Source organism: Natator depressus, chromosome 11 (genome assembly GCF_965152275.1).
Source record: "Natator depressus isolate rNatDep1 chromosome 11, rNatDep2.hap1, whole genome shotgun sequence".
In the NCBI taxonomy this organism is placed as follows: domain Eukaryota; kingdom Metazoa; phylum Chordata; order Testudines; family Cheloniidae; genus Natator; species Natator depressus.
The window spans coordinates 19165476-20318908 of record NC_134244.1 but is presented as its reverse complement, the minus strand read 5'-3'; the positions used below and the strand labels follow the sequence as shown (position 1 = coordinate 20318908).

Sequence of the window (1153433 nt, the reverse complement as noted above, 5' to 3'; positions counted from 1 at the left end):
TCACAGAAGCCTGGCAATAAGTCTTCCTCCAGGTCTAAGAAAGTTGTCACACCATCCATGAGTTCCGTCCACAGAGCAGTGCCACACTTCAAGGCCTACAAAAGAGACAAGATGTCACATCACTCGCCGGATCTGCTGGTCCCAGTTCCGGACACACATACCCCTTCTGCATTGGCTCTGCCAGCGTCCCATGAATCATCAGTTCAGAGACTGATCCCCTGACTGGCCCTGGTTCTGTTGACTCCAGGGAGACTTGAAAGTGCCCCTTGAAAGGATGAGATTTCCATGTGTTCCAATACTTTCGCCTACAAAGAGCCCCATCCACTGTCTTGGAAATGCCACCTTTTGGCCATGTTTCTACAGTACGCCCTGTTCCATCAGCACTGCTATTTGTATTGGACTCCGGTTCCTGTGAGTCTGAGGATCTGGATGTTATGCATGGTCCGCTGCTTCCATTCCAAAGACATGACTATCAGAGGTTTATGACGGCACTGTGGCAATACCCTACTTTAGCTCAGCCCAGGAACCACTGGTATTTGACTCTTTGGGCACCACCACTGCAACAGCAGGATCAACCAAGTTGGCCATATTGGAGCTCGTGGCCCCAATATTCACCTTCAGAACTGTCCCGTTCAATGCAGGAGGGCTCCCCTGTATCACTGCCCCATCCTTCGTTGAGTAGATGTTCGGAACCAAAACTAGACAATGTGCTGATCAGCCTGGCCCCAACTATACCAATGGAGCCAGAGAGATTTCCTTTGTAGTCCCCAGACATGGCTGTGTTGACGATGCCCTTCTCTCCCCCAGACTATTGTCAGTTTCAGGAGCTGTTATGAAGGATAGCACCTGCTCTCCAGCTCCCACTGAATGAGGTACAGGACAGTCAGCACCAATAACTAGACATTTTACGTGCATCGGTACTGGCCAAGGTGGCCTACTGATCAATGATGACTTTCTCCAACTGGCTCGCACTGTGTGGCATACACTGGCCACATATGCCCCCACCCCAGTAGGGGCAGAAAGAGGTACTTTGACCCCCCACACACAAGGGGTCTGCGTTTCTGTTCTCTCATCCTCTGCCCAATTCCCTGGTGATTCAGGCTGCTGCAGAACAGGCTAAACAGTAGCATACACTCTTCACCCCCACTGACGAGGAGGGCAAGAGGCTAGACCTTATGGGTCACAAGGTTTTCTCTGACAGCCTCCAGTTCAGGATCTTGAACTACTTGGCACTGATGGCCAAATATGACTTCTTAAACTATGGACAGATGGCAGAATTTGTGGATAAGCTACCTCAACAGGATCATGCCCAATTTCAAGTTATTTTAGAGGAAGGCAAGTTGGTCGCTAGGTCCATACGTCAGGCTGCAGTTGATTCAGCAGACATATCTTTGGGCGTATTGGTGACTGGAATTGTCATGAGGAGCGAATCCTGGTCACATACCTCAGGTTTCCCTAGGGAGGTATGGAAGAGTTGAGGACCTCCTTTTGATAAATCACACCTCTTCAATCAGAAGACGGATGATTCCTTGCACTCACTGAAAGACTCGAGTGCCACTTTGCAATCCTTAGGTCTATATACGCCAACACCAAAGCGAAAATTTTAACGCCCGCCACATACGCAATGCTACAGAACTCCCCAGTTCTACCACCTACAAACCTTCAGAGAAACGCCCAAAGGTCCACAGATACTGTCTGCCTGCTCCAACAGTACAGTCCTCTGCCCAACACACTCAATGTTTACATAAGCGATATGTCCAAATGCAACTAGAAAGCCATCAATCACTTTGCACCCCAATGCACTTGCCAGCCATCCCTTTCAGGGGCTATCTCAAACTCTTTCTGCCAGCATGGAGAGCAATAGCAATGGACAAGTAGATCCTGGATGTCGTTCAACAAGGCTCTACCGTCAAGTTTGTGATGTTACCTCCTCCACATCCCCAGCCCTGATCCAATCCCAAGGATCAGTCTCAACACTATTCTTACTCTAGAGGTGGACTACCTCCTGCAGAGAGGAGCAGTGGAGCCAGTCCCTACAGCAGAGACTCTCAAACTAGGGGTCATGACCCCTCTGGTGGTTGCAAGGTGGTTAAATGGGGGTTGCAAGTTCTGGCTGACAGCCCCTAGCACTCATTAAATTACCTTCCCCCATTTTTAATTTATAAGGGGGAGGGTACACTCAGAGGCTTGCTGTGTGAAAGGGGTCGTCAGTGGAGAAAGTTTGAAAACCACTGCCCTACTGCCTTTTAGAGCACAGGGTTCTATTCCAATTATTTTCTGATGCCCAAGAAAAACGGGGGATGGAGACCAATCTTGGATCTCCAACACCTCAACTGTTCTATTCGCAAGCCAAAGTTCAGCATAATCATGCTTTCGGTCATTATTCCCTCACTAAAAAAAGGCATGTGGTTCACAGCTCTCAATATGCAAGATGCCTACTTCCATATCAACATTCACATGGCCCACAGGGGGTTCCTGAGATTCATGGTGGGTCCTCAGCACTTCCAATACAGGATACTCCTGTTTGGACTTACTACTGCCCCAGGGGTCTTCACAAATGTTTTGTTCATGGTAGCAGCTCACTTCTAATTACAAGGAGTCCTTGTCTTCCCTTACCTAGATGACTGGCTGCTGGTGGCACAGTCCAGAAAGGAAACTTGAAAGTTGATGTCCCAGCTCCTTCTACTCTTCTCCTCCCTAGGAGTGAGCGTCAACATAAAAAAAAAATCAACTTTGCACACTACACAGTTCCTGAAATTCTTAGGAGCACAGCCTCCACACGCACTTATCTTCCAGTCACTCAGTCCCCACCAGAACTTTCCTTTCCCTCTTCAGTCACATGGCAGCATGCATGTATGTCACAGTGTTTTCTTGCCTGCACTTCCACTGCCTACAGCTATGGCTGCAGGGAGTCTATTCCCCTATGTACCAGCCCATGGACACCATTCTTACCATTCCACCAGAAGTCACCTCTTCCTTTTAATGGTGGACAGACCCGCTCCAAGTTTGCTCTGGAATGCTCTTCTTTCCATCCTCTCTGAGCATGACAATCATAACAAATGCGTCACTTGATGGCTGGGGTGCTTACATGGGAGATCACATGACACAAGGCACTTGGACTGCTCAGGAAGCCATGCTGCACATCAACATCCAGGAACTTCAGGCAGTACGCAAGGCATGCCATACATTTTTACCAGCTATCCATTCTCATCATGTTCTTGCCATGGAGGGCACCACCATTATGGTTTACTACATAAACAAGCAAGGGAACACAAGGTCCCCAATGCTGTGTGCAGAATCGGTACACCTTTGGAAATGGTGCATTGCATATCATATCCTTTTGTTGACAGCCTACCTACCAGAAACCCAGAACACGATTGCAAAATTTCTGCAGAGAACATTGACAATCAACCATGAATTAGAGTTGCACGACACAGTACTCAGACGTTTTTGGTCCCTGGAGAACTCTGATCAGGGGTCTCTTTGCATCTCATGCCAACACCAAGTGCATTCAGTACTGCTCAAGGGACAGACTAGGGTGACACGCTTGTTGTCGACTGCTCGGACCGAATCAAGTATGCCTTTCCTCCCCTCCTGCTCTTGCATTGCATCCTTCAAAAACTCCAGTAGGAGAGGGTGACAATCATCCTGATCACTTCATTCTGGCCTCGCCAGTTATGGTTTCCTCCTCTTCTCCACATATCGAAGCATCCTCCTCTCCCACTCCCAACTTTTCCAGAACTACTCATGCAACCCAACGGCAGACGCTGGCACCCCAATCCATGGACACTTCACCTGACAAGCTTGGTTTTTGGACGGACTCCTCCACTAGCATGGGAGTGTTCATTGGGAGTACAAGATGTCCTCTCCAATAGCAGGAAGGACTCCACAAGGTGATTGTACCAAGCAAAATGGACATGTTTCTCTTCTTGGGCCCAACAGAACGGTTTTGCCCCTGAGGCTGTGGGCATTCCAATGCTTGTAGACTATTTCCTCCATCTGATGGCCTTGGAGCTCACTCTTAACTCCAACAGGGTGCACACAGTGGCTATTAGTGCTTTCCACCCTCCAGTGGAGGGGCATTTGGTTTTTACCCATCCTTTGACTGCCCGATTCTGGAAGGGTCTAGTATGTAAATACCAACCCATTCAGACTGTCGCTTCCCAGTGGGACCTCAACCTACTCCTCACATCATTAATGAACTCTCCCTTTGAACCTCTGGCCTCCTGCTCTTTCCCTTTTTTCCATGAAGTTTGCTTTCCTGGTTGCTATTGCCTCTGCAAGGAGGGTTGGCGAAATGGGGGCCATGATGGCAAACCCACCTTTCACCACGTTCAATAAGGACAAAGTTTCACTGTGTCGCATCCCAAATTTCTACCAAAAGTGGTTTTCCGCTTCCACCTCAACCAATCCATACATCTACCCACTTTCTTTCCTAAACCACATACCTCAGATGATGAAGAGCAACTTCGCTCCCTTGATGTACGTCGCCTTTTAACGACAAAAGACGAAGCCATTCCGGAAGTCTCCCAGCTATTTGTTGCCCTAGCAGAGAGACTTAAAGGGCAGGCCATCTCCACCCAAAGAATATCAAAATGGGTTTCAGGGAGCATTGCTCTCCGCTATCAATCAGCAGGATGGTCCCCACCAGGTGGGATGTGGACCCATTCCCTGTGAGCGGAACTACCTCTGCGCTCCACGATGTGCCCCTTGCAGGTGTATGTAAGATGGCCCTTTGGAGTTCGGTTGTTACCAGATGTGCCCGTTACTTTGGGGTATGTTCATTTATTAGGATTACTCTTCCTTGTCAGTGTGGGGGGGGAAGGTTCTGTAATTCTATTAATGTACTGCTTATGTCACTTGTGTGTTCATATGGAGCTCTACTCCTTCCTTCTGCAAGTCCCCTCCCAATGGAGCTATCCTGCAGGACCTAGGTTCCCCAGGACTGGGTTCCTCCAGCCCTAGAACCAGATGAACACGTGTACACACACACACACTAACAGAGCAAGTCTGAGCGGACCGGGTCAATCAGTACTCACAAGCTGATCCCCTTATATGCCCCTATACTCAATGGGCTGGGTCAAGCAGCACCTTCAAGCTGTCACCTTTAAGTGCCCCTGGTCTCAATAGGCTGGGTCAAGCAGCACTTTCAGCTGTCCCCCTTTTCCCCCACCCTTATATACCACAGGTTTAACATGTCCCTATCCCCACTTTCACGTTACAATTGTACTGGTAGTAACCCACTTGATGAGCAAACCCCACGGTATTATTGGGCGCTACAGGGCTGTTAAGCTTAGGTAAAAGAAGCGTTGCTGCAGAGTAACTGCAGGAAGCTAAAACCACAAAAAAGTAAAGTTCAGAGAGAGAGAGAGAGAGAGAGAGGCAACCAACTTAACCATAAAAGTTATTTATTGAATAATAGTGATAATTACTCAAGGAGGGCTAAACAAACATAACAGTTACATTTTTAAAGGTTAATACCTGAGGTAGAAAAGAAAACACAGAGAGAGAGAGAGATGGATCTCACCCACTCTATGAGGCTTGAGCTGGTCGGGGTTCCCAGGTGATGGTAGTAGCTCAGGGTCCTGAGTGCTGGAGACAGGCAGAGCCCCCAGCACGATCAGTCAGGAGATGGAATCCCAGTGAACTGATACAGAGTTTGGATCCATGCATCAGAACACTGACTGGAGGGTGAGTTGGGATTTTTGTGGAGAAAATTCAGTGGTTCAAGGGAGAACACTAGATTTGTTTATAGGTAAACTGATGACTCAAGGGTTTTCTTTAGGCTAGACAATGGGAGCCGATCACTCTTGGCTATGGGTGGTGTTTTCTTCCAGGGAGCTCACAATACAACTAGGCTGCTTCAGTATTTTGGATATCAATCAAGGATTCATTACTAGAATTGGTCTGATAATTGCTGAGCTGGGTGTGTGCAGGTGTAGGTTCATTAACATCTGGAGCAGAGATCCCCCATGATGCCGTGCTTCCCTGCTTTTCTGGTCCCAGAGTTCAGTGCAGTTCTCTGTTCTCCATTTTGTATGCAAATTGAGATGTCTCCCTGTCCCATCTTTCACGCAGGGGAGTTGTCTCTGTTTTCCATTGTGTATGCTAATGGAGATGTCTTAATCTTGTCACCCTTGTCAAAAGGGGTCTAGGTGTGTCTCCCGTCCGCCCTTCATCGTTCTCTGCAAGTTTTTTTCTCTGATGCATTTTGGTTTAAGGAGAGGCTGGTGGGGGGGTGTCTTTCATGAGTCAGACAGGCTGGATACTGCTCCCTGGTTCCCCAAGAACACAGAGGAGACTGGTATCACGGTACACACCTTTTCTTCTCATTATGCTCTAGTCCATGATTCTGCAACAGACACCTCATTCAGTGCAGCAGTTTGCCATTCTATGATCCTGTCATCTTCCTCGCATCCTCCTCCTAGCTAGATACAGCTTGTTAATCATTCTCAGTGGAATACAACAGGGACCATCACTTGAAGAAAAAGGGCAGGTCACTAACCTTTAACTGGAGGTTCTTCGAGATGTGTGGTCTCTATCTGTAGTCCAATCCCACCTTCCTTCCCCTCTGTTGCAAATCCAGTAGGTCTGCGATGGAGAAAGAACCAAAGATGCGGTCGGTCCAACCCGCTCTTTATCGCCTCGGGAGGAACCACAAGGCAGTACACAAGGATCCATGTGCATACCCATGGACATTATTACTTTGAAAAGCTCCAGCTCTGGGCGCATACACATAACCCTCAGTGGAATACAGATAGGGACCACACATCTTGAAGAACCTCCAGTTACAGGTAAGTCACCTCCCCATATTCAGTTCTTCCTCGGGTACACTCCCATTAATGTCTGGATCACCTTCTCACACAAAACATCCTCATAACTGCCCTCCAGGCTGTGAATTCCAAATGGCACAGAAGAGACTACACAGGGGCTGGGGCAGAAGAGCATTGCTACAGAAGCAGCTAAGCCTCTTTCAAACCTTGGCTGGGACATGTGAGGACCCACAGCGAACATCCCTTCCACACAAATAATATTGGCCAGACTATTCTGTTAAGACCTCAGTATCTGGCCCACATTTAGAAAATATCTCCCAGGTATTGGACTAGATTATGATGACTTCCTATAATATCTAGAGGATGCTTTGTATGACACAGCACATTTAGCACTGTGCAAATGGTACTTCTTTCTTTCAAACGTTTCAGTTATTTACTGCCAGGGACATGCTGGGTTAGCGTGCTCCGGCTTTATCCTTTTTCCCTTGAGAAGTGAAGTTTTCAGCTACTGAAAATAGATTCTGCAACACAAAGAAAATAAAGTACATGTGCTTGTGAAGATAAGATTCCAAGCAGCACAGAAATGGATAACTTCGAAAGGAGAACTCCAGAAAAAGTTGCCCAACCAACATTAACTGCACGAGAGCTTTTGCTGTTGATGATGGAGATTTACTATTGTTCTCATCGTTGTCAAGGATGTTATGTTAACGAAACAAATGCTGAAAGAATACTGGATTTATAAAAGGTTTGTTATATCTATAAAAAACATTCAGCTAAAGAAACATTTAGAAGCATTATAATTATCCCCCGCCCATTACTGTGGCCTAGAGCTATTTGCCTTATGTGAGAAATCTGACATCTACGGGAACATTCACGGAAAGCGAGCAGGATTTGACACGTGGATCATTTTCCAATTAGTTAATTTTTACTCCATCTTCCCCCATTTGCGATGCATCATCATTCATAAAACTTTTCGTTTACAGTTTAAACAATCTGTAAGTCATATGCCTAGAACTTAAGGGCTTTTCTATGTGGGAAAATAGACTGGAATAGCTATTACAGAAAGCTCCCTGAACAGACACATGCAGGGAGCTATTCCAGAATGGCCATAGTGGAATAGCTATTCCAGTTATTTCCTCATGTAGACAAGCCCTAAGGATTACTAGAAGTGAGCTACAATTCTTATTTACTAGCTATATTCTAACAGTGTGCTAAGATAACCTGCAGATATATTTTGGCATTTCAGATATTTGCAGAACAAGCATTTAACCTGTATAGTGTGGGGGCAAGAACTCTGAGCTTGGCAATAACCACCATTTGGATCAAGACAAAGCGTTTGTTGCATACTGAAAACTGAACTGTACATGCTGCACACCTGCATTGCCAGATGAGGTCAGCTATGGGCTGCACAATTCAATGAGATACATTTAGCCTGTGGAGCACCAGTTGACCATCTTGCTTTCAAATCGGTTACTTTTTTCTTTTTAAATGTAACGAGAGAAAATACTTTACTCTTATTTTTAAAAATACTTTAAAATGGAATGAAAAGAAACATGTCTTACTTAAACCCAGAAATGCAGACTGACTGCTGAGCCCCCTCCAATACCTACTTAACAGGGCAGCTCAATGACAGAGCTTCAAGCTTAACTCTGTATTTTCAGGCTACGAGTGTAAACAATAGGAATTAAATCAATTATGATTATGTACTGGGATCTGATAGCTTTGTAGGCTCAAATATACTGGTCACTCGCTACGCTAGCAGATGTTTTAAAACTAATTTTGAGGCACGTTAGGGACTAATAATAATGGTCACTCTGTGTGAATTTGAATTATATTTAGAAATTGAAGGCAATTTACACCTTCACTTAAAATATGTTAACAAATGACATTTGGTAACAAAATAAATATGCAGGAAGTTGCAAATGTTTGTAGCAAACAGCTTTTACATTAACCCTTTATTTTAAAACAATCCTAAAATGTACTTTTATTTTAACCAAAACACGTCTAACAAATCTTTTTTTTCTAGTTATATCATTACAACACTTTTTTTTTTGTGTAATCGCCTTTGTTCTTCATTTTAAATTCAGTGGTTCAGATTCTACCTTTAGATGCATGGAAAAAGATGAATAATTGAAAAAACATCAGGATCCCAATGTGTGCATATGAGGATAGAATTATATTTTTCTTTAGCTAACAAAAAATCCTTTTGCTCTAGACAATAGGGCTCATTCAGTGGATTGGTTGATCTGTTTTAGCTTTTCTTCTATAAGAACTTTGATCATTTGGATCCAGAGAATTCTGTTTTATATTGATAGATATAACCGGCCTGAGCCTGTAGAGTGCAAAGTGCTGAAAACGTGCTCAGCAGCTGGCAGGGTCACAAGCATAATGTTGAAGATAAGGAAGGATAGCTTTGTGTTCAAGGTATTAGACTAGGACTCAGGAGATCAAGGTTCTGTGGCAGATTTCCAGTGTGACCTTGGATAAATTGCGTAATGTGTGTGCCTCGATTCCCTATTGTAACTAAGATACTATTTTTCTTTCTCATAAGAGCGTTGTGAGAACAGTTAGGCTGGTAGTGTGCAGAGACCACTGCTTATCATGCTGACCAATATTGTCCCATTGTTTTCTTGTACTTCCACATCTGTCTATATCTTTCTGTTGTCTTTTATCTTATACTAGATTATAAACTCCTGGGGCAGGGACAATCCGGGTTTGTACAGCCTCTAGCACAATGGGGTCGTGGTTAGGGTGACCACATAGCAAGTGTGAAAAACCGGGACGGGGGTGGAGGGTAATAAGTGCCTATATAAGAAAAAGCCCCAAATATCGGGACTGTCCCAATAAAATCGGGACATCTGGTCACCCTAGTCATGGTCCATGCCTAGGGCTACTAGGTGCTATCGCAATACAAATAATAAATAAAGTATGAGATGCTTGGGTACTAAAGCGGTGAGTGCTATAGAAAAATCTATAAGGCCAGCAGAGCACCTTTCACTTGTGAGTTTATTGGGCTTTACTAGGTATGCACACTCTCCTTTAGTATGTGAATTCACCTACCAGAGTGATAAAAAGTGAACCCAAAAATGTAACCTCTATTCCAACTGTGAGAGCTGCCACAGCACCTGAGTGAAAGTGTTCAGCATGGGATCAGTGCATCATTGGCTCCCTGTGAATGGAATATTATGTTAATAATTATATATTATTATTAATTAAGGGGGGAGGGATAGCTCAGTGGTTTGAGCATTGGCCTGCTAAACCCAGGGTTGTGAGTTCAATCCTTGAGGGGGTCATTTAGGGATCTGGGCCAAAAATTGGGGATTGGTCCTGCTTTGAGCAGGGGGTTGGACTAGATGACCTCCTGAGGTCCCTTCCAACCCTGATATTCTGTGATTCTATGTACAATGCAAGAATGTTAGAATTCTGTTCATTAGTGAGCTGCTGTTTTAGCCTTTCATTTAGTAGGTTTACTGTAGACCGGAATAATCTGGCTAATTTCTTATTTATATAATAATAAATAAATAATAATAATAAATAATAATGTGGTTCCCCACCATTACTCTCCATATTCAGATGTACAGAAAGATCTGCAATGACAAGTAATATATATCCCAGACAGCTCAATGACAGGCATATCATCAAGTGGGTTTTTAGCTGTGGGATGCCTCATTCAAAAATCTAGACGATGTCATTCCCATTTCTATCTCTTCAGTGATAATCATCTCTTACATATATTTAGTATAAGTAGTTTCCATTCCATATTAAATAAAATGACATTTATATAATATATTGACAAGCTTGCTTTGAATTATAATTGGAGAACATTGCCTGCACTGTACTTGTCACTGATAAAAATCTAGGGATTAGTGTAATCCATTAATGGGTTTATGGAAACACAGTCATTCAAGGAATGCCACAGATGCATGTAATGTCCCCGAGTACTGGATTTAGGTCTCTGGAGTTAGCTAAAAGGGGTTAAATCCCATGTCACCAGACAGCTCCCTATTGATTGTGCACCTGAAGCTGTTCAAGTGCATGGAATACACTGAGTTCATGAAACACGTTTCTGATATACTAGTTTTAGATAGAAGAACGTGAATTGCAAGGGGCTGAAACATCCCACTTTTGGTCAAACCACACCTTATTTTGGAAAGCTTCCAACACAGGCCTACTAGACCTGACTTGAAGACCTATACCTAGAGAGAACGTATCGGCCGCAACGTGTTCTTTCGGAGGTTCGTAGCAGTGTAGCATAGAAACATCATAGTGCAGAGACTGCTGCTAGCTTCTCAGTCTCTCAGATTTTTGGCCCCTATATTTGCTACTCATCTGTACATTAAAAAAATCAGGATTAAACCCCAAATTTAGCACCTCTAGTTGCGAGTCCCAGCGTAACCTGGACTCAACATAAAAGCTTCAAAGGAAAAGCCAAGAAGAATAAACTATGCAAAGACATAAACCAGTCACTAACTTGGCACAAATCCAGCACCAGCTGTAGCCCAATTAAAAAACAATAAGTTCACAGGAAAACAGTTTACTCAGAACAGATCTACCTACTTACCATTTGGAGGAATTTGACACAAGGGCTTAGTGGAATATCCTTTTGGGGTGTGGATCTTATAAAAAGGTACATGACATAAGCTTCTTTTCAATCTATCAAAAAACAGCAACAGTCAAACAGATCATATGGAATAGTTTAAGAAAATTAAATATATTTTATATATAGAAGAAGAGGGCTTTAATTAAAAGATGTTTAAGAAGTTGACCAATGGTATTTTATTTCCTGCAATTTATTGAAAGTCTTTATCCATGACTCCAGGGTGCTTTTACAATAGTTAAAATATGCAATAAAATACAAAATACCTGTAAATAAATTGGCCATGAAGTACTGTCCAATCTAGATGGTCATATTCACCTGATGACTGAATAAATACGCACATGTGCAGCTAAACCGTCAGTGCGATGCTTAAAACCTGCAGTCAGGACTAACTGCTGAGATGCTCTGGGAGCAAAGCAGATCATTTGGGGGCATGTGGAAACTAGAAGTGCCTGTTGCACATGGACTGTGCATGAAACAGGGGCACCTTTTGAAGAGTGAACAGATTTCCTGAGGTGAAGAAAGGTTTGGGTCCCATGTTGATGAGAGCATACAGGGGCCTTAATGCTCATTCTGGTGTCCTGTTAAGGGGAACCCTGATGGACAACTACTTAGGTTATGCCTGATTAGTTAATTTTCTTTATTAAAAATCTTTCAGATGATTTGAAATCAACTTCACCCATTTCAATCCTATCTAGTCTTTGAGGCTCACCCTCTCTCCTCCCTGTCCCCTCCTATTGTTGACACCAGGGCTGTCCCTAAAGGGCTGCGGGGTCCAGGGTGGAAGTGACATCACTTCCGGGACCAACTGCTCTGGGGGTGGGTACGGGAGTATAGTGGAGGCTGTGCGTTTCCAAACAGCCAGCCGTGGCCCTGCCCCCACTCTGCCCCCTTAGGGCTCCAGGGGGCTGGGCTCACACCACCCGCCTTCCCAGGGCTGGGGAAGCTGCGGTGGTGCCGCCACGTTCTCTCCCTCCTGGCGTGCTCTCCCACAGGTGGAAGGGGCGGGGCTGGGGGTAGCCTCCCCCAGCCGGTGGTTCACCCACTGCCCATGTGTTGCTGGCCAATCACACCAACCCACGGGGCCACACAAAGCACGGGGCCCGGAACGGTCACCCCAATTCGCTGTCCCCTAGGGATGGCTCTGGTTGCCACACATCTTATTTCAAGTTATGTTGTAAACTCATCTGGGGTAGGTGTCTGTACAGAGTCCCACAAGATGAGGTCCTTGCTCAGAATTGGAACTTTGAGCCATACCACAATACAAATCATGCCTAAGGCTTCTCTTTCTGTTGTCGTTTCCGACGTCTTTTTTTTTTTTTGGTAGACATTCCATTATTTTCCCTACATTTGTTAGGTCAGCCAGCTGAGAAAGCTGGGATAGATGCCTGTTTATTAGCATCCTGATCTGAGGCGACTGCACTGCACCCTTCAGTTCATCAACAGACCCTTCAATTCACTGACAACGTTTCAATCAGCATTTGAGTTACCTTATCTTAACAGCTCCAGATAAGCTGGTGATCTTCCTGAAAGGTGATATGTTGTAATTAGTTCCAAATTGGAAATAAAGAGAAAAGTGAAATATGAGATGGGGAGGCCATTGGCAGTTAGCCCTAGATTTAAAAATAGGCACAGAAGAAGTTAGCAGGTTATATGCCAAGATTTCAGTATTAGTCAGTTTGGATATAACAAATTAGCACACTAATTACTTACCAAAAAGAAAAGGAGTACTAGTGACACCTTACAGACCACAAGTCCTCCTTTTCTTTTTGCGAATACAGACTAACACGGCTGCTACTCGGAAACCTGTAATTACTTACCAGCGATCTTTTCTTTTTGAGATTTCATTAATAAGGCAGAAGCTGCCACTTTCCAACGTAGGTAACTTGCAACCAGATGCCTTGAACAATAGTGATTATGTTATCCAGAACTTTGTCTAAGAATTTGTTTTCATGTATTGTGGGAGTAGCAGTAGGAACTGCTGTAGTTATGGTTGCATAATGTTCTCTTTCCTAATCCCCTTTCTTTTCAGTGACTCCAAGCTTTTGGGATGTTTTTCAAACTTGGTCTCTGTCACGATCTTAGGGTTCATTAAACAGCAAACCAGTGAATGAGAAAGAAATAAAACAAACAAACTGGAGAACGTCTCTGGTGAACTGCTGCACACAGCCAGGCAGTGTTTCCAAGCCCCGGCTTCAGGGCACACATCTCCAAACTCCCACACTCACAACACAGTCCCTTATGGGAGCATCAATCTTCCCTGCTAAAGAAAAAAGAATTAACTCTTATATAAAGGAACAGTTAACTTGTTATACCAATAAAATAAAAATCAGCAGGGTCTTATTAAAAGGGATACAGCAAAATGCCACATTCATTGTGAATACAGAAAGAATCACAGTAAGCAGTCTACTTATAGCTATAACATTCTATTCAATTTCACATTCCTTCACACATTCATTTATACACACACAGATTCTGCAAGGTTATCATCATAGTTACCAGCCTAAGAGTTGCTCATGCCAAGCCACTGGCCAGGTGGCCTGGACACAAGGAGGGAGCAGGGCCTTGTCAGATGCGCATCTGATGGTCCTGAAACTTGGTTTGAAGAATCAGACCCAAAATCTTCAGGGTTTGTTCTTATAGGGATTTATCCTCATACAAGTTTATAGGGTTTGCTTCATCATGCTGTTTTCATGTCTGAAGTGATCATCAATCACTGTTCTCATGTGTGAGCTGATAGTCAATCATGCAGATGGCACAGCAATGACGAAATGACGCTATGTTGTTATCTTGTTCTTCGGCCCTCCTGTCCTTGGGGCACGTATGCCCTCAGGGTTATTGGGCTATCTTATCCACTGCTTTCTTCAGCCAGACGATCTTATTTTAAGGCTGGCATCTCAACCTTTAATCTTTCATTCCTCATTCAATCATAATACAATCACACTCCACCATCTATCCTGTCACATCTGCATTTTAATCACCTACCCATCCTTTAACATAACCATTCTAAAATCAGTGGGACATGGCAGACTTCAATAAATCTATTCATCCCACTTGTTATATCTAAAAGGAAACAAACAAGATAAGCACACAAGAGTGGGGGGTTCACAAATCTTATTCTGGAGTTTAGGAAAACAAAGTTGTACCATCCATAAAGGACAGATGTTATCTTGTTACTTTTAGAACAATCTCTTTGTCTCTGGATGTGCTTCTACAATTAACACTGACCTTGTAAAACTGACAGGCAATTTCAATCAACACAGACTCAGCAGGGTGGCCGAGAAACATTTTTTTTTCCTTAATGGTCAGGCCAAATTCTGGGGTCTGCTGTGGAATCAATCTTTCTTACATTTCCCATAGCCGAAATATACCAGTTCTCAATCTAGTCCAGCAAACTATCTAACACCACACATTAAACTCTCAACCCATCTAGTACATTTCTATAAACCCGGTGTGTCAGAGGTTACCAGCACACCACTCTGGAGTGAGTCTTTACTATTCACTTTCTTCAAATACTCCTTCTCGAGACAGATTAAGAAGTATCTATGAGTCTTTTGGGATGTTTAATCTCCAGCTCTGATCTTCTTAGTATCAGCCTTTCATTAGAGTCAGTTGTTCTCTTGATCTTTGACATGTTTCTCCTTTGTGCATTAATGATAAAGGGTCAGATGGGAAATCCCTTCAATGAATTGAAATGTGTCACCCTGGTCTGTCTGGACTACAGAAGATCTTGGATGTAGCTGTTCTTTAATGGTACCCCTTTGCCCCCAAGTATTAGTGGTGTAATTCCTCAGGCACACTGTCACTTGGGTTAAGAGATAGGAGATCATCGGCCCTTTTGTTGAAATATTTCTGCTTCCACTTCTGATTTTCTTTCATCTTCCGCATGGTGTCATTGTTATGAGATTACAGCAGGTTATCAGTAATTGGTAAACTAGATCTGATCCTTCTTCCCATTAACAGCTGAGCTGGAGGAAAGGCATTCTTCAGGGTGTACGTTAGTTAATCAATAAAGGTTTATACAAATCACCCCCCCTCAAATGTCTTTTCATAAGGCTCCTTACTGTCCATATAGACCTCTCCACAAGTCCATTTGATTGGGCGTAATTTGGACTGGAATTCCATGTCGGGAGAAGATTCCCTTCATTCCAGCTCTCACCGACTTACCATTAGTACTGTGCAGTGTGCACCTTTCTGGATACAGAGAATACTAATCTGTGATTATTAAATGATCCTTTGATTGCCAGGTAAATAAATTAGTGCCGACCTTCTCATAAGGTCTTTGTGGAACTGGATGAGGTCTCAGTGGTTCTGCTTGTTGGCATAGCTTGTGTTTCAAGCAGGAAAAGCAGTTTCCCATGACATTAGTGATGTCGTGATTGATCTGCAGCCAATACAGCACCTCTCATGCTTGTTGTTTGCACTTCTCAATTCCTAAATGAACCTCATAGAAAAGCTAAGGAAAATCCTTTTGGAGGTTTATTGGAATTACAACCTTACTGCCCTGGAAAAATCACCCCATCTATCACAGTAAATTCATGTCTGCAGTTCCAATAGTCTCTTATACTTGGACAGAAACTACTTATTTCTTCAGACCACCCTTTAATGGTCACTTCTTTAAGTATTTCCAATGATTCACCTTTCTCTATTTCCTCTCTTACTTGTCGTAGTTTCCTGTTAGCTATGGGAATTGACTTTACAATCAGATCTACATAAGCTTGCATCTCTGTCTCTAAAGTCTTCTCTGGTTTCTTGGCAGCCACTGCTCTGGAAAATGCATCTGCAGTGAACATTAATTTACCAGGCATGTAGGTCACAACCAAATAATACTTTTGCAGCTTTATCATCATTCTTTGAATCCTTAAGGTACAGTCATTTAGCAATTTGCTAAATAACACAATCAGGGGCTTGTGGTCCATTTCAACTTCCACTGTCTGTCCATAGATATACTAATTGAATCTCTCACAGGCAAACAATATTCCTAAATGCTCCTTTTTGATTTGTGCATATCTGGTTTCTGCCTCAGTCAGTGATTTGGATGCATATGCCACTGGTTGCCAACAATCCTCATGTTTCTGTAAAATCACTGCATCTAACCCAGACTGTGTAGTATCTCCTGAGATTTTAATAGGCCTTCTTGGTGCATAGAACTTCAACACTGGTTCTTGCATCAGTTATTTTAAACCTTCCCATGGTTCCTCCTGTTCTGCACCGCAATACCATTCATTTTTATTCTCTAGGAGTTTTCTCAGAGCTGCTCTTTGGTAGATAGATTCGGTATGAATTTTCCAAGATAATTAATCATTCCCAGGAACCATTGGACATCTTTCTTTCGGGATGTGGCATCATTTCAGTGGCTGAAATCTTCCTCTTATTGGGTTTTACTCCTTCGCTGGAAATAATGTCCCCAACAAAAATCAGTTCTGTAACCCCTAAAACACATTTCTCCCCATTTAGTTTATTTGCAGTTCTAGTTGCATCCAGGACTTCCCAAAGTCTACAATGATGCTCCTTTTCACTGAGCCTGAGTTGATGTCATCCATTGAGGTGTCAACACCATTAATGAGTACTTGTGGCACCTTAGAGACTAATCAATTTATTTGAGCATGAGCTTTCGTGAGCTACAGCTCACTTCATCGGATGCATCCGATGAAGTGAGCTGTAGCTCACGAAAGCTCATGCTCAAATAAATTGGTTAGTCTCTAAAGTGCTACAAGTACTCCTTTTCTTTTTGCGAATACAGACTAACACGGCTGTTACTCTGAAACACCATTAATGTATTCATAGATCATTTGTATGGTTTGTGGTACACTTCTGGTGCTGAACCTATGCTGAAGGGTAAGCATGAGAATCTTCCAAATGTGGTATTAAATGAGCATAGTTTTGAGCTTTCCTCCACTAATTTTAGCTGCCAAAAACCCGAGAATGCATCCAATTTACTGAAATATTGAGCATTTGCAAATTGAGCCATAATGTCTTATCTGGTTGGTAGTTTGAAATGTTCTCTTTTTATGCCCTTGTTGAGGTCTCTGCGATCTAAGCATATGCATAGCTGGCCATTACTTTTCTCCACAATGACTAGGGAGCTCACCCATTCGGCTGGCTCCTCAGTTTTTTGTATCACTTGCATTGGTTTCATCCTTGCAAGCTCAGCCTTGAGTTCAGCATGGAGTGCGAATGGTACCTTTGTATATGGATGGATAGCTGGAGGAACCTGCTTGTTTATCTAGATTGTATGTTCACCCTGCAAGCAACCCAACCCTTGAAACAGGTCATGATACTCCTGAAAGAGTGCCTCAGAGCCAGGTTCAGTATGATCTTGTAGTGAGAGCACCCATTCTACCAGATCGAGTTTCTCACATGCAGCCACACCCAAAATTGGTGTCACCTCTTTTGGCACTACAATGAGCAGGAGCCGGTATGTGTTTTTATGGTTGATGCTAGGAATGCACCTCCCCTTCACTGGTATATTTGTTCCAGAATAACCAGTTACTTTTATTTTTTGTCATTCCCAGTTTTGGTCTTAATTTTTAGTCTCTCTCTCAAGCTTGTTCAGACAGAATATTAACCTGAGGTCTGGTATCCCATTTCAGTGGAATAATTGTTCCATTCACTATCATAGGCAGTATCCCGTCCCTCTTAACAGGCTTGCTAGATCCCAGTAATCTATGAAAAATTTCTCAACCAGATTGTCTTTAACTGAATGCACCTGACTTCTGCATTTGGGATTTGCAGCATTTTACAAAGTGATTATTTTCCCCACAGTTATGACAGAGTTTCCCCATAGGCAATACACTGTTTGGGGCAAAGCTGTGATCTACACCTTCCACATGACTGTAGCCAGTCTTCCCCCTAGCAGTGGTTTTCATAGTGAGTGGTTCCACTCTTTGATTTGACCTGTTCTGGTTATATCCTTTTGTACTAAGTACAAGGATAAATCCTCCTGGTGAATTCAGCTCTTTGGCTTATGCTTTCACACATTCTGCTGCCCTGCATATTTGGAGAGCTTTTTCTAAAGTTAAGTCTCCTTCACGGAGCAGTCTGTCTCTTAACACATTGTCTTTAAAGCCACAAGTGATTCCATCTCTGACCACAGACTGTCAGCTCACCAAAGTCACAGGTTTTAATGAGTTTCCTTAATTCTGTGACATATTGCTCCACAGTGTTATCCGGTTTCTTGCATGCATGTAAAAAATGTCTCTCTCTCCCAAAGGTTTCATTACTTTTTGGCATGCAATGTTCCTCAAATGTAGTTAGTATTTTACTTAACTTCATGCTTTCACCTTCTTCAAATTTAAAGTTGTTAATGCTTCCTCCCCACCAACATGCAAAAAGATTGATGATTTCACTTTATCATTTTTCTCCTCTGCCCCTCTGGCTGCTCAATATGATTCAGATCTGTGTCTAAATTTTTTCCAGTTCCCTGCAACTTTGCCTGACAATTGCAGACTGGATGGAGGTTGTAACATCCATTTTGGGCTTTTTTCCCCTTCTTAAGCTGGTCAAGCTACTACTGTGCTCAAATACATGCAAAAGCCTCTGTGCCTGGTGCTCCACATGCTTTTCTGGTGACTCCCTTTGTCTCTGCTTTCAGATCTAAACACAGGAATTAATTTAAAAATGACTGCAGTTTGCTTCTCATTCAATACTTCTGGTACCATGTAACAATCTTGGGGTTCATTAAATAACAAGCCAATGAATGAGAAAGGAATACAACTCTAATAAAAACAAACTGGAGAGCATTTCTGGTTAACTGCTACACACAACCATGCAGTGTTCCCAAACCCAGCCTCCATCTCCAAATTCCCACACTCACAACACAGTCCCTTATGAGGGAGCATCTCCAAATCTTTCATAAACATATCTTTACATGGCAAAGTGGGTTTATTTTTTATTTTCTTTTATTTCTGAGTTTGAGCAAAATCATTTCATCCATTGTTGAGTACTGAGAGAGTGTCTTTGCCTCCACGCTTTCTCTCTCTCACTCTCTTTTTAAAGGAACTTAATTTTGAACAGCTTTACATCTGAAACAGTTGGGAGTAGAAAGCTGAAATTTGATGTGCACCTCATCTAGGAGAAGGCCTACATTCCTAAGAAGCTGGCTTTGATTTGAATAACTTGTGACCATCTGGAAAATTGTCTGTATGGTCGATTTTCAGCCAATACAACTTGTGCTCCTAAATCCCATAGCACTTTTGGAAGTTTCCACCCCAAAGGTTTTTTTTTTTTTTTTTTTTAAAGGGGTATTTGAAAAATATTCAATTAAGGAAGGCCAGACTGTGTATGCATACTCTGCTAGTGTTGTGGTCTAGTGAGGAGTGTACTGAAGACACAAATTTGTTAGAGAAGGCAAATAGAAAAGGATGAAAAATATTGCAAGATGCTACACTTGTGTATTTAAGATTATAGGACAAGACTGCATATTATATTGTATTTGTCGTCAGATGTTTAGCTGTGTGTGTGTGTTCTCTCTGCATGCTGTACTGACTTGGGCCAGATAGCCCATACAGCAAGCTCCGATCAAACTGCCCAAGAAATCCACAGGCTCAGTTTTCGGCAAAGGAACTTGGTCAGGTTTATTGCCAACGAAGCACGATGCTAATGCCCTGGTTCAATGTTTACAGGTACACTAACACATGTATGCCCGTGACAATGGACCGGCTCAGTGAATGGTGGGACTTTCCATTCTCCCCTCTGCCAAACATTGCCTCCGAGATACATCTTTATACACAGACACAAACAAATTACGTATTACCCCGACGTATCAGGGTGCCACCCATTGCCTTGTACATGTTGGTTTGATCAAAACATCTCTATCCATCATGTTGTCATCCTGACCTTATCTTTAGGATGGGTCAATGTGTTCCTGTTATGTTTGGGGAATGTGCTGGTATCAAGGCGTTCTGGTACCACCTTTCTGGAAGGTGTTTGCATATATATTCTTATGCCTTTCACTGCTTAGAAATGTGTGTTTTTGCAATATCAGCCCTGTTCTTGCCAGACTCTGTGAGTAGGGCCTGCCTCTTGCTCACAATTTAACATTGCTTTGTATTAGCAAGTTTTGACCATTACTTTAGCCCAGGCCTCATACCAGGCCTCTAATACAAGGCCTGATGTTTCAGGCCCTCATTTTACTACTGTATTATTTAATAAATGTGATGGTGTAATTAGTCTTAACACTTAACTGTGGCATTCCTGACTTGAGTGCTTAACTCCTGCAATCATTCCCTTAATATAGGATTTTTTAAATTTTATTTTAATTAACACAGTATCAATTCAGTGTTAGACACATGCAAGTTTTATTATTTCATTTTAAACTACTTTCTTTTTGACACTCAGGCATTATGTATTCAGTAAACTATAGGACTAGAATCCTCTTCCCTTTGAAATTCTTTTAAAATGTAAATATCAGAGTTTGAGGATGCCAACATCATCTCATACACGATACACAATTTGGTAAAAGATTCTGTTGTAAATCACAAGATGCTCAGATTAGCCAAATTATCCTGTATTACCATTCTTCACTCCTGAAAAATCTAGATTGCTGCTCACTTCAAGGGCTTGCTATTGACTGTCCTATAGTGGTGATAGCTCTAGCCTCAAAGAAAGTTCTTTTCATCTGGTTTTAAGATTAAGAGGGGGGAAAAAAGTGGCCGCTAGAGTGAAGAAATTGGATATTGCAGGAATCCCGTTTCGACCGTAGCTTTTGAGACATACTCAGGCACAATATAGCTATGCAGAAAGTAAAAGTGCCATCAGATTAAAATGGAGCGCTAGGCAGTCTAGATTGATAAAGTCAGCAAAGCTGGTTGATGCTGTCAGGAAATTCAGGGAATCCTCACTCTGCTGGAGGAAGGGAATGGGGAGAAAAGATATTTGGTATCTAATGCTGTAAAGCACCTTTAAAAGCATACAGCCCATTATTAAAATACAAGTACTGAATCATCTTGCCAAAAGTAGATTAATTGGAGCTTCCAGTTTAGGAAAGAACTCAGAGCTTATTTCACATCCACTTTTATTCCCACTTGCATTAAGATCCTTATGCTACACCGTCTCATTTGAATTTTTTGAATTGGTTTTATATAGTATCATTTACTGATGTACTATCTTTAATTACATAACACATATATACTCTCCAACTGCATTGTTAATGAAAGTGTTTTTAATTAAATGGCTCTCTGCATAATATTCAGTCATTAATTCCACATGCTCAGAATGTTCAGCTTCTATTCTTATGGTCTGGGAAAAGTTTTTTACTTTAGGTGAGGGATAATTCTAAAGTGATAGTTTTAAAATTGAAGTTGAAAATCATTATGAGTATTGAAATTACCCTCTCAGCAGCTGGCACCGCAGTTCCTTTCTACCATGCATTATTAATTCTTCAGCTCAGATACTCCTGCTCTTCCATGTGTAATAGGGTGGCTTGTCCCTTACAGGCTAGGAGGCCTGGGGCCAGCCAACCCTGATTACGAAAGAGGCACCCCTGAGCAGGAATCCCCTGATTCCCCTTAGAACAACAGGAGGAAGTCAGGCTGCTGGCCTTCCAAAGAGAGAGATTATTCTCAGGGAGAACAGAGCAGAATATAGCTATTGCCGGGAGCGAGTAGGCTCCAGCAGAAAAACCTGGAAGTTGGGGAGTGAGAGACAGACAGGGAAGTCCTGGAAGTGACCTGATAAGGAGGTAAACGGATGGGCTTGAGGAAAGACGTGAGAACTTTATTTTGAATGTTTTGTTAATGTAATGATGCAAGTCTATTCCACAGCTAATACTGTACTCATGTTCGTTATTTTTTAAGAAAATGAATGCTTTGAAAATCCCTGTGCGATGACATCCCTGATTGTATCATCGGTAGGGAGTGAACCAAGGACCTCTGGATAGAATAGCATGAACAGGGCAGGGGAAACTGGTATGTGGAATAGTGTGACGGGATAGGACTCACCCCTGCGGCACCTCCTGCTGGCCGTCCTGGGGATTAGCTCTATTTGCCAGTGCGCCCTCTTCTGGTGGTGCCTCACCACCGTAACTTCTGCTCCTGGACCCATGTCGCTCCAAGGACTGCGACATCCTCTTCAGGACACAGCCCTCCAGCTGTGTCACATCTGGTTCTCCCCTGTTCTGGGGGAACGGCAGTCCACTGTCCAGCCACTTCCTCAGTGGCGAGTTCAGGAGAGGGGGACCCAGGCTTACCCACTACTCCGGGTCCTGGCCCAAGAACCCTGTAGATGGCAGCCATGTGCTGCACCCCCTCCAACCCTCAGTCTACTTCCCTGGGCCACTTCCCCATAGCCCCAGCACCTTCTCCGCCTTTGTCTCAGGGCCTCAGCATGCCAGTAGCCAGCGGGGAGCTCACTCTCACTCCCCTGATCCTGCCCAGCACTGCTCTGTCCGAGATGCTAGTTTACTTCCTCCTACAAGGCAGTCAGGCCTCCCTCCTCAAGCTCTAGGGAGCCACTGAAGCTGCTCTGTTCTGCAGCCCTTCATATATGGGCCAGCCTGGCCCTGATTGGCTGCCTCTTGTGTAGCCTCCCAAGGGCTCTATTGACCCCTTATGGGCCAGTGTGGGGCAGATGCCCCATCACAAATAGCAATGGCAGTTTGGTTCTGCTGTGTATTTTTGAAAGTCCCTTTATAATATTACCACAGTATGTCAATTTTTTGGCTGTGAAAAACAGGCTGAGCAAACACCGAGATAAGAAAACAATAACGTTTAATAAATTCAGCCATCTGAAAAAGATACTGTTCAGAGAGATCAGAGGCCTCAAATGCTTTTAATATGGATTTCATCAGAGAAGTGAAATAACTTGTATTTTTATACAACAAACCTAATTACAATATATGCCCATACTCCAAGCATTTAATGTCGACATAAAACATTGCACCATAATGAAGATAATTGAAAGTATGACTTTCATTACTATTTAATTAGCATTTGGTTCTAACTCATTATTTCGGTACAATTAATTTGACATCTTGCTGTGTGTCCTCCACAGATTTCATTCCAGAGGGCTGTTTTATTGGTGGGATATAAGTAAAGCCAGACATATGCACCTTCCCTGAGGCTTCTGGAGGATACACTATGAAATATGGATAATATGATTGACATTTTAATCTATTCCAGAATATTAAAAGCATTATATATTGAAGACTAACATAAGCGGGTATATTTGTTTAATACATTTTTGAAATAAAAAATATTTTTACTAAAAAAACATTCTCAGAGAAGAGATTGCACCATCACCCCTGACTAAAATCCCTGATTTTACACTGATGGTACTGGTGGGTTTATACTTGCGGTTATAACTCAGTGAAGTAAAACAAGCAAAGATTTGGTAGTCATCCCAAATAATTAAATTTAAATATTCCTTTTCAACTAGCAGTTTTAAGATGGCTGCCAATAAACCTGATGACTACTCCATGCCAGAAAGTAATGGAGAAAGGTATTTTTAAAAGCTATCATGGGACAATAAAACATCACTAATTCAAAGTAATGATTGGGAGACTGAGATATAGTGAGCAAGTGAATGGCAATGATAACCCATCTCAAAATGTGCTTTCCTCATTTTGTCAGTTGTAGTTTAGTTTTAATGATTTATTATAGTATTTTATTACTATTGTTGCTTTCTACATATATAGAAAGCCATTCCTTACTCGGAAGAGTTTGCATTCTGATGGTAAACAAGGCATTACAACAGCAAGGAATAGACGGAGATGTAGTTAGTGAGGAGAGTTATGTCGGTTTGATGAAAGAAACTTGGAAAATGCATCCTTCAGATTCTCACATGCTAAGTAGAGAGGGGCACACTTGGTAGCAGGTGGATGATTTCTCAGGAAAATCCAGAGTGCTGCACGTAATTAGGACCCTACCAAATTCACCTCCATGAAAAATGCATCACGGACTGTGAAATCTGGTCGTGTGTGCTTTTACCCTATACCATACAGATTTCACAGGGGAGACCAGCATTTCTCAAATTGGGGGTCCTGACCCAAAAGGGATTTGCGGGGGGATCACAAAGTTATTTGTGGGGGGGCAGTCATGGTAGTGCCACCCTTATGTCTGTGCTGAGCAGCTGGAGAGAGGTGGCTGTTGGCCAGGCGCCCAACTCTGAAGGCAGCACAATGCCAGCAGCAGCGCAGAAGGAAGGCTGGCAATACCATCCCAGGCCATCCTTCCTTCTGCACTGCTGCTGGCAGCGGCTCGGCCTTCAGAGCTGGGCTCCCGGCCAGCAGCTGCCGCTCTCTCTTCACCCAGCTCTGAAGGCCATGCCACCAGCAGCAATAGCATAGAAGTAAGGGTAGAAGTACCACAATCTTCCCTATAAATAACCTGTGACCCCCCCCCCGTTCCTTTTTGGGGTCATGAACCCTACAATTGCACCACCCGGAAAATTCAGATTTAAATATCTAAAACCTTGAAATTTATGATTTTTTAAATCCTACGACCGTGAAATTGACCAAAATGGATGTGAATTTGGTAGGGCCCTTCACATAACGTTCTGAAGTCAGTAGCTACAAATCTACTTTCTGAGATAATACTGAGGTAGTGCCCCAGCAATATAAAGGACACCACCAGTGGAAGTGTTGCCTTTTAGATAGGAGATAAAACTGAGGCCCTGAATGTTTGCTGTACTTGGAGATTCCACTGCACTTTTCTCAGCACTATGAATATATTATTCCCAGCAAAGAAAATACCTACTTGGGTAATTACATTTTATCTAAAATCCATCAGCTCCTCATCATACAGTTTAAAGCAGATATATTATTCTCCGGTCCATATCCTAAATTGTTGTGTAGCACAGACTTGTGCTGTTAAGCTGCTATAAGCCCATTGGGGCACAGACCATCTTTTCTGTCTGTGTTTATACAATGCCTAGGGTCCGGTCCATGGCGGGCACTCCTACATGCTACTGTGATACAAATAATAAATGTTCCACACAACTGGCACCTGCATTTCATTGGTGGGGACGTACACGGAAGGCACACCAAGTACTACAGCTTGCAGTGAGTTTTTAAAGTTATCTACCATTAAACTTAAGAGGATCTCAACAGGCCCTTTCCTTCCATCACACCTCTGTTGATGTAGTCTGGGTTAGTCCACGTAGTGCAGGCTCTCTTTTAAAGTTCTTGCAGCAGTGCTGCTTTTTTAAATGGTTAAATAAGACTTGAGCTTAAAAATACACCCTCTCAGGGTAATTTCATGCTCTATTTAAAATATAGAAGTGTTCCGTGAAGTGTTCTATTTACAGTCCCCACAAAAACACCACAAATAAATCGGATTATAGCGCTATTTGCAAGCATGAAGTCAGGTAGCGATGGCACAGTTGTCAGCACTGCAATTCCCAGTTGCAACATATGCAGAGTAATGGGACAGGACATCCATAATTCTGTTTACATTCCTCTTACTGGTAGGTCCTGTCAAGTTCTGAACGAGAGGGTCCAATACTGGGTAGTGAAATATTGCTGCCTTCTCTGCACTCTTACTAGCAAACACTGTTTTTGGAAGGGCATGGGGGTGGCAAGTGTTGTGCTAAATATAACATTCTGAATTCATAAAGGTGGCATTCAATGGCAGTCATTTCTCTTCACAAAACACCTCCATCTTGCCTTGCGTCTTCTAAAAATGAATGACCACCATTCTGCAGCTAAAATACCAAGTATTAAAACATTTCAACATTCTGTATTAAATACTTTTCACCTGTCTTCTGTAGATGTCAGAGCACTTGGCAAACACTAATAAGGGCCCACTGCCTTCAACATGACTCTGAAGTACAGTACTGCTGTGGTACAACAGTGGCCAAAGGTTCCCCCCCCGCACACACACCAGCCCATCAGCATTAGGATCCCTTTGTGCTAGGAGTCAGATGAGCACATGAAAAGACACTGTCCTTATCACCAAAAGATCAGCCTATAAAAGAGTAGGAGCAACATACTGAGGGTGCTGAGGGAAGAAGTGCAAATTAACTATATACAGTTTTATATACAAGTAAACATCGAACATATGTATTTTTCAATATACACATAGGCCACAGTTTTCAAGTGACCAGTGATTTTGGGTACTCAACCCAGGACACCCTGAAGTGACCTGATTATCCGAAATTGCTGGGCAATTGCCATCTGAAAGGTAGAACTCCTAAAAGCAGTCTCAAACTGAGTATCCAAAAAATGGGGGCACCTAACATCACTAGACATTTTTAAAATATTTGTCCATATACTTTGGTAAACATTAGTAGAGTCAATAATTCTTATGTGACTTAGGTGTTATGAATGGCACTCCAACAGATACAACCTGGAAGTTTAAGATCTGCTGGTTTTTCTTTACTTTGTACATATTCACTTTTCCATAAAAGAAATCCCCTCTGCCTGATTGATTCTTGGAAATTTCCTCACTTCCAAAGATACTTTGAATAGTGTATTATTGCAATATTTAAGGAATGAAAATCTCTTCTGATTCTTTAATGATGTTAAGTGAAGTCCAATAGCTATATGGATGGGATCTATAGCTTTCAAAAAGTGACAGAATGTATAAGGTTTAAATTAAATTCATTTATAGCAGTACATCTAAAGAAAAAACTAAATATATTGAGCTAGCTCTCCTTAAAATAGCATCTGTTGTTTTTCATTGATTGAAATAAGCATGTTGCTTAAACGGCTGTGGCCACTGTCATTTTTTACATTACAGATGCATGTGTATATTTTTTCAAATCCCATTCCAGGGATCCAAAGGGCTGGATTTACATTACAACAACAGGTATTACATTACCTGTCTCAAGTCCAAAGATAAATTGCTATTCCTATCCAGGACTCACCACTAAATGCATCCTTCTGATCCTCCTAAGGGTACTCCTACTCCCAAACCAAGCCCAGAGAAGATAAACACCTATACGCTTGTTCTCTCATATCACATTTATGTGCATGATTACTACTCAGTTGTCCAATTCAGTGATTTAAATTTGCCAAGGCACAATGGAAGCTGTTTGTACAATGTGCTAAAGAAAATGACAAACTTGTGACTATGTTGTTGGTGTCTACTCTCTACCCTTTGGCTTTTTTTGCCCTCAAAAGAAATATGTACTTAGCCACACGCAAATTAATATCAGAATTAAAACAGACAAGGACAGAGTAGGCCTGTTATTCAATGAGGGGTGAAAGACAATAACAGAAAATGTGGAAATGTCAGAGGTGCTTAATGACTTCTTTATTTCGGTTTTCACCAAGGTTTGTGGCGATTGGACATCTAAAATAGTGAATGCCAGTGAAAATAAGGTAGGATCAGAGTCTAAAATAGGGACAGAACAAGTCAAAAATTACTTAGGCAAGTTAGATATCTTCAAATCACCAGGGCCTGATGAAATGCATCCTAGAATACTCAAGGAGCTGACTGAAGAGATATCTGAGCCATTAGCGATTACCTTCAAAAAGTCATTGAAGACGGGAGACATTCCAGAAGACTGGAAAAGGGCAAATATCGTGCCTATTTATAAAAAGGGAAATAAGGACAACCCGGGGAATTACAGACCAGTCAGCTTAACTTCTGTACCCGGAAGGATAATGGAGCAAATAATTAAGAAATCAATTTGCAAACACTTAGAAGATAATGAGGTGATAAGTAACAGTCAGCATGGATTTGTCAAGAACAAATCACGTCAAACCAACCGGACAGCTTTTTTTGACAGGGTAACAAGCCTTGTAGATGGGGGGGGAAGTGGTAGATGTGGTATATCTTGACTTTAGTAAGGCTTTTGATATTGTCTCGCATGACCTTCTTATAGAACAAACTAGGGAAATACAACCTAGATGGAGCTACTATTAGGTGGGTGCATAACTGGTTGGAAAATCGTTCCCAGAGAGTAATCATCAGTAGTTCACAGTCATGCTGGAAGGGCATAGCGAGTGGGGTCCTGCAGGAATCCGTTCTGGGTCTGGTTTTGTTCAGTATCTTCCATCAATGATTTAGATAATGGCATAGAGAGAGTACACTTATAAAGTTTGCAGACAATACCAAGCTGGGAGGGGTTGCAAGTGCTTTGGAGGATAGGATTAAAATTCAAAATGATCTGGACAAACTGGAGAAATGGTCTGAAGTAAATAGGATGAAATTCAATAAGGACAAATGCAAAGTACTCCACTTAGGAGCAATCAGTTGCACACATACAAAATGGGAAATGACTGCCTAGGAAGGAGTACTGCGGAAAGGGATCTGGGGGTCATAGTGGATCACAAGCTAAATACGAGTGAACAGTGTAACGCTGTTGCAAAAAAAGCAAACATCATTCTGGGATGTATTAGCAGGAGTGTTGTAAGCAAGACCTGAGATGCAATTCTTCCGCTGTACTCCGTGCTGATTAGGCCTCAACTGGAGTACTGTGTCCAGTTCTGGGCACCACATTTCAGGAAAGATGTGGACAAATTGGAGAAAGTCCAGAGAAGAGCAACAAAAATGATTAAAGTTCTGGAAAACATGACCGATGAGAGAAGATTGAAAAAATTGGGTTTGTTTAGTCTGGAGAAGAGAAGACTGAGAGGGGACATAACCGTTTTCAAGTACATAAAAGGTTGTTACAAGGAGGAGGGAGAAAAATTGTTCTTAATCTCTGAGGATAAGACAAGAAACAATGGGCTTAAAATTGCAGCAAGGGCAGTTTAGGTTGGACATTAGGAAAAACTTCCTAACTGCCAGAGTGGTTAAGCACTGGAATAAATTGCCTAGGGAGGTTGTGGAACCTCCATCATTGGTGATTTTTAAGAGCAGGTTGGACAAACCCCTGTCAGGGATGGTCTAGATAATACTTAGTCCAGCTGTGAGTGCAGGGAACGGGACTAGATGACCTTTTGAGGTCCCTTCCAGTTCTAGGATTCTGTCTCTCAATTCTATTACACAGCCATAGGAACATCCATTTATTCAATTCTTGCTTTGCATATGGCATAATTCAGAGACATTAACTCAATATTGGAGCACAAGCCAACAGTAGGCTCAACTAGAACTTTAATGACTTTTTACACATATCTTTTCCTCCTGGTGCACACCAGAATGGTTTATCTTACAGCTTTTTTAAATTGTAAGCCAGTATTTTACCATTGGTGAAAGGTGCCACCATGACAGTTCTGGAGACTGAAGTCCATTCTTCTACTCAACAGGCACAGTGCAAAAGCTGCAGAAATACAATTTCCCCCTTATCTTATCAGTGTAAATTAAGCCCCCCTTACCCCCGAAGAGTGAAAAGTGATTCAGTCTCCGTGACCATTCATAGTTTTTGGCTTGTAAAATGCCAACAAGGATGCTAACCAGTGCCAACTGTGATGATACTTCTGTGGCAGGCATACTGTATATGACTAGATCATCAACGTATTTCACATAGACCAATGCCCTGACTTCAAATGGCATTGAATGTTAAGTTAATGAGCTGCCACAGATCTGAACAAATTATTTTTATTCTTTAATGAGTCAATTGAGAGAGAAAAATCGGTTCATCTCAGGAAAAGTTTGCTTTCCTCTTTGTTAAATTCCATTAAAAAAGAAGAATTATATTTTAAAGATAACTTCCGTGCACTAAGATTTACCTCTTTATACACTTTTATGAAGCAGCACCAGGAGGACGAGATTAGTGAGAACTCTGCAAACAAGTAAAGGGGGAAGGTCACCGTTTTGCCGATAGCACCAACTTAAAGATAAGACAGTCTATATCCTAAAAGGAATCAGAATGCAAAGATAATTATTTTTCCTCTAATTTACACAATACAGGCAACTGGCTTGGACTCACACTTGATCTTATCCCAAGCGGGCTATCTTAAACAGCTGATTGATACACCAGTTTTCACAGCACTACCTTTACAATTCTTAAGAAGCAGTACATGACATTTAAGCTAGCACCAATTCCTAAATGGAACAGTCATCAGGATGAATCAATATTACCTCTTCATTTCTTTCCTAAACACCCAAAATATAACCTAACAGCCAGTGGACAGTGGTCTAGAACAGTAATATCAAGCTTTGTATTTCATGGTTAACTTAGCTGAAGCTATGCTTTTAATTCTCACAGTAACTCTGCCATTCAGGACTACAAAGAATATATTTACCCCAACCATATTTTAAATGGCTTTTAACACCAAAAGTTTCCAAAGTATAGGCTTCAAAACGTGAGAGACAAGAATGGACTAGCAAAGGGAATTTTAGAAAGAACAAGGCATTCAATATCAGCACTTTGGCTTCTAGAAATGTAAGTCACTCAAATGGAGAGCTACAATAATGGAAGACGGGAAAATATTACCAGATTTTCTTTGAGTTCACTCAGGCTGTGATTTTCAAAGTACCGTAAGGAATTAGGCACTTAGTTTCAGTTGCCTTTTCATGGAATATGGAAGGTAACTCCTTTAGTCTACTTTGAAAATCCCAACAGCACATTCGACTTATTCACATTCACCCCCTCTTTGTGTCTCCCCAAACATCCATATGAACCAATATTCTCCGAGCATAAATGTTTTTAGAAAGCAAATTTTAGCCTTTAAAAAAAATTGCACAAAGCATTCATGGAAGTAGGTTGTACACTCACCCGTTCAGAGCACTGAAACTATAGCATGTGACTTAATTGACCAACCAAATGATCAACAGAACTGTAATGTGAACACTTGCAGAGATAAATTAGCTGAAAAATTAACAAAAATTGAAAATGAATGAATACGTTGAAATCTGCTGGTAGAAATTCTAGGAGCAGAGAAGCTAAATTTGGATATATGATTCTTTCACAAGTCTTTGTGATTTTTGCAAATTTCCTGAGCTCTCATAATGGTGGTCACAGACTCTCAACCTCCTGCCCATTCCCATGTCACCTTTTACCTTTTAGCAGTAAAGCCTCTTCCAGTCCACTCACCTCCTCCAGTGCAGCTAAGAGATCAGTCATCTCTACTTCAGTCTGGGGGCCAGATCCGTGGCTATGCAGAGGTGCACATACCAAGGGATGGGGGTTGGATGGAAAAAGAGATAAATATTTCACCTAGGTGCTTATGTGATCCTGAATACCATAATATCAAAGTGCCTCACGAGCTTTAGTGTATATCACCTCACAACACCCCATGAGGTAGGGGATTACTATTATCCCCATTTTACGGATGGGAACCGAGACACAGTGACTTGCGCAAAGTCAAACAGGAAGTCTGTGGTGGAGCAGGAAATTGAACCCAGGTGCCAGCAACCAGGACATGGGGGTCTGAAGATAATGTTGGAGATGGGGTCAGGAACCAGCAGTCAGAGTCGAGGGTCAAAGCCAGATTCAGGAATTAGGAAGGGGAGCATGCCCAGAAGCAGGAACAAGGCTGGAGTAGGATTGAGCACAAGTCAAGCACAGGAGTGATCATGGGGGCTGGCATAAGCATTGAGCAGCCAGGGACCTGCTGCTGGGCTTAAGAGCACCCCTGCTGACTTCCTTCAGCCAAACAGGTGTGTTGGCGAATCAGGTGGTTCTGCTGTAGCTCATGTGCATTCATTAGTCTGTCTGTAGACTGAGTTATTTAGTCCCAGGCTTACCTGCAGGCCTTCGTTCCTGATACCAGGTCTCCCAAGTCCCAGGGTAGTGTCCTATCCACTGGACCATTCTTCCTCTCACATGAAGCTCACTTTCGCACTACCCAGATGCTGGGCCAGCTATAGGCAGAACCTACTCCTCAGGCACAAGAACAGCCTGTTTCACCAGCCCCGAACAAACCTAGGTGATTGACAGGGAATACTGGAGCTGCAGTTCTGCTCCCTATGCAGGCAGCAGGAAAAGTGAAGCAAAGGAGCCTCTGGAGAAGCCCCTCTGCACTGCAGTGATCCTCCCAAAACTACTTATGACAGCTTTACAGCCAGACCCGAATGATGGTATGGCACCACCCACAAGAATCTGGGCCAATGTCATCAAGTTTAGATCTTCTACACTCTGACTTCCTGGCCCTATTTTTACTAGGATTACTGGTCTTTTTGCACCCTTTTCCTCCAGGGTTGTACCAGAGGTTCTTTATTGCTATATATAGATTCTGTAAGCAATAAGGATTCCCTTTACAACTTCCTGACATTCTGTAGTTTCCCAGCTTATTGTTAACTACTGAAAAAGTGATAAAAATAATAACGATCCATTTGCTGCACTGATATATGGCATCTTGTTAGTCCTGTTTTTCTCCTGTGTTCATGTCACAGCACCGTAAATATTAGCTAAGACCAACTGGTAAGTTTTTGGCTTTACCATCATTTAACTTCCTAGTGAGCTACGGTCTTTCTCTGGTGAGCTTTCAGCAAAAAGGAGCTAGCAAGTCCCAATGTCTGGGCACTGTGAAAGAGTACAAACATTTCTGGGAAAATACAGTTATCTACATTTTGTAACTGTTGTTCTTTGAGATGTGTTGCTCATGTCCATTCCAATTAGGTGTGTGCATGCTGCGTGAAAAGTAGCCAGAAGGTTTTTCCCCTAACAGTATCTGTCGGGTCAGCTCAGACGCCCCCTGGAGTCGCGCCTCCATGGTGCCATACATAGGACCCTGCCAACCCACTGCCACTTCAGTTCCTTCTTGCCGGCATTACTCCAACAGAGGGGTTGGGGTGGATGGGTCTTGGAATGGACATGAGCAAGACATCTCGAAGAACAGTTATGAAAGGTAGGTAACCGTTTTTTCTTCTTTGAGTGCTTGCTCATGTCAATTCCAATCCGGTGGCTCCCAAGCAGGAACTCTGAGGCGGGCTCAGAGCTCATGGGTTTGCTAATTGAAGCACCGCTCTGCCGAAGGTTGCATCGTCTCTTGCCTGCCGGGTAATGGTGTAGGGTGAGGTACAAGTGTGGACTGGGGACCACATCACAGCCCAGAAAATTTCCTGGGTCAGACCTTGGGCCAGGAATGCCACTGAAGATGCCTGCAACCGAATGGAGTACGCTGTCAGCGCAGGGACAGGTATTTTTGCCATATCGTAGCACGTCCGGACATGCCCTCAGCTCCCTGACATTGATGTGATGTGAGAGCTCTGCATGGGACCAGAGGCCCTGAGCTCCCCCAGATGTGCGCCTCATCCCATCACTGATGCATTTCTGACTAGGGAAAGAGAATGTTGAGGTCTGGAGAAGGGAATCCCCGCATGCATGGCTTGTGAGTTGAGCCACCATAGGAGAAACTCGAGAGCTGGCTGGGAACGAGTGACTACCTTGTCTAGACTGTCCCGGTTTGGTCGATACACTGAGGCTAGCCACACCTGAAGGGGCTGGAGCCTCAGTCTGGTATGCTGCACTACATAAGTACAGGCAGCCATTTGGCCGAGGAGCTTCAGGCAATTCCTCACTGTGGTGGTAGGGAATCATCTGAGATCTTTTATGGTATCATAAAAGGTCTAAAACCGTGACTCTGGTAAAAAATGCTCTCACCTGTTTTGAGTCCAACTATGAACTCTATCCGCTGAATGGGGGACAGGGTTGATTTCTACACATTTAGTAGAAGGCCAAGGTCATCAAAAGTTGCTCTTATCAGGCTTACATGCGCCTCCACTTGTGTTTTGGAGCGGCCCTTGATCAGCCAGTCGTTGAGGTATGGAAACACCCTCACTGGTGCTTCCGTAAGAAAGCGACCATGGCTGCCATGCACTTGGTGAACACCTGAGGTGCTGCTGACAGGCTGAAGGGGAGGACTGTGAAATGATAGTGATTGTGGTTTATCACGAACCTGAGGAATTTTCTGTGAGACAGGGTTATGGATATGTGAAAATATGTTTCCTTCAAGTCGAGGGAGGCATACCAGTCTCCCAGATCCAGGGAAGGGATAATGGAGGCCAAAGAGACCATGCGGAACTTCAGTTTCTTCATGAATAAGTTGAGGTTTTGCAAGTCTAGAATAGGTCTGAGACCACCTTTGGCTTTTGGGATTAGGAAATAATGGGACTAAAAACTCTTGCCCCTTAGCTCCCGAGGAACCTCTTCCACTTTCCCTACTCTTAGGAGCAGCTGCACCTCTTGCATTAGAAGATGCTTGTGAGAGGGGTCCCTGAAGAGGGATGGGGGGGGAGGGGAAGGGAAAGAGGGAGGAACTGGAGAGAATATCCCAGTTCTAGCATGCGAAGCACCCAGCGATCCGACGTGATCCAGACCCATGCATGGTAGAATTAGAACAGCTGGCACAAAAAGGATGGGATAAGTTGGATCTAGTATTAAATCTGGTACGTCTCCCTTGGGCGCACCTTCAAAAGGCTTGTTTTTGACCAGAGGACTGTTTCACCTGCCCAGAGCCCTGAGCAGATGAAGGAGGAGGCCTCTTCCTGTTGTTTCTAGTACGCCTCCTAGAATAGTCCTGCCTATTCTGCAGTTGGTAGAACTGAGGCAGGGACTGGGGCTTAAACATATGCCAGCTACACAGGGGAGGCATGAGGCCCAGGAACTTGAGAATGGCTCTTGAGTCTTTAAGGTTGTGAATCCATAAATCTGTTTTCTTAAGAAGAGGGTCAAGCCCTCAAACAGGAGCTCCTGGATGGTCTGTTGGACCTCATATGGGAATCCTGCTGCCTGCTGCCAGGAGCGCCTCCTCATGGCCACCACTGAAGCCATGGTCCGAGTGGCCAAATCAGCACCATACAGGGCTTCCTGTAGCACAACCTGTGCCACAAGCTTGCCCTCCACCACCACGGTGGAGAATTCTGCCCTCAAGTCTTCTGGCAGAAGCTCCGTGAATTTGACACAGCAGTTATAGCTTCAATTCCTGCAGGGCTAAGGATCACCTGGTGGTTTGAAATCCAAAGCTGGAGCCCCCCCGTTAGAATAGACTTTTCTCATGAAGAGGTTCAGCTTCTTCACATCTTGGGCTTTAGGTGATGGACCTTGGTGCCCTTGATGTTCTCGTTTGTTCGCCGCTGCCGCCATCTCTAAAGAGTTTGGTGGCGGGTGTCAATAAAAGTATTCAAACCATTTAGCAGGGACAAAATACTTCCTCTCTGTCCATTCGCCGGCAGGGTCTGCCACAGAGTTTTGTCACCCTTATCTGAATCCTGCTATTCCTCCTGCTCCCCCATCCCCAAGGCAACAACATTTTGGTACTGACGTGGTCTGGAAAAGACTGACAGACCTGCCTAAGTCGAGAGCTGAATCAGAGGGAATGTCACCTCCTCAGACTTTGGTGTGATGCCTCCATGTCTCATTGAATTGCATTGTCTTTTTTGCAAACTTTCATCTTGTGTTGTTCATTATCTCCTCTTGGCATTTTTCCTGCATTATTGGAATTGAAGTATCTCCCTTCCACTGAATCCATTTCAGTGAGCCATTCTGCCAAATATTAAGTAAGTTGAATCTCATTTTAATTTCGTCCATTACTCAGTCCCAGCTTTAATGTTGCCTTCCTGATCTTTTTGCTACAGGCTTTAACAGATTGTGGTTTTTTGTCTCAGTTTAGTTCAGCTGCAAGTAGACGTGTCCGTATCAGAAAAGGCTCTCTTGATGGCCGTATCCGTAGAGATGGCAAGATTGAGTAGACACACAAACCAGACTACTTCACTAGATCTAGTGGGAATTTTTTAACAACTATTTTTTAATAGGAAAATTCAGATTTGTCAAAAGGAAAATTTTTTTTTCTAGGAAGTTACCAGTTTCAACAAAACCTTTTGCTAAGAAAGGTTTCCCAGGTCCAAGATAGACTGGTCAAAACCATATGGAGAGAGTGCTATCCCACCTGGCTGTTCTAGGGGGCATATAAAACTGAAGCTCTGCCTCATTCAGACCCGGAACTTGAACTTGGATCTTCCACATGCAGGATAAAAGTCCTAACCACGAAAGTGTTGGCTGTTCTGGGATGGCGGGCGGGGGTGGGGGTGGGGTGGGAGGGAGGGAGGGAGAGTAGTGTCTTTCAGCATCTCCTGTTGGACCCATTGCACTTAAAATATTCACTGGAGCAGGGTCCCAAACCAAGGTCTCCCATATCCCAGGTGAGTGCCCTAACCACCGGGCTGTTGGGTATTCTGGGATCTGTCTGGCTCTGGTTTTTCACAAAAACTTCATATAGTCTTGGTTTTGTCCTGATGCAGGACAGGAAAATCCTTTCTGCCCAGCTGTACTACCCACTCCTAAAAGGTGGCCCTTCAGAGTCACAGTTGAGGCACAGTGTCAGAGCCAACATAAAGAAGCTTGCACTCATATTGACTTTTCTGTAACTTATGTGGACAGTTTTCTTCCGAATCTTGAACAAACTATTTTTAAACACTAAATTTGGCCTTCCTCTTGTGGGTGCACTAAATGGCCAAGTTGGTAGAGAGAGCCCTTCCCCTCTGCCCAAACAAAGTAAAGGGCAGCACCTAAGAGACAACAGATGCTTTACAGACCAAAAAACCCCCACCAAAACCACAAATGGGTCCATGCCTATGCGCAATCTATTTCCCAGGAAAAAATAGGTTAAACTCATTCTAATCAAACTACTAGATTCCTGTTCATTTGAAAATATACTGCAGCAGTGCATTTAAAGTATTTTGATCTCCCAAGAAAATACTTGGCTTGTCCTCACAACAAATCTGCATTTTTTCAGAAATACTGGAGCCTGAATATGCAAATGATAAGAATGTATTAATTATCATTAGTCATTCCTTCACAAAGACTAGAAGTAATTGGAGAAATAATTTGAGAAAATTGAAGTACGTGACAGAACGCATTAAGATTCATCAAGTTTCAATTCTCTTGTTCTGTCAGCTTGTCAAAAGTAGATGTCTGCTACTCCGGCATTATGGGTTTAAACATTTTGTTTCCCACCCCCTAAACGAGTGTACCATTTAGCTCTCCTTATAATTTGCTTTGAAATTAACTAGATCTGGCATGGTACATTTTCTATTTAATGGGCAATATAACAAACAAGATTAAGTTTCTTAAAGACAATGCTTTACAAGCCTCTCTGTTAATTAGGTGTGATCCTCACTCTTCGGGAGCTTTGAGGGACAAGGGGAGTGATACCTTTATTGGTGAGAGAGACAAGCTCTCGCTCACCAACAGAAGTTGGTCCAATAAAAGATTGCCTCATCCACTTTGCCTCTCTAATATCCTGGGACCGACACTGCTACAAACACTGCATATTAGTTAACTTAACGAGTTTTCTAGATGAAGTATCCTGTATTGTTACAATTGACTTGGAAGGTGACATCATATAAATATGCCACATATGCAAGTGGAATGAATTGGCCCATAAGGTCCATAACAAAGCATTTATGTTGCTCTATATCTACACCCTGCACCAATTCACCTTGAATAGAGAGGTCTGTGAATATGCAGCACCTTTCAAATACCACTTACTCAAACAGCTAAGGAGAATTTGGATAACATCACTTCAATATTTAAAATTACAATAAAAAATTAGTTTACAAGCCTGCTCCTGCATATAATTAAAACAGTTCTGATAGCTTCTCAATATAGGACTTCAAAATCAGCACCACCAATTAAAACGGCCACTTAGTCAGGTCAGCAAATATTACACACCACCACCTAAATAGAACCCAAGGACATAACCCTGAAGAAGCTCATTTGGCACTTTAAACTGTTCCACATATCATTAATGGTCTTTTAGAGCTGTGGTCTCAGCCTTTTGCCTGAATTGGCAGGGGCTGTAATCTGCAAAGGCAGCATACTTATTTCCTGGCATGGGATCTGACTCTCTTATTAAACAATAATAAAGGATTGGTGACTGATCTGATGGGAGTCTCATCCATTACTCCTCCTATAGTGTAAGGGTAAAGGTGATGTTATGAAAGCTTTTCTATAGTAGAGGACTTGCAGGAGGGGAGAGTAGAATTTTTAGATCTATTCTATACTATCCCTTCACAGCAATTCACAGACTTGTTTACGTTGAGCCTAGAATTTAATTTTGGACTTTCATTCCAATTCTCCTACTTCACATGCTTGTACCACCCAAAGCTCTTCCCCCCTTTCACCCCCACCATACACTTTTTGGCATTTGTATCTTCTCCCTATCCTCACGATAGCTTAGCCAAGCTCTACACACATTTACGTGCAGATCACCAGCTTCAGCCAAGAAACGCACAACACAACTCACGAGATGGCTACTCTAAATTACACTAGTTGTCAATGAACCTCCAGGAGCAGTTATGGCAGTCAGGGTCATGCTCCCTCTTTCTCCCAGCTGTGGGCCCTTATGCCAGTTGTAGGCAAAGGAATAAGAGGAGCCACAACTCCAGGCATATGCCACTGAAAGAGGCCCCCCTACACTTGGGTGATACTCTCATGGTTGGCTATCCTGGTTCTAAGGGCCAGTTTGAGCCAGCATAATCCATAGCAGGCCAAAGGTAGGAGAGAATTGAGCCTCAGTACTTTCCATCTTTCCTCACAGGTTATTTCCTTCAGGCTTTTATTTTGTGTGCGAAGACATACAGACAACATAGCAGCATGAGATTAGCAACAATTAATGTACATCTTACTTTCTACAACGCATTGCATGGTGTGTCTGGAAACATCACTCAGGTCTTAAATTTGGTAGTGGTAGGGTGGTGGTGGCACAATGATGCTACAGACTAGTTCTTGTTGCCTGCTGTGGGCAGGCACTTAAATTGCATGATTCAGTAGCAGGTAATTTGTTTTTGAATTTCAAGGTCCGATAAATATAACTGAACTGGGTTGGAAAATTACGTGCACCTAATACATACAAATTAACCTTAAACCTTTCAGAGTTACCATTTTAAAAGTCAAAATGATTTACTTGGGAAAAAGGTCAAAATATCCTGGCTCCCAAAAACTTTTAGTTGTCAAGACATCTTAAACATAACAGTCTTCGCAAATACTTCTAAAATGTGCTTTTAGCTGTTAATAGTAATCAGTTAGCTACATTGAGTGATACGGTATTGCAAAAACATTTAGCAATGAAGTTACAGAATATTCATATATGTAAATACACACAAGGAAAGAACTTCAAAGTTCCAGGCCACAGGGTGCTTCATTGGGACATATGGGTGCTATTCCCAGCGCTGACACCGACTTACTATGTGACTGACTTACTATGTGACCTTGGGAAAGTTTTTAGATATATCAGGATGAAAGATTTTGCAAGGGAACTTGCACAGTATCTGTCTATCCCATTACAGTCTAGACAGAAGTATCAACAATGTGTTTTTGTGAGCCTAAAAATTATTCAACAATTGAAATTTAAAAATAACTGAACAATGTCGTCGTCATGTCAGACAGCAAAATAACTGAGAATTTTAAACTCATCTTACACTATAGTTACTCTTTGAAGGACTAAAAATGGCCTAGGTCCATATTCTCCAGAGTTACATATTTGCTTAACTTTATGAACTGTGAGTAGTCACATTAACTTCCCTGGGGCTGCTCTCGGTGCATAAAGTTAAGCACGTGCATATGTTTTTGCAGGATCAAGGCCATAAAAACTGTGTGTGTCTTTCAAGGACTTCCACAAAATGTGGTTCTCTAACTGCTGGGACAGCAAATTAAAAGTCAAGCTGTTCTTTTTTGGGCTTGTTCTTCATCACTAGTAATAAGTAAATTCTGTTAGAGCAATCTAACAATTTTGTTGATTCACAATGCATAACAGAATCCAGCTCCCACACTTGTATGAGTGTTGACTCTGCAGAGTCAGTAGGAAGAAAGAGTAGTAACATACTTAAACTGCCACTGACTTAATTGACTGCCACCATTCTGATCAGTTGGTGCCATATTACAATTCATAGTTTATTGCAATAAAAATTAGCTACATAAAAATAGTTTGTTTCACTGTGTTCCAAAAGTCTAGCCAGAATCCAAAACAAATACCAGTGTCAGGCCCCTACACCTTATTTTGGAATAGAATCTTTCAAAGCAAGTTAAATTCTCTTTACTCCACAGGATTTAGAATGTATTTTGAAGGATACTAACCTAATCTGCAGTGGAATACTTTAGTACTGACTCAAAACCAAAAAGCCTTTCTACTCTTTGTATAAAGTCTTGCCAAACAGAAATTCTGCAGTCTTGTTTTTCCCTCCCAGGAGTTCCAAATTGCAAAGTCACTTATCTGTCATTTATAATATTTAAACAATGAAAAATTCAGTGGTACATTGTGAACTGGGTTGTCAACCCTCCAGGATTGTCCTGGAGTATCCAGGAATTAAAAATTAATCTTTAATTAAAGATTGTCATGTGAGGAAACCTCCAGAATATGTCCAACCAAAACTGGCAACCTTAATTGTGCATAACTGAAAACATGGCTTCACATAAAACTGTCAATTTAAAATACTGGATTGAGATAACTTGTTTGCCTGTAGTTGCAATGCCATCTCCTCTTTTCCAGAACACTCAGGAATATCGTCAGCAGAATCTGTCTTTTGTGGTAGCAGTAGAAAAGGAAGTCCCTTGCACAATAGATCTGAACTGCTTTATTCCATTTCTGTGCTTGTATTTCTTCCAGCTTTCTCTAGCAGAAGAATGAATCTTCAAAATAGATGATGCAACAATAAAATAAGCTACTCAGGGTAAACAGTGGAAAATTACAAAAGAGCCTACAGCAAGATAAGCAGTCTAAAAAAATCTGGTACAATTTGAGCAGTCTCCTCAATTCCTGCACGATCATAATTTTAAATGCAAAGTCATATCTTTAATACAATCTGTTAGAAATAAACTCATCCAGTAATATTTGTATTGGAATTTAATTGTCCAATAACCTTGTGACATGCACTGCAAACAACTCCATCATTTGTAATGGAAGTTCAGACTGACAGATAGAAAACCTCAAACTTAAATGTTTTCAATAAAGAGCATAACTGAGTGCACTGTATACTTGGTTTAAAATAAAGGCTACGATAAGTTACATTACAATCTAAAAACAAATCAACATTTTAGATAGTTAAATTAAGCTTCTAAAACCAGTGTAGGTTATCCTGGCTATTAAACAACTACAAGAGCAAGTTATAAAATCCAAGGGAGTAGCATCAAAATATACGTTGTATGAAGTGGCACTTCCCATATCTAGCCAATTGTCTAGACTGTTGCACGCTTGGCATTCTGTGTAGTAGGGAAAGTGTCTTATTTCCATGACTTATCCTACCAGCCCCATCAAGATTTGCTACTCAATTTTTTCTCTGAAATTATAAAGTTGAAATAAACATGTTGAAACAAGTAAACTGTTCCCCAAAAGTTGCTGAAGACAATAAATGTTGCTAATGAGACTTGAGCGGAGATAAGATCCTGTTATAATCTTTACTGTAGAATATTTATGATCTAAAGTATTCGGTGAGGAAAAGCTTTCTTAGTTAGCCCATCAGTTTCCCAATATGAAAACAGGAAGTGACTCACTAGACTTTAGAACAAGAAGAAAACAATTTTGTCTCAATGCTAAATTTAAATCTAGTAAGCTGCACAAAGCAAGGAATTATTGTGAGATGACAAAGTAAATGCCTCATCTCCACAGAAGGAAAGATGACTTATAAGGTGCTCCTTGATAAAAATACAGTACGTCTCAAGCAGGCAGAGTCAGACGACTTAACCAGAAGAAAGTTTTCTTTATCAACTAAAATGTACTGCCTAGTTAAAGAATTTTTTTGTAATGACCTGCATAGTATAAGCTAAATTTCATGGTACGTTTGTTTTCTGTGCCAGATCAATAAGGGATTCTTTGAAGTTAACTGGGTGGCGACATTGTTATTAACTGTTGGCATGGACCTCAGAAAGAAGGAAGTTAATTGAGCTAACTAGATTGACTCCAGAGTGAGGTAACTGCTTAAGACCCTAGTCATAAGCAAAGGGGGTAAAAAGGGCCTTCGGTGCTGACCGGTGTCAGGAAAACAGATGTATTTTAAGTTGCCTAGGCATTGCTACACAGGATCTTTCTTTTTGTTACACTGAAGATTACCTTCTGGTCCTTGTTAATTGATGTAGTAACTTAGCTCAATAGTGTCCATTTCTGAAAGTCTATCTTTTTTAAAGTTTTATGTTTTCCTCCAAATCCAATGTGATTTATTTTCTTTAAATCAGCAATCCAAATAGTTGTATGCATTTTTGCAAATATTAAAAAAAAACAGGATACAAAATATCTACAATACATTAAATAAACAAGCTATCAATACAGGTCAAACCCAAACATTTTCTTGAAACAAATGTTAATGTCGTCACCAGCACATCTGCCCCTCATATATCTATGTCCACTCATTAATTTTCTTAGGCTTTCAATGAGTCTCGTACTATTCTTTTAAGGTCTTGGTTCTGTGGTGGAAATGGAAGACACACAAGGGTATTTTATAGAGCCTCCACTACCCCCTCATTTTTAAACCAAAGGATTTTAGCTTGGATACCTCCCCCAATGATCACCACTTTGGAGGTATTGCATGGGGAGAAGTTGGTCTCTCAGGTAGGCAGGTATCAAAATATTTAGAGTTTTATAGGTCAAAACATTTAAACACCAGCCTGAAGACTAACCAAAAGCCAGTGAAGGTTGTAGAACAAGGTTGCGATATGCTCTCTACTGGAAAAGCCACCAACAACATTCTACACCATTTTAAATTTCTTAATTGTCTTATGTATATATGTCTATTAAAATACTCTTATCTCAAGAGAAGAAGCATAGGTAACTACAGTGAGTTCCAAATCCAAAAGAAAATACAACTTGCACAGAGAATTCTGTATAAGTAACAACTTTATTGTAACTTGATGTGCTGAAATGCAAAAAATATTTTCAGCAACAAGATACAAAAAGTATTTCACCATTAACATCAGCTGATAAAAATGCTGGATGGTTTGATGCAAGTGTTCACATATCTGAATTCTCTTAATCATTTCCACCTCAAAACAGGTCTAAATCATTTCATTTGTTTCATTTCTAAAATAGGACTCATTTATGTTAAGCCTTCTTTTTTGAAGTCTCAAAAACCAGGATTAGCTAGGTTACAGAGAATGATGAAGCCTACCAACGCAAACACTTAAAAAAATGAATTCCCTTTCCAAACTAAGTCCATTTACTGCAAACAAAAGCCAAGTTGCGAGACTAATTAAGATAGACTATAAACTACACACCTACCGTGAGATCAATGCCATTTGAGAGAAAAGTTAATAGTGAATTTTAGTGTAAATTAAAATTAAGAATATTTAATTTGGGCAAACTAGATTTTAACATTAGTTTTGATAGCATTAGTTGTATCTCAGTTTGCACTCTAGTATCTTCTATAACAGTAGTCTTATTCCATGAGGGTGGATTATTCTATGCGGGTAGGTGGTACGTAGGCCTTACGCTGTCCCTAAACACAGTGGTGAGTTTCACTCTAAATATTTAAATCACTATGAGAATCAAATACTTGAAGTGTAAGACCCAAATCACCCTAGATAACTTACACCTTCCTTTGTGTTTGCAATTTCCACATTTAAGAAATCACAAACAAAAACAAAAAACAAAAAAATCAGTCTGTAATCATACAACCAGTATTATATTTTTGCAGGAGACCATTATCTAATACACAAGTCTGTAAAACTTGTTAAAAGTTTTAGTATTTATTATCCAGACAGTAATCTGAATTTAAGAACCAAATAAGAACCAAGCAAAACATGGTGGAGTTCAAATCAGTATTCCATAATTTGTATCTACCTCAACTCTAGCTATTTTTGTACCAAACAGCATTCTCCTTAAGAGCTTGTAAAATACCTTTTTAAAAGATTTAATATCCTATTAATCTTGTATTCATTGCAAAGGTATACTAGAAAAGGCACGCTGTGTTCATACTTCAGAATGCAGTAAATGGACTATAAAACAAGGATTTTTTAAAAACTTCATTCAAAACACCTCCCCAGAAAAGGTCCAAATGGAAAAATGATGTAATCAGCTCTACCATCATTCCAACAGTGAACCGAGTGCTTATTTTTAGAAAGTCATTTAAAAAAAAAAAAAGCACCACACAAAATCGCAGATACACACACACACATGCAGGGTTCTCCCTAGAAAAGTCTGAAAGTGGTAGCTATTGTATATTTAAGAGACTAGTGTTAGAAAGCAAAAACAAGACACAGTTACACTTTGTGCTCCAAATCCTTTAAACAGACTAAATACATTTTCAGGATTTCTGTAAGCTGGCCCGAAAAAACTGTACTTTTATCCTAGAGAGAGTTTTACATCTGCTGAACTTAAAACTGGTCATTGTGTTTTTAAAGAACACACTCTTGAGATGTGGGGAATAAAAACAAGGGGCTGAATCTAAAGGAGAAAATTGTTCTGACCAGCTATTTATTTGGGTGAGAACACTGCATGTGGTTCAACCAAGAATGAGAAGGTGAATAATTAGTGCACACTGAAGAATACAGCAATTGTTTTACCTTTTTCTTAAGAGCTGACAAACTTAAAATTATACATACTAAATCAAATATAAGCAGATCAATTGTCGTGATTTTCCATTACTGTACATGGTGTGCACTGCCTTACTGGAAAAATGGATATTTCTACAAATGTAGATATACTTACAGCACAGTGTTTGACAATTTTTGGTACAAAGTGTGCCATTAAGCTTTTTAAAAAAACCTTCAGAACAAAATCCTTAAGCTTCGCATTAGATAGCTGTATGTTGTAATTTAGAACAAGCTGAACTGGACAATCATAATTACAGTATTAAATATTCAAGTCACTTTGTATATTAGAGCTGCAAGTTTCAACAGTGAGCTTGTTCATGATGAGTATGAATATATTAGTTCTAATTTGTAATACACACTGCAGCAAAAATGTCACTATTTTGGAGGGAACAAGGATCCTTATAAACCCTATTATGAAGAATGCTTACAAAATCTTAATTTAGATGAATATTTAAAGAAAAATTTGATAAATTGCTCCATAAATAGAGTCAGGTAAGATGCCCCCTGTACCGTTCAGATACTTGTCTAAGAAGATTTTATATTTAAGCCACATTAAGATTTAGTTCAAACACAGTGTGTGCAAGCATTTGGAGGTTTGTTTTTTAAAAACTGGACTGGGCACTTATTTCTGGTTGGTCTATGCTAAAGGTTTACTTAGTAATAAAATATAAAAGCATATATGCTTTACCCTCCTAAAACTTCATTAGCATTAATTCTGAGAAATCTTAAAGAACTTAGGAAGGAGATATCTTTTCAGAAGGTAAATCTTAAATTTCATTTTTCATGTAAGTCTATAGGCAAACTGAAGTCTTTATCCTAATATGTTTATAAATTACAGTGAGATCTCCTCTCATTTCCCACTGTTAAATGCAATCTTGCCAAACAAAAAATATAGCATATTACCACCCTTACAGTAAATTCAATGTTATAACTCAGGAAACATTTAGAATGTGCACTACTGCAGATTTCCCCCGCAACTGTAAACAAAGCTATCAAACACTGAAAATGTTGGTATTAAAGCTAAAGTTCATATAATAAAGAACTGGCCCATGATAAGCACTTTACAAATGTTTCATCCTTTTCACATTATGCAGAATTTCAATACCATCCACAATGCTAGTACAACAACGGAAATGCTAGAAAAAGCAAGTCTATGCTTGCAAATACCATCTGACATTTCAGGTACCTATTCTTCCTACTATACGTTACTTCCACTGGTATGAATGGAAATTGTGCACACATGTTGAGTGGAGAACAGAACCTCTTCCAAAGTTTTGTTTAGTCATTCACATGCCTTTCTCAAAAATGTGAAAATATTCAACATAGAACATGAGAGCTTACAATAGTCACGTTCAATTAAGTCTTCAAAGACATGCTTTTCTTGTTCGTAATAAGAAAACTAAATCCCATGTGGCTGTGGGCATCTTAAAATGTATTTAAAAAGTTACGCCACAATTACCGGTACCTCATTAATTCATCAAAAGCAAAATATATATGTACCACACAACATACAAAAGTTACGCATTAAAAGTGCATAATCAGAATCCATTTGGCCCATTTCTTAAATTTACATTTGGTCATTCTATGCATCCTTTACTTTTCTATGTAACCATACATGTGGGATATAAATAATTTTTCTTCAAATACAATACTATTCTTTCTTCACAGAAAAATCTTTAACCTCTCACCCTATTCTCCATTAAATGTAAACTAGTGATGGACCATGAAGAAACACAGGCAAAAGGTTTATTATGTGTTTCTTTTTTAACGTTCGTTGGACAGCTTTGACATACACACAATAGGCATTACAAACTATATTGAAAATACATTTTTGGGCCAAACCATTGCATATTTGCCCCCACAATGAAAAATAAATTATGTTCAAAGCAGTATATTGCCATTAATAGCCTGTTGGCATCCTCTGAAAGTAAACTGGTTCTCCCTATGTATTGTACTTGGATTGGGGGCACATTATGTGCCTCCAGTTCAAGTCCTTTTAAAGAGAGTCTAGTTGAAACCTTCCAGTTAGCACAGAACCAAACTATAATCTTCATTTTTTTTTTTTTTGAAAATAATGGAAGATCCCTTTCAAAAGTTAATCTTCAGTTATCAACTTTACTGCATTATGGAGCTAGTGCAATCCTGCATAGCCTAGTCAGAAAGACAAGGCACAATAAAAAAAAAATCAAGATACATTAGACTATATGGACTAGAGAGTCATTGAAGATAATTTAAGGCCTTTCAGTGAATTAGAGAGTAATCAGTCTAATTTAAAGCTGAGGATTAAACCATAAATTATCCAACTGAAAAGCAAACAATAGGCTTTTTCAGCTTCTGTTCTGTGGACAAGGATAACAAAAATTCTTGTTATGGTTTGTGAAAACACCTCTGGACATGGAGGAGTAGAGTCATTTCAGTTTCTCTAAAGTTCATGGAAGATTTCATGACTGCTTTAGTCGTTTGCGTGGAATGCCAAACTGTGGACACTGTGCAGATGCTAATGCTCGAAAGGCCTCTGCCACTAAGTGAGGATGAGAGTGGATCATGGACTTCCAGCCTGCTGTTTCCATTATGTCTGTTGCTTGGCTGAAAACAAAAGGTTTAAGAATAATCACAGTTAAAATTATTTATGTCCATATAATGCTGAATCCTCTAAAAGCTGAAGCCGGAAAATACTTAGAATGATTTGACATGTGGAATATTGTATTTGAGTATAGTTGTATGTTATTTGTAACCAACACTGTATCCGCTTATACTTTAGTGAAACTACAGATTAACTGGAAGAAATATATCTAGCATTGTTCCGTAGTTGAAATTTTCCCCAGAGTGAAATGATCTATGCCATGCCTTCAGCCAAGGCTATACACTAATTGTGTGGCAGTCTGTAAGAAGAGTATCAACATATTTTATATGCCAGTTATAAATCTTCACTACTGAGCTCACTGACAATGTGGCAGTACATGCTGTATCCTGGGAGACATATGGATATGAAAACCTTTTGTTGCAGGTGAGTAAAGGAAAGGTACCCTAAGAAACTGTTCAGAAGTTCCAGCTCCCCTGTGCACACTTTGGGAGAACGCAAGAATTGTCAGGCCAGGCCAACTCTCTCCTCAAGACGCACTTCAGTTACAACACTTACAGGAAAGCAGCCAACCATAGAGAGCTAGGTTGTACAACAGCAGAGGATAGCTGATTTTTAAATCTTTGTTTTTAAAAGTTAAAATGATTTGGAACAGTCAAACTATGTACCAGCTAACCTAGCTAACTGTGTGATCTTATCTATCTAGGTTCTTATACGGATGCCCAGCACTGGAAATATGTTTGTCACCTTATTTCTACCTCCCCTTCCTGCTTGTCTCGCTTATTTGCTGCCTCTTCTTTCATATTAGAATGAGAACTCTGTGTCTGCCTGTGTATTTGCAGAGTGCCTAATACAAGAGAGTCCTGATCCTGGCTGGAGCCTTTGTACATTGTCATAATACAAAATAGTAGCCCCACTCCCCACATCTATGTTCCAGCCAGCCGTAGTTGCTCTCTGTTCCATCTGCTCTGGAGTAGGGCCTCTTACTTTGCTGCAGCCTTCATGGGCACAAAGAGAAACTTGGCAGATTTATATATAAAGAGAGGAAAAGATGCATTTGCACAGTTTGCTGCTGCTCTCTCACTGCTCCCCGCAGCAGCAAACTGTACTGAAGTGAGTAAGTAAAAGCTAATGTTGGCTGCTGTTGTCATCTTCTGGCAGAGGACAGACTAGCCTCAGCTCTTCTCCTTTGTGGAAGGGAAAATAAAGTGGGGGAAGAACTGTGGGGAAGTATCTCCCAGAAAGCAAGGCTTCTGTTGCAGCAGCTTTACTTCACTTGCAATCAGCAATTATCTCAATCATGTGAGAATGAAGGTGGCATTGACATTTACAAAGGATGCCTTCCACTGCTAAACAGACCATAACAGGTTTGTCTTTACTCCCATGGAAGTCAAAGCAGAGTGTAGCTCTCTTGTACTAGTGGGTAATTTGGGATATACTCTTGTGTAGGAAAAAGTAACTTTAAACTTTGTGAATCATTTTACTTACTTGCTATTCCAGTTTTTCCCATCTTTACACCCAAGTTGTCTAAGAACACTGCACCTATGACAGGGGAAGTTATACAAAAACATTTAGAAGGAAAGGATATTTAAGTACAGATATTTAAGGCATTATTTCAAGTGTAATAAAGGAACATTACTTGCCTGTTAATAAAATCTATTGCTTGTGCTTTCAACTGTTCTGCGCTGTGCAAATCTGCGAGGATAAGAATGTCAGCAACGTTTTCTACTGAGAGGTTACTACAGAGTGCCTCCTCACACATGACCTTCAGCCGTTCCAGTGCATACTAATGAAAGAAAGAACTATACTAATCATTCTTCACACTTATTCTTTCTGCTGTAACCTGTAAAGTACAACAACTCTAAAACACAATTTGCCCCACTCCTGTGACGTGCTTAGCACCATTCCTGATGACTGACTAGTGTTCCTCACAGGAGAATTATTAAAACTGCTACCTTAAAATTAATTTATTCCCCCTCTCCCCCTGTACTAACGAAGAAAAGCTGAAGAGAAGCCATAAATAATATTATTTAAATATTAGGATTATAGGAACTGCAATATCAGATCAGACCGATGGCTCAATAATCCAGTAAAATATTTCACAGTGTCAGTCTCAGAAATTTCAGATTAAAGTGCAAGAAGCCTCAGAGGAAAATTATATAAAATTCCACTGGAGGGGAAGGTTCTTCCTAACCCTTGCCAGTGATTTGCTTATTCCCTAGCTAGAACATCCATAATTGCATTATTAGACATAACTCTTTTAAACTCCTCCTAACCTCTTATTGCCACAATATACCATTGAGGGTAAATTCCAAAGGTATACATGAGTCCCCAAAAAACCCTGGTCAGTTATAAATTTGTTGTATTTCATTATATATGTTCAATAATTCTTGTACAAAGAAAAAGGGTGAATAAGGAGTACCTAATTTCCCCACTGAAAGCTTTTTTTGTATACCTTTATAATATCACCCACTCTTTCACGGAGAAACTGATCGGTACTATGTAAATAAAGTATCACAATCTGTCCTTAATTTAAAGAATCCCAAACTTGAGTCACATAATACAGCATTTTTTCCATGCCTCAAATCATTTAGTTTTCCCATCTCTGCACCTCTCATATGTCTGCTATATTATTGAGATAGGGTGACCAGAACTGAACCCAGCAATCTAGGTAAAGGTATGCTATTGATATGTAAAGGAATCATTTTGTGTATTCTCTTTCGTATTGTATACATCTTAACAGTTTACTTTTTGACCACTGCTGAACATTGAGCGGGTTTTCATTAAGCTGTACATAACACCACCCAGATCTTTTTTCTGTGTGGTTACTTACTTTAGAATCCATCATTTGTAAAAGTAATTCCAAAGTTTCCATGACAAACTTAGAAACAATCGCTGCACAAAATAGCGAAGCTGCCACATGTATTTGTTACTTTTTATTTGCATTTTATTTATATTAATATTTATCTGCACAAAGGAAAACTCTACCACTTTATTTCTTAGCTAAATTTTTCTATTCTCAGACCACATTATTTTTATTTTAGATGTATTGTTGTACTGTTTTCTAGGGTGCTTCTATTTGGATTATATAAGTAAAAGCCAGTTATGATAAAGCCATCCCTAGCAGACAAGACAGAAGTTTAATAGCGCTGCTTTTGTAACATTGCAGAACTACTTTTTCAGACTATTATTTTTCATTCATGAGAAAGGCAGAGCAAGCAGCCCTTGGCAGTTTCTAGTTATTACATTCTCTGTATTTAGCAATCATGCCTTGGATAAAAGTCTTCATTCATACAGAAACACTACTTCTCCAGTTCTCTCCACTCTTGAGTGCCTTTAACATCTGTCTCAGACTCAATGAGATCTTGAAGATGAGGCACTGTCAGAGAGAGGTATGAGGAGAGAACTAAACTACTGCATCATCAAAGCCTGGATAGCACTAATCCAATAGTTCAGAAGGAATATAAGAACGAAGTTTTTGACAAATTTAGCCACGAAGGGGCAAGTCAGTGCTGTGTGTATGTTAAAGAAGGTGCTAGGGCTGATCATGGGAGCTACAAACCTTACTTCAGTACCAGAAAAATTACTTCAAAATATAATTTCAGGTTAGTATAATAAACAAACCAGTACAGATTCCATAAGAAAAAATCTGCTTCTCTAACCTAGTAGGAGTCTCTATGCAAAGTCAACTAAGCAGTTGGAGAAGGACCTGGTAACACAGCTACATTATTGGGCATGACATCAGATAAAATGTAGACAAGTCTAAGGTAATGCACCTTGAAAGGAACAAAGCGAACAGTTCACATATGGCTGGCTTTTAACTTACTTATACCCACTTAGAAGAAGATAACTAAGCTCTGGTCTACACTACGGGGTTAGGTCGAATTTAGCCATGTTAGGTCGATTTTAAAATGAATGCGTCTACACAACCAACCCCGTTCCGTCGACCTAAAGGGCTCTTAAAATCAACTTCTGTACTCCTCCCTGGCGAGAAGAGTAGAGCCAAAATCAACCTTGCTGGGTCGAATTTGGGGTACTACAGATGCAATTGGACAGTATTGGCCTCCGGAAGCTATCCCAGAGTGCTCCAATGTGATTGCTCTGGACAGCACTTTGAACTCCAATGCACTAGCCAGGTACAGAGTAAAAGCCCCGGGAAATTCTGAATTTAATTTCCTATTTGGTCAGCGTGGAGAGCTCAGCAGCACAGGTGACCATGCAGTCCCCCCAGAATCACAAACGAGCTTCAGCATGGACTGAAAGGGAGACACTGGATCTGACTGCTGTATGGGGAGAAGAATCTGTGCAGGCCAAACTCCGATCAAAAAGGAGAAATGCTAATATATATGCCAAAATCGCACAGGGCATGGTGGAGAGAGGCTACAACAGGGACACACAGCAGTGCCGCGTGAAAGTTAAGGAGCTCAGGCAAGCCTACCAAAAGACAAAGGAGGCAAATGGTCGCTCCGGGTCAGAGCCACACACATGCCGCTTCTATGATCAGCTGCATGGCATTCTAGGAGGGAGACCCTAGCACTACCCCACCACTGTCCGTGGACACCTGCAAGGGGGGAGTCTCACACAACAGGGAGGAGGATTTTGTGGATGAGGAAGAGGAGAATGCGCAGCAGGCAAGTGGTGAATCCGTTCTCCCCGGCAGCCAGGACCTTTTCATCACCTGGAGCCAATACCCTCCCAAGGCAGGATCCCCGACCCAGAAGCCGGAGAAGCAGCTCAGGTGAGTGCACATTTGTAACTTCAGTACAGGGTTTAAAAGCAATATGTTTGCTGTTTAATGTTTGATTTGCCCTGAAGAATTGGGATGCATTCGGGGCCAGTACAGCTACTGGAAAAGTCTGTTAACGTGTCTGGGGATGGAGCGGGAATCCTCCAGGGACTTCTCCATGAAGCAATCCTGGAGGTACTCTGAAAGCCTTTGCAGAAGCTTTCCTGGGAGGACTGCCTTATTTCGTCCTCCACGGTAGGACACTTTACCACTCCAAGCCAGTAGCAAGTAGTCTGGAATCATTGCAGCACAAAGCATGGCAGCGAATGGTCCTGGGTTTTGGTTGCATTCAAGCGACATTCGGTCTTTATCTTTCTGTGTTAGCCTCGGGAGAGTGATATCATTCATGGTCACCTGGTTGAAATAGGGGAATTTTTGTAAGGGAACAATAAAAGGACCCCGTTGTTGCTGGGTTGTTTGCGCTTGACTAAAAGGGATCATCCCAGAGAATAGCCATGTGGTGGGGTGGGGGGAGGTGTGTGCTGCACATCCACACAAAAACTGCAGCCCCTCCTTTTAAAATGTGAAACCCAACCGGCATTGCTTGCTATGGGAAAGGATGGTGCTGCAGTTTGAAACCATTCCCACATGTTATGAAGATGGAAGAAGTCAACCCCGGGTACCAAAAGGCTTACCATGGCTGCCTGGAAACCAAATTCTGTTGCCCAAACGTGTGTGATGTGTCACCAAACCAGCAGGCGCTCAAATATAAAAGGCAAAATGTGACCTTATACCTAAAGCACATGTGCTGTGAATTGCTTGATTCACTATGAAAGAGTCTCCCTTTTGTTCTCAGAAATGTATCTTAAATTTTACTCTCCCTTTTTATCTCCACTCCCCCTAGTGCAAATGTTTCTATGCTCCCCCTATCATCTCCATCCCTGAGGTTATCGCAGATCAGAAGGCGAAAAAAAAAACGCACTTGCGATGACATGTTTTCCGAGCTCCTGCAGTCCTCCCGCACTGATAGGGCACAGCTTAATGCATGGAGGCATTCAGTGGCAGAGGCCAGGAAAGCATTAAATGAGCACGATGAGCAGAGGCAGGAGGTGATGCTGAGGCTAATGGGGGATCAAACAGACATGATGAAATGTCTGTTGGAGCTGCAGGAAAGCCAACAAGAGCACAGACCCCCCGTTGCATCCATTGTACAAGTTCCATATCCTCCTCACCCAGACGCCCAAGAACGCCGGGGTGGGGGGGAAGCTCTAGGCACCCAGCCACTCCACTCCACTCCAGAGGATGGCCCAAACAACAAAAGGCTGTCATTCAAACAGTTTTGATTTGTAGTGTGGCTACAGTAAGCAATGGGGCCTTGTCCTTCCCTCTTCCTGCACCCCACCCCACCCGGGCTACCTTGTCAGTTATCTCACTTTTTAAAATTAAGAAAGAAAGAAGGCATGGTTTCAAAACAGTAGTTACTTTATTTCCTTTGCCAGCTGTGATTGAAGGGGGGGGGAGGGTGGTTGGCTTACAGGGAATTAAAATCAACAAAGGGGGTGGGTTTGCAGCAAGAAGAAACACATACACAACTGTCACACCGTAGCCTGGCCAGTCATGAAACTGGTTTTCAAAGCCTCTCTAATGTGCAGCATACCTAGCCATGCTCTTCTAATTGCCCGAGTGTCTGGCTGCTCAGAATCAGCTGCCAGGCGATTTGCCTCAACCTCCCACCCCGCCATAAACGTCTCCCCCTTACTCTCACAGATATTATGGAGCACACAGCAAGTAGCAATAACAACGGGAATGCTGGTTGCGCTGAGGTTTAACCTAGTCAGCAAACAGCACCAGCGAGCTTTTAAACGTCCAAAGGCACATTTTACCACCATTCTGCACTTGCTCAGCCTATAGTTTCACTGCTCCTTACTACTGTCCAGGCTGCCTGTGTACGGCTACATGAGACATGGGAGCAAGGGGCAGGCTGGGTCCCAAAGGGAAACTATTGGCATTTCAACATCCCCGACGGTAATTTTCTGGTCTGGGAAGTAAGCCCCTTCTTGCAACTGCTCGAACAGCCCTGAGTTCCTAAAGATGTGAGCGTCATGCACCTTTCCTGGCCATCCCACGTTGACGTTGGTGAAACGTCCCTTGTGATCCACCAGTGCTTGCAGCACCATTGAGAAGTACCCCTTGTGGTTTACGTACTGGTTGGCAAGGTGGTCCAGTGCCAAGATAGGGATGTGTGTTCCATCTGTCGCCCCACCACAGTTAGGGAACCCCATTGCAGCAAAACCATCCAGTATGACCTGCGCATTTCCCAGAGTCACTACCCTTGATAGCAGAAAGTCAGTGATTGCACTAGCTACTTGGATCACAGCAGTCCCCACAGTAGACTTGCCCGCTCCAAATTGATTCCTGACTGATCGGTAGCAGTCAGGCATTGCAAGCTTCCAAGAGCTATCGCCGCTCGCTTCTCAACAGTCAGGGCAGCTCTCATCTTGGTATTCCTACGCTTCAGAGCGGGTGAAAGCAACTCACAAAGTTCAAGGAAAGTGGCGTTACGGATGCGAAAGTTTCAGAGCCACTGTGAATCATCCCGTACCTGCAACGCTATGCAGTCCCCCCAGTCTATGCTTGTTTGCTGGGCCCAGAATCGGCATTCCACTGTAGCAACCAGCCCCACTGCCGCCATGATGTCCCAATTGCCACAGCCCATGCTTCAGCAACGTCTGTGTCCATGTCCTCATCACAACCGTCCTCGTGCTGGTATCTCTTAGCCCAGTTCTGCACATACTTCAGGATAATGTGAGCATTGTAAACACCTTGCGCAACAGCAGCGGTGAGCTGAGCGGGCTCCATGCTTGCCAAGGTATGGCGTCTGCACAGGTAACCCAGGAAAAAAAGGTGCGAAACAATTGTCTGCTGTTGCTTTCATGGAGGGAGGGAGGAAGGAAGGGAAGGGCGACTGACGACATGTACCCAAAACCACCCTCGACAATGCTTTTGCCCCATCAGGCATTGGGAGCTTAACCCAGAATTCCAATGGGCAGCGGAGACTGCGGGAACTGTGGGATAGCTACCCACAGTGCACTGCTCCATAAGTCAATGCTAGCCACGGTACTGAGGACACACTCCGCTGACTTAATGCGCTTAGTGGGGACATACACAATCGACTGTATAAAATCGATTTCTAAAAATCGACTTCTATAAAATCAACCTAATTTCGTAGTGTAGACATACCCTTAGACTTCATAGTGGACAGCTAGATGAAATTTCAGCTCAATGTGCAACAGCAGTGGAAAGAGCAAAAGATATTACATTTGTACAGTATTTTTAAAAGATTTTGGAATAGTATGTTAAAATATGAAATGGAATTAGATCACCTTGAATACTGTGTTGTTGTTGTTGAACTCCCCCTTTTCAAGAAGGGCAGAACAGAAGGAGGAACATTTCAGAGGAACAGTGAAAGTATTTAAAGGGTAGGCTTAAAGGGTAAATATTTAAAGGCAAGAATTAGGTACAAGAACAGATTTGAACTATTTAGGGTACTGAGGAGACAGAAAGATGACAAAGTTATAGAAGTAGTAATGGTTTAGAGAAGGCAGTCATTAAAGCCCTGTTATTTATCCTGTCTCATAATACAAAGATCAAGGACACACTTTTGTCATTACTGATCTTCTGAAGGATATTTAATGCTCCTCCAATTTCTTCGGAAAAATCTTGGTAGTACATACTCCCAGCAGCCATGGAAAGTTTAATATTTTTCTAATCTTCCCACCATTTAAAAAAAAAAAAAAAAAAAAATCTTTCTCCCTCCAAGCCACTCCATTTCTTATATCTGTTGGTGCATCTGTTTATTTTTCTTCGACATCAATTGTGTATTTAAACAACTCAAAATATATGTTTTTAGAACCGGGATTTCTAAAACAACAATTCTGAGGACTTTAAGAGCTAATTACTTACTTTGTCTGCAGCTGCCAACAAGTTGTCAGCCATTTTGTCAAGGTTTGGCGCTTTCCCTGTGTAAATGAATCTCATCATTTCTTTAAAAACCTCAGGGTCTACATCATTTATTTCTACACGATTCTATTGAATAAAAACAAAAAAAGGAAAACCATAACACCTATAAATTTTGGAGTAAAAATTTAAGATCACCTGGTTTGCTTATTACAAGTTTTTATTTCATATCCATCATATAGAATCTTACAAGGTTAAGTTGGCACTTCTAGATTCAACTATAGACCTAGAGTCAAGCTCCTCTTTTACCAGCAGCTTTACAACTTAGTCAGACGGACATCATAGCTCCTTTTAGGCATGGCTGGATTTGTATGGAATCTGCAGTGCAAAAGTTTATCTTAGAAAGTATATACAGAGAATCCTAAATATGGTCTCTGGAATTTTTAAAAATACATCCTGGCCTGGATTTAAATCCATCAACATTTCTTTGAACAGAAGAGACTAAGTACTGGAGAGAGCAAAAAGTTAGCCAGCAGCAAACAAGAGAGTTAGCTTTAATTTGCTCAGTTTAATAGGGCCAATTTGTTCTGAAAGTGATTCTCAAAGGAGGCCCGGCAAAGACTGTATTTGTACCTCACCTGAATCCTACAGTTTAGGGCTCTCCATTAAGAAATGCATGGCCCTGGTCTTTGCAAGTTAGAACCTGAATTTCATCAGCATCCCTAAATACAGCTGTTGCAGTAGGATAGCGTGTTGAGACACAGGCCGTAAAAAGACAAGGACCAGGATCTTGAAATGGATACAGAATTGGAAGGCCATTATGCATTTTGAAATAGCTGTAGTTTTTAGTACAGGGTCCTCCTCACCTATGGGATTCACTTACAAGAGGAAACATCATTGTACCCATCATTGGACTCCAACTGAGAACCTTCAGTGAAAATGAGAACTGTCCACTAAAAATCCTTTGGGATCTACCCAAGAGCAAAGTATGAATCCACATTAATGAAATTCCACCTACTGCTGCTGCTGCACCAGACAAGCTCTTAGCAGCACACTGTTAAAAACAGAGTTAATATATACACATATGTTTGAGCTCTGCATAGCCCTATAATCACAGACTCATGTTCACCAAGGCTCAATAGGACAAAATTCTTTTGCAAGCAACCCTAATATTGCCATAGAATTTAACTTGTATCTTCAAGAAATGGACTTGATGTTCCATTTCTCACTCCCCAAACACACCCAATGATTGTTAAGTTGAAAATCCTCATGAACATTAAAGTTAGTCAGTGATATTCAACTATGGATTTTTATTTTGATTTATTTATTTATTTGCTAGGTTCTGCAGGTGATCCAGATCTATGGGCTTTCACAGTTGCATTATCCAGGTGGCCTGCTTCAAAATCTTACTTCCTATGTATGCTAAGGAAGGAGGAAGCTTGCAACCAACTACACCAGCTCAGTTTCTGAGCTCCACAGGCTTGAGCTGCTGTGATTTTCACCAGACGGTCCAGCTGCCCAATCTACATTTATGGTTCCCTGTGCTCCTTGGCTGCAAGCTGGAGTCTATCTTGCTGCTGCCTAGCTACGTGGAACAGGATAGTGAGTATGCCCTGTAATAGAGCTGCAGGAAGTCCCAACAGAGAGACAGAAAAAAGCCTTTCAGGCGCCTGAGTGCAGCAAAATGGTGAATTCCATGTCATCTTGGAAAAATACCAAATTTTGGGCCATGAAATCATTGAGTCTATCGGTCACTAATTGTGATGAAGGGTACCCTGCAAACCCAGGAAAAATATACTGCATCATTTAATGCTTTGTTCATATTTTCAATGTTATCTTCACACCCATAAAGGCTAGAAAGAGAACCAAGATTCTAGCGCATAATACTGCTCCAAGGGCTGAAATCCATGGCAAGTTCTATAGCTGCAGAACTATGGAATACACAGATTCAGGCCTAGAACAATTCAGATGAATGTCATCTCCAGATCTAATAGGGATTACAAGGGCTCCAAGACGAGGAGCAATGGTCTCAAGCTGCAGTGGGGGAGGTTTAGGTTGGATATTAGGAAAAACTTTTTCACTAGGAGAGTGGTGAAACACTGGAATGCGTTACTAGGGAGGTGGTGGAATCTCCTTCCTTAGAAGTTTTTAAGGTCAGGCTTGACAAAGCCCTGGCTGGGATGATTTAGTTGGGGATTGGTCCTGCTTTGAGCAGGGGGTTGGACTACATGACCTCCTGAGATCCCTTCCAACCCTGATATTCTATGATTCTATGTTACAGCTAAGGTACAACTGGAATAGTTTAGCCATTGTCTATTGGATAACCGTGCCCAAGGAGGAGATATTAGAGATTTTGGGATAACTAGCATGTGATAGTTTCTTGAGACTGTATGTCCTTCCCAGAGTTTCAAAATTTGTTAGGTTGCCCCATCTCTCAAGGAGGTGATGACATTCACGTGGTGGCCCCAACCACTGAGAGCTAGCTTTCACTAACCAAGAGGAGAAAGAGTCAAGTTTGCATTGAAGTGGCACTGATTTACTTCAATGCTTTTAGAACCAGGGCTTGCAAAGCTAGCCCAAACCCAGTCAGAGCAAGCAGTACAGTTACCTATTCTGCAGTAGTTCCCCAATTCTATAGTACTGGAGAAATTGCTAGAATTTGAAAGGTTTCGGAGTAACAGCCGTGTTAGTCTGTATTCGCAAAAAGAAAAGGAGTACTTGTGGCACCTTAGAGACTAACCAATTTATTTGAGCATAAGCTTTCGTGAGCTACAGTATGCATCCAATGAAGTGAGCTGTAGCTCACGAAAGCTTATGCTCAAATAAACTGGTTAGTCTCTAAGGTGCCACAAGTACTCCTTTTCTTTTTTCTAGAATTTGAAGTATTCTTTTCCATTACATAGGTAGATGGCTCCTCACTGTAGGAGATATAAAGAGCATGAAGCAATCTGGACTTATTAAACTACTATCCCTGTAAACCAGTTGTATGCGTGAAGTGTTTGTGGAATCTGTGGTTGAAGAGAATGATCTCAGTCTCCCCTCAAAGCTTCCCTGCAAAGTTAATTTGAGTTACAACTCTAACCCTAACTCTAGACATGTACACATAAATCCCTTAACTCAAGTGGAGTGGTGCTTTTAACTCTAGTTGGCTGGCTCATAAGTGGTATAGGCTACAGCTGATGTGAGTGCAACATGCCAGCTGCTAATACAACTATTCTAGTGTGGACATGGCATAGCTCCACTTGAATGCCACTAGTTCTGCAGTATCTTACCACAGTTGTTCTTGTGTGCTCAGAAACGACAGACAAATGTTCACAATTCACTGAAGCCTCCTTGGCTCATCTTACTGCAGCACAAAGAACCAGGGGATACACCCCAAAAGTCTTAGTGCCACACAAAGATGAGTGAACCATCAGCATGGACAGAGCAGCTCAAGTGTAATTTCACAATGTGGCCACTCTCATTTGAGCTACGCTAGTTTGAGAGAAGATAGCTTGAGTTACTGACATAGGGTGGTGTCAACTCAATGATATCTTGAGATATTTACCTGGTTGATATAACTTTTTCCATATTAAGTACTCACTTTTATCTTTCTCAATCCATGAAGTACAACTGAGTTTTCTATAAATTTTACCTTTTCTTTGGAATCAGAACGAGAATGGCACCGTAAACTTTCAGTCCCGCTTACCTTTTTGCTTTCCTCCATTTCATGTTCAAACATTGCATTAAAAACTGGTGAACGAGCTGTAGCAAAAGAATTAAGCATTAAATACTATTAAATAGCCGAATTTTAACATTTTTATTTAATAAAAAAATGTTACAATACAAAAGTAAAAAAGTACCTGCAAGGACAGACTTATGAGCTTTGAATTCTTGTCCTCCTACACAAAAACTGCAATCTGTAAATCTTGTGGTTTCCCAGAGATTCCCTAAATCTTCTGCTAGTCGACATTCAGGTACCTTCAAAGTGTTTGTATTAGACTGTCCTGATATATTTACTGAGTCTTGGACCACGCTTACCTAACAGAAAATCACAGTAAGATAGAAACTCCTTCATAACTGATGCCAATGATCATTAAATTTTAGCACCTACACTAGAACTTGAGTAATTCTTAGACAAAGCAAGAATATGATTGGTGCTTCTGTCTCTCCCCCACAACCCTAAACCAGTCAAAATGCAATAGTGGAAAAGACTACATTTCAAAGAGGCTAGGTTTTATGGAACAATACTAGAGCCAAAGAAACAAACTTTTTAAGAAGTGTAAGAGAAATAAGCTTTTTCTTTTCAAGGATACAAACACTGTTCATTTAGTGCAGTTATCTGACCAAGACAAAAATCAAGAGCATGATGCCACAAACAGCATGATAAAAAGGCCAGAGATTATATGAAAGGAAGACACTATTCTTGGGAGAGAAATGGAATCTCTAATTAAAAATTATTGCTATTTCGGAGACAATCAACAAAATATAAGACCCTCCACACACCTGAGAAACAGAACACATATTAGTAAGTGTTGTTAGTTTAAAGGCTCTCCCTTTACTGAACCCAAACTGATTATGTGAGCACAGAAGAAGCAGAGTTTCATAAAAGTGATCCTGGGTAGTTCTTATCAGTAAGTTACCCCAATTAGTCAAAACAAACTTGTACAACTTTATTTAAAACGGTAGACTGATAAACCAAATGAACTAAGTACCAGTAAAATACAGCTCTTTCATTATTCAGTTTGCCTTTGCCCCACAGGAGCACAAATTAAATGTGGATACTTTCCTCTTAAAGAGTTTTAAAGTGGTTCTTCTAGAAAAAATGAGTCTGTAATGTAGCATAGAGGCACCATATAAACTCAAATGTTTGTGCATAAGATGTTAAATTTGGTTTTAAATTAAATTAAACCAAGAAGATTGTGAAAGATGTGCATCTGAAGTGGTTCTTGACTTTTTTTTCCCCTCCCTGTATTTTGCTGGCTTTTTTTGTCTTTGGGAAGGAATGGAAAGATGATAGTGGTGTTTTTGAGGGTATGTCTACACTGCAACTAAAAACCTGCGGCTGGCCCATGCCAGCTGACTCAGGCTTGCAGGGATCAGGCTATAGGGGCTGTTTAATTCCAGAGTAAAAACTTGGGGTCTGGCTGCTACCCAGGCTCTAGGACCCTTTGAGGTGGGAGAGTCTGAGAACGCAGGCTGCAGCCCAAGCCCCAACCTCTACACCACAATGAAACAGCCCTTTAGCCCATGCCTGAGCCACCTGGCATGGACCAGCGGCAAGTTTTTAATTTAAGTGTAGATATACCTTGAGAGTCTGCTCACAGACTGAACACCATCTTTTTGCTCTATGGTGATGGGGAAACAAATGAGGAACAGCTGAGCAGGGGGCCTGATCTGGTGAAAATGCCTGGAAATTCTACTCTCCTTTAGGGAGCTTAAAGTGAGCCAAAGCAGTCTTGAGAAACCATGGACTGGTGCCGGTCCCCGAAATCTCCTTGACACAGTTTAGGAAGGTAGCATGCTGGTCCCTGGTATCAAAGAGATTGAGAAACATTGAGCTAAAGGATCTTGATCCGTGATTCTCCAAATTAAGCTATAGAAATTTAGAAGTGGAATAGATAAGGTGAGAGCACTCAACTGACTGCTCTGTTTGGAGTTCCAGAGCCAGAGAACATGGTTCAAAGGCAGAAGGATGTGGCCAAGCCCCATGGACATGTCTGAGTTGAACAACCTAAACTTCATCTGAGCAGTCTAAATGTCAGATAAGGAAAGGAAGGATGGTCCAGTGGTTAAAACACTAATGTAGAACTTGGGTTCAATTCCCTGCCTCGCCACAGACTTCATGCATGACTTTGGGCAATTCCTGAGGCCTGGGTCTGTACTACAAAATGCTGCCAGTTTAGTTGTCAATCTACCGGGGGCGGGGGCACACTTCACACATCCTAAGTCATAGGGTTATTCTGGCCACCTCGCTGTAGATGCAACGATACTAGCAGAGGTGTAAAAAGAAAAGGAGTACTTGTGGCACCTTAGAGACTAACCAATTTATTTGAGCATAAGCTTTCGTGAGCTACAGCTCACTTCATCGGATGCTCACGAAAGCTCATGCTCAAATAAATTGGTTAGTCTCTAAGGTGCCACAAGTACTCCTTTTCTTTTTGTGAATACAGACTAACACGGCTGTTACTCTGAAACCTAGCAGAGGTGTGTTTCTGTTGGCATAGCTAATGTCATTCAGGAAGGTGATGTAGCTATGCTAGCAGAACTCTTTCTGTTAGTTTACATTGTATCTACACAAGGGGGTTCTGTCAATATAGGGACAGCAGCCACAGCTCTGTAGTGTATTCAAGACCTGAGCACGTCCTTCTGCTTCAGTTCCCCCTCTGTAAAATGGGGTACAATAGTACTTTCACATCTCACAGGGATGTTGAGATGATAAAAATTTTAAAGACTGTGATACTCTGATATTATGATAAGAAAGGCCATACAAGTACCTAAGTGATCTAGATCACGATCCAGAAAAGGTCTATGACATTAGCTTAAGTTAACAGGATATTATATAATTTTTTCATCTGCACAATTTTAATGTTAGGCTACACATTTTATTACAGTAAGGGATAATGAATTAGCTACTTAAATATTACATACTGACGCCAAAAGCTAAGTTTCACAATCTCTGCTACAGCCATAATGATTAGTGTCAGTTTTTGGATGCCTGTTACATTGGCATTTTTTTCTGTGGCTGTTTTAAAACAACCCTGAACTATGTTCTCACCCCCTCCCCCCGCTTATAAATCCTCATTATCACAAGTTTATAACTCAACCATTAAAAACTTCTCAGGGCAGAAATTTTCAACTACCACATATTTTCCTAGTGAAAACACAGCATACTGGGCTTTAGTAGTACTGAAAAGACCACCAATGGCAACATGCAACAAGGTGGAGGGCCCCAGCTAATCTGCATGCTAATATGTACAGAAATGATGCAATTTGGTAACAGTCCACATAATCCCAAGCAATCTCGCTCTACATTCCTTTCTCCAACGATCACACCATCCCCACTACGCCCCTCATTTCTTATGTTAGGTTTATCTTTGTCTTCTCCCACTCTTCCATCCTCCTGTCCCCTTTTCCTTAGTCCCTTTTTTATGAGCCTATAAGAATGAAGTTTAAGGCCAGAAAGTATCATCGTGATCATCTAGTCTGACCTCCTGCGCATTGAGACCACAGAACTCGCCCACCCACTCCTGTCGTAGACCCATAACCTCTGGCTGAATTACTGAAGTCCTCAAATCATGATTTAAAGACTTCATGTTACAAAGATTCAACCATTTACTACAACAGAACCTCAGAGTTTTGAGCACATGGGGAATGGAGGCTGTTCATAAACTCTGAAATGTTCATAACTCCACAAAAGCTTATGCTCAAATGAATTTGTTAGTCTCGAAGTTGCCACAAGCACTCCTGTTCTTTTTTCTGAACAGAATTGTTATGGTTGTTCTTTCAAAAGTTTCCAACTGAACACTGACTTAATACAGCTTTGAAACTATTATGCAGAAGAAAAATGCTGCTTTTAACCATCTTAATTTAAATGAAACAAGCACAGAAACAGTTTTATCATCTTGTCAAATCGTTTTTTATAAACTTTCCCTTTATTTTTTTAGTGGTTTACTTTTAAACACAGTACTATACTGCATTTGCGTGCGTGCACATGTGTTGCGGGGCCCAGAGAGGCGGTTTTGTTGCTGCCTGATTGCGTACTTCCAGTTCCAAATGAGGTGTGTGCTTGACCAGTCAGTTTGGTAACTCTGGTGTTTGTAATGCTGAGGTTCTACTGTAGTTTAAACCTGCAAGTGACCCATTCCCTATGCTGCAGAGCAGTGTTTCTCAAACTTTTTGTGCTGGCGACCCCCTTTGGGCTCAAAAAATTGTACCACCTCCATCCCATACTAACACTTGAAAAAATGTCAACCCCCTACCCTAAATATCATTAAGTAAATTACTAATAATACTCAGGACTGGCATGAGTGGGTGGCAAGCACGTCAACTGCCCAGGGCCCCATGCCAAAGCGGGCCCTGCAAAGCTAAGTTACATGCCTCAGCCCTGGGCTGCAGGGCTTGGGCTTGAGCCCCGGGTAGCAAGGCTCGGGCTTTGACTTGAGCCTCACCATCTGGGGCTGAAGCATGTAACTTAGTTTCACGCGGCCCTCTGTGGCGTAGGGCTCTGCTTGCCACCCCCGAATGCCAGTCTTGCACTTATGACCCCCTAAACCCATCCCATGACCCCCTCAGGTTGAGAAACATTGCTGTAGAGGAAGGCAAAAATAACCCTAGGATCTCTGCCAGTCTTGTAACATGGGAGACCGGAATTGCACAGAAGTATTCCAGACGAGGTGTTACCAGTGCCTTGTATAATGGTACTAACACTTTCCTATCTCTATTGGAAATACCTCACCTGATACATCCTAAGATTGCATTAGGCTGTTTCATGGCTGCATCGCATTGGTGGCTCAAAGTTATCCTGTGATCAACTAATACACCTAGGTATTTCTCCTCTCTGCTGCTTCCAACTGATAAATCCCCAGTTTATAGTAAAAATTCTTGTTGTTAGTCCCTAAGTGCATGACCTCGCACTTTGCACTATTCAATTTCATCCAATTTCTATCACTCCACTTTTCAAGGTCATCCAGATCTTCCTGTATGATATTCCGGTCCTCCTCCATTTTGGCAATACCTCCCAACTTTATTATTAGCAACCATAAATTTATATGAATTAAACTGTAAGAGTTTTTTTTTTTTTAAACGCCACTGAAGGTTAAGTTTCCTATTTAAATTTTACAAAACCGGCATAGGCAAAAACCAAAATATTGAAAATATCCTAAACAGATTATTTTCTATTTCTGATAGAATATCCTGCAATAATGAAAACTAAGGCAATAATCCTGTAAACGCTTCAAAAGGTATATAAAATTACTCAGAGGAATAATCCCATTGACTTCAGTGGGCCTACTCTTGCTTAAGGTTAAGAATACACAAATATTTGCAATTTTTTTTTTCTTGAACTCAATGATAAAATCGGTGTCATTTCCAAACAAAGTTGCTCCAACGTTAACAATGAAAAGTTATTTAGACTTTCAATATGTAAACGAAGTCACTATGACCTTTTTTATATGTACAGGCCAGGACTTTTTAAGATTCTCTCTCTCCTAAACGCATATTTAGGCAAATAAGATTTTCAAAAGCACCTACACGACTCACTGGCACAAGTCCCATTGTGATCAAACTAAAATCCTGATGGATTCCTTGACTTGCAGAAAATCAATGTGTCAGAGGATGGTGTTGGTTGCACATATAGCACAAGCTATTTGTTGTGTTTGAGGTTTTGTTGTGCTCACAGTAAGGATGTTAATGAGGCCCTGGACTTGCCTCTTTCACAACAGAGTCACAATTAAAATTCTAAACTTCTCAGGAGAAAAGAAAACTATACAAAATTTAAAATTATACTACTAATAAAGTAGTAAATACAATATATCTACATTAGTACTTTAAGATTATAAAATGGGGAAAAAAGTAAAGAACTGGCAACATGTAAATAAAAAGGTTAACCTTAAAAAATAAATTGAAATCGAAAATTGATTAAAAATCATGCTTTTTATCCATCCTGCTACTTGTCAGTGGTGACTCATCTTCTTAAGCAGCTGAGCATAACCCTGCTTGGCTGTTTGGCACTCCAGTCTTTGCTGTGGCTGAAAGCATAACCATATCACCATATCCTGCTGGCCACAGGAACACTAGCAGCATATTACAAAAGACAGTCTCGTGTGCAGCACTCTACATTAAATCTGAGGCAGACTGAATAATCCCCCTTCACCCTGCATGGAAGGAAAAAGAGTGCGAGGTTCTGCCTCCTTGACTTGGAGTTCTGGAACCCCATTAAGTGACTCCCCCTGAAAACCAGGGCTAGGTGTATCTACTAATTTTTTTTCCAAACTGTGCATACAGGTAGATTCACTTATTAGTAATCTCTTTGTTGCCAGCAAAAAAGTTGCCATTATTCAGCAGTTGTTCATAAGCAGCAGGCAGGTTTGTGGGGTTCTAGCCAGGGAAGGAAGTGCTGGGAACATGCCTTCTCTGGCTGCAGATTTGTAAAGGGAAATCATGCTTTACCAAAGCCATGTTGACACTTCCCCAACATATTGTGTTTAGCTAGGTGCCTGACAATTCTGTTCTTTACTATAGTTCCAACCAATTTGCCAGATATTGAAGTTATGCTTACTGGCCTGTAATTGCCAGGATCACCTCTAGGGCCTTTTTATTTTTTTAAAACAAAAAAATCAGCATTACATTAGCTATCATCCAGTAATTTGGTACAGAGGCCGATTTAAGTGATAGGTTACATACCACAGTTAGCAGTTCTGCAATTTCATACTTGAGCTCCTTCAGAACTCTTGGGGGAATACCTTGTGACTTAATAACTGTTAAATTTATCAGTTTGTTCCAAAACCCATTCTACTGACATCTCAATCTGGGACAGTTCCTCAGATTTGTCACCTCTCCCTGTGTGGTGGGAGGGGAGGTTATGGGAGGCAGCAACAGGGGATCATGCGGGCCCATTGAGCCATACAATATACTTGTCCCTGTGAGCTAGAGAGGGAGGCTGTAGGGAGGGCAACAGTGGGGAGAGAAACCATGTAGCTCGGCAGGCCCCAAAACACCCTTGCCTCCCTGAGGAAAGCCCTAGTACCTACACCGCAGCCTCCCTCCCCTATGCTGCTCTTCCCACAGCTTCCCCACCCAGCCACAGCACCAAGACTCAGCAGGGGATGCGGGCTACCCAGCCCCCTAGTTCCTGTATGGTCACCAGGTGGAGGCAGGTTTTCAGAGCTGCAGCCAGGGAAGGAAGCACTGGGATGTGCCAAGCACTGGCATGTCTTTCCTTGACTGCAGCCCTGCTAATCTACCTATGGCCAGGGGCTTCCTTCCCGCAAAAAAGTTCTCAATATGTGGCATGCCATTTCCAATATCCAAATCCCACTAACATCAAAGTGAAAGGGATGGCAAAACACTGCTATTTACCAGAAGTTGTCAATATTAGGATTGCTATAAAGCAGCTTCCACAGTATAACATTATAATTTAAAAAAGTAGTAATTACTGATTTTTGGCTAGGAACTGTCTCCAGGCCTGTGTATAAGTGATGTAAAAACAGGGATTCAGAATTAAAGCTGAAAAAATATTGTCATTTGTAGGTGGGTTCCTTTGTCATAGTGCCTCAAAACTGTGTAAAGTCTTTCACATAGCAGCCTAAAAGCTACAACAGAATAGCGGAATAAGTGCAGTTTAAGCAGGATTTCAACCTTTAATTATATAGCCTTTGCTTGGGTGTTAAGCCAGAAGTTATTTTAACAAATTTATTGTAAACTACTAAATATAATGCTTCTTTCTGCCTTTAGAGGCAGAATATCTCTAACCCTTAATATTAGCCAATGATATTTTGAAAATACAGAGAATTTTAATAGGAAAGAAATATTTATTTTGAGATTAAATATGTTTGAATTAATTATTAGGAATACTAATTTCTTAATAGAACAGATAAGTCTCCTATGTTCAAAATTATATATGTATTTTATCTTTAAACTTATGTAGTGCAAGTCATTTTCAAACATAAATGCTATCAGGTAAAGCTAGTTTGGTGTAAATTATTTGATGCTGGGCAGGTTTTAAAAAGAGCTCATGAGCATCCTTGCATAACCATCAAGTATTTTCTACATTTGCTTTTATCAATCAAATAATTGTATTCAGAATAAATTCATCATGCAACTAATTTAACTTGTCTGTCTAAGTGAAAATAAGATGCACTATATTTGCACCATCTTGTCTCAGGGGCCACATTTCAATTATTCTTCCTACACAGCATAATGACATATAATTAAGTTGTAATCTTGCCAAGAGAATTTTACACATTTCCTGTAAATACGCAGATCAAAGCAAACTTATTAGCAGTTAAAGCATCTATCATCCCCCTAAGCCACTAATCAGTCCATGGCAGCAGTGATAACCTGCCAATGTCTATTTAATACCAGATGCACTAAGATCACAACTGTTCTCTGGGTTCCATTTTTAAAAAGTCATAAGCTGTCTTACTGGATTTTAGTATGACCATTTAGGTTACTGGCATGATTTATTATGATTTACATTTTATTTCCTCATATATTTCTCCATGAGGCTAAAATTAACTCCATGATATACACTAAGTATACAGGTATTTATTCTGTTCTGCTTTAAGTAACCTGCATGTTTGTTCACACTGTAGTGTTATAAAGGTAATAAGTTATACAACTTGCCTTCAGGCTAAAATCCAAAATATAAGTCAGAGCAGTACACCTACAGTAGTTCGATTTTAAGAATTTAAATATATCAATTTTTAAATTCCCTCTCACGAGCAGAAGTTGCTGTACGAATCTTGCCACTGGCTGAGAAATTAAGACAGCTATTTATTAAAGAACTGATGTCCATTTTACTTGAGCAACTTGCTCACTTGCTAAAATGTACTAGTTATGAATGTAGTATTCTTTCCTATTGACATTTAGCTTATTTTGTAGTAACAGTCTAGGATAAAAATGTATTCCTGAGCTAGTGGAGAACAGTTTGATTGTTCTTCTAAATAGATTTTTACTGAAAAGAGCAACCTCACTATACTTGAGTTTCCATCTATGGGATTTATCAACCACCTTTTGTAAAAGAAGCTCTACAGCTCATTCCCTAGTCACTCGGAGAAGTCCAATAGGTTCACTGTCATAAGATCACACCCGTTTTGGTATTTAGCACACACACACATATATCAAAGAAGGAAATACTCAACACACCATATTCACATTATGGTTTTAAACTTGCTAATTTACTATATCTGCAAAAAAGTACATAATTTTATTAAACAGAAGCTTTTAAAAATCTAAGCAAAAAGATATCTTAATTAGTTAAAAACCCATACCTCACAAAATAATGTAAGCTTGTCATCTGGTAACAAACCATTAGCTTCATCAAGTAAAAAATCTCTTCGGATAAATTTTTTAAAACCCCAATCCTTGCCTTGCACAAATCGATACGCTCTTTGGCTTTCTGGTAAAAGACAAAAGAAACAAAACAAGTATGCTCAAGCAAAACATTTTGTTAAACAGAAAGATATGGGGTAACTGAGCTTAAAAAAAACAATACTGAGAAAGCTTAACAGTTAAATTGATTTAACTAAAGTCAGTTTAACATACTTCATATATTGTGTCATTTCTTAGAAAATCCTAACCAATATTTACTTTGTTTTTAAAAGACTTGTCCAGAATAATTTTCTCTATATTGTTCCCTAGAATTGTCTAGAATAATCTTATTTGTACTAAATCAAGGACTATTCATTTAGATATTTCTTCTCTAGCTACAAGCTAATTTGTGTAGTCACCCAAGCTGGTTGGGAAAAATTTTTTAACCAGACAACTCTGATTATTCAAAAGCAAAATTGTTTGTGAGAAAGGGTTGGTTCTGATTAATTTTTTGAAAAAAGTTTTGAAATTGTCAATTTGTTTTGACAATCCGCCCCCGCCCCCCAAAGTCCTGTTTTTCAGGTCAAAATGACCTTTAGATATTTTAAAATTATTTTATGATAAAATATAAAACAATAAAAGCAGTTGTTTTGATTTTGATGTCTCAACTGATGTCATTTGAATTTTTTAGATTTTGGTTAATGAGTTTTCAAGATTTCAACTCAGTCCCTTTTCGGTCAGGAAATTTTTTCAAAATCTATGAATAAAAAACTAGGTCAGAGGAAGAGACGTACTAGTTCTAAAATCCTGAAGGACACCGTGACCAGAACAATCATATCACAATTGTTCCTTCTGGACTTACAGTCTAGGAGTTCTATTCAGTAACTACAGAAAATACTCCCTTTCTTTAGTAAATCAGTTAGTTTTAAATGCAAAATGTATTTTAATAAACTTTTTCTTGTATATCCAGCACATTTTAAAATAGCTTTATTTAACTAAAAGATTTTAAAATGCTGTTCTTGTGCATTTCAATGAATTTTCATACAAAGAGAGCTTGAACCATTCACCATAATAAAAAAATGTAAATATCAAGAATCTAAATGAGTATGTCAAGCTATAAAATTGCCTAAAAAGTACCAAGTTTAGTGTAATGGCTACATTTAGTCTAAGTCAACCATGTTTTAATGGATATCAACCAATGAAACTCACCCTCTCTTTAGGGAAATACAAAGTAGTACAGATGAAAAATAAGATTAAAGTCATTTAAATCAAGGTTTCCTGCTTGCTGATTAAATAATTTAAATCAATAATGTTATATTGCTTTGATTAGAGTCAATCCACTCAACTTTAAGGCATCTAGGGGCATGTTTTTGATTCTTCTTGACCAACATCTCAAAACACATAACACTGTAAAACTTCAATCACAAAATAACTTCCAGAAAAAGGAAACAAAACAAAGGCTGTTCAAATTCAATATCTCTAGAATTAGCCTAGCAATAACCTCCAACTTCATGCGTTAAAATTAGAAAGCTATCTAGAAAAAAGCAGCAACCAAAATTAAACTGAAAACACAACAGTTTGTTAGGGGTTTACAATACCAGAGAAGTGAAGCAACATGAAAATAGTTACTACACTAGAATTTAAACAATTAAAGGATCAGTCTTTATCCATTCCACACACAACTCCCTTCACATCAAGGAGAATTGTGGACAGAGCTCTGCATCTTTAGTCAACATCCTAGAGCTTGGATAACCATCCTTTTGTGTTGTATTTAAGTCTAAATAAAAATAAAGCAGCTCCAGATTCAGGAGTCAATAGGAACCTAAATAAAATAATTGGAAAGGTAATGAAAATAAGATTCAAGATAACAGGTATTCAACCACAGGGCCCAAAAGTGACTCAAAACTTAAGAGTTGCCACTACAAAAACTGCAAGGTGTGACGTTTGCTTATTTGTGATTTCTGATTTTCAAACTAGAGTAAACAACCCAAAACACTGGTTTCAGCATTTCTTGCTCGTCAGTGTTTAAAATAAAAAATGAATGAAAAAGTAATAGCTCTCTCACAACATACGATGCCTCTTCACATCTTATATGAAATGGACATGTATATTAGACATCATGCACCACACCTTTAATTAATTGCATGAATGGATAGGGAGATTGTATTAAACTAAATAAAGGATGTTATCCTGTCAACACATACAGGAGTAAACGAGAAGGCTTAAAGGGATGGAATATGTTGTTTCCATCTATGGTAGACGGGAGAGGAAGAACTAGCTTTGGCTGACATAGAATTTGCATATTATAATGTTAGCCCAAGACACATCTGTACAGGATTCTATGTTGTATTATTTGGGATCTGTGTTCTGTTTATGGAAATAATTTAAGTAATGCACATAGGTGTAGTTATGTAAAGGGAGAAATTACAGGTGGTATAGCCTGAGGAGTCTGGGTAATCCTGAGATAGAAAGCAATAAGGACCCAAAAACTCAAGGAAGCCCAGTGGTTCCTACGGTGTGCTCTGAATTTCCCATCCAGAGATCTGCCAACTTGTGCAGGCATCATTTTGAGTGTCTGAACATTTAAACAGTTAACTAACTGCATTGCAGCACAGTCTCATCATATTTGGTGTTTTTCTTAAGCACTCCAGCCCCTTGAATCATGTAGTTACAGGAGAATCTGAAATGTCATCTTAAAAAAAAAAAAAAAGTTTCTAGACCTCATCCTGTGAGAGAAAAGTATGAAAACATGAAACCAAAGGCTCAAAAGCAAGAAGGCATATGTCAAGGTTCCTTCCCCACTCTGAACTCTAGGATACAGAAGTGGGGACCTGCATGAAAACCCCCCTAAGCTTATTTTACCAACTTAGGTTAAAACTTCCCCAAGGTACAAACTATTTTACCTTTTGCCCCTGGACTTTATTGCTGCCACCATCAAGCATCTAACAAATATATAACAGGGAAAGAGCCCGCTTGGAAACGTCTTTCCCCCCAAAATCCTCCCAAACCCGACACCCCCTTTCCTGGGGAAGGCTTGATAAAAATCCTCACCAATTTGCATAGGTGAACACAGACCCAAACCCTTGGATCTTAAGAACAATGAAAAAGCAATCAGGTTCTTAAAAGATAAGAAAAAAGTAAAAGAATCACCTCTGTAAAATCAGGAAGGTAAATACCTTACAGGGTAATAAGATTCAAAACATAGAGAATCCCTCTAGGCAAAACCTTAAGTTACAAAAATACACATTCCATTCAGCACAACTTATTTTATCAGCCATTTAAACAAAACAGAATCTAACGCATATCTAACTAGATTGCTTATTAGCCCTTTACAGGAGTTCTGACCTGCATTCCTGCTCTGGTCCCGGCAAAAGCAACACACAGACAGAGAGAACCTTTGTTTCTCCCCCCCTCCAGCTTTGAAAGTATCTTGTCTCCTCATTGGTCATTTTAATCAGGTGCCATCGAAGTTGTCTTAGCTTCTTAACCCTTTACAGGTGAAAGGATTTTTCCTCTGGCCAGGAGGGATTTAAAGGTGTTTACCCCTCCCTTTATTTTTATGACAGCATATATACAAAGAACCCCAACATATATATGGATATATATATGGATTGACTGTACTGCAAACTGGGAAGAAGTAGATCAAAGTTTAGAGTTTTTACACATGTGTAAAGAGATGTCAATAAAAAGTATTTCAACTTAACGTAATTAATATGGCAATCAATCAATCAGCAAGTATCAGAGTATGATCAACAATAAGTAAATAAATCCACTAAAAAAGAAGCAAAATTAGGGTAACATAAAACAGAACCCACTACAAGAGCCAGATAACAGAATAAAGATTGAATCTGAAATGACTGTGGTTAGCAATTATAATTTATGAGATTAGCTCAATGTTCATAAATGTGGAAAATATGAAATAAGATTTTTTTTAAAATTGAATGAAGACCATATGAGGACCTTAAACATTAGACACTTTAAAGTTTGCCTCAGAGTTAAATCCTCTATTTTAAAAGTAAAAGTAAATTCATTTCAGAGTTTAATTTCATGGGGATTTCCTTAAAATCCTGCATTACACCATTTGTAATTCCACTTACCCATTGCTTTTGTTTCTTCTCTTTTAGCATTCAGAAGGGAAAATTTGAATTTTGCTCTGACTTCACTTTTTGGACAACTGACTAAAAGCAAATATAATGACAGGTAGTCTTTGCTTTCATCATCTAAACCCTTTGGGTTTACTCTCAGGCACCTGAAACAAAATGTAAAGGACTAAATTTTAAATTGGACAGAATAAATTTAGAAACATTTTGATAATACATCATGATGATGTACACCAACAAGTAAATGTTTCCCTTGTATTCCCCTCTCCCTTTATGATTGCTGTAACCATGACTTATCTGAAAAACACTAGATACTTAGTATTATAAGCCTTTCAGAATCTTCTCTTGATTCAGTGTGTAATACGTTATTTAACTTTTCAACCCTTTAAGTTAAAAAGGCCACAAACAACTGATAAAAAGAAGAGATCTTACCACTTCATTTTGTCATTTGGCCCTGATGAAAATGTAGAACTCTTTAAAACTTCACCCATTTCTTCTCGGCAAAAACTGAAGTTATTAATGGTCCACATGTAGGAAAATTTCACTACTTTCACCTGAACAAAAGATGTAGAAAATTACTTCAAATTGATACTTCAGTTTTTAAATCACTTGTCATATAGGTAACTGCTACCAATGAGAATAGTTCAATTGTCAGCACTGTTCAAATTGTTATCAGAAAAACATTTGCCTAGACTGATCTTGTGAAAAGAAAAACGCAATCACTGAAGTTTGTATAAGTTACCTGTGTGTAACACCAGCTTTCGGCCACAGGTCCACTGGACATCTCTCCAGGTGGTGGAGGGGTGGGGACTCTCGACATTGCCACCTTTATTGCAGATTTACAGTATCACGGCAGCAGACCACTCTTCAGCAATTTTCCTACAAAAAATAAGATTATTATATTTAATAAAATGGAGTGACCAAAGAATAGTTTAATGGGGGTGGGGGGAGGAAATAAGCCTATTACTACATTTTGGTACGCCAGCTATTGTTTTAACTGTGTAGTTTTGAAATTCCATTCGATAAATTACTGAAAATATCAAAAGCAACACCTAGCAGAGAAGGCAATAGTTTGTGTTTAAATCTACATTAGCTAGGTCCCATACACTCATTGAGAAGCACATTTTACCCAGAGATCTGCAAGCTGGATCCCAATGTGATATTTAGTTTTAGAACAGTAGAGACAACCTATATATCATACTTCAAAAATAATTGTGCTATTTGAACATTACCATTGCCAATTACCACCTCGAACCCGCTAGTCATATTATTAGCCTTCCCTTGTGGACTGGGTCCTTTTTATTTGTAAAGTGCCTTGCATGTTATATGCAATAAATTAATAATGATAAAGTGAATTGAAAATGCCTGTGGGGCCACAAATTGTGGCTGAAAGGGGCGCTGGTCATCTGGGGACACAACAGAGTCAAATGGTACAGGGATCCTTAGAAGAAAAGATAAGAAAAAGTATGCTATTTTAAAGAGTAGTATTTTCTTCATACTTCTATTAAGTAGAATTAAGGACAAGGCATGAACTCAATTTTTTTTTTTTAAACAAAGTAGCCATATTACTAGCAATAAGCCATGAGTACATCTGTATGCAACTGCCACAATTATTATGTAGTTGGGAGCTCATTTAAGTGCCTCCAAGGCATAGCCTAAAATATTCTTGTTGTGGTTTACTCTTACACCTCAGTATTATGTTTTCTCCAACATACTAGAAGTTGAGACAAACTGGAATATTGTAAAGCATGTTCCTACAATAAAATATTTTAGAAAAATTCCCAGCACATGAAGCCTCTTTTAACCAAGTCCCTAAATATCACTGAAACTAGAACATGACCACCATACTATAGGTTTGATAACCACGGACAGTTTTGTTTCTATAAATACAAAAATTATTTAACTAAATACCACAAACATTTAATATATAAGAATTCACATTTTCTGATAAAAGGGACTTAAATAAGACTACCATATTTTCCCCAGTATTTTATGAGTCACACTAAATATGGATTTTTGCCTAAGTATATTTTATCACTTTTGTCCCAAAGTCAATTTTTAAAAATTGTTTCAGTATGCTTTATATATAAAGCAACATGGCTAACTCTTAATGACAGAAAAAGCATACATATTTGTATTAAAATGGTAATGACTGACTACAATCCAGATTAAGTTCTGAAATCTTATTTTACTCATGTTTGAGTCTAACAAGTAACTACACACACCTATATTGACAATTATTACACTGAATAAGAAAAAAACACAGTCTTCCAGATGGCACTGAAACAGGAAAAAAAAAAATGCACGAAACTTTCTAAAATGAAAAAACCACCACCAATAAATATTACATTTTCCTTTGCCTCCCTCCATGGCCATTGTTCGCCTGCATTCCTACTAAATTTTAGTTTTGCCAATCCTTTCAACCAAATTAAAAAACACAAATTTGATTAGTTGCACCGCTTGGTTAAACATACCAAAATAGCTTTTTTCCTTCTTCTCCTCCCCCCCACCTCCAAGGTCTGTCCCCTTCTCTTTCTTCTTCCTACAGTTGTCTTCCTATAACTAAGCTTGTATGTTCTCCCCCAAGCCTCAAAGATACTCTCCTCACTGGTTTCTCCAAGAAGGTACTAGCCTGGAATTCAGAATGAAGTCTGCAGAAACTGAACCCTTCTCTACTACATGGGAGCCACAAAAGCCAGAGGGCTCTGCATTTCCACAGCAAGACCCAGCCTGAGATATCATAGAGAACCCCAGCAGGTTTGGTACAGAGATGGACTAGGGGGAGGGAGCTGGGCCAAAAGGCCTCTTACCACACTCTGTGGTGGTGGCAGTTATCCATGCTGCATTGGCAGCCTGAGGGGAGACAGCAAGTGAGCAGTCAAGAGCATGGCTGCTGTTGCAGGCTCTATGGACTTATTATAAGCATGGTCCTCCCAGAGGCACACTGGCAGCACTCCTTCCATGGTGATGAGGAGAAGGAGCTGCTTGCCCTGGAGCCAGTTTTTCCCAATCCTGCCCAAGAGCAAAGAACTGGGTGACACGACTGAGACTGGGCTGTGAGGAGGAACTATGTCCTGTCCATAGAGCAGGCTGAGCTCCAGGAAAGAGAGAGAGATTTTCTTTTTGCCTCTGGCCTTTTCCAGCCTAGCTCATTCCCTGAAGGGGCATCAGCTGCTGGAAATACCTGAAAAGGGGAAGCAGTGGTGAGGAGACAGTCTTCCTTAAACACAAATGCTATCTTTGGGCACAACTAGGAATTAGATGGACAAATGTTGCCCCAAATTGTTAGGAATTTGAACAAAGTTTGGAATTTCCCCTCAGAAAAATTTCACAACAAGGTCTGGCTAGATCACCACAGGAGGTTGGTAAGACTGGAGGGAATTCAGGGAACAGGACATTCCACTCCCACCAGCGGCAGATAGATCTGTCTCTGTCCTCAAGCCAAAATCAGGCTGATGTACCCATTGTAACAGATCGGTGGACCTTTGAATGATTTCCTTCCTCTCAGCCTCAGCAATTTTCCTTAGCTGTGCTCTCTGACAAACTCTGGTCAAATAGTTACTCTGCTTCTAGTAGCCAGAAATTTTTCCTTCCCCACACACAGGACAAGTGGTGGTAGAATCTTCATCCCCTTCACATTCTCCTAAGACCCCTGGCCTTGGTTTAATTTTCTCAGCCAGCAGTGCCATCAACAGAAGCCACCCATACTACCCCACCCTCATCATCCTTTGCAGCAGAGACAATGCAGCTTTCCTATGTAATCCACTATAGGAAACTGGAGCCCCAGTATAATGGGGTGGAATATCTTCCACAAACACTCCTAGAATTTAAGATTCCAGGAAACATGTTGTTACCACCATGCCACCACGAGAGGAAAGTCAGAAAGTGCATCACATCCATATTCTTTGATCCAAAGTAACTAGCTTCCTGCCTGCATCAGTCTTGGCTCAACAGTTTTAACCTCAAAAGCAGCAAAAAATAAATGCTGCCGTGCTTTCCTGCAGCAACATAATCTTCACCTCCCTATCACAAAGCCAGACTTTCAGTTAACTTTTTCCAAATCAATGTGTTAATGAGATTTTTTTTTTTTAAGTTGTACATGCAGCATACAATCTCAATTTTACTGCAGTACATATTTACTTGAGTTTTCCTTGGCTGCTGGTTGTAGCTCAGCTATCAGAGGATCATCTATGTCTGTCACTCATTTTAGATACTTTTTAACTCCCAAAACAAGTCTAGTTAGCATTTATAGCAGTCTAGAACCTAAAGTATCAGATGTAAGTACCTTAAAAAGAGCCACAGCACACGTGAAATCTTTATGGGAAAGAGTTTTATTATACATAGTTCTAAATGTGATTACATGCTCGACCTTCTGAAGTTGTATTGCAATAGTATAACGTTTTAAAATGGATGTATGGATACCTATTTAAATAATGGGCCTCCAATAATTTATCCTTTAACTACACCTCTACCCTGATATAACACGATCCAATATAACGCGGGTTCGCATACAACTCGGTAAAGCTCCGACATGCTGCTCTGAGCAGCATGTTAAGGGTGCTGGGCCAGGGCCGAGGGGTTGGATAAGAGGCAGAGGGTCTCGGGGGCAGTCAGGGGCTCCCCCCACAGAGTCTGGGACGCAGAAGCTCTGGGGGGGCACTTTTGGGGGCCCTGCAGTCCCAGAGTGGCCTGGGGGATTAGTCTGGGGCCGGGAGCAGCCCACGTTATATTGGGGTAGAGGTGTATTCAGATCGTACGCCACTCCTAAGCACAGGATAAAGCTTACTGAATACCTATGATTTGAAGTTTACTTACGTTTTCTACTCAAAAGTTAAGCAGTGAAGAATGATTTAGGAAGCCTGTTGAGGACCACACCTGTTATCCTGTAAGATCTGTTCCAACACTCAGTGCAAAATAACGTACAGTCAATGAAAACTTACTCTATTCTAAACAAATTTTGAAGCATTTCGTATCAGGCCATTCCATCTTAAAGAAAAATGCTTCAGTTAAAGAAAATACACTTATACTCATAGCACCATTTTGCAATGTAGATTGCTAATGCTCAGTTCACTATCTTTGATAGCCTTTTCTCTGCCTAAGTTTCTTTAGTGGGCTGCAAACTTCCGTGTTCTCCCATTCCACCATCATACAATTAAAACTATACTGCTGGCAATTCTTACGTGTCTTCCGTAGTAAATGAATGAACAGACTCTGGAACAAATATCTGTGTATAGGTTACAAAAAGCTTCTGGTCTGAAACCACTTGGGTGTATCTCTCACCTATCAATTCAACTAATATTTTAATTGCTTTTAGCTACTAATATTGACCTTAAGTATAGTGCTTCCATACTTTAGCTGTAGGAATAGTACAGTGAGAATAAATTTCCTTTTTTTTAAATCTAAAAAAACCAATATAGAAAAGTTTAGATAAATATTTAGCCAAAGGAAACAATGCCATTTTCCCAGACACTTTGAATGACTGTGGATTTAAAACAAAGCTATTTAAATTACCAATTTTAATTATGATTTAAAGTAGCAAGCAGGAAAGCATGATTTTAATCGAGTTTTTGCATTTGTATTTTTGAGTTATTTTCCTAAAGACAGGTATATTCTCATTGGTTGGTAAGCATTAAAATATCTGATTTGCACATTTAACACTAAATTTGGTGCTTCTTCTTGCTAGCCAGGAGTATATACTCTATCAGTACACATTTCTTTAAGCAATTATATAGCTTAACTATTTACTAGATGGTAATTAATTTTTTTTACTTGTGATTAGTGTCAAGCTGTGTTTGGATGAAAATTCAAATACAATTAAAAATGCACAATTCTTTTTATTTACTAAAACTATCTTAAATGTGCTAGATACGGAAGAAGAAAAGTTTATCAAAACATGTTTTGCATTTAAAATTGAATTTATTAAACAAAGGAAATTTATAATTAATTAATTGAACTGATTGTTTCCAGTCATTATTCCCTCAAGATTTTGGAACAAGTGCACCTCATCCTCTTGCATCTAGTTTTTATTCAGATTGAAAGATGAAAACAAACTTTCCTGCTTTTTCAGCTACTAATTAGTTTCTTAATTTTGAATGAAATGAAGTAATAGAATAAATGGAAATGAAGAAAATCTTCTCTTCTGTACCTGCAGAAGAAGCTAATGCAATCAAAAGCTGGTTTAGCAGTTCAAACAACTCCATTTTCAGGTGCTTAAGCTCCGGACATCCACCAGTTCAGTGGTTTGACTTTCTTTGAAACTTGGCAGTAAACATATACTGCTTAATTTTTATTTAATTTAAATGACTAATAGATAATACATTAAGGCCCTAACATAGGTCAGCTTTTTCAAATTTAATTTTAAGTAGTTTTTTTAAATGAACCTGGTTTTAGTTTAAATCAAAAATATTCAATTTAAGTAACACAAAATTTTTATTTAAAAAATAACTGATTTTTATCCACACTGATTTGAATACATAGACAACCGTCAACTAATAACCAGAGCGATTCTTCTTTACATTAGCCTGGAAGCCTACCGAAATACAACAGGAGCAGTAACTTGGCAAGAGAAATTACCTAAAATAATACTGTAATATGCAATATTGTCTTTAGTCAACTGAGCCCCCAAGAGTCTTTAGATCTTAGTAACAATACTACCGATTGCAGTAAGAAAATATTAAGGAAAAGACTAATAATAAAACGAAAGTATTGGCAACAGATATTAAATGTGTATTTTACAACATGTTTGAGTTGTCATAATATTTTTCTGCATTTAGATGCACTGAACATGCTTCAACTATCATCCTAAAGAAGCTGACAAGCAAGTTAACCTTTTGTAGTTTAGATCTACCCAAATTTTGTCTGACAGAAATTTTAAAAATGCAGACTATTTCTCAAAGGTCAGCTAGTGTATATGAATCAATTCCAGTAATGCCTGCTTTCATTTCTATTACATATCTAAATTTAGAAAGCAGATATGAAGTGGACTCCAATGTGCATGTTTACATGGATGAACATTTGATTTGTTAATCTGAAGTCAATACAATCCCCTCCCAAACAATGAAGTGAGTTTGCAAAGTAATTCAAATTAACATGGTCTAGCTCCAGTGATACCATTCCAATCCCCATAATCAAAGCAGTTTCGCTGGATTTTAATTTATTAGTTTCCTGTGACGGGAATCAACACAATAAATTTTTAACATTTACTATTTGGGAGAAGGAAGTATTAAGTTTTCAAATACCTGATCATTTAAAATCTCATTGGCTCCCAATCCTGGGCTAAAGCACAGTGCAAAAACCCAACTCAGGATGAAGGATGTATCACAGTATCAAACCAGCACATAGCAAACCCAGAATGAGGGGCATGCAAAACTGTCTTAAATGTCCTCTTTCCCTTAACCACAGCGGCGTGCATGCAGGAGCAGTATACCAGCTGTCATTAGATATAGGCCTCTTACACTAGGGCAATATACCTATTGCTGGTTAAAATGGGTTTAGCATCACTTTATCAGGGCAATCTTCTTCCTCCCGAAACCCTACAGATACTTTAAAAAAAAAAAAAAAAAAATCCTCAGTCATGAGAAGTGTTATTTACTACGTTGTTCTGTCAAAATATTAGTCTCATAAACTGACCATTTTGTTCTTTAAAATAATTAATAAACTGTTATTGGAAAGAAAGTCTGAATTTGAGGACAAGACAAGACAGTCAAAAAGCTAATTAAAAGGAACAATCTGTTACCCTTATCCAGACTTCTGTCTGTCTGTAAATAACTACATTACATGATAAAAATAATATAATCATTACATCTAATTACAAAGATTAAGTACACTTTTGTTCCCAAGGTCAAACTGCATTCCCTGTATACCAAACTATGTGAGACTAAATTTCCTGCTGGAGGATGCACAGCATTTACTCAATATGTATTTGCAAAGTAAAGGCTATGCAATTTGCCAATCTGTCCATTTGTTCCTTAGAAGAGGATGTTGAAAGTTACAGATAATTCTGAAAAGTGCATACAAAATAGCATTTACCTAATATTTACTAATTCTTATCACATCCACTATTCTGGCACTGGTATCTAAGCACCTAATATATGCTAATTCAATTACTGTACTTAAACTACTAAACATTTTTTGTTAGATATGTTACTTTTCCATGCAGTTAGAAATATTCTGTGGCCAAGTATATCTTTAAATTAGATGTTTATACCTTAGAAATATTAGAAATACAAAGTCTTGCTTTCTTTATTTTTTTTGGAGGACTTGTTGGATAGCTTGTATGAGGAGCAAGAGCGTCAGCTTCTTAAAAGGAGATTCTCTCTTAAGCACTTAAAACAGATGTTGACAAGGACAATTTTCCAGTCTCTGTTTCTACATCACTCAAGTCCCACTCTCTCTCTTACCTACTTTTGCCTCCTTTCCATCACTGTAGTTTCTTTTTTAGCAGATTTAGAGCTACAGACTCCATACCACTCTGAACACCCAGATGTGTCCAATGACCCAGATCCTGATCAGAGCACCCACTGAAGCAGCAAGAAATTGACAAGATGGTTCACTTTCACTTCTGCTCTAAAATCAAAGCAGCAGAGCATGAGTTTTGTTAAATTTCTATGCACTTTAACAGTGAAACTGCTTTAGTCAAGACCCAGGTTATCCAGCAAAACCATACAACAGCCTGATCTTCAATTTGTTGGTCTTACATGCAATATAACTCTTCATCTAAGTCACCTATCCTAGCTGTCTGTTGTCCGAAAAATAGGATTTTTTCAAGTCTGACTACACCAAGGGTAGTACAAGTAGGGGAAAGCAAGCAAGTTCACATCGAGTTTTTGTACCTTTGGAAAACTGCCATTTCTGGACAATAAGCATATGAATAGTTAGTTAATCAAAAGGATTACCAGAAACTGAGTGGGGCATATTAATCTAAAGACTCTTCGCACTGGAATCAGAAATACACATAGGAGTTTTAAAACCACCCCACAACTACATTTACCCTCCCTTTCAAACCAACAGTTTACAGTCATTATTTTAGTGACACTGGATGTGTATTATACCCATTAATACAAGAAGCTTTAAGCATGTGAGTTTACTGTAATAATTATATTCCATTTCTAATCCAGTATATTTCTAGCCTTAATATGAAGTTAGATCAAAAACAGCAGAACTGTTAATCGAGATGCAGTTCATTACAACTGGTTGATCGTAAGTTTCCCATTTTATAAAATGTCATCTTCTCCATGTCTCTCTTTGCTACTAGTAAAACAAATGAACTTACATTTTGGGGGGTTTAAACTCACAATAACTCAGTTTTATGCTCCATAACATGCATTGGAGAATGAGGTCATCTATCCACTGAAGTCAATGACAATGAAAGGTGGGGAGGAGCCAGATAAAAATTCTCAGTTCTAAATAAAGTATACTGTAGCTATACTGAGGGATTGCTAGAGGACAGGGAAAAATTACCACTTTCCTCCAACCATGCATGCATTTCAAGTAAAGACAGGAAACCCAATATCCTAGTTATCTTAACCTATCTTATCAGTTCTTATTTTCCAATTATCATTTGTGCTGTCTCCTGAACTTTCTCTAATTTTTGTTATTTTTGAGGTGATCAAAACTAAATGCTGTACTTAGTGAATTTCCCTCAGTTGCTGCAAAAAGTATAGTAGTATCCTTTCTTGGTTCACATATATTCCTATTAGCAAAACTCAGAATTATCCTTGCATCAATTATTTCGTAACACGATGGATAAAAATTCGATTAAAAATCAGTTTTATTTAAATTCAATATAGAAAAATATACCAAAATTAAATTTGAAATTGACAGCCGATGTTAAGGTCTAAGCTTATTATAATCATGTAAATGAAATACAAAAAATATTAAGCAGTACATGTTCACTGCCAATTTTTAAAGAAAGTCACTGGCTATGCAATGGGAATCTGAGTTTGCTGAAGTGCTAAACCAGCTTCTGACTGCAGTAGTGTCTTCTGCAAGTGCACAGAGAATAATCTTCAGTTCAGTTTATTCAACTAGTTCAGTTCAATGGCTACTTCATTCACAATTAAGAACCCAATTGGAGTTGAAAAAGGAGTCTGTTTTCCTCTTCCAAACTATAAATAAAACTAGGTGTGAACATGTGAGAGGATGAGGTCTACCGCTTCTAAAATCCTCAAAGAATGATGATCAGAAACAACTAGTTCAATTTGCTAATTAAGTACTTTCTTTAATAAGTTACTGAGTTTTAAATGCAAACATGTTCTGATAAACTTTTCTTCTTATGTATCCAGCACTTTGAAGAGTACTATTTAATAAAACTAAAAAGCTGGTTTTGTGCATTTTTAATTATATTTTAATCTCCATCCAACCTCAGTGGCCAATAGTTTGTGCCAGCCCAGGAAAATTCTACTTACTTGGTTAATGTACTTTTCCTCCCCTCATTATCAACATGGCAAACAGTGGGCAAATAAATTTGTGTACAGAGGCTAGTACACTTTCACGACAATTTTGCAAGGCTGATTTAACCTATGGTTCAATCTATGCCCGTTCTATAATTAGCTTCTCTGCCGAGACAGCCAACAAGAGTACCTCTCAGTGCCAAATGTGACTTTCCCTTATATACTAGGAAACTGAGAGAAACCCCTCAGAGGTAACATCCTGGTTTCAGAAATCAGGTTTATACAAACACAAAGTAGCAGATCATGATGGAACAGCACTCGCTGCCAGCACCACCCGTCAAGTTTGGGATGTCAAGTGGAGAGCTAGACCCTGGATTGCTCACCCTGTCCCCAGAATGGACCTATTTGCATCCAGGATCCAGCAAAGGTACTGAGATCTTATATCCGAAGAAGAGATTAATAGGCTGTAGTTACTATCATGCACTGTCTCCCGTTGCCAAAAGCATGACTGCTTTCTCCTGTTCATAATGTTCTTGAGAATATAAAAACAATGTAATATCCGTCTGTTAAGAAGGTGATCCTGTCCTAATGGTATCCACCATCACCAGATAAAGAAACAGATCTTAAGATGTTTAAAGAAAACTTTGTTCGCTTGCCAGACAGAATGCCATCAATCACTTATCAACAAGTTATGGTAGTGAAATCCCTACTTCCTTACTGTTTTGTCTTTATGGTCTCCATTACTCTATTGTTTATCTGTATGGTTTCTCTTACATAATTAATTTTGCTAGCTGCAAATGAATGAATGTGGTGGGATATGATTGGTTAAAGAATTGTTTTACAATAGGTTAGGATTGGTTAGAGAATTGTTTAATAATATTGTAGTAAAATGATTAGTTAAGGTATAGCTAGGCAGGACTCAGGTTTCACTATATAAACTGGGGGGGGGGGAGGGGAGAGAGAGAGAGAGAAGACGACAAACTCACCTCTAAGACACAGCCTAAGATCAGAGCTGCTAAGAATCCTCTGCACAACCGTGAATCCAGCAACCAGAATCCAGACGAGACTGACCTTGCCTGGCTAACAGTAAAGTCTGCCTGAATGATCAGGATTGGTAAGCACAGCACTGTATGCTTAGCTTGTGTATTTTCCTTGGTAATTGTTAATAAATAGAGGACAAGGATATTACTGTGTAAGGCTCTTTCACTAATAAAAGGTCCTACAAAGGACGCCCTGAGCTCCTAGGAATTGAGTAAGAATGGGTACTTAAATTTACAGGGTTAAGCCTTGAGCCCATGGAAGGCTAAATGTGGGTGCCCCTAGAGTATGCGGGTAACAGAAAATTTTGTGCAGGTAACACCTTAAGAAAGTATCCCGCAAACTGGGCATATCCATAGGCCTGGTGTACAATGCCTAAGGCGTAGTCTACACCTAAAAATTAGATCACCTAACTCCATCGCTCAGGGCTGTGAAAAATTTCATGCCTTGTGTGCCATAGTTAGGTAGACCTAACCCCCACTGTAGATGCAGCTTGGTTGATGGAATAATTTTCCGTCAGCCTAACTACTGACTCTCAGCTACATCAAGAGAAAAACCCCTTCCCTCAACAGCACTGTAGCCGCGCTACTGTAGAGTAGACAACCCTTCCGTCACTAGCATGGATGGATTTGGTGAAGGTAAGGCAACTCCCCCTCCCCACCCCCACCCCCACCCCCACCCCAGAGGAGTGGGGAGATAAAAGTTCTTACAGTAAAGTCTCAACATTGGCCCCAAACCCAACGATGGAACCCAAGCGATGGACATTTCTAGCTCACTAGACAGCAAGCAGGTGCAGGATTGTCCTCTTACCGAGGCATAAGATTTCTTATAGCTGCCTACCTTTTCATTCATGTAGCGTTGCGAAGAACTCCCTCTGAGGACCTAGTTCTTGTACTAAACCCCTAGATTAAGCATCCTGTTGATCCTTCGGTCAGAAGTGCCTTTAGGACTTTTCTATCTTTAAAGGCTGTCCTGGGTACAATCCCGCCAGAAAGCAGTTTTTCAGAATTAAGGTCTTATCAGGGAATAGAATTACTACACTTCTCCTGAGGACTAAGTTGTGCAAAGAACATACTGTTTCTATTATGATCACAGTTTCATAGATGTGCTGTATTCCTGCATTTTTACAGCTATTTTTGATTCAGCAGTACCAATGTGATGCTTTTGTAGAAAGATCTTTTGGTATCTTTGTTTTCTTCACATTTGTTAGGGATGACCTGTGGCTCTGCTGCTCATGTGCATGGTTTGACAGTAAGCATGCTTGAGAGTGAGCATGTGCGCGTGTTGTGCTTGGAGTTTGAGGATTTCTGTGGCAAAGGAGGGGGATGTGCTGCAGTGAGGAGCTACATGTAATTGGGTTTACTATGTGTGCTGGCTATGTTGTATGGGTGGTTCTGAAGAATAGTAGCAGTTGGGCCAAGCAATCCACCATCTGTCCAGTCTCCCTCATACAATCAATGCAACTGTTGTAGGCAAATTAGCTGTACAGTAAGGATGGTGACTGATTAAGTTACCGCTAATATATTCAAAGAAATAGACTCTTGGTAAGACATGCCTTACTATTGCAAGGGTCAGAGTAACAGCCGTGTTAGTCTGTATTCGCAAAAAGAAAAGAAGTACTTGTGGCACCTTAGAGACTAACCAATTTATTTGAGCATGAGCTTTCGTGAGCTACAGCTCATTTCATCCAATGAAGTGACCTGTAGCTCACGAAAGCTCATGCTCAAATAAATTGGTTAGTCTCTAAGGTGCCACAAGTACTTCTTTTCTTATTACAGGGGTGTAATTCATAAAGTCAAAATGGCTAAGAACTTAAAATTGGACAGTAAATGACCACAAATCCCAGTGAAAATTGAACCTGGTGATATTCTGAATAAAAAGAGTTCTCAACCATGTTTGTAGCTGTTTCCATCACTTCACACTGACTCAGACATTCTAGACTTCAGAGTGACACACAGGCAGTCCTGGAACAATAATACACAGATTAGAATAGTTTTCTTATTCCAGATTTAGAAAGACGGTTGGACCCTATTCTAACAGGACTCATCTCCTTTTTTAGAATATTATAAAATATACATAGTTCAGATGTATAGCAGTTGTTCAAAGGGAAGAGACAATGAAACAGCATAAAGCATAATTTACAAATATATTTTACAAAACCAAAATTAATCCCATTCACTAGGGGTGGTATTTTGCAAATGACCACACTGACATGTTTCTGTGCAGAACCAAACACTATTAACCAAACAGACATTAGCTAGTCTATCACACTGCAAACAAAACGCTGTGGTTTACCAATATTGTGAAGCTTTGCCCCTGCCCCTTTCTTCTCTGGTGCAGTATGAGGAGAGAGGCATAGAGAGGTAGGGAATGTTCCACCGCCTCACTATATCAGATCATAAAGTTCAGACAGTTATCTCGTTAGTGATTACTCCTGCAGAAATCTGTACAAAATGTGATAAAATCATATTTATGTAGCCCCCATATCTGAAATGTTTACAAATTTATATACAAACATGAGTATAAGGGAGGGGGACTACATTACACCATCTGAAAGATCACTGAGTTAAAGTGCATCAGATGTTTAACAGCACAACACAACAAATTAGCATGTCTTATCTCTGACCCAAGTACCAGACAAACCGCTGAATGCCGATCTAGTCTCTAACACAGACTTGTTCTGTGGTATTGGGAACCTTACTTCTGTCTCATTTTCCCTATCTGGAAGAGGGATCATAACTCACAGGTTTTGATGTTGAAGCTTAAGTGCTTTGAAGATGAAATGTGATTTAACACTGTTTGGCCAAGAAACTGACCTTATTTGAGCTAAAACTGCCGTAGGTAAGCAGTGTTACTTGTTTTGACATTATCCCTGGTGCTGCTGGCAGTGAATACTATTCTACCATGCTCTGCTGCTTTGTATAAAAACATGACTTCTGGATCCAGGATATAACCTGAGGGATGTGTCTCAGCTTTCTAGTCTATAAATGCCTGTCAGGGTTCCTTCGCCTCTCTGAACTCTAGGGTACAGATGTGGGGACCCGCAAGAAAGACCCCCTAATCTTATTTCTACCAGCTTAGCTAAAACTTCCCCAAGGCACAAAGTCTTTGCCCTTGGATTAGGTAAATGCTGCCACCACCAAGTGATTTAACAATCAGGGAAAGGACCACTTGGAGTTCCTATTTCCCCAAAATATCCCCCAAAGCCCTTACACCCCCTTTCCTGGGGAGGCTTGAGAATAAACAAGATGAGCACAAACCAGCCTTGGATTTTTAAGACCCAAAAACCCCAGATTCTTAAAAATCAGAACTTTATTAGGAGAACAACAACAAAAAAAAGATGAGAACAACTCTGAAAGATCAGAATGGAAGGTAATCTTACAGGCAGTCAGATTCAAAACACAGAGAATTCCTCTAGGCAAAACCTTAAGTTACAAAAAGACACAAAAACAGGAATACACATTTCCCCCAGCACAGCAAATTTTACAAGCCAAAACAAAGAAAACCTAACGCATTTACTAGCTAGATTACTTACTAACTTTACAGGAGTTGGAGGGCTTGCATCTTTGATCTGTTCCCGGCAAAGGTATCACACAGACAGGCAAAAGCCTTTCCCCCCCTCCAGATCTGACAGTATTTTATCCCCACATTGGTCATTTTGGGTCAGATGCCAGCCAGGTTACCTGAGCTTCTTAACCCTTTACAGGTAAAAGGACTTTGCCTCTGGCCAGGAGGGACTTTATAGCACTGTATATAGAAAGGTGGTTACCCTTCCCTTTATATTTATGACCGTGTCAATCACCACACATTTGGCTGAGAGGTACTCTTGTTGGCTGTCTTGGCAGAGAAGTTAATTATGGATTGGACACAGATTCAACGATAGGTTAAATCAACTTCGCAAAATTGTCATGAAAATACACCAGCTCAAGTGCACAAATTTATTTGCCCACTGTTTGCCATGTCAGGTGGGGTGGAGTGGTGAATTATCCAAGTAAGTAGAATTTTCCATTTTTCCAATGTAGTACTGATCCGACACTTTGAGATTCACTGCTACTTGATCCCTACATGGGGAGCACCACATCACAGAGTCATCCTGTAGTCATGCTTGCCCGATATAAGGGGCTTTCTGGAAACATCTCCTTTCTTCCTTATGCCAAGTGATTTATTTGGTCAGCTCGTTGAATATCCTTCCTATAATTATCTGGATGGTATGTGTGTCAAGACCTATAATAGGGTCTATATTTCCTTTTGCGCTCCAAGGTATCCTTTGATATTTTTTTATTTGCTTAATTTAAAAGTGGTTTCCATGACAGTGCTATCTACAGACTTACAAGAGAGCCTACCTGACAGGATATTTAGAGGTAACTAGTACCCTGATTGCCTATGGATTCGCTTTCCATGGCCTTAGCCAGGTGGAGTTGGTGTTGTCACCCAGAATCAAGTATTACATGCTACTCATACTGTAAATCTCAGGCTTCTTGGGGTTGGAGCATCTCCCACAACAGCCACTGTTATGAAATTCTTGCTTTAAAAAAATGTCTGCTAGTCCAGAGGATCTTTTGATTTTGAATGGCACTAAGTGGTCACTAAGGAGTCGACCATGCGTACATGGCTCTAGCACCAGACATGCAGGCAGCATGTCTACTAAAGGCTGCTGATGTAGCTTCACTTTCTTTTTCTTTATTGTCATTATTTTAAATGAGACTTTTGGGAGTATCAATCAGGAAAAGTTTACTTGTGGGTGGACTAACTCCTTTTCCAAGGGCTCCACTGGAGGAACACAGAGTCTGCAAAGTACTCCTGAAAATGGTTTCAAAACAACCTGTCTAAAAAATAATATTCCTCCTCCATGGGCTCTGGCTCCAAGTCCAAAAGAGAGGTCCTTGCTCCCAGGAAGATGAATATGAAAAACATTCTTTGTGCTCCCTTGGCCCTTTCTTGTCCCTTCTTAGAGCCTGTACAGTGGAAGGATTTATATTATGTTACTTTTGTTTTACCGGGGGGTGGGGGTGATATTAAGCCTTAGAAACCTTCCTCTGTGGAGGAGTGGCCCCTGCGGTCAGAATCTGTAGTGTCCTTCCCTGATGCCTTTGATTTTCTTTCCCAATTTCTCAGATTTTTGGGGGGCAGCAGAGAGAGAAATTAACCTCTCAGGATTCCAACACTGAGTGTATCTTTTCTTTATAGGGTTTTCAGCCCTTCTTTGTAGTACAGAGGGCAAATGGCCTCTATGCCCTGAGAAAAGGGAATTGAAAGGGGGAACCACATCTGCCGCTGTGCTGTAGAAGTATGTGTAACACTTGAAAGGTTTCAGAGTAACAGCCGTGTTAGTCTGTATTCGCAAAAGGAAAAGGAGTACTTGTGGCACCTTAGAGACTAACCAATTTATTTGAGCATAAGCTTTCATGAGCTACAGCTCACTTCATCGGATGCATACTGTGGAAAGTGTAGAAGATCTTTTTATATACACACAAAGCATGAAAAAATACCTCCTCCCACCCCACTCTCCTGCTGGTAATAGCTTATCTTGAGATAACTCCGTAAGTAGCCTTGAATTTTACATATGTTCCCTAACCTCCTGCTCAAGGGAAGGGCAGGAACATGAAACAGCCCTTTTGTTTAATATCATCTCTCAGTGAGCAAGGTAGAGTTACATAAGAGCGGCATGAGAAATGGGGCCCCTTACTCCCTACTTGTTCTTCCATGTGTGGACTGCTCTCCCTCTCATCCCTCCAAAGCTGGCTGTTTGGAGAAGAGTGAGAAAGCAGTGGTGGTGTAGTCAATGGATGGTTTGAGGCTCTGGTTAGCACAGCAGGTGTAGCCTAGCTGATCCACACCAAGCTGTATCCAGTTAGGCCAGACATTTTTGTGCTCTGTTCTGCCAGCTTCTTTATATCTCTGGTCGCCTGAGAGATGTCCTTACCAAAGAAGCCCTCACAGATGAAAAATAAAAAGGATCCCTTTTTGGTTGTTTTGCCCTATTTTCTTATTGCTCTGAGCAGGAGGTCTTGTAAAGCCTCCCTGCAAATGTTGGAGGCAGAATGATCTGGCTGGGTCTTCACAGGAGTGACTATTGCCTTGATTGATAGGTCTGGTTCTGCCTCCATGGTTTTGCATGCTGGGGTAAGACCCATCACAATGAATCTGCAAGCTTTACCTGCAAAGAAGAATGTCTATAGCATGGACAAAGAAACACAGCGTGGACGACTCCTAGAATGTCTCACGGAACACCTCCCGGCCCACTGTGGATCATGTACTATCCCTGTGGCAACTACAGCAAATTGCTTTAATAAAAAAATATAGGGAAGTGTTTAATGTAATTTAGTAGTTGGAAACCAAGAGGAGAGCCAACATCATGTGACCAGCCTGCTCTCTGCAGACCACAGTTTAAAACTGCTGTATTACAGTATATTATTCTAAACGCTTATAGATAAATCCAAACTACAGTTATCAGGTATCTGATAAAAGTATATTTGATGATGCAGCTATTTGAAATAACTGTTCCCTCACAAAATTCAATTAACTGCAGTGAGTGACTCATTACTTTGGGGGGTTGTTTCTTGCTGCAATTTTTGCTATGTTGTTTGCTTCAATTTCTTATTAATCTTTAGACAGGTTATTTGAATATTAACCTGATCCTGAATAAATATGGATTGTATGATGTATGTTAATATTTTATTGTAACTTTGCTTTAATAAAAAGATTTTTAAAAAACCAATGCCCAAAATTGAATGTAGTACCCAAACTGAGGACAAGCCACTACTGAGCAAGAATACAAGTTACCCTGCTTAAGTCACATGATAATCCTATTAACATAGCCCGACATAACATTTGGCTCTTTGTAAAGCTATACCGCTAACTCATCAACTTTACTCACCCTCTTCTGTAGCGTTACGAATGTAGTTTTCCTCCCACCTCTTATATTCATGCAGTTCTTGCAGAGAGAACTCATCTCAATTAGTTACAGCCCCCAGGAGCAAGGGGTGTCTTTAGTAAGAATGCAGTGTAATTGTCCATGAAATTAGTAGCCATTTAGAGTGTCCAATGCTTTGACTGATTCTTCAAATGTCTTTATTGACTTTTTTTTTTCATTTCAGCGATTTCTCCAATGTATTATTCAAAGAGTTTTTAAATTCTAACCTCCACAGCATTTGCAGTCTCTCCCAGCTATGAATCATCCACAAGTTTGATTACTATAAATACTGCCCCTTTCCACTATTACTACTTTCTTATCAAAAATCAGATAGAAAAAAAGTTTTGTTAAATGTATGCATTCAGACAGATAGGAGAACCACCTCTGAGATATATATCCATCTTCCTGCAGAATAAGTTCTATAAACGGAATTCTGTCCATTCTACTTCAGTTATAACTATATGCCAAATATGTCACAGCCCTAGTTGGGCTTCTCTTGCTGGCAGCCCACCAGACTGAAAGGAATCCCAGCCTCGGCTTTCATGGGTGTTTAAGCCTTCGAAGTCTGCACAGAACCCAGGCTCAGGCACTGTCTTAGTTCTTGAGTCCTAGATGCACCGTCAGAGTGAAACCCTTCATCTAATACTCCCTCATGAGAACGGTTACCACACTGCCCACATGCCTAGCCCATGGAACCATTACGGGCTCCTCAGACTCCCCTCATAATTTAAATAGTCCCTTTCTTAGAATTCCATCCAAATGTGAGCATTCTGGTTTATCTCTTCAAAGGGCACATAGTAGGTATAGAACGAACACAGAGTTTGCACAGGACTCAAATATAGCATTGCCCTTTAATAATGAGAATCACAGAGAATATAAGGGAAAAACCCCAAATCTTACGTACATTTTCCCTCTCTAGCTCATCCTTCCCTTAGAAGTGCTCGCGGGACCATATGCTCATATAGATAAAAGCGTGTCTCCCCTTCACCCTCGACTCACTAGGCTCCTGCAACATGTTTCCTCATCTTAAGACAGTAAAAAAAAAATAGCCAAAGAGAAAACAAACAGAGCAGCCTCTTTATAACCTTCTAGTCAGTCTCCTCTGCAGGTGACTCCCTGGTCAGCCATAACAGGTGACCCCCAGGTGATTTAATTGCTAGGTGACCTCTCCCCAGAAAACAGTTCCTCTGTGAAGGGAAGGGGTCAGTCTTTTTTCTAGAGTGCTTCCTGTTTGAATAGGACACCATCAAGGTTTACCAATCCTCTACTGTTACACCTTTGCCAGTACTCCTGTTGGAATTTCAGTCCAACATGGAGGTAAAAAGACAACAGTAAAGACAATGGGCTGCATGCACCTTCAAAGTGGAGTTTGCAACTTGGTAAAGATATATGTAGAGTTCATAATCTAACAGAGTTCTTAAATTGTACAGACAGATTCAAACAAATCATTTGCAATTTTATTTTGTAGAGATATACACTTTTCTACAGTGAAAACAATAAATGATTGCTTCAGGTTACAATTAATGGTCAAACAAGCCAACTCCAGATTTTTTCGCAAGAATTTGTTTGTTTTTAAAAAAAAAACAAAACAAAACTTTGTGACCTTATAAAAATCTTTAAAGACATACAAAAATGGAATGTAAACTTAAATAATACTTATGAACAGGGTGGATAAAAACAGGTTTTTTTAAAAAAGAAAGAAAGATCAGATTTTTAAAAAAATTTAAATCAGTTTAAGTTTAAAAAAAATCAGCCTATATTTAAACTTATTGAAAATTAAAATAAAAATTGACTAATCCAAAAAAATGAATACATATTTGATGTCAAGTTTTAAAGGAAGAAGTCAAACCACTGAGCTGCTGGCAGGCAGTGGCTAAGTACCTGGAACCAGAGTTTGTTGAAGTGCTAAATCTGTTTTAGATACCATTAGCCTTTTCTGCAGGCACAGAGAATATTTTCTTCCATTTCAGTTTACTCAACTATTTCAGTTCAATGACTAGTCCATTCAAAGTTAAGAAACTAAATGATTAAGCTGCAACCACACTGGAACACAGCCTTTAAACTTTTCGGGACAGAAACAGTCTTTTTATTATATGTTTGCACAGTGCCTAGCACAACGGGGTCCTCGGCTTTATCTCAATACAAAAGGAACAACTGGTGTACTGTCAACATCAAATGAACAATCTGTCTGCCCTGACAGCTGTCCATGTACAGAGTGACAATTTCTCTGCCTTGCCTGGCTCTTCAGTCCCCCTCATTATCCCAGAAATGTTCCCTAGCCATGATTCCCCTCCTCCCGTGCCCCAACGCTGTAAATCATCAGCTAATGGTGGTTTACCAGCTGAAACCCTAACTCTGGAAAGAAGACATATGTGAGAGGGCATGACGAAGAGGTAAACAGTGCAGTCTCAGCCAGAGATCCTCTGCAGAAAAGGAGAGAGGGAAGGGGATATGGTGTCAGTAGTTCAGAGAGCGGATTCTCAGCCTGTAACCTATGGGTACATCTACACTGGAAAAAACAAATGTGGCAATGAGTCTTAGAGCCTGGGTCAACTGATGCAGGCTTGTGCTACAGAGCTAAAAATAGCAGTGTAGATGTTCCTGCTCAGGCTGGAGCCTGGGCTGTGAAATCCAGAGAGGAGGACGGGTCTCAGAGCTCGGGCTCAAGCATCAATAGGAACACCTGTACTTCTATTTTTAGCCCCATAGCGTTAGCCTGAATCAGTTGACCCAGGCTTGGAGTCTCGCTGTTGCAGGGAATTTTTTGTTGTTTTTTTGCAGTGTAGAGGTTTGCCAACTGAGGCAGCAATCTGATCTGTCAGAATTGACAGAGCCCCAGTTGTGTCAGCATGTTGCATAGTCAATTGAGCTGAGAGTTTACCTCTGTAAAAACATTCGGTTAAATTGTATACCAGATGACAACCCACACCTCACATTGGTGTAGGGCAACCCAAGGATGGACGCAAGGGCAAATGTTACACCAGTTGATGATGGAAACACTCAGTTGTTGATATTTCGGTATATATGATGCTATTAACTGAAGCACAATTAATTGAGTGCTCTAGTGTAGACAAAGAGCAGAAACACTCAAAACTCTTGGCTTGGTTTTAACAAAACATATTTAGCTCATTGACAATGTCTGTCAAAAAGGATGCTTTTTAAAAAGTTTAACATGTTCTAACCCTTCACGAGCTCACAATTTACATTCCCTAGAACTATCCACTCCCCACTTCAATCCCATAAGAAATCCAACACCAAAAACAGGGAAGAACACACTGATTACCCTCAATGTATCTGAGGCAACTCAGTTTGGCAATCCTTCTGTCCAGGTAACCGGAATTCAATTTGTGTAGAGTACACTTGAAATCAACACAGCCTTGCCTCACCCACTGGAAAAACAGCACAGGAAAGGTAGTAGTATTGATAAATTAAAATAAAGGTCAAATTATCAAACTGTGCATCTAGTTAACATGCTTTACACCAATTTACTTTGGTCACTTCTGCAACAAAGTATTTTTACAGAAATACAGAAAGGTAGTTGTTCATTTTGACAGGAACGTGTAAGTCACTTTTTGAAAGAAACAAGCCAGTACAGTGATGTAGATAAGTAACTCGATTCACTAATCTCGTAGATTCAATCTTTCTATATCCTGTAGTAGCAATGAGTTTCTGAATCAGCAAAGAGAAATGCATTACACTACCTACCAAGTTTCCTAAGAGACAAATGCCTACACAAATCCAAAGAACACTGGCAGTCAGTTAACAGATTACATAAAATAATTTACATACATTATATCTTGTACATTTTTAAGAGACTTTCACCAGGTCACTGAACGTAGGGTCTTTTGCTCTGTCAAATGTTCTCAAAAATAGGCAAACCAAGTTAAAAAAATTTTTAAAAAGTTTGCTCCCAAACTGAGCATAAACCTGCAAAACTGCAGTTAAAAAAAATTGCCAAAGTTACAAATAACTGAAAATGACCCCTAAAAATATCATCTTCCATTTTTGTGTGCAGTGTTATTGTAGCCGTGTCAGTCCCAGGATATTTGAGAGACAAGGTGGGTGAGGTAATATCTTTTATTGGACCAACTTCTGTTGGTGACAGAGACAAGCCTTCAAGCTTACAGAGAGAGCCTGAAGAGCTCTAAAAGCTTGTCTCTCTCACCAACAAAAGTGAGTCCAAAAAAAGATGTTACCTAACCCACCTTTGTCCCTAAAACTGAGACATTTCTGCATTATATATGCACAGCTTCACACTCTGCTTATATGTACATGCAAGCACAGTACTAAAAAAAATCTACTAAGCTACAGCGAGTAGTCATCTTCTCAGGATGAACAAAAATTTCTACCAAATTGAGGCTTTCATTTAAAAAATATTTCCAGCCTTTATGGTGCAAACATTACCTTCCAAACATGGATCAATGGAAATTAAAGCAGTGTGCCCCAATGTGTACACAAATAGCTGCGGCAGTGTGGTGTCACTGCCTCTGCTAAAGGGGACAGCCACTGCACAGGAAGTAAGGTGCCTTAAACGGACTGTTGTGAAAACAAAGTATTCTGGGAAACCCAGACAACCTAGCAATGGGATATGTGGGATAGGACAAGGGGAAAGGAGATGAGAGAGGTTCCTGTCACTCCAACATGCAGAGGAGTCTCCTGGGGTGGCAGTGAAAGGATCCAACAAAAAGAACTTGCCACAGAATCATTCCTTGGGTGGGATTAATTATTTTTATTGCAGCAGTGCTTAAGGAGGACTCAAAGAAGGCAGAAGACACTTTGAAAGGCCTCTTATAAAGATATAGGGAAAAGAAAAAAATAGGAAACAAGCGGGACAATGGTCATACAGTGAAGCTGCCAAAGAAAAGGACCTCAGTCAGTGTAAAAACTGGAGAAGCATTCAACTGCTGTCCATCCCAATTAAAATATTTACATGCATCATTCTAGACAGAACAAAGAAAGCTGTAGATTCAAGGCTATGGCAACAACAGGCAGGGCTGAACAGGAGAAATCATGCATAGCTCAAATAGTAATCCTACATATCTCAGAACCGTTGATCAAATATCAGTCGCACTCTATGAATTTCATAGATTTCCAAAAAGCCTTTGACACAGTGGCTAGACGTACCTTATGGAAGTAACTATGCCACTATGGAATTCCTCCAAAAATGACACTGATCATTCAGAGCTTCTATGAAAAATATGACACGTCAAGTAATACATAACAGCAAATCGACGAAGCCATTAGAGGTAACCACCAGAGTCAGACAAGGATGTCTTATGTCACCTAATTCAAGACCTTCATCTATTAGTAATGGATGGGGTACTGAGAAAACCACAGAACAACCGAGACAGATACAATGGACTTTCACAGAGAAGCCAGAAGACCTCGTCTTTGCAGATGACATCAATGTGATGTCCCATACCCACAGAGATAGGCAAGCTAAAACAAACGATCTCCAGGCTTATGCACAACTAATAGGGCTGAATCAACACCAAGAAAACAAAAATGATGAGAATCAACACAATAAAAATCACCAATGGCACTTACTGGAATTGACATAGATGAGGTCTGTTATATTAATTCTGATAGACTATGGGCCCAAAGAGTCAAAAGTGTGAGCATGACCCTGAAACTGTAGTTTTAAACAGGGTTCAGGGTTTGGTAATAGAGACATCAATCTACTTAGAACCATGGAAACCACGCTATTATTTTTTTAACCTTTTATTAAAGATACAGATAAAGCAAAACAGTTAAAACATTTGAAACGAAAAATATTAAATAAGGTTTTCATTTTCTCTTTAGCTGGAGCGAGTTTTTAAAAAGAAACCCCTCTGGTCTGTCAGTCTCTTAGATCAGTGGTCCCCAACCTTTCTTGTGGAAATAGCATATTGCTATTCCCAGAAGACTGTGGAGGGCCCCAGACATCCCGCTGCCGAGAAGCGGCAACGGCAATGAGCGTCACTGCTGAAATGCCGCCGAGAAACAGCAACACTTCTCGGCAGCATTTCGGCACCGGGGTGTCCTGCGGGTGCACAAAAATGCCATGGCACCCGCGGGCACCACGTTGGGGACCCCTGTCTTAGATGGTATTAAAGATGGTAATAACTGTCCTTTTCTTTTACCCAAAAGGAAGTTAGGGGAGATGGGCTGAAGTGGACATTTTTGCTGCTGTTGCTCAAGTCTGATCCTGTTTCCTAGAAGGCAAAACAAGACACACACACAACAGGGGAAAGAAAAGAACAGCAGAGATGGAAAATGCAGCTTCTGTCTCTAGTGTTGCCTCTCACTTGCAACTTTGCTGACTGAAAAAACACAAGCAGAGCACATAGTCTTATCAGCCACTCCCAAAGCAGGCAAACTTGCACCAGCATCTGGCTGTTCAGGGCATTGCTTTTAGCTGTCTCTTTGGTCACAGGATTACTGCAGTGTTGTAAAATATAGTCTCGGCCAATTGAGCCAGATTCTTATCAAACAGAAGGCAAAAGAAGAATAGGAAAAAAGTAGTAAGGTGGGAAAGAAAAAGAACACACAGTGGGCAGGGAGGTTTGTGACAAAGTCTCACATCCTGGGATTTAGCCAGAGACAGTGGAGATGTCATTGAGGTCCCTTGCTCTGGCCCAGATTGGTCAGGACATCTTTCAGAACTAGAACAAAGAAGGCCCGGGGTGGCAGTCACGATGGTGAAGCTTGCTTCTTCCCCTTCTCTTGTTTTTCAGCCAGCCAGAATTCACATCTGTCCCCAAAAATTCCCCTCTTAAGGATCTCAAAAGTGAGCGATGGGTGGAACATTCTTAATTATTTCAGCTACCAATTGGGCCTAATTGCCAGCATACCAATTTTGGTTCAGGGATTTCCAGTCCCCACTTTTCTTGTTTACCAGCCATTATTCTTAACACAGTCCTTGAATTATATCAGTAAACCTTTTCACTTGTACTAATTCAGTCTGTCTCCCCCCTTTTTCATCTTTTCCTTTCAACATTTATCATAGGTTATTAGAACACAAGAACAGCCATACTGGGTCAGACCGAAGGTCCATCTAGCCCAGTATCCTGTCTTCCGACAGTGGCCAATGCCAGGTACCGCAGAGGGAATGAACAGAACAGGTAATCATCAAGCAATCCATCCCCTGTTGCCCATTACCAGCTTCTGGCAAACAGAGGCTAGGGACACCATCCCTGTCCACTTTATGAACTTTCACTTTTCACAGCTGAGCTCACAATTAGGGTAAATTTGTAGGTTCAATTAGCACAACAGGTCTGACATCACGTCTTGGCAGCACTGTAAACAAAACATGTGGAACAGAAAGATATTAGAGCTAGAATAGGAAAAGCCAAACATGCCTTTGTAACCCTAAAGCCAATCTGGAGAAACAGAAATCTTGTCCTCCAAACTGAAGTTGAATATTTAATACCATTGTAAAAATCTGTTTTACTACAGGACACTGAAACTTGGAGGCTCATCAAGATGCTACAATCTAAATTCCCAATTTTTATAAGCGGCTGCCTTACACAATCCATAATATCAGACAGTTGAAGACAGAAAATTATGGAACAGAAATTGAGATAGCTAGGGCACACATGGAGGAAGGAACCAAATAATATAATAAGACAGGCACTGGACTAGAATTCCCAGGGCAAGAGGCAACAAGACAGACCAAGCACAACTTGGAAATGCACAACAGAAGTAGAACTGAACATCATTAAGATTACTCGGGGAGAAGCTAGAACTGCATCAAGAGATCACGAAAAGCAGTAGTGAAGGCCGTAAGTTCCGAGTGGAATAAAGAGGCATAAGTCAGTAAGTCAAGCACTTACTTAGAAGCTCCCATCATGCACTAGGATTCCACTGTGCTAGATGCTGTACAAACATATAACAAAGACAGTTCATGCCTCAAAGACCGTACAGTCCAAGATGCATCACATCTTTAAAATGGGGTGTTAGACACCTGCTAGTCTGGCAGCCCTCCAGGCTGATGCTCAGTTTTGGGTAGAATGGGGTCTGGTGTAGGAGAGAATCTTTAGCCCCACCAACCCCCACTAGTGCCACACCAGCAGAAGACTCTTAATATGAATGCAATCTGAATAAATTAATTTGAGGGGAGGGGGTAAATCCATCAATTTATTGTTGACATGACATCAGTAATTGATAGTGTGTGTGGAAGGGCAACATAATTGATTGATGTGTGTGGGGCTGGGCAGGAATAGCAGGATGCAGAGTTCAGCCAGTGGAAAGCCAGGGTCTAGAGCCCCACAGCAACACTGGAATCCTGCAGGTCCAGCCAGATCCACTCCCATAATCACAGGAGCAGGTAAAATGTACTTTGCTGTGGATGATATTGGGTGGGCAAAAAACAAAAACCTCACCAGAGGGCAGGAATTCGCAGAAAAACACTAAATCTCTCATCAGTTTGTCATAAATAGAATTTCAGCAATGTGAAGGAAGTTTTTTTTTTTTAAAAAAAATAAAGGTTTAAATACTTAAATTTAACCAAGGGATAGAAAGAGATGTGATATTATAACAGGAGTTAGTATTTTTACATGGTTTAAGCAAGATTTGTTTTATTCTTTTACTAGTAAAAAATGTGCCTGAATTCCTTTTATATATAAACTGACTTTATTTTTTTTGTAGCATGTGGGATTTGCGGGATCTAAGGTTTTTGCAGGTGGGAATGGGATAAACTTGCAAGAAACAATGCGGGAGTGGATATTGCGGGACAGAAGCAGGATTTAAAAAAATAGGCTGTGTTTACAATGGCACTTCCGTTGTTAAAACTTTTATCGCCCGGTGGTGTGAAAAAACACACCCCGAACGACAAAAGTTTTAACGATGGAAAGCGCTGGTGTGGACAGTTTCATCAGCAGGAGCTGTGCTCCCGGTGACAAAGCTACCGCCCCTCGTTGGAGGTGATTTTATTTTGTCACTGGGAGAGCTCCCATCGATAAAGAGCAGCTTCACTGTGCACCTTACAACGGTGCAGCTACAGTGGCACAGCTGCACTGTTGTAAAGTGTTCAGTGTAGTCATAGTCCCACACAGGCCTCTACCAGGGTCTTCTGCCCATGTGGTGAGGGAGGGACTCAAGCAGCAGCAAAGGGCGTGGCTCCGGGCTCCATATGTTTTGACTGGTGATTAGACTTAATCCTTGCCTTCATGGGTGTTGGGTAAAATTCCCAAGTAATTTATATACATATGAATAAATGCATTTGTCTCTTTTTCATTTATATTTAGCTGCATATATAAAATTTTAAATAAGTTAAGAAGATACCCAGAAAGCAAAGAAGGATGGCTTAAAAAAAAAGAGACATTGATTCTTAAAAATACTCCGCAAAATCAGGGTATTTTACAAAAGCAATACTTAGTCTGACATTGCTTGCAATCAGTTACCTTAGTTTAACATCTAATGGCCTCAGTTAGAATACCTTATTCCGGCAGAAAATCTTAACGTTATTGAAGTTTTGCCTAAGAATTTCCTTTTCCAGAAACACATGAATGCTTCTCAATAGCATGATCCAGTCAGAGAATGCTACTAGAGGAAAAGCCATCCCAAATCTACTTCTCACCAGTACAGTGGAAAAAACAGAATGGGAAAATGATGAGGAATCTTGGTACTTGTAACTGGTGTTATTATATAGAGCCTATCACCATAGCATCTGAGCACCTAGAACTCACTATGGTAAGAAACAGTTTCAGAATACAAAGTTCTGCAAGGGTGCAGGATGTAAAAAGAAAAGTGAAGTACAATACAAAAAGGCTGAGGTTTTAAAAAAGCTTGTAGCTCAAACAGGAGACAAAAAAGCAAAACAAAACAAAAACAAGCAAGAGTCAGTAGAAAGAGAAATCATCAACTTAAACATTACTCAAAACTGAATCAAACGCCTATTATTTCAATAAACAAAACATATTTGAAAAAAATTTTTAAAACATTTACTTTGTGCATTTGACAGTAACTGGTTTAACTATTTTCCCTGCATAAGTCAGTTTCTCTTATTTGCAGCTCAGAAAGTTCAGATACTCATAAAACCACAAAAATTGGCAAAGGGATTTACTAACTGAAATTACTTTTATTGAATTTTCTGAAAATAACTAGCCTTCAAGCTGATATCCCTCTAAGAATTGTAATCAGTATGTATTGACTTTTAAAAGACAGACAAGCTTTTCCTATTTTTAATAATCAGGAGATTTTTGCCATTGTTTCTTCTTTTTTTTTTTTGCTGGCACATACATTTATGGATAGCTACCGACAGGTTTAATTGACCATGGTCTTCATGGATAATCATGCATATGGCCCTACTTGAATTGCAGGATGATTATCAAAAAATTGCAGCTGAGTTGTAGACAAGCGATGGAAAATTGTGGAAAAGTAATAATGAACCTTATTATTTGCGGTAATAAAGTCCATTATTATTTTTCTGCACTTTTCCACTGTCGGCCACCCGGGGCTGAGAGTGGGGGCTCCCGCTGTTGGCAGCCCACGGCTGAGAGTGGGGTGCCCCGGGGCTCCCACCATCATAACTGCAGTGGAAGCCTAATATTGCAGAATCTACAATTTCTGCAATATCACAAGTTAAATAAGGCCTTGATTATGTAACTAAAAATTCAACAAGTTACATACTCTGAAATCAATTATTAGTTGTTGAAATTAAAATCTGGTAGAAGTCTGTTTAATGGCTGTTCAGCGAGGCACGAAGACCAGAGAAGAATATTTCTGGATATTTTAAAAATATGTCAACTTGAGATCTAGTCAGTTTCAAAGGACTGAGTCAGAAGTAGTTTCAGATACTATACTTGCCCCTGCAGTGTTTTGTGGTTTTACAAATATTATTTTAAAATGTTTCTCTTTCCCCTATGGCTGTCTGAAAGATCCACACAAAGGGAAAAACGACTATGCAGCAGAAACAGTCATACAAACACGCTGTTAAATGCAAAGAACAAATCAAGAATTAGAGAAAAAAAATGCATTTCCCTACTCTCAGGTATAGGACTCCTAGGAGTTAGCTGTAAGAACATTAAGTAAATTTCAGACATCTGTGTGATTTCTAAATTTCCTGTGCCCCCTTAACATGCTCACCCTGTTTTATTCCTTCAGAACAGTTAAGTAAAATGATTGCTTTCCAGAATTATGAAAATAGGAACAAATCAATCTCAGAAAAGCCTTTAGAAATAGATGGTTTTGTCTGAAAACTTTAACTAAAAAAGCCCCATGTTATCCCACATGATACCTCAACTTCAATTCCAGCACCAGAAAAATTCCTTTGTACTGTTCAAACCACATGAAACACTGACAGCATAATTTATTCTGCAGAACTGTTATAAAGAGTAGGAAAGAACCAGCTTAAATATCAGATCCCACATTGACTTTGCATGGCTGACAGCTAGAAACTCCATCTTTTGTTTCATGTAAACACATTTAATTTGAAAGCCACTGACCCTCAAACACCAGACAAATGATTTTTTTTTTTAAATTAACCCTTGGATACGTATGGATGAACACCACCATATAAGAGCTAGGCATTAATAGGAATAAAAATATAAATACTCTTACAGAGCAAAACTGCACTTTAAAAGTAAACCAAGCTATCATGTTTCAGAGTAGCAGCCGTGTTAGTCTGTATTTGCAAAAAGAAAAGGAGTACTTGTGACACCTTAGAGACTAACAAATTTATTTGAGCATAAGCTTTCGTGAGCTACAGCTCACTTCATCGGATGCATTCAGTGGAAAATACAGTGGGGAGATTTATATACACAGAGAAAATGAAACAATGGGTGTTACCATACACACTGTAAGGAGAGTGATCACTTAAGATGAGCTAATACGGGGGGGGGGGGGGGGCGGCGCCGGGGGGGGGGGGGGGGCGGCAGAGAAAACCTTATGTACTGATAATCAAGGTGGGCCATTTCCACAGTTGACAAGAATGTCTGAGGAATTTTCTCAGCCGCCCTCCTCCCCCAGCTCTACCTCGTAGGTTAATGATCAGGTTGATACAAGTTGTTTTGGGGGTAAGGAAGGACGCAGACCAGTGCTTTCTACAGTCACTATTCACTAAAAAATTTCCCAAAATTAACTCATCTGTTAGAATAGAACTCATTCACCGAATAGCTGCTGCAGCACTCAGGTGCACAAGTATCAAGAGCTCAGCAAAAGGAACCAAGGAACCTTCCTGCCCTGTTTCCAAGCTACTACCCCAATGGGCACAGAAGCTCCACATTTGAAACAAGGAGTCCAGAGTCATCATTGCCTATTCAGACCCCTAGATAAGAGGGGAAAAGGGTTGGGTATGTGATAGATTACAAGCAGAAAGAGGTGTCTGAGGGAAAGCCAGAAGACCCTCTCCCCCCTGCTTTCCTTGGGGGACGTGTAAGGGATGGAAAAAGTAGGGGAATGGGGGGACACTGACCCTTCTCTATGACTCTACCCTGCATCACCCCCCAGATAAGCTGAACTCCACACGCTTTCCTTGCACAATCCCCCCATCCTGGGGAGCAGCTGCTAGGGGAAGGGGAGTGGAGTCCCAGCCAGTGTGCAGGACTGGGGGCAAGGCCTCACTCCCCTGCTTGGGAGTCAGTGTTGGGATGAGGGAGGAGAGAGGGAAGGAGGGCACAGGCCCTGCACCCTACCCCTCTGGGGTCCAGTGTGCCAGGCCTCGCTATGAGAGAAGGGCCGAGATCGCGGCCCCTCCGCTGGGGCCTGGGGGCGGGACGGGGACAGTCAGAGCTCGCTGCCGCAGGAGCGCTGTCGCGGGGAGGAAGGCTGCGGTCTCCGGGAGGGGGCGGTGCGTAGACCTGCCCCCGGGAGTCCCGGGCACGCCCCGGCGGAGGGGCGCGGGGAGCCACTGGCCCGGGAAGCGGGGCCTCCCTACTGCCTGCGGAGCCCGTGTGCCCCAGGGCGGGGGGGGCGGGCGACAGAGCCCGGGCTGCTAGCAAAGGCCAAGGGCGGAGACGTCCCACTCGCCGGGTGCAGACTGAGGAGCCCTGGGGCTCGGGAACTTACCGGAGCGCGGCGCGGGCTAAGCGGCTCGGCGGCGGGTCTCATGCTGGCGGGCGGTCACTGGTGCCCTGTGGGAGGGGGGAGCGGCGAGGCAGGGCGGTCGCGGAGCCACATTTCCGCCCCCTCACAACCTTCCTTGCTACGAGCGCAGGGGACGAAGCCCAGACCCCCCGCCCCAACCCACCCCTGCCCGACACCTCCCGGCTCCCGTACAGCCCCAGCCGCCTCACTTCCGGGCAGGGAGGGGACCACGCTGCGTGCGGGATGATCTCACATCCGGGTTCTCGCGGGGACGGTCGCTACCACGTGCTGCGCAGGCGAGGGCTCTGCTCCCCGCGCGCGCTCCGCCCGCCAGTCTAACGGCGGCGCCAGCGCCCGCAACGCGGGGTCGGCCCCGGGCCCGCAGGTGTGACGAGCGGGGGCTTTGTCACGAGGCTGGGGGTCGCGTTGCTTCTCGGGTTGGGGCGGCCTCTGCCCGGTTTCCTTGGCAACGCTGCCTAGGAAACCAAGTCAGAGCCGGGCACGCCCTGCCAGCCAGACTGCAGGAGAGGGGCCGGCCCAACGTGCCTGGTGCCGCTTGGCGATTCTCCAGCCCCTGAGCTTTGTCCCACCCGCACACAGCCCGCATGTTACGGCCTTCACCCTCTATGGCTGAGGCCATGTCCAGACAGCCGGCACCCCGCTCCCGTAACATCCCCGGGGTCGGCAGCGTTGTGTCTCGGGGGCTCCTACCACTCAGCTTCCCGCCCGGGCCCACCAGCCTCAGCTCGCTGAGGGGCCCCTCCCCAGCCACAGGCGCTGGGGACTGCTTGTAATGCCCTTCAGTCCATGCAGGAGGTGACCTGTAACTTGAAGGCTCCTTAGCAAGACCCGGCGGCATCCAGACCTCTCGAAAGTGCCACCTTAGGGTCGTTTTTACACACTGTGGGTTAGCAAACACCAGAATTAAGGTTTCCCCTGTGACCTTAGCTCTGCCCCCTTGTGCGGACAGCCTTGAGTAATGAGATTATTCTGTTTTTTTCCTGCATGAGTAACTGGAGGATTTGAATGCAAGATCTTCCGCTCCACAGCGCAGGCCCCTGGGTGTTAGTCTTAGGTTGATACCTGACCCTGCTCCTAGAGGGGAATACTGTCATACTAGAGACGTGTTCTAATCCCAACTCTGCGTGTAGTAAACCAGGCATAGCCCAGGCTTTAATTTGATCAATTTTTCACACAGTAAAGGCTGCATGCCTAGTCTACAATAGACCTTTAGAGCACATTAGTTAACATCACACCTTTAAATCCTAGTCAAGTTAAGGTCTGTGATGAGTAATAGGAGTTGTGAGCTACACCAAAATATTAACAGCAGACAATAGAAGAGGTGAGACTACAATCTAGAGTCTCCTGGCTGTTAATACAGTGCACCTTCCCCCAAACTATAACTGGAAGTTCTCTCTCCCCACCCCATATGCATGATATTTTACCTGATATATGGGAAAATGTAACAAGATGGCCAAGAATGTCATGCAAGATTGAGGGTCTCTTATTGGTTTTAATGGGATCTTTAGCAACCATCCCATTTGCCTTCTCCAACTCCAGTTCATATTTCCCAGTTTCTCTCTCATCTCAATGCTACATCAAAGTGCATGACATCTCATCCGCTCATTATGTCCCTGGCACATCATCCCATTACATCATTGAAATGGCATGTGTAGAAGTCCTCTGTGTATGCAAAAATATAGTCATTACATTGAAATGAAATATTGTTAGGATGTCTCAGGATGATGCCGACCCATGTCAATATTATTTGCATTACAGTAGCACTTAGAGGCCCTAGTCAAGATCACTGCCCCTTTATGACATTGTGCAGAACACAAAATAGGAGACAATCCCTTCCTCAAAGAGTTTACGGTCTAATTACATGAAACAGACAAATAGTAGGAGGGGAAACACAGGAAAAGGTGAAGTAATTTGCCCAGGGTCATTCAGGAGGTCAGGGGCAGAGTCATGAACAGAAGCCAAGTCTCCTGCGTGCCAGTCTAGTGCCCTAAACCAGAGGTTCCAAGACTTATTTTGCTGCGCCCCAACTTTAAAGATTCGTGTCCCATGACCACCCCCTTCTTTCTCCCCTCCCAAGTCCAGCCCTGTTCCCAAACCCCCTGCTTTGACTCCTGCCACACCCTTGCTCTCACTCTCCCAGGATGCTGACCCCTCCTGCAGCCACAGCTAGCCCCTTTCTCCCCTTCCCCAGGCCACAGTCCCTACCAGGCTGCACCTGCTGACTTCACAGTCCAGCCACTTCCTCTGCATTGCTGCTGCCCAGGCCCTGCTCCTCTGCCCAGTATCTGGGGCAGGGTGTGTGGGGCAAGGCTCAGGCTCCAACCCCTCCACACCAGACCAGAAACGGGTAGTGTGGTCTCCAACCTCTCCTTGTTGTGCACCAGCTGCTACTGCTGCTCCTGCGCTTGGAGAGGTGCTGCCTCCTTGTCCTCAGAAAATAGCAAGGATACAGGACTGTTCTACTTCATCAGGTCCTCACATGCCCCTGCTAATCACCTTCTGTCCTCCCTCCTCAGAGGGGCTTCCCCCACAGTTTGTACACGTATTCCCAGGGCCTAGACCATACTGCAGGCCATCACAGTGCTTAAAATATTGTCTCATGGCATCAAGATTCAGTCATGCTCCATTGGGATATTTTCACATATGTAGTCAAATCTGTAGTCTAGGCTTCTGCCTTAGCTAGAAGATGTTTTACATCAACTGTTCTGTTTCAATTAGGTTTAAATTTGACTATCAAGTGGATAAGGAACAAATTTCTTGCTACCAATATATGATTTGCAGGATTAGGGTGTAAGCGGCTGTCATTCTTTACCCCATAGCTATCTGCATTTCAGAGGTGAAATTATATGTATTAATTATATACAGTAAGGTTCTTTGGGAGCCTGTTTGGTGAAAGGCAGTATCTAAAAAGGTAATATTACCAATATAAAGAGTTGTTGCTATAACAACATTTTTCACATTCTGTTGCTAGATTTTATGAACTATAATCTAAAAAAGTCTCAGCCAAGTTTGAAAGTAGTCATTTCATCTCCTGTTTCTCAAGCAAATTATTTTTTAGCATTTTCAGTAAGTACCCTGAGCAGTGGCAGTTACTAAATACCATAACGAACCTTTATCCCTTTTCCTGTGTTCTCCAAAAGAAGTACTTCATAGAAGCACTGTGATAGGTCATAAATGTCTTATTTTGTTGCACCCTATATACTTTCGAGAGAAAATGAATATAGTTAGCACAGATAGATCTATGCATGAGTTTGTCATTGTTGTGATTGAATGCAGAGCCTGATCTGTGCAAAAGAGGCCCAGAAAAATCCCAACCAAGTTTCCCTGTCTTATGAGCACTTTCAAAAGTCTAAGAAATTCCACTTGAACTACTTTCAGTTTTATATAATGATGCAGCTTTGCAGTGGGAGCAGAATTTTAGAGGCTAGGGTATCCTAATGATTTTTTTCCAGATCTGTGAAATTTAGTATGTTTCTTTATAAAGAAACTCGTGAATAAGGGAAATATTTATTCTCAATGCAGTCTTGAGAAAACAGAGTTGACAATTTGTATGCTATTAATATAAATTGCATATAAAGAAATGTTAATAAGGTTGCAAAGTCAAACACTCAAATTAGGCAATTTAACCTTTACTCACCTTGCTTGTGTGGCTGTATTATGATTGTATTTGCATACTGTTTTCACAGGACCTCTGCCTAGCTGTATAGGATACACAGTGACAGTGCTGAAGGCATGAGATAACTAGCTGTTCAATATTTCTTTTTAACCTCATCATTCTGGGAGTGGTCCTTTACCTTATTTACTGCACACCATCTACACAGAATTATTCATTTCCTCAGGAGCTTTTCTGGGGCACTTGTCGCCATAATATCTGAGTGCTTCACAAATACTTTATCCCCATATATCAGAGTGGAATTGTGAAGAAAAACTTCTTAACAGATAGATAACTCAGGCACACAGATGAAAGCCTAAACTTGTGAAAGTTTCCACTGAGTTTAGGCGCCCAATGTGAGACACCTATGCCATTTTTTAGGATACATAGCATTTTATATATTCAAGTCACTGTACAGACATTAAAAAATTAATCCTCCCAACACCTCTGAGTAGTAGGTGGTTAAGTTTTAGTACTACAGTTTTATAGATGGGAAAATGGAGAGAGAAGGTGAAGTGATTTGCAAAAGGCCATCTAATGAGTTAGTGACAGAAACAGATTTACAACTCCGGACCACCTGACTCCCAATTTCACATCCATTTTTCCAGACCACACTTCCTGACTGCAAGAAGAGCCACAGCTGCCTTCAGTTGCAGCTACCTGGGGCATGAACATGAACATCCTATCAAGGCATTTCCCAACTTTCCGTGCTTGACTGTACAACCTGAATATTTTTCTTTTAAACAGTTTGTGTGTAATTTTCTAGGGTTTCTTCCTAAAAGGAAAAGGGAAGGGAAAAAAAGTTCTGCTGTAATGTGTGAGTTATTAGTTTGCACATAAGTTGCATTCAAATGCTGGGACTTCACCACTGTAGAGAAATGTACCACTAGAGCTAATATAGCTACAACATTAGCTAGGCGCAGGAATAGGCAATTATCCTCTATGGCCCAGCCACTTTGTTTCAAGGTGACTGACACAGTGAAACAAAGGGTTACAGGGCAACTCCCCTCCCTTCCATTTTTGTGTTTGTTACTCACTGGTTATGTCTTAAATTATATAGCAAGTTCTTTGAAGCAGGGGTCGTTTCTTCTTACTGTACATGTATGGACAGTGCTTAGCACAATGGAGCCATAATTCTCATTGGGGACTTTGGCTGCTACAACAAATAACATGCATTCTTCAGCAATTCCACACCCTTCGCTCCCCCCAAAAAGTTACAGGCTGTCTTTTGCTCCCCTCAAAATTTCTCTAATGGAGATGTACTCTGCTGCCTCCCATCCCAGAATTGCACACAGTCTTTCCTGTCACCACCCCTTGAAGTCTCGCATACCTTCCTTTCCCCTACATCCTATCAAGCAGATATTCAGACACATGCAAGTACCTCAGAATCCACTACAGCTCGGTCATCCACACCACAATCCATACAGCTGTGCTCTGTCATCCTCCTGCCCACACTCTCTCTACTCTCCCGCCCCTTTAGCACTCCTACTGCTATTAGCCGTTGGGAGGCACGGGCAGAGAATCTGTTGCAGGACACTCCTGCAATATTTTGCATCCTCTTCCGCCTAAAGGCTCTAAGCTAGGGTGGGAAAACAGAAAATGGTTTGGTTGAGGGAACATTAGGATAAGCAGTCAGGCAACATCTTTTGAGGGACAGAATATATACTAATTCCCCAGAAAGAGGAGGTGGAGGTTGGGGAGTATTGCCATAAAACGAGATTTGTGGGGAGGTTGTCTTGTGACTCCCATCCCACCCCTCCCGTGTTTTGGGGCTATGGTTCCATGTGGTTATTTAGGAAAGTGCTAGGGAGGAAGCTTAACATGATAGGAAGTCTCCTCGTGGAGCCTCTCTAGGGATGGAGCATGCTCTGTGCAGTTCGAATGTTTAGTTTGTAGCAGCATAGTGCAGACTACAAATGGCAATATTTGGCATCTTAAAGTTATAACTCAGCCAAGTCAGAACAAATTCACAGAAATAGGCAAAGGCACTCCTTGATCACAGTGTTATCACTCTGCCAAATTTCAAATTGTTGCTGAAAACCATGGAGGTATTTCCAAAACAAACAAACAAACAAACCACAAAAACAAAGAGTGGGGAAATTTTTCATCATGAAAAGTGGCAGGCAGTCTAAATACAGGGGGTCAATACCACTCCCCCTAGATAAAGTTAAAAGAAAGACTGCAAATCAGAACTATCAGAAGAAGAACAACAACCTCTTGATTCTTTAGGAAAAGAATCTCCTGGTGGAAGTCACCTGGGACAGAATAAATTCCCGATTTTGGTGGGGAAGTCTAGAAAATTCTCTAGTGGACAGGAGACAAGGTCTATTGTTGGTCTTGTAAACTCACTTCAACTTTCTCCTGTAGTTAAAGAGTGAGAAAGCCACATTTCAGTTTTAAGTTTGTTGTGATATCTATATCCTTCCAGTCCTAAAGAAAATGGAAATCAAGAGCTGATATTTTTAAATGTGAAAAATAAAACAAACATACAAACAAAAACCAAACACCACCCCTATATAAGCAGGGAAAAAACTTTGTTTTAGAGAACACTTAAGCAGACTTCATACACCAGAAAGGATCAGTAAAGAGTGCAAGCTTTATTTAGTTTACAGTTAAAAGACTTGACACTGGAGCCCAAGTAAACAGAGCACATGCTCATCATATACTCTGCTAATTCAAACTTCATATTCATCACAATAGGAGTGACAAGAGAGACTGGCTATAGCTATGAACAGTTTAAAGTCTGAGTCACATTCAGCCAAGAAAGCAAATGCAAAACTACCACAACAAAGCCTAAGTCATTTGTTGTGGGCACACAAGCTTCACCATTTACATGTCTAGAATTATGTTTAGACCTTTGTCTTATGAACGGCTTAGTGACATCACAAATAGCATTGATGACATCTCAGTATTAGGTCATTAAACAAAGATCATATTGCCAGCTTTTATGTTGTACTCCAAAGTCATGTTTAGGGGAGACCAAAAATCCCCACATACATCTCAGCTTAGAGGAAAGGATATGTATTTCAGCAGTAGGTTATTTTGAACATTGGGACTTCTGTCATGTTACCCCTTGAAATGTTTTTTAGCCCTAAGCAATATCCGTAAGTGTGGTTGTAGCAAAGTTGATGTTCCAGCACACTTCCAGTGGCTGGATGTAACCTTGCATCATCTGTGCCTCAGTTTCCCTGCCGTTCTTCAGCCTATTCTAGCCATAGGCATGGTCTGACCCTCTGGTCAAATCACCTGCAAGAGTCTGACCACTTCTAGGGCCACAGAGTCCTTTAATAAGCCCAACAAAAGTAGAAGGCCATTAAATCTTCAGCCCTTGTTTGGGTCAGCTGGCCAGCCCTCTCCCTCACAAGAGGATCCTCATCTCTAATGCAGCGTTCTCACATCTCTCTCATCCTCAGCTCTCACTCTGCTGACCAGCCACTCTCCCTTTCAGGCAAGCCTCAGGTACACCCCAATATCATCACCTCTATCCTGTGGCTCCTGTGCCTCACTCCATCCAGCGTCCTGGGCTGGCCCATTTCTCCACCTTGCCAGGTAATCAGGAAGGCCGTCACCCTTCAGTGGCCCTGATCTTTCCTCAAGCTTCAGGGTCATCTGGGGAGTAGACCTCTGCTTTTCTGCCCTTCCAGCCAGCCCCTTCACAGGCCACAGACACTCACTATATCCTCTCCTCTATGTCTCCTTCTCTACTGACCTTCTCTCTCCTCTGTTAAATCCGTCCTCACCTGACCACCCCTTCTCCAGGTGCAATCAGTGAGGTGACTAGCACTTTCAAGCTCCCTTAACCCTTTCAATACTTGTGTGGGGTGGAAACACCCCCACACAGCACTTCTTTCAGGAGGAATCCTTTCTACCCTCTCATCAATAAGCCCCTCATTCACCTTATCTTGAACTTCTACACCATGTCTTGGCTAACTTTGGGCCCAGTCCTGAGAGACACAGTGTCCTTATGCTCCATTGATCACACAGGAGTGGGCTCAAATTGTAAATTCTTTGGATTAGAAAAAAATCACTCTGTAAAGTACAATATAAGTGTAAAACACTATACCCATGATTTTAAATAAACCATATAAATACTTAAAGCAAAGTATTTCCCTTTAACAGATGTCTAAATTTTGCCTGCCAAATATACCAGCAGATAACTGTGCATTAGTTAGTGCAAATGTGCATTTACACTTGCAATTATCCCTTTTGCATGTGGTACTTACACATGCAGTTACCTGTTTGTGTCCAATTCTGCATATTTTGCATAAAAATAGGCCCCTATTTTTTGAAGTTTTGCCCTTCAATGCTTCTACTGAATTCAGCACCTTCACCTCAATCTGATCTGTACTTCCTGTGTGAAATTTTTGCAGTAGCTGTGGCTTGGGTAGCAAGTATTCTAAGCTCAGGGGAAAAGAGCATTTAAATAGCATTCTAGTCAGCTTACAGATTCATAATATAAGTTTATTAATGAACAGAAACAATTCTGTATAGCCTGGGTACAATAAAAAGTGCTATAGGAATATCTATGATCTTTAGTTCAATGCTTGCTGAGCTCTATAGGGCAGATATAGTATTGCTACAGAAGTTTGTCCTTATGAACAAATTTTGGAAGTTTAGAGAATATGTGAATCCCTACTCATTTTCAACTTTAATAATGGTATACAATATTTCATACTGTATACAAAAAAATCTGTAATAATATTTTCCATCACTATCGAAAAGGACACCAATAAAGTAGCTGAATCCAAGTATGCAGCTATTAAATGATTGTATGGTGTTGACTAATGCAGTTATGTTTGGTATATAAAGTTGTGAGGAAGTGTTCTATATTAAGACAATGCCAAGTTCTGTTAAGAATTCCTGAGTGTTTTGATTTAGGTATCTGACAGAATAATATGTTGTCACAGACTAAAATTACTACTTTAAAAAGACATAGGGTACATTTCAAAAACACTGAAGTGATTTAGGATCCTAAGTTACCTAAGTACTTTTGAAAGTTTTATCTATAAGTAGTTTATTTTGAGCCGAAGTTTTAAGAATGAAATTCACCCCATGTGGAAGGCCAGCACAAGTCCTATGCACTAATTTAGTCCCACATAAGCCCATAAAACAAATTCACATCCATGGACAGGGTCTAATCCTCAAGAAATGCCTTCAGGATTTGAAATATCTATTTTTAAGTAAATACACTAATGTGTTGTTGAAATTCATTTTTAAATAGGGCTAACATTTCAAGGAGTCAAAAAAATTGAAATTTCATGTGGAAAATCTTAGAATGCTGCTATGAAGTCATAAACAATGGAAATATCTCCCTAGTGTTTGATGCCTATCATAGACTGTTACTGCCACTAGTCCAGATTTAATATCTTTCTTACAGCTCAATGTTGTTGTAAGTTCTGTATTTCTCATTAATAAGAGGTATCCCACTGCTTATGTTTTCTTGTAATTTTTGTCCTGATGGTGACAAGCATTTTAAATCTCATGACATATTGTGATTCATAACTCTGGTAGTTTCCTTTAACTCTGGGGTTTGATAGATCAGAATGTGAACATTCAGATTCCTAGAGCAACAGCATTAACTCAAGTAGCTTAGAGGAATAATGTAATATAAGTAGAATTCATCATTCAATACTGTATATGCCATCGAGATAGAAAGTTTAAAACTAGTGGTCAAGAGAAATGAATTAAAACAGACACTGGTCTCTTGAGTCAGACTCTGTTCACAGATATAAAGTGTAATGATTTGACAGCTCCTGTTTGCCCCATGAATCATTCTATAATACTGTAATTGGATGAATGGTATATCTGATATTTTAGATATTTTATGTTCAACTGCTACATCAAATTTACATAACGTAAATGCTAATTGGTGAGGGAAATTAAACAGTAAACTCTCATTCATGCTATCTTCAGATAAGGTAAAAACACACTTTTATCAAAGGTGAAATTAATGAATATTTTTCTGAAGTAATCTATTGACACTTTTGATTTTTTTGGACAAAAGAAAGCCATGACTCTAGTAGTTGCACTGGATGATATTGTATCTTCTCATATGCAAATTTCTCCCTGTATTTATTTTAGTGCTAGAATTACTAAGATTTCCATATTTAAGTCCATAAAAAGCCCCAGGTTCTTAAAATTCAAAGATAAATCATTTTTCTTGTTTTGACTGATTTCCGTCTTGATAGTCTTTCAACGTTTTTCACTAAATACTAGGAGTTTAGGGTCTGAACTTCTCTCTTGCCGTTTTGCACCTGAGTTACTCCACTGATTTCAAGAGAGTTAGACCGTGTAAATGAGAGAAAATCAGGCCTGCTGGTTCTACAGTGGTCACATCTTAAAAAAACGAAGTTATCTATAAAACAGTAATGGTTACACATTATTTTGTTCAAATAAATTACTTATAAATAATAGTTCAGTAGCATAACCTGGTTATGGGTGCCAGATAGATATCTTTGTCCATGAAAATGGTACTGAATTCTGATGAGTTAATTCGTGGTCTACGCTCAGCTGTTTTTAACTTCAGATCAACTCGAGAAACAATGCCAAGATATGATTTGAGCTATGCATTGAAGAAATATATTGTAGCCCTTTTGAACAAGAGGGTATTGCAAAATGAATTTTTGTATAATTTAAGCAAAGATTAATAGTTTGAACCAATCTACACTAGCCCTATCCAGTTACCATCAAAGGATGAGTTTCTGTGATTCTGCTCAGTCAGATTAACCTATGTATGTTAAAAATATTTCCGTTCAAAATGATTTTGTAGGCCACCCTAGCCTCTTCCCCCTAAATTATCAAAGTGCTATACTGTGCTTTTGTCGCTCTGCTGCTAGTGATGTTAATAGGAGTCATACAGCTAAATGGCCACATATTGCTTTGAGAACGTACAAGACAGCTTAGTGCTGGGGCTGAGCCTTCTCAACACTGTGACAGTCTTACAGAGAAGAATAAGTACTAGCCTTCGTCATGTTTACAGTTTAAAAGAATCATCCTAATAGGAAACTGGGTTCAGAAATATCAATAAGGGCTGAATTAAATCTAAATAACTCACAGATATTCAGATTTAAGTATGAAAATCTTTCGTAGCTCACTACATTAAGCCTGGATATTCCAGCATATGTGGTGCTGTGTGCAAGATCACACACTATTTGTGGGGGCCTCTAGAGTATGATTGTACCTATTATATTTGGTAAGACAAACTCTCTAACGAATAGGAGTACTTGTGGCACCTTAGAGACTAACAAATTTATTTGAGCATAAGCTTTCGTGAGCTACAGCTCACTTCATCGGATGCATTCAGTGGAAAATACAGTGGGGAGATTTTATATACACAGAGAACATGAAACAATGGGTGTTACCATATAGACTGTAACAAGAGTGATCAGGTAAGGTGAGCTATTACCAGCAGGAGAGCAGGGGGACGGACGGACGGGACGACCTTTTGTAGTGATAATCAAGGTGGGCCATTTCCAGCAGTTGACAAGAACCTGTGAGGAACAGTGGGGCGGGGAATAAACACGGGGAAATAGTTTTACTTTGTGTAATGACCCATCCACTCCCAGTCTTTATTCAAGCCTAAGTTAATTGTATCCAGTTTGCAAATTAATTCCAATTCAGCAGTCTTTCGTTGGAGTCTCTTTTACTCTGAAACCCATCTCTAACGAATGATTCACGTTTCTGTTGTTGTTTGATTACTTATATGGTTCAGATCTCACAGATCTCACTAGCCTCAGAGGATAATGTAAATTAAAGAGGAGTGTGGCTCTACCTGTAGTACAATGAGTGGACCTGGAGAAAAACGGTCAGAACAGAAGTTTCAGAAGAGACCTAGTTTGGTGTGACATCAGAGGCACGGGATTGTAGGTGGGGACGCAGCTGCTCTCGCTCTCTCTTTAACTGTAGAGCCTCAGCACATAATACCTGCCGTTCAACATTCTGAATAGAGATCTCTTCCCGGCAACTCAGCCTGCTGTATTACTTAGTACTAAGGAAACATCCCCTGCTTCCTTATCCCAGCTTGAGGGAGCCCTGCTCTCACAAAAAGAAAAGGAGGACTTGTGGCACCTTAAAAACTAACAAATTTATTTGAGCATAAGCTTTCGTGAGCTACAGCTCACTTCATCAGATGCTCACGAAAGCTTATGCTCAAATAAATTTGTTAGTCTCTAAGGTGTCACAGGTACTCCTTTTCTTTTTGCAAATATAGACTAACACGGCTGCTACTCTGAAACCTGCTTTCACAGTATTCCCCTCCTCCTTGGCTGGTGAGGTGAAGACCCAATAGGCAAGGGAACCTGAAGTGGGAGCAGCTAGAGGATCTGATGCCTTGCTGAGGAGTTTCTGGGGCTCCAAGCCTTTCCAGCTAGTAGGTAGAGCAGCAGCTGCTGGGAGAAATGAGGTCCCAATCAGGAGTCCTGCATCCCTTTCTTTCTTTAAAGGACAATCTGTCCCTCTGATGGTTCTGCCTTCCCTCCGGGATGGAAAAGGAAGAGAAATCCCTTGATGCTTCCCCTTCTTCTCTAGGACAAGAGTGGAAGACAGACCACACAGATACACACACACACCCCTTGGGGTCCCATTTGCAATGTGGAGACAGATAAATGATACAGAACAGAGTTCAGAGTAACAGCCGTGTTAGTCTGTATTCGTAAAAAGAAAAAAGAAAAGGAGTACTTGTGGCACCTTAGAGACTAACCAGTTTATTTGAGCATGAGCTTTCGTGAGCTACAGCTCACTTCATCAGATGCATAGCATATTGTGGAAACTGCAGAAGACATTATATATACACAGAGACCATGAAACAAAACTTCCTCCCACCCCACTCTCCTGCTGGTAACAGCTTATCTAAAGTGATCATCAAGTAGGACCACACAACAGAACCACTAACCCAGGAACCTATCCTTGCAACAAAGCCCGTTGCCAACTGTGCCCACATATCTATTCAGGGGACACCATCACAGGGCCTAACAACATCAGCCACACTATCAGAGGCTCGTTCACCTGCACATCCACCAATGTGATATATGCCATCATGTGCCAGCAATGCCCCTCTGCCATGTACATTGGTCAAACTGGACAGTCTCTACGTAAAAGAATAAATGGACACAAATCAGATGTTAAGAATTATAACATTCATAAACCAGTCGGAGAACACTTCAATCTCTCTGGTCACGCAATCACAGACATGAGGGTCGCTATCTTAAAGCAAAAAAACTTCAAATCCAGACTCCAGCGAGAAACTGCTGAATTGGAATTCATTTGCAAATTGGATACTATTAATTTGGGCTTGAATAGAGACTGGGAGTGGCTAAGTCATTATGCAAGGTAGCCTATCTCCCCTTGTTTTTTTCCTACAAACCCCCCCCAAGACGTTCTGGTTAAACTTGGATTATTGCTGTGCACATTGTAAGATGAGCTATTGCCAGCAGGAGAGTGAGTTTGTATGTGTGTGGGGGGGGGGGGGGGGAAGGGTGAGAAAACCTGGATTTGTGCTGGAAATGGTCCTACTTGATGATCACTTTAGATAAGCTGTTACCAGCAGGAGAGTGGGGTGGGAGGAAGTTTTGTTTCATGGTCTCTGTGTGTATATAATATCTTCTGCAGTTTCCACGATATGCTATGCATCCGATGAAGTGAGCTGTAGCTCACGAAAGCTCATGCTCAAATAAACTGGTTAGTCTCTAAGGTGCCACAAGTACTCCTTTTCTTTTTTCTTTTTACAGAACAGAGTGTGACGGAATGAGAATTTTATGTAATATTTTGTATGAATACTGCAGTGCCTCAGATTCCCCTATATGCTACATTGTTTCCTAGGTGCAAGGAAGAGGGCTTTTTATTCTTTGCAGAGGCCCAGAGAGGCAGGTGTGACTGACGCCTAGCTGTCTTGCGTTTGAGGCCCAGGTCCATGAAGACAATGGAAAAGCCAAACATGGGGACATTTGCTACCTAGCAACTAATGACCAGGATGGCCCTTCCCTTCCTGGGACAGTTCCAGAGCTGTTCCAGCTCACCAGACCTACAGATTCATGACACAAAATTTGTATAAAATCTCTTGAAATTTTTTAAATCTTCTAACATGCAGGAAATCCCACCAGATAATTCAAAACTTTCTGAGAAAGGACTCCTTGGGTTTTTTAAAGAGACATACAACCTTGAGGGGGCCATTTAGGGATATGGAGCAAAAATTGGGGATTGGTCCTGCTTTGAGCAGGGGGTTGGACTAGATGACCTCCTGAGGTCCCTTCTCACCCTGATATTCTATGATTCTGTGTTCTCTAACCGAGTCACTTGTAAGTGGTAGTATTTACGAAAACAGGAGTGGGAAATGTGCCCCTATGTAACTAGACACAGGACACAGATATACACTCATACGCTTTTGCTTGCTTGACAGTGAGCCTGCTTGGGAACACGAACTCTTTTTGAATACAATTCTTCTTTTCTCTCTCTCTAAGGGTATGTCTACACAAGGGTAAAAAAACCCCTGGCTGGCCGGGCGCAGCTGATTCGGGCTCCCGGGGCTCGGGCACTCGGGCGGAAAAATTGCTGTGTAGGCATTCGGGTTCAGGCTTCAGCTCAATCTCTGGGACCCTGAAGGGCGGCAGGTTCTAGAGCTCAGGCGTGGGCTGCACAGCAATGTTTAGCCCCACAGCCCAAGTCCCACAATCCCAAGTCAGCTGACCCAGGCCAGCCTTGGCCATGCCGAGGGCCTTTTATCCCTGTGCAGATGTCCCCTAGGTGCTCTGATAGCATGGCAATGGGCCCAGATTAAAAACCTAGATAAGATCGTCCCCATTCTCTTCCATTTGTTCTGCCTCTGTTTACCACAAGATGCAATGCCACATCGCTGAGACCTGTGAAACCAAAATTGGCACACTCCCCCTCCTCCTTTAACCACTAATTAGCCCATTTCCTATTGGCAGGAATGTGATTTACTAATTCACTTTTATAGGTGCAGCACTTACAACTGCACATAAACTCTTCATATGGCTGTTCAGCAAAGCTGCATATTTACATTGCTTAAAATCTACAATATGTTTGGGGCTTTTAATTAAAAAAAGAACCTTGTGTTTAGGTGAGGTGTTTATGCCTCGAAAAGGTGTACAGGGCGAATACTCTGCTATTTTTTTCTGCTTACTCGGTGACTAAAAATGGCCGTACATATTTTTGTGAACATTTATTTTAAAAAAATGCTCTCTGGCAGAGACCTTCAGCTTAGAGTGAGTTTTTATGATCAGTTATAAAAATCTGAAACTAGGCATTTATATTAAAAAGACTTTCAGGCCCTTCACTCTGTCAGTGATAGCAGGTGCCATCACATTTTGCTGTCTCCAGGAGGAATCCTTCTCTTTGTTGCTTCTATGATTACATTGCCTGACCCAGGAATTTCATTTCAGCTATGTGATCAGTTCGATATGTACCCCACACTCCACAAGTGCCAACTTACGATGAGGGGTTTTTTAAATGAATTTTATAACATAACTTTAAAAAATTAAAACATAGGTTAATTTGCAGGGACAATTGTGGGCCCCATATGGTTTACAGTAGTTTCTTACTGCTTGTGATAATCTTTTGTTATGTAATGAATAATGGACTCAGATAAAGTTGTTCGGTAAATATGTTTGATAAAGAATTATTTCTCTTTCTCTCAAAGAGACCCTGAGAAGTAGTTTTGGCTTAACGTTATTTTTTATAATATATTACTATAAGTAATAAATATATTAGAATTTAATTTCAAGAAAAACAGTTTTTGTTTGAATTTAAATCTTTCCCTGCAGTATTTGCAACCCAAATGATGAGAATGGGGCTAGCCAGGATGTCAAGCTGACTAGTGTATTTTTGTTGTATAAGCCTAATGAAGTATAAAAAGTAAATAACAGCCAGCAAAAATAGCAAAGAGGACATTATGGCCCTGATCCTGCAATTGGCTCCACACTAGTGAATGCTTGCTCTCACAGGGAGCCCCAGCTAAGGGCTCCATGCGGATCCAAAGGTCCATCCACACAGATCCAACTGCAGATCTGAGGCCCCAGGCCTGCACAGACTAATTTATTTATTATTATTCTCATAGTGCAAAGCACCATAAAGTGGCATCACAACAAACAGTAAACGCAACACATGGGAGTCATTAGCCAGTATTCACATGGGCTTGAGAAGTACACCATATCACATTCAGTCCAGTCAGCCACTTTGTTGAACCTTGCCCAATCCCCTGCAAAACTTGTTTCAGCAATCTTTCCCTGCTCATGTCACCCACATGTCCTGCAAACTCAGGGTTTGTACTTCTGATTGCCTCGATGATATGAAGTATCACTCCATGGTTTTGTTGTAAATTGAAGTGACTATCTTTTCAGTAGTCATGTGTGACATATAGCTAACCCCCACAATCACCTGTAGTATTTCATTGCAACAGCAGAAAGCCTCTTACTCTCCTGTTTCTTTAGTGTCCATGTCTTGCATGCGTATAGGAACATGCTGAAGACAAGAGACTGCAGCAATTTCATTTTACACGTCATAGCAATACCCTTGCTTCTCCAAATGTGGCTGAGCATCACCAGAGCAACAGTTGCAAGTCCAATTCTCTGTCAGATCTCTAAGCAAAGATTTAGGCTTTGATAATACAAGTACTTAAGCATATGCTTAACTTTATGGCAATGAGAATGAAACTACTAACATGCATAAAACATGGTAAGTCTTTGCCCCATCAAGAGCTAACATATTATGTTCTTTCAGCTTCAATACTCTATGCTGGTATTATTAACACAGATAAGGAAGTTAGTTAAAATAAAATCTACATTGATCCTGATAGTGTTCTTTTAGAGCAAGTGGAGTTTGGATAAATTTCCTTTAATCACTCCTGTTTTTCTCCCCCTAAAACTAAGATGCTTATGCTATTGTGTAAAGAACAGAATTGTCATTTGATCCTGAAAGCAGTCTTGAAAATAAAGTGTGTTATCTCAAAGTCATTGACAGCCATGAATGAAACTCTTGAAAGATGCATTCAAACTGCACAGTGAAAAAGTAGGCTTGTAATCCAAAACATCTGTTTGGTATAACAAGGTCTAAGATAGGTTTCAGAGTAACAGCCGTGTTAGTCTGTATTCACAAAAAGAAAAGGAGTACTTGCGGCACCTTAGAGACTAACCAATTTATTTGAGCATAAGCTTTCGTGAGCTACAGCTCACTTCATCGGATGCTTACAATAACAACAGGTTGAAAATAAAGAGATGGAAAGGAAGCAATAGTCACAGATACATAGTGTAGCTTGAGGCAATCCAAGGTTCTTTGAGTCATGTCTCGCTAATGATAATTTTAAGGACACTACTGAATATGATCAGTGTGTTTTGAGAGGCAAGGCATAGATCATCAGTGATACCTGGCAGAAAAGAAACTGAGATGAATTGGCACAAGAGAAAGCTTTAGTTCAGTTAATCAAAGTGTCTGTTTAAAATATTTTGATTTGTGGCTTTGGTATCTGGCTGTTGTAGACATCTGCTTTTATTTTTCAGCCAATAGTCTATGAAAGGATAAATAATTTGGTAGTGACTGGAGCGATAGTAAAGATCACTGGTTTTAACACTTTGATCAGCCTCTCTTTGTTGGCCAGTTAGGCTTTATCAACCATTAAGGACATTAATTTCTCTGGTTTCAGAGTAGCAGCCATGTTAGTCTGTATTCGCAAAAAGAAAAGGAGTACTTGTGTCACCTTAGAGACTAACAAATTTATTTGAGCATAAGCTTTCGTGAGCTACAGCTCACTTCGGATGAATGCATCCGATGAAGTGAGCTGTAGTTCACGAAAGCTTATGCTCAAATAAATTTGTTAGTTTCTAAGGTGACACAAGTGCTCCTTGTAATTTCTCTGACTTTTCTTCAATATGGTTTCTCTGCAACTGCTCTCAAGGAGCTGGGGGCAGGTGGTCAGAGTGTATCAATAGAAAAATCACATCAACCAGCCTATAGTTTAAAGGGACGGGTAGGTCCCAATTTGCCTGTCTGCCATTCTGGCAACATAATCTATGGTTGTAAATTTTGATGGATATGGTGAGTCCTATAAAAAACGTGTACCCATCCCCTAGTTCTCACTTCTGGCCTAAAGGAAGATGCATTTTTGATGAATATGCATAGACTTTAAGACCAGAAAGGGCCATGTGATCATCTAGTCTGACCTGCACAACATAGTCCATAGAATTTCACAGAGTAATAATACTTAACTTTTATATAGCACTTTTCATTACTAGATTTCAAAGCATTTCACAATCTGTAGTGAGTTTATCTCTACCCTTGTGAGGTAGGGAACTATTATCCCCATTTTACAGATGGGGAGCCGAGGCATAGACTAAGTGACTTGCTTAGGATCACACAGGAAGTCTGTGGCAGAGCAGACGAGAAGTAAACCTAAGTCTCCCAAGTGCTAGGCTAGTGCCCTAGCCACTAAACCAGTAATATCTGCATCAACATGACTAACTTCTGGTTGAGCTAGTGCACATCTTTTAGAAGGTGCGCCGCTCTTGGCATAGAGACTTCAAGTGATGAAAAAGCCTCTTGTGAATGACCAACCCGCAGAATTTCCTGCAAAGATGTGCCTTCCTGAAGACATATCTTCATCTTTGTGATAATCTCAGCACTGATACTCAGAGAACAGAGTAAATCCCTGGCTGTGTTTGGGAAGGTGAAACATTCACTGAAACTGAAGACCAAAGGCAGAGAGGCTTCATTCAGGCTATACTTCCCCATTGCACAAGTGCACACACATTATGCATCTTCACAAGCAATGTTCTCAGGGTTGTTCACATGATCAGTTGAAAAAGACAGGTCCTTTATACAGATTTCAATTTTTTCCTTAACTAGAAAAAATAAGCCCCCACCTCTGAGTTGGTGAACAGAAGGGTCAACACAATCCAATTTCACTTTTTATACCCTATTATATCCAGCTGCTTCTTTTCTGCCATTAGATTCTATAGCCTTGCCCAACTGAGGTCCTAATCTCTCCATTTGACAGCCCAGAAAACATCTTTGATTCCCTTCCTTCAGTCCAGTGAAGGAGTTTAATCCTTGACTTCCAAACCCTGAAAGAGGTTGTGGAAGTTCCAACACACTGTCCATTAAACAGCATCAATAGAGTGCCTTTAGGAGGATAAATTGTCACTTCTGAACCAGTCCAGGCTGACCAAACTTCTAACAAGCAGGCTTTCTCTAAAGCCAACTTAAAATAACTGTCATTTCCAATGCCAGTTTATATTAACCAATCCCATCATTAACCATGTGGTCTCCGACCTAGGCAAGAGGAAGAATTCCCAAATGTGTTTTAAACCCTAGTTAGCTATTCCAGTCATGTTTCTAGAGCATCATTTCTCCCTTTAGACATCCTTCTGTCATCTGAGGAGCAAGCCTTCATAGGAACTATAATTGTGCCCAAAGAGTAAGGGAGGTGTTAATGTGCTGCCAGAAGGACATCAGCTGGAAACGAGGGATATAGGCCTTATCTCAAAAGCATATGTACCACACCTCAGGCCCTTTCACCTCAAGTTAAAGGTTTGGCTATTTTCTCTTCAAATGCACACAATCACACAATAGCAAATTGAAAGCAATTAGTGTGTGATGTTCTCTCAGCAGGGGCAGATGTTTCTACCTGTGAAAAGACTATGGTTCAAGGGCATTGTGTTTTTGTTGATTTATTTAAAAAGAGAATTCTATAAAAATATCTACTTGAAATAACAAGTATTATTAATCATGGTACTTTGCATTTAAATAGCACCTTTCATCAGAGGATCTCAGAGTGTTTTACAATCATTGAGACATATGCTATTCTCTGTGTGGGAAAGTTTAGCAAAGTACGCTGGAATGCAGTCATCCCACAGTAGCAAATGCTGGAGAAAAAAGGGCCCACAATGAGAGCTAAGGTTTGTGCAAAAGGAAAAGGAGTACTAGTGGCACCTTAGAGACTAACCAATCTAAGGTGCCACAAGTACTCCTTTTCTTTTTGCAAATACAGACTAACACGGCTGCTACTCTGAAACCTGTCATTATGCAAGGTTTGTGCAGCTATTTTTGTACAGATGAGGGACTTTCTAGAAGATTTGACCTCATGCCATTAGAATACACACAGGCCCTGAAAGGTTGACTGGTGCAGCATGGGACTGATCTGGAAGGATCAATTTGAGCCAATGTAGCTCATACAGCAGCATTTGTAGTTACAGTGATACTGCAACTATGTAGGTTTCAGAGTAACAGCCGGGTTAGTCTGTATTCGCAAAAAGAAAAGGAGGACTTGTGGCACCTTAGAGACTAACCAATTTATTTGAGCATAAGCTTTCGTGACCTACAGCTTATGCTCAAATAAATTGGTTAGTCTCTAAGGTGCCACTAGTCCTCCTTTTCTTTTTGCAACTATGTAGTGTGACATGCTGGTTAACACCACGCTTAGCACTAGGCCTTGACTTCCTTGCTAAAAAAAAAAACGTGTATTTTTTTTTACTTTGGCAAAACTAATGCATGTGAGCTACCCCACGTGACAAAACAATGAAGAAATGACACTTTAGTCTTACCGTAAGGTTAATTTGGTGAGATCAGTTCTGTATCCCAGCCACAAGGTAAACACCAGACCCGTAGCACTGACCTCACCAAGTTTGCCTCATGGTAAGATTAAAATGCCTCATATTCACTGTGTTTTTTGATCTTGGGGTAGCTCATGTGTATTAATTATCCCAAGGTAAAAAATACATCTTTTTAGGGGCATGGCTACACTCGAAACTTCAAAGCACTCCTGCGGCAGCACTTTGAAGTGCGAGTATGGTCGCGCTCCAGTGCTCGGAGAGAGCTCTCCCAGCGCTCCACCTCCATGAGGGTTTTTTCACACCCCTGAGCGAGAAAGTTGCAGCGCTGTAAAGTGCCAGTGTAGCCATAGCCTAGCAGTGAAGACAAGGGCTTACTCAGAACAAGTGCAATCATAAGAGTTGTGCATGTTGTGTGCCACTGCAAACTTTTGCATCTGGATGCATGATGTATTAGAGGCAAGCTAGGAGAGGGAATAGTGCTGGCAGTGCCATAATGTTGCAATGTAGAGAAGGCTTAAGCTGGCAGTGAAGGAGAGCAGCAACTGTGCAGCATTTGCTCTTCTTTACCTTACACACTGTGGAAAAAGAAAAGGAGTACTTGTGACACCTTAGAGACTAACAAATTTATTTGAGCATAAGCTTTCGTGAGCTACAGCTCACTTCATCGGATGCATGCAATGGAAAATACAGTAGGGGGATTTTATATACACAGAGAACATGAAACAATGGGTGTTACCATTCACACTGTAACCAGAGTGATCAGGTAAGGTGAGCTATTACCAGCAGGAGAGCAGGGGGGACGACGGGACTGTAGTGATAATCAAGGTGGGCCATTTCCAGCAGTTGACAAGAAGGTGTGAGGAACAGTGGTGGTGGTGGGGGAAATAAACATGGGGAAATAGTTTTACTTTTTGTAATAACACATCCACTCCCAGTCTTTATTCAAGCCTAAGTTAATTGTATCCAGTTTGCAAATTAATTCCAATTCAGCAGTCTCTCGTTGGAGTCTGTTTTTGAAGTTTTTTTGTTGAAGAATTGCCACTTTTAGATCTGTAATCGAGTGACCAAAGAGATTGAAGTGTTCTCCGACTGGTTTTTGAATGTTATAATTCTTCACGTCTGATTTCTGTGGAAAGTCTTTCATGGGAGTGGGGCTTTCCAATGCTGAGTGGGCAGGGCAGGAGTTGGAGAGAGAGCCAGAGAGCAGCTGCTGCACATGGCATGCTCTTTTTGGGTGTCGGATAATTTCCACACAGAATTTAATCCAGGATTTAAATGTTGGTTCAGCCAGCAGCAACTCCCTCATGCGGTTACACTCCAAAGAGGAATTCTGCAGCAGTTACTGGAAGACACCACATAAGAAAAAAGTCCAGGCAGTTGCGTGGAAGCACTTGGCCTCTATTCTGACTCCTGAAAGTATCCTGAGATCCACAGATCACAGGACACCTGAAAATTTAGGGGGCAGAACCCCTTGCTACAGGGCTAGGGGGCAAATCCTATCTCCCAGATGGGAGAAATGGAGGAAACTCACAGTTTCCAAGACCCTCCATAGGAGAACTTACACAGGGATGGCTTGTGACCCATTGTTCAGTGATTACTGAAAGAAAATTCTCTTTAAATCGCTGCAAACGGCTTCCACATGTCACAGTTTCACAAACCAGTGTGATTCTGCTCACACAAAATGTCACAAATGACACAATTATAAAAGTAGTCCCAATGCCATTAAAACTGACAGGATATAAAATTTTCTCTGTTCTATAACTTGGATATAAACTGAAAGCTAAGAAGACAGCACACATTTCTGCACTTAAAAAATATCCACCAGAATCTTCTTTCAGGGACAGCTTGAAAAGACAAATTGTACTGGAGTCTCTCAATATGTCATAGTAGAGAACAGCTTCTAAGATGTTGAGAGAAGCTTCTGAATGAATCATATATCATTTTATCTTAGAATTTATAAATCCTGCTAGTTCAGGGTCCCCCCCCCCCACAATATCCGAAACACATCACCCAACCATGACCCAGTACATATTACCAAACTAACCATCCAAACAAACAAAGATGGAGTACCTCAAGTTGTGCATTTATGTATTTTCCTATCTCAAACATCTCCTACTTCTCTCTCTACAACTGAAACATCCAAGGCTTAAATTCTCAGAGATTATTTTTCGGAACTACCCCCTCCCCGCCCCCGCAATTTGGGACTCGGGGCTTCAGTCCTGTGGGAGGTGCCAGTGCTCAGGGCTTCTGCCCCACGTGGGGCTCGGGGCTCAGGACTTTCAGCCCTGCAGGAGGGGCCAGAGCTACAGTGGGTTTGAAAACATTTACCGGAGCTCTGCTCCGGATGGCTCCAGCTGACTTTAAGCCCTGGAAATACCCCAATGGAACGGCGTGTAGAAATGTCCATGCTCCAGACTGAAGTGCAGGTGACCCAACCAGAATTTCTCTTCAGACTCTAGGGGGCATATGCTGCGCGGTAGAGCGGCAGGTGCAGCATACGGTAAACTGGCTGCTGCAGAGGGAGGGGTAACGTGACTCCCCCCCACCATAGAAGAACATGATAGGAGATAAGAACACACTAGGAGTCTGAACAGAGAGGCAGGGCTATTCTGCTGACTCATGCAAGCCCAATGGATCTCATTTGCTCCAACATGGATGGCAGGTATAAGCGGCCAGGGGAGGCTAAGCCTCCTCAAACAGGATGCAGCGCATCTCCCTTTGGAGGCATGCCGCCGGCCTGCTGCCTTTGGAGTGCTGCCGCTGAAAAGGCGCCCGGGCCGTGGCCCTGCCCACGCTCCGCCCCAAGGCCCCCCTCCTGCATCTTGCTCTTTCCCCGTGGCCCTGCCCATGCTGCTCTTCTTCCCGCCCCGGGTCTGCCTCTTCCCATGGAGGTCCCGCCCTTGCTCCACCTCTTCCCCTGAGGCCCCTCCCCCCTGCCATTCATGGGCCAGTGCCAGTTAAGCTGGGTGGCTGAGCAATACCAACTGCAATGGCCAGGACAAGAGGATCCCCTGCCACCTCCATCTGGCCCAGAGCCCTTCAGAGCATTCTGCTAAGCAGCAGGCAGCAATTAGGGGTGCCTGAGGGCAGTGAATCCTCCCCCCACCCCCCAGTTTTTGTACTTGCTCAAAGTTCTGTGAGGGATGGGGGTGGTCTTCTCAGGGGAGTGGGCAAAGAGGTGCGAGTGTCGGGCAGGGGGCCCTTCGGGGGAGGGCGTGAAGAGGCATGAGCAGCGGATGGGGAGGCCTCAGGGGAGGGGCGAAGAGATGCAAGTGGAGCGTGGGGGTGCTTGAGGGAGGGTGAAGAGGTGTGAGCGGCAGGCGGGGGGCCTGGGAGGGAGGGGGCAAAGTAGGGTTACCAACTCCCTGCCCATTCCCCCTACCCTGCCCCTTCCCCAAGGCCCCGCCCCCGCTCACTACATTCCCCCTCCCTTGGTGGCTCGCTGTCCCACACCCTCACTGACTTTCACTGGGCTGGGGCAAGGGGTTAAGGTGCGGGAGGGGGTGAGAGCTCTAACTGGAGGTGTGGGCTCCAGGATGGGGCCAGAAATGAGGGGTTCAGGGTGTGGGAGAGGCTCCAGACTGGGGCAGGAAGTTGGGGTGTGGGAGGGGGTGTGGGCTCTGGGATGGGGCTGGGGATGAGGGGTTTGGGATGCAGGAGGGGGTTGTGGGTTGAGGTGCAGGGGGGTGAGGGCTCTGGGCTGGGGGTGCAGCCTCTGGGGTGGGGCCAGGGATGAGGAGTTTGTGGTGCAGGAGGGGGATCCGGGTTTTGGGGGGGGCTCAGGGCTGGGGAAGGGGATTGGGGTTGGGGCATGGGCTTACCTCAGGTGGCTCCCAGTCAGCGGTGCTACAGGGCTAAGGCAGGCTCCCTGCCTGTCCTGGCACCACGCTGCGCCCCGGAAGCAGCCAGCAGGTCCGGGTCCTAGGTGCAGGGGGTGAAAAGGCCAGTTCCCGTTCAATGGGAGTGCCGAGCAGGTGCTCGGGGCAGTGCGCAGAGCCCTGTGGCTCCCCTCCGCCTAGGAGCCGGACCTGCTGGCCGCTTCCTGCTGACCGCTTCCAGTGCGGTGCCAGAACAGGTAGGGACTAGCCTTCCTTAGCCCTGCAGCACCACCACCAACTGCACTTTTAATGACCTGGTCAGCAGTGCTGACTGGAGCCACGAGAGTCCCTTTTCAACCAGGTGTTCTGGTTGAAAACCAGACACCTCGTCACCCAAGAGCGAAGAGGCACGGGCAGGGAGGGCTCAGGGGAGAAGGCCAAGTGGGAGCAGGGCCTGGGGTGGAGCGTGGGCAGAGCGTGGGCGGAGCCTTTGGGGGAGGAGGCTGAGCAGGGGCGGGCCTTGGGGTGGAGCAGGGTGCTGGGCCACCGTCCGGGCACCGGTGGCTCTCCCACATTTCTAGGGAGCTTCCGGTGCTCATGCTCAGCCTTCCCAAATGCAGGAGTCATGCGCCGCCCATGAGCTCTAATCCATGGTACAAATAAGGGTTTTGTGGTCTCTTTTTGGGAGGAATCCCTCAAAACAGTTAGATTAGGTGTAATTAAACCTAAAGAAAACCCCACTAAAAGAATTAGTTTTGACCTCTAACCTAGCATGTGTATGTGCAGTGTCTGAAGGGAGGCAGGGATTTTGCCTGTTCACAGGGAAGCTAGTTTAGTTCAGCACCCATGTTCCCCAGTTACGTTGTTATTGGCTCTTGGTTTTCAGCATGAGTTCAGTTATATAAGTCAACTGGTCCATGAAAAAAGTGACTTGTTGTAAATTGGTCATAGGCCAAAGGGACACCTACAGCCAACGGGAGGCAAAGGATTTGTTTTCGGTGCCATGAGGTTGGCCATATAAAGATGCATTCCCCTCTTAAAAAAGGGCAGAGTAGGAAAGAGGAAGGCATGGACCCCAGTGAGACAGGAAGAAGAGGGTTGCTAGATAAATTGATTGGGACAGAAGGGGCCCAGATTGAAATGGGAACGACAGTGGAGGTGAAACAGGCTACTGTGGGGACCCAGACCCTGGAGAAAAAGTGTAAAGATGCAATGGAGGAAGAGAACAGGCTGTGGCTCATGGTCAGGGACCTACAACATCAAAGGGGTGACCTGAGAGCCCAGCTGCGAGAGGTAAGGAGTAGGTGATTTAGAGAATACCTGCCCACCCCTGGGTTGCAGTCTTGAGGGGAAAATGTGTGATGGGGTGGATTCCTCACCCTAGCCCTGCAAGAGCTGAATTAGGCCAAGTGGGCCTACTCAGCTAATTAGGCTGCAAGCAGGGGAGATTTAGGCTAGAGGCAGCTGATTAAGAACAGGCTCATCTGTGCTGGAACAGGCAGGACCTGTAAAAAGCAGAGTAGCTGGCTGTAGGGAGGGCTGCTGGGATGTAGGCTGCAGTCACTCCCTGAGTGAAGGAAGTTGGAAGCAGAGAGGAGGAAAGCTAGGAAAACAGCAGCAAGAGGTAGGATTGCACAGGGACTGTGGCTGCTTGTTATAGGGTCTCTGAGCTGGAATCATAGGCACCAACTCCATGGGTGCTCTGGGGCCTGAAAACCACAGGGAAAAATGGTGGGTGCTGAACACCAGCAGCCCCCCTATCAGCACCTTTCCCCCAGTACCTCAGGTGGCCTTGCTGATCAGTGCCTCCCCCTCCCTCCCAGTGCTTCTCACCTGCCGCAATCAGCTGTTTTGTGGTGTGTAGGAGGCTGGGGGGAAGAGTGAGGATGTGGCATGCTTTGGGGAGGGGGTGGAACTGGGTGGGAAGAAGGGGGAGGGGTGGAACTGGGAGGGGAGTGGAGGTGGAGCGGTGGCAGGAAGAGGCAGAGTGGGGTGGGTTCTTGGGGGAAGGGGTGGAGTGTGAGTGGGGCCTGGGGCAGAGCCAGGAGTCCAGCACCCCCCAGCACTTCTGAAAGTCGGGGCCTGTGGCTGGAACCCAGTGTAGAGGGAAGATCTTGGTTCCCCTATCGGGCACTGGGGAGTGGCAAAGGATGTTGGAGATGCCAACCAGCCAGTCTGGAAAGACTGAATTTCCCGGAAGGGGAGGACTTTAGCAACTTGGCAGGAGGGCCAAGCCATGGAGAGGAAGCTGCAGACCTGGGAGTCAGCAGGGCAACAGAGCGAGACAAGATAGGAGAAGAAAACACGGGAGGGAGAGCGCAAGCTGGCAGAACTAATCCCCAGGACAGCTGGCAGGAGGTGATGCTCGTGGTGAGTGGAACCTGTGACGGGGAAACAGAGGGAAGAGTGATAGTTTGCCATGTTAGCCATGTGCTTGGAAACTTTGAAGGGTGATATGAAATTACCCTAGAAACTAGGTTTCAGAGTAGCAGCCGTGTTAGTCTGTATCCGCAAAAAGAAAAGGAGTACTTGTGGCACCTTAGAGACTAACGAATTTATTTGAGCATAAGCTTTCGTGAGCTACAGCTCACTTCATCGGATGCATGCAGTGGAAAATACAGTGGGGAGATTTTATAGACACAGAGAACATGAAACAATGGGTGTTACCATACACACTGTAACAAGAGTGATCAGGTAAGGTGAACTATTACCAGCAGGAGAGAGGAAAAGAGAGACAAACCCCTTTTGTAGTGATAATCAAGGTGGGCCATTTCCAGCAGTATGACAAGAACGTGTGAGGAACAGTCGTGGGGAGGGGGGAAATAGTTTTACTTTGTGTAATGACACATCCACTCCCAGTCTCTTTTCAAGCCTAAGTTAATTGTATCCAGTTTGCAAATTAATTCCAATTCAGCAGTCTCTTGTTGGAGTCTGTTTCTGAAGTCTTTTTGTTGAAGAATAGCCACTTTTAGGTCAGAAATTGAGTGACCAGAGAGATTGAAGTGTTCTCTGTCTGGTTTTTGAATGTTATAATTCTTGACATCTGATTTGTGTCATTTATTCTTTTACGTAGAGACTGTCCAGTTTGACCAATGTACATGGCAGAGGGACATTGCTGGCACATGATGGCATATATCACATTGGTGGATGTGCAGGTGAACGAGCCTCTGATAGTGTGGCTGATGTGATTAGGCCCTATGATGGTGTCCCCTGAATAGATATGTGGACACAGTTGGCAACAGGCTTTGTTGCAAGGATAGGTTCCTGGGTTAGTGGCTCTGGTGTGAGGTGTGTGGTTGCTGGTGAGTATTTGCTTCAGGTTGGGGGGCTGTCTGTAAGCAAGGACTGGTCTGTCTCCCAAGATTTGTGAGAGCGATGAGTCGTCCTTCAGGATAGGTTGTAGATCCTTGATGCGTTGGAGAGGTTTTCGTTGGGGGCTGAAGGTGACGGCTAGTGGCGTTCTGTTATTTTCTTTGTTGGGCCTGTCCTGTAGTAGGTGACTTCTGGGTACTCGTTTTTTAAAAAAAAAAAGAAAAAAAAAAAAAACCACCAGAAGACTGTTTCTGCCAACAGCCAGAAGTTCTGTTTTGTTCCTGGATGTTCATATGCTCATGGGAAGTGTTTTCACAGACTGCATCTGAAGAGTGAATCTTGGTTTTTGAAGTTTGTGAAATATGGAGGGAGAGAAATCTTCCCTCGCTTAAACACAGCTACATCTGCAAACATTATTTTGAGAACATCCAGAAGATTTAGTTCCTCTACTCCACAAACCATTGGTTCTGTCATGTATGTCCTTTCCGTAACTTCTCTAAATGTGAGCAAGTTTTCCATTCAGAGGTCAGTTGCAGCAAAAATATAGGAGGCTTTGTGCTGGATTTTAAAAAAATGCAACTTCATGACAGTAAAAGTTGAACCATAAAAAAGGAAACAATTTCTATTTTTGTATTCCTGAATGTTTAGTTTTTGTTTTTTATTTATTTGGGCCTATGTCAGTAGCAATTTCTATCATCCAATTTCCTTTCAATGGCCTATTGGAAATATGTTTCTGACCAGCTTCTATTGGACAGGTGCCCACAGCACACAAACTTCACTTTGAGATCCTGATTATTAGTCTCAGCAGAGAGGCCAAGAAGTGAAAAGGAATGAAAACTGATCTGGCCTTACAGCCATAGTGCCATTGAATACAGTGGAGCACTAGCGATTTACACAAGCTGAGGATCTGGTCCCGAAAGAGCTCTGTGTCCTTCCAGGTAAGAGAACTGTGGGGAGATGCTTGTTCTGGCTCTGGGGATGTGTTCTGAATTCTAGCTTCTTTACATGCACTAAATCCACTGGTTTTTTTTTTTCTTAAACGTTATTTATTCACTTGCATGACAACATTGAAAAATACCAGCAATTTAAAGGTTAATGAAACCACTGATACCACCTTAATTAGAATAGCGTAAATGCATCTCTATAATTACTGGTAACGCTTATCTTTGTTTCTCACAAAACATTCAACCAATGAGGTAGGGCCTCAAGCATGAGAGGAAAAGTGGGCATCTGGATCTGTTTGAATGAGTGGCATCTGACAGTTATCACACTAATGCAGAATGAGTCATTTCAGAGCACTCAATCAATCTTCAGGCAACCCACCTGGGGAAAATTAGATGCCAGAATACCAATAACAAGCACACCAGGAAAAATGTATTTTGTGATGGTGGGATGGTGAGAGACAAACTTTCGAGCTAACAGAATTTGGTCCAATAAAGACATTACCTCACCCACCTTGTCTCTCTAAGATCCTGGGACCAACACTGCATAAAAAAGAATGAAATTCTAAACTGCATTCTGACCAACTAAATTACAGGGAGGACACTCATCTGAGATGTTTGTGATCTAAATTTTTAGATTTCAGAGTAGCAGCCGTGTTAGTCTGTATTCGCAAAAAAAAAAAAAAGAGGAGTACTAGTGGCATCTTAGAGACTAACCAATTTATTTGAGCACAAGCTTTCGTGAGCTACAGCTCACTTCATCAGATGCTTATGCTCAAATAAATTGGTTAGTCTCTAAGATGCCACTAGTACTCTTGGTTTTTTTTGTAAATTTTTAGAGTTAGCCAGTTGCCTACCACAACAGCTGTAAAAGGCCCCAAGCCAAAACTTTTTCTTACCAAATTGACTGAGCTCTCTATGTGAAATCTTTGAGCTGTAGAAGGCCCATAATGCAGTGGAACAGCAGTGTAATATTCTCTCTTGTCAAAACACACTAGGAAGATATAGCTGTTACAAGAACTCTTCTCTTTCCATCTGTTTGTTGGTGTGCTCATGACATGGAAGATGGTAAGGACACCAGGGTGTGAGTTTTAACCAGGCTGCAACTTTACTATTCAAATTATATCCAAGTTTCCCATAAGGGGACAGCCCCCTACAGTCACTCGCACTCCATTGATCCTTGGGGCACCAATCCTTTGACAATTCTTGGGGTGCCAGTCATCATAATAGGAAATTCTCTAGGTTACTCTACCCATCCACTAGCATCCCTCTCCCTTTTTGGGGCATTGAGGCAAGAGGGGACTTCAACCCCTGCCAGCACCACCGTAAACCACATCAGTAAGGTGTTCCTGCCTCCACCCCAGGTAGCGTCCCAGCCCATGGTGTGCATTAACCCCCAAGAAATTGGACACATTGCTGCCATAAGGAGATATCCTTGGGTGTTCACTATGTTACCTTTTTTGGATAGGAAGCCTAAATCAGTTAATTCCTGCACTGGGCACCTGCCACAAGGAGATGCCAGCACAAGCTTGGCTGCATAGGCTATCTAGGAGTTTGGCCAATCCAATACCCAGATCATCCAGGAACAAATCAGGACCCATACCAGTGAGATACTAGCCACCCTCTCAATAAAGCTTGGCTGCACTCTGGACTATGCAGTCATGCCAGATAACCAAGCCACCTCATGACTCCAGCCATGCTGATACCTTCTGGTTCAGTGGTGGGCAATGTGCGGCCCATCAGGGTAATCTGCTGGTGGGCCGTGAGACAGTGCTGGCCACTGCTTCCCGTAGCTCCCATTGGCCGGGAATGGAAACGGTGAACTGTGGCCACTGGGAGCTGCAGACGGCCGTACGTGCGGATGGTCAATGTAAACAAACTGTCTTGCGGCCTGCCAGCAGATTACCCTGATGGGCCACTTGTGGTCCACGGGCTGCCAGTTGCCCACCACACTCTGGTTGGACTTTCCCCCTGGCCCTATCCACCTTTTGTGGGTGGACTGCAGTCCACCCAATCCTGCAGACCAGCATCTCCGACCAAACTGTCCCCACACCATGAAACATATCTGCCAACAGTCCAATACTCCTCTGAATCATCTTGAATGCAGAGCATGTTCCCAGGTTGTTCTCGCCACGGTGAACAATGACAAAATCGCATCCCGCCCAAGACCAGGCTGCAAACGCCTAACTGAATTACATGCTCTCTTCTATGCCCCATGCAAAATGCTGTGCCCACAAATCCATATTCTCAGCCTAGAGTGTGCACTGTTACCTCCTATGATAGACATGGGGAAGGAAGCAGACATGGTTAAAAGCTGTGGTACTTACAGCCCATCCCCAGTGTTGGCCTACCATCAGGCAACTGAGTGTCGGATGTATAGGCCCTGGATTGCCAATGTTCTAGAGCCTAGAGCTCTCATGCATACAGACCCAATGGGGTAGTGACTCTTGCAGCTCCTATTTGGGAGTGGGAGCCATACTCTCTGGGTGGCAAGCTCCAAAATGACAGTCCCTTCCTAAACTCTCCCACAAGCTGGAATTTGGTTAGGAAGGAACAGTTGCCATGCTGGAACAGGGGACCCCCACTGGGTGGCCATTGACCCACATATACCCACAGTGCCAGAACAGGTCACAGGTCCCCTTCACCACAGTGGAGTGGAGCAATAGCCTTGCCAACCCCCAATTTGATGAGTTCTTGACCTGTGGACTGTGAGTCAGATGGTGTCTGCTTCCCACTTCATGCTCTTTAGTTGGCGAGCCCATCCAGAAGAGTGTCCCCTGGCTGAAGGGACCAGCTCACTGACCTGGAAGGCACTGGAGAAAGCCAACAGAAAAGCTGCCTTGAAGAGTCCAGCCTAATCCCCCACCCCCAAACAGCAGATCTTAGGAAATTAGTTAAGGTTCTTCCTCAGAACGTGCAAGGTAATTGGCATCCTGGCATCTCTCAGTATCCTGGCAGCCTGATCTGAATCCTGCAGACCATGAATCCTTGACAGCGATCTGAAAGACCCACAGACCTGCAGTAAAGTCCCAGATGACTGGAAAAAGGCTAATGTAGTACCCATCTTTAAAAAAGGGAAGGAGGAGGATCCTGGGAACTACAGCTCAGTCAGCCTCACCTCAGTCCCTGGAAAAATCATGGAGCAGGTCCTCAAGAAATCAATTCTGAAGCACTTAGAGGAGAGGAAAGTGATCAGGAACAGTCAGCATGGATTCACCAAGGGCAAGTCGTGCCTGACTAATTGCCTTCTATGACGAGATAACTGGCTCTGTGGATGAGGGGAAAGCAGTGGACGTGTTGTTCCTTGACTTTAGCAAAGCTTTTGACACAGTCTCCCAAAGTATTCTTGCCAGCAAATTAAAGAAGTATGGGCTGGATGAATGGACTATAAGGTGGATAGAAAGTTGGCTAGATTGTCGGGCTCAACGGGTAGTGATCAATGGCTCCATGTCTAGTTGGCAGCTGGTATCAAGTGGAGTGCCCCAAGGGTCGGTCCTGGGGCCGGTTTTGTTCAATATCTTCATAAATGATCTGGAGGATGGTGTGGACTGCACCCTCAGCAAGTTTGCAGATGACACTAAACTGGGAGGAGAGGTAGATACGCTGGAGGGTAGGGATAGGATACAGAGGGCCCTAGACAAATTGGAGGATTGGGCCAAAAGAAATCTGAGTTTCAACAAGGACAAGTGCAGAGTCCTGCACTTAGGACGGAAGAATCCCATGCACCGCTACAGACTAGGGACCAAGTGGCTCGGCAGCAGTTCTGCAGAAAATGACCTAGGGGTGACTGGACGAGAAGCTGGATATGAGTCAACAGTGTGCCCTTGTTGCCAAGAAGGCCAATGGCATTTTGGGATATATGTAGGGGCATTGCCAGCAGATCAAGGACGTGATCGTTCCCCTCTATTCGACATTGGTGAGGCCTCATCTGGAGTACTGTGTCCAGTTTTGGGCCCCACACTACAAGAAGGATGTGGAAAAATTGGAGAGAGTCCAGTGGAGGGCAACAAAAATGATTAGGGGACTGGAACACATGACTTATGAGGATAGGCTGAAGGAACTGGGGATGTTTAGTCTTCAGAAGAGAAAAATGAGGGGGGATTTGATAGCTGCTTTCAACTACCTGAAAGGGGGTTCCAAAGAAGATGGCTCTAGACTGTTCTCAGTGGTAGCTGATGACAGAACAAGGAGTAATGGTCTCAATTGCAGTGGGGGAGGTTTAGGTTGGATGTTAGGAAAAACTTTTTCACTAGGAGGGTGGTAAAGCACTGGAATGCATTACCTAGGGAGGTGGTGGAATCTCCTTCCTTAGAAGTTTTTAAGGTCAGGCTTGACAAAGCCCTGACTGGGATGATTTAGTCGGGGATTGGTCCTGCTTTGAGCAGGGGGTTGGACTAGATGACCTCCTGAGGTCCCTTCCAACCTTGATAGTCTATGAAAGGCACCCTGACTAACTGGTTAGCTATTGTCAGTGGTGCAAGCCCCTGCATAGGTAGTGAGATCACGAACCAACAAATTGGGGGTATAGGCTAGGCCATGGATAGACCCACAACCTCCTGGAATATCTGAAACTCCTCAAACACCATCATGTAAGCCAAAAAGGTGTGTGGTTTAAGTGGTCTCTTGGCCATGGATACTGCTTCTAGCAACCAAGATACCATAGGGCTGCTGATATCTTTTTCAGGCACCTCTTCGGACTCCCGTGCTCAGAAGCTGTCAACCTGCAAACGAGAAAAACCATAGGCGATGCTATTGTTCAGCCCAGGCACATGCTTGACAGTGAAAATAATATTAGAGAGACGAGGTAGGTGATGTAGTATCTTTTACTGGACCAGTGGAGAATGAAAGGCCTCACCAACCTCATTACCCTGGCAGCTTTAGCATATGGACAACCTCTAGATTGTGGCACCAAAACCTGACCATCTTGTCCCTGAACTCCCCACCCCAGAAGATGACTACCACCAGAATGAGGATGTTTCTCAAAATTGCAGCTTCCATCCACTCCCAGGCACTCTAGTGCCTCTGAAATGCAAAAGCTCTAACAGCTGTTGCATCTGAGTGGACCTGCAGGTCAACCTCTAACATGTAAACATCTCTCCAGATGGACATCCCTTTACAGTGAGTGAGGAAATGGTGCCAGGTCACCAGGTCTTCCTTCATCTCCAGAATGACCCATATCAAATGGTGTGGGACCTTTGCCCCAATTGTCACAGTAGCAAACCGCATGCAGAAGGCATGCCTGGGGCCTATGACTTTGTGTGGAAAATTCAAATGGCCCAACAGAGATTGGAGACCTCTCAGACAAACCGCTTTGGTCCTGCTGCTACGGCTAACCATATGGTTTTGTGCTGTGAGCTTGTCCCTAGAAAGGTGGGACTGCCATGGACTGTATCAAGTTCAATGCCTAAGTATGTCATGTGGTTGCAAGGCTTTCAGTTTTTTTCATTAGCTAAGAGCACACCCAATTCTCCCAACAGCTCTTGAAAAACCCAAAACAGTTTTCATACTCGTCTGATCTGGCCCTCCCCACAAACAAGAAATTATCCAGGTAGTGAATTGCCTGTGGGTACTCTGGGTGCCTCCTGACCACCTAGTCCATCATTGTACTGAATTTTTCAAAGGCTACCCATAAAATAGCACAGCCCTTTGTCAGTTTTATGTAGACAAATGCCCATCGGGGGAAAAAAGCCCAAGAGGTCAAAGTCTGTTGGATAGATCAGGAGGCAGAAGGCCAACTTTATGTCGGTCTTTGATAGCAAAGTACAGGACCACATGAGTTGATCATGTGCATCACTGTGTTGAATGACACATAGCACATGGTGCACTGCTTGGGGTTAATATCATTGTTTACCGATCCACATTTAGGGTATGAGAGATGATGAATGACGTGACATTCACCAGCTACTTTCTTAAGAAAAAGGGGAAATATGGAGATTTGTCAGAAAGGACCTGCATCCCTGCCTGGCCTCCTTTTTGGATCTTGTCCCTGGCTGGGCTCCTTATGCCTTTAACAGATCAGAGATTATTTGCCATGACGTACGCCCTCTCCCCTTCATAGGGAATCCTATAATCCTGAACAAAACCATCCTACAAGTATATCCCTTTCTCCTTTTTGGGACTATGCCTTAAAAGGGGGGCTAAAACATCCAAGTTAATTGGATATATTGCTTTTTTCAGCCATGTTGCCCCAAGCCCCACTCTGCATGGGCTTGGGCTGCTGCCCACATCCCCTGGGGAAGATGCACTTAACATGCCAGAAACCTGAAGATGTGTGCCTACCTCCACAATGCCCACATTCATGCCGAAACCTACCATATGCACATGTAATAAGCAAATATTTCAGCACAGGCCCATACACTGCCATAACTGCACCATCACCCACATGTAGGTGATGCAGGCTGCAATTCCTCTCTATGTTGGGTGCCTCTTCCTATCTTTTTCCTTTGGCCCTATTCCTCTCTTCCATTTATAGGTTCCCTGAACAGCAGGGAAAATATGTCCATATACTCCATCCACCATATCTTCTCACGTTTTGATTTGAGAAGATGCGCCACCAATGGCTCAGAAGCGGCTGCATATGAGCCCATATTCAGACCAACATTAGTAGACCCTCTGGGTTGCTGCAATAAAGGCTGTGGGACAGGGAGTGAGGATCCTGAGGCTTTAGGGCCAGGAACAAGGAAACCAGAGGCTGTGGGGCAAATGGCTGTGATGCTGGAAGCTGTAAGGCTGTCAAATGAGGAGTCGTCAGATGGAGGGCTGTCAGCTAGAGTGCCTGGGCATTGGGTGCTCCCACACTGTATACCTGCAGGCAGCTGGCTTATTCTATGACCCTCTGTTCATATGTACCCCCTGAGGCTGAAGCCATCCGGAACCCCGCCCATTCCTCACATCAGAACTGCCTGTCTGAGACCATGCAGCCACACTAGGGGAATATGCTGAACCCCAAATACCTGGACCACTGGATCTTTCCCATGCACTCCCACTGGACCCTGACTGATTGTGAACTCAACCTGCTGCAGGGGCCAGGGTGTCTTCTGTTGCGCTTGACCCTTGTTTTCCAGTGCTCCAAACCGATCTGAAGTGGACTGCATCATCTTCACAAGTTGCCCCATCTCTGGCTGCTTAGGACATGGCTCCCTTCCTGGCCTCTTGCTCTTTTCTCTCTCCTTCCTGACCTTTCCAGCTGGTCCAGAATAGGCAACAAATGGCCCCCTGCGTCAAGCAGCTGCAATGTGTCAGTTAGCCCATCCTGCTGCCCACCTGGTCTTGTAGCATCACAGGGTATCGCTGCCTTTCATGCTTACTTAACCCTTGCACACATTGTGCTGCCCATGTGCCCAGCACAATCGAGCCGGTTTAGGTTGTTGCCAGTCAGCTGCCTATGATCCATGGCGAACAGAGCTGCTCCGCATGCTCTGGTCCTCCTAACTGCTAGACAAACTGTCAAACAGAAAGTGGCCCTGAATGCAGGGTTCCTGTTATGGTTCCAAATCCTGCGAGAACTCTGGCTTGCCACCGAAATCTTATGGGAGCTGGAAATCTTAAAGGGACTTGGCCCGTGCTGTCCTTTAATGCCCTCTCCCAGCATGGGAGCCACCCAACTTACCCCTCACTAGGTTGGGTGCCCTTTTGACTCCAAACAGAAGTTTGCTTTACCAAAAGGATGTCACTGCCTCCCGCCCCCCAGCATGGAGCAGTTCAGGAGGCGTTAGTGTAAACCAAGCAATGAGATTCAGACTAGTACATTGTATTGCGTAGGGTGGTTGTTCAGAGAACTGAGATATGAAAGGGCCTAGTGGAGGAGCTCTAAAGTCTCCTGTGTGCAATAGAGCCAGGCTCTACTGTAGTCAGCTCTGCAGGACCTCACAGGGGGAATTTGTAAGTGGGTTGGGAGACTGGTAACAGCCAGATGCATAGGCTAAAATCCCTTTGTGGAGTGAGTGCCATAAGCTATATAGCTGTAGTTGATATTGTAGTCACTAATACTTGTGGTGTTGTGATTGAAAATAGTTACTTTTTGAACCAAATTCCTTGCATGCTACGACTCCATCTGCATGACAGAAATGTACATATATACAAAGCCCTTATGTAAATACACTGCATTGGCATAAAGTGGGATTTACACACCAGTTTTCCTTTAGCCAGCAACGTACAGAAGCATGTTTTTACACCAGTATATTTTTCTTAATATAGAGAGGACTTAAATTTACCCTAGTGCAAATTTCCTTAATGTAGACAGAGCATGAAATGAGAATAGTCTCTCCTCTACTGTGCTGTAGAAGTAGCTGTTTCAAGAAGCAATGTCTCAAGATGTTGAGAAATTGCTTCCCTAAACCTTTTCCCAACATAGGACCGTTATTGCTGCTATTAGATTTAGTTCCCTTCTTGATCTCATACAACATTACACACTCAGTATATATATTTTTCCTGATCCGGAGGCAAAGTACCTTTTGTTTATATGTATTTGATAGGTTGACATTCAAAATATGTGCTTAGCTACAAATATTAAAGTATTTTAAAATGTGTTTGCACCTTAGGTGAATAAAAACAAAAAGATTTTTGAAACTTCTATGAAACATTTTTATTAAAAAAAATCAAATACCAAACCCTCATTTAATTAAAATAATATTTTTATTCCTGTACTTTCTAGTATGAAAAAGCAATAAACAAATGTCAAGAGGAAGTGTTACACTGAAGCTCAGGTGTCTGATCAATCTCAAAACCTCTCTTACTACAAATGAAAAATAAGGGGAAAGCAGCCTAGGAGCTTGCGGAAACCAGCAGTGACGGATTAGCCACTGGGCCAGTGGGGCCCGTGCCCAGGAGCACTGGCTTTGTGGGGGGCCCCTGGAAAAATGGGTGCCGCCCCGACCTGCTCTGCCCCTCCCTACTCTTTCTACCTGACCTGCAGGCCCCTCCACCCTCCCACTGGTGCTTCTGCTGGGGAAAAGTGGTCAAGGCACGGGGGCTTCCCCTGCCCTCCCAGCACTCCTGCCAGGGAGCAGGCTCAGGGTGTGGGGGGCTTGCCCCGCTCTGCCCGCCTGCCCAGCGCTCCTGCCAGGGAGCAGGGGAAGCCCCTGTGCCCCGACCCCACTCCCTGACAGGAGTGCCGGGCAGGCAGAGGAAGCCCCCATGCCCTGACCACTTTTCCCCGGCAGGAGCGCCGGTGGGAGGGTAGAGGGGCCTGCAGGTCAGATGGAAGGAGTAGGGAGGGGCCCCAACTTGCTCTGGCCCAGGGCCCCACAAACCCCTAATCTGCCTCTGGAAAATGAGTACCACAGTTCATGGCCTTCACATAGATAGCCATGTACATGAGTTTTTCTGACTTCAGTGGGAGTTGCATTCATACACCTCAGGGCAAAATTTGGCCCTCAGTGGTTGTATGGACATAGATTCAATAATGTTGACAACTTACTTTAAACATATTAAACATATACTTAACATTTTATTTACATACATATCATACCTGTGTGTGTACACACACACACTATAGTTTATAAATCTTTAAAAAGGTTTTAGATCTTAAGAAGCAAATCATTTTTAGCATAAACAATTAGTTAATCATATAGTTCTGTATACAAGGACATTATTTCCTGAAAATAATCCCACATTCTATTTATATGTGAGGCTAACTCACTTACTCCTGTGCTTTCTACATTCCGTGACATTCAGATCTTGTGTGGATTTCCTTTACTGCAATATGAGTTTTATAGCTACTTGTTCTTAGCAAACATTGTTTCTCTATCCTACAGATGTGTGTAGATCTCATAATACACAGATCCTTAGGGCCTCTCTATACTTAAAATGCTACAGTGTTGCTGCTGTAATGCTTCAACGTAGACACTGCCTATGCCGACAGGATGGGTTCTCCCGTTGGTGTAGGTAATCCACTTCCCAAGAGGTGCTATCTAGCATTATCTACATGGGGACTTACTTTGGCTTAACAACATTGCTCAGCGGTGGTGATTTTAAACGCCTCTGACTAGAGTTAAACCAATCTAATTTTCTAGTGTAGACCAGACCTCAGACCACTATTCCAAGTCATGTGCAGTAGATTTGTATTGCCTTTCTTTTATTTCCAACACTTGCCATTTCTCATTCTTCCTGTAAAATACAGCATGAGCAGCAGCCATCTGGACAGCCACAGTCATACTGCAGGTATACTTCTAAGATTCGTACTATAGTCATGCCTACGGAGAGACATAGTCCTATAAACAGGTTTATGTTGAGATAATTTTCATTGGTGGTACAATGTGCAGTTACAGGGCCTGGTTCTGCAAGCATGCATATGAGTACCTTTACTCACATGTGCAGTCCCATTGGCTTCATTGTGACTACTCACAGGCATGTTTGCAGATTTGGGCATGTAAGTGCTATGGCTCATCCATCTGAAAGGCTACTTGTTTTAATTTTGGAAGCTACTGCTGCTGTTTTTCCAGTGCCAGCTACACTGTTTAATCACATAATATTATAGTGTTAAAGAGCCAATCCTCCTCTGCCAACCCATGGCATTGTTTCTTCCTTTTGGGCTTTTCTTTTGGGGGAGGCAGGGGAGGAGTAGAAGGGGTGAAGATGGAAAGGGACAAGATTTTGGTAAATTATGGCACATTATTTACATTTTCTGAGACTGTGCAACATTTGCCTTGAGTTCTTTTGTACAATTACACATTCAAATCCCAATCCTGCAAATACACCCTCATGTGACATGAGCTATCTTGACTGATGTGAGAAGTCATTATTATTCATTATTTCCATTAAGGTAGGGCCTACAATGTGCTAGGCATTGTCAGCCCATGTATAGTTAGACTCAGTCCTTTAACCCAAAGATGTTACAATCTGTTGGCCCAACCCTGCAAGCATTTGGTGCTTAATTCTAAAAGGTGCAAGTTAGGACAAGTGGGAGTTTAGGGCCCTAAGCAACGCCTAAGGAGTACTTAGCACTTCACAGGAGCAAGCCCTTAAACTCTTGAATGGGATTAGCCTCATGAGTAAAGTTAACTACATTCTTGAGTATTTGCAGATTTGGTCTCTAAGAATCATAGGACTGGAAGGGACCTCGAGAGGTCATCTAGTCTAGTCCCCTGCACTCATGGCAGGACTCAGTATTATAGGCAGGCAACATATGAATGGTGAGGGGAAGAGGAATAAGCCATACAAAGACTTTTTAAAAAATTGATATTTTTTTAATATGGAGTACTTGCTAGTTGCCCCTCTGTTGAGCCATTATTAGCTGGCTCATAGCTTGCAAGTGTCATGGTTAATGTGGACCTTGAGGAGAAATTTGAAGAGTGGTGGTTGTTAGGGATCAGTTCAGGGAGGGCATTTCAGGGAGGAGTGGAATGGAAGAAGTGGCAAATGGAAGTGGTTGAGGTTGATATCATTGGAGAAGTGCCAGATAATGGGATAAGAGACAAGAGCAGATAATAGTTAGAACTCCCATTACAAAGGGAGGAAGCGTGTTAGGCCAGGAAGAAGATAAATAGGTCTAAGACATTTTAGGAAATTTTAAATCTTTTCCTTGCCACTTTAGCAAATGAAAGTGAATTATGTTTGGCTGTGAATGGGTAGTTATGATTTTAAAATAGCTGGGTTCTTTCCTGACATTCACCTAGTTCAGTTTTTACTCTGAAATGCAAGCAGAATCTCATTATGTAATATGTACCCATGAAAAGACAATTCTTCCAGAGACTATATTATTATGGCAGCAAAAATTGCTCTCTTGTATTATTTCAATGATCAGGATAATTTATATGGATTCTTAGAACGCTCAACTAAGCTGGTCAATAGTGTTTTTAATGATACAGAACTTACACAATTATAACATGGCTGTGCTAAATCAAACACAATATTAATGGATGTAGGTGCAGCATATACAGTAGTACTATGCTCCTGAGTCATCTAAAATGTTTGGTTTTTATAGGTCCAGGTCTTAAGCATATGTTTAAATAGTGGTAGGTGGTTAGGATAAAAGAAGAACTGATCTGACCCTCATCAAAAACAGACCTAATCTGAATCAACCCAGTTCAAAACAAAACAAATGACAAACATTTTAGAATCTAATTGAATTTTATTATTTCCCATTCTTGTGTGCCTCTGCCCTTCCTGATTCTGACCTGGAGCCAGGTAATTCTTTCTCCCAGTTTTTGTAGAGCAAGTAAAACCAGGAAGCATATGAAATCTCAAAAGAAAATAGGCTTTGGCTAGATTTATACCCCTGTTTTTTATATGCAAGAAGTTCTGGCAGTTCAGCTATTGTCTGGATTAGAATATGAGAGTGTTTATCTTGACCAAGATAGGTCTTCAGAATCCAGTAAATCTTTCATGCCTTCAGTTAACTATAATGACTTTAAATGGATATGAATAACAACAAAAACTGGATCAAGTTAACATGGGGGCAGGGGGGTCATTATTTATAAGCTATCTCCATCCACTTCATTCTAGGAATTGTGCAGGAAGCACTGCTGCAGCAGCACGGGGACCACACAGAGCACCCCAATGCAGACACATAAAGGACCTGTGGGTTACCTACTTGCCTTTAATAGAGAAATGGTCTGGAACAGGCACCTCCAGAACTAGGCCTGAGGAGCCCTACCCTCTTTTGGATGCCCCCAGGGGTCAAACTATAAACTGCTACTGTTTTATCTTGAAGAGTAACTGCTTAAGCCACTGTGCCCTGGGTTATTTGCAACCTTTCTCTTTCTTGCCAGTCCTACTAAAAAATTGATATTTTTTAATATGGAGTACTTGCCAGTTGCCCCTCTGGGAATTAATATGGGGAAATAGTTTTACTTTGTGCAGTGACACATCCACTCCCAGTCTCTATTCAAGCCTTAGTTAATTGTATCCAGTTTGCAAATTAATTCCAATTCAGCAGTCTCTCGTTGGAGTCTGTTTTGGAAGGTTTTTTGTTGAAGAATTGCCACTTTTAGGTCTGTAATCGAGTGACCAAAGAGATTGAAGTGTTCTCCGACTGGTTTTTGAATGTTATAATTCTTGACGTCTGATTTGTGTCCATTTATTCTTTTACGTAGAGACTGTCCAGTTTGGCCAGTGTGCATGGCAGAGGGGCATTGCTGGCACATGATGGCATATATCACATTGGTAGATGTGCAGGTGAACGAGCTTCTGATAGTGTGGCCAATGTGATTAGGCCCTATGATGGTGTCCCCTGAATAGATATGTGGAGAGAGTTGGCAACGGGCTTTGTTGCAAGGATAGGTTCCTGGGTTAGTGTTTTTGTTGTGAGGTGTGTGGTTGCTGGTGAGTATTTGCTTCAGGTTGGGGGGCTGTCTGTAAGCGAGGACTGGCCTGTCTCCCAAGATCTGTGAGAGTGATGGGTTGTCCTTCAGGATAGGTTGTAGATCCTTGATGATGCGTTGGAGAGGTGATGGCTTGTGGTGTTCTGTTATTTTCTTTGTTGGGCCTGTCCTGTAGTAGGTGACTTCTGGGTACTCTTCTGGCTCTGTCAATCTGTTTCTTCACTTCAACTACAATACCCACCTGCTGTAAGAACGCTTAATAGAGATCTTGTAGGTGTTTGTCTCTGTCTGAGGGGTTGGAGCAAATGCAGTTGTATCGTAGAGCTTGGTTGTAGACAATGGATCGTGTGGTGTGGTCTGGATGAAAGCTGGAGGCATGTATGTAAGTATAGCGATCAGTAGGTTTCCGGTATAGGGTGGTGTTTATGTGACCATCGCTTATGAGCACCGTAGTGTCTAGGAGGTGGATCTCTTGTGTGGACTGTTCCAGGCTGAGGTTGATGGTGGGATGGAAATTGTTGAAATCATGGTGGAATTCCTTAAGGGCTTCTTTTCCATGGGACCAGATGATGAAGATGTCATCAATGTAGCGCAAGTAGAGTAGGGGCATTGAGGGACGAGAGCTGAGGAAGCATTGTTCTAAGTCAGCCATAAAAATGTTGGCATACTGTGGGGCCACGTGGGTACCCGTAGCAGTTGCCGCTGATTTGAAGGTATACATTGTTCCCAAATGTGAAATAGTTATGGGTGAGGACAAAGGCACAAAGTTCAGCCACCGGGTTTGCCGTGGCATTATTGGGGATACTGTTCCTGACGGCTTGTAGTCCATCTTTGTGTGGAATGTTGGTGTAGAGGGCTTCTACATCCATAGTGGCTAGGATGGTGTTTTCAGGAAGATCACAGATGGATTGTAGTTTCCTCAGGAAGTCAGTGGTGTCTCGAAGATAGCTGGGAGTGCTGGTAGCGTAGGGCCTGAGAAGGGAGTCTACATAGCCAGACAATCCTGCTGTCAGGGTGCCAATGCCTGAGATGATGGGGCGTCCAGGATTTCCAGGTTTATGGATCTTGGGTAGCAGATAGAATACCTCTGGTTGGGGTTCCAGGGGGGTGTCTGTGCGGATTTGTTCTTGTGCTTTTTCAGGGAGTTTCTTGAGCAGATGGTGTAGTTTCTTCTGGTAACTCTCAGTGGGATGAGAGGGTAACCCTCAGTGGGATTGGACATGGTGGAAAGACCCACCCCAATTGTGTCATTCCTACAAGAACCTACTCTAGAGTCCATACTCTAGCACATAGCTGGGAGTTGTGGTCATTCAGAGCTCTGCAGGATCAGGCCCATGTTAATTTGGTTAGATTGAAATCCCTTTGTAGCCATAGAGCCCATTTAGCACCTTTATTTCAGGCTGTTTGCAAGCAATACGTTGATGTTTTATACCTATTATGAAAGGTCTCATTTAAATTATTTGTGATGTGGAAAAACAAACAAGCCATACACATAACTGGGTTGACTGAAGTGAAAATCTTGGAAGTGAATTTGATATGTATTTAGTGCAAATATCGAAAAGTTGACAAGGAGAAATTAAACATTTCACAGACACAAACTCTCAACTAATATGGATATATTAATGGCATTTGAAACAATGAAACATTTTTGTAGAGTGAAATTGCATGAATTGAATCACCATACAACTTTAAGATCAGTAAACATTCATTTTTGTTCCTCCTGCACAGCTGCATAATTTACTTTCTTTTAACGTCTCAATTCTTAAAGGTCCATGCTGCAAGATGATTTTAATAGTTTTTAGCTAATAAATGGATATGTAATTTATATGCACAATCTTTTCAGCCTAATGCCTTGTCAGAACAGCAGTAAGGTTATAGGATTGCTGTTGCAGTTAAATATGAGTGATTTAAAAAAAAAAAAATTGGTAGTCTTCTCAGTATGTACTGCACAGAAACACTTAAACAGAGCTAGATAATCATTAGAGTCTAAACTAGCTTTCAGAGTCAGACTACTAATAACAAAGAAGGAAAAAGAGGTAGTGTACATAAATCTAAAGAATGCCTCTTTTAATAAGACTGTAATTAACATCTCAAGTGCTATGCAGAAGAAAGTTTCAAGATTGCCTATCCTCATACTTTTTTTTTTTTATAGAAGTTGTTGGTATACTTTGTAAAGACCCACTTTTCCATCCCAGAGAGGCCAGCTGGAACCTAGTCTATCTGGGTCCTTCTTGTACCTATCGCCACGGTAGGTGAGCACCCACTATGTGCCAGCCTACACTTCTGGCTTCCGTTGCTCCCTGACTGCAAGCTGGACTCCAGCTTCAGCTCTGTAGCCATCCTGCTCCGTGGCTCAATGGAACACTATAGTGAGCCTATATGCTGCACTCCAATGAACTCTACCTTGTTAGGAAATCTGGAGAACAAGGAGCAGCTGCAGGAAGGTCCCAGCAGATCAGGAAGAAGAAAAAAATGCTGGGCACCGATTACAGCAAAATGTCAAATGGGAAACAGGAATGCTGAATTGCGTGGTCCTGCAGCCACAGGATCTCCCAGTGCATGTGGTGCTGACTGGGATGAATGGGAGCAGTTTATACCATTCAGAGCCATTGTGTCAGCTCTTTGGAGGCTTAGGCAGTGGGCACCACTGCATCAATTTACACTAGATTACTGTTTTCTTCATAACCATAAGGCCTCAAGGCTTATTTATTTTAACAAGTGAAAGCTGAGATTCCAAGGGAGAATTCTGAAACAAGGTGTGATTTCCATGGCAAATTTTGCAGCTGTGCAATAGGTGGAACCTTGCTGTTAACAGCCAACCCGGAACAGGTGCTCAAGCTGGCTCAACATACATGTGTAAGGGGACTGTTGCCCCCTTACTAACAGTCAGTGGGGGTGTTTTGGTTGGCTAGCTCCCAGTACTACAAGGGGAAGGGTCTATGAGAAATCAGGACCCTGAGACTGATAGTCCCCAGGAACAATGGGGAGAGGCCAATGCTCCAGGTCAGCCTGAATGACAGGGCGGGCAGGCTAATCAGGGAATCAGGAGGCCAGGGAGGTCCCGTCCTCTGTGTGAGCTGGATTTGCCTGGGTCAGACAGAGTGGGGCCGAGCTAAGGGGAAAGCAGGGGCCCAAGCTAAGCTGGGGAGCAGAGCTGTGCCAGATCCAGAGAGAGCAGACTTGCGCTGGGAGCAGAGCTGCAGCCCCAAAGCCAGAGGCACAGCCCAGAGAGAGCAGACTTGCCCTGGGAGCAGAGCTGCAGCAATCAGAGCCAGAGGGGCCAGAAAAGCAGACCACGAAGCAGGTCAGTGCTGGGAGCAGAGTCACAGAAGCAGCCTGCAGAGCAGACCTGTCCTGGGAGCAGAGCTGTAGCAACCAGAGGCAGAGGGGCTGAAGAAGCAGCCCAGGGAGCTGGAGGCAGAGCAGCAGCAGTGCAGAGACAGAGTGATGGAGCTGGGACTGGAGCAGTCCGGAGCTGGGGAGAGCGAGGGGGACCCTGGGCAGTGGGCCCAGCACAGGGAGACGCCTCAAGAGGCTCTGCAGGCCGGGCTTGGATTGTAACCCCGGCAGGGCGGGGGCGACACTGGGCAGAAGGGTCCTACCACTTAGAGCCTGAGAGCGTGTGGCCACCACCAGAGCGAGCGTCCAACCCACAGCATCCCTACAGCACAGCCAGGGCCTGAGAAGAAGGCCTGGGACTTACAAGGAACAGACTGTGAACTGCCCTGACATTCCAGAGACACTGTTTGTGATGTTCCCTGCCACAGAGCGGGTTGATGTGTTTCCTTTAACCTTTCCATTTTTCCTTATTCTTTTTAAAATTAATTGTTAATTAAATAACTTGCATTTGCTTTAACTTGTATGTAATGGTCAGTGGGTCAGAGAAGTGCCCAGTGCAGAGAGAGTACCCCGGAGTGGGGACACCCTAGCCCCTGTCCTAGGTGACCACAGCAGGGTTGGGGGTCGAGCCCCCCAGGAATCCTGGGCCCAGCCTTGTTGGGGTTACGAGGACTCTGCCAGACAGGAGAGTGGAAGGGGAGTCCTCAAGGGCAGGAAGGCCACTGCGTAAAGGAAGTGGGAGCGAGGACTCAGATCCTTTCGCAAGCCCAGTTCACCGGGGTAGTGCAGAAGCCAGGAAAGTTCCCCACAATAGCAGGACTATTCCCCCGCTTACACATGGAAATTAATTACACTACTGCACAGGCCTGTTCATACTCTCTGTGTTCCCTAACACTGCTAACATCAGCATAAAATGAATAGGGGGAAGTTTGGTGACTGGCACCCCTTTTTTATTAGCAGTAGAGTTCCTCAGCTCAGAATATTCCAGGTAATGTATTGGTGGTAAGAAACAGAGCATGTAAATGACATACTGTGTGATGGCTAAATCTGTGTGCCCCTCTCTCCCTCAATTCAATATCCATTCAGTACCCCTTTAATCAATGAGTCTTGTACTGGACTTGCCTGGCTTTACAGAACGAATGTGCAGCTATTTATTTAGAAAGTTAGCAAACTGGTAGGCAGCCCCTCATCTGGGTTTATTGACTGATATATAACACACTATGTGCCGTTGATCAAGAGCATTTCCCACTGGTTTAAAGACAGCCCATCGTTTTTTATAATCCTCTTACTTCCAGCTGTTCACATGGGTATCTGGACCTTCATTCTCTACAGGACATAGGGAAAGGTTAGGAGTTATTACTATGAATAGAGGTTCTTCATAATCAGCAAGAAATTGAGACATTTATTGCAGTACAATAAATTGTCATTCATTTCCCTAGAAAATAGGGCTATAAAATGCAACTACAATATTCATCAGGAACTCACATCACAGCTCTATTGCCCCTACGTTCACTGCCATTGGTAACGTGAACAGAAACACTGCTGTGTGTCAATCCCAATTTGAAGGAGATTCCCTGTAAACACAATGGATAGTAGTAGAAACAGTAAGTGCCCCCACTGTATTCGGAATATAGCATATTACTTCACTGCAAAATGTAAAGAAAAAATGTAAAAAGAGTTGTATTTCAGTAGGTGCTGCTACTTATCCAGTCCCATACTGTTCACTCCACACACATGGTAGGTCTTCGTTTAGTCACATGAGAATGTGCTTATTCCTTCATTGTTTGGCAGAGTACTCTTGCAGTTTGTACAATTTCATTTCAGGAGTTGTCCTGATTCCTACATGACCAATGCACAGTGCATTCCATTAAATCCAAACCCCTTTGCCTTCCCCCTTTAGTGTACTTAGTGAAGGGCAGATAAGCAGTTAGGAAGTGAATAACTCTTTTGTATGGATGTGTGGAGTCCACAAGTAATTGCAGCAGCCTGAAATACCTTAAATTCACAATCTGATCTCTCATGACTTGATTGCATTTTACGCAGCAAGCCCAAAAGGTTGCATTAGGTACACAACACGAGCAACCCCTGTATCCCGTGGGCGCTCTTCTAATATCACTGCAGTAGAAAGGGGATGTCCTCATCAGACTGAACTGTTTACATCACACGAGGAGTCATATATCGCCACTATGATCAATTCTGTTAGCATGGCTTTACACTGCAAACAACTTAAGCATATAAATAAAGATTCTTATAACTTAAGTATTACTTTCATGATTACAAGTATTACTCTCACTTTAAATGTACAAACAATATTTATTTTGCTTTCATAACATACCACTAATTAAGAAAAGAGTTTATTTAAGGAAATCAGTTGTACACACAAGGATATGGCTCTGCAACACCCCTTAATTTTAGAGACAAGTGTGTGGTTAATTTCCTATGCGACAAATATACTGTAACCTCCAAAAGGAGGTTTTCACCTGAATTCAAACTACTGATCATGTGCAGTTTTTCTTTAGCTATCTTTCATTCCATTCTTGGTTTTTGACTTGATAACAGTCAGTTACATTTGTCAGGAGGAATTTAACCTTTCTGAAATTCACTGGAAATAGACTTGGGAAGAAGACATTCACTGTTTCTACTACTATCCATTGTGTTTACAGGAAATCTCTTTCAAACTTAATGAGTTTCCCGGGCTTACAAACTCTGTGCAAGATTAATTTAAGGCATTTGAGGTTTAAAAATGAAATCGGGAAAAATCAGGTCAGCAAGAAATATAAATAAAATGATTAGATCAGTTGCTAACACTATGGTAGAAGACAGAGGGCTCCATGCTAGCTATAGATTGGGGGGCAGATGCTTTAATATAGCAAGCAGGGAGACAATCCTATGAAAATTGGAGCAAGGTGGCAGTACACATACAGTTGCCCTCTAATAGAATGGTTGGCTATATAATGGAAATGTTTGGTCACTTTCTTTTTGATAGGACTGCTGCAAATATTGGTCCCCTGCCCAGGAGTGTTGCTTATAGCCCCTTTATTCCATTGTCCAACCAACCTGAAGCAAATACTCTCCAGCAACCACACACCAAAAACATTAACCCAGGAACCTATCCTTGCAACAAAGCCTGATGCCGACTCTGTCAACATATTTATTCAAGTGACACCATCATAGGACCTAATCAGATTAGCCACACCATCAGGGGCTCGTTCATCTGCACATCTACCAATGCGATATATGCCATCATGGGCCAGCAGTGCCCCTCTGCCATCTACATTGGTCAAACCAGGCAGTCTCTACGCAAAAGAATAAATGGGCACAAATCTGACATCAGGAATCATAACATTCAAAAACCGGTAGGAGAACACTTCAACCTCTCTGGCCACTCAGTAAAAGATTTAAGGGTGGCAATTTTGCAACAGAAAAGCTTCAAAAACAGACTCCAAGGAGAAACTGCTGAGCTTGAATTAATATGCAAACTAGATACCATTAACTTGGGTTTGAATAGAGACTGGGAGTGGCTGGGTCATTACACATATTGAATCTATTTCCACATGTTAAGTATCCTCACACCTTCTTGTCAACTGTCTAAATGGACCATCTTGATGATCACTACAAAAGTTTTTTTTTTCCTGCTGATAATAGCTCATCTTAATTAATTAGCCTCTTACAGTTTGTATGGCAACTTCCACCTTCTCTGTATGTATATAGATATCTTCTTACTATATGTTCCATCCAATGAAGTAGGCTGTAGCCCACGAAAGCTTATGCTCTAATAAATTTATTAGTTTCTAAGGTGCCACAGGTACACCTGTTCTTTTTGCGGATACAGACTAACACGGCTGCTACTCTGAAACATATCTAACCAGCTGTCCAGTTTCATGTGACTTTACAAGTCTTCCACCTTTGTACCAGCAAAGCTGTACATTTGTGGATGGTGTCTGGCCAGGTAACAATAATCACTTTGTGGGTAGCCTTTGTTTACCTGTGGCAAGAGATAATGCCCAGGTAACAATGTACTGCCCCTTTCTGAAAATATCAGAGACTTGTACAGGATGGTTTATAGGAAAAGGAGTTTTTTGACCTGATGCTTCTCTGCTTTCTCCAGGGAACACACCAACAAAGCCTTCTCCCGCTCCCCAAGATTTGAAAGTATCTTCTTTCCCCATTGGTCCTTTTGGTCAGGTGCCAACCAGGTTATTTGAACTTCTTAACCCCTTACAGGTAAGGAAGAATTCTAGGCTACCCTTAGCTGTACGGTTATGACAATAGTGCCAAGTGCAATGTGACCATGCACCCGGCTGGGAATCTGGACATTACCTAACTGTAACAGTAAAAGACAATAATAAAGCATTTCTATCTAGTGATGATCTACTAATGAACCCATCACCAGAGGATCCCCCCCCCCTTGGTTCTTAGATATTGCAGTTACCTATAAAAATATGTAGACAGAAATGTGGATGCCAGTATGCACAAGCCCCAGGTTGTGTAGGGGAGGAGCTTTAGGAAGTACCTAAAGAGGCAGAAGCAGCAAAATGAGGATTTTTCATATTCTGTGTCTCTCTCGCACTCTCACTTTATTCTCTGGAGCATCAGACTTGCATCAATATGATTTGACATTTTAGAAGTTGGCACCAATAAGAAAAGAGGTTTCTGTGTTACCTCAGGTCGAGCACTAGGCTTAATAATAGGATTTTCTAGCATTTTAAATTGTAATGCAATCATTAAACTAAGTACAATGAAATCCAACCACATAGCTCACAGCAGAAGTAGCACCAGTTCTTGTCTGTCACCTTTCTGTGTAAGCTCAAAAGCTTGTCTCTTTAACCAACAGAAGTTAGTCCTATAAAAGATATTAGTCCCCACAACCACCAGCTTTCAGTATATTTACCATCTTCTCTACTGGTCCAGTCCTACTTCCAAAGATTTAAAAAACTCCTATTACTTTATATGGGAACAGGAGTGGACGTAAGACCTACATCAAAGGTAAGTGTTTGTTTAGTGGTTAAAGATATTAAGCTCCAATAACGTGCTTAGCTCTGTAATAGAGACAGAAGAAGAGAGAGATTTTACACGATTTAGGACGGGGACTAACAATAGACAGACAAAAGTGCACCGGGAGCATAGGGAAAAGTTCTCCTCTAGAGAGATTTTCTTTTTAATAATGGGTGGGGGCCTGACAGTGTTTATATTAATATGGGGGCTTCTTGGGAGAAGGGAGTTTAGAGGCAGGATTTGACATTTCATTTGCAGATTTCCTCCCGCCAGTTGCAGAGGGATCGGATCATTTTGCAATTGATGGCTGTGGTCATATGACCCCCTTCCTTTTGCTTTGTGGCATTTGGGCTACATTGTTGATCTGTATTCTGGATTTTTCATAGTGACTAATAGGTACTCACTAATGTGGAGGAGATTACTTTCTGCCAAATGTGTAATTAGCACAGTACTTGAAGCACATCATTGTATCGGCAGAGGAAACGTCCTTGGTTACACTGATGTCAGATATCACTATATAAAAAAATAGTCTCCAAGGGAAATAAGCTTCTTTAGATTCTGAGTTTTAGTAAGTCCTTCAAAGTAAAATTGATATATTTGGGCTCATCCTTCCTCTTTCTTAATCGTGTGGGATTAACAGATGCACTGCCATTTATTCCAGTACTTGTCTTATTTTTTCTGTGTAAAATTAAAATATCTTTAAAAGAAGTAGTCAGATCTGTTATTAATCTGAAAACAGAAAATAATGCACGATTTTTTCAGATGCTATTATTTCAACTCAAAATACCGACCACAGTGCAAAAAGGTAAATTACCTTGGCCCCGGTTCAGGAGAGCAACCCCATCCAGGAAATCACTTGGCTAAATCACTTATCTTTAAGCATGTCATTCAGTCCGAAGTAGTTCAATGAGACTGTAGCCCAGGTTTAAATTAAGTATGTGCCCAAGTGATTTCTGGAGTAGAGATGGATTTAAATATGAGCGTAATGCTATACTGAGTCAGGGCCACATAGTAGAAGCAAGCATGTCTGAATAAAGGCCTGATCCAATTCCTATTAAAGTCAGTGTGAGCCATTACATGGACTTAAATGAGACTTAGATCTGGTTTTAAGAGAAGTCAGGAGAATATTGCTATTTTCAGAGCAGAGGAGTGGGTCATCAGCCACCTTCCCTCTTTTTAATTCTACCACTGTCATCAGAGAGAAGTAGCTAGTTGCCCTGCCCTGGTCTACTGAGGTCAGGAGGCTGCCTGCTACTTCAATTTACAGATTAAATTAATCCCAGTAGTTCTGAAGGCATAAAAAGGAGCCTCTGTTTGGAGTAACAATGACAATCCTTTTTTAACTCAATAGGACACATCCAACAACTTTTAAAAAGGTATTTGTTAATGTTCCTAAAGCGGTAACTATGGTTTTACATTTATTTCTTCTTAGATTGTAGTAACCCCCTTGCATAATTAGTGTTGCCATAGTTTGATTGTGATTAGTTTTGGGGAATATTAATCACACTTGATTTCTCCCCAGTCCATTAGCTGATAAAGTAGGCATTAACTGTTGATAATGATCAATTTCTCATGGATAGTTGCTCAGTGATACTGTATCTTTTTAGTTTTGTGGCTCCATATCTGCCTTAGAGAGTGAACTAATATTTGTATAACTATCAGGCCTGTTTAAATATGTCCTCATTTAGTAAACTGCCCTTCAGTTCTAATGTTGGTGGGCATCATGATTTTATTTAACAGCACATTATATGGTACTTGTTTTCATTTCCTATTAAAGCCTTTCTTTCAAAAGGGGGAAGTAGTTCTTAAATAGCTGCTTTATTTCTCATATACCTTATGTGTCTTCTGCTGAAAAAGCAAATTCAGGAATCGCAGGAAACAGTCAGTCCTGGAGGGCTGTGTTGTAATTATTTAGTTCTGGAAGCAGATGATCAGATGTAATTAAAGATAAATGCAATAGGATAAGGCATCCAAACTTTGAATGAGGACCCACTGGCAACATACCAGAAACCCAAGGGAGGACATAATTTGCATGAAATGGAGTAGATTGGAGCCACACACATCTCTAATATGGTGGTCTGGTCTGCTAAGACAACAGATCCCAGCAAGGTCAGGCATCCTCTAATCAATATCACTTTGGAGCTCTGCAGGCTTGTCAGCTACAAGAGTTGCACCCCATGTTAACTATAGCTGAGGGCTGCTATGGGCCATACTCTGTAGACTGCACCTGTCTCAGGGGCTGCACCTTGACCAACATTGCAGCCAAACTCCTCTCGTGCATTCTAATGAGTGGGGGACACTGGGCAAAAAATATTGAACTTTGCTAACAAAATAAGTTCCATGCAAAAAATAGGAACAAAATATTCAGGGTCTGGGCCAGAGTTCAGCTGTAGTACAATGCACCAGACACTCAAGCTCAGTCCTTCATTCTCAGGCTGGCAGGGGCTGCTATTTGAGAACACGTATCCAGCTGCTGTGGGAAGAAAATGTCTCCTCTTACTTTTATATCAGCTCCCTTTGGCTGACCCATTTGCAGTGCTCTTGCTGTTCAGAATGAGCCCCATCCAACCTCCCTTAGCTAGAGTGCTCATCCAACACAAGAGCTTAGCAGATGATGAGAGGAGGAGTCAAGGGCTGGGGGGAAGGAGCAGGGATATTCAGTTTTTGTATGAGGGGTTTGGAGAAACAGTAGTGGAAACAGGAAAGTCATGTAAAATTTTCTAGAAAACTTTTCCTTTATTTTAATGGAAGAAAATGCCTTATCTAAGAGTCAGCCATGTTTGATGAAGGGCTCAGCTCTTTCTTTTTTGAAAGCCAGAGTAAATTCCCAGCTAACAGTTTCAATTGTTGTTAATTTACAGGTTAGCACAAAGTCATAATAAGATTATATTTTCTTTCATACAAACCCACATTTTATAAAGACACTGTCAAGTCATTTTGTATAATGTTCATTATTTGTACTTTCTGTTTATAACACTTTCTTAGAAATATCTGCCCAAACTCATGGCAAATGCAATATCATCTTTGTTGGTGCACTGGCATCAGCATTGGGGAAGAGTGTTTGTTGGTAAATTTCTTCTGAATAGCCAGCAGAGGGAGCACAAAACTCTGATTTTCACAAAAAGTGTTTATTTTTTAAAATTTTCTAAATATTAGCTTCTCAGGTATTTTAAAATACATATAAACTAAGTCCCAATCCTGCAAATACTTAGGTACATGCTTAACAAAACATGTGAGTAGTTTTGTTGACTTAATGATTCTCATGAGAAAAGCTAAGCATGTGCATAACTGCAACATTTTAAGGTAAGTCATGTTCTAGACCTAAACTCTTGCTTTTGCATTTCTCTCATTTCTTTATGGCCCGATTCTGCAACACCTTACCTGTGAACAGTAATTATTTATGTGATTAGTCTCAATGAAATTAAGGGAACTCTTCTGAGTAATGATAATTTTGATTTTGGGCTTCAATGCCCTGGACTTGAAATGGAATCTTTGCAATGATAGGAATCCATTGATACAGATCCCATTGCAGGATTGGGGCCTTTTTAGGAGATGCCTTTTGGGATAGAATGTGCATGAAACATACTAGGCAAAATAGAGCCCCAATCTTCTAGACACAGACTTCCTATTGACTTGAGTGGAAAGTCTGTGTGTAGAGGGGTATTTTCCTTGTGCAGAGCACCAACTCAAGGTGCAAGTCCCATTTAAGCACTAAAATAAGGCTTAAGTTGTGCATTAGCCTTGCATTGACCTTCTGCAGAAGAGTGAATTTCAGCTGTAGCATCTTTGGAGGATCAGGCCCAAAAGCTGTATTGTGTTGAGTTCCATCGGAAATGTCAGGGTTCCTATAAAACAAAGATACAATCTAAATAAGATCCTTTTACTAGTAAATGGAATGGAACAAAATAAAGCACAACACTTATAATTTGTTAGGGGCTTAATCCTGCAATGTAGTGATACCCTGTGCATCCCCAGTTGTCAGTGGGAGTTGAGTGCTCAGCACCTTGCAGGATCAAGCCCTAAAAGACCATGTGTACTTTATTTAGCAGAACATGTTTACTTTTAAACACTGTATTGTCTAGATGAAATCGGAATATGAGATCTTAACGGATTTATCCATCAGAGCATAATGTAAAAGGGGAAGGTTCTGCATTTCTTTTTAGCAATGACCATACATATGATGTGTTCTCCAAATTAGAGGTGTTGGCAGACTTAATTACTCAGACAATTGTTTTTAGAATATTTTAAAATAAAAAAAAATATAAAATGGATTTCTAATATATTTTGTTTTATTGGAAAATACACTTTGACACATTACTGTAACCTTTCTGTGTTGTTGGCAGCAACAAGAGTTGGGTTCAGTTAGCTAGAAAGGACCCTCTTAAAACTAACAAACAGCACTGGCTCAAGCCCCACTCATAATTTCTGGGATCACTAAATACCTTTCCTGGGCACCCTAATAGGCAGTATTACCCCACTTGCAAGCACTGAGGCCGTGTATAAAAAAAAAAGGAACACAATAACAATATATTTACATGAATGATAACTAAAACATTCCCCTATGATAACTCTATTCCTCACCCGCAGGCAGATATTACTTTACCCCCATAACTTCTCTCTTCCTCATCTGCTCAACCCCATTTACACTTTGGTATCAGTAGGTAGTGTAGGGCCAGAATCGTGAGGTGCACAAAGGCAGGGCTGTCTCTAGCCCCTCAGGAAGGACTAGGTGCTCTTGTCCTGCAGGTCTGCCAGCTAATCCACCAATGGTGATTTCAGCTTTATTTAGTGTATGGAAAAGAAGAATCTCACCAGAGTTCGTTCAGCTTTACTGTTGTCCTCTGCGTTATCTCCCTACAGCATAAAATTTTCAGTGATAAGACACACCACTAGTTTATAGAGCCCTTATATAAAATCCTTGTCACAAAATAAGATCCCTTTTGCTCCTTGTTCACTTCCACTACCCAACCAATTCTGCGTCTGTGTACCCTTATGGTGACTCCCAAGATATTCTAGAGGAATTCTGGGTAGAAATCTTATGCAAATGTAGCCTTCTCTGTTAAGTAGCCATACTTCCCCTGTTAACTTCCTCTGTTAAGAGAGCTCCTTCCCCTGTGGAGCTGCTGACCATCTGGAGTTCTGGGTAAATTCCTTATGCAGATGAAGCAATTTTGTGGCTGTTCTTTGCCCTGTTCACCAACAGATGGGAGCAGAGAACTCTTTACCTTCTAGAGATTCAGACCACAGGGTTTACATTACTTTAAAATCAATACTTGTGAATAAGCCCTTTGGCTGTAACCTTGATTTGTTTTATGTACATATATGTTTTATATATCTATATCTATATATATTTTCTCCTACAAATAAGAGCTCTGTTGTGGATTGGGAACCTGTAAAAGCCTTTCTCTTTTAAGGGTTTCTATAGCACCCACCTCTGTAGTATCTAAGGCTTTGTCTACGCTACCTCGCTTTTAGCGACATGGCTGCGGCAACACAGCTGTACCGCTAGAAGGCGTGCAGTATAGCTGCTGTTTGTCAGCAGGAGAAAGCTCTCTTGCTGACAAAAAACTTCCATCCCCCCATGAATGGCAGTGGCTTTTCACACCGGTGCTTTTCGTTGGTAAAATGTCTGTCATTTTGGGGTGTGTGTGTGTGTGTTATTTTAATACCCCTGAACGACAAAAGTTTTGCCAAGGAAATTCCAGTATAGACAAAGCCTTAGTGCTCCTGTTCTTGTTTCTTTTCCCTTTTTGTTTTGACTTTTATCTATGTTTATGTGTCTTTGCTTGTCTATCTTTGAAATGGAGACAATTGTGCAGCTTTGCAAGCAAGGTGAGAATGTTTTGACTGTAACATCCATTCAAAGAAGGGATTAAGAAAACAAGTTGCTTTTTTTGGAGTAGCAGCCATGTTAGTCTGTATCCGCAAAAAGAAAAGGAGTACTTGTGGCACCTTAGAGACTAACAAATTTATTTGAGCATAAGCTTTCGTGAGCTACAGCTTATGCTCAAATACATTTGTTAGTCTCTAAGGTGCCACAAGTACTCCTTTTCAAGTTGCTTTTTGTAACATGTAATTTTCTCTGCATTCGCTAAAGGAAGTGGAAGCGTGAGCATCTCATCTGATGATTGAGAAGTTAAGATTAAATCCTGCATCCTTTAAAGTCAGTGGCAAAACAATAGCTGGCTACCATTGCCTTATGGGGTAGCTGGCTTCTGAAAATCCTGGTGGCTGAGTATGCAGTCGTCTTTTGTGCCATGAGTACAGGCTAAACTTTCAATACTTTAACACCATCTGCACATCCTTCCTTCCTTCCTTATTTAGGATTGCTCAAATTCCCTTCTGTATACCCAAACCCAAATTTGAAAATCCACTTGATACTGCAGAGATTGTATATTTCATATATGTAAGTCTTCAGATATAATACAGAAAGAGTGAGAGAAAGATTTTAAACAATTGTCATTATTAGTGTGGAAAAAATGAGGGTGCTTTCTTTAACTCATTAAGATACACTGCTATATGGAGTGAAGGAAATCAGTACGTGAAACTATGAAAAGCTAGAAGTACAACAAAGGAATGATCCCAGAGCCTCTAGCAGCAGCTGTGATATGACATGCAGAATGATGTACCAGTTGTCTGATCAATAGGTTTTACTTTTAGAATTATTATTTCTTGGCAGCCAACCTAATGTAATTACGTATGTTTTTCTGCAACAAGCTAACATTTTATGTGACTGAGGCAACAGATGCAGTACAATAAAGAGCTTATTTGCATAAATATCAAAGTATAGTTGTCAGAATTCCAAAAATCTATACTTTGTGTAGGGTTACACTTTAATTGTAGACATTATATTAACTCTAAGCATCTTCCCACACATTTATTAAAAATGACATGGCATTCAGTCATTTTGGACAGTCAGAGGAAATTTATCTTTCAGTATTTGGAAATGTAGCAATTTAGCCTAAAAATACCAATTACTCCTCGTATGAACTACAAAGTAAGAAAAGGTGAAGACATATCTATTTTAAGAAAGTCTCTCTGGTGTCATCGTGCCAGGGGGAAATTTTCAGCAAGAAATCCAAAACCAGGCAAATCTCACCTTATTTCATGTTTTACTAAATTCCTGAAATTCCGTCAGGCTTCGCTGTTGTTCCTCAACCTGGGGCTATGTCTGGAGTAAACCTGGGAAAAGATTCTTATGACTATGAGCTGTTAAGGTTTCAGGTGGAAACCATATGCAACTAGGGATTTTCCTTAGATCTCTGTGCGTACATTGCTCAGCATAATGGGTCCCCAGTCCTGACGGTGGCCTTTGGATGGTACAAAAATATAAATCTTTATTATTACTAATTACTGTTACTATTGTTTTTACTTATTCGTTGCCTTTCTTATGGATTTGGCTGACTCAAGTGGCTTCACCTGAAGGTAGCTTGAGTTTGGGGGTTTGTTCATGTCTTAACATCAAAAGCAACACCAAAGGGGTAGACTGTATGTAACCTTATGGTCTAAGGGAGGGACTGTTATTGTATCAAGAGGATTATCAGTTTCTAATTGTTCTCTTTCTTGCCCTCTTGTAGCTTGAGTATTGAAAAGGAAATATCAACTTTATTACTACTGCCAGCTAATAGAGTTTCCTTACCTCAAAGGTGGAGATTTGACTGCATGCATGTGCGAGCACACACTTTTAGGAAGGGAATTTGGACAGGGTGAAGGGGATCCTGCAGCAACATCTGCACAGAAAAGAATTGTAGCAATGAAAATAAATCATATAAATTGGGAATTTTTGTTTGTAAATTAGAGACAATAGGTATTTTCTTGAGGGACTTATTAATCTTTATTCTTCAGCATGTCAAATATACTTGTGAAACATCTATAGAAAAATATGAAAAAAAATATATCCCTTATGTTTGAATGTCTGTTCCATGAAAATAAATTAGAGAGATTTATGGTGTCGTATGATCACATGTTCGAGCATGGTTATTAAGGGCAACAATAATGATGACAGATCATCCCTGTTCACTTCAAAGAGTAATGTTGCCTCCCCTCGAACATTATGCCATCTAACCACATGACCAGACCCTAGGTGTCTAATAGCTTGAGCATTTTGAGTTTCTAAGAGTCAGGAAGCTCATTTAGGTCACCTAGTAGATAGTGGATTTTTATGTTAGAGCAATATTTCCAACTGAGAATGTCCATAGATGACCTGATTTTCCTTAGGGACAGCTTCATCACCTGGGAGGGAATGGACTTTACTATTATGTTAAATGCTTGGGTCATAATGGAATTGTTGAAAAAGCAAAAATGGGATAGGTCTTTTAAAGCTGCTGGATAACATAAGGTCTGACTCCTCTGGTGAGGATCCAAACACTGATGAAGAATAGGACCAGAAAATACCACCTGCTGAAACTTTTCTTAGTCCCCTCAGTGGAGTTTAAAAGATTGGGTTGTAACCTTTCTTTAACATCCTCCATCTTCTGTATCTGTGAATGGATAAACAGTAATCTAAGAGTTTGTAAGTTAATTGCTGGTTATTATTTTGAAGTTGAAAGACTAGAAAATACTATCTTTTCTCTGAATTTACTAACATCTGACCTATCAGTGGCATGTACTTCCCTTACTCAAACAGATAATCCTTACTAACATGAATAGTTCCACAGACTTCAGTGTGACTACCTGCATGAATAAGGCTTGTTCATGGGAATATGGGTGGCAGGTTCAGGCCCATATTTTTATGATTATCTTACTGCTTATATGATTTTATTGTTGTGAGGTTACATCAGCTTGTTTGTACTTTGATATTTGGAAATAACAGTTCCCCCTACACATCATTAGTGTTTAAAGTCTTAAGATATATAATCTTCTAAGTACATATGGAAGGCTCAATCTCCTTTTGTGTGCCCTTGAGCAGTAAAATGGGTGACAGTACTTACCTACCTCCATGGAGTGTTGAGAAGCTTCTCATTAGACTTCATAAAGTAGTTTGAGATCCGCCTATAAAAGGCACTATGGAAATGCAAAGCATCATTCATGATTATGAGCTCTGACTGGAAGGAGCTAACAGAACAAGATGGGCTAATTGTAGTACTATTTTGTTTGTTCGACTAGCTAGCTGGTCTGCTGAAGGATTAAGGCATGTCAAGATTTTCTACAAGGAAGATATAATGAAGAGACTAAGTGTGGTCCTTTCACTGCAAGAAAAGTTGAAGGGAAGCCTCCAGTTGTATGCTTGAGCCCAACCAGAGCAATTTGTTGGGATGACCATGTATTGAATGCCTGCTTGCGTTCTTTATTAAATATATCATTCTGGAGCTGTCACTTGTCACTCTGTTAATACACATAACTCATTTTATTGTGATCACTGCAAAGAACAGGTGACTATAATTATGAATGACAGTTTTGTTCCTGTTCCCACTGAAATCAATGAGATTTTTGCCACTGATTTCAGTGGGAACAAAGTCAAGATTGTAGAAAAAGCTAGAAGCAAGAATAAAATATCACAAAAATAAAAAGAATATAAAAAGAAGAAATGCTGAGTGTCCATGATTTCAGGAATGCTTGGACAAGGAAATACTGGCTGCTGAGAAGGATTGTGGGAGGCTAAATGAGCTAGTAAAAGAGCTGCAAGGAAGACAGTAAACTAGTCATTGGGGGAGATAAAGAAAATGAATATTTCAGTGAACTACTTAGCAACAGTGATTCCTGGACAGTGAAAACACTTCATAATATCTTCTAATTGTTCCAACTTCCAAGCCTAGACTGGAAGTTACAATTAGAGGTGAGTCAGACAGGTACCACAGTTGGGTATTTCCTTGTCCAAGCATTCCTGAGTTTTAAGAGCTAGGTCAACTATTTTGTTTAAAATACCTACAATGCCTCTGAACTTGCTTGTCTTGATTTTAGATGCTTTAGGACCTGATGGAATTCCATTAAAGTCAATGGAAATAACCCTACTGACTTCAATGGGCTTTGGACCACTTCATAATCCCTGGACATTCAACCAGAAACAATGGTTGTTTCAACAATGGTTGAAAACACTTCATAATCCCTGGACATTCAACCATAAAAAACCCCAGTGCTGTGACATACTGGATTCTAGTAGCTGGAAAATGTCTGGGCTTGTGAGTGTTGAAAAGCCCTTGGCTTGGATCTGGCGAGTTGCAGGGCAAATACAAAAAGAAGAAAAAGTTAAGCTTTGGTTTCAGGTTAAAGATGGTGCCATACGAGATGATATCTCTTTAATATTATTATTGAAGTGTATTCCCAATCTAAGTAACACTTCCTTTATAAAAGGAAAGCAAAGGCTCGGACTAGTGAGAACCTCAGAAAGGGATATGATTTGCAGGAAGCAGAATAAGTGGTCAGGCAGAGGATGACCTGAAATAGCACATGGAGCTGTATGCGTGTGAAATGTCTAAATTACTTATAGACATAAAATAATGAAAAAAATTATAATATCTATATATTGTGGAGAAACAAGAAAAGTGATAGCAACTATCTTTTGCTGCATAAAAACGGGAATAGGCATCTATATAGGAATTCAAAAGGCATTAATCTCTTTGTGTCTTCTGAGTACTCTTACAACTCTTAGGAGCTGCAGGAAAGTGTGTCTGTCTACAAGAGAGAATGCATGTGCTTTGCTGAGATGAATAAACAAATAGGCCTGGGACTATGGAAATGGTAGGTTGATATGTTTTTTGGAATTTAAACAACTGTATTACTCAGTATGGAAAGATTGTGTCTGGGAATTGATGGAACTCTGCGGACTCACTAGAAGGATTGGATATATACAAAAGAATGATGAGTTGTATGAGAATTGATGCTGAAATGCTAGACTGGTTTAAAGTGAGGTTGGAAATGTATCAGGTTTGTGTCTTGTCCCCAAAGTTGTTCAACACTCTCAAGGATAAGCTCCTTAACAATTTTATTGGAAGACAACACACTAAAGATTATCTACCTGAAAGTATAAGGGTAGGCTAAGAATTAGGAATGATAATTACCATGGTATCATATATAAAAAATAATAATAGAGTTTATTTCTGAAACACCAAAGGTGTTTGTTCTTTTCATTGTAGAAGATACAAAAACAGATATTTCTTGCCCAGGAAGATTTTAACCTGGGAAACTATAGAGGGGAAGTTTCAAGACAGTTATAGGGTTGTAAAAGAATGACAGCAAAGTTGAGTCAAATATGTGAGCATTGTAGGCAGTGATCCAAATTTTGCAAACCTGGATTCCTCCTAGAAGTGGCTTGATTTTTAGGAATGCTGAGAAATGCCAACTCTCATGGGCTATGCAGGTTCTCAGCACCTTTGCAAATCAGCCTATTTCTGCTTGGGTTCCTAACTATGAATTTAGGATCGTAATAATATAAATTCGGGTTTGAAAAATCTGGATTTATCTATAAAGATAATTTTTTTTTAAAAGTCACCTGTTCTGTCCATCAGTGAGTCTCTTTCTCGGTTACTATTATTTAACTTTCTAAAATAAATAAAATCAGTTTTCTGGGTAGCCTCAAATTTATCTATGTTTCCACATCCAAGGAAAAAACTGGGACATTTCCACCACATCCCCTCCTGGTTTCTATTTAGATACGTAGTAATTGCTAATTTCAGCATTCAACGTAACGGAAATTATTTTTCTACCTTTAGAATTTGCAATTTAATAGCTTATTTGGGGTTGCAACAGGATTGTCCAAAAGTTCTCAGATAAACAAATCCGTAACTGAGCACAGTGAATTTACATAACATACAAAAAGTACACCTGAATTTTAATTTAAATGTAACTGAAGCGGCAATAGCTCTGAAATCATTAATCGGAAGAAAATGAAAAATCATGAGTGACATTAATTAGGTAGGAAATTTGGTCATAATTGGTTTCACTGTTTGCCATTAACATATGCAACTTTGTAGAAAAAATTCCTTTCTGCAAGTAGGCTCTAGGTCCTTGGTTCTAAGTGTAAATTCTTGTGCACTGGGATAGTTTTAAAAGAGCAATATGAATGTTCCATTGATACAAGAGTTGCATGGAAAATCCTTGCACATGATTCAAAATATTTTATAGTGGGCATTACTTTTAAAAAGCTAAATTCCAAAGAACTGCATGTAGGATATATATGATACTGGAAGAGTTGGATATGCCTTGTACCATTAAGAAAATGTGGCAATCGACATGCCCATATTGGAATTTTTCATCTTTCCTAACCCCTGCAAACATTACTCTGCCCTGGAGTTTAAAAGGGATTTCCTTGAGAGAGAGGAAATTAAAGAACTAAAATAACCAAAAGTCCCCTCTTTAAAAAATGAACAAAAAGACAAGCTCTGTTTCAAACTGGATATACTTTTCAACGTGTATATTCCCCCCACCTCCCCCAAGGTTGGGCATCGTCCTAAAGGTTGCAGATATCCCTGATAGGCATATTAAAAGGTTTTGTTCATAGATGTTTTATTCATTCAGCAATTATTCACATAAGTGAGTGTTATTGTATTAATGGAAAAGCTTAGGGACCCGGATCAGGGCCCCATGGGGCCAGCACCATACAACACATAACACTGTCCCCAGGAGCTTATACAACCTAAGTATGAAATGAGACGACAGGTGGATGCAACCATCCATTGTCAAGTGCTAGTAAAATATGCAAACTATACATGTGTCCCCTAGGTTCTCTGGCACTTTTAGAGCATTCTCATACTGTTCCATTGGGAATCATGGACATTGCTGAAAATGAGTTAAATTAATAAAACTAAGTGGAAATAGTTTTATTCTTTTTGGGCCAACTCCAGCAGTAATGACTATAATATTTGTCCCCTTAAGCTTTTCCACTGCCCTCTTACTCCTCATTATTACCAGGAAGTCATGAGGAAGCTTTAGAATGGCTCTGCTGTATTTTGCTTTCTTTTAAAGCTCAACCTGGTAATGGCTGCTTAGCATTGTACTTGAATACTCTAGAGATGCCTTGCAGTAAAGTGAGCTTTTTGAAAGGCTTACATTGCACCATTGTTTCCCATGAGTCCTTTAAGGATTATTTTGTATATTGAAATCAATCCTACTCAGAGTCCTCCACTGTTCACTGACCTTTCCAATTAGCGTCCACTTTTACTGAAGCCTATGAGAATTGGTTGCAACTTACAATGTCATGTTGAATGCAGTGATGATGAAGGCTGTTCTGTTGAGAAGATCCCAAGATCTTTTTCCAAATACATATATATCCCGGTATACATTTTAGAAGGAAATAATACTTGATAGGAAACGTTTTCCTGTTAGAATTTCTTCCAATTTATATTTTTCAGTTTTCTTTATTATTTTATTTCTGAGATCATAAATGTACGTGGTGCCCCCAGGGTTACTTTGTTTGTATTATAGGGCGTCTCATGAGCCATCCTGGTTCCAAGATATTGGACTGCAAAGCAAAGTGGAGTGGGAGTTCTATTTTATTGTTTTTTCTTTTCAACTGTCATTGATTCTATTTTTATCTTTACGGCCAGATTTTTCTTTCCTTCCTTTCCTTTCTTCTGCTTCTGTTTGTTAGTATCTGTGCATTTAGTATCTTTATATAGCTTGCACTTTCCTCATAAATGTAGATGAGCTTTAATATGTTTTGTGGGAGACAATATGGTCTTTCATTTCCTAAAGATCTCCCAAATGCTCTTGTGCCGTGATCCTGAGAGTAGCCAAGTGACCTTGACCCCTCTGAAAGTAAATGATTGGAGAGTATTTAGGGCTTTACAGAATCATGTCCGTGATGCCAAAAATGGTATGAGTGATATAGCTCATGACTCCCATTGACTTCAGTGAGCATTGGATTGAGTCCTTAAGCCCTGCAATTTCATAGTTCATCTACAACTTCATATTTTGTTTTGCAGGGGTGGCGAGAGATTAGAGGTACCATATCATGTGACAGAGCGTGATATCAGAGTGAGTGTCATGCCTTCCCATCAGCCATGTCCTTGAGGTTGTCGGTTAATACAGGTGAGACAGTCAGCCCTCTCCTTCTTTTTCAATATGCTTCATGTAAACTGGCTTAAGCAGGAGTACTTGTGGCACCTTAGAGACTAACAAATTTGTTAGAGCATAAGCTTTCGTGAGCTACAGCCCACTTCATCGGATACATAGAATGGAACATATAGGAGGAAGATATATATATATATATATATATATATACACATACACATACGGAGAAGGTGGAAGTTGCCATACAAACTGTAAGAGGCTAATTAATTCTCTGTATGTATATATGTATCTTCTTACTATATGTTCCATTCTATGCATCCGATGAAGTGGGCTGTAGCCCACGAAAGCTTATGCTCTAATAAATTTGTTAGTCTCTAAGGTGCCACAAGTACTCCTGTTCTTTTTGCGGCTACAGACTAACACGGCTGCTACTCTGAAACCTGGCTTAAGCATGGTTCCAGCTAAATCAGCTTCTAAAATTGTTTGGTCAATTTCTACTGGCAGGATTAAGTACTAATTTATTGTTTTATATAATTAGCTTTGGGAAGAAAAACTAATCATCCCCCACCCCTCCTTGCCATACTGCCATAGGTTTTGGTAAAGATTCCAGCATGGCTTGGCCCTATTCACCCTGGCTGGTAAAAATCTTATTAGAGAGTTGCTTAGTTGGAGTCATATTTAACTTAAATCAAGTGTCAGCTTCATTCCTGTGGAAACTCCATCTAAATCAGCAGACTTACACCAGGATGAATTTGGCCCATTTTAAAAATTTCCTTTGAAGCAAAGTCCTTAGCACAAATTTCAGTCCTGGTGAAGTCAGTGGAGTAGCTCTTACTTATGATTGAACTAAATGTGGCCCTCCATGGGGCCAGGTCTAGAAGCAGTTTTTCACAGTCCCTCTCCCTTGGTCTAGCTGTGTTGTCATTATATACAGTATTGCCCCATCCCCTGAAATTACAATTACAATTTATTTTACAAAAAGAAAAGGAGTACTTGTGGCACCTTAGAGACTAACAAATTTATTTGAGCATAAGCTTTTGTGAGCTACAGCTCACTTCATCGGATGCATTCAATTTATTTTACAGTTAGTACAATACTCAGCACTTATTGTGCCCAGGATTTTTCATCACTGGAGGCTGAGAAACTGCGTCTCTCTTTACACTCTGAGTGAGAGCTGAAATCACGTGGAATACTCTTGTGTTCAGTGACTAGATTTGAATTTCTAGGATTGGAGGCTGGATGTTCAAAGCTGAAGGTCCTTGACTCTAAAATTTGCTTCCCTTTTCGATTCAACTGGCTTTCAGGGCTTAGGGGAAACTCTATCAGTAGGTAATTGTTGATTAAGCTTAACACTTGATTTGAGGGGTTAAGTTTGTTTACATTTAGTTAACACTTTTGTTTTTGTTTTGTAAATAATTTGTATTCATGCATTCAGACTTTAAAAAAATAGAACAATTTTTTTAGAAGTAAGAATGCTTTACAAGTATATTTTCAGTTTTACAAATCTGAACCTGAAACCCCAAGTGGATTTTTTCCCTTCTAAATTCAGGACATATTTGCAATACTGTAATAGCATTTTGTCTTTACTTGAGATTTAAACAGCAGCTATTGATGAGAAGATGTGTCAGAAATCAGAAAAGCAAGAATTGTTTTTGTCACCAATCAGCAATGTTTTAATTTAAGGTGATAATGTGTGGCTTATAAAATGCCTCAGCTACTATCCTTGATTGATGGAGGCTGTTTTAGAAGAACTGCAAAGAGAAATTGTTTTATGTATCAGAATGATATGGTAATTTCATTCAGTGATTCTGAAAAATTTTAAGGATAATATACTCCAGCAAACAGAATTAACTCTGAACTCAGTAATTTCTCTGGAAATAAGGCAAAACTACTTAAGATACGTCGTATTAAAAAAAATCACACTCGGATCCTGCAGCAATGCTAAAAACGCAGTCACTTCATATGTCGGTGTAGTAATTTTTCAGTCTCAGTGGTTTTAATCAGATACACAAACCCTACTTGCCGTAAATTATTGTGCAAAGGAGATTTAAATTATAAACATATGCTGAAATGGAGCTCATTATACACTTTCAATGTTTTTTTTTTAAAGGATAGGTGAATATACCAAATGTTGTTACTTTTCTTTTCCACAATTGGATAAAAGACATTTAGCTAGACATTTAATTATCTATTTACTCATATATGGACACTTGACAATGGCGACTCAGTTGTTGTGCTGTGTCGGTGGGCAGTGACATACTAAACCTTCCCTTCTCCCTGTTTGTATCCACTTGGTGTCTCTTGTCCTGAGTTAAGATCAAAAAGGGTTTGAATCAGGGACTATTTCTGCTATTACTAGAGCTAGCTGGGAACTAGAAATTCTGTTCCATGGGAAATTCCAACATTGTAAAAGATTTTTAAAGATCTTTTTTTCTGAATCAGAATGAAATTTTGCAGAAAACAAAAATTCTGAAAAATTTGATTTGGGACTGTGTTTCATTTTGATAGTGTCAACACATTTTGTTTGGACTTTTATGTTATATTAAAATATAAATATAGACTAACTATATAAACATAAATTATTAATTTTAATATGACGGTTAAATTTAAATGAAATGTTTTGACATTGTCAGAATGAAACATTTTGAGTTTTTCCTGTCAAAAGGTTTAATCACAATCTACAAGTTTCTGTGAAACATTTTGATTTTGACAAAACTGCATTTTTCGATGGATTTTTAAAAACCAGCTCTAGTTCTTACATGTGTACAGTAATTCACACAATGGGGCCTTTAGAAACTACTCTACTACACACAACAATTTCACTAGTGCAATAAATATTATTTTTCTCTCTATATAGCCCAGTAGAGAAATGCCTCCTTCAGAGTGAATGAAAATAAATCAGATTGTGTTTTGCAGTTATAGCCTATTGTTCGCCCGAGTATCTCTCAGGAGGGTTAAATAAAATCACCTGAGCCCTGTCTGCACTACAGCTTCCAGGATTGTTACTATTGGTGGAGCAGCACCAGTGGTGAGTTTTGGGTATGAAGACTGGCAGTGGAGAGGCAGCCCAAGAGAGGTCACTGAGATACCATCCTAGGAAACATTTACACAGAGATTAGATGAAACACTCATGTGCGCAAATCTGGCCCTTGCCTCTGGCCATGCAGAGTCCCTTGACAGCCGAGCCACTATAGACAGCATTCTGAGTGGCAGGGCAAGGGAAAGTCCGTGGCAAGTATCCTTTGTTGTGGGGGGCTTCCTGTCTTCTCACCCCTGCTGGGGCTGCAGAGTTTTGGACTGCGCCCATTGGGCTAGAATAGCTTCTCTCTGGCCTGGAGGGTGTAGTCCTCTTCCTCTTCCCCTCTACCGCTCTCCCCAACAACCTGGCCCAGCAACGTGGACTGAATGCAGGTCAGATGATTTGCCTCTAAGAGTTGGCATATCAGTTGGAGTAGACGGGGTAGTCTTGATATTAGATAATTCTGGCCCTAATCAAAATCACTTAGAAGGAGACTGCCTTTATCCACGCAGTATTGCAGACCCTGATTTTGCAGCTAAACCTGCACAGGACATTTGACCCAATAAAATCTCTCTCATATGCTGTAAATTCCATATCTAATTTTGTCACATTGCTATCAAATCCAAAATGACTTTGAAAACCATCTTTTTGCATGTGAAGGAGTATTACATAAAGTAGAAGTTTCACACCAAAACATTCCTTTTTATTCTGTCTCTTTTGACTCTCAAAGATGATTCAGAGGGTCCCTCAGATGTACTTAAATCAGACTTCCTATATGTGAACAGATTAGGGCCAGCTACTGGAAATAAAGATTCCATACTAGAGGCTGAGAAACTAGCCACATATCTGATTATGCTTGAGATCATTTCAATGGCTAATCAAAAAATGAATCCTCACTTGATTACATTTGTACAGATTACACTTCAGTTTTGTATCAGCTAATCATGAAACCAGAAAATATACTAAGGCATATGCCAGATTCTTTAATAACACCTGTTAAATGTACAGTATCTGTAAAGAATGGATAATAAGCGAAGGGTAGGGCTCCCCACTCTCAGATTTTCTAATCAACAGCTAAGATCTGGTACCAGCTACTTGAAAATATATGTGGAAAGACATAACAATAATCTGAAATAATGTTGTTTTCTGGTGACTCATTACCACTATTTTAGGAAGGGGCTCACAAAGTAATCTGCTGTTTCTTAGGTAAGATTTGAGTACGTACACTAAGGAAATATTTCAGATGCTGCCTATTGGTAGGGCCAGTTTATCCAATCAAATGCTCTTTCAACTTCCACTGGAATTGCTACTGACCAACTGTCTAAAAAAAACCCCAACTGTACGAATAACGCTGCTCCTATTCTTAGTGCCAGGGGAGGCCCGTGTCAGCAAATGGAACTGTTGCATTTCCACAACCTTGGGGTGAAGTAGCAGTAAAATGCTGGAAGCCCGCACAGCAAGTGCACACTCTCTGCACCTCTGTAAAGCTCTGCAGGGAATCATTTTGTATGCTATGGGGGAGGGGATGGAAGCCCATAGATTGAGGCAGGACCAGTGGAGCCACATCTATGTGGATTTACCAGCTCTTCTTTATTTGGAGGGAGAGAAGGAGCTGGCAAGATGTCAGAGATACAGGCTACAGCATCCCATAAGCTCCAGGACAGGTTACAGAGTAGCTCTGCTACTAGTCCATAATCAGGAGTGCAGAAGTAGATTCCTCCCTCCAGGATGCATGGGAACAGTTATTCAGGCTGAGCTCTGATACCCACGTTTAACCCAGATGCACATTAGGGAGGGGAGCATGCTTTTAATTCATATGGTTAAACAGGACTTATGAAATATTAAGTTGAAGCACATAGACAGATAGCCATTCTTTTCTTTGAATGGGGTGTGTATGTGTGTGTGGTGTGCGCCCAGCTGTGTACCTTTTCCTTTAGATGATAGATTGGATGTCCTACCTACACCAAATGTGCACATTGGGATGCCCGGTAGCGGTAGAAACCTGCAGGAGGTGTGGGTCCTAACACATCTGCGCAAATGATCCAGTTTCAAAGTTCATTGCCTGTCAAACCATAGTAATAATCAGCAGTTAAAGAATGTGCTGCCTATGGATAGGGCCAGATTGTGGCTGGATCCACATGTGTGCACCAAGGCATAAGAGGGGAAATAGTTCACTGGGGACCTCACTGGTGTTTGTGCATAGCTTGTCCTGTCCATATGCTCCTGCTATGCAAGGACTGAAGGGATCTAGAGGCAGGGAGATTCCCCGGAGAGGATGACCTCACGCGCCTGCCATACTGGCTAGCAGACAGAAGCAGACAGTTTTAAAGAGAAAACATTTAAAAACAATAAACGTTCCTATCTGCATGCTAAAAGCTTACCAGAGGTCACCCATCTGGGTTATGGAGCCCCTTTTTGCAAGGTGCTGTACAAACTTATAGACAATGACAGTCCCTTGTCCAAAATATTGACAGTGTAAATATGTGCTGATCATTTAATTAGAAAGGGAAAAAGGGAGGAAGGCTGAAGAGAAAAAAGGAGGAGGTAAAAGAAGAGCACAATGCTCTGCAACAAAGTCTGGGGCTGATCCTTCTCTTTTTGAAGTTAATGGGAGTTTTGCCGTTGACTTCTACAAGCATAGAGGGAGCAGGATCTTTGACGTCCTCTTCCAGCAGTGAATCTCACAAAGGCAAAATGAATCATAAGGGTCCTCTACAATAGCTCTGCTAAAATATTGTAATGAGATATAGACCAGGATTGAAATAAGTCACTGGACTTGATTCCTGTAAAGTAGTTCCTACATTTTAATACGAGAGACCAGATCCTCAGCTGGTGTAAACCAGTGTAGCTTCATTAACTTCCACAGAGCTGTGCTGATTTATAGTAGTTGAGGATCTGGATTATCTTTAGTTTTATTAAGCCACTGCTGGAGCTTTTGCCTGTAGAAGTATTTACAGGAATGGCATTAAAGCATCTGCCAACCAGCCCTGTCCAGATATTTGTTATTCTCAAACACACTGTATGCTGCTACTGTACTGTGTGGTCAATTAGTACTATGCTGATCTTTGACATGTTCCGTAAGAAAATAGAGTGAATCCAAGAGCAGCCTGTTTAGGGGTCTTTAAACCATAACTGACCTAGTCTGTGCAGTCTAACAGGTATTACAAGAATCTGAGGACCAGATCCTCAGCAGGTGTAAATCAACATTGTGCCATTGAACTCAATGGAGTTGTACTGATTTACTCCAATTGACGAGCAGTTTCTGGTTCTCCTACTGTTGCCATTTTAAATTGTTGGTTTTGATTTGAGTCCTTTAAAAACGGTAACAGTCATCAAATTTATTCCGTTTAAAATGTCATCTTTAACTCATACATATGTATAGTATACATAAGTCTCTCTCTATATCTTCTCTTTTAAACACCAGCCAGCTGTACGTCCCTTACTAGTTTTGAAATACATTCATTCTGAGCCTTCCTTTCAACCTTCAGTATAGGTTTATAAGCTGTAGCAAAGCTAATAGGTTTTAAGGGGGTAAACACAGTGGTAAACAACTCATTAAAAAGGAAGTGTCCTTCCATTTGTCATTTCATTGCTCTTATAAAATGTGCATCAAAATGAAAATGTAAAGATGCCATCTGAAGTGCTTAAAGTTATTTGAGGGAAAATAATTGAATTGCTAGAGTTACATAAACAAAAAGCAATCTGGCACTTTTTCCTAGCTCCAGGCTAAAAGGAAGGAAATAAAGACCCAATCCTGTACGGTGCTGAATACTTTCTATGGGCTGCTGAGTAATCCCAGATCTCATTCAGTGGGAGTGGAGTATGTTTAGTGCCTCATACTTGGTACTTAGCACCTCATAGGATCATCACTAAGAAGAATGGGAAGATTCAGAATAAAAGGTAGTGTTTCTCTTTGTGAAATGAGTTGGCCTTTATAGATGCACTGTATATTCTGCTGTGAAAACAGTACTATTCAACGGGAATTTGAAAATTCTAGGCATAGAAGAAATGACGCAGACAACCAGGTTATGTACAAATTTTGCCTTTTTTTCTTCCATAACATTTCAACCCACACAGTTATAACTCATGGCCTGGCCTTCATTATTTCCTACCTTTGGTAACCTCCTCCTGTTTGGTCTTCCTGACTCCCACAATGACCCTTCTATTCCCTTCAAAAAGAAGCTGGTGTGATTATCTGTTTTGCCCATTAATTTAACCAGGTCACCTTCCATTCCCCTCAGATCCCTTCACTAAGGGCATGGCTACACTTGCAGATGTAGAGCACTTTGAGTTAAACCAGCCTTCGTAGAGCACAGTAGGGAAAGCACTGCAGTCTGTCCACACTGACAGCTTCAAGCGCACTGGCGTGGCCACATTTGCGGCTCTTGCAGCGGCATTGGGAGCGGTGCATTATGGGCAGCTATCCCAACATGCAAGTGACTGCAATGTGCTTTTCAAATGGGGTTGGGGTGGGGTGGAGTGTGACGGAGTGCATTGTGTGTAGGTGGGGGGAAAGAGAGTGTGTTTTGGGGGGGCTGAGAGCATATCAGCATGCTGTCTTGTAAGTTCAGACAGCAGCAGACCCCTCCCTCCCCCCGCCTCTCTCACACACACAGCATTCCACACTAATGGTTGCTTTGTCTCGGAGCAGATAAGCAGCCGGCTGTCAGAAACGAAGCTTTCAAAGGGCATATCCGCGTTCCTGCAGCGATTCAAAAACAATGACAAGAGTGGCCACTTGACTTAAGGGGATTATGGGACGTTTCCGGAGGCTGATCAGAGCGCAGTAATGCAACACCTCGTTCACACCGATGCCCAGGGCTTGGCTACTCTTGCGAGTTAGAGCGCATTAAAGCAGCCCCGTGCACCCTAGCTCACTACCCATCCACACTGACAAGGCACGTAGAGTGCTCTGACTCCACGGCTAGAGGGCTCCCGTACTCCATCTTGGCGAGAAGATTAACACTTGGTGTGCCTTGGCTGAAACGCCTGGGTGTCAGTGTGAACGAGGTGTTGCATTACTGCGCTCTGATCAGCCTCCAGAAACGTCCCATTACCCCCTTAAGTCAAGTGGCCACTCTTGTCATTGCTTTGAACTCACTGTAGGAATGCAGATATGCCCTTTCAAAGCTCCATTTCTGACAGCCGCTGCTTATCTGCTCCAAGACAAAGCAACCATTACTGTGGAATGCTGTGTGTGAGAGAGGGAGGTGCGGGGGTTAGGGGGGGTCTGCTGGTGTCTGAACTTAGAAGACAGCATGCTGACATGCTCTCAGCCCCCAAAAAACCCACTCTCTCTCCCCCCACATACACACAACACACCCCCTGTCACACTCCACCCCACCCCCTCCCATTTGAAAAGCACATTGCAGCCACTTGCATGCTGGGATAGCTACCACAATGCACTGCTCTCTGTGGCCATTGCAAGAGCTGCTAATGGGGCCACGCCAGTGCGCTTGTAGCTGTCAGTGTGGACGGATTGCAGCACTTTCCCTACTGTGCTCTACGAAGGCTGGTTTAACTCAAAGCGCTCTACATCTGCAAGTGTAGCCATGCCCCCAGGCATTTCAGCCAAGGCGCACCAAGCATTAATCTTCTCGCCAAGGTGGAGTACCAGGAGCGCTCTAGCCATGGAGTCAGAGCGCTCTACGTGCCTTGCCAGTGTAGATGGGTAGTGAGCTAGGGCGCCCGGGGCTCCTTTAATGCACTCTAACTTGCAAGTGTAGCCAAGCCCGAAGTCTCACATTCATGCTTCTAGTTCTATCACACCTGTGCTCCACACAGCTTATCCACTCTTGTCTTTTACCACCCTCTGCCCATCGTGCTAGCGCTAATAGTTCACTTGTCCATTTCTCCCACCATTCTTTTCACACCCTCAGCCTCACATAGAAGACCTTCACCTAGATCACTTTCCTTGAACTGGTCTAGAAGGCCACTACCCTCTCCTCATTTAATCCTTTGTTCATGGCACCTATGATTCCCGTGGGGCTCCATACAGGCACAGGAGTCTTCCTATGACAGATTCATGGAAAAAATTTTAAGAAGGACTTTGCAGGAGAAGAATGAGGTGGCTTTGTAGATGTTTATGGGGAGCCAATTGGAGGCTCCCAGCTGGGAGCTCTCAGACCCCGCACCTCCCACTGCTCCTCTTCAGTCGGTGGAAGCGCTCCTGGTGAGGATGCTCACCACCGACAGGAGGGGAGTGTGGCCATCAGCCACTGCAGTAATTACTGAGGTGGCTGTAAGTTGACCTAACATAGGTTGACAGCGCTCCAGTGTAGACGTGCCCTTAGACATAGCCTGGGTGCGAGGACTTAGAGAGAGGTACAAATCAAAGATGACATACGGGTTACAGACCTGAATGAAAGGTGGGATGATGTGTTGTCCATGGTGATTGATGAAGGATGTGGCAGGGAAGATTTTGGGGGGAAGATTAGGACCTCTGTGTTTGCCATGTTTAGCTTGAGCTCACAGCTCGACATCCATGAGGAGATGTCAGAGAGGCAGGCAGAGATTATAGTTTGGATAGGAGACAGGTCTGGAAGTTGAATTTGTGTTTGCAGATGAGATTACCCAGAAATATTGTTTAGGGGGAAGAGAAGGGGAACAAGAACAGAGTCCTGTGGAGCCCACCATGGGCAACGTGTGAGTCGCCCATTGAGGGAGGCTAGCCTCTGGCCCCGCCCTACCCCCGCCCCAGAGGCACTGATGCCCCTCCCATGCTGGAGCCCTGAGCCCATGCCTCCTCCCTGCAGTCACCGCCCCACCACCCCAGTTCCATGTCACCCTGCCTGAGCACCCCCAGCCCCAGAGGGCTGGACCTCAGCACCTCCCACCCCATCAAGCACAAGAGTGCTGCGGCCCCAGCCTCAGATGCCACAGCCCCAGTGCTGGGAGGCCCGAGCATCAGGCAGGTGGCCCCAGCGCCCCCAGCCCTGGAGCACCAGTTGCCGTGACCCAAGCCCCCCAGCGCCCCCAGCTGCTCTAGCCCCAGCACGAGCCCCAGACCCAGCACACTTCTAGGAAGAGGAGCAGCCTGCCTGGGCTGGGGCCAAGGGGGAAGCAGAAGGCGGCCTCCGGGCAGAAAGTGAGTGGAGTGAGGGCTCTGGCTGGGGGTGCAGGAGGGTGCTCTGGGCTGGGATTGAGGGGTTCAGAGGCCAGGAGGAGGATCAGGGCTGGGTCAGGGATGCAGGATCCAGACCGCGCTTACCTCAAGCAGCTCCTGGAAGCAGCAGCATGTCCCCCCTTCCAGCTCCTATGCAGAGGCTCGGCCAGGTGGCTCTGCACCCTGCCATGTCTGCAGGCACCGCCCCTGCAGTTCCCATTATCTGTGGTTCCCAGCCAATGGGAGCTGCAGGGGCGGCACTTGGGGTGGGGGGCAGCATGTGGAGCCCCCTATCTGCCCCTATGCATAGGAGCCAGAGGAGGGACATGTCAGCTGCTTCCCGGAGCCTCACGGTGCAAAGGCTAGCAGGGAGCTTGCCAGCCCTGCTGCGTGGTGCCGCCAACTGGACAATCAATGGCCCGGTCAGCGGTGCTGACCAGAGCCGCCATGATCCCTTTTTGACCATGTGTTCTGGTCAAAAACCAGAGACCTGGTCACCCTCCCCCCCGCCACCCCAAAGTAGCAGCTGCACAAAGGTGTTTTTCAGGGTGGAATACATTAAAGATTCAAGAACTGATGATAGTGTTATTACCTGAAATGAGTAAAAATGACTACGGAAGTAATATTTATAGTACAAACACGTTGGCCCTTGGGTGGATAAGTGGTTCATAAAATTCAGTGCAGCATAATGTGAAATAATGTAGCCAATTACCAAATAATAAATATAAAGATTACAGTGTATATAGAAGCACAACACATTCATAGGCAGGAAGGGACTGTAGATAATAAAGTAAGCCATTAGCACTATTTTCTGGTTACACCAAGAATAATGAAAAAAGAGCAAACAAGTTTGAAATACATCTCTAAGTGTCAAACCTGCAGAAATTATTCTGGCATGCTACTGGCCTCATTAAAACATACTATGCTCAGTTTTAGCCACCTTTCTATAGAAAGACATTGAAAAGGTGCAGCAGAGGGCAATCTAAAGTGATTTAGTAACAAGGATATGATTTATGAAGAAAGATTGGTCATATTTGTCCTCTATAGCTAAGGAACAGGAGATTAAAGGGTGATTCTTATATAGGTATATAAAATCCTGAACAAATGAAAATGGATTGGTGCCAACATACAGTTTCCATGTCATGAACTAATTTAAAACAAGAGATCATGGATTAATATTAAGGAGGAAACAAGCCTATAAGTAATCCAGGCAGATTTTCTTTGTCCTGATGGTGAGAGAACATAAAATGAAAGGCAGAAACAGAAATAACTCTAAACCCAGCTGAGAAGAGAGTTAGAAATAATTCAGAAGGAGAGACTGATTGTAAATGTATACTGCAGTGAGAGAGATTATTGAAATTCTCCATCCTATTAAAAAAAAAACAACAAACAACAAGCAAGGTTTTGGTTCCTAAATTTTGTTTGCTGCACATTGATAAAGAAATTGCCGTACAATAGACAAATACAAACAGATACTTATCAGAGCACTTCAGATGGCAGAAAAACAAATTATCATAATCTGGAACCCAGAATTTTTACTCTCAGCTGCCAATGACTTGAAACAATTTTTGGTCATTGTCTGGATAGAAAGGGTAATAAAACTTGCAACAAAATGACAGGCTTTGATTCTGATCTTACAGCTATGGGTTCCCAATGAAACCAGTGGGATGTGGGCCCTTTAATCAAATAAGGGATCCACACAGTTCAGGCTCTGCCTGAAGGGCACTCAAATATATATATATATAGACACTGAAACTGGAGAATAATATAATCAACCATATATGCCCCATTTACTTCATTACCCAGATAGGAATTCCCCATTTTATCTCTGAGATCATACTGCACTGTTGGGCTCACCATTCATATCTATAGTAAACTGGGTAGACGAGATGTTATTTTATTCAAAACATTCACTTACATTTTTAATTGATTTGCTTACTGTGGGCCTGAATGTGCTCCTCTGAGCCACACATGGAGGGACCCACTGTGTATTCATGTATCCCTTTGGTGCAGAATAATGACTCAGCTGATTCTTCCTCTTTGCCTAGATTAGGCAATACATTATCTTTGGGATTCAGTCAGAGCAGGGAAGATAGTCGGGAACGGGGCGGAGAGGACAGGGCATCCTGGGGCTGTGGAATGAGGATGCAAATCATCCCCTCATAGAGCGTGGGGCAGAAATGCAGAGCAGCAAGACCTCATTCCACGCAGGGATGTTGTAGGATAAATCCATTAATGCATGTGAGGCCCTAAGGTACTACAGTGATAAGTGCCAAAGAAATGCCTATAAATAAAACAGATAACCACAGAGAGAACTGTCTGAACAATGCTCTGAGCAAAATGTGTGATTTTTTTAAAGGCCAAAGCATATTGGCAAATCTGATTAGGGTGGAAGACCCTCAAAATGTTCTGGATCTCCTAATTAATTTAATGGGTTGAGTAACAAGAAAGGCTCATATTCTGCTCTCACTTACACTGATGTAAAACTGGAGTAACTCCAATGAAATCATTTGAGTTATTTCTGGTTTACATTGGTGTGAGAGAAGAATCGGGCCAATCAGCCTAATTCTGTAACTTCTTACTCATTTGGTTTGTCCCATTAATTTCAGCAGGACAACTCACACAAATAAAGGTTTGCAGGATTGGGCCCAATAGGATACCTTTACGTTTATAGCATAGACATGCCCTAAATTGAGTTAAGTTTGAATTTACTCGTCATCTGGCTTGTGGAAAAAACACCTCTGAGGCTTCAAGCCTCTAAATAACAATAGCAATATAGTTATTTCTTAGTTACGAAATAAGTGTAATATTTTTTTTGCCATTAAATGTAAAAGTATGTTGTAAAGCTTCCTTGTTTTATGGCTGTCTTATCTGCGGAACAAGGCTGATTAATGAAACGTTAAATATACACTGAAACTACTTTTTCTTTTTGCACATAGTTAAAACAAAGCGACATTAAATTACTCACAGGTCCAATTTTAAATTTAAATAAAAACTCATTTAATTTTACTTTGCAATCAGGTGAATTAATGAGAGGGAATCAAAACAATATGCTGTAATTGCATTTATAAATTATTCTTTCTGTCCTTCATGAGCGTTCTTTCTGTTTAAGATATTGAAATTTGGTGTCTAAATATAAAGTGCAGTAACATCTGGTTCTAATTGCTGGTTTGAATAATATAGACAAACCTTTAAGCATTTCATTCTTTTGAAAAGGGGGCTTTTAGTGGGAGGTTCTGAGTCAAAGGTTGTAAAAATCTCATGCCACTAAAAATAGCTAATATCTCAAATACCTTCTAGAACTAAATGATCACTTTAATATAAGGGCCCCACTTGATAGACTATAGTTGCTCTGCTTTTATTATGTAGAAAGAAAATGTATTTGTGAACCAGTTAGATTTGCTATGATTTATGGGTTCATATTATTTGTTATTGAAAGTGTTAAGATACTTGCCTAGTAACTGAAAAAGAATTCATTCATCCTCAGACTCTCATGAATTTCAGCACAAAAGATTGTCCTTCCAAAACGGTGTACCGGAAGTGTGCCTTTGATTATTTGTTATTTATTATTCTCTTGTAAATGTTTGTCAGCCAATGAAGGTGCAGGACCAATAGCATGTGACTCAGGTGACAGGCCACACAACTGAAAAAGCAAATAGTAAAAGTGAACCATTCACAAATAAACTATAATCTGAAAATTATTCAGACAAACTTTTTGCTAAATTCTTAAGAACAATGAGTATGTTTGAAAATAACCAAGATTGGATGGTCATGTTACTGTCAATGTAGCCCATCAGCTAAAATCTGGTTACTGAACTTTCTTCCTATGCTGTTAAATCAAGTGTGTAGAAAGAAAAAATGGGCCAGACTCTTTACTGCCTTACACCTTGTGTGGCCAATTACACCTGTGAAAAGTGGGTGGAAAACATTACTATTCAGTTTTAGTAGCATTTTACCTCCAGTTGTGTACTCACTTTGCACAGGCATAAAGGATAACCAAGATGCAAGGATCTGATTCTTCATTGGCTAATATTCCCCTGAGACGGTAAACAGATAAGAAGCAGGGAAATGGTATTTAGTTGCCCCTGACCCCCATTTTCCAGCCTTTTTGTTTACATTGTAGCTACAGGGACTATGCTCATTACTGTGATATCTGAGCCACTCACAAAACTATAGAGTTTGCAGACAGAGATATTTCTCCTTTCTCCTAGTCTTCAGAAACAGAACCTAGTCTGCCTCTTTCACCTCTCAGTTGTACTGAGCTATGGCTAAACTACAGAGTTTACAGTGGCACAGCTGCACCAATGCAGTTGTACCGCTGTAGTGTGGCTTTGTGAAGATGCTCTAAGCAGACGGGAGAGAGTTCTCCCATCAACTTAGTTACTCCAGCCCCCGTGAGCGGCGGAAGCTATGTTAGTGAAAGAAGCTCTCCTGTTGACATAGAGCTGTCCTCACCGGCCCTTAGGTTGGTGCAACTTATGTCGCTTGGGGGAGGAGAGTGGCTTATTCACACCCCTGAATGACATAACTTATACTGACCTAAGCTGTAGGGTGTACATAGCCCTGGATTTTTACTACTGTAAACCCCACGGACATTGGAAAATTTACTTCTGGTATTTAAGCACATGCCTAACTTTAACCATGTGAGTTGTCTGTTGAAGCTGGTGCCTTGTGCTGGTGTCAGACGAGAACCAGGCCCATTGTGTGTTTGTGTGTATGTGTGTGTATTTAATTTACTTGGTTTTGTTTTTTATTTGTTTTAGTGGGAAGGCTTGGTTGAAGTGGGCTTGCATTTGCTCTGAAAGCATTCCCAACCTCTTCTAGGAGTGCATTAACTGGCATGTTGGCTTTTAATGTGTTCAGTGAATGCAATGGCAATCTCAATAAAAGGACTTGAGTGATAGGGAATGCAATCTCATAGGACCCACTCCCATAGAAATGATAAATTGTTTCAGCCAGCAACATCTATTAACATTCCTGAATGGATCCCTCCAAATCCTCCCACCCACTCCTCAATTCCCCCCCACACAGGTTTTTCAGGACATCATCCACTTTATCGACAGACATTTTGAAAAACAAATGTAAGCAAGCACAAGTTGTGTCATGATCTCTGTTTGATCTCATCCAAATCATCTTTCCATTGTTGTGCAGGGAGAGGAGTCTGGGGAAGTCATAGATAATGGCCAAACACAATCACAGTGCCCTGTGTTTCAAAGGGCTGTCATCACTGCAGAGACAATATTTCAGCACTATTAAGAAAAATATACACTGACCCAGATTTAATATGCATGCTAACTTTAAAACTTGGATTGCCTTAGGCTGCTTGAGGATTTTTCCTTTGTGTGGAGAATCATTCCAAGCATGTCTGTCAGTAGCACTGATACAATATAATTCTCTTTCTGTACTGCCAAAATGTGCCATCTGATAGCTACAGGCTGATCATTCGAGAGAGAAGCTTTCGGTATCCATCATGAACATTTTGACATGCGGTATTTGTTGTGATGGTGGCAATAATAACTCACTGCATCCTACACAGCAAAGGGAGGCCTTCCACCTTCCAACAGAAAGTAGCCACCGTAGGTACCAGCCATCCCATGCTAGTTAGTTGGTGTGCTACAAAGATAGCTAGGTGATCAGCCTAGATTGTGCAAGAGCACCAAGCAGTAAACAAGGGTGCAGACATCTTACTAGTCCTTTATCCATCTATATGCACAGCCAAAAAAGGTTTGCAGTGAGCTGAAAAAAAATCGTTCTGCTGTTCTGATCAACCTGACTTCTTGTACTGAGCTCCTTTGTTTTTAACTGAGCAAAGGCAGATCAATTGCTACTGAATATGAATAGCCAACAATAATCCTCTCACCTCCCCCCTCACTTTCCATTGAGAGAGTGTCTGTTAGGTTAGAAGTAAAAATGAGCCCTTTCTGCACACTTAGGATCTAAAGCCACATGTTTCCAATGTTCAGTGGAGGGGGGAATTCAGATCTGGGATGAAATCCTGGCCCCACTGAAGTCAATGGGAGTTTTGCTGTTGACTTCAATGGAGCAAGGATTTCACACCTGGGATTTTGGCTCAGCCCACGGTGGGTATGTCTACATTGCATTGTGAACATTGCAGCACAGATGGTAGCTTGGACTAGCCACCTGAGTACAGTCTTGCCTGATGCCATGGGTCTGAGCTTGGGTAGCTAGCCCAAGCTATTTTGAGCATGCTAGCTTGAGTGTAGCTAGTGCAAGTCTCTACGCGCAGGGAGACATGCTTCCAGCTGCAGTGTAGCCATAGCCTGTGAAGCCAAGGGCAAATCTTGAAGGCTGGAGTTTTCAAAGAAGCCTAAAAGTGCCTCAGTCATGGAAGTTCAGATCTAGTTTCTAAAGTTCACGGATGTTTGGAGCTGCATTTTTGTTTAGGCTTATCCCTGGTTAGACTCTCTTCCTTGTGGAAGTTCATTAGAAATAATAATAATTCTTTTTCGGCTGGAAGGGCAGGTATGTTTCTGTACAGACGCTGTTCATGTATGGAGGCCTCAGTAAGTTTGTTCAGGCTTATGATGTATCTGACAGTAATTGCTATGTAACTGCATCATGCTGAATTTCAAATGTACATCCCAAATCAGTACTCACTCAACTGAACATTTTAGTCTAAAGTCTAATTAATGTGTTGAGTCAATGTTCAAATTGGGATATCTAAAGCTAGGCACCAAGATCCATAATTAGGCATCTAAACAAAGTGGCCTGATTGTCAGTGGTGTTGAGCACCAGCAGCAAAAGATGGTTGAATCAGGTCATTTTTCATGTAGGTGTCTGGGTGTGGTGGGGCATGCCCCCATCCCAATCAGGAGAAGGCTACGGAGCTCCTTTCGGCTCAAGCAGTTCTAAACTGGCACAACTGCAGAGTCCGCTCCACTTGGAGGAAGCAAGCTTAAAAGGGAGAACTTCCCACAGGGAGGGGTGTGCACTGAGGGGAAGGCTGCTGTGTGGGCCATGTCTATACATACAGTGCTGCAGCGGCACAGCTGTACGGATACAACTGCACCTCTGCAGCGCGTCTGGTGAAGACTCTCTGTGCCGATGGGAGAGAGCACTCCCACCAGCATAAATAAACCACCTCCGCGAGCGGCAGAAGCTATGTTTGCAGGAAAAGTGCACTGTGTCACGGGGGCGTGGCGTGTCGAGCAGGGCCGCCCCCTTTTGCCCACTGTGGGGTCGATACGCCCCATCACATGGTGGTTGGGATTCCCTGTTCAGTCAAACAATCATGATCGGGGTATCTCAGGACCCCTGATGGGGCAGATCAACCAAGCAGTCCATAACCCCTGGGGTTCGACAGAGCAAGCGAACACCAGTGTAGGGCTCCTGAGTCTCCTGGCTGGGGCAGGCAATAGCAGTTGGTGGGTTCTGGCCCCAAGGGCAAGGCAGAACAAACAATCAGTCTGTAGCCCCTGGGGCAGGCCAGGGCAGAACAAACAATCAGTCTATGGTTGGAGCCCCTGATAGTCATGTCTAGTGGCAAGTGGGTGGGGGGTGAAGGGGAACCTGGGCCCACCCTACTCCACCAGTAAACTGCCTATTAAGGATTCAGGCATCGGCTCCTAACATCACCTGGGTCACTTCCTACCAAAAATCCCATCTTGGGCATCTACTTGGCTGGTAGTGGCTCGGCATCCCGGTCAGTCTCCATAGTCGGCTGCTCGTCCACACTGAAGTCTGGGTCAATGGTCCCTACAGCCTGCACAGTTGATGGTTCATTCTTAGGAGCCTACAGCATGTGTCTTTCCTTCTCCTCTGCCATCCCCGACTGAGCTGGGCTGCCTCCTTTTATCCCCTTTATTCGTAACCCTGACCAACATAACTTATGTTGACACAGGCTGTAGTGTAGATATAGCTGCTGACTCTTGATGGGAGAAAGCTTGGAAACTTCTGCTGACCACAAAGACTCACCAGACCAGGTCCAAGCTGATTGCCTCAGGGAAGTGTTGAAGGTAAACTCTGACCTGGGGTTTAACTGTACCTAACTGCTATAAACAAGCCAGACTGCTATAGATTCTCTTAATGGAAAATTCAGAGACTGAATGTCTGAAGTAAAGTTCCCAAAGGGAGAAAGGACTTTAGAAGGGAAAGGGACTCTGAAAACACCCAAGCGGGGGGCAAGTAAAGTCCCAGCCTATCACAGCACCTAAAAACATGGATTCTGGAGCAGCACAAAGCAACCTTAATTCAGGGCAGGATCAGGCCCATTGCATTCCGTTGCTGGTGAGTCAGCCAGCTAGCAGAGGGAGCAATAATAGGAAACACTCCCAGAATTGCTCTGACATTGTTGACAACACAGCGCAGTACTGAGTTGGCCCACAGGCACGTTGCTATTAAGATTTCTCAGCTAGACTTGAAGGAAGGTTGGGTTTATTTCCCACCACCCACCCCATCTCTAATGAGTAAACTGAAAAGATAAGAGATGGTTGAATGTAAACTTACACTAGAAAAAAATGTCAGGTTTCAGAGTAGCAGCCATGTTAGTCTGTATTCGCAAAAAGAACAGGAGGACTTGTGGCACCTTAGAGACGAACAAATTTATTTGAGCATAAGCTTTCGTGTAACCTTTTTTGTCCTATCTAGGAAAGAGTGTTGCAAATACTTACAGGAATAATAATGGCAGCTACAGTTCTACCAGGGAGAGTGAAAATTATATTAGCCTTCAGGCTTCAGAGCAAAACCTGACCTATCAGTTGGCTCAGGAAGAAATTCTTCTCTCACCCATGGTGTAATATTGAATGGTCAGCAGTTTGACATTTCAGCGTATGGAGTTGGCCATGGTCAGATGGGACAGAGGACTAGAATGACAATTGCTCTGTTCCAGTGTGGTAGTATAGGGGGAGGGATAGCTCAGTGGTTTGAGCATTGCCTACTAAACCCAGGGTTGTGAGTTCAATCATTGAGGGGGCCATTTATGGATTTGGGGCTTGGCCAGGGGGTTGGACTAGATAACCTCCTGAGGTCCTTTCCTATGCTGATATTCTATGAATCCATTTTTTTCCTATTTAGTCATTTAAATTCAGAGACATGACAACTCCTGTTTAGGTGATACAAAAAACGTGTTCATGCTTTTTCTGTCTTGCTGAATCTAGAAGGGGAGGTGCTGCAAGAATTCATTGTCTGGCTGTGTTAGAGGTAGAAAGATAAAAGGCTACCTTAATTAGAGAGTAAATTACAGATAGTAAGTAAAAACACTAAAATAATAACTTTCCAAATTTTAACTAATCAAATACTGGTCACTTTGTTTCATATTTTTGCATGAATAAAAATATTCTGACAATATTATTACAACTATTACTAATTATCTAGCCATCCTTCATGCTGAATGCATGAGCTTCTCTATTTATTTTATTTTTTAATGCCTCATGCACTGTGCTGACACTGTATGATTTCAATAATTGGATTTTTTCCCCCACTTTAGCACAGGGAATACAGATTATTGTATTGCTTTGTTGGATGCTAGATGGGCCTGTCTTTCATGATTGCTGAAAATCAGTGTACAGGATAGGAAATGACATTACATATTTCAAAAGAGTAACTGTAGTCACTGAGGCTAGGGTAATGATTTTTGGTTTTGAATGCTCTGATAAAGATGATGATAGCGCTATTGAAAAATACACAAATCATCAGGCATTCAAACAGCAGGTAAGGTACCAGGCAGTCTTGCCGAGAAGTGCAATGAGAATCCCAAAGCTTCAGACCTGTATGGCTTTAGAAGTCCAAAACTTTGGCCACAGTATAGCAAATCACTTCAGCATGTGTTTAAGCTGCTTTGAAACCAATGAAACTTAAGCATATGCTTAACTTTAAGTAAGTGCTTAACTTCTCTGTTGAATTGGTATCTTTGTGAGTAAATGAAGGCAGTCTCAAAATAAATATGCATAAACTTAATGCTTAATTGCTGATTTACTTTCCTTCTGCCTGTGAACAAGATGATATGAAGTATTGTGTTTACTTCTCAGATGGACCAATCTATTTGCCTTTGATTAGTCAGGATCCTATGAAGATTTAGGACCCATTCAGGAAATCGTTTAAGAATGTGCTTAAGTTTATGTCTGTTCAACAAAACACTAAAGCATGTGTTTAACTTTAAGTGCATTCTTTAGTGCCATTGACTTCAACAGAACTAAAGCATGTGCTTTACAGTTAAGAGCATTACTTAAGTAATTTCTTGAATTGGAGCCTTACAGCATTCTTTCTTACAAAGAGCAACATGAGACGTTAGTATTTACGGGTGGTGATAGCCCTAAGCTTCAAAATTTGGAATCTAGACTAGATTTGGATTTCCACAAAATTATGGGGTGGGGATCTGGATCTGGGGTTCATTTCAGCTGATTACAGACAGCAGGGTCAGCTGCAAAAATTGGATTTGGATGTGGATTCTGAAACTTTCCCAACAAATTTTAGGGCTCTTTGGATCCAGGGTTTTTGTCCAGATCCATCTTGAGTCAAAATAGTGAAGGTTTGTGTATTGTGTGATCTCTCTCACCAGAAGATTTTATTCGTAATATGATTCTTTGGAGTATTTTAAGATTTTAATAAAGCTTTTCACTTTATTTCATTTACTGACCTTGACCACCCTTGCCTCCCAAAAGAATTGTCTAGTGAACGCATTTTAAAGCCTTTTGAATGTGCATTTGGTCTGTGTGAAACCCATTTGAAACTTCGTGTTACCCTGGAAGCTGATTGAATTGTAGGTCAAGTCTGACATCAAGTGGTCAGATGTATTGTATTCCCACAGGAATTATGGTGATTTTCTTTTATAGTCTCAAAAAATGTCCCCCTTCTCAATGTTTTCTTCTTATATCACCAGTTCTCCCTCTGGTGTCTGAGCCTTATCCCAAGTGTGGTTTCCACCAAGGCAATGGAGTGTCACCCACAAAACTAATCACACCAGACTGAAATACTGCAGCTGCTGAATCTTCCTGCAGACTGATGTGCTGGTATAAATAAAGTCTTCATGCAGCCTTCCTTTTGCTAATAAATTCTAATGAGATCTACCCCTTTCAGTAATTTTCAAGAGACATATCCACCATATATCAACATTTTGAGGCATGTCAATAATCCTAACAATACTTATCACTTACATTAGTGATACTCAGACCTCAGTGGTTTAGGAGACAAATTAGCAATCAATATTACCCAAAAGAACCACAGTAGGGTGAACTCATTGTTTCATTTACTATACTACTATATATTCATATTTAAACAGTATGATGGGAAATAATTTAGTTTATATATATATATAATTCTCACAGCAAAATGACTGACCAAGTATTATTATTTTATCAACTACAATTGGTGAATAACATAGTAAAAGCATCCTGGTTGGTTAATAATTAAACCACACAGGGTTCTAATATCATGTGCTGCAAAGAGCCGCAGGAGACACATTCAAGAGCTGCTTGTGAGCCTCGGTCTGAGTGTCACTGACTTACGTAGCGCTTTACGTTATTGAAACGCGTTGCCAGCAATAATTCATTAATCGTCACAATACCATGGTGAGGAAGGTCCATAGTATTTATCTCCATTACAGATGATGAAATGGAGGCACAGAGGTTAAGTGATTTGCCCAAAACAAAAGACAAACCTGAGATTAGACAACCGAATTTCCATGCGGCCGTGCTCAAATTCACTCTGCTAGCCTATTGTTATGCTGCCTTTACATTTTAATTGATTGATTGCTTCCAGAGAGAACTCTTGGACTTACTCTTGTCTTTGTCACAAGCCCCACGTTTGGGGCTGCAAGGAGATGCACTGGCCCAGCAGCAGACCAGGAATGCAATTGTGAATCAGGGTGACAATCTTAGGGCTTGACTGCACTGAGAAGTTAGTGTGCAGCAAGCTGGGGTGTGAATTTACAGCATACTAGCTATGCCATATTTAATTGCTGATTTACTTTTTTGCTGCCTGTGCTCTTACTGCACTAAATGTGCCCTCAGGAGGTTTAGGTACACTTTACAACGTGTTAAGCTACAGTGCACAAAGGTACTTGTAGTGGTCAGTAAGAATGTCCACACAGGGAGGTAGTGCAGAGTAGCTAGTGTACTGTAAATTCATACCCTAGCTTGCTGCACATTAACTGCCCATGTAAACAAGTCCTGCAATCTAGTTTCCTTCTGCGCTGGGCCAGGGGAAGTATCCTGCATCAGCCGGGATGCACGTTACATCTCCTTACTCTCCTAGACGGTGTGCAAGGTGAACCACAATCTGGCTTGCTAGTAGTTAAAAAAAAATATTTGACTGAACATAGTAGTTTTACAAGGTAATTTTTATCAGCACACTTAAGATGCAGTTTCTTCACTGCAACATTAACTTGTCCACAAATCCTTTGCATAAAAACCAGCTGTGCGTGTCTCAGCGTTAGCCTCGTGTACAGTCAGCTGCACAGGTTTACACTTCCGCATTCTTACAGAAAAGACACAAAGGGGTTGATAAGATGAACCACAGTTTTGTTTCTGCTCGGAGTTCTCTCGATTGACCATTAACAGGCTTTCCTCAGATACACAGCACTGGCCAAATCTATTCCAGGCTTGGATCCATTCACTCAGTGGCTTTATTCCTTTACTATCTGAGAAATTTTAATATTTTGACTTTTCATCCTGATTGGGATGAAAACAAATATCAAATCACCTGAATTTCCTGCAGAACAGACATTTTGATTTTCACCTAGCTCTCTCGGTATGTATTTGATGGATAAAGAGAGAACTGCAGTTTCCACTGTTATCAGTCCAGCTCTGTCTAATAGGTTGCTTCCATTCTAGTCTTCTATGATTCTGCTGCCTAGGTAGAACAGTGGTAACCTCATTAGATACATAAATGGACACATTATGCCGAGAGAGAGAAAGAGAGAGAGAGAGAGAGAGAGAGCTCCAATTAAAAAACCATGACTTGTGAAATAATCTAATATTGATTATCATTTGGTATCATTACTCACCATTTTAAGATGATTTTATTTATGATTTATATTGCAATAGTACCAAAAGGCCCCAGTCTTGTTTGGGGGCCATTTGGTCAGGTGCTATGCAAACATACAGAAAGACACAATCCTTGCCTCAAAGAACTTGCATTCTAACACAGAAGCATAGAGTAAAGAGATACAAAGCAAGTAATCAGGGTGATGGCAGGCAGACATCACGGTAGCTCCATGTTTATTGTTTCAAACCATATTTACTTTTGGTTGTTAGGGTCGTGTGCTGGTGGTAGGTGGTGTTGTTGGCTTGTGCTATACAGGTGGTCTTGTGTGGTCCCTTCTGGCCTTAAACTCAAGTTGCTGTAGGAAGGATAACCAATTTCATTGCCACAAATTCAGTTATCAATTAAATAAATTCAGACAACAAAGTGTTCTTACTTTACATAAAAATGTTACTTCCTAAAGCCTTCTATTAACATTTTTTCTGTGGAGTCACTAAAACACTCTGTAAGCTGGATATAGAATCTTCCTACCCCGGAAAGCAAGCTTTTCTTCTGTAGAAAATGTTCCCAAGCTGCATCACGCTTTATGAGGACGTTTTTATAAAGCACTCATTATTACAAGACTGGTGGGTACATTGAGGGTCACCATAGAAAACAAGCTCACTGGATAAATGGCAGTGCTGTATGGCACGAAGTACATCTCATGAGCTTTGAGAGGGATGATGGCCCGAGTTCACCACCTCAGAGTTTATTGCCGCTCCTATTGAATGTGCAGTAATAGTAGTAGAATCTGGCCACTTTTATACTGAACAGGATAATAATATTGAACACAATATTCAGCATAAGCAGGTGATTTTTAGCAAAGCGAATTATCCTCTTGTGAATCAAACAGCCACCCAACACAAGCCACTCTATATGTCGCTGCAATACACTCACATTTCTTTATTTTAAAGTCACTCACAAGGCTTGTTCGGCTCTGATTAGCTTATTAGTTAATGCTGGATCAGAAAGGCAGTTTTGGGGCATTGTTTGTCAACTTAGTGGAAATTAGGACACTGAATGCCTTCAGTTGTCTTTGCTCATTACACGTCTCTACAGATGTTCAGTGTTTTAATATTTCATTGCTTGTAAACCGGTCTTGATTTTTTTCAATTAATTAGATGTATAACTTGTTAATAACCTAAATTTGTAAACAGCATAAGATGCAAAAGAGATAGGTTTGCTACTCAAACGAGTGTCACCTTGCATTGTAATATATTAGCAACCACAAGTGCTAAGATATATTTTCATGCCTCCAACTATAAGATGAATGTGTTAAAAGGAAAATTTCTATGGATTGTCTCAAGAAAGGAACCATGAACCTACTCTTGCAAACCACGTAATCATCACTCACAAGTGATCCAATTGAAGTCAATAGTTCCATTGGTTCCAATGGTTCCATGGTACTCATGTGAACAAAGGCATAACTAAATTATATTCATCTACTGCTTTATAAGTGCAAAAATATTGTGGTCAAAGAGTGGCAGAAGCATGGCTAAAACTGAGAGGCTCTCAGCTCTGTGCTTGAGACTCCAGCCCAAGCAAGCTTCTCCAGCTGAATAAGTGGGTTTTAATTTAGCTGGAAACTCACATTTGCAAACTCTTGCATGAAAGTTTTTTTTTACCTTTTTTCACATGGCTTGATGTGAAGATGTACTGAAATTCCAGACCAAAGTTTTCATCAGTGTTGCCCAGCTCTGCTTAGCCCACTCTTCTTATCTTAATGGCACAGATGATCCCCCAATAGTAGGAAAAGAAGTAATTATTTCCTTCAAATAAATAAAATGTGTTCTGAAAATCAAAGACCATGGTATATACTACCCCACACCATCATGTACTTTTTATGTACATACATAGACATAAGAATGTATATTGTGATGAAAAAAGTAAGGTAACACTTTAATGACACGTAAGAATATTAGTAGAAGGTAATGTAACTGTTTATTTGGACAACTTATACTTATGGAAACATAAGATGGACAGACTTTGCTAGCAGAAAGCAAAGGGACAGTTTCAGTAGTTTGGTATATTAAAAATGTCAATTACACTAGCTCTCAATAGTTTGAAGAATACAGTCTAAAATTCAAGGAAGATTTATAACATTTGTGATTAGAGTGTAAAATATAACAGAGCCTATAACATTTACATGCCTGCTGGCATTTACTTTTACCTTACACAGCTCATATCAGTTATATGAAAATTTTATGTGCTGTATAACAGCACTGAAATAGAAATTTATTTATAAAGTAAAGGGAATCCAGCATTTTCAAAATGTAGTATTTGGTCTGCTTAATCAGACAAATCTCTAGAGAAAACTAACAATCTGATTAAATGTGTTTTGACACTATAGAGGCTAATCCTTAAAAATATAATATGATTTAGTAAAATATGCCATGGTATTGATATTAAGCTAGACATGTGCCATTTGGTATGTGATCTCTTAAAACCTACACTCTGATTGCCAGATTATTATATTGTCTGGGACCATGTGGAGAAACAATGGCATCCAGTGGCTAGCGAACAGAGATGCTGTACTATGGGTAAACTCTAGAAATCCATGCTACGAAATGCTTTCCCCACTTTACCATCCTTACCCATCCTGTCAGAAGGGAGGCATTGTGTGACAACTTCCTTTATACAATGTGTACCTTGTGTAACAGCCACCATAAAATGTTGCAGCCTTCATAAAGTTTCATTGACTTAATTGGTAGCCGCTCATGTATACAGATGGCGAAATCAGGCCCTAAATTAATGTATTTAACTATGTCAATATTGTCCCTTGGAGCAGGACTCCACTTGTCACCTCTTCCCAACATCATGCTGAATATATAATAATTATCTGTGTTCCAATTTTTGTAGTCAACTGTGTTTCCATTTTAACAGTATTTCCATATTATCTACACTTTTTTAGTTTTTCCTTGAGTATATCATATAGAAACATAAGAATGGTCTGCCTCAGTATGGCCAATGGTCTATATAGCCTAGTATCCTGTCTTCTGGCCAGTGCCAGATGCTTCAGAGGAAACGAACAGAACTGGGCAATTATGGAATGATCCATCCCCTGCCATCAAGTCCCAGGTTCTAGCAGTCAGAGGTTTAGAACAACTGGAGCATGGGGTTACATCCCCAACCATCTTGGCTAATACCCATCGATAGACTTATGCTCCATGAACTTATCTAAATCTTTTTTGAATGCAGTTATACTTTTAGCCTTCACAACATCTCCTGGCAATGAGTTCCACAGGTTGTGTGAAGAAGTATTTTCTTATGTTTATATTAAATCTGCTGCCTAGTAATTTTGTTGGGTGACTCCTAGTTCTTGAGTTAGTTGAAAGCGTAAATAACACTTCCTTATTCACTCTCTCCACACCATCCATGAGTTTATAGACCTCTATCATATTCCCCCTCGGTTGTCATCTCTTTCTAAACTGAACAGTCCCAGTCTTTTTAATCTATCCTCATATGGAAGCTGCTCCATACCCTTAATCACTTTTGTTGCCCTTCTCTGTACCTTTTCCAGTTCTAATATCTATTTTGAGATGAGGTGATCAGAGCAGTACACAATATTCAAGGTGTGGGTGTATCATGGATTTGTATAGTAGCATTATGATATTTTCTGCTTTATCTGTCCCTTTCCTAATGGCCCCTAACATTCGGCTGGCATTTTTGGCTGCCACTGCACATTGAGCAGATGGATAGTTCTCTGAAAACATGTTAACTTCAAGGTCTCTTTCTTGAGGGTAACAGCTAATTTAGACCCGCATCGTTCTGTATGAATAGTTGTCGATATTATTTTTTCCAAGGCACATTACTTTTCACTTATCAACACTGAATTTCATCTTCCATTTTGTTGCCCAGTCACCCAGCTTTGTGAGATCTGTTTGTAACTCTTCACAGTCAGCTTTGGACTTAACTCCTTGAGTAGTTTTGTATCATCTGCAAATGTTGTCACCTCATAGTTCACCCCCATTTTCCAGATCATTTATAAATATATAGAACAGCACATGTCCCAGTACAGATCCTTGGAAGACCCCACTATTTACCTGTGAAAACTGACCATTTATTCCTACCCTTTGTTTCCTATCTTTTTAACCAGTTACTGATCCATGAGAGGACTTTCCCTCTTATCCCATGACTGCTTACTTTGCTTAAGAGCCTTAGTATGGGACCTTGTCAAAGGCTTTCTGCAACTCCAGGTACGCTATATCAGCTGGATCACTCTTGTCCACATGCTTGTTGACACCCTCAGAGAATTTTAATAGCTTGGTGAGGCATGTTTTCTCTTTACAAAAGCTGTGTTGACTCCTCCCCAACATAGTGTTCATCTTTGTGTCTGATACTTCTATTCTTTATCGCAGTTTCAGCCAATTTGCCTGGTGCTGCAGTTAGATTTACTGCCCTGTAATTGCCAAGATTGCCTTTAGAGCCCTTCAGAAAATCAGTGCTACATTAGCTATCCTCCAGTCATCTGGTACAGAGGCTGATTTAAGTGGTAGGTTACATACAACCATTAGTAGTTCTGCAATTTCCTATTTGAGTTTCTTCAGAACTCTTGGGTGAATACCATCTGGTCCCGGTGACTTATTACTGTTTAATTTATCAATGTGTTCCAAAACTTCCTCTATTGACACCTCAGTCTGGGACAGTTCCTCAGATTTGTCACCTAAAAAGAATCCCCTGCCATGAAGACCAATGCAAAGAATTGATTGACCTTCTCCGCAATGGCCTTGTGTTCCTTGAATGCTCCCTTAGCACCTTAATTGTCCAGTGGCCCAACTGATCATGTGGCAGACTTCCTGCTTCTGATGTACTTTAAAAAATTGCTGTTCGGTTTTTGTGTCTTACTAGTTGCTCTTCAAATTCTTTTTTGGCCTGCCTAATTATGCTTGCCAGAGTTTATGCTCCTTTCTATTTTTGTAATTAGGATTTGACTTTCAATGTTTAAAGAATGCCTTTTTGCCTCTATCACCCTCTTTTATTCTGCTGTTTAGCCATGGTGGTAGTTTTTGGTCTTCTTACTGTGTGTTTCCTTTTGTTTTTTATTTGGCGTATACATTTAGTTTGAGCCTCTGTTATGATGTTGTAGAATAGTTTTTATCCAGCTTGAAGGCATTTCACTCTTGTGACTGTACCTTTTAATTTCTATTTAACTAGATTGCTCATTTTTTGTGTGTAGTTACCCTTTTTGAAGTTAAATGCTGCCATGATGGGTTTCTTTGGTATTTCCCCCCCATACATGGATGTTAAATTTAATTCCATTATGGTCATTATTACTTACCTCTTGGACCATATCCTTTGATCCATTTAGGACTAAATCAAAAATTGCCTCTTCCCTTGTTGGGTCTAAGATTAGCCTCTCCAAGGAACAGTCATTTATGGTATCTAGAAATTATATCTCTGTATCCCATCCTGAGTTGAAATGTACCCAGTCAGTATGGGGATAGTTAAAATTCCCCACTATTATTGGGTTTTCTGTTTTTTAGCCTCTCTAATCTCCCTGAGCTTTTCACAATCACTGTCAACATCCTGGTCAGTACTGCTATCCTTTTACTATTGAAGCGTGGAATTTCTATCCATAGAGATTCTATGGTACAGTTTGATTCATTTAAAATTTTTATTATATTTGACTCTGCTTTCTTTCACCTCTAGTGCCACTCCACCACCAGCATGGTAATTCCTACATATTTTGTGCCCTGGTATTACCATATCCCATTGATTAGCATTGTTTCATAAATGTTCTGTTATGCTTCTTATATCAATATTCTCATTTAATAGCATGCATTCAAGTTCACCCATCTTAGTATTTTGATGACTTCCAGCATTTGTATATAAACACTTATAAAATTTGTCAATATTTAGTTGTTTGCCTTCATGCGATGTAATTGAATGGAACTCTTGTTCATTTGACTGTATCTCTCCAGTTCCTGACTGTAGTTTATCAACTTCTATTCTATCCTCTTTATTAGGATTTAGAGTAACCTCTTTAATAAATCCTCTGCTAAGGAATGTCTCTATCTGAACCATGTGCTCCTCCGCACCTGTCAAAAGCATAGTATTTTTCAATTATTAAATATTGAAATGTATGTCCACTGTATTTCCAATATTTACTAAGCTTGTTATCCTAGGGAAAAAAAATTAAGGGCCAAACCATCCCCTCCTCCTGGAGAAATACTGCAAAGATAGGGAGAGAAGGAAGAAAATCCTGTGGGGTTGAACCTGTAGAGTTTCCAGCAAATTATCTTCTCAAGGGTTTGGGTGGCCACAAAATTTGGAAGAGGGTGAGACTTCCCAATCCAGGGATCTGGGGAACTACTAGATCTGTAGAGGCATGAGCCAACCATGTTGGCATTTGGCCTTCTGTATTTCTCCACTGCCTTCTCACCAGTCAGTATGTCTCCAGTACGAGCTGAACAGCTATTGGCTCGATTCCTCTGTAGTTCTAAGCTTTACAAACACCCTACTGGATTTTCATGTGGAAATGGGGCAGGTATGCAGGGGATGGAGTTGCAGTAAGTATCCAGGTGCCACCCGTTCTTGCCCCTGGCTCTTCCTCCAAACCTTCTGGAGACCCCTTCTTGAATGATATTGTGAAAGCAACACTTTCACACATGCTGGGGAAGAGCCATCCATGAATGGTCCCCTGTGTATATGCCTGCACAGGAGACTCTTGAGCCCTTAACTTGGTGTGATTCAGAACATGAGCTGCCTACAGATTTCTGCTTGCAAACTGACCACTTTATTAATTGTTACAGCAATTTAGCTGGGATTGATTTGGAAGAAATACTTCCCTCTGTTTGCACTGCTGCAAGTGAATTGATTGCAATATGAATTTTGCATCCCGCGCCAAAAACAAGGGTGCGTAACGGAAGCCAAGGTTAGCTGTATTTCAGAACGATACGAGGGCAATTACAGCCCTATCTGAAAAAAGGCTGAGTCACTTTGATATGAGAGCATGTGCTGGTTTGTCAGAAATAAAGCCTGGTCTGGCTTCCGTTGAAGTCAGTGGCAGAACTTCCATTGACCCAAAGGAAGCAGAACTGGACCCTAGTCAGCATTGCCCAGAAGCATCGGGCTACTGTTTGCCATCATTTTGTTGTTTTTTTATTTATTATTTATATTGTGCCACTGCTTAGGAGCACCAGTCATGGACCAGGATCCCATTGTCCTAGGCCATGTGTCAAGGCTGATTCCCCACTCTGGCACCCCGAGTGCAGAAGGTGGGGGCCCGCAAGGATTCTAAAAATTAATACTGTCCACTTCAGGCTTGTATTAAACTTCCAAGGTTACAGCTTTTCTCTCACCTTGGATGGGTAGGTGCTGCCACCACCCAAGTGCAGAACCCCTTTGAGAGCCCAGGAAGATGTACTTGCGAATTCCTTCCTGTGGGATACCCTTAAGCCCTTTCACCTGCCCCCCCTCCCCCTCCAGGGAAGAGCTGACAAAGAAAAACAAAGGAAATCAGCTGTTGCCACCAGCTAATTAAACAACATGTGAACAAACCTCTTAGGACACAAAAATCCAATTCTGTTCTATTAAAAAACAAAAGGAAGAAAATATATCTGGGAACTGAGGCTATTGCTAGGTTTAAAAAAGCAACTACAAGGATTAAGCATCAAGAATAGTTTTCTTGAGGTCCAGCTTAAAGGTTACAAGCAAAACAAAAACACCTGGGGTTAGCACAGAGGAATCCACAAGCCATAAGGAAATAAAAAGAGATAAACCTAATCGAGTCTTCCTAGACATTTCCTGATCTACTTACATTTCTGGGGGTTCAAATGAGTAGTTTCTAGGTATGATACTGAGGATTTTTTATACCTGGCCCCAAGCTTCTTACAGCATAACTTTGCCCTGTCCGCCTCTCCCCGGAGAACACAACAGACAGACAAAAGGGGAGTCTTTTCTCAATTTCAAAAAGTTCTAGCCTTCCCATTGGCTCTTTTGGCCAGATGCCCACTCACTCCCTTTTACCTATGCGTAGCAGGGAGACTTTTTAACCCTTTACAGGTAGAGCAATTAGAGAACAGCAACTAAGAGTGATTCTACAGCAACTGGCTGTCTGGGTGTCCGTAAAAAGGAGCTCCCCCCCTTTCATTTATCACACCATGTATGCAGAACAAAAAGAGAATCCCTGCCCTGAAACAGTTTGCAATCTGTTATACATCATCAAACAAGACACACTGAACAAATCAACTGAAAGGACACAGGAATCCAGTGAACCTTGCACAGCTTAGGGGAAATTACACTTGAACAAACCCCAGCACTCCGCACAAAATATGCTCCTGGCAATTCCCAGAGATGATCTCCAGCAAACTCTGGGATAGTATTTGACTGTAGGCACATCCCTAACAGTGTTGGTGCATAAGCTGCCTCATCCCATGAGTCACAATGCCTTCCCTCCTCCCTCCCCTCCCCAGGCCTCGAGCAGCACTAAATTATTCCCCACGCTTCTCCTGTCCCCATGTCGGCTCAGTGAACCAAAGCTCCGCTCAGTCTATGCCCGCTCCCCACCCACTTGCTCTGTGGGGGGGGGGGTAAGCTGGTGTGTACTCCTGTGCAACTGGCAGCCCAAGGAGGGGTAAAAGCAAGGCTCTTATTCCCCACACGGTTGTGTCATTGAAATTTAGCCTCACCCTCTGAGTCTGTGTAAACTGAAAGGCTAGATAAAAAGATCTAAATCTACATAGATTTTATTGTAAATCTTGAAAAATTAAGAATTAACTAGAGCTAAAAAGAGTAGGCCCTGCCTGTCTGTAGATATGATAATATACCAGCAAGACGCAAGCACAACTACCAAAAAGCTAGAAAAGTCAGTCAAACTATTAAGAAAATTATGTCATGATGAAAAAAACAGAAGAAAGTAGAGAAGGGTTGGGTACAAGGAGATGATAAGCTCATGGGTATGAGTATAAGTAAACAGTTTATTTACATGAAACATGAATGGTTCCTAGATACAATAATACTTAACACTCATCATTATATGATTCAAGGATTTCCACAGGTTCAATAAAGAAGGGTAAGTGTCATTAACCCTGTTTCATAGGCGTGTGTGTGGGGCGGGGAGTGGGGGTGGAAATAAGGCAGAGAGTTGAAGTGACTTGCCCAGTTGTAGTACTGGGAATAGGATCCAGCACAGAGCCAGTTTACTCAGCCCTTAGAGGAGCTTCCCTGTGTGGTGGTCCCTGGAGTTGCATAGAGCCACAGAAGCAGCTCCTACACCTCCCACCCTCTGGACTAATGGATTTTACTGATGAGTTTCTGTACTCTATTGATCCATGGCTACTGTAATAGGCCTTTTGGCTGGTCTGAGTTGTGCTGGAGAACAGAGTGGCCCTAGGACTGGGCAGAGCGGTAAGGAACACAGCAAAGGTGGCTTAAAACCACTTTTGCAACTGCACCTCCTACCGTATCCCGCTGCACATACCTCTCGCTCTTCTGACACAGTTTGGGATCTGGCCATTGCATGGCAGTGCCAAAAAAGCCATTTGCTAGGCTCAACAGGCACTTTAGGAAGGAAGCAAGCAATGTAATTTCATGTGTTTTTTGTCAATAAAGCAAATTTCTGAAGCAAGATTAAGACATATCAATTTGTCTTTGATATTACTTAATTAAGTTGGTTACTATAAATGTCATACCATATTGGACAGCCTATTCATTATGGTAATTTTGAAATGTAGTCTAAGTTTAGTTGGAAATACAAGTAATTGTTGTTTGTGGGGTTTTTATATTTTTTTAAATTGCAAATGTGATATTGAAGCTGGAGAGCTATTTGATATAAGTGAACAGGAGGTGGGAAAGCAGAACTACTGCTGCTAAACCTGGACTGTAATATTTACTGCTGAATTAAAAATAGCTCCAGAGTGCAAATGGTTACATGAACTCCAACAGTTATTTGAAAATATTCTCTGTCACAGGGGAATCAAGGCCAGTATCTGGAATATATATATATATATTATATATATTCCATATAGCATATGGAAAACACAACTGTGTATGTAATATATAACCTGACTGTCAAGTGTCACTCATCTTGTGTGACTGTAACGTATTTGGCATCCTGTCGCACCTGCCTGTGGCTTAGCTGGAATGTCACATCTGGCTGAGCTGCAGTTCTCCTGCAGTCCCTAGAGCGCACTGAGGAGTTTGGCTTCAGGTAGCTAAGTGGCATGTCTGTCTCCCTTGCTAGATCCAAGCAGTGAAGCAGCCAGTGACAGCATCATCAGTGAAACTAGGAGAGGCTGCAGAGGTGGCAACAGCAGTGATTAGTGAGTCAGCTGGTGGTGATGGAAGCTGGTGAAGCAGCTCAATAGTGTCCCTAAGCTCCCCCAGCCAAACTCAGCCCCTACCCAGATTCCTGATCCTTCCCCTTCAGAGACTGACCTGAGACACCTGCCCCCCCATGCTTGGGAGAACCCAGATCTCGGCCCTCCAAAGGGATCACAGACCCACAGACCCCAGACTCCTTCCCAGACAGCAACCACCCACCCACTTACCTCAGTGCTCCTGAACATCCTAACCCCCATCCAACTCTAACCTCGCTGCTCTCACCCACTTATACAATCACCCCTCCTGAGAGCATCAAGCTACCCCTAGACAGCCCCAGACTCAACCTACCCCCTACCATCCACTGGCCCAGACATCCCAATATCCATCCATCTAATCCCAGATTACTGCCATTTCCCCCTCCAGTTCCAGTGCCCTTTGACTCCCAACCTACCCATCCCCTACCTGCGTGTGCCTCATGGCTGCCAAGCTGTGTGTAGTGCTATGTTTCACCCCTGCCACTGCCTGTTTTGGAGTATGCTGGCCATAATGTAAAGTTTATAATGTTATGCAAATTATCTAATTACATTCAAAATATAAAGATCTCATTCTACTTTCCATGGGAGTGTGATCCGCTGGGAGCCTTTCCAGTGACTTCAGTGGGCTTTGGATCAGGTCACAATGCTGGTGTACCTCTATTCACTTCCTCATTTACATCAGTCAGAGAGAGATCAGACCCCAAGGGACAAAAGCTACGCTAAGTCATATTCCATGGCATCTTGTTGAAGTCTTGCACTACTGAAGGTAAGGGACAGATGCTGATCTCAAGATCACTGGGGTAAATCCAGAGTAACACCTGTGTAAATGTGATCAGAATCTGTCCATAAGTGTTTAAGTGAGATGTTAGAGTTCCCTGTGCCCCAAAGCAAACTATCCCATAATTGGAGATGTTAAGTCAAAGGATTTAGGAGCTTGAGATGTCAGTTTAACCTTTGCTAATGGATGATATAATGTGATCGGCATATTTAGCCTTGGGAACTGCTGCAGCTGCTGCCACATCACCTCACCTGTTACCTCGGCGCATTATGCTGACTTGTGTGACAAGAGGTACCTCTGTTATTAAGAGGCTGATCATGACAAATATTGTCCACACACAAGGAATAGAAAAGACTCACTTTGACCCCCTCATAAAATTAACTCCCTCTCCTCCTCCCCTCCAAAAAGTCACTAAAACACTTATAAAACTGTCCCCTCACAAAACCAACAAGTATACATCAGACAGAGACAAATCTGCTTTCACTAATCTACAGGTAATCCCTGTTAGATTATATACTTTATCCTGGTGCAACTGCAATGAAATCAGCTAATGAGTGAACTTGTAACTGGAAGTGAATCACCCCAGAGGTTGCCGCAGCATAATGAGGTCAGACGTTGGACCATGGTCTTGTCAAACCAGAAGCAGAATGTGAGCCTCTCATAAAAGTCACAAGGCCAAGTTTAGTCTAACCAACTTCAGTGGTGTTAGTCTGGTGTACATTGGTGTTAAAAAACAATTTGGACCAATCTCTTCCATGACCCTTCTACCCATTTTCCCTTGAGTCACTTTGCACTGCAGGGCTGTTTATCTGGCTCTCTTGAGGAATCAAATGATTTGCATTCTGGTCATCCCCTGACAATTTTCATTCAGCATTTAACAAGAAATTATTGGATCATCCAGAGTTACAAATCTGTGCCTAAGAATTCAATAAATGTTCTTTGGGCTTGGCAAAGGAGCCCTGTTCCAGTAATGCTGCCTTAGTTCTTATCTACTTCCATGTTAGCTTTTTCTTCTTTTCTCCTATATTACCCTAGATTCCTTCCTGCAACATACATTTTGCACATCCTGCCAAAAAAAAAAAAAGCCCGACATATATTCATTTGAATTATTAAATTGTCTTTCTTTGGCTGCTTTTGTCCTCTTATGAGTTCTTTTTCCATTAATAGTCTAGTGAAGAAATTCACTAGTGGGGACACTCATGGAAAGCAAATTTCAGGACTTGTCTATACACACAACTTGTGCAGCTTTAATTGTACCAGTATAGATAAAACGGTATAAACCCCAGTGCAGTTATACCAGTATAATACTGGTACAGATTGGTCCCATATAGGGAGAGGAATAAGCTAAACTGGAATAATCATATTTATACTAGTCTAATTGCATCCACATTAAGGGGTTTACAGATGTAACTTTACCTGTAAAAGCATCATCCCCTAACTGAAATAGCTATAATGGTACAAAAACTGTGTGTAGATGAAGCAAACAGAGACCTTGTAAAGTGAGCGGATCGCTACCCCTTCCTGCTTCTTCACGTGGGCACCAATGATACTGCCAAGAATGACCTTGAGCGGATCACTGCAGACTACGTGGCTCTGGGAAGAAGGATAAAGGAGTTTGAGGCGCAAGTGGTGTTCTCGTCCATCCTCCCCGTGGAAGGAAGAGCCCTGGGTAGAGACCGTCGAATTGTGGAAGTCAACGAATGGCTATGCAGGTGGTGTCAGAGAGAAGGCTTTGGATTCTTTGACCATGGGATGGTGTTCCAAGAAGGAGTGCTAGGCAGAGACGGGCTCCACCTAACGAAGAGAGAGAAGAGCATCTTCGCAAGCAGGCTGGCTAACCTAGTGAGGAGAGCTTTAAACTAGGTTCACCGGGGGAAGGAGACCAAAGCCCTGAGGTAAGTGGGGAAGTGGGATACCGGGAGGAGGCACGAGCAGGAGAGCGTGAGAGGGGAGGGCTCCTGCCTCATACTGAGAAAGAGGGGCGATCAGCGGGTTATCTCAAGTGCCTATACACAAATGCATGAAGCCTGGGAAACCAGCAGGGAGAACTGGAAGTCCTGGCACAGTCAAAGAATTATGATGTGATTGGAATAACAGAGACTTGGTGGGATAACTCACATGACTGGAGTACTGTCATGGATGGATATAAGCTGTTCAGGAAGGACAGGCAGGGCAGAAAAGGTGGGGGAGTTGCACTGTATGTAAGGGAGCAGTATGACTGCTCAGAGCTCAAGTATGAAACTGCAGAAAAACCTGAGAGTCTCTGGATTAAGTTTAGAAGTGTGAGCAACAAGGGTGATGTCGTGGTGGGAGTCTACTATAGACCACCAGACCAGGGGGATGAGGTGGATGAGGCTTTCTTCCGGCAACTCGCAGAAGTTACTAGATCGCAGGCCTGGTTCTCATGGGAGACTTCAATCACCCTGATATCTGCTGGGGGAGCAATACAGCGGTGCACAGGCAATCCAGGAAGTTTTTGGAAAATGTAGGGGACAATTTCCTGGTGTAAGTGCTGGAGGAACCAACTAGGGGCAGAGCTCTTCTTGACCTGCTATTCACAAACCGGGAAGAATTAGTAGGGGAAGCAAAAGTGGATGGGAACCTGGGAGGCAGTGACCATGAAATGGTTGAGTTCAGGATCCTAACACAAGGAAGAAAGGAGAGCAGCAGAATACAGACCCTGGACTTCAGAAAAGCAGATTTTGACTCCCTCAGGAAACTGATGGGCAAGATCCCCTGGGAGAATAACATGAGGGGGAAAGGGGTCCAGGATAGCTGGCTGTATTTTAAAGAATCCTTATTGAGATTACAGGGACAAACCATCCTGATGTGTAGAAAGAATAGTAAATATGGCAGGCGACCAGCTTGGCTTAACAGTGAAATCCTTGCTGCTCTTAAATACAAAAAAGAAGCTTACAAGAAGTGGAAGATTGGACAAATGACCAGGGATGAGTATAAAAATATTGCTCGGGCTTGCAGGAGTGAAATCAGGAAGGCCAAATCACACCTGGAGTTGCAGCTAGCAAGAGATGTTAAGAGTAACAAGAAGGGTTTCTTCAGGTATGTTAGCGACAAGAAGAAAGTCAGGGAAAGTGTGGGCCCTTTACTGAATGAGGGAGGCAACCTAGTGACAGAGGATGTGGAAGAAGCTAATGTACTCAATGCTTTTTTTGCCTCTGTCTTCACGAACAAGGTCAGCTCCCAGACTACTGCACTGGGCAGCACAGCATGGGGAGAAGGCAACCAGCCCTCTGTGGAGAAAGAAGTGGTTCGGGACTATTTAGAAAAGCTGGACGAGCACAAGTCCATGGGGCCGGATGCGTCGCATCCGAGAGTGCTAAAGGAGTTGGCAGATGTGATTGCAGAGCCATTGGCCATTATCTTTAAAAACTCATGGCGATCGGGGGAGGTCCCAGATGACTGGAAAAAGGCTAATGTAGTACCCATCTTTAAAAAAGGGAAGAAGGAGGATCCTGGGAACTACAGGCCAGTCAGCCTCACCTTAGTCCCTGGAAAAATCATGGAGCAGGTCCTCAAGGAATCAATTCTGAAACACTTAGAGGAGAGGAAAGTGATCAGGAACAGTCAGCATGGATTCACCAAGGGAAAGTCATGCCTGACTAATCTCATTGCTTTCTGTGATGAGATAACTGGCTCTGTGGATGAAGGGAAAGTAGTAGATGTGTTGTTCCTTGACTTTAGCAAAGCTTTTGACACAGTCTCCCACAGTATTCTTGCCAGCAAGTTAAAGAAGTATGGGCTGGATGAATGGACTATAAGGTGGATAGAAAGTTGGCTAGATCATCAGGCTCAATGGGTAGTGATCGATGGCTCAATGTCTAGTTGGCAGCCGGTATCAAGTGGAGTGCCCCAGGGGTCGGTTCTGGGGCCGGTTTTGTTCAATATCTTCATAAATGATCTGCAGGATGGTGTGGATTGCACCCTCAGCAAGTTTGCAGATGACACTAAACTGGAAGGAGAGGTAGATACGCTGGAGGGTAGGGATAGGATACAGAGGGACCTAGACAAATTGGAGGATTGGGCCAAAAGAAATCTGATGAGGTTCAACAAGGACAAGTGCAGAGTCCTGCACTTAGGACGGAAGAATCCCATGCACCGCTACAGACTAGGGACCGAATAGCTTGGCAGCAGTTCTGCAGAAAAGGACCTAGGGGTTACAGTGGACAAGAAGTTGGATATGAGTCGACAGTGTGCCCTTGTTGCCAAGAAGGCCAATGGCATTTTGGGATGTATAAGTAGGGGCATTGCCAGCAGATCGAGGGACGTGATCGTTCCCCTCTATTCGACATTGGTGAGGCCTCATCTGGAGTACTGTGTCCAGTTTTGGGCCCCACACTAGAAGAAGGATGTGGAAAAATTGGAAAGAGTCCAGCGGAGGGCAACAAAAATGATTAGGGGACTGGAACACATGACTTATGAGGAGACGCTGAGGGAACTGGGATTGTTTAGTCTGTGGAAGAGAAGAATGAGGGGGGATTTGATAGCTGCTTTCAACTACCTGAAAGGGGGGTTCCAAAGAAGATGGCTCTAGACTGTTCTCAGTGGTAGCAAGTGACAGAAAAAGGAGTAATGGTCTCAAGTTGCAGTGGGGAGATTTAGGTTGGATATTAGGAAAAACTTTTTCACTACGAGGGTGGTGAAACACTGGAATGCGTTACCTAGGGAGGTGGTGGAATCTCCTTCCTTAGAAGTTTTTAAGGTCAGGCTTGACAAAGCCCTGGCTGGGATGATTTAGTCAGGGATCGGTCCTGCTTTGAGCAGGGGGTTGGACTAGATGACCTCCTGAGGTCCCTTCCAACCCTGATATTCTATGATTCTATGATTCTGTGAGCGAGTCTTCACATCAGAAATGTGATTTTCAGAATCCTGATTGCTAATGTTGGACAAGAGAAAGGGCAAGTCTACACTATAAAATTAAGTTGAGCTAAAGTTATGTCGATGTACAGCTGCTGCAGTAATTAAATCACTTTTGCATGGCCACACTACGCAACTTGTGTCAGCGGTACACATCCTCACGAGTAGCGCTTGCATCAATGCAGAAAGCAGTGCACCCTGGGTAGCTATCCTACTGTGCAACTTGCCACCATCTTTTGCAGGGTATTTTGGGAAGGGTTTGCAATGCCTCATGGGAGCAAATGAGTCATGCAGGGGTGGCTGGGAACATGGTTTCGATGTTTTATGATGTAATTTTCTTCATCTCATAATTTTATCTGCATTCCATAATGTTTCACACCTCTCGTCAAAAGCCCTGCAAACCTGCACGGCCGCCATCTCTGTGAGAAGCCTGGATCCTGCACAGCTCTGCACTTTTGTGATAAGCGTTACGAGCATGGGGCACCTGATCATGCAGTATTTGCGGAGCCACCAGAGGAGCCAGGTGGCGGAACAAGCCAATTCCTTGGAGGCTGTCTTGCTGTTGGACCTAGAAAGAAACAATTCAGGGTTGTTGTTGGCATTCACGGAGCAGCTACAGATGGTGGAGTGCCAGTTCTGGGCCCAAAAAACAAACACTGACTGGTGGGATCGCATTGTTATGCAGGCATAGGATGAAGAGCAGTGGCTGCAGAACTATGGGATGCATAAGGCCACATTCATGGAAGTGTGTGCTGAGCTCGCCCCAGCCTCCCAGTGCAGCAAGCGACACCAAAATGAGAGCTGCACTGACAGTGGAGAAGTGAGTGGCAATCACTAGGTGGAAGCTTGCAACACCAGATTGCTACTGATCAGCTGGGAATCAGTTTGGAATTGGGAAATCCACTGGGTTTCTGTGATGCAAGTGTGCGGGGCCATTAATCATGTCCTGCTATGAAGGACACTGTCTCTGGTCAATGTGCAGGACATAATGGATGCTTTTTCAGCAATGGGGTTCCTGAACTGCAGTGGGGCAATAGATGTCGTGCACATTCCTATTTTGCCACCAGATCACATTGCCACAGAGTACATCAACAGAAAGGGCTACTTTTCTATGGTATTGCAAGCACTGGTGGATCACCAGTAATGTTTTACCAACATCAGTGTGGGCTTGTCAGGGAATGTGCATGACGCATACATCTTTAAGAATATAGGCCTGTTCAGAAAGCTGCAGGTGGGGACTTCCTTTCCAGAACAGAGGATCATCATTGGGGATGTTGAAATGCCAATAGTGATCCCGAGAAACTCAGCCTACCCCTTACTAATGGCTCATGAAGCTGTACATGGGCCACCTCAATAGCAGCAAGAAGCACATCGAATACAGATTCAGCAGGTGCACGACAGCTGAATGTGCTTTTGGCCACTTAAAAGGCTGCTGGTGCTGTCTACTCACAAGAGTAGACCTCCGTGAAAAAAGTATCCCAATGGTTATAGCTGCGTGCTGTGCGCTCCATAATATCTGTGGAACAAAGGGGGAGAAGTTTCCACCAGGGTGGAGGGCGAAGGTGGAACGTCTGTCTGCTGATTTTGAGCATCCAGATACAAAGGCTATAAGAAAAGCTTAACAGGGAGCTATGCTTTGAAAGACCATTTTATTAGGGAAACACAGTAATGTGTGTGGCTGTGCTGCCTCTGCCTGGCTTTGGTTTTTGGGTTTTTTTGCACCCCGGTATGAATCTTGTAATGAGTGCTGTGTGTGTTGCTAGTATCTGTGAATGATGTCAGCCCCAGCCAGCATATGTTGTGAACTAATAAAGATGAATTGGTTCCATAAATAGACTTTTATTCCAGACACATGCAAACAGACATATTTATAACTGAATGAAACTTTGAAGGGAAAGAACCTTTGAAGGAGAAAGAACAGTCATTTCCATTTCACAAACACATACACCAACCGTGTCTTTCACAGGTCAGTGTATGCGTGGCTGTGATTGCGGGGTGGAGTGGTAGGAGCAGCCCTGGACGCCATGTGGAATGGGGGGTATAGGGAGGTCTGAGAATGCAGTTCTCTATGGGCTGCAGAGGGAGGCAAACATGGATCTGTTGAACCTAAAGATCAACAAGAGTCTCCAGCAAGTCTGTTTGCTGCTCCTATTGCATGTCTCTCTCCTTTTCCTGTGCCTTTCTTCTCTCTGTTCTATCCCTGTCCATTCTATCCACGAGGATGATCCTCCAACCCCTGTGCTCGGTATCTGAAATGCCAGAGGCTTGCAGAATCTCTTGGAACATGTCATCCTGTGTCCACTTGTTTCTCCTCCTTATCTGGCTGAGCTGTTCCACTGGTGTGGATGGAGAGACCCTCAAGGCCACATTTCCAGCTGCAAATGATACAATGCACAGAGGTACTATTGTGAGTGTATTGACAAGATAAATGGAAATGTGGTATACTGAACTCATTCCCTTGAGCCACACAAGTGGCAAGCATTACAGTCTCACTTTCTGCTTGGGATTCATAGAGCACGGCATCAGTCTCAGCCATGGTGAGTACAGCCTGTCGGAGAGAGGGAGTGAGTTGGGACAATAAGGAGGGGGTAGTTCACAGGCCTGAGTATTTGTGAATAGGGCCATTGAATTGAATACTGGCACCATTTTCCACAGGCAGTGGTGATTTTTAGCTGATATCTCCCTCTTAAGGGTAATGGAGGCTGAAAGGGAACAGCTTCTGCATGTGTCTGCCTGAAGACTGGGTCCGTATGCTGCTAGCTTGTGTGCTGCAATGGTACCTGCTGAAGTAATTGTTGAATGGCATGGGGAAGTGTCATACTATGGCGGAAGAAATAAGGCAGCCCTCCCCAGAAACCTTTGGCAGAGGATTGCAGACTACCTCCAGGAAAATTTCCTAGAGATCTCTCTGGAGAATTCAGGGGACATCTCGGTGCACATAAACTGTTCTGCAGGACCCCTCTGCATAACTGTACAAGGGAATGAGAAGCAGATAGCGACTCCACCTCTATTCATTATTTCACTACCTCTTCTAGCAGGATTAAAGAAGAGTAAATGAACTGATGTGTCCTTACAATATCAAACCAAACTGCATACTTGCCACGGGTTCCTTCCCCTGCATCAGGCTTGCCTGTGCTGGACTCTAGGGACTGGCTCAACTGCTCTGGAGTCAAAAACAGATCCTGGCTCCCTGTGCTACTGGAACACCTGGTCATCTGTCTCCCATTCTCTTCCTCCCCTTCCTGCTCGCTGTACACTCTGGGGGCCCGTGACTCCAGCTCCCGAAGTATCCACAGGGATCTTGCAGGTGGTGATGGGGTTTCTGCCGAAGATGGCATGTCCTCTTTGCACCAGAATGACTGTTAGCCTCCCTTGTCTTCTGATATGCCTGCCGCAGCTCCTTGGCTTTCACAAGGCAATGCTGCGGATCCCTCTTGTAGGCCTTCTCTCCCATGCCATGAGCGATCTGCTCATAGGTATCAACGTTCCTGTGCCTGGATCAGAGCTGTGCCTGCACAGACTCTTCTCCCCACAGGCCCAGGAGATTCACCACCCCCTGCATGCTCCGGCAGGAGTGTGTCTGCAGTGTGGACAGTGCTTAATTTGTAATGAAAGAGGTGCCAGGACTCAAGCAAGTTTTTTTACATTCATAACTGATGCAGCAAGCCCAGAGGTTCCAGTGCTATGAACTACCAAACCTAGAGGTGCTGTGGCGCAGCCTTGGCACAAATTCAGCACTGAGTGTGGAGCTGGCATAGTCAGCTGGGCAGTTGCTAGGTTAGCTCTCCACACCGAGCAAACAGGAAATGGAATTTCAGTTATTCATGGGGCTTTAAAAGGGGAGAGGTGTGTACTTCTGTACCTGGCTGCTGGGCAGCAGAGTTCAAAACAGTGACCAGAGTGGTCACAGTGGGGCATTATAGGACACCTTCTGGAGGCCACTAAAGTCAACGTAAATAATGCAGTGTCTACACTGATACTGCGTTGACCTAAGTGCTATGCCTCTCAAGGTGGTGGATTTAAGTCAGTGTAGCATGCGAGTTACACAGGTGGGAGCATCATTTTAGTGCAGACTCTTTCAGAGTTAGGTGGATGTAAGCTGCCTTGCATCGACCTAACTCTATAGTTTAGATCAGGCCAAAGATATAAAACAAAATCTATTTGAATTTTGAATACTGAATTCTTATCACTAACTATTAGAATACAATGTGTAGACCAAGAATCAGAACCCCAAATTGTTCAGGGAATAATTTCAAATAACAAATACAATGAACATTTTTTTTAATTGTAAGCTATTTGCTGTTAAACTGTGAATTGTAAATGGAAAATGGAAAAGAGTAGAAGCGAGGAGACCTAATTCCACAAGGGAAGTACAGACACGTTGTCTATAGAATTATTTGTGAGTGCCACTCGTGCTCCACTGGGAACCACTCTGGAAATGTAACAAATTAGTATTGTTGGCAGATGCACTATGCTTCTTAATGCAGAGTGAAAATCGTTTCTGTCCCATGGGAAATTTTGATATTTGTTTATATCTTGAATTGGGACAAATACTCAAGATCAAAATTCTTAGCAAATGAAGTTCAGAGAAACTTCAATTTGGAAATGTCCAAGTGAAATGTTCTGACATTTTTGATCAAAATGAAACATTTTGACAGTCTTGAATCAAAGCCTTTCATTTTGATGTACAGAACCAATTTGAAAGATTTCATTTTGAGTCAGTTCGACATTAAACTGCATCTGCCAAAGGTGCTATGGTAGTTGTTTCATAGACTTTAAGGCCAGAAGGGACCATCATGATCATCTGATCTGACTTCCTGCACATTGCAGGCCACAGAACCTTGCCTACCCATTTCTTTAATAGACCCATAACCTCTGGCGGAGTTACTGAAGTCCTCAAATCACGATTTAAAGACTTCAAGTTACAGAGACTCCACCATTTATTCTAGTTTAAATCAGCAAGTGACCCATGCCCCATGCTGCAGAAGAAGGTAACTTCCCCCCCACTCCCTGGGTCTCTGCCAATTTGACCCAGGGGAAAATTCCTTCTTGATGCCAAATATAGCAATCAGTTGTATCCTGAGCATGTTGGCAAGACCCACCAGCCAGACACCTGGGAAACTGTATTAACTCAGAGCCCTCCCCATCTAGTGTCCCATCACTGGCCATTGGGGATATTTGCTACTAGCAGATGCAGATCAGTTACATGCCATTGTAGGCATTTTCATGATAATTGTATGCCTCATGCCCTTATTCTTCCCTGTAGGATGGGTTCCCTGGATGGATTACATATCCCATGATGCACCACACTCAGGTGGCTCAGATGATGCATTAAGAACATAAGAACATACGAATGGCCATATTAGGTCAGACCAAAGGTCCATCCAGCCCAGAATCCTGTCTACCGACAGTGGCCAATGCCAGGTGCCCCAGGGGGAGTGAACCTAACAGGTAATGATCAAGTGATCTCTCTCCTGCCATCCATAACCACCCTCTGACAAACAGAGGCTAGGGACACCATTCCTTACCCATCCTGGCTAATAGCCATTAATGGACTTAACCTCCATGAATTTATCCAGTTCTCTTTTAAACCCTGTTATAGTCCTAGCCTTCACAACCTCCTCAGGCAAGGAGTTCCACAGGTTGATTGTGCACTGAGTGAAGAAGAACTTCCTTTTATTTGTTTTAAACCTGCTACCCCTTAATTTCATTTGGTGGCCCCTAGTTCTTATGTTATGGGAACAATTACTGTAAATAACTTTTCCTTATTCACTTTCTCCACACCGCTCATGATTTTATATACCTCTGTCATATCCCCCCTTAGTGTCCTCTTTTCCAAGCTGAAAAGTCCTAGCCTCTTTAATCTCTCCTCATATGGGACCCGTTCCAAACCCCTAATAATTTTAGTTGCCCTTTTCTGAACCTTTTCTAATGCCAGTATATCTTTTTTGAGATGAGGGGACCACATCTGTTTGCAGTATTCAAGATGTGGGCGTACCATGGATTTATATAAAGGTAATAAGATATTTTCCATCTTATTCTCTATCCCTTTTTTAATGATTCCTAACATCCCGTTTGCTTTTTTGACTGCCGCTGCACATTGCGTGGACATCTTCAGAGAACTATCCACGATGACTGCAAGATCTTTCTCCTGATTAGTTGTTGCTAAATTAGCCCCCATCATATTGTATATATTGTTGGGGTTATTTTTTCCAATGTGTATTACTTTACATTTATCCACATGAAATTTCATTTGCCATTTTGTTGCCCAATCACTTAGTTTTGTGAGATCTTTTTGAAGTTCTTTACAGTCCGCTTTGGTCTTAACTATCTTGAGCAGTTTAGTATCACCTGCATACTTTGCCACCTCATTGTTTACCCCTTTCTCCAGATCATTTATGAATAGGTTGAATAGGATTGGTCCTCAGACTGACCCTTGGGGAACACCACTAGATACCCCTCTCCATTCTGAAAATTTACCATTTATTCCTACCCGTTGTTCCCTGTCTTTTAACGAGTTCTCAATCCATGAAAGGATCTTCCCTCTTATCCCATGGCAACTTAATTTACGTAAGAGCCTTTGGTGAGGGACCTTGTCAAAGTATACTATATCCACTGGATCCCCCTTGTCCACATGTTTGCTGACCCCCTCAAAGATCTCTAATAGATTAGTAAGACATGATTTCCCTTTACAGAAACCATGTTGACTTTTGCGCAACAATTTATGTTCTTCTATGTGTCTGACAATTTTATTCTTTACTATTGTTTCAGCTAATTTGCCCGGTACTGACGTTAGACTTACCAGGATCACCTCTAGAGCCATTCTTAAATATTGGTGTTACATTAGCTATCTTCCAGTCATTGGGTACAGTAGCTGATTTAAAGGACAGGTTACAAGCCATAGTTAATAGTTCTGCAATTTCACATTTGAGTTCTTTCAGAACTCTTGGGTGAATGCCATCTGGTTCCGGTGACTTGTTACTGTTAAGTTTCTCAATTAATTCCAAAACCTCCTCAAGTGACACTTCAATCTGTGACAATTCCTCAGAGTTTTCACCTACAAAAGATGGCTCAGGTTTGGGAATCTCCCTAACATCCTCAGCCGTGAAGACTGAAGCAAAGAATTCATTTAGTTTCTCTGGGATGACTTTATCGTCTTTAAGTGCTCCTTTTGTATCTCGATCGTACAGGGGCCCCGCTGGTTGTTTAGCAGGCTTCCTGCATCTGATGTACTTAAAAAACATTTTGTTATTACCTTTTGAGTTTTTGGTTAGCTGTTCTTCAAACTCCTTTTTGGCGTTTCTTATTACATTTTTACACAGGCTCAAGGCATGTCTACATTTACCTCCGGAGCTATTGATCCAGCAGGGGTTGATTTATCGCATCTAGTGAAGACGCGATAAATAGACCTCCGAGAGCTCTCCCGTTGACTCCGGTACTCCACCGGAGTGAGAAGTGTACGCGGAGTCAGCGGGGGAGTGTCAGCAGTCAACCTACTGCAGTGAAGACACCACGGTAAGTAGCTCTAAGTACGTCGACTTCAGCTACGCTATTTTCGTAGCTGAGGTTGCATAACTTAGACCGACTTAGCTCCCCTTCCAACCCCCCGCCAGTGTAGACCAGGCCTCAGAGAGGAGACTGCATCTTCCATGATGCACTGCAATCTGGCCAACAAGCCCAGCCCAATGGAGGTAGGGAAAATTAATATTTTGTAGATATTGCATTTTTCCATTAAAAATCATTTTGCTGGAAAATTCCCAACTAGTGCTCATTCCCTTGGGACAGCCAATATCTCATGGATAGATTGATTAACTTCTAGCCAACAGATTAAGTCCTGTAACTCTAACCTGGGCCAAAGAAGCTCACTGTGACCTAGTGCTTTAAGGAAGTATGTTGGTGATGGGAGTACATTTTGTAGACTTTGATCATCCAAATTAACTTTGCACCTTAATGTTTTGTTTGCAGCCTTCAATTTTCTCTATTGTCTTCTTTTCTCTCCCTTCCCTCTACAATTATGAATTTGCTCCTGTCAGCAGGAATGAGGACTTTGCTATATGCCTTGAACTTTTCTTGGGCTTTTATGACCATCATTTTTCATTTCATTTTTCCTTTGCTCAGTTATTCTCCAAATGAAATCAATTCTTTATTTTCAGAGTTTTTCTTTTTATCGTGTAGTTTTAAGTTTCCCTTTAGAGGTGATGTCTGTCTCTACCAACTTGTAGAAATACAGTGAGTCAGTGAGTTTGTGAATGTGAGTGCTAAAGCTGTCACACTACGGCTTATGGATCAGTATTAATAATGACAGACATATGTTTTCATGTCTCCTTCAGGGAGGATTTCAGTGTAAAAGCTTTTATCTACCTCTTTACTGTTGCAGTTTCTCAAGTGTGATCTAATTACAATCTTGCAAACTCAGAGCATTCCTTGCAGTTTGCCACTGTGCTGTAGCATAAAAATGTTTTGGGAAGAAAACACCTTTGTAGCCAAGATAATTACATTCCCCCCACTTCGCATTGCCATAGTATCTGAGCATATCAGTCTTTATTGTATTTATTCTCACAACAACTCCAGGAAGTAGGGAAGTGCTATGATTCCCATTTTACAGATGAACAAACTGTGGCACAGAGAGACTAAGGCCTGGATCCATGAAGGGACTTACGTGTGGCAATGCTGAGTGTCACAGCACCTATAAAATCATATATGCCAGCAACAAATTATTACACACAATGTGCCCTCCCCATGTTCCTTCCCTCTCTGTCACCAAAGGGAAATGGAGGAAATTGTGCATTGGGGGGGTGTCTCTGACATGCAAGGCCTCCTGGGCTATTCCTGGTCTAAGGGCACAATCTAGCCCCCAGTCAAGACCAGAAATATACCATGTGTCCAGTCAAAACAATTCATATTTAGAAGATCTAATATTTGCTCATAAACAAGCTACAGACCAAGAGATTTTTATGTGAATGTGTTCAGATAATAAGCAGTTTGTGACCTGAGAAAAAGAGGTGGAATTAATTGGATAAATCATTTGTTATGAATGATTAAATCTTACATTATAAATCCTCAGCTCACATTTTTGGGAGCTGTCTCTATTCTAACAGACACAAGCAATTCTGGAGGCTACACTCTCATGTGCTACAAATGAATTATTTCAGCAGCAGACTTGTATGCTGCTGAGAAAATAGTTGTTAAGAAATAATATAAAGACCACTGTGGATCTCTAAAGGGGTTTGCTTCTCCCACTGGCTGTTATCTAAATTGAATGTTTTCTTGAAAGACAGGCTGAATAAACAGAATAATGCTGGCAGTCCCAGTACTGTAAGGTTAAAGATTCAGAGGCTTTTTCTGATCTCACTTATACCAGTTTTACAGTGACTTACTCCGGATTTACATGTAAGCCCTGTGGCCTGAAGCTTTCAAGGGCATGGAGCTTTATGTGTCTATCTGTTGGTGAACAGGGGTGCAGAATGGCCACAGAGCTGTTTCAGCTGCATAAGCTATTTACCCAGAATTCTTAGATGGACAGAGGCTCCATAGGTGAAGGAACTCTATGCCCCATCTGTTTGTGAATAGACGGGGAGAGGGGGAAAATACAACCTAAAGGGCCTAATTTGCCTCAGCTTTTTACTCAAAATTCTTCTGGAGACACTTTGGGAGTCACCATAACTGAAGATAAAATCAGAATTGATCAGGTAGTGGAACTGAAGTAAGGGAAGGGAAAATGGTTCCTACTTTATGCTCACAAGTGTGTTGCTGAGTGGTTACAAGTCTGTTAAGGGCCTGTGTGCTGCAGGGTCTTCTCTACTAGTGATTTTGTTCTACTGGGAGGACTTTTTGATGGGAGAGTACTGTAGCAGAGCTGAAAGAACTCTAATATGGCCCTAAATAAAGCTGAAATTACTGTAGCTGGGTTAGTTGGTAGAGCCTCAGAATAGGATCAGGTAGCACTTCCTAAGGGACTGGAGACAGGCCTGCTGGAGCACACCTCAGGACTCAGGTGCTCTATGCTGCCCCCTGTTACCAACCCGTGAGTAGGGTTTAGCAGATGGAGTAAAGGAGATATCTGTTATATGCTCACACTGGCAGCTACAAAAGAGAGGGAACAGACTACTGCCAATGTTATTTTGGAAGGTGTCTTATTTATCATTCATATAGAGAGATTGTTGTTGTATTTTCTCTAGATGATGCTGTTTCCTTTCCCCCCGATAAAGTTTTCCTGATCTCAGACACAGACTCAGTGTTTGGGGGTAGGGAAGTATTGCTTATGAGGGCAACTAAAGAAGGCATTTAGTGATCCCAGAAATTCTGGTTGGGGCTTGAGCTGGTGGTGATCGTTAGTTTGAAGCAGGACCCCTAGCTATTTGAACCGAACCCTTGTTGCTCTGACAACACCTGCCAGAAGGGTTATTTACACAGGGTGAGTTCAGAATCAGGCTCTTAAAGGAGATTATTGGTCAAATTCTGCTCTTACTTGCACTAGCAGAAACTCATTGAAACCACCCATTCCTAGTACTGAAATCCAGCATGGAGGTGCCAGTGCAACTGAGAGCAGAATTTGACCAGAAAGACTGTGGATGAGGTTCTCTACAGCTCCACTAAGAGTGTGTCTACACAGCAGTTGGGAGGTGTGACTTCGAACTCGGGTAATACACTAGTTCTGCTCAAGTGAGTGTGTTAAAAATAACAGCATGGCTGCAACAGCTCAAACTAGCTGCCTGAGAACGTGCCAAGAGGGTCGGGCAGGATTGTACTTGGGTGGCTACTTGTGCTGCTGTGTGTCTGTTTGCCCAGGCTGGGAATCACACCTCCCAGCTGCTAAGTAGCCATACTCTATGAGGCTCAGCACAAAATTTTCAGCCCAGGTGGAGGGAGACTAAGGATGCTTTAGGCTGGAACTGAGCTTTTATAGTCTCTTGAAGCCGCTTTGGCCCTCCAGCCTAAAGGGGCTAGAGCAGGAGTGAGAATCTCACACTCTGATTTAGAACAGAATCTAGATCTTGACGTTAGCAGACCAAATTCCTCCAGTGTGACATCCCGCACCACCCCCACCAACAGTGGCATCAGTGAGTTATGCCAGGAAAGAATTTGGCCTATTGGGTCCAAATACATGTGTTTAATAACTAGGATTTTCCACAAGTGGAAACCATTTTCAGTTCTGTGTTGGTGGGTTTGTTGGTCTTAAACGTATTTGTCAAGGCAGAGTACTTCAGCTCTCTGGAATATCTTGTATTTGAAAGAGACAGAGGATCAGTACCTGGGATTTAGCCTTATTCCCGGTAAAATACAAGCTTAGAATTTGTATTGAGATCTCTTATGGATGTGGAGTAGGCAGAGGTAAGACAATTTAAATTCCATAAACAAGACGGAAATCTAGTAATACAGCAAGAGCATGTATATTGCAGCCATAAAATGTCTCTGATAGAATTGCAGCTGCGTGTTGGGAACTGTAACAACATTTTCATTGCCTCTATAGTAATATCTATAATGCTAGGTTTATTTGATTTTTTTTTCACTTAATAATGACACTATGTTAAGCTAATTGGCTGTGAAAAGGAAAAACCTTTTGGAAAACTTCACCCCCCCCCCAAAAAAAGTTAATTTTCTCTCTGTAGCGAAGCCATTATAGTGAGGACACTGACAGGATTTAGGGGGCTGACAGCTGACAGCAACTGATACTGTACTTCCCTTTTAAAGGGATAATGTTTATTTAAATTGAGCCCTGATTTTTTTGAGGTGTGTGTGTGTTAGTGTGTGTGTGTGGGGGGGGGTGTGATAAGGGAAACAAGCTTTTTGCAATCTAATACCAGTAGAAATGTTTCCACAATTTTTTTTTCAATTCCATTGAAAACTGCTATTTTTAAACAAGTAAACAATGAGACTGAGGCATTGCAGCTCTGAGGGCCTGCAAATGAAACTGACTATAGATAAAAGTGAAACTGGAAGAGGTGATGTTCATGGATTTGTTACTATGAACTGGGTTACTTACAAATACTCTGGATTTTAACATTTCTCTCTACCTTTCAATATTCTAAGATGTCCCTAGTACCATACATAAAGAAGTGTCTATTTACAATCAATGATTTTTAAACTGACAGCACCCTTTCAGTAGAAATGGGCTCCAGCAATGTTTCAGTTTGAATCTGATCCAAAGTTTTAGGGTGTTTTGATGTAGTTCTCTAGCTCAGGTCCATAAGATCATATGAATGGCCATCCTGGGTCAGACCAATGGCCCATCCTAGTATACTGCCTTTCGATAGTGGCCGATGCCAGATGCTTCAGAGGGAATGAACAGAACAGAGTGATTATCAAGTTACCCATCCTCTGTTGTCCAGTCCCAGCTTCTGGCAATCAGAGGCTAGGGACACGCAAAACATGGAGTTGCATCCCTGACCATCTTATCTAATAGCCATTGAGGGACCTATCCTCCAGGAACTTATCTAATTCTGTTTTGAATCAGTTACATTTTTGGCCTTCACAACATCCCCTGGCAATGAGTTCCACAGGTTGATTGTGCATTGTGTGAAGAAGTACTTCCTTTTGTTTGTTTTTAAACCTGCTACCTAGTAATTTCATTGGGTGATCCCTTGTTCTCATGTTAGGTGAGGGGGTAAATAACACTTCTTTATTTATGTTCTCCTCACCATTCATGATTTTATAGACCTCTAGCATATCCCCCTTAGCTGTTGTCTCTTTTCTACAATGAACAGTCCCAGTTGCTTTAATTTCTCCTCGTATGGAAGCTGTTCCATAACCTTAATAATTTTTGTTGCTCTTCTCTGTACCTTTTCCATATCTGTTTTGAGATGGGGTGACCAGAAATGCACACAGTATTCAAGGTGCAGGTGTACTGTGGATTTATATAGTAGTATTATGATGTTTACTGCCTTATTTAACCCTTTCCTAATTGTTCCTAACATTCTGTTCGCTTTTTTGACTGCCACTGCATATTGAGCAGATGTTTTCAGAGAACGATCCACAATGACTCCAGGTTCTCTTTCTTTAGTGGTAACAACTAATTAAGACCCCATTAATTTGTACGTGTAGTTGGGGTTATGTTTCCTAATGTGCATTTCTTTGCATTTATCAAAACCGAATTTCATCTGACATTTTGTTGCCCAGTCACCCATTTTTGCTTAACCCATCTCTGGAGTAAGAAAGATATTGTTGAGTGCCGGGGTCAGGGTATCACAGGCGGAAGGTGCTGCCTGTGTGCAAACATGTACATTATGCTGCGATGGGCTCCTCCTAATGTTGGGACTCAATGGGCTGAAGCTGGGAGCCAGGCCTAGCCCCATGGGCAGGAACCGCCAACTGTCTGGGATGAGTGTGGGGCCGGCTTGCTCTGAATTCCTGGGCCCAGCCCCACAGGACCAGAGCCACCGCTGCCTGGGGTGAATGCAAGATGCGCTTGCTTTCCAGTTGCCTCCTTTCCCCACATCCTCAAGGGCCTCGCCTCTGCACTGAGCTGGGATGGAGACTGCACAGCAACACCCCCACCCCTCCATACACCAGAGAGCATGACCTGCCTCCACCCCCAAGAAAGTGTGGGCTTGTCCCACATGCGGGTGGAGAGTGGGATTGCCCACTCCATGCACCTGGAGAGTCCTTCCCCACAGACCATGAAGCCTGGTCACTCAGCGCTCCCCCTGTCTCCCATAGAATACTTTAACCCTCTGCCTATGGGCAGTGGATGTCAACTCCTCTTATCTCAGCACAGCTTTCAACAAAGATTTTCATAAGAAGTTAGTATGCAGATAAACTTACCAGTATTGGAGATGGGGCCTGAAAAATTGCCTGCAAGATCTGGATTAGGATTTCAAACACTCAAAAGTTCAGAGGCATTTGGATCCGTGGTTTTGGTTTGGACCATTAAACACTTGGCCAGCTGCAAAATTTGGTTCCTGGTTAGGATTCCAAAGCCCTCACAAAGGTTAGGGAATATAGGACCTGGTCCAGCAAAGCATTGAAATATAGGCATAACGTTTAGCATTTGTTTAAATGTTTTGGTTCAGCACCACCTCTAAGTGCAATCAGTGAAAGATGATATAGGTAGGTCACTGATGAATGAAAAATTCAAAGGGTGATAGTAAAGCAGAACAAATAAATTGGCAAAAGAGAATTAGTGAGTTTCCCTGGAGGTTGGACCAATCCTACTTGAGATATTTGTCGAAATGACCTGGAAACAGGAATAAATTGCCGAGTATCAAAATTTACTGACTCGGGGCCCGTTCAAGGATGGGCTATCAGGATGGTTGCCCTGGGTGCCAACTTCCAGGAGATGTGTACCACTGTGACTCTTTTCTTTGCTCTGCTGGTTGACTGGCCTTTTGTTATTTTGCTTGGCCATTCCGGGGGTGTCACTGAAAATGTATTCTGCCCTGGCTGATAAAATGCCTAGTATCATTGATGTACTGAGTGATAATTCAAAGACTAGAGCACTAGGCATGAAAGCAGCAAAGGAAAAGTGTTTGGAAAGTGTAAAGCGAGATCCTGCTAGTTGGGTCCATCTCTACGTGTCCAGAGAAGAGCAGCAGGCTCACTTGGGGTATTAAGGAATGGGGGTATTTTGGGGAGCGATGTGTTCAGAACTAGAAATAAGGAGGCTACGGCTGACAAATACAATATTGAGAGACTCATTGATATGATTTAAGTGCTGTACAGACAGGTGCAACATGATCCCAGTCCCAGATGTTATAGTCTTTTGGGATAAATTCGGTGTTCCCAAGGTAGTCATGTTGGGTTGTGCCTGCAGAGTGTAGCCAAAGCAGTGGTGACTGGGGACATAGGCATTATTCTGCCCACAGAGGGCAACTAGAAGTAGAATACTGTTAGAGACACTGGGGACTATTGTAACCTATGAAAAGATGTAGCATGTTTCAGTCGTTCGTGTCCAAAGGCAGTGGCTCCCAAACTTTAACAACCTGTGAACCCTTTTCACAAAAATGTCAAGTCTCATGAACCCCCTCCTAAAAATGAATATTTCCAGGGATTTTCTCCTTTACCTGAGTATAAATTATAAAGCTGTGATCTTGGAAATATAAAATTTATTTTTATGACATGTTTAGTACACACTATTTATTATTAATTATTATTTTTATTACATCATGAAAATGGCAACACTCTTCCAAGATCTCACTTTCATAGCTTGTATCACTTTCAATAAGCCTGTTATAAGACAAGGCTCCTACGTTTCATCAGGGAGTATCAGATGTGAAACAGCATGAAGGTATTTAAGAAGCCAGCTCAAAGAGCATTCAGGTCTTGAGCAGTGCAGGCAAACAATGCACGTTACAACAAAGCATAAACTTGTTCTTCATAATAATTTTAAAACAATACTAGCTGCCTATTTAATTTAAAAATAGCAAAAAATATCCACCTCCCTTTCCATTTCTTATAAGGAGTTTTCAAGTTTAAATCTCCTCAGTGTGATAGATATGCTTGCTCTGATGCTCTTAGAAGTCCAGGGGCTCTGGGCTGCTGGCCCCGTGGTGCCCGGGGTCCCTAGGGGCAGCTCTGTCCGCCATTAGGGAATTTTCCCCCTAGAACTCCCTGTAACATTTCGTGAACCCCCAGGGGTTCATGAACCCCAGTTTGGGAACCACTGTCCTAAGGACTAGCTGGTGTGTAGTTGTGGTATATTCACCCAACCAGGTCAGTCATGTTCTCTTTGCAGGGGGCTGCTGTAACTTAAGCCTGGGCTGCAAAAGGGCCACAAGAGACCACCTGGCAGTCCAGGGTAGTCACTCTAGTGTTCCAACCACACCACAGCACTCCTTCCCACTCCACCCCTGGGACTGCCAGGGGGAGAAGCTGCGTAGGGCTGTTATGCCAACCCTGTACCACCCTGTGAAACTCCCTGCACAATGGAAATTCAGAACCTGGACCACCTGGCTGTTTTGGGACCCCTTTAGTCTGCAGGAATCATGTAAAATGGTGAGAATTTGGGCCAGGGAGTGCAGGCTGCGTCATCCTGGGTGCCTGCTAAGTGGGATTGCTGGGAGGAAAACTTGCTCCTATGTCCTCTCTCCCACCTAACATACTCGCTACTGAAAGCTAGACCCTAATCCTAAATTAACATGAAGAATAGGCTACCTGCTGTGACATAGCAGCGGCCACCTGTGTGAAAGAACAGTATTCTTAAGTTTACTTCTATGGAAACAAGAAACCACAGGGCACTGCCTCAACTGCAAGTGGAAGAAAATGTGCATCTGAAATTCTTGATGATAATGGAAAATAAAGTCAGCATTATGTTTCCACCCTGAGGCCTTTTTCAGGAAGAAGCTATAAAGGACAAAAGTAGTTATGGGGAAAGATATTAAAGAAGTGTATAAAAATATAAGGAACATAAAATTTAGTCGCAATGCAATGTATTGTATTGATTTTACTTGCTTTGCTGCAATTACTGCACCACTTAAGCAGTAGTTTCACTGAAAGAATTAGCCTTCTCCTTATAATGCATTTCAAATGGTTGGTGTATGTCACACAGGGTTTTGTGGTACTTGTTAAGTTTGGTTCTGTTCTTGTATTTAGCTGACACTGAAAGAAGTTGGTCCAATAAAAGCTATTACATCACCCACCTTGTTTCTGTAATAGAGAAGGTAGTCAAGCAAATCCATTGTGAAAAGATGCATCTCTCTGGTTGGCAGGCCAACTGCCTACTGGTTAGTTTCATGCTTAATTCACTGCTTCACTGTGTACTTCTCTCTAGCCTGCAATTACATTTCATTGGAGAAAGTCATGGTATAGATCCAAGGACTGGAGCTCTTTCTTTAGCTGCAAAATGATGTTTTGTACAGTATATTGCTTTTCAGTATACAGAATTAAGGAAACTAGTAAATTACCATTTAATTTCTAGAGAGTGATCGTATGTCATCTAAGGAAATGTTTTATGAACTTCTGTAGCTGTGAATATATCTCACTTTAATTTTTTTCAGAGAAAGACTTTTATCTGTAGAGGCCTGGCATGCCCTTATGTACTGTGCTAGTACACACACCAGCTTTCCAAAATACTTGTATATTCTTTGCTGATCACTTTCTATTGCAATGATACTGAGGAAACTCTAGCTCATAGTTTTCCAGAAAAAAATATCATAGCAGTGCAGCAAAGCATCTAACAGTGTAAATCTCTAACGCCACACATTGAATTCCCATTGACTTCAGTGGGAGCAGGGTTGCATCCTAAGTGCACTGAAACTTACTGGAACCCACTACTTAAAAACTAAGGTGTGTGTGCGCGTGTATGCAAGCACCATTCCCATTCAGGTAGAGTGGTCAACTTTAAAAACTTGCCCATTGCTATGGATAACACTACAACTGTGAATCTCTTCCTGCATTGTTGAGATCTGTTGTCTATTCAGTTCCTGAGCCCCATATACAATTCTTTCTCCTTTATGTCTGATAGTGAACTAGTTCTTTCAGAGAGTGGCTACCCCATATGAAACACTCAGGTCTACTTTTGTTCACTTACACAGTTTACATTGCATAGCAACTCCTATAGGACATCCTATATAGGATATAGGGTTGCCAGATGTCCGGTTTTCGACCAGAATGCCCAGTCGAAAAGGGACCCTGATGGCTCCGGTCAGCACAGCACTGTTAAAAGTCCAGTTGGCAGTGCAGTGGGGCTAAGGCAGGCTCCCTACCTGTCCTGGCTCTGCACGGCTCCCAGAAGCAGCAGCATGTCTCCCCTCCAGCTCCTAGATGCCACTGCTTCCAGGAGCTGCCTGAGGTAAGCGCCGCCCCGAGCCTGCACCCTGACCCTCTCCCATGCCCCTACCCCCTACCCCAGCTCTAATCCCCCTCCTGCCCTTCGAACCCCTCGATCCCAGCCTGGAGCTCCATCCTGTACCCCAAATCCCTCATCCCTGGCCCCACCCCAAAATCCACACCCCCACCTGGAGCCCTCACTTCCCTGCACCCCAGCCCAGAGCTCCCTCCCACATGCTGAACCCCTCATTTCTGGCCCCACCCCATAACCCACACCCCCAGCCCAGAGCCCATACCCAGAGCCCGTCTGGGGAGGCTAGCTCCCGGCCCCTCCCCTGCTGTCCCCCCTCCCCCGCAGCCACGCCGCCACACCACCAGCACTCTGGCCTGCCGCTCCTGCTGGGCAGCATGGCGGCGTGGCTGGCTTCAGCATGGTAAGGGGGCGGGGAGCAGGAGGTCCCGGGGGGCAGGCAGGGGACATGGAGTGGTTGGATGGGGCAGAGGTTCTGGGGGGGGCGGTCAGGAAACGGGGAATGGGGGGGTTGGATAGACATGGGAGTCCCAGGGGGCCTGTCAGGGGGCAGGGGTGTGGATAGGGGTCGGGGCAGGGAGCAGGGGGGATTGGAATAGGGGGTGGGATCCCAGAGGCGGTTAGGGACAGGGGGTCCTGGGAGGGGGCGGTCAGGTGTCAAGGAGCAGGGATGGGTTGGATGGGTCGGGGGTTCTGGGAGGGGGCGGATAGGGGGCAGGGGCAAGGCTGTTTGGGGAGGCACACTTTCCCTACCCGACACTCCATACAGTGGCACAACCCCAATGTGGCCCTCGGGCCAAAATGTTTGCCCACCCCTGGTCTAGGGCCTTTGGGAGATTCTCTGATTTAGCACTTCCCCGGAGCAGCATCTTCTGTGAAAGTCCAGGCAGAAAGCTTAAAAGTTGCCCTCCCCTCTTGGAATCACTGACAGAAGTTAGCAGTGGAAAGACATTCCTATGGAGTTCTTTCCCACCCAAGTGACTCTGGAGGGGTGTGTGTGTGGGGGGGGGGTTATAATTGAGCCCCAAATGTGGAAGAAGGCAGTCACTGTTGCCATAAAGTGTGAACATTTTCCTTCCTATGATATATTTTGCAGTGTAATTAGGTTACTATCCATATGCTGCTGTACTCAGTTCAAGGGAGATCTGGTTTCTTGTTCATTGTGGAGCTTTTAGGAATATTTGTGTACGTGGTGTTGGAGAGGAGTCAGTGGTGTGTAAAGAGGAGCACCTGTAAGAGCCAAGAACTAGTTTGGGAGCACAGAGAATACTAGGCGTGCCTGCCCCATAGCATCTCCTGCTGGCTGAGCATGATATTGCAGGCTCTCCCTTCTTCAGTCTCCTCTTCCCTGGTTTTCTGTCTCTGCTGGGGAATTCATGTGGCTAAGCCCTCCAGTGAGGTCACTCTGAGTTCAGTCCCCTAGTAGGGTACCAAAAGTCCAAACAAATAAAATTCTTTGCCCCATCTGGGCTCCTCTTCATCTTGCTTTCTGGGCTCCCTTTGAGTCTCTGCTCTGGGATAGAGCCCTGACTCCCTGAGTCCCCTCATAGTCTCAGCCCTTCTGGGCTATGTTTATTTTTTCTGTGCTCTGGGGTGGAGCACTGATTTCCAAGCTACTTCCCGGGAGTCTTTCCAGATCAGGGCCTAGTAACAGGAGCCCAGCTTGCTCCCTGTGGTTCCTCCTCTGCAGTGAGTTCTGTGCCCTTTCATCAGGCCATGATGTTTAACAGGCTGTCACCTGACCCCGATTAGTCCTGTCCCCTCAGGCTGGGACGCAACTAATTAAGGTTTCAGAGTAGCAGCCGTGTTAGTCTGTATCCGCAAAAAGAACAGGACTACTTGTGGCACCTTAGAGACTAACAAATTTATTTGAGCATAAGCTTTCGTAGGCTACAGCCCACTTCATCGGATGCATAGAATGGAACATATCGTAAGAAGATATACATATATACACACACATACAGATAAGTTGGAAGTTACCTAAGAGGCTAATTAATTAAGATGAGCTATTATCAGCAGGAGAAAAAAAAACTTTTGTAGTGATCATCAAGATGGCCCATTTAGACAGTTGACAAGAAGGTGTGAGGATACTTAACATGTGGAAATAGATTCAATATGTGTAATGACCCAGCCACTCTCAGTCTCTGTTCTAACCCAAGTTAATGGTATCTAGTTTGCATATTAATTCAAGCTCAGCAGTTTCTCTTTGGAGTCTGTTTCTGAAGCTTTTCTGTTGCAGAATTCTTCTTACTATATGTTCCATTCAATGCATCTGATGAAGTGGGCTGCAGCCCACGAAAGCTTACGCTCTAATAAATTTGTTAGTCTCTAAGGTGACTAATTAAGGGACAGGCAGGGCTGATTGAACAAGGTTGGCTAGCCCCAGGCCTCCTAGCCTTTTAAAGGGGCAGGCCGCCTGTTATAAGGAGAGTTTATGGAAACTGTTGGATGTTTTTTCAGGAAAAAAATGTTAAGGCATTCCTAGGAAAACTAAAAATCAAATCAATTTAAAGGACACATGTTAAGTAGCAATATAAAAGGCCTTCTTTGAAATGTGAATTGTCTTCATTATTTTATTTAACATTTATAATATTAAAACATTTTTGTTTTAACTTCTCTAACTTGGCTATTAACTTAGATGCTTCAAGGCCTTTACAGACACACGAAAGAAATAAATATAATTCTCAACCTTAACTAGCAGAGCTGGCACTTCACTATAATGTGAATCAAATAAAAATTAAATATATTGCCTACTATTCCACCTGTGATTCCTTATAAACTATTTATTAAACACAATCATTTTTATTATTATTGATAAACTTCAATGAACACATTGTAAATAGTTATAATTCTACAAATGTTTCTTAAAGAAATGTAAATTAATTTACATAATTTAAAGCACCATACAGCAGGTGTAACATGCAGTAAAGTAATTCACATATCAGTTTAAGGGCTGCTGTGCCTATAAAGTCTCAGGTTAAGTAATCTGGATGCAGAAGCAGTTTATATCATCAAAGGACAGAGCTGGATAACAGGAATAAAATGACAAAATAAAAAGAAAATGGTTCAGCAAAAAGGGCTTTTGATAGATGCCACAACTTATTTGCTAGCACATGGTACAAAGTGTATTAATGTGACAGGCATAATCGCTTGGCTAAGAGTAGCAAATTGCCTGGTAAGTATAGTTAAATCTGATCTGCATTTATTATCACTGAAACATGGTGCAGCAGATAGGGCAGTCTCTGTTTCATTAGATGGGAGAAGTCTGCTTGCTCATTGCTTGGAGGTCAGTGTGACTCTTTAAGGGTCTCTGTTGTACTTTTCAGCTGGTGGGAGTTCCATCAATTTCCCAGAATTTGGTCCTCATCTGTGGGAATGATTCAGACCTTCAGGAGTTTGTTGGTAGCTCCTCCTGATCAGGAACCCTTTCAGGCCAGCGAGAGTGAGGTCCAGATTGGAGCTGGCTGGGAATTTTCAATCAATGAGTTTCTGACAGAAAATTCACTTTCCACAAAATTGAAGCTTTCCACTGGAAAATCATTTCCAGCTTGGTAGCTCCCCTGTTCTGCAGCAGTCCACATGGTAGGCTGCTGTGGAGCAGACTATAAGGCAGCCTTTCAGGAAGACTACCCTGGAACCAGGGCTACCAGGACCAGAAAGAGTCATAATGATTCTACAGCCCACTGTTTAGGGTACTCAGGTGGGATGTGGCAGATCCAAGTTCAAGTGCTTGATCCAATTACTGCTTAATTATTTCTATATGGTGGAGCTGCTTCAACCAGAGAAAAAGAGGGAGCTTTGCTGCAGAATACACCATAACTCAGTGCTTAGGACACCACGAGACACAAGTTAAAATCCCTTTTCCACATCAGGTGTGTGTGTGTGTGTGTGTGGCGGGGGGGGGGCGATATGGGGAATTGAACCTGAGCCTCCCACATTCTGGGTGAGTGATGTAACCACTCAGCTAAAATTTATAAGGGCACCACCCCCACCTGCTCCTCTTGCTGTTTTGGGGGTTAGATGTGCTCTGAGACTGCCTACTGGATTGGCCCTTGCAGGGGAATGCTTAGTTTGAGGACCCCGCTGGAACATGGGCATCCTAGATGGGCATTGTGCGCATGCTCACTGGCAGAAGTATAGGTGCTTAAGAGACTTTAATTGTGGAAATTTAAGTGCTCATAGTTTTAGTCACCTACAGAGTCAAGCAGCAGCAGAGAGGAGTTTTGAATCTCTCAAGTGCTTAAAAAGTGGACTTCAGAATCTAGCTGTCACTTTAGGTGCCTAAGTCCTTTTGTCGATCTAGCCCTTTAGTTTTTTCATTGAGAGAAAAAAAAAGTCCATAATCTTCTCTCCTTCTGTTACCCAAAGACATAGATCTTAGAGGTAATTGATATCACTGCAGAAATTGCCCTAATGCACTGTTGTTGACTTTATGGAAGTCTGTTTTAAGGAGGCTTGTGTTTAGATACTAGGAAGAATGAAGGCTTAATCTCCCAAGGCTTTAGTAGCTTCTAAGGCTTGACTTTCTCCTTCCAAAATGTGTACTGTTAGTATATAGGCTGGTTTGTCAACCTGAGATAGAATTTTGGGTTTGACTTTTTGATACTCTTATATCTTATACTAATAGGTGTGAACAAAGGACAAAGGCACTGTGTGTGTTGCTTCTGCCTGGCCAGATGGGTTTGTTAATATAATGGGAAGAGATAAGGGATAGAACTAAAATGTAACAGAGTATGGTGGGAGTGTAATATATGAGCATATACTGAAAGGCTGCCTTGCTCCTTTCTCAAGCCAAGGTCTGAAGCCCTTAGAGGAGAGGAAAGTGATCAGGAACAGTCAGCATGGATTCACCAAGGGCAAGTCATGCCTGACTAATCTAATTGCCTTCTATGAGATAACTGGCTCTGTGGATGAAGGGAAAGCAGTGGATGTGTTGTTCCTTGACTTTAGCAAAGCTTTTGACACGGTCTCCCACAGTATTCTTGCCAGCAAGTTAAAGAAGTATGGGATGGATGAATGGACTATAAGGTGGATAGAAAGCTGGCTAGATTGTCGGGCTCAACGGGTAGTGATCAATGGCTCCATGTCTAGTTGGCAGCCGGTATCAAGTGGAGTGCCCCAGGGGTCGGTCCTGGGGCCAGTTTTGTTCAATATCTTCATAAATGATCTGCAGGATGGTGTGGATTGCACCCTCAGCAAGTTTGCAGATGACACTAAACTGGGAGGAGTGGTAGATACACTGGAGGGTAGGGATAGGATACAGAGGGACCTAGACAAATTGGAGGATTGGGCCAAAAGAAATCTGATGAGGTTCAACAAGGACAAGTGCAGAGTCCTGCACTTAGGTCGGAAGAATCCAATGCACCGCTACAGACTAGGGACCGAATGGCTCAGCAGCAGTTCTGCAGAAAAGGACCTAGGGGTTACAGTGGACGAGAAGTTGGATATGAGTCAACAGTGTGCCCTTGTTGCCAAGAAGGCCAATGGCATTTTGGGATGTATAAGTAGGGACATTGCCAGCAGATCGAGGGACGTGATCGTTCCCCTCTATTCGACATTGGTGAGGCCTCATCTGGAGTACTGTGTCCAGTTTTGGGCCCCACAATACAAGAAGGATGTGGAAAAATTGGAAAGAGTCCAGCGGAGGGCAACAAAAATGATTAGGGGACTGGAACACATGACTTATGAGGATAGGCTGAAGGAACTGGGGATGTTTAGTCTTCAGAAGAGAAGAATGAGGGGGGATTTGATAGCTGCTTTCAACTACCTGAAAGGGGGTTCCAAAGAAGATGGCTCTAGACTGTTCTCAGTGGTAGCAGATGACAGAACAAGGAGTAATGGTCTCAAGTTGCAGTGGGGGAGATTTAGGTTGGATATTAGGAAAAACTTTTTCACTACGAGGGTGGTGAAACACTGGAATGCGTTACCTAGGGAGGTGGTGGAATCTCCTTCCCTAGAAGTTTTTAAGGTCAGGCTTGACAAAGCCCTGGCTGGGATGATTTAGTCAGGGATCGGTCCTGCTTTGAGCAGGGGGTTGGACTAGATGACCTCCTGAGGTCCCTTCCAACCCTGATATTCTATATTCTATGATTCAATCAAGCAATCAAGGAGAGGCATAAGAAACACTTAAAGCCAAAGAAAAGCCTGGCCTTGGCCAGAACACAACCCCACTCCTTATCCCTCCCATGGGATACAAAAGATGTGGGACAAAGACCCCAGATTCATGACCCTCCAAAACAGAACATGACTATAAGTTGTAAGGTGTGTGACTAGATGTGTGCAGTGCAGGTATATTTGGGCCTGCTAAGAAGGAGGAGGGGAATGGAGAATGGGGATACAGGCAAAGCTCTGTGGTGTCAGAGCTGGGAATGGCGACACAGGTTACATGCTCTGCGGCATCGAAGTTGGGAAGGGAACACTGGGAAACAGAATCTGCTGGCGTGTAGAGCTATGGATATGCTTGCTTGGAACTAAACCCCAATAAACATTGCATTGCCTGCACTTTGGACTTCTGGTCTTCTGGTCTTCTGCTTTCTGTCTGCATGACAAGAACCAGGGGAGGGGGTGAAGGGAAAGGCAACCTAGTGACAGAGGATGTGGAAAAAGCTAATGTACTCAATGGTTTTTTTGCCTCTGTCTTCACGAACAAGGTCAGCTCCCAGACTGCTGCACTGGGCATCACAGCATGGGGAGTAGATGGCCAGCCCTCAGTGGAGAAAGAGGTGGTTAGGGACTATTTAGAAAAGCTGGATGTGCACAAGTCCATGGGGCCGGACGAGTTGCATCCGAGAGTGCTAAAGGAATTGGCGGCTGTGATTGCAGAGCCATTGGCCATTATCTTTGAAAACTCGTGGCGAATGGGGGAAGTCCCAGATGACTGGAAAAAGGCTAATGTAGTACCAATCTTTAAAAAAGGGAAGAAGGAGGATCCTGGGAACTACAGGCCAGTCAGCCTCACCTCAGTCCCCGGAAAAGTCATGGAGCAGGTCCTCAAAGAATCAATCCTGAAGCACTTACATGAGAGGAAAGTGATCAGGAACAGTCAGCATGGATTCACCAAGGGAAGGTCATGCCTGACTAATCTAATCACCTTCTACGATGAGATTACTGGTTCTGTGGATGAAGGGAAAGCAGTGGATGTATTGTTTCTTGACTTTAGCAAAGCTTTTGACACGGTCTCCCACAGTATTCTTGTCAGCAAGTTAAAGAAGTATGGGCTGGATGAATGCACTATAAGGTGGGTAGAAAGTTGGTTAGATTGTCGGGCTCAACGGGTAGTGATCAATGGCTCCATGTCTAGTTGGCAGCCGGTGTCAAGTGGAGTGCCCCAGGGGTCGGTCCTGGGGCTGGTTTTGTTCAATATCTTCATAAATGATCTGGAGGATGGTGTGGATTGCACCCTCAGCAAATTTGCGGATGATACTAAACTAGGAGGAGTGGTAGATACACTGGAGGGCAGGGATAGGATACAGAGGGACCTAGACAAATTGGAGGATTGGGCCAAAAGAAATCTGATGAGGTTCAATAAGGATAAGTGCAGGGTCCTGCACTTAGGATGGAAGAACCCAATGCACCGCTACAGACTAGGGACCGAATGGCTAGGCAGCAGTTCTGTGGAAAAGGACCTAGGGGTGACAGTGGACGAGAAGCTGGATATGAGTCAACAGTGTGCCCTTGTTGCCAAGAAGGCCAATGGCATTTTGGGATGTATAAGTAGGAGCATAGCGAGCAGATCGAGGGACGTGATCGTTCCCCTCTATTCGACATTGGTGAGGCCTCATCTGGAGTACTGTGTCCAGTTTTGGGCCCCACACTACAAGAAGGATGTGGATAAATTGGAGAGAGTCCAGCGAAGGGCAACAAAAATGATTAGGGGTCTGGAACACATGACTTATGAGGAGAGGCTGAGGGAACTGGGATTGTTTAGTCTTCAGAAGAGAAGAATGAGGGGGGATTTGATAGCTACTTTCAACTACCTGAGAGGTGGTTCCAGAGAGGATGGTTCTAGACTATTCTCAATGGTAGAAGAGGACAGGACAAGGAGTAATGGTCTCAAGTTGCAGTGGGGGAGGTTTAGGTTGGATATTAGGAAAAACTTTTTCACTAGGAGGGTGGTGAAACACTGGAATGCGTTACCTAGGGAGGTGGTGGAATCTCCTTCCTTAGAAGTTTTTAAGGTCAGGCTTGACAAAGCCCTGGCTGGGATGATTTAATTGGGGATTGGTCCTGCTTTGAGCAGGGGGTTGGACTAGATGACCTCCTGAGGTCCCTTCCAACCCTGATATTCTATGATTCTATGAAAGCCCTCTAACATGTACAGTACATGTACTTAGTACATCTTTACTCAGCATTACTATTTTGACTGTGAAGTTAGGTCAGATGTCTGTTCCAGGAAAGAACTCTGTAAGACGATCACCAGCCCCCTCTTCCTCATGCAGGAATGTGTTGCTGCTTCACCAGTCCTTAAGACTGGGATTCTCTGGGGGCAGTTTCATGAAGGAGAGAGATTACTTAAGAATTGCCAAAATTGTATGAAAAAATTTCCTCACAATCCCAAAGCAGCTGCAAATACTGTCTACCTCACACTTATGAATCTATTAGTTTTTTACTGCCAGATTTCACTTGCACTGAAATGAACATGTTTTACTTTATATCCTTGAATTTTCAAGAATCTGTTATACCTTCATGTTGAGTAAGACCCTCAATAGAAGATCTTAGAAATGCTGCCTAATATTAGAAACAAACAAAAATTCAACATCATAAACCCAGCGCTTAATTTATAGTGAAAGAGGTGCTGGGTCTCAAGCAATTTTTTTACTTTCAGAACTGATGCAGCAAGCCCAGAGGTGCTGGGACTATGAACTGCCAAACCTAGACGTGCCAGGGCTCAACCCTGGCACAAATTAAGCACTGAACAAACCCCAAAGACAGCAGAAATAGTGGTGCAGCTTCATGCCTCACACTGTGGATAGGAAACCACTATTTGTGGTAAGTTACCTACTACCCCACTTTCTGAGTATCTACATAGGTTTATAGCATTGGTGTGACCAGCAGCTTGGAAAAAGCTTACAGAATTACCGATCCATTATAGAGTAAGGAACAGCAATGGTGCAAGCCATCTACTCTACAAATACAACCGTGACAGGCAAACATGTTCCAGTATGTTTGTCCCCAGGCACAGTTAAAACACCATTCCATCTTACAGTGTAGCTGGGACCTTACATGTGTCCCCAAACTGTGCTAAAAATGTGGACTGGCCAGTTTAATTCTATTGTAGTGCTACTTTCCAGACAGTATGAAATCTTTGTACTAACATGAATACCCTATTTGCCACATGCTGCTGGTCTCTCAACAGCCATTACAGAAGCATGATAATATTTTAAATAAATATTCTTAAAGTGAGCAGGAATAATACCAAGGGGCCCTATAACAGGCACAGCTATGGTTCTACTGGCGTGGTGACCAGCAGGGCTATCATGTGTTTATAAGCATCTTCTTGCCTTTGTCATTAGCCAGCAAACTAACACCCTCGTTGTGCCTTTGCTATGATGGCTCAGGCCTCTTTGCCTCATGGATCTAACATTCTGGATCAAAGAACCTGATTAATGCCACTCACACTTTGTACTGTCTCTCAGATGGCTAGTTTACATGCACAGGTGCACAGTGCACAGTATACACCTTGAGAATTGAACTGGGCCCTGTGTCTTCTGTATTGCAAAACCAATGTGATCAAACAAAGCTTTAAATGGTGTAAAGCACTCTATATGTCTTGGTAGATAAGGTGCTCAGATGCCATAATGGTGAGCACAAGATAACTACCTAGGTAGATAGATGATAAGTTGTTATCTAAATGGAGGTTGTTCCATTGTTAGTGTCAAGGTTCCTTCCCCACTCTGAACTCTAGGGTACAGATGTGGGGACCTGCATGAAAGAGCCCCTAAGCTTATTCTTACCAGCTTAGGTTAAAAACTTTCCCAAGGTACAAACTTTGCCTTGTCCTTGAACAGTATGCTGCCACCACCAAGCGTTTTAAACAAAGAACAGGGAAAGATACCACTTGGAGACATCTTCCCGCAAAATATCCCTCCAAGCCCTACACCCCCTTTCCTGGGGAAGGCTTGATAATAATATCCCCACCAATTGGTACAGGTGAACACAGACCCAAACCCTTGGATCTTAAGAACAATGAAAAATCAATCAGGTTCTTAAAAGAAGAATTTTATTCAAAGAAAAGGTAAAAGAATCACCTCTGTAAAATCAGGATGGTAAATACTTTACAGGGTAATCAGATTCAAAACATAGAGAATCCCTCTAGGCAAAGCCTTAAATTACAAAAAGACACAAAAACAGGAATACACATTCCCTCCAGCAGAGCTTATTTTACAAGCCATTAAACAAAAGAAAATCTAACGCATTTTCTAGCTAGATTACTTACTAACTTTACAGGAGTTGGAAGGCTGCATTCCTGATCTGTTCCCGGCAAAAGCATCACACAGACAGCCCAAACCCTTTGTCGTCCCCCCTACAGATTTGAAAGAATCTTGTCCCCTCATTGGCCATTTTGGGTCAGGTGCCAGTGAGGTTACCTTAGCTTCTTAACCCTTTACAGGTGAAAGGATTTTGCCTCTGGCCAGGAGGGATTTTATAGCACTGTATACAGAAAGGTGGTTACCCTTCCCTTTATATTTATGACAGTTAGTATACAGTTGTATTAGTACAGCAACAGTATGAAAGTTAGATTGTGTAGAGTAAACCTGGATTGAAGAGTTTTTTGGAGCAGTTTTTAAAAATGGAGACGTAAACGCTTTTGATCTTGCTGGTCCTTGTTTCTTACTCATTGATTTATTACTGTAGGAATTACATGTCGTGGGAATTATTAGCAGAATGTTTTGCCTTTAAAAAATTATATTTGTACTTAGAATCATAGAATCATAGAATATCAGGGTTGGAAGGGACCTCAGGAGGTCATCTAGTCCAACCCCCTGCTCAAAGCAGGACTAATCCCCAATCAAATCATCCCAGCCAGGGCTTTGTCAAGCCTGACCTTCAGGTGTCAGTGCCAAAATCTGCGTGTAGCTATTACTCCATATTGTGCTGGGGGAGGCGCTGACAGCATCTCTTTGGGGTCTATACATTTCTGTCTACAAATCAGAACTCACAAGCTGGCAGTGAACACCGCACAGTAATGATGTTGTCCTGTCCCTTTTCCCTTTTATCCCGTCTAATTTTTAATTTTTAAAATATATTTCATTATTGTTAAAAATGACAGATTCTTCCAAAACAAATATATGGAAAAAAAGGTCTAACAATATGGCTAGTCACGGTGTACTGCTCCAATTTAAAACACACACCATTGTTCATAAAAGGTCTGAGTCTGCCAGTCACTAAGTGCTTAGATGAGGTGTTCACCACCTTCAACTCCTATTAAAGACAGTGGCAGTTGTCAGGGGCTCAACCCTTCTTGAAATCAAGGATCAAGTCCAGAATTGTTTGAACTATATTTCTCAAGTAGATTGCCATTCTCTTCTCCATTGATTTGCTTTAAATGAACGAATGCTCATTAACAAGAAATCCAAGGCAGTGTGTCATATGGTTAACTGCATAAAAACAAAAATATTTTGAATCATGAATTCTGTGCGTAATACTGCACCTTACATAGGCTAGACATTAGATTTTTAAGTTTACAGGATGAGAGCTATTTTCATCTTTGTACTACTAGCCCTGAAAAATAATTTTATCTAACTGTTGAATCTAAAGTGGGTGTCTTTAGAAGGGATTATAAGTATAAGATTTTTTTTTCAAATAGACCTTGCATTTCCCAGCATCTTATTTGGCCAATATTTGATGATGGTGATACAAGTCCTATACAAGCTGGTTTGTTGTTTTTAATGAACTGAGTATGTTGTATAATTGATTTGCTAGGTTTGTGTTAAACTACAGCACTGGGAGTCATTACTTTGAGACGTTATCTACTTTGAACTGGCTTCTTTTACCATCTTAAGTAAATTCAATTTCTTCCTTTGTGATAAATGAAGTTTTGGGTTCTGGAGTTTTGTTCTGTTCTGGCTCCTTATCAAGCTGATAGCTTACCTGTTATAATTCATATATACATATACATATGTGTGTGTATATATATATATATATATATATATATATATATATATATATATATACATACACATATACATGTGTGTGGCCGTACACATGCGCACACAGAGGTCAATGTCCATTTAGAAAAACAGGTCATACTGTGGAATTAGTCATTTCTGTTGGTTGTTTTGGTGCCAAACTTTCAAATGTATACACAAAAGTATACATGAACGTTTGTGTATATTCAGCTTTAGTGTGCAAATATCCCAATGCATGTGCAAAAGTAGATTGTGCAGAAAAGTCAGGGTGCACATCATGGTTTCATTTGTCTATGTGGGGCAAATGGGGAGGAAAGCATATATCCTTTCTCTTGTATGCTTGAAAATTTGGCCTTTAGTTAGTTAGAAAGCTTTGGCTAGTGGATCATGACAAGAAAACCAACTAGCAAGGCCTCCACCATGCCCTGCTCCCAAGTCATTTTTGGTTGTGCTGTGGAGAAACCACCATGGAGCTCTGCAGTGCATCTGAAATAGGTGTGTGGGGTCACACTACATAGCCCCAGCCAAATCATGATGATGCAGCTGCATTTGCAGGACTGTCCATTGCAGAGCAAGGACTATCTCCCTTAGATCTTACACATAATTTAGGAAAATAGAAATGTTGCAGTGTGAGAGTGACGGTGCACGTTGATAGCACTGCATACTCAATGCTCTACGCACAGACATACCGCTCCCACCCCCAATTTGTTTCAGCCTTGTGGGAACACTAACTTAACTACTGCAGTTTGAAAACTGATGCCTTTTCAATCAATACAACTGAAGTCTACTAATGAACTGAAGGTTTAAGAATAGTAGGAGGATTCAGAGAGCGAACATCATACTTAGGATGCACCTTGCAATACAGTAAAAATAACCTTTCCCAAACCCAAGCAAAATCAATAAGCAACAATAAATATTCTTTGAATAACCCTTTTATATGGTTCATCTAAACCGTCCATGGTCCAGTCTGACATGTAGTATAGGGGGAAGACATAGTGGCTACTTGCTATCATGCATATCTTAGTATTTAGTGCTGATTGTAACAGTGAATGTGACATTGAACATAGAACAGTTGACTCCTTTGCTGAAATAATCTTTAAATTATCCTGGACCTTAAACAGAATATTTTTTTGCACAGAGTCCTGTGCCCTATTTATATCCTCTCACCTCACCTTAGCTACCATTGTTATATACTACAGGACATGAAATTTTACTTTGTTCCTTATTCTTCCTTAAGTTCAAATTTTCACATGACCTTGGTTCTCCAGGCCTTGATTTACACATATTAACAGCTTTATAAGTCAGGGTTTGTTTGCTTTATTGTCAATAAACAGAACAGTGTTACTGATATAATTACCAGTTGCTTTTTTCCTATTGTTTTTGGCATATGCTAATGTTTTGGATTCCAGATCACTGATACAAATAATTAACTTGCTTCCATTTTTTTTCTTTACTAGACAATAAATGAGCTCCTCATATTTTTTTCTTCTGTAAAGACTGAGTAGATATCAGATATCTCTTACTATTGTGCGATTAATAGCATCATCATTGCAACATAATTTACTTAGAAGGTCTTGCACATGACACTCTAGCAGTTGTGTTTCTACTAAACTGCAATCTAAGTGAACTGTATTTCAGGTTTTATATCCTCATTTGTCTACTGTAAAGTTATTACTGTAAGAATCATCCGTTTCTTCAGTCATACACTATGATCTGTAAAAGTTAAATCAGTTCTTTTTGCATGAAGAACAGTTTACATAAAAACAAGTAATTATATTTCTGAGAGAGGAGTAAATTAGTTCACCAAATAAATGTATTGCGGACTGAAGTTATGCCTATAAGAGACCTTTACTGCAATGAAAAAAAGTTCAGTTTCAAATGGAGATCTCTCCTCAAAAGGTCAAGGAGAGAAATTGTTCAATATTTACAGCAGGTATGATGCATCATTTGTGGGCATTAAAGGGACCATGGATTGTATGGATGAACGCAGCAGAAAATCATTTTATTAGTTATGAAAGAGTAAATAACTTTGCAAGTCAAAAGCAACTTTGTTTTCCCAAGTCACACATAATCGTGCCAGAAAAGTCCACTGGGGCTCTCCAATTTGATTGCCTGAATTTTGTAGAAATTTTTTTGCAGAAATACCTAATTATTTCCTTCTTTGTAGCTATCCCTGCTTTTCACAGAGGTGTAGAGTGCTAGAGTGGTGGCCTCTCCTGGCCTGAAAGAGCTTGGATAACTCAGTATCTGGCAGTCACATCTATAGTGTTTGATGTTTCAGTTTCACCTATTATTATTATTTATTAATACTACTGTCATGCCTAGGAGCCCTACTCATAGACCAGGACCCCATTGTGCTAGGCACTGTACAAACATAGAACAAAAAGGCAGTTCCTGCCCCAAGAGGCTTACAATCTAAGTTCAAGACAAAAGACAATGGATGGTTACAGACAGATAATATTCATCAGCATGGTAGGCCATGGTGTCTGCACACTAGTAACCTAACTGTTGTCAAGTATTTTGTCATATACAAGCTGGTTTGTTGTTTTCATGGCAAAGGAGAGCTTTGAGAAGGGATTTGAAGGTAAACATGGATTTGTATTGTGGATGTTGACGGACAGCGCTCCGAAGCATGAGGGGCAGCATGCAGGAAGAAAGAAGTACGGTGTGTGTTTGAAAATTTAACAAGTGGGCAAAATGGGGCTTAATGGAGGAAGAACCAAAACCAGACCTACTTGTAACTTTGCTCTCATCAGCACTCTCACAGTGCATGTGTGTTCAGGTGTCCCACTGTGTAGCTGACAGGAGATTTCCCAAGCTAGGGAAGGGAATCACACTCCACACCCAAGTCCTTCTTAAGGTCCTGTGACAAAGTGACTCACCAGCTGGGGGCTGCCCTTCACAGCTGGGTGTGGCATTGCAAGGTTTTTCTCTACTATAATTCTGCTGATGTCATCCAGATCTGCTGGTGGCTCCCCTTTTTTATGATTTGCCCCTCCAGCCAGGACACTCTTGAGTCTTGCCCCCTTTCAGGGTAATTCGGAGTCAAATCCAAAAGACAGGAAAAACTCAGAGTCTAGTAGCCTCACTGCCAAGCCTTCAGCCCCCATCTGGGGCTTGTTGTTCTTGACCCCTTTCAGTCTGGAAGCCTGCTCTTCTCCCCTTGATGTGGGAGAGAGGTAGGGGAACCCAGGACCACCCTTTCCTCTGGGTTCAGCGCTGTTTTAGGCAGCTAAAAATTGTTCACTCAATCCTCCCCATCGCTTCCCTGGGCTGCTCCTGTCTTACTCTGCTTGCCAGCATCTTCCATAGGTCTGCGAATGCTGCTATTCCCGCCGTGGATTTGTTGAGCCTCCTCACAGCTTATTCCAGTTGCTTATTGAGAAGCTTCTGTAAAACTGCCCTCAGCCTCTCCAGCCGTAGCTGGGATGAATTTCAAACAACTTCTGGTCCCCTGCAGTACTCCTTGTGGAGCTGGGGTTGTGGTTCAAGGCAGTTCCTCAATCTCGCTCTCCTCATGGCAGGTGTCCCCCAGAGTCCTCTGTGGAGCTGGGTTTGTAATTTCAGCCTGCTGTATGGCCTCAGTCAGCTTCTTCAACTGGCCCCTTCCCTCCCAGTTAGTCCCTACGTCAGAGGGTTCTGCAAGCCAGACCTCTCTTACTGGTGTTTGCCTCCTAGTAGCTAATGGAGAGAGCTCTGTTTATCTCCCAGGGCTGGGCCTTCTGATCCAGGCTTTGTCCTTTCAAGGCTCCTCCTCCAAGATTGGCATGTGCAGGGCTGCCTGAGCCAAGAGCTGCCTTCCTCCCTGGTGTGGGATACACCCTGTCACAGTCCCTTTCCTCAAAGCGGCAATTCATGTTTACAGCAAAGTCACAAACAAAACAAAATAAAATAAAACTCCACTGAAAACCCTATTCACAATCTCTAGAGGCTTTTCCATGCTACAAACAGCAGGGGGACACATCCTTTCCATATGGCACTCCCACCTCCTGGAGTGACCTTCCTCTTCCTAATATACCCCACCCAGGTGGGTGATAAGCAGTGATATTTTAACCCTTTCCAGGTTGCTGCTTTACCTTGTCACACACTGGTATGCAAAATGCAATACCACTTTAGGGAGTAAAATATTTGGATAAACAATTTAAAGTCATCATGTTATCTTGATGGACAGCACACCCAACAGACAGGACATTGGACTGGGACTCAGGAGAGCTGGATACTATGCCAGTGAGTTGCTGTGAGATCTTCATCTCTGTATTCCCTTCCATTCTGTCTGTCTTGTCTACTTAGACTGTAAACTCTTCAGTGTAAAGCCTTTTTGAACAGTGCCTAGCACAATGGGGCCCCGACCTTAGCTGGGGCCTCTATGCGCTACTGAAATAAAATAATAAATAATAAGAATAATAATGAAAGATTTCACTGTTACTAAATTAGATGATGGATTCTATTCCAGTCTCATTCTAATACCATCATCTCTACTTATTCTAAATATTTCTTTTGAATAGTAACAAGGGACTGATATGAAAAATATAACAACCCAGCCCTCTAGGCTTCTTTTTTAGCCTACGCCTTTATTCTGGTTTGGATACACAAATTCTTTACTCCTCCATCTCTATTTTATGAGCATGGTTCCCTCCTGACCTGGTATGGGTGCAAGGTGGTGACTTTTCCCATTGCCTGGTAAGGTCACCGGGGAGAAATACTCCTGCTTCATTTGCTATTGCTTCCGTTCATTTATTTTTGGGGGCCCCACTGGTTAGGACTTAGTCTTCGTGCTCTTTTATTTGTTTTTTTTATGCCAACCAATAGGGGGCCCAAAGTAGGCAGCATGAGTCCAATTATGTGTGATGGCTGCCTCTGAGCATATTTAACCCAAATTCCAGTGTAGAATCTTGAATAACCATTTTCATATAGGCAAGCTCTGTCAAAGCAAAGCTCTCACAAAATGTCATGAATCTGCTATAGAAATTGGAGTGGGCTTAAAATTAAGACCCTTACATAATGGAAGCAATAATGAAGGATATGACTCATACACTTCAATTGCTAAGTTATCTCAGTGGGAAAGGTGACTTGACATTTTCCAGATTTTTAAGGATTTTAAATTCACACTCAACAATAATGACAGTTTCTTAATCAGCTTATATTAAGAGTCAAATATATGAGGGCATTTCCAGTCTTCTTTATGCGGGCCATGAGCCTCTGACCAAAGATTTCTTATGCTTACCAAGATTCAGGTTGTAAATATGATCTCGACATACAATTTATTTTTAAACTGGATGTCGCCTTGCAAAAGTCTCATGATGCAGATGTAACCACTGTGAGAAATTGAACCAATGCATGCAATACTGTAAAATGAAGGGGAGGGGAAGCTAATGATTGTTAGAAAAGTTGAGAGAAGAACAGTATCCTTCAGTGAACACGTTACAAGTGAGCCCTTCTAAAGAGAACTTCTGTAGATCATTAAATTGATAAGAAGATCAACTCATTCCAAAATCAATGCCCGAGGAATATCTTCAGAGTCCAGTGGAAAAAGTTTCTTGCAAATCAGAAATTCTAAATAGAGCAAATCAATCTAAAGCATCAGAAGAGAGTGATGGACACATTAAGGAAATGTTTTAAGGATGCCACCAACATGACTTCCAGGGCAAGTGATAATATGAACAGCACCTGCAAGGAAAAAGAGGGCAACCTACAGAAACATTTACCCAGAATAGAGAAAGAAGTCAAATCCATCAACATGTCATTCAGAAGCTTGAACAGGCAGCACAAGACCAAAGTACATGGCAGAAACTAGTGGCCCCTCTGATGTCAAAGCATTAAACATAAGAACACCAGTAAATGAACAAATGTTATAGTAATCAGTTATTCAACAGAGGAATGACTATATGTTTATCTATTTCACTCAAAGTTTAAAAGGCCCTCTGTGACAGGAAGTCCCACCAGGCTCTGTTGAGTTGTGTACTCTTTGGGACAGAGTTTGTGTGTTACTCTGTATTTAGAAAGTACCGAGCTCATTTTTGGATGCTATTATAATATAAATAACAATGACAATAATAGTGTAGCTTTGCAGAAAATGATACTGTATTTGTAACCATTGCTGAAACAGTGGTACTGAGTGATGGCCATATTTAGACAGACTGCTAATGCAGGAGTACAGAAACTGGCAAGATATCAACCAGCCTGATTTAAGACTTGGAGAGAGTACAGAGCCATGAGATTGATAGTACAAAAGGAATCTTTTGGTTGAGGTCCATGGCCCACATCAGAGCTCTTAGGATTGATAACATGCAGAGCTATCAACCTCGTAGCAGCAAATGGGACTACTATTCTTTATTAAGAGTGGGTCATATTAAATACCCTGACATCGACTAGATTGAGAACTGCAAAATAACTAAGAGTACATATTTGTAGCAATAATACAGTGCTGATTCTTTATGTAGTTTGTTGAACCACTTTTAAAAAATCATCAGCTCTTCCAGTCTGAGCTTCAGAAAACAGCAGGTCATGTTTAGAATAAAAAAATAGATGGAACGTGGTGAACATCTACGCTGTGGTGAGCCTTTTTTAAAAATATTTTTTTTGTTGAAAATCAGAAATGAAATTCATTACACAGTCTGATATTATTTTCCATTGGTCACCCATTAAATAGCGTAACCTTTACAGCACAATCAGCTTAGGATGCATTTTCCATTTATAGGTGATGATTTCAGGTAGGTCCTGCCTTTTCATCCTTTGACCTCATTGCCACCAGTAGAATTTTGTGTCTGGACCCATGAACAGAGGCCCAGTAAACTAAATGAGGCTTGACCCAAGCATAGGGGTTTGTCTACACATTTGCTTACAGGTTCAGGGTCTTTGTTTTAATCATATAGTTTAGTTCCACTTTAACCATACTTCCTCCTTTTAAGCCTCTATACAGTCAGAGTATGAAGCAGAAGGCTCTGACTTGGTCTCTCTCACATCAGCTAAGGTGGGAATAATTTTTTTTGAAGGCACTGTTGCCCTGACAACCCGTACTCAGGGAAAATCCACTCAGACCAGCTTACCAGCAAGACAGTCCTCCAGAGGCCTAGTAAGGCCAGGCGGAAATACTGGCCAATCATGAGCCAGCAGGCCAATTAAGAAGGCTTGCCTGCTTCTTCTCAGGCCAGGTAGGGTCAGAGTGGGTCAGAGCAGAAGCCCCCTCAGTGATAGCTCAGGCCAACGCCTTGCCCTGAGCCATTGCAGATAGGTGTTTTACTTGGAGTTTTTGTTTTGTTTGTGTATTTAAAGCCACAGACAGCCAAAGCTGAGTTTGTTATTGAATTGGGTGTAGAGTGATGCCAAAATGACAGCCACAACTAATGGATTGGGGCAGGGAGCACCTGTAGTACCATACTTGGGCCAGCAGCAGTGCTATAGAGCAGCCCTACCTGCCACATAAACAATATATGCCACTGGCTTGAAGATGAAAACTGCTAGTAACACAAAAACAACAAAGTCAAAGGACATCAGTATGAGCAGGAAAAAATGTGACTTTTTATCCAAAAAGCTGAGGGAAGAACCCAGGGAATTTGGGGATTTCCCACACCCCCCAAAATCTTCACAGTTTACCAGGAAGTTCAGTTGTTCAGCAAAATATTTCGGGGTAATGTAGAACTTTTCCCAGACATGTTGGTCTTTATCAGGGAATTTATTCAGAGTACAATAAAAACATATTTTCTGACTAATTGCACTTGGTCATAGTGTGTGATTGGAAGACATGTTAAAATGGGGTTGGAGAGGGAGGAGCTGTGACTTCTCCCTTTGCTGGGAGTTCCTTTCAATTATTTGTTACTGATCTTCAGACTTGGCTTTCTTGCTCTACGATGCTAGAGTCTCTTTTTTTCTCCTCTTACATTCCTTGTCTTTCTTTGACCCCTGCCTTGAATCTTTGCCTTTAGGAGAGATCTACAGAACACTCTCACATTGAATCTCCCTGTGTCTTTCTCCTTTAATGGCCCCATTTCTACCTCCTAAACCCCATTTCTGCCTCTGACATATCTGAAAATCACATTGCCTGTTGGTCACAGGAAGATCCCAAGACTGGGATACAAATAAAGAACAATAAATAATTTGAGATAACATTTTTTTCCGTGAGAAAGCAGTGTTCCCATAATCAGTAGAAAGAATTCCAGAAGATGCCACACACATTGATTAGTTTTTAGGGTTTTATACATACATGCTGGGCTGTTGGTATTTAATTTTGTTAGGAAAATCATCCTTAAAGCAATTGATTCTAAATATGTGTAGTGTATGCATGCATAAAGAATTAAATGGGCTTTGAGCATACTTACTGTACATGACAAAAACAAAGCATAGTAGGCCTAATTTTGAGTGTATAAGTGTCTTTGGAGTGTCTTAAGTGTTTCTTTTAGTAATATGGATTCCAGGGGACAGTATCTGCTAGCCCAGTAGCTCAATAAAAAATCTCAAGTTATTGCTGTCTCAGTCACTAGTGACTATGCTTAGATTTTGAGAAGGAATTTCATGGTAGTCTACATGGGAATTTGATGTAAAAGGTGCAAACTAAAACTTAGATGAAAAGTAGTTATTGATCATACTCCAGCTGTAAATCTAGATTTACTAATGACTGCTGGAAAAAGGTTTTTACTGAAATACAAATAACACATTAGTGTCAGATTCTGCTGCTCTTATTCCTCCACTAGTCCCACTGAAATGTATGGAACTAATAGGAGAGGGTGATTCTCTTCAACATGAGCAGAATATGAGGCTTAATTAGTAGCTGACTCTCCAAGTCTCATGTCAACCCAGTGCATGAAAAAACCCAAAAAGAATACCAAATATATATAGAATAGTATATTGAGAGCTTCTGTAAAAGAGCAAGAATAGTTCACTTGGGAAGAGATCAAGATAATTTAAATTATGCTTATTTCTGACAAATGAAATTCAGCCCTGGTAACTGAAGAACAAAGAATGAAAACAAAAGCTGTCTGTAAACAGGAAAAAGTGCTGATACAGATAATTAAAGCAATCTGGGAATTTCTGCATTAAAAGAATCCCTACAGTCTTCATTCCAGTGTGCAGTGGCAGTGAAAAACAAATCAAATAGTAGCCTGGATTGTTTTACTAGCCAAATATAATATAAATTGAAGTGGGATACAGGCAGTTTTATTGCTCCATCGAGTATAGTTGAGCATTACTTAGAGCATTGTTGATAGTACTAGTCATGGCAAAGTGGAAAATATATAATTGCTTTTTAGAAGGTGGATCACAAAAACAACCAGCTGTAAGAGAGGAGGGGAGCTAAATACAGGTTGATCCTATCTGCAGTGAAACAAAGGAAACCACAATGACAATATTCAAGTTATCCGTATGTGAAAAAAGAGTTAAATGAATCCAAGCAAATTCCCCACACTGAGCAAGAGGATACACTTAAAAAAAATTGAGGAAAGTGGAAAGCTAAAGAGAATTCTAGACAAATAAATAAGAACATTAAATAACACTCGTTATCCCCATATGTAAGCATATGAAAACAGCAGCCATACTCAAGCCACTTGCAGTGCCTACATTTCTAAACAGCAGCAGAAAAAGCTAACTGGAAAATAGCAGAGAAAAAAATGACATGTTATGCTGTTATGAACTATCTAGATGCTAGCCAACAACATACAAATATTGCATTAACTTCACTACAACAGTTCATAAACAACTAACGTTAACTCTGAATACCAGTCATCTATAGTGGTACTAATGGAGTGGTGAAGGAATGGAATCATGACAAGGGCCCTCTTGAGTCTGTTAATGATCATGCTCATAAAATAATCAATTATTTCTGAAAAGTAGTGGTCATAGCAGTGCCTAGCAGTGAAAAAGGCATCAGAGCAATCTAAGAAATTATAGATAGTTGAGAAACTGAAACTATTATTAATTCCTTGACTGCTGCCAAACTTCCAGGCAGGATGCATTTGCTGTGCTGCGGAATATTATATCAGTTACATTTCTAAAGTATCATTGACGTCAGTGGGATGTTAATGAAAAGATGGCAGCACAACAAGTAACCTAGCGGGCCAACAGAGAAATAGTTAAGGACAGAGTAAATCTCCTTGCCATATATCAGCTGTTAGGGACAAACCAGCATAGCTTCTGCAAGGGTAAATTGTGTCTGTCAAGCTTGTTAGAGTTCTTACAATCAACAGAACAGTAAATAAAAGGAAACCAGTTGTTCCTCACAAAAGCAATTAAGGACACCATCAAACGTTGTTATCCAGAAGTGTTCTTGCTAGGAAGGTGCTAGGATAGCTGGTCTGTGTAAAGGGGGCTGAAGCTGAACTGAGGGGAGAAAGGAATCTACTTTATAGGCTATTCTGTAGTACATTTTTATAGTTCTAACCAAATGGTTATGAAGTCTCAGGCTCCAGGTTCCATTGAAAACAGGCAAAGGGCAGGAATTTCTCATTCCTTAGCAGTGGACCATTTAGGGTGTAATGCTCTGAGATGTTTACTTTACCTGGCTTATTCCTAATCTGCTTTTTTTGTCCCCTCCCTTGATTAATATGCCTGGCATCCACTGTTCCAGCTTTCCCTCTCCATTCTTTGTACCAATGGGGATTGATCCCTTTTGCTGAGAGATGGCTATTGAGTTTGCCTTTGTTTGAGTTCGTACTGGCTATGGACTAAATTATCTCATCAAAATGTGCATATGGAGGGGAGAAAACTCGTGCAAATACCACCTTACCTTCTTTTCCAGACAGGTGGATGCCATGAAGAGTGAGTTGAAATTTGTGGAGTTTTCAGATCACAGATTCTCTCTTGGAAAGGATGATTTTGTCTTGTATAAGCATCTTGGTAGCAAGAATAATTTTTAAACATATTCTACTGAATATAGTTTAAAAGGTAGTGTAGATAGGGTCTTAGAATCCATGATGGGAGAGGTGTAGTCCTGACCCGGATTAAAGACTGGATGGAATATAGGAAACTGAGGGGACTATATTGTGATTTGTCAGATTGGAGAGAAGTTAATGGTGGATGCCCTAGGGATCCATAATAAGACTGACTAATGTTCAATATACTTACTAATGAGCTGAAGATGCAAAATGAAAGGTCTAATTGTTAGCTGAAATTAAAACATTACAACACTGCTGAGAGATTGCAGTTAAAATAGCTACATGAAAATATAATATCATGATTCTACCTGAAACCTGATGCTAACATGATAATTACAAATTTCTTTCTCTCATGTGCAGGACCACATGCATATAGTAGAATACTTGGACTTCTGTGGCTAAATGACACTGCGCGATACTAGAAAAGCACCTCTATTATCACATTTTATTACCAGTTCTCATTGCAAAGGAGAATGGATCTCCCAGTCACTCTTATTTCTCATCTCTCATTTCCTTCCCTGTATCTAACTATCTTCATATTTATGTTTATTCTTCCTCTGAGATTTTACCCCACACAGATTGATAAGGTGTTAACTAGAGCTGGTTGAAATTCTTTTCATCTAAACTTGGTCGAAAAAAGCCATTTTCTGTAAAATAAATAAATAAATAAATAGAATCTTTTGTGGAAAGTGAACATTTGTCAAAATTTCAGGGTTTTGTCAAAATTAAAACGGAAAACATTTTTGGCTGCTGAAATTTTTTTGGTTTTTCAGCAAAAACTCAAGTATCCTCAATGAAAAATTCAGGAAAAAACCAACAACAAAATTTTTTGCTGGGAAAAAAAAAATCCTGATCAGTTTAGAGTTAATTGAATATAGTTAAGTGGCTCTCTGGGCTCAGACACCTGTGGTGATGAGAACCATATAAGCACATAGACACTTAGACTCCAGTACAATTATACTGCCACTTTTTTTATTTGGTTAATTTTTACTTTTTTCCTAGTTAAGAACAGACATCGTGGACCAATTTAAAACTTTCAGTATTCCTCCTTAGTTTGCCACTCATCCTCGTTTTCTCATAGCACATGAGGTTTACTTGTATATATAGTTAGAATTGCTCTTTTTTAGACATTTTTTCAGGAACAGACAATATTTAAAACAGAGGAGAGTGTCATACTAGACACAGTAAACTCTGTGTCTTGTTATGACATGGATACAGCTTAAAACCTTACTTTTTATATTTGTTAGCATGAGAGCATATGGAGTAATACTAACTTGTGTTTTTTGGGGTTTTTTTGTTTTTCCTAGTGCATACATGCATTTCTCACATTTTGAGGGAAAAAAAATAAAATAGTTGTATAGGCCAAACCACTCTGATTTAAACTAAAGTTACGGGTCTGATCTTCAGCTGCTATGCAGCCTGCCCCGCTCCATTGAAGTCAGTGGTTTGGATTTGAAATTATGAAAATGCATTTGAAAGGACAAGTTTTTAGACGACTGGAGTACAAAATCTTCTGGAGAGCCAACACCAACTCACATTCCTACAGCATTGCGCTTATACCATGAATTTATCCATCTTAGAAAACCCAGTGCAAACCTGCAGTTTTCCGTGTAACACCACTGAAGTCAATGGATTTTCTTTTGATTTATACAGGATTGAATGAAATCAGAAGACTCTGTTGAGTGTGTAGTAGTTTATATGGAAGGAATGTATTTCAAGGACTCATCAATTATTTTGCAAAATAATTTATTATTAATGTATTATATAACAGTTTACTGACTTTATAAATACTGTAGATGTGAAAAGAGAGAGAAAGAGAAGCAGTGGTTCTTATGGCTGGTTCAAAAAGGATCGAACTATACTAACACTAACACCTGCAAGTGGGCATCAGTAGGCCCATGGGAGTGGGGCCTGGCCATGCTCTCAGTTGTCTGACTGTCATAGTTATGGGGTGAGCTGCACCTTAGATCCCTTTTAGACTCTCCTGTGTGTATCCCTTGGGTGATAGGCCTGACTCCCTGCACCTCATCCTGGGTGGAGCCATGGTCCGACTGCCCTTAGATTAGATTTCTGGGTGGCAATCCCAATCCCTGCTGTTTCCCAACCATTTTAACACAACAGGCCCAACAGTGTCTGGCACCTGGCAGCCCTTTCGCTCCAGGCTTCTATGACCTGCGAGCAGATTAAAGCAGTAAAGAGTTTTCAAAACACAGCATTGTTTGGTCCTTCCCCAAAAGCTATATATCATGCAGAACAAAGGGTTAAACAACAAAAGTCCCATAAACATGGCTGGGAAAAGCAGATCATCCTGCTTGCAGCATGCTCTGGCTATCTTCAGATGACCAGGTGTCTGGTTTTCGACCAGCACACCAGGTCAAAAAGGGATCCTGGCAGCTCTGGTCAGCAGTCTGACCAGGCTGTTGACTGTCCAGTTGGTGGCACCGTGCAGCGGGGCTGGCAGGCTCCCTGCTAGTCTCTGCACCGTGTGGCTCCAGGGAAGCAGCTGGCATGTATCTCCTCTGGCTCCTATGCATAGGGGCATCCAGGGGGTTCTGCACGCTGCCCCTGCCCCAAATGCTGCCCCCACAGCTCCCATTGGCCAGGAACTGTGGCCAATGGGAGCTGCGGGGGTGGCGCCTGAGGACAGGGCAGCATGTAGAGCTGCCTGGCTGCACCTCTGTGTAGGAGGTGGAGGAGGGACATGCTGCTGCTTCTGGGAGCTGCTTGAGGTAAGCACTGCCTGGAGCCTGCAATCCTGAACCCCTCCAAGGCCCCAACTCTCTGCCCCAACCCTCATCCCCCTCCTGCCCTCTGAACCCCTTGATCCCAGCCCAGAGCACCCTCCTGTACCCAAAACCCCTCATCCCCAGCCCAACCCCAGAGCCCACACCCCCAGCCGGAGCCCTCCTGCACCCCAGCCCCCTGAGCCAGCCTGGTGAAAATGAGCAAGTGAGTGAGGGTAGGAAGAGTGAGCAACGGGGGGCCGGGGGGGGGAGGGGAAATGGAGTGAGGGGGCGAGGCCTCGGAGAAGGGGCAGGCACGGGAGGGGCCTCGGACGAGGGGCGGGGCAGGACAAGGGTGTTCGGTTTTGTGCGAGTAGAAAGTTGCCAATCTTAGTCTATCTGTGTATTTCCTTGCCAGCCTGTCCACTTCCACTGACCCTTCCATTCATACAACCCCCCTCTCTTTTCTAGGCTCTGTAGTGGCTTAGTGTAACTTTTGATCTCTCCCTCTTCCCAGCCGGGACAAAACAGCTATTTTATCAGGATTGGAACCAAGGAATCTTCCCTTCGTGGCTATAACCCTGGCTATATGTATGTGTGTGTATGTCAGGATGCTCCGTACCTCGGCCATTGTTTCACTTTCCCTGCTTGGTTCCTTTAACAACCCCTTTTGATCTAACTCCATAGTAAGTAACCCATCATAAACACACACACACACAGGAGCCTGAACCAGATTAATAAAAAATACAGCTATTTCCCAATTCCTCAAACTGACCTTGCCCCCACTGGGGTTAAGAGGGTAGCCAGAAACATTAGACCTACCTCACTTAGGGTGAAATTCACCTCTGTGGAGAGGGCCAGCTCAAGGCCTATGCATCACTTCAGGTTCACATAAAGTCTTCAGAATACTCAATATTATTTTGCTTACAGTTTCTGTCCAGGTGTGTTGGGAGAAGGAAATTCTCTGCCTTCCATCCCCCACACCTCCATTGCATACTCTCACCTGATAAGCAGCAATACCCCTTTCTGTGGCACACATACTACTATTACCAAGAGGACTAGCGGGAATGAAAATATAAGACAAAGCTATTAACAAATAACTGTTGTTCCATTAAGGTATGCAATGAATTGCACAGAATAGAATATTGTCGCTGATTTAATATAGATTTCTATTTGGCACATGTTGTAGTACCTGTAGAGTATTTTGGTAAATTACTGATGTCAGTTGTATTTCTCTTGGAGACTAGGGAAATAGGTTATTGGCACAATAAAACATCTAGAGACATTTAAAATGTCAGTCTAATAGCAAGAACCAGTAAGGCTTTTAATTACCGTCTGTGCAATTTTTTTAATTGCTTTGATGGCTGCAGTGCCTAGTGAGTTCCTGACAGAGCAGCTGCAACTGACTTAGTATAAACATTTTGTGAGGCTCTTAGAAAAAGTGCTAGGAGATGGAATAGAAAGAACTATTGGGTGTTACGTGGGATGGGTATGTGGTGCATGCAGTGTCCGGAAATCTCATGCTCATTTAGTTACTCTACAGCTGGATCTCCCCTGCCTTTGCTGAAAGGGCTGTCAGCCACTGCCTGTGGGGAGCCCCCTCTGTGCTGCGGAGCTCCACTTTCAGAGGAGGAAAAGCCCAGTCATCATGGTCCCAGCACCTGGGGCAAGAATTGCAGGGCTTCATGAGGCAGAGTGAAGGTCAGAGATGTCCTTGGCCTCTGGCAGATTCCCCAGGAGTTACGCAGGCTTGGTTTGCATTCTGGGGTCAAAGCTGACTCTCTGTCTGGGGTCAAATATGACGCTCAACCTATTCCACTGGTTGAAAACTTCATGAAAACCTTTCTCTTCACTTCTGTTTTAATATGTGATTTTAAAATAAGTTGTAACACTTCCTGGTTCACATCACGTGCACTGAATGAGGCAGAGATCTTGTGGAAGTAATATGTTATTATATAATTAAAGATCGCATAATAAAGTATACATATACATCCTCTAAATTCTTTCCTAATCCCCCCACATATACATGTGTTTTCTTGAAAAATGTATAATATGCTGCTAGCTTCTTCTAATAAAAGACCTTATACATAAAGATTTGGAAAAAATACTTTACATTTATATATTCTTCCATCTGATGACCTCAAAATATGAATGAGCTAATCCATACAACTCTTCTTTGAGTAACCCCACCATTATTATATTCTGGTGGGAAAACTGCACCAAAAAGAAGTTAACTGACGGTAGCCCAGAGTCATTCAGCTGGTCATTGACAGGACTGGGAATAGAACCCACAATGCCTGAGTTTCTGTCCTGTGCTTTTCCTCTCCCCCATCAAATTTGGCTTATTTTGTAGATCCCACTGTGATTTAAAAACAAAGCCAGTCTATGGACTGTATATTCATCTGTGAAACATATAGAAGTAAGGTTGTATAAGAAATACCAATATGTTTTACATATTGTAATGTTGGACAAAGCATGTATAAAGATATACAGTGAGATTATAACATGTAAACACAAGGACCCGAATCATGGATAATTTCTTAACTATAATGTTTTGTGAACACTAGTGTGTGGCATGGAATTACATATATAGATAGATAGACACAGAGTTCCATGACCTCTGAAAATCATGTATAAGCTAATTTACATTGACCTGTGTGCTTAATTAATGAGGGTCCAGCTGATCAACTGTACATATCAATACAATTGACATCACAAGACTATAAACATGCAAAAATCTCTTGGCAGATAGTCCTTGAAACAAAGCCTAATTCTGTTTTTTAATGAGCCATTGAATTATTCCATACAGTAAGATCTCTTGTCACAATTGCATCTTAGGCTCTGTATCTGCTGTTATGCCACTAGAGATAAACAATCAGTAAGAATTATCAGACAGGCAATCAGTTAAATAACTTGAAGTATAAAAACACTGTCAGCTATGAAATATTTAGATATTTTGATCAAATTATATAACTAATGGAGATCTTTAGCTTGCTTTTGCTTACACTCTCAACGTATTTTATAGATTTCTTTTAAAAATATATGGAGGAAGGATGGTTGAGTGGCTGGGGTGGGGGCTAATCTGGGAGTTTGGATTAAATTCTAGATTTGGATTAAATTCTAGATTAAATTCTCTATTCTGCCAGACTTCCTGTATGACCTTGAGAAAGTCATTTAGTCTCTCTCTGTGCCTCAGTTCCCCATCTGTAATTGTATTGAGTCTTATAAGAATATTAAAAGGTACATTTCCCAGGCTCTGGGCACTTTTCTTTCTTAAAAAGCACAAATCAATATGTAAAGAAAATCCATCTGTATACTCCACCATCCAGAGGCCATAAAACAGCTAATCCTTGAAAGCAATATCACAGTGTCACCCAAGGCAATGCCTCCCTCCCCAGGTGAGAGGCTGGTTCATCTTTTCAAAGGGAGACTTGGAAGAGCCAAGCTGCCATGTTGGCCAGTCTCTTCGAAGAGGCTCCATGTTCAGATATGTCAGAGGTAAATTGTTTGGGAGGCCAACAGTGCATTAAGCATTAAGATATGGTCATGTGACTATCCTTAACCAATCAGGCAGGGAGTATAGATGTGCATGTCTCAATTAGATCACGTGTGTGGTGATGGCCACGTGATATATATAAATAACATTGAATCAGGCCTTTGATCAGTGGGCTGCTGCATTCTGCAGTAGCTTTAGTTTTGTGGAGCCATGTGACATACTGTATCTATCATGCACCTTTTGTTCCCTCACTTGCATTCCACTCACTAAATCATCTCCCTTAAGGCTTATACTCATATTCCACAGTCCAAGGCAGCTTCACACATCTGCTATTAAAAGAAAATCACCACCCCCATTTCCCCGTCCCCCAATTTCCTTTCTCTCCCAACCAAGTATTTGAAATGTTCTCCTGGTCTGATACCCAGGATGGAAAATATTCAGCATGAGACAATGGGAGATTGAAGGCACAATAGCGCATAACCCTGCTAGAAATTGGGTATTGACATGATCGGAAAGGAGAGGTGCCCAGCCTTTCAGGAGGATACACAGAATATATTTCTATCCCTGGAAGGTCCTGTGATACTAGCTTTCAAAGTGCTGACGTTTTTATGAACAGAAAAACTATTTTAGGTCACTTTTAGAGGTTTTTATGGCTTCATCCTGAGCAGTTGAGGGGTAACTAAGACACTTGGCTTCATAGGCAGAGGGATACAAAAAATGGTCCTAATAAATGTATTTAAAGCTCTCCAAGACATTTCTAAATAATTTTATCTGTGAAATATGTAACATGGACACAATGAATGAAAGTCTGGTGTCCTTTAAAACTTTTATTAACACTCATTGGCGCTGATCAGCATAATAGCCTTATGGCTTCACCAGTCAATTTTTCCAAACTCATGCTGATTTAAACCTTTTATACCATCACACCATCATGTATTCCTGCTATAAATGCTATGGTATTAATCCATTTCTAGTCATGGCATCCTTTGGTAAGGCTAAGCCACAATCACAGCCAGAAGTGGGTATGGCTGCAGGCATTTTTCTATTCTCTTTAACTAAGAAATCTATCCTTTAGCAGCACTCTGAAGAAGTAGCAAGTGTTCATGTGACTTCCTTTCATATTGCAATTTCTGGAATCCATGGATCTTTTCAGAAATTCTATAAAGTTTTAAAAACACTTAATCAGGAAACAAAACATATAGCTAGTTAACTTTAATTGAGAAACAGCCTAAAAGTGTTTGAGTGAAAACTTAGCTGTTTCGGTGGAAATGCAAAGTTGTGAGCTAATTCGCTGATGTTCAAAGTAATTTGTGATTAAGGTTATCTGTAATATCTAACCTTTTAGTAAATGCCAGCTGCATAATGACTGTTGGCTTTCTCCTCAGATATTACACTGCAGAAGGTTCTGTCTGACCATAAGAATCTATTTAATGAGACTCTAATGGGAAATGACCAGTATCTGAATACTACAGATTAAAAGTGACAATGCTAATTGACTGCAGAGGTATCTACATGAAGAGGGACCAGAAAAATCATTTAAGTCTAAATGAAATTGGACTGATTTGATATTTGAAAAAGCATTACATTCCTCTTGTGTTTGGCAGGGCGAATTAATTGCTTCATGTGTCGCAGAGAATAGGCTTCTGTGTAACAATGGGATACGGTTGTTGGGGAATGAAGAACATTAACTCAGGTTGGGGGATTATGGTTGGAGTTACTTACTGCAAATACAGATTATAGTACTGAAATTACTAATATAGATGGAGTTCTGTGTTAGTGATACTTGATATGCGTATTTTTTTATGATTAGATATATGGGCATGTGTTGTACACACACACACACACACAATCAAACTTTAGAAAGGTTTTAATAACTTGATCTCAGTCATTTGTGATTTCAGCTAGTAGAAACTGCAAATCTTCTTGCTTTCCTCTTAAGATCTAAATTTATTCTATTCTTTCCTTTATACGGTTCTGATTTTTACAGTGTATTTTGTAAAAAAAAACCCCAAAATAACAAAAACAAAACCTGTCAGCATATCTAGAGAAAAAAAGTAACTGTAATTATGCTTTAGAAAAGCAACTTGATAATATATTCATAACTGGAGAATAAATTAAATCTGGCATAAATCTGGCAATCTCATCTCAAAGACAACTAGATATCTTTTGTTTTCAGATAAGTGCTGCTAAACTGTTTTCTACACATGAGCACAAATTCTGCTCTCAGTTATCCTGGCTGAAATCAGGATTACCTCCACTGAAATATGCAGTGTTACACCAATGTAAGACTGGCGTATTTGAGAGGAGAATCAGGCACATTGTATCTAATTCTAATGAAATATTATAGATGCACTGAAAAATGCAGTATTTTCCATATTTTAGTTTCATGAAAAAATCATGCTAATATTTCTTTAGATAAAAAATGGTGATAAACAACCTTCCAAACTACTCAGTGACCTTCTCTTCTGATAACTTCATGCACTTCAATGGAGTTATGCCAATAGAGAATTTGGCCAGTTATATGCAAATAATTCTAACATTGTGACAAAAGCCTGGCATTCAAAAAGAGACCCCAGAAACTTAAAATCTGGTCAGTTTTTTTTCAAACAGTTAAAAGTAGTTTCAGTTACTATAAGTGCTACCGAGTTGCCTTTTCAATTTTTGTTGTTTTATAATCACCTGTTTTTGAAAATGTCTTTTGATTCCCTGTGGCTGTTTGAAAGACACACATGAACAAAGAGAAAATTGACAAGCTAAGGCCTCAGTCCTGCAAACACTTACGCATGTTCTAAACTTTCAGCAAATGGGCAATTTCATTGAAATCATTGGAACTACTCACATGCTATAAGCTGGTCTTTACAAAATAAGGACCTAAAAGAGCTTGTCATTCTTTTGCAGGGAAAGGGAGGGCAAAAATGACAATTTGGCACTTTATTGCAAAAAATGTATGTGGCTTTTTTGACCAACTCTTCTAAAAAGCAAATATACACGAGAAACTATGCAATTAGCTATAGAGAATGTGCTACCCATTGTACAAAGGAAACAAAGAGGAAAATTAAAGAAATATTTCTCTAAACTTCTTTGATTATTGGAATCTTATGTGTTGCTTGTAATAATAGTAGACAAGAATTAAGAGAGAGGTTATTTTAGAAACCTAATTTTTAAGGCAAAAGTTTATTTTCAACTTACATATTAGGCTGAGTTAAAGATAAGTTATTAACTGAATTCTTTCCATAACATTTCTGTATATAGGGTACCCTTACTGCCATACTATAGATGATATATCATTTTTGTCATTTTAGCAATATAAGATAATAATAATCCACAATTATTTGCACAGCATGGATTTGGGAAATGTATTAAAGTAATCAGCTTGAAACTGCAGGACAAGTTGCAGTTAAATATGGCCGGATTCTTTCCTTGCTTAGTTTAGTTTTACACCAACATAGCTACTGTAACAATAGTAATATTTAATGTAATTCCATTGACTTCAGTGCATCTACTCCTGATTTATACCAGTATAAGTGAAAAGACTGTTGCCTTCATTCTATCATCTTTAGTTTCATAAAAGATATAGCATAGTTCTTGGTTTTGTATGTGTCTATGAATGTTAGCAATTACAAAAAATTCATGACTACAGCCATTTGAATATTAAAAGCAAAGGCATGTGAATACTATGGCTTTGGCTATATTTGACTATACTGGTCTTTGAGACTTTTATTATTCACAAAGTTTCAAAACTTCACTGCATAATTTAGTCAAATATATTAAGTATCAAATTACTCAAGCTTGTATTTTTGATTCAATATTTGAAGTGAAATAGGTGTATTTAACTCATTAGTGTCTTGGGTGATCAGTTCTGAAGCTTAAATACCAAGCCAACATTAGATGCTTCACAAGTAAACAATAAACTGCCATTTGTTTGTTTCTGATAGTTGATGAATATCTTTAAAGACAGAAGATATCTGCAAATAACTGGATTGATTTATAAGTATTTTGAGAAGGCCAAAAAAAAAGGCCATTTGAGCTGGCAAATATCATTTGACCAGCTCTGTACCTGATGGAAAGAATGAAGTCATTTAGCTTTCTCCAGAACAGGTACCGTGTTGGTGTCAGCATGCATACATTGTCCTTAAACTCTGGCCTGAATATGGATGAGAATGTAGTTCAATATCCTAGTCCATTTAATGCTTGGTCTTTCTACTGACACAAGCAGCAAGGGGGCCAGTTAGTGCCAGTTGTGCTGTGGACACGTGTACATTGGGGCCAGCACTGAGACAGTCATCTGGTGACAACATTTGGTCACAACTGACTTGGGGTGGATTTGATGTGTTAAATACAGTCCATTACTATCCCTCCCCCGTCCCCGGCCAAACTCTGAGCTATTCTGTCCATCAAAATATAGCATATTTATGGAAGTATGTTGTGACACTATTCATAAAATGTTTTGGTCATAAAATAAATAGAAGAAAAACAATGTATTTTGAGATACAGATCAGAGTGGAGCTAATTTAAAGACCCATCATTTGGATACAGTGCCATTGCTGATAATTTCTGTGAAACACCTTCTCTCCTAGACACAAAACTGTTCCCATGTTTTGTCAGAGAGCAAAGCTGAGTGCATTCCCCACAAAAGAAACATGCCATCAGTGACAGGCTCTTACCAGATCCAACCCTGGACATTGCTTCTGTTTCTGTTTTCCCATTACAGCCTTCTCTAAAATGGTACTTAGCCAGTTTTGAGTCAAATAATGTCCCTTCTTGGGGTCTGGTTTATTGAAACAACACTACAATTCAAATGTCAGCGTACATCAAATCAAGTTTTCCCCTCATTCCACAATTTCTTCAGCCCCTTGCTGGGCTCAACAGCTTTTTCCCCAAAACTCAGGTTCTGATGACTCGTATTTCCTCAAGCTTCTTCCTCTTAATGCTTCTGTTGCTGCCCTCACTGCCGGTAGCTCCAGCCAGTCCTTTCCATCTGGCTGGTATGGAAAACCCAGTCCTCTCTGGATTCCCAGCAGGTCACTCTCCCTCTCTATCTGAGCAGAATCCCACTTCTAGGAAACACTGCCCTAGGCTACCGTCACATGATACCTGGTCAGCTGACCCACCCACCCACTCCAGCCAATTCCATCACCTTCGGCCAAATAACGAAGTCCAACACCCTAAAAGGGCCAGACCACTCTGTGATACTCTCCTTTCATGCAAACCCCCATCCTCATGCAATATTCATCTCTGGATATGCCTACCCTAATACATTTACTCCGTAGCGGGATGGTCACCCCGCTCCGGCCCTGAAGGGGTTAAAAGCAGCCCTGGAGAGGGCTGCGGCTGGGAAAAGCTGAGTGAGTAGCTGATCACAGGTGTGGCCAGCCCAATCAGGGTCCAGCTGGCCCTTATAAGAGGGCTGGGGGTCAGGAGATGAAGGAGTCTCACTCTAGTCCAGGAGTGGGAAAGGCTAGCTGCCTGACAGTGAGGTACCTTTAGTGGAGCAGTGCTGGGGAAGGGCAAAGGGAGCTGGGGAGCTCCAGCCTGGTAAAACCCCAGGCTGCAGGCCTTGGTAAAGGCCGAAAGGGTACTGGGGCTGCAGAGGGGCAGCCTGAGGATAGGCAGAGGCAGCTGGTTCAACCTCCCTGCCAGTGATGAGTGGCCATTACGCTGCAGTCTGCCCAGTGAGCAGGAGCTAGATGATGACTGGCAATAGCCACTGAGGCAAGGTGAGTTTAGAGGGAGGGGAGACCCAGACTGTGGGGTACTGCGGTGGGCAGAACCCCAGGGTAAGGGGCACTGGGGTCCAGGAGGGACACAGGGGCCCTAAGGCAGGTGAGACACCAGCCTGCAGAGGGCACTCCAGGCTGGAAGAGCTAATTCCCAAGACTACCAGCAGGAGGCACTGCACCGGTGAGTCATCACTTCACTACAACTCCCACCTACATTCTGCCCCCTTGCAGTAGACTATTTCCCCATCTACTCTACATTCACTTTGTTTATATGGACTTGTTTCCCCACTGTAAGAGAGAAATGTGCATGACCTCCTGCGCCTTCCCCCACACCAGAGCATCAGTGGGAGGAGTCAGCCACTCTCAGCACAACTTACCCTTCAAGATAAGAAAGGGAACAACTTCCTCTGCCCCCAGCTGAAGGCAAAGAGACAAAATCTCTCAGGTTTCTGGAAAAACAAGATTGTTTGCCATGAGAGATCATAATAGCCAGAATTGGACAATACCTGTTAGAATGACTCAGCAAATCTGCCTGCAAGTGCAGGACATGATCCCTTAACCTGGGATATATTAGATGTTAAAGAGGAGATTTTAAAAAAATGCCTCAAGGATTTGGGAGCACAAGTCCTAAAAAACTAGGCTCTGAGGACCTTTTAGGCACTTTTGAAAATCTCCTAAACTGAATCAAAAGTTGATGCTTCACTTTTAATGTGGCCCCCCCATAGCTTCAACAAAATAATATTTAATATGAAGGTAAGAAAAATTCTTTAGGTGGACTACTTTTTTGAAAAGGTGGAAGAATATCAATATGGAATGAGTATACATAGTTATATATATATATATATATAGCTCTAGCAGACAGTATAAGAATAACTTTGCCTTTAGTATCAGAGAGCTGAAGCAATTAAAAAAATTCTGTTAAAATTCTTTTTACCTTACCTATCCCCTTTTATACAGGGAAAAAATGCATTTATCCATTAAAATTTTGTTTATTTTTCACTTTTGAAAATGCCACTATCATTCCAGAATCATTTTTAACTTCACTGCAGAATCCATCACTGTCATTAGCTATAAGAATGGCTTCAATTTTTTTCTTTCCACCAACTTTCCATTCTGACATGTAAAGAAGAGTCGTTTTGTAAAATTCTAAACTTTTACAAAGGTAAGAAATGGCAAAATAATAACAACATTTGTCTTGTCAGGAAATATTGACATGGTATTACTACAGCAAAATTGGTTTGTGTTGTGAAGTGTGTCTCACAGATAAATCAGATTTGAGACTTTTTTAAGCTAACTAAATTTTTCTTTAGTGCTTATATAAAAGAATCAGGACATATAAGTATGATACTAAATTCCATTTCCCCCCCAAAAGTTAGATAAGAACACATCAGTTTTTCAAGCAGCATTTTTTGCTACTTGATATTGTTTAGATATCACTGGAATGTGATGCATAATGTCATAAGCAGACAATGTGTATATCTGCCTAATGTACAGACATGGTAATTTTAAAATCATTTTGTCATGCCGAGATACATAGGTATATACATGCTCTTTCCTTGTCAGCTAGTAGACACCATCCAACATATTGAGAGGGGAATATGTGTGGAATTGAAAGGGATGTATGTTGATAAAACATAGATTGGGGCACAGATGATTAAGTGGATTGGGTGAGTAGGAATGTTTTTATTTGTATATATCATCTAAGATATACATTGATGCCAATGAACATTCACTTCCAAATCTCCGCAGTGAATTCTTCTGTCTTAACTTTAGAATTTTTGTAAAGACCTTATGGGAGATTTTGAAAGTGCTACTATTTGGAGTCATGCTTTACTAGTGGCTGTTAAAATAGCATCTGCCATGTATTTTCTTGCTTCAGGGTCTTTCCTATACCAGCACAGGAGACACTTGGTCACTTTGCCAAATGTACAGTTTGAACCAGTTTCTTCGTGTCTTGCTCTGAAGAACACCAATGTTTTTTTTTTCCCCCATGAACTTGAGAGAAACAGCAGCAACCAATTAGGCAATTCTTTAATACTACGAGATATCCATCTGCTCTTGGCACAACTGACTGTTGCCATATAAATAGCAATGCTATCAGCAAATGAAGCAGTGCTCTACATCTGGAGAGTGATTCCTTTTCTAACCATGCAAGTGGCACTTGAAGCTGTACAAAAGAATTAATCTAGTCACAAAAATATCAACTATTTCTAGATTTTTTTAAGCAAAGACTTGGGCAAACACAATTGGACAATGGAAATACTGTGTTTTGATGAATTTGGGCTAACTTTTCTCATTGTCCTTTTCAAAACAGGGGATAGGAAATATGTGATTGTCATGGGCTGTGTTTATGTAACACCAACAGACCCAGGTCATTGGCGGGCGGGATCGAACCAGGGACTTCTGGAGCATGACCCTCTACAGCATGAGCTAAAAGCCAACTGGCTACTAGCTAAGGCTATAGAGCAGACTCAAGCTCTTTCTCTCTAAGTGGTCTCAGTGCCGCTAGAATGGACAGAACACCACACCCAGAAGGTGTGTGGGTTACATTTAGTTTTTGCTTTAGCAGATACTTGCTGGAATCTCCTCTTGGCTTTTTCAGTTTGATAGTGATTACCCCTAGCTAAGAAAGAAAAAAATAATGATATTTTTGGTCAACCTTGCTCGCCAACTAGCTGATGACCATACATGGAATTTCTTTTTTATTGTTAGCAGCAAGGTTTTATATTGCACATTACTGGATAAATGTGACTTCTCCTCCCATAGAATTGTGGTATAGTAAAATGTGGACTGTCTTTGTAGTGGAAAAGCTTTCACACCAAGCACATACACAAGAGAAGGCTACATCTTCCTTTGTTCTTTGCAGTATTGTTGTAGCTGTGTGGGCTCCAGGATAGTAGAGAGACAAAGTGGGTATGGTAATGTCTTTTTTTTTTTTTTTTTTTTGGGGGGGGGGGGGACACCAACTGAAGTTGGTCCAATAAAAGATATTACCTCACCCACCTTGTTTCTTTAAAAAGAGGATAGGCCCTTAGAAATTTGGTCACCTTTTTTAGCCAGGTTCTTTGAATACTAACTTGATCCTGAATAGGTAATATACAATGTAGTATGTTAATGTTTTACTGAAACTTTGCCTTAATAAAGCTTCAAAGGGAACAGGTTGCGAGAAATGAGCAATGGGATGAACCTACAGCCCAGGCCGCTACTAAACACTCCAAAAATGCACTTATTTTTATATATATTTCTCACTTTTATAAATAAATAGCTTCTTTTTGTTTTTTAATTGAAAACTATCTGTGATGATGGCCTCAAATGAGTTTGCTCAGGGAATCTGACAATGCCCAGATAACAGGGAGAGCTCTCAGAGTCTGACAAGCCGGTTGCTGAACTGGCCTGGAGAGATTTTAAAAAGTGAGGTTGTTTATCTTCAAAGTTTGAAAATATTAATCGACAGGCCTTGTAACCTTCATTAGAGAGATGAAGAATCAAATGGCAGGACAGTAGGTAATAAGAGAGAAGACAAATTACAGTTTGCTATCTGTGTTCTGATACCCAGCTTCTGTGCAGTGGTTTAGAGGAATTAATAGAGATTTTAGTGAGATTTCACTTTATTAATATTAGGTGAAGATGTTGACAGCAGAGAAGCAGATACAGTAGTAGCCATTAAAAATAAACATTTGCCCTCTTTGTGATTGTGAAAGAGTGCAGTTATTTCCTGTTCTAAGTAATGAGAAATACTGTTGTTTCTCAGATACCAACATATAGTAGCTGAAAGCAAATGTTGCTTTTTCAAGGGCACTGTAGTTTAGCAGAAAGTAGATTCATGTCATTTTGATGATGGTCACTTTGGAAGACACTAACATACTTCTGCAGAACTAATTCCATGACCTGGACAAGTCATGGATATCAAAGATAGATCTTTCCAGGGGAAGAAGTTCAAGTTTGAGTTTTCCTCTATTTTGGGGTACAAAGAAGGGATGATCTGCAAGTGACACTCATTTTAGCTGCTTACTGAATACCAAATCAGTGAATCTTACTCTGTTTTAATACTAAGTTCCATTTTCTAACTAAATTACAACATAGTTTGTCATTGCTAAATCAAGCCAAGAATGTTCCATGGGCATTACACCTTTCACTCCAGGCTGCATTTATATGAATGGTCCTAATCCCCTATACTTTGGCCAGGATTTTGGTTTCATTTACACCAGTTTGATATCAGTGCAGTTTCTCTGGATATAATGTTCATTCCCACTGATGTAACTGAGATCAAAACCTCACCAAAGGGGTTTATGTAGGATGGGCAGGGGGGCCAGGGTCTGTGTTCCTTGCTTTGACTCCCTTGGTAATGAACTTAATACACATGCTGACAGTGACATATGGATGAAATCTATTACAAATATAAAAACGTGGTGAAGGCTCCCAGGAAGAGTTCTGATTCCATTCCAGTTTATGATCTGGAATATGACCTCTCTTGAGCCCATGGGCCAAACCCTGCTTTCAGTTACACTTGAATAAATTTTGACTGACCCCAAAGGGCCTGATTCTGGTCTCACAACAGTTTTATACAGTCGTCAAGCCATTGATTTCAGTCGAGTTCCTCCTTATTTAAATGGGTGTTCCTAAAGGTACATTCTGGTCTGAGAATCTAATGTCATAACGCAATTTGGAAATGGAACACATTTGAGGGTTTTCTTCAGTTTTTCAGGCTAACAGAGGTGTTTAGAGTTCTGAAGACAATGTGAATACTGAAGATAAATAAGGCAAACTTAGAGACAAGGTAGGTGAGAATATCTTTTATTGGACCAACTTCTGCTGGTGAAAGAAACAAGCTTTTGAGCTTACACAGAGGTCTTCTTCAGGTAATTTATAAATGGCATTTATTTCACTAGTGCAGCTCTGCATATCTGAGCACTCAGGATCAAACTCTTTGTTAACATGGGGAAGTATGTGAGGCGGGCCAGAAAGCCACCTTCTACCAATGACAATTCAAGGAGATTCCTAGCATTCACAAGGAAGAGTTCCTCACATTAGCCCCTAACCAATCTCGTTCTAAACTAGCATCCACAGTCTAGGGCATGAATGAAAAAATATAAACCTATCCTTGTTTATTTTTGTTAGAACATTGCAGCTGGACTGGCTATATGCCAGCTATTTATGTCAATCATCTGAAATCTATAGGCTGGGACCCAGAGGGCCTGAAGTTCATTTAAATAAGCTGGCAGCTTACTGGTTCTGCATAAGAACAAAATATGCACTTAGCAACTATATCAGGGTGCTGGCAGCTGGCCAGTTTGCATACAAAAGTTCATCCTGCTCAAAATACACCTCCAGGGTTGGATGGCTTCCACTTTTCCTAATTTTTTCTGTGAATTTGGTGCTCATCAAAACAAGGGACTAAACATGCACCAGCTACTGTGCAGGCATGACTTTAGCAGGCATGATTTAAGCTCCGCTCTAGGTCTATAAAAGCACCGCATTCCTGACCTGTGCAACCCTGCTGCTCTTCCATTTCTGTGTCTCTCATAGGGAGAGTGCCAGTCATGTTGAATGGAATAGTAGCATTATGTACTGGAGAAACAGTTTTTTGATGAGAGCTTCAAATTAATTTCCATTTAGGCCGAGGCTTTGCATTCAAGTCTCCAGAGATAAGACTTGGGTACTAGTCCACTATGCTTCCTGGCACCTAGTGTTTATAATAACCCTCATGGTTAGTAGAGATGAGTCTGAACTGCAGAGATTGCATCTGGACCTTAGAACCCCCTGTAGCCCTTCTGCCAGATGGAGTCAGCAGCAACAAAGTCTGGGTTCAATATCCTGGGGTACTCTTAACAATACAAAACAGAACTGGCTTGAGTCAACACACAGTAATCTGGGAAAACCTACCATCACCCCTGGGTGCCTCTAAGAGGCAATGATGCCCCTCTTGTGAGCACTGAGTTTGTGTATAACAAACGAGAACTTTTATTGAAGGGGGAATCTAGCATTAATCTGAGAAAACACCACAACCACATTCAAAAGCATGTGACCATCAGCAAACGAAACCCCACTATGCATTGGAGTGTCCTTTCCCTTGCGGTGATAAAGTCTGAACTATTGTCCTTAACACACCTTCCACTCTCCCTCCACAGCACCCCAGTCACAGTTGATTGCCCTTGGTTAGCGAAGTCCCAGCATTCAGAGGTGCATTCCTGGGGGATCACCTCCCACCTGGGAGGGGGCAGCATTCAGCAATGCCTCTGCTGCTGCCACCTCTGTAACCGGCTCACAGCTGCCGCTGTCTCTCTACCACCATCCCCCTGCTATCACTGTCTCTCTGCCGCTGGCCGCTGCCGAAACATCACACTCTGAGGTTCCCATGCTTAACGCAACTCTCAGTGACTTCAGGAGAAAGAGGGGAACCTCACTCCTGGTGCAGTGTGTGTTGCCTTTCACTGTTCCCACACAAGGTCTCAGGTTTAGACGTGCTCAGCAGTGAGGACAGCTCCAGGAATCACTAACTGGAACAAGGACTCTCGAGTCGAATCAGCTGTCATTAATTGCTGGAAGAGAGCAGGTCAAATGGTGTCTAGGACTCTTTAGGCAGCAGCCACACCACCAAGTAGGAACATCTGTCCCCACCCCCACTTATCTTCACTGAGCTTTGGGATCCCTACCCCCTGCTTAGCAAGCAAGGTTCAGTTTAGGGTGAAACCATCAGTCAAGGCATGCTAAGCACAGTTCAGCTGTCTTTTACTCGTACAATAGGGATAATAACATTTCATAACTCCTGCATTCAAATATTAGAGTGATGTGTAACCCAAAATAGCCAAAATTGATCATTGTGGCAATGCAGCTCCATCTGCTGCACACCTACACAGCGTAGACATGTCTATACAAACGTGGTCTGCTCCTGAAGTCTTTTTTTCCTGTTCATCCCTAGATGTCAGGGGAGAGCTCATTCAGACCCTGCTTACACCCCTAAAGATCAGAAGAATTTGGATCTAGTTTGGTTTATTATTAAAAGAGGGGCTGCTAAAAATTTTAGAGGGGCTGCTGCCAAATCTAGATGCACTGAGTTTGAACATGTTCAGCTTGAATCCAAAGCTTTAGTTCAGGAACATCTCTAACAATTAAAGGAACAAGTAATTCTCTCCTAACCTGATCTTTGTCACATGTAGGTCACTTCATTAATTTCTGTGGGAATCTGCCTTAGAGGACAAGTGGCCACTTTCTTATTGTTGGGATAACTGTGGTATGTTTTTGACATGTTTGCACTGTTTATTTTAGAAATATTTGTCCCAACTTACCATCTAGAGCTAGGACAAAATCAGAATCTTTTATCAGAAAATCCTAAAATCCCTGCCCTATTGTCTCATTAATAACTTGCACAGAGTGAGAGGGTCATGCCTCACTTGCATATTTTTACATACATTGTCATAACAATACACACACAATATTTCCTAGTACTCATGTCTCCCTTGAACTATTAGAAATTGCTTGTTTGAGTCATGAGCAGGAAAAACCTGAAGCTGATCCACTTTGTTATCATGTTCACTTACATCCAGAAGGTGGTTGAGAGCTGGATTTGGCCTCCATGCTGCATGGTGTGCATTCCTGCCATGTACAATAGCATTATGCTGTTCAGAGAGCCAAAAGGTCTCTCTCTGCAGAACTTGTTTTGTTTAGCTCCCTCTATAGCAGCATATACGAACATTTTACATAGGCTAAAAAAACTAGATTAACACAATGCCCTTTTTCTTTGAAGAGTGAATCTAATGGATAGATTTCTTCAAATACCTTTCTTCAAACCCACCCTTATAGAAAGAGTGACTCACATCTCTAACACTTATGTTTCTCAATAAGATTTCTAAATGCTGTTATACAATATGGGATATTACAATATACAGGGGTCATACTGGGGCATATGGTAGATTATTAACCAGGATCCTTGCCTCTTAATGAAATGATCTTTAAAGCATTAGAGCTATGTAGTATTACCCTGGTGCAAAAATGTAATGGTCTTACCAGTTGACCTTTTAAAGAACAAGTGTTAAGTGCTTTGTGAAATTTCAGTATTTGTTGGTGCTTATAATATTCCTCTCAACTTATTTTCAAGAGGCTGTGGAGTGAGGTGCAAGTGAGAACATCTGTCTGTTTTTAGTACAGTCTGCCTGTGCACAGCTGGTGGTGGGTCCTGTGTTTGCATAATTGTCTTTAAGAGTTTTCCCTCTTTCTTGCAATGTTTGAATTCTGTGAACATTTTTATGGAAATAATTCACTGAAAAATGTTCTTTTATATGCTGTGGATGATAGAATGGGTAGTAAGTGCCATACTACAATGCAAAATCATAAAGTTAGTATTCCCAGGTTTTAAGTATAAAGCAAAAGAGACTTAGATGATCCTGAGTACATTTCCAAGAGAGAAATTTGGCACTGATAATACATCCTAGCTATTCTGTTATGGAATGGATTTTGAGGGTATGTTAAGCAGCTGTTCAGTCTATCAGGGAGCAGCTTAACACCAAATTCATGGTGCTGGTAATGGTAGCTTCCAGATGAAGAAAAGTATTTGGTAAATGCTGATGCAACAGCAGAGAAGCAGAATTCAAACAGGAAGATCAAATTACCCCTTAAAAGGTCCCCTTATAATCTCAGCTCTCCTTCAAATGAACTAGTGGATGCAACACTGGTTCTAAGAGGGAGTCACGTACTCAAAGATTAATGGACATTTTCTAGCTTTTTCAGATGAATAGTTATGTACATGAAGATAACCCATCTATCAGCACACGTTTCTCAACACTGAAAGAGGGATGAAGCACAAAAGCTGTTTCTTGTTCGTCAGTAAATAAAACCCCTACAGCCTGTATTACTAATGGTTCTAAAACAAAAGCAGGACTGACTGCATGAAAAATTATCACTTGTTAATTAGTGGGAACCTTCATTATAAACAATGTCATCTAGCCTGACCTACAAGGAATAGCTTCCCCATTGCAATATTGAATTCCTCATGTTTTCTTACTTTTTAAGTAACTGCCATTGTAAATGCAAGATCTATAAAATAACCTATCGAGACAAATTCTTCTCCTTTCATGAGTGGAAGCTGGGAGATGTGACAAAAGGCTGAAAATTATCTAGAATTGTGCAGAGAACAGAAATGCCATTTTGCTGAGCATTTTGAGGTTTTGAAATTTTGTTTGGTTCCAGTTTGGAATGAAATATAATCTGAAACTTCCTCAGAAGAAAATTTAAAAAACAAAATTTTTCTTGAATCAACTGAAACATTTCATCTCAACAAAATTGGAATATTTTGTTTCAATTTTGGCTTTTATTTTATACTACAGCATAACATATAATACAAACAAACAAAATTGCAACCGGAAGTTGTTTTGAAACATAAAATCAAAACACGGTGTTCTGACAATGTCCTGAAACTCTTGATTTGAGTGGAACTACCTGATCTTAATAACCTTGGTCTGACTTCAGTAGAACTACTCCCAGGAGAAATGGTTACAGGATTGGTGCTTACATAGTAAAATATCTGGCAAGCAGTACAAAAGAATTCAATGTGAGTTGAGGACACTTTGCATCACTCAGCACCTTGAAGGATTGGGCCCAATCTTTTGCTTTTAGAAATGTAGGCTTTTGTTAGGTGCACAGATCCTCTCCCAGCTAATCATCTAGTTCAACCATAAGGTTTCTCAGGTGTTTTATATTTCTTTTTGGAGGGTAGCAGCATGGATTAGAGAATCACTTTTCATATTGATGAGTCACTATTTAGTTTCTCATTTAATAAAACTATAAGAGTTATTAGCTTTTCATTGGAATCAATTGAGCCCCTGCATATATGCATAAAGAATTTCTGTGGTTTTGCTTTGGATAAACTACCGTATGCACACAGAGAGACCTATCCTACCAAGATGGCAATGAAAGCAAAACTCCACAGACAGTAGAACTGGCAAATGCTGACCTAAAACAAGTTTTCTGTTGTTTTTTAAATATTCCAGTAGGTTTGTTTTCTGTTCTAGTCTCTCCACTGATTTTTTAGGGTTTCCGGGAAATAGAAGACAATAATAGTATCTTTTAAAAAAATGCAAATCCTTTTGTACACAAAGAATGAGGATCTGGATTGGCATATCCATAGAAGCAGCCGTGTTAGTCTGTATTCGCAAAAAGAAAAGGAGTACTCGAAAGCTTATGCTCAAATAAATTGGTGAGTCTCTAAGGTGCCACGAGTACTCCTTTTCTTTTTGCATATCCATAGAGTAATTTCACTTCCCTGGGAATTTAATTATATAGTATGTTTAAATTTGGGCAGTGTAAAATGTTCAAAAACATTATGAACTATTAAAAACTAGCCAAGTTGAAACCAGCTTCAGTAGACCAGAACCCTAGTGGCTCAGGTTCAAAGAATGACATCACTGTATTCCACCACCAGCCCTTCACATCCCATACTCTGTTAGCCTGTCCTCCAGAGAGGATAGATTCACAGATTCCAAGGCTAGACGGGATCAGTGTGATCATCTAGTCTGACCTCCTGTGTAACACAAGTCATAGAACTTTCCCAAAAGAATTCATAGAACATATATTTTAGACAAACATCTAATCTTGATTTTAAAAAATGCAGTGATGGAGAATCCACCATGACCCTTGTCACATTGTTTCAATGGTTAATTACACTCACTGTTTTCAATTTAAGCCTTATTTCCAGTCTGAACTTGCCTAGCTTCAACTTCCAGCCACTGGATTGTGTTATACTTTTCTCTGCTAGAGTGAAGAGCAATATTTGTTCCACATGTAGGTACTCATAAACTGTGATCAAGTGACCCCTTTAATCTTCTGTTTGTTAAACTAAACAGATTGAGCTCCTTGAGACTATCATAGGAAGCAGCACCTTCTCTTGCCACCTCCATCCCCAAGTTCCATCCCAATGACCTCTTTTGAGCTGGTGTAATGACACAATCATGCCCATGTCATAACAATTCATCAAGAGGCTGCAATGTAATCATCATGACAGAGTTTGAGTATAGATCCCTGTTTTCCAAACTTTGTGGTAGAATTTGCAGCTGTTTTGTTTTTATTTGATCCATCACTGGTTTAAATACACAGTTAATCTGATTCTCCTCTCCACTTAACAGTTTTACACTTCAGTGATGTTATTTCTCATTTACTCTAGTAACAATGAGAGAAGAATGAGCCCCATTATTTTGTAAAGCTTGTGAGTCAGTCTGTTTTGGTTTTAGGTGGGCCTGATTTCGACGTGATTGCTACTTGGAGCATAATAAATCAGGAATAAGTCCATTGAAGTTGATGAGAGTACAATAGTGTAAAACATTGTCATTTTCTATTGTGCATTTCATAAGTTCATAGAGTTTAAGGCCAGAAGATGCCACTAGATCATCTAGTCTGACCTCCTGTATATCACAATCCCTTAATTTTCATTTAGACACACCAATATCAAGCCCAAAGACTTTAGTTAGACTGAAGCATTTCAATCCTCAGAAGGCTAAACTGTGTCAGTGCAGAAGCAGAGATCAGAAGTTACAGAAGTGCCACCAATGCCCTAGGCCCCTACAATGGCAGGGAATTCGTTAAATCGGATATGTCCGGATGATTTCAGTAGGTGAACAACACCCCATGTTGCAGAAGGAGGTATTTTCCCCCATCATGCTGCTAGGTTCCTGCCAAAATGACCTGGATGAAAATTCCTTCCCCAGATTTGGCATCTGGATCAGTATGACCCTGAACATATAAGTGAGACTCATGAGTTAAGCATCTGAGAAGAGGATTCTTTGTACCACCTCAGAGCACTAGTCTACCATGTCTGGTGTCCTGTCTCCAGCCTTAGTCAAGTTCTGATTCTTCAGAGGAAGGTCAAAAAACCCCACTCAAAATAGAATACATCTGGCCAGTGACCAATTGTGAATTGGGCAGGGACTGGCTGAAGTCCTGAACTAGGGATGGTTGACACTAAAAAAGGCCAGGGTCAAATTAGAGAAGACAAAGATCCACAGTGTAATTTACATTTGAAATAAGTGAAAAGTACATATTTATTTATTAAATCTATCTATACTTATAAGGCCCCCTTTACCAAGTATCTAAGGATCTCATAAGGTAGGAAAGTGCTATTATCTCCATTTTACAGATGGGGAAACAGTGGCATTAAAGTGTTTAAACCCCTCACTTCTGATTGAAATTAATGGAAGTTAGAAGCCTAAACACCTTTGTGGCTGTGGGACAGAGATTGAGTGACTTGCCCAAGCTCACACAACAAGTCTTTAGCAGGGAATTGAACTGGGTGTTTTGAGTCCCAGGCTAGCACCCTAACTGTTGGACAATCCTTCCTTTATAGGTATAGGCATGTGAAATATATGCATTAATGTTTTCATTTTTCAGACTGCAGCATTCAAGAAATTCATATTTACTTCTGGTGTTATTTGTTTTCTACATTATGCCAGTACTAACATAAGTAAAGGTTGGTTACTCTAAAGTTAAGTTACATAAGATTTTAAAGATGTTCTTTCTTATTACCTAGTAAGAACAACCTTGATGTAGTTTGCCAAGCTTTGAATTATAAGGTATGTCATCAGTAATGTAAGTTGTTATAATTTACTTCTGACATTAAGATGTTGCTTTTGGGCACACCGTTGCAAATGTATCCTGTTCGCTTTCTTGCCTTCTAAATGCCCTTCATGTTTCAGTAAAACAATCCAATCAAAACTAAAGACCAAAAGCCCAGTAAAACAAATCAAGCATACAAATAATTCCTAGGCATTCCTGTTCTACTTTAGCTTGTTTGCCCAAGGCTTTTAAATTTCTTAAGCTGGGTAATAGTATAGCTCACTAAACTTTCAAAAGAAAATATCTATATTGTGTATTGTTTTCCATGTTACTTAGGCTAGAGTTCATAAAAGTAGAATTATTTATGCAGAAACTTTGCATAAATTTAAGCTGCAAAGTATAAATTTCCCGATGACAAACTATTGTAAGATTTCTTTTTATGATTTTCTTGTTTTATAATTTTTTAAAAAGGAAATATGGTAGTGTTGTTATTGTTTGTTGATTAATATGACAGATCCCAATGTTCCTAGTCAAGATCAGGACCCAGCTGAGCTGAATGTTATGCAAGCATGGAGAAACAGCCCTTCTCCTTGAGAGATGTTTCCATTCAATTTAAAAGAAGTTTTGGTTTAAAAAATTCCTGATTTCCATTCCTTTTAGTAAGTTTAAGTCCAGAAGGGACCATTAAGGGCTAAACTATACACACGTGCTAAACTATGCATGTGGCTTCCACTGAAACCATTCTGTGCATGTGTATATGAGGTAGAATTTGGCCTTTGTTGTCTTTGGTTGGTTTGTTTTTTTCCTTTTATGCACTCTTGCACAGATTTTTTTCCTGTGGCAGATGGCTAATTTTGATGTGTTTGGTCTAAACAAAAATTTGGCCACAATCCATCTCTGAGAGCAGAGACCGTGGGCCATATTCTCAGTTGCTGCCAGTTGGCATAGTCCCAGTAACAATTGCTAGCTGTTATGGTTGTGAAGAAAACCTTGAGAAAGTGAATCAATGGTAATTGATGCAGAGGTGTCTGCCTGAGTTTGCAGGGAGCCTGAAACAAATGAATTGCCCCAATAATTTCCAGGAAATGCTCATTCAGATGCCCAATAATGATACTCAAATGTTAACAAACTATTTCACTGCTGAGAAAAGTATGGAGGAAAGGCGAGGGAGGACCAGATAAGGAAGATTCGTACATTTTCATTTTGGTGCCACAAATGATTGGGCTTGGGAAAATAACACCATTCTGTCCCCTCGCCCGAGTCTAGCAGAAGCCAGCCCCAGCAACTCCAATAGGGCATCTGAGCCCCACCAAGGGGGATCCAAGCTCAAGGAGCCCAGGTAAGCCTCATGGTGTAGTCAAACCCCACTATGAGGAACTAATCTCAAGTAGCCCTGTAGAGGCCAGAAGGCATGTATAATCAGCACAGCCTATTATGAACAGCATCTCATTCTGGCATCCAAAGGGATTAATTTTCTGGGCAGAGTATGGTTTTTAGAAGGAACTTGGAATAGTAGCATTGTACTACTATCTTTTTATTCTTGCCAATCCAACTGTGAAAACTCTTAAATCAACTGATTGGGGGGGGAAAAAAAGAAGAATGTCATTTCAGAATATGAGTTTGCAAAAATAAATAAATACGTAAAAAAGAATGTAACACATTCAGACGTTGCTCTGACCATGAAAAGAGATGTCTCCAGCGGGTGAGATTTTGTTGTTTTTAAATCATACCTATTGACTTCCCTGGGCTTGGGAGCAGGCCCATAAAGCATAAGATTGGACTTTGTGGTAGCAAATGTACTGCATTCCTCAGCTATGAATAGTTAAGGGAGACTCAGTGGATGTGATATAAGATCAGATCCCCCAGAGATTCTTCCAAAGAGAACTTATAAGGCATGTATTAAAGAAAGGTTGAATTGCTTTGGACCAACAGCTGATTTCTTACAGAAGGGCTCCTTCCTTGGCATTTTGTTCAAGTTTTGCTAGAGAGAATAGATCACCCCCACTTAACTCAATAATGAAGAAATGATGGTGGTATCTGCAATTAATTCAAAGGTCACAATAAATTCTGTGCTTCATGAGAATCAATGTGTCCTACCTGAGAGAGAGCATGATTTTGCCTCATTAACAGATTTAAGATCAAGATGATATGAGATAAATCTGTCATAAAAACCCTGATATTAGTAATTAGCTAAATTTAGTAATTTCACAAGGTCTTTACTCTCATCGGAATGTATATTGAAATCTATCCTCTGCTTATCAATATGTTTGGCTATCCAAGACACTGGCAGCTGTCAACACTCGTAACAGATACTGTATGAACTACTTCCTTGTTAACATTGTTAGTGCCTCTGAAATACCAATAGTTATGAAAGAACTTGCAGCATTTCTGCCTTAGATTACATTGAAATGATACAGCATGTCAGACAGATGTGTAATCATATCATTAATAGAATATTTGGGGGGAGGTGTCAGGGACTCCATTTTGAGGGGGACGGAGGCATCCATCTGATAACCTGACATCCCAGGAGGGGTGCTGCCCTCCTTCAGCCTGCCTCTGGGAGGTTACAGAAAGGTTGCTGAGACTTAGCCATCCCTCTGATCACTATCCTATGGTGCTCATCAACATGGGCAGTAATGATACTGCCAGTTCTGATTGTAAGCAGATCAGCAGTGACTACATGGTTCTGGGAGCAAAGATGAAGGGGCTGGGGACACAGGCAGTGTTTTGTCCATTCTTCCACTTGAAGGTACAGTACAGGTACAGATAGGGACACACTCATCCTGGATATAAATGAATGGCTGTGCAAAAGGTGTCAATGGAAGGCCTTTCATTTCCTCGACCATAGGATGCTGTTCCATGAAGGACACTTAAGAGATGGGATCCACCTGACCGAGAAGGGAAAGAACTTATTCACACACCAACTCTCCAATCTAGTGAGGAGGGCTTCAAACAAGATTAAAGGAGGCAGTTGACAAAAGTCCACAGATAGGAAAGAAAAAGGTGAGCTTAACAGAGGTCTAGAAGTTGCAGGTGTGGGGAAGGATAAATTACAGTAGGGTCATAGGAGTGACAAGAGTGTAAATAGTGAGGGAACCTGTTCAATATCTTAGATGTCTATACACAAATAGAAGGAGTATGGGGAGTACATTGTGACAAAATGGCCAATGTTGGTATGGTAGGTCCCACGCTTTTCTTGGCCGGGGGCTAAGGCACCACTCCTTGCCCCTTATCTTGGGACACCGAGGGAAGGTGGTAGAGGAGGGAAGCAGGGGAAGGGTCTGGGTTTGCTCCTCACTCTGAGCCCCAACCCCCCTCAACTCCTTGGGTAGGGTTACCCTCGGTCCTTGACACTGGGACAGGGTCTACCTTCCTTCAGTTCTCTGGTCTTTCAAGTCTCAGCAACACACCTCCAAACTCCACACCTCTCTCCTTCCTCACACACACCCATGTCTGCCTGAAGCAGGGGGTTTTATTAGGTTCCTGACAGGGCCTTAATTGACTACAGGTGCTCCAATTAACCTGTAGCAACCCTCCCTAGTCTACAGGGAACCAGGCCTTAATTAGCCTAGGGCTTATATATCTCCACTCTCCCACTGCTCTCTGGCCCTGCTGTATCACAACATGAAGAACTGGAAGTATTAATACTTAAACTAAGTTATGACTTAACTGGCATCACAGAGGCTTGGTGGGATAAATCTCATTACTACAATAGATCACCAAATCAGGTGAGGAGGTAGATGAGGCATTACTAGAAAAAATAACAGAAATATCCAAAACACAAAACTTGATAGCAATGGGGAACTTTACCCAGACATCTGTTGGAAAAGCAATACGGTAAAACAGAATGTAATGGAAGGAAAGAGTGAAGGGAGCAGCATATGGACAATGGATTTGAAAAAAGCTGACTTTAACAAACTCAGAGAAGTAGAAGGAAAGGTTTCCTGGGAAGAAAAGGGGGGAAAAAAGGTGTTCAGGAGAGCTGGCAGTTTCTTAAAGAAACTAAAGGCACAACAGGTAACTATCCTGATGCAAAGGGAATACAAGAAAAATAGTAAGAGACCAATATGGCTCTCCCAGGAGCTCTTTAATGACCCCAAAATCAAAAGTGGAAACATGAACAAGTTCCTAAGGGATGAATACAAAAGAAATGGCACAAACATGTAGGGACAAAATCCGAAAGGCTAAGACACAAAAACACCTAACAAAGGATGTCAAAAGCAATAAGGAGAGGTTCTATACATACATTAGGAGGAAGAAAAAGATGAAGGAAAGCCTAGGTCCTCTACTTAGTATGGAAAGAGAACTAATAGCAAACAACATGAAGAAGGCTGAGGTGTTTAATGCCTAATTTGCTTCTCTTCACTAAAAATATTAATTGCGGCCAGTTGCTTAACACAATATTAGCAAGGGAAAGGAACATAAACTGGTATAGGGAAAGGACTAGTTAAAGAATATTTAGATAAGTTAAATGTATTCAAATTGCCAGGGCCTGATGAAATTCAACTTAGGGTACTTAAGGAGCTACATGAAGCAGTGTTGGAACTGCAATTATCTTCAGGAACTCATGGAGGACGGGAGATTGGCAAATATAGATTCCATTTTAAATAGAGAAACAAAGAGGACCTGGGAATTATTGAACAGTCAGCCTAACTTTCATTCTTTGAAGGATACTGTAGCATTTTATTAAACAATCAATTAGTAAGCACATAGAGGATAATAGGGTAATACATTATGGCAACATGGATTTGTCAAGAACAAATCATGCCAGACGAACTTAGTTTCCTTCTTTGACAGGGTTACTGGCTTTGTGGACGGGGGGAAGCAGTAGACCTGATATATCTTGATTTTAGTAAGACTTTTGAAACATCCCCATGTGACATTCTCATAAAAAAAACTAGGGAAATGTGGTCTAGGTGAATTACTCTAAGGTGGGTACAAAATTGGTTGAAAGACCGTATCTAATGAGTAGTTATCAATGGCTCGCTGTCAGATGGGGATAATGTATCTAATGGGGTCCCACGAGTGTCTGTACTAGGTCTGGTACTATTCAATATTTTAATGAATGAACGGGATAATGGAGTGGAGGGTGTGCTTATAGATTCTGTGGAGGACAGGATTAGAGTTCAAAATGATTGTGACAAATTGGAGAATTAGTCTGAAATCAACAAGATGAAATTCAGTAAAGACAAGTGCAAAGTACCGCACTTAGGAAGGACAAATCAAGTGCACAACTACAAAATGGGAAATAACTGGCTAGGCAGTACTACTGTAGAAAAGGATCTGGAGGTTCTGGTGGATCACAAATTGAATATGAATTAACCATGTGCTGCAGTTGCGAGAGAGGCTAATATCATTCCGGGGTTTATTAATAGGAGTGTTGTATATAAGACATCCAAGACATGTTCTGCTCAGCACTGGTGAGGCCTCGGCTGGAGAACTGTGCCCAGTTTTAGGCCCCACACCTTAGGAAAGATGTGGACAAATGAGAAATAGTCCAGAACAGAGCAACAATAATGATAAAAGTCTTAGAAAATCTGATCCACGAGGAAAGGTTTAAAAAAAGGGGGCATGTTTAGTTTTGGAAAAAGATGGCTGATGGGGAACCTGATAATCAGGTTTGGATTAAGCCACACTGGGCGCTAGTCAAGCAGACCCTTCTGAGTCTCTCTACTGGATGCATTTATATTAACACTATTCTGGACAGCACTAGAGATCTATTAACTCAAGCACCTCTGGTTCCTGCTGCACAGATGTTGCTTAGTTAACACTCTCTTATCCAGGTCAGTCAGAGATTGGCTTGTGCTGTACAGACACTGCCCTATTTACTCCTTCATGTCCATTCCAGCCCAAGGGATCCTCGTCACCCCTCTCATGCCTTATGGGCATTTACAGCAGCTCCTTGTATTTATAACATATCTTGAGGCTGTTGCTGAATGAGTCCTGCAAGCAGAACAGAGGGGACATGGACTTGTTGGAAATGAGGCAAGGTTGGGCAGGTCCCGGGGGGGAGCTCTGGTACAGGAGCTGGCCCCATAGCAGCAGCAAGGAGCAGGAGCCCTGGCTACCCTGCTGACCACTCAAGTTTGGACCAGCCACCCCTCTGTCATGATTTGATGTGAGTGGGATTGTGACCTGGTGCATGGGGTTGCAGTGCCATTCAAGTTTGGCCAGCTGCCCCTCTGCCATGACGGGGGATAGTTGTGGGGGTGGCCAGGCCAAATTTGAGTGAGTGGCATTGAACATAAACATAAGAACAGCCATACTGGGTCTAGTTTGCCTGTGCATTAATCCAGCCCTACAGATAAGTCTTCAAATGTGTAAAGGGCTGTTATAAAGAGGACGGTGATCAATTTTTCTCCATGTCCAATGGAGGTAGGACAAGAAGTAGTGGGTTTAATCTGAAGCAAGGGAGATTTAGGTTAAATATTAGGAAAAGCTTTCTAACTATAAGGGCAGTAATGGTCTGGAATAGGTTTTCAAGGGAGGTTGTAGAATTTTCATTACTGGAAGCTTGTAAGAACAGGTTGGGCAAACACCTGTCAGGGATGGTCTATTGGTCCTGCCTCAGCATGGGGAGATGGAGTAGAAGACTTTTCAAGGTTCTTTACAGCACTATTTTTCTGTGACATTCAGATTCTATGATTTTAAAAATAATTATTATTCCTTCTTTTTTTTTTTTTTAAATTATGGACCAGATGCTCCAATGGAACTATTTATATGGGATTTTTTGTCAATGAAATTGCATGCACAAATAAGAGCTACTTATGGGTGTAAGGATTTGCAGTCCTATATTTACATTTATACAAGTACACTGTAGGGCCCAATTCTCTGTGCTCTAATAAATTAGAAATATTTTGGGCTAGAATTACTATTACATTTCTTTTAGTTTACACTGCTCCAGCAATGCAAAGCAGCCATAAACCCATGATAACCATCCAGTTATCTGCTTTGCATTACTGGAGCAGTGCAAAGCAGCTAGAGCTCCCAGAGAATCTGCTTATTGATTAGCTGACCAGGACCTGAAGATGCTTTCAGACTGAGTTTTATGTGGCAAGAGGGGAGATTTTTTTCAGCCTAAAAAACTGAGGAAATTTCCTCCTTAATCCTCAAGCTGTGTGTTCCATGCACATGGGAAGAGTAGATTAATGCCATCAAGATCCACTGTATGGATTTACAAAAAGTTAAACCGAAAGTATTTTTTGGCAAACTATTTTTATAATTGTATACCAAAGTTGCTAATTTTAGTCGTGGTTTAGCCTATACTTTGTAGCCTCCCTGTTGTTAATATTTGAAGATTGCTCATAGTAAACCCATGAGCCAGGTAAACTAAAGGGGTAGATTAATTCAAAATAATACTACTTTGAGATTCAAGCTCAGCAGTTAGACATCTTATTCCTTTAGCACTAATCTAAGTTCTAATGGGTTCTTCCTTCAGCACAAATCTTATTTTAGCATCAGTGGGTGCCCCAGACCCAGAAAGGACAGTTGTGTGTGTTTATGGCACTAACCTATGGACTCCATAGGAACCTGGGAGACCCCATGTTCAAATCCCTGCTCCACTACAGGCTTCCTGTGTCATAATGGGCAAGCCTGTTAGCGTACATCTATGGTGCAGCAAATGGTGCAATTTCCATCTCAGATCGATGTACAGATGGTAGCTGTGATTGAGCTACTGATAGCATGGGCTAACCACCTAAGTACTTTCCTAGGGCCTCAGATAGGACTGCATTTGGGCAACTAGCCTGTGCTGAGGCTACCTTGCTATTTTTAGTGTGCTTGCTTGATCAAAGCCAGCGATCAAAGCTGAAAATTACATCTCGGTCTGCTGTATAGATGTACCCTCAGTCTCTCTGTGCCCCATCAGTGAAGTCTCTGTGTACCTCACAGGGATGTTATGAGGATAACTACATTAAAGACTGTGAAGCACTCAGATACTATGGTAATGGGGGGCCATATAAGTTCCTACAATAGAGGGCTTCTGGGATCAAACCCAGAAAGCTTTTTTCTCTGAGTATTATAGCAGAATGGGAACTGGAATTTTTCCAGTGAGCCAGGGCTCTCATCCCATCACAGTAAAAATGTGTTATTGCTTTTCAACAAGATGGCTGCCCACAACAGAAGTCTGATAATGAAAATCGTAATTCAAATCTTAAAAGAAAACTACATCTCACAGTTTATTCATGGTGATAAGTGCTTCGTGGTTATCAGGGCTCAGTTTGTTGGACTGAGCAAAATAAGTACAGTTTCCTTATCAATTAAATTATTTTCCACCACAGCCAATACAGCCAAGTTTGGTACTGTGACTAACCTATTTCTGAGAGGATCACCTCACTGTGATGCCCTTCTATTGGTGTCATCAAAATTAATAGGAAAAACTTGCCTTAAGCTTAATTGGTATATTTAAAGCCTACATTTTTAAATTACTTGAACGTTTTCTTAATTAAACTGGAACATTCAAAAACACACCACTTTTTATTTTATACTGTTTTCTTAATATTGCAGTATTTCAAAGATAATTGCAAACAGTTTTGAAGGGATTTTTTAGATCCAGTGCTAAGTACAACATGTTAATTATAGGCAAGTAATAACACAGTGAAAATTATTTGAATTAGATATCAAAGTCCAGAAACAATTTCACTAGAATGATCGAGAATAGCAATTGTTTCCCTGCTGTTTATACCATAATCTCATTATGGATTTGTATTGGGTTCACTGACTGTATCTTTAATATCTACATGGACAGATGTTGTTGGGGTTGTTAAGACAATTTGGGAAACTCCCATCTTCCATCACCATTGTCACAGAGGTCCAGAAACCTTAACCTGATGTTTCAAACTCATCTTGCCAATGAGACAGAGTCAAAGAAATGCATCTGTTTGTCTTCCTGGTGGTTTTAAGGAAAATGAAGGCAGTGATGATATTTTTCAATAAAGTCATTCTCTCTTTCAGCTTGTAATGTTTGTGGGGTTTAATTTAAAAGGTAACTTCTGACATGTTTCTAATCTTTAGACTGTGTATAGTGATGGTTAAAACAAAAAAATGAAAAATACCCAGAATATTCCTACACTTCTCTTGATACCACACTGAATTAAACCACATTCATCAAATAAGGTTATACATTTATCTTCATAGCACAATACCACAACTGGGGTGTGGGGGAGAGTTGTTGTGAAGTTCAAGGTTTTGCAAACGTTCGTGAGATATTTTCAAGCATTTTGTCAACGTTTTTGGAGTTTTGTCAGAAACAAAAGACTTGGAAAATACAAGAAACTACACCCACTCCTAGCTACCTCAGATTTCTGACTCCACTTCTTGATCAATGCCCTGCCCCCAAAAGGCATGTCCACCAGTGTTTTTCCCCAGGAATTGAAATTAGGCGGGGGGCGGAGGGGGGTTCAAATTTACAGGGGGGCGGTCAGGGCCGATGAGGGGTGAGACCATGAAGGTGGGCTGTATGGCACCATAGTAAAAACTGAAAAATGTTTCATGACCATTTTATTAGATTTTAAAATCATCACACAAATTAAAGTTGTCTACTCACGCCTTCTATGAAGCACCACATCTACATCCTCCTTGGTTTCTTGTTATAATTTTGCACAACACTGTTAATGAACTTCTTGAATGCAATGCATTCATCTTTGGTGGCTTCTCGTGTGTCCGGTACTTCCATTCCTTCAATTGATATGCTCATTAGTTCATTCACATGATCAGGCAGAAGGCGACTTCTTTCAAAACACAAAATTCTATTCAATGATGAAAAAGAACGCTTCAACTGTAGCTGTTGTGACTGGGGGGTAGCAAGAGATGGATTCCTACTTCTTTCAGCCCAGGAAACAGCATAAAGATCGGGTCGAGCCACTAGTGATGATAAAAAAAGAAGTTGAAGTCAAATCTTCATTCATTTGTCGTATGATATTCCACTCTGTGTTCAAATTCTCTATTCTGTCCTGAGCACATGGCAGCCCCATTGCTGGTAGTGCCTCACTCCACTCAGCTGTCGGTGTTTTATAAGACGGATCTGTAAAAGCTACATAGAGGTTGAGTAGAATCTAGAAGTTGCTGTTGTATAGTTTTAAGAATCAAGTCTGTGTACTTTTTCAGTTGTTTTAACAAACACTTCTTGTTCTGTTCACTTAAGGATTCAATATAAATGCCTTCATTAGTCAACTTCTGGACTGAAGTCTTTGCTTCTTCCAGTACTTTTTCAATGGATAGCTCTCTGATTGATCCAAATGTAGATTCTATTGCTGGACAAAGATCTACGACTGTTGTAGCAGATGCCTGGATGGCATTGTTTAATGACCCAAGTGGTTTCAACAGTAGACTTAAAAGAGAGAGAATGGCAATAGTCTTCTCTGAACGTAGTAGCAAAAGTAATCCACCAGCCTCACTACTTAGATCCATCCCATCTTGGTAGATACTTTCCAAAGCCAGTAATAATGGCTGGAGTAATTTTAAGACAACAGCCAAGGATCGCTCATGAGAAAGCCAGAGGGTTTTCCCGGGTTGGACTAATTTGAACTTCAGTCCTAGTATATCTTCTATAGTTTCCAAGATATTCAGTCTTTTTGGACTCTTGCTGAAAAAAGAATATAATGAAGACATTAAATTTGTAGCTTTTTAATGTCTTTTGAAGAGTCTGCAGCTCGTACTAGCACTAGTTGGAGTAGATGGCCTCTGCAGTGTGTATAGGAGAGATTAGGGTTACACTTTTCTCTGAGCAAAGCTTGTGCTCCACCATGTCTTCCAGAGAAGTTTGCAGCTCCATCAAATGCACAAACAGCCATCTGTTTGGGGTCCAATTGACAAGCATTTAACTCTTCTAAGATGTAGGTTGTCACAGATGCAGCCAATCTGTCTTCTATAACTTGAACATCTAGAAATGCATGTACTGGCCTACCACTGACATCAAGATAACGTACACAATGACTTAATACTTGATGACCATTTGCATTGGTGCATTCATTAGCCATGTATGCAGATTTTTTGAATGTGGTGAGAGTGTTCTTCGCTTTTTCAACTGTTGAGTCTTTCGCTGTTGCACCACATGTGTCTAGCCAGTCAGTTGAGTTTCTTGCAGAAAGATAGTGAGCAGTTGCTGGTCTTGTTTGGAACCAGTGTTCAACTTCAGGATGAACAAGTCACAATGCACTTAACATTGGCCTCCAGTTTCTAGTGTGTGGTATCTCTTGCCTAAATAGAAAGTATGATGCCACATAGTTTGTTCGCATGAACTGTGTTGTGTCTCCAGCATTCTTAACAGCCTCATTAACACTCACCGGTGTTGTCCTTGGTCAGTGGAGACTCAGAGTTCAGAGGTGCTTTCACATGAGTTCAGCTACCAGATGGGGGGCAAGAAGGCACCTTGCTCGTTCCTCCAGCTGCTCACTGTTCACTCTGGCCACTGTTGTTCATTGTGCCACTGTTCACTCCATTGCTCTGTTGCCAATGGCCCTGCGCCGTCACCTTCTGTTGCCACCTGCCACTGTGACCTCTGTGAATTGGTCTCTTGAGGTTCCACCCAGCTCTCAGTAATTTCAGCTGAGCTCTCAGTGGGGGAACCTCACTGCTAGGGCAGACTAGGCCGTCTCTTCTACAGAAACACTGTCCCACAGCAGGTCTAAGCACTTAGACCTGATTATCAGTGATTTCAACTGTAGTGGTCACTTAACACAACAAAAGACTGTCTGTGGAGCCTAATCAGCTCTGTCTTTAAACAGTGGAGAGGGGCAAGTCAAATCGTACTTGTGACTCAGGCAGACCATTGAGCAAAACACCTGTCCCCACCCTCTCTCTTGCTGCCCTCAATCAGCAAAGGCTAAGCACAGTTCTACTGCCCTTTACTCATACAATAAGAATAACAACATTTCTTTACCCCCCACATTCAAGTGATTTGTAACCCAACCCCAACCAAAATCTATCACTTGGGCAACACAGCTCTGTTTGCTGCATACCTAGATAAATTAGGTGTGAATATAAATACAATCTGGTCCTGAAGCCTTTCCCCCTAGCCCCCAGCTCATCACTGGCTTCTCAGGGACAGCTCATTTAGACTTTGCTTACAAATCATAATTTGAAATTATTAGGTTGGCCAGCATCACTGAAATGAATGCACTGACATGGTCTTAAAAACAACAGCTGTATAAGGAAGCTAGTCTATATTCCTACTTTTCAAATCTTATACTTTTTCAGATACACGTATTTTATCATACACTTTATATGCTTTTAAAGTGTGTATTAATGTTTCAATTTAATTCAAATTTCCAAACAATCACTAAATTGGCAACACTGCATGTAACTAGTTCACATAACTGGGGGGGGGGGGGGTAAACACCCCCATGGGGGCGGTTGTAGGGAAATCCCTGCCCACAATTCCTCCTCCCAGTATAGGAGTGTCCCTCTCATGAAAGAAAAGTGTCCCATTCAGTCTCTGCCAGAGGTGGAAAAAGTGAGGTTAGAGAACACAAATCTAATAATCTCCCGAATCAGATTGGACTCTCTCTCCACAGGAAAAAGAATCAGTAATGATAATGAGATGAGGGTCAGAGAGGGTCGGGGGGGGGGGATTTTTTTAATGAAACGAGGGAGTGCTGAGGGCTGAGCAGATGAGCAATACAAGTGCCCTTCAGTCAGAAGGGAGAGGTCAGTAGGCCTGATTCCAATCTCAGACTGGTTTTATGCCAGTGTAACCCCACTGACCTCGGTGGAGTCACTCTTGATTTACACTGGTGTAACTGAGGAGAGAATTGAAGATTGTGAAAGTAAATAGTTCCTTCAGTAAAAAGTATATAATTTCTAGTGGTCATGGTTGTATGCTGCTTTGCAATTGAACACGGTTCACGTCATTTCAAGGCCATTTGAACATTGCGGGTTTAAAGTTATGCAGGAGACTAGAACAGCAATAATTCAGCATTCTGACAAGGCTTGGGGTCCATCCAAGTTGCTGGCAGATAGGAGTGCATCAATGCTTCTTCGCACTTTTCCCTCCAATAAATGCAAGTAAAAGATCCCAATACCCTTCCTTCGTCAGAGATAGGAGGGAGAGGAAGAGAGGAATCCTCCTCTTGAGGAGCTGATGGGGAGTAAAGGAATTGTTTTGGAAGAGAATGAGCAAAGCCACTGGGGATTCTCCTTATTGCTTCCAACACCATCTTCAGGTTGGGTTGCCTAAAACGTGTCCCTGTTTTTCCCAACCACTTCAACGCTGGGAGCTTTTGTGCACCTTCACCTCATTCCTTCTGCCTGAGGGAGCGCCCCAACTCCTTAGGGAACGGGTGTGTGCCTTGCGAGTCAAAGACCCTTGGGGCTCGGGAGAGGAGGGCATGGCTTAGGGTTTACTGTCAGTGTAAGGAGAGGAATGGAGAGTTCACTGTGCCTGTGCTATTGGCATCCAGTACCCTGAAGTGTAGGAGGCCCTCTGCCCCTAAACTGGATTGAATACAGTGGGCCAGATCCTAAACTGGTGCAAATATGTGTAGCTCCATTTATAGATTCATAGATAATAAGGTCAGAAGGGACCATTATGATCATCTAGTCTTACCTCCTGCACAATGTAGGCCATAGAATCTCACCCACCCACTCCTGTGAAAAACCTCTCACCTATGTCTGAGCTACTGAAGTCCTCAAATCATGGTTTAAAGACTTCAAGGAGCAGAGAATCCTCCAGCAAGTGACCCATGCCCCACGCTGCAGAGGAAGGCGAAAAACCTCCAGGGCCTCTTCCAATCTGCCCTGGAGGAAAATTCCTTCCCGAACCCAAATATGGTGATCAGCTGAACCCTGAGCATATGGGCAGTGTGTCCCTCTTGTGTGTGAGGGTGGAATTAAGAGAGGAGTGGTGCTTCTGTACCAATCACCCTGCTGTGTTACAAAGTTGAGTGTGAACTTTGAGGCTCCACACTGAGTTGGCATTGGCGGTGCCAAAGCGGATAGCACTGGACCATCAAATCTTTCAACATTTGCCCATCAGTCCTTTATCATTTATTTAAATCAAGATTTTGCTTCAAGTTATGTCTTGTAGTATTATATTGTGGGTGCTAAATAACAAAAGAATTGTGAAATTAATAATTATTTACTTACAGGAATTACAACTTTTTCTTATAACAACCAAGGGCCCAATCTGCAAACCCTAACTCATGGTTGAGCAGTTCACATTAACGAGACTACTTGTGCAAAGTCTGCCCCTGAAATTATAAATATCATTTGTGGGTTTTAGGCAGAACATATTTTTTTGCTGCTAGGTGGAGTAAATGGAGTAGCTTGCCTACAGGTAACTGCTGGGTCTCAATAGTTAACTATACCTTTGACAGAGGATTTTAATATCAGCATCTTGAATTTGAAAATGCTCATATTTCTTACGTTGCTGTTAATAGCTCCTGAGGCTTAAGTTTTACCTTGTCATTTATGATTATATTCATATTTAAATGCAACAGTTTAATTCAAAAATGACTGAATGGATTTGATAAAACAGACTGTACAGTAGATGAAATGAAAAGTTTCAATATACTGTATGTAGGAATTTTAAATTACCTTTAAATAATACACAAGGTAGGACATAGAAAATTCAACTGAAACAGATTATGAAGATACTTATCAATGCATGACTTCTTACAGACTTTAGGAAATGAAGCCCGAGCTGCTATTCTGGAAAGCTTTCATGTCAGGACATTCAATTCAAGTGCCTTCTGCAAAGTTTCCAATGATGGTTACAACAATGTCTATCCCAGGCTCTTCTTTCTTCCATTCTGTTTCTGTAATTATTCTCTTTCTGTCACCCACGCACACACATTTCACAACAAGGCCAAATCCTCTCCATGTTTAAAGGTTATAGATTCATAGATTACAAGGCCAGAAGGGACCAGTGTGATCATCTAGACTGACCTCCTGTATAATACAAGCCACAGAACTTCCCCAAAATACTTCCTAGACCAGATGTTTTAGAAAAACTCCAACCTTGATTTAAAAATGGTCAATGATGGAGAATTCACCACAACCCTTGGTAAATTGTTCCAATTGTTAATTACTTTCACCACTAAAACTTTATGCCTTCTTTCAAGTCTGAATTTATCTAGCTTCAACTTCCATCCATTGGATTGTGTTATACTTTTCTCTGATAAATTGAAGAGACCATTATTAAATATTTGTTCCCAAGAAACTACTTATAGACTGTAATCAAGTCACCCCTTAACATCCTCTTTGTTAAGCTAAAAAGATTGAGCTCTTTGAGTTTCACTATAAGGCATGGTTTCTAATCCTTTAATCATTTTTACTGCTCTTCTCTGAATACGCTCTAATTTATCAATATCCTTCTTGAATTGTGGGCACCAGAACTGGACAGAGTATTTCAACAGCAATCATACCGGTGCCAAATATAGAGGTAAAATAACCTCTCTCCTCCTCCTTGAGATTCCCCTGTTTATGCATCACAGGCTCGCATGAGCTTTTTTAGCTATAGCATCACACTGGGAGCTCACGTTCAGCTGATTATTTGCTATAACCCCAAAATCTTTTTCAGAGTCACTGCTTCCCAGGATAGAGGCCCCCATCCTCTAAGTGTTGCCTCCATGCTTTATTCCTAGCTGTATACATTTACATTTAGCCATTTTACCAAGTGATCCAGGATCATTCTGAATCAGTACCCTGTCCTTTCATTACTTACTACTCCCCCAATTTTTGTGCGCTCTGCAAACTTTATCAGGGATAATTTTATATTTTTTTTCCAGATAATTAATACAAATATTAAATAGCATAGGACCAAAACCAGATCCCTGCTGGACCCTACTGGAAACACACCCGCTCAATGATGATTCCCTGTTTACAATTAAATGCTCAGAAATATCAGTTAGCCAGTGTTTAATCCATTTCATGTGTGCCATGTTATTTTGATATTTTCTTAGTGTTTTTTAATCAAAATGTTGTGTGCTACCAAGTCAAACACCTCAAAGAATTCTAAGTATATTTTATCAAGACTATTTGACTTTTATCAACCAAATACCTTGTAATCTATGTTTTTTAAGAGTCCATGTTACAGCTCTTGAACAAAAAAGATAAGTGGAGGCTCCCTATGGTCTGATAGCCTGAGCAGACTATACCACCTTTATGGTGAGTCCGATGCAGTGTTATCTAGTGCTGGTCAGAGAAACTTGAACGGAACTATATTTCATCAGTATACAGGATTCTGGCTAAATTGAAATGCTTCACAAAATCTGCCCAATATATCCAGAATTTCTTTTTATTTTGTTTTTATTTTTCATTTGAAAATGACTTCTCATTTCAATTTTTAAATTTTGTATTGATATATTAGAATATAATAAAAAAAAATTCAAAAGCTGTTTTGATTTTGTTGAAACAAAATATTTCAGATGACCCAAAGGGAAAGCATTTGGGAATTTTCCTTCACAGAGAATTTTGAAATTTTCAGTTTTCACTCCCGTTTGGAATGAAGCCAAACTTTGAAAACTCAAAATCCTTCACAAAACGGAACTTCTGTCCTCAGAACTGCTTTAGTGTTCTCTTTATCTTTTTTCTCTTGTAAATTGGCTTTGGGCACAGTTTCAAAAGGTGATTTTGCCATCCTCCACCATCCTTTAAGGTCACCAGCCTCCATTATGGACTTCCTTGTGCAAGAGACAGCAAAAATAGCATAACTCAAGGATACGGGGGGCAAAGGTGGCTTTATGCTACAAGTCCATCATTTGGATTCTGATTCAGCTTGGGGCTGATGCAACACCCAGCAGAAATTAGAGCAGTCTTTCCTGGGTTGCCTATGTGCCATGTTGCAGTCCAGAGTAGCCTAGAATCACTGTAGTGCTGTGGGGACTTTCCCTTCTACCTGTGATGTGACCCTTCTCATCCATAGTTCTGTCACCTCCTCCAGCATGCCCCCTGCTCCATGGACTGGGAGGGGGCAGCATAGAGTTGCATACAGCCACCCTACACTGGTCCTGGCTGGCGGAATTCTTCTTGTATGGTTGTGGCACCTTTACAGTTCACATATGTTGGAGTGGCATATAGGGGCCAGAATTGGAGCCAGACCCTCTGGTCTGAAACAATGGCCACACATTATTATGACCACAGTATGCTAATGGTTTATGTTACTGCTGTACTGATATAAGCATAAGTGGAAGAGATTCTGCTGCCTTCATTACTTTGATAGGGACCCTGATTTTTTACTTAGTCTTTGTTTCCTTTTCTTCATCTATCCTTTATACATAGTAACATAGTAACTTTGGAGCTCGGAGCTCTCAGGAATGCCCACTCCTTTTCTCCCCATTAATTATGCAGTTGAGTTTGTGGTCTTTGACGTTGTTGCTGCAAACACTCTGATAAAGCTTGAGGAGCTTTAGAGCTTGAAGGTTGAAGCAACCAGCTTTTCTCATTGTTTGTGTGTCACTGCCCTACTGAGTCTTATAGCTCAGCAGCTTATTTTGAATTTGTTTCACGTTAATATAGCATAATAGAAAACTTTTCACTGATCACCATTTTAAGATCCTCCACAATACCCCTGTATACAAACAACTGTAAACATACAGGTAGATTTTCACAACAGCTTTGGATTTTATTGAGCAAAACCATTCTTTATTATTGCTATGGTAAAATGCCATAAAAGCTTCAGATGATAGGAAAGAAAAGACTGACCACACAGGAAAATTTGTTACCCGGAATGGTGTAGTATTATTGACAATGTTTGTCATTCTACATGATAATTTGCCTTTTTGGATTTGCAATAATAAAGCTCTTTAACTCACTGGAAAATAGTTATGAATTTAAAAATTGCACGAATGACTCACAATAGAAAAGCCTAAATGAAAACTATTGCCATAAAGGGTAAAACCACTACGATTTTTTCTTTTGTTGGGGAAGCAGGGGGCGGAAATTAAGATTCTTCTCACATCCTCTGCTTTCTTCTCTAATCACAATGCAGGCACTATCAGTGAACGTAGAATCTTTGTATTATTTCCAAGTTTCTTCTATTGTCAGTCACTGTGACAAAGTGCAGGACAATCTGACACAATGATGAATCACTCCAGACATTGAGTTTTCACATGGCTGTCAAATGATCTCAGTAGGCTGTGTCACCTGAAAATGCCAAAAGACTAAAACCGTGTTTTGCTTTAGAACAAAGGCAGAGTTTGCTATAAACCCCATGGATTCAGATGAGAGTCTAGAGGGCCAATTCTGATCTCTCTTACCCTGTGTAAATCAGTGGAATTACACCAGTGTGAATGAAGTCAGAATCAGGCCCTTTGGATTTAATAAACGTTAAAAGTATACAATACAAGGATTTATTGTTTTAGTTTTTAAATTCCTTCATATCACAATTTTTATCGTAATTATTATTAAATACCCATTTCTTGATGTACCACTTACCAAATTGCAGGGTATTCTATTCTAACTGTTTTTGGTTTCATATATAAAATTGAGTTTCTTTGTTTTTTCCCAGCATGGCAAGTTCTCCAGCAAGCTTTTCATTTTCCCTATGGAACAGGTAAGATGTAACAGAACTGATGATAACTGATTGATGTATAGTCAAATGCAAATATGCTTGTTTAAATACATGCCTTAGTTTCATGTAGATTCCATTATTGATGCTACTGTAACTCCAGCTCATTTTCTCCATGAAAATGTTGTGTTCTCCCAGATTATTATTCACAAAGGCAGCTTTTTGAGTTATTTCTGCTCCTGCACAATATTCATGATAGCAATTTGATACCTTAGCAGTTTCAAGGTTATCAGGTGATTGAAAATCCTACTGCTTACTTCAAGGTGTAACATATAAAACTGTACTGCCATCCATTATCACAGTATAATAGTTTTTCTTAATGCCTTTCATGAACTGCTGATTTAGAAGTGTAAGCTAACTTCAGAAAGGGCTTATAAGTTTCAGACTTTTTAGGCACTGTGTAACTATGGAATGCAGCCCCTTGATTTTGTATTACTGTATATACTATTTAAGCAAGCAATATTTAATCTTTTTCACAGACATTGATACATCAGCTGCAGAAGGAAGACATTATGCTATATTTATAATGAGAAACAAAGAAGTGGTTATCTCATGTTAAGGGCTAATGCTGGTTTGATATGAATCTCATGAGTAAGAATTGGACACTGTAGATCTTAGAGATTAACATTATACCAAGAAGCAGCTACTAAGCCATAAGATACAGTAGAGTTTGCTAACTGATAAATGTAAGTGAGGACTTTGAAGAAAAAACCATCTTTTCTCAATCCGTTTTTGAGGCTCCCAACCACCCACTGAATTTCAGTTTCAGATGTAATTTGGGTAGTCTCTAATTGGCGAATAGTGTTGCTTGATTGAGTTTACATGGTGGCATCTGCTTAAGTAACAGATGTCTGTGCCACTAAGGTGCTATGTTCTCACTTTTTATATATGGGGAAATTGCTTCTAAAAGAGATTTTATTGTCTTTATGCAAATGAAAATACAATATTCCTATCCTTAAAGGATCCTCATTATAACAGAATCTTAAATAATCATAGATGCATGTGCAACCTCATAAAATCTTTTGATATTTTGGATATTAAGGAAGTTCTTTATGCACTGTCAATTGTGCATGAAATGAGTTCTTATTTTAACTACCGGTATAAAGATATTAGCTCTTCAATGAAGCCCCATTGGATTTCTAAACAAATAGTGCACAATAGTTGATTGTGCCAAAGGTTTTCAAGTAAGAATTTCACATTCAGTTTCTTACACAGTATTGAAGGGAATGCGAGAGCTCTATATTTATTCAGTGGAAATATAGTAAATATATATATATATATATTCTGTGTTTTCCTCCCTACAGTATTACGGTAGCAATGTACTTTGGTAACGAAGCGCGTTACCTCTTTAAGGATTTGTTTTTCTGACCTGTACTAACTGAGGTTCAGAGTACGAGGAGAGCAGCTTCCCTAGAAGATGTGTACTTCTCCACAGATGCTGACTTTAGTTCATCTGTAACTGATAGAAATTTGGCTGGGAAGAAAAATGGCGTCACAGTTAAAGCGTAAGACTGAGCAGTAGGAGAGAGGGCTTCTATTCCTGTATTTGTCACATGTACCCTGTGTAACTGTGGGTATGTCTACACTGGCTTAAAAAACCCATGGCACAGCTGCGGCTGGCCCAGGGCAGCTGACTCCGTCTTGTGGGGCTCGGTCTGTGGTGCTAAAAATAGCTGTGTGGACATTTGGGCTCGGGCTGGAGCTTGAGCTCTGGACTCAGGCCTTTTGTTTTGGACCAGAATGTAGATGGTCTGGCCTAGTAGTCAGAGCAGGAGTCATGTCTAGTGGGTGGAACAGGCGTCCAGGTTGGGGAACGAAGCCAAGGGTCAGCCCCAGGGTCAGCTGCTAGTTACCAGAGCCAGGGCTCAAACCAGAGTCAGAACCAGGCATCAAAGCTGATAGTCAGAGCTGCAGTCAGATACCAAATGCTGATGCCAAAGGTCAAGCCAGAGTCAGAAGCTGGAGGCTGGGGTTGGAGCCAGGACTGGTAACTGATGATTGGAGGCAAGGCATAAGGGTAGCAGGACAGGCGAGGATCAAGCATGGAGCGGGAACATGGTGGGAACAGGCGCAAAGGTGGGGTAAGGCAGGAGCTAGGAGCAGAGCAGGAATCAGGAACAGAGTTGGGTACAGGAAGCAGGCACAAGCAGGGCCCAATGCAGCCACAATAGGAAATAACCCTGTTGCTCAGACAAACTTCCTGTGCTGCCTCCTAGCTTACACAGTGTGGTTGGACCTCCAATCAGGGCTCTCATATGTGTGCCTTGGCTAAGGCTACAGTCCTACTAGCTTCTTGGCCCACCAGGTTTCACCAGATATTGGGTGGAGGATAGGATACAGCAGCAGTCTGGGGACTCCCAGGCCTATGGTTCAAAATCTGGAACATATCACCATTTATTCCCTCTGTGCTTAACAGTGAGTAAAGTTGTGAAGGACTTACAGCATGGTCCCCGACTGCTTTCAGGAGTCAGAATCCAGTACATGCAGCAGCTAGAGTATGGTCTTGTGGTTTTTTAAATATTTTGCATTTTGGAAAAATAAATCCAAGTATTGAGAGTGAAAGAGGGGTGAGTAGAAATATGATTCTTGATCCTCTTCTGTCAAGGACTGGTTCTTTAGGGAAAATGAAGCTTGCCACTGGTTTAAAGTTTCAATGGGAAATCTACTTTGGGTAGATATACAGGTATTAAACCCTTCAAACTATATTTATTTGCATATTTATTCAGTAAGTTAAGTAAGATGGTAGCTGAGATGCAATGAATTGTCGACCTGCTGGCAGCAATATTAATAATAGAGGCGTGTGCTTTATTCTACTGTTTGCATTCACATCTGCTTCACAAACATTACCAAGATAATCACATTCCTCCAGCAGCTGCTTTGCTTTAGCTCACAAAAATAATTCAAGGGTAATGCACCTTGTCTAAGTTAATTCCAAATACATGTCTCAAAGAAAACAAAAAGTGCATGGTGCATATTTTGACCCACTGCACTACATCAAAGATACAAAACGACTGGAATAAAATTGGGCAAAAATCATCATTTGCTCAATAATGTTTCTGAACAGCAGTAGCTTGAGTTTGCTATTTTCTTTATATATGAATAAATATCAAACTACAACCTAAATTGTAGCTTGTTCAGGTCCTCAAACATCTCATATGATAAGAGGCAAAGAATACTATGTGAAATTGATATAGCTTATGAAAGTGTTGCCCATTAAAAGAGGAATCATGGTCTGGTGGTATGATCGTAGGCCAAGAAGCTTACTTCTCAGGTATCTGTAGTTCTTCAAGGAGACTGTCTGTCTGTATGGAGCCCTACTTCTGAGATGACGCATTTCCCAGTGAGTAAATTTGGGCCGCTCTGTCGGTGTCTGTTGGTGTCTGAACATGCTCCCTAGTGCATCCAAACATCTTGACCAAGAATAGATACAGGCACACAGACTCAAATGCCCCTCAGTTCCTTTCCTGGAAAATAGAACCAAGCAGATATTTCTTAACTCCACATGTCCTACCCTCTTTTCACTCTTATCTGTACGCCAACCTAGGCAGAACTACTCATTTATTGTAAAAAAACATTTATTTTTGTTCATTGTTGATAAATTGTATAGTCAATTGCTTGACCACACTTTGGTTTGTTATGAAATATATTCAAGAGGTCCAATAACCAATATCAGTCAGGTTTCTTGCTCTAAGCCAATAATAATATAGTGCATCAAAAAGATTCTGTACAACACCAGTCTCTGGGAAGCCATCTCATGCAGTGATGTTACAATCACCTTATGCAGAAGCTATGTTCCCAAAGTTAACACAATTCAATTGGTATTATTTATATGATGGTTTTACAAGTTACACATCACTAAAATCCAACCAATCAGTTTGTCTCAGTTCCCTATCTTGTTGCTCTGTTCCTTCCTTATCTTTGTTTTGGATACTAGCATTTCAGGTATTGGTCCATGAAGGTACTTCCCTAAGCTTGTACTAAGACACAGAATGAATGTATTTTGACACATTTCCTATCTGTTAATGCCAAATGCTTACCCAGCAAATGTAAGGAATCATGGGACACTTAGCATAAGTGAACAGGATTATGGTATAGGCCAGTTTAGGCTATCTTACTGTTACAATATTTGTGCTTAATGTTTTTGGTGCTTAATGTATATATATATATATATTAATATACTAAACAGCATATATTAGTCAACATCATGAATAATCTGCAAAAAGGCCACAATTTTTCCAGGATTTGTTCACTCTAACAATATAAATGTAGAAGACCTTTAGGTAGCCATCTGTTTCACTATGAGACTCCATGTTTGTTAGATTTTTTCTTATGTTCCCTATATTTTTTTGTCCCCGTATTTTTTAGCTGGTGTGTTTGTCAATAATATTGGTGGTTGCTGTATGATGTGTTGCTCAGATAGAAATCTAAGGCTTCAAAATGCTAGAATGACTTCACTCCACTGAGGAAACAATGGATTTTATTGCAGAATTATTAGCAAAATTTTTCAACCACATGCAGTTTTCTTGGGAGAACATATGTTGGGATGACACTAACACATATCAAAACAGAAATATATTGGCATATAGAACAGAATGAAGTCTTCTTCCCAGCATGACAAAGATCACACTGGCTACCATTTGTCACTTGCTGGCAGGTGTCCCATATGATATCTGGTGGCTAAAATTTAGTTTAATGTAATTTTGGATTATAAAAAGTAAAGATTATCTTTAGGACTGCCCATGTTTGGAAACATACTTAGCCAAGCAAATATGACCAGTAAAATCTAGTCCAGTTACGAGTAAGGTTTAATTAAAATGTTTGTCAAGAACAATAAACAATGACTACTCAGCAATGTTGACCACCTCGTTAAATTCTATAGTTACCAGAAACAACCCTTCTACTCCCTGAACTTGAAATTTGGCAGGGGAGTGGCCTTTGTGTCAGATATGTGCTTTTTGCTGTTCCCATTAAAATCTGCTCAAATTTAACCCAGTTATAATCCTTTTAGTCCATGTTCAGATGTCAGAGTTTAACAGCTAAAATTTTTGAAGATTCTATCCTCACTGAGCATGCTCCAGTCTCTCCCAGCTCCTAATGTTGACCAGACTGTATACATGCACCATCACCACAGAGAGACTGAGCATGTTCCATTCATCACAGCTCCTGCAAGTGACTGGACTGTGCATGCAGCATCCCTATGAATGACTTAGTATGCTCCAGCCTATAATGACTATAATTCAGATAATGACTTTCTTTGTAATGGCTGCTCTGAGCCAGGGTAGGGCTGGGCAATGGAACTGAGAGCAGGGACCCTGTCTCTTCTGTGCTCTCGATGCCCCCTTCCCTCCCATCAACTAAACAAAGTGGAGGAGGAAGCCATCTGATTCAAATGCAGAGAGGGAGGGAAAGGAGCAGATTGGGAAACAGAGTCTGGTGAGATTGGGATGGAGGATGGGAGGAGAGAATCTGTGACTGAGAGTTGGAGGGGCTGATTGAACAATGAAACTGGGTGTTGAGGGGAAGGGCAGGCTTGAGGCTGGTTGGTTGGAAAGGGTTGGACTAGAAGCTGTGATGGAGGAGGGCAGGCTGAGACTAGAAGGTGTGGGCTGGGGGAGGGGGACTCACTGCCACTGGCACTAACCAAGTAACTGGTAGCCATAGGAGGTTGTCCTACTCTGGTAGCTCAAATGGCAGAGGTCTGTGTGGTGGAACTAAAGGATCCAACCCTGCTGATGAACCATGTGGGTGTTGATATGACGCCACAGGTGGCATTTCTGGGTTTTTTTCAGTTTGCTTTAAAAACAAACGAACTAGAATATTACACACAAAACACGATATTAAAAGAACATTACCACCCAGTTACAAAGTCAAGCTCTCCAAAGTTAGAAAATGGCAGAATTAAAGTTGCTTATGCAGCTGTTAAATTACCATGCCCATAGTTGTTCTAATTATAACCATATAATACAATAATATAATAAACCTAATCTTGTCTCTTAACTATAGTTTTATAAATGATTAAGTAACATACAAAGAGAAGAACAGATTTATATGGAATGACCATCAATGGGTGGAACACATAAGCCCCATAAACCTTACACATTTGGAGCACCAAACATGCACATCAGAAAATATATCATTACAACACACACTCTTTGTGAATTACTCATGGGGGTGTTTAATTTTCAAACCTGGCAGCCTATGTTAGAGGGTGCATTATAGATTTGGAAACCTGAAACAGGCATTTGGGCACATATTTCCATTCTGAGTGCCAAAATGCAGAACTGGATGCCCTCACTATAGTTTCACCTAAGCTTGAAAACTGGGCCAGCAGTCAAAAAACAGAGGAAATATGTATTTTTTCTCTAATGGTGAGATTATTGTTTATTATTACTTCTGTGGGAGTGGCCTGGTAGCTACATTTTGATAAAACAAACAAAAAGGACTACAATGAAAATTGCAGAAATTTGGTATGAAGATAGTCCTCACTGAGAACTAGCACCTTTACCTGGTATGCAGGAATATATAAAATGTAAGGATAATTGCACCAGGATTAAGAATATCTAAAGTATAAACACCTATTGGGTGTGATTGTTCTCTGAGATCCATTTTACACTGGCATAACACCATTGACTAAAATGGAATCAGTCCTACTTTACAGCAATATAACTGTAAAGAAGCCCATAATATTTTTCCTCCAGTATTGGTTGTTGATTTCACTTTTATTCCTCGGCCCGTCTTTCCTCTGTTTTCCATCTCTTCTACTATTCTTGTCATTGTCATTATTGCTATGTATTTTACTGAAGTGTTTTTATTGCCTTGTTGTTATTGTAATTCCTCTAAGAAAACCAATAAAATGCCAGCACTAATTAACTAAACCGAAAAAGTTACAAGTGATTGGACAACTTTATTTCTGAGCATACTCAGTGGTCTTCAGCTAAGATTTTAGCAGAGCCTTCCCCATATGTGATATTACTGAGCATCCTCCTGGCCTCGCTTCACCAGGGGGCTTTGAGACAGAATAAGGGGGCTAGAGTTTTGCAGTTTGTAGGAGGGAGGTTTTAAGTGTCTCAAAATGCTGCCTTGTCATTGGGAATAATAGGGAGCAAAATAATACAGTCATTTGGGGAACTGAAAATGAGAAGTACAGGAACACAAATTAAACAACTTCAAGCCTAAATCATAACAGCAGAAGAGTAATTCCCCACCTGCCTTTGTAGCCTTTCAAATAATCTCTGGACGAGTGTTGCTAGAAATAAAAACAGTAAAATCAATAAATACGGTCAAGAAAACACAAAACTACAAAACCAAATTAAGTTAGACAAATACACAGCACGCATATCCTCCCCCTGCCCAGTGCCAGGGTACATGGGCGGTGCATAGCAGAGCAGGGCAAAGGGGGGTGTGTGTTAGACAAGACAATGCAGCATCTATGCAGCAGCATGACCGCATTTGCAGCCCTTGAGCTGTATTTGTGTCAGTAGCTGCTTCACACCCCTGCAGTGATGATTTGGGGAGTTTGTCTGGACAGCCTATGAATGCTAGTTGATGCTATGAAGTTGTTATGAAACTGCTGTATTTTTGAATACCTCCGTGTGTACGTGGCTTGTACTCTTGCTGACAAGGGATGTGTCACAGCCTCCCAGGCCAGGTACAAGGGGGGTCATTAGAACTCAACTGTTGTAAATTCAGATGGCAGTACCTTAGAACAATGGGGTATCTCAAGCCTCGCAGCAGGGAGCTGGTGATGGGGAAAGAGTGGAAAATCCCTAAATGCAAAATAAAGACATTAAGTTATTGATGCTAGCCATTAAAAATCACAGAGGCTGGATGAGTTAGGGGAAAACTCAAAGCCATGCAAGAAGTTACGGGCAGAGGAGGGGAAAAGACTAGCACAGCTAGTTTCACAGCTACAGAGACACTGGTTTAGCTGAGGCATCAGTTAAGGTCAGAGAGAACAAGCTGACCTAGAGAGAGAGGCTCCGTGGTTCAAAAATCAAGCCAGGGACTGTAGTAGAAGGATCCTGGGGACTCTAACCCTAGCCTTAAGAGTGCTCTACAGTGGTGAGGAAACAGAAGCAGCAGAAAATGTGTGTAAGGTTTATTATTTTTTTGTCTCGATCTCTTCACTGGTTACCTAGTGAAGAGCAATGGTGTATTAGAATCCTGTGCAAATACGTGTTTGTGTGTGTGTGTGTGTGTGTGTTACACTTATCATGTGCTCCAGAAGAATTACCCTCTGGCTACTTGTCTGGAGTTCTGGGGCTAGATCTCAGCTGGATCATAGGGTTACAGCTCTTGGAAGGGGGTGCTAGACAGGGGAACTGCACCCAAAGAGGCTGCCTAGAGACCCCAAGTGAGGGGCAGCGCCTGGACTCTGTTCAGATTCAGTGTTTACAACAGTCTGGTGAGTGCCCAAAGTGGGGCATTCAACGAGATCTGTGACACTTGGGTTTTGGCAAGTGGCTCTGTGTGGTTGTGTAGCCAGTGGTCATGCTCTTGCACCCACCCCAATCTCTGTGTGCTTGGTGCTGCCCATGGAGCAGTGCATCCTACTGTGCAGGTGGGTTTAGCTCCATGTGTGAACTCTGCAGACGCACCACCATGCACAGCGGATTCCCAGCAGTGCTGCTGGACCTGTGCTTCTGCAGCGTGGGGAGCAGAATTAAGTCTTCGGGTTTAATTTGATATTCACAAAAACCCACGAGTCTTAAACATTTCTTGCTATGGCCCGGTAGACAGACCAGCCTAAAATCTCTGCACCATTCAAATCTCAGAAAGCTGCAGATCCTGGCCCTATGGCAGGCTGAGAGGTTGGCCAGTAGAAGAAACCTCATAAACACTGACTTCATGGGTTTATGTTGCAGAGCTGCCTTGAAGGCTCAGATTTCATATACATGAGTTCTCCAATTTTTATTTGCCATAAATAATCATCTTCACTCCTGGCAATCCCTTAACTAAGTCTATGCTACAAATGGGAATTACTTTCTAGGTGACTGTGGATGGGTGCAGTAGTCCCTCATTAATAGAATCTCCAATATAGTGTAAGCAGAGTCAGGATGAGCTCCACCCTGACATCTGGTGGTGAGTTGTGGCAAGTTGTGGAAAAGAACTTCAGGGGCTGATCTCATTTGCATAGGCACACCCACCCCACCTAGCATGAGCCCATAGCTGCCCAAATGGTCACTTTGGCTGCCGTGGGATCCCCAGTTTCTCTGTTATTGGGGCAGGAAGAATACATTGTTATTATCCTTATTATGTGAATCAAGGACAGTGGAACTGTACTTGGCCTTTTGTTATGATGGAGGGACTCACCATCAACTAAGTAGCACTTGCTAGCAAGGGACATGGGTTCCAAAACTCAGTGAATTGAAAGAGGGGTATGGCACTTTGCACTTGTAGTCTTCTTTCTCCATTGTGGAATATCAGAGCTAATTTTGATTCTATTAGGAGTCTATTTACAGGCTGTTGAGCTGAATTCACTTTGGGCTAATGGTGTACCAGCACTGAGGCTCCCCTGCTATAAGCTGAAATCACAAAAGAGCTAAACTTATTAAGAGTTGAAATCACTGAGTGTTGTGTTAAGTGGGAGTGGGGGGGGGGCCTGAAGATATTGTGGAGCAGTTCGTGGGGGCGGCTGGAGTGGCTCGTGGGGGTGGCTGGCAGAGCAGAGCAATTTGTGGGATGGTTAGTGGAGAGGAGCAGAGCCCCATGGAGAGGTGGGGCAATCGGCTTTGAACCACATAAGGTGCCCCTTAACCCCCCCATTTTCACCCAGGTTGGGAGGTAAAACTGCAGATAAACTTTCAAACTCTGGCACTGCACTGACCAGGGGCAGAGACTTTTGGGTTGTTGGACTTTTGGGACTTTGGGTGACTTTGGGTTGCTGGACTCAAGAGCCAAAGGGAAAAGACACGCCCCAATTTGCTAGGGGTGGGTTTTTGCTCATGGGTTGTGTTATGAATCCTGTTGGTGGTGTTTCCCCAGCATAATGCCACATTGTTTCTCTCTGTTATTAAAAGGCTTTTGCTACACTCAGACTTTGTGCTTGTGAGAGGGGAAGTATTGCCTCTTGGAGGTGCCCAGCAGGGGAGGTATATATTTGTCCCAGGTCACTGAGTGGGGACTCGTGCCGGGTTTGCATTGTGTTATTGGAATAGAACCCCTAGATACTGAACCCGGCCCTTGTTGCTGCCAACTCTGACAGGCAGAAGGGTTCCAATGGTTTGATTATTTGAGATGCTAAGGCTCCCTTCCCCAGTGGTTGGAGCACTGCAGTTGGCCGTCTTTAGGTTTTTCCTTTCTCTTTTCTGGCTGACAAGATCCAAGTACAACTCACAATCGCTACGCCTTTAGTCAGCAAAGCACTTACGCCAGGGCTTATCTTTCAGCACATGAACAGTCCAATTGAGTAAAGTCCTAAAAAGAAAAACAGATGAACCTAATAGGAAATAGAAAATACTGAGAAGCCACATCCTTTAACTCCAGATAGCACAATCATTTTAATATCTGTTTCTGCTCATATGCATGATTAATTGGCATCTTGTTAACCGCTCATTAGGGACACTGAAAATCATCACTGAACAAAATAAACACATTCCAATAGATGGGAGGGTTTCTAGCTGTGCATTGTACTGAAAACAAAACCAATTTATTTTAAAAATAAAAAAAAAATTTGAAGAGCCAACCTCTGTGTCAGGTGACAAAGAAGAAGTTGAAAAGTTTTAAAACACCTCTCTATTAAGCATATATAGGCCTGGTTTTGATCTCAGTTACACCAATATTACACTGGTAGAATTACATTGACTTTAGTGGAATTATCCCTGATTTACAGTGAGATCAGAATCAAATCCTTATGTATTTACTGTGTTTGATCAGCAGTCTGAATACTAAGCGATTGCATAAATAGAAAATTAGTTAAAATAAAGTATTCACTCATGTACACATTAGTTTCTGATATACAGTGTTAATATATTTGTTCATTTATAGGCATAGAACAGGTTATGTAGGTGCTTGTGTGCAAGTATAAATATGCCATATATACATGGTATATCTAATCCATAACAGCATACACGTGTGATATTGGTATAGATCAAGGCAGGAGGTCTGCAGTGATGGGTCACACAGAATTTTAAGACTATAGTATCTTTTAGAATTCCCCCTGCTACATTTTTCCAGGATCTTTAACCAGTTTTCATTTACTTCAGTGGGGCTACTCGTGCTTATAGTGAAGCACATGCACATAAACTGTGGATTGTTTTTAGGTTTTATTTTCTTTACCTTAGATTTGCCCTGGAACGCTTTGCTGGAACAAGGACAATGTTACTGGATAAATCCATTCCTTGACAGTGTAGATTTGGCAATGTAGATGGACTTTTAACTAACAAATGTCTGTGAATCAGTTTGAGAGGGTGCTGGAGGTATGCCAGGGATTATTTCTACTCATAGCTACATTTAATCTTTAGTACCCATTTAAGTATCACTGCCAAATTCTATTAACACAACAGGCCTGAATTAGTTTTTCCTTTATTGCAAAGGTAACTAACTAATTAGCCTCTCACAGTTTGTATGTTAACTTCCAACTTATCTGTATGTATGTATATATATATATATATCTTACTATACGTTCCATTCTGTGCATCCGATGAAGTGGGCTGTAGCCCACGAAAGCTTATGCTCTAATACATTTGTTAGTCTATAAGTGCCACAAGTTCTCCTGTTCTTTTTGTGGATACAGACTAGCACGGCTGCTACTCTGAAATATATCAAAGGGTTCAGCACAAACACCATGCAATGCTTTGAAAATGTAGTGGTTGTTTTAAGAAAAAGTGTGTGTACGTTTTAGACTTAGATTTTGGAATAGATATTGCTGCTATTTCCACTGAGAGCTGGATCTGTGTTCTGTTGCTCCATGGGCACTTTGGGAAGATGCAGAGAACACCCTGCAGAGCTCTGGGGCACAGCTGCAGTCCCCTGTTCCTCAGAAGACTGGGTGGGGCCATGGCTCTGCCCCCTGTGCATTGGACCATATAGGGGAAAAATATGCTGCACATCTTGTAGGGGGGTGTAAGAATGGGCATGAACTCCTTGTGCATCTGGGAGCCCTAGAAAGTTCTGCCTCCTCGAGAATTCCCCCAGCAGTTTTGACTGCACTGAGGTGACACCAAACCACCACCAGCAGAGAGATGTCTGAGAAGGAGGGGGAAGGAGATTCTGGTGCCTTTCCAAATGCAAAAGTGCTGTAGGAAAAGTAACAGCCTATCTCTCACACCCACAGTGGCAGTGACACTGGTGGGTCTCCTGCCCACCCCCCAGTTACGAACTGGCAGTTCTAGTGGGAATGCTGGGATAAAATGTCATTTGCCTTCCATGCATCATAGAGTAATTTGTTTCCTTGCTTGCTTGTGTTGTATTGCTGTAGTGGGAAGGACAACAACTGATAAAGTGAGAAAGAAAGAGAGAGCCCCATAAGTGATTTCTCCCTTTATTTATGTTGACATCCTCTAGCAAAGTATAAAAATAGATTTCAGTGTCTGACAGTTTTGTTGCTTCTTAATCTCAAGCTGGCACTTAAGAGTTCACTTCACTCGCATCTCTGATGTGCTTTGCCTTACTAGTGAGAGATCACGTAAAGGACAGAATCCACGGAGCAGGGAAATCTAAGGTAAAGAAAATAAAACCTAAAAACAATCCACAGTTTATTGCTCTTGGAGGAAACAGAGAGACCTAATCCTGCTCTCCTGACACTGAAGTTAAAGGGACAACTCATGTGAATGAAGAGAAATACAACCAGGAACTAGGGACAAAGATCTCTCCCCACCCCTAGCCCAGCAAAGGAGAGTACTTAATAGTATAGTTATAACTGAAAATAAAAGCTACTGGTTTCCGCTATAGTTTTCCCAGATAATATCCCATTTGCACGAGAAATGGGTAGTGAATCCCCTTACCTGGGACTACTTGTGAGACTAAGAATTTGCAGGAGCGCACTCTTAATATTGGGCTATTTGAAATAAATGGTAGCAGGACGAGCAAGGTATCAGTCCTGGAAAACAAACAAAAGCATTACTTGGGTTAATTTCCCAACCTCTCTCCAACCCATCTCAAGCATTGGCATTCCTCTGTCCATATTCACCTGCTCTCCCAGTTGTGGGGCTAGTGGTTTGAGCTGGTTGTGAATTTTTCTAGGAAATGGGATTTAACTGGTAAATGCCGATTTGTGAAATCGAAAATCTTTTGTGAAAACAAGTCAGGTTTGTTGAACTTTCCACAAACCATAGGCAGGTTTCTGCCTATTTCCTGCCAGCTTTCCTGGAGGGCTTTTGGGGACTCTGAGCTTCCGGGCTCCAGAGCTCACAGGCAGCTCTGTCCTGCACCCTGCCCAGGCCTGGGGACCCCAGGCTTCCAGGCTCCCTACTGCGGCTCTGGGCTTGCGCAGGGGCTCTCAGCATTTCCAGGCTTCCTGATGTGGAGCTGGGAACCTGGAAGCCCGGGAATGCCAACCTAAGACGGGATGGGCTTCTAGAGTCCTCAACAGCCACACTATGCAGACTGCTCTGGGACCAGGCACCCGATGGTTTCCAGACTTTTGGGGCCGCTGGCTCCCCAGGCTACAGGAGTCTGGCAGCTCAGAGAGTCAGGTGGTTTAGGACTTTGGAAGTCCTGGATTCCCCAGCGCCATGGCAGGGCTATCCTGGAGCCGCAGACCCCAGAATCTACAGCATCTGTTGAGTATCATTGATTCTCAGTTTCACTGCTGCTATTCAGTGGTGAGTAACCCTGAAACTGACAAGAATCATGTGAATTTCACACAGCTGCTGCAGGGAAAGGAGGGGAGCCTATTTTGTTTCAAAACCACAATGTTTTGTTGTTTCCTAAATGAAATTTTTCACACTGTCCAGTTTGCAGGAAATTTCAAAATTTCACACAAACTGGAAATTCAGAGTTTTGAGCTGCTCTTTTAGAGGGATCACTAACCTTTCTTGTGGACTCCTGTCTCAGAAAAAAGCACCCTAGTTCTCCCAGCTTTTGCATAATAGTGTCCTCACTCTCACAGAGTCATTGAAAAAATTAGACAAATAAACCCCTTCAAAACCTCTAAGCCTGCCTGTAAGTGTCAGGCAATGAAGAAAGAGAGAGAACACTCATCTTTTATAACTCACGGGAGGTGTTCAAATACTATGGTGATGAAGACCATGTAAATATCCATCATTTAATTGCACTGGTATGTCTGCCTTACTCTTATTTTTTATTGCATGCTGCTGTAGGGAGTACCTTAAACAGTTTCTTTAATACAACAGGTGCAATTCAATTATTGCCATGCTTGGTTAAACTTTTGATGTTCCCTAGGGATTGCACAGGAAATGACTTTGATGGATCACAGTTCCACTTGAAACAGAACTAGGAAAGATTAGTGTGTCTCAGGCACAGAGATTCCACACACCTAATTTTTTTTTGTTCTGATGAGATAATTTTTCTAATTAACCTTGATAACATTTCTCAGATATACAGGCCTATTCACACATAGATAGAAATGTATTCCTTGGGAAGGAATGTTTTGTATTCTCCTTTGAAACTTTTGGGTGCTGAAGGTTAACACCTTGCTGACTGTTGTGTACATTTTTTGGATCAAAAACTGAAATTCTTTAACCCAGCATCATAGATCTGTATGGCATGCAAGAGCATATGACATACATTTATAGTTATCCAGCTTGTTAGATACACATTCATTGAGAAAGGAAAGAGGTAAGTTGCATTTAAAAAAATAATTATAATAATTATTCTCCTTAAAGAAAGTCTTATACCTACTTCAGAACTGAAATGTTTGATGAAACCATCATTTATGAGGGAATATTTTATAGCATGCATGACTAGGGTAAAGATGCATTATTTTATGCTTTGCCTACTGGTCAGAAAATAATGTTAACAAAATGTGCATTTGTCAGTGCAAACCATTCTAAAGATTAAAGCCCAGATTTTAAAGGACATTTAGGTGTTGCTCAGCATTGCAACTGACTGATTTAGGAGTCTAAATCTCATTGTCAAAAGGGATTTTAAACATTTAGGAATCTAAATACCATTTAGACTGTCAACGTGATTTTGGCTCCTAAATGTCTAAATCCCTTTTGAAATGAGATGTAGGCTCCTAAATCAGTTAGGTCTCACATTGTGGAGTGCAGCAATGCCTAAATACCTTTTAAAACCTGTGACTAAAGCAAAATGTAAGATACTGCAAACTGTTAGTATTAAATGTTAGAGGTGCTTGGCATTGGGCAAAACACAAATAAAGTCCCTATCTCAGAAACTTTGTACTCTAGATGATAGACTCAGAAGGATTTTCACTAGAGCATAAAACACATTGACTTTCAATGGGACTTAGGCTCCTAAATCTCTTAGGTATTTTTGCAAATTCCACCCAGAGAAGCCAAAATGCATTAGGAAATCCAGAGGAAGGTTTGATGATTTCCGATTTTTTGTGGGGGACAGGATTACTTTAATGTTGGCCTGGAGGTGGCAATTGACTGAAATGAATTACTCTAGGCAGGTATCATGGGAGAAGTCAATTTTTAGCAGGATTCTGCAAAGTGCTGAGCATTCCTGTGAGGTGCTGAGTTCATTCAGCTCCCAGTGAGGTCAGTGGGAATAGAGCATTCAGTACCTTGCAGGATCAAACCATATGTAAAGAGACTATGGGGACTTAGTAGACTAGGATTGGGAAAGTATCATTTCAGGCCAAACTCTACCAGCCTTACTCATGTTGAGTAGTATCTTACTCACCAAGTGGTCCTGTTGATTTCAGTAGGGCTATTTGTACAGTTAGATACTTCTCAACATTCTGGCCCTCTGTTCTGGCTAGTGGAAAATTTTCTACTAAAACTCCCCCTCCCCCCCCCAATGGAAAACTGGGGTTTTGACTCAATGAAAATGTTTGTTTGTGGAACGTGCCTGCTTTCCTCAAAATTTTGATTTTTTTTTTTTAAACCCCAAACCAGAAATTTGACAGTTTTGGACCACATTTTTCAGTTGCCATATCTCTCCTCCAAAAATAAATAAAATAAAAAATCCATTTTTCAATGTTTAAATGAAGAAAAAATGTTAATTCTTTTCAAAATTTTCCATGGGGGGGAAATCCATTTTCTGACCAGCTCTGCACTTCCATGGATAGGGGACAGCATGGAAGAAGATGCACAAAGAGGAATGGCAGAGTGGACATACAACAGTTGCTAAGGCTGGCTCACAGTGAATGCAAATTGGTTCATGACAATTGGTTCATGATTGTGCCAGTTCACATTTCTGAACACCAGACTACAGCTCTTACCAGTTTACATGTGCCTAAAAGATTTCTAAAATTCTTAATAACTTTCTCTGTCTCCCAGAAATCTTCTGCAACAGAAGCAGAACAAATCCAGAAACTCTAATAACACAATGCACAGCCATTTTCTGCTGAATTCTGTTTTTTAGCTTAATGAAAAGAAATATAGAAGACAATTTTCTGGACAAACTTTACAAAAGTTAAGGGAGAGGTGTTGTGTGTTTGTCTTTTGAAAATTAAAAGAAATCAGTCCTGGGGAATTGGCATAACTGCTTTTGACCTCCTCTGGGAAAACCTATTCCAACTCCCACTGAAGTCAGTGAAAGACAGGCTCATATCTAACCAGCTGTCCAGTTTCATGTGACTTTACAAGTCTTCCACCTTTTGTACCAGCAAAGCTGTACATTTGTGGATGATGTCTGGCCAGGTAACAATAATCATTTTGTGGGTAGCCTTTGTTTACCTGTGGCAAGACATAATGCCCTGGTAACAATGTACTGCCCCTTTCTGAAAATGACCCATGGTATCACAAAATAAATTCATGTTTCAATGATACAGTAGAGATGAAAGAGGAGACTACCTCTTCCTTTAAGGATCCACTAGGGCACTGACCTAGCAATGCCTTTCACTGCAGTGTGACCAGAAGATTGCCATTTCAGTTTATTCACCTGAGCCACAAATAAATTCTTCAAGATGATTCAGGGAATCAAAGGAAAAATCTCAGGCTCAGAGGTGTGTACATTTCTCACAGTCACAGGAGGATGCTGTCTTGAGAATGTATTACATTCCTCCTTTTTTAAAATTCTGCAGCATATTGTCCTTCTGCCCTAGCAGCCTTTACCATACCTTTGAAAGAACATTGTTAGAGAGAGAACAGTTGGAAATAATGATAACTACTTACAGAGAACATTGCAACAAATACACAACACATATAAGGTCTGATCCAAAGTCAATAGAAAAACTATCTATTGCACCTCAACTTCTTTTCTGTATTTGTCCTCACGATACCCCTGTGAGGTAGGGAAATACAATTAATCCCCATTTTATAGTTGGGGAACTGAAGCTCAGAAAGACTGTGTGCTCCAAAGTCACACAGTGATGAAGCAGGGGGAATGGAAGCTGGGTTTCCCAAGTTCCAGGCTATCATTCTAAACACAGTCCATCCTTCCTCTGGAACTGATTGGACTTTGGATCAGGCCCATACTGACTGGCTTTAGCTATCTTTACTTGGCATACTTTTCAAGCTATATCTGGAACTTTACTTGGCATACATTTCAAGCTATATATGTGGCTGTGAAATGGTAACAATTATTCAAAATCTTGCGTGCTTCAATAAGGCAAATGTAGGCTTCAAGAAGGTTGGCTTCAAAGTATTATTAAGGAAAACATGTATCGTACTAAAATTGATATTTTTTGTGAGAGTTCATTATATAAAACCTCACCCATTTCTCGCTCAAATAAAATGCATGCTCACTGATTAATATGATTTCAAAGGACAAGCACCGACCAAGAAGCTTTACTGTCTATGAAGAACGTTATCTGATTAATAGTCAATGTCTACCTAAAGCAGAGAACTCCCAACACCTAACCTTCCAGAACATCACATACAAACTTCTCCTTGCCTCAAGGCCTTGCACGGTCTGCTTCCTATTTACCTCTCTTGTCTCATCTTTCTGCTTCCCTTGTTGCACCTTTGCTCCACCCAATCCACAGACCTAACTGCCTGCATTGTGTCTTTCTCCCACTCTAACCTACGTGCCCTCTCCCATGCATTCCGCTATGATTGGGACACCACGCTAGCCTTTCCTCCTTCACGACCATTTCGTTCTTCTAAAAGATACAGTAGCAAATCACTCTCAGCCTTATGCTCCCATGGCACAAATGAAGCAAAAAGAAGCAGGCTGTCCCCTGCTGAGTATACCCTGGCATGGAGGAGTCCCCAGAAGGAAAGAGAGCAAGCATAGCTGACTACTGTCACTACTCCCTCACCACAGACCCTGTTGTAGGGTTCATGTTGTGGGGGTGAAGAATTTGCCTCAAACTATACCTGTAATTTGTTTATAAAATTCTTTGTTAAAAATAATTGTGCACAGCAATTTAGAGATTGAGTTGTGACTATGTCTCCAGTGTTTCAGACTGTGTAGCTGTGATAATCACATCTGAAGTTCTCATTCTGTTAGTAGTATCAATACTTTGTGTAGGCACTAAGCACTTGTTGGGTTTCACTCCTAGACAAGGAAGAAAGCGGTGTATAGTTTCTTTGGCAAGTGAGCCTGTAGCAGATAAAGTGTCACCACAGTTCAGGAGAGTGATTGTTTCTGAAGCAAAAGAAAAGAACATTGGGACTGAAAAGAATGAATATTTTAAGCGGTGTAGAGGAAGAAAAATTAGATTTTTGTGTTAAAGGCTTGGCTCATTTTTATTGTAAAGAACTGAAAACAGGAATAATGAATAGAGCATACATCAGGCATCTATTTATCTGTCTAACTATTTGTCTGTGTATTGAATATCTAATGTATACATCAGTGTAATTTTCTGGGCATCATATACTGTACACAAGGCATAATAGATATTAGTTTAAAGTTAGTGTATTATATAAAATGCTTATGACATTTGCAGGCACTGTATAAAAATAGTATGAAAGCTTTAGCCATAGAGAGTGAAATAGTAAGGAAGATAAGGGAAATAGAGAGTTAAAGAAATTAAAAGAACATCTAAAAAGATGAACCTTCTGATAGGATTTAAACTTTCTATGGGATTCACAGAGCTTAATCAAGAAAAGGAGCTTATTCCATCAATGTGGTGCGCAATAACGGAAAAGGCAGAAGAACGTTGTAGAAAACAATTTCTTCAGTTATAAAATAAATGTCAAGAGAGATCAAGAGACTCCTCCCATGTCTGATGGCCATCTGGATGGGTTTTCCAATAGAAACCTTACCATGAACTCGAAACACATAGAAATTCACTCACCAGGTAGGAAAAAAATAATACTCTTTGAGACATTCCAGAGCGACAAAATCTGTGCTGTCAAGATATTTATTTAGTATATAAAGATTCCTTTGTCTGCTTGTTTCTGTGACTCATCTTGCAAGGCACTTCTTCTCTACTAGCCTCCAGAGGGCCAAAATCTGTTGAAAATGTGCTTATCTTGTTCACATATGAGATCCGTTTCTGTAACACACACCTATTCTCAAAGGCTGTTACCATAAGGCTCTAGGAAAGTGTGGGCTTGTTTTGTTCTGTACGACCAAACTCTGGTTACCTCCAACTACCATTAGCTGAAGCCCACTTAAATATCACCCTGAGCTGCACTAAGCTCTTCAGGTTATACTTAGTGCCAGATCCTCAGCTGATGTAAATTGGCATCTCTCCAGTGAAGTTCAGTGATTTGAATGGAGCCATGCAGATTTACACCTGTAGATGATCTGTCTCCTAGTCTCCAAATCACAGAGCACAATGAGGAGGTCCTGACTGGACTGGAAAGGGCTGACTGGCTTGTTAGTCTGCTGTCTGGGTTCATCTGCCCTGGGAGAGAGCTAAGAAAATTCTAGCTAGTTTTAGAGAAGCCATGCTCCAACTAGTCTGGAAAGCCAGATGGCATTTCCTTCTCTGAGGTTGCAAAACCAGACTGCAGACAGTTCAGACAACTGGCTAACTCACTGATCGACCACGACCCCAATTAGCTGAAAGTTTGAGGTGTGATCCAACCCCATAACTGGGAAAATAATATAAAGAGGCAGTAATGTTCATCTTAATTTTCTTTGCATGTGTTTGTTAGGATTTATGAATTCTGGTAACATGTTTTTGGATGGACTGAGGGGAGTTCTGTCTCTGTGTTGCAGCTAGCTGAGACTGTGAATCAATAATAGTAATAATAACAATGAATATATACATTATAAACTAAAATGCTAATTTAAAAGGCTGGCGGTAGAGCTGATGGATGTACTCAGTTTCAATCTATTTATCATTACTGGCTATTTCTGTGTTAACTGACATATCCAGTGTGTTGCAACCATCGGATCACTGGCTGCTGACACTGTACGCATGTCTAAAAACCAGGCAACCACTAAACTTTTATGGCTGCTTACACTTCACAAGTGTCACCGCTTGTTAGAACTCTTGACCTTTTTTCTCCAAAAGGACAAGCTTCTAGCCAAACCACTTAAACTTCCAAAGCCAAAATGAGGGTCCAATTTTTTTTTTATCATGTGGGAAGCTTAAAATGTGGTGTCAATAATATTTTCTGCAAGTGATATAATGTGGGTGAGGTAATATCTTTTGCTAGACCAACTTCTGTGGTGAGAGAGACACGTTTTTGAGGTTTCATAGAGCTCTTGTTCAGGCCTGCAAGGTTAGTTATATGATTCTAAATTTCTGATATATAATATTCACAACCATATAAATGTGAGATCATCAAATTTCTGTGAAACATAACATTTAATCTGAAGTTAGTGATATCCATCTGTTATCATTCCTAAGGATTTTTTGGATGTAATTGTCATTTGTGTCAAATATTTATCAATGTGAGCACGCTCAACATTTAGGCTTACTAAATTTGCACCCAATTTTGCATGCACAGTCATTGTGCCTACAAAAAGTGGAAAACATTGTTTGTGTTATGCACATCCAATAGTTCAGTCCTACTCTGAAAGGGCACATTCTGAATGCTCTTGTGCATTCTTGCCATCATAAATAAATGTGTAAGCAAAATTGTGGTGGCCAGTTTAGAGACTAAGTTGAGATATATGTTTTGTGTTGCTAAATGACAGTTGTAACTTGTCTCTCTTAAAAAATTACCTTAAAGTACAAAGGTCCCAGGGAGAAAATAAATGACAAAGTTTTAGAAAGGAAGAGTATACTTTAAAGTGCTTTTAATTCTAATAAAAGCTTCCTAAAATTTTTAAAGCAGATAGAGTGCACCTATGCTAGCAAATATTACCTCAATGCTGGCATTTCAGACCTTGGGGGCCAGATTATTAGAAAATCTCTTTTGCTGGATCTCAGACAAATCACCGTAATATGCCAAAATTGATTTGGCATGAATCATCAATGGGATCACCAGAATACTAAAAACATTTAAAGACCTGGGTGTCTAAATAAAAGGACCTAAAAACAACACAATTAAATTTCTCTGCTTTTCAGTGGTGCAAAGAATCTGCAGCTCCCATTGAAGAGGCTGATATTATTTAAAGGATTCAACCTGGAGCTCAAACCTTTGCGTAGAGGCCTCACACAGACTAACTGGTCACTGCCAGTGCTAGGCTCATCACTGCATCTTTCATGTGCAGTCCCTTCTTAAAGAACCATAATTCATGTCTGGACTATGACCCCTTCGCCACACCTCAGTCCTACAGCCATTTCAGGAAACTTTCAAGACAGGCATGATCTAGTGGGCCAAACACAGAATTTGGAGCTAAGCACTCCTAATCTCTTATTCCAGCTTTGCCATGGATTCCCTTTGTGGCCTGGGAGAAAACCACCTCTCCGCTTCTGTTTTTCTCATCTGTAAAATGGGAATGGCTATCTCTATTTAGCACATGCGCTGGAAGGATTAATTATATTCAGATAGTGTCTGTGAAGCACTTGGATGTTGTGCAAAAGGGCAATTCCCCCCAACTTTTCCATTAAGAAGTTAAATTCCACACCATTTTGTAAATATGTGAGTGTGAAAATCAGCATTTTGGACTGGTTTTTAAGGCAAAGAGATTTACCTGATGTTTCTATAATTAGAAACTTGGGGCCAGAGCCTCAGCTTCTCCAGCTTCAATGAATTGCATTGAGTTGAATGCAGCTACACCGGCTGTGGATGTGGGGTGTGACTTTTTAGGTAGGAATGTTTCAAAAATGTTGGGAAAAGTATAGCAGTGAAGGGAATCTACAGCCAAACCACAACCCAAGGGACCTAAAAATGTCTGAAATGATTAATGAAATTGGAAGCTGCTTAGAAAAAAAAAAAGTAACTATGCATTTTTGGAGCAGAGGAATTAATTGAGAGAGGGATTCTCTTTATACTTACTTCAGTAGGTCAAATACTTTATCCACTAAGATGTCTCTAAAACTGCAAACACAAAGAATCAACCCAAAAGACATCACTTAAATGGTGGCCTTACCAATGAATCAAGACACTGTTCTACCAAACTGTAGGTGGACAGTGAGTTAACAGAATCCAGAGCAGACTATGGATCAATAATACCACTAACCAGAGAGTAAGGCAAGTAACATTTATGACAAGCAATCAGCTGGGTGTAATATGTAGCCTTTATTAACACACAAATACAGCTCAGGATGAGAGAGTAGAAATTCTGACAGATTTTATTAGATGGCCAGTTTGGATTTCTGCCTCCTTTACCAGGCATGCAGTATTTGTACCTTTACTATATAGCTCTACCAAAAACCCAGATGAATGAAGTCAAACTCAAAACAATGTACTCCCCTTTTTGGTGGTACAAACTGAACTAAGAGACAGACTGTGTGAAAGTTAAAATAGGGACATGATGGTTTAGTAAAGGCCTGATCAGATTCCACTGAAGTCAATAGATGTCTTTCCATTGACTTGCATCAGGTCCTATATGAGAAACTTCAATTAAGGACTGATCAGTGGAATTCAGATTATATATAGGGGAAAAGACAACCGCTCCAGTTCAAGTTAATGGGAGAAATAGAATGAACTGGAATTGAGATCCAAGAAAGTTTTCTATTGAAAAACCTCAGATCCTGAGCAATGAAAATAAAGTGTCAGGTGTTTCTAGCCCACGACTGTTTGAAGATATTGACTATAGAGAAGTTTACATCTTAAAGCTGCTTCCCTTTTTAATAGACAGTCATCATTGACTGTTTTTTCTGAAGAGACTAGAAAATAGAGGAGTATTAAGACTTAACACTCTTGCTTCACCTGACTGCAAAAGAATAGTGGCAAATTATGCAGTTTCCCTGTCTACAGCATGCAGACTGATGGTAAATAAGTGTTTGGAAACAGAAGAAAAGGGGAAGCAGTGGCAGAATATGTCATATTTGGAAAGTAAGTTGTGAAAACAACATTTGTTTTGCCCATATTTTTCAGTACCTATAGTTCCAAAACCAATAAAAGGAGCGTTGTGTCACAATGCTGTATTATGTTGTACTTATTTTTTTTTTCCAGCCTGAACTGCTTTGTGTGTGAGATTAAAAAGCTGCAAGTCTCAGGCCATCTGGCCAACCAAATGGATTCAGTGTACAAGATTGTTGCCAGATGTATGCCAGTTGTAAGTTTAATTTTTGAACATATAAAATGCCTGGGGCTCTGTGTCTGTTATTCAGAGAAACCATGTTCCTGTTTTCCAGATGAATCTAGATATAATTTCAATCTAGTCATCTGGCCTTCTCTCCTTCACATGGTTTTAGGGCATATTCTTTGTCTCTCACCAGCAAAACCTGTTGGGAGAGGATTTTACATATATTTGATATGTCCCTGTGTATCTGATCACCTTTTTCTGACTTTACACAATGGCAGGAAACAGTACTTATTTTCATTAAGAAATTTCATTGAAATTGCTTAATTGAGAGAGAAATCTCATGGAATGCTCTATATTAATTTGCACTTATACTTAAGTGCATGAAAACATTTATAACCAACTTAAAGGGTAAATATGCCAACAGTATTGTCTCATTTGTAAGATGTTTATAGTGAAATCTAATTGATTTCATTTAGACTGAAAGTGGAAGTGTCAAGGTTCCTCCCCCACTCTGAACTCTAGGGTACAGATGTGGGGACCCGCATGAAAAACCTCCTAAGCTTATCTTTACCAGCTTAGGTCAAAACTTCCCCAAGGTACAAAATATTCCACCCTTTGTCCTTGGATTGGCCGCTACCACCACCAAACAAATACCGGTTACTGGGGAAGAGCTGTTTGGACACATCTTTCCCCCCAAAATACTTCCCAAAACCTTGCACCCCACTTTCTGGACAAGGTTTGGTAAAAAGCCTCACCAATTTGCCTAGGTGACTACAGACCCAGACCCTTGGATCTTAAGAACAATGAACAATCCTCCCAACACTTGCACCCCCCCTTTCCAGGGAAATGTTGGATAAAAAGCCTCACCAATTTGCATAGGTGACCACAGACCCAAACCCTTGGATCTGAGAACAATAAAAAAAACCATTCAGTTTTCTTACAAGAAGACTTTTAATAGAAATAGAAGTAAATAGAAATAAAGAAATCCCCCCTGTAAAATCAGGATGGTAGATACCTTACAGGGTAATTAGATTCAAAACATAGAGAACCCCTCTAGGCAAAACCTTAAGTTACAAAAAAGATACACAGACAGAAATAGTTATTCTATTCAGCACAATTCTTTTCTCAGCCATTTAAAGAAATCATAATCTAACACGTACCTAGCTAGATTACTTACTAAAAGTTCTAAGACTCCATTCCTGGTCTATCCCCGGCAAAGACAGAATATAGACAGACACACAGACCCTTTGTTTCTCTCCCTCCTCCCAGCTTTTGAAAGTATCTTGTCTCCTCATTGGTCATTTTGGTCAGGTGCCAGCGAGGTTACCTTTAGCTTCTTAACCCTTTACAGGTGAGAGGAGCTTTCCCCTGGCCAGGAGGGATTTCAAAGGGGTTTACCCTTCCCTTTATATTTATGACAGGAAGTAATGAAAGATGTGCTGAATTTAAATTTTGCAAATTATAAAGAAGATAAAGGGTGCTTTTTTATTTTTGCAACTACATTTACATAATGGGTCTATGATACATCTGGGATATATTTAGGCATTATAGAGCTCAACTGTGTGTCCCCTGAAAGAGTGAATGGCTGGGGGCATTGGAAATGGATAGTAGAGACCTTCACTTAAAAGTTATCAGTTGAAATTAAAACTAGATCAGGATGCCTGGTGAATTTCCTGTAGTGAAAAACAGGAAGCAAGAGCAATTCAAAGAGGGTATGATATGACCAGCACAGTGGGCAAAGAAAATAATCTCCTCATGAGATTTATCAAACTCTGAGTTCTGGCTCTAGGAAAAAATGGCTTAAAGTTGTTACAATCTGTAACATGAGCTTGTGTGCCAGGGGCTCTGCCATCTATATTTGCCCAGCACTGAGCATTCTGTTGGCACTCAGGAATCTGACTGGTGGCCTATGTGAAATGATGTGTTGAACTTATTCTAGTTCCTAATGGACAGGTGTCCACATCATCATCATCATCAGTGTCCTTGTTGGCAAGATATGGACACTGAATTACCTTTCTACACCTATTTGGGGGCCCTGTGAATCATAAATGAAACCATTTGGAAGGGATATAAACTCACGTGCTTCAGCGCATAAGCCAACCTCTAACTAATGGAGGTTAGAATGAAACTATTCCTAAGCGGAAGTTATTCCATAACTACTCACAACAGGGTGACCAGACATCAAATGTGAAAAATTGGGATGGGGGTTGGGGGTAATAGGTGCCGATATAGGTACTGATAAGACAAAGCCCCAAATATCAGGACTGTCCCTATAACCTACAACAAGACGTATTGCACTTCCTCTGAAGCATCCGGTACTGGCCACTGTCAGACACAGGATACTGGACCTGATGGACTGCTGTTCAGATCTGTTATGGCAATTCCTGTGTTCCCATTAGGCTTTATAAAACTTAACTATATGCAGGCTAAATATGGGCTCAAATGTTTGGTATGTCAGAATAACAATAATTGCTAGCATTTAAAGGACACTGTCAAGAGTAAAAGACTCTGATGACAGGGTAGCTGGTCCCAATCTAGTCAATTAAAGGGGGCTGGGCCACACTGCCCCTATAAAGAGTGGCCAGAGGGCAGGAAATGGGGAGGTACACGAGACTTCCAACTGGGGAAATTGCATGGCGTTTCAAGTTCTCCATTGCTAAAACCAAAGGATTGTTCTTTAGTAAAAGGAAAGTTACGAAGGAATCCAGACTGTATCTGTATGGAGAACAAATAGATATAGTTAAAGGGTTTAAGTTCTTAGGGGTAATATTCGATACAAAATTACTTTGAAAAGATCATACAAACTACGTTAAGGGTAAATGTACAGGAATGATTAACCTGCTTAGAACTCTTGCTAGGGCTAATTGGGGGACAGATAAGAAAACAGTGCTGATAGTACACAGAGCCTTAATCAGACCAGTTATTGACTATGGCTGCCAAGCTTTTAAGTCAGCATCAAAATCAGAACCTAAAAAATTAGATTTAATATGAGCCCAGCCACTACGAATTGTGTGCAGTGCATTTATTACAATGCCTATATGCACTACACATAGCTTCTAGTGAAACGCCAGTTACAGTACGAATGAGACTTCTGGACTTAACTTTCTGGGCCAGAGCTAATGGGAACTGCAACAACAAAAGGACCAACCAAGTATATGAGAACTGTTGGGAATGCGGTAGGCAAGCTATAGCAACCGGTGTGAGCGTGCCATGGGCTGTCTGAAGTAAAGGGTGGATGCAGGAGTTGAAAGACAACGAAAAGCTGAATGAAGTTAAAAGTCTTAGTCATGGGAAAATTCGTTATGGATGGAAAGTTGCATGCCCAAACATGGATTTAGGTTAATTTTAGAAATTTAAGGGTAAAAAAGAGAATTAAAAATTAAGTGTACCAGTATCTAGTGAAAAGTGGAATCGGTTTGGTGAAATATATACAGATGGGCTCAAAAAAACAGGAAGAGTAGGGACAACATATTGCATACCAAAATTGAGAATTAGTACATCTAAAATCATATCTGATTATGTAGCTCTCATGACAGCCGAACCAATAGCAATAATGCTAGCATTAAATTGGATCTGGGATGGACACAGCTTTGCGGAGCCTCTGGCCCCTTGCTCCAGGGACGCACCACAAGAGTTACTTCATTCCATCATGGCTATTTTATAGCTTCTCACTGCAGTCATGTGAAATTCACAGGTTCTTATTGTTTTGATATGAAGCCAGGTGATAGTGGTTTCAACTAGTTTTTACTTTGAGTTTTGGGGTTTCTCTGAACCTGAAAATCTAGTGACTTTCAGGGGGGTGCAAACTCAGGAAGTTCAAAACCAAACCAAAAGTTCATACAAACCTCTCTGAACTAAAACTCCTGAATTGTACACAGTTGTACTCCTTTGCTGTGCCAGGCCCAGGAGCAAAGAGGATTTTTTTAGGGTGGGGTTGTTGGGTTTTTTTGGACAGAGAGAGTGAGAGAGCACGCAGGTGGCTAGGCAAGTGAATATTAGAGTTTAGAGAATGTGCAACATTGTTCAGAGGAAAAGAGAAATTAAGAGAGGCAGACAAAAGCAAGCAGCAGTGCTGTCTAAGGCAGTATTGAACACAGAAATGAATGGCAGGTGGCAGACAGGATAAGACCAAAATGAGACCCACAGCTAATAAAAACAGACTATAATTATCTCACAAAGGCCAGGAGTAAGAACATTGCACTTGCATGTCTTTCCCCTGTCTCCTTATGGGGATTATAGAATTTGCAACTCAAACAAAATTAATACATAAGCCTCCTCCACATGTGGCTCATGAAGAAAACTATTTGCCTATCAGCCCTCTAATTACTTTGCTTTTAAGGGTGTGGCAGCCTACCTGGAACACTCACCATGGGACTTGTAGTAGCTAGGACATCTTGGATCATCCTTCTGATGGACCCAATCCTTGAGGCTGCAACTTTTTAATGATATATAGATTGATAGGGATATTTTCAAAGGTGCCCACCCACTACACTGTTTAGTTAACAAAAATCCCCACAACAATAAACTCTTGTCCCACCCAAAACCAGCAGCAAAGCTCCAACCTCAATATAGCCCAATAGGTGGGAATGTCCCCGCAAGAACACCCAATCTCCTCTTCCCCCAACAATTTGCCCCATCCTCTTGAAAAGCCCACCACAAAGACAGGCCTTGCAGCATGCCGTGCAGGCCAGCACTCCTGGACTGTTTTCCAACAAGGACAAAAGCCTGTTTCACAGCTGAGGGGGCTCCTCTTGGAGAACACTCTACCGCCAGGCTCCTCTCTATTATGTCAAGGGGGCTGTAGCTCAGGCAACTTCACCAGCCGGAAGTGGCACTAGTAGGAGTAGTGGTCTTTCAGGAAGCAGGTCCAAGCCATTTATAGGGTAGAATCAACACGTCCTAGAGCCCAGCAGCTTAAGATGCTCTTAAATCTCCCAGCACTTTGTCAATCCTCATTCATTCTGCATAGAATCTCTTCACATGATGAGAGCTCCTTGTCCATGCATAGAAAACCAGCATCCTCTTAACAGTTACTTCAGAATGTGAGATTGTTTCCTTTTTTCTCCACCCTGAGTCTTGTTAGTCTTTAATACAAGAGATCATTGGCCTAAAGAAAGAAATCTTTTAATTAAAAATCAGAGACAAATGAGAGATGCTGAAGCTGCTCCCCACACTCTTAAATCTACAAAGGGAACGACTTGACTGGATAAGAAGACTTTGCATGGATATTACACCTATGTTACAGTCAGCTACAAAAAATAATGCCAGAGAGAAGCTGTTTTTTTGCGGGGGGGAAGCATAGCTTTGTGTTTGTTAAAAAATCAAGGATGTTGGTTTTGTTTAAGCCTGCCAGCCTGCCCGTTATCTCAGCCAAGAAATATCTGACCCACGCCTGCTTCCTCCCTACCCCCACCCCCCCGAAACCAACGATACCTTTGTTGTGAACTTTAATGGAAGTGGGAGCAGGTCTAAGCTTCTGAATGTCAAGCCACCCCTGGCTGAGTCATCATCCATCCTGTTTGTCCCATAATAAATTTAAAGGATGGGTAAAACAGGATGCAGTAATACTATATAAAGTGAACACGCTCACACCATTGCTACGTATGTCTGAAAAGACAATATTTTCCAAATTCTACCCTTCTGATTCATTGGGCCAAATCCTCAGCTGGTGTAAATCAGCCACTATTAACACCATCTCAGGATCTGGCCTCCTGCAGATAATGAGGTTGCACAGATGTATCTGAGGGAGGAATTTGGCCCTTAATATTTACAGAAATAGAAAAAAAACCCTAGTGTTACAGATTCTGGTATTACAAAACTCCCTTTTATTGGAAATGCCTTTGTGTCCCCCTTTCTAGTAGCAGTTTACTGAATTTGTCCTCACACACAACCCCCAACCCAGAGACTTGCATACAATCAAGAGTTACATGTATTCACTGTGAGGAGAATTTGCCCTAGTGTGCACATAGAAGCATAATGGACTCAAGCCTAACTGGACATTTTAGCCCCAGGTCCTCTTACGGTATGTCTACACTGCATCTGGAAGTGAGCCTTCCAGCTCAGGTCCACGGACTCCTATTAGCAGGGCTCACACGAGTGCGCTAAAAATAGCTATGTAGATGTTGCTTTGATGCAAGGTGAGCTGGAGCTCAGTTTCTCAAGCTTGAGAGGTAGAGCGGGGGTGGGCTTTTAGTGTGCTAGTGCGTGTGGGCGTTGCATGCTCTGTAGACATGACCACAGAGTCTAAAGATTCCAGCAGTGGACCTTAGAATGTAGCGAATCTGTTCTTGCACTGTTCAGGAGAGAGAGCTTTGCAGTCCAGGGGATGTGCGTGGAATACTCACAGGGCCAGAACTGTGCATTGGGAAAAGCTTGGCTGGCAGTTTGTGACTAACTACACAGATTTTCAGAGGTGCTGACCCCACACAGCTCCAGTTAAAGTCAATGGGAACTGCAGGTACTAGGCATCTCTGAAAATCAGGCACTCACTGTGCATATTTAGAGGATAATTGAAAGGTTGGTACTTCAGAATTTGGAGACAGAAGGGCTGGCAGACAGTGTTCTCATTCAAACTAGCTTTAATCATTGTATGTTTTTCATTAGATAAATGCAGAGTAACAGTACTTCAGTGCAATAAAGAATAACACAAGCACAGCAAGAGCATGCAGATTACACACTGAAAAAGACTACATGTGGTTTTGGCTGCTGCTTTCCAAAGAGGAACCCATATGAGGGAAGATGGCATTGCAAAAATGATGGCCCTTGAAAAATCATTTGTCCTGAGATATTAGCAATTTTTTTTCTTATGAAAACTCATTCAGAAAAAAACTAGGGAAATTAAACATAGTAGATTCCATATAAAGGACGAACAGCAAATTGAGCAAAAGGAGGATTATGAGAACTAAATCTTTTGTTCAGAAAGTGATTAAAAAGCATTAAGTTGGATGAAGTCAATCTAGAGCTTAACTGTCTGAACCTGCTGTCTTGTTTTACTGCTCTTTGGTTTGTCATATATTTAGAATCGACTAGAAGGCAGCTTGTTAGGCGGGTTTGAACTGGGCAAGTTGTCCCACATTTAAAACAGTTACACTTGAGCAATGCCAGTCAGACATAGGCTTTACCTTGCTGCTGTTCAGACAACATTTATTGTTGTCCATTAGTGATCACAATGGGCTAGGCACTGTACGCAAAGGAAGGAAGGCATTGTCTTTGCCTTGAAGAGCCAAAACTCTAAAATAGGTACTATGAGGGTTCCACAATGCAATGATACTCTGCTTCTTGTGGCCAATGGAGAGTTTCCAGTATAAATCACTTCCCCTGTCTATCCAAGAACAAATACAGCCATAGTTCACAATTGAAATAATGAAAGTATCAAGCTACTTGCTGTTTGCCTTGTATTTAGAATGCATTTTTCTTGCTGTGTACTTAGATTAGATCTGGACAATCCAAGGACCACCACTGTGGGTCACCTCTGCCTCATGTCAGAAGGTCTGTTTAAAGGAGCATCCTTGGTTTACAGTAGTGAGTAACAATATGAAATGAGAGTTGACAGTTGGCTTTAAATCATACAAGGAAGAGATGGAAAAGACCTATCATCCAAATGTTTGTTCCCCACTTGTCCGCTGCTCTCGCGAACATCTCCATGTTTTTTCCCAATGCTGCCATATATATTTAATTTGACCTTCCTTACACTAGTTTATATAATAAGTCCTTCCCTCACACTACTGTAATCTAATTAGACAAACTAGAGGCAGAGGGTGGCTAAAAGGATGTAGCATTAAAACCAAGGTGTGCTTAGTGTGTTGTTTAGATCCACAGTCTCTTTGTTGTTTACTGTCTCTACTTGGTTGTTTTGAATTGGGTTGAAGAGTTCAGAAATGTTGGGTATCTCTAACCAGGGTGGATACTTTATTTTTCCAGGCATTTTATTGTCTTCCATGTAATCTGGATTATTATCCAAACCTAATATCCCCACAAAACTACTTTTGCAAGGGTGAAGCTATTTGAATCATAAACGTTAGACAGGAAAAAAGTCTAGTAGGTTATTTAGTCCATCCGCCGGCTAACGGAGGATTGTTCCCTACAGGATATGCTCTAATGGTCTGCTGTAACCAAATATAGGAGAGATACTTGCTCACCTGTAAGAAGGTTTTACACCAATTTATAGTCCTATGAAACTTGGTATTTGTACTTTGTACTTTCCTATTCCTGTTGCAACACCCGATAACTCTCCTATGTCCAAAATATCTTGGATAAGACTGATCAACAATTTATATGTCCCCAAAACAACAAATGTAAAAGTCAGTGTGTAACTGCATCATGATATTGATGTGCTATGAGCTCAGAATATCATGGTATCCATTGCAATCACATTTTTGCTGCCCTAGAATGTCCCAGCATCTGATCAGCAAGCACTCGCTAATGAATAGGCTTGTAGAGCAAATGTGCTTGTGCCGTTAAAACGGCGAAGGAGAATTTCATGATCAGATCTTCTCCTTCTTCACCAGAAGCGGCAGACAATAAAATGGAAAGGAGAGAGAGAGCTCATGGCGTTTGTCGGCAAAAGTCACCCCTGCTTCAAAGGGGTTTGTTATAAATATTATATTAGAAGTATTAGTTAGGCCAGATTGGATTGCAGCTGGTCCAGAATGATGCAACCCTAAGGCCTGTAATAAAGATAGAAGAAGTGAAATGGTTTGGCATGAGAGATTTCTGCATGACTCAAGAAGTGAAGAGGAAAGAGAAAATCTCCTCTCTTGGCATAAGTCTCGGGTTCAAAGCAGCTTTTTAAAAGCCATCTTACCCCCCTTTTAAAAATGTTGTTTTTTTATAAACAAAGAATAGAAGAAAAAGTACCTGGACAAACAAAATGACACAAGTGGTCAAAGGGATACTGCCAACTTGAAATTGAATTCATTTTTTAAAAATAATTAAGAATATTCAAGTTCTATACCTGTCCCTGCCAATGTTTGGGCTTTTACAATGTGTTCTTTAAAAATATTTCTCTCTCCTCTGAGATGAAGGATCAGGCAGGTCTTAGGGTGTTAGCCTCAGCTTCAGGAGATGCAGGTCCAGCTCCCTGTTCTGCCACAGACTTCCTGCCTAACCTTGGGCAAGTAACTGAGGGTATGTCTACACTGCCCTGCAGTCCAGACTATAGGGGTAGATAGCAGTGGGCCTGTTACTACCTTATGTGAACACTGCAGGTGAAAATTAAAAGGCTAAACAATTCCTAGTTTGTGTCAGCCTTTTAGTTTGCACCTGCAGCATCCACATGGGGGAGTTACCGTGAAGCATTTTGGTGCTCGCTGCTGTTCATGCCCCGACAGTGCAAACTGCAGGGCAGCGTAGACATGCGCAGAGACACTCAGGGAGGAAGAACGGGAATAGAAATATATTTTTCCTCTAATCTCTCTCATTATGGTAATCTTAGGTGTTACTTGTAACAACAGTAGGTAAAAAAATGTTCAGACAGAAGTGTGACTTTTAAGTTGATAGTGCCACTTTAAGAAAACGATCTTTAACACTCTTCCTCCCACTAAGAGAGAACAACACAAGCAAAAATAATTTAAAAGGTGGACATTTCTAAACCATTAAATAAATCCTCTGCCTTGGTGTGCACAGAGGATTATGGAAGACAGATGCCAGAAACAGGCATAGGGTATATTTCCCCAGGGGCGGGAGGAAATATTGAGGGAAATCAGAATCATTCCAGAACATGTGATTAAGAAATTAGGATTTTTCTAAATCTTAAAAATTTGAAAGGCTGGATGGCATGCACCCGAGAAAGCTGAAGAAAACAGAAGAAACAACAACAAAGCACCTTTCTAGTTAATATATCTGAAATATGACCTTGAATCATTTAATGAACAGCATTTTTATCATTGCGAGCCTCTGTTAGGGTCAAACAATACTCTTTGTCCTTGAAACAAAACAATGCATTTTTAAGTGCCCCATTTTTGCTCTCTGGAACCCCCCTTCCATTCTGCAGCGGAGGTAGGTCTCACATGCTTACTGATAAAAGCCACTTTTAGTTTTCTGTGAGTGGATGTGCAATGGCAGAGCCTCTTTGCACAGCCAGAAAATAAGCATTGTGAATTCTACATTAGAATAAATAAGTTGTGATACTGTTCTAACATTTTTTCATGCCCCAGATGGAAGCTCTCTGACCGTGGTAGGAGCCGAACTCTTGGGCCATTAAACGAACAGCACTGAAATTTTGCTGAGTGCTTTGCCCACGTTTGGCCATCTCTAGTGCTGAGATTGGCATATAAAATACACAGTTTGTTATAGGTTTCAGAGTAGCAGCCGTGTTAATCTGTATTCGCAAAAAGAAAAGGAGTACTTGTGGCACCTTAGAGACTAACCGATTTATTTGAGCATAAGCTTTCGTGAGCTACAGCTCACTTCATCGGATGCATTCAGAGGCTGAGCTCAGTTTCTAATTCTGTAATCTCAGTATAAAAGTAATAAAATAATTGCCCTGTCCTGGTCATTCCCTCTGAAGCATTTGGCAGTGGCCTCTGTGGGCAGACAGGATACTGGGTTAGATGGACCATTGGTTTGACCCACTATAGCCATTCTTCTGTTCTAAAGCAGAGGTGGGCAAACTGCAGCCCCTGGGCCACATCCAGCCCGTGGGACCCTCCTGCCCGGCCCTTGAGCGCCTGGCCGGGGAGGCTAGACCCTGGCCCCTCCCCTGCTGTCCTCCCTCCCATGCAGTCTCAGGTCGCCGTGCCACCAGCGCTCTGGGCGGTGGGGCTGCGAGCTCCTGCCAGGCAGCACAGCTGCAAGAGCCACCAGCCTGCCCTTGTGCTCTAGACTGTGCGGCGGCATGGCTGGCACCAGCTGGGCGGCACAGCTGCCAGTCCTGGTGCTCTGAATGGCATGGTAAGGGGGCAGGGAGTGGAGGGGTTGGATAAGGGGCAGGGGGTCCAGGTGGGGACAGTCAGGGGACAGGGAGCAGGGGGCGGTTGGATGGGATGGAGGTTCGGGCTGGGGGGAATCGCTCAGGAGACAGGGAACAGGTGGGGTTGGATAGGCGTGGGAGTCCCGGGGGGCCTGTCTGGGGGTGGGGGTTTGGATAGGAGTCAGGGCAGTCAGGGGACAGAGAGCAGGGGGTGTTGGATGGGGGGCATGCTGGAGGGGCTGGTTAGGCACGGGGGGGTCCCAGGAGTGGGCAGTCAGAGGACAAGGAGCAGGAAGGGTTGAATGGGTGGGGGGGCCTGAAGGGGGTAGTCAGGGTGGCGGGAAGTGGGAGGAGGTGGATAGGGGGTAGGGGCCAGGCTGTATGGGGAGGCACAGCCTTCCCTACCCGGCCCTCCATACAGTTTCAGAATCCCGATGTGGCCCTCAGGCCAAAAAGTTTGCCCACCCCTGCTCTAAACCCAATGCAACCATTCACTCAGCACTTAATTTGCTGAAAACTCTCTAAGGCATTCTGCTTTATAGTCATTGTTGAATTTCCTCTGGCAGCCTGTTTGCTGCTTTCAAACATTTGGTTGCTGTTCCCTGCATTGTAACTTATTGTGACTCCAGCAGTTAATTGATCCCCAAATGTACTTACTTACGCATCTGTATTTTGAAGAGCACTGAGCAGTTCTTACCCTGATCTTCCAAGATGACATAAACTTGCTGTTTCATACCCAGAGAGTCTTGTATGTTTGAAAGAATGCCTGCTTGAAACCTCCCTCATCTCCTGCCCAGTCCATTAAGTGATTTCCTGTCCTGGGTCTTGCTCCCGTGTCATCCACAAGGTGAAGGTGGAAGTAAAGTGACCAAGTGTTAAACACGGACTTCCGGTTTGGGGAAGATGTGATTTCAACTGCTAGACCAACCCATTTGGCTGCATTGCCTCTTGCTAGCCCATTGATATAGATGGTTTCTATGACACTATTTATGTTCCTCTTGCTTTCCAGAGTATTCAAATTCCTTTCCCTTCTTTGACTTTTCCTTTCACCCTAGACATCTGTAATTGCTGCTTTGGCTCTATTCCTAATTACTATATTATTAGCTCTGTTTTCATCTATTCTCAGCTGCTTAGCTTTTATGGACTTATTTTGGCTACTGTACATATTACAAATAGGGAAGCTGAATTAAATCCACAAATGCTAAAATGAGAACCACATTTAATAGCACATTATCTGACCAACAGAATTTTAACTCCCCTCACATCCTATGCCTCTTTGCATACCCTGTTGCAATCCAATTTAAGCCCTAGTACATTTCTGAATATACTGTAGCACAATTAACAGAGCGGCCATATGGCTTACAGCAGCTGGGCCATATGAATGTCCATTAGCAAAACGTAGACTGCACATTCTAAGACACAGAAGGTGTTTAATATGTTATGTGTCACTTTATAGGCTATTCCACTCTTAATTGTAAAGTATAAAATGGCCCACACAAAGCTACCATATTGAATATGTTCATTGCTTGGGACCTTGACAAACAGCAGAAATTTTTTTCTCTGTTAGGGTATTCATTCATTTTTAATCCAAGCCATTTCTTAACAGAACTCAGCCAGCATAGGACGTGATGTTCACCACAACCAGGGTGACTTGTCCTACGGTTCTCTTATTCCATTGCGTAGCCATTCCCTCCAACTACTCTATTCTCTAAGTTTTCTATGCAATGATTGCTGATAAAGGGGAGTCTTTATGTAGGGAGCCCTGTTTTGGTTTCAGTTTTCTGTCCCTTTTCCTGAAAGCACAGGAGAACAAAAGGGGACCTGGAGGAGAAAAAGTGACCGCTTTAAATTGCTAGCTTCCCCCCCAAAGACACCATTTCATCAGTGCTTTGGGGGCCTCTGGCCACTTGTAAAGCACTTTCTAGAGAACTGAGAACCATTCAATGTTGCAAATTTAGTTTTTATATCACAAGGTGAGTTGAAAGTTGTGATTGGGTTACAAGCCAATTTTGAAAGGGCAGCTGAGCTCTAAGTGATTGGTAGAGAGAAGGGTTTCAATTACTCAAGAAACCTAACAAAATTAGACAAAAAACCCTATAAATAATAACAATAAATATATTCAAAATAATATTAAAATGTGTTAACAATTACGTCCCTATTATTTTCTCATATCTACAAGATCAACCTCACCTGAGACATTCACTAAAGGCCAGATTCAAAGCTTATTAAAGGCAATAGAAAGACTCCCACTGACTTAAACAGGCTTTGCATCAGGTCAAGGTAGATATTAATGCACCACTAGGCATGGGATATTTCCACACTGTGCACTCCTTGTCAGGTTTCTTATTTCTCCTAAAGACACTGGTGAAGTGGCCTTATCCATAGTTTGTTCAGACTGAGGCATTATGCTGATTTCTGCAAGTTGGTGTAGGCAAAAAGAAAAGATGTTTTCATCTTTTAAAAAAATTATTTCTAACTGTATCTCAATACGAAGCGAAAGGCTGTTTTAAATTTCCCAGGTTCTCTCTGGGATTCTAGCTAAATGATGTCAAGGCAGGGATTGTAATGCACAATTTAATCTGCAAATTCGTACATCTTGAAAGGAGTGCTTAATTTAATATTGTTTCTAATGCTATTGTCTTCATGCTTATTTTGTTTCTTTAGTGTTTTTCTCTTTTGTAATTACGTGAATGGGCATCTCCAGGTGCAGTGCATATATTAGCCACTGCATGCATTTTACTAATGAGTTGGATGCTTCAGTCTTTCCTTCCTTGTTGCGTTAGTAATTTTAAAAAGGCCCCAAATCTTTCAAGGAAAATCAGTTTTCATGAATTTCTGCTTCATTTCCCTGTTCTACCTCACTTCAGCCCTCTGAAAACATAAGTGTTAGAACACTTGCCTGAAGCAGTGGGCCAGAACTGACTGATCTAGAGAAGACTAGGACTAAGAAGGGACTGGACTACATTTAAAACCCACCTCTTTTTTAATAGATGTATTTCAGCACCAGGTGCTATACAATGCTTTAAAAGTATATTTTAATTTCATGAACAGTTAAAATAATCAATGAGGGCCGGTTCCAAAGCTCAATGAAATGAATCCCCATTGACTTACATGGGCTTTGGTTAAGGTCCTGATCCAAAAAGGTTTAGGCACCTACCTGTCATTGAGTGTAACCAGTAGCTTAGTGGTTAATCCGATATCCAGGATGCAGGAAACCTGGCATCAAATCCTACCCTGTCCAGCGTGGAGCAGGGGTGTGAACTTGGGTCTCCTTGTCTCCAAGAAGGATAGCCAAGCAACTGGCAGAAGGGGTATTCTAGGACAATGCTCTCTCAAGCTCTCCTGGTCCCTTTGATATAAATGTAAGCAGAGTCAGGATGAGCTCTATCCTGACATCTGGTGGTGAGTCATGGTGGGTTGTGGAAAAGAACTTTAGGGGCTAATCTCATTTGCATAGGCACACATCCCCTGCCTAGATGGTCACTTTGGCTGCTGTAGGAGCCCCAGTTTCTTTGTTATTGGGGCAGGAATAAACTCTTATTATCCTGATTATGTGAATCAAGGACAGTGGAACTGTACTTGGCCTTTTGTTATGATGGAGGGACTCACCATCAACTAAGCAGCACTCGCTAGGCAAGGGTCATGGGTTCCAAAAACCCAGTGAATAGAGGGAGGCTGGGGATAGGTATTGATGCTTGGTGGTATGGGCCCCCTGGTGAGGGCCTTACATGCTAATTGCATTTCCTCCTCTTTCCACTGTGGAATGTCAGAGCTAATTTTGATTCTATTAGGAGTCTAGTTACAGGCTGCTGACCTGAATTCCCTTTGGGCTAATGGTGTACCAGCACTGAGGCTCCCCTACTACAAGCTGAAATCACAAAAGAGCTAAACTTACTAAGAGCTGAAATCACTGAATGTTGTGTTAAGTAGTGGGGGAGCCTGAAGATATATTGTGGAGTAGCTGGTGGAGCAGAGCAATTCATGGGATGGCTGGTGGAGCAGAGCAGTTTGTTGGATGCCTGGAGCAGCTCCTGGGGGTGCCTGGCAGAGCAGAGCCCCATGGAGAGGTGGGGCAATCAGCTGTGGACCACGTAAGCTGCCCCTTATCCACCCCCCCATTTCCACCCAGGTTGGAAGGTAAAACTCTGCAGATAAACCTTTGAACTCTGGGGCTTCCCTGACCAGGGACAGAGACTTTTGGGTCGTTGGACTTTTGGGCCTTTGGGTGATTTTGGGTTGCTGGACTCAAGGACCAAAGGGAAAGGACATGCCCCAGTTTGCCTGGGGTGGGTTTTTTGCTCATGGGTTGTGTTATGAATCCTGTTAGTGGTGTTTCCCCAACATAATGCCACATTGTTTCTCTCTGTTATTAAAAGGCTTTTTGCTACACTCAGACTCTGTGCTTGCGAGAGGGGAAGTATTGCCTCTTGGAGGCGCCCAGCAGGGGTGATACATATTTGTCCTAGGTCACTGGGTGGGGGCTCAAGCCGGTTTTGCATTGTGTTATTGGAATGGAACCCCTAGATACTGAACCCAGCCCTCGTTGCTGACAGCTCTGATGGGCAGAAGGGTTACATAAATAATGAACTATCCATGAGAGTAGTGGGGAGTGGGACCTGGATCTCCCAAGGGAGGGCCCTTACCACTGGTCTGTAGAGTTACTCGCCCTTTCTCTTGCCCAATGTCCATTTGATTATTTCTACACAACGGAACAGCATCAACAGGAGAGAATGAGAGAGCCCTGCCCTACAACACCCTCTAGTGCAGTGTCTGGGGCACCCGGATCGGAGACCCAGGTTCTAGTCCGTGCTCCTCATCAGGCAGAATGGCAATTTGAGCCTAGGCCTCTCACAGCTGGGGGGTGTGTGCTAACCACTGGACTGCTGCTCCTTAGCTTTTCTTGAAAAGGGGCTGACATGGTTTACATGCCTAACTCCTGGGGAGAGTTCAGGGCTGTAATCCTGAGTGGAGTTACGTGTTGTCCTCCAGCCCAAATTTATGCACCTAACTCCCTTAGAGGGGCAGGGTGTAGGCCACACCCATCTTGCACATTTCCTACTGGTTAGTTTAGGCAGCTCCTCACTCAGCAGGCTGGCTTTTGTGAATCCAAGTCTTCGGTTCCTAACTTTCCCCATGCATTGCATAGGGAACCTGGGAGAGTAACTCAGGGCTCTGGATTCCACTAAGCAGCAGAGCACCTAAAATGTAGGTGTTGCAATGCTGATTATTGTAGTTTAAATCCCACTTCTGAATCTCACTTTAAATGCTTATTCTTATCCTTGGGTAGGGATTTTCAATTATGTAGTGTTTTAAACTGAAAACATTCCTTGTCATCAGGGCCTCATGGCTGTCCAAGGGGCCATCTACCAACAGGGGATTGCTGGAGTTCAGGAGCACTCTAGGCATGCTCCCTTACTTCAGAGGAGTATCCTTGGCCACATGCCTTGGGGTCAGGAATGAGGATGAGGTATATTAAAGCTAAGGGGCTGTAGCAGGGCTCAGGAACTAGCCCAAAGCATTATATCCTACAGCAGCTGGGTATAATTTATTATGTGTACATAATATCACTCTAAAACATGCTAGTCTAATCTTTAAATTAATTGTTTATTAACATTATTAAAAATATGGCTCTCCAGGAGCCATTAAAATGGTGCTGCTCACCATAATCTTTCATGAAGCCCATGAGGAAATGCCTGTTTCACTAAATTACATAGCAAATGTCAAACTTCCTCTGGATTATTAGATGCACATCTTACATGTTCTCTTTATAAGGATTTTGTATCTGGAGGGCACCCTAAGCCTATGGCATATAGGTTTTATAGGTGCAAACTAGTTCATTTGCCTATTTAAAGGAACATTTAATTAAACTGGATTCATTGCCTGCATGGGGCAAGTTAAATGAAAACTAAATAGATGGCCTATGATTACATATTATTAAGAAGAGAGACAGCTCTAGAGACCAAACTCTTTTAACACAACATTAAGCTGAACTCATTTCATATGCACAGTTTAGCACTGGCCTGTAAGGAGAACATATTTTGAGAAAATCAGCAGAATGGTTATAGGCACTAAACAGATTTTAACAATGTAATGTTTCAGAGAAGAAACCATTTCTAAGCTAGACTTAAATATGCTAATTAAGGTAATCAAAGTTTCCCAGTGATTCCAACTAACCTCTTTAATTAGCCACCATTTTTTATTGTCAAAATAAATGTAAATGATGAGATTGGTTTTATTTATTATTTTACTAGCTAGAAAGCAACAAAGTAAGAGTCACAGAAAATACTGACGTAACAAACTGGAGGATTTGCGAAGCTTTAGTTATATGATGGCATCATAACTTTTGATTGCTTTTAAGAAAGTATAAGAATATAAAAGAAATGAATAACTTTATAATACATATTCCTTCTCTTGGGTGGAAAAAAACTCCTATTCCATTACTTTATTTTAACATTATTGATCCCATTTGGAATAATTAGGCTTTTTAAAAAGATTCCTCTCTGGGCTTCTTCATTAGTATTCCTGAGATGGTTGTGAGTGTGCCGCACTGCCCATCAAATCTCTAAGACTTGCCTCTGCCTACAAAACACTTGACAATGGCTAGGCAGCTGGCACACTGTGACTGCTGCTTGTTACACCAGTCATATGAGCTCAGTGTTTCCTTGTGCTCCACCTACTGTCTTTCACCATATACTTAGATTGTACACTCTTTTTCTGTGTTTGTACAGCACCTAACTCAGTGGAGCTATGATAATTCAAATAATAAGTTAGAGCTTGAGCCTGCTTCCTTTTAGGTCAGTGAGAGCCTTAGCTGTGCAAAGAATGCAGGAACAGCCCTCCTGTTTTAAGGCTCTTTAGTTTGTTTTCCATGCTACCGATAGCATCTGGCAGGGAGCCATTCCTTGGGAGTGCTCAGCTGCAGCTTTAGCACTTCACCTACTCTGCCATCTCTTCCGTGAAGGCCCTGAGCAGTAACAGTCTTTTATATAATGATATATAGATACAGTGTTGGTTTTGCTTTTTATAAACTGCGTGCCTAACGCACGTCTCTTTCTCCCAGTACATCCCATCTCCTAACTGCCAGTTTTTAGTGTGGCAGGAACTGCCTACTTTTATGTATGGTTAACCATCGAACACATATATGATATACAAATAATAAATAATGTGGTGGCATTACATTTATTCTATTAACTAAGCAAATGGAAGTGAAGAGCTTATTTTCAGAAGAAGCTGCTCCTTCTGAATGCAGATGGAATTGCTCATATATTAAGCTTAACTATTAATAAATTTTGAGCTTTGAAAGAGGTTTTTTAAACTGAGGCCCTGCCTCTTTTTACAGCAGGTTATGTTATTTGTTGACACATTCCACCTTCAGAGCACATTGATGCATCTACAGCTTTGCAGATAGTTGTTGCCACGACAGTAACATGCCGGGAGGTAATGAGCAAACATTGGAAGGGCTAGTATGTGCAGATGGAACGGAAACGGTTGTGCCTCTTGTGATATCGGCTTTTACACTAGCTGGACTATAAACCCCGACAAATGACCTCTCCTATCAATAAGCCATTTGAACAGTAAGCCGGGACATCTGTGTTCCCTTGTTTTGTTACAGAGCAATTTTACACTTTCCTGTAAATCAGAATGGAATGTGGTTTTGCTTAATGATATGTGGATACATCTCAGAGAGAAGATGGGTGAGGTAATAAGAACATAAGAACGGCTATACTGGGTCAGACCAAAGGTCCATCTAGCCCAGTATCCTGTCTTCCGACAGTGGCCAATGCCAGGTGCCCCAGAGGGAATGAACAGAACAGGTAATCATCGAGTGATCCGTCCCCTGTCACCCATTCCTAGCTTCTGGCAAACAGAGGCTAGGGACACCATCCCTGTCCATCCTGGTTAATAGCCATTGATGGACCTATCCTCCATGGCTTTTACTGGACCAACTTCTATCAGTGAGAGGCATTCCAGTTTCCACAGGTGGCCAGAAGCAGCAGGAGGTGCAACTGGAGATATAGGAGCAACTAATCATGCTCGAGGAGGAAAGGAATTGGTGGGTGAAGGTAAGGAGGGAATGTTTTGCCTATGGGTGAGTGGGGCATATAAGGCGCATGTGCCCCTGTCAGGAATGAGGGCCTGCAGCTAGGCCTCGGATCAGCTAGCTGACTGCAGCTGAAACCCCCAACTGGCCAGATTGCCTGATTGGTTGAACGGTGTTGCCAGGACTGCGCTTAAGCCCAGCAGTAGCACTTGGCCAGTGGCTACTCAGTGATTTTGCCTACAGCTGTGATCGCTCCTGTGACTGCTTTGTTCCCTGCTCTGCTCCAGTCCACTCCAGCCCTGCTCAGTTTCTGACTCATGGTACCTGACCCTTGGCTCTGACTCCTGGATCGGGCTCTGACAGCTAGACCTGACCACCCACAACCTGGTTTGTGACAGTTTGAGCAGCTCAATCAAAAAGAAGGGGAGAAGGCATGAGTTGAATCCCACTAGGGCCAGCATCTTCCTGTCAGAGATAGTGGCTACCCTACAGGACCTACAGATGCAGGTAGATGCCCCGAAGGCACAGAGTGCTACACTGCAGGCAAAAGCCATGTCATCTGCAACTTCTCCCCCTTGGGAACCTAAAATTCTCCTGGTGGACAAGTTTGGTGGTGACCACAGCCAGTTCCACATTTTTATGAACCAGTGCTGGCTCCTATTCCTGCTCCTCCTGTAGTCCTTCCCCATTGACCAGTCTCAGATAGGACTTATCATTAGCCTGCTGACTAGGGAGACGTTGGCTTAGGGCTCCCCACTTCTGGAAAAGTCTAGCCCTCTCCTGAACAATGTTCCCTCTAATTTTTGACAGGCCGTGTGCACAAAAGATTTCTTCTGTGCAAATTTTTGACAGGTCATGTGCGCAAAAAAAATTATTGTGTGCAAATTGTGGTGCTTCTGTGTACATTTTTGTGCACATGGTGTTTAGCCATGTGCGCGGGGTTTAGGATCTGTGTACACGCACACAGGTTAAGGGGAACAATACTCCTGAATCAGTTTGAGGGCTTTGCTCAAGTCTTGGCGATAATTTTTGATGAGCCATGTGCACATGGCCGAGGCTGCACTCATGACCCTGTGGTGGGGATGCTGGTCAGTTGCTAAGTATGCCGCTGAGATTTGGTGCTTGGTAACTGATACGACACGTAATGAGGCTGCGCAGTGCTACCACTACCAGCTTGGCCTCAAAGATGAGCTGGTGCTAATAGAGACAGGGGCTGGTCTGGATGCCTTGATCGAGCTCAGTATTAAGATTGAAGACTGCCTGACAGAACTCCACCTAAACAGAAGGTTGACATCCCAACCCCCACTGGTCTCATCAGGCTCGGTCCACCAACCCCCAGTGACTGGCATCTTTCCCCCCTCTTACTGGCACTTCACTCTGACACAGGTCCACAGGGAGTTGGGCAACAGCTGACTGCAGTCTGACACCCCTCCAACTCCTACTCCTTCTCTGGCCCCCTCGTGTGTTGGAAGTTAACCTAGAAGCTCTAGTGGACTCTGGTGCTTCAAGCAATTTCATGGATTTGTAGTTTGTCTGAGTGCATAATATCCCAACCCATCACAAAACCCCTCCAGACTTTGTGGAGGCCATTGACAGATCGCTCTTCTCTTTCAGCCCTGTCACACCCTCTACCCCCCGCCCCCCACCAAACAGCCCTCTTAGAAGTAATGATCCTTAAAGGTCACTCTCCGGTACTGAAGGCTTGTGGGAGGAGCTTAAAAGGTGTTCACAAGGGTTGGTCTGCAAACCACACTCTCCAGTTGTTCTTGGCATCTCATGGTGCATCATCTACTACCCATGTATCTGCTGGTGGACTGGCATGGTTCTTTTTAAGTTTCCATACTGTTGGCATCTTGTACTGCAGAACCCAGCTGCAGGCCAGAGGTCCTTTGCAGCTCTACAGCCCTCCAGAAGAACCTGAGACTGAAGGAATAAATCTGGAAGTAATCCTGGCAGCCTCCACTACTCTCCCAGCTGCCTTGGGAATTCCTGCCAAGTATCAGGCTTTCACAGAGATGTTCAGCAGCAGCAACAACAAAAGGCTGACACACTGCATTGCAGCCTCAACTAGCCTGTTGACCTCCAGCCTGGAGGGAAGGTCCCTCTTGGGTGAATCTATTCTCTCTCAAAGCCAGAGCTATAGCTCTGAAGCTATCTCAAGGAGAACTACAAAAGGGGTTCATCTGCCCCACCACATCCCCAGGCTGGGGCTCTGATCATCTTTGTGACTAAGAAAGATGGCTCCTGGCATCCTTGTGTGGACAAGTGGGCATTAAATAAGGTTATGATCTGGAACTTTACTCCTTGCCCCATATTAGTGAGCTCTTTGAAAAACTGCATCTACCATAGTCTTCACCAAACTGGATCTTTGCTCAGTTTGGTTCCTAATTCAGGCTACAGGATGGTATCCTCTATCACAGGGATTTATTTACGTTCCAGAGGGTCAACATAAACTCCAGGTCCTGCAACTATGCCACTTACTGGTCACTTTGGCAAATCCAAGACCCAGGGCCTGATATTGCAGAGTTTCTGGTGGCCTGGCCTATGCACATCCATCACGGAGTATGTCAGGTCCTGCAACCATCGTTTAGCGCTCACCCTCTAAATGCTCAGCCCTCTCCAGCCTTTGTCCATTAGCCCTAAACCCTAGTCTACAGTATCTATAGAATTTATTGTGGAGCTGCTTTGCTTGCATGGGCACCCAGTAATCCTAGTCGTGGTTCATCTCCTAACTAAAATGGAACATTTTGTTCCATGCCCTGCCATGCCTAGCATCCCAGAAATAGCACACCTCCTTGTGAAGAACATTTTCCACTATCATTGGTTATCAACTGGCATCACATCAGACTGCAAACCCATCCCCACGTCCGTTCATCTCCTGCTTTTGGCAGGAGTTTCTGTGACTTCTCAGGATAGAGTCCTTACCTCGTCTGCTTACCACCTACAGACCAATGGGCAAACAGAATGAGTCAACCAGATTCTAGAACACTACCTGTGATGTTTCTTGAATTACCACCAGGTCAACTGGTTTTCTCTGTTCCACTATGTGGAATTCATCTGTAACAATACAACCCATGCCTCAGCCCAACAAAGCCCATTCTTTGAGAACTATGATTTTCATCCTTGGTTCCATCCTGATGTACCCATGAACTCCCCAGTACCAGCAGCTGCAGACTAGGATGCCCACCTGTGTCAAATACACAGAGAGCTCAAGGAGCAATTAAGATATGCAAAGAAAACACCATGCTGACCAGGGCCCTCGGACCACCCCCAACCTAGGGGTAGGGGACAAGGTCTGAATTTCTCCCCAGAACTTCAAGCCGGCCCACCCATCAGCCAAACTTGATCACCAGTACCTGAGCCCATTCAAGATCTTGGAACAGGTCAATCCTGTAGCCTTCAAGCTGCAACTACCCACTTCCCTCAAGATCCATCTGGTATTTCCCATTTCCCTCCTTAAACCCCTCACCATAACCATTTGGAGGCAAGAAGACTACTTAGTCTGACAAATCATTGACTCCCAGAGGTTAGAGGAAAACCCCAGTACCCCGTGAACTGGGAAGGCTACAGTTTGGATGACTGATCTTGGGAACTGGTTGAAAGCATTCACTCTCTGGACCTGCTACAGGACCTTCACTGGGCTCATCCTGAGAAATCAGGCCCTAGAGTTCCTGGGAGGCATCCTTGAAGGGGTGGGTGAGATACTGTCAGGAAGAAGGGCCTGCAGCTGGGCCATGTGATCAGTTAGCTAGCTGCACCTGAAATCCCTGAGCTGCGTTGCCAGTACTGCTCTTAAACCAGCCTTGATACCTGCTAGTGGTTACTCAATGCTTACACTCACAGCTGTGATTGCTTCTGTCCCTGTTCTGCTCCCCTACTCGGTTCCTGACTCCTTATTTCTGACCAGTGTTGTGACTCCTGGTTCCTAGCTCTTGATTTCTAATCCTTACCTCTGATTCCTGACTCTTGACTCTGGATCCTACCTCTACCCCTGACTGCCACTGCTCTGATCACTAGTCCTGGCTGCCCATATCCCACCACGCTCTGGGTGGAATCCTGTCTGTTACGTTAGCTCAAGAAGGGGCAAAGATGGTGGGGGGGGAGTTCTTAGGGGTTGAATGTTTTGGTTGTGGAGGGAAGGGGCACATTATAGGCTATTGTCCCTTCAACAATGTAGACTGTGGGAAACCTGGATGCTGATGATTTGGGTGCTCCGTGTGGCAGTGCAACCCCTGAGGAAGGTTTGGACTGAGGTTTGGAGATGGCCTGAATGTTTCAGGTGTGGGAAAATGGGACACATCATGTAGCTGTGCACCTTGAAGAGAGAATGTGAGAGGAATGGTGACTGAGGCAGGGGAAGAGCCCTGCAAAGTGAGGGAAATAAATCAACAGGTAGAGGCACCAGAGCAGAAAAGGAAGCATGGGGGCTGGAAGCCGGAGTAAGGACAATGAAGAGGGAGCTCACAACCATCCTGAAGGCTTGTGGGAGGAGCGTAAAAGGTGTCTACTAGGGTTGGAGGAAGTAAGCACCTCACAGGAAAAGTAAGCACCTCACAGAAAGGGAAACAGTGATGCTTAATCTGGAACAAGAATTGACCTCACTCCAGATAGAGAAAAGAGCAGGGAATGGAGGGTAGTGGGAACCCAAATCAAGTCTGAATCCCAACAGGATACAGTGGAAACCCAACCGGAGGCTCAAACTCAACAGGGTACCATAGAGACCCATATTAGGCTTCCAATTAAACAGGGTAGGATGGGCACCTACACATGGTCTCACCAACAAGTAGAGGCCCAGATAAGGGGCCAGAGGTGGAAACAGGGCTCCAGTATGGGAAAGGAGAGAGCCTGTTTTATGGCTCCCATCCTTGAGGCTGGGGAGCTCACAGAATGATTAGAAGTGGTGGAATGCTAGCTACAGAATCTCAGACATGGGAAATAGCAACTGGTAATGGACCTTTAGTTCACCCAGGAGGAAAGAGGACGCGTATTCCTCATGGTCAGTGAATTTGAATTAGAAACTGCACATGGAGACTCACAAGCCTACCAGTTTAGGGATCTTGATGTCCAGGTGGAAAAATTAGACCGTATATTAACTGTCCTGTGGCTGATTATGTGACCCTCACTGTGTATAATTCAGAAGAACTGGGATTAGGAATTCGTTCCTATGAGACTGGGTCTTGGGGAACCTTCTGTGATGTGTCTGAGTTTGTGTAATGTGAAATATTTGATGGAATGTTTGTGTTCCGATAAATAAGTTTGGGGGAACATTTTGGTTGGCATGGGAAAATTTGGGGGACCACTTTCAGAGGGAGGCTGGAGTATTATAAGGAATATTTTGTGAAATATGCCTGTGGAAATGTATTTTGCCTTGGGAGCAGGTGAGAGTAGTCCCAGGAAGCACCTCACAGGTCAAAAGAGGAAAAAAAAAGAATTGTTTTTGTTTTTTCTGGAAAGGGGGGAGGCATGTCACAGGATAGCTGGTCCCTGTGAGAAGACCAAACCCGATGCCCCTGTGTCAGAGCAGGTGGACCCAATTAAGCTCATTAAAGGGGCAGGACTACACCTGGAATTATAGAAGTATTACAGAGGAGTGGGTCTAACTCCTGTGTTGAAGGCCTAGAGGAAGGCACCAGGTGTCCAGGAAGGCTGCCCTGCTCTGCTATTCCAGCAAAGTAACAGATCTGGTGGACAGGGGAGCTGGCGGAATAAGGACTGAGAAGGGTGAGCTCAGGAACTGTTGTGTTGATTTTGCTTTTGTTTGGACAATAAAGCTATTTAAAAGAGACCAGATGGGGCAGTGTGTGCTTGCAGGCTGAGGAGAAGCCCTGCCTTGTGACAGGTCATTTTGGTCAAAATTCAGTTAAGTTTTAAGATTGTGTGTGTGTCACAAAACATTATTATCCTTTTCAGGTAATGAAAGGGTAAAAGAGCTGCAGCAAATGTGCCTGGGGTGAAGGGGTCACCCAAGCCAAAACTGCAGTCTGACATGGTTGGGTAGATGTGGCTGGACTGGGAGAGTGAAAGAGAGACTACTGTCTTCTGGGTAGGGTGCAGGCCTGGTGGCAAGGACTTTGTTCAGGGGCGTATATGCCTTTTTTTTGACTTTGCAAAGAGGTGGTGAGTCTGTCACTATAAAGGATTAGAAAACATTCCTTAATCATTTTTGTGATTCTTCTCTGAATTCGCTCCGATTTATAATTGTGGACATCAGAACTGGACGCAGTATTCCAGCAATGGTCATACCAGGGCCAAATAGAGGTAAAATAACCTCTCTTCTCCTACTTGAGATTCTCCTGTTTATGCATCCAAGGATCGCATTCACCCTTTTTGGCCACAGCTTCACACTGTGAAAGAAAGTATGACTGTAGGCTGAATATCAAGAATATCAATATCAAGAAAAACTGTCTTCACACTCTAATATGTTGAGTGGAATAGCCTCTGTGACCCTAAGAGCATCCCAATTCCAGAGTGCAAGGGGCTCACTGGTATCTGGTAATGAGGTTCAGGGGGCCTCACCAGTTCAGTGAATCCCATTTAACTTATGTCATAACCTGTTTCTAATAAGGGTTGTGTAAGATATAATTGGAAAACCAATAACACACTGAGCATTAATATTCTTGCATGGTGTATGTACAGTTAAACACCCAAAGGGCTGTGCACATGTAAAGGAAATATGGACTTAAAATGTGTTTCAACCAGACAAGTCTAGGGAGTGGGTAAACAGATTTTTTTTCCAGACAAAGAAAAGGCAGACTCCTCCATCGTGATGCACTCACAGACAATTTGGCAACCACAGTCAAGCGGTCATTCACTGACATGTCAGGTTGCAGGGACAGATCAACTTGCATTGCAGAAAGTACCAGGGGGAAGAAACCAGCATGGAGTCTTCTCCATCAGACCCCATGGCACCTTCCCTCACAGCAGGGGCATTGGTATCTTACAACTAAGGGCTTGTCTACATTATCTGTCGGATCAGCAGGCAGCGATCGATCCGGCAGGGGTTGATTTATCGCATCTAGTATAAACGCGATACATCAACTGCTGAGCACTCTCCTGTCAACTCCGGTACTCCACCAGAATGAGAAGCGCAAGTGGAGTTGATGGGAGAGAGTCAGTTGTCGATTTACCACAGTGAAGACACCAAGTAAGTAGATCTAACTTCATCAACTTCAGCTATGCTATTCGTGTAGCTGCAGTTGCATATCTTAGATCGACCCTGCCCGGTAGTGTAGACAAGCCCTAAGATGCAGGGCCAGTGCAACCACTAGGCGAACTAGGCAGTCGCCTAGGGCACCAAGTGGTTGGGGGGCGGCGGTGGAGCGGAAGTGAGCTGGGACAGGGGGGCGCGGGGAGGGCCGCCTGCAGCAAGTAACGGGTGGGGGGGCGGTGCACAGGGGAACTGCTCCCCGCCCCAGCTCACCTCTGCTCCGCCTCCTCCCCTGAGCACTGCCCCACTCTGCTTCTCTCCCTTCCAGGCTTGCGCGCCAAACAGCTGATTGGCGCCGCAAGCCTGGGAGGCAGGAGAAGCGGCGGCGTGCTCGGGGAGGAGGCGGAGCAGAGATGAGCTGGGGCGGGGAGCTGCCGCAGGGGGGGCTCCCCAGGCCGAGGGGATGGCGGGGAGCTGCCACAGGGTGGGCTCCCCGGGCCAAGGGGAGGGGGCTGTGGTGGCAGGGAGCTGCCGCAGAGCGGGGCGGGGGCGGCACAAGGTGGAAGTTTCGCCTAGGGCGCGAAACCTCTTTGCATCTGCCCTACTAAGATGACAAAGGACCTGAGCACTTCAGACTTTGTGGGAGATCCTGACCCAGGGGATGGTCAGCCATCTTCCTGGAAGTAGGTGCGGTGAGAATATTCCCTTGAATGAAGACTACAGATTGGTTAAGCCTTAGTCACTAGGAAGCATTTTTCACTTTTATTTGCTCGTAGCCATTTCTGGCTTTCTCTTTTATACTTGAACTCACTTCAAACCCCTCTCTCTCTCTCTTTCATTAAATAAATTCTGTTTTATTTTTATTTTAAATCAATCCAGCGCTAGATTTGATTTTTGAAGTGATTTAACTCCAGCTAAAGCAACAAGCTGCTGTGCTTTTGCCTCTTTAAAGGAACAATGGACCTTGTTACTCTTCTGAATGTTCTAGGAGAGGGCTGGACACTTCAGTTTTGGGAAAATTCAGGACTGGGAGTATGTTGGAGTCATTTGGTACAAGTGGAGACCAGAATGTGGCTGTGTTGTAACAAGCAAGCTGCTAGAGTCGGAGCTGCTGAACTAGGGCTGGTTAACACAAAGACACTCAGTGCATGCTCGTTTGCTGGCTGGGAGCATCCAGACAAGGAGCTACAGCAGAGTATTTCCAGGCACTTAGTTTGACTGGACAAACAGTGACACAACATCTTACTGGTCTGATTTGCACCCCAGAATGTGACTAATAGTAGTCCACTGTGTGGGCATTTAAATTTGGACTAGAACAAACTCTAAATTGTGTTATAGGGAACTCTTTTCTGATCCCTCTATAAATTTAACCTTGATTGATTGATTTTTCCTCATCAGTGACTACTAACATGGGAAAGTTTTTTATTCATTTGTGGAACAAATTATTAAGGATTAGCTGTTCATACACTTTTTGCTACCAAAGTTTATGCTTCTTTCCTAAGTATAAACACACTAATGGTATTCCTGTCCCAAGCATGGCAAAATCAGAGTTTGTCCCTGTTCATGTTTCTTAGAATCATGCTCCAGTCTCCTTCACATACATGCGAAGAAAGAGATTTTCAGGTTCTACAACTAGGACAAGAAAAATGGTAGGGCAAGTAAGACACTTGGGGTTCAGTTTCCAAAAATGGGTGCTTACTTTCTGTATGCAATTCAAGAAACATCATATGTAACAATCAGTGGGGAAAACAATTGTCTACCTAAGATGCACACACACAAAATAAGCACTTGAAAAAATAAACTTTTGAATTCCTTAGCATCTTTGTCTGCAGTTACCTTGTCAAAATGCTGTAGCTCCTCATCCAGGGACATTCTTCCCTTAAATAATTTATTATTTGTTTTCCAGTAATGTCTAAAAGCACCAGCCAAGATTAGGGCCTCATTGTACTGGGAATTGTACAAACTCAGAGTAAGTGTCCCTGACCAAAGAGCTTGCAATGTAAATAACTGATTGGCTCTCATTGAAAGGGTGTTCACTTAGAATCTTCACAGATGTAGATGCCTGAGAAACCCAAGATGGAAGTTCTTCTAGATAGCCTACATAAACCACCACACATACAAGTTAAGTGCATATTCTTAATTTGAATCCTTCCCAGATAAAATACATATGCAAGTAGTGCAGCATATTTCCATTTATTCTGAATCAGTGATTTCTTTCTAAAATGGGAATATGATATGCAGAATATTTCTCATTTTATATAGCAGAGTTGATGTCCATGTCTAGAGTATGCTATCCAAACTACCTAAAAATAAAAGCTTATTACTGTCTTCATAGATCTGTTCAAAGTAATAATTTTTAGTACAGCACGACTGCTTAGCTTACTTTGGTACATTCTGATGCAGTTTGTTCTTAACGGGTCATGTCCACTATTCTAATATGACATGAAGCCTGATAGAAAAATCTATGATCGATTCTAGGAGCAGGACAAAGAGATATGAGAAGAAAGCAATGCAGAAGAACAGATATCCATCACTGTTTAGCAAGGAGACTAAAGAAGGTAGCTAGTCATATTATAGAATTTGAAGTTAATGTAGCACATCTTTTTGCTATGTGTGGGTAAACACTCTGTGCACTAGACTGTTTGTCTTACAGACAGACCGATTTGGTATGAAAAGTGGATTCTGACGTATGAGTTTTGTTGGAAGTGAACAAAATAAACTATTGTTTTGTTAACTTGAAAATAACTTAGCATGTAATAAAGAATACTCTCCAGCGGTTTGACTGTTGCTTACTAAAATGATCTTTAAGCTCTTAAAACATTTGCTAGTTTACAACTTAAAAATAGCAGAATATTAAATATAGACGAGGAAATACCAAAATATATTGATTAGAACAAAATAGCAAAGCAAATCTACTGGCTTTTTAATGTCAAATTAAACTGTTTTTTGTTCTTGGTTGGAAATTCGTATTTCAAAAGAAATTAATAATTGAAGGTCAAATTTTGTTATCCGTGATAGCCGTGGCTGTTTTGCTATCAGCCTCAGTGGAACTAAGTTCTAGCCTTTGAGCCTCATCCATTCCATCTAATCACATATGTCTGTCTACCTTTGTCTATAAAATGTTATCTGTATAGCCAGGAGATAAATTACATTGCGCATGCACTTTTGGCTAGACCACCAAAATCTAACCACAAATCCATTTCCATGCGGATTTATTCTAACTTTCTAAATCCTTTGAAACAGCTTCCACAAGCTGCTCTCTATTTTTTTCCTTTCTGAAAACACGGCTCAACCTATTAGAGAAACATTTTCATCCCCTCCCAAATTCTAGGATGGACAATACTAAATCCTTCATTAGTTGAAGATATGATTTTGCAGTAAAATGATATAAAAAGTGTAATAATGTATATGTGCAGTACTCAGCCACTATGAGCAAGATGGGCCCAAGGCCTCATCCTGGCTCCAGCTCCATAGCTGTGCATATGGGCAGAGGGGGAAAATGGGCAGAGTCAAAGTTTGTTTTGTCCCCTGTTGCATAAGGAGAAGTAGGCTGCTACTCCCATAGACGTCTCAGCAGAGGGGAGCTGGAGGTGGGATATCCTGCTCAGCAGAAGGCAGATGTTGGGGAGCCAGTTGTGGTTCCCTGATCCCATGGATTAGTCTATGCCTACCCCAGATGCAGCATTAGTCTGAGCATTCCAGAGGCTGCTCTGACATACACTCCTGGCAAATGGACCCTTTGGAACTGAATGCCAGTGGAGGATCAGTGTTATTTAACAGAACTTTGCCATGTCCTTTCCTCAAGGCAGTACAAATAGGCTGGCGCATAACTGTAAATCTGGCCTCAAGACTATTGAGTAGATATAGAGACCTGTGCTTATGTCCTAATTTCTAGATATTTTGTAAAACCCCAGCTCTGCCATGTCAGGCTGTGACCTCATTAGCTTTGCCAATCTATGCAAGGACAAGATCTGCTGAGTACATTGTGTTAGCTTTTCTGGCTACTGCTGCACACTGAGCACATGTTTTTAGAGAACAATCCATGATGACTCCAAGATCTTTCTTGAGGGTAACAGCTAATTTAGACCCCATCATTTTGTATGGAAAATTGGGATTATATTTTCCAATGTGCGTTACGTTGCACTTATCAGCAGTGAATTTCATCTAACGTTTTTGTTGCCTGATCACCTAATTTGATGAGGTGCCTTTGCAACTCTTCACTGTCTGCTTTGGACTAAACTATCTAGAGTAATTTTGTATCATCTGCAAACTTTGCCACCTAACCATTCACCCCCTATTCCAGATCATGTTATTGAATAGCACTGGTCCCAGTACAGATCCTTGGGCCCCCCTCCCCAATTTACGTTTCTCCGCTATGAAAACTGACCTCCCCTCTGTTTCCTGTCTTTTAACCAATTTCTGATCCATGAGCGGACCTTCCCTCTTATCCCATGACAACTTACTTTGCTTAAGAGGCTTTAGTGAAGGACCTTGTCAAAGGTTTTCTGAAAGTCCAAATATGCTATATTAACTGGCTCATGATTGTTGTCACCCCCAAATAGATGGGTGAGGCATGAGGAGAGATGTTAGCTCTGATGTCCTGGCGAAATTCCAGTTTGAGTAATTACATTCTGTTTCTCTAAATTTCCTCACTTTCAGCTGCTTACAGAATTCTTCACTTCCTGCCATAAATTGTTGTGTAATGGTGCTGTGAGCAATTAAACAGCTGCTAAATTTTACCTGAGAGATTGCTGCACCTCAGTGGTAGAGGAAGTGATTTTTTTTGCATCTAAAGATTTTAAAGCACTTTGGGACATTAAGATGCAAGATGCTCTATACAGGAAACATGATTATTTACTATTAGATCTGTTATGTAGCCCATCCAGACACATGTTGTACTTTAAGACTGAATACGTACTGTAGGTATGGGTGAAATCCTAGCCTTATTGAAGTCGGGGAGTTTGCCACTAATTTCAGTGGGGACAGTATTTCATCCTATAATATTCTAAGCATAACTGTCAATCTATCTAGTTAAACACATGGTTCTCCTGAAATATGTTAGATGCACTTAAATTGAAGTAATTTATTATGAAGCTAAATAAGGGCGGACTTGGACCCAATGTCATTTGTACTCTGGGCCATAAATAATATTTATACTTCGTAACTCCTTGGTAACTTTATTTTGAGCCTTATCACCTATATAGAGCTTTGCATGCTCAAAGCATTGTATAGACATAAAGGTGACTGCAGCTCAGCCAGGATTTCACCCTTTAATTATCAGTCTTTGCAACGCATGCAAGGAAACATTATTATCCCATTTTACAGATAGAAACAGAAGCACAGAGTTTGTTTAAGGCCTCATGGCATAGCTGGGTATGATTATTCATCTGGTCATGCTACAACCCTCTTCTTGCTTTTTTTTAATGCTAACAAAAGTTTTAGAAACAATATTGGCCTCTTGCTTGTCAACTTTCATGTTTTCCGGTAGAATCAATTAAGATGTATTTTTTCCTTTTGTATTTCTAATTTAGCTACTAGGTTTCTCCTTCTAAAACTTAAATGTGAGTGAACCAGGTCTCTCAACCACACACAAACACCCCCTATCTCTTGGTCTGAGACCTTGAAATCTATGTTTCAGCTTGTTGCAGATTTTTACGGTTCAGTCATAACTCCCTGAAAAACAGGGCTTTAAAACGGAAGTGCTGACAAAACTTTAAACTACAGCAGTACAAATGGCGCTGCAATAATTTATAATCTAGAGGCAGCTCTTGGGTTTATTATCACTATGACAAATGCACTGTCATTGTTAATAGGATATTTCCCAGCAAGGACTTCTTGTTATGCAAGCCAGGTTCAGTATGTCATGCAGCATGATAGCAATAAAGTCTACAAGAATTTGTAATGAACTTCAATTACTAATAGATTATGGTTAATGGGAAATATGTGCAGTAAAGATATGGGTTTTTATATGCGCCTTCTGGTACTCTACAAGGCTATGATTTATGATACAATTTATGTTAACATTCTCCAGTATGAAAAAAGCCTAAATTGGTGGAAAGCTGCTTCATCCATAACAAATATTTAAGATAATTTTGCACATCATGTAAATGAAGATATAAAATTAGATATTAATCCATTTCATTTTAGCATTTGTATTTTTATTAATATGAAGATGTTGCCCTACTGTGTAATGACATTAAAAATCCCATCATGAGCTGCAAGCATGAATTACGTGGACATTGTGAAAATGACGATAGCATCTGAGATGTAAACGTAATAGTTCAAATTGCTGCTGTAATTAACCAGCATGATTAAATTGTACATAAAAATATGCTAAAGTGACAGTCTTGAGGCTGCTCAGACAAATGGATTTGGCATGGAACCGAGCCAGTTTGTGAGAACTGGAGCCCTCTTAAGTAGGGGTAAGGTTTTGGAGGCCAAATACAGCAGGAAGGAAGGGTATTTTGGAACCAGCCTTTCTGCTCTCTGTGGCTATGCTCTTTCCCTATGTCTTGCATCACTCCAACAGTCCAGTCCTTACAAGTTCCTTTTGATCTACGTCCACCTAGTAACACTCTTCCTATAAACAAAACCTCTTGCTGGAGCCATTTCTGGGAATGATCACATCACACAGCTCAAGAGCCATGAGCCCACAGTTATTTGCAGGTGAGGCAGAAAGCTGGAAGTTTTGTCAATATTCTGACAAAAGTCCCACTAACTCTCCCACTTCCTGTGATTAAACCCCATTCACCCTGAGTGCATGTGCTCATAAAGTAGAGAAATGAGGGGAGATCTACCCATTTAGCTGAAATGCTTCATCATAGCCACAGCGAGAGGCAACGCCAATTGCTAAACAGACAAACATTTCCAGCCAAGTGCAGCTTGATATGTTTTTCATTTCTGAAAAATATACTTGGCCAAATAGAAGGCACAAACTTGCATTCCCATTTCAGTATATAGGTAATGCAACACTCTGGATCTCTTTCCCCCTTTGCAAAAAGAAAAGGAGTGCTTGTGGCACCTTAGAGACTAACCAATTTATTTGCGCATGAGCTTTCGTGAACTACAGCTCACTGAAGCCGTCACCTTCAGCCCCCAACTAAAACCCCTCCAACGCATTATTAAGGATCTACAACCTATCCTGAAGGATGACCCAACACTCTCACAAATCTTGGGAGACAGGCCAGTCCTTGCCTACAGACAGCCCCCCAACCTGAAGCGAATACTCACCAACAACCACATACCACACAACAGAACCACTAACCCAGGAACCTATCCTTGCAACAAAGCCTGTTGCCAATTGTGCCCACATATCTATTCAGGGGACACCATCACAGGGCCTAATAACATCAGCCACACTATCAGAGGCTCGTTCACCTGCACATCCACCAATGTGATATATGCCATCATGTGCCAGCAATGCCCCTCTGCCATGTACATTGGTCAAACTGGACAGTCTCTACGTAAAAGAATAAATGGACACAAATCAGATGTCAAGAATTATAACATTCATAAACCAGTCGGAGAACACTTCAATCTCTCTGGTCACACAATCGGAGACATGAAGGTCGCTATCTTACAACAAAAAAACTTCAAATCCAGAGTCCAGCGAGAAACTGCTGAATTGGAATTCATTTGCAAATTGGATACTATTAATTTAGGCTTAAATAGAGACTGGGAGTGGCTAAGTCATTATGCAAGGTAGCCTATTTCCCCTTGTTTTTCCTACCCCCCCCCCCCGACGTTCTGGTTAAACTTGGATTTATGCTGGAAGTGGCCCACCTTGATTGTCATGCACATTGTGGGGAGAGTGGTCACTTTGGATAGGCTATTACCAGCAGGAGAGTGAGTTTGTGTGTATGGTTTTTGGAGGGGGGTGAGGGGGTGAGAGAACCTGGATTTCTGCAGGAAATGGCCCACCTTGATTATCATACACATTGTGAAGAGAGTGGTCACTTTGGATGGGCTATTACCAGCAAGAGAGTGAGTTTGTCTGTGGGGGGGCGGAGGGTGAGAAAACCTGGATTTGTGCTGGAAATGGCCCAACTTGATGATCACTTTAGATAAGCTATTACCAGCAGGAGAGTGGGGTGGGAGGAGGTATTGTTTCATGGTGTCTGTGTATATAATGTCTTCTGCAATTTCCATCCAATGAAGTTAGCTGTAGCTCACGAAAGCTCATGCTCAAATAAATTGGTTAGTCTCTAAGGTGCCACAAGTACTCCTTTTCTTTTTGCGAATACAGACTAACACGGCTGTTACTCTGAAACCTTTCCCCCTTTGATTTATACAAGTTTTGCAAGGGTGTACCTACATTGACTTAAGTGGACTTTCGCATGATTTGTGTGCATTAGAAAAGGATCAGGCCCCTACTTTTCAACTTGTTTAAGCCGAAGTCGGAGAGTGAGCAGAAGACAGTGCAGGAGTCTTCCTCTGCAAAGCTATTCTGGGAAAAACATACGTGCCCTTTGGTACAATCTGTTCTATTCCTAAGGCAAACAATTATATATGGCACAGAAAGGGACTCAGCTAAGCTAACATTGCATAAATCTCAAGGGGAGAGGGGAAGTCTTCTTGTGTATTATAAAATAGTACTATCCTGCTGCCCAATTAATGGCCCCACTTACCCGTCATTAGGAGGGGGCAGAGCGGAGCAAGCAGGAGGTTGGGGCCTCCGGGGGAAAGGCGTGGCACATGAGCGGGGCCATGGTTTGGACACCTGTGGGTTCCCCCACTTTTAGGGTGCTTCTGCTGCTCCTGGCTGGAGGAATGGGACTCCATAGTGTCTTTTACCAGGATTTGTTCTCTTTCAACAAATCTGTCAGAGTTTCATAGAATCACAGGACTAAATGGGATCCTCAGATCATCTAGTCCAGTCCCCTGCACTCATGGCAGGACTAAGTATTATCTAGACCATCCCTGACAGGTGCTTGTCTAGCCTGCTCTTAAAAATCTCCAATGATGGAGATTCCGCAACCTCCCTTGGCAATTTATTCCAGTGCTTAACCACCCTGATAGTTAGGAAGTGTTTCCTAATGTTCAGCCTAAACTGCTGTTGCTGCAATTTAAGCCCATTGCTTCTTGTCCTATCCTCAGATGTTAGAAAAAGCAATTTTTCTCCCTCCTCCTTCTAACAACCTTTTACATACTTGAAAACTGTGAAAATGTCCCCTCTCAGTCTTCGCTTCTCCAGACTAAACAAGCCCAGTTTTTTCAACCTTCCCTCATAGGTCATGTTTTCTAGACCTTTAATCATTTTTGTGGCTCTTCTCTGGACTTTCTCCAGTTTGTCCACATCTTTCCTGAAATGTGGTGCCCAGAACTGGACACAGCACTCCAGCTGAGGCCTAATGAGCGTGTAGTAAAGTAGAAGAATTACTTGTCGAGTCTTGCTTATGTAAGCAGAGTCAGGATGAGCTCCACCCTGACATCTGGTGGTGAGGTGTGGCAAGTTGTGGAAAAGAACTTCAGGGGCTGATCTCATTTGCATAGGCACACCCACCCCGCCTAGAATGAAGCCATAGCTGCCCAAATGGTCACTTTGGCTGCTGTGGGATCCCCAGTTGTCTCTGTTATTGGGGCAGGAAGAATAAATTGTTCTTACCCTGATTATGGGAACTGTGCTTGGAACTGTACTTGGCCTTTTGTTATGCTGGAGGGACTCACCATCAACTAAGTAGCACTCGCTAGGCAAGGGTCATGGGTTCCAAAACTGTGTGAATTGAGAGAGGCTGGGGATAAGTATTAATACTTGGTGGTATGGGCCCCTTGGTGAAGGCCTTACATGCTAATTGCACTTCCTCCTTTTTCCACTGTAGAATATCAGAGCTAATTTTGATTCCATTAGGAGTCTAGTCACAGGCTCCTGAGCTCACTTTGGGCTAATGGTGCACTAGCACTGAGGCTCCCCTACTATAAGCTGAATTCACCTAAGAGCTGAAATCAGTGAGCATTGTGTTAAGTAGTGGGGGAGCCTGAAGATATATTGTGGAGCAGTTTGCAGGACAGCTGGAGTGCCTGGTGGACAGGCTGCTGGAGCAGTTCGTGGGACGGCGGGAGCTGCTTGTGGGATGCAGAGCAGTTTGTGGACTCGCTGGTGGAACAGTTCGTGGGACGGCGGGAGCTGCTTGTGGGATGCAGAGCTGGTGGAGCGGAGCGGAGCCCTATGGAGCTGTGGGGCAGTCAGCTTCAGATCATGTAAGGTGCCCCTTACCTCTTTCACCCCCACCCTGATCTCCACCCAGGTTGGGAGGTAAAGCTCTGCAGATAAACTTTCGGTAGTCATTTCCCATTTTGTATGTGTATAACTGACTGTTCCTCTCTAAGTGGAATACTTTGCATTTGTCCTTATTGAATGTCGTCATATATACTTCAGACCATTTCTCCAGTTTGTCCAGATCATTTTGAATTTTAATCCTATCCTCTAAAGCACTAGCAACCCCTACCAGTTTGGTATTATCCACAAACTTTATAAGTGTACTGTCTATGCTATTATGTAAATCAATTAAGATATTGAACAGAACCAGACCCAGAACTGGTCCCTGCCCCTGGTACGGCCTTGCAACTTGCCTGTGAACCACTGATAGCTACACTCTGGAAATGGTTTTCCAGCCAGTTATGTACCCACCTTATAGTAGCTCCATCTAGATTGTATTTTCATCATTTATTTATGAGAAGGCCATGCAAGACAGTATCAAAAGCCTTACTAAAGTCAAGTTATACCACATCTACCACCCCTCCCCCCCCCATCCACAAGGCTTGTTACCCTCAGTGGTGCCAACATTGCTTAAAATGGACATTCCAGATGCTGGAAACAGTACAGCTGGCTTCATATTGTCTGGACTTGTCCCAAATTAGCTCCTGATTTGCTCCGTATTGCCTCAAAAACATCACTAGATTTTTGGTACCCAGAAGTTCATTTCTTGGGATACGTCAACCTTGCATTTGATAGATAGGCTGAAGTTGAGCACCTTTCTGTTGCCTGCTCAGTCAATTTATAAGAGATGGGAAAACCTTAACTCTCCCACCATGCTGGAATACACTCAACAGGCTTGGAACCTTGTTCCTTTGCATAAATCTGTGCTGACAGATCAGTTTACACATAAAGTAACTTCCAAAATAACCCTAGCAAAAAACAAACAAACAAACAAACAGGAAAAGGCCATTTTCTGCAAAGAAGGGCAATGAAAATGTTTAGGAGAAAGGAACAGTTCCTCTATGAGTAGAGATTAAAAAGATGGACTGTTCATCTTAGAAAAGAAATGACTAAGGAGGGCTTTGAAAGAGGTTATAAAATCAAGAATGTTGTGGAGAAAGTGAATAGGGAATTGTTATTTACTCCTTCATATAACCCCCAAACTAGAGGTAACCTGAGGAAATTAATAGGCAGTAGGTTTAAAACAAACAAAAGGAAGTATTTCTTCACAAAACGCAGAGTCAACTTGTGGAACTCATTGCCATAAGCCATTGTGAAGGCCAAAAGTATAACTGGGTTCAGAAAAGATTTAGATAAGTTCATGGAAGATGGGTCCATCAATGGCTATTAGTCAAAATTATCAGGGATGCAACCCCATGCTCCAGGTGTCTCTAAACCTCCACGTGCCAGAAGCATCTTGTACTGGCCACTGTCAGACAGGATATTGGCTGATCCAGTATGATCATTCTTATGTTCCATCTAGTCATAAAGTTTTGTTTATACATTAATGTATTTCTGTAAGTTTCCAGGGTTCTATCCTGTGTGGTTGGGATTGAATTGGCACAGAATCCAGAGAGGGTGCTCTTGATGGGTTATATTCCCCACCCCTGCCTTTGATTTAATGGCAACATGACAACACCTGTTTCTCAAGAGTTCCACCTAATGTATCACTGAAGAGGACATACCACCAATAACAGCTGACAACTGGCTGAATTCTTTCTTCTGTTGTACATTAGTGATGCATACAGCATTGTGTCTGAAGGGGAGATTTTCCTTCCCTCCCCTTTTAGAATTTGTCATAGTATTACAGGATATATTTAGGTCTGCTAACCCTTGAAACTGCACATGCTGCTGTATAAAAGTGGTGGTGGTTTCTGTTCAGTGCAGCAGCTGTGAAATATAGTGGGTACATTCTAAAGTACACTGGGATTAATATTTGATTACTAGATGTAGATATGTAAAACAATTCACACCAACATGACTGTAAATTGCTATTAATGCCTGGTGCGCTTCCTACTAAATCACCCATCACCTCAAATATTTAATACATCGATATTGAATTGGCTGTATATACAAAATTAAAGATCCCATTTTGCAGCTAAAGCATTATCTACAGTAAACCATTTCAATATTGAATCAAGTTCACCTGCCTCACTGAATGAACTGAGTACTCAAGCTATTCAATTCATGCGTGCACCTACATTGTATTCCACTAAGCACTGCATCTTGTATATAGCATAGTAGCTACTAAAACCATGAAATCATTTATTAAAACAAATTAATCAACTACTGAAGTGAAGACAGTGATGTTTAGGAAAGGGATTTAGGATGAAGTCACTTCACCAGCATTGAGAAGCATGAAAAAGTCCTCCAAGGTATGTCTACACTACAGCTGGGAGTGTGCTCAAGCTAGCACACAAAAATTAGCAATGTAGCTGGGGGTAGGTTGGGCAGTAGCTTGGCCTAGACACCCAAATACAAACCTGCCCAGATCCCCCCAGATATATACTTAGCCCCTGGCCCTGGGCTGCCCCAGCTATGTGTCTATTTTTAGCCTGCTAGCTAGAGCAGAGCTAGTGCATGTTTTTTCTACCTGAGCTGGGAAGCATTTTCTTAGCTGCAGTGCAGATGTACCCCGAGTCAGAAATGGGTCAATGTCCTTAGATAACTTCAAAAGAAGATCCTTCTTGCCAAATAGCTTATATTGTAGATCAGTGGTTTTCAAACTGCGGGTCATGACCCAGTACTGGGTCGCGGAATGTAAGGCACTGGGTCGCGGCCGCTCAGCTCAGCACCGCCGACCGGGCCGTTAAAAGTCCCTGCCTGGCTAAGGCAGGGTAGTTCCCACCTGTTCTGACACCGTGCTGTGCTCCAGAAGCATCCAGCAGCAGGTCCAGCGCCTAGCCGAGGAAGCCACGTGGCTCCATGCTCTGCCCCCACCCCAGCACTGGCTCCGCACTCCGGAGCTGAGGGCGGTGCCTGCGGGCGAGAGCCACGTGGAGCTGCTTACGTACCTCTGCCTAGAAGCCAGACCTCCTGGCCGCTTCTGGGGCGCAGCGTGGTCCCCGGTGCCAGGGCAGGCAGGAAGCTTGCCTTAGCACCCTGCTGTGCCACTGACCGGGAGCCGCTGCAGGTAAGCCTGTGCCTCTATCCCCTACCCCAGCCCTGAGCCTCCCCCAAACCCAGAGCCCCCTCCTGCACCCCAAAGCCCTCATCCCTGTCCCCACCCCAGGGCCTGCACCCCCTCTTGCACCCCAACCCCCCGCCCCAGCCCTGAGCCCCTCCCACACCCCTAACCCCTCATCCTCAGCTCCATTGGGTCACGGGCATCAACAATTTTCTTCAACTGGGTCGCCAGAAAAAAAGTTTGAAAACCACTGTTATAGATGACACTGGGCTCAATCCAGCCCTGGTGTAACTCTGTTGAAAACAAGAACCCCACTGATGCCATTTCTGTTTCATCCTTTAAGTTTTATTTTTATATCTTGTACATTATGGAGGCCACCAGACACATGTAGCCCTTCTTACACAAGAGTTAAGACAAATGAGGGAAAATACATATTTCTCTAACTGAAAATACAAACCTGAGACAACATTTTGGTGTAAAAGATCAGCAGCAACTCATTCCTACCAAGGATTTGCATGCTACCTTATTCTCTAATCCAGTGCTGCGGAGATCTGGGCACCTGATGTGAAGAGCCAATACATTCTGTGTGCATGGAAGTTATGATCACCATTGCCCGGGGAGTATGTTCATTTTGAGAAATGGTCTATGAGAGCTATAGCTTTATCTCTCCAGAGTCAGTTGTGTATATGAATCTGATTCATGGGGAAGGGAAGCTGTAGGTGAAACAAAATAAATTTGGAAATACGTGAACAGGGGAGCAGTGCTATGGGATGGTGTTGATTAGTAGGGCAGCAGATGTATGCAACTAATTCCTATAGAGGATAACCAGAAGTATGTTGTTTTGAAGGAAGTGTCGCAACAACTTCAAAACCACATCAGCAGCAGAGGAACCAACCCAAGGATCGGTAGTTATGGGGGAAGAGTTTTGTAAGCTAGGTTGAGGAGTTGTACTGGGGATTTCCAAACATACTTCATTTAAAAAAATATTTGGCTGGATAGCATATTTAAATTATAATGATATCTGTTCAAGGTCAGTATTACTCCTTACCCATCCATCAGAAGTGCATTGTTTTGTATTTGTTGGGCTTTGATTAATGGTGCTAGTTACATGTACTCTGATTATAGAACTGTCATATAATAAAGTATAACTTGCTGAATAGAAAGTTACGTATTAATATATTTTTGAAGAATTAGTAATGTATTAACGTGCATTTGTAACACCTATTAATATTAATTTCCTAACTGTTTATAAACTTTCTCAGATATACCCTAGTAAACTTAATTTGTAGTGTATAAAAGACACTCAGAAATTTAAGTGGTTAACTGTTTGTATATGATCATTTTGTTTTTGGACTGAGAAATCCAGTAGATCTTAGTCATGGCTCAATCACTATTGCACTCAAGTTGTTGTTAAAAAAAACCTTTCCATCTTTCTCCTCGCTGCATTCAGGCTTTTTTAGTTCTTCCATTATTTCATTTTTTAGGTCAAGAGGAGCAGTTTTACTAAAATAGCAGGTTTCTGTCAAAAAATCCAGCAGCAGCTCCCCCTCTTTATTCCCTTTGATAAAACAGTTAGTTATGTCCATAGTGGATGGAAGCTCATAGACCTGATACTTCAGCCCTATTGTATTGAGTTGCTCTTTGATGTCAGCAGATGAAACATATAAGCAAAGATCATTTAGAGGTAAGCGAGGTCCATATTTCTTCCACAGCCTAGCCCAGCCACTGGTTCCTGCCAGATTAAAATCATATTAAAAATAAGAGTGTATTTAAACAAAGTTTCAGATGGATTATTTTAAGCATTATGGCCCCAATTCTGAGCTGAATCGTTCAGGAGGCACAGCCCAGGAGACACAGCCCATGACATAGGAGCACAGAGGCTATATGCAAAATAATTGCTATACTAAATGGGTAAGACCCCTGAGTGCACGTGGGCCTGCACAAAGTGGAATCAAGGCAGATGGGTGTGGCAGCAAAAGGGCAGGATCCTCAGAATCTGTGTAGGAGATCCACACACCCCTGCCTTTGCTTCCCTTGTACCAATACCCAATAGGGGGGTTTGGAGGAAGGGATAGGATGGATTCACCCACTAAACCCCACTCATAAGACAGCTTGTGCAGCATTAGTGGCCTCAGGGAGGATTCCGTTACAGACCCACCCCTTAACCTGGGAGCCCCATTATGCACAGTTCATTAAAGGCCTGATCCTGTTGCTATTGCTGTCAATGACCAAACAACCACTGACGCAGGACTGGGCCCTTACCCAGGACATATAGAAGCCTTGGCCCTGAAAGAATACAGGGATTATTCAGCGGTTTAAAGTTTAACGCTTGTTAATGATAAAACAAAGCACTTACTTATATCTAATATTTAATAGGGTTAGGCTGTGCAAGTTGCCTAGAGCCCAGAGTAAAGGATGGTACAGAGCCACACCACTTTAAGGCTAGGGCAAAATTCTACCTCAAAGCTGCTTAGGGTACAAGGTGAGTATGTCTGCTGCTACACCCCTTCAGTCCCATTACACAAGCTGATGAGGGACAGTCTTGGGTAGATTCCTCCCTCTCTGCACCTCTGCAGAGCAATCAGGGCTTGCTATTTTGGCTGGCTCTTATTCAGGCTGTACAAGGCAGTGGGCGGGGGGCTATGAGAATGCTCCTATAGCCTTCCCCAGTCCTCCACATGCATGTAAGGACCAGCCACAATCTGCCCCATAGTGATCACAGGTTTGTACATACGTACATATTCACAGCAGAGACATACTTTGAATTAATGAGGTACTGAGACAGCAGACATTCGAAAAAGAACAGTCAGGGAAGCTGACGACAATGCAGGATTTATTTCTTTATTCTCTCTAATCTCAGTTCCATGATTCAGCGTTTCCAGTGTAAATCATTTATAAGAAGGATGACACCACCCTGATTGGGTGGGCTGGAAGTAAATCCAGGCCTAATTGAGGACTTGCTGAGAGAGAGGACTCTAAATTCCCCTAACTAATAAACCATTCTCCAAAACTGGCTTTGTCTGTAAACAGTTACCTACAGTGTAATAAATACTTCAGTGGTTTAGAGGAGACTCTGATGCTATTTTTTTCTCACCTGGTTGAAAATGAATGCGGAGCACTAATTGCAGAAAAGTTGCTGGTGTCAGTGTTCAGTGACTTGGTGCCATTTCTGAGCTGAGCAATTACACAGTACTTGAATGGAGTATTATTATAATAGCTCTCTGTGGGCACAACATATGGCACTACTTTTGTTTTCAAGATGATGTGAACTTAATGGGTTTTTTTTTTTATTTGTGATTAAAAACACTACAACTTAACTCTTGTAGCTGTCCTGGCCTCTCGAAAGGTACAGAGTGACTGGGAGGGACTGAAACCTTCATAGAGGGACCACATATCCTTATCAATTCTTCTCTTTTTAGTCCCAGGGTTTTTTGTTTTGGAGGGAGCTATATTTTGAAACTGCTTTTGCCTATTTATTTTCTTGTAGTTTTCCCATCTCACCCTTCTCTTCCTGTTTCATTCTCTCTGTAGCTCTTCTCCTTCCCTTCTTTTTCCCCCCCTTCCCTTAGTTTTATTTATTTTTTATTCTTTGCTATTCTAAGCTGCCTCTGATTCAGTTTTCCTTTCCCTTGTTGGTTCCATTGCTTTCTGCTCTTCTCTATTCCATTATCTTCCTCCTTTCCTTGTCACCAGTCCACCTCTCTGCAGGTTAAAGGCCACTCTAGGTCATTACAAAAACTAATTTCCCCATACTGTTACTCACACCTTCTTGTCAACTGTTTGAAATGGGCCACCCTCATTACCACTACAAAAGTGATTTTTCCTGCCTTGGTATTCTACTGTTAATTGAATTGTCTTGTTAGCACTGACCCTGAACTTGGTAAGGCAACTCCCATCATTTCATGTACTGTGTATATATACCTGCTACTGTATTTTCCACTCCATGCATCTGATGAAGTGGGTTTTAGCCCACAAAAGCTTATGCCCAAATAAATTTGTTAGTCTCTAAGGTGCCACAAGGACTCCTCGTTGTTTTCACTCTAGGTCAGAAATCCTACCCTAGAGACTCTTGTTCTGACTCGAGTGGGAGGGCTGGCCTATCAAAAATTGTGACACATAACTCAGACTTGCAGACACAGCAATCACTACTGTCCACATATGTTTTCTAATAGCCCTACTTATAGATGTAGATTGACTCATGCAATCGTGAATTATGAGTTGCGTTTTCAGAGAGAAGTACAATAAGGAATAATACCATGCAAAAACTGTAACGCTGGATGAGGACTACAAATATTTAATGCATTAGTTCAAATTTGTAAAAATTCCTTTTGACTGTGTTCATGCCCTTTTTTATGTTTGCCTCCCATGAATATTCCAGTGAATACACTTACTGGTAGCTTGAAGGGAGTCAAGTGAATATCCCAGAACATTCATGGACAAGAAATTTCAAATTCAGATTTCCGGGTATGTGTGCCAGGAACCTGATTTCAAGAGTTACGCTCATGCAATCAGGGAACTGAAACATGTCACCTGTGTGTCTAATGTAAACTATTGTAATTTTAAATATGGAATACTTGCACTGAACAGCTTACTAACAAGCTACCAGCCAAAAATGATTCACAAACAATTCTGAATAGTACATCTATGAATTGCCTGCAAAAAGCACAATTTTCTCAAACACAAAAAGGGGTGAGCTTCATTATTTAAAATATACATTTTACATATACAATTTACAAATTTTCCCAAATCTAATAAAAACAAATTTTTTAAGCACTGAGGCCCCGTTCCTCAAAGGTATTTAGCTGCCTAAGGGCCTTGCCAAAACAATCATAGGTGAACGTTTACATATCTTAGCAACGATGACATGTTACTGTATCCTAGCGTCAGAAAATCCCATATAACTGTATGAGAAATTTCCCAGAGGGTTATGTTAGACTCCAGTCATGATAATGCTAATAAATCCATAGTCACCTGATGTCACAGTACTGTAGAATCCTAACGTATTCTGTTTTTCCATTTTGCTACTGAATTGATCATACAGTATCTCAATCAGATGTGAAACAGCCAATCTAATTCTGCAGATGAGATTTTCCACAAAATGATGATATTAAGGAAATGGGCAGTTAAAGGGGAAAATGGACCATATGTCCACCAACACCTGTTGTATGGCATAACAGAGCACCATTGCTGCTGTTTGCTTAATGCCACATGTGTCTAGGAGTTACAAGTCTTTGTGCCGTATCCTGAAACCTTTAATGCATGAATAGCTTCACTGATATCGATGGCACTGCTTAACTGAGTAAGGGTGTCAGGATCAAGCCTGTTTAGTTCATTGTCTGTCTATTATGAGTTTATCACTATCCTTGTTTACAAATGAAGTTGCCAAGATTCTGATTTGTGAATTTCACAAAGCTTTGTTTTTATTTTGTGGGCTTTGAGGCATACAGTCTACTGCATATAAAACATAGATCTCATACACACACACACACACACCCCCCATATAATACATGTCTGGTCGGCTGGCAGTTCACTAAGCTAGGAGCTTATAGTTCTATAGTACAGCAATTAAGTTGAGAACTGGCCTATGATGAACTCAGATGTGTGCACACATAAACACATGCAGTCTTCATAGGTGCACATTCAGATCTGCACTGAACTGTGTGTGCAGTTCAGTGCAGATCTGAATGTGCACCTATGAAGACTGCACTGAGTGTGGAAAGAACCCACTTAAGATCACCTACCTGATACAAGAATAATAAGGAGCTTAGCCTTAGCTTCCATCAGACTGTGAAAGTATTGAATAGTAGCAGAAAAATCTTTTACATAGTAGAGCATCTGGAAATGAAAAGAAATACTGTAAAATAAATACTCCAAGCCTGAGAGGTTCCTTGGAGATTGATGGCAAATGCAGGGGCGTGGGCAGCATCTGTCTGTGTGTAGCCAGAAAGCAGGCAGAAAATGAGCAGAGAGTGGGAGCAGCAGTGGAAGGGTATCCCTGAGAGGAAGCTGAGGTTACGGCTACACTAGAGAGCTCACAGAGTCACAGATGCACCAATGCAGCTACGCCTCTGTAAGCTTTCTAATGTAGCCACTCAAATGTAGCTGGGCAAGAGCTCTGTCAGCTTAATTATTCCAGCCCCCGCAAACAGCAGTAGCTATGTCAGGGGGAGAAGCTTTCAGCAACTCCTGCTCTTGTTGTACAGAGATGAAAAAATAAGGGATGTCCCTTGTATTAAGGGACTGTTGACAACCCTAAGGGTCAGCTCCTAAATACTGTATTTACTACAAGCCCTGAGTAAGAGGCATCAGGTAGTTGCTCAGAGCCACAATTTGGTCCCTGGTTCCCCTTTTGCTCCAGTAAGTAAGTAAGCTGCAGCAGCCCTTGACCTGGAGCAGATAACTTCCTTCTCTGCACCAGCTCACCCCTGCAGACTGACACGCTGTGGGCAAGGGCAATGTATAAGCTCCGCCCACTTCCCACCCATCTGCATGAGAGGAGGTAGCTGCAACATGGCTACCCTGCACAGAGGAGTGAAGGGGTGTCTATGCCCACTTACACCTTGCCTGGACATGTTGGGCAAGTGACGATCTTGCCCTAAGTTTTTTGTCCAAGTTTGCATTGGATACCTTTTAAAAAAAATGAAACTAAGAACTTTTGTGTAATTGCTGAAAATTTTGCTGGTGATACCGTTTCTAGCCAATAAAAATAGGATGTGTCCAGAATAATGTAGGTTATGAACCATCAGGGGTGAATGAAACTTACAGGACTTACTGGTACGCCAGAGTCCTGAGCAGGGGGCGTGGCCTCAACCGGAAGAGGCTTGGCCTCAACCAGAAGAAGCGGGACCTTTAAAGCGCCATGGCTTCGGCTGCGGTAGCAGCAGTGGGAGCCCCGGGGCCCTTTAAATCACCCCCGAAGCTACCAGTTGCAGAGGCGGCTGGGAGCTCCAGGGCTCATTTAAAGGGCCCAGGGCTCCGGCCACCGCTCCCGCAGCGAATCCCCGGGCCCTTTAAATCGCCGGTGAAGCCCCTGGGGCTCCTGGCTGCTGCCGCTACCCTGGGGCTCGGGCAGAGATTTAAAGGTCCTGGGGCTCTACTGCGGTAGCAGCGGCCGCAATCCCCTGGCCCTTTAAATCACTGCCAGAGCCCTGCGGCTGCTACTCCAGGGCTGCGGCAGCGGGGCTCAGGTGGCAATTTAAAGGGCCCAAGGCTCCGGCCACTGCAGGGAGCCCCAGGCCCTTTAAATTGCCAGCCTGGGGAAGCCGGTCTGGTCTGGCATGGCGTACCGGCTCTGAATGACAGCACTAACCAGGCTACGTGGCGATTTCAGCACAGAAGTGTTTAATTTAATGTTTGTTAACATTCTTCCCTTCCCCCTTCCCGAAATCCTTCTGGCAATGTCTGGTCCATGAATGTGCCTTTCTGTGACTTCACTAATCATTCTGATGCTTTGTCTTCACTGGACCCTTGTCTTTTTACCTTTTTTACCTCAGGGTAACTAATACAGTTGAGTTATTCCAAGGTAAAACCACAGTGGAGACACGCTACAGATAAGGTAGGCAAGGTCAAGCCCACATGGGGATATAGTGCTCACCTCACCTAGTTTAACTGATGGTAAAACTACAGTGCCTTGTCTCCACTGTGTTTTTACATTGGGTTAGCTCACCTGCATTAGTTACCCTGAGGGGAAAAAATACACAGATTTTTAGCAGTGAAGACATGGTCTGTGATAACTTCAGTGAACCTAAAAGTACAAAGAAAATTTCACAGAGAGGAAAAATTTAAAAAAACATCAGTTAACATTTATTTCTCAGCTGACTGCCACCTTTAGCCTGGTTAATGAGGATACTGAACCCTAAAGTTGCCTTGCTTACCTCAGTTTTCATTTTTGCAGCTCACTTATATTTAAGTAGGTTGAGTTTATTTCTTTATAATTCTTTACCTTTCTTCTCATTAAAGTGCACAACGAGGTCACCAACCTTAGGCGTATTCTGTAGAGACAGACGTCAACAACATTTACTATGCATTGCTTTTACCTGAATCATGTGAATAAAGTCCCATTTCTTAAACTCTTTTTTCTCGTTCATTCGACTTTCATATTCAGACGACGTCTCCTTATACCAGGTAAACTTTATGTTCTCAAGGTTCGATGTCTTAGCGACACGTTCTAAAATACAGAGAGGATGGTGTTTAGTCTATCTCATTTGAGCAAATGTGGAAACAATTTCCATTCAAAATTGTAATGTAGCCAAAAGTTACATGTTGGCATCATTTTTAATGTAATAACAGAATGTTAAAAACGAAGCCTATATGTTATAGTATGTGAACAAATAAAGGTAATAAATAGTAACGATAGGCCCAGTTCTGTGAGGGACTGACTGGTCAGGTCTTTGTGGGATGAAGTACAAATGGGATCTGATGCCTTTATCTTTGTCACTCTTAGCTGTAGAGACTTTTCAGTAGAAATGAGCAAAAATTTGAAAGTTAGGAACTTAATCTGGCTCCAGCTTCCTCAAAATCCTAGTGCCTGAACCCAAGCTTTGGTTTGGTCCATTACAGAAAGGAGCAATGTTTAGATACTTATCCCAACTTCTCCAAGTTTTGAGTGTGTTCAGAGCCAAGCCTTTCGTTCAGGGTCTTATACTGAAGAGTGAAAGAAAGGGAGGGTATTAGAGTGATGTTAATTATAGGAGAGTAATAACAGAAGTATTTTCAGCATTGTTTTAATGTGTGTAAAAAGACTGAATATTAGGAAGAGGGAAGTGTGTTTAAAGTGGGTTCATTCTGAGTCAAGGGCCTGATTCACCACTGTACTACCAGTTTTATGTAGTGTAACTACGTTGTTTCCAGTAGTTATATCAGCATAAAAACAGCAGCATCACAGTGGTAAATTCAGCCTAAAATGTGCAACACTTGTTCAGAAGAACATGCTTTGTTAAAATCAGCACTTTAACACAGCTAATCAAAGGGTTTCTCTTCTTAGGGTTTTGATGATGATATATCCCAGCAGAATAGATGAGAAATGCTCCATCAGTGCTTATGTTCTTTTCCTTTACTAGTGGAGATGGGTTACCATTTTTGGATGCTGCTGATGTTGCTCTGTTCTCTTCCATTAACCAGTCACTGGTCTCTGTGCCCACAGTTCAAATCTAATTTGCTATTTTAAACTCAGCCATCATTCAGCAGCAGTCCATATCGCTATTGCAAATAATCTGGTACAATCTGATTCAATTTAATTGCTAGACAGTTTGTGAGGAGACATTAGGAAGAAAATCGGATCACTGACCAACCCAGACAGCATAGTTTCTTTATGTCAAAATCCAAACAAGGCAAACTGGTTTGGATAAAATAGGAGTCTCCACCTAAAAATTCATCTGAACCCCAAACTTTCCCTTTAGCAGTTTTGCAAAGTTCTACTAATTCTCTCCCCAGTTTATTCCAGATTTGCATGGCAGTTCTGTCTGGAAATATAAGGCTCTTGGCAGTACAAGGGGCTTTAATGTGTAAATGAGAATCAGACCCACAATGTTTAATGGCTGTATATCAGAGAATGTTCTGCTGGCCAGGAAACTCAGAGGGTGTTGCAATCTAGGTGGAGGCTTTATTTGGAGTCACAGCGTAGACCCAAGCTCATCTAGGGTCATGGACTGATGTGCTTAGTTTAGAGGATTAGTTTGTTCCTCCCAGAGAGTGAGTAGCAGATGAGGCTGATAATTTGACTTCTGAATTACCAAACAGATTGTATTTCCAATTCTCCAGGAAGAGAAATTGGGGCTAAAAACCTAGGTTGATACTTTTTGTGAACATGGTTACAAATCAACAGAATTTTAGTTAGAAATTTAGTTTAGTATTTAATTTTTAGTTTAAGAACTCTTAAAATAAGGGAAACAACTTAATTTTTCTTACTTACCTTTTCCCGAAAAAATGCCCCAAATAGGATTATACAGCCAATTAACTGGCTAGAGATTAGAGGTGATCACAAAGTACACAAAGATTTCATGAGAGCCTTGTCTTGTGTGGTTTCAGAGTAGCAGCCGTGTTAGTCTGTATTCGCAAAAAGAAAAGGCGTACTTGTGGCACCTTAGAGACTAACCAATTTATTTGAGCATAAGCTTTCGTGAGCTACAGCTCACTTCATCAGATACATTCAGTGGAAATTCAGTATTTTCCACTGAATGCATCCGATGAAGTGAGCTGTAGCTCATGAAAGCTTATGCTCAAATAAATTGGTTACTCTCTAAGGTGCCACAAGTACTCCTTTTCTTTTTGTCTTGTGTGGTGTGCATATCCCATAAATTCAGACAGTTCTCAGAGAGAGAGAGAGTTTCCAGAAGGATCAGAATTATTGGATGCATACCCAAAGCAAACTGTCAAACTTTCTGATGTCCGACCATCAATAGTCTAAATCTGGGGCAATCTAAAAGTTAGTAGGGAAGCTTGCACTATAGCTCTGAGACAGACAATTTTTTTATTAATGGTTGCCTATGAACCCCCTTTTGTGCTCATCTCCTCACATGTCCTATGTACTATCTTTAAAATGAACAGAAAGGTGTGTGACGGAGGCAGCTAGTGAAAAAATGATGTACTTCCTGCAAGTGTCTTGAGGTTTCCCCAGGTTTTGAACTTACTGTACAAAATAATGGTGATTTCTCTAGGATTTCCTGCGGAATATCTCAGACTGTGCAAGTTTGTGTATGCAAGTGTTGTTGTAGCCATGTTGGTCCCAGGATAACAACATAAGAACGGCCACACTGGGTCAGACCAAAGGTCCATTTAGCCCAGTATCCTGTCTTCCGACAGCAGTCAATGTCAAGTGCCCCGGACGGAATGAACAAAACAGGTAACCACCAAGTGATCCATCCCCTGCTGCCCATTCCCAGCTTCTGGCAAACAGAGGCTAGGGACACCATCCCTATCCATCCTGGCTAATAGCCATTGATGGACCTATCTTCCATGAATTTATCTAGTTCTTTTTTGAACCCTGTTATAGTTTTGGCCTTCGCAACATCCTCTAGCAAAGAGTTCAACAGGTTGACTCTGCATTGTGTGAAGAAATACTTCCTTTTGTTTGTTTTAAACGTGCTGCCTAATAATTTCATTTGGTGACCCCTAGTTCTTGTGTTACAAGAAGGAGTAAATAACACTTCCTTATTTACTTTTGACACACCAGTCCTGATTTTATAGACCTCTATCATATCCCCCCTTAGTCGTCTCTTTTCCAGACTGAAAAGTCTCAATCTTATTAATCTCTCCTCATATGGAAGCTGTTCCATTCCCCTAATAATTTTTGTTGTCCTTTTTTGGACCTTTTTCAATTTCAATATATCTTTATTCCAATATATCTGTACGCAGTATTTAAGAGGTGGGAGTACTATGGATTTATCTAGAGGCAATATGTTATTTTCTGTTTTATTATCTATCCCTTTCTTAATGATTCCTAACATTGTGTTAGCTTTTTTGACTGCTGCTGCACAGAGAGTTTTCAGAGAACGATCCACAATGACCCAGAGCTCTTCTTTGGGTCACCTGCTTATCTGTCTGTCTGTATCACCAACAGAAGCTGGTCCAATAAATGATATTATCTCACATACCTTGTCTCTCCAAGTTCTTTCATGTTAAGAATCCTGCATTTTTAAAGATGTCCTCTAAACCTAAGGATATATCTACATTGCAATTAGACACCCGCGGCCGGCCCATGCCAGCTGACTCAAGCTTGCAGGGCTCAGGCTAAGGGGCTGTTTAATTGCAGTGTAGAAATTCAGGCTCAGGCTGTAGCCGAACCTCTGGGACCTTTCCACCTCACAGAGTCCTAAACTCTGGCCTCCAGCCCAAGCCCAAACATCTACACTGCAATTAAACAGTCCTGCAGCCCAAGTCTACAAGCCCAAGTTAGCTGGCACAGGCCAGCTGCAGCTTTTTAATTGCAGTGAGACATACACTTAGAAAGTTAGTATTTTTAGATGAGAGAAAATAGTGTATTTATAGTGCGAGGGCACCCAACACATTCCAGGCACTCTCCATAAAGAAGCTGCAGAGCCTGATTCTCCACTGCCTTATACTTTGTGTAGTCACTTGCACATTTTGATCTGGTACTGGTCTGTGCCCACGAGGTGCAAGGCTGGCCACAGTCCCTGCTTCCAAAAGAGTACAATCTATATGTAGAAATCAGTTCGCCCATCACCAGAATATGTATAGCCATGTACTGATCGAACCCAGTAGGTGTTTGACAGCACATAACTGGCTAAGATTGGCAATCAAAATGAATACATTTAGTTGAAACTTCAGTGAGAATTTGGCCAGGCGCAAAGGCTAAACACATACTTTATTAGGTATGCCATGGCATTTTTCACAAAACAATCAGTGAGGATCTCTGATTTATGGAGAGAGGCATGTTCCAGACCTCTGAACATAGGACTGAATGCAAAGATCTTTTGAATGCCAGTTTGTACATTATTGCTGTCTGTATCTTGGACAAGCTAATTAACCTCTGTGCCTCGGTTACCTAATTTGTGAGGACTATACTTAACTCAGTAGGGTATTATGAGGATTAGGTAGTTCATATTTGCAAACCACTTAAAAATAGTTCTTGGCATTTTTGTTAAACACAATTTCAAGCAGACCCCTCAATGCCATTCTGGGACACTGAGTCAGTGGGAAGAGGGAAGCACACCACACCACTGAAACACAAACACTACATCCTAAAACATCAGGGTTTTACTTATAGCTCTTTCATGCAGTTACTGAACCCTATCTAGTTTATAAAATCTGATCACCTAGCAATGTAAAGAGGCATGGCTGCAGATAGCAGTCTAACACTGCACATACTGATAAAAAGAGTGCCATGAAAAGCACTCTAAGAATGGGATACAGTAGAGGCATCTGTGTAGTTATAAGGTTTGTCCATGCAGAGCTCTTTGCAGGATCAAGAACTAGGACCTTGCTAAGAAGGCAGGAGTCTGCAGTACAGTTGAAAAATTACTAATTACTAATAATTACTAATCCTAAATGAAGATAGTAATTTCCTCTTTTTGAGGCGAAATTGGAACAAAAAGCCTTATAAAGATGACATGTTAGCCAGTGGTCAACTTTGTTAAATGCATTTGCTAGTTCAAATACCTTTGTAGCTGAGGATTTGTTCACTGCTTGGTTCTATCACCTCATTGTTAATGGTAACTCCTGGATGTTTAGCTTGTACTTTTGAGAGAATCTGAAGGTCGATTTCACCTAGGATACAAATATGAAACAGAATAAAAAGGTCAGAGCAGGGATAAATGTGAGGGTTCTTCTAGCTATCATCCTTCCCAAAATCCCTCTTTTTAAAAAAAAAATGTAGGTCTCAGATCAATTGCCATGGCGATTAAATCCACTATTTATGTACTGGACAGGTATCACACAGGCATTGGCAGTGTAGTCTTCCACATATTGCTCTTACTGAATTTCTTCAACCCCTTTCTGGAAGATCTGTCTCTAGGGACTGACGATTAATTCCATCACTCCCTCATGAGTCTGACGTCTCTGACACTATCAGATGTATCAGATGTGATGTTCTGTAGTGAGATGTGCACGTGTCCTCTCAAAAATGGACTGAACCTCCTATTTTGTTTCACACATGCCACTAAATAGCTGTCACCTGGTTTCAACCACTATTAGAGAGTGGTCAATACCAAAACCCAGGATACAATCATCCCTGATCTTTGGCAAGTATAGATCTGGATCCAAACTGCAGATCTGCCCCATTTCTTGTCACTACCAACCCAGGCTGGTGTGGAACCAATGAACCAGAGGTAAAAAGCTCTCTGTTCTATTAGAAAATCCCTAAGCCATCACAGTATTCCCCCATTTGTATTTTACAAGGCCATTTGGAGAGTGTTTTGTGTTTATTTTTGAGAGTGAATTAGGGGTCTTTGTCCCAAAGGCTAATTGGCTAATGAGACACATGAGGAAGGGGAAAAAAAGAAAATTAATTTGAAAGCTGAAGCAAATCTCCATTTTTTCCTTTGGTCCTTAAAGTCCTTTGCTCTTTCTGTGACTGACTAAGCTCAGTACTGTGTGTCTGTGTATAGAGCATAAAGCAAATATAACAGCACTGGCTGCTGCTTCTCTGTACACAAGGGATCATTCAGATCTGCTGCAGTGATTTTATTGATGAGTGTATTGATAGACCCAACATTTAAATTCCTAGTCCAATATGCAGCATCAGTAGAGCAAGTAAATAAGATGTTCATTTGTATGACGAAGGAAACCTAGGACACTGTGCTGTAATACTTTATAAAGGCACTGCTTGGACTGCATTGGCTGCATAGTTTTGGTGTCCAGTGTGGGTCACCTTATTTGTCTAAACATTCAGTTGCAGAGGGCAACTAAAATGAAAAATTGAATAGAGTGTCTTATTTACAAGGAGCAGCTGAACTTAGTCATGAAAGGCAACAAGATTGAAGCATTTAAACTATGTTAAAGTATAAAATTTTTGACACTCAATCAAAAGTAGAACTAGGGGCAGAGATTTAAGATAACAGAGAATGTATGCAAGAAGAATTTATGGAGGGATGGTGAATAATTGGAATGGACTTCCAGCTGAGTAGGTTGAGTGAAGCAGCATTAATGTACTTAGGCAAAAATGGATAACTGGGGTGAATTTGGTAAGTTGAAGAGATACAGATGTGTTTGAGAGGCTGGCTGACCTTCCTGGAGGCAAGCAGGCAACTTTTCACATGCTCATTCCCTCCTCCCCCTCTCCTCACCAGCTTGGTTTAATGGGACTTTTTTTGATACACATGGTACTTATGACTCCCATTATCTAAGCAACTTACAGTCTTCACTTTATCTATTCTCAACACCATGTGAGGTAGGGAAGTACTATTATGCCCATTTTACAGATGGGGATCTGAGGCACAGAGTTGCCCACAGTAACACAGGAAGTTGGCAATACAATAGGAAATTGAATTCAGGTTGCCTACATCACAGGCTAGTAACCTAACCACTGGATCATCCTTCTTCTCATCATACCACCGCAGACATGAAGAGGTCCATGCCTTGCTTCTGGTCTTACTAAATGTCATGTGACAGGGTGCTGGGCAAAGGGTTTCTGATTTAGCCCTCTGTCACACCAGCTCCTATTCAGGGTGATAGATTAGAGATGGCTGTAGATAACCTGGCCCTAATTGGGGGCGCAGAGACAGCTGCCGCCTAATTAGCCTGGGGCTGTATAAAAGCCTAAGGGTGGGGAGGAAGGGAAAAGGCAGGTAGTGGAAGCAGGAAGGTAGTTTTCTCCTCCCTCCTGCCTGCAGATGATGAAGGACCAACTGTGAAACGGTGGTGGGAACAAGCCTGTGAATAAATTGCACCAGTGGCTATTAACCCCAGGGTCTCAGAGTGACTTTGTAGACTTAGCAGAGGCAGGAACCAAGGGGGCCCTGCCATGCTCTGCTACATATCATTACAGTTTTTAACTACACACTATAGTTGAAGGGTTCAAGTCTTGCACTGTTTGTGTGTGAATAAGGCCCTATTAAAGGTACATAAAAACATAAGGAAGGGTTTAATCTTTTCAGAGCTAAGTATCTTTTTAAAAACAAATATTTACATGACATTTGTGTAAGCATGTTCTTTCAAGAAAGGGAAATTGAATTTCAGAAGTAACAAATAGCTGTGGTTTTGTGATCACCACAGAATTTCTTTTTATTGAAAATCAGAGCAAATTAATTTGTTCACAGTCTGCTGTGGGAAAATCTGGAAACATGGAATTGTTAACTAACTACACAGAGTTCATTTTCTGTATCAATCTTCTGTAAAGTGAATTATCCCCTTGGAAAGGCTGTGCCAGTCTCAGAAAAAAAATCTGAATTTCCCATCTCCATATGTTGATGGAAATTTCTACTCTTCCATGGCCACACCACCCTTACTTTATTTTGAAACAAAAAAACTTTGACTCATGACTTAATCTACAGCCTTAATTAACTTCAGTTAGTTCTTTTATATGCAAACAGGTGTCCTGAGGCATTTTATAGTCAAATATGCAGCAGCTTGCATTATCAACAATTTGGCAATTAGACTATTGGAAGTATTTAAACTCTCTAATACAATTACCTTTTAAAGGCTATCACTGTGTTCACCATCAAGTTTCTAATTAAAAATTTTAAATAAAGGGATAGTTTACAGCACAGTTGATGCCTTTTATGTTTTTTACAGGTACAGCAACATTAGGATGCTGTGCACTGAAGTGGAAACTTAATAAGGCACAAGCTGTAGTCAACAGCAGACTCTCTCAGTCGTCTGCTATAATGGGCCCAAACAGCTACATTGGATGGCCAGATCGTGCCTGGCCTTAGTGTGGGTGCATTAGGGATGAGAGAAGCAGGATGAATGCATGGAGCTATCCATCCACCTGTACCCTCTGCACCAAGGACCAGCAACAATCATGCTCCTTGCATGCTGAAGGGGCCACAAAGGGACGAGACCCCAGGAAGAATAATCTTTCCTGAGCTCTGACACGATGTTACAGCTTCAGACTGGCCTCAATATGGGCCTGAGGCTAAAGGCTACAGCCTACCTCTACATGAAACTGGTGTGAACCCATTAAACAGCTGAACCTTCCTTATTGACTCACAAACACTCAGGGGTGAGGAGAAACCTCAGCAAATCAGAAAACAGCTTATTCTTAAAGTATAACTCTAGTTCGGCAAATGAGCTGTCCTGAGTGCAGCGTATGACTTTAGTTCACTCTCAGAACCAATGAAAATCCCGCTTTTCAGTTACGGCAAAATGAGCAAGTGCCACTTTATTGAATCAGTGTCCGTCACGCTAAGCTGAGTCTCTCTGATTAGACAGTTAAAAACCCCACTGACTGACTCAAATGATCCTGTGAGAAACACCACCTTCCTGGGCAGAAAATTATCCCCCTTGTTTAGAAATAAATCTCTCCACTCTGTCTCATTGTCAAGGTTATAACAAATGACTCGGCATTTACACGTGGCTATTCTTACTTATAAGGAAAGATTGAAAAAAACTGAGATTAGTTTTCAGAGATGACATGACTCAAGCATTTAAATTACATTAAGGGTTACTTTAAACTTGTTGCTCCAATAGAGTTTAATGGGCAGACTAGAACTAAGGGACATTGGTATTAAGGGCGGGGACTTATGTAAGCAGTATTTGGGAAGGTATTATATCATGTAGGGAGGCCACTCCCTTATTTATCTACATATATACCTTCAGGTTTTCAACAGCACCCAGACACCACAGTGGTTGAAAAGATGGTGGCTACCAATACCTTGTCTACCCTAGCATCACTACCACTAGTGGACCAGAACTGGTGGCAACAATAGTGGGCAATGTTAGGGGGAAAAAACCCTTATGTGACAAGCTCAAAGTGTCTGTCCCCTGCGCAGTATCCCTTCAGCAAATGGGGATTCAGAGATACATGTCTGATGGTGTTATAACTATCTAAAGCATAGGGATTCTTGGGAACCAGTAATTTCTATAAGAGACCTTTGCAGTGAGCATGGTCAGTGGTTATTCATATGAACTTGTAATGTAATGTGACAGCACGAACAAAGCCAAAGCTAGAGATTTTAGGGTTCATACGCAGAGGCCTTCATGTACGAGGAAGGAAATAGGTTTGTGGGTTGTTGTTTTTTTAAACTTTATTCGTGACCTGCTCCGTCGTTGGCACCTAAAGATCCAGATCTGTATAGGTAGTGCACAGAAGCACGGTAAAACTGAACGAGTTTCAGGAGAGACTGATTTATGTGAAGGCTCAAGGGATTTTATGAGCTTGGCAAGATGAAAACTGAAGGGAGATGGGACAGCCATGTGAACTGGTTTTGGGGTGTGAACACTGTGGGCTAACTTGAGCCAGCTAGGCACAGTCCTGAGTAGAGAATAGTGCCACAGAGGGAGTGATTTCTTATGAGAGGTACACAAGGGGGCAGGAGGCGGTTCTTTGTACCCTGCTTGTACACACACACCTGGGACGGAAACACATACTAGGACCAAATACTGTGTCCCCCATTGTGTGCAGCGTCCTGGGTGGAATATGGAAGATTAAGAGAATTTACAGAATTAGTTTCTTTCCCTTTCCTTTGATTTTCTTTCCCCTTCTCTTCTTATCTAAAGATAATAATCAGTACCTGCCAGATCCATAGATATGTATGGCAGGCATGGAGCTAAATCCCAAATCCTTGCTTGCTTTGTATTCACTCCTTACTCAGGCAATCAACAGGAATTCTGCCTTATACAATACCAAGTAGTGCGCCTAGGCCCTCAGAATTTGGGGAGGTGGGGGGAATACTTCAACTGCAACATAATCCCCCTTCACTCCCCAGCCTCACAGAATCTCTGCAGGGCTCCAGCTGTGTGAAAATGAAGGTATTGGGTGTGTGAAGGCTACAAGTTGGGCTGCAGTGGATTTCCCAGTCCCTCAAACCAAAAAACTATTATTCAAGTGAGTAAGGGTGAGCAGGAACAGGTCTCTAAGTAGTCACATGGAGTAGATGAGTCTTTGAGTCGAGTAATCAGCCAGTTGCTATAGATTACTTTATGAAGGTAACTCTAATAAGCCTGTTAGTTTGCTCTGCTATTCCCATGGATTTATTCTGAGTACAGAATGACAGCTGTGTGATGTTTTTGGTTGGTGGACAGTGGCCAATATCACCAGGCTTGTTTCTACTAGTGAGCCAAGTTTGGATTTGAACCCATATTTTTAAAGGAATGATGCATCCACCCAGGCCCATTGTGGTGTCGAGTCTCATCTGTGATTTGCCATCCAATATTCCCCAAGGAAAAGAATAAATATATACAAAGCCTCAAGGTTTTACTGTACCTGAACCACCACCTACACTTAGAATGTTGATTGCAGACTTTCCATTTCCAATGCTGAAAACAAAAATAGATTTGCATATTTTAGGCTAGATATTTAATAGATTGTTTTCATTAGTGCAAAGATTTAACACCTTTAGGAAAACACACTCACACCCCACAGTAGGACTATGTACACAGATATGTGTAGCTTTATATTAACACAGAACCATAAATGTACATGGCAGGCATAGAGCCAGGCTAAGGATTCATGCTCAGTGTTTATTCAGTCATTACTCAGGCAATCCATGGGAGTTCTGTATGTCTTAGGGCTGAAAGCAAACTGGGGCCACCACACGTTTTCTCCCATCTCTGTGCTTGGAGGGGAGTGTGTCCTCAGACGTATACATAATTTATCCATATTAGAATCAGAATGAATTAGAATTAGAATATCTATCTATTTATGTATATGTTTGTATTGTACTTGATTGCACCTGATCATGGTTTTGGTTTATAAGCTATTCAAAGCATGGACTTTGTTTTAATGTTTGTTTAGTAGAACACACCATAGGTCTTATTTATACCTGTATAAATCCAGAGTAACTCTATTGAATAAAAACATTAATACCTAGATCTTGTACAGCATTCTTTATCTCTAGCTTTCAAAACCCTTTGCAAAGGAGGTCAGTATTATCCTTATTTTACAGATGGAGAAACTGAGGCACAGGAAAACAGCAGATTCAGAGATGCCAAGAGAAAAGAAGGCAGAGCAGAGAATGATTTGCCATGGTAAATGCAGCCGAGAGATCTAGACTAATAAAGCAGCACACCTTTACTTTAGCTAGGAGGAGGTCATTAATGACTGGGGCGAAATCCTTTCTCTGTTAAAATCAATGGCATTGTAAGAGGGGAGGTGTGACCTAAGAACCCTTTAGTGATACCTGGTGAGGGAATAATAGGAATATATTGATCCTGGCTGGTACATTCTGGTTCAATGAAGAATGTCAGTGAGGTCTTAAATGAAAGCTGAGTCACACTGGTCATTATCATCATTGCCAAATATATGTGTAGATACTATGTAAGGAGTTATGTGTGTATATATATACACACACTGAAAATATGTTCTTCGATTCTGAATCAAGGTGTCACCAGAAGAGGTGAAAAAACAGGCTGTCAGATAAGAGATGTTTATTCACCTCTCTCTCTGTCAGTATCTAAATTAAGCATGTTAAGAAACCCAATGGATGCCCACTTATATACAAAGCCAATGAAGAGATGTGAAGTAAATAGGGAAGCAGCACACAAGAAAAACAAGCCACAGGAGGGCAGACATTGAACTTGGCAGTATAAATAGGAGGCAAAGAAGACACTCCCTCGTTCTGGAAGTAAACAGGCAGTGTATTCATTCATGAAAACGGGATCTCAGCTAACCTTAGTTGTAAGCTGCAAAAGTCCCTGGGTGAGAGAATGTCTTTAACAGGCGTTTAACCTGTTAGTCTCTAGAAAGCATGATATGATTGTTTTACATGTAACCTTTTGTTTCTAATACTTTACTCATTGTCACTTGAATCTTTGATAATAAACTTATTCTTGTTTACACTTCAAATATACCTAACTGCTGTGGTGTTACAAGTGCTGGACCAGAGCTGAATCTTACAGCCTGGTGTGTACATGGTTCACAGGGACAGCAGACCAGGTATTTCTGTGTGTAGCCAGTGATGGGGCTGGATATTACAGGCATAGCCCAGAGGAGGGCACTTGTGTGGCTAGAAGGCTGGCAGTGTTGGGAAGCTGTTGCTGAGCTCAGCACAGGCCAGGCTCCCTACCACAGGAGCAGGGGGTAAGAAGGTGAGTCACAGCTCTGGGTACCCCGAGACCAATCACGACAGCACTCCCTTCTCTCTCAGGCTACAGGCCAGAGGACTTACACACAGCTAAAAAAGATTCTGAAGCACGAGGCCTGCAATTCCCTCTGTCTCTGGGAGAATGGATTTTGAGAATCAGAGCCCGGCCGGGGAAATGGAACTTCCATCCTGTGATAATTTTTGAGTTTTTGAAAATGAGATTTCCTAAATCAGGATGAAAACTAAGTTGTTCCTGGGACTGAAATTCCAAAAGAATTGTTTCAGAAAGAATAAAACGTTTGCACTCCCTGGACTTGCCAGCTGCCTGCTGTGTGGGTGGCTGGGCTGTCCAGCTCCTTGGCCTGCTTGAGCAGCTGGGAAGCCAGCCTGCTGGCAAGCGTAGGTAGCCCCCCTGTGACAGGCAGGCAGCCATGGAGCTGAGGAGCCAGAGATCCCAGGGAGCGGGACAGGCTGGCAGGAAAGTTGATGGAACCAACACGTTCTTATGGAACATTTCCACTGGAAAATGCTGATTCAACAGAACTGAAAACTATTCTGTTGGGAAAATTTTAACTGGCTGTATATTGCATGTATAATATAAAAGCACTTTTAGCTTTTTTAAGTACTTTGCAAAAGTATTTATATTTTACAGATGGGGAAAATGAAGCATTGAGAGAGGTTAAGTAACTTGCTCGAGATCCCATTACAAGGCATTGGCTGAGTTGGGAACAGAAACCAGGGGTGAAATCCTGCCCCCATTGATTTCTGTGGATCCAGGATTTCACTCCAGGTCTTCAAGGGAAGGTAGTCCGTAAGCTTATTTGATTAGTAAATGGATTGTGTGAAAGCCAGAAAGAATTTTTAATTTCAGTTAAAATGCTATCTGTTTTTTTTTAAAAAACATAAAAGCCTTAAATAAAATGATTAAAATCCTATGCAGTTTGTTAATATATTTTTCATACATTAGTGTTTATTAAATCTAATTTATATTTGCATACAAGGAAACAATTAAATCTAGCTATTTCCTGCTAGTCAGACCTCATCACAAAAAGAGGCCTTTCAGTGGAGTGTCTAAATAAAATCTCTAACTAAAGCACTATCAAAGATCACGGGTGGGGGGGGCAATCTATAACTCTCAGGCAGCCCTTGCAAGCCCAGGCTCCTGTAGTCGGAAGCATACATTCATCACTCGTGCAGAATTGTACCAGGGGTTTGTCCTTTTGATAAAACATCTGACTCTGTTACCTCGATATTATGCCCGGCAGCTTCTTCTCAATGAATTCCAGCATGCATTGGTGCTCTGTCGAATTCTCAAGGAACAGACGAAAAGATTCGACATATTGGCTGTGGTCTGAGAGCAAGCTCCTCATAGAAGATGCCATGTTTGGTTTCCTATGGAATACACAAAAGAATGGGGCAGGTTTTTTCCTCCCCGTTTTAACTCTTTCTTCAGCCCTAGTAATGAATCAAACACACACAGACCACAGTTACAAGTTCCCCAATGTCTCAGACTGCTTCAGAATGCCGTGCCAGGGCTATATCTGGTCTGAACACTGACAATGTGCATGTATAATTGGCATAGCTACATTATAGCTGGACTTTGTTCTGAGACCTTGGCCTGTTGCTTTAGATTAGAAACAGAGCTGTGAAAGGAGCTTCTCTTATAAAGTGCATGACACTATTCTACAATAACAGCCCTAGTTCAGGTTTGAGTCACAGTTACAAATCAATCATATATAATCTCCACTGACAAAATGTCACCACTTTATCACAGTAGTCGGGTAGGATTCAATTAAAATCTACACAGGTTATTTGCAGGGGAGGGAAGGTATCTAAATAGAGGCACTTGAATGTGGGGATTGGAAGGAAGCTAGGTATAAATTCCCAGAGAAGCTAGGAATTGCTATTTCTTGCTTTCAGCCATTTGGTATTTTTATAGAGGACTCTGAGTAGCGGTATTTTTGTAGATAGGTTGTTGAAAACTATAACAATCTAATAAACAATATTTGATTTATGTAGCACCTTTCATCTGAGAAGATTAAAATGCTTCACCAGCATTAGTTAGTTAAGTCTCACAAAAGTCATGTGAGCCACTAGTATTTTACAGATGGACAAATGGAGGCACATAGAAAGTGGAGTAAGTGGCATGGCAAAGTCACACAGAGAGTCAGTGAAGAAGCTAGGAATTGAATCCAGAATGCTGAACCTTAGTCCTGTGCTCTAACCAACAAACACTGCTTTCTCTCTCCTCTTCTGCTACTGTGTACGGTGGGGAATATTGTGGCAAAATACACTGTATGAATAGGTTGTGCCTGTGAGCAAATAGACCCAAATAGATGCTTGACTCATTTTTCCCAGCTGGCCAGTAGTTCTTTGCTCCATTATCCCTGTGTGGAGTAATTCGCCTAAATGTTGTTTAAACCCCTCTCCAATCCCCTGAGCTGAATTCCCCCCAAAGGGAATGGTTAAACAGAGTCAAAGCAGTTACCTACCTTAGCCAACGAATTCTGGAATGAGAGCAGCCAGCTGAATAGAGCTACAGTGCCGTATTTCCTGGACTTGGTTGCCGTGCAACCACTATAGCAGCCCACTGGCTCCAACTCCGGTCTGTTATCTCCACTGAGCAAAAAGAGGAAAAACATAAAATGCCCATCACTCTGACAGATCTTGGGAGACAGGCCAGTCCTTGCTTACAGACAGCCCCCCAGCCTGAAGCAAATACTTACCAGCAACCACACACCACACAACAGAACCACTAACTCGGAACCTATCCTTGCAACAAAGCCCGTTGCCAACTGTGTCCACATATCTATTCAGGGGACACCATCATAGGGCCTAATCACTCAGCCACACTATCAGAGGCTCGTTCACCTGCACATCTGCCAATGTGATATATGCTATCATGTGCCAGCAATGCCCCTCTGCCATGTACATTGGCCAAACCAGACAGTCTCTATTTAAAAGAATAAATGGACACAAATCAGACGTCAAGAATTATAACGTTCAAAAACCAGTCGGAGAACACTTCAATCTCTTTGGTCACTCGATTACAGACCTAAAAGTGGCAATTCTTCAAAAAAAAAACTTCAAAAACAGACTCCAACGAGAGACTGCTGAATTGGAATTAATTTGCAAACTGGATACAATTAACTTAGGCTTGAATAGAGACAGGGAGTGGATGTGTCATTACACAAAGTAAAACTATTTCCCCATGTTTATTCCCCCACCTCGCTGTTCCTCAGATGTTCTTGTCAACTGCTGGAAATGGCCCACCTTGATTATCACTACAAAAGGTATTTCCCCCCCACTCTCCTGCTGGTAATAGCTCACCTTACCTGATCACTCTCATTACAGTGTGAATGGTTACATTCATGTTCTCTGTGTATATAAATCTCCCCACTGTATTTTCCACTGAATGCATCCGATGAAGTGAGCTGTAGCTCACGAAAGCTTATGCTCAAATAAATTTGTTAGTCTCTAAGGTGCCACAAGTCCTCCTTTTCTTTTTGCGGATAAAATGCAGAGTTTTAGCTGGGTTTCTCTGTGTGTTGGGCCCCCTGTCTGCAGGGCGTTAGCTGAATTTGTATTCTTAGGCGAATCTTTGTTGGGTAAAGTAAAAGAGTTTCAGCTAGAGCATGTGCTATGAAACTGGGATGCCTCTTCCTTTCAGGGTGCTGCACCATTACATTTCCCAAAACTCTCTCAATGAGCAGTTCAGCAGCCATTTTGTTCTCAAAGTTGCCACAGCACATAACAAAGAAGAGCAACTATACTTTCCTCCAGGAGCTGTGTGGCCAGGAGCAACCCTGGAACTTCCTCAGGGAGACCCCACAGCACAGAGGGGAAAGCTGGTCTACAGCAGGGGTTCTCAAAAGGGGGGTCGAGACCGCTCAGGCGGTTGTGAGGTTATTATGTGGGGGGGGGCGTGAGCTGTCAGCCTCCACCCCAAACCCCGCTTTGCCTCTAGCATTTATAATAGTGTTAAATATATTAAAAAGTGGCTTTAATTTATAATGGGAGTGACTCAGAGACTTGCTATGTGAAAGGGGTCACCAGTACAAAAGTTTGAGAATCACCGGTCTATAGCAACTTGTGCCACTGTGCTCTGTGGGTATCCAGCAGAGCCCGTCTAAGAGAAGATAGCTCCACCCCCTCCTTCCAGCCTGTTGATATGGCACCCTGTGGAGAACTTTAGAGTAGTTTCCATAGGGTCCAAGAATGGGGGAGCATATCAACAAACCCCGCAACCATGCCCAGCTGGGATTCATGGGATAGGTGCTTACAGTGGCACTGTACTGTGCTTGCACTAGGGAATTGTCCCTGGCCCTTTGTGATGCCTTCACAGCCCCAGTACCCCACTAGAATAGGGGCAAACTCTCTCCTTATTGCTCTCTTTGGGGCTTTCTCTTAGAGTTTGCCATGTCGCCCTCTCAGGCCTCATTCTGTGCACATTTCTAGTTCATCAACAGGAGTAGGAGACAATTTTTACATGTATCCAGATTTTTCTTGGAATGCTAAATTGTTGTTCCATGGGTAAACCAGTAACTGCCACAGACAGTGGGGTTTCTTTTAAAAAAATATTAAGTTCATTGGGTAGACCCAAATCTGCCAGCTCCATCAGACTGTGGGCTGTCCCATGATTTCAATATACTTTTAGATATATTATTGCTGTTGAAAGAAAAGGAGGACTTGTGGCACCTTAGAGACTAACACATTTATTTGAGCATAAGCTTTCGTGAGTGCTCAAATAAATGTGTTAGTCTCTAAGGTGCCACAAGTCCTCCTTTTCTTTTTGCGGATACAGACTAACATGGCTGCTACTCTGAAACCTGTCATTATTGCTGTTGAGTGGCTGGGGTGAAATGGGCTTGGTGGTCTCACTTCAGTCCCCAATGGACAGTACCCTACACTATGAAGACCATCACCATAAACAGCACTCACTGACAATCCCTAGCAAGTCATGGAGAAAACAGACAAAGGTCCTGATTTTCCATGCCTTACAGCTTGGATAGCCATATACACCAGTGCCAAGCAGGTGTAAAAAGCCATCTGATTGGGTAGCACCAGTGGGATTCCTGGAGTGCTGTGGGAAAGGTACCCTTTTCAGAAACAGTGACTGGTAGCACACAAGGTACAGATCAACTGCATGACAGGCATTTAAGGTCTATTTGGCTTTAGCAGTTGGTGGGTCCCACCCAATAATCATTCAGGCACACAGCTCAAACGAAAGGATGATTCACTGGATCCCAAATACCTTAGGCTCATTAGCTTAAACAGTTTCAATTAACCATCATAATGTAGTCTCTGGGGTAGTTTTAACCTTCAGGGGAAGTCCAAAAGAAAAATTATTAATCCTCAGGCCTAATACCCTGGGTGACAGCTCTTAGTCCATTCCTCCACTAGAGGTAATTAGGTATCCTCAAGGTCACATACTCAGTGTTCACTTCTGTGTCTGGGCATCTCTGGGCACTGTTTATTCATGCTGAAACAGTGGCTCCCACACAGTTCCTGCTCCACTTCCACTTGACTGGTAGCTAATTTAAAAAACAAAAACTCAGACAACTGTCCCAGCTCTTCATGATCTGGCTACCAGAACCCAACCACTTTCAAGTCCTGTGCTCCTCAAGATAGCTTACCTCACTGATCCACTCTTGACAAACCATCCTCCCAACTGGTGTGGAAACTTCTCCTTCCTACTGCCCTATGACCACATTCATTCGCCTATATCAGATTCATCACTGCATTTTACACTTATTTTTGGAAACGATAGCCTTGCACCTTGTGTAGGAAAGGGAGGGTAACTACATTTCAGGTAACAATTCTGTCAGTGGCGTAAGAGCTGGGCCAACTCTACCAACACCTATAAATTTCAATATACCTAGGTGGATATGGTATTGTGGGCTAGAGTCTGACCTCAGTTACACCTGGATAATTCCGCAGCAACTATTGAAAGTAACTGAGTTATACTCAGGGTCAAAGCAATCAGAATTTGGCCCTGCCCATGAAAGTTACCTAGAGACAAGAAAAATGACTCAATCCAACTGAAATGGCCTTTAAATCTTTCAAGTACCCTAAAAGCACTCAGAGAAAAATGTTAAATAAGGATATTAAGGGCAATATTGTGGAGCTCTTACTCACCCTGATAAGCACTTACTCAGGCAAGCAGTCTCACAGAAAACAAAAGGTTTGATCATGTGATTAAGGGATCACCAGTAAATAGGGGCTTCAAAATCTGGACCTCACATAGTAAACTACATGGGCTCAGGTAGCTGTGAAGCACCTAGTCTCTGTTCATTGTTGCTGGGGATTGTTTTAATGAGCCCCTTTTTGTTAGATAAGAGCCGTAATCTTGCATATGCATTAGAAAGACAGACTAACAAATTGCAGCTAAATTGACTCCATTATTTGAATTACCAGCCCTCAGGCCAACAATTCAGTAAGTATTTGGTGCACTCGAGTGAAATTTGCAGTGAATAAACACAGAATAAAATGCAGTTATGCATTAGGAACTACAAAACTGTTCAGGCTGCCACATAACCAGACGTAAAGACACGCATATGGATCAGTTTCACTGACAATTGTTTTCTTTCTTAGATGCTCAGCATAGAAATCCTCCAACAAAATCAGAGAACTAGGGGAGATTTCAAAATAGACAAATTAAAATGTTGCCAGAATTGTACAGGTTAGTAAGAAAATAAAGTAATAGTTGAATGTCCAAAGAGGTTATGAAACATACTGTATACCACCCATAAAAAAGAATGGTACATTCCATGTTTACACATTCCTTTGCTCAGTCCAACAGTTTATTCTTTAGTGTAGATGGAATAACGCAGGCTCATACCATTTGGTATTAAAACATTTTACAACCTTCAATCTTCTAAAAATATTCTACAGTTATTAGTCTTTTGATAGTCAAGGTTTTTTATTTGTATAATAACCATACTAGTTGCTGTGATTTAATTTGCATGTTTATTTTGTACAACCACAGTGATAAGAACAGAATAAATTAATTTCATGTTAGATGCAGCTTAAGGAATTTTATCTTGTTCATTTTATTGATTGATTGATTGATTGATTGATTGCAATTTGGCCTGCAATCAGTTAGCTTAGAAGTGGGGAAAGAGGAGGAGGAAATTAATTCTACAAACAGACCACTAATGATAGTAATGCTCATTTGGACAAGTTGCCCTAACTGATAATCAAATATTATCCTGGACACGTTTGGTTTTGTAAATTGTAGGCTTGAGTCTGATCTTACAGTAGTGTAATTGATGTTACTCCTGATTTACACTGGTGTGAATTGGACCCTCACTGAACCATACAGCAAAACATTTTAACCTCTTCAAATTAAATCAGAAAACAAAGTGAGCACTCCTCAAGTAATTGTAAACTGGTTGTAGCAGGAAAGCATTTATTGCTACGGGATTATTTCTTATTGCTGAATGCTACCAAAATATGGAAGACATTAGCCTTCCCTTTGAGAACTTTAGTGAAAAATATTTTGAAGCCTGTGCTTCTCCTGAAAGCATTTGTACTTACATGTATAAAGTCTGTGCCTTAAGAGAGCCAGCTCATTTCAGTTTCTCTGAGTGTTGCTACAATGTGCAGGAAATGGACTCTGAATCAAATCAGCTTGTTTGTTACAGACGGATTATATCCCCACCCATAGAATCAGGTTTTGGCATAAAGCCATTACAGTATTTCTGATCAGGAATGAAGCAACACAGCCTTTAATGTGGTTTACAACAGAGAGACAAAGTCTGCTCAGTTTCACTGCTGTAAATCTGGAGTAATTCAGATTTTTATTAGTGTAACTGTAGAATTTGATTCTTATCATTTAAAGAGAAATATACTTAAGAGTGGTAGTTTTAATAAGAGACTGCACCTACTTTTCAAATGGAATAATGTATTTTATCACTATAAGAACCTTGTACATACTGAGCATGCCAGAATATTAAGCAGCTAAACTATATGAGAGGTACTGACATCTCCTAGGACTCCATCTTCAGAGCCTTAATCAGTCATACTCAAATTCCTGTTCACTTCCATACAAATTTGCCTGAATAAGTACTTGCAAAAATTGCATAAGGATGTGAATCACTGCCAGTTGTTTACACACTGTTGTCACAGACCCTAGCAAGTGCCCCTTCCTGGCCACCTGTCAGGACTGCTGTGAGGGGAATCCTAGCCTCTGTGCTCTGGGTCCCCTGGGTGTGTGATGCCTCTGGGGCCTGAACAGGGTCCCTAGGCCCTCTCAGGGTGCAGACCCTTCTCTGAGCATTGGAACTTGCTGTGCAGCCACCTACCCACCCTGGGGGCAACACTGACTCTTCAGGCTCCCCAGTACATAAAAACACTCCTCTCCCAGAACACTCCCCAAAAGATGTGAAGCATCCGATGAAGTGAGCTGTAGCTCATGAAAGCTTATGCTCAAATAAATTGGTTAGTCTCTAAGGTGCCACAAGTACTCCTTTTCTTTTTGGTTTACAGCTGAACTCTCTCAGGGACAACATGGTAGTTATGAATACTTAACATATACCAATAGGTGGGCTTTGCACAGATTCTAGCACCTTTGCTCATAACAGATAAAGCACAAACAGTACAGATCATATAGAAAACAATACAACATCCTAAACACAATGTCACCCTCTCTTGGGGAATCATCTCTCCTTTTTTCAGGCAGGCAGGGTCTACCATGCCATTGCCTACCCTGACCCTGCAGCAGCCCCCTTCATCTTAATCTGATGCAAAATGGCTCTCCATCCCCATCCTCCTCCTTTCCCCCGCAAATCCTTTTAAAGATTCATGCTGGGAGTCACCTACTTCTTTTGTTCTGCCTTTTGGTGCCTTTTCACTGCTCCCAAACCCAACAAGACAAGAGGAGGAGTTCTCTTCTCTCAGCTAAAGCCAGCTCATTGTCCCAAGATGTTTTACTTTGACTAGACAATCATTGAGTGCTGGGGAATCACTCCCCATCGTCTCTTTCTGGCCTGGCAGAGACATGACACAACACTGCTAATTCATGGGGGATCCACTGAGGCTTTCCATGACACAGTACTTTCATAAAATCATCCACAATTCAGAAATGGTACAGACAGAACCCTCAAATCATCACAACTGCAAAGGCTCAACATCTTTACTCAGGGCTCATTGTTTGCCTCCCTTTTTAGTTTTATTTTTGTACAGTTTTATTTGGAAGTGTACAAAGCCCCCCAAATCTGAACAGTCCAGAACTTCAGTAGAAGGTGGTGATGCTGAAATTGGGACTTAAGCCAGGACCTGACTTAGCACTGCTCCCCCTCTTCCCTCCCACCCCCCGTCTAACCTCAGATTTGAACAGCCACACTTTGGGGGCGGGGGTGGGTTGAGGTGAAGGGCAGGGGAAATAGGGGTTTTGAAATGAAGATCCAAACCCAATCCAGCATCATCTTCCCTTTAAATGAAAATAGTTGCCACTTATAATTTTCCAAAGTCCCCAGATGTAGGTGGGTGTGGTTTTAAACAGTTGAATGAACTCACCAGGGACACAGCACGGTCACCAGTTCACGACCACATAGCAATTCCAAATCTGTACACACACTGTCCAATCCATTCCCCGCAATCCCTCAACCTAGCTTATGCATGTTGCCTCCCAAGACAGACATGGCATTGCACACAGAAACCACTACCACAGCAGGTGAGGTTAGCTGTAGCCAGTGTGCTCATAAAAGGGCAGATGAAAGACAGAAGAAACCTGCCAGTAATAATATAAGAAATGTTGCCCCAGGGAAATTTAAAAGCAGTTTGCTGTGATATTTGTGGTGTATGCTCATGGTCCCATGCAACATTGTTTACCTTTTGCTTATATAAAACCTATTGTAGTAATGGTTACATTCTAGCATTTCTTTCCAGTATTATACCGTGTGCTGGTTTAAGGTTATAAACAGTGAGTAACATTTTCAAAGTGCCCAAGTCACAAGTTTAATTGACATTAGGCTTCTAAGTGATTTAGAGTAGACAATGCTGTAAAAAATGCACCCAGTGTCAACTATCACTCTTGTGTTCAAGTGTTCATAAGTACAAAACATTTGCCTTTTCAGGTTAAATGTTCCATGTTTTCTCTACTGCAAGGTTAATTATTTTAAGAAGATTGATTAAAAACCTTTCAGCCACATTTAAAGCCTGAAAAAACTCTTTCCATTACAAAATGTATATTCATCATCACCATCATCATCATAGTAAGCAGGCTTTTAAGACAATTAAAAATGGCTGAAGTTTGAAACTTGGCCTGGACATAGTCCTCAATGAGAATTAATACATTTGCTTGATTTGGGGGATGGTACATATAATTCTTAGACTTTTAAAAGCAATTGAATAATCACTTCTGTGCATGTTCAGGGGGCACCTGCTAGATTTAGCAAAACTTTGACGACCAATGAAGAACTTTGACATCACAGCATATCCTCCCTTTTGGGCAAGGGAAGTATGCTAGGCAATAATAGGGATTGCTGCTGAGACAACTAACATGAGGGAAAAGACTAAATGATCCTCCAACATTAACATCAAGGGAAAGGGAAAAAAATTACAGGCATGAAGAAAATTATAAATCCCACATTTTAAGATTTTAAAATTTAATTATTTGCTTCATTCTATCATACTTTCTAAATCCAAAAATGTCATTCCAGAGGTAAATTTCTATCGCCATCTGAATACTTACATTTATAATGCACAAGCAATTGCACACAAAAACCCACACAAAATACCCTCTGTTACAGAAACAAAGTTTGCATAGCTAAAATTAGTAATAGTGGAGAAATGACAGCTGTGATTGCTGGGAAGAAAACTGGTATATTTTTCCTATGTACTTACACATCATTCTTTGCAAAGTAGCTTTGTTTAATTTTTTAAAACTATTACGTATTTCACAATGAGCCTGCCAAACTACAATAATTTATAGATGTTATTGTAAATCCTCCGGTCAGAGAAGAAAATGAAAGCAACAGAGGATGGTCCCAATAATATTTTTTGAAATTTCAACTGTTGAGTCTTAATATTACTTTTTTGAATTCAACATGCATTATATTTGGCCCTTTTATCCATGCTCCCAACACTAAGTGAACCTTCTGTCTTAGCAAATAAAAAAAAATATTATGTGTAACATTTGGGTTGGCAGTTTTAACCCTGTAGTAGAAACATATGCAACACTGTAGCTTTGATTCATAAGTAGTGTGCGAGAAAATTTCTTTGGCTTCACTTGTCATTTCTCACACTCCCTTAATTTTGCAGTGAGTCCAGGGTTTAATCAAAACTCAACTTTAAATGCCAAATTCATTGATTTTAAATATTTATATAGTTTTAACTTGAAGCTGTAAATCTGCTCAGGTTCCCAAACTTTTCAGCAAGCACCTCAGAGGAAATCTCGGCCCTCCTGCAGTCAATAGAAGTTTTGCCACTGATTTGAATAGGGCAAGGATTTGACCCATGGAGTATTTCTAACCTTTAAAAAAACATTACACCAGGCAAGTTTCCTACGGTTTCAGGCTTCATAATCAAACTTTTCCCACAGCTCATTATGACTCTCACATATGATAGTTAAGGACAGCAATGCTTTCTAAGATACAGAGCCAAATTCTGCCTACAGTTACTGTTAGGGGGCTTATTCCTTCACCCACTTACTTCCCTGGTCCTTCTTGCATGAACAGAGAGCAACAATACCCAAAGTCCGAAGGTGCAAACAATTCAATGTTTATTGGGGTGAACTTCCAGCAAGCATGATTTCAGTTTCCTTCCTTAGTGTCCCCCTTCCCAGCTCTGACACCACAGAGCCTTACCTGTGTCCCTGTTCCCATTACCACCCTTAGCAAAACATGATTCCAATTCCCCCAATCCCGTTCCCTGTTCCCATTTCCCCCACCCCCTCCACTTCCTGATTGACTACAGACTATATAGTAAAACTTGAGATCTGCTTAGCTATACCTTAACCAATTATTTTACTGAAATTTAACTAACCAATCCTAACATATTGTAACATGATTATTTAACCAATTATATCCCACCACTTTAATTAGTTTACACCCAGCAAAATTAATTATACAGCAGACAGAAACAATCACAGAACCAGACAGAGATTATACAGACAAACAATAGGGAAATGGGGACTACAGTGATAGAACAACACAGAAATGAGGATTTCACATCCCAGCTATTGATAAGTGAGTTTTTGCCAGACAGGATGCTATCAAACTAAGTTTCCTTTTACATTTTCTAGGCACTTCCCTTTCTCTGGAGGTGACAGGAATACAATCCTGTCCTGATAATGCCTAACAGCCCAATAGCACCTTATTTCAATGTGACTAGTTTGGAATGTGAGGATGTGACTGGTCGCTTCCCAGCTTATGGCTGCCTCTGCTGCTTAGCCAAAGATCTTAGCCTAAGCACAGGGCCTCAGACTGTCACAATAAGAGAAGGCCCTTACACTGGCAGACTGTGATTTTGATTCTTTCTTTTATACCTCTATAAAAAGCTAAATGATAAGAATACACTTAGAGTATAGGCCTTTACAGACAGGCCTGAATATCTATATCCTAACAGTTACGCTGGTGTAACACCACCGGAAGCCAGCAGCCTTGCACCAGTGTAACTGCAAACACAAAGGATATGTCTACACAGCATTTTGGAGCAAGTTTTCTAGCCCAGGTCGACAGACTGGGGCTAGTGCTAGTGCTCTAAAAACAGCTGTACAGACAGCGCTTTGAAGTTGTAGCTTGAGCTGGAACTCTGGGTCTGAAGCCTGGGGAAGAGAGGTGGGCTTCAGAGCCCAAGCTCCAGCCAAACTTCAACTTCAATGCACTGTCTATACAGCTGTTTTAGAGCGCTACCACAAGCCCTGCTAGCCTGAGTGTGTTGACCTGGGGCTCTAAAATGCTGTGTAGACATACCCAAAGTGCCATGTATTTAAGTAAAAAAAACGTTTGGGACAGCATTACCCATACAACCTACTGTTTTGAGCCGCTCCAGAAACCCGGATTAGCTGGCATCACCAGAGCGACACAAGCCCGCCAAATTATATCAATGCATCTGGTCCTTCAACCCTCCGCCCTCCCCCCTGCCCCCACTAAAAAGTCACAACAGACTACAATTGCATTCCAAGTAACAGATGCCATTTAGTGTAAGAGCAGAAGCTTAGCAAGTGAAAATAAAAATACATATTCGGTGTTTTGTGTGTCTCATAAAAGCAAAAGATGTTTGTGTTAATTTCTTTCTTTAATTACCCATGAGCCAGATTCTGTAGTCCTTGTTTAAGCGAAATTCTCATTCATTTCAATGGGAATTTGAAGCTAGCTTCTGTGCTGTGCTACCTAACAGGGCTGCTGCAGAGGTCAAAATGGCCCCGAGGCTTCAGTGGGCGGCCTATAGCCTGTGCAGCAGCCCAGAACACCCATCACTTTCACCACTACAGGCATGCCTCTGACCGGTTCCTGTGCCAGGAGAGGTCTCTCCTCGCCCCCTGCAGCTCCTGGACAGCCTCCCTACACTGCTGTAGTAGCGTATGGGGCAGGTGTGAGGACCAGAATTGGTCCCCTTGTGTGCACCACCCCCTACAAGGCCAAAACCATAGGAAACTTAGGGCTGAAGTCCTCTCTATGAGAAAACTCTGTGATTTTACACAACTTACTGTCAATACTTAGCCCTTGCGTAGCTCTATAATTTTTCTAACTCTTAACAAATTTAACTAATTAGTCTTCACAACACCACTGCACGTCTGCTCCTACTCCCCTAGTCACACAAATATGTATTACAGCAGACTGCCAGGTCTGCTATAGTTAAGGGTTAGCCTGGCTTTTTGTGTACAGCTGGACTCTTCTAAGGGCTCTAAAAGCTGCAGTTACTCAGATTTGCATACGTATTGGACTGGAAGCAGCATCAGGCCCAAAGTCAGCTGCCAGTAACCTGGCCTCCTCCCTGACATGCATTCCGGAGGGAGGCTACAGCAGGAGTTCAGGGATTTTCAGGGCTGGCCACAGTACAGCAGCCAGCCCTCCTTTCCTTACTTCTCTCTCAGGATGGGCTGTTGCACAGCTGGTTTCTCAACTCTTCCTCATACAGTGAGATGCGGTGGCATTTCCTTTTTGGAATTGTGATGCAATGTCACCACACAGCATTACCATGCAAACCTCTAAAAAGATAGTAACTTCCCTTTTGTCAGACTGAAGCCCTTATTGCCCTGAACCACCAAAACACTTAAGCACATACTTAACTTTAATCTTGTCTGTAATCTGCTAAACTACAAGTTAAGCACATTCCTAAATCCTTTGCTGGAGCAGGCCCTGTGTTGACATTCTGTTTAATACATTTGAATAAAACTGTTTTGGACAGGTTGAGGTTTCTACCAAAATTTGCCTTGCTTTCACCATAACCCACTGTGTCACTTAACTCCCAGTGCTTAGACCTCACACTGAGGAAGGCTGCATTAAAACATTTGTAAACTAGACTATGGGCATTGCACATGTATGAACATTTGAACAACAGTATTTACAGAGTTTTATTATTCACTATAACTTGGATGATACGTAGTGTAATAGCTACAGTAGATACTGAAAATAATCAACAGCCACATTCTCCTTTTCTCTGCACTACGCAGTGAGGAGCAAGGTGGGCCAGAAATGCCCACAAACAAGTGGAAGGGGAAAGGACGCTCCCTCCCTGGAAATCCACTGTGTAAGAACGGGGTAGGAAGGGCTCCATGGCATTGGGTTGCTGGGTAGGGCACAAATGGAAAGCAGCCCACATCAGCAGCTTGCTCCTGTCTGTGCCACACTGACATTTGCTGCAAATCTAGCAGCAGTTCATACAAACTGAAGGTTTTTACCTGTAGAAATTCCCTTCCATACATGTAATTTCTTTCCTGGGGGTGGGGGGGATGCATAGCTACAGAAAATGAAGCCAATGGCCCCATGTTCTCAAAGGGTGTTGGGAATGGAGGGGGTTGCCCTTTATTGGGATGGGCCAAGTTTTATGTCATTCTGTACAGTTTTTCCAGCAGATGCCCAAGAACCTCTGATTACACCATTCACACCTCTGCTTCAGCTGCATGCACCTTCATTCTGCACAAAAAGATGTACATTACATTCTGCTATAAATCGACCGAGTCCCAGTTAAATCGGTGGATTAATATTGAGCTGCACGAGCTGAGGATCCAGCCCGGAAGAGGGTGAAGCACATATTATTTAACCTCATTGTTTCCACAATGTTAGTACTGCATTGAGCCTAAAGTAAGGGACAGTGCCTATTCAGTAACACATACTCTGAGACAGTGTTGTAGTGACTGGAGCATAGAGCTGCTGATTATACTCACAGCTCTAATGATGAATCTCTCTGTACACCTGGGTCTGTCAATAACCTCTATGCCTTCCTACTCCCATTTGTAAAATGGAGATAATAGCACAAACTTATTTACCAGCTTTTTAGGAGTGTTCTGAGGATTGATTAATTAGTTAACATTGTAAAGTGCTTCGGAGAGGAAAAGTGCTATCCAAGTACTGAGCATGGTTAACGAAAAGCCAGAGTACAGACAGGACATTTGGGATCAACTATTAGTTACATGTGAAAAGGAGAGCAATTATAAGCAGAAAGAGGTGAATATTGAATTTATCTTGGAATTGCTCAGAGTCTTGGACTAGCCCACTGGACGTATGCATCAAGCTGAAGTGACACTTTGTCTTAGTCCGAGAAACATCCCATCAGTGCAGGAACTGAAGTCTGTAATCACTTCAGAGAAAAAATTGAGCTATGGGAGTAGGAAGAAGACGTCTTGTGCAATGTTTTGAGCACATTAATGAGGCCAAGAACACAAAAAAGCCCTGATCAGACATTACAAAAGGATAAAGATCTTCCAAGAGATGGTGTTTGTGGGGAGGGCTTTAGAACAAAGGCCAAATGGAGATATTTCTAAACTGTTGCCAAACTCAAAAGCATTCATAGATGGGACCAGACATCCATGCCCACAGTTAGATCAGTTTATTTGACTCCCCTTTGAATCTGATTTAATCTTATTCATTCAGTCTGATAAAAGGAAAAACTAGACCTTGTGTAATGTTTGCAGAATTACTTCTGCTGTCTTCTAATAAAGCATACTGATGTAAGCCACACTTGATAACAAGATTTCTGTATTAGACTAGCAAAATCTCATTTTGCAGGACAACTGAACTGTCCATTGCAAAGAACAGACAAGTTATTGTTCATGTTTCTCCAAGGTTCTTGTTATTAGAAAGGAAATTCCCCAAGCTTTGTACATACGTGCCCACATACCCTCTCACAAGGCTAGAACTGTCCTCTCTAATTCCAGCAGCTCATTTATTAAATTGGTTCTCGCCATTATACTTTAGATAGCTTACTGAATAAGGCCAAGATAAACTTGGTATTTAGTGTAACCCTTCTGCCAGGGGGAGTCGGCAGCAACAAAGGTCAGGTTCAATATCTAGGCATTCCTCTTAACAATACAAAACAGAGCCATCTCAAGCCCCTACCCAGTAATCTCAAAAAACCTAACATCACCCCGGCCACCTCTAAGTGGCAATACTTCCCCACTCACAAGCACTGAGTCTATGTATAACAAAAGAGAACTCTTAATAAAAGGGAAAGGGAATCCAGCATTAATGTGGGAAAACATCACATTCAAAAGTATGTGACAATAAGCAAACCAGACCCCATATAATGTTGGTCAGTGACCATTGCCTCAGTTGCCCACCCTGTGGTGGGAAAGCCCAATGAATGAATGGCCTTTTAACACAGCACTCCCCTCTCCCTCCTCTGCACCTCACATACAGTTGGCTGTCCTTGGTTAGCAAAGACCCAGAGTTCAGAGGTGCATTCACAGGTTTCACCTCCCCTGCACCCGAGGTTGGGGGGGGCAATTGAGCAATGCCTCTGCTGCTGTTTCTGCAAATGGCTCGCAGCTGCCACCGCTGGCCCCTTTGGCCACCACCCCTCTGCTTGCTGCTCCCATGATGCCACATTCGGAGGTTCTACCACTTAACCCAGCCCTCGGTGATTTCAGCAAGTAGTGGGGAACCTCACAGCCAGTGTAGTCTCTGTATTCACTGTCCTCACACAAGGTCTGAGGCTTAGCTCTTAGACTAGCTCAGCAGTAATGTCAGCTCTAGGGATCACCAACTAGAAACAAAGACTGTCAGTTAAATCTAATCAGCTGTCACTAAACACTAAAAACAGGCAGGTCTAATGGTGTTTAGGATGCTTTGGGGAGAGTCCACATCACCAGGTAGGATGTCCCCCACCTACTCTCATCTTCACTTGGATTTGTCATCCCTATGCTCTGCTTAGCCAGTGAAGTTCAGTTGAGGGTGACCCTCCCCTCAGTCAGGGCATTCCAAGCACAATTCTGCAGCCCTTTACTCGTACAATAACGATAACAACATTTTATTACCCCTGCATTCAAATACTAGAGTGATGTGTAACCCAACAAGCCAGAATTGATCATTTTGGCAATGCAGCTCCAGCTGCTGTGCACCTGGACAGAGTAGGCATGTCTATGCAAACATGGTCTGCTCCTGAAGTCTTTTCCCCCAGCTCATTGCTAGATGTCAGGGAGAGCTCATTCAGACCCTGCTTACATTAGTACAGTTAGCCCTATAGCAGATCAGCAGTACTATGCTACGTAATTACAGTCCATGAGTGAAAGATTTATGGCCTAATTTTTAAAAATCTCAATCTCATTTTTTGTCACCCATAAATAATTTTTGCAGATGCAGTTCTTTGTAGGTGCAAATAGGAACAATCTGCCTGTCTGATTGCACTTGCAGATGAGGTAGGTAGACTTCCAGATGCCTCAGCTGCACCCACAAATAACCATGCCCATAAAATTTCACATGCAATTATTTGTGGATCTCTTCCCTTCCCCACCCTCAAAAAGAGAGACCATGTCAAAGTTACTTTAAAAATTAGGCCCTTTAAACTCTTCATTGCTCATCATTTTTACTGTTTTCTTTACAATATGTATCACTTTAATTTTGAACTGTGTTGTTTGATATATAAGAACATAAGAACGACCATACTGGGTCAGACCAAAGATCCATCTTGCCCAGTATCCTGTCTTCTGACAGCGGTCAATGCCAGGTGCCCCAGATGGAATGAACAGAACAGATAATCATCAAGTGATCCATCCCCTGTTGCCCATTCCCAGCTTCTGGCAAACAGAGGCTAGGGACATCATCGCTGTCCATCCTGGCTACTAGCCATTGATGGACCTATCTTCCATGAATTTATCTAGTTCTTTTTTGAACCCTGTTATAGTTTTGGCCTTCACAACATCCTCTGCATTTATCAACATTGAATTTCATCTGCCATTTCGTTGCCCAGTCACCCAGTTTCGTGAGATCCTTTTGTAGCTCTTCGCAGTCTGCTTTGGACTTAACTATCTTGAGTAGTTTTGTATCATCTGAAAATTTTGCCACCTCACTGTTTACCCCCTTTTCCAGATAAATTATGAATATGTTGTATAGTCCCAGTCCCAGTACAGACCCCTGTGCAACTCTTTAATGTTATGGATATATATCTTGCACTTAGGCAATGCCTTTCATTTGCAAGGATCCCAAAATGTTACAGAATATACTGTAACTTTCCCACACACACACCCCCGATGAAACATATGGCATATTTTGAGCACTTTTGTTTAAGTTGGTTTGTGCTTATTAATTTTTATGCTGGTCAGCACTGAGGGAGGGCCCCAACTTCTTGTCGATCAACACACTCTCCTGCACTCATCCCAGCTGCTTCTGGTGTTTAGTTGCTCTGTAAGCATGTTGCTGAGCAACATGCTGAGGCCTCCCTCTGTGTGGGGGCCTCGGGGAGCATCACTGCTGACCTCAGCACAGAAGAAAATAAATACTGATTTCAATTTATTTCAGCAGATTTCAGATCCACTAACATAGTGGAAATAAATGTACAGCAATAGTTTCATATTTTACTGTCTCACCCCCACACCTCCAATCACTACGTCACTCACCACTGTAATAGAGCCACCTCCAGGATAAACTATAGCAACTGTTTAACAGCTCAACCCCATGCAGCAATTTAGATAGCAAGTGAAAAAGCATCCTGTAACATGGGAAATTTAGGTTGATCAATTGTATTGCTTATCTTCAGAAAATTTCAATATGCCAGTGCTGACAGCCCTACTCTTACATAAAAGTGTCATGATATGTTGAATGACAACAAGTGGCCAGACTTAGAACTGACTAAATTTTTCATTGTGAACACTCTATTCAATAAATGTATCACTCTGTCCCTTTATGTGTGTTACCCATGAATGGATCACAATTTTCACAAATCTGTTCCTTATTAAAAATCATTGTACAACTGGTTTTATGAGCCCATTTGAGCTAAGGATTGTTTGTGAACTGTTCTGTAAACAGCATTCAACATTTGTGATTTGTGACTGGCAAAGCACATCAAATGCTCTATTCCCCATCTGATTGACGTAACTTCTATAAACTACTACCTACTTCCACCTAAAGCAGATGAAGACAAAAATTCTGTCTTGATTAAACTAATCTTGGCTACCAGCCTGATATTCACATTTCAGAAATGTTTGCAACTGGCAACTAAAGGAGTATAAATACACTGAATTGAGTGAAACCTTTATGGAAAAGTCCTGCAGAATTTGATCGCTATAGACCCAACTGGTTTAAATGCTACTTTTCTACAGAATTTATGGCAGTGGTGAATCAGGCAAGATGGCCCAGATCTCCACCTGCAGCACACAATACAACTTCAGAAGCAACTTTAAGCCTACAGACTGCTCTAACCTATGCTGGAAAACTAGCCCTGGGATTGGGGGAGTGCAAAGGGAACAGCTGAAGATCTAGCCCACAATGTCTAGCTCATGGAGCATAAGGACTAGAAATGGCTCCTTTCTACCAGCGAAGAGGTGTTGAGAGTTTCCCTCTTTTCTAATGATACAAGACTAGTTTCTAGCCCAGGTACCAACCCTTAAAACAGCAACAGAAATTCTGCATAGAAAAAGATAGTTTAGATAATTTTAGGAGATTTCTACAAAGTATCTGTATAATTCTCTTCTTTTGGTGCCTACATAGCTGAACTAATGGTATTAAGGCAACTGTTGCAGGCATATACATCTATACAAAAGAGCACTAATAATATTTGTGAACTGCTCTAATAGTTTAGCAGTGAAATGTACATCTTATCAAAATAAATGAAAGTGCCCAATAGTTTAAAATTTCTATCAGCACGTGTAACTCACACGTGGCTTCATCATCTGCAAATAATTTGTGCAGCCTTCCCAAATTGATGCAACTAATGAATTTATACTACCATATCACCATGTGCTCACTTTCTCTCAATCCAGTATATAGTATAGATTTATGCTAAAATATTTCACTTGATGTGTATTCTAAATGCCTTTGTTTAAATGTGTTAACAGTCCTATTGCTGTGCCCATATCACTATCACTAACAGCTCTAGGCTAGATTCTTCAAGCCATTATCGGACTCAGTAAAAGTATATTATTTTGCTCAAGCTCTGTATATAACATCTGTTCTATTCTTTTACAGATAGTAAATACCTTCTTCCCTTGACTCCTCAGGCTTCTATCTCTCTCACCTTGCATCGTGGGTAGTCAGTTGCACCGTAGCAACGTGAGTGTGAAGGTATACTGGATTAGAATGGCATCATTTTGCACCCACTTTGACATGGTGTACATGACTACTCCAGGTGGAAAGCAGGGCAGACCCATGAGCTTTGTACGTCAAAATCTTTTTCTTTCATAGGTTGTCACATCAGACATTGCCTGCAACAAATCTTTAAGGTTCAGAAAATCACTGACTTTCCAATGTCTATATAACATACATTCGCAATTAGTAAAGCCAGCATTATTAATTTTCCTTGCCTCGTATAATTACTGACTAATTAGATTACATGATTAGTAGAAGCCATATTTTAAAAAGGATATACAAGAATTTGAACACCTTCTTTCTAGGCCATATTCGCTAGCTATTCGAAGAATGTTGCAGTGACATCTGCTGTCAGTTTGATTCCAGTCATTTCTCCTCTACATTTTGCATTCACTCTAAATCTCTTTATTGGAAATGTAATATTTTGTGCCATTAGTACCTTCCCTAATATTTGAGAACTCCTTCTATAGGTATGTGTTGGCTTCTTTCTTATTATAGCAGTATCATTCATATGTGCACTTAAACTGATCATATCATAAGTGTCATTATAAAACCACATACTAGGGGCATGTCCATTACTCATAACAATTCATTCAGGGCTGAATCTTAACAAACAAGTTCTTTCAGCCTGGAACGGAGTTTGCTCTTGACAAAACTTGTTTAAATATTTTTAAGTTTACAGGAATAAACAGGATGAGAAGCTATTGGGCTTAGATATTATTGCCCTCTACAGTGATAGCATAATGTGTAAAGAGAACAAGTTACTATTGGGCCCAGTTTCCTCTCATTCTGGTTTTAGACTGTAGGTGTTACTGTGATTTAGACTGGTGTAAGAGGACAACTGCACCCATTTCGTTTAGAATACGCTGAGGAAGGTGCTGAATTCATGTGATCGAGCTCTGCGCTAGGACTCAGCAGATCTGGGGTCCACTCCTGGTTCTAGCACAGTGTTCCTCTGTGACCTTGGGCAAGTCTCGTAATCTACCCCTGCCTTAGTGTTCCCCATCTGTGAAATGGAGCTAATACTACTTTGCTGGCCCACAGCAGAGTTGTGAAGCAAATTCATTCATATCTGTGAGATTCTCTTATGCTAGGAGGATTAAAAACCCTATAAATCAATAAGGCTGCTGCTGAGTATGTGAACACAAGGAGCTCCTCAGGGTCAGCATTGGTCAGGAACCGGCTGAGCTTTAGTCCCTCCCCCAAATTGTATTCACCATATGACATCTGGATTTTTAAGTGTTTGAGTCTACCCTGCTCTCTTCAGAAGCTGCCTACAAAGCTGATTTTGCCTCATTTCCTCTGAAGAAAGCAATATAGCAAGAGAGGAAAAGGAGGGGGAAGAGGCACAGAAAATGAGGGAAGTCAGCAGTACTGGTTGTAGAAGGCCAAACTTCTTGGAGACCTCCACACATTTGCATGCAAATGCACACATATACATGCTGCTGGATGATCCCTGTCCGAGTGCCCTCAATAGGGCTGCCAAGCTCTCCTGTCCCCTCTCCCATGTGGGTGGGGAGGATAAGAAAATTCACAGTTTATAGAATACATAGATTATAAAGCTATTGTGATAATCTAGTCTGACCTCCTGTATAACACAGGCCAGAGGCTTTCCTGAATTAATTCCTGGTGGAACAAGACAATCTCTTTTAAAAAGCCATCCAGTCTTGATTTTAAAATATTCAGTGACGGAGAAACAATCTAAGCTCTTGGTAAATTATTCCAGTGGTTAATTACCCTCACTGTTAAAAAATTGCACCTTATTTCTAGCCTACTTTGTCTAGCTTCAACTTTCAGCCATTGGATATTGTTATACCTTTGTCAACTAGATCAAAGAACTTTCTATTATCACATTTCTGTTCCCCATGTAGGTACTTACAGACTGATCAAATCAGTCCATAGCCTTCTCTTTGATGAATTAAATAGATAGAGCTCCCTGAGTTTATTAGTCTCAAGCATGTTTTCCATCCTTTAATCACTCCATGGGAGCTGTACTGAAGATAGTGAATCGCAGGAGGCTGGGAGATCAGGTTCAGTTTATCTAAGCATCCAAGAGCCTTATTTTTCTCCCTCTGACACTACTGACTTCAGTGGAGTTAGAATAGTTTTAAACCCATGTTAGAGGAGAATCGGGCCAGGCATTTGGAAATGTATCTGAAAACTGGGCAAGGCAGACCACACGAATAGCCTCTCTCATGAGATTTCCATGAGGCCTGCCCCTCTGCTTCTGGGCATGGATGGAAATATGCGTGCAGTCTCTGATGATATTTCAGTACTTCTGCTTCCAGATTCAGCAAAGCATCAGGAAAAAAAAAAACAAAAAAACCCCCCAAACCTCCAGAATCTTAATAAAGGCCTTAATTCAAGATCAGTTCTTGCAATGAAGAAAAGTTGAGAGAACTGTTACCTTCTCTGAACTAATTAACCCAGCCTACATCAATCCCAAGTCATTTGTTAAAATTCATATAATTCTGTAACGTATCCTCCTTATTCTCCACTTCTACCAGTACGTCTCACAATGTTCATAGGGAAATAAGTGAAATACTAGTAAAATTTAGTACCACAGATATTCATTCCACTCCAAGTTACAGCTGTGACTTGCACGGGAACAGTACCTACAGCCTTTGTACGTCATCATCATGAGCAACGGGCAACGGAGGATAATTAAACTGACACACGGTTTCTGAGTAGCTGAATGCACATAGTATAGTTAGAAAGAAAAAAAAAAGATAATAGTTACTTCAACATGACTTACCACTACAGGCTCCAGAATGTGCCCTTCAGAGTGCTCGTGGGTCCACCTCATAGATGTGGTGCACATGCCCCAGATTCTGTGGCAGCCTGTTGTCCATCTGGTGTGTCTCACTGCAGTCCTGTTTAACCCTCTGCCTCTCAAGAATGAGTGGGAGTTAGAGTCTATAAGAAACAAACTGCAGACTTTAATAGATTAAGATTTAAAGGGACACAGCCAAATTGAATGTGTGTGATATATATAGTGTCAAACAAACAAATATATTTATTTTATCAAACAAACAAAAACAAGCTTTTATAAAATCCTGATATTACTAACATTTCCACAAATAATTAAAAAAAATCTGGGGGGACAGATATTAAACAAATATTGCCATGTAGTGTTTGAAACTCCATGCTTGCCTGTTCTGTTCTATCCCTCTGAAGCACCTGGCATTGGCCATTGTTGGAAGACAGGATTCTGGGCTAGATAGACCATTGGGCTGCCCTAGTTTGGCCATTCTTATGGAAACCCAAATGTTACACTCCTAAGGACCTGAAAGTGAAATTGCCTGTCAAAAGAGAAAAACTCATCCCCAGTAATTTTCATTTTCCACAATAAGAGAAATACAAAGTGTAAACTTAGGGCCAGTCATCGAACAAGCTTAAATTGCTTCCCTAGATAAGGCCAGGCTACAATTAATTCCCTAAAACACTCATTTCACAATTGATTTCACTGTGTACTTCCATAAATGTGTGCACAAATACGGAATTTCACAGTGAAATATCAGCACAAACCCAAACCTCCATAGCTACTACTTATTGGTAGTATGTACATAGATCATCCCACCATCCCATCAGTAGTATTATAACTTAGCTGTAAAGTACAATAGCAGCTTTTCAGTTATATATAACTCCGTTATTTTTAACTGGAAGTGAGTCTGGAAACTACAGTAGCTTTAACTAGAAAGTTCCCACTTTCAAAGTTCACCCATTTTCAAGTAATGCATGCACAAAAGTCTTTAAAGCTTTTCTGTGACTGAAAAATGTTTTTTTCCCTTCTTTTTAACCAGGACTCAAAAAGAGTGAATGGAGTTTGCTCGAACATTAAACTAAAGGCACATGTGGACTGAGGCCAGGCATGGAAGATTTCCTTTGAAAAGGAGAATTTTTCAGAAATCTATGAGCATGTAAAAACAGGGGCTGTAATGAATGTCTGAACATATTATAAACTATAGCATTGGCTGCCAGCAAATGATACAATAAGAAAGTGGCTCTGTACTACCTATAGAAATCAGTATTTTCCAATCAGTCACTCTTTGAATTCCTATTCCTGTCAAAGTGTGGGTAACTGACAGTCTTATGATCAGCACTGTAGCCCTTTCACTCGCCTTTCTTATCTATAGGAATGTTTCCTGCTCTCCCTTGCCAGCCAACCCCTCACCTCAATCCAGTCAGTACCATTGCAGGCAGTCTGCTTGTATCATTGCTTTTTTCAAGCCTCATATCCTCCCAAGATATTCTCACACCCAGCTCTTCCTGTTCAGTCTCTCATTCATGCAGGCTTTGAATTGCAGTTAGTTAAAACCCCAGCTATTTTCCTGATTAAATAAATGGTGATCTGGTAATTTCAAAGATACCATGGTTTTATTAGATAGCTACACTACTATTTTGATTCTTATTCATCTTTCGTTTACATAGAGACAAAGGCATCCCTGTTTCTTTATGTGTTTGTTTTTTTCTTAAGATGGAATCCTCTGTGCCATCTTTATACTTAAGTATTGCTCTCGTATGGGCCATAGCCTTAGGTTCTTTGTTAGCTTTAATTCAGTCGGTGCACAGGAAAACTCTTAGCAAAGTTATTGGGCGTTTGCCTGAGTAAGAAATAAGGAAAAACTAAGCCAAGGACCAAGTCAAGGAGTTTGCTCCAGTTCCAGAGATAGGCAGCAACTGCAGCTGGAAATCTGTGTCGAGTTCTCACAATTCAAGAAGGTTGTTGATAAATTGGAGAGGGTTCAGAGAAGAGCCACAAGAACGATTAAAGGATTAGTGATTGACTCAAAAGAGCTCAGTCCTATTTAGCATAAAAAAGAGAACGCTAAAGGGCGAATTGAATACGGTCTATAAGTATCTACACGGGGAACAAATATTTAATAATGGGCTCTTCAATCTAGCAGAGAAAGGTATAACACGATCCAATGGCTGGAAGTTGAAGATAAACAAATACAGACTGGAATTAAGGCATGACATTTGTTTTTAAAACAGAAGAGTAATTAACCATTGGAACAAATTTACCAAGGATTGTGGTGGATTCTCTACCACTAGCAATTTTTCAATCAAGATTGGTTGTTTTTCTAAAAGACATGCTCTAAGAATTATTTTGGGAAAGTTCTATGACCTTGTTTACAGGAGATCAGACTAGATGATCACAATGGTCCCTTCTGGCTTTAGAATTTATGAATCAGTGAATCCCACCTGTTTTCTCCAGCTGCCCCAAGAGTAGAGATTCCTTCATTTTCAAATAGCAGCTGAATCCTTCAAATCAACCAAATTATGACTGTGTTCAAATAAGACACTCTCCATATTGGGGGGAGGGATAGCTCAGTGGTTTGAGCATTGGCCTGCTAAACCCAGGGTTGTGAGTTCAATCCTTGAGGGGGCCATTTAGGGATCTGGGGCAAAAATTGGGGATTGGTCCTGCTTTGAGCAGGGGGTTGGACTAGATGACCTCCTGAGGTCCCTTCCAACCCTGATAGTCTATGATTCTATGTAATACAGAGAGAACAGGCCAAAAAAAGTCATTCTCTTCTAGCCACAACCATGAAAAGTCAAACTGAAATGGGCTCTAAGAACTATGCAGGCTAAACATTAATAGGTATTTGACCTCACACAATAGAGCCCAAGTTCTCAGTTCATAAACCTTTGAGCCTTCACATTGTATGTACCCCGCAGCTTGGCCTTTTCTTCTAAGAACCAATGTGGACTCTCTTACAAGTTCAGTCAGACTCCCTCTGCTCACCCTCATGGTCCTCCACAGGGAGCCGCAACAGCCACTTTATAACCCTTGATTAGTGTTCAGACCTCACGCACATCAGGAAATAGCCTTATAACCCCCCATCCCCTGGGCATCTCCATATTGCCTCATCTTTCATTAACTGCTTGTTCTCTTTCCTTTACCACCTAAATGGGACCTAGTAGGCACTGGGAATTGCAAAGGGGGGCTGGGTCATTTTTTTGATCTTGGATACTAATGGAACCTTTCTGAAGTAGGTAAAAGGGCCCTTTGTAATTGTGTGCACCGACATCCTTTCTAATGGAAAATCAATTAGAATTCTAGTTACTTCTTCTAAACTCTCAGAGGCAAAGCACTGTATGGGAGGGTGGTGGTGGTGGAGGGGGATATCGGGTTCCCAGCTGGGGTGTGGGTATGTGGCTGGCTGCCTATAACAGAGGAGAATGTACGATCCCTAGAACAGTATCAGCCATGTCACAGCTAGTTAAAAATAAAAATCAGTGCATTATTATTATTAATATATTTTAAAAGCCATCTAGTTAATTTGGTTTCAGAGTAACAGCCATGTTAGTCTGTATTCGCAAAAAGAAAAGGAGTACATGTGGCACCTTAGAGACTAACCAATTTATTTGAGCATAAGCTTTCGTGAGCTACAGCTCACTTCATCGGTAGCTCACGAAAGCTTATGCTCAAATAAATTGGTTAGTCTCTAAGGTGCCACAAGTACTCCTTTTCTAGTTAATTTGCTGAGGGGCAGTGTAACAAGAGACCTTCTTATCTTTTGAGACCAGCTTTTTTTTTTTCAAAAATGATTTTTGGGATACCCAAAGATTTCCATAGGATGGGTGCTCAGTGATTTCTGAAAATCAAGCCTATTTCAAAAGGCCTATATTTGGGCCCCCCAAAATTGAGACCTCCAGAATCACAAGTCACTTTTGAAAACTTGGGCCATTACATTTAGTTTAACAAGCTACTTCAAATGAGGCTTGAGGTGCCCGCAGCCAAAAGTTTAGAACTATTTTCTTGCAGACTAACAGAATGATGGAACTTGAGTGAGACAGCTTAGGTCAGAAGCAGGGGTTTGGGTTGGTATGGTTGATTTTTTTAACTTGTCTTTAGGACTTCATAGGGGTGAGGCTGGTAGTAAGAGAAATGTGGAACTAATAGCATTCACTGCCTAGAGCGAAGCTGGCACGTACTTCTCTCTTCCCAAGCTATGCAGTTCAGTTTGCATTCCTACTGCACTATTTCTAGGCTTCTCCTGAGCACAGACTATCAATCATGCCAGATTGTGTAGTAGTTTCATGATGTGGATAAGTATCCACCGGGGACAAAGATAAGGCTACCAAACTTATTAAGGATGTGATTCCAAATCTCCAGAGATCAAAAGTTACTATAGAAACCCTGTATCCATCTAGCTTGTTCTGATATAATACATCTATTTCATTAGACCATATTGTCACGTTAAATTACATTACATGACATGGGAAACACACACAAAAATACATGAGACACTGCAAACATTTGACAGTTTTCCAGAGTCTGACACTAGAAAAATTGTTGCAAGTCAGATTGTGCATCTTACATCCTGCAGTGTTGGGTGCCCTAGACAGACATGATTAGACCAATCTACAAATAAAAGCAATAGCAAACTTGCAAAGTGAATTTCAGCCCCTAAAATTTAATTCCTACCTCACCCTGTTGTGTCTAGATGTGGTATCACACTCTGATTTCAAGATAATTGCAACACCTCAGCTCCTCAGGCCAAGCTAAGCTTGTGATGTAACTTTTCCTCCGCTTTTCCTTACCATTATCACTTTACAGCACAGCTTTCAAGTTACTCAGTCTTCCTTGGACTTTTTGTATTGTCATTTCCAGTGCACTTCTACCCCGATATAACATGACCCGATATAACACAAATTCAGATATAACGCGGTAAAGCAGCGCTCTGGGGGGCGGGGCTGTGCGCTCCAGGGGATCAGCGCGTCAGCGTGTCTGGCTCCAACACGCTGCTCTGAGCGGCGTATTATGTGTGCTGGGCCTGGGTCGAGGGTCTTGGGGGGCGGACAGGGGACAGGGAGCGGGGGGGGGGGGCGTGTTGGATGGTTTGGAGGTTCTGGGGGCGGGGCAGTCAGGGGATGGGGAACGGGGGGCGTTGGATAGGGTGTGGGAGTCCCGGGGGGCTTGTCAGGGGGCGGGGGTGTGGATAGGGGTCGGTGCAGTCAGGGGACAAGGAGCAGGGGGGCTTAGATGGGGCGGAGGGTCTTGAGAGGGGTGGTTGGGGTGGGGGTTCTCTGGTGGGGGTAGTCAGGGGACAAGGAGCGGGGGGGGTTGATGGGTCGGGGGTTCTGAGGGGTCAGTCAGGGGGCGGGAAGTGATTATTAATAACGGAAATGCTCGAGGCCAAAGCAAATTTGCTATAATGTAGTTTCACCTATAACATGGTAAGATTTTTTGGCTCCCAAGGACCGCATTATATTGGGGTAGAGGTGTAATAACAATAGCCCTAAAAGAACTGTATGAAAGAAAAGTATTCAGCCCAGATGCCTGATTCCATCGAAACTGCTCCTGGCACTTCATGGGGGAGAGTGAAGACAAAGGTTGTGTAAAGCCACCTTTACATTTACCTCATCCCCAGTCCTAGGACTGGCCAGCTCCTGCTGGGCTACTCCCTGCCATAAACAGGAGAAGCCTCAAAGTTGCTTTAATTTTGCATTGGCTGCCAAACAGTCTCTGAGGGTCTTTTTGGCTGCCAGGATTCACCAGTGCATAAGGGACACTCCTGCCACATCCCATTTCTCCAAGCAATGCCTCCTGCACTGTGTCAGTGTCACAAAAGCCTCTGTGAGGGTTCTATGCTACTTGCAGATTCTCCCCAGGGAGAATCTTCAGATGGGGTTGGTCCACAAAGCAACCAGGAGGGGGGCCAGGACCTGGCCCATGAAAATAACGGTTGTATGTACATTGTAGTCATCCAGGATATGTACACGTTGGGTGTTATCCCAATATACCATAACAGCAATGGATTACTGCATAAAATGTATTCAGGGGCTTATAAAAACTCATATTATCCTTCTGAAAAGCCATAACCCCTTCAGGAGAGAGATGACAATCTGTGGTGCTAATTCATATTTGGGGACTTTTACATTATGGTCTTTGTGCATTCTTGACCAGATGGACTTTAACAGCTGCCAACCATACACACACTATTTCTGAGTGAGAGGAACAAAATAGCTCATTTGTTTCAAATTGTTTTCCAAATATACTCAACACAAGGGCACTTCTCTACCATATTGACTATTTGCCTGCCTAATTTTAGCATGATAAGCAATGCTATTTTTGAGAATTAGAAATGTGAGGAAAAATAAACAATTCCTTCACCAGCCCTGTAATTTAAAATCAGTGGGATCCACTCCCCCCCTCTGTCCATCCCCTAAAATGTGGTAAAAATAAAATACCCATCCCAGGCTGATGCTCTGTACATCAAGCTCACTCTGATGGGCACTTTCATAGGTGGGAGATAAACAGCAGAGAAAAAAGGGTTTTGGAATGAAATGCGGACAAAACTAGAAGGACAACACTGGCACGGTTGCAACATAAATATGTGTCCTAAATGCTGTCTGGCTGTGACACACACCTAATGATCAGGTCGGAACATCAAAAGCTGTGTAAAGAGGGGCATTACTATGTGGGAGTTCTTAGCCCCCTTTCCAGACTTGGAGATCAAATTAGGCATAGGGGGAGCAGCCAAAAGATTTTGATTTGAATGTGGCTGGGTTAAATATCCAAAAGCTGAGATGATTTTGGAAAGTTTATCTTGGTTCTTTGGATCTTATTTCTCTGTATTTTATAGCACTGAGGCTCAGATTCTTAGGGTTAGAGTCACAGGGTGGATTTAGGCACCTAAGTCCAACATTTAAGCACCACTGGCATTCACAAAACCACTGCTCAGCTGCCACCTAAACCAGTAGGTGTCCAAAGTCCCCAGGGTGCCAAAGTTTCCACCACTGAGCTTGTGCAAATCTGCCTTAGTCCTGACACTGCTGAGCTGCTCAGGACCGTACTCATGTCTAAGCCCCGATGGGATTCACAGACTGGGTGTTCCTCTTCCTACTTTACCTGCAGGCCTTGATCTGTTGGCTATATTCTGAGCACACCTACCCCACACCAGAGGAGGTGGTAAGCCCCCCTAATACCCAATAGCTCGCCTCCCAGGGAGTGTCTTAATCACTGGGCTATAGGATCATCCCCTCTTTCTCTCACTCTGTGGCCCATTGACTATTTAAGTATTTCATGCAAAGTGGAGGAGCTTCAATAGGAGAGACAGGCACCCCCCAATCCAGAATACCCTATAGCCCAGTGGTTAGGGACTCACCTGGGAGGTGGATGACCTGAGTTTTAGTCCTTGCCCCAAATCAGATAGGGAATTTGAACTTGGATCGCCCCCATTCCAGATGAGTGCTCTAAACACTGAGTTATTGGGAGGGTGGGGGCAGGAAAGTGACCCACCACTGCTTCACCTAACACCGGGAGCAAAAGGGCACATGACTGTCAGTCGCAAATGGAAGGAGGTGCTTCCCCTGGCCTGGAGTTAGACACCTATCTCCCTCTGAGGGCCTGTCTTATGTCATACCATTCTCCTTGGCATTGTCTACTGGCTAACTTAGGCAGCTCCCCATGCAGGGTGCTGGCTTTTGGGGATCCCATTTTTGGTGCTTACCTCTCCCCATGTGTTAGATAGAGAGTCTGGGCACCTAACTTAAGGCTGTGAAATCCATTAAACAGCAGGGCACTATTGTGAGAATTGGTCTATTACTTTTGCCTGCTTAGAAATTTACCATGGAAAATAGGTCAAGTTATTTTCAGTAAAGAATATTATAAAGAGTTGCAAAAGCACCAGACAGAGAAACTGGATTAGTCTACACCAAAAAGTCCCCGTTAATATAATCCAAGGACTGATGAAATTATGCTTGTTAAAAACAGTTGACGTGAAGACAAAAGTGAATGAACCAAAATGGTTGTGTAGAAAGTTAGGCCTAATTGATGGGCCAAACAATGAGGGGATGGGTTATTCTACCCCGTTGGGTCCTTAAAGAAAGATGGGCAGGAGGGGAGGAAACAGAAAGAACAGACAGAGTCTACTGGAACAAGTTTCACCCATTGCTGCCTCATCATCTTCTGGGACCCCAGACCTTCTTCATCCTAATCCTGAGGGATATCCTGACCAGCAGGGACCAAAGAGAGAGATCTACCCCTACCAACTTCAGATGAATCCCAAACACGCCTAGGGAAGAAATGGGATTGGACTTTAACAGCAGCAATGGCAACAGCTCTAGCCCCTCTCAACCAACTAACTTCTTCTCTTTTCCCCAAAAGGAGCGTTATACCATTTCGAATATCATCTAAGAAACTGTCAGGCAAGGGGGAGGTTCTCCTTCTAAAACTCTCCCCAGCTAAAGAGAAAAGGAACAAGGGACGTTGTTAAATCAAAACCCTTCTTTCATACTTTACATTTCAAACACTTTAACTGTTTCCCCTCTTTTTGTATCTTTGATAAAAGGTAAAGGGATTTTTTAATGGTGTATTTGCATGGTACTGAGCAGGCTGAGGCCTTGTTTAACCCTGTTTAATGTTGGACAGTGACTGGTTATGTTAACACCGCCAGCACATTTTCTCTATTTAAATTAATACAGCAGCACTTAACAGAGGCACAGCAATGCTGAGCATTGCAATGCCTAAGTCCCCCTTTTGAATCTAACGCGGGGTGCACAAGACCATCGAGAGCCAGATTCAGTTATTCTTATGCACACTGAGCAACCCTATTAATTTCAGAAGTGCTATGTGAGGAGTAAAGTACTATGAACTATAAGGGGATTAGAATCTGTCCCTTAATAAACAGCTTCTACTCACGTATGCAGTGTAGCTGTAGCCATGTCAGTCCCAGGATATAAGACCTGAAGAAGAGCTCTGTGTGGCTCAGAAGCTTGTCTCTCTCACCAACAGAGGTTGGTCCAATAAAAGATATTACCTCACTCTTCTTGTCGCTCTTACTTCTCACTGTATTCAGGCCTCAAATTCTAACAATATGAACCAACTTGCTACATATGAATTCCCTGCTTAATCCCCAAATCCATCTCACCCACCCACATGCTGCCCATCAGACCCTCCCCCAAATGCCAAATGTGAACGCTAAGGCACACCTGGAAGGGCAATAACTCCAGGTTCTGGTGGACTAAAGAGGAGGAGATGAACATGTTCCAAAGACGAGGGCCCTGCCAGCCACCACCTGTAGTCTGAAGTGGGGGACCTCCATCTCAAGTGCTTCTGCTTATTTGAATCGCTTGAATCAGTAAACAGAGCCGGGAATCTCTCTTAGCCCTGGTCTACACTAGGAGTTGAGGTCGAATTTAGCAGCGTTAAATCGATTTAACCCTGCACCCGTCCACACGATGAAGCCCTTTTTTAAGACTTAAAGGGCTCTTAAAATCAATTTCCGTACTCCACCCCTGACAAGGGATTAGCGCTTAAATCGGCCTTGCCAGGTAGAATTTGGGGTACTGTGGACACAATTAGATGGTATTGGCCTCTGGGAGCTATCCCAGAGTGCTCCATTGTGACCACTCTGGACAGCACCCTCACCTCAGATGCACTGGCCAGGTAGACAGGAAAAGGCCCGCGAACTTTTGAATTTCAATTTCCTGTTTGGCCACCGTGGCAAGCTGCAGGTGACCATGCAGAGCTCATCAGCAGAGGTGACCATGATGGAGTCCCAGAATCACAAAAGAGCTCCAGCATGGACCGAACGGGAGGTACGGGATCTGATCGCTGTATGGGGAGAGGAATCCGTGCTATCAGAACTACGTTCCAGTTTTTGAAATGCCAAAACATTTGTCAAAATCTCCCAGAGCATGAAGGACAGAGGCCATAACAGGGACCCGAAGCAGTGCCGTGTGAAACTTAAGGAGCTGAGGCAAGCCTACCAGAAAACCAGAGAGGCAAACGGCCGCTCTGGGTCAGAGCCCCAAACATGCCGCTTCTATGACAAGCTGCATGCCATTTTAGGGGGTTCAGCCACCACTACCCCAGCTGTGTTGTTTGACTCCTTCAATGGAGATGGAGGCAGCACAGAAGCAGGTTTTGGGGACGAGGAAGATGATGATGATGAGGTTGTAGATAGCTCACAGCAAGCAAGCGGAGAAACCGGTTTTCCCGACAGCCAGGAACTGTTTCTCACCCTGGACCTGGAGCCAGTACCCCTCGAACCCACCCAAGGCTGCCTCCCGGACCCACCAGGCGGAGAAGGGACCTCTGGTGAGTGTACCTTTTAAAATACTATACATGGTTTAAAAGCAAGCAAGTTTAATGATTAATTTGCCCTGGCATTTGCAGCTCTCCTGAATGTACTCCCAAAGCCTTTGCAAAAGGTTTCTGGGGAGGGCAGCCTTATTCCGTCCACCATGGTAGGACACTTTACCACACCAGGCCAGTAGCACATATTCGGGAATCATTGTAGAACAAAGCATTGCAGTGTATGTTTGCTGGCATTCAAACAACATCCGTTCTTTATCTCTCTGTGTTATCCTCAAGAGAGTGATATCATTCATGGTCACCTGGTTGAAATAGGGTGCTTTTCTTAAGGGGACGCTCAGAGGTGCCCGTTCCTGCTGGGCTGTTTGCCTGTGGCTGAACAGAAATGTTCCCTGCTGTTAGCCACGGGGCGGGGGGAGGCAAAATGCGACCTTGCAACGAAAGCACATGTGCTGTGTATGTAATGTTAACAGCAAGGTTTACCATGAAAGAGTGTAGCCATTGTTCGAGAAAATGTGTCTTTTTAAATACCACTGTCTCTTTTTTTTTTCTCCACCAGCTGCATGTGTTTCAAGGATCACAGGATCTTCTCCTTCCCAGAGGCTAGTGAAGATTAGAAGGCGAAAAAAACGCACTCGTGATGAAATGTTCTCTGAGCTCATGCTGTCCGCCCACACTGACAGAGCACAGACGAATGCGTGGAGGCAGACAATGTCAGAATGCAGGAAAACACAAAATGACCGGGAGGAGAGGTGGCGGGCTGAAGAGAGTAAGTGGCGGGCTGAAGTTGAAAGGTGGCGGCAGTGTGATGAGAGGAGGCAGGACTCAATGCTGAGGCTGCTGGAGGATCAAACCAATATGCTCCAGCGTATGGTTGAGCTGCAGGAAAGGCAGCTGGAGCACAGACCGCCGCTACAGCCACTGTGTAACCAACCACCCTCCTCCCCAAGTTCCATAGCCTCCTCATCCAGATGCCCAAGAACGCGGTGGGGGGGCCTCCGGCCACCCAGCCACTCCACCACAGAGGATTGCCCAAGCAACAGAAGGCTGGCATTCAATAAGTTTTAAAATTGTTAACTTTTAAAGTGCTGTGTGGCCTTGTCCTTCCCTCCTCCACCACCCCTCCTGGGCTACCTTGGTAGTTATCCCCCTATTTGTGTGATGAATGAATAAAGAATGCATGAATGTGAAGCAACAATGACTTTATTGCCTCAGCAAGTGGTGATCGAAGGGAGGTGGAGAGGGTGGTTAGCTTACAGGGAAGTAGAGTGAACCAAGAGGTGGGGGGTTTCATCAAGGAGAAACAAACAGAACTTTCACACCGTAGCCTGTCCAGTCATGAAACTGGTTTTCAAAGCTTCTCTGATGCGCACCACGCCCTCCTGTGCTCTTCTAACTGCCCTGGTGTCTGGCTGTGCGAAACCAGCAGCCAGGCGATTTGCCTCAACCTCTCACCCCGCCATAAACGTCTCCCCCTTACTCTCACAGATATTGTGGAGCGCACAGCAAGCAGTAATAACAGTGGGAATATTGGTCTCGCTGAGGTCTAACCGAGTCAGTAAACTGCACCAGCGTGCTTTTAAACGTCCAAATGCACATTCTACCACCATTCTGCACTTGCTCAGCCTGTAGTTGAACAGCTCCTGACTACTGTCCAGGCTGCCTGTGTACGGCTTCATGAGCCATGGCATTAAGGGATAGGCTGGGTCCCCAAGGATAACTATAGGCATTTCAACATCCCCAACGGTTATTTTCTGGTCTGGGAAGAAAGTCCCTTCCTGCAGCTTTTGAAACAGACCAGAGTTCCTGAAGATACGAGTGTCATGTCCCTTTCCCGGCCATCCCACGTTGATGCTGGTGAAACATCCCTTGTGATCCACCAGTGCTTGCAGCACTATTGAAAAGTACCCCTTGTGGTTTATGTACTCGCCGGCTTGGTGCTCCGGTGCCAAGATAGGGATATGGGTTCCGTCTATCGCCCCACCACAGTTAGGGAATCCCATTGCAGCAAAGCCATCCACTATGACCTGCACATTTCCCAGGGTCACTACCCTTGATATCAGCAGATCTTTGATTGCTTTGGCTACTTGCATCACAGCAGCCCCCACAGTAGATTTGCCCACTCCAAATTGATTCCCGACTGACCGGTAGCTGTCTGGCGTTGCAAGCTTCCACAGGGCTATTGCCACTTGCTTCTCACCTGTGAGGGCCGCTCTCATCTTGGTATTCATGCCCGTCAGGGCAGGGGAAAGCAAGTTTCGCAGCCACTGGGAATCGTCCCAGACCTGCAACACTATGCAGTCCCACCAGTCTGTGCTTATTTCCCGGGCCCAGAATCGGCTTTCCACCACATGAACCTGCCCCATTAACACCATGATTGCCCACATTGGCAGGGCCGATGCTTTGAGAGAAGTCTGTGTCCATGTCCTCATCACTCACGTCACCGCGCTGACGTCGCCTACTCGCCCGGTATTGCTTTGCCAGGTTCTGGTGCTGCATATACTGCTGGATAATGCGTGTGGTGTTTAATGTGCTCTTAATTGCCAAAGTGAGCTGAGTGGGCTCCATGCTTGCCAGGCGTCCGCACAGAAAAAAGGCGCGGAATGATTGTCTGTTGTTGCTCTGACGGAGGGAGGGGCGACTGACGACATGGCTTACAGGGTTGGCTCACAGGGAATTAAAATCAACAAAGGGGGTGGCTTTACATCAAGGAGTATTTCAGGCAGGACTTCATGGAGGGAGGGGGGAGCAAATGAGTACAAAACAAATCTGGTCTATTTCTTGTTTTCATGCACTCCATCTATCTTTTACATCTTTGGCTGGCAGCAGACGGTGCAGAAGGACTGCAAGCCATCCATATCTCTTGGCTGCTCGGAAGAAGATGGTACAATAGGACTGCTAGCCATCCTCATCTCCTGCTTGCCCGGCAAAAGATGGTATAATAGGACTGCTAGCCATCCATATTGCCTGCCTGCTCACCAAAAGATGGTAGAATAGGACTGCCTGCAGGACTAAAGAGAGTGACCTGGTCGAGTCACTCCTAATGTAGTCCCTGCACCCATGTCTGACCAGGCACTCCTGACCGACAAGTCCAGGAGCACCTCAGACATGACGATGATGGCTACCAGTCCTATTGTACTGTCTGCTGCCACAAGGCAATGGGTTGCTGCTGCTGTGTAGCAATGCAGTACCACATCTGCCAGCACCCAGGAGACATACGGTGACAGTGAGCTGAGCGGGCTCTATGCTTGCCGTGGTATGGCGTCTGCACAGGTAACTCAGGAAAAAAGGCGTGAATCGATTGTCTGCCGTTGCTTTCACAGAGGGAGGGAGGGAAGGAGGACCTGATGACACGTACCCAGAACCACCCGCGACAATGTTTTTTGCCCCATCAGGCATTGGGATCCCAACCCAGAATTCCTGGCAGTGGAGACTGCGGGAACTGTGGGATAGCTACCCACAGTGCAACACTCCGGAAGTTGACGCTAGCCTCGGTACTGTGGAAGCACTCCGCCGAGTTAATGCACTTAATGCACTTAGAGCATTTCGTGTGGGGACACACACAATCGACTATTTAGAAATGATTTCTAAAAAACCGACTTCTATAAATTCAACCTAATTTCGTAGTGTAGACATACCCTTAAGAGCAGACTTCCTTTGATGACTTTGAGCACTTCTGTCTCTGTCCTGGTCACACTTGACATCAAGGACACATTTATAAAGGATTCATAAATGATTAATTAATGATTATAGAGTCCAACACATTGTTTGTAGCCACCGGTGACACTAGCTACTATCTTATAAACCTCTATAACACATACTGCTCACAATCGCAACTTACCCAAAAAGTACCCTTAACGTAAAAGTGTGACAAGAAACACTATGAAAGCATCCTTCCTGGACCTATTTATGCACTGGGAGCAGCATAAGAAGTGGATAAAAACATTTAATCAAACAATACCAACCTCAAGAAGTCTGGTTCTGAAAACTTGCAAAGGGATTAGGAGGCAGTTTTTTTACCCAAACCATTTCATCCATCTCTAGTTCTGATTAATATGCCAAATCATTAACGCTGCTCCCAAGTAGATGCTGTAGCTCAAAGGTACGGACTGTGCTCATTTCACTGTAGTGAAACAGAAGAAGACATAATCTGTAATATTTATTCATTATTTTTAAATGGAAAAAATAAAAAACAATTGTACTTTTTAACTAATAGGCCAATACTGCCCTCTGGTGTCTAATAGTGAAATTGCTAGCTTGGCCCAGCATTAGTACCAATACTTTACCTTTCCAAAGTACTTTACAAAGTTCAACTAATGCATATGTATTTATTTTAGAATGTGATTAATACTGTATCCTTGTCAGAACAGATCGTCCTGAAAAGCATGCCAACTCCAGACCAAGTGAGTAAGAATATTATTTCCATGTAGGTGAACCTGTGAGAACTTGGCTTATTGTTTCTATTACAATAGCACATGTTTTGATAGAGTCAGGAGTTATAACTTTAGGAAATTATTTTAAAACAAGTGGGTTACAAGCTCTAAACAGTTTCTATAGGAGTAGGATTAGTTGTAAGTATATGCTATTAGCCACTAACTGTGCAACCTGTATGAATGGATTCAGTGTTTTTATCAACTGGCTGGATTCCACCAAACAATTAAAGCCACAAAGCCAGAGTGTGGTGTTGTTTGTTTCCAAATTTCCATGGTAGAGAGAGGACAGCAGAGGAAGAAGAGATATTTAAATGAATCCAGTAGAAATATGTTTCTCCTGATCCTGTGCTGTATGTGGCTCTCTATCCGGGCAACTAAGTCTTGCTTTAAATAATTAGAACTGTGTCAAACCAGAATTTTATAAAAATATGGATTGTTCTTGTTAAGAATTGTTTGTAGGTGTGCTGTGAACCTTTGCTAAATATCTACTGATCTTCTCTATCTGGTTTGGCTATCTGGTTACATTGACCAAATACTAAAGGCCTGGTCCCATGGAAGATGCAAAGCAGTCATCAAACTTAGGTGGATCCCACATCCACTTTCCTGCAGGCCCCCAGAACAGGATGCATGGCAGAAGTCGGGCGGGGATGTGGTCACAGCATACTGCATTCTGGGTCTAATTATTGGGGGTTGCTGACAGCTGGAGTGCACCAAATCATCAGAGTAACAGTAACGTGCCAGGTGTACTGCAACTTTCAGGCAAACACTGTAGGTGCTTCAGCAGTTAGGCCTTGTAGGCACTAGCTCTGGTGGGTTGTAATAAGCACTCAAACATATGGCTAAGTGAAAGGGTACTTTACCAGGGCTGTCAGAAAAGAGAGAGGTTACTAATACCTAGGTACACAGTCTTAACAGTTACAGTCCAAAGTGAGCAACTTCCTAGCCTTGAAGCAGAGTCCCATCCAGTTGGCAGCCTGGCTGGTGACATCAAGCACTTGTTTGAGACTATCGGGGTTATCTGTGATCAGGACTACATCATTTGCATAGGCAACAAGAGGGCTCCATCATATGGTAGAATTGCAAATCACTTTGTGCCAGGTCCACAAAGGTACTTAGGCACCTAAGTCCCAGTTTTAGGCTCCACTGTGATCCACAAAACTCGCACTTGGCTGCCATCAAACCCTGTAGGCTCGCTCAGTGCCTACGTTTTCAGGATAGACGTTCCCGAGGCACCTAAGTTTCTGTATGTACATGTAAAGCTTAAATAATATTTCACATACAACACTTTTCATCCAAAAATATCTTTGCAATCTATTACATCTCTCCGTACCTCTTGAGGTATATTACGTCCATCTTATGTTGAGTAACCTCAGACAGAGAGCAATAAAGCCATCTGCCTACTATCATAAGTGAAGTCAAAGATGGGAACAGAACACAAGATTCTTGACTTCCATTAGTGTCACACAGGATAATTTAACCCTAATAATTAGTTTCTGTGCTTTAGAGCGTGGAGCACAAATAAGCATTTAACACCGATCTATAGCAACACTTCCCTTGATAAACAAATGGCTTTAGTGTTGCCTACTCATGCTGCATCAATGTCTGTTATGCTCATGGGAATCATTCAGACATTAGGTCAATTACAAACCAAAGTTAAGCTTTTAAACAGTTTCGTAAATAGGTCTTCTCTGCCCTGCTGCTGGTCTGGAAGATAAAAGAGCCATCACCGTTCGTTAGTCTTTGCTTCATAAACACAATTCTAAAGGACTCACAAAGTAATCAGATTAATTGCTTGTGCATGTCTGGCAAGAGCAGTGCTGGGGCTACATCAGGAATCCTTTTTTGGCAGAAAACATTAACACAATCTGTTAGCCAACAAGGGTGCCTTATTAAGTAGTCATTAAGAAAAATCCTACTACATTACTCTGGTGCTTTCATCTATCATCCAGAAGGCATGGTCAGTTTGAACTAGATATTTCCTGGGTCAGATTGAGATGAGCAGCTGGTGCTGCTAAAAAGTGTTGTGTCTTCTCCCCTTACAAACCTGACTCCGATGTGCTTACAAAACAGCCTTACATTATCAGAATTAACCACTCAGTAGCACAAGTGGTATATTATAGATTTTCCATTACCGATGACTCTCCCATTAAGGATCTTAGTCTCCAATTCTTTAATCTCCTCAATCCACGCTCTACTGTCATATCAACAGGTGGTACCTCTTTCCTCTTCCACCTAAACATCAATAACCTCACCAATCTTGTCACTGATTCCAGGTTTTGGCTGGGCCTGAAGTATCCTGGGCTAGGTTCTCAGCTGTTGTTAATCTACGTAGCTCCATTGGCTTTCACTGGACCTATGTTAATTTACACAACCTAAGGATCTGGCTCCATGAGACTACCCTTTCCTATGATTTTTCAGCACGTCAGCAAGAATTGCAGCAGCTTGAAAATTGGGGAAATATGTTAATCAAACTTTTTGGAACTTCACACATGATTTGATTTGAATTTTAGCATTGACTTCAATGGAAGTTAGGACCCTAAGTTGCTTTATGGATTCCACCCCTAGATGCCTACAATGAATGTGGAGAGGCAGGCACCTTAGACTGTGACAAAGCTGGCATCCTAGGTGAGGAACTGCCAAACTAGCCTATGGGAGCCGCCAATGAGAGAGATGTGTCTCTTTCTCAGAGATAGGCACCTGAGTCCAGGTTGCAGGGAGGAGCCTCTGTCTGCAAGTGATCCATGAACTGGGGCTATGGAGTCATTACCAGTCTCTCTCTGGAACAATTAATATGTAATTATTGAATTATTTAATTTAAAATAGAACTTCAATAGGAGAGTTAGAGAGCCCCACATCAACGTATTCCATAGAAGAGAGCACACACTTGAGAGATGGGAGGCCTCTGTTCAGATCCCATCTCCTCTTTAGGCAGAGGTGGGATTTGAACCAGTAGTCTCTCACATGCCATATGAGTGCTCTAATCACGGGGCTAAAGATCACAAGGGAGGGCCTCCTGGTCTTCCTCCCCACCCAGTCCCCAGCTGTTTTGTGTAGCTGTAGGCAGACTGTGCATGCCTGCCAAATCTGGCCCCAAAGGTGCCAATTAGGGAGCCCTGAGTTTCATACAGGAGGTGGGCTCCAGGGTGGAGCTCTTATAGAATCATAGAATCATAGATGATTAGGGTTGGAAGAGACCTCAGGAGGTCATCTAGTCCAACCCCCGATCAAAGCAGGACCAACACCAGCTAAATTGTCCCAGCCACGGCTTTGTCAAGCAGGGCCTTAAAAACCTCTAAGGATGGAGATTTCACCACCTCCCTAGGTAACCCATTCCAGAGCTTCACCACCCTCCTAATGAAATAGTGTTTCCTAATATCCAACCTAGACCTCCCCCACTGCAACTTGAGACCATTGCTCCTTGTTCTGTCATCTGCCACCACTGAGGACAGTCAAGCTCCATCCTCTTTGGAACCCCCCCTTCAGATAGTTGAAGGCTGCTATCAAATCCCCCTTCACTCGTCTCTTCTGCAGATTAAACAAGCCCAGTTCAGCCTCTCCTCGTAAGTCATGTGCCCCAGCCCCCTAATCATTTTTGTTGCCCTCCGCTGGACTCTCTCCAATTTGTCCACATCCTTTCTGTAGTGGGGGCCCCCAAAACTGACTCAATACTCCAGATGTGGCCTCACCAGTGCCGAATAGAGGGGAATAATCACTTCCCTCAATCTGCTGGCAATGCTCCTACTAATGCAGCCCAATATGCCGTTCGCCTTCTTGGCAACAAGGGCACACTGCTGACTCATATCCATCTTCTCATCCACTGTAATCCCCAGGTCCTTTTCTGCAGAACTGCTGCTTAGCCAGTCGGTCCCCAACCTATAGTGGTGCATGGGATTCTTCCATCGCTGAGTGTCCAGTAGTTCGTCCCAGGTAATTGTGAAGGATGTAATGGTTAATAGTATGAAAAGCAGCACAGAGGTCAGGAAGGATGAAGAAAGAAAGAGAATGAGAGTCAGATGAGAGGAGAGGCCTTACCGATCCATGGGTGGTAGGTTCTGCCCCAGGCTGGGTTGTACAACAATGCCTGCTGTGCAATTCTAGATTTTAACTGAAAACCATTTTGTTTTGTCATTTCTTGTTCTGAGTTTGAGAAAAGGAAGGAATGACAAAGTGTCACATAAGTATCAGATGTGATTATACCTCAAATTCTTATTGTCTCAGCTGTATGCAGGCCAATTACAGAACAAAGAACAGAAATTGCATCCACAGAGTCCATAAAGTCGATAATTATTGTCATGATTTGTGTTAGTCACTGGGCACGATCTATGTGCTCAGCACTGTTAAGATATGCCAGTAAATGTAGTCTCTGAGCCAATGCATATAAGATGTGTAACTCTGGATAAGATGATTCATATATTTAAGTATGAAGTGTATAGTTACTGACCACACATGTTATCACATGTTCACTGTGATGTTAATATCTAGGAGCGGAGGCACTGATGGCAATAGAAGTTTTTCTTGATTAAGGACTAGAAGATTTGACCCTCCAACTTTCTTTCAAGAGGAAGAGCTGCCCAGAGCTCCTGTGCCTATTTTCCTTTCCTGCCTGCAGTGGCCCTGATATATATCAGAAGTCTCATTTTTCCCCCAGCTTTAAAATGTGGAATTTTCTTGGTGTTTGATTTAAAATAGTCTCCTGTGAAAACTGCAACTCAGTCGCTGTAGTGTTGTGTTTAAGACCCTTCTGGAAAGTAACTAGCCTTTAAACAGAAGTGAAAGCAGTTTTGCCAACTCTCATGATTTTGTTATGAATTTCTATTGTTTTCCTTAAAGCCCCAGCTCCTGGAGGCAAGTGACGTGATGATTTCAGCCTTCATTCTTAAAGAAAAATGACGTTTCTAGCCCTTGTGGCTGTGGAGAAAGCTTCAAAGTGTGACCCCAGTGCACCTTAAAGGCTCAAAAAGCAGAATGTAAAAAAAAATCAAAACCCCCCAATCTCATGATTTTTGGTGAGCCTGATTCATGATTTTTTAAACATTTGGAGTTGGCAATACTATTATTTGTAGTGGAGTAACAGCCCTAGAGCCCCAGGCAGGTGCAGTATAAACTCACGGGGCCTTGCCCTAGTAGGATGTTTCCAAACACTAAATGATTTATTCCAAGCTTGATGAACTGCAGAAAAGTGATAGAAAGTAGTCTAGATTTTTCTACTATTGTTTTAATTGTTGTATTCAAGAGTTAGTAACAAAGTAAACCTAACATTAAGTGAATTAATGCAAGATGCTAGTATTAGAGCTGAGTAGGTCTAATATTTATTTAATTTTCTTTCTTTATATAGGAATTAGAAATTATTATCTGACAGGAGCACTGTATCTAACTTATTATCTGCAAAAAAACAAAGAGTTTTCAGGTGCTCAAGTAGCCTCTGGAATCATGGTTAAAGTTGCCCCCTCCAAATCTGAAATGGCACCCCTGTCTGGCCCCATACGCAAGTTAAGTGGAGGAGTATCTATCTTTCCTTGGTTCACGGCTCATTCTAGGGCTTAGGCAGGAGGTAGGCCTCTGGACACCTAGAGTAAGGCAGCAGCATGCATTCCCAGAGGTGGGAAATTAGGCACCAAGGGAACTTTTACTGTGAACACTTAGACATCGAGTGAGTTTAGGCATCTACAGGGTGGGCAGCAGCTGAGCAGGAGTTCTGTGGATCACAGAGACAGAGCCATCCCTTGGGTATGGTGAATCGGGGCGACTGCCCCAGGCCCCGCGCTTCGATAAAATCGTGAGGAGGCGGGTGGGGTCAAGAGGCGAATGGGAAGGTGAGCAGCAGGCAGGTGGGGGGGGGGTAAGGAGGCAAGCAGCGGCCACCGGCAGCCCCCCTACCAGAACCTTCCCCTCCTCATAGCGCCTCCTGCTCATCGGTGGGCCCTGCAGATCAGCACCTCCCCTCTCCCTGCCTCTCAGCGCCTACCACCTGCTGTGGATCAGATGTTTCGCAGCATCAGGAGGCACTGGGGGGGAGGGGAAAGGAGCGAGGGTGCAGCATGCTCAAGGGGGCGGGGCGGAACTGGGTGGGAAAGAGGCCGGGAAGAGGCAGGGCAGAGTGGCGGTAGAAAGAAGCAGGGCGGGGGTGGGGCCTTGGGGAAAGGGGTGGAGTCAGGGGGGAGCCCCCCCTGGCAGATTAGAAACTTGGCTCCTATGTCCCAGGCCCTGCACCCCCCTAGGGACGGCTCTGCACAGAGACATCTAAAAGTGGGACTTAGACACCTAAGTACCTTTTGTTGAGCTGGGCCTAAATCCCCTAATGACATAGCTATTCTATGCTAGAAATAATTATGGCAAAGCCATATATGCTAGAAATAATTATGGCAAAGCCATAGAACAGTAATATTCCATTTAAAATATTTTTATTAAGCCTTTGAAATAATTACAGATAAGATCTCTGCTTAGGGAACTTCACAAAAAATAACTCCACAAATACAGTCTTGTTAGAAAGAAAAGGACATTTTAAAATCAAGTGTTTATGAAAAAGAACAAGATTTCAGAGTGCCTGATAGACAAAGAAAAATAAGAAAGACATATTATAAGGAAAACACAAAGCATAATAAAATGCTTATTAATATAATAAATTAAAAACAGTAAATGTTCTGTACTTAACTCCATTTTGTATTTCAGCAATATAAGGTAGAAAAGTGCTATTACAGAATTATTTCCTTAAAAGAGCTGTATGCTAATATCTACAATAGTGAAGCTAGAAACGGGTCATGAAGTGTTATTAGAATGTAAAGCATCTTCCAAGGCGCCATCATTCGGATGCACATAAGTCTGGTGCACTGTATTTTTTGCACCTGGATATTTCAATTCGATATTTAAAAGCTACTCTAAATGCTGTTATCTTAGAGTCAAGTTCAAATGAATAAATACTAAAGAAATCACTTGTACTAAAAAAAAGAAATTACATTTTCTTATTTTTTTCAAACACGGTATAAGAGATTCTTCCTTTTTGTTTCTATTAGATATTGTGTGTATCAGTGTATTTCTTGTAACAAAATTAAAACCTGATTTGTAATCTATTAATATCTTCTGTTTACTTCAAGGTTTTCTAATGTGATACCTGAAAATCCTGCACATAGCAGGTCTATGTAAACTCTGTCCACTTTAAACTGGCCTCTTCTGCCATTATCTGCCACATTTTCCTGGATGTACGTTGTATTACTATAGACCCCCCTCCTACTAATGCTTAAGCACATACATAGCTTTATACATGGATAGTCCCATAAAAGTCAGTGGCACTATTCATGGGAGTTAAGTTATACATTGGCTGAAGTACTTGTGATATTGGGTTCTAGGCTCTTTGTGGCTGGGATTATTTCACACTTAATGGCACTAATCCTGCAAAGGCCTGCTGGGGCCTAGCACAAAGATGACCTAATCCTGGCCAGAGCCTCTAGGAACAGTAATATACATAATAAATAAATAGACCTTTTTACATAGCTATTGTAGGCATTTTGGGTCATATTAGTAACAAAGGCCCCAACCCTGCTTTGGAACATGCTGTTGGAGACTCAGAGCTCATGCAGAGACCACAGGGTATGGGGTCAATGCTAATGGGTCCCATTGCATGGTAGAGACTTAAAATAGTTTCTGGTTATTGCTGGAATGCCCCTTGATTTGCAATACTTTATAGAAGTAGGTAATGAGCCACAGTGCAGTTTAAAAGTAACCTGGCAAAACGTTTCAAACATACACCAACCACTGCAAACATTAATGATGAAGGAATTGTACCTATTCCCATTGAAATCAGTAGAATTTTTGCCAGCCAGGGACTCCAGTGAGACAGGATCAACGCTTCTAATTTGTATCTAAACCATCTGTTGAGATTTATCATAAAGTTAATAGAAATGTTAGAAAGTGTACTCAGTACTGAATTGTTAAATTAGAAATGGACAGGGAGATCACATTCAATGCTTTCCAGCTGGGTTAGCACAGGTGGGTGGTTTGTACTCAGCAGATTATATTTTTTCATTAGAATTTTTCTCTCCTCACCATTGTTCTTTTGTCCTGGCTTCTCTGCATTGTTTTTTTCACCATTCCACTCTAATGGTGCTGCATTTGCACTATTTTTATTGGATCTTTTAGTATGGCCTTTCCTTGGTGCTTTTTTACACAATCTCACCAAAGCAGAATATAAACCCAGTAAGGGCTGAGTTAGCTGGATTTTCAAACCAATGATGTATTAATAGATTCAAATCAGTCAAAACGAGTTAGCCAATCAAAAGGCTATTTTTAGGTTTAATTAATGAATAAAAAGTGCTTTTGAGATCCTTGAGAAAAGGGTCTAAGTGCAAGTTATTATTATAGCACAAAAATCTCTTTCCTCATTGGAAATTTCTCAGATCCGTAAGGGCTTTCTCAAACTATTAGCAAACAGTCCTTCAACAAAGGTGATATCTTCAGTAGATGATATCTACATCAAATACAGAGGTTAGTGAGTACAACCTCATTTCTATGTATTTCAAACGTGGAACCATCTGAGCTACAGATTCAACAGGAGAAATAACCATAGCAGCCTAAGTACCTTTCAAGCAGTTTTCAAAGAAAGAAAATCCTCAAGACATCGCATGATAGCAAAGATGAGCAAACAGTGCAAATCCTTTTTTGTGACTCTTCCCATTTTTGAATGAATTCACTTTGTCCATGTTCACACCATTTTGCATCAGTATTTGACTTTTACTACCACAAATGATCACAGGAAGCAAATGTCAGAGTTGCATGCATTCATGCTGGACGGGCTTGCACACACTTCCAAAGAGGGAGCTCAACAGGAATGCTTAGCTGAGTAAAGCAATTATCTCACTTGTTCGTGTTTGTTTCATACGAACATTTAACATGTTAATGCTGCTCTCATGGTGGCCGGAATTTAGGTGTACCAAGATATCCAATGGCTGGAAGTTGAAACGAGACAAAATTCAGACTGGAAATAAGATGTAAATTAACCTCTGGAACAATTTACCCAGGGTCATGGTAGTTTTTAAATCAAGACTGGCTGTTTTTCTAAAAGATATACTCTAGTTCAAATGGAATTATTTCGAGGAAGTTCTAGGACCTGTGTCCTAGAGGAGATAAGACTAGATGATCACAGTAGTGCCATCTCCCCTGGGAGTCTATGAAATTTACTTCCCTCTGCTTTCATGAATGGGCAAAGCACCAAAATCTGACACTGCATTGCTTTCATTTCTACTGTAAGCAAAAACTGCCCTTTATAACAAAAGGGGTCTTTGTGCCTCACCAGGAGAAAGAAAATGAGGAACCAGAAGTTCAAAGGATAAATTCTTTCTGCTGACATGACTATCTGAACACACTCAAATGATCATCTTGACTCAGACTCACAGGGTGCAATTCACTCATGTGCAGTGGTCCAGCACAAAGCCTGTGCACACTTTGAATCCCACGTATGCCCCTTAACAAAGGGCTAATGTGGCTTATTGAACAGTGTGCCAGGCCTCTGCACAGAGTGAATTTCACCCATAAGCTAGTCATTACCTGGCTCATGTGTTTGAAGTCACATTTTTTGCAACATTTTCTTTTTTTACTGTAAATTCCTATTCAGTTGATGTCATCTCATGCCAACTGAGTTTAACACTAAGGACATTTGGGGTGTTTGCAATCAGTGCTGAAGAAAAAACAAAAGACAAATTTGCAACCTGTTTCCAAAAAATACTTTAAATACTTAAAGTGCCAGTGCCATATTGTGGTTTGTCGTGCAACACCTACTATACATTTGAATTTTAGAATTTGCTCTGCGTTTGGTTGCACAGGTGCTTGCTCTATATTTGTCTAAGCATATTCAAATCCTGTTCTCCTGGCATTCAAGCACTTAGGGTGGAATCCACAAAGGGACTTACATGATGCAATGTTAGGGTGACCAGATGAAACCAAGAAAATATCGGGACACATGGGGGAAGCAAAAAAAAAAGAAAAAGCCATGCATCGGTCGGGATGCGGGACAAATACCTAAAAATCGGGACAGTCCCAATTTTATTGGGACGTTTGGTCACTCTGTGCAATGCTGACTATCATGGGGCCTGACTTTCTGGCTCCTAGAAAATCACAGGAACAACACTGCGATCCACAAAGCCTGAGTTAGGCACCTGGTGTCCTTATACAAATACGGAGATATAGGGACCTAAGATTGCAATCCATAAAAACCAGCACACTGGGCCGCACCCCACCAAAGCTAACCAATGGGAGATGCCAATGTGCTAAGCCCTGGCCCTTTCTCAGAGATAGGCACCTAGCTCTGTTAATGATCCATGAATGGGAAACCCCTGTCCTGGCATGGGTGCCTATGTAGTTTCCTGAAGGAATGAGTTAGGCACCCGCCTCACTCCACACAAAATGGCTAGAAGAGGAGGAGGACCAGTTGGTGGTGCCTAATTTATAGCTTTCAGCCAAATAGGTTCATTCTCACCCAGGTTCATTCTCTTCCCCACCTCAGGGGAAAAAAGGAATTGAACAGGGATCTTCCAGCCCTCTGGAGAATGGCCTAACCACTGGGCTATGACGTATGCTAATATGGGGGCTCCCTCAGTCTCGCCTATTGAAACTGTTCCACTGTGTGATGATTGGATCTCATGATCCCCTGCCCCCCATGTGGATTCCCTAACTGCTGGACTACAGAGTAATTCTGTAGTCCAATCACACTTTCATTTTTACTTTGTAAAAGGTTGGCACTGAGTGAGTTTAGACACCTACAGTGTTCGATGGGAGTTTTGTGGATCACAGGGGAAGTTTAAGTGCTGAAGTAGCTTTGTGAATTCCACCCATAAGCTATTTGGAGATACTATACATACAGTGTTCTTAAATCTAAAAATTAAATTGATACCAGAACTATTCTAGGAAGAAAATCCAATCACCTTTAAGGAACGTGGACTTACAGTTGTTCTAGATCAGACTGAATATTTTTATGAGTTATTATAATGGATTATTATAATAAAAGTAACTACTGTCATTAAGATTGCATAACAATTAATTGTGGCTAAAAATCAATGATTATTTTGAAAAAAAATAAAAAATTGGATGTTCTGTACTTAAATTGGATTTTTTTAATTTAAATTGGAATTTTTATTGTTATGTAGATTATAATATGTTTCTCTTTTTAAAAACACACCTGTTTAAATGTAAGTCAACATATATTAAGGCCTAAATTTATTATAATCTCTTAAAACATTTAAATAAAAAATAAATATGCTGAATCCATGAACATCTAGCAAAACTTTTGAGATAAAGGCTGCTTTTCTAAAGAAAGAATCAGGGGAAAAATCTAACTTTTGAGATCAAGTTTATAAATATAGCACGCAAGGTCAGCCTAAGTAACTTAGGAGACTGTCTCATTGTCAAGAGTCTTAGACCAATAGGAACGTAGGCTCCAGTCCCTTTCATTTAGGCATATTTGAAAAATTTCCCAGGCTGACCTCAAATAATCAGTTTAGTTAATGGACTACAGTTAATCCCTGTATTTAATAAATCATTTAGTTGTAAATGTGAAACATGTTTTGTTATGAGAAGTTTATGTATCAAAAAATAATTTAAATGTTGTTTTGTTGAATAAAATTAAATGGTATATGCTGTTTTGTGTGTTTTGTTAAGTTCCAGTTAACAAGCTAATTATCTAGTAAATAAGATATATATTATTCACCATCTTCTAACAGAGTAAATATGTACAATTTATAAAAACCTGAAAATATAAGCTATATAATTGCTTAAATAAATGTATATAGTTATAGTGCACCCTCCGAGGTAACAAAAAGATGTACCAAATCTCTATTTAGTTATAAATCAACAGGCTTTAATGGTTACATCAACCAATGTGAATGCACCTTTCTTTAGAAAATAACTGAAGTACAAATAGAAAAGTTGATTTAAATTGAGGCTTTCCACTTGGTAATTTAAATCGTTATTTAAATTATTGATTTAAATTGCCTTGCTTTAAATCAATCCACCCTGCAATCTGTAATACCTTTCCGATCCCTTAATGAGGGGGCTACTCAGGGAGAACAGGGGTTTAAAAAGCCAGATCCCAAGTGAAAAGGACCAGCAAAGGGGAGTTTTGTGAGGGAGTTTAGAGAGGGAGAGCCAGATACACCTAACATTCTCTAAATTTAGGCCAATAAAAATCCCTCCCACCCCTCCGGGAATGATTTCTTTAGATAACGTATATGCCAAGGACATCTGCTCTTTGTGGGGGAGGGGAGGGCGGGAGGAGGAAGAGTTGTTGTGGGGTGGCAGACTTAGAGGAATGCATGCTATTGGGTCACCATAGGCTAAGGAGCTGAAGTCCTGGATTAAGATCCAGCAGTAATACCTCCTGAGTTATGCCAAAAGGTGAGTCCAGTTTGGTCCAAAACAAGCTATAAAGCTTGATCCCTTGTCCATTTAAATCAATGGGAATCTTTCCATTAACTTCAATGGGTTTTGGGTTAGACTAGGAGATGGATTATCTCTTTATGCTGGAGGGAAATACAGAGTCAAGAGGGAGGAGGTCTTGGAGGGAAACCCTAGGAACAAGCAAACTCAGGGAAGAAGTTTAGGCTGAGATTGACATTTTGCCATTGCATTTTAGCTAATAAAGCCAAACCCTAGGGAAAAGGAGCAGGTATATTATTTGGGTGAATATTTTTCAGACTTTAGGTTGTTCACAATTTGTTTGCTTTGACTATTCAGTATTTGTTATTCCTATTGTATGGCTGGTTACCTAAGTCACATGATACTGTTTTCTGCTCCTGCACTGGATGATTGTAACATTTTAAACAGGAGAATAATGAGTAAATAGTGAAGAAAGCACTTGTAGTACAAATAATCATTTGTGCTTAAATTTGTAAAATGTTTGGTCTTTGCAGACCAGCTTTTCCCAGATACCTACCAGCTGTGCCAATATTCATTAATAACAAATAATGTGCCCCATAGAATCACAACAAACCATGCTTGACATTTATTCATACAAAAATGTTTGTGAACCAAGAGTGTTTTTGGAACTATTCATTCAGCACTATAAAGTAGATTAGAATTCCCACCCCCCAACTAAATGTGTACCCTCTGGTTGATTGCATTAGACAACAAAACTGGCTTCAGTTATGAAAGCATTCAAAATGTTCATACAAGTAAAGGGCTCAATCTTGCTCACACTGAGCAAAACAAGTTAAAAAAGTTAAAGTTAAAAACAAGTTAAATTTTTTTTAAAACAGCCATGGCAGCCATACTCTTTATATTATCAGCTATTGATAGATTGCATACTATTAATCACACTGAATGTAACTATCTGTTAATAAAACAGTGGGGACCTAAAATGTGTCATGAATTTTTTTCTAGCATGTCTGTATAGTCACTAGATGTATTACAAAATATGACAGAACATATGTTTTCTCCCCAAACTTGCTAGCAGGTCTAACTGGAAGTGTTATCAGATTATCAGGCACTGACTAGTGGAAATGAAGCTACTGTTATGATGTTTCCTGTTGTTTCTCAGAAAAAGCTCCCCTGGGATTCAACATCTTAGATTTTGTACAAACACTCTACAGAAATGAAATATTTCCAGTACAAGTACGCTGCAGCTTGCACTCTGCAAATATATTTAGTGGAATAATTTTTGCTGCTACTTCTGCTCAAAGCAAAGGATAACAGGGGCTGAACAACATCTTTGCTGCAAATTGTGGCAGTTGCTGCCTTTGCCAAACTAGTGGCCTCAGGTAGTGTAGTGTGGGATGGATGACCCAGAATCTCCTTTGTTGAGTGTCAAAGCTCAAACCTGAATTCCCATGCTGAGTTATATAAATATTTTATTACTAGAAGGATAGCCTCTGAATCCAATTACAGTTACCGTCTGTTTTAGGTTTGCCTGATGCAAGAGCATGTAAGGCAATAAAAAGATTATAAGAAGAGCCTTTTTAGAGACTAGGCATTACTTAATATGAGTGGCAGGAAGGGAAAGAAAGGGAGATTTAGGCTTTACCTTGTAAAATGACTTTTCTAGTACCCTACTGTCTGGACGTTGGGTTAGGCCCAGCAGAAATTGAGATAAACCCTGAGTAGGAGAACTAGGGGAAGCATGACCACAACTCATGAGACACTGCATTCAAAGGACTATGTCTTGTGACTGACTCTGAAATGCCAAGTAAAGGGTGTGTGGTACTTTTTCTCTCTATTCAACATTAAGAATATGCAGAACCCACACAGACAGCGTGGGATTCCAAATAACCATGTATACTAAATACAAACATACAAGCCTTAGCAACATCCACTTCTACTCTTTTAGGTGCTGGTGGGCTTCTGCTATAGAAGACAGGGAGGCCCATTACAGTGCTCCCAAACTATTTAAAGGGATACTATCTAATTTCTATACACTTCAGCTCTCCCCAGGAACAGACATCACTCTAGGCAGGAAGCAGCCATGCCTCTTTGGGGAACTTGTTTCCCTGGTATCAAATTCTCCTTAATCATCTTGTCAAACAACACTGACTTTAGACTGGTTCCTTAGTGCTCTTGTTTAGTTGAATATCTGGGTCCTCATTTTGTAGCATGACTTAAGTTCAGCAGGGTCATTCTTCTTAACATGGGATCCTGAAGGATTTGATCCAGTGCCTTCCTAAAAAAGCTTCTTGCCTTTAAAAGGAGTGACGAAGAGCCTCTTCTTGGTGTCATGACGCTAACCAAAGAGTCCTTCTCCCTGTGAGGTTATTTATGAGCAGCAGGGAGGCTTTCAGGGTAGTATCATACAAGAAGTTGGAAAATACCTGTAGCTAAATCCAGGCCTGTCTCATTTACTTGTGATCCACCAGAGAGTCTGGATGCAGAGGATGTGGCCAATGGTTAACATTTTGGATAGTCGTGGTTGAACCCAACAAAACTGGCTTTGTACCCAGCTCGTGATTTCTCCAGAGCTTCCTATCACAAGAATCTTTCAGGAAAGCCACCATTCCACTGGGAAAGCTGACTTCTTCTGTGCATGGTGGGGACACCCAAGGTCTAATAACATCTCATAGGCAGGTGATTTTAAAATGTGCATTTTAGGACCAGGCATTCATCTGGCTTTCCCAAGATTCCCTGAAATTCTCCTCAACGTCCATGTAGAAAGGAAAGCAGATTGAGGACTTTTTCCTGGACTTGAACAGCCCCTTCAAGGTTTTCTTGGGAGTTCTCCTGGGGCAAAATCCAGTACTGTGTAAGGTCATCCCCAAACCAAACCATGACTTGAAAATCAGCACAGGGATGAAGGAGTGGTAGAAATTATTTCATTCTGAATTTCTTGCACAGCTACTTTCCAAGGGGAGCACAAATCTGAGGAATATTGCACTAAGCCTAGTACTCTTGGAGAACACCAAGTAGTACATATACATTGGGGCTCAGGACCTCAGGATTTCTCTTTACAGCTTTCTATGTTTGTCTGATGTATTTATTTATGGAGAAAGGCGTGGATATCCAAAGATTTCCTGCATCCCTCATACAAACCCTTCCGGATTTCTGAATGCTCATCATTTTTATTTTTTCTTGTTTCCTGATTACTGTTAGTTATAACTCTGTGTGTGTGTGTGTAGACAGATAGATAGAGTCTGTTCCTGTTTTTTAAAATTTAATACTTGTTGCAAAGGAAAAGTATTTAACCACCAAAAGAGGGAAATGCAGCCCCAGGAAAAAATATACTGTTATATAAGAGCCATATTTCATAATTTCTCACAGGACAGTAATATATTTTCATAAACACTTAACTAGTGTAGTGCCATAAAATTGAAGGAATTACATTATGACCCAAAGCAAAGGGTAAAATGTACAAACTATTCAGTATTATGCAACCTGAAAACAACCACTTTTTGCTTCTGTACCCTACAAGGTATTAATCCTACATGAAAGTAAGCAAGGCCTGTTACCAGGATCTCAGTAGCAGATGCATTCACTTAAGGGCACGGAGAGATTGTAGCTATTTGTACAGTTGACAGAATGGCCATGCGCCTCACGAGTTTAACTCAGTAGGTCCAAATACTTTCTTATTTAATAAGAGCAGTTCAAGAAAATTACTGACATGCAATAGAAAAATCAAACCCTAATTGATTCTGTCCTGATGCAAATCAGAAGTAACTCCATTTTACTGGTGTAAAATTAGTGTAAGAGCAGAACCATGCCCAATACCTCTAAATACCTCCTGCTCTTTACACCAATAAAACTAGCCTTAGTTTTTGACCTATTCCGTTTTAGAAATTGCTAGCTGTTTCAGGACATGTATTTGAGAAGCAATCAATCGTGTTTCTGAGCCAAAAGGGTTTAAAGGAAAATTATAGTTCTATATCATTGGCATCCATCCTGTATGAGAATTTTGCAGTGGATCATGATGTGATCTGGCAGCCTAAAGATCAATGTCAGATTGCGCCAAGAACAGGACTCTAGGGCAGACCAGAGCTTGGCTCCGGAACAGTTGATACGAAGATGCTCTGACCCAGCAAATCAAATCTAGACTAACTTCAGTCCAACAAGCTATATGTTTCAGTTACCTCATCTGTGCATCTGAAATGAATTAAAAGTGAGTTTTAAACTGCTGGGCTATGTGGCCCTCTAGTGACCATAATAACGTGCTTGTACCATAGCATTAATGCTCAGTTTGATTTGGAGAAGCAAAAATTAACAGCATTAGAAGTCTCCATGGAAGTACGGTATATTTTAGACAAGCATCTAATAAAAAATAAGGTAAACAATTAACTAATAATCCAATAAACAGAACAATGCATGGCCTGATTAAACAACACAGAGGCAAGCACACCCTTTTGTTAAATGATCTTCTTTCAAAACTAACATTTCAACAAACACAGAGTTATTAATAGCAGTGCCTCCCAGGATCTCTCTTCATGCTAGACTAAATAATCAGCTTGAAATTGTCTTCTCTCCTTTGAAAATTGCCTCTCTATTTAGAAAGGGATGGGCAATTTCTGATTTAGTCCCAACCTCTAATTTAACTTCCTCCCAGCTGCCAAACTTCATCCCTGCCAATGCCAGGAACGAATCTCCTCTGCTAAACTCTTCCACTGCTCTCACCCAAACACCAAGCCTCCTCTAGTGGCACTCCATCAAATAAGCTCCAGACACATCCCTCTCTCAACAACTGAACCTACCTGGTATCCCCCATTGTAGTCCCCATCCAGCTCAATCCTTTTAACAGGGTGTCAGTTTCCTTCCCCACTCTGAACGCTAGGGTACAGATGTGGGGACCTGCATGAAAACCTCCTAAGCTTACTTTTACCAGTTTAGGTTAAAACTTCCCCAAGGTACAAACTATTTTACCTTTTGCCCTTGGACTTTCGCTGCCACCACCAAACGTCTAACACCGGTTACAGGGAAAGAGTTCGTTTGGAAACGTCTTTCCCCCCCAAATCCTCCCAAATCTTACCCCCCTTTCCTGGGGAAGGTTTAATAAAAATCCTCACCAATTTGCATAGGTGACCACAGACCCAAACCCTTGGATCTTAAGAACAATGAAAAAGCATTCAGTTTCTTAAAAGAAGAATTTTTAATAGAAGAAAAGGTAAAAAGAATCACCTCTGTAAAATCAGGATGGTAAATACCTTACAGGGGAATTAGATTAAAAACATAGAGAACCCCTCTAGGCAAAACCTTAAGTAAGACACAAAAACAGGAATCTACATTCCATTCAGCACAGCTTATTTTCTCAGCCATTTAAAGAAAACAGAATCTAACGCATATCTAGCTAGATTACTTACTAAGTTCTAAGACTCCATTCCTGTTCTGTCCCTGGCAAAAGCATCACACAGACCAAGAGAGAGGCTTTGTTTCTCTCTCCCCCCAGCTTTTGAAAGTATCTTGTCTCCTCATTGGTCATTTTGGTCAGGTGCCAGCGAGGTTATCCTAGCTTCTTAACCCTTTACAGGTGAAAGGGTTTTTCCTCCGGCCAGGAGGGACCCCAAAAGGTGTCTACCCTTCCCTTCACACCCATGACACAGGGTCCAATCCCTCTCCCAGCTGTTGAACTGTCCCATATGCCACAGGTGCTGGAACCAGGGGGTGGGTGCAGGTGGGGGGGTGCTGCCTCTACATACAGTATTTGCAGCCTCTTCCATACAGACTCTGCAGCTCTCGCTACCCAACACTATAAGTTACATTTAAAGTAACCCATCTGATAACTCCCTCAGGCTCCTCCTGTTACATAAGACCTTGCCTGACCTCATCTGCCTGAGGCACCTGCCTTACTTGGAGCTGAGAGGCCACTGATGCCCTAGGGTTCCCCCTCCCTCTACTGCTGACAAGACAAAGGGGTGAATCTCTGCACATAAGAGCGTAAGAATGACCAGATGTCCCTGGGCGTGCTCATGTGTTCAAGCAGCTCACATCTGGCACACCCCTGGACAGGAGACGCAGACTGCTACATGGAAGAGACGTTTGGGGGCGTGCGTGCTGCTTGAACACACGAGCAGGGACAGCTGCCAGTGAGCCTGGTGCCCGCACCAGTGGGCGGGTCGGGGGAGGGGACTGTGAGTGGTACAGCCGTGCAGGAGGAGCAGGCAGTGCGGGGCACTGGGTCCTGGGAGCGGCAGCCCAACGTGCTGCTCCTTTCACTGCTGCAGTTCCTGGTAGAGCCCTGCAGCTCCACGGATATCCACACCCACGGATATAAATTTGTACCCATGCAGGGCTCTAATTATCAAGTGATCCATCCCCTATTGTCCACCTTCTGGCTGTCAGAGTTTTAGGGACACCCAGACAATGGAGTAACGTCCCTAATGGCTAAGAGCCATTGATGGACCTATCCTCCATGAACTTATCTCATTCTTTTCTAAACCAGTTATACTTTTGGCCTTCCCAACATCCCCTGGTAATAAGTTCCACAGGCTGACTTTGCATTTTGTGGAGAAAGACTTCGCTATGTTACTTTTAAACCTGCTGCCTATTTATTTCATGGAGTGACCCCTGGTTCTTGTGTTAGGCAAAGGGGTAAATAAAATTTCCCTATTCAGATTCTCCACAACTTTCATGATTTTATAGATCTCTACCATATCTCCTCTTAGTTGTCTCTTTTCTAAAATGAACAATCCCAGTCTTTTAATCTCTCCTCATATGGAAGCTGTTCCACATCCCTAATCATTTTTGTTGTCCTTCTCTGTACCATTTCCAATTCTAAAATATCTTTTCTGAGATAGGGTAACCAGAACTGCACAGGTTGTGGGTGTACCATTGGTTTATACAGTGGCATTACAATATTGCCTGTCTTATTATCTATCCCATTCTGAATGGTTCCTACCATTATATTAGCTTTTTGACTGCCATTGCACATTGAGAGATGTTTTCAGAGAACCATCCACAATGACTCCAAGATCTGTTTTGTGAGTGGTAACAGCTAATTTAGACCCCATCATTTTGGTTGGACAGTTGGAATTACATTTTTGAATGTGCATTACTTTGCACTTATCAACATTGAATTTCATCTGCCATTTTGTTGCCCGTCACCCAGTTTTGTGAGCTCCCTTTGTAACTCTTTGCAGTCTGCTTTGGACTTAACTATCTTGAGTAATTTTGTATTGTCTGCAAATTTTGCCACCTCTCTGTTCACCATCTTTTCCAGACCATTTATGAATATGTTGAACAGCACAGGTCCCAGTACAGATCTTTGGAGGACCATGCTATTTACCTCTCTCCATTCTGAAAACTGACCATTTATTCCTACGCTTTGTTTCCTATCTTTTAACCAGCTATTGATCCATGCAAAGACCTTCTCTCTTATTCCATGACTGCTTACTTTGCTTAAGAGCTTTGGCGTGGGACCTTGTCAAAGGGTTTCTGAAAATCTAAGTACACTATATCTATTGGATCACCCTTCTCCACATGCTTGTTGACATTCTCAAAGAATTTTAATAGATTGGTGAGGCATGATTTTCCTTTACAAAATCTGAGTTGACTCTTCCCCAACAAATTATGTTTACCTATGTGTCTGATAATTTTGTTCTTTACTAGAGTTTCAACCAATTTGCCTAGTAGGTTAGGTTTACCAACCTCTAATTGCCAGGACTTCTTCTCGAGCCTTTTTAAAAATCAGCATTACATTAGCTATCTTCTAGTCATCTGGTACAGAGGCTGATTTTAGTGGTAGGTTACGTACCACAAATTGTAGTTCTGGAATTTCATATTTGAGTTCCTTCAGAACTCTTGAGTGAATACCTGGTGACTCATTACTGTTTAATTTATTAACTTGTTCAAAAAATCTCTTATTGACACCTCATTCTGGGCCAGTTCCTCAGATTTGCCACCTAAAAAGAATGGCTCAAGTGTGGGAATCTTCCTCACATGCTCTGCGGTGAAGACTGATACAAATAATTAATTTAGCTTCTTTGCAATGGCCTTGTCTTCCTTGACTGCTCCTTTAGCACCCTGATTGTCCAATGGCCCCACTGATTGTTTGGCAGACTTCCTGCTTCTGGTGTACTTAAAAAAATTGCTGTTAGTTTTTGTGTCTTTTACTAGTTGCAGTTTGAATTTTTTTTTGACCTGCCTAATTATACTTTTACAATTGACTTGCCGGAGTTTATGCTCCTTTCTATTTTCCTCAGTGGGATTTGACTTTTAGTCTGAAATAACAAATTTTAGATCAGGGAAAAACAATCAGAAGGTAACAAAATGAATGTCTCCATGAAAGAGCACAGTGTATGTATCTTGGGTACAGTCTGTAGCAACTCTGAGAACAAATGACTTCTAAATTCTCAGAAATGTAAAGGTGCCAAACTCAGAATCCCAGTTTCATAACTATAAACTCCATATTTATGATATATATTCTCCATGCAAGGTTTTGATTAAAAATGCAACCATTTTTCATTGTTTAACATTTCAATTTTTCCAACTTCAAATGTGTCCAAATACAGAGTAAAGCAAGATCGTGAAATTCATTTCATTTGTTAAATAAACTAGGATTTGAACCCAGGTTTCTAAAAATGAAAGGCCATTGCACTTGTGCATGGTGACGCCCATTACCACCGCTTTCCAGTTCAACACAAATTGGAGTTGTTAACATAACACTTTAGTAGTTTTTTGAAAGTGCTGACAGTTCTTTCTACAGCGAGACCAGCTCTTTAAAAATAGATGCACAAATGTAGGGAATTTGTTTTGCTGCAAGGTGCAAACACCTTACCCGTGCCACATCCAAGTCCCAGAACATTTATAGTGGATTTTCTATTTCCAAGATGAAATGATCAGGGCATACAATGCATTACTCAATCATACTGGTAAGCACAATTGTATGTATTAATTCTATTAGCTTGCATATTATCTATGCTAATGTAGCTACAAAAGGTATATATTTAGTATATTTTTCTGCAGAATTACTTTAAACTTATCACACAAATTGGCCTAGAAATGTGACCATCTTCTTGAAGCCCTGCCTATAACACACTGTGACACATGAGCATGCCTGATATCCACTGCTAACCCATAAGTCAAAGTACAGTTCTACAGAGAAGCACAACTGGCATCAGAATATAGTATTTCTCTTCCGTTGCCAGATATTTTTCTTGCAGCTGGGACTTTCTACAGTACCATATTTCATTCATTGGCATTTATATATATACCTGTACAGCCATATACTCATGCCAAAGGGAGTGGAGTGCCGGGCTCTAGGGTAGTATAGTGCCTTTAAAGCTATCAAGAATTTGATTCCTTTGGCAAATTTATGTTTTGCATGGGAAATAGTACAGAACAGCCTCATCCCCCAACAGAGACCCTCCTTCTAAAAATCCTGGCCATTCCTTTCTGATCTCAGAAGTGGTTATCTTACATAGCGAAATTCCCTCTGCAGTTCAGCTACACAAATTATCTATCACATCCCCTCCTTAAAATTGTTTTCAGAACCCCCCGCCCCCAATAGCCAGGTGCTTAGGCAAGTGTGTTGTGGAATGGCTGAGCAGCCATGAATCAACAGAGAGCAGTGAAATGAATCTACTCAAGCTCAGTGCTGACTTGAGGGAGATAATTTAGAAATTATTCTGGAAAAGCAGAGGAAAGGACAGTTCTGTGGCATATAGGGTGGCAGTTGGTGGGGAACTGGCCAGAGAGTCAGGCTATCTGGGAGGAATGTGGTGGATGGAGGCAGTTTGCGAGGTATGATTTGGGACACACCCGGTGCTAGAGCCTTAGGTCCTTGTAGATGAAGCACCTACAGCCTGACCAGTGTTACATGCAGCCCACTATCTAGGACTGGTTGGGTACAAAGATTGTTGGGCCCAAGAACATCCCCTCCTCCTGACACCCCCGCACTCCCAAAAGGATATTGCTAGAAACTATGTAGTCATACCGTGCAGCGCGGGCTGTGTTCCTTAGCCTGCATAAAAGAGAGCCAAGGAGCAACGGTGTCTAAGAGTGCCTAGCATCCTGAACAAAGAAACCCCTGTGTTCACTCCAATTGGCCCTGTCTCTCCTCTGCCATGAAGCACAGTACACATGCCTGTTAATCAGGAAGCAATGAGCTGAAGGTGAAAAGGGGACATCCAGACCATTCATTTAGCAAACCGAGACTGGATGTGTTCCCAGCTGAGGTTAGATAAGGTTAGGGAAGGAGGAGTGCAGGGACCAGCCAGTTTCACTTTTATTCAAGAGCTAATAAGCAGAACAGCCACTTACATGCCACATGCTGAACAGAATAATATAACTGACTTCATGGGCCAGATCCTCAGTGGGTATATATTGAAATAGCTCTACTGTAGTCAGTGCGAACACTGTCAGTCACAGAGTGGTATGACACACTGTATGGGAGGCTCCTTGCAATGAGAATAACCTGAGATACACTATGTCTTTATACACTGCATCCTTTTTTATTATGACTCACTTTCCTGGGAACCTCATGACTGCCCCATTGCTATACTGTACCCTGCCATGCACAATTTATAAATCAAAGGAGCAAATTCTGATCTAACCTACATCCTTGCAAGGCTGGAGTAACTCCATTATTAGAGCTATTCCAGATTTACACCAATGTAAATCAAAATCACAGTGCTGTCCCAGGTATTATAACTGCAACATTTAATTAGAGTTATTAAGTAGAATTGCATGTTTCATTTTCCCCATGGATTAGGCGAATGGATGCTCAGTGTGGCTCTCCAGTTGCAGAGAATACCTGACCTGAACTTCATCAGCCTGCATGCACAAGTTTCTGATTGGCAGCTTGTCTTTTTACGTGGTCAGTTAAATCCTATCTTCTGTATTCCTTTAAAGTTCCACATTTGTCAGCAAATTTTGCCTTGCATTGTCACAGTTTAAAGCATTACAATGCCTGTAAATTTCACTTTATCTGTAGCGTTTGTGACAACCGGTACAGCAGCAATTTCTGCAAGCTGACTGGGTGGTACGGCACAAGCACATGAATCTGAAATGCTGCCTGGAAATGAAAAGCTTTAGGATAAGTGAGAGGTCAGATAATGAGACGCATAATTCAGTAGTATAACTGGGAGCAACTGTTAACTAGGTGATTCACTGGGACTGCCAACTTTCTACTCACACAAAACTGAACACTCTTGCCCAGCCCCCTGCCCCACCCCTCATCTGAGGACCCACCCAGCCCCACCCCTTCTCCTAGGCCCCGCCCCCACTCACTCCATCCCCTTGCCCTCTGTTGATCGCTCTCCCCACCCTTACTCATTTGCTCATTTTCACCGGGCTGGCTCAGGAGGTTGGGGGTGAGGGCTCCAGCTGGGGGTGCGGGCTTTGGGTGGAGCCAGGGATGAGGAGTTTGGGGTGTAGGGGGAGCTCCGGGCTCGGGGGTGGAGCCAAGGGATTCAGAGTATGGGAGGGGGCTCTGGGCTGAGGCAGGAGCTTGGGGTGTGGGTGGGGGTATGGGCTCTGGGTTGGGGGGTGCAGGTTCCAGTGTGGGGCCAGAAATTAGGGGTTCAGGGTGCTTTGGGGCAGGGGGTTGGGGTGCGGGGGGGATAAGGGCTCCGGCTGGGGTGCAGGGTCTGGTGTGGGGCCAGGGATGAGGGATTTGAGGTGCAGGAGGGGGCTCTGGACTGGGGCTGAGGGGTTCAGAGTGTGTGAGGGGCCTCTAGGAGGGGACAGGGGGTTGTAGTGGTGGGGGGTGTGAGGGCTCTGGCTTAGGGTGCAGAGTCTGGGGTGGGGCTAGGGCTGAGGGGTTTGGGGTATAAGAAGGTGCTCTGGTCTGGGATTGAGGGGTGCGGAGGGTGGGAGGGGGATCAGGGCTGGGGCAGGGGGTTGGGGGTGTGGGAGGGGGGTCAGGGGTGCAGGCTCCAGGTGATGCTTACCTCAAGTAGTGCCCAGAAGCAGCGGCATGCCCCATCTCTGGCTCCTGTGCGGAGGTATGGCCAGGCGGCTCTGTGTGCTTCCCGATCTGCAGGTGCAGCCCACGCAGCTCCCATTGCCCATGGTTCTGGGCCAATGGAAGCTGCAGAGCCAGTGCTTGGGGCCGGGGCAGCATATAGAGCCTGCTGGCTGCCCCTATGCCTAGGAGTCAAAGGGGGGACATGCTGCTGCTTCCGGGAGCTGCGCGGAACCATGGCAAGCCGGGAGCGTGCCTTAGCCCCACTGCACCGCCAACTGGACTTTCAATGGCCCAGTCAGCGGTGCTGACCGGAGTCACCAGGGTCCCTTTTCGCCTGGGCATCCCAGTTGAAAACCGGACACCTGGCAACACTATGATTCACACCAGAGAATGTATATTCAGGCCAGGTCTATACTGCACACTTATATCGGTATCACTACATCGCTCAGGGAGAAATCCACACCCCTGAGCAACGTAGTTATACCGACATAACCCCGCATGCAGAAAGTGTAGAAGAAAAGGAGCCTGAAACATCAGCCCTTGTATCAGAGGCCTAGTGTGAGGTCTGCTAACTTTGCTTCATATCAACAAAGCTTGACCGCTACTTTAGTTCAGGCCTCAGGCCTCACAAGAAAAAACAGAAAGCAGTATGTCAGCAGGACAGCTTCTCCCATCAACATTAACCACACTGACAGGAGAAGCTCTCCCATGAAACACAGAAGCATCTTCACTTGACAGCTAGAGCAGTGCAGCTGCGCTGATGCAGTGTTTTAAGTGTAGACCTGCCCTTAGACAAGGCTTTTGGTTAAAAGAGATTAGGACAAATGGGGTTGTACTATAGATAAGTAATGTGTTCCCCAGTCTATTCCTGTTCTAGGGGTCATATGCCTTTTTCTGTGGAAACAGCTGAAAGTTTTGCACACATCATTTATGGGCACAATGGACCAAATTTACCCCTGCGTCTCTCCACTGTAGCCAATGAATTTAGTTTGCTCTCTATTAGATTCTACCACTGCCAGTAGTTTTGTTTTTAAACACATTTGTTACTTTGTTCTACCCTGTACAATCACGCAAATCCTTGATTTTTTAACTCCATAGAAAAGTACCTGGGCAATGGCAAGTTCCAGCAACAATGCATTTTCACAAACCCAGTCGTTTCTTTCTGCCTCCTCCTGCCTCGTGTCTGCCTATTCACCGTGCTCACTGCTACTACATGTTTTCAAGATAAGCTAGTGCTGCTGTAGATGGAATTGTGTCAAATTAAAAAGACTAATAATTTGGCCTTTTCATCTTTGGAAGGATCTGGAATTTCAATGAGCCTATCTTCTAATGTATTCCAATAATCAATAGTTAGGATGGAGAAGAAGTCAAAAGGTTAGGCTGAGAAATCTCTACAGAGTTCTTCATACCTTTACAGAGATCATTATTCTACAAGCCCTTAACTATAATTACGATAACGGACTGGAGTTAAGGCTTGCATAAAATATTTATTCTGTTTTTGAGCCAAGCTTGTTAGTGCCAATGTATTATTAACCTTTCTTTTGTACCAGTGTCTTTTTTAATTTATGTTTTTGGTCAGTGAATTATTATTGGTCTTCTGGTCATACCTTTATCATTAGAAAAGGCAGCATCTATGTTCTATAGAGTGAAATATTTGGTACGAATATATTTTCACAAATTCTGGCCCAAGGAAGTCCTGGCTGGCCTTTGAGATTGCTGAATGTACTCAGCTGACCATTTTCCTGGTGGTTTAATACAGGACTCCCAGGGCTGCCATAATGCAGACTGCATTCTCCACTGATCCCACATTCAATTAAGCTATTGTACCCATCCTTGGTAGATTCGGATTTGGGAGTTTAAAGAAAATTAAAGGGAGTTTGGGAGTTTAAACAAAATTAAAGGAATTAAAGGAATTTTTATATTTAAATATTATTCTGTAGGAAAATGATTATTTTGAAAATCAAGACTGGAGAAAAAAATTCATAGGTTTTAAGGGACCATTATGATCCTATAGTGAGTCTGATCTCCTGCATAACACAGGCCAGAGATTTTTGCGGAGTAGTCCCTACATCAAGCCCACAACTTCTTAACTCCAGTTAAGCAAGAGCATATCTTTTAGAAAGCCATCCAGTCTTGTTTTAAAGTCTTCAAGTGATGGAGAACCTACATCCCTTAGTCAAGTTTTCTATGGTTAATTACTATCACTGTAAAAAATTGCACCATATTTCTAGTCAAAACTTGTCCAACATCAGCTTCAGCTTCCGGGTTTTGTTATTCCCTTGCCTGCTAAATTAAGAGACCTTTATTGTCAGAAACCATAGCAGCAGCAATAGAAAGTCCTCCAAAGTATCGCAGCGGTGGCCAAGACAACAAAAAGTGCTGTTTAGTTAGCAGGCAGGGATAGATTTTTGCACCCATGTATGATTTCTGTTAAAAAAACCCAAAAAACAAAAAAACCAGTGTCAGACTGTGTTGCCCTTACTTATGCTCAGTAAGAAATCCTATTGATTTTGATCGATTCCTCCAAATTAGCATTAAAATATGTGTGTAGAAGAACAGTACATGGATTTGGTTAATCACATATCCCTCTTTTTTAGGCACAGGATATGAAACTGAATGAGTAGGTACCATGATACAGCATATTGCCCGTATATTATCAAGAAACACAGCATGCAGCTTCTAGAAGCTATCTTGTTGAAAATAAAAGGCACATAATCATCTTAATTTGAAAGCAAAAGCAGAGCCCCCGACTCCACCAGCAGATGAACTGAAGAGCTTAATACTGCCTACAGGGTTCAATGATCCCTTCCATCGAGTGAAAAGTAAGGCTATGTCTACACTAGAGACCTTACAGCAGCACAGCTGTACCAATGCAGCTTTGCCACTGTAAGAGCTCTTGTGTAGCTGCTCTATGCCGACAGGAGCAAGCTCTCCCACTGACATAATTAAACCACCCCCAACAAGTAGTGGTAGCTCTGTTGGTGGGAGAAGCTCTCCTGCTGACATAGGGCTGTGCACACCACCACTTATGCTGGCAAAACTTATGTCACTTGGGGGGTGTTTTTTCACACCCCTCAGTGACATAAGTTTTGCCGACTTAAGTGGTAGTGTAGACATGGCCTAAGTCAGGCTGTGTGTGGTTGTGTGGGAATCTTTATGTCTTCTAGTCTGCGGTAACCCCATGGTTTAAAATCAAAGAGATGGAAATACCTGCGCCTACATGTTCTGCAGTGCCTACTGATTTTGATTATCTCTGTTTTAAAATTGTCACAAGTTGAACTACCAAAAAAGGAGGCACACAGACCTAAAGGCCACTTCTGAAAATCAGCCCTTAGTGTTTACAATGTATTTTGCAGTGTTGTTGTAGCTATGTTGAACCCAAGATATTAGCGACACAAGGTGGGTGAGGTCATATCTTTTATTGGACCAACTTCTGTTGGTGAAAGAGACACATTTTTGATCTTACACAGAGCTCCTCTTCAGGTCTGGGAAATGTACTCAGAGTGTCACAACTAAATACACGGTGGAAGAGATTGTTTAGCATAAGTAATTCACACATATTTCAAGGGACCATTCAAGTGAAGTGGTCAGTTAGCACCTCTGCAGTCATGGAGTGGGGGAGGAAAAAAAAGATGGGGTGGGAGGACAGTGGATTATTGATTGTTATAATAAACCATAAATCCAATGTCTCTATTCAGTCACTGATTTTTTGTGTCGAGCAAAGGTCTGAGTTTAAGCTCCCAGGCTCATCTTTAGAAGGTGTTGTGTAGGTTTCCTTTGTGCATGAGGACTGAGAAGTCAGATATGGAGTGATCGCTTTGTGAAAAGTGGTCGCCCATGGGCTATAGGGTGTTTTTGTCTTTTATCGTTTTTCTGTGTGAGTTCATTAGGCAGCTTAGTAATTGTCTTGTTTCACCCACATAGTCGCGAATGCCCCAATAACAACTATGTGGGTGAAGTGAGACAATAGTGTGCACTTACATAGTATAAAATATTTGCAAAGCACTTTTCAAACATTAATTAGCTAAACCTAATGACACCCATTAAGATGGCAAGATACCAAGATACCATGTAAGATAGGCAAGTATTACTGATATGTTACAGAGGGGGAAAGAGACTGACATCATACCCTGCCCAAAGTCACTGAGCAGAGGTCAATGGCAGAGCCAGGATTATTCTGACCTCAGGAGTCCTAAGCACATGATCCAGTCCACTGATCACATAGGCAAAGACTATAATGACATGATCTCACACTACAGAATAATCAAATACCACCAATGTAACTATTATTATTACTAGTTGTGTTAGAATTGTACCGAGAAACTGGGATCAGTGTCTAAACTTCTGGGAGCTTATACAAAAGAAAATCAAATGGAACCTTTGGAGTTCCAGCCCATCACTTACTGTGAGGTATTTTGTTACCACTTCATCCAAAGGAGAAGAAGGTTGGACATTTGCAGCAGACAGAGCCTTTGCAAGACAAGCTAACCTGCTTGGCAAACATTTACTGCCCAAGCTAGACAGCCCCGTATCAACCACATAAAATAAACAGGATTTTTTGTACTGATATTGGAAACAAGGTAAAGAGTTACACCTCTGTGTGAGGCAGATCCTCTTCCCTGTGCAGAGGGTTTGTACCAGAATGTTCTACGGTGGCTCAAGCGTCAGTACAACAGCTGCCTCAACAGCAGATGCTCACACACTGCACAGCGTTGGCTGGTGTATCTGCTAGCTCATCCTGCTCCTAAAATAACTTTTTTTGCTAAAACAGAAGGACCCCCTTGAAAATTGTTTCAACGTTTTCTTCCTGCTCACTGTGTTCTACATGCTCCAGTTCTAGCTGTAGGCTAGAATTATTTATACCACACTGTCAATATAAGCCATTCTTTACAAATACTTGGAAGATGTCGTTCCTGCTGTATCTAAGAGATATATTGTGTGTTGTACACCAGGTAAATTCAAACAAAAATACATGACAGATGGATAAACTGACTTTGAAAGCCTTAAACATTACAGCTAAGAAACTTAGGGGTAAAATACCAGGCAGTTTCCCCTCAGCCCAAAGTCTGTACTTAGGACTATGAAATGCAGGTTGGAACCTATGGCTAGTTTATTACAAAGGAGATTGCAAAAAATTAAGATGCATAAGAGATGGAGTGGACCAAAACAAGAAAGAGACCAGATTTGTTCTGTATTCATTTGAAAAAATACTTGTTATTATTTTATCACTAGATGGTGCTGCAGGATTACTTTCATGTTGGTCCTGTCACACTTAGAGACAAAGACTGAGACTTTTATTCAGTTTTGCTTAATTTATCATTAGTGTTGCAATAAGATGTTTTCTTCTTTTCAGCCTTTTATAGAATTCCCCGAGTCACTGACAGAAGTCTTTTTTTGAAGGGTCCCACTTCTCTACTGGACTTCTCATCCCACATGAAATACAGTTTAGCTGACTGTTAAAATGTAATTCATTGATGGGAGAATATATTCCAGGCACAGACCCTTTCCATCTAGAAGGGATAAGGACTCAGCTTTTATGTTTCTCATTAAGCTTCCTGTATAGGCTGGAAAAGTGCTCATATTGAACATACAGAAAAATGTATTCTGTAAACCAGTAATGTCTGATGATGTCCGTAGTTTGAAATAGTTACCTTGGGGAAAAGCTGGTAGATCTGCCTCATGCTCATCAATTAAATCTCTGGCAGTTGTTTCTCTGAGATCAGCATTGTCTATGAGAATAAAGGGGAGATACATTCGGAAATAGTGTCTTTTCCTCACTTTCCCCCTTAGATTCTAGTGCAAGATCTGCAAACATATACATACTTTCCTGCTCTGAGTTATGCTGAATATTATCCACTGGAATTATCTTGTAAACACAGTGTTGCCCATTCTTGCAATTTTATTGCACATCTTACAATATTTGGTGTTTTTCTTAAAGCGCCTGCTCCTGGAGTCATATGAACATGTGAGAATCTACACTTCTGTTTTGTTAAAAAAAAGTAATCTCCCAACTCTTATGCCATGGCAGCAAAGCACAGCATGGATTATTTGCCCATTTATTTCTTTGTTATGCCTTTTCAGGCCTCTACCTGTCCAGGTGTTACATGGTTTTTCCCATCAAAAGTATTTTCAGTACCTAAGGCTAAGGTTTCAACTGACAGATCCATTGTATTTACTTTGTGCTTACTGTTTAGTAGTCTCCTTGTGGTGACCTCAGACTGTCAGTTTTCCATGAAGCTATTTGATCTTTGTGGATTAGATATGATAGGCATTGCAGACTCCAGTAAAAAATGTTAACATTCTGAGCTGATAGGGCCCTGACTTCCAGTGCAATCTGGCTGTTTTGTACTGCTCTTGTGGTGCAAAACAACCAGAAAATCAGCTAAGCCAGACCCAGGAAAAGGGTGTGTGCCTGGAGAACCACCATAGTGCAGCTCTAAATTGTGCCAGATGTCAACCTGGCCCCAAGATTCAGCAGCACAAAGGTAGTGTCAAGCCACCTGTGCCACACACATGACCCTTCCCCATGCTGAGCACTGCTTGGCCAGTGAGTTGACCAAGGCGTTCAGTATTTTCATCACTGATTTGTTTCATATTTCCAGGAAAGGGAAGCTAAAGCCAAATGAGCTTTCAGTAAAACAAGCATCCAGGCAGGAATGGCCAGTATGTGTTGTTTGCTCATGCTGCCAGGGTGCTAGGGGTGTCAGGGCCTGAACCTCCCTTCCTTGTAGAGCAGCTGAGATCAGCATGTGGAATTTCCTCTCTGCATATGGATTGGGTGGCACAATCTGACCCCAAATCATGGGTCAACTAGTACAATACCCACATCAGGGCTGAGGACATTTTTTTCCATCTTCTTCTCTGGTGCAGTCTGGGGAGCCAGCCAGGAGCTTTCAGGAGTTTTTTTCTCAGGTGGGGAAATGTTTAATAAGTTCAGTAGTTACTGCTCTACAGTTAATTACAAACGGAGAGCAAGCATGATGTAGTGTATGGGGCAATGGACTGGGACTCAAGACACCTGGGCTCTATCTCCAGCTCTGCCACTTACCAGCTGTGCAATCTTGGCCAAGTCCTTCCTCTCCTGCTCTTTGTTTGTATTGTCTATTTAGCTTGTAAGTGCCTTGGGGCAGTGATTGTCCCCTGCTATGTATTTGTCCAGTGCCTCACACAAGGGTCCCTGTCTTAGTTAGGGTCGCCAGGAGCTACTGTAATACAAGTAACAACGATTCCATAATGCTGTATTCTGCCACAAAACACTCTGTTGTGTCCCAGTCTTATGGCAACATGTATTATTTGTATTTGTTCTTTATATTATGGTTGTACCTAGGAACCACAGTCATGGATCAGGGCCCCATTGTGCTAGGCCCTATACTGATGAGACAGTCCCTGACATAACTTGCAATATAGGTGTCAGGCAGGATGCAAAATTGGTGCTGGGGTAGGGAGGCCTAATACTGAAGTCTTGTGATATCCAAAATGTCTTACACTATGATGCGACTTTGCTAAGATAGAGCAGATAGGCAGTCCCACTCATTCTTCCACAAGTTAGCCAAGCTGTATTATCTATCAAAATCAGTTCAGTACCATTGATCAATAATTCATGCAAAAACACGACACACACGTAATGCAGCACTATAATCACCACATATAGGTAGGGCCCTACCAAATTCACGGTCCATTTTGGTCAATTTCACAGTCATAGGATTTTAAAAATAGCAAATTTCATGATTTCAGCTATTTGAATCTGAAATTTCACAGTGCTGTAATTGTAGGGGTCCTGACTCAGTTGTGGGGGAGTCACAAGGTTATTGTACGGGGGGTTGCAGTACGGTTACTCTTACTTCTGTGCTGCTGCTGGTGGCGGCGGTGCCTTAAGAGCTGGGCATCTGGAGAGCGGTGGCTGCTGGCTGGGAGCCCAGCTCTGAAGGCAGAGCCGCCGCCAGCAGCAGCTCAAAAGTAAGGATGGCCTGGTATGGCATTGCCACCCTTCCTTCTGTGCTGCTGCTGGCGGGGCACTGCCTTCAGAGCTGGGCACCCGGCCAACAGCCGCCACTCTCTAGCCATCCAGCTCTGACAGCAGCAGCATAGAAGTAAGGGTGGCAATCCTGTGACCCGCCCCAAATAACCTTGTGACCCCCCTGCAACTCCCTTTTGGTTCAGGACCCCCAATTTGAGAAATGTTGTTCTCCCCCTGTGAAATCTGTATAGGGTAAAAGCACACAAAAGACTGGATTTCACAGCGGGAGACCAGATTTCATGGCCCATGATGCGTTTTTCATGGCCATGAATTTGGTAGGGCCCTACATATAGAACAGTTTCTCTGCGCTTCCTTGTCTAGCAATGGGGACATATTCCTCCCTTCTTTCCCCCCAAACAATGACACATATATTGATTCACTGATTCACTTTGTTTCAGCTCCTTGGGTCATCATGCATTCTATAAATCCTCCAGCATCTTCATTTAACTAGGGGTTTGAAAGAATTTCCGCATACCATTTGTCATTAATTTTAAGGGCCCCAAAAGTGTCAAACGAGAACTGGTTCCACAGCCAAAAGGAGTTAATGTTAGGATTTTTGTTGTTGTTGCTGTTTTAGTGTGTGTCTGTGTATGCCTGCCCGTGTGTGTCTGTAGACTGATATTGATATAAGTAGTATTCAAAGAAATATAAATGAAAAGGCAGGTTTATTTTACCACAGGCATCTACCACACACAGCCTACTGTCCCCTCCAAGAGTGCTGGCGGCTTTACAGTTCCAGAAGCTACATGCTATTGTTAACCTTTAATGTTTTATTTATTTGGACTTATACAACAATACAAAGTTGAGCATCCAAAAATGCTAGGCTCTCTGCCTTTTCTTCTATCCATTTACAATTTATAAAAACCACTTAAGAGAGCCGCACCTCCGAACAAGTGCAGCTGTCATCAAATCAAATGGAAAACCAATACCTTATTACATATCAGAACTTGCCCCTCTGTGCCTTTATCTTCCCTGCAAGCCCCAAAAAGAACTCAGATGAGCCTTGCCCTGAGCCATGAGAGTCAGCAGATTTGGGCTATGTCAGGCTCGGGGAGGGGAGTCGAGAATGAATGGGCCCTCCTAGGTACTGCCCTGTCAGGAGTCTCTTCCATCTTATATCAAGAGGACTCCAGACTGACCATCTCCACTGACCACAGCTGGGCCAGAATGACTATGGGAAAGAAGCAGCGTCTCAGGTAGGCAAGTCCCAACCTATTTCAGGTTTTAGGGGTTAGAACCAAGATCTTAAATTTTACTCAGACACTAAGGCTAATTAACATTCTTCTGGGTAATAGGACTAGCATGTATTTCTTGTCTTAATTTCAGTGACTGTGTAATACAACGTTATTATTGACATATTTTCCTTTGTTGTAATATGAGTAATTATTGATTCTGATATTCCCATCTCTCTCTCCCTATCCCCCTCCTTTGCTTTCCACGTAACCATATGTGACGTTATATGATTAAAACATAACCAGGTAGATCATTGTTGCTAGCACTGTTATATAATTGCCCCTCCCCTCTTGGATGGATCTTACCCACGGTTCAGCCCTCTCCTGTAGATTGCTTTATCCCCAGAAGTTGCAGACTGGCTGTAGTGTTGGGGAGAATCCATTCCATTCTCTGTGCTAGTCCTTTAGAGTACCGAGTATAGCAGCCAGTTAGTTCACCTTGATCCATTTCAGGTTTTGGTTTTGACTAGAGTGCTGTTAGCTACAAATGGAGAGGTTGCATAGTATGTTCTGCAAGCTGCAGGATTGAACCAATGGGTCTGTGCAATCTTACTTTAAAACTACATACAGTAGCTGTGTGATTCCTTCCAGAAGCTCCTAACGAGTTAGGACACAACACTGGTGACAAGGACCAACAAGAACCAGAAAATGAAACATACAAAAAAAGTCGACAAAAAAAAGAAGGTATAAGCTCTTTCTAGCTGCTGACATTTTAGACTGTACAGTGCTGCCCATAGAAACAATAGCCCCTCTACCTGCAATTGCAGAAGCGCTCTCCTGCCATGCTGTAATCGGCACTTTGCAGTGATTGTGCCTAGCTCTGTCAGACCAGAATCCTGGTGGCAGCCATTCTGTGTGTGGCACATCCTCCGGATTGCATCAGAAAGCCTGATCATGTCTGTCTTAAGTTAAAAAAAACACCAACCGTGTACACAGAACACTGCTGATCAAGGTTTTGTGACAACAAATCTATCAAGGCTTACCTCATCTCCCACAGCTACACAGTACACTTTGCTGTAACACAGACGTAACTACAAAACAAACAAAAAAAATGTTCCCGGAGTTCCCTGCCCATGATTCTTATTCCACTCTGGGACCCAGATGGGAACACTGGCTTGAGAGATTAGAAAATCTATTTCTTGCAGTGAAGGAAGATGAGTACCACAAAACGTGCTATGCGCCTACACTTTGCAGGAAGTGAGGTGCACCATATGTTTAAAACATTGCCCGACACTGAGAAAGCTAAAACAGCACTCACAAGGCACTTTAACCAACATTGCCTATGAACAATATACATTCCAGCATGTATATTCTAACGATAGTTAGAAGGGGAAAGTATGGATTAATCTCATGTCTGCCTACTTCACCTTGTGAATACATGTGAGTTCACAAATGTGGATCACAGGTTAAGAGGGCAGATAATGCAAGTGAGCTAAGCTGAGAAGACAAATTCTCAGAGAACCCCAAATGACTCTCTTCAGAATACTGGACACTGAGTAAATGAGATATGCTCAGAACCAAATGCTCAACAAACAGAGCAAGGAAACCTGGCAACAAGTACAGAGACAGCAGACACACTCCACACTAAGAACTCAATCAGGAATCAAATGTGCTGTTCTCAAGAGAGTGACCAACCTGGGAAAACTTAAGCTTCAGCCACAAAGGTGACAAACGTAAAATGCTACAAGTGTGGAGGCTCACACGCACACCAAGGTGATTGCCCAGCAAAAAGGGTTTTCTGTTGTAGCTGTGGAAAAGGAAACCACTATGCAAACATCTGTAGATCTATTATTTCCCCACAGGTCAAGACAAAAAGACGACAAGATCAATTTAATGCGCTTCAAGTTGATACCTCAGGAGCTGATAGCTCTTATGTCTTCACAGTGTTCTCCAAAAGAACATAAAAATGCATTTGTATAAAGAAATGCACATCAGTGACATAGTCATGTCATATTTTGATTCCAGTAAGAGAACTGCACTTTTAGATACCAGCCCTTTTGGATTAGGAGCAGTCCTCAGAAAAGTTGACCAATGTGGTTAAACTTACACCATTCCCTATGCCATCAAGGCTTTTTCACCCACTGAACAACAATACTCTCAGACAGACAGAGACACTCTTGCTGTAGCATGGGGATGTTCCTGTTTTCATTGATACATTTATGGATGTCATTTCATGATTCTGACTGATCACAAACCTCTTGAACCAATGTTCAATAATCCCTTCTTTTGCCCACCAGCTCTCACTGAGTGATGGACGCTCAAACTATCAGGTTATGAAAATCACTTAGGACACAACACTTGGACAGCCTCTCCTTCACTCAGCTCCCTGCTTGACCATCAGAGTCCCCTTTTGAGCATGTTCTCCATTTGGAGCATGCTCAACAGCAGCTGAAAGGTGGGAGCCTCCTGGCTCAGTATGGCTCCTTCATTCCCTTAGTCTCTGTATAAGGTCTGTAAACCCCCATCACAGTATCCCAAATACAATGGTATCTTATATAAATAACACCATAGAGCCAATTCAGAATACAACCCCATACAATTTATTGCTGTTTAAAGATGTCAAATAGACATGAAGTCTAGAGAGTGAAGCACTCTGTTTAACTACAGAACATGTGCATAATGGGCACTGGCAATGAAAGCATCTCCGCAGTGCATGGCTAGCACATGGGCCCCCCACTTCGGGGAGCCTAGCCACACAGCCCCACCCCTTAGAATCATAGAATATCAGGGTTGGAAGGGACCTCAGAGACCTCAGGGACCCCCTGCTCACAGCAGGACCAATCACCAACTAAATCATCCCATCCAGGGCTTTGTCAAGCCTTCCGCCCAAGGCCCTGCCCCCCATTCACTGGAGCCCTGAGTGCCCACCCCACCCTGCGGCCAGAGAAGCCCCAGCAGCCCCCAGCGCCGGGCTGCCAGGCCACCCCCAATGCCAGGCTGCCAGCTGGCCTCAACGCCACTGCCAGTGCCGGCCCCCTGCACCAAGCCACCAGCTTGGCCTCAGCATTGGCCCCCGGTGCCGGGCTGCCCCCCAGTGCCAGGCTGCCCCCATCACTGGGCTGCCATCTGGCGTCAGCGTTGCCGCCAGGCTGCCCCCTGGGCCGGCCCCAGCAGTGGGCCACCAGCTGCACTGGCTCACTGGCCTCCAGCTGTGGTGGCACTAAGCTCCCAGTCCCGCTGACTTGGGCACTGGCTTGGGGGAGAGGATGCAGTATGGGTGGGGCCAAGGGCTTGTTTTAGGGAAGGCATAGCCTCCCCTGGCCTATTATACACACCGCCCATGCCACAGTGCCTCACCCATGTGACACAGCCGGGGCCCGGGGGGACCCCCTCTATCAGCATGAGAGGGTAGTACAGCCTCCAAGCCTGCTCAGTCCTTTGGCCAGGTCCTCAGCTGTTGATAAATCAGCATAGGTCCATTGGTCCTCTAATAGGGTGACCAGATGTCCTGATATTATCAGGACCATCACGATATTAGGGGGCCTTGTCTTGTATAGGCAACCTATTCCAACCCAACCTGATTTTTCACACTTGCTATCTGGTCGCCCTATTTTATAATGGGACGAGCTGTGATGTTTCTAATTAGTGCCAATTGTGAGGTGCACACCTGCCCTCTAGATTAGGGTTTACCAAGTCATTTCACAGAGGGTCCAGCCAGACAGCATTTGGCAAAACATTGCAGTCCCGACTGGACTGGGCTGGTTTTCAACTGGCAAAGTAAAGTGAAAGATTGTATAACCCATTTCCAAGCTGTCTTCCTCCTCCCCACCCCAAATCATTCATCTTGCGAAGCCATCCAGTTTGCAGAATTTACAATTGTTCTCCGAAATAACTTAATGCTGGATTTACACTTTCAGAATATTTTTAATCTTCTTTATATTTTCAGTAAATAATAAATGTGTGGATATGCTTCCCTAAATAAATGAAAATGTTTTCAATCTAGATTTGAATAATATTGTCTAGACCCTATCAGCTATATGGGGAAAATTAAAATTTAGATTTTGTTACTGACTCCTCAGTTATCTGGAGATATGAAGTTGTCAACAGACCTTTAATTATTTTTCAGTTTCTACCTAATTTTCCACACTCATTGCTTTACTGATGCTAAGATATGCCACCGTAAATAGAAAATGCCCCAAGCCTGTTATGATGCTATGGATTGGAAGTGACAATGTTAATAAAATGTACTAGTCTCTAGTGATGCTAACAGCTATCAATATACTTCTCATCTACAATTGACATGCCATTTAATCATTTACTTTTCGTTCCAATAAACACATCTAGTTAAATGGAATAAATAGGATATTAAGCTCTTGTTATTATGCATACACAGAGAGGTTTGAACGCATTTCTTTATTATACTAAAATGACCAGTCTTTCAAAGTGTGGTCCACAAATTTGAGACATTAAAACTATATTAAATTTATTTTGTTCATGTTGATGTACTTTGAGCCCAACCCTTCATTCCATGTGCAAACAAAGCTCCCAGTAGTACTCTGGGGATATATCCGTGTGGTGTGAATACATAGTTGGATAGAATGCAAGGTCCTTTGTGTGATAAAGATTGCCTACGGATATAGACCCAGATCCGCAAATGTATTTATGCACCTAACTCCCATCCATTACTACCCAATCTATGTAGCTTATCAAAAAAGGATGGCTTGATCACAGTTTATAATTGCCTATATGGGGAACAAATACTTGACAATGGGCTCGTCAATCTAACAGACAACAGTATAACAAGATGCAGTGGCTGGAAGTTGAAGCTAGACTAATTCAGACTGGAAATTAGGAATACATTTTTAACAGTGAGGATAATTAACCACTGGAACTATTTACCAAGGGTCATGGAGGATTTACCACCACTGGCAATTTTTAAAGCAAGATTGGATTATTTTGAACAAAGATAAGCTCTAGTCCAAAAAGATTTTTTGTGGGGGAAGTTCTATGGCCTGTGTTATACTAGAGGTCAGACTAGATGATCACAATAGTCCCTTCTGCCCTTTGAATCTGTGAATTCCAGGGCAGGAAACAAGTATGATGGGACTGAGGCTGGCAGTATTGGAGTACAGTTCACACTGCTGATTATCACCACGGGATTGGTCTGTAGGGACTATTCTAGCCTGCGTAATATGCTAGAGCAGCCCTGTAGCTGCAACCACAGGTCAGGGGAGGCATAGAAGTGGCCTGAAGTCACCTTCTCCCTGCCTCCCCCCAGCCCCCGAGATGAGTATGAGCTTGGCACAGTTGGAGATTGTACCCATTGTATCCCACGTACCAGTGTTTACTAGATGTCTGAAGCAGCCCTTTGCACATGGATTGTCAGGTATCACTTAATTAGGTCTCTTTTTCAGAAAGGGCTCCTCTATGTAGACAAAACAAGCCCACCATTCTCTCCTTAATCAGAATTCAGGGCAAGTGAAGATGTGTTTTAGGGGGCTATATACCCACCTTGAGATATAAAATCCCATGGAGGTTATGTGAGTCAAGGGCTCCAGATGGCACAAACTGCTTTTAGCTTTTCATGATTTGTTCTTTGCTGATGTTCCTCAAAGTAATTTTTTTTAAACTTGGAAAAATATTTAGCAGAAGTCCTGCTTAAACTACCTGAAATGCCATAAGTAATTAGAGAGCCTTGTCATTTCATTAGTACAGTTCCTCTAGCAATTCACACATCAAAGCACAACATCAAACAGTCGCAGCCAGGGTCAAGTGTCAGTTGCATGCGGATCAATGGCAGGATGTGGCATGTAATATGGTCACTCTGTGCTATGGAATACTTCCTCTCCATGGTCTTTAGCGTGTGTTGTTGCCTGTATGTGAATGATAAGCAGCCTTAGGTCAATGAAATGAGAGAGATTTCTTGATTACTAATGGTGTAATCACAGGGGGTGAAATCCTGGCTCTATTGAAAATCAGTGGGAGTTTTGCCATTGATTTGAATAGAGCCAGGATTTCAGTCAGGGAGTTTAGGAATGCAGCATTGTACATTTGTTACAATAAAAGGCAATGCCATTTGTTATAATGAACTGAGTGGTACCAGCAGAGATTGTGTCAGTCCACTGAATTTCACTCTCCCGTCCTACAACTAGGGAGCGCTAGCAGCATTGGCAGTGGCCCCGGCCCCACGCTGTGGCAATCCTCTGTTTACTGTGTCAAAGCTGCAGAATCCTGTCACTTCAGCTAAGGGCTGCTTGCCTGCCACAAGTGCTGAATTGCAGGGAAGCAGGTGCACACACACACACACACACACACTCGGTAGAGTTGTTTGTAAACATCACGTTGACTTTCTCACAGGGGAGGTGCTGGACTTGGCAGGAAGATTGAACCACTTCCCAGTGGGAGTCAGGCTCTGAAGGCCCACCCACTGCTGTCAAAATCCTGGCATTATTAAGGTAATTGGGGCCAAAAGATCATGCCCGCTGGTCTAAAGGGAAGGCAGCAGCAGAAGAGGGATCCTCTGGGAGCTGGAAGGGGGTAATATTGCTTAACACTGACAGAGCTCTTTTTCTCTCCTAAGTGTTTTTAAATGACTAAATAATCCTCCCAGTATCTCTGTACTGCAGGAAGTTGAGTATAATAATGGTATGGCCTGTTTTACAGATGGGAAAAAGGAGGAAGAGTGGTCAAGAGACTTATCCAAGCTACAGAGTGAGTGGTAGAGCCAGGATTAGAACTCAGGTAAGTGGAGAGGGCTAGGTCCCACCAGGGCTCAGGAGGGTAAGTCATAGTAGGAACTGGAGGGACCCAAAGTGGGGAGCATTGGGAGGAAAAGCAGCAGTGGGGATGTACAGAAATGTTGGAAGGCTCCTTTGCAGTGGCACCAATTTGGGGTGCGGGTGGACAAATCTCCCCCAGGTTTTTGCTCAAAGTTCCAGAGTCCACTGAGCCAGGGGCACCATGGACCAACCATTTTTAAGCAGAGGTGCCATGCTAAACTAGAATGGCTACTGCTGGCCCAGTCTGGAGCATTGCTCTGGCTATGAGGATGGAATGCCACTAAAATTTGACCAGCCACCCCTCTGTATGGATGGAGAGGCAGCCAGGCCAAATTTTAGTGAGTGGTGCTGCAACTTGATACAGGGGAGTCTGCTGAGAACTCAACTCCGGGAGGCACTGCTCATGCACTGTGTGGGTAATAGAGAGAGGAGACTCCCTGGCTGAGGGAGACCTGGTGTCCCTCTTGGTGGGGGAAAAGGGCAGGATGAGCAGGGACTAGAACAGGGTCCCCGTCAGGGGAGCAGGGACCAGAATTTGCCCTCCAGCCCAATAAATATTTGAACTGGCACCACTGGAGAGTTGCAGGTGCCGCATATGTCACAATAACATGCCCACCCCCCCCTCCCTGGGGTCCCCTGGATAAGCAAATTAGCATTGTATATTGCTAATGCGTTTACATGCTTTGGAGTGTATTTTGGGAAGGGTTAAAGGTTTAAGTGTGGAGTGAAAGGTTCCTTTGCAGGTTGAAAGAGTCCAAAGACGGAGGAAGGGAGAAGGGAACGGGTTAACTCAACGCTTTAGCTAGGTTCGAAGATAAGATATACAAAAAATACCTCCAAAGGCTCTCCCTGGCTCGAGCTGCTGATGGGGCCCGAGCCACAGTGTGGCGCAAGGCTGGAAGGGAGGCAGTGCATAGTCTGAATAAACACAGTAGGGCCACAGCAAAATACTTGGTGGGTGGCCCCGGACCTCCCCTGGACTCCAGAGGGACAAACCCTGCTCCTCATGTGGTAGCCTAAAGCAGAATAAAAGGCCCTGTGGCAAGCAATAGCAATCCCTAATCCCTGAACGCAATATTGTTGTTGTAACCTCCTAAACAAGGCAAACGACATCCACAACGAAAACCAGGAAGGGCTGTAATGAAACAACTAGTAACTTAAATAGTTTTTGTATGTGCCTCAATTTCCCCAATAGGTGCATTTATGTTGTTCTTTTTTTTCCTTTTGCTTTATTAACAAAACAAGCAGTAATAGCAAGAGCCCCGGGACACCCCAAACAGGAGTGGTGGGACCGCTCTTGCTGCTTCAGGCCGGCAAAATCCTTCATTGTAATACAATGTATGTATGGTGGCAAATTTTACCAGCCACCAAGTGGGTGGCAGCCACTCAACGCTGGATCCTCCTCAATGCCACCTTGGGAGCTTTAAACATTTACTTGCCTCTGAAGCACTTTTAAGTCTCAGCCTTCCTTCCCAAATGTATCGAGGGGGGGCCACCCTCCAACTTACCCTCTTTACGCAGGCATTGTTCCCCCCCAACCCAGGAAAAGGCGGACCTTGGTGAGCTCTTTGGGAAGGCTGCCTCTGGGACTGGGTGGTCCATCGCGACATGTGGGAGGTGGTTCCCCCCCCCAATGACATGGCTAAGCGGCATGTGCTGACTGCATCCCCTGACTATCAGCACATATGAATTTCAAAGGGCAACACCTGACAGCTATGGCCTATGCAGCCCCCTCAAATAATGTGTAAAAAAAAAAAGGCAATGACAGGCCACTTTTATAAGGTGGGTCAACACATCTGCTGGGAAGGGGAGGCATCGGAATATGGCCCCACCAAGGCACATTTGTTTATCAATACCTCTGCATGTGTTTGAAGGACCACCTACCCCAGAGTGCCCCTCGACTTGCTGTTACAATCTCAAGCACAAAATTTTTCAGTGCATTAGCCCGCTGTTATTCAAAGTATTGTTAATATCTCTAACTATATTGTGTTTAATTTTTCATGAATTACACCCAATGTTTTTCTCCCATTAATGCACACCCGGGAGCAACTAACTGTGTTCCAGACAGATGTCTCCTCCTTTACAGTGTTGCAGCACATCTTCAGTCTGGAAAAATCTGCCTTTGCCACAGCCATTCGGATGGGGCATCTATGCCAACAAAAAAATGTGTTATGCTATGTTACTAATAAAGCCAGAAGCCACTACTGGCTGGTGTATGCAATTGTTGCCACACTAATAATTTTGTTTGTGCTATATTGCTGTGTATGCAGGAGGCCAACGGTAACACTAGCCACAGTGTCAGAGGGAGGGTGGAAACCTAAATGGTGACCCCTTACAACAGGTTGTTGATTCGGAGCCAAGGGGGGGAATGTCACAATAACATGCCCCCTCCCCCCGCTCCCGGGATCCCCTGGGTAATAAAATCAGCATTGTATGTTGCTGTCAAGGTTCCTTCCCCACTCTGAACTCTAGGGTACAGATGTGGGGAACTGCATGAAAACCTCCTAAGCTTACTTTTACCAGCTTAGTTTAAAACTTCCCCAAGGTACAAACTATTTTACCCTTTGCCCTTGGACTTCCACTGCCACCACCAAACATTTATCTGGGTTTATTTTTATTAGGAAACCGTCGTTTGGAAACGTCTTTCCCCCCAAAATCCTCCCAACCCTTGCACCCAACTTCCTGGGGAAGGTTTGGTAAAAATCCTCACCAATTTGCATAGGTGACCACAGACCCAAACCCTTGGATCTTAAGAACAATGAAAAAGCATTTAGTTTTCTTACAAGAAGACTTTTAATAGAAGTAAAAAAGAATCACCTCTGTAAAATCAGGAGGGTAAATACCTTACAGGGTAATTAGATTCAAAACATAGAGAATCCCTCTAGGCAAAACCTTAAGTTACAAAAAAGACACACAGACAGGAATATTCATTCTATTCAGCACAGCTATTTTCTCAGCCATTTAACGAAATCATAATCTAACACATACCTAACTAGATTACTTACTAAGTTCTAAGACTCCGTTCCTGTTCTGTCCCCGGCAAAAGCATCACACAGACAGACACAGACCCTTTGTTTTTCTCCCTCCTCCCAGCTTTTGAAAGTATCTTGTCTCCTCATTGGTCATTTTGGTCAGGTGCCAGCGAGGTTACCGTTAGCTTCTTAACCCTTTACAGGTGAAAGGATTTTTCCTCTGGCCAGGAGGGATTTTAAAGGTGATTACCCTTCCCTTTATATTTATGACAGTTGCTAACACTTCAACATGCATTGGAATGTATTTTGGGAAGGGTTAAAGGTGTAAATGTGGAGTGAAAGGTTCCTTTGGAGATTGCAAGAGGCCAAAGAGGGAGGAAGGGAGAAGGGAACGGGTTAAGTAGATGCTCCAGCTAGGTCCGAAGATAAGAAGCTGACTCCAGCTGCCCAAGGCCAATGCACACAAACAAACTCTTTAATGCTAAAAAGCTGAAATCCTGTATTATGAAAGCCTGGCCATCCGTTAAAAAAAAAAAAAAAAGAACCGAGCTGAACAGAACTGCAGGAGTTGCAAAAACTAGTAAGATTGCATAGGTCAGTAAGTTAAAAAATAGCAGTCTCGCGTCCCTGAAGCCAGTGTGTTTTTGGGAAACTAAGGGAGCTGCGGCCGGCCATTTTGGACTGGTACAAAGAGCACAGAGCACAGGGGTCCTTGGACGAAACGCCCCCAGAAGAACCCAGGGATCAAAACTCTCCCGAGAGCTGAAGCAAGTCGGAAATCAAGTCGGAACCTGGACGGCCTGTGCACAGGACAGAACTCTGTTCCACCCTTCCCCCTCTTCTTCTTACGTTACACTCAGGCTTGGCCAGCCTCAGGTCGTGCATGTGTGAGTACGAAAGTGGGTTAGGGCTGGAGCACTAACGCTTTCTTTCTTCCTCTGAGTGACGTGGGAGCGTTCCCAGCACTCACTGCTGTTATTTGCTTAATAAAGCTTTAAAATTTAGTCACTTGGTGTGCTCCTTCATCTCCTCCCCTAACGATCCTGCGGCCTCAGCCTGATCACCTGAAGCCTCAGGCAGATTGGTAACATAAATCTGTCACACATGCCTCTCAGAATTTGGCCTTATGCTTGCAGCCACCATCTCTGAAAGAAGAGAAAAGAAGTAATAGAAAAATACAGAGAATAGAAATGATGAATGGCACACAGCAAACAGACATTGAGGAAGAACAAAGCCTGCTCTGCTGTTGCTCCAAGGATGCAGTCATAGCAAACACAAGTACACAGCATGGCCAGGGGATAAATTTTTCCTTTAGATGGTTTCAAAGTCTTTTGACAAGTCTGATCATTTGAGGTTTGGAAAGTCCACAGTGTTCCCCAGTGCCATTCCCTAAACTGCCATTTTGGGTGGGGTGGTCTTTCCACTTAGGGTAATGGAGAACGGAAACCAGCACCTTCTACAATGGGCATTTTGTTCTTGGGCCACATGATAGAACTTGAGCCACATTGTTCTAGAACCTGCATACATTCCTGCTTATTCCTTTGTTTAGATAAAGCTAAGAAAGGACCTTACATTCTGGCTAATTCACAGTAACTCCGTGCTGACTTCAGCCTGCCACTACTTATAAAGATGAAGGAGTTAAATAGCTCTGCCACTGCATTGTCATGACTTGGGGCTATCAATGTCCCATAGAACTACCAAGGGAAGTGCCGAATTCTCCGTCACTTGATGTCTTCAGATCAAAACTGGATACCGCTCTGGAAGATATGATTTAGCCCAGCACAAGTTATTGGACTCAGTATAGGGATAAATGAGTGAAAGATGATGGCCTGCGACATACAGGAGGTCAGACTAGATGAACTCTATGACTAAGTTCGTAGCAGAGGATAGTGATGTTGTGGGACCTTTAAGGGACATTGTCATGATGTGAATTACCTTGGAAGTTGGTGTTATAGCATATAGAGGTCAGCATTAAAGAGTCAGCAAGTGCTGAGTGATACGGCACAGTTACCACAAAATTTCCTATTCCAAGTACAGGAGAAAATTGTAATAGCTCAGATCTGACTGTATGGCACCCCTTAGAAAGTCCTGACATTTTACTGGTATCCATTGTCTTTGTGCATCTGTTCTTCTGCTGATAGAATGCTCTTTACATTGCATAATCACGCTCTCGCATTGTCAAAATTAAAGAATAAGTAATTTTGGTAATGATACTGCCCTTTAAACACCAACTAAATTTCTAACCTGCAATACCATTTACAAATATAGTCATATGTCTGAGACCTATATCTTTGCTATTATTAATAGGGATAACCTATGGCTAGAAAGTGAAGTTTGCTAATTAATTGTTTAAGTACTTAAAGCCAGTGTATATTTTATACATTTCCCCTTTCTGAACATTGACTTCCTACCACAGTTTTAGTTTCAAGTTTCTCTCACACCTAAAGGAAATGTGGTATTAGAAAGACTTTTACATGCCAACTGAGATAAGTCTGACAAGATGACTCAAGACCAGCTTGTGGAGAAACAGTCATGCCATGCATATATGAATGATTACTGACTGAGCCAGAACTAACTGCAGAAAATTGAACTTACTGCTAGACAAATTGAGTCCGATATGGCAGAGGCTAAAATAATTGCTTAGGAGACTATAGGCCCTATCCAGCAGCTAATTCATTACTTGTGTAATCTCTAACCCAGCACAGAAGCAGCTGACAAGATGGTGGCAACTAGGGTAGAATTCATACACTTAGAAAGCACTATTTCAGGATCCATTGGATCAGAAAAGACCTCCTGCCATTGTTCATATAGCCAAGGACACAAAATAGCCTTACAAATTATTACAACTGCCATTACTGTAGAAAAAACAAAGCATTTCACTAGAGCTCCCACTCCCAAAATCAGCCAAGTGAATTCTCTGTTCCTGAGTTCCTGTCCTCAGGGCAGATAATGGTATTTCACCTCACCCTGTTCATAAACTGCTTTGCCACATTGAGATTTGCAACCTGTAGGTGGCTTCCACAGGGCAATCACCTCTCTAGTTTTTGATGGTGAAGGGGGGGAAATCTTGTCTTTGTAGTGGAAACAAGCTAGCAGAGAGTTCCAAAGTCTCTTTCTTCGTGCTGAAGCTCTTCAGCCACTGTTGCTCATCTCAAGTCTCCAAAAAAATTGTATTCATTAGTCTGTGTTTGTGGTCCAGACTCCACCACATGCCCTCCATCCACCCATGCAGCACACAGCCATAGACTCAGCCGGAGGCGAGTACTTGACCATTGCCTGATAAGCTCTGTGAGCTGCTTGCTTTGGGCTCTGGCTCACTGCAGGTATGCTGAACATTCTTCATTCCCTTGGCTTCACCTCCCAATGGCTTTTCAAAAGATCTAGCAGAAACCTTTCTTACTGAGCAAGTAACATAAAAATATTTTGGGAATGGTACTATTTGACTTGCAGGGTTCCCCAAGGGAATGGTGGGAGTTTCCCAGCAGATTATGGTACTTCAACTGCTCCCTCTATTCCCCTGGGCTACATTATATATCCTGTAAGACATTTCAAATTAGCCCAGAAACAACTGCTTCCGAGACTTGTGCTGGGATTGTGAAATACATACAAGAGCAATGCAATGGTGTAGATCAGTGTGAGGGTGGAGGTGAGGCAAAACTGCAACAGTTCATAATCCCAGATAGCACAGCTAGTGTGGATGCACTACACTGCTGATGCCTACACCCATGCGAGCCTACTGGCTCAGTTGGCATTAGTGAAGTTCCCTGGTGCAGACAGAGCTTTCGAGCACACCCTTGGTCCACTGAACCAAGGCTTGCCCCTTGTTCAGCTGTGTCCATTTTCCATGCATCTACTTAAGAACATAAGAATGGCCCTACTGGGTCAGACCAAGGATACCATCCAGCCCAGTATCCTGTCTTACGACAGTGGCCGGTGCCAGGTGCCACAGAGGGAATGAACAGAACAGGTAATCCTCAACTGATCCATCCCATGTTGCTCATTCCCTGCTTCTGGCAAACAGAGGCTAGGGACACCATTTCTGCCCATCCTGGCTAATAGCCATTGATGGACCTATCCTCCATGAATTTATCTAGTTCTTTTTTGAACCTTGTTATGGTCTTGGCCTTCACAACATCCTCTGGCAAGGAGTTCCACAGGTTGACTGTGCATTTTGTGAAGAAATACTTCCTTTTATTTGTTTTAAACTTTACCTGCAATGCCCTCAGTGTGTGCAGGTTACCAATCTAAACAGCGTTGGGTGATTTGTTGGAAGAAGTCTTTGGGCTTTGCTGATTGAAAAGCAAACTGCAAAGCAGAAAAAGGTATTAAAGCATTCAGGCGACAGCTAGAAACATATTTACAGATATATAATGTGTGTGCCTTTTATTTACTCTTTGTGGCTCTCTGGAGAACTGGCTAAGAAGAATGGGACATTAGAATCATCATAGTCCAATTCCTGAGCTGCAGCTTTGCTCTCACTGCAGGAGACAATATCGATGCTTTGACAGAAAAGAGCTTTTAGCCCAACTGTTTATGGAGAAAAGTTTGAGTTGAAAAGATTTCTAACAACAACAACAAACAAGCAAACCACCATCAACTACAAACAAAACAAAAAGCAACAAAAATAAAAGCAGAATCTAAGCCTCAGCAACCCCAGCCCTCCCAGATGACACCCAGAGACACTTGTTATGTACCTGCAGATTCTATATGGTGAATACGAACACCCCTATTTTTGGAATGAACCTTCTTGCTGATGTGAACATGTAAATTTTTAAAGCATGTGCGGGCGGGGCGGAGGGGGGGTCCCACACCTGCACAGGCTGACCTCACTTTAACCCCAGTCTCCACTGTGACATATTGAACTGAGTCTCACATAGGGCTGTGTGCAATTGTATTTGTGCATACAACTCTAATGGGATGCCGTTTTTTCACAATACTTGAACCAGCTGTTTATCTTTGTATGTGCGAAGTTGGGTCCCAGGAGTCACCAAAACCTAAGTGTGCTAAAAAGGCGAAACACAGCTCACCACTATGGAATGTACAAAGTATAATTTGACAAAGACCAGTAGCAGCAAATGGTGCAAAGAGATATACCTTAATACCAGGAATTCAGAATTGCAGTGCAGATCTTCCATTGGCATTTTTAAACCCACATTTTGAAATATAAACAAAGACAATTCAGACTTCAGAGTGTGGAAGAGAGAGGCCCTTCTACATCCCACAAAGAAAAATATGGCATTGTATACACCTTGAACCTTTATATAACAACAGACCCACCCCCATAGGGTGACATCCTGGCCCACTGTAGGCAATAGCAACTCCTTTTGACTTCAGTGGGGATAAGATAGTTGTCTTGACGAATTGGAATATGCTGCTTTCTTACTGGGTCTGGGTATGCCCCTGCCACTTACTTTAGTAGTGGAACTTCTGCATAACTCATACATTTTATGAGTTGAGATATTACATCTGCATATGAATTGCTGCTTGTTCTGCTATATCCGTGTTGGTTTTGCTGCGACATGCTGTTTTAATACTAGAAAGTGTTATTTTGGATACCATTTATGTAGTACTTACATTCTTTACTAGTGCCAAAATCACAGAGTTATTGTGGAATTATTTTATTTATGCTAAATCAAATCTATATTTGGTAGAGGGACCGATACCATTAATGGGGAAGTGAGCTCTCTTGGGTGCCAGAGCATATTTAAGTGTTGCTGCTAGAGACTGTCTGACGCTGTAAAGCTTTGCGCCATATCCACACTCAGGACTGTTTATATGGAGTTCTGGCTCCAGAGCCAAAAAAATCAGTATAGGATACTGAGCTGAACTTGAATTTCCCCAAAATTTGGGAAGGAGGAAGCAGCTCTGATCCAGGCTTTGGCCCAGGTTCATCTTTACCTCCTATTACGAATGTGATTGTCTGGCATACCTTCCTCTGTGGTTTGGGGAATATTTATTTGATTTAGTTCAGTTTATAAAATCCACTAATCAAAATAATCTCTAGTAGATTTACGCTGTATGCTCCATGCTAATTATGTAGTGCAAGTAATTAGTCTTTTCATGATAAACTAACAAGTGACAATCATGCTGTCCATTGGGTCTAAACACATGTATATTCATGTATATTCCAGACACAATTATTCTTCTATTCACTGACAGTAAATATGCCAACACAAAAAAAGCACTCATCCATAAAGCTGGTCTGTTTTACCAAAAAAAGGTTACAGTGGTTTGCCTTATGTCATATTAACAAAACAATTTTACCTTCAGTGGATTTTTATGCTGTCAGATGCTTATACAAACAAATGGAGCTTGAGTTCATGGAATAACCCCTTCAACCTCAAAAAACTAAAATACACAAGAGGCAGCAACACAATCTGCTTAAAACTAAAAAAAAAAAAAAAAAAAAAAAGACCAGAGCTCCCTTCATTATAGATTTCAGCATAGAAAGGCCACTGCTGACATTTGCTGTTCATAAGATTACTCTTTTAAAAGAACAGTAGCATCTTTAATCATTCCACTACTAGTGTCCTTACAAACAAAGTTATGACAGGGAGTTCAAACTAAAAGATAAAAATGTGTCCATGAGGTGGGTGGATGCGTCAATAGAGATAGACATAGATTTTACAGATTCCAAGGCTTGAAGGGACTAGAGCATATATTTTAGAAAAAAGATCCAATCTTGATTTAAAATCTGTCAATGATGGAGAATCCACAGTGACCCTTAGCAAGTTTTTCCAAAGGTTTATTAATCTCACTGTTAAAAGTTTAGCCCTTTTTTCCAGTCTAAATTTGTCTACCTTCACCTTCCAGCCATGGGATCCTGTTATACCTTTCTCTGCTAGATTGAAGATCCCATTATTAAATACTAGCTCCCCATGTAGGTATTTACAGAATGTGATCAAGTCACTCCTTAATCTTCTCTTTGTTAAACTAAATGGATTGAGCTGGTTGAGTGAATCACTCAATAAGGCAGGTTGTCTAATCCTTTAATCATTCTCGTGGCACCAGAACTGGACACAGTGATAGCACCAGTGCCGTAGACAGGATAATCTGGCCTGCTTTGCATTCTGTGGCAGAAAAGAAAAGCTATACACAGATGGGGAAACATATGTGGGTAGAGTTAGGAGAATGTATAGCTGCTGGACAGAGTGGCAAGTCTTCTTGCACATGACAGGTAGGCAATCCACCTTGTATATGGCAAAGAAGCTTATCCTAAGACAAAAAGATGAGGTCTGAGTCATTTAGTTCTTAAACCAAGAACTTTTCCTTTATAACAATGTTGTGGAATTTTGTTTTATTCTAACTTGTTTAACTGCATGGTGCTATTTCAGATTCTTAACTGTGATCGAACACATCAGCATAAATTTGCTAACGCACATGTTTGCAAGGTTGGGCTGGTAGATGCCAATCCATGCAAGGATTTATGCTCACGCTCAACATTACACATAAGTAGTCCCATTGACGTCAATGGGACTACTCCTGTGTGTAAAGCATGGGTATAAGTTTTGGCAGGATCAGGGCCTTGTACTGTAATTTTAAAACACCTAAATGGATTTGTCTCTAACTTGATTTGCCACAGTATAATCCATCACAGTTTTGACAGTTAAGCTATAAAGTTCTGGGGGGAGGGAAGGTGGGAAGAAAAGAAAAACAAGGAGAACTTTTCAATGAAGATACAAATACAGCTTTAACTACTGTGTAACAATACAGGCAGAACCCCAGCTGTCCACAAACAATTGATTATACACAGCTCGATAGCTGGTACTGTGTGTCAGGAGTGCTAATACAAAATGCATTAGTGCTAAAACAGACAGCTGCCAACCTGCCCAATGAAACGGGATTAAATACCTACATCCAACTTTAAAAACGTGAATAAATAATGAGTGTGCCTGTTATTTCCCATTTGTGGTGATTCTGTACTATATTTATGGGTCAGGTTGCACACTTTCAGAAATTGCAGCATTATGGAGTTGGATGGATGGATTGATTTTTTTTCATGTTGGAGGAAAAAAATATCTCTTGAAAAAGCAAATATAGAACATAGTGAAGAAAGCAGCTTTGGAAGACCTTAACCTCTCACGCAGTTAGCAAATGTGAATTCCAGTGCTTTAATTCTCTATAATATTAAATGTGGCTTTCTGACAGTATAGGCTGTCTCTCTCTCAGTTGGAGTGCAGCTAAGTGAAGTAAAATTTGCCCAAAGGGAATGTGGAAGTCTGCAGTGAGAGCTCTAAGTGAGAAGAATGACTGACCATATTAAAGGTTAGGGAAGGTAACACTTCCAGGATTGTCCTTCTGAGTATGAGACTGAAAAAGGAATTGATTTGACCACCCCCTAAGATTCCTTTAAAAATAGGATGAGCTAAATATTTTGTCTTCTTTTTAGTGATTTTAAAAATCACATCAACTGACTGCTTTCTTTCCTATAAAGTGGGAACATACAGTACGTCACATATGAGAATACATCCAAAGCCCCACTTTCAAATAAGTTGTCAGGAATTCTGAAGCCTGCATAACTGTTAGTGAGAGGCCAAAACATCATTTTATTTGAGTATTTGTGTGAAGCTGAAGTTAGGTGGAAAAAGTTCTACAGACAAGATCCTCAGATTTTCAGTGGCCTGAAACTCAAAAGAGAGGCATATAAAAGGTGGAAACTAGATCAAATTATGAGGGATGAATATAAAATAAACCAACACCACAAGTGTGCAGGGACAAAATTAGAAAGCCCAAGGTACAAAATGAGGTTAAAATACCTAGGGATATAGAGGGTAACAAGAAAATATTTTACAAATATATTAGGACCAAAAAATGAAGGCAGGGTTTGACTGACAAAATGTGGCAACTTCAAAATGAATTTGTGAAATGTTTTGGTCACTCCAAATAGGAAATTTGCCCCCTCCCCCCCCAAAATTTTTGGTTGAAAAATTCCACCCAGTTGTATTTTTTGTTCATATAAAACTCTGGAGCTTGATCTGGTCATAAAGTTTTCTTCAGAAGTGTTGTTTTTTTCAACAAAATTCCATTTTCATTGACATTGAAGCAATTCAGAAAAAAAGTATCAATTTTGACAAAATTTCTTGTAGAAAAAACAAAATGAAGCATTTGTTATAATGTCAGAACATCCCATTTGGATATTTTTGGAAAGGAACATTTCATTGTTTTTGTTCTGGGGTGATTTTTCTAATCAAAATTGATTGTTTTTTATATTAAACTGTTTAGAAAGTCAAAAGCAGAACACAATGTTTCTATCAAGCCAAAATGATTTTTTTTAAAATTTCATTTAATGGGAACTTTAATTTTCTATTTGTTTTCATTCAGTTTCCGATGGAAAAAAGAAATCAAAACACACAGGATTTCCCAGGAAATGGAAAATTGAGGCTCCGCAAGGTCTCCTTAGAAAAGGCGCATTGCTGCTCTAAGTTCTGCAGTGAGTAACGGTGCCCTTGAGACCATTTTGTTCGCTGTGGATCTGGAGAGTACAAGGTCATCCCTGGCCATGCCCCCTCTTGTCCCCTATGCCAGGAGGCCAAGAGCAGGTAGCACAGAGCTAACGGCTTTCTGCCACTTGGGAGTTCCTCTATGCCAGGCAAATCCCTAGCTGTCCCACTATGGCAGCTTTCTGGATGCTGTGCAGTGCAAAACAGCCAAAGGGGGTGGGGGGAATAATCTGGCCCTATATTTCCACACATAGCCTGCTTAGAGCAAAGTTGATTTTTGACGAAGCAGTGGAAAAGAAGGCACTCCAGATGGCAAACAGGAAACAGCGGCCGAAGACATTTGATGAAGCAAAGCTGAAGAAATCGATTTCTGGGTCTGACTGGAGCCACATGGAAAAATGTGATGAGGACTAGAGTATCTTTGCCGACAAGGTGAGACGTTGCATAAAAGCAGCTGAAATTGAAAAGCCGAAGGAGGCAAAGGGGAGAATCTCGAATGAAATGAAAAGCTTGTTGGAGAAGTGGAGAAACATGAAAAGGAGCTCGGAGAACAACCACGAGTACTCCATTCTGTGCAAGCTTATATGGCGAAAACTGAAGGACGGCTTTGAGAACTTCCAGAAGGAAAAGCTCCTCAAAACAGCTGAATCACGCAAGAGCCTCAGGATATGCAAGCGGGAATTGACGCAGTATAGACTGAGCGTAACAGCATTGAAGAACAAGAACGGAGAGACAGTAATCGACAGAGCAGGGATGGAGGAGGTCTGCAGGAACTTCTATACAGAACTGTTCAAATCAAGAATTAATGTCCCTCTCCCAACGCTCCAAGAGTCAGAAGAATGCATCCCCGCAATAACTGTCAGTGAAGTCTGAAGCACACTACACCAGATGAAGAAGGGAAAAGCTCCAGGCAAAGATGGGATAACGTCAGAAATGATTTCTGCAGGTGGCGAAGAACTTTGGAAGGCCCTCGCTTTAAGATTCAGTCGATATCTTGAAGAAGGAAGAATACCATCAAGCTGGAAGGAGTTGAATACCATCTTCCTGCACAAAAAGGGTGATCGAGAAAATCTTAAGAACTACTGCCCTATATGCCTGCTCTCTCACATCTACAAGGTCTTTACAAAGGTGATAATGAACTGACTCGCGCAGAGTCTGGATGAACAACAGCTGAGAAAGCAGGCAGGATTCCGAAGAAATTTCAGCACGATCGACCATATATTTACCCTTAGCCAGCTCCTAGAAAGAGCGAGGGAATACAAACTGCCGCTGTGCATTGCTTTAGTCGACTATGAAAAAGCCTTCGATAGTATCGAGTTTAATGCAATATTAAAGGCGCTCATAGAGCAGGGCATTAACATGCAGTACATCAGTTTGTTGAAGAAAGCCAATACTGGATGTGCAACAGACACTACTCTCCTCAAAACTCCTCTCTGCATCCAATTGAGAAAGGCGTGAAGCAAGGAGATACGATTTCACCAAAACTATTCACCGCCTGCCTTGAAATGGTTATGAACAAGATCAATTAGAGGAGTGGTGTTGACATAAATGGAGAACGATTATCTCATCTCAGATTCACAGATGACATCGTGCTTATTGCCAAAAGCACCAACCAACTGCAGAACATGCTACGAAGACCCGACAAGAAAAGCAGTCAAGTCGGCCTGAAAATGAACCGCTGTAAAACGAAATATATGCGATCAGACATCTTATGAAAAGCCCGAATAATGGTAGCAGGAGAAGAAATCGAAGAATTGGAACAGTACGTATATTTGGGCCAAGAAGTCAATATGCGCCAAGACCTGAATGGAGAACTCTCGCGAAGGATTCAGGCAGGATGGTGTGCATTCAATTCCATCAAAGATGTCCTCAACGGAAAAATCGACAAGACCACACGCGCAAATACCTTTAATTCAACAGTGCTGCCAGCCATGTTGTACGGCAGTGAGATGTAGGCACTGACGAAGAGAGAAGAGCAGCGGCTGTCAGTAGCTGAAAGGGCAATGGAATTAGCTATGCTGGGAATCTCCCTTCTAGATCACATCTCAAATGAAATGATTAGAGAACACAGCGGTGTGAAAGATATTGTCGTGGAAAGCAGACATAAGATGCGATGGGCGGGCCACACAGCACGGCTCACGGACAATAGGTGGACCACAATCATTGCTGAGTGGTACCCGCAAGAACAGAAAAGACCACCCAGCCAGCCTCCAAGAAGATGGGAAGATGACATTGTTAAACGTTTCGGATGAATGTGGAGAAGAAAGTCTAGAGTGCAAGAAGAATGGCGGACGTGTTGCGATCGGCACAGTCTTAACGACAGCTGAAGACCAATCGATCCAGGTGTGTGATTTCCACACAAACACTTTGAGTCTTGATATCCCATTCAGCAACAGGCATCTCATCTGCACTCTGCCCATCAGGTTCCCTTTTCAACCATAACTACTTCCCTTCCACCATTCACAGCTAAGTGTCTCCACACTCATCTTGGACAATCAGCAGGCACTAACATTGACAAATTTTGTCCCTCCTCCATCCACATTGCCACTTTCCCTTCTGCCCTCCTACAGATCAGCTCTTACACACTCGGTGTGTAATGGTCAGGGGGCCTATGTCTGAGGTGTCCTCAGAATGCTGGTGTGAGTTAGAGTTTGTGGAGACTGGTGGTTTAGCCAGTGGAACCCAAGGAAATGTGAGAAAAACAAGCCCGAATTTCAACATTATAGGATGCTTACTAAAAAAAAAAGAGTGACACAGGAAATGCACGGCTGTCAACCGAAACATTGTTGGATGAAATTTGAACACTACATTCATTCATTCAAGTGTGAATCAGAAGAATTTTTGGTCCTGCTTTACGTGAAAATTTCAACAAAAGCTTAACTTGGAATTTGCTACTGATGCCTCCATACCTGCCTTTCTTTTCACTTTCCACTGACAGGGGAAGGTGCTAACGCTGGCTCTTCTACAAATAGATTTTTGTCCCCTCCTTTATCCTAACAAACTTATACTGGGCCAGATTCTGCCATGCTTACTCATACTCATCCTTTGCATTGAAGCTACCCAATGGAGTAAAGGATTACTCAAGTGAGTAACTAAATCTGGTCCCTTATTTTCATGCAAGCTTTCCTTCAAGGTGAGATGGGCAGGGACTCCTGAAGCTAGCAGGAAACACTATCCCATAAGATGCACTTCCCTACAGTTTTGCAGATCTATATTGTGATGTCAGTCATTTGATAAGAATGCAGTAAAATAGTCTTGCCTGCACTCACAGTTTAACACATCCCCGATGTTTCAGTTTTCTTCTCTATCTGTTGTACTAAATGGATTTATCAGAGCGTCTCATTTCATTCTCATTCAAGCACCTACTTAATATTCATCATGTTGTTGGGTGACATTTTTATGTCTGGAGCAACACAAGTCTCCCATAAAATGACTCAAGGGCAATAAGGCATAAATTGTCTTTAAAACTGTATACAGGATTTTGAAGTCACAAACAAGTCATAAAACAACATTTAGTTAGAAAGTGCTCTTTCCTCACTGGGTTTATCAAAGTAGAACCGATCTGTCAAGCTTGTTTTATTAAGCAAAGAGATGTGGAAAAAGCCAATGGCAATTCTGATATGTATTAATTTAGCATCAGAATTGGAACTGAGGAAGGGAGGAAAAAGTGGCCGGATGAACAGATTCCCTTAGATTTTTTTTCTTTTAAAAAGCTGATTGCAAGCTTTATGGAAAACAATCAAACTCAACAAAGGCACAGCAAAAGAAAAACTAAATTAAACAATGATAGGCACTAAGAAAATAGGACAAAAGTATAAGACAAATTGCTAAAAAGAAAGCACAGGACTTACTTGTTTCTATTGTGCACTGTGTGAAGGCTTCAGGTGTTAAAGTCAATGGAGCTATGCTGATTTACATCACCCAAAGAACTTTTCCTTCCCCTTTAAACTCACCATAAAGGTTAAAAGGTTTATTAAAGATGGGTTCTTCACTATGTTGCTAATAGAATTTCAGGTTATTACAACTGAAAGCATTTTCAGGGTGGCATTTTCCAAAGCTCTCAACATTGGCATAACTGCTGCTGTTGCAGCCAATGGCCAATTTAAGTCAACAGTAAAACCCCCACTGACTTCAATGGCAACAGATTTGAGCCAACATTGAGTGCTTTTGAAAACACCAAGCTACAACTCTCATTTACTTTTCAACATTTTATGCCTTTTGCATGTCACTCAGCCTTTCTCTGTCTAAATATTAAGTACTTAGATGGCCCCCATTATTGTAGTTTCAGAGCAGCTCACAATTCTTAATGTATTCATCCTCACAACAGGCCTGTGAGGTAGGGCAGGGTTATGACCACCATTTCATAGAGGGTGAAACGAGGCACTGAGAGACTAAGTCCCAAGGTCACACAGGATGTCTGAGGCAGAACAGTGAATTGATCCAGGTTTCCAGAATCTGAAGCTAATGGCCTAACCCCCAGATCAGCCCTCCCTCCCCCATCCCCCTCCTGTCCTTCCAGTGGGTATAAAGTACAGCTACCTGTTTTGTGCAGCTCCATGCATGACATTTTATGCAAATTAAGTAATAAGCTAATTTGCATATTGGCAGCTGCAAGCTGACTTTTAACTATTTTGTAGATTTTATGCTCATGAAGCCCTGGTGAATGAATCCCTCTTTTTATCTGCAAGGCCACAGAAGGGTAAGCAAGCTTCCCACATACACCCAATATGCCTTAGGTGTGCTCTGGGGAAAACTTTCTGCAGGGGTTGCAGGAAAATCAAGCTCCATGGCCTATGCAGTTTTTGGCCTCTCTGTTGAGTTCAGTGCTGCCAGCTCTCGTGGTTTTATCACAAGTTGCACAATATTTTATATTTTTCCATGTAGAAGGTATGGTAACAATTGGTCCTAAAAATTTACCCTAATTTTAGGGTGAGCTCAATTGTGGGAAAGCAGACAAAAGTTTATAAAATGTCACAATAAAATACAACAACAAATGCTGATTGGAAAAGATGCAAAAGGGAATCAGATGGACTGAAATAGTCCAAAGAAAAAGACCGACTGATATAACTCAAGATCTGTGGAAAAATCATGCCTAGTAAACAAGACAAGTGTAGGACTGAAAAAATCACTGAACCAAAATTAATGTGTCAGAAATTAGGCCTAATTACTACAAAATAATGCAAGGACAGCTTACTCTGTCCACCACTCCCCCTTTTGGGAGTCTTAAAAGAAAACACTTTTTTGGGAAATTTGATAGGGGAAGGGAATGCAACAAATGCTGACAGAAAGAAGGGGCCAGAGCAAGCTTCACTGTCATGGCTGCCACCTCTGCCATTTTCTGAGCTCCTGGGATCTACTGTAACACCACTGGGCATTTGTTGTCTTGCTCATCAGAGATGTCCTGACCAGACCAGGACAGAGAAAGGAACCCAGATAATACTGTCACCTCTACTGACTCCGGTTGAATCTCGTGTAACTTTAGTGCCCTCGTGGCCAAGATGGAGTCTGCTCTGCAGGCAGCTCGGGCCAAGAGATGGCGCGCGCAGGAATGCAGCAGGAAAAATTCTTTCCACCCCAGGGGCACCTGTTCCAAACCCCCCAGAGTGAACACACCCACCCACAGGAAAAGTACAATGGATATAACAAAGGGAGATCTTTATTTACAGAGGGATGAGAGGAGAAAAACAACAAGGGGAAATGTAGGAGGAGCAGTAGAACAGGGTTGCATCCAAACCAAGGCCCAACAGGCCCAGTGGTAGCACAGTCTGAAAGGGCAGACACTGAGCAATGTGCAGGGGGGATGGCACAGCTTTTTTATTTATTTTTTATTTTTTTTATTTTTAAAGATGCTGGTATTTTTTGGTAATTTTTGGGATGTGAGACTTAGTCACACACACACTTTTTGCATGTTCCTTATCTTTCCCACCTTATTTCTTCTCTTTCTTATTCCTCCTCCTTTTCCCCCTCCAGTCTAATAGCCTTGCCTAGCAGGCCAAGACTATATGTCATGTGATGCTGCTTTAAGCCTCTGATGAGACAGACAACTAAAGCAATGCCTTAAACAGCCAGATCTCAGACTGGCTAATAAGAACAAGAGACATGCCTCTGTTTTTCCAGTAGTGGGACTGAAATGAGAATCAAAGCCAGAAACAGAAGCTGCATTTTCTATCTGTGCTGTTCTTTTCTCTCCTCTTTTGCGAGTACTTGTCTTGTTTTGGAGGAAATGGGACCAGACTCTAACAGCAACAATAACAGCTCAAGCACATCTCAACTAATTGTTTTCTCTTTTCCCAAAAAAGGATAGTTATTACTATGTAAGAGATTATATGCAGTGTTGTGGTCCTGTTTGTCCCAGGATATTAGAGAGAAAAGGTAGGTGAGATAATATCTTTATTGGACCAACTTCTGTTGGTGAGGGAGGCAAACTTACAAGTTTACACAGAGCTTTGACCTGAAGAAGAGCTAAAAGCTTGTCTCTCTCAGCAGCAGAAGTTGGTCCAATAGAAGATATTACCTCACCCACGTTGTCGCTCATCTAAAAGATTGTCAAATGTGGGGAGGTTCCTTCTAAAAACTCTTTCCAGGAAAAGGAACAAAAAATGTTGTTAACATGAAAGTCTTACTTAATACTTTACATTTCAAGTTATTTAACTGGTTTCCCTGCTTTGTCTGTATCTTTAATAGAAGGTTAAAAAGGATTTTTAATGATGTGTTTTCCATTGTACTAAAGCAGGCAGAGGTCTCTGTTATACTAACCCCCGAACCTTGTTTAAAATTGTTTAATGTTGGACAGTTTCAGGGTCATGTTAACACCTTTGACTCTTTGGGCCCATGTATTCCATTGAAATTAATATGACAAAGGGTAACTCACTGCTGGTGTAATCCACACACCTCCTGGGTGTGGTGTTCTGTCCCATCTAGTGGCGCCGAGACACTTAGAGAGAGAGATTAAAGAGTCTGCTCTACAGCCGTAGCTAACAGCCAGTTGGCTTTTAGCTCATGCAGTAGAGGCTCATGCACTAAGCTCCAGAGGTCCCAGGTTTGATCCTGCCCATCACTGACTGGGGTCTGTCAGCGTTACTCTGGCACATCCCTTTGCTAGTAACCCCCCCACCCCGTCCAGAGCCCCTCTAATTCTGAGGTGGTCTACTTCTTCTTGTGACTCAGCCCGATAGTTGGGTCAAATACAGTCCCACCCCTTTTGGGATACAACAGGTTCAATACAACAGTGGTTCAGTGGCTTCAGACCAGATCTTCAGCCCAATTTCAGGCTTTTTTGGTTTTTCCACTCTTATTACTGGAGGTCTTTGTATCACCATACTTGGTGGCTGATGGGCAAGCCTGTGTTTCCCTTCTATTGTTGGTTCCAGATCAAGGTCCCTGTAGCAAGCAACTGAAGTTTGTCTATTCAGACCCGCTACTTCCTCCTTGGGCTACTTTTTACCTCAGCCTATCTCAAGCCCTTTCTCTCAGTCCCTTCCTGGGCTCACTCCTCTGCAGATCCCAGGAAAAGTAGATCACTTAGCTAAAGGGAGTAAAGAAAATGTAAAGGCCCTGTGCCAGCCCTACCTGCTCCAGGGAGGCTTTGCCATCTAGCAATCTCAAGATAGCCTCTGGCCCGAGCCCAGACTTTATCTAAGGAATTGTAGCTTTCCTTTGGCCCCAGCCAGGCCTCCCCTTCAAGGGACTAACGTGAATGCTCAACTCCTTCTCCCCAGGTCTTTTCCTCTTTTATCTCCTCCCTCCCAGCTTGACACCTCTCACAGGAGTAGCCAGGTGCACCTGACTTTGTAAACAGGCTCTTGTTAACTCCTTCCTGGCCAGTGTGGCATCTGTATACCCCATCACATTCCTAAAACCCCCATTCGTGCATAATGCAAACCCCCCATTTGTGCATTTATGTGAGAATCTCAGCATTCCTTTTATTAAAATAGTAAGTTTTTAGCCCTCATGGGTGTGGGGAACATGCACTTCAAAAGTACCACACCAGAAGGCAAATTAGGTTATTTTTAAAATCACATAATTTTAGAAGCCAGTCTCCTGATTTTAGGAGCCTGAGTCATGATTTTTGAATGCTTGGGGCTGGCAATTCTGTGAATCTTTTCTGAATCTTCCAATGGTGGTAAGTTTGTGATGTGGTGCTGGAACTGAGACCCTTCAAACTAATTGCACATAGAGGCCACCATTCATATTTACATGATATTCTCTTAGCACTTTAAAACTACTGTGCAGCACAGTAAAGACAGAGATTGGGGGTTATTTTCATACAGCCACAAAGTCATGCATTTCATAGGTATGGCTGAGGAATAAATAATGGAAATTCTAGTCCAGGGTCTGAGCTGAAGCTCGTTGAAGTAAATGAATAGACTCCTAATAATCTCACTGGACTTTAGTTCAGGTCCTTAGAGCACATCATGCTAATTATTGAAGACAAAATTTGATAAAGATTGTGAACAGTTGCATGACCAAATTTATGTAGAAAAGTCTGAATTATGGTGGCACAATGTAAATGTATCCTGTCCTCTCAAATGAGGGTAGCAGTTTGTTTTAGTGAGAAATCTGACTAAAAGTTATTCAGCATGAAACCAATAAATTAATAGATATTTTAATATGCAGCTTTATACTAATATACATTACGGTGAGAAATAATTGTTGCAAATCAGCATTATTCAGAAAGAGATAAATAGACAAAGCAAATTGGATGTGACACTTACTACAAATGTCTTCATTAGAGCCTTTTATCTCAATTGAAACTGTCCTAGCTTCATCAGCTGATTGCATTAACTATCTGAGTCTGACATTTTTTGTCATACAGTGCAGTAGCTGTACCATACAGGAAATAATTTACAAACATATAACACTATTTATTTTACTGTTGGAAAAAAAAGTGGATAATATCCCATAGTACTTCAAAACAATGGGAAACCATTAATTAATTCTTATAGCCATAGAATAGACAAGTCAGTCAAGAGAGAGTCTGAAAGTAGCTCGTGACCTTGAGTGCCTACCTCAGGGCAGACTGGCAAAAACAAGGCAGACACCCCAAACTGGTAGAATGTCCCATAATTAGATTTCAGCAACCCAGCAACAAATGTGAACTCCTTGATCACTATAACAGTCTTACCATGGAGTCACAGACAGTCCCCTTAGACTCTCCAGTCTACGGCAAGCTGGGCTTAGCGATAAATAGTCACTTTCACCAAAAATCACAACAAAGATTGCTTCCAATCCCAAGAGACCAGTCACTTACCCCCAGATCAACTGGTATCTTTGATCTCACACCAAGACAATGCCTGTAGCTAATTCTGTAATAAGCTAGCAAAAGGTTTATTAACTAGAAAAAAGAAATAAAAAAGTTATTTATAGGTTAAAGCAAGGAAACATATACACGTAAAAGTTGCAATCGAAATCCTAAAAGTGACAGAGTTGTAGTGATCTGTCAATTCAAAATGTCTTTCAGGGCAGATACAGGGGTAACCCCTGGGGATCTCTGCCTTAATTTAATGTCTCTGGCTCCGTGCAAGTTCAAACAGAAAAGAGATGAAAAATCTTTTTGTCAAGTGTCAACTATTCTTATTTTGCTCTTCCAGCTCTGAAACCAATGGGATGAGGCTTTTTGCATATAATTCTCCATGGGTGGATGGGGCAATTAAAGTTTTTGTCTTGTGATGACTCACTTAATTTTTGAGAGAGAGAGAGAAAGAGAGAGAGAGAGAGTGCGCACCTGGGTTTACAAGTTTAGAGCAAACATTTTCAAAGCTATAAAGCAAAATGTACATATTTCCTTAAAGCAGAGAAAACAGACATGACAAGTGTGATTAATGCATGCACAAATTCCAAGCATTTCATAGAGTTTGAACACTAAATACATTCTTATAAAACTAATACCTATTTTGAGCAAAACTATCATGAGCTGGTTTGGTTTCCAGCTATGAGTTTGTCACTTCTTAGCTAACGCCTATGGCCTTGGGCAGAGCTGGCACTAGGTTTATCAGCATCACAGAGATGAAAGGGTTGTTTTTCACGACTCTCTGTAACATGTGTCCACCATGTAGAGTCTGGTGTAAGCTAGTGCTCTGCTTTTTTTCTGAGTGCACAGTGTTGTGCATTGAGTGAAAGTGGTGAAATCAGAATCGTAATTGGTATAGTGACAAAAAAATAAATCCCTCCCCCGGGAAGACTAGCAGATTTTGCTGTTAGATGAAAGCAGTTATTGGTTCAATCAAATGAATAGTTCGGGTGAGATAAAATTAAGACTAAATGATACTTGCTACTGTATTACTCTGTCTAGACCTTTTTTGCACACTTTATCACTGTTTCTACTAATGGGCACACTGGAAAGAGCTACTTTAGACATGCTGCTAATGTTTTAACTGTTGTGTTTTCTAGGCTTACTCAGAACAGGTGTAGATGAGATACAGCAGTTTAAACCACAATCACCCCCAATTCTGTGTCTATGCTAGAGCTCTCACCATTCTTAGCTGGGCAGAAAATTTTAAGGAAAAACCAACTAGTGTAAACAAGGCTCCTGACACTTGTATTTTGTGTTACCCATTTCATGGTGAGGCCTTTGTGTAGAGAGAAGATCAATGTTGGTTGTCAAGAAACTGTTCAAACATTCATTAAATGGAAAAAATACTTACTGAAGTCTATTCTGAATTATTTGCATGATATTTCTCAAAATTTGAAAGGTGGTGAGAGGAAAGGTCCAGAAACTGAAGTCACCAGGCCACCTTCTGCCCTTATTTAGAGACACGAAACCCCACTGAAGTAAATTTGGGTATATCTGGCAAGCTAACGGTTTGGCTTACAGAACATGTGAGACACCAGTAGTCAAAACTCCATCACAACCTTTCTGCTGGAGAAGGAGCAGTAGCATAATTTCTCGTACTTTTGATCTTCAAGGTGCCCAAGTACCCATCACCACTTGTTTTCTACAGTGCAATCACAGAGTGGGAATGCATAAGGTAAATCCAAATTACTTAAATAATTAGGTCACATGACTTCAATCTCACGGGGGTGTTACAAGGCTTAATTAGTTACTGTTTGAAAAGAGCTTTCAAGATGAAAAGCTCTAAGTAAGTTAAACCCAAACACCTCCTGGGTGTGGTGCTCTGTCCCATATAGTGGCATGGAGACCACTTAGCGAGAGCTCAGTGAGTCTGCTCTACAGCCTTAGCTAAGGGCCATATGGCTTTTAGCTCATGCAGCAGAGGCTCATGCATTTAGCTCCAGAGGTCCCAGGTTTGATCCCGCCCGCTGATGACCGGGGTCTGTCAGTATTACATAAGCAATAAATAGCAAGCCACAAAGGGCCTGATGCAAATTCCATTAAAGTCAAGCTACATATGAATTCTTCCCACACCCTCAAATATTGCTTAGGACATGAACAAGGCTCCCCCCCCCACCCTGTCTATTTGGGGGCACTTTTTGCATGACCTCTATGTTGTTAAGTCCCATAAGTTTTTCTTCTCTGAATAGTGTTAGATGAAGAGATTCTTTCAGTCAGCCCCTTTTGATTGATCCTCCAACTGGACAATGGCATGAGTGGCATGCAGACAATCTGGCTTCATTCTTAACATATATCCAAGATATTTCCATCTTCTTTGCTGGTTAACTTTAAAGATAAAGGGTTATTGCACTCTTCGATGAATCTTAGCATTTGTTACAAATTCATTCCACTTAATATCTAGTATTTTTCTAAGACATTTGCTTTTGAAGGCATTTAGATGTCTGTCTATACCTTACATGATATTTCCACCTTAACAGATAGATGTGAAAGCTGGAAATCCACCAGAGCTGAAGGTCATAAAGCTGGAAATAAACCAGAGCTGAAGGTCACAGTTTGTTCTTTGAGTTATAGATATTCAATAACCAAATCTTGTTTATGCTTGTGAATGCAGCTACCACAATGCAAATTCATGAACTTATTTCCTTCTGGACATCCCCATTGGCTTGCACATTACTGCCAACGTACATGAATTGACTCACCTCTTGTATTCCATTTCTTTCCAATGGAAGGTTTGAACCGAGAGTTCCTGGAGTTGTCACCTCGCTCAGCTGTTGCAATAGCTTAGGTCACCTTTCTTGGGTAATTTGACTATGATGCCATTGTTTCTAACGACTTTTCTTGGTCCCGTACTTTGTTGAAGAGTTTGGTGATTTTATCAATGGGTCTCCTCATCAGAAGCTTTCACCATTTCCCCAGTGACTTGGTCTTCACCCACAGCTTTCCCAAGGTTAAACTTTGGTTTTGTCTTTCATTTGTTTGTGTTGTGAGCTGTTATGATGTCTCGTTTTGGGTGTTTCATTTTTTTGTCAAAGTCAATAGTTTCTTGTGTGTTGGTCTGTTTAGTACTCCTTGAAGGTACTTCCCTCATTATTTTCTTTGTTGTTAAAGGCTTTCCTCATTTATCCTTGACTGGCCCTCCTTGCCCGTTAGTACCTTGTTGAGCTGATCAAATGTTTTATTATCCCCTGTTATAGCAGCTGCTTCAGTTTGTTTGGTGATATAATCCATATACTTGCTCTTGTTTCTTCTTTTATTGACTTTGGAACAGGCCCCAAATGAACACAATGGTGCCTGCTTTGGTATGCTGCCTGCCAATAGGCACTATCAGCATTGCAGCTAATTCAACATCCCATTTAGTATGAATTTCAGAGCTAACACAACGCTGGCTCCTATTGAAAAAAACTAAGCAATATCGTTATAATTGTGTTAAAACCTGCAACTTCAAGGCCATTGACGTGAAGACTAGAGTAATAGCCATGCTATAGCACCAAGGCTAGATTGTATTCATCCCTAGCCCTTGCAGGAAAGCCAGCTAAAACTTAATTACTTAGGCTTTCTGCAACGATTGAATTGCACCAACAGTAGCTTTTCAATTCCTACCTTCCTCCACCTGAACAATTAGTGCTTTGTGTTCCAATTAATTTGCTTGCCATTGAAAGAGTTGTTTTGCAGAATTTTTCAAAATGTGAACCTTCAGAAAGCAAAGAACAACATTAACATTTTTTATCAGAAGGAAATTGAATCTTGATTTCTATTTTTATTCCATCAAAACATTGCCTTAAAGCCAAGCGAAGTCCCATAAATTGCTTTAACTTACATCTGTCCACAGTCCACTTTGCATTCTATTATAACAAACCATGGTAATGATTGCAATTATTGGAGGAAGAGCAGGGGGGAAATATGCTTTTATAATTTTTTCCTAGGACATTTATTATGTCATAAGCAAGGGTTGCTTACATTTTAAAATAAGTATAAACTAGATTAGATTGGAAGATAAAAATTGGACACATTAAAATCTATACAGCAGACATACAGTAACTGTGATTAGCATTATGATTATTCATTCATTTTTTCCCTCAAGTGTAAATAAAACTTGTATCCAGCATACAAAATACAAGAAACAGCAGATTGGCCCCCAAACCAATACTATAGCACATATATTTTAAGACTTTTGTTCATACCTACTGAGTATGAAAAAACGAAATTACACAATTTAATTCTTCCTTTAATTAAAAACCAGCCAAATCCTTCTAAGTCTTGCTTATGGGTGTAGTCCAAGCAACAAATCCATGCATATGATACTGTAAGGCCTCGTTTACAAGTGTTACCATTTTAACTATTGTTAAAGCCCCCCAGCATGGATACTGGTATAGCTGCTTCTGTATAGGAAGATGAATAAGCTATATTGATATAAGGCATGTTTATATTGGCATAACTGCATCCACACTAGGAGCAATTCCAGTATAACTATATCAGTAAAATATCATCACCCTAACCAAAATAATTGTACAAAAACTGAATATAGATCAGGCCTTCATTTCTGGCTCACATCTGGGGCAGGGGATGAATAGCAGTCACTTAGCCTAGGTCTTAGTACAAGAGTGGGTGAGGGACGGTGGCTGCTTTGAGCCAAGCAAGAGAAGAACTGCACTTTAGTTCTGGATGAGCTTGGAGCCAAAGGGAAAAGAACAGTGAATACTGTGAGGCTTACTTTAGGTTTTATGATTGACTACAGCCAGGTCTACACTAGACTACTGCTCACATAGTTCTATTGGTCATGGGTATAAGAGGTGTGATCTCTGACCAACACAGCTGTGCTGGCAGAAGCCCCTGGTATAGCTTGTTTTCTGTGTGGAGAGTGGTTTTACCATACTTAGCTGCGGCCACATGAGGAGCATTTTGCTGGCATAGGATACTAGTATTCTTATACCAGTAAAGTGCTCCTATTATAGGCACAGCCTGAGCTTGGAACTGTAACCTACTAAAAGTGTTACAAATTCAAATCAAATTGCATTATCTTTATTGGCACGGCTAGTTGTACAAGCGATGCCAACACATAAATGAAAGTAACTAAGTATCTGTCAGGAGGTAGCTCAGTGCATCAAATAACATCAAGCACATTGTTGGCACTTGAATAAGTGATGTCTACCCAGAATACAGCTTCATAAAACTGGATATAAACCAAGTATCTGCCCAGGATAGGAGCATGCAGCTGTGAATGGGGTTTTATCCCTTGTGCCTCTACAGTATATTACTGTTAATTGCTGATTCTATGGTAGCTGAATAGCATGATGCCACTTCTGCTGTCTTTTGCTCTCAATAATGACTATGTGTAACTCTGACAGGAAGGAAAGTCTTTCATTAACTCTGCAACTTTGAGGAAGTATCTTGCCTGTGCTCTTTGGACTTTGTCTCTCAATGTCTCTCAATTTCAATTCAAGATTAAACAACAAGCAATAACTGATTTAGAATCAGGTCAGCTGTGGTAAACCCAACTCTGTTTTAAACTGGGCAATTCCACTGAAATCACTGGTGTTGCCCCTCCTTATACGAGGGCCATGTTTGCCCTACTGCTTTATAGCTGCCCTGATTTTCAAAGGTATTGAGCACGTTGAGCTGCCATTGAATTTTATGGGCATGAGGTTCGTTCAACACCTCTGAAATATAGGCCATGCATGTTTAATTTCAAAGTATAATGTAATAGATTTCATTTATATATTTACACCAAGGTTTATATTTAAAATCTTCCACTGGAATCACCTTCTGAGTTCTGTTTTCTCAGCACTGAAAATGCCCTAAGACAACGTCCAAGTTACACATTGTAAATTAATGAAAACCAGACAATTATAAAGATTGGGTGAAATCCTGTTCAGATTGAAATAAATGGGAGCTTTCCATTCATTTCAATGGGATAAGGATTTAACCCATACCACTTAAATGTAAATAGCCATAATTAGGATTCAGAATTAACACCCCACTGAGATGAATGGTGGCAGTTCACCTGTGTCTCAGAACTATGTTTTCCATATTGCATTGGGTTACATGTGAAAGGTCATTTTCACAGCCATAAGGCTAAACATTTAATTTTTTCAAATGAAATTTGAATCTGTTATAGGGGCCAGATTAATAAATCAAGCGGTCAGGAATAAGACCAATACACTAAAGGATCTGAACTACATTATTTTCTTTCTGAATTGTTGCTTCACAATTGAGAAGTAGAGTTAAAATTATATTTAAAATATCTCTCTCCTTTCCTTCCATTCATGTATGTAAACGAAGTTATATACTAAGCACAGTTAAATGAGTGCACAAGTACCACACTTGTGCAAACACCCTATTTATGAGCACAATTCATGAGGTGCATGTGCATATGACTAACAGTTGCACAGCTAAGGTTCTTGACAATCTGGCTTTTGTATTCTACTGCATTTTGTGTGACTCACTTTTCCTATCCTGTGTTCTTTGAAAGGAACATGGCAGTACCATAGCTGAGAAAATGTGGATCTAAACACTTTTAGAGTGAGGTCTAAACCATGTATAACAGATAAAAAATAGAGGGAGCTGCATCAACTGAGAGATAGACTAGAGATACGGTCTAGTCATGAATATGGGAATTGCCAGACTGGATTAGATCCAAGGTTCATCTAGTCCAGCATCTTGTCTCTGACAGTGGCCAGCAACAAGGTGTTTCAGAGAAAGGAGCAGTAGACAGATGTGTGGTAATTTGCCACTCCATTCCCCACACTAGGTCTCATCCAGTATCTTAGAAGTTGGTGTAAATCCTAAAGCATGAGGTTTAACATCCCTTCCAAAATCATCACACATTTTGAAAACTCTGGATACCAGTATCTTTTTGAATCTTAAGTTCTTGGCCATGATGATTTCATGTGGCAGTGAATTCCACAATCTAATTCCACAGTCTAGTTCAACCACAAATTGTTGGACTAGATGTAATATTCACTTAAAATTGTTGTGCAGGAGGTCAGACTAGATCATCATAATGGTCCTTTCTGGTCTTAAAATCTAGGAATCTATGTAATATTAGCAGTAACTGCTGTTTAATGTGGAAATGATTTGTTTCATTATTGCTTGTCTCTGAAAGCAATGACCTTAACCACAGTGGTGCAGCACAGAAGCCCAAGGAGTTAATTGGTTATAAATCTCCTGAATATCTACTCTTAACACTGTAAATAAGGAACGTCCAATCTAAAGAGCAGTTCTCTGTACAGATCTGTTTGTTATACTGCAGAATAATAATCTTCCAATCCACAGGTTGTCTATAAATTGATATAACACCAACTCACACAGTATTTGTGAACTGAAGACAAACCACTAATGACAAGCAACTGATCTCTTATTTAGACCTTTCCTTTTTTGAGTAACATCTCATAGTAGAACAGTGCAATAAATACATTGATCATTTACAACAGATGCTACCAACTGTGGTTGAAAAACAAGGACCTATAACTGAAAAATATATATATTCATTGGAGAGCAATGACCATGGGGAGAATGAAGCATCACAGATGGGCTTGTAATTCAAAATGCACTACAACACTCACGCTGAGAGCAGCAACCAATATCTACAGTTGTTTTCTTTTTTACACTGACTTCCCCACTCCACTGTTTTTCTCATCAGCTTGTTTAATTGGGTTTGTTCCCTCATGCTCCTCTGTGAACTATTCTGCCTGCATCTTTTCCCACAAAAAATTGTCACATTTTGGCATTCTACTTCCTCTCTTGTAACATATTGCTCTGTATATCCCATTCAAAGTTCTACTTTATTGGTAATATTGTCACAAAAATCTTGGGCTCCAACCATCACCAAGTAAGGGGCCTGTTTTCAACACTGCTAGTAGCTGTAGACTAGACAGTAGAGCCAGTTGAAAATTTTCTGTCAAAGTTGTTTTTCAGCAGAAACTGACTTTTCACGTTAATAAATTATTTTGCAGAAATTGTCTGCTCTCTGCTGAGAGTTGGATTTTTTTCATCAAAAACACAAAGTATTTCTATCCGGAAGTGTCACTGAAGTATCTCACGGGGAGCTCTGGTTTGCAACTCTTATTCCCCCATTCTCCTCTGTGGGTCAGACTGCCCAGCCAAATGACATGTCCCACGATGCACCATGGCATATTTCTCTCTTGGTGCACTGTGACATTTCTGTGAGAAAGGAGCCTGGGTTGCATCATGGGAAATGTAGTCTGGTGAGAGTGGCTCAGGGGGCATGAGAGAGCTGAATGACAGCTACCATGAGGCTTCACAGCATTATCTCCGAATCAAAATTTTCAGTTTCCAATCAAAAACTTTAGTTTTTGGCTGAAAATTTTTGATTTCCAATTTTTCCCTGAAAAGATAAATTTTTTTTTACAAAAATTAGAATAATTTCTTGTTATTTTTTCACCATTTTCCACAGGAGAAAAACTCAATTTTCTGACCTGCATTAGTAGACAGGATGGGACAATGTCCAGACCCACTCAGGTGAAAACTCTGGACTATCCAGGGTTTTCATCCGGTATAGAGTATGATTTGAGGCACACTGAAGGGTCAGAATGAAAGTCTTTAACACACATTTAATTCAATATACTGGGAGCAAAATTCTTACTCTCTTTAACATTTTATTTGCTTATAAATACACATCAATACCACAAGATGGCACTTTCTTACTTGCAACACATACCATTACAAACACTTATCTTCTTCAAATGTTTCCAAGATGTTTACAATGGTAACATTTCAGTATTTTTCAAACATTTAAAAAAGCAAGACCTTTTACAAACAGTAGTTGTGTCAGATGTATATTAAATGAGGTCAGATAATTAAATTCAAAAAAGAATTTATAAATATTTCAGATAAGAAAATTTAAATTACAAAAACAGAGTTTGTAGTCATTAAACTGAATTATAATTTAAAATGGCCAAAATGTATCTACATGGTTTGATCTAATTTAAAATACATTTTTAAACAATCAAATTCTCTACCCATTCATCAAAACATCTATTTATTCATCTCTTTAAAAAACATATTCAGTAAGAAACCACCTATATCACTTCTTGTGCTGTAAATTTAAACAATCCTTATTCTGTCCTATTGATGGAAATGGAGCAAAATCATATTCCAGGCTAGAAAACAGCATAAGAAAGCACTAACTTTAAAAACCCAGAGAATTCTAGTTATTTCAACACATTCTTTTTTTTTTTTTTTTTTGCATTTCTCAAAATACACAATTCAGCTTCAAAGTCTTTTGAACTAAACGTAAACACTAGAAAACTCATTGTTGAAATAAGTGCAGAATAAAGAACTCTGCACTAATATAGTGCATAATGATGAAGTGTCAAACTTGTCATTTATATTGAATGTCACATTTTCCATAGGATTGTCATGCTTTTTTTTTTTAAAGTAAATGTTATTAAAAAAATCATAATTTTTTTATTCCTATTGTCAAACAGGAAGAGATGCATTTTCACAAGAAACAATTTGGAAATTTTTTCACAAGATCTAAAGGTCTTTGACTTCATTTTTTAAATAAACCAGAGGCAAAATTCCACATTTGCAATATTTAATTTCTGCCTGGTATATTACAAGTCAAGAGATTCCTCAAAAAACTGAGAAATCTGAAAGGTATAAAAGAGTAAGCAGTTAAGGCAGTTGAAGTATACATTTGGATTTCTTTTATGTTACATGTCTATATCTCCATCATATGCGAAGGTCATAGGCTTCTGTTGTGGAGGAGCATTTTGATGCTGTTTTGTTTTTTTGCTGCAAGAAAAATGAAAACATGCCTCAGAAATCAAAAATGTGAATTGAGATACCGTTTGAAACCCTACAAATTTATAAAACTTTATGCTCTAGCTATTTCCATTCGCAAATTACATAACACCTAACATACAATGGATACATTTGAGAAAACAAGTTATAGTACTGTTTCTGCACTTACTGAAATAAGATTCCTACTGAGTTCAATAGAATTATCACCTGGGTAAAGAGTGCAGGGTAAGGTGCTATTTGAAATGTACATAATCTTTATTCTTAATCTGTACACAAGGCAAAAACAATAAAGAGCAACTATACCTCACAGAAAAACGGAAACAGGTCAATTTAGAAACAACTCTGCCTGTATCTCAGAAATCCTCATTTCTTTTCCCCCTTTTTATTGCAAAAAGGTAGAAATATTTTGCACACAGAACTTTATAGACTCCTCCTTATTTCTCAAGGGATATCATAAAATTATACTTGTGATGTCATACTCCTAAACATCTCTATATTCTCAACCTGTGAGGTCACAAATAAAAGCTAGTTCTGACTTTGATTTTAAAAAAAGTAGCTAGAACAAAAATTCCTAAAAAAACACACAGATCCTGTTTTAATTCATACACTCCTGGAGTAAAAAAAGCAGAACAAGAGAAATATATATGGGCTAGATTTTGGATACAGCAGAATGGTCAAGCTGTCAGGGAGACAGTTATGGCTGCCTGATTCTCTACCCCATTGTGATGCAGCTTAGAGCAGCTTTTTGCAGAATTCGCATTACTCTAACACCTGGGCCAAAGTAATGGGCCAAATTTATATCCGCTTTAATCAAGTTACATCTTGTGACACTGATGCATTTGACTGTCATGCATTTCAAATGACTTAAATAAAAACAAACAAAGCATTTAGAGTACTTACCAAACAAGATATGATGTAAAAATCAGGAAAAGTATGATGAGAAAACCACCAGCTGATGCTCCATACACCCAAATCTTAAGTCTACCATCTATTTTAAATTACATTGGAGTGGGGAAGGGGACAGGAGACAGAAGACATAATACAAATCACATTTATTAAGCTTTATTTTACTAATACTTCTAATTCCCACCAGTCTAAATATAAAGAGAATGCATAATGTCTTAACACATAAGAATAATATTAAGATTACTGACAGAAAACTGGTGCTAGGAGCTAACTAGAGCTGGTTGGTAATTTTGCGGAGAACTGTTTTTTGATTTAAAAAAAGTGTTTTCCACAAAATCTAAATTTTCTACAAGAAAAATTTAATGTTGCTGATTTTTTTATTTTCTTTATGGAAAAATAAAAATGAAATATTTTATTTCAGGTCATCCCACACAGAAACAGTCTCCCCTCTTCCTGGCCTGCTGTGGTGTATCACAGGAGTCAGATGACCACAGTGCATCCTGGGAAAAGTAGTCAAGATGGGGAGTCCAGTCCATAGAAGATAATGGGGAAAAAAGGCAACCTAATTACAACTCTCATGATGCACCATGGCAGTTCTGGTGGACACAGTTCAATATTGAGCTGGCCCTAAGAGAAATGTTTTAATTTGAGAATGCTGAAACATTTCCTTTTGATTAACAAAACTGACTATTCTGAATGAAAATCTTTTGTTCTGAAAAACATTTCAGGATTTTGCTGTTTGGTATAAATTCCAGATGATGTCAACAAATGTCAACATCTTGGATTTTCCCATGATACAGACATTATGATTTCATTAAGCTCTGGAGTCAATGTATTCCTTGCAAGATATCCAGATACCATGCCAGAGCTGATGCATGATACCCTCTCATCCTCCCTCCTGTTTTTTTTTTTAATTTTTAAAAAAACAGTCTATGAGACAGGCATACTTTCCTTGTGAGAGATTCTGTGCTGATTCATATGAACAGAATTGCTAACTCATGCTCCAGGGAAATGTACACAAGCCAGTGGGAATAACAGACCAGAGACCGTACAAAACTCAATCTCATGTAAGAGTTGAACCATCACACAGGTGCAGCCAATTATTGCCTTTAAATCTGAATGATGAGATTTTTTTCAAAGATTACTCTTTTTTTGATTAGTTTCTTGAGGGAAGTGCAATTTACCTGGTACTACACTTTCCAATGTTACCAACACCTGGGATTTCAGTGGTGGTACAATTGTAGTTGGGGGCTCCTGATACAGTGGGTCTTCAGTACCCCCTTGGTATCACAGATGTTCCAAAAGGAGCATGGGGGAGTTACAAGAGGCAGACAGATGCAGCCTCCAAAAAACATAAAACACCAAGAAAAGAGGCTCTGATCTTATGGGAAAGCTGTCCCTCTGTGCTACACTTGAGGTATCTCTTCCCTGTATCATGATTCCTTCCCAACCCAACAGTTGCATTCTATCTCCCTCTATGGGAAGGGCTCATCATGGAGTGTCTGCTGACTTTGCTGCTGATATTTCTAATGGATTAGGAGAGAAGCATGCTGCACCTCTCAACCTGAGCAGTGCTAGCTAGAAACCAGAGAGCTAGAAAACACGCAGATGGTCACCCAAAAAGATCCCCCGACCTGATTTGTTTCTTTCATAGAATCATGGAATATCAGGGTTGGAAGGGACCTCAGGACGTCATCTAGTCCAACCCCCTGCTCAAAGCTAGACCAATCCCCACCTAAATCATCCCAGCCAGGGCTTTCTCAAGCCGGGCCTTAAAAACCTCTAAGGAAGGAGATTCCATCACCTCCCTAGGTAACCCATTCCAGTGCTTCTTTCTGCTCTCCTTTGCTGGTATAAATACAGGGGAGGATCCAGCCTTACATTTTAAACAATATTATTTAAATTACATCTTGACTTGAGGAATGTCTCTGTACCTGCACTCTTGTTTTACAGAGTGTAGTTTAATAGTAATTAGATAAATAATTATTATTTGGTCCAAAACTAGTTCTGGATGGTCATGCAATACATCTTAGAGGACAAAAATGTTGCACTCACCAAGTGTTATGAAATGTAATTTTATATATATTTACAAATGTAACAAGCAAGTGAACTCAAAAATCAACTATCAAACTTTAGAGAAAGGCACGCATACCACTCTTGTTGTATTGCCTCTCTTTCTGGACCATGTTCTGTTCTAAAAACCATTGACTGTACTATTAGCTCAGATATAGTAAATACAGAGATCAATTATTGTTTGCAAACCAAATAAGTTAATGTAACATTAAAGTTGATCTGAAGTCACACAGATCAGGACACTCAGGCAGCCTTAACTCTGTCCCATACAATCTAATAGGATCTTTCATTACGTTTCCCAGTGTTGTGTGACCATCACAGACTAATTTGCAAACACAAGAAATATAATGCAATACAAATAAGCAGTCATTTTGTGTATTATAGAATTAATCTCCTTGTGGGAAACTTAACTTGTATGCCTGAGACTTCAGTCTATCAAAATGTCCATCTTGATGTTTCCTCACGATTGTTTTTTGCATATAATTACTCTTGTAAATATTGTTTCAAAATGGGGGAAAAGTAAAATAAAAATTTAACAACATTTGGGGCGGGGAAGAAAAGATCAATCAAAGCCAGAAGAGCAACCCAGTGTGTTTGTTTCTGTAGGATCCGTATTTTCTGAAGTTCTCCCATTGAAGAATTTTGCCAACCAAACCTAGTTGTTATAGTTATGCTGTTCCCCAGAACTGTTGGTTAGGTTACTCAATAAAGAATGTTTCAGCTGGGTAGCCGTGTTAGTCTGTATCAACAAAAACAACAAAGAGTCATTGTGGAACCTTAGAGACTAACAAATTTATTTGGGCATAAGCTTTCGTGGGCTATAACCCACTTCATCAGATGCCTGGAGTGGAAAATACAGTAGGCAGTTATAAATACGAAAAGATGAGAGTTGCCTTTAACGAGTGGGGGGGGGGGGTGTCAGTGCTAACAAGGCCAATTCAGTTAGGGTGGATGTGGCCCATATTTCCAACAGTTGACAAGAAGGTGTGGATATCTACAGAGGGAAAATTACTTTTTGTAGTGCTAACAAGGCCAATTCAATCATGCTAGATGTGGCCCATTCTCAACAGTTGACAAGAAGGTGTGAGTAGCAACAGAGGGAAAATTATTTTTTGTAGTGACCCAGCCACAGCCAGTCTTTATTGAGGCCTAATTTGATGGTGTCAAGTTTGCAAATTAATTCCAGTTCTGCAGTTTCTTGCTGAAGTCTGTTTTTGAAGTTTTTTGTTGAAGAACTGCCACTTTTAAGTCTGTTATTGAGTGTCCAGGGAGACTGAAGTGCTCTCCTACTGGTTTTTGAATGTTACAATTTTTGATGTCTGATTTGTGTCTATTTATTCATTTGTGCAGACTGTCTGTGACGAAGCGGGACTGTTCTTAATGTTTCCTCTGAATAGTGTGGGGGTGCCTCAGTTTCCCCTATGCAGTTCTTAAGTATCTAGGTGGTGGGATAAGGGTGTATGATGGTTGCAGAGCCCTAGAGTGGAAAAATTGGAAAGAGTCCAGCGGAGGGCAACAAAAATGATTACGGGACTGGAACACATGACTTATGAGGAGAGGCTGAGGGAAATGGGATTGTTTAGTCTGCAGAAGAGAAGAATGAGGGGGGATTTGATAGCTGCTTTCAACTACCAGAAAGGGGGTTCCAAAGAGGATGGATCTAGACTGTTCTCAGTGGCAGCAGATGACAGAACAAGGAGTAATGGTCTCAAGTTGCAGTGGGGGAGGTTTAGGTTGGATATTAGGAAAAACTTTTTCACTAGGAGGGTGGTGAAACACTGGAATGCGTTACCTAGGGAGATGGTGGAATCTCCTTCCTTAGAAGTTTTTAAGGTCAGGCTTGACAAAGCCCTGGCTGGGATGATTTAGTTGGGGATTGGTCCTGCTTTAATCGGGGGTTGGACTAGATGACCTTCTGAGGTCCCTTCCAACCCTGATATTCTATGATTCTATGATAGAGGGCAGGTGTGTGCAGGGGTCTGGACACAGAGAACGGCCAACACCATGTTTCCTGGCAACTGATGGCCTGGGCCCTTCCCCCCTGCAAGGTGAGAGCTAAAGGGTTGGAGAACAAAGGAATCAGGTGACCTCCTGGCCCGGAAAGGGAGGAAGCCCAGAGGAGGAGGGGCTGGAGGGGGAGTCAGTTTGGGGCTGGCTGGGGACATGGAGTGAAGTGCAGATGGGGTTGTCTGGCTCACTGCCCCCTAAAATGGACCCGGCTGAGGGGTCCTGTTCTCTGCACATACAAGCTCTGTGTTAGGCCATGTCCCTGTCGTCTAATAAACCTTCTGTTTTACTAACTGGCTGAGAGTCACGTCTGTCTGCGAAGTTGGGGTGCAGAACCCTCTGGCTTCCCCAGGACCCCGCCTGGGCGGACTCGCTGTGGGAAGCGTACGGAGGGGCAGAGGATGCTGAATGCTCCGAGGTCAGACCCAGGAAGGTGGAAGCTGTGTGAGCTGTGTGTCCTGAAGACAGTCTGCTCACAGAAAGGAGACTTCCCCAGAGTTCTGACTGGCTATGTAGGGAGCAGTTCCAGAGCATCGCCCAGGGACTCCATGACACTGTCTGGTTTGTCCAATGTACATGGCAGAGGGGCATTGTTGGCACATGATGGCATATATGACTGGGAGTGGTTGGGTCACAACAAAAAATAATTTTCCCTCTGTTGATACTCACACCTTCTTGTCAACTGTTGAGAATGGGCCACATCTAGCATGATTGAATTGGCCTCATTAGCTCCACAAAACAGTAATTTACCTTCTGTTGATATTCACCCCTTCTTGTCAACTGTTGGAAATGGGCCGCATCCACCCTAATTGAATTGGTCTGACACCCCACTCAGTAAGGCAACTCCCATCTTTTCATGTGCTGTGTATTTATACCTGCCTACTGTATTTTCTACTCCATGCATCTGATGAAGTGGGTTATAGCCCATGAAAGCTTATCCCCAAATAAATTTGTTACTCTCTAAGGTGCCACAAGGACTCCTCTTTGTTTTTTTCAATAAAGAATAACATCCAAATTGGTAATCAGATACTAAACCCATGGGTCAAATCCACCTTCTATTGAAGTAAATAGGAAGTCTGCCATTGATTTAAAAATGAGTAAGTACTAACTCAAGATATTACACCAGTGCATAAATGCTAACTTCTGGCCAGATTGTGATACCCTAATTCACAGCTATTGTAGCACCTTAACTCCACAATGGGACTACTCAAGGAGCAAATTGCTACTCACTCTAAAGGTATCACAACCTAATACATAATCTCTTTCTTCTGGTTAAACCCTTTTAAACTAAATCCAGTTTGTCTCTGTATTCATTAGCCTATTTTTTTTCACATCCTTTCAAAACATAACAACACATGATTAATCAAACCTGTCTCGAGTCATGAAACCTGTAAGAAATCTTCTGCTTTAAGACCTTTTGAAATGCTAATGATGCAAGGTGTCTTTCCCTGGTACCAAGCACAACATTTGTAGAACATCACTGTTTAGTAGCTAGATGTGATTCCAAGTAACTCCAAGAATTCCATATGGGGGTGCTTTTGCCAAACATTATTGCTTCATTCAGCCTCTATTATCTCTCAGCATAATAAATTATGATTATGCTGGATATGACAGCGAAGGAATAAAAGAAGAGATACAAACTAGCATACTGGTCTCACAATTTAAACTCTCCTACACTATCTTTGATTTTAAGATTTACAAAGTATAACTTCTATAGAGAAACGTGCATTCTTTCTATTGAATTTTTTTTTTACCTGGATTAAAAGGCTGAATAGACCATCCTTTGAAAATGTCATGCATTTTTGAGTTGACAGGTTTATTCTTTCCAGCACTGGTTTTAACATCAGCTTTCTTATCTTCCAAACCTGGTACCTTCATGCAGTAATCCAGGAAACCATTTGATCTCATTATTTCTGTATATCCTCTCTCACAACTGCAGACGCCGCTCTAAGCAACAAATATTTATTTATTATTAAACCACAAAGTACATTCTACTAAGCATGTCAAGGAAATTTGTGATATTTTTCTGATCCCTCCACCCAAGTATTTTGTGACTTGCTTATATTTATATTCTCAGAAATGTCTTACGCATACAAACAGTGAAAGGCCCACGTATACAGTATATTTTCCCAATCATAGTAATAAAGTCTTTTATTAATTTCAACAGCAGCCAAACTAGAATATCAGAGCTAGATAAAAGGAAAACCTAGAGAGACAGGGCTTACAAAATACAACAGATGACACCAAAGATACCACTTGAAATCCTGGCCCCAGCGAAGTCAATTGAAGGTTTGCTGTTGACTTCACTGAGCCCAGGATTTCACCCTCGAGCCCGCTTACAGAACTGTGTAACCAACCTGAGCTACACATTCTGAGACAAAAAGAGAGGTTGTTAATATGTGGTTAAGGCTGAGAAACTATCATTAACTTAAAGGAAAAAAACAACAACATGGAACACTTTCAAAGAAAAATGTTAAAAGTTAGACACCTAGGGCTTGAGTCAAAGCCCACTGCAATTGGCTTCAGATCAGGACCCCACAGAAAAGGCCTGATTTCAGAGGTGCTCAGCCCCTGCTACTCCTGTTGACATTGGTAGGTGTTGCAGATGCCCAGCATCTTTGTAAATCATGCCACTTTAGGTGTCTAAGACATCCAAGTTTGAAAATACTGCTCTTTGTTTATTAGCGACAAGGCGGGTGAGGTAATATCTTTTATTGGACCAACTTCTGTTGGTGAGAGAGAAATGATATTATCTCACCCACACTGTATCTCTAATATTCTGGGACCAACAGAGCTCTTTGCTTATGTCAGGCTAGGTCACGACCATTAGGCGTATCCCAGAGTAAGGGATGGCATGGAGATGAACCTCCCCAGGGCAAACATCCAACCTCAGGGTGCCGTGCAGAGCCCCCAGTGGGCAGGGGGATGTGCCTACTACACGACCTCTATAGGGTTAGTTGTTTGCTTCCCTGTGCAGCAGCCTGATTCTGTAAGGTTGGGGATGTGTCACTGCCTCCTCCTGTCTCTCTCTGTCCCCCCCGCCCCCAGGGAGTAGAAAGGGAGCAGTCTCTGAGCTCCCATCTTTAAAGAAGTCCCAGACCTCCCAGATCTATAGTCAACAGCTCATATAGGAGATCCAGAAGAGCTCTTAATTAAAAAGCAAACCAAAAATGTAACACTATCAACCCAGCTTGGATTTGCGCAAGTCACCTTTTCCTCTTAGGATCTAAATTCTAAACACAAATTCCCAGAATCGTCTCTAGGTGGTGTCTTGTATATACCGTTGTTAGAGGGGTTAGAAAGCTTCTAAGATGTTGAAGATAAGATAATTCCTAAAATGTCTTCTGCAGCAGCGGCTTACCTGGGTGCAGTAGGTGAATGGTTTTTTGCACTCTGGATTGCAGTGTCTGGTTTCATCAGGCTGGGTCTGAACAGAACAACCCCCTGTAAAAGAAATTCTCATCACCACGTACTTTCAAGAATACAAAGATTAATGCTTATCTTGCTGTTGTTGAAAAGCATTTTTCTGCTTATTTTTAAATTTATTTGTATGCTTTTCTATGGAGCTTCATCATCATAGTAACTCTGTATGACTCATTAGTTAAGTTAGCTTCACAAGGCAGGGAATTTTTGTCCATTTTAGTGATGGGGAAAAGAGGTAGAGAGAGAGTAAATGACTTTCCCGAGGCCACACAGGAAATCTGGAGGATTTCAGGCATCTCACACCCGTGTCTAATCCTCATGCCCACTACTCCTTGTACTGCTGTAAGCTTTCATGTGAATATGGAAAATGTGAACATAAGAACGGCCGTACTGGGTCAGACCAAAGGTCCATCTAGCCCAGTGTCCTGACTTCTGACAGTGGCCAATGCCAGGTGCCCGAGAGGGAATGAACAGAACAGGTAATCATCCAGTGATCCATCCCCTGTTGCTCATCCCCAGCTCCTCACAAACAGAGGCTAGGGACACCATTCCTGCCCATCCTGGCTAATAGCCATTGCTGGACCTATCCTCCATGAGTTTATCTAGTTCTTTTTTGAACCCTGTTATAGAATCAGCTCCTTTAACTACTTTGCAATCCTGGCAGCTAATGTTTGTTATATAACATTTAAAAAAATCATTATATATAGGAGTGGGGTGGGAAGATTTCTATTTTCATATCTACCTATTTCCTCATTTATATAACCAGAAAGAGATCCTAGGGACTTGCAAACCATGTGGACCCACTGGTGGCCTTGGCACTGGACCTGGAAGTGCTGACCATATAGTATGCTTTCCTATTGATAGAGGTGGAGAGGTGAGAGGATGAAGCTTCCTGGTGCACAGAAGGGAAGAAGAACTGCAGAATCTGCAAGCACCCATGTGATTTCTCCTTTCTCTAAAATTATATAACACTCACACTGATAATGTATATACAAACTGGCCCACTCAGGTCTTTTTAGTGAGTTCATACTTGTGTTTGAATCACCAACAAAACCTGTGCATAAATTGGGCAATCATCTCATTTACATTCTATTTGTTATAATGATCTGATATGAAGTTGGTGAATTCATATCTGTGTTTCCTAGCTAAATTCAAACACAAATATGTCATTATTAAAGGACCTAATCAGACAATCCAAACTGGACTTTGGGAAATCTATGTCCAAAATCAGCTAACAATGTTTTTTATTTCTTTCAAGTTTCACATAAATTTTAAAATCTCTTTACATTTCCCTCCCATGCTAACCCTAATAATTCTCAGCTAAGCTTTCACACTGTGTCCCGTGCTTTGTAGACATACCTGTGACATTTACCCCATCTGAACGCTGGCACCACACTGTACGTTCATTATCTCTCCAAAGGCTGGTTTTCCATGCATAGTTATAACATTTCCCTCCTACAATTTAAACAAGACAAAGCAATTAATCGTCACATAACTACAAAAACATAAACCCATGAGTGGAATAAAGCCAAGGGCTGTGGCTTCAATACCTGAACAAGGCCGTGTCTCCACGACTTGCTCAGGACAGCTGTCTCGGTTTTCAAAAGACTGAATGATAAATGTTCTTGATCGAGACTGGCGACCAGTGGTCTCAAAGCTCCTGCCATCAATACACGTTAGCTCACATGAGCTCCACTCTGACCATCCTGTCAAATGGCAATCACCTACACGTCAAAAGAATAAAACACTGTTATCCGAAGGAGACAGCCTCAAAGGATAGTTTAAATGTACAGCTAGTCTTTTGGAAATAATGCCAATTATAACCCACTAGCATGGCTTCTTCTGTTATTTTTGTATCATACTGGATCTGTATCTGCAAAATAAAGGAAAAGCTCTTTCAAAAGATTTAAAACCATCAGGTTGAACACACAGCTAATCTGTAGAATCACAAATTCTTATTACTGTCACCTTCATTTTCTCTCCCTCATGCCCTCCAATTGCTTGGCAGAAAGTCTTGTCTTGGATTACATTAGAAGCTGTTTGTGGGTTGTATCTTCCTGTGTACTTATATAAGAACAATGAGGCCCTAAGCCTGACAGAAGGATGTTACCACAATGCAGATAATTAATAGCAGTATGATTTATGATACAAGTTGTGATTGTTGAAACTAGAGAGGGATCCCTGCTCCTGAGTGCTTACCACACAATCTCAGAAGAATTTACCTGGGCAAGGCACAGAACATGGTAATTGTAGTGCATTGTCTTTTGATGGCAGCTCTCCACACAATGCATTTTCTACTTGCTTGGATGGAACAGACTTAGACGCATCATGAACCATACAAGTGAGGTTGCGGATTTGGAATCCTTCACCGCATTGTCCACCCTGTGGGAGATACCAGAATCACATGTTGCTAACTTAAACAATAATAAAATAATAAATAATAAGTGAATTTATATAGCACTTTCACTGAAAGGATCTCAAAGTGCTATACAGACTCTGGTCCCGATCCACAAAGGTATTAGATGCCTAACCCCACACTTAAGCACCTAAATCTGGTGTTTAGGCACATAAATTCCAGTTTTAGGCTCTACTGTGATCTGTAAAACTTCTGCCAAACCATATAGGTGCCTAAAGTCACTTAGTACCCAAGTTTTCAAGGTGAAAGGTCCCTCAGCACATAAGTTTCTGCCTCTGGGCATGCAAACTGCTGCCTCACTGTAGACCATCTCTCGGATCAGGTCCCATTCCAAACCTGGAACGTGGTGGTGCTACCACTGCCCACCTTATGCTTTTCAGCCCAGTGGTAAGAGCACTCAGGATATTTTGATATTTTCAATTCCTCTCTCAGGCAAAGGGTGGGGAAGGATTTAAACAGGCATCTCCTACCTCCCCGAAGAGTGCTCTAACCACTGAGCTATGGGATATTCTGATATGGGGATCCTCAGTCTCTCCTGTTGAAGTTGTTCCCCAGTGGGTGAATAATGACATAGTGTTGGGAGTTGGGGGACTGGACCCTGGCACCTAACTCATTCTCACAAGAAATGCCTTTGGCAGCTTTGCTGCCTGACTACAGGAGAAGGGTTCCCATTCGTGGATTGCTAGCAGAGGTAGGTGACTTCCTGCAGGCTGGACTTAGGTACCTCTCTCTGACAGTAAGGCACAGTTTAGGTCACACCTCCTTGTCGACAACTCCCATTGGCTAGCTTAGACAGCACCTCGCCTGGCATGCTGGCTTTTGTGGATCACATTTCTTAGGTGACTCTCTCTCCTGATTCATTGTATAGGTTTCTAGGTGCCTAACACAGGTTTTGCAGATTGCAGTGTTGTTCCTGTGATTTTCTAGATGCCCAGAAATCAGGCACTGTGAAGTGATGCTGAGCATTACAATGCCTAAGACCCGCTGTGGATCCAGGCCTATGTAACTAGATTGTGCCCACTTCCTCTGCAGGTGTGCAACATTGGGGGGAGGGTAAACCTCCTTCTTGCACTTTTATGAAACAGCTGTGATTGGGAAGGAGGAAAGTACCAGGTTTCTCCCCACATGCACTGATCAGCAGATCTTGCAGGACTATTAGGGGAGGTATGCTGCATGCCTGAAGGAACGGACCAGTACACTTGCCTCCCCTGCACACCAGAAGGATGCAGGAGGATTTCTGTAGAGCTGAAGAACTGAGGAAGAAAACTCAAGAGCTTCTCGGGGTCAGGGTGGGTGGATGGTGGTAGGTACAGCTCCACACTGCCCTATCAGGGACTGGGCCTCAGTGACATGATCGAGCATGATGTATACAGAAATTACTTTAGCCAGCACTAAAATGTAATCACCTCTATAATTCTACAGGGTAGAATTGATCATAACTGTTAAATAGCTGCATAACTCTCTAAACAGTTTGGACAAGGAAGTGAAGAAGAGTATAATACCCCAGTGACTCTGCAGGAGGAATTCAAGTTCACAGAGCACAATGACTAGAACAGGAATTTGGTCTGGATAACCAGTAAATGTGAAATGCATAGAGCTTTGGAAAATATTTTCATGATATTCACACCTTCCCCAATCAGCACTGGAAACTGAAATCCTCAGTTTCTCCACAGAATGGATACGTAATGGGTGGAAGGAATGAAGGCTTACATACATTCCCCTGACAATATACCGCAACTCTGATCTTAGTGGTTAAAAGATGGTCAGTCTTTATAACAATAAAATAAAACGAACAAGGTCAGCTCCCAGACTACTGCACTGGGCAGCAGACTATGGGGAAGAGATGACTAGCCCTCTGTGGAGAAAGAAATGGTTCAGGACTATTTAGAAAAGCTGGATGAGCACAAGTCCATGGGGCCGGATGTGCTGCATCCGAGCGTGCTAAAGGAGTTGGCTGATGTGACTGCAGAGCCATTGGCCATTATCTTTGAAAACTCGCGGCAATCGGGGGAGGTCCCAGATGACTGGAAAAAGGCTAATGTAGTGCCCATCTTTAAAAAAGGGAAGAAGGACAATCTGGGGAACTACAAGCCAGTCAGCCTCATCTCAGTCCCTGGAAAAATCATGGAGCAGGTCCTCAAGGAATCAATTCTGAAGCACTTAGAGGAGAGGAAAGTGATCGGGAACAGTCAGCATGGATTCACCAAGGGCAAGTCATGCCTGACTAACCTAATTGCCTTCTATGATGAGATAACTGGCTCTGTGGATGAGGGGAAAGCAGTGAACGTGTTATTGCTTGACTTTAGCAAAGCTTTTGATACAGTTTCCCACGGTATTCGTGCCAGCAAGTTAAAGTAGTATCGACTGGAGGAATGGACTATAAGGTGGATAGAAAGCTGGCTAGATCATCAGGCTCAATGGGTAGTGATCATGGCTCCATGTCTAGTTGGCAGCTGGTATCAAGTGCAGTGCTCCAAGCATCAGTCCTGGGGCCGGTTTTGTTCAATATCTTCATTAACGATCTGGAGGATGGCGTGGATTGCATCCTCAGCAAGTTTGCAGATGACACTAAGCTGGGAGGAGTGGTAGATATGCTGGAGGGTAGGGATAGGATACAGAGGGCCCTAGACAAATTAGAGGATTGGGCCAAAAGAAATCTGATGAGGTTCAACAAGGACAAGTGCAGAGTCCTACACTTAGGACAGAAGAATCCCATGCACTGCTGCAGACTAGGGACTGAGCGGCTAGGCAGCAGTTCTGCAGAAAAGGACCTAGGGGTTACAGTGGATGAGAAGCTGGATACGAATCAACTGTGTGCCCTTGTTGCCAAGAAGGCTAACAGCATTTTGGGCTGTATAAGTAGGAGCACTGCCAGCGATCGAGGGACGTGATCATTCCCCTCTATTTGGCATTGGTGAGGCCTCATCTGCAGTACTATGTCCAGTTTTGGGCCCCACACTACAAGAAGGATGTGGAAAAATTGGAAAGAGTACAGCGGAAGGCAACAAAAATGATTAGGGTGCTGGAGCACATGACTTATGAGGAGAGGCTGAGGGAACTGGGATTATTTAGTCTGCAGAAGAGAAGAATGAGGGGGGATTTGATAGCTGCTTTCAACAACCTGAAAGGAGGTTCCAAAGAGGATGGATCCAGACTGTTCTCAGTGGTACCAGATGACAGAACAAGGAGTAATGGTCTTAAATTGCAGTGGGGGAGGTTTAGGTTGGATGTTAGGAAAAACTTTTTCACTAGGAGGGTGGTGAAGCACTGGAATGGGTTACCTAGGGAGGTGGTGGAATCTCCTTCCTTAGAGGTTTTTAAGGTCAGGGTTGGGATGCCCTGGTTGGGATGTTTTAGTTGGGGATTGGTCCTTGATTGATCAGGGGGTTGGACTAGATGACCTCCTGAGGTCCCTTCCAACCCTGATATTCTATGATTCTATGATTCCATGAAAATCCTTGAACTCTTCAATGAGACTGCAGAGAATGGTGTCAACAGCGTATGTGTTTATTCTCTTTATTATGTGGACAATTAACGATTAAAAAGTGGACAGAGATCAACAATTTGTATCACACACTCTACTGACCTGTCATAAAAACTTAGCAACTTTTGGTTATCAGAAGTAGATCAGATCTGAACCCGTGCTGAAAGGCTCCATACCCTACTACCAGTCACCTGAGTCATACAGCCTTTCAGCGCTGCTCTGGAATACTTATTGAAAAGGACTAACTTTATTGGAAAATCAATACCTTTTTATTAAACAGATGATAAAATGATAATCACACCTTGAAGGATGCTGTAGGAAGGAGGGAAGATATGGCTGTTGTAGGTGATGGGGTTTGTTGTCCTCTCTTTAAAGATGTGGACCTGTGGTGATGTTATGTTTATTACATGTGTGGAACTTGAGCTTTATGGAAATGAGCATTTTCTAAAACCCCTTAAGTAAAAACTCTGCTTTTATTGGGCTACTCTGGATCACCTGGCAGTAGATTCTTTGAAAATAATGGACCTCATTCACAGACCTAAAGGGTTACCGATCAAGTATATTTATTCAGCACTGGGCTTGGTAGCAGGAATCTCAAGACTGGCTTTCCCATATTCATGCAGTACCTTTCTCATTTTCTCTGCACCTCCTCATTGACAGGTAGTGAAATACAAGTGGGGGTATAACGCAGGGCTTTGGAGCTGTGCTCCGGCTCCGCTCCAGCTCCAGGCAAAAACCTGCTGCTCCGTGCTCCAGCTCCGGGCTCCGCTCCAAAGCCCTGGTATAACAAGTTGGATTTAAAGCAGTTGGTAATCAAGTGTCTAAGGGAAGTATTAGTGGAGATCTACTGTATGCAGCTAGACATTAAGTTTTCAACATTGTGTTTCAATCTAGCCTGTATGTAACTTATTATTCTAAATTACTATTTCACTGCAGAAGCCTCTGTTGCAGACTTGGATTAATGGTGCGTGAATAGCTCATCCAGGTCCCAAACTGGGTTGGAGTTCTTAGAAATTACAGGTGGAGACAGAATATGATGTGGAAGGAACTCTCTGGGAAGACAGGGTCTAATCAAACTACAGTATTTTTCAAACTTAGAAGAAAAGCAGAAGGAAATGACTAATCTGTATTGGAGAGGACTAAAATGATATGAAAAGACACTTATTCTAGCTGACAATAATACCTACCTCTAATACAGTGCTGTCCACTATAAAGTCAACCTTTTGTCAACACAGTTACTACACTGTGATACATCAGGGATATCTTTGGAATAGGAAATAGCTACTGTATCTCAGATATTATGCTGTGGTAAATGTTTACCCTTTAATGGTGACCTCTGTTTATTATTTAAGGCTGGCTTTACAAACAACCAAACCTAATGACATCCTTGCATGGCAGGGATCATCAGACTTTTTGAAAATGGAAAGTCATGATGCTATTTAAAGGGGACAGGGGAAGCCTGCTTTTTTACTATATATGTGGTACATAAATAACACAGAAGAAAAATACTGGTCCCTATTTGCTTCCTAAAATTATATAGGACCCATTCCTGAAGTTCCAACCATCCAGTAGCATTCAGTGGGAATTTGCTAGAGTAAGGATATCAGTAATCAGCCCAAATTGAACAACAGGTGATAAACAGAGGAAGATCTCTGAGGAGGTTATTGGACATACATAGCTCCCAAGAGTAAGGTCTGCTTGGTAAATGTTCTCTCTCCTGAGGGAAAAGAGTTGTTAATTAAGGGCCCGATTGGGCAACACTTTCCCTCATCAGTGAGCATTTATTCAGGTATGCATTCTCCTTTGTGAGAAAGGGCTGCATGATCAGACTTTGAGGGCCAGATTTTTGACGGTATTAGGCACCAAATGATGCAGATAGGTGCTTAGTGGGATTTTCAAAAGTGTCTAGGCACCCAACTCCCAATTAATGAAAGTTAGGCACTTTTCCAAATCCCATTGGGAGCCTATCTGTACCTTTAGGAGCCTAAATACCTTTGGAAATTTGGCGTTAAATACATATAATTGAAATGATATTGAGGCTGGATGAATGTTTTGTTAATGTCTAACTACATGTCTCATGTTCCTTTAGAATTCAAAAAAATAAAAATTAGTAATACTTCATGTTGTTTATGTTTTTTATCCAGGTTATGATAGGCTGTCATAGAGGGAAACATTCAGACTCAGGTTTAATTTACTACCATTTATGTACCTTATTGCTTTTGGACTGGTAATGTTCACTGCTTCTAAAAGGTTTTCCATCTCTTTGAAGACTGCAGGTTTGTTCCTTGCACAACTGGAAATGGCCCGTGATGCATGCAGGTCTATGGGCAGTGGTAATCAGGGCTTGAGTTGCACTGGAACACTCTGCATTGCCTTTGGGAGCTGGAAGGGGGTTCCAGTACTATCACTACCGGAAGTGCGTTCCAACATATCTTTTTTAGGACACAAGGACCAACAGTAATACCTGGCTTAAATAATCTGAAAATCTGCAATGCAGGGCATCTGGTGGGCCAGGCTCTACTTCTAAGCATGCGAACAGCTCTAATCATTCACACCAAATCAACTAATTTAGGATTAAAATGGTTTCTATTCTAAGACTGCAAAATATTTTCCAGGTATCCTATAATACAGAAAAGATAAATATTGTAGACTACTCATAATTAAGAATATTGTTTATTTAACCATGTCAGGCTACTTTCACAACAGATTTTTCTGGTGTCATGTTAGTCAAAGTCGATTCAACAGAACACCTGTGAAAAACAAGATTTTCTGATACTTTGGAAGGCAAATTTAGGATTCATTCCCTGAAAAAAATTGGAAGTAAATCGCCTTACATTTATATAACATGCCTCATTCTCAAGAGCTTTGCTAAAATACATTGTAAAGGAACCACTCCTCCTTCCCCCCACCCACACTGAAGTGCAGCCACCTCTGACAGCCATTTAATAGAGCACAGAAAGACAGCACAATAGTTTAGGAAGGAGAGAAGAATACTGTATCCTACTGAAAGTGCAGGGTGAAATCTGGGGTAGACAGGATGTAATTACTTTATCTCAGCTGAAATGTGGCCAGGCTCCAGATTTAACGTGTTTCTATTCTGCAAAAGGTGCTGTCAACTTAATAATCTTAGCAATCAAGTGTTGATTCAGTACCTAACTCACAGAGAAGTGTCCACTCCCTTATCACCAGCACTATTTCCTATAATTGAAGGCCTCCCATCTAGTGCTCATCAGAACTAACCCTGTTTACCTGGACAAGATTAGATCCCAGGGTGTTAGGGCTACATAAAGATTACATTTACATGCATGGGGCACATTCTCAGTTGTACCTGGTTTGTATTTAGCTGAACTGAAAAGAGCAGGAGGAAAGGGTGTCCCTAAGTCATCTTTCTGCTTCCCTGATTGTGGGCTGGCCAAGGGTCAAAACAGTTCCTGTTACAATTTATAGTGGGCTAAGGCTGCTGTAGATCATGCCAGCTGCAGCAGTTATCACAGGCACACTTGCTGCATCCTCTCTGCCCTCTGTGGGAGAAGTGTGGGAGTAGAAGATGGCACAAAGCCTGCTACATCATGATAAGGGTAGATCAGAAGAGAGGTCATTTCACACACACATCTAACGGCCCTAGCTCTCTTTGCCCCAGTGTGGAAAAGCAGCCCTGGTGAGATCTGCACTGAGGTCATGTGCCCTGGGTGAAGGGAGTGGATTTCCTCTCAGCATTTCACCCATACTTCTTCCTCATAGAAGACAGTTAGTATGGGTTAATGGAGGTGAAGCAAATTTCACCCTGTAGGAGTAACTTCTAAATTCACCAACAATTTAAATTAACTTGAGTTCGTGACTAACTAATATGCTTTAACATATGAACCATGATCGACCAGATTACTAAGGAAAGGGGGGAAAAGTGTAAGATAAATCAGTGCAAGCACAAAGCCACATGAAGATGTAAGAAAATGCAGATTCCCATTGCTAACGAAGCAAAGGGGGTATGTGTGCTATGCATTGCAATTTAAGAGTCTTTTACATTTTCAGGCCATTTTGATAACGTCACTAAGAAGAATATAGTAATCAACAAGCCAAAGAATAACTTTAAATTGAAGTGTTTAAGACATTTTAGATGTCTAGGGACATCAGTTATTCTCGGGGTCAGTGTTATTACTACTTCCAAAATAAAACACTTCCAAAATCTGCTACATACATTTTCTTGCTAGCATTGCTGTAAGTAATTAAATAATGGTTTGCCAGAGCTGCATTCCAGGAAGAGTTGGTGGAACTCACTTCAGTACTGATATATGTGTACACTACTACGACCTGCACTGTTACAATTAGTTTCTAAAGGTGTGACTTCATTACAACCTGTAAGTACCTACATGGGGAACACATATTTGATAATGGGCTCTTCAATCTAGCAGAGAAAGGTATAACATGGTCCAATGATTGGAAGATGAAGCTAGATAAATTCAGACTGGAAATAAGGTGAAAGTCTGTAACAGTGAGAGAAATTAGCCATTGGAAAAATTTACCAAGGGTCATGATAGATTCTCCATCATTGGCAATTTTTAAAACAAGATTGGATGTTTTTCTAAAACATATATTCAAGGAGCTATTTTGGGGAAGTTCTATGGTCTGTGTTATACAGCAGGTCATACTAGATGAGCACAATGGTTCTACTCATGATGAACTCACTTTGTTTTAAAGTGGATGTTAGCAAGGTCTTAATGGCAGCAAAAATACTTTAGATCTCTGAAAAGCTGTATAAATTAATTCTGTAACTTAATTGTGCCATTTGTTGTTGATGAAATGCATTTCTACGAGCATCACCTGAGAAGCCCCTCATAAGAATAACAACAAGACATACCTCTACTTTGCATGGTGACCACGTCCCAAGAATCCAAGTGTAGCATGGCTTTACAGGACAGTTTCTGTACTGGGTGAGCTGTGTAGGGCATAGCCTTCCTTCTCCTTGTGCCTGCATAATTATGGACCGAGTACGTATCATCTGGCCTAAACAAATAGAAAAGATACCAGTACACAGGATTTGTACTAGAAACTGAGAATTTACTGTAAATGGAAAAGTTCCCAATATTATAGCAGTGTTCCAGTGAGTGGCGAATAATGAAGCAGACTACAATGCCTGGTAGTGGAGATACTTTGAGTAACATAATAAAAAGGGGAGAGCTTAGCAAACTCTGGTAGTTCCTTTCATGTAATTCCTGCAGGGTACTTGTGTTTGACTGCTATTCCATTCATTCTGCCGGACTACCTGATCACTATCGCAGAAGAGAGCCATTTTACAGCAGCATGGGAGTGTTAGGAAGGATAGGGAATGAACTCCCAACATGATAATATTGTATCTATGGGTGAGAACACTGCACAAAATGCAATATCACCATATGCCAATGCAACAGTGGCTGAACGTGAGGCAGTGGGGCCTAGCAGAAAGAGAACTGAACTGGGACTCAGAAGATCTGGGTTCTATCCCTGGCTCTGCCATTGACCTCGCACAAGTCTCTGTGCCTCACTTTCCCCAACTGTAAAACAGGAATAATGATGCTGACTTCCTCTGTAAAGCACTATGTATCTATTGACGAATCTATTGACAAATCTATTGGGGGGTGGGATAGCTCAGTGCTTTGAGCATTGGCCTGCTAAACCCAAGGTTGTGAGTTCAATCCTTGAGGGGGCCATTTAGGGATCTGGGGCAAAAATTGGGGGTTGGTCCTGCTTTGAGCAGGGGATTGGACTAGATGACCTCCTGAGGTCCCTTCCAACCCAGATATTCTATGATTCTATGATGAAACATGTTACATGAGAGCTAGGTATTATTATTATTACAGGAGATCAACCTGTGATTTCTTTGTGGCTGTCAGTCAGACGACAGAGCAGCTTGTCAGTTAGTATTTCTTCTCTTTCTCTCCCCCCTCTCTGTCCCAGTGTTCTTTCCCTCCTTCTCTTTCAGTCTCTTTCCTTCTCTCTCCCTGATATTTTCTTCCCAAACCTCTTTATCCTCTCAATTGATTTCTCTTCTCTCCAGAGTCATTCTCTCTCTCTTCTTACCCAGTACCTCTCTCTCTCTCTCTCCTGTAAGTCTATTCCTCTTTTCTCCTTCACCCCTTTCTCCTTCTCTAAGCCACAGTCGTTTCCTCTTTTCCACATCCTTCCTTCCTTAGAATCATTCTCTCTTCTGTGCCTGTGAAGGCCAATCAAACTGAAGCATCAGCTCAGCTTAAGGTTGTGATCCTGCATCAGGACCTGCTAGTTTCCTGAAGTCAAAGGGACTCTGTACATGTGCAGGGATTCACCTTAACAGAGCCTCATGCAGGACTGAGATCTCTGGTGTACAGTAGAACCTCAGAGTTACGAACACGAGAGTTATGAACTGGCCAGTCAACCACACACACCTCATTTGGAACCAGAGGTACACAATCAGGTAGAGACCAAAAAAAAAAAAAAAAAGGCAAATAGAGTACAGTACTGTGTTAAATGTACACTACTAAAAAATACAGGGAAATCGGCATTTTTCTTCTGCATAGTAAAGTTTCAAAGCCGTATTAAGACAAGGTTCAGTTGTAAACTTTTGAAAGAACAGCTATAACATTTTGTTCAGAGTTACAGAGTTACAAACAGCCTCCATTCCCAAGGTGTTCATAACTCTGAAGTTCTACTGTATTTTAATACAAAGTTTAATTCTTGATAACGTAAGTTCTGATATAGCAATGGGTTATTCCCTTCTGTGTTTGTTTTTTAATGCTGTTCGATACAGATATATATATATTAATGGACAGAAGCCCATCATCTACTCCTTGTGACTTTACAACTGCTTATAGAAGTGTAGTGGAAAGTATTTTGATTTTTCTTTAATTAAAGCCATCTGAGAGTTCCATCTCTTTCTATGAGAGCTTAGTGACACTGCTGACAAACTAACATACACTGCTGCTATGATGTTCCTCTTTATTGAGTTAATCAATAAAAATAAGGTAGAACATATAATGAATGTTTATATAGGTTTATCATTATTATTAGCTCATTTTGCACTAATAAGTTTTTTTGTATAACTATCTTGGCAAAATATTTGGAGAAAACACTTATCAAGTTGACCCTGAATATGTTTAGTAAATATTCAGTGCTATGGTTAAGTCAATCATATTAGTTTAAAACATAATTTTCATATGTTTTCCAAATATATTCCTTGTGCATGTGAACCATTTAATGAAATACATGACTAAATCCTGATGAATTATTAAATATTACAAGCTACACAACTCAGAAGGCAGCATCATTTTTAACATTAAACATTCCAATATCGTTTCATTGCATTTTTAACAAAGGAAATTTGATTTTTATGACCAAATTACATGCAACTTGCTGGAAAATTGCAAGCACTCTAACAGCCATTACTGTCCATAACCACTTTTACAATGTTGATCAAGATCCTATTTATTTTCAGTGAAAACTCCCTAACCCACTGAATGGAAAAGAAAAATTAGGTTACCATTTCAGAAATAATAGAACTGAATACCATTCATTAAAATAACAGCAATCCCATTTCTTACTCCTTTCCTTTCTATACAAAAGTCAGACTCACAGAAAACGGTTCCCTCACAAACTGTTCCAAGCAGAACCCTGGTTACAATTAAAGAGGAGGAAAAAGCCACATGTCGTGCAACCAAGTGACATTTAAAATCATATTATGGACAGAATTTCTGCCTTAGTTTTGAAGGAACTGAATCTGAGAAACAGTAAAAAAGCGTCTCCTTAAGTGATAGATTATGAACACCTGAAATGGACATAAGCAAGGCATGTCCAATGCTAACACTGCAAGTGAAGGAAACACTTAGGGTAAGGTGCGCCCATTAGGATCGCAGTACTGTAGATGTGCTCTGAAACAATGATGGGCCAACACAAATGCGTGAAGCAAATGCTCCTGAAATCTGTGGAAGCTTGGAAATGGAGCTGACTCCTTATTGTAGTTATTATGTATACAGAGCGGCTAATTTTTAACTGTTTGTCTTACAGCCATGTTTAAAAATACAAAAAGAAGTCAACCATTGCTAAGAACTGAAGTAATAAATGTCGAGTGAGTGTGATACCTAAAAGATTATGTTTTATTTTGCTGGCGAAAAGCAAACATCTTTAAGAGCTGCCAATTGGCAACCTTGCAAAATGACTGTCTATATGATCACAGTGCCGTTCTCCTGGTCTGAGCCCTTGTATGCCATTTTTAAACCCATTTTAAGACTATTTTTGGCTGAGTTGTTATCCCCTGGAATTAGGGGTTTGTAACAGAATTCCTCAAAAAGCTTTCGCCAACATCAGTGTATTCAGCTATCACAGAATCATATTTTGTGCAGTGACCCAACCCCATAAGTCCTTGTGGTTAAAAAGCAACTCAGAATTTCAGTGGGTTGAAGCAAGGGTCTGCAGGTGGTTTGGGGTCCTGGCAGGATTATTCCCAACAGTACATTTCCTTTGTCCTCTCTAGTTTTGAAAGTATCAGGAAAGAGGGTTGCCACTAATTCTCTTGGAACTGAACATAAATTCAAGTGTCTAAAGACAAAGTGATCCTTTAGCTAACAAAATTTTAATGATTAAAAACCTTTAAACCCCTGAAAAGTACTTGTAACGGTACGGACATTAATGAAGTAATTCATAGATTGATAGATATTAAGGCCAGAAGGGACCATTATGATCATCTAGTCTGACCTCCTGCACAACGCAGGCCACAAAATCTCACCCACCCACTCCTGCAATAAACCTCTCACCTATGTCTGAGCTATTGAAGTCCTCAAATCATGGTTTAAAGACTTCAAGGTGCAGAGAATCCTCCAGCAAGTGACCCGTGCCCCACGCTGCAGAGGAAGGCGAAAAACCCCCAAGGCCTCTGCCAATCTGCCCTAGAGGAAAATTCCTGCGCGACCCCAAATATGGTGATCAGCTGAACCCTGAGCATATGGGCAAGATTCACCAGCCAGGCACCCAGGAAAGAATTCTCTGTAGTAACTCAGATCCCACCCCATTTAACATCCCATCATAGGCCATTGGGCCTATTTACCACAAATAGTTAAAGATCAATTAATTGCCAATATCATGTTATCCCATCATACCATCTCCTCCATAAACTTATCGAGTTTAATCTTGAAGCCAGATAGGTCTTTTGCCCCCACTGCTTCCCTTGGAAGGCTATTCCAGAACTTCACTTCTCTGATGGTTAGAAACCTTCATCTAATTTCAAGCCTAAACTTCCCGATGGCCAGTTTATATCCATTTGTTCTTGTGTCCACATTGGTACTGAGCTTAAATAATTCCTCTCCCTCTCCGGTATTTATCCCTCTGATATATTTAGAGAGAGCAATCATATCTCCCCTCAACCTTCTTTTGGTTAGGCTAAACAAGCCAAACTCCTTGAGTCTCCTTTCATAAGACAGGTTTTCCATTCCTCGGATCATCCTAGTAGCCCTTCTCTGTACGTGTTCCAGTTTGAATTCATCCTTCTTAAACATGGGAGACCAGAACTGCACACAGTATTCAAGATGAGGTCTCACCAGTGCCTCGTATAACGGTACTAACACCTCCTTATCTCTACTGGAAATACCTCGCCTGATGCATCCCAAGACCGCATTAGCTTTTTTCATGGCCATATCACATTGGCGGCTCATAGTCATCCTGTGATCAACCAGTACTCCAAGGTCCTCCTCCTCCTCCTCCATTACTTCTAATTGATGCATCCCCAGCTTATAACTAAAATTCTTGATATTAATCCCTAAATGCATGACCTTACACTTCTCACTATTACATTTCATCCTAGTACTATTATTCCAGTTTACAAGGTCATCCAGATCCTTCTGTATGACACCCCAGTTCGTCTCTAAATTGGCAATACCTCCCAGCTTTGTATCATCCGCAAACTTTATTAGCACACTCCCACTTTTTGTGCCGAGGTCAGTAATAAAAAGATTAAATAAGATTGGTCCCCAAACCGATCCCTGAAGAACTCCACTGGTAACCTCCCTCCAGCCTGACAGTTCACCGTTTCAGTATGACCCACTGTAGTCTCCCCTTCAACCAATTCCTTATCCACCTTTTAATTTTCGTATTGATCCCCATCTTTTCCAATTTAACTAATAATTCCCCATGTGGCACCGTATCAAACGCCTTACTGGAATCTAGGTAAATTAGATCCACTGTGTCCTTTGTCTAAAAAATCTGTTACTTTCTCAAAGAAGAAATTCAGGTTGGTTTGGCATGATCTACCTTTTGTAAAACCATGTTGTATTTTGTCCCATTTACCATTGACCTCAATGTCCTTAACTACTTTCTCCTTCAACATTTTTTCCAAGACCTTGCATACTACAGATGTCAAACTAACAGGCCTGTAGTTACCCAGATCACTTTTTTCCCCATTCTTAAAAATAGGAACTATGTTAGCAAATCTCCAGTCATACGGTACAACCCCTGAATTTACAGATTAATTAAAAATTCTTGCTAATGGGCTTGCAATTTCATGTGCCAGTTCCTTTAATATTCTTGGATGAAGATTATCTGGGCCCCCCGATTTAGTGCCATTAAGATGTTCGAGTTTGGCTTCTACCTTGGATGTGGTAATATCTACCTCCATATCCTCATTCCCATTTGTCATCCTACCATTATCCCTAAGCTCCTCATTAGCCTCATTAAAAACTGAGGCAAAGTATTTGTTTAGATATTGGGCCATGCCTAGATTATCCTTAACCTCCATTCCATCCTCAGTGTTTAGCAGTCCCACTTCTTCTTTCTTTATTTTCTTCTTATTTATATGGCTATAGAAGCTTTTACTATTGGTTTTAATTCCCTTTGCAAGGTCCAACTCTACTTGACTTTTAGCCTTTCTCATTTTATCCCTACATGTTCTGACCTCAATAAGGTAGCTTTCCTTGCTGATCCCTCCCATCTTCCACTCCCTGTATACTTTCTGCTTTTTCTTAATCACCCCTCTGAGATGCTTGCTCATCCAGCTTGGTCCACAACTCCTGCCTATGAATTTTTTCCCCATTCTTGGGATGCAGGCTTCCGATAGCTTCTGCAGCTTTGACCTAAAGTAATCCCAGGCCTCCTCTGCCTTTAGATCCATAAATTCTTCAGTCCAATCCACTTCCCTAACCATAGGGGGGAGGGATAACTCAGTGGTTTGAGGATTGGCCTGCTAAACCCAGGGTTGTGAGTTCAATCCTTGAGGGGGGCCATTTAGGGATCTGAGGCAAAAATTGGGGATTGGTCTTGCTTTGAGCAGGGGGTTGGACTAGATCACCTCCTGAGGTCCCTTCTGACCCTGATATTCTATTCTATGATAATTTCCTTAATTTTTGAAAGTCAGCCCTTTTGAAATCAAAAACTCTAGTCGCAGATTTATTTTTGTTTATCCTTATGTTCAGTTTGAACTGAATTAGTTCATGATCACTTGAACCAAGGTTGTCCCCTACAATCATTTCTTCTATGAGGTCCTCATTACTCACCAAAACCAAATCTAAAATGGCATCCCCTCTAGTCAGTTCAGCAACTACTTGATGAAGGAATCCATCAGCTATCGCATCTAGGAAAATCTGAGCCCTATTATTATTACTAGCACTTGTCCTCCAGTCTATATCTGGGAAGTTAAAGTCTCCCATGATAACGCAGTTTCCATTAGTATTTACTTCATTAAAAACAGTAAAGAGGGCTCTATCCATATCTAAATTAGATCCCGGCGGTCTATAGCACACCCCAAGCACTATCACAGGGGAGGCTCTAGTAGTTTTCTTCCCCAGTGTGATTTTTGCCCAGATGGACTCTGTCTTATCCATTCCGTCGCTTCTTATTTCTTTACATTCTACCTCATCATTGATATAAAATGTGACTCCACCACCTTTACCTTTATTTCTGTCTTTCCTAAACAGCACATACCCTTCAATAGCTGTAGTCCAGTCATGACTACTATTCCACCATGTTTCTGTTATCCCTATAATATCTGGTTTCACTTCCTGCACCAGTAGCTCTAGTTCCTCCATTTTGTTACCTAGGCTCCTTGCACTGTGTACAATTTGGTGTAATTTGCTTTTATCTGTGCTGAGATTGGCATTTTTTTTTGGAAAATTAAAATTGACTGGCAATTGAAAACTTTCATTTTTAAGAACAAAAATGTCAGATAGCCTAGTCGTTGCGTGACATGAAATATTTTATGCAAGACATTTAGCTCACCAATAAACTACAAAATCACAGGATCCACCTGAACTTGATCCATCTTTGCGATCTCCTTTCTCATGATGCTGTAAATAAATCATTGCAAAATAAAAGGAGTAGCTCAGTGCTGAAAGGGCATTTTCCCCTGGGAGTATGCACTGAAGTGGATTCCTTAAAGCTCTGATTCTCTCTCTGTCTACATACACTAGTCAGGTGGTCAGCAGCAACTCAAGTGGAAGAAACTTTCAAAAAGTTATTTACTTTGTAGATATCTCATTGATAGAGACTGTTATCTTCATAGGTTTGAAATGAACTTTCTCCCTGTACAATCTCTGGACTCTAAGTGGCAGTGTAAAATCTCTATTGGTTCTTGTATCTCTGTGAACAAACTGAATTTCTCTTTCATCTGCTACATCCTATTAAATGATCTGAAAATGCAGAGATAAAGGCTGCTGAACAATGAAAGTGTGAAGTGCCTCTTCACTTCCCTCAAACCTGTCAAAAGTTCTGTAAGAGAAGATTGCTGGGCTTATTGTTGCTTATTACTGCAAATTTTCTTTTGGAACTATGACTATATTTTTTCACCACAGGAGAACACTTTTACAATCAAAGAGCCTCCTCCCTTTCCTCGCCTTCCAACCCCACAGAGCAAAATATGACATCGGTGGAAACCAAGATGCCTAAAATATCTGCCAAAGTTAATTCCAGACCACCTTGCCAGAAATGTTGATATCTGTTTACTGAGGCCTTGAGCTATTGCCGACTTTTGTATTCCTTATCAAGCAAGTAGAGCAGAGCAGAGCAGTGAGAGGACGGCTTCACGCTTCACGTCAGTTAATCTGGCTGAAATAGGATTAGGGAGACCAGGCTAAGCAAGAGAGAAGGGAAGAAGAATAAACCCATACAGCCTTGATCCACTTAAAAAGCATTTGCACTACCAATGACCCAGCATGACCTGCAGTTTAAATAGCATTGTTTAAACAAACAGCTAAGTCCCCATGACCTCATGTCAGAAAAGGTTGGTTTTAGTGTCTTCTTTTTCAGCACTTCTATCAGGCCAGGTCTTGGTTAGTTTTCTGACCTGGTAAGAAAACAATCCTTTTGCAACCTTATGAAACTTTTGAGGCAAAACCACAACGGGTTCATCAGATATTCATTTCCTTACCAAAGAGAATACGTATTTGCTGGAGTTTTCCCTCAATAAGTGTCTTTCCAATACCTTTGGTAGGCCTTTGGGTCAGGACCTCAGAGCACTATCCATTAGCTATAGTATTATAAATCTTTGTACTGCAGTTCTGCAGTAAGTATGAGGACTTTCAGCATACAAAACAAAGTCAGCCTACAGCGCTAAACAGCATCCATAACAGAAACTGCTGAAAGCTATAGCTGTAACAGGCAAATATAATTTATTTCTATGCCTTACTAGGCTTGGCCAAGGCAGGAAAGAGAGATACACTCCATTGATCATCAGTTATAAAAATCAATATGCTCCCCTTTTGCTGCTATACACCACAGCCACACTCGAAGCAACACACATGCCACATACATTAAAAATATGATTTGGTGTGGCTGTGTATTGTTTCATAACATCAAACCTGAACAGAATCCAATAGGGCACTCCTACAGTCCATTAAAATATATCACAGCAGAATAATTTACTGTAAGAGATGGGCAGAATAAAAGTGGTAGCGATGTTATTGAGTTAAGTGACATTAAACCATAAATGCATCAACAGTAAACGTTGATCTCATCAACAGTATTTCTGTTTTTCCCTTTTACAGTAACTTATGTTTCCTGAGCAGGCACTTCACTAACTCTGAGCTAAGTCAGAGAAACAGATTCTTGTTTTGACTCTCAGATACTAAATAGGAGTGAGAGAGCAGTTTTAGCAGCAGTATATGTGGTTTATCTGCCATTGATTATTTTTGAGGAGTGTGCAACTTATTATTTGGCAAATGAGACTCAGGACAATGGCAACAATAGTTTCCTTTGTTTATTGTTATCCTTTGCTGTTTTAAGTCTAATTTATGGCTCAGTCCTGTTCCCACTAAAGTCAATGCAAAACTTCCATTATTTTCAAAGGAACAAGATCATCTTACACTGTAAGATGCTCGGAACAGGGACCTGTCATTTTATTTGTCCAAAAAATGAAATGAACAATTATGAAGCTATATAATGATCATTATTATAATACAGGACAAAGTAACTAAAATTGAGAAGCCTCAAATTACGCTGCTGGAGGCATATACAGGCAGAATTAGATAAGCACAGCATCTGTATCACAGTTGACCTTCAGCAATATACCAATTTACATAAGATAGGATGGTCTTAGTTTTTAATCAAGATCTCAGACTGAATTTCATTTCGATAAACCTTTGCCCAGCACATTTCTGTAACCACAGCCCTTTGAAGAGGTTCTTCAGTTCTCAGAGGGCAAAACAGGCTAATGTCTACCTGCCCCGATTTTCTGTAACTGGAGTGGGGCCAAGGACAGGAAAGGGGATGGCTGCAGTGGAGACTGTACTCCACAGGGGCCTCCTCTAGTGGAATCTTGTGCAGGACTGGGGTTTAAAAGTTTAGTTACTATATAATAATTCTACCCTGGATCTTTGCAAGCCTCCTCCTGGTATCCACGGGAGAGCTGCTGTGGATCAAGCAGACTATTCAGCCCAAGTTTTAAACCCAGCCCGGACAACATATTTATCAGTGTAACTTGGCCTACTCTTCAGAATTAGTTTGAGACTCCTGCTGTAAGCGGAACACTTTAACCAATGCATGCAGCATTCCTACTTTTAGGATCAGATTTAGCAGTTGCACAGAGCCCTGTTATAAAATTGAAGGATAAGCCCCTTATATGATCCTAAATCCCTTATGGCTGCAAATGTAAGGACAGCTATCATGGGTTCTCACTGGGGACTGCATCCAGGATCTCCAGTTCTAAAACCATGATCCTCTACAGCTTGAGCTAAAGAAGTAAAACAATGGTTACTTACCGTGCAGTAACTGTTGTTCTTCGAGAGGTGTTGTGCACATGTACATTCTACTATAGGTGTGTGCATGCCCAGAGCCATAATGAGTAGAGAAAAGTATATGCAACTGACCAAGTTGCCATCTTGCACATATCAGCAATTGGGACTTTCCTGAAGAATCCTGATGTAATGAACTGAGCTCTGGTGGAATAAGCAGTTACTCTTGATGGAGGAGAGACATTAGCAAGGTCATACCAGAGCTTTGATACAGTCAGGGACCCAATATGAGATTTGCTGAGATGACACTGATTGACCCTTAATTCTTGCTGTATAGATTACAAAGAGCCATTTTGTAGTCCCAAAGGATCTACTACAGTAGAAGAAAAGCCACAGCTGAACGAACATCCAAGGTATGAAGAGCCTCCACAGCCTTAGATGAATCAGGTTTTAGGAAAGACAAGTGAAGATTAATTGTTTAATTTAGGTGGAAAGCTGACACTACCTTGGGCATAAACATAGGATGTGGCCTCAGGGCAACATTGTCCTTATAAAAAAAAAAACAGTAAAAGGAGGGTCAGCAAAAGCAGCTTCAAGCTCTGAAATCCTCCACCAGAAGTGCTTTCCACCAAAAGTACTGTCTGCCTTGCCAATAAAGATAATGCAGTTGTGGCCATAGGCTCAAATTAAGTTCCTATTAGTTTGAAGAGAACTAGATTCAAATCCCATACAGGTACCAGATCAGACACAGAAGGGTAAACATTGACCAGGCCCTTTAAAAACTTAAGAAACAGGAGGATGAGAAAATATGGCAAAACTATCTACTGGCAGATGTAATGCAGAAACAGAAGTGAACTAATACTGCCTGGACCATGCCTGTGCAATGAGGATTAGTGATGTTTTGTTTTGTTTCAGCTTCCTGAGGACCCTCGGAATGAGAGGAACTGGAAAGAATGTATATAAAAGCTGACTGAACCAGGGAAGTAGAAAAGCACCTGTGATGTAACCCAGGCTGCAATCCGCCCTCGAGCAAATCTCATATTTGCTGTTGAGGTTTGTTGCAAACATATCTATTGTTGGGTACCCCAATGGTGGAAAACCTGGAGGAGAACATCCGGCCTAATTGACTACTCATGTTGGTCTATGAAAACCCTGCTGAGGGAATCTTCTAGAGTGCTCCTCACTTCTGGAAGATGGAAGGCCTTCAGGGACACTTTGTGACAAACACACAGATGCTACAGGAGACTAGCCTTCTGGCACAATTTAGATGACCTTGCCCCTCCCTGCTTGTTCATTTGTTTAGGTGACCTTGCCCCTCCCGTATTGTCCATGAGAACTTGAATCATCTGATTCTTGATGGTGGGCATAAATATTTTGCAGGGATGACATATGGCCCTAAACTCCAGTATGGTTATATGGGGGAAAATTTCCTGAGGTGGCCAAATATCTTGAGCCTGAAATTGACTGAGATGGACCCCCAGCCTTTTGTAGATGCATCTCTAGCCAGAGTCATTGACGGTTCTGGGGACACAAACAGAATTCCCTTGTGTACATTTACCAATCAGAGACTGAAGCACCCATGCAGGTACACAAATCCACATGTCCAGAGGATGCCTACAATTTTGATATACCAAATGAAGCCAAGCCTGCAGACAGCAGAAGTGAAGTCTGGCATGTAGTGTTACATACATGCACAAGGCCATGTGTCTGAGAAGCTGAATGCAGGCTCATATGATAATTGTTGGATAGCTTTCTGAAAGGAAGGTTATAGATTGGAACTGTTCCTGTGGAAGATAAGCCGTGGCTGTTCCAGTGTAGAAATCTGCTCCTATAAAAATTATGCCCTGAGTTTATTGTAACTGTGATTTGTCCAATTTTATTTTCAGGCCAAGAAGGAAGAACATCAGCCTGATTACTAGGACACTGTTCCGGACATGATTGCTTAATACTGCTTGAACTGGCCAATTGTCCACATATATTTGAATCCCAAAAAACTGCTGTCATGTACTTGGTGAAAACTCTTGGGGCTCAAAACAAGCCGAAAGGAAGCACTATGTACTGGCAGTGGTTGGTGTCTACCACAAATTGATGGTACTTCCTGGGGGAAGGAGGTATTGCCATGTGGAAGTGACTTGAACTTGATTTTCTTGATGAATTTGTTCAGCTTTCTTACATCTAAGATGGGGCAGAAGCCACCAGATTTCTTTGGGACCAGGAAGTACCGGTAATAAAATCCTTTCCTTCTGTGTTGATAAGGAACTTCCTCTATTGCTCCCAAGTCTAGAAGAGACCATAGCTCTTGAAATAACAAGAGCTTCTTGTGAGAAGAGTCCAGAAAAGCGATGGGGAAGGTGGGTTGGGAAAAGGGAGCGAGACGAACTGGATTACATATCCCTCCTTTACTGTACTAAGTATCCATTTGCCTAGCCTGATGTTCTGCAAAGCACATTAAAAAAGGGACAGGCGTAATCAAAAGGCAGGAGATACATCGGTGTGCCATCCTCAATCGTACAGTCAAAATGACTTTGAGATAGCACTTGTCTTGTGGGAAGGGCCCGCCTCAGTGGAAGATGGCTGGTGACATTGAGAACTTCTTGATCTTCTCTTAGGCCTGGTCTACACTGGGGAGGGTGGGGAATCGATCTAAGATACACAACTTCAGCTACGAGAATAGCGTACCTGAAGTTAGACGTATCCTAGATCGACTTAGAATCACTTACTTCGCATCCTTGCAGCGCGGGATCAACAGCTGCCACTCCACCGTCGACTGCTTCCTCCTCTCGCCGTGGTGGAGTTCCGGAGTCGACGGCAGAGCGATCGGGGATCAATTTATCGCATCTACACTAGACGCGATAAATCGATCCCCGATAGATCGATTACTACTCGCCGATCCGGCGGGTAGTGTAGACGTGGCCTTAGGTTCTCTGATGGAACAATGGTCGCAAGTAGAGGTGTGATTTAAATAGTTTTCTTTTAGTAGCAGGAATGTAGCTCTCAAGAAGCGAAGTGTTGCACAAGAGTCCTTCACATGTCATCTGTCCTGGCGGAGAGCACTTAGAGCCTTCAAAGGGTAAATCATCAATTGTATTCTGCAGCTCTTTTGGAATGCTGGAAGCCTGGAGACAGGATGAACATCTCATGGACACTGCAGTGGTGACAGAATGTGAGTCAGTGTCAGTGGCATGTATTGCTGCCTGAAGAGATATATAAGGGTAAGATGATCCTCAGAAACTAAAGCTAGAAACTGTTCCCTATATTCTTCAGCAACTTATCAGCAAACTTTGAGATGGCTGAATAATTAAGAAAATTATATTTAGGGAAAACTGATGATTCTCATTTGAAGTATGGCAGTGGAATAAGCTTTACAACCCAGGGGTGGCCTTAGATTGAGACTGTCAGGACTGCTCATTAGTGATTGCGACCGTTAGAGAATCAGGAAGTGGGTGGATAAAGAAATAACCAAAGTCTTGTGGAGGGATTTGGTAACATCTATCCACCTTCTTCACCATAAGAGGTATAGAGGCTGGAGTCTACTGTAAAATCATCACTGGATCTAGAAGTGCTTTATTGATAGGAAGGGCAACACTTCCTGAAACAGTAGTCTGTAAAATGTCCAGGAAAGTGTGCGAGTTCTCTTGCAAAATTTCTGCTTGGACTCCTAGAGAAGTAGCCATCCTTCTCATAAGGTCTTGAAAAAAGACTTAAAGTCCTCTGGGGGAGGAGATGTCGACTACGGACTAACTCCTTCATCTGGTGGAGATGAAGATATTTGAGAAGCAACATTAAGTGACCCCTCTAATAATTCTCCCTCCTTCATGGGATCCAGTACAGGACATTGAAGAAAGTTAGCAGGATTTCTGAGCAGATGAGTCCTGCACTACACAAGCAGGAGATTTCCTTTTAGAAAGTGTGTGAGATGAAGGACTAGAGTCTCTCACAGGCATCCCATAGAGGAAATGGCATAGACAGAGCCATCCACAGCGGAGGACACCATGTTGGAGCTTTCCTGTAAGGAACTCAATGCACTTTAAGACAGGCGTCTGAAGACCTGTAAGAAGATCTGAAACACCTGGATGGAGAAATAGTTTCCTCCCTTTCAGAGTCTGAAGAGAAAACGGAAATGTCCTCAGAATAGGGAGATGCGATTGTCGTCAGGGTTCTAGGTAGTCCAGGTATTGGAGAGAGGCAATGTTCAAAACCACACATCTGTTGTGGTGGTTGGAAGTTGATGGTACTGGTGGTACCAGTAAAACCTCAGACTGTGGCAATGGCGCCAGGTGTATCGTCAGTGCCAGCAGTGCAGACACAATCTCTGAGTGCACTGTCAGTGTCAGACGCGTCAATGGTGCATGTGTGAGAGAATGCATCAACAGTGCTGAGCGTATGGTTGGTGCTGACAGTGCTAGTATGATCACTGAGTATGCTGACGACTCAGGCTGTGACAGTATAGTCTCAGTGTCAGTGGTGCTGGGTACACAGATGGAGGAAGCAGTAGAATCAGCTGTATCAAGGGGAGAATTAGGTAAGAAAAAACAAAGTAGTTCTCCTATGGATAAGAAGGCCTGTGGAGTCGGAGGCACTGGAGGTGAGTGTAGTGAGCTGATGGTGCTGGCAGTGCTGATGCAGACTGAACTGGCTGACGAGAGGCAGAAGGACCCAGCACTGGTAAAGGCACCAGTCTCAACGGCCCCAAGAGAGCCAGAGTCCATGGTGCCTCCTCAGATGGAGTGGGTGAGTGCTTAGGTTTTTGGGGCTTCGAACCAGTACCAGAGGACATAGAGGATTTACTCGGAGACCAAGTCTTAGAGTTTCTGCCAGGGTCAGGATGTCTAGAACACTTTGAGTCTGAGGGATAAGATGACTTTTTTCACCCAGCTTGTGCTTCAAGTGAGAAGCAGCTGGAGGGGCACTTCAGGATGAATCATAGTTCTCTGTATCTCAGTCAGGGCCTGGTTCAGATGCAGGTCACATTGCCTCCATCATGAGGTGAATCTTCAGGCAACTGTCCCTCTGCTTTTTAGTCCTGGTGGGGAAGGAGGTACAAATGGAACATTTGTCCCTCACATATCCCTCACTTAAACAACTGATGTGCTGTCTGTGACAATGAAAACAGTCCTGCACGTAGCACATTGTTTAAACCCCAGGGATTTTTTCATAATAAATCTCTCAGGGAAACTGCTAAACTACAGCTGCCTAAGTAAACTATTAAACATCAACTAAGTATATTCAGAAATGCTGTCTAACCTGGCTCACCAAAGCAAAGCTACAGGGAGCTCAAATCATCATTCTGGGTAGTGAGAAGGAGCTGGTGGACACGTCCCATTTATGCCCTCACACAAGAGCATGAGAGCAGGGATGTGTGCACTGGCTAGTGGCATTCCTGGCAAAAATCTCCGATAAGCGCACAGGGCGAACACACACCTGCAGAGGAATGTACATATGCACAGCCACTTGAAGGAGAACTTCTCTGTCTGGTAGCTATAGTAAACTTGTATCCTCTTGAATTAAAATGGGACTCATAACATATACTGAGTTATATTGAATTCAGTTATACAAACTTGACAGTATGGCTCAACAAACCTTAACGAGACTTGGAAGGTACAATATCTTACGCATGTAAGATATACTTGGTATATATACATACTGGGTCAGACCAATGGTCCAGTTTCCAATCTTTTGACAGTGGACAGAGCCAGATGCTTCAGAGGGAATGAACAGAAGAGGGCAATTTATCAAGTGATCATCCCCTGTCATCCAGTTCCAGCTTCTGGCAGACAGACATTTAGGGACACCCAGATCATAGGGTTGCATTCCTGGCCATCTTGGCTAATAGCCCTAGATGGACCAATCTACCATGAATATATCTAATTCTTTTTTTAATCCAGTTATACTTTTGGCCTTCACAACATCCCCTGGCAACAAATTCCACAGGATGACTATGCATTATGTGAAGTACTAACTTATGTTTGTTTTAAACATGCAGCCTGCCTATTAATTTCATTGGGTGATCTCTGGTTCTTGCATTAGATGAAGAGGTAAACAACACTTCCCTATTTGCTTTCTCCTCAACATTCATGATTTTATAGCCCTCCTTAGTCACTTCTTTTCCAAGCTGAAAAGTCCTAGCCTTTTAATCTCTTCTCATATGGTAGCTGTTCCATACCTCTAATAATTTTTGTTGCCTTTCTTCAGTTGATCTAATAACATGAGAATTAAGTCTCAAAAAAGTTTTTTTTTTTTTTAAAATACAGCTTGGGATTAATATTCTTAGCATGTTGGTTGTTAAATAATATATATGAATTGTTCATTTATGTTACAGGAGTACTATTTTACTGAACTGATGAAAACTCAATAGACAAAGAACATGATTAATCCAAATATTAATCTTTGATCATTTCTATTACATGCTTTGATCTCTGCAATCCAGCTAAAAAAAAAACCCCTCCACAGAAGCTATCAATCTGTTTTGTCTTTGCCCTCAAATAAATTGGACTATGGACAATTAGAAATTAATGCATACCAGAAGCTTTGAAAATTATGTTGCAGATCTATTTTAAATAAAACCTACAGTACTTCTCTTCAACTGACCTCTCCAAGGATTTGAAAAACTATGCAAGACTAGATAAGGCCCTAATCCTGTAACTTGTTTTGTGTGGGTGGACACCTATACCTGAAGTAACTGGGGCTCTACACAAATACAGGGACCTGTGCTCACATACTAAGCTACAGAACTGGGGTCTAAGGAAGTATCATAGAATCCTAGAATATTAGAGTTGGAAGAGACCTCAGGAGGTCATCTAGTCCAATCCCCTGCTCAAAGCAGGACCAACACCAACTAAATCATCCCAGCCAAGGCTTTGTTAAGCTGGGCCTTAAAAGCCTCTAAGGATGGAGATTCCACCACCTCCCTAGGTAATCCATTCCAGTGCTTCACCACCCTTCTAGTGAAATAGCGTTTCCTAATATCCAACCTAGACCTCCCCCACTGCAACGTGAGACCATTGCTTCTTGTTCTTCCATCTGCCACCACTGAGAACAGCTGAGCTCCATCTTCTTTGGAACCCCCCTTCAGATAATTGAAGGCTGCTATCAAATCCCCCCTCACTCTTCTCTTCTGCAGACTAAATAACCCCAGTTCCCACGGTCTCTTCTCGTAAGTCATGTGCCCCAGCCCCCTAATCATTTTCATTGCCCTCCGCTGGACTCTCTCCAATTTATCCACATCCCTTTTGTCGTGGGGGGACCAAAACTGGATGCAATACTCACCAGTGTCAAACAGTGAAGTACTATTTACATTTTTTTTTAATTCTTAAGATGATAAATAATTATTTTAATCATAGTAAGGTTAGCTGTGCTGAAATTTTGAATCCTGAAATATACAATAAAGCACAAGAGAGGAACTACATTAAAAAGATATCCTGAAAACTCTCATCAGCTTTCCTTTTCCACAACATAAATCCTGCCAATAACTCTATGTAAAAATTTATTTTCAACTATGACTGAATTTTCAGATTTTGGAATGAATTAGTTAGATGATTCTTTGTATACAAGTCTGTTTTCTAAATTGCATTTTTCATGGGTGGGTAATTCAAAAACAGTCGGATGGATTTTTACCAAATGTAACAAAACAAAGAAAAGTCCTTACATCTATTAAAAAACCTGAAAAAATGTCAGCAAACCTCATTTTCTAATGATTTACTAGCTGTTTAAGTGATTATCATGCTTTTAAAATTGGCATAGAAATTTATCTTGCTCTTTATTATTATTTATATTACTGTCTTTACATGTCCTATGGATTGCATTAACATCTGCAGGATTGGGGATGTATTTGTGTTCTTTACCAAACATAAACATTCCAAGGATTGCAGATAAAATGTGACAATAGTCTTAGAAACAAACTTACCTCCAATGCCGCAAGTGTTTGAACATTCTGACCAGGCTGACCATTTGGAAAGCTGACAGTTCACAGCACATTCCACAAGGCAATGAATGCTCAATTTTTCAGGTTTTTCCAAGTTTAACTGTATATATATAAAAAAAACAACCTAAAATGTCACTTTGCTATTGCTGGTCATAAAATTAGAAAACTGAAAATTCATAGTGACTAAAGTGATACTCCCAAGGTCACCATTTACAGGGAGATTTTTTAGCAGTAATAATAGCTTACATTTTTATGACATTTTACATCTCAAAGGCTCCCCAGACCCTTGCAAACTTTGGGCCCCATTCTGCAAATCATTATTCACATGACTTCAAAAGGACATAATCCTTTACTCATTGACTGCTTGTAAATAGGGTCTGTAGGACTGAGTTCTATACACATACAGACATTACTCCATCACTGAAATCCTCCTTTAGGGTAGAAAGAAGAAGCTAGACGACTAATCAGTGCACATTATTATTCTGGTACTCTTGTTATATTTTGGTTCCTGAAAACTTCTGACCCTAGCTAAATCCAATATGATCATAGCAACTTATCTATGCCAGGTAAATAGTAACTTCAAAGCTCCAGGTGACAGCTTGGTGTAGAGGTTAGAGTACCGTAATTTCCAAAAGAACTGAGTTGTATGTTAGACTTTAAGACTTTCTTTAGTGTATTTATAAACTTCACCTGCTCACAGTAGTTCATATTCACTGATTTTCCATCACTGCGCATACAGCTCAAAAGACGTCTCCGAATCCCTTGTCCACAGGTCGCATTTTCACTTAGCTGACATGTACTCCAATCTAAAGATATAGTGTAATTGCATTTAGTACAGCAAAGCATCATTGTACTTCATTTTTATCTTGAATTACAAAGTGAGTTAGTTATCTTCATTTAACTGTGGGATTTTAGAAGGTGAAGAACAAAGCAGATAAAAGGAAGTTATTCTTAAAGAAAATAAGCAAGTCTGAATTGGGAAATTCACTATCATATCTCTAATGTCCCTTAAAAAAAAGCAACACATCAGAGTATGTCAAAAACTGTTTAATACTGATTCAGTGTATCGTTTGAAAACAGTTGGCACATGCAGAAGGCCACCTCTTGCTTTTTTTTAGCTGTCTTCAACTGTGTGTTAAGCTCCTACAGTCAATCTTGATTGTCACTGCGTCCTTCCAAAATTTTGTGAAAAAGGAAGTCACACAAAAGTGAGCTTTTAAAAAATACAGATGAAAGAAAAAAATAATGTTACACCCTTGAAAATCATGAACAATCCGAAGTGTGGTTCTGCTCTGTAAAGTGACCCTCCGAAAAAGGATATTATGAGGTTTCATGTCTGTCGCTCAATGGCTTCCAGTTCAAATGCATTTCAATGATATGAAGAAATGTCACCTTTTCTAACTGGTAACCCTACAAACTTAGTCTAGAATCTGAAAGTTAAGATGGGTACTGTCCACATGTATCGGCACTAGCTGAACTGGCTAAAGAGAGGAAAACATTTGTCTGCAATTTTGTTTCCAAAACAGCTATAATCAGTTGTAATTAAGATTCTGAACAACAAATTTGACTCTCAAGTACACCTGTATAACCTATATTGTCTTCAAAGTATACTCTTGGTGTCATCTGGGTCTGACTGACTTCAATAATACTGACAATGCACAAAAAAGAATAGACTCCATTTCATTCTTGCTTATTTATGATGTTTTTGCAGTTATAATACAAGTAATAAAATCTTATCTTATCCAAATATGCACAGATTTATACATGTGCTTAGCTCTAATGAATTCAGTGGAACTACTAACGCATTTAAAGTTAAGCACCTGCAGGATTGGGATGTTAATCACTGCAGTAAAGAGACATAACTAAATACAAACAAAGAGCAGGTCTGCTAAGTAATAAGGTGTTTTTATACATAATTATTTTTAAAAGTAGAACTGCACTTTAATATTATACTTTAAATTGTCATGTCACATTCTTAACTTTGTAGCAAAGAGTATATTGAGAAATATGACACCTTGCGTTTTTCTTGTGAATTACTGTTCTGCTTACCTGTTAGATTGTACTGATATTGAAAGCAATTTTGATTGAGAACACAAGGTTGCATTTGTGAATCTTTAGGACAAGTCTTGGTATTTAAAGGAGATCTTATCACATGTCGAGTCTGTGTTTGCATAATATTGGGGTCACATACCTAGATAAAACATTGAATAGTACAAAAGATCTTAGTAAATATTATAGATATGTATCAGCTGTAGCTGTTACATATATTTGCTATTCTGGCATCAGACCCCATTACTTTTACCTTTGTGTTGTTTAAGACATTTTAAAAGTCTTCAATGATGGACCTGTTTTGAAGGTAGAATCAACAGTTAACAAATTCTTAACCCAGTTCTCCTAAGCCTTGGCATCTACTGTGCTCCTCTGTGAGATTATTGAAATATATATAACTTTTCTAAATATCAATCCCATCTCTACGTATCAGTCCAATCAGGGTAATGGGTTAAGGCAGATGGCCAAGAAATAACTTTAGAAGTTTTCTGCTTCACCCCCATGAGATCCCCAAGCAGAATTCTGTAGCAATAAACACAAAGAAAAATGAGTTACTACAATAATTTTTGTTTCCCTAGTTGTTATAGCTGAGCTAAAATGTGCCTTGCATCTGAGAGAGATGGAAGAGATGTCTGTCTGAGACACAGGACATCACTGAGTGACACTTACATCATATGATTAATGCTTAAGCACTCCTTTCTCGTGACTCTCAAAAAATCATTAACCATCTGCCAGTCACGTTATTTGTAACTTAAAGACCCCCACTTAAACAGATAGCATCATCTGATAGGAATCTTTAATACCAGGACTGTATGAAACATTATCAAGGAATATAGGATGGCTGTTACCAAGTTGCAAGTTAGAAAGATTGTGAAGATTTAAAGCATATATTTTCTGCTACAAAGGAAGAGAAGAAATTACAGCAGAGCATTCATTTATTTTATATTACTTTCAGCACATACTGTGTTTGACATTGTAGACAATATAGGGCCACATTTTCAAAAGCATGTGCTATATTATGTAGGTATCTGTGTGCACATGCAAATTTAAATGCAAATTTGTGCATCTGTGCATACAAAACAGTCCTGGCATCTGCAAATTTCAGTTTCCCTGTACACGTCGGGTGCACCCAGAATTGTGTGTACAGTTTAGCATCCATGTTTTTGAAAAACTGACAGCCAGAGAGATGCTTTCTTTTGCCTGTGCGTCTGTTAACTTTTCTTTGTTGGCCAACTGAATGTCAATCAGGTGGGGGAAAAGTCTGGTCCCTCTTAGGACAACAGTGTAAATACATTGAGCATATTTAGTGCCTCCCCAAATATCAGCCAAATTGTAACAAACTCCCCCAACCCAGTACAGTTGCTTGGGCTCTTGTGTGATGCTACCCAGAAGGAACAATCTTAGTGGTCTAGTTTCAATGACTAAAGAGCCTGTGAGGTTTGCGGAGGCTAATTAGGGTTGCACAGCGTTAGAGTTGTAAGTGTCCTTGCCTATAATACATTCTTATGAGTGGTTATTCATAGTTACTCTAGTAGTTATTCTAAAGACAATGGGATTATTTAAACAAGTAAGAATTATGCACAGGAAGAATGAGTGCAGGATTGGGCCATAAAACAGACCCTATGAACAGAAGCTTTGCCATTGTCAATTAGAGCAGGACTGGACACACAGAAACAGGAGAACCAATAAAGCATGCTACTAAATGTTGGGGTACCACTGAAAGCACTAAACATCAAGTCCCCAAAACACAAACACCTCAAAATTTTTAAGAGAAAACACACACTGACAAGATTTGGCAAGATACAAATGTAAGGCTTTGGACTCTGAGTAATAAAAATTCGCCGACAAACCTATGTTTGCAAAAGATAGAGAAATGTTGAAGGATTACAGCATGCTTTGTCCCAATAATCATAGAGCGCTCTGCAACCCTCCACCCTACCCGTAACAGACTAAGGGGTAACATATACTGACTTATAACACAAATATAAAATGAAGGATTGATAAATGGTAAAGTTAAGAGCTTGGTTAGTTATATGTTAATGATTTATAATTATGGACAGGGAATGAGTATAGATAAGGTAACACTACGACCAAGCTTTTGCTGGCATAAGTGTGGTTTTGCCACTTCTTCTTTGACATAGAATCACTGGCTGGTCTGCTTAAAATTAGGTTACTGCTGAGAGAACAACAGTAGTAGGTTGTGCCGGAAGTTTTGAGGTGAAAACACACAGACCTATAACAACAAGAAACCTTTTACTGGGAAAACTCATGACAAAACCTACATAAACAACAACAAAACTGCAGAAATTATGTAAACCAAAGTTTTGCATACCTAATGTACGGGTTCCATAAAACCCAAAGCGGTCATGTGCTAAAAACTGATTGGATAAAGATTAAGTAGTCTGAAATGTGGAAATGTATAAAAATCCAAGTGAACAAGGCCCAAACTGGAGAACACTGGACCAGAAACTGAAAGGTGGAACTGAAAGACCATGACATAGATCAGAAGAGGCAACGATCAACATGGAAGTTGAAAGGACTTCCCGCTGCCCCATAATGTGGTAACTTGGGCCCTACCAATTCCATCTTGTCTGTTATTATTGTCAGACAGAAACATGTGTCCAGACATTATAAATGACAATAATTCTGTTTGAAACTGATTAAGCCTAAATTGGGTGGATTTATGACTCAGTTTCCCCACTTTAACCACCAACATAAATACCTGCTGAAAGCCTGTATTAAATGTATATAGTGGAAGCAGTTGAAAAATTGTTCATGAGTATACTTAATTCACGATAATATGTCGTTAGTTCTAAAGACTGCTCAAAAGAAGAACAATAAAGATACCAAGGAAACTCTGGACAGCAAGTTGTAAGAAATCTTAGATTTTCACAAATGCTTGGAAATTTCAAATACCATTCTTCAATAAGTCATGCTGATATCAGTTTAAAAACCACAGCCTTATTGCTTTGCAGCTGCCTGTGAATACTGAACTGAATGTGGGAGAAAATATGAGTAATGCCCTTATTATGAATATTAAAAAGCAATGTTATTGCATTGCAGCACAAATTCTCACCTCAGTTAGACTGCTGTAAATCTAAAACATCTTCCCTGACATCAGTGGAGCTCCTCCCAATTTATACCAGTCTAAGTGTGAGCAGAGTCTGTCCCTATCTTGGAAAACAGCCAATGATAGCTCAGCTGAATGCGCTTGCCCAGTGTTAAAGGAATACTGTTATGTTCTTATAGTTATTATCACCTTGTCAAATAATTTTACATGGTAGTCTTATTGAAATGTACATTGTTATTCAGGAAACAGTCATCTACTCATCTAAAATAAGCAATTATTCTTAATTATCTGAAAACTAATCCTGTGATAAGTGTCTACCAGTAGTTTATTACCTTTCTTGCAATGAATGTGGTTGTTTGTCCTCACAGGAAAGAATAACTTAAATGATTTGCCAATAAAAATCAAAGAAGGTATTTCAGCAGACACTCCTAGTTAGTGTTCTTCTGCATAACTTTACTTTACAAAAATCAATAATTGTGCTCAAAGAAGCAGATATGTGCTGACTCTGAAATACCTGCTTCTGTTTCCTTCAACAGGATAATATGCAGGCAGAAAATATGTACTCTTCGCAGGGATATAGCATCATCCAGTTGTGCATGATTATAGGAAATTAACATAACTCAGCACAGCACATTGTATATTGTGGCAAAATACCTTGTTCGCCTCAGTAGGCTAAGTCCTTTTTAGCCTTGGAGACTCACGTTTGGGGTAAGGCGAATCCATATAGGTGGCACAGGGTCCTGCTACTCCTCTCCTCAGTCAGTCCCTTGTGCTTGTTTTCCTTCCCTTCTGGGGAGCGAGTGCAGCCTCCCTACTGGGAAGGTCTGGTGTCTTGCTTCAAACAGCCTACTTCCCTGCTCCTCTCCCTCCCTCACTCTCTCCCTCCTACCACCCAGGGGAGGGTTTAAAAAGGTCCCAAGTAGTTGGAGTCAGCTGAACCTAATTGGTTCCCTAGCAACCCCTTTTCCAGGTGAACCTTATTGCCCCCTGGTTTTCTCTCCTCAGTAGATAGGGAGGGGCCTTTTAATCCCCTGGGACTAATTACTACCCCTCTTTTGTAGCTGTTTGTCCTGGGTTTACCACATATCCCCCCCCCCCCCGCCCCCGCTCAACACTATGGGGTTGGGCTACTTGGGTCGGAAAACAGTGCACTCTCGACAGGCCATCTGCATTGCCATGTTGGATTCCAGACCTGTGTTGTCCTCTGAAGTGGAAGGGTTGAAGCGACAGCAGCCATCTCGTCACTCTGGCATTTTTGTCTTTATTTTGGTGCATCCACTGCAGAGGGGCATGGTCCGTGTCAAGGGTAAACCTCCGTCCCAGCAGATAGTAGCGGAGGCTTTCTACGGCCCATTTTACCGCCAGGCATTCTTTTTCGACAACGACGTATTTCCGTTCCTTAGGCAGGAGCTTCCTACTGAGGAAGAGGATGGGGTGTTCATCGTCCCCAATCATTTGTGGAAGTACCGCCCCCAACCCTACATCAGAGGCGTCGGTTTGTAGGATAAACTCCTTCCCCCAGTCTGGGGCCACGAGTATGGGGTCAGTGCAGAAGGCCGTCCATAGAACTGAAAAAGCATCTTCAGCCGCGGTCGTCCATCTTACTATGTCTGGGCCCCGAGCTTTCATTAGGTCCGTTAATGGGCATGCCCTGGTGGCAAAGTGGGGAATGAACCATCTATAGTACCCCACTAGTCCCAGGAATGCCCTGACCTGTTTTTTTCAAAGTGGTCGGAGCCACTTCTGTATAGCTTCTAACTTGTTGAGTTGGAGCCTCACCACGCTCCTCCCCACTATATACCTGAGGTCTTTGGCTTCAGCTAGCCCGAGCGAACACTTGGAGGGGTTTGCCATCAGCCCGCCTTCCTCAGGGTATCCAGCACTGCCTCCACCTTCTCCAAGTGTGTCTCCCAGTCGGGGCTATATATGATAACGTCGTCGAGATAGGCTGCCGCGTACTTGCCATGTGGTCGCAACAGTTTGTCCATGAGCCTTTGGAAAGTAGTGGGCACCCCATGCAACCCAAAGGGGAGGACGGTGTACTGATATAGTCCCTCTGGAGTTGCAAAGACCATCTTCTTTGTCGGCCTTGGCCAGGAGGATCTGGCAATAGCCCTTGGTCAGGTCACGGGTAGACATAAACCATGCTTTTCCCAATCTGTCAATTCGCTCATCTATCTGGGGTATAGGGTACGCATCAAACTGGGACACCTCATTCAGCTTTCGGAAGTCGTTGCAGAACCTCACGCTGCCATCCGGCTTAGGCACTAAAACCACTGGGCTTGACCATTGGCTATGAGATTTTTCAATGACTCCTAAGGCCAGCATTTTCCTGACCTCTGTCCTGATCTCCTCTCTTTTGGCCTCCGGGATCCGGTATGGCTTGACATTCACCTTCACTCCAGGCTCTGTGAGGATGTGATGGTGAACCTCAGTAGTCCTGGCTGGCTTTTCTGAGAACACATCCTGGTTGCGTTTAATCAGGCTGATCACTTCAGATCGTTGCTCCGGAGTCAACTCCGGGGATATTCCCACTTGGTCGGGCTGGCTGCTTTTAGGGGATGGTGCCCCTAGCGCAACCACATGCGCTTCTCTAAGCTGCCATGGCTTCAGCAGGTTTATATGGTAGATCTGCTCCAGCTTCCAGCGACCCGGCTGTTGGACCTTATAGTCGACTTCTCCTATGGCTTCTATTAATCTCATATGGCCCCTGCCACCTGGCCAGGAGCTTGCTCTCTGCCGTGGGTATAAGCACCATTACCTGGTCTCCCACCTGGAACTTCCGGGTCGTTGCTTGGCGATTGTAGTATGTCTGTTGGGCCCCTTGAGCCTTCTCCAGGTGTTCGCGCACAAGGGGGGGCGACTTGGGCTATCCTGTCTTTCATTTGCAATACATGTTCAATGATGTTTCTCCCGGTGTTCGGCTCTTCTTCCCAGCACTCTTTGGCCATGTCCAATATGCCCCTGAGGTGGCGACCATATAATAGCTCGAATGGGGAGAATCCAGTGGAAGCTTGGGGAACCTCCCATACAGCAAACAGCAAGTAAGGCAGCAGGGTGTCCCAGTCTTTCCTGTCACGACTAACCACTTTCCGTAGCATGTTCTTCAATGTTCTATTGAAGCGTTCTACAAGACCATCAGTCTGGGGATGATAGACTGATGTCCTGAGGGTCCGTCCGTATATGGAGCATTGTACATAGGTCCTTCATTAACTTAGACACAAAGGGGGTCCCTTGGTCCATCAGGATCTCTTTAGGTATCCCTACTCTGGAAAAAATCCAGACTAATTCTTTGGCTATGGTCTTGGACATGGTGTTCCGTAGGGGTATGGCCTTGGGATATCAGGTGGCATAATCTAGTACTACCAGAATGTACTGATGACCCCGGGCTGACTTCTCCAGTGGCCCTACTAGATCCATAGCTTTTCGCTCAAATGGGATTTCAATAATTGGTAGAGGTACCAAAGGGGCCCTTAGGTGTGGTTGGGGCCCATGTAACTGACATTCTGGACAGGAGGTACAATATCGCCGGACAGCTGCATAAATGCCGGGCCAAAAAAACCTTTGAAGAATCCGATCAAGGGTCTTATCTACTCCTAGATGGCCCCCAAACAGATGGCTGTGGGCCAGATCCATCACGCCCCTCTGATGCTTCTGTGGGACCAAGAGTTGTTCTATGACTTGCTCTTGGACCTGGACTACTCTGCATAGCAGATCACCCTTAATCACATAATATGGCCCTGGGCCCTTGACTCGCCCCTCCAGGGAGACCCCATTTACCCTGACTACTTCTTTACGAATATTTCTGTATATTGGATCATTGGCCTGATTCTGACCAAAATTCCCGAGTGAGGTCCCCATTTGTCCAAACTCCAGGAGATCTACCTCTGTCTCCCCCTCGGGGAAAACCCCCGGGGAACATGGTCCGGCTATTGGGTCATTGATCTCCTGCCCCGCCCCGCTGTCCATTGAGCCACCTCTTTCCCCTACAAGCATAGATTTCTGGTACTGGGTCAAGATCCTTGTTCCTCTCCTTTTATCCGCCCTCCATTCCCTCCGAGTCTTCCAGGGCTTTCCCAGTGGGGAGAACAAATCCTGGCCAAATTCCTGGAAGGGGGGGGGTCCTGTGTCCCGGGTTCATTATTTTCTTCCACCTTCTCCCCAGGGAGTAGGCTAAATCAAATGCCAGGAAGTCTCATCCAATAAGGACTGGGTAGGGGAGTTTCAGAACTACTCCCACCGTCACCTTAGTGGGGTTTCCGAGAACTTCTATTTTTACGGGAATGGTTGGGTAGTAACTGACATCCCCAGGCACACAGGATATTTCTGAGCATTTGGCCCGGGATAGTTGGTCCTGCCCGACCAGCTTTCCCGAGACCAGCGTGATTGCACTTTCCTAGTCTACTAACGTGGTAGTCTCTATACCATTCATCTTAACGGGTCTAGTGTATCTATGAGGGACCATTGCAACCCCTACTAGACTTATTAGATCACATGGTCCCCCTATTATCTCCCAGTTCGCATTGCATGGGCTCTTCTAGATTTGGGCATTGGGCAGCGATATGCCCCAATTCGCCACATTGGTATCCTGCTCGGGGCATCCCCCAATTTTTTGGGCTACTGGGCTTTATCCCCTGAGCCTTTCTCCCCCAGTCCTCAAGTCTCTCCGGGACATCTGGCTGCTCTTCGGCCTCCTTCCTCCCCTCCATAGTCCCGCCTCGTGCTAGGGCAAACCGGGGCCTCGGCGCAGAGACCTGTCTCTGATTCTGGTGCCTTCCTTCCCCGGTGGTCCGCAAAAGTTCTTGGGCTGCTAGGTGTCTCTCTATGAGGGCAACTAGTTCATCATAGGAGGAGGGATCGCTTTGGTGGACCCACCCCCGTATGTCCGGTGGCAACCCCCTCATGTACCTGTCCAACATGAGGATTTCCACTATCTTCTCCGGCCCATGGGTCTCAGGGCGGAGCCACTTCCAGGTGAGGTGGATTAAATCAAATAGCTGGGACCTCGGCGGTTTGCTGTCCCAGTATTTCCACTCATGGAAGCGCTGGGCCCGTATGGCTGACGTCACACCTGACCTTGCCAGGATTTCCACCTTCAGCTGGGTGTAATCCATAGCTGTCTCTGCGGTCATGTCGAAATAGGCCTTCTGGGGCTCCCCACACAGAAATAGCGCCAGGATACCTGCCCACTGGTCTTGGGGCCAGGCCTCCCGCAGTGCTGTCTTCTCCAAGGCGAGGAGATATGCCTCTATATCGTCATCTGTAGTCATCTTCTGTAAACAGTTGCTTGCCCGCAGCAGCCGGATCCCCTGGGGCCCGTGCATCAGAGTGGTCAGGGCTTTTAACTGGTTCACTGCTTCATTCAGGGTGGCTCGATCTTGAGTCGCCTAGTTCATCATTAATTGGTTCGTCTCCTGTTGGACGCGTACTGACTCTTGCTGGGCAGCCATCTGCACCCTGGTAGCCTCTTGTTGGGCCGCACTGGCCTGTACCAATGCCTTCACTACATCCTCCATTTTTGTGTGTGTGTGTGTGTGATTTACCCTGCTCTGAGATGGCTTGCCACAGAGCCTTACTCACTCACCACATCCCACTTCTCACACCAAGTGTGGCAAAATACCTTGTTCGCCTCAGTAGGCTCAGTCCTTTCTAGCCTTGGAGACTCACGTTTGGGGTACGGTGAATCCTTATAGGTGGAACAGGGTCCTGCTACTCCTCTCCTCAGTCAGTCCCTTGTCCTTGTTTTCCTTCCCTTCTGGGGAGCGAGTGCAGCCTCCCTACTGGGAAGGTCTGGTGTCTTGCTGCAAACAGCTTACTGGCAGCTTCCCTGCTCCTCTCCCTCCCTCACTCTCTCCCTCCTACCACCCAGGGGAGGGTTTAAAAAAGTCCCAAGTAGTTCGAGTCAGCTGAACCTAATTGGTTCCCTAGCTACCCCTTTTCCAGCGGAACCTTATTGCCCCGTCGTTCTCTCTCCTCAGTGGACAGGGAGGGGCCTTTTAATCCCCTGGGACTAATTACTACCCCCCTTTTGTAGCTGTTTGTCCTGGGTTTACCACAATATGCTGTCAAATTGGAACACAGATTTACTGGAAAGCAGGGCTATTTTCCCTCTCAGGTATCTTCCTAGCCACAGCAGGTAGCAGAACAGCCATGATTCAAACAGGTCAGAGTACATCTTGCATTTACTGATATCCAAATAAATAAGTAGTCTGCTGCAGCTCTGATAGCTGTCGTTTTGATCAGTTGTGCTGATGAGCCATGATGTTTGGAAACAACAGTATGCTTCAACTGTCTCTGAAAAATAAAAGATCTCAAAGGGAAAGCGTTCAACCGATCAAGCTGTGTCCATGGGAAACATGCAAAATGCAAGCTATGCCAACTGTAACTAATATTTGGTAGCATTATTTGTTAAATTTCCCTTTACCTAAGTTGAAAAGTCAGTGTAGTGCTAGAATTGATTTTACTCTTTCATGTTATCTGTTTAAAAAATTGAAGCAAATATTTTTGGACTGAGTAAGACACAGGAAGGAATGACTTGCAATTAAAAAAATTAAGGCTTGTATTTTCAAAGCTCCCTTTGGCACCTGAGCATCAAATCCAATGGAACTTCAGTGAGATTTGGATATGTAACTCTTTTAGGAACCTTTGAAAATCCAGCCTAGAAGAATAAAATATTTACAGTTTGGTTAATTGACTAAGACGGTTATAACAGTGTGCGTGTAGTTGAGGGGTATAAACTTAGTGAACACCAAGAAGGAAGAGGGATTGGTGAGGGTGATACACAGCAGGTGTGAAGTAAACAAATATTTAGGTTGCGTACCAGGAAAAACTCCTAGTGGTGATATTATTAGTATCATAATCGCTAGCTGTTTAGATCACTAGGTCCTGCATTGGGATCTGCTAGTGCAGACATCTGCACCTGTTAGTAGAGTCACAGTGATGTCAGTCGGACTTTGCACTGCACATTAGCATGTTTGGAAGGGAGACTTAATCAGCTCTGCAAACGTATGAGTGTTTGTATGTATACCAAACTGTTACGAAATGTGTCCTCACCCCAAAGAGCCTGCAATCTAAACTAGACCTCATACACAACTAGGCAAGATACAGTTTGGAGACATAAGGGTGGGGAGAGATTATATGAGGAAAACAAACTAGAAATAATTCCTGGAAGGAATGGATTTTGAAGAGGGATTTGTGGCAGGCTAGAGATACACATGAACAGAGATGGATGCAAGAGCAGGGGCCACAAAGCTGGGAGTGAAGAAGATGAAGGGAAAGAGTGACTATTGGGAGTATAGGGAGTGAGAGGAGAAGAGGGAGGTAGCTGTGAGCAAGGACAAGTTTTTGTATGGTCTTAAAGATGAAGAAGAGGCACTTGTGTTTGATCTCATAAAAGAAACAAAGGAAAGAATTCAGTGTTGACTAGAGGTGACATGGTTGGAAGGGCTGAACAGGAAGGTGAGTTCAGCAGCATTTCAGGTTGACTGGAGATAAGAGAGGAGGGTCAGGCAGGGGATTGTTCCTGTGATTAAGGTGAGTGAAGCCCAAGGCATGGGAAGAGATTTGGATAGTGCAGAAAGAGGGGAAAGGATAGTACTATAAAGGAAGAAATTATAAGATATCATGAGAGCTTTGCTCTGAAATGCTGTTCTGTGAGAAATGTTAGAGTCCTCATAATTTGAGACATCTGCCACTAGGCTGGAGAAAGCAGTAGGAAATATACCCAGGGAAAAACTCTGTTTTAGAACGGGGTGGGTTAACAGTTCTCGTTCATTGCTAATGCATATGAATTTATATTTTTCATACAAAAGAATTACTGAGATTCAACTGCATCTTACAGAGTTTCTTCACTTCTGACAAATCTTAGTCCATTAAATAGATGTCATAAATGAATGTCTTTTCAAAGAGTTTGTTTTCTCTCCTAGTGTTCTAGTAATAACTATTATTTTCTTTGATCAAAGATTAATCTTCTTTTTACTAGTTAGGTAAGTGATTATCTCTTGGTAAGGTAGTCCCAGTTGGTTCGTGCCCTGCATGAGCTCATGTTTCTTGTAGAGGAAAAGAATTGTAACTTGAATCTACACTATAATTTGCATTATATTTGTACTGCTAAACATTGGTTTCTTTCTACACAGTGGAAGCTGAAAGGTGGGGAAGGAAAAAAAGTGATGCAACCAAAAGACTGCAGATTCAGGGTCTGAAAACAAGATATGTTGTTATTAAAGGACTTATGGGAGTTGAGTGCCTAACTACTCTATGTGCCTTTAAAAATCTCCTTTTGAATATCACTATTTGTTTGCACCATGTAGTTACATATCCCATGAATAATATTTGTACCCCAATTCATTGGAGGGGGGGAAGGGAAGGGAATTATTTGTCGGTGAAACATTTAGCCTACAAAAATGAAGGCAGAGCTGGGACTTAATTGAAAACCATTTACAAACAAGTTCCAAGACAAAGCCCTTTCAATCCAGGCACCCAATCCTACTTTCACTGAAACAAATGGTAATTCTGGTCTTAACTTCAATGGTAATAGGCTCAGGCCCTAAATTAATATCTTAGAGTCTGAAGTCAGTAACACTTTCACTTGCACAAGTGTGTCAGACTCAGCTGCAAGGAGTTTCCTTAACCACATAACTTTACTGACGTGAGCACCTTCCAGTTCCTATCTCTATATGACATGTATGGCGTTGAACTGGACTCAGAGATTAGTTTATACAAACTACCAAAATACAAAAACATGCCAGAAGCAAACCATTTCAAAACCAGACTGGATCAGCATGTGCCACAAGAGTGCAGTCACTTCAGAAGGGTGAAAGACATCATCTTAATTCCAACAGAGCAAATCTTCGTAAATATAACTACTGTATTTCTTGTAATCTGCTGTAACCACTTGGCCCCACTATAAACTAACACAAAAGGAAGTACAGGATATAATCAAGCACAGATAATCCACCTTTGTTTTGACAAAGGGAAGACATTTATGTAACACAAGAAAAGTTTGTTATGGAAGAGGATGGTAAAAGATGAGGAATAAAATTGTAAGGCTATAAAATGCTAGGTTGCCAGGTATGAGTTTTACAGTGTTTCTAACATATATCTAACAGTCCCTAGTATATCACAATTTAAGCCTTGTTTATGATCCATAAATGAGTTATCTATCTATGTACCTAGGTTCTCATAACCATGCAGTACAAAAGTTGGAACACATTAGCCAATGCATTTAATTTATTGAAATGCTTGTGGATTGCACTATACATGGCTAGTTACATTATGTTTAACAAACTACTCAAAGAGATGCGCAATTCTTAAACTTGAGTACGTGCAGTCGTAGCAAGTGGTTTTGACCAATTTTAACTGTGTTATGAACCATTCATCATAATCTTCATGAGGATGTAAATGTTCTATACAATAACATGACCAGTCCATTATAAAGTAAATGTATTAGCCTATACTGTTCATGTGGGGCTTTCTGCACTCTGTAATTATTTAAAAGGAGCTGATACATTCATTCATCCTGTACTTATTAAAATAGTTATTCTTTCCCCACTGATTTCCAGGTAATCTTTAAAATAAAGCAAGAAACCTGGACTATACTGCACAGTTATATAAAATCAGACCTAGGAAATGTATTTAGCCATAATAATTAGCACTTATATGGTGCTTTACACCTTCAAAGCACTGTACAACATCTCTTTCAGGTAATTTTCCTGATTTAACAGGTGGGAAAACAGAGTGAGAGCAAAACTTCTGACCTCATTTATATCTATGCAATTTCATTGATTTCAAGAGGGTGGCATGTGTGTAACTGTAGTCAGTATTTGGCCCAGACAGGCTAAGTGATTTGCCCAAGGCATACGTGGTTAGTGGCAGAGCTGAGGTTAGAAATCCAGTGTTTCTTGCTACCACTCCATTACTTAAACTGCAGAACTTTGCACTCATTTATCCACAGGTACAGTGCCAACAGAAATAGAGTAAATTTTCCCCATAATGTCCCCTGACAAGAATACTTCCCACCCTGGACTTGGATGGCCCATCTCTAGTCTTGGAAATATAATTCCATGTCTATTTAATTCTTTACTCCAGTCTCCATGTCTTGAAGCCTCTGAAAAGACTACTGATAAAGGTATCAGTTGTGATGAAAATTTTAGTAATGTATACAGTTGTCTATCAAGAACAGAAATGAGACCACTATTTCATTTCCAACTGCCTCTGTATGGAAAGAATTTCCAATCACCACCAATTCAGACCTGTCATCTAAAATTAAAGCCCCTGCCAAGTCTACAAGCCAACCACATTTCTTGCTCCCACTTTTAAAATCAGTCAGTATTTAAACACTATACAGATTTAAGAGAATAAAAACTTAATTGTTACATATATAGGGCCACACATTGGTATTGATCCATGTGGAGAACAACCACTGAAGCAGGAACAGCTGCTCTCACTGAATATATATGTAACCTTGTATAATTAACTAATTCCAGTCTCTTTACTGTAAATGCCAACAGCTGAGGCAAACAAGGAGGTCGCTCAGATCTGATATGGGGGCTATGGCTACGATACGGGGAGCATGATAGCAGAAAGCTAATAAAATAAAATTGAGATAATTATTCCAGGGACTTTCAGCACAACTTGCATATTAACTCAGCTTAAGAATGCTTTAATGAATTCAATTGAAGTCAATTAATTACATTTCCAAGTCAGATGAATCCACAGTCAAGACACTGTAGGTACCGCATGTTATTTGATCACTGAATATTTAACAGAGATGGCAGAATTTCAGTTTCTGGACTGTTTAGCTGGTTCTTTGAGCAACCAAGTGATGTCTGAACACGTTATTATAACTGGAACTAATATGAAATCTCTAATTTCCTAATGAATTTTCAAAACAGGCAAGCTTCAAACTGTTTTTATTTTGAAATGAATTCAAGCCTTCATGTTGAAACTACATGGATGTTCCTTAGTTACAAAAAAGAAAACTTTATGGGCCAGAAGACGGTCTTCTACCAGTGGAAGCCATGTTGGATTTACTCCTTACTGATAGAGAATGTCAGAATAATAGGGAAGCTTAGAATAAGTAACCTTGAGCTCACTGAGTTCAGCAAAGAAAGGAATGGAATCACAGAAAGCAACATTCAGGTATTAGATTTCAGAAAGGCACATTTGGGGTAATTGAGAAAGGTAGTGTACAATGGGAAGAAGTATTAAAATCTGCCACTGAGCAGTAATGGTGGGAAATCCTAAAAGGCACTATAACCAAAGTACAGCAAGCTGCAGTTCAACTGGAAATAAAGAATCCAAGATGGAGCTGTAGAAAAATCTGAAATGAAACAAAACCATACTGGAAACAGAAAAGGGAGTGAGCAAACAAACACAAATTCTTAGAGTCAGAGGAAGTGTCCAAAAAAGAGAAGAGCAGGAAAAAAATAATAATCAAAGTTTACGATAACCAAAAAGGTATAACTAAGGCCTTTTACAAATATATCAGGTGAAAGAAGTGGTGAGGAGTCCATTGTTTGAGCACTGACCTCTTTCAAGTCCGACTGATTTCAAGAGGAGTCAAGGGCACACAGCGTCTTGAAGGTTAGGAATCCACATGAGGAAGAGGACATATAAAACTATACCGAACAAGACACTAAAAAGTACACCACGGGAAACAATCCTTCATTGACGAGGAATAGATTGGATGGTCTAAGAGGTCCGTGTCCAACTGCTATGATTCAGCAAATCTCCTACTGGAATGAGTTTATTATCAGTCATTATCCAAATCACTTGAATTAAGAAAACGCAGTACACCAAGGTGTCTGGGAAGGAATTCTAGCATGACAAGAATCATAATCAAGTATTTTTCAATCTAAGACTCACAGGAGTGGGTCATTTCAGAGATAGCTATCACATGGTGGCCATTTAGTCCTGTCAACTGCTAAGAAGTTTCATGAACACTGACTATTCTCAAGAGAGCTGCAAATACCATGGGAATGGAGAAGCAAATCTTGTGAGTCTACAATTTTCCACAGTGCATTCTGGCAACCTGTCTCACAAAAATCTATCGCTAAATGTGTGTGAAATATTTCAATCCATATATATATGGATATATATACTATATATACGTGTGTATATATATAGAGAGAGAGATCTTAATGGGAGGAAGATCAGGCCACATATGTATAATTTTGACAATCATGCTTTGCCTTGAGACTATACTAATAGATCCATGATTAATAAATTTGCTGTCACCTATCTAAATGTGTCATAATCTAACTTAAAATCATTTAAAATAATTTCACAGTTCTACCACTGAAGTTTTTAAAAAGAGCAATAAAATATAGGGGATGGATGGCTCAAAAACAGAACTTTAACCATCTGGATGATGCATTAATATCTACCGGGTAGTTGGTATCAACTAAATGTTGTTATTGTCCAATGTGTTTTTGGAGACCTAAATGGAATGAGAAAATGGTTCAGTTCATTTCTTTGTGGGCAGCTGTCCACACTACAAAAACAGCCATCATAAACAACAGTAACTGGCAGCAGTGTTGGCAGTGTCAGCAGGGAGCCATGGAATCGACATACTTTGAAATGATAATATGTTATCACTCTTAGAAGAAGATTGTTTGAAATATGTTGGCTGAAGTGTCACGAGGAAGCACGCACCACCATTGTCCATGCTGTGCTTATTCTGTGGGTAAATAAAGGTCACAATAACAAATGCCTGCACTCTGTGCATACAAAATACTTGTGTTTTTTAAACATTCGTATTTAACAAATGTAAACAAACGTATTTAAACATTCGCAAGCTATTCACGTGTAAATGTCTGCACCTGCAAAACTTGGGCACATGTATGTATACGTGCATATGCAAGAAGCATGGTAGAGGCCTTGCTGAAAACATATCCCTTAGTACCTCAATCTAATGTTTTTCAATGGCCACTCTGTGTACACATACTTCAACCACCTCCAATTTCTTCATGTCTGCTGTCAGCAACACCATTGTCAATATGAGCAACTATTCTAGAAATTCGTAAAAGCAACAGTGATTTGCTTTTCACTCTTTGATAGAGCCTTGTTTACTCTGTAGTGTCCAAACTTATTTTATTCCAAAAGTGGTGCTGCTATAGAAAATGGTCAGATCCTAAGTTTGTCTGTCAACTTGTGCTGTTAATAATAATTTGAATCCATATAGCAACTTTCATCAAAGGATATCAGTGCATTGTACAATCACCATTTATTTAAACCTCCGAGCATCTTGTGAAGAAGGTATTATTAATTATTATACCCATTTTAGAAATGATTAAATTTCTATTATTAAGTGTTTCTTAAAAACACTTTTATTTTTTTATTTAAATTTTATTTAAATTTCTATTAAGTGTTATACTGCATCAAAGCCCTGCTGCACTAGGGGTAAGTACAGGAATGAAAATACAATTTTTATTTGACATGTCCCCATGTGGAAGGAGAGAAGCTTGCCTGACGGTGCAAGGAAACTTTCTGTGCCTGCAATAATGGAAACACATGCCCAATAGCTGTTCACACTTTTGATAATGAACCCTATAATACAGGGACAATGTTTATCTGTCATTTAAGTACAGTGCTCTCATATAGGTAAATTACATAAGACAGGTGTGTTACAAAACCTGTCTTGATTTTTCTAAGTTAAAATAATAAAGTAAAGCTGGGCAATTAGTGTGTGAATCATAACACTGGCGAGTGAGAAACACTCTGCTATGTCATACCCACCAGGACCAGAAATCTGCACAAGATTCAGAGTTTCCCTCCATCCTTCTCTGTGAGGGAGTGTTTGGGGAATAACGTCATGGATGTAGGGACACTTACAAAGAGCACGGGCATTTGGATAAGTGGCCTGTGCCTTTGCACAACTCACAGTCCTCTCCTTTCCTCATGGCACTATAGCTCAATCATGCAACAATGGGCTTCTCACTAATTGCTGTCCCAAACACTGCCTCAAGAGTGTTTCAAGGTGTGAAGAAGGAAGCAGTGCCAGATAACAATGCAATTCTGTGCAGGTTTGAGGGGGGGAAAGCAGTCATTGTCTCAGCCCCAACCTTGCTTTGCCCAGAGCCAGGTGGCTCCAGTGCTATGGTTGACCTGTAGATAGCTATGAGAGTTGTATAGCTCCACTATAAAACACTTACCTGTGCCCGTATAGATGGCCTTTCCTGGGAGTCAGCAGGCGATATGCCATGGAACTGCTGCTCTCTATCTCTTTGTACCTGCTTTGGCACCAGTCCAAATGGAGCCCCAATCTGGCCATCTGTCATAAATAATTACTATGTGTTTTTCGAATTAGTTTTTCCAAGGCAAAGTCTTTGGAGAAATAGCTGACATCTAAAATCATCAAGATTTAACCAGTCTGGACATAGAATCCATTGAGCTTGACTTCCCTTGGAAAGTCAGTTATCCTTGGTACTGAAACGTGTACTACAAAAAGGGAGCCTAAAGTGACTCAAGAAGAGGAAACTGAGAAGCAGGCATGAAAACATTCCCCTAAGAGACACTGTAAAACCCATTTACCTGTGGACACCGGCTCCATTGTCCCCAGTCAGACATTACACACTCATTAGGACAGTAAAGATTACACTTTTGGGTTTCATTAGGGATTTCAGACTGATTACACAGCATAATGGGCACAGTCTTGCCTTCACCATCTTCAGCAGTATTTACACATCTACAGGGAGAAAATTAATAATCTATTACATCTGGTAGTAACAGCTTAATGTATAGAACAACAGAGGTGCTTATTGACAACATATCTGTATGTTTCCAAATGAGCTATATATACCCCATGGGTCTGCACAATAAAGCTGATCAAACTATTTGTTACAAATAATATTAATTATGAATTTAGAGAATTGTTTTCAAACCTATGCTAACTCAATGCTGACTTCCTATATGCATTTATTTGTAAATATTCAATAATAATTGAATAATTTTAAACTATGAGATGCAAGCTTTAAATTTTGACTTCTTGCTTTGTGTGGTTACCATGTGAATATGAATAATTGGTCACCTATGTCACATGATATTGTTTCTGCTCCCTGACTGGAAGACAGTGTTTTAAAGAGGAGACTATGAAATAATAAACACACTTCCAGAACAAATTTTTGGAGGAATAATTACTAGTAATATTCATAAAAAGTTGGAGATAGAGGAATACTTTCCTGAATAATTAGTGGTTGTGTGAATACTTGCAAATAATTAATATTACTCCATAAATCACAGTGAACCGAACGTGGTGGTTTTATTTGACAAAAATATTAGTGAATCCAAATTTTTCCTTATTGTTGTTTTGTTGTTTAGCCTGCTCTGCTATATAGCTGGAATGTCAAAGGAAGAGTTCCAATTTAGGCATTGTATGAGTTCAAAGAAGTCATGATCATACCATTCTATAGGTGCTTGGCTGGCTGGTTCTTGCTCACATGCTCAGGGTCTAGCTAATCACCATATGGTGGGTCAGAAAGGAATGTTCTCCAGAACAGATTGGCAGTGATCTTGGGGAATTTTTGGCTTCCTCTACAGCATGTGGGTTCGGGTCACTTGCCAGGATTATCTGAGTATATTTCACCTAATCATTTCCCAGCCATTCCAAGGGCCTCAGGCACTTGTGAACCTTGGTCCCTCCTATTCTGTCTGTGGCTCATAATAGCCTAGTCTCCTGCAGGCTGTAATACTTTGGTCTCATTTCAGTTGTTGGGTTAGCGTGCAGGTGCTGTGTGGCCTTGGTAACCTATGATGGATGTGCAGGTGGTCATATGAGATGATCTAATAGGTCCTTCTGATCTTTAACTCTAGGACTATGAATAAAACTGCATCTGAGAGTGGTTTTGTCTGTAAACCTTTACATGTCAATGCACACCTTTTTCCACTTCAGAGATGCTGGACATTCACTTTCATAAGCCCAGTTATTTTTTCCTTATGGGAAAAAAAGTTTTAGTTTCTTTATCTTTAAAATAATTATGCCTTTCTTTTCACGCACCTGATTTCTCTAGTTTGTATTCCATCTCCACAGTGGAGGGAATTTTGTTCGCTGTTGATTTTGCATGGAGACCATGGTTCTACTACCCAGGAATACTGATTACACTCAGTGTAACATGGGACTGCCTCATACACCTGCCAGGGAAAAGAATCAAAATTATTCATTTGAACCACTGAGCATCTCCACAGAAATGCCTTAGGAAAACAACAATAAAAAGGACACCACTTGAAAAACACCCTGGCTTATGTTTGTCATGCTAAAAATGGTGTAATAGGTTTAAATTCATTGATTTATTATTGACTTGCTGAAAGATGTGCAAGTATGTAATGAATTATATGGATGTAGCATCTCTAGAAAAAAGAATAAATAAAAAGCTATTTTCTAAAGCCTGAACAAGAATTCCATTACAATTTCATTTGCTCAGACTCGTCACACAACATCTATCAGGTGTCCCTTCCCACAATTATACAGCATATTGTATCCGTAGATGTCCTTTAAGACACTAACTGAAATATAAGAAGCATTTACTTTTTGCATTTAGTGTGTCGTTATAAGTCATTCGCTGTACAGAAATGAAATTTTATGCATTCTGAGCATTTTTTAAACAAAAAATTGTAAATAAGTTTTTCCCTAACAGTCACTTAACTTCCGTATGTCTCCCAGGCAAACACTATTGTGAATTCATGTGAATTCTGTTTTCCTCATGTAAAGAATACATCTGAAAGCCTGAAAAATGTTTAAAACAGCTATTCAAGCTATTAGTAACACTGTACTGAAACACATTATATAAAAGTGTGTTTTTATGTTTAAATTAATAAATGTATTAACATTGTTTTCAAGGAATACTTTACAGGGCAGCTTCCTGTGCATTTATTTTGGTTGTATTTCACTGAACTTGGCCAATAAATCCAGCTTGCCTGCATAACTGAAGCTGAACTTTTAAGACACAGTGCTCTCCATTGCTCATTATGTAACACAATACACCATGCTGAAAAAAAAAGACTGCATATAAGATATTGCTCTCCAGCACACCAAAATCTTCTTTGTCTTGCTGCTGGGGAACAGCTCTATGCTGACAATTACAATGACTGTAATTCATACCTTTTCTTACAAAATGAGAAACTTTTACCACACTGTTGTAGTTCATAATTTCATTAAAAAATGGCAGATGACGTCCATGCATGTTCTTGCATTAACAATAAGGAAGCCCTATTTGCAATATCTTTTTGAGGTGGGGGAAGGGTTAGAGATAAAGTACTGTATAATGGAAAACAATATTGGTGCAGTGTCTGCATGTTGGTGGCAAATCAAATGAAAAGGAGAATATTTATTTTCTATTCCTAATGTGCTTTTTAACAATGTCAGAAACTAATTTTAACTGTAGGCCTGCCTTCAGCTCTGGGTATACAGAGTTCAGGTTTAGCTGAAAGGGACATGAGATAAACTGAAAAGTGAAAATATGTGAGGACAAAATGAAAGAAGACAGAGGAATGGAACCGAGGATTGGTGAGAGGAAAGTAAGGCTTTAACTAATAAAAGAATCATATTTCATGCCATGAAAGCTGAAATGGGAAACAGGAGGGTCAGAAGCCAATTGCTGTTAGAACAAGGAGGTGATAACTGCAACAAAGAAGTCAGCTTAGAAGGATGTGATAAGAGGAGAGAGATAAGAAGTGTAGCTTTTTAAAAATAATGGAAATGAATAAAAATGGAAGGAAATGCAACAAATCTCAGATTATTGAGCCTGTGGATCAAGTATGACAAGATATAACAAAGGCCCTACTTCAGGGACAATAAAAGTTTGTTCATGGGTGGGATGTGTTCTTTCTCCATATTTTTAAGCCTGAGTCATATTTTAAGCTCTGTGTGCACATAACAATGGGCCAGGTTCACTCGTGCTAATACACAGGACTGAAAATTACACTTCCATGTAATAACCTACGTGCCAGTACAGAGCTACCATAAATAAGGGCAAATGGCATTACACTGGCACCCTTATCTTGGTGTTTCTTGAGATGGAGGAGGATAATTTTATGTTTCCAACTTCATCTCTCACCAGAGGGATGGGGGTCTTGCACAAAGTTCAATATCAGCTCACATTGCACAGCAACTAGTGAATCTGAGCTAATCATGTCTTTACACTGAGGCACTGTCATATATAATCCCATATGATTAGGGAGCTTATATAAATACTAAGATATTCCTTCTTACACATGTAAGGAGTGGTCTAGCAGCAACAATACTGATATATTTTGCTGTACACTAACTCTAATTAATATTAATCTGAGTTACACAAGTGCAATGAAAAGAGAATATAGCCCTTTAATTACCATTTATTGGAGGGACTGCTAGTTTCATTAACACACGGGAACGACAAATGTCTTTGCTGAAAAGTCTAGGGAGGCAGTGTGTTCCAGTGGTTACAGCAGGTGGCTTGGTGCCAAATTCCTTTCCTTCTATTCCTGATTCTGCACTGACTCACTATTTGACCTTGAACTAGTTACTCCACATTTGTGAATTAGTTTATCCAGCTGTGAAATAGACATATTAATTCTTTTCTGCTAAGTATAGTGATGCCTTTAATTAATATTTGCAAAGCATTAAGCATACAGGAGACTACATGTATAAATGGGAAGAATATTTGTTTTCTTGCTGTGGAGAAATCGACTATTGCCAAGTGAGGTTCTATGACAAAATGTCCTCTATCATATAAGAGCCATTGAAGATCAACAGTTACATCAAGGTGTTATTTCCCAAGATATGGGCTTGAAATAGGTGCTCTCTGTGTGAACAGAATGATCCTTGTCACAACGGGGAGGCAAATAATATAGACAGAAAAAGCAAAAACAAAACAAGACTTAGCCAGCAACATACCAAATGACCTGCAAACTGGTGCTAAACCTCTGTGGAGCCATTTCATTACAGAATGACAAGTCACAAAATATTAACGGAGTGACACTTCAGAATGGTGGTGTGATGCCTGACTCATCACCTCTTGGTGTTATCAAATGCTGACTGTGAGGACACATTAATGTTTCTTTAAATCTCTAGAAAGAGTGGTGGGTCTAGGAAGATTCTAGAGTCAGAGGGCTCAGTTCTGTTCTGTACCTCCAGATAAAAACAGCCAGGGGTGGGGCAGGTGAGAGGAGGAACCATAAAGTCTTGATGTTACCTTTGTGCTGCAGTTCAACCCCTGGTTTATGTTAACAACAATCTCCCCAGGTCAGTATATGGGCAGTGCAGCAGCTCAGAATCCCTGCTCTGTGCAATACAAGGGCTTTCGGAGGAAAAGGAACATGTGGCCACTTAAGCTGCTTCCGGGAGCTGCTTGAGGTAAGAGCCAACCGGAGCCTGCACCCCTGACCCCCTGCCCCAGCCCTAATCCCTCTCCCACCCTCCAAACCCCTCGATCCCAGCCCAAAGCACCCTCCTGCACCCCCAACCTCTCATCCCCAGCCCCACCCCAGAGTTGGCACCCCCAGAAAGAGCCCTCACACCCCCCCACACACAAACCAAACCCCTTAGCCCCAGCCTGGTGCCCCCTCCTGTACCCCGAATATCTCATCCCTGGCCCCACACCAGAGCCTGTACCCCAACTCCCTGCCCCCGCCCAGAGCCTGCTCCCTCACCCTGAACCTCTAATTTCTGGCCTCACCCTGGAACCCATACCCCCAGCCGGAGCCCTCACCCCCTCCTGCATCCCAACCCACTGCCTCAGCCTGGAACCCCCTCCCACTCCCTGAACTCCTCATTTATGGCCCCACCCTGAAGCCCGCACCCCCAGCCAGAGCCCTCCACCCCTTCCCACACCCCAACCCCCTGAGCCAGCCTGGTGAAAATGAGTGAGTGAGTGAGAGTGGGGAGAGTGAGTGACCGAGGGAGGGGGATGGAGTGAGCGGATTGGTGGGGCCTCGGAGGAGGGGCGGGGCACGGCAAGTGTGTTCAGTTTTGTGTGAGTAGAAAATTGGCAACCCTAGTGAACAAACCAAAACAAGACCCATTCCCCCTGCAGCCCCGAGTTAGCATCCAAACGACGTCCTACAACTCCCTCAAGAGCACTTTTTGCTACCGCCTAGGGTAATCAACCTTCTTACTATTATCCATGATGGCTTCTTTGTCTAACTGACTGTCCCTCAGATTTAGGATGCAGCTGTGGCCTTGGTTCTCTCTCTGACATTTCTGATTCCAGGTGTTCCTCCACCTGCTGCCCAGCCTCCATCAGTGTGGATAACTCGTGCTGGCACACCCAAATCGGCACCTCTGGTGTTCAGGCCGTGGGCTGAAGGCCATGATTTGCCCAGTCCACTAAGCACAAGGCAAAAGTGCACAGCCATATCCGCAGGGGAAAGGGTTCACCGCTAAACTTGCTCCATTTCCCCTGTATCTAGGGTGGAGTTAAAGAGCTGCACCTGTCACAGTGAGTTAGGAGAACCCTCAGTGGATTTATGCAGGCTCCTAGTGTCTGCTAACAGGTGAGGTCAACAGAACAGTCTGTACCCCATTTCAATACATACTTTATACTCAGTTATATGCTCTAGGTCCTGTTCTATAAACAGATGCAAGATTGACCTCAGTGGGATTCTGCAAGGGTCTGCACTCAGACATTTCTTCACAGGATGGGGGCTACTATTTGTAACTTTGATTCTGGCCTCACAAATGATGAAGTGTAACTTGGTCACAAGCTGTGCTCCTTGTCACAGTGGAACAGGATCATTTTCTAATTTCTCTCTCCTTGCTAGCAATGATATATTTTAATCAATGCTGATTTTTCTCTTTGTATCAGCAGGAGGGTCTCCAGGTCATATCTTCTGCTTATAGTTATATTGTTTAAGAAGATCAAGGGAATGAACCTCCTTATTTTGGGTTGCCCAGAGAGTGTGACTCAGCTGTATTACTCTGTATGACTTACTGCCAATTAAACTTCACAGAGTTTAATTGTATGTTCTCTGGTGCACTATAAAGCAGATAATAAAGTCTGCTCTCTGACAACCACCATCCACACTCCCTCTGTGAAGTACAACCAAAACCATTAAAATAGTTTACTTAAATTGTTTTTCTAAATTCCCAGAGTTTGCTGGATTTATGCAATCAAAGCACAGTGATAATATATTCACAAAAACCCACAGGTGTAGAAATATACAACACTGCGCTAGCAACACAACCCACTACTCAAGGAAAGGAACAAAAAAAGACTTGACTGAATAGTTTCATGTCCCCTTTCCTTTAGTGTCCTCTTTAAATACTGGGAGTTAACTGGAGTAGGGTTTGTGATTCCGCCCCCCCCCCTTTTGCCTCCTTCTGTTGGTGGAGAGGAACTACAAACCAGTGATAGCTGGACTAAGGATTTCCGGGTGGTGTAGAGCTCCCAGAATGGCCCAGTGCTGCTCCTCCTTGCAGAACGTGCTCAACACATTTGCCCTCTTCTAAAAATGAATCCAAACCAAACCTTTTGATGTTTCTAAAATATTTGCTTAAATATTTCCCTCAATTAATTATTAATTATTATTATTAATGTGTTTGGGCCAGAAATGCAAAATACCACAAGAAATTCTGTTTTCCTGGGGTGAAACCATGTCCCATTGAAATCAATGGGAGTTTTGCCACTGCTTTAAATGGGGTCAGGATTTCACTTATGGTCTTCACGTCAGAATTAGAAGCAGGAAGCACCATAAATCTTGTGAAAAATCATATACATTTGAGATCCTCATCACATTTTGAAGATTGAAGAGAATAGTACAACTTGATTACAGATAAAGAAGAAGAATATATGGTGCTTTTATGATCAAACCTAAACTTTCTGAGGTTCACCTATAACTAAACTAAAGACACTTTTGGGTCTTAACTGTAAAATAGATAATTGGTACCTGAGAGGTCCTCCTTCAGTGAATAAAAGGACATAAAGACAAAAGCTGCCTTGATTTGTACAGAATGAGACTATTATACTAGGGTCTACCTTTGCCTAACAAATGTGAGCCCAACTCCCATGGACCTCAGTTTTTCAAGTCTTAACTATTAAGTATTTTATTAGAATGCACAGAAACATTATTAATCAGTTCGTTTCTTCTTGAATAAATGGTGCCGGAGAAATGTCCTAATACATGAACATCTGAAAATAATTATGTGATGAGTTGGTAGGATTCTCTTGTTTACTTCCTCAGAAGTTGGTGCAGTGCAATGTTAACTTACTTATCAGATCACCTATAGAAATGGGTGTGCTTGCACAGGTGATCTGAATGATTAAAAGAAATAATGGCAATACTTGAGAGACAAAGGGCCTCGAGTTGCACGGGCTCAGTACTTCTGGAAATCATAGTGACTTCATATTTCAGTGAACATCAAGATTTATTGTCTGTCAAGGTAAATATCGACTCTGGCTTTGCCTTAGTCAATATTTTAGCTTTCCAGTCAGTAAATCTTGATGTTTACCTCAACGGAAGTCAATATTTGCTTATTATATTAGAACAACCAAACTGATCTCTGTAGCAGATGACTGGAACCATGAGGACATCCTTTTTGCTATTTATTTTTATCAAAATGGAAAAAATTCATCCCTGGTGTAAACTCATTTCATGTCAATGATCTTGCACCAGGGATACACTATACCAGATATGTTTAAATAGCCTGAACCCAAGAAATAAAAATGTATTTTTAAACTATGGAGACCACCAAGAATAAAACTAAAAAGCTGTATGTGCTACATAATCTAGCCCTGTAGGGGATCGAGCTGATTTGCTCTGATTTCCAAAGGCACTTGGTGGCAAGAAGTTTGAACTTAGATATTAAGCACCCCTATTGAGACTTTCCAGCAGGGTTTTCACTCTTTTTTATCCACTTTACTCTTTTTCCCCCAGTGCCCAGAGTTCAAGAGGAGGCAGCTGTTAGACTGAATTGTGTTGTAATTGTCTCTTCTTTTGTTACAGTAAAAGTCCAAGTAGAGCCCAAATGACTTTTTAAAATCTGAACTATGGTCAATGTGGCTTTCACAGACAACTTGACATGATTGAAACTACAGCAAATTTGGAACTACAGCTGCTGTGATGTTTTGTAACCTCAACAGGAACAGTCTGCCTGTCACAAAAGTGGGGGATTATAAAGTACAATGTGAGCTCAGCCACACAGTGATTACCTGCAGTTCTGATTTAGGTGCTGACCTTGAACAATCCCAGTTCATCCAAATTTCATGAGAACTTCCTTTTTGTTACATGCTGTTTTTACCAGTATGAGAAATAATTTTTGTCTCGGTTAGCACATATTTTGTCTTTTGGCTTCATTCAACTTCAGACAAGTTTTTTTTTTTTCAAAAATCAATTTCTAAGGCTTAATTCATTAAGATCACAAATTAGCAAAGCACCCTTAGGTGCTACAGCAATACAAATACATAAATAATATTCAAGTAATTACTGGGCTTAACTGTTTTCCTGAACCGGGATGAATTTAATCATGTGTTCACATGATTATCTGAATTAGGGCCGAATTGGGGTATGCATTTGAAGGGAGAATATACCTTAACAACAAATGTTATATCACGTAATCCTGAATGACATCACTAAAAGTGTCAAACTTAAAATACCGTGTAAGGATAGTTTGCATACTGACCAGGATTTCTGCAAATATATTAGCCATTCATATGTTTTCAAATTGTTTGAACAAATCATTTTTAGGCTGTGGGTATTTGCAAGCTACTAGTTTCAACCATTTGCTGTTTGTTATTCAATATCTGGGTTGTATAGTGATTTGCCTCAATCATACGGTATTGTTTCTGCTCCCTGATTGGAGTCAGGATAAGAACGAACTAAAAGTAATGAATAATTCATGATACAGGATTTTGGAGAAATAATTTTGTTAAAATTTGTGAAACTATTGAGATTCATGAACTTTTTCATATAAATGCTGGTGATTTGTCCCAATAATCCTACATAGCAAGTAATATGATCGCACGTATCAAAGCAAAACGAATAAAGCACATTCATTCATTAATATATACCTGCAGTAGGACCTGACTAGCCCTTATGGTAAGGATCAAAGAGGATCACTCATAAGCTTAATAAAGGTTACTAGAACCTCAGCTGCTGCCCAACTAAGTTTAGAGAAAACCCACAAAACCACTGTAGGGATCCTATAGGTGTCCAAAACATTATGGTGGATGAAAAGGAAATCAATGTTACCCTAACATCTATGTGCCATAATACAAACAACCAAGACCAAAGGCCAGTCTGATGTTTTCTTAGTATATATAACTACAGCGTGAGGGACCAGGTTAATTCCCAGTTCATTTCTCTAGTTCCCCTTGCTGTCTGGGAGCTTAGCAGTACATTGCTCAGCCCTCCCAAAGGAGGGACATTTCAGGTTGGCCTGAAGCAACCTTTGTTGTCAAGTGGGTAGTACTGCTGATAGGCTTCAAAGAGATTCCTAGAGCAAGGAAGATTTTTGTGATGTCAGGGGGGAGAAACATTTATGAATCCACTCAGAATTCCCTCCATGCCAGACTATCCAATTATAATTCTCAGAGCAGCCTGGTTTGATTCCCAGTTTACAGATGAAGAAACTGAGGCTGGGAGGTTAAGTGATTTACCCAAGCTACAGAGAGTGCCAGTATGAGAACTGGCATTCGAATGCTGGACCGCCATATTCCCTGGCTCATGCTCTAACCACCGGCCCACCCTCATTTTACAAGCAAAACAATGGCAAGTCTGAGAAGCCATCAATAAAGGAAGTCCTGGTAATGCTACAATACAAAACTGTGGCTTTAAAGTGAGGGATTAGAAGTAAGGAGTAGAAATGAAGAAAGAGACAGTAGAATACTGTTAAAAAGACAACTGAACTCCCAGTATTCCCTCAGCATATTCTTTAGGTGTTTTTTCCCCCCTCATTCAGTCTTCTTTCCTAACTTTAAAAGCCCTGGTCTGTTAGTAAGTCTCTCATTTTCTTCTAATAGATCATTAAATATGCAAAGACAGGTACCGCCGTAATTCAAATTGATAAGTGCAATGAATGGAAAATGTCTTGTTTAAAGAGTTAATTGAAGTGAGATCTACTAAACCACAGTTATTATGGTTGGTACTTACGGAAGTAACATCTCACTGACCAAGGTTTATTCATTCATATTTAGCAGTGCTAAATGTTTTTATTTTCTGTAAAGCTGGTACACACACTAAAAATGTCAAGCTGTATTATGCTAATGTGTAAGCATTCTTTACTGGAAATTAAAATAAGAAATTGGTGTAATTAAACGTGAAAATATGGGACAAAATATTCTCTAAGTGATTGTTCATTTCAATAAATTCCATCTCTCTAATTAGCAGCAGCAGGAGTTCTGAGACCCTAAAGCTCTGTCAGCACTTGTATGAACAGGCTCCCAGCCAGTAATCCCCACTGCCTCCCCCAGTAGATGTAACTAGAATTATAGCAGCTGGCACCTTTCCTGCAGTGCTGGAACCAGAGTGCACGACCTTCTCAACACACTCACTCTCTGCCTTCCAATGATCTGATATGTTAAAAAGTAGAACTCCCTCGGGGCAGTGCAAAACACTTTAACTGCACTTATTGGCTGACCCCAAAGGGCTAATATGAATTGCTTATTCTAGAGTATCGATAGGTCTGAAAACACTAACGATTTTTGTATTTATTATATGACCAATAATACTTCAAACAAGGAGACAGACAGACAGGAATAGCATTAGTGATTTACTGTAATTATGAGCCTTATCATACAAGATGCTGAGCACAGATTGGAGTGCTCAACACCTGGTAGGATCCGCTCCTAGATTTCTGAGGGTTGGTTAAACTACTGCTGGTTGCAATCCCAATGTAGTGCAATTTAATCTTATATTATTCTGAAGAAATTGAGATGGCAACATGTTACACACACACACACACACACACACACACACACACACACACACACACACACACACACACACACACACACACACACACACACACACACACTCTTAATTCACGATCAGAAAACTATTTCATCAGAAGTGGTGGTTCTGGACCTCAGAAATGCATTATGCAATGGGGTACCCAATTCTCACCAGCATGTTCAGTGCTCAAATAAAATTTTACTCTGCTACCATATACGAGGGCCAGAACTAAGGTGTAGACTCATTAGTGAGAATCTGTTGAATGTTTGAACATCTTCTGCTGATTCTAGAGTCTCTAGATAAGGTAGCTTTTGCTTTTCCCCTGTCATAAAGCAAGGCAAGCATAGCAAATTTACGTAGATATGAATAAATTAACACTGTGGGTTTTGAAACAACAAATTTTGCTGAAGCAGAGGAATACGTTCAGCAATAACAAATGAATGTGGTGCCTTTCTGGATCATTCTTAGTTATGCAATAATAATGTTTGATTCGGCCTTAAAGAGAGGAGGTGGAAAAGCTGACTGATGGAGAATAAAGTCCCTTCTTTACTAAATGAGAACAATAAAGATCAAGACAGATTGCAACACCAACCTGAGCCTTTGTAGATGTCCATGTTAGCAGGGCATGACAAGCAGAAAGGAGAGAAAATTGTATATTAATTAGTTCAGCTACTGTATTGAAATAAAGCAGAAATCCTGCTTATAAATAAAATTGCTGTAACGTAAGGTTGTATCAGATTCCTGGATTTCCCCATCTTCTGGGGGAAAAAACCCTCCAAGTAGAAATCAAACGTATATTTGCGGGTGAATGAAAAGCATAACTGTGCTGAAGAATGAAACAGATTTCATTCAAGTATCTTCAGGGTAGCATAATGGACTCTCAAGATTAAGGTTTTAGAGGTCAAAAACCCTATGAAATTTAACTGGAAACGTGATAAGAAACCCCACAATTGCAGAATACCAATCACAATACAAATTAAAGACTTGTAGACATGTAAATCTTAATTAGGTGATGATGTGTTTTTTGAAGTAAATAGATTAAGATAGAATATATATCAGGCAGAACACAGCCAGCTGTGCTTTATCAGATGGAGCTGGATCTCTATGAATACTAATCAATGACTACAAAATGGATGCCATTATGGAAAAATAACTGAACAATAAAAATTCAGCACCATGGATATAGTGTACACCAACACTCAAAAGGAATGCAATCGTGTGGGGAGAGTTTACACCTACACTTGCAAGGAACACATTGGCAGTGCAGTTGCAGAATTACTTAAGTGTCCATGAAAGTTGTTCTGCAGCCTGGAGGAAATCTCACTGTAACAGTATGCCAAAGTGAACAGCACATAATCAACTCCTGTTAATACAATCTGGACAGCACAAAGTCCCCACTGCAATTATTGTAATGAACCTTCAAGAGGAAGGCACATGTCGAAGTGTCCCAGAAGCCCAAAGCTGGTGCAGCTCCTTGGAAATCTCTCAACAACGCTGCAGCAGCCCTGAAAGCACCCATGCGAGGACAGTGTTGCTCCACATAGCAAATTCACTCCTTTAAACCAAAAAAAGTGCTTTTTCTGTAGGTGAAAAACCTGCCCCTGCTGGGATAGGAGCCAGAGAGCTTTGGATCAAACAGCCAAGTCCTCTGTCCCATGAAATAAAATAAAAACAGTGAGCAGCAATAGCACCAGAGGAGCATCTTCTTTGTGCATCTCTACACACTAGGAAATAAATGTACCACTGGACAGAAATTTATATCCCAGGAGCACACTTTCAGCTACTCTTCTTTTTTAGAAATATTTTGAATTAAGTTTCCACAGCAATCTAGAAGTCTTGGCACTAGGGAATGCAGTACTTGGCTGTGATATATTATTCCCAACATAATCGCAGCAGAACTAAGGAAAACTGACAACTGCGTTTACAGCATTAACAAAGTCTTGGTTTTAGGATGCTCTTGCAGTCTATTTATAGCATAGTAATTCACTTCATTTTGACTCAATATTCGGCTGAGGTCAGAATTTCACCTTCCTCATTCTGTTAGTGGAGAGCATTAAATGGTTTAGAAATTTAGGTTTTCTGTCTCCATCTCTGATTTAGTAAAGACACAACATGATCGCATAAATAACATTCTAGGATATGGAACACAATCATATAAAACTTCTCCAAAAGAAGTCTACAGACTTATCATAAGTAGTTTATCAGCATTTTCTCTTCATGTCTTAAACCAGCTAAGGAATATGCTTGCTTCTTTCCTATCCTGATTTTAGTCCTTGGACACAAGAGAGGCAAAGCTGGGGTTAGTTGGACTGATAACATTCCAGCCAAGAAGCGCGAGAGACTGGTTAGTCATAGGATTGTTTTGTTTCTCAAATACATACTCAGGGGACTGTCAAAGAGGATACCTGACTGGCTATAAGCAGAAGCTGCACATGGAGCAGGTCCTCAAGGAATCAATTTTGAAGCACTTAGAGCAGAGGAAAGTGATCAGAAACAGTCAGCATGGATTCACCAAGGGCAAGTCATGCCTGACTAATCTAATTGCCTTCTATGACGAGATAACTGGCTCTGTGGATAAGGGGAAAGCAGTGGATGTGTTGTTCCTTGACTTTAGCAAAGCTTTTGACACGGTCTCCCACAGTATTCTTGCCAGTAAGTTAAAGAAGTATGGGCTGGATGAATGGACGACAAGGTGGATAGAAAGCTGGATGGATTGTTGGGCTCAATGGGTAGTGATCAATGTCTCCATGTCTAGTTGGCAGCCGGTATCAAGTGCAGTGCTCCGAGGGTCGGTCCTCGGGACGGTTTTGTTCAATATCTTCATTAATGATCTGGAGGATGATGTGGATTGCACCCTCAGCTAGTTTGCAGATGACACTAAACTGGGAGGAGAGGTAGATACACTGGACAGTAGGGATAGGATACAGAGGGCCCTAGACAAATTAGAGGATTGGGCCAAAAGAAATCTGATGAGGTTCAACAAGGACAAGTGCAGAGTCCTGCACTTAGGACGGAAGACTCCCATGCAGCGCTACAGACTAGGGACCGAATGGCTAGGTAGCAGTTCTGCAGAAAAGGACCTAGGGGTTACAGTGGACGAGAAGCTGGATATGAGTCAACAATGTGCCTTTGTTGCCAAGAAGGCCAATGGCATTTTGGGATGTATAAGTAGGGGCATTGCCAGCAGAGCGAGGGAGGTGATCGTTCCCCTCTATTTGACATTGGTGAGGCCTCATCTGGAGTACTGTGTCCAGTTTTGGGCCCCACACTACAAGAAGGATGTGGAAAAATTGGAAAACGTCCAGCAGAGGGAAACAAAAATGATTAGGGGACTGGAACACATGATTTATGAGGAGAGGCTGAGGGAACTGGGATTGTTTAGTCTGCGGAAGAGAAAGATGAGGGGGGATTTGATAGCTGCTTTCAATTACCTGAAAGGGGGTTCCAAAGAGGATGGATCTAGACTGTTCTCAGTGGTACCAGATGACAGAACGAGGAGTAATGGTCTCAAGTTGCAGTGGGGGAGGTTTAGGTTGGATATTAGGAAAAACTTTTCACTAGGAGGGTGGTGAAACACTGGAATGCGTTTCCAAGGGAGGTGGTGGAATCTCCTTCCTTAGAAGTTTTTAAGGTCAGGCTTGACAAAGCCCTGGCTGGGATGATTTAGTTGGGGATTGGTCCTGCTTTGAGCAGTGGTTGGACTAGATGACCTCCTGAGGTCCCTTCCAGCCCTGATATTCTATGATTCTATGATTCCGGAAAAGGACAACAAAACTGATTCAAGGTCTAGAAAACATTCCTCACAGTGAGACACTAAAGACGCTTAACCTTTCTAGTTTCTAGTCCTAGAGAAGGTTAACAGATGACTTGATGATGATCTGTACATACCTACATGGGGAGAAGATGTCTGACAGTAGAGGGGAGGGCTCTTTAATCTAGCAGACAAAGACATAAGATCCTATGACTGGAAGCTGAAGCTAGACAAATTCAGATTAAAAATAAGGGAAACATTTTTAACAGAGAGGGCAAGTAACCAGTGGCAGAAGTTCCTATGGATTCTCCATCACCTAAAGTATTTAAATCAAGATGGGGTGTCTTACTAAAAGATATGCTGTATCTGAGCCAAAAGTTATGGGCTTGATGCAGGGATTACGGAGTAAAATTTTATGGCCAGTGCTAACCAGGAGGTAAAAAGAGATGATTATAATGATCCCTTCTGGCCTTAGAGGGATAAATACCACAGAGGGAGAAGAATTATTTAAGCTCAGTACCAATGTGGACACAAGAACAAATGGATATAAACTGGCCATCGGGAAGTTGAGACTTGAAATTAGATGAAGTTCATCTGAACTTCATCAGAGCAGTGAAGTTCTGGAACAGCCTTCCAAGGGAAGCAGTGGGGGCAAAAGACATATCTGGCTTCAAGACTAAGCTTGATAAGTTTATGGAAGGGATGATATGATGGGATAGCCTAATTTTGGCAATTAATTGATCTTCAACTATTAGTGGTAGATATGCCCAATGGCCTGTGATGGGATGTTAGATGGAGTGGGATCTGAGTTACTACAGAGAATTCTTTCCTGGGTGTCTGGCTGGTAAGTCTTGCCCACATGCTCAGGGTTTAGCTGATTGCCATATTTGGGGTCGGGAAGGAATTTTCCTCCAGGGCAGATTGGCAGAGGCCCTGGGGGTTTTTCACCTTCCTCTGCAGCATGGGGCACGGGTCACTCGTTGGAGGATTCTCTGCACCTTGAAGTCTTTAAACCACGATTTGAGGACTTCAATAGCGCAGACATAAGTTAGAGGTTTGTTACAGGAGTGGGTGGGTGAGATTCTGTGGCCTGCGTTGTGCAGGAGGTCAGACTAGACGATCATAATGGTCCCTTCTGACCTTAAAGTCTATGATTCTATTATTAGAATTTTTGAATCCATGAATCAATGTTTCTAATGCAGAATTATAAAATTATCTACTGAACATTATTATTGAAAATGCAAATGTCTTGACAGGCAGTGCAATTGAGGGGGTTAATTTACATACATGAATTGTATGGGACCATCAATTAAGTATCTGGGCAACCTATACATGTGGATTAGAAACACATCAGGGTTCCACAAAAAGGACAACATTCTCTTCTACTACGTTATCTGAAAAGGTACTAAATTAACTATAGCCACTAAGCGATGACTGAGAAAGGATTTGGAACCGAGCAGTGATAACCATATCTTATAGATTCTCCATGCGGTTATTTAGCCTGTCCATGCAGAATTGAAGAGGGCAGGAGAAAAAAAATCATTAAAAAATGAACAAACCCTCTCTTTGCTGCAGCTCCCTTCCACTGGGTGGGGATTGCATCTTCTCTCTGCCTCTTCCTGACAATCTCTGCCCACTGCAGGGGTGGATATAATGGACAGCGTAATCAGCAAATGCCATTTGGGCTCCCCTGCCCTTGGGTAAATAATGGACTGTAGTGCTTTAATCTGCTTCACATCTGTCAGCACCAGCAACTCCTGCTTCTCTTCCCTTCTGTGGGTATTAACTCCACCCCCTGGATCAAGAACATGCCCCCTTCCATTCTGCCTCTCTCCTCAACGTGCCTCTGATATGTCTACACTGCAAATAAAAGCCTGCACCTGGCTTGAACCAGCTGACTTTGGTCCCAGGGGCTCGAGCTGAGGGGCTGTTTCATTGCAGTGTAAACTTCCAGGCTCGGGAAGCAGTCTGAAATCTGGGACCCTCCCACCTCTTTGGGTCCTAGAAACTGGGCTCCAGCCCAAGCGTGAAAGTCTACACTGCAATGAAACAGCCCCTGAGCCCAAGCCTTATGAGCCTGAGTCAGGTGGCAAGGGCCAGCCATGGGTGTCTAACTGCAGTATAGATATACCCTGAGCTACAAAACAGCTTCCACCTGGCCCTGCTTCTGCACATGTGCAAAGAAAAAGAAAAGAGGCATTGTTACTACCACTGTAAGCACGTAAGTCTGTGTGTGTGTGTCCACAGGGAGGAAGGACACCGGGGGAGAGAATAGGAGAGATGAGAGAGCACAGGAGAGATGAGGTCCCACAGGTCCAGGTTAGGGAAAATATGAATGCATCCCCAAAGATGGGGAGAAGCTGAGAGAATGGGTATGCATAGGGGCAATGACAAAGTTTTGAGGGTGTCTGGAGTGGCAAAAAAAGAGAGGGATGGATGGGGAAGAGAAGAGGAGAAAAACTAAAAACAATGGGAAGGAGAATGAGTGTGATTGAGGGAGAGAAAAGATGGAAAAATATTCACTATACTGAAATCAGCTTGAAGGAAAAACAGAACAAGAGTGAGAAAAAGTTAAACCAAAAAATACCATCAGTGGCAAAGAAAAGGAAAATGATAAGAGAAGCAAAAACACTCACAAAGAAGACACGGTGAGCTGTAAAACAACAATTCAATAGAAAGTGTAATGCCTAAATGTTAAACAGTGCAAAGCAAAACATGGGCTAGGACTGGATAGGTTCCTAGGGCACCAATACTGAAGTTAGCCTAGAGCAGCAAAATGCCCGGGGCTGGATCTGGCACCAGCCACTGCTCGGTTCTAATCCCAGCTCTATCAGTGACTCTCTGTGGCTCTGGGTAAATCATATAACATCTCTGCCTCCTCCTTTCCTTGACTATAAAATAGGGATAACAATTATCTACCTCGTCTGGGTGTGGGGAAGATTAATTCTATTTTTAGAGAGCAATGAAAACGTCTGAGTAATTATTATTATTTTCATATTCATCACCAGTCAGATGGCTATTCAGATTATGCTTTCTTTTGCTCTTTTAAATTGTTAAGACAGCTAAAAAATTCCTAATTACACTACACCTGTTTCACAAAGTTATTTTTGGACATTCAGGCTTTGATAAACTGTGCAGGAGTTGGAGTCAAGCTTCATCAGCTTTACCTCAAAGCATCTTATCCTGCAGCTGAACAGCATTGTGCTAATTCCAGAAGCATACACATTTCTACAGTCACTTTTAGACCGACAAAGTGTAATTCACCACAAATACACCTTCTGTTTCAATATACACTGACCTAGGAAATGATCCACTGCGTTTCATTTCCCTTTCATTTAGACTTGATAAGTAACCAAACACTAAACATTGGCAAGAAATGTAACTGGTCACTTCATTCTTTAAAAAAAAATGTTATTTAAATGGTGGCAGGGAATTCTTTCCAATATTTTCATACATGCATCAGACACATTTTGTAAATATCATTTTTCTAATGGTACACAATTGATGTGGAGAGGATGTAGATGGGGCAGGTTTACACAACAAAATGTAAACTGCATATGGAGAAATATCCCTGTTAGATCACAGACAGATTGATCACATTTAGTAACAGCTATCATAGATTTTTTTTACTCATTTTCAGTTAGGGTAATAGAATAATCAGGCTGTTGCCTTCCATTATACCCACAAACATTGTCAGAGAGGAAAAATGCCAAAGGGCTGCTCTCCTGCATAAACTGGAGGAGAAAAAAAAAAACAACCAACAACCACCACAGGAGAAAAATTGATATTTGTAGTTGTTTATGTTCAAATATGGAAGTATTATTCCTAATACAAATACAAAACATTACAACTCAGAGGAAAATATTAGTTTGCTGTAATGTGATTTCCTTAAATACAATAAAGTAAATTAATCAAGGATAAGGCCTGATTCTTATTTCACTGACAGACATTTGACACTGATGAAACTTCATTGGCTGCAATGAAATTTCTCCTGATTTACCCCCATGCAAGAAAGATCAGAATCTGATCCTGCACTACATACTCAGGCAAAATCACAATGGGAGCCCATAGTAATCCAGATGCATGGTATCTGTGTGATACAAAGATTTCTATACTAAGACCTTATGACTTTGGGAATTTGCTCTGATTCCAGCAGTTCTTCTTACCTCCTTAAGAAACCCACACACATCATAGAGACTTTTCTAAATATAAATATGAGGCCTGATTCTGACGTCTCTTTTCCAGCATGAATCTGGAATGGGTCCATGGAAGTCACCCAGGTGTAAAACTGGGTCCACAAGCTCAGAGTCAGGCCCACTAGGTTTATAATAGGTAAACAAGCATAATTATTGCAAACCATTAGATTTATGCAGCCCTCTTCTTATATAATTCCTCTGTGCAGCTGGGTGGATGTTTTGGATACAGCATGTATTATTAAACAAAAAGAACATCAAAAGTGTGTTGCCATGTCCTGCCATCTGGAAAGGCCTCAGTGAATGTATCAGAGTATAGATTTCCTACACAAAAGGAGAGGGGATTTTCCTCCTCTGAACCGCACAGGGACTATACCTGCAGAGCAAAAACAAAGCAATCAAACAAAACCTCTTATCGCACAGTGCGCAGGAACTGCATGATTTTATGCAATACGCATAAAGGAAAACAGAGGTATCACTAAGGTTGGCACCTGACTACTGTAAAAATTGGAACACACACTCGGAAATGTTTGCTATGATCGCCTCAATGGTGTATTGATGCTGACATCCTTAAAGTGGCTCTCTCTGATGCCTCCACTGCTTCTGCCGTCCTCTAGTCAGCTGTTAGTACAACAGTCATGGGGAAAGAGATCATGGGAAAAGAGACTCACCGGATTTTCACATACGGAATTATTTCAGCACTTAGGACAGAGAACTACTGGAAATATTGTCTTATTTTACACTACATTTTGAGTAAAGATTTAGGCACTTAGGAATCTAAGTCTTATTGAAAGTCAGAGGGATTTAGGGCCCTAATTATTATAATTTATACTGTGATAGCCGCAAGGAGCCCCAGTCATAAACCAGGACCCCACTGGCCTAGGCACTGAGCAAAAAGACGTTTTCTGCTGCCAGGTGCTTACAGTCTAACTATAAGACAAAAGACAGACAAGCATACCGGGGAACATATGAGACAATATTGGTCAGCATGAGAGAAGGTCATCTCAGCTTTTGAAAATATTGCCATTTTTTCTTGAAATTTCCTTCCGTTAGTAACAGTGAGGCAGCTACATCAGTGAGAGCACTAGTGTAGACAAGGCATCATTGGCTGCCAGCATTTTGACCACTATGTTGTCAGTACTTGCTCTGAGTAGCTGCAGACGGCACAGACATGATGGTTAAAGGCCACGAGTCCTTTGTCCACATTAGCAGGTCCTTTGGAGAGCTCACTGCTATAGCATCCTGGGAAATTTTAAGAGAACTAGGCTAGAGTGGACAACTAAGGGGGAGACAAAAGATTCAGTACATGGACCAGACATCAACAGAGCTCAGAAAGCCCAATTTGAATGACAACCTGCTGTACGATCATGATTTTTAGAAGAAAGCTATAAAAGTTGTTGACCCTGAATAGGGAAGTGGTAAGAAAGAAGAAGAGGCTAGAGTAGACATTGACAGAAGGCCACTATATTCTATGGCAATGGACTATTTAATGGGAACCTAAACAAATATTTGGAAATAAATTGTATTCCAGACCCTAGGAGACAATCAGACATATACAGTACGGAATTAAACAAATGTACAGTTGGACCTCACATGCATGGCAACAATATAGTGATTGAAAAAGGACAGACATTTGCCTGATATTGAAGGAAATAATGGGTCTGATACTGCACACTTCTACTCCCACTATGTGCTTTCTCCCGCATGTAGTCCGATTCCATTCAACGGAACTATACACAGCAATGACTTCAGAATCAGGACCCAAGATGGCACCTAATGAAGCTGAGAAATCATTCAAGGAATAGCTCAGACTTGTTCAAATACTAGCCCTTTTAGTCTGCAAAGGGCATTTTTGTGTGGGCCAACTGGCTAGGAAGGATTTTTTTTTCTTATACTCTGCCTGTATTTCCCATTTTAATTCCATCCCATTAGTCCTATTATGCCCCTGGGATCCACACTGTATAATTGCTTTCTCCCTTTGGTATTAACACACTTCAGGTATTCATGAAATGCATTGAATCCCCTTAGCTGTTGCTCAGCCATACAAACCCAATCATGTCTGCTCACTAATTCTACCTCCCCTCCACACATGCACAATCCCAGTAGAAGACTCAGAGGAGTGTTAGTGGTGATCTGGCCAGTTAGAAATTCATTGCTATTTGAGCAGAGCCTGCTACATAGATTGGATGCATACCCTTCCCAAGACCATGGAGCCCCTAAAGTAGAGTCAGAGGCTTCTGCCATCTCCCAGGGAAGGTAGGAGCATACCATTCCTCTTCCCAATAGTTATGGGTTCTTCAGGCCTCATCTGCCATCTGTGTGGAAGGGAAAGGAAGCACGGGGCTCTGTGTCCGTGCTTTCATTACTCCATTCTGTTTTACATCAGCAGCATATTTAACTTGTTTACAACTAGCCCTGCTGCCTAGAACACTTCTGTTGATTAGAAACAGCAAAGAAACATGGAATTGAGTGTTTCAGGATTAAACTCAATACTCTCCATTAATTGGACATACATTGGAGATGCTCTACATTCTTTTTAACTCATTCTTCATCCATTCTTATCATCCTTCTCGACTCCTTATAATTGAAGCAGAAGTATGCAATGTGAATATTTAGTTCCCCCAAATTGAAATCGTACATTACAATATTGTATAACCATCTGGTATTCTTCTCACAAATAAACCTGAAGAGATTAAACTGGCAGGCTTCTCTAGACTCATGCAGGTCATCGCCCAGGCATTACCACTATCCTGTGTACACACTCTTATCTTCCCCTCACACTTACCAATTTTTAATATTGCTGATGACATGATAGGGTCTAATAAATAGCTGGTGCCCTCCCAATGCCCTCCTGCATATCGATGTATCAGTGCATTTTCTTTTTTCTCCTTTCCACCAGTCCTGCATTGACATTCTGGCATCATAACATGAAAATGGTTAGGGAAATTTTAGTTGTCAATGTTTGCAGATTAATTTTCTGGTAATCCTACCTGTCTTTCAGTGCTGGTGGAGTGAAGGAACTCTGGGTGGGAAGGCCCCAAAGGTTCTGAGGAGGTCAGGAGAGACATGGGAACCATTTTGTACTTTCATTGCACTGATGGCCACTCCCACCTAATGACAACAGTGCTGGAGCAAACTTCTTTGTACAGTTACAGTTTCTGTTGTAAGCAGTTATGGTTTATGTATGTTAATAAGTTGTTAGGTTAAAATTCTCAAAAGCACGTAAGTGACTCAGAAGCCTACATCCCATTTTCAAAAGAGACGTTGGCACTTAGAAGCCTACATGTCAATGACATTCAAAGGGATTTAAGGTCCTAATAGCTTGTGTAGACGAATAGTCATGGCATGTAAATCTACAGCACATTAGCATGCCATGCACTAATTGTGCATGTGGATGCTGCTACCACATACTAAAAATTCACTAGTGTCCAGTGACCTAGTTTCAGTTCGAAGTGGAATAGATCAGAGCACATTAGGGAAACTTTACTGCACAGTAGCAGGGTCCACACAGACAGTGCATGGCAGGCTAGTGTGCTGTAGATTTACACCCCAGCTTGCCGCACATCAGCTGTTCATCTTGATAAGCTGTAAGTCATTTAAGTGCCTTAAACATTTTTACCCTGGTCTTACTGCATTTTTCTGTATCAAGGAGGTCAGTTTGCTGTTGGATATTCTATATGTGTTGAACCTTTGTTCCAGGTTCGCAACTTTGTAGGTGCAAGGAAGTTCAAATTAGAGTTCTTGCAGGGGAAATGTATCAACGAATTGGTATTTAGTTCAGTGGCAGGTGGTTTCTCAATTCTGATATTATTATTATGGATGTCTCAGGACAGTGAAATCCAATGGTACAGACTGCTGGGGTCAACCTGGGGCAACTACAACCCTTTTCACATGGGTATAATGCTTGTCAGCTATGGATCCAAGGGCCAGGAAAGTTGGATGACCAAGTCAGTCCAAGATACATGGGGATCTAGGGGCTTCCTGAATTATTTATTTGATCCAAGAGGTTGGTTTACAATTATTAGGTTGGCGGTTTCTACCCCTTGCTACAACAACTATTTTTCTTGTTAGGATTGTGTTCTCGTTAACCTCATTCTTACAGTCAGACTGTGAGTGCTTTCCATTCTATGTGTTCTGTGCAAATGGCCACATGGTGGACCTTGGAGGGTAAGCTCTTTGTCAATGGATGATAGATATTGTTATTATTCCCAACTTTAGAAACCAATAAAATCAAGGAAGAAATCAACATGCACAATTTAGAATCATAGCCATTAGAGATGAACAATTCCCATGAGATTATTTTGTCCAACCTTCTACACCAATGTTCAATACAGTACAGTTTCAGGTGCTTTGTAGAATCTAGTTTTTAAAGACGCACAATTGGGCTTTCACCACTTTCCTTAGGATACTATTCCAGTGTATAATGGATCTTACTAGGAGATGTTTTTTCTCTTATATTCAAACTAAAATGTCTCTGAAATCTTAGCTGCAGAACTCTTGGTTTAATTCCTACTGTAAATGCTATCACCAGTACCAAACCAAGCAAAACAATCACAAATTGAAAGAACCATTCCACTCTACACCATGCCTTTCATTCCCTCATAGCTTTCTTTAAAATTTCCTTTGAGAATGAAATTTCTCAGGTTTAATTTCAGCCCAAAAGTGAATTATTTTGGAAAGTTTCTATTACAGTTTAATATAAATTAAATTGTTTTTGACTTATATTGGGGATGGGGAGAAGCACCCTTCAAATTAAGATACTTGGCTCAAATAATTCAAAATGACTTTGGAAGCGTCAAGCGTTCCATGGAGTTAGCCTTCATGGTTAAGGACCTTTGCTATGTTTGAAGCACTTTGGTTCAAAAATCAAAATCTTATGAGCAACTGGAAATGTTAAAAGTGACTGGAAATGACACGGTGGTCGTGAACAGTACCTCATTATTGTGCTGCAGGCTATGCCACTTCAGAGAGAGAAGGAAAGAAAGATCTTTTAAATCTGGCTGAAGGGACAAAAGCCCTTTCCCCTGAACGGTCACTGTATGAGTGTGGGGTTAGAGCAGAGGTGGGCAAACTACGGCCCGCAGGACCCTCCTGCCCAGCCCCTGAGCTCCTGGCCTGAGAGGCTCGCCCCCGACCCCTCCCCTGCTGTTCACCCTCCCCTGCAGCCTCAGCTCACTGCACTGCTGGTGCAATTGCTCTGGGCGGTGGGGCTGCGAGCTCCTGGGGCAGTGCAGCTGCAGAGCCCGGCCTGACCCTGTGCTCTGTGCTGCACGGTGGTGTGGCTGGCTCCAGCCGGGCAGTGTGGCTGCAACGCCGCCAGGCAGCATGGTAAGGGGGCAGGGAGTGGGGTGGTTGGATAGAGGGCAGGGGAGTTCAGAGTGGTGATCGGGGGTGGCAGTGTGGATATGGGTCAGGACGGTCAGAGGGCGGGGAACAGGGGGGTTGAATGGGGGTAGGAGTCCCAGGGGGCAGTCAGGAAGGAGAGGGGGGATTGGATGGGGTGGCAGGGGGCAGTCAGAGGCAGGGGTTCCGGGGGCAGTCAGGGGACAGGGAGAAGGGGTGTTTGGATGGGGCGGCAGGAGTCCCAGGGGGGCAGTCAGGAATGAAAGGAGGAGTTGGATGGGGCAGCAGGGGGCAGTCAGGGGACAGGGAGAAGGGGTTGTTGGATGGGGCAGGGGTCCTGGGGGGCAGTCAGGAATGAGGGGGGGGGGTTGGATGGGGCAGCAGGGGGCAGTCAGAGGCGGGGGTTGCGGAGCGGGGGTTCCGGGATGGTCAGGGGACAGGGAGCGGAGGGGAGGTGGATGGGGCAGGGGTCTCGGAGGGGGGCAGTGGAGGGTGAGAAGCAGGGGCAGGGGGATAGGGGCTGGGGGCCGGGCCATGCCTGGATGTTTGGGGAGGCACAGCCTCCCCTAACCGGCCCTCCATACAATTTCCAAAACTCGATGCGGCCCTCAGGCCAAAAAGTTTGCCCGCCCCTGGGTTAGAGAGTAATCAATAATGAGCAATCTGAGACTGTGTTTGTTTTGTAATTGTAAACAAACCATCTTAAGCGGAGTGGACTTCTTATATATTACTGAAGAAGACAGCTTTTCCCTTTGCACCCACTGTAAGGCCTGCCAAATTGACCAAACGTAAATAATGCTGTCAAAAATTGCTTAGAGAGCATCTTTACCTAGCATCTATCGAGCAAGCCAGCTTGAGTTTCAGCCTGAACAGATTTTCAAAAATGTGAAAGCAGTTTATGTCTTTGACAGGTTCTTACTGTAAAAGTTAAGAATATATGTCATGATTGGAGAGAGATGCATGAACAGCTGATTATTACAGACTCCACACAATTATGTTTGGGCGGGAAGGGGAGGAGGGATCCATCAGTGACTCACATTGTCTAACATTTTGCAGAGAACAGTGGTAAGTCAAAAAGAAAAGGAGTACTTGTGGCACCTTAGAGACTAACCAATTTATTTGAGTATAAGCTTTCGTGAGCTACAGCTCACTTCATCGGATGCATAAAGTGGAAAATACAGTGAGGAGATTTATATACACACAGACCATGCAAAAATGGATGTTTACCATACACATTGTAAGGAGAGTGATCACTTAAGATGAGCTATTACCAGCAGGAGAGTGGGGTGGGGGGAGAGAAAACCTTTCGAAGTGATAATCAAGGTGGGCCATTTCCAGCACATTTCCAGGAGTTAACAAGAATGTCTGAGGAACGGAAGGGGTGGGGGAGGGGTGGGGGATAAACAAGGGGAAATAGTTTTACTTTGTATAGTGACTCAACCACTCCCAGTCTCTATTCAAGCCTAAGATAATTGTATCCAATTAATTAATTCCAATTCAGCAGTCTCTCGTTGGAGTCTGTTTTCGAAGTTTTTTTGTTGAAGAATAGTCATTTTTAGATCAGAAATCGAGTGACCAGAGAGATTGAAGTGTTCTCCGACTGGTTTATGAATGTTATAATTCTTGACATCTGATTTGTGTCCATTTATTCTTTTACGTAGAGACTGTCCAGTTTGACCAATGTACATGGCAGAGGGGCCATATATACCCCAGTTGTGCTTCTCTGATGATGGACTGCTGAATCTGAATTTATTTTCTGATATCTAGTGTTTTTATTTTTTTTCGGTACATATTTTTACTGCATTTATTGACCTATTACTTTAATGATTTGCAGTCTATAGGCTCTGATTTATTTACAGTAGACTTTTTTTTATTTAAGTTCCTGAAGCTTATTCATTAAAGACTTTAAAATTTCAAAGAGCTGATTTTAAGTCTGCTGAACACAGGAGGTTTAAAACACTGTTTAATTCCCTGAAAATGTCAGGGGTTCTGTTTCTTCTTTTCAAACTGAAAGGGGCAGTTACATCTCCAATATTGCCATAACAGCAATACTGTATATTTAATGGAAGCTAATTTTATGGGACACTAAGTATCTGAACATTAAAAATCCAAGGCCATTCATAATTCATTTGGCATATTAAAGTATCACATGTATTTTTCAGGAGTCTCATTACAATTCAAGCAATATTAGTTAATTGACATGAAAATAAACTGTTGCCAGATTATCTTTGGTTCATTTCTTTGAACAGTTCATTCCATGGAAAGAAGCATATAGTAGCTACAATATGACTTGATACAGCATTGTTCTTAAAACTATTATTCCAACAGTGGTGACTGCTCACCTACAACAACTGGTCACATGACAGTACTATAACTTCAAGCTTCAAAGGATTCAATTTTTATTAATAAATGTCGGTAGTTGTCTATTTCACTGTACACACAAACCAATGAAAAAATATTTCTACCAATAATAATCTAAAGGTACGTCTACACTGGAATAAAAGATCTGTGGCACAGCACAGATCAGCTGACTCAGGCTTGCAGGCTCAAGTCGCAGGGCTAAAAATTGCTGTGTAGACATTCAGGCGCGGGCTGGAGCCTAAGCTCTGTGACCCTCCACCATCGCATGTCTAAACAGCAATTTTTGAGCCCCAGAGAGGAGCCACGTGAACCCAAGTCAGCTGACCTTGGCCAACTGTGGGTTTTTCATCCCTGTGTAGATATATCCTAAATTTACAGCTAGGCAAAGTAAGAAAAATGTTACTTGAGAATTTCGGAGAGTTTGATTTTAACTTCTGAGAGTTTGTATATTTTAACATATGATGTTGAAAAATTGTGTTTTAACAGTTATAATGCTTTGACTTTTTGAATCTCTGCATCTATTGTCATTAAATTGTCATTATTGTCTGACACTCTCCCATAATTTCCAGGAACTGTGAAAATTTAAATTCATAATGTTTAAAAATGCTTAAAAATAAACATCATTAGAAAAAGAAATACAAATCAAATTCAGCTAAGCCTATTTATAGGAGAGCTTTTCTGATTATGAAAATGTTCCTTCCTGCATGATAATGAAGAGCCTCTGTACCAGATCATAGCACAATGCCGCTGTCCACCTCTCCATTATTTGCATATTAATTAAGCCATGCAAATCAGCCAGCCCATACCTGATTGTGGCTTACAGCATGCAGAGCTATATGGGAGAGCGTGGGCATTGGTCATATCTTACAACTGTAGGTTTGTTTGGTCTAGAACTAACTCTGGCTCTTCAAACGATACTTAGGAGCATTATTAAATGGGACAAATGTTAAAATAATACAAAAATCCAGAATGGCAATATTTTCTTAGTACTTATGAAATTTAGTAACAAAAAAACATTTAAATACACCAGGATAAAAAGAGGAAGTGTGTGTGTGTGTGTGTGTGTATGTGTAGCATTCCAGTACAATCACATTATTAATTTATTTGTATTATCATAGTGCCAAAAGCCATAGTCAAGGACCAGGACCACTTTGTATCAGACATTCTATAAACACAGGACAAAAAAATAATCCCTATGCCAAAGAGCATACATTCCACGCTGTATCACATTGTACTGCACCAATGAAAGAATATAAAAGTGCAAGCTGTAGCCATTTCCTTAGCATCTTTTTCAGTGGGTCCCCCTCCTTTCTTATCCCATTCTCCATGAAGTTTCCACAGGACTCTGTCATGGCTTCTGTTTTTTTCTTTCTTTGCCCCTTGTGTATTGCTCAATTGCAGCATCTCACATGGCTTCAAATAACAGATTTAGGCTGATGACTAATAAATCTCTCTCTCATTCCTGAATCATCCCCTTCAATGCAAAACCCTATTTCCGTCACTTTCTCTCTGACATCTCCTCTGCCTCCTTCACTCTGCCAATGATGCCTACCTTGAACACTCATTTCTCCACTTTTCCCATAAATGTACCAACATTTTTTTCAGACACATTGAACACCTCCCTGGAAATAATACGTAAGACCACTGCCTCGTCCAGCTTTCAATGCTTTCTCAAGATTAATTTCTGCTGTAATGCCCACAGTCAACCAAAATCAGTCAACCATGATGTCTGGGTTGTGTGACATTTGGTATTATTTTATTTGTTTAAAAAAGCAACTGCTAAATGATTTGTAACCATCATGTCATGCATGTTGCCAGCTTACATAACCATGTGGTCTTATTACTGTTGCTATTGTCTTCCCTCCCCAACTAGTTCCTAATGTTTGTTACCCTCCTTTGTTGTACTTTATTTCAGGATAGGTAGATAATCTTTTTTTAGGTAGGAAATGTGCCTTCATATGTGTTTGTGGAGCATCTAGTATAATGGAGATTTTTAGGCATTACTGTAATACTCTTACATAACTCATACATAACAGCTACTCTTTTAATCTATTTATCCTACTCTACCTTCCAATACTCAAAAAATCACAATAAGACATAAAATAGCTGCATCTGCAATTGTTTAAAGACTATTTAGTCCATTATCATATTCTGTGTTATGCTGCGGTTGACTGACAAGTAAAAATGTAACTGGATAATCTACTGAATAATTGGAAACAGTTTCTTTGCAGAAAAATTGTCATGAAGAATATAAGTAACCACAAATTAAAAAGAAAAATAGAACACAGCTGTTCAAGGGATTTGGACATTCAGAGCCTTTCTACTGGGCCAGAACAATTGTCTCTTTTAGTAACAATAAAAAACTATAATCACCATCCAGTATTTATATTACACTGTACATTTTCAAAGTAGCATACAAACATTGGTCCCAAATCTCCAGTCCTTACTCAATCCAAATACTCATTAGCTTCACTGAAAGTGTTGCCTCCAATGCATTGTGTAAGCATCTTGAAAGCCTCTGATGGAAAGTTCTGTTGGAGTGCAAAGTATTACTAGGGCACTAATTATTTCACTGAGTTTATCCATCTATCTATCTATCTCTTTTAGCTCCCTCCTTTGTAAATTCTACTCTGCCTATGAATTAGGTTTTCGCAGCTCAGTGCTATACAATAACCTATGGCACCCTTTTTTTATGCATTCATTTACAATTAAGGGAGGAGGAGAGCTATAACAGCTCTAAGTATCTTTAAAGGAAGGAATAAAAACCATATTTCTTACGCAGCACAACTAAGACCTAAAAACAGCCCTATGTCACCATCTCTCCAGTTTTAAACTTGGCAGCCAATTTCAAATGCTTTAACTACAGTATTGAGCAGTAAAGCCCTTCCTGAGGTGAAATAAACTGGGGGGTGAGAGTCTGTGGGTCAGTCCAATTCTTAGAAAACCCCACCACATCCGCTAGCTGGCCTTTCTGTTGGGAATCTCAGCAAGGAGGCCAAGGACTGAATAAGAGTATGATGGGGACTTAACTATCACCTCAGGCCCAAAGGTGGTGGCACCAGAACATTGGTGAGGCAATGCAGCTCTGATGCTGCTCATATTGTATTTGTTCTTGGACAGAGACCTTCACAGTTTCCCAAATCTTTTATTCCGGTTTCCTTTCATGGACAGGGAAAGGTCAAAGGGACAGCACTTCACTCCCCCTAAAGCATCTTAGCAGATGTCTGACAACTATCCTTCAAAGCTATTTTTCAGTTCAGTTATCTAAGTGGTTTTTTCCCCTCCAAGTTTAGATGACGCCCTATTCCAAGCACTATTCACACGTCAAGCTCCAAAGGTCAGTTACTTTTGAGCTGTCTGACAAATGTGTGGCAATAATATTTCACAGTGATTTCAGACTTGCCAAACTCATGAATGAATAACTAGATTTTTGTAAAGATTTTTTAATTACCTTTGAACTGACATCTAACAGCCCCAAGGGAGAAAGTTATTAGTGAATAAAGAGAGGGCTCTCTAAATGAAACAGTTTTGCAATCTGATCTGTAGCACCTGCTGGTTCTATTAAATACAAACTTTACTAAATAACATCATCAAGGGCATTGTCTTGTAAAGTTCAGTTTTCAATATTTTGTATAATGAAACTGTTTTCTTTTCACCTTGTCCATGACCTTATGACAAGAACTACACGTCCTTATGTATTTTTTCAACTGAATTAACCTTCAATTGCTTTATCTAATTACAAAGTGTGAAAAATCACTCTCCAAATATCAGCTGTTAATAGCTTTGCATTTGTAGACCACAATAAATGCAATTGGATTCTGAAGCTTGTGTTAAATTTAAGGTTCAAGAGTAACAAGGTTGTACACAATGACTGTCTCCTTGTCGGAATGCATGTGAAACATTTGGTATATAACCTGCTGACTTTTATTAATCTGAGAATTTGGTACCTTGGTTTTAAAAAATACACAATAAAAATAAAGATGGAGAAAAATACATGACGGTGTGGTGAAGTGTAAAAATTTTACTGGCAAAATGTTTGGATGGTGCCACTAAAATTTTGCAGGTCATCTCAAATAGCTGCTAGTAAACTCTTTAAACCCCAGTATACTATCTTGTGTTGTAAATAAAACTATTTTAAAAAACACACATGCACATTTTAGATGGTCTTCAAAACTTGGCTTGAAATTATATTTTCTCTTACTTCGCTTGTAAGCCATACACCTTAGTCATCATACACCCACCCTGACAGGCTTCATAGGAAATACCATGTTAATCTCTGCCTCTCTCTCCCTCAACCTCTCCTGTTGGAGATGTTCATGTTTGTATAAACAATTACATATTCATTGGGCAACAGAGAGTCTGAGATTGACTCTACAGCCTCTATAGAGCACTCACAGGGCATTGGGAGACTCAGGTTTAAGACCCTGCTCTAACAAATATTTAATTATTTAAACTAGCTCCTGCAGGAGAGATTGAGGGAGATACCCCCATCCCAGAGCACCCAATAGCTTTGAGTCAGGGCACTCATCTGGGATGCGGGAGACTGATGTTCTTCATGGGCCTTCCATATCCCAGGTAAGTGCCCTAAGCACCAGGCTACTGGCTATTCTGGGGTGGGGTTTTCTCTCTTCTTTTGACCAGAAATTCTATCCTGGACCAGAGGAAACCTTCTTGATGAAAGTTGTGTTAAAAGGCCCCTTTCACAAGAAGGTTTGGTTTCAATGAATCAGCACCTTCTGATGAAAAACTGATGAACTGAAAATTCTCCAACCTGCTCTCAAGATTAGTACAAACAAACAAAAAATCCTTAGACATTCTAGCAGTTCTTAGCTTTATAAAGCCTTATGATTGATTGATTTTCCTCTCACATTGGAATAACTTCATTGAAGTTGTGGTAGTTCACCAGTGTGAGAGGAGACTCAGAATCAAGGTTTTGAAAATACCATAAATACCTTTCAGAAGTAAACCTGAGTTACTTTAATAGAGCACTAAAGTACAACAGAGTGCACCTGTCCTGTGGGTGCTGAGATCTTCATTTTCTTGGAAACCCACAATTAAAGAGTGAATCACAGACAATTTTCTTGATGAAATCTTGAACTAAATGCAAATTAAATGTGCAACTACTGTAGGTGCAATTTTTTACAAAGGAAATAATGAACTATTTTTTGCCTTTAGCAACTGTAGCATGGTTTGTGCTACTCCAGTTATCTAAGTGAAAAGATCAGTAGATTTAAAACAATCTAAATATGATTAAGATCACTTGTTTTTCACAGTTTATCATAAAATGGGAACAAAATGAGAAAAAGTTGCAGGAATTGTCTTTTGATCAAAAATGCCTCCTTCTTTACAGTGAGCACTGTTTACAAAGCTGAGTGCAGATTACAGAGAACTGATACTGCAGTAGTTTTGATACCAAGAGGGAAAGGAACTGGTAGCTTGGTGGAGATGAAATATTAACATATTAGGCCATTCTGGCTCCCATACAAGTTAGTTAAGGGGAGTTTTAATCAGTGACTTTAATTGGAGCAGGATGAGGCCCATTAGTTAATCCAACAGTTTCCCTTCATCTTTATTGTACATATTTAAAATTATTAAAAAGAAAAAAAGCAATAGGCAGGTAGTGTGTGTTATCAAAGAGCTGTTCACTTTCCATACTTTCATTATCCCCACAGGTTTGAAATGTAACAATAAAAACTAATATGTGTTAACCTGGTAATTCTGTAAAATGGAGTTCTTTCAGAAGTGAAATCTAGGTACCTACATACTGTGTCCAAATACTGCAGTCATGCATGAACTAAAAATATCTAAACAATCATTTCTTCCATGAAACTTAATGGAGGGAGACCACAATAATAACCGTGATAATTTGCACAATGCAGTGCAACACAATACAAGAATTTGTGACTTTCATCCTAGTTCACTTTAAATGGAATGTTATTATCTTAGAATTTTATTGTGGGCTGATTTTGTTCCTCTGTAATTTCTTCTCGCGAGGAATATTCCTTTCCTTTTAAATTTCTAAGATGCAAAAGGAATTTGTCAAGCATGTAAGTAAACACTAAGCAACCAGTTGTGTTATCAGTGCATGTGTGACACCTACAAATGATAAGTCTGCTCAGTAATTCTAAAAACTGATTTTCTGATATGAGGTCTCAGTTACAAAACACAGCATATATAATCATGCATGCCAGCTATCACTACACAATTTTAGGGCTGTGCATTCAAATAATTTGTATTTAATATTTCTCTCTTGGCATAGAAAACCTTTATAAGATACAATCTGTATTTCATAATTTAAAATCTACAATTAAATATTTGCAAAATATTATTGGGCAAGTTTAAGAGCAGCATGTGGAGATTTGGCTGTCTCTCTCATTAAAACAAATGGGTGTTTATAAACTAAAATCCCAGGAATCATGTTAAAAAAGGTAACTCAAATGTTTTTCACATTTAAGATGTAATAGAACATTCAAAGGTCATATTACGTTACAATGATCAAAACATATTTTATGCTAAAAATCTTTCAATTTTTAGACATAAACTACTGATAAACCTGTCGTGTTATCTGAAAACCAGAACAAGACTCATGGCTCTATGAGAATAGTTTGTATATGAAAATAATTAACTAGTGTAACACTAACGACCTGTTCTTGCATGTAGTGTAAATTGGATAAAGAAAATCTCATGCTGCTCACAGTATAGACAAAAAAAATGTACAATATTAGTGTTAACCTACAAGATTTCTACCAAGAAGTGCCAGATCCTGCTCTCTTCAAAGTCAGTTTGAATTTTCCCAATAGCTTTAATGAAAGCACAGACAGGCCAGATATTGTAGTGATAATTTCAGTAGACACTACTGTTTAGAAAGCTGTCTTTATAGAACAGGTCTCTGTGTGCACCTTTGACTATCATATCAGATATACTGATATGCGCCATTGCTGCAGATCGGCCATAAAAATCAATTTAATCAGCTGGTTAAACTGGGTTTATGACTTCCAGAACAGTGAAAAGCAACTGGAACATACTCATGAATCTAGCCCTATAACTGTACGTTAGTAACATTATTATAGTTATCCACAAACAATTGTTTGTCTAAAGGGCTAATCATGGTTTCAGGCATAGATAGCTTGTTGTTAGAGGTAAAAAGGAAATAGGTTATATAGAGCCCTGGATCCATACATGAACTTCCCATGAATGAAGTTTAATTGCAGATCAAAGCTAGCATATAGCCCTTTGTCATCAACTGTTGTAAGAAGAAATATATATAAAACATAAAAGGCCTGATACCAATATCACTTATCCTGTTGTAAATCAGAAGTAATTCCTTTAATATCACTAAAAACACACCAGTGTCAAACAGGAGTAAAAACACATTCAGACCCCATTTTTAAATGTTGCCTAATGATGATAAAAAAATTAAAGTATTCTATTGACAGGCACTGATTAGAGTTTTTGTTTTCATTTTATAGCCTAGGATAAATTTCAGAAAAATAGTTACAAAACTCATATTAACAACAAACTCCCAAAGTAGCAGGATGAAAATGTGCCCATTTATGCGGTTTGGTTTACAATAGCAACAAACAATTACGTTGACTTGTTCAGGGATATAGGAGTCTACATAACACAAAAATAAAGAGCTTTGTACATGTTCCTGATTATGTTTACTAAGAACATAACCTATTAGAAAGGTTTATTTACATATCTTGTGGAGAAGTTACAGTATATAAGAAATCAGAGTATTTCTGCCTAAAATTAGCATTTTAACTTTCCACAAAAACAAATTTCCTTAAAGACCTTTACAATTTGCCAAACTATTTGTACTTGCTACCACCACTAGTGAATTTGGTAACGGCAAAAAGTGTGGGAGGAGGTGCAGACAACCAGGTATAGTCAAAACTGTTTCTACATTTAGAATCTGGTTCTGCTACAAGAGAAATTGATGTGACTATATCACAGCCATATTGTGCACTCAGTCACCATTAACTGGAGTGAGAACAACAAATCGTTAGAAATAATTTGAGCTTTGTATAAGCATACAAAATAGCTGCAGCTGCAGTTTTGCTGATAAGAAAGGAAACTAAAATTGGAAGAATCATAAAAATGGGCAGAAGTTTGGATGGCTGAGCTTGGATCTGGGTGTTCCTGATTATGAGTTTTTGCCGATATTATGACTAGGACTTGCCTGATGATGTTAGGAAAATTGTTAGAGTGCAAGGAGTTACTATGAGTTATTAGCTTTGTTTTCAGTGACCTATAAAAAATTAGTCAGAATGTATAACTTGGAGAAGTTTGAAGAGGTTTTTCTATTAGCTAGGAGGCCAAGATCCAACTCTCCAGTGGCTAGAAGAAAGGCTGGCCACCAGAAACCTGCCACTGACCACGCAACTGCACCTCAAATTTTGGGTAACTGTATCAGGGTTGTTGTAGACTATTGCTATTGTAGATGTGTGCTTTAGACCTAATAAAAAGGATTTTAGAGGAAAAGCTCTCGTTTGTACCAATCATTTATCTGACGGAGGAGCTGTATCCCCCATCACTTTATTTCTTGAAACCTCCTAGAGATAGGAGAATATAAGTTATTGTAGTTTCGGGTTGAGAAAACCCTGTGTAACAGTTCTGTGGTTAAGAACTTCTCACCTGGATATAGTGTATACCAAGGATTTATATATTTTTGAAAGTGAAAATGTTACAGATTTCACACAGACACGGAGGGAATGCAAATTATGTAAAAATGAATGTTGATGAAAATATTTGATGGGGGGAGCGTCCCAGAGCCCAGGCTCTAGCCCAAGCCTGAACCTCTACACTGCAATTAAACATATAGCTGGAGCCCCATGAGTCCCACAAGCTGACATGGGCCTGTTGCGGGTATTTACTTGCAGTGCAGACATACCTGAATTGAATATGATAAATATATCCTTTATGCAAATATTTAGCTTGATTGAGTTTCATCATCTTTATAAACTTGACAGCTCAGGACTGATGAGCAATATGTGTACTTGATTCTATGGGGCACAGTCTTTCAGGCTTCACTCTCAAGAAACGAATGTTATTTCAGTTAATGTTACGGGAACATAAGGGCTATTTATTTTATTTTGCTCACCTGCAACACTATCCATAAAAATCTATGTTTTCTGCCCACCAGATGATTACTCAACTGATACCAAGTTTATACAGGCAGAATGTTTACATTCTCTTTCCACTAGGCAAACTCAAATTATAATTGATTTCTCTGATGGATTTTCTAATGCATATCTATTGCTTCTCTAGCTACTAAAGTACCTATTTACTGATGTTTGTTTTATCTATGAAAAAATTCCCACAAATATAAATCCTATCCAATATCAGCTCTTAGCTACAGGAAAATGAGACACAGAAGACCCTCCCCAGAGATTCATGTTTTAGGAACATTATACAGAAAACAAGAGCCTGATCCTCACAAACACTGCTGGGTGTACTATTTACTTCTGACTTCAGTATAACTACTTAAGGCAGCAAGCATTATGGCTTGTAAGTGTTTGCAGGATCTGGCCCTTAATAAAAATAAGATAGCTACATAGCCCTTATGTAGGACATTACGTGTTTACACACTTTCCAAATATTAACTCATTGATTTTATAATGCTAAAGCAAAGAACTTCAAGTGCTATATTTAACAGTTATTCTGGCATAATTAAATATATAAATTATATTAATGAGAATTAAAATGTATTGCAATTATAGCAATGAATGTGGATCCAGATCTGAATCAGGACTTTCTCAGTATTCTTGAGCTTTGGGTTTGGCTCTTTTTAAAAGGGCCAGATAAGAATTTAGCATACAAATTTGAATCCAAATCTGGATTTCCTCAATTGCATTTGGTTTGGTGTCCATCTCTAATTCACGGATAATGAACTGCAAGTTTCCAAATTTTGGAGCATTTCAGGTTTTTTGAACTACCCTCTAATGTTCTTTTACAGTAACTTCTTTTAAAGTGGGAAGTAACTAAGCAGCCTGAAAGTTACAGCATTTTTGTCTGGAAATTCTATGTGCTTTGGTGCAAGTTTGTCAAAGGGTGGTTATCCGAGAAAGCCGTTGTTGTGTGTACTCTCCTGCCTCTCTGCAGTTATAGTTATATAACTTCCAGATCACACACCAGCAGTATCACATTGTCGTTCTGACAGTCACAGAATTTATTAAGGATATTGCTTACTCTAATATTTTATCATGGATTGATATTAAGGGTCTGGTCCTCCCCTACTGAAGCCAATAGGAGTGTTCCCTCTGACTTGAATAGCAGTAGGATTCATTCCCAGATAATACTTTTGACACAGGGTAGCTTGCTGCAATGAGAAAGATGATAAGACAATTGGATAATAATTGGACGAGTGGTAGCAAAGATAATGCTTCTTAGACAGTGAAGGAATCATTTGAATAGATATTCCCAGACAGCCACAGATGACTTCTTATGAGACTACTGAATGTAGGTTAAGGAACAGATTGGACCTATTCTGAGACATTTTGAAACCTTTTATAGATTAAGGGCCAGATTTTCAGAACTGCTCAACACCCAACAGATTCCACTGGACACAATGGGAGCTGCTAGCACTTACAGAAATCTAGCCATTTTATCTCGGTGCCTATATCTTTTGAAAGGCCTGTGTCCTACTAGATCAGAGGTGGGCAAACTACGGCCCGCGGGCTGGATCCAGTGGCCAGCACCATGTCCCTGCGGCCTGGGGCGGGTGGGAGAGGGAGCAGAGGGCTCCGTGCATTGCCCTTGCCTCCAGGCACCGCCCCCTGCAGCTCCCGTTGGCCAGGAACAGGGAACCACGGCCAATGGGAGCTTCGGGGGAGTTACCTGGAGGCGTGGCAAGGGCACCGCGCCAAGCCCTGTGCCCCCTCATCCCCAGGGGCCGTGCAGGGATGTGGTCTGACCGCTTCCCGGAGCAGCACGGTGTGGGGCCAGGGCAGGCAGGGAGCCTGCCCTAGCCCCGGGGCGCGCCGCTGCCACCCTGGAGCCACTTTAGGTAAGTGGCGCCGGGCCGGAGCCCGAACCCCTTCTGCACCCCGCCCCCAACTCCCTGCCCTTCGCACCCCTCCTGTACCCCTAGTCCCTGCCCTTAGCCCCCTGCTGCACCCTGCACCCCCATGCACCCCAACCCCCTGCCCTGAGCCCCCTGCCACACCCCACACCCATCCTGCACCCCAACCCCCTGCCCTGAGCTCCCTCCTGCAGTCCGCACCCCTGCCTGAGCCCCCTCCTGAACCCCAAACCCCTTCCCTGAGCCCCCTCATACACCCCACACCCCTTCTCTGCCCCAATCCCTTGCCCTGAGCCCGTTCCTGCACACCGCACCCCCTCCCACACCCCAACCCTCTGCCCCGGCCCTGCATGCAATTTCCCACCCAGATGTGGCCTTTCACCCAAAAAATATGCTCACCCCTGTGCTAGATGGTGAGAGCCTTTTTTGAGGTGCTGAGCACCCTAAATTGCCATTCAAATCAAAGAGACTGAAGGGTACTCAGCTCCTGGTGGGTTTGGGTCCCCATACTCATAAAGTGATGTTATTCCTTAGAAATCTTTCAACACCATTGTTCACCATATTCTGAAGGTTAGGTTAGCATTCAGAGTAGGAAATTGGAGCGCCTTTCTGATATATACAATAACAGGAACAACTATGTATTCATTAACTACTTCCCCAGCCAAATGCACAGATCAAAAACAGGGCAAATTTTTAAAAATAGCATATTGACCAGGTTTTTGTGCTTCTGAAAGTCCTACTTAGAAGAGACTCTGCTGCTAAATCTATATACCGTTGAATGTTACTCTTTTTTATTTAATAAAACTCAATTTTAGCCTCTTCAAAAACCTCATGAAAATATCAGTTTGCGCAATAATTAATTGGCAAGTTCTTGAAACACAATTTTGTTTGATCAAAAAATGAAAATTCTCTTCTCAATTAAGCCATAACTAATGAAAGTTTAGAATACTCTACATCTAAATTTAATAAAGTCACTCAGAACTACTTAGAAAATGCATTTTTGTTGGCAGCATTAATGAGATCCATGTAGGTGCTACAATAAATGGCTTAGTCTTTGTCAATAGTTAGAACTGCATACTGTAAATCCTATTTACTTGACTCTATTTCTTGAGCTGATATTCAAATCTCTGCAGGTTATGGGTATTTTTTTCAGAAAGTATCTGAAAGACATTTATAATTGTTAAATAAAACAATGCCCGGGATATTTTTCTTACAATATGACAAAAAATACAAGTATTTTCATACTTAATGGAAACACTTGTGTGCATTTTGGTAGAAAAACTCAAATGATGGGTTGTAGGATCCTTAATGCTGATTTTTAAACCTATGCTCAAATCACAAAGTTAAATAAACTCCAGAAACAAAACTTTGTTCCAGAAACCAGTTAAGGTTGCTCAATGACTTAACTATTACATCATTTACAAAATCCAAGAACAAGTAAATAAGGAAATCAGAAATCTTACACTGCCCACATCCTAAACTAGTATCACTCCTCTGATTTCAATGGAATTACACTGGTGTAAAATTGGAGTACTACAATGATGAAAGAAAGTGAAAAGAAATGCATACTTCATCACAAAACAACAGCTATAGCCAGCCAAAAGAGGGCACCTTGTTCACACATACATGTTCATACATGTTCACATGTAATGTTCATTGTTGTTCTTATTGAAGTCAATGCCAAAAAAAACAAAAACAAAAAAACAAACACGACTTCCAATTCTAGTGACATCAACGGAATCAGAATTGGGACCATAAATCCATTTTAAATGAAGGAGGGCAGGATTGGGCCCCAAATATAGCCACAGCAAAAAAACAACAAAGTTTGCTAATCACAACCTATTTTCTTCAAATGAAGCTGGCATGTGAGTTTTCACCTATATGGAAATTCTGAGGAGATAATAAAGAGCAATTTTTGAACTAGAAGGAGACAAATGTTATACAAACATCAATTTTCATATCAGAGTAATAGTCAATGACATGCAACTCACAAACAGTTTGATAAATTTTCTTTGAACTGCTGAAATTTTCTATTTTGCTATCAGAGTAAAAAAGGCAATTTTCATGCCATGCCAGTTCTCCAATCTTAAATTATATGTAGACAAACAGTTTTATAGTGTAAGGTAGTGGAAACTTTAAGTATGGAGAGGCTACTTCCAGTACATACAAGTTAATATAAAGCAATCACCTAATCACCAAACAAAGTACCACAGAGTCAACTCACTTGTTCCCACTCTACATGTAAAGTTTATATTTATCACACTATAGTATGTGGCCTAAATTCTGTCCTATTGGGGCTTCCACTGAAGTCAGTCTCTGTGAAGTTCACACAAACATTCAAGGTCAGAATCTAGAACGTATGTGAAAATACATTATTTGTAATGCATCATTATCACTAAACATCAGTTTATTGTACTACTTTAGAATTATCATGATTGCTTTTAAAACTAATCCATAACTCTAACAAATATATATTTGTTATATAAATATAAAACTAATCCATAACTCTAACAAATATGTCCATAAAATATTTAATTCATCCTTTAATTAGTAATTTAATAAGTACTAATACACAAATTAAGTTCCATTGATTCTGAATCCGTACATTAGCTTTACACATCTAGTAGATATTTTAATTTAGGGAGATTCTACCCTGATAGCAAATTTGTTTTGCAATCCACTATAATAACTGTCTTGCAGAGTGCACTAAGGTATCAGACTCAGTATGCTTATTATACTAAGTATGCGAAAGGAGTCAATAGTTTTGAGAGAGAGGGACAAATTTATGACGAGTTGCTTGTGATGGCAGGGGGCAGGAGTCAACAGTGCTGGGGCTCACTTCTGATTTGTGTCTTAAGGGCTTTAGCTGGCCTCTGGCAGGGGTCAGGAGGGATTTTGCTTCATACCCTCCACCCTCCATATATCTTCTTCCACTGAAGCATCAGGGATGGCCATGGAAGCAGACAGAACATTGGACGGGGTGTGCCAGGGCTCTGAGGTCACACTGAGCGACCTTTCTCTCTCAGGTGCTTGACTGGCTGGTTCTTGCTCACATGCTCAGGGTGTGGGTTCAGGAAGAAATTTTCCCCCAAGACAGATTGGCAGTGACCTTGAGGGGGCGGGGGGAGATATGCCTTCATCTGCAGCATGTGGGTACATGTCTCTTGCCGGGATTATCTGGGTATATTTCACTTAATCATTTCCCTTCTATTGCAGGGGCCTCAGGCATTCATGCACCTCAATCTCTCCTGTTCTCGGTCTGTAGCACGTAATAGTCTAGTCTCCTGTGGGCTGTAATCCTTTGGTCTAATATTGGTTGTTGGTTTTAGTATGTAGGTGTATCGTGGCTGATAAACAGGAGGGAAGAACAGATAATCTGGTGGTCCTTTCTAGGCTTAAACTCTATGACTTTCTGGGCCATCATAAAATAATGCTCGACATGGCCCTAACATCTGAAGAATGTTCACAATTCATTAGACTCAGCTAGTCCTACTTGTGGGAGAAAGTTCACAGATTTCTGGAGTTAAGGATTTGAAATGCAGAAAATAAATCTTGTTCTTGTCATGTTCCATACAGCAATTTCCAACCTCTGTGACACTGGCTTGTGTAACATCTCCTGGAGAATAGAAAGGATTCAAGAAAGTGCTGCCTAAATATAATAATGCTCATATGGCTAAGACACAAACACTGGAAATAGCTGACTCAAGTAACATGAATCATAGAATGATTAAAAGCCCTCATAACTTCCTTTTAATTGAGCAATAAATCACAACAGACTGTGCGAAAGTGCTGATTTATGTACACAGTACATAAAATGAGACAAGGCAGAATACACATCTTATTATACAAGAAGATCTCTTTTCATTCACATTTCATTAATGCATAAAAATCCACTTCTCTTTAGTTTCTCGACCTGTGGTTACACCCTGCAACATATTTATCTATAAGACAAACCAATATCTAGCTATCTAATAGTAAATTAGTGTGGATTAACCTAATTTGTCCTCTTCGAACATGTGAATCTTTAATTGTAACCTTTTATATGAACAATAAAAGACTATCTAGGGACTGAACTCTGTTTGGCAAAATAGTAACTGCCTCTACTAAGAAGTAAAAGCCAAAAGAGGTTAATCTCACAATACATTTAAACAATAAGACACAACAGGTGGTTTATGTTGGATGATGATGATTATCCAGCAGAAAAGCTCAGGTTAGGTTACAAGCCTAAAGAACCACTGAGTAAAATTTTACCCTTCACTTCATCCAAACTGTATGGGAATAAATGAGTGCAACTGATGCAGAGATCCCATGACTGCTTTTCTAGTGCGAATGCTGAAATATCAGCTATGAGAGGGCTCTGAAGAAGTTTTGCATTCCACTGCAGTTTAGGGATGGATTTCACTTCCCTGTCTTCTCCAATTCACACCCTCACAGAAGCCAAGTACCTGGAATCTTTGCCACTGGAGTGGATTTCATCTATATAGAAGGATCTATGCATTTAATCAACATCTTTGACACAGGAAAGACATTTGTCTATCCCTCAAAAAGCTGTAATTGGGCTTGCAGCTCCAAAATCATAATGCTGTTCTCTGTCTAGCAGCCTGTTAAGGCTGATGATCCTGATACTGTCATTGAAAAAGACGTCAGAGTTGAATATTCAGAGGCTATCTTAACTGTGCATGCTTAGTTGATGGCAAGTGAGGAACCATCTATACAGTCACATGATGATATATCAAGAGATGGAAAGCGTTCAATTTCACTTTATTTTATGCTGCAGCTTGGGAAAGGAAATCAAAAGAACAACACAGAAGGAGAATAATACTGTGTAATAAATGGATAAGACAAATAAAACTAAACAAGCATGAGTAGATTCATTTTTGGGTAATGAGCACAATAAATCTGTGTAAGATAAAAATATTAAAGGTATTAATTAGTACTAATGTACAGAGAATACAACAGCAACATTATCTACTTGAAATGACAAAACTGTAATCGTTTTAATGTTGACAATGGAAGTAATTCAGATGCTGTACATGGGTGTATACCTGACTTTTTAGTAAAAGTTCTGAGTGTTGGGTATTTGAATTAGTATAATTTATTTCTTCATGTTCATTCTCGTTATTTTGGACTAGTACACCTTAATTTCATATATATACACAGATTGTTAACAAGCTGACTATCAGAAAGTCCTGAGCTACATTGTTAGGGCAGATAGAACACAGACAGAACTTCTCTGCTCTGGAGAAGAGAGAGGAGAGAGAGATGTAGCCGTTGGGAGGGGCCAGAATGATAGCCACTGGTGAAGACGGGGAAGGTGACGGTGATGAGGAAGATAATGGCTAACATTTCAGGTTGTTCTGCAGGGGATGTTGTGAGTATGGATGTTCAGATGTACTTTCTGTGTTATCTCTGTCTACCTCACTGAGTTAGAGTGTGTGTGACTTTGCTAAATGTATTAATAAATTCTTTATTTGTAAATAAATGAGTTCCTATAGTGTGAGTGTTGCACTTCTGACATTGGGGTTCCCAGCTATCTAATAATTTTAATAATACTGGGCCTGACCTTGGGACAAGAAGCTGTCAACCCTCAAAGTGATAACTGGGAATTTTTATTCATAATCTGTAGATCAGGCTACAAGCCCCTTAATTTGAAGGATCCTCCAATTAAGGCAATTTAGGAGAAACGGTGAACAGAAAATATCTGAGTGTGTGTTTACATTGATTAATATAGAAAATATTAGAAAATATTAGAACAGTTTAGCTCTAAAAATGGTTTAATCCATGTACATGGATATGTGTATGTGTCTATGTATACGGAGTATTTCTGCCAGTTTTGCTAATGACAGGTTTCAGAGTAACAGCCGTGTTAGTCTGTATTCGCAAAAAGAAAAGGAGGACTTGTGGCACCTTAGAGACTAACTAATAACTAATAACTAATAAATTGGTTAGTCTCTAAGGTGCCACAAGTCCTCCTTTAGTTTTGCTAATGTCAGTAAAGATGGGAAGAAGTACCACATGGCAGAACTTAAATTGGAGATTTCAAAGCAGTAGAGGGAATTTAGCCACACGTCTTCCATTAAAATGAATTAAAAAGATGTGATTAAGTCTCTTGCACTGTTCTACCAAATCTCAGCCCAAGAACTAACATACATATCTACAATATAATCATTGCAAAAACTAGGTTTATTTAGCATGGAAAGGAGCACTGTGCACGGGACAGAAGATAAATGTGATAGCTCAGATACCTTTGTGTGTACCATGTGACTTTTGTTGCATTTTTAATAGTCACCACTGTACAATTAACTAGAAGCAATCGATGCCACAGGTGACAGTCAAAAACCTAGACTTTTTAGAAAAAAGGTTGGATAGTTTCCTGACTTCTTGGATAGCAGTAGTTGTGTAAGCTTAGTGCAATAACTCAAATTCTTCAGGGTAATTCCTGATCGCCTGCAGGGGCCTACTTCTTCACACTTGTCTCTTTCTTGCTTACACACACACTCATATGCCCACATACAACATTACACTGTGTTCATCATGGGGCAGATCCTTGGCTGGTGTAAACTGTCATCACTCCATTGAAGTGAATGGAACTACCAACAATTGACTTCAGCTCACCAGTTGAGGATTTGTCACATGTTTGTGTGTTACGTCTTTCTCTGAAGCCTCTGGATATCAGACTAGATTGAATAATAATTGAACCTGACAAGGTAAATCATACTGCATGTTCATATTCTATATATATTATATATAGAAGTCATTCCTTAAGAGATACCATATGTCATATTTGAGTCCAGAAGTCTTGCAAGGAACATTTAAGAGACTGAACAAAGAACCTCAACGTGGTATTACAGACTACTACAAAAATCACCTTTTAATTATACTGAGACTTCTTACACAGTAAAATCTCAAGTCACAGTGGGAGGACTTGATTCAGGATTCAGGTACCCTGTAATGTGGAAAAGTTTCCTGAGAACATTATTTTGTTCAGACTGTTTTATCCTTCCTGACATTATAAATGGCATTAGGTTTAAAAAGGTATAGTTTAAGGTCAGTTGTCATTTCTGTTAAATGCCTAGCTTGTCAGAAGTTTACTAATTTGCCATTTTAATTTAAATTTCATAGGAGTCAGTTACCTTGCTGTAGAGATGGTTTATTTTTCCTTTAAAATATTGATCAGATTGATTACATTGTTTTGTAGCTATAGACTGGATAAGGTTTGAGGAGGGTTGATTAATATTTGATGCTTTCTTGATCGACAGTGTAATTTTAAAAATCTTCCCTAGCTACAATGGTCTTTCTGATATAGGTGTGAGGAGGTCATCCAGTGGCCTGTACATAAAATAAGTATCCTGCTGTATTATAAAGAAAAGGGACTATTCCTGTGAGTAAGGATATAATCTAATGTAGAAGAAGCTTCATTACAGGGTAACATAACCATGTTTTTTCTGTATTGTACAAATGTAGAAAATCTTATATAGGCAGTGTAATTAAAAGCCATGCTTTGTAATACAGAGGAATATTCGCTTTAAACATAAATATGTCATAGGAATTTATTTCTCACTGTAGACTGGCGCCTTTAACCAAAATTACTCCCTCTTCCTCACAGCTTGCATTCTTCCCCCATAAAAAAAGACACTGCATTTTGAATACTGCAGTACTTTTAACTGAGCAGCATTCAGCTCTACAATGATACTGCGCTGGCTCAATTGAATTGGTGCAGGGTCCACAGAACCAATAGACTAGAATGTCAATAGGAACTTTAAATACCCTTGTATCTACACTGTATTTTGCCAAAGGAACAAATAGAATGGGTCAAACTCTTACTTATAAACCAATGGTGAAATGTGTCCAAGGGCAGAGATGACGCAAATGGCCCTGAATGCAGGAGTACTCCAGTAGTTCTCCTGAATGAAAGGATTGTGTGATATTCTTACCACAGAGAGAGCACTCATATCATAGATCCTGGCTTCCTCAACTGGCTCAGTCAGGGCAGTGATGCATGTGACCTCAGCATGCCCTGAGATCCCTCATACTAACTTCTTGCTGGTTTCTGAATTTAGCATCTGAGGAGCAGCCGGTATAACTACTGCTCCATTGTTTCTGAACAGCATCCATTTCATCCATGCTGGTTTATCTGACAATGTGAATGGGAGCACATTACATAGGCCCAGTCATGGTATAAAGATGTGTTCTTTCTGACTTAACTTGCTCTCCTTGTTTCATATCCTCATGAGCAAAAGTCTGGTGAGAATAAGTCTTGAAGTCAGTGAAATTTTCTTCACCAATATAGGAAAGCATGAATCATACCCATTCCAAAGATAACTTAGTGGTTCAAGAAAACACTGAAGACCTGATAAATGTCAAAACAAAGCTTTTTACCTAAATAAAATAATGTAACAATGTTTAAAAAATTGACAATGGAAAGGAAAGATGGTATTGTCGAAAAAACTAAGTTCTGAGAATCAGGAGACCTTGGGAACATCACATGCCTTAGTTTCCTCAGCTATAAAGTGGGGATAATATTTATCTGCCTCTCAGTACGGTTATGAAGCTTATTTCATTTATATGTGGAAAAAAATTGGAGTCCTTGGATGGAAGGTGTTACAGAACTGCAAAGAATTATAATTAATTTCTGTTATGTGCTGGTTGACTTAGAATATGGTCCAAAGGAATTGACACATCCCTCTTTTGTAGCCATTACAACACAAGCATGGTTACAGTGTCAATAAGAGAATCTTTAGACTTTTTTTGTTCTTTTACATATAACTATATGAGAAAGTAAAAACAAAGACAAAAAAATCCTACAATCTTACATTAAATTTACCAAAGCAAAGGACTTCATATATTTTCTCTCTCTTTGGCTCACCCTATTTCTAGATAATGCTATCACATCTGTTATCATATGTACAGAAAAGGTTACCCATGGTCCTCAGAATTCTGTAACACCAACCTAGAATACAACGGGGTGAGTTAAGGACAAACTGGCATCTTTAACTGTGCATGTACTTGCTTTTGTCCAAATCATAATTGGACTCGTGATTTTAACTGTGACATAATATTTACCTTTCAGAATGAGTTTGACTGTTTGTTCTCCAGAATGCAGAGACAAGGGGTATTGAATATTACACTGAAAAGACTTTGCAAAAAAGCATTAGAAAACTTTTTAAAGGAATGAACAGGAAAAAAAAGATTAAATCTGCTGCCAAGGAATAACTAAGGCATCAATCCTATTATGCTCCTTTGCTCCTAATACAAAGACAAGCAAGAGTAAGTTCAGCCTCAGTCTCAGCCATTGTCACACTGATTTATGACACACAGTCTTGCAACATGACATACTGTCCACTAGAGATTTGGCACAAACCAAACTTCTTTCCTTAAAAATACTGCCCAAACTAATTTAACTTCAGTTCCTGAGGTAAAATGATAATACCTTGTCTATGGGGCAAAGTGACCTTCTATGGCTGCCTTTTCATTTAGTGGCATTTCAGAATAAAACAATCTCGGTACATTTCCTACTCTGCTACTGTATTTTCTAGTGCATGGTCATAAAAAATATAGGACTTTTCCCCTCAAAAAAGCCAACACAGAATTTCAATCAGAAGATGCCATTACTGGCACATTTCCAATCCAACACAGAGAGAATTAAATACACAACTTCCTTTTACAACAACAAAAACTCTTGGAATGCACATTTAATTAAAGACTTTATAGGGATTTTAATAAATGGAGGAATGCAGTCTGGTCAACAGGGCAAGAGGTTGCCAGTTAGTACCTTTAGGTTCTATTCCTGGCTCGTCTCCTTGTTCCCTGTGTAACACTGGGCCAGTCTGTGCCTCTATCTAGTCCTTTGCAAGGTGATGATAGTAATTACTGTGAGGTAGATGAGTGTTAGGAGACATAACTAAGGTTTGTAAAGCCCCTTCAGATGCTCAGATAAAAGGCACTACAGAGCGTAAAAGTTAACAGGTATAATTATAGGGAAGTGTGAAAAAACTGCATAGCGTATAAAGTGAAACAAGTGTACTTTCCAAGAAATTGCTGAGCTGGGCAATTTTTGCATGGAAAATTAGTTCTCATGAATGAAAATGGGCCTATGCAATAGAAAACTGTTAGACTCCCTGCTTTGAGAAAATGTGAAAGCAAACCTACACCAAGAACTTTGTACCATCCCATCAGATTCACCAGTTTCCAAGCAGACTGCAAAATTATGAAAATCGAGTCATAAGTAAAAAGGCAACATCCTTGGTGGGAACAAGCTGAAGTATCTTTATATCCTTGGATCCTTCCATTTAAAAATAGCTATTGAAGTTGAATGCAGAATTTGTGGCTGCTGGGAGTTAAAGCGCCTTACACGGACCACTGTCCAGACTTATCCAATCAAGGATAAGTCTGTAATCTTCATGGAAACTGGCGAATCTGATGGGGTGGTACAAGGTTCTTGATGTAGGTTTGCTTTCACATTTTCACAAGGCAGGGGGTCTAACTAGCAGCCTATAAAGGTCAGGCTTTGCTTTCTTTCTCCACTCAGAGAGTGGATGGTTATCCTGATGGAAAATATATTGTATTCACTTCAAAAACTCATTTTAGTTTTAGCAAAAAAAAGTCTGTATGGAATACAGGATTTTTCAGGTTTTTTTGCCACTGAGAATTTTTTCCACAGAGCTATACAAAAAAAACACACAAATCATTTTTTCTATATTATTAAAAATGACTAAAATTGGAAAAAAATAGTATCTGTACTATAGTTCTATCTTTTTACTTTGGAAATAAGAGAAAAACATCTCTTTTTCTGTAGGAGAAATTGAGGTTAAGAGCAGGATTTAGGTACCTGAAACTGAACTGGACATGAAGAAAATCAAAGAAAGTACAATGGCAGAGCCAGCATGGAAAAAACACAAGGTTTCTTTCCCCAGTTAAGCAAAGCCAGAACTTGCAGTTTTTATTTCTCCCATCTCAACAAGGTTCTCAGTACAGCGTTCTATCAATATCAATGATGGTTCTTTTACTTACTGGGCAGCAGTGTACTGCATTCCATATATACTACATATAGTAGATAAAAGAAGCATATAAATAACTGCGTAAGGTTATTGTTATTGATACAATAGTCTATGATAGAGCACAGAAATGGTTCCATAGAATTCCTGTCCAATAAAAATGTAAGATCCACCTAATTGTGCTATCAGACAGGAGTCGGGGAAGGGTGCAACCAGCAGAATTCTGGTTTACATTTTTGTTAGAGCAGAACTGATTGCAGAAGCCAAGCCGGTCAGGCTGTACTGCATTGAGTGCTTTACTACAGATATTCTTGACATAGTTAAAGACCCTAATCATGCACTTACTGGAAAAAAAGAGTAAGCCTTAAACTGACCTCAGTTGCATGGAACACAGTCAAAATTAAGAGCATAAACATGAAATATATCTACTAGTCACAATCAACCAGTGAACAGATAGATACATGCAAGACGTTTTAACCCAGGTCCTGCAAATAAGGATTTGTATACAGGATGATGGCAGAAAAAGAGGAAAATGTTGCAGTGCTATCTGTCTGCTGCTCAAATCTTTCATTGTGCATGAATGCCATTGTTCCCTGAGAATGGCTGATTATACATAAGTATGCACCTTGTTCCATATGTTGACCTGAGATAAGACATGACATCTTGCTCCATTATAGTTACAGTTCTTACAACACCAGTTATATATATATTCTGCAGTGAGAGCAGGATTGCAGACAGTAGTACGCGGTAATGTCTATTATTTAAGGTTGCTCATTCCTTTGTCTCTTAGAGGTTGCTTTCAGAAACTGATAACTTTGGAATATTTTTATCTTTTGGGATGAAATTTGGCATATTTGTTGTTAGCCCAAAACCATTTTTTTCTAAAGTTTGAGTTAGAACAGTTCTATCATTTTCTAGAATGACAAGAGGATATAAAAATTCAAGCAGCCTTAACTTTGGCATATTCAAACTTCTGAGAGCTCTACTTCTAAACTGTAACATTTTCTTCATGTATTTTTTTTGGTATAGAATATATTTCAGAAGAAGCATATCTGTTGTAAAGTGTAAGGTACTTGTTCTTCTCATATTCTAATGTATCCACTGTCCTCTCTGGAGTGAACCCTTAAAAATGTCAGTGGTCCCTTCCAACCCTGATATTCTATGATTCAAAAAAAATAAAGCAGTAAATCTAAATTTCAACTACCAAAATATTTTCGTACTACATTTGGATCTAGTAAGACTACCGATTCCTGTAAAGAATATGTAGTTAAATATACACAAGCAATATTAAAGAATGCAGGAAATAGTTATTTGTTCTCAGCAGGGAAAATTAACTTGCCAACAATATATTTCTGAGCAATCAACAAAGAGATGATCCTTAGAATTCATGAGTCTTTAAAATAAGATGTATTTTTGTAGTAATCCCCAAAATGTATAAAAATATTCAAGTTATATACCCCCTCTAGTTTGTATTTAACCTTCCATCATGTAGAATTACATATTGAACAGCTTAGCAGCTGCATGCTGTGTAGCATATTTAAATAAGGGCCAAAAATGTTAAAATGTAAATGCTATGCAACTTCTAACATGCACAGCATGGCAGAGAATATCTGGCAACTAACCCCATAATCCAATCATCTGTTTAGAAACAATTGGTATTGAACTTTTACATGCTGTGTCCATTTAGTGTTGAAGGTATTGCAAAAACAATTTTTAGCACTTTGGGTCCTAACACCAAAGTGATACAGTATATTGCATGCGTTTGGTGTTAAAACACTGGCTGTACATTTCTTTAAAATGCCACAATTAATCTACTGATTTCACAGGGAAATATGTAGAGCAATTTAAGTGATAAGATGCATATATCAAATGATTAGATTAGAATACCTCACACACACAGCCCACAAGGATTTTGTTTTTTAATCTAACATGTATTAGAAAGGAACACAAAATCATAGCAGAAATCCACGAGGATCTGATTCATTCCACCGAATCTGTAATTCTCAGTTGGTTCCATGAATGAGAGGCAGAGACTTATCACAGCAGAATTAATTCTATTAATTCTGAATTAGTTTATTATATGTATTAGAGAATTAGTTTACTGTGAGAAAGGGCTCCACACTTTGAAAAAATAAACAACTATGAAGCAGACAGATGGTTAGAAGTTACGGCAAAGACTAACGGCCAATACAATGAGCTGCTGAATGCTTCCTGTAAGGTGCAGTGTCTCCTTGGGTCCTACAAGATTTAGTGGCACCCAATAACTTGAAGGGGCACAAAACATGTCATAGGATCACATGCTAAAATCCCTCCCTCTCCCCTAAAACTTTTTGGAACACCAAGGTTCTCCTGCAAACTCCACTGGGAAACCTGAGCCTAGGCCTGGTCAAAATATTCTGAAATAAAATTAGAGGAATATCAAGCAGGAGGAGAAAGGTGATATCACCTCTGTATAAAGTATTAGTGACACCATTACTGGATTGTTACATCAGTTCTGGTGTGTACACTTTTAAAATGATGTTGAAAAATTGGAAGACACTCAAGAAAGAGATACAAGAACCTTGTATTTAGTATGGTACGAAAAACATTCCTTATAATAAGAGAGTTAAGAAGCTTAATATATTTAGGTTATTGAAGAAAAAGTTAAGAGGCAAAATGATCAAAGTCTATCAGTAACCATTATCAGATACTAGATGGCTCTTTAAACTAGCAGACAAAGGCATAACAGGATCTCAGGGCTAGAAGTAGAAGCTAGAAAAACTGATCTCTAAAAATAATTGTAAATGAGGAATCATCATCCAATGGGGGTGTTCCTACTGGGGTCAAACAGGAAATTGTTCTGGCCCAATACTATTCAATATATTTATCGGTGATCTGAAAAACAACATAAAACCATTGCTGGTAAAGTTTGCATATGACAAAAAATTGGTAGAGTGTTAAATAATTATGTCAGGTCAGTCCTACAGAGGGACCTGGATTGGTTGGTAAACAGGCCTCACTTGAACAACATACATTTTAACACAGCTAAATGTAATCTAGGAACAGAAAATGTAGATCAGATTTATGGGAACTGTATAGAGCTGACTGGAAAATGTTTCGACTTTTTTTTTTTGGTCAAAATTTTCTGATTAATCAAAATGGAAATTTTCCATGGAGAAATGTCAATTTCAATGAAATTATGATGAAAACCAAGCAGGTTTCCTGCCAACTTGCCTACCCAGCTCCTTAGCAATCCACATGGTTCTAAGGTTCTCAGCAGCCTGGGCTCCCATTCCATTCCCCAGAGAATTTTGGTATTTTGGAATATCTGAATTAAACCAAATGTTGTAAAGCAAAAAACCTCAGCAAAATGAATTACAATTCTCTGCCCAGCTCTAGGACTTGATTTTGAAAAGCAATGACTCAGAAGAGGACTTGGTGGATAATCAACTGAACATGAGCACCCAGTGTGACGCTGTGGCTAAGACAGTTGTGATCCTTGGATGTATAAACAGGAGAATACTAAATAGAAGTGCATGGCATCAGAGAGATCATTACTGCAATATTTATTATAGTTCTTGTGTCCACACTTCAAAAATGATGTTGGCAAACTGGAGAGTTTGGAAAAGGGTTACAAGAATGATTTAATGATTAAAAATGTTTAACCTATATACCTAATGTAAAAGAAGGGTTAAGAGTTGTCTTGATCACAGTGAAAGTTTCTACATGGGCAGAAAATGTCTGTGTGTAGAGGCCTCTTTAATTTAGCAGACATAGGCATAACAAGAGCCAATGACTGGAAACTGAAGTCTGACAAATCTAGATTAGACCACTGGAGTAACTTTCTTAGGGATGAGATGGCTTCTTCAGCTTTTACAGTCATTAAATCAAGATTAGAGGTTAAATCCTGGCTCCACTGAAGTCAATGGCCAAACTCCCAATAACTTCAATGGGACCAGGATTTCATCCTCAATGTGTTTCTAAAAGATATGCTCTAACTCACCGCAAGTTATTTGACTTGATGCAGGAATTACTGGGTGAAGTTCTAGAGCTGGTATTATAAATAAGGGCAAACGAAATGATCACAATGGTCCCTTCTGGCCTTAAAATTTGTGAATGTGTGAAATCCAAATGGTCTTCCCTAACCATCAGTTGGGAAATACAAATCCTATTTTGGGACTAGTCATGATCATCACAGATAGCAATCTAACCTCATGCCACCTTACAGGTGTGCCTATTATCCAAGTGAAAGCTAGAGAATTCAATGTGGTTCTACTGACATCAGGACCTTCCATTCATAGGTCTATTCCAATGCACAGAGAAGTCAGTGGGAGTCTTTCCAGTGAATCCAATGGGCTTTAGATCATGTCTCAGATGCCTAGATAAGGAGGCAAAAAACTCAACCCCATTTAGCTCACTAACAGTCATGTTTCTTGGCAAGGATGATACACCAGTGAATCCCAAAAAGTCAGTAATTCTCAACTTTTGACTGTCTCTTTCCTTTAATTCCTTCTAAAAGGGGTTTGAAATTAGATAATCGAATAGGCAAGGGACCGGGAAAACTTTATAAAAATATATTTATTTTTAATAGACATCATCTACTGTGTCTGCGGGTGAGAAGAGTTCATATCCTTTCATTATGAAAGGAGCTTATTGTCGCTGTATGAGTTACTGTAGGATACCATTTTGCTTCTTCGGAGATCTGCCTGCTCTGTAAGTGAAAGCACTGAGGTATGGATATAATGAATCTTACCTGCATTCTCATATTATATTTCCTGGGACCCTACTGCTACAGTTAGACTGCCACCTTTGTATTTGGGTGTATAAAAAGCAATACAAAGATTTAAAAGGTTGTCTATATCTAGAAGGAGAAAAGGATAAATTTTGAATAACATTAAGCCACTTCTGAATCCAGGCTTTCAAAACTGTCATACAGAATACAGTTACTGCAGCCACAGTTGCAATTTAAATGAGTGGTTCCTCTAGCTGTGGGACCTGCAAGGTATTAGATAAAGAAAGACCTAAACAAATAACATTATTGCAAAGTTCCATATAATATATGTGTTTTTGTCCCTTTGCCAATTAATTTTGACAGACTGAACCTACTGAGATATGAGAGTAGGAAAAACTTTGAATAATGCTTGATCAATTTGATTTAGGGTAGAAGTGCGTAAAATCAATCAAAATAGTTATGAAAACACTATTAGTCTTGTTTCCACATATAACATTATTTAGGTAGCTGTTTCTAAAATGTTGAAGTTTTTTTAGGGTAATAATTCAGTTGTGGTATTTTTTTCCTGTAAAGCCATTCTTGGACATTAAACATATGCAGATTAACAGTAAAGGGCATTTCCATACATTACAGCTTTAATCAATACTGTATTTATTTTAATAACACTCATGAAACAGTCATATTTTCAGAGTGAGGTGAAGGTTTCTGTACACCTTCCATTCACTTCAATGGGAGCTACTGAATGCAACTTTGGCCCAAAGTGAGGTTACAAAGATGACTTTCAGAGTGAAAAATGAAGACAATGAAATCCTGTGAACCTGATTTACAATTAAAATGAATTTAAACTCTAATATTTAAAAGATAAATCTTGGTCTTACAACAAATGAGTAAATAGCAATTTGCTGGTGCAACATATGTAGTTAGATTGTATTTAGATTGTAAGCTCTTTGGGACAGGGACTGTCTTTTTGTTCTGTGTTTGTATAGTGGTCAGCACAATGGGGTCCTGGTCTGCAACGGGGCACCTAGGTTCTGCCACTATACAAATAATAAACAACAACAGTGGCAGTTGGGGCAGAATCTCAGTAACATGCAAATTGGGATACCCCAGACAAATGGCCTAGGGATGCTATTACAGGGCCTGGATATAGACAGGAGTAATGGATGTGCTTTGTCACTCTTCCCCACATACAGGTTTGTGGTCCATTGTATATGCACTCTGTATAGATCCACCATGGCTCTGCTAGACACACATCTAACCCCTAGTGCAGACATGTGCCAGGATGTGCTGCTCCCTGCTGTTTAGAGGGGTACAGAGTCCAAATCATAGGATCTGAATTTGTGTTGGATATGATGGGCTCAAGAGTGTGAAATTCCAGGGAATAATGTCAGGTATTGTATTTGACAGTACACAATTATAGTAAACTAAAGGACAGCAAAGGCACCTCTTACAAGAGATTTGTATTAATCTTGCCTTCTTAATTAGGTGATTGTCTCCAGGGGTGAAATAGAGTAAAGGTGAACATTTACAAATACCTGACATGAAAATTAAGGGAGAATTTATATTGATACTGAATGATTTTGTTGTGGTTCTCTTTGGAAACAAATAAAAAATAAGAGATGTATTAGTTATATATTATGATGTCAGCTTTAATAGACAATATCCTTTCACTGTATTAAATTACCACATTATCTGAAGAAATGCTTTCCTCCTAATTTTCCATCCGAAATAGTTTAGTGTTATATTTACATGCATTAGTGCACATTCCTGAAAATTATCTTGTAATTGTATCATAGTAACTTTATAGTACCTTTAAAAATAAATAATAATAGTTTGCACAATTCTAACCAGTAAGATTTAATTAGCAAAAAAATGTTATCTTTTGAAATATTTAAAAACAATTAAAGAAGACCAAGTTTTTAAATTATCAAGTCAGACATGATCAAAACCATTAAATTAAGATCAAAACTTAAGGCATGGAAGATTTTTTTTATCATACTTTGGAGTTTTTCTGAGAAGCATATCAAAATGAAATTTGAGGAGCTACCTCAGTAACTACTTTATGGAAACCACAAACTCTATCCACGAGCTATTTAGTTGAGAACAGTACTTATTTAATGGCTCCTTATAGTACACTGATCAAAGCAAAGATATTTCATAATATTTTATTGGCTACTTGATACACCTCACCTGATTCTTCAGATCCAGTGTTGGGCATGGACGACCTCCATTGTAAGGCTTTTCTTTAAGCCACTTGGATCGAATTTTCATTCCAGTTCCACAAGAAGAACTGCAAGTGGCCCAACTAGACCAGTCACTTAGTTTGCAATCAAATGGACAAGGAATTACACAAGATTCTTCAATGTATCCTAAAACAAAAATTCAGAAAGGACATCTTAGTCAAAGTGATATGATATAAACTGTATCTTTCTTTTCTTCACAAACTTTTCAGAGTATGTAAGGAACAGTTTGAGAACCATCTAACTAGAAATACTCTATAGGACTAACTAGAAATGTTCTATAGGACAGAAGAAAATGAGAAGATATTATAAAAGTGTTACAAATATTGAGGGGAGAATTAAAGATAAATCCAGTTAACAATAACAGTTGTTACACTGGTATCAAGAGAAGAATCAGTGTATCCTGAAGATACTTTTCTTGACACTTAATTATGGCAGCATTGGCTAGAGCTAACAGTGGCTAGGATTTATTTTTAAAAAATGAACAATCTCGTGGAAGACTTGATAAACTTGAATAATACTGAAGAGAACGTAAGGAGAGTTACCCTGAAAATAAATAACTACTGGAAGTAACCGCTAGGTGGCAGTTGCGTACCTTATAAGAAGCTGCACAAAAATAAGTTAACCCTAGGGGACTGCGTGCGCACCCTAGATCTAAACATACATAGTGTTCTCTGTCTTTGGTCACTGGGATGGAACTAGCTGCCCACATATGTTCTTGCTCATTTTACTGCAAATTGTATTCTTCCTCTACTTTTATTCACCTGTTTTCATGTCTGTGGATGTTATTTTGGTTTAAACATGAGATTTTGTATGGGGTAGGGGATCACAAGAGAATGGAACTGGCCACAACAATACACCACTGGCTGCAGGATCAGCCACTGTATCAGAAGGCCCACGCATGCTAACAGCAGAGAACGTAGTGATGGAAATGGTGACGCAAACAGCTGAGTGACACCTCTGCTCTATCTCTGAGCCTTTGTTTTCCATACTTTCCCTTTAGTGTTTTCATCCTGCCTATCCCCTCTGCACATTCTTTGCACTATACAATACTGGATTTTCTTACTTTACTGATTGTGCTAGTGCTAATTTAATGTGCTCCTATTGGCAGGCATCCCTGGCCAATAACAGAGACCAAGACAGCCAAATGGTCATGGAAACAGCTCATTTGTCCATTCAGGGACAAGTCTCTGTGCTCCAGGGGGGAAAAGGACTGCCAATTGTTGCAGAGGGATGCAAGAGAGTAAGTTCCTTGCACCCTCCCTGTCTTGCCTATATCTGGAACAGCCAGGCACAATCTGGTCTTAAGGAAATATTCATCTCCCAAAATAACTTTATTATAATGTACTAGAAAAATAATCCACTTGTCTGTCGAATCTGAATCCTATGGAGCTAGCATGACACCAGCTGAAATACTATCTACACTGTGAGCCAAAATGTACAAGCCAGAACCAATATCTGCCATTCTGTAAGTCTGGAGAAGATGGAAATAAACACACAGGTCATCCTTAGGAGGTGCCTTTTAGCCACTATCAGTGGCAAGGAAACACCAGTGACACAGAGCTGCACAAACTCTGTACTGATGTGGGAGAAACAGCTCATATGAGACACAACAGTGTAAACGTCAACGGTCTCTGTTTTAAATGGATTTTATATTGAAGTTGCAAAGCAAACTTTCTGCTTTGAGATGGAAAACACAAGTTGTGAACTCTCACACAGTAAAGGCCAGGAACAACTTTACCTAGTTAACCAGTCCCTTAATTCTTGTTTCTGAAAAAACTAGGCTGACAGCTGTTATGAGATCGATTTGAATGTATTTTGAGAACTAGAGAAAGGACGTGTGTGAGAACAGTGGGTGAATGATTTATTAGGCAATTAATTATTTTTATGGATTGTTGAAGTCTACAACAGCTGCTGAGGCCATTTGATATAATTTGGCTATTAATTCCAGAGGTGTAGGCAGGACAACTTCCCCAAGACTTGCCGTTTTTTTTTTCTTCTTCACCCTTTTGATGTTTTTGAGGCCCATATAATCTGTGATTACAGCAATAGACAGTTGAAGGAAAGTGCTGGTTAAAGGGGAATTTTCAAAGCTAACCACAGGCTAGAGCTTCATGACTTTGAGGAGACTGGACCAGGTTGTCAGGGTCAGAGATGTGTTTTCTGCCTAATATGTTCAGGGACCTCTTGTGAGAGAACTTGAGCTGGGGCAAGTTGGAATCACAGCTATGAAGACCAAAGTGAATGCAGAAGGTTGTATGCTCTTTTGTGTATTCCCTTTTGGAGTTTGACAGCTCCTGGAACACAGAACTGAACCTTTAGGGGTCCTCCCCCAATACTACAGCAACCATGGCTCCAGAACCTCCAGATATAATTTCCCAGCCTGCTTAGGGTCCGGGTCGGGGACAGAATAGACTGGAAACTCCTAGAAAAGCCAATGAGGAGCTTTGGATGGAGTGATTTATAAAGACCCTTTGCTGGGCCAATGAGGAACCAGGACTGTGGAGTCCCTCAGTGGGAGGGAACAGGCTTCCTCAGAGACAAAGGGAATAGTTTTGTTTCATTTTTGGATTGAGTTTCTATCTGGGAGAGGAGCTGCACAGCCTTGGCTCCCACTGCCTACACAAAGTGGGACTTCAAACTATTTTGAGATCTAGCATGTGATTGGGGAGTGCCAGCCCTGTGGAGTCTAGTGATAAATGGTGGCAGAGAACCAACCCAGTTCCGGCTACCTAGAGCCAGTTGAGACCTCCACATAGTCCCTGAGGGCATCACCGGTGACGGTCTGGTTCTTCCTGAGAGGTCTTTCACTATTCTGTCTAGTTGCTTGAAGTCTCCAATTTGTGCTGTTGCTTCTGCCACAGCAGCCTTCTCTTTGAACCCACGGATTTCTATCTTGCCTGCATCTCTTCTGTATTTCTTTGTCCTTTTCTCTATATCTTACATCTGCCTCTGAAAGTGTTCCTGTGTCTTGCATTGTTCCTTTTTTGCCTTGAGATCTCTCCTTTCACTAATCATTGCCCAGGGTCCAGATGTAATCCAGGCATCTTTCTTCTGCCCTCTTTGTCGGCCAACTACTTCCTCCACTAAAGCGACTAGAATCTTCTTCCAGACTTTCATCAGCCTGGACCTGTAAAACACTGGAAAGACTGCTAAATGGCAGTCGGGAATCTATCTGCTTTTCTTTGTCCTGGAACTGCTCTATTGCTATAATAATACTCTTTTTGTCTGACTTTGGGATCTTTTTAAATCTGAGTTGTAACGTTGTAACTAAAAGATGACTCTGACATCTCTCAAAGGAGATGCCAATCTCTTTGTGCTCACATAATCTATCTGGTTGACAGTCACTTCTGGTGATCTCCCTGGGAGCTTGTGAATCCTCTTGTACTGGAAGAGATGTAGCAACCTAGATAGGTTCCCTTTGGTTCTCACACTAACCATGCACTCCTCAGCAGCCCTCCCTTCTTCACTCCTTATGAGGTACCTGACTTAAGTTTCTACCTGCACTTACATACTGAGTTTTTATTAATCTCAGATTCTGCCTTCCTCAGAAGGGAACTTTTCAGAATTAGAATTCTTGTTTCTGCTTTTTGGTTGGCATAAAGCAATTATATTATTAATATCACAATTAATATCATACGCTAGCACTCTAACCCCTGAATCACCCTCTCTTTCCTGGTCAGAAAATGGAAAACAGTTTCATAGATTTTTCTTCTTTTTTTAATAAAAATGTTTTTCAGTGGAAATATGCCACTCAGAATAGTAGTGTAAAGCCAATGCATACAGCAAATATTGTATTCAAAGGATCTCACCGTAGACTTGATTATGTCTGAGTTTTTAACAAGAAGGATGTCCCCATTCAACATCAGGGTGACAGTCACAGCAGTTGAAGGCTAGAGGTAGACTTTCTCCAAAAGCCCTGTATGACAGGATAGCTGACCCTGTGGATAGACTAAGCCCAGCTCCCCTGAATCGGAGCAGGTGAGCCCAATCCAACTAATTAAAGAGGGCTGGGCTACACCTGGGCAGCTGGAGGGAGGAAAGACTAAGACAGGCTGAGCCCTGGGGAGGGAAATCCACACTGGCACAGAGTTAGCTCCTATGGTGGGTCCCTGGCGCCATGAGCCAGAGGCTCAGGGAAGTAGCCCCATGCTGCTGCGCCAGGAAGAGAGTACAGCTGATTGCCAGAGATCTCTGGGAGGCGTGGCCTGAAGCCTGGGGCTACAGACAGAGTTCAGACTATTTTCTGAATATTTGTTAACCTGTTAAGAGAGTAAACCTCCTTGTTTAGAACTGGGTGTGGCAGTACATGCTTTGGAGCCAGGGAGAAGCTTGACCTATGATACCATCAAACACTGCTTCTGAATACTCTAGATATGCCACCGCTGAGCTATGCAAGGTACCCCACGCCAAAGATTGAACCTGCTGATTCTGCAGTGTTCCAATGATGTAAGCAGAGTCAGGATGAGCTCCACCCTGACATCTGGTGGTGAGGTGTGGCAAGTTGTGGAAAAGAACTTCAGGGGCCGATCTCATTTGCATAGGCACACCCACTGCGCCTAGAATGAGGCCATAGCTGCCCAAATGGTCACTTTGGCTGCTGTGGGAACCCCAGTGTCTCTGTTATTGGGGCAGGAAGAATAAATTGTTATTACCCTGATTATGGGAACTGTGCTTGGAACTGTACTTGGCCTTTTGCTATGATGGAGGGACTCACCGTCAACTAAGTAGCACTCGCTAGGCAAGGGTCATGGGTTCCAAAGCTCTGTGAATTGAGAGAGATTGGGGACAACTATTAATACTTGGTGGTATGGGCCCCCTGGTGAGGGCCTTACATGCTAATTGCACTTCCTCCTCTCTCCACTGTGGAATATCAGAGCTAATTTTGATTCCATTAGGAGTCTAGTTGCAGGCTGCTGAGCTCACTTTGGGCTAATGGTGTACCAGCACTGAGGCTCCCCTACTACAAGCTGAATTCACCAAAGAGCTGAACTGACTAAGAGCTGAAATCACTGAGCCTTGTGTTAAGTAGTGGGGGAGTCTGAAGATATATTGTGGAGCAGTTTGCAGGACGGCTGGAGTGCCTTGTGGACAGGCTGGTGGAGCAGTTCATAGGACGGCAGGAGCTGCTTGTGGGACATTGAGTGGAGGAGTTCGTGGACCGGCTGGTGGAGCAGTTTGTGGGACAACGGGAGCTACTTGTGGGATGCGGAGCAGAGCAGTTCGTGGATTGGCTGGTGGAGCAGTTCGTGGGATGGCGGGAGCTGCTTGTGGGACGCGGAGCGGAACAGTTCGTGGACCAGCTGGTGGAGCAGTTCGTGGGACGGCGGAAGCTGCTTGTGGGACGCGGAGTGGAGCAGTTCGTGGACTGGCTGCTGGAGCAGTTCGTGGGACGGCGGGAGCTGCTTGTGGGACGCGGAGCTGGTGGAGCGGAGCGGAGCCCTATGGAGCTGCGGGGCAGTCAGCTTCAGATCATGTAAGATGCCCCTCACCTCTCTTCTCCCCCCTGATCTCCACCCAGGTTGGGAGGTAAAGCTCTGCAGATAAACTTTCGAACTCTGGGGCTGCCCTGACCAGGGACAGAGACTTTTGGGTCATTGGACTTTTGGGACTTTGGGTGATTTCGGGTTGCTGGACTCAAGAACCAAAGGGAAAGGACATGACCCAATTTGCTTGGGGTGGGTTTTTGCTCATGGGTTGTGTTATGAATCCTGTTGGTAGTGTTTCCCCAACATAATGCCACATTGTTTCTCTCTGTTATTAAAAGGCTTTTTGCCACACTCAGACTCTGTGCTTGCAAGAGGGGAAGTATTGCCTCTTGGAGGTGCCCAGCAGGGGTGGTATATATTTGTCCCAGGTCACTGGGTGGGGGCTTGAGCCGGTTTTGCATTGCGTTATTGGAATGGATCCCCTAGATATTGAACCCGGCCCTTGTTGCTGCCAACTCTGACGGGCAGAAGGGTTACACAGTAATAGAAGTACCACTTCCTTTAATTGAAGTTTCCCTCTTTTTTATTTTTTAACTGGAGGCAGACAATAAGGGTGACAGCTGCAGAAATTTTTCTGCAATAGCTCCTACTGTAACTCTTACATAAACCTGCATGACTGTTCCACTTAAAACATACACTATTTTAGATTGTTACAGTCTGATCTATAGCTTTATATTTGCTTGTGTTGAGCAGCCTTTTCATTTATTATTCCAAAGCCATCTGAATTAGTCATCGTTTTTCATCATTTGCTACTTGCTACTCTTTCACTTTCGGTGTTAGTGGCAGATTTTGAGATCTTTGGATTTTGCATGCCCCTTATTCTTATATTATATAAACAACATAGGGGTTAAAATGGACCCCTGGGATATCTCACTACTATTATTGTACCAACTAAAGAGGCTGCCATTCAAAGCAATTTACAATGAATTATGAAAAGAAAAAGAAACTTTGCCAGTGATAGATTTTTGTAAATCACATTTTAGGCAGAACTGGAGCTCTTTTAAAATGATGTGAAATATCAATTTTATTGGCTGTGTGACAGCCCAGGTAATTAATTTTCAATAGAAACAAAAAGTGCTTTGTTTCAAAGTAGGATTAACCAGAAAGGTTATCAACTGATCTGTGGATGCAAAATGGACTAAGGCTTTAAACAGTATTTACAAGTATGAGGTCTAGAGAAAGACCAATATTTATAACCAATATTTATATGGCATTAGAGAGGAGTAGGGAATATGAATATAACAAATAAAACTGAAGAAATCAATGGTATTTCTTTCCCATACAGCTAAATTGGGATCCTTCACCAGACCTCTGAACTGCGGAGGCTTCCTAGTGTTGAAAGTCCAATTTATTCTATTTTGCTTTCAGTGATAAACTGATAATCCCTCCCCACAGATACTATGTATAAATCCTGATGGCGGTACCAGTAGAATAATGCCAAAGCAGAACCAGTTCTCAAGACTGAGCAATATTTCACCATCAAAGGAAGCAGAATGACAATTTTCTTTTCCTGCTCTTGTCCTTGCAGACAGTTACTATTTGCTTTGTTAACCACTTACAGGTTCATATGCTGAGGTCCCTATGTTCAGAGATTGCAGTGGATACACATTTCTTTACAAAAATCTATATGTGATAAACAGCTATCCTCAGAGGGGCTTAAAAGTATAAAGACTTGTTTATGGGTGTCCCTTCATTGGAATTCAGTGAATTAAATGTTTCTAGCCAGATGGCTTCCCAAATGTCTCCAACCCCAAATGAATAAGCCAGCTTTTGCTGGCCCGGTTGACCACTAGACCAGCTTCTTTAGGATGGGAGAATTGTGGAAGCTAGTTAGTCTCTCCTGTGTGTTACCTAGCAGCTCTGTGTTCTTGGGGAACCAGGCCACAGTACTCAGCCTGTCTGACTCACAAAAGACCTCCCCACACCAGCCTCTATTTGAGCCAAATCTGCATCAGAAGAAAGACTTACAAAAAGCAATGAAAAGGCAGTGGGAGATGCACCTAAACTGCTGGGATAAGGATGACGGGATTAAGAAAACTCCCTTAGCCTCATTTGCATCAAACATGGGACAAGGAGGCAGCTCTATTAGCATATAGAATGGAGAACAGAGATTCCAAGGCAAGAAACCCACGGAACCCTGGGACCAGAAAAGCAGGGAAGCACTGCATGATAGGGGATCTCTGCCCCAGATGTTAATGAACTCATGCCTGCACACACCCAGCTCAGTAGTTATCAGACCAATTCTACTAATAAATCCTTTATTGGTATCCAGAACAGTGAAGTTCCCTAATTACTTTGTAAGCTCCCTCCAAGGAACACTGCCCAAAGCCAGGAATGATCAGCTCCCATGGTCTAGCCTGAACAAAACAACTTTGGTATACTTCCTTGTTTACACATAAACAAATCTAGTGTTCTCCCTTGAACTATTGTTGTTTCTCTACAAAAACCCCTACCTATGCTCAAGTAAGTGTTCTGATGCCTGGATCTAAAATCTGCATCAGTTCCATTGGGACTTCATCTTCTCCTGACTGATCATGGTGGGGGATCTGCCTGTCTCCAGCACTCCGGACCCTCAGCTACCACCACCACCTGGGATCCCCTATCAATTCAAGCTTCACAGAGTGGTGAGAACCCAGTTCTCTCTCTCTCTAGGTATAGCCTTCTGACCCTGACTTGTGTGATCCGTTACAGTTTTCTAAACCTGACTTTCATAATCAAATTAAGTTAGATTTAATATTATAACTGTTTTGTTTGTTTGGCTCCTCTATGGTTACTACCTGGCAATAAATAACTTTCATGATTAAGCTGGTAGCTTCTCTCTCTCTCCCCCCACCCACCCCCATAGGTGTTTTTTTGGTTTCCTCATTTGCTCTGCAGCAATGCTCCTCGTACCTAAGCTAAAAGATCCCTGCAGTGCCCAAAAATCCTGTGGGGTTTGCTCATCAAGTGGGTTACTACCAGAACAATTTAACATGAAAGTGGGAATAGAGATGTGCTGAACCTGGGACATATGAGGGTGGCAGCTTGGAAGTGCTACATGACATTTTGATTAAAAAACTAGAAACACATACAATTAACATGATACATCTTAAATGGATTAAAAGCTGGCTAACTGATAAGTCTCAAAATGTAATTGTAAACAGGGAATCATGATTGAATGGGTATCTCTAGTGGGGTCCCATAAGGATTGGTTCTTGGCCCTACACTATTTAACATTTTTATTGATGACTGGGGAAAAAAACCATAAAATAATCACTTAAAAAGCTCACAAATGATGAAGCAGATGGGTCACTAACACAGAGTGAACTGGATCACTTGGTAAACTGGGTGCAAGTAAACAATATGCCTTTTAATACGGCTTAATGAAAATATATCCATCTAGGAACAAAGAACGTAGGACATATTTACAGGATGGGAGACCCTATCTTGGGAAGCAGTGACTCTGAAAAAGATTTAGGGATCCTGGTGGATAATCAGCTGACCAGGAGCTCCCTGCGTGACACTGTGGCTACAAGGACGAATGCAATCCTTGGATGTATAAACAGAGTAGGAGTGGAGAGGTTATTTTATTTCTGTATTTTGCACTAACGTGACCTCTGCTGGAATACTGTGTCCCATTCTGGTGTCACAATTCAAGAAGGATGTTGATAAATTGGAGTGTCTTTAGAGAAGAGCCACAAGAATGATTTAATAGTGACAGACACTAGAGGATCAATCTATTTAGTTTAACAAAGAGAAGGGGTGATTTGGTTACAGAGTATAGGTACAATTCTGTATATCACTTTAAGGGTCACTGATAACACCACCATTAATTTCCTTTGAACTATGTGGAACAAAATATCTCAGCTTAAATAAACAAGCAGCTCAGGGGACATCCAGATGGAGGAACAGTTTCTAATTATATAGCAGGGCTTTGGAGTGGAGCCCGGAGCTGGACGCGGAGCAGCGGAGCTGCAGGTTTTTGCCTGGAGCTGGAGCAGAGCTGGAGCACAGCTCCAAAGCCCTGTTATATAGACTAAATTTAGAAAAAACCAAGATCTATTTGTTTTACTCATGTAATTAATATTTACATTAGTTGGCAACTGAATGTGAACATATATGAATTAATACTAATGACGTAAATCTATATGGTTCCACAAATCTAACAGCAATAATTTTATTAACAAGTCCTGATGAAACATGCAACACGCATCAGTTTTTTTGCTGCAGGATGGCTACCTTTAAATCTACACAATAGCAGATTTAAAGGTAGCCATCCTGCAGCAAAAAAAACTTCAGGACCAGACTTCAAAGAGAAACTGCTGAGCTTCAGTTCATTTGCAAATTTGGCACCATCAGCTCAGGATTAAACAAAGACTGTGACTGGCTAGCCAACTACAAAAGCAGTTTCTCCTCCCTTGGTGTTCACACCTCAACTGCTAGAAGAGGGCCTCATCCCCCCTGATTGAACTAACCTCGTTATCCCTAGCCTGATTCTTGCTTGCATATTTATACCTGCCTCTGGAAATTTCCACTACATGCATCCAACGAAGTGGGTATGCACCCACGAAAGCTCATGCTCCAATATGTCTGTTAGTCTATAAGGTGCCACAAGACTCTTTGCCGCTTTTAAAGCTAAGAAATTAGCTCCAGGAGCTGACACTAAGTGTAGGCTGTTATCCTCGATGAGAACTAGTCACTATGGGAAAATGAGATCCAAACTTGTTACTATTGTACCAGTGTATTTTATAATGCTAAACCAATAGAGCAAACGGAATTGGACTTAGTGTCTTTAAATTGATAACAGTGTACCGGTAAGTTAACTCAAAGGACTCTGTTATGGATATGATATTACAATCAAATAAGTGTTTATATCCTTTGCAGCATGTAATGATTTATGGTGTCATATGCATCATTACTTTACTTTGCTAGTTTGGAGATTTAAGAGATAATATAATATCCAAACTTTGTAAAAATAAATAAATAAAAAAATATTTCACTCAGCTCAAATATTGAATCACCTTGACTAATTTACTCTAGCTTTCTTTTCTGAACAGAAAAGGTGTATTCCTTCATTATCTGTAGCACACTGATTATAGATTCTAAATAGACCAGAGAATACTTAATTAAAAAAAAAAAGACAGTAAGTTTAACTCATCATTATAATTATTGAAATTTATCCAAAAGTTGCTTTTATTCTTCAATTTTAGAGCCTTTATAAGCCCTGAAGCAGCAGTTTTCTTGGGGCTGATTTTGCATTATGTTTTTTCTTCTTTAAAAAAAATTCAAGCTGACATCCACTATTTGGCTGAAATGTTAATATTAGTAGATTCTACAATGAATTTTCTTCTTTGATACTGACCTCTACATTTATTAAGTCAAAAATATATTTTAAAGTAACACAAACAAACATACATTTCAACCTGAGGTCTGGGAATTCTGAACTCTTGCTGTGTTGGCCAGATAACACAGTACAAACAGAACAGTCTGGTACTGTATATCACACAATGATCTGAAACCCTGACACTCTCCAAGAACAAAATGATACTCTCAGAGAGAAGTGTCAAGTTTTATAATTTCTGTATCTTTTGCAGACATGGTTAATGATGCATAGCCATACTTAAGGCCAAATTTGTATCGGTGTGTACACAACACCTATACTTGTATGAAATTCAGATTAATCAGGATCCCCACTGAAAACCTGTTCCTTAAGAATATTTTAGCCTCATGGAACTTCAGGTCCTGCTCCTTGGGCAGCTTCCCGACAGTTTGCTGATGATGCAGGATAGTCCTTAGCCTTTCTAGCAGCCACCCCCTTCTGCCTGGACTGTAGCCTCTTATCCCACTGCTGCTGGTCAATCTATTAGCCTCAGCTGGGTAGGTAGCTACTCTGTCCCTTGACCATTTAATGGCTATGGCAGAGTGGGGTTTATACAGCTCATCACAACTGCATATGGCTAACAACAGAAATGAAGATTACTGATAAAGGCGGGATCCTCAAAGTCGGTGAATGTTCAAGCACAGGAAAACAAATTTTCAGGTAAGCAAAACAGCATCCATTTTCACAGGCATGAATGTCTGCCAATGCAGAGGGTCATTCTTAGGAATGTAGCAAAAAGTATACAATATCAACAAAGAAGGAAGACCATGATATTAAGATTTACATTTAGAGAAAAGAGACACCAGCCTGCAGCACTGTGCCTGAATGTAGCACCAACAAAGGATGTTGCTCGTGCTGCTACTTCACTTATTTTTCATTAGATGCTTTATAAGATATAGATCTAGTAGAATGGGCATTCATGTGTATTAATATCTCAGATGGTGCCTTACCTTGTTTTAAATAAGTTTCTTTGATAACCAGTTTGACCCATTTAGAAATAAAGGGTTTTGATGTGCTAGCATCCTTGATTCTGTTGCCAAAGAAAACATACAGAACAGCAGAGCATCTGAATGTTTATGTTCTGATCAAATGGCATTTGATTATCCTTGTCACAGCGAGGCAATAGAGTATTAGTGTCAAATTCTTTTATGGACGGGTAGATTTTAAACAAAAAGGAAGGAAAATATTTATATTAAAAAAATGAACTTTGGACACAATTTTGAAGGTGTGTAATACGTTGTATTAAAATGGAGGAAAAGTTCTTTAACAGATATGGCTCCAATTTCACAAAATTCAATGGCAGACGTAATTGTAATTAAGAATGCCACTTTGTACTCAAAGTAACAACGAGAAATATCTGAGAGAGGTTGAAAAGGAGGGTCCAGTTGGGATTTCAGAGCTAAATTTAGAGCCCATTTAGCTCTTAGATAGACTGATAGTCAAAGGTTACAACAGCTTTGAAGGATCACATCATGTGAGGATGTTGGACTAAAACAGATTGTTCTTGTACCTAAATATGGAGTTTCAGTACAAATTGAACCAGGCAAACCAATTAGCAGAAAATGGCACCAAAGTTACAAAAGGTGAATCCTTAGTTACATCTTTTCCCCTAGGAATGTCTTTTGATTGAAAGGTTTCTTTTCCCCTGACAATTACATGTAATTCTGTATATTTTGGTGTAAACTGCTAGTGATAGTGTATATATACATAATGCTTTTAATTTTTTATATCTATATATATAGATAGATAGATAGATATCTCACACACTCACACCCCTACTAATATACATGATAAAATCAAAAATAGTAGCAGGAACACTGCAATATGTAATTAAACAGAAATACAGCATATATCCAACTCAAGAGAAGAGAAAGTTCAACTTTAACATGGTGGAAAGTTGGTCTGAAATAGCATGACTAAGTTCGACCTTTAAGGCACACTGCAAAGACCATCCATTTTCCTGTACTTTCAGGGAAGGAGAGATGTGTTGAGGGCTAGTACATCTGGCTGGACTTTTGGGGCAAGGTACTTCTTGGGGCTCATTGTTGGGTTTGGTTGGTTATTTTCTGGTTTACGGGGGGGAGCAGAGACAAAGTTTCATTTTTGTTTGTATGATTCCATTTGTAATATGTCTGAAAATCACTTAAAACCTTGAGTACACATTTCTTTCTTGTCCCACCATTATACACTGAAAGAAAAATAAATTATTTTTTCCTAATTGTGTACCAGTTTGGATAGCTGGTGTGCTCTGGGAAGTATAAGGAATAATGCTGCTTCCCTGCTCCCTCATGAGAGAGCACAGGGTACTCCAAATTGGGCACAGAGGTGACAGACACCAGTCATCTGAAGAGGAGCAAGCTACTGGGCTCGGTGCATGTCTCCTCAAGAGCTCCAGAGGACACACTGCCTTTGCAAGGCCAAATGCCTCCCTGTGGTCCCCCTTGGGATGGTACAGCTCTGCACTGTCCCTTACTATGACAAGACCTTTTTGATTATCCATCATGAATCAGATTCCTTCATTTGTTAAGGCCTCTGACACCGAGTGATCTGGCCGGAGACAGCTGGTAGAGAACTGTCCTTGCACAGCTGAAAGCCCACTTGCTCAAAGCTAAAGGAAACAGCTCTCTCACCTCCTGCACCAGCTGCCCTCCCAACGCCCAATGTCAAAGGAGGGAGAAGGTGGATCTGAGGCACTCTGGAGATAGGATGTGGGAGGGGGGCATGGTGGAATGGAATTCTACTAGATCCTCAACTAGTGTCATGTCCGTGTTTGACCTTATGTCAGTGCAGGCCCCCTGCTGCTCCAATTTCTGCTGAGGCCAGAGGCTGAGGATCAAGAAGTTAAAAACACTTCTGTGTGGCCATCACTCTCCACTACATTCAAGAGAGAACTGCAGCCATTATATTTCCATATGAATATAACTGAAAGAAAACCATGGCTCAAAATGGATTCAATCAGTTCAGGGAAGCCACACACAGTAAACTCCTTTTAATTAGTAGTCACACAAGCCCTGGGTTCCTCAAAAGAACAAGTCACTACACAGAAAAACCCACCTCCCTAAGCACCAACTACTCCCTTTTTGTAGAAAAGGGTTTTGAAGGAGTGTGAAAAAGCAATGCTCCTCTTCCCCTGCAGCACAGAGTCATAATAAATTGTTACACGGGACATCAGGTGTCCCATGTGAAAATCATGGGGAGTTGGTACAGCACCATGGTGTTGGAAAGCAAAAACATGGAAAAGCAGTGTTACGAATCTGTGCAGCTAACTGGAACAGTAATAAACAGCTGCACATGGAATTCAAATTAGGATTGAATCTCTTTGTTAGCTTTTTGACTCTTACCACTGCAAATTCAAGCTGCTTGTCTTCATCCTGCAGGCCCTCCACAATGTGGTCCCAGGTACCTCTATCATTTCCTCAGACACATTCAATGGCTCCCTGTTTTACTCAATAACCACACCATTTGCCCTTCCCTCCACTCTCAGCTTCACACCTTCATTCATGATACTCTGTCTGTCTTTTTTTTCAAAATTCCTCTTTAAAATTAAATTACTTCCTCTTCCTTGTGCCCCTTAACAAGAGTCACTCTATACTCTCCTTTATTTAAATTGTGCTGTCTCCTGCCTTTCCCCACCCCATCCCATCCTGCAAACCATTCTATGTGAGCAGGCACCTGTGCCCACACATTAGTGATTTCAGTAGCGCTCAATGCAGGTGCAAGAGCTGCCCACGCAGAGCTCATTGTAAGATCAGGATCTTAGACTGTGAACCCCTTCCGAGGAGTGATTATTTCTCACTCTATATTTGAGAAGCGCAGTTTAAATAACAATATTATAAAAATACATAGTTGTACCACATCAAACTAAGGGTGGGAGAAGGAACCTCAACTCTGTAGTTCCCAGCGCAATACATGCTCTTATAATGTTTTTAAACAAGTGGAAAAGAAATCTATCCCTGCATCGTGACTGTGTGCCCTACTTTACCTGCAACGTTTCCATTTAATTTCACTTACAAATTCCATTAGAGAAGGATTTTATGAAGGGAAATACCAACAGACCCTTGTAAAAAATGGTAACACAGGACACTGGACTAAGAGCTGTAAAAAGTGCACTGATATGTTAAGAAACCAGAATCACATTCAGCATTTATGGGATCTATAACAGAGTTGCTCCACTCCAGCAAGTGAAAAGTTACCTATGTACTGAAGGGTGCAGAATGAATAACCTAGTAAGTAAGCATTGAATATCTGGATTGTTTACATTCATTATGCACTATTTTATCTCCTTACCAGAACTACTACAGTAGGATGGTTCCACAAGTTTGCCAGTCTTATCATAACAGGCAATAGCTCGGAGTCGCACACCTTCTCCACATTGTTTGATCTCTCCCTGGAATCTCGTTCCTAATTGCAGCTCGGTTTTTCCTTCTGCAATAATGCAGTCGGACCAATTTCCATGGGGCTGGGTGATAAACGTTTCACAGGGACATGCTTCTGTTTCAACTTGAGGATACACCACTGTATTCTGGCATTTGTCTCGTTTTCTGCTTCTCCCTGTTCCAACCAAAGAAATCTGCTTGTTAGCTTAACATCTGCTGCTTTTGATAACAGTGTGTCATATTATTTATACAGGAGTTTAATACATTAAAACCAAGACGATCTGAAATGTTAATATAGAGGAATATTTCAAAAGTGTTTATTACTTGTTGCCAGTGCTTAAAAGTGCTAAGACAAGGTAGTTATCTCCAGGGGCAACCAGGGACCTTAGAGGAACTTAGACAAATTTTCTTCTGTTGGCTAGAGCATTGAACACTATGAAAAGGCTTGCCGTAGTAATTGTATGGCCAGAAAATTATTTGTAATTGTATGCAATATCATTTCCCCCTAATTATCAGATGAAAACAAATTGATTATTTTGTCTCTATTCTTCCTGCAATCAATGGTTGCCAGGGAAACCTACAAAGGAGTCTAAGTAAGCTGCAACTCTTTCTTTGAGGCTACTTTACAAATTAGTTAAACGTGCACCCTGCACGTAGACTACTTTGAAGAAAACAGAAAAGATAATCCCTGGTAAATTACTGAGTCTGGAACACATTTAAGTGGTATCTTTTTTTCCCCTCTCTCTATGCTTCTGATATATTTTAAAGGAATATTACTTAAGGGTCTTTTCCCCTCAGTATCTATCTTAAGGAATACAACACATCTATTTATCTTTAAAGTACAGCCCCACATTGGAGGACAGTGTGGCGTTTCCCTAGCTCGTCCTCCCAGAGATGTTGTGCTTGAAGGACATGCCTCACTCCACACTGGCTATGAGCAGATCCCATATGGGGGGAGCAGACCTTGTTCTTTTTCAAAGGGTGTAGTAGAACCTCTGCTCCCTGGAACTTTGTGATTACCTGCTGGAATTCTAGAGCGTGAGGGGGTGAAATAGCTGCTTCTCTTGCAAGGGATTAATTCTGCTGGCCTGTCTGGAATGGGTAGTCTTTGTGCTGCCCGAACATGTGATTGGGATTGTGTTTGGCTGCTATGTAGAAGTGTATGGAGCTGGAAAGAAGGACTCTTGGGTCCTCTCCCATAGTTGTCACAGACACTAGTGAGCACTCCCTACTCGCTGCCAGTTAGACTGCTGTGCAGGGAATCCAAACCTCTGCTGCCCTGTATCTCTGGGTGTTTCAAGTTCCTGTAGCCTGAATGGAGTCAAGCAACTAGCCCAATCTCAGGGTTCCTAGGTATCCTGTTAGGGAACAAACCTTCTAACTGGCACCCCTCTCTGAGTGTTGGAACTCACTATCCAGCCCTCCACTAGCCCCTCTGCTTCAGATTCTCCAGTACTTAAACACACCCTCTCCCAGAAATCCACCCCAAAAGTGTGAAACCTCTGGTTACAATTTAACTCTGTCGGGGCACGCCATAGTTGTGAAGCAGTCAACAACTTGGCACAGACTAACATCGTTATGCTCTTTTATACATAATCATGTAAAGCATAGAGAGTATAGATCATACAGAAAAGAAGCATCTGAAACTGTAATGTGTCTCACTATCCAGCCCTCCACTAGCCCCTCTGCTTCAGATTCTCCAGTACTTAAACACACCCTCTCCCAGAAATCCACCCCAAAAGTGTGAAACCTCTGGTTACAATTTAACTCTGTCGGGGCACGCCATAGTTGTGAAGCAGTCAACAACTTGGCACAGACTAACATCGTTATGCTCTTTTATACATAATCATGTAAAGCATAGAGAGTATAGATCATACAGAAAAGAAGCATCTGAAACTGTAATGTGTCTCACTAGCTCACCCTTCTCTTGGAAGTCCTCGGGGAACCATCTGGGTGCAGGCAGGCAGGGTGTCCCCTGCTACATGCAGGTTGTTACTTGGTGAGTGGTCTTTCCCTCGTGGACAGGAGAAAGTGGCTCCTGAGTAGGCCAGCTTCTGCTATTTAAAAACTTCAGCCCTTTGTGTCAAGTGACCCCTTTACCAGTTTCCTCACATGAGCACAGACTCCTGCCAGGTGACTTAATTGCCAGGGTGACCTCCCCCTTGCTCATTCTGTTCTGAGCAGGACCAGCAGTGCTTGAATTACAGGGGGTCTTGGGAGGGGAAGAGAGCTGGCTCCTTACTACTTTCAGTGGCTGGGCCCCTTCATCCCAGTAGGAAGTGAGAGGCACTGCCTGGCACCCTGGCCAACTGCTCAGCAGAGACTGGCTCAAGCCTGCCACGTCCCATCCCACCACTCCTCCTCCAGCAACAAGTTGGGGAGAGAGATAGAAAAGGGGTAATATACCGAGGGAAGTGGAGGTCATGGACCAGGGGAGCTGGAAGGAAAGGGGTGTTGGAGATCTGGGGATCGGGGTGAGGTTGGGAGACCTAAAAGGGGGAAATAGGGTAGGCAACAGGAGCTGTCACTATAAATAACCTGGGAGATGAGTGGGGAAAAGGGTCGGGGGGCAGAGATCAGGGCAGGGCTAATGGAGGCAGAAGGGTTTTAAATGCAGTGGGAGGCAGAAGGGGAGAGGGGGGTTGTTGGGTGGCAGCAGAAGGCCAGCAGGCAAGGAGGCTGGGTAGGGACAAGAGGCAGGTTAGAGGTGAGGCAGGGGCAAAAGGCAGATGGAGGGTAATGGTGGGTAGGACAGATGCTGTGGTGGGTGCAGAAGGGGGAGTTATGAATGGGGGAGGAGGTGGGGCAGAAGGGGTATGGGAGGCAGGGCAGAATGAAGGGAAAACTGGGGTAGGTGTCACAAGTAAGGGAGGAGGAACAGTTAGGGGTAAGAGAGAAAGCAGGGCAGATGGTGGGGAGTGGGGGGATAAGGACAAGGGGGAGAAGACAGTCTTGCTACAGCTGGGCTTGGCAGCCCAGAAGATGCCAGCAGAGTATCCAGCCAAGACACACCCTGGCACCTTGCTGCACACTGTTTTAAAACCGCTTGCATTCGGTAAAGACTCTCCTACTCCTCCCCACCCCCCAATTTGAAGTCTGGGGACTAGTCTTTTGCCTAGAGTGAATAGATTTCCAATGATAAGCGTCAGTTCCCTCTATTATTATTCTTTTGCCACCAGGCCTTGGAATTTTCAACCCAACTTGGAGGCAAACAGAGGAGAAGGCAAAAGGCCACACATTCAGAATGGAGTTTGCAGCCTGACAGACACATAGTATTTACAATCTCATGTACCATTAATAAACTATACAGACATATTCACAATTCATCACAATAGTATGCCCCCAAGATGCCAATTCACAACCTCTGGAGCACTCATTGGTAAAATGGAGTTTGGTAAGTAATTATGTAACTATAAAGTCAGTAGACATGTTTTCTCTCCCAATATTGCACACAGTAAGAAAATACAGAATATACACAGACAATCTACATACCAAAATGTCTAATTTTCTAATACTATACCCATTAAGGCAATGGGAATTCTGCCACCAGTTTCAGTGGGAACAAGACCAGGATTATAGCTATACTCTCTATTCATCTGTATTACTCCTCAAACGTATACATATATTTCCAAAGAGAAATGTAGAAGTAGCAAGGCCTTAATTTTATTAGTTTCCAAAACCTAATTCTTTCAAAATGATGTGTTCTGGCGTTCTAAGGATAATTTTACTCGCAAATGGGAAACTTTGCAAATTAACAAATAGGAACAAAAACCAAAAAGAACAGGGGAAATCATTTCCACATTTTTGCAGACAGGAGTTCAATGACATACAAATTATAATGTCTTACACTTAGATCAGACTCAGATAACAAACCAGTTATCGATTAAATACACTGTTCCATTAGATAGCAAAGTCACCACTTGGGATGTTTGTGAAAATGAGCTACCTTGAAATATTCAAAGGGAAAAAAAAATCAAATTATTTAATGCCAACAATCATCCTATAACAAATATATAAGGACAAATTCAGATCAGGGGTAAGAGGATACAACTCAACTGACTTCAGTGAAGTCCTGTACTGTATACGAATTTGATAATATGTTTTTAAATAGTTGGAAAGTCTTCTAGTGGTGCTCACTGCGTTCTGTGCTTTGCCTGCCACTTTATAGCTCAAGAAGCTAATACCTGTCAACCAAAGGCTGCCAGAGTGGACAAGCTGATCTACTAGCAAACCAAGAGGTAGAGCACTCTACCAGTTAGTAGAGCAGGTTTTCTTTGTGAACGCCCACTCACCTGGAATTGGATGACACCCTGAACAAGGAATAGCTACAGGTACTTAGATGGTATAGTGATGGGCTCTATGTTTTTGTGCCGAGATGGCACATAGAAATCGGAGATGCTGCTTTGGTAATCTAGGCATGTGTGGACAGTAAGGCCTTTTGTATAGGCCATCACTGAATATAAAGGTGCTTATATTTCAAGTGTAGCAGTGTTAAAGGACAGGAAAATTGGTGTTTGTATTTCATTTAAATACACTAAGCTGGGCCTAATTCTCCACTCACTTATTGTGACAATTTGAAGAATCTGTCCAACATATGAATCATGTGTGAGACTATGAACTCTCTGTATATATCTTTACCATGCTACAAACTCCATTTTGAATGTGCAGCTTCTCTGTGGTCTCTTTATCTACATGCTGAACTGAAATTCCAGCTGGGGTAGTGGCAAAGGCCTAACAAAAAGAGTGTGGTTAAATGTTGATGATTGGCCATCCAAATAACAAATATATGGCTAATTCCCAGGGCAAGCCAGTTTTTCAAGTATAAGCTCTGGTAGGAGGTCACGTTGGCAACAAAGTCACCTGGCAGGGGTCTGTGATCACCTGAGGAAGCTAAGCAGGACATCACCTGACAAAGGTGGATGAAGTTATAAGAGAGCAGGAGCTGATCCACTGAGGGGGGCATTTTTCTTCACCTCAAGGTGGGAAAAAAACAATCTTTCTTGTAGTAGCCTAATGAAGCAGAGGACCTGCCTGTCATCCTGAGCACAGAGGTCCCTCAAGGACTCCCAAGGGAAAGATGAGGTAGTGAGTAACATTGTGTTTAGAATGTTTATTATTTTCTAAATGAACTGTATTTCCTTGTGCCTTTTCTGTTAAGTGAAAGAGCAATAATGCGTTAGCTTTGTGCAACGTGGTTGTGTGTTACATGTTTCACAATTATCACATGCCTGCTGGGAACTCATAAGGCTCACACCTTCGCTGGGATTCTGGGAGAGGGAATCACGACTGGACCTGAGGGCCTAGGCAAGTGGGCTGAGGAGCTCCAATTCCATAAAGGGATAACAGACAAAGTTAGTGCCCAAGAAATGTGCCAGAGAAGCCAAGGGAGGCACAGCCTGCTGAGACACAAGGAAGCTTAAAACACTGGGGAATCCCTCACAACAATCTGGTGGACAGCTGCAGGGGGGTGCTGACCAGATCTGTGACACTTCCCTAAGGCAGCTTAAATGAATTTGCCTTGCTCCAGTACCCATAGCAAAGCCAATTCATTGCAATAAAGATTTCTCTCACACATGTCACTGGGAGCAAAGCAACTGATTTAAGCAACCGTAGGCGAACGTCAGTTTTACGCCCATTTAGGCCCACCGTCTTAGATGGGCCTACTCCTGATTTACACTGGAGTAAAAATGAGAGGAGATTTAGGCCCATGGTATAATATAGCATAACAAACAGAAATCAACATAAAGAAAATACATAGCTAAACATACCACAAAAGGGCTATTCACCTAATTCCTTATGATAACAGCTTAGCTATATGTTAGGCAGAGTAATCAGAGATGGATGGATAATTTTTATTTCTCTATAAGTGCAGAGATCACTAGGGAAGGCATTATACTATAAATCTTTTGCCAGAAACAACTGAAAATTCTTAATAATGACATTTATGTAAAAGGGTACCTTTATTCTTTAATGAGCTGAGCTCATGAATAAAACACTTTGATTCCATTACATTTGTATACGGAATTATGTTACTGAAAACCTGAATCACTCCAAACGATAACAAAATAATCTTGTAGTTGATTACAAGTTATTCCAGAAGAAAAGAAAAGCGATAGCCACCATACTTATGCTACTATTCAATTCCTAAACATTATTATGCTGTATATGTTTACTAAAGCCGTCATGTTTAATTTTTCACCCTGCTGTAAAAGTCTTTGATGTATCACCTCTACCAATGGAATAACAAAAAGTAACTAAACTATGGTCCTTTTAAATGCAAAATAGAAAATATGAAATGCTTTAATGCAAAGCAGTATACCTACTGTAAGTCCTACCCTCCCCACCCCCAATTCAGTTCAATTTGGTTTAACAAAGTGCAGCGAAGAAAAGACTGTTATTAAAACAAATGTCCCTGAATTATTAATGTTCTGAAATTTTAGAGCTTCTCAGTTTGTTCTGTGTTCAAATAACACATAATATTTTTCCAGTAGTTACTGCAGAATGGCTTGAACCAGTATAATGCTCTTGGCTAATTCCATAAGCCCAGCATTACTTATATTATTAAAGTTATATGACTCCCAAACTTTAGATTTCCAACCAGATTTAAGCCCAACAGTTACAGGTAAGTAACCTTGATTTCTTCTTCAAATGCTGGTCCCTATGTTAGAAAATTGCTGACATCAGTGAATGAAATCTATTTTCTTCAGCAGAAGCATGGAGTTTCAGGAAGAGAACAGATACATGGATAGGCTGGTTGACATGGAATTCAGATATAACTTTAGGAGGAATTTGGGATGAAAGCAGTGGGAAATCCGTTCCTTGTGAAAAATGGTATATGGTGGATTGGCCATGAATGCCCCCATCTCACTGACCCTTCTGGCCAAAGTAATAGAAACTAAATATGCAACTTTTATGGGAAGGGGGGGGACACAGAACATGTTGCCAGAGGTTCAAATGGTGGTCTGCTGATTACTAGTGAAAAGGTCCTGACTAGGCATTTCATGAATTTAACTGTTGTTGGGTGAATGAAAATGGAGGAAGGGAGGTATTGCTGCATGACGGACACACAGTGAACTAGTGGAAAGACCAGAGTTCTTCAATGACAGGAGATAATCTAAAATGACTGGGATATCTGCAGAGTCTGAGGAAGACTGATTATGCCATGCCCAGAAACCTCTCCATTTAGCTAGGTAGCAGGTCCTAGTTGAATCTTTCCTATTTTGATTAAGAATGGCTTGGACGGCTAACAAATATGAGCATTCTAGATCTGATGCTTATCCAAACACCAGGCCATGAAGTGAAAAGGGTCTGGACTGAGGTGTCTGATTTGGCCATCTTCCTGAATTAGAAGGTCTGGGAAGGCACAGATCCTGATAGGACAAGTTGACATTCTCAGAAGTTCTAGGAACCACAACTGTCTGGGCCAGGTGAGTGCTATAAGAATAATTCTGGTCCACTTGTGGTGGATCTTTCTCAAGACCTTGGGTAGCAGGGGACTGGGCAGAAAGGCATATATGAGTTTATCTGTGCATGACAGCAGGGGAGTGTCACCCTGGGAGTTGTGGCCAATAGCTGCTCTGGCTTGGATAAAGATGTGGTTTCCAATGCACCAATTCCAAAACCTGTCTGCTTCCTGGCAGCGGGGAAAGAAACTTGCTCCAACCTGCTTGTTTATATAAAATATTGTGGTGATGTTGTCTGCCATTACTTGGATATGGAGTGAATGTAAGAACAGGAGGAAGGCCCTGCAGGCCAGGTGGACAGCTCTCAGTTCCAGCAGGTTAACGTGCAGCCTGACCTCCTATGGGATCCAAGTGCCCTGTACTATGTGTTTGTTCAGGTGAAAGCCTCAAACCAGAAGGGTTGCACTTGTTATAATGTGTCCTAATAGAGAAAGGAACACCCTGACCATAGTCTTTGGTCTGTGAGTAATCTGTGTTATCAGATTGCTCATTATCTGAAATATTTCTTTGGGGAGGAAATCTCTTACTGAAAGTAAGCCCAGTGTCACTCCAATAAAGTTTGCCATCTGCATGTGGGTCAAAACAGACTGTTCTTGTTCACACAGACACCCAGTGCTGCTAGATGATGGAGTCGCCGAGCTGTCCTGCTAGGAGTCAATCATCCAAATATGGGAGAAATGTGTAACTGTGCTGTCTCGTTTAGGCTTCCCCCACAGAGAGAACCTTCATGAGTACGCTGGGCATTGTTGCTAGTCCAAAGGGAAGGACTCTGAACGGGTAGTGTTCCTGACCTACTAGGAACTAAACAAACTTTCTGTGGGACAGATGAATATCTCCATGAAAATAGGCACCCTTCACGGCAAGAGCCGCAAACCAAATCCCCTCCTGTAGAAAGGGATTAGGGATGCTAGTGTAACCATCCTGAATTTTGACTTTTAAATAAAGATGTTCAGTTGTCAAAGATCCATAATGGGTCTCCACCCTCTGTCTTTTTTGGGGACTAAGTAGTATGGGGTATAGAACCCTCTCCTTTCATAGATTCATAGATATTTAGGTCAGAAGGGACCATTATGATCATCTAGTTTGACCTCCTGCACAACGCAGGCCACAGAATCTCACCCACCACTCCTACCAAAAAAAACCTCACACCTATGTCTGTGCTATTGAAGTCCTCAAATCGTAGTTTAAAGACTTCAAGGAGCAGAGAATCCTCCAGCAAGTGACCCGTGCCCCATGCTACAGAGGAAGGCGAAAAATCTCCAGGGCCTCTTCCAATCTGCCCTGGAGGAAAATTCCTTCCTGACCCCAAATATGGCGATCAGCTAAACCCTGAGCATATGGGCAAGATTCATCAGCCAAATACTACAGAAAGTTCTTACCTGGGTAACTCGGATCTCACCCCATCTAATAGCCCACCTCCTTTGATACTGAGGTGTCACTTATTCTATTGCCCCTCATTGGAGAAGAGAATTTGTCTCCTGACAAAGAATGTCTGCCTTAGAATGTTCCATAAAGAGGAACCAGGAAGAAGCTTTGTGGGGAGGAAAGGAGAGAAATTAGATGGAGTAACCATGCTGGATAGAACCCACTTTTCCTTCATGATAGAGTCCCAATTGTGGGCCAAAAGTGAGAGATGGTCCCCAAATATGGGGGGAGCAGGGTGATAGAAGTGGTTGGCTTAAATAATGTTGGGCAGTTCTCAACTGAGGCATCAAAAGTAGCCCTGAATGGGTGGGTGGGAAAAGGTAGAGGTTGTGATAGAAGAGGATTCTGAACATTGAGGTCTCTGAACCCTCTGCCGCTTGCACAGAGGTATGACTGGCTGCTGGTGGTAGAATGTTTGTGGGGCAGTGGTCTTGGCCACTGGTGTTTTCTCTTCAGGGCCAGGGTGTAAATTCTCAGGAAGTGGAGGTTCAATCCGAAGTCTTTCAAAGAGTGTGGACTCGCATCAGTTTTCTTGTTAAACAAATTTGAATAATTGAATAGTAAGTTCTTTATGGTGTTCTGCACTTCCTTGTGGAACCCTCACCACTATACCAGTGGCTAACCCTCTAAATACCATGTCCACTGCAACCACTGTAGCTGTAGGGATGTTTTTGCCACTAGTCTGCCTTCTTCAATGAAGGATTGAAATTGGGCTCTGTCCTCAAGTTTGTGATACAGAACTGCAGGCTCATAGAGGAGAACACCTTTCTTCCCAAAAGGTCCAACCTCTTGGAGCCCCTGAAAGCTGGGATGATCTTAGGATGTTGTGACTTGCTCCCTCCATGACTGCCTGCTTCACTAGCAAGTTGGGCACTGGATGGGTGAAAAGGAAATCAGCTCCTTTGGTTGGGACAAAATAGCATCTCTCAGCTCTTTTAGGTGTGGGAGAGCAGTAGGCTGAGATATGCCAGATCACTCTGGCTGGCTCCATGATGCCCTGTTTTACCAGGAGTGCCCCCTTGCTTGGACCTGTAGGTTACAAAATGTCATTGGACCTGTAGGTTACAGAATGTCAAGGAGACAGTGATAGGAATTCTGGACCTTCTCCAGTGGGATCTGAAGGTCATTTGCTATCCTCAAGAGGCTGCTGCAGTTGTCTGGTGGAGATGGTGAGAACAGACTGATTGTTTCTTCTGGAGATGAGGATGAGATCCCTGTCAGTACCTGTGGATCTGGATCAATTTCCTCCTCATAATGATGGATCCAGTGGATGCAGAGTGGGAGAAGTGTGGTAGAACTCATTGATGGATCCAAGACATCTGCCATATGGTTCCACAGGTCCCAGTAGGGCAACTATGAGGGGTCAACCAGATGAGGGGGACCCCATGGCATCAAGTACTAGAGGTCCCTGGGAAATTCATATCTGGGAGGAGGGCATCCGGCTCTCCTTGAGTGCCTATCAGGACTCATCTCCCTTCGAGGAGATGAAGGACCGGCCTCAGCACCTGACTCGTCCAGGTTGAAGAACTGCTCTCTTTCCACTGGTGAGGATGACGGTACCAGAGGGTGAACACTCCTGCCTGAGCACTGGAGTGGAGATGGTTCCAGTGTTACTGAAGTAGTTTTGTCATCCAATGCAGAAATGTCCCTCAGGAGAACTGGGCCTAAGAGGACAGGGGACTGTGGGTAAGAGAGAAGATATCCTGGGGTATCTGAGGGTTTTTCGCCTTCCTCTGTAGCATGGGGCATGGGTCACTTGTTGGAGGATTCTCTGCACCTTGAAGTCTTTAAACCGTGATTTGAGGACTTCAATAGCTCAGACATAGGTGAGAGGTTTATTGCAGGAGTGGGTGGGTGAGATACTGTGGCCTGCATTGTCCAGGAGGTCAGACTAGATGATCATAATGGTCCCTTCTGACCTTAATATCTATGAATCTATGAATATCCTCTGGCAAGACGTAAGTATCCATACATCCTGGTGTTTGGGGTGTTCCAGCGATTAGGCTCAACAGTTCTGATGCATCCCAAAATGTTGTGGGTGACCAGTCCTTCAAAGGATGGATCAGTACCATCCAAGAGTCAGGTCCACTGCTCTTAGATGGAGCTGGTGGATGCCGATCTTTATGTTTAGGATTGAAGCCACCAACAAAATTGACTGATTCTTTTTCTTTTGCACTTTAATCTCCTCCCCTCCCTTAAGCAGTCCTGAGCCCTTAGGATCTGCATACAAAGGCTGACCCGACCTTGGCAGGGTTGGGGAGGGATCTCTTCTCTTAGGAACACACTTGGACAGGAATCTGTCCTTGTAACCAGGACAGTGCTCCTTACTCTCATGTGAAGCCCTGGATCATGAGTGCTTGGGCTTACCCAGCTCTAGGCTCCGTTCCCAAGTTCATGCTCGGAGGGGTGCTGCTTGTTAGTTGGCATCAATGTACAGAGGGGGTTTCCCTGACCAGATCTGCGTGATAACTCATAGCCTTCTCCATAACCTGTTTCTTCACCTGAAGCTCATGACTTCTGCATGTTCACAGGGGATACAAGAGGCAAATGCTGCACTTTGCAGAGATATGCATCTCACCCAAACAGTAGAGGTAGCATTGGTGGTCGTCACTCACAGAGAAGGAGCAAGAGAAGCAATTCTTGAACCCCAGGACCCCGGGCATAGTCCTAGACTTCAGGGAGGGACTCCCCCAGCAAGCAGAAAAACAAGCTATACTATAAAAACTCTATGCTAATATAAAAACAATTGTCAATATCTAGTTACAGGCTATAAAAAAGAAGCTGGAGAAATCTGTGGATGCTGAGGACTCTGACTCAGGCCATGCAGTGGTAAGAAGAAACTGAAGAGGCGTCAGCTTGCACTGCCTCTTATGCCCTTGGCCTGGAGCATGAGGAGATCAATTGCACATGTGCAGGCCAATGGACACTGCCTGTTAAGAATCTCTGGACTCAGGGGTATGGTGCGCATGCATTCCCATGTATAGAATACACATAGGAATGAGCACTAGAAGAAGAACCCAGTCTGCCAAAGACAAAGAAATGTGTATTTACCTGACTGACCTGCTTGGCTAGGTAGAGGACAATTAAAGTACATTTACATACAAGGTAAACAAAGCCATAAAGCTAAACAAATGGGGGAGATGACCATTTAACAATCATGCCGGAGGACAGAATCTGCACCCCAGGAAGCCTTCCTGGCTCTTGAGGCTGAGAAGTGGTCTTTGAGTATCATAAGAGGCGCAAGAAGACCTTTTAGTTATCCATCACTGTGGTGACATAGGGTATAGTGCTCTTTGAGCCTGTGAAAGTTGGATCCCCTATTACGGAGGGCTAGGGATGCTGCTAACTTGATGTAAGAAAGAAAATTGTTTAGGCAAAGATTGAAACTAAGTTTTAGTCACTAGAAAACATGTTTTGTTTTGTTTTTTGTTATTTGTAATGACATCTGTCTCATTCTTGCTTAGTATCACTTAAATCTCTTTTCTTTGTTAGTAAACTTATTCTTGTTTTATTACAAAACCACCTCAGTGCTGTGTATTAAAATTAAGTGTAAGTCATCAGCTAACCTCAAAGGCTGATGTGTGCGCCACCTCTTTGGAAGCAGCAAGATTTATAATTTCTGAGAATGTCCAGTGAAAAGGACTGGACACTGCAGGGAGATGTCTCTGGGGAACTCAGGAACTGGGGTTCCTCTCCTTGTTATTTGCAGGGCAAGGTTCAGACTGACAGAGTCTTGAAGAGTTTGTGGGCAAGGTAGATGGGCTGGTGTGTCAGGGAACTGACACACATCTTAGCAGCAGCAAAGCTTTCACTCTTGCTAAGGCAAAATGGTAACACAGTTGGGCTCTGAGTTCTGGTGTCCTGAACATGTCACAGTAAGTATCACTTTTGATCCATCTGCAGCCCATGTTGAACTAGTTTGGGTCAACTCCTGCACTGCTTTCACACCTACATGAGCCCTTTATATACACAAATGGACAAATATTTGGTCAAAGATAAACAATATTCTATCTGAAATCTGACAAAAGTTCAAAGTCAACCCAGCAACATCGAAAAAGATAGTTCAAATGTCTTGTCCATAAATCATAACATATAAAAGACTGATTGTACCTGTGAGTGATCTTCTTCTACTTTTTGTTGATTCACAATCTGAAGAGCATGCTGTAAATTTAGACCAAGGGGTGAATGTGCAATCATCTTTGCAGGGAATTAGACACTCCTGTACCAGGGAAGGCATAGGTTCTGTCCACCTCATGCATTCAGTGACATCTGCAGCATGGTTATTGTCTGAGAGGCACACAACAGCTACAAAGAAAAAAACCTCTTTGTTAATCCTGTATATATTTGGTTTCTGCATTCTAACAAACCAGCTACCTATATATGCAAGATTTGCTGTTCTATACCAATAGTATAAAGAAAATCTATATTTAGTTATTATTCATACTGCATTCAAAAGTGTGCTAGGTGCTTCACAGACATGGTAAAAACATATCCTTTCTTTTAAAAGCTTATGATGTAAATCAGATTCTGAAAGTTCAATATTCTCAATTGTTTTACACTTTGTGGGCAACATTCCAGCCAATTATATAGCATAGGACCATCCAAAAACTATTTACTGCTACAGCTGGACAACCCATAACAGAAATGTGACATAAGTCATGATGTCCATCTTGCTTCAGAAATTAGAATATAACCCTTTGGTTGTACATGACAGCATTTGAAAAGGCAAATGCTTGTTTGTACTCATAAAGAATGACTACTTATCTTACAGTCAATTTCACAGTTTCATAGAGTTTAAGGTCAGAAGGGACCATTAGATCATCTAGTGTAACCTCCTATACACAACAGGCTGTTAAATTTCTCCTTAATACCCCTGTATCAAGCCCAAAGACTTTACTTGCACTTAAGCATTTCAGTCCTCAGGAGACTCAACCATATTCTACAGGCACAGAACAGGAGAGACCAAGGTGTCACCAATGTCCAGAGCCCTTACAATGGCAGGGAATTGACAGGGTGCCCAAATGACCCTATCTAGTGAACCACACTCCATGCTCCAGGGGAAAGTGAAAACCCCCAAAGGTCCTCACCGATCTGGGAGTGGGTGGAATCATTCTCAACCCCAAATCAGTGTGACCCTGAGCAAGAGAGCAAGACGCACCAGACTGGCACCTTAAGAGGATTTTCTGTACTACCTCAGAGCCCTGATCTACCCTGCCCAGTCTCCAATTGTGGTGAATCTCTGATGCTTCAGAGGAAGGCAGGGGAGAAAAAACAGAATACATCTAGCCAATTATGCATTAGGGGAAAAATGTTCCTTCCTGACTGACATTTTGGGGTTCACCCAGACCAGTCAGGGGTTCTGTCACTGCCTTCCCTGTAAGCTTGGGGGCCCTTGTGCTGTGCAGCCATGGTTCAGATCCCTGATGCTAGTAGGCAGCACACAATCATAAACTCGCACCCTGCTTTCCACCAGCCCATTTACTCTTTGAAGGGTAACACCAACAGCCCTTCCAGTCCCGAGTCTCCCCAAATACTTTCTCCCTGAGTTCTTAATTACCAACCTCTTGGACACCATTTTGGTTAGTCACCACCACTCCCCCACCCAAGATGTGAAACCAGCCCCCTAATCATCAGCTCACTTTGGCATACACACTCCACACAGTTTGAACACCACAGACCTGCTTGGAATGAAAATAAACAAAAAATGGATTTCATAGGAAAACCACAGATTCTAATATGAAATCGTAAAGGGGAAGCAAACATACACAAGTTTTGCAGGAAAGAAACAAAGGTGCAACCTCAGCCTTTATCCTTTAATATTAGAAAAGGAATTTCTAATTAGAAAAGGAATAATAAGAGTTACCTACTGCCTTAAAAGAGTTTCCCAGCATACCCCCTAGCTATAGGAGGGATCCAGCATTCATGGACAGCCTCCTGCCTCATGATTGTCCCCCAGTTCTGAATGCTCTTCAGTTCAAACCCTTTCCATTTTAAAAGGATGTGCAGTTTTGTTTTCCTTGTCACTGTAGTTATTCAAAGTAGGGAAAACTCCTTCCTCTCTTTGTTTCCAAAGACTGGGGTTTTCTTTTCAGTTTCAAGCTTTTCCCCCTTTGCTTTGATAGTTCCTCATTGTTCCTTCCTGGGCTGGACAATGGCAAGGTGCTTGAAACAAGTCTTGTCTGGTTGAGGAGGTAGCTCCTCCCTACCTGGTTGCTTCACTGCCCTGTTGTGAAGCGAAGCTGAAGTCGCATGACAATTACAGTTTTCTTTATATACATAGATATACCTTCATAACCATAAACACTGTGTGTATGTGAGTGAAAGAGAGATAATGACTATTAAATTCAGTGTATTACAAGCTTTCACAATAGCTCTTACAGTCGAAAACCCAGTGTGCAAACAATTGGTTTAAATGCTTATTCTGGGGGTCTAAACCTGTTCTCCCCTTAGGGAGACTGTCCCCTGCAGGCTGAAGTCCTGAAGCATGAGATTTATTACAATCAGGCTTAATTCAGAGCTCCAAGTGTTATGAGCATGTTGAGGGTGATGCAGGTGATCCTGTTCTCCCCACGTCCATGAAGAAAGGGGATAAAGAGGGAGAATCAGATTCCAAGGCCCGAAGGAACCAGTATGACCATCCAGCCTGACCTGCCATATACACAGGCCGGTGAATTTCTCCCAGAAGCTGGATTAAAGCGGATCTTTTAACAAGAGATTTAACCTTGTTTTAAAGATGCCAAGCAATGGTGAATCCACCACCTGCCCTGGGAAGCTGTTCCAATCTTTAATTACCCTCACAGCTAAGAAATTGCATCTTATGTCAGGGTTAACTCTAACTTCAACAGTTTGCAGCTCTTAAACCTGCTAAAAGACAAAGGGCTGTTGCCCTCAAATTGTCTGCTAATCCAGGAGACAGTCTGCTGTCCAACGGTATTATTTTTCAGCCCATTCTTTGGGGATCTTGTGTAGAGAGTCAGAGAGTTGAAGATTTCATTATAATGCCACTTCTTCCCCTTCTGTTCCCCAGTGCACTGCTAATGCTGATTTACTGTTGTAGATTCAAATTTACACTAAATTGCTATTTAAGAAATTTTACATTTTATTTTACTTCAATCTTAAAGCAGTTCTGAGCTTTCCTGGACATTTGACTACAGTGTGATGCTTAGAGCAATGGCAAAAATGTGTCTTTGCACATTGCTGCTTCTGTATGAGTTCCCATTCTCCTGCTATGCCTCAACTGTGCTTGTCATAGGTGAGGGTAAGAATGCAGCTAGGTCATCTTGGGGCAGGTTGTCTCTCTAGAATCCATACCCAGAGGGCCTCATCCATCTGCCCCTGCTTCTGTGGATGTGGGGAATTCCACCTCCGTGGTACTAATCCACAATCCTCATGATGAAGTCTCCACCAGTTCAGGTGGAATGGAGAGCCTTAGGGATGTGGGAAATGGCTCACTTAAAACGTCACACACACATATGCCTCTTTACCCTGAAAAGCAATGAAGAATCAACAGCAAACTTAATTCAGACTGGGGCTGTATTTTGTACTTAGTTTTGCATGCAATTCTTCCATGCCTTAGATCCACCCTCCTTGGGTTGTGCTGCTAGTGAGAAGAGGTATTTTGGAGGCACATTGTGACTGCATGGACAGATCTGAGAGATCTGCAAGTCATGGGGGCTGAATCCTGTTCTGCAAGGAATGGCCAACCCCATTCTTCAGCCCCCACGGAACAATCAGGTGGCAGTTCTGTAAGGGGGGAATCTCACAGAAATCCCAGTCCCTCATGTGGGTTTCCCATGTTCGGGAATGATCTGGGCCCCTTGTTCTTAAAGTCTGACAATACTATAATGATAATGCTTAATGCAGAGCCTGGAAATGCCTCTTAGATTAGTCCTGACTGCCTGAATCTGAAGACACAATTCTATTTAAAGGCCTTTAGCTATGTGAGTACCAGTCAGCTCCAAATAGTTCTCTGCTATCTGGGGATATTGCTAGATTCACTTGGCATATAAAAGTTTCAGTCATTAGTGAATCATGTGTAGGTCACATCATCTAAGCCAGGACAAAGAGGCAGACGTCTTCATGTAATGATGTTGTTTGGGAATGGTGGCTAAGGGTAGCTAAAGGCTAAGTCTGAACTCTGCCAAATAAAAGATGAAAAGCTCTGTAGCAGCCAAACTCCATAACCTCATGGAGGCCCTGCTGCCAGAACTGTGGATATCAGAGACTGATGATCTGAGCCCTTGGCTATCAACTTAAGAGTCACGGAGGATATTTCACACAAAAAGAAAGGTAAAATGAATTGTTCCTTGTGGAAATATTGTGCTTAATAGTTCAAATCAGGCACACTGTTTTGAGTCTCCAATCATAAACAATGGGCCAAATTCATTCACAATGTAACTTCACTGACAGCAATCTAGTTGGACTGAGGTGAATGTGGCTCAATATGCCTTGCCACTTCATTCTAAGGGTAGCAGTGTTAAGAGCTTATTTTTTATAGACTGTGACCTTTTGCTGGAAATGATTTTTTTTTAAATAAGAAAACTTATAGCCATTTTAAAAAATGTTTTTCTCAACTCTCTGTCTAGAAGATGAATGTTAATATTATTCTGATTCTGAAATGCTAATAATTTCTGGACAGCTGACATGAATGGCTGATATATCAACATATGGAAATATCCAGTGACAGGAAGGACAGTTTTGTGGTTATGATGCAGCAGTCAGACTCGGAAGAACTGGATACAAATCCTGTGTGACCTTGGGAGAGTCACAATCTCTAAATGCCACCATGAGGACGATGACACAACCCTACTTCACGGTTGTTTTGGGAAGATACATTTATTAATGTCTGTGTGCTGCCTACACACTAAGTTACAGGGGCAGTGTAAGAGGCCAGGACAGAGATTCAGTCTATTGATGACAAATAATCACAACAAACCATAACAGCTTGCACTTGTATAGTGTCTTTCATTATAGGATCTAAAAGCTTCAATAATAATTAATTCTCATAATACCCTCAAGATTACTAAACACACACTACATATAAGTTAACCAAGGCTGGGACAGGTTGTGACTTGATTAAAGCAATCAATCAGGGGCAGAATCAGGAGCAAAACCCAGAAGACCCTTGCCTAGATACTAGATAATCTCTCTTTAAGGACCAGCTCTGCTCTCAGTTACACCACAATTTGGCCCCAGGAGCCTAGTTAAGACAAGTGCTCTGACATCGTGTAAAGCCACAAACGATGCCATAAAGCTGTAATGGATAACATTATTTAATTTAGGTTTTATGATGTCTTAATTTTAAAGATTTGCTCTATTATTTTATGGAGATTCCGAATTAATCCACACTTTAGTGGCTATGCATAATTATTTTTTTCTATCACCTTATATAGCTGAGTGCACCAGAGAAAAGTAAAGGTAATTAGCTGTTTTCTTATATCAACTGGTCATTGAAGATACATAGGAAAGCTATGCCAGAATGAAGTTACAGTAGTTTTTTTTAAAAGATACAAATATTTTCTGGGAGTAGGAGGTGACTTGGCAATAAATTGAAGAAAATAATTTATTAAAATGTAATTAGATTTCTCAGGAAAATTCAGTATTTTAAAGAGCATATAAAAAATCGAGAGTGGCTGAAGTCTCTTTAGACTCAAGTGACAATAAATCAGCATATTAATAACTACCTCCAAATTGCTGATCCTTGCCTTTCACTTTCAATCTTTTTGACCCTTACCATCTCTCAATACTAGCAGTCAGAAATGATACTGAGAGATTCCCATTCTCAGCTGTGAAAGCAAAGGGGCAGACGTTGCTTTCCTCTATGATAAGGCATGGTAACTGTCCTCTGCTGGGAAGGTTAAACAAGTAATAGACTTTGATGCCTAAGGTTTGTACAGCCTCATTATCTTCAACAAGGACACCAAAAATTACTTATATAAAGTTGCCATACTGTCCCATCTTAAGTATAATTGAGGCAAAGTAAATATATAAAACTTCTCTGTAGGTGTGTTATGACTGCTAGCGTCTCCAAGAGATGAAAAATATGCTATGCTACAGGAACTATGCTCCAGCATTTACAATTGCATAATCGAAAGACATGCAGCAATATTTATTATTGTATGACAAAAAGTCACAATGATATTAAAACTGAGGTGGTTTTCAAATAGAGACAGATTTTAAAATAGACATTCTATGTCCCCAAAGCTCTTGTAGTTTAACTCCCTGATCCTACAAACATGTACACATACACTTAATTTTAAGTACTTGATTAGTCCACTGAGCTACATGTGACCATTCACATGCTTAACTTTAAGCATGTATCTAAGTGTGCGTGGGATCAGGGCCTATATTAGACATAGAACATGGAGCTCAGAGAAGTTGATGATAAAGGTAAAGTGTGGGCAAAGGAAAATAAGGTAGTAAAATAAATAATAATGCAAATCATATTATACAGCATGCCTATCTAATAAGTGATAATATTTTAAAGAGAAACAAATGGCACAGGAGAGGAGGAATACATAGCACAAGAGAAAGCTGCATGAAAAATGTGGGCTTTTAACAGAGACTTGGAGAAGGAGACAGGGAGACTTGGAGCACAAGAAGAGTGATGTCATTCCATGCATAGGGAGCAGAACAGAAAAAACCTGGAGACAAGAAGTGAAAGGGAACAAACAAGGGGGCCCATCCATAGGAGATAGCTTAGAAATTGGCCATGGAGGAGTGAGAGGCAAAAGAAAAGGAATAGAGTGTCAAGGCTGATGTTATTTGCAGAGTGGAGAAAACAACAGGAAACAAAGTCAGCATGGCTGCATCCTGAATCCCATTATAAGGTAACTTATGGAACTATGCAACTCATTTTTGCACATTGCAAACATATTTCCTAGTTAAGTTATTGATGTCCTCTAAGGTAAAAAAAAAACTTCCAAATGCAGATCAAACATGGTGAATAAAGCTAGATCAAGACATTTTAAACTGATACTCGAGGCAATGGGGAGCAAGTAAAAGATTAAAAGAAGAATGGGATGATATAGTCTAACAATTTAGGATGTGGACTCTGCTCCCTTTCTGTGCTTTAGGCACCTTTCTGTTTACACATCATGGAAAGAGAACTGTTCAGGAGGGATTCTATGGTGGAAAGACAAAGACTGTCTGGGAATCCGTAAGGGGCGGAAGGAAGTTGCAGAAGGGTAGGGAAGTGTCCATCCACGTATAATTTTTGGATGGTATTATTTAGACCACCCAATAAATTATATGTGGATGAACACTTCCCTACCCTTCTGTAACTTCCTTCCCCCTTTACAGACTCACAGACAGTTTTTATTTATCCAGTTTAAATAATGTTTAAATACCACCCTTAAAGGCCAAATCTTCAGCTAACTTAAAACCATTCCTGAAATTTGTACATATCAATGCTGAACATGCAGATACTAAGCTGGCATGCACAGACTCAGTAGCCTTACAGTTCTCTACCTGTGGGACAAGGTGAGTGAAGTAATGGGAGCATGCAAAAGGCACTCTCAGTATTTTGGGAATGCAAAATGAAAGGTCACTTCTGAAAAATTGGCCCCAGTAAACTCCATTTGTATCTAGAAATCAGATTTTGTCCAAGTGCTTTGATTTAAGCGGAGTCTACTGGAATTCACACAATTGTAGTAGATAACTCATTTTCATTCACTGCTTCATATTTTCAAAAGCCACTGTCAGTGCATGTCATACCACAAATACATGACTTTTTCTTTAATTTTATTTGAATTGTCATCAAAAACATGAGTTGATTTATTTGATCTTCCAAAGCATTGTTTTCAGCACTTCAGTCAAAGGCAACAATATGATTTGTGCTACATACTGACTTATATATATGCAACTTTCGAGCAGAACAGCATGAGCCGCTAAAATAAATTAAACAATAAACCAGTAATTGCTTGTTAGGGCACTTTAATTGACTCATAAGTACCATATGTGGAGCAGGAAGGCTGCAGGAACCCAATTATAGGTTAGCTTATGGAAATAAGCAAGTCATTTTGGCATGTTGCAAACATACTCCCTAGTTAAGTTATTGGTGTCCTTTAAAGGAAAAGGATTTTCAAATCAAACATATCTTAGATGCCTTTGATAAACACAATTGATCAAATTTATCCCTAGTGCAACTCCAGTAAGGTTGATTAATACAAATATTTGTCTTCAATGGTGCTAAATTAGGATGTATTTGGCCCATGTATGCTTTCCATTAGGTCAGAGATACATTTTTGCCATAATCCTCAGTTCTGTCATTAACCTTCTAAATAAAATGTTCACATGAAGCAACTTCTGCTATGTCAACACTCCACTTTTTATGAGTGGGACCAAAGGGCAATTGTGGTCCATTTGTAGCCTCATGGATTGAGGAAATATAAACGAAATATAAATTTCACCCAACAGTAATTTATGATTCTGTACTACATAGCATTTATAAATGAATATGAACATGTGAACAAAGACTGCTAATATTAAGACACTGCCAAACAAAGTGTAACAAATTATCACTTTGATTCCCATAGCCCCAGCTACATCACTGGCTAGTAGGCCCTGTTTGAACTGCTGTGCAGGAGTCAAGTAAATCCCTCATACGAATTATAGATCAACCTGATTTCTTTCAGACTCACTAAGATCTCATAATGCAGTCCTATATATTTGAATATCATCTCTCACCAAAGTATAAATTATACTAACACTCCCATCTCACGTATTTTTAAAATAAATACCACAGAAAAGACAGCCTGCTTTATATTTGAACTTCTACTTAAAACTAAAGTTAGATGCTGTTTAGATGCTTCCAATCTACATTTTGAAGTAAAGCTCAAAGCAGTCCAGATGATTTTAAATTATTGTTGACTGAAGTGCTAGCGCTAAAAGAGAAATGAAGCATTTCCTTTTGAACTCTGGCTAGTCATTCTCATCACTGACACTGAACAGGACTGAATTGGAAACAGGGATGAGTTCAACATTCTGGAGCAAGTTCTATGCTGTCATAATTTAATGTACCTCTATCGACTTCAATATAAAACACAGTGACTGATACAGAAAAGGTAAACCAGGCACTCCCATATTTCTTCTCTCTTAACATTAGAACAAGATGATGGTCAATTAAACTAACAGGAAATGAAGTTAAAATTGATAAAATAAAGTATTTTTTATAAAAGGTATTCACTGCTATAAGATATCGGTGGCCAAGAACACAGTAAGACTCCAAAAGGATCATACATTTATATGAATAATAAGAGTATCTACATTACAGTTACATTAGACAGAATATTAGCCCTTTGCTTCAGGGCATATACCAACCACTAACTGTGGTTAATAATAAAGTTAGAAATTTCCCTTATGCCCAGATTATTCCATGAAAGAGCACCTTGCCCCTTCCATCTGGTAATGGGCCGGTGTCAAGAGACAGGATACCAAACTACAGCAACTAATGGTTTGATTTAGTATGTGCCTGTGTTTTATTTACACATACAACTAAAACGTGTGCCATAATGTAAATTTGTGGCATCTGGAAACTATATTCGTTAAATAACAATTATCTCTAGTTAAATGTGAGTTTCAGAAATTTCTTCTATAAACTTTTATATGGTGGAATCAAGAGTTTTATGTATTTAACATACAGAGATGCTGAACAAATCTTTAGAGGAACATCACTGTTTTATATGGCTACTACAAAAGCATATATTTTTCATACGTTAGGCTCAATCCGGGGCTCAAAAGCAGACTGCACACTGAAGCTCCATTGTGTCAGAGTTACACAAGTAGAGGCTTGCAGGATTAGGTCCACTGGCCCCAATTCAGGAAAGCAGCAAATGGAAATAAAAAAGCAATATATAACCAATAGAAGAGAAGAGGAAATGGCAATCAATATAGATTAGAAGTTATGAAGTGTAGAAAATTGATTCGGAAACCTAAAGACAACAGAGAAAAGTCCATGGCTGGCAGGGCTAAGAACAACAAGGAGATTGTAAAATGTTTTAGGAACAAAAGAAATCATGGCAATAAAATAGACCCTTACTAGATGGAGATTGTAAAACTATTAATGATGCAGGGGAAAAAGCAGAAGTGTTCAGTAAATTTCTGTTCTGTATTATTCTGTAATTATTTCTGTTCTGTATTTGGAAAGAAGGATGATGTACTTACATCACATGAGGATGAACAAGTACTTTCCAGTCCACTAGAAGCTAAGGAGAATGTTAAACATAATCTACTAGGGATAAACTTTTTAAAGTCTCCAAACCTGAATAACTCATACCCAAGAGTACCAACAGAATTGACTGAAGAGATCTCTGGCCCACTGGTATTAATTTTTAATAAATCTTGGAATAGTGAGGAAATTCCAGAAGGCTGTAAGAGTGTTAATATATTCAAAAAGGCCAAGTGGGATGACATGGATATAAACCAGTTAGCCTGACATCAATCCCAGGCAAAATAATGGAAAACCTGATATGAGATTCAATTGATAAAGAATTAAAGGATAGGAATAGAAATAATGCCAGCCAACGTGGTTTTATTGAAAAATAGGTCTTGTCAAATAAACTGGATTTCATTCTTTGATGAAATTACAAGCTAGGTTGATAGAGGTAATTGCATAGATGTTATATTCCTAAACTCTTGTGAGGCCTTTGACTTAGTACCAAATAACATTCTGATTACAAAATTAGCCATATACAATATCAAGAAAGCATATATTAAATAGATTAAGAAATGGCTAACTGACAGATCTCAAAACATAGTTGTCAATAGGAAATCATCATTCAGTGGGGCTGTTTATAATGGAGTTCCACAGGGACTGATACTAGGCCTTGTTCAACATTTTCATCAATCACTGCTCATCAAATGTGCAGGTAACACAAAGATTGGTGGAGTAGTAAATTTCAGTGAGGTCAGGGAAGTCATAAAGAGAGATCTGGACAGCTTGGTAACTTGGCCCTGTTCAAACAAAATGTGTTTTAATTCAACCAAGTGCAGAGCTTTTTACCTAGGAACAAGGAATACAGGCCATACCTGCAGAATGGGGGATGGTATCCTGGAAAGCAGTGACTGTGAAAAGGAATTAGAGGTCATAGTTGACAAGCAACTCAGAGAGATGCTGTGGCAATAAGGGCTAATGCGATCCTTGAATGCATAAGCTAGAGAGCAGTCAGTAGCAGTATGGCGGTGATTTTACCTCTGTATACAGCATCCATGAGACCAATACTGGCATAATGCATATAGTTCTGTTGTCCGCAGTTTTAAAAGGGTGTTGAAAAATAGTAGAGCGTACAGAAAAGACCCACAGATATGATTCAAGGGCTGGAGAAAATGTCTTACAGTGAGACACTTAAAGAGCTCAGCCTGTTAAATTTATCAAAAGGCAGATTGAAAGGTGACTTGATTACAGTGGACAAATACTTTCATGGGGAGAAAATACTGGGTACTAAAGGGCTCTTTAATATAGAGGAGAAAGGCTTAACAAGAACCAATGGCTGGCAGCTGAAGCCAGATAAATTCAAATGAGAAATAAGACTTTAAAAAAAAATAGTGAAGGTGATTGACTATTGGAACAAACTACTAAGGGAAGTGGTAGATTCTCCACCTCTTGACGTCTTCAGCTCAAGGCAGGATGCCTTTCTAGAAGATGTGCTTTAGTTAAAACACAAGTGATGCTTTAGTCAAACACAAATTATTGGGCTCAACACAGGGATAACTGGGGGAATTTTAATGACCTGTGATATAGAAATCAGATTAGATGATCTAATATCCCTTCTCACCTTACTCTCTATGAATCTGTGAAAAATTAGAGCCAGCGCATAATGAGAATTGAACTATTTTTAACATGACTGCTTACTTTATTATTGTTCAGAAAAATCTATATTCCATGTTAGATAATTATTCCCATTATCTCTCAATGTAGCAGTAACTAGGTAACAAATGAGCTGTGAAAAAGAGAATTTATAGATAATTTTGGCTTTTTTTAATTGAAAGATATTGTAAAGATCCACAATATTGACCATTTCTAAGAATAGATTCATAAATCATCATGATGATCTCATTTATTTTCCATACAGAACTGCTTCCTTTTCTAGGTGTATTTTCTCCAGATTACCCAGATGGTAACATTTATTCTACTCCATTAGTTTAATGTGGGGGTACACAGTATTCTCAGGGTGCCATGCAACCTGCAGTCATGGAAGGCTTATTTGTAGACCACCAGTATAGGAAGGCAAGGTGTCTAAGGTCCCAATCTGGTAAAGATTTACATATGTGTTTAATTTTACTACTACTATTAGTCTCCCTGAACTCGATAGAATCACTCATGATAGAAAAGTTAAGCACATGTGTAAGTGTCTGCAGAATCATGACCTAGAGTAGGAAATTACAATACAAAGATAGAAGACAAGGAACAAATAGTGTTGGGATGGAGATTAGTGATGGAAGGCAACTTAGAAATACTGAAGCAGGTTTTAAACTGACTCTGACATCACCAGTGTTTCCTACCCATTTTTAGATGTCACTGGCATCAATTGACTGTGAAGAAATAAAGGGTGATTTCTTGATGCACAGGTAGAACAGCTGTCCCAGGTGCAGAGGACAACATAAGAAATGCACACTTATCACACATTTAGACTCTCCATACTTTTAAGATTCTGAGGGCTACAGCCACAAAAGGATTTAGATACCTAACTGCCACTTTAGGCATCTAAGTCCAACATTCAGGTCCTCAAAATCCTGCTCAGCTGCCATCTAACCCTGTAGGCACCTAAAGGTCCCATAGCACCTAAATTTCTGCCATGGGGCATGCACACAGCTGCCTACATCCCAACACCCAGATGTCCAGTTAACACCTTAGCCCTAGCGGGATCCCCTCAAACTATCTTGCCTTCAGGGCCCAATCCAGTAGTTCTGCTCACCAGATTTGGGCCTCACACAAAATGCCACAGAAGGTGGTGGCAGTTCTACTCCTTTCCCCCCTATGGCTTTTAGCCCAGTGGTTAAAGCACTCACGTAGGAGCTAGGAGACCTGGGTTCAAATGCTTCCTCCGCCTGATGTGGACCAAGAACTTGAACCCAGCTCTCTCTCCTTTCAGATGAGTGCCCTGAGCTATTCTGGGATGGGTTGCTCTCAATCTCACCCATTAGGGAGAACAATACATTGTGTATAAATAATGTAATAGTCATTCAAATGGAGATATGAATTTGGGTAAGTGCCTGAGCCACTGGGGTTTGGAGCCATTTTCTCTCTCTCAATTACTGTATTTTATACAAAGTGGAACAGCTTCAACAAGAGATTGAGACACCCACCACAGAATACTCTTCTGGGTTACACAATCTATGGATGCTGTCTCATTCCCTCACCCCACTTTTATTCTAGCTTTATGGTAGGTTTTCAATTTTGTATTTATTTTCACTGTATATTAAAAGGAAAAATAAATGAAAATATGTAAGATGCTTAATGTTAGAAATTATAGTGCAGTCTTCTCAGAAAATGAATCTTTCTTTTTTCCTTTTTCTGTGATCTACCTTTGACAAAGAGCATTAGAATTCAAATGACTAGCAGAACCAACCAGCATGTTAAATACCTATTTAGGACAGATTATTTATTGCAATACTTGAACATAAACAAAGACAGGCTGTCTCTCTCTCTCCCTCCCTCTCTCTCTCACACATACACTGATTGCATATGAGATTAAGAGGATTCAATATATCAAGTAACATGAGAGGCAGAAAATAAAACACACTCACTGAGTCAAATTAGAAAATCAATTTGCACAATACTTTTGAAGGGACTGATTCTGGTCTGACTGAGGACAGTGGGAGTTTTGCCACTGATTTAGGTGAGTAAAGAACCTGGCCTAAAAATATTACAGGCCTAATCCAGCTTCCATTAAAGTCAGTGGGAAGAGTCCCATTAATTTCCATGTTAACTGAACTGGAGATTGATGAATGGCACCTTTCTCATAAATAGACCTAATTAAACAACTTGGTAAGGGATGTTTGGCAGCGGGTGAGAAGTACATAGCACATCAAAGGAAGGGTTGGGGGTTGCAGCCCTACCATTGGATTTACACTAACCTGGAGCCTCTGTGCGCTGTTCTGGTCTCCTGTCAGGACAAACTGTTTATTCCCTAATTAGCCTTTACAACAGCTTGGTATAGCCAGGGTGCAGGGAAGTTTTGACCACAGCCCCCCACACTGCCGCAGGAGGGAGGGAGAGACAGCATATGAATTGTTATACTAGCTCTACAAGCTCCTGAGCATTCTCTTGTACTAAGGAGGTCCTTGTGATTTTTACTATGCTGGTTCTCATACAGTTAAAGACCAGGGCACTTATATCAATCACTTCGACAGCTACTTGAAATATTCACAACAAATCCCCAAACCACATGAAAATTTTATTATATACCCTGAACATAGAGTCCTACAAAAGATTTGCTAAGGTCAAAACTCTTGAGTGAACCACAGGCTAATTTCTGGCTTTGCCTCAAAATTATCTACTATAATAAAGTTACCAGGTCTGATACAAAGGCTGGGCCAAATCTGAATGGTGCTGCAACCCCATACACCATGTCACAATGCCACTCATTCAGATTTGGCCTCGCCACCCCTGTCATGACGGAGGGGCAGCTGGGCTAAATTTGAGTGGCATGAGGGACGGAACACTGAAGTGTTGCCGAAGGCAGCAGATGGTCTTGAGCAGCCTCTGAGGAGGAGGAAAATAGGGGGAAGGAATTATGAGAGTGATCAAAGGAAATATTAATCTCATAGGGAGGGAGGTATAAAAGTGAAAGGAGAGAGGAGGCGAATAGTCCACAATAGTCAGAGAGCATGAGCCTAGGGACCTGTGGGGTTACAATGTTGGAAGGGTGGGATGAGGATGAACCAAAAAAATCAACTGACAACACAAGAAATGAGGAAAAAATATGTATCCTGAAGCCAAGTTTAAAAATTAAGTGAATATGATGATGTCAAGAGGTTCCACAGGATTGATCCTTGGAGGTCCTTCGGATGCAGTAAGGGCAATACATAGTGAAAGCCCTTGACTTGATCCCTGTGTCCTCGGTTGTTTTGTGCAAGAAGCTCTGAGAATAAATACTGAGGGTACTTTCCCCCTGGGTCTGGAGAAAGCAGTGAAAGGCCCTGATTTCCTCCTGCACGCTTGGCTGTAGTTGAATGTTCTCTTCAGGTAGAAATCTGAAATAATTCTCGCTGAAGCCAACAGAATTACATCAGCATATAAATCAGAGAACCAAGCCCCAAATGTTTACACTACGAGACCAGTGCTTCCTAACTGTCTTCACTTCAGTGATGAGACAGAGTGGCAGACTCCAAAATGAGCACATCTGGATTGACTGAGTACTCAAGTGGGTATAATAGATGCCTTTGAACTTGATGGGCAGTAAATAGCGTACTTGAGCCTTTGTGAAGATCACCGAATACCAGCAAGTTTCCTTTCACTGTTATTAATCATAGCCTGCGCTCCCAAAAATAGACTGGGTGCTTCATAAAAACAAGTAAAGATACAGTCCCTAACCTGAAGAGTTTACAATTTAAATCTGACAGGACACAATAAACAAGGGAGCAGGACAGTCAAAAAAGGGCACAGGGAAACAGAAAGGAAGGACAATGGTGACAATACTATGATCACATAGTTATTCTCACACCTTGATGCTTCTGTTGGAGATGGACTGGATGGAGGAGTGAACACCTTTTTTACGGTGCAGAACCAAACCATATGGAGCACCCTGCCTGGCAGCATTCACTGGGACAGGGGCCAAGTGGACGGGGAGAGGCAGTCAGATAGTCCCTTGCTGCATGTATCTTCTCATTATCAAAAGAGCATGCATCCAGCTTGCACAGCAGTGTGATGCTTTGGGGTTCAACCCCGACCAGTAAGGGGTTGTGTCACTGCCTGCCCTGTAGCCCTGAATGTCTCTGTGCTGTGTAGCCATGGTTCAGAGCCCTGACACCAGCAACATGCTCACAGCACAATAGCCTCACACTGGCTTCCACCAGCCTGGGTTACTCATTGCAGGATGACCCCAACATACTCCCAGTCCCAAATTTCCCCCAAACTGTCTGTCCTGTAGTGCCTAGCCCTCTCACTGAACACTTACAGAAATTAAGTTAGCTGCTCCCTTAAAGATAAAGTAGCCAGCAAAGCACTGAATTGGTTTATTGTAAAAGTAAAACAAGTTTATTAAACAAAAAGTCACAGGTTTAAATTATACCAAGTATAAGGAATATAGAAAGGGTTACAAGCAAACAAAAGTAAAAATACTCTTCTAAGACTAAAACCTGATTTAACAAACTAGAGCCTCTATTTGAGAAAAGTGTTTCTCACCGAGACTTTTTTCCTGCACGGCTAACCAGACTCTCTGTCTAGGACCCTTCACAGAGCTCAAAGTGTTCGATTATTTTGTCTCCTCAGGTGAAGAAGGCCAAAATGGCTTTTTTTTCTCCTTATATCTTCTCAAAGTTCATTGACCTTCCTTCAAGAGGCAGGAAGGCTTCCTGGAGATGAAATCTCCATCCCCCATTATGATTTTCCCCACTTGCTCCCCTGATGCCTTTGTTTACCTTGCATGTAAATGTGTGTTTCTTTGTCTTTGGTCACACTTTGCTTCATTTACACTCGAGACACATTCAAGCAGGCAGAACCACATTCCTTTCTCTGGAACAGCGACTTAGGCATTGCTTGCCAAACACATGTTAAGAACATATTTCCACTTCATAGCTATAAAGTCATTTGTGGGTTTACCACACATACATCACACACAAATATTAATTATCTGTGAATTATTAGTTTTCCAGTGATGTATTACATGCCATCTTTTGGGTATCTATCATGACAACAGTTTGCCAACTGACACTGGGAACTCTTAGGGTCACAGGTACTTCTAATCATTAGACTGAAGTCTCAGTGGAGTTGGTACGTGGTTGCTTGTTGCCTGTGAAGGTGGATTCAGTCCATTTTCTCCTAATCTTCACATTTACTTGTCATTTGGTCCAGATGCCTGGTACTGAGGGATGGGATAGAGAACTGGTCTGAAACTGATTAAACTCATTCTGCAGTACTAAGGAGAATTCTGCTCCAAGTTCCATTGTTTCTACCAGTTGACTGGAGAAACTCCAGTTACTCTGGAGTTTCACTTCTGTAACTGAGAGCAGAATTTGTCCCATTAGGGTTTTTTTTGTTGTTGTTGCTGTTGTTGTAAACCAGTCAAGTTTCTCCCAAATTCTGACAACTCTTTATAGCACTGGGGCTTGTCATCTTTACCTTTGCATAATAAATAATGTTTAAATGCTTTGCCATCTGAAACTTCCAGTCTAAAACTTATAAACAACTAAATCTGTTCTGACTGCTGGTAATAAAAATGCACATTCAAATAATTTATAACATTTAAATTAAATACCTTTCTCAGTCATTCCAGAATATTGTCCACTTTATGTGAGCCGAAATAGAGATATTATTACTTGAGCTGGAAGGTCACATTGTACTTTGAAACGTATTTAAAAAAAAAGAGAGAGAGATTGTGAAAAGGTTCTCAGGCAGAACTTGAGAAATCAAAAGTGTTATGCCTTTCAGCAGACTTGCCCAATGGGAAACTTAACTACACAGCTTTGAATTCCATTAAGAACAAAGTCTACTGTGATGTGCAGGAGATCCAAAAATAAAATAAAAAAATGTTTTACACATCTTCTTGAACATTCTTAGGTATTGTGGGGGGAAAATGTTTTACAGAAACTTTTCCTCAGGGTACAATAGCTTTGTTAAGCACGAAAAATCACCAACAAGAATGGACTAACAATAATGATGCTGAAGGATGAATTTTAAAATATTTTATTTTGAACTCTGATCCCCACTAAAAATAGGAACGAGTATTTTTCCTGGATCATGTAAAGTATTCACCCTTAATCCAACAGAGGAGTTGAAATAGGTTTCTCTTCTAGACAGAGATGAGCACACTATTATTTTTATTGTTCTATTATGTTTATTGCTAAGGTCATCACTAACAGCACATTCATTTTTACTGTTATTAGAAGGCTGTACTATCTCAATGGACTATTTCAGGGGTTGGCAACCTATGGCACGCGTGCCAAACATGGCACATGAGCCAATTTTTAATGGCACACTGCTGTCTGCCGGACCCGTTAAAATGTATTATTGGCATGCGAAACCTTAAATTAAAGTGAATAAATGAAGACTCGGCACACCACTTCTGAAAGGTTGCCGACCCCTGGACTATTTTCTTTTCCTTTTAGTTTAGTTAAGATGGGGATGAGGGAGTGGAGAAAAGACTGAAAAAATGTAAAGGGTAGTATATCTCCTGTAACGTGTTACTGTTCTTCCCACTTCCTGTGCTTTGTCTTACCAATAAGAAAGAACATCTCAATTAGTAACTATAATGAGGAGTCCTTGTGGCACCTTAGAGACTAACAAATTTATTTGGGCCAAGCTTTTGTGGGTTAGAACCCACTTCATCAGATGCATGGAGTGAAAATACAGGAGCAGGGATAAATACATGAAAGGATGGGGGTTGCTTTACCAGGTGTGAGGTCAGTCTAACAAGATAAATCAATTAACAGCAAGATACCAAGGGAGGAAAAATATCTTTTGAAGTGGTAAGAGAGTGGCCCATTACAGACAGTTGACAAGAAGGTGTGAGTAACAGTAGGGAGAAATTAGTATTGGGGAAATTAAGTTTAGGTTTTGTAATGACCCAATCACTCCCAGTCTCTATTCAGTAATTAGTATTACTGTATTAATGTGTAATCAGTATTACACAATTAGTAACTGTAATTCAAGTGATCTTTATACCGTATTATTATAGTGAACGGAGATTATGGGGGTGATTGGCAAAACTTCTGTTGATTGCAGTGGGAAGAAGAACAGGCCCTGACAGACCTTCCTTTAATGTACATTTATAAGGAGCCTAATCCTGCAGCCCTTGAATATACCAAACCCCAACTGATTTCAAAGGGAATTATGAATGCATAAGAGCAACAATATTAGGCCATAAAAGTTTTCCATTAATGATTGCTTTCCTAATGGTTTTAACCAGATTATTATAATTATTTTCATCTATAGCAGGGGTCGGCAACCTTTCAGAAGTGGTTTGCTGAGTCTTCATTTATTCACTTTAATTTAAGGTTTCACGTGCCAATAATACATTTTAACATTTTTTAGAAGGTCTCTCTCTATAAGTCTATATATTATATAACTAAACTATTGTCGTATGTAAACAAGGTTTTCAAAATGTTTAAGAAGCTTCATTTAAAATTAAATTAAAATGCTGATCTTATGCCACTGGCCTGCTCAGCCCATTGCTGGCCTGGAGTTTCGTTCACCTAGGCTGACAGTGGGCTGAGAGGGGCCTGCGGCCGGGATCCCGGCTGGCAACGGGCAGGCAGCCAGAACCCCAGACTGGCAGTGGGCTGAGCGGGGCTGGTGGCCGGGACCCCAGACCAGCAGTGGGTTGAGCGGCTCAGCCCGCTGCCAGTCTGGGATCCCGGCCCTGTCCACATAGAGTAGGTACCTACCTTCTCCCTGGTTCTAGCCATTCTCTTCCTCTCTCTGCACTGAGATGAGGGTGGGAGTGTGCTGAGAACAGGGCTGGAGGTGAAGGAGCAGGCTGGGGGTTGGGGTGCAGGGTCTGGCCAGGAGCTAGAATGAGGGAGGGGGCTCAGGGTTGGGGCAGGAGGTTTGGGTGTGGAGCGCTTACCTAGGCAGCTCCCATTTGGTGTGATGGGTGCAGGTGGAAATGTGGGGAGGGGGTGTGCAGGAGCTCCTGTTTGGTGTTCAGGGTGGGAGTGGGGATGTGGGGGGTGCAAGAGTCAGGGCATAGGGTGTTGCGGGGCTGGGTATGTGTGGGGGGTGCAGGAGTCAGGGCAGGGGGCTGGGGATGTGTGAGGAGGGTGCAGGAGTCAGGGCAGGTGGCTGGGGATGTGTGGGGGATGCCGGAGTCAGGGCTGGGGTTGTGTGGGAGGTGCAGGGGTGAGGGCAGAGGGCTGGGTGTGTGTGAGGAGGGGTGAGGGCAGAGGGCTGGGGGTGTGGGCTGGGGTCGTTGGGGTGCTCCCAGCCCCCTGCCCAGAGCGGCTCACGGCAAGAGGCTGGAGGGGATATGCCCTGATTCCACCCCCTTCCCCAAGGTCCCCGGAGCAGAGCACGTGCTGCAGCTCCGCTTTTATCTCTCCCACTCTGTAGCAAGGGCCGTCAGCTGATCAGGCGCAGGGAGGGAGAGGAGAAGGGGCAGGAACCCAGCAGGCTGGGGGAAGAGGCGGAGGGAGGGGGAAGCTTGCCCGCCCTGCAAGGAGAGAGCGGTGGGTGGGGTGCGGAAAACAGTGGGCCGGGCAGGATTTTTAGTGGCACCCTGCTGTCTGCCCAGGTCTGGCAGACAGCAGCGTGCCATTAAAAACTGGCTCACGTGCCGTGTTTGGCACACGTGCCATAGGTTGCTGACCCCTGATCTATAGAAACTTCACAGTGATAAATGGATGCACAACTTGCTGGTTTATGTAAAAATTTAAATGTAGCAAAAAATAAATTAGACAACAAAAAAAGTTCCCTCAGTATTTGCCTTACTATACACATTGCTAGAAGATCATTAATACTTTTAGGTCTTCTCTGTGTGTTCCACTCTATCTATACCTAGGGTATGACTGACTGTGATACCACTATAAGTTTTCTTATATTACAGTCCTTCCAGTGCAAATCTTTAATCTCAACAATAATGAATTGTCAGTCCGATTGTCATCTTATTCCCTCTTTTCACCTGTGTACTTCTGTTCACCTTTGCTAAAACTCTCAGCAGTTTTTGCCTTGAAATTGCTATGTGCATGTTTCCTACTTGACGCTAAACGTTTTCACCAGTTGTCTCTTACAGCACTACTGGGGCATTTCAGACTTGTAATGAGGAGAGCATGAAGTAGGAGGAACGTGTGTGGGTGTCTCTGGAGAGTAAAGTGGAATAAAATAAATCTTATAAAAATGTTCTCATTTTTTGGTTCATGTTGTGTGACCTGTTTTTGAAACAAAAAAAGTGTCTGTATTCTGAAATGCATCTAATGTCTGAAAAATATGACGCGTCAAAAATATAGAAAAAGGCACCAGAACAGATCAACAGCAAGAGAAGCTCCAACAGGCGATGGCAGCTCAGTCACAGGCTCCCAGTAATGTTGCGAGTGACATAGCAGTCAACCCCAATGTCCATTTCTATACCCTCCCACATACCTTCACTGGCACTGGCCCAATTCTGCAAGGTGCTGAGCGCTTGAAAGGTGCTGAGCATCCTCAACTTCTGCTCACTTTAAAGGGGATTTGTGACAGGGCCTAAAACCCACACACAAAACAGGAAGGGGCTAAGAACCCTCCCTGCCTGCAGACAGCAAAACCAACCCCAACCCAGCTCAGATGTGAGAAATGTCAGTGATGGAGCTGCCCCCCAGCTGCTTCAGAGAAAGTAAAAGAGGGAGAAATAGATAAAGGACTGACGCAGGCTTCTCAAACTCCTCAAACAGAAGTCATCTTAACTGACTTACACCCAATGCAACCACAAGGAAGTCAGTCCAGAGCAGGATCTGGCCCTATTAGTACTGCTAGCAATTCTTTTAATGTCCACACACACACACACACACACTCACACAAAGATGCATGAAGCTGGAGGGAAGGGAACAAAGATTAACACCAATTATGCTGATACTGCCATTACACTTAAAACCAAGCAAACATAAAAAGGGAGCTTCCAAAACTTCCTACAGTGATAATTATCTCTTTAATTTTAAGATAAGTTATTTAGGAAATAAAATTTAATGAGAAAACAATTCAATACTTTGAACACCCATTAAGATTCTCCTCTTATATCACTTTTCTAAGAAAGTACTGATGTTTGAAAAAATTTAAGTGTATATTTTAGACACACAGTAAATTATTTAGTCTTACTATTTCTAGTAGTCTATTTAGTCTTACTATCTCACAGAAAGAAAGAAAGAAAGAAAGAAAGAAAGAAAGAAAACAAAAGCATAAACATTCGTAGCATCCCATTAATTCACAACTCAAGAATTGTTGTGTTTGTAAACTTTCTGAACACGAAGTCTATCAAATTAAGATCTGTAAAGGTATTCAGAATTGATGGACCCACTACATTTTATTCCTTTGTTTGCTTTTCTAGATCCTCTTCCCTTCACGGCCTGAAACCGTTGTTTCAGTTTCTCTTTAAACCTTTTTCCCATTCTATTCTCAGACTCACAGTCTAGGGTTTATGTCTTATCAGTTAATTTCCTTCAAAATGAAAACATACCATAAATATTATTAAGAAGAAACCTTGCTCACGTGTACGGTTGTCAATGTTGAGCGATGCAGCTCTTGATCAGAGTGTGACCCTAAAAGCCCCTTATGCTGACTGGCAAAGTGCACAAACAATACAACACTGTTAGAATATCTAGCCAAACAGTGACGTAAAGAATCTCATAAAAACTGGCAACACACTGGCCATAAATACAATTGTGTGGCATATGTACGGATTGTGTATGTAGAGTTAGATGAGGCTGGAGATATTTTCTTAAAAATATGTTTTGGAGACATTTGATCCACAAGCTTTCCTTAGACCAAAGAATGTTATTTTGCCTATTTGCCTGTGTCTCCAATGCAAATTGAGCAAGGTGAGGCCAAAGACAACGGACGTACATGTACATTTAATGTAAATGAAGTGATCAAGCCAACCAGAGAAGCAAATTGGCCAGAGGAGGAGGGAGACATAATGGCACCTGCACAAGCAGCAGTGAAGAAATGCTTTATCTGGGGATACACTTCAAAGGTTCACAGGACTATAAAAAGAAGGGGAGCGAACCCATCAGTTATCTATCACTTAGGGAACAGCACCCCCTGAGCCTGTGAATGGTGGATCCTCTTGGCAGACGCTGCTAATAGCTTGCTGTAAGTGAGAAATTATTTTAGGTAAAGATATAGCTTGCTAGAATTAAGTTTTAGGCACTAGAAAGCCTATGTCATTGTTTTGTTTGCAATCCTTTGATATCTCTTATTTTTGCCTGGTATAACTTAAATCTATGTTCTTCATTAAGAAACTTGTTCTTGTTTTTTGTTTTTTTTTAACAAAACCATCTTAGTGCTTTTATATCTAAGTAAGTGAGAGTCCTCAGTTAAACCAATTTACTTGTGTGTCCTGTGCTCTTTGGAGGCACAGCAATTAAGTTTGCTGAGGATCCAGGGATTTGGCACTGCAGAGAGACGTCTCTGGGGAACCCAGGGTTCCCTGATTATTACATGCAAGGCAAGATTAAGATTGGCAGAGTCTTGAGGAGTTTGGTGGCAAGGCAGACGGACTGCACAGTCAGGGAGCTGGCATATGGCTCAGCAACAGCAAAGCTTGCATGTGCTGAGGCAGAGAGGCAAAGGCTTATGGTTCTGGGTTTCCAGAGGAGAGCGTCAGACCTAGTCCGAGGCCTGGTCTCCATTGAGGGAGAGGGCTCGATCTAAGTTACGCAACTTCAGCTACGTGAATAACGTAGCTGAAGTCGACGTACTTAGATCTACTTACCGCGGTGTCTTCACTGTGGTAAATCGACGGCTGATGCTCCCCCGTCAACTCCGCCTGCGCCTCTCACTCCAGTGACGTGATAAATCAACCCCCGCTGGATCGATCGCTGCCCGTCAATCCAGCGGGTAATGTAGACAAGCCCTAAGAGGTATGGATTTTAGCTTGTTTAAAATAAAGCTTCATGTTGGGGTTATAATTTTAGGGGGTGGGTAGAGTGAGGATTCAGCAACAGCACACTTGTTTAAACAACATGTTGTGTGAAATCCTGGCTCCATTTGGCATTGACTTCAATGGAGCCAGGATTTCATCCATTATTTTTACTGCATTAACGTTACCCAGAATAAGGCAGTGCTTATGTCAGCATAGTTATAACCACCAGGAGTTCACTCCTCTCCAATGCGACAAGCCAGGAACTGGTGAGGAGAGGGTCACATCCTTAGCTGATAGCCCATAACTGGGCAACTACATATCAAAGGTCAAAGAAAACCAGCTTTTTCACCTAATCTCTGGCTGGCCAATGACGAAGTGGAATGAAGAAAAAAAGAGAAAAAAAAACCTGTAAAGTTTGAACTTTTGATTCAAGGAGTGGATTAATTCTGTATCTGGCACCTACAGACCACAATGCAGGACGCAGAAGAAATGCAGGTGGAGATGAACTGCACAAGAGTTCATAATTTGTATCATCTGAATAGAAATTACATCTAAGGCTTAAGATGGCAATGAAATGTCCGATAGAGAGGAGAAAATGGCAAAGCACGGAAGTCCTTCATAATGGAAGGAGCAAAGGAAAAATATACAAATCCTCCTCCAGAAATTGTAATGGGGAGATTAGATTGGTGGGGTTCAAATAGGGTAAGAGTATCATGGATGCATTGGCCAAGAATCTGTTCTCAGACACACCAGTGTGCATCCAGAGTAACTACTGCTCTCTGGCCCATCAATTTCCAGCTCATATTGCGTGATCAGTACTGTTTAAATCTGCACTGAGATCAGCAGGAGGAAAGAAAGAGGGATGTAGGATCAGAGACAAGGTGGGATTACTAACCACCCAGAGAAGGGCGTTGTTGGTACTGTGCAAGCAGTGAAGGTTTTGCTGGGATCGGTGCTCAGAGAGCTAAAAGAAGAGCATTTCTTCAAAAGCTTGCTGAGGAACGGAGTTTGAAACTGATGGCAGTTAGGGAGAGAAGGTCAAGTGAGGTTTTTATTCTATACCTTTTTTTTCCAGGCAGAAGCAATTTTGAGTATAAGGCTGGGAAAAATCTGTTTGTGTTATCTAAATACCACACCACTTGCTCCTTTTTATAGGGCTCAATAAAGGATAATGTGTCCTACAGGTGAAATGTTTTACAAAGGCTTTCTCCAGGCAAAATTTATGAACCATGCTAATTAGATCATTAGTGGGGAGAAGTTAAAACCATAAAGATAATAAAGGCAGAAAATATGGACCCAGATCATAGCCCTCTACAGACAAATCTACTGGAGACCCAAATATAATCAGAAAAATCCATGTCCCTGGGGCTAGAGTTCTTAGAGCATCCTGAGGTCAGTGAGAAGGAGATTTGGCCAGTGGAAGAGTGAGTACAGAGTCTACCAAGACCTGTGCACAGATCCTGTGAATGTTAAAGTATCCTTGGAAACTCATGGCTGTTGCATGTGAACTCAGTCCCCTTCCTGCCAACATTTCTCAAGCCTCCCTATCCTTTCATGGCTGCCTGGCTCCCTGAAGAGACTTGAGATGTCTACATGACAATCAGAGGTGTGACTGCTGCTTTGATCTAGCTACTTCAAACAACAATAGCAGTGAAGCCACAGTATAAGCCTGCCTGGGGCCCTTTGTATTACTCCGGTGGCTAGCCCTTGCTGACAGGGCTTCACTGCTATTGTTATTCAAGCTAGCTAGAACAAAACTGGCTCCAAATGTCTACATGTGCTGAAGTCACAACTCTGACTGCAGTGTAAATACACCCTTGGGCTCACCGCTCAGGCCTGGTCCAAACCCTGTCCTTTCAGAGGGACTTGATCACAGGCAGTGGGCATTCATGGAAGTTTATCAAGTAATATGTTACTTGGACACGTCTGCCTCATAAGGCTCCCAAAGCATTGTACCAAGGTGTGTGCGCCCTGTTTTACAGATGGGTAAATGGAGACAGAGAGAAGTAAAATGACTTGGACTACGCTCAACAGTGAGTCAATGACAGCATGTATATCAGAACTCTGGTGTCCTGACTCATAGCCTGCTGTTCTCATCACTAGACAATGGTCTTTCCTTGACAGTGGCAGCATAAGCTTAGGAAGATTCCCACAGGAGGAGGATGCCATGGACATTACCTTCCCCCAGCTGTTACATCCTTGCCCAACCTCACCAATGTCTATAGAAGCATGACTTCATGGAGCTGACACAGAAGAGCAAATGATTGGATGATCACTGGGGACGGGGCAGGGAAGAGTGATGCTGTGTCTGGCAAATCTTGGTCCAAAAGACCAAGTACTTTGCCATTTGTCTTCTTTATCCCCTGTGGGATATATGGGAGGAGATGTTTCAGCCCATGGGGATGAAAATGTAAATTTGTCATTAGGAAGCAGAAGCATGTGTTTGTTACATTTTTGTACTTGAAGTTGAAAAGCTTTTCAAGGATCAAGAACAAAGAGTGTGTTACCATGCTGAACATTTGCTCCTTCTGCATCTAAGAGAATTGTTCATTGACATGCTAAAAAGCAAACATTCATCTTCAGGGCTGGAATTCCTACACAAATACTGTAAGTAAACCATTTACGCAAAAACTTCCATAAGGTTGGATTTCCTCCAAATGCTTTCCGGGCAGTTTGTGGTTCATTCAGTAACATGGATGTGTAAATAATCATATCACCTTTGTTAGAAATAATCAGCAAAGCAAGCATCCAGTAACTCCCATCAGTACCCAAACAGATATTCATCACTTAAGTAAAAAGTCTTTCTTAAAAGCACCCACCAAAAATTAATATGGTGGGTAATGGCAACATTAGAATAGTGGCAAATTGTAACTGGAATTATAGAATTTATAGAAAACATTAACAGGTCAGATAGATTTTGCCTACTGGCAACGCTTTACAAAGCAATTAAAAAGCTCATGAATTGAAGATTTATTTTCATAACCTATTAGAAAGGTATCTAGACATATCAAACTAAATTATTTCATAAACTGAAATGGATTTTTAGAAAACGTATTTTGGGCACATTCACTTCAATTCCTATAAACAGCAGAACAGGTCTGTTTTTCAGCCTCTTTTGCTCTGATGAAACAAAATGTAATCAGTTTCACAAATTAAGATATTTCATTTAATGAATATTTTGTTCTAAGAGAAAATTGTAAATTGGTGGGGAAAGAGGAGCATTGCTGATTGAAAGCCCCGCAAAGAACGGCCCACATAGGAAATGCATGTCAGTTTGATTTGAAGAGGTCTGTGATGGGTGTACATAAATATTAGTCCACTCCAGCAACAAAAAGAATATCTGCTAAAGCTTTGTGTCATTCCTTTGACAATCACAATTTCTCTTATTACTACAGGATTAAAAGTATAAAACAGGCTTATCCCAATCAGTGGAAAACATTCTGAAGAAAGTGTCATGAAGGAAACAGAGTTTTAAAAGGCCAGTAAAACTTATTATACCTTAGTTCAAATACCACACAAGCAAACATACTGTAGATTTAGATACCATCTCAGTACATTTGATTTACCTGTATTTTCAACAGGAAGACAAGTAATTCCAATATAAAACTTTATTCCAAAGCTGTGACCTTGACTTTTACCAGAAGTTCAACTGCAGGAATATTGTTTTGGAGAGGAGCTGAAGAAAGCAGAGAGTTCTCAAAGATTAGATAATGAACTGTCAAATATAGCTTGTGAAATACTGCTGCTGTTTCAAATAGACACTCTGATCTAATGTGTGACAGACAATTCAAAAACTATGACGAGGTCCATATGTGGCATCCGGAGACTATAAAGCTTGAATTACTCATTTATTTATCTCATAAAGCATTAGGCTTGTGTAGCAAAGACATCCCTAGCGCAATCCATGCAGGAATCATCTGTAGAAGGTAAAAATGATAAAAGGCCAGGAGTGTGAATTAAATACCATTTGTTGAAGGTACATGATTAACAGTGTATTTAAAACTGAAACTTAAAGGTCAGGAAAAGAAAGTGACAAAAGCTGGGCTTCCCGTATGGATAATGTTACCAAATACTCATGGGTGAACAATTATTTCAGAACTGCTAAATCATTCTTAAGTTGTTGACAATATCCTGGGTGGCTACATCTGATGTCTATTTTAATCATTTAAAAATAACACACTGTGCTAAATATTCACATCAATGTAAACATCTATAGGGTTTTTTTTCTTTCAAACATAGTGCAAAGAAAATTGCACATTGCTTGGTACTTCACTTGCATGGAAATATGTTAAAACTTCAACTTAAATCTATTTCTTGCTTGGCCAGATGAGAGCATTGCCCATAAACAGATGGCCCTGAAACTGTAACAAACTGCTATGTTCACAATTTCTGGACGTTTCTGAGAGATTCAGAGCACAGCTGGGATTACACAGAAGAAAAGAAAAAATCAGGGCCTGATTCTGCTCTTACTTGCAACCTGTGTCATCATTTACACAGTGTGTATAAAATGCTATCATTCTGACCTGGTATCATTTTATATCAACTTTGCACAGGTATACGTGATGACTCAAGATGCAAGGCAGTGGAGAACCAAGACCTCAGTTTTCAATCCTTAAAACACAGACCTGCTGCTATGAATATGGCCCTACCAAATTCACCGCCACGAAAAACGCATCATGGACCGTGAAATCTGGTCTCCCACCGTGAAATCCTGTGACGTTATTGACTTGAACTGGGACCGTACAGAACATTGTTGCAACCAAGGTCCTGTAGTGGCAGCAAATCTTGTATAAAGGGGGTCAAATAAGGTGTCTAAGATGAGGTTATGATTTGCTGGTTAGGATTATGCTATCTGTTTGCATGTATCATTTTTGTATTTAAAGATATAAGTATTGGCTCTATACTGTCTGTATTCCAAACTTATGCTATGCTTCTGGGTGACACCCCAGCCAAGTTGGTGTCAGCTCTGCCTAGCCTGCTTGATGGCCCATTAAGGACCATCAGCTATACAAGTGACCCACTGAGAGAAGGCAGACATGCCTCGTGACTCACCAAGGTATGCGGGGGCGGGGGGAATAGCTCAGTAGTTTGAGCATTGGCCTGCTAAACCCAGGGTTGTGAGTTCAATCCTTGAGGGGGCCATTTAGGGATCTGGGGCAAAAATTGGGGATTGGTCCTGCTTTGAGCAGGGGGTTGGACTAGATGACCTCCTGAGGTCCCTTCCAACCCTGATATTCTATGATTCTATGACCTGCCTATGGACAGAACTCTGAGTTTTTCCAGGCCATGTGATGGACAGCTTGTCCTTGGGACAAAGAAAGAAAGACCACATGGCAAGAGAGTATAAAAAGCTGCTGCAGCTCCTCCATCTTGTCTTCAATCCTGCTTCTTATCTCTGGAGGAACTTTGCTACACTGAAGCTTTGAACCAAGGACTGAATGATCAAGACTCCAGAGACTTGATTTGAACCTGCAGTTTTTATTCCATCACTGCTGCAAGCCTGACCAAGAACTTTGCCATTACTGTATGTAATTGATTCCATTTACCAATTCTAGCTCTCATCTATATCTTTTTCCTTTTATGAATAAACCTTTAGATTTTAGATTCTAAAGGATTGGCAACAGCGTGATTTGTGGGTAAGATCTGATTTATATATTGACCTGGGTCTGGAGCTTGGTCCTTTGGGATCGAGGGAACCTTTTTTTCTTTTACTGGGGTATTGGTTTTCATAATCATTCATCCCCATAACAAGTGGAACTGGTGGTGATACTGGGAAACTGGAGTGTCTAAGGGAATTGCTTGTGTGACTTGTGGTTAGCCAGTGGGGTAAAACCAAAGTCCTCTCTGTTTGGCTGGTTTGGTTTGCCTTGGTGTGCATAGAAACCCCAGCCTTGGGCTGTAACTGCCCTGCTTTAAGGAATTTGTCTTGAATTGGCACTCTCAGTTGGGTCACGCCAGAACCAGCCTCGTTAGAACCCTGTACTATACAGATTTCACGAGGGAGACCAGCATTTCTCACGCTGGAGGTCCTGACCCAAAAGGGAGTTGCAGGGCATTCACAAGGTTATTTTAGAGGGATCATAGTATTACCACCCTTATTTGCGCGCTGCCTTCAGAGCTGGGCAGCCAGAGAACAGCGGCTGTTGGCCGCGCGCACAGCTCTGAAGGCAGCATCCTGCCACCAGCAGCGCAGAAGTCTGTATCGTCTAATAAATCAGCATTCATGACTGAATCAACCAAGAGCCATTGTAGTGCGGTAAACAAAAACTATAGACATACATATGATGGATTGGGCAGAGGCTGATACTGTAAATTGTCCAAGGTAACAAAAACCCAGCTCAACTTGTTATATAAAATTGTTTATAAAATGAGAACAGTTGGAGACAGGAACACTGGATGCATTTAAGTTAAAAGAACCATAATAAGGGGTCTTCAAGACTCCTAGAAAGTCACAGGTTGGCATAACAACAAGCTGAAAGTTTTTAGAGAAGTTTCTATAGCTGAAATCACTGAAATCTGTCTGATTTCAATCAGATGAGGTGGTTGCTCCTTTTCTGACTTTTTTGGGGGGGATCGGAGAAAAGAGATCACTAAAAAAAGCAAAACAAGAGGAACAGAGGGCAGGGTAGACTGGAAGGAACAAGCTTCACCATCTTGTTTGCAGCTGCTCTCACCATTTTTGGGGACTCCAGGATCTATCATGATGCCACAGGGTCTTCACCATCCTGATCCTGAAAGATTTCCAGGACAGACCAAGACAAGAGAAATGGAACTAGACGCCATCATCACTCCACTAGCTTTGGCTAAATCCTGAACAGCTAAAACATAAATCTGAGGTTCCTGCCATCATCCTCTACCTGAGATGTACGTTTCCCTCCCTGCTTTATTTCTCCTTTTCTATCCTTCTGTTTTTCCATTCTGCCTAAAAAGAGTCTTGTTTACTTGGCCAAAACAACAACACTTTTTGCAACACTGCTTTGAGACTGTAACCAGGTAGGCAAGCTAAAGGCAATGCTTTAAACAACCTAATGCTGTTAAAAGCTTCCCAAGTCTTGGAGTAGCTGAAAAAAATGCATGTCTGTAGTTTTGCAGCACTCTAGCGTCAGGCTATCAGCATCAGAGACAGAACTTTCTATTTTTTGCTATCCTGATGTCTTCCTATGTGTGAGTTTGCCTTGTTTTGTCTGCAAGGAAACAGGATCAAACTTCTTCCACAACAGCAGCTGCTCATAACCACGTAAACTAACTTCTTCTCTTGCCCACCCCAACCAAAAGGCGAGATAATACTATATTTCACCACTTTTAAAACGGATTGTTAAACAAGGGTTTCCCCCATAACATACTTCATATAACAAAAGGGAAATGGAATAATGGAAATCATTAAAATGAAAGCCTTATTAAACTTTTCATTTCAAATGTTTTAACTTCAAATGTGTGCTTAATAAAAAGTTTTAAAGATTTTTAATTATGCTTATTACAATATGAGTCTCCAGCAATAATTTGACAGAAACACCAGACCACACTTAACTGTTTTATGCTGTAACAACAAGAAGAGGTTACTCACTCAGTCCAGGGTTTTGAGCTGGGGGTGGGGAGGGGAGGAGCAGTGAGGGAAGGGGGGGTTGAACACCAGCTTCACTATAACTAGCAACAAGACACCCAGAGATCCATCTAGACAGTTGCTGGGTGGAGACAGCAGACCCTTTGGATCTGTCTATGATAGAAATGAATAGTCTAGGTGACTTCTGAAATTGTTTGATTCTATCTAGTTAGCAGACCAACACCCGTCTGACATCTAAGGTATGAAAGGAGTTCTCCTGGAGACTTACATGGTTTTGGGGGACACACCAAGAGATGAATGGGCTTGTTAAGATGAAAGTCTGATAATACCTTAGGTAAGAAGTTAGGGTGTAGTCATAAAGAAACTTTGTCTTTGAAGAATACCATAAAAGAGAGGGGGATGTATGCCATTAAGGCCCCAATTTCTCTGTCTCTATGGGCCGATGTGATAGCCACTAAAAAGGCCATCTTCATGGAGTCATGGATGAGCAGACCCTCTGTCAAAGAGATCCAAGCACTTTTGGTCCTTGTCATACAGGGTAGTCTTAGAGTAGTGTTGCTTACCATGTTTGTTCACTGCATCCATCCTACAGAACTAGGTGGAGGTGGAGGGAAGAAATAATAATTATTTGGAGTCTTTGGAGGAGAAATAATATTTGTTATCCGCCTATTTGCAAGATGGTGGAACTGTGGCAGATGTTTGCCAAAGAGTCCTTGCTGAGTCCAGAAGCACTTCATTAATTGACAACTCAACTCTGAATGGTATTGCTGATTGTAAAATGTCAAGCAATTTGTATTGCAAATTCTTGACCTTTTCAAGTGGTATTTGAAGAGCACCTGCCACCCATTTTATGAGATCCTGAAATTGCCAGAAATTGTGGGACATGATGGTGAAGGCATGACTGCCTCATCTGGAGATGATGATAAGACAGGAGTCTGAGGGGTGGCCTCTTTATCTGCCCTAACTTTCTGTTCCTGAAACATCTCCTCATGCTGGGGTCTCAGTTAAGGAGGGGATTGACTGTCTCTATCCTCCCAATGTGTTGTAGTCAGTGGTCTGGCAAATTGTTGTCTGTACACAGCCCAGAATCCCAGTATGGCCACTGTGGGAGCGGCACTCAGGGTTGGTCCCAACATCCATGGTGCCGATGAGACTGAGAAGAGGTCTCCCTTCTCCTCCCGGGGGGAGGGCAGGGCACTAGCAGAAAATGGTGATGAACCAGGCAGCACCAGGAATGATGGTAGCCCAGAGATTGGGGTTGCAGTACGAAGAAGAGTTCAGCACCCACAAGCAATGGAGATTCCAGTCCATCTGTATCGAAATTCCTGTGGTGCCATATGTACGACTGGTACCCATGTAGCAGTGTGCTTGGTTCTTGAAGCAGATGGTACCATAGATTTAGAGTGTACCAAAGTAGGTGGTGATGGTATCTGATGCTTTGGTTTGCATGGTAACAAGAGCTACTGGGGAGGTACCAGTAATGGCGCGGTGCTTGATGGTAGTAATCTGGAGGAGTTCTTATCCATACCCTCCTTGTTGCACGTAAATGGTTCCCGAGGCTTGGTTGGAACTGTGTTTGTCTTTAGAGCTCCAGGACATTGCAGCCCTGCCAGTACCGGAGGAGTCTTTTGCTTTTAAGGTACTGAGCTCAGAGGTTGAGGCTTCTGAGACTGTCATTCTAGTGGCAGACTGAGGTCTTTTGGAAGCAGGCTAGTTATGATGGAGGGTCAGAGTTTCTCTTCTTGGGAGCCATTGTTGAGGTCTCTAAAGTCTTCTCTTTCCTAGAAACCTGAGATGAGGTCGAAGTGGCACTAGATCAGGTGCCTGAGGGGCGGGAAGGGTGCCCTGACTAGACTCTGATGTGGGGAACGCTCCATCAGCAGCAGCCTCAACTTGATCTCCTAGTTCCTTCTTGCTCTGGGATTTGAGGGCCCGGCAAAAGTTATATTTCTGGGAAACTTAAGATGCTGCCAGGCAGCAGAAACACTTAGAATGCCCATCACTTACCAGGATACCCTCTGGAAAGAGAGGCAGTTTGAAACCTGGAAAGCCAGACATGCCCTGCTGGGAGAGGAACAAGGTAAATCCTCTCGCTACTTTACTATCTACTAACTACAAACTAAATAATACTAAATTAATAACAAACTAAAAACTATAAACAAGAACTATAGCTGAGGCACACTCCAGGCAGACATACTAAGGCTCCGTCTCAGGCCGAGGCGGTTGAGAAGGAACTGAGGGCGGTTCACCTGCGCAGCCTTGTATAGCCTCATTGCACTACAAGAGGATGCAGAGACTGTATGCATGAGCCAAATGGACATTGCTAATGAAAATTCTCTGATCCAGGGCTTGAGAGGCACATGCACACCTGAAATGGAGTACCCATAGGGACATTGCTCAAAGAAGAATTAAAGGTTTTGTTGACTTCTTATTCCTTACTTAGCCTAACACTTCTGTATCAACACAACAAATAGTTTACAGGGTCTAAGTTCTGTACAAACATTAACATATAAACAATTGTGAAAAACTATAATTGTTATAGTAATTTTTCCATGTAACTTACATGAAGTTTTTACGTCTGCAAAGAATAAATCATTTAGAAATAGAACCTGAACTGTTTGTTGCCTGAAGAGGTTGCCTAATGTACCTTAGCCTAGTATTGCCACAGACATTTTTCTACATGGCACTGACATTCCTGTCTCAATACATGACTGACTGCTGATTTATACATTCAGTTCTTTCATATACTCTGCTAGACCTCTCTCCAGAAATCCAGCAAGATGGAAGAAAAAAAGGATGTTACTACTTGGTCTCATCTCTTTCTTACTTGCTATGTAGAACAAACCCACCTGTTCGCATTGCATGAGGTTTCCCTTGATGTTCACAGGGTAAACTACCTGAACATTTATTTTCTTTAATTAGTGCAGCATAACTGTGAAGTCTATAACACTTCACCATAATAATGCTACAAGACACACTCTGGCAGAAAGTTAGCATCAGAAATAAAGTTTTCAAAGTTGCCTTTAAAAACTTTTATCCACCCAAACATCATTTTGTTGCAGATCAGATTTTTTTTTTCCAAAATCCATTCAAAACCTATTGGAGATGCCTAAATTATGCAAGTTAGAGGTAAAGGGTTATTTCTATTTTATCTTATATTTCATCAAAGTTAGTTTACTGAACTTTCAGAATAAAATGCACTTGCCGAGTCAGGCAAAAAAGGGAATAACTATGCAGCCATCATGGCACAAAGGAAATGCAGCGATGCCAAACAGCCACAAAAGAAAACCTTAAAAAAAATAAGTTGGAGATGTTTACACAACTATCACACCTTTTTCTTGAATGAATTGATCCTCCAGATCAATTAGTAGCAACAAATTTTAGGGAAATTTAGCAAAGAAATCATTTTAACATAACGAGCTACTCCAATCAATAATGCACGAACAACTGTTGTCATAAGTAAACGGAATGCCAAAGGCAAAAGCCCAAATGAAGATTTCATCCTGCACTACTTAACCATTGGAATTTTGCCATTTACTTCGATAGAATTCGTCCATTTAGGGTTGCATCCCACAACCTGTCCAACTCCCCTCCACACTTGCAAAAGGCCCCAAATGCACCAAAGCTGCCTCAGTTCTACTGCATGGGAAACCTGGAAACAGAAGGGGTATAGAGTTAGAAATACCTCAGATTGCAGCCAGAAGATTCCTCTCTCTCTCAGTTAGGCTGGTGAATTCCATCCCCTTCCCAAACACCCAGACTTGTTTACTTGGGCTTAGAACTGGAATGTGCATTTTCCCCTGAGAATCAGATCCCACAAGATGCTCCACACTTTGAACTCCAAATGTTGAACTCCGGAGTTAATATTTTTAAATCAATACATCACACTGTATCAAAATCACATACATTCAGCAGTTTCCTTTCATTAGTCAATCCGGTGGTAGACAAAGAACGGGTGCAGTTATCCGAACAGCATGCAGTATACTTAACATCCGGAAAACTCAGAAATGGAAAAAAGCTTCTTGTTCTATAATTCTCACTAGGCCTGATTCACCAGTGTTCTACATCAGTCTATGCCAATGTAACTCCATTGACTTCAGGGGAGTTAAACTGGTGTTACAGAGTGGAGAATCAGGCCTTCTATTCCCAGTTCAAACCAAGAGTTGACTCTTAGTCACAAAAAGAATTTCCATATGTGAGAAATTTTAAAAGTCCCTCTGTTGTGTATCTAATCTAACACCAGGGTTTCAATCAACATTACTGACTTTTATCATTGTATTTGAAAGCCATTTTATTCTATGAGACCTTAAATATTATCTTTATAAATATTTCATACAATGTTGGCTTTTTATCTGCAAATTGCTAATTATATATCTGTTCATTTATACCAGCTGCAATAGTTTAAATTAACATTAACGTATTTGTTGATTCTGGTTTGTCTACTGGGAAAATCCTGACACTTTGGATTTTTAATAAGAAGCACTGCAACAAAACAAAACAAAAATATGTGTGTACGTAACTGGCAAAGAGGTTTTTCCACATAGTGTTGATGTGTGCAGTGTAATTCAAACTAGGAGTTTCATGCCACCTCAAAGTTATAGTGAGATTTCACAGAGAGTATTTTATTGTGATTAACTTGCCCTTTTTTTTTTTTAAGCAACACTTGGCAGCATATATTTTGGTTCCAATAAAACATATGCTGGTTCCTGGAATTTACAATTTCTAATCCCAAGCCCCATGGAAACAAAATTTACAACCAGGCCCTGTTTATGAGATAGCAAAAAGTTAAGCAGCAAGGACACGCTTTTGAGGTAAAGTAGTAAAAAAAACCCCCTGAAATACATAAATCAATGCATCACTTTCTTGAGCTATTCTATACTTACTGGGCTAAATTCTGCTCAGTCACAACACAACCTCACTACCTAGAGTGCCCAAACTTAGACACATTGAGGGCTCTACATAACATGTATCATTGTTAGCGCTTCCATCGCCCTAGGAGAAGTTTATTGCTTGAGTTCACCAGCAATGAAGACTTGCAGTTGATCAGCCTTTATTGTCCTCTTCACAGGGAGGGGAGGGTGCAGGACCAATTTTAGAACTCCTTCAGCTGCATTTGATCCTCCCTCGCACCGCACTCCGGGCACCCTTGCGTTTAAGGGTGCAACATGGTTAAATTAATTCTGGATATTCATGCTTGAGTTCAACAGCCATTATTTGGTGATAATGACATTTTGCTACCAAAGTCAGTAATGAATTAAAGAATTTGGGACCCTGTGGAAATTGGGGGCCTCACCTTCAGTCAAATTTGCCATAGATACCCACCATGATGGAGGTGCAGCTGATCTGAACTCGGGTGGTGCTGCAACCCCACTCTGGCTCTGCTCCAGCTGCCAGTCCTGTGCAGAATGAAGAAGGTCCACTCTGCAAAGCATTCCCATCCCATACATACCCACACAGACCCCTGAATGCCCCTTCCACCCCACGTATACCCCAACAACCCTCCAGCAGCCCCCACTTATCCTGACAGCCCCCACAGGCATCCCAGCAGCCCTGACACTACATCTCTCTCACCCCAGTCTCCAACATGCCCCACTCACCACCAACATCCTGGCCCCCAATCCCATGCTTCCCTCATATCTCCCCACCCCCAGTTCCCACAACTCACCTCACTTCTCCCCAATATCCCCCATTAACCATGAATCCCTCATCCCGCAGTCCCCCAACACTCCCCACTGACCCTCCCAGTTCCTTCCCACGGCCTGGGACCTTCCTACCCACTCACTGGTGCCTCCCCTGGCCACTCACATGACATGGATCAAATTTGAGTGGTACTGCCAAATTGCAACGCCACTCACTCCAATTTGACCCAAGCACTCCTCCATCAAGATAGCAGGGAGGGGAGCAGCTGAACCAAATTTGAGTGGGTGGAATTATTGAGCGGCTGGCAGCATCACTCCGGTTTGCCCTGTTGCAACACCACCCACCCAAATCCAGTGGTCAGAGGACCCCCTGATATGAGGGCCCTGTGCAAGTGCACCAAGTGCAAATTGGTTACTCTGGGCCTGACCAAAGTTACAGGGAGAGACTGTGTGTAAGGTAATGCAATGATTTTTACTCCTGATTGAAAAGAAACTGGGGTAAAAAAGAAAGTATTGCTTATCATACTGCTGATTTGGCAGGTGCTGAATCACTTGCAATAAAGAAATGGAAGGAAGCAGGCCTCAAAATGCATAATGGAGGATCCAAAACACGGATATTCTAAATACTAAACTATCTACTGTTTTCACGCACTGGGGTCAAACTGAACGGGGAGGAAGGGGAATAGGGTCATTTGGCTTCAGTAATGACACTATTCTAAAACTCTACTTGATAGGCTGTTCTGAAATGTCCAACACCTTTTCTACCACCACAGGTCCGAAAGCATGAATTCCACAAAATACGCTCAAATTTTACTAAACTAAAGCCCAAGAAATCAAGTACATTTAATTGCTGGAATGTATTCAGGTTATTATCAGTTTTATATTAAGTCTTTAATGCTTGCAGCTCCTCAAGACCAACCATAAACCGATAATGTGTTTCATTACTATTATTATAGTTGCTGTCAGAAATATTGACTGCCAGGGTCAAATTGAATTTCACACATCTTTCTGAATTTTCTCTATAGCTACTTTAATGTATATGTTCATCTGTGAAGTTCATGTAACTAGAAAAGGTAGACATCTTTCGAAGTCTGATGATAATACATTTTAAGCAAGGTGTGCTTACAGAAATACTTTGTTAGGTTTCTCATCAAATAACTTAAACTTGGTAAATTTATTCTTTCATTCTGAATTTGCAAAGTATTTAGATTTGAATAAGTTAATGAACAAGGCAAAAGCAAACATGATACATAAACTAAAATCAAAAGTGAATTAAAAAGCAGGCACTTTCATATAAAGGCTACAATTAATCATTATGATGAGCAAATATGAAACAATATCTCTATTTGTACCACAGAGCTAACATAGCTTTTCTGTTCACCGACCACAGAAGTTAATTATGAACAGATGTTCTTAGATTATATCAAAATTTATATTCTATGAAACTGAGTACTGAACAAAGCCATATATTTTAATGAACAACTACATTTCCTATTTGTTTGGGTTTTTGTTGATGAGTAAGCTCAGCAGCAACCTAGACTGTTCAAACCCATTCATTTCCAATTCTGCCGCCTTCATCTTTCTTGCAGACAGTGATTTTTATGCTGCTCTATTAAGTAATTGTTTCAAAGGTGTATTGACAAAGCACCCGCTGATCAGGACAACCCCCCACGTATATGGCATGCCTGATTTCCAACAGCCAGGGAAACAAATGCCTCAAGGCTGCTCTTGCATATTTGAGTTCTCTCTATGGTAGATAGATAGCAATAGCAGCCTGTCAGAGGACAGAGAATTAAAAGTTCCCTTGGGTGACCAGTCTGTCTCCCTGAAAATGCAGGTTTGTTCCCAACAGATTTTTTTCGAAGCATTTCCTACATCCTTTTTTAATTAAAAAAAATGTAGAAAACGAAGGAGTGGCTTAGACCCTGCCCAGAGTAAGACATATCTATTCAGCACCATGGACTTACCAATATTCCCTTTGATTTTCCTCACACATTTCTAAATGAGTACCTAACATTATAGTGGAATAGTACCTTCACTTACAGTGGAAAAGAGAAAATAAATCGAATTTGAAGATTTATCCAAACTATGGGCAGCAGCTAAAAAAATCTTATTACACAACCATGGTTTGAAAATCTGGCCTCTCAGTTCTTCCTTGAGGATACATCAGTCTGATTCACCCTAGATTAAACAAGTGCTGAAGTAGATGGCCTTTAAAAAGCCAATTATATTTTAATAGGCTGGAAGGATACCTTCATGTTGCATATCTTTAGTTAAGAAGTTTGCTTTGCCGACAAAGGCTAGGATAGAGAGAAAAGAAAACTGAGTATCCAAGAGACACAGCTAGAACAAGGATTCAGCACTTTAACAGCTAGAGTACTATCAGAGAACATAAATATTGGATAGTAGGATTGAGACCCTTGGGAACTAGGTATGGGCAAGAACATACAGATGGTGGGATTTCCCAAAGAAGTGCGGGGTGGGGGTGTGACTGGATCCCCCCGGATGCAGCCTGGGACTGTGCCTCCGGGGCTCTCTCTCACAGTGCCTTGCTAGTGACCAGCAGCAAGCCCCTCCAGGCGCTGTGATCACTCAGCACAACCGCATGTGGAGCCCCCACACCCAGCTGGATTGCATGAATGCTCCCAGAGCCACTCATGAATCACACAGAGAAAGACACCAGAGTCAAGTCCCCTCAGCTCCTAGCATTGTACCCCAGAAATATACCATCTTGCACTGCTCAAGATGGGCAGTGCAAATCTATAGATTGGTTCACCACTTCAACTATGGAAAGTGGACATACACCAGCCATTGTCAAACCTGAGCAGATTTGCCCCATACTTCATACAAACTCACTGGTAAAGATAAACAATTAAACAAATTTATTGACTATAAAAGGTAGATTTTAAGTGATATTAAGTGATAGGCAAAAAGTCAGAGTGGTTACCAAAAGAAAAAAATATATAAGCATGTAGTCTAAACTCTCAACCCTATTAGACTGGGCAACATCTAGATTAAGCAGTTCTTCTCACCCCACTGGATATTGCATTCCTTAATATACAGGTTTGGTCCTTAAACCTGGGTCAATCTGCTCTGTTGGAGTCTTGTCTTCTTCTCAGCGTCTTAGTTGCTTGCAGCGAAGGTTGGGGCAGGAGAAGGGCCCAGTATGTGTCCACTCTGTCTTATACCCTAAGTCCATGTGCTTGGGGAGCACAAGTCCAGGCATGTCTGGGGAGCATTGCTGAGTCTCTCCAAGCAAGACTGAGCAATTCCCCTGGGGTGGCCTCATGCAGGTGAGTCATTGCATTGTAGCTCCCTTGCTGGACAATGTCTGTTGATGAGTTGTTTGACACCCCACCCGGGCGTTGATTACTTTCCTTGCTGTTGCCTCTCGGGGGCTAATATCTAGCTGATTCCCCAATTTACAGCATGTTTTAGGAACCACCATACAACACAATTCTCTTAACTTCATATGCATTAATGATACACATATATGGATAGAGAAATGACTTTCAGCAGATCATAACCTTTCCTCTGATACCTTAGAAGGTATGCTTTATATGTAAGATCACAATTATATGAAAATGAGGAATACGGGGATCACAGTATGCTCCCCCCAGGTATAGAATGTCACAGGGGGTAAGAAGCTATGTTTTCTAAAAAACTAAGTATCCAAGACTCAAAACAGACAGAGAACATCCTATCTATGTTGGGAAGACCCTGTCTTATTACCAGAAATATTTTCTCCAAAAACTCCTCAACACACCCTGAAACTAACATTTGGAAAAGCAATCATTTGACAAGTAGTGCCTAATATATGAGACAAAGCCAGTAGCAGTCAGAACGATCAAGGATCTTTGTTGTAAAATAGACAAATAAGGTTCTTCTTATCACCACCTTTTGCAATTGAAGAATATTGGCTGGATTTTCCTCTCACATCATTTTCACCCTGGTGCAACTCCATTTTCTTCTACGGAATTTACCCTGATTTACAAGATTTATCTTTTGGGGGAACTGAATCAACTCAAACACTTAGTGAACATGGGAGGGATGCCACTCCCACAAAAAGAGAGCTCAAAATATTACTGTATAATAATTAGATCGTATTAGAAAATAGCCCACATGGATCAAACACCTCTATGTATTTCTGACCATAGAAGATCATTTCCATGCCACTGCTAAGTAAAGTATTTTGATTATACAACTGTCAAGTCCTATGGGTCTTGAACCTCAGTCCAATCCTCCATCCAGCAGCTTACAGACAGCAAGTGGGACCTGGGTCCCCAAAGCCCAACTGGGGCACAAGCCCTGCCATGACATTCTGATCAGGAGAACCCCAAGCTTCGTAATTGGGCTGCACATCCTATTTAAGCCAGAGAAGGAAGCAGGAAGTTGTCTGTACAACTGGGCTTCACCCTGACACAGACCACACGTTTGGTGTTACCTATTCTAGCCTTCTGATCCTGACTTTCCGGTGGCCTGACTCTTGGTAACTGGAACCAGAGGGCAGGAACCTGGTGGCATTGCCCAAACCTGACCTTTTGGTTCAGGAACTCTGATTCCATTGCCTGATCCTGACCTCCTGGTATCCTAATTTGGCCTGACTCTGGATCCCTGCCCTCTCTTGATTCTGATCTCCTGTTATTCCACCCCATCCTGAATCCTGCTAATAGGCTCCTGGCCCCTAGACACTCTGCCCATGCCTGACACTAACGCCTAGGCCAGGCCACTCATGCCCCAGCCCTGACAACAACCTACCTCCCAGATACCACAATGGTACCATTTCTTCATCTCTCCCACAAATACAACACGCTAAAAAAGGTATTTTCAATTAATTGTGTTGCCAGGCCAGACATGACAAACCTCTGTCATTGTAGGAATGGCACTTCCAAAAGTGGGATAACTAAAAAGAGCACCTTTGGATGCATACAGCAATTGCTGGTATTGCTACATACTTTGGTGGCACCACTGATATCTTGCAAGATAAGGTCCCCATAACCATTCCACCTATCTCTCATCACTGTACAGTAGATCTAAAATGCCAATTCTAGAATAAACTCTCAGCATTTCTGAATGGCAGGTTGATTGTGGGTTGTTCATTTATTCTGAAATTGAAAACACTATTGTAAAACCTCAGCTTTAAACACGCTGCTGATGGAAACACGAAATAGGCTATTTCAAGAACATAAACATACGATTTCATATTTTATGAATATGCTATCAAGAAACATTTAGCAACTTTGCGAGGGGTCACATTAAATAAATATTGTGGCTGAAGAATACCAGTTAGCAACACTAGAGTGATGCTGCCTATTATCTAGAGTGCTAGCAGTATTGTAGAGTAGCAGTATGTGCTTATCTGAAGAAAGCAAATTCAATAATTCCCTACCAAAAAACTGAACTGGCACTTAATGAACAGATGAAGAGCTTCAAAAATATGTCTATGCATTAAATTCAGTCTAATAATATCAGGTTATGTTCCCACTAAAACACTATTTTAAAAAATAGAAAACCCGTATAAATAAGTACATTACTTGCAAAGAAAGCATCCATGTAATTTCCACTTTGGTAATCTCTAAAAGGAAATTGGAAACTCTGCACAAAGAATACAGTTAAACCCAGAAGATAAAGGCAGCAATGGCCAAGTACCATCAATGTACAGATCTTTTCTCCTCTCCATCATCACACCCATCTCAAGAAATTGATCCTAACAGATGTTCCCTGATCAACGCTACAAAAGTAGGGAAAATACAAAAACAAATCTTTGCCAGGGCTCCCCGGAGGAAAATCCCTCCCCAGACCCTAGTTGTCAGCGTGCTGTGAACAAAATTATAGTGTTAAGAATCAAATCCCACATTTCCATAAAAGCTTCTGTGTTTATTTACCCCACAGTTTAAAAAAAAAGTGTAGGGGTGAAATTCCAAACACCCCACTGACTTCAACAGAGTCAGGATTTCACCATAGGAATATTCATGGTTTTTTTGCTGTTGCCTAGTTACCCTAATTTTGGTACTTCCACACTGCAACAATAAACCACCTATTGCATTTTGTTCTGAAGGTGCATAAATGCAAGTTCTTCAACCTTTTCAGATAGCGAAAACCCTTCATATCTATGATTCACATTTCTGGAATTTCCCAGAATTCGTACATCCTGTTTAAGTGAGATCATTATAAAAACAGAAAGAAAAATCATTCTGGCAACTTGTTGGAGCAAAAATCTCTACGGTTTCAAATGAGGAAAATGACAATTGTAGCAATCCTTTTACATAAACTTCCTCATCTGTGGCCAGGCTTAAGGTCTGCTGTTCTTAGTGGCCATTTTGAGGTAAAGTTTTGATTAAAGCCATTTTTCTACGAAATACATGATAATGTAAATCGAAACCTAAACAAACATAAATGTGTGACAAATCTTATGATCAGTTAGAATTATTCTGGCATCAATTACCTCTGCTTTAGATATTAGACACATAACAAGGTTCCATTAAAATTCTAAAAAGCAAAATAAATGAATGACTACAGTACTGTACAATACACTGAAGAGGCTGGAACTGTTTAGAATACAGAGGAGATGAATAAGAGGGGACAAGACAATGACATATGAAACACTGAAGAGTAGAGAACGAGCAAATTGAGCTCTCAATTTCTCATAGCAAAGGAACATTCAATTAAATTATGAGGCAGCAAAAATTTAAAACTGACAAAAAATACTTGGTTTAACAATGCATAATTAACCTATGGAACTCACTGCTACCAAATATAATTGAGGCCAAGCACTTGGTAAAAAAACAAAAAGAAAGGGATCAGACATTCATACAGATAATATCTCATGTAACTGTCAGATGTTCTAATTAAGGGCTATATACTCTTACACTTCAGGTCATAAGCCAACCAAAACCAGAAGGGGACTAGAAAGAAACATCCCCTATGTGTTGGTTATTGCATAACTGTTTCTAATGGGGTGTCTTCCACCTTCCTCTGAAGGATTTTGTATTGGCTTATTGTTGGAGACAGGATACTGGCCTAGTAGAATCATTGTTCTGACCTAGTATGGCAATTCCTCCGATCTTATACCAGTACTATCCACAGAAGTCATAGCGAGACCTGAAATGTTCATAGACTAGAAAACAGCCCAAGTAATATTCCATAAAAGTGTGTAAAACTCACATAACCAAAATTCTGCAATAAAATGGGCCCAATTCTCTATGTGACAAAGTGGAATATGTCTGTATCAAATTATGACCTGCATTTTGTATTATGAATTGAACATGTCTCAACTTGCCTGAGGGCAGCCTGTCCTACTGCATTCCAAACAGCTGCCTTGCCCAGCAAAGGTGCGTAACACCTCCTTCCAGGATTACCTGAGAAGCCATCAAGACTGACATCTGGAGTCATCGGCTTCGACTGCATTTCAACTGCTGGCTCACCCCCATGGAACAATGGGTTTTCTCCACAGCAGCCCACAGGGGCCAGCACAACTGGTGAGACTGGAGCGTCTCAGTTTGAGTACATGGCACTGAAACAGGGGTCCTATTGAACAGTAGGGTTCTACTGTGTGCCGAGCATCACCACACCTATGAAGGACTTGCAGAAGGCAAGAGGGACTCAGCCCCACCTGAAAGACTGGTGACCCTCAGACTTCACAGAAGGGGTAAGCTCAGAATAGGGTAGGGTGTGTCTCGGGACTTTTGTTGTTTTCAAAGATCTGTAACTCTCCAGTGTTTTTAAGAGTAAAGTTTCTGTGGGTATGAAATTCCTTTTCTAAGCCTGTGTTCCTTTGCCCCAAGGGGTTAAACTACAAGTCCAGAATGCCCCCGCCTAGGTGAAGCTCTGGGGGAGCACTGAACATTGAGCATGGAACACGGGAGTGTATCGTAGAGACCCAGAGGTAAAAATCAATGGGCAGACTCTACCTAGACCCCGCTGGTTTGACAGGACATGGGCCCCAGCAATTGGGTCCACTCCCAACTGATTGGCGTCCAAACAGTGGGGCACTGGGCCCAGTTAAAACACTCTGCACACAGAGCGCCAACATCAGCTGCCAGAGGAGTTCCCGGTGGACAGTGCTTGCAGGATTGGTCCCAGGCTCTGTTTTATATAAGGTTTTAACTCTCTGTGAGCCAAAAGCATGTAGCTGTGATCTTTAAATCTTTGGAAGACAGTGTGTCTCTGAACAACTGTAGAGGAAGTCAGAACTGGCAGCACCTGCCTTCAGTTTGGGGGAAAGACATTGCTCTTCATTATGTTTCTCATTCTCCCCAGTAAGTCCCAGAACAGTTTAGTCCTCCTCGGGCTTCTTTCATTGTTCTGTTACCGTCTGTTTAATGATGATCCATCATTTTTAAAAGGACCAAAAATATGGCATCCGTTATAGACAGTTGCTTAGCACACCTACACTACAGGTCAGATTAAAGAAATCCAGGGAGGACTAAAGAGAGATGAACTTAATCAGGGGGATGAAAGACAAAATGAAAATCTATCTCCCTTTAAATTTAAAGAGGAGTTTCCTTCAGCTAAGATGAGCTTTACTCTTTCTGCATCCTTGTTAAAGACAAGCTGTGCACTGTCAGACCATATTAGGCTTTTATGATTGAAATGCTCTAGTGGTTTTTATAAATTGTGCACTCTGGATAGCAAGGCTCTGTTGACTGAGGTGATTGAGCCATTTCCTATTGATCTAGCGCCTTCCCCTCCTCCCCTCTTCCTAATGAAGGCAGAAAGACATAGCCTGGAAATTTTTGATGTTCCACTCCTCTGCTCTTCATTATTTTGATCTTTTATCAATCCCCGTATTGGTTCATGTCTTGTAATATATGTTTTCTGTGTTTAAGCCTTCTGGCTTCCAAAGACTTTTATACTTGATCAAGACTTTTCACATAGAAAATAAAAGCTGTACATAGTGCTAAGTTGGGTACGCGTGTTTTATTTTCCAGATACAAATAGTACATTGTAAAACATCATGTTAGAAAACCTGCTTGTTTGTTTGTCTGAGTGGAATAAATTGCCAGTTACTGCAGGAAATCAAATATGTATAATTTTATCTGACATGGCCTTATCATCTTTATTTTACAGAAAACCCCTTCAGATTGCTGAATTGCCTTTGGATAAAATGTAGCACTGTACAGATTACTGTCAGGATAAATTCTTATAAAGAGTCTTCTCGGTGATTTTAGTGGAGGCAGAAAGGGACAATGACTGGAATGAGCTGGGTTCTCTCTTGCTATTGGCTGGTACCTATAAAAGAGGGAGACACCAATTCTTTGACAGCCTCTGAAATACCGACACCACTATAACTATTTGAGGTGGAAGCTGGACTAAACACAGAAAGGGAAGGGAATTGTGACAGCACTACTAAATATCTTGCTTCTGATACCTGCTAAAGTTTCCTTTCTAAGAAAGAGCTCTTTTGTGAACAACGTGTCATGAGAAATCATAATTAATCTTTCTTCACTTTGATCAACCATCAACTAAAATCAAAGTGAAGAAAAAACTATTCTGCAGGAACACATCACTAGGAGATCAATAGCGTGCACAGTAATGACGACGATTAATTTCCAGCCACAACTCCAACAACCTAACCTCAAACTGTAAATTTTATACATACACACATGCGTGTGCACCCCCTCTCCCACCAGTGCTATCTAGTACAGAGAGTAAGGGAGACAGAAGTAAGATAGGCTTGGAGGAAAACTGCATAGGGCAAAACACAAGTGAGTTATGCTGGTGTGATTTGCAACTAGAGCTGATAAAACCCCTTTGTACCACACCATGCCACCATGTATGCTGTTTGTAACACATGCGTTACAGAAATATTATGTCAAATGTTTGGGCGAGTTTTAAGAAATTGTATTCGGATTGGTTTTTTGTATCCCTTCCCCTGTAAAGCTAAGTGTTTTAGCTGTCAAAAATCTTAGAGGCAGCCATAAATCCCTCAGAACCATTTCATCCATTGCACCTTATATTGACTCACTTGCTTTCTATCCCCTAATCTATTTTCCCAGGACTGATTCTAACATTCCAAAACCCCAAGAAGTTTTTAATAGATATAATTACAAAACCATCTCTCTGCCTCAAAAATCTCTTTTTCTCTTCCCCCAAATGTGGAATTCCACAACTGAAGCTCAGTATGAGCAAAAGTGACAGCCTTTCTAGCAAGACCTCCTCCCTCTCCTCTTCACTTCCAATACCCTCTCCTCTTTCTTCCTTGTTTTTTTCTCCTTGTGAGATTTTATCTCAAGGTTGCCAAAAACTAAGGAGATATTGGCAGAATTGAATCCAAATTAAAATCCATGCCTAGACTCCGTCTGTGTGTTGGTATTTTGAAAGGACTTGATTATAGATGGAGGATTATTTTATATTCTAAAGATTTTAAACTTATTTCCCATGAACAGATAATATAGAAATTTACAGAAAGAGCAGATCAGGCCTAGGGTCAAATTTTCAGCGGCATCTAAGTGACTTAGGGGCCTAAGTGTTATCAAAAGCCAATAAGACTTAGACTTCTAAATGCCTATGTCACTTTTGAAATGAGACTTAGGTACGTTGAAAATTCAATCCCAACTATGTATAAAGAAATTTCACACTCTATGGGTAAACAACAATGGATGGAAAACTTCTATGGGAAACATTTAAGGTTTCAATTTGGTCCAAGGTGCTCATCATGATTTAGAGGGAAAAGTAGTACTAAGTAGCTAGATAAAAAAGTGGGAGTATCATTGGATGGGTGTGCAGGTTAATGATATTCAATTAACACTTAATTGATCTGCAGGAAATGAGAACTGAAAAGGAAGTAATGAAGAAGATGGCTTCCTTTTCTTTCTGTCACTCAATAGCTATTTAGATAACTCCACTACAGTAGCTGAGTGCCTGACAAACTATCAAATTTATCCTCACTGCATGAAAAGAAGTAGTTAGAGAAATGAGAGAAGCTAGTGTGTTATAGAAGCATCACTACTGGCACCTTGCTGGTAAGGATATGTCAGTATTTCTCGTCTTTCTCAACTGTAGAAATTCATTTCAATTTCAACTTTGTTGTAACAGAGCAATGTTACTTCCGTTTGGTTAAAATTACAGCCTTCCAATAATAGATGGAATTTATTTCAAGCTTTTTTTTTTTTTTTTAGTACTTTTTAGTGCTTTTATAGCGCTTCTGTAATTCAAACAGATGGTTGTTTTTTTCTGATGTGTATTAATGTCCTATGATGTTATACAACATTAGTCCACTACTCTGTCTTCCTATAAATGCTTCCTCAAGACCAACTCTGCTCTGACACCTACAAATCAATGCTCATTTTATTGTGCATCAGTCAGGGGTAGCTGATTTTTGTTACTTACTAAATTGGAACCATCAGGAAACTTGTATAAACAACATGAGCTTATTACTGGTATCCTTGTCCTCCCTTCCCATGTGTTTGTCTGTTACAGTCGTTTGTTTCATTTGCATTGTCTTACAGAGAGTTTGGCTGCAGTGCTAGGTTTGTAATTATTAATCATTTTGGATCAACATAGATATATACATAAATAAAATGTAATTTAACAAAATAATTATTTGTTTGGTTAACGTTTTGTTTCATTTTTTAAAAGGGGCCAATTTACCACATTTTCATTTACATGTGAGCAACTGGGTATGTTTGGGTGCAAAAAAAAAAGGATTTCTTTGTTGTAACTAAATTGCAGGAAAAGAAAGGTGAAAGAAGAGACACTAGAAGGAAGGAGAGGTTGATAAACTGGGCAGGCTGGGATAATAGGGTTACTTGTGGCCTAATCGGGAAGAGGAGTTAAAAGGCACAGAACCCCAAGACATTCGTACAAATAAAAGATGGAAGGGAGGTAAGGTCCAAGAGAGAATGATAGGAAAGGAGTAGTTAAGCATGGTATTATTAACAACAAGCCAGCAAAAATACAGATTATACAAGTCTCTTGAATTTACAACACATTAGAGCAGTTACCCTTGTAAAAATTCATTCAAATTTAACAAGTCACAAACTTTAATGAATAATTTGATGATGACATAAAATATAACCTTACCTTTCCTGTGTGGGAGAATTCAGACTAAACAAGATTCTCAGGCAGCAAATTTCAGGGCTGTCCCCCAAAGTGTTGATCCAGATCCTGGGTGGACTTTCACCCCTCCTCCCAAATATACACACATCAGATTCTACACCTGACCTCACCCTGCAAACTTATTTTTTTCTCCAGTTTGTTTTTCAAGTCCTCATCACTGATGCTGTCACACACCAGATCAGTGTTTATGCACTAGCTATCCTCCTCCTAAGGCAATGTGTACAGCGGAGGGAGTGGGACTCAAGCCCCACATGCCTGCCAATTGCCAGATACCTGAGTCCAATATTTTCCTGGTGGTGGGATTCAGGAAGTGGAATGATCCCCAAGAAGTGTTGCTATACGTTCTCCATCTTTCAAGACAGAAGAGATTCCCACATCCCTCCACCTAAACACAAAATACGCCCCCCACACGCACACACACACACCTTCATAGCAATGAGGGTCTCAACAGTGCTTTTCTCTTCCATTTTCTTGTGGTTTGGAGGAGTTTTGGAGGCACCTCCCTGTATTTCTCCTCTCAGTGATAGGAGACAGTTCAGTGGCTCCAAAATATCACTGAACCATTGTGCAGAGTCAGCTGGTCTGTGTACTGCATCTGTCTCTCTCAAACACACACACGCACAGCCAATTGCTGACCAGTTCAGATAACAGTGAAGCATACACATTTCTGATATTGTTCCACTCATGCCATATCACTGAAGACCAAAAAAAAATTGGTGTTCTCAAACTGAGTGGCTCCCTGGTGTCCCTAGCATCCTATGTTAGCCCTGTTCTACACTACGAGTTTAGGTCAAATTTAGCAGTGTTAGATCGATTAAACCCTGCACCCATCTACACAAAGAAGCCATTTTTGTTGACTTAAAGGGCTCTTAAAATCGATTTCTGTACTCCTCCCTGACGAGGGCATTAGCACTGAAATCGACATCGCTGGGTCGAATTTGGGGTAGTGTGGACACAATTCGATGGTATTGGCCTCCGGGAGCTATCCCAGAGTGTTCCGTTGTGACTGCTCTGGACAGCACTTTCAACTCAGATGCACTACCCAGGTTCACAGGAAAAGTCCCGGGAACTTCTGAATTTCATTTCCTGTTTGGCCAGCGTGGCGAGCTCATCAGCACAGGTGACCATGCAGTCCCAGAATCACAAAAGAGCTCCAGCATGGACCGAACCAGAGATACTGGATCTGATCACTGTATGGGGAGACGAAGCCGTGCTATCAGAACTCCATTCCAAAAGATGAAATGCCAAAATATTTGCAAAAATCTCCAAGCGCATGATGGACATAGGCTACAACAGGGACCCGCAGCAGTGCCGCGTGAAAATTAAGGAGCTCAGGCAAGCCTACCAAAAAACCAAAGGGGTAAATGGCCGCTCCGGGTCAGAGCCCCAGACATGCTGCTTCTATGATGAGCTGCATGCAATGCTGGGGAGGGGGGCCCTACCATTACCCTACCCGTGTCCGTGGTCACCTGCAAGGGGGGAGTCTCATGCAACAGGGATGAGGATTTTGGGGAAAAGGAAGATGAGGAGGAGGAAGAGAATAGTGCACAGCAGGCAAGGGGAGAAACCATTCTCCCCGACAGCCAGGAACTGTTTATCACCCTGGAGCCAATACCTTCCCAACACTCCCAAGGCAGGCTCCTGGACCATGAAGCTGGAGAAGGCACCTGTGGTGAGTGTACCTCTGTAAATATAATACATGGTTTAAAAGCAAGTGTATTTAATGATTAATTTGCCCTGAAGACTTGGGATGCATTCGCAGCCAGGCCCAGAATAGGCGTACCACAGAATGAGCCTGCCCCATTGCCACCAGGATGTCCAAATTGCTGGGGCCCATGCTTTGAGAGAAGTCTGTGTCCATGTCCTCATCACTCTCGTCACCGCGCTGCCATCGCCTCCTCGCCTACTTTTGCAGGTTTTGGTTCTGCACATACTTCAGGATAATGCGTGAGGTGTTTACAATGCTCATAACTGCTGCAGTGATCTGAGCGGGCTCCATGCTTGCCATGGTATGGCGTCTGCAGGAGAGCAGAGTTGCAGCGGAAGCGGTTGCTGACAATGGTTGCCACGAGAATAGATATTTATAGAGAACGACAAGAGGACCTGCAAGGTGGATTCATGAGAGCAGGAGAGCAGAGTTGCAGTGGGAGCGGTGGAGGACAACGGTTAGCACCGCGCACATTTCCCGAGGAAGAACACACATACCCGGGAGCCCATGACAGACAACATGGAGAAATTCGCTATTGAGACAATAGCAGCAGAGCAGAGTTGCAGCGGAAGCGGTGGATGATGACGGTTAGCAGTCCTACTGCACCATCTGCTGCCAGCAGCACCCAGGGCACAACAGCGGCAGTGTCGGTGAGCTGAGCTGAGCGGGCTGCATGCTTGCCGTGGTGTGGTGTCTGCGCAGAAAAAAGGCGCAAAACGATTCTCTGCCGTTGCTTTCATGGAGGGAGGGGCGACTGACGACATGTACCCAAAACCATCCGCGACATTGTTTTTGCCCCATCAGGCATTGGGAGCTTAACCCAGAATTCCAATGGGCGGCGGAGATTGCGGGAACTGTGGGATAGCTACCGCTCTGTAAGTCGATGCTAGCCACGGCAGTGAGGACGTACTCCACCGACTTAATGCGCTGAGTGTGGACATACGCAATGGACTGTATAAAATCGATTTCTAAAAATCGACTTCTATAAAATCGACCTAATTTCATAGTGTACACATACCCTTAGGGTTTGATCACTGAGAGGTGCTGGGAAACCTTAACACTCACTAAAGATTATGGGCACCATCTTAATGGCAAAACTCCAGCTGGAAACATGATCAGATCCAGTGACAGTTATGACACCCACTGCACAGCTCAATATAAGGTCCTTATTGTACCAATGCTCTTATTTAAAAACTAAGGAGTTTTTAGAGGGCGCTAATCATTACAGGGAAGCCACTGACAACAGGAAAGAATTATACACAGGACTGTATTATCAAATACCTATAATATCACTGTCAAATTTAATTAGGAGTCAGTATTTTTGCGAAATTTTCTGCCCTAAACTTATTCAGTATAAACTTAAAACTATCACGTTGTCATTAACCAGCCAACTGTAAAGAACTCCAATATTTGCATCTTGAAATCAATGGTTCTGTGAGAAAACAGTCTGCAGTATTTCACAGCTTAAGTTTACAATTAATAAGTCTTTTCATTCAGGTAATCTGCAATTACATTTACCACATACCTCACCACTAATAAGCAGTGTCTGGTAATTATTTTACAAGTAAAACAAAAATGACAATGTTGATGCATTGTGATGACACATCTCATTATAACTGGGTTACCACAAAATAATTCTAATAGAAACAATGGTAAGTTATATTGCCTTTACTATGCTACAACTTGATAATGCATTCGATAACTTTAAATTGTATATGGAATGTGAGCACATTTCTGAATGCTACGTTCATAGACAATACAATAATTCTTTCTTCTGTCTTATTTAGTTTTAGAATACTGATTTACTTCACCGCTTTATTACAAACTGTATCTCTAGAGACACTTCCGTATATGTTTTAAACTATGAGATTTTCCTGAAACAGTCACTACATTTAAACACACAGCCAATAGAAACTGAAATGCCAGATTGTTGGTCCGTCCCCCCGCATCCAATGATCAGTTTTTAATCTGTGCATCAGTCTAAAACAGCTGTATGTACAACATACTTGCAGGTATCACAAAAGTTACCAGCCGGAGCGTGAAACCTGCACTGAAAGAGACAGAATATTCTTATATTCTCTTCAGTGAGTCTGATGTTGCTTGGATTCTGATTTCTATATTATCCATTTAAACACCACCTTTTTATTGAAATGGCCTATATCTAACTCTTAACGTGCTGGGTACCTAAAGGTGCTGCCAAAGTTAAAACAGTGGTTTGAAGAAAGTGAGGGGACAGATTCTAAACTCATCTTATGCATTATCATACTCAAATAGGCTGCTATGGTGGGTGGGTAAGCAAACCATTAGAATTTCAGAGAGAGGGAAGACAGCCAAGCAGCCAATTGTCAACACATTGTCAACCACACAGACGATCAAGAGTTTCTCTCTTGCTCCTCAGATGAAAAAGACTAGAAATGATGCAAGACAGACTGCTCAGTTCTTGAAGGGGAGGCACTACTTTGATTCTCTCTCAAACAACATTTTCTGCCTAGTGGCTACAACAGAAGCTATATATATATGCAGACCTCCTTGGCTCAGGGAGGTGTGATGCGAAGTACAGACCACTCTGAAACCCAACAGATGCCCTTCATGTGCCCCCCCCCCTTTTTATCCTTAATTAAGAGAAGCAGCAGCAATTTGGCCAATGAGATAGGAGAGCTTCACATGCAGGGAAGCAAGTAATTCAGCTGAGATGAGTTGAGAGTTTATAAATGGGTCCCACTACAGCATGCTCCACTAATGACTGCAACACTTCATTAATATTCAGGTCCAGTGGAGTCAGGGGGTATAAAAGGGGGCAGTTTCTAGGGGAGGGGGAATGCTTGGGGAACTGTTTCCCTTGTCTGTAGGAGCTTGGAGCAGTTCTTTGTTTGTTTGTTTATTAAGGTTTCAGCAGCTAATCAAGGGTGGCTTCCGAATCCTGCACACTGGGTCCTTTTATTTTGCTAATATCTAAATCAATAAATGAGGCCTTTCTAAGGAGATGTTTTTGCTTTCCTTCAGAAGAGCCTCTGGTAATTGGTGGTGGAGGATCAGAATATGTGGTCTTCTCTCCAGAGGCTTTGCCAGAATATGGCAAACAAAACTGAGATTGGAAGTAAACAAGGGAGAAAAATAGGATGCTTCTAGAATACGACAGTGTGTGAAATGCAGTAATAGGTATTATTTCCATGCAGGGAAAATGGTTTGTTTTTATTAAATTTGTTACCACTGTATTTTCATGACTAGTTCTTTTAAGTGGAGCCTCATTACAGTCGGTCATACATGAATATTTACTTCATCCAATGGCTTTTGAAAAAAAGACTTCAAAGCAGCTTTCATAATATCGGTTATGCATCCACTAATTAAATACCACCAAATCCTTATAATGAGCAACACTCTGCCCGCCCCAAACTAAATTTCTAAGGCAACTTGATTATGTCAGAGTTGAGGTAAGAGGTCATTTCTTGAGAATCCTCCATCACAGACATCAGAGAGCAGTAAAGTCATTGAAGGGCATCAAAAGCAGAAGCAATTTTCTCAGTCTTGACACTTTCTAGTAAATTAGTCACTTGTCGAGCAAAGTGACAGTTATACAGCAAAACAAAATCTTGTAGAGCTCTTCATTTATTCTTGGAAATGTTGTCTATGTCACTGTCAAGTAACAGTAAAGTCCCTAATCCATTTCCTTCTGAAATGCCCTATCTCAGGGGGCTTCTTGCAAATCATTTCTTAATGAAGTTTAAATGACAAGTACATTTTTTTTTAGCTTTAGGTATAGCGAACTGTTTTTCCCTACCTCCCTGACATTTTCTATTGTAACTAAATCACTCTATAGAAGGCAATGTATGGGATATGAATAAAAGATTTGTTATTTAACAAAGCAATACCACATTATAGGTAACTTAACCACACCTTATTATAAATTGTTATAACTACTAAATAAACAATCATTAAAAGTGAAAATATATATAGGGTATAGAAGATTGCCAAATGTCTGGCTTTACTGTAAATTAATCAGAGCCAGATTCTAATGTTCTTACTCATGGTGAGTAGCATCTGTCTCCAGAAGTGATTTCACTGAGACCGTTCATGGAGTAAGGTGTTATACAACATATGTAAGAGTACCAGAATCTGGTCCAGAGATGGGAATGGAAGTTTGAGCGCTATAAAATACTGGGGCGGGGAAAGAGGAGTTAAATATAAATATGTCTTTTTAAAGTGATTTTTGCTTATTTTATTACACATAATTGGTATGCATTTATTGCTCCTGTAATTTGCCAGGTCTGACAGCCCTGAAGACTGAAATCCTCTTATTAAGGCAGGATATAGACAGCAGGGCCTGGGCAGCAAATTGGAAAGTTTCTGCAAACTGATGCTCTAATATGTGTTGAGACCGCTTCTCTCTACTGGCAAAAGGATAATTAGCGTTACTTAGACAGGAAAAGACAGATTAAAGAAATTCAGATAAGCATTCTTTGGAGCATAAGTACATCTTGGTTAAATATGCTGCAATGTCATGCAAACTACTTCAACTTTAAAAATTTGGCCTCTCCTCTATAGCTGCTGTAAGGAACCTAATCAGTGGGAAGTGTGGTGCTGCTATTTGGTATGTGGACTCAGGCCTGGGGAATCTGAATGTAGCAGGTCAAGATATACCTGTGCTCCACAACCCCTTGATGCTATGCCAGAGTTCGACAGCCTCCATGAATGTTGTTTGCTGAAGTGAGGCTGGGGTCAGACGTCTAAATACTGATGGACACTTGTCCAAGTTCAACTTCAGGAGCTCCAAAACGGGTGACTCCCTTGCTGCTGAGGGAAGAGGTACAAATGAGGGGGCGTCCCCTTTCCGCAGCTGCGGCTGCCGCCTGTACGTGTCCCTGACGCTGTGGAAGTGAACAGGAAGCAGCAGAGTAAGGCAGCAGGACAGCAGCAGCAGCTTTTTCTAAAGGTTTTCCCACCAGAGAGAGACTTCCCACTGGGTTTCCCTTTCCCTTCCGGTAGCTAAGCTACAGGAGCACTGACAAGCTGGCGCCTTCCCTCTTAGCAGCAGTGGGAGCAGAAACCAGGGGAGAGGCCCAGTGTGACAGAGCACTACACCCCAGGCGTGCAGGAAACATGCAAAGATTCTCCTTACATTGATCCCACCCCAAAATTCACTTTTCTGCAAACCTCACTCATTCCCAATGGCTCTGCCAACCAATAATGCATAACAGTTTGGCTCTAGCATATCACAGGATTAAGAAGCTGTTATGAAAACTAGAGATAAAAGAGCAAAGCTATGGAACATTAGAGAAAATTAGATCTGATTGGATTCTGATATTTTATCAGCAACACTTTGCTTAACCCCACCATGTTATCAGGTTCCTTCCCTGGGTTTAGGATTTTACTCCCTGAGGTACAAAGCAAAAAGCCCTCTATTTTAAAGTGTGAGAGCTTTTCCCAGAGCAAAAGCATGTACTGTACTTTTTTAATATGCTTTGAAATTTGGTAGTGAAGTTCACAGAAAGTTTGTGCACTGTTAGAATGCAAAAATTATCTTCAGTTCACACAGAGAATGGGAAATAAATATGGGGACGACACTTCAATTTATTGAGCCCTCTTTGGAAACCTCCCACCAAAGGTCACGTGGTCAAAACCTCTTAGTCAACTATATTTTCAGTTTTCAATACCAAGTTAAAAAAACACCACTTTTTCTTCCATTTGCAGCCCACACACTAGCAGGGCTTCACTTTCCTTTCCTTTGTTCCCAGATTATGCAACAAATGTAGTTTATCTTTAAAAAAAAAATTCTAATCCTATAAAGGAGTAAATTGTTATGTCACGTTACTTGTAGCTTAAGATACCCAAAGAATAAGGTTTTCCCAATAAAAATAATATTTAGTTAAATTTTTTATTGATTTCTCAGCTGACTGAGAACAGTCAAATCTCTTAGCCACTATGGAGGAATCATTCCAGATTTTGCACTCGCACTCTCAATATAATTGGATCTTTATACTGTCCAAGTGCTTAACCATCGACGGTCAGAGTCTGACACTCTCTCCCACATTGACCAGTACTTTACATCTCAAATAGTCCCATTGAAAATCCACCCCCATGTAAATTATTGATAATCAAAATAAGGTAAATGTATAAAAAGATGAGATTTTTATCAATAAATGTCAGTAAAAGCTGATTTCACCATTCACTCACAACTGACAAAAAAAATTCCTTCAATAATCATCCAAATTTACAGATAGGCAAAGTAAGAAAAATGCTGCTAGAGAACGTAGAGTTTCATGTAAGGACATTTACTCTGTACATTTTGACATGCGATGTTGACAATGTGTTTTAACAGCTGAAGCTTTCTAACTTTTTGAATCTCAACATGTACTGTCATTAAATAATTACTGTCTTGTAATTTCCTGCAGCTATGAAAATTAAGTAGATACATTTTAAAATGCTTAAAACCCATAATTTTGCACAACTGTAAAAACTGTAAGATAAAACTAGAAATAAATGCTTAAAAATAAACATTGATACTTGCATCAGAAATTATTTTTAAAAAATAGATGGAAAATATCAAATGTTTTCTTCCAAGCCTAGATATAAGACAGCATTTCCTCTTCTGGGTTTTGTCACCCCCAGAAGAATGCTTTGAAGTGTACCTCTTTCCACAGCACATCTATTTTACTTTTAACTAGCAAAAGAAGGTTACCTTAAAGATGTCATTTCCACCCCTCTGAAAGTTGAGCGTACCACCCTTTTTGCACCCCAGACTCAGCAGGCCCCTCCTTCAAGCATTTTATTTTAAAACCTAATAGCTCCAATCGCTTTTTTTCCAAATTGGCATGTGTAAAAGAGTACAGATTTTAACAAGTTCTACTCTCCACTGCACACATTTGATCAAATTAGTAATACCAACCATTTCTAGTGTCAGTACAATACAAAATACCCAACAAATTCTTTTTATTTCTGCCCTAAACCACAAAGGTTAAACTTATTAGACATCTACATGGTCATGGAAAGCCTCACATGTAGCAAATTGCAACACACGCCCAAGTGTTGAACTAGGAAGCAGAGAGGACATGAAGGGAGTTTCTACAGCTTCCTGGCTACCCTGGAGTACAATCCACACCTGATTTGGAACGAGAGTGCCAGGGTGAGGAAGAAAGAGTGCTGAAGATGAAGCAAATTGTACCACTCACCCAAAACAATACACAGAGAAGGAACAATGGGCTGAAATTGTCAACTCCCCTTTGGACAATGCAGTACTGGCTGTTAAGCAGCTCTTTGGGCATATACACCAGGTAGGCTCCGAGGATTCCATTCATCTGCCCCAGGCCTTCTGAGCACAGAGCAAAGCTTTTTCATGTTGATATTTTTCTAGCCCAGGATTTCATTCTACGCTCTTTTAAACTCATCATCCCCACAGTGTTAAATCAGTATTCGATGTACAGCCTGTTTCTGCAAAGGTTCCCAAGCCTGGGAAATGCTTTCTTGAAAAGCTGTAGTTAATATAATGCGTGCATACATTTTCTGAATGGTGTTACATCTATTTCCTTTGTTGAATCCAGAGACTTGTACTATTTCAAAATTTGTCTGTGTTATGTGGCCAAGGGAAGTTACTATTGTATCATGTCGCAATCTCCTTCAGAATCTTTAAGCAAAACATGGGGATTCGACAGCTGGCAATTTACACTGTCTGCTCATCAACATCAGTAAAGCAAAGGATTCTCTATGAAAATAATGTGAATTTTCTGTATTAAATATACTTTTCAAACTATGGAAAGCACATAAAATATACTACAGTCTATCAATAAGAGAGAATTAATGAAAATCTTAGATTCAACTTTCTGGGGGAGGGGAAAAAAAAGGCTTACCTCTCGACTGCAAACCACGGCCACATGCTTCATTGATTCCCAATATGCCCTGTCTCACAGAATCTGGCACTAACACACAGTGACTCCATTTATGGGTCTTCCATCTATGATAATAAACAAAGAGTTATGGAATGTTATGGTTGCTTGGAAGTGAAGACAGCATTGAAGCAAATTAATATTCCCTGACCCAAAAAAAAAATTATGCTGGAGTGAAGGTTGATGGTACATATCAGTAATTTATGGGTAAAAAAAATTTACATGAATGTTGTAATTTTCCCTCAAACAAGCTTTACAAACTTAAGGTCAGATTTAAGATTAAACTCATATGAAATCTACATGAGCCTCCAATCTTCCTTCTTTGTTCTTTTCTTATTTACAGTCTTAGTGCCTTTTTCAAAGTCTACTGAAATCAATGGGAATCTTATAATTGACATTAGTAACTTCTGGATCAGAGTCCTCTCCTGGAAACCCTTATTCATGCGTTTAATACTTTGCAGAATCTGTCTTCTAGAATCTGTCTACTGCAGTGTGCAGCTTTGTTGCTACATGCATTTTTACTCTTTTTAAGTACATTGTAATGTTGTGATCTGAGACGCAGAAGTTTGCACAAAAAGATATAATAATACTTACAATAATTACTAATACTTGTATAACACATGGTGTGATGTTGCACCCCATAATGCTTTATAGAAATATGCTTATGAGTGTAAATATGACATAAATGGATTATGTTTTATGCTAGATATGCCATGTAACATATCTTTGCACAGGTTATGTTCTACCTAATGTATTCATCCTGTTTGTATGCATGTATCATTTTTATATCTGAAGTTATGAGCATTGGCTCTATGCTTGTATTTCAAGTGTTTGCTGTAGGAAGCACATAAGGCAGATTTGGTCAACACAGTGTGAAGGAGTTATGCGAAAAATTGGGAGTACTTAGCTAACAATGGACCGTGGGAGATGCCAATCCACATGAAAAGCTTTCCTAGGAATGTTCAAACTAACATGTAAACAATGGTGTCGGGCTGCAAAAAGCTGAATCATTCATAGACATGTGACTTGCCCAGGTGACTGCAAAACTCCATCTTGTGGAGGGGATTTTACAAAGGAGAAGAGAGGGGTTTCCACCCACAAGAGAAAGACTATATAAGCCCCTGGAAACCCCTCCATTTTGTCTTCAGCCTATCCACCCCAAAGAGTTGCCGGAAAGAAACCGAAACCGGAACAAAGGATAATAACCATTCAATTATCATTAAGTCAAAAACAGACTCCAACGAGAGACTCCTGAATTGGAATTAATTTGCAAACTGGATACAATTAACTTAGGCTTGAATAAAGACTGGGAGTGGGTCATTACACAAAGTAAAACTATTTCCCCATGTTTATTCCCCCTCTTCCCCTCCCCCCCCCCCACTGTTCCTCAGACGTTCTTGTCAGCTGCTGGAAATGGCCCACCTTGATTATCACTACAAAAGGTTCCCCCCCACCCCCGCTGGTAATAGCTCACCTTACCTGATCACTTTCATTACAGTGTGTATGGTAACACACTGTATATAAATCTCTGTGTATATAAATCTCCCCACTGTATTTTCCACTGAATGCATCCGATGAAGTGAGCTGTAGCTCACGAAAGCTTATGCTCAAATAAATTTGTTAGTCTCTAAGGTGCCACAAGTACTCCATTTCTTTTTAAAGTAGTCTAGTGGTTGTAATCCTACATTAGATTAAACTGATATTTAAAATACATTCAGGGTGTGTTTGTTTTCTCATGGCATCTTCACACATTTTTAAAACCAAAGGTTGCCTTTTTAGGATGGTGTTTACACTGAGGCTCATTTTGGTGAAATCACACATTAGTTCTACTAAAATGCATTTTTTGTTTATACAGAGCTAATATTTATTTGGTATTTTTGTGATGAAAATTATTAAATAAATTGCACATGATTAAAATATAAAATGTATTTCTGGAGAACTAGAAACCCAATGTCAGAGATTCTTAGCTGACTATTTACAGAACCTGTAAACTGGACAGACAGGAATATCTTCACATTCTCTTTCTTCATACAAGGTGTCTGGGCAGTCCTGTCCCCCATTGGCAGCATTCTGAATGATAATCCTGTAGCGGAACTGTTTAATTGCTGTAGCATTGTCTGTAAGAAAAAAATGCAGCAAACATTTGTTTATCAGGCATAGTTGGCATCATCAATTAGTGCATTAGCTATCTGGGTTAAAATCCCGCCTGAGGTTACAACTAGGAATACACTGAATGCTTGATCCTACAAAGCAGGGAGGGGTGCCGCTCTATATCAAAGATACCTTTATTTGAGTATCAACACATCAGAAGAACAGAACCCGGAATGCTTACGGATCAATTTTCTAAGTGATAAATCACAAGCTAGGGCAATGGGGGTGGATCTATTACAGATCATCAAATCAAACAAGAGAATAGGATGAGTAGCTCCTTAAACATCTATCTATAATGTGGAGAAACAAAACTTGTGTTATCATGGGGGGAGGGAGGTTTCAGGACACATACCAGAGGGCTCAGGCTGCCACTAGTAAAAGATACTCAGAGTTTCTAAAAAATTTAGACAATAACTTTCTAACATAAAAATTACTGCAACCAACTAGTGGTGATTCTACATCGGCCCTCATTCTAACACAAGGTCATACTACCTAGTAATAAAGAATGTGTATCAGATTTACAAAATTGGAGGCAGCATCCTGGAATGCAGTGACCCTGAAAAGGACTTAAGAAAATGGTAGTTTCTCCTGAAACAAGAGCTCCAGTGCAGTGCTGTAGCTAAGACGACAAATGGGATCCTTAGATGCCATATCCTTAGGAGGCTATGAAGTAGGGAGTAGGGTGTTGAAATGCTTTCTGGAAAACCAAGTCCCGTTCTAGAGTCCACACTCAAAAAGGATGTTGAAAAACTGGAAAGGGGTCAGAAAAGAGCTACAAGAATGATTCAAGATCTGGAAAACATGCCTTATAATGAGAGAATGTAGGAAGCTCTATGTTGTTAGTTCATACAAGGAAAGTTTAACAGGTAACTTGATTATGGTCTAAAAGTCGCTATATGTGAACGAGAGTTCTGATAGCAGAAAATTCTTTAATCCAGCAGAAAAAGGGACAACAAGTCCAATGGTTGGATGCTGAGTAGAAACAAGGCACAATTTTTTATTTTTATTTTTAAACAGCAAGGGTAATTAACCACTTGAACAACTTGCTTGGGATGTGGTGGATTTTTCATCACTTGAAGTCTTTAGATCAAGAGCCTGGAAGTCTTTCAAAAAGGATATACTACAGTTTAAACAAAAGGTAGGCACTTGATGAACAAATTTATGGATGCAGTTCACAGCCTGTGTTAAGCAGAACATCAGACTATTTGATCACAATGGACCCTTCTGGACTTATAATCTATGAGTCTATGAATAAGCACTTAAATATGTATTTAAGTTAAAGATCACAAGTAGTCCACATTGAAGTCAATGGGATTACCCACACACTTAAAGAAGTGCTTCACTGGATCAGGGCAAGAGTGATCAGCATCCTGTAGGCTCAAATCCTTGCTGAGCTCTAATTTGTACACTTCAGAAAAAAATCACCATGCAGATTAGCCCAATTACAAAAGGAGTGTCTTTTTCTGTGAAACACAGCCAAAATTGAAACTCAGCAGTTTTCCAGGCCAGGACTGAGGTACATTACATTGGGAGGAATGTCCATATAGAACCTGGCCCTTAGCAGGCATGCATACACTCCGCTCTTATTTAATATCCCTCTGATCCTTACTGGATCAGATCCATAAGACTTGGTTCAAACCAGTGCTACTGAACCATCACCTCAAAGAACACAACATTATAAATGTGTCTGCTTCATTAAAGATAACGACATACTTAATGCTCTGATAATAAATATCATGTTTGACTACAGAAGCCTGTTTGTTTTAATGAGTTACACACTATTTAAACAAAGAGTTTTGCAATTTGGAAAATGTATAGTACAATTTTTTGTGGAAAAGCATAACATGTATCATATCAGTGAACCCTTTCCCCAGTATAACGAATGCTGCCCACAACAGAGCACACAGTCAGTTGAAGGGTATTATGCAGGCTCCAAGGCACCAAGCCTGAAGTCTTTACTCAAACTCCCATTGAAGTAGATAAGACATTTTTTTCTGAAACGATTGAGGAAGGATGTGGGCCTGCTATCAGTAAAATTAAAAACTAGGAAAAATAGAAGAATGCATAAAATCAAATGGGGTTTAACTTCAGAAATTACTTCGTTATTCAAATCTGCATATCATCATACAGCAGCATCGCCATTATCACAGTGTATATAGCTTACATACAAAAATCTACAGCAAAAGAACACTATTATGGGTGCAAGATGTTAGGAAATGCCACAATTAAGGTTACCCGTGAAACTTTAATTCAACCCTCCTGTGCGTATACATTATGATACAGTCTTCCATTATTTGATCACAAACTACTTTTCCCACAGGAACCCTGCCTCATTCAATGCACAGGTGGACCAGCTCTGGGGCTAAATCAGGATTATGTAGTACAGTTTTGTTTGTGTGTGATTTCCTATATTTTTTTTAAAAAAGCAAACTGAAAAACCAGATATTTCATCATGTGGCGTTATACCAACACCCACATGAATCATCAACAGAGTTGGAACCTTTAGATCCTCCAACCAGACTTCTGCACTGGAGGTAATGGTATAACTGATAGAAGTAGTACGTTGTCATCCTCTGTGTGGACTAGTACTAGAAGGGGATGAGGCATACACCTTACTAGTGGGTTTCAAAGATATTTGCTGTCAAAAAAAGAATGGTGAGACTCAGGAATCTTGGGTTCTGTTCCATCTCTGGAGAGGAATGTTCTCTAGTGGGCACAGACTCTTTTGCCCATTCCCCCTAAACTGTCAACATCTCTTCCAATCTATCCCAGTCCTGTAACTTCCCCATCCCTGGCTCCTTGTCCCAGTCCTATTCTCCTTGCCTACCTAGTCCTAGTCTTCCCCTTTGGGTTTGGTGTCCAAGTCCCAATCTCCCCCTCCACTCCCAATCTCTCCCCTTCCCCACATGCAATCCCAGTCTCCTTGCCCACCCAGTCCCAGTTCCCCTTTCCTACCTCCTGTCTCTCCCTCTCCCCCACTGATTCCCAGTCTTAATCTCTCTTTCTGAGACCCTCAATTAATCCTCCTCCCCCACCCAACTCCTTGCCCCAGTCTACCCCTTCCGTGGCTCCTTGCCCAGTTTCTTTGCCTAGCCAGTTCCAGTTCTTCCCTCACACCCTGCTTATAGAAGAATGTCTCTCCTCCCTCTGCCCCCACTTCCCCACACTCTTTTCTAGTCTCAGTCTCCCCACACAGCTCCTCATCTAATTGCACTGATCCTTTCCCAAGCCAAATAGCTGCCTATTCTGTTCTCCATCCCCATTTCCCTCACCAGCTCCCAGTCCCAGTCTCTTTGCCCAACTACTTCCAGCCTCCCCTCCCTCTACCAGCTCCACCTATGACAGCATAACTGCAGAACAAAAAAACAGGCATAGCAGCCGAGAAAAAAAATAATCTGCCAGGGACCAAGCTTTGTTCCATTTGGTCTTAAATCTGATGTAAATCACTTTTAAAATAAATGTGATTTTATGAACACTTGTCTAGGTGATCAAACTACAGTGAAATTGCGTCTTTACTCTAGACAGCCACAGACTGGAACAGCAGGGGCACTGCAGACTTGAATACATTGACACAGCTATAAAGGGGAGTTTGTGTATGCCCTGCACATACAACAGCAGGCTCAAATGTGTGATACCAGTCTTAACTTTCACAAGCAATACAATTCACCAAATCAAAAGCTCATGAAATAATCTTACCATGTTTTCTTATTAACATGAATATTAACAGCAGTGAAAAACATCTGACCTACACTAGCCGTCTGAATATAGTTTAGGATGTGTATCATTGTCTTTCATTATTAACAATGGACAAATACCCCTTCTCATTCCAACTTTACATCATATCAATTCACACAGATATTGTCAGTGTATCCAACACACTCAGGAATGATCTCCTCTCAAGAGGGAGACAAAAAATGTAAGGGCACTACAAGGTTCAAGAAACAGTAGATAGATCCTCCACTACCCGCTGCAATATTTTTTGTAGGGATGTGACCTTCCCATTCTAACAGACTTCCTTTTAGACTTCTAATCCCCGTCAGGGTTCCCTCCCAACTCTGAACTCTAGGGTACAGATGTGGGGACCCGCATGAAAGACCCCCTAAGCTTATTCTTACCAGCTTAGGTTAAAAACTTCCCGAAGGCACAAATCTCTATTTGTCCTTGGACTGAGGTATGCTGCCACCACCAAGTGATTTAGACAAAGAATCAGGGAAAGGATGACTTGGAGTTCCTATTCCCACAAAATATCCCCCCAAGCCTACACCCCCTTTCCTGGAGAGGCTTGAAAAATAAACAAGGTGAGCACAAACCAGACCCTTGGGATTGTAAGACACTAAAAACTCAATCAGATTCTTAAAAAACAGAACTTTATTATAAAGAAAGAAAAAGTAAAAGAAGCACCTCTGTAAAATCAGGATGGAAGGTAATTTTACAGGACAATCAGATTCAAAACACAGAGGATTTCCCTCTAGGCCAAACTTTAAAGTTACAAAAAGAAAACCAGGAATACACCTTCCTCTCAGCACAGAGAAAATCACAAGCCAAAACAAAAATAAGCTAACGCATTGCCTTGCAAGTACTTTCTGATTCTAATGGAGTTGGATTGCTTGCTTCCTTGATCTGTGTCCGGCAAGCACTCAGAACAGACAGACCAAAACCTTCTCCCCTCTCCCCCTCCCGCCCAGATCTGAAAGTATCTTGTCCCCTTATTGGTCCTTTTGGTCAGGTGCCAGCCAGGTTACCTGAGCTTCTTAACCCTTTACAGGTAAAAGGATTTTGTGCCTCTGGCAAGGAGGGATTTTATAGTACTGTATACAGGAAGGTTGTTACCCTTCCCTTTATATTTATGACACCCCCTTTTAGACTTCTATTGACAGATCATTGAAGCACATAATCTCTGATAAAAGTAGCCATCTCCCGTGTGCAAACACCATCCATTGTGTAGGTTATTGAGTAACTCTAGAGGTGAACATTCTGCAGTCTTCATTTTATTCCTTTTTGGTTATAATTTTCACTTTCATCCTCAGAGACCAATTACACTAATTATAGGAGACAAGGGTGAACAGAAGTCAACCTGGAGTATTTGAAATGGCAGAGAATCAATAAATTTACTTGCAACAAACTTTGTATTCTTGACTCATCACAGGTATGTGATTCAATTGCAATTCGTTTTTGAATTATGTATTCCATGAGTCTGTGGTTGCCCTAAATGCTGCCTGCATTTCTGAGTTGTGTGATAATCCTTTGCCAAGAGGCTACCTGATTTGTGATAACATTAAATGGAGGGAAAATACCCGTTTTAATGTTAGAAAAGTTGGATGCAGTTTTATAAGATAAACCACAAGCAGCTTAATTGGTAAAACTGAATTTTGCAAGTACAGATTCATCTAACCTCTGGTGTTATGCTGGTACACATTTCATTTTAAATCTGTAATGCAATATCTTCTCTTGCTTGAGCTGTAGCTTAGTCCTTTGCTATCTGCATATTATTTTCATTAAATAAAACTCTTCTACAAAAAACAAAAGCAGAAAAAACAAAAATAAAAAACCTAACAACCCATGTACATATAATGGCTTGTAAACTTCAGATCATGTTTGTTTTAACTGCACACTGCAAATGAAAAATTTTTTACAATGCAGCCATATCAATAACAAATCTGCAAGCAACAAACTCCCACAACTGAGAAGTTTTAATTTAGAATTATATTAAAATGATAACACCGCCAAGTAAATTACATAATTTATTTATTCTCATTTTAATTGTAAAGGATTATTAAATAAACAAAGTAATTTATAAGGTAATTTATTCTACTTCATTTTATACAGTTCATTTAAAATCTAAAAATAAACTGTTAATTAAAACAGGATTCACTTTTTAAAAGGCAACTCATTTACCAATAAAATCTAACCAGGACTGGGCTATGTAGTCCACTGACAATCTGCAAAGGGCAAGGAGGCTGGCAGCAAAAATGAAAGTATTTTGATAACAACAAGCACTTTAATCCAAACTACTTCTAAAGTACTGCATTGGTCATAAAAACTGACAACAGATCCCTGAAAACACAGGAGACTAAAGACCTGACGTATCAAAGTTCATCAGCTAAATGCAAGTGATAAAAAAGCTGGGAAGCTATTTATGCAACCCTGGTGTGCCTCTAAAAGTTTGGGCTGGACTCAAATAAATGTTGGCTAACGTACTGATTTCATAGATATCAGCACAATAGCAAGTAGGACTTTTGAAATTATAAGCATAAGAATGTTACAGGTTTCAAATAAAGACCACTTACGTTTCAAATCTCTTTACTAGGGGGCCACTAACACTCTACAGGTCTCCATTAACCATCACTGCCCCCTCCCCGTCCCTCTTCTGCAAGCCTCCATTCACCCCACTGCCCCCTTCCAGCCAACAAGCCCCATAGTTTGCCACTGCTGGTGGCAGCCAGAACTGCAGTCCAACGCCAGCAGCTCAGGTTGAGAACAGCAGCAGTCACTGGCTGATCAGTTCTAGCTCAGCCAGAAACCGTGAGCAACCCGGATCTCCAAGTGAGATCACAAGCATCCCTGCTTCACCTGTCACCCTGATTTCCTCTCACCATTCTGCCTTGTGGGTGCAAGGGTTCCTGAGTTGCACTCCTACATGTGATAGAGTCTCCAGGGTTTAATCTTGCAGCTTTCAGTGAGGCCATTCTGTCCCCCCACATTCCATTTAGGACTGTCACCTGACCAGACATAGTCGCTATATTCCAGATCCAAAAGCATACTCTAATCAGGAGCTGTGGCCCTGCACAGCACAGCTTCATGTACCCAAATCAGCCAGTGGAGTCCACTACATATCACAGAGTCCAATGGGTATAATTAGTGAGAGTTTTACTTGGATAAAGAATGTGGGATTGGACTAATAACAGATAGACATGGAAGTAATGATTTGAAAATCAATACAGGGGTAGATTTTCTGAAGCACCTCCACTTGGACTTGAACTCCTAAACCCTTTAGGCACTGTTGAAAATCTCCCTCTTAAACAGACATAATGCTATTTACTGGAAGATTTAAGGGATGAGCTGAAACTTTCAGGTAAGCCTGGTGGCAGGAGAAGAGGGGGAGCCTCACAACAAGTCTGAAAGTCTACACTTCAGATCTCACTTCTAATGCTGTGAGGCGATGCTGGCCAGCCAGGTTTGAAAACCTGGGGAATGTAACACAGCTTTGTTTTAACTAGGGCTTTGATTAAATAGGGCTAACCTGAAGTGAGAATAAAATATAAACTACACTAAATGATTTTGTAATAATGAAGTCATTTAAAAACGTTAACAAGTTGCTTATACTTTTATTAGTATAGAGAGGCCTCTGATGCGCTGGCCATTCTGTAGTTTAATAATCACTGGGGATTAAGGGTACAATTATTTATCTGACCATGCATAAAAGTTGGAGACAAAACTTACCCATTTGCTTTCTCATGGACTCATTTATTCAAGGTAAGACATACTGTAAACACAAAGACCTGTGAAACTTTATTTGTCTTGAAAACCATTGCCTGGGTGGGCTGAGGTGAACAGGTTTGCTTAAAATCTTATGTATTCTCATTTGCAGGATCTTACCATGTTGGCATGTCGTAGGGCAGTGTGTCCACTCACTGAAAGGGGTAACAACACAATCTTTTTTACACGGGAGCAGACATGGACGCACGGTTTCAGGTCGGAGGGAATCTGGACACCTATCAATACAATTGTAAATACAACATATGAGAGGCCCTAAAATTAATTATATATATATATACACACACACACATACACACACTCACTCTCAGGAATATGATCAGCTAAGCAATAAAAGAAGGATGCACATGGCTGTGGTTGAACTCCATAATGCATAGCCAACAAGTACAGCAATTCAGTTCTTTACATCTTGAAAATCCTCCAGGTTCACCATCTAGCTTGTTTCTAAGCTCATTTCTGTTCATACTAGGCCTGATATTACATCCCAGCCACCGCTGGCTCCCAGAACAGCCCTTGAGGTCTGTGTGCAGCTAGCACAACTTACAATTGGCCTTCGGGCTACTCTAAATTGTACGTAGGATTTGGCCCAGCATTCACCAACCTTCGCTTTGGGAAAGTTCAAAGATGGCTTAAAGCTTCATTTGCAATCCCCCTCCTGACCTGCACGTAGCACTCTTCAGGCATAACCCAGGATCTAGGCCTATATCTTTATGGGAATCTGTGTCTAATTTTCTCAGTACACTACAGTAAATAGATCTTTGTGATTTTGCAGTCAATTTCAGACTCCTAATTTAAAAATGAAATACATATTCTAATGAAAAAAAATCGGATGCAAGAAGCTCTATGTTTGAATCATGGGCAGCAGGGGAAAGGGGCAGTTCTCTGTGATCAGGAACATCAGCTGTTCTAAGTGGGAGAATAAAAACAGAATTAGCCTTTCACAATCTTTATTAATTTCCAAGTAGAAAGACTGCTTGAGAAATACCCATCACCTATCTGAACACATCCAACCAATAACTAAATATCTATCTATATGTATATTACTGGACCACTAAAGGGTATCAGAAACAAAAATAAATCTGAAAACCATAATTCAGCTAACTGAACTATTAATACATTTTTGTAATGCTTAAAAGTATCAAACAAGGTTTTCAAAAAAGAGATACCATGAAATGCATTAATTCAATGACCATGAATATTCAAGAGGGAAGAAAGAATTCTCAGTGTGCAATGATTTTTTTCCCTTTCATTACATCTAGATACAGTATATAAGCCACTGCAATCAATTTTTATTCAGTGTTCTTTTTTATACCCCCTTTTCAGTGGCTTTCAGTTTCATAAGGTGGTGTGTTAAGTTTCAGCTTCCATTTCTTCAATAATTGTGGGGGTGGGGGGTCGGAAGGGAGAGAAGCATGAAGTAAAAAATTCAGTGTGCTAAAACAAAGATTATTTCTTTGGATAAATTAATCCTGTTCCTGAAGTCACGTGGCTAGTTTACTACTGCTACAGCAGTTTTAAGTTAAAACCTAACTTGTTAGTCAATTTTAATAAATAATTATATACTGTAAAATAAATTAAAAACTAACAATTATTCTGTTATATCCCTATCATTATGGTCTCAAAACTTACCATTTTACTGCCAGGAACCCCAACCCCGTAAAGAGTTTCCACACAGGTAAAGAGGTCCAAACATGTGGCGCTCATTGCAGGATCAGGGCTCAAAGTCAATACGTTTAATAAAGTACTATTCCTTTCCTCTCTGAAAACACCAGGCTATTATGATCTCTTATCATCTGTCTTTTACACTTTTCTAACATTTTTGGAGTTCCACTAGTTACTTCTTTCCTTCTGAAATACTAGAAGTCCTTTCTTTAATTAAGAAATTGCTTTTGAGAAACGTCAGAGAGGTTTGGTTTTGCTTCTTTAATTTGATTATTTGGGGAGAAGGGGGAGTGAAGGGGGTTGCCATTGTAAAACACAATAAAGAGGAACAAAATCATCCCAATGGGATCCTCCCTAGTGGCTCAGTGGCTTCCACATTTTCTGATACAATTCATTCCATTACAATTCACAATGTAATTATACAATTACATTTGAACAAAACATTTCCACTGAAGCCTTAAAATGCAGGAGTGCTGAATTCTGAAGATCCCAGTGCATGCTATAATTTTCCATTTCTCTCATACTACAACCCAAGTATTTTCTCTGTAAAAACTCTCTCTTTCCTCATCTGTTAGTCCTAGATCCATCCTCCGATTCTACCCAAGTGTTTACTTTCTCATTTCAGCTCCATTTCTGCTTGGCTAGTATGCAGAGGATGGGGACAAATAATTATTTTACACATTATATGGCACTACAAATGATATAACTTAATGGTGATAAATTTACAGTATATTAGTGGGCACCAGACATTCTCTTCTTTGCTCAATTAATTTCATTAATCTCAAGAATTTAAGTAACTTTATTGAAGTGACCACAGTCTGCCCATATTTAGTATGATTGTTTTGACATATGCAATAAGATTTAAAATGAGGCTGCAAGTAATAAGCAATGGCTTGATTTTTTTTTATATTGGGAAAATTATCTGTGCATCTCATTTCCTGGGTTAGTAAAACAAAGTAGAAGGTCAGAATATACACAGTGCTAAATAAATGGTTTTAGTGTACTTATTGAAATAGCAATACAAATCAACTCTTCCAAGTGCAAACATGTGAACTGTTACCTCTTTTATTAAAAGAACTTTGCTAAAAATAGGTTGGTAACTGTTATGTTCAGTTCCAGGTTGTATTTTCATCACAACTTCCTAGCAGCAAAAACATTTGCAAAAGTCAGAACAAGAATCATAGATTAGCCATTGCAAAATTTTTCAGCCACTGAAAAAAACCTGTTTTGTGACCCACTGACTACCACATTTACAAAAAAAACTGGTTTATCCATACATTTTTTGTTATATAAAAGGATCCTTTCTCGGCAGCTGGAAAATTAAGCTAGCAATAAAAATACTTTCATAGCTTCAATTTTCCCAAAACACACTTAAATATTTGCATTTTAATGTACTGTAACTACAAATAATGACTCCAGCAATGCAGTCAAAGCTGCATCTGCAAGAACCTCTTTCTCCCAATACCTTTTATTTGTAACCTGGCCAAAATTATTCTTCACACAAAAGACCTTCCTTGTTTGCATGCCCACTCCACAAGTAGCTTCTCCATTCCAGCTAATGGTAGCATTGAGGGCAGTTACCAAAGTGTCTTCAGAACAAGGACCCCATGGAGATGTTTCCCAATAGAGTTGTGTGCAAATATGATCATTACATAAGCGATACTCCTGTAGGGCCCGGTGAGGAGGACAGGGTTTCCCACCTGAAAGTAGTGAAAAGAATAATATATTTATATTTGTAAACCAATTAATCAAGAGAACATTGTGGATACTACATGTGGAAATATAAAGTTTGTTTTATGAGAAAGAAAGAAAGAAAGAAAGAAAGAAAGAAAGAAAGAAAGAAAGAAAGAAAGAAAGAAAGAAAGAAAGAAAGAAAGAAAGAAAGAAAGAAAGAAAGAAAATGGTTGGTTGGTTGTTTTTTGACATTTATGGCAATAGTAACAGCCTTCCAAAATACTGCATCCCATTAAATGAGCCTTGCACAAAACTGAATTCTGAGGAACAAACAATGGAAACTGAAATGTGTGAAGCAGATTTCCAATTTCCCATGCTGCTACTACTATTCATAGACTAATTGATTCCATTTAAATGCCAGCATCACCCTGGTTTTCAAAAAACTATATTTGAGTATTACCTTTGTAATACGTTCACTCTGTGACAGATACAGCAATTCCTGCCATATCCTTGGGAGACTGACAGAATACACCCGTGTTCGCACCACCACACTATTATAAGAACATTTGTACCAAGGTATGCCTGGTGAGGTATAATTTTAAAAAACTCATAACTCTCTGATCAATAATATCGTGGAAAAAATGCATATAACAACATGATCTGTAAAGCTATGAACATAAACTGAAATCATGACTGAAGTGTGTTTCCCAGATAAGTCTGGGGAGTGGCTAAACCAATTCCTCAGAGACAAAGGGCAAGCATATGCCTCAGCCAGGTGTCAACAAGGCTGATGGACCATTACCTGCCAAGTGGCCATTCTTTGAAAAGAAAGGGGGCAGGGACAAAAGTCTACATTTTAGCAAAGAAACAGCATGGAGTTTCCTTTCTTCATTAAAGTGTCTGTCATATTCCCTCACTGGAAATGCTTCTCAAAGGGGGCACAGGACTATAAAATGAAGGGGGTAGAGCCCCCAAGACACCCCTCTCCCTACCCACCTCACTCTGCACCTGAGAAGACAAAAGGAAACAGCCACTGGACTCTAGGGAATGGGTCCTATCCTGAGAGTTTGGTCAGCAATCTGCTGGAGCATGTGGTGAGAAAGTTTGCTTTGCAATTAAGAATTTTGTAAATATATACTACTAAATGTTTTATCTTTATTTTTCTTGTAACCATTTTTGACTTTATGCCTCATTACTTATACTCATTTAAAATCTCTCTTTGTAGTTAATAAAGTTGTTGTACTGTTTTAGCTAATCCAGGGTGTTTAAGGTGGAGTGTCAGGGTACTCTATTTAAAATAATAAAATGGCATATTATTCCCTTAAATAAATAACAGACTTAATATATTTGTACTGCCCAAGAGAGAGCTGGGCAGTACGGGATATACATTTTTGGGGGAAAATCCAGGACTGGGGTTGTGTTGGGGGCCCCCTGTGGTACAACTAAGGCTGGTGAGAGCCAGGGTATAGCTGGAAGGCTGCATTTACACACAGACACTGAGGGCATGGATTGCATGATGGAAGGCTGTTTGTGAGCATCCCAGGTGGGAGCTGCCACAGCAAGGCATTGCAAGGCACCCAAGGTTGCAGGGCAGGTGTGACATAGCCCCCCATTAGTCGGGACTGTGCCCTGGTATGTCACACAGACCTTATTGAATTATGTTTAAGTATCTTTGATGTCTATTGTATTAAATGAATGGTTTATGTATTATTATGGACCAGGATTATATGTACCCTCTCAAGGTGAGAGATGGGACAGATGTGGGATCGGAGTTGGGGAAGGGGGCTTCAAAGGACTATATTGCACAATGTGCTAGACAAGAATGGACTTTCAGAACAAACAAATGTCAAGTTGTTTTCCTGGGGAATATCCAGGGGGAGATGAACGCAAATTTACTACCCCCAGTTATGCAAAATCTCAGCCTTTTGAAGCTCCACCCGGAGGAGTAGGCCATTGACTGCCGATCGCCTGTTACATGAGGCCAAGATCAAAGGTCCAAAATGTACAAAGGAAACACTGAAATATTCTTGATTGTTCCAGATCGGAATCTGACAGTTATGAACTTGTAACCACGGGGAAAACCCAGTAGCGGGTTTTGAAGAACTGACACCTACCAGAGCCCGAGGTGATCGCAAGATGCTCCATGAGATTAGAGAGGCTATACAAACAGAAAACTCAAACAGGATGCAGAGATAAAATTTCTAGACACTATTAATCACTGCTTCTTGGAGCAGATAGTCCTGAAACCCCCAAGGGGACAGACAATTCTTGATTAAGTCCTAAGTGGAACACAGGATCTTGTCCAAGATGTGAATATAGCTGAATCATTTAGTAATAGAGACCATAATATAATTAAATTTAACATCTTGGAGGGTGGGGGGCAGAAATACCAAAGAAACCTACTACAGTAGCATTTAACTTCAAAAAGGGGAATGACACAAAAATAAGGAAACCAGCTAAAATGAAATTAAAAGGAACAGTCACAAGACTGAAATGCCTGCAAGCTGCATGGAAACTTTTAAAAAAAACACCATAATAGAGGCTCAAATTAAATATACACCAAAAATTTTAAAAAAATAGTAAGAGGACCAAAAAATGCCACCAGGCCTAACTGACATAGTGAAAGTGGCATTTAGAGGTAAAAAGTCATCCTTTAAAAATTAGAAATCAAATCCTACTGAGGAGCATAAACTCTGGCAAGTCAAGTGTAAAAGTAGAATTAAGCAGGCCAAAAAAGAATTTGAAGAACAATAGTAAAAGACACAAACTCTGAAAGTAAAAACATTTTTTAAGTAGCCTGCCAAACAATCAGTACAGCCACTGGCCTATCAAGGTGCTAAAGGAGCATTCCAGGAAGACAAGGCCGTTGCGGAGAAGCCAAATGAATTCTTTGCATCGGTCTTCATTGCAGAAGATGTGAGGGAGATTCACACACCTGAACCATTCTTTTTATGTGACAAATCTGAGGAACTGTCCTGATTGAAGTGTCAGTAGAGATGGTTTTGGAACATATTGATAAATTAAACAGCAATAAGTCTCCAGGACCAGATGGTATTCACCCAAGAGTTCTTGAAGGAACTCAAATATGAAATTACAGAAGTTCTAAACATGGTGTGTAACCTATTTCTTATATCAGCTTCTTTACCAGAGGACTGGAGGATAGCTAATGTGACGCCAATTTTTTAAAAAGGCTCCAGAGGCAATCCTGGCAATTACAGGCTGGTAAGCATAGCTTCAATACCAGGCAAATTGGTTGAAACTATAGTGAAGAACTATGTATCTGATAATTCTGATGAACATGATTTGTTGGAGAAGAGTCAACACAGTTTTTGTAAAGGGAAATCACGCCTCAGCATTTTGCTAATTCTTTGAGGGGAACAACAAACATGTGGACAAGGGTGATCTAGTGGATATAATATACTTGGACTTTCAGAAAGCTTTTGACAAGATCCTTCACCAAAGGCTCTTAAGCAAAGTAAGCTGTCAGTGGGATAAGAGGGAAGGTGCTCTCATGGAGCAAAAAGAAAAGGAGTACTTGTGGCACCTTAGAGACTAACCAATTTATTTGAGCATAAGCTTTCGTGAGCTACAGCTCACTTCATCGGATGCATACTGTGGAAAGTGTAGAAGATCTTATTATATACACACAAAACATGAAAAAATACCGCCTCCCACCCCACTCTCCTGCTGGTAATAGCTTATCTAAAGTGATCACTCTCCTTACAATGTGTATGATAATCAAGTTGGGCCATTTCCAGCACAAATCCAGGTTTTCTCACCCCCCCCCCCCACACACACAAACTCACTCTCCTGCTGGTAATAGCTTATCTAAAGTGACCACTCTCCTTACAATGTGTATGATAATCAAGGTGGCTTTGTGTGTATATAATAAGATATTCTACACTTTCCACAGTATGCATCCGATGAAGTGAGCTGTAGCTCACGAAAGCTTATGCTCAAATAAATTGGTTAGTCTCTAAGGTGCCACAAGTACTCCTTTTCTTTTTGCGAATACAGACTAACACGGCTGTTACTCTGAAACCTCTCATGGAGCAGTAACTGGTTAAAAGATAGGAAACAAAGGGTAGGAATAAATGGAGAGAGGTAAATAGCTGGATCCCCCAAGGGTCTGTACTAGGACCAGGGCTGTTCAACATATTCATAAATTATCTAGACAAAGGCGTAAACAGTGAGGTGACAAAGTTTGCAGACAATACAAAATTTCTCAGGATAGTTAAGTCCAAAGCAGATTGCAAAGCATTACAAAGGGATCTCACAAACCCAGGTGACTGGGCAACAAAATGGCAGATGAAATTCAGTGGAACAGCCTCGCAGCCTGAGCCCCTTGAGCCTGAGTCAGCTGGCATGGGCCAGCCGTGGGTTTTTCTTTGCTGTGTAGATACACCCGCTGAGTACATTTCTCAGACATGAAGGAAAGCTCTGTATAAGCTTGAAAGTTTGTCTCTCTTGCCAACAGATGTTGGTCCAATCAAAGATATTACCTCTCCCACCTTGTCTCACTAAAGTCACATTATTGTCCTTTTCTCCCTTTTTATCCTGATAGAAAGCAGTATTTATCTTTTCCTGGTGTTGTACAGCAGGCTGTTTTATTCATTGTTCAGAATGTTCAGAAAGACTTGAGGCTTTTGATTGGTATTCATGTTTTATTTCTTTTTGAGAAATTCAAAGTTTTCAGTTCAAAGCATTTCACTTCTGTTTTAGGTTTTCAAATCACATAGTCTTGAGATTATAGAGCGTGCATATTTGCACATGTATTTTCTTTCAAATTAACAATTCTGATTTTTATTTTGCTTTTGAAATTCTGCATCTATCTTGTTTGCATTTCAGAACATATTGCTACCTTCATGGAAAATATGCAGCTTACTTTAATTTTTTATTTTAATTATTTGCCACCTTTTCGTCTTTTTTAATAGCAGTTACCATTCTGTCAAAACTTATATAGCGGTTTTCATCCCAACGTTCTTTACAAACGTTAATGGGGCCATTTATGTGAATAAAGATAACTCACATGAGGAAGCGTTTGCAAGCTTAAGCTGACACACAAACACAACCTGTGGTTTTAATGACGATTTCTAAATGGTGTTTAACTGAATTTGTTCTTTACTTGTGGGGAAAGTATGGTTAAGCTCCAGGTTAGCTGCACACATTGCTGACAATAAAGGTTATTTTTTAAAACATAGACAAGGCCTTAGAGATCTGACATCCAAATGCTGACCTAGCACTTCTTAGTCTGTCATGTCTGATGGGATTGTCACCATCAGATAGGATACAGACCATTTTAAAAATGATATTGGTATTTTCTGAATTTCTGTTGCATAGAGAACAGCAATGGCCCAATCCTGAACACAGGTCTGCACATGCTAAAACCAAGAAGTTGAATGAACCATGTGCTTGAGAAGAAGCCTTTGTACAAAACTGTGCCAGTAGAAGAACCACCATAATGGAGTTCACCAGGTATGTTACTGTAAGCCAGACACACATGCCTAATGCATGTGTCTATGAAGATCCAGAGAAAGGGACACAGCTATAAAGCTATTTACATATTCTTGTCTAAAATTAAAGAACCAGGAGCACATTTTATGCGTCCAATATACATTACATGTTTTTGCTTTAAAAGTATCTGATTTTACACATATTTCTGTTCTCTTCTAGAACGAATATGCTTTTATACAGTAACATAGGTATTGAGAGTTTGTGCCATACATTTATTTTATTTGTGTGTGCGTGCATGTAATTTCTCTTTTAGGGGTGGCAGATCCTCACCTGGTGCAAACTGTGATAACTCTTTTGAAATCAGTAGAGTTATGACAATTTCTACTAGCTGAGAACCTGCCCCTTAAAATCTAATAATCCACAGAATAAAATTTATTAAATATCTTTCATTGAAACATAGTTATATTGGCAATGGGTATGATCTAGCAACACACAGATTAATTAATCTTTGCACAGACCTTTGTAAGTGCAAAGATTCATCTACGTGTGAAGTATTCTTAATTATTACTATAATATTGGTGTTTGGGTCTTATCAAAATGCAGTACTACTCACCCTCTCCTGGCAGTGCCAAGATAGATTTAGTTCTGCTTTGTTTCCCCTCTGCATTTTTACTGGAACATGAGTGAGAACAAGATGACCATTCTGACCAGTCATTAACGACACAGTCCATTGCACACGGTACTTCACAAACTATTGTTTCAGGATGGGGAAGCTCTGAGCAAAGGGTATGTGATACCTCTTCACCTGAAACAAACAAGACAAAATTAAGCATAAAAAAGTGGGGTAAGTTTGGGACCATTTTCAACAAATGTGTTCTATATTGCATATACAATCAGGCCTGATCTACACTTAGAAATTAGGTTGGTATAACTCCTTTGCTCAGCGATATGAAAAATCCAAACCCCTGAGCAACGCAGTTAAACCAATGTAACCCCCGGTGTTGACAGGGCTAGCTTGACAGGAGAATTCTCCCATTGACCTAGCTATCACGTCTGGTGATGTACCTCCATCAATGGGAGAACCCCTGCCATCAGCATAGGTAACGTCTTCACTGAAATGCTACAGCAGCACTGCTGCAGAGTTTTAAGTGTAGACAAGTCTTAAAATGTGTATACGTGTATAGAACAGTATGCAAAATACTGTTGAGCAGGATTTCAGGATTGAAAAGAAAGCACTAAAAGCATTTGACATATATACACTTTGAAAAAACAAAACAAAAATTTGTTTTAAGTCTGATATTTGATCTACAAGCTTAGGCCAGCTTCACGGGAACTGAGAACACTGCTAATAACTAAGCCTTTTAGATCTGTAAAAATCTAGGAGACGGCAATCATGAGGGAATGAAATGAATAACCTTCAGATGGAACAATACAAATCAGTTATTACCAAGGCCCCATATTTACCAGAATTCTGCAGCTATAGGATTTGTATCCAGCAGTGCAAATTGTACATGCCCCTTTCTTGCTCGCACAAACCAGCGAGCTAAAGTTTTAGTACCTCTGCTGGAGCCTAGGCAGAATGAGTGGAGTGCCAAATTCCTGGAGTACTTCTCACTTAGACCTTAAGAGACATAGGCTATGTCTACATTAGAAACCTTACAGCAGCACAGCTGTATCAATGCAGCTGCACCACTGTAAGGTCTCCTGTGTAGCTGCCCTATGCTGATGGGAGAGAGCTATCCCACTGGCATAATTAAACCACCCCCAATGAGTGGCAGGAGAGTGTCTCCCACTGACATCGCTCTGTCCACACCCGCTCCTCTGTCGGTGTAACTTATGTCGGTCAGGAGGTGTTTTTTTCCACAAACCTGAATGACGGAAGTTTTACCGACAAAAGTGCTAGTGTAGACATAGCCTAAGCAAACAGAGCTGCTAGAGCTCACATAGGAGAGGAGAGAGACTTCACCAGGGACTCCAAGGGAACATGAACAAATGAGGGACCCCTGATAGCAATGCCAAGATTGTAATCCCTGTGGCAGGAGGCATGCAGAGCAATGTAAAGAAAAAACTGGAGGAATGAGAGTGAGAGGACATGGGTGAGAGAGCAGAAGGTTGAGGCCAGAGATGGTAGGCAGAGGAAGTTTATGGAGAGGTTTGAAAACCAAGAAGAGGAGGGCTCAGAGCACTGTACTGTTAAGGCTAAGGGTGAAATCATGACCTCATTAAATTCAACAATAGTTTTGCCATATTCTTCAGTGGGGCTAGGATTTCACCTAAAACGTAAAACACACAGGCCATGACAGTATGTGATTAGAAACCCCAAACAAAGCACACAATGAAAACATAGTGGAGAAGGAAACACGGCATTATGTTCAGTTAATTTATTTCTTTAACAAAGATTTTCATAACCTCACTATCAAGCAACAGCATTTCTGATGTAAAAAATTACAATTAAGAACAAAATGAAATAATAGCAAGTCTCTAAAACAGAAGTGAATTTAGGGTAATAATGAGAGATTTCCCTTGGAATAAGAGTCGAGGGGCAGATTGCCTGGTCCATTTAAGCTCAGTGCAAATCAAGAGGGTGGATTAAAGGTAGTTCTAGGCCACCTTTATGCCCCTTTCCCCAAATCCTGGGGCTTTCCAGGGTCATTAATGCCCAGTTGCCCTTGGCCTGACAGCTGGGGATAGCAGGAGCATGATGACACTCTAGCCACACCTCCTTTCTTTCCAGAATGCCTCCTACATCAGAGAAAGTGTGGGGGTGGAGTACAGCTGTTACAATCTTATTTAATCTTTTTATTACTGACCTCGGCACAAAAAGTGGGAGTGTGCTAATAAAGTTTGCGGATGATACAAAGCTGGGAGGTATTGCCAATTTAGAGAAGGACAGGGATATCCTACAGGAGGATCTGGATGACCTTGTAAACTGGAGTAATAGTAATAGGATGAAATTTAATAGTGAGAAGTGTAAGGTCATGCATTTAGGGATTAATAACAAGAATTTTAGTTATAAGCTGGGGACACATCAATTAGAAGTAACGGAGGAGGAGAAGGACCTTGGAGTATTGGTTGATCACAGGATGACTGAGTCGCCAACGTGATATGGCCGTGAAAAGAACTAATGCGGTCTTGGGATGCATCAGGAGAGGTATTTCCAGTAGGGATAGGAAGGTTTTAGTACCGTTATAGAAGGAACTGGTGAGACCTCACCTGGAATACTGTGTGCAGTTCTGGTCTCCCATGTTTAAGAAGGATGAATTCAAACTGGAACAGGTACAGAGAAGGGTTACTAGGATGATCCGAGGAATGGAAAACCTGTCTTATGAAAGGAGACGCAAGGAGCTTGGCTTGTTTAGCCTAACTAAAAGAAGGTTGAGGGGAGATATGATTGCTCTCTCTAAATATATCAGAGGGATAAATACCGGAGAGGGAGAGGAATTATTTAAGCTCAATACCAATGTGGACACAAGAACAAATGGATATAAACTGGCCACCAGGAAATTTCAACTAGAAATTAGACAAAGGTTTCTAACCATCAGAGGAGTGAAGTTTTGGAACAGCCTTCCAAGGGAAGCAGTGGGGCAAAAGATCTATCTGGCTTTAAGATTAAACTCAATAAGTTTATGGAGGAGATGGTATGCTGGGATAACATGGTTTTGGTAATTAAATATTCATGGTAAATAGGTCCAATGGCCTGTGATGGGATATTAGATGGGGTGGAATCTGAGTTACCCAGGAAAGAATTTTCTGTAGTATCTGGCTGATGAATCTTGCCCATATGCTCAGGGTTTAGCTGATCACCATATTTGGGGTCGGGAAGGAATTTTCCTCCAGGGCAGATTGGAAGAGGCCCTGGAGGTTTTTCGCCTTCCTCTGTAGCATGGGGCACGGGTAACTTGCTGGAGGATTCTCTGCTCCTTGAAGTCTTTAAACCACAATTTGAGGACTTCAATAGCACAGACATAGGTGAGAGGTTTTTTGCAGGAGTGGTGCATGAATTTCTGTGGCCTGCGTGGTCAGACTAGATGATCACAATGGTCCCTTCTGACCTAAATATCGATGAATCTATGAACAGTTCTATCACAATGAGGGATGACACAAAGAGGATCCCAAGGTAGCCAGTTAAGCTGGATTTCCAGCTACTTTATACTCCTTGTCTGCTGCAAAGCAGCTGGATCATAAAAGTCTACATTAAGACTACCACAAATCCCCTTTTCAATATGTATCTATTTACCAATTGTTGTTAGATCTATTGTTTTTTTTTCCTAAAGCAAGGTAAAATAAATGAATAGCTTAATTTAAAAAATAATGGAGCAGAATTTCCTAATAATTTTATTTATAACTTTGTTACACCAACCATATAAGCATCTCCAACATTCCATATAACACTGAAATATACCTTTCTGCAGACATGATTTTGTTCTTGATAGAATTTTATCTCACAAACTATAACTGTAAATGGATTCAAAATAAATGTGGTTAGCTTTGTTGAATCATTCCCCTGTAAAAAATTTCCTGACCCTCCTGTTTAATGACATGAATGGATACGGCTGTGTATACAAAATATGTAGGCAGGCAGGAAGATTTGGTAACTTTGTTGAATCACTCTCATATCTGAATTCTTTAAAGCTCAACTCCAGCTCTTTATGAGTAACAATCTCACTCTGACTGTTACATCTTTCACACTTAGGATAATTGCAAACCTTTCCTTTTATGTTTCTTTACCTCATATGAATCTAGGAAAAACACAAAGGAGTATCTATGCCTAATTAGAAGTAGAGAAAAATTAAAATTTAGACTGCCAGCTGCAAAAGAAAGCTAGCTTTTCCCCACTTCACACAGTATGGGAGTTGTGTCTCTCACAAGGCAGCTGAGGATGCAATTATAACTAAGAGGGTAGAAATCTCTATTGCTTTTGCAAGACAGCACATGCACCAGTGAGTAAATAAGACAGGTAGGGCTAGTAGTGAGACTGCTTAAAGCTGTCAATAGCACCACAGTAGCACATGCATTCATATCCCTCAGTAAGGACAGACTCGTAGCCCTTAAGGTACAAATAAAATTTTCCAAGGATATTATGAGAAGTAATAGAGAATCTAGCAGACATATTATAAGAGATGTATAAAATATTTTATTTTTGTCCTCTCCCTCAGACTTGACATCCCTGATCACGCTACTATTCTAGCCTGCTGAATAATAAAATCAAATCCAAAAACCTCTCTGAAAGAAAGCCTCTGGTCCTGTTGAATATAGGAGTATTTGTACATCACTTTTGGCAAGTTCTTTTCTCTCCACCTATAGACTATGTTTAATCATTCCCTCCAAAGTGTCCATTTTATCACCCTTGGTCTGGATGCTAACATCATGCCGATACCCAAGGTGGAAAAAACCAAAACCTTAAATGACACTTCAATTATATACTTCTCTCCCTAAGTCATTTTGATACCCACGTCCTTACTAACATTTTGACAGCTTGCCTCCGCAGGAGTGAGTAACACACATGTGTACATCCAGGTGAGGCTGGATTTTAAGATGTCATTGGTGCTATAATTCTAGAGGATTACATAATTTAGGTGAGGTGAGCAGTAAACATCTATCCTCTCTTATTTATATTCATAGGAAGAAAGCATTCAAATAGTGACAGGTTTGTGAGCTGAATGGACTAGCTGGGTTTCTCCTCTCACAGGGCAGGGAGTTATCTACATTACATAGTGGACTTGAGGCTTGTGTGTGGTGCTCCTAGGGCTGCCGATGCTGGATGGAGATGCTGGGCCTCAGATCAAAAAGTGTTGGTTTTTGTTTCTGTGCTTGAACCCTCCTTGCCTTTGAAAGCATCTGTGCTGTTCTCCCTTGTACGGTCTGTCTAAAATGTTTCCAGACCAACTAAAACTATTTGAACAAGACTTAATCCTCTTGATTCAGAACGTGGTGGTAAGTGGGTCCTGTTTTTTTCTCAATTTTCCAAGGGGTACATTGTGGCACAAGAATTGAGGTATCTTGCATAAGGTCATAGACAGCCTGATCCTAAGCCCCAGTGGCAGATTAGCCACTGGGCCACCATGCCCAGGCGCCCTGGTCAATTAGGGGGCTCCGGAAAAATGGGCGCCCCCACTCCCTGACCCGATCCGCCCATCTGGCACTCCTGCCGGGGAAGGGGAGCTTCTCCCACCCCAACCTTGCTCCCCAGTAGGAGTGCCAGGGGAGGGGAGGCTGCAGGCAGAGAGGTGGGGAGGGGTCCCCACTTGCGCTGGCCCAGGGCCCCACAAAATGGTAATACACCTCTGCTAAGCCCACTGAAATCCATGGAAGTCTTTCTATTGACTTCAGCTCAGGCCTGTTGAGAGTATGTGCAACTTCACTCAGATCATGGCACTGCTCTTATCAGGGATGAGTTATGGCAGGATTCTGCTCCCAGCTTGGAGGAGGGCGCTTGTACTCATTAATTCTGAATTCATGAGGGAGACAGCTATGATGTGCCACGCATACTGGATGAGAGAGAGAGCCAGGAACACAACCACCTCTCCAATTCTTCACCCTGACTACTACTTCTGACTCCAGCCAAATACAGTGACAGCAGCAGCACCTTGAGTGCAAGTTCATGGCTCCCCCGTTTCAGCAGAAAGAGGCAGATTTCAATGGTTTGATAGATGACTTTGCCACTAAATAACATTTCATTAACTGATTAGCTTTATAGTCATTTTCACTGTGTCCACTTTTTAGACTGTTCGCAAAATAGATTCTGAGAAAGATAGCATATAAAGAAAAAATATATAATGGCCATTTTTTATTTTCCATGAAAATCTACAATAGGCTACATCTGAAAAGACGACTCCAAGTGTCATGATTTCCCTTGGATGCAGTAATTGCCCAGAGTTTGCAGACTGGACCCATGTTTACCGTATGCCAACTGCTGTGATGTTTGTGTAAAGTTAAATTATGGCTCATTAGTAAATAGAGCCACAAAAATATATATTGTTTTAAAAAGCTGATGTTTATGCATCAGAATCAGATAGAGGGAAAGGGACATGGACACTTTTGTGGGGGGAACCCTTTGGTTAATTGGGGCCCTTTAGTTTGCCTGGATTGGATCCAGGTTCCATTTAATCTAATCTACTACTCTTATCACTCCCTTCATTTGCTCTCTTGAGATCCCAAATACCTGATCAATTTAACAAAAGGTCTCTTGCTTTTATTTGGCATGGCAGACAGCCCAGAATTAGTCCCAAGAAATGATGTTTAAACTCTTTGAAGCGGATTTTCTCTGCAATTTACAGATATATAGTATGTAGTTGGTAGCATTTGGTCTGGGCAATGATTTTTTCTTTTTCCCAGTTCTGAGGGTTTACAATGGATTTAAATGTTACACCAGCCTCAAGAAGACCTGCTGCAAAAGGGTGAAATGCATATTTATTCCGTTTGTGGTACAGATGTAGTTGGCAATCAGAAAACAACTGGTAATAAACTGTATGTTCAAAAGAGAATGACTGGCATATCAACTGGGGGAAAAAAATCACATATTCTAATAATTTGAAACAAGCTATTTATTGACAAAGCATTGTGAATGTAAGGGCTTACACCTTTAAGCTACAGTTTTTAATGGCCTCATTAGATCCACAACCCAAACAATAACTTTAAGATGCTACTTTTCTGAATTCTTTCATGTTGGGAAATATCTGAGATCCTGAAAAAGAGGATTATAATGTTTTGCATGCTATTACAAAAGAACAGCACCTAAATACTAGGTGATTAGAGCTATATAAACATGATATAATCTATCAGAATACTATATCCTATCTTTCTAAAGACAACTATAACAGGCAATCAGTCCCAGTTTCCTAAATTCAGGGTCCAATAATATGAAACAAAACTTAAGGATCGCCTAACGTCAAAACCACAGATGGAAAATGTGCATTACAAAAGCATCTGGCCACTGTTTTCAGAGCTCAGTGTCATTACAGAATTGAATAAACACTCCTGAAATCTAGGGAAATCCAATTCTGGATGTAAATTTTTCAGCTTGAGCCCATTTCTATTAATTGTAGGTGAAACTATTCCGAGTATAGAGGTGTAGCACAGGAACAATGCATAGGCTTGGAAAGATTTGATTGCTATTGTTAAATGTGAGTGATTTTACTGTATACATACAAACAGGTGAAAAAATATTTTCAACGATAATAATAAAAATATACAGATAGGCAAAATAAGAAAATGCTGCTTGACACATAACATTTGATTTAAGGGTATTTGCTTCGGAAATGTTGATATGTGATTTGACAATTTCTGTTTTAATGGTTATAAAATTTTAACTTTTTGAATCTCAATGTCTACCTGTCATTAAATAATTATTACATGACCCTTCCCCCATTGTCTGACCCTCCTAGAATTTCCTTCAACTGTGAAATTTTTAAATCAATAAAAATTGAAAAAGGCTTATAATTTTGCACAACTGTGAAAATTTAAATCAAACAATTTAAAAAAATGCTTAAAAATAACATTGATATTATTAGTTGAAATTATTTTAAAAAAAACAAATTCTGCCATGCCTAGCTATACACGATTTATGTATAACTCAAAATTAGAGCTAAGTGGAAATCTGAATCTACATCGTACAAGAAATTGATATTTTAATTTTTTTCCCATCTGAAATATCAACATTTTACACAGAGTGAAAAGTTCCCATAAATTTCAGTTCTGAAATGTCTAAATATTTTGTTTTGACATTTTTGGTTAAAACTAAATATTTTGACATTCCCAAATCAAAACATTTGTTTCAGTTTGTTGAACTGAATTGAAAAGTTTCATTTTGAGTCAGTTCAACATTAAATGGTATCTGCCTATGGTGCTGCAGTACCTCCTGGGAGTTGTAGTTCTGGAACATCCCCGTTCTGTTCATTCCCTCTGAAACATCTGGCACTGGCCACTGTCAGAAGGCAGGATACTAGGCTAGATGGACCATTTTTATGTCCTCGTTTTTCCTATGGGCTAGATCTCTGGCCAGACCACATCTCTCATGATGCACATGTGTCCAAATGTAGTCTGGTCTAGGAGCTAGACCCACAGGGGAGAGCAAGGGCACGAAGCACCCAATGCACAGCTCCCATAAGGCACTATTGCAACAACAAGGAGATGCAGCTTAGTGTTGAATCAACCTGAAATGAAATATTTCATTTTTATTTCCTTGATGGAAAAATTAATTTTTATGGCAAAATTAAAATATTTCAGTGGAAATTCAGATTCTGCAGAAACTGCATTTTCCATCAAAAAGTCATTTTAATAAAATATTACTGACCATCTCTTCTTAAAATAAGGTTCCAGTTGCACATAAATGGTGTAAGCGCTATAACTGTCAAATATGCCTTGGAAATATATTGATAACAACTACAGTTCTCTTTCTGCCCTTTCTGCCTATCTGTTGCAACTAAGAACACCATCAATTACCCCAATGCATATTCTAAAATTTGAGCTTCCTCTCAGAGTCAAAGACAATGAGAATCAAATGCACATACCATCACTACAGATGTGACATCTCGCCTGGGGAACATCAATTAAACTAAAGTTGAAGTACATAATTTTGATTGATAAGAAGTCTTCCAACTATTGTTAGTCCATTAAACCACAGACTCCCATAATTTACATGCAGATAAAATTTCTCTCTCTCAGTCTAGCAAAGGAGAACCCCTACTGGGCGACAGACAAGAATAACTGCCCCTTTTCCTGTGCTAAGTGCTCTTTTGTCTCCTATACATCAGAAAAGAGCCAGAAATGACTATGAAAAAATTAAGTTTAAACCAGCTAGGAACAGCTTGCTGGTGACTCAGAAAGCTAAAAGTTCCAAAAATCAAACTACCTGATACCCCAAGATGCCCAAAACAGATTTTTCATCCCAAATTAGAAACTGTATATTTGTCTGCCTTATGAACCAGAAATACAATTCTCTATATATGAATAATCTGCTTTGTTCCTCCAATGTAATGTTGCATATCCCAGGAGAAGCCCTGAAAGATGTGAAGAGAAGGTACTAGATATCTAATCTCTCTAGTAAAATGAGAGAATGTGCAGAGTAGGAACTATCACAGATGTTTGGTTTCTCTCTAAAGAATTGTTACACTCTAGACACTATATAAATTGTATGGCACCAAAAGTAAAAAGAATATTGAAAGATAGACACCTAACAGGTTATAAGTTTGGAATATTAAAAGAAATTGCTTAAAAGAGGGGCAATTCCAATTCATATCTGGGCTAATACTGAAAAACAATTTTGGAAATGAATCAAACATAAAAACCTTCCGATAAGAAACGGATTGAAGAAATTTGTTGTATACCTACACCATCTACTGGATATCAACAGAAGTAGCAGAGAAATGTGGGGCTTCTCTACACTTACTGGGGGATCAATGTGCGGCGATCGATTCATTGGTGGTCGATTTAGTGGGTCAAGTGAAGACCCACGAAATCATAGAATCATAGAACTGGAAGGGACCTTGAGAGGTCATCTAGTCCAGTCCCCTGCACTCATGGCAGGAGTGAGTATTATCTAGACCATCCCTGACAGGTGTTTGTCCAACCTACTCTTAAAAATCCCCAGTGATGGAGATTCCACAACCTCCCTCGGCAATTTATTCCAGTGCTTAACTACTCTGACAGTTAGGAAGTTTTTCCTAATGTCCAACCTAAACCGCCTTTGCTGCAATTTAAGCCAGTTGCTTCTTGTCCTGTCCTCAGAGGTTAAGAACAACATTTTTCCTCCCTGTAACAACCTTTTAATGTACTTGAAAACTGTTATGTTCCCTCTCGGTCTTCTCTTTTCCAGACTAAACAAACCCATTTTTTTTTCAAACTTCCCTCATAGGTCATGTTTTCTAGACCTTTAAACATTTTTGTTGCTCTTCTCTGGACTTTCTCCAATTCGTCTATATCTTTCCTGAAATGTGGCACCCAGAACTGGACACAATACTCCAGTTGAGGCCTAATCGGCATGGAGACAGTATCAAAAGCCTTACTAAAGTCAAGATATAGATCATCTACCACTTCCCCCTGTGACAGGGTCGGGCCAGATGGCTATAGGAGAGTAATAGAAGGCAGATATATTAGCCTCAGGCTAAGTAGGTCCCTTTTCCCTGGGTAAGGTAACAGGGAAGGTTCCAGAACAATAAGGAACCTTCTGGAAACAATTAAGACAGGCTGATTAGAACACCTGCAGCCAATCAAGAAGCTGCTAGAATCAATTAAGGCAGGCTAATCAGGTTTTAAAAAGGAGCTCACTTCAGTTTGTGGTGTGTGTGTGAGGAGCTGGGAGCAAGAGGCACTAGGAGCTGACAGTGAGAACGCAGACTGTTGGAGGACTGAGGTGTACAAGCATTATCAGACACCAGGAGGAAGGTCCTATGGTGAGGATAAAGAAGATGTTGGGAGGAGGCCATGGGGAAGTAGCCCAGGGAGTTGTAGCTGTCACACAGCTGTTCCAGGAGGCACTCTAGACAGCTGAATTCCACAGGGCCCTGGGCTGGAACCTGGAGTATAGGGCGGGCCCAGGTTCCCCCCAAATCCTCCCAACTCCTGGTCAAACACAGGAGGAGTCGACCTGGACTGTGGGTTCAGAAAAACGGCCAAGCTGAGGGCTGCCGTGAAGCTCCAAGGCGAGCAAATCCGCCAATAAGCACAAGACCCACCAAGGTAGCGCAGGAACTTTGTCACACCTCCTATCCACAAGGCTTGTTACTCTGTCAAAGAAAGCTATCAGGTTGGTTTGACACAATTTGTTCTTGACAAATCCATGCTGACTGTTATTTATCACCTCATTATCTTCTAGGTGTTTGCAAATTGATTGCTTAATTATTTGCTTCATTCTCTTTCAGGGTACAGAAATTAAGCCGACTGGTCTGTAATTCCCCGGGTTGTCCTTATTTCTCTTTTTATAGATGGGCACTCTATTTGCCCCTTTCCAGTCTTCTGGAATGTCTCCTGTCTTCCATGACTTTTCAAAGATAATTGCTAATGGCTCCAATATCTCCTCAGTCAGCTCCTTGAGTATTCTAGGATGTACTTCATCGGGCCCTTGTGATTTGAAGATATCTAACTTGTCTAAGTAATTTTAAATTGACTGTAGATCGCTCTCCCGTCAGCTCCTGTACTCCATCTGAACAAGAAGTGCAAGTTGAGTCGACGGGAGCGGGTCTCCCATCAACATAGTACGGTGTGAACTCTGCGGTAAGTAGATTTAAGTACGGGCAAATTCAGCTACGTTGTTCACATAGCTGAAGTTGCGTAACTTAGATCGATCTCCCCCCGTAGTGTAGACAAGGCCTAAGAAAACTGAAAGCTGAGAGTAATTTGGAAAGTGTCATTGTGTGGATCTTAGAGTTGACTGAACATACAAATAAGCTTCAGAATCTAGAAGTGCTAGTGGACACACAGATATATTGATGAACAGCTCTCCCCCTTCTCCCAGGTTAACAGGACTAAGCAGCAGCAGTGAGATATCATGTCAAAGATTATATTTCTCTTTCTATTCTTCAATACAAACAAATGAAAGTTATCTTATTGAGTCTACAGTCTTTTTAATGAGTCCTCAAGTAACTACAGTTTGGATTTTAACTAACGCTATAAGCATGTTCTCCTTTGTAAGTCCAAAAAAATTGGCCTAAGAGATCTAAACAATACTTCTAAGCAATTGCTTTTGATATTTAAAATTTGTCCCTTTCATACCGAACCATTCAAATAACAGGGACCAAGCTCCTAGAAGTATCTTTAAGATAAATACATCCTTACTCCTTGGAGAAGTACTGGAAGTGTGCTAAATGTATTAGAAGCACTAAAGAATTGATAACTGGTGGTGATAATGAAATGTAATAAGGATTCTTGGTGATTTGTATTGTTTCTTGGTATAGTTGCTGGGCTCCAAGACTGGTCTATGTTAATTGCTTACATGAATTCACATGTATTTTGTGTTCAGTATGTTCCTAGAATGTTCACTAGATCTACACTTGACTGAAGAATTGTTGTACGATTAGGTGGTTCTGGGTGAATTAATAAATGTTTTGAATGGTTAAGAGTACCAAGCAGCCTGGTTTGAGACATACTGTCCAGGATAAAAGTTACGCTAAGAAACTAGCATTTAAAATAGTAAGCCAACACTCCCTGGGCTCTGTAAAAGGGTTTTTCCTAAGTAAGTTCCATTCCAATGTGAGCTATAACACTTATCAAATTGGCAAATCTAATTTGTTAGATTTCAGCTTCAACATTTAACTGGCACCCTGGAAAAGTCATAAAATTGAACCCCAATCCTGCTTATAGTGGTGCCCGGCTGTGTGCTGGCCCTCTCCATTGGAGGCAATTTCACCCTTTACAGTTTTTCAGCTGTACCTGGAAAAAAGGAAAATGACTCCTGCAAAAAATGTTGCATATTTTAATGACAATTACCAGTTCTCCATCAATAGTTATCCTTGTATCACTTCAAATTTTCCACTGAAAATAATGAAACAGTCTTCTAAAATACTCTGCATATCATAAAATTTTATGTCCCATTTAAATCTCAGAAAAGAGTGCCAATAAACTTTGATTAAATGCTTTCCTATTACAGAGGAAAATGTCAGCAGACAGTAGTAAATTCTGAGAAATTCATAGTGACTTTATGCCAGTTCACTAACAGCAATTGCCTATCTCCTTCAGGGAAAAGCAGTTTGCTGGCAAAATCTTGGCCTAGCCACTTATCAGTTAATGGAAATATTACATTTAAAAGCAATAACAATAAACGTGTAGCAATAAAAGATTGGATGTAGGCAATTTTGGATATATTCAGCTCATAATAACAATGCATGAATTTTTTCATGTGGCAACACCAAATTTAGACAAACACATCAGCTGATTTCTGAGCTAAGTTTTATTGCATACACTACCTCTCAAACTGGAAGGCCAATATCACACTTCACAGAAATTCTTACCTATTGGTTGATTTTTTTCTAATGCCAGCCAACAGATAAGAACCTTTGTGAAAAGTGTTGTCAGTTTGTCACAGAAGGCAGCACTGTGTGGAATAAGTCTAATTGCAATGGTCCATCACTATTATCAGGGACAGTAATAGAACGAAAGAACGAATAAATTAAGGGAAAATCTACCTGTAAAAATGAAGTGGAAAATAAAAAATATTGCACAAGAGAGAAAGGAGGAAATCTACACTAATATGTTTAAAAAGATTCACAGAAAAAAAGCAATTAGGCAGGTGACAATCACAGATTTAAGAACAAAAGAAAAAAATCTTAGTTAAAAATGTGGCTATGGAAGAAAAAAGTGTGAAGAAAAATTCCATGTAAAAGAGAAGAGAGAGGGAGAACGTGATGGGCTAAAAGAATAGGATGTTGAAATAGATCCTCATGTGAAAGAAAAAAATTATATTGGAAATGTAGACTGTGTACTGTAGGAAGAAGAAAACGAATAATGGAAAAAAAGAAAAGTAAAGGATCAGGAGAACAAGCAAATGAGAACTAAAAACTACTAAGGAGAGTGTGAAAAAGCAGGGGGCTAAGGATATGTCTACACTGTCCTGCACACCACAGGGGTGTGAATAGCAGTACACACCGGAAGTGCAATTCTGTAACTCCCCCATGTGGACAAAGATTCCTAGTGTATTCCTTTTCAACAGGATTACATTAGTGATAACTAGGAACCTTTTAGTTTGCACTTGGAGGAGTTAAAGTGCAGCTTTGGTATACACTGCTGTTCACACCCCCATAGTTTGAATTGCAGGTAAAGTAGAGAAGCCCTAAGAGAGAGAGAAAAAACAAGAAAAAAATGTATCTAGAAACAGATAATCACTGTAAAATATGAAAAGCAGTCTCCCTAATACCTACCCCACTCTCCCCGGCTATGCCCCCTCAGCTGTGCACAAGTGGGCTCCAAAATAATCTCCGCATTAGTGTCTATGCACAAATGGCTTTGCAGTGTAGGGAATATTGGTGCAGCTGTTTTTCTTCTCTGTGCATCCCCCGCATGCAACTTAGGCCATTCACCCTAACTGTGCTCTGAGTAATCAAAGAAAAGGTTATGGCCTGTAGTGTTTAATTTAGTGCATCAGCCCAAGGTGGCAGCAAATGAATCACTAAAATAAGTTTACAATGTACTTTCTGAAGTAAAAACCAGCTGTGACCATGGGACCTCGGGGCCCACACCGAGAATGCTTATTCAGGGCAAACTGCAAGGAACAGGGCAGACAATCCCCAAAACTGGTGGTTTATTATATAATTAGATTCACCAAGCCAATAACAAAAACCTCAGTAATACCATGTAGGTTACCAAGAAGCTAAAATACAGTCCCTTTAAAGCAATCCAACCTTTGGCTCCCACCCAAACAGGGGTTACTAAAACAGTCAGGGGTTACTAAAAACCTTATTCATCATATAGAAAGTTCTACCAATCCCAAGAAATCAAACATATTGCCCACCAGGTCAATGAATATTTCAGATCTCACCCAAATACATATTTACAGTCAATCCTTATTAACTAAATCTAAGATTTATCAAGAAAAGAAAGAGTTGCTATGGTTAAAAGATCAATATACATACAGATATGAGTAAAGTTCTCAGGTCAGTTTCATAGCAGAGTTGGCGAGGCTGCTAATTTGTAAAAGTCCTTTTGGAATCAATTTAAAAAGTTATAGTCGAATAGGCAGTCTGTGTGCAGAGTTTGTTCAAATTCTTCCATGAGAATTCCAGGGTGGATCCAGAGTAAGCTTGGAGACCTAAGTATTGTGGGCTTCGACTTTCCCTGTGAAAGTTTAAGCAGATCTCAAATAAAAAGCAACCGGTCCGGGGCTTCCTTTATAGCTGAAGCATTTTGGGTGTTAACAGGTAATCCTACCCCCTGGACTTTGATGAAAGCGAGCGGACAGTTTGATCTCTATTCAGTGAGTCCTTTCTCAGACAATACATTAAGTCATCCAAATTACTAAAACAGTTCACAGATAGTTTACTATGTAAAATTAGAAGAGTCAAAGAAAAACGAGGACAATAATATTATACCACAAGTCCCATCTAAATGATAATATCCCCTTTTGATCTCTGAATCAATAGAATACTGTAATGAATCATTGAAGACAGGAACAAAAGTTTAGCATCTACCAGCTAATTAGATCACATTGTTAAACATCTAACAAGATAAACACAGACAAATACAATTAGTATCTACTCTTGATTCTCTAACAATACAGACCTACATATTCAAGGTTCTAGTCTATTTAACATGGCTTTCATAACTATCTACAAGGATGGCCCTGTTTATCACTTCAATACTCTTCTAATATGTCGCGAAGGGTTGCTTCCAGATCACCCAACCTGCTGATTGCTTAACCCTCACTGGCTCAGCGTCACACCAATGTTTTCTCTGTGGACAAACGTATTAAAAAACTGGACCCTTCATTCGTATCCACAAGGGGGACATAAAGTCTACAGAGGAAAAAGCATAATATGTTGGTGTGAGATTTGTTTTCCATAGTCCTTGGTATGTTTAAAATACCATGCTTTCATGGCTCGTTCTTTGGGGTTTAGTGGAATGATTATTATTAATATTTATTTCTAAATTATTTACTTTTTTGAAGTGTCCAAAAGCATGCTAAGCACTTCACACTACAGAAAAGTGTCACTCACACAGGCCCAAAAGAGCCTACAATCTATGTTCAAACAAGACACAAGAAAATGGCAATGTAATAACGGGGGAGAAGGACAGGGTTTATATCAATAAGATCACATAGCTATTCAGCAAAGGCATGTGCACAGTATGGTGGAACAAGATATATTTTTCTGTCTTCATTATATATCTCAGTATATATGAGAAAATGTCCTGTTGACTAATGTCTTGTGGGCAGCACAATAAAAATGGACCTTTGGGAGGGATTTAAATGTGGAGCAAACTAGTTTGGGAAGGACCTTCCATAAACAGCGGGCGATGGACATGAAACAATATTACAAAATGACCACTAGTCTCCAGGTTAAAAAAAGTGACTGAAACAGATGAAATTGCATTAGTTACATTATCTGAAACATGCTTATTTATTAGTAGCTGGCCCCTATATATTTATTGTTTGACTCAAACGAAGCCAGGTGCTTAAATAATTTGCTATTCAAGTACACGCTGCTCTTTGGAGTGAAAACAAAGGGACTAATTCTGGCTTGCAGTATGCATACACAACTCCTCAGGTGCATCTGAAAACAAGCTTGAGCTCATTATATTCTTGGAGAAAAGTATGTAAGCTTAGGTAGCTGCTCCTAATAATTAGTTAACATTGCATATCAATTTGAAAATGTAAAGCACCCTGTAAGTACTAATATTATCGGTATTAGGTTCTATTTCTTTTCCCTCTGTCTTTAGAGCTTTTCTTTTTCTACAACTGCCTCCTGCTTGATATAAATTGTGAAATTTATTCAGATGGGTTGATCAAATCTGATTATGATTATGTTTTGTTGTTGAAAGTGCCACAGTAGTCTAACTGAAACAGGTGTACCTCTATTTTCTTCTCTGTATTGCTTTGTTTAAAATGTTAATCAACATAAAATAATGTAGGAACCTTTTATATGGACAAGCTGGATTCATAAAAGTATTGTGTGCTGTGAAGAAGTATATTCCTGAATATTTAACAGAAAATAATGGTTGTGAGTGGGTTGCTTTACCCAACTAAAGGCATGGTGCATTCACATTTTAATTTTCCCAGGCAGAGACTGAAGGAGTCCCAGTTCTGGCTGTGCCTTTTGAGCATTATTGCAAATAATAAATAATGACAATAGTGCTTTTTATTATCAGGGGACTACATCTTTAAATGTCTAAGTACTCTCCCTGTGTGCAGAGTTCAGATACCATCTTGGTCCTCACAGGTACAAAGTGTTAGAAAGGATCCACTTTGTGGTACATGCTCTCTCACAGGTACTTTACTTTTGTTCTTTCTTCTTTAGTTGCTCTCAATAAAAAGAATGCAAATCAGTCTAACTGAAAGCCTCTATGTGTAGAAAAGTGCAACAATGCCATTCATACTCACTGTCTGGCCCTGATTATCAGAAGGAATAGTGTAATAACCAAAGATCCTGTGCAATTGTAATGCTGACAGACCCCCATCGCTGGCGGGTGGGATCGAACCTGGGACCTCTGGAGCTTAGTGCATGAGCCTCTACCACATGAACTAAAAGCCAGCTGGCTCTTAGCTAAGGCTGTAGAGCAGATTCATTTAACTCTCTCTAAGTGGTCTTGGTGCCAATCGATGCAACAGACCACCACACCCAGAAGGTGTGTGAGTTACATACTTCCCCTAGCTGAGGAAGCGTGTCCAGAGCTTCAGAGACTTCCCAGTTGAAATCCCAGACGAGCTCCCACTTGTAACACCGACAGACCTCGGTCGTCAGCAGGATAGAATCTAGGACCTTTGGAGCTTAGTGCATGAGCATCTATCGCATGAGCTAAAAGCCAACTGGCTGTTAGCTAAAGCTGTAGAGCAGACTAATTTAATTCTCTCTAAGTGGTCTTGGTGCCACTAGATGGGACAGAACACCACACTTAGGTGTGTGGGTTACACAATGATACAGACTCGATTGATAGCTTTTCACAGGGCCTAAGTACTATTCAACCCCCCAAATATGTACCAAAAATGAGGCTTAGTATTTTTCCATTTCTTTGATGACACATAACCAACTGGACGCCTTCTGTCTCTATCCAGGAAACTTAAAATTTGCATACACCATGCCTTTACTCAGATAAATCAGCCCACTCAAAACAACTAGATAATACTTAGTCCTTCCTTGAGTACAGGGGCTGGACTAGAAGACTTCTTCCAGTACTACAATTCTATGATTCTATCATTTTTACTCATAAATGAATGCCCCAAAGAGGAAGGTGTAATTAGCATCAGAAACTGACCCATTTGTAAAGAACAGATTTGCACAAACAGCTTTAATGCATGTTAGCAAAACTCTTATTTTCACATATAGTGAATGCTAATGATGATGAATAATTATGAATATCTGGACTCTTTGAAATACATCCCACTCAAAGCTTGCAACTGAGTTTCTACAAAAAAAGAGGATCAACATAAAAGAAAATAAAGAGAGCAAATTAAAATTAGATTTATGCCTCCTGCTCCAAACTGAGAGCCGATTTAGAAGCAACTGACACAAAATGCATTATATTTTGTCATCACCTTGGGGCCTAATCTTGCAACAAGATTCTGAGAGTTTCCTACTGGGCATGCAGCACCTGCTAGGAAATGTTCTGCACTTGAAGGATTGAATTCTGAGGTAGTTTATGTATTTGTTTTCTTCTTCCACCATGTCTCTCTTCTACTGCACAAAACACAGATAAAATTGAAGATGAGGTAAGATGAGGTAAAGAATGAAGTAATACTGAGGCACCATAATTCAATGCCATTGCATTCATTTAGCTTCAAAACAGACTCAAAGAAAAAAAGAAATGCAAGCAGTAAGCGAGAATGGCCACCAGTTAGGAGTCCAAAAGAATGTCTGAAATCTATTCCCAGAAAAAGAGATACAAATGAAACTGATCTTGGGTTAACGAGTAAAATCTATGTATCAAAAATGCCAAGTATCAAAATATCAATCAAGATGACAAGGCAATTTTAAGTTGGTCTAAGTTACAGTTAGCTAACATACATTGACCTAGCCTCAACACATTTTCCTAATGAAGACAAATCCCCAATTTTAGCATGAAAGTGTTTAATTTATACTATATTTGACATAGATTAAATATTAAACAGAAGGGGGGAAATCAAACAAGCTATACAGCACAATATAAATGTTATATTTTCAGTGTGCTTCCATTTTGCCTTTGAGGCTGGAAATTTAATTTACATCATTAATAACTGTCTACATGTATACCCTGTAGTGCATGATTCCTTTGGAGACATTTAAAGAATATTAAATATCTAAGATGCTCCATCTTCTATAACTGGTCCACTGGTTATACTATAATAGTCTAATCCTACCCACAACTCAGCTATGATGGTATCAATAAAAGAATGTGTACTGAAAGGAATCATTTAGGATAGTCTACAATGGAGACTGTTCATTTAGAAAAGTTTCAAGTTATTTTATGAATCTAAAGGGTTAAAAAGATTTAAAATTTATTTTGTTCTTCAAAAAAATCTGGCATTCTATCGCCCCCTTTATTTAGAGACTGAGGTGTTTCACAGCCAGAGAAATAGAATATCTGGCAGCTGCTCCTGTACTCCATTCTCAGGCAAAAAGCTCATTGGCTTCAACAGGAAATTATATGGAGTAAGCAGTGCAGGAGCAGAACCTAGTATGGATGGTGTAATTATTAGATAAAGAATATCAGATCTACACACCTACCAAAGAAAAATGATAAGGATCATATTGTGCTCTCTGTCCATGCATACCACCCTCATTACACCTCATTGGTATCATGGATATCAATGGCAGGTGCAAACATCTCTCAATGTACATTATCATCATCAGCCTTTAGATAAGCAAGAAGACTGTGATGTGACGATGTACAGTCTTCCTCTTAGTTCCTTGTTGCTCCAAGGAGGGGAGTATGCTGCACTGGCTGTATACTTGTCACAATGTAGTTATGTTGACACATCAGGAAGCATACATTGCTGGATGCTTTGGAGGGGGTTTAATCAAGGCTCTGCCCAATCCCCAGCCACCTGCATGAGCAGGAACATCACAAGTCTGTGAAATCTGTTTATCTTTGCACACAGGAAGTGGCAGCATGGAGCCCCAGCTCCAGGGACTAAGGGGATCCCTGATGTCCCCTTACTCCAGCATGCAGGAAGAGCCGGGATTTGGCCCTTTATAACCAATCAGCCAGTGGTCCATTCACATAAAACATCTAGAGTGCATATATGTTTGACAACCACTGACAAATTTCCTGTCAACCAACAGGGCTAAAATATGCAAACTACACTGTGAAGAGAGGGGTGGCTCACCTCTTACCAATGCCACCCTACACCATGAAGTTCAGCAACAGAAGGAGAAGCGAGAATAATGACATGGGGTGGAGGAGCAAACCAGAGAGTGGGCGTTCCCTATGATGTCATAATTGCACAAACCTGTAATTAACTATCTTAGGCACAAGCTAAAGTTAGAGTTACATGTCTACATGTAAGTTGCCGAGCCTGAATGGCACACACCGGTAGATAACCTTCTTCTCCAAGCCTCCATGCCATACGGGCCTTTTACTATATTTGTGTAGGTCCCAAGTAACATTTAAAATGTCTGAATTGCACATGGTCTAGAAACTAACTAGTCAGTCTCTGTACAGGTTTTTTTCTGCTGTTGGTCAACTACCACTCTAACTTTGCTACTAGGTTAAAGGAAAACATGGAATCGGCAAATGGAACCAGAAGGAAAAAAAACCCTCTTCAAACTCCATAACATGTCAAGCTTGTCAGGCAGTATTTGGACACAATTTTCAAAAATAAGAAGTAAAACAGTCAAACTGGAGAATGTCTGATAAAATTTGGTTTCCTACCACTAAAAATTTCACACCAGAAAAAAGCAATAATCTCTCCGTAACTTAGAAAAAAATTCCATTCTGATTATTCAGTTATTAAAATGGGGAAGTGTCATTTTATGACAACTGCTTTTGGCAGGAGTTATTTCATACATACACACTCAGGAAATAAGTAAGGAACAATATTAAAACCTTCAGCGTTAATCTATATTTTCAAAGCTAAGCATATTCTGACAAACTTTCTAATAGACAGTGTTCAAAATTCATACTATATATATGATCATGATTACATTACTCTAATTTATTTTTTCTCCCTTCGTGCACAGCAATAAAATTTTACCTTCGAACTTTCATTTATTACAACTTTGACTTGATTGAGTGCATGCAGGCACAAAAATGTAATAAACCTTTACTAATTCAATAAATTAGTGAAATCCTGACACTGCAAACAGAATCTCTCTATCTACATACCTATTTGAAAATGGAATTGAAAAATCATTTCGTTTAAAGTTCTAGTTAAGCAACAGGATTTGTGTGGGGTTTTTTTAATATTAATGTTATAGAATTACATGTTATATGTTCGGTGAAAACTAGATAATATTTGTAGAGTTTAAATATAATTATATTGTTAGTTTAGGAGCTGTCATAACTGAGAACTCGACAGACACTAAATAATTAAGGGCTCAATCCACCAGGCTGCTGAGCACTGTTAAAGAAGTGCACAAAACCAAAGTGCCAGAACTGGATGCTCAGTGTTTGCTTGGCACCTGTGCAGAGACACTATTGTAAAACTGGACCCATTCCTGTTGCCATTAGAGTCAGTGGTAAAAGTCCCATTGAACAGGCCCATGCAGGGACATGTTCATGATGCTGAGCACTATGAGAATAGCTCTAAGCAAAACACAACTGAGCGCTGGTGAACAGGATGGAACATGGGGGTAATGGATGAGGGGGAGAAAGAGTATTTAGCCAGCTCATGGTTGTTGAAGTGCAGTGCCAGGAATACAGTTGAGGTATGTAGAGGCCAATTTTAGGATTTTCAGTTACTCTTAGTGTCAGCTGGGAGTAGTGTCTTGTTGAACATTTTTAAGAGCTGGTCTAGATGAAACAAACAGCAAGGGCAGCCATGAAGGTCAGAAACTGACCCTCTGTAGGATCAAGCCCTAAAATGGGTAAGAACCACTATTTAATACTGATGAGACTTGACCATTCAAAATATCATAAGTAATCATGAACATGTATCGTAATCTGTGGGAATCATTAACTCCGTGGGTAGAATACGAAGAAGAAAACAAAGGAAAAAAGTAATAACTTATGCAGCCAAAAACATGATATACTGTAAATGTTGCACCGAACTGTAGGCATAACGTTGGCACAACCTCGGTTTTCTTCTGAAAGGTCACTTAGTACATTCGTTTCAGTTTCATTGGTTAGATAACTGCCACTTTGATGGTTCTCAGAATAATTTAAATAAAACAGATAATTGCATGACTTTCTGCATACAATGTTCTCTCTCAATAATTGTCTGAGCAAAGGTAAGAGAGAAAGAAGAGGGAAACCATTAGATCAGACTATGCTGAGGCTGTAATAGCAGGTCCAACAACCCCTGTGCCTGAGATGAGTGGCTTATACTGCAGTCTGCCCCAGGGCACGGAGGCTAGCTGGTGACTGGAAGGAGCCTACGACTGAGGTGAGGTGGGGGTGGGGGGTTCCCCTGGGAGGGGGAGACCCAGAACTGTGGGGGTACTGCCAGGGGGCAGCACCCAGTAAAAGGGGCACTGGGATCCTGGGAGTGACACGGGGGCCAGCAGTGGTGGCGAGACACCGTCCTGAAGAGGGTGCTCTGGGGGCTGGAACGCTAATTCCCTGAGACGACCAGCAGGAGGTGCCACCAGTGAGTCTGCGCCCGGCTACAGTCCGACACATGCTTGTCACCACATATGGTATGCCTCGTCTATTGCATTATATGCCCCAATAACAATTACGTGGGGAAAACAAGATAATCATTACACTGTTGAATGAACTCAGAGGAAAATGATAAAAGACAAGAACACCATATCACCTCTGGGTGAACATTTTTCATAAAGCAGTCCTTCTATATATGACCTCTCAGTCCCCATCCGCAAAGAAAATCTGCACAATATCAAAAGATGAGCCTGGGAGATTAAATTCATAACTCTGCGAGACCCTGAAAATCATGGACTGAATAGAGATGCTGGATTTAGGGTTTACTATAACAAATCTATAACCCCCACTTATTCTGCTGCCAGCACCCCCCTCTTTTTTATTTTCCCCCTAGGATTGGAGAGGTGTTAAGGGATCACTTCACCTTGAATGGTCCTTTGAAATATATGTTAACTATGTATGCTAAACAATCTGTTCCACCAGTTATTTGGCTGTGACACTTTGAGGCCTGGTCTACGCTAGGAAATTAGGTCAGTTTAACTATGACAGTCAGTAGTAGGATAGTTAAGCCAACCTAAGTCCCCATGTAGACAGCACTATGTCAATGGAAGAATTCTTCCATTGATGTAGCTACTACCTCTTGGGGAGGTGGAGTACCTATGCCAGTGGGAGAATCCCTCCCATTGGTGTAGGTAGTGTGTACACTGAAGCGCTACAGTGGCACAGCTGCAGAAGTGCAGTTGTGCCTGTTTAGCATTTTAAGTGTAGACAAGCCTGAGTACATTTCACAAGCCTGAGTCCCATGTAAGGCAGCTCTAGGGAATCTTCTCAGTGAAGGAGTTGTCACAGGTAGGCAATGAGCTGGCATATCTCTATACTGATCAAAGCTAGGCTGATGAACAGTATGGGTCACAGCATGCCCAAATAGGGCAGGGCAAAGGTCACCTTTACACGCACTTTTGGAGTGGTGTAGCCAAGCCCCCGCCATGCCTTACACTAGGGTGACTGTCCTGCAGCCAGTCACATCAGTTGTAGTTCCAGAAGCTTCTACTGGCATTGCACAAAACAGCCAAGGTCTAGGCCTCTGTATTGTTATCATTGTTAAGTGGCTACAAGAGTATTTTCAGCCAAATATGGAAGGTTGAAGAGAGTTCTCTGCTGATTTTGAGTGAAATATGTACTTGCTAAACTGAAACGGTAATGGAAAAGCCTTCTGTGAAGCCAGGGTAACCAACCCTCAAATACTCCATTCAAATGCACGTCAGAAGGAAGACACTTGTAAGGCATCTCACCAGCAACATACCTTATCTGAAGCTGACAAGAGATGTTAAATTAGTCAGAAGACTATAATGAGCACCCCTACATCCATTTGAATACATAAGAATTTCATTTCATACAAACAGATTATAGCCAGTTCTATGGCATGCCGTATAATCCTTGAGATATGGGGAGAACTCGAGTAAGACTATGACAAAGCAGGGAACCACAGAATAGCTTTTTTGGAGGAAAGAGGCTCTGGAGCAAACAATCCATTACCAGATTGTAGTCACTATGTGGTCAGAGCAACAGGCAAGAAAGATGGTCTTAACAGCTGTGTTTTGTGGACTAGGGTGTGTGTTTAGGAAGCAACATGATGTTAGGGAGGTCTACCGTACATTCAGTCATGGGGTTACAATCAGATGATGTACAGTATATGCAGGTTCCAGCAATACCTGACACACTTCCCTGTATTATTGCTTACTTACTATATACATACAGATGCAAACAAAATGAGCTTTCATAAAGCATATGATCCCTGTCTGACTGCACAAGATAAATTATTCATACCAACAGACTGCTGGGAAAAGGGGCTTTTACTTACCTCTTGCGGTCTTGCCCATATCTCAATGTTCCAGACCATGACAAATGGCTGGATAACAACTTTCACTCCCCCGTCATCATCCATCTTCCTACTAGGCTTATTCCCTTAAATCCCGGTGATGAACCTCTGAAGTCACTTATCTGAGCAGTCAAAAAATGTATTGCCTCTAACAGGAAATGAAATTCTCCTCCAAGTGAAATGAAATGGACACAAAGGGCAAAATTCAACCATGGAGTAGGTGAGTGCTCTTTCCACTGTGTTTTGTGGGAGCTGCTTACACTTATTCCAAGTCTGAATTTGAACCAAAAAGCACAATGTGTTAATACTGGCCTAAAATAACCATGAATTTCTAAGGATGGTGTTTGGATTTTAGAGGTCCCCCTAAGACAACTAAATTCACGCCTCCTCCCCCATACTAATCCTGCTTTATCTCTACTGCACCAATAGGGTTGGCTTCTTTGTATGTATTTTGTATGCCTCAGTGGGCACTGTGAAGTACTCACTAATCATGCTAGACTGGCTCTGGCCTCCAGCTGTCATTGGCAGGTTCATAGGCAAAGCTTGTCAGGAAAACAGCCCATCAGGGCCACAGGAGCTTTGGGGAGGCAGCATGGGCACTGGACGGGGACTCAAGAAACCTGGGTTCTATTCCTGGCTCTGCTACCCACCTGCTGTGTTACCCTGGACAAGTTGTTTCCTCTTCATCTATCTTATCTATTTTGATTGTAACGTCTTCAGGGCAGGGACTGTCTCATACTTATATGTACAGATACTAGCACAATGGGGAATGACCTAACCTTGGTTGGGACCTTGAGGCACTACTGTAACAAATATAGAATAATGATGTAGGGTCACATCAGTGTCTCCACACACTTCCTGACTGTCCATGGGTTTGTTTACCAATCACTGAACTTTCTGGGACAGAGAGCTGAAAGTTCTCTTCCTGAAACCAAACTGTAAACAGGATAAGGCTGTTTCTGATTAGTCCCAGTCTATCTGGTCCCATTCTGACCTTTGATGTATGCGAATACTTCCAAAGTGACAATGTAAATGTTGGATCCTTATTTGCCATGCATTCATACTACTCTATGGTACAAATGCTTTTCAATAACCTGCAAGTCTAATGCAGGTGACTGTGATTCTGTTACACCTAGTCAAAGGTCTCTTCCTGCAGACAGTTTCTCCTCTGTGTATGCTTAGTCTCACACAGAACCATGACTAAACTGAGTGTTTAATCAATAGTGAGATATGTTGAGTGTCTTCCTTATTACAATGAACTCACAGACATCATAAATGTCTCGTATTTTTTGTTTCAATATCACTGAAATGAACACTGAATGTTCAAGTGGTCAATTAGCTCAAAACTAACACCCTAAACATGCCTTCCCCAGAGTTTTTAATTTTCCCACTTGGTTGTTTTTCCTAATCTCTCCCTACTTTCTCCAACCTTCACTGTTAGTTTTGGACCAGACTATGTGGACTAGATGATACATCTGAGATAAGGAAACAGAAGGAGACTCCGCCGATTAGAAGGCATGAGATACACTGTCCTAGGGTTGGGGGTTCCACGACCACCGCTCCCAAGAGAAGGAGGCGGGTGGTGGTGGTTGAGGACTCTCTCCTCAGGGGGGACTGAGTCATCTATCTGCCTCCCTGACCGGGAAAACCGAGAAATCTGCTGCTTGCCAGGAGCTAGGATTCACGATGTGACGGAGAGACTGCCGAGACTCATCAAGCCCTCGGATCGCTACCCCTTCCTGCTTCTCCACATAGGCACCAATGATACTGCCAAGACTGACCTTGAGTGGATCACTGCAGACTACGTGGCTCTGGGAAGAAGGATAAAGGAGTTTGAGGCGCAAGTGGTCTTCACGTCCATCCTCCCCGTGGAAGGAAAAGGCCTGGGTAGAGACCGTCGAATCGTGGAAGTCAACGAATGACTACGCAGGTGGTGTCGGAGAGAAGGCTTTGGATTCTTTGACCATGGGATGGTGTTCCAAGAAGGAGGAGTGCTAGCCAGAGGCGGGCTCCACCTAACGAAGAGAGGGAAGAGCATCTTCACAAGCAGGCTGGCTAACCAAGTGAGGAGGGCTTTAAAGTAGATTCACTGGGGGAAGGAGACCAAAGCCCTGAGGTAAGTGGGGAAGTGGGATACCAGGAGGAAGCACGAGCAGGAGCGCGTGAGAGGGCAGGGCTCCTGCCTCATACTGAGAAAGAGGGACGATCAGCGAGTTATCTCAAGTGCCTATACACAAATGCAAGAAGCCTGGGAAACAAGCAGGGAGAACTGGAAGTCCTGGCACAGTCAAGGAATTATGATGTGATTGGAATAACAGAGACTAGGTGAGATAACTGGCATGATTGGAGTACTGTCATGGATGGATATAAACTGTTCAGGAAGGACAGGCAGGGCAGAAAAGGTGGGGGAGTTGCACTGTATGTAAGGGAGCAGGATGACTGCTCAGAGCTCAAGTATGAAACTGCAGAAAAATCTGAGTGTCTCTGGATTAAGTTTAGAAGTGTGAGCAACAAGGGTGATGTCGTGGTGGGAGTCTGCTATAGACCACCGGATCAGGGGGATGAGGTGGACGAGGCTTTCTTCCTGCAACTCACGGAAGTTACTAGATCGCAGGCCTGGTTCTCATGGGAGACTTCAATCACCCTGATATCTGCTGGGAGAACAATACAGCGGTGCACAGACAATCCAGGAAGTTTTTGGAAAGGTAGGGGACAATTTCCTGGTGCAAGTGCTAGAGGAACCAACTAGGGGCAGAGCTCTTCTTGACCTGCTGCTCACAAACCGGGAAGAATTAGTAGGGGAAGCTAAAGTGGATGGGAACCTGGGAAGCAGTGACCATGGGATGATCGAGTTCAGGATCCTGACACAAGGAAGAAAGGAGAGCAGCAGAATACAGACCCTGGACTTCAGAAAAGCAGACTTTGACTCCTTCAGGGAACTAATGGGCAGGATCCCCTGGAGAATAACATGAGGGGGAAAGGAGTCCAGGAGAGCTGGCTGTATTTTAAAGAATCCTTATTGAGGTTACAGGGACAAACCATCCCGATGTGTAGAAAGAATAGTAAATATGGCAGGTGACCAGCCTGGCTTAACAGTGAAATCCTTGCTGATCTTAAACACAAAAAAGAAGCTTATAAGAAGTGGAAGATTGGACAAATGACCAGGGAAGAGTATAAAAATATTGCTCGGGCATGCAGGAGTGAAATCAGGAAGGCCAAATCACACCTGGAGGTGCAGCTAGCAAGAGATGTTAAGAGTAACAAGACGGGTTTCTTCAGGTATGTTAGCAACAAGAAGAAAGCCAAGGAAAGTGTGGGCCCCTTACTGAATGAGGGAGGCAACCTAGTGACAGAGGATGTGGAAGAAGCTAATGTACTCAATGCTTTTTTTGCCTCTGTCTTTACGAACAAGGTCAGTTCCCAGACTGCTGCACTGGGCAGCCCAGCATGGGGAGGAGGTGACCAGCCCTCTGTGGAGAAAGAAGTGGTTCGGGACTATTTAGAAAAGCTGGATGAGCACAAGTCCATGGGGCCGGATGCGCTGCATCCAAGAGTGCTAAAGGAGTTGGCGGATGTGATTGCAGAGCCATTGGCCATTATCTTTGAAAACTCATGGCGATCGGGGGAAGTCCCGGACGACTGGAAAAAGGCTAATGTAGTGCCCATCTTTAAAAAAGGGAAGAAGGAAGATCCTGGGAACTACACTCCAGTCAGCCTCACCTCAGTCCCTGGAAAAATCATGGAGCAGGTCCTCAAGGAATCAATTCTGAAGCACTTAGAGGAGAGGAAAGTGATCAGGAACAGTCAGCCTGGATTCACCAAGGGCAAGTCATGCCTGACTAATCTAATTGCCTTCTATGATGAGATAACTGGCTCTGTGGATGAGGGGAAAGCGGTGGACGTGTTGTTCCTTGACGTTAGCAAAGCTTTTGACACGGTCTCCCACAGTATTCTTGCCAGCAAGTCAAAGAAGTATGGGCTGGATGAATGGACTATAAGGTGGACAGAAAGTTGGCTAGATTGTCGGGCTCAACAGGTAGTGATCAATGGCTCCATGTCTAGTTGGCAGCCGGTATCAAGTGGAGTGCCCCAAGGGTCAGTCCTCGGGCCGGTTTTGTTCAGTATCTTCATTAATGATCTGGAGGATGGTGTGGATTGCACCCTCAGCTAGTTTGCAGATGACACTAAACTGGAAGGAGAGGTAGATACGCTGGAGGGTAGGGATAGGATACAGAGGGCCCTAGACAAATTAGAGGATTGGGCCAAAAGAAATCTGATGAGGTTCAACAAGGACAAGTGCAGAGTCCTGCACTTAGGATGGAAGAATCCCATGTACCGCTACAGACTAGGGACCGAATGGCTCAGCAGCAGTTCTGCAGAAAAGGACCTAGGGGTTACAGTGGACGAGAAGCTGCATATGAGTCTATGTTGCCAAGAAGGCCAATGGCATTTTGGGAAGTATATGTAGGGGCATTGCCAGCAGATCAAGGGACGTGATCGTTCACCTCTACTTGACATTGGTAAGGCCTCATCTGGAGTACTGTGTCCAGATTTGGGCCCCACACTACAAGAAGGATGTGGAAAAATTGGAAAGTCCAGCAGAGGGCAACAAAATGATTAGGGGACTGGAACACATGACTTATGAGGAGAGGCTGAGGGAACTGGGATTGTTTAGTCTGCAGAAGAGAAGGATGAGGGGGGATTTGATAGCTGCTTTCAATTACCTGAAATGGGGTTCCAAAGAGGATGGATCTAGACTGTTCTCAGTGGTAGCTGATGACAGAACAAGGAGTAATGGTCTCAAGCTGCAGTGGGGGAGGTTTAGGTTGGATATTAGGAAAAACTTTTTCACTAGGAGGATGGTGAAACACTGGAATGCATTACCTAGGGAGGTGGTGGAATCTCCTTCCTTAGATATTTTTAAGGTCAGACTTGACAAAGCCCTGGCTGGGATAATTTAGTTGGGGATTGGTCCTGCTCTGAGCAGGAGGTTGGACCAGATGACCTCCTGAGGTCCCTTCCAACCCTGATATTCTATGATTCTATGTGTTTAGGCACACTATAAAAGCACAAACTTCAGCAGTGACGAGCCCCTGCATGCAGGGCATGGAGGAGAGGATGACTCCTTAGACCCTCCTATCTAGGTTTTTGCACCATGCCTTCTGTCTTGTCATAGAATCAATGAGTGCCTTCCTGTCCCTCTTTCGCACCTGCACAAGTCACAACTGCAGTCTGGCCCTTTATGTCCTGAGGAGCTGGAGTCTATGTACATTGTAGTCACCACTGTGAGAGTGGCTGGGATGCAAATGAGGGGCACTTTGAATTTCTCTAGATTTCATGGTCAGCTATATCACAGAGTTACCTGGCTTGGCTGGTAGCCATTCTGAACCTGCTGAGAGACAGGAGTCTAGAGAGGTACAAAACATGGACATTTTCCGCTGGCTTTGTCTTAACCTTCAGATATGTGCTGTCAAAGAAATGCCAAGGAGCCGTAGAACCTGGAGTGGGTAACTCTTCGCCTTTACATGTCTAAATAATTAAACAGACCAGATGTGCAGTAGAGCTCTGTAGACTGCAGCTAACGATAATTCAAAGGTCTTTTCTTTATATACTTTATGGCGAGAAATGGGAGAAGAGGTGTGACTGCCACCCACCAGTGAGGTAGAGTTAAAACTAAAGTTGTCTGGAAAGAAGGGCAGTACTTGTGGATCCACAGGCATGACATCTCAAGGAACAACCTGGCTTCTTTTGCCAGACCCACTGATGTATATTGAGAGCACACATTAATTGCAACCATTAAGACATTACTAAAAAAAAAGAAAAGTATCAGTTGGGCATCAAGTACAGTTTGCATTAAAACCTTCACCATAGGTCAACTGAGACAAATGTACGTCACTAGAATGACATCATGAATATTGATCATAGTGCAGGCTCTAATTCATCAGTAATAAAGTGAGGAATATTCCTCGGGGGGAGAGGGAAAAACAGCTGATCCAATTCTAATCAAATTGCTGCACTGAAATATAACCCCAATGGAATATCATCTTTAAAAAGTTATGCTTCTCTGTAGTCATGCCTATTTCAGCCCATAAAAATGAATAGGTGAGTCTAGACAGAAAGTCAAAACCTTAATCTGCCAATAAACGTCTTAACCTTCAGAACACATGACTGGCAATGCTGTAGGTGAGGACATAATTGAAGAGGAATATTTAATGTTTTTCAATCAACGTGACAGAAAATGAAGATATGAATCTCAAATGAAACTCTGTGCATGAATGACTATTTTTCAAATATATTAGTCCAGCAGTTTCCCCAAATGTACGTGAAAGCTGGAGAACTAGTTCAAAAGACATAGGAAAGGCTTGTGTTTAAATAGCTAAATTTTATCTACTGAAATAAAACATTTTACTTAGTTCCCCCTTACTTTAAACAGAACATAACCTCATTAAATGACATTGCGTGAAAAGAACATAAAAAGCAGTAAGAGAAAAAATAAACACTTTCAGAAGAAATTAATGTTTATTGCTTTCAGACTTTAATACTAAGCTCTTCTCTACTTAAACGCTGTTTAAATGTATTACTTGGCATAGCCTTTACATTAAACCCAATAAGTCTGGTAACTTCTGATAAAATTCCTTATCTCTTTCTTTCTGAACTTGCACAGAGATCCAAGGTTAATTTGCAGATATCTTATGAAATAAGTACCTTAGTCTAGAGTATTTAGAATACTTAAATTTGGAAAGGGATAATCAAAAAAATATATAGGAAGCTGTCACTGTTACCGGACTAGCTGCACCTCTGTCCCCTCTCTGGTCTCTGAGTGCACTCCATCATGCCTTTACCAATCTCGGGGTGGAATTTCTCAATTCCCCACTTTTGGATTAGTCCAGAGGTTTTCAAACTGTGGGGCATGCCCACCTAGAACATTTGTGGGGGACAAGCGGCAACGCCAGGGTGCTCAGGCCAGCCAGACATGACAGGGCTCGGGGAGAGAGTGACGCCTCCACCCCCGACTCACCTCAGCAGGCCACCCAGCCTATGGGTCACTGCTAACATCCACCGTGACTATGCCGATTTCTGCTCTCAGGCAGCCTCTGAGACAGAGATAGTCATACGTGCCTTACCCGACCCGGAAAACCTGAGTGGGAGGGGCAGGCATTGTGTCTATTTTTGTCTGGGGTGGGGAAGCCCAAATCAACCAAAAATTTTAACTCAAGCGGCGGCTCAACTCAAAGTTTGAAAACTGCTGGATTAGGCCTGTGTATCAACTGTGCTTAACCAGCATGTTCTGGCACCTTCCCTTTGGGAGTCTGGTTAGTGGTATACAGGGAGCAGGCAGCCTCCTTAAAACCAAAGTGGTGTTTAACAGTAGGAACAAAGCATTTTCAAACAAACAGTCCATATACACGTCTGCTTTACCTAAAGGCTTACCAAACCTTGATGTTAACATAGGAATTCCTACCTTCTTCAGACATTTCCCCCGCCCGCCTCCCGAGGGGTGTCGTGTCTTAGACTGGTTCCCCTGGACAACCACCGCCCTCTCCTGAAACACTGTTCCTGTTTAAACCTACCAGAGTTCTTTTATTCTTCTGCATTCCTGGGCCTTTTCCAGTCCTGACATTGTCTCTCAACTTCCAATTGTTTGCTGAGAAGTGGCTTATCTTGAACCAGTCTTTCCTTTACTGCTTGTTTTTGCCCCCAGCAGCCCCTTATTAAACTAAACCAATATATTCATAGACTAAACATCCCAATAACCAGGTCAAGATACCGAATTCATAAATTATTACAGAGCAGCTCCAAATCCACCCCAGAAACAATTATATAGTAGATAGTTGACTTTAATCTCAACACTTGGCTCAAGAAGTTCATCCAAAGGATTTATTCATTTCCAGGCTTTGTATACTATTTGTTTCTCCCTTATTTGCACTGCAGTCTCACATGATTGGATCTGTAAGCTTTGTAAACTATTGGAAAATGTGAGTTCACTTGTTTCTCCCTTTAACATAATTGTTCATTGAACCCAAGGGATACTACAAAATTGTTGCTGCTCCAGCATTACTTACCCAGAAAAAAACCTACCTGGGCTAGATATTCAGGATCCTGCCCAAAATTAATTACTCTCTCAGGAAAAGAAGATTAATAGATGAAGAGCCTCTCAGAACTCTTAAAAAAAAGTAGAAGGCTATTGTGAAGAGAAGTGAAAGTAAGAGATTATGGGGATTTTACACTATTTCTATGGAAAATGAGTTATTTTTAATCAGATTTATTTCAATGCATTCATTTATTTAGCAGCTTGGGAAAATAGGGTCACATTACTCTTGATTTACAAAATAATGCTTGGTCAACCATATGCAGTACCACAAACACATTTCTTAATACCACAATAAATAATGTATCAGGAAACCTTGCACAGTCTGAATTAATGCAGACTACTATGAAATATATGAATAACCACTGTAGAACTATTTTCCTGGGAGTTAAATTGCATATAACATTAAAGTGAAAACCATATTTACTGATAGCTAAGAAATTACCATCTTTACCTATGCAGGGCTAGAGATCTCTCTGCTAATGCTGCAGCTCAGTGAGTTTTCAAGATAGTCACCAAATCAGTCAGCCTGCCCTATTTAGATTCATAAACAAAAAGGAAGCTCCCTGCCCCCGACCCCCTTTCAGGATCTAGTTGCCTTTGATGTAATACTAAATATACCATAAAAACACAGTGTTAACTGCATAGCAAAACTTTAAGGATGAAATCCTTGCTCCATTGAAAATAACAGAAGTTGTGCCATTGAGTTAGATGGAACCAGGATTTCAGCCTAAGAGATCATTTTGGTTTGTACCAGGTACTGTAGGTAGAAAATAATAATCCCATCGTTCATCTACTTCAACCCTCCCAACTAGTGATTTAAAGAGTGTTGCAAGAAATGTTTCCCCACATTGCATGAATTCTTTACTGGTCTCCTTTGCATAAAGCTTTTTACTACAAAATGGAAATTCTACAGTGCATATAAATTTCCCATTAACAAACAGAAGCAGTCAGTCTGGGCTAGACTGAACCTTTAGGCTCAGCCCTGATCAACGGAAAGTACATAGCTGCACTGTCCCAGAAGGAGATCTGGAAAAGGAATTGTACTCAGAGATCACACTCGCCTCCTAGTCTTGAGGACAGTGTAAGTTACTTCACCCTCTTAGGGGAACAGCTTACTTTCTGGCCAGTTCTGCCGGCTGGCATATAGAGACACAGAGCCAGGGCTCAGCCCACTCCCTGAGCCTTCCTCACCCACCTCCTTGTTGGGAACAATTATTATTGTCATTCCTGGATGCATGTATAGGTGCTTTTCTCTTCCTTGTTCACTCAGATCCTGCTCCATTTGAACTCAGTAGCAGAATTCCACTGACTTCAGAGGAGCAGGATCAAGCCCTGTCACTGATGATGTGTAATTTTTTTCCCCCATTCTGGTGATGTGAGAGGAGATGGGCCTCGTTTTATGTTTAGTTGTTGTTAGCCACGTGTGGAAAACTTCTTTGACTCATCTTTCACATTTCTCATTTGTTCTGGCTGTGGGCTTGGCAGCCACTGGGTCGATATGACAGACATTTGAGGGTGCATGTGACAATTGCACTTTCACACAACCGGGTGGGAAAATACACATCACAGTTTACAGAAAAGAATCAAACAAATCAATATTTACAGTCCAATTCCCACACTTCAGTAAAAGTTTGATAAAAGAGTATCAGAACTAAGGAGTGTTGGAAAGATTCATTAAAGCTATACAATATGGGAGGACTTTTGTTCAAACGATGTTTCAACAAGTGGAAAAAGTGTCTCAGCAATACAGGGATGAGTCAATTTCTAAACAGACTTCTCCCCATATGTATGTTCTGCTACCAAAGTTTTGTATAGCCATTTGCCAACTGCCTAAAGCTATACATTGAACTGGCTGCTCGTCTGAAAAGAAGCTATGAAAAATCTTAACTTTTTTGCTTGTGTAACTCCTTTAAACATAGGCAATACCTAGTTTTAAACAATTACAGATGTCTCATACCGGCAGAGTGAAAGAAAAATATAGAACAATAACATTTTAAATTGTCTATAATCTTCTCAAAGGGCTAATGTTTCTCAGTTCACTCTATGTTTAGCACTTTGTCTAAACCTTCAGTTTCTTAAAATACAGGATTCAATCTACAGATAAAATCTTTATTTAAAATTAGAGTTTGGCTTAAAAAATGTGGCAGATGAAAGCGGTTTCTGTCTCTTTTTGTTGTTCTTACCCACACTTCTTTTTGTCTTGACTTAAATTAGGGCTCAGTCCTGTAAGTGAATCCACTGTCATGGATGCCTGTGTCTGTAATAGAGCCCTGGATCTATAAGAAGGTCTGAAACTGCTCCCATAGAAGTCAGTTTCCAAACTCCCATTGATTTGGCTGGGATGATTTAGTTGGGGATCAGTCCTGCTTTGAGCAGGGGGTTGGACTAGATGACCTCCTGAGGTCCCTTCCAACCCTGATATTCTATTCTAAGAAACAGTCCAGGAAGTTCTTTCCCATACCCATCCTAGGTGCTTACCAATCTTCCTCTTGTCTCATATACAAGCTGTTTTCTGTCTATTATCATGGCATGACTAGTCTCTTCTTGCGGCTTATATATAGAGAGAGACCTAATAAAGAGTCAGTGCATGCGAATATTGAAGCAGATTTAGTGGGGTGTTGTAATGGGGTATACTGACCCTTTAAACCTAGAGGAGGCCAGAAGACACGGTTCAGGGAACGTTGGGACAAAGACTCGGGAAATGGCCAAAGTCAGAAGAGAAGAAGAGGTTCTGGGGAATTAGTAGTTGGATGGGAAAAACCAAGGACACTGTCCGTTTAAGGGCCTGAGACCAGGAGCCAAATGCAGTATGGTGAGGTTGGGCTCCTCTCCCTGCCAGCCAACTGAAGACCTCTCCAAAGGAGGGCAGTAGATATGCTGCCTTCTCCCTCAGAACAGGGAGAGGCTGAAAGAAGGAGGAAGGCTGAGCCAGAAGGCTGAGCTGTAACTAGAAAGGGCTGGGAGTGGCAGTTTCACAAGCAGCAGACTGGGACAGAAGCAGTGCTCCATGTGCAGTAAAGGAGCCAGAGCTGAGTCTGGTGGACTTTTATTTTGGGACTCTGACTATTGTTTTCAACTGTTACAGTTATTAAACCAGCCCTGGGCGGGAGTACCATTCGCCATAAAAAAGACTGTGTGGAGTTCTTAAGGGGCTGGGAAGAGAAGAAGCAGAGGCCAGGCAAAACCATCTCAGACCACAAGAGGAGTGCTCAGGAAGTGGCTGCCCTGTTACAGGAGTTCTGCCTGAAAACTGATGGCACAATACGGCCCCATCTTAATCCCTTCATGGTAGAGCTGGTCAGAAGTTTTGAAATTTTGATAAAGATAGTGCCCATGTTTATGGGTTTTTTGACCCGATCTGCTTTACTAGCTCATTAAAAGAACTCGGGGGAAATGTAATGTTTTCCTTCAGTTTTCACTCAATATCACTTAGCTACCATTGTGTAAAGGATAATGTAGAAATAACTTAGATCCCAATACTCCCCTGATCATGCATTTCAGGGGGGAATCCAACAACAGAAAACACGACTGTGGGGCCTCATAAAGGGGAAAGTAAGGGTTAACTTATATAAACACACTTCTGTTTCTGCTGCAGAAGAGGCAATGGTCAGGCCAACTGGAGGTTGTCTGCTATAGTGCATGGTACTAGAATGATCCCCTTCAAGAACTTCAGAAGAAGTTTGTGAGACACCAGAAATTCATTCAGGGATTTCTGGGAACTAGGGAGTCAAGTTCCCACAGTCCCACTTTCTCCATCCCATAATGCTTATTCCATCCCATAATTTTCACATTATATTAAAAGTTACCATGGTCCTGAACACCGCTTTTCAGTCTCTACCTTCTCTCTGTCAGAAGCATGGATCCTGCTCAATTCAGTGCAGTTGGCATTAGCAACAGTCAATACAGGATACACAATTCACCTGTATCTGCGGACCTTCAGTGCTACTACTACAACTAATGATGAAGATGTGATGCCAGAGGATGATGAATGGATGATGAAAACAGTGAATAAAAATGTCAGGTTGTTGCTGGAATTCATGGAGCAACTCCACATGGTGGACTTCTGGGTCCGAGAAACAAGCACTGAGTAATGGGATCACATAATAATGCAGATTTAGGATGATAAGCAGTGGCTGCAGAACTTTTGGCTGTGAAAGGCCATGTTCCTGGATCTGTGTGATGAGCTCTCCCCAGCCCTCCAGCACAGGGAGAGTGGGGGAAAAAATCACAGAGGGTAGCACTGACAGTGGAAAAGCAAGTGTAGCTCACATTCCAAAAGCCTGCAATGCCAGATTGCTGTTGCGTCAGTGGGAAATTAATTCAAAACTGGAAAATCCACAGTGGAGTCCGTGGCCATTAAGTGGATCTTACTGCACAGGACTGGGACTTTGGTAATGTACAGAAAACAGTAGATGGATCTGAAGCACTAGGTTCCTAAGCTGTGGTGGCGTGGTAGATAGGACACACATCCTGATTCTTGCACCAGCCCTCCTTGCCAGTGACTACATATGCAGGAAGGGTTACTTTTCCATGGTTATGCAAGCACCAGTGGATCACTGAGAACACTTCACTGATATCTGTGTGAGCTGGTCAGGGAAGGTGAGTAACACTTGCCTCTTTAAGAACCCAGGATTTTTCCAGAGGCTGAAATCAAGAACATTCTTCCCTAACTGGTGCATTCAGATGGATGATGTTGAAAAGCCATTAGTGATTCTAGGGGACTCAGCCTACCCCTTGCTCATGAAACCATATACAGACCAGCTCAACAGCACCAAAGAAAGATTTAGCTACTGGCTAAACAGGTGCAGGATGACCATTCAATGTGCATTTGGTAAACTGAAAGCTTGCTGGTGATGTTTAATGACTAGACTGGAACATTTGCCTTGCTGAGGTCCAATCATTATTGCTGCATATTGTGTATTACATTATATTTGTGAATCAAAAGGGGGGGGTGGGAAGACTACTGGCAAGGTGGAAGGGTAAGGTGGAGCAGTATCTGCTGATTTTGTCCAGACAGACACAAGGGCTAGGTGGAATTACATGGTTGAAGAAGGCCTTAAAAGATTGTTTTAATAGCCACAGTAGTACGATGTAATTCTTTTGGGAACTTGTGTGCCTATGTGTGTATAGACCCTAAATATGGATTAGGTATTGACTACCATTATGAATTCTCCAATGTGGCATGTTTGCTTGGTGCAAACTAATAGTTATATGCAGAGTTTCAAAAAAAATAAAACCTTATTGTGTGCAAATAAAACAGGAAACAAGTTAAAGTGCAAATAAATTAAAAACAATTATAGCAACACTTTGTATAAATATGGGTCACCCTTTAACAAACAAGTTCAACATACATGTTTATATATTAAAAACATATTGCAATGTTTCATTCATGCTAAAAGCAAATAGTGCAGTGTGCTTTCTGACTGGTCCTGTAGTTATCACAGGTCAGTGTAAGTGTTATTGTGGTTCTCCTTGTTTTCCCCAGTGTGCAGTAAGGGGGTAAGGATTCATGCCTTACTGTTACATGCTATGCTGGGGATTTAAGAGCAGTGAGCACAGAGTTTTCCATGGACTGAAAAGGCAGCTGTGTACAGGGTCTTTATGCATTGAATTCAATAATGTTCTGCAACATCTGAATTTGTTGCCTGAGCACAGCCATCCTGGTGCACTTCCTAATGCACCTGTCTCTCCCTGTGCCTCTGCTCCAGCATCTGACCTCTCCATTTCTGGTCCTTCACCCTGCTTTTGGCCATCCAGCCCCTCCAATCACTTCCTCACGTTCAGCAGCTGTAGCAGACTGGAGGGTCTCAGAGAACATATCCTCCTCTGACCTCCACTTTCTTTGTCTGATCTGGGTCAGGCATTCAGCAGGCATGGAGGGGGCACCTCTCAGGGTCATCACAGCAGAGACTGCTGATAAAAACAGACAGATTCATTGTTAGATTGGCAGCTGGAAGAGAAAGATAAGTTTCAAAGCTCCCTTACATTATTCTCATAAAGACCTTCAATAAAAATTGCTAGTTGCCACTTCAGCTTTGGAGAAGCTTGTTATGGCATCATTCTGCAGCTCAAGCCATGGTGAGTATGGACTAGATGGGGGATGGGAGTGGAACTGTTCCATAGAAGGGTTTATATGCTGGGTATCCCTAGGCAGGGTATAGGGAAAGTGCTGTGAAATTGCCATTATTTTCATAGGCAGTGATTTTGGCTGATATCTTACTCCCGAGGGTGACAAAGGTCCAGACAACCTAGCTACCACTGACATCCTGAAGCCACCATCACCCACTTGCTGCGAGCCCATTCACTGCAATGTGTAAGTGGAACTTCTCACAGGAGTATCTCCTATTGTGGGGAAAGAAACAAGGCCTCCATCCCTGGAAGCATTCAGGAGAGGACTGCAGAGTATCTCCATGAGAGTTTCATCGAGATTGTTCAAGAGGGTAAAACGGACATCCCAGTTCAGATAAAGTACTCTGGTGCGAATTGTTGTGCCCCTGGGATAGAACAACAAGCCCCAAAAAGGAAAAAGTGATCGCCACCTCTACCTCTTTCTTCCACCTCTATCCGAGCACAGGACAGTAATCCGTTCCCGACTGTGTAAAGCAGACTGGTACACATCTTTTTGAATTCCTTTCTTAATCCATATTAGTTGACTGAAGTGGCAACTATATATGCATTCTAAAGCATTAACTTTAATTGTATTCCCAGTGCTGGTTTTAAAAAGGTGATGCCTTAGTTCTCTAAATGCAAGTCTGGGCACCATCTTTAAAGGGGGAAGAAGGGCAGGGAGAGGTGGGGGAAGGGAAGGTTTTGGCCACAAAAAAGGGAAACAAACCTGTTCATAAGGAATAATGCATCTATTTTCCTACCTGAGCTCCCTTCATCACCAGGCTCATCTGTGCTCTCCTGGAGGGACTGGCTCAATGCATGGTTTGTTTCTCCTGCCATGACCCCTTCCTCCTCCTCGCCCAGCTCTCAAGATGTCCACAGTCAGGGTGCTGGTGGGGTCCTTTCCAAGCATGACATGTAGTTCGCTATAGAAGCAGCAAGCCCACAAGGCAGCCCCAGATTCGTTGCTTCCCCCATTTGCCTTTTGATATTCACGCTGACGTTCCTTGGCTTTCACCTGGCTTTGATTCTTAGCCTTGTCATGTCCCAGGCTTAGCATTCCCTGCCCAATCTGCATGCAGATGTCTATATTCCTTAGCTGGGTTTGCACAGCCTCTTCACCTCCCAGGCTGAGGCGATTCAGGCAGGAGTATGTCTAGGTGTAGCTCTCAGCCTGCGCTGAGCTGGAATGGTTGGGTGCTTGCAAAGATGGACTAGTAGGTGTGTTCACCCAGATGGGCAACCAGAAAAACGCATTTCAAAAACATCCTGAGGTTTTTAAAGGGAAGGAGCAGGCTTCCGATATTTGTGACCCCCAGCCAGTGGAGTTCAAAATTGTGACCAGAGCTGCCACAGTCACAAGGACAGAGCATTGCAGAACAACTGCTGGAGGACTGTTAGGGTTGTCTCAGGTATGCAATGTCTATTTCGATGGAAGTCGGTCAACTTTGGCTCTGTGTCATTTGGGGGAGGGGTGTTATTGCATCGATTTAACGGTTCCCACTGGGGGGGGGGGCAAATTTAGGTGTGAAGGCATGCAAAACTAAATTGAAAGAAGTCAGTTTAGGTCAACCTAACTTTGAAGTGTAGGCCAAGCCCAGTAAAACAAAGTTATTGCTGGTCCAAACAGAATTAATTCCCTGGCATGCTTTGTGACATCCCCAGCCCATGCCCAAGAGGGCACAGTGTACAACTGAAAGCTGGCAACAGAGCCATGGTCCTGCTTATGTTACTTGGTTGAGGATTGGCAGTTACAGAACAGGATGCAAAGAATCTCTCTGCGTGGATGGACCTGTGGGCTTGGACCCCAAACTCTTCCCTACCCTTTCCATGTCCCATATGACTTCCTTACCTTCTCCATATCCATGCTATTTTGCAGACTGGGGTAAGAGGAATGCACTGACTCTGCATTCTCTTCCTACAGAGCTTTCATATTAAACCCCGATCCTGCAAACATGTATGCTTAACTTGAAGCCAATGGGACTATTCCAGTGCTGAAAGCTAAGCACGTGCAGAAATGTTTTTGCAGGATCAGGGCCTTAGTTTGCTCCCTTCAATATCTTCTGGTGTAGGACATGGATTGCACAGACCCTAAGCAATTCTATCAGATGCAGAACGGAATTAACTCCCCCTGAAACTGCTTTTACTTCTGTGAGCCATATTTCCGCCTTAATATTTATATAAACTCCCATGCCATCAATAAGACTTCATGGATCAAGGGCAGGATACCACTGGTCATTTATTTGTATGCTCTTCTGTTTCACGTCTGTACCCTTTTTAGGCTATTTAAAAGGCCAGTTCCACTGTGTGAAAACCTGTCAGAAGTTTACAAAGTTTTCATTACTGGTGCCATTGTGGCATCCATATTAAACTAGTAATTTGACAATTTTCTGGCCATTGGAAACAGTAAAAATGTCACACACACTACAGGCTGACTTTTGGTATTGTATTTTTTAACACTGTAAATCACATACTTTAAAAGATAAATAATCGATCATTTTTCTCCCAGGCATCTCTGTACTGCTGTCTATCACCAACCCCCTCATGTGAGCAAATTAAAAAACCTTCCTAAATGAATGATTCACCACACCACAACCTGCTGTGTGCTCCACTGTCTCTTGGTCACAGGGTCCTCCAAAAAAAGTGTTACATGTGATATGCTAGAATACCTACATGCAATGAGGTGAGTTAAGAATGGAGTTGATACTTAGCACTTATATAAAACTACCTATCTACATATCTCAAAGGGCTTTACAAAAGTGGATGAGCATTATCATCTCCATTCTACAGAAGGGAAAGTGAAAGAGGGAGGTGGTGTGATTTCTTCCAGGTCACAACAGTATACAAAGGCAATAAAAGCCCCATATCAAGCCAGAGGAGGATTTTCCGAATGCAGGGTATATGAACGACAGCAATATGGCTGTCCTCAGAGGACCCCCTTTCAAGCCCTGCTGTGGGGGGGGGTGGGCTTGGGACATGAGAAGTGTGTCGGGGTGGAGCTGAAGCATGCAGCATCTGGAGATTCTGAACAATGCTGCTGCCGATAGGACAGTCAGCTGTAACTTAGGCCCCAGAGTAGCCTAGGATTGCGAGGGTGCAAAAATGGCTTAATGCCAGCATACCCCCCATCCATTTGAGATGCAGGTTCTGTGCTGCAGCTCCAAGGGTACATCTACACATTGTTTTAGAAACCACGGCAGAGAGTCTCAGAGCCCGGGTTGACAGACTCAGGCTCGCAGGATTCGGACTACGGCACTAAAAACAGCAATTAAGACATTGCGGCTTGGGCTGAAGCTCAGGATCAAACCCATTCTGGGCTTCAGAGTCTGAGCTCCAGGCCGAGCTCAAACATTTACACAGCTATTTTTAGCACTGTAGCCCAAGCCCCGTGAACCTGAATCTGTTGACCCAGGCTCAGACTTACTGCAGCAGGTTTTACAATGCAGTGTAGATACAGCCTATGAGGCTCAGCACAAAATCTCACCCCCCAGTGTTTTACACTATCTCCTGGATTACAAACTGGAAGAATACAATGCAGTCTTCATTGAATAGTTCTTTGCTTTTGAAGACCAGAAGGTGAAATTCTTAACTATTTCTGAAACTTGTTTAGTGATGTCTAAACTGTATAAATTGTTCTGTGATGAGGTTCACTCAAGTTTCAATCTTCAGATTTTCTTCTCTTGGTAACCTTAATTCGATCTAGAGCTGCAGCTCCAGAAGAAGTCTGCTCCTAGAGCTTTTTTCCACATTAATCTGTTCAATTTCCTATCCCTTCTGAAAACATTTTTTCCAAAATCATTTCAGGACTTGTCATCTGTTCACAATTTAATCATTTTTGAGTAGAGCTCAAAAAAGTGTAAAGCATCCAGTTTTGCTCATTTACATATCCCTCCTGTTTAATCAGTGTGTGTTGAGGAATAAAATCTCTGAAAAGAAAATAAACTCTGTGTTCATAAAATAAAAATGTGAAGTTATATTTAGTTTTAAAAGAGTTGAAAGTGTATTTTATGCTGCATGCTTTGTTTCACAGAGTAAAAAGGGCATTGCTATTGGCATTTATAAGTATTGTTCTTTAAGCTATGCATTACAGCAATACATATAGGATTGTATCTAGAATCCACTTAAAGAAGAGAAAAAAAATCTATCCTAAGTTTTTTCAAATGAAAAACTTAAGTGCACTGCTATAAGATACAGTAAGTGGAGAATTTTCTTAGTCTGGCAATTGAAAGAATAAAAAAGGTGGCTGACCTGAACAAAATTCTTCTCACCAGCTGTAGGCACCTCTTGAATGAACAGCTGAAAATTATATATTTTGAACTAGACAGATAGATACATTTAAAAAAAAGAAAAGGAGTACTTGTGGCACCTTAGAGCCACAATACTCCTTTCCTTTTTGCAAATACAGACTAACACGGCTGTTACTCTGAAACCTGTCAAGATACATTTTAATGATTCTACTCAGTAGACTCTAACCTACAGCTCCAATTTAACAGCCTGGCAGGTCACTCAGACTCACCATGCTCTTTAGATAACCTTTATCACAAACATAGATCAACGTGTGTCAAACTCATTTCATAACATTTAAAATAAAAAAGGGCAGTACTACAACTGGTTGTAATGTGCTGATGTTTGTCTTAAACAAAATTGCTGCGATTCCCATATGCTCAAAGGTGCAACCCCAACTGTTTCAATTCTCCAAGTTCTAAGAAGCTTGGTTTTCAGATGGACTGAACACCTGCTGCTGCTACTGTTGGAGTTGCTGGTGCTCAGCACCTGTGAGAACCAGACCTCTCTGTGGTTTGGAACATTACAATAGAATAGACTGCCTTTCTCCATATGCTCCATTTTTACAGTTGAGATCATCTGAGGATCTAGAAACTGCCTTTGAAGTGGTTGGGAGCCATTAACTACAGTAGAATATTAAGAAGGTCCAAATTATAACCTCGCTGCTCTCTGAAGAGCTAAGGGAATAGGAACTTTAGCTCTCATGCGACTGTGCGCTTAGGCAGAATACTTCAAGGGGCACTTGGTGAGGAGCACCTCACCAGCAGCCCTCATACCTGCTGGTATAGAGCACAGGGAGCATGGGCCTTGGCCTCATCCCTAATCAGCCTGCCTGTCCCTTTTTGAATCAAAGATCACCAACCACAACATCTGCCAGCCAAATAGCCGAGTACTAAAAAATAATGCGGGGTCTATATCCTGCCTGCCTTCTTTGTGGTTGACATAAAGGTGGAGGAAAGAGCCCCACCGTCCCACAGTGAAAGCATATACCACAACCGGAAGAAGCACAGCCATGCTTTAGTCTGAATTTTGCTGTGACATGCCTGACTTCAAGGTGCATATCTACCACCTGATATTTATGTTTGCAAGCATAATCACTGCATAAATTATTTAGACTTTCTGAACAGCTGTCTTCCTAAGCAAGTGAACCATGTGTGCCAGTCCTCTTATATGAGTAAAGTTTATTAAAATGCTCATAAGATAGAAGTGTTTGTGTTAAAATGTTATACCACTGCCCTTACTTTACAGCAACTTGCCCACCTCGAAAAGTTCTAAAACGGGTCTGAATTCTTTACATAAGCATCAGTTTCAGAATAGCGCTGTGAGGGCTTTGAATTTATCTGTTTACTTGAATTAATGATGGTTCTGTTCCCCATCTAAGGCAGTACACAATCTATAATCTGGCTCCTGGATGCTTGCAAAGACAACTACAAAATATATGCAATAGTAGTAATTTTACTGAGTTTGGGCTTGATGAGACCAATAATACCCATTAACTCAGAGCTATGCTAAATCGAATAGGATAGTCTGGTCAAAGGCAAGTCAGTCTGCCATGAATGCAAAAGCAGCTCACCTGTCATGTACTCCAACTCCTGATTCTAGGAACACTCAGAGCCCTTGTTGCCACAATGCAATAGATTACTCAGGTTATAATCTAGTATCCCAGGCGGCCATACATGGAAAAAGAGATTTCCCTCCCTCTAGGAGCCAGGATATGAGAAGCATATTGGAGTGTGGGGCAGGCAGAAATAATTTTGTTTCCATACATTAGTTTGTGTTCCCTATTTAGAGCTTTGATATATACATTATTAGCTGTGATTTTAAAACGAATTAGCAAGTACAGTAACTGTTAAACAGAGCTGTAATCTAATATTTACAGACCTAGTTCCAGTTCATGGTTAATGAAAATTATTCGAAGTCATTCAGAAACATTTTCAGGGTGTGTTAACTGGGCTAAAAGCATCAAGAATTTATGGTTGACTAAGTGGTTATATGCGGTTTGCTGTGTTTATTTTTGGGGAGCCTGGGGTCTCTCCAAATTATTTGGAGAGTCCAACTTTACACACCTTTGGTAGGTAAAGAAACTTGATCCATCAGAACCAAGGAGTCCCTCTATTTACTGACAGACTCCAAAGTCTCGCTTTCAGGATCTTTGTTTCCAGTGGTTTATAAAATAGTGAGTGTTTCCCCTCTCCCCAAGAAGAATTCCAAATAATCTCCTATAGTTTAAATTCATAGAATCATAGAAGAAGAATCATAGAGGATTAGGGTTGGAAGAGACCTCAGGAGATCATCTAGTCCAACCCCCTGCTCAAAGCAGGACCAACCCCAATTAAATCATCCCAGCCAGAGCTTTGTCAAGCCAGGCCTTAAAAACCTCTAAGGATGGAGATTTCACCACCCTCCTAGTGAAATAGTTTTTCTTAATATCCAACCTAGACCTCCTCCACTGCAACTTGAGACCATTGCTCCTTGTTCTGTCATCTGCCACCACTGAGAACAGCCTAGCTCCATCTTCTTTGGAACTCCCCTCACTATCAAATCCCCCTCACTCTTCTCTTCTGCAGACTAAATAAGCCCAGTTCCCTCAGCCTCTCCTCATAAGTCATGTGCCCCAGCCCCCTAATAACTCTCTCCAATTTGTCCACATCCTTTCTGTAGTGGGGGGCCCCAAACTGGACACAAGAGTCCAGATGTGGCCTCACCAGTGCTGAATAGAGGAGAATAATCACTTCCCTCGATCTGCTGGCAATGGTCCTACTCATGCACCCCAATATGCCATTAGCCTTCTTGGCAACAAGGGCACACTGTTGACTCATATCCAGCTTCTCATCCACTGTAATCCCCAGGTCTGCAGAAATGCCGCTTAGCCAGTCGGTCCCCAGCCTGTAGCAATGCATGGGATTCTTCCATCCTAACTGCAGGACTCTGCACTTGTCCTTGTTGAAGCTCATCAGATTTCTTGTGGCCCAATCCTCCACTTTGTCTAGGTCACTCTGGATCCCATCCCTACCCTCCAACATATCTACCTCTCCCCACAGCTTAGTGCCATCCGTGAACTTGCTGAGGGTGCAATCCATCCCATCAACCAGACAATTAATAAAGAAGATGTTGAACAAAACCGGCCTGAGGACCGATCCTTGGGGCACTCTGCTTGATACCGGTTGCCAACAAGACATCGAGCCGTTGATCACTACCCGTTAAGCCCAACAATCTAGCCAGCTTTCTAACCACCTTATAGTCCGTTCATCCAATCCATATTTTTTTAACTTGCTGGCAAGAATACTGGGGGAAACTGTATCAAAAGCTTTGCTGAAGTCAAGATATATCACATCCACCGCTTTCCCCATATCCACAGAGCCAGTTATCGCATCATAGAAGGCATCAGGTCGGTCAGGCATGACTTGCCCTTGGTGAATCAACGTTGACTGTTCCCTATCACCTTCCTCTCCTCCAACTGCTTCAAAATGTATTTCTTGAGGACCTGCTCCATGATTTTTCCAGGGACTGAGTGAAGCTAAGCAGTCTGTGGTTCCTGGGATTATTCTTCTTCCCTTTTTAAAAGATGGGCACTATATTTGCCTTTTTCCAATTATCTGGGACCTCCCCATCACAAGGGCTCGGCTGTTCTACACTCGAATAACTCATGTAATGCATCATGAGGTTCTCAGGGTATGTCTACCCTTTGAGCTGGGGGTGTAATTCCCAGCTTGAGGAAACATACTCACACTAGCCCTAACTGAGCTAGCACGGTAAAAATAAGTATGGCTGTGGCAGCACAAGTGGTGGGAAGGTCTAGCTGCTTCAGTACATACCCATCAAAGACGCTAGCTATGTACTTACCCCCTGTGCCACTCACACTGTCACTCTATTTTTATCACGCTGGCTCTGTTAACACTAGCGCAGGTATGTCTCCTCAAGCTGGGAATCACACCCCAGCTCAAAGAATAGACATACCCACAGTTTTTCAGCCATCCTTATTCAGGCAAAACTCTCACTGTGTTAATGCTCATACAGTGCAAACAAGATCAATAAAGCTTAGAGGGCCCTTTTTGAGTCTCAGTGCTTTATGGAGTTCCTTTTAACCAAAGACAATAGCTCCTAGTCCTTAACCATATAACTTTTATCTCTTAATTTTTTTCCCATTTATCACTTATCATTAGTGGTGCAGCACTTTATCTGTCCTCTTTTGTAAATTCAGTCCTCCCCCGTTGCTTAATATATATGTAGATCTGGAAATCTGATTTGCCCCATTCCCTGTTTCAAGGTTATGTCCATGATTGGTTCATTTCCATGTTGCATCAGAAAATGAGCACATTATATTAATTTTGCAACTAAATAATTTATTTCATGGTTCATTTTCTAAGAGGACAAATGATCAAAATGTGAGATTATGCTGCTCTTATTTATAGGATCAGCTGGAATCTAAGCGTACCACTCTTCCCTAAGATTTAAGAATGTACTTAGCCATAAGCCAGGAATGCAACAAATTTACAACACATACTCAATACGTTGAACAGAATAAATCAACTCCTCTGAGAAATGAAACAGAAACTGCAACTTCGTACACTGCCAATAATCCATTAGGGATGGGAGAATTCAGAATGAATTCTTCAAAACATTAATAAGGGCTTGGGCTACGAAAAGGTTCATTTTAAATCAGAACGCCTAGTAAAATTGTTAACTACATGCATCAAACAAGGAATAAATAAAATAAAATACTTTTATCAATAAAATACTTTGAACTTACAGCATCTTTTACCTGAGGATCTCAAAATAATTTTGAAAGCTTTGTAAGTATTTTTCCATTCACAAACACTTTTTTCTGTCTAAATGAATTATTTTAGATTAACCAGAGACAAGAAAGTAGCATAAAATCTCCTTGAGGGTGCACATTTTTTGTGGCAGCCTAGACTGAACTGAACACACATGGCTGGCTGTCTCAATAGTTCTTAGAGTTTGAAAGTTGTGGCATACAGGAAAAAAGATATATAGTTATGTAGCTAAGAACACCACAATTAGTATCCCTCCCCAAAGAGTCCACAGCCTTCCAGCGGCATAGATTAGAGCAGGGTGAAATTTTTTCAGTTAATAATAAATAAATCAGGCACCAAAACTATTTGCGAATTCAGTTCAAATGCAACAAATAATATCAGCTGAAAAAACCCTCCCTCCTTCCCCTCAAAACATCAGCACTCAGCCAAAAATTATTTATTTACTCATTTCTGGTATAGTGTATTCCTTTTAAGCCCAGGCAGATCACAATATTTGATCTTAAAATGACATCACTCTGATTACCGTGCTTCCCTTCAGTCCCCACTTGAATTCCAACAGGATTTCAGCGACTGCTTTCTCAAGAACTGGTAGAGCTAATAGCAATTCAGAATCTCGGCTCTCAAATGGTACAGCCTTAACCCCGACTGTGCCAGTGTATGAGATTATTGGCTGCTAAAATCACCTCACAGTTAAATTGAGCATGTACATATCTGATAAAGAGAACAAAAACAATAATGCATTAGGGTATAACTACTATTGGTCCATACCTAGGGCAACAGATCCTGAATCTGAGCTTACATTTACATATTTCAAATTTATTTTTTCATGTTAAAAAAGAACGTATGTTTTTATCCCTCATGATTGTGAGTAAAAGATCCAAAACGTGACCTGAGTGTAACTAATATAGTGGAGTTTGCCTAAGTCTGTAGATAGCTTTAAAAAAAAAAAATAAAAAAAGCTCTGAGAGGGGCAAACTTCCCGATGCATATCAACAAAGTGCTGACTCCAAGACACACTGCACTGGGATGGGGCCCACCAACACATCTGAACAGAGGACTCTGTATGGCAGGAGAATAAGAGTGCAGTAGGCCTGGACGACCTTTGGAAGATACCAGGGTGAGCCTCCCTGCTGCCAAACACTTGCCTCTCTGAATGACAGAAGGGATCCTTGCTGCTGCTCCTCATGTTAGAAGGATGCCTCCACGCCACTGCCTGCCACTCCAAGTAAGGGGCAAGGTCACTGTTCAGGGCTACAGTAGTGGAGCCATAGGAGCCTGTCACATGGTGTGCCTGGAGCCCTGCATTGCCTTAATCCCGCTGTGACAACGATGAAGTAGGGGAATGGGACAGAAATATCAACATAGTAATCAGAATGTTGTGATTTGAAGGTCAAACTGCCCCGGGGGGGGGGAGCTGGAGTGATGTAAATGCTTTCCAGTTCCAAGCACTGACTGTGTAAAACCCAAAGCATTGTTTCTAAAAGTAAACATGGTTAAATAAAAGGAAATCATCATATTTAACCTATGTGTGACTGGAGCCATTAGAAGTATTAAATAGATTCCTTCTAAAAAGCAAACCTACCAATAGGATTAATACGTTTAAAAATGGTCATTATGAAAACCAGCATCAAATTCTTAACAAGTAAACAAACTCTAAAGAATATTCCTGTTTTGTATGCTTCTTGCATTCACCAGCCCTTGTAAAAACTCCTGAGCCTGTCTTTAAAATGCCAGTGTTAGAAGCACAAAATTGTTTAAATCAGCCCAAAGTAACACAGTTAAAATGATGATAATGATTCATTTTTCACACAGCAAGAATTGATTTTCATAAATGTTCTTTCCTGTTGCTTGTGCAGACCCATATCTATCACTGCTAAGGTTCCTTGTGTTGACATGAGGTATAATTACAGCTAGATCTACGTCTGCTAACTCCCTTTGCTTAAGTTATTATTGTTGCTTGCAGCCAATTGGTTTTTCATTCTATTATCAGCCTCAATGAGAATACTTTACTAAAGTGTTCTGCCACCAAGACAGCTCCCACAATAAGGACAATAGTATGTTCTATTTCTAGGACTATAATCTTTACAAAGTCCCACACAGTTTAAAGAACTCCAATATCAGTAAGGTCCGAAACCTGCGGCGTGAAGAGGTGTTGAGAGTGCTCAGCACTGCATATGATCCGATCGTACATTTCTCATGTCCTCCATTCTCTTGTTTTACCCCTAACTAGAAATAAAACTTATTTGATTATAGTTAGTATTAGGATGACCAGATAGCAAATGTGAAAAATCGGGACAGGATGCCCTGGGGTAATAGGTGCCTATATAAGCAAAAGCATCAAATATCGGAACTGTCCCTATAAAATTGGGACATCTGGTCACCCTAGTTAGTATCTAGAAGCATGGTATGAAAATATTAAACCAGTGAAATCACAGAAAGATAGTGTTTGCTTTCTAGAGTACTATTGCAAGACTTACCAATTTTTGCTAATTTATTTCAAAATATTTCTTCTTCTGTTTGATCACATAGACATTTATTTTGGTTTATTAATTTGGTTTCTTGCTAGGTATTGGACCAGCAAAAAGCAAATTAACAAATGGCTCTATGGGTATTACAATAAAGCAGATTGCTGACTAGCGGAACACCATTGATCGACTTTAAAATAAAAAAACCCAAACATTTTATAATCAATTTACAGACATTGCCAATAGCTAAGATTCAGTCCATAGGACTGTAGAAACTATTTTAATTTACCCCTCCTTATAATCATTTTTAAGATGCCAGCATTTCTTAAATACTTGAAAAAACTGATAGATTATTTGCATGAGTCACACTAGTTATATTATGAAAGCTTTTTATTTCATTTCATTTATTTTAAGTATGTAACAGAGAAACCAGAATGCACTACAAACCACAGCCCTTGTTTGTTCACAGCCAACATGTAACACAACATACATTTGTTAAAATCACACTCCAACGCTTCTCTTTAGCATTTATATTGCTTCAATCTATTTACAATTGCTTTAAAAAAAGCCATCTTTAATATGGATGGGGGAATATACTAATAATTAAGACAGTTCCCACATCTCTCCATCTGAACTTTAGACAATAACAGTGTTTCAACATTAATTTTTCTTGGTACCTAAATGAAAAATTGGGAAATTTCGTACACAGCCACGCAAATTTAACCTCCTAAATGGATTGACCTTTTTACATACAGATCTTGCTCTCAATGCTATTACAATCTTGAGTTTCCTTCTAGGTACAGTATGGAATATTCATTCTTGACATACAACCTTCAAGTGCACATGCCACTACCAAGTAGTACCTGGAGAGCCACCTAGAGCGATATGAATTTTTCAAAAAATACTGCTCCAATATTTATTTGTATTTTTAAAGAAGAGTTGTTCATGTCTTTGTATCCACTAACCAAGAATATTTTAGGAAAGCAAGTTTACTGGCAGGAACTGTTCACAGAAACAAGTGAAATTTAGGCAAATGGACAATATTTGTGCAAAGAAAAAATGAATGAATATTTCAAGAGTTACTCTCACCCAATCAGGGAACAGCAATACACGCTCTCACCTACGTGTCCAATCAAAAGAGCTCAACTATCAAATACTGGCAACAAACTCCCCAGGAAAATGTTAAAGACGGAGAATTATTCACAGAAATTATTTGTTGAGCAATTTCAAACAACAAATTAGAGAAAACCATGCTCAGCTCACAGATCATTTGTGAACAGAGAAAAGGTTGAGTTGTCATAGAAACTACTTGTTTTGAATTATACACCCAGATCTGCTAAGGATATAATTTAATAATCTAATCCATGATACTACCACATGCATCTTTTCTCAGATGTCTTTAAGCTTTCCTTGTCTTTCCCCTGCCTACCATTTTGCACACTGATCTTTCAAGTAATGTGTCTTGCTAATGAAGTAACTGCTAAGTAATTAAATAAAAACCCACTTATGGTAATATTTTATTTGGATGAGACATCTTGTATAAATCCCTCTCCATTATACAAATTATTTCCTTTTATCCGTTTTATTATATTATTTGTATTTGTATTGTAGTACTGCTTCAGGGCATCAGTCAAGGATCCCTCCCGCCCTTGTTGTGCCAGGCACTGTTCTCACACACAGCAAAAAGATGGTCTGTCCCAAATAGTTTACAATCTAAGAATAAGATGAGAGTCAACAAATGCATGCAAGAAACTGACAGGCAGAGCACAAGGTAATTAGATGATTATGAATAGAGATTATGAACTCTGTAATCCTCCTGCACTCCCCACAACTCTAACCATAACTGAGCCATGAAAAAAGCTCCAGAGCAAATTATAAAGATATGGGCTCTGGCTTCTAGTTACAGAACCTCCTCGGACATCCTGAGCTATGGATCACTAAACCAGCATTACATGGCCATCCTCTGTCTGGAACAGCAGATTTAAGAAACAAAAAACATCCTAGATGTCTAGTCTAATAACATAGGAAGTACAATGAAATGGAATGTGATTGAAGTTGGTATGTATCCCTTAAGAAAAGATACTGCTTTGGCAAAGAAGTCTTATAAGAAACACTGGAATCTTTAGATACATCATTGAAATAACCCTCTGTTCTCATTCTGTCTAAATCTTGTGTACTCAAATAAATGGCCACTTAAGACAACTACGAGGATTCAAAGCTAAGCTTGACCTTCCTATGCCAGAGTCCTTTAGAAGTGTCACAGAAAAAGGGAGATTTTTTTTTACCATTCCTAAAGAAAGAGCATTGCAAATTAATGTACATAGATCACAACCGCAGCTGAAATCAAAATGAACTATTACTCTAATATTTTTAATCTATATTATAAAACCAAGAGAGGCAAATGACACGGGGGTTAGGTACATGGACACATTTGGAACTCCAGAAAATATTAATGGTTACTTTTGTGGTTTCTTCAAGATTAGTTACCAACAGGGCAAGGATTGATAGAACAGTGTCCCTGAAATGTTAAAAAAGATAAACTGACATACAGTAATAATTAAAAAGACGGCCATGGAGAAAAGGCTGGCACTAATATCAAGAGGAAGAAATCGGGTATGCAAGCATACACAGAACCACCAGAGTATTCTAAATTCAATGTACCTGTCACAACCTGAACTTTATTGTTAATGAGGTATTACATTCATCAAGGAAATAGGGGTTGGTTTTGTAACATTCCACGGCCCAAATAATTTATTCTTTGTCTCTTCAGTAAGTCAGCAATCTTGAAGGTGTATGCAGTGCTGAATACTGACATGAATATTGGATAGCACACTGGCATCAGAGGACTAGACAAGTGACTGGATTTCAGGATGCAGCAGTAGACACCAAAAAGGCAGCTGAGACTAATGAACCTATCAGCATGTAAAGCAGCTATGCTAAAGCTTTACATCAGGACAATAGTTAATGCAGTGCTTTGAACATGCATCAACTGTGTAAGTTCTAAGTATTAGTACAGCTTTTATTCTATTGCAGCCATAGCTGGTGTGCCTTGTGATTTGTCACAACTTCCTCTTAAGAGGTCAATCATAGCTCAGTTTAGTCACTAGTCCCATTGGAGACACTGAGCAATTTTGATGCTCAGTCCCAAAGTTCTTATTTAGGCAAATATCCCATTGATTTCTATGGCAATTTTGCCTAAGATAGCACTGTGTAAGGAGTGGAAACTGTAGCCAAAGCAATTAATGGTATTAAGTAGAGTCATAGAAGGATGAACAAGACAAACAGCCCTTTTTTCAACTTTGATTTCTATGACTCTGTGGTAAGTAAATCCTGCTGCAATAGAGATTGAGAAAAGTTTTAAAAGAGCATCCATGAATGTTTCCAACATGTCAAATGAGCTATGGTATGTCTTGTGAAATCTCCCAAATTAGGATTGGACAAGCAAAACAAACATTCGGTTATAGTGACAATAAAGAAACTGTCCAAAATCCCCAGCTGAAATTCAAAGGGACTTTTGTGCTACTCTTGCAATGCTAGAAGAAAGATTTCAATCACTCTCTCATTTCCAGTAGTCATTCAGAATATATATATTTTTTCCATTCTCAAGGAGACTAACTGAAAAGCACTCTTTAAATCTGAAAGGAAAACTGATAGAACCAAAAAAAAAAAAACCCCTCCCACATTGCTCATCATGAGCTGAATGGCTGAAAGTGAAAAAGCTACATAGAAAGTTCCAATTTCTTGTTGGACAGACCGGCAGAGAGAGACCCCAAAATTGGGATGTCTCAGCACATATAATTACTACAGAGCAACATGCTGCCATGATCAGAGATCACCCCAGGTTTGTGAGTTTGTGACCTTGCATGTTTTCTCTGAGTTTGAAGTTGACACAAGTTTAAGACCCCAATCCTGCCAAAAGATGCACACAGATGAACCCTTGCACCAGTGGGTAGCCTCAGTGGGGTTCACACCAGCTCAAGGATCCACCTGCACATACGTCACTGCAGAATTCAGCCTAAATTATTACCACATCACCCCAGAGACCACTTAGAAGACACTCAGATACCCCCTAACTCCACTGGAGCTATTTACAGCAGCTGAGAATTTGGCCCGCTAAGTCTAAGAACACAAGAAAGCCACAAACATTAATACATATTTCAAAGGGATCTTTGCTCTTCAGCAGATTAGCAGCTGTTATTTAATTGTTGATCAGGTTCTAATGCACCATATCTCTCAACATATTCTTAAACACTTGCCAATTAACTCAACTTGTTATAGACTTGGAACTGTTTCCTGTTCAAACACCATGCAATGGAAGAATCATCTCCATCTCAGATATAGCATTAAACTGGCAAGTTCCAAACTTTGCCAGTTTTGACCTGATAGTACAACTCACTGTGATTAAGGGCTGCAAAATCATGCCTTACGTAATAGAATCAAGAGATCTGACAACATTGACCTTATCGAGAATGATGAAACTGTTGGCTGCATTTCAAATTGTATATGAGAAATAAGCTCTCATTGCTTGTTTGTAAACTTCCTATAAAATATATGCTTTATGCATTATTAACAAGTTGTAAACTGAACACAGGGTCAGTCTCAAACTGCTGGCAAGTAAATACAAAAGCTCAAATCTTTCATTTCAGCACAAATCAGCACAAATCTTTTCATTTACATATCAGATTCTTGTAGCATAATTAATCTTGGCATCACAACTAGGCTTTCCTCAGTATGCGCTCTTAAACAGCTGTTATGATGAGAAAAGTATTCCAAATTTGTTGTGAAAGAATTTAGTGCTACGTTCGTGGAAATACAAAGAGCCTGATTCTGACACACTTACTCATGCTGAGTAATCGTATTCAAACAGTCCTATTGACCTCTATGAGAGTATTGGCATATTGGCATAAGTATTATAACATGAATGCAGGAAGTAAATGGGCGGAATCAGGCCATTAATATTACACTACTAATATATTAGTTTAGGGAGGGGTGCAATATAAGTCATAGGAGCAATAAATGACTTCTGGCAGTGAGTCATTTTGTTTTAATCAGGGATGGGCTCAATCCACAATCCCAGATAATAGCTCTATATTTTGGGGAAACGCAGATCCCATTCTAAAATCTGGTGTTTCACATTAAATTAAATATACTGCTATAATAAGTTTTTGCAATTGCCCTTTAACAAAAATAGATTTTAAAGGAACACACAAAACAATGTGCAAATTTAAAGGTGACCAACTTAAAAGTAGCTGCACCTACCTTTATTATTCTTGCATATGGCTGTCAGTATGCGATTTCCATGCCCACATTTTCCATGATCAGGTACACATACTCCTTCAGAAATGACCCACTGGTAACAGATTGGGTCTTCACAAGGAATAAATTCTACTAAGTGTGGACAACCCTGAGATGTACCAATGGGTTCCATAATAACATGCCTTTGTCTCATTCTAAATCCTAAAAAGACAGAACAGAGACATTTTTTATCATCAGTATTAAGATATTTTGCCTGCAAAAGTTGATATATAGGGCATGTGGAATTCTATGGCATTTCAAACTATATTTTTAATTAAAAAACTGCATAGCAATGCTCATAAGTAAGGCTGCGAGTCTGTCACGGAGGTCACAGATTCCAGCCACACCGCCTCCCACCCCGCCAGCAGTGGCGGTCCTGGGCCAGCACGGTCACCCCCAACCAGCAGTGGTGGCGGCGGCAGCTCCAGGCTACCCCCTGCGCCTGCCTCCTTCCTCCCCCCCCCCGAGCACCAGTGAGTACCCCAGACCCCACTCCCCTCCAGACCAGCAGCTGTGCTCCCAGCGCCCCCCACAACACAGGGTATATAGTACAAGTCATGGACAGGTCACGGGGCCGTGGATTTTTGTTTATTGCCCATGACCTGTCCATGACTTTTACTAAGAATACCCATGGCTAAATCTTAGCCTTATTCATAAGGCCTTCTAGATATTTGCAACCCCACTGGCCTTGCACAGGCAATCCTGTTGTCTTCAAAAAAAGACAGATTGTATCTCTATATATTTACAGTGTTGTCACTGCAAACGTAATGTTGGTTGCAGAATTCCAGGAGTCTTGATTTCCACAATCCTGCAATTCCACTGCCATTTAATCCAATACATCCCTTTTCATTGAACTTGGATGTAAAACATATACATCAACATAAAGTAAGAACTACTGTATTGTCATCATGATATATATATATATCATGATGACAATACAATTTTAAAAAGATAAAGACAACCAAACAAGTAATTCAAAATCTAAAGTACAGTTAACCTCTTTCTGGGACTCAGATTTAAAAGTTTTGTTATGAGATACAGAAGACCAGTTTACTGAGAAATAATTACTCTGCTTTATGAAGATATATAATTCATATTGGACCCCTCAAAATAACATCCTCTAAAAGTGGGAGATTCAAATTTAAAATTGGGAACAAAAAGGTTACAAAAATAATTGAGTACATAATTTAATGCCATTTGAATGAAAACAATGCTATATTCAATAGTGGAGCTAGTACGCAAGTAAGTGTCTTTCAGCATGGGTTTGTTTTGGATATGATAGAGTATAGACTAGCTATATCCATGGTTTGAGTTAGTGGATTTACCATGGTGCTCAGCCATTCTGCATCAAGCAACGTTCTCATTGACTCAGCAGAGCCCCCAGCACTGCCTGGAATCTCCGCACTGATACATGCTGAAACGCTGAGCCTGACATTCTCCTCCCACCTTCCAGCTCCACACCCAGCATGCCCCCTACATCAAGACTTTTGAGAAGGTTCTCAGAAGACTTTTAGAGCCCCTTTATGTCTCTCCAGACCTTTTACCGAACATAGAGGGGCTGGACTAGGGATGAGGATCTCACCCGTATTTTTCAAGAACAATAGCCTACAACATCAAAGGCCACCTTCTACCCTAGGATCCACCTGTGGGTTCTAACTTATATCAAATGAATTCAATAGGAAACCACATTTGGATCCAATTGATTTTAAATTCCTATCCTAACATGCTGGCGTTTAGTTTAATTCAAATCTAATTACAGGCTGTAGCATATGAGAGAAACAGTTAAATGCACCTTTTCTTCCCTGGCGATCCTGGCAGTTTTCATGAACACAGGGTCCCCAGGCAGACCAGGAGGAAACCAAGCAGTCAGAAGAACATGGAACATTGCACAGCTGGGAGGCAGAGGGAGAAGGGCCAACACACAACTTCTTGTCAACAGGCCTAGTGACTAAAGAGAAAAAAAGTTATGGGCTGTAGTTTCATTCATACAAACTTCACAGAGCTTCTGAATTTACTATTGGCATTTGTTCCCTGGAGCAAACCAAATCTGCTAGGCCCTAAATAAGCAGCAAAAAAGAATCTACCTGACCCAAAGAGTTTTATGTTCTAAGGCAAAATATTTAAGCATTGCTTAAGTCCATCCCTGTTCAGAAAAGCAGTTAAATGCAGGCTTATGTTAAGCACATGCTTAAGGGCTTTCCAGTCTAGGACTGGACTGCTGAATCAGAGTACCAGCTGTATTTTCTCTCTGAAAAGTAACTATGTAAAAATGAAAAGGAGTACTTGTGGCACCTTAGAGACTAACCAATTTATTTGAGCATGAGCTTTCGTGAGCTATAGCTCACTTCATCGGATGCATACTGTGGAAATTGCAGAAGACATTATTATATACACAGACACCATGAAACAATACCTCCTCCCACCCCACTCTCCTGCTGGTAATAGCTTATCTAAAGTGATCATCAAGATGGACCATTTCCAGCACAAATCCAGGTTTTCTCACCCTCCGCCCCCCACAGACAAACTCACTCTCTTGCTGGTAATAGCCCATCCAAAGTGACCACTCTCTTCACAATGTGTATGATAATCAAGGTGGGCCATTTCCTGCAGAAATCCAGGTTCTCTCACCCCCTCACCCCCCTCCAAAAGCCACACACACAAACTCACTCTCCTGCTGGTAATAACCTATCCAAAGTGACCACTCTCCTTACAACGTGCATGAAAATCAAGGTGGGCCATTTCCAGCACAAATACAGGTTTTCTCATCCCCCCACCCCCATACACACACAAACTCAGAGAGAGCTGGAAATGGCCCATCTTGATGATCACTTTAGATAAGCTATTACCAGCAGGAGAGTGGGGTGGGAGGAGGTATTGTTTCATGGTGTCTGTGTATATAATAATGTCTTCTGCAATTTCCACAGTATGCATCCGATGAAGTGAGCTATAGCTCACGAAAGCTCATGCTCAAATAAATTGGTTAGTCTCTAAGGTGCCACAAGTACTCCTTTTCTTTTTGCGAATACAGACTAACACGGCTGTTACTCTGAAATATGTAAAAATGAAACACCTTACTCAGCAGATCCATGACCTGTGAATATTCAGGTCAGGTCTGCTTGCTATAGAGGAAAAAAATGTGTTTACCACATTTTACTGCTATTAACAGAATTGGCAGAAACCAATGGTGATAAGGTGATTAATTAAATTCTCCTCTGGCTCAAACACCACACTGGTTTAACTAAATTCCAACTGTTGATCCAAATCTTGCCCCCATTCACACCATCAATTATGTAGATCTCCATGGCTGTGCATGATGGATAGATTCCAGCAGACTCTCCATCTTGGAAGACAATATGGCCCAGATCTATTTACATACAATATATTCAATGAAGGGACCATGGGACTGACTGGAAAAGTGTTTTCAAAAAGCTATATGCTATATGTATTAGCAAACATTTCTTTGTTTCTTCCTGATCTTCTACCATTTTATGCATGCAGGCATCTACGATCTTGAATTGCTTTTACAGAAGGCTTTGGTGCTTCTCTCAGCAAACATTAATGCACCAAGGTTCTCTCATGCCAGTGCTTCAAGTTCAGATGCAGGAACACTGAGCAGCAGCTTAGGTTCTAACTCATGGACTCAGAATTCATACCTCTTGCTCCTCAAGCACTCTACGATATAACTGTACTATTAAATGGCAATAGATTAAATTTAATTCAAAACTAATGAAAGATACTATTAATGTAAAAAGACTGCTTTCTGAATGATTTTTGAAAAACAATATTGCCTTTGACATATTCATTTAGAGACTACACCAAGCTGGCAGGAATCCAATTCACCTTACTGCTAAAGTAAATAGACCTTTTCTACAGATTGCAAAAGTCAAATGACAGAAAGGGTAAGATAAATATTAGAATTTTAACCATAAGGCTATTTTTTTTAATCAAGAGGCTTCCCACATTACTTAATATCCCTTCAGCACTAAGTTTAGCAAAATAATTTATCATTTTTTAACTCACTGGGAGAAATGAAAGCAAATCAGTTTTAGGGCACAGAGTCAACTTTAAGAATTAAGTCACATCCCATTCTAGTACAACTGTTTCATTTCAGCCATGTTGTGCATCTCCTGAAATTATTTTGAAATAAAAGTGGTAGTAATCATCCATACATTTAGAGCATGAATATATAATTTCTAAAAAATAACTTGATGAATTAGAAATATGCACATGGATATGGTCAAATGTCAAAAAGTCCTCCAAATTTCTGCCAGTAGTTACTGCATATTGCAGAGACGAAAACTTTTAATGAAATATTTCAGAAATAAGAACAAAAAGAAAGAGGCTGCATTAATAAACACACGTTACAGTATTAATGAACTAAGTCATTTCGACTAGACATGGTGGCTGTAATAGCACTGCTTCTGTTGCCACATGAAGGCGAGGTGAACTCTACTAGAGAACTGACCATCTGTAAAAGAGTTCCATCATTTGTCTAGCCATCTGATTGACAGACAACCCCACACTCAACGGTGGCTCCCACTAGTCCAAGGATGGAGTCCATTCGTTGACCTGGTCTGAGTGCCAGCAGAGCTTTGTTTGCTTTTATTCGTCTGACTGCATACGTAGTATTTCTTTAAAACTGTAGCAGGATAACCAGTTGGAAGGAGATGGGTAAAGGTTCTGCAGTAAAGCAGAGAAGAGGAGGCTGAGTACCTTTATGGATAATGGCAGGTTTCAGAGTAACAGCCGTGTTAGTCTGTATTCGCAAAAAGAACAGGAGTACTTGTGGCACCTTAGAGACTAACAAATTTATTAAGGCATAAGCTTTCGTGGGCTACAGCCCACTTCATCGGATGCATAGAATGGAACATATAGTAAGAAGATAGATAGATTAGATAAGATAGATAGTACATGAAAAGGTGGAAGTAGCCATACCAATGTTAAGAGGCTAATTAATTATCTTTATATATATATAAATATCTTCTTACTATATGTTCCATTCTATGCATCTGATGAAGTGGGCTGTATTCCACGAAAGCTTATGCTCAAATAAATTTGTTAGTCTCTAAGGTGCCACAAGTACTCCCGTTCTTTTTATGGATAATGCTGTTTTTCTTATTCGAATAAAGTTCTTTGTTCAGTGTTACAATAAAGTGTCTCTTTCTGTGATTCTTTTCATTGCCAGATAACAGAACTCAATCAAACATGCAAGGCAGAAATAGTTCATCCCAGATCAAGGATATGCTATTGCAAAGGGTCAGTGGGAGAGAATTCAGTGTACTGCTGTGATAAATGGACAGAACTGCTAGACCTCTGTCTATGTATTGGAAGGGTCAGGGTTTCTTGCACCTTCTAACTTGTTTGATAATTGCACTTATCCTGTAAATAAAGCATTTACGTTGTTTGGGAAAAAATGTCACATTTTCAGCTTGATAACACTTGTGTTTCCTCTCAGAATTTCTGGGTCAATGCCCCTGAATCAAAGAGCAGCCCATTTACTATAGATTATGTTTGTTCATATTTTTAAAAATCCTATGTTCTTCTGGATCTGTGGAATAAGCCTGAAAACTCAATTGAATGCAAATCTTGTAACTCTTTGAAACACTGCACAGTTCTATAGCAGTGACTTATATAAATTAATTCTGGGCTAATAAATATAGTCACACAGGGCAATACTGAGATAAAGAACAATGTTAACCAATCAGAGAGCGAATGCACATCCTGACTTCAGCAAGTCTTCCCAAAACTAATTTTCACTCCTCCCAGAAGGTAAATAATATTTTTTCCTGGACTTTTAACTTCATCTCTCTTAAGATTGTTAGTTTAAAATGAACACCTAAACATTTCAGAAATTCATGGCCAAAACGGAGAAGTTTCTAGATATCTCTGGCAAGCCTATTTCAAACACATGTAACAATGTGATGTCGAGATTTATTGTCCCTTAAGGAGTATCTCAATTTTGCCTTCACCTTAGTTAGTATTCACCTCTCAGGGCAATACATCTTGATATTCACCACAGCAGAAGTCAATATATATTTAATGTTTGGCAGAACCATACAGAGTTAATTATTACCAGAGGCCAAGACAGGGATAGTATCCAGGTTTACAGGTTGCTATTGGTGACACCAGGAAATATAGGCCAGTGACTCTTATTTCAGTACTAGAGGAAATTAGTTGAGAAAATCATTGAAGACTGACTTATAATATAAAACACCTACATGAGTATACAATAGAAACAAATGATCACAACTTCTGTAAAGACAAGTCACATGTCTCCTGCCTGAAAGACACTGTTATGATAGTGATGACAAAACAGTGGGCAAAGGATAACTGGATCACCTTTTTTTAGCTTAGAAATGGCTCTGATACTAGCTTCTCACATGAAACTGTTAAGGAAACTTGCTGCATCCTGTGTCTGATAGAAAGGGAGTTTTTATGCATTTAAAAAAATTGGAAGCCACAAGGTGAGAAGTAAAGTCCCATTATCAACTGAAAACTATTTCATAGTATAAATAAAAGGCTAATCTCAGAATGGAAAGACGTTAATAATAGGTTGCCAGAAGCAACGGTGATTCAGTATATTTAGGAACTATCAGAAAGTCCTGCTACATGAATTAAGTGACATTATAAACTTTTCGGAGGAGAAAAGATGTCTTCCTGTGTTTGTTCGCCTCTTAGTACAACATGGTCCCAATCCTGCTTGGTGCAACTCAGAGCTACCACAATAGAAATATATCTGGCAAACATTTACAATAGGGCATAGTGCTTATTATTGTAAGCACTATGACTGACCAGCAAAAGGTAGGAAGGAGGTAGCTGAGAATCTATTGGAAGAGTTTTAAGGGAGTAGGGTTACTGGGGACCAATGAAGGTGATCATGGGAAGAGAGGGCGTGCAGGTAGTTTGTTGATGATTGGTTACAAAAAAGCAAGGGTCATAGGATACTAGAAGGCTTTGAGAAAAGGCCACAATGTACTTGGAAGTCACATTGCCAGAGAAGACATGAAGAAGAAAGGGAAGGTAATCCAAAAGTTTTGGATATGCTTCAGGAAAGGCTCTGAACCAAACCTTGGAACAGTGTGAGATTAACCCTCCACTAACGGTTTAAAATTAGGATATTTTTATTCTAAGTAAAACTTCAGTTTTTGTGACTGTCCTTTTCTTTGTGGATGTTCTAGTTTGGCCAACAAAGAGAAATTAAGTCATTTTGTTTGTATAGTAAGCAAAAATATAATGCCCTTATCACTGGGCTGCGAATGACTTTTACATATTCCAGTGGCATAAATGGCCCTAAAATATAAATATGTACACTTGATTTTTGTTAGACTTCAAAGATAAGAAACTGAACTAAAATCTACAGTGTCATGTAAATTGATTGGGCGCAGCAGGCTAACTACTTACCATATAATAAACAACCCTATAAATAAATGCACCAGTAATAATGGAGTAAATATTGCATGTCATATCAAATACCTTTATGAGAAACAAGTCACATTTTTAAAAAAAGTTAGGTATTTTATGTTCAAAATGTTTTCTATATAATCTGCTCATTTCACTTCAGCTAGCTCCCAGACATCTGGGAACTAAAAATGTTATACCTCTGTGATAAATAGGTTGCTTTCCCCCATGAATTTAAACCCTTAAGCTCCTGAATTACAAATTTAAAACATGCCAGCTTTACACCCCAACGATTTGCGTAAAATCGTTTTAAGTCTTGCTTCCAAAGGGTTTCCACTGAAGAAGCCAGCTGTTACATATTTATTATTCTATTATGTGACTTTAATCTTATAAATTCTGCTCACAGAATGTTAGAGCAATAGCTCAACATCCCAACAATGCAGATTTGACACAGGCGTGCTTGAATATATTTCACACTGTGGAGGTACATTCTTCGTCATCTTCTCAAGCCAGGTCATTTTGATAAGAAGGGGCCTGTTTCTTACCTGAGAAAAAGGTTACTCTGAATTGGATCCACTAATCCAGATGCTGGATTATCCAGCTTCAGCACCACCACTCAGTTAGTAAACAAAGATCCTTTCATGACGCTGCTGACCATCAGTTATCTTTCTCCCCGGGGTACCAGTCAAATTTTCCTATAGCCAATACATTCTAGCCTATTCTTTCCAAATACTTTCACAAACAAGACAGGAAGGTCAGAACTCAAATATCTGAGTCTCCAAAATCTAATTTCTTTGTCAAAAATTGATTTTTTTCTTCCTGCCGCTTTACCAGTATAGGCATGAATTTGAAGAGCAGTGCACATTGAATATAGGACAGGGTTACTGCTAATTCAAATACAGTACAAGTCCTTTATATGTTCTAGCTGGCTAACGAGTCCAAAGTGGCTGCTAATACCCTTCCTCATTTGCACAAATATGTATTTATCCTGCTGCATGACACCCCCTTGGGCAACATTTACAGTTTTTAAAGAGAGCAAGAGCTGCCTAAACAGGGATATGATCTCCCAAAAGGTTTTGATGCTGCTCTGGAAAAATGTAAAGGCCCATATAACGTATAGGATATATTCTGTTTTGAACAAAGAAAAGCTTGAATAAGTTCAGAAACTGGAGCTAAAGGTCAAATTCAGTTCTAAACTATGTTGGTGAAAGTCCAGAGAAACTCCACTGAACTCAGTGTAATTAGTCTGAATTTACACTGTTGTAACTTAGAACAGAATTTGCCACCAAAATTCTTATACTATGTACCATAAGCAAAATAAATGACTTATGATATTTAAGAATTTAGTTTCTTTCATATGTGTATGGAGGACAGATGTTTAAGAAAATATACTATAGATGCCAAAGTCTTTGGAAACAAGACCTAGCAGTGTGTTGGCAAGATAGTTCAGTAGTGTTCTTTGTCTAAATAGGGGCAGAGGCAGGTGGGGAGAGAGAGAAAGAGTATGGTCAGAAATAGAGCTACTCAAACAATTTTTCACAAAACTTTTCTCAATTGAAACTGAAACGTTTTCCAGAAACATATTGGTTTTGAATAAATTTGTGTCAGGAAAGTTTCTCCAGACCAAGATGGTATTTCTGACAGAGAACAAACAAGAGAGAAGCTCCTGGACGAGACAATAGGTCAGTGATTAGGGCACCCACCTGAGATGTGGGAGACCCAAGCAGGCACTTGAAACTGGTTCTTCCATATCCCCAGTGTCTGCCCTAAGCACCAGGCTATATAGGCTATTGCTGGATCTTGTGTTCTCAATTTTTCCATTAAAATTTCTAAATGTCTTGATTTTGTTCTGCTTTAGAATGAAAACAAGTTTCAAAACCTGACTTTTTTTGCAAAATGGAATTGTTTTTTTTCCAGCCAACCCTTGAAATGAAGTTGCATTCTGGTGATAAGTTGAATCAAGATGTTGTAGTTAAATAAATGGATTAGTCTTATACATTTTCACTTAAAAAAAAACGTCCTATGATAGAGGCACGCAAAAAAAAACACAATACATTTGACAGTTTTTAATTAAGTCTTCTCTCAAAAACTCTACGGTTGGTTACAGTGCCTGAGATAATCTTCCTCTCAGATGGCTGAATCTTTTCAGATCAAACATTGGATTCTTTGCACTGTGGAAACAAAGCCACAAACGTAGCCACAATCATCTCACAGAGCAGTTCACCACATCTGGAAGTTATGCAGAAAACATTGCTTCTAGTAACAATGCTGAGCACTTTTGGGGAAAGGCCTTAGCATATCACAATTATAAACTCTTTGGGGGCAGGAACCACCTTTTTGTTCTGTGTTTATATAGCATCTGGCAGAATGGGGTCCAGGTCCGAGAGTGGGCTCCTAGGTGCTACCAGAATACAAATCATAAAATTCAAGCACAATCACAGTTTTGAGGCTTATTGCATGTGGACGTGCCCATTACGGTGGTTTTGTCAATGCAAGAAACTGTTGTGAGGGTAAGAAAGACAGCCAAAATGTTATGCTACTGTAGTCACTAAAACAGTTTCCTCACTTGATGTGACACATGCATTGCAAGATAATGAAGAACAAAGGAATCTTTGTGTGTTGGGAGAGCAAGGCTCCAGTCTCTTGGAACAAGAGAAGAAACAGTTGTATATGGACTAAACGAAGTCCTGTTTTTCTATAGTCAGAGGTATTTTTGCAGGCAGATAGGACATGCAATCTGCCATTAAAAAAGATTTGCTTTGGCTTTGTAAGTAAATAAGTCTAAACTGCAATGTTGTGTTGTTACTATCTTACCATCTCTGCTCAAAGCCATGTTCTACAGGAGCAGTACATACTGCAGATAAGACGAGGATAAATTATTCATAATGCATCTTCATCCGCTCATTACTCTTCCAAAAGCAAAATAACTCACTCTCACCCCAACACCTATCTGTCTGCTCAGAAGTTGCGACATTAATATTTTGGCTTTCCCCAACAAATCATAAGAAAGGTTGTGGATTGGTTTTGAGCAGAGGATTAAGCCACACGAGGAATGGGCTGACATATTGTAGAACCTCGGAGTTACAAACACCAGAGTTACAAATCGAGCAGTCAATCACACGACTCATTTGGAACCGGAAGTACACAATCAGGCAGCAGCAGAGACCTGAAAATGCAAATACAGGACGGTCCTGTGTTAAACAAACTACTAAAAAAATAATGGGAAGTTTACAAAAAGATCTGACACGGTAAGGAAACGGTTTCTGTGTTTATTTCATTTAAATTAAAATGGTTAAAAGCAGCATTTTTCTTCCGCATAGTAAAGTTTCAAAGCTGTATTAAGACAAGGTTCAGTTGTAAATTTTTGAAAGAACGACCATAATGCTTCATTCAGAGTTAGGGACATTTCAGAGTTACAAACAACCTCCATTCCCAAGGTGTTTGTAACTCTCAGGTTCGACTGTATTGATAAATAACTGAACTAACACCAAAAAATGGGCAAGTGGATTCAACAAATGGGGGTGGAAGGGTGAGGCAGGACTGCATCCCTCCCTCCCCCCTCCCCCCCCCCCCGACCTGTGAGACAGGAGGAAGACTACGTTTTTCTGAACTCATTCCAAGGGAGACTGGAGAGTGGGAGACAGTGTGTCTCCGTCACCACACATGATGGGCAGTGGTTTCACACCCAGAACCCTTCAGATCATGGGGGGACCCATAGGAGGCAAGGAATCTCCACACAGATACCCTGTGCTGGCTCTGGGGCCCTCTGACTCCCTCCTCCAGCTTCCAGGCAGCATGACTCCAATGGAATCTATTAGCAGGCCACTGAGACATTTTTATCCTTACCCACAAACATACTTCTCCAGCTCAGTGGCAGCAAAAAAGTACACAGCTTCATGCTACTGATGAGATTCACAATATTTCTTTACCTTTCCAATTTACAGATCCCTGTAATAGGCATTTTAGGATAACCTCTAACAACGTACCTTCCTTCAATTTGTGTGTCCCAGATTCTATCACACTTTGGACACAGTACACTTCCCGGACTTGTATCCCACCTCCACAAAGGGCTGTGTGCTTATGTCGGCGAGGGTCCTGTCCATCAAGGAGGAGAGTAACTTGGCATGCTTTCCATTCCGAAGTCCTCCATGAAAACCTTTGGAAGAAAAATAGTGTGTGTAAAACAAGGTTTTATAGAAGACCATGGGGCAGTGGGTGGTTCTTTATATTAGAAATTTGTTATTCTTTAGAATGCAAACACTTTAATCTTTGTCTTCCTACTTCAAGACTTACCTTCCAGTGCCAGGCAATATATTAATACAGTACTTCTGTAGAATTTTTCACACCTATGTATCAACAGAGATTAAGTGATTTGCTCCATACAGGAAGTAAGTGTGAAAGCTGGCTGTTAATCCTGCCTTCAGATCACAAGGCCATAACTCTCTGTCAATAACTGTGAGAGATACTGAACACTCGCAAAGTCAACAGAGTGCAGGAGGTCAGACTAGATGATCATAATGGTCCCTTCTGACCTTAATATCTATGAATCTATGAGTACCAAGTGTTCAAAGACATGTTGGGATTTGGCTGTGAGTGATAGCTTCATAAAGTTTTAGGGTTTATTGGGTACTTACCAATTGCTTCTAGAAGAGGACTGCAATACTTGAGTTAATTTCTCTTTCTTGAAGTTGTGACACACACCAGATTTAGATAAAAAGTATTTTCTCAGTACAATTAATTCGTGTATAATAAAGAACATAAATACTTTGGAATTTTCTGTTCAGGAAAGGTTTAAATTCTTACACACAAATATGTAAGTGCCCCATAGACAAGCACCCAAATTTGAATTGGATACATCTGAGGATTTGTGTATTAGAATACACGGTGCAACTGGAGGTTAAAAATGGCTGATATGCCAAAAAAGAATTAATTAAAACTATGGAAAGAAAGAGAAACAAAAATCAGGTTTTTCCCATCTCATCTACAAGTGTAAGGGATCCTTCAGAGGCACTGACAATCTGATCCAACGAACAGGACACCAGACTGAGAAACAATTGATCATCTGCAAAATGGAGAAAATACTTCCTCTCCTATGTGAAAAACTTTAACATCTACAGATAAAAAAGCCCTATATAAATACCAAGTATTGTAATGTTTCTGTTGATGCGTGTATTGTGTTATCTACCATTCTCCTTAGAGTCTTCTGCAATGTTTTCTATTGCTTTCCTTTCTCCATATTCCCTCAGTCTCCAGATGGTCTTAATTTCTTAAAATATATGCAAAATAAGTTTCATCCCTTCCTTTGCCCCCAAAACAAAACACTCTCTCCTGTTATCTCAATTTCACTGGTTGTTAAATTTGCATGGTATGTTTGTCTTGTCACATAAATCATAAGAGCATGTATCTTTGGATGTCTTTTGTGGAGAAAGATTTCCAGCTTGAAATTCTGTGTGTTGTCTTTAGAAAATATTTGTAGGTAGGGTACAGATATTACAAGGAAACAAACTGCAAATTATTTGCAAAAAATAATAAAATAAAATAATAATAATAAATTTTTAAAAAGTATCTGAGCACACTTCAACATTCTCTAAAAATTATATCTTGTGAATATCAGAGTCATTTCTAGACTCAAAGCACGTATGAATTTTGTAATGTCTTCATGGAAGATGTTTGTGAATATTGCCAATTATTTCTAATTTACAGATTTGCTGTCTTGCTCTCAAATAATATGCAGTATATCTTGTGCATATTTGGATACATTCACAGGATTTATTACCAGCAAAGAGGAATACAGTCTATACATGACATGCATGAAATAATTGTACTCCCACAATACACAAATTATAATGGAGAATTCTTCTGTACAGAAGTTCCTTTTGTAGGTTATCACAGCTTTTCTAATATTCAGTATTAATGCAGGTCTCCAATTTTCATATGAAGACACTTAACTGAACAAGGTAATCTACCACATTTCTCCTCACAGCAGATTAAAATACATCTTTTAGAGTATACAGGACCCAGTTTTCAAAACTGGATGCCTAAAGATAGGTATATATAAGTCCTTATTTCATCATCTAAATACTTGTTTTAGGCACTTACGCACTGATTTAAATCAGGGTAATTTTAGGTTTTACCAAGTGTGAAGATTGGACACCTCCCCAACCCCCAGGGATGGCCTTCAGAGGTGAGAGTACATGCACCTCCCAGTCAGTATGACCTCTGGATATTTGGACCTTCTGAAAATCAGGCCATTAGCATTCAAAATTATACAACATAGCTAAATGTATCTCAGTTCAAACATAATTAAATCTCATCTGTCTACAAGGCTGAAAAATCCCCTTAGAATTGCAGTATACAGAATAAGTGGATATTCTGCTGCTGAGCAATTCTTAACTAACAGCAACCATGTGCTGTAGTCATTGCCTGTTTATCAACAGAAAAACCTTAAAGTAGAGGGTAAAAACATATCAATTCAATGGTCTTGTTTTTATCAGTCAGATAGGCCCTATGATGCAATCAGAGTTTATGAAAAGCAAAATCCTACTCGTGTATTAGTTGATTTAAATATACACACTGGCTGTCACTTAAAAAAAAAACTATACAGAGAGATATTGGATACACTACAGTTATCTACTGTATCACCTACTGTACAGCAGAATTTCCCTGCACTTAATGTAGGGAGGGTCTGAATGAGCTCTCCCCTAACAACTAGCGATGAATGGGGGGGGGGAGAGATTTCAGGAGAAGGCCATTTTTGCATAGACACACATATTCTGCCCAGGTGAGCAGCAGATAAAGCTGCTGTGCCAAAATGATCACGTAACACAAAAACCAGGGGTCACCCAATGAAATTAATAGGTTTGTTTAGAACAAACAAAAGGAAATACTACTTCACACACACCATCATTTGCACAGTCAACCTGTGGAACTCATTGCCAGAGGGTGTTATGAAGGCCAAAATTATAATTGGGTTCAAAAAAGAATTAGATAAGTTCCTAGAGGATAGGTCCATCAATAGCTATTAGACAAGATGAGTGGGGATGCTACATCAAACTCTGTGTGTCCCTAGCCTCTGATTGCCAGAAAGTGGGAGTGGATAACAGAGGTGGATCACTCAATGATTTCCTGTTCTGTTCATTTCCTCTGAAGCACCTATTATTGGCCACTGTCGGAAGACAGGATACTGGACTAGATGGACTGTTGGTCTGACCCAGTGTGGCCGTTCTTATGTGGATCTCAACACACTTCAGTAGAAATAAAATATAAATACTTTAAATATGACATTGAATATTTTTGCAGCTCTAGTAACACTTGAATTAAGTCACAAAGATGATAAAGTCATTGCGGAGAAACTAAATGAATTCTTTGCTTCAGTCTTCACGGCTGAGGATGTTAGGGAGATTCCCAAACCTGAGCCATCTTTTGTAGGTGACAAATCTGAGGAATTGTCACAGACTGAAGTGTCACTAGAGGAGGTTTTGGAATTAACTGAGAAACTTAAAAGTAACAAGTCACCGGAACCAGATGGCATTCACCCAAGAGTTCTGAAAGAACTCAAATGTGAAATTGTGGAACTATTAACTATGGTTTGTAACCTGTCCTTTAAATCAGCTTCTGTACCCACATGACTGGAAGATAGGTAATGTAATGCCAATATTTAAAAAGGGCTCTAGAAGTGATCTTGGCAATTACAGACCGGTAAGTCTAATGTCAGTACCGGGCAAATTAGTTGAAACAATAGTAAAGAATAAAATTGCCAGACACATAGAAGAACATAAAATTGTTGGGAAAAAGTCAACCTGGTTTCTGTAAAGGGAAATCATGTCTTATTAGAGTTCTTTGATACAGTCTCCCAGTCTGACAACAAACTATTGATAACTACTCTGAGTATGTTTTTTTCACCTAGTTGTGCACCCTCCTTATAGTAATTTTACCTAGACCATATTTCCTTAGTTTGCTTATGGGAATATCATGTGATACCATGTAAAAGCCTTATTAAAGTCCAGATATATCATGTCTACTGCTTTCCCCCATCCACCCGGCTGGGTATCCTGTCAAAAAAGGAAATTAGGTTGATTTGGCATGATTTGTTTTGTTTTTGACAAATCCATGTTGGCTATTACTTGTCACCTTATTTTCCTCTAGGTTCTTACAAACTGATTGTTTAACAGTTTGTTCCACTATCTTTTCAGGTATTAAAGTTAGGCTGACTTGTCCATAATTCCCTGGGTCCTATTTGTTTCCCTTTTTAGAGATAGGTACTATGTTTGCCCTTCTCTAGTCCTCTGGGACCTCATGAGTTCTCAAAGATAATTGCTAAAGGTTTAGCGATTGCTTCAGCTACTTCCTTAAATACTCTAGGGTAAATTTTGTCAGGCCCTGAGAACCTCTTCATCTCTTTAACCGATCGGATTGATTCTCTTTGTATGTATAAACAGTTTTACAACGCTGTATTCCCTTTAATTGATTTATTCCTGATTTAAATCAGGTAAATGAAAGAAGATTCAGCTTGTGTGTTTAAATTTGCCAAGCATTTGAAAAAATCCCAAGGTATGAATAATAGCAAAACAGAAAAGTACACACCAAGCTTTATAACACTTAACGCTGCTTTAATATTTTCCTTTTCACATTTAAACTATTGATTTTAGGAAGGTATTTTAAATTTTAACTGTAAAGTGAAAAGCTCTTCATACTTTAGTGTCCAGGGCATGTGTGGAAACCGGGGACCTATAACTTATAATGGTCTTACCAAAAAGTCTCCTTTAGAAAAACTAGTTTTCTGGAGCTGATGGTAGTGAGTTCTTTCCTCCAAGCTTTGCCCTAATTAGAGAGATGGGGATTTACATAATAATGGCAGGGATGGGAAACTAGGCTACAGACACACCTCTCTTTAATTCCTCATCAATCAGCAGTTGGTGTATTTCAATCAGGTATCAACTGAAACAACTGTACACAGAGCATAAAATCAGCAGGACAATCTCTCATTCTTTTGACTTTGAAATTGACGTGCATTTAGGTGGAAGAGTAAACATCAGTATATGAGTGCTTGTTTGTTGGATCCAATCAAGTAACTGAATTTTTTTTTCAATCCCCCCCTCTCCTGCTGGGGGCACAGAGCTGACCAGCAATTGGCTGACTTTGAAGGAACTCAATTGTGATCCTATTAATGACACTTGCACAGGTTTAGCCTTTCCAAGAGGATGTGCAGCTTGCTAGAGTTCCCACTAACCACCGCATCCACCAGAGGCTTTTTGGCTGCAATATGGAGTCAGCAATCGTGGGGACAAAGTGTCTCCTTGTGGGAGGGGCTTGGAAGTCATTAAGGTCAAAGCCACGCTGTTCCCTCCCACCAGTCCCTATTTACCCATGAGGATGTTCTTTTCTACAGAGAGAGAAAAAACAGTCATCCAAGATGAGCTTGCACTGCTCTCTCCCTGTTGTGGACCCTTTCAGGTTTTCCAGAGTCAATTAACAGACAGCCATGGACACCTGCCCCCACCTCCATGAAGAAGTCAGAGAGGCTCTGTGTTGCACAGGAGCTCTCTTTCCTCACCCGCAAAGCCACGGATTCTGCCCCTAGTTCTGGCCTCTGTGCAGCAGCTAAGCCACAGTCCCTGAGTGGGGGAGCTTTCCACGGAGTCTAGCTGGGCCGTGGAGCACGGCAGCGTGAGGATTATCTTCAGGAGTCTATATAATGAGATTCCAGTATTGTCGTTGTCTAGGTCACTCTGAAGCCAAAGATGTCCGAGTCAGTGCAAAGCAATGGAAGTGGCTAAAGGCATGGTTGAATGCGCTTTCTGTTCAATCATCACTGGGATTCAGAGTCTGGTACCATCCAATTTTTAAGTTCTCAGCCATTTTGACTTTACATATTATACCCAGGCAACAATGAGACATGTATCTATGCCATTCCAAGAATCCTAGACCATTGTGATATCAGAGGTAATTCAACCAATCACCAGTCTCGCGCTCCAGCTAAGTTTCATTCAAGAGTTTCAGACAGTGGATTACTTGGTCCAGTTGCCACACCCGTGTGCGCAGCTGACACCCCCACAAATCAACACAAACTGCCCAGCACAACCCCTTAGACACAAATCAACACAACCACCAACACAACAGACAAAATAACTCCTAACACATACTGCCCTTCAACATATCATGCCCCCTCGTTCACCACCCACACAAATCCATACAGCTCTCCCAGCATACCACACCCCACACGTAAATCAACATAATCAGCACATACACAATAACCTCGAACATTACTCTGAAGCCCAGAATGTCTGAGTCTGTGTGAAGCACTGGAAACAACTACAAGCATAGCTGAGAGCTTTTTTGTGTTTAGAGGATTACTGAGATTCATGGTGTGTTACCTTTCAATTTTTAAGATCTCAGCCATTTATGAATTACACCCGTGCAGCAGCATGGGCTTCCAGCTACTAATACAGGAATAAGTTCACATTTATACTTAAAAAAAATCTTTGAATCACTAACCTTCTTGCGAAAATAAGGAGAGAGGGTGCAGAGAGACAGGACTAAATTTGACCCCCATTATCAAAGAGCTCTGCTTGTTCCCAACAAATAGGCAAACAGGGCTTTGCATTCCACTTGAAAAGGTGCTGATAAAAGCATGTAATATACCTGGGGCATGGATGCAGAAGTTCTTTTCCTCCTATGTTGCAGGCCTCCTTCTCTTCTAGCTCAGGGCACTCCTTCCCAGTGCCTACTGCGATGTACTTTATGCTCCTGTGTCTGCTTCGGAATCCTGCTGAGAGATCCCCCGAGTGACAAGTCTTTGAGCAGGTGCTCCATACAGACCAAATTGATGTCTCACAATCTTTAGGCAGGACACATGACTGAAAGGTTGGTGGGATGGTTTCTTGCATACAAAGGCTGTGATGAGAAAATGGTAAAAAAGAGTAGAAGAGTTCTTGTTTGTTGCTGGATTTAAATTTTTCTATAGTCCCCTCCCACCTCACTGCTCTCCCTCCCCCCCAAAAATTACATACTATAAACCAGGTTCTGATCTCACTTCCACCAGTGCAAATCCAGAGTAATTTCAGTTAAGTTAATGGAGTTATACCAGGGCAAAAGTGGCGTAAATGAAAGGTGACTCAGGTGCAATAGCATAATTAATCTGCATGTTTTAGGAAAGATTGTATTTAGATTTTTTTATGCTAAAATATCTTGCCCAGTATATGTCCAGCTCACCTCCTGAGTTAGAATAGATTCAAAAAGCAGTACAGTGATGATATACTCTGCAAACTTCTTTTTATGAGCTGGATCAAGCCAGTACTTCACAGTCTATCCAGGACAAAAAACAAAACAAAACAAAAAAACCACACAGAATATTGCAGAATTGCTGTCACTATAAACAGCTCACGTCACCACATTCTTTCTGTTGGATATCCAAGAGTCCAAGTGAGTCAGGAGTTGTAATAGTTCCTGCTGAACAACACTTCTCTGAGAGACTGGAGGGAGCTCATCATCTTTAGGATGAAGCAATAAAATTAGGTTTTTAACCCTGTGATTCTGGGATCACACCAAGAAGTAGCGTGACATGCTAACCAAAAACATATTCATTCTATTAGACATTCTAGCTTTGCCTTCTCTTGGCTAGATTAAAACCACTAAATTAAATATTTCTATATCCACAGAGTGATTCCAAAGCCAAATGAAAGTAAAAAGCTCCTGGAATTTTGCAGCTGGATTCTGTGGATCTGATTCTCCACTATTTTCTCCTTTTGTCATTTATACCTGTGCAAAATCATTGTGAAGTGCTTGCTCACTTTACAGAAGTGAGCATCACTATGCCAGATGAACGTGGAGAAGCAGGTCTTAAGAGTTTACAGCTGCAGACAGCTTTATGTTAGAATGACTCAAGAGTACCTCAACAAAAAAAACAAAAAAGCAAATAATCCCTGAAGTACAGCATTAAAACAGATTTCCAAAAATACATAAGCCTGATTACTTCAGGCAAGTAACTTCTTACAGCAAAAACAACGAGGAGTCCTCATGGCACCTTAGAGACTAACAAAATTTGTTTTTGCTGATACAGACTAACATGGCTACCACTATGAAACTTCTTACAGTAGGCAGACTCAGGTCAAGTGCCCATTTTGTCTCCGATTAAATATCCCAATGCTAGCTACAGGAGCACACGTATGCAGGTAGCTACCTGATCAATTTCCTTTTTTCTTCTGCTCAATGGCATATAGTAGAACTACAAAAGAGAACCTGCAGAAAACAACCATTCCTGCTCCACCCCTTTACAGTCTCACCTCCTCCACAGCCATCTGCAGTTCAGCCACAGAGCCATCAATGGCCCTCCAGAATAGAAGAAAACCCCTTTCCCACCCTCCAGTCCCATAGCAACTGGTGCAATGGGAAGGTGGAAGGGGTAAAATGAAAAAGAATGTAGTGACTTAGGGGCAGAGGTTTCACCAAGGAGACACCAAGGAAGTGGAGATGGGGGTGGAGAAGATAAAGCCAGCAGGGAAAGAAAATTGTCTGGGATGGGGAGTCCCAGGGAAAGAGAGAGTAAGCAGGTATTTGCCCAGACTTGTAAATGTCCATGACTAATTTGCAAGGTTGGTATGAAACTATTACAAATGTAGCGCAGCTAAGTGCAGACTTCTCCTTTGTAATTTTATTCTTTTTCAGCCCCCAATGGCTCACAGTCAGGGTTTTACCAAATGCAAAGAGCAAAGTGTGTAACTCTTAAAAGGTGGGAAATGTCAAGGGATCAGTTATTGAATCTCTTTTAGATTCCTTACTAACACAGTGAAACTAACCATGGCCTACTGTACAGAAAATACATCGGGGCACATGCTTTCATTCAGGGCTCTTTACTAGAAACTGGATATTTATAAAACTAATATAGAAGTGATCCTTTAACATGATTCTTCCATCGCGATCTAAAATGTCCTAGGTGCCTGACAGTACACAAGAGACCCCTGTCCTGGAAACTTAGAGTCCAGTATCAGACATGTGACAACTAATGGGAAATAAAGCAGAAGGAAGGGTTTGTGAGAGGGAGGACAAGAGTTACATCAATGGCTATTTAGATTGCAAGCTGTTTAGGGCAAGGACCTTCTCTTTGTTTGTACAATGGGGTAGGTGCTATCATAATACAAGTAAATACTAAGATCATACAGTTACTCAGAAATGTATGGTGGACAATTTTAAAAAATATGTAACATCTCTTTTGTGTCTCCCAGTAGAAGTAGGTCTCAAGGAAGAATCCAATAAGAAGAAAGTAGTGGTTTGGTGGACCAGCTCAGGCCACAAAACAGGAAGTAGAATGGGAGAGAAAAAGAAGAGATAGTTGTGGGAGAAGGGGACAAAGCAGGAGGACAGGGGGAGCATATAGGCTGTGACCTTTGGTGGAGTGGCTCAGTCCTGGGGGTGCGGGGGATTAGGCTCTGGCTCCTTGTTAATATACTTTCTGCCAACATACCCCAGTAAAAAGTAATGTGACCTGTGGAACATTTTGGGGGCCAGTTGCACAGGCATTCCACGTGGAATGCCAGTGTGGAGAACGAGGAGAGCAGGATTTTTTTTTTTGCTCACTCCAAACTGCCTTCTACTTTCTTGCAAAACCCTTTTTCCCTTCAATATAAACCCATATTCTCCCCCATGGACCCCAAAGCATGATTCAATTGAATACATACATGAAAAATACTTTCTAGCCAAAGGTAAACCTGCGCTATGGACTATGGATAGTCAAATCCCTCCCTTACTGCAAAGCTGGCACAAACGAGCACTCTGTGTTTATTTCACACACACACCCAAGAATTTTTACCCTGCCATACACATTTTTCTTCCTCTCTGAAGATTTCTTTACACTTCTAGTCACTCACTTCTCTTCATTTCCCACCCCTGCCCCCTGTTTTTTTTCCCCCAGCTCTGCCCACTCTCTACACTTATTAAAGTAAGAATCTGAGATGGACTTTTGAACCCACCGTATTTAACTATGATGGTCAAGTGATTGAAGCATGGGACTGGGAACCACAGACTTGTGAACTCTAATTCCAGGTCTGATCCTCATTCCCTCTGTCATGGAGGGCAAGTCACTAACCACCTGTGTCACAGTCTCCCTATCTGTAAAATAGGGATACCACCCTCTTCAGTGAGGTGGGGGGAGGGGGGTTAAACATGCTCAGAAAGCCATTTGAAGAGGCAGAGCACTTTAGCCAGAGCCCAGCTTTATGTAGCCATGAACTCTACATTCCTGAAAATACTCTGAAAGCTGTATTAGTAACATTACAACACTTTAAATAAGCGTAGCACTTACATGGGCAGAGGTTTGTGCATTCCTGTCTGCAACTTTTGCCCTCACCAGCAAACATAATGCCTCTTTTTTACCTTTATTACCTGCTGCCAGTCATAGGGCACACATAGCTATGCAGTTCTTGCACTACTACTTAGATTTGACTCGTAACCAGGAGACAGTTTGAAGGACTTTGATAGGAAACAAACACAGGGGGGAAAGATGGATATGTAGGCTGTGCATTAGAACTACCAATTATTTTGCAGAATATAGGATAATTTAAAAACATTCAAGAGCAGCTGGCTCCTGTTACCTATAGTTGCCATCCTGAGACAAACGAAGTTTGGAAGTGTCCTCGCCACAATGGGGACAAATCCTGGTCCCACTGAAGTCAATAAGAGCATTGTCATTGTGAGTGCTCTGCACATTTGAAAATAGGGCCACTTAGAGGCTGACCTAGCTGTCATTGAAGTCAATAGCAAAATTCCCATTGATTTTATTGAATTGGATTTGGTCTTTATATATTGCCCAAATATGGCTTTAGGGGCCTAACTTTAAGCACCAACATTTGAAATTGTTTAATGTCAACCCTTCTGTGTCTTAGTTTCCTCACCTATAAAATTAGGAAACTACTTCCTTACCTCTGGGGTGTTGTGAGGGTGAATTAATTAGTGCGTAGAAACATTGAGTGCAACATATTGTTATCCTAAGCAAAGATTGTAAATGAGCTAAACATGCAGACTTAGGCACTCAGATACCAGGATGATTGCAGTATAAAAACCTGACTGGAAAGCGTTGACAACACTATGGGATAGTTCTCTGTTGTCCAATGGGGCCTAGGATGAGAACTCCATAACAATATTTAATTTTAGATGTAGTAGGTGTTGGGATCTAAGTTATGGGAGGTGAAATACTTACTCACTAACCCCCTCCATCATGACCTTTAACCATTAGCACAGGTACAAAATGTCAATACATTTTAACCATGGATTGGCAAGTCATATCCAAACAGCTTCGGAGCTTATCCCCACCCTAACCATTTTTAATCTTTTTCTTTGTAGTATTAGGCTAGGCAGACTGCCTTATTTCCCTGTTACTAGTTTATCTATACATTGCTCAGGACATTAGTAAGACAGTGTGCAACATATTGTTTAAAAACCTTCCTAATTTCTAATAGATAAGGAGCTAGTGAAAGTAAATTACTGGCCAATCTGATTACACTGGGAAATTTCAGTGGATCTCAACATTGCTAATAGGGCACCTGATACCAACATTTTAAAGAGAGTGTCAGCTGAAACTAGCCTTACATACAGCTGTGTACCCGCATTCTATTTTGGGGGGTTTATAGCTGCAACTGAGATTAGAATCTGCGGCAAAAACTGGTTCGAACAAGTTAACGTAAAGCAAGTAAACAGCCCTGAATGGTGTCAAAGAACTGGATTTTCTTTTCATTTTAATATTGCGAGTGAGCAAAGGTAGTGAAAAATAGATACATACACATACTCTGGGCAATGTTACCTCATAACATCTGCTCCCCAGCCGATTCCTATGTGCAACAACCCACTAAAATGTGAGTCTCACGGGTTTGTATCTGTTAGCTCAGAGACCTGAAGTCAAAATGATTGTGGCAGTGTCACCCAAAACCAAATGTTAAAACATGCTCTTTCCTCTTGGACAAAAGCTCAGACGCAGTCTTATGTATTCCAGATGTATCTGGGGCAAACTCACACAAGTAAAGACTAGACATGCAAGGCATTGCTGTTAAGTTTGCTGAGCCTGTGAGCCAAAGATGCGATTTCACTGCCCAAATGAAAAGGATGTTTGGGAGACCTAGGTTCAAATTCCAATCCTAGCTCACTCAGGGTTCCAAAATGGGAATGAGAAAATGGCTTGGGAAAAGACTGAGCACATAAAGCTTTGTCTAGGCTGAGACCACCTCCAGAAATGTTCACTATTATGATAGCACAAGCATTGACCTGTTAGAATTAAAAATGTACTCACAATTCTATTTAAGCTATCTAGGCAGGCATTTATCTCACAGTCATAATCACTATGGTAGCTGGGACCAAGTTTTTCAAAAATGAGTTCCTAAAGTTGGGTTCTGAAATCCAGGTTAGCCTGCTAAAATTGTTTGGCCTGATTTTCAAAAGTGCTGAGTACATTCAGTAGGAACTGAGCATGTCCAGCACTTCTGAAAATTAGACCAGATCAACTTAGGAACCTAAAATGGATTTAGGAGCCTAAGTTTAGGCACCAATTTTTGAAAATCTTGATTTAGGATTGTCTAAATCTGTCTGATCTACCTACCCCAACAGAATGAGTAGATCTTGGCCCAATCTCCTATAGGTTTGCTCAGATGTGACAATGCAGAAACCACCAACATAAGAAGTGCCAGCATATACATTCTGGTGACTTACACAGAGGTTTCTATTTAAACACATAGCAAACTTTGCAGACTCTTTGGAAAAACAAAATGGAAATGCTCTTGAAATCCCTGAAATAAAAGAATGCATGATGTTTGATTTCAGAGTGATCCTTTTCAGGCCATAATTATTAAAATGTTTCCACAAAAGATTAAGGTCTGGCCACCCTTCCAACACCTTCAACTCCCCACAAAGTAATTCTAGCTTAGAGCTTTTCTTTTTTTGCAAGGCTGGTGCATTTTGCTCATGCACTTGTGGCTGGAGCTGTCAAATGAATCCCTGTAGGGTGCAGGTTTTTTTAACTGAATACAGGGGATTCTTCTCACACATAATGCTTCATGCTGGACAGAGGAGGTTCTTTCAGCTGGCTTCTGTTATGTTAGTTAACAACAATTAACGCAAAAATAAAAGCAGGTTTGAGGCAAGTAAGTTTCATACCATTGCTAGCCATCTCAAAAGGGCAGGCAGCTTCTATTAGTATGAACCATAAGCTTATTGGCTAAGAAGCCAAAATGAATTCCCCTCAGTAATCCTGCAGCTGCAAAGAGATGACTGCTGTCTTCCGCCTCATAACACATGAAAGCAGTTTGTGGCCTTATCAACGAAATACACTTTTTTGGCCAGACAAGGAGAGTTCTTTTCTATTCACAGATACATTTGTTTCAGTCTTTGTAACTGTCTAAAGCAGAGAGTTTAATTTCCATCTGAGGCATCTTTGCAAATATAGGACTGGACTGTGTAATCCTCACTCACAAATATTTCCAATAAGTATTGCTAGCAAACGAAAGTAATGGTTGCACAAACTACCGCACAAATTAAACAACTTCAACAATAGGGAAGGCATCATGACTAACACGATACAGTCATATGTGCTGTAACATTCTAAAATTTGAGATCAGACTCACAGGTATTTACCTTCCTGAACTACTCTCTGGCAGTCAATTGACCACTTTGATTACCTGGCATTTTTCTTTTATGATTAAGCAGCCATAAAGTTAATGAGCATGGTGAAATTCTTAGGACATTTATCATAATAATTATTCAATGCTACGAGAGATTTCAGTACAGACATATTGTGTGGTACTTCCCATTTGCTTCAGTTTTTCTCATCTATAAAGACGTATCTCATCAGTACCTATTCAACACCTCAAAGAAGAAACCTGGGCCAGGAATAAGAAAAGGCTCATTTTCTCTTTCCAGTTCCACAGCAGATTTTTGGCTGCCTAAGCTCAGCTCTGCTCAGGGTTATGCAAATGTGTTTGCTCTTCTTTGTCAGTGGCCAAAACTATCATTATTGTAAAGAGATGCTTCATAGGACCTGCAAGATCTGGTCCATTCTTCAACAGCAAGCTAGCAAATATGTCATGCAATGAAATGAGTTTGAAATTACTGAGTGATTTTTTATGTTGTCTGGGACATGCTGCAGTGGTGACATTTTAGTTCCAGTATTCCAAGTGCAGTATGCTTTGGATTTTAGGTTTCTAGTACCAAATCGCACAAATTCCACTAGCAACTGAGTAAAAAAAAAAAAGCTGCCCTTATAATGAAACGTGTGATAATCTGAGCACAATAAAATAACGCGATCTTTAACCCCCAACCAAATCACTAAAGGCAGCTTATTTTATTTATGCAATAATAGTAAATTATGAGCTAGATTAATAAGAATCTGTCATAAGAAAGTCTGCCAGAAGGAGGTTGCAGTAGTTATACCTGCCCTATAAAAAGGGACTAGCCCAAAAAAGGGGAAGGCACTGGGCAAGAAGGTGGCATGGCATCCCTCCAGCAGCTAATATCTCCAATGGCCAGTGACGGGACAATAGATGGGGAGGGCTCTGAGTTACTACAGAGAATTCTTTCCCAGGTTTCTGGCTAGTGGGTCTTGCCCACATGCTCAGGATCTAAGTGCTCACCATATTTGAGGTCAGGAAGGAATTTTCCCGTAGATCAGCTTGGCAGAGACCCTGGGGGGTTTTCACCTTCCTCTGCAGCATGGAGCATGGGTCACTTGCAGATTTAAACTAGTGTGAATGGTGGATTTTCTGTAACTTGAAATCTTTAAGCCATGATTTGAGGACTTCAGTAATTCAGCTAGAGGTTAGGGGTCTATTTCAGGGGTGGACGGGTGAGGTTCTGTGACCTGCAGTGCACAGGACGTCACACTAGATAATGATGGTCATTTCTGACCTTAAAGTCTATGAGTCTCTGACAGTGGGGCTCTATGGCACCTCAGCTATAAATTGAATCTGCACCTTTCCCCCCACATAGTGGAAGCCTGAGTAGGGAATGCAGTGGTGGAAACACACTCTTCCTTTTCTTGGGGTGAATCTGCCAATGGATGCTTAGTGGCATGGAATGGTGTAACTTAACACAGAATTTTGTATGCATCATCTGTGGCGAAGCATGCACAGTAAGTGCCAGGAAATCAGTTAACTGGGTATAAGGGGATGTCTACACTGCACACTAAGCCCAGGCTCTGACTCCGGTTTCAGCCCAAGACCTGCTTCCATCCACATGCAAATCAGTCTAATATGGGTCAGCAAGCACTCAGGATTCATGTCCTAGGACCCTCCTTGGGAGGGGTGGAAGTGAGAATCTGAGTTCTGTTGCGACTCAGGTCCAAGCCCTTTAATTTCGCAGTGTGAATCCAGCTCAAACTGCAGACTTGAGTCAGAAGTTCTGGGTAGTGCAGTATGGACATGTTAGCATGGCTCTGAGACCAGTGTCCTGTAAGCCCAAGTTTACAATGCAGTGTGGATGCTCAAGATCAGGCCTGATAACACCAAGTCCACAAGCTCAGAGCCCACAGACCTGAGTTTACAATGAAGTGTAGACGTACCCTGAGAGCCCGTGAGCCAAATTCTGATATCACCGGGATACTAATCAGAAATAGCTCCATTAAAGTCTATGAGGGTGAAAGTGGTGTAAACAAGATTAAATTCAGGCTACATATTTAGAGTCATGCAAAAAAGTAGAGCTGTCAGAAACTGCTGAAATAGTTTGCACTGACTCTTCTTCTGACCAATAAAAACATCTGTACTTTGCTGCAGATATAGTAAAAGCAGGTACAAAAAAGGCTACAGGGTATATTTCATCTCAGTATGTGAGCAAAGCATCGAACACAAAATAACCCCAGATCTCTCCAATCTGAATGTGAGCAGGTGCCAGGAGCTACAGATTAGTGAAAAATACACCGACTTCTGAAAAATTCAGGAGCAAGATTTCTGAAGAAGTTCTAATGTTATTGAAAAAAATGTTTGAATCCTAAATTAAATGGCAGTGTTAAGGTGTTTTAAATAAAAATCTGAGGAGAAATTGGAAGAATAAAAGGTTTTCACTGCTTGCTGTGACATTGAAATTATAGGAATCCATACCATATGGTCTAAAAAAATGATTAGGTAGCAAAAAGAGGAGGGCAGTCAACTGCTATCACAGAAAGAAATGTAAGACTTCATTCTCTCCAAGATACTCTCATACCTACCATTGGCATCAATAAGAGTTGCATATGCATATGGAGGCCCATAATTATGCTTAGATGAAAATATAACTATTGTATTACTGAACTTTCATTAGCTAAAGCAACATTGCTGGAAATATCAATAGCTCAATTGTTACTGTGCCAAAATTCTTCACTGAGTTGCACCCATGTAAACAGTGAGAATACCAGGACTTTAGGCTGGGGTAGATTTTGGCACATTCAGTCTAACAAAAGTAATATATTCTACAAGAATAATTTGTACTGTAGCAAAATGTTTTTTTAATAGGAATTGTTAATATTAGAAAGAAAGCAATATACTCTTCCATTTCCTTTAATGGCCAAACAAAAATCAGTTGAGACCTATGTAACGGCAACAGACCCCAGCCGTCAGCAGGCAGGATTGAACCGGGGACATCAGTGCATGAACCTCTACAGCATGAGCTAAAAGCCAACTGGCTGTTAGCTAAGACTGTAGACCAGACTCATTTAGCTCTCTCTCTCTTTAGGTGTTTCAGGGCCACAAGATGGGACAGAACACCACACCCAGGAGTTATGTGGGTTACACTAGCACAAAAAGGAGCATTAAAAACAAAATTCATGTAAACATTCACAAATGGTAAAAGTATGCAAAATAGCCCACTTACACTGGCTTTGCAAGGAGGGTAAACAAAACAAAAAACAAAAAGTGCATTAAAATGTGGTTTTAAAACTCAAAAACTACGTGCATTTGCATCCTGTTACCAGGCAGAACCTGTTTGTTTGCCAGCTTTCTACAAAACAAACCTATTTTGGATAAAATTAAAAGATGAATGTGAAGATACCCTTACCTCAGCATAGCATTTTTCCCATCACTCCTTGTACACCTAACCTGCCTTGTCTGATAACCTATCTCTACATCCCATGGCTTGGAATAGTGGTGGGATTTATAACTTTGAAGTTTGAATGTGCTTCGTTCTGCAGAATCTGAACTGAAATCCAGCATAGTTCTTCCAATAAGACTAACTTCTTTAAGGTGAGGCAACCTGCATTTACTCCAAGGTCCAACTTGAAGACTGTAAGTGTATTCCTCTTCCCCAAGAGAGCATGAGATAGGGACATCACAGATTCTTGATTCAGTAAGGTTTGGACAATTGGAACCACCATAGAGCGGAGGAGAGATAACAAAACGAGTTCTGTGTTGTAAACTCTTCACACAGTCTTTGCTGCACTCAGACCATTTGGAGAATTCTGATACAACACAATCCCGTGGACAAGGTATTAGACAAGCTTGTTCTACAGGTGGCTGTGGTATAAAATATTCACATATTTCATTTGCAACTGTAGTTCTATTCAGTTTCTGAATACAATGTACGCTTCTGTGTTGTAGCCCGTGCTGTGCAGTCACACAGTCTGTAGTCCTTGGTTTGACTTCACCATGAGCAAAAGGAACAAGCACACATATCTGCCATTCTGAAACTTCCCACTCAAAGAGTTCAAGGTGCCAGTCACATACTTGAAAGCAGCTCCTTTGGTTTTCAGGTTTGTCCCTCAGTTCACAGTTTGAATGGTGGGTTGTCCAACCTTCTACATGGACACACCACACTGCACGACTCTGAATACCACCTGAGCCGCAGTCACCGATACATCGCCCCCAATGACCTATGAAAGAAAGAAAACATTGAGCAAATCGTTAGAATGCTCTTCTACAAGAAAAGTGAGATTTCAGAAAGACTAATTAGAATCCATTGCTGCCATTAATCCATACTAAAAACCTCCTCCTGAAGTCAGTGAGGGTTCTGCTGTGAATAGTAGCAAGATCAAGCTATAGAACAGTATATCACAGTTTCTGTATACTAGTAAATAATTTTCATCTTGACCCTGCAGTATACTGAATGCATCCTAGAAGCCAGACTTGACTCTCTGCCCATTCACATCGCTGGGAGCTAACCCCTTTCAGAGTTTTGAGGAAAGAAAGTCAGGTTAGACAAAAGAATAAATATTCTTAATCGGGGAAATTAGTCAATGGAATGAACTACATGGTAAGGCAGCTGAATCAGAGATGCCAAAAACCAGGATAGATTTAAAAAAACTAGAAAAATAAGATCCTGCTCTTTGCCGGAGGCTGAAGTGGAGGTTCTGACTTTTCTAACCTCATCTACTACTGTATGTACCGTATAGGCCAGGTTTTGTGAGGTGCTTCATTTAGGAGCAGAGGATGTTCAACACCTAACAGAAAATGATCAGCACCTCACAAGCATTGAACTTTAAATTACTCTGGAGAGAATAAATTTAATATGTACTGCCACTGGAAACTGCATGGTACCATAGCTGACACATCAAGCACAGAGACCAAAAGGAAACTTATTATGAAATTTTGTAACTGCATATGCAAACACATCAGAATTGTTAAGCGTAGTTATACGAATCTTATCTAAAGAGTTGCTAGTACATTTGTTTTAAGCCAAAATTTTGCTGTTTCAGCTTTGTTTCATCAAAAAAAAATATTTCTATGGAATAACTGATATCAAGTTTATGCTGTATGAAATTGCTGGCAACCTGGGGGAAAGAGAAACCTGGACTGAATTTGCTGTGTTAAAAAAGGAATACAGCCAACCTGACATGAGAGCTTAGTTATTAATATCATTCCTTACCTCAGAAAGTTTCCGAAGTCCAGTCAAAACACTATTTCACTGGGTAATATATTATGAATATAATGTGCACTTGAAAATATACTGCAACCGTCCTAGAGTTTTAACAGACCTGGCTGATGAGCTTGCTGGACTGTTAATAGTGATTTTCAGTAAGTCTTGGTGCACTTTTTAAAAAGGGTAAATGGGATGAACCAGATAATTATAGGCCTTTCAACCTATCATCAATCCAGGGCAACATGTTGAAGAGACAGATAAAGGACTCGCTTAATAGAGGATGAAAGGAGAATAATGTACTTAGTACAAATTAGCTTGAGATTATGGAAAAATAGATCCTTCAAACGAATGAAGAGTTTTTGATGAGATTACAAGTTTGGTTAATAAAGGTAATAGTGTTGATTTAATATACTTAGAGTTCTGTAAGGCATTTTGACTTGGTATTGCATGATATTTTGATTTTAAAAACCTAGGAAGATTTAAAATTAACATGGTTCATGTCACACTGTCAGGAGTGGCTCACTACCATGTGTACCTACCTCAGGGCAGGCTACCAAAAGCACTCCAAACTGGTGATATGTTCAAAAATTAGATTTAACCAACCCAGCAACCAATGTGAATTCCTGGATCACTATAAAAGTTTTACCATGGAACGACAGACAGTCCCCTTAGACTTTCCAGTCTATCTTGCCATCGAGGCAAACTGGACTTAGTGATAAATGGTCACTTACACCAAAAATCACAACATAGGGTGCTCCAATCCCAAGGAACTAGTCACTTACTTCAGATCAATTGGTGCCCTAGATCCTACACCAAAGACAAGGCCTGAAGCCAATCCTGTAATAAACTATTCAAAGGTTTATTAACTTCCTTATTTCTTTTTCCTAGTTATTTACGGGTTAAACCAAGCAAACACACACAAATGAGCTGCAATCTAAATCTTAAAAGTGACAGAGTGTCTTTCAGGGAAGACCCAAGAGGTAGCCCCTGGGGATCTCTGGCTTCAGTTTGGTGTCTCTGGCCCTGTGAGAGTTCAAATAGCAAAAGAGATGAAATATTATCCTGTGTCTTTGTTTTATTTCCTTCATTTGGCCTCCATGCCCATAGGACGAGCTTCCTTGCACATAGGGTTGGTCAATGGACCTACTGAACCTTGGAAATGCTTTGTATTGTGATATTCCTTGATAGACCATCTGATTTTGATAGTTCTTCTGGACAGGGTGGGGGACGCTTCCCATCTGGATTCACAAGTTTAGAGCAAACATTTTCAAAGTTATAAAGCAAACCTTGCATATTTCCGTATAGCATGGAATACAGACATTACAAATAAAATTAATGCATGCAGCAACTTACAAACATTCTACAGGTTTCAGAGTAACAGCCGTGTTAGTCTGTATTCGCAAAAAGAAAAGGAGTACTTGTGGCACCTTAGAGACTAACCAATTTATTTGAGCATAAGCTTTCGTGAGCTACAGCTCAGTGAGCTCAGCTGTAGCTCATGAAAGCTTATGCTCAAATAAATTGGTTAGTCTCTAAGGTGCCACAAGTACTCCTTTTCTTTTTGCAAACATTCTACAGAGTCTAAACACCAAATACATTCTTATAAGATTAATACACTATCATAATTAAATGGTCTGGTCTCCAGCCATGAGTTTGTCAGTTCTTAGCCAATGCCTGCAGCCTTGGCAAGAGCTGACATCTGGGCTCACAGCACCACAGCCCACATGAAAAACTGGCTAACTGATAGCTCTCAAAATGTAATTGTAAAGGGGGAAACAGTCACCAAGCAGGTGTGTTTTCAGCAGGGGTTCATTCTTGGCCCTATACTATTCTTCCAGGTCATTGATAATGCTAAAAACATAAAAACATCACAGATAAAGTTTGCAGATGACATAAAAAATGGGTGAGTGGTAAGTAATGAAGAGAACAGGTCACTGATTCCAAGGAATCTGGATAGCTTGGTAAACTGTAAGCAAGCAAAAACAGGAATTTTAATACAGCTAAATGTAAATGCATACATCTAGGAACAAAGAATGTATAAGACCATAATTACAGAATGAGACATTCTATCCTGGGAAGCAGTGACTCTGAAAAGTTTGGGGATACTGGTGGATAATCTCGCAAACATGAGCTCCCATATTAACACTGTGTCCAAAAGAACTGACATGATCCTAGGATGCATAAACAGGGGAATCTTGAGGAGGAGAAGAGAGGTTATGTTTCCTCTGTTTGGCTGTGGTTCGCCTGCTGCTGCAATCCTGTGTCAGTTTTGGTGCGCACAATTTAAAAGAAGGATATTGATAAACTGAAAAGGGTTTATAGAAGAGCTACTAGAATGATTAAAAGGTTAGAAAACACACAGTCTCGTGATAGAATCAAGGAGCTCACTCTATTTAGCTCAACAAAGAAAAGGTTAAGGGGTGACTTGACTAAAAATTATTAAATATTTGTTATCCCTATAGATACTTACATTGGGGTTTTCAATCTAATAACAATCTAATTTTTTCAAACCCTTCAGAAAAAGGGTATAACGAGCCAATGGTTGGAAACTGAAACTAGACAAATTCAGACTACAAATAAGACATAATTTTTTTTAATAGTGACAGTAATTAACCTTTGGAAAAATTTACTGAGGGTTGTGGTGGATTCTCCATCACTGACAACTTTTAAATCAACATTGGATATTCTTCTAAAAGATATGCGCTAAGAATTCTTTTGGGGAAGTTCTATGTCCTTTGTTATACAGGAGGTCAGACTAGATAACAGAGTGGTCCCTCCTGGCCTTAGAATCTATTAATCTATTCCTATAGGATTTTTAGAGCCAGAAGACAACTTGCAATAATAGGTGTATTTATAATAATATGTGGAACTCCACAATACTATGTTAATTTCTGTTTTATCAATTTTAAAATCTGTCATATGGTTACAAGTCTAAAAAACAAGACTTAATTGCAATTATATTATAATGTAGTTCAATCAAAAATGCTAATACACACTCAGCATAGCATTGCAAACTAGGCTATTTTTCAACATTTTTTTTTTAACAGAGAGGATTAAGAAACTGCAAAAAAGGAGTCATCATAAAACAGACTCAGGTGCAGGCAGTATTCCCTGAGTGAAGACCTGTCTTGTGACAATCTTTGTATTTCTGTTGATTTCTTGATTACGCTTAGGTCTGGAGGTATAGTCCAGGCTCAGCTGTACGATCCTGACTAGTAGCCTACCACTGAAATCTGTACTGAGAGCAAAACTCCTGATAAATTAATAGCCATTTTGTCTGAGCAAGGAGTAGAGGCGCATATCTGAGCTGAACAGAGCATTAGGAGAGAACACAAGAACACAATACATTCAACATTCTGTCCCTAAACATTATTGCTACCCCTTCTCCTCCCCAGAGCTACAGCAAGTTGCTCTGGTGCTAATCCTGCCAAGACTATTGTTTCCTCTAACACGCAAGCACTGGGGCGGGGGGGAGGGAGGGTTAAAGAGAGGTGGAACTGCATGTTAATTTGCATATTTGCTATGTTAAACTTCCTAGTGCTAGCATCCAAACTACTTGTAGGTGTGAAAGTTAGAATGTTTCATAAATATAATATTTAGTTGTTTGTGCCCTGGCTTTTAAGTAAAATCATTATAATTCTAGCTTTAGTAAGCCTCACCAGGTATTTGTATTGCATTATGAAATATAGAATACTAAGTATTATAAGACATGTAAGAATGTAATTTCTGACATCTTAGACCAAAGTAAAGGTTTTAGGTTTGGGATTTTCTGGGTTCCCTGTACCCTCAGACCTCAATCCTTCTCCTTCCACCATACATAACCAGTAAAGATAATTCACCTCAAAGCACCAGACAGTACTTGTCCTCTGTAGTACAAACAGCAGCCCATCCCCACACCCAGCTTTTAAAAGCCAATTAGACGTTTAACAAGGAATTAAATCCCCGTATGCTGAAGGTGCCTCAAGCATACGGATCTAAGGCGAATGATCCCAAGCATGTTGCTACATTCATATATGGCTGTAGAAAAGATAGGAGCAGGCAAGCTTGTGGACAAGTGCAACCATGTTTTCAAGTTAACCACAAACCGCTAACAATTTTTTAAATTTTACTTGTGGCAAAACTGTGTTTCAAACCATCCTAGTTTAAACATGTTAGCATATTTTTAACATGCTATATTTTCATAGTGTAGACAATTGACAATTTCAGCAAAGAAACAAAACAAGAATCAGACACAGGGATTCAGCTAGACCAGTGGTTCTCAAACTGTGGGTTGGGACCCCAGAGTGGGTCACAACCCTATTTTAATGGGGTCGCCAGGACTGGCTTAGACTTGCTGGGGCTCAGGGCTGAAGCCCAAGCCTCACCACCAGGGGCCAAAGCTGAAGCTTGAGGGATTCGGCCCTGGGTGTCAGGGGTCAGGTTACAGACTCCCTGGCTGGGACAGAAGCCCTTGGGCTTCAGCTTTGACCCCTTCCCCGTCCAGGGCAGTATGGCTCAGTCTTTGGCTCCCCGACCCTGGGCAGTGGGAATCACGCAGACTCAGGCTTCAGCCCCCGCTCCTGGAGTCATGTAGTATTTTTTGTTGCCAGAAGGAGGTCGCGGTGCAATGAAGTTTGAGAACCCCTGCACTAGACCCCCAGTCCCCACCAGTTCAAGTTTGGTTATACTGATGGGGCAATATGGGAAAGCATTCTGCCATTGCCCCCACTACTCCTGCTTTATGGATAGCTAGAGGATCTCTGCAGAGCCACAATTTGACATAATTCATAAGCTAAAAATGTAAATACAGTAAATATTGTAAATTACACTAAAATGTAAATATTTTTGTTCAAGAGAACAAAGCATCGCAACCCCTTACTTTTAGGTGCTTTGCCAACCCCCACGTTAGAGGCCTAGGCTCCATGCATAATGCATGGGGACAGTTAGGTGCCTAAGAACGGGATCTGCAAAAGGCATCACACTGAGTGGGGAGCCAGCTAATCTAGCCAGTAGGAAATGCTGAAGAGATGGCTACTGACTAAGCCCTGCTTCTCAAGGGGAGTTAGGCACCTAACTCTGGGCCGGGAGGGGGGGGTGCCTATCTTTGCTTGGGATTCTCAGCCATAAACCTGAAATTCAGCTTCCTTAAATTAGGTTGCAAAGCTGTTTCTTGCAAAAACACACACAACGGAAGTGCACCATCCTTATAACTTTTGGCCCCATCACTAGGGCATTCATCTGGGATGTGGAAGACCCAGGTTCCAGTGAATATATGAATATATAACTACTGATACTTCTGTTGGAGTTCTTCCATTGGGTAACAGAGACCATTGTCCCAGAATATGCCATAGCCCAGGGATTAGAACCACCTCTGTGCGGGAGGGGAAGAGATCCAAGTTCAAATACCTTTGCCACATCAGGATAAGGGAGGAATGGAATCCAGGTCTCCTGCATGCTCTAACCCTAACTCCTGGGAAGTTACCTTTGCCTCCTCCTCCCATTTTGTGTGGGGTTAGGTGTGTGTAGAGGACTTTAACGCCCCAGACATCTGTTGTAAAAGCAATATGGCAAAACACAAAATGTGCAATAAGTTCTTGGAACGTACTGGGGGCAACTTTTTATTTCAGAAAGTGGAGGAAATACCCAGCTATTTTAGACTTGATTCTGATCAACAGGATAGAATTGGTTGCAAATCTGAAGATGGAAGGCAATTTGGTCGAAAGTGAGTGGATAGATTTTGTGATTCTAAAGAAAGGAAGGAAAAGAGTAGCAGAATAAGGGCAATGAACTTCAAAAGAGCAGACTTCAACAAGTTCAGAGAACTGGTAGGAAAGGTCCAATGGAAAGAAAATCTAAGGGATAAAAGAGAACTGGCAGTTTCTCAGTGAGAAAATATTAAAGAAACGACAGCAAACTATCCCAATACAAAGGAAAGATAGGAAGACTAGCAAGAGGCCAATATGGCTCCATCAGGAGCCATTTAATCACCTAAAAAAAACAAAAAGCAATCCTACAAAAAGTGGAAACATGGACATATCACTAAGGATGAGTACAAAAGAATAGTGCAAGCAACTAGGGACAAAATCAGAACTGCAAAGGTACAAAATGAGTTACTTCTAGCAAAGTACATAAAAGGCAATAAGAAAAGGTTCTTTAAATGCATTAGGTTAGGAACAAGAGAAAGACATAGGAAAGCATAGGTCCTCTACTTACTAGGGAAGGAGAGCTAATAATAGATAACATCAAGGCGACTGAGACGTTTAATGCCTATTTTGCTTTAGTCTTCACAAAAAAAGGTGAATTGTGACCAGATACTTAGCACAATTTAACAAGAACCGCACAGAGGAAAGAATGCAACCAGAATAGGAAAAGAACAGGTTACAGAATATTTAGATAAAAGTTTAGATGAGTTCAAGTTGACAATTTAAGAACGGTTAGTGATTATCTCTGAAAATTTATGGAGCATGGGTGAGGGCCCAGGGAACTCAAGAAGGACAAACATTGTACCTATCTTTAAAAAGGGAACAAAGAGGACATGGAGAATTATAGACAAGCCAGCCTAATTTAGATACCTGGAAAGATACTGGAACAAATGATTAAACAATCAATTTGTAGCCACCTAGAGGATAATAATAGGGTGATAACTAAGGCTGCATGTCTGTCACGGAGGTCATGGAAGTCACGGATTCCGTGACTCTCAGTGACCTCTGACTTTTGCAGGGGCCAGTGCGGCTAGCTCCGGGGCTGCCTCAGCAGATCAGGCAACCCGTCGGCCAGCAGCACTAGCCGCTGCTGGAGCAGTTTGGGTGTAGGAAGGGGCTCAGGGCTGGGGCAGGGGGTTGGAGTGCGGGGTGGCGCTTACCTCAGGGATGGGGGGGAAGGGCTCCATGCACTGCCCGCACTCGCAGGCGGAGCTCCCACTGGCTGCAGTTCCTAGCCAATGTGAGCTGCAGAGCTGGAGCTCATGGTGGGGGCAGTGCACGGAGCCCCCCAGCCTTCCCTCCCCCAGAAGCCACAGGGACACGCGGAGTTGGGTAGGGACCCTGCCAGCCCTCCCCCGACAGCACCAGCAGGGGTCCCAGGCCGCCACCCGGTCCCTCTCCCCCAGCACCTTTCCCAGGCCGCATGACAATGCCGCACACCACCACCACCCCCCAGCAACCCCCACCACCACCCCCCAGCGGGGATCCCAGGCCACCTCCCCAGCACCCGTGGCATCTTTGCACCGCCCCCCTGTAGCCCTTAGAAAACTAAGTCTTCTTTTCAAGAGTGACAAACACTTCAGAGACTAATTCCCATTGATTCCAATGGCACTTAGGCACCTAAGTCTCTTTTGGAAAAGGGACTAACGCACTTCTGAAAACTGTACTCCTTGTGCCTGTATTTTCCACAATTAGATTCAGTTGTTGAACTGAATATTCTGGATAGGAAAAAGCTGCATTAAAGTATATGATAAAGTTAAAATATGGCATATATCTCCAAGAGAATTATATAAGCATCTGCTAATAGATGAAAAATAGATTTTAAAGAGGATTTTTAAATCAAATCACGTATAATGATCCACTGGCACTTTAAATATACATTCTTGACATTTCTTGTAAAATATTCCACACTGAATCCCAAAAATTATCTAAATATAAAACAACTGAATAGTTAGATGCTGCCATCATTTAACAGTAATAGGCAGTCATATCATTTAAGTATTATTGCACTGAATAGATTTATGAAATGTTGATCATTGAGGTGTTATTACTATAAAAAAAGAAGAAGAATGCAGCTTTTCCAGGAGTTGATTATATTATCATATATTCATCCTGAGCAGTTTTAATAGATTCTATAAGATGTGTTTTGTTCGGTGCAATAAAGCTGCATTATTACTGATAAATTAACATCTGCTTAAGAAATATATTAGCTCAAGTATAATATTCAAGCTTCAACTTAGTTCATGAAAATAGCTTTTTAATTAAATTATTCATTTCACTGGATTAGTTTAAATGATACTCTGCAGCATATCACACCATTGCTGTAAGACTTTTCTTAGGGATGAAAGATTTTCAGAGTTTAATTAGTGGGATGTACACAATAATGTTTACCGTTTTTAGAGCTATACATCAAAGTAAAAAAACAAAGGAACGTAGGGTATAAAGGAGGGATGGCCAAAGTGCACTTGCCAAAATGCATTATTAGAATGAGTTTAACACAATGCTGCAGTAGAATTGTTCTTCTCTGTAGGGTTTTGCTCACTAGCTAATCCATAAAATAGCTGCAACTTTAACAACAATCACCCTGACTGGGTAGAACGAGAAGAAGCCTGAGCACAAAGTTGAGATAGTACAATTTTATGTCAAATGCGAATTTAGGATAAAGAATTACTAAGAAAACACAGTCAAGCAAGACACAGCAGTAATGAGACCGTCACTGACCACAGCCTCGAACTGCAATGATTCTGTGGTACACAAACCAGTAAATTTGCTGTATGCCAGAGATGTAGGGGGAAAATCTAAGTAAGTGTAAGAAAATCAGATGCAGGACTCATTAATATGGATTCGCTGCACCTCTTGATAATCTCTTTTGGACACGAGAGTAAACTAATCCACAATGCTTCATTGCTCAGCCAAATTTCCTGCTGTATAGCTTAACAGAGTGGAAGGATGCAGATATTTTCACTCAGTAGTGTGCTCTGTAGTTAGTAGTTAATTATTTTTAGGAGCTATTTACACTTCTCCATAAATAAATCTAAGATCAACTAGAAGTATCTGCAGAATATGAACAATAAAATACTTTATTAGAAACCCCATAAAATGATGATTCCAAAAAGGAAGCATTCTGGAACGATATGTTAGTTGTCCTGGCCTTACACAGAATGCCACTCATAATTAAAGCTAAACAACAAATAAAGTGAACTTTATATGTGAGAGAAATCAGCCTATGAAAAGTGGTAAATCTCCATCCATCGCTACATAATGAAAAAACAATTTACTGCCCAAAATTTAAGCAAAGAAATTAATTCTTTTCTTACAGAGCAATTTATACTCACAGTGGTCCTTTATACCGTAGTTGAACGTCCATGGATTATATTGGCAAGAGGGGCTCAACTCAGATAACTAATTTACTTATTAACTTCTAGTCTGACTGATTTTCATTGCAGGTAAATAATTCAATAGTTGTCAGCAAAAGAAGTATAAGTCTCAACAAACAATATATAGATGCCATGCTGGGATGGTCCATGTATACAAGGCCTTTTCCAGCCAGAAATCACCCTTAATATATAAATTGTAGAGTAAACAATATTACATACCCAGCCAGAAAACTAATGGGAGGTAAAGCAATAAAGAAAGAAGCTGAGAACAAGAGAAAAAGAGATAAGAAAAATTCCCACAAGAGACACTTGAGAGTCAACAAATGATTCCTTTATAGAAGGGAAATTCACAGGAAATGAAACTCAGCAACAAGAAATGGTAAAGGCGCTAGGGAAATATGGGATAGGTGTGTGTGTTACATTAAACATATTCAGAATGGCCTCAAGGTCTAGAACGCAGGCCTGCAGCACTACCAGGCAGCAGACATCTCCAGACTGCCACCCAGCAACAACTGTAACCAGCTTGAGCTCCACTTCCCATGACCCACTGTGGAAACAGACCATGGGAAGTTCCATCACAGGGTTTGACAGACAGCAGCCTTATGCCTCTTGATTGGCTCCCTGCCTTATATAAACCCAACAGGCACTCCCAGAAGCATTCAGGAAAGAGTGCGGATCTCCTGTAGTTGCCATGACCATTCCTGCTCTTTGCTCCTAAATTCCTGACTTTGATCTCAACTTGATTTTACTTCACCACCTGACTCAAACTCAGCCTGGAATCTGACTACAAACTCCTCTGTTACTCCCAGTCCCAGGTTGGCTCCTGCTCTGGTCCTTGGCCCGGACTGCCCTTATTGGGATCCTGACAGGATGGGTGGAATTTAGCCTGCTGAAGTATGAACTGGACCAACGTGGAGTCGTAGAGCAGGTCTACACTACAGGGCTAAGTTGAACGTTGCTGGAGTTACGTAACTTAGGTCGACTTTTTGCGGTGTCTACACCACACTGGGTTGACAAGAGAAAGTCTCCCATCGACTTACTGTATGCTTCTTGTTCCAGTGGAGTACTGGAGTCAATAGAAGAGTGATCGGCTTTCGATTTAGTGGGTCTTCAGTAGATCCGCTAAATCAACCCCCGTGGATCGATCGCCGCGCATCGATCCCCCAGTAAGTGGAGACAAGCCCTAAGAGTCTGCTAACATAAGCCAATGCTCTCAGCCTCACAGTGGTCCATCAAAATGCCTACTTGCCATCTGAGAAAATTTCTGTCCAAAAATTTAGACCAGTTCTAACAAATAAAGCACAATAAGTATTTATAAGGCCATACTGTGATTTACAATACGGCTCTTTTACACCACTCCAGCAATGTAAAAGAGCCTTACATCTTTTACACCTGTTTTATACTCCTGGGGGAATTCTCCACGAGCAATGGAACAATTCACTAAGCAGGCAGGCTGCTACACTCTGCTCTGTTTGAGGGGACAGAGCCTGCCCCACGCCTGCCTCCTCAGAAACACCCCAAAGCCCTGCCACTCCATGCCAGGTATGCCACAATAGAGAAGCAAGAGACACAGAGTCTCGCTCACTCGACCCGCTCTGGTCCCCCTGGTTGTCATGACATGTACCCACCTAAGTTCCCTGTAAGCTGCACAGCCACGCAGCAGCCTTCTTAGTGCCATGCAGGCACTCAGGGAACCTGTCCGGGAACCTGCCCAACCTAGCCCAGACTGGACCCAGCTGCGGTCCAGGACAGCCTGAGCCGCAGCCAGCGCAGCACGGCACGGCTTGAACCCAGCCCCAGCCCTGGAGCTGCCACAGGGGGGACAGGTACCTCTCCCCCGCAGCCCAGGTGCTGCTGTGGGGGAGAGAGAGCTAGGGGGAGTCCTCTCTCCCCACCATAGACCCGGAGCACCCTCCTGCACCCCAAACCCCTCATCCCCTATTCCAGCCAAGCCCCACCCCCAGCCGGAGCCCTCACCACCTGCACCCAACCCTCTACCCCAGCCCTGAGCCCCTCATCCCCGCCCCACCCCAGAGCCCACACCCCCAGCTGGAGCCCTCAAACCCCTGCACCCCAACCCTCTGCCCCAGTCCTGAGCCCCCTCCCACACTCCAAACCCCTCAGTCCCCCCCACTACATTAATTTTCATATGTGCACTAATATGAAGGTGATATGTCACACATCACCTCCATATTGGTGCACATAACAAAATTAATTCCGCACATGGGTGGGAAAAATTAGAGGGAACACTGCTCCCTATGCAGGCACTCCCAGCCCCTCCCCACCTCGGTGATGATTTGTCTCCCCGCTGACTTCTCAAACCAATGTGCCTGTACTGCTGGGGAGGGGCACATGACTGCTCTTGTGGCTTCCCTTTGACTTCTGACGGGGAAGCATTTTTCTGTGAGGAAGCAAAGAAATCTGCAGGGACATGAATTCTGAGCACACTCAGTGGCACAGACTTCCCCCAGGAGTACTATATGTATACCATACTTGTGTGGTGTTCTGTCCCATCTAGTGGCACTGAGACTACTTAGAGAGAGATTAATGAGTCTGCTCTACAGCTTTAGCTAACGGCCATATGACTTTTAGCTCATGCATTTAGCTTCAGAGGTCCCAGGTTCGATCCCGCCCACCAACGATCGGGATCTGTCGGTGTTCCATGTGCAGTTCCTATTCAGTAAATTAGGGTATGTCTTCATTGCGCAATTAACCTGGTTTTAGCCCCAAACCACTACCACCACATAGAAAAACCTCTGACCTAGGTTTGGAGCTGCTTTAAAGCCTGGCTAGCTAACATATTGGAGTGTATAGGTGAGAACCTGGGCTCTGCCTTAACTCAGGCTAGAACGTGTCACTGTTTCAAGGTAACTAGCTTTGAACACCACCCCTTCCTCAGTCCTCTCAAGGAATGCCCACTTAGGTCCCAGACCTCTAGCCTTTACCTGTGTCTGAGCCGAGACCCATCTCCCACTGTCTTCTAACTGGGGGTTTTCTGGCTGCAGTCACCTTGTACTTCACTGTGACAATCCCAAGCAGGTCTGGCAAATGTCCAGCCCTTGCTCCTTAATTTCTGTCCAAGACAATGACAGAATTTTTATCAGTGACCACACAGCTCTTACAAAGCAAAGTACTTTTATTTAGGGACAAAAGCATACAAAGAAAAGATCTAAGTCACGTGTGGCCCATCTGTCCTAAGATTACCCGGGGATGTTCCAGTCTTTCCAACTCTTCAGCAGGGTAGAGTCCTCCCTTGGACAAAAGGTCATTTCCATTTGCTGGATCAAAAGGAAGACCCCTGAGCCTATTTCTCAAAAGCCTTCATCTCCCAGCCTCCTGACAACAGGTAAAACCACTTACTGTCCCCTCCCACAGGGGGCCCAAGCCTCAAAGAGCAGGGTATCTGCATAACCAGCTTTAGGATTTTGTATTAATCACTCCCAAGTGATTTTAATTCCTGAAGACCTTGACAACCCCCCACCCAACCAGCCAGCATACCATCTGCGACTCCCAGAGATATACATAACTTTTATAAAATTGAATACAATCAACTCAAGATACACCTGTGTTCATCATTCCTGTCTCAGAACCCACCCATTTTGTACAGAGAACACAAGCAAAATCATTCCAGTGCTAACAGTCCTCCAATGCCCATCCCATATTTCCCCCCAAAGGATAGACAAGTTCTTCCACAACTGATCAGAAAAGAATCCTAGAGTGTCTCAGCACAAAGACCATGGGGATATGGTTCCAGACACACACAGACAAGTGCAAAAAAAATGAGTGAGGGGCTTTGCTGTGAAGATATTCACACTTGGGCTAACCAAGATGTCCAGACAAGCCTGCCAATCATGCAGGTTAACTCTGCCGTGAAGACTATAGAAGTTGGAGTGAGTGCAGACTTGCTGGATCTGCCAAGGGTGAGAGTTCCAAAAATCTACAACAGTATGAAAAAAGTCCTTCTTAGTTCTCCTCTATAGTCATAGAAGAGGAGGAACTCAACCAATGTAGAACATAAGAACAGCCATACTGAGTCAGACCTAAAGGTCCATCTAGCCCAGTATCCTGCCTTCCGACAGTGGCCAATGCCAGGTGCCCAGAGGGAATGAACAGAACAGGTAATCATCAAGTGATCCATCCCTTCACCCATTCCCAGCTTCTGGCAAAAGAGGCTAGGGACACCATCCCTATCCATCCTGGCAAACAGCCATTGATGGACCTATCCTCCATGAACTTATCTAGTTCTTTTTTGAACCCTGTTATATCTCATTATCATTCACTAAAATGAGAAAATTAAAAAGACACTCTCGAAAATTTTAATACAACATAAACAAACAGATTCCACAGAATGTCTCAAACTGTCTAACACACTACAGTAATAATGATGTAAGAGCAGTTACTAAATTAAATTAATCCAATAAAAAAATCTATAGATCATTTTATTTACCAGCTTTTATCTGACAGAAAAAGTCCATATTGCTTATCTAATTCAGTTACCACCAAGTAATATAACCCAATAATTGTAGCTTGTAATCTGAATTGCTTTTCATGCCTACAGACTAAAAATTATGCAATAATTATGCTCGCAAGGACACAATGACATTTGCTCTTCCACTCTGACATGCAGGGCTCATGAACATCAGAAAAAACAAGCTATTTAGATAATGAGTCTATATTAGAAATAAACTGTTTCAGTACTAAATATCAACCCTAAAATGTGCACTTTAATAAGGGTTGCTTAATAAGCGTGTTATTGCTTAATAAGGACGGCTATTATAATTATGATTTGTTTAATATGACATTTAGCTGACTTGCCATCAGTTCACCATCTGAGAGATCATCAACAATAAATCTCTCTCAAAGTTTGTCCCTCTGGCTATGTACTCATTTATGAACTCAGGGACAAAATTAGAAATTAATTAAATATTTGTGTTTGAAATTTCAAACAGATATTGTCCCAGTCACATTTAATATATAAAATAATGAAAGAACTCTGAAGAAAATGAACAGGCAATAACTCCAGCAGTCTTATTTTTCTTATGTTTGTTTTTATTTGTGTCTTTTGGCATAGATCATAAAAGAAGGGTTATATTTAGAAACCAAAAATATACCGAGGAGCAATTGTACATGGCTGAAACTAGGTTTCTTTAAAAATAATGTATTAATAATCACAGTAGACAAAAATCACCAAATAACAGCAGCAAATCATGATTTTATTACTACCAGACTGAAGAATTACTTCAGGCAGCTTCTATCATAACTCGTCAAGATCATCACAGTGTACTTGGACTGAGTATTTGCAGTTGGCATAAATCCAGCATCTTTCCATGTGATCACATTTGAGTCTGACACAATAGAAGGCTACAAGTTATTTTTATGTCTTCATGGATAGGTGCTGCTGACTCAAACAAAATGTCAGTTTTTTGTTTAGAATTTTTTTAAATTATGAATTATTGGTCACTAGTTGCAAAGAAAAATCAGTTAAAACTGGCTTCCTGGAAAACTCTACTAGAAATTTAGCCATAAAATCCTCTTTATCTAGTGGAAACAATATGAGAAAGAGAGCGTAAATGAAACACACATAAATTTCAATGAGAACTGAATATATGTTTTAAAATTTGCATTTTTGGAACTGAGCCGAAATCAAGAAGTACTAGTCAAACCTCTGTGAGCTTTGGTAGTTTAGATAAAAAGGAACCAGGGCCAAGTCATTGCGGATTTTATAGGATGTCTGTAACAATGTTTTGTAAAATTGAAACCCACTTGCTTGTCAGACACCCTGGACTTTGGTGCTTTTTATTTTTAATATGCATGCATTGTTATAAGCCCCCCACACCTGCTTTGTGAAACTCTAGCAGTACAAAGCTGGCAAATTCTGTAGATCCAGGTACACCAGCACAGGGGTTGTGTTAGGGGTATGTCTCAGGGGAGAGAGTGGGTGGAAAGTTGTTAGTGATGGATAACAGTGTCGGGAAGAGAGGAAAGAAGAAAAAATGAGAAATTCAGTTTTAGACAAACTAAATTTGAGGAGGTGGCAGTACATCCAAGACATGACATTGGAAAGACAAATCTCAGTTGAAATATTGTTTCTTCGTCTTGGTTGTACTTAATTGTCTCAATTAGTTTGCTATTTATTATTAAACAACAATTCAGCAAAAGATCTTCTACTACAATTTCTATGAAAGATGCTATAAAAATAAAATTGTATTGTATTTGTAGTGTGTCATACGGAGCATATAAAATTCCTCTGATTTTTCTGATTAATTTTAAATATGTGCAGCACTATTTAAAAATTTCATGACAGTATTAAGTAATTCAGAGCCTTAGTTATTCATCTTACTCTAGATTTGAATAAGGATGAAGTTTAGCGATTTACAGCAGTGCAGTGGTTCCCCTCCCCCAATTTTACAATTAAAGTCTTCACATTATTACCCACATGGGGACACACCATAGACACACTCCACCAAATAAGATGTTCTGCAGTAATGGATAAAGAACAGCACTGCTTATGAAGATCCAACGATTTATTAACCTCTTGGCACTGGGAGGCAGAATTTCTCAACACTAAGCACTAATGTAAACTGCATTAGCTTAGCTGTTGGATCGTGTGCCCACATCAAGGAGACAGCCTAGGAAAACATACTCCCTCTCTCCACTCCCTAGTTTTGAAAGCAGGAAAACAACTCCAACCAAAGCTGTTTCTACAACACCGATACAGCGGTTTTTGAGAGAAAGTTTCTCCTAATTTACTGTCTTGATAACTTTGACAATTAGAAAGACAGGTCACAATTTATAGTAAGGTTCAATTCCTAAATGTTTTTAACTGGTTAATAAATGATTAATAGACATCATCAGCATGCTACAGAAATAAGTAGTGAGTGCTATAGACAGTTATCTACATCAGTAGAAGGTGTTATAGGTGATTATAAGCAAGCTCTTACTTTCTCTAACAATCTATAAGAATTCATTAACCATTTATTAAAACACTTATTAATCCCTTATCAGCTAGTTATAAATGCAACCTTTATACAAAGCCTGACCAAAAAAATATTTTTTTTAATCATTTTGCTTTGACTGAGGATTTTGCACTCTGATCAGAATCATCAGGTCCTCAGTGAAAAAGGCAAGGAGAACCCAATACAAAGCCCCTTGGAGTACTGTATTTCTAGGTTTCCCTTGCTTGTAGTCAAATCCATGACTGTGACTGAGGCCTCCTTCCACTCTGACAACACAAGGTCCCTCCACACATGATCTCAGGTGCATAATCCTATAGTTTGATAGTTGCTACATCAGCAAAAGCCTTTTTTTCCCCTCCCTGTTCCTTTCACAGACCTAGCTCCATCTGGCTTTTATGTCCATAAGAGAATTGTTCCAGTTTATTCTTCCGCCATGCATAAGGTCCAGATTTGATGTCTGGACCTGCCTGCTCACTAATCAGGCCTGCAAAAGGTAAAACTGCTGCAGAGGCGTTATACTTAGCCAGAAAGAGAGCGACCCACACATCTCTCAGCAGTGAACTATACCAGATGATTTATGGAGCAGCATTAATGGATTCCAAAGGGAGCCATAACAAGGCCATCTCTGCTAGAGGTTGATTTTCCTGACACAGGGCCACAGTAGGAAAGTTAAAGAGGAAACCCTGGCAGGTGGTTCAACATCTATTGGGAATTCAAGCTCCATATCATAAGGAGAATTCTTACACTGATTCAGAAACAATGAAATATACTCGGCTTAAATCACAAAGAATTGCCATGTGTTTTAGGCCCCTGAATGAAACCTCAGGAATGAGGCTGATTTGTTTATAAAATGTAAATGCTTAGAATTAAAGATAAATCTCTGCACCTCATCATGTAGTCCCTTTTCTCAAACAAAATTCCCATTAATTTCAACGGGTATTTCACATGAGAAAGAAGTGCAGGCCTAGACCGTATATCTGACTTTTGATAAGCAAATGCATTTCCTCAGCCTATTTTAAAGACCAGTCATCTGGATTTTCTTATCCTTTTGTGAAGCTAGAGTTATAATATTTGCCCATCTCTGTGTTTTCAGTTGTCCAGGTTTTTTCAAAGCAATTTTGACAGGCAAGAAAGTAAGCGTGTCCGACATTGAAAGCAAGTGTGAACACTGTACTACTCTGACAGATGGACTATGCACCTCAGATAGAAAAACCTTTGGCACCTGGAGTAATAGTAGTTACTGATTGAGACGCTGAAGTTCAGTTGTCCCAGAGTTGCAATTCCCTCCCACACAAACATCCCAACACATTGTGCTGCTTCTTGCCACTGACGTTCATCTGTCCAGCCATCGTAGTCACTTTTAGGGAAAACCATTAATGACTTTCAGTAATCAACAGTTGAAAGTATTTCATAGCTTGTGGTGCAGAGTGTCAAATCTGGGATGCTTCAGAGCAAGTGTCACTCCAAAAAACATCAAGAAGGTTCACCACAAGAATCTGTCAGTTTCAGTAAGAATTGAAAACAACGGTTTAGACTCTCAGATGCGTTGTGGCCACTTTGCACCAAGCCACAGACACAAACCCACTAACCTCATGTGGTCTGACCAGTGGAGTATTTTTATCCTATGCCACACATCCCTAATGTAGGGTGATGGCAGGAACAAGGGAATATGGCCAGGCATACCTGCTCCCTGGTGAATTCTGTTAGCTGCAACAGCCCTACGAGTGCTCTGCTTTTGACCAGGAACTGTATCAGCAACTGAACAGTCTCAGGACTGACGGGATTGGGTGCTGCCACCATAAAGCCATCTTTTCCCTCCCACATCCTCTACACCTTAGCTATACCAACCACAGTCCAGGATCCAGCCCGTTGGCTTCATATTAAGTCAGTTTTAAGTACCTCATTCTTCCAGTGAAGAAATTTTCATTAAGTTTCAATAAGATTTAAAACAGCACTCTGAATTTTATTAAATCTTTGTCATTGACACAGCTTGGCAAAATTGAAACAGTTTTAAAAAACTCAAACATTTTATAATAAAATGCAGCTCTATGGATTCTTAAGTAGCAAACAGTCCATTCTGGAATCAAACATACAGGACTGAGTCTCACATTCAGCAAAGCACCTAACCAGATGATTAAGTTAAGTGCTTAGCAGAGTAAGAATTAAGTGCTACCTAAAATTAACTGCTTAAGCGCTTTGCTGAATCAGGGCTCTAATTCCTACAGTTATATGAGAGTTTGGAATAGGCATCTTTTCATCACACATGATCAGTAACATAGCAGTTCTGTCAATGCTTCCATGCTATAGGTTTCTATCCTGTTTATACAAAATAAAGTTATGAAAAGCATAAAAAATCCTAACAGAAGATTTGTTAAACAGTAAAACAAGTAAAATCCTGTTTATTAAATCCATATTTCTCTTCTTGTGATAAAAGATGCAATTATTATTTTCCCATGGCAAGACAGAAGAAAATCAGAGTTTTATTAAAGACACCAAAGTGAGAAGTAGTCATATTTAAATACCTTGTGTATACATTAACAAACAATATCATGAACATGCTGTGACAATCAGGGTCTACCCCTGGGGAGAACAGAAGGTTTTAAACCCCAAAAACGAGCAGTTGAATCAACTGATTGCACACTATATTATTGTGCTATAAAAGTATATCAAGTAAGATATTTTATGAAAGCTTGTAATGTTCTGAACTTGACGATCATTATGAAATACGTTCACAGACTGTGGTTATTAATCTATGTATTTATGTATATAAAAACTCTGCTCATAACCTGCACTACAACTTCAACTACAGCTAAACAGTAGGGAGGGGCACCTCCCAAGCCAGTTGTTTACCAGAAGCCAATTTCAAGTACTCCTCCATTGTCCAGCCCAAGAAAAGACAATGATGGAGAGTTAATGAGAAGACAGTGAGACATCCTGGCTAGAATTTCCTCACTCTGAATAACCATGAGTCACCATGCCAGGAGAGAAAGAAGAAGAAAAAAAAAAAAAGAGAGAGAGAGAGAGAGAGAGAGAGAGAGGAAAAAGCCTTTTAAAAACAGGCTTGGAACTGAGGGTTGTCATCCAGAAACTGAGGCAGAGGTGGATTAAGATTTATTGTGGCCCTGGGCACAAAGAACATTTGGGCCTCTCACACTCCGGGGGCTCAGGAGCACCAGAACCGGGGAGGCAGGGGGGCATGCCCTCCCCCGACTTTTTAACATGGGCGTAGTAGCCTCGGGTAGGTGCGGAGCGGTGGCGGCCTGGGCGTAATTTGTAGGGGGCAGGAGTTGTTGTCCTTCCAGACTGCAAACCTTGGGCCAAAGGCAACAGGAGGAGCAGTGCCACACGTGGTTGCTGCCTCGGGCACAAAGCCCAGCGGAGGCACCCTGTCACTGGGAGCAGGAGGGGCCCAGCAGGGCATCCTGGCAGCAGCAGGACCTGGTGGAAGCAGGCTGGCAGCAGGAGCTGGGCACAGGTACTGAGTGAGCCCAGGTGGAGTGTGACCTCTCTGAGGCTCCCTGCTGTCTCCCAGCGGAGGCAAGGCCTCCTCTCCTCACAGAGCATGTCTGCATGTGCCAGGCAGGGGGGCATGAGGCCAGACCGGAGCCTCTGCCCCTGGGTGCCCCAGCAGTGGCATGCCCCATGGGGCAGGAACACGGGCCGAGGGCTGCTCTTGGGCACTCCAGCCCTGACCCAGGGCAGGTGGAGGATCCGGGGCTCCCTGGCCAACTCTTACCACTGCCCAGCTCCAGCTTCTGGCCTGGCCTCAGGAGAAGGAGGATGAGCAGGGGGCAGGGCCACAGTTCTGGCACCGGTGCCTCCCCCCACTCCCACTTCTACCTAGGTCCCAGTGCCTGGGGGCACCGAAATTGGCCTGGGCCCCTGGGCACAGGCCCCATGCATTAATCTGCCACTGAACTGAGGGACAGCATCTAGGCAGGAAGCTGAATCTCTCCTAGAGATGGAATATGCTGGGAAACTGTTCAAAAGCAATAGGTAACTTGTACCAGAAAAGGGATTTTAGCTAATATGGAAGTGTAAAGCCTGAGGTTGCATCTTTACATTTATTTTCTGTGTCACTCATATGTTTGCTTTTTCTTACTATTTCACCTTTGAATCTGTTTTTTCCCCCCATTAAATAAGCTTTTAGTTTATTTTTACTCCAAGCAGTCTCTGGTGTGCGAACTGTGTGGAGCGTGTATACTAAGGTGAACTGGTAACTGGGGTTTCATGCTTTCAGGGTGTGATGAACCACAGAGGAATGGTCCGAGTACTTGGTACTTAAGAACAAGGAAAGTATGGATTTGACGAGACTCGGGATTGGAGGAGCTGTTGGTGTTATCCTGTAAGGAGTAAGTAGACTGGTGAAAGCAAGGGTGATACCTTGGCTTTTGGGCAGGGCTACTGGTGTCAGGGAATTGACCCCTTGCTGCACAGCCTAACCGCCCACAAGGTTATGGGGCAGTAGGTGACAGAACCCTGTACTGGTGGATCCCCCAAAACATCACAGGTGCACATCAAAACACTTACACGTCTATTCTTCCCTCAGTGCATGCGTACAATTTTCGTTAACATTAATGGGAGTTATATGAGAATGCTGAGTGGAAAAGGATGTCAACATGGCTACTAATTAGCATTCAAGGCATTCACAAAGTGCACCAGAGCTAGCAGGCCTATTTATTGTGCAAGTGTAAGAAATTAAAGTGAAGAGTAGAAATTTTGAATATGTATACAATACATTAAAAATGTGCATGCAACGCATTTTAGATGAGAAGCTTCTTTCGATCTATTACTATATTGAGCAGATTTTCATTTTTTAATTCACAGTCTATGTCTGTAAAGTAAGATTACATTTTCATGGCTCCAAATTCTGGAAAAGGAAATGCTGCTAAATGGATCTAGAAGAGAGTGCATTGATCTACAGAACTTGGAAACAGATATGTAGAAGTAAACATTATAAATTGCTATGCCATGATTTCAGAATGATGTCTTATAAATGTTCTTCAGTAGTAAATCAACCTGCTTGTTTAAAAGATTCTTAGAGAAAAGGCTGCCATCAAAAAGAATAGATGAATTTTGAGTAGAGTCCAATCAATCTGAATCTAAGAGGGAGAGATAAGCAACTTTCTAAACAATGTAATGCAGAAGGTTGGACTTTATGATCCAGGTGCTTCCTTCCAAACCCTATTGTGTCTGATCCTTTTATCATTTACTAAAAGGGAACATTTATTTTTAATTTTTACTGCAGAATTCCCATTTCCCTGATCTATGATAAAAGGGCTTAACTAGATTGATCACTTTAGGAAAGAGCAAAAAAGGTGAGGCAACTGCTCATTCCCCCAAATTGAGTGGTGGTGCTATAAACTCACTTTTCTTTGAAGATGAGATGCTAGAAGAATCTAATAGTTAGAATTGTGTAGTTATCTTTTCAGACTTCAAACTTGATCTTGGAGAGTGTGACCACAAAAACTCCCTTGTATTCATAAATTTTAAGGCCAGAAGAGACCACCATTCTTCTGATTTAGTATTTGTTTTACCATAGCACCTCAAAGCCACAGTCATAGACCAGCATCCCATTATGCTAGGTGCTGTACAAACAGACAAAAAGGATGATCCTTATCCCAAGAAGCTTACAATCTACGTATAAGACTGATGGACACAGACAGACAAGGGAGTACCAGGACACAAAGACAATACTGGCCAGCATGATAGGCCAGTGGTATCAGCTCACCAGCACTGTCATGTTTTGTTTTGTTTTTTGTAGGCATCACAGCAAAGGAAAGTTTTAAGGACGATTTTGGGAAGGAAGATTAGTTTTGTGGATTTTTATGAGGAGCTCCTCCTAAGCATGAGTGGCAGCATGGGAGAAAATACAAAGGTGCTTGTTTGAACAAGTAACATGTGGATACTGGAGGCTGACATCACAGGCTAATCAGAGGCTGGAGTTGATATCTCAACTGCAAATGAGAGATGATAGGTTGCATGGGGATAGGCCATAAAGGGCTTGAAAGTGAAGACAAAAATCTCTTATGTTTGGTAAGATCCATGAAGGGGAACTAGTGGAAGGAAGCAAAGAGGTGGTAACGTGGTCAAAGTGACAGGCTAGGAAAATGAGGACCGAGTCCTGTGGAATCCCAGAAAAAGGTGGAGGAAGGATAAGGAGAGTCCTCAAAGGATGTGCTGAAGGAGCAATTAGAGAGGCAGAAGGAGCACCAGGAAAGGACAGAATCACAGAATCCAAAGGAGGAGCATGGTCAACAGTGTGAATGGTAGCTGATCAGTTAAAAAGAATGAGGATGGAACAGTGGTTCTGAGCTTTGGCTAGCAGAAGGTTGTTAGAGACTTTGGTGAGAGCTGTTCAGTGCAGCATAAGGGGTAGAAGCTGGATTGAAAAGGGTCTGGGATGTAATTGGAGGATGGAATTTAAGACAGATTATAAACAGCACATTCAATGTGCTTAGAAATGAAAGGGAGTAGGGGCAGTTTTTGGAGAGAGAAATGGGGTCAAGGATGAGGGTTTTTTCTAAGATGGGAGAGCTACAGCATGCTTGTATTGTGAAGTGAAAGAGCCAGAGCAGAGTGAGAGGTTAAAAAGAAGTGTAAGGGAGAGATGAGAGTGGGTGCAAGGTAAGATCAATGACATGGACACAGACAGACAAGGGAGTACCAGGACACAAAGACAATACTGGCCAGCATGATAGGCCAGTGGTATCAGCTCACCAGCACTGTCATGTTTTGTTTTGTTTTTTGTAGGCATCACAGCAAAGGAAAGTTTTAAGGACGATTTTGGGAAGGAAGATTAGTTGTGGATTTTTATGAGGAGCTCCTCCTAAGCATGAGTGGCAGCATGGGGTTAGAGGAGGCGAGCAAACAAGAAACTTCTGCATCTGACACAGGGGAAAAGGAGGAGAGAGCTGTGGGAAGGGAAGGGTGAGCCAAGGAGAAAGGGAAGATCAGGTAATAGTTAGTCAGTTCTCTCTTGGAAGAAATCAGTGAGATCCTGTGCAGAGAGAGAAGTGAAGGCAGGAGGAGGGAAGGTTTAAGGAGTGAGTCAATGGTGGTGAAAATGCAGCTGGGATTGCAGAGGTGAGATTCAATTAAGCTGGAGAAGTATAGTTGTGTAGCCAGGAAGATGGCAGAACTGCAGAAAGAAAGAATGAATTTGTAGCGGAGGAAGTCAGCCTGGCCACATGATTTCCACGAGATAAACTCTGCAGCGTGACAGCAGAACAGGAGGAAGCAGACTTTACAGGTGAGCCAGAGTGTTATGGTTGACATGGTAGACCTTGCAGTAGGAAAGGGGGAAATAGTCAAAGACGGAGAAGAGTGAATAAGGAAAAAATCAGTGGAAGAAAGGGAGGAGGGCTGAGAAGTTTTCAGCACTGATGCATGGGAGTCACAGAACGGCCAAAATGATAGGGCATAAAGAGGGGGCTAATAAAGCAATGCTGAAAAAGACCAGATGATAGTCAGAAGTGGAGGGAGGCTCAGCAAGAGAGAGCAGTGCTTGGTGAACAGCCATGTTGGTGAATGGGTGAACTGAACCAGGGCTGCAGAGTGAACGAAGAGGAGAGATCACAGAAATGTGAAGCTAAGGGTTGGGATGGGTCATCAACATGGAAGCTGAAGTCCTCACGGATAAGTGTGGGAGATTGTGAGGAGTGGAAGAGAGAGAGAGAGAGAGGAGCCCAAATCGGAGAGGAAGCTGATGAGGAGGAGTTGGGTGGATAGTAAATTACAGCAGCATGAAGGGCAGAGGACAGAATAGTCAGATGCAGAGCTGTTCAAAAGATGAGAGAGTGGGAAGGGGGAGAAGGGGTTGGAAGAGGCAGGAACAAGAGAGGAGGAGCCCAACACCCCAACAATCATTCTAGAGATGCCAAGAGAATGGGAACAGGGAGGCAGGAAGAAGGGGGATGGTTGTGAGGTTAGGAATGGTGGCATAAAGGGGGCAGAGGTGGTGGTGAGGATGAGTGTGGGGGCTGAATGTGGGGAGAAGGAGAAAGGGCCAGGGCAAAGGAGGGTCTGAATGTGGGATCTGGATTTGTGTTGGTGGGAGGAGGGGGAAAGATTGGGATGGAGAAGGGACGTAGACCTTCTTTGTGAACACAGTTCCCAAATTAGAACAAAGAAAAGAGAAAAAAATCAGAAAGACTCAATAATACTGGGCTGTAGAGAATTACTACATAAAGAGCATTTTCTTCCTCTGGGTGTTTTCTTTTCAGTTTGTTCCTGCGAGCAAAGCCCGGAGAAAAGCTAAGGAAAAATGGGGAACACAGTCATAAATTCGTTGTCAGTAAATCAGCAAGAGCACAAGTACCGTGACTGTTGCAGGGAGCAGAATATCAACTGACAGTTCTGAGCAATGAAAAAGCACAAACTTCTCTTTTTTATTTGCTGCACCATAGAAATTTGAATGAAGAAAAAAGAAAAACAGATTTTCCTTTAGTTCCATCTTACAGATCAACAGTTTAAAATTGATGTTTTTTCCTTCAACGATTTCACGTAATTTCTTGATCTCAAGCCACATTTTAAAAATAAATGGAAAGACCATTTTAAACGATGTTTAGTTTACCTTTCACAGGCTTTTTACTGGTAACTGTATACCTTATAGAGATGCCTTTTTAGTTATCCTAATATTGTAGTAGTCATACATTTCTGAATATGCAGTAGTCAGCGCCAGATTAACTCTCCTGTGGGCCCAGGGCTATTAGATTTTGTGGGGCCCCTGTATACAAGTCTTTTTCCTGGGAGGGAGTTTGTTGCAGGAGAGGGCTGCGGGGTCTGGGAAGGAGTTTGGGTGCAGGAGGGGATTCTGACCTGGGGCAGGGAATTGGGGTACTGGAAGGGGTGTGAGGTGCAGGCTCCAGCCGGGAGGCGCTTACCATAGGTGGCTCCCAGCCGGTGGTGCAGCAGGGCTCAAGCTGCCTGCCTGCTTGCCATAGCCCCACACTGCTCCCGGAAGCGGCTGGCTGCTAGCACCTCTCTGCGGCCCCTCGGGGGAGGGGAGCAGCGGGTCTCTGTGCGCTGCCCGCGCTCACAAGCGCCGCCCCCATAGCTGCAGGGACAGTGCTGGGAGCAGTGCGCCTCCTCCACTCCGCTCCTCGCCAGGGGCCACAGAGACACGATAGCAGCCAGTCACTTCCAGGAGTGGCGTGGGGCCACAGCATGCAGGCAGCCTGCCTGAGCGCCCCTTTTAGGGGCCCGGAGATCGCTGCCTGTGATCTATTTTTGCGGGGGCCCCGGGCTGCAACCCTTAAAGCCCCCGCCTTAATCCAGCTCTGGCAGTAGTTACTACTGAAGGATTGAATACAAAGGCTAAACTTTACATGTACATCCACAAACCACTTTTTAGCAACAGTTTAAAAGCTTGATCTTTATAGGTCCTAAGAAACCTACTGAGTGATATGCTTTCATTATACCCAAGATTCCATTGTTTAGGACAGATCCATTTTCCCCACGGCCATCACAGATGCAGCAGGATGTACAGAATGAAGAACAATACTATAATAGTGTTTGTTGAACATACACATCGGCAAATTTTTCCCATGTGGGAGTTTAAACTGCACGTTGAAAAATACATGTGCGATCAGAAATCAGATAGTTGTGTAAACAAAGGATACCGCATCCATATTTTTTTAAAGTAAAAGCACAATTCCATGCACAAATGCAGAATCTGCATGCATATATGTTGCGTGCATATTGTACAGCTGAACTTAGGCATTTGTATTTGAAATTTCAGTCCACATTGCACCTGAGGATTTTTAGAGTCAAATTTTCATATGCATGAGTAATCATTTAATGAGACTCACCCCACACACAGGCCTTGGAAAATGTAGCTCTTAACAGGTTAAATTAACAGGTTAATAGTGTGTAATGCATGCATGTTCCCAAAAGCAGACTTTCACATTCAACTTGTTGCTAGTTCCTAGAAGTAGCTTCTTGTAACGTATCTGTACTAATGTAATTATAGGTCCAGTACCACTGTTGCCTCCAAATTGCAAAGATATTCACACACAGTATCACCAATTTGCACAAAAGATTGAAAAACTATAACAGTTTTTCACATTACAAATAGATATTTGCATGAAAATTTCATTTTTAAAGAGCTTTCCTATATAACCCCACGTGGTTTAAATGAAGCATGCATTGATTTCTAAATTACACCTTTTATAAAGGGGTCAAGTATAAATCTTTAGACTGTTTTGAATTAAACATTAGCACTGGTAATCTTTCTGCAGCATCTTTGTTCTGCTATGCCACCAACACAGAAAATCAGATGTTTTCAAATATCATTTCAGAGAGATGTTCATTTATCATCTTCATTTTAACTAGGAAAAGATGGATAACTGGGTCTGAAAAATAGAAATCTCATTATCTTTACCAGTATTGTCAAGAAAATGTAGTGGTTATTAATTTAAATATGCTTCAAAGAACTATTACAACTTTTCAAATATGATTTTAAAAAGATAAAAAGGCGTACCTGTCACAAGCTGGTTTCAACTCAAATAGGGTCATTTTTAGGTTCATCATGACTGGACATGAAGTCCCTCAACTTGCTAAATACTGACAGTCGAACAGTGTTACTACAAGTGTAATCAGAGCAGTGTATGAATCCAACTGATAAAGTGGGGTCGCTGAAAGTATATAGCTATCGCAAGGTAATCTTTAAGCACTTAATGATCAACTAGAAATGGACTGCATATATAATAAGATTAACCTAGATACATGTTCTTTTGGTTAGCATTTTTAATGTACACCTATTCTACTAAAACAAAAACTCATTTACCAATTGTTAACACCATAGTGTTGTCTAGATTTCATTTATAATGTTGCTAAACATTAATCCATTAAATTGTCACATTCCAGAGAGGTATCTGACTCAATTATTTACTGTTACTCCTTTTGTAGTGGCAGGGAACTGTGTGCAACTGTAAATTCAATGTTCTAATCCATCACATACTGTGACTGAAATTTAGATTGGGGAGAAAATGCATTAAAACTAAATACAAGTGCATCATCTAAAAATTCCACTGTTGTCATTCTGACATATTGTGTTTGTGTTTCTTTTCTATTCATAGTGTAAGAATAACTGCAGTATCTCCAAGGCCATGATATGGTAGCTGAAGGTGTATGTGAACTTTTGATGATGACCACCAGTGGACAGCAAGTTCCTTCCCACCCATTTATTTACTTCAAGCCTTCCTATACCAGTCCAAGAAAGTAGAAAGAGGAGCAATCAATGCTGTGTTGATAATAATACTTAGCACTTAGATAACACTTTTCATCCACAGACCTCTCAGCACTTTGGTGTCACTGCCCCTTCATTAGTGGCCAGCTGATTGACACACGTCTGTTGGTTCATCAAGCAGCAAAAGAAAATTCAACAGCACCATAATTAACAGTAAACTGTATTTAGCAAGAACATTTTAATTATCCAGACAGATGGACTATGCGAGCAGTTGAGAAGACTGCAGAAATCAAACTACCTGACTCTTCTTTAAAGCTCCATTTGCAAGTCCAAACTGCAGCAATGACCAACAAACTGATGAACGTAGGGTATTAATAGAACTTAGGGCGTGTCTACCCTGCACTTAAACACATTCAGCTCGCCCATGCCAGCTGACTGGGGCTCCTGGAGCTCAGGCTAAGGGTCTAGTTAATTGCAGTGTAGACATTCCAGCTCAGTCTACAGCCCAAACTCTGGGACTCTCCCACTGCACAGGGTCCGAGAGCCCAGGCTCCAGCCCAAGCTGTAATGTCTGCACAGCAATTAACTAGCCCCTTAGCCTGAGCCCCATGAGCTCGAGTCAGCTGGCACGACCTGCTGTACATTTTTAACTGCAGGTAGACATACCATTAGAGATTAGCATACCCATCTACCTGGCAAAAATTTTAAGATGAAACTTTTTGTCACCAAAAAAATGCACATCTGGGTCAACCAAAACATTTAAGTGAATTTGCATCAAATTCACCAATTTGTTTTGCCAGCCAAAAAACACTGAATGTTTTATTTTGATGTTTTCAAAAGGAAAAACATTTTGATGCAAAACAACTGCTTGTTTATAAGTTTACTTCCATTTTATTTTTAGGAGTGGTTAAAAATCCCTCAAAATTAAACTAAACAATTTGTTTCAAAATCAAACATGTTTCATTTGACCCAAAACATTTTTTCAACCTTAGTTTCACTGAAAAATTCATTTCAGGTTGACCCAAAACTAGTTATTTTTAGTTTAACCACTCAACCAAAAAAAAAATCAGTTATTTACACAGCCACATCAAACTACAAAAACAGAGTGCAGAGTGGTCCTGAGGGTTGCCCTATTTTGTCCAATATGAAAGATCTGTTCTCTCTAGCCAAAAGGTTGAAATAACTTTACCAACTGAGCTTTCATTCCAGCAGGGAATCTTACGCAGTTCATTGATCCACTGAAAAATAGCATTCTGGAGACTCTCATTCCTTCCTTTTGAACTCCAAAATAAACAAAAGGCACAAGACTAGTAAAGTTAATTTAATTTGAAATAGATCCTAATAACCCTCTTAATCATTAATTACATATTTTGAACCCATGGATAGAAGAGGTTGGATGACTACCAAGTAACAAATCATGTTAGAGCTGAGTTGAGCCATAGGCTATGAAGATAATACTATTTGACTCAAGTTATTTTTAAGTGAATTGATGGACACTTATCTGGGACTTCCGAAGAATTTTAATGTGTATCATTAACGTTCTCTTACACTTGAGTAGCTTACTCATTAAACCCAAGCTGATTTGAGCTCTAGCTCATTTGGATTTAGTTACTATAGTTAATGCAAAAAAGTCAACATTTAGGCGTGATCAAGAAATATTTACATAGGCAAAACTCCCATTCTTTGGCTTTAAATGGGAATTTTGTCTGGATAAAGATTGCAGGATGGGGTCTCAACAATGCTAAGAAATGTAACTCGGAAATGTCAGGAGGAAGAGTGTCTCAGCTATGCATGCATAACTTCAAAATTTGCCCTTAGAATACAATGTAAAGGATTAATTTTCTGTAAAAGAATTATGAGTTTTGGTGTTCAAATCAACCAGCTAAAGAGACATAAGGCATGTTGAATCACATATTAACTTCTTATTTAAAACAACTTAGGGCCCGCTTTTCAGAGTGGCTGAGTACTCATGCTTCCAACTGAAGTCCATGGGAGCTGGAGGTCCTCAGCACCTCTGAAACTCAGCCCTTAATGATTTCAGATTTTCCACATGATTTTAATTTGTACTGGATCTTTATATCCATAGTGAGGACAACAACAAAAAAGAGTTCCTGAAAATTGCAGAAAATTCATGTGTCTGATAATGTGCATTGCTTCCCAGAGCAAGTAGCAATCTAAAATATTAACATATTCACTTGTCTTCTTTAAAAGGTTATTTACTGATCATTAATATTACTTATTGCTAACAGGGCTATGACAGTAATGTTTTGTCACACAATGGAAGCATAACTCCTGTATGTTAAGTCTTCAGATAATATATGGATCAAAAGTTTCAGATTTCTCTAACATTTCTTCCTGTGCGACTTCTCAAAATGAATTGCTGCTGCTTTGTATAATTCCTCTTCTCAACCACTACAGGATATTGTCGTCTTATTCTTCTAAATATTCTGATTTAAATCCATAATATCATTTTGGCAGCTAAATAAGCAATATACATGTTTTCCTGTTTTAATTTTTACATATGCAAGTACACAATATTAATAATTACTTAGGCAATGTTTTCATACATCTAAATGTGTCTTCGTATAATGATTGCCACCCAAAGAATTTCCCACTGATGACACATATGTGATTACATTGCATTTCTATTCATTTTCCACATATACGTTTCTAGCAAGTTTATAAAGACTGCATGCGGTCAAACTTCCCAATAAAACCAAATCCCAGAAAGGGGGAAATACAACAATATCATAACAGAACATCAGTCCCCAGCCTTAGCTTTCCCACTCAGCCTGGCTGTCCTCAGGATTTCTTTCAGGATCTCACTCTTCTACCCCTAGATCTCTCTGATCAGAGTAACATCCACGTCCCATATCACCAATGGAATTAGGTCAGACCTGGACAATGAGTCAGTAGAGTTTACTTAGCAGCTACATGCAAATTTCTAACTCCTGCTAACAGAGTGAGTCAAAAGAAGTATTTTCCACTGAATGCATCCGATGAAGTGAGCTGTAGCTCACAAAAGCTTATGCTCAAATAAATTTGTTAGTCTCTAAGGTGCCACAAGTACTCCTTTTCTTTTTACATTCCTAAGTGGCATTGTAGATCCTGCCAGGCTGTTACAACCAGTGTTGTAATGAAACTGCAGATCCCAATGGCTGACTTGCTGAATATTGGTTAGCATGTGCACTTCCATAGGCATGCGACTGGGGGGCGGGGGGGTGGAGGTTAATAATTCAGTCCAATGCCTACATTTTGGACTACAAAGACACTTTGGGATTTCTGAAATTTTATTTCTCTCAAATATTGTCTGTTATTTACTCTTGATTAGAAGTATACATTGCAAAATGGTATATAGACAATGTGATTTTTCCAAAACAATCAGATCTCGCCTCCTGTGTGAGAAAAAATTTGAATTAGAAACTGAATTTCATTGAGCCATGTTTTCAATTGCTTTTTTGCAAATACTCGTAAACATGAAGCTTTGTTCATGGAAATGAGTTTCAGGCTAATGGTTATATCCATGTCATGTCTAAATGAAATTCATTTTGGATGGAGTAGCATAGCAAACAAATGTTTATCAGATTAGCAGAGATGGAAGATAGGTAGCCATGCAGAGAGGTAGAAAATGAAGGGGAGGCAGAGTGGGGTGGAAAAATAGGAGAGTTAGGGCTGGAAGGATCCACTCATCGCCTGTGTGGACCCAGTGTGCAGGGGATAAGCCCCCTGCAGCCTCTGTGAAAGGCAGGCAAACCAAGGTGCAGGTGGGGACAAGATGGGTACTTTGACACAATAGAGAGGAGTTGAAGACCTTGACAGGTGGAGAAGTATCTCCTCAATGCACCTTCACCAATGTACCTGGAACCCACTGCCTAAGAGAGCAGAATCCATCCTAGAAGAAGAAACAACAAAAGGTAGAGCAGCCACTAGGACTCCACCTTCAAGATGCTATATCTGCACAAGACCAACTGGTTCTCCTTCCTTGAAGAACTTCCTCTGGTATCTGCTCCTCCATCCACAGCCAAGCTGTAGAGGAGAGAGCTGGGCCCTGGAGAAAGGGAAGACGGAATTTGCTATGAGAGTCATTTTCACTTCTGTGAGAGAGGTGAAAGCTATCTTCTCCCAGACAGTGCCCCCCTCCTCACTCAATATACCTCCATGGGTTCAGTGTTGCCAAAACTCCAGCCACTAACACAATTAAAAGACAGATAAATTCAGGACCACACCTCTCACAAAATGGACTGTGCAAAATTCCTGTGCAGAGTCCCTAGCATAGAGCCAATTTAATAAACCAGCCAAGGATCCAGCTGCACCGTTACATGTACACACCACACACAAATACTTTATGCAACAAAAAATTAATTCTACATATGCCCTTACCCACAATGTTATGTAAAGATATAATAGTTTAATTTTTATAGCAGCGATTCTGGCCAGGCCAGACTCAAGCAGTTACAAAGGAAAAAAGCTTCCTAAAAACAGGAAGTCTGCATGGGTAAAGGGACAGGGCACTAGACTGGGATTTAGGAGAGCTGGGTTCTAGTGCCAGCCTCTTCTTCTAAACTGCTGCATGACCTCATGCAAATCACTTCCCCGCGTCTCTGACTGTTTTTCTCCTCTAACCCCATAACTATTAGGTCTGATTAGGCTGTAAGATCTTCAAGGCAGAGACTGTATCTTACTGTGCATCCGTACAGTTCCTAGCACAACAGGGCCCCAATCTGTGTGGAACTAGGATTGCCAACCCTCCAGGATTGTCCTGGACTCTCCAGGAATAAAAGATTAACCCTTAATTAAATATTATGTCATGTGATGAAACCTCCAGGAATATATCCAACCAGAATTGGCAATCCTAGGGGAACCTTCACACCAACTGCTTGGCCATCTGCCTGAGTAAAACAAAGGCTGGTGACATTACCGCACTCTCCCCATACCAATTATAGTTATACTCTTCGAGCCAGGAAAGAAAGATAATCCCATGTGGGTAATCACAATGCATTTAATAATGAATATGCGTACAGTGAGAATAGCTGAAAATCTGCCTGTAAAGTTTTGCACAAAACTCCGCTTTAATACTCTCCCAACTACGATTTTATATTAGAAGCTATAATCTAGCTTTCCCTTAGGAAACAAACAAAAAGACGTCTAGCCCAGATTTCAAAGCTCAGAATCAATGTTCATCATAAAAAAATAACTACTGCAATATGCTGATGTTGAGGACAAATCATTTCAAAGGATTTCATTTCAGACACAAGCATTGTTTGAAGTACGTTACCTTACACTACAAAGATGATTATAGTGTTTTCAAATGTTTTCAGTTTTTTTCAAAATACCAAAATTGATTAGTCTGTTTTAGAAACGGTTTGTTAAATTACATTTACATCAAAGCCCCCTTTGATTTTTACAAGTACATGAAACCATGCAGATCAATGAGCCTCTACATTTTATATTCAGAACTTAAATATGGGCAATCAGTTTATTTGTTTTTCCTGAAAAGTGTTTTTGAAAAACTTTAGTTAGGCTGGGAAGTAAAATTGCATGGCCACCTTAAAAACTCCTGAATCTTGTAATTGTAATGAAAATGCTGATAGCAGCTACTGTAAAATATGCATTCAATGCTATTATGTTTAAATGGTTCAGTGCAGAAACACCAACATATATAGTCTGACTCTCTAGGATTACAATGTCTAACAGCTAAACTGATACAACAAGACATCAGGTATCTTTTACCTTGTTTGACTGATAAGTGGTTTCACTGATCACGACACCTGTCTCTTGCCCTGGGGAAGAGCAACAGATGCCACTTCCTGTCGAGTTTTGTGTATTTCCTTTCTTTAGGGAATTCAAGATCCAGGCAACTGACTCGCTTTTGCTGGCAGCTGACCTTTTTAATGTCTCCAGTACACTTTGTTCATAAAACACTTGCTGGTTCTAGAAGGAAAATATCTGAACAAGGAGGTCCAAATGTTTTATATATTAAATCCAAATTCTCAAATCAAGGGATTAGCCATGTTAAAAAATCCCAATCTACACCTATTACTCACATATTCTAATGCCAACAGCTGAAGTTCCAAAGCCAGAACAAAGATGCAGGGCCAAATTCTGTTCTCGGTTATACCGGTGTAGCTTCACTGAAGTAAATGGCAGGAAGCCCTGACAGCCCATGGGATTCCCGGGATCCTTGCAGTGGAATCAGAGACTGAGCCACAGTTAGCGCTATAGGGGAAGCAACCAAGCTAACTGACTGTTTGGGGAAGGACTGGCAGCCCAGAGCCAGCATAGCAAAGCAATGCCTTAGAGAAGGAACAGGGAACAGTATTCCCTCTTTGCATTATGAATTTTTTGCTTTGGTTTGGCTGAAGAGAGTGTTGCTTGGACCTACCCTGAGGCCCACCTTGTAAGATATTGAAAAATAAAATCCAAGTGAGGAATAAAAACACTCTGGAGTGGGACTAATTTACTCCAGCCGCCCCCCTTTGCCAGAGGAGGAAGTGCTGAGCGCAGCAAGGCGAAGGAGTTGCCTTGCCACAGACCCCATCTTCCTATTTGTTTTGGAAATTGCTATGTACAGTTATAGCCCTATGAAAATAATCAGCATCATTTTCACAGTGGGTATTTTCATATATGAGAGGAAACAAACTCAGAACATAAGTATTTGCAGTAGATAAGATACAGATTATAAATAGTCACAAGTGAAAGTTACTGCCAAAACTCACATTTAAATATATAATAGTTGCTGTGATCAGATTTAACTCTGTCAAACTAAAATGACTAACATCTACAGTGATGAGAGTTCACTAATTAATTATCAGAAACGCATTTGCTTCAAAATAATTGTGTGCTTGTATGTGGATATCTTATTTGATTATAATTATCACAGACTTCAGAAGTTAATTAGGGGTAATTATTTCTTAATGTGATTAAAATACTGGAGAACAATATAAACTATTTTTATGGGTAGTAGTGATTGGAACAACAACAATTCCAAAATAGAAGATAACAATCACAGATATTTTACAGTAGATTTTCTCAAGTAATCTGGCTACAATATAATTAGTGAAATGTTAAGTCTCAGTTACATGGCATGCTGTTTTTTGGACTACTTTTAGTCCCTCTCAAGTGTACCCCTTTGTGGGACTGATTTTGCTGCCTTCTCCTTACTGGATCACTGGGCTGCATTTCCAAACTGCTTTAACACAACAACTCAGCTGGGTTTAGCCCCGGTAAGCCTTTTTACTCCGTGAGTCGGTGACTGTTAAAGTGAATGAAAAATAGTTTCTTCAGAGCAAAGCATTATTTCTAGAGCTGAGGGAATAACTGCTTTGTGAGTTCAGGGTCTGAACCAAAAAAAGTCCCCAAAAATTTAGTTTGGACTAAAACTTACTTTTCTTTGCTTGCCAAAATAAAGAGAAAAAAATCATTTGCAGTCAAATGAAATGTTTTTAATGAAACAAATGAAGTATTTCCGGTTCTTAGTTTCTCTTTGGTTTGTTCGGGAATGTTTTGCACTTCTTTTTAATTAGCTACATTTCAAATCAGTGTGTTGTTTTGAGAAGTTGAGCCATTTTGTTTCAAAGTGATCAAAACAATTTTTTCCCCCAAAGAAACTATTTGCCAAATTCAACCAGAATTTGCAAATAATTTTAGTACTCTGGAAAAAATGTTTTTGCCTAATTTTCTATTTGCTGAAAAAATTCACTCTGTTCTAATTATTTATTCCTTCATCCAAAGGCACACACCATGCAGACCAAAGGGTAATACCAATAAAAGCTCTGTATGCATGGGTCTTACCTACACCTTAACCTTTCCTTGCAAACTTTTTGAGAGTTCCCCTCACCTCCATCTCTAGGCTGCGTGAAGCAGACTGCTCTCCTGCAGCTTCTGCCTCACTCTGTGTCTGTCAGCATGTTGACAGCCAACCCACTCACCACCCCTACTTCCTGCCTGGATAGCATCTTTAAGGTTATAAAAATGTTAACCTCTGATCCTAGGTTCGACCTAGGAAGAGTAAACTTTGCCAGCCTAGTAGGCACCAGGCTGGAGGATATTTGCTACTTAATAGCTTCCCCATTGTTTTCCCAAGGATCCTTGGTATTCCTTATGATAACACCTTATTGTTGCCATTGTTTTATTTCCTGTTCCTTACAGCCTCCTTCGATTTATCTCTATGTATCCAAGCAGGATAATAATCACAAGATAACCTAAGTGGCATATCCTATTTATAAAAACTGCTCCTCATAACTCTCTCACTCTCCACAGTAAGTATTTATACAGGACCACAGGATTCCTTTTGCAGTGCTATCGTTGATTTGAGAGACAGGTTATGAGGAACATCCATGCCCAAGAGGAATTCCTCGAGAGTATTCATATGGAGTCATCCAAGGCTGAGTAAGCTATCCAGCTACAGAGGATTGCTATCATGCCACTGGGGGAGGAGGCGGCTATGGCTCTGTCACAGGGAGGACACTGGCAGCTGGTTACTTCTGGCAGCAGGGAGTGCTCCACCCCATTCCCCACCCACCCACCATGGTGATGGAAAACCAATATGCTGCCCAATAAGAGATGAGGAATCACCCCCAAAGGTGGAGGAGAAGAAGCCATGTACCCCCAAGGCTTGGAGGATCTCAGCCACCACACCCAGGAGAAAACGTAGAGTAGTGATGGTTGGTGACTCTCTTCTGAGGGGGATTGAGGCACGCATCTGTCACCCTGACATGGCATCCCAGGAGGTATGCTGCATCCCAGGGGCCCATATCCGAGACAGTACGGACAGATTGTCGAGGATCATCCGGCCCTCTGACTACTATCCCATTCTACTCATCCATGTGAGCACTAATGATACTGCAAGGTATGACCCTCAGCAGATCAGAAGTGACTACAGGGATATGGGAGTAAGGGTGAAGGAGTTGGGAGTGCAGATGGTGTTCTCTTCAAGCCTTCTGGTCAAGGGTAGGGGCCCAGGCAGAGACAGATGCATCCTGGAGGTGAATACCTGGCTGCGAAGATGGTGTCGCCAGGAGGGCTTCAGCTTCCTTGACCACAGGATGCTGTTACAGGAGGAAGGACTGCTAAGCAGAGATGGGTTCCACCTATCGAGCTGGCATCACAGAGACCTGGTAGGATAATATGCATTACTGGAATATTAGTATAGACGGGTACAGCTTGCTCAGGAAGGACAGATAGGGAAAAAAGGGAGGAGTTGTTGCCTTATATATTAAAAATGTATACACTTGGACTGAGATTAAGATGGAAATAGGAGACCGATTTATTGAAAGTCTCTGGGTAAGGATAAAAGGGGTAAAAACAAGGGTGATGTCATGGTAGGAGTCTACTACAGACCACCTAACCAGGAAGAAGAGGTGGATGAGGCTTTTTTAAAATAACTAACAAAATCATCCAAAGCACAAGACTAGGTGGTGATGGAGGACTCCAATTACTCAGACATCTGTTGGGAAAATAACGCAGCAGGGCACAGATTAACCAATAAATTCTTGGAACGTATTGGAGACAATTTTTTATTTCAGAAGGTGGAGACAGCTACTAGGGGAGAGGATGTTCTAGATTTGATTTTGACAAATAGGGAGGAACTGGCTGAGAATTTGAAAGCAGAAGGCAGCCTGGGTGAAAGTGATCATGAAATGATAAGAGTTCATGATTCTAAGGAATGGTAGGAGGGAGAACAGCACAAAAAACACAGTGGATTTCAAGAAGGCAAAGTCAGGGAGTTGGTAGGTAAGATCCCATGGGAAGTAAGTCTAAGGGGAAAAAACACTTGAAGACAGTTGGCAGTTTTTCAAAAAGACATTAAAGGCACAAGAGCAAACTATCCCATTGCGTAGAAAAGATAGGAAGTATGGCAAGAGACCATGCTGGCTTAACCAGGAGATCTTCAATGATCTAAAAATCAAAAAAAGAGTCCTACAAAAAGTGGAAACTAGGGCAAATTACAAAGGATGAATATCAACAAATAGCACAAGTATGTAGAAACAAAATTAGAAAGGCCAAGGCACAAAACAAGATCAAACTAGCTAGAGACATAAAGGGTAACAAGAAAACATTCTACAAATACATTAGAAGCAAGAGGAAGACCAAGGACAGGGTAGGGCCGTTACTCAGCATGGGGGGGAAATAACAGAAAATGTGGAAATGGCAGAGATGCTAAATGACTTTTTTGTTTCGGTTTTCACCAAGAAGGTTAGTGGTGATTGGACGTCTAACATAACGAATACCAGTGAAAATGAGGTTGGAGCAGAAGAGGGAATAGGGAAAGAACAAATTAAAAATTACTTAAACAAATTAGATGTCTTCAAGTCACCAGGGCCTGATGAAATACATCCTAGAATATTCAAGGAGCTGACTGAGGAGATATCAGAGCCATTAGCAATTATCTTTGAAAAGTCATGGAAGATGGGAGAGATTCCAGAAGAGTGGAAAAGGGCAAATATAGTGCCAATCTATAAAAAGGGAAATAAGGACAACCCGGGGAATTACAGACCAGTCAGCTTAATTTCTGTACTTGGAAACATAACTGAGCAAATAGTTAAGCAATCAATTTGCAAACATCTAGAAGACAATAAGGTGATAAGTAACAGTCAGCATGGATTTATCAAGAAGAAATCATGTCAAACCAACCTGGTAGCTTTCTTTGACAGGGTAACAAGCCTCGTGGATATGGGGGAAGTGGAAGATATGGTATATCTTGACTTTAGTAAAGTTTTTGATACCGTCTCGCATGACCGTCTCATAAACAAACTAGTGAAATGCAACCTAGATGGAGCTACTATAAGGTGGGTGCAAAACTGGTTGAAAAACTGTTCCCAGAGAGTAATCAGTGGTTCACAGTCATGCTGGAAGGACGTAACGAGTGGAGTCCCGCAGGGATCAGTTCTGGGTCCAGTTCTGTTCAATATCTTCATCAATGATTTATATAATGGCATACAGAGTACACTTATAAAGTCTGCGGATGATACCAAGCTGGGAGGGGTTGCTAATGCTTTGGAGGATAGGATTAAAATTCAAAATGATCTGGACAAACTGGAGAAATGGTCTGAAGTAAATAGGATGAAATTCAATAAAGAGAAATGCAAAGTAGTCCATTTAGGAAGGAACAATCAGTTGCACACATACAAAATGGGAAATGACTGCCTAGGAAGGAGTACTGCAGAAAGGGATCTGGGAGTCATAGTGGACCACAAGCTAAATGAGTCAACAGCATAACACTGTTGCAAAAAAAGCGAACATCATTCTGGGATGTATTAGCAGGAGTGTTGTAAGCAAGACAAGAGAAGTAATTCTTCCACTCTACTCCGCACTGATTAGGCCTCAACTGGAGTATTGTGTCCAGTTCTGGGCATCACATTTCAAGAAAGATGTGGGCAAATTGGAGAGAGTCCAGAGAAGAGCGACAAAAATGATTAAAGGTCTAGAAAAAATTATCTGTAAGGGAAGATGAAACAAACCCAATTTTTTCAGTCTGAAAAAGAAGACTGAGGGGGGACATGATAACAGTTTTCAAGTACATAAAAGGTTGTTACAAGGAGGAAAGAAAAAATGGTTTTTCTTAACCTCTGAGGATAGGACAAGAAGCAATGGGCTGAAATTGCAGCAAGGGAGGTTTAGGTTGGATATTAGGAAAAACTTCGTAACTGTCAGGGTGGTTAAGCACTGGAATAAATTGCCTAGGGAGTTTGTGGAACCTCCATCATTGGAAATTTTTAAGAGCAGGTTAGACAAACACTTGTCAAGAATGGTCTAGATAATAGTCCTGCCATGAGGCAGGGGACTGGACTAGATGACCTCTCAAGGTCCCTTCCCGTCCTATGATTTGGTAACCCATCACACGACAAAGCTTCAAAACAACTTCCCCAAAGTTGCATTTTCAGCAATATCCACATTACTGCCTACACAGAATAATTTTTCTTTAGAAAAATTTAGAACATGTCTGCAGACTGGAGCCCTGATTCTACTCTTCATTTTAAAAAAAAAGTTGTTTTACAATTCCATTAAATTCAAAGAAGTTGCTCCTGATTTTGTGTGGGTGTAACTGAGAGCAGAGTCAGACACAGTATCTTACATGCCAGACAAAACTCTAGATGGAAATTAAACAAAAACAGGGCCCAATGCCCAGTGAAACCACCCATCCCTTCAAATAAAACAGAAGAAAACAGTTCATAAAGAAAAAACTAGTGAGGTGTGGAGGAAAGAGACCAAAATTATCACAGATGAACTGATCTAAATTAAAAGGTCTTTCTATCTAGACAGACATTTATACCAAGTTCATCAGGAAGATACCCAAGTGTATAAAAACAAGAGGCCAAGTGCAATTGTATTTCAACTAAAGATGCCCCTGCACCAACCCCTGAAGGCAGCGAGAGAGACTCTGGCAGACATCGTCTGGGAAGGAGTGCTCCAGTAGGGGTTCCAGAGTCAAGATAACTCTGCCCGTGAACTTCCGGACAGAAAGCAACTTCCTTTGCCAAGGAGGGGCATAGGGGAGAGGAATCAATACAGGCAGCACTGCAGAAAGAGTTAAGAAATTAGGATGCGATCATTTTAAATTCTGAGAGTTTAAGCAGAGGACCTTTCTAGCACAGTAACCAGAAAAGGTTTTATTGCTAGTAAAATGTTCCGCTCTGTATGCTTCAAACCACAGATGGTACCATTTGATTTTGTGTTGATATGCCACTATGGAGTCTTGCCTCCTGAGACTTGTAAGATTCTTCCTTTTATCATCCTATGCCCTAGAGACATCTCAGCTGCTAATGTGGGCAATAAATAGATTTCCTGTGCCAATTCATGAAATGGGAAGAAGATTAATTTCTTTTATTCACCATTGTATTTGGCTGACTCAGTGGCACTCAGCACAGGTCCTGGAACAAAGGTGATTTCATGTAATCTTTTCAGTGCCCTGATCCTGGGAATAGTAGTAGTAACTAAATCAGCCAATCATGCAACTTAGCGCATCTTCAAGACTATTTTAAATTGCACCTGGCTGTCTGCATCACCAAAAGGCCATTCTGGCAGCCTGAGATAGCTGGAGTGCAGTGGAGCTCTAGGCATTTTCCCCAGCTACCTCCCTGTGCTGGTTTCAAGCAGTGAAGGAGGCATAGAGCCAGCTATGACACAAGGCCACCCAGGGCTCCATCCTAACATTACGGGAATCCTCAAGAAGCCATTTAAGATGGCTTCATAGTCCCTTTACACCACCGAAAGATTAGCCCCTCGGTCTTAAAACCTCATTAGTTCCTTTCCTGCTACACTCCTGCCTTAACCTTCTCAGCACACACACTCATTCTGCAAAGTTTGTGAAAGAATCAGAGGATCAGAAGGGACTGCATGGTCACCTAGATGCGGGATTTGTTGTGTTTAAACCATACAAGGCAGATCGGTATCCAGCCTCCTTTTGAAAAACTCCCGTGAAGGAGCTTTCACAACCTCCCAAGGCAGTCTGTTCCATTGTCCTACTGGTCTTACAGGTAGGAAGATTTTCCTGAGATTTAATTTAAATCTGCTGTGCTGTACTTTGAACCCATTGCATCTTGTCCTGCCCTCTGTGGCAAGAGAGAACGACTTCTCCATCTTTTTTATGGCAGCTTTTCAAGTATTTGAAGTCCACTATCATGTACCCCTTCAATCTCGTCTTTTCTAAAGTAAACGTACCCAGTTCCTTCAGCCTTTGCTCATATGGCTTGCATTACATCCTTTTGATTATCTTTGTCACTCACCTCTGTATCCTTTCCAGTTTCTCCACATCCTTTCTATACACTGGTGACCAAAATTGGACACAGTACTCCAACTGAGACCTAGCCAGCATCTAAGCTAGTGCAAGTTGTATTAGTTTCCCACTGACAGGCCCTGAATCTGTTCTCACTTATCCTGGTGTAAGTCAGGCATTATTCCATTAAAAGTCAATGGATTAACAGGAATGTAAAAGTGATGCAACATTATCAGAATTAAACCCAAAGTGTAACTTACGTGGTCAATTATGTCACTGCAGAATTTGGCCTGCTTATTGAGAACAGGGAGTTCCTGCTCTCTCTCTTTTCAAACTGAATATATTAAAGCAAAACATGAAAGTTACCTTACATGAAACATTTAGGATCACAGATAAATAGATAACTCAGCATCCCTTTTTAAATTGTTCTGTGTAATAACAAGAAGTTAATCTGAGTAAAAAGGATGGTATGAGGCAGAAAAGGGTCAGGGGGCACAGATCCAGCAAGCATGTATGATAACTGCCTCTAAGCACTTATTCAAACGGTTAAGAATTGACCACAGTGTGTAAAATGCAGAGGACTCTGCATGTGGAAGAGAGTGCTTCTAAGCAAAGGCTGTCCTGGACCACACTCTGAGGCATCTCTTAAGGTAGTCCCGGTAGCAATAACCTCACAAGCGTGTATATACAAAAGTACCTGACACAATTTTCAATGGAATATTAATTTCACCATTTCTCCACAATGGACAGAAACAAAACATAACATTTTTGTACAGAAGCCCAGCAGCAACACATTAGCAACTATTTATATATTTAGGAACAGATTACAGACCAGATTCAGATTTGATACAGACCAGGTGCGGATTTGGCTCTGTATGCCTTATATTGGCAAACACAATGGCACAGATCAGATTTTTTTTTTAAAACGAACACTGATACCACCACCAAGAGTAAAGTCACCATAGGGGCTAATCCAATGACTGAAGTCAGTGGCAGTCTTGTGAACATTTGGGGTATACTTCTTGAAGATAAAAAAAGAACAGGGAAGATCATTGGCATAGAAGTGTATAGCTGGCATGAAATTAAGTTTACAATTGTAGGCATTTTTGTATCTGCCTCTGTATTCAATTTCACACATGTAAGTTCAAAGAAGATGGCTTCCTTAAGCCTACATGTTGGCAAAGAATTTGATCCATATGAAATGGAAATCACCACTTCACATCCAGTGGCTAGACTAGTGTCTAAATGAACTTGTACTTTCAAATACATAACAAATATTGGGTCTAAATTTATTAAAGTAATGAACAGAGGAAAAAGGAATTTATGTCCAACGGGCAGCTTATAGTTATACAATATGTCTTCCAGTCACACCCCATGGACCTGCTTCTATGGGATCCTGAAGCCAGGGCAGATAAATGGGGAGGGAAAATGCTACACGGGACTCTGAAGGTGGTAATATATAATTGCTGCTTTGCTAATCAAAAAGCGATGTACTCGAAGGCCAGGCTTACACTAGAAACTTTTGCTAGGACAGCAGCTTCCATTGGAGGTGAAATTTGTGTGACGTTTTCCATGCCAGCAAAAGCTCTAGTGCAGATGCAATGCTTTTGCCAACGTAGCTTATTTGCTTGCCGAACCAGTACAAGCAAAACATTTCACACAAAAATAACGTAATTTGAGGAGGATCACTTATGTACAGAGACATTTTTCTGCGCCCAATCACCTCCTCCAGCAGATAAACACAAACTCCGTGGGAAAGTTCTCACAAGTTGCTGTTGCAAGGGCAAATGGGCTTACATGGGCACAACGTGAGAGCCTTGGTTCAGCAGATGCAAAGGAGTAAAAAGAAATAGAAAGAGTCTGTATACTCCTTGCTATCACTATTTTATTCATCCTTCTCCTATGAACTACTACAGCGGCAGGGTGTGGTGGTGCTAGATTGGATTTCACTTCTGCAGCCCCAGTCCCAGCTAGAACCTTAGTATTGTGGCTGTATGTGGGAGGAATGCATTTCACCCACAGTCCTTTCCTTGTACTGATCTCAACTGCTCTTTGCCCCACAAAACAAAAAATTGAGCTCGAAATTCATTTTTAGACATGTTTAAAACCTCTCTCCTCTTACATAATAGAAATCACCAATAGAAATCAATGGGGTGGCATCAGATAACTAAGTGGGATTTGGTCCAATGTATGAAAGTTCATACGGACTCATTCCATGTAATGTGGTCTTTAAAGCTGTACTAAACTTTTTTGTATGCAGTACCATGTACACGCCAGAGCTAAACTACAGTACATAACTTCCTTGCCCTTCTCCAAGAGGCCTGCCGCAGTATGCATGATTTTTAAATATATTGGGGACCACAACTCCCAAGGACTAGGGCCCTACCAAATTCATGGTCCACTTTGGTCAATTTCACAGTCAGGATTTTTTAAATCGTAAATTTTATGATTTCAGCTATTTTAATCTGAAAATTCACAGCGTTGTAATTGTAAGGCTCCTGACCCAAAAAGGAGTACGGGGGGCTCAAGGTTATTGTATGGGGGGTCGCGGTTCTGCTACCCTTACTTCTGCACTGCTGCTAGTGGCGGTGCTGCCTACAGAGCTGGACAGCGGTGGCTGCTGGCTGGGAGCCCGGCTCTGAAGGCAGAGCTGGTGCCAGCAGCAGCGCAGAAGTAAGCATGGCAATACCATATCATGCCACCCTTACTTCTGTACTGCTTCCAGCAGAGCTGGACCCACAGTCAGCAGCCGCCACTCTCTGGCTGCCCAGCTACGAAGACAGCAGCACAGAAGTAAGAGTGGCATGGGATGGTATTGCCACCCTTACTTCTACACTGCTGCTGGCGGGCACTGCCTCCAGAGCTGGGCACCCGGCCAACAGCCGCCACTTTCTGGTCACCCATTTCTGAAGGTAGCAGTGCAAAAGTGAGGGTGGCAACACCACAACCCCCCTAAAATAATCTTGTGGCCCCCCCCGCAACTCTCTTTTGGGTCAGGACATCCAATTTGAGAAACATTGGTCTCCCCCATGAAATCTGTATAGTACAGGGTAAAAAGCACACAAAAGACCAGATTTCATGGTGCGGAGACCAGATTTCACGGTCCATGGTGCATTTTTCATGGCCGTGAATTTGGTAGGGCCCTACCAATGACTAACTGAAGTGCCGAAAGCTCAGCACTACTGAAATTATGGCCCTAGCAATCAAGATATTTTGCCATCTTTTATGGCCATTCTCTTTGGAAAAAAACAAAAAAGCTCAATCCCTTACCTTCTGACTTCGATGTTTATCATTTCCTTACCTCACATAAAGAGTGAGCCTCCCTCTGCTGTTCTCTGACAGATCAACTACACTATATAACCACAATAATAGAGTTTGAAGTGAAGCCCCAATCCTGCAGAGCTTTATTGACTTTGGTGGGGTTTAGCACCAGCACAGGGCTATCCCATATGGATCCAATTGCAGACTCAGGGCACCATGTTCCTGTTCTCTTATCAGTGTAATGGGACAAAAAGAATTCCCATCGGAGTAACAGGATTTGGTCTATATTCTACAACATACATCATGCCTCTAGTTTAAATTAAATAGCAATATCTTAGAAATACCCCTCTTGCAGTTATGACCGAAATAATTACATCAGTCACCTGAATTTACAATTGCATTGAATCAAGAGAATGGATGATATTTAGTAGGTTTTCCATTGCTGCTAGATGCCTTCCCAACATTTCACAAAAGTAAGAGTGGATGGCTAATGCAACCTTTAAAATTAAAATTGCAAAACAGTAACAAAATTAACATTACAAGGCAGTAAATGCATGTATTCAGAAGGGGATAACATGCCTTTATGTTCATATTCTCCTGACATCGCTTGATTCCAATCTCTCACACAATGAGTTGTGCCACAGTACAAAACAGGAACTTTTTTTTAAAAATTGGCCTGTTCTCATGCTAGAAACAATTTTCAATCTGCTGTGAGTTTTTCCAGATAGCATATTTTATATGCTATACTTTTGTCATCTAAGGAGGTCTTGAAATGTGAAGAAGCATTATTATGCGACAAACCCTGTTCAGCAAAACTTTTTATCTTGTTTGCTATTAAATGTCATTTTACTGCTATATCATTCAACGAAATGATTTTCAATGTCTGCAAAATTGTATATCGGTATAGTGGGCAAGGGAGACAGTGAAGAAAGTTTTAATTTGTTTACATCTTTGGCCTTGAAAGTTTATGTGACTGTTAAGCAATTTTTGAAACTTTCATTATTGTAGTGATTAGAAGCCAGAGTAAAAATGAATAAAAGAATATGTTTAACATCCACATGAGATCCTGAATGTTTTGAAAACCAAATTTATATAGTGTGGGAAGGGAGCCCATAAACCATGAGTGCCAAAGGACTGTTGGCCATCTTAATTTAGACATGGCAATGAGGAGGTGGCCAGAAAAAGGTAAGAGAGAAACAACTAAATGGGAACAAAATGAAAGGGGAGAGGGGAGTAAAATAGGAGAGGAAAGGGGAAAGGAAAAGGGAAAGGGGGGGAAGGTTTTATTTATTATATCAACCCCATGCTCTTGTTTTCCCTAAACCACTAATTGCCACAAGCTGGGACTGGACAACAGAGGATGGATCATTCAGTAATTGCCTTGTTCTGTTAATGTCCTCTGAAGGATCTGGCATTCGCTACTGTCAGAAGACAGGATACGGGCTAGATAGACCATTGGTCTGACCCAGTATGGCCATTCTTATATCATTAAATTACTGGCTTGAAAAGATTACTTCTTCTCTGATCCTGCACTAGTGCCACTATGTATATTACTGCCCAGTCACATTCATCTGGATTCCCCCTACACTTCTGCTAAATTAACCGAGGAAAATTGATAATTTTGAGTTACTCAGCCTCGGCATTTACCTTGCCCAAATCTCAAATTCGGATACTATAGTTATAAATCTTTCAGCCTAATATCATTGTCTCACTCCTGCTCCTTTTGAAGTCATTGAAGTCAGTAGCAAAAGTTCCAAACAGGAACATGATTAGGCCCCCATATTTTGACATGGTTACTTTCCCAAAAGCCATGTTATCAGCAACAAGTAAAAGGAGCTATTCGCCAAACACCATTTAACAATACACACTCAGTGAAACATTACAATTCAGAGAAATATTTTAAACATGGGCACTCACGTGTATTTTTTAAATAAACTTAATTACGCAAAACATTGAATTCATGAATGTGCTAGCAAAACAGCAGTTTGAAACAGATGGGTCATAATTTATAATAGTTTGCTACAGATGGGAGGATAGTACAAACTATTTGCCACATTGGGTTTTGATCAAAACATTGCATAAAAGAAAAATTACATTTCTCCTGGCGTGTACTGCTCAGCATATAAAAAGGGAAAAAAAGGTATAGAGTTATGCCACACTTTTTGCAGTGTATGTTGGAAAATTCCTGAATTTTAAGTCTCCAGGAGGAGGTCTCCTATATCCATATAAACCTAAACTCCCATCAAATGTTCCTCTTTCCTTGAAGCCTTTTTGCCAACGAAGGCTATCAATACTTTCCCCTAATTTTAGCAGGGATGGGATAACCAATATTTTAACCAAGGGGTTCTAACACAAAACATCCCTTTTGTATGTAACAAACCCCATGCATTAGAGTTTGTGCTTTTAAAACCTTCTGTAGATTTTTCTAGCCTCTCATGTCATGGACCAGACCCTAAAGCAATTTACTCCAGTGAAGTCAACGCAGTTACACTGATGTAAAAACTGGTCTGCTTTTACTAACTAACAAACAGTTTACTATACTAAACAGGATCATTTCATGTACCTTCTACCTGGCTTGTTTACACTATTGAGCTGTTTCACCTTATGGTAAGATTGTAAACTTCATGGGTCAGAGACTATTTACATGCTATTTACATTACTCTTAGCACAATAGGGTCCTGATTAGGGCCTTCAGGTTCTACTCCATTACAAACAATATCCATTTTAGATTCATTTAAAATGACTGTTTAAAGCCCAGTCCCGCAATCCTTTGTGCACATTGCTACCTTTATGCACATGAGCACTCCCATTGGTTTCAATAAAGCTAATGATGTTGGTAAGGTGAGGCATATGTGTAAGCCCAGGCCTACACTTAAGAAGTTTGCTAGTAATGCTAGAATAGCTAATAGAGTTTGTACTAGCAAAAAAGTCCTTTTTCCAGTATATCTTATACTAGCTCCCCTGGCATAACAACTATGTCTACACTAGGGCTTTTGCCAGCACAACTACATCCGTTGTGGGTGTGCTTTAGGTCTTTATTGCGTGGTAACCAGGACAGAATTTATTTTGGTCAGTAACCACAAAGGAGGTAAAAACCAAAGAGTCTCTGCCAAAAAGTTTAATATAGAAGACGACAAAACAGACAGATGAAGAGAGGGAGGAAAGTGGTACCCGAATAGTGGTCAATGCAGAGATTATTAAACATGGGGGTAACAAAATGTTGGTTAACACAATGTAGGGATTTTTGCCACTTTTTCAAAACACATTATATACACACACAATATATAGAAGATATCCACAACTACCCCACAGCCCTGCCATTTTCAGTCAGCTAGTTTCTTCAGGGTACTATGGTAGAAATGGGCCTTCAAAGGCCAGTAGAATGTGGATAGTGTAGTGGCCTTGCAGACCAGCTCAGGAAAAGTGTTCACATGCCTTAGAGACAGTGTAGAAGAAAGCACAGAGATAGTAATGGGAGAAGTGATCAGTCTGTCAACGCTGACATGGCTGATGAAGCAAAGGGGAGGACCACACAGAAAGACACGGGCAGATGAGCAGGGTGGGGCAAGAATTATGCAGGATCTTGAAAGCAAGGACAAACTACTTGAAAGTGATTCAGCAGAGGAGGGGAAGTCAGTGAAAGAACTCAGAGTTGAGTGCTAGAAACATAAAAGAAAGATAGTAATCTGACAGCATTATGGAATCACAAAACCAGGGGATTCAGCCCCCAGAGGATATCTTCAGGTGGCATCAGGACACTATATTGTCCCCTAGATCACCCCTTTCAGTTCAGGGTGCATGTCTGAAGTGGCAGTAGTTAAGCTTGTGCATCTTCAGCTGCTGAAACAAATGACTATTACAATAGGAAACGAGACATAAGTTAGAGCAGTCCTAAAGCTGCTCTGAACTTATGCCCAGTGCTGCTGTAGGCCCTGGACAACTCGACAATTATAGGAGAGTACTGTGACTTCATCTTTTGCTACTGCCATGCCCCACACTCCAAGATTCTAATGCTGAGGATCTAGGGTGACCAGACAGCAAGTATGAAAAATCAGGACAAAGGGTGGGGGGTAATAAGTGCCTATATAACACTAAGCCCCAACTATTGGGACTGTCCCTATAAAATCGGGACATCTGGTCACCCTATGAGGATCTATCCTTAAGTTGCTTTTCCCACACCCCACCCCCCAAAGATGATATATCGTTGGCATAGGAGAAAAATCAGCTTGTTAAATTGTGTTGAGAAAATAAGTATTTTGCACTTCTCCAAATTCATTTGGAAATAATTTGTTTATGCAGTGATAAAGCAGTAAAGATATTCATGTTTAAGTGTAAAACAATGAGAGACATAAATTTATCTTCACTGGAAATGAGAGTGTGTTCCACTTTTCTGCACAACCCATTAGCTAACTATACCTAAACCAAGTCTTTATAATGTTATGTTTCTCATTTCATGAATTTTTATAGCTAATGTGTTTTCAGCCAAGAATAATGCGGTGATTAGAAAAAGAGTTCAATAAGAATGTGACAATGTAATAAGTATAGGAGTTAATGAATTTCTCTGTGACTAAAAAACAATTATTGATCACCAAATTTTTTAAAGCTTTAGATCAATTGTTATGTCATTTACTACAAAAGTTTCTAAAATGAATTAATGACAAGTTACAGATAAAAGACTTTGAAAGTAACAAGTTATTGATTTTTGCAAACTTTCTATGCAATTTAAGGGTTTGATAGCACCTAATTTAATTAGACTAATGCTTTTCTTTTTAAATGCATCAAGATGACTTGAAGATTCCCTTTCAAAATAGTGTCTGGATTCCTCATAGTTCTCCCCAAAAAAATAATGAGGAGAACCTATATTTTGACTTACCTGACTTATATAACCTTGTTTATCTACCAAATTATTATTTGGGCTGTTCTAAATGTAATTGAGGCAAAAGTGCCTCTTTTTTTAAATCAATGCACCAAAAACACATTCAGCATTTTAAGTATAAATGTAGACACCCTTCAAATACTAAAACAGTTGGTTTTATTATTTTATTCTTTCATGTTGCAGCAGTTACTTCAACTGTTACTACGTTTTGTGCAAAACAAAACATGTCATTTCAAAAGTTAAAAAATTCTAACCAATGGCTTTGCGGATTGTCAATGCACATGGTTTGGCACTATTACTCTATTTACAGAAGAAGCTACCGAGCTGGACTTCATACTTGCATAGGGATTTGAAAAAAAAAAAAAGAATACTTCCTGACTGAGGGCAGTGAGTATTTTGCAGCTAAATTAAATAAAATATACAAACCATCTGTTTTACACACTTAAATGATTAATTTTTGGTAGACGTTATAAAAATGGGTTATTTTTTGGCATAACATTTATTTATAAGACACTATAACTGGCAATCCAGCATTCTTCATAGCAGGGTTATAACTACATTTTCCAGTTATCCATCTGGGCTTTTTCAATTCAGTGGTTTAATTAAAACTCAATGGTATTATCAATCTGTTGCATTTTTCATTTTGATGGTTATTACATTTACAGTACAGCAGGAGTACAAATTAAAGGAGGATGATGAATCTGATCTTAAAATTTTATTTCTGGTTCTTTAGTAACGTACATTGTTGTAATATTTTCTATCTCATTCATGTTTATAAAACAGTTTTCATGAGCTATTTCTTTATGATTACAAAAATAAAAAGACAGAAAAAATATATTTTTGGAATAGCTTTTCACATCTCACAAGGCTTCTTTCATCATTTATTCCATCAATCTGGTCAATGGATGTGTGCCAAGTTATATACAAGATTTAGGATACAGCTGTTGATGGTATTTGCTTTTTCTTTCTAAAGTCTAAGGTTTTCAACAATAAAGTACACAGCTAAGAGACAAACACATAGGAAGAAAATATTAATAGACTCCTAGGAGATGATTATTGTAAATTTCAATTAATGTTTAAAGTTACACAGTGGTAAGATGTACGACAATTAGAAGTGAAGCATGATTGTAGATGTTTCATTAAGCAATACAGTCTAATCTATGCAGAGACGCTGCCATGTTGGTGATCTAAGTTTGGGTCACAATCTTAACTCCTGACTCACTGGTCTATAAAACAGGAAATAGGGTTTATTGTGCAATAGCATGCTCAGTCCTGATCCAGAAGAGTGGAGAAGAAAGAAACAGAAGGCAAATGGACTCCGTGCATACTTACCTCTGTAATATGGCAGAAGTAAAAAACAAGCAAACAAACCAACCAACTTTTTGTAACTTTGGGTAACAAGGGACAAGCAATTATACTCAATCTGTTACCAATGCTCCTGATACTAGGCTTCCTTCCAAAATAGGACATTTTTAACATATTGGAGCATGTGCCCATTTTGATTTTTGATATTTAATTTTATTTCATTGAAAAGGTGTTACACTTTATTTGCAACATTAATAAAATGTACAACCTACAGGTGAATACAAAGTATTAATTACTGAGTAATAGCAGAGGCAAGAAAGTACAAAACTATTAAATTCAAATATAATACCATAAATGTAAACTAGATTATTTAAATCATTACAAAATGTTCAGCTAAAAGGAGGGAAAACATATTTTCATATTTGTGCTTTATGTCTTTAGAAAATAAGCACCCTGGAGTTTATTATAATTATGAAGATACCACAGTATTAGTTCTTAATAGCACAGCATATTAAAAAATAGCGGTCTCCCAAAGAAGGGATCAAACAAAGACAATAATGGTGATGTTACAAAATGAGGACACTAGGACTTGGGCTGCATGAAATATAACAACTCTTTTGGAACATACAACTAGTTTGGCTGGGGTGGGAGTTGGTTTTGGTTTGGGGTGAAGACAAAGATAAAATGAAAGCGAAAGAGGAAATAGTGGGATAGGACACACATTTTGCTTATAACTTGAGAAAGTTAAGTAAAATAGAGTGAGCTTTGTGTAGTCAACAGGAAAGCAAAAAGCTAGCATTTCATATGCACTCTCAGTAAGAAGTGAAACAAGAGCCTCTGTCACACATTCAAACATTCTCCATTTTCTTACTACAAAGAAAATACATAACATATTCATGACTTGATGGTTTCTCAGAATCTATGGATGGGATTCTCATTCTGATAATGAAGTAGCTATATCATGTCACCATACCACACTGACATTTTATTGTCCTGCCGTAGGGGGTCCAATATATAGAGCTCAAAAATGAATTGCAAAGCATAACATTGTTTACAGTATTCCCAAAAAATTGTTTTGGGTGTTTTCTGTTTGTTCATTTCTTTTGGTTACCATCTTTACTTTACCAGCAGAAAATGACCAAAGGGTAAAGTACTTTTTAAAACTCCATGAAATTCTAACCGCATCAAGAAAAGACAGAATCTTACAAGTTAGAAATGGGAAAGACCTATTAGGTCATCTAGCCATTCCCAGACAGCACAGAGTTGTTCCTTATAGCCTGTTGTATTTCTAGTGCTTTGTCCATTATCAGTCTAGTTTGTCTGAAAGGTCTCAAGCACCCCGAGGTTCTCAGTTTCCTTTAGGAAATTTATTCCAGAGTCTAATATATCTGGCTATTATACATCCTTTAACACAGCCTCTAGTAGTTTCATTGGTTCAGGTGGCAGGGCATTTTGGGCAGCACCATTTAAGGAAGGCCGATTTGGTTTAATTAGCCTTCCTTAAATGGTGCTGCCTCAAATGAGCTGTTTCTCCTGCTTGGTTTGCCACCTCAGCTAAACACAAGGGCAAAAAAACTCCCTCTGGCATCACAAAGGTATTCTAAAAGCTTCAGGCTTTCAGGAACAAACACACTTCAAATATTCCCTATAGAAACAACAAAACAAGGTTATCTCCAGAAGATATTAACACAAGTCCAGAGACGCTTTAGTTACTTTTATTTATTAAATGGTAAACAGATCTGTTGACAGTCAAAGTTATTTGCTTTCAAAGGCAGTAAGAGAAAGAGGGTCAGATACTCAATGTTACTGAATAAATCAGAGTTGAGCCAGGGTGTACTGTAGGTTTCATATGAATTGAACAGGTCAAGCACAGTTTGAGGGAAGGAATATTTTCATAGCACTTGTGCTGTCCTAAAGAGGAAGGCATATCCTTCCTACCTACCATTCCCTCCTTCCCTCGCTGGCATTTTCCAGATATTTGGCAGATGAAGATTCGCAATGAAAGATCCGATTCTCCCATCCGTTTTTAAGGGTTTGCAGAAACTCAGTTAGTCTTAACGGAAGTCAAATCTCCTATTTACATCCTCAGTTTACACAAAGGGAGCAGAACCCATAATCTAATTTAAATACGTAAGAACGGCCATACTGGGTCAGACCAAAGGTCCATCCAGCCCAGTATCCTGTCTACCGACAGTGGCCAATGCCAGGTGCCACAGAGGGAGTGAACCTAACATGTAATGATCAAGTGATCTCTCTCTTGCCATCTATCTCCACCCTCTGACAAACAGAGGCTAGGGACACCATTCCTTACCCATCCTGGCTAATAGCCATTAATGGACTTAACCTCCATGAAACAAGTCTCACAGAATTTCAGTAAGCTGTTTTTAGTCTTATATGCTTCAAGTCATTTTCTGGCCTGACATCCAATAAAACTATTGAAGTATTTTATCAGATTTAAAGTAGGTTTTCAAGCCATCAACATGCATTATAGAGTGGTATCTCTTAAAAGTATGACCTGCATTGTTCTCTTTTTTCAGTAGGACAGATGCAAAGCCCATTAAAGTCAGTGGAGACTTCCATTGACTCCAGGGGTGTTCAATCAGTTCGTGTTCCCTAGAAATGCAGGTAGTTACCCCTACTTAAGGAGTGGAAAACTATTCACCTACTTGATGAAGTGAGAGCCCACCAACTAACCAACTACAGCTTGTTGACCTGCAGGACAAAGAATGAGAGCAGGAAAAGGTGCCCGAGAATAAAATACTGAGTGGGGAGGCACAAGGCCAAAGAAGTTAAGTCAGCAATACTCTGAGGAGCAACCTTATTTGTAATAATTTAATATTTTTAACTTGTTGCCTGTCCAGTCCTTTTACTGTCAGTAAAGAGTTCCTTTGGCTAAATAATAATTAGAACAGTCCTGGATAAGATAATTTTTCTTCCTAGATAATAGCTGAGCAATGCACAAAACTGTATTCCAATAGCTAAATTTGCACTAGACTTGGCATGCCAGTAGTGTGAACACCGTACAGTCATGCTATATAATCACTACTATATAAACAATGTTTCTTAAGATTATTCCATGCAAAGACTATGATAAGCTTAAGGCAGCAAGAGGGTATATCAATAGTATTGCATTTAGCCAGCATTGCTGTAAGACATTGCGGGGGAAATTATATAGTACTTTTTACAAAGATTGTCCACAGAAGCAAAACCCTTCATTAGAAAGTATCATCTTATCCCTCAAGCAAAACAAGAACAAGTCACACGTTTGAGCCTTGGTTTTGTTTCCCCATTTCATTCACATTAGAGAGAGTTTAAAATAATAAGATGGAAATATAAAAGTGTAACTGGATCTTGCACAGGCTACACAGGGAGGAGAGGGCTTGGATGGCCTCTTGGAGGGAGATTTTCAAAGGCATGATGGATGTTGGCAGAAGACCCGTTGACTCTTAATAGAAATTGGATGCCTAACTGGCCTTTGTACATCCTCCACCATCTCCAGCATTATTGAATTGCTAAGATTCAATAATTCTTAACATTTACAAAAATAACCAAAATAAAATGCCACTTTCAAAGTATTAGAAATCTGGTCATGAAGATTTGTAAACAATTCTTAAAAATCTAATATTATTCTGCAAATCTAAGGAAATTGAATCCACAAAAGCTTCATTCCAATTTTGCTGAATTTTTTAAATTGTTATTTAAAGTCTGATCTTCAACATTTTATCAAAAAGAACAGGAGTACTTGTGGCACCTTAGAGACTAACAAATTTATGAGAGCATAAGATTTCGTGGCCTACAGCCCACTTCATCGGATGCATAGAATGGAACATATAGTAAGAAGATATATATACATATAGAGAAGGTGGAAGTTACCATACAAACTGTAAGAGGCTAAGTAATTAAGATGAGCTATTATCAGCAGGAGAAAAAAAACTTTTGTAGTGATCATCAAGATGGTCCATTTAGACAGTTGACAAGAAGCTGTGAGGATACTTGACATAGGGAAATAGATTCAATATTTTACTGAGGGGCCAGAGAGGTGGAAGTGTTCTCCTACCGGTTTTTGAATGTTATGATTCCTGATGTCAGATTTGTGTCCATTTATTCTTTTGCGTAGAGACTGTCCAGTTTGGCCAATGTCAACTCTTCAACCTCTCTGGCCACTCAGTAAAAGATTTAAGGGTGGCAATTTTGCAACAGAAAAGCTTCAAAAACAGACTCCAATGAGAAACTGCTGAGTTTGAATTAATATGCAAACTAGATACCATTAACTTGGGTCTGAATAGAGACTGGGAGTGGCTGGGTCATTACACATATTGAATCTATTTCCCTATGTCAAGTATCCTCACAGCTTCTTGTCAACTGTCTAAATGGGCCATCTTGATGATCACTACAACAGTTTTTTTCTCCTGCTGATAATAGCTCATCTTAATTACTTAGCCTCTTACAGTTTGTATGGCAACTTCCACCTTCTCTATATGTGTGTGTATATATTATATATTTCTTACTATATGTTCCATTCTATGCATTCAATGAAGTGGGCTGTAGCCCACGAAAGCTTATGCTCTAATAAATTTGTTAGTCTCTAAGGTGCCACAAGTACTCCTGTTCTTTTTGCGGATACAGACTAACACAGCTGCTACTCTGAAACATTTTATCAGAGTTCTTATTTACTAAAGCTAACTACCTTGTTGGGATATTGATTAGTTATTAGGTACGTCATGATTTAGTACTGAATTAAGGTTTTTTGGATGTTTAAACAGGAGAACTTCAGGTACTAGCATCCATACCAAAGAGAATGAAAGCAGGAGCACATCAATATTTGGACAGGCCCTCAGGCAAGAGTTAGAAGTGGCCTATTTTTCTGTAACCAACTGCTTTTGGTTTGAGTGACTTATTTCACACTAAAAGAAACAATCAATGATACAAGAAAAAACAAAAATAAAGTCTTGTATAAAAGAATATGGTCTCTCTCTCTCTCATCCTAATAGGCTGCTTCAGCTCTGCCTCATAAAATAGCAGACAGCCACACTCCACAAAAATATAAAAAGGTGTAGTACAAACAAAATTACAGTTACGTAGCTAACTACACAAACTTCACTCACATCCACCTAAACAACTGTGCACCAAAGTTATGTAGCTCTCATCAGACACTGATATAATTTAAAAAAAAAAGGTAAAAAATTTCAAAAGCACCTAAGTGACTTTAGAAGCCTAAGTCCCATTGACTTTAATTGGATTACCCAGTTTCCCAGGTAATTCAACTACCTTAACCATGAAGCCATCCCTTCTCTTGCTGCAATCATCTGCCTTATTTTCTATATGCCTTCCAACTTCTGCAATAAACAAGACCTGAGCCCTATGACCTTCACTGCACAACCCTGATTAATTCACTAAGCATCATCCTTTGTGGGCACTGATGGAAGCAGGGTATTGAGGGGAAAATAGTATGTGATCATTAAAGACTGGATCATAATGCCTGTATACAAGGGGGCCAAATTAAGGTTGCATTGGCAATCTTAATTCTGGCATTTCCTAAATTTTGGTGCTGAACTTTGCAACTCTAGCATTCTTTTAAACAGAGTATTTTGGATGTAGTTTCCTTAGCTTTTGAAAAAGCAAACAAATCAAATTCCATCATTCGGGAACCATGACAACCCTCACCAGAGTGATCAACAGACTTGGAACCTTTAGACCTACAGCACAGACCCCTGCCTGCCACTTAAGCTAACAGGAATAACTGACAGCTACAGTGGGTCATCATCTTCTTTGTGGACCATCCACTAGAGATAGAGATGACACTTTTTTGCCAGTAGGTCTTAGATATTTTCTGACAGCATAAGAATGTCAAGACTCAGGAACCTGTGTTCAATTCCAAGTTCTGGAGACGGTTATAAACCCTTCTACCCTTGTTCCTCCTAAACATGACTCCTTCTACCTCTGTCCTCTCCAGCGTGTCCCTTTCTCAGCTTGTCTCCCCTTTCTCCAGCTCCTCTTGCTCTCTCCCCACAGCATCCCAATCAAGCTACCTTCTCTCCTCCCCCCCATCTGCTGTCTGGGCCAACTATGGAGGTACTGCAAGCACAAGAAACTATTTCCTTGCTCTCAGTTCTGGAGACTGGAACCATAGCAGCCCCTGGCAGCCATGAGGATCAATTGCAAGGAAAGTTCTACTCAGCCCTAGAGCATGCCAAATCGTTCTGTGAGGATGATGAATGCACAGTCCAGCTGATGCACTGGAGTTTGGTTGGGATGGAGCATGCTCAGTGCAGACTAAATCTGTAGAGAATTTAGCTTCCAAACAGGCCTCTACTGAGTGTGTGTGAAAACTGCAATTGTCAGATATCTCACCCACCTTGTGTCTCTGAAAAAGTGCCACATTGACTGAAAGCTGTCCAATTTATAAACACATAAAAACAAATTTGGACAATAATAAATTCTAGTGAAAAGTTGATGAATTTTTCAGTTAAAAACCCACATTCGAATGAACACTAGAGATATGGCAAACCTAGTAAGCCATGGAAATGTTAAACATGGGTGCCTACCAGTCTGTTATTCAATTAAACATTTTTACCAGGTGTTGAAAGGACCTCAGAACAGAGCAATAGCTCACATGCAAACTACAGGGTTCAATACCTGACAGCATAAATTAAATGCAGAGTAGAAGATATACCTTTTAAAAATCACTTGTTTTCCCCCCTCTTTGTACATTAAGCCTTTATTGTTATTTTATCTTGTTGGCACAAATTCATTTATCGTTTAACTCCACTGACTGCAAAAGAAACTGTGTTAAGTTGAGAATTAATTCACATTAATTGCTCCCTGTAACAGCATTGGCACCTGACTCTTGTGAGCACCCACTCTCTTCTGGCTGATACACACTTGCAATCACTCAGTTTTGAATGGGGTGACACCCACCTCTCACAGATGTCCCCTATCTGGTCGGGTGTGAGCCTGCTTTTCCTTCAGTTCTTACAACCTAGTGGCACCTGCCTCTTGAGAGCACTCCTCTTCCCTCCGCCCCCCAGCCAATGGTTGTTCAGCAGGTCTTCAGTGACTCAGCCCTCCAACCAAGTCACATACACAGTCCCCCTTCCAGGGTCAAGAGTCTCTAGCTCACAGCCTGGTATGGGGCCGTAGCGCCAAGGCTTCCTCCCCGGAGGCACTGTCTTCTTTAACAGCCCAACAGGGATCCCTCTCTGTACCCTTGGTTGGTTTCCTTTCGGTAGCCCTCACCTGGGTTCAGTCTTCAGACCAGAAGGGCACATCACAGTACCCTCGCCTGGTCTGGCTAGGTTCTGGGCTCAGCCTGCCTGCACTGAGCTGTCCATGGTCCTGATACTCTTCCCACCAGCCAGCAACCCAGTCTTCATCAACCTTCCCTAGGCTGAGTCCTGCCTGCAGTGAGCTGTCCACGGTCCTGCTGCCAGGACCAGGACCTTTGAAGGTCCTGTTGATCCTTCCAACCAGCCAGGCACCCAGTCCTCCCCCTCTTCAGGCAGCAACTGACAGCTCTGCCTCTGCTGCTTCCTTTTATATGGCCCTTCTGGTCGTTCCAGCAGCCCCTCTGATTGGTTGCTCCATTGCAGCCACTCTAGACTGTCTCAAGGACTTTTCCTCTGCTTTTTCCTAGGACAGGGTAATGCAGGGCCATGAGGTCTCCAGCAGGGGGCCTCCAGACCTACTCTGCCCCATCACACACTCAATAATGGCATTTGCCAAAGTTGTGAATTTAAAAAAGAAAAACAGATGGACATTGCATCAGGTCATACAGAAACCAATACAATATAAATTACAAAATAGTCGTCTTTTATTGACAATGCTCCAACTTACTACAACCTAACAAAATACAGTCACTCATGTTGCATCGGATCCAAATGACATGACAATCACCTGACGTTCTCTACTCCGTTCATATTTTTATACCATGAAATCACTGTGGTATCTGAGCACCTCTCAGAGTGTACTAAGCAACATGACCGGAAACATTCATTTGTGATTCTTTCCCTTCCTCTCACTTGGAGAAATATAAAGTAAGATTTTTGTTTTAAGTTTATGTATGTTGTACTATTGAAGGTGACTTCAAACACATGCACTTAAATTTGGAATGGGAAAGTATGAGGTGGTTCTTAGATCCTACAGAAGATAATCCACAATACAGGACTGGCACCTGAGAAATGTCTGCTTCCTGCGTAAAAGTGGCTCACCCTCCCGGCAGACAGCTCCATTGCTACTGAGGAGCAGAGATCCCCATCCCACACACAAGAGACAAAAATTCAAGAATCATCCAGGTCAGAGACTCACAGAGTTTAATAGTATAATCATGTTTATTACGGTAATGCCTAGGGCCCAACCAAGAATGGGGCCCTATTGTCCTAGATACAGTACAAACACAGAGTAGCAGGCAGTCTTGAAGACCTTACAATCTAAATAGACACCACAGACAAGAGGGAAGAGCAGAACACACAAGCAGAGTGAACAATATGATGGCAGCAAATGGCATGTTAGGTCATCCCCCCACCCCCACCACTTTTTTTTAAGGAAGTTTCCTCAGGAGGGGATTATGTAAATGGAAAGAAAAGGATAGGGAAGGGACGGGAGAGGGGACACTGAAAAGAAGAGGACTAAGGGGTCAGGGCAGGTCTGGAGGGAAGCTAAGGAGAAGAGACTGAAGCAGAAGAATATTGGAGCAAGCAGCCAATCAGGACAGGGTAGAGAAAGTCCAATTAAAACTATAGGAAGTTCTCAATGCCCAGAGGTCTCTGCTTTGGCTGCTTCTGCAGCTGTTCCTCCTGCAGCTAGAGTCTCTGGGTGGTTCCTCTCTGCAGTTTTTGTCCAAAGCCACAGAGTGGTAGGGAGGGGAGGCATCAATTGGCATAAGTGCTGGAACTATGGGTGCTGTAGTAATAACAACCCAAATACACAGTTTCTGCCTTCAGCACACCCAATATAAAAGTTGTTCCAGCAACATCAATTCGTCCCTTCCCCAGCACAGTTCTGGGTTGAGATACTGGGGGGGGAAGGCTGGCCCCAGGGGAGCCCCATTTTACCCCTCCCATTGCACCACTCCTTGCTTTGGCTGCTGCTCCTACCAGCTGGAATTTGTATTTAATTTGGTGTGCACTGGGGAAGGCATAGGAGTCTGTTGCAAATGTCAAAGAATGGGAGATCACTAGTAAAAGAAACAGAGGACATGGAAGCCACATCTAGAGAGAGAGAGAGACTGACTCTTACTGGAAAAGAGATTCAGGTGGGAGCATGCATACTCAAGGCAGTGGAGCCCAATCTGAATGGAGAGAAGTTTGCTAGTAAAGACATTCAGTGAAAGGCAAATGTATTTATTCACTGTGGTCTTTCTGCCTTTGTTAAATTTATGAGATTATATTTTCTGCTTTCCAGCTCAAAAAAGCACAGTAGAGGCACAGAAGGTAGAAACCCGACAAAGTTGGAATGCACAAAGATGTGACTGTGTCCTCAATTTCTCTCTCCTTTGTGGCTCATTAGCAAAGAGCCACTCTGAATGGAGGTTAAGTTGAACAAGGGAAACTTTAGCCCCATGCACGGCTCTGTCCATGTGGCGGCATTGCTTCCAGCACATCTCCTCACATCCCTGTTTTCCTGGTATTCCATCAACACTTCCCGCCTCCCCACCACCACCACGTGACTACAGGCCCTCTGCCTCCAGTTCCACTGATCATCTCTCTTCCCTATTTTACAAATATTTCACTATAAAAACATTCAAAACAAGTAAGTGATGCCCAGACCCCTGCCCATTGTCCCTTTGGTCAGAGGTCTGCGAATACGTAGCCGAATTGGAGTCGTGTCTTTACCAGAGATTCAGCTGGTTAGAGTCTCTCCCTCTGTAATCTGGTCTTAACAGGTGTCCGCACCAGAAGTAATCTATCTCCATCTCCCTGTCACCTGTATGAGTCTCACAAACTCTCTCTGTGGAGTCTCCTTCCTCCCTGTGGGGTTGGCCTCTGGATGGTTCTCTCTCTCTCTGCATTCTGTAAGGATCTCTGTATGCTGTCTTGTAAGTGCCTCCTTTTCCTTTAGATCACTTGTTCCTCTTCTGTAGTCACCTTGTATGGCCTTGGTGCCACTGCATCCCTTAAGGGTCCTTTAGTTCACACTTTCTGGTGTCTCTCTAATAGCTGGACTGTCACAGGAATGCCCATCACCAGGGCTGGTACGTCTTTGGTTGGTCTGTCATACTCTAGCATCTGCTTTCTCTGATTATTGGACATCTCCTCTCAGCCGTGTCTCCATTCTTCTTGTGGCAACAGGTCTCCCCTCATTGGTAGCAGGGTTTTGATCCTTTGTCCCATCAATGCCTGCACTAGACTGTTTTGGCACCCTTGTTATGGGGTATTCCTGTGTGCCAGAAATGCTAACAAGAGGTCTGAACCACAAGAAACAGCCTAGTGTAGCAGTCTTAGTGTTTTCACAGTTGATTCCATCTTACAATTACACTGTCAGTCTGCTGGGGAGGAGATGTGGTTGTCAAACTCCCATTTGCATGCAAATTCCTTGAACGCTTCTGAGGCAAGTTGGGGTCCATTGTCAGTGAATAATATCCAGAATGTCGTATCTTGCAAAGTGTGCCTTCAGTTTGCCAGTCACTGACTTGCTCCTTGTGTCAGCAGGGCATTGGCCTCCCAAAAGATTTAAACAACAGTCCAGGGCAATCAATTATTGCTTTCACTTCAGGTAACTAAGGCTGCTCCCACCTTTTCCCATAGTGCAGTGGGCAACACATGAGGTAACAGTCTCTTCCTGCTGGCAGTTATGTGATGAACAGGTGTCACACCCTACCTTTATATCAAGGAGTGGAGTTATGAATTCATGCCCAGCCAGTAAACACACCCTTGAGCCCATTTAAGGCAGCTGTCAATGCCCAGATGCAAAACATGCATTTTTTCCATGACATCCTTACATAATGAGGTGGGGAGAAGAGCTCTCTGACCTTGGAATAGGATTCCATCCTGCAAACACAGCTTATCTTCACTTTGAAAATATGGTTATGCTTCTACCCATACTTGGCTTTCACCTTGTGGCCACCCTGTTAGTATAGCTCTCTTGACTGATTGTAGTCGGATGTCTTTTTCTATAGCCTCCTTGATTTCTATCAGCTTTGCTGCTGAAACTGGGAGACTGAAACCAATGTAGCATGGTAATATGTCCTGATCCTCTTTCTCCAACTCACTGATGCTAGGTATATATGGTCTGCTCAGGATGTCCGCTAACACCAGTAGTCATCCTGAATAATATCTGCTCTCCATCTGGTAGCACTGGAGTTACAGCAGCAGGTGCTACAATCTCTTCAGAACACTAAGGAGGGGCTTTGCCATGATTGTCTCAGCGGGTTTGTGGTCTGATTGCTCTATTCCCAGAATGGACAAAAGATAATACCACAATCAGAAGTTCTTTTTCTATTTGGATGTATCCCTATTCAGTCTGACAGGGTTCTGCTAGCATAAGCAACTGGCTGCTCCAGCAAAAGAAAGCTACATCCAGTCCCTTCTCTGTTGCATCACACTGGAGTATTAGTGGCTCTCCTAGCTGGTGGTACTTCATGACAGGGGCATCAGTTAACATTTGTTCAGCATGTCAAATGCTTGCTGTTGGGAACCTGCCTAGACCCACTCAACAACCTGCCTTGTAAGCTGATATATGGGTTCCACTACTGCAGCCAGGTGTGGCCAGAACTTGACGGTTTATCTCTCTGATCCCTAAATCCACCCACTGTACACTAGGCTTCCCTTGGGAGCAGAGATCAGTAGGGTAGCCAAATCTCTGTTCTGTAGCAGAAATGCATCAGTTCCATTGGATTAGGCCCCTACATGGCTGCAGAGGAAAGGGCAAGACTAAGCCCTAAAAGATTGAACTACTTTATGCGATCATATATGGTGGCTACGCTTATTCCACTTTTGAGCAATTACACAAAAATAAATAAAGCTCTTGGTGAACACTGGAAATGCCAAACAGTAATTGAGTAAAATTGTCTAGATTCACAGAAAAGCACTGTGCTCTTGACTTTGCCCTCTGTTTTCATTCAGTCAAAAGCTCTGAGTTATATACTAGTCTGAAACACAGCATTAATACAATCACTAATGCCTCTAACTTCAGTGGTGCTGTCAGCTGACATTATATTAGTTGTTAAGGTCTTTATTGTATTCTTCCAGAAAAAGAAGAGTAGAAATACAATATGTTGGTTTTGATCTCTTCTTTTGCACCAGAAGAAGGTAAGAACAGACCATAATAACTATATTTGACACAGTGATAGAAGAGAAATTCAGTAGGTATTTAATTCCTCCCCACCCCCACCATATTGTCATATTTCCACCTCAAGTGAAATCACTCAAGCCTAAAAAGACTTATATGAGGGTTATACTTTGAAGGGTTGCAAGAGTGCAAATAAGGGCAGAATTAAGCTTTAAAATTTATTTTGTTTTAGGGGACTAAACTGCAATGCTGCCAACTCATGTTTTTTTTGCAAGTGCTGTGACATTTTGGGTTTTTCCCTTAATGCTTCAGCTCTAGGAGTCATGTTATTTTGTGTGCATCTCAGCTTTCATTTAAAAAAATATTTTCTAGCCCTCATGATTGTGAAGAAAAGCCTGTAAACAGGACTGAACTGCACTCCAAAGGCTCAGATGCCTGACTCAGAACTTTTGATTGCCTAGGTTGGGCAATGATGAAACTAGCAATAAAAATAAATAAATCCATATGAAATAAAATGTTAAACTTCAGGGCCTGATTCTTATTTCTCTTACTCTACTATAGACCTGGAGTAACTCCTCTGCCTTCACGATTTACATCAGTGTTCCAGGAAAAATTAGGCCACCCTAGCCATCAGAACTGACTGTACAATGCCTAGCACACTGATAATACTACATGAATTAACAATAAGCTTTTCATGCAAAATACTAACTTAAGCTAAACAAATGGGACAAAATATGCACAGTACTTTCTAGAAACAAAAGTTGCTTAGGTCTTGCCCTCAAATTACTATACAGCTATATACAAAGAACCTGTCAGATCTCCTAATGTAGCATTTCTCTCTACAATAGGTATAGTCTAGTTCTAGTTGGTACCAAATTCATCCTTGGTGGAACTCAGCTGAAGCCAGTGCAGTTCCACCAGGGATGCATTTGGCATATGATGTTGCAATTAGGCCTTTCCACTACAGTGAGGCAACAGCTCAAGGCATATTTGAATTTTCTTGACTCTAATGCTGTCAGCCAGCAAGACAGACTATTTCCTTTGAAAATAAAGAGTCCTTAGGGGTGGCAGAACAGATGGAGCCCTAACCTTTACTTGTGGCTCCGGTAACAGATACTGCACCTTAAATAATTTATATGATGTGATCATCTGGTAGCTTCAGCTGCAAGAACAAACCATGCTGAAACAAGATCCATCCCAATCTGTTCAATAACCACTGTTCAAAGACTGGGTAAGGTGGACAGTCTATTAGGCAGGCCAAAGCCTTCAGGAACCTGGAACCTTAAGCACTGAACAAATGTTTATTACTGTTTAAAACATCTTATACCACAAAGCTTAGCTTTATGATACACCACACAGACTTCAACTTTATGCCAATTTTGCTATAAAACAAAGCAGTAAACGCCTTCATATTACAGGCCAGATTCGCTGCAGGTGTAAATAAGTTAGACAATTGCTCATGGTACACTACAAATATTTGAGCAGCACAGGAATAGTCTGTATTTAAAATAAGATGCAGAAAAACCCTTAAAAGCCAGTAACAGTGTATCAGCATGATCAGAAATGGTTAACTGGAGGATGATTTCAGAAGCAGTGAGATGCAGCACATTCTAATCCCCTCCAGAGAAGTGTTAGACTCCTAGTCACTTGCTTGGTTAAGATAAAAAAAATCCAAATAAAATATAGTGTTGAACAAGATGCGTGCTTACATTCACCATTCAGTCACACCATTATTCTTTGCATCCCAACCTCTAGTCTTCATTTGTACGCTACCTGTTTAGACTGTAATATCTTCAGACTCAAACTTCATATTTGTCTATAAAGCACAGGTCATGTCATTGCTGCTATGCAAATAATATGCATCCCAAAGGCATCACTACATGACTGAAACAGAAGGGCACTTTACAGAATGAAGACAGTAATAATTCCAACCCCAAAACACAATGACACCAACAGAAAGGATCTAGGATTTAAATCTGTGATTATGTCCTGTCCTTGTAGGATACACAAACAGCAATAGCATTTCAAGCAGACTGTGGGAAATAAATTTGCTCTTGGCTGAGAATCTGCCAAGCTTCAGCTCTGAGTACATTTTACTTGGTCATTACACTTTTAATAAAAGGAGTTTATAATGAAAACATTGACAGACTTATAACTGCAAAATACTGCTAGAATAGTGCTAATAATGTCTAATAATTTTTTTTTAAATACAGAAATTGACAGAGAAAGATGTATAGTATGTAGGTCCACAGTTTTCAAAGATTTTTCTTCTCTGTGCACACTAGATATGAGCTCCACTATCCACACAGGATGGTTTCCATTGTCAAAGATTTGTGTGTGTGCGCCTCGTCAAACTGAAAATTAGGTTTGTATTGTGTGCAGCCAAGGTCTGGATGGACATACAGATTTTGATTGGGTGCACAATAGGAATTTTGGGAAGTGGATTCCTGTGGACTCCACTGCCCACCAGATCTGCAACTCAGAGCGTCACTACAGCAAGGTAAAAGATTGGCATCTGGGCAGCTCACCGCCAAGAGACAAGTGAAAAGATACCAGAGTATTATTTCAGACCCTTTTTCCCAGTTCTTGAACATCTGGATGGTCAAATGTGATGGAACATACATGTTATAAATGGGCTCTCTGGATCTTTTCCTGAACACTTACAATTTCACCAGGGATTACATTCTCCTTTTCCAGACTAGATAATAGGTCAACATATTCAAAACACTGGGAAGCTCATCCAAATATAGTAGATGTGCTTTCTGGTCATTATTACAAGATTTTCTAAAGGTGTTGGGAGGAGATTGAGTGAATCAGGACCAGGGAAGGCTTTACACCAACTGGAGAAACAAAGCTCTGAATGGCTAGCTGCTGCCAGACACCAGGTAGCGTTCAACATTCTATCCCCTTCTCACATTCTGGGGTGCAATCCAGACCAGTGAGGAGTTGCATCGTCACCTGCTCTGCAACCTTGGGTGCCTCACAATGCTTTGCTGTTGTAGATCCCAACCTGGGCAGCTCACAAACAGCATGCAGGTTACACGCTGTGTCCATGTCTATGCCCTGGTCCAGCAACTCTGACCCCAGCAGCCTGTCAGCAAACACCAGCCAAGCTCTTGCTTCCAGCAGCCTTGGTTACTACTTGCAGGGTGACCCCAACACACCCAGTCCTGAATTTTCCCCAAAAACATGTGTTCTGCCCTCTCCTGGACAGTTCAGATATTATATTTCCATTGCTCCGTAAGGGGTCAATATCCAACAGCCTGCTACTTTAAACGGAGTTACTAAACAGCTCAGTTTAAACACAACACTGGAGTAGTTTTGATTTTAAAAAAATTAATTTATTTAACTACAGAGAGAGATTAAGTGAGTACAATGCATTAAAGTCAAAAATAGTTACAAGATAAAACACTAGTAGCTTGAGACTTGGTTCAAGGTAAAATCCTTAAGACATGTTCCCAGCAGCAGGACTGACCAAATTCTCAAGTCAGGATGCCTCAAATTCGAAATGCTGTTTCTTTTGTTTTTTTATGTGAAAGGGGGGAGGAGAAAGATCCTAAGGTGCTTTTGACCCTCACTTTTATTGTCCAGTCACCCTTTGAAATGCATTTCTTTAGGGTCACCCCTAGATAAAGTCCCTTCCTGCTGTGAGGACAGAGAGATGAAGTCTTGTGGTGAGAGGTTCCATGTTGATGTTAGCTAAAACGAAAAATCAATCTGTTCCTGTCCTCCTTTTTTGCAAAAGCATGACCATTTGACAGGTGAGTGCCAATCAACTTTGATGACTCCTGCTAAAAGTGTCGTCTTGTCCTTTGCCTTTGAGGAACAGATTTCCCCTTCGCAGACTTGTCTGGTAAACATATTTCAGCCATAATTTCAGCTTATGTTCATCACATTACATACATTTCTACATATTTCACATTACACATATTTCACCATGATATTATTGACCATTGAGTTATTAGTTTTCAGACGTTACCTCACAAGGCATATTTTGCACAAAGATTATTACAATAGTGTGTAGGGTGTGAATTCAGGAGTGCATTCGGTCAGACCTCTGCATATAAGTCCTGGCCCACGTATGCCTGGATAAATTTGCACTGCAGCTTTTCAAATGCTATGGACAGATACAACAGTGGCTATGGTGAAACTGGGCTGCCAGGAACCTTGTGACTAAACTAGAGGAGTGACCTATTGAGCCTCTCACAAATTCTGATTTGGGGAAAGAGCCCGTGTTCTCTCTACCAGATGGGAGAAATTTACCAATAAGTTCCAATAAAAATTTTTCCATGCTACCTGCCCTCACAACACACCAGTACCTTCAGGGAGCAATATTTAGTATGGGATAGACCCCTGGTGCTTGAAGAATAGTTGCTACATAGCAATGAACAGCCATTTGCATATAATTTAAAAAACTATGTCTGGAGAAAAATGGGTTTCTTCTCATACAACTTTGAAATTAGCTTTCTGGGAACATCCATACAAGTAAAACTGGATTGCACAAATGTTTGTAGAAAGCAAACATAAAAGGCGTGTATATGTGACAGGAGCTAATAATTTTAAGATCTGAACAAATGCTCACGGAAACATTGTGTCCCTATTCACCCCACCATACCAACTTCATTGACACCTCTTCAGTTCCTAGTCTTAACCTCCATCTAGAACCCCTGTCCCAGTTCAAACACTGCAGACTAGTACACACAGCCCAGCGAAGCAGCTTTCTGAGGAGTACTCTAGGCAGACAGTTCACATGGCACTTCTTCAAAAGGTAATTCTGCTTCTAGCAGAAGCCGGGTATATGGAGGAAGGGGAAGGCATGAGACAGAAGAATAGGAGCATAAATCCCAAAGAGTTGGTAGGGAAAGTGGGTGGGGAGACAGGAAAGATTGTTTGCTGGGAAGATAGAGTAAAAGGCTGCCAGGTTGTGTGTAGGATTATGTTCATGCTTCAAAACAGCCATATCAGTACTATGACTCATTTCTAAGACTACAGCAGAATAAAATGGTCAATGACTGTTCCCTTTCCTTCCATATGAAAAGCAAAGAGCATGTCTAAAAACTTTCCTTCCTTCCTTAATGAAACTATTATTGATTTTTCATCCTTGTGAATCATTGCCTTGGAGCAATTTCTTTTAGCTGCAGGTTCTCATCTGATTTGTACGCATGCTTAAGGAACAGTTTATCAATAGAGTCTCCAGAGATACACTGAAAGGATTTTTTAGAAAGCTAAGAAATAGTACATCCATCATCTACCATTTTGGTTAAACAAAGAGACAAAACAGAGAATTATTCATTAAGTGAATTAAGCATCATCATTTCCATGTAATATCCTGTGTCACATCAGGATTGCTGTCAGGGTAAAGACAAAGTAATCCACATGCAGAGGAAGTCAGATCAAAAGGAAGAAAACTAGCATCAGCAAATTGAAACCCCTCATTTCACCACACAAAGTATGTTTACGTTACCATGAAGCCTGTTTACATATGTGGGCATTGAAACACATCAACCACCTCCATATTAGTGGAGGGAGCTATCAGAAATGACATCATTTGCCTGCATGGTTAAATACCTGCATTGCTTTTGCTGAGTGATTTAACAATTCCCAAGAAAAAAGTATTGATAAGTAATTCTTAATAAACAAAGTTGTTATTTCACCTGGTAGAAGTAATTCAAATTTACTGAGTAATTTCTTATGAAAGTTAAGTAATTCTAAGTACTGATACCAGTACAGTACAAGCAATTTTATTTGCTTATAGTCAATTTTTTTCTGTTTTCTGAAGAACTCTTGTTCATGCCTTACAGTATGGATGCAACTACTAACAAACAAAGAGGAATGAATTAAACATGCAAAAGTTTAAAACATATTTTTCCTATGATTATTTACTTTGAGGATATAATTCATACCTCTAGTCTATGCTTGTGTCGGTGGTTTTTAAAACTACCATATGTGATGAATGAGAACCTAGTTTTCTAACTAGCTGTAAACCAAAAAATAAAATGTGCAATCATTTTCATGCATGGTTTCCATTATCCATCAAAATTTCATTTTGGACTAATCTTTCCTGCGAGCTCTAAGCTAGACATATTGCACTAGTGAAAGTAAGTAAGTAAAGAAAGAAAGTTCTGAATCATGATTCAGAACTCATCCTGTTTACCCACTTGGATACTGAACTTGCTTAGTTTCCATCTTGTTTTTCTAGCCTTATCTTGCCTGTAGCAGACGGAGAACTCACTGCCGCGGCGCTTCCTGCTAGTCAGTCTGGGAATTAGCTCTTTCCAGTCTCAGATCGCCCCCTACAGGCTGGTGTCTCACCTGCTGCAGGCCCCATGTCCCTCCCGGACCCTGGTGCCCTCTTATCTTGGGGTTCCGCCCACAGCAGCACCACCACACTCTGGGTTTCCCCTCCCAGGGAACCCCCTCCCCCTATGCCCACCTTGCCTCAGTGGCTACTGCCAGTCATCATCTAGCCCCCCTTTCTCTGGGGCAGCCTGCAATCTATAATGGCCATTCATAATTGGCAAGGCGATTGGACCAGCTGCCTCTGTCTATCCCCGGGCTGCATCTCTGCAGCCCCAGTACCTCCTTAGGCCTTAACAAGGCCTCAGCCTGGGGAGTTGTCAGGCTGGAGCTCCCCAGTTCCTCGTGCCCTTCCCCAGCACTGCTCTGCTTCAGGTACCCTGCTCCCAGGCAGCTAGGTCCTTCCCACTCCAAGGCTTAGCCCATCTTATACTGGCCCAACCGAGCCCTGATTGGCTGCCTCAAGCCCACTCATGATTGGCTCCCCGAGGCAGCCCTTACCCAAGGCCGTTTTTAACCCCCCCCAAACTAGAGCAGGGTGACCGCACCGCCACATTGCCATCTTTACTTTATGTAGTAAATCCCACAACTTTAATAAAAAAATGTATCCTATGTTTCTCTTGGACTAACACAGCCCTTGGACTAACACAGCCCATGAAGCACACTACAAAGAAAAAAGGAACACAACATAAGGAATTCTCAATCAAGGTGATTTGACTGTGGAACAAACTTCCAGAAGAAGTTAGACTAAATAAACCAGCACAATGACAGACTATGGTCTGAAGTATTCCAAAGAAAAGAACCTTAAACTGAACAGGAACAAATCCCTGATCAAGCTGAATGAGATTAGTTATGTAGGACACATTCAGTGACAAAGAAAAGTGGAGAAAATTATACATATGGACAGGAGACCTTAGAGATTCATTGGCAAATTCATCCCTAGTTAGTCACAATTAAGTCCTTCACTCAGACTGCCTCTTCAGGAAAAAACAGGGATTATTGGCAAGATAAAGAGCTTCAGTATTTGCATTTAAAAAGCTGTTACAAAAAAAACAGTGCTCAAATATTTTGAGATTAACAAAGTCCAAAATCTTATGTGATGCAAACTCACAGTACCTGGGGATTGGGAGCCCACAAGATAATCACATTTTGTAGCATAAACTTCCAGAGCAGTTACTAAAACATAACTGAACTGCGCCCAGATTCAAAGAGAATTGATCATAGCTAGTTTTGGTTGCAGGCGATTTCATTTGTGTATATGGTCAGAAATCTGTTGAAGCAGAAACAGACCATAAGCCATTGGAAAGCATGTTACAGAAAACCACTGTGCATTGCACACTTAGACTTCAGAAAATAATCAAGTTTTGAGAGTACTCAATAAATGTGACATACATGCCTGGTAATTTCTTAGAGTTAATATTTTCAAGAGGGTCTATTAAAAAAAAACCTAAAGCAAAAACACGCAGGAAAAGGAACCTGAAGTAAATGGGATCAGAGTATTACACATTTCCAAAGCAAAATCTGGTATACTCAGAATGTGAAAACACAAAATGACCCCACGTTACAAGAGCTATAGAGAGAGAATTACTCTAGGTGAATGACCAACAGATAAAGCACAGGTGACAACAAGTATAGAAACTTAAGACAAAAGAGATGAAATTGCTGATTAGGATAAGAGATCCCTAGAAAGGGTATCGATCCCATCATAATGGCACAGCATGTTAAACATACTACACAGTGCCCCTTCATGTATTGAGATGTGTAAAAAAAAAAAAGCCTGAAGTGTCCTCTTCTCATTAGTCATGAAAAATGCCATCAAAGACAAGTTATCCATATGTTACCATACAGTAAGATACCCAACTAGTTGTTATACAGTAAGTGCTCAGTCATGAGGGATAAATCCCATCCCTTTCTGCTATTATATGATTTGGAGGAAGCTCTGTGATTGGATCCTCAAATATTTCCTCCCCCACAAAGCCCCCTTTAATTGTCTTACCATGAGAGGAGATAATTTAGTCTCCACTTAGGTCCCATCCACTTCCCACTGAACCAATGGGAAAGTCTTTCCCTACATACAGAGAGCAACAATTTTAATATTGTTTAATAATAATTCTAAAGAAAGTAAAATATCGAGGACTAAAATTGTGGACTTTTATGAAGGTCTGTCCAAGTTAAGACAAAGAGATCCACATTTACATATTCTTGCCTCCTCTTATCGCCTTACTTATTTCTGTTACTGTAGCACCCACAGTTGGTTTGTCACTGTCCACAGAAAGATGGACAGTCCCTACCCTGAACAGTCATGATCTAAGAAATAGGATTTTGATACTAGTGGGGCTCAAAGTTGGAGATGTGTGCGCATTTTAAATGCCTTGGGGAAAGAGTTAATTCAGTTCACTTGGGACCTGTAACTTTAAGGGTGATGCATTGTACATTTTATATTGGATATATTAGTGGATTCAACATAGAATTAAGAAAAGGAGTACTTGTGGCATCTCTAAGGTGCCACAAGTACTCCTTTTCTTTTTGCGAATACAGACTAACACGGCTGTTACTCTGAAACCTAACATAGAATTACTTCTTAGTGTTTTTTCACTATTTTATGACATTATTGGGGTTGACTTATTTCATTTTAAGCCAAATATTTGGCTATAACTCTCTGGCTGACTGGGGCTAGTGATCAATGCTGCTAATATTGGAATAGCATTTGAATTTTATACTCAATTTAATCAATCTGTTGATTTAATTTTCTTGTGTAATATATTCAATAAATTGTGAAGTTACCACCTCAGACTCCTTTGCTTTTGAAACACAAATTTATTTATGTGCATATACATGAAATATATACACACTCTCTCTGAATCTCTTTTACAAGATACCAATGTATTTATCTAAAGATAGCAGATGAAGTGGAACAATTAAAGTCAGCCTCCTGATGTATAGGTCTATAAGTCAATATGGTGGTATCCAGTATCAGCAACTTCATATCCTCTGCATCTGTTCACTAGTTTGTTCTGCACACTATCAATATACTGCAAATCTGATTTGGTGCCTTGTGTGCTGTAATTAAATAATTTTGAGGGCTTTGAAAGCTGGCTCATCTATTTCAAAACCCATCAAGGACAAACAAATCAGAGAGTAACGAAGGTGAAATAGTGATGACAAATTTTACTTTTCTTTGAGCATTACACTGTCACATCAATTGATGAAATTAAAATATAGAAACCAGCAAAAAATAATCCAAGTTCCAACCTTGCTTGTAACTAGGGATTCTACATTTCAGGTGCTGGTGTACTAATATTTCAAAGACGCTTTTTATTCTTTTAAGAATGCAATGTCTTCAAGAAGTGCACACATTTCTTTAAAGCAAAAGTTGGTTGTGTTTTTTTCTCCAAACATTGTTTAAAAGTTAGCTATCAGTGTGAGGAGTGCTTAAATCCATGAAATTCCTCCCATACCCAGTTTATTCCAATGATTTAGCATTGTAATCCTCCACTGGCATTCATCCACACAGTTTGCCTTTTTGGACGGTATTTTAGAAAAAGGTCAGCAGTCAAATTGCCATCAATAAATACCAAATGTGAAAGTACTCAGTATTGGAGCTGCCCAACTTGAAGTCCCATCGCTAAACCAAATAGCATGTTGGGCTTGTTCTAAAAATCTACCTGAGGTGAGCCTTAACAAGAGTATGTTAGAGAAACGTGTATGAAAAAAAATTAAAGAAAGAGTAAGGCTCAGTTCTGCCATCTACTGCACACACACATTGACTTAACTGGAAGATACAAATTCAAGTGAAAACAAAAATCCGCTCTGAGCAGTGTATTTCATAAGATCATTAGGACACAAAAACATTACTGTAATCATTTCCTCCAAATTCCCTGACTCACATTTGCCTCCCTTCAATCTATCCAAAAGGTCACAACTCAATAAGTTTACCTTTCTGTGACTATACCTATATCACTACCTATTTGTGGCTTGGAAAAAGGCTAATGTGCTGCCCATCTTTAAAAAAGGGAAGAAGGAGGATCCTGGGAACTACACTCTAGTCAGCCTCACCTCAGTCCCTGGAAAAATCATGGAGCAGGTCCTCAAGGAATCAATTCTGAAGCACTTAGAGGAGAGGAAAGTGATCAGGAACAGTCAGCATGGATTCACCAAGGGCAAGTCATGCCTGACTAATCTAATTGCCTTCTATGATGAGATAGCTGGCTCTGTGGATGAGGGGAAACCAGTGGATGTGTTATTCCTTGACTTTAGCAAAACTTTTGATATGCTCTCCCACAGTATTCTTGCCAGCAAGTTAAAGAAGTATTGACTGGAGGAATGAACTATAAGGTGGATAGAAAGCTGGCTAGATCATCGGGCTCAACGGATAGTGATCAATGGCTCCACATCTAGTTGGCAGCTGGTATCAAGTAGAGTGCCCCAAGGGTCGGTCCTGGGGCTGGTTTTGTTCAATATCTTCATTAATGATCTGGAGGATGGTGTGGACTGCACCCTCAGCAAGTTTGCAGATGACACTAAACTGGGAGAAGTGGTAGATACGCTGGAGGGTAGGGATAGAATACAAAGGGCCCTAGACAAATTGGAGGATTGGGCCAAAAGAAATCTGATGAGGTTCAACAAGGACAAGTGCAGAGTCCTGCACTTAGGACAGAAGAATCCCATGTACCGCTAGAGACTAGGCAGCAGTTCTGCAGACGAATGGCTAGGCAGCAGTTCTGCGGAAAAGGACCTAGGGGCTACAGTGGACGAGAAGCTGGATATGAGTCAACAGTGTGCCCTTGTTGCCAAGAAGGCTAACGGCATTTTGGGCTGTATAAGTAGGGGCATTGCCAGCAGATCGATGGATGTGATCCTTCCCCTCTATTCGACATTGGTTAGGCCTGATCTGGAGTACTGTGTCCAGTTTTGGGCCCCACACTACAAGAAGGATGTGGAAAAATTGGAAAGAGTCCAGCGCAGGGCAACAAAAATGATTAGGGGGCTGGAACACATGACTTATGAGGAGAGGCTGAGGGAACTGGGATTATTTAGTCTGCAGAAGAGAAGAATGAGGGGGGACTTGATAGCTGCTTTCAACAACCTGAAAGGGGGTTCCAAAGAGGATGGATATAGACTATTCTCAGTAGTACCAGATGACAGAACAAGGAGTAATGGTCTCAAGTTGCAGTGGGGGAGGTTTAGGTTGGATGTTAGGAAAAACTTTTTCACTAGGAGGGTGGTGAAGCACTGGAATGGGTTACCTAGGGAGGTGGTAGAATCTCCTTCCTTAGACGTTTTTAAGGTTAGGCTTGACAAAGCCCTGGCTAGGATGATTTAGTTGGGAATTTGACCTGCTTTGAGCAGGGGGTTGGACTAGATGACCTCCTGAGGTCCCTTCCAACCCTGATATTCTATAATTCTATGAATAAGAACGTACATTACACACTGAATCCTAGGGGATCTCCCAGTCAATCGCGATCTCCGGCGGCACTGTAATGTGGCTGATGCTAAGGCAGGCTCCCTGCCTACCCCGGCCCCACATTGCTCCCAGAAGTGGCCACTGCAGCCCTGTGGCCCCAGGGGCAGAGGTCTCCTTCCATGCGCAGTTCCTGCCTGCAAGAACTGCCTTCTTTGTCTGGGAGAGCGGTGGGGGTGGTGCTTGCAGAGGGGTAGCACGCGGAGCCACGTGCTCCTTGCCCCCACCCCCGACCCCAGGGGCCGCAGGGGCACGTTGGCCCCTTCCAGGAGCAGTGTGGGGCCAGGGTAGACAGGGAGCCTGCCTTAGCCTCGCTGCGCCCGCCGCCGACTAGGAGCCACTGGAGGTAAGTGCTGCCCGGTGGGAGGCCGCACTCAAACTCTCATCCGTGAGCTCCCTCCCAGAGCATCCCATACCCTTCCTGCACCCTGAACCCCCTCCTGCATCCCAAGCCCCACCCTGAACCCCCTCCCAGAGCCAGCACCCTGTACCCCCTCCTGCACCCCAACACTCTGCCCCAGGCCAGAGCCCCCTCCCACACCCAAACTCCCTCCTAGAGCTTGCACCCCTCCCCCCCTCCTGAACCCCAACCTCCTGCCCCAGGCTCAGCCCAGAACCCACTCTCACACTGCAAACCCCTCAGCCTGAGCCCAGAGCCCACACCCCCTCCTGAACTCCAACCCCCTGCCCCAGCCCAGTGAAAGTGAGTGAGGGTGGGGTAGAGCGAGCGACAGGGTGGCGGGGGGGTGGAGTGAGTGGGGCAGGGTAGATCCTGGGCTGCCCTCCAATTCAAAAAGTGATGTTGAGGGTAAGAAGGTTGGAGACCACTCCTTTAATATATCAAGCTTTTGTTCATAAGTAATACATTTAGTGGAATCATTGCAAATTTAATTGGAGTATAATTCTTCAGCTGTTAGCCACTAATTTATATTGTTTTATCATATCTTTGTTACTATAGTATGTAAGCCAAACTCTGAATGTATTTACTATTAAAAAAATGCAACACTGGTACCAGTCGCCTTTTTAAAGTCTCCAGTAGAGTGAAAATGGTGGTGTCTTACATAGCATCATCCTAAATAGCTTCTGAAAAGTAGTCACTGTAGAAAAAAAATAGTCGAAAAAATTGTGCAATGAATGGGTAGAACCAAATGTTTAATGTATTGACTAAATAAATTACATTGGTTTGTCAGTACTTTTCTCAGGAACAGTTGGGTACCAAGTCATGTAAGCCTCAGTGCTGCAAGGATGTCAGATCCTCGTTCGTGGTGTTCCGACTGGATTCTCTTTGAACACATGCCCTTTCAAGTGAAATTAATCAATCTCTTTATCACTCGCACAGCATCTGGAGCCATAATCATTACCCAACTGCTGAGAAAGAAATGAAACCACTAATCGCACAGGGAGTAGGGCTTAGTGTTCTGAACAGGAAAGTTTGTATTAAGTTCTAATTTGAAAAGTGATTTTTCATGGCTAGCCTTCCAGGACACACCGCACAAAAGGAGGCTATGTTTCAGCAACTGTCTACTACTTATACCCCCCAGCACATAGAACCAATATATTTAGAACTGCGGTCATTAGCTTTTTATCGTGCTTTTCTAAATTTAATACCATAATTCTAAATCACTGGAATACTAAAGTATGACAGTTTCTTCATGCATTTCATGATGAAACTTCACAGTCTCTGAATGAAGGAATAGCCAAAAAAAAAAACCACTACATCAGGAAAAATTGGCAGACAGTGGATTAAATATCATGTCATGGACATCAAGGACCATACACTGCCTCTAGTCTCGATAAAAGTACATCACTCCCATTGATCTCAATGGGAACTCTCTATGCAAACGAAGGACAACCTATTGGCCCCAAAACATTAAGAAGAAACTTTGGATACCAACCAGCTACTGGAATAAATTTAAAATGCACAGTACAGCCACCACCACGAAAATGTTAGACTGCCACACAGTATGCTTTACACATTCCCATTTTCTCATTCTCATTTTCAGTCTAATCCTGCTCAAAGTGAAGCCAATAGCAACACTGCCAATAACTTCCATTTCAAAAGGAATGAGATTGGGCCGCAAATGTATTAGAAATCTAGAGAAATTCTAAAATCAGTGGAAAGGTCTATTTAACAACTGCTGGCCCCTAGAAACCATCATGATCCATGTTATGTGCGTACAGATAACATTCTTGCATATTCTCTAATGTTTTGCAATTAGAGGGAGAGTGTCCTCATACTAATTTTGTGTTCCAAATAGATACCAGTTGTCTGGATGCGCCATTACCCCCAATATATTGAAATAGTTCATTTAAATTGTTGAGTAAAACCCTTGCTGAAGCTAACTTGAGATATAAATTATTACAAAAATACTATGTAGTACTGAAGTGCAGCAGAGTAATTAAGCCAAGCACTCCACTGAAATGTGACTATCCATTTTTAATGTTGTGCTCTTACCTAGCAACAGAAATCTTTTCAACAGCTACATTCAATTAAAAAAATATTAACCCCAAGGAAAAAGTATAAAAACATCCCCATCTGTTTTTCTTACCGCTCACTGTGCTTCTTTTGTGAGTGAAATATGCACAACAATGGAATCCAACAAAGCTGAATGAAAAATACTACAATTCCAATAATAAAGTACCTTTAAAAAAAAACGAATTTAAAAGAAACCACATTTGCAGATTTTCCTGTGTGACCCACAGTTCTGTTCCCATAGTAACTATAAAGAAAAGAAAAGGATAAGATGGCTAACTCATACTTTTCCCTATACTAACAACAAAAAAGCAGCCCTATTTTCATAACCTATTATTGTAAGGGAGGGAAGTGGGACATTAAAAGATTAGTGTAAGAATCTCCTATGTAATCTAGTTTAAAACACCACCTACTGTGCACTTAAAGTTGCTAGAAAAACATATTGAAAAGTATATAGACTTTGGGTAAAAACTACTGAAATAGTTTCACAAACACAGGAATACCAATATTAACAGATATATGCAATAAAGTTTTCTTTCTGCAACTAGTCTAACCAGTATGGTCCTTACGCTAGCAGCTGTAGCAGTGGATACAGAATTCGATTTCCTGGATACAGAATTCGATTTCCTGGATTCTCCTGTATTACTAGTATTTTGTACATTATCTTCCAATATATAAGGAGAAAATCTTTTAGAATATTTCTACTCCCACCCCCCCACACACACACACACGCTTCCTTAATGGATTTTTTTTCTGTGCCTAGTACCCCAATACTTGCATGATTGTTTGGCAACCTCTTTTTGAGGAGAGTACAGCATCTAACAAGTTTCGTTTTTGTTTTGTTTTTTGTTGTTGTTTTTTGTCAGCAATGCCGCCTCCACGACCACAGAGGGCTCCTTGGCAGGACACCCAGTACAGTTCTGCTGCAAGAGGGGGAGGTGTGAAAGGGGTATATGCTTCCTGAGTGGCATGGAACCCAGCTGGGCTGTTGTGACCAGAAGGGCAGCACTTAGAGGAGAAACGGAGACAGGGCTAATAGAGAGCAGGGGTAGGTCAGAGGATCTGCCACTTTGCAGTTCCTCTGGTCCTCCTCCCTACATCAGGAGAGAGACAGCACATGCACTCATTACATATACAACTGACACCATTACAACATTAGTGGAATGCCTTGCTAACAACAACAAAAATCTCTGTACAAGATGTATCTTTTTCACAGCACTCAAAACCACACCAGATACTTCAGATGTACCATAACATGATCTGGTCCCTGCCACAAGAACTTCCAATCTAAAGTTATACAAGAAGCAACAAGAAATAGTAACAGATATATAATATGAGGAGAGGTACGAGGCAGGGAGCCCAAGGGTCACAAAGGTAATGGATTATTATCCTTGATTATTCCAAGAATAATTTTTTAAAAAAATTGTTAATAAGCTAGTATATTTGTGGAGTTACGAAAGTGTTAGAAGAACTGAATTGATAAGGATGAGGGTGATAGGAAGGTTGGTGGAAGTAGTAAAAGTTAGCAGCCCAGGGAGGTGAAGTGGAGTAGTGAAACAGAGAGAGGGTGCAAGAAAGGGCCAGGAGCCACAGGGATGCAGACCAGTTAGCAGCATGAGAGAAGGCACAATCCTGTAATTATGAAAATATCCATTATATTACCTTGAAATCTCCTTGAAGATAGTTGACTATGATAGGCAGGAAGTGGGGAGGAGGAGGAGGAGGAAGATAAAATTCGGAAGCAAGGGGAAAGAGATGGGATGTGAACAATGTGAGAAAGAGATAGGGAAAGTAATAGGTATGCCATCTGGAGATAGGGAAGTGGGGAAGAGACAAGAAGTAACTGAAAAGGATAAAAAGGTGATACAAAGATGAAAGTGAAGAAAGAAGAGAAGGAAAAGTGGAAGAAAAAAGGAGCAAGAAATCCTGCACAATCTGAGGTCAGAAATGATTTTGTTTACCTCTCTCCCCCACCCCTCTGAAATTCCACACCACTACCATTGGGCACCTTATTTATTTCCCTATTGGAGCCTTAAATCCATCCCAGAGTCTGCTAAGTGACTTATCTGGTGACTATGTACATTCTCCCTCTGCCAATACAATCTAGCTTTCAACCCAGCGCAAGCTACAGAAAAAATGAAGGCATTGATTCTTTTATTTTTTTAAATAATAATCCCCAAATCCTTTTTCTGATCAGTGTGCTGGATGATCGTTCCATGCAGCATATGTTCCCCACGTTAGCTCCTTATTCCCAGACTAAATTTTTTTTTCGATTTGTTATTTAGCACTCAACAGCATCAGTCATCTGCTGGCCCTAACATATCAACAGACTATCTAGTGAAGTTGTATTTAAACTATATTGAAAAGTTGACAGAATATTTTATTTCCATCTTAATCAGTTTTCCAACTGGCTTTTTAGCTGGCTGCAAAAATGGGGGGCGGGAGGAGGAAAATCAAATTTTCATTTGTTTAATCAACATTTTGTTGCTATTGAAATTTTGCAAACAACTCTCCTGAGGCCTCGTTCCTGAAAAGATTTACACAATAACTTTACCTGGCACACATGTGTAGTCCCATTGACTTGGAAAGATTCTTACAAAAACCGTAAGTGAGGCATGGTTTCTTGTGTTCTCATTAGATGTGTTTGCTGGTTATTTAATACAAATGTATAAACACAGCTCAAAGACAGCTCAACTACTTTCGGTCAAACCTTCCATAGGTTTCTGGCTGACAGAATAGCATAGAAACTTTCAGTCCAAAAGAAATATGGTGAAGATTATGAGTGACCGAAAAATGGGATTCAAGGCTTAATTTCACCCTTAAATAGTGATACAACTGACACCATTACAACATACTATTCAACATAACCTACTGAATTCAAACTGCAAATAAGAAACATTGCTCTGTTTTATTCCAGTGTGTGTAGCATTGAAGTGGTACCTACATTAAAAAAAGGGTTGGGGGTTAGAAAAGTAGGAGACCAGCAAGAATTCAGCAACTGCTTCAAGAATCCAGTGGTCAAAAGCAGAAGTTGGTAAAAAGCACACTGACTTAGCTGAGTCTCAAGTGTCGTGAAACTCCCACATAGGCACTATATAAAGGTAATTTAAAGTATTTATTTCCCTCATGTAGTTAGCCCTAATAATCTTAGATGGATTTTCATTCTCATCTTGTGGAAGACTATTACTTGTCTCTCAATAATCCCTAAGAAGATAGGTGGTTCTCTGATTTTCATAAGGAATGAACCCCTTATCAGTAGGTTCGTGATCCAGTCTTTCGAAGATAAAGATTCAGACCCGTTTTAACATTTGGTGTATTTAGATGAAAAAGTGTCTTTTAACAAATAGGTCAAAAGGACTTTCAAACTAGCACCTGATCTTCCTGAAATTAAGACACTGGGTAATTGAGGCAGAATCATCTGAAAATGAAACAAAAAAGGTTCTTTTTGGTCTTGCCCATAACTGCATCACCGATATTCACTAATAGTTCAAAGGCTCCTCTTTCATTAGAAGAGCATTACCTATAAAGTGGATATCATAACTTTTCCATTATAGTTTATTCCTGAAGGACTAATGATCAAAATAAGGTTAGCAGGGTTTTTTGTGTGTGTGTTCCTCTCAGATGTTGGTAACAACTAAAATAAAGGAAGATTTTTAGTTACCTTTGACAATCAAATTTATGTCTCACGAACCCTGGCTTCCTGTAACCTACAAATACTTGCAAATGAACGGTATATTCTTCAGGATTAAATCTGTCTTCTGAGATTACCTACAACTCAAATTATTCTTCCAGCATGATGGCTCACTCTTAAAGTTCCTCCATTCAGAAAAGCAAGTATTTCTCTCTTGATCTGATGAGGAATTATTTCCTGATGAGGAATAACTAACTGTCTAATAACTAACTGTCTAAGGTCTACATTTGTTAGAATTGCATTACCTGGCACATCCCTCAAGTTTTTGTCAGACCACTCTCTCTCCCAGAATGTTAATATAGTTTGTTTTCTTCTTTTGTCCATATTTCTATTTTTATTTTCTCATTGAAGTGGGTTTCCCATCCAAAGAGTTTTGGCTCAGTGGTGATAGTCTTTGACTTAAATTGTTGAAGAATTCTCCAACTATATTAGTCTCTTTCAGCTGCCCTCTTCATGTTAGTGCACTAATTTCAGCTGCCAGATATTTTTGTCCTGATCTTCTAGCAATAAGACTCCCTGGGTGATATCCTGGTCCATTGAACTCAATGGCAAACCTCCCATTGGCGTCACCCCTTGATTCTAGAGAAATAATAGGAACTGAGCAAATTGTCACTAGGCCAATGGGATGGTCTTCACAAAAGGGGATTAGGACTAGTAGATGTAATCGGTTTTGTACAACAGATTTTGAATTCTGGATTAAATCTGACACAAAACCCTTCCTTCATTTTTGGCAGCTCTCTTTCCTTTTAGGCTAGAGACAAAAACCATTCCCAAGTGCACTGAACATTTAACCAGAAAGAGAGAACTCATTCCTAAAATCACTATTGGTTCTATGTTGTAAAAAGATACGACTTCTTCGAATTGTCAGCTGAAAAGGGTGCCTCTGCTATCCCTTCCCCCAATTTCCACAAACTGGCAGACCCAGATTACATGTTACAAATATGAGGATTACATGGGGAGTCAAAGGCACCACTAGTGACATTTCCTGATGGCCATAAGAATGTACCCTTAAGTTCCAGAAACACATGGCAATCCCCAGGAAATACAGAGGAGTATTGTGAACTAGCATTGATCCCTGAATTTTGTCAGCCGTTTTAAACCCATAATTGGCTATTCCCATTACTTGTAAATCACTAAAAATATATCCCTATTTTTAACATTTTTAGACCAAGATCTTCATACCACAGTCTCAAATACCAAGTAAAAACTGCACTGTAGATTCATAAGGGTATGAATATTTAAACTTAATAAAATGTTTCATTTGTCACTGTTAAAACAACAGCTATATTTGTATTAAAGAAATTATATATACAGTTTAGGACTGTTCAAGAGATGAAGAAAGTTAACATGATGAAATATGGAAATCACTAATTGGATATCACAAGGAACACTATTAATTTACAAGCATTTAAAGGCAATTAGATTTTTGCCAGATTCTATCACTAACAGTGCTTTGTTAACAATTGATAAGCTTTAGAGAATTATTCAACCATTAAAATTTGCAGAGTAATTTAATTGGTATAATTAGTGCTTTTATGCATAGGCTTGTGGTCACATTACAAGTATGGTGACAAGCAGCATCCTGAAACCAACAGATATCCTCAGTGCAATGCTATATTAATGTATCGTCTCTAGAAACCCAGAGCTCAAAAAAATTCATTCTGAATAAGAAAGTCCAGCAACCTGTATTAAATTTAAGTGTGGAAGTCTTGACTAGTTAAGAGAAGAGTATTGTATAATCCTCATGAAAGTCTACTTTCAGGTTCCTACATTTTTAGAATATGGGGCCCAATTTAGTTGCAATTGTATAAATTTGAATGGAGATGCACTCACTTACACCAGGGCTCAGTTTGGCCCACAAAGTCCAGTTTTACAATGTCTGGACTTTCATAAGACACTCAACCTAGCACCTAGGCAAGGAAACCGCTATTTTATCCACTTTAGTGTTTATTTCATTCAGGTTTTTGACATCCTGTAAGGAGCTCATGTGTGTCCCCATGACTTCAGAGGGTATAAAAATTCTCTTTAGAAAAACAATTTTACACTAAAGGTTCTATTTTGAAAGAAAATGGTCAGAATGATCAAAATCAAAATTACAAACCATGACAGTTAAATCCAAGTTATGAAAATCTCTTTTAGTGTAAGAATTAATTTAGACCACAGTTGATATGCATGTACACACAAATGGATGCATATTATTATTCAAGTGTATACATAACATTGTCTGAGGGTTGCATTATTGTCTACTCGCACAAAACCAAACACCCATGCCCCGCCTCTTCTCCAAGGCCCCACCCCTTGCTCACTCCATCCCCCCTCCCTCTGTTGCTCACTCTTCCCACCCTCACTCACTCGCTCATTTTCACCAGGATGGCTCAGGAGATTGGGGTGTGGGAGGTGATGAGGGCCCCGGCTGGGGATGCAGGCTCCAGGGTGGGGCCATAAATGAGTTCAGGGTGCGGGAGGGGGCTCCGGCTGAGGCAGTGAGTTGGGATGTGGGAGGGAGTGAAGGCTCCGGCTGGGACTGCGGGCTCTGGGTGGGGCCAGGGATGAGGGGTTTAGGGTGCAGAAAGGGGCTCTGGGCTGGGGGTGGAGCCGAGGGGTTCAGAGTATGGAAGGGGGCTCCGGGCTGAGGCAGGGGGTTGGGGTGTGGGAGAGGGTATGGGCTCTGGGCTGGGGGTGTGAGCTCTGGTGTGGGGCCAGGGATGAGGGATTTGGAGGTGCAGGAGGGGGCTTCAGGCTGGGGCCAAGGGGATTGAAGTGTGGGAGGGGGCTTCAGATGAGGGTGTGGGCTCTAGGGTGGGGCTATAAATGAGGAGTTCAGGGTGCAGGAAGGGGCTCTGGGCTGAGGCAGTGGGTTGGAATGCAGGAGGGCTCTGGCTGGGAGTGCAGACTCTGGGGTTGGGCTGGAGATGAGGGCTTTGGGGTGTAAGAGAGTGCTCCGGGCTGGGACTGAGGGGTTTGGAGGGTGGGAGGGGGATCAGGGTTGGGGCTGGTGGGAGGGGGTCAGGAGTGCAGGCTCCAGGTGGCACTTACCTCAGGCAGCTCTCGGAAGCAGTGGTATGTTTCCCCTCTGGCTCCTACATGGAGACATGGCGAGGCGGCACCACCCCTGCAGCTCCCATTGGCCGCAGTTCCTGGCCAATGAGAGCTGCGGAGCTGGCGCTTGGGGTGGAGGCAGTGTGCGGACCCCCCTGGCTGCCCCTAGGGATAAGAGCCAGAGAGGAGACATGCCACTGCTTCTGGGAGCCACGCAAAGCATGCCTTTGCCCCACTGCGCCACCGACCAGACTTTTAACAGAGCCACCCGAGTCCCTTTTCGACCAGGCATTACATTCGAAAACCAGACACTTGGCAACCCAAGTTGCATATGGGTGTCCATGCTCCACAACCACACTCCACAAAGTCAAGTAAGCTAAAGCTACATTGTAGTTGAAATTTAGGATTTACAACAGTAAAGAAATTCAAAGTTATGAGTCCACAGATACCTAAACTAGGCCATACTACAGAAAGGGGTCATGATAACAGTCTGGGACCAATGATTTAACTCCAGTGAAATTATTCAAGTCCCCAAGTCTTACAATCTCCTTATTTTTCTGCATTTACAATTTCAGCAACGTTGCATGAAAGCAAGTTCTCTTCCTTCCCTACTCTTGCCAAATATTTCCTTGGAGTCCTTAAATTAGAATATAAGGGGAAAAAAGAAATGTGATTCATGGTACATATACATAAATGCATGTAAAGCTAAATATACCAATTAGAGATGCACACAAAGGACAGCTATGTGCGCTCTCGTGAGGGCAGAATTTAGGTGTGTTTATTCTAATTCCCTTTTTCCTATTTCTTTTTCAACCTTATTGCATTTAATTTTAATGTCCAATGCTTTAAAACCATATCTTTTGAAAGGTTTTCAGCATTAAAAAAAAAGTGTCTGAAAATGTAATCAGTGAAAACACTAGGGTATTTTTCCATACTCTGTTTTGTTTTTTAATTTAAACATCAGCTGGACTACTACTATAAGACAGTTCAGCCTATGGCGCAGGATTTATTTTCCCCACACAATTTTAAAAGCCTGAAAATACAGGCTTATAACTTAAATGCCTCTTTCTTAGCCATAAACACCACAGAGCATCACAATATATATCTTACAGTATTGTTACTGCAACACTGCAGCTAAGGATTGACTGTATCAAACCAGCCCGAGGATCTTACATATATGACTGCTAAAAAAATTTTTTTTTTTACTTCTCTCGGGAAAGGATACATTTATCAATCACTGGGGCACACGCACCCTGACAAGAACAGTTCTATTGTTTTTATTGGAGTTTCATGACAGAAGGGCATGTTCATGAAAACCACTGAACCATCCTTTTGCTAGTTCTAGAACATATTTTCTAAGGCCCTCAAGGGTTTAATAATTCTGTGTCAACTGGAATCAAGTGAAGTTGACATTTTAAGAACATTTTATGTACACCTCTAAAGACTTACAGTACAATGCATTTCAGAACTGGACAGAAATAAAATAAAAACTTGAAGGACTTCTTTTGTTCTTATATAAACTACCTTCCAAAGTATATTGGGGTTGTCTGTTCAGTCAGCAGCCTTAGTTCTCAGGGCCTGCCACTTGTCTCTCTCTTTTGGTTCAGTATGTTCAGGACCACCAAAAATGGGGTTCAGCTGGGTCAGCTTCTTAATGGTAACCTCCTAGTCCTGCATATGCTGGGGCTAGGTGTAGTGGAATGTGGGGTGGGTAGGGAGACCTGGGGGCCTTTACTCCACTAGGTCCCAGCCTATCCCACATCCTGCTCACCTTCCCCAGGCCACTTCATACCATACCCAATGCCTCAGACCTATAGACTTGAAGGCCAGAAAGGACCACTGATCACCTACTCTGTCCTACTGCACATCGCAAGCTACAGAACCTCACCCAGTCACTCCTCCATAACCACTGGCTGAGTTACTAAAATATCCAAATCATGATTTAAAGACTTCTAGTTACAGAGAACCCATCATTTACTCTAGTTCAAACTAGCAAGTGTCCCATGGCTCCACACTGCAAAAGTTGAGAAAGGGTGTCTGCCAGTCTGACCTGGGGAAAGATTCCTTCCCGACCAAATATGTCAGTCAGTTAGATCCTGCGTATGTCAGCAAGACCTGCCAGCCAGTCACCTGGGAGAGAATTCACAGTAGTAACTCAGAGCCTTCCCCATCTAGTGTCCTATCTCTGGCCACTGGAGATATTTGCTAATAGCAGTCAGAGATGGGCCACATGCCATTGTAGGCAGTCTCATCATACCATCCCCTCCATAAACTTATCAAGCTCAGTATTGAAACCAGTTAGGTTTTTTGCCCCCACTGCTCTCCTTGGAAGGCTGTTCCAGAACATCACTCTTCTGGTGGTTAGAAACATTCATCTACTTTCAAGCCTAAACTTGAAGCCAGTTTGTATCCATTTGTTCTTATGCCAACATTAGCCCTTAATATTAATAACTCCTCTCTCTCCTTTTGTGTTTATCCATCTAATGTATTTATACAGAGCAATCATGTTTTCCCTCAGCCTTCGTTTGGACAGTGAAAAGAAGCCAAGCTCCTTGAGTCTCCTCTCGTGAGACAGGTTCTCCATTTCTCTGATCATCCTTCTCTGTACCTGTTTCAGTTTGAATTAATCTTTCTTAAATATGGGAGACAAGGCTGTACACAATATCCCAGATGAGATTTCACCTGTGTAATCAGTGCCTTGTGTAATGGTAGTAATACCCTATCTCTACTGGAAATACTTCACCTGATGTATCATATGATTGCATTAGCCTTTTTCATGGCTGCATCACATTGATGGCTCAGTCTTCCTGTGATTGACCATTACACTAGGTCTTTCTCCTCCATCTCTTCCAACTGATATATCCCCAGCTTATAGCAAAAATTCTTGTTGTTTGTCCCTAAGTGTATGACCTTGCACTTTGCATTATTAAATTTAATCAAATTTCTATTACTCCAGTTTTCAAGGTGATCCAAACCTTCTTGTATGATATTATGGTCCTCCTCTGTACTGTCAACACCTCCCAGCTTTGTGTCACCTGCAAATGTTATTAGCACTGTGACACATGGCCAGAAAGGGTTAAACATCCTTCAGAATAAATAACCCTCAAAAGACATATGGAGAGATAATGTTTGTTTTTGTGTATTTACGTATATATGAGTAGAGTCAGCAATGTAATCAGCAGTCCCTGTCTATGCTGTATTCTGATAGTTCAGAGATCAAAAGAACATCCTAGCATTTAAATGAATTGCAAACACAGGATATCTCGGTATTCATCTCTCTTTGAAATGTATTGTGAATGGTGGAGGAACAAGCAAATTGCCTTCTGTTAATTCATATAGCTAAGTACCAGTGATGGACTACCTTCAAAGTCATCCTAAATTACCTTTTGTTCCCCGAGGAACTCCAACTTGTCAAAGAGGACATTAAATTGTATAAAAGATCCTTGGGTCCTGATTCTGTCATCCCAGATCTGCATAAGGTGTCATGCAGGGGAAGCCTAAGACACAAGGCCTAAGATCCCAGTTCTAACTGGATTGCCCTGAAATATGAACACTGGACTATAACCTATGAACTATTTCTGAAAGAACTCTTTGCAACTACAAAGCTCAACATCTCTGCTGTAAATCTGAACCTCAATGAATTGAACTCATGTCTGTATATATATTGATCTTTTAACCATACTCTCTCTCTCTCTCTTTTTTATTTTATTAATAAATTTTAGTTTAGTTAATAAGATTTAGTTGTAGCATGTACTTGTGTAAAATCTGGAATATTCAATAACCTGGGAGGTAATGTGTCCGATCCTTTAGGATTGGTAGAATCTTTTCTTTTATATGATGAAGTAAGATTTTCAGAAATCATCATATTTGACTTAGATTTACCAAGCCAGCATAAAACAGCTTCTTTATTAACTTACTGGTTACTCAGAAGTCTCTTAAAGTGATCCAGCCTCAGGTCTCCATCCAGGTACCCAAGTATTGGAATATCCACCAGCTTTTTGGGGATTGTCTGCCCCATTCTTTGCAATTCACCCTAACTGAGTGACCACAATTGGCCCCCACTGGGATCTCGGTCACAAGCACACTCTCACTTTTTGTGCTAAGGTCAGTAATAAATATGTTAAATAAGATTGGTCCCAAGACCGATCCCTGAGGAACTCCACTAGTAACCTCCCTCAAGCCTGTCAGTTCATCTTACAGTATGGCCCATTGTAGTATCCCCTTTATGCAATTCCTTTCAATTCTGGTATTAATCCCCATGTGGAACTGTATCAGATGCTTTACTGAAATCCAGATAGGCTAGCTTTGATGCATTTCCTTTGTCTAGAAAATTGGTAATCACTGGTCTGGCACGATTTACCTTTTGTAAAACCATGTTGTATCTTATCCCAGTTACGTTTACCTCTGTGTCCTGAAGTACTTTCTCTTTCAAAATTTGTTCCAAGACCTTGCATACAATTGAGGTCAAACTAATGGGCCTGTAGTTTCCCAGATCAGCTGTCCCCCACACCCCTTTTTAAAAATAGGTACTATATTAGTATTTTTCCAGTCACAAGGTAGGACCCCCAAAATTATGGATTAATAAAAAGAACCATTCCTATTGGGCTTGCAATTTCACAGGCCATCTTCTTTAATATTCTTGGATTGAGATTACAGGGGCCCCCCAGTTGGGTCCCCTTAAATTGTTTATATTTGACTTCCATTTCAGATGTGGTAATTTCTACTTCCATAGCCTCATTCCCATTAGCAACACTGCACTAACCCTAACCTCCTTGTTACCTTTATTAAAAACTGAGGCAAAGTATTTCTTTAGGTGTTGGGCCATGCCTAGCTTATCTTTAATCTCCACCCTATCCTCAGTGCTTAATGGTCCTCTTCTTTCCTTTTTTTGTTTTTATTTATATGGCTAAAACAAAGTAAAAGTTCTTCAATTTCCTTTGCAAGGTCCAACTCTGCGTGGTTTTTGGCGGTTCTCACTTTTTCCCCTACACTTTCTCGCCTCCAAGAGGTAGCTTTCCTTGCTGATCCATCCCTTCTTTCATTCCTTGTAGGCTTTCTGCTTTCTCCAATAACCTGTCTGAGGTTCTTGTTCATCCAATTTGGTCTGCATGAATGAATTTTTCTGTCTTGCTTGGGGATACAGCCTTTAGATTGTTTCTTGCAATTTTGCCAAAGTAATTCCAAGCCTCCCTACATTCAGACCCTTGAGTTATTCAGACCAGTCTACTTCCCTAACTATTCGCCTTAATTTTTTAAAGTTTTCCCTTTTGAAATCAAGTACGCTACTTGCAGACCTGATGGTGTTTATCCTTCCATTTAGTTTAATCTGAATTAGCTCTTAATCACTCAGTCCAAGGCTGTCCTCTACACCCAGTTATTCTATGAGGTCCTCACTTTGGAGCATGGCAGCTGTTTAATTATAGTCCCTTTCTTCAAACCCCAGAGTCTTAGAGCTGATACAAGAGGACCTTCTGCTGCCCGCACTCAGGATTCTCCCTACCTGTTGGGTGATGTCTCAAAGGAGAGGAGGAAGACTCACAGCCAGACCGCCTCAGTCAGAGCTTCTCCTATTGTGACAGGGCAGTGCTCCTCCAGGGAAATGGTTTCTCTCCTTTTCCCTGGGCTGCTGGACCTTTCTTTATATTGCTGCATTCCTCAGGATCAAGCTCAGCAGTGCCTGAGGTGCGGCGCTTACCTGACCCTGTACTGCTCCAAGCCTTTCCCCTGCCTAAGCCCTGGGCTGGGATTTGCAAACCCCATCACACAAAGCTAATTCAAAAACCATTTGTACAACATTACACAGGAACCAGAGGATTTTTAGTTTGTTTTTCAAATGTAACACTTCTGAGATTTTGTGAATCTCTAGGAGAAACACATTATGAAGAAACATAGGATACTGGATCAGACCTGTTGTCCACTGAGTGCAATATCCTCTCTCTAGCAGTGGCCAGCACCAGAAGCTTCCAGAGAAGATGCAATAAACCCTGCAATAGGTAGATGTGCGATATTCTCCACCACCACCCTGCCCCTCCACAAAGCATGTCTCATCCTAATCCTTAGTTGTTAGGGATTGGTTTAAACCCTGAAGCATGAAGTTTCTTTTCTATAAAAAACATTGTTTTGACTCACTAAAATTCAGTAGAATTGTGAACTAGATGGAAAGACATTTGAACTTTGGCTCTATATAGTCTGAGTAGACACTTATGGCACAAGTCAGCTGAAAGAGGTCAACAACACCCTCAATAGGCAATCGTGAATAACAAATGGATGAAATATTTCACAGAAAGCAGCAAAGGTGACAATCATCTGTATCCAATGAAATTATGACCCTTCACAGGTTCCAGGGCCAGAAGAGACCATCGTGATCATCTAGGTCAGACCTCTTGTATAACGCAAGCCATAGAACTTCCCCCAGAGAATCTTGATTTTAAAATTTTCAGTGATGAAAAATCCACCACAAACCTGGCTAAATTGTTCCAATGGGTAACTACTCTCACTGTTAAAAATTTACATCTTATTTCCAGTCTGAATTTGTTTAGCATCAAGATTCAGCCATTGGATGAGGTTATACCTTTCTCTGCTAGATTGAAAAACCCACCATTAAATATTTATTCCCCTTGTAGGTTCTTATAGACTAATCAAGTCAACCCTTAACTTTCTCTTTGTTAAGCTAAATATACTCAAGTAGCTCAATCTATCACAGGGGTAGGCAACTGGAGGCACGCGAGCTGATTTTCAGTGGCACTCACACTGCCCGGGTCCTGGCCACCAGTCCGGGGGGCTCTGCATTTTAAATGAAGCTTCTTAAACATTTTAAAAACCTTATTTACTTTACATACAACAATAATTTAGTTATATATTATAGATTTATAGAAAGAGACCTTCTAAAAATGTTAAAATGTATTACTGGCATGTGAAACCTTAAATTAGAGTGAATAAATGAAGACTCGGCACACCACTTCTGAAAGATTGCCGACCCCTGATCTATCACTATAGGGCAGAGACTATTTCCCAGGACAGACTTCCTCAATCAGATAAGTATGGCCTACACATTTTTTCCTAGATGTATACATGTACATTTAGCAGTTTTAAAACACATATTGCTTGCTTGCACCCAACATACCAAACGTTTCAATTCACTCTGAATCAGTGACCTGTCCACTCTTCATAATTTACCACTCCCCCAATTTGTGTCATCTGCAAAACTTTACCTGTGATTATTTCAGGTTTTTTCCAGGTCATTGATAAAAATGTTAAAAAGCATACAGCCAAGAACAGATTCCTGCGGGACTCCTCCAGAAATGCACACCGTGATTTCCAGTTTACAATTACACTGAGACCTATCAGTTAGCCAACTTTTAATTCATTTAATGTGTGCCATGTTAATTTCATTTTGTTATAGTTTTTTAATCAAAATGTCATGCAGTACCAAATCAAATGCCTAACAGAAGTCTAAGTATGCAATAGCAACACTATTACTTTTATCAACCAAATGTGTAATCTCATATCAAATTAGTTTGACAGGATCTATTTTCCATAAACCCGCATTGATTAACAAAAAAAATAAAGCAAAGTAATATAATTAGTGCCAATCAAGTGTGACAAATGTGGCAATTTCCTGAACAAATCTTGTTGAATTAAGCTAAACTTTATTGAATTAAGTCGACGTATAATTGTGGGCCAGGGATTGTATGTAATTCCATGGGGGCAGGGGAGGACACCAGATGTCCCTATTTTATAGGGACAGTCCCGATATTTGGGGCTTTGTCTTATATAGGCGCCTATTACTCCCCACCCCCATATGGATTTTTCACACTTGCTCTCTGGTCACCCTATGGAGGGGGATCACAGCCCTCCAGGAACAAAAAACAGGGTGGTGGGATTAGGGAGATTCACTCATGTGGTAACACCTCCAAAGATGTACCACTACCTGGAGATACTTGCATATACTGGTTCAAATTGGATTCTCTAGAGACCAACAGACAAAGAAAGGGCTTTTGGATAAATAACCTGAGTTTAAACTGACTCAGGGCCTGATTTCTGAGCCATAAAATGGATAGGACTTTCTGTCCAAGGAAGGGCTCCAGTTCATGGGCTTACTTATTCTGAGCAAAAGGTATTATGAACTTGTAACCACAGAAAAACCTGTGTGGGGTTTGAAGAACTGTTCACCTGCCAGAGACCTTATTGACACTGGGGTGATCTCTGGCAACCTTTTAGCATGCATGTACATTCTTTTATTACTTTTAATGTGTTTTCTATCATGCTTTTACCTTAAGAATGCACATGCTTATTTAGAAAGACCTAAGTGGTAACTGAACTGTGAGCAATTACACTGTTCATAGGCTCTGAGAAGAAGGCAAAGCAGGCCTGCTTAGACAATCTGACTTGCTGGGGAATTCAGTCCAGGCAGAAACTGTGCAGCCTGGAAATACCCTGGTCAGGAGGGAAGAGAGACATGTCTCCGCCCAAGAAAGGTGACTGCTGGGAAGCTGAAAGCCTAAGAGTGGCGCCCTTGCTGGACCACAAAGGTGGAATACAGATGAAATTGCTCAGAACTGTGACATAATTAATTATATTACCCTCCTTTAATTCTTTGTTAAATCGAGTCCTGTATCAGCCTCTCCATTATCTTGTCCAGGCTTGATGTCAGGCTGACAGGCCTATAGTTACCCAGGTCATTCCATTTACACTTTTTAAATATTGGCACATTAGCTTTCTTCCACTCTTCTGGAAATTCTCAAGCATCACACAATTTAGTGAAAATCAATAGGTGTGATTCACATCTTCCTGAGATACTACTGGAATGGAAAGAGTAATTTTACCCTATGAGGAGACTACACCTATTTTTGCCCCAAATGCAGAGATATTTGTTGAACACTTCTGTCTTTTCTGCATTAGTATTGATAATTCTACACCGTTTCCATCTAGTAATGGACCAATATTATCTTTTTTCTCACAATTCTTTTTTGTTCCTAAAATACTTAAAAGCTCCTTCTTATTGTCTTTAATTATGCTGGTCATAGATTTCTCCTTGAGTCTCTCTGCTTTCCTTATCAATTTTCTACAATACCTAGCTTCGTATTTATAGTCATTGCTATCAACTTCTCACTTCTCCATTTGTTATTTACAGTTTTATTTTTGTAGCTGCCTTCATTTCCCTTCTAAACCAGGTCATATTTTAAAACCAATCCAGCCTCCTTCCTCAATTGCGAGATTGTGCCTTTTTGGGCATCTATTAAGTCCTTAAACAATTCCCAATTATTCACATTCTTCTGATTAAATTCTTCTCCCAGCTGATTTGACTCAATTGTTTTCAGCTTTGTGAAATAAGCCATGTCAAAGCACTAAGTGTGTATGTGTATACACACACACACACACACACAGTGCTTTGACAGGGCTTATATATATATATATATATATACTAACTGGTCTGGACTTTATTCCGTTTACACAATATAAATGTGATTAGTCATGATCACCTGCACCTAAGCTACCATTAATTTTTATTTCTCTAATCAGTCCCTCTTGCTATTGATATACAGGCATATGGTAAATAAGGTACAGGTATGGATTAATTCAGTAATGCAAAAGTCTACAGGTCCCAAAACTGTAAAACAATAGCTTAGCCAAACTACCTAAGGCCCAAGGCTTAAAGACTTGACATAAATAACTAACCAGTAAATGACCCTACATCGCAAGATAGAGTGCTGTAATAGACAAGTGTTGCTAAACTGCTGACAGGTAACCACAAAATAACACTGTATATCAGCTTTAGATATTTTAAGTTAACCACAGCAGCATTTGTCGAACCATGAGAATACCATGACAACTAACTGATTAATACTAATAAACTTGAAGTAAAAGGCCTAGTCACTGATGGGAAAAGGGCACCCCAACGTTAGCAGGGTAAGGAAAAACAGATAAGGAAAAGAGCTGATGCACATACTGAATATGCATTAGCCTTAGTTAGTATTAGCATAACCTCTAATATAGGGTGGCACTTGGCCCATGGACCTGGAGCCTACCAAGTGAAGGACCACTCCTGGGTCATCTTACTACTACAAGGTTCCCTGGAAAGGATGGTATGAGTAGGCAAATTCTGGATGCTTGTATTATATCTGTCTGCTTTGCTACGTCATAGTGTTTGTGATATTGCTGACTGTGCTAATAAAACTATTGCAGATTCAAAGGTCTTGCCTAAGTGTGGGTGTCTGTCTTGCATACCTGGGGGTCCTCACTCCCAAATTAACTGTGATGCTGTGGCCGATCTAGAGGCAAATAAACCCTGCCAAACCACGGAATGTTAAATTGGAAACTCTAAATAATACCTGATTACACAACATTACTTGTCTATACTAGGTGGAATCCCCCTGTGTCGGTTGCAATCAGCTTTTTAGTTTGGAAATGGTCATCTACAATATTTAGAAATTCTAAGGATGTTTTACTACTGGCAATACAAGACCTCCTGTATACGTAATTGAAATTGAAGTCCCTCATTATCACACAGCTTCCCCTGCCCCCCCCCAATCTATGCATTATAGTTAGGGGTATAAAAAACCAGTCATCCTGTTTCCTACTGTGATTTGGTGGTCTGTAGCAGACACAACTAATACCCCATTTTGTGTTTTATCTGTTAGAAGGTTCATCCATAACCATTCAAGGTAAATATTTTCCCAAATCATCAGTGACTCAGAAACAGGTAATGCCATTTTTCAGAGTGCCACTCTTCCTCCCTTTTTGTCCACTGAGTCCTTCCTAGACAGGTTATAACATTTATTTTAACATTCCAAATGTGTGAATCATCCCACCATGTTTCAGTAATATCAACTAGATTGAATTTATACTCACAAATGAACAATGCCAAATCCTCTTGTTTGCTACTGAGGCTCCTAGCATTGGTGTACAGGAAATTAAAGAATCTCTTCTCTTCACATCCTTTGGTTCCCTGGTTAATTTTGTTCTCAACTTCTTGATTCTGCACTAAATGAGTTCTCATATCTTTCCTCTTTTTACCCTCCCATTGTGTTATTTTAGTTTAATACCCTCCTCACTACTCAAGCCAGCTTGTTCTTGAGGTGATTGGTTCCGTTTCTACTGAGTTCCCTCTTCCCATAGAATAGACTGGAACAATGTTCCCCAAACCAAATCCTATACCACTTACCTAACCAGTGATTCATTTTAAGAATCTTCTGCCTTCTGTCTCCCTTTGCTCTCGAGACAGGAAGATAGCAGAGAAGATCGCTTGGGACATTGTCCTTCAGCATGCTTCTGAGTTCTCTGAAGTCATTTTTTATCCGTGATATATCCTGTGATGCAGTGTCATTAATGCCCATAAATGGATCCTTGCCCATTAACTTCAGAAATTCCTCCAATATCGTGTGAGCGATGTCTTGGTTCTGGGAAGACAGCACACCATCCTGTTGTCTGCTTATCCTTTGCAGAATGTTGTTTTGATTCTTCTGAGTGTTGAACCTCCAGCAAGGATGGACAGACTTTCTTGGACAGTTGAGGAAACTCTTTATGGGCAAAACTGATTCTTTGAGGTTGGGCTTAGCTACCATCCACAGGCATGTCTCATACATCTTTCCTTTCCCTTAGACCCCCTGGTTCTTAAGAGGTATCTTCCACAGTTTAAACATTGAGGACCTGGTATCAACTTGAAGCAGTGGCAATCCTGGAGCCTCTGCCAGTCAATCTTGATCTCTGGGCCATTAAAAGTCTGGCGGCACAGCAGGGATCAGGCAGGCTTCCTACCTGCTATGGCCCCTGCTGTGGCCGCTCCCGGAAGCAGCTAGCAGCTGGCACATCTCTGCGGCCCCTGGGTGAGGGCAGTGGCTTTGCACGCTGCCCCCGCCCCCAGCACTGCCCCTGCAATGGGAGGGAGGGACGGCCAATGGGAGCTGTGGGGGTGATGCTTGCAGAAGCGGGCAGCGCACAGAGACCCACTGCCCCCCTTTCTCCCAGGGGCTGCAGAGGCGTGCCAGCAGCCCAGCTGCTTCCAGGAGCGGCATGGGGCCATGGCAGGCAGGCAGCCTGCCTGAGCCCCGCTGCACCGTTGGCCGGGAGCTGCCTGCAGTAAGAGCCTCCCAGCTAGATCCTCCACCTTGCACCCCCACACACACATCCCAACCCCCTGTCCCAGCCTGGAGTCCCCTCCTGCACCCAAACTCCCTCCCAGAACCCACACCCATCACCCCTCCTGCACCAGCTTGGAGCCCCCTCCTGCACCCAAACTCCCTCCCAGAGCTTGCAGCCCTCACTCCTGCACCCCAACCCCATGCCTGAGGCTCAGCCAATGCACACCCCACAGTCGAGAATGTTATGCTAATTTGTGCAATTCCTGAAGGATTTTGGATCTATAAACCACAAATGACACTAATAAAAAGTAACATTCATGAAATGTCCAGTGGATTCTATGAGATTAGGTGCAGTGTGACCATCTGACCCCTGCACCCAAAGTGCCTCCCAGAGCTTGTACCCCTCACTCCTACACACCAACCTCCTGCCCCAGGCTCAGCCCAGAGCCCCCTCCCATACTCCGAATCCCTTGGCCCCAGCCCAGACCCTGTACCCCCTCCCAAACCCCAACCCCCTGCCCCAGCCCAGTGAAAGTGAGTAAGGGTGGGGGAGAGCGAACAACGGAGGGAGGGGGGAATGGAGGGAGTGTGGCGAGGCCTCGGGGAAGGGGCAGGGTAGATCCTGGGTTGATCTTAAATTCAAAAAGTGATCTTGTGCATAAAAAGGTTGGAGACCACGGACTTGAAGCTTTTAGCTGTATGGAATTCCTCCTGGTTCTCTTCTCTCTAGTAACCACAGTCCACCCATCCTCCTCTGTCTCCAGCTGTGAAAAATGCAGATCTGACCTCTTGCCTCTGATAATTTTGAATGGCCAGACCTCCTTTCTGACTTCCTGTCTCCCCAACTCCTTGGTGGCCAGCTTCTTTCCTCCTTGAACCTGGTGTACTTCATGTTTCCTGCACTGGGCTGTTTAGGAACTCCTCAACTTCTCTGGTTCTCAATAATGTCTCTATTTGCCTGTCCAATCCAAGAAGCTTTTCCAGCACCAGCTTTCACTTCATGCGTAGTAAGTCCCTTCTGGCTTCAGGCAGGAAAGGAAACAAGGCACATCCATTGCAGGACACCCACAGTTCCATCGCTGGCCATCTTGAAACTGCATGTAGGAGCTGAACCTGGAAGCAAAGCTTTTCACACTCCTGCTCTCAACAACCTCTGAAACTCTATTAGCTGCCTCTGTTTGTGGTTCTCAAATTCACCCAGGAAGATGCTCTTTATCCCAAGTCTCTCTCTTTAGCTATGCAGCCTGTCCAGAGAGAAACCACAGATGAAGCAAAAGCACCACTCACTACGCACCACTGCCTCCCAGGACAGAGCCCAGGCTATGCCCTCCAAAACTCTCCTATTAGCTGCCTCTGTTCAAGTGATAGCATTGTGAAAACCCAGACTATACCAATGCAGGGTACAGCATTTCAGTGAACAAAAGACGGATTAAACTAAAGGAGAGGGGAAAATATATGTATACACACAGACACACATATATACACACAAATAAATGAAACTACATGAAAACACTATTAGGACATTTTTCTTTGGGAATTTCTTATAGTGCTAAATCAGAGTAAGAATAGGTAGCAGACTTCTTAAATCACAGGAACTAGAAAGTAAATAAATAACAATATGTTTATTCCTACCTGTTTTCCAGACAAATTGATGATCTTTCCTGGCTTCCAAATCAGTTGTTTGTAACATTGAGAGCACAAGTAAAAGCAAGATATTCCTCATGCCCCATGCCCAATGAGCAGAAACCCAGAGATCCCTCAGAAACATAATTCAGTCTCGTCGTCTTCTCTAGTCCTAGATTTGAAAGAAAAAGCAAATTAGTTTGCTAAAAATACATAGTAATAAAGCAAAGCAATCAGTCTCAGAGTCAGTGCTACTCAGTGTACATTGCACATCCTCTTCTGTGGTGCAGAGTCAGTTACATGGGTACTTTAGAGATGGTACTTGTAGAGATGTGTACTTTTAGCTCTGGAGGCCCCTGGTTCAATTCTAGGTGTCAGTCAAAATGGTGGCCATTACCAAAGCCCTCAGTGAGTTCCTAAAAAGCAATTTGCTAGGGTCTCTGCCTTGAATTTTAAAGCTTTCACCACAATATGCCATGCGAGAGACTTATGCAACACTTTTTTCTCTCTTCAATCTATTTATCTTTAACATGCCCATCACCATGATATCTGGTATTTTATAGTTAAACAAACCATGAATGGCACAGATTCAAGCTGCAAAGTTCAGCTCTGGATATGAATCCCAATTTCCATAAAGCCAAGGGCACTGAGACACAAAATCTGGGTTGCCAGTTCATCTCTGCATACTGTATGTAGATGATATAGTTTAAAAATGGCATTAGAATTAAGAACTGAATTTTGATGTGAAATTGAATGTTCGAGTTTATACTATGTGTATTTCTCCTATAAGATTGGCTTTTGCATTTATATTTCCTGAATTCCTACATTTGTAACCGGTCATTAGTTCCACATTTCATATGTCAAAGTTTCCCTTCTGGGACAGGGCAAGCAGAGTGATAAGGTTCTTCTGCAGCATGTTATTGTCATCATTTATGTTATTGGCATCATTTGGTGCCTTTCATTAAAGTTATCAGATATTAGAAGTTTAGTTCTGAAATTCCATTACATTTCCAGCCTTATAAAAAAGCAGCATTATTACAATACATAATACAAGTATGGTTCTTGATAAGAAGTCAAAGATAAACCTGAAAATAGTGGATAGTGGATATGCACTAAAACTTTTAATTCGGAGTTTATTGAAATTACTCAAACAGTTTCTATCATGATAAACTCATGTAATTATAGTTAATCAGATATTTACTAACTGCTGTGGAGAATACAGTGTTATATCTGTTTAGCTTAATTCATTTTTATATTTTAGCTGCATTACAAAACCTGTAAAGATATCAAATTGAGCTTTTACACAGGCAAAGTAATGCAGGCAATGTAAGACAGTTGCATTCATGGACTCTTCCCAATGTTTTCGGGTTAACTTTAGGACCTAGACTTTCAAGTTCAAGAATAAACACTGCACCCTGAATTGAAGGGAAAAAAAGCAAATCCTAGTCCCTCGTCTACAGCTAAATCCTAAAGTTTACAGGGTCAAAGGACCATAAGTGGCCTTGTAAGGAAGTTTGCACTGGGCTAATCAAGAAGCCAGCCAGGCTTGGTATAGAAGTGAGGCATAGGGGCTCTTCACCCTACTCTTTGGAAGGATGTGGATCAAGTGCATTGCAAATGGGATGACTTCAAGAGAGAGAGTGACACACAAACACACACACATCCCCCTCAATTCCATGCCAGTGGAAGCTCCAAAAAAGTTTTTGTTCCATTTCAGAATGAAAACTGCAAGTTTCAGCCAAAAAGAAATTCAAAGGGAAAAAAAAAGATAAGAAACCAAAAGTGAGAGGTGGGGCTCTCAGGATTTCCAGGCTCCCAGCTGCTGAGTCAGAAGCCAAGCATTGTTTGGAGCTGGGGTTCTCAGGGCTTTCAGGTTCCCAGCTCCAAGGCAGGGAGCCTAGAATCCCTGGCACAGCAGGGCTGTCTCAGAGCTGTGAATGTTGGATCCCTTGTCCTGGAGCTCTGCACCATGGAGCTGCCCCAAAGCCACAGACCCTGGAAGCTGCAAGAGACCCTGAGCTCACTAGGCAGCTTTCCAGCATAAACTTGCCTGTGATTAGACTAGAGTTCATCAAACCCACACTGTTCTTGTGAAACATTTCGGGTTTGGCAAACCAGCATTGTCTGGTGAAGCTCTGCTTCACAGGAAAATTTTTGGCCAGCTCTAACACTAGGCCATGCTGTAATTAACTCTATGCAACTATCACTCATCTGGACTAATCCTCACTTCACAACAAATGTCGAGGGGCACCGCTTCCCCTAAGGTCATTCCCAGCATCACAACCACCATGACTGATACTATGTATGACAGATGTCCTGGGGTGGGAAGGGGGGGGGGAATTGGCAGGGTTTGGCAACATTGGTTCTGTGACATTCTGTATCTTGGGGGGAGCACCCTGTAACCCCCATATTCCTCATTTCTTTATGATTGTGAAGCATGACTTGTAAGGTATCAGGGGAAAGGTTATGATCTGCTGAAAGTAATTTCTCTATCCATATATGTGTATCATTAATACATATGAAGTTATGAGAATTATGTTGTATGGTTGTCACTAAAACATATTGTAAGATGGGGATTCAGCCAGATATTAGCTCCCCAGAGGCAACAGCAAGGAAAGTAACCAACGCCTGGGTGGGGTGTCAAACAACCCATCAACCACCATTGTCCAGCCAGGGAGCTACAATGCAATGACTCACCTGCATGAGGCCACACCAGGGGAATTACTCACCCTGGCCTGGAGACTCGGCAATGCACTCAGACATGCCTGGACTTGTTTTTTCCAAGCACATGGACTGAGGGTATAAAACCAAACACAGGGGGCCCATGCTGGGCCTTTCTCCTTCACTCACCTACGCTGCAAGCAACAAGGACATTCTGAAGACTCCAACTGAGGGGACTGACCCATGTGTACTATGAACTGCAATATCCAGTAGTGTGATAAAAACTGCTTAGTCTAGTTGTTGCCCAGTCTAATAGGGCTGAGAGTTTAGACTGCATGCTTATATTTTATTTCTTTTGGTAACTAACTCTGACTTTTTTGCCTATCACTTAAAATCTATCTTTTGTAGTCAATAAATTTGTTTTTTTGTTTGTCTTTACCAGTGAGTTTGTTTGAAGTGTGTGGCAAATCTCCTCAGGTTTTGCAAAGGCTGGTGTATGTCCACTTTCAATTGATGAAGTGGCGAACCAATTAATATATCTGCATTGTCCCTCTTGAGCCGTGCAAGATGGCATATTCTGGAAGTACAGTGCTGGGAGGGATTTGGCTCTGGTGCCTCTCTCTGTGATTCATGAGTGGCTCTGGGAGCATTCATGTAATCTAGCTGTGCGTGGAGCATCTACATGCGGTTGTGCTGAGTGATAACAACACCTGGAGGGGTTTGCTGCTGGTCATTAGCAAGGCATTGTGAGAGACGGCCCAGGCTGTCCCCCAGTCCCAGGCTGCACCCCGGGGATCCCGTCACAGGTTCCAATCCTACAAGGAACTTAAGCATGTGCTTAAGTTCAAGAATGTAAAACATCTCTCTGAATGCAACAGGACTGCTCAAACTTAAATTTAAGTAAGTGCTAAAGAGCTTTACTGGATCAGAGCCAGAGTGCTCAGCATTTTGCAGGATCATGCCCTGTGCGGGCACTCTGCTGCTGATCCTCATGAGACCTCTGTAGGTCCAAGTAGGGCTCTATACACCTGGGACCCAGCCAGCCCTCTACATTGTGGAGCTGAATAAGGCCAGGATAGGGACTTTAGTGAAATATCTTCTAGTGGAAAGATAAAGACCCTAATGCGCAAATCCAAGGAAACCTCAGACAACACTCACCGCCAGTTGTGTTTTATTTTTTTAAACGAAAACTCAGGGAGCACTCATCAGCAGCCTTTTGAACATACTTTCTCCAGCTCAGAATTGGAAGGGTTAGTGGGTAGCAGTAACTCCCCAAGGGTAGGAGACTCCTGCCCTAGTCAGGAGGCTTGGCATCTGTTAGTTCCTTGAGAAAGACTACAAAAATAACAGCCTGCTGTTGTCTGAGTACAGAGATTACATTAACTCTGAAAAAAAAAGACCCCACAGGAATAAATTAAAGACCCTGAAACTGATTCCCATCTCGCCTACACCAATGTAACTCCACTGAGTTCACTGATTTACACCAATGCAAGTAAAATCAGAATTTGTCCCTATATCTTAGTTTGTATAACACAATTTGAAACACTAGCAGTTCTGTGCAGATATGATAAAAAGTTACAACACAGGCAACATATGCCATTCACAGTAGCATGAATAAATTACATTATGAAGGCCACCAAGATTTCACATCAAATTTAGTTACTGAATATCTCAAACTTCCAAATGTGAAGGCATAGTTAACTGTGAATTGGCAAATACAGAGGGGAAAAAATCTTTAGTTCACATTTAAAAAAAATAATTTACAGATTATTCAAACTATTAACTCTGATCAGCACTTCATGTTCATGATTTATTTTCCCTATAATTATTTTTCCCCAGATGAGGAATTTAAACTTCAAATCACAACTGAAATTTTAAAAAAAAAATTTGTTTTCTCTCCCCCAAAATTCTATTACTGTATTTTCTTTTCTGGTTACTTCTAGGTTTCTCTCTCCACTTACTCCAAAATTTAAAAAGTGGCCCATTAGGAGAGGTAACAATGATTTATACAGTCCACAGTTATCCAAGACACCTCATTACCTAAAATAATCTCATGCCCCAACACTACATATGCATTGATCCTATAAACACTTATGCATGTGCTTACATTTTAAGCACAAGAAGTCCCACTGACTTCAGTTGGACTATTCACATGTTTAAAATTACACATGTGCATAATGCTTGCAGGATAAGGGCATCACATTACACATTCCCTTGATTTTTCCAGCTTATTCAATGTCTTTTATGACATCCTTATATCTATCTGAGTATCCTACCCATACTGTATTTTCACACCACGACAACAGCGACATAGAGCCCAATCCTGCAAATACCCACATCGGTACATTTCTCAGGACATTAAAATCAGGACTTGTCCCAGTCCTACACTAGTATGTTTGAAGGATCAGGCCCAGAGTGTTTACGTTATATTTTGACCTGATGTTAAAGATCAACCAGAATGTGAATAAAATAGTTTTCATGCACATGTGAAAGTAAAGGTTCAAAATTTCATTTTCTTTTAAATACCTTCCACAAATGGACATTACATTGTAACATGTATTATCATAAACACCAATGTCATCTGATTAGTGAGCATGTATTTAAAAAACAGTACAGTAAAGATGGCTAACTAGTAGGAAGTTTATTTTTGTTTTTTTAATTCTTTCCTACCCACCTACCTCAGATAAAAAATGAAAATTTACCCAACAGAATACAAGCTGCAGAAGCCACCAAGTACAACAAAACTACCAGTCCCTTTAGAGGTGAGCAGCTATAGAGCACATCAAGGGACTCTGTTCTCTTTGTATATTAAAAATTCTCATTTGGTTATCAGACTCCTGGATTTTCTAGTGAGAAATCAGTGAACGTTGCCAACCAGACTGGCTTTCCCTGTACAGATGAACAGCAAGATGGAGAGGCTGTAATGAAACTTGCTGCCCGCTCCCACTCAGATAACCAGAATGCTAGTGCTTGCACACCCAGAGCACAAGAACCAGAGTCCCAGCAGTGCTAGACACTCTTAAAGCAGCAGGGTATCTGGCACTGCTGGGTACCCAAGGCTATGCCTCTTCCTGTTCTCAACACCAGCCAGCCATTAGTGACCAGCACTGGAGGAAATACACAATGAATGCACCCTGTTACAATAGTGTAGTAATTAATGTTTCTGCATGTACCCCAAAGAGAAAATAGCTGAGATCGCTACCACTCGTGCAGTATCCCTTCACACTCCTTGCAGTGGCTTCTGAAGTCATAAATCTAGCCCTGTTCTGGATGAATTTGCACAATATTTGTTACTGAACCTGAAAATGAACTGGCTGAAGTCTGAAAACCCAAGTCAAAGAACTTAATTCACCTTTGTCATAAGGAAGTAAAATTCCCTTTGAATTCAGTAGGAGTTGTGCCCACTTCAGCCATGGTTGAATTTGCCCTAGTATTTTTCTTTTACAATGAGAGCTGGTAAAACTATTACATTTAAAAAACATTATGTAACTAAAATAAATCAGCACAATTTTAACAACAATAGAAAAAGCACTTGCAGGTCTCATATCTGACCTGAAAATCATTTGGCAACTGTCTAGCACAAAACACTTTAATGATTATTCAATTCTCTTAACAGAAAAAACAAAATTAAAGACAGTAATAACAGTTTGCCTGAAATGCAGGGAAGAAACTCATCACTTATTTATCCTAAGATTTATAGATTCTCACTTATCTTGACCTTTCTGAAATGTTAACACCCTGTACTATTAAACTCTGCCCTGCCTTCTGCAAAAGGTATTATCCAAAGACTAATCCTATTTGATTCCTCATCAGCAGATCATAGCTTGAAATAGTACCTGTCAAACCACCCTTTACATGTGCCACAGATAACCTATGGTAATCAGCGGATCAAAAGTCTTCAGATAAAGTTATTCTAAATTTTACAAACACTGAGATTTACAGAAAAACTAAAGACAAAATAATGAGCTAGACTGTGAATTTACAACCAGCCCTGAGTAAGCTCTGTACAGACATGTCCACGGAGCCAGGATCTGGTCCTTCACTATTAGCTATTGTTTTGTGTGCATGTGTACATGCACGCACACAATTTTTAATATCATGAGAAAATTCTAAGCTCAACCGGAAAAAAGGTTTTAAGCCCATATGATTTATACACACATCATCAATTCTTCCACTGCTGACATATTGTAGAGGAAGATAGTCTTGTGGTTGAAGTGCAGTGACCTAGATTCTATTCTCAGCTTTGCCACAGACTTCCAATGTGACCTAAGACAAGTCACTCAGGGCCAGATTCTGCCACTTGTGGACTAAAGTACTACTAGTCCCACTGACTTCAATAGAACTACTCAGCAAGACTAAGAATGGCAGTCTGGACCTTTGTGCCTTTGAGCACTTTGAGATCCATGGATTAAAATGCACTGTGTAAAAGTGCCAGATTTATAGATCTACAACATTAGTTGGCAATTACTTCTAAATGTTGCTTCTTAATTGGTTATTTATATAAATCAGAACATTAAACTGCAGAATACTTAATGTAGTTTGCTACAATGATTGTGAGGGTGAAATATTCTTAAAAGAACACACAGTGCTAATAATATATCTGCATCTGGAAGAGAACTTTTGCAAACAATTAGGGGATATATAGTCTGAGTCAGTCTACTCTGGTGTATTACCCAGAGTAAGTCATACCATTGCACTGTGTCTACCCAAGGGTTTGCATCCATGCAATTACAGTGAGACAGCTATACCAGTAGCTGATAACTCCAATGTAGACAAGGCCCAATACAAACTACAGTATTTGGTTCTTTTTCCATTTTATAACATAGAATCATAGAATATCAGGGTTGGAAGGGACCTCAGGAGATCATCTTGTCCAACCCCCTGCTCAAAGCAGGACCAATCCTCAATCTTTGCCCCAGATCCCTAAATGGCCCTCTGAAGGATTGAACTCACAACCCTGGGTTTAGCAGGCCAATGCTCAAACCCTCCCCCACGATCAGTGACTCCTTTTTAAGAATAGATGTTTAGCTGCCAAAAAAAGCGCCACTATAAAAGTTTTCGCTACCTTTATTATTTCTAAATTATATCTGTAAATTCAATAGTGCCTGCTTCTTGTTCTGCAACTATGGAGGAGACTGAAGGATTACATAAAGTAATGCTTAAAGTACCAACAGTAAAGGCCATTGTTGCACTGTCACGGAAATGCTTCTGAAATTATATTGACCTAATTGGGAGAAACATATAAACCCAAAAATCTTCCTGTTTTCTGTCATGAACTTTGGTTTCAGAGTGCATCCTGGCAACTTAATAAAGATTTACATTTAGAAAGTTTATAATTAAACTTAGATAAGTGGGTTTTAATAAAAGATATCTCTAGCAAGGGACCCCAAACAGATGCATTACGAATATGTTAAACACCAGAGAACGAACTTTCCATCAGCAGAATGGTTTTAATTAAAACAGCGATAGAACGCAACACTTCTGTGAAATGATACTGCTGTTACATCCAGTTCATTGTAAGTACTTACAATACATGCTATGAAAAAATACTTGACTGTCAATAATAGACAGTATATATGATTTTAAACTTCCCTAAGCAGTCCAGATCAACAGGTCAGTTAAAGAAACGCAACTGGAGCAAAACTTAATTCATCTGTATGCAAGCGTATATATTATATTACATTACATCAACAACAACAAAACCCTAATTTAAAAGAATATTAAGGTTGCAAAGTCAAGAATTCAGAAGTTTTATCAAAATGCTGGCATTTCCTGTTTTAATTACACAATCTTATAGTATTTTATCCACAGGAACGTTGCCTTATTCAGCACACAGAATGTTTGGTGCTCACTGAATGGTTACCGATTTAATATTTTTTTATCCTCGCCATTTAACGCATGGCCACATGCATTATTTACTGCACGCCATCCAAACCCTGCACTGAATACAGATTTATTTCCTCATGGACTTTTCTATGGTGTTATCATTGTTGTATCTTAGTGCTTTACAAGCATTCATGAATTTATCTTCACAACATCTCTGTTGTATTATCCTTCCCATTTTACACACAAGACAACAGTAATTAAGGCCAGAATTGTCAAAAGAGTGTCCAGTTTGAGAAACATAGGGACTCATTTTTCTGATTGAAATTGAAAACAGGGTCTTATAATGGAAAGTGTCAGAGAATACTATTTGCACTGTCTTTACTTTGCACATTGTACTTAAATTTCTGAACTGTTTGTTTAGTACAGTGATAATTAAATTTTCCCTGAAGTTTCCTCAGATTATAGCAAAATTAATAGACATAGAACGTGTAATAAAAATACTCTGAAGATGCCAAGACAAGCAAAATTTTGCATTCAAGTACAAACATTAGGATTTCTTTACGAAGTGATGCTTTGATGTATAAAAAAAAAATTTCAACAGGCTAGTGCCCAGACTGGGTCTGTTATCAGTTTAATATCTGATGCACCTTTTAGCACTGGCAGACTTATGGACTGGATGATCCAGTAAATCTTCCCCATCTCTAACCCATTGATTTATAATAAGAATAGTGCCCATAATTGTGCTGATTCTGGAATACTGTTAAAATTGAATTAACAGGACAAAGGGAAATATATCTAGTTAACACTACCCTTCCATCTCTATTTAACTAATAGGTTGTGATTTGCAAAGCTTTTGCTGAAACAATGTTGGGTCTCATTTCATTAACAAAACCCTGCATATAATGCAGATTTAACAATTACAAATACATTTTAAAACTAAATATTTGAAAGAGTTTTGCCCTTCCAGCTGAACCTGGAATTCAGAATTCAGTACAGCACAGGTCCCCTTATAAAGGGTCATAATCCCACACCATGAAACACACCAAAAGTTTCAAAGTCATCAGTTACAAGGCAGCTCAATCTTCCTGCCCAAATTTTGCCTCTACAACAGCAACCCTATTAAATCACTTTTAGTTCATAAAAGTTCCGTTGTTTTACTGCAATAATTTGTGCTTGCTTTCTGACATTTTATTGGATGTTAATATGGGTAATACTGGTCATAGGAAATTTCCCCCCCCCTCCACTGTAGCATGCCCATCACAGAGTTTGCTAGTCTTAAATGCAATGAGTAGCAAGCACAGCGGTTGATTTCAACCTTATTTAAAAAGGGGAGAACCATATACTTTCCCCGTAGTCTTTAAGAGCTTTGCAGGATATAGCTGAATCAGAAGAAGTCCTCCCCCAACCATTTGATAACTAAAGGAGCGTGGTTTGAGCCACCCATTTCAGAGACAGTTGGTGTCAGTTGCAATGACAAGTCCCGCAGCCCACCTGCAAAAGACTTGGCTCTAATATACTGTTAAAAGGACAGATACACACAAGGCAATCTAAAATGTTATGTTCTACATGGGTGTGGACAACAGCCAGAACAAATGACTGCATGTACATGCCCAGCTACCTGATTCAGGAGATCAGATACAGAGATCCAGGAAAATTTTCAGCAGCACTGGAACAATTATTATAGTGGCGGTGCTGAAAGCCACTGAACAAGCCTGTAAGTCACTTCAAGCCAGGAGGTTCCTGCCACACTCCCAGCACCACCACAGTTCTAGCACCCCTGAAAATGCAACCATTTTTACTTGCAATTAATTGCAGGTGAAAACATTTGTGGGTATAAAATTGTATCCCCAAAATTGGAGATAACTGGAAAAAAATCTTATCCATAATGTGCTACTGCAGAGTTATAAATGGCATAGGCCATCTTCAATTCTTTTTTAAGCTATAAAAATACTCAATTTTGCTGCAATGCCTACATTTTAAAGAATAATATGGTCTCCACATTTGAATTTTGCCCTTATTACTCTTTCCTTTCCCACTACCTAGTTTTAGGCCAGACACAAATTCGGTAATATAAACAGACACAAACACATCCACATGATAAATTCTATTGTTTCAACCACTCATTTCTGAAGTGCTGAAATAAACATTTGTTCCAACGCATGCTCTGTCATCAGATGTTTACCTCAATACATTTAAGTATCAACCTTCAAAAAGGGCAAGGATTGGAAAACCTGAGTAGCACTCTGTAGGATTCAAGAAATTGACAGGTTCTAGAATAGACCCATGCTAATCCACACACTAAAACAAGAGTCCCAGCAAATAGCAAAGTGTTGTAACAAGCTCTCATATAATTAAGGCTTCACTACTTCTACAAAATATACTTTACAGTAATAAGTACATTTACTACCACATTCTGACATTTTACTCTAAATAATTAAAGCTAGAGGTGTCAAAATAAATGAACAAAGGATATTCTGTGACTTACGTTGGTTCATGCCCTTTCTTTTCAATTCCCAACCCCTAAAAACTTAGCAATTTGCAATAGGTCTTGGAGTCATTAGAGACAACTGGTAATGGTATACTGCACTAAGACAAATGTGTAAAGAGGATTCTACTGTGAAGTATAACAGTGCTAATAACAAAAAAGTCCAGAAAGGATATTGGAACACACACACACGAACTCAGAGAAGTTGACAGACAGGGGTGTGAGCGTATGAGTGTGTTAGGAGCCTAGAGCGGACCCAGCATTCTGGCCACTAAGGGTCTTTCTACACTGCAATGAAATACCTGTGGATAGGCCAGTCAGTAGACTAGGCTCTCAGGTTACAGGCTGCAGGGCTATAAAATTGCAGTGTAAACATTTGGGCTCAGGCTAGAGCCTGGGTTCTAGACCCTTCCCCTTCGCAGCTCATATCATTCTGGGCTGTATTAACTAGAATATTATGTCAGGCATGGGAGGCAACTTTCCTGCTCTACTCGATACTGGTGACTTTAGGAAAGATGTGGACAAATGGAGCAAGACAAGGAGAGCAACAAAAATTATAAAAGACTTAGAAAATCTGATCTATGAGGAAAGGTTAAAAAAATGGGCATGTTTAGTCTTGAGAAAAGACGACTGAGGGGGACCAGATAATAATCTTCAAATATGTTATGGGCTATTATAAAGAAGCTGGTGATCAAAAGAAATTGATCACGTCCACTGAAGTGAGGACAAGAAGTAACGGGCTTAATCTCTAGAACAAGAGATTTAGGTTAGATATTAGGAAAATTTCTAACTATTGGTATAGTCAAGTACTAGAATAGATTATGAAGGGAGATCATGGAATCTCAGTCTGGGGACGGGGAGTGGGGAGAGGGTAAAACAGATTAGACAAATACTTATCAGGAATGATCTAGATCAGCGTTTGTCAAATGCAGCCACCATAGCCATGCGGCCAGCAGATTTTTTTTGCAGTCACCTGCGCCTCCAAAGTAGGGTTGGAGATTGGGGGCAGGGTGGAGGGGAGAAGCACCACCTCCCTGCAGCACCCAGCTATTGCTCCTGAATAACTGCTATCACGGGCTGTGAGATGTGCCACCTTGGTGTTGGCACCGGCGCCTCCAGCAGGAATCAGCACCCTGCACCACGCAGCATCCTTGGGGTCTCCGGGCAGTGCCTCTGGAGACATGCAGGCCAACGTGCACGGCACCAGAGATGGATTGTGACAGTGGAGGTGGCTGTAGTGTTCAGTTGGCATGGCACCACGTAGGCAGCTCCCCCAGCCAAGGCATGGCCAGCCTGGGACTCCATAGGCGATTGGTGAATCCCTGACCCACCTTCCCGGGATGGGCGCTCGATGAAGGGCTGCAGAAGGCAGGGACAGAGAGATGGGTTCATCACAGCAGCCACCAGCAAGAGTTGGTGGCTGCACTCTGAGGCCACAAAAAAAATTGTTGTCAGAACCCCATCTAGGTATACTTGGTCCTGTCTCAGCTCTAGAGGGTGGACTAGATAACCTCTTCAAAACAACGAGGAGTCCGGTGGCACCTTAAAGACTAACAGATTTATTTGGGCATAAGCTTTCGTGGGTAAAAAACCCCACTTCTTCAGATGCATGGAGTGAAAATTACAGATACAGGCATAAATATATATTGCACATGAAGAGAAGGGAGTTACCTTACAAGTGGAGAACCAATGTTGATGGCCAGTTTAGTCAGGGTAGATGCAGTCCACTCTGAATAATTGATGTCAATACCAAGAGAGGGAAAATTGCTTTTGTAGTGAGACAGCCACCTCTTAAGGATACTTCCAGTGCTACATTTCTACGATTCTATCTCATTCAAATGATTTGGAATCACCCCAGTTGTGCTAAACCACAACCCTACATGAACTGCATGATTTCATCTTTATTACCCTTGTCCTCCTTCCCTTTTCTTCTCTTCTGGAGTTTTTTAAACTCACTTGTATGTTGTTTCATATTGGAGTGTAAATTCTTCCGGGCAGGGATCATGTTTGTTTGGAGCTTTCACAACGGAGCCCCAATCTTGAGTGGGGCTATAGGCACTACCACAATACAAGTAATTAAAAATATAATCATAATAAGGCTGTGGACTTATAAAAACTAATATGATAACATTATCTAAGTAAGGTCAATTATCTGTTCAGCTTGTAGGAGACCAGAGTTCCTGTTACATCATTGGTCTTATCATTTTGACCTTCCCTGCTGTCATCCCCATTATAGTTCAATTAACAGAGGAGTCCTACAGTGGCCTGATGAGCATCTGCTGCATCTACCTGGCAATAATTCAATAAGGAAGCGCCACAGGAAGAAATAATGAGAAGTCAACCCAGTTGTGCCATTTCCCCTTGGGAGTACAAAGCAGTTTGGTTTATAGGGAAGAGCATGACCTTCGGAAATTATCAGTTCATTTCACATTTCAGAGCTTCAACATATTATTGCTGACTGAAAAACAAAACACATCAGTTTGCTTTTCAACTATGCAGTCAAGAACTTTCTGAAATCCGTTTTTCTGACACGTGTGTACTATTAGTATCCCTTTCCAGATTGTAAACAAAAAAAGTAATTGCAGCTATATTCTGCATCTCGGTTCTCCCAAATGAATGGTGGGTCTCACTCACTCCTCCCTGAGTTACATATTAAAGCTTAGAATGCAGCAAAACTGTATGTATACAACCACACACACACACACATCATTGATGCCAGCTAGCAATTGGGTTCACTGTTCTGTAACAGCAACTCCTACTAGGCCTGACATACTCACTACACCTAACACACTGTTTTCATAGTATTTATCCATAAAGAATATCATCTGAAGTCTTAAATGAAAGCCAGTATCATTAATATCACTGTGAAATGTACATACACACAGTATGTAAGAAGTTACGTATATTAATACTGAAAATATGTTCCCAAAAGTCTGAATCAAGGCAGGGTTGACAAACATGTTTCTCCCAGACAAAGGAAATATATTTACCTGTCTTCCTCAGTGCGTAAGTAAATTAAGCATTGTAAGCCAACACAATGGAAGCCTCATTTCCATACGATGTCAACATGAGGATGTGAAGGCAACATGGAATCAGCACATCAGGAAAGAAACCATGAGATCATCGTGACTCTGGGGACAAAATAATGACCTTTGAGGTATATAAGGAGAAGGCAAAAGGGCACCATTTTATCCTGCACCTGAGGAAGTACTCAGGCAAAGCAACTACATTCATGAAAATGGAATTCCAACCAGCCTTTTGGAAATGCTGCAAAAGACATACGGAGTATGGCACGATTGCTTTTAGACAGCCTGTTAAAGTTAAGTTTAGTTAAAGTTATGGTTTTGTTTTATATGTAACCTCTCTGTTTCCATTTTCCTTATTCACCATCTCTTAAATATTAACCTTTGATAATAAACTTACAAGATTGTTTTGACAATAAATATATTTCAGTGCTGTGGTGTTGTGTAGGAATTGATCCTCATTTGAATCAAATGAGCTGGTGTGTACACTGTCCCCTTGGGCATAACAAACCTGGTATGTCTATCAGTAGCCAGTGACAGAGGCTGGATATCACAGGTGAATGCTTCAAAGGGGCTCAGAGACTGAGGTTCACCAATTTATAAGCTGCAAAGCAAAGCAAGGGCTAGCATTACCCTGAGGAGATTGAATGGCTAGCAGGCTGGCATTGTCCGGGTGCTGACCCCCAGTTAAGCACCTGCAAGTCTCTCTTGAGCTGAAGGCAGAGGGTAACAAAGTGGCTCTCAGTCCTGGGCACATTGAGAAAAAGTGTCACAACTACTTGTTGACCACGGAAGAAAGCAGAGACTCAAAAATCCTAGGTTCAATTCCAGGTTTTGAAGGGATCTGTGTACTAATGATTATAGACTGTTCTGCCCATGTCCCCAGTGTTTGTCCCCTTTGGTCCTATCCACCCCCAATCCCATCCTGGCTGCTGCTCCCCGCCAACCTCCCCACTACTTATTGCCACCATCCCCCAGCACACAGCTCCTGCCCTCCTCCCCACCCCACCCCTGGCTCACACACACACACAACACACACACACACACACCCCATCACACTTCTGCATTAGAATAAGGTGCTTCCTTCCTTCTCCTCCTCACTGCCAGGGTACTAATAGGGGGATCATTGAAAGAACAAAGGAATCTCCCTTTTCTCAGTTCTGGAGACTGGAGCCACAACAGCCCCTTAAAGCCAGGTGGAACAACAAGGAAAGTTATACTCAGCCCTGAAGTGTAACTCAGTCACATTCTGTGGGGAGGGTCCATCCACAGTGTGGTCGGCATATAGGAGCTGTAAGGGGATGGAGCATGCTCAGTGCACACTGAATCTTCAAAGCATTTAGCTGCCAAACTAACAAGTTTCTACAGAGCATATGTAAACTCATTTTCTCAGAGAGGCTTATAACTTCACCAAGTTTGGGCAGATTTTCATTAGGTTAGCAAAAGACATACCTGACATCAGGACGACACCTCTGCTAGATTTCAAGTCCCAGCTCCAAAGCATGGTGGCATTGGAATGTCTCAACAGAACAGCTGGAAATTTTAAAACATGGGCAAAATATTTTTCTGTAAGGACATTCTCAGAAACCATGAATCAATTTAGCTCAAGCTTTCCAAAAAAAGAATTCAGGCAGACACACAATATGGAACATACCAGCCTAAATCGTAGATTGGTAAAGTTGTAATTGAAAACAGAATCTTATAAGGGGAAACATTGGGCAGCTTTAACTACAGGCAACGCTACTAACTCTGCCTACACACACACACACACACACACACGCACGCACTCATAATTAAGGGAACTATACAATAGAATATATATTACTTTAAACTGATTAAAAATTTCTTTAAACCAAGTAAGGTCTAGCTTGATTTTGGCTCAAGATCAGTATCTGAGGTATACACCAAATATTGTAGTGGCCAATTTTGCTTTAAAGCTATATTACAATATTAATAACCTTTACAGGAACAAATATCTGTTTACACATATTTGGCCCAATTCAAAGCTTCATTAAAGGGGCAGGGTGAAGGACAGGGAATAGGATATAATGTGTATTTTGAGAATGTATTAGCCTAAGGGGGTGGGGAGGGCTAGACTTCAACTCAACCAGCTAGGACATGCTGAAGTACAACCTGCTTTGTCCACATTTTAGAGTTTTAATCAATTTTAGTTAGAATATGCTAGCTAACTCAGAGTTTAAGGTCAAAAGAGACCACCAGCTCATCTAGTCTAACCTCCCATATACCACAGGTACCAACACCACCAAGCACTTGCACAGTAAAACCAACACCCAAAATTAGACCAAAAGTATCACAACCCACAGGAGACTAAACTATTATGTGCTTCAGGGAGACAATACGAGGGAACAAAGTGCACCAATTCTCAAGCCCCCTGCAATGACAGGAAAAGGATTAAATGAGATGTACCCAGATAATCCTGGCAAGTGATCTGCATCCACATGCTGCAAAGGAAGTTGAGAAAACCCCAAGGTCACTGCAAATCTGGCCTGGGTGAAATTCCCTCCTGACCCAATATATGACAATCAGTTAGACCCAGAGCATTAAATAAGAACCAGCCAGTCAAGCACCTGAGAGAGAAGATGATGAGTGCCATCTCAGAGCACGGGCCCACCCTGTCCAGTGTTCCATCTCTAGCCACGGTCATCTCTGATGCTTCAGAGGAAAGAGGAAAAAAAAAACACATTGGGGAACAGCTGAGGAGAATCCCTTCCTGACCATTGCAAGTGACCAGGTAAAGCCCTGGAGTTTTTAGAAGCATAAGACAAACCAGTATTGAGCTCCTGTAGGCCTGAGCCTATGCTTTAAGCTCTCGGCAGGGTATAGGCGGCGTGCCATTATTTGAGCAGGTAACACCCCAGGACTGCTAAGCCCTGCTTTCGACCATCAGAAGCAACCCTCTCATACAATCGTACATATATTTGTTCCACTCTCTATCAAAACCAATTCAGGTGTTTGCCCCCATAACATGAACTGCAAGGTTGTTTTATTCCTGTGATGGTTACAAACCACATTCTAATTTCCAGCCTGAATTTGCTCATGGCCAGTTTATACCCATTTGTTCCTGTGCCAATATTGTCCTTTAGCTTAAATAGCTTTTTACCCTCCTTGGTGTTTACCCCCGATTTAGAGAGACCAATCATCTCCTCCCCACCCCCCCATCCTTCTTTTTGCTAGACTAAACAAGGTCTTCTAGTCTCCTCTCATAAGATAGAGCTACTGGAATGACCTTCTTTGCACCTGTTCCAGTTTAAATTCATCTTTCTTGAACATGGGTGACCAGAACTGTATACCATATTCCAAATGAAGTATACTAGTGCCTCGTACAATTACAATAATACTTCTCTATCTGATACATTCTAAGATTGCATTTGCCTTTTTCACAGCTGCATCACATTCGTGGTTCATTCTGTGATGGACCCACACTCCCAGGTTTCTCTCCTCCGCCATCAATTCCAACCGATGATCCTCCAGCGTGTAGCATAAATTCCTATTAGGCTGTAATTACATGGCCTTGCACTTTGTACAATTGAATTTTTCCCATTTCTGTCACTGCAGTTTTTAAGGTCATACAGATCTTCCTGTGTAATATTCTGATCATCTTCTGTATTGACAATGCCCCCCAACTTCATATCAGCAGGAAGTTTCATTAGCACATTCCTACTTTTTGCATTTCCCTTACCTTAAAAAAGGTTATTTTCTCAAAAGAAAGAAATCAGGTTAGTCTGGCATGATCTATCTTTGGTAAACCAATGTTGCATTATATCCTTTTTACAGTTTATCTCCATAAATTTAATTATTTTTTCCTTCATAATTTGTTCGAAAGCCTTGCATACTATTCAAATCAGATTAACAGGTCTGTAACTGCATGGGTCACTTCTCCCCCCTTTCTTATATAGAAGTAAGACAGTAGCTATTCTCTAGGTCATATGATACTACTCTCCTAGGTAAATGTATTAAGAATCCATGCTACCAGACTAGCAATCTCCTGTCACAGTACTCAGTAGTCTGGGATTTAAATTATCTGGTTCCCCCTGATTAGAGTGCATTAAACTCTAAGTTTTTCCTTCTATCTCAGAGATGGTAAATTTTCATTTCTATACACTCATTTTCACCTGTTGTCCCACCTTCATGCACATTTCCATATTATCATCCTTACTGATAACCATGGCCAAGTATTCATTTAGTTATGGGACCAGATTATCTTTCATCTCCTTCCCATTCACACCACATAGCAACTCAACCTCATCCTTACTTTTTTTATTTATTTATAAAAGTACAAAACCTCTTATTTTCATTTGCTTGGCAAGAACTAATTTAGCTTGACTTTTAGAAATGCATGCTATTCCTACATTTTCTAACCTCCTCAAAGTACCTGTCTCTTCTGATCAAACCATTTTTCCATCTCCTATTGGCGCTCTGCTTTCTCCTAATGTCTTCTTTGAGGTGGTTATTTGTTCAGCTGGATCTGGAGCCTTCCCCTACAAGTTTTTTTCCCTTGTTTGGGATGCAAGTCTCAGGTGCTTTTTGAATAGTTGATCTGAAGAAATTCCAAGCTTCCTCCACAGTTATGTCCTTGAGCAATTCAGTCCAGCTGACTTTTTTACCGAATTCCCTTAATTTCCTAAAGTCTACCCTTTTGAAATAGCTGATGATTTGAAATAGCTGTTTTTGATTATCTTTCCATTTAATTTAAATGGAATCAACTCATGATCACTCAATCCAAGGTTATTTCCTACAACCAGCTCTTCTATGATGTCTTCACTGCTTACCAAAACCAAGTCTAAAACTGCATCCCCTCTTGTTGGTTCCGTGACAATCTATCATGTCCAGGAATCACTGGGCCTTACCCATATTAGTAGCATTTATTCTCCAGTCTATATCTGGGAAGTTAAAGTGTCCCATTATAACATAATTCCCAACAGTATTTCTCTCTAATAAATATCAGAGATCTCCATCCATACCTGAGTCCACCCCTGGAGGTCTATAGCAGACTCAATAGAACCTCTTTTACAATCCTTCCACAAAATGATTTTTGACCTAAACAGATTTTGCTTTGTTTACAGTCACTTCTCATTTCTTCACAGTTTATAGCTTCATTGATGAACAACACTATTTCACCACCTCTATCATTATTCCTCTCTCTCCTAAACAGAAAATTATCTTCAATGCCTGTATTCCAGTCAAGAATACTATTCTGCCATGTTTCTATAATTCCTATAATATCCAGTTCGATCTCCTGCACCAGTAGGGCCAGTTCCTCCATTTTATTTCCCAGTCTCCTTTCATTTGTGTACAATCATCTCAGTTGTCTCACCCAAACCTCACTCAGTTTTCTAGATGGATTAGGTATAATCCTTTACTAAGTGCAACATCTCCCTGACTCCTACTCCAATCAATATGTGTACTTTCTTTTGCTTTGCTGTCCACACTGTTACCTTGTAGTTGTCCACTATCCCATAGTAGATCTTCATTTAGCTGATTTTCTTCTTCATGTGTATTGAACCCAGGCATGGAGATTTCATGAATCTCTCCCAGCCTTCTCCCCTCATTTCCTTGGTTAAAGAAAATACTAATTATTCCAGCCTTTACCCCAGAAGGTTAAATTTCCCAGGGACTCAAATGAAGTCCATCAGCCAAGCAGAGTTTTCTTTCTGTGAATGCCACTCAATGGCCGGTCATCTCAAAACCTTCCTCACAGCACAAATCCTTGAGCCTTCTGTTGATCTTAATTATCTTGTCACACCTTCACCCTCCTTCTCTAGGGACCAGAAGCATTCTACTGACTTTCAACTGAGCTTCCACTTCTTTAAACATTTTTCCTAACCAAGCGTAGTCATCCTTGAACCATTCCTTAGGGAATCTAGCAGGGTCATTCATCCCAACATGCAGCTCAGTCAATGGATTTTTCCCCATTCCCATCCTTTTTCAGCCTCATGTCCATATCTGATATCCTTGTTCCTGGCAGACAGCCCACTCTTCTGTCCTCTGGATCTGGCCTGGGGACAGACCTGTTATTTCTTCTCAGTATGGAATCCCCAGTCACACAGACCTGTCTCTTTCTGGTATGAATTAGTTTTATGTTCTCTCTCACAATCCCCTGTACATCATCCTCATTATTCTTCTGGTTCCAGTCCCTGGCTATCTCCATTATCTCTTCCTCTCTTCTGCAGGGATGGCTTCCCTTCTTTTCTTCCTCCCCTCCCCAGCTTCTACCTGTTTCTCTTCTCCTTGTTCCCCAGTGCAGCAAGCTTGTTACCCAATTCAATTTCACAACCACTAGCTGGTCTTTTTCTCTGCTTTGTTTCCATGGGCATGTTCTTTCATGGATCATGTTCTTCTGGCAGTCTGTCTCCCCCACCCAGGTCCTTTTGTTGATCGGGTGTCTGCAAATCTTCTCTTCTCTCATGCACTATATCTTCAAATCCACATCTGAATCCTATCATCATCATCTCCTCCAGCTGCATCTCCAATCCCTGAATCTTTTCTGCCATGAACTCTGTCAAATGACAATTCATGCATAAGTGACTTATATCAGATACCCACTCAAGGGTGATGTACATCCTGCAGCTTCGGCATCTAATCACCTTCCTTGTCTCCTCTGTTCCTTGGGTCACTTCTAGTGCTGCCTCAGTAGCCATTGTTGTCTTCTCTTCCTAGACCCTATTGTTAGAAAAAGAAAAAAAGAAAAGGGGGGGGGAAGCACACACACACACTCTCTCCAAACTCCCACTTACAAACTTCCACAGAAACTCTGCTTTTAGCTGCTTGCTGCTCCAATGATCACTACTGACAGGCTTTTGAACCTAGCAAAATTAAATCAGCACCGTTCCCTCATTAAGGAATATCAGCAAGCACTGAATCAAGCCACGCACCTGGAATAAATCGCTCGCACACATGAAAAATCAAGACTAAATCTCCAGAACACAAAATCACCACTCTCCTCTCAGGCCAAACTCCCTCACCCTCTTCCCCAGAAACTCCAGTGTTAGTTGTTCACACATACTAAACAAAAACTCCTTATTGTAAATAATCTTTCACAAATGGCACCCTTTCTGATCTACATGCATTAATGAGAAGAGCAGAGTAATCCAATGCTAAAGACATTTTTATAAGGGAACATTCACTGATCAGTGTTTTGCCAAATTTAAGCCTTCATTCTGCCATCTGTAACAATGCTGAAATATAAACTGATGCAACATCCCTTAAAACTGGGAGGAATGGATATTGGCAGAAATTCTCTCTCATGTGGATTTTATCTGGAAGGAGTACCAGCTTCCTCTGCAAAATGGCTTTACTTGAAATTACATGAAATCTCTGTTGTTGATTGCCGACCAAGTTAACTGAATTCCTGCTTGCCTACCATCTGAGACAACTCCTACAGCTCTTTTAAATATTAAAAACTTAATTTTTCCTCCCAGTTACGCTCAAAATTGTCTGCCATGTTATTTTGCTATTTTACCCAACTTGTGCATTTCAATCTCTCAGAGATGGGAATGTGAGTTAAATGCCTGCCTTGATGGTAAAAACAGTGTAACATATTGACTATGTTACAATTTAGACAAGCAAGTCTAAAATGAAGTTACAATTTAAAATCATGCAAATAATTTATTGACATCCTGTACATTTCTTCAAAGCTTGGTCTATTGGACAATATGTGCAGGCAGTATGGGAATCTGACCCATATTAGACATTATGTGTTCAAATGGTAAAGATAGTATGGAATCATGAGTTACCAAGAGCCAGAACTATATCTGCTACATAATTTTTCTTCAGTATACGAGACTAAAAAAAAAAAGTCTTTTAATAACATACCATAATTGCCCTGGTTTCTACAGAGATTGATCCTTAGAAAGTGTAAAATCTTGTGTGTCTTACGTTTAAAAAGATTGGGATGTTGATGTGCCAGAAATTGCTTTTTATCAGCATCTTATTTATAAGAATAATGGCAAAACTCAAGATTTTCTTGTGTTGGGGGAGGACTATCTTTCTTACCTAAAGGAAGACACACATGTGCAAGTGAGAAGTGCATAAGATCACTAGGCAAGATTTAAGTTACCGCATTTGCTACTTTTCTTACTACCACAACATTGACAGTAATTTGGGTTAGTCATTCTGTTACGAAGGATTTCAATTTGCTATATACAAGACAGTCTTTAACATTTTTAACCACACACAAATTAAAAATAAAATGAAAACCCAGAACATTTAAATTGAAAAGCTCAAAAAAATCTTCATTTTAACAATCACCCCAAGCAGCAAATTGGGGGGGAGGGGTGGAAGGGGGAGAGAGAGAGAGAGAGAGAAACACACACACACACCCGCCCTTGCGAGACAAGAATAAAAAACACAGGAAAATGCAGCCTTTGTCTCTGGATTGCAACTCACTCCTGGATCCTGGCTGTACCTACTCTGGCAAACATAAGAATCCTAAATTTTAAAAGAGTGCTCAATATTCAGGACCCTCTCCTAAACAGTGAGTTTTAGGCACATCACAAAAGTTAGTCAGCTTCTGAGTGCACTACTCACTTACAGGTAGCAACACTGGTGAACAAATGGGAATGTATTTACAGCCAACATTCCGCAAAACAACGAGAGAGCATTCTAAACACCCATCAAATATGTGCTGTTCTTTATAAATGAGCCACTAATCTCTCCAAGTGCTATGTAAATTGACCACGATTAAGAACTGCATTTACAACTAGCATGGGAATTCCTTACACACACACAAAAAAGCTCCTTTGCTCTCTCTTCGTTCAGATACTGCTGATTGTAATAGTTATGTGTGGGACTGAAAAAGCCAGGAGAAAATAACTTCTATCAATAAGACTGGTAACTAATTTTCTAGAAAAATGTAAGGTTCTCCAGAGAAGATAAAAAGTCAGTATGAATTGTGACATAGGCAATGTCTGTGCCACTGTAAGAGCACTTGTGTAGCTGATTTATGCCGATGACATAATAAAACTAGCCTAATAAGCAGCGGCAGCTATGTTGGCAGGAGAGCGTCTCCCACCAACAGAGTGCTGTGCACACAAGCACTTATGCCGGAAAAAAATTTGTCATTCAGGGGGTGTGAACGAACACACCCCTGAGTGACTTACCTTCTGCCAGCATAAGTGCTAGTGTAGACATGGCCTTAGAATATCTAAAACCAGTATTTCAGCATATTTCTGTATCTTTAGAAGTACCTTGCTGAATATCATCCATGTATCTATATAGGGGTTTTCTTAGTATGAAAGACCTGACCAGTCAATTGTGAACTCACAAACAATAAATTAGTAAGAAAAAGAAAGGGCGGGGTGGGGAAACTAATGCCCATTTGTTCCAGGATAGTATCTTAAAAATAAATAAAAAGCTTTGTACTTCCTATTATATAACTGTGCATAATCTCATATTGATCTTATTTGACTATATTTATGGACATCATCATCAATTCTATTTAATAAGTTTTGTAAACGTCACCTATTAGGTATTAACTTCAAGATTTCTTTTTAAATTATAACGTAAATACAACTGTTTTCTTTAGTCCCTTCTCTCTCCCTCGCTCCACATGTTCACACTGCACACTCACCCACACCTAGAAGCATGCTTAGATTCATCCAAGATTTATAATGGGTTCTGATGATGTAAACTATAGCACAGTGCTCTGGCAGTCTGCCAGGGAGGAGGCCATAGCGCAATAAAGCAGCCACAACCACCCCTCCACAGGAGGGAATGGAAGAGGCTTGGCCAGGATACGCATCAATTCATTATATCCCCCTCAGTAGCCTCTAACGCCCTGCTATAAAAATCAAGCTGCACCACCCAGTAGAAACCTTAGGAGAGGGAAATCAGTAGTGGCAGAGGCCTACATTCCCCTGGGGTAAATTCCCCTCAAACATAGGGAAGTGTAATGTATACCTCCATGCACCAGCTTCAGTGAATCTAGCCCGCAGTTAGTTATTCACCTTTTTATGTATTTATTACCAAAGTTATTTATCATCCCATCTTAAAATCCCCAGGTGAAGTTGCTACACATACCATAAACATTTTGTTCTAAAATAGTTATTCTGGATGCTTCAGAACATAAACTTGTGATATTTTAATTTCAGAGATATATTTAAATTGGTGCTGCTTAGACACTGCAAGTACTTGAGACAGCATAAGAAACAACACCGAAATGGTGAAAGAATAGTTTAGGAGTCCACTTCACTTGTTTTACATTGCTTAACTGAATTTCACAACCTATTACTACATGACAGCATTTGTAGAGAAGTTAGTCAGAAATTTTACTCTTTCCACATTTTCCCCTTTTCTCCTTCCATTAACTGTCAGCTGTTAACACACCCTAACTCTATCCAGAGGAGGATTAAGAGTTCCTCCCAGAGCTAAAAAATGTTATTCCATGGACCATCCATTGGATATAGAGTTTTGATGCAGTAATACAATTCTTTTCCCTCACTTCTCTATCAATTCACTTTTAAGTGCACTTATACTGCACTAGACTACATTTATCCATGACCTAACAATCCTTCAGATCCATTTTGTGGTAGCTGTGTTGATCCCAGGATATTAAAGAGACAGGGTGGGTGAGGTAACAGCTTTTATTGGATCAACTTCTGTTGGTGAGAGAGACAAATGCTCAAGCTTACACAGAGTGTACTCGGTGCCACAGCTAAATACACTGTGGAACAGATTGTTTAGCATAAGTCGTTAACACGTTTCAAGGGACGAGGAGTAATGGTCTCAAGTTGCAGTGGGGCAGGTTTAGGTTGGATATTAGGAAAAACTTTTTCACTAGGAGGGTGGTGAAGCACTGGAATGCGTTACCTGGGAAGGTGGTGGAATCTCCTTCCTTAGAGGTTTTTAAGGTCAGGCTTGACAAAGCCCTGGCTGGGATGATTGAGTGGGGGATTGGTCCTGCTTTGAGCAGGGGGTTGGACTAGATGACCTCCTGAGGTCCCTTCCAACCCTGATATTCTATGATTCTAAGGGACCATTCAAGGTGAAGTAGCCCTTCAGTAATGGGGAAAGGGGAGAGGAGCTCGTATTGTGTATTCTGCAGTTGAACCTCTGCATTTCCATTCCAATGTAGCTAAATTGTTTCAAAATCGATATTCCATTCATTCAATTTTTCTAAAACATTTTTCCCCTTAAATGAGTGCACTACCAAAAATTGCCAGTTCTTATTAGGTTGGATATTTTATTTCCTTTCAACCAAACAAAAGCAATTCTATTTTCCATAAAATATTTTAATTAGTAGTTTTATTGTAATAAAGATTCCCAGATTTTACAGCCGGAAGTACCATTATGATAATCTAATCTGCCCTCCTGTACAACACCGGCCAAAGAACCTCACCCAATAATTTCAGCATCAAGCCCATAACTTCTGCTTGAGTTATAGTATCTTTTTAAATCAAGATGCGACTTTTTTAAGACTTCAAGTGATGAAGAATTCACCCTATTCCTAGGTAAACTGTCCTAAAGGTTAATTACCTTCACTTTATTTGTGCTTTAACGAAAAAAATAAAGAAAATTAAATATCTGCACTCCAGCCACCCAACCCCATACTTCTCCCCTTCATTTTAATAAAAGGGGCTAGTGATTTTGGGTACCCATCATGAAACACCTGAAAGAGGCTTAACTTTCAGAGAATGCATGCACAGCATATTCTAAAAATCAGGCCCCTTTTAAGGTGTCTTAGGTTGGGCATGAAAAAATGAGGAACCCCAAATTAGCCGTCACATTACATATCTTTGTTGAAAGCCCTTTCTTGTGATGATCTCATGGCCCATGAAAAATAGTCACCCATTGGTTTCCTTATTCGGAAAGATATTGCATTCATATTTAACTCTGACATGCCAGAGTATTGTTGTCACATCAAAAATCAGACTCTTTATAGTGTCTTAATAGAAGCAGATATGTCACCATGGGACGGGGGAGGGGAGGGAAAAAACAGAAAATCTGAATATTTTAAAGTCATGAACACAAAAAAGAAAAAATATTACTTTTCTTTTAGGCCTGATTTTCTCTAAGGAGATAACTTTAGATAGGACTCAATTAAGTGAACACAACAAAGTGAAAGGGAGAGATGGAGCAGGTAGAGAGAGAGAGAAGGAAAGAGGAAACAGACATTGAAGAAGTATGTATTGGTAAATTTCAAGCCATGTCTATGCATGTAATTTTTAAACAAAAATGGGTGGATTTTCCATGGAAAAAAAATGAACTACATGACTGATAGAAGCATTTTTGAAGACTCAAAACTACTTCAGACAAAAAATAAAAAATCAAGGTGAAAATAAAAAGGTTTGCCTAAACTAGAGCTGTCAAGCAAGTAAAAAAAATTATCGCAATTAATCATGCAATTAAAAAAATTAATCGCAATTAATAACAGAATACCATTTATATAAATAGATTTAGATGTTTTCCACATTTTCAAATACACTGATTTCAATTACAACACAGAAAACAAAGTGTACAGTGCTCACTTTATTTTTTTATTACCAATATTTGCATTGTAAAAAAGAAACTATTTCAATTCACTTAATTCAAGTAATGTAGTGCAATCTCTTTATCATGAAAGTTGAACTTACAAATGTAGAATTATGTACAAAAAAATAACTGCATTCAAAAATAAAACAATGTAAAACTTTAGCCTACAAGTCCACTCAGTCCTACTTCAGTCAATTGCTCAGACAAACAAGCGTGGTTACAATTTGCAGGAGATAATGCTGCCTGCTTCTTGTTTACAATATCATCTGAAAGTGAGAACAGGCCTTTGTACGGCACTGTTTTAACTGGCATTTCAAGATATTTACATGCCAGATGCACTAAAGATTCATATGTCCACTCATTCTTCAACCACCTTTCTAGAGGACAGGCGTCCATGCTGATGATGGGTTCTGCTCGATGAGTATCCAAAGCAGTGTAGACCGACGCATGTCCGTTTTCATCATCTGAGTCAGATGCCACCATCAGAAGGTTGATTTTCTTTTTTCGTGGTTCGGTTTCTGTAGTTTCCGTATTGGAGTGTTGCTCTTTTAAGACTTCTGAAAGCATGCTCGACACCTCATCCCTTTCAGATTTTGGAAGGCACTTCTGATTCTTAAACCTTGGGTTGAGTGCTGTAGCTATCTCTAGAAATCTCACATTGGTACCTTTTTTGCGTTTTGTCAAATCTGTAGTGAAAGTGTTCTTAAAATGAACAACATGCTGGGTCATCATCTGAGACTGCTGTAACATGAAATATATGGCAGAATGCGGGCAAAACAGAGCAGGAGACATACAATTCTCCCCCAAAGAGTTCAGTCACAAATTTAATTAACACGTTTTTTTTTAAAACGATCATCATCGGCATAGAAGCATGGTGGAATGGTGACTGAAGCATGAAGGGGCATATGAAAGTTTAGCATATCTTGCATCTAAATACCTTGCAATGTTGGCTACAAAAGTGCCATGCAGATGTCTATTCTCACTTTCAGGTGACATTGTAAATAAGAAGCGGGCAACATTATCTCCTGTAAATGTAAACAAACTTGTTTGTCTTAGCAATTGGCTGCACAGGAAGTAGGACCAAGTGGACTTGTAGGCTCTAAAGTTTTACATTGTTTTGTTTTTGAGTGCATTTACGTAACCACAACAATCATCTACATTTGTAAGTTGTGCTTTCATGACAAAGATTGCGCTACAGTACTTGTATGAGGTGAATTGAAAAATACTATTTCTTTTGTTTATCATTTTTACAGTGCAAATATTTGTAATAAGAATAATATAAGGTGAGCACTGTACACTTTGTATTCTGTATTATAATTGAAATCAATGTATTTGAAAATGTAGAAAAACATCCAAAATATTTAATAAATGTTAATTGGTATTCTATTGTTTAACAGTGCGATTAAAACTGTGATTAATTTTTTTAATTGTGATTAATTGTTTTGAGTTAATTGTGTGAGTTAACTGCGATTAATCAATGGCCCTAGCCTAAACCCTTTCAAGAAATAATTGTAGTAATTAGAAGGCCACTGACTGTACTTGACAGGCAGGTAAATTAAACATCCCTTGTAATCTTTGGACCTGATCCTGCTTTCACTGAAGTGGGTAAGCATTTGCCATTGGTTTTTCTCAGCTCTAGGAATGGACTCGGAGTCACATTCTGTGTGACTTGGGGTGGGGGTGGGCAATTTGTCAGAGTGAAGTTCCAGGACATACACATGGAAAAAAGTGTCACTGAGCAGTTCTACATACACAACAAGCTACAATGATTTTTTAAAAGTACATCTTACCCAATCTCTTAGAAATAGTCCTTAAAAAAAAAAAAAGTATCACGAATTAGGGGACATTCAGCATCAATGAGAAAAAGGATTTACATTTTCTACATCCAGTTCACTCAAACTGGAAGCATTTGGCCATCTTCTGTAATCTAAATTCAATTACAACTGATATAATGTAAGCATTTATTGTGGATCGGAAATCCTTTAAGAACGCCTGATGTGTGGTAAGATTTTTGCTGACAATGGTGGCTGCACAGAGAAAGCAGTTTGGACTCTCAGTGTGGCTCCATCCTAAAACCATGTTGTAACAAAATTGTGACATGTAAAGTGATTAAGGAAAAAATACCAGAAAATGTTCCACAGGTCTTTGATCCATACATCTTCCAAGCTCTACCCTGAATTACAATAAATTCCTGCTCACAAATAAATCAAGCCTAATATACAAGAGAAAGTGGCAATAAATGAAGCATCTTGTCCTACATATGCTATGTTCTTACAGCAAGCCACCCAGTCATTTAATGTCACTTCACTCATTCATTCATTGCTTTTCACAATTTCTAATGTAAAACAAAGTCATCATAACAGAATCTAAACAATATCTTCCTGTTAAGTCTTTGATTCAAAATTCTGGTCTTGTTTAAAAGGTAAGATTTTTATTAAAAATATATCAGGGAAAATATCTGCATATTTTCATTTCTTTTATTATTTTCCCTTATTAAACAACCGATGATACAATTTGTAAAATAATATTACATGCCTAGATTACTTGATGCAAACTTGACTATGCACAGCTGGCATGCTAAAAGAACTTTGGCTAAAAATAAACATTAAAAGTATGCTAGAAATAAAAACTCAGTATTGCTAACTCTCGTATTTTATCATGACCCATGTAATAGTTAGTGTTTTTCTTAAAGCCGCAGCTCCTGAAGTCATGTTATGCAAGAATCTCAACTTTTTTCTTTTAAAAAATATAAAAGTATCTAGCCCTTATGGCTGTGGAGAAAAGCTTGAAAACATGAATCTTAAGAGGCTCAAAAACAAGAAGGCAAATAAAAAGACCCCAAAATTTATTATTCTTTAAAATATGATTGTGGGGGGACCTCACTTGCAATTTTGAGCTTGAGATTGGCAATACTGACTAAATATTAGGCCTTATCACAAGCTCTCTCACCGAAAGCCAGATTGTAATACTCTTTTCCACACTACAGTAGGACCTTACTCCCCAAAGGGTCCCTTTAAAATCAATTACGAGTACTTGTGGAGTAAACAGCTATTCAGCATGAGTAACAGCAACACAACTTTGCTCTGAGTGAATTTATAGTCTACCAGATGGTTTGGGATGATTTAGCCTTCTTTCTTTACCGGTCTCCTCATGCAAATATCTAAAAACCAACTACAATGCTTAAAAATGGAATCCAAGTGCTGCGGGAAGTGATCCAGCAAGCGGAACTCTTCCCTGTGGGTCTATATCAGCCCTCTGTCTGTGTAACGTTTTCCATCACTAGTGGCTTTCAACATGGAAGACTTTGTAATTTAGAGTAATAGAAATAAAACAAATCTCCATGAGAGAGACTGTGTGAGACTTGCTATGTAACAGCAGCCACCCTAAATTGCCTCACAACACTGCCCCTTCTCCCCCCTCATGAGATAGAAGCAACACTAAGGCCAAGTCTACACTGCAACTCACTTAGGTACAACTTACGTTGCTCAGAGGTGTGAATAAGCCACCCCCTAAGCACCAGTGTGGACAGTATTAGGTCAGTGGGAGAGCTTCTCCTGACTACATAGCTATCACCTCTCATGAAGGTGGATTTATTATGCAGCTGCACCGATGTAGCACTTCTAGCGTAAACTAGCCCACAGAAAATTGCACGATAAACACACATAGCTACATATAACCATGCCCCAACACACTGGGGAAATATACGGTCTTTTGAAAGCGACTGAGGGCTGGTCTACACTAACGCTGTAAGTTGACCTAAGTTACGCTACTTCAGTTATGTAAGTTACTTAACTGAAGTCGATGTAATTTAAGTCAATTTACAGCGATGTCTACACCAGACTATGTCAATGGGAGATGTTCTCCTGCCAACTTACCTTCGGCCTCTCAGAGAGGTGAAGTACAAACATCAATGGGAGAGTGCTCTACCATCAACTTAGCTTGTCTTCACCAGACCCACTAAATCAACACCGCTGCATCTATGGCAGCAGTGCCAATTTAGCCAGAAGTATATACAAGCCTTTAGAACTGGGCCCTTATTTGTGAGCATCAAAGGCCCAATAGCAGTTTTATTAAGAGGAGGGATCCTGCTTACCTAAATCCCCCCACTACTGTCCCGGTGGAGTTCCTCCTTCCAGACAGTCACCAGTCTTCTGAATTAGACGCAATTTTTGCATCCCATCTGCTTCCAGCCAGCTGGGTCTGAACAGAGTCCAGATAGACACTGTCTCTAGTTCTGCATCCCAGAGTGCAGGCTCCCACTCTCTGGCACCTCTCCTTCCTAGATTCTTTGGGTTTTTGGTCAGTGTCTTGAGGTGGAAAGCAAGTTCCTTCTGCCCCACTTCTCCAGAGGCATCTTCTCTTTCTGGTGAAGGCATGGTTCCCTTCTCAGACAGCATGTCTCTTTTTAAAAGCAGTCTAATGCTTTTCTCTTTATGTCCTTCCACTGGGGAAGTTGCATGAACCACCATCTTCCCCCCACCCATGGGATTCCTGGGCAAAGAGTTATTAAAAAAAACCACCAATGGTTCTGCCAAGAGCAACCCCATTGTTATACCAAAGTAGAGCTATTCAGTTAACAGTCCTGTTTCACCTTCCCAGATATTACCTTAAAGACTAACAGATTTATTTGGGCATAAACTTTCATGTGTAAAAAACCCACTTCTTCAGATGCATGGAGTGCATACATCTGAAGAAGTGGGTTTTTTACCCATGAAAGCTTATGCCCAAATAAATCTGTTAGTCTTTAAGGTGTCACCAGACTCCTCATTGTTTTTGTGGACACAGACTAACATGGCTACCCCTCTGATACTTGTCTGTTCACTATGTACCAAGTGCCCACTACCAAAACGATTATCTAATTCATGACTGTCACAACCAAACAATATTTCACAAAATGTAATTCATAATTTGACACAGGCATATTCCTCAAACTGCTACTACTGTTTAAATTAGATAAGGTATTCTTTTCCCACTTCTTGTTCTAAACAGTGTTACAATGATGTGCAGTGTTATGCTGCCAGTTATATCCCATCCAAAGGCAGCTGGATTTCAGTGCCAGTTTAAGTGAAGTGAGTCAGTTATTAACAATTACAATGATTTATTAATTATTATAGTAACCACCAGACCTCACCTGGAAGTACCAACCAGTAAGCTGCTCTTCAAGTTACAGCATGGCAATGTTGTCAAGAAGCACAAAAGTATTTATTTACTTATAATTAAAATGTAGAGAGACTGTTGGGCATTACCTGTAATGCAGATAGTATCAATAAAGCTGTACAAGAAAACAGCTTTACAAAGTAATGTTTTATATATTTGAGACAATTCTTAAAAGAATATTTTTGAAATAACTTTTGCCTCTTCCTCCTGTGAATTTCCTGGAAGCTGAAAGTTTCTCTCACCTGTGGATGACAACTGCTCATCCAGTGGCAATATGGATGTTTGACAGGGTTATGTTACAAGTTAATCTTATCTAAACTGCAAAATGTTGCAGAACATCGCTTTAGCAGAGGTCAGAGTGCCTGATTTCACACTACTTGTTGACAGCACATCAGCACTGCTTAGTAGTAGATATTCAGTGTAGTACTTGGAACACCAGAAAAACTACCCTGCGTTCCAGAATTTATAAAAAGAAAAGGAGTACTTGTGGCACCTTAGAGACTAACAAATTTATTTGAGCTATAGCTCACGAAAGCTTATGCTCAAATAAATTTGTTAGTCTCCAAGGTGCCACAAGTACTCCTTTTCTTTTTGCGGATACAGACTAACACGGCTGCTACTCTGAAACCAGAATTTATAGTTTTCTGTCTATCTCTGATAGCATTTAGATTCCCAGTCATAATATGATAGTGTTGTTCAGGATGACTTACCTACTTGCAGCGAGTAACAGAGGCAGTATAATTTTACTATCTCGGAAGTAGGAATATTCTGACAAGACTTCTCTGTGCTATGAGTGGTGAATCATAAAAGGAAATGAAAGGTTCTTCTTTAAATTGCAGTAAGACCTAGAGACCTCAATCAGGGTCAGGGTCCCATTGTGCAGGGTGCTGTATACGCGCATACGGAGACAGTCCTGGCCCAGAAGAGCTTATTATAGTTTATAAAGGGTAATGTGAATGTGATATGAAGAAGCAAAACGGGAAGTATGCATAGAGTTTGTGTGCACAACTTTTTGGCTATATATCCAATAAATATTCTATGTACAATCCAGGAAGAGTGAAGTACTGCTACTAATCTAACCTAATGATCATAAACGAAAACGTGAGGTAAACTAGGATCGTTCACTTGTTCAACTAGGGAAGGATGTAATTCTGCTTGTCCACATCTACACCTTTTTCCAGAAAGTTTGTGCTACATAATCAGAGCATCCATCAGTCTGACCCATTTGTATCAATGGCATCACTAAGACATCCCATGCCCTCTGATACCAATTGGTGATAAAATGTGAGATTGCTTTAATATTCTGGTGAATATATTTTTAGCTGAGAACACTTTTTTAAAAATGGGAGACATCAATGTTCTTGGAACAAGGAAACTGTGAAAGAACACTATACAATATCCTTTTGACAGCTGACTGATGCCATTGTGTATATGAAGAGAGAAATCCATCCTCCTAAAAAGAATAGCCTTGAAGAATCCTTTATATGGCCTCAAACTTTCTTTGTATCCTTGTTGGTTCAAAACTTTTAATCCTATTCTTTCTGGCTGCTTAGCTTCTTGGACAAGTGTCTGGAATTCAAGGATCTGTACCAAAAGCAACTTGAGGATATTCTAAATGGGGTCTTATTTTTAAAGGGGGTATTTAACTGAAGTGTCACCTTTTAATTTCCCAATAAGGATGTTTTCCAACTAATGTTTTAAAGCTATATCCTCCCCTTCTCCTGCACAGCATCTGCCCTTTAAATTGGAGTCCAATTAAGCAGAGTTAAGAAATGAAATCCAGGGGGCATAGTTTTTACTTAAAGATTTCTCTGCCAGATAGCAAATTAAATGTTACATTCTGAAGCAAGAATGATATTCTGATCCACACATTCATCGTGCATGCACACACACACACACACCAACCTGCTGCAATAGCTCTAGTTAGTTCTTCATTCTATGCCAATGTTTCTCAACAACCAGATGTGGACTCGCACCAGTCCCAGAGATCTCCCTGATACAGTGTAGGAAAGCAGCAAGCCAGTTCCTGGTATCAAAAGGGTTGAGAAACACTGTTCTGTGCCACTAATCTGAGCAAGCTTCATAGCACTTCATTAGTGCCGGACCTGAGGCTATGTCTACACTAGAGACCTTACCAATGCAATGTGCTTCTGTAAGGTCTCTAGTGTAGCCACTCTATGCCGACAGGAGAGACCTCTCCCATCGACATAGCGCTTGCACACTACTACTTATGCTGGTGAAACTTATGTCACTCAGGAGAGAGTTTTTTTCACACCCCTGAGTGAAATAGTTTTGCCGACATAAGTGGCAGTGTAAGCATGGCATTAGGCTCTACCAGATCATTTAAAGCCACAAAAAAAGCTCAAAGAGAACATGTGCTGTAGTTTGTATTGGCTAGATTATGCCAAATGGTGCATCTTCAGGGTGGTAATTTCAAAAGTGCTCTGTGTTGGCCTCCGTTGCCACTGAAATGAATAGAAGCAGAGCTAGCAAAATGCTGAGTCCTTTTGAGAATCCTGCCATTAAAAACTTAATACAAGACTCTAATGTGTGTAAGAGCCTAGTTGAATAATACTAGATGAAGATTTCAGTGGATTTTGGGGCATATCTTCTAGTATTTCTGTCTGTTATTTTTTCAGCTATAAGAGCTTTTGAAAATGGTTATACAAGATGAACTCCAGCAAGTACCATGGCATGCATAGAGTCCCATACAGCATCATCATGACAACGAAACTACAGAATGCTTATTTTGGCAGGGGCTGATTCTGATCTGAAAAAGCAAGGCCAAGACTGGAATCCACTTTGGGTGGAGAGAGAATTAAATGTCTGCTCAGAGAAGAAGTGGATCTCCAAATGTGTGGGTGAATAACTGACCCAAAAGAATGCATTCCTAAAAATGCACTGAACTGTGCACAGGTTATTGCATAACACACAACCAAGTAAAATGAAAGTGAGGGAGGGGTTAGGGAAGAAAAATAATCTTGATTGTTTTTTCTCCCTCATTTGACTTCTGGATTTTGCCCCTCATTTACTGGTTCCCAAAACCTTGCCCCATGAGGGGCTAGAAACTGAGGTGTAGTATGTTTTGATCTCGAGCCATAGCCTTTTCCATCTCACTCTTCTTTCCTTCACAAATTCTTTGTAAAAGTATTAGTAAGTTTTCATGGGATGGAAATAACTGTCAGATATGAGCTGTAAACCGACACATATCTACCTATGAGAATCAACCTACATTTGACCCTCATACTATGACCAGGTTGATATGGCTAAGATTAATGAGTCAATTATTTCTGGACAAGGTACAAGGCACACAAACTGCTTCACTGTTTTCATACCAACTAGTATGCTCTTTGAACAGCTTTTCATACCCATACAATAATTCTCTGCAATTTTTCATTAAGAGGGTTATTCTGAAAATATAGAAATCACTGAGATGAAAAGGAAAGGGGCATAATGGTATAGTTCAAGCAATTCTTAAAAAACACTGCCCTTAATTCTTTTTGTTTGACAAATTTAAGCTCCTACAAGATTCAACATAATACAGCATAATAAAGTGTTCACAGTTCCATTGACCTCACATAAGAGCTAAAAGCCAGTGCCTAACACCACCACTTTGGGCACTGAATCCCCACAAACTTAAATAAAGCACACACACAAGACACTGAGTAAGAAATTAAATATATTTTTAACTAACTAGGATTCTAAGATATATCACCATTTCAAGCTATGGGTTGAATCAGTATAATCCAAATATTTGTTATTTTGCAATAAGCAGCATTACAACATTTAACTAGTTGCTTAAAATGGTCTTAGTGTTGGACTATTACCCCAGGGCCAGTTCTGCACCACAACAGCACAGGATGGAAGATGAGCCAGAGCTGCTGTAATGTCTTCAGTGATACATTCTTGCTTCCTCCTCAACATTTGGCATAATCTAGCCATTATGGGCTATGGTACAGATGCAACCAGAGCAGCAATGCTGCACTGACCCCTCTTGAACCTGTAATGTAAGCTCCATGACTTCCCCACCCATTACTTCCTGTAATGTAAGCTCCATGACTTCCCCACCCATTAAGGAAGAAGTTAGGGAATCCATGTGTCAAGGTTCCTTCCCCACTCTGAACTCTAGGGTACAGATGTGGGGACCTGCATGAAAACCTCCTAAGCTTACTTTTACCAACTTAGGTTAAAACTTCCCCAAGGTACAAACTGTTTTACCCTTTTGCCCCTGGACTTCCACTGCCACCACCAAACTTTATCTGGGTTCCTGAAAAAACATAGTTTGGACATGTCTTTCCCCCCAAAATCCTCCCAACCCTTGCACCCCACTTCCTGGGGAAGGTTTGGTAAAAATCCTCACCAATTTGCATAGGTGACCACACACCCAAACCCTTGGATCTTAGAACAATGAAAAAGCATTCAGTTTTCTTACAAGAAGACTTTTAATAGAAGTAAAAAGGAATCACCTCTGTAAAATCAGGATGGTAGATACCTTACAGGGTAATTAGATTCAAAACATAGAGAATCCCTCTAGGCAAAACCTTAAGTTACAAAAAAGACACACAGACAGGAATAGTCATTCTATTCAGCACAGCTCTTTTCTCAGCCATTTAAAGAAATCATAATCTAACACATACCCAGCTAGATTACTTACTAAGTTCTAAGACTCCATTCCTGTTCTGTCCCCGGCAAAATCATCATACAGACAGACACAGACCCTTTGTTTTTCTCCCTCCTCCCAGCTTTTGAAAGTATCTTGTCTCCTCATTGGTCATTTTGGTCAGGTGCCAGCGAGGTTACCTTTAGCTTCTTAACCCTTCACAGGTGAGAGGATTTTTCCTCTGGCCAGGAGGGATTTTAAAGGGGTTTACCCGTCGCTTTATATTTATGATACCATGTCTAGCTACAAGCCCTAATTATGGGAATCCCTTCTTACCCTGAGGGCTGGACCGCACTTTAAGACATGGCTCCAAATAAAAGGCGGAGTAGAGCCACTCCATGAGGAACTCTGCACCAGAACTTTGTACAATCCCTGCCAGAGCCTCCTGGTGCAGAAAGACTGGGGCTCACATGCAGCGTTATCTTGCATCCTTTGAGGTGATGTACATCCCTGGGATGCACACAACGGAGCAGTCCTCATGGTCTCCAGAGCTCAGAAAACGGCATTTGGCCTCAGGCCATGCACACATGGAGGGAGAGGGCTCCTCACAAAGGCCAGTCACAATCTGGCCCTTAGCCTCGGTCTAGGTTTTAATTTGACAGTTCTTGAGGTTCTGTACTATTAATTCAGCTGTTACCATATCATGCATGCAGCCACCTGCCCACGCTCAAAATTCCCAAAGTGTCAAATGTCATGAGCATTTAAACAGAAATATTGCAAATCACAGAACTCCTGACACTAAGGACAACAATGAAGGGTTAGTCGTAGTATGCACTGCTTTACTGAATTAGACACTGCAGAAAAGGGGACTACGCACATCTCTAGTGTCTTTTCTGTATTTGTTCAATGAATGAATGGATGTATATATGTGTGTGTACTCACACACACACACCCCGCTGTTCCACTTGCATACCCATACCCCAAGAGAGAATGTACTCTCTCTCATAATGGAGAATGGTAGACACTAACTCCATTCTCTTGTTTGGGTTATTCTCACTATTAAAATAGTTCCTTGCATAAAAGGAAAAATGGGTGTTAAGTAATTAGCCAAAGTATTCTACTTGGCCTTCTGCATCTTTTCTCCGAGCATAAGAAACACTGAATCTTCTTTATAGACTGGGGTTTAAATCAGAAGTTTTTAAAATATGTGTTTGAATCCAGAGGAAAGTAACAAAGGAAGATATGTCTAAGTTCATTACAAACCGCTTTAAACTACTTTACCTACACTTGAACTTCCATAGCTCATATGGCAGAGTTTGCTTCAATTATTCTCATAATCAAAAGAAAGAAAAATCATAAAACAAAGTTACTTGAAAAAAGCAAGAAGCTAAAAATAGGACCTACCAAAGTTAACAAGGTGCTAATTGGGATTTGATCATATATCCCCTTCATTCATATCAGAGAGAGAGGGCACATGTGCAAGCCTTCAGAAGATCGTATACAATGATGTATGTAAACACATTCGGGTCTCAGTGTGTAATCTTCCTAAAAGCATTTTAATTTTAACTGTATTTTTAATATGTTTATGTGGGAGTAGGATTTGTACAGGCAGTCTAGCTCTTGCCATCTACCTCACGATAGCCGCCTCCATTATGAGAGAGATATTCTGTATCCATTACAACAATGCCTTTCATAGAATCCTAGACTATCAGGGCTGGAAGGGACCTCAGGAGGTCATCTAGTCCAACCCCCTGCTCAAAGCAGGACCAATCCCCAACTAAATCATCCCAGCCACGGCTTTATCAAGTCTGACCTTAAAAACCTCAAAGGAAGGAGGTTCCACCACCTCCCTAGGTAACACATTCCAGTGCTTCACCACCCTCCTAGTGAAAAAGTTTTTCCTAAAACCTCTAGGTGTTTTATTTTCCAAAGTCAGGCATAAACTCATTTAATAGAGTAATAAATTAGAAATGAAGGAGCCTTTTTGTGTCATCTAGTCCAACCTCTTGTCAGTGTGGGATTGTATCTTCTCTAGTGCCCTGTCTAATCTAGTTTTAAGAATCCCATAGACCCTCTCCTGGAAGTCAATTTCACTAACAGCTTTCACTATTGGGAAGTTTTTCCTGATTACCTACATTTTCCTATTCTTAATTTCATCCCATTACTCTTAGTTTTGCCCCCTATCTGGCTACCCTAAAGTTTCCTCTATACCTGGTATTTACACGCCCCAAAAATTGATAGGCTGCCCTAGTAATAGTAAAGAGGAACAATGCTAGTTTAAATTTGCTTATTTTGCAATACCCTCTTGCAATCTGTTTCCATGGGGGGTAAGGAAGAGATCACTTGCTGTGAAGCTCCAAGAGTTTTCCATCATTTAACTGAATCACTAAAACTGTTTTACATGCTAAATCTAATTTATCAAATATCAACACCTGCACTTACCTCAGGCCTTATAGTCAATTCCAGTTTTGTAAAGTACCAGATGTTGCTTATTCTTTGTTTATTAACTTGATATATAAGGAATAAATTGGCTGTACCATTTCATCTTGCTCTCTAATTAAAGTTCTTGAAAACTTTAGAATGACTGGAAAAGACATAGCTGAAAATGGTTAGGAATAACTATAGACCTAACGCTTCCCTATAGGAGCTATTTTCTTCATTTCAAGTGATTTTGAGCACGCTTGAAAAGACAAGAAAATGTAGTCTCTAAATTAATTTTCTCTCTCTTTCATTTTACGAATGTTAAGTAAATGTAATTTGCTTGTAAAAGTTTCTGGAGTAAAAACCTTGGAGATATGTCGTATGCCTCTAAAAATAACAGCACCACAAACAGCAGCAGAAGCGTTCCCGCGGCACATGTATGTTTCACCTCTCCTCTGGAGAGCACAAATCCAGGAAGGAAAGGATTATTCAGTTTCCATATCCATTTCAACCTTGATAACCTATGCTGAAACTATAATACAAGCACCATCTGAAATGGTGGGTTTTGTGGCATGAGATTGGGATTAATGATGTTTGAAATAGCATGTTAACTAAGCGGTAACTTTTGCTCCATCTGCAGATTGCAGAGATGCAATAAAACTGATAAAATTCCACTGTGAGGAAGGGCAGGATTTAGGGACCTGGTGCAGGGCTCCATAGGCCTAGTGGTCCAGCTCTGCATGTTACCGTGTATTGGGATTTCAACGCATAGCTGGACCAAGGAAGGTCCATAGACCATTACCCGATGGAGGAGATATGGAGAAGCCCTGATGCTGCTCTGACTGCTACTGCAGCTGCACTGCCGGGGTGGGGGGGGAAGGATTCCTTCCCTCACTATTCCCACAAAGGTAACACTAGCACACAGTCCCTCATGCTGCCTATGAGCAGGGGTGCCTCAGTTAGTTTCAGGTAGCCTAGCTATTGAGCCAAATTCTGCTCGTTTTATTCACTTGAATGGTACCAAATGGGTTCCATGGAAGCTTTGCCATTTACTTGAGCAGAAATAGCATCCGTCACTAGATTTTAACACTCCTCTGAATACCTGTAATCACAAGGGCACTTTCTAATTTGAGATGTACAAAGCTTTTGGGGTTTCCAGTGATCTTAAGTATGTGAAGGAGTGAAAGAAAGAATACAACCAACCCTTAAAATACTCATAACAGGAGGGGAAAGAGGACTTTAAAAAAAAAAAACAACAGCCCCTAAAAAAAATACTTTGAAATTTTTAACAAATAAAAAGCCAAATCCACCTATTACAAAAATAGGTTAGTTTGTTCTGGTTATAACATTTTCTTGCTGAAAAGGGTATTTACACACAAACACACACACACTCTCTCTCTCTCTTTGAATCCCGAATGTAATGTTGAAAACAATTAGAAAATAAACTGCAAATTCCCTATACCTATTACTTTCCTGAAAGCTTTGGTTGTACAGAAGCAATCTTAAACATTTAAAAGAACATAATGTGAGCTAAGCTACACAGACACATCTTGTCAGTGCTTGAGCAAAATATTTCATTACTGCATTTTCCTAAGCCTGTTTGCCTGTCACGAAGCGCGTGGCAGTTAATGAGATGCCTTGCCAAGGATTTAGCATGCAGCTGCAGCACAGTCTCTGCATAGCAAACACAGCTGATTCTGATCTCATCGCCTTATCCATTTCTACAGAAACAACGATCAGGAAAACAGAAGGGACAATGTATTAAACCTTTCCTCAGTCTCCTTAAACTACCAGGATTAGAGAGTTTGCAAATCTAATAATATATTTTGCAAGTACAATATTTAATCAGAACATTGTTTTATTTGGCATAGCCAGGAGATTGAGCTCTGGCTACACAATAATGTGTTTTGGCAACAATATGAAAAGTCTTCGGAGACAGGTATTTGTTTAAATTCTGCTTCTTTTCTTAGACTAACTAAACATGTGAATTTTTATATATAAAGTTGGGTCAAAGTCAGATCTGATGTAAACAAGTGCAACTCCTATAGAAGTATCTGGGAAAAATACAAATGACAACAGATGATTGCGCAGTTTGGTCAGAAAATAAATATATGTAGTGCAACTCACACTGATCTAGTGTTATAGCTTGTGTGCAAAACAAGTGTAACTTACACAGCAGTGGGGGAGAGAGGGCACACAGGGCAAGAACAGCACAATAAAGCAAACAGCAGGGTATAAGAAGAAGTTCTCAGAAGACAATTTACCCTCCATTATTGCTTGTTCTGCTAAAGCCTCCTCTCAGCCCCCTTTCTTCTACTGTCCTTTTGGCCCTGTTGACAGGTAAACCTATATCTAATGTTAAACAATATCCACTGTTTACAGCACTGCTGAGTTCAGCCCAAGGGGGCCACGTCCTAGGTGCAAATCACAGAGTAACTCCATCCAGTATCAAGGGAGTTACTCCAGATTTACTCAAGCATAACCAAGATGAGAAATTGGCACAAAACATCTACATTACCACTTTGGTGTTTATGCCTCTTGTATTTCTAGTTGCCAAAACACTTTCTAGAATTCTAGCTTTTCAAAAAACCATACTCTTGAATCAACACTTTGGAATTGTATAGTCTGTAACCCGCTGATTTAACGTGTGGGAACAACAAATATAGAGAAACCTTAATATGCTGGCCAGCCATTTGCTTACATAATATTGAAAAAAAAAACCTTCCTTACAAATCTTCCTCCCCAGAAAAAGAAGTACTTTAGGGCCTGCTGCTGACCTCATTTATACAAGTTTTACACTTCAATGAAGTTACTCCCAATTTACTGTGATGTAAGTGAAATCAGAATCAGGAGTTAATACTTTTCTATGGCAGGAAAGTATTGTAGTGGGTGAAAACCATCAGCATTCCCCTCATTCCTTAAATTACCTTATAACCCACCCCTGAAACATATGTTCTCCTTCAGTGCTTCTGCTACTGGCACACTATCAATCAATAGAGAGAAGCAATAGAGAATAGTTGACATATTCCTTTCTTTTGCCCTAGAGAAGGGTATTGTCTGTCCAACATGCTTGATATCTAGTGATCAGACAAGCTGGAGTCCTGTGGTTCCCTCAAAAATCAGGTCCGAGCGTAAAGTCCTACTGATTGGTATCATATTGTAGTATACAGCAAAATCATATTGTGCAATAGCCCACAGTTTATTCCTTTTTCACAGTAATCCTCTATAGCAGATAAATGGAAAAACAGATTAAAAACCCTACTGTTCACAGCATCCTTTTGTTCCCAACAAAATTGTTTCCAACAACAATGTGGGACAAAAATTAGATATACTAGGCCTTCAGTCATAAGTTATGAATACACATCATATGTTATTGGGTTACTCCTCACTGTCTTCTACAGGTCATCTGGAAAGTAAAATTGAACTCGTCTCCTCTCAGAGAAGACCTAACAGCACCATTTCGTGTGTTATACATTTAGTTGATGTATCTGCACTGAAATCAGTCACACGCAGAGTAAGTACAACTTGCCCAAATCATATAAAATACAGTAGCCAGCAAACTTTCCCATCAAAGACTTAGCAGGGACAAGAAGTTAATCAGTCATTCTCAAAGCCTAGGCAATTCAAAAACAAAATATTGGCATACTTTACAATAATACTGTACTTGGTTTTTGGCTTTTTTTAAAAGTTATTCTATCTAAAACCACTGAAAGGCACAGCTTCTGGAGATTTTCATTACCATTTTTCAAAGCTTGGCTCTGATTTTGGTCATTTGTCTCCAATTTCTATGCTGAAAAGTTGAGAGCTTCCATAACGAATAGGCACACAGAGTTACTAATGCATATTTTTTGGGGGGGAAGACTTCATTTGGGAAAGAAAAGAGTGTAGAAAGCCCAAAATGAGTAAAGACAGTAGTTTCCCCATTCATTAAACCTCTCTTCATCCATGCATAAACACCTAATTCTCTACTGAGCTTCCTGGAGTATTAAGCTCATTTGAAAAAAACCAAGACAGTGTCGTGACAGTTTTGCTTTACAAAATACCATTTTGTTTCTGCAATAGGACAGTAGCAAAATAGAAACTACCATTCCACTACTCAGAAATGAAGGTCATGAGCTGTAACCAGAGTGAAGGTATGGCCTATGGAGCAAAGAGAAGGCGCATTAACTTCCACCAAGCAGGACAAATACCACATGTGTGGCAAAAGCAGGAAAAAGGGCAGGGCAAGAGGTAAACCTCTTGAAGCTTGGTTTCTTTGACTTTGGTTCCAACATATCAGAACCAAGGACCTACATTAGGACACTAAGAACCTTAGTCAAAAAACAATAAAAAATAGAAATAAAGAACAGACTAATTAACTAAATCAAAAATGTGGTGGCACTGGAAACAATCTGGTCTGATGAACTGGGGTCCACGTGTCCAAAGAGGCTCCTGGTCTGCCTCTATGATGGAAGGAACTGAAATTGTCAATATACCACACCCCTTTTTATAGTTCTACTCCTGGGCACTACTCCTAGAAGCTTCCACTCGTCCAAGCTCTGCCATCGGTGCATCCCAAGAATGGGAATGTGTAGAGGCCACTTGAAGAATTTAGACTACCAAGAACTAGCAAGCACCACAACAAAGCTCAGCTAAATATTTTTCCATCTCCACAAAAAACCACCACCAGTTTTGCATTTACATAAAATTAACTTTTGGATACAGTTGTTTCAGTCTGTTATATTTACCTTTGTCCTTTGTTAATCCTCACCCCTGCATGAATTTATTATTCTTATTATTTGCACTGCAGCAGTACCTAGCAGCTCCAGTTCAGGATCAGCCCCCCACCATGCTAGACGCTGCAGAAACACCATAAATTGTCCCAAAATAAAGTGTTTGTTAATGGATCAGGAGCCTTAAAATTGGACCCTCATTTTTTTGTTCTTTTCACTTCTTTAGCGCCTTTCATCTGAGAATCTTAAAGCAATTATTCCCACTGAGTTGCTGTAGAGATGTTTCTCCCCATTTTACTCATGGTGAAATTAAGGCAGAGAGACGTTACCTGGCTTGCTTCTGGTCACACAGCATGCCTGTGATACTCCAGGAAATGATATCTACATCTCCTGACTATCAAATATATTAATTACTAGACTTTGCTTAATCTCTAATTTTTGTAATTTTGTTCTGTAAAGCCTTTCTGGGATCTTGGTACCTTAAAAATTTGCCTCTCTCTATGTACAATTACAAATGCTATGGTTAGTTGAAGTGTGTTGGTAAAGAACCCCCCACCCCCAAGCTTTTGGGTTACCACATACATAAGTAATTGTGATTTCAAATATTAAAGTGGACCTCTAGTTTTACCATTTTATTTGGGATATATTACAACTTAAAAACACTCATTGACTCAGATCTATCTAACTCAGTATTGGGACTCATACAGGACAATTCAGAGTTCAAATTCACAGTATAATCAAGTATTAAAACACATGTGGATTGAAAAACAAATATACATGTGTTGCATATTTATTTTTCTCTACTTGTGTTGATTTCTACAGTCAGTTATACAATGGCAAAATTAACATTTTCATTAGAAAACGTTAAATTGGGTAATTATAAAAAAAGTGTGAGTGAGTGCGTGCTGACAGGCAATACAAACAAATGCAGTAAGTCTTCATTGTCTCCACTGGTACTGAAAGTAAAAGGTAAGTGGGAAACACTTACATCTCAATGTCAAAAGAAGATTGAGATTAAATATGTCAAATATATCCCATTCGTTATCTCTGTGTTTGTTTTCAGAACAGAGTTTTTACAAGATACCCAAATATCTACAACAAACAAGTTTAGCTACTTATTGTAAATGCTGGCAATTCTAAGAGCCATCAGCTAAACTGTCCTGTAAATTTTTCTCTTGTTGCAAACTATGAAAACAACAGAACACTAAATGCGAAGATCTTGCCACCGTTCTGAATGTGCAAAACTGCCCCTCTCCAAAAGACTGTATACTGGAATAAATAAAAATTAAATCTTCCAGCAAACACCAAGAAATAGGTACTGACATGTAGCAAAACATTTAATACTCAGAAAATGGAAATCTAAGACACCTCCATACAATTATGGTTGAAAGAATTGCCAAACAGTTTTGATGGAGAAAACAACATTGGTAACAAAATAGGGAAAAAATATACTAAGACTTGTTACCTCAAAGCAGTTGTGATATAACATGGCTCATACATGTTGTTATCTAAGAGCCTGATCCAAACCACACTGTAGTCAATTTGAGTCTTTCCATTCCCTTACTGGGCTTTGGATCATGCCCTACAATATTTCTTAAATTACATTTATAACTATACTTTTCGGTCTCCAGTAAAAGAAGATTAGGAGTATAAAGCAATAGGAATGTGTTTGTATTCTGTTGTCCTGATTGCTAGATGTGGTTCTATTAATTGTCACAGTACATCAGCTTTGCAAAGCTATCATAAAAATTTACCAGCCCAGACCAGAATTTACTCATCTGTTTTTTTAACAATATTTATGCATAACATAAAGACTAGGGTGACAATAATTTTGAAGGAACATGTATGCTATAAAAATATTTAACTTGCGAATACAGCTTCTTGTACTATAGAAGATCATTTGCATAACAATGTTTTGAATAGAAAGGCAGTTGATTTACCCAAGGATTCTGAACCTGGATCTTTGGCTTTGCCACTACTGAAATTCAATTATTTGCATAGTTAAATAAGCTACATTTAGTATAATGATGTATCTAACTAAAACCTGGAATTTCACAACTAAGGTTACTACGTGTTGCATCTGATGTAGAATGCATGATAGAAACGTTTATCATTTCTAGATGCAAGAATAAGGACTTAGGTTTGGCAATTGTTCACAGCTTTCATACTTTGTTAAGATATATAAAAATTAATTGTGACACTAAATCCACACAGAGAAATCACAATTCATGGCTGTGACCTTACACAATTCAATCAATATCTTACGCTATTTATTCCTTGGCTATAAACAGCTGACATAGCAAGAGATCATAGCCACTCCCCAGAAGCGCAGGTCAGACCAGTGGGCAAGGAGTAGAACAGTAACTCCATGCATGGTCAAGCCAGAAGTTAGAACTATCTAACTATTATAGGCTTTCTATATAGCGCCCAACACCATAGTATTTAAATACTTCCCAGATAAATCTGATCTGCAGGATAACATCCCTAGCTTCCCGTTTATGGGAGACTGGAGAAAGGAGAGGGGAAGAAGCAGGGCAGCTCACGTTCGAAGAGGAAGGGATCAATATCCCATGCAGAGCATGTAGTCTGATCCATGTGATATATAAAATAGACAGTGCAGTTTGAGTTTTGGGACTATAACTCCATCTCAGGGTTCTGGTAACTGCATAAAAGTCACTCGAGCTTTGCTCTTGTGGTTTATGATATCTCCAGAGCGCCTAGATTGAATTATAGCCTTATAATTCAGAGTTGCCTATTTATATAAGCTTAATATGATTTCAGTGTAGATTCTGTAATCTAAATTCTATTTTAGACCAGAAGTTAAAAAACAAGGAAATTTTAGTCGTCTCAGAGCTTGCACTCAGATCTGTACTTAAATAATGATAGATCAGTGTTTCCCCTCTCCTAAGGATCAATCATTAACCTTCCCACCAATAGCTCAGTATTCACTCTGCATGGCTAACATAAGATGTCAGCAGTTGTAGTAGTATTGTTTTCTTAGGTTAAAGGTTAACCACTTTCATTTTTTTTAAAAAAAGAACAACGTTCTACTGGACTGTTCACTGCACTGCCCAATCTCTCTCAAAATAGCAGTGAAGCACGGGGGGAGAGGGGAAATCTTTGCTTCATCAGCAGAAGAAAAACATGGTGTTTTGTATTATTAATAAGAATCTAGGTAATTAGAGAAGTAATAGCTGCCTTCCATCCCATAATACAGTTAAAGTTGCTTCAGTCAAGACTGTCTGGTGGATGACATTCCCAGACAGTTTAAGCAACCTTTCCAATTATACCAACTTCTATTCTCTGCAGGGTTCCATGTGTAAGCGGGGGAATAGTCCCGCTATAGTGGGGAACTTTCCTGGCTTCTGCACTACCCCGGTGAAGTGAGCTAGTGAAAGGATCTGAGTCCTCGCTCCCACTTCCTTTACCCAGTGGCCTTCCTGCCCTTGAGGACTCCCCTTCCACTCTCCTGTCTGGCAGAATCCTCATAACCCCAACAAGGCTGGGCCCAGGATTCCTGGGGGGCTCCACCCCCAACCCTGCTGTGGTCACCGAGGACAGGGGCTAGGGTGTCCCCACTCCGGGGTACTCTCTCTGCACTGGGCACTTCTCTGACCCACTGACCATTACATACAAGTTAAAGCAAATGCAAGTTATTTAATCAACAATTAATTTTAAAAAGAATAAGGAAAAATGGGAAGGTTAAAGAAAACACATCACCCCGCTCTGTGGCAGGGAACATCACAAACAGTGTCTCTGGAATTTCAGGGCAGTTCACAGTCTGTTCCTTGTAAGTCCCAGGCCTTCTTCTCAGGCCCTGGCTGTGCTGCAGGGATGCTGTGGGTTGGACACTTGCTCTGGTGGTGGCCACACGCTCTCAGGCTCTAAGTGGTAGGACTCTTCTGCCCAGTGTCACCCCCGCCTTGTCGGGGTAATGATCCAAGCCTGGCCTGCAGAGTCTCTTGGCTGAGGCATCTGCCTGTGCTGGGCCTGCTGCCCAGGGTCCCCCTCGCTCTCCCCAGCTGCTCACCGCACCCAGCTCCAGACTGCTCCAGCCCCAGCTGCACCACTCTGTCTCTGCACTGCTGCTGCTGCTCTGCCTCCAGCTCCCTGGGCTGCTTTTCTGGCCCCTCGGGCTCTGGTTGCTGCAGCTCTGCTCCCAGGGCAAGTCTGCTCTCTCTGGGCTGTGCCTCTGGTTTTGGGGCTGCAGCTCTGCTCCCGGGACAGGGTCTGATCCCTCTGGGCTGCTTTTCTGGTCCCTCTGGTTCTGGCACAGCTCTGCTCCCCAGCTTAGCTTGGGCCCCTGCTTTCCCCTTAGCTCAGCCCCACTCTGTCTGACCCAGGCAAATCCAGCTCAGACGGAGGCGGGGACCTCCCTGGCCTCCTGACTCCCTGATTAGCCTGCTCGCCCTGTCATTCAGGCTGACCTGGAGCATTGGCCTCTCCCCATTGATCCTGGGGACTATCAGTCTCAGGGTCCTGGTTTCCCATAGACCCTTCCCCTTTTAGTATGGGAGGTAGCCAACCAAAACACCCCCACTGAATGTTAGTAAGGGGGCAACAGTCCCCTTACACATGCCTATTTCTGTATGAGATGGAATCACTACAGAAACTTGAGACTCTTTGAACCTTCAAACACCCATGCCTGTCTCTGAAAAGGTTCTAAAGTCAGTAGAGACACACACAGTTCAGAAGCTCTACAGAGAATAATCAGGAATTTTGATTGAAATTCGAAGGGAAAAGCTGCAGCTTGTATTCCAATAAAGTGACATTAAAACCCTCATTAAGTGACAGCTCTCTCTGCTGAGTATTATGGAAATCAACTTGGTTCCTTGAGAATCTTCCCCCATTAGGTGGATTTCAGAGTTATCTATGTTAGGACTGAGCATATTAAGTTCCAGTTCAGCGTCTTTCCTTCCTCTCAGGTGTATCACGGTCTCAACTACAATAGAATCAGAGCTCTTCCAACCACGGGATACAGACTCTGTACCATGAACAGCTATCAGAAGTTATCGTTAAGCTCAAGCAATGGGGGTTTGCACTATTAGAGCAAGGGAATCTGTGAAGTTAGAAATATCTCTGGTAAAAGTGTTAAGCGTGGAGTCCAGTGATATGTCTACACTGCAAAAAGCAGTCATGCCAGGCTGCACCTGGCTATATCTGCTTATGCAGGCTTGCAGGACTTAAAATTGCAGTGTAGCCATTTGGGCTCGGGCTGGAGCCTGGACTCAGACCCGCACAGTGGCTACAGCACAAGTGTGTACAATGCATTTTTTAGCCCTGCAGCCTGAGCCCCATGTGCTGAGTCAGCTGACCCAGACTCAGTGTCATGGGTTTTTTATTGCTGTGTAGACATACCCCTAGATAACTGGATTCATAATCTAACAAATATCCAGCCAAGCCTGATCCATAGGAACACATCCAGTGTGGCTGCCCTGATATGTTGCATACCCCTGGATGTAAAAAACCCACACATGCACCCACACACCTCCCCCAGTTAGGATATATACAAACTGACAGTACTCAAATGCTGGGGGGAAATGCATAATATAGCAAGTGTTGTGCTAAACTTCAGAATATTTGCATCCAAAACCAAAATGGCAAAAGTGCCTGAGGTTCATTGGTTTTTAATTTACTTAAGAAAAAATATGCAGCTCCAATTTGCACTCTGTGCTCAGGAGAGACCAATAATTGGAATAGCAGGATTAAATATCAGGAATCAGGTGTACTGGCAGAATTTAGCATGCAGGGAAACTTGCACAGTGCTACAGCTTTTCTAGTTAATGTGTTAGTTTCTTACATTTAAGAGTGCAGAATGCAAAGGTTTTTTAAAAAGTGGGTTTCTACAACACTGCTTGCTCAAGCAGTGCTCCCAGTGAATTTGGCCCAGAGCATACTGTGCACTTTTGTTTTTGCCTTAACCCTTTCTCCTCCGTGTACAACTACGGTTTCATGCATCCTTAACAAGTCACCGCTTTATCTTTTATTATCCAGCCTCTTCAAAAATTCAACAATATCTAAATACTGTTTCAACCTGCACCATTTCAACCTGCATCATTTTAATGCCAGTATGGATGAAGGTTGTTTGAACTGTTCACACCATTATAGCAGCAGACTGCCGACTGTGGTGGCCTTTTCAAGTCTCCCAGGCTCCACTGCTTCTAGAAGCAAAGCCAGAAAATGTGAAATAGGTACCCAGAAGGCATTGCAAATGAAATGGTTTAGAACAACACTAGTGTGGCCACAGGACAAAACTGTAGCAGTTCAGAACATGATTTAGCAATGGTAGCGGCGACACACTGAATTGTTTGTGCTTAAATCTCTCCTATCCCACTGGTTCAATTAGGAACTGTTCAGTTCTCCAGCACAGACATGGTCTGTACATGAAAAGGCAGTTTTTATATTTCTTCACTACTCAGTTGCAGTACAGCTGGCCAATTAAATATTTACTGTCTGATATCTTAATATTTAATTAGATACAAATAGTCTTGACTTTGCACTTTCCCTGGATTTAAAAAAATGTTCTGCAACACGGCTGCACATGAACATTTAAGAGTATATCATAATTTACTCAACTGACAAACTATGAGAAGCATTTTTGTTGTAATTCAATCAACTGGAAAAAGGAGAATCTCAATGTTCATGCCTCAAATGACTGGCACCCAGCACATGATGAAAGACTCATATTTGTATCCAGTGAATGGATAAAATCAATGCTATTTATCACTAAATAAAGGAGACTAAATATACAGTTATATAATAAGTTTCAAGAAATTATGTAGAGTAGTTTTCACAGACAAAATCTTGAAGGTACCGTTTAATGTGTAAAAATACAGAGCAAGATAGTACTTTATATTTTTAGTAATAATTGAAAAGCCTGAACCGTTAAAATAATTTGGGTAATGTTATGGCTAACAGCAGTCTCCATCCTGAAACTTCAACTCCCATTGACGTCAATGGTAGTTGCAGGCACTCAGTGCCTTGCAAAATTGGACCCACCAGTTGTAGATCTGCACCCTCAAGTCATCAAGTGTTTATTTTATGCCCTGAAACATGTCATTTGCAGGGATCAGGACAGACCGTTCTCCCCACATACAGCACTATGCAAGGTACTGAGTGCCTGCAACTACCATTGTCCAGAGGACAACAAGAGCTGAAAAGTGCACAAACCACTTAGTTTCTTATTTGGGGGGCTTTTATCTCATTTACTGGGGATGCCTCAGTTCTTTTTTTTTTTTTTTTAGGGTGTGATAGTGTGAAAGTGAATGAATGAAGGTATGAGCATTAATGGAAGTTCACACAGTGAAGACACCCAGAGAAAATATTCCACACATACTCCTACACAGTATTTCAACAAAGCTGGCAACTTTAAGAAATCCTGGCTTTTAGGCATGAGCATAGTGTGGTGGGGAGAGAGGGGTGTTGACCCTCAAACCGCAAGCCTTTGGCAGGCAGGGAATTTGCCCCACAACCACACACACATAGCCCTGTTGGCCTGACTGGAGCTGCCTCCCAAATATAGAAATCAAACTACGCCTATGCTTTTAGGTGTAAAGAAAAGAAACACACTCAGGTGTTTGCCATCAGAGTGCTTTAATGATATTTTGAATTTGTAACAGTTTATCTGCCTTGCTGGGAAGTTGCTTTGTAACTGTGGTGATAGCTCAGGTAAATTTGCACTCTGAATTGTAAACTAGGTTGGCTGTTCTAGATCAAGGCTCAGTTATCTTTTCCCCCTGAATTCAACCTTCACATCAACAAAGCAGATATCAATTTCACACAAAAAAAAGACATGTTAAAACAACATTAATGAACACATTTAAAACCAATCCCTGTAGCAAACCTCGTTGCCTACTCTGTTCCCATATCTACTCTAGCAACACCATCAGAGGACCGAACCACATCAGCCACACCATCAGAGGCGCATTCACCTGCACGTCTACTAATGTGATATATGCCATCATGTGCCAGCAATGCCGCTCTGCCATGTACATTGGCCAAACCGGATGGTCCCTTCGTAAAAAAATAAATGGACACAAATTGGACATCAGGAATGGTAACATACAAAAGCCAGTTGGAGAACACTTTAATCTTCCTGGACATATAACAGATTTGAAAGTATCTATACTTGAACAAATAAACTTCAGAAACAGACTTCAAAGAGAAACAGCAGAACTAAAATTCATTTGCAAATTTAACACCATTAATTTGGGCTTGAATAGGGACTGGGAGTGGCTGGCTCATTACAAAAGCAGCTTTGCCTCTCCTGGAATTGACACCTCCTCATCTATTGTTGGGAGTGGACTACATCCACCCTGATCGAACTGGCCCTGTCAACACTGGTTCTCCACTTGTGAGGTAACTCCCTTCTCTTCATGTGCCAGTATATTTATGTCTGCATCTGTAATTTTCACTCCATGCATCTGAAAAAGTGGGCGTTTTACCCACAAAAGCTTATGCTCAAATAAACCTGTTAGTCTTTAAGGTCCCCCGGACGCCTTGTTGTTTTCAAGTTTTCATGTTCTCACAATGAGGCAAGTCACTTTTTTCATCCTCACTCCCAGAAGAGTAAGGGCAAGTATGGGAGGCTCATGCCCATCCCTCCTTTCCCCTCTCCAGAAGCACTGGGAGCAAGTGTGGGTGAGAAGGAAATGCCTTTTCCCACACACTTGCCAGAAGTACACCTAGAGGCATACAGTGCCTCTTGTACGGCTCACATCGAGGGAACTATTGTTGGAGTTTAGCTCCACCAGCCCCTAATGACATACTGCCATTGTGGCAGTATACTAATTTTCTAGAGTGATCATGGAAAGTGAACACAAAAACAGAATGCATCATTTAAATAGTTCAATATTGGTGGAAAGTTTTCCCTTTAAAATAAAATTAAAAATGGAGAAATCTTAACTAATCAGTAAGAAAAATCCTGCAAGAATAGAATGTAAAAGTAAAGTGCTTGAGTGTGATCCGTTTATATTGGATTTATACCAGCATATATGCAGTCACTCTGGATTGCCACTGGTGCCAAGAAGATTCAAAACTCAAAGCATGTCGGTGTGTAGAGTTCATTGTACCTTTGTCCATTTTTAACAAAACAAAACAGTGTTTGTGCCAACTGTTCCTGAACTAGAAAACTGATTCAGAAATATAACCTTCTGGTTTTGAATGAAATCAAACAGATGTAATTGCCCTACAACTGAGCATGTTGTTTACATGAGTATTTACATGATTAAGCTTTTCTTCCCCATTCTGTACTTTGCATGTTAATCAATGTTTTTTCTTCTGTAATTTGCCATTTTAATAAACCTTAGCATTTACAGAGGCGTATCTGGCTTCTGTTTATGACTACCTGCAGTCTAATTAATTGATCTGATCCCAATCTTACATGGTGCTGGTGAGTACCCCTAGTTCTCACTGGTTTCAGGCAAATGGAGGCTTCTCAGCCCATTACATGATTAGGCTCAAAAGTCCATAGGACTTTCATACGCTTCTTTCAAATTCTAAGGTCCCTGCAATCTCAAGTTTGACAACCTGTCTAAACTGAATCTCTTAAGAAACATGGGTGGAAATTGTATTTAACCTATAGTTATGAAAGTTCTATTTGGAAAGTTTGTAAACAATTTTTCTTCCCCTTGGTTAATCCTAATATTATCATCCATATTTACAATGAAGTTCATAGGAATATAAGAACAGGGTCAGACCAAACGTCCAGTTAGGCCAGTAGCTAGTCTTCCGACAGTGGCCAATGCCTGGTGCCCCAGAGGGAATGAACAGAACAGGCAATCAGAAAATCACAGCCTTAGCTTCAAAACTATGTGCTTGTTTATGGAAAGTATCTGTAGATTGCTTCGCAGGTGGTGTCGGAGAGAAGGCTTTGGATTCTTTGACCATAGGATGGTGTTCCAAGAAGGATGAGTGCTAGGCAGAGACGGGCTCCACCTAATGAAGAGAGGGAAGAGCATCTTCGCAAGCAGGCTGGCTAACCTAGTGAGGAGGGCTTTAAACTAGGTTCACCGGGGGAAGGAGACCAAAGCCCTGAGGTAAGTGGGACGTGGGATACCGGGAGGAAGCACAAGCAGGAGAGCGTGAAAGGGGAGGGATCCTGCCTCATACTAAGAAAGCAGGACAAACAGCAAGTTATCTCAAGTGCCTATACGCAAATGCAAGAAGCCTGGGAAACAAGCAGGGAGAACTGGAAGTCCTGGCACAGTCAAGGAATTATGATGTGATTGGAATAACAGAGACTTGGTGGGATAACTCACATGACTGGAGTACTGTCATGGATGGATATAAACTGTTCAGGAAGGACAGGCAGGGCAGAAAAGGTGGGGGAGTTGCATTGTATGTAAGAGAGCAGTATGACTGCTCAGGGCTCTGGTATGAAACTGCAGAAAAACCTGAGTGTCTCTGGATTAAGTTTAGAAGCGTGAGCAACAAGGGTGATGTCGTGGTGGGGAATCCACCACGACAATCCAGAAAGTTTTTGGAAAGGGTAGGGGATTGTTTTTGGAAACAATCCAGGAAGTTTTTGGAAAAGGTAGGGGACCATTTCCTGGTGCAAGTGCTGGAGGAACCAACTAGGGGCAGAGCTCTTCTTCAGTTCTGCTGCTCACAAACCGGGAACAATCTGTAGGGGAAGCAAAAGTGGATGGGAACCTGGGAAGCAGAGACCATGAGATGGTCGAGTTCAGGATCCTGACACAAGGAAGAAAGGAGAGCAGCAGAATATGGACACTGGACTTCAGAAAAGCAGACTTTGACTCCCTCAGGGAACTGATGGGCAGGATCCCCTGGGAGAATAACATGAGGGGGAAAGGAGTCCAGGAGAGCTGGCTGTATTTTAAAGAATCCTTATTGAGGTTACAGGGACAAACCATCCCAATGTGTAGAAAGAATAGTAAATATGGCAGGCGACCAGCCTGGCTTAACAGTGAAATCCTTGCTGATCTTAAACACGAAAAAGAAGCTAACAAGAAGTGGAAGATTGGACAAATGACCAGGGAAGAGTATAAAAATATTGCCCAGGCATGCAGGAGTGAAATCAGGAAGGCCAAATCACACCTGGAGGTGCAGCTAGCAAGAGATGTTAACAGTAACAAGAAGGGTTTCTTCAGGTATGTTAGAAACAAGAAGAAAGTCAAGGAAAGTGTGGGCCCTTTATTGAATGAGGGAGGCACCCTAGTGACAGAGGATGTGGAAAAAGCTAAGGTACTCAATGCTTTTTTTTTGCCTCTGTCTTCACGAACAAGGTCAGCTCCCAGAGTGCTGCACTGGGCAGCACAGCATGGGGAGGAGGTGACCAGCCCTCTGTGGAGAAAGAAGTGGTTTGGGACTATTTAGAAAAGCTGGATGAGCACAAGTCCATGGGGCCGTATGCGCTGCATCCGAGAGTGCTAAAGGAGTTGGCGGATGTGATTGCAGAGCCATTGGCCATTATCTTTGAAAACTCATGGCGATCGGGGGAGGTCCCGGACGACTGGAAAAAGGCTAGTGTACTGCCCATCTTTAAAAAAGGGAAGAAGGAGGATCCTGGGAACTACACTCCAGTCAGCCTCACCTCAGTCCCTGGAAAAATCATGGAGCAGGTCCTCAAGGAATCAATTCTGAAGCACTAAGAGGAGAGGAAAGTGATCAGGAACAGTCAGCATGGATTCACCAAGGGCAAGTCATGCCTGACTAATCTAATTGCCTTCTATGACGAGATAACTGGCTCTGTGGATGGGGGGAAAGCAGTGGATGTATTGTTCCTTGACTTTAGCAAAGCTTTTGACACGGTCTCCCACAGTATTCTTGCCAGTAAGTTAAAGAAGTATGGGCTGGATGGACTATAAGGTGGATAGAAAACTGGTTAGATCGTCGGGCTCAATGGGTAGCGATCAATGGCTCCATGTCTAGTTGGCAGCCAGTATCAAGTGGAGTGCCCCAAGGGTCGGTCCTGGGGCCAGTTTTGTTCAATATCTTCATTAATGATCTGGAGGATGCTGTGGATTGTACCCTCAGCAAGTCTGCAGATGACACTAAACGGGGAGGAGAGAAGAATGAGGGGGGATTTGATAGCTGCTTTCAACTACCTGAAAGGGGGTTCCAAAGAGGATGGATCTAGACTGTTCTCAGTTGTAGCAGATGACAGAACGAGGAGTAATGGTCTCAAGTTGCAGTGGGGGAGTGTTTTAGGTTGGATATTAGGAAAAACTTTTTCACTAGGAGGGTGGTGAAACAGTGGAATGCGTTACCTAGGGAGGTGGTGGAATCTCCTTCTTTTGAAGTTTTTAAGGTCAGGCTTGACAAAGCCCTGGCTGGGATGATTTAGTTGGGGATTGGTCCTGCTTTGAGCAGGGGGTTGGACTAGATGACCTCCTTAGGTCCCTCCCAACCCTGATATTCTATGATTCTACTGAACAACAGCTTAATCTTCAGATTCTGATTTTGTCCAAGTGTTCTAATCTGGAGTTTCACTTTATGTCAGCTTTAGCACATTATACATTATTACCTTCTCACTGGTCAGTCACTGATTGGTTCGATTGCTCGGCATTCTAAGGCACTCTTTCCTTGTTAAAGCTAAGTTAATGTGGTTGAAGTGGATTGAGCATGGGGCTAGACATTTATGAATTCTAGACTCAGGTCTGCTATTAACGTGCTGTGTGGCCTTGGGCAAATCACTTGGGCTTAATTTCAAGAGTTCACTAATTTTAGGTGTCTTCATTTTACGTGCCCAACCTGAGACCCCAGAGGGCCAAATTTTCAGAGGTCATGACCACCTTCCACTTCAGTGGAACCTGCATGTGCTCAGAGCCTCTAAAAAACCAGGCCTAATGAGACGTATTTCAAATTGGGTATCCAGAAATGGAGGTAAACAAAACTGACTCTTTAAAAACAAGTAAATTAATTGTTTGGGTTGGTTTCTCCATTTGAAAATTGTGGATACTAGTACTTACTGTACCTACTTTCCCGAAAAGGGTGTTGTCTGAGAAATGTTCACGAAGCCTTTTGAAAAGATCTAAAATTCATGTATAATAAAATGTCACTTTAAAAGTGTAGAAGGTGTAAATTTTTAGCCAAATCCTAAATCAAGGAAGTAATAAAATCCCATCATGCCATTATTTCCAAAATGGCAGCTGCAAACTGCCTGGGAGAGTCATTCTGAAAGTTATTAAAGGCATATTTGAACATAGTTGCATTTTCTACAGAAAATCAAACCACCCTTCTAAAGGACCTGATTTTGCTCAGTGCTAAGTTTGAAAAACTTCCCAGGCTCAAGGATTTAAGGACACCCAGCATATCACAGGAAGTACTTAGCACTATTCTGGATCATGCCTTAAATTCATTTTTGCCTGCATGGAGGCAAGCCATCTCAGAATCTTGTTTTTATAGGATTAATCCTGCCTGAGCATGGGGGATGGACTAGATGACCTCTTGAGGTCCCTTCCAGCCCTACATTTGTATGATTCTATACAACTGCTATGGGGCTCTTCCAAGTCTACTGCTTTGGATCATGTTTGAACATCACTGAGGAAGGGCTGGTTCCTGCAAGGTAACAAGTGCCTTTGACTCTGATGGTCTTCAGGTGGGAGTGTGCATGCTCTGCATACACAATATTGAACCCCACTTGATGGCATTACAAACTAGGCAAGAATGGAGAAGCAATCTTACTGAAGTTGGAAGCTTTGTGCATAAATCTTTGAGAGAGAATTTAAGAGTGCTTAGTGACATCACCCTTGAATATCAATATCTCTGGGAAAGGACAAGTCTGTGTGTATCTATATCCATGTGTCTCGGTAACAAGATGGTAGAATTCAGAGTAGCAGCCGTGTTAGTCTGTATTCGCAAAAAGAAAAGGAGTACTTGTGGCACCTTAGAGACTAACAAATTTATTTGAGCATAAGCTTTTGTGAGCTACAGCTTACTTCATCAGATGGTAGAATGTGTGTGTGTGTATTTGTGATAAAGTAAACATTTCCAGTTAATTTAAAATAACTTAAATCACGGTTGACCTGAAGATCCTAAATCCTTCAACATATTGCTTTAATTAAAAAATAAAAAAGAGTTTCAAAACCCTAACTTTTTTTTTTAAACATGGAACAATGTTCAAACTTAGCTGTGAATTCAATATGCTTTTAAATGATAAATTAGTATCAGTATTTTCCTGAAGCAGATTGTACTACAAAGATTACTGATAGCAAACGAAAGGAAAGTCAAGGTACTTTTATCTGTCCTTCCTTTTTTTGTTCCTGTAGCTGTGGCATTCTCCTGCTCACTTTGAAATTGCCCCAGTTAGGTTGTTCTGAAGTTATTGTTGCTATGAGGGGGAAAAAAAAGTCTTTTCATTAGAAAAAATGTATTATTTGCTAGGTTTTGAAATGGGAGTTACTATTAGAAACAAGGGGAGAACATCACCCAGCGTGGGCTGGGATCAGACTAGTTAGGAGATCAAAGAAATATATTTCCTCCTTTACTCAATACATTTCACTTAGCTGAATGACTGGAAGTCTTTCACATTTTTTTATTTCATGTAAACAGGGCAGGTTCTGATCTCAGTTACTCTACTATAAATCTGGAGTAATTCCAAGGAAAATGATAGAATTACTTTGGATATACAGCAGATAACAATCTGGCCCCTGGAGTAACCTTCAATTAGAGCTGAGTAAATAATTTTTGGCATAATTTCTCTGATTAATTTAGCACTTTTATATCTGTGAATTGATTGCATCTTCTGCAGATATTATTCAAAATTATTGGTTTAAGGTTTCTGCAATTTTTGGAACTACAGATTGATTACCAACATCTGCAAATCTTTGTTCACTCTTTGAGCTGTGTGTAGATGGGAGTGGTCAGATAAGTCACATGGAGCTGAAGATCTGACTCCATCAATGGAGCTAGGGCAGTTTACACCACTTGAGGGATCTGCGTAATGGTGGTTGTTTTCTCATTGGTAAAGTTGGAAGGCATGGCTGTGATGAATATTCAAATACTACTCCTGGGGGAATTCTGCACCACTGCACATGTACAGAATTTATGTCCCCCACAGATTTCTTAGCTTCCTTGTAGAAAAATGACTTTGCTTCCTCTTCAGAAAGGGAAGCCACAAGAACGGTCATGCGACCCTCCCCAGAAGTATGTTTCGGGTGCCCAGGGCAGCCACCAGAGAGGTAAATCACTGCAGGGCAAGGGGTGGGACTAGGGAAGACCCAGCTGGTGGCTCCTACTCTGCGTCAGGCTCAGCTGCTAGTCCTGGCTGGGCTGGGGAGGACAGGACTTCCTCTTCCCCGTACGGCACCAGGGGCCAAGTCAGACCCATCCCCAGATTTCTTCCTCAGCTGCAGGAAGCTCTGCAATCTCCACCCCCCACGCCCCGCTTCCTGCGCACGCATCACTCCTCAGCTGCAGGGGGAAGGATCCCTGTACAGGGAGCTCCTACATCTTCCCCCCCCCAAAACCCTGTGTATCCAGACCCCCTCATACCCAGACCCTCCCACTGAGCCCCAACCACCTTCACCTGACCTCCCTGCAGAATCTCCTTACCGTTACACCTAGAACCCTCCAACAAGCCCCTGCACAGCCCAATCCCCCCCAACATGCAGATCCCCCACTGAGCCACTGGTACCTAAATTGCCCCACACAGAACCCTTTCAACCTACATCTGGATCCCCTCCACACTAAGCCCCCCCTATACACTTGGATTCTGCTTTGCTGAGCCTGCCTGTCCACACCTGGCATGGAGGGGCAGGCCCTGGTGTGTTTCTGGGGTAGATCCGGTCCTTGCACTGTGTCAGGGCGGGTACAGCCTCACTGCTGAGTGCGTGTCCCAGAGGGGAGATGTACAGTCATCTCCCACCGCTGTGCAGCCAGTGGCCTGTGCTTTCCAATACCATGCTGGAGCCTCCACATTTATTTTTCCCTCAGGAGTAAAATACTCACCATGCACATTCATTTTCTCTAAATAGGTGCATGTCTTTTGAAATTTGTTGGGTAATCTTTCCAACAAAACTCAGTTGTGTGACTATTTGAAGCAAGTGAACACAAAAGGGAAACAAGAATAGTGAAAGTAAATTCGTTTAAAAGTTGAGGGGAACAAACAGGGACTATTTCCCCCCCACTACTCATCGCTTGACTTGCATCTGAATAGCTCATGGTAGGCTTTGGCTAAGCTTGAACTAAGGAGAGCTTGGGTGCAGATCACAATAGTAGTACTGTAGATGACAAAAGCCTAATCCTGCAAGTAGACCTGCCCTTCTTGCACAGAGACATGGACTTCATAGGGAGCTCTGCTCACAGAATGAGGCCCTTAGCTACCACCACATGTGTCACTAGAGAGTTTACCCCTTCCACTTCCTTTTGCACGGTCAAATGATTTATTTCTGAACTCATTAGATAGGCAACAGCCTTAGAAATGAGAATGACCCTCAAGCCAGAACTTTTAGGGCAGTGAGTTAATAATACATATCTAGAATACTCTTATAAATATATCATAGAATCATAGAATATCAGGGTTGGAAGAGACCTAAGGAGGTCATCTAGTCCAACCCCCTGCTCAAAGCAGGACCAATCCCCAACTAAATCATCCCAGCCAGGGCTTTGTCAAGCCTGACCTTAAAAGCTTCAAAAGAAGGAGATTCCACCACCTCCCTAGGTAACGCATTCCACTGTTTCACTACCCTCCTAGTGAAAAAGTTTTTCCTGACATCCAACCTAAACCTCCCCCACTGCAACTTGACACCATTACTCCTCGTTCTGTTATCTGCTACCACTGAGAACAGTCTAGATCCATCCTCTTTGGAACCCCCTTTCAGGTAGTTAAAAGCAGCTATCAAATCCCCCCTCATTCTTCTCTTCCGCAGACTAAACAATCCCAGTTCCCTCAGCCTCTCCTCATAAATCATGTGTTCCAGTCCCCTAATCATTGTTGTTGCCCTCCGCTGGACATTTTCCAATTTTTCCACATCCTTCTTGTAGTGTGGGGCCCAAAACTTGACACAGTACTCCAGATGAGGCCTCACCAATGTCGAATAGAGGGGAACGATCACGTCCCTCGATCTGCTGGCAATGCCCCTACTTATACATCCCAAAATGCCATTGGCCTTCTTGGCAACAAGGGCACACTGTTGACTCATATCCAGCTTCTCGTCCACTGTAACCCCTAGGTCCTTTTCCGCAGAACTGCTGCCGAGCCATTCGGTCCCTAGTCTCTAGCAGTGCATGGGATTCTTCCGTCCTAAGTGCAGGACTCTGCACTTGTCCTTGTTGAACCTCATCAGATTTCTTTTGGCCCCAATCCTCTAATATGTCTAGGTCCCTCTGTATCCTATCCCTACCCTCCAGCGTATCTACCACTCCTCCCAGTTTAGTGTCATCTGCAAACTTGCTGAGGGTACAATCCACAGCATCCTCCAGATCATTAATGAAGATATTGAACAAAACCGGCCCCAGGACCGACCCTTGGGGCACTCCACTTGATACCGGCTGCCAACTAGACATGGAGCCATTGATCGCTACCCATTGAGCCCGACGATCTAACCAGTTTTCTATCCACCTTATAGTCCATCCAGCCCATACTTCTTTAACTTGCTGGCAAGAATACTATGGGAGACCGTGTCAAAAGCTTTGCTAAAGTCAAGGAACAATACATCCACTGCTTTCCCCCCATCCACAGAGCCAGTTATCTCGTCATAGAAGGCAATTAGATTAGTCAGGCATGACTTGCCCTTGGTGAATCCATGCTGACTGTTCCTGATCACTTTCCTCTCCTCTAAGTGCTTCAGAATTGATTCCTTGAGGACCTGCTCCATGATTTTTCCAGGGACTGAGGTGAGGCTGACTGGAGTGTAGTTCCCAGGATCCTCCTTCTTCCCTTTTTTAAAGATGGGCAGTACACTAGCCTTTTTCCAGTCGTCCGGGACCTCCCCCGATCGCCATGAGTTTTCAAAGATAATGGCCAATGGCTCTGCAATCACATCCGCCAACTCCTTTAGCACTCTCGGATGCAGCGCATACGGCCCCATGGACTCGTGCTCATCCAGCTTTTCTAAATAGTCCCGAACCACTTCTTTCTCCACAGAAGGCTGGTCACCTCCTCCCCATGCTGTGCTGCCCAGTGCAGCACTCTGGGAGCTGACCCTGTTCGTGAAGACAGAGGCAAAAAAAGCATTGAGTACCTTAGCTTTTTCCACATCCTCTGTCACTAGGGTGCCTCCCTCATTCAATAAAGGGCCCACACTTTCCTTGACTTTCTTCTTGTTTCTAACATACCTGAAGAAACCCTTCTTGTTACTGTTAACATCTCTTGCTAGCTGCACCTCCAGGTGTGATTTGGCCTTCCTGATTTCACTCCTGCATGCCCGGGCAATATTTTTATACTCTTCCCTGGTCATTTGTCCAATCTTCCACTTCTTGTTAGCTTCTTTTTCGTGTTTAAGATCAGCAAGGATTTCACTGTTAAGCCAAGCTGGTCGCCTGCCATATTTACAATTCTTTCTACACATCGGGATGGTTTGTCCCTGTAACCTCAGTAAGGATTCTTTAAAATACAGCCAGCTCTCCTGGACTCCTTTCCCCCTCATGTTATTCTCCCAGGGGATCCTGCCTATCGGTTCCCTGAGGTTGTCAAAGTCTGCTTTTCTGAAGTCCAGGGTCCGTATTCTGCTGCTCTCCTTTCTTCCTTGTGTCAGGATCCTGAACTCGACCATCTCATGGTCACTGCTTCCCAGGTTCCCATCCACTTTTGCTTCCCCTACAAATTGTTCCCGGTTTGTGAGCAGCAGAACTGAAAAAGAGCTCTGCCCCTAATTGGTTCCTCCAGCACTTGCACCAGGAAATGGTCCCCTACCCTTTCCAAAAACTTCCTGGATTGTCTGTGCACCACTGTATTGCTCTCCCTCCAGATATCGGGGTGATTGAAGTCTCCCATAAGAACGAGGCCTGCGATCTAGTAACTTCTGTTAGTTGCCGGAAGAAAGCCTCGTCCACCTCATCCCTCTGGTCCGGTGGTCGAAAGCAGACTCCCACCACGACATCACCCTTGTTGCTCACGCTTCTAAACTTAATCCAGAGACACTCAGGTTTTTCTGCAGTTTCATACCAGAGCCCTGAGCAGTCATACTGCTCTCTTACATACAATGCAATCCCCCACCTTTTCTGCCCTGCCTGTCCTTCCTGAACAGTTTATATCCATCCATGACAGTACTCCAATCATGCGAGTTATCCCACCAAGTCTCTGTTATTCCAATCACATCATAATTCCTTGACTGTGCCAGGACTTCCAGTTCTCCCTGCTTGTTTCCCAGGCTTCTTGCATTTGTGTATAGGCACTTGAGATAACTTGCTGTTTGTCCTGCTTTCTTAGTATGAGGCAGGAACCCTCCCCTTTCGCGCTCTCCTGCTTGTGCTTCCTCCCGGTATCCCACTTCCCCACTTACCTCAGGGCTTTGGTCTCCTTCCCCCGGTGAACCTAGTTTAAAGCCCTCCTCACTAGGGTAGCCAGCCTGCTTGCGAAGATGCTCTTCCGTCTCTTCATTAGGGGGAGCCCGTCTCTGCCTAGCACTCATCTTTCTTGGAACACCATCCCATGGTCAAAGAATCCAAAGCCTTCTCTCCGACACCACCTGTGAAGCAATCTACAGATACTTTTCATAAACAAACACATAGTTTTGAAGCTAAGGCTGTGATTTTCTGATTGCCTGTTCTGTTCATTCCCTCTGGGGCACCAAGCATTGGCCACTGTCGGAAGACTAGATACTGGGCTAGCTGGACGTTTGGTCTGACATCAGACGCTAGCTGGATGTTTGGTCTGATATCATGTCCTCTGAATTCTTTCTGCAGACAGAAATGTGATGAATGGTCACATAAAATCGAAGTATGTTGCTATGACATCTGAGAGAGAAACAGATATGAAGGTAACATCACAAGTGCACTTTAACAAGAAAAAAGAAGAGGAAAGTCTAACATTTAATTCTAGTGGAAAAAGCAAGGACTCAAGATATTCAGGATCACTTCTGAACAGTAAATAAGGACCAAATCTTCCCCTCCATGGGCAAAAGGAAAACAAGAGACTGGAAAACAGGAGTTTCAAGTGATCGTGCTGGCAATAGGTAGGGTCAGAGTCATGGGACAGCCCATTCTAAACACTCACCCAGAGGGTGAGGGTTTCTGTATAATATAATGCTGACAGGCTCAATTCTTATACTTTTCAGGGGGAAGGAAGCCCAACAGACAGACATACATCTCCACACGGCCATTATTTGAGAATCCACAGAGTTGAAAACATGGGGAGGGGCTTCCTCTGGTTCCAAGGGCAAGGAGATGAAGCCATTGTCACACATCTCCCTTTTTTCATATGTGTCTACTGGTTATAGCTAGTAATCAGGGTTGGATATGCCCAGAGGTGTAGAGGGAACTCATCCAGAAGGCCCTTACCCCACCCCAGAAGCCTGACCCACAGATTTCAAATATAGTTCTGCAATATTTTACTGCTTCTCCACTGAGTAACTTTTAAAGTCTTTTAAATCTAATTTTAAGAGAAAACAATGAGATGCAGCACCACTTCACATTACATCAGCCATCCAGGAGACAGACAGACACTAACAGTCCACCCCGAAAACATCCACCTCCACAATTCTTAGGGCCTAATTTTTCCATAGTTTAGCCCCAAATGATTTTAAGCACTCTGTGGTTTGGGGTGGAGCCAGTCCATGCGGGATTTCCCTCCCTACAGCCTTTTTCCTGGAAGCCCTTCTGCCTACGCATTCTCCGGCTCCCTATACATACTCGCAGATACTGGATGACTGGGATTTAAATCCATAATAGGATTTCTAGTCTCATTTTCTGAAGGGGAAGTGGGAAGAGGAGAAGAGTGGAGAATCCTCAAAGTCTAGCAGAGATACCAATACAACTTACAGCATCTAGCACAATGAGGCCCCAGTCAGGTTGGCCTCTAAGTTCTAGAAGACAACAAATGTTAAATTATAAATCCACAAATGAATTAGGATCACCTGGAAGATTTCAGATCTTCATTCCCAAGAGACACCATCCTGGAGATTTCTGGTTCTCTCACACCAGAGCATTACTAGCAGTAGTGCAGGAAATGTTAAGCTCTGCACAGCAGCACTAGGAATGCTTTCAGGACATTAAAGAGACCAAAAATCCCTGTGTAAACACAGCTACACCTAGCTGCAAATTTGGGGCAAAATTCTCCTCTGAGAGCCACATGGCAGATCTTGACTCTGCTCACCATTCAATGCACAACTCCCAAAGTTTATTTGGAAACAAATGCTAGAAATAAAACAAATTAAAACAAACTAAAATTAAAGACAAGGAACAAGAAAAACCCAGAAGCTAAAATGTAAAAAAAAAAAAAAAAAAAAAGCACTGCATGCCAGCCTATGTTCTTATTACCTCCTCAGGTTTGGCCATATTGATTGCTACAACACACCCTATATGCAAGGGCAGTGCAGAATACACTCCACCTGCAAAATCTTATCTTATCTTATCTTGCCTTGCCTTGCCCTCCCCAACCCCACTAAATACCATGAGTACCTGGCTTTTATATCAGACAGGATGCTGAGTTCAGAGCCTGCTGCCATACACTACGCTATTCCTTAAACAAGTTAGCCTTTATCAGTAGATCCAGATTTGTTTGGGTGGGAAAGTTGTTTTAATTTAAGTGAACAATTAAGTCCTCCAAACTCTACATGGAATCTGCATTGCTTTCCTAATGACCCTGCAATGCCACAGAGCTGATAACCAGGTCAATGAGAACAACTCACCCAGTGAAAAGAACGTGCTCAAGTCTGGGTAGACTGCTCATAGCTAAAACCAATCATCTGCAAAAGCACCTTTCTGATTACTTTTGTTTTGCCCTAGAGAATACCTTAATGTTTTATTTTAAAATAATTTCTGGATGGCCATATTGTCTTGCCTATAAAAGCACAAGAAAAGAAAGGAAATAAGGTGAAAGATTAGAAAAACAGTATTGTTGTTATTAAGCCTTTAAATTACAGGCTTAATTTCAACTAAACATTTGCTGTCTTTCTACTGTTTATATTAACCTGATTTTTTTCTGAAAAAGAAAATCTCATTACTGCAACACAGTGTCAAACACCTATATGGTTAACTACATCTGTGATGACTACACTTCAGCTACAAGTAATCTGTTAAACAGCACATCCCCAGCTGGGGACCCTAATTAGGGTGCAAACTGCCATACAATCCCCTTGACAGATTGATGAAGGAGACCTCTCACAAGGTGATCCAAAAGGCAGCATAGATACCATTAATCATTTATCTGTTGATGAGAATACAAAAAATTCTACCATTTAGAGTTTTATACTAGAAGGTACCTTGAGAAAACTAATGCCAAGAACACTAATTAAGTATAATGAGAAGGCAGACTTTAGTCCTTAAATTTTAAGCTTAACTTAAAATCTAAAAAGACATGCTCAGACTTCAAAGAAATTTGACATTTATGCTTCTGTTACTTTTCTGAAAAGTAGAAAAAAACAGACAGGTCACAGAGTTTTGTTACAAGGGGAATAAAGGTAGTTAGGCACCTAAGCCCAGATTTAGCCACATAAATCTCATGTTTAGGTGCATCAATCCCAATTTTAGGCTCCACTGAGATCCACAAAACTCCCACCAAACCCTGAAGGGGCTTCAACTCACTTGTCACCTAAGTTTGAAAGATAAAAGTTCCCCTAGCGCCTCCGGTCATGCACACTGCTGTCTCACTCCAGCTGTCTGGAAGCCTATCTACCATATAAATCCCAGATTTCAGAGTAGCAGCCGTCTTAGTCTGTATTCGCAAAAAGAAAAGGAGTACTAGTGGCACCTTAGAGACTAACCAATTTATTTGAGCATAAGCTTTCGTGAACTGTAGCTGTAAGCTGTAGCTCACGAAAGCTTATGCTCAAATAAATTGGTTAGTCTCTAAGGTGCCACTAGTACTCCTTTTCTTTTTATAAATCCCAGAGTGATCCCTGGATCAGGGGAAGGCAGGCAGGCAGACAAATACCTATATCACATGCAGACCCAACTAGTAGGTGTGCTCACAGACTATCTACGTGATCAGGTCCCATTCAAACTCTGACTGGAGGAGGAGGTGGTCCTGATGCTGCCATCCCTTATAACTTTTAGCCCAAAGATTAGAGCACTTGCCTGGGCTGTGGGAGACCCAGGTTCAATTCCCCCTGGTGTTGGGTGGGGAAGGAATTTGAACAGGGGTCTCCCACGTGTCAGGAAATTGTTCTAACCACTGAACTATGAGATATAGGGTCCTTTCAATCTCTCCTGCTGAAGCTGTTCCACTGTAGATTTAAATAATGAAAGAGCAATTGGAAAAGGAGGACTGGACACTGGGTCTCCCACCTCCCTTGTAAATGCCCTAACCACTGGGCTACAGAATCATCCCCCCTTTCAATCTCTCTCTCTCTCCCACCCCACACTCTGGGTGATTAAATATTTATCCACAGTGGACAACCATTGGGCCAGAGGGAATGAGAATGACGCTTCTGAGAAGCAGGAGACCCCTATTCAAATCCTTTCTCCCCCTCCAGCAGAAAGGGGAATTGAACCTGGGTGTCCCACATCCCAGGTGAATGCTTTAACCCTGGGCTAAGAGTTATAAAATGGGCCCCACTTTCACCTTCTTCTCTGGTGGCAGCCATTTTGTGTGGAGTGAGGCAGGCACCTAACTCACTCCTGCAATAAACTACTTTGGTTCCTAAGCCACTTGACTCATTCCTGTTCATAGATCGCTAAGCCAAGATAAGCACCTCCATTCAGTCCAATTTGGGACACAAACCTATATACCTTCCCTGCCTCTGTATCAATCCACACCCCCTGAAACTGAATAGGCAGCTGGGCCCATTGAAAATTTAATTTAAAATGTAAATGCTCACGTTTTCTACAATATGTAACTGTAGATTTTTTTAAAATACAAAAATCCATATAAAATCTACACAACAAACATTAAGTATTGAATAGCTGTATTACACAAAGGCCTGTCTGCCCTAAACATAAAGGCCTTGAGCTAGCCGAACAAGCATGTGCTTAACTTTAAAAATCACACAAATAGTTCCATTCGCTTCAATGAGACTACTCCCATACTTAAAGTTGTGTGCATGCTTAAGTGCTTTTCTGGATTAGAGCCTGAATGAGTAGCCTGTGGAAGACCAGTATATGATCATATAATTAAAGACACTATTGTAGTGCATAGGCACAAAGGGGCAGAAATAAGATTGCATGAGCTGCCTTAATTTTGGCATTTCCTGACTTTGAAGTGCTTTTCTTTGCATATATGTTTTCATCTTTCTCATTTAGTGTATAACCCCATGCCTCAGACACTCATACCATTCAAACCTCGCAACAAGGCACTCCAGAGGTCAGCCGTATTGGCCAAACAAACCTTCTCACTCACATCTAACCATCACACTGATTGAGCAGGGATCTTGTAGCGGGGGGAACAGTATGCCATATAATTAAGACATATGTGTGCAAAGACCAGAGACAGGATTAACTGGGCAACCTCAACTCAGGTGTTTTCTGATCTGAGTGCTTTGCTTTACACATGTAGCATTCTCTTCATGTAATTTTGTTATGGAATTTCCTAAGATTCTTTTTTTTTTTTACAAAAATGAAAAAAGAAAGAAATTTTATCATATGCAATTATTTGCCTGGCAGAAATAAAAGAAAACATTGTCCTGTCCACATAGTACAGGGGTGGCCAACCTGAGCCTGAGAAGGAGCCAGAATTTACCAATGTACATTGCCAAAGAGCCACAGTAATACATCAGCAGCCCCCCATCAGCTCTGCCCTCACCCGTGCTCCCAGCGCATCCCACCCACTGGCAGCCCCGCCAATTAGTGCCTCCCCTTCTCTCCCCGCACCTCCCTATCAGCTGTTTCGTGGTGTGCAGGAGGCTCTGGGGAGAAGTGGGGAGGAGCAAGGTCACAGCAGGCTCCAGGGAGGGGGCAGGAAGGGGTGGAGTGGGGGCAGGGCCTGGGGCAGAGCCAGGGGTTGAGCAGTGAGCATCCCCCAGCACATTGGAAAGTTGGCTCCTGTAGCTCCACCCCTAGAGTCGGTGCCTATACAAGGAGCCGCATATTAACTTCTGAAGAGCCGCATGTGGCTCTGGAGCCACAGGCTGGCCACCCCTGACATAGTATATAATGGGGCAGGAACCTATTCTATACACAGCATTATATATCATATGGAATGATACAGGGCTCTTTCCCAAACCTGTCTTGTTCCATTCACACCCTCCCAAAATCAGATTCCACAATCACCTACACATTACAAATAAAATTGTCCATGTAAACGGAATGCCCACAGTACGTTCAGAGATATTTCCATCAGCTCACATACGCATTACTAGTGGAACAATCGTAAATCATTAATTTTACAAAAAGCTGCACATATCGGAGAAGTTCATTTTTCTGAACAGTTATAACTTAGCCAAATCAAAATTATTTTCACCAGACCAATGAAAGGAAAATCTGAGACACGAGAGCCAAATTTCACGTTTCTGCCATGTGCTATTGAGGAACTAAAGCAATTTTAAAAGAGTTTCAGTAAATACCCATGATTGCAGAAGTGCATATTTTCTCCACTCACTTCACTACCACAGTAGGCCAACTCATTTTTTGCTTAAATTAAAAAAAAAGAAAAAAAATCTCCTGGCATGAGAAAAGGTAAAAGTTTGGCAACGTTATAAACATTCACAAATTGCCTTTAGAATGAAAACTCTTGAGCAACCTTAACTATGGGAGTTAGTACACGCTCAGCTTATAAGTCTTTTCTGCAACAAGGGCATTAAAGCAAAGTACCTTTAGTTCATAGAGTCCTAATATCTGCATGGGCACTGCATGAACCACCAGCTGTGGGGAGGCTAGCCCCAACCCCGCCCCTTCTGCCCAAGACTACACCCCTTCCACACCCCCTGCTGGAGCCCAGAGGGCCCCGCCCCCCTGGCTGCCGGCCTCCACCCCAGGTTATTGCCCCCAGCCCCGGAGCACCGGGAGGGCAGGCGGTGCAGCCCCAGTGTGCCAGGACGGCAGGTGGCACAGCCCCAGCCCTCCCAGCCCCAGAGCACCAGGAGGGCGGTGTGGCCCTAGCGCCAGCCCTAGCCGGGGCCACGATGCAGAGGGGAACTGGCAGGAGGGGGTCTGGGGGCGGAGCAAGGGAGGGGCCAGGCCTGGCTGTTTTGAGAGTCACAGCCTCCTCCAGCCTATGATACCCTCCACCCATGACTATTTGCTAAACCTTCCAGGCCAGTTCTGCAACCATTGCTCATTCACTTACTCATGCAAACAGTCCTACTGACTACTTTGTGTGAGCAAAGATCGCAGAGTCAGGTTTACAGTAATTATATGGAACTGTAGTTTTATATCTGGTTTCAGAGTAGCAGCCGTGTTGGTCTGTATTCGCAAAAAGAAAAGGAGTACTTGTGGCACCTTAGAGACTAACCAATTTATTTGAGCATAAGCTTTCGTGAGCTACAGCTCACTTCATTGGATGCATCAGATGCAGTTTTATATCTGTAGTTCTGAAAAAAAATTCACATTTCTTACAATATTAGTCCCATTAATGCCACCATCAACTGGGGACAGCATATGTATCATTAGCTCAATAAGCATGTGTATTTTTTCATCTCTCAGTATAATCTAAAGTAACGGGAACTCAGCAACAAAATAGAAACTAGTTACTCCTTGCAATGTGACATCAACAGTACTTCCAGTCCTAAATGTCCCCAACTCTGTCCTCCTTGAGTTCTTAAGGGCCAGACACACGGACCATTCCCCTCTGGTTTGTCACCCCCAAATGTGTGAAAACAGCTCTCCAGTTATCAGCTCATTTTAGCGCACACACTCCATGCAGTTTCCACATCAGAGACCTGCTTGGGATAAAAATAAACCAAAGTTTATTCTATAGGAAAACCACAGATTCAAAAATGAAATAGTAAGGGAAGGCAAACATATACAAGTTACACAAAAAGCAAACAAAGACAACCTCAGGCTTTACACTTTCATATTAGATAAAATCCCTTGTCTAATATAAGTTACCTTTTGCCTTTGAACAATTTTCCTATGTTCATGGACATCTTCCTGAAAAGAGGCTGTCCCTTGGTTTCTGGATGAAAACCTCAGTTTCAAGCCTCCTTCTTAAAAATACTTTTTCCTTTCCCCCTGCCCTTTCCTGGCATGTAACTTATGGTTATTCAGAGTGGGGGAAATTCCCTCTTGGCTTGATAGCCAGGATGTCTCAAACTTCCCATCATTGGCTTTTACTGGTCCGGACTATGGATGGTTACTTGGAGCTGGTTTTCTGTAAACACCTGGCTAAGCAGGGGCCCCTTCTTGCTGTGAAGTTCTAGTTGAAGTTCTATTATAGATTATTAACACAATTTTCTATATGCATAAATACATAAATTTATAACCACAGTCTGTATACATATATAATAATGACCATCAAGTGCAGACTATTACAAGCTTTCACAAAAGATGTCACCTAATATACTTTTATAGTACAATAACACAGTATGCAGTCAGCTTATTCAACTGCTCATTTTGGGGGTTTAAACCTTCTGTTCTCCCCTTGGGGTGTCTGGACCCTGATTGTCACAGATGGGTTCTAGTATAGGGTAATTTGATTAAAATTGAATGCTTCTGGGGGGGAAATAATGTGCTCTTCAGATACTATTTAAAATGCAGAGGGATGGCCCAGGGCAGTGACTGGTGTGTGAACATGCAAGATCCAAACCCTAGAAAATATCACAGCAAAAGCATGATCATCCACCAATCCAAGGTATGATTCAGTAGGCAGATGGTGTTAGAACACAGGACAAGGCTAAAGGAGGTGTTCTTGGGCACAGCCATAGTACTTAAGGTATCTGATTCACAACACAAAACAAGTGATTAACATGCTCACCTTGTTTAGGGTAGAAAGTAATAGACAATTTGGCAAGTGAAGCATTTCAGATATGGCTGTTAGGTCAATTTTTCTGTTATTGTTTTACTGGTCATTAATATTACTTTCTCTGTTACACTTAATTGAGTCCTTTAATGTTTTGATCCTTTTTCCTTTAGAGGGAAGAATTAAAGTTGTTATTGAACATTTCTGACCCTAAGCTATAGGTCCCAGCAGGATTATTCTGATTTTACTTTTGCAAGTGTTAACAGAGAACAGCAGGTATGCAAATCCCCATAAAGACAGATCGTATCAATTCTAACCATGCAGATGCGGTCATCATTTTGGTTGGAAAAATAGTTGTATCTTCATTTTCAAATCTTGATTTGCAAAATACTCTCTTAAATTCATCTCTGCAGGGCTTGACTCGACATCCAGACCTTTTGAAACAGAGCCAACCTTACTGAACAATTCCATCTAGCTGCACCAGCATCTAAAGCTATTCCGGCAAATACCTTCCAAAGCACTTTTAGCAGCTTTATAAATAGGGGCTTACATCCCTTACTGCACTCCCTTATGCTCCTTTATAGGGGAAGATTATTACTATCATTATTAGTGAGGCAATAGGGCTAAGAAGTTCAGCTTGGGTACGCCCAAAAGAATTTTAGATGCACAGCCACAACTTACCTAAACCTCTTGAGTTCTCCTGTATTTCTAGCACCTGCCTGCCCTCTTCCAGTTCCCCTCCCTTCCTACATCTCAGAATTGACACTGTCTAGTACTACCCTATTTCAAATGTATTCGTTCTAATTTAAATTTTAAAAAATTTCTGTCTTGGAGTTTGAGGCAGTTTTAATTAAACAAAATGCACATCATCTTCAGACAAACTCCCAAATACAAGCATCTTCCTTTTGATTTTTGAATATAAAAATGAAAGTAATTAATATTCCGACTTCTAGAGGCGCCAGATATCCAAACAAACAAATTCATTCGGCTTAACCACATTGATCAGATCCCCCACCTCCCTCCCCCAAACAATAATCAAATCCTATCACCTCAGCTCATCAATCTTCTTTCACCCTCAACATCTGAGACAAAAAGGATGACCTTTGCAACATGCCTGGAAGCTTAACAAATTCAGGCTGTTTTGGACCCGGGTGAAAGAAAGTTCCAGAATTGAGAATCTTTCAAGAACATCACCCTGGTGGAAAGCTATTCCGATCTCTGCTGGAGTAGTGTCACTTGGGGAAGGGGCCATCAGGTTGATCATGGATGTATTTAAGGGATCCTCTTTAGTTTGTTATGAGTTGTTTTGTTTTTCCACATTTCTTGCCAAAATTAGACCTGGTGTAAGCAGATGCATCAGAAAGATTTAGCCTGATGTATTTAGCACATCAATGGTATAGTGCATAAAACTGGGTGGGTATTTGTTTATTTCTATACTTTCTGTTGAGCCGTTTCTCTCTCCATCATTTGTTTGCTCTTTAAAGTTTCTCTTCTTCTCCTTTCTAGCTTTAACTCATGTCATGATCTGAGTGGCATAAGCTGCTCTCCCCACCCCCCACCCCCAATCTTTTTTCTCTCTGTTGCAGATAACTAAAACCAGAGCTGCATCATGTCTTTTTTCTTGCCTTTTCTTCCATCTTTGTCATTCCATGGTTTCAATCCAGTGATCTTTCTGAACACATTTACAGTCCCAGTTTTTTGTTATCAGCTTCCTTGTTTGCCTCCTCTCTTTCCTGTTTTCATTCACCAGAACTCTTTCTTGTCATATCTCTGCTTAGTTCTGAGTTACCACCACCTTTCCATTTCTCACTCATGCATCTCTCTCTTTTTATTCACGTACCAAATTTTAATAGTCTTTCTACACCTCCCTTAGCATAAGTAATTTTCTGCTATTTTAAATACATAAGCTGTTTTCTTTTCTATGAACCAAATATTTATCTTACTGCTACCTGTAGACATTTTAAAGCCTCTCTACATTTGTTTATTCTTCAGCCAGATTAGACCATGGAGCAACCATTGTCCAATTACACTTTTTTGCTTGATCGTTTCAGTACACTGTCCAAACACTTAGGGCTCAACTGGATCTGAAAGTACAAATTGCTTAGCACCAAAAAGTCAAATAATTTAAGTATTTGAAGAGCCTACAGTAATTTCTGCACTAAACCTTTTCTCCAAACGGATACAGTTAAATATACCTGTGCTCAGGATAGTGAAATTGGGACACAGTGTGATCAAAAATTGAGAAGTTTTAATGCAAGTTTTATATGATTCTGTTTGAAAACAACATATCAGGAGTGTAAGTGCAACATACTTAGAAAAGTAACACAGACAAGGTTAAGGAAGCAGGAAAAAACATCACTGAACAAACAACATCTTAGAATGACAAGCCATTCTTTCACATATACACACACAAAACAATACATGTATATAGTATTTGCAAACTCCTCCCTCAGAATCATGGGGCCATGTGACTGCAGGTTGTATAGCATGTCTGAATTTGCCCAATAAAGTAACTTGGGCTGATAAAGTTTAAGCCAAATTCAGATATTTATCATTCTGGGAAGTTGTACTTATTCCTCTACCCAGTCCCCAAAGATTTAACCCTAGAAGTACTGCTTCTTGAATGCCTCTGAGTAGGCTTGTCTGTGTTATTCCAGAAAATATAGAATATATTGCACTTAGATTCCTGGATAAATTTATTCTCCAAGAAAATATAAATCAGGTATGCTGAAATTCAGAAGTGCTTGGAAATTGGGTTTTGGTTTCATAAGAATGGCCACACTGGGTCAGACCAGTGGTCTTCCGACAAAAAGAAAAGGAGTACTTGTGACACCTTAGAGACTAACCAATTTATTTGAGCATAAGCTTTCGTGAGCTACAGCTCACTTCATCAGATGCATACTGTGGAAAATACAAAAGATGTTTTTATACACACAGACCATGAAAAAATGGGTGTTTAGCACTACAAAAGGTTTTCTCTCCCCCCACCCCACTCCCCTGCTGGTAATAGCTTATCTAAAGTGATCACTCTCCTTACAATGTGTATGATAATCAAGGTGGGCCATTTCCAGCACAAATCCAGGTTTTCTGCCCCCCCCCCCGGATTTGTGCTGGAAATGGCCCACCTTGATTATCATACACACTGTAAGGAGAGTGATCACTTTAGATAAGCTATTGCCAGCAGGGGAGTGGGGTGGGGGGAGAGAAAACCTTTTGTAGTGCTAAACACCCATTTTTTCATGGTCTGTGTGTATAAAAACATCTTTTGTATTTTCCACAGTATGCATCTGATGAAGTGAGCTGTAGCTCACGAAAGCTTATGCTCAAATAAATTGGTTAGTCTCTAAGGTGCCACAAGTACTCCTTTTCTTTTTGCGAATACAGACTAACACGGCTGTTACTCTGAAACCGGTCTTCCGACAGTGGCCAATGCCAGGTGCTTCAAAAGCAATCATCATGCGATCCATCCCCTGTCATCCTGTCCCAGCATCTGTCAGTCAGAAGTTTACGGACACCCAGAGCACGGGGTTACATCCCTGACCATCTGGTCTAAGAGACATTGATGGACCTTCCTCCTTGAATATATCTAATTCTTTTTTTAATCCAGTTATAGTTTTGGCCTTCACAACATCCCCTGGCAATGAGGTCCACTGTGTGTTGTGTGAAGAAGTACTTCCTTTTGTTTTGTTTTAAAACTGCTGCCCATTAATTTCATTGGGTGACCCCTGGTTTCAGCCCATTAAAGAGAAAGAGGTCGAGCTTTAATCCCATAAATTAATGACTATTCACCATATCTGACAGACAGACAGACAGTCCATGTTGTGGGCAACAGTCATGTTATAAATAATCATAGTGTAACTGAATACACATTGAACAGGTAAATAGGTTAGAAATATTCTTTTTTCTGTATCTGTTTCAGCATATTTTATGACATAGCACACAACCGAGTGGCAATTACCAATATAAAAAAAGTGAGAGCAAGGAATCTAGGCCTGGGTTTTTGTTCCTGTTTGTTTTTATTTAGAATGAGGAGTGCCACAGCCTAGGTAGTATGTCAGGCAACCTGCCCTCTCCCTCCCCCCCACCGCCCAAAAAATATAAGCTATGTTTCACTGAAAGTAAGTCACGCACTACAAAATGCTGCCACATAAACTGCAAATTGTTGCAGTACATATCCTTTTAGTATTAGTAGATGCACTGGAATTTGTTGCAACAGTGACACAAGATATGATAAGTAAGGATAAGTTATGTTTACTGTTTATACCTGTACCGAACTGCTCAAGCCTTTAGTTGTCACGGTATCTTAGAGATCCTGTGTTATGCCCAGGTATAGGTGCTGGAACCAGGGGTGCTGATGGTGCTGCCGCACCCCCTGGCTTGAAATGGTTTCCATCATATACAGGGTTAACAGCTTGGTTCAATGGTTCTCAGCAACCCCACTATACAAATTGTTCCAGCACTTCTATGCCCAGGAATTATTTCTCTCACATAATGCAAATCTCACATCCTATTCTGGTCTCTGCTATTTCTGGTAAAAAGAAAATGGCTAGGAAATCAGTTCTGAGTACCACAGCCAAAACAAAGAACACTCAAGTTATCAGATGCCCAAGCAGAGACCCTAAAGTACTCCTAGGTAGAGATTATCCACTGGCCATGTTTTCTGGGACTACATCAGGGCTTCTTCTGCCCACCATGATCTGACAAAACAGAAGCATAAAGAAGACTGTGTGCTTCCCTTATATGGTACGGAAATACAGCTGTTTGTGTTATTGCCTGTTGTTGAAGAAATATAGATCAGAAATTGCCAAAATTACAGTTAATTTCTACAGCTATTATGTGATTTGATGTTTCTTTATTCTGAAAGGTTGAACTGATCAGAAAATGAGCCAGCCCATGGATAAAACCTACGTACTCACCGTTATCATTATGCTGCTGTACTGGTGATGATATTTTACTTGCCCATTAACAAAAAAAAAAGTTATTCATTCCAAGCCAGAATGGAAGTAGAATATTGCTACTCTGCTTTAAAATCCAGATCATCTCATTCATTTTAATATTACCCAATATTCACTGTTTTCAGACTATTTCTTTTTTTGAAGTCCTTTTCACATTTTCTGTTTAGGTCTCCTTCTATCCTTCCCCCCCCCCCCCCCCCCCCGTTACTACATTTAAATAATGTAAAATGTTCATTATTTGGAAACTGTATATCTCTGCATGATCATTGCTTCTTTACTTGCCTTCCCCTACTCTTCTTTTCATACTATACTTCCTAGTCAAGCTGTATGCACTTGATTTTTAATAGCTTTCATGTTCTTTGTACCATACTTGTGTTTCTATATTTGTTTACAGCCTCATACTGTCATATCTCTTTTTCCTCATTTCCAGTACCTTGGTCAAGGGCATCTTACATACATTTCTGTACACACACAGGAACAGAGGAATTGCCATAGTGGATCAGGCCAGTGGCCCATCTTGTGCAGTATCCTGTCTCTGATATTGACATATACCAAATACTTCACCAGATGGGGCAAGAAACCCTGAATAGGGAGTTATGAACTAACCTGCCTGCATGGAAGTTTCTTCCTACCCTCCCCCAATTAGTTTATGCTGCAAGCATGAGGATTCCCAGACTCTTGAATTTTTGGTTTTACAAAAAACCACAGACTACACCCCTCTTCTCTCTCACTATAGCTTCCACACTAAGGGCTTGTTTAGGCCTGGTCTACACCTAAAAACTTAGGTCAACCTAGCTACATCGCTCAGGGCAGTGAAAAATGTCATGCCCTGTGCAATATACCTAGATCAACGTAACTCCCACTGTAGGCACAGCTAGGTCAACAGAAGAATTATTCCATTAACCTAGATACCACCTCTCAAGGGGGTAGATTTACTACAGTAATAGAAAAACCCTTTCTGTCACTGTAGTAAGAGTCTATACTACACTAGTAGCATAGACATACCCTTAAACTAGAAAGTTTTGCTGCTTTAATTATACTAAGATAGTTAAAGTAGCCACCCATGCCACCCCCCATCCCATCCCCAAGTGTGAATGCAATGATACTGGGATAAAAGTGCTTATACTGACATAGTTTATTTTGGTTCAGGAAGCAAAATAAGCTATACCAGTATAACTATATCCACACTAGGAGCAGGTCTACACTACAAACTTGCATTGGTGCAGCTGCGCCACTGTAGTGCTTCTGGTGAAGATGCTCAAAGCCAATGGGAGCAAGCTCTCCCATCAGCTTAATAACTTCACTTCCGTGACAGGTGGTAGCTATGTCAGTGGGAGAAGTTCTCCCGCCGACATAGCACTGTCTACACGTAGGGTGACCAGACAGCAAATGTGAAAAATCGGGATGGGGGTGGGGAGTAATAGGAGCCTATATAAGAAAAAGACCCAAAAATCAGGACTGTCCCTATAAAATCGGGACATCTGGTCACCCTATCTACATGGGGCAGGGGAGAGTGGGGTTAAAGTCGGTATAACTATGTCACTCAGGGCGACCTAGTTGTACCAAAATAAGTGTGTAGTATAGACCTGGCCTAAGAATTATACTGGTATCATGATATCAGTAAAAAGTCACAGCCCCTACCCATGGTGAAACTTTTCTGGTATGGACTAGGCCTAAGTAACTACTAAAATCGTGAAAACTCAAACTTTGAGACAAGTTTGCCAATTTCAAGCAATACAGTATTATAAAAGTCCTGTTTCTTGAGCACTTGTCAACAATACAAGTTAAGAAAGCTTGAAGAAGAAACATCCCATTCCTAAATTCAGACTCCCTGAGCATCAGAGACACAACTTAAAAAGCAGCCACTACAACATGTAGAGAGTTTTCCTGAATGTCTTTACTGATCCAGAAGTAATGAAGTAGGAGGTAACATGACCCCAGAGCACAAATCACCTCTTTCCCCTAGTGCATACATATGGAGCTCAGCAGCTACCATCTGTCTGGTCTTCCATTTACAACCTATTGAAACATGATCACTGAAAGAAGATCATGTTAAACCAAAATATATAGGTTTAACCCTTAAATATGAGGTTTATTGTATTTTAGTGTCTTCGGAGGATTACAAAAAGTTTTTTTTAAAATCACATAATAAAATCCCACCAAATTACAGAATATTAATATAGATAGCTATTCCTCGCAGAAACATAGTAAAAAAACAAACAAACAGATCTCTGGTCAGATTTTGAGGAAAGACTTTTTAGATAGTCTTTAGTAGGAAGAGCCACTTACTTGTAAACAACAATCAGGTAATCATACACGTTCCTCAACCCCATTGAAGTAAATGTCAAAACTACCATTGACTTAGAGAAGAATCAGGCTCCTCATATTAATATTCACACAAGTTAAAATATTAAACACTAGGCTAATTGAAAGCCCACATTAGCGCTTTTAAAAGGTAATATGTGGGTATAGAATCCCTCTGCTTTTGAATGTTAAGAACTTTAAATGATCACATAATTACTAAGTGCCTGATCCTGCAAAGACTCATGCACATGTTTAATTAATGCTCTTTGATGGGTCCCATTGAAATGAATGAGACTACCCACAGCACGTAGGATTAAACTCACGGACAAATGTACACACAGACACTTTTTCAGGATCAGGGCCCAATTCTTTTAAGAGCCCCAAACAAAGAGATACCGTTGTATTTAGACTAGTATTGTAACATTAAGAAGTATAAAATTCCATTCCTTTGGCATGTACCCCACTAGAAAATATTTTCTTCAGTATCTGTTATATCATGTGAATGCTGTACACCACCTACATGTAGCCAATGGAGGCCTGATGATGATTAGGGCTTTTGGGTGATAATCAAATGCAAATAATCACTAATAATGTAGCTAAGAGTGTAATTCTTTACCATTAATTAGTACTGTAAATTAGCATTAATTGTACATTTTTATCTCATTGTGAGAAGTTTCTTTCAAGCATCAAAATACCCCTTTATTGCTTATCTACTTGTTAAAGAGTATACATGTCTGAAAACTCTAATTTTTAAAAGTTCATTGTACTGTATCTATCTCAGAAGCATTATAATTTCTGAAGATCCTCATAAATGTTATTATAAGGTTACCTTTCTCATCTTTGAGGTATTACTTACACAGCATTTTAGTGCTTTCAAACATTAAAAAGTTTGCCCATTCTGTTCAAACTTCTGAAAAGATTTTATTCCCTCAGCGCTTAACTTGTGGAAGCATCAGACACCTGTAAAAGCACAGCCTGTGCAAACCGCAAAAAATATTACCAGGTCCCTTCTCAAATACGTTGACTGAAATTCACGTATATCAGATGCACTGTACTAGCTCTAATGGTTTATAAATTCTCCTCCGCCCCCAGTCCTACCCCTCACCACACTTCTTTATCGCTCATAGCAGATATAAAAATATGAATAGTTGTCTTCCATCTTCTGCACAGCTTCTTTCACAAACTTCAAAGACAATTTACTACCAAGAAATATAAAATTAAAAATCTCATTATTTAAGATGCACAATGTTTTTCTGTTTATTAGAAAAATGAAATATTGAAAATGCTAGTTTCATGTCAATAAAGGTTTAAATCATGAGAGACAACTGCAGACGATGGACAACAAGTACTCCTTATGGCCATACATCCTTTTAAAACACCCTCCACAAATGGTTAGCTCATCATAACAGGTTTATTGCGGGTCCTCATTCTTTATTGTCTCCAACACAGATGTAGAACAGGTTTCTACATGGTTTGACTTTTGCTGAGTAGTAAGACATGGAGTAAATTGAAATATGAAGATGGCTAAGTCAAAACCTGAGAACCCAGTGGTTAAGGAAATAAGGCACATAGAAAAGTCCATTGTTTCAATCACTAACTGAAGTGTTAATGTAGAAAAAAGACAGAACAGATGTGCTGCATTATTAACATTCAAAGTACAACTTCAGAAGTTATGTAGCCATCGAGCACTGGACATAGGAGATGAGGTGCATGTAAACCAAAAATGACAACTGAGTACAAGCTATGCTACTTTTAAAAGCCTTTAAACAAGTGCTGAGTTTACAATGTATCTCCCCAAACCCATTTTTTCCACATGCAGGTAAAAATGTAATTATATTTTGCCCTGATTAATTTAATATTTAATAGCACTTTTGGATCTTTTAAAGACAGTTTTAAAACAGCTATTACAGCCATGTACCAGGGGACACAAAGGGATATCCCTGAAGATTAGCTGCCTTCTAGTTACCCAACAAACCTGTACCATCCCTGACACTCTTTCCTGAAAGATAAATTTATCATTTTGACATTCAGCTATCGCTTGGACAAAGAAAACCACAAAAAATGGGGACATGTTTTATCATATCCTGTACTATGATTATTTAATACAACATATTCAGGATATTTAAACACTGCAGAGACTACCTGTATAATTCTGAAAAATACTACTTGAGCTCCTTCAGAGACAGTTTATCGCCTGCAGCAGGATAGATGCTATGTACATTCACGAACTGCATGATAGTATCCCTCACTTTTCCAATCAAAAGATGCTTTTAGCTTTGGTGATGCAAGAACGGTGTTTACAGTTGACCAGTGCAGCAATGAACTATTTCCAACCATTTTTACAGAGAGTGTATTTCAAAAGAAATGAAAAGCAACTGATACCATCCCAAAGCTCTTTGAAGGAAGAAGAAAAAGTACTGAAGACAGTGCAGAAACTAGACAGTAAAAAAAATCTGCTGTTTTGCTTTCACAGATGTAGCTAAATCCCAGTTTTACACAGGATCGCAGGGTATTTAAAATCAGGACATTTACTGCAGAGAGTTCTGCTAGGAGACGTAGATATTTCTTCAACGAAGTATATACATTTTAATTGCAGCTTTAATCTGCTTCGTTTAAACACAGTTGCAACGTTTGTTTAATGCCACAGAAGCGGCACTTTCACAGCAAGCGTTTCAACTCCGATTCAAGTAGTTGATATTAGTAAAACAAGACCGTCAATTAGACTACAGGATCCTACTATACAACGAGTTTAACCATGTTATAGTCTAGCGGATTACAGAACCCCGCGAATTTCTTCCTTGTTTTAAGGCACGCACAGACTTTGGGGGAATCGCAATGCAGATTAACAACCATACCGAGAAGAAATTAACTCTGGTTTTTTAACAGGTTGACGCGCTCCTCGCCCTAGCGGCTCCATTCCGTCTCAAGTTTACGTGCGGAACAGGGTTTGTTGGGCTTCAAAGGTTTCCATAACAATCTGAGAACATGGTTAGGCTGAAATAAGATCAGAGTTTGTGGAGGTTTTTTCAGAAAATAACCAGCTTGGGGGGGGGGGGGGGGAGGAAAAGTCAGTTGTGTGAGAGATTCAACCCTCCTGCGAGCAGCTGCCGCCTAGGTCCCTAAATCACTGACAAGGTTTAAGGTGACCGTTCACACTGGCCTCACAAATCTGCCTGCTCCCAGATCAGCGTCCTCTCAGGAGCTGCAAAGTCAGCACGGGGAGGCTGGCTCAGGAGGAGCGCAGGCGGCAAGCGCAGGAGCCGAGGCCGCTGCTGCTCCCTGCTCAGGGACGGGCACTTACCAGCCTTGCCTCAATCTGCCACGGGGGCTGGGAGCGGCAGCGCGCTTCCCCGAGCGGAGGAAAGATGGTGGTTTCGCAGCGGACCACCCATCCCAGCGCGTATGCATGCAACAGCCGAGAGGGGTGAAGCTCTGGAGGTGGAACAAGCGCTTCCTAACGCCACCTGCTGTACGGCGCGGCAGCCTCATTGGCTGCTAGGGGACTCCCCGAGGCAAGCGGGGGAGCCAGCCCCAGCCGCCTCCTCCCCTCCCTCTCCTGATCATTAGAGCAGCTCCTCGCGGCAGCCTGGGCTTGTCCTGTTGGGGGGGGGAGCATCCTTCGCCCCCATTCTCCGACCTCAGGTGCCTGGTGGATGCGCTACACCTGCCGCGCGTTGGGCAGCTCCAGGGGCGAGAAAGTCTCACATATCCCCAGCCCCTGCACAGAGGTGGGGGCCAGAGAGCCCAGACCCTTTCCCTGCCCAGGAAGGGGGGCGGGGGGGCTAGAGGGTTCAGACCTAATCCCCCCCCTCCCCAGCAGAGGTGGGGGAGAATGATGGAAGACAGAAGGCTCAGACCTCACAGAGGGCAAAGTTGCAGGCGAGAGGGTCTCTCATTTCCACTGGCTGGTTTTCCACTCCCTCTGCTCCTCTCCTCGAGAGCAGCAGCAAGTCTGCCTGTCACCCGCCCCTGAAGCACCCGGGTGCCCAGTGCAGGATGCACACAGGGGAAGAGCAAGTGGTACCTTTTATCTAGTGGCAGCAACACTTAAGAAAGAACTCTGAATTTTGAACAAGTAAAGGCTTCTCTTAGAAGTGGCATAAAAAACAAGGAAAAGGATCCCCACTACACTGCAAGTGGGACTAGCATATAGAAAAGATTTTGGCCAAAGCCAGTCGTTTGCACCAAAGCACCGAAATGCTGTCAGTAATTTGTAACTAAAAATAAATAAATAAATAAGGCAGCTTTCCACGCTCTTTGCAAAATAGCCATGATGGTAAAAGCAAGAGTGAATGATTGTCCCACAGACTATCTCGTCCCACTGGGATGAGATGGAGATGCAGTAACACGCACCTTTTCCAGGTCTACCAGTACTGGCTTCACGCTTTGCGGCCCGAGACGTTGAGTCTCTCAAAGTGACTTCCTTCACCTCAGGTAGCTAGGTGCTGCCCTGCATCTTCGCCGTCTGTGTTGGCCATGATTTCATGGTTCTTGTTGGACCTGTCCACCTCACATAATGCCCAAGCTGATATTTTGGACAAGCCTTCATTGCTGATGGCATAGCTCCAACAAGCAATCCTCTACTTCAGATGTTACAGCCCTCCACCACGATGAGGTACAGGTCTGTCTCAGGGAGGGGGGAGTCAGCATCATCTCAGCATAACAACCAAGTTCAGGATCTATTCAAGCTGTAACCTCTCCATGCTGTTATACACCTGTGAAACCTGGACACTATGCTGCTCAGACTGGGCAAAGCTGGAGCCTTTCCACACACAATGCCAACGTCATATATTGGGCATTAAGTGGAATGACTTCATTAGTAATGCAGATGTTTACGGTCACTCCGGTCTACAGGCTCCCAGGGCCGTTGTCCGCAGATGGCATCTTACGCTTTTTGGACATGTGGCATTCTCGTGACAAGACGTTCCAGCGAACATTGAGGGGTGGAGGTGGCCCAGAGGCAGACCCCCATTACATGGGTTCATCAAGTCTGTTCCAGTGTTGGACTCTCAGGCTGTCAAGCCCTTGCGGCCACACAGGAACAGACCAAATGGTGAATGATCGCTACAGCCAACCATTCGGCTAAGTGTTGAAGAAGAAGAAGAAGAAAATAGCCATCCCAGTGCTCACTAGTTTTAATTTTGAGATTAAACAAAGTGTGCAAGTCAGTTGTTAGGCAGGTGAGTAGGACTGAATTACAAAGGGCCAAGTGATCTGAAATGACATGGGATGTGGGAGCCTGCACTTCCAGTCACCATTTGTAATTGTGGGGAGGCATAGACATCACAATGGCAGTTCTACCTAGCACACAGGCACTGTTATTACCGGTGCTAGAGCAATGGTGAAAAAGTTAAGGAAAATGGCAGTGTACTCTGTCAGAACAGAATCTGGCCCATATTTAAGTAGATATTTTATATTGACGCTTGGGGGAGTGCGGGAACTGTTTTGATAGAGTGGTAAATGACCTCCTTTTTACCCAAGGAATAGAGGCACTGTCTTTGCACCCCTTGCTATAGCTGAGGCAGTACCTTTGAAGAGGTCTGATTATATCTTCACTCCAACAGGGAGCAGCTTCTCTTGCACTCCCCATTAGGAGCAGCTGCACCAAGAGAAGAAACCTCCTAAGCCTTCTTCCTATGAGTCTTCTCCTCAACTCACTTTATCTCTTCAGCCAAGTACAAGAAGAGGAAGTAGATGATAATCCCTTTGGAACACAGCACTTAACACTTATCTGGTAGGTGATAAATGCTGCATTCTAAAGGGATTAGCATGGAAACTTCCCTATAAACAGAGGAAAAATCCACTAAAATGCATTGAATCAACTGAGGACTTTTACTTCTCTATGGGCATGTCCATATTAGCTCTTTCTCTCTAAAAGTTCCCACTATTGCTACTGCAGTTTCATAGATTCATAGTTTTTTATAGCCAGAAGGGACGATTATGTTCATCTGGTCTGACCTTCGGCATAATACAGTCCATAGATCCACAGACAATTTCTGCATCAGGCCCATAACTTCTGATTGAACTACAGTGACCTGAAGAAGAGCTCTGTAAACTCAAAAGCTTGTCTCTCTCATCAACAGAAGTTAGTCAGATAAAAGATATTACCTCACCCATCTTCTTTATCTGAGCTACAACATATCTTTCAGACAGACACCCAGTCTTGATTTGCAGATTTTGAATGATGGAGAATCCATCATACCAGTAGGTAATTTGTTGAAATGGTAATTACTCTCACTGTTAACAATTTGTGCCTTATTTCTAGTCTGAATTGTCTACCTTCAGCTGGATCCTGTTATGCCTTTTTCTGCTACACACAAGAAGAGGCATCTACTGTCAGAATCTCTTTCCTAGGTAGGTACTTGTAGACCATGATAAAGTAAACTCTTACCTTTTTTCTTAATGACAGGTTTCAGAGTAGCAACCGTGTTAGTCTGTATTCGCAAAAAGAAAAGGAGTACTTGTGGCACCTTAGAGACTAACCAATTTATTTGAGCATAAGCTTTCGTGAGCTACAGCATCCGATGAAGTGGGCTGTAGCTCACGAAAGCTTATGCTCAAATAAATTTGTTAGTCTCTAAGGTGCCACAAGTACTCCTTTTCTTTTTTCTTAAATAAATTAACTAGATTATTGAACTTTGTAAATTTCTTACTATATATTTAATAATAATCCCAAGAAATAACTCAATATTGAGTGAACTTTTTATATTTAGCACAATAAAATCACAATGTTGTATTTTCTTCAGCATTACAATTGTATTCACCATGAAATATTTAAGGCACTTCCATAATGACTCGTATGGGTGAGATTTTCAAAAGCACTGAAATGGCTCAAGAGCACAAATTATATTGACTTTCAAAGTCACTTAAATGCTTCTGAAAATCTTACCCTGTATTTTCAAGAGTTGAATTATTAGTAAAGAGAACTCCAAACTGGTTGAAGTTCTCAAATAAAGGGGGAATATTGATTTTTTGAGCGAAGTCTGTCACTTTTTAAGAAAAGAAAAGAAATATTCTTCTCATTCTTCACTGATAGCTTTTTTGAAACCTTCAAAAAGTATCTTCAGTGCAGTCAACCAATTTTTATACTTAATAACCCTTTTTCCTATATCAGGATATTTTAATGCTCACATCCAATTAACCAAGTACCAAATGACTGTATACATAATGAAATTATTCCAGCATGTATTCAGCTATTTCTCATGGCTTTTTTCTGCATTGTTGCTGATGGTTTATCCTTATACTCCATATACTGTGAACCTAATTATGAGCAGTGTGGATCAAGAAGAATTCCACTGACTTCGGTGGTATAAATCTGGCATTAATGAATGACAATCAGTCTAATATATGACCTTTGTGATATGACTGTACACCAGGGACAACCTCTTTAGGCACCAAAAATTAGTTCACTAGACATGTTTCCCAATTTCCCATTCAACAATCTACACCTAATAACAGAACGCCACTAGCCATCACCTTCAGCCCCCAACTAAAACCTCTCCAACGCATCATCAAGGATCTACAACCTATCCTGAAGGACGACCCATCACTCTCACAGATCTTGGGAGACAGGCCAGTCCTTGCCTACAGACAGCCCCCCAACCTGAAGCAAATACTCACCAGCAACCACACACCTCACAACAGAACCACTAACCCAGGAACCTATCCTTGCAACAAAGCCCGTTGCCAACTGTGTCCACATATCTATTCAGGGGACACCATCATAGGGCCTAATCACATCAGCCACACTATCAGAGGCTCGTTCACCTGCACATCTACCAATGTGATATATGCCATCATGTGCCAGAAATGCCCCTCTGCCATGTACATTGGTCAAACTGGACAGTCTCTACATAAAAGAATAAATGGACACAAATCATACGTCAAGAATTATAACATTCAAAAACCAGTCGGAGAACACTTCAATCTCTCTGGTCACGCGATTACAGACCTGAAAGTGGCAATTCTTCAACAAAAAAACTTCAAAAACAGACTCCAATGAGAGACTGCTGAATTGGAATTAATTTGCAAACTGGGTACAATTAACTTAGGCTTGAATAGAGACTGGGAGTGGATGGGTCATTACACAAAGTAAAACTATTTCCCCTTGTTTATTCCTCCCCCACACACTATTCCTCAAACGTTCTTGTCAACTCCTAGAAATGGCCCATCTTGGTTATCACTACAAAAGTTCCCCACCCCCCGCTCTCCTGCTAGTAATAGCTGACCTTAAGTGATCACTCTCGTTACAGTGTGTATGGTAACACCCATTGTTTCATGTTCTCTATGTATATAAATCTCCCCACTGTATTTTCCACTGAATGCATCCGATGAAGTAAGGTGTAGCTCACGAAAGCTTATGCTCAAATAAATTTGTTAGTCTCTAAGGTGCCACAAGTACTCCTTTTCTTTTTGCGAATACAGACTAACACGGCTGCTACTCTGAAACCTACTATTTAAATAGAGAAGACAGGCAAAGTGTAGGAGGGGAAATAGAGGCACAGAGAAGTGAAGTGATTTGCTGAAGACCACCCCAATCAGTAGCAGAGCCAGGAATAGAACCCAGGCCTCCTGACTTCTAAGCATGTGTCCTATCCACTTGGGAACACATATTTCCTTCTGGTTTTCAGACATCTTCCTGAGAAGTTCCCTGGACAGAAAAACCTACTAGAGTACATACGCAGTTAATTTCACCTAGTAGCAGTTCTGGAGATTTCCCAGTCCAGCTGCTAAGCTAGTTGCCAGCCCTCAGTGTAGCAGCACTGATACTGTGTATAGAGAGGCAAAGGTGCAGTTTGCACTAGAGCAGTTTACCCTGAGTTGAAGCAGGGGGCTGTCTACACTGGTGCAAGTTGCTGCTTGTATCAGCTTTGCCTACCTACATTAGGAGTTTGCACCAGAGCAGCTACGCTGGTGCTTGGCCACTGATGGCTGAAATCCGCAGAGGAGACAGGGCCTTAGGTGTAAAGCAAGCCCACCAAAGAGCAGTAGTGCATGCAGAAGGATGGGAGATGGTCATTCCAAATGAGTGCCAATTCCTTCCCCAGCATATATTTTGGCTCAGCTCCTAACCCCTCAAGAGTTAAAATTTCCTCAAAGCCTTTTGGAAGAATAGATCTTCCAAAAGAAGTGCATGAAGTAAACAAGGAGGCATATCTGCACTGGTCAATTTGAATTGCAGAGCCTCAGTAGAGAGAGAGAGAGAGACAATGAGGAGATGATAAACAGACTGTACAGTGAGAGGATCTTAGAAATCTAATCAGTTTCCCACCTTTCAACCCAGTTCATTGTTTCCTCATCTAGGAATTGGATGATCTTCCTGTCATTCCTGCTCATCTTGTTAGATGGGTCCTGTAGATCTACTCGTCTCAAGTAAAGGAGAATGAAACCTGCAACAGAGTATTAGAAGTGCTAAAATAATTCTCTTTTATGGATTACTAGGTCAGATTAAAATGGGAATACCAAAGCCACTTGAATGACAGTTTGGATCAAGCTCATAATGATCTGGTTTGTGTAGGCCAGGTGTTATGTAGATTGCAGCTTATTATTGTGCAAAATTTTGGCAACTCACACTTCAGCAGCCAGTTCCAAGGAAATTGGGCAGAAAGCCACTTACTACAGACAGATCTATTTTCAGCAAGATAGGCAGAGAAGCCTTCCTTTTCTGATGCCCTCTGCTTTGGGGGTCTCAGCCAGCCTGCTATATCCTGGGCTGCTTTACAAGCTAATAAAAGTATGGGGTTTCAAGAAACATGAGAGAGAAAAACAGCTCAAATATAATACCTTGTATTTAAGAGTCACACCTCTAAGTATGCTTTTTCCTTTCCATAAGTAGTAAAAAATTAAGTGCAAAATTATCTACGAAACAAAACGTTCAATTTTTTGTCTTAAAGATGGTCAAACTATTCATTACAAATTATGTTAGTTACAAATTTAGTCTCTTTTCTGTTAGAAAATCTTTCACAAACTGATCCACCTGTTCTTTGAATGTTTGCAAGTAACCACTGAATAGTTTGAACCAATAATTCTCAAGACTAGGGCTTGTGTACGACCTGTTTACCTCAGCTTTTTTTTTGCTATTCTTTATTCATATTGCAGGACTGGTTATATAACCCATGGTACTTTTTCTGCTCCCTGTATGGATAACTAAAACATTTTAATTACACATGGCAGAATTCAATTTTTTTTTATTCCAACAGATTATCAATGTTTATTTTAAGCATTTTTAAATCACTTTAAATTTTCACAACTGTGGGAAATATGGAGGGGGTCAAACAATGTTATTTAATGACAGTAGATGTCTGCACACTTAAAGCTTTATAACCATTAAAACACAAACTGTCAAAACTACATGTCAAAATATACAACGTAAATATCCTTAAACCAAACTCTAAGATGTTCTCAAGCAGCATTTTTCTTATTTTGCCTATCTGTAAATTTTGGTCATCAGCAATAGAAAATGTTTTTCTGTTCCTGTGTGTACAACATGAAATCAACATTTACCAATATTGACCAATAAAAATCTAATCCTTACAAGCCTAATTTTAATACAAGGAAATAATGACATGCAAAATGTCAAAGTCAGATTCAGGACTCACATAATTTGTCAGACCACTCTGTTTATTAGCAAAGCGCTTTGCTAATGCACCCAGATGTGAGCCCCTCTCTGAGGCTCAAGATAACTTATTTATACAGCTAAGCCAAAGCCAGTTTAACAGAAGAGACAAAAGAAAGCAGAAACTGACAAATATACATACATGTCTTATTTGCATACTAACGTTTACCAATCTCCTAGCTCAGTAGGAGCTCTCAGTTAATTAGTTTGAGGACCCATTGTCTCACACTCCTTAATGTTTCTCTTCCTGACAACTATATTTCAACAAACCCTTCAAGTAGCATTTCTTTAATGAATTATAATTTCAATATAATTCATTCTACTTTCACAATCCCTCCTTTTGGTCAAGCTACGCAATGACCAACAATGACTGGGTTCCACATATCAATCGTTCTTTATCTCTTTGTTCATCAGTGATATTTAAAATCGTCAAATTAGCACTCTGGTTTGGGGCAGCTATCTGTGTAGCATGCCTGACACAATTTTGGATACAACAGGAAAGTAACTGAAAACATACAAAAATTATTAGGATTCCAAACAGGAGAGTTAGGGCTCCCTGAAACAACCAGTTTCCTATGCCAGAGAAATTGAAAAGGTTACTTAGCCACTTCCATAAAGAACTTGGCTCGTCGTGGGGAAGATATGCGATTTGTTCTAAGTGGCTAGCACGATCTATTACCTCATTGGTGTTGTCTGGTATATACACACAGCAGTCTTTTCCAATGAGAGCACAAGTCCCTCCTTTTGCCGCCAGCACTATGTCCAATGCCTGATGGTTTTGGAGGGCCATCTGTCGGATTGCCCCTGTTTCTTTGGCCAGGGCTCTTAAACTTTCTCCGGTTTCATTTGCCATTATTTCAACTACTACTTGTAACCTTAGGAGCCTTTTTGCATGGTGTATTACTCCCCCTAATGGTATTAAGGAACCGCCAATGGCCTCTTCCCAGGTTAAGGGGCTTATGTTATTTACATACCATTGGGCATCTGTTAAGTCCCTTCTTTTTCGCCTGAAATTGCGGAGGCGTTCTTGAGGGAAGGTTCCTAGCACTCGGAATTGTGGGAAGAGTCAGGCGGGATAACAGATTCCTGACCAATTAGCTGGTAGTGCGGTATAAGCTCTGGTCCCACACACCCAGTGATGGCCTATTAAAGCCGGGAAGGGTCGGTTGCACCCATTTGTCATATAGGTGTTTGCAAAGGAGGAGTAGTATCCCCCAAAGGGTACAGGGTAATTCTCCTTACGAGGAGTGGTGTTATTTGCATGACATTGAAAGACTGTGTTGTTTTCACTAAGGTTACTATAGGGGGAACATGAGATTGATTTCTCTGTTTGATCCCAGGTTGAGAAAAAATTCATATCTCCATACCCGGCCCGCCACTTTTTAGTTTTGTTTGAATAATCCCATACACCATTGGCCACAATATGCTGAAGGCAAGGCTTTTCCCCAGATCCAGTCCTGTCCCATTACACACCCAACACCAATGACCTTTTCCCTCCACCACATTTATCCATTTAGATGCATTTATTCCCACCGCTTCCCAAGTGTCATTGCTGTTCCATATTTTGTTAAACGGACGAGGCCCTCCAGTGAGGTCTGGGGACTTGAGTGGGATAGCCAGGACAGGAACACCAGTTTGAGAGTGGGCTGGGATGTGGCTGCAGACCCAGCAATTAGAAATATTAAGGGTCTGAGCTATCCACACCTGCTGCTGGATAAAAGAATTGTCATCGTGGTCTCCCCAGACCACAAGATACCAGCAGCCGAGGAACAGGCAGAGGCGCATGTTGGAGGCAAGGCTCTTCTGATTCTGACAACCTCAACTGAGGGAAGCGCAGTCACGGTTTTACGCCCACCAGGCAGTAGGCGCTAGGTTCGCTACTGCTTTTTTGTTTGTTTGTTTGTTTGTTTGTTTGTCATCTGCTTCTGGCAACCCTTACGAGAGCGTAGATTGTAAGGTATTGCAGACTGTTCTTCTATGTCTTCTTCTGGAGTCAAAATTGACTCTGCATTGTCCTGAGGTGATGATTGGTTCTCTGGGGATGGTGCCTTCTTACACTGTGAAGCATGTATCCACGCTGCGATGCCAGATAGTTTAACAGCCGTCTGTGTAGTAAGCAGTACCTGATGAGGACCCTTCCACCGGTGCTTCAAGGTGTGCTTTCGATGATGGCGCCGTACGTAAACCCAATCACCTGGCTCGAGGTTGTGGCAAGCGTCGGAGGTGGGTTCCGTGGGCCAGGCGACTCGAACCTGTGAATGGAAGTGACTTACAGCTTGCATTAGTCCCTTGCAATATAGAAGGAGCGCACTGTGAGTCAAGTTCAAATCTGGAACGGGAGTAGTCATAGCTCGCATAGGGCGTCCCATAACAATTTCAAAGGGACTTAATTTATGCCTTTGGGATGGAGTGGATCTCATGTCCATAAGGGCTAATGGTAAGGCTACTGGCCAGCTTAATCCTGTAGAGTCACAAATTTTAGCAAGCTTATTCTTAAGTACACTATTTCGTCTTTCAACTGCACCTGCACTCTGTGGGTGATAGGGACAGTGCAACAGGTGTTTGATATGCAATATACGGTCCAGGTGTTGAACAAGTTGTCCAGTAAAAAGTGTACCCCAATGACTGGCCAGAGTAGCAGGAATTCCCTTGGCAGGCATAATATGATTTAACAAACATTTGGCAACAGACAGTGCATCAGCCTTGCGACAAGGAAAGGCTTCAATCCAACCAGAGAATAAACATACCATAACCAATATAAATTCATATTGTTGACACTTAGGCATTTGTGCAAGAACGGTGCTTGAGGCAGGCCCCGGAACCCCTGGGCCACTTTTACAGATTTACCAATATTATGGCTTTGGCAAATGGTACAGGCTGCACGGTGGCGGGCTGTAAAAGAGCTAAAATGGGGGGGCCCACCATCCTGTCTTTGTTACAGCAGAGACCATCCCCTCCTTTCCGACATGCGAAACACCGTGTAGCAGGGTGGCCAGAGATGGGTAGAGTGAAAAGGGGGCTACAAAGGCGCCTGTAGGCGAGCGCCAAAAGGAATCGGGATGTAGAGAGGAACCTTGGGCAACCCAGGATTCTTTCTCGGTTTCTGGGGCAGAGTCTTGGAGCAGGGTGAGGTCAGTGAGGGACCAGGAGGGTAAGAGGAGAGCGGAGAACAAGGGAATCAGACATTTCGACTAGGCGCGCTGCAGCAGCCACAGCACGCAGGCAGGGGGGTAAGCCTTGGGCAACAGGGTCTAAAGTGGCAGAGAAATAAGCCACTGGGCGGTTCTTTTCTCCGTGCATCTGAGTGAGAACTCCAAGTGCACACCCAGATTCTTCGTGGCAGAAAAGGGTAAAAGGCTTAGAATAGTCAGGCAGCCCTAAGGCAGGGGCAGAAGCCAAACCCTGTTTGAGGGAAACAAAGGCAGAATTGGCCTCAGGGGGCCACGGCATGGGGTCAGGCACAGAGAATCGAGTGAGTTCCTGGAGTGGTTTTGCAAGGGAGGCATATTGGGGAATCCATTGTCTGCAAAATCCAGCCATGCCTAAAAACTTCCAGACCTGGCGTGGGGAGCGGGGTCGGGGAAAGCTAAGGATAGCTTGGACGCAGGTGGGAGAAAGTGCACGGGAACACTGAGAGAGGAGAAAGCCAAGGTATGTGACAGAAGCTTGACAGAGTTGTAGTTTAGAGCGAGAAGCTTTGTGACCCTTATTTGCTAGGGCAGTAAGGAGCACTAAAGAGTCAGTTTCAGAGGCAGAAAATGAAGGGGAACAGAGGGGTAGATCATCTACATATTGGACTAGTGTGGACCTGTACGGGAAAACAAGGTCAGCAAGGTCTCGGGCTAATGCTTGGGGAAAATATGACAGGCTTTCAGTATACCTCTGGGGCGGTGTGGTCCATGTGTACTGTTGCCCCTTGTAAGAAAAGGCAAACAGGAACTGGGAGTCAGGGTGAACCGGGACAGAAAAGAAAGCAGAGCACAAATCAACAACAGTAAAATGAGTTGCATCTGGTGGGATAGAAGCCAGAATCTTTGGGAGAGGCAAGTTTTGATTCTGTCCACCTATGATTTGCCTCTTCCCACCACTGCATGAAACAATCAACCTCTCCTTTTGCCAATTTAGTTTTAGATTGGCCGAGTTTGTCTTTTAAGACATCTATTCGGTCTTTGTCCCAAGATCCTAACAGTGGCCACTGAATTTTGGGATTCTCCTGAGTTAGCCTTTTGCATTCCCATACACATCTTTCCCCCCCCCCCACTGCCCCCGCCCAAGGTTAGTCTTTTGAAGCCATCCCCACCCATGTCATGAGGTTTTCTGTTCATTAAAACACAACAATGCTAGCAACAAGACAAACACCACAGACAAACACCACAAAACATAGATCCATGGTATTCTGAGTTATTCTTCTGCTGGTGCCAGCTTGCTTGTAGAGTCTAAAAACAAAAGAAACAATTTCCACCCCCCTGGTGGGGACAGATTATTGCTTAATAATAATACCACTTTCTTTTACGAATTTCCTTGCTAATTGCAGGAAAAAGGGAGAAGAATTACCTCCAGGCTGTACTTATTTTGTTCTATGGTCAGACTGTTCTATAGTCAGGCTAGTGAATTACCCCACTCACTGGTCATTTATGAAATTCATGAGGTGGCGTACCTCAGTTTCCCCTCTTGTGCAACAGACCATGTTTGCAATAGTTTCTCTGCTGTACCAAGCTATAAGTTTAGTCTCAGGTAATAGCTGAGACACAGCTTCAGATTTTAGCACTATACACACACACAAAATTCTCTTTTGCCTAACATCCCTTGCACTGTGATTACTCTTTTACACAATTGTACCCCGATTACACTTCCATCTTGTACAACTAGACAGAACCAGAAGCAGCCAAGTTAAGTTCCAATAGAAACCCCTTACATCCTTTAGTGATTTTGATTACATTACCCAATAGTCAAACAATTTTGATCAGATTCTCTCTCTGCCTGCTGCCTGCAGCAGTCCCCTATAGACCATTTCTGTGGGAAAAGGGCCCATTTTCCCTCAGAATAGCTGTAAAGGCTTCTGGGGGCAGAAGCGTAGTGGTGGTAGTAGCCACTCTACCTGACCCCCTTAGCCTAGACCATTTTTCCAGAAATTTACAGGAGTCCGGACTCTTCCTAAAATACATAAACTGAGCTGGCGTTCCTTTAGGGAACTGTCCTGACTTAGACGTCTGGTTACCCATACAGGAGGACTTTACACACCAATCACACAAGAAGGAAAGTCGGGTTCGTCAGAGCGATGCCCGGTGCAACACACAAAAGGAGGCCACATGCTACTGCCTCAATCGCCCTTGCTTTCACACCAAGGGTTTTACCCAAGGTGCAGTGTGGCTGCGATTGTGCAGATTTCACTCACTCAGACCATGGGGACAGGAACCCTTTGATCAGCCGATCCCCGGACGGAGACGGCACCCAGACTCAAACACACCACAGGGAGGATGGATAGACACAGAGACAAGACAGTCCTCAGTCCGGACAAAACACAGAAATAATTACCTGACCAGATTCCTGATGTCAGATCCTGGGATCCCTACCAGAACAGAGTGGGAACCAACAGGTTCGATAGCGTAGACTTCACTGTGGTCATGCACCCTTCCGTTCTGGCGGAGGACCGCTCGGGCTTGCCACGGCCGTCCTAAGAACAGTCAGGAGTCACACAGCCCCAGTGAAGACGGTTGCAATCTTGGTGGGACCTCCAAATTGTCAAAGTCAGATTCAGGACTCACATAATTTGTCAGACCACTCTGTTTATTAGCAAAGCGCTTTGCTAATGCACCCAGATGTGAGCCCCTCTCTGAGGCTCAAGATAACTTATTTATACAGCTAAGCCAAAGCCAGTTTAACATAAGAGACAAAAGAAAGCAGAAACTGACAAATATACATACATATCTTATTTGCATACTAACGTTTACCAATCTCCTAGCTCAGTAGGAGCTCTCAGTTAATTAGTTTGAGGACCCATTGTCTCACACTCCTTAATGTTTCTCTTCCTGACAACTATATTTCAACAAACCCTTCAAGTAGCATTTCTTTAATGAATTATAATTTCAATATAATTCATTCTACTTTCACAAAAACAAGAAATTAAGTATTTTTGGTACGGATTTTTGTAAGAATAATTATTTATTCTGAAGTCTGATGTACTTTCAGGATATGTGAACATTTTCACAAATATCCAGCATTTATTCATATATTCACAAATAAGTAAAGATGACTCCACAAATCAGAGCAAACCAAGTTAGTTATTGTTATTCATGAATCAGATTTATACTTCTTGTTAAGCAGTACTGGATTTTTGTTAGTGATGGTGTTTTTACAGTATTCTACCAATGCTGGTCTTACTCCCATGCCTTTTTTTTTTTAAAGGAAATTTATGGAAGAGAACAACTTTGGACCGTATGAATCCTACTAGTATACTGAAACTGCAAACCCATGGCGGATTTTTCAAGTACTAAATACCATACATTTTCTGTTGCAATAATAGTAAAGTAGTGCAGTCAACATACATGGCACTGTAAACTGTAAGAAAAAAAGCCAAACAGATAATGAATCCCAACCCCAAAGGTTTTACAGTCTAGAGGCACAGAAGGAGGCAAATCTTACAAACAAGACAAGCAGAGGGTAGCTGTAGTTATTGGGGATTTAATACTTCCCGGGAAAGTGGGTTCTGAAAACTGTCTTGAATCTGTTTGTTTCAGAGTTCTATCAATGGTCAGAAGCTATTTTTAATAGTCTCTTCTGTGCTTGGATTATGAGAATTTGAAAAAAAAAAACAACTACCCTGTCACCCCTAGAGATGGCCCTTCAGAAATCAATGCTAATGAACAAAGTGCAGCACTGGGAGCTTGCATCTCCTTCGCAGTATCAGTTCTGTGCATTCACAGGGGACTCTATTTATTTATAATTAGAGGGGGGATAGAAGAAAGAGATGAAGTCATTCGTTCATGCTTCACAAGAGGTTATATCTCCCTGGCAGATTTAACAGGGATTAACAAATATTCAATTTAATAATATTCCTATTTGGGGGGCAGAAATCAATTATCCTACATAATGGAGGGATTTATCAAGACACCAATCATAATTTGGTAGCAGTGCTGACTTTAACATACACTTGGGCAGTGAGCTCCTTAAGAGGTAGGAAAGAGACAGGATATGTAGCTAGAATATTAACAGTGGTTCTGGATCAGATAGTGGCTGCATGGTTACCCTGTAGAGAAGCAGCCTATTCCATCTGGTCCCCTCATTATCTGCACATACCACATTGGGTAACAATTGTTGTCCATTACATCTAGGGTATTGGAAAAACTAGATTAGTCAAAAGAGCCTTTTGGATAGCGGACATGTAAGTAAATAAACTGTTTACTCTGGAAGTTACTGATCTCAGCCAATTTCTCTTTTTGTGGGGGAGGTGCTAAGAACTAAAATGTTTGAGTTCTGCTTTTTCTTCCGAATATGAAACTTGCAAAAAGGCAAGATCCAACAGCAGGAAGAGCCCCTTTTAGAACTTTATACATTATAAACTTATCAAAGTGCAAATTAACTTTTACTCTGGAGGAAGAAAAAAAGTAAATCTTTTACATGCATAATTACCACTCTGGACACTGGATATAATCCAACACACAGCTGGTTAATGTAGAGGATTATCTGCAGTCATAAAATATTTACATTTATGGGCCTGGTCCTGCATTCCTTTTATTAAGGACTGGTTCGTTTGTGCCAGACTGTACAAAGATGGCAAACTCTCACCTGGGGAAAAGCTCACAGCCCATGTTTTTATGTATACTACAAAGGAGCTTCCCAATTTTTATTTTTGTACACAGTATTCTCAGCGATTCTGGAATTCATTTCCCACCCCTTTGATTGACAAACTTGGGTTCTGTTGACCTTCAAAGCAATGTTGCAAGACAAGTCTATTCTCACTTCAAACCAGGAGAAGCCTGAGTTGTGGAGAGTTCTAGGTTAGTTTTAGTTGACATTGGTTCATTAGGTAACATTGGCTCATTGATGAATTCATATTTTTCCTTTTAATTATTTTTGAACACACATCTACAGGCTGCAATAAGTGTCTTCAAGAAATACAAAACTAATAAATCAACAATTGGTATCCATAGGCTATTATACCTGGAATGCAAAAACTGAAGGGTTTGATAAGGACGCATTTATTTAATATTGAATTTTTGCCTTAGTCGTCTCACACACTATGCAATTTACTATTTTGCTATTATTTGAAATACTCTTGTTTATGTATGTGTACAGTGAACAAATGCATAGGGGACTGGGGGGAGAAAAGCTTGAAAGCTCTGTAAGTAGGAAACGAATAGAGATATTTTAATCATACTTGCAGCGAGTCTTTTTTAAAACTGAGTGGCTGGGAGACAAAATGACACAATGACAGTTAATTATAACTGATCCTGCAACACTTCAACACAGACTAATAAGTTCAGAGAGCTCTGCCATCAGTTGGCTATCTCCTCAGGAAGCACTGAGCCTTTGCCTAAAATAGGTGCGTTTGTTTCTTGGTGCAAAAACAAGTATAATGATTTGCTTTGTAAATACATCTTACAAGGTGCTGTAGAGTCTTTAGAAAAATGAAGACTGTAGTGAGAGGAACTATGTGCTCCAGCACATGTACGGTTTAGGATTACAAAGTCTCTTTTAAAAATAGATTTGACAATATGTACAGAAAGGCCATTAAGACATTAAATCTATGAAACAGCAAAACCACTGTTTGTCTAAGTTGTTTGTCTTTATTGTGTGCGCATTCTGAGACTGAGCATAAATTACTGTGGAGCTGTAGGAAATAAGGTTGTGAGGATTATGGAACGACAAGTATGGTGTCAGTATGTGAACGGCTGCCTTGATCGCTTAGTAATAGTGATGCATGCTACAGCACAAGATGGCTATCTTTAGGAAAGGCTTTGGGTCTGTCACTACCCAGGCTGCTGATGCTCCTGCATGTCACGCTCGTGACAAGCTTGTGATCTAGGAAAGTGGGAGAGGGTGGCAGTTTGCTTCACAGGTACCATGTCTTATCTGATTCATGGAATGGCATTGATTGTGACCTCAGCAAAGACAAATATGTTATAGGAAACAGAGAGGATGGACAAACTGACCTAATCTCTAAATTTTGCGAGGAGTCTGCCAGTTTTCTTCAAGAATTTGCAAGGAAGGAGTTTACATTTTAGATGTAAAACTGTGTATTATGTATTTATTAGGTTATATATGATACTTATACACAGACACACAAACTCTTATATTTGTGAGGACACTGGCAGATGTGTACAAAGCACCAGAAGTGGTATAATATTTAGATACCAACACAACAGGCACCTTTATAAAAATGATAGATAGCTGGGACAAAGACAAGGGTGCAAATTCTTCAGCAGCCTATATTCTGTGCAATGTCACAGGACTTCATTGGGATTGCATGGGATGTAGTTTACACCTGAGCAAAATTTAACGTAAGGCTTTCCAGTCAGAAACAAGCAGTGCATCCAGTGATTAGACCTGGCTGATACAACTAGCCCAATCATCTCTAAGAGCTTGGGTTCTTTGGGTGGAAAGTGTTGCCTCGTTTCTGTGTCTAAATGCCATACACAACTGTGACAGTCTGTACCCTTATGGTCACCCTTTCACAAGACTATAATAAATTTGGTACAAAGAATGCCTTGTGAGGTATCATTTGAAAGCTCATAAGCCACTGAATATTACTGTCCTAGTAAAATATGAGTGGCAACAGTGTATGTAAAGTTATAAAATTCTTCTGTCTAAGACATGTTCCAAGTCCAGGGAACAGCTTCAAATCAGTTCCCCAGAAACAAAAGGCCAGCCAACACCTCAGGCAGGTGTCAGCATAATCAAACGGACCACCATCTGGTTAAGTGGCCATTCTTTGGCAGGAAAAAGGGTGTGAGCGAGAAATTTACATGTTGGCAAAGAAACAGCTGGAAGTTCCCATCCCACAGACTGCTATCACCTGAACCTCAGCTGTAAATGATTTTCAAAAGGGAAAATAACTGTAAGTGAGGGCAGAGGACACAAATTATCTCTCCCTTCATCTCTACTCACGGCATCGACAACACTTGAAAAACAAAGGAAGCATCATTGAACTGGGAAGTGATCCTGGTGGAAGGATTCAGCCAGTAAGACTGCTAGAACATGTAGTGAGAGAGATCCTTTGCTTTGAATTCACTTTAGCTTGTTAAGTTAGCTATTAGTTGCATTCTTGTAAAGAAATTCTGACCCTCACTTGTAATCACTTAAAATCTATCTTTCTATAGTTAACAAACTTGCTCTATCTAAGCCAGTGGGTTTGGATTGGCATGTTTGGGGAACTCCATTTGAGATAACAAGGTCTGTGCATATCATTTTCTATTAATGAAATGACAGAGTTTATATGAGCTTGTATTGTCTAGGAAGGTACTGGGCAGTTTGCCCAGATGCAAGTTTCCGGAGAAAAGTCTTGGACTGGGTATTTGCTAGTGTTGCTCTGCAGTATAATTCAAGGGTGGCAGGCTGTCTGGCTGAAGCACTCTTGCAGTATAGCTGGAGGTAAAGTACATGCTGAAGGCTGTGAGAGAGCAAGCCAGGAGTGGTTGCTCTCACAGCAAAGTAGTGTAGAAGGTATACCAGGTTGGAGAACTGAGAGGACACAGCTGTCCAACAGTCCAGATTGTACCCTGGGTAACATCACAACAACTTCTGGAACATATGAAAGAATATTACATTACTGATTGAATTCTCAATCACTCCACAACAGAAACCGAGTGGATGGAATCTGAAATCCTATTTGTTTTGTCTTTACATTGCAGAGGCCAAGATATTGTCTGAGCACATCTTATATCAAATTGATGTGAAATTTAACAGGAATTAGCTACGGTAATAAGTTGTGCTGTGGTATCATTCCATAGTCTAGTGAGGAGAGGAATCTCCTCAGATAAAATATTGTTAGAAATGTTTTTGTGTACAGAGAAACTGGCCATAGATTAAAGAGGCAGGCAAATCCAGCTCAGGCTGGCAGTGAGTGAAAGCTTTTTTAAAAGTCTGGTGGCTGGGTACGGGGCTCTGTAATAGGAGTTTGATCAAACTAGATTCCTGTGGGCACTTGTCTGCATCAAAAATTCATCAACATCCTCGTTGGGACCCTCACTGAAGTGACCAGGGGTTGAATGGACATGGATGGTGTCAAACGGTCTAGAGTGAGTGGCAATCATGAATGCCACCCTCAGGGCAGACTGTCAAAAAGCAGGACAGACACCCCAAACTGGTGGTATGTCTATAATTAGATTTCACCAACCAAGTGACAAATGTGAACTCCTGGATCACGGTAACAATCTTACCATGCAGTCACAGACAGTCTCTCGGGCACTCCAGTCTATCTTGCCGCGCAAGCAAGCTGGATGCTGGAACGCCCAGTCGAAAAGGGACCCTGGCGGCTGTGGTCATCCTGTTGGTGACGCAGCGTTGGCCCAGGACTAAGGCAGGCTCCCTGCCTGCCCTAGCCCTGCACGGCTCCCGGAAGCAGCCGCCAGGTCCCTGCAGCCCCTAGATGCATGGGCAGCCAGGAAGGCTCTGAGTGCTGTCCCTGTCCCGAGGGCTGGCTCCACAGCTCCCATTGGCCAGTAACTGCGACCAATGGGAGCTGCGGGGGCGGTGCCTGAGGGCGCGAGAGCAGCACACAGAGTCTCCCTGGCTGCCAATGTGTCTAGGGGCTGCAGGGACCTGGCAGCCGCTTCCTGGGAACTGCGGTAAGCACTCACGGGATCCTGCACCCCAGCCCCCTGCCCCAGGCCAGAGTCTGCTCCCCCGTCCCTGCCCCAGCCTGGTGAAAGTGAGTGAGGGTGGGGGAGAGTGAGCAACAGAAGGAGGGGGAATAGAGTGAGTGGGGGCAGGGCCTCAGAGAAGGGGTGGGGCAGGGCAGGGCCTCGGGGCAGGGCAGCACGGGGCAGGTTTTGTGCAATTAGAAAGATATCAACCCTAACCCCGGGTCAATTTGTTCCTTAGATCTCACATCAAAGACAACACGATACCCAATCCTATAGTCAACTAACTAAGGATTTATTTACTAGGAAAAATAAACGAGAGTTATTTACAGGTTAAAGCAGGTAACACATAAGCACAGATGAGTTATAGTCTATGGTTCTTCCTTTCTGTGGACCCACACTAGAGGGGGATGGGACACACTCTGCCAGTGGATTTCATAGTTATTTGGTGACAGCAGAGGAATGGTGAGACTCTGGAATCTTGGGTTCCATTCCAGGCTATGGAGGGCTGTGTGCTCTAGTGAACATAGACTCTTGCCCATTCTCAGAAACTTGACCCCTACCCCTACCCTTACCCCATCCCCTCCAGCCTCTCCTAGTCCTAGTCCTGTCTCCCTGGCATACTCACAGTTCCTTTTCCCAATTCCATTTTCTTTGCCTACCCAGTCGCAGTCTCCACTCCTCTAGCTTCTCATCCCCGTCCCAATCTCCTTGCCCAGCCAATCCCAGTTCCCACTCTCCTACCTCAACTCCTTGTCTCCATCTCCTTGCTCAGACAGTCTAACCCCCCAACTTCCTGGCTCCTCATCTGATTTTTCTCTCCCCTTTCTCTCTGTCTCACCACCACCACCACCCTGGCTTCCAGTCCTAGTCTCTCTCCCCAGGTTTCTCATCAAGTCTCAGTTTTCCGCACTTGGCTCCTTGTCCTTACTTTCCAACATCCCACCCTCAGATTTCTAATCCAGTCCCTCCCCATCCATTCCCCCTAATCCAGTTTTTTGGCCCCTCTGCATTTGAATTATACAGCTTCCTCCGTGCTGCCTCGGTGCCACAGGGAAGTCACTGCCTGTCACTGAGAAGTCGCTGAGAGCGCGGGAGAGTCAGGTCCACACTAAGAGCTGAGAGAGGTTCAAGCATGCTTAGTGAGTACTAAATCTAAGGAGATTTTAGCTGCTTAAATTAAAGTCTCTACTGAGCACGCGCAAACTGGGGCCGGGGGGGGGAAGGGGGTTGGGGTATTCCTGAGGCTTGTAACTTGGCTAAATGTGGGTGGATTTTTCACTGGGATGGCAAAAGGCACATGCCGACACCAAGGCTGCCTCTTGTCAAAGTTCAAGTCCTCGCCCCAGAGTAATAGAGCTTTTCAAAGAAAAGGTCACCAAGAATTTTTTAACATTAGCAAAACTACGTATTTTTTCCCTAGCCTTTGTCTCAGGGAAACTGTTTTAGCTGAAATGGCTAAAATGTTTTAGCTGAAACTTACCAAAAAAATTCAGCCTGAGGAAGATACGCAGCATGTAGAATTTCAGCCCACTCAGTTAAAGCACTGCGGCAGTCAAAAAAAACCTAACAATGTTAGGAACCATTAGGAAAGGGATAGATAATAAGACAGAAAATATAATAATACCGCTATGTAAATCCATAGTATGCCACATGTTGAATACTGCATGCAGATCTGGTCGTCCCATTTCAAAAAAGATGTTTTGGAATTAGAAAAGGTACAGAGAAGGGCAACAAAAATGATTAGGGATATGAAGCAGCTTCCATGTAAGGAAAAATTAAAAAGACTGGACTTTTCAGCTTGGAAAAGAGACGACTAAGTATGGATATGATAGAGGTCTATAAAATCTTGGCTGTTATGGAGAAAATGATTAAGAAAATGTTATTTACTCCTTCACAGAACACAAGAATTAGGGGTCACCCTCTGAAATTAATAGGCAGCAGGTATAAAACAAACAAAAGGACGTACCTCTTCATACAACACAGTCAACTGCGGAACTCTTTGCTAGGGGATGTTGTGAAGGCCAAAACTCTCACAGGGTTCAAAAAGGAACTAGATAAATTCATGGAGGATAGCTCCATCAATGGCTATTAGCCAGGATGGTTAGGGATGCAACACCGTGAGAGTGTCCCTAACCTCTTTGTCAGAAGCTGGGAGTGAACGGCAGGATGGATCACTTGATGATTACCTGTTCTGTGCGTTCCCTCTGAAGCACATATCATTGGCCACTGTCGGAAGAGAGGACACTGGGCTAGATGGACCATTGGTCTGACCCACTATGTCCATTCTTTTGTTCCAAAAGGTGAGAGAGATGTAATAATCTGTCCACTGAATGTCTTTTAGAACAGTTTTCAGAGTAGCAGCCATGCTAGTCTGTATCCGCAAAAAGAGCAGGAGTACTTGTGGCACCTTAGAGACTAACAAATTTATTAGAATGGAGCATATAAGAAGATACCTATATACATACAGAGAAGGTGAAAGTTGCCATACAAACTGTAAGAGGCTAATTAATTAAGATGAGCTATTATCAGTAGGAGAAAAAAAACTTTTGTAGTGATAATCAAGATGGTCCATTTAGACAGTTGACAAGAAGGTATGAGGATACTTAACTTAGGGAAATTGAATCTATTGAATCCTCACACCTTCTTGTCAACTGTCTAAATGGACTATCTTGATTATAAGTGTTTTTAATTTATAACACCATTATAAATGCTGGAGGCAAAGCGGGGTTTGGAGTGGAGGCTGACCCCCGACACCCAGTTTGAGAACCCCTATTTTAGAACTAACTCAGGTTGACCCTGGGGATCATTGTGATTGTTTCCTAGCTCCAGCCCTATAAGAGTTCAAACAGCAAAGAGATAAAGATGCTCACAAGAAAAAATGGTTATTGCCCTTCTCCCAGAGTTCAAACCCATTGGACAAAGGCTAGTAACTTCTTCATGGATGGATAGGGCAATCAAGAAAGTTTTTGTCCTACTGTCAAGGTTTTTGTCCTACTGTCAAGAACTCTAGGGTACAGATGTGGGGACCTGCATGAAAACCTCCTAAGCTTACTTTTACCAGCTTAGGTTAAAACTTCCCCAAGGTACAAACTATTTTACCTTTTGCCCTTGGACTTTCACTACCACCACCAAACGTCTAACCGGGTTTATTATTGGGAAAGAGTTGTTTGGACACGTCTTTCCCCCTAAAATCCTCACCAAAACCTTGCACCCCCTTCCTCAGGAAGATTTGATAAAAATCCTCACCAATTTGCATAGGTGACCACAGACCCAAACCCTTGGATCTTAAGAACAATGAAAAAAGCATTCCGTTTCTTACAAGAAGAATTTTAATAGAAGAAAAAGTAAAAAGTATCACCTCTGTAAAATCAGGATGGTAAATACCTTACAGGGTAATTAGATTCAAAACATAGAGAATCCCTCCAGGCAAAACCTTAAGTTACAAAAAGACACAAAGACAGGAATATCCATTCCATTCAGCACAGCTTATTTTCTCAGCCATTTAAAGAAATCATAATCTAACGCATATCTAGCTAGATTACTTACTAAATTCTAAGACTCCATTCCTGTTCTGTCCCCAGCAAAAGCATCACACAGACAGACCCAGACCCTTTGTTTCTGCCCCCCTCCAGCTTTGAAAGTATCTTGTCTCCTCATTGGTCATTTTGGTCAGGTGCCAGCGAGGTTATCCTAGCTTCTTAATCCTTTACAGGTAAAAGGGCTTTTCCTCTGGCCAGGAGGGATTTTAAAGGTGTTTACCCTTCCGTTTATATTTATGACACCTACAATGGCCCTGTCATAAATATAAAGGGAAGGGTAAACCCCTTTGAAATCCCTCCTGGCCAGGGGAAAGCTCCTCTCACCTGTAAAGGGTTAAGAAGCTAAAGGTAACCTCGCTGGCACCTGACCAAAATGACCAATGAGGAGACAAGATACTTTCAAAAGCTGGGAGGAGGGAGAGAAACAAAGGGTCTATGTGTCTGTCTATATTCTGTCTTTGCCGGGGATAGACCAGGAATGGAGTCTTAGAATTTTTAGTAAGTAATCTAGCTAGGTACGTGTTAGATTATGATTTCTTTAAATGGCTGAGAAAAGAACTGTGCTGAATAGAATAACTATTTCTGTCTGTGTATCTTTTTTGTAACTTAAGGTTTTGCCTAGAGGGATTCTCTATGTTTTGAATCTAATTACCCTGTAAGGTATCTACCATCCTGATTTTACAGGGGGGATTTCTTTATTTCTATTTACTTCTATTTTTATTAAAAGTCTTCTTGTAAGAAAACTGAATGCTTTTTCATTGTTCTCAGATCCAAGGGTTTGGGTCTGTGGTCACCTATGCAAATTGGTGAGGCTTTTTATCCATTTCCCAGGAAAGGGGGGGTGCAAGTGTTGGGAGGATTGTTCATTGTTCTTAAGATCCAAGGGTCTGGGTCTGTAGTCACCTAGGCAAATTGGTGAGGCTTTTTACCAAACCTTGTCCAGGAAGTGGGGTGCAAGGTTTTGGGAAGTATTTTGGGGGGAAAGACGTGTCCAAACAGCTCTTCCCCAGTAACCAGTATTAGTTTGGTGGTGGTAGCGGCCAATCCAAGGACAAAGGGTGGAATATTTTGTACCTTGGGGAAGTTTTGACCTAAGCTGGTAAAGATAAGCTTAGGAGGTTTTTCATGCAGGTCCCCACATCTGTACCCTAGAGTTCAGAGTGGGGGAGGAACCTTGACAGGCCCATTTAGTCTTGATTGTCCTTCTTGATGGGTGAGGGAACCACTCTTGCTGCCTAGGTTCACAAGTTCAGAGCAGGCCTTTTTTCAGTTATAAAGCAAAAAACTTACATATTACCTGATAGCATGGGAAACAGATGTTACAAGTAAGATTAATGCATGCAGAAACTTACAAGCATTTTATAGCGTCTAAACACATCTTTACAGGCCTAACACCTATCCTGAACAATACTAACATACAGGTGGGCTAGGCTGGTTTCCACTTATGAATTTGTCAGTGCTCAGCTGATGCCTACAGCCTTGGCAAGAGCTTGCACCCGGTTTTCCAGCGCCACCACAGATGGTGACTGTCGTTGTCTCTAAAGCTGGTTCCCTCCTCTTGCCCCCACATCAGACTTGAAGCACATGAGTGAGGTAGTGCACCACTTCCTGTATTGTACCCATAATGTGGCCAGTCAGTAGACTTTGGTTTCCAGGAAAGTCCCCTCTGCACAGCCTGCAGGATATGTTGGATAGCAACGGAGTTTACCATACCAAAAGATGATGCAGCTTGAGCATCCTCTTGAATACTGGGGAGTGTGGGGAGGGTCGGGACCTCCTTGAGGCATAGTCTTTCACTAGACTTATGGGATCTTCCACTTTCCAGACAGTGTCAGATCCCATATCAAATAATTAGTCCGCAGCCACTCTGGAGCCCTATTATCTTTTGTCATCACCTTCATAACAGAATACCTGAAGTAGTCCCAGACCACAAAAAAATTTATCACTACAAGTAGCACACAGTTTCCCTGGTACTGAATCACATTCATGATATTCTTCTGCAGCAAAACCCAGCTTTACAACAGCATGCCTGCCTCTCTTTCTGCACAGCAAGACTCCAATCAGGAAAGGTTAATAGCTTGTGAAACACATCCATGACGCCCCTATTGTTTTACACAGCAGGTGGAATTCTTTCCCTGTCATGATTGTTGAACAGGTGGCAGATACATTACATTTTGCAGCACTTTACACATGTTTTCCTTTCACCAGCATCCTACAATACTTCCACGGCATGTAGGCCAAATTGTCTTCAGTACACTAGTATCATTATCAAGTTATCCAGCCAGACCAACAAGACCATTGTGTTCTTAGTTCCCAGGGACCACAGCTATGATAATAATAACTGGATGGTCTTTTCTTGAGATTTCTGTCCTATCATTTGTTGTAATAAAATGTTTCTTAAATATTTCTTCTTCATAGGAGCCATAAGGTCTGATTCTGCATTCGTTTCACACTCAAAACTACCTCTGAAGTCAATAATCTCAAACAAGATACTGTCTGGGAAAATCTCCCATTGGCTTAGGTAGCTCCATTGGTGGTAGCAATGGAAGCAGTGCTCCTGTAGAAAGGGCTTAGGCATGACCCTATCATCTAGGTTTAGCAGATTTAGACAACAGCATAGGGAAACCATCATTTACCTTCATACACTTTCTCAGCCATAGACAGTGGTCTCTTACTATCAGGAGGCCTGAGCAGGGCAGCCAGTATGCCTGCTCAATTTCCAGAAAGGAATCCTGACCCAAGGACTAAGGAATTCATAGAATAGAGTTTGCAAAAAGAGTGTCATATGTTGAGCTTCATCCCACAGCACCCTGATGAACTGATAACCATACCTACGTGCCCTGTTCACCAAGTCATCGGGCACATCAAGGATACATGACTGTTTCTCCACTGGTTTCAGAGTAGCAGTCGTGTTAGTCTGTATCTGCAAAAAGAACAGGAATACTTGTGGTACCTTAGAGACTAACAAATTTGTTTGAGCATAAGCTTCGTGGGCTAAAACCCACTTCTCTAAGGTGCCACAAGTACTCCTGCTTCTCCACTGTTTGTCTGGTGGAACAGGCATCTATTCTTGCTATTGCCTCTGCAGTTATGCTCTATGAGCAGATTCACAGGCATTCCCATGTTTCATCTGATCCCTATACAAACTTTAGCAGTAACTTCTACTACTTCTGCAATTCTACTTTGACCATCTTTGATGACCCTTAAGCATATGTGCATTGCTGGTAGTCCATCCTGCTCCAGCATGGCTAAGGGTAAGAGATCAGTAGCAAGAGGTAGGTTATTCCATGCATATCTAAAGACAGATGAGCAGCTGGAGCAGAAAAAAGTCACAGATTTTTAGCTTGTTTATGCAATTCTTTCTAGGCATAATATAAAATAGCACCAAATAATAGAAAAGTGTTTTTAAAGGTTTGGCAAATAGCATTATATGGGGCTAAAGAGGGAATAAATAGAGATCTTCAAGGCCATGCTCACATGAAATCCAGTGCTAGCCTAACCCCTAAAATAAGTACAGTGGAGTCTAGAAGATTTCACAAAAAGAACAGGAGTACTTGTGGCAGATACAGACTTACACGGTTGCTACTCTGAAACCTGTCATGATAGAATATTTCAGTTCTATTGTAAATCTTGGAGTGGTATATAGGCTTTTTCTTTCAGTCAATCAGGAAAAAGTTCTGGGTTGGTGAGGAGAGGGAAGAGGAACTAATAAGTGGTTGAGTTCAACTTATTCATCTGAGAGTAGCTCCCTTTCATTGGTCCAGTACTAAAAAAAAATTTTTTTCTGGATCATTCCATGTTAATCTTAATTCAAAGTCTGATTGGTGGTAAGCATCCATGATTTGATTGATGTTTTCCCATCCATCTAGAAATCTGAAAACAATCCTTGTAAATGATAAATACTGAATATCTAGCAACAAAAAGAATGGAAGAAATAAACATGGATGAAAATTGCAAATATATTGGGCTAGACCCATGCCAGAGTTCTTTTTTTCCCCACTCAGAAGAGAGCAAAGACAACTCTATATCACCTTTGTGCTCCCACAATCCTTGGGGCAGTAAGGGCCATTTTTGACCCAAGCATAATTTAGAGTAGCTTCACAGCAGCTCTAAATTATTACCAGCTGCAACAGCCACTAAGGGCCATGATATAGCCAGGATCAGCCAGGACCATGGCATGCTATAGCTACACTTCTTCTAGCTATGCTATTTCTACACAAACTAATGGCTTCCTTGTGCCGGGAGGTTCCTTACATGCCTGGAAAGGCACACAGGGTCTGTCTTCATTGCAGCTGGGAGTGAGCCTCCTAGCCAGGGTAGACAGACTTGTGCTAGCAGGGCTCAAGCTAGCAAACTAAAAATAGCAAAGTTTACATTCCAGCTCCAGGTCTCAAGACTACTTGACCCCCTCGGCTTGAGAGCCTGAGCCAGAATGTCCACATAGCTATTTTGAATATGGTAGCTCAAGCCCCGTGTTGCCTGGTCTATGGATTAGATTATTGATTTAGAATCCCCAGTGAAAACTCTGAAATTTGGTAGATTCAAATCAGGCCCAGTATTATCAGAATTACTGCTTTGGGAGTCCTGTGGGGCACAGCCATGACAACACCCTCTCACTCAGGGAAGACCATCTGTCACTGTAAAATTTTTATTATTAAAATAATTAGTCCAATAAGTAAACCAACCCAGACAAGTAAAGCGAGGTACATGGGCGCCAGGTTTGTATAATTTTGGTGTTGCCCAGAACAGGTCCAAGTCCCTCCCCACACATCTGCCGTGTAAGTGATATAATGGATTGGAAACAGTAAGTGTTTAACAGTTTCTCTGAATTGCACAATATCACTATTGTAAGAAAAATTTATTTAACTAAGAATATTAACTTTATTACTACTACTTACGTACGACATACTGTGTTTGAGTACATTCTTCCTGTCTATACATGATCACGACACAGCCCTTTTGAATATGGAAACAACCAAGCACTCTTGGATCAATAATCGTCAAAAGCAAATACTTTCTAAAATTAAAACAAAATGTAGCTCCTTCTTTTGTGCCACAAGATTACAAGGGCCATTTAAAAATGGAGTGTCAGAATCAGCACTTGCTTGCTTCAATACATTATATTTTGTTGCACGCTTACACAACCAATTATATGCTTTACTTTAAAGAGTATAAAATAATCAAGTATTGTGCTAAACACGATCATACCCCAAACTGACCGCCGAATTTAAATTGCATATTTTTTCCCTCAGGCACTCAGACAATATACAGCACTGTTCCCTCTAATTTTTCCCACTCAAGTGCGGAATGAATTTTATTATGTGCACCAATATGAAGGTGATGTGTGACAAACCACCTCAATATTCCTGCACATAACAAAATTAATGGGGTGGGGCTGAGGGGTTCAGAGTGTGGGAGGGGGCTCAGGATAGGGCAGAGAGTTGGGGTGTGGGGGGGATGAGGGCTCTGGGGTGGGGCTGGGGATGAGGGTTTGCAGTGAGGGAGGAGGCTCAGGGCTACAAAAGAGGGTTGAGGTGCGGGGGGGGCGGTGAGGGCTCTGGCTTGGGGTGAAGGCTCTGGGGTGGGGCTGGGGATGAGGGTTTGGGGTGTGGGAGGGGGCTCAGGGCTAGGGTAGAGGGTTGGGGTGTGGGGGTGAGGGCTGTGGGGTAGGGCCGAGGATGAGCTCAGGGTACAGGAGAGGGCTCAGGGCTGGAGCAGAGGGTTAGGGTGCGGGGGGTGAGAGCTCTGGCTGGGGGTGTGGGCTCTGGCTTGGGGCCGGGGATGAGGAGTTTGGGGTGCAGGCTGCCCTGGGGTTGGGGCCAGAGGACTCCCCCCAGCCCTTTCCCCGCCAGCAGCAGCGAACTCCAGGGGAAGAGCTCCTTCCTCCCCACCAGCAGCAGTGAGCTTCGGGGCTGGGGAAGAGGCCCACAGCAGCCCTACATTGGTGGAGCTGGGCCCACGTTCTTGAGTATTGCTGGAGCACGGGCATCACAGGCCCATATAACTCACTGCCTATGGCGATGTAGTACAACTCTAAGGATGGCCAGCACCAGAACACATCTATACTCACTCTATCCTTGGGGAGACGGCTAAAGGTTGAGACAGATCCTGGTCTGACTCTGGTATCCCAACGAAAAACTCCAATGGCTGTACCTGAGATCTGATTTTTATAGACCTTGATAGTCCTCATGCATATGTATGTACAGCTTTTCTCTCCTTTACCATATCTTAACTTCCACACTCTCATAATTTTGGGATGCCTTTATTCTATAGGTTAGTAAATTAATTAAGCAAAGCTCATTAATGTATACAGTACATCAATTGAATTACTATGATTACCTGTGGTTAAGTATCTGCTAATGTTCCCTCCAAAACTACTCTAAAACTGGTACAAACTGCCTTCTTTCACCACTTGGTACTATTACAAAACAATAAATAGAGTCTTTACCTGATCACTCTTCTTACAGTGTGTATGGTAACACCCACTGTTTCATGTTCTCTGTGTATATAAATCTCCCCACTGTATTTCCCACTGCATGCATCCGATGAAGTGAGCTGTAGCTCACGAAAGCTTATGCTCATATAAATTTGTTAGTCTCTAAGGCGCCACAAGTACTCCTTTTCTTTGTTACTTAAGGCCATCTTGTTACTTAAGGTCACTGTTAATTTACTTACTTATGCTAACTTTTTGAGCAACTATTCCTAGACAGACTATAAGGCCCTATACTTATGCACACTTTTACTTAAGCTATTCTTATAGTCAAAGCCTACAGGTCTCTTGCATTTCTACTACCAACTCCTTACCCCTTTTCTTAAGATTAATGTTATAGTTACTACATGGCTATGCCTGCTATTGTAAGTCAAATACAGCAGTCAAAACAAAGGCAAAAGGTACAAATAAAGAGGTTGCAATTAGTCAGATGAAATCAAAATTATCTTGCATTTTGTCACTTAAATGCTCATCTGCTTTGAACAATTTTACAATTTATGAATTTAAACACTGAATTTCTCCTTTTTTTCTACACAGTAATGAAGAGGTGTTATAGGATTTGTAACAAGTGAATGGCTTTCAGAAGTGGCACTTGCAAAAAACTGATGTTTATTTGCAGTTAGACAATTAAAAATGTTAGTTTCTCAATGGATCTGTTTACCCAAGCTATGCAATGTGTTATAATTATGATCACTCATCCAGAGAACTGCTCAACTAGCACAGCTAATAAAATCAATATGATCAAGAGGCACAAAAACACAGTAAAAAGAAAAAAAAGTTGCAAGGAAAACTATTTAGAATGACACACCTGCCCTCAACTTCCATACTCTGTTACTCACAATCTTTAGTGGACACTTGCTCATTATTTAGACAAGGCAAGACAAGAATGGCTATACTGGGTCAGACCAATGGTGCATCTAGCTCAGTTTCCTGTCTTCCAAAAGTACCAAGGCTAGGTGTTTCAGAACAGAACAGGGCAATCATCGAGTTATCCATCCCATCGTCTACTTCCAGCAATCAGAGGTTTAGGGACACCAAGAGCATGGGGTTGTGTCCCTAATCATCTTGGCTCTAATAGCCATTGATGGACCTCCATGATCTTACATAATTCTTTTTTGAATCCAGTTATACTTTTGGCCTTCACAACATCCCCTGGCAATGAGTTCCACAGGTTGACTGTGCATTGTGAAGAACTACGTCCTTTTGTTTGATTTAAACCTGCTGCCTATTAATTTAATTGGATGACCCCTAGTTCTTCTGTTATGTGAAGGAGTAAATAACACTTCCTTATTCACTTTCTCCAAACTATTCATGATTTTATAAACCTCTACATAACCTCCCTTTAGTTATTTCTTTTCCAAGCTCCAAAGTCCTAGTCTTTTTAATTGCGCCTCACATGGAAGCTGTTCCATAACCTCCATCACTTTGGTTGCCCTTCTCTGTACCTTTTTCAATTCTAATATATCTTTTTTGAGATGAAGTATTGAAGGTGCAAGCATACCATGGATTTATATAATGTCATAATAATATTTTCTGTCTCATGGTTCCTAACATTCTGTTAGTTTTTTTAACTGCTTCTGCACATGGAGCGGATGTTTTCAGGGAACTATCCACAATGACTCCAAGATCTCTTTGTTGAGTGGTAATAACTAATTTAGATCCATCATTTTGTGTGGATAGTTGGAATTATGTTTTCCAATGTGCATTACTTTGCATTTATCAACATTTAATTTCATCTGCCTTTTTTTGTCGAGCCACACCATTTTATGAGATCCCTTTGTAACTCTTCTCAGTTGGATTTGGATTTAATTACCTTCAGTAATTTTCTATCATCTGCAAATTTTGCCACCTCACTGTTTATTTATGACAGATAAAGGAGATGACACTGAAGGCCCCAGGTCAGAGAAGATTTTTTATTTATACCTCTATTAAGAGGTCTCTGCCTGTTGGGTTTCTACACTGGAAGTCAGTGTTTTAAATGTTCTGTTCCATGTCCTGGTGAAGGCAGCATTTGTCAAGTTTTCTGAGCAACTTGAGGGAGGAGGGAGGGCAAGAATCAGAGTTTTAGAAGCATAAGTGTCTCCCCAGTGCTGCTCACGTTTTGCTTTTAACTGAGCATCTTAAAAATTTCCTGGATTTGTGTATTTTGGTTTTAAGGTAGTTTTAATATTTTTTATTTCTAATTTAAACAAAAATAAACAAACAACTAAAAACAGCAGCAAACTGCCCCGTCCCTCCTAGACAAAAAGAATGTACAAATGGTGGCTTTTGTTTTTCCTTTCTATTGTTCTGGTGAATTTCCAACAGCAGCTACATAGCATTTGGGAGAAAGGATAATGTCTTTCTACAGAGAGGGGCACTTGGCTCTCACACCTTAAAACTACTTGCTAACTCTACTTTTCACCTCTCCAGGAAATACCATCCTAGGTTGCAGTTAAGGACTGTCTCTGTGAAAAGGTTAGTAAGCGATTTAATTTCAATGAAAATATTGTAACAAATCTATGGTCATCTATGATTCCATGATAGTCCCATTACTTTGCACACCATATCTGCTATAAAGTTCTGTGACAGCACAGATAAAATTCAGATGCTTTTTCTCCAACAGCACAAGCCTCTACAAATAGGAGAACCCCCGGCTATTAGCAGTATTGGGATTGTGACACACAGCTGAGCTTTCATAACATTCCATATGGTAGAGATCGATGGCCCACAAACACCCTAATTCTTTACAGTTTCAAGTTACGCTTCTCGATGGTCCTTGCATTTTTATTTCATACTTGCTTAAAGAAAGTTAGCAAAACACTGGAACCTGAGAGAAAGGTTTGCTGCATAAACAAGGCCTAAATCAACTTGACATTTTTAAATCCTGTTTAAGTAGAATTAGGTTAATTTCTCTATATTGAGATCCTTTGCAAACCAAGCACAGTTAACTATAGCGATAAGAGACAGCAAAGTTGGTATTTATTCAGGGCAAGAGGCCAATAAATAAGACATTCACAGCACTATACTAAAATTATAAGCAATATTTATGTGACACTTTCCACCTTTATCAGCAAGTGGTTGGAGAGCATTTGGTATCCATCTGATGATGCTGACTTTCACAGCTCAATTGTGACTTGTGTGACTTGATTTATCTTGATTAGCATAACTATTTGCTAGACCCTTTTTTCAAAAAGAGCTAGTCAATTTTAGATCAAAATAAAAGTGCCACACACTGCTTTGACCATTCAACAATGGTGACATCTGTCATCAGGAGTTATTATAACAGATAAGAAGCCCCAATTGCTAGTGCCGGGGGGTTCACTGGGCAGCTTCTATAAGCCCCATCCATCAGCAGAGGATGGCTTCACGAGGCCTACTTAGTACCCAGTGGCAGCAACTGATTTATGTCAGAAGGTTTCTCAGATTGCACCTAGTGGCAATCAAGTCTTCAAAGCCCAAAGAAACAAAAGAAAATCTCAGTTGAGTTAGGAACAAAGGTTTTAAACTCTGAGGACTGTTTATCGTATTAACTGTTTGTGATTCTGTGTTTGTCCACATCATTAGGACATCATCAAGTTACAAGGTGTAAAGCTCTAAGACAGTCATGACAGTAAGAACAATGTTACATGCATATAATCACTCTTGTCTCAAAGCACTTTACAAATTTAACAGCATAATATGCAAACTATGCACAGTGATTACTTAACCCACCATTGACATATAGACAGGTTTCAGAGTAGCAGCCGTGTTAGTCTGTATTCGCAAAAAGAAAAGGAGTACTTGTGGCACCTTAGAGACTAACCAATTTATTTGAGCATAAGCTTTCGTGAGCTACAGCTCACTTCATCTGATGCATCGGATGAAGTGAGCTGTAGCTCATGAAAGCTTATGCTCAAATAAATTGGTTAGTCTCTAAGGTGCCACAAGTACACCTTTTCTCATTGACATATAGCTTCCTCTGCAGCTGAAATGCAGTAATACACATGAAACCCATATGCAGTTTAGGACAGGAAGTAAAGAATATGTTTTCCAGTTCAAAATGCAGGAGGACTTGAGGGAGGCAGAATGTAATTATCCACATTTTGGATTGTTGTCAGGCCACAGAAATTAGCATCCTCATTTGTACAAATATGCCATAGGTCTTTAAAGAGCACAATTGTTCTCACATGAAAGGCAGCACTTTGAACAACGGTTTGGCCCCTTGTATCCTGCTTGGATATAGTTTAAATGTTAACTCAGAAGAAAGAGTCAAGAGTGCTACCCGTACCCACAGGCGGTAGCTCCAGATACAAGAGTGGGAATCTCCCCACAGAGAGGTAAATCCTGCGAAGTGCGGAGCACTTTTTTCCAACTCCCACTGAGCTCAATGGCAATTGTGAGGTGCTGAGCACCTTACAGGACAGAGCCAATACTGCATAGCACACAGTCAAGTAGAGAAGAACTAATCAGGCCAGCAGCAGGCAAATTTGAAAATTAAATCACCTCAGTATGCTCTGCTGAAGTCGCCCAAGTTGGTTTTCTAACTGCAGGATAAGAAGTTGTATAAGATACCATTCTTACAGAATATGCCACAATGCTTTGGATCTTAGTTTTATCTTATCTGGCGAAGAACATGCTAATTGAAGGACCCTAGAACTGAAGCTTCTAGTTTAGAGCAGATCAGAATTTTGAGTGGACAAACTTTCTCATTTGTTGGTCTCTACTTCTCAGCCAGTGCAGAGTAGCGAGAGGTTAAAGTCAACTGCAGATCTTCTAGGACTATTGTCTTCAGGATAACACTTTTGGAAATGAGGTCTGGGTTCTGCCTCTCACTCCAACCTGCAAATAAAACTCAACATATTCTGTACATTTTTTCCCCTGAATATTGACACCCCTAGCAACATAAAACCTGGTGAGCAATGTGACAGCTGCCAAGGTCAATAAGAGTTATGGTGAACTGCTGAGTAAGGGTTGGCTGCACAAATCAAAGCTGCATGAGGACAGCCTTAGTATACACAAATATGCAACTTATTCAGAGTGGTTTTTGAATTGAGAATGTGTGTGTGATTATTTATCCCTGCTTTAAAATGAGTTATATAATGAAGTGTGATTAAGTCAAAGGGTGATTACCAAACCCTAGGATCACATTTCATGTCAGTTTACTAGAGACAGTCTGTCTCTGTTGAAAATAAATTTTAAATGCTTTTTTTAAAAACACTCTCACCCCAAGAGTAGTTTTATGAGAGCAACAGTAATGAAGGAGAAGGTGGAAACTTCCTAGCAGGAAATTTTAAAATCTAGACCCTTTACTTTGGCACAAACTCTGATTTGCACCTACATGAGCTATAGATACAGGGTTCTGGATTAAGAATAGATGGAAACATTTTTAGCCTCACTGTCTTTGCTGTATTAAAAAGTCTTCCTCCCCAAAAGCAGCTAGCTCATATTATTAATGAATTGCCTGCCAGATGTTAATTTTTAATGTATGACTTGGAAGAAAACATAAAGTCATCACAGAGAAAGTTTACAGATAACCCAAAAATTGGGGGAGTGGTAAATAATGAAGAGGACAGGTCATTGATTCAGAACAATCTGGATTGCCTGATTAACTGGCACAAGCAAACAATATGCCTTTTAATATAGTTTAAATGTGAATGTACATGTCTGTGAACAAAGAAAGTAGGCCATACTTGCAGGATGGGGGACACAGTGGGAAACAGTGACTCTGAAAGATTTGGGATTGTAGTGGATAATCAGCTGAACATGAGTGTGCCAGTATTGGCCAAAAGAGCTAATGCGATCATGGGATACATAAACATGAGAATCTTGAGTAGAAGTACAGAGATTATTTTTCCCTGTATATTTGGTGCTGGTGCAACCACTGCTGGAATACTGTGTCCACTTCTGGTGCCCACAATTCAAGAAGGATGTTGATAAACTGGAGAAGATTCAGAGAAGAGCCAAGAGCCAATTAAAGGATTAGACAACCTGCCTGATAGTGATAGATTGAGCTCTTTGAGTCTATTTATCTTAAAGAAAAGTATAAGGGGGGGACTTGATTATAGTCTATCAGCATCCACATGGGGAATAAATATTTAATAATGGGCTCTTCAATCTAGCACAGAAAGGTATAACACAATCCAATGGCTGGAAGTTGAAACTAGACAAATTCAGACTGGAAATAAAATGTAAATTTTTGACAATGAGGGTAAGTAACCATTGGAACAACTTACCAATGGTCTCATGGTGGATTCTCCATCAGACAATTTTTAAATCAACATTGGATGTTTCTCCAAAAGATATTCTCTAGGAATTATTTTGGGGAAGTTCTATGGCCTGTGTTATACAGGAGGTCAGACTATACTACATGATCACAGTGGTCCCTTCTGGCCTTGGAATCTATGAATCTGTGGACACTCAAAATGCTGGCATGTATCAGGCTGCTAGCCATCTGATTGGTGAGGATGATAATTAAAATAATAGGAGCCACCAAAAGGTTAATATCTGGGTTTATATCTCAATTCTGTATTCCAGTTAAAGGAATCAGTGTATTAAACTGGAAAAGTTGTCTTTTGTTATGCTTTCATGCAATTTAAAAACAAATGATTAAAAAAAGTCCATTCAAAGGAGTTTGATTTCAGACACAGACCTTGGGTGCCAAATTTTATCTCTGAGCAAGAGTTTACAGCCAAGTTATAAAGCCTTGAAAATAGAAGCCCACAATAGAAGTGCTGACACAACCTTAAGTGGAGTACTGTGAAAAATAACACTACAATAATTACAGTGAAATAAGTGTTAAAAAGAGGGATGAGTTCTCTGTCCTCCTTCAGATATTTGCTTGTTTTGGGATTTTGCTTTGAGCAGGAGAGCTACCAGCAGCAGTGCTGAAAGAGCTTCTGCCTTTCTTTTATTCTATTTTAAGATTGCTTATTGACACTCTGAAAGGACTTAGCCTTTCCCTCAATGCAGAATCACCAATAATAAAATCTGAATACACGTACCATTGGTTGAGGGTGAGTGGTTGTGGCAGCTATACAAGCTTTGATGCCAGCCTTGTCCATAATGACTCACAAGCCATGGAAGTTAGAGCATCTTTTTTCACACAATATGAAAAATTGTTCTTGCCTGCCTCCTAGTTGGCAGGCTCACAGGGCCATTTACACATTTCCAAGTGTGTTAATGAAATTCATTGATTGGTGTTCAGCTTGTTTTGCCTGAACTTAGCCAGGCTGAGCAGAGTTTCAATCACAGGTGGAGTTGTCTGGTCAAGCAAAGAGGGGAAATGCTAAGCAAAGGGGCCAGATTGTGTGGCACAGTCACTATTGGTTATGATAAAGAGAATATATTAATACGTTTTGCAATAGTAGAGTTAGACACAGTAGTTGCTTTACACAGTGTTAGTGCATTTTGTTTGAAATAAGCAGGACAAACACTAAGGAAGCACTCACATTTATCAGAGGCCTTAGCTTTGAACCATTGCAAAACGGATTCATAATATCCAGCTTCCCTTTATCATACAAGATAGTGGTCAAGGCAAAAAGCAGCAAAAAACCTAATACAGTTTACAGTTAATGAAAACCAGAAAATTACAAAGCGTGCTGGCAGCTTATTCCTCCCTGACTAATGTGTTAGTTTATTGAAGCACCACCATAACCAGGCAAATGATAATTTTAACAAGGGCTTGCCATTTCAAAGCAAAGCAACTTGCCAAACAAAGAGGCACAGGATAAGAGACAAATGTTTCAATTTATTCCTTTCTGCAGCTGGGGATAGTTTAAGTTAGGTCTAAGACACATTTGCACTGTTCTTAATAGGATATACAGTTAGTTGTATCGAGAAGCGCCACTCTCTAGTGAAATGGAAGGCATATTTCATAAACTGTGCATATTTCTCCCATCCAGCCATGAGATCTTTGTTTTTCCATTTTCTTTACTACTATTCAAAAAGGGTCACACATAGTCATGCCCATCATGCTCTTGGGCATGATCCAGCTCTCACTGAAGTCAATGAAAAGACTCTCATTGACTTCAGATCAAGCACCAGGCTAGAAGCCCATTGACTCCAATCAGAGCTGTATTGGGCCCTTGGTATGAATCTGCTTATGCTACTATCACACTATGTTCAACATCTGGGTTGCTAAGCGTGCACACAGTCTTCGTTCTGCTAACCATTTTTTACTTCTACATAGGTGGTTACACTGTGTTCATCACCATATCTGACCATGCTGTGGAACTCGATTCAAAGTGGACGGAAAGATTCTCATTGAACTCAGTGGGCTTTGAAATTGGGGTCTATAAAGCTCTAGCACTCCCTTTGAACACTTGAAGTAATTGGCTTCCAAGGATTATTTTAGGAGTATACTCTTTGGGAGATTTTAGTTTTGTTTGTTTTTCTTTTCTGATAAAAGAATTAATTTTAAAATGGCACTGTTTGAAGAAATTGGCCATTTTCCCAAGGCATTCTGGTGCTATTTCATATTTCCTTATATACATGTATCTCTTAGAATGCAGTCTTAAATCAGTCAAGTGTTGGGTTAGATTTAGGAAAATCTGTTTTATTTCATGCATATTTCAGTGTTAAACCTGGCAGTGTTTTAGTATAAGAGCATGCAAAATTGATGAAAAGTGCTCCACAGTTTTGTTGGAAAATTACACTTGTTTCATGCCCAACCTCTCAAGTTTCACTTTACCACATGGGGAGAAAATGACAACATGCCTATTTTCACATTAAGTACATGTAAAATGCTGATAACACAAACTGTGAAGCTACATTTCACTTCAAACATGCTCAGCTTTCACTTAGAATAAGAGGCCCATTTTCAAGTGGAATTTTCAGGAAATTGTCTAAGAAATGCCAGAGTTGGAAATGAAATGTTGAAACATTCAGAGTTTGAGTTTCTTCATCCATTCATTTCAAATATTATATATAATCTAGTACTGATTTACTCACATTTCGGTACATAAATACAAGGAACATGGGTCCGAAACACAATCTAAAATGGTTACGAAATGAAATTGCTTGTGATATAGGGCAGAGTTTTCAAAATATGCTCCACAGACGAGCAGTGGCTAAAGGAAAAATTATGGCAAGTTAGATTGTGCCAGCTTTTCCTCTCCACTCTCTGTCACAAGGTGCTTTATAAGTCTCCAGTCCATGCTCTTCTTTAAAAAATGCTATTTCCACTAAGGGCCACTGCTACAAAAATGAACGCTGGGAAATAGATGTCATCTTTAGGCAATGGAGCAAGCAGTGGGACCAAATCACCACCAGTGAGAGAATTCTACTATTGAGGGGTCGTCTCGCTAGCCAAACAAAAAAGTGCACAGGAACGAATAGATAGAGGAGGGGATAATGTGAAGAGAAGGAATGATTTCCACTCACCCAAGAAACACAGACAACAAGTTTCAGAGTAGCAGCCGTGTTAGTCTGTATCCGTAAAAAGAAAAAGAGTACTTGTGGCACCTTAGAGACTAACAAATTTATTAGAGCATAAGCTTTCGTGAGCTACAGCCCACTTCCGATGAAAGCTTATGCTCTAATAAATTTGTTAGTCTCTAAGGTGCCACAAGTACTCCTTTTCTTTTTCAGACAATAAGGACACTTTTCACACCAAGTGGTTAAATGGGAGTTTGAGCTCACCTGTACGCTGACATTTCAGGATCATTCCTGCCTTTCTCAGTTCCAATTTCCAGAAGTCTGAAGTAACTACAACTCACCATAGATATCCCTGGACTTTCTAAAAACAGCAGCCGTCCAGTTACTAATATGACTTTTACAGGGGTGAAACAATACTTTCCTAAACCTGTAACTGGCTCTGGACCAAATCCTCACCATATCTGTGTAAATTTATAAATATCACACCCATCACCATGGTATCGTAGCCTGTCCTGGGTGCAGCACCTGGACAGAGTTCTGGGGGCTCACTAGTCTCCATGCCTACAGAGAACTACTCAAGCCTTGAGAAGGGGAGGGCTAACAAAACAGTTGCCACAGAGCTGCTAACCAACCCCACAATATTCCCTGAAAGTAATATCAGTGATTGCCCAAACAATGGTAATGGAGGCACAGGGAAGTGACTCTCCCGGGGTTTCTGGGTGGGGTGCAGGCATCTATCCAGTTCTGAGAGCGAGAGTCGAATGGCCTCAAAGTCAGCTCTGAAGTGAGTTATCTGAGGATTTGTTCAAACACAGGGTTGCAAGTCAGAATCCTTGGGCCAGATCTTCAGCGGCTGTTGATTGGCTTGAGTCCACTAAAGTCAGTGGGGCTATGCTAATTTACACAAGCAGAGAACCTGAGCATTAGGAAGGTTACTGTTTTTCTAAGGGTTCTTGTTAAGAGAACATTCGGTTTTTTTTCCTCCCTAAACCAATTTCTCTTCATTTCCCCCTTGTTCTTTGGAACTGCTTTGTCTGAAATGAACTTTTCCTTTCTCTCACCTGGTTTTTCATTATTTGAATGATTGAGTGACAGCAACAGAAAGTCTAGTACTTTCCTTATACAGGAACAAATTATTTTTAAAAAAAGAAAGAAACTTCTCACATGAGATCATCTCTTTAGACACATGAAATATTAATCAAACTCTTTGCAATTGGAACTTTTAAAGAAGATTCTTCTCCCTTTTTTAAAAATTATTTTAAATTTTTAATGAAAATTAATTTCAGCATTTCCTTGGCTGAGTCTTTGATAAAGAGCAGATCAGAATCCTCTCTCCATTTTCCTGGAAGTTTACAGATGAATGTCTTTGCAGACAGAATACCTGCACACTTAAGGCATGTAATTTGACTCAGGAAAGAGTTATTGGCCAGGGACGTGGGGGTTGCCTGAGGCCGCATGAACTTGTGTTTTCAGGATTCAGCAGGTATATTCAGGGGCACATAGAAAAATGGACCTTTTTTATTTTAAAATCAATAAAATGAGCGATCTTATTACGTTACAAAAGGGGTTTTGCTTTACCTTTACCAGTGTTTGTCCTTTATTGTGTCTCATATTTTCTTTTTCTAGTCTTTACTGTCAGACAATCAGTCTCAACCCCTATTGAATTTTATCTTTCAACATCACTGTCTTGTCAGGCAATTTTTAAAATTTTTTTGTTAAGGTCAGTATATTGGTTCCCTTCATATTCTGGCTATTTCTTAGAAAGCCAATTAAAGTGAAATTTAAGTTAATAAATAATGTGAGATAAATACTCTACAAACAGCTTGCTCTTTTTCTGAATCAGTCAATAGGGAACCAGATGAGGAGTCTAGAAATGTTATTTCTAACCCTAGCTCTGCTACTCACCAATCCCATCAACTCTGTTTCATGATCTGTAAAATAGAAAAAAAAATTGTAAAGTGCTTTGAAATCTATGGATGAAAAATATTTTTCCTTACCTACAGAATGGGTACAAACAGTGTAAGCTTCCCTGACACTTCCTCACCAGTGTCCTTCACCGCTGACCTTGTGAACTCTAAGAAGGAGACAGTAGTGAGCTCTAGGGAGGATAAAATAGTTCATGCAACTTAAATCCCTGATTTCTTCAAAATGGACTATAATTTCAAAAACATTTTAGCATGTTGTGTCACTACACTGGATTCTAACATCTTAGTATTAATATTAACAAGGTCACTTCTAGTAGAATACGGTTATTCCAGGATAATAGACATGACGCAACCTCCACAAGAATGACATTCAGGCAGATAGACAGCTGTACATATCTTCACCCTTATTTCCTTATGTAAAGCTCCCAATACAAACAATAAAGCAGGATATGGATATGGGACACTGCAGGATTGTAATTCTATAGCAAAAATTGCTTTGTGTGGGATAGATGATTCTGCTATCTATTTTTAGGTGTTTTCTCATGTGTATCGCAGTAGTATTTAAGATGCTGTCATAAACGTTATGCTATTTAAAAAACAAAGTATATCCATTTTCTCAGAGGGGCACATTGAAATTCCTGCACATAAAAAAACCCCACATCTGTCCCAAGGGAATAAACACAGATGTATGGGGAAATTCAACTAGCATTACACACTGACATTTCAGATACGTGGGTGAGTAAATAAGGCCTAATTCTTTTCTCTGTTACACTGATAGTAATCCAGAGTAACTCCACTAGTTTCAGTAGAATTACACCAGGTGTTCAGTGGTAAAACTGAGAGCACCGTGTGGTCTGATATGAGAAATTTTCTTCCAAAAGCATTTGAAGACTATCTGTGTGAGAATACCCAGCAGAATCAACACTGGTTTCTCCTGGTACGAGAGAGTTATGTATCAATGAAGTGATTTATGTATCAACGAAGTGACAGACACATCATATCCTTACCATACATTGTGGCATACAACTCAAGCTAAACCGTAATGGCATAGCCCAGTGTAGTTGAAAGCAATTGTGGCATCCCTTTCACTCTAACATGCATACAACTAAATGTGAGCTGTTAATGTCCTTTGCAAGTGGACATCCGATGAAGTGAGCTGTAGCTCAGGAAAGCTTATGCTCAAATAAATTGGTTAGTCTCTAAGGTGTCACAAGTACTCCTTTTCTTTTTGCAAGTGGGTATTCTTCAAGCTCAACCTCATCATAATGGCTTTATTGGACTTTATTGGCTTTATGATCCTTGCCTATTAGTTCATAAAACAGACTAGCAAAATTATGCTTACTTTATCACCCCCCAAAAATGCCCTGGTGGGTGTGCAGAACACTTACACATTTTCCTATAATCATGGTACTGGTAGGAGAATAGATTTTTGCAGGTAAGCTGGTAAATTTTCATGACAATTTCACAAGGATGCCCTAATGTACAGTATAGATTTCCATCGGAATTCAAAGCCTATCCTAATCTCAATCTCAGCTACATGTTACCCATTAATATGGCTCTTCGGCCTCTCTTTTCTGGCTCCAGTGAGGATATTAATAGATTCCTCTGCTAATGCCTTCCACAGCAGTTTTTATAGGGCCTCCTGGCTTCACTCTTCACTCTGCCTGTGTTCCTTTCCGGACCTTCTCCTTTTTGCAGCTGTCTTTGCATGCCACCCCTGACTGCACCCTGGACCAAATTCTGACCAGTTATGTATAAGTAAATCCAGATTAGCCCCATGAATGGTTGGTCTGGATGTACACCTGTGTCTCTGAGAACAGAATTAGGCTATGTGTGGGTTAATGATGCACTCACTGCAGTACCACATAAAATGAGAGGCTGAGTCAGCCAGATTCACTGGAAATCAGCTAATCATTACTTTAGCATTTTGTTTGATTAATCTATATTTAATATTTTCAGCCAACAGAATTTCCGAGTTCACGATGAGAGTTTTATAATTAATGACGACTCCTCTGGTATATTTTTGTGGATCAATTAATGTCTAAAGGAGTTAAGGGCCCAAGGCAAGCTTGTCATTAAATGCTTAGTTTAAAATGCCAGAAGATTCATTATTGCTATTATAAATTATATTAGGAATGATATGGTGCTTTTTTCCTTGTTAGAAAATAAAAAGTTGATAAGTATATTATACATCTCTACATTCACTGTGAACATGAAGTGAAACATGAGCATGGTATGAAACATCAGTTACATTAAAATAAGAGAGCATGGGAAGAAAAAGAGTTTGATGAACCAAAAAATAGATATAATTATTTGAACTGGTTTACAATTTAAAGTTCTGTTGCCTCTCTGTTTTTCACCTGTCAGATAAGACCCAGCTTTCCCATCTCCTTAATAAAAAATCCTAGCAGTAAACATTGATGGTAAACATACATTACAGATAAATAAAATAGAATGCTCACCTTATCTTAGTACACTCATGAACAGCGCATTCTTATTATTAAGGGACATTGCCAAGTAGGTAAGGCCCCCAATTTTAAGTTTTGTTAGAATAAAACATGGAATAGTCAGTTGAGTTAAAGCCTTATGTACCAAATCCAGTGATTCTTAGTCCTTATTCATACAAGCTTTCATTGGCCTCAACAGAAACAGTAAGGGATAAGTATGGATTGACTACTACTACTCACATTAATCGAAAAGCCATTTTTTCTTGTTTGGGAATTCTAAAAGAAATCATCAACAATTAGAAACCCCTGAATTCTACATTTCTGGAAGCATTATCAATCCCAACCATTCAAAAAATCACAAGTCAGGCCAAAAAGAGTAATAAGAATTTTTTAAAGTGATAGAATTGAGTTAATTTTATTTATTTCTTTTTGAGGCTTTAGGGTTCACATTTTCAAGCTTTCCTATGCAATGAAGAGGGCTAGAAACTTTAAAAAAAATCAATGCCAGCATTCTTACTTAATCACAGGACTCCAGGAGCTGGAGTTGGGGGAAAAACAAACAAACACTGGATACCATCACACTTGAAAGAATTGGCAACACTGTGTATCACATATTACTTCCAAAAACCACTTCTTTCCTCTCCAAACAACTAATTATTGTTACTCCTTCCAAAAATCTACTCTTCTACCATCAGCCAATTAACGCTGCCCCCTCCTTGTTTGCAGGCCCTACTGCTGCTACCCCATCTCACCTTCTCCCTGGGCAGCAGCAGCAGACTCTGCTCCCCAGCTGCTCTTCCTCCTGCACCTGGGCCATTTATTTCCTTTTCTGTTGTGTGTGACTGGTGGGATGGAGGAAATGATGAGTTCCAATTAAACCAATATAAACGCCTGTTTCACTAGAACCAAGCAAGGTAGGCCTTCCAGATCCAAACAGGGACAATCCTGTTAAACCAGAATATCCAGCCATCCCAACTTTCATGCACAGTGCTGGAAAATGTGACTTCAATAGCATTATGCTAGCGCATGAGGGCTACAGCTGTGTAAACAATTTTTGATGTCGGAACAGGACTTCTGGCCTTGAAACTCAAAAAAAGGCTTTGGAGAACTCTATGAAAAGTAGCCACCACAATCAGTGAATAGTGTCCACTGCTGCGTGACTATAACCCTGATATATGCCGAATGCGTGCCTGAGTAAGGAATAGAAGCCTGTTTTTCCGTGGTTGAAAACCCTTATGAACCTATAAGTAAAGTTCAAGTCTGATGGTGTCATGCATGCAACTGCCAACTTGCTACAGATCAATCTGGACTGAGAGGCCATCTTGGAAAATTACCCTGTCTCTTGTCCAAAGTGACTACTCTGAGTTCTACATTCACTACTTTTTAATCACAATTTTGGGAATAGTGTATTACAATTTTATAACCCACATAATCCCATGTAAAAACTTTTTTCACTTTTATTATATTTTAATGTTTACTTTTATCTTTGATGGACTGTATTACTAAATCTTATTTGGAGGATGAGATCTGGAGTGTTCTCAGCTCCCATTGAAGTCAGCAAGAAATTAGCACTAAGATTTTCACAGAACTAGCTTTTGAATTCATATATTCCTTTGCACTTGTGTGTGTCTCTTTTTGTATTGTAATAGGCAAGGTTTCACTCAAGAACAATTAATGAGAAAAGATATTTACCCTGTTTCCCCACACACGCATAGACATTTTTTTAAAAGGTCCATATTACTTGCTTTGAACTACAGCCATATGATGCATTTTCCATTTGTATATTTGCATTCAGATTTGTGCCTATATCTTAATATGCTGATTTTAACCAATCAAAAGCTGTTTCTATATCAAAGACAGTAGCATCATATTTGAGTCACTTTTAAATGAGGCAAGAAATTAATCCAAATGACATTGCATATGCAGCAAAATATAGAGATTTAGGATAAAAGAAAAACAGATATATATAGATATAGATATAGATATACACAATATGAGTGTATGCTGGTGATCCATTGCTAGTACAGTAGTTAACATAGCCAAAGAAAACATTGAGTACTTAGTTTAAAAAGTTAGTAGAACAGCTTGAAACATCTATGGATTCCAGTATAACTGATCGAAATATGAACTACTGCTATCCTCCAAGACATGGCTTTAGAACCTGTGAGCTACAAAGGGATGCATAAGAACTGTGGCAAAAATCGACCAATTAAGACAAAAATCTGCCTATTTCCACAGAAGCGAAAGGACCCAGAGGGAAGGAAGACAGTGATTTGAAAAGCAGATTCATGTCTAAAAATTACATAACAAAAAGAAATCCAAGTTGTACAGAATAAGCTTCCTATGAATATATCCAGATAAGAAACATTATGCAGGAACTGCTCAAGCCTAAGGCACCCCACCCATTTAGGATAAAGGTGGAAATTTACAACATTATTGAAAGCACATTGTTCCAAACCACACAGCATGTCTCCATTTTACAGGCCAAGTTTTCAAAATAGGCATCTCGTAGGTGCACACCCATTTAATACTTTTATTTACATTGTGGTAAATGACCAAGAGGCTCAATCAGGATCAGGTCTTCATTGTACTAGCTACTCTATAAACTCCCCAGGGAGACATTCACCCTATTCTGAAGACCCTACCATCTAATTTAAGATAGGATGCAACAATCAAGTGTGTTACAAACAATAGGAGGGAAAGAGGAAGGTGGATATGGGTGCTACAAAAGAAATATTTGGTTACAGAGGCTAACAGCTTTTTCCTACCTTTTTTTTAAGAAAAACAAACATTCTTTCTGCACCAATGTTGTTGCATGGGGCAGAAACCGGTCTCGCTTCTTCTTCTGCCATTTGCTGCTGCTTCCATTTGCTCAATGGTGTTGAGATAGACTATTCTGTCCTCCCTGTTAAGGGCTCTTCTTAAGGTTTCTATTGGGCACCCTTATTTCCTCACACCAGTTGGTTTTCACTTGACTGCTTCATGTGGGACTCTGTGTGTTGGCATCCAGAGTCTATTGTCCAAGTAGGTCCAGCGCTTCCTTCTGATTCTGGTAGAAATGAGCTGCTGGTTGGTGATTTCTCAGATCTCTTTGTTGGTGAAGTCTTTCCAAATGATGCCCAGAATCTTTTGTAGGTACTTATTTTTTAAGGTGTCTAGTTTTCTGTCTAATGTTTTAGAAGATCTCCAGCTCTTGCAGCTGTAAATTAGCATCAAAATTATGTTTGAATTGAAAATTCTCAGTTTTGTTCTAGTGCTGTGTATCTTTGATTTCCATGCATTGTTGCATTTAATAAATACTGTGGATGCCTTTCCTATCTTTGAATGTCACTTCCTTCTTGAGGTCTCCATTAGTTAATATGGTGCTGCCCAGGTAGATGAACTGTTCTATTTTCTTGATATTTTTGCCTTCTAATGTGATATAAGTGCTTGATACCGGGATTTCAATGATGTTCATTTTAGCATAACTAATTCTGAGTCCTGTTGATCTGCTATTTTTGCCAGGTTGTCTGTCTTTGTAACTTTTCAGAGGCATCTCTCACTAGCTCAATATCATCATCAAAGTCTAGGTCTTCTAAGCATTTGCCATCTACCCATGCTACACCCATGTTTGTGGGGCTAATATGGTTCTTCTTCATGCAATCTATGAGAATGCCAAACAACAGTGAAGATAAAATGAAGCCTTGTTTTACACCAGTGTCCACATTGAAACACTCTGTTGTCTGATTGTTCTCCCTTGCAGAGCACTTTTTATCGATGTACATGGCCTTGATGATGTTGACAACTTTAGCTGTGATTCCATAGGACTGAAGAATATTCCACAATATGTGTTTGTACAGGCTTTCAAATACCGTTTGAAAAAAATAAGTGAAATTGATGAAAGGGGGAACTTGCCATTCTGTACATTCTTTATGATAGTCCTTAGTCTGAATATCTGATCTACACAGAATCTCTTGGGCCTGACTCCAGCCTGTTCTTCTCTAAAGTCTGCATCCATTGCTTCTTCTATCCTGTGTAGTATCACACGGCAAAAGGCTTTCCCTACAACTGAAAGTAATGCAAAACTATGCTCTGAAGTGTCCCTAGCCTCTGTTTGCCAGAAGCTGGGAATGGGCAACAGGGGATGGATCACTTGATGACTACCTGTTCTATTCATTCCCTCTGAAGCACATGGCATTGGTCACTGTCAGAAGACCGGATACTGGGCTAGATGGACCATTGGTCTGACCCAGTATGGCTGTTCTTATGTTCTTAAAGTAGTGTAATTCCTCTCCAGTTGTTACAATCAGTAAGATCACCTCTTCTGGGTATTCTGACAATGATTCCCTTGTTCTACGGTCAGGAGGGATCTCTTTTCTCCAACTTAATTGAACAGCTCTGTCAATTTTGTTAGAATGGTTGTATCAAGTACTTTTAGCATTCTGCTGTATTTGGATCATCACCCACCACTTCTTTATTTTTCGGTTTTTTTATTGCAGCCTGTACTTCTGATACCTTTATTTGACCAATGTTAATGTCAAGTTGACCAGGATCACATGTTTTATCAAACTCTGATGCTGAGGTAGGATGGCTATATTGATGACAGAAATGTTCCACCCATCTTTTTTTTCTGTCCTACCTCAGCTGTAAATTGTAACGGCAATTACATGTCAGTAAGCCTAACCTCAGTACCAGGCAAATTGGTTAAAACTATAATTAAGAACAGAATTATTAGACACATAGATGAACACAATTTTGGGGGGAAGAGTCAACATGGTTTTTGTAAAGAGAAGTCATGCCTCACCAATCTATAAGAATTCTTTGAAGGGGCCAACAAACATGAGGTCAAACAAACGTGGACAAGGGTGATTCAGTGGATATAGTGCACTTAGACTTTCAGAAAGCCTTTGACAAGGTCCCTCACTAATGGCTCTGAAGCAAAGCAAGCAGTCATGGGATAAGAGGGAAGGTTCTCTCATGGATCAGTAACTGGCTGAAAGATAGGAAACAAAGGGTAGGAATAAATCGTCAGTTTTCAGAATGAAGAGAGGTAAATAGTGGTGTGCCCCGGGGTCTGTACTGGGACCATTACTGTTCACCATATTCATAAATGATCTGGAAAAAAGGGTAAACAGTGAGGTGCAAAATTTGCGGATGATAAAACATTACTCAAGATAATTAAGTCTAAAGCAGACTGCAAAGAGTTACAAAGGGATCTCACAAAACTGGGTGACTGGGAAACAAAATGGCAGATGAAATTCAATGTTGATAAATGCAAAGTAATGCACATTGGAAAACATAATCCCAATTATACATACAAAATGATGGGGTCTAAATTAGTTGTCACCACTCAATAAAGAGATCTTGGAGTCATTGTGAATAGTTCTCTGAAAATATCTGCTCAATGTGCAGCAGAAAAAATATTTTTTTTAAAAAAAAAGCTAACAATGTTAGGAACCATTAGGAAAGGGATAGATAATAAGACTGAAAATATCATATTGCCTCTCCATAAATCCATGATACGCCTGTATCTCGAATATTGCACGCAGATCTGGTCACTGCGTTTCAAAAAAAGATTTATTGGAACTGGAAAATTACAGAAAAGGGCAACTAAAACGATTAGGGGTATGGAACAGCTTTCATATGAGGAAAGATTAAAAGACTGGGATTTATCAGCTTGGAAAAGAGACGACTAAGGGGGGATATGACAGTGTTCTATACAATCTTGACTTGTATGGAGGAAGTGAATAAGGAAATGTTATTTAATCCTTCACAACACAAGAACTAGGGGTCATCCAAAGAAATTAATAGGCAACAGGTTTAAAAACAAACAAAGGAAGTATTTCTTCACACAACAGATAGTCAACCTGTGGAACTCTTTGCCAAGGGATGTTGTGAAGGCCAAAACTGTAACAGAGTTTAAAAAAGAACTAGATAAGTTCATGGAGGATAGGTCCTTCAATGGCTATTAGCCAGGATGGACAGGGAAGGTGTCCCTAGCCTCTGTTTGCCAGAAGCTGGGAATGAGTGACAGTAAATGGATGACTTGATGTTTACCTGTTCTGATCATTCCCTGTGAAGCACCTGGCATTGGCCACTGCCAGAAGACAGGATGCTGGGCTAGATTGGTCTGACCCAGTATGACTGTTCTTATATTCTTATATAAGTATTTTTCAGTTTTTGCTTTTTATTGGCCCATGTCCTGCTTTGAAATCTCCACAGAGGGTTTTAATCATTTGATAAATGGCTCTGTGGTTTCCTACCATAGCAGCAGTCTCAGTTTTAGCTGCTGGGCCTTCAACGTTTGTTTGTCTTTCCTTGCATTGCTTCTCATGGCTTTTTCTGCTTTCGTGTACTCCTCTTTTGCTTTTTCTAATACTTTGTTGGTCTTAGCAGTCAGGATATTTCCTTTCAGTACTTTTCTTTCTTTGATGAGATATCACATCTGTTGGCTTAACCAATTCTTGCTCTGTGTTGATATCTACCTGTGACAGCTGCAGCTTGAGTCACATTGTCTCTGAACACTGCCCATTCTTCTTCAGGGCCAGTCTGTCTCTCATCTTTCTATGTCTCTGGCAGTGCCTCAAATCTATTCCTTAGTTCAGGTTGGAATTTCTCACAGTACTTTTTTGTTTTCAGTTTTGTACTGTTGATTTTCTTTACCATTTTGAAATTGATATTTCTCTATTTTAATTTCAGTTTAGCAATGAAACCAGCAACTGCAATCTTTACATCTGCTGCTCGATGTGCCGTTATGTCTTGGACGGATGATCTGAATCATGAGCTAATGCAGATGTGATCTATCTGATTTTTCATATTGCCATCTGATGAATTCTATGTTTCTTTGTATATATCTTTGTGAGGAAACAGGGTACTACAAAGAACTAGGTTGGATACCAAGCATTCAATGAGTCTCTCACCATTTTGGTTGAAGTTTCACAATCCATGCTTCCCCATTGCTCTTTCCATTCTTTGGTTGTCATATCCTACTACTTTAGCATTAAAGTCTCCCATCACAAGGAATAAGTCATATTTTAGGTACTTTATCAATCACACTTTGAGGCAATTGTAGAACTCATCTTTGTCAAAATGTCTGGAGTGGCTCAGGAACATGAGCACCAACCTTAGGCAGACAATTTAGCAGCCGGGCATAAACCCCAAACTGCCTGTAAGTTCTGTACTTAGATTTCACCAACCAATATCAAATGTAAACTCCTCATGAATTATAACAGCCTAACCATGGAGTCACAGACTGTCCCCTTGGGTACTCCAGTCTATTCTGTCACCTAGGCAAGCTTACCTTTGTGATAGATGGTCCCTTACACCAAAAATCACAACAATAGTCCAGTTACTCCTGATCCCAAAGAACCAGTCACTTACTCCAGGTCAACTGCACTCTAGATCTTACAAAGACAACAGTTGTAGCCAATCCTATACTAAGCTATCCAAAGATTTATTAACTAAGAAAAAGAAATAAGAGTTACTTACAAAGTTAAAGCAGGTAAACATACACACAAATGCAATGTTGCCGACTCTCATGATTTTGTCATGTGCCTCACGATAAGTATTGTTTTCCTTAAGGTCCAAGCTTCTGGCGTCAAGTGGATATGTGATGATTTCAGCCTTCATTTTTAAAGAAAAAGTAATTTTCTAGTCCTTATGGCTGTGGAGAAAGCTTCAAAATGTGACCCCAGTACACTCTAAAGGCTCAAAAAGCAGAAGGCAAATAAAAAGAACTGCAGAGCTGATATTTGTACATAATCTCATTATTTTAAAGTCAATCCCATGATTTTTGGTGAGCCTGACTAATGATTTTTGAACATTTGGGTTTGGCAATATTGAAAATTACTTAGTCTTAGGTTCCAAAAGCTGATAAATGCTGCTATGATATGCAAGCTCTATATGTCCTTTAGGGCTAATCCACGCTAAGCAGCTGGGTATCGCTTGTTTATGCTTCAGCCTGGTCTACACTAGGAAAATAGGTGAGTATAACTATGTCACTCAGAGGTGTGAAAAATCCCTCCCCCAAATTATGCAGTTAAAGTGACCCAACCCCCAATGTAGACCGCACTATATTGAGGGGAGAATTCTCCAGTCCACCTGTGTACTACCTCTTGGAGAGGTGGATTACCTATGCTGATGGGAGAAGCCCTCCCATTGACATAGCTAGTGTCTGCACTGAGGCACTACAGGAGCGCAGCTGCAGTGTGTGGACAAGCCCTTAAAAAATCTTGCCCTTCCAAAGTCCAAGCAGCACAGAGATATAGATTCTCCTTGTCAGGGTTTTTTATTCCCTTCCCCCCAAAGTTCAAGATGATGGGTGAGTTCACTTGCACTCTTGGGGGCGTTGAGTGGTGAGGAATGCAATTAACAAAGTCTTTGTTCTTTGATGTTTCACCAATGTCTCATTTGGTTTCAGTGGACCCTTTAGGTGGGCGGGACATAATACCTTCTGTACATGCCAGCTTTTTACATTCATTAATGTTTGTTTCCTGTTTGATGACTTACACAATTACAGAGGATCACAGTTCAAACACTTATAACACTTATAGGGTACAGATGTTATAAATGAGATTATGAAGTGCTTGTAGGAGGTTGCACATATTAAAGTCTAAACACATTCTTATAAACTTAACATCTATTTTAACAACAGTAACACCCAGGTGAGTCAAACTAATTCCAGCTATGTATTTGTCAGTGTTCAGTTGACACACAGGGACCTTGGCATGAGCTGGCACATGGTTTGCCAGCATCACAATCTTTATCCTCATCACAAAGTTTTTCTGTCAGACCATAGCACTGTATGATTGACATCTTTAGGAATCTGGTTTGGAATATGGAATATACGATGCATTGGTTAATAGGGTCACAGCTGATGAGTGATTCTTCCACAGAATCTGTCATAATGCATGGTACTCCTTCTGAGTGTTTTTTATCACTGCAACCTGAGTATCTTTCCCTTCCTTGAAGCATTTCCTAATAATACCTGATGTCTGCTCTCATTGATATCAACATATCCAGGACCTCAAGTCTATAGCTGCCATCTCCCTGATGATCTGTGAGATCTCTGATGGCTGAAACATTGTTCTCACATTCCAGTAACTAACTCTGAAGTGTTTTCTTGCCACCAGAATCACAAACTTTTCAGAGTCCTAGTTTCCAGAAACTGGCTTACCCAAGGAGCCTTCATGCAGCATGAGGGATGGGCAGTGTTAATTTTTACTGGAATGGTAGATTGGTTCCATTCTGGTAACCACTGAGATGTTTTTATGAGGCTAGGTGGTTAGCCTTGCACTCAGCCACATCAAGGTGCTGCAGGTAAGGGGTGATGGGGAGTGACAAGTGAATAAGTTAATAGGACATGGGATTAGGAAGAAGTAGACATGGTGGGAAGGGGAAAGGATGCAAAGAGATGCGTGGAACACAGGAACAATGAGGCCAGTGGTGGAGGGACAATGATGGAGAAGAGTGGGAGGAGCTTGGAACAACCAACCAATCTGCAGACAGACAAAAACGTCCACAGTTCAACATATAGAATGTAATCTGCTGCCATCACTGGTTTCACTGGGCTCTGAAGTTGCCTCTCCTCCCCTCCCCTGTTGCAGGGGAAGATTCTATTTTTGCAGGAATGGGTTCTACTCCAGAAAATCCTGCTCTGCTTCCCCTTTCCCACGTATTAGGGGCCCTGACATTCCTGGAGACAGAGGTTACCCTCGGATGTGGTTCTCCTCACCCTCATGCTTCTACTTGCAAAATCAGGTAACTGTAGGCCCAGGGACCTGTTTGCATGAGCAGTCTCCCGCTGTATGCAGAGGTTTCTCTTTAGAGCACTTGAGAAGTGAACTTTGTTTCCTCAAACACAATTTAAGAGTCAAGCTGGAAAAGGAGACTGAATAAGCATTTAAGTAGTCTGGTCCATCCACTCAACTAAAAACTTACTGGAAAACAAACAGTAGGGGTAAGGGAGACACCATCAATGTCACACACCAACACACACTAGGGAAGCAGGAATTCTGAGGTAAATGGTTCTAATTGCAGACTGCAACAAACTGGAAAGGATAGCACACATCCATATGGAATGTGGAGTATCTAGCTACTGAGAAAAGTTTATAAATGAGAGAAAAGTAATTTTAGACATGAGAATACAGCCCACCCGGGGGCATACTTAAGGACATTTTAGACCTGCAAGTTGCTGCACATATGAATACAATATTTAGTATAATACAGATATCAGAAACGAATAAAACTGGAACACTAAAAAAATTAAACATAGCCTCGTATAGCAATGCAAAGTAATATCAATATCTAATTCAGTAGCATTCAAAAAATGATGTACAGACTACCAAAAAAATAGTTACTCTTTTGATGACACATGTAGGCCTTTATTATCTACACCAATAAATACTTTAATGATAGTAAGATTTGGGGAATAGAAATCAATTCAAAATATAAAACCTGGGAAACTTATAAAAAACAAAATCCTTAGCTATTGAATAAACAGAATGAAAAAGAAAAAGATCATTTATATTCTTCATTGTTTTGTTAAAGAGACTGTACACTTACAGATATGTGTCAAACATTCGGTTATCCCTTTCATGCTCCTCTTCACCATACTACTTCACTTGTCCCCTTAAGTCACTGGGAGTTTGGCCCTAGTAAGTACTGACTGTGGAATTTGGCCTTCAAAGTCTGTAAAGCACTTTGTGGTACTTGGATAATGATTAAATAGATCTGTAAGAAAAAAGTATTTATTTTTGAGCTTTTGAATTTGAGGTTATGGGGCAGGGGAGAGGCAGAAGGCACAAGTGGATGAGAAAATTCCCTTGTTTTCCGCCTAGAAAACGCAGCTTAAATTTTCAAATGTGACTAGTGATATTTGATGTGCCCAATTTGAGATACCATAGAATGGCCCAACTTTCAGGAAGTGATGAGCACCCACCCTCTGAAAACAATCAGGCTCATTTACAAGTGTGTTCAGTTGAACACTCTGAAACTGGGGCACCCAGAAATCACTGGTCCCTTTTTAAAAATGTGAAAAAGTTATACATTCTCAAATTATAGGTCCATAAAATTGCAGCATTCAATTTAAATATACTGGATCAAAAAATCTCCCTTTGTTTATTTCTCTCTATGCTGCCTGTCAGCATTCAATTAAATAAACTGAGAAATATAAAGTATTTTCTTCTCACACTCTGTATTCTATACAGAAAAAGCTGTAGTAAGGACCAATTTCAATCAGATTTGAAGTGACCACTTTCAAGTATTCCAAAGTCTTAAAGCACAACTGTGTTTGAACGTTGAAGGTTGGGTACAACCCTTACCTACGGAATGAGGAATTTTTGGCTGATCACATGAGTGTTTGTTCTCTTATCTGTTTAATCAACTTAATAGTAGTCACCCATTCATGTCCTAAATATGCAATTACAATTACTTTAGCATTTCCTGTATTTAATATAAGGATAGGTTGAACTGTAAAAATATTCAGATCATATTTATTTAGTTACCTCAGGAATTTGGCAAAAATTAACGATGGCCACTATATCAGTCACTGAAAATTAGAATTTATATATTCAATTATTATTCCCGTAATTTATAATGATAGACTTTACTACTTCAAGATGGAAGCTTTTCAAGGCAGACCTCTGAGCCTCGATATTCAAACAGCTCCTGATTTGCCAAAAGGCAAACTCAGTAGAGCAGCAAATGAAACAAGTCTAGAATGTCTTTGGAGATTAGCCACGTCTTCACAAATGGCACCACTTGCAAAGACAGGCAAGTGAAGCATCACTAAACCAGTTAACACTGAAATCTTTATCTCAGCTGTATTCATTATATATTCACAGCTCTTTCTAAACTTACATCAAGAACCAATCATAATCCATTTGATACCCTGAATCTGAAGCCTGGCAATGGAAAAGAAAAATCATACAAGTGGAACTTTTCCTCCATTGTTGCATATATTTTTCCTTTAACATGATTTGCAGATTGCCTAATTTTAGCATTTTTGCATCTTTTTGAGTAGTTTGGCTTTTCCTAAGCTTAAACATTATGGCTCAAAGCCTTATCTTAGCCCCATACCTTCTACATATGTAAGGGTGAAATTCAACCCAACACAGAGAGTCTGCAATAGTTAAATCCTGTAGAAATACCCACTAAACAGAGCTTTGTACCAGCTCAGGAACAAGAAATGGGACTGAACCAAAACCCGATGTCTAAATGTCACAGGTGTAAAAGAGAGAGAGGGAGAGGGAGAGATCCGCCTAGTGGCTGACCACAGAAAGTATAATGGCTTGCTACCTCAGAGTTACCCACTCTTGTGATTTTAATCACAAATCTTATGATATTTGGTGTTTATATAAAGTCCTAGCTGCTGGAAACAAAAGATTTTATGAGCTTTTCTTTTTTTTAAAAGTAAGTTCCTAGCCCTCATGGTTTCACAAAAAAAAAAAGCTCTCTCTAGAGGCAAGGGTCACAGCCTACTGAGCCATTTTCATCATAAGCCAGCAAGGGAGGTGAGAAGTTATCCTCCCTCGCACAGTCTCTGTTGTCTCCCAGTCTCAGTGATTAGTCAGGGAAGGGAGGGGGAGCCCCGGCCCGCCCTCTACTCCGGGCTCCAGCCCAGGAACCCTAAAAGTAGTAGCTCTTGGTCGCTGACTTTTTGGAAACAGGACGAGTACGATTCCCTGGGCCACTTCCCCACAGCAGCCCCCACTTCCTCAATATCTACATCACTGTTAGCTCAGGGCCTCCTTCTTTGTGCCTGATAGGGTTTGTACTGCTCCGTTTGAGAGAGAGAGAGAGAGAGAGTGTGTGTGTTCATTCCTCCTACAGCTCCTGACACATACGCCCCCACCTGACTAACTGGGAGGCTTTTAACTAGTTTCAGCCAGCCCTTGATTGGCTTCAGGTGTTTCAATCAACCAAGCTGTCTTCCCTGGTTTCTGGAAGGATCTTAATTGGCCCCAGGTGTCTTCATTGACCTGGAGCAACTGCTGTTTGCTTACCCTGGTTACAAGGATTTGTTTAGCCTGGGGCTAATATATCTGTCTCCCACTACTTTCCTACAGCAATCTGGCCTTGACCCATCACTATATATAACGCATTTATATTCTCTCTCTCTCTCATTGTGTTTATATATATATAAACACAACAATAATATAAAAAAAATTCAAGCAACTCCCTCATTCTCTACCCCAACTTATAATCAAATTCACGGAGAGAGAGCATGCCCAACCCCAACACATACTCCACAGTTGCTTAGCAGGGTTTGTGTCAATTAACCTGTCCCCCTAGTCTGAAGCGCTTACACTCTCACATCACTTGCATAAAGTCATGTAGGGTCTCAGAAGTGAATGTTAAACAGAGGCTTAGGTATCACCTGTCTACCAGTTAAACCTGGCTATAGTGATGAAATACAGAACCACAAAGATGCACTATGCAGCATAAAAATGGCTACTCAACACCTCACTGAAGAGCAACAGAAACTCTAAGCATTTTATGCCAAAATACATCATGCAGATTTCCTGTCCAGGTTACTTTTTTGGGCTTGTTTATCCTGCTAGTAGATACAGCACTACAGACTTCCCCCACAGTGACTGTGAGCCTCACACTTGAGCATGGATGACATCTATGATCAGGAAAATGATTTAGTTTCCTGTGCATTCAGTCTCTGACTTCTTTGCAGACTGGCAACAAAAATGCCAAATATGTTGGTTATTTTTGTGGACATTGTTCAGTAGAAACTCATTCAAAACACACAGAACAGCCTTCAGAAGGTAATGATTTTAATTACTATTGTCCTGGGTCATATTTGAACTAACGACCTGGAGGTGTCCTATATCTGGTTAGCATTACATGATATAGAACATGGAGATGCTAAGTGTTAATTTTCACGTGTGTGGTTATTTTGTCCAAGTTTTTATTTGTTGAGCTGGAAAAAAGAAGAAGGAATTCACGTACACATTATCAGCAGTGTTAATAATTTTTCCCACTTTGGTCATTTTTCTGGGTTCTTTAGACTGGGGTTTTCAACTTCTCAAAAGAGTTTGTGCACTTCAATGCTTGAACTATTCTTTGTAGTCCTGTAGAATAATGAGTGTCCTCCATTAAATATATTCCCGGAGCAGATGTAGTACTCTACTGTAAGTGGGTCCAGCTGCACACCAGAGAAGTGCCATTATTACAAACTACTATAACATAGATGCATGGTAAATTTAGATGCAGTATTTTTTATAGGGAACAAGTGATGCACTGAGATTTTCTTCTGATAAAAAAGTTATTGTCTTTTAGCACTCACTGTTCTATCACTGTAGAGTCACAGCTAGTCAATTTACTAGACTTCCTCAACACCGATAAAGTAAGCCATTACATAGTGGGTGTTTGTGACACTGTACCTCAAAGTAGCACCCTGGAACCCCCATATTGACCACTGTCATAGGATTATGATATGCTTTGTAGAAAGTATGCCTTATGAGGTATCATTCAAAAAGTCTTGATCTACTGAATTTTAATATGCTGTTGGATTGTATGTGCTATCATTGTATGTGAAGTTACGAAGTATTGCTATATGTGCGACTGAAATATGTTGTGAGGTTGGGAAACACCCAGACCAGCCTTTCAGTTGCAACAAAGGAGGGCCAGACAGTGTTAATGGCCCATCAAGAAGAATCAACTATTCCAGAGACTTTTCAGGAAAGGCACGTATGCAATGAGGGCAGGCTAATCCACATCACAGCAAGGATCTTTCTAGCAGCTGGAAGACCGTATAAAAGAGGGACATTGACATCATCACTTGGCCTCTCCCCTCCCCCTATCTCAACAAACACCTGGAAGATTGTCTGGAAGACAAAGACTTTGAACTAGGGAGATTGGTCCCGGGCTGGAAGGGAGTCCATCTGTGTATTGAGGAACCATAAGCTGTCCGTACCATCTGTTTGGGTGTGGGACTATTTGATTCAAATCTTACTTAGTCTGTTTAAGTTAGAATTTAGACTGCAAAATTATTTTTATTTCTTAGGTAACCAACTTTGATCTCTATGCCTACTACTTATAATCATTTTTTAAAAATATCTATCTTTCTGTAGTTAATAAATTTGTTTTCTATTTTACCTGAAACAGTATGTTTTGGTTGAAGTGCTTGGAGAATCTCAGCTCAGATTACAAAGGCTGGGGCATGCCCACTTTCCCATGAAGAAGTGGCAAACTAATTAATGAGTTTGCACTATCTAAGGGAGTTCATGAGTGGCTGGGAGATCATTTATGTAACTCAGTTGGGTCTGTCCCTGCCTGTGAATGGCTAAGTGCAGTGCTGGTCAGAGGCTTGTAGCTTGATATTAGCATCACAGTGTGAGGGATGGCCCAGGCTGGTGCGTTTGGAGGGATCAGAGGTCCCACGGACCAGGCTGAACCCCGGGGACCCCATCGCAGTGTTGCACTGTTTCTTTAAACCATTTTCAAGGATGCAGATGAAGAGTTCTATTGATTTTAGATACTTTTCAGTATTAGGCCTGGGCTACACTGTGGGCGGGGGGGGGGGTTCGAACTAAGATACGCAACTTCCGCTATGCTATTCGAGTAGCTGAAGTCGAAGTATCTTAGTTCGAGTTACCTGGCCATCCTCACAGCAGTAAGTCAACCGCGGTGGCTCCCCCGTCGACTCCGCTTACTCCTCCTGCTGAGGTGGAGTACAGGCGTCGATTCGGGGATCGATTTATCGCATCTAGACGAGACACAATAAATCGATCCTCGATAGATGGATAACTACCCGCCGAGCCAGTGGGTAGTGAAGACGTACCCTGAGGAAGAAATAGCCTGTAGTTAATTTAATTTTTTTTTAAGTAATAAAACTTGTTTTCTTACACCACTTAGATGCCTTTCTACAACTTATAACACAACTTTTCCTACTAAGGAAACAGTCTTGTGTTCAGAAGTTTTCAGATTGCAAAGCTGAGAAGACTTCCTTGCTTTGTATTCAACTGCGATCTCTGAAAGTGATTTACTCATATTAGAATTACTAGAAACTGTACCAAAAGAACAATTAAATCTACAGATTGTGCTGTGTAAAGTATAGTAAACCCTGTGAATTCAGAATACCCATGAGTTTGAGAGAGATGTTCAGAGATTGCGCCAGCTTCATATCTTAAAATGGGTATTACTCAGCCACAAGAGTCCCCAGTTATGTTAGCATGTCTTATACCTTAAGGAATCTTATTCCATTTTATATGTTTGGCTTATTCTGGTCACAGAAAATTCTTTTATTTATCTAGTGTCTAAATGTGCACTATGCACTTCAGAGCAAATAGACATAGTTCTTAACCCAAAGGGTTTGCAATCTCATTTAAAACAAGACATAGTCAGGCCCAAGGAAATAAGTGTTACAGTAAGAAGATACTGCAGTTACTTATGCTTCATATGCATGGAACTGGATGACTACATTATTGTTAGAATTAAGGGGATAATTTGTTGCTGTCTTTTTTTTAAAAGCATTCTAATAAAAATGTTATCTTTTCTAAAAAAAGGTATCCATTTACTATAAAAAGTATATCCATATCAGTATCTTTCTATATACAGGTTCCATATATCCCAGCACAATTTCAAAAGTCTCCCAAAAGCACCTGCAAATATGCACGGACTTGCAATCCACTGAGATTTCTCTAGTCCTGAACAGGACACAAATAGTATGCCCAAAACACCTTGCTTGAAAGTCCTTTACTTGAGTCTTCTTCCTGGTTCTCTACATTTTTCTGTTTCACTATTCACTTTGCCATCAGTTTTAGGATGCATTATTACCTCCTTGTTCTTCTCCCAAACTCTAAGAAGATATGGTTTCATTTTAATGAATTATAACAGCCATGTATTTAATGCATTATTGCAACCTTTTCTACTCAGTATGCACTCCCCAAATCCTTAGTCTTTCTCTGCCTGCTTAATCTCTTACTGCTCTCCTAAGAATATTGTGCTTGCATTCCCCAATATTCCCTCTTGCCTCCTGCAACCAACAAGACAGAGAGCTGTTAAGACTACTCAGGCCACCCAGTTGTTTTAGTTCCTTATTTTGCCGAGTTTCTGTCTCTAAATTACACTTTAATTCCCTTATCTGCTCCTTCATTTAACTAGCTTGATTATTTAATGCTATGCATGTCTCATTAAGCCCTTGCATTGCATGCATTTCTGCTTCTTATCTCTCCCCTCTGTCTCCAATTCAAACAATTTCCAAGGGTCATTTTTGTCAATTGTTCCCAGTGCAAATAAAGTGGTCCCCTGACCAATAACATACCTTTATTAGAACATGGTCAAGCATTTTCTATTTGTTGGCTGACATTATTTCCTCTTCCTTATTTAACCTAGCACTTCTTACATTTATTGTATTTATTCTTACAATATTCAAGGCCTTTCTTTTTTGTCACCTATTTTCCCTTAAGGTAGCCAGCTGCAAATATGTCTGGATATGCTATGCACCCAGACTTTGTGACAGTCAAAGTTGAAAACCTCTATACTGTTTATACTGTAAGTGGATCATGAGTCTCATTATCCAAATGATTAGGGGCCCTCTGGTACAGAAGGTTCTGTCCATTTGCTGGATAAGAAAGAGGGCCCAAATCCTTCCTGGGAAGAGTTGGAAGGACTGACACCAGCCAGAGCCCAAGAGCGGAGTTGGGGGTGACTTCTGGTATGCTTTTTAGCATGCATGTATGTACTTTTATTGTTTTAATATGTTTTCTCTGTAATGCTATCACCTTAAGAATAAATCTGCTTGCTTATAAAGTGCTGTGTGGTAATGTATAACTGTGGACATTTACCTGGTCATAACCTCTTAGGAGAAGCCGAAGCGCAGATGCTAGCTTGTCTAGGAAGTCTAGCTTGCAAGGAATAACACAGTGTAAACAGGGAACTATGCAGCCTGGAAAAACTCTGGTCAGCAGAGGAAGAGGGACTCGGGTCTCTGCCCAAGAAAGGTTACACATGAGGAGTTAGGAATCTAAAAATGGGTGCCCTTGCTGGACCACAAAGGGGAAAATACAGGTGCTGTTGCCCTGAACTATGACATCCAGTTTCTACAAAGACAGGAAACCATTCACTGGTTTTAGCCTCTTCGTCCTTTTTCCATCATACTCGCCCCTTTTTCTTGTAAGCCTCACTCAGCCCAGTATGCTGAACTTGCTGCTGTAGTGTGCGCACTGGAACACTTCGCTACTTCTCATCTACAATTACTTTTTCTCTCTGATGCTGTGTGGGCCTGCAGCGCTCTTACAGAATTCATTCCCTTCTGGCACTTTCACAACTTTGTATGCTCTGATGATCTTCCCTGGCTCATGCATCAATTCTTTCCTATATTGCTTCCTTTGCTTCTCCCCTCCCTTTGTTCTGAAGGTTAAACTCCATAGCAAATACCAGTTCCATTTCATTTTGAAAATTCTGTTGCTGACTCTCTTGCACAATATGATGTTCAAAGGGGTTGAGAAGTGGATCTTGACACACAAAATTCTGTACGTCTCTGTTTCTGCAGTTAATACTACAGGAGTTGTACCTGTGTCAGCAGTCAGCATGATACAGACTGCAAGAATTACAGAAGCAGGATACAGTGTTATTAGAAGCAATTAAACAGGTGCAGGTGGGAAAAGAATTGTCAAAAGATTCTCCATAAAAACCTCATGAATTAAAATTGGCTTGAGCAACAGAGACCTGTTTGCTCATGTATAAAGGGTATGCGACACCAGCATGGATGATGCCAGAACAAATTAAGAAGGATTTGATTTACTCAGTCCATGGTATACTTTCATGAGGACATGAGGGTGTAGTAGTAGGATTTTATGTTTGTATTTTGTACAATTTAGAATGAAGGATAAAGAATAATAATGTAGCATGAATTAAATGTATTGGTGTAAGATTTGATCATATCCTGCCAGCCACCCTTTCTGAAAGCAGAAAGGAATGACCTAATGGGCCATTAGTAATGATTCATCAGCCAGAATCTGTGTCTGGGCTGATTTCAAGGCAGTAATAGACCTTTTAGGGTCACCACTTTGTTGTAGGTTTAGCATTTTAAAATAAGTAAAAGAATGCAATGATTGTTTTCTCTTGCATTGCAATTTGATGTTCCTGTTCAAATGCTCTGTGTAAATCAATACTGTTGTGTGTGTGAATGAGGAATGTGTGTATGTTAGACTATAAGTGTGAAGGCCATCACCAGACCAGATGTCTTAGGGAGGAACCAAGGACAGACGTAAGGGCGCCAGGAGATTGCAACACGCCCCTATTCAAATGTCAGAAGAGGGCAGATTGACAACTCTAAAGATGAGACAGGCATCTATCTATGGGGACAAGATAACTGTGATCAAAACCAGCATGGAGTAACTCCCTGAGAGATTTGATGAAAGATAAAGAATGAAAAGAACAATTTCAGAAAACAAGCACTCGTCAAACAACAACTGATTACAACATGATGGTGCAAAACTCATTGGTCCCGGTGAAGGAAAATCACTATATAAACAGGGTGTCTTGCCATGAAACTTAGGGTTCGTTCTGCCAAGACTTCCCCAGAGCATCGTGGCACGACCGACCCGGCTGCTACCTATCCATGATCAATCTAGCTGGCCACTAGATTGATCCAGACTCTGGACTGTTAACTATAACATCGACTGGAGGGACAGTGTGTGAATGCATATGATAACTGTTGTATCTTTAATAAATGCAGCGTGTTGCCTATTCCCCTGAAAAACATCCCATGTGCTTCTTATAAGCATAATAAGGGGACAGACAAACAAACAATGCAGAGATTGGAAACATTAGGCTGGTGTGAAGAGGGGAGCAGAGGGAAAAGTTTCCATAGTTGGGACCCTCCTTCCAGATGATGTCATGGTATCCTCTTGCGCTGTGGATACCTTTCTGGGGAAGGGGACCCCTGTTATTAGGAAGAGATAAGAAATAATAATGTGGGATTTGATTATTAGAAATACAGATAGCTGGGTTTGTGATGAGGAGAACCACATGGTGAATTGCCTGTTGGGTGTGAAGGTTGCAAACCTCTCAAGACATCTAGACAGGTGTATGTGCAGTGTTGGGGAGGAGCCAATGGTCATGGTACATGTATGTACCAGTGACATATGGAAAGGTAGGAGAGAGGTCTTGGAGACCAAATTTAGGTTGCTAGGTAAGAGATTAAAGTCCAGCACCCCCATGGTAGCATTCTATGAAATGTTTTTAGTTCTAAGTGCAGGGCCAGTTAGACAGACAGGACTGCAGGGCCTCAATGTGTGGATGAGGGACTTAGCTTTATTAGGAACTGGGGAACTTTTTAGGGAAGGAGGAGCCTATATAGGAAGAATGGGCTCCACCTAAACCAAAAATGGAATCAGATTGGTGGCACATAAAATTAAAAAGGTCATAGCAGAGTTTTTAAACTAGGGGCTGAGAAAAAGTTGATAGGTGTAGAGGAGCACATAGCTTGAGCATATGGTTCGGACAGAGACTTCCCTCAGGGGAGGATTTATTAAAGGGGATATGTTATATCCTAGTAAAGAGAAGAGATAGAAGTTGAAAAAGTACAGGTAGGAGCTGAAAAAAAAAACAGTCAAATGAAAAGAGTCCCATTCAATTACATCACACGAAGGCAGACAATTAAATATTGACAAATTGCTTCTATGCAAATTCAAGAGGTCTAAATACTAAGGTGTGTCAACTTGAGTGCCTGGTATTAAATTAGCATATTGACATAATAGGCATCACAGAAACTTTGTGGAATGATGGTAATCAATGGGACGCTGTTTACCAGGGTACAAAACATATAGGAATGACAGAGAAGGTTACACTGGTGATGAAATGGCACTATTTGTGAAAGAAAGCATAGACTTAACTACAGTAAAAATCTCAAATGAATCAAACAGTATCATAGAATCTCTATGCATAGAAATTCTCTGCCTGAATAATAAAAGTATAGCAGTAGGAATACACTACCAACTACCTGATCAGCATCGTGAAATGCGCAGGAAGATTAGAGAGGCTACAAAAACAGAAAACACAATAATAATGAGGGATTTCAACTATCCCCATATTGACTGGGAACATGACAGCTCAGGATGGGATGCAGAGAAAAAAATTCTGGACACCATTAGTGATTACTTTGTGGAGTAGCTAGTCGTTGAACCCCAAAGGAAGAGGCAATTCTTGATTTAGTCCTAAGTGGCGCACTGGATCTGGTTCAAGAGGTGACTGTAGCTGAACTGCTTGGTAATAGTGACCATACGGTCATTAAATTTAATATCGTTGTGTGTGTGTGGGGGGGGGGGGAATACCAAAGGAACCTAACACCGTGGCATTTAACTTAAAAAAGGGGAGAAACACAAACATGAGGAGACCACTTAAACAGAAATTAAAAGTGAAATGCCTGAAAACTATTTTAAAACACCATAATAGAGGCTCAAACTAAATGTATATCCCAAATAAAAAAAAATAGTACCTGGACCAAAAATGTCATGATTGCTAAACAGAGTGAAAGAGATACATAGAGGCAGGAAGGCATCCTTTATAAACTGGAAGTCAAATCCTACTGAGGAAAATAGAAAGGAACATAAACTCTGGCAAGTCAAGTGTAAAGTATAAAGGCAGACCAAAAAAGAATGTGAAGAGCAACTAACAAAAGACACAAAAACTAACAGAATTTTTTTTAAGTACATCAGAAGCACGAAGCCTGCCAAACAGTCAGACAACCCACTGGACAATCAAGCTGCTAAAGGAATCCTCAAGGAAAACCAGGCTGTTGCAGAGAAGCTACATGAATTCTTCACATCATCTTCACTGTAGAGGATGTGAGGGAGAGTCCCACACCTGTGCCATTCTTTTTAGGTGACATATTTGAGGAACTGTCCCAAATTGAGGTATCAGTAGAGGAGGTTTATTATTAAACAGTAATAAGTCACCAGGACCAGTCACTCAAGAATTCTGAAGGAACTCAAATATGAAAATGTAGAACTACTACTTCTGGTATGTAACCTATCACTTAAATCAAACCTCTGTACCAGATAACTCATGTAATGCCAATTTTTTTTAAAAAGGTTCCAGAAGCAATCCTGGCAATTACAGGCTAGTAAGCTTAACTTCAGTACAAGGCAAATTGGTTGACACTCTAGTAAAGAGCAAGTATTCAGACACGTAGGTGAATATGATTTATTGGGGAAGTCAACATGACTTTTGTAAAGGGAAAGCATGTCTCATCACTCTATTAAAATTCTTTGAGGGGGTCAACAAACATGTAGAGAAAGGTGATCCAATGGATATAGTGTACTTGGACTTTCAGAAAGCCTTTGACAAGGTCCCTCACCAAAGGCTCTTTAAGCAAAGTAGGTAATCATGGGATAAGAGGGAAGGTGCTCTTGTGGATCAGTAACTGGTTAAAAGATAGGAAATGAAAGGTAGGAATAAATAGTCAGTTTTCACAGTAGAATGAGGTAAATATTGGGGTCACCTGAGGGTTTGTACTGGGACCTGTGCTATTCAACATATTCAAAGATGATCTGGAACATCTGGAAAGGGGGAGAACAGTGAGATGGCAGAGTGTGTAGATGAAACAGAATTACTCATGATAGTTAAAACCAAAGCTGACTGTGATGAGTTACTAATGGATCCTACAAAACTGGGTGACTAGATAACAAAATGGCAGATGAAATTCAACATTGATCAATGGAAAGAAACACACATTGGAAAATATACTCCCAACTATGCATACAAAATGATGCGGTCTAAAGTAACTGTTAACACTCAAGAAAGATCTTGGAGTCATCACGAATAGTTCTCTGAAAACATCTGCTCAAGGTGCAGCGGCAAGCAAAAGAGGTAACAAATGTTAGGAATCATTAGGAAAGTGATAGAGAAGACAGAAAATATCGTAATGCCACTATATAAGTACATGGTAAGCCCACACCTTGAAAACTATGTGCAGTTCTGGTTGCCCCATCTAAAAAAAAAAGATATATTAGACCTGGAAAAGGTACAGAGAAGGGCAACAAAAATGATTAGGGGTATGGAACAGCTTCCATATGAGGAGAGATTAAGAAGAGTGGGACTGTTTAGCTTGGAAAAGAAACAACCAAGGAAGGGATATAATAGAGGTCTATAAAATTGTGAATTATGAAAAGTCAACAGGGCAGTGTTATTTACTTTACTCCTTCACATAACACAAGAGCCAACAGTCACCCAATGAAATTAATAAGCAGCAGGTTTAAAACCACACATAAGGAAGTACTTCTTCACACAATGCATAGTCAACCTGTGGAACTTGTTGCCAGGGGATGTTGTGAAGGACAAATGTATAACTGGGTTAAAAAAAATTACATAAATCAAGATGGTCAGCCATAGATGACTTGTGCCTCCCCGTACTGGGGGTGGGGCACAATCTAAAGGGGAGTACACGTGACCACCCCATGTGTCTCCTTTGCCCAGCAACCTCCTCTGCCCTGCGCCTAGTCCGGGGCTGCTGTGCTCCCCCCACCCCATGTTACCTGAGTAGGTGGCTTTGTCCGTCTCCTGCTGCACCTTCCCCCGCCCCCTACCCCCACCCCAGCACACTCAGACACTCTCCCTGGCAGCCAGGCCCGGACGGGGAGCGGCACAGAGCTGCTTCTCATGCAGCTGAAGATGGCCATTCCAGGTCGCTGCTTTGTGCAAGCGTAGCAGCTGCTGGAGAGACCCTGGCTCAGGAGGCAGCAGCAGGCCACCTGCCACCCAGAGCCGGCTGCTGGGGACAGGGGCCAAGCAAGCTGGAAATATGCCAGAAGGGAAAGGGGACTCTGGCTTGCTCGGCCCCTGTCCCCAGCAGCCGGGCCCAGGTGGGGAGCAGAGGGGACAGGGTGGGCACCCGGCCACACAGAGCAGCGATCTGGCGCAGCTGACGTGAGAAGTGGCAGGTCCCACCCCTTCTATCCCCAGCAGCTGGGCCTGGGGGCAGCCCACTGCTGCCGCAACCTCCCCAGCCGGGCTCCCTCTAAGGTAGTCGCCATGCTGCACAGAGCAGTGACCTTGAGCAGCTGGCGTGAGAAGTGGCTGGTCCTACCCCTTCCACTCCCCACCTAGGTCCGGCTGCCAGAGACAGGGCCTGAGCGTGCCAGAGGTCAGGCATAGTGGGAGAAGGACAGAGCCCTTCTCCCTTTCCCCCTGCCAGCAGGCCAAGCAGAAATCTGGGGGGTGTCACTTGATCTTGCATGCCCCCCAACACGTCGCCTAGGGACACAACCCCTTTCTTTAGGGGTTCCCAAAATTCTGACTGCCAGAAGTTGGGACTGGATGACAGGGGATGGATAGCTTGATAAATTGCCCTGTTCTTCTCATTCCCTCTGAAGTGTCTGGCACTGGACACTGGCAGACACAGGATACTGGGCTAGATGGACCATCGGTCTGACCAAGTAAAGCCATTCTTACCAACTGAAAAAATAATATGAAGGAATACTGTGACAATTATTTATTATAAGAACAACTCTTAGACCACAGTGAAATTCAGGACCACGGTCTACTTTGCAGACTGACTTTGTAGGACTGCGACCTAAGACTAAAAAAAGGGAAACAAATATCTGTTGGTGGTAGTAAACCATGTTATTCTTCCAACAATAAAAGTAACGTGTAGCATCAGTGGACAGTATTGTATGGTACCTAACCATAAGAACTTTCTGTATAGAAACTTCTCATGCAATGTCCCCTTTCCAAATTTCTGTTTTGTTCCTCAAGCACACAGTCTTACTGGCAAAATTATAATTAAGCTTGGCAGAATTTAATTATTTTTTATAATTGTGAAAGATAATATCAATATTTTTAAGCTTTTTTATTTTTATGAATTTACATTTTCACAGTTGCAGGAAATATGTGGGGTCAGACAATAATTATTTAATGACAGATATTGAGATTCATAAAGTTAAAGCTTTATATCTGCTCAAACACAAATTGTCAACATCACATGTCAAAATATACAAAGTAAATATCCTTAAACCAAACTCTAAGAAGTTATCAAGCAGCATTTTTCTTACTTTGCCTATCTGTAAATGTTGATCATCATCAATGGAAATATTTGTGGTATGTGTGTATATGGTGCAATCGACATTTACAAACATTTTCTAATACAAATCTAATTCTTCCAAGCCTAACTATAATTATGCCTGTCAGTCTTCCAAAATGAAACTATTATTTAGAGTGAACCTGACCACCAAAAAGATGTTGAGAATAACGTAACAGTCTTTATTGTAAAGATTTATCCATAACGATACATTTAAAACCATTGCTAGATTGAAAGGATGCCATATTGTTCAGACTAGCAATGATATGAATAAAAGAGAAGGGGCTCTAGAAGATTTAATACAAGATGGCGATTTGGACCTACTTATTTCCAACACATGCATTAAAGTTTCGTTTTAATTATTGTACAAATAGTGTTATGTTTATTTTTATTAATTTAACAAAATACACAAATGGCAATACAAAAACAACAAATCTCATATAAACGAATTAACAATAACCTCATATAAACACCTTGCCAAGTAGTTTAGTGCTGCCATGACTGGAAATCTAGGCAGCAAATATCTATCTGTTAGTATTACTGATATTAAAACTCCTACAATTCTTTAAGGTCTAGTGTCACGCTGCCTGGAGTGAGTCACATCTAAAAATGCCAACCTCAGGACAGATTGGAGTGTCTGCCCTGTTCTCTGACAAACAGGCAGTATATTCTATCATTAGATTTTACCAAGTAATAAAAATGTACTCCTGGATCACTACACTAGTTTTACCATAGAGCCACAGCCAATCCCCTTAGGCATTCCAGCTCCTTATTACCTCCCAGACAAACTGGAGTTCTGTGATGTTCATTATTATAACCAAAAAAACACCACACATTAGGTTCTTCCAGCCCCAGGAGGTCAGTCACTTACCCAGATCAATGGATACTTTAGATCACACACCAAAAACCATGCAGATAGCCAGTCCTTTAATAAAACTACAACTAAAGGTTTATTAACTAAGAAAAAGAAATGAGAATTATTAAATAGTTAAAGCAGATAAAATATACTACAGTTGGATCAAAGCATATAGTCCAAATTAACAGCAGGGATGTTAATCTGCTAGTTTTCTATAAATCTCTCTGGGTTGCTCAAATAATTTTGGAGACCTCGGTCTTTTTGTTCAGAGTTTCCCTGGTTAGAATTCACCAGTCCAGAGATGGGGTAGGAAAGAGGTGGCCAGGCATCTTTGTTCTCTCCTTTTATATCTTGATCCTTTTTGCTGGAAAAACTTAGGTTGATCAAATGAAGGAATGTGTGTAATCAATAAGAGAATAAGTATAATCTTTTACTCGGACTCCATTAAAGTGTGGAAAACTGTGTCCAGATGCCTAAAGATGGACCACTGGTAATTGACAAGAGATGTTTGTTTTCACACATGTTCTGTGATTGACGAAATCCTGGTGATTGACAAGGGTGGGTTGTTATCAGATGTGTTCTCTGATGAAATAATGAACTATTGATTGATGCTTAGGAATATAAGAACCACTTATTGTCACAGATGTTTTTGGGAATAATGAAATGGTCACAGAAATCTTTAGTTTATTGAGTAGGTAAATTGAGATATCTGGAATAGAACTCAGATCAATCATGAGAAAAGAATTTCTTCATTCTAAACAGAATATAAAGGGAAGTGTTCTGGGAGTAAGTCAGGAATGGATCAAGCTGCAAGGTCATTTCTCTAGTCTTGTATGTATAGCTTTTCTATATTATGGTTTATTAATCTCTGACTAATCGAGTTTGATTAAACTCTGCTTGAGCCTGTTACCTGACATCTTGTGTTGTTATTCTTAAATTCATACCACTCACCACCTCACATATGAAAAATCAGGCCCATTATTTGTATTCATAGATTCCTTATTCCATAAATACCTGGTTCCAAATGTCTGCTTTGTGCTGTCTCATGGAAATTGACTATAAATCTCTTCCAGAACAAAAACACAAGGACCATAGCTCAAGAAACCTTTATCTTTGTAAATATAACAGGTAAGGCTTTACAGATGTGACGAGTACTCAGATATTTAAAATATCTGACAGACTGAAATACTGCTGTATTTCACCTTGATAATGGAGTTATGCTCAATTTGGCTTCAAATACTTAGGCAAAGTTTTTACTATTAGATAGCTGCTTTGCTTCTGGGTAATAGCGTAAGTGTTCCTGCGTGTTGCTTGCTCTAGGATTCTCCGTCATGGAAAAATAAAGAATTATAAAATTGACTTAAACAACATTTAATACATCACTATGGGTGTATGTCCAAAAGCCATTTTACAGTGTTACAATACAGGTAGGAGACAGCTGCAACTGGGAAGGTTAGGCATCTAACTGCCACTTGTGCCTTTGAAAATCTCCCCTGCCATTAATCAAATGAGTTAACATGAAAAGGAAATTCACTTTTTTTTTTTTTTTTGGCAAAACTACAAAAAAAATAGTTTAGTTTTTACTTCTGATTGTCATGCAGTTTACAGTTACAGAACTGGTTAACCAGTTCAGCAATATTAGTAAGCAGCCTTCATAAGTCAAGAACCCTTTTATTGAAGAGTTGAAAAGCTTTCTCATATGCACAGTAAAAGTATATTAACTTCCTCCCTTCAAACAAAATATATGTCCTCTGAGAAAGAGGAAGTTATCTAAGAACTAGAAAATTGCAACATCAAATCTATCTTATAAGTGAGATGATGTACCAATGTGACAGATAAGTGCCAACAAAGCAATCAACAACAGAACAAAGTAATTTGCACAACCCGATCTCTCTACCCACTAAAACAGGAGGAAGAAGTGTTGAAATGTAGGGCATAAATGCCTTTTTAATTGGAAAATAAAAATTCAAAGTACTTACACATTATATACTATTTCAGACAAAGTGGACACAAAATAGGAAGAAATTGCACTGTTTGAAAAATAAAGCAGAGCAAATCACGGATTACTCTTAGTCCATCACGCCTCACTCATGCTGATTATTAAGTAAGACTGGTTAAGCCTCAATCTACACATCTGTATTTCAGATATATGTAAAAGACAGGAATCAGAAATTCACTTTAATGAGAACACTTTTAGTTACTTCCCTGGTACAGCAGTCTTCTACTCTCCAGACAGTTTCGTCAGTCACAGTTACAATTTGCATTGCAGTAGTTGAGCTTTCAGTCAGGGTTCTGGGCCCCCTTGTTCTAAGTGCTATACAACCAGGCAACAGTAAGACTATCCTTACTCCCAAAGAGCTTATAATCTAAGTTAACATGCTGTCTTTCCAAACTTTCATCCATGACTCCAGCTGGAAGAGAAGAAATCCTCATTTAACTTTAATTATTTGAACATCTTGATGGTTCCAGTACCCCACTTAATTCCACCTGTAAGACAATCTAGAAGTACGTAGGGCCTGATTCAGTGGTGCTGAGCATCCCACTGCCTTCAGCTGGAATTGTGGGCGCTCAGCACTTCTGAAACTTGTGCCCTTATGGAAGAAATAACTAAAAGTCACTTTCATTCCTTCTGAGGACGTTGCTTTTAGAGTGGAATGTGTCAGAACATAAATGTGTAAGGCCTAAAACAATGTGCAATATTTTTGCCTAATCTGTACGTGCATTTAATGCAATTTGCGAGCTAATCTTCTTAGTTATGCACAACTAGATCCAGCCCCAGACACATAACATACTCAAAAATCAAAGTTGGGATTGTGATTGAAGGCCATTAATATTCATATCTAAACATAATTGAATATTAAGTCATTTTAGGTACTCTCCTGGCAAGTTATTCCTTTTGGTTGAAATCCTGGCCCCACTGAAGCCAATGGGAGTTTTGCTATTGACTTCGATGGAGCCAAGATTTTACCCTCAGTACTGTTGAACAGACCTACACGTTCTACAGTCTCACAAAAAGATGCTGTACAATATGGTACCAATAACAAGATATGTCTAAGCCACAAGAAAAAGTTTGTTCTTCAACATCACACTTTTCTTATGTTTTCATCCTACATTTCTTGGGTAAATGCTAACATCTTGATATGAACAAGGAAATATACACTTCATTGCTCTTCTATTTGATTTCTACTGCATTCAGAGATTGGTAGAATTTGCTGGAAAATGAAGGTTCGGTTGACCCAAAACTATTCGTGAATTTGACACAAGATCACCAAATAGTTTCAGCCAGAAAGAAGTTTCAGATTAGATTCACAAAATGGCAGCGGGAGGTGGTGGTAGCGGTGCCCACCTTATAAATAGTACCACAGTGAGTAGGGCACTCACCTGGGATGTGAGACACTCAGATTTGAGTCCCCATTTTGGAACAGAATTTGAATCCAAGTTTCACCCTCCCCTCCAGCCATTTTGTGATGCTACCCTTTAAAAAATGCCTGGAAACAAAGTCTTTCAAGTGAAACAACATGTTCCATTTGACCTGAAAGGGCTTTCATCAGTGTGGTGAATTTTTTTTTGGAATTTCCTGATTCGGTTCTGCAAAATTGTGCAAAATGTTTCAGAACCAGCAACTAACAAAAAAACAAGTTATTTGCCCAGCTCTAATTGCAAAAATTGATGAAAAATATGGGAGCCCTGTCATGGCCAAAATACTTACAGTTCCAATGGATGCTTACTGAAGACTCTAGCCTGTTAGATCATGCAGCTACTTCATATTTCAAAAGGTACTGTGTTCAGCTTAAATCCTTTTATTTAAGCTTCATATCTTTTACTCAGACTATAGAATGGACCACTTCATTTACAACGCTGTTACATTTTCAATATAGAATCCTTGAGTGAGAAAATGTATTTCAGTAATCCGGGTCTGAGAGATCCAAGAACAGAGGCCAGATTCTCAGTCAGTGTAAATGAGCACAGCTCCACTGAATTCAAAGTTGCACCAGCTGAAGATCTGGCCATCCATCTTTAATTTTGGTTCTGTGAAACAGCAGAACGTTGTTCTGCTCACACTGCTAAATCAGCCAATAGGTTCACTCTTTTCAGGGAGAATGGTAGTAGAAGGTAGATAGAAGTAGACATCAGGAGATCCTGGTTCCAGTTCCCAACTGTAATTCTGGAGACTATGGGCTGGGAGCCAGGAGGGAGAGCCTTATTCAAAATAAAAAAACAAAAATCAGGGGGGATATGGGTTAACCCCAGTGCCACTTCACATCATCACTTTTCCTACATGTGGTTATTGTACAATTTTGCATCCACCCTTTTAACAAGTAAAAACCACTTGTAAATTTACTTTGCCATTTTTGCATTTGTTCTTTTTCCTCTACTAGGCATCTTTTCCTCCGTCTGAGTGTATTTTCCCTTCATTCTCATGTTTCCATGTTAGGCAATAACTGTTCCCTTCCCACTCTCCTTTCTCAGGTTGTGTCTGGGTCAACTTAACATTCTCACCCCTTTCCTCTCTTGTGGGCCCTGTCCCAAGCCTCTCTGGACTTTCCCAACCTTTCTGTCATAATTTAGTCTGAACAGAAGACAATGTGCAAAGCAGAAATTGCCATAATCACCATCACAAAGTCAGTACTGCATTGGCTAATTCACTAAATGTGTATCAAAAAGGCAGGAGAAAGGGATAATTGTCTGTTTGTTCATCTGCTTGTCAGCTGTGTTTTGTGCTATTTGTTTATTAAACCTCTTTTACAAAGGGCAGCCTGCATTAAAACAAAAGCTCCAATACGAACAGTGCTGACGGGATACTTCCCTCTCCCTCACCTACCTGCAAAGTGCTGCAACCTCACAACCTACAAGCTGCCCCAATTACCTACTGCTAAAGGAAGTTTCATGTAACTCATGTATTGATTAAAACATGAATTTAATAATGGCAGTTAAAACCTGGGACTGTGCACTGGATTACATATAACCTGCAGAAATATGTTAAGAAATCATCCAAATAATTACACCCAAGCTGGGTGAAAGGTTTTCCAGCAAAATGAAATTGCTGCTTCAGTTTCATTTATTCTCAGTGAGAATCTTTTCCCATCATAATGGGAGATTTGGGATAGGATGGGTGTTTAAACAACATTGTTAAAGCTGTACCCTCTTCTTCTTCTCGGTGGCTCATTGATGCCTATGGGGCAAGTGTCCCTGCTCAGAAATCAAGTTAGGAGGGGCAGTCCTTATTTCTGGGCAAATAATATAAAAATCATTTCTACACTGCTCTGATGCACTTTAAAGAGGTCCCCCTAAGTATCTGTGTTTATGGCACTTAAGTAATGGCAGGCATTCAGAGACAGAGATGCAAAAAAATGGGTGGTTCTGGAAAGGAAGGGAATGGAAATTTACCTGAGTAATTACCATAAATATCATTAGGGTTTTTTTGGGGGGGGGGGGAGTTAGGGTAATGCTTTTCAACCTGGGGTCCACAGACTATGTCTAAGGGGTCCGAGAAAGGTTGTCATTACCATAGAACAGTGGTTTTCAACCTGTAGTCCAGGGACCCCCTGGGCATCCACCAACTACGTGTAAGATTTCCAAAGTGGTCCGTACCTCCATTTGAAATTTGAAGGATCTGCAAATGAAAAAAAGGTTGAAAACCACTGTTTTAGGGCCTTAAAACTGATTTTTCTCCTCTTGTTTTAAAGGACTGAATTGCACGGCCACTAGAGTTATATGGGCCTACAGTCACAGCAGAAAAGAATCAGTCATTAAGCATATTCTATTATAGATTTATATCATTGAATTTATCATCATTATTGGGTCTAGTCCTAATATTCCCTTATTCAGACAGAAGTCCCATTCACATCAAGGATACATTCAGGATTTGGCTCTTGATTATTACAGGAATTTTTAAGGTGCCCAGTACAGTAGTAACTGAGTGCCCAGATTTCCTACAGACTACGCGTGAGTAACTGGTTCTCAAGTAACCTTGGAGAGGGGTTCTCAGTCTGGTCAGGGAGTGTCACAAACAGCAGTCAGAGATCCTGGTATGGAAGAGAATGAGAACCTTTGATTGAAGACAAATACAAGAGTCCAAGAAACTAGACTCTAGGTGATGTGTGAGAATGACTGAATCTGCTTTCAGAACTCTAGTTATTGCTTTGTAATTTCCTCTCTCTCTCTGACTCTCTCCCTCTCAAGGTAAACAATGCAACCTCTATAAATCAACACCCTTTTGGACTTCAAAACCAGGAGGAATCTCTTTACTAATACAGCACTCAGATTAAATAAGTTTAAATACACTGTTGGACTAGTAAATCGTCAGTTAGCGTTAGGGCGAGGGAGAGGAAAGGAAAGGGCGATTGATAACTCTAATTGTTGTTGTTTTCCTGATAAATTAATAGTTCCAGGAAGTCTTATCTGTCTGAAGCTAGTTTCGACTTTAGGTTTTATTTAGAAACAATCATGTGTGGAGCTTTAAGCCATAAGCCTCAACTGCCACGTGTCTGTGGGATCTCTTCCCGCTGTGCATCAGAATGGTTGGCCCACTAGGGAAATCAGTCACTGAAAACTGCACAGCTGCCTAGAAACTGGAACTCCAATTTCAAGCCTCCCAAACTAAGAGCTGTATCTGTACAGTGTGACCACACTGAGAGGTGAATGCTTTGTGGCCGTTCATCCTCTGATGGGCTAAAGGCACCTTGGAACCCTGGGGTGGGACTGGTGACCTGGAATGGCCCTGGCAGCAATTAAATACCCACAGTCATATCGCTTAGCCCTTATGTCCCTTTTCCTGTTCTTTACTGACTTCCTTGACTGTTCCCATTGTCAGCCAGATACAGCTGTTTAATACAGCCCTTTCTCACTCCCTTTCGCGAAATGCCGGAGCTCAGTAATACAATTGTCAGGATCTGATAGGATAGAGCTCAAACTCTGGGCTATGGATAGGGCCCTACCAAATTCATGGCCAAGAAAAATGTGTCACAGACCATGAAATCTGCCCCCCCATCCTCCCAAGAAATCTGGTCTTCTGTGCTTTTACCCTATACCATACAGATTTCACAGAGGAGACCAGCATTTCTCAAATTGGGGGTTCTGACCCAAAAGGGAGTTTTGGGGGGGTTACAAGGTTATTGTAGGGGTGGGGAGGGTCACGGTATTGCCACCTTTACTTCTGCGCTGCCTTCAGAGCTGGGCAGCCAGAGAGTGGCGGCTGTTAGCCTGGCACCCAGCTCTGAAGGCACATCCCGCCAGCAGCAGCGCAGAAGGGTGGCAATACCGTGCCAAGCCATCCTTACTTCTACGCGGCTGCTGCTGGTGGTGGCTCTGCCTTCAGAGCTGGGCTCCGGGCCACCAGCCACGGCTCTTCAGCTGCGCAGCTCTGAAGGCAACTGCACTGCCAGCAGCAGCAGCATCATCATCAAAGTAAGGTAGCAGTACCACAAACCCCCCCTCCCCCCGCTCCCCCAGCCACACACACAATAACTTTGCGACTTCCCCACAACTCCTTTTTGGGTCAGGACCTCTACAATTACAACACCCTGAAATTACAGATTTAAATAGCTGAAATCATGAAGTTTACAATTTTTAAAATCCTATGACCATGAAATTGACCAAAATGGACCATGAATTTGGTAGGGCCCTAGCTATGGAGCCTTTAAGGTCCTCCTCAACTGACTGAATTGTGTGAGCAGAGAAAGAGACTCTCTCTACAATAAAGAGGATTGGGAGTCTCCTCATATTCAACAGTCCCATACATCATTTTGATGAATCAATCAATCTAGCTAGGTAGATGTTTTCCCCTCAGAAAAAGAAAAGGCTGTGGTGTTATTGAAATTGTCTCACTGATCAGAAAAGGAACTTTTCCCCAAAGAACTGCACTTTGACTTGATGCTGAAGGGTACAGGAGTTTTAGTAGATGAATAGTCATCGACAAGCTTTTTATCTGCTGACTCAAACCCATTATTAGCTAGTGCTTTTCTCCTGACAGTCATTAGCAAATTGCAGACTTAACACCGTAGCCCTTTAAACCCCTGCCCCTAACATGGATTCTGTCAACAGCCTGCTATAAGGTGACATTATACTAATGCAACCCTTAAAGCCAAAGTCGTCCCTAGTCAGAAAAAACAAGTTCAGTGGCGTAAGCAATTTCATATTATTTGACAAAGGACACAACTGTTTAGGGCTCAACCCTGCATTCCTTGTATAACCCACATGCTTTATATTGCAGCAGTCTTTTTCCACTTTGTTTCTACAAAGGAGGTGTGACATGGATCTTAGTTGAATACTCCGTGTGCCGCATGCAGCTAGAAAGACCCAGAAATGACCAGAACAGGGTGTGACAGTTACCTGCATGCTCAGTAGCTGTTCTGAAGCTGCATATGAATCTTTCATCCTGGGCCCACCTGGTAGGTAACACCTTAGCCACTTTCTGCGAGCTGAGCCAGTCAGAGCACAACAGGGGAAGGTTATAAATACAGGAGTTAAAGACAGCCCAGTGGACTCAGTGGCTTATCAATGCAGGACCAAGAGATGTTCCTTATGGTGAGAGCTGGGTCCTACTTGCTGTATCACTTTGGATACAGGTCAGGGCTATTCCAGCATTATTTATTAGAGAAACACTCTGTTGGGATAATGTTTGACCCACCCTGGTGTGTTTTATGGAGACAGAGCTGGGGAGGCGGAGGGAGTGACTGTTATCCCCAGACACTACAGCGTGGAACTTATATTGAGCTATCAACTCTAAACTGGGATTGTGTCTCAATTAAAGAGAATGGGGCAGCACTTAGTGTGCTGAGGTTTTGTGAATTCTTGCCTAACTTAGCTGGATTTACAGAGAGAAGATAGTGTCCTATAAAGTGAAAGCCTTACAGAGATCCAGGAAATTGATTTTTATATGCTGACCCCAGTCCCTGAACCACTTTGGAGAGAGGCTGCAGACGTCTCTTTCACCAGCAACTGAGAGATGAATCCGCTATTAACACAAGGGCTGGAATGCTAGCTGTGAAGCTCCCCAGACTGATTGCTAACAGGGTTCTGAAGAGTTTGAATGGACTGAGATGCTGCCATGTTTCAAGCTCTGAAGAGTCCAAGTGACACACCACACAACATACCAGGGTCATGCTACAAAGACTGAGAAATCATCTCAGAGAAAAGACCAGAGGGGGCTGTGCCAATGTGTGCTGAAGATGGAAGAAGCCATGATGAAAATTTGCATGTGTATGTTTGTAACAGACACAAGCAGGAAAGTTGACTAATAACTTTGTTTAAAAAGTTGTTCATAATATTCCAAATACTATTTACAATATTATATACTACTTACAATGGGTTGGGTGTGCATTAAATCTTTTACTAACAAATTGTCTAGTACTCTCTCTCTCTCTCTCTCTCAGAAATTGACTGGGAATTAACATCCCTTTATCAGGGGTTTACATACAATAGACCAGAAGTTTAACTTTGTAATGCTCTATGAAGAGACAACTCCAGCCTGTGCTTCTGCAAAGAGTTACACTGAGGTGCAGGAAGAAAGGGAGCGTACAATGATACAGAATATTGCCTGGAGGCTCCCCCCCACCCCCACCCCCGCCAGGTCCCATTACACTTACGTACCCAAAACTCCAACTGAAGTGAAAAATAAAAAAATCATTGGTGTGCATAGTGTTGAGACAGAGTGCCCTTTCAGTGGACGAGGCATGCAGAATAGGCCCTTAAATGCTAATAACTAAGTGCCAGATTGTGGCCAAGACTACACAGCCATGTAGGAAATTTAAGAGGGAATAAGCACCTGCTCATGGTCTCTCCTGTATGGGCTTTGTAGGATAAAGAGGAAACTGCACAGCGGCTGCTGCTTCTCCCCTGGGCAGTTGGAGGCAGAGGTAGCTCCAACCCTTCCCTACCAATGCACCAGCCAGCACAGCTAAGCCAGCATGGAGGAGGTTAGTAATTTCCTACAGACACTGACCATGCCAGAGAAAGGAAGGCTTGGCAGGCTAATGAAGTCATGATCCCTTTCCTGGGTTGGTATAACAGCAGAGCACCCTATACAAAGGGCAGCTGCACACAGCAATATATTAATGACTAACTAAACAATTGGAAGACTATTAAGGTTATTGGGCAAACTTGTGATCACATGGGCATCCATGGGTAAGAATTAGCTCTAAAGCCTACGGAGCACAGCAGGATAGTGATTTTGTCTATGCATTGGTTGTTTACTCCTTCACTGCAAACTGTCTTGACTAGGCTTGTGTTTTAATTTTAATGGTTTTTAGTGCTCCTTTAATTCTGTGAATTTCTTTTAAAAATGGTATTTGATTATCATGCTATGATGTAGTTACCACAATCAAATCAAACAATGAATTTGCTCTATTTAAAGTAATCTGTTTCACTATTTAAAGTGATCTATTCATGTAAATACATATAGCAAAATTGCCGGAGTGTATAACGTTGCTATTTGATGCTATAATTGCATGTAATGATGCTGTAACAGTGCAAGGAGGTTATAATGCATCTTATTTAAAGTGGGCTTCTAATCTGAAAAATGACTCTGTAAATGTGCCATCTTGAGGTTGTTTACCGGGGCTCAGTGCCTTCCTGATTAATCTGCTCTCCTTCTTCCCACAAAAAAACCCCAGAGTCTAACCTGCAAAGTCAAATCAAAATAAAGGGGCGGAGTGTGTTGGCCTCCAGCCACCATATGAACTGTTACTTTTCCCTGGTGTCTGCATCTTCTGTTTCAGAGTCTCTGCTTTCATTTTTAAGAAAGTCTCTAACCTTTATGATCGCAAAAATCCTTTTGAAATGAATTTAAAACAATCCATCTGCCGACACCTGAAATAATAGCCCCAACAAATGTGATTTGCCCCATTCACTTCAATGGAGCATGAACTCTAAAGCCAGTAATGAGGAAGGACAGCCCACTAAATCAGTCACTGGCACTTGGGAGACCCAGGTTCAATTCTCTGCTCTGCCACAGACTTCCTCTATGATCTTGGACAAGTCACTTAGCAGGCAGTTTAAACTGTGGCTGTCTGCTGTTAGAGAGACAGATTCTGGGTTCTGCCAGCCTGGAGAAAACCTGAATTCTGCTCTTATTTACCCAGTGTACACAACGGCTCCTCATCTCCAACAGCAGACAGCCACAGTTTAAACTGCCTGTTATGCACACGCACCAGTGTTGACGGGATTGTAATGTGGAATTAAATGTATTGTAGTCAGAACAATAGCAGATATTAACCTCAAAGGACTAGATTCTGCCCCTCCTCCCCAGCCCTATGTTGAGTAGTACTTTACACCATTGGTTTTAAAAGAGACTCTTGTGGTGTCAGGTACAAGTGAGCTTGAGGGTGGCAGAATCTGGTCCGAAGGGAGCAACTCTGTGAAAAAAGTGGTGACTTTTTATATGATGGCCTGGATTATGAACCCCTTGTTTACAATGGTGAGTAATTCTAGGCTCAAGCAAGGCTACACAGGTGTGTAACAGCTAATTGCGAGTAAGGGGTTCACAGTCTAGCCAAAAGTCACTTTTCTGACTGTAAACAGCACTTTAAATGTAAGAGATATGCTGCCCAAAGTGAAGAGATATACAGCAAACACACAGTACTGCCACCTTGGAAGATGCAATATCTGAGTGATTCCTAAACATGTTTCTCTAAAAGCGGCTTAAGCAATAAGGTCACTTTATGGGGTAGCTGTCTTCCAAGTTCAGTAGTGAAAGTTGACATTCTTTCAGAAATAAAGGAGCACAGTACCATTTTAAAAAATAATTTCTCTTTAAGTTGCATATGAATTTAGATCCCCAAAGAAATCAGAAAGAAGCGAGCTTGTGGTTTTTGTTCAACACTAACTCAAAGGCTATAGTATATATTTTTTGTTTCATGGGGAAAAAAATCTCTACTCATTACAATCCTCTAAACATTCGTGCGCGTGTGTAACTTTACTCATGTGAGTAGTCTCATCGATTCCAAGGAACTATGCCAGTGAGTAGTTATATGTATGTATATGTCTGGCTTAGGACCCCAATCCTGCACAATATTTTGGCCAAGTGGAAATCATTATCCATTCTTATGGAACACCCATAATTTAAAAATGTATAAAATGCTACCATTAAACAAAAATCAGTGAAAAGAGCCAGAGCAGAGAAAAGAATCGTGTGCAAAAATCAAATCTTTCATTCCATGTCTCAGCCCACTGAGGCAAACCCAGGGGAATTTATCCCTTCAAGCTGGCCTTTCATAGGCACTGAGGCCATCGTATTTCCTGCCAAGCTTCAGGTAGCTTACAAGGATAAGGTCATATCTTTTAAGATGTACCACTGGATTTCTCACTGCTAGAGAAAATTAAAAAGGAAAATTGCCTGTCACACCCAGAGAGCTAAGGTGATGAAGGCTGAAGTCTGCTCAGATTTTCATTCTTGGGCTCAGCCTTTAAGGTTGGTTTATTTATTTAATGCACCTTGTGTGCTGTTTAAAATACATAATCTTGGTTTTCACAAAAGTGATAAATTGGGCTGGAGTTTCAATGTGCTGTACATATCCAATCCCTCTTTTTAGATGGTCTGGACGAGTCTTGGGGAATTTTATCACTTTGATGGCATGTAATCTTCAGTGTTAGAATGAGACATTTCCTTTCTGTTTTCATTCGCCATCTAGCTAGTGGCAGGACTAATGGTGCCAGGACTGACATGCCTAAGAAGTGCTATTTGCCATTTTACTAATGCTTACATGTTATCTTTCACTTTTACTATTAGTTTTCCATACATACTCTTTGGAGACCAGTAGACATATTACACTGTATCTCTTTGTAAGTGTCAGATTACTCAGACAGTGACCTTGCTGTACTTGGGCAATCTTAAATATGCATTTGTTCAAATAGGCAATGGGGACATGTTGAGATAGCTTGTTGAGCTTTGTTACATCGTTTGTATGAAAGATTCTATACAAGCTGATAATACATCCTTTCGCCTGGACATATTGCAGCTCAATCTTGCATTATAGATCATGTTTTAACAATATCTGCCAAAAGAAATTTTTAACAACTTCAGAATCTAAACAAGAGAAGACTACAGTAAAGCAACCATAAGGATCAAATTTAAACCAAGAGAAGCAAAGGAATTTAATGCTTAATTTCCATCTGTAACACACCTGATAGTACTTAGCCATAGCAGAATTTGCAAGGGCAGTTCTGCCACTGGGGCACCTATCCATGGTCCTATTGAGAAAGAAACTGAGAATGTAAAATCAAAGCACAATAAGACTCATCTCCCATCTCAGTTCTGAGCATCACATATAGTGGTTAATTTAACAGCGGAGCACTTCCCTCTTGCAGATGAAGGATTTATACGGGGGCAGCTATTTTGGTGCCACACACTGCAGTGCCCATTCCAAAGCACATCGAGAAGTATGACCACCAGCGAGCCCCAGTCCTAGGCCTTATCTACACTACAGAGTTTTGTTGACAAAAGTTATGTGGCTTTAATTAAAGCACATTAATTAAACCACTGTTGCATGTCTACAAATGCTCCTTGTGTCGGCAAAGCGCATCCACACTAGCAGCTCTTGCATGGACACAGAACAGTGCACTGTGGGTAGCTATCCCACTGTGCAACAGGCCACACGGTGTTTTGGGAAGGATTTGCAATGCCTCATGGGGCAGGTACAGTGTCATACGATGCAGGTTTCTCAATCCTCTCATTCCATGGGTATCCTACTAGATTGCCAGCAGCTTTTCAACTGAAGTGGGGGGGAGGGGGGGAGGGAAGAGTGTGTGACGTGGGTGAGGGGAAAGAGATAGAAACAGAGTGTGTGTTGGGGAAGTATGTGAGAGATTGTGGGTGGGGGGCGGGGAATGTATATGAGAGACAGACCGTGTGTGTGCTGGGGAAGTGTGTGCACTGGGGGCGAGTGTTTCAGCATGCTGTCTCGAAGTTCAGACAGCCACCTAAGCAACCAATCCTGAGGCGGGGGAAGGAGATACCTCTACACACAGTTGCCCCTGGCTCTGCACAGAAGTCTCTTCCTACCTCCCTCCTGCAGCAGCAGCAGCCCACTCTACCTGCCTGACGATTCCATATTTATGGTTCTGTGATTCCCTCTGAGTTCTCACAGACTCCTCAGCTATCAGGAGTGGCATCCTCAGCAGCTCTGCGAGCTCTCCAGGCTGAGGAATGTCAACTCTTCCCAGAACTTTGAAAGGGAAGGAGAGCATGCCTGCATACAGGCCCACCGACTGGGGACGAGGGGGAGGGGGGGAGGAAGAGGCAAAGGGGGCAATTGCCCAGGGACCCAGGCAATTTAAAAGGGCTCAATAGCCAGGAGCCCCAGGCCCTTTTAAATTGCCTGCAGGCCAGCATGGGCAGTCCGGGAAGTGACAGATTCGTCACTTCCGCCCCTGGCCCTGGAGCCTGGAATTTTTGTCGACGGGCCTGCCTGCGTAGCTAGATGCAGGGCAGCCGAGTCCAAAACACCGCACAGAGCAGTCACGGTAGGCATTGTGGGATACTGGGAGAGGCCTGTTATGGCAACATAACAAACGGAAGTGTCTACACTGATGCTTTGTCACTTTAACTTTACCACTAGAAAGTCTATGTCTCTCGTCGAGGTGGTTTTATTGTGCTGGCAAAAACAGCAGAGTTTTGCTGCCAAAAATAGCTTTGTAGTGTGCATACCTCCATTGTTTTGTCAGCAAAAGCTGCCTTTTGCCAACAAAACTGTGTAGTGTATACCAGGCCTTAGTGGAATGACAGCTCCTCTTAAGAGGAGGCCACTATCCTATCAGGTTATGCATGCCTAGAAGTCAAAATGCTGCAACCCACCAAGTCCTAGATGCAGGCTCATCCCTGGCTACGGGCTAGCTTCAAGCAGTGGGTATAAAGCCCAAACACCTCCCTTAGCAAGGTCCAGATATCTGGTTCCCCTCCCCCCCCCCAAGATTGATGGCTTGCACAACATTCTTGGGGGTGTGGCAGGACTTTTCTCTCCCTTTCAGGAGCTGGTTAACAGTTTCTTCCATGTGTCACCAGGAAGCATAGGCGCCAACTTCTCCTGGCGCTGGTGGGTGCTTGCCCCTCCCCCACCCCCTGCCCTGCCCCCATTCCAACCTCTTCCCCAAATCCCCGTCCCGGCCCTGCCTCTTCCCCGCCTCCTCCCCTGAGTGTGCCATATTCCTGCTCCTCCCTCCTACAGCTTGTTACGCCGCAAAACAGCTGTTTTGTGGCAGCAAGCACTGGGAGGAGAAGCGGGGATGCAGCACGCTCAGGAGAGGAGGTGGAGGTGAGGTTAGCTGGGGCAGGGGGGAGCTTGGCTGCCGGTGGGTGCACTGCACCCACCAATTTTTCCCCCTGGGTGCTCCAGCCCCGGAGCACCCATGGAGTTGGTGCCTATGCCAGGGAGGACATTCACCCCATCACAGAGGCTTTTAAAAATGGTTACAATGCCTCAATCAATCATTTTGGCCTAGAGCCACTAGAGAACAGAAATCATCAAACACTGTGTGATGTAAAGAAGCTCATCTGCTACAAAAGAGATATCAAAGGGAGACAGGAGCAAGAAGAGATGCATAGTAGTCCCTTTAGAGAAGACAATTTTCCCCTATGAAATGGATTTCCCTCATTCCTTTTGCCATCTCCTTCAATTTCCACGTTTTACCACCCAAATCCAGGTTCCCTGTGTGGAATCCCTCCCACCTGCAGCTGGGATTCTTATTAGCTTGGGAGTCTGTCTCTGCCAATCCTTAATGAGTGAGAGGGGTTGCTGTGGGACAAGACTGCCTCCACAACCCAAGAAGCAAGGGACTAGCATGACATTCAGAATCTAGCTCTGCCACATGCTAGCAATAGCCACCACCAGGCCAGCCTTCATGTTTGTATTTTAACAAGGCACAGCCTTCCATACTGGAGTGAGAGAGCGCAAGGACAGCACTGAGTGAGTGGGTGCTCATGAGTGATTGTCTTGTAGGATCAGGGCAGGAAGAAAATCAGGGAGACTGGTCCCTGTACTCACATAATGTTTTGATTAACTTATGCAGTCAGGGTAGCATTCTGATGCTTCTTGGGGCACCCAGGGATGAGAATTACCTCATCATCACCTGCCTCCAGCACAAGGGAGTCTTACTTGAATTAGTTGGGTGTTAGCTTCCTAACACAACCAGCCTGAGAGACACACAAGCACTCTTCTCCAGGCTACCCCTTTGCCTTGCAGGCTGACATCTGATGTACCCCAGCCTCGAGTCCCTTCAAAGTGTACTCCTTTGATATCCGGCTCTGATTCCAAAGGAACAGCATGTCACAGTTTACCAGCTTTACCTTAGACCTCTGCCTCTGTATCACACACAGCACTTAAGTTCGATTATAAAGTAAAAGGAGATTTATTTAAGAAAGAATAGAAATTCAAATTAAAACCTGTATGAGAGATATAAACAAATGGTTACATAAGAAAAAAAGTCATATACACATTCTACAGGCTAAACTTAACTAACAAGTTATCCACCTCTCTAGAGAAGTCTCTCACACACCAAGTTCTCTCCAGCATTTTCAACCAAGCCTGGCTGAGATTCCCTTTTCATGAAGCAAACTTGGTGTCAGTTTACTTCCTAGGTGAAGGCTACAGCTTTAGTCTACCTACCTCTAGTTATAACCCAAAAGTTCATTGTTTTCACTTGTAAATTGGGCTCCCTGCTGTTGGTTCACTTCTTCCTGTAAATTCCTCTCTTCAGAGATTTCACAATCCTTCATTAGCATTCGGCTCAGACTGCAAATGTTTGCCCATTGTGGACCAGACAATTATCTAGTTTACATGTAAACAGACGAATAAACATCTCTTGCCTCAAGAATACCTGCTTTTCACCTTTCTGGTGACCGACCCCCAAGCCCCATAACATAAGAACATAATTTTCAGTATATACCACAACTCCTTACATAATAATTATGATCTGTATGTACAGATACTATGATGACCGGTGTGACACAGGTTTTCAATACAGATCTTTCATATCACCCTTCGGTGAACTATTATGTATACCTCAGACGCAGGGCCTCCCTGTAACCCCTATTTGCTCCTTCAATGCCCTTTGCCAGTTGGCATTAAGAGATTCCTCGGACATAGTGACATAATGACACTTTAGCAGAGAGCAATAAGCTTTACCCTGAAGCTATTCTGCAACGCATGGCTACATGCTGAATGATTTAATAAAGCAACTGGTGTATTCAAAACCACAAGTTTCAGAATAATGTTAGAACTCTAAGGCCTGGTCTACACCTAAAACTTAGTTCAACCTAGCTACACACCTGAGAGACATAGTCAAGCCAACCTAAGCCTCAGTATAGACAACATTAGGTCACCAGAAGAATTCTTCCCTCAACCTAGTTAGCACCTCTCAAGGGAGTGGATTAACTACAGTGACAGAAATACCCCTTCTGTTACTGCAGCAAGTGTTTACATTACAGTGCTACAGCAGCACCGCGGCAATGCTGTAGCTGTGCCACTCTAGTGTAGATGTACCCTAAATTACCTTGGTAACCCTTTCAATATATGCAGCAGCGTATACACTTGGAACCCAATGGACTGCCAGCCTCAACATTTAATGGCGTTTACACCTTTTAACTAGCTCACCCCTTCCCCTTTGATAAGGTGTTCACTGTATTTCCCAACTTCTGCAGAAGACAAAGACGATATTTTTGGACACACACTTCTGTTTTCCTTTCTGTTAATGTTGAATTAACGGACCAAAACAACAGACAATATGAAAAATGTATTTATCAACAAATTCAGATTTTATTTACAATGCTAACTAAAAATCCTTAAATGAATAAAACATGATGCAAAACATAACGGGGTGTATTTTTACGAGGCAAACTTAAACCTTGATTTATTTCCATTTCACTAAAACTTTATTGCTTCCTCGTCAGATAGGACACAGGCTCCTTTCTGTATCTCAGACAGTAAATATAGTTAATGTGCTGAGGCTGCAATGCATCAGCAGTGAAGCTGTTTAATAGTGACATAAGTTATTTCAGTGACTTTTCCCACAAGTGAGAGATGAATCCATGTGCTATATAAACTAATACCACAGGAATGATGCTATTTCATCCTAGCAAAGTGCCTGAACGATATTGTTTTTGTATCCTGGTGGGATGGTACAAATGTAGCATCTATTACAACTATATGCACTTAGGCCATTTTTCTTTGTTTTGGTTGTGTTTAATACTTTCCTACACTGAAAATTGAGTTTCAGTGTCTGAATGATGGCAAAGCCAATTATTTTCATTTGAACCTGGTAAAATCTGCAAACCCCAACAGAGGGGAAAAAAAAAAAAAAAGCTTACCATTTTACATTTTCTATAGATCTTAAAATAAGTATCTCTCCAGAAACTGAGCAAGGGACTGCCCCACTCCCATCACACACATACACCGCAAATGCTGCACAACAAGGGCCCCATCTCCATTAGGCCACCACTACCTCAAGAGATCATTTTAAAGTTTCCAGAACAATTCCGTTCAACCTGCCATTGAAGTGCATTTTTGCTAGGTAACCAAATGTTGCTGGTGCCTTAAGTGGTCACTTATAAAAACAGGTTTCACTGTGTATTGTGATTCTTTAATAGAAATCTCACATGCAGGGAAACAGAGTGAACATTTTATAATACACTTTACAGGAAACATCTTTTATTGACTGATGGTAAAGTTCAGTCAGCTAACAGTATTCATCTATTCAATATTAATACATTGCATATTCATGGCAGTCCTTAACCTCCAACCATATACTCTTCTCCCTTGTCGTACAGGTTCTTGCTGATTTCTTCTAAGATTGACAAGCTGGACTATGCTATCCCTGATGCTTGCTCCCCTCCCCTGAATAATTTTGCCATGACAAAAAAGTGTCTCCCACCTCTAATTAAGGGTGCCCGCAGACGTTTTTCACATGGTATGCATAACTAAACATAGTGGAGAAGACACAGGGCCAAATTTCAGTGAATGCCATTGCGACCTGGTACATGGGGTCAAAATGCCACTTGCTTTGGGTCCCGCTCCAATGGGGCCACAGGGAAAACTGCCTCTTTTTCTCCCCACTCAGGCAACATATCCCTGCCGCCACCACCACCACCGGCACCCCAGCCAACGGTACACACTGTGTATAATGGGCATAGGGTTCCACTGCCTCCAATCCCTCCATCTGTGTCCGCAACCCCAGGCCCCCTGACGGTCTGACCTCCCTTGCTGCAGTTCCTCCCCACGGTGTAGCTTTCCCCTCTAACTTCTCACTCCTTCCCCTCATAACACAAGCATTCTCTGGGCTCCTCCAGCCTCAGAGAGCCATCCCACCCCTCCACCTCTCTAACTACCAACCCATATCCTATCTCTTTCTTTTCTTCTCCTCAAACACAAGTGCATAGTCTGCAGAGTAACAATTATATTTTATTCCCCCCGCCCCATACCTACAAATAGACAGGCACAAAAAGTTCAACATCACTATTATAATAACAACACTTCTGAATTCCACAATCTTTAATAGAATTGCAAAGGAATCCTGTAAAAAATGTATATATAGTCTTACATTCATTGACACAGAATAGCTATCTCAAAAGGCAAGCCTATTGCATTTTGGACTATTTCTTCCCAGCATTCATTTGTCAAAAAAACTAACTGGATTGCAGAATCCAAACGCTTTTGCACTAGAAATGTGTATAGTATACGGCCTCTGTGAAGTTTAAACTTGTTTTCTTTTAAGACTCTAAATTTCTATCCAGAGATAGGCTTACTACCAGCAGTTTTGCAAACAGTTCTTATTCTGAGATATCACCAGAACTTTCAAATCCATTTACCTTCTCTTAAACTGTGATAAAACTAATGTTATTTTCATGTAAATCTTCAATACTTTTAGGCCTGGTCTACACTTAAAAATTAGATCAATCTAGCTATGTTACTGAGGGCTGTGAAAAATTTCAATGCCCCGAGCACCATAGTTAGGTTGATCCACTAACCCGCAATGTAGACAGCACTAGGTCAATGGGAGAATTCTTCCATTGACCTAGCTACTGCCTCTCAGAGAGGTGGATTAACTACGTCAATGGAAAAATCCCCTCCATCGATGTAGGAAGCATTTACACTACGACACCACAGTGATACAGCTGTGCCACTACAGTGTAGACATGGCCTTAGTCCAACTCTACAAATGATCCTTGATGCAGCATATCTACTAAGGGGATGTTCTAAGTGTGCTGTAAGTTTTTCACAGGATCCCTGTCCTCTCCCTAGCTCTTACACAATTCATCCTCTAATTTTCAGAAATGTCTTAGTCCACTCCCTTTAGTAATACGAGCAAGGATGCTCCTTAATCATAGAATCATAGGGCTGGAATGGACCTCAATATGCTATCTAATCCAGTCCCCTGCACTCAAGGCAGGACTATGCAACAACTAGACCATTCCTGACAGGTGTGTGTCTAACCTGTTCTTAAAAACCTCCAATTATGGAGATTCCACAACCTCCCTAGGCAACTTGTTCCAGTGCTACCCGGACAGGAAGTTTTTTTTCTAATGTCTAACCTAAGCCTCCTTTGCTGGAATTTAAGCCCATTGATTCTTGTCCTAGCCTGAGGGGTTAATAAGAACAATTTTTCACCATCCTCCTTGTAACAACCTTTTAAGTCCTTGAAAACTGTTATGTTCCCCCTCAGTCTTCTCTTCTCCAGACTAAACAAACCCAATTTTTTCAATCTTTCCTCATAGGTCATGATTTCTAGACCTTTCATCATTTTTGTTGCTCTCCTCTGAACTTTTTTCCAATTTGTCCACATCTTTCCTGAAATATAGCACCCAGAACTGGACACAATACTCCAGCTGAGGCCTTCTTAGTGCGGAGCAGAGTGGAAGAATTGCTTCTCATGTCTTGCTTACATCATATGAATTAAGTTGCTTCTCAGATTTTGAGCCAGCTGCCAGAACATAGCATGGACTCAAGGAGTGAGAGCAGGATCTGCCTTCCCCTGCTGCCCCAGCCAACACGAGAAGATCACAAATCCCAGTAGCTTTGTGCAGGCCCCAGACTCCCAGGAAAGTCTGAATACTTCTGCCAGTGCCTTTAGCACAGCAAGGACTGCAGGGCTATGCCTACAATTTCCAGACAACCCTCATCATTTGAATTAGTGCACCTTTGATCTCATACTACTCACCTCTTTCCACTTGGATGTATCCTTCTTCCTTAACTGCTCAGACTCTACCAGTGTTTGCCATCTTCCTCTCTCACTGCTGATTAATTGCCTATCATTCTCAGGGCTCCAGGTAGCCCAGGATTCCATAGCAATAGCATTTGCTGCAGAATCCACCTCTTGATGTAGAACTGTGCTTTCATTACATAGATCTCCTGTGATTCCATTCTTACCTGTACCAGTGCAAGTCAGGGTAACTCCATTGAAGTCAATGAAATTACACTTGTTTAGAACTGGTATAGGAGGAAAATCACATCCTTTGTTTCTAGCCTTCATGGAAACATAACCTTGAAGGCCTAAACTGTGTATAAACAGATGCAGGAATGTCTATCCTGACCTACAGACAGCCAGAAACAATAGCTCAGAGAGATGATCATTTTAGCTGAAACATCAACTACTCCACAAACTTAACCCATTTCCCATGCCTCCCTGGGTGCCAAAAGCACATAATGAAAATGAGATGGTTAAAAGGCAGTGCAGCTAATTTGCCTCTCGCTATTTTGTACTTCAGTAGAGTTCTATCTGATTTACCCTGAGACAAGTGAAATAGGAATCAGGCCTCAGGTGTGCTGGGGGAGGTCTACAGCAAAGGCACATGGATACATCTTCTATTGTGGCTTATTGCTTCAATTATTAGATATAATATTACATATAATAGGGTGATATATTATTCAACATCCACGGGGGGGGGGGCGGAGGAGGGAAGCCTCTATTACACTGGGTTAGCTTTCCCCGCATTCGACAAAGCTCTGTGTCTTTGAACATCTAATGTCAGGCTTGTGTGCCCATCCAAGTTAGTGAACAGAACTCGGCCAGAATGAAGAAACCATTTGCTCATACTTGCAGGAGTACTGCACCAACCGGAGACAACTGACCAGGCCTGGAGACTTCCTTCCAATGCACTCCCTCATCTCCAGCTGCACTAGAAGGATCAAAAAACCTGACCTTTGGGCAACAAACATGGAGGATTTTTAACAGCAGCAGAGGTTTTCCTTCCTCGCAATGTCATTCACTCCTCCCCAACCAAGGCACTTGACATATTACTCCTGGGTTAATTCTGCGCCACTGCATATGCACAAAATTTATGTCCCCTGCAGATTTCTTTGCTTCCTTGCAGAAAAATGACTTTGACGGGGAAGCCACAAGAACCGTCATGCAACCCTCCCCAGTAGTATGTTTCAGGTGCCCAGCACAGCCGGCAGAGTGGTAAATCACTGTGGGGCAGGAGGCAGGACTAGGGAAGACCTGGATGGAGGCTCCTAACCACCGCTGGGCTCAGTTACTAGTCCCGGCTGCGCTGGACTTCCTCCTCCTCTGCACAGCATCCGGGACCAGGTCAGACCCACTCCTTGATTTCTTCCCCGGCTGCAGGAAGCTCTGCAAAATCCCCTCATGCCCCCTCCCCCCTACCTTCCCCCACCCTCACCCCCCTGATTCCTGCACCCATTGCTCCTCAGCTGCAAGGGGAAGGATCCACATACAGTGAGCTGCTCCCCCATCCGCCCAACCCCCATGCATCTAGACCCACTCATATTCAGACCTTTCCACCGAGCCAAGTCCCATCCCCCTCACCGCACTCAGAACCTCCCCCCCAAGAGCCCCACTCCCCCTGCACCTGCACTCCGATGAGCCACCCACACCTGGATCCCCACCCTACTGAGCCCCAACCAGCTGCACCTGGATCCCTACCCTACTGAGCCCCACTCCTCCAGCATCTGGACTCCCCACTGAGCTCCCCAGGTCCCCCCAGCTGAGCTCGATCCCCCCCACACCTGGACCCTGCCGACCACTGAGCTCCAACCACCTTCACCTTCATCCCCACTGAGCTTCCTGCTTCCGGATTGCCTCTAAACCCGCACCTTGATCCCCACACATTAAGCCCCTCTACACTTGGATCCTGCCTTGCTGAGCCTGCCTGCCCACACAAAGAGGGGCAAGGCCCTGGGGTGTTTCTGGGGCAGGCTGGGTCCTTGCACTGTGTCAGGGTTGGGTGCAGCCTCACCTCTGAGTCCAAGTCCTCGGGCGGTGTGGGGGAGCTGCACAGTGATCTCCCACCTCTGGGCAGCCAGTGGCTGTGCTCCCCACTGCCATGTTTGAACCTCCACGTTTATTTGATAAATAAAATTAGCAGAATTTTAAGATATTGTGCCCAGAATTTTAATTTTTTTGGTGTAGAAGGTCCTGGGGAGGAACATATGTATATACCTGAGTCCCTGCTGGCCCCTGCAGTTGTCCATGATGCATGAAAAGCATCATGCTTCTTTCTACCTTTTTGTACATTAAGTGCATGGGCAAACATATGCAGTTGATTGGGCTGTAAGACATCTCTCATTGTTCTCATTTTGCAGTTTGATCTATTTAGCAGGTTACATTTTCAGTGGCGGTAGCCATCACACCAGTGATGTTCTAAACATAGTGGTTCTAAACATTCACAACTCATACCATATAATATTCCCATAAAAGTAGTGTTAGACTATAACTAGACAGTCACACACCAGAGTGTGCTGCTATAGGCCGAGCACATTCCACACACCAGAGGCTCCTTGTATTCCTCCGTTCCCTCTTGAGCTTCGTGTGCCACCCTCCCTGCAACACCTCTCCCTCATGCCAGGGGCTGTGTGCCTCCCCATTCCCCCCCTCCCCATACCATGGATCCCCACTCCCACCCCATGCCCATTCCCCACTTTCTCCACCACAGAAGTGACTGTGTCCCCCCAATGTCTGCGCCCTTGCCAATGAGGTTGCTCAGATGTAATGATAGGCAAAATCTGGCCCTTCGTGTACAGATTTACTCACTATACATACAGAACCCTGGGCTACTGCTTCTGTTTCTGTATGTACCGTACATAACTAAACTCCCCCAGAAGTGGACCAATGGAGAATGAATTTGAATAAAGCTGTAAATTTCTCTGCAAGTCAATACACAATACATTTACATTAATTTTAAAGTCCAACTCACTACCTACAGTCTAGAAAATGTTGTAAGAGTTAAAAGGGGATAATGATGATGGGCAGGCTGAGAATGCCAGAGTAGTTGAATATCAGTTCCATTTTCAATGCTTCCATTTGCTGCGATGTCGTCTGGATATTTACATGTTGTTTACCATAACATGTCCTGACTATAAAACTATGATGTTTTAATGTCTGATTCCTGCCCACAGTGGGAATTTTGGCGTTGTTTTCAACAGGAGCAGGACAGGGCTCTCATTTTTAAGACAAGGCTTATTGGTAGTTTCTCTAGTAATTGCCATTTCACAAACTACTTTTCATTTATTATGGAACATCTTCTTAAAATGATAAGAGAGCATATAATTGAACAGTTTCCAGTGTCCCTCTCTTTCCGCCAACCCCCCAACACAGAGTGCATTGTAGTAGAAAGATCTCATCATTAAGTGATTAATAAATTATGTTACATTATGTAGCCTTTATTATTTAATAAGAGTACCGAGAGAAAAAAACCATGGGTTGCAAGCAAGAAACGCAACTGTGTGAATGTTTGATCTCTCAGGTTTCTAAGTCCCACATTAATACTGTAACTCAGTACAGTGAAAGCAACATTCTAGTTATTTATATAAGGGCCCTGTCTTGCTATCAGTGACTTCAATGACAGTGACTTCAATTAACTTTAATGGGAGTAGGATTGAACCCTCAATAACTCTCCAGCATGTGTGGGTCTCAGATCATGGGCAAAAGAGTTATTCTCATTTTGTTGTTATGTTCCCTAGATCCTGCATACATGAGTTAGATTTTCTTTATTACTTGTGTATAGGATCCTTGCTTTCAGGCACATATTAAGAACTAAAGACTATCTTTTGACCTCCTTCTTCATAACAAGGACCCATTTCTATTTAGGGTAGGTCACAACCTTTTGTCAGTAGAATTATATATTGTATTCCTTACTGAGGCAAAACTCAGGAGTACAGAGCACAATATATAACTCTAAACTATGGAAGGACTGTGACCGACCTAAATAAAAATGGGTTCTTTGTAGGTAATCGGGACACTATGGGTTGAATAGACCAGAACAAAAAATTGACAGCTTGTGTAAGAAGCTGTAATTATCTGTCAACTATCTCACAAAATAACCCACATTATAGGGGATAGATAACCTACATAGGACTAATTATTTCAGCTTTGTAAGTAAAATGGGAAAAATCACTTCTAATGGCAACTCCATTTATTTTCCAGCAACTATTCTTTCAATCCAATCATTCTACCTTTAATCCAGAGCTGTAGCACACTTTCAAGTAAAACACTTTGCGTACATCAAACTCTCAGTAATCTTATTTTTTTCCCCTATGTCATACATACATTCAATAGCTCTCTGCTCCGGCAAGATGTTCAGCAATTCTCCTTTTTTAGGCTCGGCCTTTTCAACTCAAAATAATGTCACTGAAGGTTTTTCTTTGACAAGTTTTCAGAAATTTCTGCACCTTAACATTTGAATCATGCACATTCTATAATGCCTATTATAAACAAACTAAGGTTGCATGTGTAAACTAGAAACAGGGAGTCTGATTCTCCTCTTACACTCTGTGTAGACATTTACACCAGTGCAAAATGGATAGGGAAACTGCCCAAGTTTTCATCTGGACACATTTACATCCCCTTTGCACAGGTATAAATATTTATACAAGGTGCAAGGCAATGGAGAACCACCCACAAGAGTTATGTCATATGATTTGAGGAGGTAGAGAAATATGGAAATTCTGGGTGCAAATAGCCATGTAAATATGATGTGTTAGAAATACTAAATTGTACTTCATATATATGCACAATGTTGTCAGTATATACAGCCCCAAAGTTTCCTTGATATATGGTCTCTCTGAAACAGGACTTAATAAACAGCTGACTAAATTGATGGCTGTTGGACTATCAATCTCTAGAAGATGTGTAGGATTGCACTGGTCAAATAAATAAATTATATAAGGGGTAAAGACTGAAGAAAGGCACTGATGCCTGTATTCCGATGGAAAAATTGACTTCAAGCCAGAGGTAGACAAGAAATATTTTGAAAATACAAATTATGTACCAGGACTATTCCCCAATGGAGTGAATAAATGAACAGCACAGATGCATACTTTAGTCCCCACAATGTAAATGGCAACTACAACACACTTTGGATTTGAGCACACACCTTCTCCTGTTGTTCATGGACCTGAACTGTAATAGCACAAGTGATGCTTATTTTATTGGTCTTACTTCATTTTCCTCCTCAACTTCTGCAATAGAAAATGCATTTCATAAGGGAAGCAGTATGGTTGAATAGGTAGGACACTAGAGCAGATCTGTGTTCTATTCCAAGCTATGCTAATTACTTGCTGTGCAACCTTGTCACTTAACCTCAGTGCATCAATCTATGAAATGGGGGGAAGTAATGTTTGCTAACCTTGGTAAAGTGCATTGAGATCCGTGCATGAAGTGAACTATATACATGCCAAATATTAAGATAAAACATTAGCTATATTTATATAAACATATGGACACTTGATGCAAGATTTTATTGAACATATTACCCAGTAGACAGAAGTCTACACAGCTTCAACTCCATGAAGGCCCCATAAGGTTCTGATTAAAAAGGTGACTCCTTATAGTCCTACTTTGGGCACTGATTATCCAAACTCATGTTCTGATTGGCCAAGTGGACATTTTTTGGTGATGACACAGCCCTGAACCAACTCCCAATGGCTAGAACTTCCTTTTTTAAAATAAAGCCCGTATGGCCCATTATATTGTATGGGAGTGTAGAAAAGATAACAAGGATACAGAGAGAAGAGAGGCAGCTTGTTGGTTAGGATGAAGAGAGGAGATGGAGAAGGAGAGATCATTTTAAACTGGCCCTTCCCTCCATAATGCCAAGTTGCGCCGTCAGCAGCATTCTGGGGATCTCAGGCACTTGGAAGTGTAAAAAGTGAAGTGAGAACTGTTGAAAAGTTCCTGTTTTAATTTTTAAAGTTAAAGGTAGTTAAGATTTAATTCTGGGGTCACAAACTGCTGCTGAAATAGCAGCTGGGCTTCCAGGAGGGTGGAAGAGGTCCTTAGGCTTGTAAGAGTGAGTTACAGAATTGTATTCAACCAAGAGCCGAGCTGCACTATTGTAAGCTCTTTTACATTATTGGGGAATCTTCGCTTTTACTACCTTGATAACTTGTAGAGTGGCACTAGCAGTTTCCTGCACTGAGGTAGTGCAAGTCTCAGCTCTGTCAGTGACCTCTCAATGAAATTTGTCTAGTTAAAAGAAGACCAGATATCAGATGAGTGATGTTTGTCCTCTTGTGTTCCAAGAACAGAAGTACCAGTTTACAGTGTGAGCTGGGCATCGCACCTATTCACCAAGAAAGATGCTGCAATTAGAGGGGTAAGAGGGAACATTTCCCAGGAAATCTAAATGAGACACACTCTAGCAAAGGGAACATAAAGCCTTCACAATACAGAATATTGGTAACTTTCCTTAGTCTGTAAAGACGAAAAGTTAATAATGCCAATAAAAGTGATGAGTGAATGAGACTAGTGTTAGGTTCAGAGGGAAAAGTGTAGGTGATCATCTATCTATCTTAGGTAATCACTGTCATATCTAGACTCTGACCACAGTTTAAAAAACTGAACACTTTTCAATAAGAGCCATTATGGTCTACACAATAAAGGAGAAATATCTTGCCAAGTTCACCCATGTTATTGATTTAGTCTGTTCTGAAACCAGCATATTAAATCCTTCTAGACTTGCTGTTTAATAGAGTTTACTGGGCAAATGCATATGCAAGAAGCTTCCATCCATCATCATTTTGATGCAAGTTACAGTCACTTTTAATCTCTACATAATACATGGGATTATGTATTCATTTAATATAATCTTGGCGCACCAGTCCACAACAGGAGACTAATATGCAAAACTCTCCTGAATAGCTATTTGCCCATTCTTCCAGCATGAGGTACTATATATGAATACCCTTTCATTATACAGCTGACTTATTCATTTGATGGACAGTCAACACCATGGAGTTTTTGTCAGACAAGGCTCACAGAATACCATTGCTGAGTGATCCTTCGGGCATTAGAAAACATAGGAAAGAGCAAAACAGCTGAAGTTATAGGGAGAAAAATTGAAGGAAACCTGAAAGATGCAATCAGAAGGCAATGTGAGAGCCAGGCAAAGGTGGGAATGTTAGTCTAGTGGGAAGGAGAAGATTCATGAGACCTAGGTTCAATTCCTGCTTCAACGGCAGACTCCCTGTGTCACCTTGGGCAAGCTACTCAATCTGCTTCATGCCTCAGCTCCTGGTCTATAAAACATGGCTAGTATTTCCTCTACTCAGTATAGTGTTGTGAGCATAAATTCTATTAATGATTGGTGGTGCTCTCATACTATGGTTCTGAAGGCCATATAAATATGCAGGCTAGGTCTATCTAGGTGCAAGTAGCAGAAGCAATAGGTGTCCAATCAATGGTCCCTTCTGACCTTAATATCTATGAATCTATGATTTAGCAGACATCCTAGGGGAGCAGTTGCTACAGGTGCTAAATGTATAATGGGTTACCACAGCAGATGCACATGGGAACTAAAGGAAGGGGGAGAGCACACACAGTTTAAGCCTTGGGAATATTTACTGGGTTGATCTGTCCTTGCATCTGGCCAATCCCTAAATACAGAGATGCCAGATCACTTTCCATAAGCCCACATCCAAGGCAGCATGCCTTCATTCCCCCAAACCCCACAGGGAGTCCCTAGGAAAGCCGTTAGAGCAGCAGGTTGTATTAATCTGTCACTCTTCCCTGCGGGCTGCATCTTTAAGTGTTCTGGCTGTCGGAGCCTTGGCAGCATAGCTGACACGTGGTGCCCCTGGAGGGGATGACTCGGGGTGTAATATGTCAGTGTCCATGAGTGCATGTCCGCTGCCATCCAACAGGGGGCAGGTACACGTGGTGCATCCCAGCCTTTTCCCACAGCCACTAGTTAAAAACGAGGTAGATTAAGTTCAATCATCTTCCTTATTGAGATGTTTAGTTACCATATCTTTACAGTTATTGTTACCATTGTAGTACAAGAGAAAAGCTTCAGGTGGGTGGTGGGGAGAAGAGAAGGGGAGCCAAAGGCGAACATCATTGAAACAAACCTTATATATGGTCAAGTGTCAGGTCCCCCTGGAGGATTTCTTCCCCAAATACCCGACTCCCCACAAAGGAACTCAAACTACACAAGAGTGAGAGCAGAAGTTATTTGGTTTAACACGAAGCAGAGGCATTGGGAAGAAAGGAAGCGGACAGTCTTGGAGCTGATGCATTCTGACTAACTGTTAAAGCTTGTCATTAAACACAGCACAAACGCCCAAGGGGACAGCAGCAGAGGCTTCTGGGTCTCCAGCATTTTAAACTCCCAGCAGATCAGATTTGAGGCAGCTGGTGGACAAGGAGCTCCCCAGCCAGCCACAACAGTGCTTAAATTTCAGTTCTGGGAGGAGATAGCAAGGCAAGCCCTACTTCAGGGCTGAAAGAAGCCCAGAGGAAAGTTTCAAATGAGAGTCTTATTTGTATATGTGATCTAGATTATTTTCATGATCAGAAGGAAAAAAGATAGCTAAAGATACATAGTCTGAACTATGGATCTGATCTTCAGGACTTCAGGGTGGAATTTTCAGAAGCGCCTAAGAGCGACCTGGAGAACAAGTCCCATTGATTTTCAAGAGAACTTGTGCTCCGACGTTAGGTGCTTATGAAGACATTTAATTTCCAAGGTGCATCTCCCTAAGTAGTCAATCTATATTAAAATTTGATCTAAATTAAAAACATGCAGGCCATATGATTGATCATCACTATCAAAGTCTACTATGTCTTTTTTTCCTCCCCCCCCCCCATGACAATGGGAATTTGTTTACCAGCTATTTATTATATATACACAGGACATCAAATTAAATATTGATTGATAAATAGCATTTAATTTTCATTGCAAAATTCAGAGTTAAACTTGTCTATTCAAATGAGATTAATCTTTATAGAAGCTGATCAAAATGGTATGCAAAAGAGAAAATGTTCAGTTTTCCCATTTTTGTCAAAAATTGACAATTAAAAGTTTCATTGACATTTCAAAATTTTAAAAATGTTGAGCAGTTCTAAAATTTACATTGTAATTGCTATATCAAACATCTTAACATCACAATTTATTCCATTAAGACCCCTCTCTGCTTCTTTATCTACAATGTATTGGTCCACTTCCCAATCAGTAATCTGAAAAAATGGGGGAGAGGACATATCCACAATGTTAAGTTCATGTGCACACTCTCACTTGATATTTCAAAGGTAGAACTAGAATTTTCAAAAATGATTAAAATATCATTGTAAATAGAGATGAGCCCCAAGTTCAGCTCCTGAAAGTGATCCTGAAAGTGCCAGATATTCCATTTCTTATTCTATATTTCAGGATGAGGCCAAGTGACTGCCTTGGGATCACAATTAAACTTTTAAATACCAAGTCTACTACACAGTGGCATCAGTCATTCAAGACAGCTTAATATTTATTCAGTTCACTTCAACAGAGTTAATTATAAGACTACCTTGCTGTAATTTGTTTCAATATATGTTAGATATACATCACAAGTATAGTAAATCATCATGTTCCTCATTTAAAGGGTTTGAGGACCAAACAGTCTTTGTCAAGCTTCATTCCTGCAAAACACACACACACACACACACACACACAGAGCAATATGGAGTATTCTATACAACTCCATGGGGATTTTAGGCCTGACAAAAATAAATAATGAAGATGCCAGACTGAGTAGTGACCTATCTGTACAGCAGGAAGCATCTTGTACAAACTTTATGCAAAGTCCAGAATTAGGATTCCAAGAAAAGCAATGAAAACCATTTTAAAACCAATTGTTCAACCCTAGCTTTTGCTGGAAATTGATTTATAATTAAATATAAAACAAAATGAACATTCTAAGTAAAATGTCCCCACTTTCCTATCGTGCTTGCAATCAGATGAGGAAGTACAAAAGTGTACAGAATAGTTCATAAAGCTTTGTACAGTGGCACAGGTACTGCACATGCAGAAACAGTTTTTCCAAGCAAGAGTCACACAGTTAAAAGGCCACAAACTCCCTAAATCAGCCACAGATCAGAAGCTGAAGGTAGCAGCTTTTTGCTGATCTAGGAAAGCCACCACAAAACCCAGCTGGACCAGCCACTCTCGATAAGGATAAGGAAAAGCCCTAGATTAACCCTGCTGGTGCAGCTGCAACAAAGAGAGCATTTACTTCTGGGCAGGGCATTTTGCATCATTACCCTCCCAAAGGGTTCTGCCAGGGGAGGGAAAGTAACTTCGGTTGAAGGTTCCATAGGAACCCTGCCAATGATAGTCATGCTGAATCAGATCATCTCTTGTGCCCCTGTCACTAACCAACATGTGAGCAATCGTGCCTAGTGGTCAGAGCAGAGGCAGTCAGGCTAGGAAGAGCACAAAATCAGAGACAAGGGATAGAACCAAGCAGGGCTGGAGCAGATGGGGTGGGACAGTAGCAGGGCTGGGAACAAAGGAGGAGCAGGGCTTAAGCAAAGCCATAGCTCACTTGTTGCTGTTGGGCTTAAGAGCAGGCTTGTTGACTTCCTCAGCCAATCAGGTTGCCTTACTATGTTCAACTATGCTCATAGGCTCAGCTATGCTCATAGGCTGCCTTGACACTGGGCAGTTGTGGCTGAAAATCCTCATTCCAGACAGCCTGAGCCATACCTCTCTTTAGCCACTGCTGTCCACTTTTTGGACAGCATTGGCCAGCTGAAGATCTCCCTAGAAGAAGCATTTGTAGGCTCCTTGTGCCACTATAACACCCCCTCCCCACACCCCAGGCCCCCAGTGTATTACTTTCTGTAGCCAGAGCCCAGTGTCTGGGTTACGCTGAGAGATACTGGAGCGTCCCAGAGCTGAACAAACCCGCAGTGTGTGTATTTCCTGTGTGGGAAGAAAGTGTGGTTTTAATAAGGAACAGGCTGACATGTTAAAAATGTGAGATTCCTTTTTAAATAAGAAAGAGGCATCTTGATATTTGAAACCTCTGATCCCAAAGGACCTGAAATGTTGAAATAAAAAGCTGATCAGATATGAGGAAAACTAATTGCCTGAAACAGCACAGGCCCTGTTCTGAATAGCCTTAAATGGCTAAAAAGGCTAGTGTTTATTTTGCCTGAAACCATGGTGAATATTCCCCTTTCTTTTGAGTGTCTGCTTTGCTGCAATGAAATCCTCCTATCCAGAAAAAACTCTTCCTTGCGAGGTGTTTCCCAGGTAAAATCCACAGAATGATTTATTATAAAAAGGAGGACTTCACTGAATTCAGAGCAACTGTGCTTCAGACCAGGAACAGTAAAGGGCCTCTCACAAAGGCTTCCATAAACCTAAGTCATGCTTTGGCTCTGGGCAGGTGCATCTGCATGTGGATAATATTTCTCTCTCTACTACAAAAGATCAGCAGCAAGGATGCCTATTGAAGAACAGACAAAGACTGCCTGGCCTCTGAGCGATTTAGTAAAACACAACGGGGCTGTAGAAGCTTTAGTCTCCATACATCGTGGGTACCTGCAAGGGGCAGCTAAAAATGGAAGATTGGTATAACAGGGCCAAATTCTGCTCTCACTGTAAAACTGGAGTCACTCTATTGATTTTTCAGTTCATAGCAAAATTTGGCCTTGAACTTTTACTCTAATGAGTTTCTCTCTTCTCCCGTTCACTACTCTTCTTTATTCAGTGTGGCTTGCTGCAGCACTATCAGAATTACAGGAAATAGAACTCCCTGAGGTTTCTCCAGGTCTCACTGTATTCTCTGGTTTTCCTATACTCTAATCATACTGTAAAAGGCATGATGCTAGCTGGGAAGATGGCAAGTCTGCATAGAACATGAATGCAAGATTGTGACATTAGTTTGGTCTTTCCTTACTTAATAAATGACATAATCAGTTTACATATTTAAAGCACTGAATGGCAGGTTAAAATACATATCCCATTGATAATGGAGTCGTATAGCTACAATCCTTTGTTCTGTTTTGAAGTAATGTCTCTCAGTGGGCTGTGATAGAGACAGAATGAACCTGAGCAAGAGAGTAACAGAAGGCCTCTGTTAACTACCCTTTCCCAGCCCAATGACCACCTTTCAGCCTCTCAGATTAAAGGACTCAGCAGTGTTATGCACACTGCCAGGAATGAACAACTCTTATCTGCAAGGCTCACAAAGATGCTCTATAAATGAGAGATGCAATACGATTGTGAGGTATATTTAAGACATATTTTCCCTGTTCTGGCCTTAGTATAGGTAGAATTACAAAATCACTGAATTAGAGATACAAGGTGGGTGAGGTGGTTATCTTTCTAATATCCTGGGACTGACACAGCTAAAACTATACTGCTTACAAAAAAAAAAAAAATCACTGAATATGCATTTGTTCCAATTTCCTCTTTACAATCACATTTTCCTATCCTGCATTGGCTTTGTAGACTTGAGTAATGGGGAGAAAACACAGATTGCACTAAGTACATCCTTGTGTAACTTCATTCTCTTTAATGGAGTTACACTGGGGTGAATTTGGCACAGTCTCTTTTCCATAGGCATGCAGTAAACACAAGTGCTAAGCCCTGATACTCTACATGTATTAAAACGTATTAGGCATAACTCCCCAGGGTGGTCCTTTACACCATTATGTAACACTGAGTGGAAATAATATAAAATGGGTAGATGCATGGGGGAAAAAATACGATGCCAAACCACTCTGGAAAAAGCATGACGTAATGGGGGGTGTGACTGTCATGGCTACTGAAATCTATTCTTCATTCTGCCACTAACTCTGACCTTGGGTAAATCCGTTAAACAAACAGAATCATTGTAACGTTGCGATAATTATTATATACTGTATCTTACAGGTGTATTGTGAGTCTTAGTGAAGTGCTATAAAATGCTTCAAGTCCCCCAGAGGAAAGTTGCTACAGAAATGCAAATTATTAAGCAGTGAAATTCTCCATGTAGACACAGTGTAAGATGCTATAAAAAATTCATTAGGACATAAGGATATGTGAATAATCATGTGGTAATTACAACACGTGAATTGGAGGGTGTGATTGGAGCTTTATATTCAACTGTTTGTGTGAGCTCACCATTGATAGATCCAAGCTGCTCCCAGCAACTTGACAATTTTCCTAAATTCTATGAGAGGAAAATGGTTGTGACTTGCTCATTTGAGTAAGTCACTCTTGCTTTGAACAATCTCCCTCCCGTTTATTGCATGCCTATCTGTTCTGGCATCACTTGAAAGTGGACTGGGTTGTATTTAAATGGCTGGATACCCATTACATATCATGTAAATCCTATACATCTCATTTACATTCGATCAAAGCTAGAAGTGTGCAGGATGACACAAAGAAAGACAGACAGCTGGGCTCCTTGTTGTTTTTGTATTTCAGCTGAAAGGAAAGAGTCTCTTCAGACAGAGGCATCATTGAAAAAAATATAATTGCCGTGTGAGAAATTGCCATGTTTTTCAGTAATAATGGGCCAAGTTTGTCATTGTCGTAAGTTCGCTCACTTCAGTGGAATTATCTCAAAAATGATTTTGGCTCACTGTGCTCAAGGGTTTATGTGCATGAAGTATGAGTCATCAGTTTGTACTTGGGTCTCTCACTAACTGATAATACATTCAATTTAAGTAGTAAGTAAAAAAGAAATAGGAGGAAGAAGAGAATTTGGTAGCCAGTCATGAAAGACTGAATGGTAAGAAGAGGAGGGAAATGGTTGTGTGTTAATATTTTGGCAAATGCTGCAATGATTTACATCCTGTCCTGAAGGTTTCTTTGAAGTTTATATTGATCATCTTGAATTGTGTGTTCTTAGATTTACTAGAGAACAACGTGAATATTGGTTGGGGAAAAGAAAGAATTTACACTTTTTCCAAAGTTTGGTAGGGAGGAGATTGACAAAGATATAAAAACAGCCACAAGGACCTACTAGTGCTTCCATAGGGCTTTTCATCCATTGATCTCAACATTAACTACACGGTGTAAGCATTACCCCAAATTTACAAATAGGGAAACTGAGGCACACACACAGCTGACACGACTGGTTCAAGTTCTCACAACAAGACAGTGGTAGAGCTGGCAAGAGAACCCAGCTCTCCCAACTCTGACTGGACCATGCTGACCAAATCTGAGATGTCAAATTGAGCTTGAGTCAGGAGTCATCTCATTTCAGAAACTTTCAAGCAATTTTGATGTATGTTATTTTAAATGTACTTGAAATAGAGAACGCAGAGAATGATGCAAAGGAGGACCTGAAGCCAAGTAGGACTACACATGCAAATACCTCCTGAGCTGAAATATAAAGTTACTTCCCCCATAAAAAATGCTCTGAGGTCATGTCAAAGAGCTAAGTGTGGACAAAGCCACATCTCAGGTTTTATTTATTCAAAACCAAAACACAGGTAGCTAATCCCTTATTTTATTTGACTCCCAACACTGAGGGGACTTTAGATAAATGGTTTGGGCTTTTCCCCATCATTAAAAAGTCGTAAGATAGGAAACAAATGTTAGAGAAAGTGTGATCTGATAGAAGAGCTAGGAATTCTGATCATGACAAATTTTTACTTTGAACTCAGCAGAGACGGGAGAAATTGAACAGACTCAAAGGGCTTGATCACTGGAGATTTTTAAGATCTCTGAGACTTAGCTGAAGCAAAACAAACATGTTACATGACTGCAAGAAACCAAAGAACTGAAAGGAGGAGGATGTTGGTGAGTCAGGGAGTTACAGCACATTTATCATGAAGGCAAAACCCCTGGCTGGGAGCGTTTACTACCCATGAGCCTTTGAATCCTTACTCACTCCAGATACTTAACGTTTTTTAAAGGTGTTTCACTTATTTTTAATGCTTTTATTTTTACTGTTCATCACTTTCTCCTAAACTTTCCCTTTTATTAAGTCAGTTCCTTTCTTTGCTCTGTGCTCTCCAGGAAAAGACACAAAGTTTGTAAAGGTGTCTATAGCTATTCTTTATATTGCAGTCACTTCCACGTTATGCTAGGCACTTTCTAAACAGAGAAAGACACAGCCCTTCTATAGCAGAGGCCCCAGAGGGTCAGGGGGCCTAGTGGCTATCACAGCCGGTTTCCCCATGTACCACCCTAGATGCTGGGAGAGATGCCTGGCCCATACCCCTAAGCCGGAGGCATCACAGCCCTGATCCATGTTGAGCCCTTGCTCTTAACTGGGCAGGGTAGGGCCACATGGGCCCTCCAGCTCCACCAGGTCCTGGCCTCTTGGGGAGCAGCACCAGCAGAGCCCTCCACACAGTGGCTCCTAGTCTGCCATCCTGAGCCACTTCCTACTTATACTCTTCTTCAGTTGGTTTGGACAATAGGAGGCCATGCCCCAATCAAGACCTGGATGATCCCAGAATTCAATAACAGAGCTCAAAATGAACAGAGTCCCAAAAAGCCTGTCAGTTCTCGAAAGGGGTTAGAGAAAGCACTCCCTGTTGTCCTGTCTCAGGTCAACCTTCTGTCTGGCTTCCCCAGGAGATGGGGCTTCTTCTCCTTGAAGCTGCTTTGCTTTTTCACCTCAGTCTATGCTTCTGAGCGCTTTTTAAACCGCTCCTCCTGCTGGAGCATGCTTTGCAGGCCTGGAGGGGTGCGGCTACCTGGGCCTAGTATTGTCCTTCAACTCCTTTTGGCCTAGTGTGGGGTTTGTACACCCCATCACACCTTCATTTGTCTTTGCTGCTCTTCAAGGAAAGAGTAGAGAAAATAAAAAAACAGACATGCTAAGAGTTTGAGCATACGAAGTGCTGAGCATGCTGGCCCTCCAGCAAAGCACTTAAGCGCAGGTTTAATTTTAAGCATGTGAGCAGTCTTGTTGGTTCCAGTGGAGCTACTCATGTGCATGAGTTAAGCACTTGTATAAATGCTTTGCTGGATTAGGCCCACTGTGCTCAGAACCTTTCAGGACCAACCTCCAAGTGGCCAGGGCAATGCATGGCTTATTGGTTATGTATTACTGGTTACACTTCTGTTTAATACATTCCATTTCCCTCTTCCACCCTCCTTTTTTCAGCTACTTATCTTACTCCTAATACCAGTAGTTAAGCAGATTGAAATGTGGGGGAGCTCTCCTGGCCCCAGCCAAAGAAGAGAAAGGAAGTGTTGCTTACCCAAAGCAGGGAGAGAAAGCTTTTAACCCATGCCCAATATCAGTCAGTATCTACTTCACTCCCTGTGAATGGTCATCCCCCTCCATCCACACAAGTGAGCAGTTATCTCCCAAGATAAATGAAATAGGTTGGCAGGCAACTTAGTCATCCAGCTTCTTGTAAGCCTTGCCAAGTGGGTCTTCATTTGGGATCTACATGGTCACTACTATGTGCATAAACTGATTCATCGGGGCATGAAAATGCCAAATAGCAAAGGATGCTTCTTTCTGAATTTACAGTAAATACAGAATTGCAGTCAGGTCTGCCAGGACTATCCTTCCGCTTCTGTTAGTGGCAATGATGTTCCTTTCTCTGCGTGGGAGAATCATTCCATGGATCAGAGGGGGAGCAGTCCCATCACTTGTACTGATCCTAATGACAGGAAGCCTCACTTCACCTATGGAAAGGCATCTCTCTTACTCCTGCAAGGCTATACCTTCCCTGCTCAGTGATGTAAGGAGTGGTGGCTAAAACTCCCTTACTGAAGGAACCTGGAGTCATACACTTAGGTTGCATCTGACGAAGTGGGTATTCACCCACAAAAGCTTAGGCTCCAATATATCTGTTAGTCTATAAGGTGCCACAGGACTTTTTACCACTTTTACAGATCCAGACTAACACGGCTACCCCTCTGATACTTGACACTCGGGTGAGGGTCCTGCTGCAAAAGCCAGCGGAAAAAAAGCCAAGCTTGGGGGTGAAGTGTGTTGTGTCCTCCCAAATAATTGGCTAGTTTCCACAAAAGTAAACTGTAGTACCTGGAAGTCAAAAACTGCCATTTCCTTGCCCCCTTCCCCTTTCACTGTCATATGACAAAACATCTGAATATGGAATGAAAATTTACACTGTTGCAGTAAAGAGATATGTCCAATGAGGAACATGAACAAATTCTGTGGCTCTAGTTCAGAGTCCAAAGAGAACATTGGTAGTTACACACAATACTGAAAGCCTACAGCAGTTTAGAAAATCCCCTGCAGCTAGAAATGGGCTTCAACAAAGCTTGATCCAGACACATTGAACTTCAATTTGGGTCAGGAGCAGGGGGATGGAATTCAAACCAGAATTTGAAACAGTTTGACACTTAATGAATCAAACCAAATCCCAGAACTGAACCCCCTTAACTTCCAGATTTTAAAGAACCTCACTGATTTCTGAAGCTCATTCACTCTCAACAGAAAACTGAGAATTTCAGGTCTGGTATGGAACAAGAACAGTGTTGTAGAATCATAGAAGATTAGGGTTGAAAGAGACCTTAGGAGGTCATCTAGTCCAACCCCCTGCTCAAAGCAGGACCAACCCCAACTAAATTATCCCAGCCAGGGCTTTGTCAAGCCAGGCCTTAAAAACCCTCTAAGGATGGAGATTCCACCACCTCCCTAGGTAACCCATTCCAGTGCTTCGCCACACTCCTAGTGAAATAGTTTTTCCTAATATCCAACCTAGACCTCCTCCTCTGCAACTTGAGACCATTGCTCCTTGTTCTGCCATCTGCCACCACCGAGAACAGCCTAGCTCCATCCTCTTTGGAACCCCATTTCAGGTAGTTGAAGGCTGCTATCAAATCCCTGCTCACTCTTCTCTTCTGCAGACTCATAAACCCAGTTCCCTCAGCCCCTCCTCATAAGTCGTGTGCTCCAGTCCCCTAATCATTTTCATTGCCCTCAGCTGGACTCTCTCCAATTTGTCCTCATCCTTTCTTTGGGGGGGGGTCCCAAAACTGGATGCAATACTCCAGATGTGGCCTCACCAGTGCCGTATAGAGGGGAATAATCACTTCCCTCGATCTGCTGGCAATGCTCCTACTAATGCAGTCCAATATGCCATTAGCCTTCTAGGCAATAAAAGCACACTATTGACGCATATCCAACTTCTCATACACTATAATCCCCAGGTCCTTTTCTGCAGAACTGCCACTTAGCCAGTCAGTCCCCAACCCGTAGCAGTGCATGGGATTCTTCTGTCCTAAGTACAGGACTCTGCACTTGTCCTTGTTGAGCCTCATCAGATTTCTTTTAACTCAATACTTCAATTTGTTTAGGTCACTCTGGACCCAATCCCTACCCTCCAGTGTATCTACCGCTCCCCCCAGCTTAGTGTCATCTGCGAACTTACTGAGGGTGCAATCCATCCCATCATCCAGATTAATGAAGAAGATGTTGAATAAAACCAGTCCCAGGACAGACCCCTGGAGCACTCTGCTTGATACATCGAGATGTTGATTGCTACCCATTGAGCCCGATGATCTAGCCAGTTTCTATCCACCTTACAGTCCATTCATCCAATCCATACTTTTTTAAACTTGCTGGCAAGAGTACTGTGGGAGTCTATACCAAAAGTTTTGTTAAAGTCAAGATATATCACGTCTGCCGCTTTCCCCATATCCACACAGCCAGTTATCTCATCATAGAAGGCAATCAGGTTGGTCAGGCATGACTTGCCCTCGATGAATCCATGTTGACTGTTCATAATCACCTTTCTCTCCTCCAAATGCTTCAAAATGGCTTCCTTGAGGACCTGCTCCATGATTTTTCCAGGGACTGAGGTGAGACTGACCGGTCTGTAGTTCCCTTTTTTAAAGATGGGCACTATATTTGCCTTTTTCCAATTGTCCAGGACCTCCCCCGATCATGGCCAATGGCTCTGCAATCACATCAGCCAACTCCCTCAGCACTCTCAGATGCTTTAGCACAAGTCCATGGGGCGGGCTGGATCATGTCCAGCTTTTCTAAATAGTCCTTAACCTGTTCTTTCACCACTGAGGGCTGCTCACTTCCTCCCCATACTGTGTTGCTGCCCAGTGTAGCAGTCTGGGAGCTGACCTTGTCTGTGAAAACTGAGCAAAAAAAAAAAAAAAAAAAAAAGCATTGAGTAGTTCAGCTTTTTCCACATCACCTGTCATTAGGTTGCCTTCCCCATTCAGTAAGAGTCCCACACTTTCCCTGACCTTCTTTTTACTAACATACGTGTAGAAACCCTTCTTGTTACCCTTCACATCCCTTGCTAGCTGCAACTCCAATTGTGCTTTGGTCTTCCTGATTACACCCCTGTATACTCGAGCAGTACTTTTATACTCCTCCCTAGTCATCTGTCCAGTTGTAGGTCTGCAGTGTTGGCAGAGATATTAGGATAGTTTCCACAATGCCAAGATACGTTACACTTTGCTCAGTTCTGCCTTTTGCTTTCAAGAGCAGAAAAATTCGTTAAAGCAATTCCAAGGTAGAAAAAATTGTAAATTGTCAAGTAAAATAACTGCCATAGTATTGTATTTGTGATCTCATATGCAAAATCACAAGGCATTAGAGTACCTATGTCATCTTCAAAGTCTGACCGCAGTGATTGGATTTATGGAAATTACAAGGTTAAAATAATTAGAGATAGATTGAAGATATAAATCAAATACCTGAAATTGACCTTTTGAAAATATTGCTTGTTAAACAGTGCAGATATTTAAAGCCAAAACACTCACCAGTATTATAGAAGTTATATTGGTGTAAAGCATAGTGTAGGGACCTTCTCATCAATGGCCAGTTAGGATACACATATATATGTGAACGTGGCATGGATCTCTAAAGGGCAGGCCAAGTTTTGCACTCATTTATACTTATGCACAACAATTAAAGCCTAAGTGGTTGCGTAAGTATAAATGAGAGCAGAACTTGGCCTCATCGTCTCTAATTGAAAGGCACTAACTAGAAATAATTCAGGAATTAATACCACAACAACAGTGAAGTGAAGTAAAAAGAGTGTATAGCCAGCTCCATGCAGAACTAAGAGGACATAGGCAGTATTTTAACCATTCTGCTTGCTGTATTGCCTGCCATTTGACACCCACTGTTGTGACTGAAGTGAGCTGTTCACGGTTTGCAATATATACAATATTAGGAGCCATATTCTACTCTTTCACATGGGTGCCAGCATAGAGGGGCTGCAATGAAGTTAATCAAATTATTCCAGAATAACAGATAGGATCAGTTCTCGTCCCGGAGCCAACCACTGGTGGTCCTCAGTCGGTTATACAAAATAAGAGGTCTATATTTTTGGCCCAAAGACTTTAGAAGCAGGGCTGGTCCAAAATTTCTTGTCTAAACTGTTTTTGACAGAAAATTGAGTTTTTCCCACAAAAAATGTATCTTTGTTTTGCAAAAGCAAACTAACCCACCCCCCCCCAAACATACATACATATTGGCCAAAAAATCAAAATATGTAAATTCAAAATGGCAAAGCAGTTCCTCAAGGGAGCTGTAGCCTGGTGCCCTATGTTTCCATTCCCTTCCATGGGAGAGGGACTTTCCGGCCACACTCCAGCCCCTGTGATGCATCCCAGCCCCTCACCAAGACAGGACAAGGTGGTACATCATGGGATACGTACTCCAGACAGAGAGCCCAGCCCAGCCCATAGAGAAGAATGAGAGTATAAAGTACCTGAAGGTTCCCTGGGGCACCAAAGCACCCATCTGAAGAAGAAAAATAGTTTGTGACTGAAATATTTTGTAGGAAAAACATTTTGTGACCAGTTCTAACGAGAAGTCCTGTGTTGGTGTGCTTCCAATGGAGTGAAATAACATGGGCTGGAGAATCACAGCCTCAATCTTTTGCTTGTATTTTGCCCTAAAGCACACCCATAGAGAGAATCTCTTACAATTCACTATCCCAAAACTGGAATTGTTTTAGGTAAGCTATTTGGACAGTGCTATAGGGTCAGACATACTCCAACGTCTTTGAACATGAATATTCTTTTTATTTCAGCAACATGCCAATAGTTCCACAGACCTACACTTTCCAAAGTTGCCAGCAAAACATACAGCCCTGGAACAGCCACACATTTCCTTGTCTTAACTATCTGCCTACCCCCTGGTTTATTATTTACACATAACATTTCCCCACTTTTAACTACACAACCACCACCACCAGTAATCCATTTCAAATTGAAAATAAGAAATAAATAGGCAGTCACTGTTACACTGTATAATCTTTTAAATAGATAGGTGGGCATTTCCCCGCCCCCCGCCCCGGACACCTCAAGTTAATCTTTGCAAAAGGCAATTCTGCCATCAATGTTGTATTTTCAGGAAAAAATTTTGGTTCAAAACTGTCATTCTGCAGTGTAGGAACTGGAGCAGTCTGTCCATGAGATCTCTCTGTAACAGTTGATATTGTGTCCAGCAGCTGTTCCTCCAGAAACTGAGGTTGAATTTAACTGGGCATTTTCAGGTGACAGGTCCATTGCTGCTGTACCAACATCTGCCGAGTTAACCATAATCCCTTTTTTGCAGCTGATTCACATGTAGGTGCATAACCCTGACGCCCCCCAGAATTACAGTGTATGAGACTGACCCTGTAATATCTTGAATGGTAGCTGGCATCCTGAAGTCTACAGCAGTAGTTTAGAATCCTGGAATCTTGTCCCTGAGTTGATTTCCAATACTATTTAATCCCCTTTTTCAGTAACATCTACATTTCAAGTGTTACTAAAATTGGCAAAAATTTAGCATAGAATCATAGGGTTAGAAGAGACCACAAGGGTCATCTAGGCTAACCCCCTGCCAAGATGCAGGATTTGTTCTGTTTAAACCATCCAAGACAGATGGCTATCCAGTCTCTTCTTGAAAACCTCCAGTGAAGGAGCTTCCACAACTTTCCTAGGCAGTCAGTTCCATTGTCCTACTGTTCTTACATTTAGGAAGTTTTTCCTGAGATTTAGTCTAAAATCTCCTTTGCTGTAGTTTGAACCCATTGTCTCTTGTCCTGCCCTTTGTGGCAAGAGAGAACAATTTTTCCTCCTTCTTTTATATAGCAGCCTTTCAAGTATTTGAAGACGGCTAACCTGTGCCCCCTTAATCTCCTCTTTTCCAAACTAAACACACCCAGTTCCATCAGCCTTTGCTCATATGGCTTGCATTCCATCCCTTTGCTCATCTTTGTCGCTTGCCTCTGTATCCTGTCCAGTTTCTCTGTATCCTTCCTATACAGCAGTGACCAAAGTTGGACACACTACTCCAGCTGAGGCCTAACCAGCACCAAGTAGAGCACTTCCCGTTACTTGCATTTTATGCCTCTGTTAATGCAACCCAAAAATGCATTTTCTTGGTTTGCAACAACTCCACGTTGTTGACTCATGTTGAAGTTGAAATCCACCACAACTCCCAGATCTTTCTCAGCAGTGCTGCTGCCAAGACAGTTATCCCCCATTCTGTATTTGTACATTTAGTTTTTATTCGCTAAATGTAGCACCTTACATTTGTTTTTGTTGAATTTTATTTTGTTGCCTATAGCTCAGTTCTCCAATTTAATCAAGATCCCTTTGACTTTTAGTTCTATCCTCCAAAGTGTTTGCAAACCCCCACCCCAATTTTGCATTATCTGCAATCTGATCAGTATGCTCTCTATTTCTACATCCAGGTCATTAATAAAGATGTTAAACAACACCAGACCCAGAACATATCCCTGTGGAACCCACCTCCTTGAGACCTTCTTTCAATCTGACATTATTCCATTAATAGCTACTCTTTGTTTGCGGTTGTTTAACCGATTATGTATCCACTTAATGTTAGTTCTACTGAGCCTGCATTTCTCCAGCTTACTTAGGAGAATGTCATGTGGGACTGTGTCAAAAGCCTTGCTAAAGTCCAGGTATACTATGTCCACCTCATTCCCCCATCCACAAAACCAGTTACCTTGTCAAAGAAGGAAATCAAGCTGGCTTGGCATTTCTTTTTAGTAAAGTTCTTAGGATTATTGTAGTAATTCTGCCAGCGTAAGCAGGCTTTCAGCTCTGAAATATTCCTAGATGTAGGTGCACCCCAAATTGCTTTCACTGAGCATAGTACCTGGGCATCCACTTTATATCCCAAGTATATCACTTATGTGCCAGGAAGAAACACTTATCCTTTTTTAGGTGCAGACCTGTTCCCTTTACCTTGTTGAGCACTTCTGCTAAATTTTGTAAATGTTCTGTTTCTGTGGTACCTGTAATTAGCATTTCATTCAGATATACTGCCCCATGTGGAACTCCCTGAATCAATCCCTCCATGGTTCTTTGGAAAATAGCCAGGGCTGAGGACATACCAAAAGATAACTGATTATATTTAAGACAGTCCTTTGAGAGTATTTTGAGTGACTGCTTGTAATCTTCTTCCAGGACAATCTGTTGTTAAGTATGGCTCATGTGTAACTTGGCGAACAATTATGCTCCTATTAAAACTGCAAACAGATCCTCAATTTTTGAAATTGGCTACTGTTCTAATTGTGAAACCCTGTTTATAGTCAACACATATGCATACGGAGCCATCCAGCTTCAACACTGGTACTACTGGCGCAGCCCATTCAGAAAAAACTTTACAGATTCAAGAGTACCAGTTGTGTGTAGTCTTTTTAACTCCATTTCAACTTTTTGTTTCACAGCAAAGGGTACAAATCTGGGTTTGAAACAATAAAGCAGAACATTTGGATTTTTGTAGATTTTACCAGTAGTGCCTTTTAAATTGCCGAGTTCATCTTTAAGTGCTTCCTTACATATATTTCACACAGTTTCCAGAATTAGATCTTGTGGTTTCAAGTGATGCATTTTTCCTTTTCACTCCAGTGAAAAGTCAGCCTACATTCTACTGGGCAAGTTAGGGCTAGTACCAGTAAGCACTAGCAACAGTAAATGCCTTACTTGACTCTGATGGCAAACCTTCACATTGGTGGCTCCCACTATTTTTACCACTTCTCTAGTATATGTTTTTACTTTTATCCTACATTACTGCAATGGAGGTGGTTCACTACCTTTTCACAAGGTCTCATATACTTCTTGGTTCATAATAATTATACTTCCTCCCCCCCCACCCCCCCCACCCCATCTACAGTGAGTCCAATGTGACTGGGACCTACTTTAGGAATATTTGTTACCCGTTTACTATAGATAGTATAAGCTACTTCCACTTTTTCCTTTTCACTATTTTCCTCCTCCAGTACACAAAAGGTACCATAGCTATTACATTGCTTTTTATCATGGTTTTGTATGTCTGTTTTCTTGGTTTTGTTTCAAGCTTCTTGAATGTGCCCAGTCAATCCACAAATGTGATTTTTAAATCAGCAGACCGTTGGTGCCTATTAACCATCTGTTTTAATTGCCTCCACAATAATACTCTCTGCTAGACAATTAGATCTGTTTCCAGGTTGCCTTGCAATTTTGTGTACAGTACCTTGTATTTCCTGCATGCTATTTCTATCTCCCCAGGCTCCTGTGACTTGTGTTTGTAAATCCTGTACATTTTTATTTCCAGATTCCATAGCCTGCACCAATTTCAGAGCTATTTCAAATGTTCACTGTGGTTCAGACAGTAATCCTCTTTGCATTTTGTCATCATTAATGCCACAGACTAATCTGTCTCTTAGCATTTGTGTCAGAGGCACACCATAATTACAATCTTGAGACAGCTTCCTCGGTTCTGCCACAAACTCTCCTCCTGTCATCCTGGATTTCCTTGACCCAGAGTTAAACTCAAATGATTCTGTGGTTTTTATTTTTATTTTTAAAAGAACAGCTTTACTAAGCTCATCAAGAGATTTTATCTCTGAGCTTTTTCGGGGTTAGCAGGTTTCTCATTAAACTGCAAGTCTTGGTCCTTACAATGCCAAGTATGACAGTTTCTTCTTATCTTCACCTATAACATCATTAGCAGTGAACAAAATATATTTTTCAGGATTCTTCCCAAACTTAGTGTTGTGGATTAAATAATGAAATGGTCCCATATGTTGCAGCCATTTCCCCTGTGTCTCTATGGGTGTGTAGACCTTACTTACAGATGTCTTCCCAGACCTATTTTTCTCTGTCTCTCTCTCTCTCTCTTTTTTCTTTCAGGTCCTCCTCATCGCCATATGTTGTAATATAAACGAGATATAATCCAACTTCAAGTATTAACAGTCTTTTTAGTTCAGGCAACTTGCATATATCTTTGCAATAGCTCCATTGACCCACACTTTCCAAAGTTGAGAATGCACAACAACCCTGGAACAACCAAACATTTCCTTAACTATCTGCCTACTCCCCCTAATGGCAGGTTTATTATACACAGAATAACAGACAATGTCTCTCTTTAAATTATCTGGTCATTTTGTTTCCTAAAATTAACTGGGGATAGAGCAGGGGTAGGAAGCGGCATATGCACTTTGGTTACATATTTGACTTATGTGGAATAATTAACATGACATGATTAGCATCCCTTTTAGGGGTTTTAAAACATTTCAGACAGCGCAGGTATTGCATGGCAAGCAAATAGATCCCTATAGAGCACCACTTCATAGGTGAAGAAGGGATCAGCTACTAATTATAACTTTGCATTGATTTTTGCTGACTAATATGAAGAAAAAGATTTTTGATTTCTCCTAGTGGTTCAAGGTTCTTTTATCCCTGCACTTTGAGTTGGGGGGCGGGGGGAGAAGGGGGAAAGCTAGCCAGTGTATTTTATAAAATATTCTTGCCTGTAATCTTCGTGACATGTGGTCCATTATCTGTCATTGATATTTCATATCTGAGAAATGGCGTTTTCTTAAAAAAAGACTGAAAGCAATGACACTCATTAGATTTGCTCTTCTGCTTTCCATGGCATAGCAGAGTAGTTTCCCCCTCCCCCCATTTCCTTCCCCTTTGTCTTTATTCTCTTTTTACTTAAGAACTTATTTAGTTGTCTCCTGAGTTAATTAATGTTCTCTGCTTGCAAAGGCCCTTTTAACATATTGGTACACATGTATTACTCTTTATGTGAAATAATTTTGTTTAAACTCTGTCTCCCCATTTTCAAGTAGTCTCTAGTATGCACTCTCATATTACTAACCCTAGAAGAGTAGTATATTTATCATACAAAACTTGTTATAACTAGGGTAATTATAATGAGAATTCACAAAGTCCAAAAGTAAAGTACAATGATTTCACATCCCTGAGGGGACAGTTGTGCCAAAGAGTAATGTGAAGGTGATCTGTATTTATAAAACAATGTTCTTTTCTTTCATGTTCCTTGCCAATGTAAAGTATTTGTTTAGACTACAGCTGGGCAAATAATGCACAGTAAATTCTTTATCTGGCTAACTTCACCTCTCTCTCTTTGAATTATTTTCAAGCAGCTTGCAGTTTTTTGTATAGTTCAATAATGATTTTAAATTTGGCAAATAACTCTTTTGGTCTGTAAATTATCTGCAAAACAGTGTTCATGCACGCTCAAAATTTTGATTGTCATATACTATGCTTGTTCCCTCATTTAGAATTAGTTTTCTGGAGAGAATGCTTATGTCTAGGATTTGCTAGTTACATTTTTAATAAAAAAAATACAGTCTTGCCCTTAGAAGTCCGATATATGTTACCCAATTCCCTTCTCTTTTACTAAAAGCCCGGTGTGGCATCAGTTTTTAAGTATAACTCCTCATGTTATACGTAAAAACTAATCATGTCCCATTAAACAGACATTAGTGCAAGGATATTTTTATGATCTACCACACACAATGACCACTTAACATACAATAATTAAATCCAAATTACATCCCAGGGAAACAATTCTGTTATTCCATTATCAGAGGGACTTCTCTAGAAGTGAAGTATCACGTGTGAGGTTTCAGGAATGCCTTTTGTGGTAACTAAGTTTTTGATTTACTACAGCCGCTACCTGCAGCAGCACTGTAATAAAAGCTTGGTCTGTTTTTCCATTCTAAACTCTGTTTTCAGGACTTTATATACAGCAGACATAAAGTGTACTCTGGGATGAAATGGAGCAGATAAAGTCTCACCCAAAGAGAAGTCAGTCTATTTAGACCCTAAAAGGTAGCGACTCTGAAAAAGCAATCAGTCGAAAACCCCAGTGTTGTCTCTAGTGTTTTACATATTTGTTTTCCTTTAAAGAAGGTACACCAGTTTCTTCATAAGGAATCAGTGTTTTAGTACAAGAGGTGAAATCCTGCCTCAACTGAAGTCAATGGGAAAACCATTTACATCAATGAGGCCAGCATTTCATCCAAGATCTCCCGGTTGTGATGTGCCATGTGCGGATGCTGCACATTAACTCCAGGGACAATTCGAGCAATGGTGTTTACAGGAAGAAACCATGGCCTTTGTTTTCTGGGTACTGTACCTTTAAATCTCTAGAAACAGGCATTTCTGCGAGGCAGCTTGGAACCACATACTGTGTTCTTTCCTCCGGCCTACTTTTGCTTTCCTTAATCAGACTGAGGGCATCCACTCACCATCAGGTCCTTGCACCTGTCCACTTTCCCCACTGGAAGAGAGGTCCAGCCAACCCCAAATGTCCAAAGAAAATCATGACTCAGGCCCCAAAAATCATGAGATTTGCTTAAAAAGTATGGGGGAATCACAACTTTTGTTTGCTCTCTGGTTTCTGAGCCTGTAGGGTGCACTCAGGTAACCTGGTCAAGCTTTTTTCTGCAACTATGAAAGCTAGAGGTTATTTTATTTTTGTTAACTAAAAGTTGAGATTCCCTTACAAATTTCTCAATTCTAGAAGCTGGTGCTTTAAGAAAAATATCAAATATCACAAGAGTTGGCAACGCTGGAAGGGAGCGTTGCCATCCTGCTTCCTGAAGGGAGGCCCTGGTGACTAAGTGAGCCGATCATTCCCAGAAAAATACACAGGTAGCTCCAATAGAGCCACAAGTAGAGGCAAGAAGTTCCACTGGAAAGAGCTTAGTTGAAGTTTTCTAAGAGTTTTATTACAAAACTAAGCACGTTTTTTTGTAAAAATGGGCAGCATACATTTAATGAGAGCGCTGAGCTACTTTTCTATTTCAAGAGTGCAGTTTTAGAGATAAGCTGTTTGGTGTTCCCCTAACACAGAGGCTTATTTTTCATTCACATAAAGGTTAGGCCATTGGTCCTCATACATAGACAATAAAGCCTGTGAGTACTTAGGATGGAGGGAATTAAGACCCGTTACTTCATAACTGGCGACGCCACACATTTAACTTTTGAACGCTTTTTTTTTAAATAATGCTTTGCATTTCTGTAGCACCTTGCAGCCAAGATGCTGAAGTATCTTTGCCAAGTTCTACCTGAGCCTACAAATGCTTCTGTGAGAATTATAACTCTGAGGTGTTATATAGGTGGGTAAGCGGAGGCACAGAGCTGATAAATAAGTGAGTCAGAGAGAGTCCATGTGACCTCCTGTCTCCCAGTCTCCTGTTCCAGCCACTAGAATACATTTCCACACTTAATCTTTGCATCTGCAATGATATAATGACACTCTTGAATTTTCTCGAGTTAATGTTATGTGTTGTAGACAGCCCCTGTAACTAAATTACCAACATCATCAAGTAACAGTCTATAGGTCCAACAATTCAGCAGCTTTGAAAGGTCCCTGAAGGAACATTTACACAATACACAGAGACTCCTCACACGCATAATGTGTTTACTGAGCAGCAAGCAGTATACCAGCGGTTCTCAACCAGGGGTCCATGGCCCATGGGGGGGCTGCGAGCAGGTTTCAGGGGGTCTGCCAAAATAAGCCAGAGAGCAAGGCCAGCATTAGACTCACTGGGGCCCCGGGCTGAAGCCAAAGCCTGAGCCCCACCGCCTTGGGCTGGAGCTGAAGCCTGAGCAACTTAGCTTTGTGGAGCTCCCGCTTCCATGGCATGGGGCCCCAGGCAAGTGCCCTGTCTGCTACCTCGCAATGCTAGCCCTGGATTTTAATCTACTGGATATGCAGAAAAAGTGGTGTTGTGGCACAAGCTCGCCGTGAAGTTTTTAATAGCATGTTGGGGGTGGGGGGCGCTCCAGAAAGGAAAAGGTTGCGAACCCCTATACTATAGTGTCTAGCCATTCCTAAGGCGAAAGGCCACACTCTCAGCTGTGCCCAGATTAGCCCTTTGTGCGCCTACTGTACCAATTCTGACGCTAGTTCTGTGCCAGCCCAGCCCCCAGTGTAGATTTAGAGCAGCCTCAGGTTGTTTAAAATAACCAGCTGCCAGCAGTTTCACATGGGTCATTTTGGCAGCCAGGAATTGCCAGGGTGTCGAGTGGGTAAAGCCAAACCCTCGCTGTGCCAGGGCAAGAGAGGGGCAGTTGCACAGGAACTGCTACAGTGTTTGTGCCACCAGAGAATTCCCTTGTGCACGAGGAGCACTGCACCAGCCACCTATGCTGCCTCTATGGCAGTTTTGCACCAAGAGGCCTAAGAATTTTGTTAGGATATAGATATTCAGGCCTGTCTGCAAAAGCCTGTACTTTAAGAATTTAGGGGTATTCTTATCACTTGGCTAGTTCTAGAGGTATAAAAGAAAGAATCAAAATCACTGTCTGCTGGTGTAAGGGCCTTCTCTTACTGTGACTGTTTGAGGCCCTGTTCTTAGGCTAAGGCCTTTGACTAAGCAGCAGAGGCAGCCATAAGCCAGGAAGCGAACAGTCACATCCTCACATTCCAAACTAGTCACATTGAAAGAAGGTGCTATTGGGCTGTTAGGAATACAATCCTGTCCTGATAGTGCCTATCACCTCCAGAGAAAGGGAAGTGCCTAGAAAATGTAAAAGGAAACTTAGTTTGATAGCATCCTGTCTGGCAAGAACTCACTTATCAATAGCTGGGATGTGAAATCCTCATTTCTGTATTGTTTTGTCATTATAGTTCCCACTTTGCTATTGTTTGTCTGTATAATCTCTGTCTGGTTCTGTGATTGCTTCTGTCTGCTGTATAATTAATTTTGCTGGGTGTAATCTAATTAAGGTGGTGGGATATAATTGGTTAGCTAATCATGTTACAATATGTTAGGATTGGTTAGTTAAATTTCAGTAGAATGATTGGTTAAGGTATAGCTAAGAATATTACTATATAAATTAGGGGCAAACAGGAAGTAAGTTGGGATTCGAAAATAAGGAAAAAGGAACTTGTATTTAAGCTTGCTGGAAGTTCACCCCAATAAACATCGAATTGTTTGCACCTTCGGACTTCGGGTATTGTTGATCTCTGTTCATGCGAGACGGACCAGGGAAGTGGGAGAGTGAAGGAATAAGCTCTCTAACAAATTTCTCCATTCCCCCGCCCCCCCCCAGTCTAAAGGATAAATGGCAACAATATATGGACCAGATCTTTCATTCCTTGCGCCCCCAACGTTCCCATTAGCCCATACAGAAGTTCTACATGGACAACTGCTCTGATCTAGAGTCAGTTAAACCAATGGGAGTGTAGTTTTCTATTGACTTCAGTGAGTTCCAGATCAACCCTTAAACTGGCAGAGCTGTTCTACAGCACCAAGTCTCAGAGTATTACCACAAGTTTAAAAAATATTTGTTTAAAAAACAACACATACACACCTTGAACGCACAACCGAGTTTCCACGTTAACTTCTCTGTCTCCTTCCTTCCTTGCCTGATACAGGGTTTGACCGCTATACACCCAGGGACAAGCCAAGCTCTGAGGATCTCACACAGCTCCCTTGGCTCCTCATGGGTTTGTTTTCTGTAGCACCTTCCATCTGAAAACAAAGTGCTTTCCCGACAGTCACGTAGCAGCACTACATCCCTGGTGGAAGAGAAGTGTTTTCCACCAATGTAAAATAAGGTTCTGAAGCAGAGTGCACTTGCCCTAGGCTGCACAGGAAGCCTGTGTCAGAGTGAAGACTAGACTCGAGATTTTCAGATACTCACTCCAGTGCTCTAACTGCAAGACATCCTTCCTCTCCAGTTCTGTAGGGCCAAAAACTGGAATGTAGAGAACACAAAAAACAAAATAAAGTCTCTGCTTCAATATTGGCTTAAACATTTCCAAATATCAAAAAGAACAGCACCCATCAAGACACACAAAAGACCCACAGAGAAAAAGAGTGTGCAGGTATGTATAAGGACTCCTTATATTCTCTTTTAAATTACTGTGCCCAAATTAGTTTAAAAAAAAAAAACACAACCCACATACTTTATCTGATAGCTGCATGCAAGATATATCTTCAGATTTATTAGATTATTCCCTTTATGGACCTCTCACAGGGTCCACTCGCCACAAATAGCACCTCCTGCTGGTAGCTCGGGGGTTTAGCTCTTGCCAGGCACTGCCCTCCTCTGGCAGTGTCTCTGCCTGTCATCTCTTTCATCCTGTGGTCCTTCTCACTCCTGGAGCTACAGATTCCTGTTCCTGGCTTGGCCTTCCAGCCAGGTCACTAAGATACTCCCCTTCCAGGAAAATCAAGGTCCTTCCAGACCAGTTGGCATCTTCAAGACCCTGCATCACTTCTCAGAGGCTGGTAGGGGAACCCAGGACTGCCCTCTACACTGGGTTCCACTCCAGGAACCCTATAACAAGCAGCCAGGGTCTGTATAGTCCTATCCCTTGCTGCTGTTTCCCTGGGCTTCTTCCTACTTACCTGCCTTTCAACACCCTCCTCCCAAAGAGTGGCCATGGACTACTTCCTTGCAGCCCCTGTTAGTACACATAGCTCCTGGGCTTTTCACAGGCCCTGTTGCTGCCCAGCTGAGCCCATTTCCAATTAGTGGCTTGCTCCCTGTCTCCTTCCTCAGGTGCAGCCTGGGCAGTTAATTGGCTTACCTAGCCACTTTAACCCCACCAAGCCTTGTGTGGCGGTGGGTAGAGTGTCACAGGTGCATTTAATGCTGTAAGTATGAAACATATACAGTTACAATCCTCTCTGCTTAGACAGGGAAGAATAAACTGTTACCAGGATTAAAAATGGAAGGAAAAGAGAATGCCTCTTCCAAATTTAAAAAGAACAGGAGTACTTGTGGCATCTTAGAGACTAACAAATTTATTAGAGCATAAGCTTTCGTGGGCTACCGCCCACTTCATCAGAGGCATAGAATGAAACATACAGTAAGAAGATAGATAGATAGATATATACACACACATAGAGAGAAGTTTGAAGTTGCCATACAAACTGTAAGAGGCTAATTAATTAAGATGAGCTATTATCAGCAGGATAATAAAACTGTTCCAAATTTACTCCTTCTCACAAGCAATAGATTGGCAGGTCAGCGTAGGCTCAATCCTGCAAGGTGTTGAGCTCTCTGGCCCCCATCCAGCAAAACACTTAAAAACATTCTTACCTTTAATCATGTGAGTAGTCTTAATGATTTTAATACAGCTATTCACATGCTTAAAGATAAGCATGTGCTCATTGCACTCCACATCATCTGCAACTAGCACAGCTTGAATGGTGGCCATTGTTACAAACGTGATAACTGCATGTGTTCAGAGAAGAAATGAAAAGACACTAATTGAAGTACATATTTAAACGTCTCTCTTTCTGGTTTATTATTGACATAATTCCTTATCCCTTAGCTGGAGCAAGAGGGGGAAATGTGAAACTTTAAGCTGCCTCAAATAAACCTGTTGTTTCTGTCATACCTAAATTTCTTCTGCAGTTTCCACGATATGCTATGCATCCGATGAAGTGAGCTGTAGCTCACGAAAGCTCATGCTCAAATAAACTGGTTAGTCTCTAAGGTGCCACAAGTACTCCTTTTCTTTTTTCTTTTTACGAATACAGACTAACACGGCTGTTACTCTGAAACCTGTCATAAAAGCTACAGTTATGCAAATACAGAGTTACTCTAAAATATAAAAGACATCGGATCGTAGATATTTTAATCTCTTTTTTAACTAGATGATCAGTTTTAATTATACTTTATTATATGCATTTTGATATTTTCTTGTGATATCAACAATTTACTGTACTAAAAGGGATGTTTGGCACTCAAATGGTGGACACTGGCTCTGCGTCTATCATTTCTTCAGTGTTCATTTCATTTGTCCTCCATGTCCTTTTATGATTTACATTTCCTAGTCTCCTCATATCAGTCACTCTGGTTTTCCTCACCTCCTCATTACTAATTCATCCAGCTTTTGAATCAACATTCAGATCAGCAGATTGGCTCCTATGCCTACACTTACAATCAGCTCAACACCAAGACAACAGAGTGCGATCATCACCTTTAAATCCACATATTAGCGTAACTTAAGGAATTTTTAGAAGGTGACTTGGGTTTATTAGGAAGAATATTGCATTATGTTACATTCTATGCTTCTGTATTTCACTCTGTATTTTAGCTGAACAGACACATACTTATCTTATGAAGGGATTGGTTTTTAAGTGCCAAAAATAGATTTTTTTTTTTTTTAGTTTACAGGCTTTTTCCAACTCCATTATTCTCCCTGCCACACAAAATAAAGTTTTTCTATGTCGTTGTTGCTGTTATGGAGAAATGCATTTTCTGTCTTGCCTTAAAAAGAAAGATACAGCAAAGCACGGACGGCACAAGAAGCAATTTAAATCGGGTGATAGAAAATATAGCCCTTGCAGACAATGCACAGTAATAACTAATAGTATAAGAACACTTTGACATTAGAAGAAAAGTGCCTAGTAAACCATCTTTAAACAAATAAATACGTTTTCTTTTGCCATTTTCTTTGGTAGCAAAGAAATAGGGGGAAGAAAGTAGAAAAACGTATGACTGCACATCACTCAATAGCTACAGAACTGTTTTAAATAAGATATGTTATTTCTGCTTTTGGACAGGCAACATACAGAGGTCAAGCACTATTACAAGTCACTTTACTCAAGGTACTTTTATGCACTCTACTGTTATTTTCACAGTCATTATCTGTGTCTGGAATAGCAAAGACAAGAGTATGTCATAGTACCGTGACTGTCTTGTTCTGTGTGTTTCGCTCTATGTAAGTTATATTTGCAACAATAGTTCACCAAGTATGTATCGACTAAAAAAAAGTGTAATATTGATGTTTAAGGCATGGGGTTCCAGCGTGACAAACCACACTTTAAAATGCCATCCAAAGGGATGCTCTGTATCTTATCTGAATCCAGGAGCTTATCGACTAATTTACATAGCTTCTGAAGTAACGTGATGAATTTTGAACTTTAATAAATGCTAGTTTGTGACTTCATCTTAATGAGTCTCATTTTAAATGTCTCACAAACATTGGGAGTTCCCATTATTCAAGTTATTCAGTAACTTATGGGACGATAGTTATGGCCTCAGTCCAAACTATAGTAGACAGGCATCCATATCATCCAAATCACCAACTGATGCTTTCAGCAGTAGAATAGAATTCAAAAAGAACAATCTGAGGGTTTTTTGCTTGTGGAATGTCCACAATTGGATCCCAATGTTTAGAAATTCATGCATTATTCAAAATTCTGCTACATTTTGGTTACTCTTTTGACACTCAAAAATTGAGCTGTGATGCTTCATGATGATTAGCTGCATAAATCACATAGTATTTGTCAAGGTTCCTCCCCCACTCTGAACTCTAGGGTACAGATGTGGGGACCTGCATGAAAACCTCCTAAGCTTACTTTTACCAGCTTAGGTTAAAACTTCCCCAAGATACAAATTAATTTTACCCTTTGCCCTTGGAATTTCCACTGCCACCACCAAACTTTAACTGGGTTTACTGGGAAACGTAGTTTGGACACGTCTTTCCCCCAAAAATCCTCCCAACCCTTGCACCCCACTTCCTGGGGAAGGTTTGGTAAAAATCCTCACCAATTTGCATAGGTGACCACACACCCACATCTTAGAACAATGAAAAAGCATTCAGTTTTCTTACAAGAAGACTTTTAATAGAAGTAAAGGAATCACCTCTGTAAAATCAGGATAGTAGATACCTTACGGGGTAATTAGATTCAAAACATAGAGAATCCCTCTGGCAAAACCTTAAGTTACAAAAAAGACACACAGACAGGAATAGTCATTCTATTCAGCACAGCTCTTTTCTCAGCCATTTAAAGAAATCATAATCTAACACATACCTAGCTAGATTACTTACTAAAAGTTCTAAGACTCCATTCCTGTTCTGTCCCCGGCAAAAACAGCATACAGACAGACACAGACCCTTTGTTTTTTCTCCCTCCTCCCAGCTTTTGAAAGTATCTTGTCTCCTCATTGGTCATTTTGGTCAGGTGCCAGCGAGGTTACCTTTAGCTTCTTAAGCCTTTACAGGTGAGAGGATTTTTCCTCTGGCCAGGAGGGATTTTAAAGGGGTTTACCCTTCCCTTTATATTTATGACAGTATTCTTACTCTTCTCCACTGATTTCTGGTGCAAATTATCATAGAAAAAGAACTTCAAAGATTGCTTTTCATCAATATTATTGCCAGGAAAACATCATTGCGTCAACATTCACAGGAAATGAACAGAGAAGGGGTGTGGACAGAACTGAAATGAATTAATGGTTCAGTGCAGACAAGCATCCATAAAGGACTGCACTGTTGGAGTCAACGAGAGTTATTCCACTGAATTGAATGGCATCTGGATCAGGCCAAAAGTGTTTTCCACCAGTCACCCAAATCTACTCAACTGATGAGCTAATTCATTGTGATTGAAGATGTCTGAAGAGTTTACATTTGTGCTGCCAATACTGTATCTATTCTCTGGCCAGCCTGGACAACGTTAGATGCAAGTATGTCTGTGGACCAGCAAGCAGGATTCATATAGAGCCCTTGCAAATGTAAACTCTCAAACTATTTGATACTCCATATCTACCACTGGACTATTACTAGTTTCATGATCTCCATGTCTCCAGTTCATGAATACATTAAATAATGACAAGTGGTTCAACTTTGAAATATAATGTAAAATAATTATTATACTCTTTTGGGTGAAACCCTGAACGAAGTTACTGTTTCTTTAAAATTCCCATGTCACTTCTCATAGAAAGTTTCCTCAGACTTGTCCAATATAGAGTATGCTAGTTGACTGCCACCCTCTACCCCACAGGGGATTACATTTCAATGGTGCTGAATGTATGGAGCTGCAAAGTAACCCAGGGTTCTAGATCAATGTAATCTATTATTTCCATTTCATTTTCCTTTGATCTATAGTTAACTTTAAAGTGCCACAATATGCCTGTAGCTCGTGTCTAATTACCCCAGTGTTGCAGCAAAAGATTACTCATGTTACAATCTGAATTCACACCAACTATTTTGCTTCCAATTATTCTCAATTATTTGCCACATCAGAAAGCGAGAATGAGGTATTTTAAAAGAATTAATTAAAATATAATTAACAGAAAGCAGCTCCGATACCACCACGTTTATTTCAGTGAGCAGGGTGCGAATAGCAGGGAACAAGTAACGACACAAGAGGAGAAGGAGAGTTTATATAATATGTTATTCAGAGATAACAGCATCCAATAGGTTTATAGATTGAAAAATTTGCAAAGAGGCACACTGGCAGAATTTGTTCTCAGTGATTCTGGTTAGAAATCATAGCCAGCCAGTGACCAAATAAGTGGGGGAATGGCTTGGTTTAGAAGTGCAGCCTAGTGACAGTCCATTTAATATCACGAGTACAATTGTCTTCTCAACAGTGAATCTAAATCTTTTGTAGGAATTATGCCATGGCTGAGGTCCTGTACATGAAAATGGTCCAGAGCCTTATGAGGCTAAGGAACCGCTTCCCCTATCTTCCCCAGCTCTAGTCTCTAGTGCTAGAGACAGGGTTAAGGTTATAGTTGATTTCTGTTACAGTTGCACCTAGAAGCCCTGTTACTGCAGCCCCATGTGACACATACTGTACAAGCACATACCCAGATGCAAGACTGTAATATGGTAGGAGGGGAAACAGAGGCACCGAGAGGTGAAATGACTTGCTCAAGGTCACACAATCAATAGTTTTCAGAGTAACAGCCGTGTTAGTCTGTATTCGCAAAAAGAAAAGGAGTACTTGTGGCACCTTAGAGACTAACCAATTTATTTGAGCATAAGCTTTCGTGAGCTACAGCTCACTTCATCAGATGCAAACTGTGGAAAGTGTAGAAGATCTTTTTATATACACACAAAGCATGAAAAGTACCTCCTCCCACCCCACTCTCCTGCTGGTAATAGCTTATCTAAAGTGATCACTCTCCTTACAATGTGTATGATAATCAAGTTGGGCCATTTCCAGCACAAATCCAGGTTTTCTCACCCCCCCGCCCCCGAAGCCCAAAACAGCCCTAAGGTAGCCTGAGTCCCAGTCTACTACCCAGTCTACTATTCTGATCTGTAATTGTTATTTTCCTTACACCTTAAGAGAGACAGAGTGGTCTAATGGAGATAACAATTACAGATCAGAATCATTGGCTTTAATGACCAAACAGGTAATTATTATTTTTTCAGAATTATTTTAGCAAACAATGTTTTCTAAAGCGGTTAGCAATTTGGGGTGCTCAGCTTGAGATTCCATGAAGAGTCTTGAACTTCAGAAAGTTCTGGGCACTTGCCCTTTTGAAAAAAACAAACTCACTCCAGATCCTTTTAAGGTACTGGGCACCCATGGGCGGTGGGTGAACGAGCCTTTGGGGGAGGCTAGCCCCCAGCCCCAACGTACCAGGTGGGCAGTGCAGCTGGAGTGCCCCCAACCCCAGCTCCAGAGTGCTGGATGAGCAGTGCAACGAGGTCCCAGCCCCTGCGCCCACAGCCCCGGGCCTTGCAAGCACCCGTCTCAGCCTGCCTGCTCCAGCCTCTCAGCCACAGAACAGCGGGAAGGGAACTGGAAGAAGGCAGGAAGGGGTCTGATAGCGGAGTGTGGGCAGGGCCACACAAGGCTGTTTGGGGAGGCACAGCCTCCCCTGGCCTATGATACCCACCGCCCATGTGGGCACCCAAAAATCACTAGTCACTTTTGAAAATCTTGCCCCAAATCTCTTTGTCTCAGTAAAAGGCTGAGCAGCAAATTCCATAAATTAGTTCTACATGGTGTAAACAATATTTCATTTTATCAGTTTTAAGTATGCTGCCTTTTAATTTCATTTCAGTGTCGCCTGCTCCTCATATTGCAAGAGAGCAAACAGGAAGACTCACCTCTCTACCACTCATTTTTATACATGTTCTACCATGTCATGTTTTATTAGTCTCCTCTCCAACCTATATAATCCCAATTTCTCTTCATACTGAAATAGTTCCATGTTTCTAATCAGATTAGTTGATCTCCATTGGACCTTTTCTATTTCTGCTTTATGCCTTTTGAGATGGAGGGGAGTTGAACACTGTAATGCAGGTGAGGGTGCAGCATCAGTTTCTATATTACAGATATTGTCTTAATACAGCACATTGATGTAACCTAGCATTTCAATTGCTTTTTGGACTGCTGGTGTACATTGAGAAGTGGTTTTCACTGAGCTGTTCACAGTGATGACCATGTCTTTTCCCCAGAGTTGTTACAGCTAATTTCAAGCCCATCAATAAGTATGATTAGTTCAAATTGTTCTTTCAGTGTGAATTACTTTCACTTGTCTACATTGGATTTAATCTGCCATTGTGTTACTAAATTGCCTAGTTTGGTTTGGCCCTTGAACATTCCACACAGTCGTCTCTTTATTAATCCACCCTGAGTAATTTTGCCTCACCTGCAAATTGCAGAACCTTGCTGTTGACATACTTTTCCAGATCATTACCACAACTCGTAGTACAAATCTTTCGGGCACCCAGCTATTAATTTAGTTCCTATGCTGATAATAGTCCATATTTATTTCTCTTAAACAGTTCCTAATCCATGCTGGAACTTTGTGACTATTTAGTTCTCAAGTGGCTTTGTCCAAATAGCTATATCTGCTACTTCTTCATCACCCACTAGTTTCCTGGCTCCAAACAGTCAATTCTAAAGGCGTGAAAAGCATCATTTCCTTTTACAGAGGCTGTGGTGAGTATCAGGTTTATCTGGATGTTTCATAAAACGTATTTGAACAAATGTAGACGGTACTGTAGCAAAGCTCGCTGGTCTGTAATGCCTAGGCGCACTCAAACTAGTTTATACTCTCCCCCTCCATCTGTTTACTAATCCCTCTACTGTCTATAGCCTTGTACTTAGATTGTAAATTCTTTGGGGGCAGGGACCGTCTTTGTTATGTGGTTTCACGGTACCTAGCACAATAGGGCTGGGGCCTATCGCAGTACAAATACAAGCAACCAGTTTTTTAAAAGAGTAGTGGTGACTTTTCAGTATGGAAAATATTTCAGCCATTTTAAAAAAAAGTATTACTTGCCAAGTGCAGATAGAAGTTTCTGCCTTCCAGTCTTCTGCTCAGACACATCTTCGCACACCCCCAATAGAAACCATTCTTCCTCTGTCCAGTAACAAGTTTTCTCTCCAATGCTAACATTAGACTGATCCAAATAAATGTAATTCTCAGACAAGATGTACTGTCTATCTAAGAAATCATTCTGGAAGCATTTAGCTGGTGCAGTTAGTATCCTTATACTTAAGATAGTGCCAGTCTTGCTCACACGTTTGCCCCATCACCACCCCAAAGCAAGTTCTCTCCCTCTCCTAAAAGGTAGTGCACTCAAAAGTTAGATTTCCATTTTGCAGGAACATGCATCTTCAGTGGTTGACAAAGCAAGCTGTTCTTCTGCTGAAGCTGAACTCCAGTACATGGTGCTTTCATAATGTTATAACATGGACAGTTATTTGCATTGGTTGTGCCTGCTACATTTTGTTATAGCTATTTGCTCAGAGAGAGCTACTTGGATGACTATTGATGGCTTTAATAGTATTAGGGTTTGCTTCTGGCCATGAAGTTAATCTTAAATTCACGCAAGTGCAGTTACTCTGAAACTTGTCTTCCTGCCTCTCTCAACAGAAGTTTTGCTCTGAGTGCTTCCTGTCAGAATCCTTTATGAGAAGGGTTTCTGGGTTTGTGGGGTAGTCTGCTACTATTTAGTCACAGGCAGATAGGGAAATAAGTTAAGCAGTGAGAGTTCTGAAATCTACTGTTCAATCTACACACTGGATCACGGTAAGATGAATCACTGCTTCTTGTCTCTCCTAGTGCCTGCAGAGCTTTCAAGTTTTTATATATTGTGCCTTGGGCTATTGTGGAAAAAAAATACCATGCAAGTGGATATGAAATAAAGTCTAGTAAGGTTAGATAATCCTAGGAGAGTGGGAAGTGGATGAGGGTCTAGTAAGTAGACTAGTTAGCATAACTTAGGGTTCTAGATGTTGTCCCTGCCTGGAGAGAAAATACACTTGTAATGCAGTGTGAGAACTAAAGGGTTTAATTTAAAAAGGGAGCCAATGGGGTTCTTGGGTAAACCTGTTGTTTCACTCAGATTCTCAATAGTTCTGACCAGAGGTTGCCTATTGAAAAGGAAATGATTCAGTCTTTTTATAAAATTAGAAAGCAAAAAAAATAGAACTAAGCTAAGGATTAATACAATTATCAAATTAATAAACCAATGAATTAACAGAGGTATTGGATTAATATCAAATCATCTGATTAGTGAAATCACTGAATGCAAGTAATGAATTCTTACAAATCCTAAACTGAAATCCAAGGAGGTGGCTGTCTATTAGGTTATATCCCAACTAAAGATCTTTAACCCATGGTTACTTAATCAGCTAAGCCTGATTATATAATGTAATGCTCAGACCAAATTATTGATTAGGTCTAATTTACAATCTCAGAGACAATCAAAGCCTCCCTCTTCGGTTTTATCTGTGAAATAGCATCTAGTATTGTTTTCCCCAACCCCAACAAAAGTCTCAATAAAGACTTTGGTAAAGCTAATAAGACAGGGTTTAACAGTATTGCTCAATAATTTGCCTATAAACAGTTTTACAAAGTCTAAGTATTCTAACACAAAAACTCTTACAAATATCTTTGAAGAGATGACACTTAGGGTAAGTTAAACTTAGGAATTTCTGTCACTTTCCTTTGGAGTTTTACAGGTGCTCACACACTTTTGCACCCCCATATTTGAAAACAGTGAAAGTTGAAGACATCTCCCAGCTTCTTAAACAAAAGTATAGAAAAGTACAAAAAAATAAAAATTCAAACTCTTTAGCTTTTGTGGTCTTCAAACTCACAGACTCACCTTGTTGGAGCTTTAGCTGCTGTCAAAGACTCAGATGAGGTAGTAGCCAGTACAGAGCTTTTACACGTGTGGTCTTTCAGACGCTGAGACTGTAGTGGTAGTTGTCGCCGCCTCTCTCCATAGGTGGCCAGCCTTGGAAAGCAGGAGGCGGCAACTTCAGATGTCATTGCTGGTCTGAAAAAATGTTAGGCCTTCTGTCTTGACCCTCATTCTTATAAGCATGGTTCTCCTATGCTCTACCTTACCCCACCTCCCTTTGATGTCTTGGAGTGAATCAGGTGCAAAGTAAGCCCGGAGCTCCAAGCATGTGATTTAATCAAATTGAAGTGATATAATCTTTAAATTAACAAGAATCTGGAAAAGTTCACACAAAAAGTGGCATTTTCCTAAAGATATGAGTCAGTGCATCTCAGACGTTTTGCAGCACACCAAAAAGAATTAACCTGAGACCAGTTTTGAAGAAATTTCTCTACTCGCCCCTCTAGGTTAGACAACCACAGGATGATGTAGGATATCAGCATCTAGCGGTAAACCTCAGTAAGTCCATAAAAATAAGTAATTGTCTTATAAACTTTCACTCAAACTTATCATGCATCCTTAAGTATTTCTTAAAATAAATGTAAATATTTGTGAGAAACTACCACATCATTCTTCCATATTCAAAAGAATTAGGAAACTGGCAATTACAGGCTAACTAGGCAAGAGTTTGTGAAGCCTTCACTGGGTAAAGTTCACAGCTTCTAACTCATCTAAGAGGAACAGCTGTTTAATATGACTTCAATAAAATTAAGGAAGATTTATACCAACTCTAAAAAAAGAAAAGGAGTACTTGTGGCACCTTAGAGACTAACAAATTAGTGCCACAAGCACTCCTTTTCTTTTTGTGAATACAGACTAACACGGCTGCTACTCTGAATCTTATACCAACTCTGTTTCTCATACACATTAATTCTCTCACAAAACAATATGTTAAAGCAGATTGTACATTTTTGATTTGATATTATGACTCACAGTTGACATGGCACTTTCATTCTCAGCCCCTATTTTCAGTTCTAGCAACTTCTAACTTTATCTTCTGGGCTGAAATTTCTCATGCTTGTTCTCAGTATAGAAATAAATGTTTCTTGAAGAAAAAAATCTAAAGAAAATCCATTTTGAGTTACTCAAGGGTAAAAGATCTTTCAGACATTAAAAGATTTATTTATTAATGGTCAAGTGCCAATAGTGGCTCAAAACCTGGGCTGCATTTGGGCAGTTTTGTTAGAAAGAAAGAAAGAAAGAAAGAAAGAAAGAAAGAAAGAAAGAAAGAAAGAAAGAAAGAAAGAAAGAAAGAAAGAAAGAAAGAAAGAAAGAAAGAAAGAAAGAAAGAAAGAAAGAAAGAAAGAAAGAAAGAAAGAAAGACTATTGCTGCTTTGTGTTAAAAGTTGCTGGGTTCTGGATAACATGATTATTTTCTTTTGACACAGTTTAAACACAGTTGATACTTTTTCTGCTAACGATCCACTGATGCTTTATAAGCTGAATTAATGATGCTATTCACTTGTTATACCAATAAATTAAAAACCAGCAGGATCTTATTAAAGGGAAAAAGGCAAAATACCACATTTATTGTGAATACAGAAAGAATCATAGTAAGCAGTTAGTTATAGCTATAACATTCCATTCAATCTCATATTTCTTCACACATTCATTCATATACACACACACACACACACACAGGTTCTGCAAGGTTGTTATCATAGTTACCAGCCTTAGAGTTGCTCATGCCAAGCCACTGGCCAGGTGGCCTGGACATGAGGAGGGAGCAGGGCCTTGTCAGATGCTCATCTGATGCTCCTGGAAGTTGGTTTGCAGAATCAGACCCCAAAGTTCTCACTTTTTTAGAGTCTATTTTTATAGGAATTTCTTCCTATGCCAGTCTATGGGAATTGCTTCATCATGCTGTTGCTGAATCAATCAGCAGATAGCACATTCCTGACGGCTCCGTGCTGCTAGATGTTATCTTGTTCTTTGGTTCTCCCATTCTTGAGGCTGTTGGGTGGATTCCAGTCTGCCCTCCGGGGTCCTCTGGTTATTTCCACTTGACGCCTTCTTCAGCCGATGGACACTGGATTCTTAGGCTGGCACCTCCCTGATCATTCAGTTCTTATCCACACCAAGCATCCATCCACATCCATCCTCTATCTCTATTTTAATCACAGTTGTTAATACAACAAAAGGGCGGGGAGTCTCTGGGTGCTGTGTCTGTTGTTAGAGTATTGCTTTGAGTCTCTCTCTGTGAATTGCTTTGAGAACAGACTCTGTCTTAGAATGTACTAACGCAATTAGCAGCTTGCAAGTTTCACATACAGAGGGAGAGAAACAGTACCAAAAACCAAGAGACCTCTTAATTAGTAATACCCTGGAATTTAAACTATGGGGAATCAAACTCATTTGTGATTTTAATACAGAACTTCTTTAATATGATCCAACACACTTTTAGGCCATGTCTACACTACACAGTTTTGCCAACATAAGGCAGCTTGCGTTGACTTAACTATGGAGGTGTACACGTTGCAATGCTCCTCCCACTGCTTTAACTCACCTGCTACGCCAACATAATAAAACCACCTTAACGAGAGGCATAGAGCTTAAGGCAACGTAGTTAGAGCAATGCAATGTCAGTGTAAACACTGCATTTCTTATCTCGCCCTAAGTGGCCTCCAGGAGGTATCCCACAATGCCCACCAACTGTGACCACTCTGGTCACAGTTTTGAACTCCACTGCCCTGCAGCCAAGTACACAGGTACACGCCCCTCCTCTGTTAAAGCCCAGGGAAGTTTTGAAATTGCTCTTCCTATTTGCTTGGTGTGGAGAGCTCACATAGTTACTGCCCAGCTAAGCAGGTCGGCTCCACACAGCAAATGCACTCCTGCCTGGAGTACATGGGAGGTGGTGATCTCCTGGTTCTGTGGGGAGAGGAGGCTGTGCAGTCACAGCTCTCCAGCTGCAGGAATGTACTCAGGGCATGGAGGAAGAGGGCTCCGATAGGGACACCCAGCAGTGCCATGAAAAAATCAAAATTGCTGCAGCAGGCATAGCAGAAGGCAAGGGAGGCAAACAGTCGCCTCTGGTGCAGAGCTGCAGACATGCCACTTCTACAAGGAGGGGGCCGGGGTTAGGGTGGTGCTGGTGCATAGCCCCCTCATTGAGTTCCTCTTATAGCCTTGTGTTCATAATGCACAGAACAATAATGAAGAGCAGTGAAGGATCCGTGCTTTCTGGCACAGCTGGCTGGCTTGCAGGTTACCAGAGCAGTTGAAAAGCTGCTGGAAACCTCATAGGATGCCCATGGAATGATGGGATTGAGAAACCTGGATCATGTGACACTGAACCTGCCCCCATGAAGCATTTCAAACCCTTCACAAAACACCCTGCAGCCAGTTGCACAGCAGGATAACTACCCATGATGCACTACTCTCTGTGTCGATGCAAGAACTGCTACTGTGGCTGCACTCCGCCAACACAAGGAGCATAGTATGGACATGTAACAGCAGCTTCATTACAGCAGTGGCTGTACATCAACATAACTTACGTCGACTGAACTTTGTCGTGTAGACATAGCTTTAGACTGCATATATCCCTTCCTCATCTTGTATGTTTGTAAGCATCAAGACACCTGTTTGATGTCATAGACGATTATTTTTCTGTGTAACCACGTGCACTTCAAAGCATTTATTAAAGCTATTGTAAATTGATCCAGATAGAATTTGGCACTGCAATTTTAACCAGGAGCCTTTCTTCAGAAATATGCTATAAAAGAAGAGTCTTTGTTTTAGACCATCCCCTGGCAGAGCTGCATAGATGAAAGTCACTGCCAACTTACATATTTTTATCGTCAGGTAAAGAGGTGGCTGAGGAGCATACAAAGTGCTAAGAGGCTTGTGCAGATTATTAAGTGCCAAAGCAAGGTTGAAATGTTTGATAAAGAGAAGCCATTCATCAAGGTCATACCCCAAAAGGAATGAAGGGTGGGTATGACACTTCTTGGACTGTGAGTCACCTTGTTTCCACCTACCTCCAGAGTGAGGGAGTCTAGCTTGTAGTAGCTAAGTGTTAGCTTCCCAACACAACCAGCCTGTCAGCCACTCAAGCACTCTCCTCTGGATTACATCAGTCCTGTCTTTGCCTTGCAGGATGACGGCAGATGCACACACCCCCTCCTACAAGTCCTCTCAAAATATCCCCCTGTGGCATCCAGCCCCTGGTCACTGGATACCCACAGAAACCCCAGATCCTCTGTTCCCAAAGGAACAACATACACAGTTTACCAGTTTTACCTTAGATCACTGCTCCTGCATGCATCCGATGAAGTGAGCTGTAGCTCACGAAAGCTTATGCTCTAATAAATTTGTTAGTCTCTAAGGTGCCACAAGTCCTCCTTTTCTTTTTACGGATACAGACTAACACGGCTGCTACTCTGAAAAATATATCACACAGAGCACTTGAGTTGAATTTAAGAAGCGGAAATCTGAGAAAGAACAGAAACTCAAATAAAAACCAAATGTTAGAAATGGAAACAAATGGTTGCATGTAAAACACGATCATATCACAGGACAACCTCTCCCCAGTAGAGAGCAAAGGATTCACTCTGTAATGTTTGTGAAGCACAGCAGCCTTTGGATGGAAAGCACTAGAGAAATGGAAAATACTATTTCAATACCATGAGAGTTGTCATGTGACAATATGAGAAAAGTTTGAACAAAACCAAACAGCACAAAAACAGATGTTGATGAGATAATTCAGAGGCCAAATGAATACGGAGTCCCCGTGAGGCCTGGATGTTTTGCTTTCACTGCAGCACGGTGGCTATTCTATTGATTGCCAGCAGTTTTCTTGTGGAAGCCTGGCTCTTGCTGGAGGACTAATCATCAGCAATACTCTTCTTTGTAGAGATTTGTTTTTCTCCTCTGCTTTGAGACGATGGCAGATCTGTTGGAGTGGTCCTTAGTCTTGAATCGTGCTGGGTTTGATATCTTAGTAAAGATTTTAGCTGCTGGGGCTGAATACTGCTTTATAAACTATTATGGCTTCAGACTCTCCTGGAGCTCACTTGATTAAGCTGCAACAAGACAACAAACACTGGAAAAGAGCATTGAAATGACTGCAGCCAAACTGCAGGCCACTTTGGTACCCGATTGCTTATAGTTCGGAGCTCAAAGGGCTGCAGCCTGCTCACCATGCTGCAATCTTTTCTCTTCATAGAATCAGCTCTCCTTAGCCAACTCTTCTCCTCCAGCATGCCCCTCCCTGGCCTGCCTCTTGAGCTCCTGCCTAATCTCATCTGTGCACATCTGGCCAGGGCTGGGACTAATCATTCACACAGAAACCAATGGAGCTCTGTAACCCAGCTTGGGCTGACTGCAATATTTAGCCTTGTCAGATGACCCAGGCTCTTGAGACTCACTGCTATGGGGATTTTCTTTGGGTTTTTCTGCAGTGTAGATGTACCCACAAACACTAACTAGATACTGTCAGGAATACATTACAGAGTTCATATCACAGTAAGGTTATATTTGTATTTCTATTAACTTGTGTCCAGCACTGTGACTGGAGAGTCATGAGAAAACATGACCCAAAACATTGCAAATAAAGAAATCCAGGTCTGAAAACTAGTTCAGCCACAGGAAAAAAATGCAAGAAAAACAACAGTCACATTAGACAGTGGTTAACCGGCTACAGGTTAAACAAGAATGAATGAGGATTTCATACACCCTCACACCGAAGCTCTGAATTGAGGATAAACAAGAGTCTAATCAGATCTTGTTTTATTTGACCATTAAAACGGCCAACTGTAGTCCATAGTTGTTTTTCTTAGAAGTCCTTTGGCTCTTTTTATTTTTAATGTGAAATGCTTTCAATCAAATTAATATATTAAAAGTTAGACAAATCTTTTCACAATGCCTGGATGGTCTGAGCTCACCAGGCACAAAAAAAGTGTAAAACAACAACAGCAGAGTTTGAACTTGAATAATAAAATCAGTGACATGTGTAACACTGAGGAAAGGCAAATACTCTCAGCAAGCACATAAAACAAAGGTGAGACCATTTTCAAAATTATGGAGGGGAAATAATACAAGGTGCTGTAAACGTAGTGTCACTTGCGATTTCTTAGGGTACGTCTACACTGCAATTAGACACCCACGGGTGGCCTGTGACAGCTGACTCAGGCTTGGGCTAAGGGGCTGTTTAACTGTGGCATAAACATTCAGGGGCTGCAGCTCGAGCTCTGTGACCCTCCCATCTCATGGGGTCCTACAGTCCGGGCTCCAGCCTGAGCCCTAATGTCTACACCACAATTAAATAGCCCCTCAGCCTGAGCCCAAGCTCAAGTCAGCTGGTACAAGCCAGCTGCAGGTTTTTAATTGCAACATGGACATACCCTCAGAGGTAAGTCAGAGGCATTGGGATTGGGTCACCTAAGTGATCTTACTCTTTTTACATTTATACATAATAGAATAATAATAATAAAGGTTTGGAAATATAAGTGCGCTTTTAGAACTGCTACCACAAACCTGAGCACATCTTCCTTTCCTACCCACCTCACTGACTTTTGATACTTGCAAGAACAAGTATTAAAAGATACAAATCTAATATACTGTGCCACAAGGATTGTTTTCTTCGGGCACATTGCACCTGCAGCCTCTCCCAAGGGCAGATGAGAAAATAAGCTATAATTTTATACACTGAAATTATTTAAGAGCAAGTTATATAAGATTGCCATGCTAAGCCAGCTCATTAACTAGCTGAAATGCCCTCTATGGGATGCCTTTTTCCCTTCTTTTAAGAAATCCCAGGAGTCAGTTCTTAGTGTGTTTTTTATTTTACTTCATTTCTAAGTCTCAGCCACACAAAAAGTATTGTTCACAAACCAAGGTGGATCTCAATATGTTTGCTCTAAATTATTATTAGATTGCCGACCCTGTTTTCAAAACCAGTGGCTTGCTAAAGTAATTAGCAAGCTTCAAAATGTAGTAAAGACTGCATCTATTCAACTGTATAGTTCTGCAACACCTAATTAGGAAGAGTTAGGCTGAATAAAATACCCTTGTCAATGAAGGCTTATCCGCCTAGTTCTTTTTTAATGACTGTTAGTATCAAATTAATAACGAAAACTATACATTTAATGAAAGCCTTTAAATAAAGTGTACTAATGGTAATAATCAGTCACAATATACAGAAGACCGAGATGCTTCCAAATGAGTAACTGTCTATCTTTGAAGCACCCAGATGCAATTTCTCACTGAAATGTACAGCAAGACATAAGGAGAATGATGTGTATCATAATGATCTGTCACACCTAAGACACTCAAATGCAGACCATTATTGGGTCAATTTAACTTCTTTGCATCTGTACTCAACTTTTTAAATTAAGGTTTTCCTTTTTCACTATTTTTACACTTAGGATCACTCTTTAGCTAAAAAAAATAGCAGTACTTGCTATATATTTGGCACACTGATATACAGAACCTCTGATCAGGGCCAGGTGGTATACTTGGAATTATCTGTTCTTTCTTTGTAGGAAATCCCAGACACAAGCTGCCCTCAAAAGAGTGACTGAAAAGCCTTTTCTTTTACATTTAAGGAATAGTAGCAGAAGAAAAAGTCTGATGATCACCAGGAAAGGAGACTGATATAATTCAGTTCCCTAGAGAACAAGATAATAATCATTCTGCTTTATTAAATCCAATCCTAAAAGCACTCACATTAAACCTATCAGTACCCTAAAACATAACCAATCTTTCCCAGCTAAACTGACTGCGAACTGTTTAAATGTGGCTATTAGAGAGAGGAGATTTCAGTTCACAAGTCAGAACTCTACTGATGTCTGAGGTATTTACATTTCCTCCAGCTATAGTACATAAAGGACTGGGGCACAGACACTTTGGCTTAGCAGTCACAGCTGAACTGTTGACATCACTGCAACTCCTGGTGTGACCTGGGCACTGCCCAGCCACAGATGGCCTCCACCTTCTGGGGGGGTCCATCTTAATGTCCTATGGAGAAAGGATATACCTCCAAAATTCTGTGGAGGATTGGTCACAGGTACATTTTTCCAGTTTCAGATAGAGGCCGTGATTCCACAGTCTTTCCAGGATGGAAGAAACATGGTAAAAATGTCACTCCAGGTTCTCTGAATTTGGTGAAAATTCTGGCAGACTGTACATGATCTAGACACTCCAAAATGAGGGGCATGGCATAGCGGTTTCAGACCGTCAGCTGGTTTAAGGCCCAGGTAATCTATGCAGCGGTGTAGTGTCCCACGCTTCTTAACAAAAAGGACCAGAGCCCCTGATGGGGACATGGAGCACTGGATGAAGCGTTGGCCAGTTTTCCCTGGATGTACACACAAAGAGTTGCCATTTCTGGCTTGGACATTGTATAGATTTGTCCATAATGCGCTTTCACTCTGGCTTTCAGGACTATGGGGCAGTCATAACCCCAGTGTGGAGGCAGAGTGTCCACATTTTTCTTTTAAAAAATGTCCACATAATCCTGATACCTATCAGGGAGATGGGGGCTAAGGCTGGGAGCAGTTCCTTCTGGCTAGCCACCATCATCGGGGGTTCCCCGACAGGGGCTGTCACCTCCAAATGGCTGCAGGGACAGGGCTGGCAGTATGCAGGGAGATCCTTTGGCAATGGTTAGCGTGGAAGCTGACTCTTTTCTCTCTCCGGGAGATGCAAGCCAGGTGCCTCTGAGAATCAGAGGAAGGATGGGGAATGAGTCATACTGAATTGAGGCACCTCCCAATGTCCCTGGAGTACAGCCTCTAGGGGTACTGTTTCCTATGTCACTGGCCCTGAGGACAGGAAAGACCCTATCGGTCGTCTCCACAAGAATTGACATAAACTTTAACCAGAAGGAGATTTGTAGGGTTTGGGCATCTTCAGCATCTATGAAATGATCGGTAGCCCCAGAACTGATCAAGGTCCATGGCGTGGGGAATCAACCTGGCCCCATCTGCGGTATGTAACCCTAACTGTACTTGGAAATGTGGAGAGGACCCGCATGTCCCAGTTCAGGTTCCCCTTGAATTCTGAAGCATAGTCCCCTGGGATGCCCAGCCTGGGCCTTCATACAGCCTGGGCTTGCTTGTTTCCCAATTCCTCACTGGTGGCAGTCAACTATGGTTACGAAGCAAGGGCATGTCCTGGTGCTCTGCAATAAAAGCATAAATTATTGCACAATCGCAGTTTCTTCTCTTCCGGGGGGAAGCATCAGTGGCCCAGAAAAACCTGCACTGCTTTGTGGTTGGGCCCGGGGTTTCTGGCACTGCATGGGGATGAGGCAACAGCATGGTCCCCCGCTTCTCCTTTCACACAGCCAATTGTCAGTACGGAGAGAGAGAGAGAGAGGTCAATAAAAGCACCCAAGCTGGTCATGGTCTGAGTGCCGGCTAGCTCACCCTTTATGTCCTCACTAAGTCCACACCAAAGCTGGCACAGTTGAGCTGCTTCATTCCACTCAATATCAACTGTGAGTCACCAGAACTGAGGAGCGCAGGAGGCAGCGGGCCCTCGCCCTTGCCAGAGCCATCACAGGGTAGCTTCTCCTGAGTGAGCACGAAGTGGCTCATCAGAAATAGTGGAAAACGCTTGCAGGAGGTGTTCTAGTCAGTTAGCACAGAGCTGTCCTGCTCCAGTGTGGGGAGGCCTAATCCAGCACTTCTCCAGCTAACAAGTCCCACCCTGGCTTGGTCATAGGTTATATTCAAGGGCGGAAGAGGAAAAGGAGATGACACTGGTTCAGGAACCCCCTGAATATCCAGCAGTTCCCATCAGAAAGTTCAGGTGGCAGTGCTCCAGGGTCCTCTTCAGAGGGCAGTGGCCCAGCCCAAGCCTGGAGCAGAGTCTTCTCTTTCTGGGACTGCATTAGCTACTCATGGAGTGTCTGATTTTCTGCTACCTGTTGCACCACTTGGGCCCATAGCACTTGGTACTCGGTTTGGAGTTGAGTGACTCATGCCTGCAGCTCTGGTACCCCCGGTCCACTGTGTGGTGACAGACCCACCCCTTTCAGATGCCTGCTAAGGGGCTTCCGCTGACGGGGGGTCAAAAGGGTCAGAGCAAACAGGGTCCAGGGAGTAGGCAGTCTTGCCTGTTGGTCACATCTGGGTTGGCGTCACCAAGTCAAGGATGATCACAGGGTGGTAGTCAGCACACAGGGATCAGCACAATCACTAGAGCCAGGATCAATAGGCAAGAGTCAGGGTCAGAGATCAGAGATTGTTACCAGGCTGGAAACAGAAGGCAAAAGTCAGGGTCAGAAACTGGAGATCAGCAAGCAAGGTGCAGTCTGGAGTCACTGCAAACCAGAAGTCTGTGTGGTTGCCTAAACAGCTTCCTGGGCTACATTTCAGGGTTAAATAGAGAGCCTGGGTCAATCAGAAGGCCAGAGGGTGCTGTCTCTGAACACGTTGAGCAGTACTTTCTGTGGTGCCTAATCTCCATAGTGTTCTTTGGCCACAGCTTTTCATAACCTTCTAGTGGAGATGTGGGAACATCAGCTGTCCCAATGGCTGAAGACCCAGGTTTCAGACCCAAGGATCCTTACATGTCAGGCTCATCCCTACCTTTTACTACTCTCACTATTTCTGTTGTTGTGCCTCTGTGCTTTCGGCACACTCACCACTACTCCTGGAACACACAGTTCCAGCTTTACCCATTCCCAGGACTCAAACAGTTTATAGCTGCAGAAGGTATCCTTCAGACCTGCCTTTCCCATAGCATCTAATGAACCAGACAACCATTCCTCTGCTGAACCATCCCATGTCATCATCCACTTCACTCATCACAGTTCAAATTGGGAAGAACTACCCAGGAAAGCAGACTTTAAAAACACAGATTCCAGGCATCTAATAGCTATTGATTGCACAGGACCACTAACTAGGTATGGGGTGGATGCAGACAGCAAAAAGTGACATGAAGGAAAGTTAATGCTGATCAATGCAAAATCTGCCACTTATAAACAAACAAAACACAACCTCATCAGTGATGAGGCACCCGATATAGGCTGCATCACTGAAACTTGGCTGTATGACACCACAAGTTGTGCAATAGCTCACCTCATCACTCCGAAACAAACCTGCAGCCACACCAGGGCTGCTCGCTCAGCTACACTGACTCATCTGCAGTGACTCATCCCTCAGACATGCTGCAAGGGGCTATCCCTGGGCCGGGCTCAGATCAGATGGCCCCCAGGCACTGGTATTTTCACTCTTACCGCCAGAGCCACAAGTTAGTCTGTGGAACAGCACCATTCAGCTAGCAACTCTCCTGCTGCCTTCCTGTGTTACAGACTCCCTAGGCTTCCAGCCTGCCCACGATCCTGCCCCTGTTCTCGCCTGAGCCTTGTTCGAGCCTGCTTCAGCCTTGTCCATGCCTATTCCAACCTTGCTCCAGACCTGCACCTGCTGCCTGACCCTGAGGCTCTTGGACTGACTCCAGCCCAGCTTCAACCTTTGCCCTGCTTCTGTACTGTGACTTCAGTCCTGATTTGGCTTGTCTACAGATTCTGACCTTAGTTCTGACCCATGGCCTGTCTCCAGACACCAGTTTCAGTGGTGCCCATGGCCCAGTCCTGACTCATTGTCTGGTTTCAACCCCTGTCATCGAATCATAGAATATCAGGGTTGGAAGGGACCTCAGAAGGTCATCTAGTCCAACCCCCTGCTCAGAGCAGAACCAATCCCCAGTTTTTGCCCCAGATCCCTAAATGGCCCCCTCAAGGATTGAACTCACAAACCTGGGTTTAGCAGGCCAATGCTCAAACCACTGAGCTATCCCTCCCCCCTCCCTGTCCTCAACCATTGCTCCAACCACCACCTAGAGCCCAGAGCCTGACAATCCCCTAGGATACGCAGCACATCACAGACCTAGACAAGACAAGAAGGCAGGCAGCTGTCTATTCATCTTCTCTGCAAACTTCAAATGCAAGAGAGGTGCCTCAGGTAAGACAACCTGATTTGAATTCACCCATCTTAAAGTAGAAACCAGAGCCAAAGCGAACAAGTTTTATACTCATTTACGGAGTGCCACAGACTACAGATTCATAGAGAAGCTCACTGATACCTTATTGGTGATGGTGATAAATCTCCCAGGATGACAAGCCTGGGGTATTTCAACATGCATACTAGCAATGCCACAGATGCAAAAGTCCCCAAACTCATCTCCTCACTTGCCTCCCTAGGACTATCACAGGTCATCTCTGGTCCGGTTCATGCGGCCAGTCAGACCCTGGACCTGGTCTTCAGCCTAGATGTCAAGACTGAGGCCATCACAACCCAGGCACGGTCTTGGACAGATCATTTAAGGCAGTGATCCCATCCCCTCCAGCCCCCAGGCAACAAGAAAGACCCATGACCCTAATTTGTTAGAGACCACAAACACTCATAGACTCCAACAAATTCCAAAGCCTGATAAAGGACAACAGCACTCCATCCACAGGATGCTCAAGCACGGGCTTGGCAACAGTGAATTTGCAGGTGCAGGCTCCACCAAACCAGGTTTATTATGCAGTGTAGACATAGCCTCTGTTACATCTTCCCAGCCCATTCCAAGCATATTTTATTCAGGGAAAGTGTCTGTCTCATTCCTGGGACCAGACATGCTGAGGAGCCATAGCAGCAACACATTTAAAGAGAGGTGTACACCACTTCTCTTCTGCAATTGGAAAACTGCACAGCCAAAGGGACATATCTGTACCTTCCTGCTAGTCTCTACCGATCTGATCAAAATGAGTCCTGGCTCCTTGCCAGGCCCTGGTCTGGCACAATGTTGCTACATCAGCTGAGAACGAATAGGAACACAAACCTTATTATTGTAGAACTACTTCAAAGTGATCTTTAAAAACTCCTAAGAGCTAGTTAAAAATAATGCACATAGATGAGGCAGTGATGGCAGAGAGAAGATGGAGGGGAATCGGAGCAGAGGGCTGATTTTAAACCAGGAAACATGAGGCTACTTTTACATTTTGCCCCCAGCCCTGTGAATCCCAAGAGCAGGCCTGTAAAGCGATAAACTGGAAGCATGACTGAGCAGGGAGAAAGATACCCTCTCCCTTCATCCCAAGGTAGGGCTTTGAGTGCTACCTGATGTCAGCAGACAAGCTCGTTAGCAACAGACAGCCAGGCTGACAGACCCAAAGCCATCTGCCCCAGCTGTTTCCTGCTCTGCTGATGTTATCATGCAGGCTCATCTTGGTACATTTTGTTGTCATTTTTTAAATTCTGAATTAATTCATTCATATTTAAATATTCAGGTATGTTTTCTAAAGTGGGTGGGTGGAGACTGAGCATCTGGAGCTTGTAAGGATGTCACAGCCTGCATGTCACAGGAATGGAAAGTTCGGGGAGCTAGTGGGCAGCACAGCTAGAAAATGATCATTGGAAAAGCAAATTCCTTTTAACTACATACTCAAAAAAGTGTAATTATTTATTACTCAGCAACACCAGTGTAATTAATTTGCAGCACTTTAGCTACCCAATGCCTTGGTTGCTGTAACTGTAATTTAAATTTAATTGCAGCCTAATTTAATTTACAATAGGTGACCTACTTAGAGATTCTCTGAGACAGAGAAAGTGAGTATGTGCAGGTACAAAATATACAATCCCTGAAGCAGCAAGATGGCTTTCTGGGCTCTCCTGACTCCACAGCCAAATGTATGTGAAAGTGAATGGACAGGAGACTGCACAGCTTAAGGCAGGTTGCGTTCATTCAGTATTTGTAAGATGCAGTTCAAGTCACTTTTCACCCTCTTACAAAAGACAGTTCTACCAAAACACCATGCAAACTATATCCCCATTTAAGCAGACTGATATACAACAGAGACCACTCACATGTATAGCAGTCCCCCGTTTCGCAGCTTGAATATATGGAAACTCCCCATCCAGAATCATGATGTGTTTCAGGGGCTTCTGTGTCACGGAAGAAGATTCCACCTCTCCCCAAGAAATATTTATCTTTCTTCAACTTATCCACCATTGCATCAACTAGTTGACAGCCTGGTAAATCCTGATCTGCCTGGAAAGAGTAAGATCCTTATGATAGTTGGAAAAATTCTTCATATGTAGCAGACAAGAACCAATCAGATCAGACAACAATGGCCACCACAGCAGGGACAGAGCCATGACTTAAGGACAAACAACTTCTCTGGAGTTATTTCAAACAAGTCCCAGAGGTGTTGCGGCAGCCTGCAAGTTAGACCCAGACCCTTTGCTGTCAAGGATACATTGATGGCAGAAATTGTTAATGCCTTCATAGAGGGAGGCTAATGTGCGAGCTTGAGGTGCTTACTCAAGATTATTATTAAATCATTTAACATCGATATTATAGTAACACCCAGAGTCCCCAACTGGAATCAAGATCCTTGTTGTGCTTGGCACTGAGATAGGCACCATAGTCAACATGTAGGGGGAGCATGTGAGGTCAAGTGCCCCCCACCCCCAGATTTCTGCTTGGCCTGCCAGGGGTGAAGACAGAGAGAGGCTCTGTCCTTCTCCCAGTGCCCCTGCCCCCAGCACACTCGGCCCCTGTCCCTGGCATCCAAGCCCAGGTGGAGAGTGGAAGGAGTAGGACCAGCTGCTTCTCATACTCGCCATTCCGGTTCGCTGCTCTGTGCAACATGGTGGCTGCCTGAGAGAAAGCCTGGCTGGGGTGGCAGAAGGCCACCCCCCACCTGGGCCCAGCTGCTGGGCACAGGGGCCAAGCAAGCTGGAAATGTGCAGGGGAGTGGGGAGGCTCCGGCTCGCTCATCCCCTGTCCCTGGCAACCAGGCCAGGGCAGAGAGCAGAGGGGGCAGGGTGGGCCCAGCTACCAGGGAGAGCTGCCAGGGAGAGCATAATGCCACTTAACTGCATTATGAATGTGCCAGAGGGGTTTGGAGGGGTAGGCGCAGCACAAAAAGGACAGAGCACCCCTCCCACCCTACCCGCAGGTAACTCCGGTGGGGCAGGGAGAGCGGGGCTGGGTGCAGGGCTGCGGGGGTAACTAGGCAGAGGAAATACGTGGGGCGGTCATGTGTGCTCCCCTTTCGATCGTGCCCTCACTATCGGGAGGCACAAGTCATTTGTGGTAGACAGAGTCCCTGCCCTGAAGAGTTTACAATCTGAGAGTGGGATTCTTGAAATCACTCAGCACTGGCCTCCCTCTGCTTCCACTGACTGCAACTGTAAAAGTGACATTGACTTCAATGGGAGCACAGATAGGATAAAACAGAGAACATTTGAAAATCCCACCTTATGACACTCTTTAGCCAGCTATTGCCCCATCTCAAACCTTCCACTTCCAAATTTTTTAAACAGAAAGAGAAATGTTTGTTGGTAGGAGTTAGTGTTCATTTAGACAGCTGTAGTCCTCACCTAGGTTTGCAGTTGATATGCTACTGGGGCTAGATAACAATCAAAATACCTAGCTTTTATATATTACTTTTCAGCAGTAGATTTCATAGACTCTATCGCATTTTTACAAATAGTTGCTAACAAGGCTGATGAGAGAAATCTCATCCACAGTCCATGGCCCAAAACTTTAACAGTTTTATCATACGGTTGTTACAGTAACTTTAAGAGGCAGGAAAAGACTGATGTATCTCTCTTCTTCTGCAACCCCATCACCATTACAAAGAATAAGAGACTGCTCCCCAATTGTATTCATTGGTGAGCCTAGACAAACTTTGTAAACTCTATTCATTATTTTAATTGAGAGCTAAGCCACTGACTGGTGTGTTATCTCAAATAGGGCTGGCCAACAAACAATTCCATCTTGTGAAATTTTTTGAGGTTTCACAATTTTTCTTTCCAATGCAGAATAAAAATGAGAACTTTAGAAGTATCATGAAAAAACCCACCCACCCCAGAATAGCTAGGTAATTAGGACACCCATCTTTGATGTGAGAGACCCAGGTTCAAGTCCATGTTCTCCCTGTTTGGAAGCAAGAACTTGTACCTGGGTTCCCCACACCCCAACTGAGTGCCCTAACCACCAGGCTATTCTGGGGCATATGCTCAAATTTTCCAATTGAAAATATGTTACCATGAAACATTCTAGTTACAATGAAAAAAGCTTCACTGAAAATTTTTCAACTAGCTCTAATTTCAAACTATTCTTTAAAAATGGGTTATCTGAATGCTGAAAAGGCCTCAGTTTAGTAAAGTACTTCAGGACATGTTTAAAGTTAATGCTGTGCAGAGGCTAAAGTGCTTTGCTGAATTAGGAAGAATGGATTTCAAGAGTTCTGGAGTTCAATTCCCAGCTCTGCAACAGTTTTCTTTAGTAAATTACTTATGACCAGCTTTTTAGAAGTGCTCAGTAGCCTGACACGCAATCATTCATAATAAGAGTAACTCATTTGATCACCTCTGAAAATTTGGCCACTTCGCTGAGCTCTCTAAATAGAGCTGGGTTCTTTGGCAAACTTGCTCCCAGTTGCAGGCACTAAACTCTTTTGAAAATCTAGTTTATAATCTGACTGTGCCTCTGTTCTAAATTTGTAAAATAGAGATTCTACTTCCTTTCTCCTACCCTTTGTCTATCTTCTCTATTAGATTGCAAGCTCTTCAGCACAATGCCATCTGACTATCTGTGTGTACCACACTTTGCACAAGGGGGACCTGATTTTGGTCAGCGCCTCTATGCAGTACTGAAAATTCAAAACATTAATAAATAATACTTATATCTAAGAAAGATCCACACATTCCCAAATTTGAAGGGACTCTGGATCCAAATTCATTCCTATGGTTTTAGTTCTAGCTTGCATCCAAAACTGGAAAGGGTGTATTTTCCAGTTGCAATTCAGATGTGGCCAGAAAGCTCACTGAATGATCACCCACTGTAGCTCATGAAAGCTTATGCTCAAATAAATTTGTTAGTCTCTAAGGTGCCACAAGTACTCCTTTTCTTTTTTCCAGAATTTACAGTATTTAGAGCCAAAATCTTGACGTAACACATCACCAGATTTTAACTCCATTACTCTTCATTCCAGACCCTACCCTGATTCAGTCTCAAATGTAAACTCCACACCCTGCCCCTAAACCTGATCTGGATCCTATTCTTCACACTAGCTGTTAAGGTGGGTTGGCCTATCACTGCCCAATAAAGTATTGTTGCATATTGTATAGGATTTCCATTTTAATTTTCCCATTATAAAAGTCACCTGTGCACTCACAATAGCATGCAAGTGTGGTAACTACTTTTGAATGCTGTGTCCTCCATAAGGCATATTGTATACAGCAGAGATCAGAGAGAACACACATAAAACATATCACAGAGCTTTTGCATGAAAAGTCGGACTCCGGTACTTTACTGAATTATAATGAAACCAACCGCTCTTTATCTGTTTCATTGATCCTGTCATAGGTTCAGATTTCTATAGGAATTTGCAGGAGGATGATTTCAACAGTCAATATTTTCGGGCATCAAAGAAAGATTTACCTGCTCTCCTTCTCCCTTTGCCCTATGTCACAGGGTGAGCTGGACCTGTAAGAGGGGTTCAGGTTCCATCTCTGACCTGTACCTGATTTCCCGCAGATCAAAGGAATTCTGGGACTTGTAGTGGCAGTGCAATTAGAATTGTAGGCTCAGAGCAAGGCTTGCTGGAAAGGAAGGAAGTGGAATAAAAACCAAGCTATTTTCTCACTTGAGAGTGACCTGATCAAAGCAGTGAGTGCATAAAGATACCAAAAACTAAATCAGAGCTATTCTTAGCCATAAATTGCCAAGCATTTTTTCCCTCTTAAAACAGATATTTCAATGCTCTTCTAAAAATACATTTTTGCTCATCTCCAGTTACTTTGTGATGTTTCCTCTTAGAACTAAAGAGGTAAATTAATCACCTGAATGTGGGGTAAGAGTGCAAAGAATCAAGAGTAGCACCACATAAATTTAAGCACTCTTAGAGCACTTCATGCTCTTTGCATGTATGTTTCCATGTAATCTGGTGGTATTATTCCATCAGGGAATGATGTCACACCCTAGGGAGTAGTCAGTCTTCCTTTTACTCGCTGTATTTCTTTTCTTTAAGAACACACTTGTTTTCCACCAGTTTTTCAATGGCAAGTTTAATCTCTTCAGCAGTGCGCACTGTAGGGAGGTGATTGTTTGTTCAAAAGAGTGCTGTTATTACAGAATAGCAGGATAATAGAATCCCAGCCATAATTCTCTATTATTTGGAGTGAACTGGTGATTTTAGAGATTTACATTTTGTTTCCTAAAGTGAGATCAGTGCTGCATAGAATCAGCCCACTGAAAATAAATGACATCTCTGTTTTTCACACCTCACTGTCAGCTGACTGAGAATTGACTGCAATTTTGTTCTTACAGTACGTTACTCAGGCTTTAAAGAAGAAAAGAAATCAAGTGGTCATTTTAATGGATGAAACACTGGCCTTTCGTCTGTGGGATAGCTGAAGATTAATCTGCCTTCCCAACTGAAAGGCTGTTTGGTGGTCTCAGATGCAGTGACTGATTTCTCTTACCTGTAGAATAAAATGGTCCCATCTAGTCCCTGCTGAGTTCAGGCAGGCCATGGTTTGCTTGTACATTTCATATAAGATACAGAGTTGGGATCCTGGCTTAGGATACAAGTGATAATGAATTTAGTGGTTTCCTTCTCTTCCATCCCACTTTGTGCACATCACAGAATCACTGTTACAAGTTGGCATGATTAACAATCTCTGCTCTCAAGGGCAGACCCATCCTGGAAGAGCAGGGATGTCACAGGTCAGAATGAAGTTAGAAATTAAAATTGCTTTAAAAAATCAATAGGGTGCTAAGACAAGTATATTGTTCCCAGCATAGCAATTCCAGAAAGCAATCATGTTGTGCACTGCTCCCAGTGAGGGTCTATTTTCCCCTTCCAAGAGAAAATACAAAACAAGCCAAAAAACAAAAGAACCAAAATAAAGCATATGTTTAGCCTGGGCATTCATGCAATTTGTTTTGGTTTGGAATAGGAAAATTTAATCAACAATTCTTTGGCGATCTCTTTTTGGTTTAATTATAGCCGGTACATCCCAGATGCGTAACCATGATTACACTCACATACCACTCAGAAGGTAAAAAGCAACTTCCACCTATCTTCAATACATTCATATTAGGCTATTTTACTGCACTAAATGTAAGTGCATAGTCTGCCACCTCGTGGAGGCCATAAGCAAAACTCACCTTGATTAGCTAGACAGTATTTAAAGCTCAAGCTATTGTGTAATAGATTTCTTCGCCCTCACTAAAAAGGTGAATGGCGTAAAGAAGTCAAGTCAACTACATGAAAGCAAGTAGTTCACATGAGAATATAGTCTGCTCGCTTTCCCTCTCCAGTTCTAACAGTTTATAGAAGTTGGAGAGTTTGGGAAGCTTCCCTCATCAGTGAGCTTGCCCAAAATGCTAATGTTTTCCTGTTTCATTGTGGCCAGAGTGAGCCCAGGCCTGGCAATAAAAGTCATTGGAGAGTACAAAAATCAAAATTACCTGACATTATATCTGTCTAATCAAGCCAGCAGATGCCTGAGCAGCCGGCCAGGAGTTGTGAGAAGAATGTAGCTGGTGAGATGAGATAGAGAGGCATAGACATACCACATACAGTATGTCCCAGGGAGCCCAGTCCTTCATCCATTCGGCATATTTTATATTTATAGTGCAGTAGTACCTAAAAGTCACACCATTTCAGCTCCTGTTTTCTAAGCCTAAGACAAACACATGCACTCCACTCACCACCTACATAGGAGCATGTTCTTCCTCATTCCTGATCAGCTACAATGCGTGCTGCTCCCACATAGCTGGAACAGTCTCTGCTGTCACAGCAGAAAGCAAAGCTGGTCCATGCCTTGATTCAGAGAAGCACTCCATTTGGTTCCAGGCTGAGAAGAGAACATTAGAGTCCTTGGCAGTTAGTATAAAAAAAGCTTGATGACTTGCTGCTAGGGAACAGAAAGACAAATAACCAAATAAAAACAGACAAAACTCAAGGCCCTTACTCCAGCAGGGGAAAAATAACTTTTTATTTCCACAGCACTTGGACCCTTCCTCCACTGTAGGACCAATTAGGCTCCCTGCAGGACCAAGGCACCAGGGTTTAGCAACCCAAGACTCCTAGTCTCATATAGCCTCTATTCCTCCACAACCTGGAAGAGCCCTTATAAACAGTTGCCTCCGCCTTTTAGGGAAGTTCTTAGCCACAACTGGAGGGCCTTCCCTTCAGAATTGGGAGGTAGGATGGTTTCTACTGGGTAGGGCTGGTCCCAGTGTAATCTGCTTCCCCACATCTGGCCAGCACAAGGAGAAATCGCGTGCGGCTCCATCTCAATGGCCAGCACCGACGCACAGTGCATATTGAGACCAAGGTCCTGCTAACACATAATGTTTAGTCACATACAGAATCCTGTTATGGGAGAAAAGGAGCACAATAAGGGAGAACAGTGGGAAGAAGCCCTGAGGGGCCAAGTTGTTCCCTCCAGTGGAGATACCTGAAGAAGGGGGCTGAGGGGACAGAAAACTCCACTTGGTTCCCCTCACTGACTTTGAGAACTTGGACACTCTGCTCCAGCACAGGTGAATCTGGCCTTCAATCTCTTTCACCTTTCACTTATCCCCCAGGGAGGACGTTGTAGCAAAAGCAATGGCCCAGAATCAGCACCTGGGATTCCCCTGGGTTGTAGGGTAGGTAGCCTGAGGGGCATTTGCTGTTGCAGTTTACAGAAGTGGGCAGTTGGCTAGAGATTCAGCTGCCTCTTTTGTCTGGGTTCTTATAGGCCTCAGCCCTACAATGCATTCTACATAGGCAGATCCCTGTACCCATATGAACCCCCACTGTAAAGATGTAGGGGTCCATCCACAGCACCGGACTGCTTAATCATTGGCTTAATGGTTCCCCGTAGCAGGGGAACAGAAAAGTCTGAGAGCTAAAGAATTCAGGAAAACTGACTAAATACAAAGCAGACTCCTAAATCCTACATTCAGCTTTTGTAGCTCACTTGGCTATTCAGTGCTTAAATGCTCATCCCTGTCTAATAAAAACAGAAACAAAAACGATCTGAGAAGGTATAGTATATTATTTGTCATGTCCCATAATCAGTTGTCATCAGTTCTGAATGTAACTGAAATCAAAGACTAAACTCTAATAAGAGAGCCTGCAGCCCTATGTGTGTGTATCATTCATCTCTGGGAAGATTCTACAGGTTGCGCCAAGGTGCTAGCATTTGCAGCCCTCTTATCTTCATACTTTTGAATGTTTCCCAGGGGATCTTTTCTAAGTTGTATGGTCAGTTTTTGGAAGGAAGCGATAGTTGTGTCCAGCTTCCATGTATGGTGAAAAATTGCTTCCTTTAGTTATTGTGCCAAGATAGGCAGGAAAATACTTATGCTTGTCTTCCAAGGATATGATCATTATCCGCCTTGAGTAAAAGTGGCGCAGAAAGTGCCCGAAATATTTTAAAGGGGAACCCTACATGTTGCCATCACATGCTATTGAAACAGTCTCATCTCTCCCTGTTTATTTTTGAATGTCCCTCCTGCAAATGCCAAAAAGAGTGGAGTGGATTGTTATTAATTTGCTACTCTACTCAGAGCACAGCCAAAAAAAAGGTAGCAGCTATCTGACCTTGGGGTGGGACTGGTGGGTTGGAATGACTGGCTTTGCCACAATCCCTACAGAGGCTTTGGTAAAGTGCAGGCTGGAGAGCAAGTTTCTATGCCCTTTAGCAGGATGCAGCATGCATCTTTCCCTTACATCCTCCAACTAACCCCTGCCGCCTGGGGTGGCAGAAGGCGGATCCATGGAAGTGCTGGACATGCATGGCGCCTGCGTTCCCAAACCTGACTGTGGCTAGCCCTTGAGCTGAGATGCAAAGGGAGGGAGGAGGAACCTGGCACCCTTTCTGTCTTGTACATTCACACAGGCCCAGTGTGATTTACTGGAGAGCCAGTTCAGACATATGCAGGTACAGTCAGATGTATAAAGCGCTTGCTAAATTCTAGATTTGGACGTAGAGACAGCTGGGAGCTTGGAAATGGCATATGGAGATAATTGGTTTAAATCCATACCAAGGCGGTTGTGACTGAAAGTTATCCCTAGTTTGCCAGCAATACAAGGTGCATCCCAGAGCATCTCCTGAAAAGCCATTTCTACAACCACACCTACAAGAAATGAGCTAGCAATTATAGTTATTTCTACAGAGATATCGGACAACAAATTCTATATTTTGCCATGCTGCAGACTAGCCTTTGCAGAGTGTTTGTATCTTCTTATTGATGGTTCTCTTCTACTTCTTTCCCCTACACTTCCCTATTGTTCTATTACCTTGCCCCAGATCCCCTTTTATTTTGTCATGTCTGAAATTACATTGTCAGCACTCTGAGGCAGAGACCAAATTTTCTTATCTGTATTGTGAAGTGGCTAGTGTATTTCCAGCATAAATAACAACAACGTAAAGAAGCCTGATTAATTCAGAGCATGTTGTCGAATGTATAAAGGTTAGCAAGTATAATGCCTGAGTGCCCACATGTTCAAGGACTTATGGCAAGGTTACTCGGAGACCTTTAAGGACCAAAAGATAAATGAGGTTGGAGTCCTGATCACCTAAGCAAATAAAATTTAGGCTCTAGCTGCCCATCAGTAGTAAATAAGTAGCTTAGTGAAAGTGGCAGTTTGTCATGGAGTAAGTGGCCATTTTTCAAAGGCGTTATACTATTTGGCTTTCAAAGTCAGAAAAAATTAGTAAAGACATCAAATATGTAAACTATTATCCCTGAAGCGTCTTTGGATGGGGTTTAATTTCTGTTAGATGAGGGGAGAACCGAGAGTCTTTCCCCTATTGGGGTGATAGGGTCTCTATCAGCTGTGAGACAGCTCTTGTGACCAGAAAAGTGACCAGTTCTAGGACTACTCCATCCTTGATTAGTCTCTATGAGACGGGAACTGGGTGGAGAAGCAAAAGATGCCAGAAGAGAAAGATGGGGTGGAATGTGGGGAAACTGCATTATCATAACCCTGCTTCAGAAGCACTCCCTTACCACGGCCAGTTCTCTCTCTTTATACTCTTTTGAAACCATCAGACCAGATGCATCACAAGTAGATTCTGGACTTCCTCAGAGAGACAAAAGTACAATGCCAGCACCTTACCATCAGTATACTGCATTCAGAATTTATAGACTGGACTCATAAAATAACCTAAAGAGACAAATCTGTACACAATTGCCAAGTACTTCCAGCTACAGACTAAGGCAACTAGTGTTCATGACAAGTCATGGTACAAACACCACCACAAAACTGTGCAAAGCTATAAACGCTATTGTAAACAAACTCTACAAATTTTTATCATGACTCGTGAACACGTTTAACAATTAAATTATTGGATTAGACTCAGACTAACTGAATCTGGCTAAGGGTTTAGAATGGGGAGTTTAAAAAAAACACACTTCTCTTATCAGAGCAAATCCTTTTTTTAAAAGGGCTTGTGTCTGACTGACAAATGAGAATTAGACCTGTTAGAAGCTTAAATGTTCTATTCAGTTCTTAAGCCTTTTCTTCGGGTAACTAATAGCTCCCCAGACCTGGTGGTGTGAATTTTCCCACCACCCTTTCTTAATTACACATGCACTGACAGAAAGAGAATTGTGTGATTCCAGCCTCCAGATTACATTATCTGACAAACATGACAGAGAAGGCTCAATCTTCAAATCGAACAGTATCTGGTTAGACTAAACAGTAGTGGTACAAGGTTATGAGCCACAGAGCAGGAAGACTATTAATGGAGTGTTACTACAATCTGTTATGAGAACAATGCTTCATAAGTTGAAGCAGGTCAAAATTTTTGTTCAAAAATGTTTTTCAGTGAAAAAATGGCTTTTTCTAAACAAAAATTTTCTGAGATTGTCAGTTTCATTGGAAATTTTCCATTTGTTTTTCAATGAGCAACTGAGAAACTGACAACTGATTTTTTTTGTTCAGTTTTCAGTTTTACATTTCATAGAATCATAGAATATCAGGGTTGGAAGGGACCTCAGGAGGTCATCAAGTCCAACCCCTGCTCAGAGCAGGACCAATCCCCAATTTCCTCCCTTTTTCTATTTTGCCAATGAAGAAAGGAAAAAAGGGGGGAAATGTGGCAAAAATCTCAAAAATGATTTTTTGTTTGTTTTCAAAAGTCCAACATCCTTCACATTCTGGTTCTGGATTTTCATTACAATTTTCTGCAGAAGTTTTTTCCCAAAAAATTCAGAACACTTTTTAAAATTTTCCATGAAAAACTATTGTCATTTTTCAACCAGTTCTATTGTACATTAATGGCTTAGAGCAACGTTTCTCAAACGGGGGTCTGCGAGGGTACTCCGAGGGTAAATTACACAAGAAAATCGGTGCAGTATGGTGTCAGTTACACAAAAATGGAAGTATCAACACAGGTTTATTAAACTTAGAATCATCCACAGACAATACCATGAGACCTCATTACTCCTCTGAATGTTCCAGAAGAGGGCTTAACATTTCAGGGCATATAGTTCTGCAGAAATTCAGGACTGTGGGGTCACTTGGCTTGTAGTAAGGAAGGATGGTAGAGACCAGAGTGTGGTTGTGTTGTAATGAGTGTTGTAACAAGTTTCTGGACAGGGCTACTGAACACACAAACACTCCGAGCATGCTTGTGTGTTGGCTGGGAGCATCCAGACAACGAGCCAAAGCAACAGAGCTTTTTAAGGCACTCAGGGTTACAGGACAAGGGTAGACACAACCTTTCACTGGTCTAGGTTGAACGCCAAAACACCCACATCATTGTAGTATCTGAGTACTTCCCAAAATTAATTAAAAGAACTACATTCAACCAAACACTCTCACTCGTCTCCACTTGCAGAAAGGCCATTGCATATCTTGAAAGATACCAGATTTTTTTTCTTCCTTACACCTTTCCTCTGTGGGCTCAATCCTAGAAGGTGCTGGCCCCAATCCAAAGGACATAAGTACATGCTTACCTTTAAACACATAAGTAGTCCCATTGAAATCAGTGCCACTATACACATCCTCGAGTGCTCTGTTGAATCAGCCCCCACCAGGATTGAGCCCTAAGCATGGGTAAACTGTGAAAAGAATTATGAGTAAAAGCCATGTCATGTAAATGGTTCTGAATGATGTGAACTCCATGCTCTCTCCTCTCCTTTATGGGAGTTTCACAGGCTAGGTGTAGCTATGACAGTTCTGTCTCCTGCACCCATAGTCCTCCCCCTTGTTTTCATTGTTTCATGTTTTCAGCGGCTATAGTTGTCATGGGAGGTCATGGGTGAGAGTAACAGATGAACCTTTCAGGAAACCCATGGAGTGATACGAATATCAGGATGGAGACCTTGATCTTGATTATGTAGTTTGTGAGAGTGGAATACCAGTGTGATCTGGGTGTGGCGGCTTGTGATGCTGAGCCAGTCGGCTGCTGCCTCTTGTTTTCAGTCTTCCCGAATCAGGAGTAAGATGACTACAGTACCATGCACTCAACTTCTATGGAGAATGTTAAGTCATGATGGTGGTAGCTTTTAAAGATTTTGACAACAGATAAAGTTGCTTCCCTGCTCATTATTTCTCATTTAATATCAGAATAGGGGGTATCAAATTTGGATCTGCTTTTTCAATGGTAGCAACTGATTGTTACCATTTGATGCCAAATAAATCGGAATATAAATTCTGCACAAATTAGGCTATTTCATCTTTGCTTATCTCTGGGCTCCACTGCACATTCATCGGTGTTGCCTCTTAAATATAGTTTCCTTTTTTATAAGTACTCTCCTCTCTCCCCTTCCCCCACCTCCCCTCTCTTGCTAAGTCCTGTTGCTTCCAGAATGTCAGCACAAAAAGGGAAAAAGAGGTCATCATCATCTTGACTTGTCATGTTGAATCCCTTCATTGGCTTCCTGCCTCTTACACCTCCCTTTCAAGCCCTGCATACATCCCTGCTTTCAGTTTTTCCTGCTCACCTATGGCTCCCCACACTTTTCCTAATCCTCTGGCCTTCCTGCTCTCAGGGCCGTCCCTAGAGATTATGGTGCCCTACGCAGCCCCCTGAGGGGGAGCTGGCCCTGGGCCTCCGAGGGGGGCATCCCAAGCTTCTGCGGGGGTTTGCGCCCAAGGGCTTTGGGAGGCAGGAGCAGCCAGTACAGGAAGGCAGCAGGGGTCAGCCCCGCCCCCGCACTCATGGGGCAGTGGGAAGTGGAATGACCCTTCCCCGGCTCCCAGGCTTGGAGGAAGGGGGGGAACTGCCCCCCAGCACTCACCGGTAGCGCGGCTGGGAGCTGGTAGAGCAGGGCAGGCCCAACTCCGACCCCTGCTGCAGTCCCCCGGGATGCACAGCTCAGGGGAAGGGGCAGAGTGGGGGCGGGACTGGGGCAGAGCAGGGGCAGGAAGAGGTGGGGCAGGGCGGAGCAGGGGCAGGGCTGAGGGGAAGGGGTGGGGCGGGGCGGGGGCAGAGCTGCTTTCCTGGCCCTGCTGTGCGCAGCCCACTAGGGGCTGGCTCAGCCAGCTGGGGGATTGGGCTGGCTGCTGGAGCTAGAGGCAGCATGCAGCTGCGTAGGGCACCAGGAAATTTGGGGAAATTTGGTGCCCCAAATTTCCTGATGCCCTATGCAGCTGCGTAGTTTGCGTAGGGGTAGGGACAGCCCTGCCTGCTTCCTTTCAATCCATTTCAGTTTCTCACCTTTAGCAGGGATTAAAGAGAGGAGGGCCGGGGGAACGCAGTTGTCCTTCTACTAAAAAGAGGGGGAGAGCTCTCCCTCTTCTCCCTGGTTTGGGTAAGCGGAACCACTGGCCATTTCTCCCACCCTCCCCACTCGATTGGTTGGTGCAGTAAGAGCTCCCTGCTCCTGTTTCAATCTACTTTAACCACTGCTTTCTGCCATGCTGCCCCCATGCCTTGGACAGGCTCTTGTGTCTTGTCTGCCAAGCTCCGTCACCTTCAAAGCCTACTTCTAAAACCACTTCTTTCCAGGAATCCTTCTTAATTCCTCTTCATCACTTATTGTGCTCATCTTCCCTATTGGTAATTCCTGTTCCCAAGAGCTATCATTCAATATCTTGTTTGTCTTAGGCCCTGACATTGCCAACACTTACAACCAGGCAAAGAGTTATGCCAAGTGTAATAGTAACTGTTTGCAGGATCAGATCCTTAGACTGAGTAGGGAACATGTTTAATCATGTTTGTGAAGTGCACTGTAAATGTATAGTTCTAGATATATACTTTTTTTTATTAATAATAAACCATGACCTGTGATTTACATGCAAAATTGGGAAATACCATATTGCCACTGGGTCAAATCTGAGGACTTTGCTTCAGCAAAATTTCTATTGGCTGCACCAGCCGTGTGCCTCAGGAAAATTGGAAAAAGGACCTCTGGATTGTCCCCTTATTATTAATGTTTTGGGGTTTATGTCACCCTAATAGTAGAGGGGAAAGAAGAAGCCTTTTCTTCCAAATACCTTGCAACAATGTTAAATCTCAACTACTAGGGTAGGTGATACCCTAATAATCAACCCAGGATGCCAAGTTTGAAGAGATCAGAAATGTACACTTGCATGTGTGCACAAATGAATGGTCCTGTCATTCTTGCTACTGACTCCAGAATGAGACTGAAACTGGCAAGTATCCTTTCTCTCTCTGTTACATTCGTGTTCAGTCCCCTTCTGACTCACAAGAACAAAGCTGGCAAGAAAGGACACAGAACAAAAAACTGGCTAACTGATAGGTCTCAAATGTAATTGTAAACGGGGAATCATCATTGAGCGGGTGTGTTTCCAGTGTGGGGTCCCAAAGGGATTGGTTCTTGGCCCTACATGGTTTAACATTTTTATCAATGACCAGAAGAAAACATATCATCTTCATTGATAAAGTTTACAGAGGAGATAAAAACTGGGGGAGTGGTAAATAATGAAGAGAACAGGTCACTGATTCAGAGTGATCTGGATTGTTTGGTAAACTGGGTGCAAGCAAACTATGTGTTTTAATATGGCTTAATGTAAATATATATATGTAGGAACAACGAATTTAAGCCATACTTACAGGATGAGGGACTCTATCCTAGGAAGCACTGACTCTGAAAAATATTTGGAGGTCGTGATAGATAATAAGCTGAACATGAGCTCCCAGTGTAATGCTGTGGCCAAAAGAATTAATGAGATCCTCTGATACATAAACAGGGGGATCTTAAGTAGGAGTAGAGAGGTTGTGTTACCTCTGCATTTGGCACTGGTGTGACTGCCACTGGAATACCATTTCCAGTTCTGGTGCCCACAATTCAAAAAAGGATACTGATAAATTGGAGAGGGTTCAGAGAAGAGCCACGAGAATGATTAAAGGATTAGAAAATAAGCTGTATAATGATAGACTCATAGAACTCAATCTAGTTATCTTAATAAAGAGAGGCTTAATCTGTAAGAATCTACATGGGAAATAACTAATAATGGGGGAAAAGCATAACATGATCCAGCGGCTGGAATTTGAAGCAAGACAAATTCAGAGTGGAAATAAAGTATATATGTTTAATGGTGAGAGTAAGTAACTATTGGAACAATTTACCAAGGGTCATGACAGATTCTCCGTCACTGACAATTTTTAAATCAAGATTGAATGTTTTTCTAAATGATAGAAAATTTCCCCAAAATAATTCATAAGACAGAAAAATCATACTTGTCTAATACTGGAGTCTCTGTATTTACAAATTTTTTCTTAAAAGCCATATATACACTTATTTTCTTTTATTCAATAAATAAAAAATTCTGCTGTGTATGAATTTTTCAAATCAATACTAAACTTTTTTTTAAAAGCCATGAAAAAAGTAATCTATTTCTCATTGGGAATTATTACCAAGCAAGTTGATACTCAGCTGGATACTGGTAAAGCTTTTCAATGCAATAAATAGTGCTGATATAATTTCACTGACATACAGATCAGAATAAAATAGCTAGTTCAGAGCCCAGTTGCTTGAAATACATTCAAATATGAGCAGCTATGAGAAGTGGGAAATAAAACAAGAGCTTATAAAATTTCCTGCCAGTATACCTAGTTCAATAAAAGAAGAGTTGATTGCAAACATACAATGAGGTTTTACAGCAGAGAAAAGATCGTTATCTTACACAAAGTCCAACATGTAAAGGGAGAAAATAACCATTTTAATAAGGTAAAATTATTGATTAGACTCCATATAATAGCCTGGGGGGAATCATTTTCTAAAATTACAAGAATTTACTATTTATTAAACGTGTCACCCAAATATCAAAATATTAAGGTAACTAATAAGAGACGGTCAAGTATATAAAATGGTACAAAGAGAGCATTGCAAGCAACCTCCTTGCAGTGTGATTCATCAAAGCTAATTGTACTTGAAGTCCTGTGCATGGATTGCCATTGTTGGTGTCCTCCTGCTCACCCTCATTGCTAGCATACATAAGAACTGAAGTTGCCATTTCCCCATAAGGTGTGAGGAAAGTGTCCATGAATGGTAATCCATGTCAGCTTCTAATGGCCACCTTTTTTGTAGGAGAACTCTCTCTCACTTTATAGTACCTCAAAGGTTTCCAAGACTGGAGATCTTAAAGCAGAAAGTGGATCCTTAGCCTCATGGAAGGGGTGGGGTGGGGGTGGGGCTGGGGGCAGAGGAGGGGGACTTTAACCAAAGTAATTCTAAAAGTAAATGTGTGTTTTGTCATTTGAGTGAGGTGCATTACTGAGTGTTTATATTTTATTAAAACCCCTCTTTCCATTACAATTTTTAAAAAGTTAATACAGTGACTTTTAATAGCACACTATATTACTCTTCATTTTTTTCACTTTTGACTATACTTTTGTATCATTGTATGAAAAGGTTTCAGTGATGCAGCCCTTGGGCCAATGTACTAGTCCTCATGTGGCCCTTGTGGTGATTTGAGTTTGAGATCCCTGCTCTACTGCATGAGCTAAAAGCCACGTGGCTCTTAGCTAAGGCTGTAGCAGTCTCATTAATCTCTAAATCGTCTCAGTGCCACTAGAGGGGGACAGAGAACCACACCTAAGAGGTGTGTGGGTTACACAGACACTAAGCATATAATATCAATGGAGAAAAAAGCAAGCAGACTTTATTGTTAGTACCAAACTTACTGGGAGGTGAATACTTACCCTAGGGGTCTTACACAATACGCCTAGAAATCAATGGAAACAAAAAGAAAAGGAGTACTTGTGGCACCTTAGAGACTAACAAATTTATTTGAGCATAAGCTTTCGTGAGCTGCAGCTCACTTCATCGGACGCATTCAGTGGAAAATACAGTGGGGAGATTTATATACATAGAGAACATGAAACAATGGGTGTTACCATACACACTGTAACCAGAGTGATCACTTAAGGTGAGCTATCACCAGCGGGGGGGGGGGGGGGGAGAGGAACCTTTTGTATGGATAAATCTCCCCACTGTATTTTCCACTGCATGCATCCGATGAAGTGAGCTGTAGCTCACGAAAGCTTATGCTCAAATAAATTTGTTAGTCTCTAGGGTGCCACAAGTACTCCTTTTCTTTTTGCGAATACAGACTAACACGGCTGCTACTCTGAAACCTGCAAAGATTCTGACTTCAATGGGCACTGGATCAGGCCCTAAGCGAAGATGACGCTTTTTCTCCCTGACTCCCAACAACCCATCTCGCTCATCCTCAGCAACCTGCCTGGCCTCCCATCATTGTCAATTTTTTCCTTCCAAAAGGGGAATCTCGTTTTTGATCAATTTCCTGTAGCTGGCATCTTGAAATACTACCCATAACCCAGAGTCCTTTGCACTGAATACAAAGATGCTTCAAAGGAAACATCCATCACAGAAGATTTTGGAGTACGTTTGAGACTGAAGTTGTTTGTAGCACATGGCAGAACAGAAACCAGGAGATGCGTTTTGGAGGGGAAACCCAGAATGAACGAACTCCACAACCCGACACCAGCTCAGGGATGCCCTGTTGGTGAGTGACCATGATAAGACTTTTATTTTCCAGCAGCACCTCCTTAAGTGTGATAGGTGACTGCCTACTCTGCTATGAAAGGCTTCCCCCTATGAAGATGGAGAAGCTGAATCCTTATATATCTGGCAGATCATTTCCATCCTTTCAGCTTCTTGGAGCTGCTGGAGCTTTGTTTTCACCAAGTGGAGTTGTTGGAAACAGATGGGGCAGGAACACTGAAAGGGAAGAGATAAGCAATTCTCTGTATTTCCCACTAGTTCAACTATACCCCCCCAATCTGTGTGTTACAACTGTGGTAAGAGGTGCCTACTTTCCCGGGGGCTTACAACATAAAACCTTGGGCAATAGGTTCAAAAGCACCTATGTCACTTAGGAGCACAAGTCCCATTGAAAACATTACCCTTCCTATTTTAAATATAAATTTATAAACCCCTCAGTTAATATTCCCTTTTCCACAAACAAAACCGTATAGTAGGAAGGAATTTGCATTTCCTAACTTCATGCTACCTGATTAACAGTGATATGCTCAGGTGTAGATCGGATTCAACAAGTTTGACCTAAGATAGCAGCAGAGGTTGTGCAGTTTTGTGCCAAGATCTGACGACACTAGATCAGACTCCTTACCAAGCTCTTCTGAAGAAAGAATAAAAGGGGAGAGGTGGGAGAATTGGAAGGCAATAGCAGACTTCGCTAGCTATCAGAACTGTGTGTGGCTGGAATGCCTCCAATCTTCGAAGCTGAGGATTAGGATAAAAAAAAATCAAATTGAATTGCTCTGCCTTTTGCAACTTCTAGAAAAACTAAACTAAACTAAGGCAAAAATAAGAGGCAAATCTTTGAGTAGGTCTAATGACAAGTCTAGTCTGCTTAGCAGCCATGCCACTCCCTTAGTTTGTTAATTAGAGACATCACATTCCCCGCACACTCCACAGCTGCACCTTCCAACAAACTGGCTGCTTTACACTGGTTCTGGTAACGGGATGCAGGTATCCTGTCTTACTCTTCTCTTTCATCTCCTGAGGAATTTAGTTTGGATCTTAGTTTCGTAAGCAGACATTGCCTTCTAGGGAACTGGCACCCCAGGGAACCATGAGGGTCCCCTTTGGGGTTCCCCTGGGTTATGCCACCCATCACATTCATCTGTGCAATTGTTCTGGAAGACCTCACCAGGTGCCTCTGTTGGACAGTCTTCTGAATTCTTTTTCTTAGTGTGCAAGCAAGTTCAAATTCTTGGGGAGATAAGCTATGTTGTTGTTTGTCTGGGGTTGTGCAACACTGTTTGTGGAGGCAGCTTCAGGAGAGACGGATCTGTATGAGCAGTAGAAAAATTTGCTGTATATTTGGGCTACGATGAGAGTCAATTCTTGGGGCAGAGTCATTGGGAACTGGGCATTGGTGTTGGGCTGAGATTTCCCTTTCACCTAGATAGTTAGATACCTTAACATCCCAGGATAACATAGCTTCCACAAGAGTGCACTGCTCTGTCCTTTCCAAGTACAACTGCTCCAAATGCCTGGTCACTTCTTCTTTCAGGGTTACTGAATATGCACAGCATGAATTTGTATAAATTACTGCTTACAGTGGTAGGTTCATTTATTCTGGAAAACAGCCACATGATGCCATAGACTGAGTATATGGCTCCACCCTCTCCTTGCCCAGTCAAAACAAAAATGTGTGCATGTCTAAAGATGTAGAGTTCACGCTGAGGTGCTACCTGGAGGAGGAGAGAATATGATGCCATATTGCCCACCCCCTATCTTTTCATCTCATCTATTGGAAAAAGTAGAGGGGATGTCAGGAATTAGTGGGGGAATTAAGACAGGGAAGAAAGGAAAAGCAAAATTTGTCAGATTTCTTCATCGTAACCTGGTTATGTATTGAGATGATTAAAAATAATTACCCACTTATACTTACTTCTCAGATCATGCCTGAAAACAGTTTAAAGCAGAGGTCTTCAATCTGTGGGGTGGGCCCCCATAGGGGAGTGCACAGTAACATGGGGTGGCTGAGGCCAGGAGCAGGCTCCACAGGGGGCGGGGTGGGAGCACTGCCCAGTTCCACTCCTGGCCCCGGCCCTGGCTGCCAGCCCCACACCCGGGGTCCCGGCTGCCAACTCCGTGCCGGGGGACCCACTCCAGCCCCCACCCCCAGCTGTGGCCCCAGCTTCGTGCCCCTTACCCCTGTTCGTGTTCCCCCCGCTCCCACCAGAGCGGCATCCCCGCTCCCAGCACCATGGGGGGGAAGCAGACAGGGATAAGGGGAGCCATGACATAAAAAGTTTGGGGACCACTGTTTAAAGAGATAGAAGGTTATACTGACATGATGTTGACTAATATAGTTTATTTTAATAATTAAAATATGAGATTAGGCTGGACCAGAACAAGTGAAAAAGAAATTAAAGCAGATGAACATCACTTACATATAATGAAAACATCTGAAATAATGTCAGACTGGGAAGCATTATTGAAATGCTCATCTCTGGAAATGAACATTCTAAGCCAAATTCATTCCTTCTCAGATGTAGACTGACAAGGAAACATGGCTTTTAGGGACGCTTTTTGCTTCTCTGGCTTTTTTACTCAGTGTAAAGGGGATGGAGTGGGGATGAGGATCTCACCCCTTGCTTCAAGAAAATGCTTGTGCTTACGTCCATCCCTATTCAGGAAAGCACTAAAGCACGTGTACGTGGTTAAGTGCCCTTCCTAAATATGGATAGTTGCTGAATTGGGGCCAAAGTCAATACATTGCTATTTGTAATCAAAAAGTATGAAGCCTGTGTTATGGCTGTACATGAAGTAAGCCACCCTCTCAAACATTTGAGGGTTTTCATGAAACAATGGCAGAGCCATTGCCTCCAAGGAGTCTGGCTTGACCTCCTACTGAGCAGATCAAACAGTTTTTTGATAAGCAGGGCCAAAATCCCAGGGACTGACATGTACAAATGAATTCCGGCTGGATAAAAAGGGGGTAGGCAGTTGTTGGGGAGCTGTTCAGGGAAACCAGATTGACACAGACACCTGCTGGGGTGTTTGAAGGAGCTAGACCTGAGTAGGTCACAATCACAGGATGATGGGGCTTTAGGAAGGCATGCCTGTAGACTGTTGTCTTCAAGACTCTTTTTCTCTAAATGCTTGTTCCTGCTGGTAAAATTAGCAACACTTGGTTTTAAGAAGGCTGTCTGCTCAGATTCCCAAAGGGCAGAACTGCAGATGCCAAACTTGGTCAGATCTGCTGGGTAAGCACAGTCAATACAAAGGATACATAGCCTAGGACGTAGTCTAAAAGTGGGAGAATTTCAAAAATCCACACTGGGACAGGTTAAGGCATGATGCCAGATATCTGAGGGGTGCGCTCAGACAGACCAGACAGACGGCAGAGCTGCAGCTAGACCAGTAATCATGACACCAAGTCTGAATTCAGACACCAAGTCTGAAGTCCCTGTGCTACTTCATAAGCCTTCTATTTATTCGTTATGAACAAGTTTAGTAAGCACAACTGTTCAAAGAAAAAAAATGTTATAATGAGGCCAGATAAACAGAACAGCAAATCAAATTGGATTTGTCAGTACAATTACAAAACTGCATCTCAGTGCTTTGAGCTGAATCAATATTGCAGATTAGAATATTAATATTTGTTTATATGATGGCTTTACTGCAGAGAACACTGAATAGGAGTACTGCAGGTGTTTACAGTCAGCAATTATGAGTAATGGGCTTGATTCTCTACTGCCTGGCTCCTTTTGCACTCATGTACAGAAGTGCCAGAATAGGGGGAGGCCAGGGAGCCATGGCCCTCCCACTTTTTACCAGCTGTAAGGGCGAGCGACACAGGGAGGGGGCAGAGAGGAGCTAGTGGGGGGCGGGCTTTTAGGGGGAAGAGGCGGCGCGAGGGCAGGGGCTCAGGGGAAGGGGCGGTGTGAGGGCAGGGGAGAAGGGGCAGGGTGGGGGCAGGTATCGCGGGTGGCATGGCACAGGGGTGGAGCCACAGTTCAGGCGTCTGTGGTCCCCTCCCCTCACTTTTAGGGTGCTTCGGCCACTTCTGGTCATGTATATCTGTGCAAAGTGAATGCAAAGGATGTGCTTCACTTCAGAAGTTATGAGCCTGTTCCAGGAATCACTGGGTAAAATTCTATGGCCTGTGTTATGCAGGAGTCAGACTAGATGGTCATAAGCTAGCTTTAAAAATAATCTATGAAAACCCTACCAAACAAGAATGGTAGCATTTTTACTTCAGCTGCTCATACGGTAGATAGCAGTGGAGAATCAGGTATTTTGGTGGTTTGCTTTTTCTTGGTTGTTGTTGCTGTGTGTGGTGGGTTTTTTCCCCCTTTTCCCATTAAAGACCTGACTGGAGTGATTAGATTTACACTGGTGTCAGTGACAACAGAATTCAACCCAAAATAGCAATGTGTGGTTTAGAGAACCTAGTTCTATCAAAATTCAATTCCATTCTTTTAACTGTTGGGGTCAAATTTACTCTTGAACACTTGCACATTGACTTCAATGAGTGGCCTCTCCTCAACACTGCTGAGTGCAGAATTTGGCCCTTTGTGTTTAGATGTCCAAATTTAACTTTTAAAGCTTGAGCAGCTGCCAAGATTACAATGCTTTCCCTCTTTAATAGAAAGTACAAAAGTCAAAGTATCTCAAATAAGCTTGTTCTGCACATTATATGGAAAGCGTTGAACATGGCAAACATGTTGAATATTAATGCTGAAAGTATTGGCCTGCACAAAACAAACAGAATTATGCTTTTTCAGGCTGGGTATTTCCAATTAAGAAAATTGCCCAATAACTCTTCTGCAACATGTATAATTTGCATAACCAAGAGATGGCAGCACTCCATCAACCATTTACTCACTGCATTCATTTGAAATGTAATTATGTGCCTGTAGGTATGAACAATACTATGAGGACTGAAAACAATGTATTAACATAACAAATGGAACTAGGCCAAACCTTTTAAAAGCATCTTTTTCCCTTACAAAGACCTGTGATGAAGAAATTCATTCACCAGCACATTAATTATTTATTATCTCTGCCTGCATTAAGAATAGCGTTATATGGGGAGGCCAAATAGCCTTCATGACACCAGAATATACGATATACATTTTCAGAACACATGTCCAAGATTAAATGTGATTTAACTCCACTTTCATAATGACATAATATTTACATATCAAATACTGTATTTGCATCCTGGTACTCAGAATGCTAGAGCAGACCACAGCTGTTTCACAGCAACAGGGGATTTTGGTCTCTGGAAATAATCTGGAAGATCTGGGCACCTTATTTAGGACCTAATTCTGTAAGGTGCTGAGCACCTGTTGAGTGTCTTCCAACAGGCTGACTTTGAAAGGAGTTAAGAGTGCTCAGTTTCTTGAAGAGGCATTCAGCACCCCACAGGATGGGGCATCTACCAGGTGCCTTTGCTAACAATGATAGTGAAAAGATTTCCCCATTTTGGACCCCATTATCTTTCTATAAAAGTCTAGAGAATCTATAGAAAAGCCCATAAAATCTGTTTAAAAGAGAAAGAGAACAGTACAGAATCATCTTCCCCAGTAGCATGGGAGGGATGTTAATTAAGAATAGAATATAATATGGCCAATAAAAGGAGAGAAAGTGAAAGTCAGACAGAAGTTGAGAGGGAGAGGAGTGTTTAGAGATCAAATGTTCTTTTTGTTGATCGATTGGTTTGTTACTACGCACTGTACGACACTAGTAAGAGAGAGCTGGAAACAAGAGCCTATGCAGAACATGAAACACAGTTAAAGTAACCATTTTCACCTATTTTTTCCTCTCCTTACGGATTTATTTTCTAGTTGGCAGCACTCAGAGAGATCATAAATTTGGTTTATAATCTAGAAGAAAGCTCAGAGAAGAAAGGCACAAACACTGACCACATTTGCATGGTAAAACACAGTTACAGTCATCATTACTGTTGGTTGCATTATTTATTGTAAAGAAATTATCCAACCTGTTTAGCCCTTGTTTCAGTTTGGGACTCTTTCTAACCTGATCCTGGTTCTGCCTGATTATTTGTCAGTAGTTGCAGAATAGTATATGCAAACAAATTTCAGCCTACAGGCAGTTCATGAACTCTTCAATTTAACCATTTGCTGAGAGAGAGAACGAGCATAAGCATGTGTGTGTGTGAGAGAGAAAGAGAGACTGGTCATCTAAATCACGTGGTATTGTTTCCATTTTCTAATTGAATGACTGAAAGTGGTTCAGCAGGAGAATAATAAATAACTAATGATGAGAATAGAGTATAGCTAAGATCAAATACACTTATAGTCTGAATTCCTAAAATTAATGAAACTTTTGGGATTCACAAACATTTTCACAAATGACAGTCACCAGAATACTCATGAACAAAGAGTAATATGACCCCTTACTAGTTGCTGGAATGAACTCAACACACTCATTTATGAAAATATTTGCAACTCCCTTTCTGTATTATTCCACACACTCTGATCATGGTTGCTGCCAACAAGACCTGATTATCCTCTCAGCTGATATTGGGTATCAATGAAAGACTATTCAGCAAACAAGAGCAGTAGAGCATAAATGCCTCCTGATGATTATTTGCATCTGGCACGAAACCTGAAGAAGCCAATATCTACTGTGGAACTATTTGCTCTTAACAAGCTAGTTTTGCTTGAGTTACAACAAAAGTGTGCAGAGTCCTGTCTGAAACCCATGTTGCTATATTTATAGTCACAAGAAGCTGTTTATGTACCGTAAATATATTGGTGGTTGCCAACCTGAAAAAACATCAACAAGCCTGTTATAACATGCCTGATACAAAGGGCCCACTTTCTCTTCATATTTACTCACTCTCCATGCTGTTAAGATACAGGGACAGAAATACACCAGGTCGCTGGTGAACAAGAGGTTAACTGCAGCTCAGCCACTCCCTTCCCATGCACAGATGCTCAAAGGAAAGGGTAGAAGAGTAGCTGTATGGAAGACACGAAGCAGAATCCCTTTGAGAAGGTTTAACTCCACAACAGTGGCTCATTAGGACTGGGTTGAATACTAAAATGAGGATTTTTTTCTGTTTACCTTTTAATTTTGTTAACTTATTTTACATCTCTTTTTTATAAACACAGACCCTTGAGGAAAAGCCTGTGTACAACTGGGGTTTTTATGCTCAGTCATTCCACTAGCTAAAAAAATGCAAGAGTTGCTGCACAGCCAGCAAGAATCAAATAATTTTCAGCAGAGTTACTATATTTCTGTCCATTTGACCCCTGCACAAATAATCTCTCCTCATTTATGGTGAAGAGAAACTGTTAATGATTCAGGCTGGACTCTGCAAGCACTCTGCAATGTGTCACTCCCAGTGCCGCCTCTGCTCCCTCATCACATCAGTGCCGCCTGGATCTGAAGAGGAGGCTTAGTAAACAAATTGGTTAGAGACCAAGAGGAGAATGCACTGGTCATGATATTCATCTCCCTTTCACCCCAATGCAATCCTGCTGATGTTTTGTCATTGAAATCAAGAGGTTGCACTAGCATAAGTGAGAGCTGATTTGACCCATTTGCAAGGGGACTGTTGCCCCCTTACTAACATTCAGTGACGGTGTTTTAGTTGCTAGCTCCCTGTACTAAAAGGGGGAAGGGTGGATGGGGAATCAGGACCCTGAGACTGACAGTCCCCAGGAACAATGGGGAGAGGCCAATGCTCCATAGAATCATAGAATATCAGGGTTGGAAGGGACCTCAGGAGGTCATCTAGTCCAACCCCCTGCTCAAAGCAGGACCAATCCCCAATTAAATCATCCCAGCCAGGTCAGCCTGAATGAGAGGGCAGGCAAGCTAATCAGGGAGGTCCCGTTCTCTGTGTGAGCTGAAATTGCCTGGGTTAGACAGAGTGGGGCCGAGCTAAGGAGAAAGCAGGGGCCCAAGCTGACCTGGGGAGCAGAGCTGTGCCAGATCCAGAGGGATCAGACCCTGTCCTGGGAGCAGAGCTGCAGCCCCAAAGCCAGAGGCACAGCCCAGAGAGAGCAGACTTGCCCTGGGAGCAGAGCTGCAGCAACCAGAGCCAGAGGGGCCAGAAAAGTAGCCCACGAAGCAGGTCAGTGCTGGGAGCAGAGTCACAGAAGCAGCCTGCAGAGCAGACCTGTCCTGGGAGGAGAGCTGTAGCAACCAGAGCCAGAGAAGCAGCCCAGGGAGCTGGAGGCAGAGCAGCAGCCATGCTGAGGCAGAGTGGAGCTGGAGCTGGAGCAATCCGGAGCCGGGTGTCGTGAGCAGCTGCGGAGAGCGAGGGGGGACCGTGGGCAGCGGGCCCAGTGCAGGGAGACACCTTAGCCAGGAGGCTCTGCAGGCCAGACTCGAAGGGGGATTGGTAACCCCGACAGGGCGGGGGCAACACTAGGAAAAAGGGCCCTGCCACCTAGAGCCTGAGAGCGTGTGGCCACCACCAGAGCGAGCGTCCAACCCACAGCATCCCTGCAGCACAGCCAGGGCCTGAGAAGAAGGCCTGGGACTTACAAGGAACAGACTGTGAACTGCCCCGACATTCCAGAGACACTGTTTGTGATGTTCCCTGCCACAGAGCGGGGTGATGTGTTTCCTTTAATCTTTCCCATTTTTCCTTATTCTTTTTAAAATTAATTGTTGATTAAATAACTTCTATTTGCTTTAACTTGTATGTAATGATCAGTGGGTCAGAGAAGTGCCCAGTGCAGAGAGAGTACCCCAGAGTGGGGACACCCTAGCCCCTGTCCTCGGTGACCACAGCAGGGTTGGGGGTCGAGCCCCCCAGGAATCCTGGGCCCAGCCTTGTTGGGGTTACGAGGACTCTGCCAGACAGGAGAGTGGAAGGGGAGTCCTCAAGGGCAGGGAGGCCTCTGGGTAAAGGAAGTGGGAGCGAGGACTCAGATCCTCTCGCTAGCCCACTTCACCAGGGTAGTGCAGAAGCCAGGAAAGTTCCCCACAATAGTGGGACTATTCCCCCGCTTACACATTTTCTTTTGGGGTTTACAGAGATTTTCAGATTCTGGAAGAAGTAGAATGGCTCCTGTTCACTTCTCTGCATCGATGGCCCATGCATGGTACAGGTTCATGCTCTACTTCAGAATTCTACCTTAGTATGTTAGAACTCTGTTTCCCTGGAATGTCAATGTGCATTACTGCTGAGGTAAGCATGTGCCGTTTTCTGAACTCCATCACAAAGCCCATGAGACTCCAGGGTATGGATCACTTGCAGGATCAGGCCCAAATTCAGGGGACCACTGTGATTAAATGCTCCAATTCAAAATCTGAACCGAGTGTAGTTAAAGGATTATGGGCCTTGAACTTTTCCCAGGTTCAACTCTGTGTGGTCCCCTCAAAACCTCTGTCAGGCTAGCAAGTCCAAAACCCGCAAAGCTCTGTGTCAGATATACACAAATCTTTATGCGGCTTGTAATCCCTCTACGAAATAACAGTTTATCATTTCTGTTCAAAGCACTTCACAAAAGGGAGTCAGAAGTGAGACTGGAACATAGGGCTTACTGATTCTGAGTCCTGTGTTTCACCACTAGAACACATTTTCGTATGAGAAACATAACATGCCCCATACAACACATTACATTTCAGGAGGCTCCGTCAGAAAGAAGGTCTACATCTTATCTAAGAAATTCGCTATTTCTTGCATCTTTACTTTATTCCCACTTTTAAAATAAACATCTGGCCTCAGTTCTCTTTTCGCTTGAAACAGTTTGACTCCAGTGTAACTACTGACTTCACTGATGTTACTTCTGATTCACTCATTACACTGATTTACACCAGCCTGAAAGGAGAATCAGACCATCTGCTGACACATGTCTGGATTTAAACTTTATTTCTGAAAGTGTGACCTTGCTCCTCAAGCTATTTTTTAAAAAAACTTTCCCAGAAATAATTGTTTTTCTGTTAAAGATGTATGTACACTACCCACTTCCTCATTTATCCCTGATATTTTTAATTATGCCAAGGATGGGTTTCTTCAGGCAGTATTTTTGAGAACTTGCGCTAACAATTAACGCATTTAAAAAGCTTTGTTTTGTTGCCATTCTCAATGAAACAAGCAACATTAGAAAGAAAAGTCATTACAAGCAGACAGTCTTTGATCCAGAAGACAAATATACAATGTTGTCATAGCTACTGGAATAATTAGTCATTTTATACTACCTTGTAGAAAAAAAAATAATAAAAACATCCTGTATATACAAGAATAGTGACTATTAAATGTGTGGCTAATGCAAGTGAATCTCATTCTTTTTATAAGAAATAAATGATGGCAACACAGGTTTCAGCAGAAGGGATTTATGAATATGTAAGCATGCACTGCTGATCTGCATAAGCAACACATATTAAACCATTCACAGTAAGAACAAGGGGGGTCAAAAAAGTTAGACATGCAATTGCTCATGCAAAGTATGCACTTAGTTGTGCACCTAATTTGCTCAGTCATTTTCTAAAGTTGGTGCAGGCAAAAAAGATAATTGTGCCCATACATGACTAGACAGGCACATTTGTATCTTCTGTGCTCAACTCCAGTAAGCATGCAAGTTAGGCATGTAATTACATACCCATGTTTGTGCATTTGTTTTTAAATTTCGTCCTAAATGTTCAGCATGGATTTCAAACAGGAAATGCCATTCATTATCTGTAGATTACCTTCCCAGGTAGTTTGAGTTCTCACCTGATCTCCTAAATTAAGTGGAATCAGGCCTGATCAATGGATAAGGAACCTCTAAGGAAAACCGAAGTGCTAGTGATTCAGTAGGTGTCACTTGATCTTTTGAGCCATAAAATAGACACAATCCAGTTTCAAGCTGAGAACAGTGTACTGGCATATGCAGCCTTTTGTTTACTGAATTATAAACAGTGTATTGCTGTTGCTCCCCATTTCTGCAGCAGGTGAGGAACGGTACTGAGATGATGTTTGTTCAAAAGAAAAAAAAAGGTATTCAGTACAGAACATTTAAAAATGCAAGTGTATTCAGACCACAGTGATGACTGGTGTGTTCCATTATGTGCATGCCCCCATTTCAGCCAAGTGAACATTCCAATTAATCAAATCAATTAAAAAGAATTGTAGGTGACCCTTTCATTGCATCCAGTTTATCAAAAGAGAGAAATCATATCTAGTCAGATACCTCAAAGTCACTTAACATTCATGCCGGAAAGCACAGAGCTAATCTTACTAGAAATAAATGTTGGCCTGAACTCTACCTCGTGTCTAAAATTACAGCAAGAAGGACCACTTGCAATAGTTAGAGTCACTCACTTCTTTTGCTTCTTCCTGAAGTGCAAGGCTCTGATGGCTTCTTTCTCCTCCTGGGTGCACAAATTAACTCTGCTGCATGTAATAAGCTCCAGTGTTACCGGATGACATTGTATATATTTGCTAAGTTGAAATACTCCAAGCAACTGAACAATTTCTCCTACATGCAGCTTGCTAGGTACATTACTCTGAATCTAATTCTTTCCATCTGCAGAATCAGAATCTCCATTTATTAGTTGTTCAATATCTTCAGTAGACTACAAATTAATTGGAACATTTGAGGGTGTGTATTACAAAGAACTGACAAAGGTATGCTTCTTTAGTTATGAGGAATTGAACAGAAATTTAAAAAAAAAAAAAAAGCCCAGTTGTGTTGCTCAGACTAAGCCCAGACAAAATTAAAGAGTATTCCAGGGGTGGGGAGGGTGCGCGCACACAATCTTTTTATTTTCTAGATTAGTAATGCAATTCCTCCGCAATTTTCCTCTGCCCGGCATGCACTGCATGAGTGATGTCAGCAGCCCCAGTGATCATGTAGCAGGTCCAGAGAATCTATTCATGAAGAAAAGCCAATTCTATTTTTATTCAACAGTCAGCAACATTCTGAAGTTTTCAGTATTCATATTTTATATTTTTAGTCTTATTTTTTACCCTATAGAAAAATATAGAAAGCCACTAAATGATCAATGTAATACCCAAGCCAAGCTGAATGCTTGATGGGTAACTATAGGACAAAGCTTCTTCAATTCTACCTTGGAAAAGGCACACCAGACAACTCATTTCTTCCTCTCTCTGTCTAAGGTGACTGTTCTGAAACTATTTTAAAGCTATTCCTATTTCTAGCAAATTTTCTTCCTCAAATTCTTTAGTTTCCCCCAGCACTTCTGCTTTGGATTTCTTTCTCACCCCCACCCACAAGCAGCCCTGCTACTCTGTTGATCATATGTTTATTGAGTTCAACCCTACCATGTCTGTGTTTGTAACATGCTCCTATGATGGGTACAAGGATGTTTTAAACATTTTGTCACACAAATTCCTTAGGGGTTGACTTCACTGATTATAACAAACAAACAAACATCAACTGGAAAACAAGTTGTTAGTGACTTTTCTCCCCCTAACTAGATAGGTTGCACTAGCTCTTTTATAAAGCATATAGATTGTACCATTTGGTCCTGGATCGGAGGAGGACTGTTTCACGGAAAGTGAAAGTGTTTTAGGATTAGGCAGTTTAATAATAGGCAAATCTCCCTTTCCAGGGTCTAAATGGTTGTGAAATTTAAAGGAGGGTTGAAGTTTCTAAAAAGAGTCCACTGTTTGGGACACTGATGTGTGTATATCATACATACAGTGCACTCCTGAGATGTGTGACGCTGACCTCAGCCATCTTTTGTCAGCACGGATTAGAAGTCTCACAGGCTGTTCTCCCCAAATTTTGGTCCAAACACACAGAAATTGTGGGAGTTCAACTGAATTTTTCTTCTAGTCTTTATGAGATTTGCACCATCTAGGCTACACCCAAATTAGTATTGGAAAACAGGTCTCTTTAGGGCTGGATCCAAAGACCATAACAAAAACTGGAGGGACACGTTTGAAACTAGGAATTTGAAGTTGGCCCCTATCTGAATCAGGGCCATCCTTACCCATACGCAAAGCATGCAGCTGTGTAGGGCACCAGGGAATGTGGGGCACCATGCTGCTCCTTCCCCATGGCCCCACCCCGCCTCTTCCTGCCCCACCCCTTCCCCACTCCAGCCCCACCCCTTCCCGCCCCTGTTCTGCCTCAGCCCCGCCCCGCCTCCCCTGAGGACTGAAGCAGGGCTGGGCCTGCACTCACTGTCGGTGGGAAGTGCAGCGACCTGGCCCCAGCCACGCCGCCGGTGAGTGCTGGGAGATGGTTCCCTCCTGTCCCCCAAGCCTCTCACCCCACGTGGAGGCCTGGGGCCAGCCCCACCCACCCCACAGAGGCCTTTCTCCCTCCTCCCCCACCCCACGGCAGGGCTGCATAGGGCCCCAGAATAGCTAGGAAAGGCCCTGATCTGAATCCTATCAATGTACCTTTTAAAATACAGAGTTTGAGCAAATGTATACAATATAGACTTAATTTAAGAACAGAAATAGAATTTATTAAGATTTTGTTTAAGATTCACTAAAGAAAAAGACTTTTTTCTTAGGAAAATATTTAAAACGCCCACAGCAGAGAGGCAGGACCACATCAGAGGATCTGGATCCAAATTTTGGATTCCAAACCCACCCAGAATTCAGGGTGCTCAGAGTTAAGTGTTGGTTTGAAACCACCTATGAATACAGGGCTGGATTCTCTTCTCGCTAATTCTTGTTTTACACCACTGTAACACTATTTGGCTTTAATGGAGTTACTCCTGATTTACCCCAATTTAAGGGCATGACCTGGCAACACACTTAAGCAGTTTCAAGTCAATGGGACTATTCACATTCTTAAAGTTAAGCACATGTTTAAGTGCTTTACTAGATCAGGGCCTATGAGAGCAGAGAATCAGGCCTGATAGATCTAGTTTTGTATGAAGATGGGTTAGGTTTCTCAAATTTGAGCTGTGTGAAGCCTTTTAATTGAAAACCATTTCAACACAAACTCAGAAATTTGGGTTCACCAAAAAGTTCATCTGTAAGTCTGAGACAAGCTTTGAGTAAACCTGGGTCAAATTACAAGTGACTATCACTGAATTTATGCTCCCACAGAGAAATCTTGTAAAACTCAATGGTTAGACCAGAAACCAAAGAAAACTTGACTATTGTGGGTGAATTCCACTTTAAGTTCTAAGGTTTGTTCAAGCCCAAAACTCAAAGTGAAACCCAAAAGGTGGAAACTTATATGAACCAAAACTAGATTTGTCCAAACCATCTGTGAACAGAAAACTTTACTCTCACACTGCTCTTTTTATAATTAGCACCCATAATGCTATTCTATAGCAGAAACGTATGGCTCATTGCGTTCCTAAACTGAGCCATTCCAAGACGAAGGAAAGTTGGAAAGGGGACTGTGTAATGAGGAGCTGATGGCCTAACATCACTATTTCAGAAATTAAAAATATCCCCATGGTCACTTGCAGAATGAATTCACGAGTTCCTGGAAGATGCTCAGCTCCAGAATTACACTTCCAGGTATTGATATCCCACTCCTCTCTCTTGGCTCTATATCTTGGTTATCTAGAAAATGTAAACCCATCTTTAAGTCTGGTGCCATTGGCGGCTACTTAAATGCTGCATTATGCTCATCAGTTATATGTCTTTGTGCCTCAACTTTCAAAGGTTACAGCATCCATGTAGCCAATGCCATCTAAGATGAATATCTGTAATGGTCCTTTTTAAATGTCCCCCACACACACTTTCTTTCTCCCCTCTGACAGGAGGTCCTTGAATGGTCCCTTGAAATGTGTGTTAATACTTATACTAAACAATCAGTTCCATTTTGTATTTCATTGTGACTCTGGGTACATTTCCCAAGGCCCGAAGAAGAGCTCTGTGTAAGCTGGAAATCTTGTCTCTCTCACCCACCGAAGTTAGTCCAATAAAAGATGTTGCCTCATCCACCTTGTCTGTCAAAAAGAGAATATATTGCTGTCTCTTTTCAGTACTTCCATACAGGAAACCACTGCCCACAAGGACTTACAGTATGTGCCTGCATTTCTGTCTGGTACCAGAGTCAGTCCCACCACAGTGAAACCTCTGCGCTGCTACTGAATGCTGAGAGAGAGCACAGTGGGATGTGTCTCTGTGAAGAGGGTCACACATCAGTTACTGTTGATCGTAATAAACACTTCTCCCCCTAGTTAACCAAACACACACTGAGCCATGTGGCTCACTTTCTGTGTCATTTAACACTTCACAGATAAACTAAACATCCTGCTCTACCCTGAGAGGTGACTCAGTTCTTCCTAAATACTTAGTTAAGTTTGTTTACTGCCGAGCACTGTGCTCCAAGGGGCAGGAAGAAAGGTCTGAGTTTGTCTGCTCAAAAATCCCCAAACTTTGTCAACTCTTACTTATTGTTTTTTACTTATATAAACAAAATTAAGCTGTGGGGAGTCTATTAATAAAAGACCTACAAAGCACATCCCATGGCAATCCGCAAGGTATGACTTAATCTTCCAGGAAAATCAATTTTACTTAGAATAAACTAGCAAAGAATGGGGATTACTCAGGGGAATTAGTCTGTGAAGTATGATAGAAATATATAGATTTTTTTTCCACCACTGGAGTATGATGCTGTAGTGCATATTCAATGTGGTATAATTATACAGAGAGTTCTTAAAGCAATTCCAGGTTTGTTTCCCCTGAGGCTCTTTAGACGCAAGTATTTCTACTGAAGACAAGAAAACCAAAATGAGAGACAAACACCTGTTACATTAAAAAAGAAAAAGCAAACATCTTGAATAAGTGTCTGTGGTCTCAACGAGCCACCAAAACCCCACTTAGAAATCACAGAAATGTAGGACTAGATGGGACATTGATAGGTCATCTAGTCTAGTCCCTTTAAGTATTATAGGCCATCCCTGATAGGTATTTGTCTAACCTGTTCTTAAAAACATCCAATTACATAGATTCCAGAACCTCCCTAGGTAATTTGTTCCAGGTCTTTGTCAAATTACTTTGTGTGTCTTTCTTGTTTTGGTAAGGGAGAGTATGATCTTGTGCTCCTGTTTTCCATATCTGTGGCAGGTCCATTTGTGATCATTTGGAGGAGTGTAGAAGGGTAAAACTATGCTAATACAAGATGCCTTGAGTACAGCTGCAATGAACTTTATTCACAGATGGTGGGAGTTTGTTTTGGAAAGTGAGCCATTGTAAAGAAACCAAAGAAAACAAATTCTGCTCTCAGTTTCATCTATGCAGTTTTGTTTTTTTAATTTGTAACTGACATTAGAATTTGAAGAGACAATGTGGACCAATCAAGATAGTACCTCACCCACCTTGTCTCTCTAATATCATGGGACCAACACAGCTACAACAACATTGCATATAGCAGAATTTGGTGCATTTTCCTTTTGGGAATTATATCAATATCCACCCCCAGAGTTTGGAGGAAGCAGAATGGCTCCACACCAACTGTTTGCACACCTGTCCCATCCAGCATACAGGATCAGGGATTCACTTTTTACCTCTGCATTATGTTTCTGTATACTTGATATTCAGATGGGAACTGAAATCTATGGGTTTTATCCCCAGTGTAAGCATATGGAGCTCTCTCTGCTCCATCACTGGTTGCCAGCAGCAGGACTGAGAATAGAACTGCACAAAGCTAGCAGTTTTTGGAATTCGCTTGCAATCCCACTTCTTAGCATTTATATGAAGATTTTAATCCTCAAAGACCTTTACCAAAATTAACTAATTAACCCTCACAACAGTCCACTATTGAGGTAATTATTATCACTGTTCTACAGATGGTGAAATTAAGCCACAGAGAGGTTAAGTGACACACCAAGGGAGTGCAGAGGGAATTAGTATCTCAGCAGGAACTGCTGTTCAGAGATTCTTGGTGCCAATTCCTACTCTCAGACCACACTTCTCTTGTGTTTTCTAGAGGTGGACCCAAACCAAAACCCCACATCTGAACACTTCCTTAAGTTTTGATCTGGCTCCAAACTCCTTGGCTCTGTAAAGGATGGAAGCAAAACTTCTTATGTTTTGGGGAATAATTTAGATTCAGATCTGAGTTTTGCAACTCAACCCATCTTTAATATTTTCATAAGCGTTTGTGAATTTGATTCTGAGTGAAATGTTGTTCTTATTGGAGAGAACTCAGCTCTTCCTAGCTAACAACCCTTATATTCCCTATCTTTGCTAAAATATTGAGTTTGTAATTTTTCCCCAAGACAAACATTTTTTGCAGAGAACTTCACAATTTTCCAATAAAATGATACCGTTTTACTGTTTTAATCTATAGATAATACATTTTGGTCTTGTCTGTACAAGGGCTTTTTATACCTGTGTAGCTACCTAAACAAGTATAAGTGAACTGTGCTAGTGTAAAATAAGCTACAAAGATATGGCTTACCCTGCTCTGAAGCCCTCTTTATACTTGTGCACCATATCTACACTGGGGCTTTGCACTGGCTCCGCATCAGTGAAGTAGCTAAAGTAGAAAAAATACCCTGCAATTTTTTATCAAAAGATATACTAAAACATTGAGATGAGACTACAAATCATTTCATGTGATTGTATGTGGGGGCATGGAGGTGTAAGTATTCATTTGGCTGCCGATTAACATTTGTTCCATATACCTACAGCTAGGAGCAGAGCTGGCAGCTGTGTACAGCTGTGTACTCTCACTGAGTGTCAGACCCATGGCTCCCATTGTCCCAGTTGCATTTCAACACATTTCCCCTTTCCCCCCGCTTCAACCTCCATACCCCTATTCTTTGCTTTAGGAAATAACAACTCAGACAACAGCAATGTCTCTTTTCCTTATTGGTAAATACTCTAAGAACAGCTGCTGTGATGATGATGATAAGGCAGAGGTCTGTTCTCAAATGGAAAAAACAGAATGGCAGTTTACATACTGGCTAGAAAACAATCAAAAGACCCTGCAGCCTAGAGCAGCAATCCTGTTTCTATCTCACTTCATTGTCTTAATGGGATTCTTATTCTTATTCTATATTTAGAGACATGGGAAACTGTGCTAACCACACTACCCATTGTTTCTTAACCTCAAACAGCTTATATCAACTGCTGTCCTTTAAGGACACTGAATATATAGTCTAAGCAAGCTAGCTAAACAAGATTTTGGAAAATAAAAATTAATATTTTCTCCTTGATGGGCGCGGGGGGATAGATGACTCCTCCTGCTCACCTCTCTCCAGAAAGGGGAGGGAAAGGATTGGATGAACTAATCTTTGGTAATTTTTTTAAATAATTTTTTAATCTTTTTTTAAAAACCCACAGTAGATTTTAACTCATTGCCGTGTATCGGGTAGCTTTTTCCATCATTCATGCTGATCAGCAAATGGATATAAAGATCTCAGCAATTCCCCTTCCCAATGGTTGGGTGGAAATGAGGAGAGACCAGAGTGCCACACAGTAAATAGCTGGGGATTTTCCTTTTGTTTACAACATTTATACTCTATCTAATTGGGCACACAATGATAAGGGAAAAACATGGCAAAGAAGGTTTATTCTGTTAGGGCTTGACTTTGCTAGAAAATGTTATTATGTTGAAGAACAATTGTGAAGAGTCAAGTTAGCTGAAGCAATGTTGATAGTGAGTGATCATTGTGAGTGACGGGACATTGACAAGTTGTGTTCAGCATCGTCTCAGCTCATTGTGCTTTAATCTTAACTAGCCAACATAGTTGTGTTCAACATCATATCAGCTGACTCAACTGGGTAGAGGATACTTTTTTTTTTTTAGTGAAGACAAACCTTTTCAGTTGCATGAGTCACAGATATCAGTGCTCCTCACTCCGAAAACCTATACTAGGCAACATTTCTCAACAGATGGAGGCTGAAGTTCTGCATGCAAAAATGAACTCACAATTATCACTAGGTAAAAAATTGGCCCATTTGTTTACATTGTACATTCTGAGATCATCTCTGTACTAAACTTCTGTCTTTTGCCTGCATTATAGTGGACTTTCAACATAGATGGGGCTCATAATTCTAAATTCTCTAAAATTTTCATAGATTTTCTCACACAATTTTCATAGACAGTATTTGCCTCTTTCCCTGGTAATTTATTCTTGAATCACATAATCCTGACAGTACAATTCCTCCAATAATTAACCACTTTCTCCCAGTGTTTGTAACCATTATGATCTCTTGACATTTTGTCCTTGACAGCGTCATAGGGACCAAGTCTCCATCCCACCTGACCAGTAGAGAGGGGTTGCCATCAGAGACCCAGTTTTGGCTTCCTGTTATTAAGTCACCTGGCCCTGGTGCCTAGTAAGAGCTGCAGAAACCACCTTGTGGCAACTTCTGCCACAGACAACAGATCTCTCAGGAGGGCCCTCTTCCAGTGGAGGATTTCTTTTATAGATGGAGACACTAAGACAAAGAGAAGTTGACCCAAGGTTGCTCAGTTCACCAAAGGCAGGGCTAGCCATAGACTCCAGGTCTTTCAATACCCTGCCCTGTTATCTGATTGTTCTACACGTATTCATACTGAGCTGCGGAGGAAATAGTTTATCCACTATAGCACCCAGCAGGGCAAGTGGGAATTCGGAGGTAAAATTCTCTCTGAACTGTTGATGTGCAGGGTTTAAAGCGAGAGGGAGTGGAGAAGCACAGCTCCCCATCTGGTGCAGTGAGAGCCCGCCCCCGCTTCAATCTACTTTAACCATTGCTCAGGTCTCATATGCATCTCATGATTTACAAGTCCCAGTCTTAGTCAGTGGTAGAGATGAAAATAAACTGCTGTCTGGGAGAAACACCAGAGGCTGGCCTCCTTCCTCAACAGCTGCTGCATCTTGACAGAGCACTATGAGTTCAATCACCTTCAAAATCAGGACTCTAGTAGGATTTTTATACATTTGAATTATCCCCATTGCCGCCTCCTCCCCCACCCCTCTCCGAGTCTCTCTTTCTCTCAGGTGGTGGCACTACAGCACCATTTGTGGCCATCTATGAAGATCCCTTTGTCAGACTTCACAGTGTTTCTTAAATTATTAGAAGAATTTTCACCCCCTGCCTGTTCTTCCCCTCCTGACTGATTCAACTGGTTCTCAGAGGCTGCAGTATTGTGTTTGGTTTGTTATTGTTTGTTCCAGACAAAAGTATTTCCAAAGGGGAGGGAGGTATTAGTCATTTCTTAAATGTGATGTCTGTCTCTGATTTCCCTATTCTTATTCTCAGAATTTTTGTTTAGTCTTCATTTCTTCGAATCAGAAAAGCCAGAATGTGCTTTGAAAAATAATTTACCCCATTCAAACTTCATGAGAGGATAAAATATTTGCAGCTTCTTCATTAAAAAAAATAAATCAAGAAATGAACATTGCAGTTTAGTGGCAACATCATTTAGTTAGGTGTGTGTGACAAAGTTCCTCCTCTACCTTGGTGAGTCTTGCGCTCATTGGCAGATTTGCTCACCTCAGAGATTCACGGCAGCCCTAAGTTTGGCCGTTTTCGTGAACCCACAGTCAAGGTCAACTTCTCCTGTGTCTGACGAGGAGTTGGGAGGTTTGGGGGGAACCCGGGCCCACCCTCTACTCCAGGTTCCAGCGCAGGGCCCTGTGGAATGCAGCTGTCTAGAGTGTCTCCTGGAACAGCTGTGTGACAGCTACAACTCCCTGGGCTACTTCCCCAGGGCCTCCTCCCAACACCTTCTTTATCCTCACCATAGGACCTTCCTCCTGGTGTCTGATAATGCTTGTACTCCTCAGTCCTCCAACAGTACACATTCTCACTCTCAGCTCCTCGTGCCTCTTGCTCCCAGCTCCTCACACGCACACCACAAACTGAAGTAAGCTCCTTTTTAAACCCAGGTGCCCTGATTAGCCTGCCTTAATTGATTTTTTAGCAGCTTCTTGATTGGCTGCAGGTGTTCTAATCAGCCTGTCTGTCTTAATTGTTTCCAGAAGCTTCCTGATTGTTCTGGAACCTTCCCTGTTACCTTACCCAGGGAAAAGGGACCTACTTAACCTGGGGCTAATATATCTGCCTTCTATCACTCTCCTGTAGCCATCTGGCCCGACCCTGTCACAGTGTGATAGCTGGCTTAGCACCTCATGGACTCCTTACATCAACAACATTCCCAGTAGGCCTCTAGGCATGTAAAACTCCTAAATGCGACTAAAGCTTGAATGTTCCTGCAATATATGCCCCCATGTAACATGAATGCAGACCACAACGCTTCCTGCGCCCTTTGAACTTTGTCAATACAGTGTTAAACTAATTTTAAATTAATGTCAATCCAAATCCCTCACTTAAATCGTTTTTTAAAAACAGTTTTGAAAATCATTAGAATCCATCCCTTCCTATGTTAAGAGATAGAGATTCGGTGATATACTGGCAGCTAGGTACAGAGGATAAATATAATGCTGATTTGCTCCACTTGCAATCCCATTGATTTTATTCAGGCCCACCATGTTTTTAAGACTGGTATGTGAAGAAGTAATTAAATAAAGTTATAGTTCTACCAAAAGATTATCTTTTCTTCCAGTTGTGCCTGTTAAAGCAGCATTCTTATTCAAAGCAAACAACAAAATACCAATGGGAAAAAGCAACTGAAAGTCTTCTTAAAAAAAAACTCTTTGCCATGAAGGCTGAAAGCAGTCTGACACTGTTAAATATATTTTACAAATAGGGGTATGTGCCTGGTAGATTGACTATCCTAATAAAAAATAAAAATAAAAATAAAATAAAATAAATATTCTACATTTATATAGTGCTTTACATCTACAAAGTGCTATGCAAACTAACTAATTGATATAGCCTGAAAAACAGTCCTGCCAGTCTAATATCGAGCATGCATTCACAGGATAACAAATTATTAACTAAAAGGAACAATTTCTTTGGGATACTATCATCATAAATTATACACTTTTTTTAAATATATTCTTTCACCCATCTGATTAATGATTGGATTGGAGCAGATTAATTTACTTATGGCTTGTGGAAACTTAATAGGTGGAAATTTAATAGAAGCCTGATAGAATTGTCAGAGGTAATTGATGCTTTAAAGGGCATGAAATCTGGAAAAGCACCCAGTCAGGGTAGATTCACAATGGCTTTTTTCAAAGCACAAAGGGATATAGGCTCTTTGTATTCTTTAGACAAGTTTAATGAATTGTATAACATAGGAATACTCTCTGCTTCCTAAATCATGAGAGGCAAAAGTTGAGCTAATATAGCAAACCAATAAGGAACTTCTTCATTAACTTTAGATGTTATGTAAACAAGTTTCCCTTTTTCAAGTGGGTTTCTGGCTATTCTAAATAATTTTTAAAAATTGACTTTTTAATCGCAATTTTTGCACGGAACAGTAAAAAACTGTTAGGGAAAGAGAGATTTGACAGCTCTTAAGTCTCTTGTCACACCAATAAATCATAACTTGGGGGTCATATTTCTATTTCAGTCCTTTTTCTCTGCTTAAACACTGAAATAAAAAAAAAAGTTTGCATTAAACAAAACAAAAAGAAACAAAAAACAGGGAAGTAATCTCAAACACTTTTCATTACAAAATCTTTACACAAGGAGCCAGTTCTGTTAGTTTAAGGTATGCACAGGAATTGGGCGTATATATTGAAGGAAAGAATTCAAGATGGAGAGAATCAAGTCCCTCAGTTTACCACAACAGACTAACAGTTTCATGTGTAAAATGCCTGGCTAGATCTGTGAGAGAAAGAACATATTTTCTTTTAAAGTCAGCTTTTCTGCCCCTGATCCCCCTCTCTCTGTTACTTACTACCATGAAGTTCCGGCTGCTGCATTCACACTACCCATCTTCACATTAGCTCTTATACCAGCCAATAAGTAAAACTATTGTAGTGCTGTCTGGCTTGTAAATGAGAGGAACAATGGTAGAATGTCTGAGCCTGACAGCCAGCAATCCATGGTGATTACAGAGAAGAGGGGCTGGATTTTTTTTTGCTGTGTTTTGTTATTGTTATTAAGGTCAATGTCATCCATCAGGACCTAGAGTTATTTCTGACACAGTTTCAAAGGTCAATTGGTCATGTGCAGTGACAATAGAAATCCATGGAAAAATGTACCCGAAATCTAGGGAATGCTCCTTTTCACTCGCTATTGTCCTGACCTTACTCATATTTCAATGCCAGAAAACAAAAAAGAGAGGCATTTTAAAATACTGATTAAATTAAAGTGAGCATCAAGAAGAAACTGCAAGCAGCTCATTTACTTATAGACTGGGAGCCAGAGAAATTCCCCTTCTAAGCTGTCAGTTCCTTTATTCCAAATAGCCAGTTTTCAGCTAGCAAATATATTTCATCAGTCTCGGTGTTAATCAGTGGTACTGTTTCAAAATATAGGCTTGATGCAGCCACAAATGAAGTTAATGACAAAACTCCCAATGAGTTCAACTGGAACAGGCCCTATACTATGACTCACTTGGCCTGTAGCTTCAGGGTTTTGTAAACCTTCTCCGACTCTGTATTTCACAAATAAAACAGTCCCAGTAAGCTGAAATCCTGGGGATTCACCACACACACACACACACACACCCCAAAAAAGCGCTGAAATCCACAAAATATGAA

The 1153433-nt window shown here is 41.4% G+C and overlaps 3 protein-coding genes and 3 long non-coding RNA genes across 7 annotated transcripts; 2 read left to right on the top strand and 4 right to left on the bottom strand.

Moving 5' to 3' along the window:
- Window positions 1–41306: 41306 nt before the first annotated feature.
- On the bottom strand, window positions 41307–104525 carry SPOPL (speckle type BTB/POZ protein like). Its single transcript, XM_074967285.1, has 11 exons — window positions 104363–104525; window positions 73776–73912; window positions 73466–73587; window positions 73031–73182; window positions 68894–69021; window positions 59765–59942; window positions 59611–59666; window positions 55929–56051; window positions 48883–49025; window positions 48728–48781; window positions 41307–47244 (listed from the first exon to the last, which is right to left on the bottom strand). Exons 2-11 carry the CDS (start codon window positions 73851–73853, stop codon window positions 47100–47102), a joined length of 1179 nt encoding a protein of 392 aa, XP_074823386.1. The 5' UTR covers window positions 73854–73912; window positions 104363–104525; the 3' UTR covers window positions 41307–47099.
- Window positions 104526–154161: 49636 nt separating this feature from the next.
- On the top strand, window positions 154162–290940 carry LOC141995841 (uncharacterized). Its single transcript, XR_012641410.1, has 3 exons — window positions 154162–154267; window positions 168136–168241; window positions 290922–290940. It is a non-coding gene; the product is annotated as an uncharacterized LOC141995841 (long non-coding RNA).
- A 63307-nt stretch (window positions 290941–354247) lies between these two features.
- On the bottom strand, window positions 354248–382186 carry HNMT (histamine N-methyltransferase). Its single transcript, XM_074967288.1, has 8 exons — window positions 382096–382186; window positions 377049–377175; window positions 375802–375948; window positions 372738–372790; window positions 367034–367141; window positions 361954–362084; window positions 359659–359752; window positions 354248–355649 (listed from the first exon to the last, which is right to left on the bottom strand). The coding sequence occupies exons 3-8, from the start codon at window positions 375936–375938 to the stop codon at window positions 355294–355296; spliced, it is 879 nt and encodes a 292-aa protein (XP_074823389.1). The 5' UTR covers window positions 375939–375948; window positions 377049–377175; window positions 382096–382186; the 3' UTR covers window positions 354248–355293.
- A 101116-nt stretch (window positions 382187–483302) lies between these two features.
- THSD7B (thrombospondin type 1 domain containing 7B) lies at window positions 483303–968257 on the bottom strand. 2 transcript variants are annotated; one of them, XM_074967286.1, is made up of 28 exons: window positions 968087–968257; window positions 886267–886429; window positions 787211–788021; window positions 776855–777106; window positions 770200–770369; window positions 760608–760763; window positions 758780–758977; window positions 703155–703346; window positions 696879–697113; window positions 693854–693969; window positions 686091–686223; window positions 684071–684174; window positions 625665–625859; window positions 612578–612841; window positions 597393–597571; window positions 542961–543094; window positions 541499–541652; window positions 523897–524038; window positions 522538–522653; window positions 521830–521947; window positions 503627–503772; window positions 495094–495253; window positions 494422–494595; window positions 494231–494326; window positions 492810–492892; window positions 491203–491395; window positions 485363–485450; window positions 483303–484453 (listed from the first exon to the last, which is right to left on the bottom strand). In XM_074967286.1, the coding sequence occupies exons 2-28, from the start codon at window positions 886400–886402 to the stop codon at window positions 484372–484374; spliced, it is 4827 nt and encodes a 1608-aa protein (XP_074823387.1). In that variant the 5' UTR covers window positions 886403–886429; window positions 968087–968257; the 3' UTR covers window positions 483303–484371. The 2 variants fall into 2 exon arrangements, with proteins under 2 accessions (XP_074823387.1, XP_074823388.1); XM_074967287.1 differs by lacking the exon at window positions 968087–968257 and adding an exon at window positions 900220–900351.
- LOC141995620 (uncharacterized) lies at window positions 926817–949848 on the top strand. Its single transcript, XR_012641375.1, has 3 exons — window positions 926817–926858; window positions 928321–928433; window positions 949441–949848. It is a non-coding gene; the product is annotated as an uncharacterized LOC141995620 (long non-coding RNA).
- An 8958-nt stretch (window positions 968258–977215) lies between the features above and the next one.
- LOC141995561 (uncharacterized) lies at window positions 977216–1088508 on the bottom strand. The gene is made up of 3 exons (XR_012641354.1): window positions 1088495–1088508; window positions 1008567–1008643; window positions 977216–977652 (listed from the first exon to the last, which is right to left on the bottom strand). It is a non-coding gene; the product is annotated as an uncharacterized LOC141995561 (long non-coding RNA).
- Between the last annotated feature and the right edge of the window lie 64925 nt (window positions 1088509–1153433).

Excerpts from the sequence above, each read along its gene's own strand:
- HNMT (XM_074967288.1), bottom strand. The coding sequence starts at position 375,938 with ATGGCATCTTCTATGAGGAGCTTGCTCTCAGACCACAGCCAATATGTC. Across the intron at positions 372,791-375,801 it reads CTGCCGGGCATAATATCGAG|CATTGGAAATGGAAAGTCTG; the intron begins GTAACAGAGTCA and ends TTTTGTTTTCAG. Across the intron at positions 367,142-372,737 it reads AAGTGTAGGTGGTGGTTCAG|GTGAAATCGACCTTCAGATT; the intron begins GTACAGTAAAAC and ends TTTGTATCCTAG.
- THSD7B (XM_074967286.1), bottom strand. The coding sequence starts at position 886,402 with ATGTTTCTGAGGGATCTCTGGGTTTCTGCTCATTGGGCATGGGGCATG. Across the intron at positions 524,039-541,498 it reads AATGGAGCCGGTGTCCACAG|GTATGTGACCCCAATATTAT; the intron begins GTAAATGGGTTT and ends TGTTTTATCTAG. Across the intron at positions 522,654-523,896 it reads ATATCAGTACAATCTAACAG|ATTGGAGTACATGTCAGCTA; the intron begins GTAAGCAGAACA and ends CTATATCTTTAG.
- SPOPL (XM_074967285.1), bottom strand. The coding sequence starts at position 73,853 with ATGTCGAGAGTCCCCACCCCTCCACCACCTGGAGAGATGTCCAGTGGA. Across the intron at positions 69,022-73,030 it reads AGAAGAAACAAAAGCAATGG|AAAGCCAAAGAGCGTATCGA; the intron begins GTAAGTGGAATT and ends GTCTTTTACCAG. Across the intron at positions 56,052-59,610 it reads AAATGGAGGAAAGCAAAAAG|AATCGTGTAGAAATAAATGA; the intron begins GTAAGCGGGACT and ends TTTATTCAATAG.